The 874,826-nt window shown below is 38.9% G+C and overlaps 9 protein-coding genes and 1 long non-coding RNA gene across 29 annotated transcripts; 4 read left to right on the top strand and 6 right to left on the bottom strand.

Annotated features, from left to right (window-relative positions):
- Positions 1-29,924: 29,924 nt before the first annotated feature.
- On the bottom strand, positions 29,925-55,089 carry LOC148188496 (E3 SUMO-protein ligase ZBED1-like). The gene is made up of 5 exons (XM_088083864.1): positions 54,480-55,089; positions 52,764-53,271; positions 51,935-52,121; positions 51,447-51,772; positions 29,925-30,114 (listed from the first exon to the last, which is right to left on the bottom strand). The coding sequence occupies exons 1-5, from the start codon at positions 55,087-55,089 to the stop codon at positions 29,925-29,927; spliced, it is 1,821 nt and encodes a 606-aa protein (XP_087939990.1).
- ikzf2 (IKAROS family zinc finger 2) lies at positions 38,990-140,516 on the top strand. 7 transcript variants are annotated; one of them, XM_088083130.1, is made up of 10 exons: positions 38,990-39,401; positions 89,024-89,214; positions 103,705-103,776; positions 111,863-111,909; positions 120,479-120,580; positions 126,156-126,347; positions 128,154-128,321; positions 132,923-133,060; positions 134,026-134,157; positions 135,088-140,516. In XM_088083130.1, the coding sequence occupies exons 4-10, from the start codon at positions 111,882-111,884 to the stop codon at positions 135,897-135,899; spliced, it is 1,572 nt and encodes a 523-aa protein (XP_087939256.1). In that variant the 5' UTR covers positions 38,990-39,401; positions 89,024-89,214; positions 103,705-103,776; positions 111,863-111,881; the 3' UTR covers positions 135,900-140,516. The 7 variants fall into 7 exon arrangements, with proteins under 7 accessions (XP_087939256.1, XP_087939257.1, XP_087939254.1 ...); XM_088083128.1 differs by lacking the exon at positions 89,024-89,214 and adding an exon at positions 110,319-110,414 and having other exon boundaries at positions 38,991-39,401; XM_088083131.1 differs by lacking the exon at positions 89,024-89,214.
- Positions 140,517-141,967: 1,451 nt separating this feature from the next.
- Positions 141,968-153,585, top strand: LOC148188495 (uncharacterized). The gene is made up of 4 exons (XR_015777621.1): positions 141,968-142,591; positions 143,352-143,951; positions 146,399-146,554; positions 147,939-153,585. It is a non-coding gene; the product is annotated as an uncharacterized LOC148188495 (long non-coding RNA).
- A 3,029-nt stretch (positions 153,586-156,614) lies between these two features.
- On the top strand, positions 156,615-538,038 carry erbb4b (erb-b2 receptor tyrosine kinase 4b). Of its 2 annotated transcripts, none has more exons than XM_088083126.1 (28): positions 156,615-156,998; positions 335,573-335,724; positions 370,229-370,415; positions 398,063-398,194; positions 402,246-402,311; positions 412,052-412,170; positions 414,712-414,853; positions 417,400-417,513; positions 417,845-417,971; positions 419,165-419,238; positions 424,743-424,833; positions 429,265-429,464; positions 438,966-439,098; positions 445,625-445,718; positions 455,590-455,744; positions 460,563-460,607; positions 464,521-464,653; positions 468,374-468,496; positions 470,126-470,224; positions 476,755-476,937; positions 512,706-512,861; positions 514,777-514,852; positions 518,093-518,239; positions 521,418-521,515; positions 521,884-522,054; positions 526,723-526,972; positions 528,038-528,166; positions 528,563-538,038. In XM_088083126.1, exons 1-28 carry the CDS (start codon positions 156,917-156,919, stop codon positions 529,231-529,233), a joined length of 4,149 nt encoding a protein of 1,382 aa, XP_087939252.1. In that variant the 5' UTR covers positions 156,615-156,916; the 3' UTR covers positions 529,234-538,038. The 2 variants fall into 2 exon arrangements, with proteins under 2 accessions (XP_087939252.1, XP_042351221.1); XM_042495287.2 differs by having other exon boundaries at positions 476,752-476,937.
- Positions 538,039-648,764: 110,726 nt separating this feature from the next.
- On the bottom strand, positions 648,765-724,497 carry cps1 (carbamoyl-phosphate synthase 1, mitochondrial). 4 transcript variants are annotated; one of them, XM_088083124.1, is made up of 42 exons: positions 723,081-724,497; positions 720,368-720,458; positions 720,142-720,231; positions 711,132-711,241; positions 710,781-710,925; positions 708,533-708,622; positions 708,397-708,453; positions 708,223-708,315; positions 707,979-708,068; positions 706,483-706,611; positions 705,795-705,901; positions 705,255-705,396; positions 704,960-705,037; positions 702,848-702,946; positions 701,976-702,071; positions 700,220-700,409; positions 699,828-699,985; positions 699,588-699,716; positions 697,220-697,364; positions 695,961-696,171; positions 694,919-695,117; positions 694,615-694,791; positions 692,028-692,146; positions 684,866-685,007; positions 683,624-683,689; positions 683,311-683,374; positions 683,054-683,235; positions 679,826-680,020; positions 675,572-675,639; positions 672,144-672,219; positions 670,223-670,300; positions 670,025-670,044; positions 668,278-668,332; positions 667,404-667,511; positions 667,072-667,161; positions 666,547-666,717; positions 660,041-660,115; positions 658,949-659,047; positions 654,140-654,199; positions 653,001-653,113; positions 650,948-651,077; positions 648,765-649,963 (listed from the first exon to the last, which is right to left on the bottom strand). In XM_088083124.1, the coding sequence occupies exons 4-42, from the start codon at positions 711,200-711,202 to the stop codon at positions 649,850-649,852; spliced, it is 4,431 nt and encodes a 1,476-aa protein (XP_087939250.1). In that variant the 5' UTR covers positions 711,203-711,241; positions 720,142-720,231; positions 720,368-720,458; positions 723,081-724,497; the 3' UTR covers positions 648,765-649,849. The 4 variants fall into 4 exon arrangements, 3 of the variants coding, with proteins under 3 accessions (XP_087939250.1, XP_087939248.1, XP_042351027.2); XM_088083122.1 differs by lacking the exons at positions 720,142-720,231; positions 720,368-720,458; positions 723,081-724,497 and adding an exon at positions 712,242-712,806; XM_042495093.2 differs by lacking the exons at positions 668,278-668,332; positions 670,025-670,044; positions 720,142-720,231; positions 720,368-720,458; positions 723,081-724,497 and adding an exon at positions 712,242-712,803.
- A 2,419-nt stretch (positions 724,498-726,916) lies between these two features.
- On the top strand, positions 726,917-733,918 carry myl1 (myosin, light chain 1, alkali; skeletal, fast). Its single transcript, XM_042495304.2, has 6 exons — positions 726,917-727,140; positions 728,184-728,211; positions 730,222-730,365; positions 731,603-731,776; positions 731,881-731,958; positions 733,361-733,918. The coding sequence occupies exons 1-6, from the start codon at positions 727,018-727,020 to the stop codon at positions 733,387-733,389; spliced, it is 576 nt and encodes a 191-aa protein (XP_042351238.1). The 5' UTR covers positions 726,917-727,017; the 3' UTR covers positions 733,390-733,918.
- Positions 733,919-734,344: 426 nt separating this feature from the next.
- On the bottom strand, positions 734,345-844,241 carry map2 (microtubule-associated protein 2). Of its 7 annotated transcripts, XM_088083115.1 has the most exons (25): positions 844,146-844,241; positions 843,781-843,865; positions 843,523-843,662; positions 843,187-843,274; positions 811,962-812,014; positions 796,481-796,618; positions 784,002-784,272; positions 772,354-772,443; positions 771,916-771,990; positions 768,046-768,261; positions 765,845-766,138; positions 761,405-764,710; positions 759,805-760,047; positions 759,223-759,357; positions 757,820-757,881; positions 756,310-756,441; positions 755,971-756,112; positions 754,527-754,583; positions 753,154-753,461; positions 747,901-748,035; positions 746,121-746,213; positions 742,424-742,516; positions 739,048-739,129; positions 737,185-737,297; positions 734,345-736,166 (listed from the first exon to the last, which is right to left on the bottom strand). In XM_088083115.1, exons 7-25 carry the CDS (start codon positions 784,210-784,212, stop codon positions 735,945-735,947), a joined length of 6,009 nt encoding a protein of 2,002 aa, XP_087939241.1. In that variant the 5' UTR covers positions 784,213-784,272; positions 796,481-796,618; positions 811,962-812,014; positions 843,187-843,274; positions 843,523-843,662; positions 843,781-843,865; positions 844,146-844,241; the 3' UTR covers positions 734,345-735,944. The 7 variants fall into 7 exon arrangements, with proteins under 7 accessions (XP_087939241.1, XP_087939243.1, XP_087939242.1 ...); XM_088083117.1 differs by lacking the exons at positions 765,845-766,138; positions 844,146-844,241 and having other exon boundaries at positions 843,781-843,926; XM_088083116.1 differs by lacking the exons at positions 746,121-746,213; positions 747,901-748,035; positions 844,146-844,241 and having other exon boundaries at positions 843,781-843,926.
- Positions 844,242-844,621: 380 nt separating this feature from the next.
- On the bottom strand, positions 844,622-869,504 carry kansl1l (KAT8 regulatory NSL complex subunit 1-like). 4 transcript variants are annotated; one of them, XM_042494839.2, is made up of 16 exons: positions 869,247-869,504; positions 867,098-868,234; positions 861,736-861,877; positions 860,653-860,805; positions 859,355-859,458; positions 857,804-857,978; positions 854,737-854,902; positions 853,928-854,059; positions 851,610-851,756; positions 851,275-851,372; positions 850,625-850,737; positions 849,723-849,795; positions 849,525-849,637; positions 849,076-849,196; positions 847,588-847,833; positions 844,622-846,950 (listed from the first exon to the last, which is right to left on the bottom strand). In XM_042494839.2, the coding sequence occupies exons 2-15, from the start codon at positions 868,174-868,176 to the stop codon at positions 847,612-847,614; spliced, it is 2,838 nt and encodes a 945-aa protein (XP_042350773.2). In that variant the 5' UTR covers positions 868,177-868,234; positions 869,247-869,504; the 3' UTR covers positions 844,622-846,950; positions 847,588-847,611. The 4 variants fall into 4 exon arrangements, with proteins under 4 accessions (XP_042350773.2, XP_042350774.2, XP_087939251.1 ...); XM_042494840.2 differs by having other exon boundaries at positions 861,736-861,874; XM_088083125.1 differs by having other exon boundaries at positions 867,098-868,188.
- A 1,787-nt stretch (positions 869,505-871,291) lies between these two features.
- Positions 871,292-872,233, bottom strand: LOC121949128 (uncharacterized). Its single transcript, XM_042494735.2, has one exon. It carries the CDS (start codon positions 872,231-872,233, stop codon positions 871,292-871,294), a length of 942 nt encoding a protein of 313 aa, XP_042350669.2.
- A 1,349-nt stretch (positions 872,234-873,582) lies between these two features.
- On the bottom strand, positions 873,583-874,596 carry LOC148188494 (uncharacterized). The gene has a single exon (XM_088082815.1). The coding sequence runs from the start codon at positions 874,594-874,596 to the stop codon at positions 873,583-873,585; it is 1,014 nt and encodes a 337-aa protein (XP_087938941.1).
- Between the last annotated feature and the right edge of the window lie 230 nt (positions 874,597-874,826).

The following is an 874,826-nucleotide window of genomic DNA, read 5'->3' as shown; positions in this document are numbered from 1 at the left end:
ACAAACTGCTAGGCTTGGCACGTTCGCAACATTGTCTTCTCTGCTGCAACTACTGATTTGACACTTTATTTTAGTTCTACTATGACTTTTGCATGCTACTTTTGTTCTCTTTAAAGGTATACCATACAGGATTGTCTGATGCAAATAAGCTTGTCATCAAAAAGAAAATTAAACTTGTCTGTGAGTCCATACATTGTTTTTTTAGTATAACTTCTGCATAATATAGAGTTAGCAGATGCAATTTGAAATGTGTGATGCTTGAGAATAAAAATTAAAAAAATAGTCAGAATTGCAGTTTTAGAAGCAAATTCAATCCACGCGTTGATGATGATTATTTTAATAGCATCCACCTTTATTTGCACTGTTTGAGGGTTTTCAGGTGCAGGCTACCTGTAGTGTTCTGATATATGCAAACACTGTGTGTGTGTGTGTGTGTGTGTGTGCGTGTGTGTGTGTGTGTGTGTGTGTGTGTGTGTGTGTGTGTGCGCGTGCGTGTGTGTTTGTATGTGTTGCAAGCACATGCAGCATCCTCGCAAACATCCTGGCTATTGGTACACACTTGCCATACTGACACCTTTTGTAAGCAGCCAAAAGAGCTGATGAAAAATTAACTCAACATGCCTTTGCCCTCACAGATGTGTGGTTGTGTTGTGATAGGCTGACAGTAGCAAAGCATCTCATGTGTATCTTTATTACATGTGGTGGGGGGGGGCAGTCACTCATCTGTGACTCAATTACAAGAAGACAACAAAGGAGCAGTAGGATCAGTTTTGTCTGGAATCCACATGGCAATCATATTTGCTGCTTGTAAATTCAATTAGAAGACAGGAATGGGAGCAGGTAAAAGGCAGGCACAAGAGAGCTCTTTGCTCGTCAAGACTAATTGTGTCTCAGAGTGTCACAAAGGCTTGAATAGAGAGAGCACTGCTGTAATTAGAAGGCCTGTGTGCTTGTTCATCAGCCCAGAACCTTTCTGCACCATCGGCTCGTCCGACTGAGCCTGTGACAGCGGTGGAAACAGCAGTACATTGATTGCAGAATCAACCTTATAGCAGTGAAATACAGTCATTTCAGGCTGCATGATGCTCAGGAAAATTTACCATTCAGAAGGTCATACTGGGTGGCTGGCTGAGTGATGAAGGCAACAATTTCAACCTCAGAGTCAATGCTCTGAATCTGAGAGCAGCAAATGTATGAAATTATAGGTGTTCATGTCATGTAATCTGATACGGATTCATTTATTTTAAAAGATTTCTTCACTCAAAAAAATAATCAATTGTTGATCAATTAGTTCCCCAGTGTTTTGTAAATTTGTAAAGAAAATGTTTCTTTCTGTAAACAATGAATCTTAAAATAAGGAACTATATCAGAACATCCATTCACAAGCTCTCACACAACTTGTGCAGTATAATTCAAAGTGGTGCAGTTAGTATCAGTGATGGCATGTAACTAAGTACATTTACTCAAGTGTTGTATTTCAGTACATTTTGAAGGTATTTTTACTTTACTTAGTATTTCCAGTTTATGCCACTCTATACTTCTCTTACATTAATTTGATAGCTTAGTTACTGGCAAGGTCTGAGTCTATGTAAGTGTTTTAGCGAAAGACTTAAGTAATATCAAGTAAGATTCTAGCAAAAAATGCATGTGTTTTGATTGTAGTGAGCATCAGTGTTGTGCAAGTTATTTTTAAAATATAAAATTACATATTACTTGTTGCCTCTATTTGAAAGTGAATAGAGTAATGTAGAAATATTTGGTAAATATTTGGTATATTTTCTACCAAAATCACCTCAAAAGTGTGACTATCATTAACTGACATATAAATGATCATTTTGGGAGGGAAGTATTCCTTTGATATGAGAGAGAGAGAGCACACTATCTCATCTTAGCATGAAGTGAAACAAAACATCACTGGAGTTTTTATCTGGGGGCTTTCAACATGACTTGCTGTGCCTCAATCCATTGACTCACTTTATTTTTAGAAGTTCTATTTATGCTGCTGTTTCTGCTTCATCGGTTTGTACACAGTAGGTGAAGAGCTCAAAATGAACCCTTCACAAGGATGCGTACTGTAGAATTTGTGTAAACCCACTGGACCATGGAGTGCCCCAACTGAGTGCAGGGCTGAAATGGACTGAGCCATCTTAAAACTTTTCAGCATGCGGCCTCTGTGACATTTTCACCTGTCTTAGAGTCCATTTTGTTTACTGTCAAAAAAAGGGTTTCTCAGTAGCAACAAACCAATGTCATACAATGTTACTAAACTCCTCTCTCTGCCATCTGTCTTCACTATTGCGTGCCTGATAGGAGATTAAAAAAATAAGACATAAATATATGCAGAAGAGTGTATAACTTTAACAATGCTGGGCAATACAAATGCCCCCAGCATAAAGGCATACAGCCTCTGAGGTTTCCAAGGGCAGTCTGTATTTACTCATGCATACATTATACAGCAGTTTCACAATGTACAGGTAAAATCTGCAGTAAACCAGCACCAGCCATATCATCCAGTCATTCTCTGATCTGAAAGTGTATTCAATTAGAAACGCATCCGTGTACTGACTGGAGAGGTCAGTGCATCACTGTGCCGGCAATTCCCCTGGCAACTCAAATGACCAACGAGGTGGCAGTAATCGCATTAGAATCACTGAAGACTGGTGAGGCAGACACAAGAGTAGTCAGATATGGGCAAAATATGACAAAATGTTAAATATAATATTAGTGACATGATACTGGTACATAATGTATTAACTTCAAGATGAGTAAATAATGACTAAACACATTTCAATCAGCAGATGAAAAGATACGTGAAAATGAGTGATTCAATAGCAGGTGTCAGTGGGAAAAAATTTTGACCTTATTTTCTAGGTTTTGATTCTCACTATCTTTTTGATCCCTTAATATCCAATGGTATTAGTGTATTTGGTTAATGGCAAAGTCATAGGCTTAGTGACACAAAGTCCATACAGTAGTCTGTCCCTTTAAGCAGCCAGTGCTCCCAGGCTTATTGGTCCATTAAAGACATCTCTTCCTTTAACAGGAGACAAAAATATGTTTGTGTAAAATCAAACTTAAAGTCATGTATTCTACAATACACACAAAGCCCAACTAATAATATTTTACAGTGCTTGCTAATATATGCAGAAACATTGTTCGAGTTAGGTCCCAGTGATGGTTGTGTCGGCAGTTGGAATTGGACCAGTTTATTTTCTGGGGTGTCATTCATAGCGAGTCTCAGCCAAGTTGAACAACTAGACGCAGCCCAACTTATTTCTTCCAGCTTGCCGAGTTTGGGACAGTGCTGGGACAGGTCATTTTGGCTTTCTTGGGTATATAAGTTAGATATTATATTAATATCTGATGTGTTTTTCCTATTCAATTACCACATTTAAAATTCTTACAATTACATATACATATAGCCTACATATACATATTTATTTACATATAGCTTACATATACTGTATATATACATATACATACATATAAATTACTAGTAACTTGTTTACTTTACTAAAATATCCATTCTGAGTGCACAAGGTTAGAAGTTTACATGTCACATGTATATAACTTGCATATTGGACCACAAATGGTCTCCAATGTAGTCGTGACAAAATCATGCTTTTTTAAAATTGGTGTTTTATTTACTCATCATACATAAAACAACGAGTTGGGCTATGAAAAATGCAAACAATGTATACCAAATCAACGATCAATGTATTGAGTAGTGACCGAAAAGTCTCAGGCAGAAGCATAAGCTTTCTTATGCACATTTCCCCAAAATGTTGGACTATTTTGTTCCTCTATGAATTCAAATGGAAGTCTCATTCTTACTGGTTGTTGTACCTTATCTGTCTTTATTGAAATATTGCAAGCCCTGACTGCCACATTTGTCTTATTTTAGACCTCAATCTGGTTCTGATAGAAAGCAACTGTGGATAAATCTTAAACTTTAAAGAGAATCGGTGATCCATATCCTTGACAGAAGTTGCATTACATTAGCTGAATGGAAACACAGCTGGGTAGCAAAACAATGTCTGAATGTTAAGCGTCTGTACACATATCAGCACCAACATGTCCATCAAAATGTCCAGAGAGATGTCCATCAAAATACAATTTACAGTGCAACTAAGGCAGAGTCGTTCTAACTTCAAATCAGAGGCTGGGTCCTTCCTATAATATCGTTCATTTAATGAAAGCCTCAACCTCAGTCACTGACTATACTTATCTTAAAATGGCTGCTCTGATAGAAAAAGTGCCCTATGTACAATGACTATGTCCTTGCTGCGAAAAGCACCCCAAAATAATCAAAACACTGTATTTCACTATGGTTACAAAAATGTCTCTATTTTGTGATGATGTGGAGAGAGGCAGGATTGGGACAGAGATCTGATTTGATGAATATACATGAAACCCAACTAAAAAGTGAGATACCTTAGCATATTTTGAAAAGAGACAATGCATATAACATGTAAATTGACGCACTTCGTCTTCGTCTCTGAATTTTACAAAAATGACACAGGAGGGTACTTACCGCGTCATATTTTGTTGTGTAGGTCCACTGACAAGAGGGTGGTATTTGACAAGTTGGGATGAGAGAAGGTATGACAGGATGGTGATGGATCTTTTAATTTGATCTGATTTAATGAATATACATTAAACCCAACTACAACACATTAAAGTAAGATAAATGAATTCCAAAATGGCCCTAAGATGTTAAGTGACACGCATATGCAACATAAAAACCCAACGTGAAACATGTACAGTCGATCATGGAGATCAGTTTTATAAGATATAGCAGTGAAAACAGGTTGTGAAGTATAACTAGTATTTGTACTGCAGTAGACGACTGCAGCGATTCAGTTGAAGGGGAAAGACTTTCATACAGTGGGAAAGACTTTCTTACAGTGTGAAAGTAGTTGTGTTATATTAAATATTCATTTATCTTACTAAATCCATGCTATTCTTCTGATATTCCTAGATAAGCACATTGTATTTATATTTTTTCATTGATCACCAGTAAATATCTTTTCTGATTGGATAATAATTCAGCATTAATCTGTTGCTCTGCAGGCTGGTCATACATTTTATTTGCACTTGTGAAATCTCCAAATTACCAATATAGCAGCTTTGCACTGAAAACTGTTGAGTCTTTTAGATGTCTAATATCATTTCAAAGCCAAAAATTCAGTTTTCACCAATTTGCCATCACCTTTGTCAGGGATACAAAATACCAAGCAAAATTTTTTCCGGATTTTTGCTCTTGACCAGAGGATTTATTACCAGTTTTATGAAGATGATGTTTCAAGTTGAAGCCATATCAGCATTTCACCAAGCTTTCAGAATACCATCACGAAGCCTCCCCTCTGCTCTCTATACCTGAGTGTGCAATAGACTTGTGTTTTCATATCAGCAGCAAAAATGGTGGCATTTTCCTTTTTTAAATTATTGCTGTTGTTATTTCATTTTGAGATATCAGGGCATAAAGTGTTGCAGTTTTTTTCTTCCCAAAGCAAGGACACAGTTTGCACAATAATAATAATTAATTCAGGGTTGTTGAAAAATGTTAAACATAAGATTTATGTTCCCTGCTAATTTTCATACAGTCCCTAAATGCAGTCCCTAAATGCGGTCCAACAGTGCTCCATACTGTAGAATTTGTGAGGCAATGATTAAAGTATCTGTTCTTTCTCTTCAGTTGCTGATAAATTTATGATATCGACCCTGACCTGCAAAGAAAGTTTTTAAGTTCTGCTGAGGAATAATAGCGCAGAGTATAGACCAAAAATATTAAGCTTAAAGTTCAATTAGAGCGTACAATGTTGATAGATGGATGTCAAGCTAAAGTGAATTGAATTTTCCTCTTCCTCTCAAATCAGAAGAGACTGGCTTGTGTGATGAATGATGACATTTATTTGATTTGGGAGATATTACAGTAGGTACTGTCAAGAAATATAAATGGATATAGTTTCAGGATTATATTTTACCAGAAGACCAATACTCTTTTGTGGATGTGCAGCACGGATGGCAAAGGTGGGAGGGACAGCCATTAAAGGAAAATGGTTGTAGAGAAAAAAAGATATTTTTTGTCACTTGGATATTGCTGAAAGAAAAACTGTGTGAGTGTGTCAGATTTACAGATGTGTGATCTGGAGATGCAGTCATATAAAGAGTTTCTTCCTTTTTTAAAGGTTTGGCCAACGGTATGTTAAAGTTAGGTGTGGTTTAGCCATTAAAACCTACAAATAGAGGTTGATAGATATACTGTAGTAGATATACTGAGGATCATATACCACAGAACAGAATAAAATAGAAGAGGAACGTTTATATAAACGTTGCTGCTGATTGGGTTCACCTCTGACACTCCCACCAAATTCTCGCCCCGGGTGTCAAAGAAATCTACAGAAAAAAGATTTTGAAAGATTTTCTTTTCACTTTTTTGTTTAAAATTTGATTTTTGCCCCTCGCCAGTTGCTTCACCATGGCAGCCAGCATCCAACTCACACATCATATACACACACATGCATGCATGCACGCACGCACGCACGCACTTATAAGCACCAAAATGTTCCAGAAATTGAAAAGTCTAGTTTAAGTCAAATAATATTCAAGTACATACTGATCACCACACTGAAGGTGTCACACAGACCTTTAACCTCCTTGTGAAGAATATTCTATTGTTATTTCTCTATGGAGGACTTACTCATTGTCTCCAACAAAATATCTTGTGTGTAATGTTAAGTCTAATATCCTTGTTAATCTTTGCAAAAGAAAATCACTGCACATGCATTTGCATTTTATTTCTTCTATGTGATTTCTAAACTTGCCGCAGAACATATGGAAGACTTTGTTCTGTTAATAACAATCATTTGTCTTTGTCTGCTTGATGACACATTCTTAATATCCAGTGAATGTATTTATGAGTTTATGCACATTTTCAAGGCACTGGGCCATGGAATTTATGGGGTGTAATTGCAATCCATATGCATTCTTCATACGTTGCGGCACAAGGTCACAGAGAGGTTGTTAATTCAAAATAGAAGCTGTATTTCAGAGTTTGGCACAGTAGGATTAACCGTATTCTCTTTTTTTGACAATAGAATTGGGTTTTAAATGCCAGCATCTAATACTCTAGCTGTAGTTGTCTATAATTGTCTACAGATATCCTTGAGATCTTTATTCCACCTGACGCTCAACCTACACAGGTTTAAAACAATACCTGCTGTGGACAGTAATTTATTTTGAAAGGCTCGGGCAGTCTTTTTTTTCAGCACCTTAGAAAGCAAATGGAAGTGCTGCAGAGAATGGCCATGAAATACAAAAAAAAAAGAAAAAGAAATCTTTTGATGGTTCCTGCCCAGACCGTCCAATCATTATGGCTATATTCTAGCTTGCCCATTTTTGACTCTGATCTCATCAGGATTCCAGTATGCTGGGTTGAATTTGAATTTGACTATCAGGACTGCAATGGTTTCAAATGATCAGCTTTTCATTTCTCCTCTCTGATGGTTATGAAAAAGCGGCCTGCCTGTTCTGCTACAAAGAAATTCAGATGTCTCTTAGTGAGTCAGACTCGAAAGCTCCCAAATCCTCTTGAATAAAAGCATGACACAGCTCACTGGGATTACTGCTTGTAACTGACAGATTTTTACACATCATTGCCATGCTAATGATGTATTTTAACATTACTACAGGAAGAGTGTGTGAGTGTGTGTGTGTATGTACTGTTTATATGCATGTGCAAAGTCATGTGTCTAGTTCTTTATACAGGCACTAAGTCAGAGCAGTTGTCACCTTGGCACTTTAATATACAAATGAATCAGAAATTGCATTGCACTTGCTACTGATGAGCCGAGTTAGAGAGTGGTGTTAATAATAATAATAATAATAATAATAATAATAATAATAATAATAATAATGACAATAATATATATATATATATATATATGTACACACATACACACACACACACACACACACACACACACATATGTATGTATGTATGTATGTATGTGTGTATGTGTCTGTGTGTGTGTATATGTATATACATATATGTATATATATATATATACTTTTCAACCCCAGCCATTGATATTCACTGAGGTTGTTTCATTTTCATTCTTTATTCCTTCCTTTTATTTCTTTTTTAAAACCAGCGACAGTTATCAGAAAAATTGAAAATTTGCAACACATAACCACATAAAAAATCCTCATATAACATTCGCAAGCACACAGTAAACTGCCCCTGAGTGATCGAAATTCTATGCAATTGACCAGCAAGTATTTTTAGAGGTTCTCATTTGAAATAACTAGCTGGAGAGTTCAATCACAGTGGTTTACTGTAGCATTTGACAGTATTGCTTTGTTAATGTGACAGGCAGGGGAGAGCTAGAGAGTCAGAAAGGGAGAGAGAAAGAGACAGAGCAAAACATGGAGAAAATAGGGAGCACTGTAGCTGATTGACAGCATGAAAACTTGTTTATCATCGGCCTGCAGATGTGACTGCTGTGGCACCGCAGGGCAGCCATTCTCTTATGCTGGTCAGGTAGCACGCTCCATTTCCTAACCTGTCAGCATGGACAAGCTAAACACAGAGCTTTTTGACATCAGCATTTTACATCGCTCATTCTCACTGACAACTCCAATCGAAAGGAGGCTTGACATGGTGTCATTCCCAGTAGCCCCCCCCTCCCCACAGCAACCTATGTGCTGTGCTTACAGTTGAGAGGGATCAGTGCTGTCCGTGACAGTTTTGTTGCTTCCAGGTATGGAGAGAAAAATGTCCTTGCTTTTGATTGTTTTTTGATGAGGTAAGAGATCACCCTTTGAATTTAAATGTTCTTTTTTTTAGTATGAAGGTCATATTCTCCAATGATTTTGCTTAGAGGAAAGAGAAGTTGAGAGTTGAGGTTATTAAGGGAAAGGTTTGACATTTTGGAAAATGTTTTTTGTTGCTTCTCTTGCTGGATGTTTGATGAGAAGACTGAGGTATGATAACTGAAAAGTATGAGCTAGATAAAAATGGGAAAAGCTGAAATGTGGCCTATGTTCACAGCCTGGTCTCAATCCCAGGGTGTCAAAATACGCTGCCTGAGTAGTGACCCAGCGTCATTACTGTAACACACTGCCCAAGTTGTGCTAGGGGCATCCTGAAGCATTTGTTTGAGACGGCCACGTGAACTAAAAGTCAACAATACGTTACCTTCTCACCAAGTTCTGTTGCCTAAACCTAACAGCTGAATTCCTTAATTCATGTGACTTACAGCCGACTCAAGATTTGCCAATCCACTGCATCAAGATAAAATGGCTGCTCAGCATCATTTTATTAATGTCAGGGCTTCTGCTCGAGTGTCAAAACATGATGAGTAGAGATGAGATCACTCTGTTGCTCACAAGGGTAAAGCAGACCTTGAGCCTCCCTGACCTGCGTCAGGGTGGCTCCAGAGGCTCACAAAAGTCCTGACACTACATGACTAATAGAAAGGGACTCGGATGAGAGCTGTCTTTGTGCTGTAGTGTGTTTTGCATCCATATATGTACATTCGTTACTTGCTGAGGTTCAGGAACAGGACTATACTCTCTCTCACTGATTCAAATCACCTGCACCTCATTAAGTTAACCATTATTGTCTCATCAATTCACCTGCTGTGATGTATAGAGGTGTGTCTAACCCTTTCTCCCCTGTCTGTCTCAGTTCTCACGACCCCTCCCCCTCCAACCCTGTTCTCTTCCTCTCTTCCTTCTCAGCAGGACTGCAAGTGGACCGGCCACCAGCGCTGTTGCTTCCTATCAGATGACCCTGGGGGGACTACGCAGCACAGATGTGTCCACCTACTCTGAGTGTCAGCCCCTCAGTTTCATACATGCTCCGGGCTCTACACGACTCCATACGAAACATCCATCATCACGCTCAGTCTTTATAGAGGAAATTGTTTGATTAGCAAACACATGACATATTTTGTGTCATTTGAGTGTTGGCATTCCAGCCCATGTAAAGTCAAACAGGCAACCTGGTACAGTTTAATACTCTTACAAGCAAAAGCTATCTCTCAAGCCTTGATACATGGTGCACCCAGTCAGCTGGGTGAGGTACGAGAGCACCCATTGGTAAGGCCATCCTAAAACACTGTAAAAATGGAGTCCATTCATGGATGTCATGAAGTTTTTTTTTAAGGCATGGGATGTGTTTTTCTTTTTTATTATTTCCATCCATCTTATTATTAGTTATGTACTTTTCGCAATGGAATGTTTGATACTGCTTGTGTATCAGTGTCTTCCGTTGGGTATACAGTCATCGTGTGTGCATACATGAGCAGCACTGTAGCAGAAACCATGCTACAACTGGAAAATAAAACTCTTTTATATTCTATTGGAAGATAACATCTCAGTTGCAAGTATTATGAGTAGACCCAGAGGAGTGAGTCTAAATCCTCAACGATATACACGCACACACACACACACACACACACACACACACACACGCACACACACACACACACACACACACACACACACACACACACACACACACACATGCTGTCACTGGGTGAGTCAGCTTGACTTAGAGGTTCTCAGGGAGAGAGGTTTTTAGTAACAGGGCTTTATCACCTCCATTCTCTTCTTCACAACAAAGCACTCAGGCAATTTGAGTTCTAATACACCTTTGGAAAACAATTACTCAGGACCCACTTCTATCAGCCCAGTATGAAATTTCAAGAGGATGGTATCCAAAGAGCTGTAGCTGGTCTGGATCCAAAACAGGCTACATAGTCAATTCAAGATTTTAAAGCATGGCAGCTCGTGTGCCTCCAAACTTTTGGGGAAATGTAGCAACATACCACATCAAACACAATGTTATTTTTGTATATCCATTAGTAACCATTGTAGCAGTCATGCTTAAGTGTTTCAAAAGCCATGGTATACAGGTCATCTAAGACAGTGGTTCTCAACTTATCCTGTCACAATGCCCAGGTTTCTCCTTAGTCATTAGTTCAAGGTTCCACACATCATGAATGACCAGATGTTCAATTTTATTTCACTAAATATAAACAACACGGTGACTTAGAAAACAAAGAAATGAAACATATTGTAAGAATGAACAGACACAGCACTTCAAAATAACATGGTGCTGGAAATTCACTATACATCAAAATAAGTGTGTTTTTTACAAGTCCATTTAGAATGGACCCATGACCCAGGTTTGGACCATGACCCACCAGTTAAGAACCACTAATTGAAAAAAACAAGGTGTAAAATGGGAATCTGTGTAACTCAACCACTAAATAAAGTAATTAAGATTTGTGGAACAATGCGATAAACCATAATAACAATTAATTAGTAAACATTACAATAACATTTGGATTATGTTTAAAAGAAGAAACAATACACATACTCGATATGCATGACTTAACATATGATGCAAAGTATATGTATATATAAAACAAAGTATATTTTCTAAGCATACAAAGATAAATAGAGAATTCCAGAGCTTAAACTCTGCTGCCGACACAATACTCAAAACACTGAGCACTAAAGACAAGTGGGGACCCCAAGCAAAGAATTTACATAGGCTATGCAAACACACACACACAAACACACAATTTGCCTAGCTTCCATTTGATTACCCAACACCACCTGCAGCAATCAACAAGTTCAGCAAACTGTGGGACACAACTATTTGATGAAGTTGTGAAAAACAACATTTGCTGAAGCCTATTCTGTTTGTGGCTTGATGAACTTAAAAAAAAAAAAGCAAAAGGGCTTTCAAGATGCTGCCCTACTTGCATGACATATAATCAACTGATGAAAAACAGCCAGGACTTGAATTCATTTACGACCAGTTCACCCATCAGCTCTCCGCAAATGAAAAATGTCTGTTCAAGAAGTTGACTTCCAAGTATGTAACAGTAGGACGCACAAGGAGAAAGGAGGCCTTTGCTGTGGGCAGTGGGACAGGGCAGCTGGGATGGTTTCAATGAACACCCAGAATGGGATCCATCTGGGGCGTCCTAGGAGGCCAGAGTGGCTGGAGGAAGCAAATGGCCCTCAGGCCCCTGGCGATTAGCTGGAGTATTTCCCGAGAAGAAAGGAAGGGAAGAGATGAGAGAGTCAGAGAGAGAGAGAGAGAGAAAGAGAGGGAATTCAGCTGGCTCAGACTAGGGCTGCTAAAAAAAAAAAAAACAAACCTGAGGGAAGATTCATCTGTTTAAAGTTTCTTAAAGCTTCACTGCCTCTTTGTTTTGTCAGTATTTTGATGTTGTTCTCTTTCCACTTGACAGAGCAGTAAGCAGACAATGCAGGGCAGGACATTGCAAGGATGCACTTTTTAACATGATTCCATACATGTTTATGGAATTTACACATTGCATTAACATGCAAAGAAGCGCACCAATGCACCAATGCATCAATGCATCAGTGGACCAGTGGACCTATAGAATAGAAACGACTGGTTGGCTTATTAATGAAAAGACAGATGACAAACAAATCCTAAATTAACTTGCAAACTGTGATAAATTATAAGTGGAGAGTATTTTCAGTATCATCATCACCAAAAAATGTTCAGTCTGGATACATCAAGACATTAATATTCAAGTAAACCTCCCAAATCGGAAATAATTGTCCTGCTATATAGAAAGGGTGTTTACGAGATTGGTGTGGAGATCAGCACCCTTTAAAAAACAACCCAAAATGACCTTTTAAGCCCTCAGGGCATTCTGGACAAAACAAGCATATCTCATTAACCACAAACAAAATGTACAGCAAATGCCCGCATAATATGGAATGTGGCACGGTATGGTGGTTAATTTCCAGATAATGTGTTGAGGGAGATGGTTTTCCCATTGCGCTGAAGGCAGTGCGTCAAACACATCAGCAGTTGACAGGGAAAGAGTTGGGCTTGTGTCACCGCTGCATCTGTGCAGAATAGTTTTGTCTGATTAAAAGAGATTCATCTAATAACCAAGGGAGCAGCGTTGCCGACAGAGGATTGAAGAGCTGCTGATGCGATGAGGCCTGCTCTCTCTCTCCCTCTCCCTTCAGCTCCCCTCTTATATCGGAAAGGCAATGGATCATTAGACATGGTGTGGGAAACCAGTGCTAGGTTGTCGGATTGGATTTCATTACATTTTCTTAAGCCTTAATTAGATTGGGGTCTAAGAGACTAATGGCGTTTTGAATAACAGAGAAATCATGACAGGAAATTAGTTAGTAGTAAAGATAGGGAGAAATATAAACTATTCATTATAAGCCAGAAATGTGTCTTTAGGCTACTAAAGTAAGATTTGATGCAATTTAGTAGCTGACATCTGCACCAAAATCCTGATTTTTTTTTTGTAATTGTTAGTATGTAATCAAAAGCAAATCAAAACTGTCAAAGCATTCAATCACAGAGGTTGTAAAGGTCATCTCCACAAGGAACAATAGTAAATGTGTGATTTGACTGAATTGCAACTTGGAGATATTTCATGTGTTTCAATCTCATTGGAAGATGACTGGTGGAGAAAAATCTATTTTCAAATGCACAGCATGGTGGCTGCTTTGACAACATATACTGCATGTTTAAGATGTTTTATGTGCAATGGCAGTGGGGAGCAAGCGCAGGGAACAGGCAGTCTACATTTCAGAGACTGAAATTGTTTCATGGACAATGAAGCAGCATTTTTATGGCCAGGGGACTGAGATAAAATGACTGATGCTGGTTGGCTTGGAGTCAGCTCTGAGGGCAGGGGTCCATGTGGAATAAACTGCCCTACCGGGAACCCACATGCTGTAAGAGATGGTATACAACCGACTGTTAGGAGAGGCTGTAGATATAACCCGGGGAACAGCAGATTAGAAGTCACTCCAGGATGAATTTTCACACGAATTTTCTCTTGAGTATGGTAGTGAGGATAAAAAGCTTCCTTGGACAGAACAGTGACAGAGTGCATAATAAACCAGATAAGCTCACAGGTCTTGCTCTGCAATATTCTACAAGATACTATGCCAAAGCTTTTATGAGCATACAGTTATACACACATATGTAACAGATAACATAAATCTCATCCCGATGAGCAAACTTACAGAAGGTTGTCCTTGTATTAAACATTAATCCGTCAAGGACATTTTATAAAGTGAAAAATGTGTGTGCAGTAATCAAATCAATCCAGCAGAGACTCAGGCATGTATTGATAGTGACTTGGCCTCACTGAGTGTAACACTGATGCAACAAATTGTGCTCCGAGGTCAGCTTATCTCTTCGATTGGCGTGGCATGACAAAATGTGTCAAAACATGATACTGGGATATCGGGAAGTGACGCTCACTTGGTCAGATGGAAATACAAATTCAAACTGCACCAAAAAAATAGCAATCCCTCACACTGATTTGATATGAACCATGTGGTGGTTATCCTGTTACTGCAGGATTTGTATCAGGGTATGTGTTTCTTTTCCATTCCCTCGAAACACCAATCTGTCATTCTGTAAAATGGAAGAGAGAGAGAGAGGATGAAAGGAACTAAAAGGGAGTTTTTGGTTTTACAGTGGTCAGAAGTCAGTGGTGCAGTCTTTTACCAAAGAGAACAGTTATAAGGTTATTTCTTAAAACTATTCTCAGCTTGTGATTCATACTGCACTTACATTACTATTAGCCAGGCATATTTAAACTCACCTTAATTCTTCCAGCACGTACAACAGCTTACCCCCTCTCTCATGCAGAATGTCAGGGAATTACATTACATGTTTTATAGCCGTAATTTCTGGTAAATGTGAGATGTCTGTGTTGCACATATCTAGCTTCCTAGGATAGCGAAGGAATGGCCTGCCCTACTCTGATTGGCTTATCCTAACATTCTTACCCTAACCGTAACCAATCCCACTCCGGCTAGACAAAACCTAACTAATCCAACCAACAAAGGCGACGAGTACTAGCTACTCACAGGGAGAGGAGAGAGGGTCATTCCTTAGCTATCCTCTGTTTCACAGTTTGTGTGGTGGACTGATATGATCGGTCAAATTTGCAAAAAAGTTGCAGTGATCGCGCAAAATTGCAAGGTCCAGTAGAATTCACAGGAATTTGTTAAATTTGCATTTACTGTTGGGAATGCAACATTCTGGATGGGCTTCTTCTGTATGTACAGCGTTAAAAATGACACTTCGCCACATTTATGATGCAGTGCAAAGAATTACTGAGAAACAGAAGCCTGTGCTGCTGTTGTCTTGGATTGCATTTGATTGTACTGGTATACCTCATAAACTGCTAAATTATTGTAGTACAGAGATTATGTATGGGTTAAATCATATATGTGCATTGAAAAAGCCACCAGCTACTTAATGAGTGTAGATAGCAAAATGCTGACCATCTGGAGAACCAATAACTGTCCCAGTGAGCTGGACGACCTGAAGGTCTTTTACGGCAAGTTCTGTGACATAAAAACACAATAAAAAGCTCCCATGCTGTTTGGTAGATTGGATTGGAATGCTGACAGGTGTGAGGCGGCAAATCATGAGTTCATCGTATCTCATGAGTCTCAGTTCTCACTCCACAAACTTTCTTTTCAGAAATTCAACCTTTCATTGCTGAAAGGCACTTGCAGGAGATGAAAAGAGACCAAGCTGATATGACAAATCAACATCATGTTACTTACAGGTGCCTGAAAAGTTCAGAATTAGTTGACTGTGCATTCTGTTGACTGAAGCTAAATTCTTCACAAGTCAACAAAGTTGTCCCATTCTGAGGTTCCACCTGATGAGAAACATACTTTAGTGTAAAAAAGAAAAAAGAAAGTTTTTAACACTGCTGCCATGTTGGAAACAGTCGACTTTACTACACTGTTTCGAGTAAGAAATAGGCAATGCAGCAAGAGAATCTTGATTTACATTTTATCAGCACTACCAAGTTTGACAGTTTGATCACAGTTCACGAGCAATAATTGGCCTGATTGGCAGCTGATTTCACAGCTCAAATTGATTGTTTCTATTCATGTACAGTAAGTGTAACATGGCAAAAGAGTAAGCAGAAGTAGGATATGATTTTATCAGATTATCTGCGTCATTGAGTGCTGTGTGAATATAATGGCAGCTTTAGTGAATGTGAAAAAAATGTTGTTGTTTTTTTTAATAAAAGTTACAACTTTACACTTTTCTCCTGTATTACTCACCTTGGTTCTAATATAGTCTTTTAACCATTTACACCACTCAACTGACACATTATTCTTCAGGATGTGATAGAAAGCTTCACACTTGTAAACTCAGAAAATGTTTCTTTTTTGTATTCCTTGCGGTGTGTGGCTCTGACATTAGAAAGGGAACCATGAATCAACCTTGAATACAAAACAAAATGTTTTCTATCATTTGGAGGACGATAGTGAAATTGCTGTGATTTATTTTCACTTTTCCCGATGAGTATGTATGTGAGTGATACCCACATGCACGTGGCCTTTTTAATTGTGTGGGCGAGTGCAATGATAAGCAAGCAGGAGGGCTCTCTCCTTTGATAAACTAAGGACTTTATTTATTGCACCCCAGAGAAGAGAGAAGTATTAATTTCACACTCTGCCTCACAACTCCCCCATAGGAGCAGATTATATATTTGTTATATTAAGGAGGCGTCTCTGAGTCAGAGCAGAATACAATTACACCTTGGCCTGGTAATGAATGTGTGTCAAAACAAAAGGTCGCTCCCTCAGTCAGTCAGTCTTTCTGATAAATGCAGAACTTTATTTTCAGGACAAACCATAATGATTCAACCTCAGCTTCAAAAAGTATCTGTGTTAGACTCTAGCAAGAAGAAATGTTTTGCTCAACACAACAAATAAGCACATTAAAGCCTGATGTGTCATCTCTGGTCACAGGTTACAACAAGCATGTCCACTTTGCTTTGCCTCCCTTCTAATTCACACTCTGCACGACAGGCTTCGCTGGTTCTAATGTGGAGCGTTGTTTGTTTTCTGAGATTGTGATTGCAGTCATCAGTCATTCAGTACCGTGACTTTTTTTTTCTTCTCCAAGCACCAGGGACTCTATTTTAATTATCAATACAGTGGGGGGTCTTTTATTTCCATAGCAATCTTTGGTTTTCTCCCTCAATGCAGTTATTTGTCTGCGTCTTAACATCCATTGCCCTCACAGCAGCAATAAATTGATTGTGTTACATGCTGTCATAGGGGTGTGGGTCAATAGTAGGAGAAAAGGGGGGAGGCATGAATCACATGTATCTCTATCCTAATGTCTTGAAATTCTCTCTCAGATTGTTTTTATTATTACTATGTTATGTTAGTTGTTGACTTGTCCCTGACCGGATCCGTATTTTCTTGAGCATTATTGTGATTTTAGAGTAAATTTATTAACAACAATGAAATACTGACAAGAAAAAATGTGTTTTGGTTTATAGTTTTTTTTTTTTTTTTTTTTTGCCTATTCAAAATACAGTGCAGAAAGGGGTTATGTTGGGTCTGAAGAGTGAAGCTGAGGCAGAAGTGCCTTAAACCTGCATTCTGTCTAATTGCCACCAGGAGGCAAATTCACTGGTTTCAAATAGTGGTCTTGCTTGATTTATTAACTCAATAAAATTTATGGTCATGATTGTTAGTTTAGAGGCACCTTCAATACAGCATGATGTACAGTTTGTATATTATACTCTAATTATGAGTAAAATAAAGCAGTGTATACTGTAGGGCATGGCTTCGTGTGATTAACAAGTTGCCACAGCGTTGGCCTTTTTTTTCAGTCGGATCCACTCCCTGCTCCTCCACTGCTCCATCCTCTCATCTAAACATGGTCACTTTTGAGCCCAAAAATCCAAGAGGATGTCAACTGAAATGCCAAACTTGGTACTTTAAAAGAGTAGTCAACAAACCACTTGGAGACATCACACTGGCTATGTCCATGTCATTTGTTGCGGTCAATGGGCACAGCAGAGCTTAATGCAAATATCATCCTGTTAACATACTCAAAGTGACAATGCTAACATGCTGATGTTTAGCCAATAGATAATATTTACATAGTTTACCTGAGCCCCCAAGAACAGCTCGGTGCTCCAAGAAAATTGTGGTCTAGTAGCCATTTTCAGTATTGCAAGATAACATGACACACACTGGCCCAAAAAGACTCATCCCTCTACACAATCAAAATGGTAAATACATTTTTCTGATCATCAAAACCAACACCCTGAAATGACTCTTTGTTTAATCAGAATTTCATTGATTTGGTCCATTTGTTTTCAGAAATGTACTAAAATTTTACATTATGTCTCTAGTGGGGTAGATGAAGTGTTAGTTTTGAGTTTTAAAGAGAATTGACTTTTAACAATAATAATGACTTTATTAAATAGCACTTTTAAAAACACAATTTACAAAGTGTTTTGACAAACAAAGCAAAGCTGAGACAATAAACCCCACAGTTAATACAACAATTCAGGTTTGTCAATAATGCAGAACAAAGGTCAGACAAGAGTTAAGGTAGAGTTAGTGGCGTAAACATGTTCGAAAAAATACAGAAACAAAATAAAGGCAGTAGACACAGAACATTGATAATGATGATAATAATAAGCAGGATCAAGACGGAAAAAAAGATAAATTTAAAGATAAATTAGAAGATAAATCGAAAATACAAACTAAAAAAAATGTCAGTCATTTCGAGGGAAAGCCACTCAGCTGCTTTGGCCTGGACAGATATACCAGAACTCAGACCTTAATGGCCAAAGAGGCATTGTGTAAGTAGAAAAGGTTTAGTACACCGGATTAACAATAACATGCTACCAGGTCATCTGTTTCATACATTACAAAACATTGTGTTCTACTGCAGAGTTAGAGGACAGGATGGGAGAGCCTGACACACCAGGGAAGACTGCTGTAGAGGGACAGAGCTGCTCACCTCTGCAGCCTGTACTGACAGATGGCGACTTTTTGAGTCTCTCACTGTACCCACCAAGAGACAAGAGGACCCTTGAGTTTGGTTATGACATGAAAATGTGAAATGGGAAATATATAAGCTGTTGATCTGGATTGCCATCTACACATTCCTCCACTAACTGTAAGAGACAGATGGGGATGGAATTACATTTTAAGTCATATTTACTTAATGGATAAAATAATCTTTAAATCATATAAAGTATAATTGTGCATTAACATCACTCATTGAATTATATATGTTTATTAACTGTAATACATTTTAAGTGATTACACACACTATGTAAGAATTTGTATGTAAATTTGTATGTTGACAAGTAAAACAGGATTAAGACATTAAAACCTGTTTTTAAACATGTTTGATATCAATATAATACAATGCAATACAATCAATATACTAGAGTGACTACTGAGGTGCTCAGATATTTAAATCAGACCTATGTATTAGTTATGAGGCTTTTAACATATACCACAGCTTGTAAGTAAGACATGGCATCCCATTCTCATTCCAAAGCCATCAAAGACCATCACTTTTTCAGTGTTTGTGGCCTAAGATCCCGACTCTAAAGGCCACCTTTCACGTCTGCATGATACACCGCTGGATGTCATCAAATGAGAATGTGGCCAGACAGAACCATTTGCGTTGTTATTATATGTGGCCGGGATGCTAGATACGTGGACGTGGACAGCTGGCAACAGTTGAGAATGCAGCCAGACGAAACCTATGACCTTAAGTTGAAAAGCTGCTGGTAACTACATTATATAAGGTGCACAGAGGTCCATATAGGGCATATATCCAACATGATGTATCCAACAAACCCTGGACTTTCATGAGGGAGTCCGGTGTTTGAGTACTGTTTAAATGTGGCACCATTTGCCTGTTTTGCCTAAACCTAACCATCTGTCCCAGCATGTGTATTTATTGACGTCCTTGAATTAATTGCCATTTGCTTTTGTTTCCTTAAACGTAACATTGTGCAATGCAATCCCATCATTGTTACAATCTGCAGTACAGTCTTTTTCCCCTTCCTTCATGTTGAATGTGTCAGATTGTTACCGCTGTCTGTGTGTGTGTTTTAGGCTGGGCGTGACTGGCCTACATTCTGCTCTCCAGCTGAACTCCTCACACACCTGCAGCTCCTTACACACCTGCTGATAATATATCCTGATTGCAAACTGCTTGATTTATGCCAGGCTTTCCTCTACAGTCTTTGTGAGTTATTTGCCAGTTCATTGTGAACCCTTCAGTGGTAATACTTTGGCCTCTATCTTAATCAGTTTTTTGTGAAGCTTTTTGGAGTTTCTGCCTTGTTTTTGGAAACCTGCCGGAACCTGTCTTCTTCTATGTTTCAGATCTGCCACACTCACCAGTCCTGTTCAGCTATGTCTTTTCTCTCTCTGCAGAACACCTGCCTTTCCAAGAGAAGGTTACTCATTGAGTTACTGGAGATGAGAGGTGGAGGTCTGCCCAATAGTTACAGACAGGATGATTCACTTTCAAACAAACTGACACCTGGAGGTAGCTTGATGAAAAAGAAAAAAAAATTAATATGGCAGTGGATTGGTGCTGCTGGATCTACCAACCAAATGTCAGATAAACCCATCAAAGTAGCGATCCCATTAGCATGGCTACAAATCAACTAAATAGTTGAAATGTTTGTGTCTCTGCTCCCGTCTCTGCAAGCCAAAATGAAACAGATGTTTTAGATTGATTTATATTGTAGAGGTGTTGCTTTTAATGTCTCCCCCTGTAGGCATAAAACGCTAGAGATATGAAGATGAAGAATAAGTGATACTGTTAAGTAATAGTTCATGTATCATCTTAAATTGAGTAGAAGTGAAGGCTGGTTGATGTGCTTTGAATCCCAGCAGTAGCCAGCTGGGTGGTGAGATACAGTAATCCACTTTGCTCTGGGTAGCCAGCGCTCAAAGACATTAGCTGTAATCACCTGACCATCACTTCATCATCTTGACTGAGCTACACTAGTTTGATGTTGCTCATTCAGCTTCAACGACCAGTGAAAATGACAGCAATCGTACAGGTAATCCAGAGGTAGTGAGCGAAAAGGTTGAACTAATTAAAATAATGGGCTATGTGAGTTGTCCATGTATCAGCCCAACACTGATATCATGAACTTTTCATGGTTTAACATTGCATTACTTCATTCAGATCAGTAAAGTTGACTTCTAATATTTCGAGCACCATTCTCAAGACAAAACAATATCATTTAGGCAGATTTTCACCCAGATGTGCAGTGCCACGCATGCTATTTGCACTTGGGGGTGGGATAGCCAATGTGGCTATTTACCCTTGCGTGTAAATATATACCCAGGTGTAAATAGCTAATGTAGCTATTTAGATATGGGTGTACAATCCTGTTAGTCCAAGCAACATTGAAATATGTAACATTAACATCAATGTGTCTATTAGGCTATGCTGCAAAGTTCATGTACACATTATGCAAGTAGGGCTGGGTATCATTTGAAAGATACCAGTACCAAAATGAGTACTCTTAACGTCCTACCAATACCTGCAGAGTACTTCATTCAATATCCATAATTTGTTGTTAAGAGGTTTAATGAGAGTCTAGCCATTTTTGTAGTGTGAGTTTATTGGGACAGTTTAAGTGTTCTTTGTTGGATGTTAGCCGCTGCTGCTGTGTTAGGCTGTGTTAACCAGGCAGACATCTGAACTGACCACGAGAAAGTGGCTCTGGAAACACGAACAACAGAAAGTTTGCTGATGCAGCAGGGCATCAAGATAGTCCAATATCGGAGCACCTGTGCAATACGGATTGTATACAGGTATAGTTTGACTGAAGACATTATTATTGTCTGGTACTACATTATATCAGTCAGTATCTTATTGAGTACCAATTCCCAGCTGTAGCATTAAGCAGCTTTCTACATTGTAAAACTGAAAATCTTTAGTAAGCTAATTCTAAAATGAATAAGACAGCACTGGCTCACTTCCCAGTCTCCTGTGTGAAAGTCCTGTGTCTGACACACTGATCCACCACATCTTCCTGTTGCTATGGACTGTGTTGCTCAATGTCAGCTGACTTTCTGGCAGTATATCTGTGATATTCTTCTAGTTAATTTAGCGCTCTAATCTCAGGAATTATCCTAGACTGTCTTGTACCAGTCCTAATGTAACCGCTTTGCCCTAATCCTCACTGCCTTCGACCATGACATGTAACCATTATGAGTACTAGCTAATCCAAGTATGAAGTGGGATCCATACTAATGCGCTGCAGGGAAGGGTGTGAAAAGCCAAATAGCTGCAGCATGACTATTTTCAGCCCGGTGCAAATTGATGTACAAGTCTTAATATTAATAATAATCTTGAAGTTCCTTCTATATTTTGTAATATGTTTTTGTGTCACAATAGCAAAAGGAGATGCATTATATTATTCAGCAGGACTGCATGAAAAATTGAGATTTACTCACGGTCGGTAACCCATAGTCTTAACACCTGACTTTATCCGGATTGCATTATCCATTCAAGGTTTAAAGAAGAGTCTCACTTTATAGCTTTCTGCTTTAGTTTGTCTGTTAGAAGCGAGCATTATGTTTTTGAAAAGTTTAAAAAGGTTAGGCTTAGTGATTTTCCAGCAGTCTTGACATATAAGCCTATCAATGCAAGGCATTTCTCTACTGCTCTATATTTTATTCATACTGTACCTTCCTATCGTTATATTATCTTATTATCTTTTTTACACTTGGGAGTTTATAGTATTGTTTTGATATACATAAATACAAAACATGACAGTGGAGCATTAATAGTTGATTGCATTAGTTGACTATCATGAAACAAGGAACTATTGGGGTGCTTGTTTCGGGTGGTTTATTTCAATTTTCACACTTGAGCCTTAACATTCAAGTGGAGCCAAAAAATATTTGTTTACCCTGCCTCCTACATGTTGTGCATCGTAGGAGAGAGTGATAGTTTTGATATTTGTGTTGCTTCATAAAGGTCATTGAGCCAGATTGAAATATTTAATAATCCTTATCATGAACAGTGAATCAAATCAAATTCAACTTTGCAGAGCTACAGAATGAAAAATTATGCCTAGATCTAGGGAAAAGGTCAGGCTGATGTGTTCCTTTGTTGCGTGCAAAGATGTAACCATCAGTGACAAGAAACAGGCATTTCTGGAGAAAAAGACAGGCTCAGTCGCTTTTCGTTTTCAAGCTTGAGCATGACAGAGCATGACACTGCAACGAATGTGGGAGGCACTTTTGTGACTTTCAGCATAAAAATAATCAAGCATACAGTTTAAGCCACCATTATGCCATGCTGAAAACTCTTAAGAAAGGCCTTGAAATCACTTCTAAGTAATATCTTTAAGGTAGGATTTTGTAAAATGATGTAGATGGCACACAACCACAAAAAGTCCCATGTTGCTGCTATACTAGAGATGTTTGCCTCAGGAGCTTAGTATTAATCTTGTTTTATGTTTCTTTGACTTCTTGTCCCCTCCTTGACATGCCGTTACACATGTATCAGTTATGTTGCTGCAGCTACTGACTCCCATCCCTAACACACATCAGAAAGATCTAGCACCAGCAATGTCAGGATAATCTAACCATTCTGTCCGTGAAGAAAAAGGGGTCAGAAATCAAGAAGTCCTATTGGAATCAATCTCCAGCCTGTTGTGCAGCCCCACCAGCCCCGAAGCTGCAGTTGCTGTGACGCACAACTTCCATCAGTCTCCACTGGAATGGAAAAAGGGCCTCATGTTGTTAAAGAAATGGACTAAGACAGGGCTGTCAGGCGTCCTGAGGAGGGAGTCACTCTTCTTATTACCCAGGTAGGGGGGCTCGGCCCATCTGGCAGGAGACCTGACTTTAGCCACCACAGCTTTTCCACGTCCTCTCTTTGCTTTCTATCACAGTGACTGCTCTCTCTGTCTTGTTCTCTTCTCCGCCCCCTCTCTCTTCCACCTCTGTCTTTTTCCATCTCTCCCATGGCAATTGATCTCCTTCTCTTGTCTCTTTTTCCCGCAGCTGCCACTGCCCTACTATGAGGGTATGTTTAATTAGAACGGGTGATGAATGGTCTCCTGTCTTGACTCAGAAAAGAAGCATACGGTCGAAAAAGAGAGAGAGAGAGAGAGAGAGAGAGAGAGAGAGAGAGAGAAAGAGAGAGAAAGAGAGGAAGATGGCAGAACATTCAGCAGAGAGGAAATGATTTGGATAGAGTGGAATGTTATTATATTCAGGCAGCAGCCTGCTTGAACTCTTTGAAAATCTTTAAATACAAGAGGAGGATGTGTGATATGTGGTACACCCTTAAGTTTTCTGGGCTAAAAATCCCCAGAAATAGAATGACAACCAAAGTACTTTTCAAGTTTTGTTTTAGGCAACTAGTTATAATATATACTGTAGTGATAGTGATATAAAGCCATCACATATATTCACAAGTAGATGGACTGTTAAATGAGATAGGTGTGGGGAGTCTAAATGATTATAATGCATTGATGCTTATACATCAGCTCATGCAAAAGGTTTTTTCTTTTCTTCTAACTGGAGGGGGGTCCCAGACATTATAGCCTCCGTGGGTCACTCACAGCTCCAAGACAGATTATTTGTAAAGAACTGCAAGAAGCTATTTGTGTCAGTCTGGAACAACCAATTGTCAACAGAGAGGGAACAAACACCTTAAAATTCATCTGACTTTCATTTTTGTCACATGATATGTAATGTGTCCTTTGTTGGACATGACTTTACTATATAGTCAGAAACTATATGTGTTAACTGATTTTTTATTTATGTTATTTAACCTGATATCTCTCTATGGTGGCATCGCGCTGTGCCTAGATGGTTAGCACTGTCTGCTCATAGGGTAAAGTTTGCACGCTCATTATCCATGTCTGCATGGATGGCAAGTGCTCTGGTTTCTTTCCATAATGCAGTTTTTGGTACGTTCTAAACTCTTAAGTTTGTGATGGACAGATGACCTATAGACTCATTTTGCCCAATGCATAATGCTATAGGCACCAGTGCTGTAATGTGATGAAGTAATAATACTTTGTTAAAATACTTTATTACTTTATTACTTTACTCTAGTTTTAAATAAATAAAATGTATATTTTTACTACACTACATTTTCCCTAAGCATTTTAGTTATCTATTACAAAAAAGGGAAGGAACTAAGGAAGAGAGGAGGGGACAGACAGATGGATTTTGTTATTTTAAGTTCTAAAAAGAAAAACCTTCTTTTTCTTCAAATGCAATATAGGCTTCATTTTTAAGGTGGTGTGTGTAACACAGAAATAATATCTCAAGCTTTCATAAACAGCTTCATTTGTCATGGCACTGTTTGATTATGTCACAATAACACGTCAAACAGTAAACCTGTTCCCTTTTCACTGTGGTTGTGTGTGTGTAATGTGTAGTATTATAGCTGCATCTTCTTGGAAAGGGCCACTTGATAAACCCTCTCTAAACTTTTAGACCCCTTGGCAGCAAACCTCAAGGGATACAGGGCAGAGAGAAGTGAAGTAAAACTGAGCAGTCTGTATCAGTCCCATAACTGGACTTGAATTTGAATCTCTGTTTTGCCTTCGGTCCTGACAGTGGTTTACATGTACAGAAAACTGTAAATTTAAGCCGTAAGCTGTTTTGAAGAATGCATACAAATTTGTCAGAATTACGCTAAGAATATGAAATACTGCCCGGCCTTCTTCCACACTATGCTGGTCATTGTGTTGAAAAATCTTACTTCTTAAAGGTCCAGTGTGTGGGATATAGGGGGAATTATTGGCAGAAATGGAATATAATGTAAGTATACATTCCTAAGTGTATAATCATATAAAAATGAGAATTGTTGCATCTTTGTTACATTAGAGAGAGATGTTTGTATTTACACAGGAAGCAGGTCCTCGTTGACAGAAATCACAATGTTGCACTGCCATGCTTCTGTAGGAGCTCAGAATGGACAAACACTACTAGACAGAGTCAACTGTGTTTTTTTGCATAAACCCCCAAAGTAAGCAGCCCCTCCCTGATTGCAACTTTGAAAAACACAGATTTTTTATTTTAATGTGAAACTGCTTTATTAAGTGTATTTACTGGTTTAAGTCTTTGTTATTTGGAGAGGAAGAGACATCTGCTGATAATTAGACTCTCAGTGAAAATTTGGATTTGCAGATGACAAATTATCAGAGAAAGTGGTTGAGGACACAGTAGGTGCTGGACCAGTGACCCATCTCCAGCAAACTGAACAGCATCTGTGAAACAATGATTTGTAATATGAAACTGCTTTAGTTCGTGTTTTTACCGGTTTAAATCACCAGATCAGTTTGTTTTTCAAAAGGACGAAACCTCTGTGGATAATTTGGTTCTTGGCAAAAACCTCTTGAACACCGAACACTGAAGGAACTGTAACTGGGAGAGGTTTCAGCTGGTTGCAGTCCTCACCCCTAGATGCCGCTAAATCCCCTTGAATCCTACACACTGCTCCTTTAATTATTCTTCTTCTTTAATTCTTCTTACGCACAAAAACTATGTGGTTAGAGTTAGGAGAACATCATGATACCCAGTTTGGTCACTTCAAACATAGTTGGAAATGTCCTGACAACTTGTTGAAAATGTTTGTGTCACACCATCTACCATACTCTCGTCCTTCTGATGAGAAACTCAGTTCATATACATGTAATTAAAACTGCGTCATTTTCAAAACATTCATGTGACAGGTATGAAATGAACAAATGTACAATGCGGCCAATTTATTCTGGAAATTGGGTTATTATTTGCATTAATTTAATGTATTTTTGTAGGCCATGTTTATTGTCTGAAAACATGGGCTGCCTAAGAATATTTGTTGCGGTTCATATTTTGATACTGATTTTGTATGCAATAACTTTACATGTAAATTCCACTTCACTTTTCTTCCCTTACAGCTGCCGAGTACATCCACACTCCTCTGTGGGTAAGCGCGGAGCAGGGTGAGGGTGAGATTACTGCAGCTGGGAGCCTTGCTCAAGGTTGAGTGAATGGCAATGGTAAGCATTACTCAAGCACTCTCTCTGCCCACACTTTCTCAGCCAACCTTAGGCAACCTTTGGACAAGCTTCTGTGCCTAATCCCAACGCTAACACACTCTGCTTGCTCACATTTGAACCAGGGTCATCCAGTCGGGAAATCGCCTGCTGCGCCCTCACCAGTTGCACAAATAAATACATTCATCACAGAAACACACAGCTTTACTTTTGAGGAACACTTTCACAATATTTATGTAATTCATTATTGTAAGTTAATGAGGCTTCATTATAAACACATTCTCTGGCAGGCTTTGAGAGTTTGCCATATAGCATGTGATTCCATCCTGTCCTGTTAAGAAACTGATGAATTGTCAATGCTATTTGTTAAAAAAGTAAACAGATGTACCATGTTTCTCAGGGCACAAAAGCTTTAAAATATTGTTTTATGGTATCAAGTTGATTTAAACACACAATAAGCTGTTGCAGTTGAGTTTCTTTCACTTCGAAAACATAGAAAGCCATGTCCGTTCTCATAAATATTAACATTTGAGCTCATACTGTAGATCCACTTAAATACTCTGTCTCTCACTGCCAGGGCTTGACAGCTGGTAGTGTGAACGAGGAGGCCAAGTTCAACAGCAACACAAATAAACAATGATTTTAAGCAGCTTTGCAAAGTGTTTTGAAATCGCATCAATATTTAGGTGTGAATTTGCATGTAGCATCTACAGCTGTCAGCTTTCAGCTTTGATTTTGGTGATGTTTATGTATCATTGTGGTTATTTGAGTATAACAAAGGTTTTAAATGTTTGCTTGTTCCACTCTTTTACTGTATAGACACACTTCATTAGAGCCAATTAATCACTCATTTAAGTATAGACACCCAAATATAGACTATGCTTCAAATGCTTTTCTGTGATTGCCAAGGCGTCAATAATGAGCACTGCTTGTTACATCTTCTTGCTGACATCCCTGGGAGATACATGACATGCAGGCTGACCCGTTTGATGTCCTCCCCTTTACATTTGACCAAACAATTTCTTCCCTTTTAATACAGGAACCCAGTGTACACAGTAAATCTGTGCAACTCTTGGTACTGACACTGAAAAACTAAACGTGTTATATATCCTGCCAGGGACATGTGACAAATCTTGCATTTTGACTAAATCTTGATCATAAAAATTATTTCAATTTGTTGCTTCACCATAGCAAGTGCTGTACACACAATCTTCAAGACGACAGAGCAGCTCCAGCCACATTTCGATCCAATGAATAATGATGAAGTTTGTAAGCTTCATATGATAGGAAAGTGTAGCGTCTGTCCTATCTGAAACAGCTGGTGATATATAGTGGTGGTTTATCCCTCTTCATTCGAGCAAGGCGTCTCATCCCTCATTCAACGCTCCTCTCTGCTTGTACAGTACATGGCCACGCTAATTCCACGCCAACCAACATGCACACAGATGTGCACAAGCCTCCCTCCCAGGGTGATTGAAATTAATGGTCAAACCTGGAAGCATGAGAGAGAACAGGTCTGAAAGATTTACTCTCTCTGTAGCTGCCATAATTCTCTGCCTCTCTCTGCATCCTCTGGTGCTATCGTGATGAAGGCATGATGAGAGGAAGCCTCTTTTTCATCTCTCTGCCATCAGCAGAATGTTGCCTCAAGCTTTTCTTCAGCTGCCATAAAGCCCGCCTATAGGTTCCTCTGCTGGACGCGACTGCTGAGTGATGATTTATTCAGAAACGAAGCTGCTGCGCCATTGAATTGTATCAATTTTGAGTATATTACAGCATGCATGATCTGGCATTTATTGGAATTTCCCAGTCATAATTGTAGATAAGCTATGCATTTTTTGACATGGCAGTGATCTCATTATTTGTCATGATAGCACTTGATGTAGGATGAAAATCTTCAGAATGTACTTAAAGGGGTAGTTCAGCTTTTTTTAAGTGGGGTTGTATGGGGTACTTATACAGAGACAGTATATTTCATACGGTAGATGTCTGTTGGCATGCCACCAGTTTGGAGGAGCAGGCTCGAGTCCAACATGGAAGCTTAGTAATGCACTGCTGAGGAGTCAACAACAAAACATATTCAAGTACAGTTTAAGTACATGCCATATTTAAAATATTTTTACAGCTTTACCTTAATGTCAGACAATGATTTTCATCAGGAAAGTGGTGCTGTTATAATGAACTCTTCAAAGCCAGACTTCATTAAAAAAACAATGATTTAACATTGCTGAAAACAAGAGCTGCTTGTCTACTGCTGCCTTGAACAAAGCATTATTATGTTTGTGTTGTGTGACTTTGGCTTTTGTAATGGTTTGTTTGGATTCACCAAAGCCACACAATAACACAAATTGATTTACTAATTGAAGCAATGGTAACTAATAGCTCCCATTTTCAGCAAGTTAAAATTACCATTTTTGTCAGTCTGGTGGCTTTGATGAGGGCAAAGACAGAAAACGTTAATTATTTCCCCGTTGAAATGAATTGTCTGACAGAATGGTAAAGCAGTAAAAATAGTCTTTATGCAGTGTACACGTAAATTTTTATTGATATTTTTAGGTAGGACTTTTTTAAGGAGTTTAAAAGACAGTGTATTGCAGACGCCCATCCACAGTGGTACAACACTCAGCCTTTGTGTTAGACTCATGCCCGCTTCTTGAAACTGGGGGTGTGCTGACTGACATCTGCTGTATATATTACAATGACTATGAATAAGTACCTCATACAACTGCACTTAAAAAATCTGAACTATTCCTTCAACAAAAAAAATCATTTTAAACACTGATTTAAAAAAAAATCTTTATATTAATTTCATTTATGTTTTTGATATTCTTTTCATTTTTACACCCTTAGACATATTTAAGAAATGTAAATATGTGAGGAATTATATGTAAATACAGCACCATACTTATTTACAGCTGGTTTAAAAAAACTTTTGGCAAGATCTCTTCAATAATAATAAATAAAAGAGTCTGAGGGGGAATTGAGAAAGCACCTATAGACATTTTGACGTACAAACATACGAGCTGGGACTGTTCAAATTTCTGGTGCATCTGACAGCAGCATTGACGGGTCAACCCAGCCTCCTTTGTTGTCCTCCTCATTGACAGGGAGGTTACTTGGGATGCATTGCTGGAGTCTGACAGCTGTCTGCTCCCTGGCACCTTCGGCATGCTGCTCTCCCAGAGGCACCCGGAGGTGCCGAGGATGTGCACTGCACATCTGTCTATCAGGGAAAATGGAGCGGACGGAACATGCACAAAGCAGGCAGCACGAATGGGGAGTTGAAGTGACGGACGTATATACAGGTGTATGACAGGGGAGGTATGTTAGAGGTAATATGACAACTGTACAGCCCTGACTGAGGTGATTATCATTTTCATGTTTCAAAGGTGCAAGATTATTTCAGTGCGATGTAATAGACTGAGAGTATTCATTGCACTGATTCAATTCTAAGTGTAAAGAACCTGATCATTTGTGCAAGTGATGCAACCTAGTTTTTTTGAGTATGGGAAAAGGTTTTCTTGGGGGATATCAGTGGTGTTAAGAACAAGATTTTAAATTTAGCTGTGTAAAACAGGGTCCATTTATACTCCTGAACATATTATGTATCAATAGTGTAAGTCAAACTCCTTGGTTGGATATGTGTGTACCTGTATATTACTGTATAAGCCCTTTAGTTTCATACTTCACATGTGTTTATCTGTGATGGACCATTGTCTTTATATAAAGATGGATGACATAAGAGCTCCCTAAAAATGAAGACAAAACATTTGGATCGCCACTTGAGGGCTGGTTGCAGTAAAGGTCAAAAACCCTGTCACCTCCTTGTTAGCGAAGGGAGCAGACTTATTTGTTATTTATTGCTAGCAGCGCTGCTCGTGATTGGTTGGGTGGGTATAAGGGCATGAACTTGAACCAATATGGCAGTTACTGTTTCCAGGATATTTTGGCTTAATGTTTGTATAGTGGGAGTAAGCCGGACAATCATTGTCCATCTTTAAATACATCTGTGTGATGGACCTTATAATTGTCTAAAGTGGCTGTCTAATGGCCAGGTTGAACATTAAAAGCTTCTTATCCTGGATTACTAAACTTAATTTTATACTAAAGGATCGTCCACATCAATAACTATAACAGTAACTGTAAATATGTCACTTTAAAAATTGTTCTAACTAGACCACACCCCATTTAAAATGACAAGTACAATGGCAAGTAGTAGTAGTAGTAGTAGTAGTGGGATCACTTTCAGAGCAATATGATGAATGAAAGAGACACTGACATGATCAATTGTCAATTAAAATACATCCAGATTTATAGGACAGCACAACAGCGTGTGGCATGTTGTTGGCACCACGGTTTACAGATTGTTCATCAGTGTGAATGCCCCCATGGTTATCAGTAGAGTTAACATTCTTGGTGTGGACGACCCTGAGCCCTACATCGCCATCATTTTCCAAATTCAGTTTTGTTAAATATTGCGTGCTGTACTGATCAACATGACAATAATGTCAATAAGACAGAAAAAACAGACAGTAGGCCATTTCTTGCTGAGGCACTGAATCATTGAAGAGGTGTGAGTGAACATCCACAAGTTGAGCGCAGCCCGTCAAAGCTGTTACAACTTGTCTTACCTGTCAGCATTTGTTGGTGTGTTGGAGTGTGTTGAGAGAAGTATACTGTTGCTGTTGAAAGACTGCCTTGCTGAAGCCCCCTTTAGATCATTTATATGCTGGGGAGAGACTTGTTGTTTGTGCATTCTATCCTTAGGTGGTTGTTTTGAGGATTGGACATGCGGATGTGGGATACAACTGAGCCATTTGTTTCTCAACTCAGCTTTTTGTCCAGGGCAGAAAAAGATTGGGTTTTTTTGTTGTTGTTGTTGTTTGTGTGTTTGTTTGTTTTGTGGTCCAGTGTATAGCAGTTAAAACGATGAAAGCTTGAGATTGTTAGCCAGATTTTATCCATACTTGTGAGCCCAAATTAAAGACATATTTATTCCATTTTTTTTTTTCTTTTGCTTAAAATATACCAAATTGCCAGTCAGCGCTTCAGGGCCACTTTGAGAGCTAACCTTGCTCTGAGCAGACTCAGCTTATATACATCTTATTTCTATTAGAGCCTGTGAAACTCGGGCAGTGTGTTTTAACGGGGGGATTTGTGGGGCTTTCAGCAACTCATCACCCTGAGAAGCCCAATAATCCATGTTGCTTATCCAAAGAGGACTTTTGGCACAACCTCCCATGGGGTTGCAAAGCTAATGCAAGAGCTGGAGCATTATTCTGTGGGCTGATATGTTTCATTCTTTTATTTTTTTTACCCCCCTAGTGGTGTAAATAACCCAATTATGCTAATAGGTGTATCTTTGGAAGCATACATTGTTGGCTCACCAGGACGGGGGGAGAAAGCATCTTTTTCTAAAGCTGCCACATACATTATCTGTAAAAAGTGAAAGCCCATTTTTGTTTACTTACATTTTGCGTAGATACATGTAACAAACTATTAAGTAGGAACCGTATCCATATCAATTCATCTAAAAGCTTTTCCAGACTGCATAAAGACAATAACCATAATTTAAATGTGTATTAATTTAATTTGAACACACTGTGTATATCATCGTTTCCCTTTTAGTGAGGATAGTGATGTGATGAAGAATGGCAGTACATTATGATTACTTTAAATTTACAGGCAGGAAGTAGTGAGGTGATGATTTCTCCTTGTACATTGGCAGCAATACAATCAGCCAGCCTGTTTCAATCCCAGCTTGTCAAATACCACCACATTGTCAGTAATGTCTGTGGCAGAAATGGATGCAAAGAGGCACTTTTCGCAGTGATGTGATATGCGTGTCAGTTTTAGAGGCAATGCACAACAACCCAACTCGTTGAATACAGCCGTTTTGTCAGTGCACGTAGGTGTCAGAACAGAAAGTATTATTATGTTTATTATTATGTTTATAATTTTCTGATCACATCCTTGATATGCAAAAAATTTAGAAACAGTTGCTTGACTGAAATATTGTTGTTTCACCATGAAAGAATCCGTTTAACCCTTTGAAACCTAAGCAAATTGGCTTGAATTCTTTCAAAAACATTGACAGCAAAAAAAGACCAAAAAATTAGCAAGAAATTAATAAAAAGTTACAAGAAATTTACCTGAAATTAAGCAAACAAAAATAAATAAATTAATTAATTAATTAATAAATAATTATTATCATCTTGCATCTTAATGCAGCACAAGAGAACTAATGTCTATCCAGGTTTTAAAGGGTTAATGTCATTTTTCAGGGGAAAAAAATGTCTGAGTCTTATGAAAAGAGAATAGTGTTGCAACTATGGCGACTCTCCCCTATATTAGTGGCTACTGATAACAAAAATGTATTTATATTGATGATTCTAGACTTGGTATTACTTAGTATCAGACGGCAAACTAAATTTTGTGGTATCCCTGGCAGGAACACATATTAAATTTTATTTATCTTCATAAGACTACTGCCCTGGCGAATGCTGGGAGGCTTTCCCACAGACATGCTCCCAGGGATTATTTTGTATATCAGCATGTTTCATTTTTGGCTCCAAGGATCCTTGCTTCAAGGATGAGAAAAAAGTAGCCTTGTAATGACATTCATTTATGAATATTCAAGTCAGTGAAAGTGCTCTTGTAGAAGGCAAACCAATACACATAAAACATAACAGAAATGCACACAAACACATTTCACTACTTTTCCTGGCTTTTTGGTTGAAGTAAGAAACCCTCCTTAGTTTGTCATTAGCCTGTTTTATCAGCCAGTTCCTCTATGCTTGCTCAAAGCTACTGAGCGGACATTACTTTTGAGTGCAATCACTGCAATATTTAGAGTTTTGTTGAGGCCCTGGAGTGCTTACGCTCTGCCAAGAAAATAAGCCAGGGGACACAGTGGCATTATATGTGCGAAGGTCAGCTTGTTAACCAAAGTAATTGGATTTTGCAACCCTCTCTGGGTGATGTGAGCCTTTAGCCTGCTGTTGCCGCACAGTCTTTCCCTCATTCCAATTCTGCTATTGATTTGTCTTTCATTTGGATTCAGAGTGAAGACAACAGCAGACATCACTCAAACTCACTCTGTGTCATAAAGCGCTCTGACATCTTGATTAATCAGCATTTATTGTAGATTTATATAAAGAATCCATTAACATCTTTGACAACCAAACTGTGTGTAAAGAATCCTGAAACATCTGCGGTACCTGTGCCAGTATACAAGCGTTAATTACTATGTAATTCCTCAGTTGGTTTCACACCGACTATTACATATTGTAGCATACAGTAACATACTTGAAGAAGTATTCATAAATATTTTTTTTTTTACTTAGTTCAAAAGACTTGACAGTCAGACTTTTCCACATTTTTAAAAGTTGGCTGAAAGGTAGCCTTAATCTGTTGCAGGCAGAGAGAAAAGTGATGGAATGGCTGGAAAGAAAATATCAATAATTCACAACACTGAAATGTGAAAAGTTATAGCCATGGCCTGCAACAGAGAGAAAGAGAGAGAGAGAGGAAGTCGATTTTGCTCTTGGCTGTTTTGAGCAACTATGGATAACTATTCATCAAACAACTACAATAAGCCACCATGTGAGCAGGATAATAAAGACTTGGAAAGAAGGAAATAACACTTTGAACTTTGGGTTAAGTGTCTGCTCCTGAGTAGAACATGTTTAAACAATCACATTGAGCCTTATATAAAAACCACAGCTTATTTCATCATATCAATACATTTTCCCAAGGCTGCGCAATCTTCTAAATGTGTTAATCTGATGCCCTATTATGTTAATTTGGCAGACACTCTGGTTCAAAGACACTAATATTTTTAGCCTTACACACACACTGGGAGAAATTTGGGGTTAAGTGTCTTGGCTGAAAGTCACTCAGGAGCTGGGAATGAAACACAAGTAATAACCACAAGTAATGGATAACCTGCTCTATCAGCTGAGCTACAACCTCCAGGGGCTGGATTAACCTGCCAAAGCACCCCAGGGCAAAGAAAAATAAATAAATTTAAAATACACACATTCCTCCAAATCTGTTTACTTAACAGTATGCAATATGTCAACATAGTAAAATATTAAAGGTGTTAAAAAATGGGGCTTAAAACTTACTTAAAATGCAGGAAAAACCTCAGGGCCCTCACTCTTCAAATGTTATTCTGCTTTAGTGGTGCATATTACCAAACAAATGTGTAATTAATCAAATTATCATAAAATATTCACTACACAGATAACCCTAAAGGCCTCTGGGGCCCCTGAGGGTCTGGCACCCTGGGGTAGCTGCCCAGTTTGCCCTGTAGTCAGGCCCTGCAGCCACGGCTAAATGTTCAGACATTTTACTGTAATATAAAAGTTGATCTTCTTCAAAGTTTAGAGGCAATAATATGACTTATAAAGTGACTGCTATCAAGTTTAAAAAGGGTCACTCAGATTAATGTGTGCACATGTCCCATGAATTTAGGTGCATAACAATGTCCCTACAGAAAGAGAAGTCTGAGAGAAGTTTGCCTCACAGTTCAGGAGTTCAGAAGCAATAAATAATAGAGTGTTCTTGAGCTTTGTGATAATAAGTCTCCTTGTGCATCTGATTGCCTGCAGTGAACAGTAACATTACGCACACAGTAAACTGCAGGCTTGCATTCCCATGTAACCGATAGTACAAGAAGAAAACTATTGACCCCGCTGTTTGGATGAGAGAGACTAAGCCGTGGAAGTCATGATTTCAAAACTGCCTATAAATAGTGTGAATAATGACAGTTGGGTTTTTTTTTTCATTCTCTTGACTGAAACATCTTTTTATCTTTGTCATTTCATATTTACTTAAGTTTCAAGCAATAACATCAATAAAATTAGTAAAATCAAAGCCAAACTCTAACCTCACTCTCAGACTTTAAACCACCAAGCCCCAAGGCTCTCCTCCTTTACAAATCCCACTTAAACCTCAGGCTTCGACACAGTCGTCTGAACTAGACATAAAAAAGAAGAAGCATGTGTCTGAGGCAGGCAAAGAAACCAAAAGTAAGAGAGATTAAATAAATAAATAACTCAAACACCAGAGTAAAAACTGGTTCAGAAGCTTTTGCTGAGGTTGTATGCTCTTTGAACAACAAATACGTCAACTAGTATCAAAATCATGTTTGCTGTACACATAAATTACCCTTAAATCACGTGTGTGTGTGTGTGTGTGTGTGTGCTTGTGTGTTGAAGAATCCCAATATTAAATAATATAGGCCTATATTTTTAATATATGTAGACTATAGATCGGTACATATCCTGGATGTATAAACTAGATATTCCAGCCTCAGCTGGAGTTCAGCTGTCCACTGCAATGCTGTTGACCGCAGCAGCAGTGTGTGTATATATATATACACATACAGTATATATAAAACAGTATATGTATACATACTTTTTCCTTTTTCAAAACCAGGAGCCCTACAGGATAAAACCAATCTAGCTTTAAAAAACAAACAAAAAACAATAACAAGCAATCTGTGGGCCACAAAATCAAGCTCCTATTCATTGTCTGCGGAGCTGCTCCAGACCTTGACATCATCACATCACATGTTCAAGATGGACTTTTCTGGTTTCTGGCTTTGAGAGAGAGTAGTATATGTTCACAAATATTAATTGAACAATTCTAAGCCATAGAAATAACATACAGGAATTCATAATGTACCAATATACTCATTTTGCCCATTTCATGGTCTACGTATGAAGCAACTTCAGACTTTCTACTCTATGACATCAGAGTTGTCAGAGATTTAGCACTCTAGTTTTTGGATTTGGGAGAGAGGTGTTCATGTTTACTTATATTTCTCGACACTCATGTTATTCCAGAGGAATAAGGTATGAAATTTGAAAATGGACGTTGTCATATTAGGTCTCTTACTCAAATAGCCGATGCTGTTGTTATTCTTGGGGGAACAGTCTCTTGTCTTAAAATAGAGAATCATATTTCAATCATTCAAACAGACTTTGCCAACTGATTTTTAATTTGTAGACAAACCACAACATGCAAGAAAGTAACATAAAAGAAAGGTCAAAAATCACGTCACGTTTGGTCTTAAAATATGTGAGATCCTGATGGGCCATGTTGCTATTGTGACCGTAATCAAGGCAGTCAAGATAAGCTGTTTTCCTTTTGTTTCAGAATGTTTCCAGACCACCTTCTACACCTTTACTCCACATGCAAAATCCCAGTGGTGCAGGTGTGGAAAAAAATAAAACTTAAAATAACCTGTTTGTCAGCTGCACAAAGCTCTGCTGTGCATCACCTCTGTCACAGAAAAAAATTCCCTGATGTATCAAAAACACAAAACAAGATGAATAACATTTTGATGTCCAATTCCTTTTCATTGTGAAACTGTCATTATGCACTCATGAGGGTCACATTGCCTTTTTCTTCCAGTTTCAACACAATAAAGTCATTTAGTGCTATGGATGGACAAAAGAACGGACGGACAAACAGAGAAATAAATGTGACGCCATATGATTATCAAATGAAAGGCAACCCCAGCAAACCCAGAGAACCCCTTCCTGCATTGCAGAACCTTAAGAGGGCCAAACGGTTGCGGCCCTGAGTTCTGACTCGAAGAGATAAGGAGACACATTGCCCAAAGCACTTAGGCTGGTATAAATGCTGTGGACAGTACACAGTGTTCTACAGGTCTCTGTGAAAAAGGGTGTTTTTGGCAAGTTCCCACTCTGTACTGCAGAGGAATTTGTGCAACTTCCTCTTGTAATGGCTTTTAGATAACAGCGTTAAGGCAGATGGTAGCAAGTTTTAGTGCAATGCACTCGCCCCCTCCTCCACACACAATAAATATAGTATTGAATAGCACACTGTTATTTAAGTGTCATACACCAAAGGGTGCCCAGCTCACACTGGCTAGAGGACACTACCTACATTTTGAGGCAGGAGAAATAAAGGATAGCAAGACTACATACAGTGTGTATAATATTGGTTATTGCAAACAACACAACCCTCTCATTCAATGATTAAACAAAAACTAAACTAAATCAACATGTTAAAGTATATATATATATATATATATATATATATATATATATATATATATATATATATATATATATATATATATATATATATATATATATAAACACACAGTAAAACATCTGATTTATACAGCCAAAAGAAGTACGCTTGACCTCTGGTCAGGTTCATGGTTGCACAGTGGCATCATAAGGCCTGGGCACCCAAGGTTTCACCCCTGAATGTTTTATACATAGCCACAGATCTAAAATCTCAAATATTATCTGGAAACCACTAAAAAACTGAGTTCCCCTCCAGTGTCCTCAAATCCTTGAAATGTCCCTGGAGTAACTTTTTGCTCTGGATTTTAAAATCTGCTTAATAACCAAATATGTTCTCAGTACTGGTTTGCTTGGTATTTCTTCTGACCATTTGTGTTTATACATTTCAAACAAAATAACAATACAGTAGTCTAGTTTATTTTCTAAGGCCCATTGGAAACAGTTTGAACAGTCCCAGTACAAAAATGAAAAGTAGGCTAAGTCTGCTGGCATGTATGTTAATTAACCCATTTCAAATCACTGCATGTTGTTTTATGTTTTTTTCGCCTAACTTTACATGCCTCTCATCCCATGTCACACAAGTTTTTGGCCTGTAGGCCTTATATGAACAAAAGCAACACAGCCCTGTTCTCCATCACATTATCCTCATCTACAACTACACTTAAAATGTGTGCATGTAAATTTAATGCAGATTTTAAAAAAGGAAACAGCTTGTAGCCCAGAGTCTGTAATGACAAACTCTATTGGAGTAAGGAGTAGGTTACTGTCTACACTTAATGCACTGTATATCAAATAATTCACAAAAAGATTATTTTATTAAATGCTCTTGAACAGGTCTTACTTATATTTGAGGGCTAATCGTTATCGTTTTGACGTTTTGAATGTACAGTTAGGGAAAGCACAGGTGAACTGGATAAACATTATTGATGGCTCAGTTCCATTAATTGTCCCAGTGAGCTGTTCCTGTGAGCTAGCATGCACAATAGCAGGGCCTCCCCTAAATGGAAAGCAGCCACCACTAATGGTATCAAATACACCTGCGCGTTATCTACTACGACAAAGCAAAATGTCTGTCGTGAAAAAGTCCTGGCTTGGTGGATGTAAACGTTGTAAACAGCCTTTAACAGCTTTATGCTTTGAATTCCGTGAGTTTTACTTTAGGCTGCAACTTCACCCCTGCTTTTTTTAAGCCTTTGTTTGTTAACATTTTGGTAAATTTGCGCATGGAAACGCATGCCGAATTATTTGTTAGCAGTTCTTGTTTGCATTATAACCAATAAGTTGCAGACAACTATCACTGAATTACTTAAACACCGAAGAAAACTTAAAAACGCGATGTTTCTCGGGCGACTTCTGGAGTTACAAGGAGTGTCTTCAAAACGGATTAATGGACGTTTACTCCAGATGTACATCGGAGATATTTATATCAATGGAAAGGGTAAGTTATTATGAATTTTAAAATTTGTGTTTATTGTTAATGTGTTAAGATTTGACTACAGTATGAGAAGAAGAAGAAGTGTGGCGTGGCGGGCGTACAGGGCTGTCTTTGTTAGTGAGCTAGCCAAAACAACAAAACCACAAAAACTAACCTCCTGTTGTGCGGAGGACACCAGCCTGTAGCCTACATGTCCCATACACATTTTGCCTCACAGTTTGAAAAATGTTGCTCTAAAATGATATTTGCCTGTTGTTTCTAATTATTGTTTAATTTATCTTCGGTTATTGCTATAGTGACAGATAGGTGTGTATTCATACAACCATTGGGGCTTTTCACATGCTGGCAGTGGTGGGTACTTTGGCAAAAAAAAAAACTGTCAAAATGACTTAAATGTTTCTTAAAATAAACATTTAAGTCATTTTGACAGTTTTTTTTGTGTGTTGTTGTAGTGGTTGTTTTCGATTTTTCTTTTTTTTCTTTGTGAATAGTTTTTGAATTTTTATTTTATTATTATTTTTTTTTTTACATTTTCTAAATAGGGTACTTTTACTTTTCATACTTAAAGTACATTTTCATTATTATACTTACTTACTGTTACCCTAAGTAACATTTTCAAAGCAGGACTTTTACTTTTAATAGAGTATTTTCACAGTGTGGTATTTGTTCTTAAGTAAAAGAACTGAATTCTTCCTGCACCACTGCATGCTGGTAATTTTCTCTTGTCTTGCACACATTAGCTATTTAGAGATGATATGAAATTAAAACAGCTGCATTTAAATTGTTTAAGTGTAAGACCTTCAAGGGGCTATTCAAAGAATACATCAAATATTTTATTTTGCTCTGTACAGTTGCTTAATGCTCAGGCCAGTACCATGGGAGGGATTAGGGAAACTGCTTGCTGTATCAAATATGCTGTCTAGTTCTGTTGTACAGTATATGACTATAACTAGGTTTAATTATGTCTTGGAAGATCACGTTGCATCTCTGTATGTCTTGAACACATGGGAGATTTCCTTATAACACAGATAACTCTTCTCAGCTGGAGAATTGCCCCACAGTGCTTAACATAACACTGTCAGACTATAAAAAAGCAACACATCCACAACACACATCCACACACTGTATTTTGTTTGGTTTAGTGTCATTTTGATCTGACTCCCCCAAGCGCCTTGCTGTTTAAACGCCATCTGCATGCCGCCGCTTAATTACTGTCTGCGTTCCTGTAGCGACTGCCTTCTTTAAATGCAGTGTCACGACATGCATATCACGCTAAAGCTGGGTTTTATGAAAGATGGAGGAGGAGAGTATTAGTAGCCTGTGCGGCATTTCATCTGTCACATATTGTCGGTGTCACACTGTGACGTTTACAAGAATGGATGCTGAGTTAAATACTGAGCAAATGTCTTTGCAGGCAAAGTGTAGGAGCTCATAATCCCCCACAATAATCACAATCACAAAGTAAGGAATACAACAGGTGTGGCCATGTTGCATTCAGTGAGGTGCGAGAAATGTGTTTGAGCCATTAGTGTTAAGTGTTAAACAGCTTCACATTAAGCTTTTCCAATTTATGAGCATTATCTCTCACTCACAGAGGGGATGAATGCGTCCATATCCACTGTTGATTGTGCAGAGAGGGGATTAGTTTGTTGTCTAAGATGTACTTAGTAAGATTTTTGTAAAAATACATTGTTTAACAGCTTAAATGAAAAGCAGGGTTACAATAGGGAACTATGTATGCACTGTGGATTCACCTTTTTCCCAAAATTGGTACCCTGCTGAGTTTTCATTTTAAACTATCATGGTTTTGTTTACATGCCATAAAACAGACAATACACCTGTGGCATTTGCACAACCTTTTTATGTTGTAAATGTAATGCTTTAAAACCTGTATGTTTACACCAGGTTTTGATCTTCTTTTCCTTTTTTATTGGTGTATTGCCTCCTGTTAGAGACCATTACTGCCACCAGCTGTTGAAATGCATCTATTCCCTCTCAGTCAGTAGATACTCAATATCTCATCACCCCTGTGCAACCTGAAATAACCAATGTTACATCTCTTCCTTCTCTCATTCTTTTGAAAAGCATCAGTAAATACAAGTGTCTAAGGTGACATACAGAACATTAATATAACAGCAAACAGCTATTTGCTATGTAAAGATATAGTGGGGTAATGGCACCCTTAGCAGAAAATGAAGTCACTGTGTGTTTTAATATGAGCTTCTCTGTTCTGTGTTTTGATTGCCAGGCTGGCTGCACATGCATGTGATTGCAAGTAGGTCTCTGACTTCATGTCCCACTGGCCAGATAATTGTCACCACTCTGTGCTGGGGTCATAGGGTAGGCACTTCTGATAATGTTGACTCTTATTCAGATGTTTTTGTGTGAACGCAGCACAGGCAGAACTCGTTATGAGTCTTTTTTTTTTCTTTACCCCAGCAGAAGTTTGAGGAGTTTGAGTTGCGGGATGGATAATTGAACTTTTAGTTAGGGCTGTCCGTTGAAAGTCAGAGATTCACTTTTACTGTTTCTTATGTTCTGCTGCTCAATCTGTGCCTGGAGTGCGCTCTGTGGTCCGAGATTGTTGTGCAATGGATAATGGAATTGTGTGTATATATTCATATAGTGCTCCTAGTAAATGGTCTAGCAGCAAAAATATAAAATTAATATGCAACAGCACGTTTTAATCGTTTAATGTTCTGATGTGTAGGAAACCATGCCACCCTCTGGTTAATGCTGCTAGCTTTCTCAACACTGTTGCAATTGTAAGCACTGTTTGTGCTGTTAGCACCACTAGAGACAACAGAGGTGAGAGCTGTGTGAAGGCAATCCTAGTCCAGACTCTGAATGTTGTATTTTGCACCTTTAAAGTTGGAGGCAAAAAGTCGATCACGGCTCAGCTTTTGCTCTATCACAGTGCATCCTCAACACACTGTGTTGGCCATTCAAATGAGTGCACAGTACAGCCTGGGCAGAATACCTCGTAGTGTAAACAGCACAGCGTGGTGCTAATTTTACTGTTTACTGTTTTGTAGATTATGGCTCGGATAATAATTTTCCATGCATACAAAGTCCTGCCTCATACGAGTAAACTCTGCTGTAAAACAACTTGGCATCTGATGAGCCTTCAAAGTCAAGGACGGGCTGGACTTCTTGGATTGCACTTAATTTTTTTCACCAGTGTAGCAACAAGCCCACATCATTGCGGCCCTTTGCTCGTTTCAGCCTGAACCTGGCTCAAAACAGATATAAACATATACACATTAATGAGATTAATTGCCTCTTTTAGGAAATGGACGGAATCAAGGGAGGCTTTTAATCAGGTTTCAGCTTGAAGGTAAAGGGAGGAAATGCAGGGATGTGACTTGCTCCTCTTAAGTCAAATCTAAAGTAGGACAGGCATTCATAAATTATGGAGTAAACGGCTTTGAAAGAGAACTCAAATGCGATTTAAATGTTGCTGTGAAATCTAAAGTAGTTTATATCTGTACTGTCCTAGGAATGCTCTTCACGCAACACTTTAAATGCCATTCAAAATGCACTCTTATGCTCAGCCATAATTCACTTACTTATCAAGAAGAGGGACATGGAATTGAATGCATCTGTTTCCCACAGGACTACATATATTGATGTATATTAGTACTCGCTCACGGGGGTAAAAGTTTGTCAATTATATTGTTTACTGCTTAGTGGCCGTGCAAGTTTGTTAAAATTTTGCCAAACAAACTTTGAATTTAGATGTACACCTGCTGTGCTTTGCTAAACAGGGCTACAACAGTAATTAATTGATGTGCTGCACATCCTATTATATGTGTTTTGTTACACATGTCTTTTCAATTTCTTTATGAATTCAACATGATGGTTTATGTGTGGGGAATGATGCTACCCACACTGAACAAATCAAGAAGGAGTCATATTTTAAGTGAAAATGGTTGATTGAATTAGAGAATTTCACAACCGGCTAAAAAGCATCTTTGGGCTCATTGGCAAAAATACTGACACTGAATGCACCCACAGAACTCATGGGAATAGGGTTATACCCAGACAAGCAATAGTCAGTTCTATAATGAATCCGACAGGCACTAACCTTTGCAGAAAATAATACTCGAGAAGAAAAAGACTTGGGTCCTGAAGCCTAGGAGTAGAGATGCCCAATTTCAGCCCTGCTTTCTAGAAATTATGTTAATATATTACAGATTTGTTTTGCCAATTATGCATTGTGGAGAACACCAAAGTGCACATGAAAACATGAGCTCTTATGTTCATGGCTTCCAGCTAAAAGTTGGTTTCCAGAAAACTAGAGGTCACCTTTAACTCCTATTTGAACTTTAAGGAAAAAAAAAGCACACACAAACAGGAAAATAATAACTCAAGATCAGTAATATTTTATTAGGTTTGTCAAAAGAAGGAATAAATATTTATACTATAATGTTACACATTTTCTTTCTCACAAACTGGCATCTTGACAGTTCTAATATTAATGTAAAGGAGGGATTTTCATGTTCTCTAAATAGCCTCGCCCTGTATCACACTTTGTAAAGGTTAGTGATGTTAGTGCTGGCCTCTTGCACATGTATTGTCTGGACTGTGCACAGATGGAAGTAAATGTAGTGCCTTGTAGAGGAGAGCAGAAGATGGAATTATGCTTCTGCAGATATACACATATGTGTTTATACAAACCTACACAGAGAAGCATTTTAAGGCTTGCAGAAGAGTTGATGCACACATCTCCCAAATTTCAACAATGTATTGTATGGAGTTTAATGTCAAGCAGCCTGATTAGTTTACCCAGCTCCAGTCAGGAGTTGGGTTTGAAACAGAGAGGGAATCTATGCTCACATCAGCGTGCTACCACGCTGGTGCTAAGCAAGTGCAATGTTTACCATGTTCATTATCTTAGTTTAGTGTGTTAGCATGCTAACATTTGCTGATTACTATATAGCATGCATGCATTTTAAACTGATGGAAAAAAAAAACTTGTTTAGATTTGTAGTTATTGCAACTACTAGATAAATTGACATTTTGATCTCATGATGGTACTAGATGAAAGTTTCAGAGTGACAGAAGATGTCAGAGTTTATGGTTAGGGGGGTAATTGTCAAATGTCATAGCAGTCCTTCCCATAGTTGTTGAGACATGTTATGTGAATACATGCTATTGTCATACTGTGTATATCTTTCTCAGCATATACTTGCAAGAACATTCCAGTTTGCAAAATAATTTGATTTTCAAACAAGTGAGGGAGACTCAACTAAATCACTCTTGAACCACATCCAAGCAAGAAGCCATTTTTGAAATGGAAATCTTTTTCCTCATCCGTTATGTTGCATAATTTCCCTTTCTCTATAGGGCTCCATCTGTGGCTGTGAAAAGGCCCCCAGTCTGTTCAATTGGAGCTATTGTGCTCATGTTTCCTGGTCACATCTGCCAAGCAAGACTTGTCAGCTGCCACTCGGACCTGTCCAATTAATTTCCAATTTGAGGGCAGAGGGATAGATGGGGGGGGAACATAGATGGATTGACAGTCAGGATAGATCTGAAAATGAAACATGTTATAGCCATTATACTTGCATGAGAATGATCATCACTGCAGCATTTTAACGCAAAGACTATATTTCACCAATGAGATGGTAATTTAAGAGGCAAGTATTGAGAGGAGGGCAGAACTTCATTTCAAGCTTAATCTCTCCAACTCAGTGGCAGTCATATTATCACTCTCCCCTACAGCATGTGGAAATATGTAATGAGTTACACTCAACAGTCTGAGAGGACTGACTACTGACTCTTGGATAGGTAAATATTGTTCATCCTTGTCATAAATCTGTGGATGGGGCTTGGGTACATGCAAGGAGGTGGTCTTCGCATGCACCCAAACCTAATCCCCAGATTTATGGAGGCCAAAGCACTCAGTCTCTGTGACACGCATTTGCTTTCACAGAGTCTTCGTCATCAATCACAATGCAACACCAAGGACGTCCTGTTTTCTCTGACATCTGCTATTTGACAAACTAAAATTGACTGACACAGCAGAGAGGTTTATTACTTTATACTGCTTTGTGTGGTCTTCAGTCTGTATACTTAGGAATATTCGCACAAGTCCACTGTGCCAGGATAAATTTTTATTTGTTATCACACATTAGAGAGATAATCCATTCAAGCTTTGAATTCATAATACTCTTCTGCAATAGAGTGCCAAACATTTTTTTTCCATGAAAAGCCAGAAAGACACGTCCAAGGAAGGATTGCGATCATTTGTTTTGATGCTATTCCAACACCAGCATTACTGCTAAGTGAATTGAACTAATGCATCTGTCTCATCCCTGCTGGTGAGTATTATTTATTAGCCTGATCTGAATCCAGATATTTTATCGTGCACCTACCCCATTGTACTGTCTGTTTTTCTCATCTCCCTTTCTACTCGTCACAACATTACATTAGACTCTCCTCTTGAGGTAAGATGTCTTAAAAAATGTACATGTAAGTACATTATCATTTAAGTTTATCTAAATGGTGACATTGCTATTTTATGCATGTCCTTAGTAGAGAGACACATCTAGTTATTGGGTTGCACATTCAGTAAGTGATAATCAGCCCTCAGAGCAGGAATTTAGTGACATGATCACAAAAAGCTATATGATAAAGTAAGAAAAGGACACAGCTAGTATAGTCTGGTTCAAGCAGTGCAGTTTGGTTTGTGTTCTGTCAGCAAGGGACACATTGGACTATGTTGTCTGCCTTTTGTTTTCCGCCATCCAACCTTCCATTAAAGTTTTGGATGAATGTTTTCAATTTTTTTTTCATGGTGGGATGCCGCAGCTCATAAAGGGAATTCAGTGTTATTTGTGCAGCAACACTGATGCTTCTGATGGGTCAGGACAGCTGACGGGTGACATTTAAACAATAAAAGGCGGATGAATTGAAAGATTGTTTATGCAAATAGATATAAATATGTGATTCATCAAACATTACAGTAAGCCGTTTGAGAATGTCTCGCGGAGCACTGCCGAGGTGTTTTGTTGTTGCTGTTGTTTGGATTGACTCATGAGAAAAGGAAGAAAAAAACGTTCTAATTCTTATTTACTTTGGGGTTTTAGATGAATGATTTAGTGCCTTGGCAGAGGAGGCATCTTATATTCAGGCTTTTCTCAGAACTGGTTGTGAGTTTAAGTGTGTAACTGTGTGTTGCAACCCTGTGTTTGTGTATGTGCTTGTAGTAAAAACTACTTGGCTTTATCGCGGTTCCATTTGGCAGGACTTAAAAAGACTTTGGGACATCCAGGAGTTCATCAATAACCATCGGCCTCATGAAAAGTTAATTCATTCAGGGCTTGAGAACAGACACTATTTTCCCTGTTGGAATCGTGTTGATGTAAGACATCCTTTAAAATCATCCACTCACTCTTGCTCTGTCGCTGCTGAAAAATAGAGGAGGTGTTGTAGTGCTGTGGTTTCAGTGTGCGTGTGTTTATAAAAGAGAGGAAGAGAGCGAGACAGAAAGAGAGAAAAACTGCAAACAGTGCCGTCTAGACACGGAAACAGTACAAACACCTACTCATCAAGTCTATCATAAGGCATCTTAATTCAACTTTACACTAAACTCCATTTTCAAATTTAACAGTTTAAAGTTAGCCTACTTTTCCAAATATTTATCAGTTACTTTTCAAAAATTTACACAGATCACTCTTCATAATGGCATAACTAGATCCACTGCACAGTACTTATTCAAAAAGAAAAATACCTTTTTTAGAAGTGACATTAGATCCACTGCACAGCTCTAATTTTAAAAGAAATATGCCACTTTCACTTGGTTCACTTGTTATTCCCATTATTTGCTACTCCCAAAATAGTGGTTAAGAACACCAGGACCAAATATGAGGAGTAGAGTTTTCATTAACATGGTGAATATTAAGGGCAAAATAGTGTTAACAATCTGTTATATCCAAGTGTTCTCTGGTTTAGCTCAACTTATGATAAAAATTCTGAATTTGTAAGCACGTTACTGTGTCATTCATTACCATGCGTGTTTGTAACCTACCAAAATCTCCATTTTAACTGATTTTAGCAGTTTAGATGAGATGAGAATGCAATGCAGGACGAATATAGAGCATGAGAGGGTATGTCATGCCAGGGGGATGGCAGCGCCATCTTGTGAGCTAAGTGCTTTGTTATCTCTACTAGCAAAGTGTACGCACTCACTCAAAAACTGAGATGGTTTACAATGTCCAGGTCTGAGAGCAGAGATAGTGCATCTGGGTCTGTAATTTAGCCTTGGCCAAGTCGTAAGGATCCCTATTGTTTACTGGAATTAGTTTGTCAAAATAGCATTGCTTGAAGCATTGTAGCAAGCACAGGTAATACAAAACGATCCTTACAAGACGGCGCCCCATAACATGAGCACAGCCGGATGTCACCGTCACATTCTTTGAAAATAAAACACTGTAATGCTATTTGGCGGGGGGTTTATTTGACTTTAAAAATATTTCTGTTGGCCGGATGAGGGTTCCTGTTGGCCCTGTACAGTTGTAGGGGAAACACTGAAAGTAGTTTAAAGAGACCTGAATTCCTCAAGCAGGGTATTTAAAGCTGGGGAGCCATGACAGTTCTTGAGACTCTTTCACAATTTTTGCTTGCTTGGATCTAAGAAAAAGCAAGAGACCCTTGCTAGAGAGCCTTAGCCTGTGATCCCAGTCACAAGGGACGTGGAGTTCACAGATGTAATTTGGGATAGACCTACAGTGAAATCAATTCTGAAAATCACCAGTAGCTAGTGGAGAGAAACTAAGGTGGGGTGATGAAAAGATAGGAATTTACTGCTGGGCCAAAACATATTTTATACAGCAATGTTGCTTTAAGTTTGACTGTTTAACTGGCACTTATTGTTGAGTGATAGTTATATTTATCAAAGCTATGTTGAAATTTTTGTCTGCTGTCTGTTGGGTATGACTGAGTTTGTCTGGGGTATTACCATCAGCACCAACAGGAGAGTTTGAAATCTGCAGGCTTGGATGCATGGATTTTTCCATAAGAGTCAGAAAATGCCCTAAGGCAGCTCATGTAAAATGCACAAAGGGCACATCATTTTCCAGGTATGACAGCAATGAATAAAACATCAATAAATATGATGATTAGGAGGCAAGACCGCTTTGTTCCCTCTCTGGTCAAGGAAGTTTAGGATTATGGAAAAAACAGGACATGGGTAAACCAGAGAAAGTTTGATTTAGGTTATTTGATCTCATTCACCCTAATTATGCTTCTCTGAAAAGCTTGAATTTTCCAGCATGTGGTAGATAGAGAGCTGGTCAGTCACTGATTTGCCCAAAACATCCCAGCAGCATACAGATTGAGCTGTTAGAAAAACCACTTTGCACTGCACACAGGAAAGCAAAATGACTGCATGTTGCATGTGTTGAAAAAAAAAGTCTTCAGCTTTCAGAAAATACAAGAAATCATATTTTAATCAGTGATATGAGTGACAGATAAATTATTTCTCTTTTTAGTTTTGTCAGATCGAATTGGCAAATGAATGACACTCAACTAGGTTTGGCTTCACTCTTGTGTCTATAACGCTCAGGGCTTCCTTGTGTACTTAAATACTGCTCAGGGCTTCCTTGTGTACTTAAATACTGCTGCCTTCTCATGCCTTCATCCCATGGTATCAGCACTGGGACACATGGGACACATGGCTGTCTTGTGGGTAAAACTTGTAAGATGGTTAAAGTTGTCAAACTGTGGCAGTTAGGTTAAGGTGCCAAAACTATTTCTGCACAGCTCTGTGTGCCTGTTGTCAAAAAATGTAAACTTTTGCTGCAGATTTCAGACACACTGTACACACTGTGCCACAGGAAGTTAGCATACTTAAATTAACAGATTGATAAATACAGCTCTAATAATACAAATTTTCAAGCTAGGTAACAGTCGTAACTAGCTGTGTAACATATGGAGTGCATGCATATTCGATTACTCATCTTTTAACAAAATTTTTCATAAAACTTGCTACACACCTGACAGGCCAACCTCCTTACATGCTTGTCACTATGCATTGTTGAATCTGTTTTTGTCTTTGTTCTGTTGTACGTGCATATTCTGCAAGATTAGACAGCGAAAAACACTTTCTGCCATTTCTGTGGTGGGGTTTTCATACCTTCATAAAGAATGCATTTTACACTAGGGGCGTACGCCATATACTAAACAAAACTATGTGGAAACAAGGCGTAACTACATTGACAACTGCAAGGACCGCACAGACTTTTATACTATATCAGTTGCTCTGAGCATCAAATACTGCCGTGGGTTTACATTGATGTTAGTTGAAAGCCTGGTGGGTCTCATAAGGATGCCAAAGAGTGCCTTTGGCGTTGGAGTCACACGCCAAGGGGCATGACAGTGTGTTGTTATTTGACCACCTGGGCTGGCTGAAACCCCCTCTGCCAAACCCATCTGCACTGGTGTTGTCTATCAGAGCTTTGGGCTGATCTCCAGAGGCCTGCTGTCAATGCCACTTGTTAGTATGGATCTAGGCAGTCAAGCCACTGCCAAATCTACATTTGCTGCCCCCTGCACATGTTAAATAAATGCATGAGTCTTTCCATTTCTGTCTCAGGTGCCTTTTCCCCCTGATCTACTGATGCAGGGTCAATGGAGGATATCAATAGATGAATGACTACGATAATATGCTGTCCCACTAACTACACACATGTTTCGACTTTTGCAGAGCAAGATGGTATAGCAAAACTGTCAACAAATTTTGGGTGACTCAATTTTTCTTCATATGCTGTCCCTGAAGCAAACACTCACGACTATATTGCTATGCTTGTCCGTGGTGGATTTGCCTGATTGCTGGGTTGAAAGCTGCACATTCCATATTCTTTCTCATATATGAAAGTGACACTCCAATCCTCTGATCTTGGCAGTTTAAATTCAGACCATGATGCCTTCCCTCAGACCACAAGGGAAATTAATAAATGATTAAAGTCTAGTGGAGTCTAGGGAAAGAATGGTAAAGAGGGATAATGGTGTGTTGCTGAATGATGCTATCTCACTGCACTCTGGGTTATGTCTCTATCTACTAGTGTGTGCATAGAGGAGGCAATGCCTGGAAGCTGTTTTGTTGACAGGTGTCCTAAATGATAAAAGGACACTTTGAGAGGAACGTGATTACATTCCAAAGCCCCCTTAGGTCACATTTAAACCTTGAAATTGTAGGAAAAATTGAATGGGACCCTGAACTGAGCTGAATTGAACTGGTCAGACTGTCTTTAGGTTACCTGGCTCGAACTTTAATGATACCAAGATCACGAAGGTGGTTATCAGCTTGCTGTTTACCGATTAAAGCTAAGAGTCTGTTTATACAAAGGTGGAAGGGTTCATACTTATTGGTCAGCTGCATGCAACATCAGTAGGTCAAGCACAGCATTTTTAGTATGTAATAATAATAATGATAATAAATAAATAATAATTAGTGCTGGGCATAGATTAATTTTTTTAATCTAGATTAATCTCACTGCAATCCTGTAGTTAATCTAGATTAATCTAGATTAAAATTATAGATTTGAATTTTGCCAGACATTCAAAATAATATCTATCTATCTAAATGATGAAAATGCATCACAAACTGCTTGAGAAAGCTGTTCTACTATAATATTTGGTAAAGAAAAATAATGTTCCATAAGATTTACTTTGGTGTTTAACTTTTTTTTATTTTGTTAAACACAGACATTTCGGAACACAGGTTCTGTCTCCATGTGGAAAAAGCTTTTTCCTGCTAACTGGAATGAACAGCAGCGGGTGCAGCCTCTGATAACATGACCCTAATCGAACTGTGGGCCTACATTAGAGGTCATGAAGAAGACCATTAACAGTCAGTAGCTTTGTGACACGGCTTGAGCCAATCACTCCAGTCTCTGCTTCTCCTTTTTCCACCAGTCACTCAGGCAGACCAGCTTGTTCACATTTTCCGGTGCCAAACTTGATCTCCTCTTCTGTGTGATATGGCTTGCTAAAGAGAACAGTCTCTCGCATGGGACAGTTGTGGCAGGAGTCCCCAAGTACTTCCGGGCAATGTGGGCCATCTTACCATAGACAGCAGCATGCTCCGACCACCACTTCAGTGGACACTCCTCCAAGCTGGCACTGGGCTCTACCTTGTACCTCTCCACAGCATTGTCTACTGGTGTCTCCTCATCTGACTCTGACTCAGATCCCATCAGTAGGGGGGCTGTTTTCTTCTTAGGTGGCCCAGGGTTCTCCTCCCTGGGTGGCTGCTGAGCAGATTCTTCTCCCTTCACCAACTCGCTCAGCTTTGCCCACACTGGCTCCCTCTCTGCTCTGGGAAGGCACTTGAGGTCCTTGAATCGTGGATCCAAAGCAGTTGCCACCTTTGATGAATAAAAAAAAAAAATTATTGATTGATGAAAATTTAACTTTCTAAATCCAACCTCCTTATTTTTTCATGGCCTATTCATCTATCAATTTATCTACTGGCCTAACTGTTTATAATGGTCAGACAACACAGTAATCTTCTAATCAGCATGACATACTTTCAGCCATTCCAGGTTTGTCTTCTCTCTCCGCTGGTCGAGGTCCTTTGTGAAGGCAGCTTTGAATCGCACGATGTAGGCAGGATCATCATCCGAGATCTTCATTGCTTGCTGGAGACGGCACAGGGCAGGTAGAACCACGGAGCAGGATACATACTTTTCCCCACCAAGGAGCTCAGTGATGTACCTACACAGATGTAGACACACAGTCACAGACACAGTCACAGACAGACAGACAGACACACACATGGTCACACACAGACAGAGACAGACACAGTCACAGACACAGACATACACAGACAGACACAGTCACAGACACAGACAGAGACAGACACAGTCACAGACAGAGACAGACACAGTCACAGACACAGACATACACAGACAGACACAGTCACAGACAGAGACAGACACAGTCACAGACAGACACAGACACAGTCACAGACAGAGACAGACACAGTCACAGACAGAGACAGTCACAGACAGAGACAGTCACAGACAGAGACAGTCACAGACACAGTCACAGACAGAGACAGTCACAGACAGAGACAGTCACAGACAGACACAGTCACAGACAGTCACAGACAGACACAGACAGTCACAGACAGTCACAGACAGACAGACACACAGAGTCACAGACACACACAGACAGCCACACAGTCACAGACAAAGAGCAACAGAAATAAATGAGTTCATTTTTACTCAGATTACTCTATTTTACAGCAAGTTCTGAATCATATTACATTTAAGGGCATGCATTTCTTAAAAACAAAATGACTTTTACAAGAACTTGCAGGCCTATCCATGAACAAGCTTTCTTTGTAGACCATACCTGCATGGCTCCAGGAGTTTCTCCAGCTTTGCCAGCTTCTCATATTCAGCATTTGTTGGGAGGGTCAGATTGTGCTTCTGCTGGGTCAGCGTTGCATGCAGTGGGTCTCTGTTGCGTCTCACGCGCTTGATCATCTCCAGGGTCGAATTCCAGCGTGTTGCTATGTCTTGCACGAGTGGCTCCTGGTCTAGTCCAAGGAGGGCTTGCTGGGCATTCAGCTCGTCTGTGTTTGCTGGACTATGCCTGAAATGTCCCACCACTTTACGACACTTAGCCAATACACCATCAAAACCACCGTCTCGAAGGGACATGACAATGGTCCTCTGTACAAGATGCGCGGTGCAGAGCAAATGCTCGAAGGGCAGTATCCTCCCTGCAGCTATCATATTAGGAGCGCTGTCTGTTCCAATAGTGGTGATTTTGTCAGCTATCCCCCACTGATTTGCGACGTTGAGAAACTGCCTGGCACACGCTTCAGCGACGTGACGCTCCTCTGTTTTTATGACACCTAAGACAGAGAGTAACTCAGAATAAGTTCGCTGTTAGCAACCGACAAGCTAAAGTTAGCTACCCACAATAACGTTAGCTAGCTAAAACTGTAAGTAGCTAGCTAAGTTACAAAACATAACATACTGTAATAGTTGCTGGTAGTTAAAGATTTAAGATGGCATAAAGCTGCCACCACCTTTGTAAATCCGGTCTGGTCCGGCGTCAGAGGCAAGACAACATACACCCCAAAGGCTAGGAATGCAATACACAAATAACCTTTATTAAGAGTACAAATTCATAAAAGCTGCGAGACAACCACACACAGGAATCCCCATAGAAGTCAACCACTAAATAATTTGACAGCCCTCCCCATCCCTTAACACACAACACTGCAAGTGAATTAAGATAACTTTGCTCACACCTTACAAAGATCACTGCACACAGCACAGCAAAACAGCACTCTATGCACTTCTAAAACACTATCAGAATGCACAGCACCCAATATGGATTGCTCCAAACTGTAGGCAGGTCAAACCCACTCCAAACAATAGGGGGAGGCAGAGGGCTAACAAAGTCACAGATACTGCCCCTAAAATGGGGCCCCGGCAGGGTGTCACGTCACAAAAATCTACCATTAACACAGTAATAAATACACTTATAACAAACTCTGAAATATCACGTAACATTAGAAATTAACGATTAAACTTATCTCGCCGGCCTGGCGATTTACACCCCCATGGGTGTAAGTCTTGATCCTCCCCGTAGAGTCAGGAAGCGCACATGGGAAGAAACAGTCAATACAGCCAAGACGCCAAAGCAGTGATGGTGGATAACTTGCTTGCAGCGGCTGAACGGCGTGAAGCGTTTGTTGGGCAGGAAGGTTGCTGATCCGCCCAACGCTGCACAGGCACCTTCTACTCCCCGGTCCCTCGCTACCTAAAGGAGGCATCCAGCCTCCCCTCCTAACACAGGAACGGTTCCCCCACTCAACTGTCTTCGCCGCAACACTAAAAGTTGCTAACAGCACCCTCCCCGCCACGGTGCCGCAGCCACGGACAAGAGTTCGTCTTCACGCCGTTCTCCCATACTCTGCCCACCTTTGAGTCAGTGTGCTCCCTCCCCCATCCGAGCACAGGTGACAGTCATCAGTCATCAGGTATGTGGGAATCGCTCCCCACACTTCTCCATAGGCAGAGGGTGACCCCCCCCATTTCCTCACTACAATACCTAAGGCGAACGAGTGAAGTTCCCAGCTGACATCAATGAGGTGCGCAGTAACACCGAGGTAGTTTTCGTTGTTGACTGATGTCCAGTGGTCCCCAGTCAATGCTACAAACACAGCCCCTCTCAACTTTTCCTCTTTCGCGGCTTTCTCTGCGACATGCTGGTCATGAATTCTCCTCATGATTGTTCGCCTCGCCGGTAGTTTGTAAGATGGGTCACCGGTGGCCGCCTGGAGAATAAACTCAAGCCCATCATCTTCAACCACGCTGACAGGCCGGCAGTTGACGGCAATCCATTGAGCTATGAGATTAGTTAGCTTGCTTGATAGAGCTGTGGTGACGGGCTTGCCTCGGCTGCACTCGAACATTGTAGTTTGACGAACACGACCTGTCCCCGCTACATCGGTGCTGCTTGGCCCGGCTTCCTCCTTGCTAATGTCAGCTAGTGGATGCTTTGCATTTAGGTGGTACTTCAGACTCGAGGAACTCCTACAGTAAACTAATTCCGCTTTGCACATGGTGCAAACAACTTTAGTTTTGTCGACATTTCCATCGGGAAGCTTCTTGAAAACAAATTTGCCCTGAAGCAAACCCGGCCTCACAGCATCTGTCATGTTCAGCTTCGATGGCGGTCTAATGTGACCCGTTACACACACTTTTTCTGCCTTGTTCACGCCCCCTCCGCGTAATTCAACCAGGTATACATCCGCGCTTAAACAACAAAGTGAAATTGGTGCCTTGCTCACTGAATAGACCCAACTTGAGTGAATAGTTTATCGCTACATATTTCCTTATCGCGATAAGAATCTCACTACACGCAGCACGTTAACGCCGTTAACGGCCCAGCACTAATAATAATAATAACTATAATTAGTGGGGGAGGGTTAAGTTATTGTGGTGAGACATTAATGTTCAACAAGTGATAAAATCTTATATGTTAACACAAAAAAAGGAGAAAAATAAATATTAAACTATAATGGTGAACCTAGTGTCAGTCCCAGCTCATCAAATGCAGCTTGTAGTCAGTTGCCCTTGGTGCCAGATTTCGAGGCACTCTTTAACTGGGGTATGAGAAATGTAGGGTGGCAGTCCATTCTGACATTTTAGAGCAACTGCTGTAGTACATCAAGCAAGAAAGTCTGCATGGTGTGGGTAGAAAAGGAGGTGGATGTGTCAAACAAACTTCGGACTTTCACCCAGGAGACTGCTGTTTTTGTTGTGTGTGTAAAACCAAAAGTCGGTCAAGTTATTTTAATAACAACATCGTGTGCTAGTATGTGTAGCATACTATGCTGTAGTAATGTATGGCATGTGAGGTTACTTTACATTAGTAACAAACATTTTTTAAAGCTAAACCATTATGTTTTTTTCTTAAATCTGACCATGTGCTTTTATCAACTGAACCGACAGAAGTAAACCTAAAAATTAAGTCTTTACCCAAGCTCTTGGTTTATTTTGAAAATACACTGGATGCATGTAATAAATGGAAACTGTACATTTTCTGTGAAAGCAGAGGTTTATTTTGAAAAGGCACAATGCATGTAACAAGAATAGATTGACATGCTGTCCCTGAACCTCCAAACTACCACTGGAGGAGTACCGAGAGCGATTTTGTAGGGCAGCTGGCCAAGCATTGACAGGCTGGGAGTGTTGTGATGATTAAATACATTATTTATGCTTTTCAATGTTTAAATTCCTGAAAATAAAATATATTCATTTCAAAACCGTTTAAGTACATGGTCAACTGTCAGCTGTGTCATAACTTTAGAAAGTTAATGTAGATAGCTATCATCTATGCTACTTTTTGACAAAATAGCCTTTTTGTGCGTGTTGTAAAACAAACAAACAAACAAACAAACAAACAAACAAACAAACCCCTCAATGTAAGCATTTAGGATTATTCAACTAAAATTCTGATTTTTTTTCCCCTCTAGCCCACTAGAGATTTTAATAAATACCCTTAATTGAACCCAATAACTCTGCTGTTTTAAAGAAACCATTGTGGTTTGTTTTATACTCCTTTTTCTCTGTTGTTTCTGACCTACCATTCCACTCCTGTCCACCAGTTGTCCTTCCTGCCTTTGCCAGTCACCTGCCTCTGTTACCCCATTGGTCATTAGGTAAAACTGTATACCAGCCAAGTATCCATAGTCCTCCTGCCTGATTGTCTAATGCGCCTCACAACCTTGTTGGTCAAGCCTCTGATCCTTGCTCTTGCTGCTCGCCTTTGTTTGATGACCACTTCCCTGCCATTGGATTTTTCCTGTCTGTCTCTCCACCTTGGACTTGTTGGCCTCTCCTCCATCAGTGGGGTTACCACACTGCACACTAGCACACTGGGATAGCTAGATAAAACTAAACCTCGCTTGTGATCATTAGGGGAGGGAATCACCAGAGGCCCCATGGTACGATATTATCACTTAATTCACAATACAGTATTGTTGCAATTTTAAACATGTTGCATGGGATATGCTTAGTATTGCTATAACACATTGCAATGTTGCAATTTCCCACGTCACCTTTTTTTACCTGCTAAATATGTCCCCAAAGGAAAATGTTGTCAGCATCTGTTTTATCTAAGACACAGTCTGCAGCCTGTTCATCTCTCTTCATTTTTATTTTTTTAATCTAATGGACTAAAAAAAAAAAACTAATTCAATTCAAATTTAAAAAGTAATTTAAATTGTATTTTTCTTCTAGGCTACCAAAAGATTAATTTGTATTTCTAGTAATAACAATATAGGGTATATATTGAGAAAAAAAAAGATACTTGGCACAGTGCGATATTGCCATGCAAAGACACCACAGCTGTATTGACTTTTTTCCCCCACACCAAGTAATCAATATCTTGAGGTATAAAATGTTGAAATCCACACTAGATCTTACTGTAGCTGTAGATGATGATGAGTTGGTAATTGCATATAACTCTTTTGTTTGAAATAGTTGTTATTGGAAGAAGGGTCATTTGATTTGTTTGTAATGTTGAGATATACAATTATTATTATTATTATTACAATTATATATTATATTACAGTATAGTTTCGTACAATATTTTTGTTCAAATTCTAAAGCTTTCAAAAAGTGTGGTAGCAGTAAAAATGACTTTATATCCATCTCCTTAAACAGTATTCTGAGGATGATGTTATCCTTTTATCACATGGAGAGGTTTTGAACATGCTTTCACAGGTATATATAGATCAGTAATGCTATTTATCAGTCAGCCTCATCCATTAGCCACTGTTGCACTAAGAAAAGCCTTGTGGAGCATCAGGATGTTGTTTAAATCATCAAAAGTGGATGGCCAAAAGCCAAAGTTTACATTATAAGCACGCCTCCATATGATAAAAACAAATTTGTGTTTCTATTTAACAAACCTTTTCAGTATGAATACCTTATGCTACATTGGGTGTTTCTCCCGATTCAAATTAGTGGTCGTTGTTAAGCAATATCAAAGAAAAAAAAACTTAAAGTTGGTTCCATGATTTGTTTCTAGAAAGTGGTTCTCGAAGCTCAGCTGAAAATGATGACCTGGGCTTGGTGACTGAGGGAAATGCAATGTGACACTACGGATGAGCTGCGCCTCACTTCAAAACAGCAGCGAGTCCTCTGGGAGGGCTTGGTTTTGATGCAAAGGCCGGCACACTTCACAGCTAGAAAAGCCTTTTATCAGTCACTTGGGCTGCCTTTGAGATCAGGGGTATTTTGTGTAGGCTCTTTAAGGCCTGAAACACACTGGAAGTTAGCATGAAGCACTGTGCAATAGAAGAGAAAGCTGCCTATAGTGCAAACACGCCAAGGCCATACACTGGAAGCACCACCCATGAGAGCAATTCATTTTGACCTACTTTCAAACGTTTGCACTATTGGACCTTGCTCTCTGTCCAAATAAACTGTGAGCTAGTGAACAGTCTTGATAATCAAGTTTTTTTTTTAAGTATTGATTAATAGCAACAATGGCATTATGACTATCAATACTGATTCATTTTTGGGTATCATCAGATGTGATTTAAACCAGCATGGCATGACAGTCTGAATTACTGTGGGATCACTTTCTCACCTGCAAACACTGCATTCATTAAAACACTCTGCCAAGCCAGAGGCACCTCTGCAGTGATGCAGTGGTGGGTGAAAGTGTTTTCCTTCTTACCAGCCAGGTGCTGAAATCTCTGTCCTTTTGTGCAAAACAAACCGGTTGGCTTAAACTCTGTAAAGTACGCCACATCTCACTCTGCATAAGGATATAGGAACCTAAAAATGCTAGAGATGCTTTTTACACAGCAAGTCAAAAACCTTGATTCATCTCAACACAGTAAGCCTAAAAAACACAATATGTATTTTGGAAAGAAGGCTAGAAGGTGTTTTTACAGAAAATGATGATGTCAGTGCAGTTGACCGTAGACATTTGTGTATAACATAGTCATAGTTGGGGAATGAATTGTTGAGTCATGGCCAAAAACATATTTTAGGAGGTCACAATGATCTTGACCTTTGACCAGCAAATTCAAATAGTTCATCCTTGAGTCCAAGTGGATGTTTGTGCCAAATTTGGAAAAGTCCCTCACAGCTTTCTTAAGAATTGGACGGACAGTGGAAAACTTAAAGTCTTTAGCTGCCGCTGTCGCTGGCACGGAGGTGTAAAAAACATCTCTGACATCTGGATTATAAAAATCATCATCATGCTAATAGATTTAACTACTGACAGCAGGGACCAGTGTTACTGTAACGGACACACAAATGTGGCCAATCCTTGTATGTCCAGTTTATGGCAATTTTTTTTATCAGGTGAACTGACAGAGTGGCACAGTGGCGTTGTGGTTAGCACTCACAGCAAGAGGGTCCCTGGTTCGAATCCTGGATGGAACGGGGTTCCATGCATGTTCTCCCCGTGTCTGCGTGGGTTCTCTAAATTGCCCGTAGATGTGTGAGTGTGAAAGGTTGTCTGTCTACATGTGTCAGCCTTGCAATAGTCTGGCAAGGGTGTACCCTGCCTTCCGCCAGCCCCCCACCCTCCCCGCAACCCCTACGAGGATAAGCGGTTACGGACAATGAATGAATGAAAAAAGGTGAACTGACATGCATAGTTGTAGAAAAAAGAAGTTAAAAACAATTTAATAACACATCTGCACTACAGCTATTTACTTTCCACTGCTAATGACCTAACATTTGTAGTCATCGGATCACCAAAATACTTGGAATTTAACCCTTGAGTTCTTTTGCAGTTGCTTAAATTTTTCAGAGTACAGGCCAACACCTTAAAAAACTGCTAACTCTAAAGGTGTTTTTGTCTTTTTGTAATGTCACTAATTAAATGTAGTCAATGTTCTCATGTGGAGTGAACTGGTAGAGATACTTAATTCATAAACTTGACATTTTAGCTATAGGGCTATAAATGAAACATAATGCAGAAAATAGTTATGGCTCACCCAGTGTCTGACCTTGTTGAATTTGAATTGGAGAGGATTTTGGCTCTCAGTGACCTGGTGATCTCTTATTCATACAGGGATGATTCAACCAGAGCTAAGCCTGTCCCTCTTAAGGCCTTTATAGCCGATGATGAACTTTGGATAACTTCTTCGCCTGAAAATGTCTTAATGTCATTATGGAAAGTAGAGAATTCTGGCATTGATGAAACCCTGTGGATTATTACTGGATGTTACACTGTGTGGGTTGATGCAGTCAGTATTAGTATGCTGTTTGTGCATCTGTCAGTATGTGTGCATGTACATGTGCATGTAGACCTACAATATGTGTGTTATCTGTTGAAGAACTGCTTTTTCTGGCTGTCTTTGCACGTGCATCAGCGTTGATCTAACACCCCTGCACTGAAAACTTGTATTAATATACAGAAGGGTGGTGAATTGCAGGAAAAAGAAACGGCACAAAATTTCTTGGTAAAGCGTCATGAGCCTTCAGAACAGTTTCTATGCTCCTTGGCATAAATTCTGGCTTCGCTTGTGCAGGACGTGCATGAAATCTTCCTGCAACTTGGCATCTTTCTAATGGTTATTGGAATGCCTCTAAAACAGGGGCGATTTGATAGATGGACAGATTGCCTGCTTGGCCAGAAATCATAAAATATTCATCAACTCTTTAATGTGAATTCTAAATTTCAAAATAAAGAGATAATTCCAGCAAACTGCAGGAGGAGCACAGATCTTTGGCTTATTGAAGAAGCAGAAATGCCGCTTACGTTGCAAGCAGTAGGCAACCTACAACATAGTTTTCAAAGGTGAGATATGATGGCACTCTAAAGAGACCAGTAAAAAAGTTATAGTGTGATAAAACATTCCTTGGCACTGTAAAACTAAAGAAAATATGATTACCCTTGAAACCTGGATGTGCTGTAGATTTCCCTGTCCTCTGCCTTGCTGTGCTTCCTCTTTTCTTCCTCTGGGATTTAATGGTAGAATAAATCAAATAAATGAATAAGAAAGCATGAGTTTGAAATCTGACACCTCTGCCTTTTTTGACAAATTTCACCGCTCTAATTTTGGTGGCATTTTTTTGTACCTGTAGTGTAATTTCACTTTAAGCAGAAGAAAAGATGTTTGATTAAACAACTTTGGAAGATATCAGTTCAATTATCTTAACTGGATCAAAACTGTAGCTGCAAAACTGTACATGATTTATTTCATAACAAGTGTGTAAAAGCTTTTTTAATATTGCAGAAGTTAAGTTATGCACATTCAGCTACTGTAGGCGTATGGTTGAGAGGTTAGCATCTGTTTGGTCATGCTTAGCATTTGCTAGGGCAACTGTTAAATATTTCCCTGTCCAACATCCTACGGTAAAGCTTGCACAAACAACAGACACGGGTCTGGGACAAACATGCAATTTAACCAATTTATTTGGCTGCTATACAAGTACACATATGTTCCAGCCTTGTGGCCAGCTTCAGGAAGTCAGTAGATCCCAGGTGGTATAAATACAGTAAGTTAGGTGTAGGACGCTTTGCAGGAAATCGACAGATACACTTAAAATTTAGTTAAAATGTGAAATGGAAAGTTCCTAAGATGACTTTAATAATCCTAGAATTATGGAAAGATGTCCTTTTTTTGAATAAAACTGGGCTGTCTCTGCAGTGGGAAGATGCAAATACTTTTGAAATTGGTGCTGTGTGACCAAAGAGAACAGAAAAAGGGCTGTGGCATTTACTTTTGGCACAGAGGTAGAAAATGTACAACTGCCAGAATGCACTGCGGCACACTTGACCATTGTGGGCAATGTAATGTCAGGTGAGCCATTTTGACACAGGGAATAATATGGCAGCCAGCTTGTAACAATGCTGAATTACACTTAGCGAGTAAGCTAAAATATGCCTCTGAAAATATTTTAGGTCAGAAAATGGCAGCGCTGTAACAGAATCTGGATTCATATTTGATCAGCGCGTAGTTTTACCATTTGATCTTAGTATTTCCAGCTACCGTTTTTCACAATACAGGAAACTGTTTGGTGCCCACTTCAAATTCTCATATTGTAGCCAAAACATGAAGTAAAATCTGCATCTTAAGACATTTTAGGCAAGAAATAGGCAATAAAGGATCGTGGTTCATATGCGATTAACCCTTCCCGTTTGATGTGAATTTGGTCTAGGTTTGAGAGAGAGGGGCAGGCTATCTTTCAGTCCACTTCTGGTGGCAGAAATATAAGTGTGAAAGTACAATCTGTAGTTTGAGATAAAGCCCTGGAGCCAGTGAGGGCGGATTTTAGCTGGGATATATGAGCAGCGAGACCTGAGTGCTGGTAAGATGGAGGGAAGTTTACCACACTTCATTTGCACACACTACCCACATTGTTATGATACATAGCTAGTTGAAAATTGGCAAAGTATTCCTCTCATGGTTTCTAGCCAAATTCTCAATTGTTGTTTTTATTTATTTAGCACCACGAAAACATAACAACTTGGGAAATATCCAATTTAGCAGTACTGTCATGGCACAGGTAGTACTTGTAAAATGATTTGTTGTTAGATCAGGGGGATTTAATTTCAACTAGGCCATGTGATCAGCTTTTAACAGGACACAACAGTTGCTGAATACCTTCATTTGCTGACCACACCTGTTTCCCCCGAGTCACTCCACTCTTCACTTGCAGGGTCGCTCACTCTCCGCGTGCTTGGGGCCTCCCCACCCAGATCTTCTAGTGTATAGTAGCCTGACAGCAGCTATAGCGAACAACCAACACTGATGAATGTACAAATACATAATTTAGAAAGCACATAACACAAGTGTCAGAACCCGTTACTGACATGCAGCTATATATAACTGAAAAAACAGTTCTCTATTAAAGAACCTAAGTAGCGTTAGATTCCAAGGGGAGTGCCCCCCCCCCAAAAACACAGCCCAGTATACACACGTTTATATGTGGGAATATGGGACATAGAGCTCCATAAGTAAACTAGAGCAGACGGAGGTTGCACTGTTAAAGGAAAAAATAAGGACAGCCACCGCAAAATGCAGTGTGTAGCATTTGGTGATCAGATTTGTTGACTGTGTCCACTGTTATCTTTATTTTCTTTATGTTTATTTTGAACCAAACATCTATGTAAATGTCATTTGTGTCTGGCTTCAAGAGTAGCTATTTACTATAGTGTACAAGCACATGTTTTTTTCAACTCATACAAGTCTGTTTAGAAGCTTACTTGCATGGTGTATGACTGAACCAAAAATAAAAATGTGCTACTCTATTATGAATATCCACAAAAATGCAAGGGTGGACATTTGTTTAAGGACAGCTGATGTTTGACTTGTGTATATTTTGAAATTCAGTTGTTTTATACAGGTCTAGTGTGGAGGATTTAGGGACATCTATTGGCAGAAATTGTAAATAATATATAGAATTATGTCTTCATTAGTTTATAACCACCTGAAAAAAAGGATTGTGCTTTTCTTACCTTTTAAATGAACTGCTGTATCTATATTCTCTCCCATTCATTTCTGTTTCCTATGATAGTGAAGAATTACCCTCCTTGCTCAGCGTGACTATACCTCTGATTGGCTTACCCGACAGTCTAAGGGACCAATCACACTGAGACGTGTCGCTGGAGAAGTGTTGCTGTAGAAGTGTCACTAGAGAAGTGTTGCAAGCACAACAATTGTTTCCCTTTGGTACAGCACGCCTGCCGGGCGCTCCACTCTTGCTGCTGCACCACGCATTTTTTTGACGGTTTTAAAAGTTGAAATATTTTCAACTTTTCTGCTCAAGGTGCCGAGTTGCACCGCTCGTCAATGTCACTTTTGACCACACGCACGCAGCCCCAGTCAACAGGTGCTCCCAGTTGTTTTTCCAGATGCACAAGGTGTTTTTGGAGTACTTTTGGAGTACTACCCCCACGTTTTAGTCGTCTAATCAGTTTTTTACCAAATTAATACAGTTAATTTAAAACAACATTGAAAGAACAACTAAGATACTAAATTTCTTGGTAGAGTACAGTAATCTGTTTGCACACTGACCCACGAAAAACTCTTCCACACTGGCACAAAAGCAGCTGCCCTTCCCATAAAACATTCAGACACAGGCACTTGATTTCTCCTGGGTGTCTGTGGGGAGTTCTGGAGAAATGACTTTGCGTTATGGCCTGACATCTCTAATCGACAGCTCGTGGATGGATTAGCATGGTCTGAATGCTCTGAAAATTCCTCAGCTATAGAAGCCATTCAGTGCCGCTAATGAAGGCGTTGATCATTGTCAGCTTAATGACACTCCATAAGTGGGCTGTATACCCACCCGAATTGACAGTGTTTTTGTGGGGCTCTCTGAGATATTATTTAAAAGTGGAAAACCACTTACATGCATACTGTCATTTTAACTGCACATTAACCGCTATATATCACAGCTCTAAAAATGCCTGTGAAGACTTTGCAGCTGATTCAGGTCCACTAAGTAGAAACAACAAGTTGAGAATGTGACAGTAATGACCAAGCATATTAATCCTGCCCTCATTAGGAAGATCAATTGATTCAAACCTCACTGGGCCGAGATGAAAAGTCCACTGACTGCATCACTTTTGCAAGATTTAGCCTACTCCATTTTCAAAGGCCAAAATACCTCAAAGTCTACCCTCAGATCATCAAATTACCATATCAGTTTTTTTGTTTAATTCATAAATCTGCACCGCAGGTGAGCAGAATGCTTCAAGGCATTGCCAATAGAGTACCTTTTGTGTAATTTTAAAAGCTAAAAATGACCTTGTATCTGTCATCACAGATACTACTAGCGTTGTCAAAAGTATTGAATTATAGCTACATATTGACTTTGAATATATAAAACAGTTCCAATACTCATTTTTCGACAGCCTACACTGGTATCAGTTGCTCTTTCCCACTCTCTTATTGTTTTTGTGTATTAGGGTAATTTTGCTGTTCTTTTTTACTAATCAAGAAAAGACAAGTTGCCATTGACACCACCAAATTTTAAGCGTTTAGTATGAATTTTTCCATGTGGTATGAAAAATTGTATATATTGTATGTATTGAATATCTATTTTTTCAAGGTATTGTATCAAAGATAGATTTCCAGTATTGTGATTTCAGTCAGCATTGTTTCTATTCAAAATACTGTGTCAAAAATGACTGCAGATGTTATATCAATAACTTTCCAGTGGGAGTTTTTTCTATATTCCTCACATTATTGCCTTGTTTTTCTATTGAATTTGAAAGTGTAAATAGTGTTAGACACAAACAAATGTGATGTAAGCCCAGTATTTTAACTAAAAAAAGAGTGCGGATAGCCTACCCAACCCCGTCGGGAGTCAAGGGGTCAGGCTTGGTTTATAAATTATGTTAGGGTTCGGGTCAGGTTCGCTTACTTGACATGGTGCTTCATGCTTTGCTTCCCAGTTAATCTCCACTTCCTTACTATGTTGCTCAGTTTGTTGTCAGTGACACAAGAGAATAGACACAGTGGTTGCCTACATTACATTAACGCCTTGGGCCCAGATTTGGTTCAGATATAAAACAGAATTACTGGGGGGTTTGGGTTGGGCTTGGTTACAACTCTATGTAGTGGTCACACATGCACCATCAGAGGTCAGTCTCTGCTGGTTGAACCATAGACTGCATATTAAGATGGATGACACACCCCCACTCATGTCTTTGTTAAATAAGGAAAATAGGTGTAAGAAAATTAAATTGACATTTTGAGAATTTATTGCTTATTTGTTAGACTAAAAATATGAAGAATGCTTGTGGAACATATCAAACTTGTTGGAGGGGTTGAGGGTTGGGCTGATGGAGGTGTTGGCACTCAAATATGTTAATTTATGGTGTACCCCAGTGAAATTTCAGAAAGGTATGATAAAACAGATACCACACAAGAGTAATTAACACAGATCCTTCATAAACATCATAGCTAATAACTCTGCTTTGTACCTACTAAATCTGTTGTAACAAATTGCCAGTGAAAGTCTGAGGAGTTACAATATATCAGTCTCCAAGTTTTCTAATCTACCAGCATCACAGTTTTTCAGTAAAACAGCATATTGTTGGATTAAAGGGTGCCATTGTAGAGCATAATATTTTGAACATGACCAATCCATTATGCATTCGGAGGAAATAGTTTCTGAGCAATCAGTGTAACATAATTTGATCTGGATGTAAGATATTGTAAAGCCACCACGAGCCTGTAGCCTCTTGTTACACCGCTGTGTCAGACAGTGAGTGAATAGCCATGTGAACGCAGGATGGAGGGAGTGAAAGAGTAGATGGATGACCTAGTGTTTGGAAGGTTATGAATCAGTGAATGTGTTACTCTGAATGAATAAGACAGAACAGTTGATGAAGTCAGGGTGGGATTGAGTGACTCATAGTGCGAGGGCGACATTAAATGAGTGAGTGGGTGACTAAGTGAGTGAATGAGTGAGGGAGGGAGCCTGGGCGAAATGTGCGTCATAAGTTGAAATTTCTTGTGGCTGACTCATCTACTGACTTCAATTGGCCACTGAGTGACTCAGACCACATGTAGATCCCTATCCCTCTATCTATAAAAACAACAACATTAAGCATTCGCATTTCTGCCTCACAGCTCCAGGACGAGCAGAGCTTCATTCAGTCTAATTTACAGTCTGCTCTGGCATGTGTCTAGCTTGAGGGAGTCAGACTAATTCTGTCTGAAAATTATTCTGAGGAAACTGAAAGTATTACTGCTCCCAAATAGGGTATAGCAGGGATTTGTGGGTAACAGCAGTGTCCAGCTGTCCAGGCATGGCTGCCAATATCATTTTAATGCAAATGGATCCATCCACATAAATGACTGGGACAATAAAAGCTTATGTGTATAGGTGACAGAATACTGAAAGATGGCAAAGCATCACCAGGAGAGATGGGCCTTTACTATTCTTGGCCAAGGGGGCAATTTATACAGAGCCATTAAATGGTATTTTGGGGTTGCAGGGAAAAAGCAAGGTTTTGTATTGATTTAAAGCGGGAGAATGGTAGAGAATGTTAAGGGACATTTCTTTGTCTGTGGTGTGCTATATCTCTTTAACTCTTTCTCTCCATCTCTGTTTTGCTCTCGAGCCCTGAATGCTCCCTCATTACACTTTAACTGCTGCTGCTACAAAATGTTCCTGTTGGAACACATAACACATTATCTTTGGCATGAGAAACATTTAATTGGAGACAAGATATATGTAGCTAGCATGTCATTGAAAATGCACTTACAGAAATTATAGTCCATTAAGGGTAGTTTGCTGAAAGTAAGGTGACTGTGCTGGAAAAACCAATGGACCTTGACCTTACATCTCATCTTCCTACACTCTATTATCAGATATTAGTATGCTGTGTTAATGATGCACACATAGCAAGCCTTTGCCTTAATCGGCAGAATTTTAAAACCTATATAACCTATACCTATATTATAAACCTATTGATTCCACACAATAACATGACATCTACACACTGTGAAGCTTTGTACGACAAGACAGTTAACATTTACATTGGCAGCAAAAAATATTTCATCCTACAGTCATTACAAACTCCTGCTCGGATCAAGTCCCTCCCATCCAGCTCTATTATGAAACTTCAAATATTACCCCCCCCACCCCCTCCAAAGTCTCCTTGGAGACCAAAAAGGAAGGCAGTGTCAGCTGAACATTCATAATGATCAAAGTGAAACCTATGTATCCTTACAATACCCTTTCTCTGACACACAGCCTCAAGATTCCCTCTGTTCATCTGCACCCAATCCCACACTTTGTCCTGTCTTACAGAGCGCAACCTCAGAGGAGAGGCACGCAAGGCAAGGATGGATGTCAAATGCAATTAACCCAAAGAGCATCCAACACTTTACTTTCTCCTTTTATCTCTCTTCACAGGGAGATTTCAACAAGGCGTCCTCATAGTAGCTGTCAGCCTCCTATACCCTTCTTCGTCCTCAGTTTAGGAGAGATTTGATCACTTCTTGGTCTGGTTAAGACAGAAACAGAGCCACCGAATAGTAATGTGCCAGGTTGTCCGGTGCAGACTTTGAAAAATTATAGGTGGCGTTCTAAAAGATGGCACATGACTCCAAACGCAAAGTTTAAGCACCTTCACCTAAAGATGCCACAACAAGGACTTGGGACATTGAAATACCACTGCTCCCAAACAGTAGGTCATTTTAAATATGAACAGTTTTACCCAACACAATTGTATTTATATAAATTACTGTGTAAGATGAAAAAAAAAGGATAAATAATAAGGCACACATTTGTCCAATATCCTGTTTTTCCCCCTAGTAGGATCCATGACAAACATAGCTGTCCCTTTATTAACGGCATGAATAATTAGTGAGAGGTATGGTAGGACAGGACAGGGGAGGCAAAGGGCATCGGAATAAAGAAAGCAGCTGGGGAAACTAAATGAAATTTGGCTACATCTGCCAAGTTAGAATGGGGCTAATGAGGAGCATCTGGCTGGCTGGTTGGCTAACAAAGGTGGATAGTTGCTAATTACAGGGATTTTTTTAATTTATTTATTTGGAGAACATTTAAAAATAAGTAATTCTAAGTTTCCTCATTTCCAGTTTAACTTTCCAGACTTTGTTGGATCCTACAATTCTGTTGTAAAACACAATTACGACAATATTCCCACTAAGTTTAAGTTGTGGTTGATCAGTTGAATATTTCTTAGGATGGTAAGTTTTGTCGCCACAAACAAAAAGCACATTTTTTGAGGGTGATTCTATGTGTGACATGGCATCAAGTTGACAAGCAAGTTACAATTCTAGAGCAGTAAAGCAGGCCAACACGTGGATGAAAATCAGAATAATTCAGACACCGATAACATATCAGGTGTTTAGAGAGAATGCACTGGTGAGATCAACAACTGCATACATAAAGGTCAGTAGGCACAGAGGTGACAAAAACTCAAGGCAAGCGTATTGACTGCTGAGTGGCTTGTTGGTTGACTGTATGGGAAGCTGGCTGGCTGGTTGGTTAGCTGGCTGGTCTGTTCATTGGCTGGCTGGGTGGTTAATTAGATAGATAACTTTGTTTTAGTGGATGGATGGATGATGGATAATAAACTGTTTGCATTACCAGCTAGACATCTTATTTTGACATGTTTATTTGGGTGGTTTGCTGGCTGCAAGGGTCCATTACTGCCAAATGGCTTTTTGGCTATAATTACCATGCTGACAAGGCTTTTTTTTTTTTTTTAGTTGACTCACTATCCAGGATGATGGATTATATATTTAAATTACTGGTTGCATAACTGTCTGTCATCTGTTATCTGGTAATTAACTTTTTTTTTTTTTTTTTAACCCAAAAATTCGACTGAAGTCTGACATGTTTAATTCTGGTCATAATGTCTGGTGAAAATGGTTCCCTTTTAAACCTGAATGTGATTCAAGTTTCACCCAAATAATGTGTTTGATTGCGCTTTGTATGTTGGAATCTCCTAACTGGCCACGATCAGTGCACCGCCTGCATTTTAAGCTGAACTTTTGTTGGACAGTCTGTTTGCAATTTTTCTTTTTTTTGCTGTTGGTTTTAAAAGCAGCACTACAGATGAGGAACAGCTGATTCATGAAATTGGGTGAGGTTACCTCTCTGTTGCCTGCTTGGTTCAATACAAAAATATATACGGTGGTAGCTGGCTAGAAAATACAAATGTCGAAAGACAGCAAGTCCTCACCAATCTTTTCATTAATCATTAGTTAGTCTGATCTCGGGTGCACAGCTGATGGGTATATGCTGTTCACATGACATATTAGTGCTATCAGTTAGTTTAAACCTCAGTAAACACAGAAAATATTTTACCTGAATGTTCCTAATATTTCCATGACACTGAGATTTTCCGGGACATGTGGACCAGCACTGCCTATCCTCCTAATAATTACTTTGCAGTTGTAGATAGAAAAATCAGTGGACCATGTAAGATGCCCAGAGGAACAATACAGAAAAAAAGTGAAGGTCTTTTGCTGTGAAATCAGATCAAAAGTAATTAATGTATTTTTTTTTAAAACAATATAATTAGGGATGCCCAGTAGCTCAGTTGATAGAGCGGTGACCCCATGTACAGAGGCTGTGTCCTCGCTGCAGCAGCCAAGGTTCGATTCCAGCCTCGTCCCACATTGCTGAATGTCATCCCCTCTCTCTCTCCGTCTTTCATGCTACAGCTGTCCAATCTCTAATGAAGGAAAAAAAGCCAAAGAAATCTTAAAAAAAAAAAAAAGTAATTACTGTCTTCCCTGTCAGCTTTTGTTCTCTCCTGTGCTTCGTGACTTTATGCTCAATGCGGAAAGGGTTGCTTGAGACTTCTGAGGCACTCACTCCCCTTTGAGATATTATGTATGTTGAATCCTTAGACAGGGATTTCCCTGTCGGCTAAGTTCATAGACACAGGTAATACATTTTACTTGCAAGACAGCTTTGCTGCTGAATCATGGAAAGACCCCCAGTAGCTAGATGGGAGTTTCTCAGAGCTAAATTAGGTAGATTATTGCTTTTTTTTCAGGACCAGTGCATATAATATCAGAGAAGTCAGATTATTAAATGGTATGGTTTGTGCCTCACAAGGTATTCTGGCTGTCTAATGTAGGACGTACGACTAGAAATGAGTCCAAATGAGAATGTTGGAAAAACAGATTAAATCAGAAAATTACCACTTGATCTCTAACTGTTATACATACCTTAACACCTTTTTGTGTTCAATGAAGTTTCATCACAATGAATGTCCATGTAAAAGTTTAGCACAGACATATTTGAGTTGGAGTATTCTAAACTCAAAAAGCTCCCACTTCAAAGTGACTCATAGGTGTAATAATAATAGATTACCAGCCATCCATTTTTTCCTCTTTGTGTTTGCTTTTAATTACTAAATTGTTAATTTATTAGATCGCCTTTACCATATTTTTTTTTCTAAAGAACTAAAACAGAAAGGGCAGAGAAGCATCATGTTATTTACATGAAGGGTCTCTAATGGCCTTGACTGAGGTATACAAGTGTATTTTACTGCTTAAGTGATTCTGTTGCTTAAAGCCCATGAATTGTTTCAGTGAGGAGCACTGTCTCTCCCCAGCTGAGTAAATGTCAGAGATCTACTGTTATTTACAGAATGCACTCAGCATCTGAAAGAGCTTCTTTCCATAGCACTTAGGTTGCTTTGATTGTCACAGCTTCTTGCATGGATCTGAATGGATGCAATGCCATTTACTAACCCACTGATCTTTCATGCTTTGTGCTTAGGATCTTTTTGAAGGGAAAAATGCCACTGCTTGTGCTGAGAGATAACAAACTAGGTGTCCTTAATGCAGTGACCATTATCTATTTATATCAATCATTTAGAGAGTCATTTTTCCTTAAAATACATACAGTCTTGTTTGTTAAAGATAGCTATATGAATCTTAAAGCTGCAATACCAATAATTTGGTATTGTTTGCTACACTTATACCTGCCCATTCCCGCTAAAGTTCAGTTTATAAAATCCCTGTGTCCGTGAGGGTCCGCTTTGGTCCGTGTGACATAAATGTTGTCACCCACCCATTTTTTTGTGACCGTGCAAACTGTAGGACCAGCAAGCATGCTCCAATCTCTTGGTCCAAACTCCAGTCCAGTCCAGAACACTGCTGTCAAGCCAGCCACAAACGCCTCGCCATAACAAAGGTAGTTTTAAGTTGAATATTTGACAGACATTTACTCTAGACCCATCAGCATTGTTCACTTTCACATGATGTCGACAGTAGGAGGACGGTAAGCTCACCTCCCAGCCCTCCTGTTTACTGCTAGGACTGACAGAGGCCATCAATTGTAGTATGAAAGGAATGCAGCTGTCCGCAGATGTTCAATGCCAAAAGTATGTCTGAGTTTACAAAGTAACTCCCACTGACAGCTCATTAAAAAAAAACAAAAAACGTACCATAAACAAGACTTTTACTCTCTCTGTGAGCATTCATTTTAAATGTCCACATTTATGTAGCCCATGAGACAGCACCATTGCTATTGTTCACGTTTTTATTTTATCAGACATTTGATCGACACCTAAGCAAAACAGCAAACAGAAAAACATGTCAATGCAAACATAATCTGCTTATAAACATTTGCTTTTGTTTTTCCTGTTCACCATAGCTTTATATTCCCATAGTGATACTGGAATGCTTGTGGTGAAACTGGGGGCCATGATCAATTGTTACTATGTTCAGGGCAAAAAGTGAAGATCTGTGTGATTTGAATAGCTGCCTGTGGGTATTTTACTTCAAAAAGCACAAACAAAAATATGGCAAATAAACTTAAATAAACAATAAGAATCCACCCTGCAGGGGATGGATTGGAAGATTCCTAGAAATGAAAATGGATCTGTAGCTTTGGATTGATGAGTTACTGAAAATACTTGAAAAATCCTTTTTAAAAGTTCTGATGGTGTGGACTGTCTTTTTGCACTTCTTTTTACTAGCATGTCGTGTCATTAACACAGAAATGTAATATGAGACAGATTCAGTATTGTGGGGTGAATGACACATTTTTCTCACTTGGCGTTGGCGTAACTGAAACAGCCTTGATTCGTCTGCCGCAGAGATTGTTAAATATTAGTGCAAATCCTTATGTTGGACTTGACTAACTTGCAGTAGGAATTCTCTGAAGAGGGTTCTTTACTAATGTGCAGAATTTTCTATTTAAATCTAATGTAGTCGTGGAAAACATGTCTGGATGAATTTCTACAGGGCAAGGAGAAAGCAGAAAAAAATGTGTTTACATCATCACAGCCTTATGTGTTATCAAGCATTATGTGCAACACCAGATAAACATGACATGTGTATCGAAGTTCCAGTTTTAATGGATTTGTTATTGGTGTTTGTAAAATGTCATTCATTATACATAAAGTAGTTTTGACCAAGCAATTTGATCAGTCAAGAAGACATTGAGAATGTGCTCAAATCAGCATGACAGCACATGTACATGATATTTCTCTGCCATTTCTTAATCACGGCACTTCACAGGAATTTTACAGTCCTTAATCAGGCAAAGGGCAGGTATCGTCTCAGATTGGTAATAATGGTTATAAATTATTAAATGCTGAAAAATGTGAATATTGAGGAAAATACAACTAATATTATTCTGAAAAGTAACAGCCAACTCAGTAATAGTGTAAACTCTAAACTAACACAAAGATGAAAAAAAACAGCATAAACCACCATGTTCTCAACCGACATATTACAAACACTGACAAAAAGTGAAATTTACATTTTGGAACAAAACAGTAAACTAAACTGCAAACTACTCCAGATGTAGGCATGATGAGAAATTGGGCGTCACTACACTACTTCAGTAGCCTAAAGTGAGTGTGACCGCAGGCTCCAGCCCCCCGTGACCCATACGAGGACCAACAGTTCCAGACGATAAAAAAAAAGGATTACACTATTATGACTGATTTCTAGTTATTAGACTGTGTCTTTCTATGGAAATGGAGATAACGGTTGCAAAATGCTTTTTTTAAAGCTTTTTTTGCCCTTCAACATAATTGTATTTTACTTTTTTATTTCAAAGGGTGCTTTGCTGTCATTTGTGGCACTTCAGTGATGCCTGCTAACCTCAGTGCATGTCTTACCAGAAATGACATTAACGCACACCCACTTGTTTAGACAGCAGTATTTGATATCCAGTATTGTATCCACCCCCTGGGGTTTGAAAGATGTAAATGATAATGATAGATTCTGAGTTTTTTCATGATGTGAATCTTACTACAGTGATATCAGATCTTACTGCCATAATGTCATACAAAGCTCTTTACAGGGTTTAGAAGCAGCTTTCTCTACACTGCATACTCACGCTCTGTCCACACACCCAAGGAGCAAAAGCCAAGTCTCTGTGTCTTCCCAATTCATCTGTGCACCCCTCGTGAAAATGGCAGAATGGTGAGAGTCCTCTTTCCTTGCTAGAATATATTGAAAGAAGAAGTACATGGCCTTCAGAGATTAAGCCATAGAAAAGTGTCATGGAAAAGCTACTTTTGATTGTATTACATAGAGGCAATAAATTCACACAACAAAAAGATGAAGCATCTTCTTTCTGCGGGCACTCTGAGAACTTGGCATTCAATCCACCCAAAGACAGACAGCAGATTTGGAAGTAATATGTGTTACATATGCAACACTAGCATGGCTAAAACGTATAAGAAGCTGGCATGTTGGGATGGGCTGTTATTATATCCTTGCAACCATCCAAAGCCATTTACTTACATTTTATATTATTTTTTTGCAAAATACAATCCAAGTCATAACTAAGCTCTCCCCAAATTCTGAGATTTTTCTGGAAAGGCAGAACTCTTTATGAGTTCTATTTTTCCTTAGTAGTTGTGTGATGTTGTATGTTGACTGTCATCGTAAGTAGTGATACTGAGATTGTTGAATCTCAGATGCTGAGATCGCTACTGGTTATTACTTTGGTTTCCAAAAAAAAAAAAAGGGGGGGGGGCTGTGTGGCACTTCTTCTGCCACTAGACGGCAATACCTGTGACCAATCACACCTGAAGCACTTTTTGCACTTACTAAGGGTTTTTTCCTTAAGTCTAAATTCTTGCTTGTGTTGTACGTCGCTTTGGATAAAAGCGTCTGCTAAATGAAATTGTAGAATTGTAGAATTAGTAGCAGTCCAGGGTGGATAATTGATCACTTGATCTAATCATACCTGATCAGATAATATCAGTGGATGAAATGATGGATGGCAGAGGAGCAGGCAGGTGAAAGCAAACTTTTAGACCTAGCGCAATAAACGATTACGTTTCACCTTCACTGTGCCTGATGTTCAGTTGTTCTGTCTGTATTCAGAGTACAGTCTGCGCTGTAAACGTGAGACACAATGAATAACCTAACTGTATATTCCAAAAGTGCTCCTAATGAATGGTTCAGCACCAAAAAGATTAAATCAAAAGTGGCAGTTGATTTTTTTTTTTTTTTTTTTTTTTTGGCAGGCTGCCACAAATAAATGAATGTGTGGGATGCCCTATAATCACACATACCAACAATTAGTTATTAGTTAAGAATCCAAATTCTGATGAAAATGTCTTATAACATGTTAGATATCTGTGGTTGCCTGGAAATTAGGCCATATCACATCCATGATATTTCATTAATTTTATGAAAAAAGAAGTAAATCAATAAATCAGAAAATAAAAACACTAATTGACAGGAGTAGCTGAGTCATTGCAATTAATTATTGATGGTGTGGGGTTGCGGTAATTCTTTTTTCATTCCAGAACACTCTAGGGGACTCTTCAGTCCCTATACATATTTCCAATGACGCAGTCCAGTAAAAGGCTTCCATGTAGGATAATCTTGTGTATCCTCACTTCAGGTAGTCTGGAAAGCACCAAACTGAATGTAGAGAAATGGAACCTGCTAAACAATGGCGGACCAGATAGATTTTCAAGGTACACAAGGTCAAAGAAGAGAAAAGCATTTCACATACAATGCAAACATGTACCACAAGAAGTAAATATCAAAATGTATGTAAGAGCATGACATTTCCGTTAAGCTTTAGGCAAATTGTTGTAAAGGTTAAAAATATACAAGCGGTGACATACATGTGATCACACTGGAAACACACAATACACCAACAGAATATTCAAACACGTGCATTGACCTTTGTCGAGTCTCATCCTGGACTTTTCTTCAGCCTTAATGAGAGCCCTGGTAAGCCAGCATTCAGGAGGAGGATGGGACTTTTTACTGCTACACCCTGACCATAGGGTTGCTACTAGTCATTATTTGGATTATTGTGGAGTTGTTACAATGCTAATTAGTAATTAGTAGTGAGTGGTTGATTGAATGCAAGTGACCCAACACTGCTGGATAATGCTGAAATTGAAATAGTTTAATAAAAAACACCACACTCATTCACCCATCAGCCATTGCACCTGAGAATATTCTCTCTATAACTGGGTGTAATAGAGAAAATTATCGATTTAAAGAGAATCCAGACCCTTCAGTGATAGCCATGGCTCTGGGCCATGCTATAGTCAGTTCATCTCACTCCTTGGTGGCAGAGGCAGCACTAGTTTTAGTTTAACTGCAGTCTCTTGGGAGTAACCTCAGCTAGTCCTCAATGACCTTTCCCGCTTCATCAAGCTTTTGCTGTGTGCTGAATTATGATCATATGCATTTGGACAGCAGCCCCTCAGCAGGGGATATTTGGACTCACCCATATGAGCAGGAACTCACAGTAACCGTCTCTGCCCTCAATCAAACCATGTCATTGCACTGAAGTAATTGGCTCAAGATGCATGGTCATGCAAGTGACAAGAGAGGAAATGCATTTTAAAAAAACCCTTAAACTTTCAGTGCACAAATACTGCCTGGGAGTTTGAATTTTTAGTAGCTTCACCATGTTCTGATACCAGACATTTGAATGAATCTAACTTTTTTCAGGCATTATGCACCTTTTAGGCCCACAAGAGGGCAGGGCACACTAATAGGTTGTGCCAACAGTGAAGAGAAGTAAAGGACTTTTTCTTTTTTGAAACAAAATACAACTGCATTGCACTGACAACTTTTTGTTTTTCTTTAAGGATTCATTGATTTTTTTTACTCTTACTGGGTTGAACTGGGGGGCTAGCTACACTGCAGGATGAACATGCACAGAAGGGTGACATATTGGGGAGAGAAAACAATCTCAGCCCAATTGAACACCTGCTATATTAGGGATTTTGCACCTACATGTCAGACCATGGTCTCCGCCACTATTGTCAAAACAGATCCCACCAGTAGACTTCCAGAGATTTGAACATTTTATGCCAATGAAGCTGGTCTGCAAGTTTGTGGTGGCCTAACACCCTACTGAGACACTGCATGTTTCATGTTTCCTCTACTTTTTTTCTTTTTGTTCTTTTCTCTCCTTGTCTCATAAGCCTGTGCTGTCTTTGGTTACAAGGTTCTTCAATTCATGGAAGTGGATGGGAGATGGAATGCAATATATATATATATATATATATATATATATATATATATATATATATATATATATATATATATATATATATATATATACATATATATATATGTATATATCTGTGCTGTTGGTATGCTGTGTTCTTGTGTGTACATTGTATTTGTTCCCAGAGGCTGAACCTTAATTGAAATAGTGGAGTCTCTTTTCCCACTAACTGTAAATAGTTCAGTCACCTAAATCATTCATGCAAGAGACTTGCACAGCAGTTTTTATATAGGAGAGATAAATTGGATTTAATATGGATTGTAAAGATGAATTTTTGCGTGAGGTTTAAATTTGTGCTAATACATTCTGCTACCCTGTATGTGCGGTCAAATAACTTTAAGAATACAAGAAGGAAACGGACACTTTCATCTTTGGTGAACTTATTTTCTTTGACAAGACCAGCCAATGTTTTGCCCTTGGGGCATATTTGCAACCTACTATTCTCTTTTAGCTCTCCAGATGGCTTAAGTGTCATTATTTTTTCTGTCATTTTAATAATTTAGGATTGTGACATTAACAAGCTGTTTAACAGCAAAGAATATCAACAGTGTTGATCATAAATGTTTTGGTAATATCAGATCGACAGTAAATCCTAATGTGATGGAAATTTACAAGTGCTAAAACCTAATTTCTATCGGGGCTGTCACCTTTTGCTGAGCTGGTTTATTGGTTAGTCAATACGCTCTTGTCCAAACAAATTGTCATTGCTCGGACAATCACTGGTATTAATTTTAATATGTCTGTGTATCCACCAAAATGTTTCTGTTTCCAGTGGAAAATGGGTTTTTTGTCCAGCCTCTTCTCTACCTTGATTGTACAGCTAGTGACCATAATGAGCACAGCGTTTTATCAAAAGTGAACATCTTTAAACTCCCACTTTTCTTTGAAAAACTGATAAACAATCACAGAAGATATTCAGTGTTTGACTCTCTTGACTATTTTCTTTATTTATCCTCTAGTTGATTTACAGCCATAGTATATGGAGGATGCCCTAGTGTTCAATGCATCTCTTTACTAATGTATAAAAGCACAATTGCAGAAAAAGCAGAAAAGTTATTTTTGAGTTTGTTTGTTTTTTTGCTGTCCTGTCCTGTCGCATAACAGGACCAATAATTCATGATGAAAAAAAAAGTGGGGGGACTGGTGTGTCAGGTGTGAAGCCAGTTTTGTTAAATATTTTGTTAGAGTCATCCACTATGCATTCAATAATCTTATGCCGCTAGCATGCTACCTGGGTTAATTAGCTAAATATGGCATCAACATTTTTACTTAAAAATAGAGCTGGATTACATTCATCAATATGTTGGCCAATTTGTTTTCATACTAACTTACTGTGGTACAATGCATGTGTTCTGTATGAAATCTGCCACAAAAGTTTTTTTACTCAACACACTCAAGACAAATTCCAGACTTAAAAAAAGGGGGTTTGACAAACATTGGAGATCACAGAGGTTCCCATAGGAATGGATGGACTTCTAGTTGACTTGCTTACATACACAGAGCTATGACAAAACGAGGCATAAGCCAAAGGAAACTGCTGTTTTAGTGCTCAGTCATATTAATTAATTTACGTTTAAGTGTGGAACTTAATAAGCGTACATTTCTGTGGATGTGCTGAGGATGTGGGGCTGTATGCTTGTCTGGCAGTAGGAACTGATAAAGGAAGGCACATTCTTCACCCGATGGCATTGGTGTAATATTCTCCACCATTTGTTCCTGTGGGTGATGAGGGGTCAGAAGTGATTCCAGAAAAGCAGAGACAGACATATTGCACATGGAGGGATTGTCTAAGAAACTCATGGGGGTCTTCGATAAACACTGCATTCCCATGTTTTTCCAACTGAGCCAGACAGAATCTTATCCTGCTTCAAGACCATACACACAAAAGCAACCAGGGTGATGTAACACACATAGCCCAATTCAACAAGGAGTGCACAGTTATATACACTTGGAACAACCAAAGAAAAGCCCATAACAAATCCAAAATAGGAATGCCAGGCACCATTCATGTTAAGCTGTAGAACTTCCAAATGAATTTCTTTGAATGTGGAATTTTCCAAAATAATGATTACGTGCTTGTATTTACTGTGTCCGAATTTGCCCTTTACATTTGTAAATGCTTTTACACCAAAATGTCCACTGCAAAATGTATGTTTTACTTTAGGTTAAGATAATACTAATGAAGTCAGGCACTGGATCCAGCCCCTATTTTTGTCCCAATGCTATAGAATCACTAAAAGCAAACTGGGAATGTCTCTTCATCTTTATGAGCTTCTGGAGAGTGCTGGATCATCATTTTAAGCTAATGTGGCTGGTGGAAAATGTCAATTCATCCACCTCCAGATGTCTCCTTTGACCCTCTCCTACAGACTGCAGCAAAAACCAAATCCAATAGTACAGGGACGCTGCAGTAAGGTGGCACGCATTATTTAGCAAATTACAGGATTTACTGTAAAATGCAGAAATGGAGACACGGACTAAAATTTTCATTGAATACAATCTGATGTCATCCATTTGCAGTGAAAGCTTATTATGAGGCTGTAATACAAGCATATTTTTGAGAAGTGGATCTTTGTGTTTTAAAATGCAGTGATTGGTCTTCAGCTAGTTTTGAGGCAAACCCATACTTCAGCAAAAGCAATAAATAGCCTGGGGGCAGGAATTCAGTTGCAAACCCCCCCTCCCTTTTTTTAAAAAATCAGTTTCGGTTTGTACTTTCCTCAGTGATAATATATGACAACTTGGGCTTTGAGGATATTTACACATTTCCTTATTCATGAATTAAGTCTGCATTACTGCACAAAGTCAGGATTCTTGGCTTTTTCGGTGGCATAAGACTGCTGCTGCTGTTGTTGTTTTTGCATTATTGGATTTCTAAAGTTCTCATAGGGTTGAATAACTCTAGCTGCTCTCAACTCTTCCACCTGTGTGGGTCAAGGTGAGCTATACAAGCAGGTCATTTGAAGATATGCTGAAAGTTTTTTTCTGGTGTTAGAGGTGCTGATACTCCAAAATGTTATCTTCTGGGAAATAGCTGCTGACTGTCCATTGTTTCACAAGTGCAGAATGGTAAAGAGGGATGGAGGTTTCAGCATTTTTCATCTGCATTTTCGATTATCACTCCAACCAGGAATGACTCGATGGTGTTCAAAACAGCACCACACACTGATTAACTAACATTAGGCAATAGTTAAAAGAAAAATATTTTGAGGAACTTTATAGCTCCTATTTCAAAGTAGTTACTCTCCCATGGGTGACGTAAGTGTATGGTAAGAGGACTAATTGTCATAGGTATACATTTATTGGTCGGACACAGCCAATACACCACATGCAACCACCATTTTTAAAAAAAACTGTTAGTTCTGTAAACAGATAACACACACAAAAAAAGAAAATACAGACACATTGACAGTGAAGTCCAAGCTCTACTGAGCATAAATGGCTGATTTACATAGTTGAAATACAACACGACTGATACACCAACCACCGACTGGCTTACAGTACGGCATTTAGCATTCCAATTGGTGGTGTGAATGCAAACAAAAGAAAGACCTGGAAGGTATGTAGTTCTCAGGCGAGCTTCCCAGTGAGCAGTTCCTCTCAGGGAGTCCACAGAACTGTGCGGCCATATGTGGCTCATATTTGAAATATCTCAGTTGCTATTGAATGGATTGCCATTAAATTTTGTACAAATATTCACATACCCCAGAGGATAAAGCTCCGTGACTTTGGCAATCCTTTTCTTAGCGTCACCATGTGGTTGACAGTTTTTATGTTAACTGAAATATCTTCAGAACTATTGGATGGACTGCCGTGACATTTTTTACAAATATTTTTAGATCCCTAGAGAATGAATTGCAATGACCTTGACTTTAACTGAGCAGATCACATTTTTCACTTGTCCATTAAATTTTTTTCAAATACGCTAGATGGATTGGCACAAAATTTGGCACAGACATTCATGGTTCCCAGACAACAATCCTCGTCTCCCCTGAGATACATTTAAGGGATTGGTCCTTCCAATAAAGTTGATTCATAACGTAAATAAACAATGTCAAACTCTGAGTGCACCGAATTGAGAGCTGGTTTGCAACACCATGCAAATACAAACAACAGATAAAAATTAAATATTTAAAGTGCAATGTCTGTGCTTGAGCCAGCTGCAGGTTGTTCTTTGGAATTGGTATTCAGTGTCCTTATTCTACATACAGTTCCCACACATACGTCAAACATCCTTCATTCGGTTATAATTCCCAAGGATGAGCTTCAAAGCCACCGGCGGGTATGTATTCAGAGCTCTGAGCTGAGATGCAAGACAGTTGTACAGTCATATCAATATAATATAGTAGTGGGCGAATAGTTTCGGCATTCTGGTCAGGAATGCTCACGCTATTTATTGCCCTCCTTACTTGTGACAAACTTGGCAGCACAGACACAAACAAGAAGAGGCCCATATCTCTTTTTCCAGCCATGGTCAAAATTGCTCAGTGGGCAGACATCATCATTGTAACTCTGTGCAATGTGCTCTGCTTGATGCTTTTTCTTGCCCCCCTGGGGGTGCTTGCAGTTGTATTTTGTTTCATTTCTGATCTTATGGTCTTGCTGTGTGATTTTGTGGGTGTGTTTTTTTAAATGTTTTCATTTCGAGATTTTTTATGAGGTGTTCACATTAGTTTGTCCAGGACTACCAGCAAATTGCTCAAACAAACAGCGTGTAAGACTTAATGGGATTTAATGGCATCTGGCGGTGTGGATTGCAGATTGCAACCAGCTGAATCTCCTGGTTAGAATTCCTTTAGTGTTCATTGTTCAGGTTTTTACTGGCAGCTGAATTGTCTGCAGTGATCTCCTCCTCTTCAAAACAAAAGAAACAGGTGATTAAAACCAGTAAAAACACTGAATAAAGCTGATTTAGTTACAAATCAGTGTAATACCCCGGTCTACACGTTACTGACAGCTTGCAGACATTCAGGAGGTTTTTACTGTAAGCCGAATTATCTGCAGAGGTCGTCTTCTTTCAAAAAAAATGATCTCTGTGATTTAAACTGGTAAAAAATACTCTATATAACAGTTTTAACTGCTCTCTATGTAAATATAAATGGCTCATTCCAAAGTAATAAAGATTTAATGATTCTTACTCATACACATTTCAGGTGATTAAACACTAGAAAAAAATATACGTACTATATTATATTCCAGTTCTGCCATTATGTATCATTATTATTATGTAGCCTACCCCTAAATTCTACACACTGAACCTGTAACGAGCACTCCACTGTTTTTACATGCAGATCAGAACATGAACTATACCTGTGAAAGTAGTTGCATGCCTGCTATGGCGCTCAAAGCAATGATGTCATTTAATCAATTAAATCTTGGAGACTACACATTTTTAACAGAAAATAAGCATTGCAAACTCAGTTTGAAAAACATAGGTGTGATTGTCTAACAAACAACACTATTGAATTTCATTATATGAATGTGACCAGTATTTGAATGATATATGACATTTTTGGAGCTTGACCCACTCATCATTTTGACCATTGTTTTTTGTTATCTGTGTCTCGCAGGTGCTGCAATTTTATAGAAGTTTAATACTAAATCGATTAAGTACCGTTAATTACATTGACATTGTTATTCAATTCATGTAGAGCCCTTTTTACTTTTCCAACCCACAATTTCACAAAGTTAAAATTGACCTTTGGTGAAACTAAATAAAATACTCTGAAGGGATTGAAGAATGGAAGTGGTGTTAAATGTCACTTGCATGATGTTTGTCCTCCACAGATCTCTTGTCCTTATCTGACAAAGACCAAAGTTACCTCTGTTGTTTTTCCTTTTTTTACCTCACCATCTTCATTCTCAACAATGACTCCTTTAATATCTTATTGATAAAACTTGCATCTGTAACACCATATTTTCCATTTTTCATATTTCCATCAACATGATGTGGACTCTGAGGTAATAAAATCAAACTATTTTTTTTGACATACAAAAGAAAATTACACAGGAAGTGTCTCACCCAGGATGTGGTGGTAATGTTTACAAAAGACAACCTCACATCTCTGTCAAATTTTGACTGTCTGTGCTTGCTTTCAATGAGAAAACATTTTCTCCTTTTGTCTATGACGTTCTTTGTAAACCCTCCACACGCGTTTGGGTGTTTCTCACAGCTGGCATGAGGTCACTGACTCTAAGATGCTGGACCAATTTTGCCCCCTACTGACACATTTAAAAGATGCTCCAGTCCTGCACTTAGTTTTTATCATCCACAACCCTGCCTCAAAATACAAAATCGGTAATGCTTTGTCATTTCAAATTCAGACTTTTTTATTGCTAAAATGATTATAATAATGTCCAATAGATATAGTGTCCTTAAGGGTCATTTAATGTACCACTGGTCTAAATGACTTTGAGCTGGAGGTACATACAAGGGCAGATTCCTAGAGTGCACCCTGGACATTTATCATTACAGCTGGCCATGAGAAATAGAACAGAGGCTAAGACCCTACACAGGGCTTCATAGACATGTGTCACTCAAAAACAGAATTTATGGGCTTTTTTCATTTTTAGGTTGTACAGCAGGACATTGCACAGTAATTTATCTACAATCTCTTGACCTTTTGTAGGTCATAAGCAGTGGCAGTTGTTGTATGTTGTATATACAGTATGTTATAAAACTAAAAACAAAATGATAATCAATAAATACACAGTATACAGTCTAAATAAACCTTGCAAAAAAGCCAACTTGATCAGAATAATAAATAATAAAACAATTTGTGATAATAAAAAAATAACAGTTAGAAGTACAAATTCATTTTCTTGTTGAACTGGGGAGCTGCACCATTTTTTGAAATTCTGGGCCATTAGTGATACAAATGTTTAAAATTACAGTTTGGTCAATTGTTTTTATATTGTTGTTTTTTTTCTTTTTATTTATTATTATTATTTATCTTTCGTGCCATGGAAACAACAAAAAAAGTCACTATAAAAAATAACTGAGCTGTTTTAAAAAATTCAGCCTTTTATTAACACTGCCATTGAATGGGCACAAATTCAGTGATACACCTTTATGAAACAACCTTTAAAATAACTTTCTTTTTTTTTTAAATAAGCAAAGCCTTTTTACTGTTAACAACATATCTCAAATCTCAAATATCTATTATCTATTTTATATTGCTGTGACAACAGATGTATCCTTTAAACTTTAAAAATTACACTTTACAAAATAACATTGGACATATGATAACGTTATCAATTACCTTCACCTAATCGCGACCCGACCCCGGATAAGCGGAAGAAAATGGATGGATGGATGGATAATCTAATTTTTACTGAATAGGTCTTAAACATGTCACTCAATGCAGCCTGCGTGAGCTAGCGCTAATGAGCTCTCCGATGATTTTAACACAGAGTTGTGGTTTGTCATTTTCTTTCTCTACACAGCTCCTCTCAGTGGTGTCATGTAGTCATGATAGCTTTGTGGCTGATCGATGATTATACTGTAAATGGACAGAAAAGGGTCCTCTGATGTTCTCTTGACTCGCACATCGTGCGTTGTTCAGAGTGAGGATAACTATTTTCTGGATGCAAGTTTAGCACCGCCATCTACTCTTGTGTGTCCTTGGCGTGTAGCTGTGACAGCATATTAATGACACTGTCCTGGTGCTGCTGGTTTTGTGTTCATGACTTTAGCCATTTCAACACGCATGTAGCACCAGATCTGGGAAAAGCACAACAACAGTGATACATCATGTGCTAACAACCAGGACAGAAACGATGACCCTGCCACGACCTGGTCTTAACAATGATCTGTCTTTCCTACTAGCTTTGACAAGAGTCATGATCAAAGGATTTCTTAAAGGTTTCTCACTCACATTTTTGAAAGAATGATAAAGCTCCCATGGTTGTGGCTCTGTCACCTTTTTTCCACCAACCTGGAACAGGTTCCATTTCAGTTCCTGCACCTAATTTTGAGCAGTTCAGACTGGAGCATTTTGATCATAATAAATTGGTTGGGAACCTGAAAAGTTGGTGTCCTGATGAAATTAGAAAAAAAATGGCATGTTTTCCTTAACCTGGAGTACAACCTGTGTCAACATCGTTGGGTGCGTCATATTGTACAGGTTAGAGAGAGAAGATGGAGCAAGCAACAATGGAGGAGGCGATTGTAAAATCATCCAAAAAAAGTGCAATAGTCACGCTAGTAGTTGTTTCATGTTGGTTTTTCAAATAAAAATAGCTAGCAGGATTCTGTTTGGTAATATTTTTGCTTCATCACTTTTACTTTCCACCTTATATTTTGCCTATACAGTCACTTGCATCGATGCACTCACTCCAGCCTTGACAATATTGATTCACGTGTTTCTCTTCATCTTATGTGTAGTTCCATATGTGTTAAACAAATATGTTTTATTCTAATCCACACTTAACTGTGTGGACTCCCTTGTTTGGTCTGAGCTTTGAGCTGCTTCAAATTCCGTTCATGGTATGAGACTGTTGTCAGTTTGTTTTGAGGTAGTTTGCTTAGCTGTAGCTAAGCAAAGTTTTGATTTCTTGAAGGCCTCTTGATTGTTTTTTCTCACCTTTATGAGTGAACAAGATTATGTGTCACCGTCAGTAACTAGGGTGTAGTCTATGTAACATATCAGTACCTTTGTCTTAATATAATTGCAATTTTGATCTTGAAGAGGGCTTGAGGGCTGAAACGTCATTTATCTCTCAGTGCTAAAGAGAGAGCATATAGAACACCTTTTTCCATAGTTGCAGGTCTACTATCAGTGATTAGCACCTCACTACAACCCTTAATGTTCATTAATTTTCTGTGATATGGCTCATATATCAACTATTGTATATGTATTCAAAGATATGTTTGCATGTTAACAAGGCAGGCAAAAAACCCTCTGTGAAATACCCAGAAAGTCATTTGTGCCACACAGTAAAAGCAGCATCAGCAAATAATAGAGTTGTTAATTTTTCAACAGCATTTAAAGAGAAGCAAGCTTTGTAAAAGTCACTTTTTGTGATAGTTAGTTTCTTCAATGGATGTGTTATATGCGGTGCACAAATTGTGAGAATGAGAATATCGCTAGATTTGGGTGTCTCAGCAGTACATGGAGGTAGGCTTACCTGTAAACTTCTAATTAAGAGCAATGTGTTAGAAGCAAGGGCTTGACTATGGTAACCAAAAATGTGAGTGACTAGTCAGTCATAGAATGTGGAGACAAGGTTGTTAAACCTTTAGCAAAGAAGTACACGCTTTTACAACACAGGGGTCTTTAAAATGAGTTTTTCACTTGAAACTTTCATATTACAGAGAACCATTGCCCAAGCAAAAGAACCCTTGAGGGACCTTTATTTTTTCCTCTGGATTATAGACCTGCTGAAATGACACAGGTCTGAACGAGAAAAAGTTGATAAAACCAAAATTACAAAAAGTACTTATGTAGCTTATCATCTTAAGCCCTTCATAACCCAGTGTTTGAGCTAGAAATATCTGAAGGTGATGTAAAATTTGCCAGCTGTCAGAGCGGAGGCGGGGGTAATAATAGGAATTTTCAAGAAATTTCTTCCAGTGAATGATAATAGTAGCACTGTGGGAAATAATAGTGATTATATTCCCTACATGCTGATACAGTAGTATTTATTGGATATTTTTTTGCCTTCAGGGGTCACTGCCACTAGTGGTTTTTCTAATTGACCCTTCCACTCTGCCTGGCGCTGCCATCAATAACATCTCCCCATCGCTCCCTCCGTCCTCCTCATCTACTCATCTGCCCCCTTTAGCTGTCAGGCAGAGATAAGAGTTGCCTCTCAACTCCCCTCTCCTCGTGATTGACAGGCTGACACACCATCTCTAAGGTCAGCCAGGCTAATTGGTTTGTGCACATCTTAGATGGACCATTAGGTCTCACAACTACTAAACTAACCCCCCCCACCCCTCTCTCTCTCTCTCTCTCTCCCTCCCTCTCTCTCTCTCTCTCTCTCTCTCTCCCTCCCTCTTTCTCTCTCTCTCTCTTTTTTTTTTTAGGGTGGCTGATAAAGGCAGTAATAGTGGCTGAACAAGAAGTAATAACGGCCAGTGCAAGCTGGGGCTCGCATATGTGCCATATGGCTGTTAAGTCTTTTGGTACTTTTCTTTATTATTTCCAGGTTTAACAGAGGGTAGTGTTGTGGATTGGGAGTTGGGTGTGAGTGGCTGTGAATTAAAGCTAGAGTGTAGATCTTAGTGGGGGTATATTAGCAGAAATGTAATGTAATATTTATATTTACATTTTACAAATTTATTTAGTTTATAATCACCTAAAACTAAGAATCATTGTGTTTTTATTGAAATGAGATGTTAATAATCTACAAAAGCACTGGGTCCACTTCCACTGAGTCTGCCATGTTGTTTCTACAGAAGCTCAGAACAGACAAACTAAATGCTGGCTCTAGATAGAGCCATTCACATTTTTGCATCTGTCTGTAGTTCTTAAACATGTCGGACACACTGGAGGAGTTATAGTTTATTTCAATCTGCATCCCCAACACTAGATGCCACTAAATCCTTCACATGATTGATATACGTACTTAACTGGAGTTATCCAGGTAACTTATGCTTTGCCATGCTGATCAGGAAACCGCTGCCTTGCAGCACTTACCTTCTCTGACTCCCTGTGATAGTTTCGTGTTTGCAGCTAACAGAGATTACGTTGTGGAAGTGGCTTTGTTAGAGGTTTTATTGAAAAAGGAGCAGTTAACTGTCTATTTGTCTTCACTATCAACAATCTCCATCTGCATTATTGTCTTGTAGGAGAAAACCAACCAAAGTCCTCCAACCTGTAAGACCACGTACGTTGTATGTTCCCACCCTCTAATATGACCCACACGAGTGCCTCCTAAAGTAGTGCCCCTTCTGGGGGTCACTGAGTAGCTTGTACATGACTGGTCACAGTTACAAACACATATTAACTTCTGTAACTGTTGCAGTTACATCATAAGTACGGGGCGTGATTTAGGCAACAAAACTTCTTGAGTAGGTTTAAAGAGAAGATTATGGTTTGGCATAAAATAGGCATGTTTGTATGTCAAGTCAAGTCAGTGTTATTTATAAAGCCCATTATCATAAATCACAATTTGCCTGAGAGGGCTTTACAGTATATGACATCCCTCTGTCCTTACACCCTCACGTTACAAATGTCATGTGATATACATCTTGTTTTCTTTTTTTTTTTTTTTTGTCCAATATGTCACATCATATGACAAAGGTAACACAATATAATATACTATAGTGTGTTGTTTTTGGTTTCACACAGGACACAAACAGCTGTCCTCTTGCTGAAAGTACTGTTTTTGTTTGACCTGTCCACCTCCTAAGCAGCCTTTGTCACTCTTTATACTACATTTCCTGATTTTCTCCTGTACTCCTGTCATAATTACTACAGGCCACTAGAGGTCACCACCTAATAATAACATAAATATTGGCCGTAGCTGCTTGTGCAAATGGCTGATGGAATCACATTTTGCAGGCCAGTCTCCTCTTGACAAGTTGCATTTTTTTGTGGTCTATGTGTGGTGTTCCCATAGCCGTTATAGCTCTGCATGCAGTTACATTTTTCAGAAAGCGCATCCCCGATACAGATTAGTCTACCGTGTAGCTACAGCAGCTACATGTGTAGTCTCTGCAGGCCTTTCTTAGGCAAGTTAAAGGTAAATTGTGGTTTCATATAACCGTGGTCTGATTTCTGTAGTTTCAGTGATAATTTCTCTCCGTAATAATGACACTAAACTTAGAAAGTTAACTGCTGATATTTGGGGGCACCATGGCTAAAAAGAAGTCTGCTCAATCTGTTGGTTTGTTAACAAGCTGTCTGATTATCTGACCCGCCTTGTTTCTTGGCCTATTTAACGTTGTTGTAATGATGTGCTGTGTTCCTAGATCTCAGCAAAAACACTGGCTAGTGCAGTGTCATTGAAATCAACAGAAAGCCGAAACTACTCAAAGGAGCATTTATTTTCCGTAACATCCCAGAAATGTCCTTATAAATAAGTTTGAGGCTGAAAAGGGAGCTTAGACACTGGCATACAAAATATAAAGACTACTACTCAGGCATTCCCTCTGGCAAACACAGCTCCCCCGGTGATGGTTATTATCTTTGACAGGCTGCCACTGACCAATGGTGCCCTATCATCGGCTGTTTGGGTCGTGCCTGGTGGCCATGAAGAAACACCTCTCTCTGTGTGGCGTAGGCTGAAGAGTGAACAGGACTCCGAGTCAATCTGTTTCCTTACACAGCAGATAAATGGAGCAGGACAGATGCTTTTGCTGCCTTCACGTTCAGCTTGTACAACAAGTGAGTCTGCTAATTGATTCCACTGACAAGTCAACAATGTTTCCAGGGTGTAACAGTTAGATGTGTCAAATCCCGAGGCCTGTGTCAATGCTGTGGCATCACCAATTTATTAAGTTAATAGTTTTTCCAGCGGTATGCCACTTATATATGCAGGTGTGCCTGTGTATATCCAGCTCACTCCCAGTTCCACATCAAAGACTAATAATACCACACTCCACCACCCCAACCTTGCCTCCCCCCTGGTCATCCACCTCAGCCCGTCAGGGAGCTGCAGCCTGTAATTGGGTGTGGAGCCTGAGAGGCCATGTAGTGGACGGCTCAGCGGAGACTGCAAGAGTCAATTACCAGAGCTGACAGTGCCGTAGAGAGAAAGGTACACCAGACACACTGTAGTGATCTGTCTGAGCAGGATAAAGGAGACAGGGGGTGTGTGCTAATGTGAGACCAACATGCTACATTTGTAACAGTGACAGCTGTGGCATATTTCTTACTTATGCTCAGGGGTTAGACACAAGGGAAAAAAAGAGGAAAAGTCAGTAATGCAGTCGTTTTGTCACTTAATTTAATTTGTCCAAACTGTTGACTAACACACTGATTTAAAATTATTCAATCTAGCTTTGCAACATTTTTTTTTCTTTTCCTATTACATGACATTCTTATTACATGATTTTGGTGTTTCACAGGAGAGAAAAGGTAAATATTTCACAGAGTGAAAAGTCATGTCTCAGTGCTGGTGCTCCCTTGGCTTCAAAATGGATTAGTGTGTCAATGATTTAACATTGGCAACATTTTAATGAAAGACAATCCCAGGAACCCCTGGCTCATTTCGCTCCCATCACATCTGAGAGAATTTGATTCATGAGGTCTTCATTTCTCCATGTGCTCAGGCAAGTGACCGAGGCTTGGCTGTCACTGGTCACTCTGACATCTTCTCTCTCTTGAATTTGCCTCCTTCCTGAGACTGTGTCGCAGTCTATCTGCATGCTATCATTAAGATATCTCGATGTCATTTTCATTTTTTGTCATTGTCATTTTTAAGCATGTTGCACATAGCCCTTTGAACCCTGAAATTCAGCATTTCAGCCATTGCAGTCCTGTTTTTTTTTTGCAGCCATAAGTGATAATATTTGGACGAGAGATTTGAGCTGTGGAAAAGCAAGGAGGGGATCTGACTCACAGACTGTGGTGATGCCTCGCAGACAGACTGGCGCTCAAGTAGCCCTGCCGTTATGTATGTGTATGTTTGAGCATTAATTAAATGTAATTGGTGAGTTAAAAAAAAAAAAAAAACATCCCCCATTCATTGTTCATTAATGTTGAAATTAGCTACTAAGAACAAGGTTGCAAACATATTGCTTTCTGCTGTAAACCTGGGCATTTTTACATGAGGGTCGACAGGGATTTAATCTGTTTTGGAGCCGGCCTCAAGTGGCCATTCGATGAACTGCAGTTTTTGACACTTGATCATACATCGATTTACTGTGAACACAAAGAATATCAAATATCAGAGCTTTCAATTTTGTACATTTTCAGTTTACTATTTATATTTGATAAATATTTATTTATTTATCAAAATATACAAATGATACATGGGACAAATGGTTCATAGCTCTTTTGTTTAATCTCTGACAAGTGCTTAAATTGTTCACCAATCATACATTTATTCAGTATGTGTTTTGTATTTGTAAATGACAGCAATAGTGTCCTACTCTGGTTTGTTTATAATTATTATTATTATTATTTTTTTTTTTTCTGCTGTTTGCATTACAAAGCACTGAGACAAAACACACATTTGGTAATACTATGAATACAGCTTTTTTTGGCCCATCACTTCTTAACTTTAATGCAACTGTGATGCACTGCAGCTCTTGGCAACCACAAGCATGCTGTAAAAATTAAAACTTCTTGCCCATTCTGTCAGGTGAGCCTTCATACTCATTCTCAAGACAGTCACTCCAGTTTCTGGGGACAACTAGGTGAGAGGAACAGCTGTCTGTTTTCACGGATCACCGACATGAATGCAGTTACCAGCTGCATAAAGATCTGCAGTGAAACCTATTTAGCCTGTTAGGAGTGCAATACGAGTTTTAATGCTGGCTGTGGAAGTCTCGTCTGGCATGTTGGTTCTTGCTCAAGCTGCTTTCACATCAATGTACATTTGAAACTATAAGATCAAGCTTTATGGCAAATTATCCAGTGTTGCAAGGTGACTTGGCCCTTTATGGGTGTTATCTTTCACAAATAGCTGTGCATTTGCATGGGTGGGGTTTGACTTGAGTGTTTGATTAGTTTTGTACCATTAGCTGAGGTCTGATGAACTGTGAGTCCTGGCATTATGCAACGAATCTGTTAGTGTTAATGACAAATATAACCACGGGGTTCCTTTATTTCCATACTGTAGCAGGCAATCAGGGTCCATAGAGGGGTGGATACTAATTTTGTTTTCACAGTCAAATGTAGTAGTTGAGACCTGGCTGACTTAGTTTGATAAAATCTGGTAGTATTTGACAATTCTTCTAATATGATAGCAGTTTAAAAAGTGAATGTACTTTGGAGTGAAGCTGCAGTGCTAGAGGAAATGCATGTGTTGGTATTCATGAGTCTGGGTTTTGTTGGTGTGTAACAATGCATGGTTAGCAGAGGTGGGTAGGAAACAACACTGAGGTCCGCACACACAATGGCTAAGTGAATAGACCCTGTCAACACCTACCCTAACCAAAAAGGAGGTTTCATGCCTCACTTACATTTCACTCTATACAGCAGTGACACTGTACATGTCATGATTGTTAGGAGAGCTATTTTTATTCCTTTGCTAAAGTCTCTATTTGTACAAAACAGAAAAAGTGGGATTCTGCCATCCAGGAATTATCTCACCAGGATTAAGATTAGTGGAATGTAATGAAAAGATTACCTGAGCACCTGGATTTTTTGAAACCATTAATGAGATTATCCACGTGAAAATCAGTATTTCTTTGCTAATCTTTTAGAGCCCAGCACACAGGTGCAGCACAGTGCTGAAAATATCCATCTTAAAACTGCACACAGCTTTGATACCCTAAAAGCCCTCTAAATAGGCTAAACTAAATGGTGGCATCACATGATATGATTTCTACGAATAGCTTAAACTGTTTTTAAACAGACTGTGCTTAAATAAGCTTTATGTAGCAGTAAATATAGCAGTAAAACAAGTACTTGCAATTTAATAGAGTAATGGCATCACATCACAGAGAATGACATCAAGTCTCCTCTTTGTGTGTTTTAATCTGTGTGTTTGTCTTCAGTGTTGTGGTAGAGGGTCCGGCTGCGTATGCTGGAGCCACATGCAGCTGTTAAACCCCTGTCCAATGGCTTTGAAAAAAAACTTTTATGGAAATGAATAAGGCTTATTTTTTTAACATCTTAATTTTCCATTATCATTGCTTGAGGCCCAAAAGGATTGTAACATTCTACAATGGTAAAAATATGTATATACCCTGAATGAAAAAAAATGATGTAACATTTCTTCAACTAAAATGGGCTTCGTATGTCTAACTTTGGGGCCTTGAACCCTTTCTTCAAAGTTTTGCAGACCCTCAGTAGCGGTGGTTAGTCTTGAGTCTCCCTAGCAAAGCAAGCTATGGATTCCAAGTCCAAAAAAGTCTTTGAGGAAAAAAGGCAATTTAAAAGTGCACAGACAAATTTGTTTGCTTTCACCACAAATGCTGCAAATTAAAGTACCAAATAACCATAAAGTGCCCTGTAAAGTAGCTTACCTTGAGGTAAAACATTTTAATAAATGCTCATTTACACCCATTACAAATTTTGATCTGTGTTGCCTTCATTATAAGGCTACCATTATTATGTTTTGCAGCTCCAGAAAATCCCTCTTTTGATAATAAAGGTTGCCAACTCCCTGGACTAGCCAATTGTCACAGCTATGACCTGTTTCCATAAAGTATTTTCCACCAACATCTGGATGGTGCTGTCATTGAAGCATAGTGCACACTGGTTCACCCCAAGGTTAACACCATCAGCTCTGTCAGTGGTGTTTCTGTTGTTTCATTTTTTGTGCTGTTAGCACCATCAGTTGCTAGCTGCAGGCTCAGTCACCTCCATGTTGAGATGTAGGTGCAGAAAACCCCTGAATCATAGATACACTCTGATTATACAGCACCTTAGCAAAGCAAAGAGGCCTTAAAATACTATTTTTCAAAAAAACATTTAATTGTAAATGAGAATTTAAAAATGTTTCAAGTGTCAGAAGTCAATTGTAAATGTTTAAAACCGTAACATATCCTACTTTACTTCCCTTTGGTTAAACTTTAATTTCCATACATAGTGCTATTTTCTTTGCACACATTTTTCACTTCCACTTTTGCATTTTTCAATGCATTTTGCAAAACAATATATTTCACTTTTGCTTCTCTGTAAAAACTGCCTTCCTCCAAGCACTCACACATACACACTTACTTACACACACACACAGACAGACAGACACCATGGTGCCTGCAGACCACAAAAAGTCTTTTATGTCAGGTGCTGTTTTCATAAGATTTTAAGATAAAATTGTCATGCTGCAAACCCATTGTGGGTATGCAGAGGGAGTCGAGAAAATGTGAGAAGGTTTCACTTGTCATCACAGTATATCTCCCAGTGGTGTGCAAGGTAAAATAGTCATTTACTGTATGGGAAATGGTGGTCCACACCCCCACTTGACAAAATTTCCAGCATGGTTTCTGTGGTTATTGAATGCATAAGTATAAGTGTGATTTCTCTAAGCACGGTTGTGTAGATGTATTATCAACTTTTCTAACACTGAGCCCAACCCCTCTTACTTACGCCTACACAGAGCAAAGCTGTGAATGCAAAGAATCAAGACATTAGCAGCTGCACCCCAGAGAAAAGCCAGTAAGATCAAATTTATTTCAAGTAATTGCCAACTAGTTTGCCGAAAGAATGAGTTGAATAAAAGTAACACTTTTTTGATTTATCATCAATTTAACTTATTAGCACCAATTACTTTATGAATATATTGGCACTTTAAATAATGGAACAGATAAACTCACAATTTTTTTCTTTACAAATGGATGTACAGTAGTTTTTAGAGTTTTAAACACAACCTTAATGTCTATTACATTTTACACACAGCAAGTTTCATCTGCCTTCTTCCTCTGCAGCCATATTCATATTCAGACAGGAAACTATTTCTGTCTATAGAGATGGTAGATTTGCATTATCTGTCCATGTCCTCAGTGTCTTCTGATGTCCGAATGTCTTTAAAAGTCAGTCAGCCGTTATGACTGCATAATACTTGACTACCCAAATGTATTTGTTCAGATATGTTGTTGAACTGGAATATACCAATGAAACATTTTTTGGCTTGTGGTGTAACTTTGGTGATCTCCAGATGCACCATCATCGAGTCAAAATTTGAAGTCTTTAGCATGGCTATAGGCTACTTTATTATTTGCAGACACTGAATAATGATCTATCAATAACTGAATAAAGTTTGAAAAATGTCCAGGTCCTATTTTGTTAATCCTGGCAATGGGGCATTTCTAGGATTTGAGGACATTAAGTGCTTAGCCCAGAACTCAGTAGGTGGGTCTAAGGGGATATTTTTATGCCTTTTCATGAGTGCTGGCACCTCATTTACACCTACAAACGTTTTTTTAAACTTTCTAGATTAATTATGAATAGTCTTGAGAAAATATTATTGGTTATTTATAATCAATATTGAGTACAGAAGACTTTACAAATGCTATCATTAAAAATGTATAGATTATTAATTCAATTATTTTAACAGTGGTTAAATGTATCTAAGTACAAGTATGAACAGAATGACAGATTATTAGGTCTAAAGTTTTTATTATAAGGCCTATTCTTATTTTTGAGAAATATACATGGCCTATATATTTAGATCTGTGGCTACTTTTAAAACATTCGGGGCTGAAGCCTTTGATGCCCAGGCCTAACAATGTCATTGATCCTGGATTATATTATCACTGATTTGTAGGTGAACCCAATGTGGGTTTGTCGGGTGTTTTTTTTTCAGCCTCACAAATGATGGCCATATCTGCTAATATCAAAACGCATTTAAAATGGATGAAAAATAACCATTTTTGTTTTTCACTAACTGATCATCATCATTGTTTTTGCTCTTTTTTAATAGCATTAATGTAAACAACCCCAGTGTCTACATTATATGCCACAGGCACTTTAAATAACATTCCATAATATTTTTACATAACTATAGTTTGTAACCCGCTCAGTAATTCCATCATTAAAGATTTCGTTGATCTCATTTAGCCTCACTCCCAGCCCATGGAGCACTCTGAGGTCGTTTTGCCACATATGAGGTGTGACCAATCAGATTCACAATGCTAGTGTAATGACATCGCTCATCCCATGCCCTTGAGCGACTGCAGCTGACTTGTGCGTGCTAAATGAGATTTTTCTCAAACCTTTTGTAATACATTTTCCCTTCCCTGTAACCCAAATCTGATAACATTGTTGAGGCAAAATTATGTCAAACCCTCGATGGAACAAAGCAAAAATGTCTTTCCATTGACTCGATGGATTTTGGTCTGTTGTTTATCTGTTCGCAATGGAATAAAGGTCCGCTGTGCATGTCGAATATAATCTTTAAATGCCTTTTTTTAAATGGAACAAAACCTTGAATTTAGACAGTTACGAGATGTAGCACTTAATTGGTCCCAAGCTGAAGTCTTCTCCTATCACTGTGTCAGAGAGTGCAGCACTCTGTCTTAAACTACCACAGAACTCTGACAGTGGAAGGTAATTGTGGAGTGCCATGCTGCTGGAGGGCCATTACAGCTCATGCTCTCTGAGGTGGAAAAGCAGTGATCAACAGAAATAAAATGGTCATACTGTCATCTGAGAGCACGGATCAATTCGGGACAAAGTGAAGTACATTGCTAGAGCTGCCTGAGAGGTGATGGGATACTCTGCCATGGTTGGACTCCAAGGCCCCACTAACAAACAAAAAGACTACTTCGAAAGTTGTCATGACAAAGGAGTTGGGGGGGGGACGACGACACACACATCTTCATGTTTTTAAAACTTGGAGAGCTTCTTGACCTTGGCCACAATGAAGTGTCTGCCAGCTGGCTCTGCATGGTAATTTTGTCTGTTTGCCATCTAAGCCTCTCGCTGGATCTGCCGAGCCCTTGTGGGGCACTGAAGTCATGATTATAAATCCCTGGTAAACAGTGAGCATCAAAACGCCATAACAAATCCAGAGAATTATTGGGGTGGTACTACGAGGCCATGTGTGATTGGAGTCTGATGTAGTACAGATTCAGGTGATATGTCATGCCTTTGGAACCCCTTTCTCTAATCTGTAAAGCATTTTTTCCACAAGGTCAAGGATGACTGACTGTGCATGTGTACGCGCGTGTGTTTGTGTGTGTTTGTGTGTGTGCAGGGAGGACCTCTTCACATAAAGCCGGCGCCCACACACATAACACAAGTTCACACATCTTGGTGCACACATGCACAACAACAAACAGCATAAATGAAGGGGGCAAGAGTGGTGCGGGTACGCTCTGCAGGCAGATGTGCTCTGTGAATGTTTTCAAAGTCTCTGTATTGCCTCGGTTGCTGTTCTGCAATTTCACAGCTCAGGGTGTACAGACACAGTGAGAATAAATTAAACAGTCTATTGACCTTACTTTGTCTGCATCCAACTTTAAAATGAATCGCACTCAATGAAAAATGATTCGGAGAGCTCCAAATAAACATCGGAAGAAGGAAGAGATTTTTATTGCAAAAGTAGCATGAGATGGACAGCAGCAGTACAAACTGAACAATAAATGTGTTCATAATTCTGTGAAGAACAGTTTGAACCTTAACGTTACTTTCCCCTCTTGCTAGTTGCAAGCTCAAAATAACTTCGGAGGGTTCAAAAAATGTGCATAGATTTCAGACTACATTATAAATATTTTACATTTACAAGTTACAAGTTTTCATAATATAATAAAAGTTGGAGAATAAATGCAGAATAAAACAATGTAGCAAATGATTTCCTATTACCTTGAGTTTTGGACATTGGCACCAGCTCTTATACAGTCTCTGTTTCTCAACCGAATGTGAGATAAGTAGAATGGTTTCTCTCTTCCACCCCATACAAATGGACAATATCATAAACAACCATCCTACTTGTCTGTAGACACATAAATATGTGATTAGATAACTACAGAATTTATTATATACTTTTCTCATATCGATCAATCTGGAAATTGGGGTTCTTCCATCGGCATTGCAGATGCTTGGGAAAATATAGTTGTCCATAGAGAGGCTAAAAAACCTGACCCTGTATTGAATTCCAATTGAATCAGATACAATGTAAACATAAATCACAATCAGCCTCTGTATACAGTGTGTCGTGTGTTACTAAAATAACAGATGTAGCTGAGCTGTTATTGTACTCCAGCACTCTGTTGAGCACTCTACTGTATATCGACCCCTTGTTTTCATTTAATAGATTCAGTAAAAACCCTGGCGGGGCTTTGAGAGGTGTTGGTGTTATGTGGGGTTGAGTGGCTGTCAGTGGCTGGGAACAGTTAGTCAGTCACCCATGCAGGTGTTGCTACCAGGAGTAAGCCCTCATGGAGGACCCAGTGATTGTTTTTGGCTAACAGCGACATCTTTTCGCCCTGCATGTCTTGATCCTTCTGTCCAAGCATTTATCATTACCGAGTGAATATAGGCTGCAACAAGCATGGCTGAAATTAGGAGTGACAAAGATGTGAACCCCCTGAGGGGGTCCAAGGCTATACCCTGCCACCGAGGAAGAATTTTTTCTTTAAATATCAAATTTAATATGTGGATTTACAGCTGATTTTAGCATGAAGATATAGAGGTGAATTTGCCCCCATAATTAATGTTACCTTATTGCTACAAAAGTAATGGAGGAGCATCAGTTCAGAACACTTAACGTAAAAAGAAAAAAAGAGAGAGGTAAAATGACCAAAACTCTATCTAGGCCTTCTGTCCACATTGGGTTTTTTCTTAGGCAGAAATGTTGTGACAGTGCACTGGGAAGGGCCTTGTTTCAGGGCTCCTTAAAAACACACTTGGGTTTTGTTTCTGTGATATCAATAACATTAACTAGGTAGCTATCACAACATTAATAGAGGGTTGATTACATAGTAAACATCTAACCTTAACAACAGTACAGTGATAACGGTGATGCTCACCACTCACCAGCAACACTCTGCCAGCTGATCTCCTCTCACAAATGGGCTTTTCTGTCTCTGTAGTGAAATTAGCTCAGCTAAAGGAGCAGCAGTAATATCACCAGCGCCTTTCTGAAAGGTTCAGAAATATTTTTTTAAAAAGAAGTTCTCAGAAGGCTGCACAAAAAAGCTGGAGTGTTTTAAAAACAGATACTGGGTGTGGCATTTTTTCCGTAGGTGGCTGTGTGCGCTCTATCGTCATTGGTCATGATTAAAAAATAACACCGGCACTGAGAATAAAATGCTAAGTGAACACAGGCCCCAAGTACCCTGCTTTCCCTTAAATTGTATAATTCTGAATATGAACACTTAATTCACACACCGTTTAAGTTATGCAGATGATCAGAAATGTTGCCATCCATCCATTCATTCACACAACTTCATCATTATGTTTTTTGCTGTATAAACAGAAGGTCTTGTGCCTTTTATGTGAGCCAAAAATCTCCACTATTGTCTCATATATTAGTCTCATGTTCAGTAAACAAATCTGAAAGCAAATTGTTTAAGTTGTGTTTATAGCAGTATTAGCCTTGCTAATGTTGGGATAAGAAAATGAAACAATCAGGGGCTAACATTAACGTTAAGTTATTCAGGCAGTGTACTGCTGTACTGGCGGCATAGTGGTTTGCACTGTAGCCTCACATTAAGAGAGTCTCAGGTTCAACCCCGGTTGGGGCAAGCTTCTGACCTTGGGTGGGAGTCCCGTCTGTGCGGAGTGTCAGTGTGGGTATTTTCCAGGTTCTCTGGCTTCCTCCCAACTTCCACAGACATGCAGGTTAATCTGTGACTCCCAATCATGTGAATGATTGTCTGTCTCTCTGTGTGTGTCAGCCCTGTGACCTGTCCCGCCTCTCGCCCAGTGACAGCCGGGATAGGCTCCAGCCCCTCCGACCCTTGAGAGGATAAGCGGTTATGGCAAATGAATGAATATTAAGCACTCTGGCTGAGGAGCTCAACTCATGCTATTATTAACTGCACAAGGTAACGTTAGTAATGTTAAACCTGTAGTTCCAAAGTGCTAACAGTAACAACTCACCTAATGGTACATCCCAGTTGTGGCTAAACAACTCAACCCCATCAGGCAAATAAACAATCAAACGCTTGAAATGTCTTTATATAAGCCAATTCAGGTTATCATAACACTACTGTACGATATTCTCGAGCAAGCAGAGACGCCAGGCTGCCTCTTTTTAATGGATAACTCGAATAACTCGTGTGGTTCTCATTTCATTCCCTGTGACTCTGTCCTGGCGGGCCCAGGCTTGTGACACTATACAGGAATAGGTATCAAAAGAGTTGATGGTGGGGATAAAAAATAAATAAATAAAAAAAAGAGCATGTTGCTAAAATCCTGCTGTCTGCTCAACCTCGAGTGTAATTTTTCAGCTATGAAAAAAAACGGTGTTGCTTTTGTGTTTTTGAATAATAGAGGCAGCAGGAAAAGGCAGCATTTAAAGAAAATTTAAGAATATCACAAAGACATGGCATAGGGAAACTGCACCACTGGAAAATATGTCTTACTCAACAACATATTGTTTTTATCTATGTTAGATAGTGGCACGGCTCAAGGGATGTCAATCTCAGTCAGTCTTTCAGTCCGCCCTTTTGGTCCAGACTATAATGTCTCGACAACTATAGGATGGATTGCGTTAACATTTAGTACAGATATTCCTAATGCCCAGAGGCTGAATTCTAAAGACTGATCTTTCCTGTAGCGCCACCATGAGGTCTCTGTATTTAAGGTTGAGGGAAATGTCTCAACTACTGTTGTGATGGTTCTCCAAGAAATTTAGTACATATTTTTTAACGACCCCCTAAGGAAATATTGTAATAACCCTGACATTTTGTTTTGAGAGTAAGGGGTAGCCTTCATGAGATCCAAATTTTTAAGTCATGGGAATGCAATTTCAAAACTCATCTTTACGTTATCTTTAGTGGTAATTAGCCAGTGCATGTACATCAGCACGTTAGCATGTGCTTACTTTCAACCTCATAGACCATAGGTTGTAATACATTACATAATGACATCTTATGTTTTGGCTGCATTTTATAGCATTGATTAACAAATTCTTATACCTAATAGAGAATTATGTTTTTTTTTTTAAGTGTCTTAAAGTTTCATTCATGTACGAACTGACAAAAAACTACAGAAGGATCAATTAGAGCTGGATATTGATAAAACAGCCCCGTACTACAAAACAATTAATGAATCAATCATTTAAAATAAAATCCTATGTGCATGTTAGCAACAGCATTGGTTGCTTTCCTGTCAAATTGTTATGCAAACCCTGCATCAGTATTGTTTACATTTTTAGTGCGTCCAAAACTCTCTCCTCCTTTGAAATGCTGAACCAATATTCATGCAAAACTACGTGCACACAGAGCACAGCGGGTAGTTCAGGAGGCCTGGGCGATTAGAGCAATCACAACAAAAACAGGACTGGCTTTCCCTGTTTAGAAATTTGCAGCAGTCATTTGGTAAAGAGAGGATTGGCCAGCCTTGATCAGCAACAATATCACTGGTTGCATCTGTAAATAACAATGATAATATATTGTGTGTGGGCAGCCACCCACACTCCACCTACACACAGTACCACACACAAGCACAAACACCCCCCTCCCCCCTCTCGACGATTACCACCAACCCACACACACTCAGGCGCCCCTTTAAGATTGTATCAGTGTCGATTCCTTTTTAATAATCTCATTTGTTCACATTCAAGCTGCAAACATGCTGGGTGCTTTCCCACACAAAAGGATCATTGACATGTAAGGCTTCAGTGGTTACTATTCAGTTCTTTAAACCACCTTCAGATTTTGGCACATCATCCTTTCCATCATGGATGTACTTGATAGGACATACAATGTAAATGTTAACTGTGTTGTTGAAATCATGCTCTACCGGTTAAGACACACTTTAAAATAATTATTACAGCGCAATTAAGCAAGGAGGGTTAATGTGCTTGCAATACTGTTTGAATGCTTTATATCATGGGTTGTTTTTGTGAGTTGTTATTTCAGCAGTCAGGATAAGATCTTTATAAGTCTGCACATTTAAATGGCCTTTTGTGAAAAAGCATTTGATAGACCACCAGTGCCCTCTGTCAGCCTCAACCAGGATATCACATATTTAATGTTTTTCTTTTTGTAGGTTGATTTAGTTTTTGTGTGTTTGAGAAGAGCGACTCAAACTCAATTTTCAGAGCTGCATTCTATTTTAAATTTATTGCATCATTGCTGTGTTTCATAATAAGTGACCCAAAACCCTAATTCTGACCCTCTTTGTTTGTTTTGCCTTTGGCAGTGGTATATTTTGAATGTACTAAGTCTGAACTGAAATCAGTAATAATAATAATAAGAATAATGTTGGTTATGGTGATGGTGATAATAATAATATATTTGTCACTGCATGTTATTGTAATACAGTGAAATGATCATCAAGTTACCTGTTTTGACAATTAATGTTTGATATTTAAATGTGCAATACAAAAAAAAGCACTCCACAAACCTATCTCAATTGCACAGTGTGTATAATGTATGTCATATGTGAAACTACATTTTCCATCAACAAACAAAACTGTTCAAAAACCTTTGGTTTGTGTCACCAAAACCACATTTAACTGAATTCCTTTGATCTGTCAATATTTGTATTTTAATGAAGCCAGCTTTTCAACTGAGAATGTGGACAAATTCAACCCATTTTCAAATGTCATGCCATCTTAAATACCAATGAAAATGGATAAAAGGCAGGATTATGCCACATAACATAAAATAAATATTTATTGCAGCAGAATTTGCAGATGTAGATTTGAGGACAGGACAAGTTACCACAGGGTCATGCAATAACCGGACCCGTGGGTGTAAGGTAATGGGCTCGTTTTGAGGTGAAAGGGTCCGGAGGCAGCTATTAAGTGTTTGCTCATGTGTGTGAAACTGAAAATGGATTGTTGGAAAGGAACAAGGCGCCCTGCTTCAGACATATCTTCATCTACTCTAAACCACACCAGACGCTTTGCAGTCTGTCTGTGTTCTCATCATTTTCGACCAAGGCAAGTTTATATGACCACAATTGGCAAATAAACTTCTAAATGAACAAAAGTAGACATGGAGCCAACTCCATGTAGCAAAACAAGAGTTTAATATTGATCTCAGGTTGTTTTGTTGGAATGAAAGGCAGAGGATTTCATTGCATTTCATTAAGGTGTTCCTGTGCCAGGGCTCTGGTATTGTGCATTCTGGCTCGCTGGTATGGCACACTCACAGCTAAATGGAACAGAGCCATCATTAATTTTGTTAGCTACACCTGTGCTTTTTCTGCTGTTGAAGCCGAACTTGTATTTCACTTTTCATATATACTAGAAAGTCCCTTTAATGGGATTTAAGGGAGAGGGGTGTTTTCAGCTTGATCTCACTGAAGGTCTGTCATCTTGTCTGTCAGTATGTCATCCAATTTCTTCTCCCAGAACTTAACGAGTCTCATATCTTCTCCATCGCTATATATAAATGTTCAGATAACTTTTCAGAGAAATGCAACTAATGTAGAAGAGCTCTGACAACTGTTATTAGAGAGGCCAATTAAACCTCTGAAAAAGTGCACCGTTTTTACTACAGATTGGCAGATACTTTTTAAAATCTCGATTTTTGAGTTAGGCTGGTCAAAGTTCCTTTAAAAAATAAGGGTTGATCACAAAAATGTATTATTGTGAACTCATTTTGAACTCATGCTACAGTTAAAGAAAATTTGCGAAAAATGCAACAGCTGTTTTTGGTGTGAATATCTGTGGTGTGGGTGGATATGAGATGGGGGAGTGATAAGGCATAATGAGAGAGTAATAAACTCTGAACTCTTTCAAATGTTTTACCAGTGTCCTGATTGCTTCATGAATTTCATGTCTTTGGTTTAAAGGAGGTAATTCTTGAAGACGTTAGAAGCCCTCCTCAAATAGAGAGCATGGTGCGTTTTGTTTACTTAATGTGTCATAGCTGTGTAACATTTTTTGAAAGAAAAACTGCAAACCACTGCTTTACTGTTACCAAAAATGTTCACAAACAGACACCAAGGGGGATTATTCAGCCACTTAATGGCAGATGATCAATGTCATTTGGTTGATGTTGCACAAAATCTAGATTTTAAAAAAAGAGATGCCACATTTAAAAACATCTAAACATCTAAGAGGTGTCAGTTTTGCAAAATAAAACTGCAAACTTTCCTTTTACAATATAGTCTGATGCTGTTTCTTTTTTACCACAGGAGGGAGCTGCAGTAAAAGAGAGGTGATCTGCAGCAAAGATGTACAGCACTATTTGGCATCACACAACACTGGTAAGACAAAACAAAACAAGAAAATACACCAAAAAATAGCAGCAATGGGAACCGTAGTGGAAGGATTCCTGCTGTTCAGATAAAAATCCTCTAAACATGCAACACCAAATGAATCATTAGATGTCCCTCCTTCAACCATCAGTAGTAATGGCAGCGGCTACCAATGACTCTGCACACATACATGACATTTAGTAGTTTTGATTCTGCTTTTAATAGCACTACTACAGTGCCTTATTTCTACAGTTTTTACTGCTACAAAGCCACTGCTATGATCACTGAAACTATTACTAATATGATTATTACTACAACAGTGCTTCTATTACTGGAACAATTATAACTTTGACTTTTACCACTGTTGGTTAAATACTTACTCTGATAGTGTAGCAGGACAGGTAATGGCTTCCAATCTACCTAATGAACAAAAGAATGACTAAGAATATGATTCCAAAATTAGCTGCATCTATGCCCAGTGCCTCTAAACTTTCCAAGATATGGGTTTATTTACTTTGTACAGCTAACTAAAAGTATTCACCCTTGTTTCATCAGAATTTCAGAGAAGTATTGAGTTTGTTTTAGTGCCTTACCAGTTTATGTATTGTGTTTTAACAGTATAGTCAGTGATGAGAAGGACAAAGGACAAAAGACTCTCATATTTTCTAGATTTTAAGAAAACATTTATTCTTTACATTGATGCTCTATAGATGGGTTATTAAATGAGCAAGTTCACCGTAACAACAAGAAAACCCCAACAAAAGTAGTTGCAGTTAGAAACCATTGTAAGAGAAACAACTTCAGGGATTAAAAAAACGGATATTTTGTGTTCCGCTGTCTTTTTGGCAAGACAAAAAAATATGGATTTTAAAAAATGATCCTGAGGTAAGATATGGGTAGCCTAGCTGAAGTCTTCTGTTTATCCATTCATTTATCCATTCATTTCTATATTATTTCATTTAATTTTCTGAAATATTAAATGAAATAATTGAAATGTGTCTTTGATGCTTCATTTAGACTGAATCATACATTCATACAATGTTTCCCTGGTTATACAGTTTGCAATGTTATGCATTTGAACCCTTAACTTGCACTGTACAAATAATAATTTAATAATAATAAAAATAAATAAATACAAAATAATAATAATTTTAAAATAACTCCAGGCTGCCTGTGGCTGAGTTTGAGAAGACAAATCATTAAAAATTGACCTCAACTTGTCTTCTTAAATTCAGTCAACTTAAAATTTTAAGGCAGCCTGGAAACAAACTGTTTTTGAAGTTTAAACAAATTGTTTTTACAGAGCAGAAGGAAAGTGACTGTGATCAGTATTATTTATTTGTTTTGTTTGGGTATGGTCTGTCAATGCAATGGAGATGCATGCCCATGTTTGTAAAGCATTCAGACAGATGGAAGTATGATTCAGAGAAAGGAAAGATTTAAAGTTCTTTTGGCTTCTTAAAGAGCTTCTTACATAGAAAGCCTATTTGTTTTGGGGTCATCTATGCAATGGGCTCTCAACCCTTCTGTTTTGTGACACATTAAAAAAAAAAAAACAAGGTGCATGTGTCTGTTAGTTTCACCAGAGATAATCCCTAAACTTCTCAGATGGTTTGATTTTAAATAACAGTTTGAGGCTCAAAGAGATTATCTTATGATCTCTAGATTAAATTAGATACCTAATGATAATAGATTTCTGTTTCATACAAAAAGCAAAGACCAGATCAAAGTCCTAAAAATATGCAAATCTGTTCATCAGAGCTTGTTTGCTGTTTTTTCTTCTGTTGTATTCACATAATTTTTTCACAACCACTCTGATATACAGTATATCTTGTGACCCTTTTCAGAGGGCCGTACCCAATAGGACTAAACTGACCAGAAGTATATAAAGTTGTTAAAGCTGGCTCCACTGCGATGAGCTGTCACTGTTGTTGCTTCCGACCTTTAAAATTAAACGTGGTGATCATTTTGAGACTGCCCACCAAAATAAGGGTCATTTACATTGTAGCTGAGAGGAGAAATAGGCCTCGCAGTTACAGCAACTTCTTTTACTGACTTGTGCTGTGCCTATCTGACCAGGCTGACTCAAATCTTGAGTGGCTGTTTTGAGACATAAATCTCATAGTGAAAACTGAGCTCATGAGATAGAGTCCAGAGTACTACGTAGTGCTATGTAGCATAAAAGTGTAGTTCAAAAGTTTTCAGATAACTGTTAATGCCCTTATAATAGACAATAAATATATACATGTATACAAGTTAAGTAAAATGTGTTAAAAAATATATTTTAAGTACAATTTATGTACTTATGTACTTATGTATATTTAAGGGCATCTTAATGGTGTCACAAATAGTACAGTCAAGTCACTACTTTTATTATGTTTATCACATACTCAGAGCAGTGTACTTAAATTAAGTACACTTTATATATACTTTTTTTACTCAGGACCACTTCCTCAAACTTTGATATTTTAAAACTATGTCGTTTTTTTAACGGACTAAAGCTTTTTTTTCATTTTATAATTTCCACTGTATTGCACACCCCCTTCTCAAACCCTTGTTGCCACTAGAACAACTGCTTATATTAGGCAACAGCTAAAGCTACATCTACTACATTTGTTACTGCTATGAGCACTCTTACCACTTTTGAAATCAAAGTGTAGTCTAATTGACCCCAGAGAGAACGTAGGACCATGTATGATAACTCATTGTACATGTCTTTGTCTGTGACTGACTTTTGGTACAACAAAAAAGAATACTTGAGAATCACATATATGACATAAAGTATTTCCCTATAATATTTTTTAATAGCATAAGAATAAGTTATGCTAATTTCCATATTTTGTTACCTTCATCAATGTGCAAGGCCCCTTTGTTTACTTTAAAAAAGTGGGCGTTGCATTTGCTTTGCATTGCAAATATATCACATGATGTTCATCTTTCAAACAGTTCAATTCAGCTGAACTTATCAATCAAAGTGTCTCTCTGCCTAAGTCCCATGGTGACAGAAACTTCCCACAACCGTAAAAACTGAAGAACCGCTTATTGTACTTATTGTACTGCTTTGGTAGGTATACGTCACCTGTGCTGTCTTTTATGTGTTTGTAGTTTACGATCAAAGTGAGTCGGCCTACCAAATCTGAAACATCTTAGCTCCGGACATAAGCTCCAGTGGTCAGTGTGAGTCTTTTTCCCTTGCAGACACTACATTATTCAGACACATCCATATTTAAACACTGATGTCACTGCGCGACTCACAATGTCAGTGACTTCATAGAGTGTAATCCATATTTTCTGGCATTTCTTTGTCATGGCCCAGGTTGTGACAAATTACTTTTTTTTTTGGCTTGGCATTAATTCACATATACAGTGCACAAATGACACTGAGATTCACTTATAGCCAGCATGACAACCCTGTGGTCAAAAACACAGCCAGACTTAATCCCTTAAATGATAAAACTACATTTAAGTCAGCAGGATTTGCGTGACTCTTTTTAGGGTCTTGTAAGTTCCTGTCAAATCCATTTTTTATTATGTCAGACCTGTCTCAGAAATAAGGTGCAATGGGAAATGCAGATTAGGGCTGACTGATGAAAACTGCTGTTTCAGTTACTTTTGTGAGGACTTCCGCTAACATTAGCCTACAATTAGGCCTTTTAGTGGCCTTTTATGATGACCGCATTTACTACTGCAACTTGTTTTTCTAATATAGTGTACAACATACTACTGCTGATTAGCATCAATATTGTCATCATCCCAACAGTTACAGACTCAGAGTCAAACTGACACATTAGCAGGGCTGATATCTGCTGATTTTTGCCACCAGTAAAAAAGATTGTCCACCATTGTTTTATTTTCCAATGTGCTGTGCACTGCATGTCTTGGTTACAGTTAGTTAAAATAAATAAGCGATCCTTCCATAAAATACTCATGTTCTTCAATCTATATGTCCTGACCATCTGAATACAACCCACAGGAGTTTCCTAAATGAGCAACCCCATGACAACACAGAATGTACATGACTGTCAATGGCCACAGTTTCAAACATGTGGTTAACATTGTGAAATGATCAAAGTTGCCCTAAAATAGCGGAATTTGGCAGTAAAACACCTTGCTTAGGTTTAGAAAAAAGATCATGTCATAGCTTAAAATATGGTTGTTACCAAGATAACGCAACATTACAGATCTCACCTGTCATAGCCTACTATGTTTTGTTGTTCAAATGGCTTATTTTAGGGTTTCACAGGGGACAAAAACATTGGTCTTCAGGCTGAAAGTCCTGTGTTTGTTTGACCTTTTTTTGTTGTTGTTGTTGCTCCCATAATAATTACTACAGTCACTAGAAGTTGCCACTTATCAGTAAACAGAAATATGGATTTAATTTCTCATTTAAATATGACCACCACTTTATTTTCAAGTCTCTTTCAAAAGTGAAGTAATAGCAGAAATGTGCTATTATTAGAATATTTTATGAATTCTCATGTCTCTATGTCAGTATTGGTCGGGCTCTTAATAAAACAATTGTCATAAGAATTTTCATTCATCCCCAGACAAGATTAGACTTTCCATATAACAAACTTTGACAAATTTTCAAATCAAACCAACTCAGGTTGTCACTTCCACAATCAAACACAATGCAACATAAAGCAAATTCTATCAAATATAATAGAATAAAATACTATGGATAAAATAAAATAAGTATATATAATTTAAAAATGGACAAAATAAAATATGTATATGTTATACTACATTAAGAAACAACAAAGCAGTAGGCTTACGTTAATAGAGGTGTGTTTGTGCATTGTCTCTGTTTAAAAAAAAGTTAGCATGTGCGCTAATATGAATTAATTAAAAACGAATATTTTCTCCATAACTGCCAAACTACTGCAATATAACTAATGATCAAATGTTATAAATAGCTGCATGATAGCTTTGTAAACAAATAAATACATAAATAACGATCACTTTATATGTCCTTGAATCCACTGTAATCCTTACAGTAATTCTATAGGAGTATGGCAGGTATGCTCAGGTCGCCAAAGAGATATAACCTGGCTGCAGCCTAAAAAATAAGAGGCCCCTTGCAACCTAATCGATTGCCGAGCAGAGAGGCAGACTGGGTCCACACTCTGTGATCGGTTTCTCTGTGTCAGACCAACTTCCCAGAATAGCAACTCGGGCGGGTTGTCTGCCGCTCTGCTCTGCTCTGGAGGAGGAAGTCAGTGGTGGATTAAACAACTGTTGCTGGCGCATGTCGGGCTAGAATGAAGTCTATTCCAAAGCGAGACATTCAGTCGGGATCAATGTGCAAGTTCATGGGATTACATAAACTCCTACGTGTTTAAGGTAAATAAAAAAAGAGAGCTAGAGAAACATAAGCGCATGAATCGGTTTCCTGCATTAACTAAGCATTCCGTTGCCGCTTTAATGTAGCCATTCAGTATTTTTCGGCTGTCAGCAGACGTTTCAGAGCTGCTGGAGGCGCATGTCTGCGGCAAAGGCAGACGAGGAGCGTCTGTCTGATGAATGGAAAGCCAGACGGGGCTCTGCTGTATACTGCGGTGATCGGATAACCTGTTGAATTGCAGCTGTCAGTCTGCTCCAAAGCCATGCAGGCTAGTGACACAGCCAGCAAAAAAATCACTTACAGCGCGCTGCCACACTGACAAACAACAACAACAACAACAAAAAACTGGCTTCACGGTTTTTGCAGCTGGAGGTTATTTGCAGAGATGAAATGTTGCCTGCCAGGTAAATGTCCTCACTGCCTGTGCATCTGCAAGATACAGCTCTCCCACCTGTTTGCTACTGGCATAACTGTAAATGTAAATTAAGCTACCTATAGTCATACATATAGGAAGTACTGTCAAATATAGATTGGGAAAGATAAAATCCTAATTTGTGTAATTCCGTTCATATTGTTGGTCAACGTCCCTTGCGTCGGATATGCAGGAGCTTACTTGCCACTATCTCATTATTCCCATTCCCCGCAGTAGCAGTTAAAACGCGTGAGGCTCTGTCGGTCCGACCTTGAGTCACATCTCCACAGTGGCTTTTTTTTCAACTGCCTACCCACGGATTTCCAGTGTCTTGGTTGTTGAAAATAGCTTGGCTGCTCCCTGCCGCTATGGCTAATTCCTTAGGAACCGGTGGATCCAGTTTGATCCATCCCTTTCTTTCTTTCCCTTCACCAACTTGTTGAGTCTTTCCCCCCGTCGGTTGTTCATACTGTAAAAGAAGCTGTGTACGGCTCAGCTCGTAGTTGTGCCGACTTCTGAAGAAATGTCGCAAGTTTGAATGAAGTTGAGTGCAGAGCTCGGTGGGACGGTGTCGCTTTTTAAAGTGGAAACTCGACTGGACGCGCGCAGAAGAAGCTTTGACGCAGCAACCTGTAGGACACTATAGATGCGCTCCTCCTAAACTTTTCTCTGCTCATCAGAGTTTTTCTCATTCATTGGGCTGTTTTTTTAAAACATGCTGACCCGAAAAAAGCTTTGTCTTTCATCCTTTTGAGAGAGACCATAGGTGATTTTGACTTTTTTGTTTCATTAAAGGGAGGTGGAGACAACTTCACCACCCCCCCACCCTCACCCCCCCTCCGTCCTTGACTGAAATTACCAACTTATTTTGCACAAGGGAGACACTTCAAGGTAATTATATGAATCCGACTCTTAATTCTATAAACTGCATGTTACTTTCTTGTTTTGCTTTCATGTTTCACTTTTAATTGTAGCTGTTGAGAAGCTTATTATGATGACAGATTCTAAAACGCATGGCTTTCCAACTTTCAGTGACTGTAGAGTGGCCAAAGTTTCCTCCTGTAACTACACATTAAAGCTGAATTATTAAGAGCTAACAGGATAACAGAAATTGTAGCTGGCTCTGAGTAAGATTACCATCATTTTTGTGACATAAACTGCTAAAAAAAAGTAGTCGAGCTCGATGAAGTTAAATAAAGATGTGGCGCAGACAGCACTGGGCCTATTGGCCAAAAACAAAGATTCAGCAGTGACGTATCTCAGTTTTTTTTGTTGTTTTTTTTTCTTTTAATGTAAGTCTTAAACTAAGTCCTTTAAGGAAGCCAGCATTTGTGCTGTCGCATAGTGGTCTGACTTTGTATTTAAATTGATGTTGATAAACTATTACAATACAATGCCTTTCCAAACTATAATTATCATAATTCTTTTATATGTGATGACTTGTCTACACAGCCTGTGGTTCGAGGGATAAAGATAGACCCAAACTTAAATTTGCAATTCTCAAAAATTAGAATCAGTTAACATGCAACTTACAACTAATTTACAACTTCCTCAAAGGAGCCAGTAGACACAATGCTGTCAACACTAGTATCTGCACAATTAGATATCTCTTGCTTTTTTTCAAGTTAATGCTATTTGTTGTGCCAATTGCGTAAACTAATTTGGCACAAAAAGTACAAATGTAACCCAAATTCAGTGATTTTTTTCCCCCTCTCCTAAAAAAATAGAGGAAGAAGTATCATATCACTGTCTGTATCTTATATCGTGATACAGACAGACATTTATTTCTTTTTGTTTGCTTTTTGAATTGGAAGGCTACAACTTAAATAATGAATCACATCATTTCTGTCTCAATAAAAGTTGAGTCTCATGCATGATATACAAATCATAATTGTGTAAAATGCAGAAAATGGAGAGACCATGCAAGCTTTAATTTAACTTCTACAAAAACATTTTTTTAACAGAGAACATGAAACTAAAACGCGGCTGTTCACACATTTAAAATAGTTCATACTGATGGGTAGCTTGCTAAATATACGTGAGTACTTCTCTAATAAGAATACTGCATAGATCAGAGTCTCTGTTGTAATGCACCTTTGTGCACTGGAGGCTGTGCATCTAAAGCTGCTGAAATTGGGGTATTAGTGGGATTTTAAACTAACTGTTTGCATGTTTGTGGTGCTAGTATGAATACTTGACCAAGATTGTCTGTGCAGGTACACATTATTGTTGCAATATGATCTAAGGACATTGCTGCACAGCTTTTGAAATTTATGCATTATGCAATAAACCTTTGTATTACAGTAACGTAGAGCGATATTTCCTTTTATTCTCTGCAGCACTCCCACGGCACTTGAAATGGAGGCTCCAGATGGCTACTGTGTTAGTAAGTCCTCATGTCGCTTACACACTACTTTCAAAATACACTCACACTCGGTGACCCACACTTTACAACCAACATTCGACTTTTTGTCGTTCATCAGATTGTGTGTCTGTGCTATGCTGTACGGTGGTGTATGATGGTGATAATAACAACGATGGCGACTGCGTCTGTGTGTTTTCATGTTATTGTGACTTCGACATTATTAACTTATTTTGAATTTCTTGTCTCTTGCTTTTTTTTCTGATACAATGCTGATACAAAAAAACAACAACATTTTTGCAATCACAATACCAAACACATTTCAAGGGATTTTCCCCTTTTGCAGCCTTTTCCTGTTCACCCCTTAAAGGTAGAGAATATGCTTCACCAACATCCTGTTGAATGCAGCAGATACTGGATACGCACATTGTGGTGCTCCATTGCCCTTTGCTGGTTTCCTTTGGGCAGGTCTCTTGAATATACCTCTGTCTCTTCCCTGCCCCCTCTTTTTATTTTGGTATTTTGCTTTGGTATGCAGATCTGAAAACAGGTAGCATGTTGTTTTATGACATCAGTGGGGATTTCAAGTCTCCATTGGGGGTTTGTGCTTGTAGGAACACTTGGCAGGCGGGGTATAGGTGGCGGCGGAAGAAGAAATGGAGGCTATTTCTCTCCCTGTCGGTCCGTGGGTCGCTTCTGAAATGATTCGTTAAGAACAACTCATAGTCTGTTCCATTGGAATGAAACTGCGGCAAACACACATCTTTATGGAATGCAAGTGTTAGCATCCTCACTACCCCCATGTATTTTAATATATACTCAATACATCAGCAAGACACTGCTGCCTTTCAAATGATAATTTAGTCAAATACCGTACCTGTTATGACATAGATTGTGTGAATCTTTACTCAAACCATGATACTCTCCTACTACACTAAATCCTACCACTGCTTCATAGATGCAAACATAATCTTCTCGCCATCACAGAACACGCACATATACTCTATCATATTGTGTTGTGTTGTGCGCACCCATAACAGTATATGTGAAAAATAGTGTACTGTATGTGACTTGAAAAATAAATGTAAATGTAAATGTTCAGAATGAATGTAGGAACTCTCAGAGGTGGCGTGAGTTTATGTTAAGTCAATGCAAAGACATGAGCGGGGTCATATTCCCCTTGGAGGCACAAAATTGAGGCCAATTTTTGCTTGCTAAGCTAAAATGTTTTGCGCTTAATTTGGTGATTTATTGTAGGATTAAGACAAGGAATGTCAGTTTCAGTGGATTTTGCTTTCAATAGGCCAACACCCATAAACCAGTAAATAATTGGTTAATTTTTAGGAAAAAAAAACATAAAATGAAAGACCTTTCCTTTTTGTCTGGTGCGTCATTGATTCAGTGAGCATAGCACTGCATTTCAAAGTGTTGTCTGTTTAAAGATGGTGAAATTTGAATGTTTTGTTGTGTAAATATATATCCGGCAAAGATATGTTTGACTGGTTACACACATTGGTATATAGGTTAATAATTTTGCTATTCCTCCATTTACTGCACTACCAACTGTGTTGGGAGGGAGCTATGATAGCTAGCTAGCGGTGCCATTCAGCAATAAGCTGGTAATGTCCTTCTTGTTGCAGAACATGTTGCTGTGGAACATTATTTTCATCCACCAGTCACCCCTCAGGTTGCCCCGGTGACTAAGTGGCTTCATTTTGACTGCAAAACCCATTTAGCGTTGTTAACTATGTTAGCACCACTAGCCATGCTGACACTGCTACCATTGGTAATGGAGGTAACATTAATAACAATAACAATGCTGTTAACAATGCTCAAGGGGTTTTACGCCTCAAAATGCATTGCTCAATGGAGTGCCCTGGAGGGCAGCTTGAGACTGGGCTCAGTGTCTCCACAGCCAATAATGTTGGGATGGAATGGTTTTACTAGTGGCAATCTCTGAATGAGTGGCGCTGCTAGCTCTCTAGCTCCTATTAGACCTGCAATGTGCATTCACAGCTCTCTGACAAAAGACTTGTAAAAGCTTATGTCTGTTCAATTAGTGGCAACTTTTTATTTTCAATGAAATAGGATTTAAAATACTTGTTAGATATTATTTTTATCATTGTAGCTGAGGTTTCGGGTCTGCCTAATTATACATGTACTAATAGCATGTGCCCTGAGACTGAGCTCTTTATTTTCAATCTTTTACTCATGTTCAGCCATAGACCACATCTGGAACACTCTGAAGGGGCAAATTTATCTTTCCAGCACCCTCGGTCAAACCAAATGATGTCCATTATGCTTATTACATTGTTTGTAAGGTCAGATGTTTAGATACAGGTGTCCCATAATTGTATCCTAGCTATGTGTGTATGTTAGCTTTTTTATAAGGAGTGTGTGTGAGCACTTTTATGTTGCATTATAGTCCGAAGGGTTGGCAGGTGCAGAATGAGCCGAGTTCCTGGTAGGCTTTGAGACCAGGCAGACGCTGAGCTACCACACAAACAGCCACACCAGCCACACTGCACACACACACCAACACATGTTGGGTTACATGCATTGCCTGCCAGCTTACAGACTGTCTAAACACAACAACTGCAAACAAAAACAATAAAAAAAAAAGAAAAGAAGCGATGAAAATCCAACAGTCCACCTTGGGCAAGTAAAGCACAAAGTAGATCTCATGTGGGAAATTATTTCTGTTCTCGATAGGTGCTATCATTGCCTTTTTGTAAGAAATGATAACTGTCTGTGACTCAGAATAGTAGTATGAGACATGCAGTCTGACAGTGTATATAATTGTACATGATCGACAATATTTGTAGTTTCAATTCCTGACCGACTCACATAGAACATGCACATAAAGAAGAAAGGAAGGCACGTTTCTGAAAAACCAGAGCGACCTTGCTATTGCACTGACAAAACATGGTGTCCTCAAATGCGCTCTGGCGGGACATGAATGCACCTCGCAGCCCAAACGTTGACAGGGCTGCGTTGACAGCCATTAAGCAGATATAAACTTCGCTCAATAATCACAATTGAGAATTTAAACTGCGTTACTGTTTAATCATTCGACCTTCCTTTTTATATAAACACCTCTCTCACACTATTATTCATAACCACACATGCTGACATTGACACGCTCGTTTTCACTCTTTTAACTTATCATACCCATGCACACAGATGTACCTTTTCACGCACAACACAATGCTGTCCTTATCACACACAAGATCATAATTAATCACAGATGCAAAAGATTTTTCCACTCGTTCACATGCACGTCATTCTCTTTCATGTACATCGTCATTCTGTTTCACATGTTTATCGTCTCAAAGATACATCATGATGGTAATTCACACGTGCACTTGCTCTTTCTTTCTTCACCTCTCTTAGAGAGAAATTATATATCTTTTATCTCACGCACAGCAAAGTTTTTTGTTTGTGAAATGAGATAAAGTTGTGCAGGTTCTTAGATGCTTCTTGCAGTTGGTTCTCCCAGTGTTCTAAAATTTCACATCAAACTTACCTTATTGATGCGACCATAATTAAGTACAGTTGTTGCTGGTTGCACAAGGTTTACAATGTAGAAGTAGTTTTTCACCACTGCGGTGTAGAAATGTGGTGCAGAAATATGGAAAATCCATGTGCAAATTTTGCATTTTTGTCAAAAAAAAGAGGTTTCCTTTTTAAATAGTGCCATTGTCCACTTCACACCTCCCCAGACAGAGAATGTTATCTCCAAAACAAACTTCCATTAATCACAAGTGCTTTACCTGCAGTTAAAAATATTAACTGCCTGCAATTAGCTGGCCCTGCCTCCTAATGTATAGCACCCTTAGCCATATGCTGTGTGTGTCATGTTCCGTGATCAGCATATGAAGTGCATGTCAGTTACATTACCATCTTAATTGTATCTCCGCTAAAACAGAAACCAAATATGAATCATTCCCCATTTTGACTGTAAGCTAGCTATGACCAAGCAAGGTTTGACAATAATTGGAACAAGTGATTTAATTGGTCATATATTTTCCGCAGGTGGAAATCGGTGTGAAATGTCCTGCAGCAATATTCTGCGGGGACATGCAAGCATTCATAAGAACCCACAATATCAAAGTTAACATGCAAATTTTTGGGACAAAAATCCACGCTTCATGCAGTGAGAAACTGGTTCTTAAAGTAGGACAAAAAAAAGGCTGCCGATAGTTTACTTTAAATTACTACGCTGTATAGGCTACACAGTACAACATAAACTACACTATACAATGGTATCCTATACTGCGTCGTATACTATGATAAAAATAAATAACGATGGTGAATTTAATTGAATTATAAATACATTCAGTACGATAGCATGCAATCATTAAAGAAGTCCTATATAATAATAATACTTTTGACAGATTCATATTTTAGTCTATTAAGCTAATGCTAGTTTGGGAAACTGACATAAGATGGCATGTCTCACTCCTTGAACCTTGAAGGTCCCATTTCAGAGCTTTTAAGTTGACATTGTTAAACCATATTTGATATGCATCAGGGGTTAATGGGATATTCCAGCTTCTCTTTATCAAGTTCCAGCTGTTGGTCATTCATGCGCTCTGTCGGTCTTTTTAAACAGAGAAAAGACACAACCCACTCTAGTTTGATCTCTAGTTTTTTTCCTCTAGTTAAATGGCATTAAATGTCATTAGTATGGACAGGTGCAAACATTTCCTGTGTTATGCACAAAGGTTTTGGTAACCGACAAAAAGAATGAGACAAATTAAAAATAATGAGGCGTATGAGTTGTCCTTAGACCAGGCAAACTACTGCTGTCTTGAACCGTATCACATTTTAACGTAGCATTTCAGTCCAGTAAAGTTTCATTTCATCAGTGCAACAAATCACATTTACCAGAGGTCCTGCACAATAATCTAATGGGTAAACACTGGCTCCAGTATCATCTTAAAAAAAGACAACATAACTTTTCTCTTATGCCTTCAATTTGCCTCATTCACAGTCCACTTTTTCTATTCCATTTTATGTAACAAATTCCATTTTCTCATGAAGCATATCAGGATTTGTATGTCTTTAACACTTTTAATTTTTGGTTCAATATAAATAGTATACATAAGTGGGTGAATTGAATATATTACATTTACCAAAGTATTGTATAATTTCAAAATACTTATACTAACTTGCAAAAAGTATTTTCACTTTATGCAACATTATACATCTATTGCTCTAAATTCCAGGGGCAAATGTAACTTTTTTAATGCACTTCATTTGTGTTAAAGCTTTAGATAATTTTCAGATTATAGTTTTTAACCCCACCCTGTTCTGTGAACAATCAAATCAAATCCCATTATTGCAATTTGTGTCTGTAAAATCATCAGAAGGGAAAACCACCGGCTAAACAACTAAACATTTTTTGTTGCACTGCCAACTTTGCTCTATATGCATTGTAAACTATCAAGCCTCCATAGATAATATAAATGTGAATTGCACACTTATTCAATAGCTGCCAGGGTTTACTGTAAACTCTTTCTTATTTGCACTTATTTCTTTATACCCACTGTGAAGATCAGTACAGATTAGTTATCTGCAGATGTGGACTATATCAGGTTTTCCTGCTCTCTGGGTCACCCCCGCATACACAAATATAGATTACCACAAATGGAACGCACCAGTGCACTCAATGGCTTGGCATTAACAGCAAGTGCGTCTGTAATACTCCTGAAAACGGTGTGTATATAGACCTGTATAAGTTAATCACTAGAACCTTTCAATGCAGTAACTTACAGTTTTAAAAGCAGGTGAATGAATGCTTTCATTTGTCTTTTTGTTTGCTGGGTCAGTGGTGTGTGTTTGTGTGTTTATGTCTGTGTTATAAATCTTTGTGTTAATGAAGGTTCAGGGTTTGACAGGAAAAACCAGATCCCACACAGTGTTTATCCAGCAAGCCAGAATGGAGGGCACTTGTCACTCCAGAGAAGAATCTCATTCAGTTCCTCACACAGCTAGACACACTGTCAGTGCTGTTGGAAGATATTCAGTGTTTTTGTATTCATTCTTGTCACATGCAGGCAGATGGAGCTTGACCTCAATTTAATTTAAGTTTGTTTTCACTGAGCAGTTCCTGAACCTAGACACCATTTATATGTGCTTGTGCTCTTTTAAATAACTTGTAAGACCAGAATTGCACTGACCCTTGTTAGATTACAGAGGATCACTGCACTCTAAAAGCTGTGCATTCATTTGGTGCCATTGATGAAGTCAGCAATTATTACACCTACAAGTTTCAGGTGTACACATTTGTTCCTTTCCATATGCCACCATAATAATTTTTCCCAATTTGGTGTGTTACTCAAAATAGCTCTCCCCCGCCAAGTCTCGACTGTTTGATCATCTGATCTCACTGTTCATACAGTATTGACTCAGCAGATGCGGGGCACCAACGCAGTCCAAGTGAGCTGATGTGTGGTGTAGAATATTTTCAACCCACTTTAAATTCATAATGTATAAGCTATTTTTTCCCAAACATCAAAAGTTTGAGATCTTCATTTGAACAGACATGGAAATGCATCTTCTTCACAAGCTGTTAAGGCGCATCTTTGTGCTGGGAATCACCAGAGGCCCGAGGATATGATATTAATACTATGGTCACAAAACAATATTATTGTGATTTGAAAATTTTCTGATATGCTGAGTATTGCACAACATTTAGTGCAAATTACCACCCTTTTTCAATTATAAATTATGCCCCCAAAGAAAAAAAAGTCAACATCTGTTTTATTAAATAATATAAAGTTTTAGAGATTAAGTTTCTCACTTTAGTCATTTTTATTGCACCAGATTCTAGTGGACAGAAAGAAACTGAAAGAATTTTACAAAGCTACCACAAGTTTTATTTGTATTTACAATATTAAAAATTGATATAATGAAAAATAAATATTTGGCATCCGTGTATTGATACAATATTGCCACACAAAATATTGTGATATAGTGCCGTATTGATTTTTTCCTCCAATCCAGCATATGTGACCATCATAACCAACAGAAAGACTAATTATTTGTGAGATTTCTTTTTTTGATTGCCAGTGATTGCCTAATGACTTTGACACTTGGCTTTTGAATAAAGACGTAATTGATTTGGGAAATGGTATTAATTTGACATCATTCTTTATTCATTAAAAAAGTCACCATATCAACAGAATTATTTGTAAATCCATCATACATTTCATAGCTTCTTAATAAGCTCGTAGTGTAGCAATTTACCTCAGGCCTGTTATTCTTTCTAAGACTGTTGAATTTTTTTAATGGAGGTTTCTTATTCTCATATTCTGAAGTATTTTAGCCCAGACAGCCCAGAGCTATTAGTTTAGGCTTGAGACAACCTAGCCACAGCGCTGCTAGGCAGCTGTCAGCATCTGCTACAGTAATGGAAAATCCTTCATGACAAATCTGGGCCACTCCTGTCTCCAGGACGGCATTGTCAAGGGAGAGCCAGCGTTGGTCACCTGAGATTTCCTCCAACCCCAACCTGTGCAACCTGAGCCCAAGCCCAGGGATTGTGTCATGGACAACGTCTCCCAGTATGCCCCACTCAGTGGGGCCGCCACTACAATGGAACAATACCATAGAGGAGGTTGTCAGACTAAGAGGGGCTGTCACAGCAATTGGAGATCTGACACAGATTTCCTATTTCATGTTTGAGGGATCTTTGCAGACATGTTAAGCACTGACAAATTGTAACAAGGCCTTCCTTGTAGCGGTTTCAGATGCAGCATGCAGCACCTTCGATTTGAACTGAAACTCCCCTCGGCTGCAGCTATTGCCGCATCAGTTTTAAAAGCATGAGGCAGTCTGGTGTCTTTTATAAGGGATACTTTCATTTTTTCACAGTTGACAGTGTGCTTGGGGTAAAACTTTAATTGTGCTGGGGGTGAATGATGGCTCACTTTGGTTCCTGAGGGATCTGACACCTGGGTCAGCAGGGGTGTTTGCCTGTTGCCACTGTATTGTTCTAGTGACCCTGACGAGGCTGGGGTGTAAGGGGATAAGGGATTGGTTTGCTCTCCCTCAAACCACACAGGACACAGGACACAGGGCTATCCATAGCCTGGGTCCTGTACAGACTGCTGAGAGGACGCAATCTGATCCACATATGCTGGACATTAGGATCCTATAGGTACATACAGAGAGTTGCCTGGTGGATTCTGTATGGTGACATCTGTAGTGACCATCATGCTGTAAGGAAGATCTGAGATTTGGATGAAATTAATCATTCTTAATTATTCTTAATCTGAGAAGGAAAAAACTTACACATAGCTGCTATATGTATATTGTTTGTGCTGTTTCCTAAGCAAGTGTGAAAATCCTTAAAATTCTGAATTTTCAGAAACTCTTCTTGCTTGAACACCTTTTATTTTTCTCTTTATCCTCATCTTGGCTTTTAAAACACTAATTATTACATAGTTGCATGCATGGCATAAAAAACAACAAAGCTTTGTTTTTTGTCTTTTTTTTTAACATACCAGCATTGTATTGTATTGGTTGTACAGCTACAGTATTGTGCAGCACAATAAAGATTGCTGTGTTTCTGCTTGTCTCCCAGGTAACGGCCAATGCTCTCCCGGTAAGGAGAACTCGAGAATGTTGTCAGATACGTCAACACCTAAGGGACAGGCAGTTCCTCAGGGTCCTAATTCCCCCAGTGGTGAGTACTCCATCAGTAGATCCACATATCTGCAGTCTGCCAAGAACAACCACAGTGTGTACACAAACAGTTTCTCCTTTAAACAAAAATATACTGTTCTCACTACATCAGTCCATTGTGATTATTGCATTTAGTTTTTTTTTTTTAAATGGAACACTTTCACAATAAAAACCTTCAGGGTGAGGAACGATTACTGTGTTTCCCCTGAAATGCTGAAACACATTTGATGTGAAACAGATAGAGGAAGTGTTAGATTTGGATTATTTGCACCAGAAAATTAACAAAGAAAATGTGTGGTTATCAGAAGCAGGTGCTCCTGTCAATTGATTATTTGATCAAAGAAAAAAAATGAATCGCCTACTATTTTGTTAAGTTGTTGATCGTTTCAGTCACTTTTCATGTCAAACATTTGGTGGTTCTTGTGTCTGAAATTTGAGAATTTGCTGCTGTTCTTTGTCAGTTACTTTAAAAAAAGATGTATGATGTACTAAATATATGATACTTTTGAGTTTTGGACTGTGGGTCGGGCAATATAAGTAATTAGAAGAATTCACTTAGAGCTATGGAAAATTGTGATGGCATTTTTAACAATTTATTCGCTCCTTCGTAGCAAAGGAGTTTAAATATCTTGAGGTCTTGTACACAAGTAAGGGGAAATGGAGTGGAAGATAGACAGGCAGTTTGGTGCAACGCAAGCAGTGATGCGGGCATTATGTGGAACTGTCTTTAAAGGGAAAGCTCTTGATTTAGCGGCCCATCTGACCTTCACCTAACGTTATGAGCTTTGCATAGTGACCGAAAGAATGATATTGCGGATACAAGCGTCTGAAAAGAGTTTCCCCTGTAGGTTGTCAGGACTCAGCCTAGAAATAGGGTGAGGAGTTCAGACATCCTGAGGGAGCTCAGAGTAGAGCTGCTGCTCTTTTGCGTTAAAAGGGGCCAGTTGAGGCAATTTAGGTATCAGATCAGGATGCCTCCTGGATGCCTCCCGCTAGAGGTGTTCCAGGTGTATCCAACTGGTATGAGGCTCTGGGGACTATATATCTCATCTGGTCTAGGAACACCTCTGGATCCCCCAGGAGGAGCTAGAAGCTGTTGAATTTTGAGAGGGATCTGTGGAGTACCTTGATCCCCCTGTTGCCCCTGGATAAGCACTTAAAGATGTATGGATAGATTGATTTTTCACTTTTTTTATATAAAAACAAAACAATCAATTAATGTTGAAAATAATCAGCAGATTAATTGTTAATGAAAATAATTGTTAGTTGCAGCTCTAGTAAGGCCAGTGCCTTGCATGGTACCTTGCTGCTGTGTGTGTGTGTGTGTGTGTGTGTGTGTGTGTGTGTGTGTGTGTGTGTGTTTGTGTGTGTGTTTGTGTGTGTATGTGTGTGTATGTGTGTGTGTGTGTGTGTAAATGAGGGGCAAACTGCAAAGGTCTTCACATAAAAACACTATAAAAATGCAGTCCAAATAGCACACTCAAAAAACAAGAAAAAAGTAGGAATAAAGTCTGGTCTCAAACAAAGGATTTGAGAATTTACCTGAAGAAATGTAACAACATGAACGGTAATTACAGTGAGTGTCAGTAGTCTCCACAGTTAGAGCTTTTGTACAAAAATGTCATACTGCAACTTGCTGTACCATATCACACTTGTTGCAGAAGTGTTGCTTGGCTCTTTTCAGTCAGTTGACCTGCAGCCTCAGATTAGCTTTAGCGATGTCACTGTGAAGCAGCAAAGTAAGAAAAAGGGGAAATTAAGTGAGACAAGGCAGCCGGGGAAGAAAAAGGGAAGCTTATTTCCCACAAGTTTAGAGATACAGGGAGGTGAGCTGGTTTTCACAGGAGATACTCTGCACCGATAAGGGCTGTTGTCACTCTGGAAGTTGCCTAACATGATTTGCTCTTTGAGGTTTTGTTACAAAAGAAGAGCTGCATCATATCGTGTGTTAAAAATAAGCATGAAGCATTGTCCAATTTTAACACCGTACTCTTAAACTTGCAAGCTGACACACAAGTTGTATAGCAGTTGTGCACTGTCTGGTAATAAAAGGTAGAAGAATAGAATTACACTCTTTTGACTGGGTGACAGTTTGGGTGGCGAGAGTGAAATAATGTCTTCTTTATAATGATGTCTTGCTTTCAGTCACCCTCTCAGTCAACTGTGATCTTTCCCCTGGTTTCCTATGGATTATGGGAAACACAGATTTATCGCAGACTCTACTACACTGTATCCAGAAGAGAAATATCCAGAAATATACCAAAATTACAACTCGGTTTTCATCACTGCTTTTGTTGTTGCGACCGTTTTAAGTCTATCCTCATCTGACCACTCTATGCATTCCACTCTGCCACACTGGAGAGACAGATGTAGAGATGCAAGGAGCTGAATAGCAAGGACATTCAGGTCTGCTCCGTGTTGCCAGGATACAGCTGTCGAAGGCAAGGCGCGATCACAATATGTGTATTGAGATAACTGTTTCTTCTGCACAAACTGTGGCATTGGAAACATACAGTATCAGTTTAAAGAATACAGTTGCTTTGTTGAGATGTCTCTCTATAGTCTATAAAAAGGGGAAATGTTGCCTGAATATCTTACTAGCCCCTGAGAGTTAAGTGGATGCAGTTCCAAAGCCTGAGGGGACAGCTGATGGATGCATTCAGATGGGAGGATTTAGTAAAACAACCACATATGCTCACACTGTGATTATTGCCCCAGTAAATCCCAAAACAGGATCATCAAGATCAGTAAGTTTTGCTTGGATGCTGTCCAAATGCTTTTTTGCACTATGCCTAAAGCCCCTTTCACATACATGTTAACCCTTACACAAAATGGAAGGTTTATCTTTGGTGTAAGGCTCATTTCTTGGTACGATTCTTGAAAATCTTTTGTCACAGCTGTAGTGTGAAAAAAAGTCGAGTCGTTATTAGGGGATCAATTACTCAAATTTTACTACATGGGCCAAAATCTTGTCTCAGAGGCTTATAAAAAAGCAAAATGCAGAAAACAAAAGCATCTGAATTCTTGTGTGAAGCATGCAAATGGCTTTGATATTGTTTAGCGCATGGCAGATGTTCAAAGACTAAACAAGCCAAGCACAAGACGCTGTTAATTTAAAATACTGCGTTCTGCTTGATCACACAGGATGTAGACAATGAAAGTTTATCAGTATATAAAGAGGAGGTGTGGGATTGAGTCACATTACTTAAACTTGAGTCACAAATTTGAAGACTTTAGACCTGAAAAAATCAAAATATGACTTACAATTCCACTCAGGCCTTAACACCAATGACCAATACTTGATACCCTCCTTCAAGCCCAAAGGTACAAAGTGAGTTAAAAAGTATGCCATGACACAATAAATTGCTTGAATAAACTGTTTTTAATGACATTTAGACATCCAACATGCAACAACATACAACAAGGGACCTCACTTTTTTTGTGCTGCCTTTAGACACCTTTCACAAGTGTTTAAACCTTTGAACCTTGAGTAAATTGGTGCATTTTCTTTAAAAGTCATGGGGGGAAAGCAATAACCAACATGGCAACATGGTCATTTTTGGATAATTTCTTCCGTTGTTGCTCATTACTGTCTTCCCATGTTTTTGAAAGGAATCAAGCCAGTCTACACAGGTTTCAGAGTTAAAGGAAGAAGTGTCTTTCAGAAAATGTGTTTATAATTTTAGAAGAGAAAGTTACAGAAATTTTGTTTTAATATAAGTTGATACAAGACATAACAGAGACATTCAAAATTCTTTCTCATAACTTTCTTAGGATTAGGTTCAGTTGCACTTCTTTTACCAAAGTCATTTAATTATTATTTTTTTTTTAAGTATTCATATTTTTTGTAATTTTATTATATAACATATATTATTAGTCTGCTGTTTAAATGGCATATCAGTGAGCAAGTGGCAACCTCCGCAACTGAAAAACGAGGCCAACACAGACGTGCCAAAAACTGCAGTTCTGTGAATGGCTAATTGAGGCTGTCTTCAGAAGCAAATCAATCAGCATAGACTCCCACGTTAAAACGCCCAACATTTCTGGCTTAACTAAACATGTTTACAACCTGGTACAAAAAACTGTTTTGGTCTCTAAAGCTAATTTAACTTTTCATGACAACTACACAGGGGCATGAATATTTATACAAGTCACCTGTTTACAAGGCTAAAAGTTACGCATTGGCTTGGCCTCTTGATCAGATCCACCGCTCTGCCCTCCACAGCACCAGCCTCTTGCCCAAATTTGGTCGCTTCTGGCCCCTAAACCTAAGTTGGCAACAGCCGAAAAGCTGGGCTTGAAAGCCTCACAACAGGAATCCACAAACCAAAGGGTTATGTCATGGCAGCTACATCCATTACACTTACAGTCTACTTAATCTGACTTATTTTGGATTTGAAAGTCAAAGTTTAAGACTTGGGATTGGACTTGGAACTTGATTTAGGACATGCTTTTCTTGACTTGGTACTTGAATGCAAAGACTTTCGACTTCCTTTTTACTTGCAAAAGAATGTCTTGGACACACCTCTGATACACTGTAAAACATAGAGCGTGTAAACGACTTGAAATCTGTTAAATTCCAAGACAAAGAACTTTTTTTCTTTTCTGTGGCATTATCCGTGCCTTTTGTCAAACAAAAGATATGAGTCTTGCTCAAGCATTGTCTCATCTATCCTAAACTGTCAGCTCATGTGGTTTGTACAGGATAAAAGAATCCAATCAACCAGCAATGTTTCGGCTTTGTTGTTGGAAACAGGCTTGAGGATTTAGTTGAATATTTTGATTTCCCAGCTGACTGAAGAGTATACAGCTTGTTCAATACTAAGTAATTATTGGAACAAGACTGTAGGTCAACAAAACCAAGTGTGGCTGTTTCTGTTTTGTATTGCAATCTTCTGGAGTTATTTTGATCTACAAGTATTACTAATTGCTGGTGACTGATGAGTAGAGACTGCAGGTGGTGAATAGTTTCCCGCCACAGCCACCCACACACCCACACACACAATTATACAATCGTTTGCCCTTGTCATCCAGCCGGTCTCCCATTGCTAGTCAGGTGTTCTAAGCTACAGGGCTTCCGACACTCCCTTTCTCCCCAGGGACAGCCAGGAACCAGACCAGCCTGTTTCTCCTTTTCTCTCTCTCTAGCTCTCTCACTTGTCCCTCGGTGTGTCAGTCCATCTTAATGCTGTCTACGAGCTGAGTTGCTAAGTTACTAGGATGCCCCCTCCACATGTCTCTTCAATTCTATATTATTTTGCAGAGCTATCCCTCTTAAGTCACCCTGTGTCTATAGCAGATACACTCATTACAGCTACTGTCAATCCAGTCCATCCTGACATCCGCACAACTCCAACCATGAGCTATACTCTCGGGATGTAGACCATTGCTCCTTTGACCTAACCTAATACATTCCATCCATTGCAAAAAAATTAGACCATTTTACTGTTGCTGTATGGTTTATAGTTTCTGAAGAGCATGTTCGGTGGCTTTTGTCACTCCCATGAAACCTGCATCATCTCAATTTGACAATGAAAGCCGTGCATCTCAGGATTGCCATTGTTTTTGTTTTACAGAACTGACAATTAAGCAAGAGGAAGAAACAGTGGAGGAGGCTGACAACAGAAGCCCAGCACTTGAAGAAATAGGCCAAACAGGGGAGGAAGGGGTAGCACTGGAGGAATCCATGACTGACAGCCCAAGCAATGTTCAGGATGGATCATCTGAGCCAAACGTGACAATGGATGCAGGAAGTCGACAACCAAACGGTACCGATCAGTATATTTCCAAATGCAATTAAAAGTAGTTGGTGTGGAGTGCTTTCTGTTTTTTTTTTTTTTTTTGTCTTGGTTTGTTTTTTTGTTTAAAGACAATAGCCTAGACTTGGAATTATTATCGGGGAAAAAGTATCCCTGGAATCCCCCGCAACCTGTTCCAGCTGACGCCACTACTGCTCTGGTTGTCACAGCATTAGGATCAAATTTCTCTTTTCCACCTGGCTGCAGATCAAAAGATTGGCCGTTAGAAGAGCAACCAGTAGTTGTGAGTTCCTGTAAAATCAGAAGTGTGTACTGCACTGTAACATTCCACATGATATAAAGGCCACCTTACACTGCAAGAGAGAGAGACACACACATACTCCCAATCACTACTCTGGGAAAGATTGCATTTTCTGTGGAAAATGTACACAAGTAAATGCAGTATAGGCACTTTTTGATGTGATAATGTAATGCTCATACTTCTTATTGTTGATATCTTTTGAGGTGGTTTAAGGTACGTATCTATAGTCAGAGCATTACATAGAGTAGATGGCAGTTGGCAGCCGCCAGTTCGGAACAGCAGACAGGAGTACGCCACAGAAGCTAAGCAATGTACTGCTGTGGATGGCGGCAGCAGAAAAATGTATTACAGACCCCTAAAAAAAGTTCCACCCAAATTAATCAATAATAGCTTAAATGCACAGTATATTGAAATTTTTTCTGCTTTATCTTGATGCTGACAGCCATCAATGCTTTTGTTAAAGCCACCAGACTCCATTTCATATTAGCTCACTGAACACAGGGGATGCTGGTCTACCGCTGACTTGATTGGTCAGTTTGTTTGTGTTATTGTGTGACTGGTGAATCTGAAATAAGACTTTTGAACACCAAAGTCACAAAATGACACAAACAAACCAACTGATGGAGGCAGTGGTGGACTGGCAGCTCCTGTGTTCTGTGATGTTAAATTACTGTTTTTCACAGTGGAGTCTGGCTATGTGAAGAGCAATATGACACCTTCAGTGCCCCATGGAAAGGTGTCGAAGTAAAGCGGTTAAAATATTTAGAATGTGCACTTAAACTTATATTGATCGTTGTTAAGTCAGACTTTTTTTAAGGTTGTTTAAATATGGTTTGCTGCTGCCCCCCTCCAAAGCAACACATGGCTTGGCTGCAGCGTGATACTCCTGCTTGCTTCCTCATACAACCCCACTTTTAAAGATCCGAGCTATGTCTTTAAGTTCCATATGTCCTTACATCAATACCCACAGCATAGCCACTGCACCTGATGTGATGAATACACACACACACACACACACACACACACACACACACACACACACACACACATATATTTGTATTTATTTATTTTATTTATTTATTTTTTTACCAAAGGGGGCAGTTCATTTTATTTTAGTCCACTTAAGCAGACACAACTACTGTACCTGAGTTGATAGAATAACATTTCTACTCCGTTACACAATCAAAATAGGGTTCATGGTTGTCAAAACAGATTGAACTGAACAGTTGTTTTGTGTCTTGATTGTCATTGGTAATCATCTGCTGGAAGTAGTTCTTGCAGTCATATGTCATTTAAGGGGAACGTGATAGGCATGATATCTATATTTCTTAAATATCAAGCAGAGCTCAGTGGTTCCTCCACACAAGGAGATAAAATCAGCTGTCGGTTACAAAAGCAGAAAAGCTGACTGAGTGCAGTTAGTTACAAAAAATAGCATGACGGGTTGTTGATACTTTTTCAAAACATCTTCCACAATGAGTGTGATATTGACTTCCTGTGCCTGCCTCTGTCAGGTGACAGGCCGTTCCAGTGCAACCAGTGTGGCGTCTCGTTCACCCAGAAGGGAAACCTGCTGCGACACATCAAGCTGCACACAGGCGAAAAACCTTTCAAATGCCCCTTCTGCAGCTACGCCTGCCGGCGGCGCGATGCCCTCAGCGGGCATTTGCGCACTCATGCTGGTAAGACTCCTCCTCACCCTTGTCTCTTCCCTTTTTACTCATCCAGTTCTCTTACCCAGAAGAGAGTTCATTTCTTTTATCAGAAGTGCCTTAGGAGTCTTAAAAACATCAACCCACAATGCTTTTAATGCTGTGCTTGACTAAAATCACTTTAACAGATAAAATATTTTTTCCTAACATTTTGCTTCTGCCACATGTCTACACAATGCATTGAATGTACTTAATCGCCTCAGTCTGCCTCTTACATAATGTAAGAACCTTGAAAAATCAATGAAATCAATGATCTGAGGACTAGAATGTGTCATCTGAAAGCCAAACCATGTTCATACAGACATAAAGGAAGAATGTGAGAGGCCCCTGCCTGGCTCAACATAATGCCAGCCTTTGTGATAAGTGTAATTTTTCCATTATTCAGAAAATTGCATGCTTTTAAATGTTCTTCAGATATTTTTCCTTCTAAAGCTTCTGTGTGACTGTGAGCATCTAATATAAGAACTACGGCAGCCAGCATAGCCATACATGCTAGTTGGTGACTCTCCATCTCATATTGTTGCTGGATAGATGTGCGTTTGTTTTTTTTTTGTTTTTTTTATCTGTGTCTGTTATAGACAGCGCTGTGAGTGCTTTGTGGTTAGGTACCAAGGACGTGCTGTTCCTGAGTTGCTTGACTAGCTAAGGAGGAAACTATCTGTCTGTTGAGAAATACATGGGGAGTGCTGGCTGTCTCTCTCAACTGTAACCCACTTTTCTATCAGAGAGGATGTGCTCTCCCCTCTTTTGCACCTTTGAAATCAAGGTCAGACAATACTGTCATTTCTGCCTGTGATGCCCCCACAAGGGTTACTCATACACAGTTCTCTTTTTAGATAGAGGTGTGTTTGGGTGTGCGTCCATGTGTTTGCATACAATTTCTGTGTGTTTGCATGTCTCTAATCTCTGTCCCAGTTTTTTCTTCGACGCTTCTCTTATGCATCTCTTAATATCTATCGCTCCACATCTGTCTTCCACCCTCAACCATGACTACTTTCCTACTTTCACTTCCTTTATTGTTCAACTCAATTTGTTTGTCACATCCTCCTGCTCATTTTTTCCTTGCAAAATCATGAGTAGTAAGTTACACCTGTGTTTCTCTGGTCATTCAGTGCGGAATGTGAGGGATGTGACGTTGCCAAGTTGTGCTGTTGTGAAGCTTCTACGAACAGGGACTTTGGGTGCTGAAAACCTGGCAGGTCTGGCCTGGTGCCCTGCCAAGAAGAGCAGGTGTAGCCAAAAAGAGGGAAATACAGCATTGAAAGAGAGGTCAGGTGAGGGAAAATGTAAGACCAGAGTCAGAGTGAGAAGAGAGAACAAAAGTGTGTTGGATTTGGCTGTTACCTCTAAAGCCAGGTCAAATGTTTGAAAATGACGTTATCCAGTGAGGCTCAGTTGTCAGTGGGAGGATATTGCAATAAGTAGGCAAAGGATTTCACATTCTGTTAGAATTCAATTCGGGCAAGTTCCCATTTATTAGCCAAATGCAATCAGTCAAGTGAGTCTGAGTGCACAGTGTGGACCATTTGCATAAATAAGAATAGCGTCTGGAAGGTGGATTCTCAGGTCCATCCAACATCTGCGCAAGGTTGCGTGTGGGTGGTTATATAAATATGAAAAAGTAATAAAGTCTATGTTGTGTGTGTGTGTGTGTGTGAGAGAGAGAGTGTGTAGATGGGAGTCACTAAGAACATGGGAGTGATACTTGATTGAACACTGCCTACTCTACTTTTAGCAGAGTTTTAGTTTCACGGCTGGAAAGCAGCAAAGAAAATTATTTCCATGATGATGTTTCTTTTAGAAATTACTCTTTCACAACCCAGAATGAGTATTACTGCAATGACCCTGCAGATACACCCACCCATCTTTTAATAATATTGAAACCTTTTGTCCTTAGCCATCATTTTTTGTATCAGTTCATACTCAGAAGGAAAAAAAAATTACAATGAACCCTCCATATAGTTTTGAGTTCTGCTGATAAAATGTCATTCACAAACCAAAAGCGTACTGATGACGGATATGGCAGAAAACCTTTTTTATCACGCCTCAGGATTTACTAAAAAGAAAAGTGTCTGCTGATGCAAGATCGGCCATGACTGGCCCTGTCATTCTGTAACAAGTGGGTTTTGTTTGCCTCACACAAATCATCAAGAAGTTCTTTAGGGAAGAAAATGTAACATTTACAGCTCATGAAAAAATCAGTTTTGAGTAATTCTTCTTCTTGTAGGACATATTTAGTGCTTAAAAAAAAGAAGAAACTCAACGTCCCTTTCTGTGGGAGAAAGAGTGCTTATGTTCACGTGTGAACTATCACCTACCTCTAAATGTGTGTGTGTTTGTGTGTTACAGCCTCAGAGTCTCAGACTGAAACATGTTTGGTTTCTCTGTTCTCACAGTGACAAGAGCACCGTATCATCCGCAATTCTTCTTCTAGTAATAGCACTGAGATAGTCACCATTATCTCAGTGAATGTCTTACTACATCGCATTACTAATGATGGTGTCTGGGTCACAGCGGTATGCTTATGTAGCCTTCGTTTCACTCAGTCCCTTTATGAGTCATTACATTAGTTTTGAGAATACTCCACCACAGGAAGCAGACCTATATCAACAGCAGTGTCTGCCTGCGTAGGATTTTCACTCTAATACACTATTTTGCGATGATGGTTATGCATATTTTTTTTTAATTCATTCTCCTCAAGATCTCCTCAAAACAGCTTGTGTAATTTTACTGTCAACGTATCTGCGTGCTACGATTTGTGTGATTGACGTTACATACTAAACGTAAAGTTACATACTTAACCATTTGAAGCCTGAGCACATAGGCTTGATTTCTTTCAAAAACATGGGCAGAAGGCAAATAGCATTTCAACAAGAACTGGCCCAAAAAATAGCAAGAAATTAGTATAAAAAACAAATACAATTATAACAAATACTAAATTACCTGAAAATAAGCTCACAAAAAGAAAAAAACAAACAAACAGATAAAGAGAAAAAGACCTCAAGAAAAAGCGAAAAAAAAACATCTAATGTCTAAAAAAAATGTATTTATCAGTTTGCTGGACATTTCCTACCAAGATGCTTCTTCTGTTATATTTTATGTGTTTTTGAAAGAAATCAAAACAGTTTTCAAAGGATTAAATGCTCATGGAAAAAATCTGAACGCAGCACAAGGAAACTGATGTCAATCCAGGTGTTAAAGATTTGAGAGTATTTTCACCGCTTTACAGTTATGTTTTTTCCATCATACAATTTTAATTTCTAGCAGGAAAATGAAACTATTATATCCCTATCATCAAAGCCAGACTCCACTGAGAAAAACAGTGATTTAACGTAAACAAACAGTGATTTAACTTAAACATGGAGCTCCTGATCTGCATGACTCTGGTGTTAAAAGTGTTTAGTTGGATTCACAAAAGTCACACACTGATTGAGAGAGTGATAGACAAGCAGCTTCTGTGTTCAGTCAGTTAAAAATACTTTTTGGTCAGTGTAGTGTGGTGGCTTTAAAGAGATCATGGTTGTGGAAACAAAGCTGCACATATTTGTAATATGATGTACACATAAACCTTCATCTCCAAACTTGGGGCGTACTGACTGCTATCTATTGTATTTAACACGTTAACTATGGATATGTACCTCATACAACCCCACATCAAAAGATCTGAATTATCCATTTCACATTAATTTACTCAGCTTAGGTTAAGGCAAGTAAAGTTGTCTAGGTTAGATGTAGAAAAAGAAACATGATAATCTTATTAAACTCAAAATTCGCTTGGTTTTACAGTCTTAAATACTGGACTCCTGGGGAACAGTCCACAACCACAAACTGCCTCCTTGCGCAGACTTTTGGTCTTTATACTACTTTACTTTTTAACTCCCATCAGCGCATTGATCACATGATCACAGTCTTCCCGATGAAACAGAACATACACAAATTGCAGGCTCATGATGACATTGTTTAGTTGAGGCTGTCAATTCAAAACTATATGTCTTTATTATTTTTTATTTATGCATTTATTACACCACTTATCCATTGATCTATTCATTAAGAGATACAGAAAGTTGGATGGATAGAAGGGTAGATGGGCTGATGGCTTGACTGAGATAGATCGGATGTGTCTTCATCTTTCCACTTGTCTAGGTAGGAAGGAATTGAATAAAATAGAAATGGCACAATGAATCACACTCCACCTCCATAGCAGTTTAACATTGGAGTTAGTTTCCTACCACCACCATGGGATGCATGATCAACTCGGCTATTTACTCAGCAGTGGGAGTTAGCTGTATGTTTCAGAGACCAAACGCAGACTTTATGGTACAACTATCTTTGTCGCCCACAGCCCTGTCTTTCTGTCTGGCAACAGTGTGGAATCCTCACACTAGTAGTGGAACATCCATGATCTCAGAGGCTCACTTTTGGTTTGTTTGTACTACTGACACAGAATTTACTACTACGCACTGCCTGAGCACTGTGGCAGGTTGCGTTATCTCATCGGATGCTACCCACTCTCTTATTCTGCAGCAGTGAATGAAATTAATATGCTCTCCCTCGGATGTCTTCACTTTTAGTTGGCAAACCACACAAGTGTAACTACTGTGGAAGGAGCTACAAGCAGCGAACTTCCTTAGAAGAACACAAGGAGCGTTGCCATAGTTACCTGCAGGGTATCGGCTTGGATCCCAATACCAACACTGGCCCTTACACAGGTGAGTTTTTTTTAAAACTGAAACCAAAAAAAATGAAGGTTGCTTAAAGTGTCATGGAAAGAGTAAAAAGGGAAAAATAAAAGGAAAGGTTGATATTGCAGGAGAAAATCAGTAATTAAAAATCAGCAATTAATCAATAACATTTTGAAATTTACTCAGTTAAATTATTAATTTGTTGGAATGAATCCAATTCATCTTGTATGGAAAAAATCTCTTTAAAAGAAGAGTGATTCTTTTAAAAGCTCCATTAAAACATTAATGCAGCACTGGTTTTCTTTTTATTTATTTATTATTTTGTCTTTTTTTCTGTTCATACATTTGTACAACTTTTGTAATTAACGCATAATCACTTAGCCACAAATAGCTCATCAACGCAATCATTCATTTTTGAAAGACAGTTCTGGCACACAGAAAACATTTCCCTTAAGATGAAAGGATGGTTTACAGGGTAAGAGTAAATTAAGGTTATGGTTAAATTTCAGGCTGTGTTAAAAAAAAAAATCTTTTGACATCCCAAGAAACTTGATCTGTTCATTTAGCATGTTATTTTTCAGTGTAAGGGAGTCACTCCATTGGCACTCAAACAGTGTTGGCAAAAATATTGATACATATATTTTATTTATTTTATTATTTTTTTAAATTATTATTTCCAATTTTTTCATTGTATCATTACAATAAGAGGGAGAAAGTGCAGCTGGTAGCTGCACTTTCTCCCTCTTATTATTAATGTTTACTCCAGTCATTCTGAAAATTGTAGCTCACATATTATAGCCCTGATATATTGAACTTTTAATTTAAAAGAAAATGCAATTTTACATCAGTTTTCCTCAGTGGCATAAATTGGATATAAATGTTTTTCAATGTATTGTATCCAAGTTAGAAATTCCATAGTTGAGATAACACTATGCCAAAATATATTCTTCTTAAGAATCTATTCTTCCCGTCTACTGTCTCAACCTATCAAGGTGAGGTGCCTAAAGAGCCGAGGCCCATGGCAGAGCCCAACACCATGGCTTCCTTTGATCGGCCGCCCGTTATTGAAAGGTTGCACAGCAATGTGGGGAAGAGGAAGAGCACCACACCTCAGAAATTTGTGGGTGGGTATTTCAAACATAGCCGAGCCGTCAGTGGCTTTCTCGGTTTTAGTCAGTGAGAAGTGTCCACGAGGACCAACCTGATGCGCAGTATAATTTAATGTGACTTTCCAACTCCTCCATTTGTTTTTTATGAGTCTGACATGGAGATAGTAGTTAACACTGATGCACTGATGAACTACTATGCAAACATGAAAGAAATGTGTCATATGTACAAGCAGTTATTTAGACTTAACAAATGCTTTGTATGAATGCTTTTATTAATTTCTTTATCATTTAATACACTCTGCTACTTTTATGCCAAGAGTATTTGAAATATGTTGTACCAAATTGTTTGTTTTTGCATGTACAAAGTTCAAGTTAGTTTTTTCTTTCCTTATTCTGTTTTGTATCATACCATATTATATAATCATACACAGTAGCCCTGCCCAACTTATGAGCACTGATTTTTTTTTCTGAATTTGGTTTTATTTGCCGCACTATTAGAAAAAGAGATTGAGCAAGCTAGAGCAAGCAGTTCACAGAGAGGCAAGGAAATGTTTTTCACTCTGTGGTTAGGTACACCTGTAGCTTTGCCATTGTTCTTATCGAGAGAAAACAGCTCACCGCATCCCTGTTCTGGAGGGGTTAAACAGCGCAGTGGTAGATGGATGGGGCTTTCCACACAATTAGAATCGTTCACACTGGTTATCAAGCTCAAAAATATGAAAAACAAAGCTTGAGATATCAGCAATATACAACTTCAACTGGCTTTAAAGGAAATTCCGTGACGCCACGCAATCGTCACGTTTGTGCACACCATTTTTCTCTCTTGTTTGTAGCTAAAATCATAAGTGTTGCCCTTTATTTAACCTATTATGTTTTGTGTCTGTGAATTAATCTCATAAAATCAGTTAGTTCCACACAGTCATAATGCCACTCTATTACACACAGGTGAAAAGATGGTACGCTACAGCTACCCTGAAGTAGGCTATGAGATGGGCCTTAAGTATGAGAAGCACGCTGAGATAATGTCGGCTCACATGATGGACCAGGCCATCAGCAATGCCATCACATATCTGGGATCGGACACTCTTCGGCCCATACTCCACCATCCAGGCCCCCCTCTCTCTATGGGCGAGGTGGTGCCCATGGTCAACCCCCTCTTCCACCATGTCCTGCCATTGGGCCAACGAACAGAGCGCCCAGGAAACTGTGAAACGCTGCCTCCACAGCCGCCTCAGCCCCATGACTTCACCAGCCATCCCACCACAAATGGCCCCAGTGCTATAACCAGGCTGGGCAAGCTGCGCCAGCTAGGGCAAGAGGAGTCTCCCAACAACAGTGGAGTTGACTCTGCTGACTCAGCTCGCAGCAGCCCTCACGAGAGGCAAGGTTTCCACGGGAGCAACCTCACTCCTGGCCTCAGGTCTCGAGCCAGTCCAGCAGTGGTTTATTCAGGCGAGCGGGCGTCAGAAGCATCACCCAGAAGTGGGGCAGGAATGGGGCCCGGGATGATGCAAGCCGCCACAGAGAGGCCAGTGAGTCAGGAAGGGGTGCGGGTGTTTGGACGAGAGGGCCAGGAGTTGCGGGCCTTCCAATGCGAGCATTGTCGGGTGCTCTTCCTGGATCACGTCATGTACACCATCCACATGGGTTGCCATGGATACAGAGATCCGCTGGAATGCAACATCTGCGGCCACCGCAGCAAAGACCGCTATGAGTTTTCCTCTCACATAGTCCGCGGTGAACACACCTTCCAGTAAGGCGAGGGATCAGGATGTAGGGAAGGAATAAGAAGGGAAAGGAGCAATAGCCTGTTATCCGTCCTTAACCCCAGGCCGCTGAGACTGCACAGTTGAATGACACTGTAGACAAGTGTAGCACAATCATAGCATAGACTTCTTTTTAAGCTACTTATTGTGAATCTGAACAGTTGAACAATCATATGAAGGTATGGGCCAAAGACACATTTTCTACATATTTAATTAAAGGTTAACGTAGAAGAAGGAAGGTAAGTTGTTTTTTTTTTCTCTTAAAATGTTCGTGAATTGTATAACAGAGCAGCTGTCACACGACTTTGACTAGTTTTTCATTATTCTTCTTTGTAAATGTCTCCTGTTGCGCTTGTCTTGTAATCATTCTTTTGTTCCAAAAAATGTTTTCACCCTCAAGAAGTAATGAAAACATGCAAATGCAGTTCAGCAGATAGAATGTCACAATTAACACTTATGATGGAGCTAAAGGCTTTAGGTAGTCTCTAAAATTTAATGAAATAAAACCATTCTTGAATTCTTCAACAGACAAAATAGGAGTAAGATAATGAACTGGCTCACTTCCTGTGGCATATCACACAGGATCTGTGCAGTTTTCTTTTTTCTCTCTATTTTTTTCTATTACTTTCACCATCGCCCATAATGCTTATTGTTTTTCCTATGAACAATACACGTAACGATATGGTTAACTAGTGCTGTGTGTTCTAGCTGCAAGCAACTTGGTGTCCATCTGGACTTGATTGACAGTGGTGTGGTTTTCTCTGATCGTATCTATCTGCAGCTGTGGAAATTTAGCCAGCCGTGACGTGACATCCTCAGTAGGTCTATGGTTCTGTATTGCCATGCGTAACTGCATAATTTCAGTGCATTAGCTTATATTTCCACTAGGACTGTAGTGATTGAAAATAAGCTTTGAGAAATTACATTAATTCAACAACAATGTTTTTTTGAGGCTTTAATTGCTATAGTCCTGTAAAATGCAAGTTAAGAGAATTTGAAAACTTTGGATGCAAAATTTAAAGAGAGGTGTAAGACATTTTCCTATCCACAAGATTCTAACAAATGCAAATAAATGTTCGAACATATATATTTACAGAGATATTTAGCTTATGCTAACACCCTGAAAAGGCTATATGGCTAGCTGATAGCAGAAAACTACCTCTTAGCAACCACTTTGTAAGATTCAGCTGATGTGATAGCCTTTGTTGAAAAACTTAGACTGACATTATTTTGCATAGCAGGGCTGTTTTTTTTCTTTTATTTTGTTTAACTTGACTAATGGGCCAGCTATGCTAGAAGCCAACGCTAGCAGGGCTAGCTGGCTAACTAAGTTTACATTTGCTATCACAAATCATGCATTTTTTTAGGCTGCTTAGTGTTTTGTTTTTTTAAAGATGTTTTTCGGGCTTTTATGGCCTTTATTAAATAGGAGCTGGAGAAATGACAGAAAACAGAAATAAGAGAATGGGGATTACATGCAGCAAATGGCTGTCGGTCAGACCCAGGGTTGCTGCGACAAGGACTCGTAGCCTCTTGGTGCGTGCTCTACCAACTGAGCTACCCAGAGCCCCAGATGCTTAGTATTTACTTATAGAAAACATGTTTTTCCAATCATTAGTGGCTGGTGAAGTACTTGCATACCACTACTAAGCCAGAAAAAGAAGACCACCAACTTTCTGTAACTGGCTTGTAAATTTTGTACTTTTAAAACAAATTATGTCAAAAAAGCAAAACAAAACAAAAAAAATCAGCTCCAACTGCTTTGAAAAGTTTTAACGGACATTTTTTTATCCTGTAACATTTTAAAGACTCATACTGTATTTTAATATATCATGAAAATCTGAAGCATGAAAGCTTTAAGATTTAAAGATTTTAAAGCTTGAGGTGTTATTTTGGCTTTCATTAATATATGAGTAAATATTAATATAGTGATAACATATGTGCTTGGCATACACATTTGTAATTCCTTTTATTTATATCTCATGAAACTATATCTGTTTCTTGTATCTGGACTTATTTCTCTCCCTATCAGCCTCTGTTCAGTTTGCACTCACAAGGTAGAACTATTGACCATGTAGCAAAATCCCAACAAAAGGAGAACAAGAAGGTATACAATGAGTAGCCTAATGATAATTGCCATCTCTGTGCCCCTAAAAGGTTCAGCCATGGCAGTGTTTATCCTCATCTTTTTTAAAATAAATAAAAACAAAAATTTCTGAGCTGCAAAACTAAAGCATACTCCACAAAAATAACTGACCTTTTCTTTGTTTCCTTGGTTGCTCCTATTGAAATTTTTTTAGATGAAAGATTGTCTTGCTTGCAGTTTGAGCACAGATTTCTTAACTAACATCGTAGTTAAAAACAGGCAGACTTACACGCTTATATTGTGAAATGGCAGAGGGTGGTGACTCTTTGCATTTTGATGATTTAAAGTGATATGGCAATGGATACCAAAGGGATACAGGGTACTGCATGGGTTGCTGTTCTCTGATGTACCTCAGTCTATACTTTAGGCTCCTGTTTTTGATCTAATCCACTTTGTGCTTTAGGTTGGATGGCTGTGTGTATATATCATACAAGTGTTGTGGGTTTTTTTTCAGTGCTTGGTTACAAGGTCAGGTAGGGTCTGCTTTATCGGTGCTGTTTCCTAGCACGGCAAAAACATGCTTATTTGTCATTGCCATTTTTCATACTATTTGTATGTCATGACAAATACAGGGAAATATCACAAACTCTGCACAAAAGCTATTATTGAGGTGCTCTGTCCTTTGCGCCTAACATTTTGCAGAGAATGGCAGCTGTCAGCTTTTTTGCAGCTGAACACCTTAAAGTTACTGCATAATGGGAATTGAGGGAAAAGAGAGAATTCTTGATGGTGGGCATTTGGAATGGTGTTGCCATATTGTCATGGGTATGACCGCATACAAAGTGCGTCAAAAAAGAGGACCGCATGAGGTAAAGTGAGTGTGGTTAGCACATCATTTTACTCAGAAGGCACTTCTCAGAACTGTAGCATTCCTCTTTAAACCTGCTTTGACATTAGTATGCAAAATGTAAATGGCAAGTAAGAGATTAGCCGCTTTCTATTTCCAAATCATTTGTCCATCATCTACAGTGTGTTCAATAACAGATTTCAATCAGTAAGGCTTGCCGCAGCTCTTTCATAGTTACTGTCTCTCCTTGTAAAACTGATAAGACTGTGCTTTGTACAGTTGGCCCTGCACTTTATGTCTCCAACCTGACTATTGACAGCTGTTTTTTTGCTCTTTTTTTTTTCTTGAAGTGTAGGTAAAGTGGAAAATAGTCATTGGCAGAACACAGGTCGGTCTTTTCTCTGAAAAAATCAGTCTTGGAGACACATTGCAAATTAAGTTTTGCTGTCTGATGACCATTTTTTATTTTAACAGTCATCAGAACAAGTCTGGCATTACTAGTTTCCTACTGGTCAGCATCATAACAAGTTGATAATTCTCTAAGGTTAAACTCAGTGATTTATTCCTCCCTGTTCAATGTCTGTCTGTGATCAAAAGGCAGCTTTTTTCTCTGTTTACATGTTGCTTCTCTTATGCGCAACTGGTGCCCAGCTAGCATAAAAAAGCCTAATGTCTGTAAAGTGTTGGCACTGGAAATTGTTTACACCTCGCAGCTGTGATACTGACTCTATACATTCCTCTATTATATCATTCCTTTATGTATTTATTATCTGAAGCCTTATCTGTTAGGAAAGGGGTCCTCCTAAAACAACATATTCTTTTAATAATGCTATGATCAGATGTAAATTAATGCTACAAATATTTTCTTCCTCAATCCCCCTGAAGAAGGAATACAAATAAACTGAGCAGAACTAAATTAGCATGAACTGGGTAAAAAATATGACAGGATGTTATTTTCTCAGTTTTCATTTGTTCCCCGGGTTATATTTGACTTTGGGGTACGTGAGTATTTGTTTCTTGATCTAATAGTAATGTAAAAAATACATCCTTAGAAATTCTTGAAATGAAGCAGCCATATGAATAAAGAAAAAACAGTAGGAAAGAAAGGTCATCTCCTTCTAAGTGAGGAGTTTACTTGAAAATCAAAATCATTGGTATTGTTTCAGACTGCGGGGATGTTTTTGTAAATCTTGCAAATGCGTGTGCTAAATGTCTATTTTTCTGCTGAAATGTTAATGCAAATAGTTTTGTGAACTTGTGTGTGTGTGTTTTATATTTTAAAAATGTTTACAAAATGTAAAAGGCAGGGTTCAGGTGAATTGTATTTTTTAAGAAATAATATATGAAAGGTGTATATTTTGGCACTGAATATTGAAATTACCCAGACACGCGTGCCGATCGATCATCTCTGATACTTTCCGATGTGAGGGCTCTCAGGTATTTGCATAGGTTGTGTATTTTTATGTCCTAAAATATGTGATTTATTTATCAAAAAGATGCACAGCAGTTGAAACTGTTTGGTAATTTCTTAACGCTGAGTGTGGTGAAGGAAGTTCGATGATTGATCAGCCCTGTTTTCAACATCAATGACGTAAACATGAAGACACACTGCTGTGAAGAATACAATGTATATTTTTAAGGCATGGGTTTCTCTCTATTAAAGACATGATTTTACTGTCTTGCCTGATTTTTTTACTTTTGAAACAGGAAGTCAGACTTATTGTTATAAACATGTAAACTGTATCCATACATGCAATTAAAATATTTTATTTTGGCATAATACAATACAGTATTTGAATCCTATGAAAGACACGCAAGGTGATATAACCTCTCTGCCACTGTTTTCAGGAATTAACCTTAAAATGCCAATTTCCTGCTCATTAATTAGGGAAAGACAAAGATACTTAGAGTGAGACAATCAAGGCCTGATCGTGAAGCATGGGGTTACACTGACACCAAAACAGTTGGTGGTCAGATGAAAGCAGTCATGTGGTCCACTACTGAAATGAAGGATATTTTAGCATGAACAAAACCATTTGGACATGTTTATTTATAAATATAATTACTTTTTTTTTTTTTGGCCCAATCTGTCTGTCTACAGCTGGCAACTTCAGCTCCAATGCGGTGAAAAAGCTGGTTGCAAAATAAATTGTTCTGTCCTTCAAATCATCTATCTTTACGTCAGGAATAATTTCTAGACCGTACTATATGGCCTTATAGTGCCTTGCTGTAGTTTGCAATGTAATGACTGATGTTTGTTCAACTACAGTCTTTGTCGATGAGCAGGTGGGCGCTAGAGCCTGTTGAAGCTTCTAAATGTCAGAGCAGTCTCCTTCACCCCCTTACTTCTTTAATCTGTGTATTGCACACACATACTCACACATTCACACTGCAAACACACACAAAAAATCAAAGCCGCCTGAAGGCGGTAGCAAAACTGAGAAGTGTAAAGCCTGAACAGACCCCAAACTGTATCTTTTCATCTTCACATTCTTCTATTTACCTGCCTGTCAGTTGATTGTTTGTTCCCTAGATCTTATCTCTGTTTGACTCATACTTTCAGCGCAGGGGTGATATACCTGCCCTCACTCTATGGTGCTCCTCTGACAGGAAGCCTTTCCCTAACACACTGCACATATGAAGGGGAAAAAAATGCTACATAAAGAAAGAAACACGATTATTGCATTTATTTTGAATCAATACAACAAGGTAGAAATTATAATTATAATAATAATAATAATAATAGGATATATTGTGGGGGTGGGGGTTGCATGGGCTTTGTGATGTTGCAAACCTCTTACCTAAGTTGACATGTTTTTTTTAAAAAAAAGGGGGCAAACCATCATGTAATTTGATTGTTAAAATGCCAGTCATTTACATTGCATTGCCTGTGTAATTTATGTAAACCACATTTCATTTACTGCATAATTGTACATTACACTGCATAGCTGCACTGGCTTATGATCAATAATATCATAGGAAATTAGTTTTAAAATTTTTTATTTTTGTCACGGTGATTCCATGGCGATGGCCTTGGTTATTACTGTTCTTTCATCTAATATTTTCAGTTATTTTAGTCTCAAGTTAAAGAAAATTAAAGCTTTTGCATTAGGAGATATGTAATATTTGAGAGTTGTGTGACCGTGTCATCGTCACTGAGAAAAAAAATAGATAAATCTTGAATTGTTAATATTTTCTTGGTATAGAGGCCAAGCATTGCTCTTTTGGGAACAGACAGCCATTATAGTAATGCATTTTCCTCCTCTTGCTGAGGGCTGAATAACCACTTCATTAAAAAATCCCTTATGTCAACTGCAGCACATGGTTCAGGTGGAAATGTTATGTACTGTAATTAAATTACCACCTTGTTACAGAATGGCGGAGGACAGTCTGTGCTAAAGATTCACCACGAATAATTGTTATATGTAATAATAAAGCACCTTGCACTTAACATAATGAAGCTCTTTGAAATAAGTTAGCAGCTGGCCGTCAGCCAGGTTATTAGTAATTTGCCATTTAAGTGTTAAGTGTTAAGTAAGAGGTGAGCTATTATTTCATACAATAGTAATTTCCTTATTATTTCAAAGGGTTTTGGGTCTGGGGTATGAGATCTGGAAAAATGAACCATTTACTTAATGCCATGTTTTTAACCCCTTAGTGAAGATGATGGCACATGAACCTGCCAGAGCCATACAACAGTGCAGAATGGTCAAATGGGATGCACGCAGTTGGAATCAAAGGTTCAAAGTAGTGAGTAGTTTGAAAAAGTCTTGACATTCTCCTCATTGTTTACATACTATTTGTCATCACATTTAGTGTTTTTGGATACTGGATGCACGGCTTATGATAGCATATAAACGTACTCACATGTCTAATATTTTGTGAACAGGACAGAACCTCTCGACATTTTGCATGCTTTATATGAAATTTACTGTATGTTTCTTTGAGTGCAGAGTTTTTATTAGAAAGAAAGCTAAGTGTTAAGGTGGGGCGCAGCACCAGGAAAAAAAAAATCCCCCTAAAGGAAAAATGGCCCCTGATTTCCACTCATACAGGTATATTTTTTAATGACACAAACTTGCAGGACCTCTCATAAAGCCATAAAAGGACAACAATTATTAATCAGTAAATTGCTCTTTTTTAATAATGCAATTGTAATTTAGTGTTAAAATATTGCTGTTGGGTTAGGTTTAATTTATGAGAATTTATTATGTGAATTTGTTGTTAGTGTTTTGTTTTTACTCATATCTTTACATGTAGTATACGTTCTGAAGAGTTATATTAAGTTTAAATGTGCAAATTTAAGAAAAGCCATACTTCAGTGTTGTTGACTGTGTTTTTGTGTACTTAAAATGCATTTTGATGGTGGCATGGGCCACATGGGGAGGGGTACTCGGGGGGTCTTCGCCCAGGGCCCCCCAGACTCCAAGATCGCCACTCATGCTAAATATCACCCTGAAAAAACATTAAAAAATGAAGCCTGAGCTCTGCTATTTTATCTTCTCTTCAGGGCAGATGGCTGCAGCTTTGTGGCTCTGGCTGCGAGACTTCCTCTGTTGGCTTCCACTGCCCGTGACACCTCCTCTGCAGATCCTGTTAGACGATAAGAGTCGTCTGGAAGTGACAACAGCATTGGAAACAACTGTATCCACACCTGTGTGCACAGACACATACTTTACACACTCAGATTAATGCTGAAACACGCCCCATAGTGGCGCTGGACTATCACAAACATTCACTCAGTGCACATCATACCAAGAGTAAAACATGCAGATTACATACAATGTAAATAAATAGCAACATAGAAGTCATTTCTAAATTACTGGGGAAAAAAGTATAATAATATTAACTCTACATATAGTGGGATGCATATGTCAAGATTGATGTTTGGTGTTTAAGTTAAAAAGTAACCACATTGCTTATCACTGTAACTTTATAGCACATTAGAATCAATGTTGGTTTTGTGTGAGCCACAAGTGGTACAGCCTGTCCTCTGGGTTTCAGGTTACAGCGCAGGGAGCAGCTCCAAATCTTTTTCAGCTGAGTGTGAATCCACAGCGAGGTTGTGCAATCACCTGGTGACAAGGCCTATTCCTGTTTTTCCTGCCAGGTAATGGTGGATGTTTGGACTGGCCCTTAAAACCTCACACACACACACACACACAAACACTTCAACAAAGACATACACACAACAACAATCCACACACACCCATTCTGTTTCTGTTACACATCCATATTTTAGAAGTTATTTAGGGTGATTGAAGGACTGCAGAAATGTGGTATCGCATGCTGTGAGCTTTAAGTGTTGGCGCTGCTTATTTTTGATGTAATGTGAGAAACTGGGAAATGATCAATGCAATTCAGTGACTGATTGCTGTAATGTCAGTGTCGAAACACTGGAGGTGAGATAGTGGAAGGAGTGGTGTGACGCTGAGCTTGAGAATCTGTGGGGATACTGAAAACTGGCATGGGTGGTTTTTCTTACTACTATGTCTACCCACTTGACTGATGTAAGATGTTCAGCAGTAAGGCTGCTGTAGTTTTAGCAATGTCCTCAAAATCTTTTCAGTTTTTTCAAATGAACACATGAGCCCCCACAAAGTTGCTAAATTAATTTTTATCTTTGTGTGCAGTTATTTGGAAATGAAGATGCTCGGTTAGATTTTTATAGGCCAAACCTCTGACACCCTGTGCATAGACACCATAATGCTGGTGAGGAAGACATTGAGGTGTTATTGCAAAGGCCTCTGGGTAATGTTGGGCAGATCTGTGGTCAGGACGCTCAAAGTGCGAGGTCGCAATATTCATGTGGGGAGGAAGTAGGACTGGGGGAACTTCCACTTTCCTTCCTTTGCTTACCCGCGTTATGCAGCCGTGTCTCGTGGGGAGGAACTGTGGGGTGAACAACAAGCAGTGGAGAGAGGCATTGAAGACTTAAACAATAAAGTTCCTTTATATCTGACCCGAGCAAAGGCAGTGGAAGAGTCAAATGTCACAGGGAGAGAAAGTTCAGAGGGTAACCAAGAAAGGACAAACGTCAGATGCTTCTTGGTAAATCAGGCTGAGAGAGTGGGAAAGAGACAATAATAGAGAAACTGCAAGAGACAGATAGAGAGTGAGAGAGAGAGAGAGGGATGAATGTATCTGACACAGGAAGATAGAGAACGTGACAGAAAGAGAGAAAGTGGGGTTTTGTAGAGCAGTGCACACCTGCTGATGAGTTCGAACTAAAAGACACAGGGAAGCGAGATACAGTTTGAGGGCTGTAATGAAGCAAACAGCCACAGGTTTATTGTAGGAACTTGGCATTGGGATGTGGGGATACAGACACTGGTGGTTTGACATAAATGGATACACAGCTGCAATGAGCTGAACTGAAAACAGGAAACAAATGTGAACACCAAAAAAACCCTGTTTTTTTCTCACACAGACAAATAAAGAGAAGGAAGTTTCATAAATTGGGTGCTATATGCAGCCTAATCTGGACAGCAGGCATAGAATGGGAGGCACATACGATCCAAAAATAGATTTACAAGGATTATAAAAAAAAAATTCATCATTTTCAGTATGACAATGCTGATATTCCTCTGCAGAGGATATTACCAGTTTTTCGGGGGTGGGACCTAAAAGGGGTCGACAGAAGGAGTCAAAATGATCACAAGTGATTTAAAGGGCAACCACACGTACTGTAAACCAAAGTGCAAAAGTAAATGTCAGCCCTTTATGTTATTCCATTTGCATCACATTCACTGCTGAATGTGGGCTGGGGATACACAGCGTGTTGGCCCCTCCCTGTATTTTTCAGCACTTTATCATCAGTCAGCATCACAGCATACTATACTCACTCCACCATAACACCCCAGTTGTCTTCATAGTAAATTACCTTGTGTGATGACAGGACAATAACACTTAAATTGAAATGCGTTTTTGAATAATGGTACCTTTTTTTGTTCTACTTTGTAATCAGCATGTGTTTTACCGTCTCTAAGCTGTTATCAAAACAGTGGGTCACACTCACAGTCGTTTCTGTACAATGGAGCTGACGAGTTGTCAGTGAGTCTGAAAGGTTTGGCATTACTGTACTTCTCAGAAGAGGCTGGGACGATGCTGTTACTCAAACTGTTGTCACTTCTGGTAATCCTGCAATTGTGATGTAAATGATTTCTCAAGTGAAAGACTGACGTTCTGTGCTAAAAGATGAAAAATGATGCGGTGTTCTTTTTCCGTTTATACAGCTGTTAATACCTCAAAATATAGATTAACACCATGTCAAGGTAAAATTGACTTAATTGGAGAGAGTTGTCAGAGTTTGCAAGCTAAGAGCTTTATTCAAACAACTCAACAGTAATTAGAGTATCCCTTGCTGTGGATTAATTGCTATTTGTTTAGTGGGGAAATTCTGCCAATCAGTATTCCACACTTTCAGCTTATTTAGCTTGCAACTTGGGGAGAAAAGGAGAAAGAAAGAAAGTCAAGAATAAGCAGTTGGTGCAAGTACTTTTGGCACGTTTCTCAGGTTTTGCTTTTCGAATGTCAGCATGTTTCTTGTGGTTGCAGGCTCTTGGGTCAAGAGACTCAAAAGACTCCGATGGAAAGGCTGACACACTTCGAAGCAGTGCAGAGGCCTACCTGACCAGGTCTCCTTCACAAAAACTGTCCATGATTTTTGAGTCATTATAACAGGAGACCAACTTTAAAGATCATTTTGCAGAGGTATCTTTTCTTAATTTGTTGTCTCACCATTATTTGCAATATTCCTTATTCTTTGGTTAGATTAGGAACATACAGAGCTGTAAATTGACATTTACAGTCTTCTTTTTACAGCCTTTTCTGCATAATTTTCCTTGTTTATGTATTGATCGAATTCACCATTATATTGTCATCTTTCAGGGAGGTGAACTCATGTCCGTGCACCTTAATGCATGGCTGTCATTATGACCATTTTTCTGAGCCCCAAATAATTCTCTTACAGGTGACATGACTACAGTACTACAGCTGAGGTTTATATTTTGCTCTCTGTTACCAAGTTAAAATTTCTGTTTAATTATAGTAATCACCAAAACATAATATTTAACGGACAATATGTCAGGTCACCAACATGAATTATAAGCTTTACAAAAGGAAGAGTGACTATATGGCCAAAGTGATGTAATTAAAAAATAATTCCTCAGTCCTGATTCTCAGAGAAGGTTGATGATATGAAAATATGCTACAAAAAACAACTGAAACCAATTTATGATTGTTATATATTGCTATCATGCTGGTAAAACTGGTTTAAAATCCGTCCAATGGCAATTTCTCACTTCATTTGTTCAAAATTTTTAAGGCTTTTTTTATATTAATTTAAACTCAGGATATAGTTGTGCAGTGTTGACTTGCTTTGAAATATAAGTTTGGGGCTTAAAAATGTTGGGAAACAGTGACTTGATAGGCTAAATATGAATGGGATTCACATCCAGGTACTTTTGACCAAGCTTTTTAAGGAAGGACAGCTTGGACTGTTACATTTCATGCTGCGTGATTTTACAAGAACATAAGGCACTGTAAAGCCTGTTTATTTATGGGACTATTTCACATGAGCAGCCATGTATTCATCCACTGTACAGTGAGTTCAAGCTGGGTACATTATCTCCTAACAGGTTTACTTTGTGTGGAAACAGGAAAGGGAAGTGCTATTAGTTCAAACAGTGAGTTTTGTCTTGAGTGTGGTGTTTTGTTTTTAAATACACACACACACAAAACTGCAAAATGTCTTAACACAACACTTAAAAACATTACATATGTCTCCTTTTTTTGCTAAAAAAAACTCAATTTTCAGATATGTTGAGATATGTGTGGCCTATAACACACTGTGTTTACTAAAGTCAAAAAGAATTGTATTTGTTAGTGATCTTTTTTTATATATTTGATTTATTAATTTAGTCAGATCTCTATTTTTAAAAAGAAAAGTTGACTGCTGTAAGGATTATTTTTGTGGACATTTTTGCACTTACACTCCATTTGTCTCTTTTTCTCTCTGTCCTCCTCCCGATACAAGAAACACTTTAAGACACACACGCCTATTCAAATGTTCTAACTTTTTTTCTCTCTTTTGCAGCAACTGTGGAGGTCCTCTTGAATTGAACTTCAGTCCCTTTCTCGTACTGCCATCCAGTGGTGATCTGTTGCAATCGACCAACAGGAGGTGAATTGAAGCAGCATGCCATTCTCTTAAATACAAAGAAGATTGTTTTTCTTTTTCTTTTTCTTTTACACTAGTGTAGTGCCTGTTCTGATCAGATTGCGCGGCCTGTGGCGTTGCTGCTTGCAGCTTTTTTGAAAACCGCTCTCACAAAACACTTCACACTCGACAGTACACTTCCTTGGGTCCTGACCAATACAATTGGGCCCCAAACAGCTGTATATTTTTGTGAAAGCCTATTTTTCACTCTTCGCTTTAAGTAGAAATTTAAAAACTGGACTTTTACTATTAATATTTAATAGTTTTACTTTAAGTTTTTAGTACTTCATCTTCCACAAATAGACTAACACCATTCCCGGATGTATTAGCCTCCAAATAGGTGTCCTCGTCACTGGCTGTAAGATTACCATTGCAGTTATAAAGAAGTATATGGATTAAATTAGGGCAGATATTTTGCCAGTGGTAATGTTATTAGTGTTAGTGTTTAATTTGGAAGACATAGAAAAAAAAATCTTAGCTGCAGCTAATGAAAAAATAAAAACAAAAAAATGTAAAATAATTAAACATAGTTTTAGGGACATGTTCCCCTAGATTTTTTAAATGCCCCTCTTTCTTAAAAGTAATTTTAAGGTCACTTCTTTGTCACCTGTTTCTAATTTCCTTCAATTGTCTTTTCATTTGCGGGATATTTCTTGCCAAGTTGCTTTTTGTCTTTTTCCTCATGTTTTCGAAGGAAATCAAACCAATTTGCGTCGGTATCAAGGATTAAAGAGCTTGTGAAAGGCACCTCAACACAGCACGAGAAAACTGATGCTGATCCAGGTTTCAAGAGGTGAATATTAAACATGTTGCATGTCAAAATTCCATCAAATTCAACACTGCACATCCTTGGGTCCCAAGAAATACAACTGTAAAATGTCAAGTGAATTGGATGAATGGTTTGTTAGATATGCAAAGAACATACAGACAGACAGAGATTGGTTGCTTTTTAATTAGATTTCAGTTTTTTGGAGATATTCTGGCAGAATTATACCAACTGATTTGTCTTAATTGGCCAATTCTATTCCATTCTTATATGTACAATAACTAGTTGTCTGTCTGTCCTTCTGTCTCTGGAGTCCAAACCAGAGACACCCCATCCATCCCCTAGGCAATGACAAAGACACTTTTGCTTTTATCCTGTAGATGGCAGCAGTGTAAAGATAAACCCCTCTCCTCTCTCCACTGATTACCTCCCATCCCCATCAACTTAATGGTGCAGCAGCAGCAGAGCCCATTTCAGGCAGCCATTAATAACTTGAGAAAAGTCCTCTCTCTGCCCATCCTCATGTCTCACTTGACATGGTTGGCCTCATTTGAACTTTTGACCTGCCTGTAATTTGCAATGTAAGCTATCCAATTTACAACACCTTCACAACGGCGCATGCTAACGATTATTCATCACTGCAGTGCAGGCTTCAGAGAGGGAGAGAGTGAGAGGAAGTGTGTGTATGATGCTGCAGATGATAACACCATGGAGAGACTACTTACTTATAAAAGGACATAATTGTCAAAACGAAAATACGTATGTGGACATAACACATTTCAGTAAGCACACTGGACTTTTATTTGAAACTTGAAATCTACCAAAAGCAAAAGCAGCGCACTAAAAAACACAAAAAAAACATGGTCACACACAGCTGCATACAGAGCACTGACTGCATCTGAGCTACAGAGACATTAGCACTGCAGGCATTGATATGACTGATAATAATGTTTAATGCCTGGTGTCACATCAGTGAATCAACAAACATATGAACTCTTGCCCTGCAGTTCTCACAAAAAAAAAAAACATGATGCATCACCCTGGCCCTAAAACTGATCAGGTTGTTTTGGGGTTTTGAGCAATTCTATCACAACCCACAGCAGAATTAGCACCGCTCCACTCAGTGGACAGCAAGCATTCGTCAGCAAACTCTGCAGTGAGATGCAACTCGATGGCAGTCAACGTTTCCCCTAATGGGAAACAATTACACACTCAGTGGCTTCTTCAGTGACTTCTGATGAGACTCATTCACTGAGGAAATGGCCACGTAATCATGTGTGTGTAATGCGCTAACGCTGCTTATTGCTCACTGAGTCAGGCTCATGCGGAGCCAGTTGGAGTTTCAGTTGACTCTTTAGCCACCATATGAGTGTGATGAGAGGCAAAATGTGAAGGGAAGAGCGCTCTAAGTGTACAACATGCACACTCAGGAGAAATCTCTCTATTGTCATGGAATTGTCACTTTGAATGTGTCCACAAAAGCAAGTCTCCCACAAAGCTGAATGATTCCTGTTGCTTCTGCTTTTTCAGAGAGTGACTTTGTGAATAGATTGCAGTTGGAAAAAGGCACTTTTTATGATTCATACCCAGCTGGACGGCTGCACTGATGTAACTCTCAAACATAGCTACCCAAATTACTCTCTCAAGGAGGCATTTTGGGTTGTTGTTTTTAGCTTTAGTGATAGATTTGGTCACAAAAAGCAGTTCAGCTGTCTTAAATCTGGGAGTTACACTGACAGAAGCCATTGCTCTGAAGTTTGACTCAATCCGTCAGTAATCCTTCAGTAATTGTAACTGAATGAAGATTTTGTGATTTTTTTTCTTTTTCGTGTATTTTACAATATATTTAATTGAGTTTTTTACCATTTGAATGGAAGCTGCTGCTGCTGCTGCAAATTTTTTATTTATTCATTTATTTATTTTGTAAAAATTTGCCTATAGAAAAATCAAAACAACAGACACTTTTGTTGACAGGTATGATGGCATATCACCGCATGGGGATTTCATGTCTGGACCTTTGCAACGAGTCTAATGCCTGTAATCCTGCAGGCAATTAATCGCATGGTTGTGGCTGCTGATAACAAAGTTATCTATCATTAGCAGCAACAGTTATTTTTGAGATAATTAAATTTACTGTGTGTAAAATCACTACCCGTCCTCATGCTACCATCTCCACTGATCTGCATTTTGAATTCTTCTGTGATGAACTAATCATCTGATGTGAATCATAAAGCTTCCGGCTTCTTGATCCACCCATGAGAATTCAGACTGGTTTGTTGTACAAATATTCTCATTTAGGCTCCGTTACGCAACATTTCCTGGTTTGCATGATGATTACTGATTTCGCACATATCATGTTAGTTATGCATACAGAGCTGATGCAAATAGTAAGCAACAGTGTCACTTTTCTTTTGATTCAAGCCAAAGGCAAATTCCAAAGTGGTGGGGTTGTGTATTTGTTGGTGAATTATTCAGAGTTGGGTAAATTCATTTACCTTCTTTTGTAGTATAATGATAATTGTGTTGCTCATCAAGGACATGCATATAAGATTAGCCATGTTAAAGATATACTATGGAGGAATTTCCTAAAAAAAAAACAAAAACAAACTGTATACACTCATAAAGAATTCATTTCTCTCAATGATCACTTATGACCAAGTAGAAGTATGTGGTCATGTCTTTATCTGCAGAAACTCTGCCTTCCGCCTGCAATTTATTTTCTTATTTTCCGTGTTCGGGACGTTTATGGTCATGCACCCGCACAGCGCTCAAGTTAAAATGGGGTTAGCCACTATGATGTCATGCATTAGTTTGTGGACTGCCATTTTGAAGCTTTGAAATTGTCATTTGCTTGTCGCCATCTTGGTTTTTGGAACCAGAAGTGACAGCATTTGGACGAGAGAGTGAAGCTGTAGAGGAGCGAAGGGTGGATCTGAATCATGGACTGTAGTGACAACTTGTGGAAAGTCTTTGAGCCTTTATAAAATGTAAATGGGAGATTTATATAAAAATTCACGCAGTGCACTTGTCATGAATGTTTAAATAAGCTATAGAGACTGAAATCATTTTTTTGTATCAGGTTGTAAACATGTTTATTTCTGCTGGAAAGTTTGAAAAACATTTTAAAACTTTTTAACATGGAGGTCTATAAGGATTGACTCTGTTTTAGAACCAGCCTCAAGTGGCTATCAGAGGAACTGCAGTTTTGCATTGGTTTTATTTTTCTGCCTTGGAGGTTGCCGCTTGGGCAAAACACCAAACAAGAGTGAAATTTGGAGTTAGCTTTCGGTTTCACTTTTGTTAACAAGTGTGTTTACAAACAGTAACCTAAAATCCAGCATAGTGTATCTTTAAGTAAAACCAGTGCATCAGTTTTAAATAAAATTATAAAAAGAAAATACAATTATTTTTTCAAATGCATTTATATTTAGTGCATGCAGGCATATTAATAGTGATTTAGCATCTGCTAACTATATGCAAAAAGGTTCATATGAGGTTGTTTAGCTCTTCAGTTACCTTCAGAAGACTTTTTCAGCATTATCTATTAAACAACCTATTTTGTTTTGTCAATAAAAAAAACAACCTTTGCAGCCCTGGCATGTAAGACATATTTATGTAATATATACAGTAGCAGTATGCATGAGAGAACTATTAAGCATCGTTCCTGCCTAATGTTTTGGAAAGATAGGAGCACTCAGAAACATGAAAGAAGACCTGTGGTGCTTTCTGCCATCAAAAGGGTCTTTTGTATAGATGCATATGGCTTAAGTGTTGCTTTTGTCTTGTTTAAAAAGAGGCAGCTTAGTACTAAGTGCTGGCTTTCATGTGTTTGTTGGCAAGACTTAATTTTATCTATTGGAATTCCCTCTCTTAACCTGCCATTTTTAGAATATTGTATCACATGCAAAAGCAGTCAGAGGTCAGCGATAGCTTTTAACTATGTTTTCATGTCCTCCAGATCCATGTCTCTAATCTTTCCCGCTGCTGCTGTATTAAATGCCTACTTGTGAGTCTCATCCAACATAACAGTAAAATAAAACCTCTAAAATATTAAGGACTGGTTAACAAAAAGTCTTAGTTGGCAGTGACTTACTAGCAGATCGTCAGCACAGGACACGCATTTCAATCTTCAACTTCCTTCATCTCTGCAACATGTGGCTGGGGCAGTTTATCATACTGAAGGTTTATCTAAGTGTGGGGGAGAAGTGCTATGCTGCAGGGAGAGATTGCCTTTACTTGCACGGCACCAACAGAGCAAAACAATGTGCCGCATGATAAAAAATTGCTTCATAACTCTCACATTGTGTGTCTGGCATCATTATGAGGCACAATAGCCTCTGGAGGGCCCCGGCTTTTATTGGCGTGCCTCTTGCAGCAGCAAAGTCTCATCCATTAAACAAATCAGGGGGTTATGTATTAGATTAGCTGTACAGCAGGCACTGGGGAATGCCTAGAAGAACACATGAAACCTCGTCTCATTCCCTCTCATAATCCCCTGGAATAAATTACCTAATTGACAGCATTAGGGTGATACTGTCAGAAGGTGCCTCTTAAAGTGTAATGTATAATGAAAATACACAACGTTGCTAAATTGCATTTTTGGTATTAAAAATGATAAACGGCAGCCATTTGGGGAATATTTAGAGTGAGGCCTCCCCTCATAGCATGCTGCCAGATCTCATTTTTCCATATTTCTTAATAAATATGTGGTGTCAGTGATATTAAAAGCTAATTTCTGCTGAAGAATATTTAATAATGCTTGTGTGGGATAGGAAGCCAATGTCACACAGAGAGTCAGGAAACTAGTTGGTGGCAGCTTGGCTCACCCACCCCCCACTGTGTCACTCTGCTGGTTCTATGACCTATGAGGTGAGAAATGGACCGCCCCCCACTGGCGAAGGGTCAATACTGCAGCGGAAGTTCAAGAAATGCCCCTCACAGTTCAGTGCACTATTCATTTTGCAACCAAGCTGAAAACAACAGAGCCTTTTTGACTTTCTCCAAAGTGAAAACTGTCTGCATCCCATTTTCTTAAAGTGCGGGGTACACTTGGCTCAAGGAAGTTCAGCGCACTGTTCCAGGATCAGGAAAAAGCGCACCGGGCCGTGCAGTGGTTGTGTGTGGGGGTGAGCCGTATGCCTCCCTATTAGAAATGAGCTGCACTGATTTCTAGGGGGGAGTGACCTGCTTATAGCTAAAAGAAGAATGTTTATAGACTTTAGTCGATTATTGCTTAGGCATACTGATGTCATAGAAAATCAAAAGGAAGGTAAACTGCCTCCTCTGGTCATAATAAAGCTGTCCACTTTCAGAAGAGCATAATAAATATCTTACTTGTGTCCTTTAAAGACCCCATGATGATAGAGCTTGCTAGTAGTAGTACCTGTTATAGCCCCTACATGTTGAATCTAATATAAAAGTCTACTGTTTTTCAGCCTAAATTGTTGGTTTGCTTAAAATCCAACAATTTATAATAATTATATAATAATTTAGTAAAATCCAATTATTATTTTTCCTTTTATTCAGGTAAATACAGTTTAAGAGTCTAGTGTGAAGCATTTGCGGCGATTTAGTGGCATCTAGTGGTTAGGACTGCACATTGCAACCACCTGAAACTTCCTATGGTTAGAATTCTTTCAGTGTCTTTTGTTCAGGAGATTTTTATCAGGAGCTGAATTATCTGCAGAAGTCCCTTCCCCTCCAGATCAAACAGACGTGTGATTCAAACCAGTAAAAACACTGACTAAAGCACTTTCACATTACATATCAGTGTTTCTATACTGTTCGGCCTGTCTGTGATGAACATCTGCTAATGTGTGTCATCTCCTCTTCTCAAAAACAATTATGATTTAAACCAATGAAAACACTGAATAAAGCAATTTTACTTTACAAATCAATGTTTCCCAAATGCAGCTCAGCAAATGGGCCCAGCACCTCCAAATTTCTGACCAACTTTTTTCTCTGATAACTTGTGATGCAGGGAGTTGTATTATCTGCAGAGGTCCCTTTCCAAAGCCGACAGACCCAGTGATTTAAACAAGTATCAAAACATCAAATAAAGAAGTTTAATTTAACAAATCTGTGTTTCTTCTATGCAGTTCGGTCTGTATGTGACAAGCACTGCTAATGTTTGCTAACTTCTTTTTTCTGATCCAGACAATCAGGAGATTTTCACCACGAGCCAAATTATCTGCAGAGGTCTCTTTCTCTGCAAAACAAACAGACCTGGTCATTTAAACAAGTAAAAACACAGACTAAAGTACTGTCTTGTTAAAAAATAATGCTTTAGCAATGCCATCCAGCTTGTTGTGGAAGGGCTGTTAACTTAGGTGATGGCACAAAAACACAAAAATGTTAAACATCAAATTTCTAGAGACAGGGTTTGTGTTGTCCCATCTGGGCTTCTGTAAAAAACATAGTGGTGCAACATGGTGATGTCCATAGATGAGGACTGAGTTCCCTGTGTAGTTATGAATAGCTCATCCTGAGGCAACGAAAACACAACAATTGTTGTTTTCAGGTGATTAGACAATGAAGAAAACTTGTCAAAACTTATCATATTTTAATATGTTTCTGCCAATATGTCCCCCTAAATTCTACACACTGTGCCTTTAACTCTAAATATGTTATAGTAATGAATATGATAACAGATGCAATATAATGTATTGCACTTCATTGCTTTGCCTTACTGATAAGCCTTAATTCTTTCTTGCTTTTTTAGACTTTGGTCACACTTTTGTGTGTGTGTGTATGTGTGTGTGTGTGTGTGTGTGTGTGTTGAGAGAGCTTAATGTGAGGGAGGGACAGTCAGAGTGCACAATTTCTGTCCAGATGTGTGGACATATTGTAACCCCAGGAGGCCTTCACCCTTCTCCTAAAGTGTGAAAGTAGGCAGCAGCTGGTTCAGAAAGTAATAACCTTTTGTCACATTGTTTCCCATGCTCCCATTATCTTAGTTTTATTTTTTGTCACTGCAAAGTCACTGCTCTCCAGCTATTACAGATAGCTCAGTGAGCACAATAATATTACTATCTAAACGTTCTATTTGACTTTTATTTGTGTCATTTACACTGAGCCACCCCCGGGGAAATGATTACCCTGGATATGGAGAGATTTTGCCTTCAACAGTAATGTACTCTGATAACTGAGGAAAAATGGAAATCTTTGCTTAAGATGCAGCATGGAGAAAAAAAAGTCTCTTGGGTTGTAATTTTGCTGTCAGAATGCCTTCTCTTCATCGCCTGATCATGTTGTCTTATAAAATGAAGCACGATAGGAGGAATACGCATTTATAGTCACTGGATCAAGAGCAAAATGACACTTTAATCCACTATAAACCTGATAATAATAAAATGAAATATATTCGAGTAAAAGACATCACTCTTGCTACTCTCCCAAAGTGCAGAGCAGACAGTTCCGCTCAATATTAAATCAACAACACTTCCAATATGAGGCTATATCTTATCAAATCTGTATGAAATCTTCAAAAGCGCATAGGGGAAAAAACACCTATAAGTGATATTCAGCTCTATTTCACCCAATACGCCTATAAATCCTTCTGGCAGCATTCATTTCTGCTGTGTTCAGTGTGACAGGTGCAACGGAGCCGACGCACAAATGCATGGGGTTTTTGGCATCTTGTGTGAACCAATAGCAGCGCGTGGAGTTGTGGCTGGCGGGGTTTGGGGGTGATTGCCGGGCACCTGTGCCAATCACAGAGCGAGTGGGAGGAGTGGAGGAGCTCGGAGGTGTGTCTGAAGAATACGAGTCTACAGCTGCATACTGTATCCAAGTCGGGGAGTAATGGCATGAGTACTGCTTTATACTGTTTAGACAAGCTTTGTAGTGCGCACGTTGGAAACTAACACTCGACCATCTCTGCTTTCACATCAGTCACTAATTAGGCCCGCGGGCAGTGAGAGGCGAGGCGGAAGACTGTCGGACAAACTGTAAACTTAGTCAAAAGCGACTAAAGTCACCAAACTCCCAGGCTGAAGAGGCTTCAAACGAGTCATCCCTTCTGGCTGTTTCAAGGAAGGATACGCTGCTGGACATGTGAATTTAAAGGAGATACTTGCCAAGCACAACAATGAAACCAACGACTGCTGCCCCGTGTTGCTTCGGCGTTTTCCTGACTTGCTTCTTGTTCGGGTCGAGCTCTTCACAATCAGGTGAGTGGACGCCATCCGTGTGCTCCCCCGGTGCGCAGTTTTGTGTATCTGAGGAGCTACTCGGTGCGCACTGAGTGTAAGGGCATAACTATTCACGGAGCATACTTTTCCATCACTGTTGTGCTTTTCATGCACGTAACACGGGGATTTATAGATACACCCCGCACCTCCTGCTGGCATTTCACTCCTAATTTTGAACAAACGTCTGAAATGTCCACCTGAAAAAGGCTCTGACGTACAGACAGCGTGGTGCTGAAACACAGGTGCTGCTTTGAGCAGATGGCAGGGTTGTAGCAGGGCATATCTGTTGTGATAAACTGAATGAATCCGTGCCAGTCACTTGCTCTGTCTTCTTTGTGCACAGAGCGGCACTGTTGAATTTAGAGGGAAAGGAGAGCATTTATTGTCCGCCGCACGTGTCCTTTAGACACAGTGTGGACAAACACAGCGGAGTGACAGCCTCGCTTTACAACAGGCTTCTGTGCTCTTGTCTTCCCTCCTGTGGATAGACAGGCTGTCTTAGCTCGACTGTGCTTCAGAAGTTCCTTCTTGCGTCTTTATTTATTTGAAACGTTTGTTTGTGGGGCAGCGAGTTGTGATCAATAGTTCTACGCTTCGTAGGCGTTGTCATTGCATCAATGTGATCAACTACAATTAAAGTCCTGCAGGAGCTGCTCTGAAAGTAGTCGTTGTGCTTTGCCACCGATCTGTGTAACTCTCACCTGTGCAGCGGGGTGATAACAGTGGTGAACATTCATCCATATGCATTCTGTAATCGGGATCAAAGCAAGGCGGATTAGCGTGAAATTACATTATTCCTCATTTTATAGTGAGTCCCCTCAGGGAGCCTGTGGAGCACAGTTTGACAATCAGCGCTGGAGCGCGCAGGACGTACACACTCTGGCAGTAAGTGTAGGTGCGCTCACCGTGTTTGTGTGTGTGTGTGTGTGTGTCTGAGTGAGTGAGTGAGAGAGAGAGAGAGAAAGAGAGAGAGAGGTTGGAGAGCTTGTAAACAACAAATTTTTGTCCAGTAGACAAAAACAAAAATCCCCGTCACCCTCATCATCTTACATAATCACCTCCAGGTAAAACGACGATTTAAATAAGACAAGAGTATAATATCCATGTACGTCGTTTTCTTCATAATTTTTAGTGATGGTTTTTACACTCAGTGCAAGCCCCCTGTGTGAAATTATTTTGACCACTTAGAGTGGATGTTGTAAATAAGGCATACCCGTGAATGGGAATCTTACACGTAATATATTTTAAACGAATCTTTAAAGCTTAAAAGTCCTCGAATTTTATTGCTCAAACCAGTTTTGAAAATCTGCAATGGATGCGAGATAATTCCAATTCTATATATTCTGTGTCACGTTATTTTGTATGTTCATTTTTTATTGATTTATAAGAGTTCTAACTCACTGCGCCTTGTTGCTCTTGCTGTTTAAATACCTTTAAATATATTAAACTGTCTTCGAACAATCTCAGTTCCAACTTTCAACTTACTTTTTATTTTATTTTATTTTCTGTTTTTGCAATATATCCTTCAAAATGGGATCCTATAAGCAGTGACTACGCACATCTTTACGCACAGGCCTACCACTGTAACCTACTGTCAATGAGATTTACATCAAGCGGAGCCTTACAGGGAAACAGACGTTGCTTCAATTAAAATGCTTTTTTTTTTTAAAGCGAGAGACCAGAGGGGGATGGCTGTCTTGTCATTTTACGCACAGAACATTGTCCTGTGTTGCAATGGTGAAAACAAATCCAGATGATTTTGTTCCTCCTGACTCTTATTGTTTAAAAAAGAGCAAATATTGTTTGCTATACTGTTAAAGAAACGTTGGTGTCGAGGTGACCCCCACTTAGAGCCACCCCCCTTAAAGCGCAGGAGATGCCGTTTTTTTCCCACGAAATAGTTCGGTTTTGGATTTGTCGGTTATTTTGGGCAGTTTAGAAAAAAAAGAAGTCTTTTTCTCATATTTGAGTAAGTTTCGATAATAACAACATGGATTTTATTTGACAGCGGCTGTCCACGCACGCTTCGTAGCAGGAAATACAATAAAACAGAACAAATAGAAAATAAAACCACGATTCCCTTTAGGACTAACTCTGTTTCAATATTCTGCCTGATGCGTTTTGCAGAAATGGGAGAATCCAGCATGAAGATGACAGTGGCAATTGCTTTTCTCACAGACGGGCTCCCATCCCCTGATAGAGCTCCGAAATCTTGTAAAAATGTATTTGGTCGTAAAAAGGAACTAAAAAGAGAGTCAAACACAAACGTAGGAAGAGAGAATTATACAAATATCGGCGTAAACGCGGATTGGGTTTTGTCTGTGAGAAGGGAAGGCAGAGAAAGGCAAAGTGATGAAATGTGTGTGCGCTAGTTTGTGTGTACGTGTGTGCACCTGCGCGTGAACGAGTTGTCTGCGTGCGTTGGATTCGCTTTTGTATGCATGCTGCAGACAGAGGATTTGTATGAGATATGATGAAGCCCACACCGTAAAAGAAGGGAAACGCGCACTTGCAGCATTCTCACGAGGTTCTTTGATGCAAGCCTTTCTCCCTTAATGAGTCATTAAATACGTAATACTCCATTCTTGATTGTTTAAAAATGTTCTCCAAAATCTGTCACCTTTTCAGCATCTGTGAAATACAGAACCTTTAAGGAGCTCACACATCCTGTAACTTTAGCAGTCCATGTAGAGACCGTGTAATCCTTCAATCAAAGACAAACACACCTGGATTTGGGTTAATAGATTTTTACATGACAACAGGGCACATGTTTGAAAGATGCCAGTGTGTCACTGAGTCCCTGCACTGTACACTGCTCTCCATTTAACTGCAGCTATACACTGGAGTGGAGGGGAGAGGTGGGAAATGCATATACAGATGCTGATTCTGAGCCTTATGGCCACATTCCAAAACTCTATTTGTGTTTATGAATATTCATATTTTTTGGGTGCAGGAGTACAGGCAAGTCATCTGTTCCAAATGCAACTGTGTGTTTGTGTGTGTGTGTGTGTGTATGTGCGTGTGAAGAGTGGGTTTTCAATTAGCATGTAGATAAACTACATCCTTAAATGACCCTGTTTTACAGCTCTCAGCAGTTTCTTCTTTCTTAAGTCAGTGGAAACTGAGAGTTAAGGAGTTAAGTGTTTAGGATTCTGCTCAAATGCTGGGTGGACCACCTTCTCAAAGGTACAACCCAAACACCAGAATAAATGCTGGCATTGTACGTTTCTGCAAACCACAGAGATGTTTCCTATGTAGTAGACATGTTAAAAGATGAAGGTTTCTTTACAAGGCACAGTAATCCACCTCGTTAGGGTTGGGGAAAACATCATATTTCTGCTTGAAATACCAACTTTTGTCGCTACAAACACTGTTGGACGTGCCCCTAACTGTTGTTAACAAAAACACCTGCTTTTGTTGATATAAACACCACTAGACATGTCCTGAACTTTTGTGAAAAATTACCCACTTTTGTAGGAACAAATATTGCAGCACACGCCCCAAGTGTTTCTGTATAACACCTGCTTTTGTCTCTACAAGCACTACTGGTCATGATCTGAACCTGTTTTAGTCGCTAGTAATGCAGATGGACATGTCCCTAATTTTTGTGAAAAACACCTAATTTTATGGCTATAGACGCCACTGGTCATGTCCCCAATTGTTGTTGAAAAAAAACACCAGTTTCTGTTGCTGCAAACAGTGCGATACATGTTTGGAATTTTAATTAAAAAACACCCAATTTTGTCCCTACAAACACAGCTGGAAATGTCCCAAATTGTCGTTAAAAACACCTGATTTTATTGTTGCAAACAGTGCTGGACATGCATACTGGTTTCTTAAAACACATCAGTATTTGTCACTACAACACAACTGGAATAACCCAAGCAAAAACCCACCTTCCTTTGTGGCTGAAAACACTGTTGTACATTACCCGAACTCCAAAATATCTGCTTTTGTGGCTACAACACTCCCGGGCATTTTCCAAACTGTTGTTAAAAAATCACCGGCTTTTGTAGCTTTTCAGCCTGGTTACTGGCATCTGGCCAAGGTTTTCACCATCATCCATCCCTCTTTCCACCTGATGAGAACCTCAGCCCAGATACGTGTAATCTGAACTCGGTCATATGTATGAGATGTAGAAATGTAACATATGCTTGGTTTGCAGGAATATACACTGTCAACATTTTATTCTGGCGACTGGGCTGAAAAATTAAAAAGTGGTTGAACGATAGTTTGGTGGCCATACCCTCCACTGCATCCTTGATTTTATAGCAGCACCCACTGTTTACTGGACTGAAACTGACAGTGCAGTCCCAGCGTGTAGCTGATAAGTGAGTGTATCAAAATGTTTACAAGGGGTCGATTCTGGCAAAGAGAGAGACTCATCTAGAAAAAGAGACAAGAGGATTTATTTTCCTCTCCTTCTTTTTTCAGTTTCTCTTGTTTTTGTGCTCTAACCAGACTGACACTTCTTGTACACTATTTTTTGCTGTTTTTTATTTTTCTTTTAGTCTGAAGCATAGGGAAAGAATGGTGTCACATTTAGCGGCCCACACGGCTCCGCTCTGTCACAAAGCCCTCTCACAGTCATATCTTTGCCTGCTGTCGCCTGATAAAGGAGCTTTGACCCTCCACCGCCACCAGGCTTTTTATTAGAAGAATGGCAGTCTTTGATTAGGTGGTGATCCACTTCCATTTGTTGGAAAAAGGAATGTGAACCTCTGTGCCTTCATCTCCTCCGACTCTGTTGGGGTGAGAGATGAGGAACAACTTAAGGCCATCGATCCACTATATGGAAAGAAAGCTGTTAAACTAATATAACACTAAATCCTGTCTTGCTTTTACAAATAGTCACGGCATATTTAGGTAACTATCACATTATTGTCTCCTCCTTTATATTGGGATTTTTTTTTTGATCTGTTCTTCCAATGACAGTGATAAAAACTAGAAGACATACCAACAGCGTCTGTACATTCCCATGAGTCACTGACTGAAATGAAAAAAAAAGCCAAAAGACATTTGCTGCAGAAAAGAAATTCTAACCATTTTTATTGTGTTTTCCTCTCCTGGGGATTTCACCCCGTAGCCAAACACAGAGTAAAAAAAACCCTTCTGTTTGTGTAACATAGAGTGTACTTTTATTATGAGAGTAGTGGAGAGCATCAACTTTCCTATCAATCTCTTCACTTCTCAACAAACACTGATTTTGAACCACTGGCATCAATAATACATGTGCAGCACCTACAATGCAGCCCAAGAATCCTTAATGAAAAATCACTCTAATATTCCAGCAGGGACTGCAAGCGTATGTGCAGTGGCCTATTCAATAGAGTCTATGACCTTATTGACCATAATGGCGTTTTTTTTTTCATTTTTAATCTGCTTTGATATTACTGTAATATTCTTTAATTACCACCACAGGGACTTATGTCTTTTATATTTGTATCATATTCCTCTAAAATGTATTAGATTATCACTCATTTCTTTGTTAGGGATGACAGAAGGAATTGTATTATTACTGTTATTCCTTTCTGCAGACTTTGTTTTCCAGTTTTGACTTGTTGATGGGATCATAACACAGTCAGACCGTTTGTAGAAATGATTGGATCGTATCCTATGTGACCTTTACAAACGCTGCACCCTCATTCATCACCTGCAGTTATAAATGCACCATACATGTGCATGTGCTTTACCATGCATCACTGTCGGCTCAGCTATTAAATGTCCTTTTTGTCTCGGATGTCGTAATTGGATTGGGGCATCATACACGTTTGTACATGCTTCCTTTTGCCAGCTGTTTGTCACGTGCGTATTTAAAATGCAAATTCCATGTTGAAGCGTGGTTTACAAGCAATTAGATTACTGTAGATTTGATAGGGTTTGTTGGAAATGGAATGCTTTACGCTGTTGTTCACTCCCTCTGTGTTTCTCTGCTTTTAAGGTTTCTCTTTTTGCATTCTGTAAATTGAGCGAGCTTTGAGTTTAGTGTGTGTGTGTGTGAGAGAGAGAGAATGAAAGGGAAGGGAGCAAGAGAGGGACACGCAAATAGAAATACTGATAGCCTCTGTGCAACGCGGGCCCCGAGTGCTGAATACACAGCAGCCAAAGTCCTTCATTATCAAGGTAGCACTCATATACACAAACACAAGCGAGGTCCTTCTTGATTTCTTTGACAATATACCACAGCTAGTTGAGACAGACTGGGGACTTAAGTTTCAGTAGCGGGGAGATCAATCGGCTGCGTTTTAATTAGGTTGGCAAATGTGCGTTTAGGGCCACCAAGAAGAGCTTGCAGCATAAAAAACAATACAATTCTCAAGGCTGCTGCTACCACTCAGCCTTTCTGACCATGTTGAAGTGGTATCAACACAAACAAAAGACCAAGAAAAGAGGCTAAATGATGCAGTGTCATGCACACTGCAGACAACTGTCAGTCAAAAATACTTGCTTGGACTCCATTCCCTCTGTATCACTTGTGCTGCATGGTTCAAGTGTTTTGGGGTAAATACATTTTTTGTAGAAATAAAGTGTGTTATTTATAGAAATATGTTGACTTAGAGCAAACAAGGGAAACATTGACCAAAACCTGACCCTAATCTGAGGTTTACCTCACTTTACCCAGGAAAACAAAGCTTAGCCAATCAGAATACTACAATCAGCCTTGGAGTTAAACAATGGGGAGAACAAACCTGCCCCCCCACGCCCCTTTCTTGAAAAAAAAACAACCCAAAAACTATTGTACTATTGTACTTAATTTTTTATCATAATTTATTTTTTTATTTATTATTTTACACTCTTTATTTTTTATTTCACAATTTTTTTCTCCCATTTCTGGGAAGGTGGGAGGTAAACAAACTTGTTTATAGCCACAAAAGTTGGTCTTTTATCATGACAGTTTCCAGCAGAAAAATGCTCGTATTTTTAATGACAGTTCAGGATATTTCCAGCATTTATTGTAATCAGGCATTTTGACATGACAGCTCGGGACATGTCGATTGGTTTCTGTAGCCAAAGAAGCAGGTGATATTTTTTAACAAGGACATATGCAGTGTTGTTTGTAGCGACAAAAGTGAGTGTGTTTACAACACTTGGGGACATTTCCATGATTTTGTAGCCACAAAAGCTGTTGTTATTTAACAGTATTTAGGGACATATCCAGTGGTGTTTTTAGTAAAAGAAGCAGGTGTTTTCTTATGATAGTTCAGGACATGTCCAGTGGTTTTTGTTGCTGCAAAAGCAGATGTTTTTAAATCATAGCTCTAGACACTTCAGCTGTGTTTTAAGCTGCAAAATAGGGTGTTAATTACTGACAGTTTGGGACATGTCCATGTATTCCTAACAGACAAAGGTTTCCTCTGATATTTACATAATATAGTTTGAAAGTTGCTACATTGCTTTTCTATAGGATTCACACAAAGTTGTCTGTCAGCGTGGTGCGCGTGTGTGCCTCACACATTGGCACACACACTCTTGCACACACTTAAACATATACCCACACACTCATACTGCCTTCACCCTGGGCCGTCACTCTGTGGTATAAGGCAAATGTGCGAGATCCAGGCCCTTGAACACTTTCACTCCTGTGTTCACCAGACAATGTAGATGTCGGGGAGACTGAACGCATCATGTATGTCTGTCAGTTTGGGAGACTTTTGATCCCCTTTGTTGTTGCTGCTGCTCTTCTCACAATAAGCCCGTCTGTCCTCCGCATCCTCCTCGAGGGCTGCAGAAGGCTGTCAGGCGCCGACCCCCCTTTGACAACCGTGTTTTGAGGGTTTCAAAATGTGGTGACAAAGGGTCTGGGAAACATGCGCATATACTTTGTGTGTGTTGGTGTGTGCGGCAGCGGCGTCTGTCAGTGTTTGTTTGTACGGCTGCATGGTTGGAGGGATAGAGGGTGACTGACAGACTAACCGAGCTCCAGAGACTCTCTCTTTCTGCTCCACTGTCTGCTTGTTCCTCTTCCTCCGCCCACCCTCTGCCTTCATCTGTGGCTTTGTAAGCCTCCACATAATGTGGGAGCATTAAAATGACAATGGAAATTATGGCTAATCTTTGTTAAGACACACTCATTACCGCCACGTTTCAGAATGAGAGTCCAATGATAAGAGTTAGTCTGCCATGTTTTCTCTCGCTCTGAAGCGACAGCCTGACATATTGGAGTGATGTGTTTTATTCTCACTTTTTTTGTGTAATTTTCCTATTCCTGCTCAAAGTTAATAATGGTGGCGAACATATGAAAGGATGATAATAGGCTGACAACTTGGGCATGAAAGACTAGCTCCACCTTCAAACGAGCTTTTCATGCAGTTCTGCATGTGGGTGTGTGTTAAAGGGCTGATTTCTCTCCTCTCTCTCTCTCTTTCTCTGTCTCTTTCCTCTTTTAGTAATCCCCTTATAAAATATTCATAGCTAATCTGCATTTACAATGTAATTACAGACGGGCTTTGAGTGATATCGGATATGGCCGGCGGAACACACGCTTCACGCAAAATCTTGATTTGGTGATTTGTGCGCCTGAATAAATAAGAAACAGGCTGAGGGTGTGTTATGCGGGTTAAGGTTCAGAGTAATTGTTTTAAAAAGTTTAAACAAACCAAACAGTTTTTAAATGAGTCAGTCAGAAATTGTAGCAAGAGTCGTCTTTTTTCCACGCCAAGAGGCCACAATCCAATGTTGCATTTTATTATTTAAATATCTTTGGGGCCTTGCATCTGAAAGAAGCTATATTCTGTTGCTGTGCAAACACTTATTGGCTCTATTGCATCACAGAACTATCCCCTCTATCTTTCCGTTTTGCCCCTATTGCTCAAATCCCGTTCCCATCTTTTGGGCGCTGCTGGCCTCCGTTTAGTGCTAATGGAGCGGTGTGCCCTGTATGCTATTCTTGCAGGTCGATTTTTCACTTGTGTTAGAGGAAAGGAGGAGGGGGTGGCGTCCTTTTAAATGAAGCACTTGGCGTTTGTGACCTGTTATAAATGAGTTTGCAGTCAGTCATGGCAGCTGTAAGGAGACATCTGGGAGCGAGAGAGAGAGAGGGTGAGAGGGGGAGAGGGAGAGAGGGAGAGAGAGAGAGAGAGATTCAGACTTTACGAGGAAACAGTTTATCTATGCGAGAATGAAAAATGGCTGCACCAAATGTGCTATCACTTCTAAAAAAATAAAAGGAATCCTATTGTGAAATGTTAACAGTTTACCATACACATGTGACAGAGAATGCAGAAAGTGAAAAGGTTATAAGATGGATAATCTCATTTTAATGCCATCAGGATAAATATTAGATGAATATGATATCACGCCAAAAAAAAAGTAAAATTGAGTACAAAAAAATGCAATGAAGTACATAATAAGTCTCTGTCTGAATATTAGGCAAATTGTTATTTTTCATCAGGGATGTGGATGAGGAGAAAGAGAGGCTGAGAGAAAGAAAATAAAAAGAAGTAGAAAGCATTTAAAAAGGTGAAAATAATGTTCAGTCTCGATTTCCTACTTGTCCTACGTCTTTTTCAGCCCTTAATCCCCCGTTTCTCTACATGAGTCGGACATTACATTTATTCTGATAACTGTAATTTTTTATCATGAACTTTTTGATTGTTTTGATCTTAATTGTGTTTTGAAATCCCCTTGCTGACATACCACCCTTTTTTACACTGGTTTCCAACCTGGGAGTCTCTGCCCACATGAGGGGTTGCTAAAGCCTAAGGGGGGTCGCAAGGCCTTCTTGATTTTAAGGGGTGAAAAAAAAGCCTTTAAAAATATACATTAGTTCTGTATGTTCACATTTTATTAATTTATTTGAAGATATATATTCATGAGGTTAAGGGGTCCTCTGTCAAAAACTTTGAGCACTTAATTTCCTGCATTTTGGTTAATTTTTTTTGCACCAATTGTGCTTTTATGCATCAATTTATGATGGAAATGTCTTAAATTTTGTCAGAATCAAAGTCCTTTGCTACTTTTATGTTTTATGGGGATTATGAATGCACATGTTGCAAATATTTAGGGGGTCAAGTCCCTTGCCCCATAAAAAAAAAATCCATTTAATATGCCACCTAGTCAGGGTCGTCCATTAACTTAATTATAGAGAAGTGTCCTTATGGAGAAAGGTTGGGAACCACGGCTCTAAAACATGACCAGTGGAGTTACTGTGTAAACACTAAAATGTCAGATGATTTCACAAAACTGCTCTGGGAGTATTTTTTCTTTTTTATCGGAATATTGATTTTGTTCCAAAACAGAGTAGGAGCTAGAAAAAAACAGGTATCTCAGTGCTTGGTAGAATAATCATTGAGTTGTTAGTATTGATCAGCAGCGTTTTCAAAGCCCGCATTATGATTATTTATGCCCCTTCAACATCGGTCACAGGTACTCTAGAATGAATCCTTTTTGTATTTATTCAGGTTTTTAATAAGATTTGTGTAAAAGTCATGCCAGTTAATCTTTGTGTTTTTTTATTTAAAAGTATGTTGAACTACATTTCACTTTTATGTGAATGTGTGAAATTTTATACATTTCCCCTCAACGTTAAAGGAATTGTTCGGGTCCTCTTCCTTGCCTCTATTAGTGTGGCTGTCGCTGGTGTGAAGCAGCAGTCACCTTGCAGCAGAGCAGAAATAGCGCAGCTCTTTTTCCTGGATGTGAAGGTACATAAAGCACAGGATGAGAGGAGCAGGAAAGGCAATTGACCTTGGCTGCTTTTGGGGGGGCTGGCTATATAGCCGTCCGGATGAATGCTTCGGTTCTGCAGCTTTGCAAGAGAGGGGAGGGGGAAGAAAAAGGACAATGCTGAGTATGACAGTTATTGTTCACAGTGTCGAGATCTTTTGAATTTATGCAAAATTGTTAAATGTGAAGCATTGTGCAAAAATTACTATCCTGGAAAATCTTTGTGGCAACATCTCTTATTAATGTCTTTAATATATGTGTCAATCTTTTTGTGGCAACGTCAGACTTCAGAGAACTGTAGATTTACGTTGTGTGTGTGTGTGTTTTTGGTGTGTGTGATGGGATGGGTGGGCTGTATGGGAGTGTCAAATGTAAGAGCAGCTGACTAAGTGCAACTCAGGTCCAAAGTCAACCCTGCCATTTCACCCTGCTGTGCTAGACTGTTTACCTGAGACAGGGGTGCTTTATCTCAGACAGTCACTACTGCACATGTAAACACACAGGAGGGAACACTGCATATCACGCTGTTTTCAGCCCCCCCGCCTTTGTTCCAAAACCTCTCCCCCACAGAGAGACATTATCCCCCGATGGCAAGGTGAATGGGGTGCTGATGTGAGATTATTTGTAGCAGCCTGGGTAAGACAAAAAAAAGGAGGGATGGAAAGAGAAATTCTCCTAATTTTAGCCGGAGAAGGGCAGGCAGCGGGGTACACGGGAGGAGAGGTGTCTTTCGACAGGGATGGGACATGGGCGAGTGTCTTGGGAGTCTTGGTTAAAGTGGTCGCTATCACAGGAGCTGGACGGACAATTAATCAGCAGCGGCCCAGAGGGGGAGCTGGGGCTTTGACAGAGACACTTCATTCTGCACAGGACATGCGCACACACACACACACACACACGCACACACACACACACACACACACACACACACACACACACACACACACCTGCTGACAGACTCACCCATAGCTTCCTCTCCCCTCTTGCTTCTGCTCTTCTGGCATCTCTTGTGTCCTCCTTTCATCTCTCCTCTCTCTCTTTCCCTATGTTCCCCATCTTCTCTGCGCTCTTGTTGCTGCCTTTTCTCACCTCTTTTCTCCTTGTCCTCATCTCCTCTCCTCCGACATGTGTTAAGGTCTGCGAACCTCTTGATTAGAATGAGTTGTGAGTCCCTTTTGTGACCTGACAGCTGACTCCAAACTCTGTAAGAGTTGGAGTTTCTTGCGGCTGTAGCAGGGGATGTGGGGGGGTTGGGATGAGAGAAAAAGGTGAGAGAGAGGGTGGACTGCTGGCTATACTTCACCCTAACCGCCCCTCTTTTCTTTCTGTACTCATCCCTCCATTCTTGCCTTTCCAGTGTGCTCTTTCTCCCCCCCTGGCTGGCACTGAGTGATTGATGGATTCAGGTTTGACATGGCCCGGTTCACCCGAGGGCACTTGCAAGGACACTGGTGAGATTTAGCCAGATGCTGGGGAGAGGCAGAAAAGAAAAGTGAAAGACAAAGAGAGAGAAAGAGGGTGTACTCGACACTGTTGACCATCAGGCCTTGCCAGGGTTGCCAGGGTGAGTAAGCTTTTGCTCAAATGGTGCACCTGTTCTCAGTTTTCCATTGCATCACCCTGTGGCATCTCCATTATGGCCAGGATGTAATGAAATAATATGATTGTAACTGAATGTGCACTAAAGGTAATGAGTTTCAATAATGAAGCCTATTGCTGAGTGCAAAATGTGGAGGCATCTTTTTCTAATGGAATTAGAGCACATTGACATTGCTCCCTGTTTGTAGTTAAACACCAGTGTATTTTGAATTTATGATCAGCATTTTAAATGGTTTAAAGCACTGTGGATTGTAGAATTTTCTTAGCACATACAGTTTAAGTCCTAAAGAGGATTAAGGCTTTTGAAATGTGAATTTATGACAATGGCATCGTGTTGCCTGTGCACTGTGTATACACAGCAAACAAAAAAAGCAAGGCTTTATTCAAAACATGAAAACGCTGGAGATTGACAGAATGACCATATAATGCAAGTCTATAAATCAACCTCTGTCTCTCCTCTTTTAACCCTTTCACACCTGGAGCTACATCACTTTTCTTGTGCTGTTTTCAGGTGGCTTTAACAAGTGTATAAATCTTTGAACCTTGAGCAAATTGGTGTGATTTCTTTCAAAAACATGGGGAAAAAGTAAATGAGTAATTTGGCATGAAATGTTCCACAAATTCCACAAAAAAAGAACTAGGAAAAATCTATATTTAGAATTATCATGATTACACATTTTAAAAAATATGTTTTTGTTAATTTTTTGTTTGCGTGATTTACTTATTTTCAGGTAATTATCTTGTACATTTTGCTAGTTTCTTTCTAAGTTTCGGGCCATTTCCACTTTACTTGCTCATTGCCTTCCTCTCATGTTTTTGAAATATCTCAAGCCAATTTGCTCAGGTTTAAGAGGGTTAAACACATAAGCTGTGGTTATGTTAAAGGATACAGACAATATCTGATCATAAATGAACCTACAGTAAGTCAAGTCCTAGTTGAATTGAGCGGAGGCTGTGTGTTGAGTTCCCTTCCAGGGGGGTCCTGGTCCTCCCCAGTAAGCAAACACCCACTTGACATGGAGCCAAGCAAAGGGGAACAAGGCCGGCAGTGTCTCCCTGCTCCAAGTGCTTTGTCCTGGAGGAGGCTCCCGCCGTGGCTCCCAGCTCCTAACCCCACGTGACACGCCTGGAGATGAGGCAAGCACTTGTCTCATGGACATTGTCTCGAAGGTGATGGGTCCTCTCCAGGATTCAACAAGTCAGACCTTGACAAAATAAATTTGAAGCATGTCTCTGATTTTTTTCCTCAAAGTTCCAAAGCAGTGCATCTTTTTTAAATTATAATTACAAAGAAAAAGCTGATTTTGGGAAGCACAGATGGTACAGGGGGAAAGTTCTCACCCACCACTGCAGAAACCCTTGAGGGAGTCTTCAGCAGTTATACCAAAATCATATCATCACCAAATTAATTAATGCAAGTTTAAAAGAGCATGGTAGATAAGAATATGGAGGCATGAATAATATTGCAGAGCTTTCTTTATTTGTAATGCTTGCAAATACATTTTGTGCTATTGTGCAGGTGTGCTTGTTTCTGTATAGGGCAATCATTGGCTTTATGACTTTGTTAGCTGCCTTCTTCTGATTTGACATCTAATATATTTTCAGGCCATTTTTAATTATTCCCATGCTGCTAATAGTATGTGCATGAAAACAACATGCCTACGGCAGAGGTTGCGTCAGACATTCGCGATACCCATCATTTTGATGGATAGGGTCATAAAAACTCTGTCATAAGCTATTATTATCCATCATTTAATTTCAATTTTTAATTTTTTAACCATAATAAGACATATAGCATTTTATTTCCATTCATCAATTTTCCTTTTTAGTAATTATCATACAGAACAAGCTTAGATTATACATTTATACAGAGGGATGCAGGGCTTTTAGTTACTGCAGCACACCTATGACACACTGCATGTGTGCACGTGCATGGTTAAGTTGTTTAAAAGGTTAAATAATGATTGTTCCTAAGAAGGCAAGTTTACATACATTGATCTACTTCAACTACTAAATGAATGGACGCTTTGTTGCCTTTTCATCTTAACTTGTTAACATTAAGTAGCTATTGACTGAAAAAAAAAATATATAGGTTACCAGCCGCTCAGAGGCTAACGGTGGCAGCCACCAACTTTTAAGGTGGAATGTTTTCTTGTAAGTTCGTCAGTTCGTGACTTGACATCATTATTCAACCAACACACCTTGAATGTCAAACGCTAAGTGTCATCTTTGACTATTCTATTTGTTTTTATTGGCTCTCTTGCGCGACATACGCTATAGTGATTATTAGATCCTCACAGTCTTAAAACAATGTGTAGTAATTTAAACTTTGGACACCGAGCTGTCGCAACATGTTGGAATAGCAATATATACCAATGTGATGGCTAAAGCCAGCTACACATTGAGGTCATGCATGTGAGATCTAAGACAAGACTAGACAACAGGATTAGTATGCACATGTCATCAACTGCACAGAGGTGTCATTGGTAGATTTTAATCTGTCAAAACCCTCTTTTTCACAGAGATTGTGCTATAGCCACTACAAAGTCTCTACTTCATGCCTTCTTTGTATTTTTACACAGAATCTCCCGCAATGTGTCGCACGCATAATACGTCATCACCACATAACAGCCATGCCACCCATGAGTCCATCTTACCATCTGTCCCATTTTTACGGACATTGTTTTGACACTATTACGACCTTAAATGCCATCTTAAAGGCAAGACAGCTATGACCGCTGATTCCATGATTGTACCCTTTATACAGAACATTGAGGCAGCATTACAGCATGAAGAGGCAGTTTTAAAGGGCCTTCAGATTTTTCTGTCATTGTTAAAGAAAATCAATGATGATCAATGATGGATAACATTAGGTAAATGCATGATCTGGAGTTCACTGCCTTTTGTTTTTTTTCTTCATTTTTTTGTAAAAATCTCCAGTAGAAAATAAAAGTTAAATGTCTTCTTCCGCATGACAGATACACTGCCGGCAAAACAACAAAACTCCAATAAGGCATCAGTGTGCCTCAAACACTGAGCTTGTCAGATGGCCCAACCGTGTCTGAAACTGCCTCAGCTCACCTGTTCAATGTCAGAATTTAGAGGGCTGTGTCAAAAAAAAAAAAAATTATAACTTCTTAAAAAAGACAATCTAGCAAGCACGCCCACTCAACGCAGCATGTTTGCAGAAGTGTGAAAGCCTCCAAGCAGAGTTTTGAATGACTAACAAATCAGACCACATCTCATAAATGACAAACCCTATATGTTACACTGCTGCACTGAGACATAAAGAAGTGCTATGTGATAAGCTATACTGTCATTTTAAATAAGTTATCAAAGAAAAAAGTTTGAGGCAACACTACGTTTGCATTCTAACTTTACTGCCATACAGTTCCTGACAGTGTCTGAATCACAAAGCTGGCGTTTTCAGCTTTACACACTCTGGAGGCCATTAAGAACATCTCAGTTTTTTGAGTGAGAAAAAAAATCCAGCTTTTTGCGGACAGAAGGCCAAAATTTAGCTGGCTCAGTGTGGATGTACTCTTAGTTTCTCAAGGCATGATGCAGCAAAGCACAAAACTCCTTGAGGGATGTAATTCCGCCTCTGCACCATACCTGCCTGCCTCAAGTCTTCCCAGTAAATAGGCAGCTTCATCCTCTCAACGCTGGCAATATCTCCCAATCTCTCCGTCTGCATGGCGATGAGTATATTGTGTATGTGTCACCCAGCTGTCTCATAGCTGTGTCTGGCTATCTGAGCAGTAAACATAACAACAACAGGTATCTTCTGCTTTCCCTCAAACCGCCGCCTACCACACTTCGGGCTTTTTGCTCTCTGTCTGGCTTGGCAGCAATGTGAAGTCAATAGGATGAATAAAACATACCTGAATCAGAGCCCTCTACCCTGGGAAATGTCAAGCTGTCAGTATAGCTTAATGGGAAAACATAGGGCCAATCCCAGGGGTCGGACAGTTTATCGTATAACACCTACAAAAATGCAGCCATGCTGGTTGGTTTCTTAGTGTATGACGAATACACAAACTCTGGCAACAATTGTTTTTATGGCTTTTATGAATAATTAAGTTGAATAATAGAGTTCCAGCATGGTGTTATCATCCAACATGTTTCAGAGAGACACACCATTTAGTTTTGCAGCTCAGTAGGCAAAATAGTCTTTTCTCGCTTAGTTAGAGATTCAGTTTCCACTGTGTGAAAACTTGCTTGCACCCATGACACCGCTTTGGGTAAAAACATCCTCTAAATTGCTTACGGTATGTGCATTTCATTCAACCACTCTGTTGCTGAAAAACTACCATTTAACATGCATTACTACACATATTACACAACACTCATCTCAGCCTTTGGTGGCGGTAGCTAACCCCTACAGCTAATTATCTTTAAATTAGGGCTGAGGTCTAGGTTTAATTAGGCCTAGCCATGAGCAGGTTTGAAGCTCAACACTAACTCCAGCAACTTCAGCTGCCAAACCTCATCAGCCTAATGGAGACTCAAACAGTAAGGGCCCTCAGGAGCCCGACAGGGTAGCCTGACTTTCTGCCTTATGCCAACCAAGTGACACACACACACACACACACACACACACACACACACACACACACACACACACACACACACACACACACACACACACGCGCACACACACACACACCAGCAATAATCAAGACATGATGAAGTTATAGTGAGGCAGGTTGTGCATTAATGTGTGTGTAGCAGAGAAGTTTTTAATCGCATCATTTAGATAACTTTTTTGGTATAATGCTTCTAGCTTCTTTGTGTTTGTTATTGCTTGTACACGACAAACAGTCGGACTAGTAGAACCTGTTTCAACAGCCTGTAAACTGCACATAGCGTGCACTCTTTAAAAACTGATCTGGAATTCTCAAAACTCCTGAATGGTCTATTGTTGTCCTTATTCAGCAAATTTGTTATTGGTCTGCTGCTTCTTTGTAGCCATCTGGTGTAAGGTAGGCTGTCTGCTCTCTGAAAAAAAATCCTCTTGGATGGAAACAGGAGGCTGTAGCCAACCAGAGCACAGATCTCACTCTTCCATGCCAGTGCCCGTTTCTTACCTTTATTCCCCTGCCATCTCCTTCTGCTGTGGAAATCACAACTCTGCAGTTAACACTGAAAAAGGGAGGTATCTAGCAGGGAAAGTGTGTTTGTTGGATGCCTTTTGTATTTTAAAGCATCTGACCACAGTGGTTGCCATTCTTTGCAGTCATATTCACATGAAAGCCATGGCTCACCAACACACACACAACATGTATGGTGCATGTGTTTTTGTGTGCACATTGTCAAACCACTGACTGCACATATATGGTACACACATTACATAAAGGTTACATGTGATTTGGCCCCGGACATCAGGGCGACAGCCAAGAGTGGAAGATCCATTGGATGTATTGTCATTTCTCCTCCTCTTTCCACCCACCATCTGCCCCAACATTTCCCCTACTGACTTACTATAATTGGAACAAGCATTATCATTAGGCCAATCTGAAAATGCCATTGGTGAGAGAGGGATGGAGACATTGATAAAAAAGTTCAAATGTTAAGACATTAGTGGGAGAAAGGTGTAAAAAAAAAAAAGAAAAAATAGGAAAGAGGTTTAACCAGTTTTGGTTAATTTTGCTTTCGATAGGCTGGCACCCATTAACCTGTAAGTAACTGGCTCTTTTAAAAAACAAAACACAAGAAAACACAAGAGGCCTTTCTTTTTAATCAGGAACTGTTTAGCCCTAGTGAGCTTAAGCTCTGCATTACAAAGCTTTATGTATTTAGAGCTGGTGGAATTTTAATGTTTTGGGACATAAATGTGTTGAATTTACCTTATTTTCTGTTGGCTTTGCTGACAGCCAGCCAGCCATGTTATAATGTGGAAACATAGCCTACTCACTGCCCAGCCTTCAGTCTCCACTGGTTCCTTGGCTGCTCTGCATGCGCGCCACCCAAACAGATGCTAGTGTCAGCTAGCTAGCAGAGTCGCTTATTTGGTAACTACAGCTGGTAACACTGTCCAGTGGCTAAATACACTGCTGCAAAAACATTGTGTCCGGCCTCAAATCACCCCTTCAGGTCGCCCTGGTGAGTAACTTTTTTCCTTCGATTTTTAGCCACAAAAGCCCTTAAGCATTGTTAACCATGATAGCACCCCTACCTGCGCTGACACTGCTAACTGCACGAACACAGCTAACAGTGAATACATAGTCGAGACTTAAGGGGTTTTATAGCTCAAAATTGAGTCACTTACTCACTAAGATGACCTAGGGAGAGACCAAAGGATTAGCACAATGTTTCCACAGCCAACACTGTAAGGACGGGACGACCTTAATAGCGGTAATTGCTGAATGAGCTGTGCTACTAGCTATCAAGGTACTACCGGTGGTGTGCAGTAAACCAAAAAGTAGCAAAATTGTGAACCAATTAACGGTTAGCTGTTGACATCCTTAAACCTGAGGGAGGCTATTAGCCATAAAAGAAATGTACATAACACACGAAAACAGAGAGAAAAACAAATACTGAAAGAGAAAATTTGACAGTTTCCTTAAACCATATCATGGAGATGGGAAATAAAAGCCTTTATGAGAGGGGAAATGTGATTGAGGAGGAAAAATCGGAGAAGAGACATGTTGACAAGTGCAACATTGAGAGTGACAAAACATAGATTGGATGTGGTTTTATTTGAGGAATCTATTGAATACAAGGGGATGAGAGAAGAGCTGAAGACAGAGCTCCAGGAGCCAGCATTTCAATCAGTCAATCAACTCTCTTAAGTTATGAGCTGTCAGTCAGTAGCACAAACACTCTAAACTCTGCACAAGCGTTTTTAGAAAATGTTCTAAAATTCACCATCTACATCGACTGATATTTGACAGAATTGTCAACTCGTTACACTGCATTTCCATCTTCACTATCAGTCGACTACAACTCAGTGATGTGGGTGGATTACAAGGTCGGGACCCAGGCAACAATCTACACTTAAAAATCCAAAACAATAGTGCACACATTTCTGCTGCAGGCCACAGGCTAGTTGCAGGGTGAGTGTGAAGAACAGAGTGAGCCAGAAAGTCATGATTCTCATAATCAAATAACCAAAGCCCTTAGATCACTTCACAGTGATGTGGTAGCATTTTTGTAAATATTCATTTTCAGCTGTTGTCAGTTAGTGCATCGAAGGCAAAGAAAAAGTTTTTTTTTTTTTTTTGAAACAAATGTTTGGTTTCATCTTGGCAAAAATCCAGGATGCAGAAAGGTTAAGTAATAACAAGTAGCATCAGAGGATGTTTCTGTAATTTTCTTAAAAACCATCAAATGTAGCTCTGGTTGTTGGATGAACTCTACCAAATCAGGATGCACAGAAAAGAAATGAGGGAAGAAGTAATATGAATTCTGACTACTAAATATGATTATATTTTTTTTCTCAAAAATGGTTAGTGCTTCCCAACTGGTCCAGCCACAGGATCCAGACTTCTTTAAGGTCCTTACAGTTTCATATATTAAGAGTCATACTTGTTTTTTGTCGTGTAGTCAAGCCAGTTTTCTGTCTGTTAAGTAGTTGCTCACTCTAGAGAACCCTAGTAATGAGTAATGAACCCAGTAATCCATTTCATTTCAACACCTCCAGTTCTCCCGTCTCAAAATCGATGGGTTTTATTTTAATGGGTTTCTTGTTAGAAGCCTTAAATAAGTTCCGTGGTTAACACTAGCTTAAGAGACTTTAATGTTTTGTTTAATGACATAAAATACATCAGTAAATACTTCACTTGTAAAATTTGAGACTTTCATGTGGCCTACAAAAGACAGTTGCTAACAAGAGGCTAAATAAGACTACAGCAAGTCATAATGGTGTACTTTGCTGAACAGGGCTCTACAGCCTAGCGTTGGTGACGCAACCGCAGTATAGTTAGTTTTAGCCTAAAAATAGCTTTTTACCACTGGTGAATGCATTTAGGTTTCAAAGATCCTGAAAGGGGTGTTCATTTGTGAAGATTGTCTTGCTAAACAAAACCGTGTTTCAACAGGAATTCATGGTACTTCAAAATAAAAAGGGTTTTTAAGGCTACAAACTTGACTTGAGTTACTTGTGGTCCATTTAGAATGGACCCACAGCCCAATTTTGAACCGAGACCCACCAGTTGGGAACCACCAATGTAAAAGAGCTTCCATTTCAGGATTTTGGTCGATGCTTTTGACAAAACATATTTGCAATTCAAGCCTTGGCATAGAGCATCCTGCTACAATAGCTCTCTCGTCCATCTGCTTACCTGTCCTTTATACTTGAGACACAGACAGGCAACAAATGGATAAATAAAGACAGAGTAAAAATTGGCAGTGGGTGTGTTTGTTCTGTGGGGCACGTTGGCCGCCTCTCCGTGTTGACAGCCAGTCTGTCTCAGAGGATTGAGTGACGGAGAGGGGCAGCGGAGCTGGCAGAACGCTAATGGGTGTGATGCTAATGAGCTCCGAGCCAATAAACAAGCTCTCCCTTCCCCTCCCCTCACCTCTGATCTCCTCTCTTGTTTGTTTAACACCCTCACAGGTAAGATGAGGTGAATTCAGCCACATTGCCAGAAACTAAGGCTTGAATCGCAATGAAGCTTGTTTGATTTTTTTTCTCAACCATTTGTTGTCTTTTTGTACAATCAGTAATTTTACTATTGACTGAAACATTAGCCTACCCTTCACTTTATTAAAAAAAAAAATCAATCCACTTCATACAGTAGAAATGTGCACTTTTTATTGAGTTTAAATTTGATGCCCTCAGATTTGATGTGAAAACATAAAAAGCAAAAAAAATTATGTGTGAGTGCTTTTTAAAAGCACCCAAACACATAGTTTTACACAAATCTACTGCTCAAAGAATTCATTCAAATTGCACTGCTGCCACACGAGTAGGACATTTTTTGGCACACTCGACACCTGGGGAAATAACACAAAATGGACTCAAAAATAACCATCTTACCCTCACCCCTTTATGCTTATGGACACTTTTCTGTGCTTTTTACCCTCTTTCTCTTTAACAACCTGTGATGTCTCACGCTTTTGTCCCCTCTTTCCCACCCCGGAGAAATGTCACTTGGGCCGGCATCGTCCGTCAAACTGGCATCTCTGACAGAGCACTCGGCTAAAAGGCCATGCTCCGATTGGCATGGGATCCCCTGGCTGTGAAGTGTCGGGCTGCTGCCTTCTTTCCTCTCCTCTCCACTTTATTAGCATTCTCAAATCTAAAAAGATATCCCTCCAACATTCCCGTCCTGTTTTTTCTTCTTTCCTTGGCGTCTTGTTTACACCTCTCAGAGGAGTTCATGTGTAGATCTTTTATGTCCTCAGCTGTTCATATGTTGTTGCCAATAAATTAAGTCAGTATGTTTCCTTCACCCTTTGGGTTTGGACATCATAAAATATAACCGCTGCTCAGATGCAGTTTGATGCTTGTTTCAAAGAAAAAAAAATTCTCTGTATTGTAACTAACAATCGATGCGCTGATGAAGTGCAGCCAGAATTCTCTCAGGGGGCTGACAACATTATTATTTGCTCATCTTGCGTTATTTGGTGCCTTCAGCTAATCACAATTCAGTTTGATAGAAATGAGAAGTGACCGTGGGCTGTTTACAGTCGAGGGCGGCCTTAAGCCTCTTGTGTTCCTTTTCTCTTTTTCCTTTTTTTTTTTTTTTGCCTGTGATTAATATTGATTGCTTGCAGAAACCAATAAAGCCGAGTCCCTTTGTGACTCTGGATGCAGGTCGGGGCCACTTGTATTCTTTAGGATTCCCTTTTAATTAAGTGCAAACCACCTTATTTGGCCCACTACTAAATGTAGTTTAAATGTCACTGTGGTTTCCTCGATTAAGTCTTTATCTAAATAAACTTTGTAAGACAAATGCAACAGTGTATTGTGTTTCTGAAATAACACACCACGTTTTCAGCCCTGCTCACATTTCAAAGCTTGCAAAAAAAATGTTGAAGATGGCTTTGGATGATATCCAGCTGCCCTCCTTTGGAGCGTATTGACTCTCGTCAGTGAGATAGAGATGTGTCAGTTGTTTTTGGGGCAGCCTGCTGCAGTGACATGCCCATTGATTGTGCTCAGCTTGGTCTCTTTCCTTCATACATATGGAGCAGGCACGATGCTGCTGGCTACAACTGGCACAGGCCACAGAGGGCAGCTTCACACGTGGGCACATTTGATCTACTGTATATGTGCTAATGCACGTGTGCATTTTGTGTGTGTTTGACGGATATGTGTGCTTGTGGTCAGCTGGGTTTAGGAGAAGTGTCCTAAGGGTAGCTGCATCCTTGACACTGTGTGGGAGCAGCCCTTGTAAAGGAACCGTGAAAGCAAGTTGACCATGCAGGAGCTATTTGTGGTTGTGCCAGATATTCCTGCATGTCACACCTCCCAGGCCTTTTGAATAAAATAATTTTTCAAATGTGTGTGAAACACAATGGGGATGCTATCTGAATCTTTACAAAAATCCACGCCTATTAGCAGAGTGCTAAAAATATTAAAGAAAACATTAACAAAAACAGACAATTTTCCTTGGATTCTCAGAGGATTACACTGATTGAGTGTCCTTAGAATTTTTTTTAAAATAGCGCTAAATGCCTTTATCTGATTTGGAATGGTGTAATTGTGCTAATTTTGGATGGTTTGCACAGCTTATTGCGTAATTGTGCGGTGCGTGAGGCAGCAGAGCCAACAAATTGGTGGGGAAAGAAGAGAATTTACCGGATGTGTCCTTCTGATTGTGTCAGTGGATGTTTGCTCGTGTCTCTGAGCTGAACTTGCTCATACAGTACATTAATCTGTTTATGCATGTACACATGTGTTTGTACAAACTGCAGCATCTGTGGTAATGTGTGCCAGAGATGGATTTATGCTTTTACATGTTTGCAACATGATACAGTATTTGTTTGCAGACTTATCACACTATGTGTGTTTGTCTGGGTGTTTGCTGATAATGCAGCTAATTTTAGGAATTCTGAATGCCAGGTGAACACACTCTTTTTGCATGCCCTGCAACCAAACTCACCCATCATAACCCAGGCCTCGTTCATGGAGGAAGTGGGGGAGAAAAAAAGATGACAATTTCCTTTATGCTCTTTTCTTTTGTTTTCCCTTGTGCACATGCACAAACACACACACACACACACACACATGCAGGGGCACACTTGAAGGTGGAAGCAAAACGTTTAACTTTGAAAGTTGGGCTCCTAATTAGCAGAATTAGTGGTAGATCAAAGAGGAAAATTAGGGGGGTGGGGGTGGGGGGTGTTTGTGGTAGTGAGGGCTCATTAGCATCACAACACATGGACATGGCCATGAAAAAGAGAGCGGCAGAAGGAGTCTCATTACGGTGCACCGCTGTGCTTACGCCGGGCCACATGCAGGCAGAACAGCCAGCCATAACACACACACACACACACACACACACACACACACACACACACACACACACACACACACACACACGCTGAAGATATGCATGCACACACACAATAGGCATAGATGCAGTAACACCTATGGTTATGGGTACAGATACAAGAAATCATTCCCTCATGCACTCACTTTCACACACACACACACACACACACACACACACACACACACACATGCACACACACACACACACACACACACACACACACACACAGATATACAGCTCGCAATGTTTGCTGGCACAAAGGAAAACAAAAGCTAGTCCCTGCCTGCTCTCATCCAATTTCAGCTTAATTAAGAGGGGAATTAACTTTGATCTGCCGCAGTGTAGTAGGAGCTCGGTAGCCCAGCCTGTAGAAAAGCCCAAGCCCATAAGTATTCTTCAACCTCACCCTCAAAGTCAGACCCAGATTGTTTTCCATTCATTCCACACTGTTTGAAGTCAATACAGATAAGAGCAGGAAAGATTCTATTAGGACTACCTGAGCCTTCCTCGTTAGCTAGATCTAACAAACTCCTGGCAGCGAGCCACTGTGTGTGGCTCTCCACACTAATGGCATAAGCAGAACAAAGGATCAAAAGGTTTTGGGGTGGCCTTTTTATTTTTAGAGGTCCCAGTCACCAGTTCTTAGGGTTTGGTCTGGTGACATGGGTTAATGATGCACTGAAGCACGTGCTCTAAAAGAAAGAACAATAGATTAGTCTCCTCTTTGTGATTTTTGGGTATGTATTAAACCTAAACGCAATGCTCACAGTGATGCAAGGATTTGCTCTGCAGGCAGCATTGTGGGCCTAATGTTGTATTCAAATATAATATGTAATTTAACAGTGCATTGAACATATCTTGTCTTGGCCTTTAAAACCCACCCTAAATAATAGTGTTTTTTACATTTATAATTTTTAAAAAAATAAATATTGGCATGTATTTAGTTTATTTCACCACTCAGTGCTCTCTGTGCAATCATATAACTGTTAAACAAGATTGCTGCAAGACTTCCGCCAAGATCATTTCACCTGTTTCCAATACACATATTTCTTTCTTTAATTTTGAAAAAGGAAAGAGTAAACCTTAACACGAGACTTGCGTTAAGGCCCCACATTGTACAAAGTCAGATCCTTATGTCTTCTCTTAGTATGAGAAAAATCATACTTCCTTTTTTTTTTTACATTGAAGAATGTAAAGATGTTCAAGTAAACCCCATATACACATATGAACCTGACAATGAACATAATGTGGGAGCTTTAAGTTGTTTCCACCTTTATTTATTCATTTCATTATTTATTCATATTGTGCACTCGTTGAACCTTGTAAAACCTTTAATTTTTTATTTCCTTTCTGAACATTGCAGTAAAAGTTTTAAAATATGCCACAGACCACAGATTGATTTGTAAGTGTGAGAGCAGCTCGGCGAATCCTGTTCAGTCTTAAACTACATTCAAAAAATAGGAAACGTGTGATATGCACATCAAAGTGTAGTTAAGCGGCACGCTGAGACAGAGCGTGGTTAAAACGGTATTGCTACAAAATTGCTCATGTGTGAAAGTAGAAAGACAAAAAATGGTTTGATTAGAAACATGGACATTTCCAAATTATTGAGATGACCACATGATGACCACACATGGACAACATGTTAAAAAGTCAAAGAAGAATGATGTGTAAAATACTTGCTGACAGTGTCTGACTAGCTGCTCCCTATACAACCTCCTTTCGCTGTTTTAAGCCAGCATGGACCATCATTTTTTTTCCTGCCAGCACTCGGTATACACCTCATCCATATCATATGCATTCCCCAGAAGAACACCAGCAGAGTGCAGCAGTAACAGTGCCTCCTCTCCTTCTCCCTCGCTGCGTTTCTTTCCTGTTGAGGTGCTGAAAAGCTTCCTCTTCCTGCCACCATCTCCCTCCCTTTCCCTCCATCTCAGGGGAACGCTGGATCCGTCTATCAGCACAGCCCTCCAGGCCACAGAAGGGTGGGACAGCAGGACTGAGGGGGTGTGTGTGTGTGTGTGTGTGTGTGTGTGTGTGTGTGTGTGTGTGTGTGTGTGTGTGTGTGTGTGTGTGTGTGTGTGTGTGTGTGTGTGTGTGTGCTCTGACTGACAGTGTTGATAATCACTGTAATAGGTGCAGGGTGAGGAAAGTGGGAGGTAAGAAGCTGTTTCCTTAATGCCACCGCCAGCACCTTCCACTGCGTTCACATTAAGTGAGGGACAGGAAGGACTGAGGGAGGAAAAACCATGGGATGGGGAGAGGAAGGATTACATGGAGGGATGCTTACTGAGGGATGGCAAGACGTGTATAGTCAGAGAAGACAAATCTCATTCATCTTCCTCTAGTTGGACTGTCACATATCTGCTCTTATGGAACATACTGACACTAAAGTCCAGTCTGGTGACAAAGTTAAGAGAGCTATTTAAATGCTCCACGTTCATTCTTTCATGTATTCCCCTGGCAGTCTGAGGATCATGGAAACCTCTCCTGAAGTTTTGCACATTTTGAGCAGTTTTACTGTTCTTGTTTTCATAGTGAGGTAGAGCTCATTTGGCTTGATACAGTTATTGTCTGTCAAGGTGTGGAACTTGCCATTTTTGCTTTTACTGCCAATTTTATTTGGAACGTATGAACTGCCAAAAATCTGTATGAAATCCCCATTTACAAGACTATGCAAACTAATAAACAAGATTGACTCTACATCTGGCAATGATAAATGCCTTTAAGAAAACATTGATGTTCACATATATGGCAACACATTCTGCTTCTTATTTTGTCTCTAAATTTTAAGGCCCCTAAATCTTATGGGAATCTGCAGTTCATCAAATGGCCACTTGAGGCTAGCTCCAAGATGGAGTAAATCCTTAATAGCTTAATTTCCTCCGAGCAGTTTAGTTTAGTTAAGTACACATTGTAAAAAGTTGTGGACCCAATTTGCAAACCCACCATTATACATATTGAGACGTAGTCTAACTCCAGCCTGTCCTGTTTTGTTTTGAAAATGTTGTTATGAAACCTCATTTCTTGATTGACAGTCAAGGTGCACACATTCCTCTGCATCACCGTTTAAGAGGAAATACAGTGAGAGCTGAACGGAGCAGTAAGATACAACCCCGCCCATGTTAAAGATTTCTATCTGCGGTGGAAACGATAAAGAGATTGAGGGATTAAGTGCATGTCGACAGGTTATGTAAAGTTCTAAGGTAGTATACCGTAAGTTTTTGGTTGAAACTGAGCAGAGGTTGTAGTGTGGTCTGTTTGTGTGTTTTGAGAAAATGTTATAGTGTTTGTGGTTGGTAAATTACATTCAGGACGTTTCACAAAGGATTAATTTTAATTTACTTCTGTAATTTAGTTTCATGATATATGACTATATTTTCTACCTCACTTCTATGAAAACAGATTTTTGATATATAGAGTTGAACCTTTGATCTTCACACTGTCCAGGACCCATGTAGAGATAAATCAGGGCAATTTTGATATGATCAGACTGATCTGGCCTTCACTGGTTCAGGTCAGTGGTCAGATCAGGCTACACTGCTGGAATGTCAAAATATGTTGTAAACTGGCAAGATTAACTTCTGCTTTGTCGTATTATAAGGTTTATGCCTCTGGATAACTTTGATTTAATCACAGAGATTTCCCTATTTTTTTTGTGGCAGTTGACTGTGACATTTCTCAAATGTTGCCCTTCAAGTCTTTGGACATCTGATCAAGGTTTATGCATGCCCTCTTGCTTTTTATACCATTACATTAGGATCTGGTAGTTTATATATCAAGAACCATGGTTAACACTGTCACCAAACTTAATGCAGTATTTTCAAGAAAGTACTTTGTGTAAAAATGGGTATGAATAGAATTGTTCCATAGTTTAGACGCTGCAGTGTCTGATGAGTGTCTGACACTTTCGGGACAAAAAGAAAGTTGCTAATGACATTTCTTAAAAAAAGAAAACCCTCTCCCTTTCATGGGCTTAATGTCTATTTTTCTCTTTATTCTACCTTTATCATTATTATTTTTCTGTCATTCTTTTCTTCTGTGTCCCTCTGTTTTTTTGGTTTCTCATTTTCTCTTTAATATCTGCTCATTACACTGAATAAATAGTATTTCTGTGCAGCACACGTTGAATATGGCGGTTATCTTTAAAAACACAGCTGTGAAGGTACAGATAGCCTGCTCAGAGCAACTAGAATTTTATGCTGGGCCTTTGAACTACAAGAACAGCTAATCATATTTGTCCGCTCTGCCGCCAGGGCCTGATCAGTGTTTATACAATACAAAAGTGCTGTTAAGTCCCTTAGTGTTTTTTCTGACTGTTTGGATGTCTCTGTTTTCTCCAGCAAATCGAGGGACATTAAATTGACTGACTTCCAGTTTAATTCCATGTTTACTGAACATTAATCAGTCTGGCTCTGATGCACTGTCAATTTATGTATTTTTATTCTGTTACAAAATTACATATATTGACATTTTGTTGTGATCCATGTTCCAGTTCCAGTACATATCCTTACTAATGAAAACATTACCTGGCACTTCCATACCTTTACTTTTTCTGACAGACTACAGTCCTTCCTCCACTGCCATTGTGCACTGGATAACATTATGGCACTGGATATGAATCATGGACTATAGAATTGACTAATACGTACTGCATTATAATAACAGCATCTGGAGGATGATTTGGGAGAAATCAAAAGTAAACATGAGGGGAAGTTAAATGCAACAGAGGAAATTACAGATGCTGCTTGTTGCCAGTAGCTTAAATCTGACAGAGTTGTTTGTCTGAACACAGTTTTAACGATCAGTCTGATTTGAACTGCCTCGACCAACCAGTTACACCTGTGAAGCAGGCTGGAAAGCACCTGCTATCACGTGAAAACCCTTATAATTCCACTTTGTGTTTTTGGTCAGGGCCAACATGTAACTGGATGGATTTCAGCATGTGCCGTTTGTTGAAATTGGTTTCCTTTTACTCTTTCTGCCCTCTTTTTCTATACTCTGAGAAAAAAAGCAAAATGCTTTAAAATTATGTTACAAACGTGTGGTCATCTACAAGTTAAGACAAACTCTATAAATATTAAACCATTTTTTTTCTTGTACAATTTCAGCATTTATCTGCTAAAGTTTGAAAAATCATATGTCATCTATTATTCCTAAATTTTATCACAGGGCAGTCTGGTTCTCAAGTTAAAAACTTAAATAAGACCCTTTAACTGTTAAGTTAAAGGGTCTTATTTAAGTTTTTGCAGCATTAGGAGTCTCACTAAAGTAATAGTTAAAGGGAGGCCAGTATTTTACAACCTGGATGTTGTTTTCCCATTTTTTTGGTCTAAATGACTAATGGGTACAAAAATGTTTGAAATTGTTCTAGTATTAAGCAAGAGGGCTGCAACCAGCATCTGCAAAATGGGCTGCAGTGTAATCCTTTGGGGCAATTGTGCACCGTCAATGTATGTTCACTTAAAGTACTTGTTTTTGCCACTGATGGCTCAGAGTGATATTATAAGAGTCTTGTTTTTGTCCTCCTGCATCCTGCAACAACTCAACTCTTGTGAGACTTCAGAACAACGCTTCTCCTTGGGTGAGCCTTGAAAAGATACAATAATAAACCCTATAGAGAGGGGAGAGGATAGGGTGCTTTTCATAACCCTTCATGGGTCTGTTTGTTATTGTGTCTTACCAAGTGTCACTCAAGTAAAAGGTCTCGTTCTAAAGTCTCAGGAGAGTTGACTTGTTGCAGGATGCATGAAGATAATAACAGACAGACCAGATCAAGTGAAAGGTAAAGAAGAGTGGGGTCTTTTACAAAATGTTGTCAGACACTAACAATAACATTCTGAGCCAGTCAGTGGCAAAAACAACTACTTTTAGTGGATATTCATTGAGAGAGCGATATTTAAAAAATCCAGTGTTTTCCTTTAATAATTTGATTAACTAAACATTGTTGGAAAGTATGGAAAGTCCGCATTGTCAGAGCTTGACTTGTGTACCAAAAGTATTTCGGCCTATGTTGCTTTAGTTTTGATCTTGTGATCCCCAAGTCAGTGTTCTTTATGTCCAGGCTTTGCTTTGTTGCGCAGCCTATTGGCTTGCGACTTCATTGGAATTTCAGTGGGCCAGACTAAGGCTGACTGTCACATCAGTAATCTGCAAGGCATGTCAGCCTTGAATATGGTAGTTGAGGCTGCAGTATCTGAATGAATGTATTAACTTTGATGACTTGAAAAGACGTGTAAATGAAATTTGGAGTAAAGAGACTGAGAGAAGGCAAGAGAGAGCGAGTATTTATTTGGGACCGACATGTCCAAAATAGCTTTTGGTTCCTTTACACTGTCTTAAGAAAATCAAAGCCTTCTGGATCCCTCAGTTCCTCTCCTTGCCTGCCCTGTTTTATTAATATTTCCTCACAGTATTGCCCACTTTCATTCTTACTTCAAACTTGTTATCCCTGTCTTTTTGAATTTAATTTGCATCCATTTAGAAATAGATGAGATGCCAGCTCTCACTATCTCTTTTTTGTTTCTAAGTGATGGGCAACTCTCAGCCCCCGTTTCTCTTCTTTATCCAGTAGTGATTAGTCTAGCCAAATAGCTGGAATTAGCAATGTAAAAATCTGCTTATCCACTGCCAGCTGGAGCAGATGCTCAAATTAAGCATCGCTGCCAGATTTTCGACTGCCATGAAGCTGAGCTGGAAGGCCGATGCTGAGGAGGGGAAAGAGGAGAAAACAAGAAAACAGGTTGAAAAGCGGGAGAGGGAAAATGTGCTTGTGAGAGAGACAGAAACAAAGAGAAAGACAGAATAAGAGAGAGAGGGGGTAGGGAAGAGAGAGCATGGGAATAAGAAATGGCAAATTCTTTAGTTTCAGCCAATTAGGCTGAGAAGCCACTGGTAATTAACTCTCGAGGGACCCACTGAACAGTCATGCACCTCGTTTACATAATGAGGATGAGAGGAGAGGCTCTTTTTCTCATCCTTCTCTTTTTACCCGCTTCTCTCTCGTTCTCTCTGTTTGGCCTGTTGGACTGAGGAGCAGCACCTCCTTCTATTCCTTTTGGCCAATGTCAAACAGCTCCCACTGACCTGGTATACCAAGACATATATACAGTGGGATTTGACCAGTGGAAATGACAGGACATGGGTTTTTAACTTTAGATTGTTTGTTTGATGGACATCAAATCCGAATAATTGATTATCCTCTCATGCTTATGTATCAGACGTCGGACTTGTTTTTTTCTTCTTTCAGATTTCCAAACTCTCTACATATAAAGCTGTGAGTTTGATCATGTAAATTTATGATAATCCCTCCAACTTTCTCCTTCTGGCCTTTGCCCCACTCCAATACCTTTCATTTCCTCCTCACCAGATATGAAAAGTGATGGCTCGGACTTAAGTCCAGAAGCATTTTGCTTTACTGAAAAGATTCAGAGTATGAAAGAAAACTGTCAAGTGTTGAAGGGCATACTTCTAGTTTTCCACAGCTACAGGTTAAAGGGGCGTTTCCTCCTGTACAACATGGAATTCTTCCAACTCAAAATTCCTTTATCTACCCTTCAGGCCACCACTGCTCAAAAGTGTATTTCTTCTTGGCTAAGATTAAAGGATTTTTACTAGGTCTCTAACTTCATTACATATTTAGTCTGCAATTCTCTCTTATGAAATGCTAAAACTTCAAACCCAGTGCACAAACTCATCACCAAACTGATCAACCTGAAAACCTGGTTTTCCCTGCAGTAAGTAAGTCTTGAGTGCACAGAGAGCTGTAATTACCACAACCAGGATTTAGTGTGCTCTGATGACATAAGGGTGGGGAAGCACTTCCAACACCTTCATTCTCAATATGTGTCATTCCAGAATACAAACATGCGTATGCACACAAGGCAGTAGCAGAAATAATTGTGACTACAAAGACAACCCTGAGCCGCAAGATGAGAAAAGTTTGTAACGTTTTCTGAAGAGTTCTGGTCTCCGTGAACTCTTTTACTCTTTAAAAGCAATTTACTTCTTTTCAATTTTTTTTCCCTGCACGAGGTTGAATGTAGCTCAGGGGTAGCATGAATGTAACGTAACAGGAAGAAATTCATATCTTCAGGTTGTGTATTTTCCCCTTTGCTGCCTTATTTTTCCTCTTCCTTTGATGGCGGAGCTGGGATAAAAGCGTTAAGTTCACTTCCTCTTTTATTAAAGGAGGCTTAATTTAATTAGCTTGCACTGCGTGAGCCTGCTATCAGGCCCTTCTGTTCCCATACCCAAGGTTTGTGATGCTCTGAGGAAGAGAAGGGAAGAAAAAAGGGAAACTGTCGGGTGGTCTCCAAGGAGGAAGTGTCCTTTTAATCAGACTTCTGCTAAGATCCCATTACCATCTCCTAAGAGAGAGGGAGGGCAACACATAGACAGATGGACAGACATACAGTAAAGGAAGATGGGAAATATATTCAAGAATATGCAACATTCAGGACACCTAGATCAGAGGGAAGCTTGGATGGTGTAGTGTTGACAAAAAGGGCCTCGACTTTACAGAAATAATAATACTTTATAGCACTGTACTACCCTTGGCTGTGCTTGGTCACTGGAACTTTATTTTGGAGTTTACTCGATTCTCTCTTGCCAATACAGAGAGATCTAAGTGTAATTTTTACTGGTGTTTGATTTATGTTCATGGCACTGTGAATAATTAAGAAATGTCTTTTCTATATGTAATTATGCATGTATTTCCCTCTTGATCCATGGGTAGAATATTAGAGAAGAAAGTGTTAAGCTCTTGCTTTTACACTTTTTTAATCTATTAAGTGAATCCTCATGTATTAAAATTAAAGGAACTATAGGGATGTACACTGTTAATTATATGTTGTAGTGTTTTACTCTATTAAATAGGAATGATGAAATTAGTGACTATTATAATTAGAAGATGTGTATTTATACACTTGTTACATGAAAATGCAAGGCCATCGGAAAACACCATTGATGAAAAGAGTAATGCCTCTATCTGGACTCTAAACCACATCTGGATCTTTGACATGTGTAAAACCGTCACTCATAGATAGGTGAATAGGCTCTAAGATGATCTGGTAAACCATCAAGTTCACCATAAGGTAATAAACATCTCAAAATAATCAACATTTTTTCCGGAATTTAAAAAGCCATCAGTTCCAGAGAGTGGGGGCACAGAAACAAAGACACATCAGATATAAAAGTACGATAAAGATATTCAGAAATATTTAAAAACAATCCATGAGAAAAAAAGCATTAAAACCTCCAAACATGCATTGTATTTATTAACACCGGCACACACTTTTGTTATTGTCAAGTTAACCTAAAGACAAACAGTTACACTCTCACCCTCTCATACCATACCAAACACGTGAAATTAAACAAACTATACTTTGTGAGCTTGGATTTATTCATGGTTTAGCTTCTCGATGATAGTTGTCTATAGTCTCAGTTGAAGTGCATGTTTTGGAGTCAATGTACTGGCATTTGGCCTTTATCAACACAGTCCTTCTAGTAACAGCAACACTGAGATACTGTATGTCCTCCAACTAATATCTGCATTAAAGCACAAAGCTTAAGACTGTTGTAAGCCGAAAAGACATTCTTTAGTCACGTCCGTGTGTGTGTACAGGTCCTTTTGGGATGACTATCTCTAGGTAATACTCTGCTACTCTGGCTATCTTTATATTTGCCATCTTTGCACAGAATTAACAAGTTTAAGCAATATGTGTGTGTGACAAAAAAGGAATATTATCAGATGAATATTAATGCTTACCAGGATCAAGGGTCGACGCCATGGTGAGGGGAGTGGGCAGCCTGATTCTGTCAGCACACGGACAGCTATTAGAATGCACAACCTCACAATTGTCACTCTTAGACTTTAAACTGGGCCAGAGTCATGGGTTTATATCATCAGGTCTACACCGAAATACGTGGCCTTCTTATGATACTTTTGCTATGGCAGGAGACACATTCAGGTCAGCCTATTGAAGGTGTAAATCTTGAGTAACAAGATGCATATTGAAGTGAAAAAAGACATAAAAATACAGATGATAAAGGACCACGCAATCCAATCAGGAAATTTATAATAGTTTGATTTTAATAAAAACTTTGTGGAAATCACGTAAAAAATCTGGAGGAAAAATACTACTTGCAAATCAAATGTACTGAACTTAAAACATTTTCCTATTTACTCACCCATGGTCAGCAAGTAATTTGGTTTTTCTCCCTTTTTTTTCTTTGTCTTTATGTGCAACTGGAAGATTTTCGGGCCTTTTTTGTTGTAAGTGGTGGTTTAAATCTTAAAACAGAGAACACACCATTGTTTGGATGGTTAGGAGCTTACAATCCCTGTGGGAATCTGTGCAAACCTACCTGCGTTACTCAAGTAAGAAAGCATAAATGTTGTAGTTGCACTCAATACATAGACATTTTCCTGATGTCAGAGGAGAACATGTCCAGGAAAGTACAGCTGTACTTTCCTGGACAGGACCAGCGGTAGCTTTACTGTGTAAATATAGTAGTCACAGTCATTAAGTTTGATTTAGGATTGTGTTGAATGCTGTCATTTTCACTGTCAGTCATTTTTACAAGCTCATGGCTTTAAGGTCAGCAAACCGGTTTGTGTTTTCCATGAGTCGTATCATGCTTGAAAGGAGTTGTTTGTGACTTCAGGATTGAGCAGTACAAAGTTGTCTAGTATGAGTCCACTGTACACTGTACTGGCAGAAGTTTCTACGTAATTTCATGTAAAATTTGAAAAGCACTGAAAGTAATGAAATATCATGTGGTGCTGGCTTTTTGAGAAAAAAAAAGTGTTGACATTGGTGTTAATGGAAAGTCTCCTATGGTTCCAGTTTTAACCCGCTTTCCATCCCACTATACACTTCTTTATTTTCATACTCTGTATGATGTATTTCTTTCTCTGTTCCCTTATAACAATGTGAAAAGAAAATCGTGGGAGAAATAACATTTATGCACACCTTCTCATTGCTTATGCCAGTGCTGGCACCATTCTGCTCACTTTTCATTTTCTCTAAGAGTTATTGATCATTAATGAGTATGAATGTCTGCTTCGAGCGATGTCATTAAAGGACACTAAATCCTAGTTGTGTTAATTAAAACTTAATGAAATGAGGATTAAAAAGAGAAACAAAAAAAAATTTGGCCCAAAGCCTAATTGTATGATCGTGTTAGGAAAATATTGTTTTCAAATTAATTAGACATTTTATATACCTAGTCATGAGAAAGGATTGTGTTAAAATTGTGTTATATTCAGATATGTATAAAAGTTAAGACTGCTGAGCAAGGCCATTACAGGGGAATGAGTTTAAAGCAAGGAATCATATAATGTGCAGTTTCATTACAAATTAGTTGCCCCATTTACAAGTGCTATAGTGTTACTCTTTGATGTCACTTGAGCAATGAAACAGCAAGGTGTGCACTTCACCTAAAGCCACTGCCTCCACAAATGGTATCACTTCAGAGTTTCACACATGACTGGAATACCAGATAAGTATGCCCTCTCTCTCCTCCTCTATTTGCTATTTTCATTGAACCTTAATTGATCAATAAGAGGAAACAACAGAATTTAAGGAATTCAGACAACAAACTTTCAACATGAAATAAGCCTGTATGCAGACGACATCTTAATGTATCAACAAGATCTTCTCATCAGAAACTTTTAATCTCATTAAAGAATTCTCACAAATACTCAGTTACACAATAAACTGGAATAAATCCACTGTCCTTCTACTCTCTGAGGATGGAGTTACTTGGATATTGAGATTTCCTCCAAGCGGTAAGACTTATTCTGATTGAAATCCCCTCTACTTCATAAAACAGTAGAAAATGATTTTAAACACGATTAAATCTCCATCTCACCAATAAGTTGAATTTGAACCACCAAAATAAAAATTCTCCCAAAAATCCATTACTTTCAATGTCATTCCACCAGACAAGTGGTTTCAGTCCCTGGACTCTTCACTTACCCATTTTTATTGAAAAATTAGAAAACCAAAAATATCCCGAACAAAGCAAAACTAAAAGCATCAAATGTCCTTCATTATAACCTGGCATTACCAATTGCAATACCTACATTAAATGGATTCATCAGACTCACAATTTCCCCTTGATGGAACTGGCACAAATCTGTTGTAATAATATTTCACTGACAAATTTTTATTTTCTCTGTCCAACCATTAAGCAACAAAACTGTTCCGAAAAGCCAGCAAAAAGCCATCTCTCACAGCCTGGTGCAATGTCAATAAGAACACAAAGTTACAACCTTGTAAGATTACCGCTATTGGCACAAGCCTCCCTCGTAGCCTCACTTACTAAAAAACATTCCCCTGTACTACTCTACTCGACTACTCTAAAACGGTTCATACAGCTTTGTCACTTCTTTCATAACAGTCAGTTTATATCCTTTAAAGATCCGATCTAGAGTTGTGGAGTTTGGAAACATACTTTTTCTTAAATATCTAACATCTTAAATATATAATCAAATCCCACTTTATCATACTGGATGCTGTTCTCATGCACTGTTTGCATGTATATCTACAAAAACCAATAAACCACAATTATATAACCAATGTAATCATGAATCAGTAATTTGTTGATATCTCATATGAACCCAAAGAGGGCTGCAATCGCACTCATGAGAGTAAAGAAGGAAGCAGGAGTCCGACGTACAGAACCATGTTAAACCGAGTGAACTTTTAGTAATTTTAAAGTACGTTGTCACTGTGCTTATTTACCTAAGACTACTCCACTTAACTTCACTTAAAGTACATATCCTAACATAATGTCATGAGCTGGTTGCTTATTTAGTATATATCATATCATACTAACTATTGTATTGTATTTTCATAAAATATTATAGGCACTGTTGTATGAGGATTTGTTGCAATATTGTTCATGCACATACTTCAATTTACAAACTTAAAAAAGTTAACCTCTAAACTTTACATATTTCCACTATATGCAACTCTGTAACTGACTTTTACAGACAAGTTTGTAAAAGCATCTTTGCAATGACTGAAAATAGATAGTACATACCTACAAGTCAACCAGTTCATCTCCTCTGGTCACAGAAAAGAGATAAATATGAACTGAAAATCTCTGTCATACTAGGCTGCCATCCACACCTCTGTTTACTCGTTTACATTTCACAAAGCTACATTCAAACCAGAGTTTGGAAGGGTTTTTACTCATTTCTTCAAATATCGCCCAGAAAACTTCCCGACTAGAAACTTAAAATTTCTGATATCAATCCCTAATGGTACATACATTTACACCTCAAAACAAATCATAGCCCGTCAATGCACACAATGGCATGCACGCAAACTCACACACACAAACACGCACACGCACACACAAACACATATATGGTCCCACAATCTGTGCCATCTGCAATGCAATTATTTTCCCATAATTTGAAGGGAGAGAAATAAGTTACGGAAAAAGAGTGTGTGAAATGAGGGAAATAGAAATTGAGTAGAATTAAACACTAAAAGCTGGAGGAAAACAAATCATTGTAAAACCATTACAACCTCTCCTAATCTTGGCAATTATCTTTGTGCGTCACCACAACTATTTTCCCTCACTCACTTTGTCTCCTTCTCCTTCCTATTCTTCCCCCTTTTCTTGTTTTTATGCCTCCCCGGTGGCGATAGCCTCAGCTGGAGGCATTAAGTTTTAAGGTTGTCAGTGTATCTTTCCTTCCGTCCTCCCATCTGTTAGTGACATTTTTTTCATCACATGTTAGGAATTGCAAAATTGCAATGAAAATAAAAAAGTGATTAATTGTAGAAATTCTGCGATCAATCACGATAAAAAAAAAAAAAATCTTTTGAAATCCTTAATTTGGTCAGATAATAAGTTGGTGACACTAACTTCGGGTGCTGACCTTGAAATTGAGTTGATTGTATAAGTCTTTGGTGCTGCTGAGGGGAAGATGTTTGTGAAGCATCTATGTTTTTACAGGCATGGATGTAAACTGTAAGTGCAACTTGACTGGTGCATGGAGGCGTACAACCACAAAAGATGAAAACACACAAACATTTAAACAAACAAACAACAAAACTATAGATAAAGAAGAAGAGGATTCGTGAGATGGACTTTGTTGACCCTGCCCACCTGTTTCCCAGTGATGTTTGTTCTTGTTTTGTAGCATATGTTTATTATTGCAATAAGACTGATACTATTTCCTCTTGTTTCTCTCCCCCCACACATTCCATATCCCTTCCACTATCCACTGACCTGTCCAGTCTCACACATAACACCCACACATATCGCTGCGTCTCATGCACATGCACACACGTACATAACTCCCTCTCTTCAACAATATTCTAATTAAGCAGATTGAGGCCTAGCCTCGAAAAAAAAGAAATGTGAGAGCTAAAAGTTATCTTTATACTGCACGATCCTCATCCTCTCAATTTGCTCAAATAATTCTGGCCCATCTGTGTCACAGTGCTAACCCTTCACTGATGCATGGTAACACTTACAGTAACAAATCTCCAGTGTTATCAGATAGGCTACAAGATATTTTATTTACTCAAATGAAATGTGCATAGTGATAGAAAAAGCACGCTGCACCTGTGGAACACAATGAGAGAAATCTGTTTCTGGAATTCACAGTTTAATTTTCTATCCCTGTCAGCTCTGCAGCCCTACTATTTCACCTCCACAGGGATCAGCATCACGAGGCCAGCATCTTGTGCTAGAGGTCATTGCCAGTGACCGTGTTTATACAAAGATAAAGATATTTCTTTACAGCATCTTTCATCAAGAGATATATATATATTAACAAAGGACCACATGACTACTTGCATGTGAAAGTTTCAAGCTCAGTTTCAATGTGGCCTGCTTAAACTAAACTAAAAAAACAGCAAAGCAATAATCTACACTTGGTATACGTTGCCCCATTGCATGCTTCAGTCTGCTTGTGGTCTGCCTGAAACAGTGCAGCACAGTTCACAGTTTGAATGAAACAAGGAGTAAAGCACATGCACTGTTAAAATAGTTATCTTCCAGCCTTGTCACGAACACTGTATGCTACTTGTACGTCTTTCTTTAAAGGGCAAGAGATTTTGTTTTATACCACTGTCTGTCTTCTCCAAGTGACTTGACTTTTTCAGCCAAAGAGTGCCTCTATCTGCTCTCCTCTAAATCTCTCTCTCTCTGCGCTTTTAGACACCGCGGAGGCCCGAGGGCATTCTGTCAGATAGACGCTACTCGAGCGTTTTGTCTCTCTGATGTCTGATGTCTTGTGAATGCAGAGCTCCACAGCAGGTGCTGTGTTTTTCAAGATGAGATGACGAGGATGATAGATTCAATTTCTTTTTTCTTTTCTTTTTTTTTTTTTTGCCAGTGGACAGTTCAAAGCTGTTATGCTGTTTTGTCTTGAAATCTTTAAAGTTAAAGGAATTTGACCTTTGTGCTGGTTGTGAGGCTGTGAAGTCTCGGAACAGTGAATGATGCTTGCTGAGTAAGTTATCACAGCTGATAGCAAACAGGTTGCAGCTCTTTAAACAAAATAGTATGATATATTAAAGAGCTTGTAACATGAATGTTCCTGGATCTCAAGGCCATCATTGTACAAAATAGTCAGACTTTATCCAGCCACTAGTTAACCCAGACTTTTTCGATGCATTACGCAGAGGCATAGCAGGAATACATGCGATATTTTTCATGCTTGGATAAAGAAACTCTCACAAAAAACTTTTTGCTTCATCCAGCAGCAGCAATCATCATCATCTAGGTCAACATATCTGTCTTACAAAAAACTATTCTCTACTGTCCCTCTTTGACTGAACTTTAATAAACCGTTATCAAACAAGATATGATGCAACATAAATATTCTTTTATGGCTTTTATCAATGTTTAATTTCACTGCAATAGCCTCATGATTGTAGCCAGTAGTATTATCTATGGGTGTGAGAAAAGAAACATATGCAGGCAAACTGCAGACCTGCCTGCATGTGTAACACCATGACAGTATGTGCGTGCACATATGCATATTATGCACTTGTTTACCCTGTATGTGCCCGTGCACAGCAATGTATGTGTGTGTATTCTTGGTTTTTCTGTTCCTTTGAAGTGTATTGCCCAGATGCCAGATATTTCCGAGCAAACTCTCTGCTCCACTACACAGTTGCTTGGTCAGATTGTGCTGGAGTGGCCTAATCAATAACATAATTGCAGTGCAAACATGGCCTTACTTCAGAAGAAAATAAATACAACAAAGTGTGCAATAGACAATCTCCTTTTGGGGGATAAACCAGCACACAGTGCATTTATTGATTTCAGATGTCACACTTTAAACCTAATAAATAGTTTTTAGATTCAGTTTTGAGATTAATATATTAGGTTAATATAATAAAATTATCAAGAAAGACCATTGTCATGATGACTGAGCAAGAGCTGCATTTTAAATGTGTGAAACTGTTAAGAGTTTCCTGCATGTCAGATCTTTCAGGGGGGAAAGACTATTTGCACCATCAACATGTTTAGTCTCTTGAGTAACTACAAACAAAAGACATTATTTTCCTCTCCAGGCATATCTTACTTTTGGTCGTGTGTGTGTGTGTGTGTGTGTGTGTGTGTGTATGTGTGTGTGTGTGTGTGTGTGTGTGTGTGTGTGTGTGTGTGACTGTATGCTTAAGGACCTCTCATGATTGCGATGATTCATCTTGGCTAAAACATCAGGCCGTTTTTAAATTCATCATGGCTCAAAAACTGACATCCATTGGAAAATTTTGTCTTATTTTGAGCTATAACAGCGACAGATTAATTCCATACCCCATATGTTATGATCCATTAAAGTTAGGCATGATGGAGTGACATCTAGCTCACCAGGTAGAGTGTGTGCCCCATATTGTCTGAGGCCTTTGCAGTGGCCGAGGCTTGAGTTTGATCTACAGCCTTTTACTGCATCTCTTTCCCACCTTTCTTTTCTACCTTCAGCTGTACTATCACTATAAACTGTACTTTAAAAGACCCCATAAAAAAGAAGGCAAACTAAGAGATCCATTTTTTGTTGTCTTCACTGCCATCTGGACTGTAACGTATCCAGGAGAAACAGTTCCACTGGACACAGCCCCCCTGGTTCACCTGCAATCTGGCTTTGTTCTGTCCACCTCACAGAGTCATACTACACTGGGAGTGGGAGTTTTTTGCCTGCTAGATTTTTATAGCCTTAAAGATTTTGTTGATTTAGTAACTTTTCCTTGGTGTTCTACCTTAGCAGGTATTGTGTTTATTGTTGTTATTTCCTACTTTGTTATGATATAGTCTATGGACAAAGTTAATGTCATTAAATTTAGTTATAAATCGAGTGGATTATAGAATTTTGGCTGAGATTTAGTTATTAAAAATTTCAATCATTCTCTTAAAGACATCGTAGGCTATTTGTATTTCACATACAGTGCCAGTTAACAGGAGAAAATGATGTGCTTTGTGCAACACACTGTCGAAAATAGATGAGTCGTGTATTTTTATTTTTATTGTGGGTCGCTTCTGAAATGCACTTCAGCGCATCTGCTGGAAACACAACTAATAGTAAACAGCGAGTGAACTATTGAACAGCTCAGGCTGCTGCCTTGATGTGATCTGTACTCTACGGGTGCTCCTTCAACTTTGTTTTTTATGGCAAACCTCTTACCCCACCAGCTCCTCCACTGATTTTCCAACATAAAATACTGGTTTAGTGGTTCTTGGATAATGCATCAGTGAGCTCTCAGGTTAAGTCTTGTTTTTTTTTTTTGGTAGTTTGAGGAAAAATATAGTGAGGGATTCAGGTTGTTGAACCAGGTCTGATACTGGCAGATACTGTATAGGGACAGTAGGTTATAATTACATCTTGCAACAGCCAGCCTACATTGGCTTGCTGTGAGCTTTTTCATATTTTGACAGGACAAGTATTTTTGTCCTTCCAGTTTCCAACATAAAACTATTAAAAACCACAAAACAGTTTCTTCGCAATACTACTAGTTTGAATATGGTGTGAGAAGTAAGAATTAGCTGCTGGAACAGTTGATGACTTTTCCGAGTCATTAAAAGGCCATTGCATACCACATGATAGTTTATTAATCCCCTCAGGCTAATACAATCTCAAGATGCAGTTCAAGTAAATTAAATCTATATTAGATAAAGTGATATATAACACTGTAAACAACTTAAGGCATAACAATCTTATGTTCCACAGTGCCTGCTCAACAGGTGATCAGCCTGCTGATCGTAACTGCTGAGCAACATTTCAGCAAGTGAATTTCAAACTGTGAGTGAACCTGGTGGAGACGGTTTCCTGTGATGCTGAATGCTTTGTGGACTATCACAAGCAAAATGAAAAAAGGGCCAAACTTCAGAAGCGCACATGTGATCTCAGATAAGACCAGGTTCAACATAAATGATCCTGAAACCTAATGCTCTAAAACCAGACGGATAATGTCAGGATGAGTGTCTAGTGGCATATTGGGAGTTAGTCAAGATACTAACACACACTTTTTCTCTTTATATTTACCCCCCGCTTTTCTTTTCTTTTTGTTTTGCACTGCCAGACCAGTATGGTATGAGTTATTGATTATTTTAGCTACCACTTGCTCTCCACTGCTTTCTCCTTGTCTGTATCTTTTTCTTCCTCTATCTCTTTCTTAACAGGCAAGTCAGGGTTGTATAAACACCAGTGGTGTAGCTTACTTTGTGTTCATTTAAGAAACCAATTGCCACAGTTCAATAGCTCCAACAAGAAGGTCATAAAAATTTGCGGGGGGAAAGTTGACATGCTGTTTGTCTGCTGCTCTGAAAGGAAAGGCAACTGTGTTTTCTGTCACTGTTGTCTGAGTCACTGACAAACTCTGCCTTCATCCCTATTCATCTATATTTGGTTTCATTTTATGTCTCGTGAGGTGTGTTTTTATTATCATGTCAGTTGATGTGGATAGTTTTTATGAATTGCTTGGTTGAAAAGTAATATTAGTTATTTTATTATTGCCTTTATAATTAAAAGAGTATTGTTTCATACCTAAACAATAATAGCTAAAACTGCCTCACACTCCTTGTCTTTGTTGGATGGATAAGTTTAGGTTTAGGTTAATAATGGCAAGGTAAGACAGTCAGAGGCAGTAAGGCAGAGTAAGCTGCCTATTCCTTCGCTATCCTAGGAGCCACAAAATTGCATCCTGGACCCTACGCATTTCCATATTATTTAACTGTAGATGCATGTTGGTCTATTTTTGGTTCAAAATAACAATCTTTTTTAAAGTTGAACATCTTTATTATAAATGTCACAAGACGATTTTTGTCATGTTTTTTGTTTTTTTTCACATGAGGAGGAAGTCAGTTTGAAAGGCTGTGTGGGTTGAGACACTTATTCAGGTTGAAACAGAGAGACAGACTCTGGATACATAATTTGTCAATAATAGAAACCATTATGTGCTGCATCTACCACAGTTTAAGATCTATCAAGTTATTGCAAAAGCAGCCAGTGTATCTGGTTTTTAATGATTTATTACCCATGGCAACATGGAATGGAGACAAATGAGTTTTAATATGTGTGCATGTGTGTATTTGTCAGGTGGGCTACAAAAGACCCTAGTGTGCGTGCTGCATTGGCATAGAATCAAGTCACCTGCACCACTGAGAATTAGAATCCACCTCATTACCTGCAAGCAGCAGAACATGAACACAATGAATGCAAAAACAGATTTTCCTGATCATTGACTTATGCAGAAAGCAGCTATTCCATGTGCCTAAGCTAAGCTGATAAACTGTGGGAATGTTTAACAAATGTGCTAATTTGGAGACATATTCAAGCCACTTACCTTGGCAGTTTGAGTGACATACCTTATAATTAAATGCATTGGATATTATTCTGGATCTGGATATCCCACTTTTATTTTGACTGAATTCTGTCCAGACTGTGTGAGAAGTTAAATTAACTCTTCTATTTTTTATTTAATTGCATAATGCAAATATTAATACAAGCACAGAGTACATGTGTGTACACAATTGAACACATACAGATGCACACACATGCACAAATACACAAGCACAAATACATACTCTGTTTCTCATACCCTTGTTTATTGTGCTTGTCCGTAACTTGCACTTGCTGGAACCGGCAGCAGCTGCCAGCTGACATAAAGCTGCAGTAAGAAGTCTCTTCATTGTGTCCTTTATGACCACTGTAAAGATATGCTCAGTTTTGCCTCATTCTATCTTACTCGACCGCCCATGGCAGTGCAGAACGAGCTGGCTGTGCCTGTGACTGACAAAGTCCAAACAGTTGGCATCCAGAAGTTTTCTGCCAGCTGCAGTGTTCAAAAACAACAAAGGCGAAAAATACCAGAACCATAAAGCACAAAAACAAAGTAGTGAAGATATACTATTTAGGAAATAAAGCCACCTGGACAGCTGATAAAATCCTTGAACCCATCCAGTGCAGTGTCATAAAAAAACCCCTCTTGCATTTTACATGGGACGAGCAGTTACAGGGACAGCGGGCCTGTCCAAGTGACTCATGAGGACACACAGAGAATGAACCATCATTTAATCTGTCTGCGAATGATACCAGAGGCCAACCTCCCTATCATGCAGAATGATTGCCTTTACAGATTGCTATGCCAACACGTCTAGCAGTTTCATACCTAACAGCCAGTCACACAAAATAATAGGCTGCGTTGGCCAACAGTTATGATGCCATTTCCTCAATTGCAGGCACACTCGACTGAGTGTCTTGAGTTGTTTGTCACCTAGCTTGGGATGCAGCAGCCCTCCTTGAGCACCCTGTAAGCCCCTCCTGGATAAAACTCATTATCCCAGTCTGCAGCTCTTCAGGAAACTCATTATCCCATCCATCACCAGTGGACTCTCAGACAACAGGATGAATATGCCCTCTCATCGTTTAATTAGATAGCTTTGCCTAGAGTTTGCGGGAGAGCACAACAGCAGCCCACACATTATATCAGCTGTAATTATCTATCTAATATGACATCTTTAGTTTGACATCTGATACTTCTGTTGGTTATCATCAACTTTCCATTTGGGGTATGCACACTCATACCTCCTGGCAGTAGAATTGCAAGCTCATCAGGTAGTTAGAGAGCTAGATGGTTTTAGCTCACTCATTGTCCTTCTTGCCCCTGTCTCAGTCAATTAATCTTTGTAGAGGCTGGACACTGAATGGATGGAAATGAGGTCTTAATGGAAGTCAAGAAGCTTTATGGAGGGCCCTGTACATGTAATCATCCAGCAGACAACTTTTCTAAGCTGTATAACTTCGACATCTCAGCTCAAGGCAAAAAAAAAAATCTGACTGGGCTTTCATCTAGCTGTGTTGAAGACCAGAAAACACTTGAGTTGAGCCAGGAAACCCCAACCTGACCTTCGGCAAAGCATTGCTGACACTTGAGGCTGGCTATGTGTGATGCTGGGTTGCATTACGACCCATAATGAACTGTGACCACAAGTCATTCAGTAGATGGATGACTTCTGGTTTCTAAGCCCCCTCATCACCTCCCACCACTTCACTTTCTCCCTCTTCTATTCTATATTCCTGCCTTCACCCCCCCATTCATCGTTCCTCTGCCAAACGGATGTCTAATGACAATGGAGGGCCCTTGGACGAGTTGGAGAATAGATTATTGACTGGGACCAGAGATTTACACTGGAGCCACAGGGCCAGGCGGCCCCAGCAGAGATAAATGGGACATGTAATTGAGTTTGGTCACTCGGTTGTGTTGGAGAGGCTAAGGCCGGTGTTGTACCCGTAGTGGTGCAGAGTGGATGGTGGTACTTGTAGGGGCTTGAGAACCGTGGAGGTTTATGAGCCATACAAAGTGGCAGTGGAGGGTCAGACAGAGGGCGGTTGGACACTTGAGTTGTATAGACGTCAGGACAATGTGGCAAAAGATGGAAAGGGGAGGGGAAGATGTGGCTTATATATCTTAACAGATCGTATTAAGAACAGAGGATTCTTTCAGGACAGTGACAGGACTGGAATTCTGAAATGTGATGAAATGCCAGACAGTGGCTATAAATGTATGGAAAGAATGTTCATGTGCTTCCCAAAGACCACTGAACAGTATACGTGTTGGTTTCTGTTGACTCCATACAACACCACGGAAAGTCGAGCAATTCCCACAAAAAAGAAATGCATTCATTTTTTAAATGTTTATAAATAATGATGATAAAATGCTGATGTATATCAGTGTAATGCAAATCTGCTCTGTTTTATGAATTACTAAGATTACTATCTAAGAATTATGAGGAAAGTTTTTATGGGGAAAAAAAAAATCTGCTTGTTTTTCTACATTAATTGGATATTAATGTTCAGATAAGATAAGAAGCATCTTAATTGATCTCCAGTGGGGAAATACAGATGTAGCAGTATTAGGACAGGAATAAATACAGATTAATAAGTAGAAAATATCTGAGCAACCTCTAGCTCAGCTGGCATAGTGTGCGTTCCATATAGACTAAGGCCTCTGCAGCCTATTCCAACCTTCAGCCCTTTGCTGAATGTCATCCCCCTTTCTTCTCTGACACCTTTCCCATCTGACTTAGCTGTTCAATCAACAGAGGCCAAAACGCAGAGAAAAATAATTTCTAAAAAAAGATAAATTATAAAATTTAAAAAAGTAACGCCAAGGCTGAAGCCATAGAGGCACCCAAAAATGTAAAGCTCATTTCCTACTATACTATATTATTTATCATAAGCAAGCACAACTATTCCGCATACTTTTCGACAATTCAATAAATTAAAGCAATTGTCCGTATAAACTACATATGCAGCGCAAAATAAATTATTGACTCTTTACTCTTTACTTAAACTTAATATGGGCTGTCTGATAAATATAACACAATAAAGACATTAGTTGAAACTAATAAACGATGATCGAATGTAAGGAGGAGAAATAAGGTAGAATCTAAAAAACATTATGTTAGAACATAGTGAAGGGACAGTGGTGCAGGGAAAGTGACAGCATTGTAAATAATAAAAGCAGAGTCAGCAAGTCCATGTAACAGTATACACCAGATCATAAATCATATGATGAAGTAATGTTACTCATTGTTTGTCTGTATTAATATAACAGAATATAATGCCAGAGTCAATATAACATAACATAATGAAGTATAAAATGATACATTGTAGTATAGTAAAGAATATGAGACATAGTATGAGGTAAAGTGTCACAATATAATATAACATCATATTTAGTATATTAGAATTGTAATATATAGTATACAACAACAGTAACACAACAACAGCACCAGCAGCAATCAAACATATTATTTGGTATAACTCATTTGATTTAAATCTCAAAAGCAACTTGAGGAGAAATCAGCAGATAGGTGGGGAAGACCAGCATAACTAAAACATTCATTCAGATGAAGAATCTTCAGCATGAATTAAGTTTGATAAATTCTTTAATTGTTTCCTGTCCATCATCTGTGAAAAAGTGTTTTAAGGCATCATTTAAAAAAACATATTATGAGTAATATCTCTACTAACCATGACTAAATTAGCTGTCAGAGACAGCTTCTGTCATCCTCTGTGTCATCCTCTGCAAAACTGCCAAATCAGTGAAGATTCACTTTTCTTTTACTCTGGTGTGGGGTTCAGTCAGGACTTAGACCGATGGAAGAGATGCACTGTTACCACAGTAACCAGTGCCCTGGCTGCAGCGTGTGTGTGTGTGTGTGTGTGTGTGTGTGTGTGTGTGTGTGTGTGTGTTTGTGTATGGTAGGGGTAGAGGCTGTCTGGGTAGAGACTTCGTTGGGTGAAGGGTGGAGGATGATGCTCGTAGCATAACAATAAGGCCGGTCACCTCTTTCCCCACCAGTCTTACCACTTAAGCACATGCATACACTTATGCACAGACACACACACTTAGGAAACACAAAGATTTGACCTCTGCCAGATAAAGATAAAGAGACTTCTATGTATAAGGTGTTTTTAAGCTTTATTGCAAATAAAAGATATTTTAGAATTGGACACAGTGAATAAAACATTTTAAGTTAATATATGCAAGTTATACATGAACGTCTGGGCTGCTATATAATATATCTACATCAGCAATGAGGGAATCCTATTCAGCTGTCAAATTTTGTTTTCATCTATGACTGGCTGCCTATTTGTAGAGTATCAGAAGCTTGCCATATGAAATCAGGTGTGATGTAATGTGTCTCCTTTGGCACTGTTAGCTGTGTCACCTGGCATATGTGTGTGGTAGCATGTGTGTCCTACGGATATGAATAAAAGGATTATCTGCTGGCCTACTGAGACCATATGAGTATAAGTGCCGAAGTAATGGCATATGTATTGATGCTTTTATAATCAAAAGATTACTGCTCTTCTGTTGTTGTTTTACAGACACTCGTTTGTCTTTGCAGTGTAACTATCCTGCACAACAGTATCGTAATAATGAAAAAACCTTATTGATATCCAGTAAAATCCACATTAATGATGTATGCTGTTTTCACAATTGTTGCATAAAGCATAATTATTGATAGTAAGCTGGCTCTAAACAAGACCATTTGTTCAGGCACGAATACCAGCCAAAAGGATGAATATTGCAACCCTTTTCTTCTTGGTCTCAGTTTTCCCACAGGACTGTGTTCATACACTAGGCTGGATTGAGGCCAGCCTTAGACGTGTGAATACAAGTCACAAGTGTTATTACTCACCTAGATCCTCAATGGCCACTCTGTCTCCTTGGACAGTTGGCCCGCGGAATGCCTAAACCTCTATCGAGGCTTGACAGAAGGATCCTAAAATCCCCCAGTGGCTATGCTGGCAGACAAACACTGCAGAAAGCTTTTTAGTGTGGTTACCTGTACCACTAAGGCAAAAAACATAACATAAACCAGAACAGTTGAGGAGAATAGGCAACACACATACATTCACACACAGTCGGAAGGAAGAGGATCAGAACATTCGGCCTCAATCACAGACACGTCAAGGCAAATTGCAATCAGTATATTGTGTTAAACCACACATCTAGAGGACCAAGACTGGTGTTAATCAGCCTTGTTAAATTTCCATACATGTGTACAAATGTCCAAGTGGTCAAGTATCATTTGTTTCTCATGTACTGAAAGAAAGTGCAGTGCTGACACTACAGGAGGGTTTTTGTACCAAAATGTATTTATTATTTAAGTCAGTGGCCACAGACCTCAAACTTTGACGCTCTAGGAACTCAGTTATTGTCAGTTTGGATGCTCAGGGTTGACATGTAGATTTTGGCTCAAAATTAACATCTGTGTTCAAAGAAAAAAAAAACTGGTTTGGTCAACAAAACTACTTTAGGCTTAGAAAAATGGTCATGGCTTTGGTTTAAATGCTTATGTTTGTTACGTAACTACAGTAAGTTAACAACTATGTGTTTCACACAGGACACAAACACCACTCCTAGGTGAAAGTCGTTCCTCCCTCCCTCTCACCCTACTTAATATTTCTCACTCTCTACACTACATTATTGCCACAGATGGGTTTACATTGAAGTTAGTTGACTGAGAGGTCTCCAATTGATGATTAGAATCTCTGACTTTCACGGGCTGCCCTACTTTGCGTACTGTTACAAAATTATTGTATTGAGTACTTTTATCATAACTTTCTTTCAGGTAGAACATCTGTAACTTTATGTTACTTTAAGTTTTTTTTATTACCACATAAGTTACATCCTTCACTGGTAAGTTACGAAGTCGTCTTAACTGTGTAAAAGACTACAGAAAAAAACCAAATGCCAAAATCCAGCTTATACAGACCAAACAACTATGGCCTCGAATGAGCTACATCTTACTTTAGTTTAAACCTTCATTGATTCAACAAGTGCAAACATGTCACTGAGATGTTATCAGCTTATGAAGTTGTTACACATCTAGCAGACACTAGGCTCTTTGACCTCTGTTTTGGTCTCCACCATCTCTTTAAAAAAGTGTCTGACTCCTTAGCTGCTTACTTTGTCCATTGCTTGGTGTTGGGCATGTAGCATACAGTTGCCTTATCTGAACTTCTCACAATCTCTTACATTGAGTTTTTTCATCTCGAGCTGCTGGTTGTGCATTAGTAAGAGGGATCACTGTACTTATTCAACAAAGGGTCTATTAAGTCTGCTGTGTATGTGTGTGTGTTTGCACATCCCTCAATGTACTGTATGTGTAAGACAGAAATTGTTTTTGTCTGTATGAATGTAGCCTTAGTCAGCGACAGTGTATCCTTTTGTACTGCATCCTTTTCTTGTATACATAGTTGGATTTTGTGGGTGTGTATGTCCTCTTCTATCGAGGGATTTCTACACAGATGTGAAAGATGGCCTTTCTTTTCTTGACTTGCTACCTTGCTTGGCGGCTTCACTCCAATAGATACTCTTAGATACTTTGTTTGCTCTTCATCTGCAGTGGGACTTCTTAAGGCAGGCCAGTCTAGTAAACACCTGACCTGTCTGGTGCTTTTAAAAAAGTTTAAGACTTGGAGAGAGGGCCAATAATCTGTCAAGTGAATGGAGTGAATACTACAACTACTACTTTACTACATAAAGTGAGTCTAGGGAAAGTCATGATGGGACATATTTTAAATTAAACACAGCACTAAAAATTGACAGTGGCTTGGCCTTTGCAGGGCTGCACACTGCCTCAGTCAAGTGTGCTGGCAGATGGAAAAGCGAGTGCCTAAGATATTGAATGAGGTGTTAAAATAAATGTGTCTGTTGAGACCCATGCGGTGGCCACATGTAGCATGAGATTTTCTTAAAATGAAGTGTGTGTATGTGTGAAATTTTTAATTTCTTGCTTTCCTTATTACCCCCAGCTTTGGTTGACAACTAAAAGGCCAAGTTAGGGATTTTACAACCTAGACCCTATTTTCCCATGTTTTTGTGTCTAAGTGACTAATGGGAACAACAGTTTTTAATAGTGGTTCAGTTTTGATATGAGCAAGAGTGCTGCAGCCGGCAGCTGCAAAACAGGCAGCAATGTAACCACTCGAGAAATCTTCACAGCATCAGTGCATGTCCACAAGTTATTTTTGTTAAAAAGTAAGATCATTTTGGTTTAACTAGAAATCCTGAAATTGCTGTTGCCAAAACCACCAGACTCCACTTAATTAAACTGTAATGTTATCATCAAAGAATACATTCCATTAAAAGGTGACAGGGACAAAGTATTATTCACAAAAGCCACCTGGGTTCGTCTTTTTACTGTTCCAACAATCACCAATTTGACATAAACCCTTAATTTACACAGTTAGATTAGCTGGCTTTATACATGCCAGAATTACTGTTTATGTAGAAGCTGGTGGATTTGGCGATGGTAATATTGGATCTGTATCTAGAAAAAGGATCTTAACAAGAAGGTCTATTTCTGTAAATATGCTTTACAGTGTTTACAGACACTAAGACCAATAATACTAGCCTGTAAGTGGCAAAAACAAGCACTTTTAGGTCATGTAAACTGACAATGTAAACATGCCGTAAGTAATTACTTCACAACCTGTTTTGCCACTGCAGTATCCTCTTCAGTGCTGGACCAATTTTATAATCATATTTCTTCCAATTAGCAACTTTGACTCAAAAACATTTGAAAACCAGGTCCAGATTGAAAAATACCAAACTTACCTTTTAATAGTAAGTTGATAAGGGGGCCTAATTAAACTTAATTCATAAAGTGTTTCTGATACCAAAGTTACAAGGGGCTGTACATTGCAAACAGCATACAAAAAGCAAACACTTGTCACAGGACTAGGTACTTACGAAAATAGGGGAGTTTTAACAGCTAAAACCTTCAACTGACTGTTTTTTTATAACTAGAAAAAGACTGTTTTTAAAAGGGTGGGAATGACCAATGCAAAAGCGTTGTCCCATTAGGTTTTAGGTATCTATTTCAGGACAGCCAGACGCCTAAACCAGAAGGTCTCAGTGATTTCACCGTGACTGGGAGATACAGTAATACTGAAATATAAAGAGGGGCTTGCCGTTTACTGCTTCATTGGTAATTTAAGGAATTTTACAATAAATTCTGCATAACAGGTACAAAACGACAACTTAACTACAAAATAGTTATAATGCAGTCTGCAATAGCTGAGGGACTCTGTGTTTTTTTATGAGCTGTGATTCAGTGTGAGGAGCGGCTCTCAGAATACATATAAGTTTGCCACAGTACCTGCTCATTGGATCCAATAAGACACCAGTGCCTGATTCATTCATTTTTCAAAATTCTCACACTTCTCATGCACGAGCTGTCCTTTCCCTTCTATAGCCAATTTGCAATGTCCTTTCAACTTCTTATTTCTGATACCTCTCAACAGAGCTCATACGGGAAATTAGTAGGATAAGTAGAGGAGATGTGGTAATGGAGTTGCTCTTTGGAATTAACCTGCATTCAACATGCATAGAAAAATGCATCAGCTCTGAAAAAAAAGTATAAGAAGTCGCTGAGATTGCAAGTAGTAACCCCTTTTGCAGAGGGCGTTTGTTTAATAATATTGACCAGTTTTAGACTCGGCTGACTTTTAATGAACTGCGAACCAGCACTATTGAAATTCAAGTCAATACTGGGAAATATGTAATTAAACACAATGAGGTTTTTATTTGTGAATTGAGTTGCTCTGTGCATAGAGATTTAAGAGGGGAATGAGACGGCCGATAAGTGTCGACAGAGACATGGCTTAGTTAGACGGATGGCCTTGCAGAGGTTTTCTTGCATTGACTCAATGCTTTGGATGAATACTGCTGCTGACAAGACTGGTACTCCTAAGGCATCTTGGATCTTAAAACACTTCACTATTTTTTGTTGGGTTTTATTAATATCAAGTTTTGTTTGTAGTCAATAGAGGTGCTGAGTATAGTTTAGCGCTTGCCAAATCATGTCAGCTGGCTGGTTTATGTGCAGTCAGTCAACTTTCATCTCACATTTTCAGTCTCTACTGGCATTGTCCAAACTCTGTAATCGTGAGATATTTCATAGCCCCCCTTCTGTTGATAGAATGTGATCAAGAGTCCTCACAATCCCTTAAAAACATCATAAAGAAATTATTTCCAACAGTCTTTTTGGTCTCATAATTCATGACTCTTGCATCATCTTCTAAAGCAGTGGTCATCACCTGCAGGTAAAATAGTTGCAATAGAGGAAAAAAAAAGAACTTTATCTTTCCATCTGATGGTAAATTTCCGATGTTCTTTCATTCTATTTCTCTGAAGATTGCTTTCATAAAATGTAAATATTAATCAGTAAGGACCGTGCAATATTAAAAGAAATACAGTGGCACAGTGATTCCCCTTAAGATGTTCTCTGATGTAAATCAAAAGAACTGAAACCCTGCAGCATTTCACATCCCAGGATGCAGAGCAAAATTACCTCATCCATTTTTCTTCAGCATCTTCACTTTGCACAAAGGTTGGAATCTAGGAGGAGTAACAAATACGCTCTCCCATTTTCACTTCCATAGCACAGTCTGTTTTATCCTCTTATCTAGCAGATGGGACCTCATTTGGCAGAGTAAGAAGAGCTTTCTGCTTGGATCCTTAGTGAGAACACTTCTCCAGGTGGTTTTGTACTGAACTGTCTCACCAAGGTGGCTAAATTGAACTCAGATATACAGTAACACTGCTCTTCTCAATGTCTTATTTACCATTGTAGTACCATAGTTAGCCATAGCCTTTTGCTTTTTTAATTAAATAAGCTGTCTTTATTTCTTATCCTGAGCTGTGATCTGATCCTACAGCATGCCTTCAGGGTACATGTACAACACATGCATGGAGCCAGTGACATGAGACAAAGTCACGCGTTGTGTGGTGGGAGAGTTATGACCCAGTCAACAGTGGATAACAAATGCACTGTATCGGCATGGAATGGCTGCTTTGATTTATTAAAATTGTGGCGGCGTAGTTGTATTACTTACAATGTCTCTAGGGCAACACACAAGAGCAGGCTAAGATACAGACCAACTGCTCTCGGTTCTCCTTGGATTTGGATTATTGGAGTAAGAGGTAACACAGCTGGTAAAATTATGCTAAACATGTTGCCAGGAAAGAAGAGCCCAATTCATGTCTTACTTGGTTTGTCCAGGTGAAAAGTCGATTACAGTAGATAAAGTAGATTTACACTTTCATGATCATAATCTGGCCTCCATGAGGTGTAATGGACAGCTAAAGTGTAAGTGGCCACACAGACTAATGTTGCAATAAAGACATACTATATACATAATGGTACTTCTGGAGAATGAGAAATAATCACAGTCCACTCATCACCCCATAGAGCCTGTTTATATCTTTTATTAACATGGGTCTTGGGTGATCTGATCACAAGTGACAGCTTTTAGCCAGTCTGCTCACACCTTGCATAAAAATGTGTTTCCATGTGCATCTCAAGAAACCATTTGCGATCAGATCTCACTGTAGCCTACATGTTTTCATTCACCATCATGAGAGACTACTGTTACTACTGCGGGATTGTGAGCTCCATGCCGGGGATGGTTAAGGAGAGCCTGCCTACACATACATAGTGACAGGGCTAGCTGATAGCATCACATGGCTAAAGTGGCCCTAATGGTTATTAACGGGTTTAAGGACAGAGTTGAGCAGTTTCTGTGTTAGTGTGTTTGTTGGGACCATAAAACAGCTGCTATTGTGTTAGCTTGTGCTAACCAGGGAGACATTAAACTGAACTATTCACCAGCTCAGAGAAGGGCAGCTCTAAAGATGGTCTTTCAATGCTGTGCTTGCTTCCTAACCTGTGTAACAGCAGCAACAGAAATTGCCTATAAGCATGGAGTGTACATAAGAGAAGTTTGCTCTCAGGGCTTTCTGGCAAAAATACTTACATTTTAACCCAAACCATTATGGTTCTCCTAAGCCTAACCAAGAAATGGCTTTTTGTCAGAATTATGACTCAGATTGGATTTGGCTTTGTTTCTTTTTTCCATATAGAGTTTGAGAGTTTGACTAGGTAGTAATCAAACCAAGTTAGCCCTCCAAGCTAATGTAAGCTAACTAAGCAAATGATGCATCAGAAGTCTGTAACAACAATTTTAGCCAAAACAAGACATCGAACAAAACCCAGAGACTATGCAGAAGGCTGAAGATAATTTATCTTTTATCTTGAATGAGCAAAGCCTCTCTTCTTCTGGGTAGCTTCCTCCGTCTCTCTCGGACTCCCCCTGGGTTTGGGTCTGCAGCTGCCTGTACCAGAGAGCAGCTGGAACAAGGAGCGCTAGCTCTGCGGCTACATTTGGTGACCAAAATGTCCCCTGAAACACACAGCACGCTGACAGACAAAGGTTAAAAAACAACTCCTCAATTTGAAGAATCTCAGTAGACTAAAGGATCTCTGACTAATGATTTGAATCTTTCAAAGGGCAGCCTTAGTGCATTCACACCTGTACTGAGGTGTCAGGGCCTTAGATATTCTATCCAGCTATTTCATATTGTGTCAGAAATTCTGCAGGCAGTAAAAGAAAAGCCTGTTTCAGAGGCACTACGATTGTTTTCATGACCCGTAACCATTACCCTGGCAACAATATCTTAGAGGCTGCAGACATGAGACACAGTTGTGCTTACCATGTAACCCTGATAATTTGATATGGGTGGGTATTGTTCTAAGAGCAATTAAAGAGTCATCAGTTTAGAAGTCGCCACATCATCAACAACACACAGGAATCTCTGAAACTGTATTTTTGCCCCCATATGGAATATGTCTAAAAGTATTTATAATGAGTGAGACAAAGTATAACTACATCAGATCCAAAAAATGATCCCAAGCCATTATCCAACCACACCACCCCGTCAAACAATAACTCCTGCCAATATGGACTCGTGCCCCACCTTCTCCCCAGAGTACATGGACGCAGCCCAGTGAGATCATTGTTCTCTGCAAAAGCTCAGAAGATGTTATAATGATTTTAACAGATCACAGCTGAGCAGAGAGCAAAGTAGGTGTATAATTCTGGACTGAGTCTGGCACGAGTCCCTCTGTCTGCCTTTGTGTCCAGCTCCCTCAGGGAATAGAGGAGTGCATTTTCTGCCCAAATACTCCAACTCCAAAGAGGCTAAAGCTGACATGGATCTCGGTGTCTGTTACAATGGCAAGCTGCTCTGCTGTGATGCCAAGTGCGAGCCGATGGCATCTCTCAGGCACATCCACTTGTATAAACGCTCTAACACCACATCCATCTGGGAGTCACACTGTCATTACTTGATGCTGTTCCAGGGTGTTTTGCTTTACCAACAGCATGAGGGAATCAATAGTACTTCATGCTCACTTTATTGTTTGCTTGGTAAACAGTACAAGGCGAATGTGCTTTGTGCATCAGTTACAATACGTGCAAGATGATGTTTTATAGAATCAAGGTCAAGAGGGCTGGACCTCTTAGTGAGTATATCTAAATTTAGACAGCACCTTTGCGCCACAGTGGTTTCCATGTTGTTTCGACTGGTATTAGCTCAGTCACAATCTGTCATCTTTTGCAGGTTTGTGTGTGTGCGTGTGTGTGTGTGCAAATGTTTGAATTCTTGTATTTATATAGCTGAGAGGAATTTATCTTCATAAGGAGAAAAAGATGGCACAGCCCTCATTTTCAGGACTGTGGAGTCTAGCAGGACATTTTGGCAGAGCCTCGTTCTACTCAAAGGGGTTTATAGTTTGATCAGGGTAATATTAGAATTAGTATAAAGGGCTCAGCAAGGTCCCTGTGCCAAACAGCACACCATCTTCACTGCGACTGTGTGCGAGCTGTCTGCAGTGATTACCATGCACTTATTTAGGAAAGTCGCTTTACCATCATCCCTTCAGGAGTTTCTTTTCAACACTTTAGTGTTGGCATTGTGGACAAATCTAAAGCAAGCTCAATTGAAGGCCATTCTTGAAGTCGACAACAAGCAGGGAAAAGTTCAATTTGATGTCTCTTTGATAAAGCTTTCACAATAGCTGCATGTTGCCATTGAGTATCACTTTTGTTGCTGGCTTCCTGGAGTCCTGTGTGTTTTGGAGTTGGAAGAGGAAAAGACTGGCCTGGACTGACTGGCCTGGAATGTACCACAGAGCAATGAACCAATCACCAACAGGGATCTGCATGCAGACGTCACTGTTTCAGACTTTGAGAGCCTTGTACCAGGTTTATGTGCCAAATGCAGTTACATAACTGTGGAGGTGTGTGGGTACATGCCTAAGTTTAAAGAATTCAGTCAGTCGGTTCTCATTCTTAAATTGTCAAACACAACCGCTTTGTCAGTGATTTTGGCAAAAGATACCGATGCCAAAAGTCTCCTTTCATGGTGAAATGATATGCTGCTGGACTGCGTCAGGTTGAAACACTGCTGGTAATGACATAATATAATAAGCTGGAGGGTCTGTATATGGTGGGCAGGAGAGATTTTGGATGGATCCAACTGACCCTTGACTTTTATCCGAAAGCCTAATGTTTCCTTTCGGTATAAATATAGAACCAAACCATGATTTTTTTTCCCCAAACCTAACCACCTGCTGCTAGTGCCTAAGCCCAACCACACGTGCCTTTGTGGCCTAATCCTATCTATATGCTTTTGTTGGCTTTTCGAGCATTGCTTGCCATGTGCTTTTGTTGCCTAATCCTACCCATGCACTTATGTTGACATCTTGGTATTGGTTGCAGCATCCTGTAATGTTAACAGCAGATGCAGGAGGATACCTGGAGCATAATATGTAGACACAAATGTCCCCTGACAAAACAGAAATATGTAATCATTTGGGATGAGAATATGTTGCCAAGAAAGTACCATGTAGTAGGCCTAGTAGTACTAAGTTAAGTTAAGGAATTACGTAATACAACTGCAAAGTTTTGTGATAGGGAATAGGGAAGCAATTGTCTTAGAACCTTCTCACCGGTATAGGAATTAATGTATAGGATTGTTTGTGCTATTGTGTTTCTATTAGTGTATTGTGTGGGGAACCTATAGGGAAGAAAATAATAACCAGGATCACTTTTGTATCCTGGGATGAATCCAGATACAATCTTTCTCCATCAAATTCAAAGCTTCCTTTCTCTCCGTCCCTCTTTCTCCCTCTCTCTCTCTCTCTCTGTCTCTCTCTGAGCACTCGATGAATGTGGTTTGTAATCCGTCTCGGGGGAAACCGCAGGAGTTTGCTCAAACCCCATCTGTTTAGCTAGCGAGTAAACCTGATGAATGAGATTCTCTGGTGTCTCATGCTTACTGAGCTAAGCAGAGGAAAGAACAGAAGGAGAGTTGTAGGGTGAGTTAGAGTGCATGTGTGTGAGCAGGAGTGCTTTCATTAGTATGTGTGTGTCCGTGTCATTCGTGTAAAGGTTTTCACACACTTTCTAGTATCACATCAAACTTGACATCTGTTTAAGATAATGCGGTAAACTTAATGATACAATGCGAACAATGGCTCTCACTAGATTCCATGAAATAAGTGTTGTTTTCTATCAGTTTCCTAAAATATTCATATCAGTTGTTCCTCTGATTATTGATTGAATACATTCAAATATAAGAAAACTGAAGTAACAAACAAGGCTATTCCCCATTGTGTTAAAATTGAAGAAAATTCTTTAGACTAATCAATTTGTACCAGTTGAAATGATCTGTGCTTAATTGCAGAATCTTCAGATAGGTCAATACTGAACAAATGGGTGACTTTTTTCAGTTCATATACTTGTTTTGCCTTTTATCTACCCTTCCCTGACAGTATCTTTCTTATTCCCCCATACTGACAGTATTGATTGAAAGACTTCAGTTTTACATCAGTGCTGGGTGTTGTGGGCATAGATGGATTTCTAAATGGACCCACCAGGGCATAGGACTAGGGAAGTGTCAGGGGGCCCCATGCCTTTACCTGTACTGTCCAGGGAGACGGATTAAAAGGACAAACAAAACATCTACAAAGAGACACAAAAAGGACAAAAAGACAAACAAAACTACCAAGAGACACAAACAGAATACAGAAAGACAAAACAACAACCAGTGTTGGGGAAGTTACTCAAAAAAAGTAATTAGTTACTTATTACTAGTTACTTCTGTAAATTGTAATGAAATTACTTTACTAGTTACTGCATTTGAAAAGTAACTTCACTACTTATTACTTTACTTTCCCATTTCTTAATTTACCGAGTAGATACAGGACAGCAGTTGAAAGGAGCCTGTGGCCTGGGCATAGAGTGCATTTCACTCGAATATTTTTGTCCTTTCGAGCTATAAACTGAAAGTAGTCGGAATATCGCCACTGGCCGAACCCCGCAGTCTCCGTCTCCGTCTCAGTCTCCGTCTCCATTTCCCTCTCTCCTGTTCGTACCGGCAGCAACGTCACTCGCCCCTCTCTATGCAGCACGCGTCGCGCCCGCACACAGACAGCAGCCGCAGCAGGCACATAATTCCTGCGCCACTTAAACAGACAGACACAGCACAGGCAAACAAGGCCTAGGTAACCCAGGAAAGCACGTTCCTGTAGTCTAGTAAAGTAGTGTAGTTACCGATATTTTTAGAGTAATGCGTTACTTTACTTCGTTACCCCAAAAAGTAATGTCGTTACAGTAATTCGTTACTTTGTAACTCGTTACCCCCAACACTGACAACAAAAAACTCACAAAATAATTTTAAAGAGACACAAAATGTTGACAAAGAAACACAAAAAACAACAGGAAAAAAAGGGGAAAACCACCAGAAAGTGTTTGTCTTGCTTTGCGTAGGACAGGTGGTGGGGCCTTCTCCAGGTCCGTGTCCAGGGGCCCATTATCTCATTCTATTCTCATAGTTGTGGGACCTAAAATTGGGATCTTATACTGTAATGCTCCACTCCAGAGAGAAACTATCTTCAACATTACATTGATTTTGCTATTCCATATTAGGTGTTGTCCATTTAAGCCCTTATGTTATAATGCAATGTTCGCAAAGGGGAGCCCAAATGCCACTGTTTCTCGAATCAATAAAACAAAACTTTCTGTGGCTTAAAAAAGTTCAAATTCAATTTCAAAAAAGGGCCTCATAAGCCTAGGCTTCAAAGAATTTCCTCAGCTCATTCTGTGCATTCAAATCATGAGCGCAATGTTTATGAGTCTAGTCTAAACTTACTAAAGTTTGGCGGTTTGGAAATTTCTCTAATTGCACCCATGTCTTGGCCTGCTACAAAATATTGAACAACTAAATTATGCATCACTTTGGTGGTATCACCCTTGGACATTATGATGCTTTGAATAATCAACACAGTTTAGATTTGGGGTTTCAAAATGTCTGGGAGGAAATTTGAGGTTTCTGATGGTAGCTATAACAAAATCAGAATCAATTCAATTGGCCAGTGAAAGTTAAAAAGAAAAAACTTTTTACCTCTTGGGTGTTACAGTGTGGTGAGAACAGGAGAAGACTGTGTTTTTTAGACAGTTTTTTCATTCATATTCGTCTTGAAATATCGCCATGTTACTATGGAAACAACACAAAATTAACTCATACAGTCATATACACAGTCTTTAACCAACCAGCAACAATCAGAGAGCTTCTGTTCTGTGCTTCACTAACTCTAGGAAGACATTGTAGTAAACACAATTATCTGGTGCTATAAAACACAAAACATTAACAGTTTTTTGTGACAAAACTTACATTATACATAAATTACTGGAATATTGACCCACAAGAAGAGCCAAGTCATTCATATCAGTGTATTGGACTTTGTGTTGGAATACTGGAGCAGGTGATGCTGCAGATGGCTAAATAAGGGGTAGGGTTGGTGGGGTTTAGAGGTGGGTTTGAGAAACCGGTAACAGACTGGTTTCCTCCAAGGCCCACCAGGCTCTGGCCTCTAAACCAACACTGCCTGTGACCCAGATCCCTAGAGACAAGCATGGGGGGATGAATGCCATCTTGGGCTCTGTCTTTCCAGTTGGCAAGGGAACTTTGTAAGCACAGCTATATGAGTGTGTGAGGGAGTGTATTAAGGCAATGATATTAATAGCCCAATATTCTGCGATAAGCCATTTGACTCACATACAGTATGAGCACTTACACATGTGCACACACACCCACACCCACTCACACAGCTCCCCTCTGTGCCTTTTTGTTTTTCTTTTCCACCCATGTTTTCTCCTTCACAGTTATCAAAGCCTATATTGCTTCTGCTCCATTGTCTAGGTCAAAGTGATTTGTCACGATTTGTGTGGACACAGGAATTTCTCTCCTATGTGGACCTGCTGTCTAGACAGTGCACTCTGCCACGGGAGTGATTGTACAGCTGGGGCCACCTTATTTTCAAGGCACTCTTTCCATTTATGAAAGCGGAAGATACTGTAAACCCTGGAGGGAACTTGCACACTGCACACTGTAGAGAGTAAGCACAGTATGGTTTTACATAACGGAAGTCAACTCATCATGTACATGTACAGTTAACAAGTTAACTGTAACATGTATGTTTTATCTGCATTATAAGACAGAATATTCATAAAGAAAAAGTTAAACATAGTTTAAAAAACGCACTTGTAAGTCATTATAGTTCATGTACAGTTTTGTTTCTGTAAAAAAAAAAGATCTAATACCATTTCCAACTGTAGTGCATTGCATGTTTCCCTAATGAACTTGTGCCTGATGTACCCTTATGGTTACTACACCACTAATGCTTAATTAATGCAATGTCTCCATTATGCCATCATTAATAACACATCACACATCAGTCTTAAAGAAAGAGCTATTCATCACTTTGGCTGAAAGACTGAAAAACATGTAAAAGTCATGAAAAGCTAATGCTTTTTTAATGATAATTACAGTAGTGTGGACAACTGAGCAACTGCATATAGAAGCTCTGTGCTGTGATTGGTCAGTTTTTAGTTTGTCCATAAATGCATACTATTTTTGAAAGACATGAAAGTCTTTGATGCCTCCTGAGTAATCATGATAGAAATATTGTAGTTATTGCACTGATTAATGTATTACACATACATTACGACATTAATGAGATATTATTTCTTGTTACTGCATGTTGCATTACATAATTTAATTTTTTCTTTGTATGGATTTATGGAAATGTATGAAGATTTGCTTTAAAGTTTTTTTTCAAATTTTCCACCAATTCCTATTGCAAAGAAATTGAAAAAAATTGCAAGCCCATAGGCCATGCTTCTTTTGATTGTGGACATTCAGTAATCTTTTGCTTACAGTTATGCGAAATACTTTTTTTTAACAATAACAGTACAAAAAATCAACTATCTATGTTTTAAAATCTCTACAAGGAATTATAAAGCATTTGGTTGTATGAGAGTGTGTATCTGTCAGTCTGCAGCTAATCTTGCAAAGTACTAGACCAGTAAGCCTAATATTTTGACTGTATGCTCAATTTAAGTGGCAAGTGGGGGCTGCATTAAATTTTCTAGCTGCTGAGTGCACTTTTCGGGTTTAAATTAGATTGGATTTAAAATAAATGTTTCAAATTTCCACAGAAAGTGTGAGAAAATGTTTTAACGTCCTAGGTGAGGAGAACTTGGTTTTCTCCACAGGAAAGGCAAGCTCTATGATTTAATTATGCATACTTTTGAGTAAGACTGTCTACCCCACAGGGACTGGATCCCTGCTTAACACAACTATGTTTCTCTGTCTAACTCTTTCTGGTCATTGATTGACTCTGTGAAACAGCGTTGACTCCAAGCCACTGCGGGTCTTATCTGATCTGATCTAATACCTCACTCTCTTTATTCATCTCTCACATCTACTCTCCGCTGGGGCTCAGTGATGTGTGATTGTATGCACGCACACAGGAGAGTTTGATACTGAGTTGCAAAGGAATCAATAACCGTCTCTGCGTGACAGCACAGAACAATGGAGGTTAAGTGAATTAACACAGCACTTTGTTTTTGCTGCTCACTCCTCTATGGGAATGTTCTCTGGATGCACCAGTTGTGAAATTCTGGACAGATACTGATGTTTAAGACAGCAATTTGGCAGATATTTTAGCTGATACCTGTGAGTTTTTGTTGTTGTTGCTATTTATTCACCCTTTTGTGCCAGGTAAACAAAGACATCTACGCTATAAGAAAATAATTGAACTGTTTTAGTCATTTCATCCCTCATTACACTTCCTTTGAATTAGTGCAAACTTTTAATCATACACATTTGTGAAACAATCTTTAAAATTATTTCAAAAGAAACACTTTTCCAAATAACTGCTTCAAAAAAAATTTGAATACATATATCCTGATTCCCCCTCTAATATTTTATTTTGCTGTGAAGACATAATGGTAATAAAATATTAATAAAATGTTTCTAAAAGCAAAATCAGATGATCAATACTAGAAGAACATGAGAAAGATGAAACAATAAAGTCTGCACACTACATAATGATTCCATAAATATAATTAAATATAACCAAGTGACATATCGAACATCATGCTCTTCTTCATTCTTGTAACTAAAGATATGTTCATGGGAGCAATTTGATGGTTGTATTTAATCATAATTGTTTTGGCAACAAGCGTACTGTAATTCTGATGATCTATTGCCAGAATCCAAGTTTAGCACCTTAAAGGGACACACCAACACAATTAACTTTTTTTAATATAAAATACTCGTCAGCTGAAGATTTGGAAGGCTGTGAAAAGTTTGTATTTTTTATGCCATCGAGAATGGCTGTGAGGAAGCAAACTTTATACTGTCATCTTTCTCTTGTTGTCACCTTCTAAACAAGGTTTTCTAATCAAAAACTCATTCTGACACACAATAAGGCAAAGTAAAAGAAAACCTGTGAGAGAATATTGGTTCTGAACACTAATCTAGAATAAATGTAACTTCACTAAAAAGTTGTAAATTCGCTACTTGCTTTTATAGATTTACTTTTTTCAGCTTTTGGTCCAGTGCAGAGCCTATATACATTTGTCTTTGTGCCAATTTCCCTGAATAAGCAGCAAACCCTGGGAGTCCCTTACATAAGACATGATGGTTTATGATGACTGTCGGACCATAAAGAAGATCTAGTCTGCTGCAGAAGCTCCGGAGAGTGTTGACTGCTTGTTTTTATTTGCACTTGTGCTTTCAGAGCAGATGCCAGCCGACATGATCTACAAAACAATAATAAGAGAGTTAGACAAATGGAAACTGATTAGATTTTCTATCTGTCTCATGGGGATTTAAGCAGCAGTTCAGAAACTGTTGGAATAAAATATGCTAATTTACAAAGTACACTGTAGTTACAGTTGTCACTAAACACGCACGACAGCCACACCAGCTTGTGTCTTTTCTTGTTGTTCACCGGGATTTTTAACCTTTGCTGTTCTCCCTGGAGTCACAACTTAACTGCTGCTGACTTGTGATTGATGCAGCTTTTGGGTTTCACTTCTAAATGCCACACCTTTCCCCAGACACAATGGATAGCTAACCTTTCTGCTGGAGTTACTCTTTATAATGATTGTGCATTATTGACACCCATTAGGGAGACCTGCTAATGAGTAACTTTGTCCTCTCTTATTGAAGAGGAGGTGGTGTGGGCGGTGTTAAAAGCAAAATCTAAGCCCCTAGCAGCCCTCTCATCGCTGGCTCTCATGGTCTACCCTTCATGGCTGATGGCTCTGCCTTCTCAAGTTAGCGGCTGCTCAGTGATAAAGGACAAATTCAATAAAACTGTACACCTTGATTAATATCTCTGCCACTTTTTACTGTTTGCTACAACTTGGTTGTAAGTTGAGTTAAAAGTAAAGTCCTACATTTGAATTTTTATACTTCTGCTGTTTGGTAAAGTCTTTTTGTAACAGATGTGACCTTCCAAAGCAGAAGTTTGTCACACAACCACACAGTAGCAGCCTGGATGCTCAACTGAATAATCACACTGCACAGACAGACATTCTTACACACTCAGGAACATGCACAGATACAAGCAGCCAAATGCTAGAATAAATGTTGGCCTTATAAATGTTTCTGCAAACCATGGGTATGTTAAATTTGTATGGTTGTACTAGACTCAGAATTATGTCAGTCAAATTAGATTTGGCATTTCAATACAAAAATTCAACAATTTCTTTCATATAAAGTTTCAAAGTTTGAACAGGGTTCAGCGGGATGTTCAATGTGACAGCAGCAATCAAATAAAGTAAACAAGCTAACTGCACTAATGACCGCTTGGAAATGTGCAACAACAGTTTTTACCAACACTAGGTATCAAACAAATGCAAAAGACTGTTTGTGTTAAGTTGCTGTGAGTTGTAAATTCACTGCTTCTAATCAGAAGAGAGAAGATAATGTTAACTAAGAACCTCATGGTGCAAATCCTCTCCTTCTCCGTGTCACTGCATTCTGTCTGTCTGTCTGCAGCATGGATGTATTAAGAGATCTACCACTCTCTCTACCAAAGAGTGGCTTTAAGTTACGAGTCCTCACTCCACAGCAAAATCTGGGGTCTATAGAGTCCCTAGAAGTGAACTGACTAGCAAATGATTGTTAAAAAAAAAAAAGCAATCTCAGTCGACTTTCCAAGTGATGATTCAAATCTACAATTTGCAAAGGGTAGCCCTATAAATCTGCAAGTTTTATATGTTAAATTTGCGCGTTTCATTTGTTAAATTTGCGCGTTTCATTTGTAGCAGATATGTTAAACCTTAATGTTTCAATTTTGGATTTCATATTGTGACTACACTGTCGATAACATGTTTGGTGTTCAGGTGTATGCACAAAAAAAATTGATTTGGGTTAAGAAAACATGTTTTGGCCCAAAATACATATCCTGTTTTGTTGCTACAAGAACAGCTGGCAGTGTTACTACTCTGTTTCATAAATGTCATACATCTCACGCCATCCACTATCCTCATTTCCTCCTGATTCTGTTCATATAAGAACAATCTTTCTTTAGATATGTTGAAATGATGCATTTAAAATATGCAAAGGTAACATAGGCCTATCTGTGTTTTTTAAAAGTGCACAATGCCAACATTTTATTCCGGTGACTGAACTGATACAAATCACACATGTAGATACACATAGTCCTTCTCCAAAACACATTCACAAATACACAAAATTTATAATTGTAGACAATTAATGCAGACACTGAGAATGCAGTAAACTGTGATACATTTACACATGCATGTTTTTGTTGCATGTGCGTGTACAATATGTATGTGATCATCACACATCATGGATCCTTGTACTATGTGCATCTGTGTGAGAGTGGAAAGAAGGTCATTGCATCTGCAGCCATATCTTGGGGTTAATTCAGCAGACCTCAGAGGGAGAGTTTAGTGTTATCCTTTGCAATGATAAAGTCCTGTTGGAACTGAGAGGCCACAGTTGCTGAGGTGGTGACAAAACCTTCTCCACCTCACCCCCAGCCATGCAGCCCATCCGTTCCCCCAAGAGTACAGCCTGCTCATCGCCTGCTCGCCGGCTGTCTGGAATGTACAGCTGGGGAATTCACTTCCACCTGTTCTGCTCTGTGTGAGGTACATTGACCTTGCCAAAACATACCCATGTGCTTGGCACCTGCGTGCAGAGTTCTTACATACTGTAAACATCCAGAGCCAAAAAACAAACGCTCAGCAGAGCAGGGCTGAGTCAGGCTCGCTGTGACCGGGGTAAAACTAAAAAACTAAAGAGGTCCTTGTGTTTCTTTGGTTTGACAGAGAATACAACCCTATTAGGAAAAAAAATGCTAAAGTTGCTTCCCTTAGCAACTTTTGTTGTGATGTCCTTGAGTAAGGCAACAAATGCCTGACAGGGCGAGTGGAGCTACAAAGCGGTCACCAGCGCAAACATGCTTGTATTGGATAGCTCTGTCAGGGCACAAATAGAGGACTGTGTTTTTATTGAACAGCTACAAGGCGTGAATGAATTACTGCATAAATGTGTAGAACAGCTTGTCTTTGTATAGTCTCATGAGGTCAGATGTGTCCACAGACAGTATGTCAACAAATTTTGGAGAGTTTGATTTGGCAAAAGTGAGAAAGGAAAGACTGAAATGTGTAAACTAATCCCACACCTTGTGAAGGCGAGCACAGTGATTTAAAGCACAGTGACAGTTGTGTTAAAATAGTCCTGCCAGCAACAAGCAAATGGATACACCAGGTGTAACAGCATGGTAATAAAAACATTGTCACAGAAGACAACTCAAATAGAAAAGTTATCAAATTCTAATTATGCAGGGTATATGTATAAAATAACCATTTTTCAATGACTGGCCAAATGTTGCCCTCATAAAACATTAATATAAACTTAATCATTTAGTAAATAACTTTGCTAAAAGGATAATTGTTGCTTTGAATGTGGAAAAACACTTTTTTGATCTTGAAATAACTTTTAATTGCTTATATTTTGCTCAACTGTAATGGACTCTCAGACTTTTCTGACTGTCAATTTAAAGCCATAGGATTTCTGTTTAATTTTTATTTATTTATTTATTTTTTGCAACTGCTGCAATGAACATAATGAAGCTGCCACCATTTCTTCCTATCAGTTTATGGCCCTGCTGTTTCTTTTGCGGGCTGCAAACAGTTTCACAGCACTCACTTTTACCTTAGTTTTTAGCTGGACCACAGAAGCTAACTAACCAGCTGTTACATGAATTCAGTTTAACAACTGTTTAATGCTTTATTTTAGTCACAGCGCAGATTTAAAAGCATGGTGGAATTAGCAAGCTAGCCAGCCATTTGCTTTTGCTACAGAACAGTTTGCTGTTTACAATGCAACATCAATTTCTGCGCCACCAAAAGTTCTCTCTGTTTCCACCTCCTTTGGTGCCTTTTTGGCTTGGAAGATTATTAACATCGCCTTCTTCCATTGTAATTACAATCCTGTGTGCATGTTTCCTAGGGATTTGGAATTCATGTATTTATTCATGCTAACATAAATTAAAATAGATACTTCTGAACTTTTTCTGGTTTTAATATCTTCACTCTGTGCTGATATAGTATAATCCCAGATTTACCAGCATTTTATGAGAGTGACTCAATGTTCGATTTGAACAAATCAAGAGCATCTCCAGCTCAGCAGACAGACGAAGGCTGCCAAAGGCATGAATGCCAAAAGAATCAATGTCTTTGCTCAAGGAATCAAATATGTTTTGAGGAAAGTTAATGATATCATCGGTTTGCCATGGTGTGGTCATATTGAAGAAAGCTGGCTAGTCAATTTCTCCCGAAGACATGACAGCTGCTGCACTGATAAGTCAATATGACAACTGTGACTCTCTTTCTATTGGAAGTGAGTAGACTTCTTAAACGAAAAGAGAGTGAGTCAAATGTACTGAGAGAAACTTAAAAAGTATAGATGCAAAAAAATGCTTGATTTGAAATATTGGGCACCAAATAGTAACACAGAACATTTTATATATATATATATATATATATATATATATATATATATATATATATATATATATATATATATATTCCCAATGGAGAATATAATGTCTCCATTGGGTGGTCAAATTTAACACCTTGAGAAACACCTGCATTTGAAGTAAATCCGCATGAGTTGAATACTTAACTTTTTGTTGATGGGGCGACTGAAAATCTTGAGGTGGCTCACCAGAATCAAAAGTCATAACTGGATTTTGGGAATTCCATCATGGTGTCAAAGTATATAGCAGGGGTCATCAACTAGATTTGACTAGAGCCAAAATGTATCCAATCTGCACCGCCTAAGCAACAAATAATTGGCTAATAAACAACCCAAACCTGACCTGACCTGCAATATCTTTGGTTGTCTAGTGCCACAAGATACCACTACTGCTGGTTTGGTACTACTGGCCTGGTTTGGCATTGCTTGGTCCAATAATGGCCCAGCAAGACAAGCCCCCCCCCCCAATGTTTTTTTTTGTGTGTATGTTTTTCCATCACACAGCAGGCAGGCAAAATAATTTTACCTGTTGGGGGTGAGTGTTTGCAGCTCTGCATCTCACTGAGCTGTTTTGTCTTCTACTTTCTTCCCTGCGTTATTAATGCTTTTGCTTTTATTGAAGAAAAACATCTAACAATTGGCACTAATTCAGTGATAAACACTTTTTATTTTCTATAGATGCTACACATTAAAAGTCCCCCATCATTTTGTTTTGTAAAAGCTTTTATTGTGAAGACGCAAAATAGGGAAATGTTGAGTTTAGGAGCTGCGTACTTAACCGACTTCTGAAAGTAAATACGAAACAGTAAAATAAAGCAGATATCTAAAGTACAGCAGGGCACAGAAGAGAAACTTAACTCCAAACCACAGAGATTTAGTTAGAAACTATATAATTACTGAGAGCTTAACACAGAGTTCAAAAAAAAAAAAAAACTTCCTCTCTGCGCTCCTGCAGACAGAGGTGAGTGGAGTGAGTGGAGGGAAAAGGGGGTTCTCCAGAGGTCTAGCGAGATGTCGCTGCTACCCGCTTGAACGCGGGCATTTGTGCGTCCTCATGGTTTGATTCGGCGTGGCCAAAAGCGCTTATGGAAAACATCCATAACTTTGTGCTAGCTTAAAAAAATGAATGTGCCACAACATCATCAAGACAGTAATGTCCAGGCCCCCCCAAGGCCCTTCTTTTGGTGTGCCACTAAATACTAGAGTGCTTTCAGAACAATACTGTACCCTAATATATTACAACTAGTGATGTAAAAGACATTCAAAATAATGTCAAGGCTAACATTTCTGTGTTCTAAAAGATGATGATGATGATGATGATGATGATGATGATGTATGTACATGGTCCAATATGTTTTATTTGCCACAGTCAAACTAGTGAACAAAGGTGATGAAGAGGCAGTCAGTGTTGATAGATAGGCTGACAGAGCTGGGCTTGTATTAATACCACATCTTCAGATCAAGTGCCTTGGGGCCCTGAAAACCAATCTATGTGTGACTGGATGTGGCTTCTCTAGAAACCTCAAAGCAAGATAAAGACAACAAATCGCTCACTTTACTTTGGCAACTTTTAAAATCTCACTCCTCAAAGGCATCTGTGGCACACTTAAAAAACAACTCCTGAGAGATTTCCAAAATACCTTTTGTCAGGTCTTTGTTTTTTGCCTTGTGAAGGCCTTATTGTTATTCATGTCATCTCTTTGGGGCTGTCACATTTTGCCATATCAGCTGTTTAGAGAGACAGTGTTTCTGATCCTGGTGAATTTGGAAGAGGCTCTTTTTTTCCTCTTGATGTTTCTAGCCTGTTTGTTTTTAAGGAAAGCCCGACTGTAGAGAATTTGTTGGCCTATTGAAGCCTCCTGGATGACTAATGAAGATGCAAACCTCAATGCTAATTCAAAGCTAAAGATGCCCTTGAATAATGGATGAATTAGCATGAGTGACCTGATTTTGGATCTGTATGTGAGCATATTGTGTCTCTGCATTTGAAAATAGACTTTGAAATGCAGTGTAGATATTTGACCTGAGGTCTGCTGTCTTCACTAGCTGGACATTACTTATTTTCACATTTAACAGAAATTATAATGTTTCTGAGTTCTTGTGTCTTCTTTGGCTTTGAAGTAAAAAGCTCTTCTTTTTCCCTTTGACTTGACTTATTGGTATATCGATATTCATTTGTACTTATATGTCTTGATCAAAGCATTTGTGTGCTTACATTCTTTCCACTGGGATGCATTTATTTTTAGACATAAAGCATCATACTAATTTGATCTAAGCAGCAATTAAAAGAAAAAAAAAGATTGCAAAATATTCAAAACTTCTAATGGGAGATATGACCTCTAGTGCGTCCTCTTCCCAGAATGACAAAGTGAATTTCAAGGCTCATGTCTTAGCTTTACTTTCTTCTCATTGTTTTTTTTTATGCTAAGATCAGAAAGTGGATAAAAAAAGAGTCTCAAGAGGTCAAGAGGCAGAAGTCAAAAGTGTGTTGAGACACTCAGCAGAACCAGGTCTCTGTTTTCATGAATATGAGTACAAGCAGAAATAAAAGAGCAGTGCAGCGGTAAAACACGGCTCCTTCCAGTTATTTTTATCCTGTAAAAAAGAGAATTGTAGACCAATTTAATATAAATAAGCTGATTAACACCATTGCTTTTAAATTGTCAGAGTTGGTTGAATGCCAAAAAAAAAACACCTTCTATGATATTCATAGATGGCAACTACTGTGAAGTTAACAAAAGATTGTGCTACTGGCAAATAGTTTATAATTAGCGTAAGATTAAGGGTGGGCCTTTCTAACACTTGGTTGAAATTAATGCATTAATTTTTGCCATGGTATCCCCTGCTTAGCCCTGCAGAACATTGTGGTCACTGTGACAAAGCCCATGTTAAAATGTCAATAAGTTTAGAAGTCTACTCTACTGCTTTTAGGCAGGGGACAACCAACTTTTAGTCCAATTATAGACAATTCTGTCAAGGTTAGATGAGTCATGGGTGATGGATGTACTGAAGGGGTGCAGGGGTTGCAGCCTGGCTCAACTGGGAAATGTAGCCAGTATTGCTCTGTCGGTTCTCTAGTGGCAACTATCAACACCGCATTTATTTACTTTTTTGAAAGTTAAGTTTTTGGGTGTTTATTTGACAGAGAAAAGTGTAGAAGTCTAGCCTAGTCACTTTTGTCCTCTCATCCGATTCTTCTCTTTCACTCTGTTCTGTATTTAAACTTTCCTTTTCCCTCTTTGCACTTCAAATGCTTTTTTCACCTTCATGTCTTTGCCACCCTCTTTGATTTCTGTCACTTTTCTCTTCATCTATTCACATTGTTGATTTGCATTTTACAGAAGCAAAAGGCATTCACGCAAGAATAAAATATTTTTTTGTTTTCCTGAATTATCATTATCTCATAATTCAGAGAGAAGGTTTTAATAAAAAATGTGCTGTTATTTGTTCATTATCTCTCAAACTCTTTTTTTTTTAAAATCTGATTTAACGATAATATTATCTCAGAATTATCTTGTAAATTCTTTATTTTCTTATAAGATAAGTATTTTAGAATTCCGAGTAAGGTTTTCATTTAAAAAATGCCCTTGTTTTTCTGAATTAATAACCTAATTGCCCTGTAAATTCTTGTTTTTATGAATGAATATAATCTTGTTAATATTTTGTCAAGTGAATGCTTTACACCTCAGCAGAATCCTTCCTTCATTTGTTATCTGTTTTATTTTTCCTTGTTTAAAAACTCTTCAACCCCCTCCTTTCCCTCTCACTTTTCTTTTGTCATGTTCCTCTTTATCCTCCCCCATTTTCCTTTTTTTTGTCTTTCTCTCCTTTTTTTCTGTTTTGTAATACCTCCATACTCCCTCCCCCCTTCTCTACATTCAGCTCTCCCTCTCTTTTTCTTCACCTCCCTCTTCACTTTCTTTTTCACCCTCCCAGCCTCTCTGAAAGAAGGTGATAACACCTAATGTTGCTCTATGCTGCTCAGTCAGTCAGGGTTATCTTGTTCTTCCCCCCTTATCGCTGTAATATGACACCACCTCTTATTCCTCCACAACAACCTCCACATCAACTCAAATGGCTGCTTTTCTACGGCATGCATCCCATAAGACTAGAATAATTGTTTACAATCCAGTGCTCAGTGAAAATTTGCTTTCAGAGGGTGAGAGCCGCCTATTGAGGTGTAGCTTGCAACATTGATAATTTTCTCAACCAGCAGTGTCATGGGTGAATTCATTAGTGCCATTTATTCTTATGCGTGCTCACCCTTGGCTGTTGGTTTGGATGCCCTGACAGAGAGATGAATTGATTAATCTTAAAAGTAAGTTGCTGAGCCTAATACGGCTCTGCCTGGTACATCCAGTACTTTTTGAGAAGTTCAGTCTTTGAGTTTGTACAGCCAACTAGAAGACTAGAAGTGCAAATACTCAACCCAGAGAAATCCTTATGATACACTCTACTACCTTTTAGTAGGTATTAGAGCACTTTCATCAGACATGTGTCTGTAAAACACTCAGTGAGCCACCAAATAGGTTCAAAGTAGTGTCCATTACATGTTCATTGGGAGTGTGCAGAGAGAGCTGTATATGATTTTGGTGACAGGGATGTAAATCAGCTAGAGATATTCTTGAAAATAACAGTTTTGTGGAAAAAATGTTTCCATTGTTTTTTCGTATTCTGTATGTCTCTCAATACAGTGTAATCCAATACATTGCAATATAAATATATTAGAGCTGTCAGATGATTATTTCTTTTTAAATCACAACTAATCACAAAATTTGAACAGTTAATTGCAATTATTCATAGCTTTTAATCACATGTTTTCAGTTCCATTATTTAGCATTTTTTGACTATGCTGGCACATACCAGCAATCCTAAAATGCTTTAGAAATATTCCTTGGTTAACATAAAATTAATACGCATATCAAGTTTCCTACGATAATCAAAAAGAGAAGGAGAGAGAAACTGACAAGAGCCAATATCAAGATTAATAAAAGGTTTTATTTAGGGCTGTCAAACAATATATATATATATTTTAAATCAAGATTAATTGCAGTATTTAAATTGTTATTAATCACAGTTTTTGTCATATGTTTATAATTTCATTACAAAACAGTTATGAAGTCAGTCTTGACAAGGTAATGCATTTCTTACCAGATTGTCTTGGTTTGGAATCAGCCAAAAAAAAAAAAAAAAATGGGACTAGCATGAAGTGGGCTTGTCTCTAAAGGGGACACTGATGGTTACCCATAGAACACATTCTCATTCAGATATCTTGAGGTCAGGAAGCTTTGTGAAAAGGCCACGCTGTTTTTCCGTTACCAAAATTTTAACTTTGGAGTGTTATTTAGCCTTCTTCTTGAGAAAGTGGCATGACAGTGGTTGGGATTCCCCAGGTATTCTAGTTTCATATCATGTTAGTATCATCACTGTAGCTTTAAGACTCAGCGCGGTACAGCCTCTCCAAAACAGAAATATTGGACAGCAATTAATGTGATAAAAAAAAGCTTTATGTAATGACCTTAATTGCATTGTGATTAACACTTTAACATTGACAGCCCTGACATAGATGTAATGGTGACAGGTTATAAGTTTGAAAAAAATACATACATGTAAAGTCTCGAAGTAAAGTGTTGAGCCACCACAACTCGCCAGATCTACTTCACTGCACCACTGGTCGTCCTTCATCTCTGCAAGCTCATTCTTCCAAAAGAGGTTTCCTTTTTGGTGTTCAGATCTGATGACTGCGTAGGCCACAGCATATGATACACTTGATTTTCATCAATCCATTCAGTGACCCCTCATGCTCTGCAAATGCAAGTGTTGTCATCCTGGAAGAGGCCCCTCCGATCATGATAGAAACTTAGGGTTAAAGGTGATCACTTTGAATAACTCTGTATTGATTTTCAATGACCCTGTCTTCTAAGGGGACGAGAGGGGCCAACCATGTCAGGAAAATGCCCCCAACATAACAATGGAACTACTGCCACCCCCGCACTGTAAGGGGTCAAACTTTCAGGCTTGTAGCTTTTATTGAGATCTAAGTGCAGATGTCATTGTAGTCACTGTTTGTATTGGAACATCCACCAGTTCATCTGTCAAATCAAAGTTATTTGAATAATTTCCTCTTGTCATTTTGATTTAAAAAATAAAAGCTCAGTCTACAGAATGATATATATTTGCAGATACTGTATATAATATATTAAGTATGTTTTCTTAAGTGGATGTCAGCTGAAAATAAGAATAGTCTTGTTTTTTTTTTTACCTAAGAAACAGCTATGCACCGCCTACAGTAGCCCAAAAGGGACTAACTGAACAGCAATTCTAGATAGGGCCATTCACATTTTCATGTTGGCCACCATAATTAGCTGCCCCCCCACAACAAACAGAATCAGAAAAATACTGATTTTCTAACATGAAACTGATTTCTTCAGTGTTTTCACCAGTTTCACTTCCCTGGTCCATTTGTTTTGGTTAGAAAACAGAACTTTGCTGATAATTTAGCTCCTAAAAAAATCAGTGTAAAAAAATCTCCTGAACAATGACCACTGAAGGAACTGTAACCAGGAGAAGTTTCAGATCATTGCAATCTGTATTCTCACTGCTAGATACAACAACCCCCCCCCTTATTCTCCAAACTGCTCCCTTAAGGTCAACTGGTCCTGCCCAACATTGGGATGGTTATTGGTGTCATGCAATACATCCTTATGGAAGCATCTGATTTTATTTATTTATTTATTTATTTATTATTTTTTAATTTAATCAAAACTTTCTCATACATTTTCAACAAATTCTAAATAAATAAATAAGTTCCAAAAAATTGATTAAATTGTATAATTATAAAGGTGTACCTATTGCTGCTAATCAAGGTCATTACATACTTATATTCTGCAGCTTGAGGTATATTTTCCATGAATATGATCTGAATACTCGCACTGAGAAGAGGGGACTCACAACAACCTCACAAACTACAAACCCTCTTTCAACATACTGCATATTTTATTGTGACTCTAACAATAGTCTTGATTATGATTGTGGATTTGACTGTTCACCTACATGTGTTCAACTCTGGCCAGTATGAGTATGCGTGTGTGTGTGTGTGTGTGTGTGTGTGTGTTTGTATGTGTGAGGCCAGTGTGTGAATGGTCATATATTCACATCCAGAGCTGTGGATGATTTATTTGCCTGTTTGAAGTCTGTCAGCAGGGCAGCCAGTCAGAAGGCATTTGATTATGGCCCCCTAAATCTCATGGGAGCATATTGACTGCCTATAGTGAGCTAATTATTGATGCTAACTGCCTGTAATGCTGCCAATGCTTAAAGTATTACTGGTGCTACACAGATAGACCTCTCAACCCCTGCTATCTTAGGGTCATGTAGCGGCAGAGAGTACATGTTTGTGCATATGGGCAGATGCGCAGAGAGATGAGACAAATAGAGATATTAGTAGTGACAAAACCTCCTAAAGGGAACATTTGCAGCTGCCCAGCGCCCAATCCATTATTTTTTTTTTTAATTCAAAACTCTAAAAAATTAGAGAATTGATGAATCACGTAAAATAAAGAAAATTAAAAGGCAATAGCCACACACTATTGCACATACTGGTCTTTTACTTTTTGTGTCTTGATTATTGTTTGCTAGTGTCAATTTCTCATTAGCACTTGTTCTTGTTATTAATAAATAAACACAATAAATTCACACATAATAAAAAAAACATATACGTTAAAATATATTTTAAATTGTTTAATTAAAATTAAAATAATGTTTTTTTTGTGATGGGGGGGCTTGCCCAGGGCACCATATGTGTTAGATCTGGCACTGGACATTAGTCTCATTTCATTTTTATATAGTCACTCCTGATTTTACAGTTGAAGTTGCAAAATATGCTTCAGTTGCAATGCAGAATTAAGATCATGTTAGAATAGTGTTAGAGGTTACTCCCTGTGAGCCAGAGAGCGAAAGGTCAAAAGTTTTAATATAAGAACTTTTTGTGTTGTAGAGATAGTTGCATCCACCCCAAAAACTCATATCCTGGATCATTTTTCACATGTCAAGATTTATTTCAATGAAAAGAAGAGCTGTCAAAAGTTTCCATTAGATTTAAAATTATGAAAAGGAAATCTTGTTCCAGGTTGTCTGGCTCACTATGTCTTTCTTTAAATCTATAACTTTGCAACTAATAACAACAAGACAAACGTTACAGTATTTACATACAATTAAAAGTGCTATTTATACAATAGGACTTATATATGATTATATTGTCTTATTTTCTTTCTTTTTCTGAAATAACAAGACCAACATTGAAAAATTGCAGCAACTCTCTAGCATTTTCCACCACAATTATTGTTTAGGACCTCTTTAATTTTTGGAAAAACTTGATCTAGCAAGGCTGCAGGTGAGAGACAGAGGCTATTAATCATTTTGATTTTTTTTCATTTTGTGATTTATTTATTTATTTTAAATTTGAAAATTGAGAGAGAGAGAGAGATAAATACATACAAAGAGCCCTGCCTCCTTTTCTGCTATGGTCAGATCTATTGAAGTCACAATAGATAGTCACACGCACTTGCACATGCGCACACACACACACACACACACACACACACACACACACACACACACACACTCTGCTCATTTCACACTCAGATACCCCGGGTGTTGTTAATAGAGGTCACATTGAGATTGGCCTCCAGTGGGGCTTTTACCCACTCCTGTTACCCACACTTCCCTTTAAAATGATGAGAGACCCTCAACACACACATACACACACACATACACAGAGGTTTTTAGACAGCCAGCTATAGCAGAGTGTGACTGAGCTTGGTCTTTATTTTTTGGGGGATTTGGCTGCATGTTTTTTTTGTATGGGTCAAACACTGTTAAACACTCTGTGTGTCTACATGTAAGTGTGTGGGCCTTCAAAAGCATTGATGTGTTTGCGCACGCACCTTTTGCAAACAAGTTTAGCTTATCTCGATCAACCCGTGCCCAATTTTCTACTGTACATTTCTTTTCTCTCTCACTTTTATTCATCTCTCGGTCTCTCCCTCCCACTTACCCTCTCTGTCTACCATCAGTGATATAGCAGACTGATCTGTTGGCCCAGCAACACGTCCGACCACCCCTCCATTTGACACCATTGACAAATAGATTGCCGGCCAGTGAGTCAGGCCTGTGACCCTGTCATTCCTTAGCTAGACTGATTGGATTCCATTTGTCCCCGCAGAGGAAAGGCAGCGATTACAAACAGATAAACAGAGTGGGACTGCATGGCGGTTGGCCAGCACTGACTGCCTGAATCCCCTGTGACAGGAGAGGAGATTGAGAGTGTGTGAAAGTGGTAGGCTCGAAAACAGGGAGTTTCAAGGCCAGCTTGTTTACTGCAGCAGTGCGACAGGGATGATGGAGGTAGCACCAAGCATGATGTGACTGTGAGTTTTCAGAGTTTAGAGTTTCTTTGAAATTTGTGTTTGTCTTCAACACTAAACAAATCCAGCACTTGAGCAAAAGCACTGATGGAATCATCTCACTGTTCCTTAAAATAAACTAAGCAGTGGCGATCTGTGGGGAAAATTAGATAAATGTAGTTTAGTGTTCTGTAATCAGCAGCTGAAGTGAGACACAAAATCAAAAAGTTCTTGTTAAGATTCATCACATCACAACAATGACATTTTTTACAATGACAGTTTACAAGTTCAGATTTTTACTTCAGTTAAAAGCCTATGTAGTGTCTCAATACAGACATAATCCGTCTGCTGAGTGAATCTTAATTTTGCCAAATCTGTTCAAAATTTGCTGTTAGTCTGCCAAAAGCTTTCATTGTTATGCCTTATTTTGCTGTCACAGCCTTGCCGTGGCATGGTCTAAACACAGCAGCAAGAAGTGTCTTGACCTTGTTTTTTTTTTTTTTGTTTTTTCTGTCATCATCTTGTCATTACAAACACTAACCAACAGCAGCACGCTTAAGAACTGTATTGATTTTGTCCCAAGAAAAATAAAGAAGAGACTGAAGGCTGGTCTCTTTTCTATGTAATTGTATCTTCCTGTCAAGATGGATTTGCAAATACTTAGGTGCTTTAGATGCTGTTGCAGTGACTAAAAAGGGCTATCTATTGTAAGATGGATAATAATCCCCCAAACACTGGTGTCTTTTGTTACTTTCTGCACCACAATACTGTGATTCAGTGCATAGTTGGCTGAAGTCAATAGGCTACATACATTGTCTTTTTGGAGGGGCAAATTTCAAAGCACAATGCACATCTCAGTGCACAACATTGTTCTCAAGCACAAACAGCGATCATCAGAGATGTCTTCATTCCATATTGGCCTTCTCTAATACTACAAAAATGATTTTCTTCTTCTTCTCCTTTTTTTTCTTTTCCTTCTTCCTCTTCTTCTTTTCATAAATTGGAAACCTTTAATGCCCAGACATAGCAAACTGGCATTAAAGAATTAGTGATGACGAAGGCTCACTGTAGAGTTGCCTCATGTTGCCTGTGTCTTGACCAAAAAGTTAACACACCACAAAGGCAACCAGCACATACATTCTGCACAGGAAATACGGTACCTCTCCATGGCAGCAGCCCGTCTGCATTTGTCATTAGAAAAGGGAAACTGGAAGACAAACACGAAAGGTTTAAGATGTTAGCCAGTTAGCACATTACCAGCACAACCCCAATTTAGAAAGAACAAATTATATCTACTATACGCAAGCAAGCAATAACACAATTCCAACCATTTCTGCTAAAGATTTCAACGGTTTCAAAAATAACCTTACTTCATTTAACCAATTTGTTTTGATCTCACACCCCCTTGACTTTAGTCGTTTGTCCATTTCTCTTCTCATGCATGGAGCTGAACTGTCAATCACAGAGATTTCTCTCGCTGGTGGACGTCATTGGATTGGATGCCAATTGAAAAGGCAGTAAAAAACACCTGACACTGGCCAAACTGAACTAGTGCCAACCATGTGGCACACACTACAAAAACTAGGACACAGACGACATTGACAAAAGGTCGACCGTTGGCTTGGTGTGTCAGGGCCCTTAATGCACGTGTTGTATTAACAAAAACACTTCTCCGCACATTTCTTTGCTGTGGTTGTCAAACATGGCTTGCAGCATTATCTGCATTACACGTTTTTGTTACATAAGTAAATATAACAAACAGGCTAGGCAGGTTAGTGAAGTTTTTTTTTTTTTTCTTGTTTTAACTGTGGTTTTTACTGGAATTTTTTTGTACCTCAGCTGTGTGCTCTCATGTCTCTGAGATGGGTTAATGATAAAGAGGAATATCTCTTGTGCTGGTGTGGCTAGGACAGGCCCTGTTAACTTGGCTCTCTGGCGAGTCCCAATGACAAGAGGCTTCACGGGCCATAAACCCAGAGGGATGAGGGAGAGTCGAAAATGGCCGACCGTCTCAATTTTCTGCCAGACTGCCTCTCTCTCCTTCTCTGGGTTTTTTTCCTGCCTTTGTGTGAAAGTGTGTGTGTGTGTGTGTGTGTCTTATTCAGATTATCTCATCCTCCTATGAAATTCAGATTTTCCGTTCAGTCCATGTTGTCAGTTTCAACAGACATACAAACGCACACGACGCTTGACACCAATCCTGGCAGGCGCATATTGAAACTCCACCCTGAAGGTTAGGATAAGTGTTTGTAGACAATGGAGTCACAGTTCGAGCTAGGTGGCGCGTGTTACCATTCGTACGCACACACATACACACATGTGGTTGCGTGGTTGTGGTTGCTCGTGGAGCATTACAAAGCCAGCCGAGCAGAATGGCAGCTTCATTATGATTGCTGCTGGCATATCAGGTCGCAATTATCAACGCTGGCTTATTCACTCTTTAATTGCCTCATTTAATTTGTTCACATTTGGTGCTGAACAATGTCAACCTGCTGCAGTTGAAAGTGATTTGCTCCAAGGACATGTAACATACACGACCACAAGCCTTCTCTCTCTCTCTCTGTGGGTGTGTGTGTGTGTGTGTGTATGTGTGTGTGTGTGTGTGTGTGTGTATGTGTGTGTAAACATCTATCTCAGCAATTGTTAGACTCACATTTACTGTGAGAAGACCAAGTGTTAATTCTAACAATTATTTTGAGAGACTTACCTATTCTTTTTATTATTATTATTATTATTATTATTATTATTATTATTATTATTATTATTATTATTATTATTTACTAATAGACATGGTGTTATGATAGGTTTTGTATAGTAAACTAAATATTTGCTGAGCACACTTAGACTTTTCCAGTGCTTCCCTGCTTCATCCTCATTAATTTTAAAGGCCAGTTTGTGGGAGTTGACAAGTGCAGCCAAAGCCTTAAGGTTAAAGAAAAAGACAGTGTTTGTGGAGGATGATGTCTGGTGATCATTTTACCCCTTAACTTATAGGACACTTGAATGAATAATGCAGATTAACAAATGGAATGGTTGTGTCCTTGTGGAGGAAGTCCATCCCAGAGAATGGGATAATTAAAGTAGTGTCGTGTTACAAATCTTAAAGAAAAAGTTTGCTATTTTTCTTTAAGCAGTCTTAGAGCAAGTTGTCCATTAAAAAAAAACTGTTTTCTTGCCTGCTGTAATCATTTCTACTGTTTATACTGTTCATTGAAAGATCTCTTCCTAACTTCTAATGTAAGTGACAAAACAACACACTCCTCTTGCAAAAAATATATTTTAAAATGTAAGCCTATCTGTAACCAGTGCAAGGCTCCAGTTGTCTCAGCCAATACAATCAAATGTATATCTTCCAATGTTATAGTTTTTTTTAGAATGAAGTTGTATCTTGTGATACCCCTGACAGTGTTTCCTTGTTTAACTGCAGTGAAGAGATATGAGCAAACAAAAAGCAATTCACACTAAAAGACTATAATTCTGTGAGAAACTACAGCTTTGCACAGAACAGGGACAAAATAATTTGTCTCCATGTCTGACATTGAAAGCATATTTTACAGGTATTGCTCAATTGCCAATATTAAGAGAAGGAATGATCACAGCCAGAAAAAGTGCAGTGTATCAGGGCTAATCTCCAAGTTAGTACATTTCTGTACAAACTGCTTATACTACAATGTATATAAAAATATACAAAATATAAATGAAATCTACTCGAACATTAGAGTGTCCTGTTGGAAACACTGACCAGGGGCGGGCTGGCAAGAGAGCAAACATTTCAGTAGAATAAATGTAATGATCACCTGACTTTAAAAGTCTGCTTTCAGAATTATTTAAAATATTTTGCAAAACAGTGTTTAAACATATACTAACACATGGCAAATGCAACCCAGACTGAGCAGACAGAGAGAGCTAGGGGAACACTTGGCAAATGTAGCAGAGGGATACGCGTGCGATACATGTTTTGTTTTTTTGGTTTTTTTTAAATAAGGCGTTAACAAAGAGTATATTATGCCAACATTGGAGAAAAGAAGGCATGCCCTCAACTGGCCCACTGGGAAAATTTCCCAAATTACTGGTGGCAAGTTCACACCTGACACTGACGAACAGCAGAAATAGTCACGCTCCTTATGTATTAGTCCCATGTGAGACATATTTCTGTATCGTTGTCAGTCACATTCAAGTATTAATGTGTCTACCCCACATGATTCTATGTAATCACAACTGCAGAGGTAAAACCAAACAAACAATTTGTGTGTTTAAGTGTGTTTCTGGATGTCCATCACTCATGAATGTGTCACTCTAGGTCTCTGCGTGTGTGTGTGTGTGTGTGTGTGTGTGTGAATGAGTCTCATTGTTAAGTCCAGTGGTGAAGCCAGCCTCATTAAGACGGATGAGGAGCTCCCAATGTCATGGCTGGGTTAGCAGCCCATTGGCAAGCCAAGAGGAGAGCCGCCCTGCCTCCGAGCTCTCGGCTCTGCAACGCACCACGTAATTATCTGGTTAAACGTCAAATGAACAGGGTAATTTATTCACCTGGGTTATTTATGAGGGGGGGGTATAGAAGTGTTTCTCACCTACCCTTTCGGAAAGGTGACAAACTGTTTTAGGTTCTCCTTGTTAATAAAAACAGCCAGGAGGGAACCACTATGTTGCGGTCTGATTTTTAGCAGAGCCATCTCACATAACATGAGATGGCAGCTGTCAGTTATTCAGCTCATGCTTTGTATTAATGACATCTCTTTTGTGGTACCAAAACGGACTTGGGTTGAAAAAAAACTGAATTCTGGAGGAATTTGCACCATTGTTTTAACCGAAATTTAAACAATGAGATAATATATGCATCAATATAATGGGTAAATCATTTTTAGAGTTTTAAAGATTTCTTGTATTACCTACTTTATTCAGTGTAATTGTTCCTTTGGGTCAGTTAAGTAGGTAGTTATATTATTCATATTAGCCACACACTGATGCAGTTTTTTGTTATGCTGAAATAAAAATACCATTTGACTTTGTCAGGAGGTGCAGTAAAACTGTGTATATATATATATATATATATATATATATATATATATGTGTGTGTGTGTGTGTGTGTGTGCGCTTAACCTTTCAGTTCCCATTGTACAAAGAGTGACCCCATCCATAATAGAAATACCCCGGCATACGTGTTGCATATGTAAAACAGGAATTTGAATTTCATTTTTGAATACAGAATTTAAATAGTCTTTTTTTCATTTCCAGATAGGAGCTTATTAGACCTGAATATAATATTGTATAGTATGGCCCCAAATAAATAACTTTAGCAATCAATCTTTTCAAACCTCAGTAGCATCAATGTGTACATGTGTCAATGCACTGGGAAGCCTATAAACTGTGTTTAAAAGAATCCTAACGTGAAAAGTTGGAGGTTTTACAATCTCTTACAACCTGGATATGCACCTGACTTAAGTTTGGGGTTAAGAGAAAAGCAAAACCAAGTACAGGGCTTTGGACAATCGCTTCTCTCTTACTTAAATCCTTTTGTAATGCCTCAGCTTGGCTAATAAGCTTCCCACAGTGCACCGAGGATTGACTGAAACAGAAACTCACAGCTTCAATGATTCAAGGAGACTTTCTTTTACAAAGTGGGCCAACAATGTGCAGTGAATTCCTTATGAGTGGGGAGGAGGTGGGGTCTTCCTGTGGGGAGAGGAAGTGAGAGTGGAATACTGATACCAGCACCCAGAATCTCCTCATTAGGAAACACCATATGGTATTGCCACACAGATGCCTGTAAGCCAGTGGGCTGAAGCCCACAACTGGGTGCACATTTTGTTAACTTTGGGACCACAATAGTGAGGTTTCTCCATAAATTATGTTCTGGGATGTTTTTTCGAAAGAGTTTCGGCTTTTCTGCTTTGCTGGTCACTTTAATTACAGATGGTTGGCTGGGGAGAGCAAGGCGGGTAGAGAGGGAGGTCTTTCAGCCGAATGAGTTACCACGACGTCCCACATCCTTGATCAAGTCCTTGTCTTGTCTTGTTCTTTTGGAGTGGGGATTTTTTTTAAATATATCATCATGGATCAAGAGTCCGGGGGCATTTCAATCAGGACTCACGCTTACAATCAGGATCACTGCTCACTTTCATTAGAATTTGTATTTTTTTTAATTCCATTTATTTTCACATCCAATTATTTGAAAAGAGGAGACTGTCTTTCGTATATGAATTGCAGCTTCAATTTACAATTCAACCATGTGATATGAAACTGAAATAATACCATCCTTGATTTGATTAGACAGCCAGATGGGAGGTTAACGACTGTGTGTCCCCGCTGCAACATTACCTTTTGATTACAGGTTACTAAAATAATCACAGACGTGGTCATGTGAAGGGCAAGGAACCTTATCTAACCTGACATCTCTCAATATGAAAAACACCACTGTTTGTTGGTCAGGGCCTCACCGGGGAAAGTTCAGTATACTGTATTGTTCTTTTTTTCTGAGTTTCTAACTATGTCGTGTGTAATTGTGAGTAAGATTCTGTGATTCTGCTTCTGACTGATCCGCAGAGGGAACGTGGCTCAGTATTGCTGAGAGGTTGAAAGGGAATTCTTAACACAATTCATGCCCTTCAGCTGTTTTTCCTGTCGGACAGAGATGGGAGAAAAATAATAATATGGTTGGCATTATGTCTACACATCTCTTCTTTTCATGGTTAGACCCAGTGGCTGTCAACTGTGCAGCAACTCAGCCTTCTTATAGATAATGAGACTATGGAATAAAAAATGTGCAGAGTGAGAGAAAAAAAAAAGCCAATCTCTTTCAGCATGATCGCAGAAGACGTGACATCCATCTTAGCTGACCGGTGTTGCAGGAGGCTGCATCACTCAGACATGATGGCTTTTGGTGAAGTCTTTGTGTTTCGTTTTGTAACTGTGAAAGTAACATTCACAGTTGCGGAGATCAAAAGCTTATCAAATGGCTGCGGAGAGGACTGGCAGCTCAATTGCTCTTTTCTGCACAGCTTCGGAAAATGATCTTCCATTTCTCTTTGAGCATTTATGATATGGAAGAAACTGTAAAATATGCAGGTTAAATACTGTATGTAATTCAATAAGACCTGAGTATACCTGACAGTGGCAATCCTGGACTCTGGGGGATCCCGGGCAAAGGAGCCCCTCAGGGCTCATTTATGCTCAGTGTTAGATATGCACATGGATACAGATGGAAACTTTTTTCCATACTCTGTTAATTATATCTTATACACATTATCTGAAAGCATGTGGATACAGATGAAACAGAGCAGTACCACCAGAAATTATGGGGACAGTGTAGTGTAGTCCAAGTGAGACACAACTGTTGACATGATGAAGACATTCAAAAAATGGTGGAACTTAACAAATCAGTAATATAGTGAAAATAATTCTCTGTCCACATGTGTTGAGTATTTAATGGCCTTTAAGTCCAATGCTTTCTACAATACTGCCTCCATTGAAAGGTACATTATTTTAAGCTCCTCCACTGTGACCATGTTTGTTGTTGACAGAATCTTTTGACTCTGTCCTCCAGTGCTATCTAGTGGATGTATCTGTGTCAACATTAGCGACCAATGGAGGTATGTGGGTAGTGGCTATTACAACATTTAAAATGAATATATTTCAATAAATATATTTTCTCACATAAAGGGACTAAGTTTCTAGGGGTTTTGGGGGGCCATGTATAGAGTTTATATGGAGATTTTAAGGGGGTTTGTATTAGTCGTTGAAAAATGTACCAGTATGAGTGGCTGTCGGGGGCCCTTCTCCCAAATTTTCATGGGAGGGCCCAAACATTTGTCTGGTATGCCTTTCCCGATGGTGCTACTCGACACTTCCACCCAGAATTCATCTTAGATGGTGTAATTGCTTACCTTTAGTGCATGCTGATTGTTGTGGGTGGTCATTGGAATTGGGCATTTCCTAAAGTCTCATTGAATTTTGCGGCACAATAACAAAATAGACACTACCCTCAAGTATCCCTTGTATCTGTGTTACCCTAAAAGAGGGTAACACAGGTACAACCCTAAATATTCAGTGGATTTCCTCAACAAAAATATAGGAGTGCATCTTACTGAGGAGGAGTTTCCATTTGAATTTAATGTCTGTTGGTTGATGCCAACAGAGCAAAAAAAGCATGACCGCTCGTTGGACTCCTCCGGTGCCAGATATTCCAACTGACTCAGGTGGGCAGCAAGCAGGATGCCATTTGTAGTCTCTTACTGGCTTTCTCTGTGTGTCTCTTGCAGTGGAATGTAGTGATACTTTGGTAGATAAAGTTTGTCCAAAGCGTGGGAAGGCAGGTAACTGGCCATGTCTAGATTTGTATCTGTAAAAGTCGTTACCACATTTATGAGTTGTGTGGTAAACAACCGCGGGCTGATTTCAGCGAGACAATTCTCTGTGGCTTGAGTCTACTTGGTCTCATTTTCAATTTTATAAACACAGTTCAAAGTATTTGCATCTGTACAAGTGCCACAAGCACCTACACAGAGTTACCATAGACTATAGTATTGTTTTGTCTTGCATTATTGTATTGAATTAAGTTGTACTGTTCTGAATACATATAGTCTGCTATTGTTAATTGGTGAAATTTGCTTTCAATAGTTTTCAGTCATAAAGCACAAAGGCCTGTCAAGTGTTGTATCTTCCCATAGGCAACATAAACTCCTAGGGTGCCACTCAAGTACTTTGCCAACCATCATTAGGTCCAGCACTGTGCCTGTCTATCCTCACAAAGTACCACTGTTAATTTAAATTTGAATATGTAACCCTTTAATGATCACCGCCATACCCATGGTACAGGTTTGTCATTGCAGTAGCAAATGCAGAATTAATCTGTGTCTGTGTAACCTACCACTGGCCATAGCTCATACTACATAACTGCTGCAATGACATAAGTGGAAGGGTACTTTTAAAAATTAATTGATTTCTACTAAAAAGGCCATGTCTTAGGTGTCTTTTATAATGCTGCTGCAGTCAGTGCAGCCTTGCCTCAGGATAAGCCTGATCTTGATGCCATTGACCCCAGGCGTGATATATGGACCCTCATGAGCATTGGGCTTGCTCCAACATGTAGGCAATTTTTTTATGATGCTCATTGATTCATCAACACCCCGCACCTTCACACAGGGGAAAAGGCCCAAACTGAGAATTGATTCTCATCATTATTGTCTCAATCCCCCCTGCTGCACCCACAGTCACAGACCTGCATAAAGGTCAGAGAAATTACGTCTCCCATCTCTTCGTCAGAAGGATTTGCTTGCTTGTGCCTGTATTGATTTGTGAATTTGATGATTTTTTTTTAACTTTTTTTCTTTTTTTTCTTCTTTTTTTTTTGGCAGGAGCACCCATAGGGGCCCATTTACATTCCTGTTTGGCTAGGGCATCCGCTGTGCAGTTGATGCTTTGAACATGCTCCCAGATGTGCTTATTCCAGCATAGTGGTTCATTTGAGAAACTTGGTTAATTAGTATGCCTGTATTTGAGTGGGACTCTGTTGTGTTTTACTCCTTCGAGTCTACACACATATCTTTGTATGTGTAAATGCATGATTGTAGATAGTATTCCAGTGTAAATGTGTGTGTTTGCCTGCATAATTGTGTTCCAAAGAGCTCTCAGCCATCTCCAGATTTCTGACTGAATTTGTGGCAGAATGTTTTTGTGGTACCATGAAGCATCAAAGGACAAAGATTCATTTTTCAAGAGTCAGTCTCCTCAGTCTTTGCTCTGTCTCATGTGCTTTCTCAATAATGTATAATATAATGTGCATATACAGTCATTATTTATGTCCTTCCTTCTTTTATGTTCATTGATAAATTGATTCACTGACGCCAAGTTGGGTTTTCTTTTTTTTTTTTTCCAATAAACCCTGCCAAAAGCTACAGCACAGGATTATACATATAAACTGGTGATTTTTAAGATCCTTTTAATCACTGCTGATTTGATTTTTTTTTGACGGGTTTTCTGTAGGTGGCACTTTTTAAATCTTTTCAGCCTTGATGGCAACTGCTGCTCGAATAAACTCTTCTTTCTCCTCTTACTGCTGGAAGCTTATAGATATGTGGCAGGAAAACAGATGGTGGTTCACATGGAAATGTTGCAAACACTCACTGTAAAATTAGTATACAGCTGAATTTGACTTGGGGTCTCGTTCCAGAGAGAGAATTACTCTTTCCAAGCAGGCTGAACAACATTCTGGCCTGAAGCAAAGTGTGTTTAAAGACAAGTTGCGGAAATTTACTGTGGTGTCATGTTTAAAGGCATTTGTAAGGGGAATATTTGTCTTTTGTCTCTGTTCTGTCACTGTGTAATTTAAAAAGACTTTCTTGTCTTACCTGCCTTGAACATGTTCCTGACATGTTATGCATGTTTGCTGTACCATTGAATAACCAGCACGATGCAGCATCAACCTCTTCACCGTCTTCCACTAAGTTTTGGTGAAGAAAAAGATAGCGTGCATGTGTGTGCACAGATGCAGGGTGTACTTGCATCCCTAGGAGTTGTCTCAGATCAATAGGTGGCGGACGGGGCAGTCATCGATCAGCTCAGTGCATGGAGGCTAATTTATGCCACTGCTCCGGCGATCCCTCCGCACCGAGGCACCGGGGCGTGAAATTCAAATTATTATTACAGCCAGGCAATTCCATTATCTGGGGGAAGGATATGTTGCTCTGGCACATATTGGCTGTCTTCCTTGTGTAAAGGGAAAGAGGAGAGAAGGGATGGGGGCCAAGGCTAGCCCTCTGTGGCCATGGCAGTGGGGGGGGAATTATTACCCCACTTTATCATGGTGGCCTCAGTTTCTCTTCTTACAGTATCTCCCTGCAGCCTCCTCAGCCACAATCAACAATACAAAGCAGCTGCGCAGCCATTTTTTGGCTGGTAATAGTGCTGCAATTTCATAGGAAATTCATGCACACTCCTTTTTTGTCTATCATGCATATTTTTGAAACAATTTTGTTTTTAGCAAAAAGGTTATGAGAGTCCATCTGACCACACACACACACCAACAGTGACAGAGTTGAGCTGTTTTGGTGGGACCGTTTAACTGCATGGATAGTAGCTGCTGCTGCTGCTGCTCTTGCAGCCATGTAGCTCATGCTTACACGTCAGACTTTGAACTGAGCATTCACCTGAAGGATAGCAGCTCTAGATATAGCTGAAACAGACAGTCAGCTGGTCCGGCAAAGAGAAGGGATGGTTTGGGATCATCCTCTGGTGTAAATAGAATCAAATGCAGGTATCGATTGACTGGCGACATTTAGATATCACTTGAGTTGTTCAGTTGATACCTCAAAGGTTTTGAGTACTGACACCCAGCAACATACATTAAATGTAAACAAAGGGCACACTACGTCCCACAAGGTTCCCATAGAATACTTCCATGTAGCACCTTAAATCCAAGCACAACCATATGCTCTGTACATTTTGCTTATCATCATAGCCTCTGGAAATCTCTTGGCACGTTGGCCTTTGAAGAGTCCTACCACAATTAGTCAGCTGGTTATGGATAGAGTGATGCATGCCTTTCCATACTTGATCATAATGTTTTGGGAAGGAAGACAAATGGTAGCCTTTGTTAAACAGGCAGGTGGGTGGTTTCTGTTTTGCTCCTTGGGGACACTTTGCTTTGCCAAGGCTCTCCACATCCCCAGGCTTCAAAATACCAGTTCTGACATGCCCAGAGGCAGGGCCACTGCCAGACAAGGTGTCTGAACATTGTAAACTAAATTTAGGCTTGCCTTGTTTGACTGGAAGTGATCTGTGTATTTCATAGAAGCAACCCATTTGCCTCCTTGTGCTGGCACAAGAGCTAATCATCAGATTGCCACAATCTTGCCACTTGCAATGACAGCACAGTGATCCACAGAGGAACCGTACAACGCTTGATGAAGATAATGCAACCACATTGGTCACTTTTATATTTTTATTTCTTTAAGTTTTAGGAAGTTCTATCTCAGAGAAGCAGTGTTGTGGCAGACTTGTTTTTTCTAGAGTGGGCAAGACCCAGATTTCTTGATATTTTTATGTCATTTCACATGCCCTGAAGGTAGCTGGCTTGGATACTCCAGGTGCCATGACTGTTGGTGAAATGCTGGTGTATCTGCATATCTGTGGCAAGCGGTCTGTGTTTTTGGATGCGTCTTCAGATCTAGATCCTTAGTTTGGACCCTTTAGACTGCTGGTTTGTTGTAGTGATCGTTTTTGTAGGGACTGTATATGTCCCTGTATGTGTCTACTACAGAGGTTCTCAATCTTTTTTCAGCCATGGACCCTTTGCAAGATGGAGAGGATATTGGGGAGTCCTTCATGTACTGTATGTGCACATGGGGAACATGTACATCTTGGAATAATTTGACATTGTATGTATTTTTTTACACCTGGATAGTCTTAGTTATGGTAAATTTATTTTCCTTTGTAAAGTGCATTTCTAGTTTTTTTTTACCACACAAAACGCTTTAATACTTCACACATTCACACATTGGTGGCTGGGGCTATCTTACAGGGTGCCACCATTCATACACACTCACACAGATGGAACAGTCATCTGGAGCAATTTGGGGATCAACATCTTTTCCATGGATACTTCAACAAGCTGACTGGAGAAGCCAAACTGTCAATCTTCCAATTAATGGACAACTCACTCTATCTCCTGAGCCATAGTCACCCCATTAAGTTATGTGAAAGAGCAACACAAGAAAGACATCATACACCTATTAAAATACTGTATTAGCATTATCTGAATACAGAATACACATAAAACAACACAATTAACATAATGTCAGCTAGCTGCAAGTAATACTGTGCTTCAGCAAAATATCAAAGGCAAATCAAGAGAATCTAAAAACTCTTCACATACCCCCTAGCAGAGTGCCATGGGCCCCCAGGTGGTCTCCGGACTACATTTTGAGAATCACTGCCCTAAATAGAGCATTTTGTCTCTTTTTCTGTGAAGACAAACAGAACCCCTGTGATCCTGCCTATCCTTAGATTGCTGATACAGGATGAAAATATGGCTTTATTGTGTCATAGTCGGTGATGGATTCATTGTGATCAGCCAGACAAGTGCCGTATTATGCAAATTTCAGCACCTTGCTGTGCAGGGGAGAGTGGACAACCCATTAGAGAGCTCCGCCTCTGCTCATCCGACTACGGCTAATATGTGTAACCCTCATGTTTTAAGTGGCACCTGGGGAGATCTAACGGGCTGTATATTGTAGCTTTTACCACCAGTACTTGACCTTTAACATCAGCCTGATATTGTCAGTGAGGGGCAATGTAATAACATGCCTTTCCAATTTGAGTAACTGATAAAAAAAAAAAAAAGTAATGTCAATTTCATCACCAATATTGACTTTGTCAGTAAGATGAGAGCTATTTCAAAAGTTTATTTTAGCTCGCATCGGGGTCCTAATTCCTGCTGCCAACCTTATTGACCTGTGACGACTTTGGCTATAAATTCAAACACAAGCACAAATAGAATGCAAGGTATTATTGCTCTGTAATCTCCTTATCATTCAGGAGAGGGCAACCTTGAATTCTGGGGCATATTGTGATACTTTTGCAATGAGTGGTGAGTCATATTTACCTCTTTACAGACATAAGCCAAAAAGCAATCACTGACCACACAGTTGTGCACGATGTTGTCCTGCTGATAAGGGCATCGGATCTGAAAACACTCATATGGGTCATTTTGGAAGGCAGTGACAAAGGACATCCATCGGCAGAGGGAGATTAACCGAGAAAAGGCAGGAGGTAAAAAAAAGTAGAACAGATTAGAAACTGTGGAGGTGGAGGGACTTTAGAGGGACTCATTAAAATCAAGTAGAACGAGTACTGGACAGCGGGTTGCTCAATGTTCAAATGAAAGGGCTTGTTTCTTGGCCCTGAGTCACAATTAATTAGCACTGCAAGGGGCATCAACAGTGCTCCGCATCTACAGTGTTTGTGAAAAAAAAGAAAAAGAAAAATAGATGAAAAAGAAAAAAGCAAATGAGAGACTCATAAACAGAATTCTGAAATTGCTCCGAGCCGCATATCATTGATGTTGGGGCTGAGGGTCATGGCTTTGTTGTTTCCTAACATTCCCCTTTTATTTGCGCAACCTGGTCCCTTTTGTCAAGTTTCAGCAGTCATAATCTGCATATAAACACCCTCTTAAGACGCAGCTTTCTAAAGTGACAGTATGCTTCACAGTTAGTTATTTTGTCTTCACCTCAAATAAATTTCAAGGCCAGAAATATCCAAGGATGTGCCAAAAGGTAGCATCCTCTGACAGTGACACAGGGCTCAGGCAAAGCAATTGCCAAGAACTTACACAGGAGAGGTTTTACTTGTGGTTATCTTGCCAGTGATGTGATCTTTTTGAAGCTGCTTAAGACAAAAATCAAGCATTTCAACTCAACTGGCATTTGAAAGTATATTCAAAAAATATATTCTGTGTCACTCTGTGTGTTTGATACATGCTTCCACCTTACAGTATTTCACTTAAAAGCCTCCAGAAATATTCAGCTGCATCTGGAGGAGTCACTTGTTGGTGACGGTGGTTATCCTTTTACTCACCTCCCTTTCCTCTTTTCTCTCCCACGTTGATTTAATCAGAATCAATTGCCTTTGGCTCTAGAGTCTATCAGAGCAATTGGTGATTCTGTTCAAAACTCACCCTGATACTGTATGAATAAAAATGCATATTTGTAGATGCTTGCACATGTACAGGCTGACATAATTTACACAAACATTCATTACTTATGCAGGAGGTGCACAGTGGGAGGAAAACCTTTTTTTTCTCAGTGTGGAAAAGCCTCTCAAACAGCATTTAGACCATAGAAAACCTATAATATATTATACAATCCAAAAAAAAAATTAAAAGGAAAGAACAAGTTCAACCCAAGGAAACACTTTGTCATCTGTTTTGTGTCAATCAAAATTCCATGGTCACAGGATCACTTACCATTTCTCAGCATGTGTGGACTCAGTCACCCTTTTTCTTGATCTTTAACAGCAGAAAATAATAATTTAAATGATATAATGATATGATTCAGTCTTAGTTGCACCAGTAGCAAGCAGAGTCTGTAGAAGTGCTGTTGAGTGACCACTGCACTCTCTGGGAGACATGGGGAACCTTCGTTTTTACAAGAATGTGTGAAATAATAGATGTAAATGTCAGGTTTTACATGCTGTTTCCAGGTAGTTATTGATAGAAAGAAGCTTCCACTTCATCACTTGTGGTCTAATTGTATTGTATTGTAATATTAATGGGGAATACCAGCTAAATTAAGAATTACAATATGTTATTTCGATAGCTGAGGAAAGTTCAATCAACATTTGTGAACATGAGCTACTCTTTCTCAAAACCAGAGAGCAAAGAAAGTCTCAAACTTATGATGTTATAGGTTACAAAGTCTGGAGCTGCTCCATGAACAATGAATAGGAGAACAACTGTGTGGACCAACAGAATTTCAATTTTCTTTTTTATACCCAAATAAGCTATTGCAGTGCTCTTAGTTCTGAAACAGAGAATGTACCCATATACTCAGAACATTCCCCTGGGTGCTCCAACTGTCACCTAAAACATCTTTTACCATTCACTGTAGATGGAGCAGCTCAAGACGTTATACCCTGACACAACAAGTTATAGCTCTATTAGAGTATTCCGTGATTACCTATATTTTTGGACTTTCTTAGATCAAAGGAATAACACATATGGATTATGAAAATGGGCGGTTTCCCTTTAAACCAGTTTAAAATCATACATGTAAATATCCTTTCACAACATCCGTAGTAGGCATGTTGTTACATGCAGTGAAACATTGACAGAATAGCACAGAATAGCACATTATCCAGGAAATGCTTGTTTAAAAATATCTAATATGAGCAGAGCTTGAGTCATCCTCAATTGCTAATGATTTCTTGCCTTTTTGATCTTGGAACTGTGTTTTAAATTGACATTTCAATATGCATATGTACTGTCTGGTTTGGGTAATGGTTGCTGCATTTCTGCACAACCAAAGAACAAACATCTTAAGGGGTCAGCCTTTTCGACATGTTGTTTTTGTTTGACATTTACCCATGGTTTCCTAAATGGGTTTGACCTCTTTCACACTCCCATGGGTTTCCCTCCATGTCAGCCAGCCACAGGAATAGGTGTTAAGGTGGCAGCCGGCAGGACAGGCCTTTTTTATTTTTTTATTTTTTTTACCTGGTGATTGATTCCACCCCGTCTCACTACCCTGAATGGGTTAAACATCACCAGGACCTCTGTTACAGAGAGATTGCATTTAGCTGCTGCTGCCAAACTAAATAGGCAACCAGTCTGTCTGGTAAAGGAAGAATAAGAGAACCAAGAATGGGAGGCTGCAAGAAAAAAAATGGTAAAAAGGCATTTGGCTGTTACCTTCCAGTTGTAACCCTCTGTCTTCCCACTAACTCTTTCCTTTCCCGTAATCCTAACTAATAAATTGGCCGGATTGATTTGTCTGTTTTGCTTGAGACACATTTTTGCATCAATTTACTGAAACAGGCATTAAATCTGCCAAGTTTTGCAGATGCCCATTATCTGTTCTGTTTTCACATGTTTTACTCCAAAGAAAAAATAAAAGCAATGTGTCATTAAATCAATATCTATTCTGGTGGAATTTATGTAAAGTGTTTACAAAGAACGTCCACACTTGATCAGTGTATCTGTACTCACAGCTCGAGTATGATTGTATGCAAATAGTAAATGCAGAATGCAGTCCTGTCATCTAATGCTGGCTTTTCTCTGTCTTGCAGGTAATGTGCTTTATTCCTCCCAATGGGTGCAGCCTCTGTGATGACCACAAATGTGATGAGTAACAGCTTTACTACATGGGCCACAATTTAACATGCACTCTATGTAGGAGAGAAACTGACTACGTTAACATGCACAAAATATTCCATGTTTTGCCCTTTTTCCAGAAAAGACAATATTCCTACTAAGTTCTAGACATGGCTAATGAAAATTAATTTCCTTCTAATATTTCTGTTTACATGCAGCCCTGTCTACTCTAAGTAATGTGCCCGAACATGTTGTTTATCACGGTAAAATATGGAAACTTTTTAGAAAAGTTTTCCACTGTTGAAAAACACAGCCTCCCTCTTTCATTCCATCAATCGCCTTCTTGAAAAGGATGGGGTTACAATATTTGTGCAAACTTGTTGATACCCAAGTCTTTCATAATGTTTGAAAGTTTGTGTGTGTTTCTCCTTCAGACCAAAAATATTGTTTTTTTCTTTTGGGCATGCATCTCTTGCAATCTGTTTGCGAATTGGGTTATGTACAACGTATCCATGACAACGCACATTGCTGACCATAAACAGGCAAGAGGCTGTGGTATACAACTCAGTTAGAGATTAATTATGCATATTCTCATATGAATATGCATATGCAACATGTACATATCTAAAAAATGCTATTAAAACCTTCATAATATCTGCATATCCCACATGTCTAATTGGACAATGCTATATTTCAAAAGAGGCCTAATTCTTTGTATCCAAATGCAGTATTATTGTAATATTGTCCTATTCAGAATCACAGTGGAATATCAGTGTGCATGGAAATGTACCCACAGTGAATCTCAGACGCAGTGCATTAACAACACATACAAACACATGTAAACAGCTCATGAGATGCTCACATATGGATATGCATGCACATACAGCACTTGAAGTCAATGAATACATTTACATGTCAAGTCTTGAGGTATAAGGTCTGCATTATAGACTTTCAAATTTACATTAATTTGCAAACATAAATTTATACAAAGTAAATACATTCCCACAACATGGCACACTGTCAAGAGTGAGGAATTGAACTTAATGGTGTTGTGTTTCATAATGTGCGTGCCATTTTCTTGTGTATGTGACCATCCTCCGTATTGTATAATCTGATTTTATTTGTTGGAAAGGGATGGTCACTTCTAAAAACCTTGCCTGCAAACATATGCACATACATGCAACTCAACAGCGTGCACACACATCTTTATTTACACTAGCACAAATAGTTGTGTTTGCCTGATCTGGTGAAAGCAAATATAAGCAATCTGTGTGTAAAGTGATTCTCTTCATGTGGGTGGTTGGGGCAGTATTTGGGTTGGTCGACTGCCTTCACTTAAGTAAATAATGTAAGCAAACACAAATGTGTGTCTCTCTTTTTCACCTTGCAGTGCTTGCACGAGTTATTAACATTTAGACACAAACTTAGATACATAACACATGCATAACTGTCAGAGGCGGCCGTGGGAGTGCTCACTCATCTTTTGAGAGTTAACTGCCAGAGTTGTGCAATGTTTTGTTTTTTTCTTTCTGCACTGTAATGTGGTACAACTGGTTGAACATACAGTGTGGCTGACTTGACTTGCACAAGTTTGACCTGCAGATTTCTAGGCCATGTGTTTTTGCTCTTACTTTCACCTCTTGAGGCTGTTTTTGTAATTGTTCAGTTGCCCACATGGACGATGGACACATGGACATAGATACAGATAGGGAAGGCCTGCTTTTCCTGAATCCATGCTAACGTGCAGGAAAATAGGTCATTCAATAGGAGCAGAGGAGAGATTTGTTATCCAGTTTCTATCTATATTACTGTGTGTAGGTGCTGCTGTGAATACATGTAGGTGTATGTACAGAGACTGACTGTAGGTAGATGCAGACAGGCAGGGTGATTAGCTCGAGCTGATCTGAGGTTGAGCAGAGCCAGAGGTTGCCGCTAATGAGCAATGGTTGAAAGAAAAGACAGGACAGAGGAAATAAAGCTGAAAAGATGTAAGATTCAAAGTTGGCACATATAACCACAAAGAAGAAGAATTGTGTTAGCCAGCATCAACTGTTAGTTGATACAGGTTTTCACAAGCCAGTTCAAACTCTGCAGCTAAAACTTGTAGAATAGAGGAGATCGTGCTAGGTCTGACTTTTGTGTAAGTGCCATAAGTATGGAGGTAAAAATTAGCATAACTTAGCATTAGGACTGGAAGCAGTGTGAATCAGCCAGTCTGGTGCTGTATAAAGTACAAAAATACCATTACCAAAACCTCTAATGCTTTGTTCACACTATGAGCGACAATGCAACAGCATTACTAGCTGCATTATCACTGAGTCACCAAGCTCTCTTTATCACAGTAACATCTTCACGAGCTTGTGTCTGCTACTTGAATTGGATTATCAATAGAGAATTTTGTAGGTCATGTACATTTGCATTTAATACACAGTATTTTACATTTAAACATCAGTGGTTGTCTGCATTACGTATGTAATATGCTCATGAGTGAAGGTTGAGGCAGGCACAGGCTCACTGGCTGTCTAAACTAAAGACTTTTGTTTTGAATATTGAATTGATGGAGAGTTATAGTATACTTTTATTGTCTTAATGAAATAAAGATATGTAGCCTATCCTGAATCCAGGACTACTCGGCCTTCCTGCATTGATAAACTTACTGCTGAGTATAATTGATATTATCCTCATCTGGCTTTACCAGCTCAGAAGCATGCATTAACCACTGTATATAGTCAGTGTTTGAAAGCCTGGTGTTTTTTGTCAGAGAGATGTTGGAGTTAGTTCACCAATTGTTGCTGTTACCACTTTCTCCCCTGTCAGTCATTTTCAGCACCATCACAAGCTGAGAAAATATGACAGCAGGTGTATCTACAGGTGGTTAGAGTAAAGAAAGGTGCACATTTGGTAGCTGAGAGATTAACCCTGTCCGTCAAATTACATGCGTTGTACACTGTGTGGATGGAAAGAGTGACAGAGAGGTTATACGAATGGAAAAGGCGGTGTTGTGCGTTTTGTCTCACAATGTTGTTCATATATTTTGCAATAATGACACATAAACATATTGTGTCATATTACACACAACTGCCCACACAAATAGTTGTTGGGTCACATGCATTTGTCTCTATCCAACAGGGATCTCATGTTACATATTTAGTGGGCCTACTGCATTTTAGTTAATAAATAATGAATATAATAAATTCTATTAAATGATATTCATGCTGCTTAAGGTACTCCAAATGTAGTTGCTAATTTCTCATAGAAACAACACATCTGCTTACAGTTAATTTACTTGGTGTACATTTTTACTAGTTTTAAAACAAATAATGTAAACTATTAAGTCACAAAAGGTTTCTCTCTGTTTTTATACAGAAAGAATATCAATGTTATGTATACAAATCTGTGCAACATCAAGATATTTCATAAAAAACAAATCTAGTCCTCATCCAAACAACTGCAGACCTACAACACCAAATACTGATCAGAAGTGTGCTGTGTGTGTCTCAAAAGCAATGTGCGTGTGTCAGTGTGTGTCAGTGTGTGTTGAAGTGGTAATTCCAGTCACTGTGGCTCATAAAGATGTCAACACACACCCTGCCATTACTTTGTTGACGGTTGGCATGGTTACCTGGCATGTAGCCAGGCATTGCGTGTGTGTGTGTGTGTGTGTGTGTGTGTCGGCTGAAAAGTAAACAGCGACTGTGCAAAGCCCCACAGCTGAAGCAAAAGCAGCGAGGCAGAAAGAGGTCTGAACAGTGTTTTACATCCTGTGAGAGAAAGTAGGTATAAAGAAACAATGAGGGAAAGAGTGATGGAGAGTGACGGAGAGTGACAAAGAGACAGCAAGAAAGAGAGAGAGAGAGAGAGAGACAGGACATAAGGCAAACTCAATCATAGCAAGTCAATTTGCTCTGATTTGATTTTCAGTCTCATCTGGAATTTAAAACATATTGTAGTGTGAGGTAATATTTAAAATCACTGCATGGTTATGACTGCGATACAGCACAACAGGAACAGTGTGACAGCCTTGTGCGTTTGTACATATGGGTGTGTGTGCTGAATAAATTGGCTCCTCATTATGCTGAGCTCAGGAGAAATTTTATGATGATCTAAATGTTGGCATAAAAAAAGAGCAATAGAAAACTGAGGGAACCACATAGAAACCAGTTTGGGTCACGACAGTGGAACATGATTAGTGTGTTTGCAGAAAAGCTCACTTTCACACCCTCAATGTTTCCAGCCCCCATTGCCTGCGTTAGTGTATTTTATAACATATCACACATAAATCAAATACGTCATACAATCAAACTTAGTGAGTGAGTGCAGAATCAGGACCGATAATTCATCACACATGGCGGCGAGACACATCTGTCAAATGTATTACAAATGTCTTCCTGTCACTCTCTCTCTCTGTCCTGTTCCTGCTGTGACTTCACCTACAATATTACTCTTCATTTTGCACCAGGGATACGCAACTTGCTTTGCTTGGGGAGCACTTTTGCAAATTGACAGGAGGCCAGGGGCCAGTTGCAGCACCCCCACACAGTGTTTTTCGGAGTTTTGGATGTTTCTACGATTTTAGGGCATTTCTAGGATGTTAGGAATTTAGGGTGATTTCAGGATTTTACAATGTTTCTATGATTTTTAGGACATTTCTAGGATTTGAGGAGGTTTTTAGGATTTTAGGACATTAGGGGCTTACCTCGGACAGCGCAGGGGATCCTTCACTGGCACATTTTGTACAAACAAGCTCTATAATGATACTGTTATATGCACTCTAGCAGCACCCAGCACCCAGCACAGGGGCCAGATTTGGCCTGTGGGTTATAAGTTGAGTATCACTGCCTTACACTCATCACCTCCATCTACCCTTGCCTACATACACTCACCTACACACACATTAATTCATATTCAGCCTTCTTTAGGGCAAGTGTTCTTCTAGTAAAAAAATCTGCCATAATATCAAAGGTTTGGCCTTTCCATAGGCAAGAAAGGCAGAGTTTGCACAGGTGTGTGTGTTTGTCAGTGGGAGGTCACCAGGACCTTGGATTGACCTTGCTTCCTCTTCCACCAACCTGTCACTCATTAGTGGTGACCTGTGGTTAGCTAGCGTGGAGGAGGTAAAGGAAAAGGTCATGACCTGAATGGTAGCCAGTTGTATGTCTGCCTGGACTGGGTAAGCAAGTAAGGTGACAGAGCCAACAACCACCCAGCTTGAAATTTGTCCTTAGAATGAAAGTACACTTCTACACCCACATAAAAATACACGTACATGTACCACAAGTTGATTCTTGTGGTACACAGATTTACCACGTGTACTTTCCTTTATCAAGCTTGCATTTATATGTGCATGTGCATGTCCAGCAACACACATACAACTAGTTACAGCATAGTTGTATCATTATCACAGTAACAGACAGAAAATACAAGTTCACTTCTTACACAGTCCACTTGTGAACTGGACAAACTAACAAGTAAGCAATCTTTTTTTTTTTTTTTTTCTCTCTTGTTTTCAGCTTGTCTGCACCCCTTGTGGGCAGTCACACGTCCTGTCACACTCTCATGACTCCACCTGTGAAATTGTTTCTGGAAAATACAATGTTTTTTTTTTCTTAACATTTGATTGGAAGTGAAAGCAATGGTTTGATGGTGAATTTAATCCGTCCTGAAAAAGGTGTCTGGTGTAACTTCATGTGATTTGAAGACCTTCACTGTGATTTACTATAGTGTGGTTGCAGTTATTTTGGCCTAATCTTTTGTACTCTGTGTAATCTGACACATTTTAATGTGGATTAGTGCAGTTTAGTGTGGACTATGTAGCCAAGATTTTGTATGTAGCCGAGTCCCATTTTGTGTGATCCAGTCTGCTGTTGTTTGGTTTGGCCTGCTGTGTTTTGTATTCAGTCTGGTGTCTGTTTTCATACAATTTGGCCTTCTGGTGTAGCATTTTAGTGTCTTCATAGATTCCTCATGCTCTTGCAGTTTTTTCAGTCTGATAAAAAAACAATAAGCTCAAGAAAATTTTAAGAAAGGTAATATTCTTGTGCTTGTTGGACCCATGCTCTTCATTCACACCTGCCCTAATTGGACTTTCACACTTTTTATATTTTGTCCCTCTGAACATCTAAAAATGATGCCGATTCTGTTACATCCAAAGTCACAGGTAACCCGGTGTGTCACATACAGATGCTATGCCAGGGACACTCCACAGGCAGCGCATTTTGACACCCTAGAGGTGAGACCAGGCTGTTAAATGACCACTTTTTTAAAAACTGATGGCAGTTACAGTGGATTTTTTAAAGTTTTTGAAAAAACAACAACAAAAAATACATTAAAAAACTACTGCTTAAGGATCATTATGGCAAGGTGTAAGCATAGCAGGTGGAATGTTCCGCTGTCTTGCCCTGTTAGTGAGGTGGCCAACTGGCATATGAGCTACACATATATTTTTCCCTGTTTTTTTTCTTCCTATCAGAAGTACAAGGGAGTACATTTGTATTATATAAGCAATATCATGTGTTTGCACAAATCTCCATATCTCAGGGATCTGTACCACAAATGAAGTTCCTCGTAGTCAGGCTGTGGCTCTGGGCTACCAGGATTTGATGAGCATCAGTGATCTAGGCTCTCTAAGAGATGGTTACCAGCTGTGTCTGTTGACCCTAAGTTAACCCATCCAGCTATGACCATGTTCACATGTGGAGTTTGTAATTACAATCACATGCAACATCAACAGATGAAGAGGTGCATGTTTAATATGTGATGAGATAAAAGTGTCTATCCCTGTGGGGAAATTAGGTCAATGCGTGAGCTGAAAATGATATTCAGCAAGAGCATAATCATACAACTGGAATACAGTAAGCAAACAAGACAGGACAACAATATGACTATTAGTTATTGTCTATAAATTTGTTTGGGGATTTTTTTTCTATATAGTCAAAAAACAAATTATTTACCAACATGTGTGCTCTTTTGTCTGAACATTGAGAGAGTTGTAACAGTAATTAAAAGAGGCTGCAGCAAAAAAAACATGATAAGCACATCTTAAACACCTCCTGACAGTGTATAATTTACAGGCAGCTAATTGTAGTGTACAGATATTTTTGTGATAAAGAGGTTAAAGTGGGCAGACATTATTTACAACTTCCATCAATTCAGTGAGTCCATAAAAAGAAATTTACACAGATGATCACTTTGAGCTGCAAAAATGGAATAAGAGTGAAAATATAACTGTTACAAGAGTAACAGCAGTACAGTTTTCATTGTCATTTGCATAGGCTGTTAAAAAAATGGACATAGCTACCATGGTGCCACCCATTGGTGTGTTGACTCTGATTTTGAAGCCTTCAGTTTAGCATTTTGGCTGTTGCCATTGGGTTTTTGGAGCCAGAAGTGCCCATATTTAGACAGCAAGGTGGAGGGGTGAGGGGTGGATCTGATTGAGAACCCAAAAACACTATGTCACAGCATTCTCACCCTTTTGCACGACTTAATTATATGTAAACAGGTGAGTTTTATAATGATTCACCCCTTCTACAGTTGCAATGAATCTTGAAATAAGCTACAGAGACCAAACCCTTTTTTGTTCCAGACTGTAAACATGTTTATTTCTTCTGTAAAGATAAGCTTTTTAACATGGGGGGATTGAAGGGGATTGATTTGCTTCTGAAACGTGCCTCAAGTGGCCATTTGAGGAACTGCAGTTTTTGGCACTTCTTTGTTGGAGGTTGCCACTTGGTCATTTGTTATTGACAACTAAGTTGTGAGTTACGTTCTGCTGTTGAATAACAGAGTAGACAACTGAACTGTGATTCTCCTGATCTATTCACATCAATCTGTGCTCATTTGTCACATTAGTGTATAGACAGTATGTCAGAACAATGTGGGAATGGTGATTCAGTTTACCAGGGAGTTGAGCCATTAGTTGGCGGACCATTGACAGGTCAGCCAGGCATCACAAGTTTGTATGGTGATCTAACCAATTTGAATCAGAGCCAGCTGTGTGATACCATGAGGCCCGAGTTAAACCCAAAGCCTGCTGGGAAACCCACTTATCTCAGTTTGTGATACAGTGTCCTGGGAGAGTGTGTGTGGGTGCATGTTTATACTTGTGACTACACATACATGTATCTACAAGTGCCTGCTTTGACAGGTTTGTTTTTGTGCTTGCATGTTTGTTTCATTGTGATTAAGTGTATGAATGCGCTTTGTCTTGTGTTGTCAATTCTACATTGGAGTGCAGTAATAAGATGGCAGCATGCCACAGGCCTCAATCTCCTAATGTGAAATACCATAGGCAACACCTACCCATAACAAATCAGCTAGTGGAAAATGGAGAACTGTATTAATATCTTCAAACTGCAACTGAAGCATGCAGTTACACTCATTATAATTTAAATATATTGTTAAATTAAGCCCTCAGTATATTTTGATTAATGTTTTTCTTCAATATTTTTAACCATAATTTCAATCTTTTAAAGTGGCTTGGCTTTCTGCAGTAGCCCAGTGTTGTGGAGTTGGGCAGACCTTTACCAAATTCACTGTTACTGACTTGTTTCAATTTCTTAGTGAGTTTATTGCATCCCAAATAACTTCATCACCATAAACACACCCTTGTGATGAGTGGATATAGCTTTTTAAGGCTCAGTATTGCTGGCTTTTTCAAACACATACACGTGATGAGGCACATTACTAGCTGCAGCTGACTCATTGACAAATACTCCAGAGGACATCAGAGTCACTAAGAGCCACTCACAAAGACAAATTATTTGTAACAAAAGCTTATTCAGTCTGACTCACTCTATTTTTTGGAGTTTCTCCCAACTTTGCTAGGTAGAATTTACATCGGCCTGAATATGTTTAGTGAATATATCCCTGCGTCTACATACAAGCTCTCTTCCACCCACAGAAGCTGCTGAATCACTAGAGTGAGATATAAACTGTCTCCTAAACAGCAGTGGGCTGAATCCTAAGAAAGCCGGGTTTAGCAAATTAGATAATCCCAGGTGTTATGCCTCTCTCATCCCTTTGATAACTTTCTCTATTAAACATCACAGACCAGCCAGGTGGGTAAACAAGACATCAGCCTCCAGGATTTGTGGGTTTGAAGTTCAGTTTTTTAAAAACTGTTGCCTCTTACTACTGTCTGGGGCTTCCAATGTGAAACTTTGCCACAACTCTTAAAATGCTTGCAGCTGGGGTAGGCAGAACTCTGAAATATGACCAGAAAAAAAGACAATACACCCTTATCCTGCAGCTCTTGCCTCTCTGTCCTGAACTTCTCCAACCAGATGACCACAGGCATGTGCATGCAATTCATCCAGTACTAAACGGTTGTTACGTATAAACCGTACGTATAAACTGTAAAGGCAACTTGATTGGTTTGCAGAGACATAAAACTGTGAGGCACAATTGCACTTGATTTTATTGTGAAACTCTTTTAGACTCTCTTTTTGACAAGTTTGTCTTCCTTTCTTTTTTGGGTTGCTTTGCACTGGAATATGAACTACCACTGAACCAGGTTTTTACTTAAGGGACGTGCACGGGCACCTGCATTTGTAGAGTTACACAAACCAAATGTTCTCACTGTCCACTTGAATTAAGATATACTCAAAGTTTATTGTGGGATTTTTCTCAGTGCTGCCAAGATGAAACTGCCTACTTCAGCTTTAAACTTAGTAAAATCCATGGCGAGAGGAAGTGAAATCATTGGCCGTTAGTGCTTGGAAAATAATGTAAGAACAAATCTAACGTAATGATTTTTTCTCAAGTTCAGTTTGTACCAGGTGTAGACTGGTACGTATTGCCTTTGGGAAATAGCCATATGCTTTCTCTCTGAGTTTGACAGCTCCTGCCCTATTCCGCTTACTCAGCTTTTATGTGCTATCAGTCTAACTGCCAACAATCAATGGAAGCATTACAACCTTGAACTGCGTTTCAAACTTACTTGAGTGCCGTGTGGCAAAGTTAAGCTCGCTTTCACACTGCATGTGATGATTGACTGACAAATGTTTTTTTTGCTCTGGGCTTGCCCGCTGTATGCACTCGCTCCTGGAACCGTTTAGCGCTGCAAACCCATATACCCGGCTCAACCAGACTTGACTCCTTTGCTGCTTATTTGAATTTTGTTTATTTACTGTAAAATGAGACATTCATAGAATTACAATTGCAAAACAGCAAAATAGGTAAGTCTGTCACCACCTCTCTATAGCTTACAGGTTAATATTTTGGAAAGATAACAAAGTATAAAATGCTTCACTTCAACTTCATACCTACCCATCTTGCGACACTTAGTACTCAAGAACCTGAAAAACTGGAAAGTTTGATGTATTAAGAGGTTTGAAAATGGTTATACCAAGGCAACATGAAACTTCCCTGCACAATTAGCCACTGAGGATGCCCTTCTTATCCACAGTGTTAGCCAATATTATCTTTAATGCTGCAGTCATCTGTAGCAGCACAGTTTACTTTAATTATCATCTAATCTTGTCTGATACCAATGGGCAGACAGAGAAGACAAGCTTCTATTTGCTTTCTCTGCATGAGTGTATCAACAAAAATCAGTCAGCTTTTAAAGCTGAGAACCGCATTTCTCAGAACCAAACAACTGTTCCCTATATACTATACAATGTATGTAACAATATGGATTCTTTCACTTTATGTAGAATGCAGTCAGTATCAAGCTGACTTTTAGTCCACAACTTTCTCTTTTTAGAAGTTGCATGCTGTAACAGTGTCTTGGCAATTGACCTGTTGCTGTGACTTCCTGTGATTTCCTGTGAGTTTAGTAAATCCAATTTTTATGGTCTACCCCTAGAATTGACTAAATGTCCACATACAGTGACTAGTGGTTCCACTCTGAGCATTTTTACGCCTCCGTTCTGAAAAGATTCATGGCGGGAGGCATTATATTTTAAGGTTGCCCATCTGCCTGTCCCTCTCTCCGCCTGTCCATCGCATTCTCATGAACATGATGTTTTAAGAATGCCTCCAAGGAATTTCTTCAAATTTGGCCCAAACGTCCACTTGGCCTCAACGATGAACTGATTAGATTTTGGTGGTCAAAGGTCAAGGAACGGATTAGATTTTGGTGGTCAAAGGTCAAATGTCAATGTGACCTCACAAAACAGTGTGACCTTAAGGCAGCTTCCTCAAAATTGTTCCAAAGATCCACATGGACTCAAGAGTAAAAGGCTTAGAATCTGCCGATCAAAGGTCAGTTTGACCTCACAAAACATGGTTTTTGCCATAACTTAAGAATCCATAGTCTAAATGTGACAAAATTTTACACAAATGTCAATACAATGATAAAGTGATGACATTTTATATCTAAAAAAGTTCAACTCACTGTGACATCATAATGCTCTACAAAAACACTTTTCTTAAGTTCATAACTCTAAAACAGAAAAGAAGACATTTGGTGAGATACTGAATTGTTGACACTAATTGTTGGTGCCCATTTGAAACTGCACTGATTGAAGATGTGTGTGAGGTATCCATGTTTTAGAATATGTATCTTCTTTGCAGCAACATCCATATATAAAGCCTTGTCTGCTGGCATTCTGAGCAGACATTTATATAAACTATAATTGCAACTTGACTGGTTTGCAGAGGCATATAACCATAGGGTAATAATTCTAGTTCCGACAAAGAAATGAACCTCTTTGCCATCTCTCCCACCTTTAACCCTACCAGTTGAAAAAAAGAAAAAAGGAAGCTTTTCCTCTTGTTATATTAACTGATTAATGGGGGTTGAAGTTCTGACAGTCCTCAGACATACACATATCAGAGTATGCCATTCGAATCTGATAGCACCTGACGTTGCCCACAGGGCTTTAAGCAATACTCTTCTGAAATGGCTTATTCATGTAGATAATGATTCTGTCATTACTTCCGAAACAGTGTCAGAAGCAAGGCATGTAGAGGTAAAAAAGTCATGTAGAGGTAAAAGAGTCATTGTTGCTTTGTATTTTTGGGCCCAAGTGTAATGAAAGGCAGAATGAGATAAAAATTCAAACAACTTTTTAAATATTGCTTTCTTGTCAGATACATATGGAAACCTTTTATCTATATAGCCCTAAAAAGGTCTCTTAGAAATCAATAACAGCAATCTGGTTTTCAGATTAAGGACTATGCATTTTGTAAAAATATGTCTTGGGTTTTGAATAAGCCTAGAGGTTGTAAAAATTCTTTCAGATCATAAAGAACAATGTGAGCTTTAAAAGATATGAATAACAAAACAAAAAAGGGCAGCAAAGTATTAGAATGCAAGTGAAAAACATATCAAGCACCATCAATGAGATACTAAAATAAATTTTAAAAAACTACAAAAAGAGCAACTACTAATAGCACAAAAAGCTAAAAGGAGACTCCAGTAAATAGTGCATAAACAAGAGATAAACTTGTGCATGTAAGAGTGACTGCAAAATAAAGCAAGAAAACAGCTGGATGGTGAGAGCTCATTATTTAATAGCCAAATGCAGAAAATCCATTTTACGTGTGGGCTTTAGCATGGGGATAAATTAGCATACGAGTAAACAGAACTTGCACATATTCTAAGCCTCCCTGGGGACTCGTCTCCTCAGGTTCTGCATTTAATTTTTTACCTTGTTGTGTAGTAATGAATTACTGTGAATACAGATGTGTGTAGACACAAAATCTCCACACTGAAATGCATACCAGCGACGTAATGTGTTGTAATATACACATTTCTGCGCACGTGCACCTTGAAATAGAAACGAATAGAATGGTAAGATTTAAATGGAATAACTTAAACTGATGCTGAACCTTGAATTGACTGGACCAGTATTTGTTTTCATAGACCATAATGGTGGCTCCATCATTTGCACATACACTTACATCTCTGCAATGTACGCACAACACACACACTCACATTTTTCAGCTTACATTGCAATCAATAAAATTCACTGGCCCAAATAGAAACAGCCTCTTTTGTTTCAGCTCTACTTGCCTTCACAAGGACAGACACATTTAGATACATTACACTAGATGACAGACAGGCCAGCCCATCAAGGCCTTGCTCATATGTCCCCTTTAATGAACTAAAACAATGTGCTGTCTTGCCTGATAGAAGAAAGCGCTGGATTTGAAAGAGGCTTAGAAAGTGCAGGCTCAGCTGACCCAAAGTGGAGGCACATGTGATGTTTAGGAGGAAAGCAGTCTCCAGTAAGAAGAAAAAAAATTATAATCAGGCTTATTAGAGCCTTATTCCCCTTCTAAACATCACTCTTTTTTTGACATTTCCACATCAACGTGCTGCCAGTCATCCACCAATACCACCCACTTTTGATGACATGCCTCAACTCTCAAGCAGTTGTCATCTCCTTGTCTCCACTCTCTGGTCTATTTCTCCTGCAGCTTAGAAGGCCTTTTCTTCCTTTCAGCTTCTTGGTAATGTTCCATTGTGCCCAGCATTAAATGGTCTTTCTAAGGTGACACTTGTGCAATGCTGTTTTCTTTTGTTTCCCCCCCCCCAGCAATCAGTGCCATATTAGAAATGGTACTATTTTGTCCTTGGTCTGAGCTTGTGTGTCTGTTCAGTCCTTGTTCAGCAGCTCATTTAATCTGTATTCACGTCGGATCTTGATACAGGTACATTTCCAGTGTAATCATTTGCAGATGGCCTTTTGGGCTTTCAATAGGTATTTTAGAGTGAATCTTTTCCTGGCGGCTAATTCATCAAGAAGAGTGAAAGCACTGCACAGATGTAGCGGCGCGGTTCACCACTCAGCATCAGGGGCAATATGGAAAGAGAGCACTGTGACATAAAAGGAGATTGTCACTGTTAATTTGTACAGAGCAGATCCAACCTTGGATATCTGCACAGGTGTACATGTGCTCAAAGGTGAGGGAAAGCATACGGTTTCAGCAACATCATAATAATCAGAATCTTTCATGAAAGCAGCCTACCTCAATAGGACCTTTTGGTTGGCTATGATGATGACCTCCACTGAGATATAATCAGTGGGAGGGGTGAAGCAGGGTGACAGGTAGCCCGGGGACATGGACATGAGGAAGGTCCACAGGGAAAGAGGTTCATACAGTGTGAGACAATGTATGAAAACTGACTAATTACACTGGTGTATGCTTGTGTCACAGAGCAAGAGCCAGTGGAACAGCTTGCTAAATGATCCATTGATTACGATGTATTGATTTCTTAGCTGGAACCTGATTTGCTGACAGTTAATGACCTCAAAAAACATCTGTATCATCATATGCAATCAGTTAGTGTCAATACGGTCATTAGTTAGGCGTTGATGATCTACCCTAGGTTGATTGTCACATGCATGCTCTGTTGATAATTTGCACACGTATATGACTAATTGCTTTGTTTAATCACAAGGCAGAAAAGATACAATTTTATACATTTTGATATATACATTTCCAAGTGTAACATCTAATTGATGAAATGACATGTTTGTGAGTCTATAATTTGTCTAGAAAACATAGTGCCTTCTCTAAATGTGTAAAAAGTAACCTCACCTTACATCAATCAAGAGGTCGTATTCACAAACATTCTGAGATACTCCCAGAGAGCTTCTATCTTCACCTAAATAAAAGCAAGGAGTCTTAGCTTAGAAGTGATTTGGGGAAAACTCTCTCTCAAATCTGAGCAAGGAACAGACAGAAGCCATTACTTTAGTGAAGAGGTGCGGTAATTATGTTGTGCGTGGCATTCTTTTAAAATGTGTGATTGGTTGTAACAGACATCAGCACACACACACACACACACACGTGTGTGTGTGTGTGTGTGTGTGCAACAATGCAGCATTGATGCCTTGCTCACCCACTGGGGAACAATAAATAAATCATTAATATCATTAGGATATGTGATTGTAGTCATCATTATGTAGTCAAATTCATATGAGAAATATGGTGCTTGTGGCACCGAATGAGTTAAGAGACATTAAAGGACATTTAAAGGACAATAAAAACAACAAACAGCAGAATAACAGAGTGGTGTGTCAGACTTGCACAACCACTGTTCATGATTCTGATTGCCTGGGGGTGAAAGCTGTCTTTTCAGAGGTATGATGTGTGTTTCAGTGCTGTGGTTTTATTACTGCATTTATTATTTCTGGTGTTTTGGGTTATGGCCTGAATATTGAAGAGGTGTGGGACAAATATTGAGGCCTGCATGCATTTCCGAATGCTTAAACCAGACAGCAATTGTGATTTTCAATATTGTAAGGCCTGATTGTATTAACATTTTTAACACGTGATCTGTTGATTCAATTCAAATGTAATTTTTTCAATTTAAAACATGAAAATTAACTTTGCATAATTTCAGCACAGAAATCTCAACCAGAAAGCAAATGATAAAAAACTTTTCTCTCATTTTACATTGTTAGTGAAGTGGGTTGGATTTTGTTTGAATAGCAAATTGGGCCTGTGATGATCTTGTCATTTCTTTGCTGTTGCGTGTCCAAAGCCTTCAGTCTCACCCAACCACATTAATTCAGTGCTAACCCTGAACTCCTTTTTTTGTTGCCATAATTACATGTGAAGTGTCTCACATCCAATCCAACAAAACATTTCCATCAACTGGAAGACATGCAATCGCAGAGGCGGGTGCTGCCGAGCCGCCACTGTTGGCTGACATGTTTGTCTTTGTTCATTCCTTCATCTGAAAGAAGCCTCATCTCGTCTGGCTTCCCTCCACCCTTCTAATTTGAAGGCAGCCTGACTGATACTTTTCATTGGCTGTTGAGCTAAGACAATGCAGCCCCCCTCCCAAAAACACACACATACGCACACACACACACACACACACACACACACACACATTAAATACAGCTGGCTGATTGTTTGATTTAGCAGCAACCCTCAAAATTTATAACAAATCCTCAACCCTTTTTTTTGCATAGTTTTGATCCAGTAGACTTGCACTGTGTTTGAAAAACCATTGGTGTGTGTGTATAAACTAATGTGGGTAAGTGGCACATGCATGTAATGTATGGACTGCTTCATGTGTGAGTGTGTGCATGGACAGCATGATTGATAGTGCAAAGGCGGGGGGTCATTATGTTGCGGGTTTGAGTTGACATGAAAATTCGCCTTTAGCCATCAAACATGATGCATGTTGGTGTTATGCAGAGAAGAGATAACCTCAAACTGGGAGGTAGACAAGAGCCATGACACTAATTTTGTCCATTTGACTAACTCCCTGTGTTACAGTAGCTCAGAGGTCCATTGAATTGTCTACCACAAACTACAATTCACTCCTTTTTCTGCACAGGAACGAAGATAGGAGAGTGATTTTATAAAGTCAGAACTATGATAAGGCATTGACAAAAAGCTGCATCAGACAGGTAAACAACACTGAGCATATTAAGGTTACAAAGTGGTGTATTGTGCTGTAGGGATGTAAACAAGACAGAGAATATTCTATTGATTAAAAAAAAGTGTGTTGTGGAAAGACAAAAAAAACAAAAAAACAAACCAAACAACAGATATATATTACCAGGGAAATGCTTCCTGATTTATTGCCTAGAAACTCTTGTGTTTTGTTGAAAAGATGAAACTGCAGGTCCTGGGTTATTTCAGTAGCTTCAGACAGCTAAGTGCTGGAAGTGAGTTGCTTTTTGATGTGTGAGATTAAAGGGATTTAGCACTTGAATACCTTCTCGTCTGGACGCTCCTGAGGGTTGTCTGAAAGAGGACGGGAAGCTAAAAGCTCCTCTCTCTCTCGTCTCTCTTCATGTCTGTCATTCTGATGAACCCAGTGCCTCAATTAAAACAATTTCTTCCCACATTATCATCCTTGAATTTAAATGGAGGTGGCTTCCAATATGATTCAGGCTTGTTGGATGAACATGCCTTGATGTGTGTTTGAGGGGGAGATTATCACAGCAGTATTTTTCTGTTTTATTCTCTACATTTACAGTAGGTGTGATGTTATTTTGATTCAGCATTTCTAAATTGAATTTAATGTGTTCCATTTTTGGAAGCTGACACATGCCTTGTTGCCTCTTTGTTTTCCTTGTAATTATTCTCTGTATGTACATTTCAAAATTACTCTCAGCCAGTGGCAGATCTTCCTATTAGGCAATGTAGGCAGCTGCCTGTGGTGCTACCTGCACCTCTTTTCCACTTACATGAAATGAGGTCCGCTCCACACCTAATTCTGAACTGCTATGAGCATTTCCACCAAAAATAAATTGGTTTGGAACCCAAAAAGTTGGTTTAAGGCTGGAACCAAAAAAAAATAGCATGTTTTTCTTAACCTGAAGTGTGAACAGTGACAACATCAGTGGGTGTTTCAAATTCTACAAGTTGGAAAAATACATGCACATGTATTATCCTCCTACGTCCTCTTACCATAGTTGGTATGTGCTTGTTTTTTTTGGACAAAAGCAAATATCTGTAATAACAGAACGAAAGCTTTCAGGTAATTATTTTGATCTTCCATTTTACTAATAATATTTATGTCCTCACTTACAACGGTTCTGATCAAAACTGATGGAAACACAGGCTTGTTTGCTGTATAGTGTCAAGGATCCAAGAGTCCTGAATGGAACTGGTTCAGTAACCAGAGCTAATTTGGTGGAAAATTGGTAGAATGGTTGAGTGGAGTGTATGTGGAGAGCATCGGAGTTGGAGAAAGTGAAATAGCAAAAGCCATCCGGGAGCAATACCAAAAAGAAAAGGAAAAAAAAAGAAGGTGGGGGAGGAGGAAATTTGCAAATTTGCACTCTGTATTTTTTTAATTGTTTGCTAGTTAGCTATATTGTTTATCTGTGTTGATTTCTCATTGTCTATCAGTCTCATTAAATCCAATGAATATATAATAATGATAATAATATATTTTTGGCTGTGGAGGTGGTGGTGTTGGGTACCAACAGAAGCTTGCCCATGATGCTGAATGTACTAGGTCCAGCACTGCTTCCAGCAAAACAGACTATAAGTGCAGATTTAAATGTTACAATTCACAACCTCACAGAAAGTGTATATAGATAAAGTTGTTTATGGTTATTAAACCTGAAACATGCTAAAAGTTTGGGCTGTGTCACAGCAGAGATTGTTATATGCATCATTGTGGCTGAAGGTTAAAAGGCCATGAAAGGCCAGACGGAGAGAGGGGAGCCGTGCTTAATCTGTGAACAGAGGAATTAAGTTGAACACATTGATATTCTTGCCAACCCCTTATGAAATTCATTAAAAACTAGTCTATAATCTCTCTGTCATCCTTATCTCTTTTCTGATCACAAAGAGCAAACAAAGCTCAGCAAGCTTCAGATCAATTGATAATTCATGGCCAAACCAGCTTTTCCGTTTTACTCTGTAAAAGGATGGTGTGCAGAATTTTCACCAGAGCAACAACAATCCCAGTTTGTTAAATACAGAACTGAAGTTTTATCGTTTAGGTCAAACGACTGCCGTGAAAACAGCATTACTTTGAAGATTTGACTGGAGGTAAAGGAATTGATTGTGCCTGGTGTTCTGTGCCCTTCTTTTTCATCTTCCATTGATTTATTACTGATTGATGAAAGCTCTCTTGTCTCCTTCCTTATAAGGATGGATCATTTCGAGCTGTATATGGTCAGTTCTCATGGCCTGTTTATGTACACATATGAGCAGGGCACAAATGCATCTTTGAGTTTATGAAAGCATTTATTCATTGTGTGCTCGCCCAGGGGTTTATGTGTTTCCATGTATGTAGTTACATGCTTGGCTCTTTTGTTATATTCATTCACTACACTTTAAATGTAGTGTTCATGTATTTCCCAGGTTACCTGGTGCAGGCTGTGGTTGTAGGATGAGCGATGCTCGGCTCAGGTCCAATTGAGACAATGCCAGATGGTCTAATCTCCTCGTGTGGGTGTGAGAGAGAGAGAGAGTGTGTGTTGCAATTACAGAGCAGGTACAGAGCTGCAGAGGCTTACTGTGTGTGTTCTCGTGCTTCTATCTCTGTAAGAGCCAGTTTGAGATTTAGACCTTGAGAGTGAGGATATTTTTGGAATGTGAGGACATTTTGGCAGCATGTCTTGAGACGGTGCTTAGGGTGTTAAGACTTGCTTAAAGCGTAGTTTCAGGGTCTAGGTTAGAATTAAGTTTAGGTGTGTTGCTATGTGCCTGTGTGTGTGTGTGTGTGTGTGTGTGTGTGTGTGTGTGTGTGTGTGTGTGTGTGTGTGTGTGTACCTGCATGCCTGTGCATGTATGGTCATGCGTGCACATGTATGTGTGTGGTGTGTGTCTGTGTGTGTGTGTGTTCGCGTGTGCCTGTCTGTGTGTCACATTTTCATTTAGTCCATTCATCTTCCTTCCTATTCCAACGAGAGGGAAAGGTTAAGCATTCAGACATATTGACAGAGAGGCCACACACTTCCACCTAGAGAAGCATATATTAACTTCTATTATTTTTAAAACGACCACTTACTTACCAATGAGCTCTTTGATTTCCCTCTGCCATTGCCCTTGTGGCAACATCAATACTCTCTGAATTGGTCACTCCGCTAACTGCTGTTCAGCATCTTTTAAGTGCTGGAGTTTTATTTCCTTTCCTTGCTGCCTGAAGGCTCTGTCAATCATACATTTCCTCAGTAAGTCACTCTGTCTTTACATATCTGCAGGAAATCAGTTGTACTGGCTCCTGCACCAATCATAACTGTACCATAGAAAGACCTCCATGCATTTGAAATTGTTCTTAAGAATTGCTCCTGATGTCAGAACTCATATGTCAGATAATGTTTTGTTTTGTGTAACTGTGTGTGTGTGTGTGTGTGTGTGTGTGTGTGTGTGTGTGTGTAGTGTTTCTGCTGCAACACTAATTTCCCTTCATGGGATAATAAAGTTTATTATTTTATTTAATTAAGTTCTGAAATGTTGAATACTTGGCCTCTACAAAATGAATTTCTATAGAACTTATTTTAAACAGAAAATACATTTGAGGGAAACTTAATGCAAAGCATTTTATGTATTATATTACATAAAAAGGGAATAATGCTTATTGACCAATGTGATCTCATCCCTATTTGTCATATTTTGCCATAACCAAAATTATGTCGGGGCAGCATTTTGCATTGTATCTTGCTGCAGAGGGGTCAAGTGGTTAGGTTTAGACATCAAAATGTGGTTATGAAAAGATTGGGAAAAGATAAGGAAAAGATTGCGGTGATTTGTTTTTGTTTCTTGGTCTTAAACACCACTCTCCAAAGTCAAAGTCCAGTGTTTGTTGGGCCCATCTATCTCCCTAGCGTCCATCCTATGCAAACACTCATGTTTGTGAAACTGCTTCCATTACTCTGTGCTTCAAATTGTGACATGGATGGGTTTACATAGGAGTTTGTTGAAAGCCCAGTGCATCTCGCACACACGCCAAATTATGCCAAGTGGCTTATTTTGGTGCTCAGGGAGTGAGACCAGGCTATGATTAATATACCCCGGAAGTCACAAAAATGTTGATAAATCAGCAAAATGTTTTCCCAAAAAAGACAGTCTTGCAAAACTCTATGCTCCTGTAGTGACTACAGTGTTTACTTTTATTAATGGCTTTTTTGCTAACATTTAACCAAAATCACAATCTTTCCCCAACCCTAACCGAAGCACTTCTGTTGCCAAAACCTAATAAGAGACTAGTGTCTGGACTTCAGCCCAAATATAATCTAGGCATCAATTACATTGTCAGTACAATGTAATTATGAGGTTAGTTTATTAATATACGCATGTAATTTCTTGGAGACAGGATTGTAAATATAAATTAAGTCTTGCATGTCTACTGCTGTTGCTCAAGCTTGGTGACAACAAGCAAAAAATACTTATATAAAAAAATCCTAAATGAACACAAGATTATTGGAAGACCCTGCCAGGTTACTAATCAAATCCCACTTACTTTTCTTGACTTAAACTGTAACCCTAATCTGAAAGCTTCTGATGTTAAAAAAAAAAAAAGCACGCTAAACAGCTTCTGTCTGTTCAGTAGCATGACGATGAGTCACCACTGTACACCATACTGTATATTTGTGTATGTGTGTGTGTTTGTGCTCCCTTCCTGAACAAGCTGTTTTTCTACTTCAGCAAGACTGGGCATGTACCTATCAAGGATATGTGTGCCAACTGAGATTTTGTGGTTTTATGTAAACCGTTTTGCCCCAAGCGGACAGGGTGCTCTGTGTGTGTATGCGTGTGTGTATGTGTGTTTGTGTAATAAATGATACTTGGAACCTGGCTCACTACTTTGTCTGTTCTCAGGCCCTCTTTCTACAACCTTGCTGAACTCCAAGTTTATCTTTTTCTATCGGCTCTATACGCGCACTTGTGCGTGTGCATGTAGTTGTGTGTGTGTGTGTGTCCTTGCATTCATGTGTGTGTTGGCTTTCGATACAAAAGAGAAAAAAATATGTCATGCATTCAATGCATTCAATTTTCAGTTTTGCTGAATTACGCTCTAAAATATCCACATTTTTAATAAGGAGTGCACTGGTTTGAACAGATTTTCTTCAGGATTTTATGTCCTCATCCATTTGAAATGATTTGTGTTTCGTGCTGTAAGGAAACACTGTGCAGCACAGTTTCATTTAAACAAGGACATCTCAGAAAATACTCTCATTAATATAAACTGACATGGAGCATTATTAGCATTTTTAGTAGCTTTTATATAGACACAGGTGCAACTTTGTGAGTAATGCTTTTGCTTGACTTCGTTTTAAGTCTTGATCCATCTGTCTACGGATTATTAACCTACACAGCCTTTCTGTCTCAATTTGTAACAATGTCATGGGTAAATCTAAAACTCAGCACATATTTTTACCGGTACTGCCTAAGAGTAAGGATGACCTCTTTGAATTTGAGCACTGTGCTCTGATCCCTGACCTGTACCACCGCTTAATAGAGGCTTTAACTTCTGAAGGCTAATTTAGTCATATATTCTTAAAGGGAAAAAAGAGAGCCTGCCAGCTATTAAGCATCAAAATGGAAACACTTTGATGATGTACTTTACCCTCAATAACTTTTTCTTTGCTACTTTAATCTACTGCTTTTTTATGAATGCTTCATGCACAAAAGACTTGCCATTCATGTAGACAGAGCATGAATGATGCCAATTAGTTTGGTATCATGCCATTTTTCTAATGGCCCAAAATTCCAAAGCCCTATTGGTCCCCATTGGTGCCACCAAACCTGGGTTTTTTTCACTCACCTGTCCCTGCTTTTCCCATGTCTGCTACAAAATATTTTACAAATGTAACATATTTATGGTTTACAGAAACTTACAAGGCAAATATTTTTTCTTACAATTGGGTTGTCTAACTGCAGGGAGCGTGGATTATTGGAGAACTTTGGAGCAATGGACATATGCATTTGGAACAATGGTCTGTCAGAAAAAATGGGCTTTCAGTCAAATGGAACAGTTTTTGGAATAATAGGGCATCTGAATTTTTGGCCATCAGAACAATGGGCTGTCGCCATTAGTTTTTCCTTCTACACTTGTTTTTCTATCAAGTACCTGATTATTTGAACATGCTCACATGTTGCAAATGGGAAGAGCTGCATACAGTTTTGACCTGTTGTTTGAAACCATATATTTAAACCGGATATGAGGAAAGTCCTGATAAATCGTGCCCAACAAATTTAGGACTGAGCCACCTAAAGCATGTCATCAAGATCAATAAATCTCTTTGCGCTTTGCTTTCTCTGAAAGAGGTAATTTCCCATGCTAGTAGCCCAAAATAGCTGCAGAAGGTAATGGATTGAATAGTGACACTTCAAAACCCCAGAAGCCATATAATTTGCTGTCAACCCGCTGCGTGGACCTGGGGTGGGAGTGGAAGAGTTGAAAAGGTTCCGCCATCATTGATGATTTCTCTCTTTCTCTTCCTTATTCATGGTTTCGCACCTAGCTCTGAATTTTTTATTTGCTACTTACTGTGCGTAGACATCTTGCCACTGCCCACAGATAACATAGTTCAGGGAAATACCCTGACTTCATTATTTATTTGTGCAAGTTTAAATATTAAAACTTCACAAGATGCAGCTTTATCATGCTTCACTAATACATTAAGTGTGGCTTAAATTTTTATTATCCATTGCTGAGGACGGGAAAAGCTTGCCCGCATTTATCTCCAATGTGCCTTTTTCAAATTTAAACAAGATGATGATGTTTACCTTGTAAAATGTAATACTTAACAAGCTCCAGCATTTTTTTAACATTTCGAAATCAACATTCATTCAGAGAGGAATGTTATTAATTTGCAGAGTGTATAACACCTATTCACTACCCTCCAGACCAAAAGGTACCTGGGTTATATCAGCGGGGATGGAGGAAGTGTGTATTTGGTGTTGTGTGTCTGTAGAGTACATAAATAGTGTTGGCAAGCCAATTAATTTGTTTATGAGTGTGCTCGGCGGGCTATGTGACCTCAGTGCCAGAGAGAGTTAGAGTGCATTTAGCAAGCTGATGGCCTCCAAATTAGAACTGGTTTGCATCTATAAACAGGAGAGAGAAAGGGAGGGGAGGGGAGCAGTTAGATGGCTAGATATGATAGTGCTCTGCTACGGCTGCTTTTCAAGACAGTGGTGTTGCATTACTAATCTAACCAGCTAACAAATACGCATATCAGTGGTCTTACATTAATGATGGATCATATGAATATGAGTATTGTGAAAGCGGCCATTTGTAGTGATTGTACTTGTGTTATCAATCGAAAATATAGTGGAAACATTTTAACATTTAGCAGCTACACTTATATATTTACATACTGCAACTATTTCTGTTCGTTGGCCAGAAGCCCAACTCCAAGTGAATATTGCTCTGTATCTGCTGGATGTGTAATTAGGTAACTCTTTGTTAACACAATTATACAACAACTTTATAAGAAGACAATAATATGTAATATCTAATCGCATCAAACCGAGTGAATGCTTGTTTTCCTTGTTAGCTAAAAATCTAATGCTGAGAGGTCTGTATGGTGCTAACAGTACATAGTGGTTGTTCTGCTCTCTGTTTTAAAAAAAAATTTAAGATTGTGTATTAAATCAGATAGACATCACTGCCCCCTCCTGGCCAGTCTGCAGAAGTTTTAATAATGTCTTTTCCAGGTGGTAAACTTCTCAGAATCAGAATCAGAATCAGAATCAGAATCAGAATTATTCTGCTTATCACACTGCAATTTACATCTTACTTTGTTTGGCTTGGTATTTTGTGTTATCAAATATTATTATTATTATTATTATTATTATTATTATTATTATTATTATTATTATTAGCATTATTAGCATTATTAGCATTATTGTTATTATTATTATTATTATTATTATTATTACATAGATACTGGAACCCAAGATGGCGCCTATGCAATCCAACAGCTTGCCTGCCCCATACACCTAAAAAAAAAATCTAGCTTTCAGGTTTACTTTTGCAGTATGTGCTTTAAGGCCCTTATGAGGGGACCGTGGCCCACTCGATACAATTGCTTTTGATTCTGGTGTGCTAGCTCTGCCTGTGAGTTCCTGCTTTCAAAACAGAAAGAGTCATAATTAACATCGTTTGCAGTTTGAGGTGTCCTGTTTACAGTTTTACAGACATCTATTTTACAATGGCGGTCTATGGGGAAAATGTTTTGTGAGCTGCAGGGAATTTTCACTGCAATACCACCAGTGGCCACTTCGGAAAATCACAGGCAAGGCTGAGCTGCTTTCCTGGAGGCAAATTTGTGTTTCACTTTCACATAAAGTTTGGTCTTTTCTTGGCTTTCAGTCTAATGTGTTTGATTCTCTTTTCTGTATGCAATTTGTGCCTTCATTGCAATTTTAAAGTTGCCAAGCTTCATTAAATAACGTCATGCCTCGGTTGTATCAAAAGACATCGACATCACACTGTTAGTTCTGAGAATAGTAAAGTAGTAAATGCTTCTGCACTGAGAAAGAGACAGAATAGACACTTTGTGTTAAGGAAAGACAGCTCACTTTGTTAGCTTGCATTAATGTTTATTGGTGTTTTAATGAGCAGTGCAGCACTTTGCCGGCTCTTTGATCAATGCTTCACCAACTGGTAAGTGATTGAGGGCTGTCTGTACACACAATAGTGTGTTTCTTGGAAGGTTCTAGTTAATGTAATTCAGGTTTGATAGGGGGGTGGACTGATGGATTTGGATGGTGAATATAGTATTTTGTTGGGATTTACAGGGAAAGTCAGCATCAGATGTGACTCACAGTGACATAGACCAAGTTGTTGTGCCTCCTTCGATGTTTCCCTGCAGCTGGTTTAAAGTTATCCGATTAGTATTAGTATACTAGTATACTAGTATACTAGTTTATTAGTAGTATACTAGTTTACTAGTATATTATTGTGTCCACTTTTATGATGCCTTTGTGAGAAAAAACAATGCAGAAATGTTATACAGCAAATCTATAGGACCGGGAATCAATTAGGACAGCAGGATGGAGTAGTGATTACTAACCTTGCCTCACAGCAAGAAGGTTCTGCCTCAAGTTGCTCCAGTCAACTCGGACAGACACACACACACACACACACACACACACACACACACACACATACATGTGCAGTTGTTGCACAACATGCAGTTAGATTAATTGGTGATTCTGTAGGTGTGAATGAAAGCCTGAATCATTGTATGCCTCCACATGTCAGCCCTGCGATTGACTGGTAACCTGTCCAGGGTGTACTCCGCCTCTCGCCCAACACAGCTGGGATTGGCTCCAGTCCTCCTGCAGCTTTCGAAAAATAAGGACAAGTGGGTGTAGCTAATAGATGGATACATTCAATTAGAATGATTAGCAGGTACACATCAAAGATGCTCTGTGAATAAGAGGTCCCCTCCACAGACAAGATATACCGTTTGTCCTCCTTTCTCCATACACTCTGCATTTCAGGAAAGTCAAGATAAAATATCAATCCACATAAAAGCCAGTGTTTTAGACCAATTTTAAACAATTTGTTAAAGGTTTGGATCGATTTCCATTTTTGTCTAACTTTGTATAGCAGTGGTGAGAATAAAACTCAAATCGCTTGTCTCAGACCCCAGGATGACCTAATGTTTGCTACTAATCTTGTGGATGATGTAAGCTTCTTTGTAAAATAACAGCACCTAGACTAAACAAGGACAAACGGATACAAACCTTGAAAACTGAAAAGTTCTTGTATAGACAAATAACTAACAATTGATGCATACAAAGTAGATAAAGAGTACGGTCAGCCTGTTCTCTAAGGCCCTGTACTGCTTTCATTGTATTTGGCTTTTATGAAGCAGGAGGACAAGATGAACCGGTCTATAGAAACATATATTAATATGTAGTCTACAGTAATTAATATATTTCTCCTCCATTGTTCAGCACTTGTACATGTACAATGTGATGGTAGGTGTTTATGTAATTGTCCTTCCTCCACTATGAGTGGATGGCTTGGTAGTGAGTGATAGTGACCAGCACAGTGTTTTACCCAAAGTTGGACATTTTTCAACTCAGCGCTGAATTTTTTTTTTCTTAAGCAGGTATTCAGCTTTTTTATTATGTTCTTTATCATTCCTTTGTCAGTATGTCCTTCTGTCTGAATTCTTGTAAACTCGATATCTCAAGAATGTCTTGATTGAATTTCTTCAAATTTGACACAAATAACCATGTGGACTTAACGATGAACTGATTAAGTTTCGTTGGTCAAAGGTCAAAGGTCACTGTGACCTCACAAAACATGTTTTTGGCAATTTGGAAGAAATCCTTCTGAAAGAGAGCAAATCCTTAATAATTGACACGTTAATTATGAAGCTGTTAATCCCGGTTGTAACTGGCTGAGTGGATGTGGAACCCATAAAATCTTCATACACTCATGCACATGTAATAGCAGTTAATGTAAATATTAATATTAATGTCCCGCTCATAACATTATGTGTCGCAGCGCCCGAAGCTGTAGTAGTGTGTTAACAACAGTAGTTATAAATGTAACTGGACAAGAAAAATCAGTGAGGAACAACTGGTGATTCAGAATCTACTACAGTAGAGTATCAGCCCAAACACAGTGACGCATGAGGAGGCAACAACTTTTTTGAATGGCATGAGGGCCACTGTCAGCCTTGGGACGGTGTGTAATTGACAGTGTTTCTATGAGGGTGTGATGGATTGCCTGATTAGGGACCCTGGCAGTAGTATGCCTCACAGATGGCAAATTGAACAGTAGACAGATGCCCCCAGCGCCCCTCCCACCCTCTCACCAGCTAAACAACCCCCCCTCCCCCTTAACCTCTCTGTGTCCTAGGCTGTGTTGCCCTCCTCCCTGCCTTCTATACTCTTTTTGTCCTGTCTATCTTAGTTGGCCTCCACTCAGCATGCATTTTAGTCGTGTTATCTCAAGGTTTGACCGTCTTTGGTTTTTCAAAGCCATTTAATACAATTTGAAACATTAATGCAATCTTGAAAGTTAATTGAATTTGCAAACCAAAACCCTTTTTAGAATGCACTTAATAATGGGAGAGAAACTGTAACTTTTCCGCCTGCAGTCAAAGTTTTGGTTTGACTGACGGCTCTTTATTTCAGCTAAGTATAATTACACTATTTCCATTATAAATGGGATGTTCTGTCTTGCTTGAACCATCTTCTTTTATTCCAATGGGTAAATTTGAAATTTTTTTGAATGTTGAATGTTTTCTTTGAATGTATCAAATCTTAACAGTTCAAGGTATACCTAAATATATAAACATGAACATGAACATAAACAATGAATATAAAAGACAATTTATTCACATAATAAATATAGCATACTAAATACTCATACTAAATAGCAACTACTAATAAAGGAGAATAAACTGTTGAGTTGGGTTAAATATTTGTATATAATATCAGGAGAAAATAAGCAGCCAGAAATTTCTCCATTGTCTGTTTAGTACTGACTGAGATTGTCACTATTATTGCAATACCTGGTTCACCTTAACAGTCCACCTTAACATTCTACCTTAAGGGAGGCTAACGTCTCTCGCTAACTCCGGGGCTAACACATAGATATAGGAAGAGAACTGGATACAGCGTTGGAGATGGAGCCTCATTCATTCTTAAGTTGCTCAGTGGAACATGAAGCCATAAAAGTTCAACTGCTGCCTAAAATGTTACCTGGATTATTGGCACTACTTTTGCAACGTGCGACCCGTAGAGCAGGCATACAGACTTCCGCTGACTGAGCCAGCTACGTCCCATGTAGCACTCCGCTCACTTCAATGGGAATAAAATGATTCAATCATGCATGGTACTGTTATTGGACCGAATGGATCAAATTCTGATCGTGGTACAAGTCATTTTGCAGGGGTTGTGATACTCAAATAAGTACCACTAGTTTACAGATGTGTCTCTTGCCATGTAAGTCAATAGGACAAGGTCTTTTTTGGCCACAGGGATTCACGTGATGATGTCATTACACTGTTTGGCCACTATGAATATTGGCTTCAATGCCTATCATACTTCTTGGGGGCCTTGGCTCAGTTTAATCAGCAGGTGGCAAGCAAGACACAGGAACTTGTCTTGGGTCTTGAGGAGTTGTAGCATTTATTCACAGAAAAATACCCTAAACTGTACTCATGGGAACAGGCGCCTTATTGGCACTGGATTCCTGTACCCATCCTTCTATCTAAGATCTTTGTCTGTTTTTTTACTTCTATAGAACTGCACTTTACAGCCTTCTCATCTGCCAGGATTTAGCCTCAGTAAATGTTTCTCGTGTGATTTGATGATTTAAAAGGAGTGAAGGGGTTTTTAATCTAACTTGTTAACAAAATGGGAGCAAAGGTACAGGTCTCCTCACTAACAGATGTTCTAACTGTGGTGCGTGTATGTGTAATGTGTGTGTGTTACATGTCTGTATGTGCGTGTTAGTACAGCACAGAGGGAGCTTGTAACCATGGCCAGTGCATCATTAATAGTGTCTCCCGCAGATGTACCATCATTTTTGACAAATCACTGGGGTCTGCCATTGGGAACATTACAATCCCCGCTCCACGTCAGAAGTACACATGTACCATGAATGAGAACACAAGTTTTATCTCCTCGCAACTGTGGAGGCTTGGAGGTTGAAAGGCTCTGGGGTCTCAGTGAGGGCTAAGTACTCGCAGGAAGAAAGTAGGCCTGCTTTCTAATGCGTAGCTAATCAAGCTTTGATGTGTTCCCTCGCCTTGTAGGTCCATCTCCAGCCTCGCAATGCCCTGCCTGCTCGTCCAATTACCCACAACCATGTCTTTGTTTTATCTCGCTTGACTGAGTGTGTGTTTTTTAATTCTTTTTTTCAATAAAGGCCAGCACTCTAGCCAGCGAGTGACCTCCTCCTTTAGTAGGAGAGGATGTGGGCAACAGTATTAACGCTATTGCACAAATGGTTTTTACCTGTGTGTGTAACTTTCGCCGCCTCGCTGCTAAAGTGTCCCGTCGCTCCAGTGGTTCGGAAAGCGTCTGTTATATTCAGTCCACAGAGCAATCACGGGATGCAGATGGAGCCGGAGCTTGTCATGTCTGAGGCTTCCTGCAAGTGCCCTTTGCAAATGCCACAGACAATGATGGGTAGGAGAGAACCGCGGCTCCATCTCCATCTCCATCTGCATGCCTGACCAACCCAGGCGCTAGTGTGTCAAGCGTTAAACTTACGGTGAAATGTGCTTTGTAATCCAATGATATCTTGTCAGCTCAAATCTGCTGCTCGGGACATGAAGTGCCTTTTTTTTGCCAGAATATCAGGCAAGCAGCTGAAGGAAATGTTGGGGTAACTGCTGCGATTCACAGGGCCAATAAAAGGTAGTAATACATCTGGATAAAGGAAAAAACAAGGGACACATAAGTATACTCAGACACAAACATAAAAAACATCAGGCAATTGAACACAGGAGGGAAACAAAGTGCACACGAGTTTTATTTGCTTCAAGAGCTGTGTAAACCAATTCAGAGTGGTTTTACACTAACATACACACATATAGTATTCATACAAAGCAACCCACACAAACACATTCTCACACATACATACTGACCCTCTGGGGGTAAAAAAAAGAAGCTGACACGTGCCATAAGTGCCAAAAACTGCAGTTCTTCTTATGGCCAAATGAGGCTGGCTCCAAGAGTGAGTCAATCCCCATAGACCCCCATATTGAAATGCCCAATTATTCAGCAGAAATAAACATTTTTATATCCTTGTACATAAATTGGTTTTGTCTTTATAGCTAACTGTCTCCTTCATAACAACTTTATAGAGGTTGGAGTTTTATATAACTCATCCATTTCCATTTTATGAAGGCTGACAGTTATGCATAATTAAGCGAGGGTCACTTTTGCTCAAACATGGTAACTTGTGGCTCCAAAATACCAAGATGTCGACAGCCAAAATGTCAAGTTTGAGGCTTCAAAGCCGGAGTCCACAAATCAGTGGGTGATGTCAAGGTAGCTATGTCCATTCTTTTTACAATGCATGATACTGACCTTTTTTTCTACTCCATTGATTTTTTCCTCTTCTTATATGTCACTGTGTTCAAACACACTTTAGTTCTTACTGTCCATGAACAGAGCACAGGTGGAGAAATGGTTTCAGAAAAACACATGGACACAAGACATAGATGTTTGTGTGGTCTGGAAGGTGCTTTGCTCCATCTGCCATCATAGGTTTCTGAGTGGGCAGTGAGTGTGTGTCTCATCTTCCTCCTCTCTTACTAATCCTCCCACTCATTTACACCCACACACACTCCCTCTTTCTCTCGTTCAGGACTCAACTACTCCTCCTCCTCTCCTTCATTCCCTCCTTCCTACCTTCCTTATGTTGTAAGGATGCTCTCTGTCCTTCCTCTCTCTCTCTCCCCTGTTCATATTTGTGTTGCCAGGATCGATCAGTAGGTTAATCCTAATACTGGTTGAGAGCTGTTGGCACTCTCTGGTCTGGGTACACACACACAAGAGCAGTGATGCAGATTGTAGATAGCGCCAAAAGCCTGCCTGTAAGTGGGCCATTTGGGATCCTAGTCAGCTTGAAGCTGCTTATATTTTGGTGTGTGTGTGTATATGTGTGTATGATTCTCTCCACTCCTGTAGTCTCATCCTCTCTTGTCAGGTTTTTGGATTTAAGTTTCTTCAAGTCATGACTTTATTTTGGTATAATGCTCCCTCTCTTTCTCTCCCACAGACACATACATACATACACACACACACACACACACACACACACACACACTGTCTACCGATGCTTATTCATTCTTTCCTCTCCGTCAGAGTACCCAAGGCCTGCGTAAAATGAATTCTCCTCCTGCCCTACCATGGGTGACCTTGTCCTTCATGTACTTCTAAATGGCATTAATGAGAAAATGTTCGTAGACAAGCATGCTGTTCAAATATTTATAAGTGAGCAACACTCAGTTTGTAGTTTCTTGTTCAAGAACTTTGCCTCAAACTGTCTAAATGATAACATGTTGCCCAATCGATCAAGCTCAATAGATGAAATACCCCAAGAGGGTTGTTGCCACAGCAATTTCAATCTTGCACAACTCTGAAGTTAGAAGAAGAACTTTTCGACTCATGTTTTCATAAAGCCAATGTCTCAGTTGACTTTCCAAAAGATGAATTCATTGAACAAGGTCTAATTATGTGCCTTTATGAGACTGTCTCTGTCCAAATCTGAGCAATTAAACAATCATTTTCTCTTCATACTTCAAGGTACTTGCAAGAAAGATTTTTTATTAATCACTAGAATATTGCTTGATGAAAGTATACACCAAATTCCTGTGACGCTAACAACAACAATACTTCCAGGTAGATTGTTATGTTATTTTCAGCCATAACTGAAGTGTTTAAATATATATACAGTAGATGATCAGATGGTCCAACCTATACAACACTTCTGCTGTGCTTTCTGCTGTACTTTATACAGTATTGCTTGACTAGCATCATTGATGCATCATGTGCCCACAGCAGCACTAATATTTCATGCCACTCCTACATAAGTCAGTGTCCCACTTGGGGCACCCCCCAAAAAAAATGTCTGGACACGCCACTGGTCGCCATCACTTCACGGTGTAAAGCAGTGTTCAGCGCCGTTCAGCTTGATGTTCTGTATTCTCATTTATCCACTTCAACTCCAAAGTTTACAAGTAGGGCATTTACTGACAAATTTTATGTCTTAGAACAAAAAAATGAAGGTATTTTAAGCTAGTGTTAACTAAAGACCTTATTAAAGTCCTTTAACCAATAACCCATTCAAAAAACCCATTGACTTTGAGACAAGGGAACCGGAGGTGCAGAAATGCTAACATGTGTCCAGGTTTTAGGACACATCACTGGAGTTCTCGATAGTTGACAGATTCTAGGTGAAGTTCGAGTGGAGCTGTGAGATAATTTTGTCACTGACAAAAACTTTCGGAAATGATGTATCTTCCTATTTGTCTTTTCTTTTCAAAATGGCAGTGATCTGCCTTTGCAGTTTTTGTCTCAGTCAAGTGTTCACTGGAGATGTCTTTTATTGTTGAGTTAGGAAAGACAGACAGTCTGTGTTGCTATAAGAACTTTGCAGTAAGTTCATGCATCCTACCACCTACTTGGTTTGCCACATTTTCATACTGTACTGTGAGTGTGTGGCCACAGGTGGAAGACCAGCCAATAACCATTGGTTATTTTTGCTTTTCGCCTGGTGAAATCTTCATACAGCCTCTGTGTCTTTCTCTGCTCTTTTTCTTCCTTACTTTCATCTGGTGGCTCCATGGAATCGATTTCTACCCGCCTGTCTGCTGCCTTTGTGAGCAACGCACAGACTGGGGAGAGGGAAAAAGAGAGAGATGGAAGGCCCTCTTTTTCCTTCAAGGAGGGTTTCACACTCCTCCCTCGAAGGAGGCTTTTCGTGCTCACCCCTTTCGGTTTTTGGACGAGAACAGAGAGAATATGTGGGCACGAATGCATCAGGTTCGGTCTGGCTGGGTTAGCTGGAGGATGCTGAGGAGACGGGTAGCCTTCAACCCACAGAATCAATTCACCAGCAGAAAACTTCACCGCACTAAATGATAACACACCTTGAGAGGCTTGGCCCCTGACACAGGAGAAAAATAGCTGCGTGATAGAACTGTCGTGGGAGATTTAAACATATTTTTGTCAGCCAGCCCAAAGTTGGATCTATCATCTTGTGTAGGCAAACTGTACCTTTGGGGGCACTGCTGTTTCCGTTGTGCTTTTGTCTTCTAAAGACAAAATTGTTTTGCTGTTTTAAATGGGATATTTTTCCAAGCTTGAACTAGTGTTGGTATTATCCTTACTGTCCAAATGTTTATAACGCTCTCGATCATTTTATCTCAAGTGAGGTCATCAAATGTCTCCTATATATCCCACATGCCTGTTATCCAACATCTCACTCAGATTTGCCTTTTCTCTTATATGGTCAGACAGATTATTGCTGTTGGTCAAGTTAAAAAACTCTTTCCTAAGTAAACATGACAGTTCAAACTATTATATTCTGGAATGATTTCTACAACAAAAAGGTAAAATAATGATTAAACGGGTAGACAAACAAGTGAATGGAGCCGTGTGAATTTTCAGACCCTTTCTGATATTTTTAGAGTCTGCCCAAACCAACAACAAATTTAGAGGAAAAGCAAGTGGAAAAAATGGTCAAAACCATTGAGGCAATCATGCATTCAATCACATAGAGAACTAGAGCCACCAGGTGAGAGTGTGAGGGAGGGAGAGAGAGTGAGAGAGAGAGAGAGAGAGAGAGTGATTGTGTGTATGTGCGCATACAGGCCTGTTCACAGAAATGGCTTGACCACTGAAAGGTCCAGGTCCAACAGACCCTGTACTGTCATGCTGGTGTCCAGTGTTAGCTTTCCATCTGAATGTGGGTTTTTTGTTGTTGTTTTTTTTTTTTTTACACCTACATGCTTTTTTTGCCTAAACCTTACCATCCATGCCTTTGATGCCTAATCCTAAGCTTGTGCTTTTGTTCGCGTCCCGTTGATGGTTGCCATGTGCTTTTGTTGCCTAAACATAACCACAAGCTTTGGTAGCATAATCCCATCATGTGCTTTTCTGGACATCCTGCTGTCAGTAGCCGCATCCCAGAATGTCAACAGCAGATGCAGAAGGATATCATAGAGAGTTGTATGTAGATGCAGAAGTTCACTGACAAAGCAGCCTTATGTCACATTTTGGGAAAAGAACATGGAATGCACTGTGGCAACCTCCAGCGGTGGTATGAGACACACTGGGTGACAATATATTTTGACACTCAGTCCTTCCAATACATGTACTTTACTTTAACACTTACAATTTGTAAGTGTAAAGTGGAACTCAACTGTGCTTTCTTTAAAGCTAGAGTAAGTTTTTTGTTTTTGCAAAAATGCATGTTATTGGTAAGTAGGCTTATTGAGCATAACACTAGATAAATGAAACTTGGATTATACTACACAAGTTGTGCAAGAGTTTGTTAACACATGTTTTGATATAGTTTGGTGTTGTTGAGGGCGAACCCCAATCAGTCAATAAAGCTACATATTTGCCATGTTCCGTGGAGGCATGCAAAAACTATGTTTAAATTATGACTCAAGGTGACATGGCATGACTAATTGATTCACAATGTCAGGTCTCTGCATTAAAAAACTGTTTTTCTCAATTTGCTGTTGAAAAACATTGTCACACTGTTACCTTTGGCAGCACACCCTCGCCAACGCAGACTTTTAATTTTTTTATGCAGTGCCATTTTTAGTCTGGATGCGCACTTACAGTACTCTCAACAGGGGAGCATTGAGTCCCCTGTAACCATGTTGTACATGATAATGGCATGTTAGCTGCAGTCTCTGAAAGACTTAAATGCCTGTTTTTCAGTCTATATCCTTCTGTCAATTTGACCGTGTCTTTCATCAGCATTGAGGCCATTAAGTGAACAGAACATTTTTCTGAAAGCAGATAATCCACAGCTGTCTTTGGTCCTCCCTATCAACCCACAGTGATCTACCATTGCGAGTGAATGCATTTTCACAGCCTTTTGCCATGGCATGAAATGCATGCTGTGCCCCGTCCTGTCTAATGTCCCATCTGTTGTAAAGGCAGTAATTCTTCTAAGTCAAATAAATTCACAACACTTTTAGCACTGTGGTAAAATAGGCCAAATGCGCAAATGCTGATGTATGTAGAGTGTTTTGGCTGGGGATTTTTGAGCTATTGGAAAGTATTCTCTTCAAAAAAAAAGTGATAACATCAAGCAGAACATATTCTGCAGGCAAAAATCCCAACAGACTTCAACTCAGAAAATGACAAATATTTGCTCAGAATATCAACAACCACTGCTGTAAAACAACACCCAAATAGGTGGTTGAAACAAGTGCCGCGTGTACTTGAAGGAAACTCAAATCATGAAAAAATCATGTTGACAGATGCATACTACATGGTTGCCATATTATGTTTTCACACAATAAATTACAAACACACTTTCAGTCAGGGCTCAACTACTGGGTGATTGGTGGTTGGGTTAAAAGATATAATTATGGTTTTGGCTTACGTCACCTTTGTCATTAGCATTAGTGTTACACATACTAACATACAACATTACGTTGTCATTTAAAGTCAACATTGACTTCAGGGCACAGACACCCTTCTCCTGGGTAAAAGGCCAGCACTTGTTTGACCACTGATTCACTTCTATAGAGGCTCCTTTGATTTTTTTACATTATGCAGAATTTTTCAGATGTCACCTCACTTCTTACTCTGCCCTCAGTATAATTACTACGGCCACTATAGGGTGCTACTTTACAATAAACATAAGCATGGGTCATAACAAGATGATTGCACTGTCGACCTATGTGGCCTTTTTTCAGTGAGAGCGTACTGCATTTTTTAATAGTATAATAGAACTCATGATGATTGTATGCAAATTAATTAAGTCAATCTTTACCTTTATATGTTTCAATCATGTGCTTTTATTTTGAAGGGTAAATCTCCCTTGGCAATTAATGTGTTAATGACTGGTGCTTTGTGAGTTAATGCTTTTGTTTTTATTTTTTGCAGTTTTAGGGAATTAATTTAGTCAAGGTTGTGTGTGTGTGTGTGTGTGTGTGTGTGTGTGTGTGTGTGTGTGTGTGCGTGTTTACTCCGCCTAGCTATTTTCCCTCATGTGTGACTTCAATTCTTGTGGGAGGGAAACCACTATTAAATGTCAGCCAGAAAATGCTGACAAAGCATTCACACCTTTACTGTAAGAGTCTCACCTTGTAAGACATTTTAAATGATAAGACTTTAAACTGAAGCTTATTGATGCATCTGCACTTAATCTTTTTTTTTTTTTTTCTTATCCAGGGCATACAAACATACAGGATTGCTTCGAATCCATAATGTACATTGTGCATTATTTGCAGTTTACTTTAATGTCATTTCAGCTGTATTGCACTCTATAACTTTGTGAGTGACAGAAGAGAAAGGACAGGGGAGGAGACGAGGTGGAGGATGAGAGGAATATTAACCATGTAGCTGGGGCTGTCATAAGCCCTTTTTTGCCCTCTGCTGTATGACATTTAGTGCAATCATGGTTTAGCGTTGCTAATGCAGGTTGTGCTCAGGAAAAAAAAACAAGAAATAAAGAAACTCTTGACATGTCCAACTTTTGTTGATGCAACTGTGTGATATTATGGACCATTAATAGTCCCATACACACATGTGCCCCCAGAAAATTTTCATGGGGGTGGCCAAACATGGCCACTGAAAATCTTGGGGTACATGAAAAACAAAAGCGAAAACTGAATTTGGGGAATTTATTTATGTAGTTTTCGTATATAGGCTAGTTGAGAGTTAAGAGACCGCACACTGATATACTTTGGTTTCTTATTTTACAGTTGTAATTGTACAATTGTAATTATTGGATGTGCATAGACTAATACCGGCGCGGTCAACATTTCACAACAAACTTGTTTTAATGTAACATGCATCTGTGTACATGTGTAACTTGATCCATTGTTATTCAGAGAGGTTGGTTGTCCTTTTCTGTAAGAAGACAAATATTCAGCTTTAATTTGAAAGACTACATTGAAGGTTGGAACAAATCATTTACTAGGAATGAGTCTCCTCGAGTTTAGGGGAGACTTGTGGGTATCCATAGGATCTGTTTACATTCAGTTTATCTTGAGGTGAGAGTTCAAGGGACCATTTTAAAATGGCCAGGCTGGTTGTTTGGGTCATTTTTAGCCCCCTCTCAGGATAAGCTATGCCCACAATGCTAATAATGGCCTTAGGTTGTCTAGTTTCACAAGACACCACTATCTTCACATTAGCTAAAAAAAATGATTGTGCCACAGCCTCTTCAAAACAATCAGTGTGTTAACATGATGTTAGAAAAGGTCAAATTACTTTGTTAGTTGAACTAACCTTTTAAAAACATGTAAACATGTTAGTCAGACTGAAATCACACTCAGTCGAACTTCTTGAAGTCTGACTAACATGTCTAGATAATGTAGTTGTGATGTACTTTTTAATGTACCAACTCTATCAGACTTGAACACGCCTTCACTTTCTGCAAATGCTCTATAGTCCCTGTGCTGGGCTTTGACCCTGAGATCAAACAGCATAAAATTCATAGAAGAAAACTGGAAAAAACAAAAGAAGAAGGAGGTAATAAAAATGGTATTATAAGTTATAGTTACAAAATATAAGTAAACAATATGCACTATTTCAGTATGCACTGCCTTGTGTAGCACAGGAGTTTAAATTCTAAATTAGTTTCAACTTATCAATGCCATTAGTTTGACTTTGGTCTGAACTTCCTGCACCCTGCAGCGCTGGTGGAGAGAGCCTGCGATTCTTTCTCAAAGTCATTGTGGTGAATTTGGGAGGTGGAGGGTTTAGTAAGTCAGAGGCAGGCCAGCCATAGAGATAGCAGTGATTGCCTAGATCTGTCGCCTTCTGCTTTGGTTCACCGCCAGCGTTGTGGTTTGACTTCCAATCGACTTCAGCTCCAGATGTTCCCAGCTATACGCCTGGTGTGTTGGTGTGTGTATGTGTGTGACCGTTTTTTTGACCAGGGATGTGGGGATGTGTGACCATATGCATATGTGTAGGTGTATGCTGTATGTGTGAGTTTTAATCAAGCTGTCTCATTAATTACTGCTGTCTGAGAACTCAAACACAGTGGAGATCTATCAAACAGTACAAAGTCCTTTGATAGCACAAAATGTTTCAAAACATTAATGGCAAATGGGAGATCAGTCTTTTATGATAAAAAAAAGAAAAAAAATGCATTGGTATTCAAGAATCATGCAAGGAGAAATTCCTCATAGAGGCACTGAGATACCATCAGTAGAAGCTTCAATAAACTCAAATATACTGCAGCCAAAGCTCTCTTTTTTCAACCAAGATCAAAATCTTTTTACTATCACTTTCACCGTTGCATTCTCCATCTACACATATAACTTACAGCTGAATGTCACTAGTTCATAGCTGTTCTCCAAGGCTTATGAAAGAATGTTGTTGAAATCTCGAAGTCAAACTGAAATGGATAGGAAAATAGGTAAAAAATGGCACAGTAAAAAGTTGAAATAACAAAACAAACCAACTCTTTGGTGCACTGAACATCAAGGGTTGATATGTGTTAGCTTAACTCCTATTCGTTTACTGCCTTAGTGATACCCAGTGTTACAGTGATTATGACTTGTGATTTAGTTCATAAGTTTAGAAAGGTAGTTTGATCAGTTCGGCATACCAGTGACTGATGCCCCCCAAAAAAAAAAAAAAAAAAACCAGCAAATGCAGTCCCTTAAAAGCATGGTAGTCTCTATTGTGGATAAAAGTAAAGGTTCGAGCCATTACTGGATTCTACTGACATACTTTGTGAAGTTAATATTGCACATTTTGGAGAAACTCTGTTTCTCTTTGTTATGTGTCCATAAAAACGAGTAAATGAGTTTGTACCCAACTTTGTTCTCTTACCAATTAGCAAACTGATTTAGGCTAAATGACCTAAATTACTGCCAGTTTAATGCCAAGTGGGCCTATTATTGGTAAAATGCACTGGAATGATGAGTTGTCTAGCAATTGTGGACTAATTTCCTGCAAAAGACTTAATTACCGTTAGCTTTCTGTGGAGAACTGGGCTTTTCATTCAAGAATGCACTAATTTATTTCCCTCCCTCTGTCTCTCTCTCTCTCTCTCTTTTCTCTTTTTTTCTTTTTTGGGTAACTCTCCATTGGACCTCTAAAGGTAAGAGGATTGGAATCTTTTGTTTTTCACTCTGATTTACAAAGCAGCCTTATACAGAGCCAGCCTGTTACACACTACTGAAAGCTTTAATTACTGCATCTTTGCACCTACAAATATGATATTTCTGTGACTTTGATTTAAGTGCACTTGTGAACAATAACATTCAGGCTGTTGCATACAAAACACCGAACGCATACTTTTATGTGAAGTAATGAAAATAGGACAAGGACATGATCAACAAAACAGCCAAATACTATAATACACTAATATTGACAAGCCTATCAGTCATCTTAAAGTAGATTACAATGCAAATCATAATACTGCAAATCTTTACTTTCCATGTCAATCTCTTGCAAGGGAAAACATCAATGAAAGTAAACATCAAAGCCTCTCATATTCATACAAAAACTGTACTGCTATGGTTTCAAGCTGAGCAAAGGCTGGTTGCTACACCTTGTTCCTGGTTACTGCTCATTCTGGGGAAAAAGTCATGGGGAAAAAATGTTTCTGTCAATGGTATAATTATTTTGTTGTTGTAACTCTGTGATATCTAGCAAAAAGTCGGTGTGCATGTTGTGTTATATATGCCTACTACACAGGATTGCCGCTCTTTACACAGGCTTGCCAGCGAAAGTCAGAGTAAAAGCCAAACCCAGATTTGTTCTCATTTGGCATTTCAGCTGACTATAAAGAGTGCCACAGTAATGAATCCTTAAACCCAGACATGAGTTTGTGTTTCCCTCATCTTGAAGTCGCTGGGTTTTTTGAATGGGTTTACAGTTAAATGCCTGATAAAAACATCTTTGGGTTACACAAGCTTAAGAGATTTTCACGTTTTGTTCTACTACACAAAATACGTCAGTTGATATCCCACTCAAGAACTTTGAAGCTTTAATGTGTTTTGAAAAAGACGGTTGATAACAAGTGGCTAAATGAGACTACAGAACATCGTCACGATGAGCCACTCCGAACATGGCTTTACAGTCGTGTTGCGGTGGTGACATTAAGTCATGCAATGGTAGTGTAATCTGTTTATAGCCTGGTGTTAGATTTTTACTTTTGACCTCAATGCATTTACACTTCAAAAATCCTAAGTTTCATTTGTGAAGATTATCTTGCTGAACAAAATGTTTAAGTATTATAAATGTTTGTTGTTTAAATGTTCGCCATGAAGCTTATTTTATGCAATAATAGTCCAAAATCTAATGGAAAATCCAATTGGCTTTTTGACCAGGGAAACCAGGGAGACCCTAAATTCTTCAACAGCCTACAGAAATAAGCTTCTTAGGCAAATCTAGCACTGATTTGCGAAGACACAATATTCTATGCAGATTTCAAGTAAAGCAGGATTTATTGTCAGATATACAATCACACACTGCACAACCTATGTGGTTTTACTGTCTTGCTACAAATTCCAGGTACTGGAAGGCTGATGTGCTAATATGATATGGTCTTCTTGGCCTAACATTTAAACTAAAATCACCAATGATAAGATCATAAACTTCTTGAAGAGGTTATAAAGATGGCTTTCATTTATACCCATTAAGTAAAGCCAGTGAGCTAGTCCAGGCAGTCAGCTCGAGTCTTACACTTCACTTATGGACGGACTTCTCTCACTGCAGCATATATCTAACACATAATTTTCATCATGGCAGAATACTTGACTTTTTAGTGTTCAATTCACTCCTTTCACTCGCCTGCTGCCACACCACTCACACTGAAGCGGTGCGACACTTGATGCTGCTTGATGCTCTTTTGCATTTCAAAAGCCCAACCTCCACCGCGGCATCCACTAGTAGGCTCTGACTCTATGTTTCCCTAGAGGGGAAGTTATTATGGTTGCTCCTCCTGCTGTGCCGAGCTCCCTATTTCATGTTGAGAGCAAGGAGGTCAAAACCTATGTCAAATAACAGCGCTGTAGCCTACATATTTTATAATCATCCATGTTATGTGGGTTGGCCAAATGCATTGTAATTTCATGTGTTGAGATTCATGTGTGTGTTTGTGTGTTTGTGTGTGTGTGTGTGTGTGTTTGAGCGAGCATTTTGATCTGTTGCTAGTTTAAAAGTGCTTCCTAAGTACCGTACATTTTCTGTGTAATGTCACTTATTTATAAATTTTGGCACAGTTTATGGAGTTATTTTCAGACCACTCCTTTCCTTGCCCAAAAAAACCCAGAGAGGAGGTGAGACTATGATGCTCTTTTCCTGCTGTCTGAGGTACAGTACCATTTATGGTTCAGTTGAGTCGCACAGCTGGAGCTTAGGCTCTTGCGCCAAAGCTTTCTGTCAGAAAATGGTCTGCCATTACAGCACTGTGTTAATGTGGAGTGAGCAGAGAGCCACTCAGAGGGTGTGAGGGCAGACCAACTCGCTTCACAGCAGTGTTCATGGATGAGGTGCTCCTCTTCCAAGGAGGTGGAAGAAAAACTTGCTTTACTTATCTACTGTAGCTGACCTATAAATATTTGTGTGTTGCACTTTATACGTAAGACTTGTCAGGTTTTTGACAGCGGCTTCTCCAGACTCATTATCTTAAGGTTTCACTCTGTTTTAGTAAATCCTGACAGACAGTTCTCAAACAGTATTAAGACCATGCAAATGGTTAAATGTAAATGTAGCTTGAAACCGAAATTGAGTCAGTTGTTGAAATGCCAGGGTATATTATCACTGAATACATTAAGGTGCATTATAAAATGTGCTCTTGTTGTCTCAGATCCTGTGGTGTAAAATATTTTATGTTGGCAGGTATTTCTGTTTGTATGTGCATCTTGTGCAGGCTGCTTTCAGCTTCAGCATCATTTTTTATGATACTTCTGACACTGAGCTACTCATTGATGTCAGTTGTTTGTTTGAGCAGTCATTTCTGTGAACGCCAGGTGATTACATATATAATATGTTTTAATTGCGTGAGCTCACACCAACATTTGCATTTACTAGCATTGATGATTGGATGCCAAAATGTGGCTCTCCATCAGATGATGTGTATGAAAACCCAATGTATGCATTTGCTGAGCTGTAATTATCTGCTCATTTCAGCTTAGCCCACAGAATTGCTGGTATCTGCATGCAGTGCTAGACCTAGCACATTTCATATCAAAGAAGTCCCCCAATTTCCCCACAAATAATATTTTTATTGTTATTGTTATATCATGACTATTTTATTTTTTACCAATAACAACAACAAGAGTTAATATAAAAATATTGTATGTTGGCAAATGCAGTCTCATTCCCAAACCATCAAATACCACTGCTTGGTCGGTAATTTCTGCATCCAGCAACTGACAAAAAAAGTCATCCTTTCATAGCTGTTTGATATGCTGCTGGGAGGCATCAGATTGTAACACAACAGAACAGTGACAGTTTGAAATGCCGCCGGATAACAGCGTAACATAAGGAGCTGGAAAGTCCGTATAGGGCAGGTAGGAGGGGTGGTGGATGGGTCCAACAAACACAGGACCTTCATGCGGGAGGCCAGTGTTTGCTTCCTGTATGAATGTTAAGCCAAACCATGATGTTTATTTTCCAAACCTAACCACGTGCTTTTCTTTTTTTTTCTGCCTAAACCTAACCATGTGTGTTTGATGCACCAAGTAAATAAAGGAAAATATGAAGTATTTTACTGAAGTTTTTTTTTAAAAGACTGTATGCTTCTTGAGAGCAGAAGCTGTACATTTATTAAGAATACAGAAGTGTATTTTGAAAAGACACAATGCACAGTTCAGGCGTACATTGACACAGCATCCCAGAATGTCAAAAATAAATGTGTCCAGGATACCTAACTGGAGACATGAAAAGTCCACTGAACAAGCAGCAATATGTGACAAGTAAGGGGTGAGAAAGTGTTGGCTAAAAAGAAACATGAGATTGCAGTGCAGAAATAACAAAATAGTGACCGATAAATTTTAGGTTATCCAGAAACAGTGTCATAACTATTGGGTAGCAGAAACACTGACAACTTTAGTCCATCAAAAATGTTTATCTTAAACACCACATATTGCCTGATGTGTCATTATTATTCTATCATTCTGTAATTACTGGTCTCAAATATCTCAAACTGGATTGGTTCTAGTTACTATGAAACCCTATTCATGGGTGCATGTGTGTGTGTTAGCGCCAGTGTGTGTGAGTGTGTGAAATACAGGTAAATAGACAGATAGAGATAATGGGAAAGAGACAGACCCCAGAGGGAACAGTTGGGTTTGAATAGGTGGAAGTATTTGTCTTAAACAATCTTCCCCTTACAGGTTTACTCAAGCCACGCTTGCAGTAATGTGTTTTTGACTCCCATTGACTCCGAATTGCATTTCATTCGGCGCTCGGCAATACACTTCCCTCTCTCTTTCTCCCTCTCTCTTTTTATTGCATCTCATCAGCTGCGGGGAAACAGCCCAGCTGCCGCTGTGATGCCACTCACAGCCAATGCAGCCTGACAGGTTCCAATTAAGTTGGAAAATGTAACGTATGAATATTAAAAAGTACTCTGACACAAACATCATCCCCTTCTTTTGTTGCATTATGCAGCTTGTAGTCGGGGGTCTCCGCTGGTCCGCCATTTCCATAAAGTTTATTTCTCCACCACCTCCCACTCTTCTGACGCTATCTCTCTGGTGCTCCAGCTCTCCCCTAAGGCTGTTTGTTAACAGTTGTAAATATGCCCGCCATGCGCACATAAACTCTCATTTAAGGCCCAAGATGTGGTATTGTCAATCAATGCATCTCCATTTGGCTTCCCATGCTCATTCCAATAAACATTTTTGGGGAGAGGAGAGAAAGTGAATGGAGACTCAACACAGAAGAATGTATAAATAAATGCAAACCTGTACGATATCTCATTTCTATGTGCACTGAATTATATCAGTGTTAGATGAATAGCTGGAAATTGTTATTTTGTCAGACAGCAAAATCCGAATAGCAGTGCCTTTAGTCTAAAATTGTTTTTGTGTGTGTGTGTGTGTGTGTGTGTGTGTGTGTGTGTGCGTGTGTGTGTGTGTGTGTGTCTGAGACTGAACTGGCAACCCCGAGTACTGCCAGCTCTGTGGTAGTTACATCAATGCACAGCTCAGTAGTGCAGCTTCTGACAGACTTCCGTTGCCCCTGTGCTGAATGAGAGCATTGCGCTAAGCTGCCAGTTCCCGCTAGTATATGTGTGTGTGTATCCCACTGTTAGAGCCATGAGGTAGAGCCAAGGCCCCGTAGCTGGGCTATAGACCATGTGTGACCTCATCTCAACCTGGCAATGCACTTTGCCTCAGATGGCGATAAGAGGGATTGCCAATCTTACTGTCTGTCTGCCTACAGGACATGCATTTGTCTCCTTAAACTCAGTCTGCTGCTCCTTAAACTCCTTTTTGAGGGCAATTATGATGGTAAGTCATGGACGGCAAAGGAAGGTGTTGGGAAGATCCAGAGGATATTAGTAGAGATTGCATGTAATTAAGGTCAGAAAGATGCTGAAATGGCCCAGATATGAATTTAAAAAGAATTGCAAAAGTTCCTATTGTTGTCAAGTCACAAATATGTTTAAAAGGTACACTTTTTTACTTTATTTGAAGTCCCAAAGACCAAGTATCTGTTTTGTCGGAAAACCCTGAAAAAAAACCTAAAAAAACCCGAACAAATGCGTCACTGAAATAAAACAGAAAACACAAAGATCCTGCAAATGACCCCCTAAATCTACCTGCAGGCTATGGAGTATCCTGTGTCTCTGCATATTTAAAGCAGTGTTAATTTTGGCAGCTATATTAGATTTAATTTTACTCTTGAGACTAAAATGCTGATTAGCTTTTGTCACATTTCAGCCGTTTTTATCCTTCATATTTTGTGTAGTTTTAGTTGATGAAAACTCATGACGTTTTTGTCAACATTTTTGTTAAGGTGTTTGGGTTTTTTTCGATTAACAGTAACCCAATACAGGTGTAAGAAATTAGAATCAAGGTGATAGGATTTATGATAAATTAACTCAGACATATTTTTTTTCGACAACTGCAATGATTCCATACATTCTCAGAAACTTGCATTCTCCAGCAGAGTTTTTGATAGGTCTAAGGGATGATATACAAGCACACACTCTCTAATCCATCATTTCAAAAGCTCAAAGTCTCATATGAGACAACTGGAACTTGTACCCAGGTTCTATTTGAACTCTGACCCATTTATCCCATTGTTAATAAGCAGAACAATAACTTGGTCTTGTGTCATCAACAAAAATAAAAAATAGATGTCGTCTTAGTTTTTATTATCAAGATCTATTTTTTGCTAGTTAAGGTCTTGTTATGTCCATGAAAAAAAAAACTAAATAATTTTCATTATAGTTTTGATCAACAAAATTAACACTGATTTAAAGGAATGGTTCACCCCCCAAATGATCATTGTGTTAGGTTACTTCATCATCTAAAGTATAATCCAAGTCTCATTTATCCAGTCACATGCTTAAAAAAACAGCCCTTTCCAATGTGGAACTTGAACTGAAAGTAAAACCTCTCCATGCTCTCCTCTGTGCCAGACTCCATTAGTAATTTTACCTCTCTAATCACAAGAGCTTCTACTGCAGCCTTAATCTGTAGTTTGTTTGTGTTATTGAGGGACTTACAGTAATTGATATACAAATAATTATATGAAGGATATAAGTATTCCTTAGGTGAATGTGCACTGACAACTTGGCAAAGCAGCACTTGGAAATCTTCACAGGTGTGAAGTGGTTGCTGGTACTTGTTAATCTGCTGCTATGTTGGCCAGCATAACAAACAATGCAGCAACTCTGTGTTAAGGCTTCATGTTTACATTCTTTAACACCTTTTACTGTATTTCTTTCAAGTAGTAATGTACTCAAATAGAAATGCATCACTGGAGAACTAGTGATGCAATATAGTGACAGCAATACATTTATTTCTCCACCAGAACATTTTAACAGCAGTGAGTTGAGGTTGGATTAGGGTGTTTTTTTAAGATGTCAGTCACTCAGATGTGTGGTATTTATTTTTGCCTGATCATCATTGTCAGACACCTAGCAATGATGATGTTGTCACTTCACCCCTGTGCTTCTAGGCACACTAGTTCTGCATTGTGTTTCTATGTAGTGATTTCCCATCACTGGATATGTACAAGCACACACATATGCCTTTTTATTTCTCCCTTATCTTCCTCCTCTGTCCCATGCAATTTAACTAGTATTTAAGAACTTTTAGGAGTAGGAGATGGTGGTTGTCATACTAGATACTTCATTGTTGACACTTACCTTTGATGCCAACCTTGAAACTGTGCTTATTGTTTAGATCTTCTGTTCTGTAGGGAGGACAGATGTGTTTAAAGCACATGTTGTTTGCACAGACATGGATGTAAAGTGTAAGTGCAACTTGACTGCTTCATAGAGGCATTTAATCGTGAGGCGTTAATTCTAGTTTTAACAATTCTGTGGCGTTGAAATGAAAGCAAGTGCAGCTGCCATGTTGAAAAGAATGCTAGTGTAGGTCAGTTTTAAAAGCTACTGTACATAGAGAGATTTTGTACATTTGGACATCTTTAAATGACTGAAAGGGTTCTCCACCAGTTTCAGCTGGACCACTTTGTATTGAGGCATAAAGATTGTTGTTAGCCCTGTACTCCCACTTACCAGCTTCTAAAGTTTCTGCCCAAAATTTGTCAGCTATGTTGATGAGCACTTTATTGTTGAAAGGCATCTACTCTATCCATCCTGAAGATTAGCTAACCAGCATTTGTAGTGACCCCACTCCTGTCGACTGTCCTCTTGGACAGTTAGTTATTAGCCACATAAGCCAATCTTTCCTGTACACTGACTCATGCTTTTGGTTCGAACACAGACATTCTAGCCTCAAAATTATCAGAGCTAAATCAGCACCTCTCTGTCAACAAAAAACGCAAAATACAGCATATACAGTAGTATTTATGGTAGACATACACACATACACACTGATATCTGCACACTCACTTATCTTCTTTTCTTGTCTAAACCAGCATAAACATAGACTCACACCTGCACACATACACAAAAAAATATCTCTATATGTCTCACAAAGTACAGCACACTTGCTTACACACACATACATTCACTGGCTTAAATTTAAACACACAGTGCAACAGCAAGTCAGTGAGGTGAGCTGTTGTTCATTTGCTTGTCCTGCCTGTGGGAGAGGACCCTTTCTTAAGGCAAAATATCATTGTTGTTTTTGCCTGGGGCTAAACATGCTAATACTGGAGCTGGGAGTCAATACACAATACAATGTGTGAAATTGTTTTGCTGCAAACAAATTCTGTAAATAATGCCCCAAACGCATTTGCAGTTTTTATAATTATCCTTTTGTGGATAGAATGTGTTACCATCCAATTACTTCTACTACTACTACCACTAATGATGAACATGAGGATGATTAGAACATGGCAAAATGTTTTTTGGACCCGAGCTCCTCACAATAACACTTGACATCACTGTATGGATTTAGACTTATAAGCGGGAGAATGCAATCTCCCTGCAGTGTTTTCAAGCTTATTTGGTCCAAGTGAGCACAGATGATGACATGTTTTCTTTCGCTGAGCTTTGGGCTAAGCAGAATAAAGAAACTTACTTTTTAGTATTTGATTTAGCAACATTGCAGGAGTGAAAGTGACAAAGATAAGGCCAATTTCAGAGGACACCACAGCAAACTAATGCATGCAAAATATCTGGTAGGATTATATCAAATAGCCTTGACTTTTTTTTTTCTCACTGTGATAGCGGATGAAGTAAAGATACAGTGACTGGTAGCACAGACAGGGTCAAGGCTGATAGCCTAGTCGCAAGTTGAAGAGCCAGCCACAGTGCCTGAAACCAGAGCTTTAGTTGAGTACAGCCCGTACTGCATGAATGTGATGGTTGGTCTGACTGGACCAGTGAAAGCTGTGAGATAGAAGAAGTCTTGCAGAGGGCAAATAGAAAAATAGCAGTTTATCATCTTCAAAAGCATTCCACATAGATATGGAGGAGAGGAGAGGAGAGGGAGGAGAACAAAGGGAGGAGAATTATATGTTGGCAACATATCCTCCCCTCCTGGCTAAAAGAACAGTAGACTAGGGTGTTAATATGTGTGTGAGCGCGTGTACACGGTGTGTGCGCACTGTCCACCAGAGAGAAATCGAGCAACCAAAGATGGATGTGTTTTTCAAGTAACTTAAATGCACTACTCTAAAATGAAATCACCACCATTTCTGCGATACTTGTACAAATACCTCTTTTACAGCTACCTCCAAACTCTGCTTAAATCTCGTTGTGTGTGTTCTCTCTGTTGACACCCAGCAATATAAAGGCACATTCGACCGCAGCATTTCCCAGAGCGAGTGTTGAGTAAAGACCATTGAATGCCAGAACAATGGGGACAGTTTTGTCACCCTGAGGCCCAGAAATCGACTAGGGAAATGTTTCCTTTCGGTACCAAAACCAGGCGGGGGGAAGGATGAATGTGACTCTTATACGGAGCGTTGTTTGTTTCTCTATCTCCATTACCATAGGCAGTTCATTATGTGTTGTGGCATCCTGCTGGTTTCAGCATTGCCTTGCCCTGATAGATTTATAATTCCTTTGCAACATTCAGTGGACAAATTACAGGTTTGGGGTGCACGCTGTCGACATTTCTCTCTGTTACTCAGTTTTTCCCTTTTTCAGTCGCTCTTTGATTCTCACTCAGTCTCAGTTTCTTGCTCTTTATTGCTCTTTGTCTTTGTGCCTGCTGGTCAGTATTTCTCTCTGTGTATCTCAATGTTTCCATTGCTGTTTCTCTCTCTCTCTCTAACTCCCTCTCTAAACCCTATCAAAGGAGGGCCAGCAGAGTCCATCACCAGAATGAGAAAGCAGTATCTCGACACACAGGGGTTGTTATTTGGCCAGGAGTGCTTCAATAGTAATATGTGGTCTGCTCTCTAATGTTAGCCTCAACCAAAGGTGGCCCTCAACAACCCATTAATCTTTGGAACACACACAACCATGTACTGTATACACACTAACATCAGCCCATGTGTTTCCTCAAATACACACATGAATGCCCCAAAAACATACGGTACACGGTCTCCCTCTGCTTTTCCTGCTTCGCTTGCTACAGCCAGTTGACCTTAGCATTGGGAAAGCAGGTTTAGTAATGGGATCAGTGGCCACTGGCAGGGCCTTTCACCCACAATCTCATCATTCCTGCTTACAGTAAGTGGATGAGAGATGGACTGAGGAGAAGAGCAGTGGTCGATGGGGAAATGCACTCATTTAAGGCTCCTGGTGGGCTGGTGAAGTGCTGGCGTGTTACTCCAGGCGGTCAATGAATCAGTGGCAAAAAGCAGCTTTTAAAAATAAACAGAAAGCCACATGACAAGGAGTCTCACGGGTATGAATTCTCCTATTTATTTAAACATCCAAAGGGCATGCATATTTTATTTGTTAAATTGATAAACTATCCTATATATAGATTGCTTTACATTTGAGTGCTTACTAGATTTGGAATGGATTCATTCTTTGCACTGACAACGATAAAGTGGAACTACCCTCATTTTCAAAATACGTAGGTGTTATTCCTGTGATCTAAGATCAAAAATACTTCTGCACTGTAACAACTCTCTTCCAAATCTGAAAACTACAGTGCTAACACTCAAATTTATTATGTCATAGGGTATGAGGAGAGGAGCCAGGAATGTTTTGATTATATGAGTACATTTTCCGTTCAGAGCTGAGAACACTACAATATAATAAAGCTCATTTGGATATAAAAGATGCATGCTTTTATTTTGTTGTACTGCTGGATAGAAAATCTTTATACAGTATGAGAGCAGGGAGGCAGACCCTTCAACATCCATCCATCACATTATATAGAGCAAACTAGGATCCATAAAGCTGGGAGGATTATTTTTAAAAGACTAGTCACAAACATTTTTTTACTGTCACTCAAGAGTTTTTAGTCATGACAAATCAGTGAGAAGCACACATTGAACACCTGAGTGCACTTGATGGCAGGTAGTTGCGCCGCTCATTATAATTATTAACATGATTGTATTTCCCCTTTAAATGGTTGAGGAGTAGAAAGGAAAACTGTGTGAAAACCGAGATGTTTAGGTGGGAGGAGGAGGGCATGGTCAGTCTTTGCGAGCTCAGGGGCTTTATACACACTCATCTCAAGAAACACAGTACCTCAGTGTTTGAACACAGCGAGCAGACCAGCGCTCATTTTCATGTTGGCTTTAGAATGTGCTTAAAAATACATCAGTCAGAGAGATGAAGGAGAGGGCCTTCAGAGGCACTAGAAAAGAAGAACCAAACGGGGATTCATTGACAGATTTGCCCTTTACTCCCAGCTGTTACACAAGTCCTCTAAAGAGCCCAGTCATAATGGAAGCATAGCATGAGTATTTATTTATATATTTTTTAACACCAACGCTATGCAGGCCTCTCTGCACTCCTCAAACGGCCTGCTTCCTACCCCATGTTAGCTTCCATTACATTAAAGTAGGCTTGTTTTAGAAAGAAGTTTGAAAAAATTCCCTGTGGTGGGTTGAAATCCCGTTTGCAAAGTGAGCTGTGGTACATGGGATCAAGCGTTGCTGCCAGACAAAGAAAACTGAAAGCAGGGCAGGAACAGTGAGGTTACAGACAAATCTAATTAGATGGAGAGAGGGGCAGTGATAGAAGAGAGAGAGAGAGAAAGAGAGAAAGAGAAACATGAGAGACAACGCCAGAGGGGGAGCCGACTCATTCATCACCACATTCTCCAATTTTTTTTTTTAACTCCTTGGGACATTTTTTTCTGTAAACACATTCCAAGTTTGTTGAGTGGATATTGAAAAAAATAAATTAGAGAAAGTTTTTTTTTTTTTTTTAAAGGCAGAAGGTATCTTAACAGGCAGCACTCCCACCCTCCAAGTCTCTTTCTACATGCAGAGTTGCTTCTTCTGGCTCCAGAAGGTTATTTTTGGTAGTTAAAAGAACCAAAGCAGGCTTTCAAGTGATTATGAGATAAATCTCTCCCAAAGACGACAGCAGAGCTTTGATTTTAGACTTAAGTACAAGGACAAAAGCTCTTTCATGTACCTTTTTATCTGATTAAACTAAACTTGGTGAGGCCGTCTGGTGTGCTGCTGTAACAATGCGACCCAGGTCAGTTTGACCACATGACTTTAAGTTTACTTGGAGAAACAAACCACAAAAAGTCAACTTTTGTTTCTACAGCGACCCATCAAAAGTTAAAAGTCCGTCGTTTGAGTATCTAACAACTCCTGAAGGCTTGGACAACGGCTCAGGACACTGACTGCAGCTGCTGTCCTCCAAGATGGACAACTTTTCTCAGCCACCTTTCAAGCCTACGGGGTGCGAGTGTCTGATAATCAAAACATATTTGGGTGGAGTATTCCTGCAAGGCTGCAAATGTAACTTTTACAGTGAAGAGGCTCAGCAGGCAGAGACAGTCAACATGCCAACCCAGAGAGGAGATACGAGTAATTCAATGAGGCAGTCACTCCCTGCTCTCTGGATGTCTGTTCAGTTTTGTTGGCCTCACTCATGCCCACAAGTGCCCTTTGCCTATGAGTCAGATGAACAGTGGTGCAAAGTTAGCCCGAGGTCACCAGTCACTTTCTCAAATTCGGTGCAGGCAGGAAAATGTCATGATGAGGTACATTTGAGCCTAGACAGAAAAGAGGAAGAAGTTTACTGCGTTTCTGTCTCGTCCTCAGTTACACTGACAGTGATAACAAGACCTCCCGAGACTTTGTGCCACAAAATCTCAACGGTTTTATAGAAGAAAAAACAACACATCATGTGCTGGACCACAAGTGGGTTGGAGTCAGCCCTCTTTTTTTATTACTCACACTCTCTGGCCATCCTGGGTGTCAGCCTATGACTACTTATGTTGGGAAGACAACTGTACAGCGTTGGCTGCTGCAGGGCATTCTGGTTGTTGCAGTTTCCCCATCCTGAGTTTCAGCTTGCAGAGCGGATCCTTTGCAGTGTGTGTAATGGAGCCGAAAAGAGAGCACAAACAAATGTGAGCCAGAAACGCACGAGTTATCGACCCCCATCGGGCTGTGCATCCTCAGCCCGATACTCATCGAGTTTAGAATTTGTTATCCAAAAAAAAGAACATTGGATTGAGACAGTATGGATTTTTTTTTTTTTTTTGTGGTTTTGTGAATCCAGGAAGTGACACTCTTCTCCTCTCCTCTTTACAATTTGTCATGACACTGGAATACATCCCATACTCCTCTGGGTTTGAGAGTGGGCTCACTCCACTATCTCAACAAATGAGACAGATCTTTCTAAAACCTTTTATCTGAGTGACAATTATTGAGATTTTTTTGTCCTTGTAAGAAATAAGAAAAACAGTAGCACACTGATTTTTTAATTTTTTTTTGTCACACTTACTTGACAGCAAAAGGAACATACAATAATAAAACAGATGAGTCATTATTTTTATTATATAAAACGCGGCCTTCCGTGAGTGTGTTTTGCCACAGGCTGTTCTCGTGCATTTTCCTACAAAAGTAATGCCCAAATTTTGTACATGCATCACATAATGATGAGCCAGTTATTCATGTATAAAACACAAATTTAAGAAGGCTGTGATCGGGTTATTTTAATTGATGTCACCTCCGTGTTTTTTTTCCACCAAACCTAACCAAAGTAACTTTTCGTAAAGTACGTAATTTTATATTGAGTACGTGACATTCATGGGGCACTTATTTGTAGAATATCATACAAATTGTTGTAAAAGGATACACTGATTGCATTCAGCCCTGCTTACTTTAGAATTAAATATTGATCTAATATAAACTTGAAATACAAATTACACATAAATACCAATTTTAACGAAATGTATCATGTGTTGTAAACTACATTAGTATTTTATGTCCTTTCTTGTAAAAAAAAAAAAGAATACCTTTTTTTTTAGTTGCCTCCATGCTGGTGATGGCCAAGGCTGGTGGCATTATGTCTGTCATTACATCCACTTGAACTTAACAATAAACTGATTACATTTTGATGGTCATAGTTCAAAGTTCAACGTCACTGCAACCCCCTTTGTCTCTTTCTCATGAATGCGACATATCCCTTTTTTTTTACTCTGGCACAAACGTCCTCTTTGAGTCTGGACCAAAATGGACCATAGTAGAAGAATGAACTATTCCATTTGATATTTTTATTTTTATTTATTATTTGAACAGGGAGGAACAGTTTTGAGAATTAGTGACAAATTACATGGTTGTTTGAAGAGCAAACATTGGAGATGAAACATAAGAGGAGGGTTGAGATGCATTATCTTTCATCCTGCATTATCCTCCGAGCTCCCCTGCTCATTTTGTCTTGCGTCGACCATACTTACAGTACTTCTCTGGTTCTTCTGAGAGCTCTGTAGAAGGCAGTGGCTATAAAAAGATCCTCTTTAAGTAAAATGGCAGGTTTGACAGTAACAGGAATGATTTTGCTTTGCAGGTAGCTTCCAGGTAAACAGGCATTGAAGGGCTCACATGTTGCAGAGCAGTTTTTTCAGGTTTATGTGGAGGGGTTTTTTTATTCATTTGGTATCATCATCAATTAGAATCTGATTGTCAGAGGCAGCTGCCATCTCACAGGCTTTAATGTTGGCTCAAAGCGAGCATGAGGAGGCAGGGAAGCCTTTTTGTTTGTGGCGAAAAACAGAAGGAAATGCCAGGCATCACCTAGTAAACAAGGTTTTGATGTGAACGTTAGCTTGCAAAATATTGTTCCTGAGCCGTCTCAGCGGAGTCTGTGGCAATCTGTAAATAAGGAGACCAAAGGGGAGAAATGTCTAATCGTCCTTGAAAAGGATCTGCCACAGTTTTTTAATATCTTCTGCCCCGATGCCCAGAGGTATTGCAGCAGGGTGGGAGGAGGTGTGTGTGTGTGTGTGTGTGTGTGTGTGTGTGTGTGAGGCGGGGGTGCTGTCGGTGCCGGGTGATGGGGCATTACTCTCGCGCCATTGACTTCATTACAGTCCCTCTCACATATCCATCCCTCACCCTCTCTAAATGCCCTTGCCAGCCTCTAATTCACTTAATTCCTTGATTATCAATTCTGACGGCATTCGGGCAGAAAGGTCAATACTTTTTGTGGCGTGTACCTGAACTTTACAACACTGACTCAGAAACAGGGGAGCTGCCGTCATCAAAGCAGTGCCGAAAGGATAGAAACATGATGTATTGCAATCATACACTAGCGGTTGGTTTCATTAAATTTTCATTGTTCACACACTTGCAGGCGTACTGTAAGAGAACACACACAAAAAAGGTATGCATCACCACACACAAGGACAGGGGAGAAAAAGAGCATGAACACAACACGGACGCGGTCGTACACTCGCTCCAAACACCAATTTCTCTCTCTCTTTACTCTCTGCCCGTCTCTTTGATGAGATCGAGGTTGCCATGCCGTGACTGTAAACGGCAGACGCACGAACAAGTGTTTCCCCCCGAGGAGATGCGATCTAAATGGGAAAGCAACATGACAGCTTTGCTCTGAACGGCCACATAATCAAACACCACACCCAGAGTTACACACCACCACGTCTGTTTGGGAGGCTTTTTGCTCTCCGCTTCATGCATGTAAAATATACAGTACAATCTCCTGCTTCTGAAAATCCCACATCTGTGGGTAGAGGGTGTCCTTTTGTCCTCGGCGAGATTATTTTAGTACCCCATTTTTAAAGTTTATTTATACTTTCATTTTCTCAACCTGCTGATGTGGAAAACACGGTCAGACTGAATTTTTAGTACAAGTTTTGATATTCATACCAACAATAAAACTGTTCTAAGTCAAGGTTTAGTTTTGTCACAAACAGTGATGGATCTTCCTATATAGGTAATAAAGGCAGCTGCCAAAATGTGTTTTCTTTTTTTGTCATTCAACGATATCAGACACAAGGGAGTGTATGTGGAGAGCATTTAGAGTAAGAGAAAATGAAAAGACGAAAGCAATTCGTGGTGCAGTGCAAAAAAAGAAGAGAAGAAGACAAAATTAGCAAATCTGTATATAAGGTATTCTTTTATTGTTTTGTTTTTTTTTCATTGTTAGCCCAGCTGTTCAATTGTTTTGATTTCTCAAAAGCTCCTGCTCTTGTTGGTAATAAACACAATAATACTACTACTGCTACTAGTAATAATGATAATAATGATAGTAATAATAACTGATTACATTGCATTACTGACCACCACTTGAGAAAAAATTATACCAAAGATTTCATTTGTCCATGCACAAAAACTTTTTTCATTTTCTGCCCTGTTTTCCAGATGTTCATTTTATCCATGAGTTTTAAATCCAAAGATTTACATTCAGTTTCTGATAAAATTGGAAAGAAGAAGTATCAATTAAGCACACTAAGCATTTTGAGGTTTGAAAAAGAAGCCCCAGTGTCTTTTTAAGGCTCTAGCATTTCACATAATCTGCTCCACATCCTTGAGTCTTGTCTTCCGCTGACTGCTCGGATGCTCTGTCCACAGCAGCTTTATTGAAGCACAGCGTCACAGTCTGCTGGGCTTTTTTTCACCCACCCCTGCTAGGTCTGGTATCGCTGTGATGTGGGCATCTGTCTCTACTAGTTGAGCACATCTTTATGTGGGTAGTTGCGTAAGATTTTCTAGACTTTCCTTTTCAATTTAAGTCCACAAACACAGGTGTCAAAGGCCGCTAAGCACTTATTTTCTGCATAAAGTATGAATGCACACATTGGTCTCGTATTTGCAGATATTAACATAAGGGCTTTGGTTTATCTGAATGCATTTTGTGTGCAACTTTTTATGTCAAAGATGAGCGCTTGTTGTAATGAATCATCATGGCTGTTTTATCTTGATTTCAATTAAAATTCTTTCCTTCTCTCACTCCTTCAGTGAAATAAGTCTATATTTCATCATGCACATCCATTACTTTATAGATAATTACAACGTGCCGTTATAGCCAATTAAAATGTTTACTAAAGTGGGCTAAATGGTCACAGAGGCATAATCTGGGCCAGTTTGGCATGCCATAGTGCGTAGATAAAACAGATTTCCTCGCCGTGTCTTGCTGCATCATCTCTGTGAGAGATGTGATCTATCATAAATTTGCAAGCTGCTGTCTGGAACGCAAAGGATTTAACTTGCTGTGTTTTCAGAAAAGCTGTCACTTCGGGTTGAACACATACAGTACTTAAGCATCTTGTGTAGTTGTATGCGCATAATGTGTACGCAACCGTTGAATGGGTGAGTGGGTGAGGCAGATCTAAAAACAGACAAATGCGCATATGCGTGTGTGTGAGTGTGTCTGTGTGTGTGTGTGTGTGTGTGTGTGTGTGTGTGTGTGTGTGTGTGTGTGAAGGAAAGAAAGGAAGGGACTGTGTGACAGGTGGATGGTGTGGTCTTTATGAGACAGGATTGTGTGTGTTTGTTTGTGCATGCGTGAATATGTATATATTGACTCAGATGTGTGAGGAGTAAAGGCTGACAGTCTTAGCTAACAGTCAGAGTTGATAATCCCATGCCACCACACACACACACACACACACACACACACACATACACACACACAGAATGCCATACAGGAATATTAGAGTGGGATCTGTTACACTAGATGCAAAGCACTACCCAGTCTCTGACAGCTTGGCTGGGCCGACTTGGCTGATACATCCGAGCAGTTTGGCATCACTTCTCCCCCTTGTTTCTTCTCTTCCCCTTTTTCTTCATCAATCTCATTTAATCAAGTCATTTCAACCTGAGGAGGATCCTGCCCACCTGGTCCCTATTTCCATCAAGAAAAACCAAGTCCGACAAAAACTGAAATGAGCGACGGTTTAACAGTTTGAATTTAAATCAAGTATTGTGGAAGAATGACAACAATCAAACTATTGCCATGTCACTTTGTGTCAGTCAAAATGGGCATCCTTTATTCTGTTAAATAGAGCAAGATAGAGTCTACAGCAGAGACTCATCTTATGGCCCTCGGGCCACATCTGGCCCTCGATAGGGTGTTGGTTGGCCACCCAACTAGGGCTGTACAAATATCAAATATCAAAATATTGTCAAAATTGCTATATGGCCATGTGCAATATCCAAATCACGGGAGCTGCTATATTTTATGTCGGTAAAATGTCTCACTACAGACCATTATTAATCAAGAATTGTGGTGCCACAGCCATTCCTTGGCCTACAAATCTTATTTCAAATGTCAGGGACCATGCTTGTTTGGTACAGACCCCAGCAAAAATCACATCATAATCAAAAAAATAATAATAATTCATGAATGAATGAAATTATGCAAAAAATACCATTCTCACTATAGTCACACTTCATATTACATTATCTGTCGAAATAATCGCAATATGATTTTTTTCTTTTTTGTTGTAATTTTAATGTACAGAAGGTGCCAGAATGCATAACAAAACCATCAAAACAGAGCTTGTTTATTTATAAAAGTGCCAAGGGATCCCCCAGACCCACCAACAGAGGTCCACTCTGAGCCCTGAATCGCCTTAAATCCTTGAGACTCCTGTGCGTACATGTGCAGCTGGCCCCTGGCCTCCTCATGTGGCCCCTTGGCAAAGCAAGTTGAGTATCCCTGGTCTGCAGCCATGCTTGGTCTCTGAACTGTACTCAAGTACAGTGTTGAGTGCTGAGCTAAATGCTAACCTAACATTAACAATGTTAACATGCTGATGTTTAATATTTACCATTTCTATGGCCTTTAATTTGTCTCAAAACCCCACACACCTAAAAAGTAAGGCTACAAGGTCACAAGGCCTTCTTGATTTTAAGTGGTGTAAGCAAACTTTTAAGTATATGTATATGAGTAGTCGAAGGAAATGCAATATCTCAGCATTTCATTTATTTCTGTGAAGAAATCTGAATAAATTTGTTATTTTAAGTACAAATTATTCAAAATCATTCACAATGGCCAAGCATCATGAAGGCCAAAACATTGAAACTGTTAAAAAAGGAGCCCAGTAAGTATAAATGATTGTTAAAATAAAAAAATAAAGAAAAACACTACGGAGAGTGAAATGTATAAAAAGCTCCCAAAAACATCAGGAAAATTAATCTCTGTTGCAATAAGGAAATGATCTGGTCAAAATTCATCCAATTTTCTTGTTTTACACAACTTGCAACCACTATTTGTGTTCATTCTACAGTTGATCAGTTGTTCTCTACTGTTATTGTTATTACATTGTCTGCATTATGAAATAACATATAAAATGTCACTCAGTCAGGCATCATCAGTTTACCCAATAATAGAAATGGAGTCCCTTAAGGAAAACAGTTGGAAACCACTCGAATACATAGTGGCTGTTGTTCCAACTCCCACTTTAATTACTCACTTTAAATACTCAACATTGCCTTTGATAGGCTGTTTGGTTTGATTACTCATTAGTGTGTTTAGCTGTTGCAAGCGCTTCGGGAGGGTTGAGCTTGTTACAACCATGTGCTTGTTGGACCGCATTTGTGCACATGAAGCAGGTACTGTTCTGCCTGATTTGTATGTAGGCAGGTTTTGAGGCTAATTAAAGCTATACATTTTCATTATTTCAGTGTTTGTGTTAGTGTGTTTGTGTGCTACTATTTGCTAATAAGCAAAAGGCACAAATACAACTGAGACTTGTGGGAACATCATTACTTTGGCCAATAAACTCAAAATTTTGACCTTATTATGGCGCTTTGAAAGCCAGGGGATCATCAGTCCCTACTATGAATTCTCTGTGGATCCCTAAATGTCTGTATCAAATCTCATGGCAATCCATCCAGTAGTTGTTGAGATATTTCAGTCTGGACCAAAGTGTCATCACAGCCACCCCTTGAGCCTTGCTGCTGGTGTAGCTAAAAAACTAGTCCATAATCGTGTCTCCATTCTAGAATAATGGGGCTGCTCTTACCAACACTGACAGCAAAATCACAAATTCAGAGAGAAAGTGATCTGTGTAGAAATTAAGTTTTGTATTGTTAAAACTAAAATCATGCCATTTTCCATTGTCTTACAAAGCTGCACTTTAACTTTGCATACAGGAAATATGATACGTATCATGCTTTCACATACATTCATGTGGTTTGGAGAGAAGGCTTGTGTGCTGGTATCAGACTAAATGCACACATCCTCCTCTCCGTGCCCAAGTGCTATGTGCCAGGCACTTCATTAGCTTAGCACTGCAGATGGACGCCGATGGAAACAGGCTTTTTGAGCTTCATTCTTTGTGACTTGTTGTTCATTAAAATCAAATTATGTGTCAGGAAGCATAACTTGTACGTGCTGTAGTGCAGTTATTGCTCAACAAGCTCTTTGTCTTGCATCAGTGCATGTCTCTGTTTGTCTTACACAGTCTGCCAGGCCAATTCTGCTCATTCTGCTCATTCTGTGCACCTGACGGCTACATTTGTGACAAAGTTTTCACAAAGACACCCTCCACAGGAACTGTTTCTTTCACTTATGTTTAAGTTTATATGATTGACATCAACAGACCCTTTGCTTCATGTATTGTCAGTGGTAATTATGATGATGGTAATATTGCTCATACAAATTAAGAAACAAGATAAGTTCTTGAAACCTTTACCCAATTCATGAGTTAAATCTTCTCACACAGAACAAATTGAAACTAGTAGAAACCTTCGACTTTCCTCCATTTACCAATTACTTTTAATCAAAGTATAACAAAAAATTGGATCTTGGCCATTTTGATTGACAAGCACTCTATGTCAAATGTAAGAACACCACAGTATTGTCCCTGGATTACACCTGTAAGTCCCCTTATCACCCAAGACTGGAGAGAGATCCTGTAGTTTTGACTGAACTCCACTGGAGGATGAAGGGATAAGATGAGAAACAACACTGCAGGAATCAATGGTTTTAAGAGTCCCATTTAGTTTCCTCTTAAGGTCTTTATTACACTCACCTAAGACTAGAATCGTGATTGCCGGTGGCCCAGTACCTGTTTGTGCCTCTCTCTGCTCTGCTCCTTTTGTTGTGTTTGTGTGCCGTCATGTCTTCTCTTCATTCTGAAGTCATTTGTGGCTTGAGTCACAAACTTGATGACTTTAGACTTGATAAAATAAAAAAAGGGGTTGTAATTTTAGTTGGACTTTAAAACCAGTTACTTGTGACTTTGCTTGGACTTCAGCATTTTGACTTGAAATGACTTGGAAACCTTCCCCCAAGCCCAAAGACTAAAAATCGTATTTAAAAATGTGCTGCAAATCATTTTCCCTTCTTTTTTTTCTGAATCAAGTAACTCTTTTCATTCCCAGCAAGCTGACACTTAATTCCCCAGATCCATTTTCTTTGAACCAATCTGACAGTAGTCTAGTTGAAACAGAGAAACACAAAGAACTACCATAATGTTACTGAGTGCTTAAAGATGATTTTGTTACACCTATGAAAACTACACAATGGTAAAAAACACAGCTGAAGTGGGCTATGCAAAACGTGCCGCTCAGAAATTACAGAGATGCAACAAGTTCCAACAAACTTGTTTGGCGTAATTACTACAAATTTTAAAAAGCATTATGATTTCTATAAATACAATATGTTATCACTATGTTGTTACTCAGAGTTTTGGACTTATGTCTGGTTTTATCACTCTTGACTTGGAACTGGACTTATTACTCTGTTGTTTTGACTTGGGGCTTGAGACTTGAGTGCAAAACTTGACAGTGCAAAACAATGACTCGGTCCTACCTCTGACTGTCAGACTATTAGCGTTTATGTCATTCTTTGAAACAGACTGATTAAGAAAGACTATATCAGTTCCTTAAAAAACACGGACTGTGCCTTTAGAATAACAGAACCAGTGATCATGGAAGTGTGCTGGAAATCAGACAGGAAAAAGACAAAAGGCATGACAATTAAACAGAGAATAATAAAACATAACAATTAACGTGATGTGTCTATGTGTGTGTATTTCTGTGTGCATAGACACAACTTGAAATACTTCAGGATAAATGAAGGAGTTTTTTTTTCTCTTTTTCTTTGCTTTCTGTGCTGAGACCCAGACTGTAGTTAATTATCCAATCTATTTACAACAAGATGGTCATTGGTCACAAACCCTTGCAGGTAACCTGTGAAGGTGTGTGTGTGAATGTGTGTGTGCATCTGAGGAGAGAATGCAGAGCTGGCATATAGCCAAGACAATAGTCTTGGCCAAAACACCTGCTGCTGTACACACTGACACAAGCACACACGCACAGTTTTCTGAATCAATCACTTAGGTATTTAAACATCAACTGTTATATCTGCAGCTACAGTAAAAACAGCGCATAAATGTAATTGCCTTTGACTCCAGCTACATTTCTGCCATTATTGAATTAGGCAGCGCTGGCTAGTTAGAATCAATACCAATGTTATCACAGGGCCCCAGGTGAGCAAGACATAAAGAGAAAATCAGGTGTGACAACATCTCCTCCATCATCAATAGAGTTGCCTCCTCTCCTTTTCTTCCCATCGACCACATATTGACTGCTGATGAGGGAAAGAATTGATCTCCGCACTCGCTCACTCTCACTCGCAGGTGATTTAACATGGGCAGTCAGTAAAAGACAATCAAAGGAAATGGGTGATAGACAGAGAATGGGTAACAAATGGGTGCAGGGGAATGAAGTGATCCAAAGGGAAGTAGAGTGGTTTCTAATTGGAGGCATGCTGGGGCTCTGAGGTAATCAAGGAGGAGGAAAACTGACTGCACCTCTAATAAAACTATCAGCAGCTTCCGAAATCAGTCTAGGATGAATGCTGGGGATGCCGAAACTGAATTGAACTGAACCAGTTTTGCCCATTAACATCTTGATTCACGGTGGTACATACTGTGCGTTCACACTGAAAACCACTTTCACAGAACAGCAGAGCAGTTGCACAGATTCATGCAGCAACATTCTCTTAACCCTTTGAAACCTGAACAAATTGATTTGATTTCCTTCTAAAATATGGGGAGAAGGCAATAAGCAACTAAAGAAGACATGCCCCAAAATTAGCAATGAATTTGCAAAGAGTTACAAGAAAATCACCTTTTAAAAAAGCAAAGAAAAAAAGGAAAAAATAAGGATACTTTTTTTTCCCATAACATAATTTGAAATTATAATAATTATAAATATAGTTTTCTGGACATGCTTCTGTGTTTTTAATTCCAAACTTTTAACAACTAATTTTCAGAGCATATTCTTGTCCCCCTTAACCTTTTTCTCACAGTTAGTTTGACATTTTTTCCAAAGTTGCTCATTGTTTTTTTTTCCTGTGTTTTTTAAAAGAAATAAACCCAATTTTTTAAGGGTTTATAGGGTTAAATAGCATGTGTAAGTTGTCTAAACACAGCTCAAGAAATCAAATATCTCTTCATATTCTCTTTACATTTTCTCTTTATTTTCTGTTAAAAGAAAAAAATGAGAGAAATTAACTCCAGATGCACCAAATGTTCCTCCAAGTCTGCTCTTACCCAGTGTTGATGTTGAATCCCAAATGATTATGATTAAGTCAAATATCAGCATAGGTAATGCCCTCTAAACACTGTATGAGGGCAAGTGTGGTGCCAAGTGCAAATACTCTGACACATGCCTGAGTACTGCAGCAATGCCACCAAATAAAAGACTGTAAGGGGAAAACTTCAGCAGTAGTGAAATCAACGTACTATTTATGTATAAAAATAAAAGTACTATTAATTTAAATAAATAAATCAAAAATAAATAAAATAAATTAAAATGGACTGATAGTATACCAGTTGTCCACAAATTTAATAATCCATCATAATTACACTAAAAATGACAGTCTAAACTTGATTTTATAATACTCTTGCATTTTGTTTCTCAAATGTAAAACCTGTCATGTCTTGCATCAGGCAAACAATGTGTTGATTGTGAAAACTTTCTTTTTTTCTCTTATCTGACAAGAGTGTTCTTGGCCTTTCATAAAATTTTCTCTTACAGATGAGAAGAGCAAAAACAAGAAAACACTTATAAACAAAAATAAGACAAAATTTGTTCGCATATCCTTTCTTGCACCTGTTTTGGCAGTGATTTTATATTGATCATCATCACAATCCAAAATGATTAATTTAGTTTTTTGCACGTGTGTTTAGAATGCACTTTACAGAGTGCTCATACAAAGGTAAATGATTAAAATGGAAATAGCATAAATTCAGGGAATAAATGTGATGTCCTAATGTAAATAAAATAAAACTGAGCTCATGTGTACATCTGGCCGCAGGCTGTTTTCAGACAGGACCTAAATAATGAGGTCCACACCACCTGGATGGAGCTGGTGGAAAAATCTAAATTGCACATTGAGTACTAATCATAAATATAGAATGGATTTTCTATAAGAGCATGTGTTTTTAAAGTGAAATATATCATTCCATATCTATAAGCCTATTATTAGTCCACACCTTGCATTACAATAATGGTCCTTTGAGAGAGTTGTGGAGCTCAGGGTAAGAACGTGCTTTAGCAACCTACCTCTGTATTTGTGTTGTATTTGTGTGTATCTATAATTCTAGATTATTCTGAAAAAAATTACAAATAGCAACATGATATGATTTAATTTCCATGACCTCCAGTACAGACTGTATAGACTCTCCCTTCTTGTTCTCACCTGTTAATTGGATCATTATAAGCCAGGAAAAGTTGAGCTTTTTAAACTAAAAGTAGATTTGTTGTCATTTCTAAAATATGGTGATGAAGGTCAGTGTGGCACAAACTGCTCCCACAACTGGCACTCCTGGCAATACCTCCTCCCTGCACACAGGAGTCATATAGTTGGAGCATATCGACAACTGAGAGGCAAAACAATCTGTGAAATCCATAGCTGTGTGTGATGAACGACGCAAAGCATTTCAAAATCAATCAGGATTTTAAACGTGTTCTAGTGTGCCACCAGCTTTATTGAGAGTCCATTTCAACTGGATGACATTTTTATTTTCTCTGCTTTCCTTGCACCTTGATATTCATGTCATGTCCTCAGAAAAGCCCTAACAGGGAATCATTGGGTCTTGTCAGCCAGCAGGAAAGTTAGACCATCAAAGATAATTGCATGCTAATGTTCAATAAGCCTTGTAAGTCGCTGCAGATAAGTGTGGCTGCCAAACAGCCTTGCCAGGGGAAAGCACATCTAATCCCTTGGCTGTGGCCAGGGAAAATTAATACTAAGCTCCTTTGGCCAGCCACTTCCAGTTTGGTGCTAGAAACAATTACACAACGGCCCACCAGAGCACAATTAATGAATAACTGAGGAGCTGCCCAGATGTACACATTATAACAAAGATGCATCTACCCGCTAGCTGTATAAACAATTAAAAGTCGTACGGAAACAATGGAAATGGGCTGTTTGTTCGAGTTCACTGGACGATGGAGTTTACGTAGAGGGACCCCGTTCATCATTCTCACCCCTCCACTCTGCTGCATCCTCTGTTTACATGGTGGCCTGTTTCTATATGATAGCTCATTAAAATTTGCCACAAAATAGACCAAGCAGAAAAAAAGCCATCATAGGTTTAAAAACTAGAACTAAATAGGCCCACTGCTTAAATTAAAAACTGTATAGATAATTATGTTAACTGGATTTTGAAAATTAATGGCCAAATGGACAATATAAAAGTTCGAAAGAAAAAAATCATATATGTGAAAATCATATGCCAGTTTGCAAAATTTTGATCAGTGTGATTTATTTCCTTTTTTTTAAAATGCTTTTATCAAATTTCCTGCAGACACGAAACAGTCAGCACATCCTCGAGCAGACAAAATGTGACAGAGAAAATCAGAAGATAAAGAGAAAGAGCGCATAATAATTCTCCTGCTACTGCCCCATGCTCTCTCTCTCTCTCTCTCTCTCTCTCACACACACACACACACACACACAATAAATAAATAAAATAAAGTTAAAAAACTGCAGTAGTTGAAACCGTACATCTTGTGATATCAACAGGAAATTATAAGGAAAAAGTTAGTAATAGCAGGAAATTGAACAAGTTCACACTAAAACAAGCAGGCAGAGACTCTGTCTGTTGTCAAGCAGGAAATAAATCAGAAAGACAGCGTCCTAATGACATTTTGTTTTGACATTTCCACATCTGGATTCAGCTTCAGTTTTAACCAAATCGCTACATTAGTAATAATGGCAAAGACAAAAGGACACAATTAAATACATGTTTAAAATGGTAAAATAACAGCACTTGTTGTGCAGGCAAAAAGAAGTCGTCCTCAGTCCCTCAGTTGGACCTCTGTTCTTATTCACTATTTACTTGCTGTGTGAACGTGTAACTTTATTATTTATGTTTTATGCCAGTGACTTCTGAACCAGGGTGATGAAAGTTGGGGTTTTTTTACTTGTGTGAGGTGGGTCCATGGGTGGATTATGAAATAATGGCCCCCTGGGTACAGACATGCAGGCAGCTACACCTCTTTTTGTGGGAGCAAAACACACAGACTTTGTAGGGATTTTGCTGATTTGTGGCTGTTGCTGTTGCTGTTGTTGTTGTTGTTGTTATATCGTGTCTCTTTGTAGTTGTCTCATGTCACTGTCAGGTTATGTAGTATGTCTATTTGGTTGTTTTGTGTCTCTTTACATATATTTTGTGTATTTTTGTGGTTAACTTGCATCTCTTTAAGGTAATTTTGTGTATTTTTGTGTGTCACTTTGAGGTTATGTAGTATATCTGTTTGGTTGCTTGTGTCTCTTTGAGGTGATTTTGTGCACTTTGTGGTTGTTTTGTATCTCCTTGCATTTTTTGTGTCACTTGGAGGTAATTTTGTGTCTCTGAGGTTGTTTTGTCTCTCTTTGTGGGGGGTTTGTACCCTTATGGTTGTTTTGTGTCTCTTAGTGTTTTTTGTGTCTCTGAAGTAATTTTCTGTCCTTTTTTTTGGCCTTTTGTTTCTGTGGATGTGTGTCCCTTTTTGTAGGTATTTTGCATCCATTTGCAGTCTTTTTGTGTCTTTTGTGGTCATGTTAAGTGTGGCTGGTCAGTAAGCGTAAATTTGAGGCGAGCCAAAAGTCAAGTCACTTCCTCCGAGGAGAAATCTTGCCTCTCTTCTCAGCTCCCTGGGAGTTTCTGTAGTGTTTCTCAGAGAAATACTAATCTTATGTCACCTAAATTACATTTAATCAGGGAACTAAGTACTGAAAACCCCCTGAAAATATAGATAATTAAGTTTTGGGGGACAATATAAATGTCTTACTTTCTCTTTCAATGTAAGCCATCATTCCCCTCTGCTTGCATTTTCTCTCTCTATAACTGTAGTGCTGTGCCTTTAAACACACACACTTACAAACACATATACAACATACAGCACATGTATGTAAACACACATGCAGCATCTGCACACTGCATATTGCCTGACCGCTGCAGCTCTCTGCCGCTTGGTAATTTAATGCTGAGGCTGATATTGTATTACAAGATGTATTTGCTCTCTCCTCTAATAAGAACATAGATTACAAGCAACACTGAATTTACTATCTGCATCCAAGCTGATTGCTTGGCCTGCGTGTGTGTTAGCTTATATCTTTTTAAGCGTCAGCGCCTGGCTATTTACATTCATCCGCTAAGCCTTAAAACAAATTATAATCGATCTGAGGCGTGATGAAAAGGGTGGTCCCTCTGCAAATTAAAAAGCAATGCAAGGTGACAAGGACAGCAGAATCACAATCAGCTCCTCTTGCAATAAAAAAAGTACAATAACATGTATGTCTAAGATGCATAAGCAGTCTAAGGCACACGCCACAAACTTGTCAGTTAAAATTTGTCCCCCTTTCTCTTTTCACTCTGTGAGCTGTCAATGGCTGGGAAAAGTGAAGAAAACAACATTCAAACAACAATCTCAAATATGACTCCCAGCACTGCAGAAAATTATTTTTACTCAAGCATTGTTTAGTTAATTTTAAATAAGTTGTATCAGCTATTCTAATTAATCAATGCATAAATAAATCTGCATCTAAAGCTTGAGACTTATTGTGCCCTTGAGGGGTAAGTGTAGGATCTTGTTTAAAGTTTGTAACTCAAGGGGAAAGTCAATTTTTACTCCCATGTTTGCATTATTATCACAAATGTTTGTTATGGTAGTATAACTGCAGCCATAATTATAGTTTGTTGAAAATACAGAAATTTCAGTTATAAAGATAATTCAGTAAATATGCTTAATTTCCATGGATTTTCCATGGAGGAGTGCAAAAGCACATCAACTGTTGATCAATACTTTCATTTCGGTCCTCTCCCTCAGCATTATGTGACTGAGTATTTTCCCCAACTGTAATTTTAATGAGTGGTTGTACTTTGGAAGATCATTTGCGGGGGTAAGACTCTGCTGTGTTTCTAATTGTTTATTCTCACTTCACATATTTTCATTCTCTATTGTGTGTGTTTGATGCCAAGATCAAAGTGCAGCTAAGCTGTATGATAAATAAATAAATTTAAAAAATCTAAACAAAAGCATCAATATTCAAATATGGTTCCAACTGAGAAGTCCTACTATTTGAAATTCTGTGCTCAGGGTTATTGGGCCTTTAACAAGTTGGCTTTCTGTGTTCTCAAAGGCTTTGCCCTTAAGCGATGCCTCCAGGTAGCTGGGTTTACTGAAATGCATCTCACAGAGAAGTTCAAACCAATAGTGCAGAACCTCAACTGAGAAATGTGAAGTGGTTTGGCATGCTACACTGGTCAGGGCATATTCCAAATCTGAATCCAAAAGAGAAATCAATTAGAAACCCACCGTAAACCCCTTTGTAAATCTCATTATAGACTGTTGTGACAACAGAGGTACCTCGGGTAGGACCAATGAGGAACAGTAATGCACCCAGACAATAAAATGCCTCCAGCAGTGCCTCCTTGTCATCTTGATGCCTCACACATAAACACTGAGCCTGTCTGCTCGTCAATGTGTTCCAGCGCTTTAATGGAATAAATTATCTTACCATGCTGACAGCTTCAGACGTGTCTGTTGTATGTAACATGCAGTCTCCTGAATGACAAATCATGCCACAATCTGACAGGCTGGGAAAAAAGAGAAGCCGAGAGATGCTTGCTTGTTGAACGAGACCTATTCTAGATGTAAAAGAAGTATAATAAATTTGTGTTGCACAGAGAAGACTGATTTTTTTATTTTTTTCCATAAGGGGGAATTCTTTGTTCATACTCTAATTGAAGCAGGGCTCCCTCAGAAATTTTTTACACTGACTGAAGTATGACAAACGTGACAGATGACATTCAAATTACAAATTTAAATTGATGAAGACAAACGTTAACCAAATCATTGTTAAAATGTAATGACATTTTAATTTTTAACATGGCATAATAATTTACAAATGTCCCATATCCCTGATATGCAGAAACGTACAATACCAACACTTTTCCGGTGATTATGTTGCTATTTTATTTTGTAAGGTGGAGAAAATTCAACATTTTAACATGTAGGGATGTTTTGCATTTCATTGCAAGAGGATGTGACATCTCCTCACAAGACGCCTTTCTGCTGTTGCTGACTGTGGTAGTATTGTTTAAGTGCCACATTTATCAGTAGCACACAAGTGAGGCTGCAGTCCCTTATTCAATGACCACTATGATATGTGTGGGGTCCTTGGCAAAGCGAGTGTTTTCCATCCCATTTGTGGGTGTGAAACATTGATTTGCTGTTTCGTGCTGCTCCGTGCATTTGTAGAGGAGCTGTTCGGTTTTGCCGACGTTCTTTCCTCCCTGCATCTTGCAAGATAAACAATTCCAACCATTGTTTATGGACATCACTGCTGAGAAGTAAACATCACACAGAAAAGGAATTAACCAAGATCACACTCCATCCTCAAACATGTTCTGTTTCCAGGCTGTTCTTATTCATTGTTTATAATTAAACCTACAGAGTAATTTGCATTGTATTTGCATAAAACCCACATAATCATGAGCCAGGACTCTGTGATCATGTGACATATGGGCTACAGGAAAAGCAACAGAAAGCAACAAAGTCTGCATAGACAGGAGGCTGAGATGACTCAATGGATCAAACAATCACAGGACTTTGACCTAGCAGACTGCTGTTTGTGTCCTGTTTAAACCCAAAAGTTAGCGTTTAGTTTGTTTTAGTTTTGCATGTACCCAAACTCACATCTTCATGTTATGTTAAGTACATAACGCAACAATGACCAACCATTATACTTTTCCTAAAGCTATCCCACCGTTAGGGGCACTTATTTTTGGGACACTGATTCATGAGGCATTTTACAAACCATTGTATGAAGTTATGATGCTTTTACATAAACTTTGGGGTAACTGCAAGGGTTGATTTGCCTAGACAGAACTGTTTAACATCCTCAAATAACCTGAAAATCATCCAGTGAAGTGATTTAAAATTTTCCACCTGGATCAATTCCAAGGTCTATAGATAAAACAACTCTTACTGTAACTGATGGTTCTGACAATTCCTATCACAATTGAATGGGGTTTTGATGGTCTCTGAATTTGCAGAAATTTAAATCTCTACGATTTAAATTACATTTTTCTTTCTGTCTTGATGCTACACAGCCTGATGAGCTCTCCTGCCTGGTGAGCTCTTTGCTCCCTTACATTTTCCTGCAAAGAAATTGACTGGGATAAACCATTAATAGCAAACCCACTGCACAAACAAGTAACCCACAAAAACACATGCTTGAAAGCAAGTGTACAATAAACACAGAAATACACACAGGCATCCATTCCTACCTTCCACCTGTGGAAAGCAACGGGTTCGCAAGCCTGCTGAGAAATCATTTCCCGGGCAAGCGAGCGAGGCAATTCCGTCACAGCGAGGAGGAAAAAAGGCTTTTTTAATGGGGAAAAATGTGAGGCAGGGGAAGAGTTAGCAGAAGCAGCCAGGATAATTGATGGCAACTGTTTGGGTACAAGATTAAGATTCATGGGTAGGACCACACATGGGGGCTGGAAACCGGTATGCGCTGGAGGCATGAAGGATACGAGGCAACACTTTGACTGGCCTGCTGGCTTAATTGATAGAGTGTCGTCCCAGATGCAATGTAAAAAAGAAAAACTATCAGAAAGGATTTCACTCACTCCTAGAATGGAGGCTAGAATGGTTTCCAACACCAGGGCCTGAACTGAGAATGACAGAGCGGGAGAGAGAGAAAGAGAGAGGGGGATGGGAAGGGGGAAAGTAGTGGAAGCCCAGAGGCAAGAGAGGAGGTTTGCACATGGAAGGTCAGTGGTTCCTATCCCCAGACTTGTTGGAAAAAGGCTTGTGAGGAAAATATGGGAGTTACACTCCTCAACAACTACCCTTGAGGAGGCTTTCAGCAGAGTGCTTAACACACATCTGCCCCTGTGGAGCTGCTCAGTGGCCTACAGTAGAAGTTATAGCTCCTGCTGTGAATGTGACTGTGTATGAATGTGGTGTAAGGTGTTGTAGAGAAAGTGCACTAAGCTAAGACTTACCCTGGAAAATGTAACTTCCATTTAAACAACATGTCACCTATTGTAGCTACACAATGAATACCAGCAGTCACTTTTTGAGGCCTTATGAGGACAGATACCTAATTCTTTGTATAATGAGACACCTTTCTAGCAGCAATTTGCAAGTCCACCCTCTGTAAATATCACTAAACTGATTATTAATGCTACTCTTGTTGGCATGGTTGAAAATAAAAATGGACTTGTGCACTAAATCTGAGAAAAGATTAAATTTGGGGTCAGAGGTGAAAGGAGGTGAGAGGAGACAGAAATAAAGTAAGTTGTTAAAGGTTGTGCATGTAATATTTTAGCATCAATGAGTCCGCACAGTATCATTTTCCACGTAGCTCCTGCAATGAAATGACAGTTTGTGAGAGCACTGGCCTCTGGGTTGAACACTGCATGTTAGATTGTGAGGCACCCCTAACATTTGGTTACAGGATGGATTGTTTTTCTTTTTTGTACAAAGTAATGCTGCTTTATTAAATTAAGGACTTGTAATCGGAAGAAGTTGCTCCCCTTCATGTCAAAAATCATCCCTCAAAGTCAGATACTTTGTACCATAAGCCATCCACTTGGGCATCTTCCCAAAGACGTTTTGGCCTCTGTCGCTTTTGCTTCTGAGATGCAGCAGTTTTTCTCGTGACCATAAGTGGTCAATTTTACAGGTCATTGTCAGTTATGCTCAATGTATCGTGTAAATCCTCATATTGTGGCATAGCACTGCCACAACAGTTAAACTATCTCTAACTACTAACAACTAAGTGTTGACCAGGAACTTCAAGTTCACAATGTTTCCAGCTTGAGAAGAGCCGGGTGCTTCAAAATAAAAGATTTATTGAAAGTTTGATTTGATTTGATTTGAAATTGATTTACTGATTTATTTTACAATACTTAATTTAACTTAATTATAACAATAGATTTATTTTTACTTCATTATAACAGTGCTTTCTGTAACTTTTTTATAATAGTACTTTATATAACTTTATAATAACAGTACTTTATTTAACCCTGTTATAACATCTCTTTATTTAACTTTATTATCTGTTTTACATTAGTGCTTAATTTAAATTTACTATAACAGTTAACTTTTTCTGACATTAGTTTTTTTTTAGTATAACTGCTTTATTTTATATTATTGAAACAGTACTATATTTAACTTAATTAAAACAATATTTTACTTGGATTTACTAAAATAGCACTTTATTGAACTTTTTGTCGTGGTACTGTATTTAACTTGATTACCATTAGTAACCATTTGATAGTGCTTTAAGCCTATTAGTACCATTACTTGAATGAGCTGTTTTGTATGTCAGTGGTCTGCAGTAGTTTATAGAATATTTCAAAAATATCGAGATATATTTCATGTATCACAAAATAGCCTAAAAACACTATAGGATTATTTTGATATTATTTATAAGCATCACCCAGTCGTTTTCACTTGTCATGAATACGCAAACATAGATTGTTATGAGCTTTTTAACATAGGGCTGATGCTTTTATTTTTAAGGTTAATGTGAGTGTGTCTGTGAGTTGAGATAATGGTAATTTTATTTTCTTTATTGTCGATAGCCTCCTGTAGATGTGACGCACACAGAGGTAATGCTTAGTTCCGCCATACCACGACTTATGTGGATGCCTTGGTGGGTCTAAATCATAATAAACCAAACTGGATCTCTAAATAACATCATTGTGTGTGTGTGTGTGTGTGTGTTTTACTGATCACCAACCTTAAGGTTCTGTCAAGTTAGTTGGCATGTTGTTGGAAACAGAATAGCTCAAACCCACTGCATACACACACTAAGTATTGTCTCTCTTTCTAACACATCCAACACTGTCACACACATGCACACTTGTGCATACACACACAACCAATTTAGGATGTGAGCTGCTCATTTGACCCCATTGCTCAGCCTACCTACTGTCTCTCTTTAGCAGACTATTGGGATATGAACCACCTCAGGGGTTTACTGTTTCTACTATTAGCATATAAAGAGCATAAATTTAATTCCACCTTGTGTTAACAGGGAGCTTCTGAGACTGTGAGAGCAAAGGCAAAGCCTCACTGGGAAAGCTTTAAAACTGTTTGTGATTGGAGAGGCTCTGCCTGAAGCTCAAGGAAAGTCGGGTAGTTCTGCCATGAAATACAGTAATCACACACACAGCCTAGAATGCACATGTGCAGATGCATGCACAGCGCACACACACACACACACACACACACACACACACACACACACACACACACACACACACACACACACAAATTCACTGTATATATACACTTTGCCTGCAGATACAAACAGTTCAGCCCCAAGTCCAAAGCAGGTTCAGTAAAGTCGATGAGTTCATACTCTTCTGCTGGGAGGAACTATGTGACACAGGTTTTATGACTTTCCTGATCTATTGTCTTCACATTGACCTCATGAAGTCTAAATAAGCAAACCAAAAAGCCAGACCAAGAAAAGCTGTATTAATTTAGATTTACTGCAGTACTACCTAGCCGATGCAAAAACGCAGATTGCCTTAACAAGAACCAGTATTTGGTTTGTCTATTATTGGCTACTTTAGAAAAGTGGTGCAAAATGGCAATCTCCACACACAAGGACCTGCTCCAAATATAAAAGGCCCATTCTAAGTTAATGAAAACATAATGATTCTTATTTTCAGGTGATTATACACTTAAGAAAACATATTCATTATTTTATATTCCATTTTTTCCAGGAGAAACAGGAGGAGTGAGATAGAGAGAAATAATTGTGAATGAATGAAGCATGATGAAAGTCTTCCTGAATGAGCTTACACTGACCTTCATTTACATAGCAAATAAGTGTTTGCCGCTGTGTTGTATTCTGAATGTTGAATACAGAACCGTTAATGTAGGCATAAAGAAACAAGTGGGAAACCATAACATAGCGGTCTTGGTTAATGTTCTGAAACTAAAAATAAATACATCCTAGAAATGTAATTATTAAGGAAATGTAGAACAGCCAAGTTGAGTAAAGATGATCCAATGCATAATGTTCCAGTAACCCTGTTCTACCATTTATCTTACTGTGTTCACACTGTGGGCAACACCACCAAAGTCTGCTATGAGCTTCTTGCTGTAGTTGGCTGAGCTGTAAGAGCTCTCTAGCTCTGAGAGTTGAAGTGAGAGAAGCTGGCATCTCAAACGGAGACCCTTCCTGGCATGATTTTTAATCAAAAATACTTTTGCAGTAAAAGTTCAGGAGGAGAGAATACTGGTGCCTGACAAGAGGGTCAACACTTCCTCTCTGCTCAACAAGCTCATCATGTCATGCGTCTGCTCTGTGAGAGGCATAGTTTGGCCCATTATAGAGGAGGTTAAACAGATTCTATCGTCATCCACCTCACTCACACTAAAATCAAACTCTGAAAGCACATTTGTGGGCGTACCCTAAAGCACTGTCCAGAGCAGCTCTGGAGGGTCCTTCATTGGCTGCTCTAGTAAAGACTGGAGTAGCAACCGAATCCTCCACCTAAAGAAAATCTCCACCCACTTTCTCGGTAATGAGGGCTCTGGAGAAAATGATGAAAATGCTTTTGGTGTTATTTTGTTTTCAAATGCATCATGAATTATGTGTATCTTATTGTCAGCATCTCACTTAACCTGGTTCATTTTGCCCTCCACTGGTTGAAGCATAATTGGTATGGATGGTGGGGTCTCAGCAGCTGGTGGTCATGCACACATACTCAGAGACAATTGTCCTACATTAATTATTTAGATACAAAAAATGATACCACGTGCAGAATATATATTTAGTTGTGATAACTCACCCTTCCATTTGTCATCCACAAAAACCTTTTTTCAATATCACACAGTGGAAGAAATCTAAGGGTGAACCGACTTAGAGACACTTATAATATCATGTTATTGTATCTCTTCTTTTTATACCAACATGCTTGTTCTACCTGTCACATTTTGTAGACATTGCGCAGCTTCTCAGTCATCCCTGCAAATACTACATCAATGAGCATGTTTTCGTATTCCAGTGATCCCCTGTTATGTACTCTACACCTGTGTCTTTAGCCTGCAGTTTAAACACTGAGAGCATTTGATAAATAAAAACCTGTGCTACAAAACTGTTTAAACCCTAGTACAACAATTTCATCAGTTTTTCATCATTGCAGAACAGAAACTGTCTTCCAGCTAATCCCAGATGCACCCTCATTTAAGTGGCAGTAAATTCAGTGCAACAGCTGTAAACAAAGCATCACGAACAATGCATATGTCATGTCTTGACATTCAATCTAACTTGTGTCACTGGTGTTACAATGTGTACACTGGTCCACAGACACCACTGCTGATTGCATGCCTGATGCTTGAAAACCAGGGAGGTGGTCTTGATTTTTTACTTATGATTTAGTCATGGCCTTGTTATGCCATTTTGGTTTTATTTTTCAGCCCTGGAGGTTGCAGCTTTGGTGGAAGCAGGAGCTTCCATCACAATACCCAGATATTTGATTTTAACTCTGACTGCTTTAATACTTTTTAACTCACATACCTATTAATAGCCAAAGGGCATTACAATCAGGCTAAGTGCATTTACCCCAGAGTCTTATAGTAGAGTCTGAATCTTAAATCAGTTTAGAAAAATTAAAAACAAGCAAACGGTTTGGAGTAAAACACTGATATTAAACCGTTTTCTGCAGAGTAATTCAGCCCTGTCAATACACGTGTGAGTTAAGAGGAAAAGCCAAAACTGCAATCATACTGCACATTTGGACACACAATAACACACTTATATACTGGTCAGTGTAAGGTCTAAAGGGCTTTTCACTAGACCTACTGTCAGCTGTGCATTCAGTCAAGGAGAGGCAGCAAGAGGATTTGGGGTAATGAGGTGAGTGTCAGTGTCAGCCAATCACTCCCCTGTGACTTAGATGGATTTTTCTTGTCTGGAGACAAGTTTCAATCCCACAGAGATACAGACAGCAAGAAGGTAAGAGGGAGTAAATGGATAGGGTCAAACCTTCATACTTTTTAGTCATAAGACTGACCAGTTCTCCAAGTTTCCCCTAAAATTGTTCTTTGTGACTCCTTGGACCACTACATGAAAAATTAGTTCAAATGAAGAATTGATAAAAAAAGTTCCATCCCCAGTTTGGCCACATCAATCTGTGAGATATCTTTTTTAAAATTTTATAGCCCAGTATTCGGAATGTGCATCCTATGCTGCATTACATGGCTGTTAATTTACACTTTTAATAGCAATAGTAACCATAAACAACACCAACAACAAATGCACACACACACACACACACACACACACACACACACACACACACAGATGACAGCAACATATTATCAGTTGCCTGATTACTGTTTTCATGCTTCCACTCAAAACCTCCACTCCCTCCATCTGTTTTCCTTCCTGCAACACCAGGCTCTCTCATTTACTGCTACAGTATCTCCAAGCACCAAACTCTTGGTGTGACAGAAGGGGCTGTTTTATATGTTTAGATGTTTTTTATGTTATTAACTTGTGAAGCACTTTGTGCTACATTAAATGTATGAAAAGTGCTCTATAAATAAAGTTTGATTTGATTTGATTTGAAATGTATGAGTGAGCATGTGAGCGAATAAGAGTTTAGAAAGCTATATAGATTGATAAAAAAAAGTACTTATGTAAACAGTTATGTGGTTGAAATGTACTCTGGTTCAAAAGAGTGACTTAATGGAAGGTAAATACATTCAGTGCAATTGACATTTATTTGTGTTGCACCATATAATGTTAAAGCAATTTGAAATTAAATGTGCAACTAAACAGAGACATCCATGCATACACACATAAAAACAAATATACATACACACATATTTGCAAATATACTTTACAAATATGTTGTGTTCATTAAAGAAAATGTTCAAGTAAAAAAGTTGGGACTTTCTCATATCCCAGTCTGGTCCTCTATCCTTACCTTGCTCCTCAAGCTTTTTTGTCAACACCGGGCATTATTTGCATGACAATACAGTAGCTTGCATGACAATACAGCAGCACTTCAGTGAAATAGACGTCACATGCTGCACACACATGCAGTGTGGACCAAGGCATCAGTCCCTCCCCCCTGAGACGTGTGTGGAGGGGGCAAGGAGACAAAACGAAACAAGTCGAGGCAATAGACATTTAACAAAATGAGACATCTGGGCTTGAGAGCCATCATTTTAAAGTCATGCCAACCAAACATGAAGTTTCCTGCAGCTGCATCATCAAACTGTGAAGGGCAGAAATTTTGACTGTTAATGACTGTGGTTATTCTCTATAACAAATACAACTTATGACTACAGAAGAAACAGTTACATTTATAGAGTCCTGCTTCCGCCATGGTTTGTTGACACCTGTGCATCCTGTCTCATAGCTCCTCCAGCAAACCTCCTCTCTCCTCAAGATGCAATTTAGGAATTAAGACATTCCCCAAGATGGCCTGCTGAGATCGATTTCTGGGTCACAGGCACGAGGACAGAGGAGAGATGAGACAGGGAGGCACGAAAGAGACAAATGAGAAAAGCCCAAGGTCTTTACCTGACTTTAGGTGCATAAATACTGAATGCCATCCCACCCAACTTTGAAAGTGCTCAAGGAACATGGAGATTTCTACTTTGTGACCAAAGAGCTCTGCTGGAGTTATGATCTGCCAGTGTGTCTGAGATGTAATGTGGAGCTAGACCAGCAAATGCTTTAAAGGCCAAAATAAGGATTTTGAATTGTATTGTATAAAATATCATTTAAACTTCTGAAACCTGGAGCACCACTTTTCTTGTGCTGCTTTCAGACACAATTCATAAGTGTTTAAACCTTTGAGACCTGAGCAAATTGGTGCAATTTCTTTCAAAACATGGGGAAAAAAAGCAATGAGTGACTTGGTTAGAAATGTTCTGTGAATTTCAAGAAATAAGTAGATTTAGATAATTATTTGAAGCAAGCTAGGGAAAAATAATATTATAAATATCATAATTATTGAAATTATATTACAGAATTATTGTAGATTTTAAGCACTTTTTCTTTCGTTCTGTCTTTTTTAACCTGCTGCCTTCTGGCAAAAGATACAGAGTTACCTGCCGTACCACAAGACTAAAGAGTAGCTTCATTCCCCAGGCTGTGAGACTCCTAAACTCCTCTTTTAACTCCAAAAGATGTAGCAGGATCAAGAGCAAATTTTTAGTTTTGACCAATAAATCTTCCTTGTACCTTTTTTTAAACTAATTTTCATGTAGTTTTCTTGTACTTTTTACTAGTTTCTTGTTAGCTTTTTTAACATTTCTTCTTTCACTGCTCATTACCTTCTTCATATGTTATATGAAATAAATCAAGCCAGTTTTGTCTGGTTTCAAACCAATTAAGGTCTTTGAGGACTGGAGTTATATGGCCTGATCTTTGACATACATGTTAACGCTTCCCAATGCGTGTTTATGTGTTAACGTGGGTTATTATGCTGTCATGTTTTGATACAAAAATCCACATTTTTTACTTGTGTTTTTGGGTTTTGTTTGTTTTTGTAGTTCTAATAACTAACGAGAGCTTGCTACAGGCAAAGGGTTTCATGAGAATGGTGAGACTAAATAATACAGCACATGTACTAATCATATTCATAGAACACTTGGTAGTCAAGTTTGAAATATATCAAATACATAAAATTCTGACAGCACAGAGTGCATATCAGGCAGCTGCAAGCATTCCTCTGCAGAAAACTCCCACAAGGTGTTTGGGCTGTGTGCACTAGCAAGGGGATGAATGCTAATTTATGGCCGACCATATGGAGACAGCAACAGCATTGTTGGTAGGTGACCAGAGCTCGGAGGGCAGTGAGAGGTTAGTGTTACTGGACCGTACCATCATCACGAACACTCATCTTGTTATTGTTTCTGATGCTTATTAAGCCGCTCAGCAGATGGACAATAATCTGTGCCATGATTACCATCAGAAGCAGTGGCTTGTAACTCATACTTAGCCAGAAAAGCTCATCTGGGGGACATTAGGGGACAAAGGATAGCTCTGACCTCAGATGTGGCACTTTTTAGTTTGGGTGACATAAAAATGTAGTATTTTTTGTCCTGTGCAAGGCAGTCTTCGAGTGCAACTTATACAAGGTCCTCTTGTTTATTCAAGGCACGTTAGCCAAGCTCAGCTATTGACAGTGTTTACTTATAGAAGTGACATTTGCAACTTTATTTAATTCAGTCAGTTACTGGCTATTGGGATGACCTTTTGCTGGCTTCCCTGGCAGGAGCCTATAAACCTCAGAGACTTGCCAGCTTTATAGGCTTTCAATAATCGCACAAGGCACTATTGATGAAGTTGTTGTGTGCACTACCTATGAAATGAATTGGGCAAGGAGCAGAAACCACAGCAGTGCAGTGCCTACGTTATCCTGATGAGGATATTTATGGGGAAAAATGGATGACAGCGCAGCCCGGGGGCATTTCAGTTTCTTTGCAAACATTTAAACATTTTTTTTATGTCAAGAACTCTTTGCATTTCCTCTATAGCTGACACCATGATTGTGTCAGAGACAGTGATGGATGCGTTCTGGTCTTGTCTGGTGGTTGTCTGTTGGAGATGCATGGGGGCTGCATAGGAGCCATTTCAAACCACCTACCAACCCATCTGTCCCTCAGAAGGTTTGATTTGTGAGAGAAAGATAAATGGATGGTGAGGAAAGAGGAAGTCTTTTTTCGTTGTCACAGGAAATGGAGAGAAGTCTGGCATTTCCACCCACATACAGGTACTTAAAGCTTACAAGCGCACCACTTCTATATGTCTATATTCTACCTGTCTGTCTAACTATTTGCCTAGCCATCTAGATCTGTTAGTACTTTATCACTTTTGATATCTGTTGCCTACAAACATGCGGTTCCTTATAAATATGCATTTTTTTGTCCTTAACCAATATTTTTATCGTCATTTAGAAAGTAATGAGAGGATAAACAAGGCTGATTACAAGCTTGCTGTCTATGTCAAAGCATAGCCAAACAAACTAGACCATATAAATTGAGCCAGATATGCATTTCCACCCATTGGCTCATAATCTTCTCATTAATTACATATATTGGAAAATCCTGAATTATTATGATTCATTGCCTTAATCCATCACTTCTGAGATGAAATTCCCTGCAAACAAATTAAATCAATTTACTCAACACGAGCAAATAGACTATATATATGGAACAGAGACATTGAATCTCATTGGCATTCTCTGCTTTAAGTGTGCCGCGGAGTGAAATCCATCAAACAGATAAGATGGATTCGCTTTTCTAGAACAGCCGTAAGTTTTAAACAATATGAAGATTCATCTGTTCCTGCAGTCTATTCCTGCATCATAGGCAGTATGTTAAACAGTCGACGACTCTGCGTCTTATAGCATGTTCTCCTGGGTAGGCAGGCCACACCAATAAAAAGAGCAGAGGCTGTGTTTTATGCCTTTACTGTGATATACAGGCACAGATGTAACATATTGAGCAAGGAGCATGGATTCGATCATGCAGTGAGAGGCGGGGGATATACATCCAGAGGTCTATTATTTACGGGCTGCCCACGTTTGGGCGCACACATGCAGACGTATCACCATTATGATCGCTGGGCTTTGCAGTTAAACCTGAAACAGTTCACACTTCTTCTCATATATACACTCCACGCAGCACAGATGGTTTTTTTGTGGTTCACTTGGCAGTCAGTGCCACCTCAGACAAAAGCAGAGCTTTAGAATTTTATAGTGTTTCATTAGAAATCACACAACATATAGACTTCACATAGTTCTAGACAGGCTTCAAAAGTCAGGAGGCTTACTGATGGCATGCTTGAGGAAGCAAATGGATATAAAAAAAAAGTAAATTTCACCAGACATCACATGCCACAATGCCCCCTTTCCTCTGATCTCAGCGCCCTGCCCCAAGGGTGCAATAACAGTTTATTACACCTATCCTCACTTTATGACCCCCCTCTACCCTCCACCCCGCTCCCCTCAAGCCCACGCTAACTGTTATTGAAAACACCCCGGTCTGCCATATATCATTCCTGAGCAGCACGTTATGCTATGTGCAACCTAGCTAATCACCACCAGCTCGTATGCTTATAGTCTAGGTCACATCAGGAATAGTTCCACTTCTCTAATATCAGCTTAGATGTGGAAGTGTTTTAACACAATCCCATTTGTCTTTACAGCCTGTATTGCCTTGAGGTGAATCCTCCTTTCCCCATCTGTATCGGTGGTGTAGTGACGGGGAGTAAATAGGAAATAGAATTGAAAGATTTTACCACAGAGCGCCTGTGTGGAGAAAACGGGTAAATGAGTTTAGCTTGGTTTATTGCTGCCCAAGAGGGCGGAGTGCAGGTTGATTCAAGGGGGGTGTATGGTATGCAGAGGAAAGCAGCACAGTATGGTGTATATAGTAGGATGTGTAAGGGATCTTGGATTAAAATGCAAAGCGTCGGTAAAGATCTTTCGGGTGGAGGTGTTCAGGGAGAGAGAGGTAACAGCTCATGGGTGACAGTGTGACAAGACTCAGGGAAGGACCTGTCACCCCTCCGTCACACTGATGGCTCCTCTGTCATCAAGAGGGTGCAGGTGGGAGAAACCACACCGCCCTGGCAATGCAAATGAAGCGAAATTATAATGCTTTAGAAGAACGAGTGTCTGTGTCCATATCAAGGTGGGACTATGCAGGATTTTACTAAAAACAAAACAATGTATAGACCAAAGTAAATCATCTCTTATGACACAGTAAAAGTGTGTGTGGCCGTGTTTGTCAAACAGCCTGCCCTCTGCCTGTGTTTTCATATTTTCACACAACGCTGTAGTTAGCTTTTGATTTCCAGCTTCCGATTGCATTCAGGAGTTAAGGGGAGAGTTAAGAGGTAATGTAATGTAATTTGCAATACTTACTGACCGATTCTCTGTTTTTTTCAACTCCTACTGTGGTGAAAGCATGTTAGCTTTTAAGTAAAGCCTAAACATTGTCTAAAACCCACTTTCAAATTTGTGAAACCTTTAATTTATTTGTGAGAATGCAAAAAAAGGAAGACTTCACTGCAATTTTTACATTTAGACCACGTTGAGGTCTCCCTAGAAAACCACTGTACTGGACTTCATTATCCGAGATAGGCTTAAAATGATTTAAAACACAATTTCAGATTTGTCAAACCTTTAATCTATGTGTTAAAACGCTAAAAAGGGAGACATTTACAGCATTTTTTTCACCTTGACCACATTGAAACAGCTCTCTCTCAAAAACCAGTGTGGGCTACTTAGACAGGTCAAATCTGGACTACATTATCCCAGACAGACTAAAGATTATTTAAAATACAGTCACGTCACATTAGCTACAGTGTTGTGAGGCAGCGTAACTCCTCTCATATGCAGCACATTCAGGTCTTGATATGATTTCTCTTTCAGCTTCAACTGAACAAATTATTTAAGTGGTTAAACAAATGTATGTTTTGTGACATATTGATGTTAAAACTACATTTGAGCTGATTTAAAAAGAGGTGTGGATATTGAAGCTGAATATTTAAACATTTGATTTGAGGTTACTATATGAATCAGTGCACTCTGATATGCTGAAGTCCTCCATGTTAAAAAAATGACAGAAACTACACGCTGCTGTGATTGGTTGACTCGCTGTGCGCATTTTATTACGTGCGGCGGAGTTCCCGCCCACCTCCTTCCGGATTATCCATTCTAGCGTCAACACCATCGAGGGCTCCGGTACTCTGGTAGCATGTGTCTTCACCATGGTCTCCACCCCATGGATCTATTCCACCCACGCTGGGGAACAACGTGCCGCTAGTCACGTTTGCATCATGTGTGCGTCGGTCACATGAACCTGTGTTAGCTTGCTAATGTTAGCTACCTGGCTAATAGGTGCCATGCACGACAGAGAAAGCGGAGCGACAAAGAGCTGAGGGAGGCAGCTAACAGCAGCGCAGCTTTACAGAGCTGGATTCAGAGGTGAATAGAAATGTCAAGCTACCATTTTCTACATAATTATGTTAACTGGAAGCACGCCCTTTTTCTCAGAAGCGTTTTTTAAATTCTGAAGTGGGCGAATAACTAAATACAAATATTAAATCGATAACAAATACCGTAAGTTAAGTTTTGTGGGCGAGTTTCATCTTCAAAAAAATGTCAAAGAAAGTGCTATCCTGTAGGAGGTTAACCCCAGAAGCTCCAGACAGCGCTGGAGTGCCTTGCAAACAAGAAATTACCTTTTAAAGCTATAACATTTGTAAAATATCACATTTTAAGGCTAGGCAGTGAAAACTTATATGATATTTTGTAACTGCTCTGTATTCTAGAGCATTTTTTTTGTACACAAAAAACTAGATATAGCTTCCGGCCAGCATGCATACCTCCCCTAAAATAAATGCAGCTGTCATGAATTTTAGAAATACACCTGTTTTCGTACTATGATATGTCAAACCGAGTGCAGTGAAAATGTAGACAAAAAGCATAAATTCAAATACTAGTTATTAAAAAAAAAATTTGGGGAAAGGTTTTTAGTTTGATTTACATTCATGGCATTTTTTAAAATGTAATTAATATTTAACAATTCAAACAGTTTACAAAAATTGTACATGGTGAGGTTGAGACCTTATAAAATGGAAGCGACCAGGTACCAGACCATAAGCAGCATACTTACAAGAAGAAGCTTGAAAATGGAGGACACAGCGCTGACCAAAAAGATACATTAAAAAAAAAATGAACAAACAAAATGCCAATAGACCTTGTTCACACCAGACATTTTTACATGTTATCATAAGAAAAGCACAGGTGTATTAAATAACATTAATGATAGCTGAATTCCATTTAGGGGAGGTGCCGGTACTGTGCATGCTGGCTCTCTGGAATAGCTTACTGGCACATTTAATGGAACAGAGCCATTGTTAACGTTATCAGCTTCGCCTGCGTTGTCCGTATTACGACAAGTCAAAATGTGTTCTGTGAATATGGTCCAAATAGTAAGTGAGAGTTGGCATTCACTTTCACTTTTGCTAGAGATACTGTTTATGACCAGAAACCGACAACCCTGCAGAGTATACCCTTTAAATTGGTTGCAATTCAGCAGTGTTTTGCAAATTTAAATAGCCAGGACACGTAATACTTGAAGGCTTCAACAAAGTAAGCCAAAATTGCACATGGTTGTTGTTGATTGGTTTTTACACAAAGCTGTCTGAGTCCTCACATACTTTGGGTTTTAAATGCCTTTTTTCTCAGTCTGTGACTATGCATACACATGTCTGTGTTTTCATGCTAGAGTGCGCAGCAACAGCTGATTGGGCAGATGGCTGGTGTCGTCATGGGGAGGGGGACAGCAAGGTGTGTGATCTGTGGAAGTTGGTCTGTTTAATTACTTGTCAAACGAGCATCCCAGCTAGCCACTAAAGAGCTTTCATGTGCCCCGAGGGGTGATGTGAGGTGTGGTTGGGGTGCTGTGAGGTCCAGTGACTCCTTAGTCTTACATGACCAGGGCATCTGAGCAGGTGCTGCAGCTCACTGTCCATGGGCTCATGTTTACACTACATTGTCACTGAATGGTTTTTGTACCAAAAGTCTGGCACACTGCACAAACCAGTGTTGCGTATATGAAATCCCCTGTGCACAAGCATTTATTTCTGTTGGCAGTCTTTAAAGACTACATTCAAAATCATATCAAGGTGAGCAGGGCTGTGGTGTTTATGATCAATGTTCAAGCTGTTTCCTCTGTCAAACTGTTGGAAAACAAAGTGGGACCCTGTGTGCGTGATTGCTTTCTAATCCTGCTAGATGTAATATAGCTGTATTAACACTTTCTTATCCCTCTGTCCCTGTCTCTTGTTTTCTAGTATGTGCTGGTACAGAGAACAAGCTGAGCACCCTGTCAGACCTGGAGCAGCAGTACAGCACCCTGAGGAAATACTACGAGAACTGTGAAGTCGTAATGGGCAATCTGGAGATCACAAGCATTGATCGCAGTCGCAACCTGACCTTCCTCAGAGTAAGGCAAAGTGATACACTGTACTGGCTATGAATTGTATTTGTCTATACTATATATGTATTTATGCCCCCAACTCTCAACCTGCAAATAACCAGAGGTGATTCAGTGTGCTTGATTCAGTGTAAAAGTTTAGTTACATGTTGTCAGTCAAACAACATATAACTTAATCAGTATCTCTCTGACTGAAGTTTAAAAAGTGCTGGACAGGTTATTTATTAGGGCGCATACATATTATCCTATATTATGGTAATTACAGTAATTTCTATGATGTCTCTTCTTTCCAGTGTATATGAATAACCAACCAAACACCCAAATGTTGCTTCATTTGTATGCACGTAACTGTCCAAATCTGAGTAAAAAAGTTCAGAATGTGAACTTTTTTTCATCATTTTTATCATTTGACCTTGTCACCCAGAGAATGCCCTGTGCAGATCCTTTTCTACCAATCAGCACTCAGATTAGTGTCTACATAGCCAATGATAAGCAGCGAGGAATGTTGCTCTAATCGAGGGTTATCAGACTTCCTCTCCTCTCAGAGTGTCTGACTGATTGTACGCTCGCAACATTATGATCTGAGGCGTAGAATAATCAAAATCCAAATAACTTGATCTGGTTAATCTCCTTTTTTGATTAAGTGATTCATGGACAGGGAAGGAGAAGTGCTGTTGCACTGATCTCAAACCTTTTAGACCAAGTTTTGGAAAATGTTAGGTGCAGTTTTTTTTTCAAATCCTCGTATTCCTAAACTGAGCATGTGAGCCAACTGATTCACACAGTGAGAGTCACGTGTGACATTGTTTATGTCACACCTGACTCTTTATTTAAGTGTAGTCAGCTGTGGGTTGAGGTTAATGAATGAATGGAGGTGAGATGAGTGCTGCTCTCTGATGCTGAGGAGGTACATGATGTTTGGGTGCTGAGATGCAGTGCAGAGTACAGAATGCATTTTAAACATCAATATCAGAGTCGATGATGTCCATTTAATTGTGTGAAGCAAAAATCGTGCTCAAGATTTAGCTATATATTACAGGAATATCTGTAGTAATATCCTACATATTCAAGAATTTGGGTACTTTTTATAAACCTGAAAATATAACATCATCGTGTCTGTATATATATATACATATATATATATATATATATATATATATATATATATATATATATATATATATACACACACACACACATATATATAAAGTGAACTTGTATAAAGCATCAAGCCTAAGTTGATGTATTTTTCTTATTTTGTACATTGATTGAATATCACTTACATTGAACAGCATTGTATTTTATGTCTCCATCTGCTGGTGGGCCATTAGCAGCATAAGAGTATGCATAACATGATGATAATTCCACTACAGAAGAGACTTGATGATCACTAAAATTAAGTGGGAAGAATGGACCCATCTATCTGTACCAGTTATCTGCCAAATGAGTTGTTACATATTAGCATATTGTATATCAGCAAAAAAAATGAAATATTGCTCATCCCTAAATATGAGTATAACATCCAAAATCCAAGTTTTACTCTCAGTGGTTTCTGTGACACGAGAAAAACGAGTAAAGTCACGCAACACCAATGTTTGTTCAACATGAATTTGTTGTTCACGTTGTAGCATTACTGGAGAAAATAATGGAGTGCATCCCCTGCATCGATAGTGAGTTTACTGTGTCCTTTCCGATTTCATTACGTCACCGAGCAACGTCACTGCCTTATCTATTTCTCTTAGTCTAATACTCTCCATATACACTGTACTCCACAATTTCCCTTATGTTAGATATGTTTTGCACCCCACCCTCCCCATAGAATTAAAAAAGTGGGGGCAGGTTGCAATTTTAGAGTCTCTGCCTCCGGGTGGCTGCCTATGTTGCCTATAGGAAGATCTGCCTCTGCTGAAGTGGGCTTGCTTCTATGGATGCTTACTTCCATTTTGCTCTTTGATGGACGCATGCATACATACAAAAACACAGTGGTGGAAGATGACAGGCCCCAGCCCTTCAGGGGCCAGAGCAGTAATAGCATCGTAATGAGAGGTCAGAAGGAGGCAAGAGAAGTTACGGTTACTGAGAAAGAAAAAAAATATGTTTTTTTGGTAAAGTCAGCTGCTGCTGTTGACCTTTGTTGGCCTTCCACTTCTCAAGAACATCACCCTAGACCACTCTGGCAGCATTTTGCACTGCTAACGCCATCCAACTCCAATTGATTCCAGTCTATCTGGGGGCTGGGGAGCTCCCCTGGTGTTACGCTAAAGTGCTGACTGCATTCATGGGCTGGTATTGCTGTGCGTATGAACTGGTCTGCAGAGGCTTTGCAGAGAAGGCAGGCCCCCATCAAGACAGGCTGTGGGTTTTTTAAATATTTTACTCCATACAGCGATGATTTGAAGTTAATGTGGCGAAATGGTTTGTTTACGTCAGGTGAAAGTAATGGGGTAGCTTGTTTTCCCTTGAGTATTTAGTTTGCATGGACCACAAAAAAATCAAGATTGATCAAAGCAGCAAATCAAAGACAGTCATTAAGTGTTCGCAATCGTGTAGAGCAATACTGACAACACCCCCTGCGATGCACAACAAAACCAAGATGATATTAAGAAAGAGGCAGCAATGGATGGTAAAGTGCTACCATTAGACCCCTGCAGAGGTAATAGGCCCCACTGACTTGGATGAAAAACTATTGGGTGGTGCAGTTCAAAAACCAAGTGCGATTGCTGTTTAACTAAACAGAACCAATTTGTACTGTAAGACAACAATTACACTCCCACCTTTTCACATTGTCTCAGCTGCACAAGCTAATATAACATAATGGCAAGCCTTTGCAGGTTGAGGTTAAAGGTGCTTTTGACTACAATCCCCTCTATACCTGCCTACCTCTATATTACACCACCAGTCATTTACAAAACAACTCCCTGTGGCGCCAAGTTGCCAGGTACCTCCACCTTTCCATGCTTGGCAATTAACATGGGTTAATTGAAGATGCTAATTAGGAACACAGGGTGCCAAACAGCAAGGGAGCAAGAGGGCATGGTTCAGTGTGTATTTTTAGGGAATATTATTATTATTATGATAAAACACATTAATAACATGGTTCCCTGGAGGGGTAAGAACTTCACCTTGAGGTAGAGAAGAAGGGAAGGAGTGAAGAGAAAAACTGTTGTGCAGCAGCTTACCATACCACCTGTCTCTGGGAGGTGATTGAAACTGATGCCTGTGCATTGGCTCTTTCTTTTCAAGATAGCCAAGAGATTGATGGCTGCCTCCCAAAAGCCCCTCAAACAGCTTTAGCAGTAAATAGAGTCCATCTTCCAAACTGCCTCCACGACAGATGAATCAACGCTCGCACTGTGATTAATAACTGCATTTCAGCACTGAGGCTTTCTCCCCAATCTCCCATTATGCACATTCAAACCAAAAGCACAACAGTGAGCTTTAACCACACGCTGTGTTTACATCTTCAACGTTTAAATCACTCCTAAATCCATATTCTCATTCCTTTTGAATCTTTCTCTTAGAACATACATTTGCATTCTGAGTGCATTCACATAAGGAATTGAAATGACAAGTCATGGCCGGCTCAACATGTGATGTTTTCTGTTTTGCGAGTGGCACACAGAGGAGAGCAAACACACACTTTTGCGTCTCTTCTTTTCCCTCATGTCGCTTTCATGCGTGTGCTCATAAACTGATCTGTGATTATGAAATATTAATTTTTCCCTCTCCTCCCTGCTTCCCAGTCCCAGTAGGAACCCACAGTCGCACAGTCAGATTGGATTGTTTGTCTTGCCATTGCAACCATTAGTAAACATGTCATTTTCCTCCTAATATTAATGCAATGATCAGATTGTTTAGCAGCCCAGCGCCGATCCGTTGACTCCCTCCTGTAGCTGCTAATAAATTATGGAATTATCATTTACAAATGGAAACATTTAGATTTCCAACAGGCCTTGTGTTATTAGTGTCTGACCAAAGCAGAATAAAAATGTAAATGAAGCTCAAGGATCTGGACACAAAAATTGTATATTCAGATCTTGTGTTAAAGATGAATCCCTCCATTACAGCATCCTTTAATTTCCATTCGTCTTGTTCATCTTTATACCAATTATCCCTGTTTTCTAAAAAAAAGGCTTCCTTACAAGGTGATGGTCTAGAAAAAAGAAATAAAGATGTCTTTAAATATAATGCAGTCCAACACAACACTTGCTGCATGACTACATTCATCTTGCTTGTATATGGATGGCTCATGCCCTACCACCTATGCAAAGGAAGAGGGAATGTAAAGGGAGCTTCTAGCCAATGACTGTGATGGTCTGTTAATGTGGCCTTCAGTGACACTTGTGTGAAGTGTTCACTTGAGCCGACACTTGTTTGAAAATTTCTCAGCTGTCACTGTGATGCATACCAGATGGAAAACACTGTGAGTGCACCAGTGAGCAGGAATAACACAGGCTAAAGGGTTACTTGAGATTTAAGATGTCTGGTTACCCAAGTTAGCAAGTTTTTTATTTTTTTATTTTTTAAAAGGTTATCAACAAAACACTAAATTTACTCAATCTGTCTTATTCGTTACGCACTATGGCATGAGACAGAATAGCTTACATAGAAAAAGGCAGCAGAAGTGTGCCTCTTCAATGTTCTTTCAGCCCCACTTGTCTTGACCCTGCTTTGCTTTGGAGGGGACAATCAGTTGATAAGGATTCGGGGGTAAACAATTCAAAAACCTCAAATAACAAAGGCAAAATAAGTATTTTAAAATGCTGCATTTAGGGTCAATAACCTTTGAGGTCATGATCACATGTTTTGTTCTGTGAAAACACAAAACAGTCCCTAGTAGAGTGAGCGAGCACCAACACAGACATACAGTATTATGTAACAAGGTTTATGGCAAGTTCATCAGTGTTTTCAAGCTGAAGGTTATGTAAAGGAGGGTATTTGATGAAAAGAAAGTCTCGTCCCTCCAGGTACTGTATTTTTTATTTCTTAAATCTGTATTTTTTTAAATTCTCTTTTTCTCTTTGCTTAGCCTGAGAACTGCAAGAAATGCACAGCAACGGAGCTTAAAAGCTTTATCACGATAGGTTGTTGCAACATATACTTGTCAGAGGAGGTGGACTAAGCATCTGGCTCTGTGGATAACAACCATCTGAAAACCCTTCTGAAATAACCAGTAGCCACGTATATTGGCGTTGCATGTGTGTGTTAGGTTTGGTTGGTATCTGTTTTATCATACCTTCACACCTTTTTTGAATTCCACTGGGATAGACAGTATACAACAGTGTCAGTGTGCGGATGAGGATGTTGCAAGCAAAACGTCCTCAATGCAGCCTCTCCAGTATGATGCTAATAGAGAGATAAGGGTCTGTATTTTTGACAGTATTTTTAATTAACACCATCAGGATTTTTAAATACCCTGATATACTAGAATACAGTGATACCGCCCATGCCTAGTGTGTGTTTATGTGGCAAGGCCATAATTCATGACCCAATCATCACCTCCCTCACCAAATTTATTTTGATGTACTCCTCACGTTCAAACTGTAAGCTGCACTCACAATGACAGACTGATTGCTGAATTCATAGATTGTGACTGAGTTGACCTAACAAATTAACATTATGCAGCCTTCAGGGGCTTGTCAGAGATATATCAGAGTAAAAATGTACGCGTGCAGGGATTACAGAAGAGCACTACAAGTTATGATCATGACAAAGGCTGAATGTAAAGACCGTAATAGCAACACCAGTAAAATACAAAGACATACCTAAATGATAAAAAAGGGACCGATAAAGCTTTTCATAATGTTATGTTTCATTTTTGTTGACAGTGTTTAGGGTCAACAGTAAATCAAGTGTACTTTTTTGATGTTGTGCTGTAATTGGAGGGGAGGGAGGCCACATTTTGTAGCGGCCATTCATGATCAAAACATCTGCCGTCACATATTGATTTGATTTTATATTTGTGGAGCTGGACCATATATATATATATATATATATATATATATATATATATATATATATATATATATATATATATATATATATATATATATATATATATATATATATATAAACCATTTGGTTATACACTCTCGGAGAGTAGAGCGTATGCAGGGCACACATGTAGTAGGACCTTGCACTGCGTCCAAACATTTGTTTTCACTTGCCTGTGCAGCCTTTTATCCATCCATCTGATCAGCTCCCGATTGACAGATCAATTATTCAGAAAAACGAAATTACAGAAGTCATGAAAAGTTAAGTCTGTGTTGCATCCACAGACCCTCAAAAATGTTCAAATTAAGAGGGGCGACAGAATGATAAAAAAAAAAGGGACAATCACTCAAGACGACCCCCTTCGTCTTCACCACCACTACCACCATCCTGTCATCAGCTACCACCACACTTAGATTCTAAATCTGTGGGAAGTGTAAATTGATTTAGTATTGTAGGATCTTTCTAAACTATTTTGCATGATTATTAAAAAATAAAAAATAAATATATACACATATATAGTTAGATTGCTTTGCATGAATGCAAGGTTTAAGTTAAAAATAAATAAATTCATGCTTTTGCCATCTATTCCATCACCTCATGATAGGTCACTCATATGCAGTTTACAGTAGGGCAGACATTACATATGACATTGCGTTCCCACAGCATTTGAAAGCAGCGTCTATTCCTGCACTCCATCCCTGTCTTCTGACATCTTTCTTCATACTTCTTCTTGACTGGCATATTTGTCCCTCAGGCACCATTGGTGCCCTCCCCAGCTTCCTAATTGTTGGTGCACTGTTAGATGAGTGCAGATTACGTTGGCCCCCTGCTCCTCAGCAAACTCCTTCAATATTAATGAAGACTGATGAAGTGCTAGGGAGCCCCTGTCTTTCAGCCCCAGCCTAGATTGGATTGACAATTGCAATTAGCGTCCCCTCAAGTTCATTTCCATCACTTTAATTTGACACGAAGAAGGACAGTGTGGGGTGGGAAGGGAGACCGTTGAAGGAAAGAATTCCTGAGTAGAAAGGTTACAGAGGGAAAATGGGGTGAAAGAGTTTGACCAGGAACTAGTTTGAGAGCCAGAGAGGAAGAGCTCGCTTTAGCCAACACAAAGAAAATTTAGGAGTTGTGACAAATCTTTTCCTCACCAATATCTGAAGCGATTTCCTGCAGTTTACTTTTTATATCTCTTCCATCTTCCCTTTTGTCATGTGCAGAGGAAGCCAGAGGAAAGTCTGTACTAGAGTCAAATCCCCCTTAAGGCCTTTAAGTCGGGTTGTGATCCCTGCTAGGTGATGTCTACTGCCACCAATGAAGCTCAGTGTATGTTTTCAGTGTTTGCCTAATATCAGTATTTCTTCTCCCACCTGCAACAGTCACCAAATGGATTGCTTGTCAGTGCGTGTGTGAAAAAGAAAAAGAGTTTGTGAGATACCAGGACAGCAGCGTCTGAAAATTAATGATTCTCCATCCTTTTGCAGGGGAAATAAGCAACGGATGATAGTCAGAGGTTGATGATGTCATGTTTGTGTATATTTCTATACAAGTTTTTATGTGTGTATGGGTATAGGTATACTGTATGTTTGTATTGTGTTATTGTAACTGATGGAAAATGTGACATCAAAACTTTCTCTTTGCTGTAGTGACATTAATTTTAAACCTACCCTTCCTCAAATTGACTGATGCAATTGGTTGCATCCGTTTCTGTAAGTACATGTTTGTGTGTGTGGGTGTGTGTGTATGTGTGTAATTGTAGGCAGGGTTAAAACCTGTCTCCTTGTTTGACTGACAGATACATTTTCTTCCCACTGGTGGTCAGCCCATATCATTTTCTTCCGCTGTCTTTTGGAAATGATCTGGACTGATAGGGCAGTGGAATGAGAATAACAAAAATGTCTGCTATCCCGCAAATAAGCAAATACATGCTTACCATTTGTATTGACCTGTAGCCCCGGGGAGGGCAATAAGAGAAAATCAGCAAAATAGACACATACCTAACCTGGCAACTGTACTGTAAAAACCTAGCAGCTTACTGTAATATAGGAAATCTGTACCTGACCATGGAAGGCAGAAGTCTGTTGATGCCCTGTTGTCAATGCGTTGAAACGTATTACCCATTTTATTACACACAAGACTGTGAGATGTGTCAATCAGCAAGATCTTTTTATTATATAATTCTGATTATAATTTTCTCATTATTTTTTACCCTTTCGAAAATTAAATGTATTTCTCTCTACTGTAACCCAATGAGAAATGTCACAGCGAGCAATCTAGTGTTTGCAAAATCATGCAGTGGCACAGTCATCTAAATATATATAGTCAAAAAGCTTTAAAGAAGTGGTGTGTAAGATTTAGGGGGATTTACTGGCATCTAGTGGTGAGGATTGCAGATTGCAGCTGGCTAAAATTTATACTGGTTAGAATTCCTTTGTTGTTAATTGTTTAGGATGTTGTTAGCAGGAGCCAGATTATCTGAGGTTTATTCCTTTCCAAAACAAAAAAAAATCTGTTTTTCTGACGTTTCTCATCGTGGAGGGACTGATAACTATGGTGGCCTATGTAAAATTGCAAATGTCCTTATGTAGTGCCAGTGTTTGTTTTGTCTGTTCTGGGCTACTGTAGAAACATGGCCATACAGCATGGCAGATTTTGTACAAGGACCCTCCTCTATATAGATAAAACGGCTAACTCTAAGGTAACGAAAACACAACAGCTCTAATTTTACTGATACACTGAAGAAAACATACATATATTACCGTATATCATGATCCATTTTTTAACAATATGTTGCCCTAAATCCTAGACACTGGACCTGGAAGTGCCTCCACTATTAGAATCAGAATCCTTTTTATTGCTGATAGATTTTCACATACAAGGTATTTGCTTTGTAGATATTGAGTTTTGGTGCATAACACAAACATATCAAGAGGAAATTGAATAATCATTAAAAGTAAGTATTACAAAAATAGACATGAATATAGAACAGAAAAAAAATAGGTAAAAATTGAGAAATGAGAAATACAATGAAAAATATGTAAGATATCCAACTAAAAATGAAAGAGTTGTGCAAAGTATGCGCAGAAAATGTGCAAAATATTTTCCAAGGAGCATGCACAAATCCGTACTGATAATACTCCAATAGATGTGCATTAATGTCATTAAACATTGCTGAAAGATGACTACTCTCAGAGGAAAACAGAAGTTGAACTTGGATAAACTGACACCAATGTGCCAAAATTGAGTCAGAAACATGACTTCCAGGACAGCCTCTAGCCCATTGAGTGGAGCGTCCGCCTCATGTAGGCTGAGTCCTTTGCAGCGGCCTGGGTTCGATTCCAGCCTGTGGCCCTTTGCTGCGTGTCATCCCCATTCTCTCTCCCCCTTCCCTGTCACTCTCTGACTGTTCTGTACTAAAGGCAAGAAAAGCCCAAAAATAATCTTTAAAAAAAAGAGAAACATGACATCAATGCCAGGTGAAAAAATGTAAAATACACACACCTCACCACATCAGGGCACCACAGTGCAAATACATTTAAGATCGTGCATACCTCACACTGTTGACAGCAAACCCTGAGCATTCAAAGTTAAACTAACTGTTTGAGTTTACTGTAACTGACATTGTTGAAATTACATATCGTCTACGATATAGTTTTTGGATTGCTGGATTGTAACTCAGATCTGAAGAGACAGGCATTTTGTGTCTTGGAGTCCCTTTGTTAATCTGGTGATACTTTTTGTATGTATTTTCCTGCTCCTTCAAAGGGCTTTATTATCCAGCCACTTTTTCTGTCTATGTGTATTATATCTATATGATTTTTATTGGAGAAATTGTCTGTTTTACATGGTTTCTCATCTTTGAGAAGTAAATTGTTCTTTGCTGAATTCTCTGGAGAGCATATGAAACTGTTGTCTCTAAGTAACACCAGAATTATCCTACTGAAAAGTATATTTGGCAGATTTCAGTAAATTTATCTAACATTCAGTTCTTTGTTGTTCGTTGGATGCAGCTGCATGGGGGCAAGTTTTAAAAAATTTCCCCTGTCTTGGAGTAGACGGTGCAGTAGATGCATGAGACTTTCTCACTACACTGGGCACACGCACGCACACACATACACACATACATAAACCAGAGGTGATAGTACTTATCATAACGGAGCAGTGCCAGACTGAATAGAGAGGCAGTGGAGAGGAGAAGCAGAACCGGGGCATGACAATAGCCCACCCTGCCCCTCGGATGCCTTTCAAACTTCATATCTGCCTCCCTCTGCAGCTTGGCAAAAAAGTGAATGATATAGACCAACTTCTCAGGGGGATCGAAATCAATTTCCGCCCACTGAGACTTAGATGAGGGACTCCATTCCGAGAATGGCTGGTGTTAAGGCTTAGATGGCCAGAGCACAATAGTTCTGCTTGCACCAGACTCCTCATTAACAACACCCGATTGATAACAGCACTTATGGAAAACAGCCACCAGCATGTCTAATCCTCTCTGACTTTATTTATTTTAGGCCCCGACACATAGCACACACTCTTTGTGTATTCAACCTGTGCGAGTCAGTCTTTGCATGGAAAGAAGGGACCTTGTGGGTTTGGCTTGCCATGTTGTTTTATTTTATTTCTATCTTTTTTTTTGCTCAAACTTTGTAAACCATAGTCCTCTCCTGGCTGCACTAGGGAAACAAGCCATTGGTTTCTTAGACCTTGGTGCTGGGGTTTGAGATTAGCTCACTCATCCACATTCTCCATCCATATTTTAGGAATGAAACTCACTACCCGCTGCTAAACCCACAGAATGTGAGTGTGTGTGTGTCAGTTCAACCATGTTGCATTGAGATAACTATATGATCATCATGGTTTTGTCTTTTGCTGTCCCTGTCTTTGTCCGTACTGCTAACTCTGTCTTGTCTTGTCTGACAAAATACAAAAGTAATATGTCATCTGGTAATCTCTCCTTTTATACCTCTGTGCCGGGGATAGCCATGGCCGGAGGCGTTACGTTTTTTGGGTTAACTGCCCATCCTTAGGTCCGTTCGTCTCATTCACGAGTGCAACATGTCTAGAATGCCTGAAGGGAATTTCTTAAAATGTAGCACAAACGTCCACTGTGAGTCAAAGATGAACTGATTAGAATTTGTTGGTCAAAGGTCCCTGTGACCTTGTGTCTGTTTCATTCTCGTGATCATGATATTGCAAAATGGACTCGAAGGAATTTCTTCAGATTTGGCACAGACTTTGAACTCAAGAGTGAAATGAATTTGGTGGTTGAAGGTCAAAGGTCAAGGTCACTGTGACCTCAAAAAACATGTTTATAGCCATAACCCAAGAATTTATACACTAATTGTGACAAAATGTAACCCAGAAATCTAATATTATAAAGTATGGCCAGCAACTACATGGGAATGAGAATTTGGAGCAAGGTAACAAATACTGCAAAGATTGGGGGAGGGGGAGTTTCTCCTTATCCGCTGTGAGCTTCCAAGGACAGAAGGATGTTGTATGATGTAAAGCCTTCTGAGGCAAGTTGTGATTTGTGATTATGGGCTTTATAAATCAAATTGAATTGAATTGAATTTAGTGTGAGAATTCCCAAATTGAGTGAGTGACTTTTGTTTAGATATTACATTGATTTCTAGTGATTTTTTTCTCTGTCAATGTGGGTGGTCTGTTTCTTGAGCAGTTGCCAGCTTTTATTGAATTGATACGGTGAAGAGAGAAAGACAGAAAGGCTTTAGAATTTAGTAAAATCAGAATTAGGTTATGTTATCTCCAGACAAGAATGCAGACACGAATGTCAATGTTCCAACCTTTTTTTAATTCTGGATTTTTGAAATATCTGCTCTCAGTGACCATAGTATGTTTATGGTTGGGTTTGTGGTGAAAATATGTTAAGGTTGGGTTGGGCAGCTTAAACACTTGGCACTTGGTTAAGGAAAGCTTACAGTCCTGGTCATTAAAACACAATTAATTATTGCTGGTTTGTGATGGGTGTCTCCCTCATTTCTGTCCTACATTTGCATTAAAATCCAGACTGAAGAGTGCTCAGCATTTTAACCACCGAGGCTGGATTTCCCATTCTGATTTTCTTTTGTGGACAAGAGCAACACACATTCTTCATGTTACCTGATAATCTTATCTTATTTACCCCCCTCTTTCATTCCTTATTTCTTTTTACCTTTCTATTATATTGTGCCCCCCCCAACCCCAACCCCAGCTCTCCTTGTGCTAACTAGTCAGTGTTTGAATAAAAACTCATTAGGATTACATAGCCATTTAGCTAAGTGACACAGGGTGTAATTGTACCATCCATCAATTGCTGTGTAATAACACACTCGGAGGAGCTAAATGTTGATTAGCCCTCAGCCAATTTCACCAGTGGGTTTTGGGAATAAATAGCCAGAGGAGATCGGGTGGGGTGATGGGTGGCGGTTGGCCTCGGAGGGTGTTGCGGTCAGGGGCGCTGACCCATGCAGTCCAAATTAACTTGGAAGGATGAATGCAAAGACAAGCAAAGTATCACTTTCTGTCCCTGGCCTTTTTGTCTCGCTCTGTCTGACACACTTGTCGCGCTTAACATCTTGCACCATACACACTTATCTGGACAATACATGATGATTTTTGGATGTAAGCCAGTGATGTCTGATATTTTTTAATGACTGTAAAGCTTTCATCTTAAAAAAAACAAAAATACCCAAACTATTTACTACAACCACTTCAGTCAGAGATAGCCATTGAGCTGGAAGTGTGGACAGTAGTGTGTTTTGCCTTTCTGGGAGGACTGATGAAAGAAACCCTTAATGAGTTAGGGGAGGAGCGGGGGCAAAGCTTTGGCCCTCTAAAGTTCTGCAGTCCAAGTGTGCTTGAAATTATCCTCTCATTTGGGGTACCTATGCGTTTGAGTAACATGCATATGATTTGTTGTGGCCTCTAAAGCATTGACTGTCACAAATAAGGTCAATACTCTGTCTTTGTGGGAGTGGCGCCACCCAAAAGTTTTTTTATAGGGGTGGTGAGATGGGCCACTGATAATCTTGAGGTAGCACTCCAAAACCAAAAGCCATATTTCAGAACTCGATTATGCTGTTAAAGTAGGTAAACTACTCAAATTTGGTCAATCCTCTTGGTCAAAGATGACATTTTGAGTGCCACAACAATTCTTTCCTAATGTGATTTAATGTGTGTGTGCGTGTGTGTGTGCATGTGCGTGTGTGCGTGTGTGTGTGTGTCCACATACATGTTAGGTGATTAATATTTCTTCAAACAGGCTGTCTGTCCTTTTCCATAAAAAGACAAAAATGTATTGACTACGGAGTTTGAGGGATCCGTTTGAATACGGCCAAGCCAGCTGTACCTTCACCAAAATTAAGCCTAAATTTAAACTGCTGATGCCCTTACCGACAAAGGGATGACTTCATGGTTGGTACCAATGGTTCCCTCGGGTCATAAAGTTTCACAGATGCCATTACCTTTGCATTTACTTAAAATTAGTAATATGGGCCTGCAATTATCGGACACCCCTCCAACCTTGGAGGCACCATGTCTTTGATTCATCACATCAGGTTTCTGGCTTTTAAGCACAGTTCATGACAAAGAACATCAGATAACAAGAGAAAGAAAGTTGGTGAGTTAGTCTGAGCACAGTGCATGGCTCCTTGCGGTTTATAAGACTCTTAATTTCACCCTAATGTCACAGATAGCTTTCTTACTACATCATCCTCCTACACCACGTCAGTTGTTATGATCGTAGATCACTGTCCAACGATGTTGCAATGCTTATTAGTCATAAAAGCCAACTGCATTATAGTATTTCTTTCCCTCCGTTGTTCCCTTTTCACTTTTTTTAACCTCATCCTGCCCTCTAGCACATCGTTCTTCCAATATCATTTATCATATCAGTCAATCAACACATTGTTGTACTCTTAATTAATAAACTTAGTAAACTTACTCTAAGCATATATTGACATATATTTCAAAGCTTATATATACTTATTTTATTTATTTAACTTATATTAACTTCTGTGCATCAGGAGATTTATTTTTTAATTGAGGCTAAACACTAAAACAACAGCTCAAGGTACAATAGACACCACTTTTGCAGTTTCACTTATGAGCTGGACTTTTTTTTAAATTCTCACTTGTATCCTCGGCCTTTTATCCTCAGTTTAATTTGTCTAAGTCAGTCAGTTATGTTCCCTCTTGAGCACTCTTGCATGCTTCACAGTTTCATAGACCTCTTTGATAAGTCAAGTCTCCGTCTCTGTATGTTCACACCAGTAATGAGTAATCTGTGCTTAGCTTGTTCAACAATATAATGGCTTTTGTTTCAACCTTCCTTGCATGGCGGGCATTTTTATCAGTTACTGCAGGCTTGACTTGTTAGGGCCGGCCAGGGGGCAAACATGGGCTGTGACTGAAATGGAGACATGGCCTGCCATAGCCAAGCTTGGTGTCTCTCAGATCCATGCAACAGGCGACTACATTGTTCCTGCTATCTGCAGTTTCATCTAGGGAGGAACCACAAAAGAAACCAAAAAGCTTCCTATTGAAGCGCAAGACACAAATGTGACGGAGGCGGTGGAAAAGGAATTTTTTTCTTTCTTTTTTTTGTTCTATTCAGAATGATTCTGATTCTTCCTCCAAATAGATGAGAGAATAACTAAATTGCTCATTGAATTGACAATACTGTTTTCATGCTGATAATATCCCATCGTCTGACAGTGACATAGTGTAGATAAAGGGCCGTAAAAGGATATGGGAAAAAAATAGAGAGAGGGTATGCTAAAAGAGAAACATAAAGAAATAGAGCAAGAGATAGAGAATTAGAAAGAGAGTCTCATTTAGTATAATTGCAGCTTTTACCAACCATGAATTGAATGCATTGTGGGAAGCTAACAGTGCCAGCTTCACCCATGTGAGCCATCATGTCTTTATCACTAATGTACCATTGACAACTACTGTAATTACATAGGCTTTTGTGTAGCTCTGTGTAAAACTATAAGGGAACTGAAAATTGTTCTGACTTTTATGGCTCTTTCATTGACATCTACAGTATATGTACAAGTTCCAAAAAGAGGCAAAAGAGACATTTTAATGAAAAGAGAGAGAGACAAAGAGACAGAAATACAGGGGATGTTGAATAGAGAGAAAATGTGGGAGGACAATTTGTCAGGTTGCTGATATCAGGATGCTGATATTTCCAGATATTCCAGATGTAATCAAAGATCTGATATGGATATAATGCAGTTTGAATGCAAATTTACTGTGAACCCGACCTTTTCCAGAACCCCTTCCTTTAAGAGTAATTGTAAAATCATAGCTTCACAAAAGTAGCAAGACACAGCAGGTGTCTTAAACCTTGCATTTGAAAAAGCTAAAGGATTGCTTTCAAATGTATGAGAGCTAAATTTGAAGGAATGGATTGAACTATGTCTCTGCTCTAAGGTAAGCGACTGCTGGGCTGTCTAGCTCACTACCATTCAGCGAGCAGGTAGCCATCATAGATGTAAAATAATAAGTAGGTACCAGATGCTAAGATGAGGTCCATCCATTTCAGTGGGGTTGCTTGGCTTTGTGGTTTACTTTGGCGGTACACAGCCCACTGAAAATGCGCAGTAGTGTTTTTCCCTCTGTCCCTGCCTGGGAGTTCCTGCTTGGCTGGAAGGCTTAACATTGTAATGACGCACTGATTTTTAAAACAGCTTGCTCAGCTTGAGGAAAGTTGTTCAAAAATCAAACCTGCATAGATGAAACATTATAGAAATAGTCATAATTTACCTTGTTTGCAGTGCAAGTTAGTGTGTTGACAGTTTTGCAAATGTTTCTTTTACAGTGGTGGCCTACGGGAAAATGCTTTTTGGGCCACAGGGTGTTTTTTTTTTTTTTTAGCGCAATACCATGAGTGGCCACTGGAAAGAAATGGAAGGAAGGCTGAGTGGCTTTCCTCTTTTCCTGCAGCTGTGGCTGAAGCAGCTACATGACATGCCCACCAGCTACCTTACACCCCCACTATACCTACACAATCAGCTTCCTTTGCCTTTTGGTCCAGGGGTGAAAGCCCTGAAAGCGATGATAAGTTAGTGTTTAGCTAACCATGAAGTGTAAGGTTAAAAGACATTTTCGGGTAAGGGTTAAGGGTTAAGGGTAAGGGTTAAGGGTTACACCTTGTTACTAATAAGGTGAATCCTGTCATCAGGTATAATTAATTATAAAATGGATCATTGCTACGTTTGGCCCCATATCTATTTACTACAATGTTGCATTGTAGCAGGGTTTAGAGAACCGTTGCATTGGGTTTGCCTTGTACTGGTGTGTTGTGGAGGCTTCAAACCAAATCTGGCTGCAGCTATAAATGTCTCACCTACAACAGTATCCCAGCATTACTTCCAAAGCAAGCAAAAAAAGTCTGTTACAGGTGACATTAAAAAAAAGCCTTTTCAGGACTGTCACATCCATTGTGTGACAGCCAGCGTATACTGATCCCAGATGCTATTATATCAGAGTTCGGAGTAACATTAGTGGTTGGACTGGTTTGACAGACTATCTTTCAACCACAATATCTGATAAAGCTCCCTAGCTGTCAAGCGGCAGCCTGTCACAAGACCAAATCTCAACAAACTTGGACCTTTCTTTAGTGTGAGAAACAAAACACAGTGAGCTAGCATAGATAAATGTGATGTGAAGACCTCACTTTGCATAAGCACAAAGGATCTCCAGCTTCTAGTTGTGAACTCGTTAACTTTGTCATGAGCCACTGTAGATGCTCATACAGGAGACGTCCATTAAAACCATTCAAATATTTATCATTTCCTACTTGGGTAGCAGCTTCCAGCTTGCTCCCCCATGTCCCATCTACTCAAAAATAAACTCCCCAACACCCACATACTCTCACAAAGGCACACATGCATACACACACAGCTAGGTAGTATGTTACAGCAGCTTCTGTCTCTGTAGGCAGGAAAACATTGCACAAAAGCTCAGACTTACTTTTATTTCTGCCATTTGAGCGACTAACTTGACTTTTAAAACATTTCTTCCTGTCTTCCAAATTAGAAGTAAATGGAGAAAAGTTGTTCAAATTCTGGAGATGGAATTATGTATTTAATGGAACTTTTTTAGGGGTTGTACAGGGTCATTTTCTGAGTGTGTGGCCTTTTACACAGCAGACATGTCATAGCAGAAAGAGCGGAAGTGTAAGTGATAACATCGAGTGCTGCGTTGCATTAAGGTGTGTCAGTTCTAGGATCCAGAGCAAAGTGGTGTTAGTGGTGTTAGTTTCACCTGTGCTTTCCCTGCTGTAACAAGCCAAACTGTCTTCTGTGTAAAAGACCTTTTAACCTATTCATAAAGAAAAAAAAGTCTTGTAAGGGGTTTTTAAAGCTATGTGATTGCCAGAGTTGATGATCAGAGTTTCAAAAAATCAAAATTAGCAATTGAGGGGATGTAATTAAACACGAGCGAGACCGTGAGGTCCCTACATACTCTAGGATTTTTATTTGCTCAAATGCAACATGTCACTTTTCTGTTATTGCTGAATGTGATCTGCAAGCACAACTCAGAGAGTCACATCATCTTAAAGTGTTCTGCGCGAACTCCACCATAACAGTTCAACATCTTAATTAAACATGATTGTTATCTGGGTTTGTTTAATTCTTGGAAATGTTGATGGGTCTGGCTGCCAAGTAAAACTCCACAGGCTGGACAGAGCCACTCTGCTGGTCTGTGTGCGTGTGTTTGTGTGTGTGTGCGTGTGTGTGTGTGTGTGTTAGAGAAAGAGAGAGAGAGAGAGAGAGAGAGAGAGAGAGACAGAGAGAGGACAGCCAAGTGGGTCAGAAAACTGATTCCTTGGTTCCCCATGGTGAGAGCAAGACCTTTATCTTTAATTTCAGAGATTTCCTCTGTGGTCAGAATAAGAGGCCACATCACCTATTTCTCTTCCACACTTATTCTTGTTTTATTGGGCCATCACTTAACTCAGACAAGACAAGATACAAGGAGGGCATTTTAAGCTGTTTTTTTTTTGGTAGAAACAATTTACATTAGTCCTGTACATTATTTGCTTCTTTACATCCTCTGCCTTTTGTCTTTTAAAATATACCCAATGGTAACTAATGTTTGCCATGGGTTTTTTGTCCATAAAGAGGCTGAAGAAAGAGATTCAGTAGTAGATTTTCAGAGTCAGGTGCCTGCACGCACCTGATGGGTGAGCAGTAAAAAGCTGGTATTTTGGGGTTCAGTTCTTGGTAAAAAAAGAACATGAGGGTCAGATCATAGCGTTGGATGATAAATATATTAAATAAAATGAGAATAACAATAACTTAATTTGATCTTCTGACTGCTGCCTTTGTGTTTCTCCACCATCTGGAATGTTAGTTACTTTATTCAGGTGTGTTACAGAATCTATGATATGTGAATAAGCAAAAAAATGTTAATTTAAGCTGTCATTCCTGAATTACTTGTATGTCCCACAATTATGACTTAAAACATGTTGCCCAACCAAATTACTTGAGCAGCACATGTTTATTATAGGATCTGTTATTCTAGTTTTGGCAGCTGGTCTTGTGTCGTTGAGGTTATGGAACTAATTGGTCTTGTGTGGGTGGCCAGGTAGATGTGGTGTTGCACGTAACAATTCAGAAGCTTGAAAATCAGATCTGTGCATACTCTGATCATCATAGGTTCACTGTGCCAACACGTGTTGAGTTTATCAAACCGTCCTTTATATTTCTCTGCATTGTAAGATAAGCACCCTGTGAAACATCAGTTATTGGGTTTTTGTGTGACTTACCTCCCAGCTCCATGAAGTGCTCATCATCTACTAAAATGATTTCACTCAGTATATAGCCTTGGTATGCAACATGTCATTTTGGAGGTAGAATAGCAGCAATCCAGCCCAATGCATTCTGTAATTACTTCAGGTTTTATGTTTGTAGCTCCTGCAAGAAACCAGCATCCCCAATAGTAAATGTTTTTTTTTTTGCACCGGTCATCTGCATGTGTAAAATACAAATTATAGACCGCATGAATGTATTTACAGTCAGTGTTAATATGTGAACAAATGTGACTTTGCAATAATCTTGAGTTACATCACATTCTGGTGGCAAAAAGTCCCCTGCTTCATGCACCAGGAAAAGCCCTAAACTCCCACATAAAAAGAACCTTAGCAGTTACAACCTTCTTAGCAACAATTGATCTCTAATGACAAACTTTTGTTATTTTTAATTTTTTGCTTTAAGGGGACAATTTTGAAGGAAAATATTGCAAGATAGGTTAAGAGTAAAGATTTAAGAAAATTGGGAAATGTTTAGAACGTTGGAAAAAGCTTTCTCAGATTTTTTACCAAATAAACTCTTAAGACTATCAAATCCTCCCACATTCCTTATGCAGGTTGAGCCTTTAGTGCAAAACAAAGGAGATGCATAAATTCCCTGACTGAAACCTCACCTTAACACAGCCACAGCTTCTTCTTTTCCTGTCCGTCTAAATTTATTGAGTCACGAGGCCCATCAACCTTTATTAGCTAATAATGCCGCTAGGACCATTAAGCGTGGCCGAGGCTCCCCCACAGCAACACTTAACAGTCTCGCTGGGACACTAGAAGAGGACTGAAGTAACAGGACTGCTGTGTGACACCACCACCCCCAAAGTGTCTGGCTAGACTACTAATTTGATAGTGCTAAGACCAGTATAGCACTCCTAGAGGGTGATTGGCATGTCACTTAAATATAGACAAAAAGGCAAAAATGACTCCTGGCAAAACATCATCATTTGCTGGAATAATTGAGTCATTATGTGGTACGTCTGGCATTCCTGTTTTGCCCTTTTTTATGATTTTAAATATGACTACTTAACCTACAAAATCACCATTTATATATCACACCATTTCACCTTAAATTAGTGACGAAAAAGTTTTTCTTGCATGCCTATGCGGGGAGCAAAGAATCCCAAAACAAAAATGTTTGATGAAAGGCAAAACTGTATTAAAACATACATTTGGAAACTCTCACAACTCAGTCTGTATAATCCAAGTCTTATTTATCCAGTTGTGTGCTGCATTTATGCTAAACCTTACTGCAACCTTCCTGCGCTAAACCTCACTACTTACACATGGGCAAGTAGCGGGCTTGGGCTACTCAGAAGAATGCACAAGCAGAGTTCAAGCATGCACCTGCCCAGCAGCATTGCTTTTTTCCCTATTTTTTAATTCAAGGAGCAGTATTGCACTATTTTCATGTTGTAAACTTCTAAGAGGAGACATTTTGACCAACTGAATTGTGCAGTATCACACAGATGTGTGATCGAAACTTGGAACGAGCACTGTCATTCTCAGGAATCATCTCTTGGCCCCTGCTGGAATGCCCTTAAGGTTTCCTCAACAATGCCTTGAACTCAGTTTGAGGATGACTGTTTTCTATGTCTCTACTTTAAAATGCCCTGTCCAAATAGAAAGTGAATGTCCATAGAGAGGAGCCTGTAGATGATTTAAGGCTGCTGCAGGCGCTCTTTAGATTGCCGCACTGAAATATGCAGTGAAGGGCACAATGGAGTCTGGTTACTCCCAGGGCCGTGGGTGTTGTTTTTGTTGTGTTGTGCTGGGTCCAAACTCTTAGAGAATGGTTAGGGATGGCCAGTGCAGATCAAAGCAGAAGTATAATCAACTGTTAGGGAGAGAGAGCCCTCTATTTTATCTTCTCTCCTTGCTCAAGGCTGAACTAAAAGTTGATAAAGGGAAAAGGGAGTGTACAGTGTGTGCTTTTCACTTGTTTTGTAAGTAAAAATGGAACATGTCCTGTTTTGATGAGTCACATGGATAGCACTCAGTTCCTTGAAACATGAGATTTATTTTTACAGTGAGCAGTAAACATGGGGAGGCCAAACTGAGCCACTTACTAACCAAGACTGAAGCCTTTTTAATCGTTTTGTATCAAGCTGTCACACAGGAGGAAGAAAATCCATTCCTTATGTAGTTGATCAGGTGGAGGAAGTCTCACTGTTGCTGTCACAGGGCTTGCGTGCGCACACACACACACACACACACAAATACAAATTGGTGGGCGGTTTATATTGCTGTTGATATCTCCAAAGGGGGAATCCATTCTGAACCAATCACACTTAAGTGTCTCTGCAATTAAGGTATTTCTGCCTCAGCAGTGAAGAGAAATTTACCCATGAGGCCTAGTGCCTTCACCTCTCATATCTTTAAATCTGCGAACAGCACTCAAAGCCAGAGAGAATGAGGATGGCAGCATCATCTCCCCAGCAATAAAGGTCATTGAGTTTTATTGGTATAACAAAATCATGAAGAGCTACATACCAGTGTAAACCACTAGTATGTTATTCCTACAATATTTCACATGTATATTAAATTTGTGCCATATTTACAAGTTATGAGATGAGAACATTTTACATACAGTATGATAAACAATTATCAAAACAGACAAGCGGACACTTAAGGTGTCTGACGAAAGTGTCATTATTATGTCAGTCACAGGCTGAGGTAAATTACTTGCTTTAAAATGGGACAGGATTTGTTGTTAAAGATAATATTTAGTTCTTATGATCTTGCAAGGAAAACAGTAGCAGTATCCAAAAGATGCTAATGTGCTCTGCTGTCCTCTTACTGCATACTTCATCTTAATATTTAGGCCAGGGTGATGTGGGTTTCCCACACATGCATCTAGTTTTGGTGGACTGCCAAGATTAAAACATCTGCTGCCACATATTGTTTTATGTGTCAGCGGCGCTATTGAACTGTTAATTTCATTTCACTACACTCTCTGAGCGCAGAGCATACTGTTGTCACAAACGGAGTAGACTTCAGACACAGTGAAAGTCAAACTTAGCTGTCAATTGCGCTTAGTCCAAAATCACCTCTACAGCATCTACTGCCCTCATCCATCGATCTGACTAGCACTGACCGGATCAACAGATCAGTTAGTGAGTCCTGCTGCTGAGTTTAAACAAAAGAGCTCATGAAGATTTCTGCCTGCACTACATTCAGGGAACCTCAAAAATGTCCACATTAGAGAGGGGACAGAGAACAATAAAAAAGGGACCTTCATTCCCACCCACTCCCTGTCGGATAAGCAAACTTTCTGCTGCTGCTGATAGACGCAGTGCTGAAGGGCTGTTTAGGAGTTGCTCTCCTCCCAGTAAGCTAATGGTTAGCATGAACTAAAACAACGGCAACTGTAAACTGATCCCAACAAAGTCAAAACAACACTGAAATGGCTTGACTCTGTTGTTTAAGCCATTAATAACAGTTAGATTACATTATCTGTGTGATGCTAAGTTAGCCCATTCCCTTTGTAAGTGTGGACGGACTCTCACCTACTGGCTGCGGCACAAAGGGCATGCTCTCACTGCAGTAGTCTGTTGCTGTTGTTTATTAGTGCTTAAGTCCTCTGCCTTCTCCTTTCCTTTATCCTCACCAAGCCTCCACCATGGATAGAAAAGGGCAAAAGCCCTAAACTGTCCAACCATGCTCAAGGTCTATTTATGTATGCATTAGTGCTTAAGTCTTTGCAAATGTAAATGATTTATGTGTGAAATGAGATCTATCACAAGTGGTCACACCCAACGCTTGCAGAAATGCAGTCTAATATCAGATGTGAACAGACAGACTAAGTGCTGTCCACTTGTTACCTGATCACCAAATCATGTCTGTAAACAACAGTTTTAAACAGGTTCTCAGTGATACTTCACCCCAAAGTATATCAAAGAGATGAGAGAGGCAAAGTTTGGGGGATATAGGATGATTTATCTTAAGCATTTCAATTATATGTAAAGAGGTTATTTCCTCTTTTACAACCTCACTTTGTGTGACTAATGAACAAAAGTGAAGTAAAACATCTGATGTTTTGCTGAGCAGCTTTGACACATATGTTTTTTATTATTATATTGACATGTTAGTGTAACACGGATACATTTATCTGTCTCACCTTCGAAGTCAAAACATAATTAGGAAAAACAGTTGTGAAAAGATTGGCGCGCCACACATTAAAACTGGAATCATGACACATATTAACAATACAGTGTAAAGTTTTAATACAGAATTGTTGTTAACTTGTGCAAAATTCTCCTCCACTGCTAGAAAACTTTACAACACCAAGAGGATTTGGTTCCCAGGCCTGATTAAGGAGCTAACCATAGGCTACATGGATCTAGGACGGCCTCCCACTGCAACACCCTCCTCCCACACGTCAGCTCATAGTAGGGGAGCGTGGGGAAGTGATTACTCTCGGATTAAGACTTGCCTCGTCGCCGATGTGCGCGGCATAATTGAATAATGGCTGCCTCACCCGAACAGTCCCAATGCAGACGGGCCTCCCAGCCTTGTCAGATCAGCACAATATTAACCATGACACAGGCGTAACCAGGCCGGTAATTAATGCACTGAATCAATTACAAATTAGTCCATTTGGAGAATTCCCCACAGGAGTCCACTCATTACCAGTGCTCTGATGGAGTCGCGAGTTCTCCTCATGGGAAGGGGTGTCACTCTACTGTTCTCCTTTTCTATCTGTCTTTATCTCTTTTCTCAAGGTAGAATGCAGAAGACAAATGGAGGATGAAATTGATGCTGCCTGCTACTTGGCATTACATTGCAAATTAAATTGTCAGCTACACAACATTGGATTCTTGGTATTGTCCAATTGGGGAAGAGTGTGAAGCTAACTGAAGCTAATGAAGGTACCTTTAGAAGGTAACTAATGAAAATTATTAATGGGCATGGCTGCTGAAATCATGCCAGGAACACTTTGAACTAAAAACTGAAGGTTACCTTCAAATATAGCTTGAAAAGCAGATGCTAGTTGTGATAAAGATCTTAAACATTACTAACTTATTTGTTGTATTTGTCATCCAGTATACAGCGCTATAAATGCCATACATCATACAAAAATATATTTGTATAATTGTTTCCTGAACCCGGTCTAACTCCCAGTTCATCGAATACAGAGGCTTAGTCAGTGGCCCTTGGCATCAGATACCAAAGCACCAAAGCACTCTGGTGCCAGTGTGAGATGAACCAGATGCTCAGAGCAGCCTCTGTAGTATAAACTGTGAGAAAGGATAGATCAAACAAACTATGGACTTTCACCACAGTTCATATCCCATAGGAAACCAAAAGTCAATCAAATTACTTTAATAATAGTGTAATATATGTAGCTATGCTCATGAATTATGTCATGTGACGTGTGTGATTTATACCATGTGATGTCACATTGTGCTAGTAAAAAACTAGCACGATGAAAACAGGAGGTTTTCCTCTAACCTTTACCATGTGCTTTTGTTGCCAAAACCTAACAAAGTAAACTTAACCTTTTTTTTTTTAACCAGGTTCTAAGTTTCTCTTGAAAAGAGACTGTGTGAATTTAACTAATGTAAATTGTACATTTCTAGTGAATACAAAAGTTTGTTTTGAAAAGACGATATAACAAGCAAAAATCGACAAAGAATCCAAAACTGATGCTGGAGGGGTACTAAGAGCATCATAGTTTGACATGTAGGGCAGGCATTAGTGCTGACGAGTTGAAATGAGAATAGGTTGGTTTGGGTGTAGAATTAGACATGATGATTTAGTGCTGCACTGTTTTTGTGGACTGAGCTTAAATACTTATGGTTTAACTGTAGTGGTAAAATTACAGAAATTAATAAAGTACATCTTAATTAAAGTAGTACTGGATGAGGATGGTGGTGTCACGATTATGGTCCTCTTTCTTTGCTCTGTATAAATGGCTGTCATTGCATAGGGTGAACACCACACTATTCATTTTCATGCCAAAGGTGAAAATCAGTCTTAATGACAGAGGGCTCAATTCAGCAACTGTCGAGGAGGTGAAATGGGAAAGAGCTGCAGTTAGGAGAGACCGTGATAGAAAGTATGGATGAGGGAGAGAGAGCGAGAGAGAGAGTGAAAGAGTGTATGTGTGTGTGTGTGCGTGTGTGCGTGTCTACGTCTATGGATTACATATGCCTCCCCATAAGCCCTTACAAGGTAAGGAGCATTCATTGTAAATAGAAAAATTTGCCAGTACTGCACACAGAGGTCAGTACTGTATGTTTTGTCATAAATAATAGTTCTGACTGTGTATTTTATACCCAAATCCTTTCAGTTTATTAAAACTTTTTCTTTCAAATCTATAGAAAGCATTTCACAAGAATAGCAAAGCGTTCCTAGATATTCAAGGGAGGAATCTGATTAAGAGCAATAAAGGCTGTGCCAGACTAATGTGCCACTTGGATCAACCCCCATGCATCAGTGTCAATGGCTGATGGGTCTTAGCTAAGCAAAGGCAAAATTGAGGTTTTGCCTGAAATGAGAGTTAATCCTGTGAACACTTACAGTAAATGGGAGTCATATTCTGATTTGAAGTAAAATATAAAACTAAATAAAACTAAGATCAGTCCAGTGCACACAGAGTGGGTTATGCTGTGGTTGGAGTTCCATTTGCAGTCCAGTGATTAAATCAGTTTGAGAAAATGACTGAAAGGGACAGTGTCATGAGTCAAAAAGCGGCTGTGCTCATTTTGTACACTGTGCTCCCACTTCCATTTCATTCAAAAGATAATTTTTGACTCATTCTGACATTTAAATGATGCTTCCTGAGATTAATTAACCTAGACTGCCTACACCCTGACCATTTCTGAAACACTGAATCTTTGTCAAAATTGCATGTCAGATTGATTCTTGAATTGTTTTTTAGTTTATATGTTGCATTAACCCTGAAGCACTAGTCTGACCCCAATAGAATGGAAATTCAGTAGATGCTATGCGTGTTATACCAATTTGCAGCAACACTACATTTGAGATATACTATGCATACTTTCTCTCTGTGCTTTAGCGTGGTGTTGTCAGCCCAGTGTCTCCCGTCAGCTCAAGTGCACAGTGGACTGATGAGGATTTAACTAAAAGCAAAGTGGAGTCAGAATTGTGGAAATCTTAGAAGTTCTTTCCACATTGTGGGCCGAGACGATGCCAAAAATAGGATAAAGGCAGTGGATAGTGCTGTAGTCTGCAGCGTGCCCTGTGTCGCTCACACTCATGGGTTTGTTGTTAACGAGGGTCGTGTGGCTCAGAAAAGTGTTTCTCAGTTTGAGGCAGTTGGCCGCAAGCTAGTTATTATACCTTTTCAAACATCACACTGCCCCATTTGGCTCCATTTCGGGAGGTGACCTGAAAGTAAGATCTTGCTCCTTTGCCTCTGATGTGATTCATGCTTTCGCTATGCTGCAGAGACTCTTGACCAAAAAAACTGACAATGACAGCAAAAAATGATGGGAACTTTAGCTGAAGTTCTGAAGTTGCGCTTTTCTGACATGGAAGAAAACACTTCTCCACAACTTGATTCAGAGTTACCGTTCTTACGAGTGTCTGAGAGTTATAGAAACAGAGAGGGAATAGCAGAGATAAAAGGAAAAATAAGATGACCAAATTTTTACAGTACTTAAGTGTTTCACTGGCTTTTTTGTGTAGCCATTTCAGGCACTTTTAGATGAAAATCTCTGAACTTTTCAGAAAGGCACTGGTGTCATTACTGCCGCATCACAGGAAGGGTCACTTTTTTCTTGTTTAATACAATATATTAGTCTACACAGAAGACTTTCTACGAAAGTGAAAGCAATAGACAGAACAAGGGAGTGAGAGAGCAAGACAAGATACACGCGTTTTCTTAATGACTGTGTTAGTAAATCAATAGGAGTTGTGCCATGCTTCATTGTCTGGCCTTTGACAAAGAGGGTGGAGTTGGACAAGCTGAGGGCATCAGGCAGGAAGCGCTGGCTACTACCCATTCTTCATATCTGTATAATCATACATCATACCTTAGATCTACAAAGGGGATCTAGAGGCTTCCCAGGAGTTCTCACCTCTTTCCTTCTTTGACAGCAGTTTTGTGACAACAGGCATACTTACTTCTTTAGACCCCCCATTTATTTGTGGCAGCCAGCCATGGTTAAAATACCAGCTGTCACATACTGATGTTATATTTTTGGAGCTGGACCATTCATTAGGACCACTTAGGAGTATATATATATATATATATATATATATATATATATATATATATATATATATATATATATATATATATATATATATATATATATATATACATATACATATATACACACCATTCAGTTATTCATTTCACCACACTCTTGTGTTGATCAACTCTGGGCACAGATGGAGCAGTAGAGTGTAAGGCGCAGTGAAAGTAAAAACTGATAATTGATTGCGCTGGGTCTAGAAGTTTGCTCTACTTGCCAATGCAACAGGTGCTTCTCTCAGCCATCGATCTGATCAGCTCTGACCAGACTGACGGATCAGTTATCCACCCTGTGACTCAAACTCCTCAAACTGCTACTGACGAATGCCTCATTTGAACTCCCGTTTGAGCACTTTATATTTGTAGTTCCAGTGTTTTTGGGGGGACATTTGATTGTCGATTGTCCTTATGTGAACCACCCCCTGTAAATAAGGTATGGACAAATATAATTATATAATAGCTCTCTAAGCTTTATTATTGTATTTGACGTAAAAGGGGTGACCCCACTTTGGATATTTGATACACATACAATAGGTGTCTGGTTTTTTTTGTTCACCTCTGTCCACTTACATGATTTTTTCCCTATTCAGCCATCGTGGTGTTTTCTGTCAATGATGCATGCACCTTACAGGGCTTTCTTGTCATCGTGCTTGACAAGTAGACTGTCATACTGTCGCAACCAATGACACTCAAGCATCAACTGAACACCACACAATGCCTCGGCGTACAATGACATACACACTCTGAACAGGGACTTCTCAAAGTCACCCATCCTTGCCAATTTGATCAGTAAGCAGCAGTCATTCCAAATTTTAAACAAAAGCCAAAAACTGCCTTTGATTTTAGGTCAGATAATTCCTGTTTTATTGCCTGTTTCCTCTTTTTTAATGATTTAATATTTCTTTGCAGGTTACTTGTTGTTGTATACATGTTTTAATCACCTGGAAGTGCCTTTTTTTCCATTCTGTAGAAAGGTATTTTAATTGTATTTGCCTCATTGAAATCATCAGGGAAATCCTTGAGCTTAACAACGTTCCTAGAAAGCAGCTGGCATTGACCCCCGCTAGAGGCAAGGGAAGGACATGGAATGCCAACAGAGCGGTTTCAAATCTTTCATGTCTCTTGTTCTTTTTTGCTTTTGTTACCACAGTCAATACGAAAAAAAGTCTAATCTCACATGAGGATTCCTTTGTACAGGCGCAAAAAACACACACACACACAACCACATACTGACAGATTTGTTTCATGAGAGCATAAGAGGTGTGATGGAAGAAACAGAAGGGATAGCTTCTCTTCATCTTCAAAGATGAGTCATCAAAATAATCTTGTCCAAGCAATAAAACACTTGAGTGATGCACGTACATATACAGCTGCACGCACACATCAAAGGTAGCATCCACCGCCGGTGTTTGATGTGGCTCACATTGGGTTAGAGCCACTCCAGAGGGATTGAGGTGTTACCGGGCAGCTGGCTCATTGCACGGCTGGAGGTGGGCGACTTAAACCAAAGCATGGCAACACTCAAGAAGACTCAAAAATTCCATCAGGGACGCTGCTCCTACTGTGAAACATTGCACTCACGCAGCGCCACTAAGATGATAAAATAAAGCTGCATTATAACTGACTTTGTGAGTGATATGCATGAGTTGTTCACAATGGAGGGTTAACGCTCATTTATAAGGATTAATGTCAGAAATTAATGTCAAAACAGTAATGAAGCCGTCACTTTTTACAATGGGACAATTACCAGCAATATTTCCAGTAGGTTGTTGCTTACATCAAGGATGAGCTCCAGGGGAAACTCAGGAGGATTTTCTCACTTACACTTGTAGACACTCCATCCGGATTCTGTGTCTGTTTACAGATGTGGATGTGAGCTCAGGCAGAGGGTTTAGAGAAGCGATATGGAAATAGAGGATGAGGGCTTAGTGATGCAAGGCAAACCTTAAGCCCTCCCAGTGCACTCCGGTGTATCAGACTTCAATGACCGCAGCCCCATGGAGCACATCGGTACGCCTCAATATGTATGGAAATGAGAGGGAATCATGCTAACGTGTGTTCAGTCTCTTCAAACATGCTAATGGTGTCATTACACTTTCAGCCCTGCACCACCTTTCCCAACATTTCACCCCCCCAGACCCTTTGCTGTCTCTCTGTCTCTTTTCCTGACCTGGAACAGGTGTGGTTTTAATTATGCATTGAACATAGTGCCAGTCCGATCCACTTGACTGAGCTCCTCCTCCTGCAGTGTGTGTCCCACCCTCTCTGTCTCCCCTGTCCTTTTCTATCCTTTCTGCCTCCCTCTTTCTCTAACTCTACCCTCCAAACCCCCCTCCCTCCCCTCTTCTTTTAGAAGTTGGGGATTGAAGGACTCGATTCCAAAACCGCGCACGTCTCGGTGACTCAAGTGAGGGGTTTGTTCCGCTGCCACACTTCCGTTCACAAATGCTTCGGCTTGGGGAGAAGGGAGGAGGGAGAAATCCCTGTTAATCTAGTGAATCTGGCTCTCTCTGTCTCTTTTGTTCACTGTTACTGGAACTCTGGTGCATTGATCTCTTGGGAGGCATGCAGTGTGTGTGTGTGTGTGTGTGTGTGTGTGTGTGTGTGTGTGTGTGTGTGTGTGTGTTTGTGTGTGTGTGTGTGTGTGTGTGTGTGTGTGTGTGTGTGTGTGTGTGCGCGCACGTGCAGGATTGGGGTTGGGGGGGTTGCTACACAGTTCAGTCTACATGAATTAAATAAGTCTAACATCCTACTCCTATCTAAGAAAAAAAAGGAATACTTGTGTACTGAAGGGATTATGGATGATCAACAATTTGCACCTTCCTGTTTGAATCTAGTAAAGAATTGTGTCCATTTCACCACAAGAGATTGCCTGTTGATATACAAAACACTGAATAGGAAGAGAAAAAGGATTAAGAGAGCATTACGTCTTGGATTTTGGCAAGATGAGGCTGGTTATCTATCACATGTGCCCATGGATGGATAACTGAACAGACCTACAAGGGAATGACCCAGGGTAAGCCCCCTGGCCTTCACCTGGAAAATGTCGCTAAAATTAGCACGCATCAACCAGGAAGATACTCAAATAACCACAACGATAAATAACACAAACATAACTCAAAGAGACGCAAAATTGCTTCCGAGAGACACAAAATGACAATGAACAGATGCAAAGGAAGTTCAAAAATTCACAAAATAACCACACATGTCAAACAGACACAAAACGATTTCAGAGACACAAAACGGCTAGATACGAAAACATCCAAAAATGACACAAATATAACTTAGATCAGAAAATCACACAAAATTATATAAGATATATAAAGAAACACAGCAACAACAAAAAGGCAAATTCTGCACAGCGTCTGTGGATCTGTCTCCTATGTAGGAGAGGTGGCGGGGCCTTTTGCATGTCTTTGCCTAGGGGTCCTTTGTCTTATAATCCACCTAAGCACGTGGCCCTATGCTATCCCTATGATAGCTTAAAGGGCTATTTTTACTGGGAGAAATCCAGGACAACAACGTGTCATGTTGTTATCTTTAGCAGGTAATTTGCTGCTCTAATTGCACTGTGGCTAAATAGAGGAGGTCATTCAAATGACTCAGGAATAAATTTAGGGCACACACAAAAAATTCACATTATGTGGGCCCTTGTGTATTAACACATTGTGAATAAAAGGATTTTGCTATATTCCTTCAAGGGACTTTTCTTCAGGTGCACGTTTCCCTTATGTAGGCATACGGTGCACTTGGCCTGCACCCGTGGTGTTGCAGAGGGGGTGCTTGTTTTGTTGATCTGTGTTTAATGAAAGTGACCACGCAGAGCAGATTTGGCCATTAACTCAGCAAGGGCCTGTAATCACTACAAGTTGTTTCCCTTTTTTCACACAGTTCATTATTGAACAAACAATCTGTGGGGAGAAAAGCGTGTGTACCTGCCATCTTCTTTCTCCCTCGTTTTATTTCCCTTTGCAAGGCTGCACTTTGGAAAGTATTGATTTGGTGGCTTGAAAATAACAAACTGGCAACCGTGCGAGTGGGGTAATAAACAGGCACAGAAAAAAAGGAAAAGTAAAAAAAAGCACACATGAAGTGTGTGCCCTGAAATTATAATCAGCCACTGTATATGCTCAGATTCAGTCAGTCTGAGTTTATTGCTCCTACTCTTGTGTGCCACCCTCCACCTTTTGGTAGGAGGAAAAAGCACCTGGATCATAGGTGGGGAGGATATGGCAAAACGCCCAGGGCAATGTCACTGGACTACATAGACTTGGAACGATTTGGTTGTGGAGCAGGGTTGAAAAGACCTTCAAACCCCCAGCAGGGTGAATGTGAGTCATCCAACAGACCTCAGCTCTTGGCTGGTGAAATAAAGTGTGAAGTATGGCTCTGATTGTCTAACTTTGTGTTCACACTGATGGTACAACAGAGACGCATCAAGTGAGCTCACTTTATTGTACACTTATGCATGCACACATGCAGACAAATGAGTGTGCATCAGCTCTTGCCACCCTAGGGTTCACCGTCATCCTCAGCGATTCTACATACATAAAATATGTTTAACTCCACAATGTAGCTTATTTGATCTTCTTTTCCAATTGTCTCTAAACCGATCAACACATGCACACACATAAGCTGAATATAAATTCCCCATCACTCATTCACATAAATACACACAGACTCACCAGACTTTGGCCCGTCTGTTTCTATTAATGGTAATCAGCAGGGTAATGATGACGGAGCTATGACTGTGGCTTACTTACTGGTGGCTGATGGCCATGCTCTCTGACAGCTGTCAGCCGCCATGACTATGCTGCCAGGGCCCTCCTTAGGACTTATTTCAGTTCAGCACATCAGCTGCAACAGCACTTCACACACAGACTTGTTGATTATCAGCATCAGCGGGGCCGGCGTGGAAAGACTCCTCTGACCGCCTGTCTGCTAATGACAGCCACCATGATGGTGGATGGGAGAAAGAGGACACAGCCTGTCACTTTGATTCACGCGACAGCAGCTCCAACTGGGTGGCTCCGCGCCAAGGTCTCGACAGTCGTTATATCCCCTCCTAAATGACATTTAAAGTGTGAAGCAATGGCTGTCCTTGTGGCTCAGTCACCCCAGGCCGGGCTCTGGACATGAGCGCTGAACCCTGTGCCAAGTTTTTGCATTGAGGTCACAAACCCCAGAGCAAGTTCTCCTCACTCAGATGCTCTAACTCAACTCGCTGGCATGATTGAATCTGTGGAAAGTGACCTTGAAGAGCGATGTTGTCAATGATCTGATTTATGCCTGATTTCCCTTTTTTTCCCCTGTCTGTTTTGTTTTGTTTTGTTTTGTTTTCTTGCCTGCTGCATTCTCTCTGTGCCCTTCTTGCCATGCAAACCCGTAACTATTCTGTACATTTTTAAAACTTAAGGTGATACAAGTAATTACCATCAATGTAAAATAAAACATTCAGGAGCATTGAAGGTTCAGAGAAGAAACATTGTGCAACTTAATTTTATTTAATAACCTTGAAATATTGTTACTGAATTTGTCTTTTGAAAAGAATTGAGTAAGAGGCAGTAAATATTTGCTACAATTGCTTACACAAGGGTACAAGATGCTATGTAGTAACTCAAATTAAAATTCTAAATTACCAATTCATTTAAACTGCACAATGCAGCAAAATGAAATCCAACATTGGTCTTTGGAAATAATTCTATTTGTAGAGGTGTTAAGTTTTTTTTGGCTAAATGACAGAAGGATAGGAGGGACATATGCAGTGTTGGGAAGTAGGTAATTAGTTCATTTACTAGTTGAAGTTACAAATTGAGGTAGTTGGGTGGCAGTTTCACTACATTCAAATATTTTTCTTTTTCTGTACTTACATTGAGTCATGTAGTTTTTGTAGTTAATTACAAACTACATATTGATTATATTCTTATGACATTTCTTGCATCCAAAATGAAAATGCCAGAGTGTATTGGCCACCATTCTCGTTTAATGACCTGCTTTTTGACTAAAATTACCTTTGATTTGAAACCACGATTTCCGTGATCAAATGTTATTAGTTTTCCTGGAAGATAAGCATTTTCCAGATTTCTCCCCAACATTTGCTCCCTGATACTCTTTAAATACTTCCTCGGGCTGTCTAGGTGTGGATTTCAGTGCCTTAATCTCTAAATCAAACCCACCTACATTTTATTCAGTGTCAGTTTAGTTGTACCTTTGTGTAACTATATGGGATTCCAGACTCAGATTGTGATGACTCTCCGTGAGGTACTTTGTAGTTTGCATATAGTTGAAGTACTTTTGTGAAAATAGTTCTACTTTGAAAAACAAAATAGTAAAATATATAATTTAACTACTTTCATTGTAAAGTAGCATGTAATTTGGTAAACTACAATTTTATGAGATATAGATATAGTTATGCAATGTGTAACATGGCTCTACTGGTTCTTCATTCACTGTGGGAGAAAATGTGAGAGACTATGTAAAGTTATTGGCTATATCCAGTGTAGGATCTTGTTTTTGTACAGGAAGTAGGCACAATATATAGGAGCCTCGCTGCAGATACACATAAACTGTAGAAGAAAACATATCTTAGAAGTGATATATTTTTTTGTAAAAACAAGGTTTAACTTTAAAATAGTGATGCCAATGGCAACTTCTTACAGCAAAATATTGTTAAAAGAGAGTAACTGCAGTTGGAAAGCAGTTTACCAAAAATATGCACTGCTGAATGGACATAGAGTTCAAAAGAAGTAGAACTGCCTGCAGAACGGGAACAAGATGTAACATCTTGGAAACAGTAGATAGCACATAGGTCACGTTTTAAGGCTTTCCACATAGGGCAGAGTAGTTGATTTCTGCAAGGCAGACACATAATTACCAAGCTAAGAAGAGCTAATAATAAGTGCATTTACACTTTTATTCACTTCAGCTTACAGATGTCAGACCTGAACTTTGAAATTGCATCATTTTTACCAGCCTATTATCAACAAAATGCATTTTCTTAGAACAGCTTGGAAAGAGTTAGTAGAGTATTCCCTTTGAAATACATTATAACAAGCTTACATCAAGATCAATGCAGATGTTCAAAATCTTCATTAAAGTGGGCAGAATCTAAAGTTTTTGATCAATATGTTGCACAATCTGAAACACAGCCCGATATAGCATCACAGCCTTGTACAGTGGTTCTTTTTTGGCTGAAAACAATCTTGGCTAAACCCTGAGTTCCTCAGACTGATGCACTGAAAAAGAAAAACATGGAATATGGCCTCCTCAAGGCCTGCTAGCGGCCACTACAGTTTTATAAACTACCTCTTAGCCTTGTACTAGCTTACATGCTGGAACCTTAATTCCAAATCCACCAAGAGAAATTACTTTTTTCCTTTTTTTCTTTTACACAACAAATGTTTGTTATTTATGCAACAATATTATGCACCGTTAAAACACCACACTAACACCTCCCTCTGTAACTCTGTCCGCAGTCCATCCGAGAAGTGACAGGCTACGTGTTGGTGGCCCTGAACCAGTTTGACTACCTGCCTTTGGAGAACTTGAGGATCATCCGAGGGACCAAGCTGTATGAGGACCACTACTCCCTCGCAATCTTCCTCAACTACAGACGTGATGGAAACTTTGGCCTGCGCCAGCTGGGTCTGAAGAACCTCACAGGTGAGTGACTGAAATATTTTCTTGTAACTCACATTTCTCTGTGCTTTGTCTCGTTGCCGGTTTTTGTTATTGTTGTTGTTATTTTCAAGCAAAGAAATGGCTTGTCAGTAAACTATGGTACAACTTCACGATGAGTCCAATATTTACAATACTTGAGTCTAATATCAGAGATCAAACATTTAACATTTATATTCCCATGCCTCCTGGAGTTTGTGTGTGCATGTTTACCCTTTCATTCACCACCTGCTGGGAACTCCTAACAGGTTAGGACAGCTGATGATGAAATGCTTTTACTACTAAGCCTGAAATTTAGATCAAATGAGCATCATTCAGGAACTTAAAGGAATACTTCACCCACAATATGATCATTTATATATATACTGATCAACCTTTGTTAACATTGCATTTGTGAAGAAAACTTTGTTTTTCTCTCATTTCCCTATAGTAAACGAGGAATCTGAGAAAATTCTGAATAACTTTGATCAAAAGGGGGCCACTTTTACTTTTAACTACATCAAAGCATCCTTTTACAAACTCTTAAATAGAGCGCTTCGTGTGGTGAGATTACATACAAAGTCAGTACAAAGACACGAATAGAGGTGAACTTGCGCCGGGTGACCCCATGATGTGATGCATATGATGAGAAGATGCACTATTTGCATCATACCTGCCAGTTTAAATTTTTCTATGAAAAAATTCATGTGATGCCATGTCGCGACAGCCTGTTAGCGTTGAGATCTATTTGAGATTCTCCTGACGTAACCAAGAATCAACCAAACAATGGACAATTACCATCGCCATCTGAGGCCACCTGGAGCTGGCAAGTAAGAAAAATGCAAACAGTGAAGAGGTAATTCACTGCTGTAACAGTATAAAAAAAATGAGTGTTGCCATATTGGTTCACAGAATGCACGGAGCCTCTGTGCTGACAGTGTTCACATCACTTGATACCAGTTATCGGTTGTACTTAAAGCCAAGATAACCATAAGCTACCCTCCCCAGTTTGTTAGCACAAATATTAGCACAGCTAATGAGCTTGAATGTTTGCGAATTGGCAAAGACTGCAAAAAATCAAGAACATAATACAGTGTAAGTAATTGATATACATTTGATGATTTTGTGGGGAAAGTATTCCTTTTAGCTAGTTAGACGTGATAACTGTCCGATGTTTTACACAGTTTTACTTTCACACTGCCCAGCATGACTAAAGCAGTCTGTTCCAGAACTTGTTTTTAATGCTAATGTTTATTATTCTTGGGTCAGATGTTATTTAAGCAAATGGAGGAAATCTACACAATAATGGTCAAATGGAAAAGACACATTTTTTTAAAGCTATTTTTAAATGTTTTTTCCTTTGCTTTGAATGCTTCACAGACTTCTGAAACTCCTGAAACTTCATTATTCACTTCACTCACTTCATTACCTTGATTCAAATGGTTATCCTTGGAGTTCATGATTTCAGAAAGGTCTTACAACTGAATTCAACGGTGATTAGATTGCCTTGTTTAGTCACCAGTGTTAATCAGTAATTGACTAAGTAAAGTTGTCTACTGTATGCAGTGCTTAATTTGTGAAGAAGGAGGAGAGGGGGATGTTCCGGCAACCTGTGAGGGGGGCTGGACTTGTCACCGAACGCGTAAAAAAATCTAACATATCGGACTGCATGGATACTTACTGTTACAACTAAACATACCTAAACAGCACTGTCTTCACAAACAGAGACATATTTATAGCTATAAATTTATTAATCAGATTATTTCGTTCACTCAAAATCAGCAGAATGAGACACACAGAAACAGCTGTTAACAGTTTGTAGAACATATATATTCTCTTGTAACTCTGTTTTGTACCTTCAATTTTCTACAATGGGGGAAATTAGGAATTGGGGTTGAATTTTCTATTTAGAACCACGAAGAACAAGCAGGCTGAATGAAATCGGTCTGTCTGTGCCTCCATCCTGTTTCAGTACTACGGACAGCGCCACACAAACACTCTGGAGTGTCAATAATCAGCACAGATGCAGCAGAGAATAACAATAACAATTTCTTCCTACTTTCATGCTTATTTGTCCAAAACAGCGCATAAAACATTCACAGAGCCCTCGGCCTCCTCTCCCCTGCTTGTTTCTTCATTCCCCGTGTCTCGCACAGTTCTGTGTCCTTTTGCAATCTCACCGGGGTCTCCACACTGTTGATCTGCCGAAATGACTTTGGCCTGCTTAGTTTCGCACTGGTTGGCTGGTTTGAGGAAATTCAACAAACTTGACTGTCTTTTTGCCATTTTACCAGTTTCCTCCTTATTGCTGAGGGCAGGCTATCTTAATTGAAACTGCAGTTTCAAATCATGTCAGCTCATATGAGCAGCACAGAACTCCCAATGTCTGCGCTGTGTGACCTGAAGTGCCATCTCAGACAGGTAACATTAAATATTTTAATTAATAACAGACAAAAATATATTAACATATTTTTATAGTGACACAGGAGGTGTTGGATCCAATTAAATAGGTTACGGATCCAACGTAGTTGCCTGGAACATGTTCTGGCAGGTTCCGCCTCAAATTAAGCCCTGACTGTCTGCCTTCGCAACCATGGTGACTATCAGGAATTAGTTGTTCCAGATTGATCTAACAATGAACTGGTGAACAGTATTCACAGTAGCTTTGTTAAAATATCCCACAAAGGCCATACCAAGGAGATGCTTTCTGAAAATCTTTCACCAAAACTCAATAACTGGTTGGAAGGTACAGTATGGCACAGTTGCATTAATAAATTGGCCATTGTGCTTATAGCTGTTTATTGGCTTCTGTCATCTTAACGCAAGACGAAAACATGCACAATCTGCCTCTTCTTCTCCCAGGTACCCAACTAGCGCTGTTATCAAAATTAACCCTCTCAAGCTGGGGTTATGATTCTGACTGGTGGAGTTTTGAAAAGATGTTATCTCTTCTGTTAGTTCCACCCCTCGTTCCTGCTTACACACTAAGTGTTTCTCATCTGATTTACAACCCACTCCACAACCGACCCAAGCCTGTTTCCTCAGAAGTTCGAGAAGACAGTGAATGTGATAAATGCTGATATATAGCACGCTAAGTAGAAAAACATTGTGTGGGTGGTTCTGGCTCTTTATAAACAATGGATCCTTGTGCTCCTGGGTTTCCTTCAGGCGCCCTGACCCTGAGGTCAGTAAGAAATGAAGCTTTTGACTTGCAAAAAGATGTAGAGCTTTTTTCCAATACAAGGCTAAGTGGGGCGGGCTCAGGCCAGCTCATGATGTGTGTAACACAAGACCAGAGGGGTTATTCACCCATATTGAAGTTATATCCAACCTCACAAATCTTGACTGGAGATAGAGATGTGTTTTCGTTGAATAACATTAAGTCGAATTGTTATCAGTAAGTCCCGGTCAGTTGTGTTTAGTCCCATGGTGCAAACGCTGCAATGTTTTTTTCGCCTTATGCCCTTCGGTGCAATCATAACATTAATTATTTTGCTTTATTATTTTATTTTTATCTTTTACACATAGGGAAGAATGATCAATGAGATTTGAATGATTTATTAGTTAGCACTGCAAAGTGCCATGCGTGTCCTTGTTGATGGAATGTAAAAAAAAAAAGTGCTTTGAAATTACTTTTGCTGCCTATTTCTCTACGGGGATGAGCTCCCAGTGCAATCAGACTGGACTGGTAGCACACAGTACACTGAAGCTTGTTTCCAGCTAATTATGTTTTGGGACCAAATACCTATATTCATACCAAATGTATGAATACATGGTATATGGTATATATATATATACATTTCAAATATGTAGAGGACACTTACACTCAGGAAACATGAGACGGACACTGCCATCAGTTTGCACAGGAATTTAAAAGCGCACTCTGTATTGCAAAATTGCAAATCATTCTGAGACTAGAATTTATTTAGATTTGTGAGGAAGCGTAGCACTGAGCTTGAGTCTCTGCTGCTTCCAGCCCTCTTTCTAAATAATTCAATTGTCTCTCATTGTTCTCTTCAACTGTTCCTTCCTGGTGATCCCCCAGAGTCGAAGGAAGCGACACAGCCGTCCACGAGTGTATTTGCAGCAACACTATGTGCTTGTGCATCATGTTCCATCTTGTATTTTTCTCACATGTTGCGCCACACTTAGGGAATTGCGTTGGTCCAGCACCACAAGCAGCTTTTTTTGCCAAGTTGGTCCTCTTCATTGTGGTGCCAAGTTGAAGCCAGTGCTGAGGGAGCCGGGGCTGGACTCTGTGAGAAGCTGCTGTTTGATGTGCCATCCGTGGCCTCGAGCCATGAAGTGGAGGGGAAGTTATGCACAACAGCCATGGCCTGAATCTGCTCTACTCATAACTCTGTTAGTGTCTATTTAGTGTACTATTTTTTGTTCTTGCTAACAGATACAATAGAATAGAAAAACAACTATCCAGGTTAACTTTTCTTTGTGTGTAAAATCTATATAGGCATGTTAAGTTTGGACAGATGTAATCTCTGTAACGAGGTGTCTGCAATTCAGAATCTGTAGGTAGCAGATTTTGGTATCAGAAGCATTCTGGTTTCCAACTTGAACTGACCAATCACGTTTGAGCAACAGGTAAACATGAAACAAAAAATACACAAAGATGGCAAGACTGTTATCCATATTCAAACAATAATACTAATAATAACTTTATGAGCAGGTTCAATGTTATAATGTTAAACATTACCGTGAGCATTAGAGGCCGGTATCATCATCATCATCATCATCATCATTATCTTCTTCTTCTTCTTCTTCTTCTTCTTCTTCTTCTTCTTCTTCTTCTTCTGCTTCTGCTACTACGACTACGACTACGACTACTACGACTACTGCGACTACGACTATTTCTTCCTGGTTAATGGTAGGTGGTAATTGGCGTTGAGGATGTATTACTGTCCCCTCTACGAGCATATCGATGGTTAAATTATATCAAGGATTTATCTAACATTTGTTGTATCTCTAATGAGGAAAATGTTCTTAGAGATAATTAGCGTTATCGTTTTATTGCCCAGCCCTACCCCAGAGGCTTATCATTGTCAAGCTGATAGTTGATGAGTTCCGAGATAGGGATAGATGGGTTTAGGATCAAGTCCAAAACTTGGGACCCATAACGACCTTAAATACCAACTTGTCACTTTATAACAAGAAACTTGTCTTGGAGGGTCGATCATATCACTGCTTTCTGCACAGATGGTCCTGACAGTTAAACAAGCTCTTGCTGGCGGGGGAGAAACAAGTCACATGTGTCCCAGTTTGTTGTGTTGCAGTTTTCATCATTCTACAGTATACTGCTGAGGAAGGATATAAGCCTAAACCATCAGGGCAGATCCACTCCTGTACATCAAGCAGTACATCAAAACTTTTTCCTTCCTTCAAGTGCGTTAGTGAGTCTGAGGCTAGTTGTCTCATTCATTACAAGGCCTTTGATGTTGCTGTCATATTGGTCCACCGTTCCTCTGCAGCAGCTCCCAGGAGAACTGTAAGTGATCGATCTATAAGGAACATATATAAGAGGATAAAACTTATTAACTACATAAGAGGCTAATCGAGGGAAGGCACAGCAAAAGACCCCTTCAGTGCTGAAACCCACCCGCATTTCTACTCAGGTTGAAATTGCCTTAGGATGAAATCAATTTGTCGCTAGTATATTGTAGCATTGCACTTATTGATTTTTCCGGTGCACTCTCTGCGAGTGGTGAATGGACTCTCTGGATTTCAGGGGACTGGAGGATGGAGTGGAGGAGGACTCAGGCTGAGCAGGGATAGGACTCCCTCCGATGCACCTTTCAATCAAGCTTAGCTAAGTTATCCTCATGAATATGAAATATAAGGCACAGTTGAGCTGAGGAAAGTTGAGGATTGGTGTGTGTGTGTGCACAGAGTGTATAGGAGTGAATAAGAAATGAAAAAGAATCTTTGCATATGTGTGGAAAGTTTAGTAGTGTTGTTTGTTTGATATTACTTTGTGGGGACAAAAATATATTTAAAGAGCTACATGGTGAGGACTCATCTCCCATTTGAAAACAAAAAGCTGGTCACTGGACTCCATTTTTAGGGCTTTGCTGCAAAGAGAAGCTTCAAATAAGTACTTCTCTCTACCTTTTCTCCCCACAGCCAAGCAAGAAAAAGGTTAAACAGAACCGCCTCCTGACATTTTCAAAGTTCCTAATCTGTATTTTGATGCACGCTGACCTGCAGTGTCTTCCTTCCTGCTTAGGCAAACATTTTCAGCACTTCCGTCTGGATTCACATGAACCCCGGGCAGCTTCTGTGCTTTCACATGGTAATTACAGCCTGCTTCCCTGGCAAAATAATAACAGCCTCAATAAGGAGCACAACACAGATGAGCTTTCTGATTTAACGCATTTTACTGCCCCCCTCCCTTCCTTTCCCTCATTTCATCCAGTATTTTTTTTTTTTCAGATTTGTTTTGTGTTGTTGATTCATTTTTCTAACCACCCTACGCCTGCACTGCGTCTGTCCAAAATGAAGCATCCAATCTGAGGCCCCATCTGCTGAATGATCCTCTCTCGTCGCATGCATGTACACAAGCCTGTGTTTTACGCCAAGGCGTTATCCACTCCTTCATGGCCCATCTGCTCTCTCTTTATCTACCCCGTTTTCTTTCTTCCATCTCTTTATCCCTCTTTCCTTGGCGCTGTGTCTCTCATCATATTTTAGTTGGCTGTCTTGATTTGTTACATTGATGCCTTTTACACAAACGCATGCATTGTAATGTTTGTACTATTTTGTACAGTATGCAACATCAGTTGGAGCACAGTCCTACAGTGTTCTCCAAAGTCTGCAATTGCTTGATGGGCAAATCTCAGTGCATGTACGCTATCATCTGCTGCACGTGTCCTGTTGGACGCACAAAGGAAGCAGAGAAAGAATGAGATGGAATGGGGCAAGGTGAAAGGGACGATTTGAGTCAGTGTGTTTCCCCCAGACAAGGGAGTACTGAGAGGGGGGCATAAAATTGCTGCCTTCTTCTGATCCCCGAGACTTCCATTCAACGTCTAACGACTAGGAAAAGAAAGAGCAATTCTGCCACAGGAGGCAGGCGAGATTGGTTCAGCGCACGTCACCAGAATTTAGTCCAGCCTCTAGCCTGGCAGCCCACAGACCTCAGGTCTCCTTCAATTGTGTGTCTAATTGATTACTTCCCATGCAATTACTCCCGTGTCACACTCAATATTTCACTGCTCCAGGAAGGGGGCAAGAGGGACTTTCTTTTTGAAGGACGACATTCATATTGTCACATTTGTGAGCCCCTAATGTGGATCGTGAGGAGGCACATGTTAAATTGGAGTCCGGAACGGGCCATCAGTGGCGGTTGGTGCTAATTGATTGCTCTGTAATACTACTGTGTGACAGAGATAGTGAGACTATTAGAGCCGATGGTTGGGGTTTTTGCCAGGGGAACAACAGGGCTGAATTTAAAAGTTTCTTTAAGCAGTTTTGTTTATCTGTGCGCTGCACAGAGCTAACATAGCAAAACACTATTAACTTCACACTCTCAGTTAAAGGCTTGGTATTTCTTCACCTTTGGCTATCTTGGCCCATGATGGCCCCGGGTTTCCCAGAACACAAATCAAGAATCATTTTCTATAATTTTACATTTTTTATAATTGTTTTTCAATTACTTCCATATTTTACTTCCCCTTTTCAATGTAAAATGTAACCTTGTCAATTCACTGAATTGCTTCAGGTCCATCTGTATATTTAGCTAACAGCATTTCCTGTTCCTTTCGGGTACAGTATTGCTTTTTTATGCATTGTAATTTATTGTTATCTTTAATAGTGCAATGTGTGGATATTTTATAAGCAGAAAATAACTGGGCTTTATGAAATATTAATGGACAACAACAGCACAACCTGCTACGAGAAAGGAGAAATAATAATACAAAACAGATCTTTGCCAATTAAAGTGTGTGTGTGTGTGTGTGTGTGTGTGTTTGTGTGTCTGTCTTTGTATCTTTGGCTGTGCATGTTGCATACATTAAATTACTGGACTAAAGTTTTTGTTCAAAATTCCCTTGTGTCAAACCACACTCCCTTTTCCCATATACATGGTAACAGACTTACTTACTAATTTTAAACAACCATTAAAGTAACAATTATTGTCTACTTCATTTTCCCCATAAAACTCAGATAATCCCCTTGGCCTTTCCCTTGCCCAGATGCAGAGCACAGGAGACTATAAGAACAGTTTGTATAAAAGGTAAAAGGCCTTTAGAAACTACAAATAAAATGAGTTAAGAGGACAAACAGAAGAATTAAAGATGTAGCATTTTGAGTAATGGATGGGGGATTGGAGGGCATTGTAATAACACCAAGTATATGGTTGTTACTATTACTGATACTAATACCAATACTAATACCAATACTGATACTAATACTAATACTAGTACTTATACTAATACTTATACTAATACTAATAAGGCAGCCTGGATATAGCCTGAAATTGTCTCCATATGGTGCAATTCAGGTCCTCTGTACTGATTTCATTAATTTCGTCATCAAGGGAGGAATGAAATCACCCCTCAGGTCAGTCACAACCTAGCTCTTATATTACAATGCCTTTAGATGTCCTTACATTTTTTACAATGACAAGAAATGTCTGATTGATTACTACAATCTTTGTAATGTCCATATTTGCTGTTTGCTGTATAGTTGATACCATGCAAGGATGTAGAGAACAAAGAACATGTAGCTCCTATGAAGTAACTTAACCAGGACCTACTATACTTATTCTTAGCTTTATATGTGCATTTGGGGTTTCTACTAGAACGTGTTTCCATACTTTAATTATTAAAAACACTTTATTTTTCTCATACTATTTGTACTGAAACACCTGTATTCATCGTTGTGAGAAGGCTCAGTTTTTGCAGATATTCTACATCTTGGTGTCTCTGCACTGACACTGCAGCCGGGGAACAGAGTACAGCAGTACTTTCTACTGTAAAAATCACTAGTAAAAGATTCCAAACAAAACTGGACATCTTACTGTAGAAATATGATCCAAAATCAGGGAGAAATTTACAATATTGGTAACCAAGTTTACAGGTTTCCCTAATGCTAGCCTGTAGCTACATGTAGCAGTGTAGACTATTTGCAATAACATGCTTAGAGCAGATGACCATATCAAGAAATCTGTCACAATCTGATGTTATCTTTCAGCCAAAGTACAAAAAAAAACCCCATTTGAAACAGAGTATTCTACAAATACTCACCTCATTATTTAAAACCTTGGCCATATTTAATATGAACCCCAGACATTGTCACTACTGTCATTACATATATATGACTGAAAATAAAGAAAAGCATAATAGTTCCCAGAGAACATGTTGAGAAAATGACACAGATGAAGAGACAGTACAATACTTTTTTATTACCATATCTGATCTTTCAACTTGTGAAATATGTACATTTCAAACACAATGAAAACATGGAGACTATTTGAAAAAATATGCTTAATGTTTTTATACATCTTCCAAGTAAGTCACATTTTCTGTGCAGTTTGTCAGCAGGTTAATTGAGAAAACCTCTTCATGAAACTTAGTCTAAACGTCCAGGATGGGCCAAGGAAAAACTCATTAAATTATGGAGCAGATTGAATCATGGGGTGAACACAAAAAATATTTTTTACTTTGGTCAACATTGTGAGGAAGGGCATTTGGCCTTGGTGCAGGTCTGCACTTTAAGACACCATTGTAGTTTTAGAAGTTATTCACATATAAGGAGCTGTTATCTTTTTCTGTTTTGGGGCCAATTTATGTCTTTGTCTTTTATGCATGCAATGCTTGTGTGTGAATACATCAATGTAGCGCTCATACTGTATGTGCTCTATGTGCCTGTTTCCAATAAATTATTCACATTGCCTAAGCCCATGATTGCATTAGAGACCAACGTAGAAGGACTGTAACATCCCCGCTGATTAGAAATATTGTCCAGCCCAAGCCTCCACCTCTGCCTCACCTTTCGTCAGCTAGAGAAATATCCAGTCTTGCCAAAACATGACTACATACCCTTTATTACCAATTTGCCTTCCAAACTGAACCTCTACGGCCTGCTGGAAGGGAGAGTCGACTTTCACCTCATTAAAAGTTAAAGTAGGCGTGGAAGGAATTTTAATGCCAATTAATAATCAAAACACAGTCCTCTTCTCTTTTCCTCCAATATTTCCATCCCCTCAGGCTATGGCTAAGATCAGGCTAAGATCTGCTATGATGTAGATGTAAAACTGGCTCCAACAGACCAACAGGACGCTGTTCACTTAGTTGAAATCTTGTCAGAATTCTACACTGTTGTGTAAGCAGAGAGCAGGGGACAGAATGAGTGTTAATATGTCTTATTAAGGATGTGTGCTGGGGATTCATTTATCTATAGGTTATGTAAATTACCATGTGTTTCTCAGCTACTTGAACTGTGCAATGTTTTAAAGCAGACACTTGTTAGTGTTAAAAGAAGGTAGAAGGCAGATTTATTAGTCATTTTTTAAATAAAGTTTAAAAAACAAAATTTAATTTTTCCTTGATCCTGCTACATCTTTGGAGTTGAAGGATGAGTTGATTAAAATCACCAGCTACTATGAAAATTCCATCTGGTTCTTTCGGCATGTTGCTGGTGGTGGCATCATTCATTTCCTGCAGTGCATTTTTTGAATTTGCTTCAGAGTCTTATGTCCTTATGGCTCCCAACAAGATCAGTCTATCTTGTGCATTAGCTTGAACCAGAATGTTAGGGGTTAACCATGTCTGTGTGAAGATGTGTGCAGGGCAGTCTCTGATTTCCCGTTGTGAGTCTCAATCACATTTCATCCACTTTTCTTGTGACCGGTCATTAGCCAGAGGAAGGTAGAGGAACAGCTCTCCAAGTCCAAATCAGGTCAGCCTCGCCCTGATGCCGGCTTTCCTCCCTCTCTTCATCTGTTTTGTTCATCCCCTCTGGTCTGACTGGCCGCTAGGCGTATGCCATCAGTGGGAATCCTCCGACGGTCTGCTGCATTCAGTCCAAAATCCACAAAACTTTTCCCAATGTTGATAAGTGCTTCTCTATCGTAGAAAAGTCTTGCTTCAGCAGAAGGGCCCCAGGATTGAAAAAAAAAGAAAAAAAGAGGGAAAAAGTAGGAAGGATTTGAGGAGCTACAGGCTGCTGCATTTACATCTGCTGCCGTCGTCGTAGCATTGTGGTGGTAAGGCTGGGTGCCGCTACTCAACACCTTTAAGGTATCAACCTAAATAACCAAATAGTATCAAAATGTCTGCATACCTGTATTTGATCCTTTTTGCACTGTGGGCCTGAACCTGTTGGATCGGCAGACTTTCTTTTAACCATCTCCAGGGCTGCTATACTCCTGGGAAATGCTCATTCTGCTCAGTAAGAATGAGCTACCACAATGCCATCCAGCACAATGCCATTAAATGATCCCAACAAACTCACACCAACACCAAAATGGCTCGACTCTGTTGGTAAACCTGTTGATGAAAAGCCGTTTGATGCCAACAGTTAGCCCTGTCACTTTATGTGCAGCTGGATGGACTCTCAACTTTCCCTTGTGCAAAGCTACCCACACTCAGCAGCATGTGCAGTTTCAATTTCTGTCACCAAACGTCACTGTCAATGTCTAACAGCATTGGTGGGTTGTTTTAAGAGAGGATAACATGCTCATTCTCTCTCTCTCTCTCTCTGTCTCATTCTTTCTCTCTCTCTCTCTCTCTCTCTCTCTCTCCAGTCTGATAATTGAGGTTTTAACATATACACACCACTCCATTCACATAATGGATATCAAATGAAGTACTCTATTGGTATTGGTATCACTTTAAAGGTATTGGTGTCGGTACCGGTAAGTCGTAATTTTTTAACAATACCCAGCCCTAGAAATAAGTATGCAGTAACTCTTTTACTGTGTTTATATGGAATTGTTAAACTTAGTGAAAAAGGCACTGCGTACTTTTCCTCACAGCCTGTCCATGTCTGCTCTGCACTAACACAACACTGGCTTTCCTTAGCTGTTGTCATTTCTAAACTCTGGTGGTTTCAACAGACCTGCTCTACATCTATGCGCCTGTTTAAACTATTTCTTCTTATCTAGATAAACTTTGATTCATGCAAACATCTAGCATCTTTTTGTGAAACTTGTACTTTGCAACAATTTTGCATAGTATCAAAACCTAATGCTACAGTGGTGGTGTTAACGCTGCTTTGTCATTCAGACAACCGGATGTGGACAAACACTGCTCAAATACAAATACATACAAACAACAAATGAGGGCCTCTCCCTTTTTTATGTTAGAATGTCCTTGTTAGTCCAGTCTGTGCTGTATCTACTCCTTTCTATTCATTATTCTGTTTTTGTAAGTTCTGACACAGATATGATTGCAGATTCAAAACAAACACTGTGATTGTCATGTTCAGTTTCTGTCATTGACTGGCTGTCACTGCGGCTTTACCATGTCAGTGCATGGCTGTGCAGCCTTGACATGCAGTTCTTACTTTGATTGTGAGGGCCAGACTGTGTTTCAGACAGGTCTTTGATGTCAGAGGCGCTCAGTGCTCATCTCAGAGGAAGAGCAAAATGAGTGGAAAAGCAAATAAAATAGGAGCTGACTGGCAGCTCGGTGGGTCTCAAAAGCCACTGAGGAAAATGTCACTTTCTATCAGCTTAGTTATGATGCCTAAATGGACACCTGTGGACTCCAGGTGATAAAAAGCTTTCACTGTTGAAGGTGTGAGATGTTCAACATCAATTTTAGCAAGTTTGGAAATCAGTGTCAGTGTGTTTGTAGGCTTTGTTCTTGTAGTTTTTTGTTTGCCTTCATTTTGGTCAACCATTTTGACAAGTTGCAGAATGTGTTGCTTTACAAAAACACTAGAGTTTGGGTCTGCGAAAGTGGTTCATCTTTGAATCATTCAGCATATCTTATATGCTAATAAGATTTAAGTACATATTTAAACAGTTGGATAAAAGGCCTGTGATTTTCAGCTTCAACTGCCAATTGTGCTTTCCACAAGTTTAAAAGAAGCAGTGCTCCCAAAACCAATTTAATAACCTTGCCTTAGTGCCGACACACACATAAACACAGAGATCACCCTCCAATGCTACGACTCCTCCCCTTTCTCCCCTGGCAGCTTAATAATTAATATGCTTATTTTTTGCCTCCTAGGCTGAGGCCTTGGGTAAGTAGAGCAGCTATTGATGGGGGCAGCGGTGGGTAATGGGACATGAAAAGGACTTTTCTGTTCATCTCAGGTCCCCATGGAGATATCGTGGGGGTTACTCTATGCAACACCAGGCGTGACTTCACCATTTTTAAGCGTTTCCTGACTTCTCTGCCACCTCTCTATGGTACATTTATTGTTGTGGTGCTAAAAAGATCTGGCTTCCATCTACACTGTTTTCTCTGAAGCTCTGTGTTAGTTTCCTCCACATCTACCAGGTGTTGCCTCTTTGATAATGTCATATTCAGTTTTTTATGACAGTCTGTTATAGCAACAACCAGGCTGGGAGGCACATTTTATTGCCCATACACAGACGTTAGTTTGGTCATGGATGTGGTCTGAAAGCATTTGCTCCACAGTAGTGTTCAGAGACAGTGTAATGCTGGCTGACACACTGGGTGGGCAGTCTTACCTTGAAAACACTGAAGCAAATAAAACAGCAAGAAATTCAAGTGTTTTGGCAAAAAGTTAGCCAACATTATCCTTTGATATTATCAAGACTTGAGAGACAAAGATATGGTAGTTCATGCAAGAAAGTACAAATCAATGGCAGACAATGAAAAGACACTGTGGTGGTGAAGCTTTGCTTTGCATCCACAATTTGAGCTATTGTTTATTGCTGCTTTGTCATTGAAGCAGTTTCTATCTTGAGTGATAATAGACCATTTGCAAACACATCGTGTCTTGGTTCATTGGTATTTACATTTTTGTGTTGTTAAAAACTGAGTGTGACCTTTTGGGGAATATATTAACAGGTATATAAGCAACATACAGTACAGCTATTTGATATCAGCCATTATTTATGACTTCACATAAAAAAATATGTTATCCCTGCTGATGCACATATTGGTTTTACTTTTTTCTTACAAATTAGGAATTTCATTTATTAGCAGTAAAGTCGTAAGGGTGGCAATTCCCAGTCACATCTTCAGCCATGGCATGAAATACTCAGGTCCCGCTTTTAAAAGAGCTATTGCTGTAATGCACTACATTTACTATCACTTGCACAGAGCTCAATCTGCACCTTCCACTACCTAATAACACCTATAACACTACCTAATACTAATAACCTGAGGCAGGTTAGGCTTCTGAGGCATCATCTCAATATGGTGTTCCTGTTTGTCCCTGGTGCATGCACTCTAAGGTCCAGATTATGTGTAGAAAAATTTTTTAACCTCTTGAGAAGGAATGACAAGCCGGCCATGACAGAGGTTAGAGGCACAGGGATTGTTAAATATATGGATATTGGCACACATTTTCCAACATTCTGTCCTGCAATCAATTTATAGTTGCAAAAAAGTGCAAGTAATAGTTGAGTATTATGAAGAATTGATTTTTTGATTTTTTTTTCCCTATTTTGGCAATGCCAAAACAGCATTGTCATTTTACAGTTCCTTGACTTCTGACCTTCAGATATCTGAATGAAAATGGGTTGTATGGCTACTCATGGGTCTCTTCTTTACAGCAACCCCAGGTGTTGCTAGTCCCGTGCAGTTTTTTGCTGCCATTTGATTTCTAATCAAGACAATCTGGTAAGAATTGTCAAACCTTGTCAATATAGACTTCATAACTATTTTGAAAAGCAAATTAGTGGAATTGAAAACATATGATTAACAAACCTAATTAATCCTGATAAACTATTGAAATTCTGCAGTTAATTGTGATTAAAAAAATAATTGTTTGTCAACCCTAGTTTTATCCTGTTAGTGAAAAGGTGGATGGCAAAGTTCCAAAATTGTTACGGTCTAGAATACGCAATCAAAAATCTCACTTTTTAGTAAATTCCTGTGGGAATGAGAAAGCTTAACAACTTTGCCTCAGCTGTCCTTGCCTGTCTCCTGGTCTCCCAGGTATTGAATTAGTGACTGATAACAAGTCCAACCTGCCTACCCCTAACGATTTATCATGAGTATGATATTAAAATAACAAATTTAGACGATATGCAGCTCAGGCTAAGGTGCATGCTTTCTAATTGCTTTGTAGTTTCATTTTAAATATGCTCTACAGTCTTCTGGGTGGACTTATCCACCTTGGCTGATTCAAGTGCTCTGTGAACAAAGTGAAAGCCATGGCCTGCAGTGTGTTACTGAATGTCTCAGTAGACCTGGAAAAACAAGGCCTCAATGACGTGTTGTTGCCTAAGCAAATAATACACTGACTGAAGCCAGCTTCCTCTGTGGTAAAACTGACATACTTGGTATGCTTGTGGTAGGATATGCTCTCTCTCCTCTTTTTTCCATCGTTCCTTCTCTTTCTCTCTGCCTCCCTCAGACCCTGTTTTTGTTTTGCCCATTCCAGAGAGCGTGGCTCATTTTAATTCAGCTGGCAGGCTGATCACACATCAGCCTTGATAAGCTAAGTGGCCCTCAGCAGCAGCAATTGAAGGTCCTTTTACTCTTTTTTAATCACTCACTTGTCTGTCCTCCTTGCTAATCTTTTCTGTCTTACTTTTCTGTCTCTTTCCTCATTTGTTTTCATGGTTTTGTTTTTCTTTGTTGCTTGTAGATTTGTCTTATCTCAAGGTATTGTAATATGATTTCCTCCTCCTCCGCCTTGCCCATAAAGCTCAGATTACCAGGGTTTTATCACAGTTTAAGTTGAAAATAAGCAAGGCTGCCCCCCCTCCCTCCACAAACATTCTGTCATGATTTTATTTTTTCCTCGTCTCATCTTTAAGCAGATGCTTTGCCTTGCTCGGCTATAATTCCATAATCCCCAAATCTCAGCCATTTTTCATAAAGACTCATAGGAAACAATTGTGTGAGGGATGGGCCAAATTTAATCAGCAGCCTGTGAATGCAATTATCTTGGCAGAGGACAGGCGTATGTTTGGGGGATGGGGGCAATGGCCGACGCCCTCATGCCATCTTCTATATCCCAGCAAAGATGTCAGGATTTCTCCTTCAAAGTGACAGAGGACAAAAAGGACACGTTATTTCTAAGATAGAACGAGTCAGTTTTAAAGATGGATCATTAGCAAAACATGTTTTCCTATTGTCAGCTTTAATCCAATCCATTATTATTAAGTTCTGTAATTTTTAATGAAATTTCCATATTTTAAGTTTGATATGAGCCACTGGCAGAGTACTAAGAACAATGTTCACTCTCTGGCCAAAGTCACTGGTAGATGAAAAAATCCACCAATCCACTGGCCAAAATAATAAATTGCCTTTTTGTTCCTTTTTTGTTTATATGTCACTTTCAGTACATTTTATCACACTAATAATGTATTATGCTGAATTCAAACTTAAAAAAGAGGCCAGAACAAAATCTAAAACAAAATAATACATAGAAAAGCTCATCACCACATCCTGAGCGTGTGAATAGGTTACCTCTGGTAAGCAGTGATGCAGTATCAATGTCCAACACGTTTTCATCCCAACTTGTCACATAGTGCCGCCCTATCAGCGGTGCATCTACTCATGATGTTTTAGGTATCCTTCTGTGTCATCTGTTCACACTCTGGGATGTTGTTACAGTGATGTCATCAAATGCACATGATTAGAAGAAGCAGCATGGTCCTTATGTTTACACAACAGTGAGGACTGTCATGATGGTTAGGATAATGCAACAGACCTAAGTTTAGGCAAAAGAGGCACATGGTAAAGTGTTGACAAAAAACTCACACATTCACATGGGCAGGGAACTCTGTACTCCCAAACGAAAGTCAGTTGTTTGTGAGGCCCATCCACTTCCCCACCAGCCTTATAAGTGCACTTGCGGTCCTTATATTATGTAGTAACTGGCAGCATTATTACCTGATGCTGTCCTTCAGCATTTCTTGCACACCCAACCGACCGCATTCTCAAGTGACGGCACCCGTGCACATCGCATGTGAATGTGCCTGGTGCCATCAGACTGTCCACCAGCATGTGATAACAACGCCACCATATGTCTAGAGCTTTCAGAATGAAAGATGAGAAGAAGTGGAGCTATGTGGTGTTGATGACAAAGTAAAGGCAAAAAAAGAGTTTGCTGTCTTGGTTCCAATGATATGGCCTACTTGTTATATTTATTTACCTTCATAAGTAGGCACGTAATGCCAGCTAGCAGCAGCCGGTCGCCAAGTGACAGTTTCATGGATCATCTGTTGTCTCGCTAGTAGCACTCAAGTTGGTGTCAGGTGCACTGCAACTGTGTGTGTGTGTGTGTGTGTGTGTGTGTGTGTGTGTGTGTGTGTGTGTGTGTGTGTGTGTGTTTGTTTGTTTGTTTGTGTAAGTGACACAGACAGCAAAGGAGCAGTTCAGGAGCAGCAGCTGCCACAATCTACCAGCATTTGGTGCTTGGCGGTTGTTAATTTTGGGCCCTGACTAAGAGTGAGTGGTATTTTGCTCCACACAAAAGACACAACCAGAAACAGTTCTTATTGCTGTATCAAGAGAAACAGCAGGTGAGTTTTGATTTATATTGTCAGATAATTCCAGATAAGTTTGTATCTTAAAACTTATTCCGTTCGACCAATACCTTATACCTTTTTACCTAACATCATTTTTATACTCATGCCAACTGCTGCTGTGCATCCAGGTATTTATTTCTTCTTCTGTCCCCTGAAAGACAACCATTTCTATTATATCCTTCTTTTCCATTTTTTGCTTCTGTGTTATCCACAGCCTTTACAACCTTCAAGAGGGTTTATTATCTTCTCCACTGTCATTTAAAAAAATATATTAATATAGTTTTTTATTTTATTTTTATTTTTTTACTTTCAGTGTCACTTATTTTAAACTGCCTTTAGAGGAGATTTTGCAACTTGTTTTCCATCCAAACACTTGACTGCCAGACAGGCAAAAATAGAGCTTAGAAAAGAGGCCTTGGTTAAGTAAGAGTTTCAAATTGAATGGGTTTTTTTTTTTTTTTTACATTGAGATGGAAGAGGTTGCTCATTACCCTGCAGAATTGCACAGTGTTAACATGGCGCTGCACATGGGATGCTGCCCGCTGCTGTGGCCACTCAGACATAAATGTCAGTCACCCTGGTAAAATTAAATGTGCATTTAATATGTGAGACTTGTGTGTCTCCACATACATATTCAAACACACAGGCAAACGCACAATATACATACTACTGAACGCATATACACGCAAAAACACATTTATAGCTGTGTCTTTCTCTCTGTTCAATCTTTTTTTTTTCTTTCATCACAGTTTTATTTTAATTTTCCAACATGGTGCCATCCAGTTGTTTTGGTCTTCTCTGAGCTTTTCTCCCCATAAACCGTTGCCAGTGCATTTCGTTCTTCTACCAATCCATCAGTATGAGACACACTCACACACACACACACACACACACACACACACACACACACACACACACACAAACACACTCACACACAGCCCACGCTGCTGCTCTTGACCGCAGTGTGTTCAGAGACAGTCAAATCCCAGCACTGCCATCTCTCTGGTGAACCTCTCACGCAGCGCTTTTATGTAGTCGAATTAATGCAGTTGTTCTTTTCAGGTCAATAGTTAAACACATAAAAGTGCAATTACATTTGAATGGGTACCACCATTTCGCTTGGGGACTGCGTTAACAGTGTTAAAACTGCGTGCTGTTCGTGTGGGAGGTGCTCTATCTGTTGACCTTAAAGGAGATATGAAGTTTGTGATGCATCCTGCCAGACATTTCTCTCTACAGAACTTGTATTAAGATATTCACTGACTAATGACATTGAATTGGTCCTTTTATTATATCCTATCTATTGAAAGGTAGACGGATAAGGGAGCGTTACACTTGTCAAGACTGCATCAATATAAAACTGTGCATTAGTCTGTCTGTGTTGCTCCAAAAGAGAAAGGGGCCTTTTTGATGACATAGCCCATATGAGCCTTGAAGGTTAGTTCTGAGTCAAAGGTGATATCAAGATTTCTTGCCTAATAGGGCTTGTGTGACTTAAAATTTTCCATCATGGCTCCAGTTCCATGATGAGATCCTGAAACCCCTCTCCCAAAACGATACTGATGACTTTTTTGGCAGTGATGGCATTTTTACAAGCTTTTGGCCACGCCCTACTAAAGAGTGTGCCATATATTAGGCAGTCAGAAGAGGTTGTAAAGTGACTAAACACCAGAGTGAAATTTGCAACAGACAGCCTTATAGGACATGCATGCTTGGGATATGCAGAGAATGGATAAAAATAACTCAAGAAATAACAAAGGGCATGGATAGGACCACTATGAAATTAAATCATGAATTTCATAAATAGAATTGAGTCATGAAATGCTCTTAATGAGCTTGGTTTTATTTCCCCTTTTCTTATTGTGATTAATAAATATGTAGCCTATCATTTCAACTTTGAAAATGATTTGAATGAAAATTAATGCTTGTTTTTTACACACAAAATATCACCACTTGGACTGACCATGCAGCGGAGCCTAACTTATTCTGATATAGTTTAACTCTCAGAATTATTTTTTGGTACCGGTGACCCCACTCCTCACGCACACATGGAATTTTTTTAAATTGTTTGCGTGCTGGAGGTACAATATTGTTTTATGTGCAGAGTGAAGATAGTTAAACATTTAACCTGCTAGCTAGCAGGAGAAAATTTCACTGTCAAAAAGTCTAAGGAGGAAAGTTGACAGCGTAAATAGGGAATTCCCTGAAGAATGGAAAGACAAGTATGCTTTCATCCTACCTGGTTTCCTGAAAGTAAAGCTGGTGTGTCTTATCTGCAGTGCAGCTGTTGCTACGAGCAACGAATATAATGTTAGATGGCAAGTCAATGGATGGCATCATTGCCTCCGTGAAACAGGTGCCCCTTTTTGCTAAATCCGCTACTCACTGCATAGACGCGCTGTGGAATTCTGTGCACAGGGCCAATTACTTTTCCCTAGCTAGTGCATAGCTCAGTGTAATCCATGTAGTTTGTTTTTTTACAGTAACTATTCGGCTATTCGTCAGATCGTTGCATCACTGTAACATTTACTTAAGATTCAGCTTTTTTGTGCAGATTTTGGTGTCAGTGTTTTTCATAAACACAAACTAAATCACCTTTGTTCACAAATGTTGCACCGTGGCCTACAGTCACATAAGTAAAATAACAGTTGAATGATTTACTGAACTGGTGATATTTTTTTCATATCACACATCGCATGTTACTATTTCAGCACCAGGCGCTGTTCACTACAGTGCAGCCCACCATGTCTGTCTCTGTCATTCACTCTCACTCTCAACATGGATAAAAGTATCGTTAGCATTCTTTAGACGGGGATAGATTCTCTATTTCAACATTACAGCCTATTTGTGGGACTGTCAGTCCGATATTGTAAAAAAAATTAAAATAAAAAATAAATCATCAAAATTATCAAAATAATCTGACGGGCCAGATATAATGTCTGGAGGGCCAATGTTGGCCCACTGGCCGGATGTTGCTGACCACTGTTGTAAAGCATAGGTGTTGCTATGCTTGTTGCCCCTCCGCTGCCTCATTGGGTTGGCAAGTTAGCATTAGTAGGTGAGTCCATAGATATTTGATCATTGTGGAGTAAGACTTGCATTTTGTACAAAGTTGACGGACAGCCTTGTCTTTGTTTGTTACTTTTCCATCTACAGTGTAGAACAAGCTTGGGCAGTATCTAATAATTCATACCATCATACCTTTTTGAAATTTTGCTGGGGTATATGGCGGCAAAAGCAGAGACTGAGCTCTGGTGGTGCGTGCTGTGCATTACGTTCAGTGAGTTTAACACAAAGAGGAGCACTAGTCTTTATAACGGTATTAGAAAAAATACCTCTGGGATTGCTATATACCCCGGTATTTTATAAGGCTGCGCTACGGCCAAGGCCTAGTGTAGATGCTCCGATGATATGATTGTTCACTTAGGATAGCTTTGCTTACCAATGCCCTCCCTTCTCAGTTAACAAGTTTAGTTTAGTCTGATAGGGTAAGAGGGCACACAAGGCTAAGCTGAGAGTGCCCTGTGGTGGATCACAAGGCAAAGTTCCTTAAAAATGTCTCAACTGTCTGCTGCACTTATAGGAAATAAATGAACCATCTGTTGCCCTTAAAGACTGTATATTTAGAATATGAACAAGTCATTACAATATGACAATTAACTAATTTAAAAAAAACAAACAGTCGAATTGCAAATAAAAAGTGATAGGTAAGGATATGTACAAGTGTATTTAATTTTGTTGAGCCTCGGACCCTTTAAGTAATAATTCATGTAAGTCCTGGTTGATCCTTAAGATGTTTTGATGGAATTCAGAAAGGTATATCTCAAATACTCCATAAAAGACCATCACTTGTGATGAAATTGTGTGTCATCAACATAGCTGTGGACAGAGGTGACATGTGTCTTGATGACATATTTAGATTGTTAAACCTTAAATTCAATTTTCACACTGTGAAATGAGTTGAACAATGTCACTTGTAGCTCTGAAGGAAGTTACCCAAAGAGTTTGATCCATACTTATGACTACAAATCAATATATACTGTCCTCAGTATCAGTTCTGATCATTCATTCTTTAAAGTCTGCCTCTTGTGACTCCACCAACTTTATACAAATGCAGTATAAGATTTAGAAGTAGTGGTCCAAGGACTGACTCTTTTGACTCTTATTTTGACAAAAAACATAAATGTAAAAGAAAATGTTTTAAAAGCCAATATATTGCCTTTAGACAGTTTAAAATATATTTCTGAATTTATGCTCTGCATGTAATTGCATGCATGTGACTGGGTTGGTACATTTTTCTGCTATATTCAACAGGGCAAAATACGTCCATATGTATAGAAGGGAGGATCTGAGAGAAAATTTTGCAAAGCTTTATCATACATACATACATACATAGTACATAGAAACTATGTGTGCACGCACACACACACACACACACACACACACACAGTTCACTCTCTGTATGGACAGACATTCTAATGTTCTTTCTATTCTTTTTCCACGCCCATACGCACACAAATGTACAAGGCAGATTTATGCACCCATGCATTTTTCCTCTTTTCTTGTCTTTTACCTAGATGCAAGCACACACAGATAGACACATACACCTCACATCTGGGATCTGCAAGCATTTTCTTGGCAACAGTGGGGACTGGAGGGCAAGGATGGAACTGTGTAGCAGCAGATGATGGATGGCAGGGGAGATCACCTATTTGTAGAGCAAAGGCAGAGATTTGCTGTCCTGACATCTCCTGTCGGCAACCGAGCAACTCAGAGCACAGTGATTGACGCAGGGCTGTGTGGCAACATGAGCAGCGTCTGGAAACTAAGAAAATGTCTTCTTCTAAAGTTTATTGTTGGTTGTTTATCAGTGCTGTGTTAAGTGTGTGTTGTTCAGTGGGGGTGCTGAAGATGCATTAAGAGGCTGTGGCCTCTGGAGTGGCTCAGTTTCCTGAAGTAGTTCCATTTGCTAATTCATGCATCATCTATTCAACCTTTGCACCCATATTTAAGACACTGTTTACATTTCTTTCTTTCTTTCTTTCTTTGTTACTTTTTTCCCAGTAATCATCTATCAAGACAGATGAACAGATGCACTGATGGATGATGAAAACAGATGTCATTCATTCTCCCATCATCCAACAGCCATCACAGCCAGTCTTTAATTTCCCCAGTCATGACTCACTCATTATTCCATTTATTTATTTTTTTTTGTTGTACAGGATGTGGTCCAGTTCAGTCAGCAGCCCGGAGTGTTTTATTTTCCAGGTGCACTCTGTGTCTGTCAGAGTACACGGAGACACTCTGTTCATGCTTTTTTTAAGCCTCCGTTTCAAACTATATTGCTACTGATTATCGTATATTCTTCTTCTGATGCTGGGTAATGAATGGAGTCATTATGCAACAGCAGCATAGCTCTTGAGCTTTTCCCAGTGCATAGTTTTCTGTTATCTGCCACTGAAGCAGTCCGATAAAGTGTCTTTCTCAAGCTAGCAGAGTACAGTGGTGCTGACATTTCAAACCCACATTTCCCCAAATCTTGTAGGGATTCGAATTAGTGACCCACAGGTTACAAGGCCACTGATGAAGCTAGCTGTTAATTAATTGACGCTCAAGACGCATATATTAATGAGGGCCTCATTACTGCCAGCCTCGAGCCAAGTTTGTGTGTGTATGAATATGTTTTTTGGCTATGCTTCTTTCTACATGTGAACTGTATGTGTGCACTCATCTCTTATTTTTGGTATTTCTGTGATTCTGTCTGTTGAGTGCATCCTAGCAACAGCTTCAGCCTTTCACTGCAGGATCTGTGCCCTAGCATTTAGCCTCTTTGACCCAAAATGCATCCTCATGTTCCCGCAGAGTTTCTCCCCTCTGTTCCACTGAGCTGATAGCAGCGCTGAGCCGAAACCAAGTTGAAGCTCTTGGAGTCAATGAGACAGTACAGTGGAGACATAGGGTAAAATCCCCAGTCCTGCTGCTAGAGGAAGGAGGAACTCATCTGTCACTCTGATTGAATACCTGTCTATCAGCTGTATTTGCCTGACTGTTTGAGTGTCTTTCTTAATCTCTTGCTGCCTTTCTGTCTTTCTAACTACTGTCCAGCTGACTATGTTTCCTCTTACTTATCATGTCGGCTTGTTTATCTCCATGTTTAAGTGTATCCAGCCTCCCAAAGAGGGACTTAAGTTAAGATATCGGGTGAATGTGTTTTCTTGTATGTTCTGATGGCAGCAGTTCAGCACATGGATCTTTGTCAATATACAGAATAAACACTATTGGAGATATTAAGTATCGCAGTTCTCCAACACTCGAGTGAGTCAACCATTTATTGTGCGCTTCCATTGTCCTACATATTTCTTCATTAAACAATCCACACAACACTTATTAGTTCACTCTCACAAACTCATTAATATGGCATTTTTTTCTGATCATTGGTTTGCAATTTGCCTCCCAGTCTTAATCAAACTCATCCCCACACAGCAATAAAGAAAAAAAATCACAACAAGCACTAACCATCAAAATAATTGCCTGCATACATTTGTTCTGCCTCCCTGAATTTCATATTGTTTTCCTCCAATGGTCATGCGGCCTGATATTGAAGATTGTTGTGCCTTTTGAAGCCATACACCCATTCAGAGATGCTTGGAGTTGCTCTGGGGACAAAGCAGGAGGGGAGGGGGTAGTTTAGAAACACATGCTGTAGCTACGTGAAGAAACTAATTAAGACATCTTCTCTACCCACTAAACAATCAACATCAGGATTTAACCATTGATCTCCCCCTGGCCACTAACAGCACATCCAGCAAATGTGCAAGCCAGGCATTTACTTGTAATGAAAGCAAAGCCTGCATGAGTTTTGCATGTTATTTTAGATTTTGTAATGTAACAATAATTAACAAAACAACATTATATGTTGTTTTGTTAATTATTTATGTCTTGGGGACAGAGGCCATGGGAAATACTGAAACAGTCCCAAGCAAAGCACCAGCAATTAAGTTATTATCCAGCGTTTGGAGCTTGGCCATGTCACGCTGTAGATAAGTGTGTTGTGTGTGCAGCACATGTCAAAATGCACCATGTGTGCAAGATGGTGGAGCCCTCTGGATGGTGGTTGAGGGTCACTTGTTGTGACAGTGTTTCACAGAGAGTGTTTTATTTTTCATTATACAATGTGTTTGAGAGTGTGAATGCAGCTCACGTCCGACTGGAATTAGTGGAAACGCCTTGTCTCACTTGTTTACCACCCACAAGAATCCTGGCAATTGTTTTCTTTGGCTAACTTGTCACTTAATTCAACTCTTTTGTTTACATTTCCAAATTAGAAAACTGGAAAAAATGTAGTTCTATCGATGTGGCATGCTGATGAGTATGGCTTAGGTTTATGGATGTGAGGACACATTTCTCTGACTGATTAATGATTGACAGCATGCCGAAAGTCCACTGTCGCTTGAAAATATTCAAACTTAGAATAAAGCAGCTCAGTCAGCAGAAGAAAATGTTGCCTTGAACCACAGATACATTACATTTTTATATTTTTTGTGAATCATATTAATGTTTCTAATGTGTCTTAGTTCTGATCACAAGTGTATGAGCTGACTTTGTCACTGGGAGATGGAGGGGAAGGTGGATGTCCTGAGATCTAGGCAAGACTGCTGTGAAGCTGCAGACTGCTGGTCGAGAGCAACAGACAACAAAACAGGTTGTATTAGCAAGACATCAGCTGCATTTTTAGCGACATTGTGCCCCCAAGACCGGGTACTTTTATAGACACATCAGTGGCATTTCCAGTGGCATAGTGCCACCAAAACTGGATATTTTTTCAGTGCCAATTTCAGCAGCAATTGTGCCATCAAAAAGAGTGCGTGTGCCAGCAAGACATTGGCGGCCTTTCCAGTGGCAATGGTACCACCCAAACCAATGTATTATAGCAAGACATCTGTGACATTTCCAGGAGTGATTGTGTTACCATGTTTTTAGTGCCTAAAGATAACCACACGTGAACTACAGGGTTGTTGAAGTTTAAAAGTATGTAAAGTTTCAACATAGCCACTATATAGTAACATACAAATTTTACATATCTGTGGTTTGCAGAGATGTACGCTGCCAACATCATCATTCATCCATCATTCTAATGTGCTTTCTCTTCTTTTTCAACGCATGCTTGCTAATGTTCAATTTTTACCATGAAGTCTTTTGCAGGGGAGCAAGCCTTGCCTTTGGTTTGCGTGTGTAAGCACCACAGTGTTCAAATGAAAGATGTTTGCCATAACTTTCAAGTAACTGTTTTGTGAAATTTACTCGGACTCGGAAAATCCTTGACGAATACGGCAATAACTTGGTCACAAATAGATTAAGATCGTGGCTGCATTTTTACTAATCGTTGAGTGAAGGAATCAGTTTTAAAATGATCACGTTCAGATCACTTTAAAACTGCCTCTGTATGTCTCCATCTTACATTTTTCCTCAGGATGTCAAGCATTGAGGCTAACTCAGAGACAGACAGGTCGCTTGAATCTATGTGCTTTATTTACATATAAATTACTTGGACATTTATTCATTTATTCAACATTATACAAAGGAAAGGAATTTCAAAGCCCATTGGAACCTGTGAGTACTGTGGAGAAATATGTCTTGGATATGTTTACACCTAAATTTGACATATTTTGGCTCCAGTTACGATCCCACCAGCCAGTATGAAGGTGAATGCTCAGGAGGAAGTACTGGTATCTTGCCTAACCAGGGTCTAGATGTCCTGCTGGCGTTTTTGTCATAATAACTGCTTTGCTTTGTCTGTTGGTTTGTCCATCGCCCTACTTTGCCAGCAGCATCTTATTGTGCAAACAATTTGAATTTGAGACGCGGCCTCCTCCTAGCCGAGCGATATCCCTCCTGTGGTGAGAGGCAGGATTAATTTCTCTCCCTAACTCCCACCGCACATGCAGAAAGATAGAGAGGGAGAGCTGAGGTTGGAGGGGAATGGGGGCTGGTGGAGGTAATACCACCACCACCTATTATCCAAGGAGTATCATTTAATCGGGCCTTTGTGGGACGATATTGTATTTGGCTGTTTCAGTGTGGTGCTGGCGGGGCGCCTCGTGTATGATTATGTGTCTCATCGGTTTCAGCCCTGTGTCAGTAATCTGTTTGTAGTGAGATAGAGAACACACAAGCTCTGTAAATAATGCAAATCTGCTACTGGGCTTCACTTTCTCTTTCTTTCCTGCCATCCATCTCTCTGTGGCTTTCTTTCTCCAGTCTTTATTTGTCTCTCTTTCTTTCTGTTTCCCACTCTTCCTCACATAAAAAGTCAGGATTAGGCATTCTCTAAACTCCTGCACAACAATAATCGAAACCACCTTCCATGTCCGATCATTCAACAGACTTGTGTGCGTGTGTGACGAAATGAATCAATCCTCTGGCAATCATTGGTTTGAAAAGCTGATTCATATTCTGATGGCAAGATACTGTATGACAAATTTTTTGCCACCTTGATGAAATATAAAATTACAAACTTGCTGTGGCTGCTGTCCCTTACTGGGGCTTAAATCTCAGACGGGCTTGGTGTTGTGATGGTAGCGAGGCATAATTGATCCTGTCTGCCCGTAGCGTGGGAATAGAACAATGGGAAAAACAACGAAATGGGAAAAGATCAGAGGTTGTAATAACTGCAATATGACACGGCTTTGTCCTGGCTGCCTCAGGAGAATAACCGTCATCAGATGTGTGTGTGTGTCCCACACCCCAACCCTGCTCTTGCCCTCAGATGGGAAGAAAATGATAATGTGCCTATTCAATCGAGTGATTCATGATTTTGATTTGAACATGCAGTGTCTGGCCATGTCAGTTGCTAATTATAAAATGATAGGGGCACAAAGCTGGCAATTAAATATCACATCAGGAGCTTGGTAGAAGGATTGCTGAATTAGGTGTATCCTCCAGGCAACGGTTTGGTACACAGTAGGTCCTGTGTGTATCTGAATTGACTCAGTGCTCTTTTTGTTCTTCACAGAGATCCTGAGTGGAGGCGTGTATGTTGACCAGAACAAGTTCCTGTGTCATGCAGACACAATCCATTGGCAGGACATTGTAAAAAACCCTCGGATCCATCCTGTGGTGGTGCCCACCAACAGCAGCGTCACATGTGAGTAACACAACACACACAAATGTAGAGGACAAACAGACAGCACTTTACTCAAACCTTTCTGTAACAAAGTTTTACTGTTGCTCCACACTTGTGTTTAAACTCATTCACGCTTGAATCTGTACATTCAAATCACAGTCTAATCTACTGAACACTGAGAAGCAGGTTAGGCTTGATAGAGTTCTCACAGATTTAGCATTGCAGTTCAGTTTGATTCATTTCAGTTTAATACGTGTTTATTGTACCTGGATGGCAATTCTATTGCAGCATAAATTATTGTGCAGCATTGGAGGTTTTATGATGAACTATATAAGAAAATATTAAATACATGCAGCACAAGCAAAGGTATTGCCTTTTTTATACCATACATTTTTCTTCCCCCATTACCCACAATGCAACTCAACCACCCACAGTTTGGTTGTAAACTGGCATTATGTGTTAGCAGCTCAATTAAACTTGAGACACTAGCCACAAGTAAAGATGAGCAGGGGGTTACAGAAGTGAGGTCACCTCACCTCTCACTATCTCCAAACCCCTGAGTCACAACCAGCTCTCAATTCATGAGATTTTGCACAGCTCCCTCTGAAGTTTACCTTTAATTTTACTCACTTTATTATAGCCTAAACCTTTTTTTTTAATTTTCAGTAGAACTCTCAGAGACCAGCCTGTAAACAGCCTTTGATTTGTAAAATCAAACACTTTAATTGCCTTGCTCAATAGCACTTGGTGGAAATGACTTTGGGCAACTGCTGCTCTTTAACTTTCTCTATCAATATTTACCCTGTAACCTTCAGGTCTTAACATCAGTTCTACCAAATGGGTGTTTTTAATTGGCTCTGATTCTTTTTTCACCTCAAACAGTGAAACCTTGTATGATGTTTTCTTATTAAGTAAGACTGATACGTACAGTGAGCGAGTATGATCCCCATTGTAGTGGGGAGCAGCTTCGCAGCCAGACAAAGCTGTGCTCCTGGCTAAAGGGGGAGCAGCTACTGTTGTGTATGGAGCTCTCCACCTCCTGCGAGAGCTCCGACTGCAGGTCAAAGGAAACATCAAGCCAGATCTGGGTCTGCCTGCGATGGGCTGCACTGATGTTTGATATAGAGGCATCAGTATTAAATTAAGACTTTTTCATAACTGATAAAATCTCCTTGTGGTTTCATTAAATTGCAGTCAAGTCCTATGTTGTGGTACACCTGATTGATGCCTACTACACTGGAGTACAGTGTAATGGCATACTGTGTCAGGGTACGGTACATAGTGCTTACACTAATCACAGGAACTGGACATTCCAGTCAGGTGTTTTCAGATCCAGGCCCGTGACACTTATGTGAAAGCCCCTTTAATTTGTCTTACACGCCATTTCATGTATTTCTTAGAGAGTTGTGGTGGTAAACGAGGATAGCTCATGACAACACGTGACTCAATTCCATTAAACAATCTTGATTAAAAGCATAGTCAGCTCTACCTGAAGGATCCTGGAACTCAGATGTACAGGACTCTGAGCAGACTCAGTTATCCTGTCACAAAGCAGTGTGGGCTGGTAAATTGTGACAAGAAAAATGGTCCAAAGGAGACCCCACATCTCAACCTGCTCCATTCACAACAAGTGACCAAGTGTGAGCAGCAAAACATTGTCATCACAAAACCACCCCTTGACCCCATTCTGTCAATCCGTTTACCATAACAATCCACACTGACTGCTTGCTCACATCATATTCATTTCCCGCTGTAGCCATCTGGCCGATGTGTTATTAGATGTTTAGAATTATGAAGGGATTTATTTGGATAAAATAAACACATTTGATCTGTCAGGCGGTAAGGGGGAGAGGGTGGTTGAGATGGTTGTTAGTGAGGTTAAGATGCATTAAATCACCTCTTTTGACCCTTTTCTGTTTATCCATCGACTTAACCTCTTAACACGCTGCTTTTGTTATTAATTTAGTGCTCAAGCTGTTTCACATTTAAATATGTTCCTTTTTATCATTATTTTCTTTAAGCCGTCTGGTCTCGTTCATCAACAAATACAGAATTACATAATAAAATGTTTTATCATTAAGAAAGAAGACAGTCTCTGCAAATGTCCTTGGATTTCCTCTCACAGCACTCGCTGAAGGCTTCAAATGCAGATTAACAGCTCTGAGCATTGATATTCTGCTCAATCACCCTCCTCCCTGCAGCCCCGTTAGCCCTGGATCGACCCTTACTCCTGTGCAAGTCTTCTACTCCGCCAAAAGATCAAGGGTCTCCCAACCTGTAATCCACAATTGAGAACATAATCTCCATTTCATTCTTTGGGGAGACACAAGATTTACGCTGTTCTAACTTGTGACTTATTTGTGCCACGGTTGTTGTGTTTATTGGTTCTCTTTTCAAAACAGGATGGTAATTTAAAAATCCATACCCCGTTGATCCAGTTCAAAACCTACCATCTGTCTGTCACCCCGCACCAGCTCTTGGCATGGCAGCCTTCTCGACATTTTAACCTTCCGGGGCTGTTTTAAAAAAAGCTGTAAAAGATTATGGTGCAGGAAGAGGGGTGGGACAGGTTTATTCTAGGTCAGTGAGAATTTATAAGTTGAGATAGTGAAGACCTTGGACACTAAATGAAAACTCTTTGTCTTGACTTCCCAGGGTGCATGGCTGAGAGGAAAACTGAGATATAACTAAGTGCAGCAGAGGTTTTGCACACTTTGCACTGTCAGACAACCACTTATGGCTGCCAGACATTTGTATTATTTTTCTGTTTGTGTGCTGCTTTTCATACGGTAAAGGCTGTCAACCTCACTTTCTTAAGCATTGTCGAAGTGCTGTTTTTAGTTGAATAGACTCGAGGAGCAGAGGGGCAGACTGGGAAAAAGACAAAGAGACACAGGGATAGACATTAGGTGAAAGAGAGTCACAGAAGAGTGATGAATCAGCGTAGAGTGGATTGAGGATGAAAGGGATGAAATGTGTGGTGGGGAGAGGCATGGACGAGGAAGAAGAGGAGGGCAGAAGATGGAGAGGCTCATGTTGGGGAATAGAGTCAGTATCGATGCTAATAGCTCTCATCTGGAGAGGCTGATGGACAGAGGACAGCGCTTCAGCACTTATGCAGGCTCACTTCCCCCGCAGTCAATTACTAGGCAGTCAATTAAGTCCTCCAAAAAACCCAGAAAGGCACTGGCTGAAGCATTGAGGGTACGATGCTGCGTTCTGCTCATGCTTTCTGCTGCTTCACTGCTTTTTATCTCAACCTGCTGGTTTCATGCTGGGCTGATTGAAAGTGAAGTGACATAAAGGATTGTCTTATTTTCACAAAACAACCTGTGCCAAGTTTATTTAATTTTTTTTTTTTTTTTATGACTGGAACAGCATGTACCAGCCAGGGGAGAGACTGTGTTGTTGCAAAAAGACAGCAAGTTTCATCATGTTTCTTGCATAATAATAATAATACCAGCCAAAACATGGTTAAATGGTAGTGTAAGTGAATGTTGAAAAGTTACAATGACTTAATGATTACAACAGTAGAAACCTCTATTTTAATCAAATAAATTAATTAACCTATCATATCATATAAACACACTAGTCCTAAGAAGAATTAAAGTACTTATATTTTTTTGCAGATTGTGAGTGCTTGGTAAAATTATAGCTGGAATTTGGTATAATTAACACAAAGTGCTTGAAATGCAATTAAAATGAAGACTCCTATCTTAAGAACAACACTTCAGCTCAGTGTAATCAGCTTGCACAGAAAACAGTGCACAAGCACACACACACACACACACACACACACACACACACACACACACACACACACACACACACACACACACACACACACTAGGTGTATTCAAAGGTGAGCCAAAGGGACACCTAGCTCCTCGCTCACTTTTTGGAACAATTTGGGATTCAGTGGAGTGTTTGATGGCACACAGACTCAGCTAACCGCCTTTAGCCCATTTTAAGGTTCATCAAATATGGAGTTTTGAAGGCTAATACTGATCACATTTTATGATTAAGTAATCATTTGAAATGCCAATCATCTTTTTTGCTTGAACTTGTGCAGGTCAAAAGTGCCATCGTTCCTGTAATGGTCGTTGCTGGGGACCCAAAGAGGACCAGTGTCAGAGCTGTAAGTACATTGCTATTTTTAGCCAAAGACACAGCACATGGCCTTCAAGGGACTTTCCTGAGTGACTAAGTGATTTAACCCTCCCTTCAATGTAAATATGTAGACATTTTTTTTCCTCACAAAATGTTGGTATTGGGGCCAATGCAATAAACAAACAGCATGGAGGGAGTGAAAATTTATACCAAAACAAATAAAAGCTAATTTCTTAAGCAATATGGAAATTCTCCTTATAAATCATGTCGTCACACAAATTATGTGTGAACTTCAGCAGTACATGACCACACAACCACACAAATTCAACAAAATATAATCAGCCAGCACCTCACACGCAAACACATCACCGACATTAGTGATATGTGCAATATTGATGACTGTTTCCCCCAATAAACCATAACATACACAGCAGTGACAGCAGCGGGCAGAATAATATCAGTAAGTATCAGTTGGATTGATTGGAAAACAAAATCCCGAAGTTGAAAAAAGGCTAATTTGATACCAAATCAGCATTGGTGTAGGGTTTACTTTGCCATATTATTCTTTTTTTATCAAAGGAACAGTTTGTGGGGGGGATCTGTTTGCAGAAATGGAATATAATATTCATAAGTATGTTTTCATTAGTGTACAATCACGTAAAACTAAGACAAATTTTGTTTTCATTCCCTTAAAATGCTGCAAGGACACCTTTAAATTCTGGTGAAGCATACTCTCTTACTTTAGCTTGAGGCAGTCTCCCAGAAAATGCCATGATACCACTTCAAAGGTGGGGCATCAGATCCAATGAGTTTAAAGCAGGGGTGGGAGATATCAATTTTGTGAAGGAGTCTCCTAACAATGAAGCTGTAAAATATGTATTTTGAAAAAAAAAAGCATACAACAATTAAACAATTTAAAGTTGTGTGTCCCTCCCCTAAGCTTAAATAAAAAACATAAGTTTTTGCACCACTCCATCACTAAGTAACCAGTAGTTCTCATTGTTTTTCTTTTTTAATGGCAATTAGTATGGTTAAAGAATGGCCGCCACAGTTTTTATGTTGTATATGTTTATTAGTAAGAGGTTAGTTAGGGGTTGCTCATTCCAACCTATTGTAAATGTCATCCTATTATTTTTTTTTACATCTATCTGCCTCTGCACGCTACTTTTACTTTACTCTGATCTGTTCTGACAAACCAAAAATGTAGCTCATTTTCTGGCTACAAAATTGATTTTAGAATATCTGAAGCTGCAGTATGTCTATCCTAGATAAGATCAAATAATGGTCATGGTGTTCCTTTCAAACGGTTTCTTTTCAAACAGCTAATCAAAACTACACTCAAATAAGTTAAACCCCAATTAAACCAAAAAGATCAACTAAAATCATGTACAGGCGCCAGAAAATATTACATTCCAGTATTACATTTATCTTTTCAGCTTAGTTTATTTAACGTAAGGGTCATCTGCATACATGGGCTTCATTAATTTGAAAACTGTAAATGCAATATCCATATGAAGAAGGGATTCTTATGCGCTTTATATTAAAATCAAGCACAAAATGTATTCCACGGGCCTCTAGTCTGACATCATGGAATGAAGATATTTTTCTGATTCTGTCATGTTGATGCAAAATGATGCATAGCATCAATGCAGGCAGAGCACAGAAGTTGTGCTTGTATTGGCTGATTGGCATCTGATTTTTGCTTTACCATGATTGACTCCTTCACAACTGTTTGGCTTGTATCATCCAATCATATTTACACATATGTGCACTGCAGACATTAAGACCTAACACTTATACCTGTTACTGTGCTAATCACGCTCATGCAAACCTATCTGTGCAATTGTAACTATTTGTGGGGCGGTTATATTGCTTTGTACTTTACTCTTTGAAGATCTTGTGTTTCTTTGGCTTTAAACCTTTTGTGAATGTTTTTAACAACTCCTAATTGCAGACTGACATTTGTAGTATAATGGTATTGGCTGAAATTTCAAGTAGAGGAATGCTTGACACACTTTTTTGTTTTTGTCTATTACATCTATTTAATCAAAAATTAATTTACTGCAAAAAATAAATTAATAGTCAATGACATTTAAAGTACAGTGTTTCCAGTAGAATTAGAATGTATGTGTGGCGGTAGGTAAAGATGGAGGTCAGTAAGCACACTTAACGTTTTTTTATCCGCATGTGTGTATCTCTTTGTATCATTCCATGTCCCCTCTCTTAATTCGGAAGTTTTGGCAGGTCTGTGAATGTAGCACTCTCATCATCTCACCAGTTGATCTGATCAGATTAGATGGACGAAGGAGCGGCTACTGCTCTGTATTTGCCCAGAGTACACCCGTCACTGACAGAAGTGGTGGTGGGCAAGGTTTTAAGCAGGTTTTCAACCTTGTTTATGGGTCAACTCTGTTCAAGTATTCACAATCACATAATGACTGCAGAAATACTACCACTTCCAGCAAAAACACACAAACACACACACACACACACACACACACACACACACACACCTTTATCATCTCCCAATAGCATCCCTAGACCTCCAACACACCCTCTACAAACCCTCCTGCTTGGACCCCCCACCCTTAATAGAGAGTGTGAGAATGATGCTCTACTGAGTCCATCAGTAGGGAAGAGGGTGCTCTATGTTATTTTCTCTTCTTCAGTCATCTTTGTTAGACTTTCAATATTCTTTTGGTGTCTCTCTTTCAGGCCCTAACCATGTTGCTCTCTCTCTGTCTCCATCTCTCTGTCAAACACATACACACAGAGGACAATGTCCAACACAAGCATTTATACAGACATACACACAGACACACTAACATAGCCAAAACCAAATCAGTGAGTTATAAAAGAAACCTTCAGGCCACAGCCCACCAGCTGGCTCCAACAAGGAAAAAAAGGAAAAGTAAATTCTAATTTTGCTTTTGCAGCCCCAGGTGAAAGCAGGTTCTTTAGATTAAACCAAAGAACGGTTGCTTATCATTTGCTCCTAAAAAAACATGACCATTACATACACTGAATGGTGATTTTCTGATCGCTATGTTCAAGAATTAATTAGGTTTAAGCAAAAAAATTAAAATACTGGGTTACAACGGTCTTCATGGCCATATATGGCAAATGACTTGAAATAGAGTCAGGGAAATATCTTGGTCAGGGTAAAAAGAAACCAATGCTGAATGTCAGTAGGAGGAGGGATCTCCAGTGTCGAAAGGTGCACGCGTTGTTGCCCTACCCATCTACCCAGACCTTTTCCACCAGAAGTTTTGCAGCACTAGCAACATCACATTACTTGTGCCCTTGCTTTTGAGGGACAAAGGTCACACTTGATACTGCCACATGAGGTCCTTATCAGGCAAACACACACATAGGTCATTTTTTGGCATTTCAACCAAACTGATTATTGCTGGTGTTTTTACAGTGACAACAGTCTCCACAGCCAAGGAATTATAGGATAAAACATAATAAAAAAAACCTGTTTATATATGGCCCATGGCCCAGCTTTCAACCAGTCTTAAAGGGGATGTATTATGCTCATTTTTAGGTTCATAACTTGTATTTTGGGTTTCTAATAGGGTGTGTTTACTTTAATGGTCGTACTGTCTATGCTGGATCGCCTGTATTCCCCCTCTGTCTGAGACACTCTTGTTTAGTGCCTGTCTCTTTCTGTCTTTACACTGTCAGTGTAGCCAAGAAATTCATTTAATGGAGGTGGCACTGTCTACCGTCAAAAAAATACATAAAAGTTTCCAAACACAACAGGAATATGATTTGAAATTGGGGAGAAATTAACATCAACCATCAAGATTAAATGTTTTCTTGACATTAGCGGTTAGCTGCATGAAGCAGTGTACTTGCAGCCGAGGAATGAATATAATGGAGTATAGTAGCACTTTCTACCTCAAAAAGTGACCATAAAACCTTACAAACATAACCGACCACGTTGCACTGACACACTGACAACCAAGTTTACATGTTTGCCTGATGTTAGCATGCGCAGACACTTGAAGTAGAGTGCCTGGAGGAGATGATGTTATACAGTAGTCTGTCCTGAACTGAAGTCAGCTTGTAGCCAAGGTAGAAAAAAATGTTGAAAACAATAAATATATTTATATTGGTCTTAAGCCCGAGGTTTTGCTCATAAGGAAATATACGTTTACCTCAGTATTTGAAATTTTGGCCCAATTTAGTTTTAACATTGTGACATTATGTTTTTGACAGAAAATAATGAAAAGTATGGCATTTATCTTTGTATCACTCAGTTCAGTGTATAAGCTAATGCTCTAAGTGTCTACTATCACTCAAGCTTTGACATCAAGTACACAGATCACCGCAGGCTCCATAACATGCTGATCATTTAAGTTCCTGTTTGCGGCTTTTGATAAGTAAACTGACCAACAGTACAACCTGACAAAAAACTCTTTAAGCAGCGAACATGAAAAAGTGTGAAGTCATCATCCTTCTGTCTGCAATTTATCAATCTGCTGTCACGGATACTAACACTGTCTCTGCAGATGTCCATCCATCCATTTTTTTATCATCCCTCCATCTGTGTCTTTCACAGCACTTTACCATCCCTCAAACACACGCAGGGAAGCTTGATCTTAAATATGACAATCTTTGGCTTTTCTGTAGTGGAACAGAACGAAGAAAAAACAAACAGTACCGTACCACACATTAAGACTTTACAACTAACTATAAATGTACTTTTCTTGCAGACTAAAAAGCACTTGCACACTTATTTTCCTCTCTCCATTAAATGTGTCTGTTTCTTTCCTCCCTCCTCCAGTTTGATTGCACTACCTTGGCCATCAATTTCCTCCCCTCTTTCCATCACTCTCTGTGCAGACCACTTCATCTATGCCTTCCAACCCTGGCATGTCTCGTCTTATTTGTTCTGCAGTCGCGATCTCATTAAGATAATGAGGAATGAACTGTTTGACCAGGACCTGTTAACAACACGTCACAGACCAACTCCTGATAAGCCCTGGCCCTGTCTGTCTCCCTCCTTTATCTCGCCATCGTTATCCATACGTGGATGTCATGATTCATCCACCTGCTTCCTGTTTTTTTTTTTTTTACTGTGCAACCTTTAATTGTATTGTGCTGAACTACATTGAAGGAATAAGTGTAAAATGTCAAATGAAAGATGACTTGGCGTGACATTTTCATGAATAATTATTCAACTGTCTCAAATCAACAATAAACAGCAGCATTTGGTGTCAGCACCTTTAAAGGAAAGGGAATTACAACTCAACAAAATTCCTGGTATTGAGAATTGCAGATCTGTAATAGCAGAGGAGCTTGCCCCTATAAGAAGACTTAAAGATTTCTTTCCTCAATAAAGATGAAGAACAAATCTAAAGAACAGTCTGAGGGCTTTTTTGGATTATGTTAGCACAGCCAAACATTCCTAAGGGGTCTGCGCAGAGCAGGATCAATGCTTTCGCCTTCCGATGTAGTTTTTTTCTTTTCTTATTTCAGAATATACAACTTAAATCAAAATGTCAGTACAGTACATGGTTGCTTTTTATATTTAATAGTTTGGTTTTTGTTTAACGATTTACACTGCATTTGTGCTGTAAAAAATATATCTATTTTTGCCTAAAAAATCTTTAGCTTTTTTTGACATATACCTAAAATCTTTCCACAATGTAAAAATGTTAATGTGGTAGACCTTTGTCACAACAGTCCTTAACACAGTTGGAACTAATAGCATTGATTGTGGCAGTCTGTGTGCCATTGCCAGAGCTGATTGTTCAAGCTATTGTCACTGGCTCAGCCTCCGTTAAAGTTATTAGTTGCACCTGTGCACTCCCTGATATTACATATCAAAATATCCACAATGACAGAGGTCTGTCTGGTAAAGTAAGAGCTGTCTAATTTTTAGTATTTCTATCCACAGGCATCATCAAATTGTTTTTTTGTACATTTGTTTATTTCTCACTCATCAGTTCAGAATATCTAAAAGGATGCAGTAACGCTTGTTTGCATGGCACACAGTCAATTAAGCTATATGGGTTAGTCAATACTGCTGACAATTTTTCTGCAACAAAGCACTGTTGTCAAAGACTGAACCTGTTGAGCAGCATGTAGTTAGCTTGTTTTTGAGAGCTGTTAAAGCTTTTTGAAAAATGCTCTTACATCTAAAAAAAATGAAAAATAGACATTCACAAGCATTCATAAGGACAGCTACATATTCACCTCCAGTTTTCAATGGCTGTCATTATTACAAACAACCACAGACACATTTGGCAAATTTCACCCGTTGATTCAGTCATTAGGAGATCCTAAACAAACAATGAGCTGGAAATCACAAAAGCGAAAGTAAAGGTTCGTCACTCTTTGTGGGACCAGGGTGTCATTTTGAGAGTTCTGCATTCTGTTTTCTCTATAACCAAAGTAAATGCACTTGGTCCAAAACCGAGAGTTTACAGTGTCCAGGTATTGTGAGGTGGGTTGCCAACTCTTATGGATCTAAGCTGTAATTAGTTTGTCCAAATAGCGCTGCTAGAACACACGAGCGTAGGTACAGGTAACGCAGAGTGATCTTTGCAAGAAGGCGTCCCGCTCTGAAGTGTTAACATGCCGTGATGTCATCTTCACATTTTTTTGTAAACCTCCATAAAGCAAAGGAAGCTGCAGATTTGGGCAATAATTCTACATTTTCAAGCGACCCCTTTCACATTATTGCATTGTTTATACATTGTCAGCTGAAAAATATTAATTATAGCTAAAAAAGAAATCTTAAGAAAATACAGTCACTATATGCTGTATGAATGACACAGAAACAGATCATTATTTCTTACATTTTGCGCAGCAATGCTAAATTACTTTGTACCTTTTTCTCAATTTTATCAAAGATAATACTGTAACTTTGTTTTGTAAGGTGGCATAGTTAGAAAAGAACGTATCTTAAAGCTGATATCTGATCAAAATCTTTACTTAAGTGAAGCGTGATAAAACCACAGCTATTACTGTGATTACCTTGGGGTATTATGCAGTGTAATAAAGCAGTCCAGTGTATCTTAAATTATGTGGACTGCAAAAAGAAAGTGAACTTTCTACTTAAGCTGGATGTCTGGCATGAAAAGAAGCTCTGTGGTGGACTGGATCTTCTAAAACACAGCAAAAATAAACACGGTGAGATTACATTATAAAGAGAATCTGCACCTCTTACAGTAGCTCTGCAGCAAGGAGAGGGATACTAAGTCTTCAAATAAAGAGACCCAGTCGTATGGTAAAATGATGTGTTTCAGAAACCAACATAAAGGTGGACACCTTAGTTAAACCAAAAAAAATCACAGAAGTCTTAAAACACTTTTTTTGTCCTTTCCAGAGAATGGTGGCTGATCAGCTTGACTTTATATGTTGCAAGAGATTCCAATAATGACAAGGTCCAGTGATGCCAGTAAAGGCAAAAATTGCATCAAAACATCTTTAAAAAGACTGAATCAAAGACATTCTGCATCATAATCCCCTGTCCATGTGTTTATTTATAATGTTGCAAAATTCTATTTTTAAGCAAAACAAATGGGCTTTTGTTTTGCTTTTATTTTGGCACGTTGGAAAACATAAAATATTGGGATTATGCTGAAAGAATGATTCAGCAAGTTTTAATGCACAGTTTGATACTTTTTCCCCTACCGTAAAAGTAGAAAACTGACAACTCTCTAGAATCACACCAATGCAATTTTTTAAATATATATATATATATACACATACATGTATATGTATATGTGTATATATATATATATAGCATAGACATTTATTTCATATATTATAACTAAATCAGGTTTTAATGTAAATGAAAAATTAAAAGATGATTTTCATAATCATATATTTTATATAAAGACAGAGGGTCTGTGCCTTAAACAAACAAAATATGGTTCAGTGGTCACTTTATGCTCTCTTTATCTTAAGAAAATTTGCAAAGACTCTAAATGTGTTTCCACTGCAAAAAAAAAAAAAAAAGTCTTTATTTATGAAGTTCTTTTGGAAACCAGATGTGAAAAAGCACATTTTAGCTCACGTAAATGGGAACTGAGAGGCAGCGTTTCCTGTGACTGATGCTGCTGTCCACAGCCTGTTCAAATGGAAGCTTCCAGGCATATTTTATGAGATGGATTCCTTTTGTATTTGTTGTTGCCAGCCTCTTTTTTTTCTTAAAGTGTAAGTTTAAAGTCAAATTGATCAACAGTGTTGCGTCTCTCTCTTGGCAAGGTCATTTGTTTGACAAAGTGTCTTTTGAGTAAAGTAGGCCATTTCATTTTAGCCCAGGCACTGTTAATGGAATGCCACTGATGGTACGTAAGGCGCAGGTGAAGAGTGTGTGTGTGTGTGTGTGTGTGTGTGTGTGTGTGTGTGTGTGTGTGTGTGTGTGTGTGTGTGTGTGTGTGTGTGTGTGTGTGTGTGTGTGTGTGTGTGTGTGTGTGTGTGTGTGTGTTTGGTGGGTTGTCAGTGGCTTGTATCCATCACATTGATAGTATCTTGTCACTGAAATGCCCAGAGGGAAACACAATGCGCATCAAAAACAATGTGCATGCACACACTTAAGCACAAACACATGCACATTCGCACTCTACCACTGTGTTTGTACACTGACACAGTTGTACACTAATATTTCTACATTTCCCAGAAATGAGTACCGTGACAACTTACTACTTTAATCTCAGTTAAAGTGTCTATGACTAATTAACTTTTGCCATTATCAGCAAATCAAAATGAAGCTGAATGATACAGTAACTACACTTTATTTTGTTCGATTTGATTTAATTCACTGATGGGAGCAAGATAATCTGATATGAGTGCACGTAATTTTTCTCAGTAAAGAGGAATCTTGAAAAAATGGATCCAGGTGTTTTAGTGAGGAGGGGATTTGCTTGGTGTGATGGAAGTATAAACTAAGACGTTGTACAACAATTCTCTTACTCTTGAATGACAAGCCCAATGCTGGTGTGGACACACAAGTTAAAGCACCGGACAAACTACTGTGCTTTTGTTGCTACAGTGAGCACAGTGTTTTGATTTCTAAATAGTACTGTAAAACGCATATCCTGTGTATACTTCTTCATACCTCAAGCGGCACTGGTGGAGTCTGGTAGAGGCGGGATAGGCACAGTTTAAACTTGATGTATTCTGTCATTAAAAGACACAACAAGGTTGATATGGGATGATATTATAATTTATGTATGGTCTGTTACTATGATTAAAAAAAAACCTGTGTGTGTGTGTGTGTGTGTGTGTGTGTATGTGTAGGTGTGTATGTACCTGTGTGTATATACATGTGTATGTATATATATATATATATATATATATATATATATATGTAGCTTGTGTGTGTGTGTGTGTGTGTGTGTGTATACACACACACACAGAAGTATCTGCTACCGAAGCACCAGATTATGGAGCAGCTTCTTTCCCCAGGCTGTGAGACTCCTTATCTCCTCCTTCGACGCCAAAAACATGTAGCAGAATTTAGGGTCAACTTTAATTTCATTTCTTCTTAAACCATGTTTAAGAAAAATGACAAATAAATCTACATTGTACCTTGTACCTTGTATTATGCCTTACCTTGTTCAGCATCTTTGTCCTTTTTTCTAAAGGTGCAATAGTGACACATTGCAGTAACTTTACTATTTCACTGTCTTGCTCTTAATGTTGCTTGAACGCTGTTCACTAATTTTAAGTTGCCACTAGCTTTGTAAATGATAATTTATGTATTATCTCTATCTCTCTGTCTTTTCTATATCTATCTCTTTACAGTAACTAAGACAGTGTGTGCCGAGCAGTGTGACGGACGTTGCTTTGGTCCCTATGTTAGTGACTGCTGCCATCGTGAGTGTGCAGGTGGCTGCTTTGGACCAAAGGACACAGACTGCTTTGTAAGTGAACACTCACACAAGTATGCACATATGTACACACACACCTACTTTGCAAACAAAACACACACAAACACATGTTCATACCAGTTGTCGACATGGTAATGTCACACTAACCCCCCGAAAACCATTTCTTGGTCACACTGTATTTTACATTTCCTGTTTTTCATAACCCTGACACACTTAACTCGTAACTTTTAACTTTCTGTGATTTCGAGGTACTTCTGCAAAAGGATTTCTTCCTTTCAGACTCAATTTTTTGTCTTTAAATGCCACTTGTATGGCAAATATCATTAAATGACATTTAATTCCCATTTCTTCCTGACATGAGTGTCATTGTTAAATACAGACTTCGCCAGCCTCCCCTCCATTCTGGCTCTTCAGCTTGTGCTTTATCAGTTTTATTTTCATCCCTCTGCATGTTAAAGTTTTCTGTGCTTGTAATTCAGAGCCCATCACTTATGGAGCTCTCTGTCTGACTTTGGAAGGGCATTTTTTTTTTCTTGATCTTCTTGATTCTTCACACTTCATCTTGGCAATAATAGATAAATCAGGAAGTCATTTTCCTTCAAATAGGAGAGAGTGAAGTCTTGATTGTCTGTTATCAAATTTATTGATAGAATTAAAACACAAGATCATATTTCCAGAGCATTAACATAAATTATAAATGTATTTTTCTCTTGGTTAATTGGGTTTATTGTTGACTAAACAAGCATTGTATAATAAATTCTATCAGTAATTTTAACACTCTCCCACTTCCTGTCTTTCTTAGTCTCTGTTCCTCTGACTGACTCTTAATTTTTTTGTAAGAAGCTCGAATAAAAAAATCAAGAAGTAATTTTGATTAATGCTCCATTTGATAAAGATTTTTTTTTTTTTTCAATTTTGGAAAAATTCAATGGCCAACTTCCCATAGGTCTAACTAAAAAAAATGAGGTGTTCTAGTGTTGTCACATGGTAGGTTAGAGGAAAACATATTTGAGTAATTCTTCTGTCTTTACCACAAAAGTTTCTAATCTCCACATTCGCAATACTGCGATGTATGATGTCCCTTAATATCATAGAGAGTGCAGTGTTTACTGCAATACATCATTTATTTGAACTGGCCATTTGTACAAGCAGTGCAGTGTAAAGATTTTCACATACAGTTTCATTCTTTAAAAAAAGGATACTTGGGGAACTTTAAACCAGCTCTGTGTCACTGCAGTGTAGGCAGTGTGTGGACATGAATGATGTTCAGGCGCCCCTCTGTGCAGCCAGCTCCTGCAATTCTCCACCCATCTAGCAGCCAAAGCAAAGCACGTCATTTTGTGTGAGGAAGCTCCGGGAGCGGGTAGCACAGGCGACACCTTGACAGCATTCATCTGCACACATTTCCTTCACTGAAGTGAAGAAGAAACAGTTGAAAGTATCCCCTTAAACTCATATTAGGGACTCTATTTTCATGTTATACACAATAGATCTTTGTAGCCTTGGGGGTCCATCTATTGGTGGTGAGAGATATTAAGTAGCATTTAACTATTTAGTTAATACAGACAGATTTTGGTGATGCCACCGCAAATTGGTTTTGCATTATTCAAGTTTCCCACAGTCATGGAAATACTGAAGAAGTCAAGAAATTTACCTTTAATTTATCTTATTTTCCAGGTCTTGAGAAGTCATGGAATTAGTAATAAATCATTAGAGATTTTTGTGTCATGAAATTGTTACAGTACTCTTCTGTGCATCACCTGTAATGCAGTGTAACCCAGTGGCATATTTATTTTATGTAGCTGACATATTGTAGCTCAGATATGCATCAATATGTATACCTGTATGCATACCATCTCTTACGAGTCTTATTTTGCTATATGTTTTGCTTTATGTGCTTTGTCTCTTCTGCCTCTTCTGTTTTAAAAAAGTTGGGCAAAGAGAGAAAAAAAAAGATGGGTCCCGAAAAAGTCGCGGAAAAGTTTTGAAATTTTGTCCATAAGAATGTGTTGATTGATGTGATGATTATTTATTGCATATGTTTCCAAAAATCATTTCAGTTCAACTTTGGTTCAACCATGTGAATACACAGTTTTTGTCTGGCCTTTTTGTCTGGCCTATTCACTTTTTGTTCTCATTTCCCACAATGGCCAAAGATTTGTGGAAGACAAATTTTAAGCCTATGTACCTGCCAGAAAAAGCAAATCCCACTTTGACTTGATGGCAATTTTAATTTGGGTGTATGGAAATTATTCTCTGTCCGCACCATTTAATAATGTCACCTCTGGGCTCTCTGGAGGGAAAATCCTAATTCAAAGCTGATGTAGTGAAATTAGTGTTTATATTTTCTCATGATGCTTAAGCACAAGTACTTGTATTTTGTCCTATGTAGGTTTATAAAGGTGCACCTCCACCTACATGTCCCCAAAATTCCATAAATCCTCTCATGCTGCAGTACAACCGGGATAAGTGAGGGAATTTTCTGTCATTCTGTTGAAATAGCCCTTCAAACAAAGTAAAGAATCTCAATACTTGTTCCACCGCTGTGTGTCCTCTGCATGTGTGCATTTGCAGGCCTGCACCAACTTCAATGACAGTGGGGCATGTGTGACCCAGTGCCCCCAGCCCTTCGTTTACAACACCACCACCTTCCAACTGGAGCACAACCCCAGGGCCAAATACACCTATGGAGCCTTCTGTGTTAAGAAGTGTCCACGTGAGTCTTTCCACCTGGACACGCACGCGCGCGCGCACACACACACACACACAAATAACTTTGGTGAAGGAACGTTAACAAAGATGAAAACAAATGGTTCATGCTGATTTCCAGATTTCTTTTTCTGGTTTAAAAAATGATCCTTTCATTTACAGTTATTCAATATAGCTTGCTAATGTTAAGCCTAATTATTTTATTTTTCATTGGCAGACGTGTGACATTTAGTTAAAGTTAAATAAAACATTCAGTAAATACAGTGAATCACATCATCATCACAATCATCTATTTCTGCTGTCTCTGAGGATTAGAGAATAGATGATTGATACATGAAGCATGTGATGGACACAACTACAATGCCTAGAATTCTTGTGTATTACTGCACATCTGTCAAAAGAAACCATTATATTCCTATTTTGCATAATGCCAGCATAATACCTAGCTCTTAGCAAAGATCATAACAATGCAAACACACACATATTCATGTGCATTTTCATACACTGATTTTTATGGACTGCACACACACAGGCATGCAGAAAAATTCCCTGTTTGCATTTGAACACTTAAAGATAAATGCAGCCACCCCTTCACACTGTTTTGCCTTCTTGCACAAATCAAATTTTGCCATTAACAAGAACAACTATTAGATACGAAGGACGCTTGAATTACATTTCCTCCTTAAGCTTCTCATAAGCTTCTCACTATTGCTGGTAGGTCATTTTGCAAGCAAATGCTGCTAGTATAAATACAGTTTGATTTGTGTTTTCCGGAGATCACTTGTATGTGTGTGAGTGAGGATTTTGTCGCTTGCCTTCACTTCTAAAAAGGTCCATGTATGAGGTAAGACTTGGTTTGAAGTTGGGGTTAGAAATAGGCTTAAGGGTTGGAGTTGGGTATTTAGTTGTGATGGGGCAGGTTAGTGTAAGGGGCTAAGGAATACATTAAAGTAATAAGAGTTCTCATAAGTAAAGTCATTGGGCCCAAATGCTAAGGTCTTGAGGTCCATGGACAGAGAACAGGATAGAAGAGAAAGGGATTGTTAAATTTAATGAATGGATATAAATCGATAGAGCAAGGCCTCCTTTAGTTTCAGCATGCAAGTGTGTGCTTTTATTTCAACACTTTAACCGCTAAGAAAACAAATAATAGAAAAGTAGCCATAACCTCAAATTCCCCTTTTATAAAGGACAAGATCATAGATCTACAGATTGGTTAGAAATGCATCATAACGTGTGGATCTCTGTTGGAGGGATCGAAACACATTTCTACCTATAAAGGGTCAGGGTCACAATCAAAAAGGTTCATAATTTGACCTGATCACTATGTTTTTTGTGTCTCTGCGTTGCGATAACTGTGGCCAGAGGGAATATGTCTTTAGGTTTGTCCTTGTAAATGCGATAGATGTAAACTGCAACTTGACTGGTTCACAGAGGCATACAACTACAACTTTTTTTCTGTATTTTGCTGTATGTTTAAATGGACAAAAAGAAATAGAATAGAGAATTTTGAATACTCACAGCTTTGAGTTCATGATGACCACAACGTGATGGGGCTTTTGGCTGGCCCACCTGTTTTGGATAACATGGCATTTTGGGTAAACACAGGTTAACACACAGAAATGTGACATGCAGGCGAGGGAAGGATTTATGAAGGGGGTTTCCTCCAGTGTAGATACAAGGACCTGGCTGCTGAATACTTCCCACCTGTTGCAAAGCTTTTCTGTGGTTCATGGGTAACGTGTCTTTGGTCCCTTTGCTTACTACTGTGGAATTGTTTCTCGCATTAGGGCTACGGATCTTTGAAGAATAACAATACCAGCGATTTGGTCTTCATTGCCATGATATCTCATCTTACTGCTTTTCAATATTTGTAGTCTTACTCCTTTGTTCTGTGACCATTACCCTGCTAACCACCAACCACTCACCAAGCTAAAGCCACAGCTAATTGTGGACGCCACATGCTGTTCTGAACATCAGTGAAAAGGCCAAGTGGCAGTGAGGGGAGTGGGTCTTGTGCTTGAAGGCAGTGTTACTTAGAAATGCAGTATAATGTTACCATCTAAATGTGAAAGTCCCTTATTGCTGCTTAAATTCTGTGAGTTTGTGTTCGTATTACAGGCTTGTTTGAAGGGATGCACAAAATATAGTTGATCTCTTTTGTTTTGAGGCAGGTGTGCACACGTGGAATACTGTATAGTGTGCCATTTAAAATTTTGTATTAAATTAGTAATATGGTTTGTATATGTGCTCCTCTCCCTATACTGTGGATTTGTTGTCCAACTTAATAGAGACTTTTAGAAATGAAACAGACTCTAGTTAAAAAAAGTCAGTTTTATTAAATATTTAAGTTGCTAAAAACTCCAAACATGAAGGTTTAACCCTTAAGTGCAATTTGTGTGCAGTTAGGAGCACCACTGAAAGACAAAGTGAATTAAAGTGACTTTGAACGCTTTTTTTTTGTGACACCAAATGCTATTTATTGTACCGTATGTTGCTGTGTGACACACAGCAGACATCTCAACTTGACATTTATGGTCAATTGTTTTTTAGATAACTTTGTGGTGGACTATAGCTCCTGTGTGAGAGCGTGCCCCAGCAACAAGATGGAGGTGGAGGAGAACCGCATTAAGATGTGCATTCCTTGTACAGACATCTGCCCTAAAGGTAAAGAAACCCAACAAGAACAACAACAACAAAAAAAAACACAGATGTTTAACAGACAATATTGAAAAACTCATTAGTAAACATTTATGTTCCCATTTATTTAGCCATTTAAGAAGATTTTAAAGCAGATATGTATTTAATAATGGGCATACCAAGAGGATGATATGTGAATCATTTGACCTTCAGTAATCACAGTAATTCGGAGACGATTGATGTTTTTAAATGCTGCAAATTACATGCCTCAGTAGCTTAAATAGTTTACTCAAATTTTAATAGTTTTAAACATATTCAATCAAACTAATGCATTTTGCTGTCTCACTGTGTGTTGCAGCGTGTGATGGCATTGGTACAGCCAGTCTACAGTCTGCTCAGACAGTGGACTCCAGCAACATTGACAAGTTTGTCAACTGCACCAAAATCAATGGCAACCTGGTGTTTCTCATCACTGGGATCAAAGGGTGAGAGATGAGAGTATTTGGGTTATCAGAATAATAAAAGATGGGATGAAATAGTAGAACTGTGATCATGTTTGGATATTTAACATCCTGTCTAGAGAGTAATCAGCTTTTAATTAAGGAAGTCCTGGACTGACAATGTTAAAATAAAAAACATGCTAATCAACATGAAAAAAAAACTGAAATTAAATTATTTAAACTTCAGTGATTGAGTATTGTCAATCTTGAGATTCAAAATATACTTTTCTTTTTATAATGCTTTGAGCTTTTTTTCCCTTCTCTCAGCTCAATCTACACCTCAGCAAACGAATAAAGCATGAAGACCTTTGGGTCCAAATATATTGCCAATACTAATAGTTGGATGTTTTTATTTCACACATTCCACTTTTAATGTAAATTGCTTGAGATAAGAGGGTCACCTTAAAGCCCAGGTACAAAAAAAATGTAGGCATAGTATTAATTGTCTGAATGAATAGAAGCCATGCAGAATGGGAAATGAATATTGTAAAAGTGCCTTTAGAGAAAGAAGGGTGCTGGTAGATGTATATGCCAATAAATTACTACAAGGGGTGTAAAGGAATTTGGATTTAAACTGGCTGGTAAGAGTGTATAATCAGATTCAGAATCCAGTTTACTGTCAAGAAGGTATTTACATACAAGCAATTTGCTTTAATGTATTTGTGGATAACATGAACATAGTAAGAGGAAATCAAAATTAAAGGAAACAGCAGGTGTAAGTAGAACATAGAACTGAGGAAAATTACTGTAAACATATTTTAAAAATACTATAAAAATATGTATATATATCTGAATTTAAACAAAGGATCTCTGCAGTTTTTAGAAGTGGCAGTTTGTGCAGAAATGTATTAAGCTGTCCAGGGAATGTGCAAAGGTTCACTGTATTATATATATAAAGCATACATTAATATATTATGAGTAGATGGATATACAGTATATGTGTTTGCAAGTAGTCATTCACTGGTAATTTAGCATTTGTAAGAAGAAAAAAATACATACTACATGAAGATTACATACTATATATATCTGACTTTAAATGGCCCTGTTCATGTCTGAGTGAATGCAGCTCATTTTTCATTGCTGTGATTAAGAGGCATGGCATATCTATGCAATGTAAAGTGTAGATGTTATGATTGTCCTGTTTTTGTTTCTGATTAATCTCCTAATATCATTCACAGGGATGTCTACCACAACATTGAAGCTTTAGACCCAGAAAAACTTAATGTATTCCGAACAGTTCGAGAGATCACAGGTGAGAAATATCCCTTGCACAGTATGCATCTCTGCACATGCATACTAATTAATAAACAAACAGAAAAATAAATGAAAATGTACTCTTACCTTGGTCCCCTTTCTTGCCCTTTTATATATATATATATATATATATATATATATATATATATATATATATATATATATATATGTATGTATGTATGTATGTATGTATGTATGTATGTATGTATGTAGTGTGTGTGTATATATATATATATATATAGTGTGCATATATGTGATGCTAGTGTGTGTATTTGCCCAAGTCTATCCGCCCCCTCCCCCCTGAGACTGTCCAAACCAAGGACAGACATTGCAGCATAAGATGAATATCAGATGAGTCTTTCAATCTCCTCTGTCTCTCTGCTGCTTCTCCCTCGGGGAGTCCCTAGCCTTGAGTCCCACAGTCCCAGCTCTCCCTTCACGCACCATGAAGAAAAGATCCAGAACATGTGGTGCGCATCGTTAATCCTCCAGCTCCCCTATGTCACCACCACTTCTGAGCCGCATGTATACTGTCATCCCTCCAGCCCAGACATTTGACAATGCCATCTGAAAGAAACCTTGTATCTCCGATGTGACACTCCCTCTTGAAATGAGAAAATATTACTGTTGTCTGTGACATTTGTGACTTATGAAGAGGGTTTACAAAAGCAGAAGCTTTATAAACCAGTTTCTCCCCTTTCCCCATAAAAATACACATTTACTTTATGTCTGGTGTTGCAATGTTACATTTGTTGTATTTCGGTTAGAAAAAGCTTCTGGGGAATACACATTACAAAAAAACTATTTTGGTTACATTTCCAACACATGGCAAACAAATATAGATTTGGCCATAATTATTCTTTTAAATGTAATATATGGGGTAATATTTTGCAAAAAAATGAAGTGCCAGGATAAATGTTTTGTTAGTGGCTGATCAAAGCTTATATTGTGTTTTCCTGCCTGCTCTGCTAAACTGCTAATGCTGTTGTGGAGTCATTTTGCATGATCTAAACTTCACTCAATGCAAACCACTTTGCTACAAACAGCACTTGGTTTGTTGTTGCTTAAGAGCAAACAGAGTACTTCAGATCTGGAAGTGAGTCAACTGCTGTAAAACTTCAGTTTCAAAAATGGTCAGATTTTATTGATGTGCTTCGTTCCTGACTTTGGTTGAAAATAGCAACTGGCCATAGTCAATTAAAGCTTATGTGTAGGCCTCTGCAAAGGTCATCTCCCAAATCACATCCACTTGGTTTGGCTTGTTTGCCTTTCTAACAAATTGCGATCCAACGGATTGATCGTTTTACTTAAAGAGGAAAAACAGAAACAAACAGAGGAGACAAGAGCAGAAAGAAAAATCTACTCAGACACAACAATCAAACAACAAAATGACAAAACAAACGAACAAATCAATATCATCTTGTACAGGTATGAAACTGTGAATAAAACGCTGATTGTACATGGTCTAAGAGACTCCATATAAGAATGGCTGCCTGTGCTAAAGGAGTAAGACAGAGGAGATCAAGTTTCTTCAGGAAATTGGGAGCTCAAAATGTGTAAAATGCAACAAACACTTTTTTTTAATCTTGTCTTTCAAGTAGGCCCACAAATCTGGTCCTATAATCCGAATAGCCAGGAAACTTAAAACACTAAGTGCAATCATAAATATATACTTTAAAAAAAAAATAAATAAATAAAATAAAAAATCAAGAACTTGACTTCCACTGGATTTTTTTTCTCTTTTGTTTAGTTATGGCAGTTTGAGAACAGGTGATGGGGACAAACCATTGGCCAAACACCATGTAGTCAGAGATGTGTGTCCGCTCAGCATGTCATTTCTCTGAGCTGTCAAGAGAACGTGACTTCTGACAGAGGCAGCCAACCTGCCTCTGCGACCCCGAGGTCACAACTAGCAGTGCTCTAGCTTTCAAATGAGCTGTGTAGGAGGACAGCTTGCACCCTATATACCACACACCCTCACACCCACCTCTCCCTCTTCCATTCTGTTCCGTCTTTTCTTTCTTTTCTTTCGTTTTGTCTTTCTTTTAGCACTTCTCTTTCACTGCGTCTTCAAAGACATCTCGCCACTTCAGGTTCCACACAAAGCGCGGGCAATCAACTCACGCAATTTAACATAAGTGGGTTTTTCCGTGTTGTGGCTCAAAATGCAATCACCACAATTTAAGCACTCTTAACCTTTGCTTTTGAGCTCATGGCCTTCTTCTCTAAGTAGCTCCACACTGTAATTTGCCCTGTGCATTGGTGTGCCAACAACATGGCTCTTGGAAGAACATGGCCTGCTGCTAGGGTATAGTTTCACTTTGCTTTTTCTGCACAAGACCACTGACAGAGGTGATCAGAAGGCAGAAACACTAAAAGATTAAGATGAGGCTAACTGTGTTTTTTCCTCATCATAGCAATTAACAGTACCAAAGTAAATCCCCTTTAGATCACCATGTACTAGTGTTAGATCCTCAGTACATGTGGCACTCTGAAATGCTTGAGCATTATCCTTTCTACCAGTTGTCGTCTTTTGTGGAAAGAACATCAAGGTTTCATATGCGTTTCTTCTTTTCATGCCCTAGGTAGGCTGATATTCTGTTTCTTGTTTTCAACAAATCCCATAAAAAAGCTAAAACCAACAATGCAGTGGTTAATCTTTGCATATTTTCTGACTTTCCAACCCAGTCTGCTTTACTGAGGCCAAGTTCATATATTCCAACACAAGATGTAGAGTATATCCTTTTAAAAATTGCAAAAACGCTGTTTGGTTTCTAAAAGAGGCTTAATAATTTCCTAAAACAGCTGGACACTGTAGGTTTTATCAAAAGTTACTCAAAAAGGTAAAAAAAAAAAGCACATGGGGTCTATTTTGAGATCAGGAGCATTTGGTGCACCAATAAGCATTCAGGACAGGGTGTGTAGAATTGAATTAAACTGAACCACACTGCCTGTGTTCATTGTAATGACAGAACATATCACACAGAGTGACAGTGTGGCTTATTGATATGTATTTAGTAGTTTTTTGGCTAACAGTGGAGATCTGTTACAGAGATAAAAAAGGCACATATTAGCCTACACAGACAGCACTTATTAGTCAAATCAATTCAATGTTGGTTTTGTTCTTTTCATAGGATATTTATTTACAATTTAAAAAAGCAAAAATTATCATCAGACTTTCTCTTTAACTCCAAAGCAATAATTACACAACTGAGCACAAAAAAGGATCCGGGCCGCTTCATCATCTCAGCAAAATCCATCTTAGCCTCTCAACCCATCCAAAGCCATACAGTAGGATTTATACTGACCAGCGGCTGCTATCACCAAGTAGAAACAGGAATGGGGCATGGAAAAGACTGAAGTCTGTTTTTTTGGGGGGCGGGCGTCTCGCAAAACGTATACACTTTTCCTAACCTTAAACGAATTCATGATTTTAGTGTGATTAAGTTTTGATAGGTTGAAATTAAAAAATTAAGAATAAATTTGAAAATTAAAAACAAAAAAAGCAAACAGAAAAACAAACAAACACACATTTCTGTTTTTGTTAACATGGGCTGTCTCACATTAAAGCACTACATAAAATTATTTTTTTAACGTGTCATTTCGCCTTTTCTCTGCAGATACAGCAGAAAGGCACTACATTCACTTTCACACCTGAAGGCATCTTGTAAGGCTCATACTGTAGTGTTGACCCATACATTGATGAACATCAGTGATACATATTTAGTACTTGGTTGTCAAGGAACTCCAACTTTTAATCGTTGCCCATATCCTGCTTTTTGAATAACTTTTACTGAGCAGAGAATAAAAAGCTTTATGAAAACATAACTCTTAAATGTAAATATTTACACTTCTAAGTTCTCCAAATGCACACGGTGTCCACAGAGACTCTGTATCTACCTTGCACATGCACAGCATATGTGTGCTACAGTATTAAATTAGCACAGGCAAGTATGCAGCAGGCGGTAGCTTGTTACCTTTATTAGGAAACCCACATTCCCGAAAGAGCACTATGATGGAGCTGTGAGGTGCATCAGCACTGCAGGTTTTGTCATTAAGACGATTAGTGCCGACAAGTACAACGCTAATGATTCTATAGTGCTGCTGCCTCAGGGCTGAGAGGCTCTCGGCATCCTGAACTACACACCATGAGGTCAGTAACTGGGATGCAATTAACAACATGGAGAAATACAAAAACCTCTGTTTGCTTTTACAAATAATCATTTTCCTGCAGTCAGCTTTAGGACTCTGTATAAACATCACACATACTTTATGACGGAATGAATTCTATTACTTCTTGATTAAAATGACAGCCATTTTTATATTCATATGATATCCTCTCTGTCAGAGGGAGTAAATAAAATAATAAAGAAGCATTGTTTCTTTTTTTTGTTTCTTGAATTAATTTTGTTTTCTTTTCCCCCTGTTAAATTATAACTGCTCTTGCATGAGAATAATAATGTAAGGATGCGTATCACTTTCAGCTCATGTCCATTTGCATGAGCCCCGATGTGTAATTCCTCCCAATTACCTGTTGTTGTTTTTTTGCCTTTTCTTATTTCTTCATCAAACACTCTTTAATAAGCATTTGCTCAGACCCTGCCGCTGTTCAGCTGGGATTGGAATAACAAACAAAATGATGTCCACAAACTGATAAAGGTGCTGTTGAAGGTTATTGCTCTCTTGTCAACAAGCCATGAGCTGCCTTCTTCTCCGCAACTCCGCTCCCCTCCCTCCACCATCCCTCCCTTTCTGAATAAACAAAGTTATGCATCCCGCAGGAAGAAAATACACAGTTTAATATAATGTAGTCGAAACTGTTCATTGATAGGAGAATGCATCACACTGCCCATCGCAGCCACAAGGTTTTTCTCACCATCCACCGCCTCCTCCTTTGTCAGAAAGGCAATACAACAGCCGCTTTTGTGTTTTCTGTGTTGTTATAGATACCTGGACTTCCCTTACCTCCACCTTCGCTTTCCTAGCCGCTCCCTTTGTGCATTCTTCCCTGGTCTCAAAGCATCATCCAACTATTTTGTTTATCCTCTGGTGTTGGCTTGGGGATTGTACCCCCCTGCCATTTCCCTGCTAAATATTTCATATATCTGAATCCATTATTGAAAATCCTAAATGAGCCACGGCCATCCTCTCAGCTATTCATTTAATCTCCTAAATGATTCAACAGCAGTGAGGCAGATAAAGGAAATGCAAAAAAATATTGATATATCAAACTATGCACTCGTCATTGCTGGCAACCAGTTCCTTTGTGGAGTTGCTGTGCCTTTCTCTGGCTTTGAGTTGCTCTCAGATGAGACTCAGGTGGTATGGTTACTGTGGTCCTGGAATGCTGCTAATTCCAGAGAGATGCCAACTCTCCTTTCTAATTTTATTCTTGTCACTGTGTGAAATGGAGGATTTGATAGACAGGTGATATTAGTCTGTCAGAACTGGTGACTCATTACAGTATAACCCATGTGCCTGTGTGTGTGTGTTACCATTTAGGCTTTCTGAACATCCAGTCTTGGCCTGACAACATGACAGACCTGAGTGTGTTCTCCAACCTGGCAACTATTGGTGGAAGAGCACTGTACAGGTACACACATAAGAACACAATAGAATTACTGTGATCAGATTTGTTTGACACTAAGTGTAATTTCTATGATAGTTGTGTACCCATAACAGAACTGCAATGTGAAAAAAAAAGTAAATTCAGTTTTGATTGGATTTGTATTCAAATGTATCAAAATTTCACTAAATCTGTGATAGTGTGATTCAAATGATACATTATTAAATGTGCCTTTAAAACACTGTTTATATTTTGCACCAAAACTTATTGTGTATGTCCTTGCAACCCAACTGCCAAAATAAATGTCACCGCTGGACGTTTCTGCAAATGTTAGATCTTTACATTACAGCGGATATGTTAACACTTTATAATTCCTTTTATGTTTCTACAGTGCTGTGGTTAACATGTATTATGTGTTAGCACAAAAATCCCATGGATATGGTTAAGAAAAGATTATGTCTTAGCTGAAAATACCCAGATTTGGTGCCACAGTTATGGCTTGAAATGCAGCACGTCTTGCATGGCTTGCACGTCTTGCACGAGGAATCCCCTTTGGTTGTTTAATGGTCACAAACTTACGGTCTACAGCTGGGGAGCTGTCGTGCTTGGATGTCACGCCATCCACCATCCCCTCCACCTCCTGCTGACAAAGTCAACTCATGTACACGTAATCTGAACTATGTTCCTTTTAGAAAAACTGATATGATGTATTACATCTTACCATACGATACCATACAATGCGATGTGATGCAAAATGGTTTGTAACATACAGACATGCATTTTCTTATGCTGTCTGGATTCCCCCTTTAAAATAACTGTCAAAAAATTGCATCAGCATTGTTGTTACGTCAATATAGCAATGACAATGAAGATGGAAAACAACCTAAACCCCAAAATTTGGTGACTGAAAAGTAACTCAAGCCCTATGATGAATCTTTGCATTGCCAAGAAGATTAATTTGGGGCTTGATCAATTAGTGCATTTGATATTTTGTCGCTAAGTTTACGCCCAACGTTTTTGTCCATGATTGCAAGCTGGCTATCCAGTGACAGGTAAGAGCGGTGGATATCATCGTCTATCATGAGTAGCCTTCTGGTACATTATCCTTTCTACGTTGTAATTAGGATTTCATGAGTTAAGGCAAGATAAGAGGTCTAAGATAGGGTAGACACAACCGTGATTTTAGAAATTGCTTCTGTAATAGGAAGTTTTTTTTTGTCTTTGGAACTTAAACTAGGATAGTCAAGCTATTTTTCTGTAATGACAATCTCTGTTTTATTTATTTTTACACCATGCTGCTATAGTGAAGAGGCTGTGACATAATGTCACTAAACAAAATATAGGATTGAAGAGAGTTGTGTTCTCCCAAACATCTAAAATAACCATGTCTAGCAGGAGTATGTACAGTAAGGAGCTTGGTTTATTTAAATCATTTGAATGCAAATTCAAAGTAAATGTGGTTTGACTGTGTTCCTGCAGTCAGAGGGTAAGTAAGTCAGTAAGAAATATGGTCCAAAACCTCTTTTTGCGATGGTTTTGTTTTGACATTTAAGAAGCCAACTGAGTTGTTTTAACTCAGCTGATAGAACATAATTATTTATCATTTAAGTTTTAGTGATTTTCCCAAACTGGCTCTGAAATTTGCTGTGACATTTGGATAGAAACATTGTGAATGTCTGTGTGGCTTGATGGCGTAGTGTGAACTGTGGGATGTAGTGTGTATGAGTGTGTGCATGAGGATGTGTGTGCATGTACTTGTGTGTCATCCACCTGCAGATGGAAACAGCAGGCTGCACTACAAATTACAGTCAGCCACCCACCATTATCCCATGCTTGATCTATATACTCTGTCTATCTGATGGCTCTGACACCCCACTGGCCTCCTGTCACTTTTAAACTGTGCAAGTGGGGTGCATGAGGAAGGGTGGGGGCATTGAAGAGTAAAAGAAAGAAAGAGGCTTGAAGGTGGAATGATAAAAAAAATTCTGTTGAAAATATGTTGTTGCAACTGCACAGCAAAATGTGGCAACAAAGAAGAAAAAATTAATAAGAATTAAGATGCTGTGTATTGATTAAAGTTTGACGAATTTAGTAATCTACACACTTCACACATTGTGAAATGGTGATACTGTGGTTTTGTAATTGCACACATACAAGACCATGCAGGGGATAAATTGTTGTCTTTATCTCACTGCAGTGATGATGTTTAATTGTAATATTTTTTTTTTAAATTAAGACTACATTGGAATGTTGCTATTTGTTTGCCCACTTTAATATGGAAGTATTTGATTTCACTGTGTGATTACTTTAGCCTTTAAAACATCAGTTTTCTTGTGTTGCGTTAAGATGCCTTTCACAAGCTTTTACCCTTTGAAACCTGAGCAAATAGGTTTGATTTCTTTGAAAAACATGGGGAACAAAAGGGACCAACTTTGCAAGAAATGTCCTGAAGACAATTAAGAAAAGGTGATGAAGACAGTGGCCTGAAAATTAGTTTTAAATTATTTGCAATTTACAACAATAATTTCTTTTTCTTTTCTTTTCTTCCTTTTTTGGAACCATGTGTAATAAGGTTGCCCATTGCCTTCTCCCAGTGTTTTTTTTTTCTTTTTTTTATGAAATCAAACCACTTTGCTCAGGTGTCAAGGGGTTGAAGGAATAGTTAAGATTTCTTTTTAAACAGGGATGTTATAGAAAAAAAACTTTGGTCAGTGTTCATTTTGATGAACATTAAAAATAAACTCAATGAGCTACAGTTGAAAACATATAATTTTGATGATGAACATATAAGTTTAATAACAACACAAACTGGATTTGAGAAGCTCTTGGCACAGCATGTACATGAGCATAATCAAAAAATCAAAGAAACAGAACAACAATTTAGCCTTCTAAAGTGTGTTTCACACATCATGCAGCTGTGTCTAATATTTGAGTCTAGACATCTACAAGGTCTTGAGCTTGCAGTTTCTTAACCCTCAGACACCCTGGAGCCTCCTCGCTTTGCTGCATGCAGACAGTGAAGGACTCTGATGCAGAAAGTACCTAAACAAGACCATGGATGAATCATACATTCGGACAGTTACTATTGTTATACATGATGACATTCAAATACTTTCATATTAAATCATTTTTCCTTGACAGCTTTTGTTTGGGGTACTAACCATGGACAGTATATTTCATACAGCAGATGTCAGTTTCGCCCCTAGTTTGGAGAAGCAGGCAGGAGTCCAACATGGAAGCTAAGCAATCTTATGGCTGTGGAGGGTCCAGCAACAAAACATATTTTGCCCACCTAAAATATGGCCCACCTAAAAAACTCAATATTATTTTAAGTGTACGCTATATGTAGAGTATTTTTGTATTTTTTTTAGTATTTTTTTCTTAATGTCAGACAATGATTTCCAACTGGAAAATGAAGACATTATATCGCTTAAAGCCAGACTTCATTGACAGAAACAGTGATTTAACATTGCTAAACACATGAGCTGCTGGTAAACCTCTGCCTTGAATAATTGTTTATTTGCGTTATTGTGTGGCATCTAAGAGGTTAAGTTCAGATTCACCAAAGTCACACAATAGCACAAACGTACTATTTACTTACTTATTTAGACCAGTAGTATAGCATACTGAGATAAAAGTAATGTTGGAAAAAGTACAAGTTGATTTTGATCTGACTTGATATGTGTAATGTGACATGTGCATTGATGTATTACAAATGAATTCATTCAGGTCTACATTTCTGTATAGGCTAAAGGAAGAGAGAAAACAATGGCATGATCTCTGTTTGTGTGTGTTTTTTATTATTATTATGCATATGTTTTCTATTTATTTTATTATTTTACAATTTAAAAAAGTATATTCCAGAATAATTGTACCATCTGACCAGGCGGCTGTCAAATGCAAGTTGGTCTTTTGAAATGCAAAGAATTGAACAACAAAAACAAACAAGCTTCATGTGCCATATGTCTGTTGCACTAATCCGGTCCCTAATGAATTGCAGTACATTCCTGTGACCCTACTTTTGTTTAAAATTCAGTGAAAAATTGTATTACTTCTCAAGACTTCTCAAGTTAGGTGTTGGATGCATTTGTAAGGGTCTGACACTAGTTTTTTAGTATTGACATTTTTGTCATTTAATCATGAACACAATCTCTGCCTACATTTACATGGTTTTAGTTTTAGATGACTTTGAGGATACTGTATTCCACTCACACACAACCTTCATAGTATATAGTTCACATGATAACTTGACAGGAAATACATAAATAAATAACCTTAGTCACTTAGTTAGGCACCACAACATGTGAAATAAATCCATCCTCACTTCTTCTCTTGTTTCCCTTTTTGTTTTCCCCTTTCCTGTTACACCTCATTCCTTCTCTTCCCGCTCCTCTTATCTTCCGCTCCTTCCTGTCTGGCACTGTCTTCCTCTCACCTCCACCCATTCTTCCCTCTCAGCGGGATCTCCCTGCTGGTGTTGAAGCAGCAGGGCATCTCATCCCTGCAGCTTCAGTCCCTGAAAGAGATAAGCGCTGGAAACGTCCACATTGCAGAGAACAGCCAGCTTTGCTATTACAACACCGTCAACTGGACGAGACTGTTCCGTGCTGCAAACCAGAAGGTCCTGGTCCGCAACAACCAAAGCCCACAGAAGTGCTGTAAGTTCATACAAAAAAAAACACCACAAACATAAAATATTTCCTGTAACAAAAAACAAAAGTGAAGGCCCATCAAAATAGTTTGCCTTGCTTCAGTGTGGCTCAGGGGTCGAAGTCACATACCGTTTAATTGCAATGACCCCAGTTTTATTCCGCACTGTTGGACAGAGAGAGACTTTTTCCAGATCTGGGATATATGCAGCGTGCAATGATCTGGAGTTACCAAAAACATCAAATGACAGTTCTCATGGTTTATTTGAACCTAGAGTGAAGCGTTTATTTAATCATACAATCTTTTATCATGACACATTTTCCAAAAGCTGTAAGTGTAAAACATATGTAGAAAACAAACACAGTACCTTTATCAATCACAGTTGTTTTTTTTTAAAAAGGCACCTGTTGTTGAGCTCCAAAAAAAAGAACGTTTCCAAGAATTGAGCCACTGTGTTATGTCTTAAATGTGTGCTGCGGCTTGCAAACATCATTTGCCACTATCCTATTTTTGTCTTTAGGAATCTGAAATAATCACCAATGCAATGTAAGACAGAAACCAAAATGGGAGCACTTAACAGACATTGCTCGCTGTTTTAAACAGTGATGTATTCTGTGTTCTAGTCTTGCTTTCTACATCAGTTGTGCAGCTTCAGGCACCATCGAGAGAGTTTTCTTTCTTGTTTCTTTCTCACTGTTTCGACAAACATGTTTCTGTTTATAAATACGGTACAGATTGGAATATTATGGAGAAATATGTTTGATATTTTATAATTTGACAGAATTTGGGATTGCTGACCTGACATAAATTCAACTTTAGACAGCACTATGCTCACAACCGAGTTGATTATTTTGAGGGATCTACCATATCTGCCAAGGTACTTTGATATACTGTTTTCTGGCTGAGAAAATCAGCTTTTTTCATAACACCACAGAAAGCAGCATTGACACTGAACATATAATAGCAGAAACCCGCTTGTCATTTCTATTATTCTCTGTTAATCATACGAGTGAAAGCTATTATCCCACTAATTTCTAAAGACAACTAAAAACAATAATCCCATAATTATACTAATTAACCAACAGAACCATTCAGAGAAGAATAAATTAAATTAGCCAAACATCTGAAGCGATGAGACATGCGATGAGTCTCTAAAAATGGAGGAGCTTTTATTATATCACTGCCACAAGTGTTAAGACATTATTCATTTATGTATAATGTTCATTAATGAGCCAGTATTTGCATTATTGAGTTGGCCCCTTTTCACTGTGCATGTGCTCCTTTCCCCTGGGCAGTTCCTTAGTGTTGGGTACACACACACACACACACACACACACACACACACACACGCACGCACTCTGTCTCTCTCTCTCTCTCTCTCTCTCTCTCTCTCTCTCTCTCTCTCTCTCTCTCTCTCTCTCTCTCTCTCTCTCTCTCTCTCTCTCTCTCTCTCTCTCTCTCTCTCTCTCTCTCTCTCTCTCTCTCTCTCTCTCTCCCTCTTTTCAGTGACTTTGAAGACTTGGGTGAGACTCAAGAGTCACACACTGCTCTCCTTGACATGGCTCTGCATGTGTGCATCAGAGTGTGTGTGTGTGGGGGGGGTTGTATGTGTGTGTCTACACTTGACTGAGCCTAGCAGGGACTGGAAAAGGGCAAGTCTCACACCCTTACAGGGCACCAAAGACAGAGGAGAAGGATTCTGCATGTGCTCATTTATTCACTGTCTGTAGGCGCAGTGATGTAGGAATGTCGCCAGGTTATCAAAGAAACCTAAAGCCAAGTTTTCATGTTGGCATTTTTAACAAGCTGAAGTATGAACTCAGTGCTATAGAGTTGGCTAGCACAACCAAGAATATATTCATGTTTGATGTCTAAACATATTTAAAGAGATACTTTATCCCTCAAATGATCATTTCTATATCGATTATTTACCTCATGTTACATCAAATCAGGAAAGAAGACCATTTTTTTTTTTAAAGTAAAACGTATCCATGCTCAGTTTTAAGCCAGACTCCATCGACAAAAACAGTAAATTTACCTCGCTGAACACAGGAGCTGTTGCTTTACTGCTACCTCGATCGGTTTGTTTGAGTAATTGTGTGACTTTGTTGAATCTAAACTAACCCTTTAAAACGCTAAAGTCACGCAGTAACAACACAAACAACCTGATCTACACAGTGCTAGACCAGCAGCTCCTGTGGTAATCAAGGTAAAATTATTGTTTTTGTCAATGGAGTCTGGCTTTGAAGGGAGCATTGATAAGTTTCACTTTCACTTTAGTTTCCAGTGGATGTACTGAGCTTGTGACTGGATAAATATTACTTGGTTTGTACTACACAATGTGTGTGAGAGTGTGTAAACAGATGTTTTGATATAGTTTTGTGTTTGCTAAATGTTGACCCCTATGACTTTATTTCATCAAAAATGATTCAATAATTTGCACTAATTCAGTTTTTGAATTCCTCCTTCACCTTGCAAGCATGCGAGAAAAGCGTTTTCTTCAATTCATCGTAACATGGGGTGATTAATTGATATACAGAAGGTGATTCGTGGGAAGACGTATTCCTTTGAGATTACAAACTGTTCACTTGGTCTTTTTCATAACCTCATTCAACCAGGTAGCACAAAGTCGAGTTAAATTATCTACAGGATCTATGTTGTAGGGTGCAGAGATATTTCATCACTCTTCAAAGTTTTATCAGTTGAGGTTAAAATTTAGTCATATTTTTGTCAAACAAATTGAATTTCTGCTCACACATTAAGACCAAGAAAAGTTTGGCTGTACATTTATAAACTTGAGTTGAGTGTTTGCAGTTTGCTGTGGATCTGATTGAAAATGATGTTCTGTCTTGACCGTGCTGTGTGCTCTCCTCAAGTCTGCCTTTTTTTTTTTTTTGCTTTGGATGAAAATTACTTTTAAAATACTTTTAATACTTTTTAAAAATCTCTTCACTGTGCATTAAGTCGCTCATTTTCTTGAGCTGTAATTTGACAGTTAGAACTCAATTGATGGTTGTGAGCAGTATTATTGATTAGCTGTTTTGAGTTTTGACTGAAAATATGCTGCAGAAGAATGTTGAATGTTGTCAAAGCATTATCATTGGTAAAAACAGCACATAAGTGATCCTATTGAGACCATTTGGTTTTAGTTAACCGTGGTGCAGAGACAGTGACGTGTTTAAATTGTGTTGCCTGTAGAAAAAAAGAGAACCGCTCAATTTGTCTAAAGCCAGTATTAAATGTTAAAGATATACTTTCAGCTCTAAGAACTTCATCAGGGCGAATATTTGACAAAAGGGTGTCCCAGAGCTTATGTTAGCGTCCTTAAATGTACTGCTGATTGATGGCTCATCAGCAATAAAATGTCAGTGTTTAATTATGACGTTTTTTAAGTGCAGGCCTTAGAATCATAGATGAGTGAGTAAGGTATTTTGTTTTCCTCTCACATTTCTTCAAAAGGTCACTTAATGGGATAGAAAGTGCACTATTATTAGCCCCATCCATGCAATTAGAATAAATGAAACCCAGAGAGGACTGTTTCAAAATCATAGCTTTCTCAGTAATGTAAGCCTTGAAGGCTATAAATGCCTGGTAGACCTGCTATCAGAGCTGATCTTAAGAGAAATTTCCCTGAGTCTACTGTTAGATTTGCCTCATTTTTGGGGAAAGCACAAATTACACCTTAATCATTCATCTAACTTCAGTCTGAGCAGAGGTCTATTCAACCAGAACGACTGAAAAACATCTTTCTTTTAATAGAAGTTACTCTTAAGTTGACCTTTTCTGAGTGTCACAGGAAGAGAGCTGTCAGACGAGACACTCCAGTTGAAAAGGGTAAAAAAGTGTAGCAAATAGTTACCACCTTGAAACTGCCCCAGTTGATTACCTAAAGAAAGACAGTTTTTATATTTTAAGCTTCCTGAAATGTTATGTGCAAATATGCAAATGAGTCATAAATTATTTAAATATGGACTTATTTGCAGAAATGTACAGAAAAAATATGAACATTGGATGAAGTCAGGTTGAAAATCCTTGTTTCATTTTATTGACATTTAGAGTCAAACATTTTTACAGACGGAAATTGGATCTCTTTTTACCACTGAAAAAAATCAGAAAATACAGTCAGCAGCCATAAAAATACATTTTTGCCATGTTTTTAGGAATAAAATGTTCTATAAATCAGACTATGAATTATGTATGAACAAAATCCTCTGTAAAAACCTTCAGTGTATATATAGGAACAAAACTAGAAAACAACAGTGAGTGTTACTGAACTGAAGATTTCTGGCTCACCGTGTGAGAAGTAAAGTCATTTTGAGAAAACAGCCTTTAAAAATATGTATTTATTTATTTATCATATTTATGTAAAATCTCATACATTTTTAAATTAAAAAAGTAAGACTTTGGGGTAAAAGTTTTGACCAATAGATATCACAATAAAACATTCATTCTCGCATTTATGTTACAACTTTTATTTGTATTACCAGTTTTGATTTTTTTTTTTGTTTGTTTGTTTGTTTTTTAATTATAGGTTTAAATATGCAAATGATGTTTTATATAATTAAATATGCAGTTTTAAACAGATTTCCCAAACAGAAATTTGGACTAATATTAACACCTAGATGGGCATTTTAGGCACTATATTTCCTCTAATCTAAATTAAACACGTTATGGAAGCAAAAGAGCCCAAAATTTTAGAGTTGACTAGTGCATGAACAAACTATTATTCCACTTGGGGTTCTTGCCTAAGGCAAACAAGACAGCATCACAATTAGTATTCTTGTCTTATGAAATGTGCTCTATAAATAAAAAAATCTGCCTAGGTCTGCCTTATTAAGTCTATTCGTCAAGCCACTGGCAATACTACAAGTAACATTTTGCTTTTCCCACTCTGGCAATCAAAATGTCCACTGTCAAAAAGGCCTATTGAAAACAAAAAAGGTGCTCTATAAAACCAGCATACAAGTTGGCATAACTTATAGCAAAATTGTTGTAAATGATCTGTAATAAATATACTAGCTGGTGGTAGCGAATGTTGTCCACTTTCACAATAAAAGATGTGATCACAAGAAGACATCTTGGCCAATCATACCTCTTTTCCACCATATTGGCTTTGGTCCTTGAACCGGTTCAGTTCAGGATTCGTGGAATCTTAGTGCTATCTTGCAAACCAGCCGGTGTTTCCCACTAGTTTTGCAAGGAACCATTGTAATTAAGGGTGTGTAAACAGCTTCTTCTCTTTACAAGTTGTAGAATATGATATGCCCACTGATTTTGTCACTTGATGTGAAGGAAAACCGACTATTTTTTGTTTCCAGCTGAGAAACAACTTTTTGGGCTCTGAACCAATTTAATTTTGGTACAAATTCTCTAAATGGACCAAAATTATGTGCCGAAACCGGAATGTAATCAGTTCCATATTGGTGGAAAAGGGGTATCAACGTTGGCCAAGGTGCCTGTAGAGATTTAGGGTTTCCCTGCAAATTCATCATTTACTGCCAAAATAAGATATTTCTGTTGTTGGAACTGGACCATTCATTGAGAGGGCTATTGGAATATATATACTGTTTAGTGCACAGCATACTTGGGGCAGAGACAATGTGCACAGGGCACATTGATATTGAAACTCTAACATTCACTCTACTGGGTCCAAAAGTTTGCATTCACTCACAAACAGCTACTCCTCTATTCCACTGATCTGATCTCATCAGCTGTGAATGAAATGACAGATCAATTATCTACCTCATGATTGACATGAAACCTGCAAAAAAACCTTTAAATTTAGAGAGGGGGCATATAATGATACATAGAGACACTCAGACACTTAAAAGAATAACAAAAACAAAACTATTAGTTATGTTTAATTTTTTATTTATTTTAATGATATAGTCTTTAAGCTAATTACCTCTAAGTCCTAACATGACAGCAAAGGTGAAAAAAAGTCCCAAACTGCGCAGTGACAAGGATCATTTTTCCATCTGCAGGCCTACACTCTAGCCTTTTTTAGTGGCTGCCCTGCTTTGCTTTCAATGCTGCCCTTGATAAAGAAGAAAAGGATGCCGGAAACTAGAGGCAACTGTTGAGTTTTAACTACACCTGTCCCCATGGTTAACCATCATCAGAGTGCCCTGACAGGTGTTTGTTTGTTCAAGCAATATTTTAATTTCGTTTGAGGCGAATTTGTCTTATTTCACTGATTTCACCAAGCTTTCCTCTCTCTCATCTCTTTTTCTTTCTCTTTCTCTCAGTCATAATCATCATCATAGCATGTTCTCCTGTCTCCCATGGGACTCAAAAGGGCACCTGACAGCTTGAGCCCTGTGGGCTTTTGTTTTCTAACCATGTCAGAAACATCTGAAGTTGGTGTCTTTTTGATCTGGCAAGTGCTGTATGGTTAAAAAGCCATCCTCTACTCTTCCCTTGCTTATTTCCTTTTTTTTCTGCACCCATCATTCCTCCCTCTCCTCATCTTTCCCTCTGCCTGGTCAGTTTACCTACGGCGCTGGAAGCCCAGCAGAGGTGGTTTTGTCTCTAGTGGAAGGCAAGGCTTTCATCCTATGCCCTCAAAAGAAACACTTGATTTCTGTTTTCTCCCCGTATCTGCATCCGTCTGTCTGAATTTTTAAGCATTCTGAACATGGCGGTGGCTGACACTGAGGCATCGCCCCTGGCTTACATGTGGCCAGGACCTCGAGAACAGCAGGTGCCTTTTTATAAACGTCTTCATAGCATAGCAATGGAGAGAAGAAGAAGAGAAGAGAAGAGAAGAGAAGAGAAGAGAAGAGAAGAGAAGAGAAGAGAAGAGAAGAGAAGAGAAGATTCTGTTTTAAAATCCACCGACAAGGGGGAAAGCAGACGCAGATGGGATGATAAAAGTTCCAAGTGTATCTGCAGTGCTGTCACCACGTTACTTCAACACTCTCATTTTGTCACTGTAATGCTCTCAGATGTAGCAACCTTTGTAGAAACGAGTGCTGAAGGGGAACAAAAGAGAGAGAGATAAGAGAGACACAAGGACAAAACGGGAAAGAGTCGCTGTAATGGCCCCAGTCTGTTGGTATGATATGAGAACGGTGAGGCAGAAACAGGGAGAACAGCATCCAGATTGTTCACTGTGAATGGGCGCTTTTAAAACTCGTCTCTTTGCAAATCAAAGGTGGCTTTTGTAATGGCTTTACATGACTATCAAAACAGCTTAAACTACTTGTTTGTACTGTCTATGAGCAGCTATGGATTTGTCTATTGAGGGTAGATACTGGTGTTTTGGCCAACAGAAAATGTTTAGTTAGTAATATTCTGTCTCTATATATTTGAGCCCTTTGGTAAAAGCTAAGAGGGTTTCTTTCAACCATAGAAATAGAATGAGAAAGGACATCCCCATTCAAATTAACATAGCAGGGTGGTCAGAAGGGTACTTATTTTTAATCGTACCATTGCCTTCCTAGGAACTGTGACCATTGTTGCTATAAATGTATCAAGAGATCTGGATACAGCTTTGGAGGAAGGACCTGGTTCATTCCAATGAAAGTTGCTCTTTGGTGCATATAACTAAAAGCGTTGACGAAAACAATTCCCCAAATGATCCCCGCTGCTTTGGCATCATTGGGCCCATAGAGCAGGAGCACTAGAGACAAACGCTGTCCAAGCCATCTACTTACGGTTAGCTTCTGCTAATTTGAATGCGGATAAAAAGATTCTTTTTAGACTTTCCAAATGTTATTGAACCAAATGGATTATATCCTGATACTGAAATGAGTCACGTCCCAGCGGGTTATGATGCTCAAAAAAAATGTATCCTCTGATTTGCAGATGTCTCTTTTTCCAATGTAAGTCTGTGGGAAAAAATCTTTTTAGGTCCAAAGGCATCACGTGACTGACTCAGTTGTTATAGCCTACTGTTTGGCCGTTACGAAAATTAGCATCAAAGCACAGCGCGCTTTCTTGGTGCCTGGCTAACTTCTATATGAACTGACTTAAAGCAAAGTGAAAACACACTGAAGTGCAATTTTGCAGTAACAACCAATCAAGCATGTCCATTGATGCCTAGCCTTGAACTGCCACTACTTGGCAATGGACCTCTAAAGGTTGCTTCAGGCTTCTAAGTGTTCAAAGGTGTTGACATATTTGCACAGTGAGTGGTTGTATTCATAATTTGTTTTAATAGGCTATAGTTGTTCATATCAGTTTTAACTATGTGTTAATGAGATTATTTTTGTTCTTGAGGTACTTTTTTCTCTACTAACATTTAAGCTAATCTGAGAAACTTTGTAAAGTTTAAAGAGTTACATTAACTAAAGAAGACTTTTGTTCATACTTACTGGATAGATTTGTTAGTTTGCAGAAAGGCTGTTGGCAAGTGAAGCCAGAACAGTAAGACCAGTGGCTAGATGTTATCTACGTCTCTAATGTTCAATATTAATGAGATTTTTTTGTCAGTTGGATAACACACCAGGACACACAGATATTGATAATTATGAATTTGATTATAGGCCCACGCTACATGATGTGGCTTAGTTTGTAAGGTGGGTCAAAACGTAGTTTCCCGACGAATGAGCGTGACACACCCCTGTAGACCCCTGCAAGCAGTTCAGTATCCATTCCACTCTCTTTCTATTTCTATAATTTGACCCCTTCAAATAAATCTTGACAGATAAGTTCCAGTGTTGGTTGTTCACCCTCTCTTTTGTGAGTCTCCCTTAAATCAACAAGTCTGCATGACATCTGCAGACCTTTTTTGGTCCCACTACCACTTCGTCACCATTGGCTCAGCATTTCTATAATGGAGCAGAACAGCTTGCTCCTTTGCATGCTCCACTGTGGGCCATAGCACACAGTGCTGTATGCACATTACACATAAATAACGACCATTTATATAAACCAGAACAGACAGTATATTCTCACATTGGATGGCCATCACAGTCCCTTTAAGGTTTTAAAAGGTGTTGCCAGTTTTGAATTGGAGCATTTTGTGGTTGGAACCAGGGCTTTTTTCAGTTTATCCTTGAGGTAATTATTATGTGACCGCTCAGCGCGTATTGTCTGACAATTGCTTGACCACTGATTACAAATAGCTTATTCCTTTGGCACATCTTTGAGCCTCAAGTCTACTCCTCTGTTCTTCTGCAATTGCACCTGCCATTGTTTGGGAGAGTAATCCCCACAACAACACACCTTTTATGGACCACCTCAAATTAACAGCTGCTCTCTGGAGGCAGAGAATTTTAATGCACAAAATGATCCCTTGCATATTGTATATGCTTTAGGACATCGAGCCATGCATTTTTCACATATCATGTTTTTCATATATAAATCTATTCTGAAACTTTTTATATCCAGCCAATTTGGGTCAATTAAGGGTTTATTCTCTGTATCTGCACTGAGTCTTCAGAGCACAACTGCATTCTACATGGATCTAATCCTGTTGTTATACTGTCTTTTGTGTGTGCGTGTGTGTGTGTGTGTGTGTGTGTGTGTGTGTGTGTGTGTGTGTGTGTGTGTTTATTGAGCAGCCAAGGAGCGCATGGTGTGTGACCCACTGTGTTCGGATGCAGGGTGTTGGGGCCCTGGCCCAGACCAGTGTCTGTCCTGCAGATACTTCAGCCGTGGACGTACCTGCGTGGATACTTGCAACCTTTTTGAAGGGTGAGTTATGCACATGCATGCACAAATACACTTTATCCTGGTAGATCACAGTGTGTCTAAATGTCCTCAGGTCCTAACTATGTTTTAAGTTCGTCCCAATCGTTCAAAAACAAACAAACAAAAAAAGAAAAACTTGCACACCCTGTATATGTTTTCATCTTTTTCTACTTGATGCTCACAAACCCAATCGCCAGAATAAATGTGGGGAATGTTGAAATTTTACATTTCAACAACACTTTTGACATATGGTTACATTTAGGCACAAAAAAACCCAGGTGGTCACTAGGTTATGGTCATCATGTTTGTGTGTGAACATCATGTTTTTGCTTAAAGTACCCACGTTTGATGGAAATTGCTGCCAATGTCCTGCTTCAAAACAAACTGTGGTCTGCATCTTGGCAGCAGTCTTACCTTGGTGTCACAGATGTAAGTAAAGATACCCCTTTTTCTCTAGGCCAGGTAAATCACCACAAAATAACTCTGTGTGATGACTGTCTGGGACAGTCATCCCAAATACCCCACTGTCTCTGGACACAAATGTAATATATTTGGAAGTGCCTATTAATCAGCCCAGACGTACTTTGTCTAGTCTGGTCGTAATCAGCATCAAGTAAACCACTGATCCTGCAGCTACTAATCCTCATGCTTGTGCCGCTTTTATTAATTGTGTGGTGCAAGGTTCACATGGAACAAAATCAGGCCAATTTTATTCATGTTCTGCTGTTAAAAGGCAGGTAGCATCAACATAGCATCACTGCAACACTCAACATGACACCACTGACTCAATGATAAATAAGCCTTTTGAAGGTTCACAGATTCACTGCCCTCCCTCCCAGTCCCTCAGCATTTTAACATAAAGTCCTTGATCACATACCTTGGAAATGTAGTCTATGTACTCTATGAATGTGTTTGTCAGGTGTCTTTGGTAACCAATGAGTACTTTGTAAGGTTATGGGCATAGTTGGAGCAAACTCTGTATACCACATCTCATCCAGCCAGACAGTACAAAAAAGTATAGCACTGGGTCAGTACCAAGAGAGAATCAGATGGTTTCCATCTGCAGAGGTAGCAGTTTGAAAATTACATCACTTTTACAGATCTTTTCCCTCCTATTGTAAATAAATTAAAATCACACGTTAAATGCTGATCATTAAATTATAAAATGAAATAACTTTATACTTCATACGGTGGTTTTTCAAACCTAATAAAGTGCTTTACAATGAAAACCTCAGATGCAAATAATACATTTCAACTGAATTTCAAGTACAGTTTTCACAGAGAGTGAGTTTGTGGCAGTGAAAGTCACTGACTGATTTCCAGCGAAATTTCGATAGTAAGCACGGTAAGAGTGAACAGGTACTCATTCTAACCACAGATGAAAAAAATGTTTTAAAAAACTCCTGAGTGCTGCAGTTTAAGCCCCTCTAAGTGATTTAATTATCACTTTGTTTTGTATTATTGGTTTATTAAAGCAGATGAATCAAACGCTCATCCAATTTTTAAATTTTAAAGACAAACTGCTATGATAAATATTACTTTGATGTTTAAAATATATACTTTTAAAATCTATATGAAACAAATTATCTAAAATGAAAAATAAATAATAAAATATTAAGCACTACATGTTGTGCCATTTTCAACGGTCTTGTTGGCGAATGCTGAGCCCTTACTGGACATAGGACTTTGATATCAAGCATGCAGAAAACTTTTGCCTTAAGTAAATATAATTATCAAACACTCCCCTTTATCGTACTTTCATATAACTAGCAGGTTACCAGTGCTGGAAAGATCAAACTGATTATTATATTAAGTACTTGACAGAACCCCTGTAGGTGTGAAGCAGCATTAAAGTGTGTTCCACTGATGAAATCAAGGACAAATATATAAACATTCTCAGGTCATCCTTCAGCTATGAATAAAAATGGTAGAATTTTCAAATAATTGTTAGAAGACCTGCTGCACAACCTGCTCATCAAAACTTAAATTCCAGTTCAAAAACACCCCAAGGCTCTTTCATACAGCTTTCAAGTTCAGCAGTAATTTTTCTGTTTACTATGGAAAATATTTAAGAGCCGGGGGGTGAAAAGAACAATTAAAGACGTGGTGGTAACTCTCAGTTTAAAAGGCACCCCTGCAGAGTTTCAAAACAATAGGGGGCCCTTGACTTTAAAAGGAAGTATAGCTTGATTCTATCCTATCCTCACAAAGATGGTGACAAGACCCACTCCCCTGGTGAGTTTCATTAATAACATTTGAGATTTTTTTTGCTTTTCAGAACTGCTGGAAAGATGCTTTTAAATTCAGTCTTTATTTGATCAAAAAATGTTTAGTGGCCACATTGGAGAGGATGAGGAGGACCAGAAGGTGCTGTTAGGGCAGGGGGGCTAGGCGTGTCACTGCGTGTCACAGTCACTGCTTGCGCACGGGGCCACGCCCTGCCTACCTGTCCACCTGCACGTCTGCACCACCCACACCGTCAGCGTTACTGGCTCATCATGTACCAAATGTAGCACTTCACTGAATGCAACCTCACCACTTTGTCCTCTGAGCATTGCCACTATGTCTGTCTCATGAGTCTTACTTTTAATATTTCATATTTCATCATTGTCTGTGCCTTTATTTGGTATTTGTCCAGCATTCACTTGTATGATCAAATCCTCAAGATGCCCAGTTGTTCCAAGTTTTTGTTGCACCAGCTTTATTAATATGTGGATTGGTTTTGTAATAGAAGTGCAACAAATCTACTTAAATGGCTTGCATAGCCATTGAAAAGCCAACATTGGGAAACAGTTTCATTTGGCCTCACTTACACATTTGGTAGGTTTAGATACAAAAGCTTTGTGGTTGGGTTTAGGAAAAGATATCATGGTACATCAGTCCAAACATCTCTGGTGAAATATGTCAACGCTAACTTTTTCCTTGGTGAAAGTGTTTGTTTGAACCAAACACCACCAGTCTGTCCTACCTAATCTCTGTCTCTATCACTCTTTATACTACATACATGTACCTGATACATACACCTGATTTCCTCTTTTGCCCTTGTAATAATTATTACTGCCCCAACAGATCGCCACCAAACAATTAACACAAGCTGCCATTTCATCACCTGATGAAGGCCTTCTGACTGCGCGTGTGGCAGGCTTTTTCTAACCCATATCTTTGACACTTACAACCAGTCCATCCAGGATTTTGCAATGTTGTCAGACATTTAAGGCGAATTCCACCTGGCCAGTGAATTCTGCATGACCTTGCAATTTTGTCCAGTCACAGCACCTTTACTGCAAATTTGACATTTAATTGTAGAGCTGCATGGAGCATTTTGATTATCTCAGCCCAGACACAAAGCTCTGTTTGTCATGAGACAAACAGAGCTCTGTGTCTGGGACAAAGTCACTCACACAGTGACAGGGCTAACTGTTAGCATTATACCTCTAACATCACCAAACGGTTTTTACCAGGTTTAATGACAAAGCAGAGCCATTTCAGTGTCATTGTGAGAATAACGGCTCGGTGTCGGATGTTAACTGCAGGTGTGAGGCCTGTAAACAACCGAGATATTATGACAAGTAGGGTTTGAGTCACATTGTGTTGTGTTAGCACATGCTTACCAGGCAGAGAGCAGGTGAAAAGTAGCTCACGGAAAGGATCATTCTGCGTTGCATTGAACAGCTGCAACAAGTGATCGCCAGCAGTTAATGACCCCACCATCCTACCATCATGAATACATTCTAATCTATGGGAAATACTGAATGGTCATAATCATAAGCTTAGAATCTGTTACAGCATCACAACTCTTTTTGCAGTTTTCATTTTCCCCCACAATTTCACATCTGAATCACACCTATGCAAATCCCAACACGCAGTGCAAAATTCATAAAATGATGCCGTGAAATCAGGCATTTCAGGTATGAACAATCGGCAAAACTGCCTGCAAAATCCCTGAGGGCCTGTTAAAACCATTGATAAGGACTGTTGAAAGGCCTGATAACAGCTGAAATGGTGGGCAGAACTTACTTCATATCAGATGTGCATGACAAAAACTTGAAGGGCAGAGGTACTTGAGGACTTGAGGTTTAAAATACAATGCTTGCTTAACCACAAGAATGTCCCTTCATTCATATGGTGATGTACGTAATGTAACTTAGGTTTCAGCTTGTATGGGTTTAGCCTCAGTGGCTCATGTAAACATCACAGTTAGACAGCAGCAGAACAACAAGGAGTTTGAAGTGTCTGCCTGAAATGATTTGTCAGTGGTTGTACAAAATGTTTACAAAGTGAGAACTGTTTGGGGGCTATTATTGAAAATACTGTTTTATTTGTCCATTTTGAACATACAGGTTTGACTGTGTGTTGTTTTTTTCCAAAAGCCATTTGAAATCCATGTTAATTTTGCATAAAACCCATTTTAAGGTTTAGTATTCACTGCAAATGTGTTGTATCTTTGTCCCTTATTAACAGGGAGAAAACGCAGAAAAGCAGAACACAGCAGAACACAGCAGAACATCATGGCCTATAAGTCTTAAGCGTCAGTGATATCTTCCAGCTACACTGCAGCCTTTATTATTTCAACCAGCACACACCCAGACAAAGGCTTACTTCCCTTGCCTCCTGGAAGGTTTTATGAAGGCCAGATGAAGCATAATTAATACTAATTTGATTTAGATCCCACTGGGCCAACGACACTTTTTTTCTCTATTGCTGAGATGGAACATTCTGTTTTCCCGCACTGACCAAAAAAGAAGTACCCAAAAGTCATTCTCCTTGTCCTGTGGTGACAAAGGCAAAGCGCCAACTCAGCCGCACTGTGGTCAAATTTAATGACTTTTCGAGGCCACTCTGGTGTTCTACTATTATAAGGGGATTTCAGAAATTGAATAACAAGGCACTTAATTTAATTGATTTTTGAAAACGTTTGAAAACGCACCCCTCACGGGTACTGCACCTTTCAACTGCAACGACCCTCTGCATGATGGTATCAGTACTACAGTTAGCTAATTAGCTGCAGTGCATGTGGGTGTAACAGGAGTGTGTGTAGGTGTGTGTTTGGGACTGCCTATTGATGTTATGACTACATCCACTGACCTTTACTTCCAAAGTAAGCAATGTAAGAAACAAACTGAAGCACTGAAACAGAAAAACCTATCCATTACTAACAGTTCTTCTATCTCTCTCAAACCCTCCCTCTGTCCTCTTAGAACTTGCATCCTGAACTTGATTCAGACATTTTTGATTAAAAGTGATCATATATTGACATTGGGATTAAGATTTAACTTTCTTTTACACAAACTGAAACTGAAAACTGAAAATGTCTGTCCACTGATTTTGCAAAAACAAATCTTTGTTTTTCATGAGTAGATGCTGAATTACACCCTGTTTCTCACTACCTGACAGATTTAAGTTAATAGTTGTAGTTTTCACTAGGAGGTAATACCTGAAAAGCATGTTGCCTAAGCAATGTCACTGCCATATCTTTTTATGTTAGCAGAGACATAAATTAATATGTGTAAATAGACACCCTCTGTTTGCCACACATAAATAAAGATTGTCATTGCCATTGTTTTTGTTTTAGTAGTAGTAGTCATAGTAGTAGTAGTAAGAGTAGTAGTGGTAGTAGTAGTAACAGTAGGGCTGGACTTGCCAACAAAAGCAGAGGGATCCTTAATAAAGCATAGCAAACAGAATTGCATAGTCTGCCACCGGTTACAATCTCCCAGGAAAATGAAGGCTTGATTTATGGCTCAAAGGAACTGTGTCAACCAATGCAAAACAAAAACAAGAAGATAATAGTGCTGTGTTTTCAGTACCTACCCCCAGTCACCAAAGAGTATCACTGTAAGTTCTTTATAATTACCATGGGGGGTATGCAACAGCCAAAGTAACTGTGGAAAGTACCCTGGGCAAAAGAAAAACAGCCCTGTTGCATGGTTCTGAGAAAAACAGAAAGTGATCCGGTTGTCTTTGCGACAACAGTAATACCATTTGAAATTGCTTGGGCGGAAGGAGCTGAAAAGTTGCCTGTTTTTACTTTTTTTCTGAAATTTTGTGTTTTGGTGAAACTGTAATGAAAAGTTTGTAAAAAAAAAAAGTGTAATCACTAGCATCATGAAAACCTATTATATAAGTCATCTTAATGACTTGTTTTAGTATTTGGTGGGACTTCATGTGGCACAGAGGTGCATTTATCATTTGCTCATATGGAAAGGAGGTGATTGAAGTCTTTATATCTGTATCCTTTATTATCTTTGATTTTTTATTGCTCTGTAAAGCACTTTGAATTGCCCTGTTGTGTGAAATGTGCTACAAATTAAGCTGCCTTGTATTATCATACCAGAGATGTACCAGATGTACATTTGTCCAGCTATGACTGGACAAATGTAGATTACAGTTTGTTTGAGTGCAGCAACTAGCATGTGGCTGCTAATATTGTTTAATCTCACAAATAATGTTTTGCTCCCACTCTTGTCTCACCTCTTTATCCTCACCCATCTTAATCCCCCTATCCATCCCTTTACTCCTCCTCTCTCAGGGATATCCGAGAATATGCAAACGGGTCAGTGTGTGTGGAGTGTGATGCCCAGTGTGAGCGAGCTGAAGATGACTCTTTGACCTGCAATGGTGCGGTAAGATACTCCTCTCATTTACCTCACGTATGTCAGGCTAATGTAGACAAGAAGAGGACAGTTTGTTTATGTTTGCTTTTATCTATTATTAAAGAGGAATAGCATTCAAGATAAACAAAAATAATGACATTATTCTGATATTAAAAGATGAGACGCAGTCTTATTTATGTAAAAGGGATAGATAAACCAAAAATTTAAAAAATAGTTATTCGTTTCTTCTTACCTGTCGTGCTATTCATCAGTCTAGATTATTTTGGTGTGAGTTGCTGCGTGTTGGAAATGTTCAGCCCCAGAGATGTCTGTCTTCTCTCTTATATAATGGAACTAGATGGCACTCAGCTTGTGGTGTTCAAATCACCAAAAAAAAAGAATTTGAAAAACTCAATAGCAATGTCTCGTTCTAGAAATCATGACTCAGCGACTTAAGCTAATCCACAGAGCTTGTTGTGGGCAGTTTCCTTTTTCCTACTGACGAACTACACCATCAACCACAGTGACAGCTACGATGCACACATGAAATCCACTTTTCTTCGCTGGGGTGGATTGTGAAAAACCAGCGCGGTGATACGATTGGCTCTTGTAGTTTAGGAGAAAGAGTGTGGTTCAAAGTCGGTGGATTATCTTGAGTAACCAGGTCATGATGTCTGGAAAAAAACATTGTGTTGAGTTCCTTTCTTCCTCTTTCTCTTTTTTTCTTTTCTTTTTTCTTTGAACACCACAAGCTGAATGCCATCGAGTTCCATTATACTGAAGAGAAGGCAGACATCTCTACAGCCAATACCACCAACACTCAGCAACCCACAGCAAAACAAACGGGATTAATAAATAGCTAAATAAAAAATATATAGGTTTTACTGCCCCTTTAAAGCTAGAAGCCACGGAGCTTTGGCTAATCAGAAGCATAATGTGACTGTGAGAACAAAGCAACTTTAGTCTCTGTATATCAGTACAAGGTTAACCATTAATCTAAAAAAATATGATTTTTTTTATTTTAAGGATTTAAATCACTTATGATATTCTGTTTTTTTATTACTAAAAACAAATCCCATAAAACTTTTAAAAACAGCAATCACTTGAGCTAAAAACAGACTCATCTGAAAGGGCTGTGAAGGCCCCCAAAGAAAAGTATTCAAAGCCAGAGCATTGCTTCACTCACCACAAACCAAATGACTTGGAGCTGCAGACATTCCCTGCGGTTATCTTCGACTATGATTAATTATTGTATTAGCAGTCAAAGTGTGCCTTTCAGCTGTGCTATTGATTATGTCTCATGTTCCGAGTCAAAGGTAAAACTTATTTTTTTAGCTAAGATCAGCATCATTTTGCATGCTAACTTACAGTGGGTTTGTATTCAGTACATGTCTGCTTGTGACTATATATGGATCTGTATCTGATGTTAAAGGTATACTTTGCCATTTTTTGTCTAGCTTTGTAATAAAACGATGTGGGTAGTATGTGTAAATGAACTATGGTAAACTTCCCTCTCAGGTTAACAGTGCCTATGTTCCTACTCTCCCGGCTAAACTCTGTCAAATGATGTATCTCGATGCAAAACACGTCATCATCCAGTGGAGTTTTGCTCTCTGGGCTGTTGCTATACTTCAGCATTTTCATATTGCCTGCCACCTGTGTTGCAACCGCCAACACAAAGAGTACAGACTGCATCAAGAGACAGACATGCTCCTTTCTGTGTCTCTCAAACTGACTGAAATGTGATGAAATGGTAAAACTCGGCAGTGCTGACTGAACATAAATCAAGATAATGTTACTGCACTGCCTATTTGTCACCTAAAATGCTTTCAGAAACACATTTTAGTGGCGGGTCTAGCTGTGATAGAGAGTGTGTGAACAGCCACACTGCTTCCTGTAAAGTGAAAACAAAAGCTGAAAAAAGGGAGATCAAACAGTAAAATTAAGCAGCACTGATTAAATATAAATCAAGATACTGTAACCTAGTTGCATTTTTCTTGCCTCAGATGTTTTCAGAAGCACATTTAAACAGTATTACGAGATTGTTTCTCCTCAGCTGGATGCCATTGTTTTACACATAGGAGTTTGCATTATGTCACCCCCCAGCAGCATCCTTCGTTGGTGTGGTGTGGCACACTGCATTCTGATCGTAGTAGGTTTTGTACCTGTTGAGCAAAAGTGTCCCTTTTTTTAAATTTCTCTGGTCATGTAGCACCAATTTTAAAAGTATTTGCATCTTTCTATTGCATAGACGTCCTAGTTTTATTAGAAGGCCATCTTCCTTTTCACAAAATACTTATACTTTAACCATCAAAATACTTTAACCATCAAAAATGTTTTCAGGGACAGGCTTTCTTTCTTCTTCCTTTTCTTTATTTAAATAAAAGTAATTGAACGATATGTTTGTTTTTCCCAAAAGTCATAGCAAGTCATAGTCTTTGAAAGATTGTTTGGTAGCAGCTGTACATTAGAAAAATGCCAGAGTGAAAAAGAAAATCCCTGACCTTCATTTCTGTCTGCCTCTCCGGCAAAGTACACCCACAGCCACATGAGGCCCCTGACCCTGCGCTTTCTCTTAAAATCTTATCTCGCTGTTTGATAGAGAGGGATGATTTGCGACAGATGCAAGCCAGAGGGGCCGTGGCTGTCTTTTGTGTCCCATCGCACTCTGTCACATAGTTTGCCCAATATAGTTTAGAGGTAGTTTTTTTTCCCCCAGAACTACTGGAGTGTTTGTGTGTGAGTGTACAAACATGGGTAGCAAAGGCCAGAGTGGTTGTTGGCTGAGCGTGTTTGTTGTTGTTGGTTTGATAATCTTGGCTGGTCGTTTGAAACCTCACAACCCTACATTTGGCTTCTTAGACAAGTGATGGCAGGGTGGCTGCAATAACAAGAGACCATACAGATGCCTGTAGCTTGCTTCCAGCAGTTGGGGGAAAAAAAAAATAATCTGATGAAAAACTTACAGCAGTCAAAGTATTTGGAAATTATTTTATTAGCTGAATAGATTAATAAAACACATGTAAACCAGATTAAGTCTGATCTTTACATCCTCGTTGTCTTATTTTTGATCATTTGGATGATCTTCATTAGTTGAGAAGTCTTGTATAAAAAGTAAATTCATTGTTTAAATGACTTAATACGTGACTTTCAGCAGCCGTTTCAATATGTCCTTGTTTGGCACCTTGTAATTTCCGTGTACAAGTACTGTACAATCAGGTAGTATTTCAGCCTGTGAATGTGTGTGTGTGTGTGCGTGCGTGCGTGCATGCGTGTGTGCATGTGTGTGTGTGACTTCAGTCAAGCTGTGCATAATGGAAATATCCCAGGGTAACCTGTTGCACCACAAATGGATTACAGCAATCATGTTATGGCCACAGAGCCCGTAGCAATTACATTACAGCTTACACACAGTGATTTGATAGGCCTAATGCCCTCCTCAGAGAGAGATTGGAGGAACGACTACGGCCATGAATAAAGGTAATGTTATGGACAGAATAGGTGATAATGGCAGATCTATTGTAGAGAGGTTGCTATTGTTTGTCACTGTTACTGTTTGTCGTTTTATGTTCAAGCAGCACATTTATTACCATGTCTGTACTGAAAGATTAGAAAGTGATTACGTTTCACAGCAGGAAATGAAGTCTTCATCTCAACTCAAGTATCTTATTGAATACCTTTTACAGAAGATGAGATTTGCATGTAACGCATCACTGAGAGTTGTCAAGTTACAAAACATGGCACTTCTGTGATGTCCGGGGTCCACATTATTTTTGCACATAGCAGTGGTGTTATTGCATGATATTAGAAAGAATTGCCAACTTGTTACACTCAGTTTCCATCACCAGTCTGACACTGTGTCCACTTTGATTGATTTTATATGAGGGAGGGGGTTTGATGTTCCCTAACCAATCACTAGAGACCTACATAGCTGCCTGAATGAAAAAGTAGTATGCCCTTTTTAATTTTTATGGTAGCCTATAAAAATGCTTACAATGTTTAAATATCTGTATTTATTTATTATTTTTTTTATTTATTACTAATGCAGATAGTATAGACAAGAGAGGAAAAGGTTGCTGAGGTGGTGCAGCACCTCCTAAAGCCAGACAGGGCATTTATTAAAACCATCAATTTATAATTTTAAGTTTAAAGTTAGTGTTACAACTACAGTATATTGTTTGCCACACAAACTGTTGCCACACAAACTGTTTGGAGAGACAAAGAGAGAGAGAGACATCGTCTGATCATTTTGCTCAGTGTTACTGTAGAATTCTCTGGTTTATCAGTGAAGTGTATGTACAACAGTGCAGACTGGACTCTTTTAATTGTGACAGAGTGACGTGGACTCATATGAAAAGGTCTAACATGGGCTGAATGTGCATCAGCAGGTCATGTTATTCTTTAGGTCTGGTGCATGAAGAATCCGTACCGTCACTGCCCTGCGTTTTTATGAACACATCTGTCGGCCCCATCTACAGTAGGTGCTGTTTCACCATCACGTAAAAGACTACATTGACGAAGCTAGCGATGAGCTCAAACCACACCTAGGTTGCAGAAAGAACAAAGCACAAAGAATTGCAGGGGCTCTACAGGGGTTATTTCATTCATCGCACACACCGATTTTTGTGACATTATTTTACTAGACTGTGAATGTTTCCCAGTCGAGATTCTGTTGTCTTTTGTAAAATACTCAGTACAAAGTAAAAGTTATTCCTAATTATTAGCAATTATGCTCACCTATAGGCTGATTTATACATGGTATGTGTTGTGACAGCAATTCATAAATTAGATTAAAAAAACCCAAAAAGCTAGGGAATTCAGGGTTCAGTTTACAAATGTCTCTGTGTCCTTATCTTGTATTAAAATGCTTTAATTCACACATTTATGGTACATTTATATGGATTTATGCAGACAGACGGTTAAAATATTTTAACTTTTTTGCTGTCACAGTGGAGTTTACAACTGGATGTTGCATAGCTCCCTCACACAAGGAGAAAACGTGCAAAACAGAGGATGAGAAGCATATCTTTTCTTTTTCAGACATACACAAACAACTGCAGTTATCCTCCCACTCTCTAGGTTGGAAAGTAATAAAGAACTTACATTTTGAATGGATTACAACCTTATTTTTAAGTTTGCAATAGGATATTAAGAGAAAAATGCATTTTATAGCTGCATGCGTTACTAGAATAATTACACAAAACAATAGACACCAAAAGAATTTAACTTAATGTATTATATTCAATATTTTTTTTAACAATGCAACCAACATCATCATCATAGCAATTTATTGTCATGTGTGATTCCTTTTACCATCCTGTCATTCTGTGGAACTGTTTTTTTGTTTATCCCATGCTGTCCAGAAGGTGTTGTCCGTCTGCTGTTTGCTGTCTGCCTGAATCCATGTGAATACAGCATTTGTCTTATAAATAAATCCACTCAGTATTTGGTATCTGATCAATTTGTGTTTGAAAAAGATAACTCAGGCTAAAATATTTAAGAAAAAAAAAAAAAAAACTTAGGTGAGAAATATTTAAGTTATTTAAGTCTTTTAAGTTTTTCTCTTATATCAAGTATTTTTCTTTTAACCTTCAGTTGCAAAGCTGTTCCATTATGAATAATATAAAAAAAATCTGCTTATGTCATGTTTAATATTGACACTTCTGTCTGTAAAACCCTCCAATGTTCTGTAAAAGTTCCACACTTTGTGGCTGATACACACACTGCAGTTACACACTCTGGGGCACAAGCTGTTTGCTTTAATAGTGAAACATATAACATCTGAATATAACACATTTGAATCTGTTGAAGTAGCAGTATACTCTTTATGACCACTGAATTGAATTGGCCACTGTCATATTCACAGAAGCTGCTGCATTCATCTCTTCCCTTTTGTCCACTGTTTTCTTTCTGCCTCCTCTCCCCTTTACGCTTTTTATCTCTCCAACTCGTCATTAATGCTTAAAATCATTCTGTGGTATAGTGTGGGAGTATATTTAAGGACTCCAGCAGATATAGAGTAGATCATGATGACTTGGTCTGAGCCTTATATCACAGTAAAATATCTTGTAAATCCTTCCTGATATACCTGATCATGCCTTGAAAAGCCTTTACACTCTGACACCATAAAGATTAATTGCCATTGAATAAAATTGAAGGAAGAGAGATAGAAGAGGTAGAAATATTCATTTATACCCACATCGCTTACAACACCACACACAATCGTCAATGTTAAGCGCACAAGCAGACCAATTTAAATTTACAGCAGGGTACTTTGGTCGCAACGCAGTGCATTCCTGTCACTATTTTGGATGTACCAATGCCCTGCTGGACTAAACACTGTTTGTTTGCTCTGTCACATAATTTAGCTTGCTGATGTGATGGGACCATTGAACACGCACACACACAACACACACGCACACACACACATACACATACACACACACACCAATAACCACGGGTGGGAAGACACTTCTAAAAAGCGAAGTGCCAGGCCCATTGCTAAAGCCAGTGAGAGCAGCGAGACTTTCAATTTGCATAATTACACTGGGCTGAATGCATGCTCGTACACACACAAGCTACAAAGAACTCACACAGAGGCATTAGTGTACATGCACACAAACACACACATACACACACACACACGCATGCACGCAAGCCCATGCACAGACACTACCTCTGGTTATGTATGACCAAGCATTTATACAAAATCCTCTATGCTTGCCAAAGGATAATTATCTTCTGTTGCTGTCATCTTTTTACCTTGGTCACCCCTTGTTTAGCAAGAACAGTGTGTGTGTGTGTGTGTGTGTGTGTGTGTGTGTGTGTGTGTGTGCGTGCGTGCGTGCGTGCGTGCGTGCGTGCGTGCGTGCGAGCGAGTGAGTGCATGTCTTAGCTCATGTATGTGTTAATTAGTGTGTGTGCAGTGTGTGTGTGTGATTTAGTACTGACTGGAGTATTTCAATTTTGTTCTAATTTTTACTTCTGCTCCATTACATTTATCTGTCAGCCATAGTTACTTGTCATATACTTTTTATTTTAAAGTAAGCCTATTACAAAAAATGAGTGTCTAGTTGGGCCTTGTCACAGTTTAGATGTCTGAGTTCCCCGCTAATCCCACTGTTTTAAATTTAAATAAGTGGCTAGGCTGCATTCAGTTTTCAATTTGACTGAATTTGAGAAGACAAGTTCAGGTGATTTTGTAATAATTGAACTATTACTTTTTTTGATAAGGAGGGGCAAATCACAAATGTGCTCATATTTTCCCACTCTTGTAAAAATCTTAGTTGTATAAACAAGTTGGAGTAACGCAATCATGGTATAACCCAAGATTTACGGAGTATAGATGTGGACGTGGACATAGACATAGACATTTCCATTTCAGTGCGTATTCAGTTCAGAAAAATCTTGCTCAGCATTTGGTTGTACTGCAAGGCTTTCACAAGAGTTGAATATTCATTTTTTCTTGTTTGTTTTAATAGTTTTAAAACTTTATATTTCAGCAGCAAAAAATACTATTAACCAGTAACCAAGCAAACAGTTGTGTAACAGTTATCTCCACCATCTTCCTTAAATATGGTCTTTTCTGACTCCAAAGATATATGACAATGGTCAAATGCCAAACTCAAGGGTATAAAACTGGAGAAAATTCCTGACATAGAACACAAATTTTTGTATCACAGCCTTTTCTGTTGTACTGCCCCATTAATCATCTTATGACCCCTCAGATTTATCTCGTGACCTTTAAGAATGGGTGCTTACTCACTGATGCATCCATTTCCTTATAATGTCATGTTGGTCACGGGGGATATTTTACTTATACTTTTAATACTGCAAAAAGAGCTGTATGGACAGGTGTAACCGACGACAAGCAAACAGGTAAACAGCAGAGAGAAGCATGGATGAGGCTTGTGAAAACGTTACAGTGGTTACTTCGCTTTGCACATTACTTACTTTTTCAGTAATTTGGTCAATTTGGATCGGTGTTTAGCGCCACTTTGGTGGAGACAGACAGTTTTTAGTGGTAGCCTGTCATTGCATCTGCATCCATCATGCCGATCAGAGCCGGAGGCGATAAATACCTGCAACTGCCGCAGAGTAAATTGACCTGGTTGTGAATGCCGATTAAACATTTGTCCATTGCATAAAAAAGCCAGATGTTAGCAGGTGTCAATTGGTTTTATGTGCAATGGAAAAGAAGCAAAATTACATTTTTCTGCTTATACTTGTGTACTTTTACTCAAATTTTGAATGCAGGAGTTTTGCTTGTAATGGAGTACATTGTTTGAGTGGTACTTTTACTTGAGTAAAGGGTCTGTATGGTCTGTACACGAAGTTTGTATTAGTGTGTGTTGTTTGTCAATGAGATGCTGTTTCGGCCTGTTGATGATACGAGGCCTGTCTGGGAGAGCGCTTAGCCTCTCTTCCTCTACCTCCTCCTTCGCTTATATTAGCTCCATAAATCCTGTTCTAGGCGGATTGTTATGGTCATTGTGTGTGCTGTGAGCGATGGTTATTATCTGCCTGCTCCGCTCAAACACTGCTTTATGCGTCTCGTCTGCTCTCTCCCTCCCGTCCCTCTTTCTTGCTCTCTTATTCACACTATATCTCGCTCGCTCCTTCTGCCTCTCCCCTTCGTTGCGTTATTCTGCATCCCTGTCCACTCTCTCTCTCCCTCTCTTCCCCTTATTACTCTACAGTACTTCTCTTTTTTTCACCATCTGTCTTTTGCTCCCTGTTATCTCTCTTTTGCTCTCAAGCTTTCACTGTTACACAAGCACAACAATTTAATCTATAAAGCTGCTAAGAAAGCTGCACTTGGCAAGTTATTGATGTAGAAATATACCCATCAATCAGTCTACATAACAGAGCGAGGCTTCAGCAGATATTTTATCCCCTAAATTTGTGACACCACAGATTTGTCCTTTATGCCCGACTTCACGATTCCAGGTATAGTTACAGTACATCCTCTTTACACAAAGTTTGAAATCAACACTTGAGAAAAAAACTGTCACCTGAACATCTGTGAGAGAAAGCTGTCCAGAGACAGCTGGACTCCTCAGTGATAACTGGTCCTGTTACAAAAAGATATCTTTTCTGTCTCCAAACCCACCTGTCATGGTAAAGTTTGGAGGAAGTTCTGAGAGTTAATATGATTACCTCCTAACACTCACTGCAAAGTTACCCAGAAAGAACCTTTGGCTTTTTTCAATCTAGTGCTGGAATGTTATGTTCAAACTTATATAGAGTATGCTACCAGTCAACATAATAATAATTATTATTATAATATATCAATGATAATAGTTGGCAGTAAAAGGTTGTCTTCCATCTGTGTTCTTTTTCTGGGTTTTTCCAGCCCACTTAGCAGTTAGCATAAAGTAGTGATGTGGGTTAAAGTGCTGATAATAATAATAATAACAACTGAAAGGGTGTTTCAGATATTTTAAGGGGGAGTTGTATGAGGTACTTACCCATGGATTCACAGTGTTTTCCCTACAGTAGGAAAGTAAAATGGCCCCACTCTGGAGAGGCAAACAGGAGAACCTACACAGAAGCTAGGAAAGGAACTGCTGTGGATGGGCACAGCAGCAAAATGTATTTTAGCCATTAAACAAAGGAAAACAGTTTTAGAAGGTCTTAGGAAAATAGTATTTTGAAACAAAATGTGGATTTATACACGAGGAACACTACTGGGAAGCTACAGAATGGTATTAAAACCCTAATAATTAAGTTAAAATAAAATAAAATAAAGGAACTGCCATTAAATGCCTTTTGAATTAGCACCTCTCTGGTGGTTAATGCATATGCCTACTGTGTGCATTTTATTCATAACAGCTGCATGATTTTAAAATGAAATTGTGCATCTGAAAAACACAATGCTTTGTCTTTTCACTCCCTATAGGGCCCAGAGCATTGTTTGAAATGCCTCCATTTTAAAGACGGTCCCAATTGCGTGGAAAAGTGTCCGGATGGCCTGCAAGGTGCCAACAGCTTCATCTTCAAGTATGCAGAAGCCAACAATGAATGCCATCCCTGCCATGCCAACTGCACCCAGGGGTAAGTGCAGTCAGGACACCGATTCAATGGTCATTACTCCACAAGAGATATTTCTATCATTCCTTCATAAATCAGAAGTTAGCTCCTGCAATCTATAAAAGATGAATAAATTAATCAGTATCATTTATATACCAGATAACACCCAAATACCTGGAACATGTGTCATCTTGCACGGTGTGAAAGGGTGCTGGCCAATCGTTAGGAAAATCCACTTGGAGACAGGGTGACACATACTTTATTACCATGCAGCTGCAACAGTGGGTCTGGTATTGTTTTCACCCTGTGAATCTGTGTGTGTCTGCCTGCCTGTCATCATAGCAAAATGTGGTCTTCGAGATACCCCAGTAGCAGGAACTACCACACAAGCAGTTTTGAGAACTTAGCCTGGTGTTAATATGTCTGTCTGACTGTCTGTGAACAGTTTTTGTCACTGTCATGGCATTACAAATATGCGAGATTTATACACAAAACTCTATGGGTGTGCAGTTGAGATCACACTGAAAACCAAGCAACAAGATGGGTGTGATCCACACGAGGGCACCGGAGATTACTCAAAAATAACAACTGGCAAGAAACTCTTCACTGTACGTTGTCATCAAAAAGAAAAAGAAACAAAAAGGACGCAGGACATCTTCCATTAAGCAGGGTCATTATATAATGTGTCTAACCACAATCCTGACTTAAACATTTGCCCTGACTATACATCTTGATCCAAACCCTAAGGGCCTGGTTACTCAGCTTTTAAATAAGCATAATTTTTGACCCAAATACTAAATAGACAGCAGTCATTTAGCATTTTTCTAGTCTTGGCGACCACTCATAGGACTCTACAACATAAGTCAGCATTCACACATTTACACACCCACTGACATACAGGTGGTAGAGGCTGCCGTTCAAGGTGCCACCTGCTCATCAGGAGTGATAACCATTCACATGAACACCAACACAGTAAATGTGCAAAGGCACAGCCATCTGGGGTTCAGTGCCTTGCCCAAGGACACATTATCATTTAGACTGCAGGGGCCAGGGACTGAACCACCAATCTTTTGGTTAGTGGACAACTGCTCTACCATCCGAACCAAAGCCACTCAACTTATAAAAAATCAGTTTATCGTGATGACATTGTCAAAATTAGCGGCATAAGTGGTACACTCTCTTGACACTGCTGCCATGTGACAGAGAGCCACAGAGTCTAAACTGTAAAAAGCACGATATAAGCTGCATTGCACCATAAATTTCATAAAACCCTGCTCTCCTGGAATCTATGCTGCTCTACTAAGGAGGCATGGTCATGAGAAAGAAGTTGATGGTACAAATACATCTATTGAATAAACACACTGCACTGCCTTGGTTAAAGTACCATGTTATTGGTAAGCCAATCAGCCACAGTATTCACTACATCACCAGCTCATCCGCTTCACAAGGATGCTTAATTTTTCCATGCCACTTTCTGGAGTACAGAATATTCTGTCATATACATCATAGGGCTGGGCGATAAAACGGTAACGATATCAATCGCGACATAACTTTTTCTTGATTGATTAGAGATGTAGTCAATAGAATGACGATAGAATGCATTCCAGCCATGTTTTGACAGACAACACGAACAGCCAATGATAGTAAGAATAGCGCTGCGGCGAACCAAATGCGGTGAACGACTTTGACTCTAGAATACAGCTCAGTGTTTGACAACTGAGTCGTATGTGCTTGCACAGTGTTTCATTACCGTGGTTCACCAGCTGATGGTCTGACAGCAGCGCAGTGAGACAGACAAACAGAGCAAAGCTTCTCCTCACAGCACCAAAGTGTCTGAAACAGCCCCATTTGCGGAGGTGGAAAGTGCCTTCTTTAGACTTCTACAGACTACTTTATGTTCGTTTCAGGTTTAATCAGACTTTGGATGTAATTATTTAGAAACACTAGGACGCATTGCTCATCCAGCCTCTGGATTTCTTTTACTTTTAGTTGAATAAGTCTGCCAGTTGGTGATACCTGTTCTACAGTATGTTTGTCATGTTCAATGTCTGACAGAAAATAAATATTTAAACCAAAATTAATCTTATGATATCTTCATATCTCACTTAGGGGTAAAAGGGAACCTTTAAGCTTGACAGAAATACTTATTTGATGTATATCGTGATACATATCGATATCGACTGATATGAAAAAAACTATGGTGATAAGGCTTTTTTCGCCCAGCCCTAATACATAGTGTCTGATAAGAAGATAGTCAAAAAAATCCAACATCTTACAAGATAAAAGAGATCAATAGAGAGGCAAAGCGGGAAATGAGAGTAAAAGGAGGAAAAATGAAAGTGAGAGGAGTGAGTGAAGTACCTTGCCACTCTCCATTGCTCACTAGCCACTGATCGCTCAATGTAATATCCAACAAGGGTTGGTAAGACATCATTTTGTATTTAACTCCACAGGGAGTTTATGCCACTTCCTTGTGTGTTATTTCTCCTCTCCTGAGTGACAGCCTCCAGCGCGCTCGAGCATAGCAATGCACTCGTAAATGGAAAACACCACGCTGACACTTTGTCACAGGTATAGCTTCATAAGCAGATCTACCTCTCAGAAAACAAGGTGTAGGAGGGAGAGGAAAGGGAGAAAGACAGACAAAGAGAAAAAGACACATAGACAAGGATGTAACCACTGTCCTATACTTCTTAACATTCAAAGGAGCCTCCAGGTTTTGGAGCAAGCATTAAGACTGTGCGCTACTGTCATCAGACTTTCTGATGACAGTAGCGCACAGTGCAGATTTGAAGCATCAGTACAGCAGAACTGGGGACATTTCCAACAGAGGCCTTTGCTTTCCATCAGAAGACAATGTAGCTTTGTTCTGTCACCTGTGTGGACACACTGAAACTGAACCTGTAGGATAGAGTTGTGACTCATACATGTTCACACACAGGCACACGCACACAAACATTGTTTGTTTTGACAGACAGCGATAAAGGCTGAGGCAGGTAGATATCTTCAGGTTCTGGGTTATATTAGCTCATAGAGTAATGAGTATGACCAGCACATAAAAGTCCATATGAGAATCAAGTTACTGACAAATTGATAAATTGACAGATACAGAACACTGCAAGTCCATTTAATTAGAATGTACTGAGACTCATTGTTGGGGCAATGCTTTAGGGCCATGACACACCAAGCCAACCGTCAGCCACTTGGTCTATATCTAGCTGTTGATGAGCGTCTGTCACCGCAGTGATTGTGGTGTTTGCCAAACGTTTGACAGTAGTTGGCCATTGTCAGCTGTTTTTTGGCCGATTCAGCATGTTAAATCAGTGTCCCACTAGTGGACCCTGGCAGAACCCTTTGGGGAGTAGAATTACTGCTGTGTAATCAGTGTTGGGAAGGTAATTATTAAAAAAGTAATAGGTTACAGCCTACTAGTTACCCTGTTAAGATTGTTATGAAGAATGTGAATGTGCATTTTAATAATTTTATCAAAATTATTATATTTTTCACTTTTTGATTACTTTTCCGAGAAATGTTTTAAATAGGGAAAACAACTTAAAAAGTCCTCAAGTGCATTAGTGTCAAATAATGTGTTCATATTTGTTTTTGGCTGTATCCCCGTTGTTATCACCAACATTTTGATTGATGTTTTGGTTTTTTTTTCCAGAAACTGTAACAGATTACATTTATATTTTTTAGAAATTTAATCACTAACTAGTTGCTCCCCAGCACTGTTAGTAGTTAAGTTCAGTGCACAAGAAGAGTAATGGAAGTGTGTAAAAAAAACAAGCAGCTAAAGTTAAGAGGGCATGATCAAAACATGGTCATTATAGAGTTGGATCATTTTTAGCCATTTGGTTCTTGAGTAGGAGTGGCTTGTTATTGTTTGCGTTATTGTTTGCAAATGTACAGTAAATATCATTTGTTCTTTCGGATTTAGGTTATGTTGTTGAAGTGCAAACTTTAGTTTCTTGTGTCTGTTAGTCTTCCTGTTTCCCTTTTTGAATGATAAATGGAATGAAGAGTTATTTCCTCTCATGCAGGGGCAGAACCTATGTGCCTGTTGGCCATTGGCTGTAGTCTTTGCGGTGTGTTCAAGTGTAAATTTTTGGCAGAGACACAGGCAACATGAGGCGACGCAACAGTCGGTGTTCAGTGCTACTAGTTCTTTGATGTCTGTTTGGTTTGTCTGGGCTTTCACTCAAATTGCACAGTAACATGAATGCATATGCTTTTCAGGAACAGTTCCTTTTCTCTGTCAGTGGTACTGTGAATTACAGCCACTGCTGGACAAATAAAAAAAGCATTGCTTTTGAAAAAGAACAGAAAAAAGAAGGGTAAAAATTCCAAATGATGCTCAATTACATTTTTAGAAACTTCAAGATAACTCATTTATAGTATTTTTCTCTAAAGTATACGATTTAGCAAGTTGCATTCCCTAGTACATATAAATGATGATAAATAATTAAATGCAAATCTCATTATGTATTATTATTATTATATGGCTAATGTGTGAAGGCTGCCAAAGATGTGTGCTGTAATAAAGTAGACCTGCATGAAAAGTATAATTTTACTCTGCGTGAGTGACCTCTCCGAGTCTTGCTAAAGCTTATACTTCCCATTACGTGGGCTGCATTTTCAAACACGCAAAGTGAAAAAAGGCCACTGAGAGCAAATATTCTCAGCAAAAATGTAAAACAATTCTATGGGTCCAGTTTTTGTTTGATGAGCCATTAGTTACTGTGCTGCTATACTCAATTCACTACAGGGTCTGATCATTCTCACATATATGACAAAGTGTGAATGTTGTTTGTCTAAATTTTTGTCCTGCATTTGTTTACCTAGGTGCATTGGACCAAGACTGCAAGACTGTATTGGCTGGATGGACAGGTACAAAATCCTTCTCTGTGTATTGCCTTTCATACAAACACACACACACATCCACACCATGTACACACACACCAAAGAATCACAGTAAGCAAAGTCTCTGATTAATGGTTAGCTCTAAGGCCCAAAATCCCTGTGAGTGTCCTTAATGCCTCTCTATGCATGCGTGTGTGTTTGTGTGCGTGTGCACAAGCAATTTGCCCTGTTCTTGATAAATTGATAGCGCTTTAGCTTTTGTTCTGAGGCTATGGGGGGTTTGGGGGAACAAATGCAGCTAACAGTTTACAGCAAATGGATTCAAGATTTCATAAGAGAAACACATTGGCATCAAGTGGTGCTGAAATCGTTGGGTGGTGTTTGGGGGAAGATTAAAAAAGGCTACAGAACTTACTGGTGGGTCTAGAGATCTGCAGCACTACACTTTTGCTAAAAAAAAATAAAACCATGGAGGACAGGACAGTGTTTTGGTGAACGACAGTACTTTAACCCCTTAAAGTGCTTGAAAAATAGAAACTAAATTTGTAACATAATTCTGAATGTGCAACTTTGACAATTATACAAGTAGTTTTTCCCCTGATTTTTTTCTTTTTTCCCCTAGCTTTTTAAAAGTAACCTTCTAAATCTGCTCATTTTTTACAGTTTGAAAGATGTATTACCAATTTGCTCATTGCCTTTCCCCCAATGTTCTTGAGAAAAATTGCACCAATTTTCTCCAGGTTCAAATACTTGTGAAAGGCATCTGAAAGCAGCTGAAGAGAAGTGATGTCACTCCAGGCTTTAAAAGTTAAGACCATCGGAGTAGAAAAATGGAAGGACATTTAGATTATCCAGTAGAAAGCTTCAGCTCAAAGAGCCATACAGTTAGATACAAAGACAGATAGACTGATAACCATTAAGAAGGTATTTGCTGGTCAATATTCAACACTAAACCTTTTACCGAGGCCAACAGACCCAGAAGGAGATACCTAAAAAAGAAAACATTTACACCTTCACGATATCTGCTCAAAATCTAACCTTTTCCTCCTGAAACAGCCTTTGGGACACTGCCAAAAGGATGGAGGGGGGCTGCAGCAGATGAGGAATGTAGCTATCAGCTGACCGGATGAACAGGCCAGCCCTTATCAGATCTCCGATAGCTGCGGTTAGGATACAGCAGTAGATGCCCACCTAACCTCAGGCTTAGCTGCCTGCTCTGAGGTGTCACACACCTTGTAAAGCTGTTACCGGTTGGAGGTATTGGCTTTTGAGCATGACTGAAAGTGGCTTATCAGCAATACATGATTACACTAAGCCTTCAAAGGCCATCATTCTACCTGGCATTAGTGTACATCTTGTGTAGGGATTGCTTGCATATCTGATTAAGATGGATTAATCACTTCCTGTCACTTGCTCATGTAATAATATTTAGTCTGATAACACTGACAAGTAATACCTCATCTCACATGTTCTCATTTGGCAGCGCCTTTTCTATTTAATTCATAATGATAAGAGCTGCCCATTGTCTGGTGTCTCTGTGTTCCCTGATTGGCTTCTCGTGTTTGCATTTTTAAATTTTGATGGTTCTAATGGTGGAGAAACATCGCTTTTAATATGGCCAATTGCATCACTGACCATGTGCAAAGGTGGCTTGCTGTGCGACCTTCAGAACTGTATGTTTTGAGAACATTACAGCTGATCACCCAGGGGATAAGTTAGTCCAGTCAGTTAGAAAGACCATGTATGTGAAGTGTGCAGATTTCATTAGTCATCTACAGTGTGCTAAAATGACATTTTCCTGTGCATTAAATTGTTTGTGACCCTTCTTGTTTTTATTATTGTAGTTATAATAGAAGAGTGCAAGATACAGAAATTCACATGCACAAACTTTGTAATACTGTCTTTTCATTATTTCTGTATCCAAAGCTACAGCTGTTACACAGTTAGTTTAGTTTAGTCGATCAACTGGAGGCAGGAGGAAATGGCTAACCTGGCATGTAACATACAGACGGTACATGCCAGGTTACATGCCATTCAAGGTTACTTGACCAGTGATTTCCTGGAGTCTCTTGTCGTCACCTTGATTTTTTTGTTTTTACATCGATAGAACGAAGAGGCACTATTAGCTGCAATGCTAAGCTAACCCTCTCCTGGCTGTAAATAATATTTAAAGGTCTAGTTTGTGGGATTTAGCGGCATCTGATGGTGAGGTTGCAAGAAATACAACCAACTGAAACTTCTCCCATGTGCCAAGCATGTAAGAGAACTACAGTGGCCAACACAAAAACAAAAATTACCCTATCTTGAGACAGTGTTTGATTTGTCTGTTAATTTAAAGGTCTAATTTTTAGTCTAGTTTTTAAACTTCTACCATGTGCTAAGCATGTAGGAGACCTATAGTGACCAACGAACAATGGAACAATGAAAATGCAAATGGCTCTATCTTTAGTGTTTGATTAGTCTGTTTGATTAAAAGGTCTAGTGTGTAGAATTTAGTGGTGTCTAGTAGTGAGGCTGCAACATTGCAACCAACTGAAACTTCTCTCGTGTGCCAAGCGTATAGGAGAACTATGGTGGTCAATGCAAAAATGTGAATGGCCATATCTTGAGACAGTGTTTGATTTGTCCATTCTACTTAAAGGTCTAGTGTGTAAGCTAATGGTGAGGCTGCAACATCGCATCAAACTGAAACCTCTCGTTTTTGCCAAGCATTTAGGAGAACTATGGTGGTCAACGCTAAACGATTTGTAGTCTCAGGTAATAGTAAACTGATGAAAAACAGTCATAGATATTACATTTTGTTTCTGCCAGTATTACCACCCACCCCCACTCCCCCAACCCCAACATCACCCCCAAGTCCCACTGGTCCTTTAATGGATGTAGTTCTCATGATGTTCTCATTAATTCTCCACAAGAAAGCCACGAAGAGCATTCCAAATAATTCCCTCAAAGAATTCTGCCCATGATAGTTAATCAGTTGGACATTTTACAGTTGAAAAAAAGTTGTCAGTGTTCTTTGGTGAGTTATCTATGTGATGATGACACAGTATCTAAATTACCTCGAACCAATGTGAGGATTTTTTTTACAACTCTTTCGTTTTAGTTATCAATACAGACATACTGTACAGTATCTGCACTAAGCAAATATTAGCAGATATTTCTGCCTGGCAGATTTATTAGCTGGGCTCCACTTCTCAGCAGCTCTCTACCATCACACATTACAAGTTCCTAAAATGGTGATTTTCTCCCTGTGCATGCCAAAGAGAAAGATGTGGGGGAGATACAGAGTTCTTCTCTTCTCACGAACCCGGCTGACTGTGATAACATTTTATGGGGTGTATCCTTGCAGTTTGTGATATACAGTCCTGAGTAACAGCCTTTTTCCGCTGATTTAGGACAGGATCTCAGTACGCCTTGACCGAATGAAGTTCTTTCATTATTGCAGAAAGGGGGGTTTGGCTGGTTTACCAGAAAGCCAACTCTGAATGCTCATTTCTGCAGAAACTCTGTAGACAGTTCAGGGAGCATATCGGGAAAATTATTGAGGGGCTTGATTTCAAATGACAGCATCAGTGTGGTGCTGAGAATTCACTTTGATGATTATTTCCATGTTTTTGATCTCAGCCTCGATTTTAATGAGAGGGCATGGAGGGATATTTGTTACCAGTTGGATCTAAACAGACAAAAACTGAAGGTGAAGAGGTTTTTAAGGATCATCCCCATGAGCACATACTTTAAAGATATGCTTTTGGGGGGCGTTTGTTAATTTGCTTACTTGTTTATTGTGTCTGTGTGTGTGCACATCGAAGTATAAACTTTTATCTTTTTTTCCCTCTCCATGTCTCTTCCCCTTGGGATCATATTTCATGCTTTGTCATCACCCGCACCGTCTTCTGTCTTTATTATCTATCCCCCCCCACCCGAACTTTCTTGTCACCAGAACCCCTCTGATCGCAGCAGGAGTGATTGGCGGCCTCTTCATGGTGGTGATCATGGTGCTTAGTGTTGCAGTGTCTGTGCGCCGGAAGAACATTAAGAAGAAGAGAGCTCTCCGTCGCTTCCTGGAGACAGAGGTGAGCAAAGTAGCATAATAAACAAGAGAGACACTGCTGCCAGTCGCACTGTAAGATAATGTTGTCAAAACTGTGCATAACTGGGAACCAGAGGACATTAGTCAAAGCTGTATGGTATATTCCTTACAGTCTAAACCTTTATTATTGTATTGTATTGGCCAAATAACTACGCCATAGCTTTAGCTTTAAAGACTCAAAATAGTGGAGAAAAAGGAGATGGGGAAAAAAAGGAAATTTTGTAACAAAAAATAAAAAAGATGAAACAATTTTTTTTTTGGTAAGAGTGGCAGAATTATCTCCGACAGATTTTGCACATTATTGACAGTCCTTTTGACAAGCATTCCATTAATTTCTGAAGAAAACAAGATCAAAACATAGGAAATGCCTGAGGATGTTTGTCTGAATTTCCATGATTATATTGTTGCGTGCGTGCATGCGTGCGTGCGTGTGTGTGTGCGTGCGTGTGTGTTTGCAAGTTTACAATGTAGCAATGTGAGTGTGTGCGCAGTTCAAGCACATACAGCAGGCACATGCTCTAAAAAGTAGGAGAAAACCAGACCGACAGAGTCAAAAAAAAGAATGAGACTTCCTGTCTCCAGATGGTGACTGCGGAGGTGGAGAAAGTGTCAGAAACTCTGAGGCTCAGGTGTTGACTTTGCCATAGAGGACACTTCTGTTATGAAGAGGTATATAAAAGAGGACCATACCATTAGAGGAGCAGAAAGCACTCTTCCTTTGTTTTAGAACAAGAAGAGCACGTCATGTAATGCACTTGTGCGTCCATTGTGAGAATAAGGTCTGCTTTCTGTCTCTTCAGAACACACAAGTACCAGTGAAGTGTATGTGCCAGTACCTTCTATAATGACAAAATTGCACTGATGCGGCTTATTATCATGCTTACACTTCTCTCACATAAGGCCGATAGTTACACTGTCATTGTATTCCACTAATACATCGTTTCTTTAATGTGACATTATGTTGTAAATTAAGACTACTTTTAAAAACAGAAGCCTGCTGTCATTTTTTATTTGAAAGTAGGATGTGCTGCAAACAAGTGTTTTCTGTGCTATAGTGTGTGTGCAAGGGATATCACTTTTTTAACTGCCTTAAGCATCTAAACCTGTTTAACTTTTCACAATACATTAAGATTTATGTAAGCATTTATGCAATTAATGTCAGTAAAGAGGTCAAATTAGCAGAGCAAGTAAATAGTTTGTGTGACCACCATCGACTGGATGTAAAAAAAGACAACATGACAATTCCCCGAAGAATCAGCCGAAACATCTTGATCGCCCCCTGGTGGCTGATTGCAGTATAGGCCATGAACCCTGCACCTTTCACATTAGCGTATGTGACACTGGCCAAACTAAAAGATCAAAGTGCATGTCAAATACATTTTTCCCCAAAATGGTTTCTGTTACTTTAGGTGGTACCTATCAGACTGATGTATGTTCATGTGTTAATTTTTCTGATAGGTTTGGTCATAACTAGCTATTCGATGCTATAAAAGGGCAGTTGCTTGCAAATGGTCGAATGGGTGTATGGGCAGGAATCCGATACAGAAGAGATAGCTACTGCACAGACTCTGGCTTTAAACGTCACCGGCACAAGATGCCATTTGTGGTGTCCGAAATATATTAGCTTCATTTCGTACAGTTGGAGTAAGTGCGGATGCATATACAGGCACTGGTGACTACAAAAAGTTTGTTTTCAGCACTTCCTTTTAGAGTGAGAGGGTGGACAGCTCCAGTGTGCTATACTGTGGCAGCTTCACAGCCTCAACATCTTCAGCACCACTAATGCTGGACAGCTCCATGCACAGTGGAGCAAGCACACAGTAGTATGTGTATGCGTGTCTGTGTGTGTGTATCATTTTTTAAGACATCTGTATTGTCCTGTGTGTGTGTGTGTGTGTGTGTGTGCGCGCGCGCGCGCGTGTGCGTGCGTGTGTGGCCATCGCCCTTCTTGTTTCCACCCTGCAGTAGCTGATTTGTTATTCCATTTAAATGAAGAATGGCTATTGTTTTTAATCAAATGGTAACCATGAGCCAGAGGGACAGAAGCTGCCGACCACAGCCAGCCTGATTTACACTCTTGCTCTGTTTTCCCCTCTCTGGCCTCCCTCCCTCCCTCCCTCTCTAATCATCCACTCGTTTCCCTAATTCTCCTCATATTGCTCTCTCTCTTATGCTTCTGCATCCTTTCACTAATTCAGCCACTTGCTTCTCCATCGCTGTCTTGTTGTTGTTGTTTCTGCCACGGTTCCCTTCCGCCTCACATCTTTCTCCCTCCCCTTACCTCCCCTCATATCATCTTTCCCCCCTCTCTTGCTGTTAAATCTGTCCGTTCCTCTACTTGAGGAGTAATGAGACAACAAAAGTGTCAACTCTTTTTTGAGCTCCGCAATTATCCACCTCCCCCACCTCTTTCTCTCGCTTTTTGTCCACCTATCTCCGTCTCCCTCTACTTTTCACATATTAAATCTCTCTCTTGTGATATTGAAATGGTAATGACACTCCAGGGTTTGGATTTGTCTTGTTTGAAAAAATGTCATTGTAACCCTCCTGTCACCTGAAGTACTGGGGAGTTACTTATTATGATTAGGTGTTTTGTAGCAAAATGTGTGATAAGATCAATGGATTCTCAGAGTAATTATAACTTTAATTAGATACAGTAAATATGGCGTTCAAATCACTCTATTTTAAGAAATGATTCTTATTTTAAGAAGAACATCAGCAGCAAGTAACTAATTGTTATTCTGGTAAAAAGAGTTTCACAGTGTGACTTCGTGGAAATTGGGTCACAATTTTTAGAAACAGCCTTTTTTGCCATTGAGTCAAAAAGTAATCTTGTAAGTAGTGAATATTAGGAATAGCCCATTTAAATGTACTTTTCCACTTAATTTAGGTATTTTAGGAGGTACCATTTTGTGGAAAAGGTTACGTGTTTATGCTAAAACATGAAAGAGTTTTGTGTTCCCTTGTTAATCCTCAAGCTAAAAACCAAACCCAGTGTAGGGATTATACGTTTTTTCAAACCATGAATATGTAACATTTGTACGTAATTATTTACATTACAACAACACTTTGGTTAACGTGATTATTTTAAAGCACAAGTCTCACTTGGTTATGGAGAGGAAAAGACCGTGTTTTGGCCAAGTTTAGTGGCACAATCATCGTTAAAAATGGCGCCAATGGTCTACAGCTTGACAGTCATCTCACCTAGGTTGCAATCCATGCCCTCCACCTATCACAGACATTTCATATACATATAATCATAACTCCCTAAGAAACATTTACAGAATACTTATGATTCGCATATATAATCATGATTGGAAATGAGCTCCTGCAGCAAGCCAATTGCTTGTGAAGTATGCAAGTGGCTGCTCTATTTTCTTCTTTAAAATAACAATGCTAATCTGTTGAATGGCTGCAGGGTTTTTGTATCCACCAGTCACAGCAGCAGGTGGACAAATCAGTTAATCTCCAAACCTGTTTTTACTTTGATTGCAGAAATGAAAAGTGAATACAGATATTTCACTGATTTCTTTCCCATGATACTGCCTGACTAGCTGGTTGAAAAGATTCTGCTGACTCTGTATACATCCAAGGTTCTGTATGAAAAATACATTCATTTTATAGTGTGGAGCGTGTTTTATAGGATTTGGGATACAATACTCACCGATTCAATGACTTCTGTGTTACTCGATTTATTTTTTAGCTGGTGGAACCTTTAACACCCAGTGGAACAGCACCTAACCAAGCCCAGCTCCGCATCCTGAAAGAGACAGAACTCAAAAGGGTCAAGATCCTCGGCTCTGGGGCCTTCGGTACTGTTTACAAGGTAAAACAAGCACAAATATATACTTGGACAAGCAAATGACTATAGCCCTAATATTTAGATCATGATGTGAGAAGTTGGGGGAAAAAAAGAGGATGACAAGAGAGACGAATTGCAGGATCATTAATGACAGGAAATGAGATGGAAGGCTGGAGGCGGGGGATGAAAAGAATAAGTAATAGCAGACACTGAGACCCCAGGGGTTACAATGAAATAAGAGGTAGCTGAGGTCACCGCCAGTGTGATGATGGGCTGGGGAGAAGCAGAGAAAGACACAGCCCAAATTAGAAAGAGCAGACTCGCTGATGATTTCAGTGTGAGTCTGGTCATTTTGTAGATCTATACATTCACATTATAGCACATTTCTGGGTCAGAGGTGTGTTATCAGGAGCACAGATGGCTTTTTTCAAAGCAACATCTTATATCTTATATCCCTGGGGAATCTCCAGGCACCTCTAGGTGGGAGGCACCTAAATTTCCTCTGAAGGATCATTTCAGGGTTGAGAAACAGTTGGTTGATGCTGAAAACCTCCCAGGCAGTCAGCAGGATAACAGAACTTCAGCAGCTTGGTTGCATGATCTTATTATTTGAGGCACAACTCAGAGGCCAAGGCTAATGTTGAGGGTCAGCATACAGATTGACTTTTAAATTAAGTGTTGTTTTTGCGGCTCCCTTCTCTTTTTACCGAAATGTTCCAGTGTAGCTCTCTCATCAATTAATTCTGCTGAATAATAATCATCTCAACAAGCGCAAGTAGAAAGACTGTTTGAAAAAGAGGGATCACATTTATATTACAGCTTTGGGAGGACAGGTGTTTTAACTGTATGAGCAGATGTGCTGGGCCAGCTGTCATTGGGGAGATGTAGTCACATCAGGGCAGAACAAAGGTGGGACACATTTGAGACAAAAAAAGTTGAGAGGCACTTGATTTTCTCTCCTCTTTTAAATACTTTGACCACTTTGGCAGCTGCTAAATCACTTTAATCCCACCTGAAATTAGATACTTCAAAATGATTAAATAGTTTTTCCCTTTTTGAAGGACAAAATCACTGTTAATCATACAGCATGCAGAACATTCTCATATGCTGCCAGTGAGAAAATGGAAGACGGTTATTAGGAAAGCTGACAAAGAAAAATTCAAGGTGAAAATTCTCTAATTTATTAATTGAGATCCTTCCTGTTCAAATCTTTAAGGGGACACCTCAGTCATTTTCAACTTGGACCCTATTTTGCCAGGTTTTTCTAAGTGACTATACAATATTTGAAATTAGACCAGTACTGAGTGAGAGAGCTGCAGCCAGCAGCTGAAAAAAAAGACAAAAGTGTAATCCTTTGGGATGATAGCTGACCGTCAAAGTACCTCCACTAAAAGTGTTTGTTTTTGCCACTGACAGCCTTGAATTGTTATGTGTCTGACAACAATATGAAAAGGACCCCACAGAGAAATACAGCGTACTTTTTGCTTGATGTGATCTGTTTATTGACACAGAAACATGCAAAAATAGGTTCCAGGTTGAAAATCACTGCATTTCCCTTTAACATCTTTCTTTTAATAAGTTGGGATTTTGTGACTTTACATTTGACGGCTACATCATGACGGCTCATCATCTGTTTGTGTGTATGTTTTTCAGGGTATTTGGGTTCCAGAGGGTGAAACAGTAAAGATTCCTGTAGCCATTAAAATCTTGAATGAAGCCACAGGACCCAAAGCTAACGTGGAGTTCATGGACGTGAGTATCTTGTAATCCCCTAAACAGTCATTTTCTTTTAATTGTTTCCCCATGATCTTCCTGCCACTGTGATGAAAAAAAAAGATTTTATAAGTCATCATGAGAAGCTTTCACAAAACAATACCTAATTATAATAAAATGATGAAAAAAACCTTCTCAGAATAGTTACTAAGTGTCTTAAAATTATAGGAAACTTTCTCAAAATATTGTGAAACTGAAAAATAATGAATTAAGTTATTTGTCAGAGAAAGTTTCAGTTGATTTGAGATACTTTTTTTTAGAAAAATCATTTTACTAAGTCATTATTTTGAGATATTAAGTCAATAGTTGCTCATTGTCTTTGGATACTAATTTTTTTGGAGAAAACTCTTTTATTGTAACTTGTTATTTCAGATACTAACTCATTATTATATACTAATTATTTTGAGAAATTTTATCTTTTATCTTTTTTAATATTAAGTCAATAATTTGGAGAAGTGTTTTTTAGATATAAAGTCAGTATTTTTAGAAAGTTCCTCATAATTTTTGAGAAAATTTCTCATTCTTTTGAGTTATCCTGTCAATATTTCAAGAAAGTTTCCAATTATGTTTTGATATACTTAGTCATCATTTTGATATTTTTGAGATATTTAGTCACTATTTTGAGAAAGTGACTCATTATTTTTAAAAACTTAGTCAATGTTTGAGATATTCATGCAATATTTTGAGATTTCAAGTCACTATTCTGAAAAAGCTTCTCATTATTGTGAAATAGTAAGTCATAATTTTTTTAAAAAGTTTCTCATTTTAATAACTAACAGGATTTTTTTTCATAATTCTGGCAGCAATGGGATAACATAAATATCGATAAGTTGAAACCTGGCAATACTTTATCAGATTGTTTCACAAAATTTAGTTACTTACCTTCTCAAGGTATGTTTTGATTTATTAAAGTATGTCAAGCTATGTTTAGTTTGGTCAGTCCCATACAACATAAACCTATGAGGGCACTGTTGCTATGGTAATGTTGTGTTGGAATAGGACCCTCTTAAAAGCAATCACCAGAAGATTGAATCCACTTGTCAGTCTTTTTGAATGCAGGCAAAACTTACACATCAGCTCCAGTGGTGAAATGAAGCTATTAAGAATTAAGTTTAGACCCCGTAGACTCCCCGTATCAGAATAGAAACCATCAGGGGCACCCAGCACCCGAGACACGCACGCACGCACGCACGCACACACACACACACACACACACGCACGCACGCACACACACACACACACCATGCCATAGGCTCCCAGCGCTGTGCACAAGGCCCCATTTATAAAACATTCACAGCTCTGCTCATTTCAAAAGGAAAAGGGGGGAAAAAAATCAAAATTATCACCCTATGATGATGCAATGCAGATGAAATAACCTCCATCAACACACGTACACATCCAGACGCAGGCACACACACATTGAAAGCGACCCAATTGCACTCATGTTTTGCACTTAGTTTGACAGTCTAAGAGGGAGAGTTTTGGAGTGTTAGCTTTTCTATTTTTATCAGGACATCTTTGATGAATATCCTACATGTGTTTAATTAAATTAGTGCTTGTCTGACAACAATAGCAGTAAAAGAACATATAGGGAGACAAAGGAAAGTGATATGAGATTCACTGTATGTAAAACTGTAAATGATGCATGCACTAGCAAAAATAATATGCATGCATGTCTCTTTGTGTGTGTATTACGACACAAAGCCAGCTTTTTACTCCCATTCAACACTTACTCAGATGAGTTGAGTGACAAACTGTATATGTACAGTCATCAGTGCTTATGGAGGACTGGAGGGTGGACACAATGTTTCCACAGCAACACATTCTGCCACAGGGATAGCATTACCGGCTATAATTGCAAAATCAGAGGTGACAGTAGCTAGCTTACATTAGATCTGACCCGACCATGCATGGTGCGGAGAGCAAAGAAGCCACTGGAGACCGAAGTCTGGGCAGTGGGCATTTTTTCACGTTATCATAGCTGGTCAGCTGTCAGCAAAGCCAACACAAAATCAAATCAAAGGAAAGACATTTACACAACAAAACATTAAAATTTCAACACCTTTAGTCAGAAAGTGCAAAAGCTTACTGCGTCAGGGGAGCGCTGGACTAAAGAAAAGGCTTCTTGTATCTGATGGTTAAAATCTGACAAAATTTAACCAAAATATCTAGTCTGGTCTTTCCTTACTCCAACCCAATCACCAGGATAAATGTTGGCCTGTTACGTTTCTGCAAATCACACATATGTTAGACTCGTAGGTGTCATATGTAGTGAATTTGTTGAAACTTAATGATTTATTTACATTTCAAAGTTATAATTTATTTGTTTGGTTTTAAATGCCTGGTTTGGTCAACACAAATGAGGCTGGACAGTTCCTGAATTGTAATTGTTTATAAAATTACTGTTTTTTTTGGTCCTAAGCAGTGGACCATTTCACCTAGGTCTCAGGCCATGCACCATCCCCTTCGCCATCTAATGAGATCTCAGTTTATATACATCTAATCTAAAATAAATAATCTAATAAAATGTACAAATGTAATATTGTAAGACAGTTCTGCTTTGCAAAAGGCGAGTGTGCTGGTTTCTCACAGTATTTTCTAGTGGTACTTACTTCACATTCACCGTGTTCCAGAATCTTCTTCTGCTGACTGCTGAACTGCTGGGGGATTGGCTTCTGCTCCAGGGGACATTAGTGGTAGTTACAGAAGGAAAGGACAGTGCCATTCATTTACTTTACCCATCCATATTTTCCCGGTCGGACTGGGAATTCTAAATGGTGACCTTCAAGCTGCAGGCCACACTCGCTTGCCCCTGACTGTTTGAAGAATGTCAGTGAGGATTGATTGTCCTTTTGTCTGTGTTTGTGTGTGTGTTTGTGTGTGTTTGTGTGTGTGTGTTTGTGTGTGTGTGTGTGTGTGTGTGTGTGTGTGTGTGGTTTCCCACTCTTTACCTGTGGAGCACTTAGAGAAGGAAAGCTTTTCCTTTTAAACACTAAAAGGTGAAAAATGTTTGGCCAAGTAACAAAATGCCAATACCACCTCCCTGCTCTCAGTGCTAAACAGTGTGACCCAGAAAGATGGTCAAGCATGTACAGGTAACTACAGGTAGACAGGGTATGCTACGGTATGTTTTTCCTTCTGAAAGTCCTGCTCAAGGCTTGTTTTCACTGAGGCAGTAGAAACCCCAGTGATCTGTCCATAAAAATTGTATTTGGCAATGCTCCTTCCTCGGGGTGGTGGTATGGTGGTTAGCACTGTAGCCTCACAGCAAGAGGGTCCCATTACACTGACATACAGGTCAGGTTAATTGGTGAATCTAAACTGACCATAGGTGTGAATGTGAATGGTCTATTTGTCAGCCTTGCGACAGTCTGGTGACCTGTACCTTACATCTCGCCCAGTGTCAGCAGGGATAGGCCAATATTTATAATTGCAGCCCAAATATATTGATGAAAAACACATAAAAACATGCTCTGTTATGTTGTATGTTGTCTGTTATGCTGCAACTACATGCTTCCATCATAAATAGTCATTACCAATCTACCGGCTCTACTGCAGTTCTGCACGTGGCTGTTTGCAGACTGCTATGGGTTGGTACAATTAATGTCAAACACCGTACTGTCTGTGTATTTTATCATTTTCAAATATATACAAAGTCGGAAATCTAGAATGTAATTTCAGTGCTACATAGGCTATATCACTGTTGATTGTGATGGATTTTGTTAAGTTTTAGTATGTCACAAAAAATGGTGTCATAGTGTATGCCTTTCATGCAGTGGCCTCACTTCCATGCTGGCTCCTTGAAATGGCATTCAGTCATCAAAACTGAACAACCCCTGATCTAAGATTTGTGTTTCAAATTGCTATATATTGGTCAATTTAGCTATTAAGTTTCTAAAAACTAAAAGGGTTTGGTCACAGAAGGTGTGAATTAACACCCCACCCCCCACCCCCATCACCAGTAAAAGTATTCACTCAATTAGCATTTCACCAAGCTCTATTTGCATTTTTTTCCCATCACTGCTTATTGTCTGGCACATGCTCAGTTCTTGTCTAATAAGCTCTGACCTTACCTGAGCACTGTGGGGGTAAGGCTGGGGCAGAGTTTCTGCAAATAATAACACCTCCACGCATTATTTCTGTATGATTCTATACAATGTTTTGTGGGAAAATCCCACGCAGTTTATCTTTAAATTGGCAATAACAGCCCTGAAGAACCTTTACCATAGATTTCAGTATGGAAAACTAATATACATTTTTTGTACACAGCCAAACATCCTTACTGCGCTATCAACACATGAGCAGCCATCTGATTATGCAAGTGTTGACACATGAGCCACATACTGTAAATCCCAAACTGTGTGTGGTTCTATCTCTGTCGGTGTTTACTGAACCTCTACACAACATATCTCTCTCTTTCCAACACAAGCTCAACCACCTTCGACCATGTTGTGTATTCTTGCTGCACAGCTATCCATCTCATGATGGATCGCCATATTAACCCATAACCCTGTAGACACAATGCTTTGTTAATGTGTGTGGGCGTGTGTGTTCATGTGTTGCACAGATGTACGTCTTTTGTCTGTGGTGGTGTTTCTGAATCATTTGAATAATAAGTTGCATACATATGTATGACACTAGAGTCATATGTAATATTTCCAAAATAACATATTACATAAAAATAACATATTTGCTCTTGTTCTAAAAATGCAGCACAAAAAGGTGTTGACACCAGAGGCGAGTTCAAAGCTCTATAAATAATGTACTGAAGCAGCTTCTTCATTTTCTATACAGTAGCATATTCTCTAATAGCAACTCTTCAGACCAAACTGCCAGAAAGACACAGCTCTTACTGTATGTTGTATCCAAGGAAAGAAACACATGATTTACAGCAATCTCACCTTGGTGTAGCTGCTGCATTTTCGGTCTACTACAAAGCATCCTGACAGTCTTGTGAAGCAGTGAGTGACTTTGATGTCGAGGTTATGAATAAAAATCTACTGTTTCTGTGGAACCTTGCTGCTCGCTTCAAGAGAAACTTGAGCATTAAACAGAATAAGGGATCATATGGTCTTTGACAGTTCAGTCTACACTTGTAAACACGATAAACTCTCTGCCAGTGTGTTGAGTCTTTCAACATTTTCCCTGGCATTCTGACACTGACTGGAAGACTGCCTCTTTGGGCTCAAAACAACATGTTATGATTATGGTTCTCTATAGTTCTCTTGTTCTAGTTATCCATACAAAAACACATCCAGCGCAACTGTAATTGCAAGTTTTAGGCCGTTTTTTTTACGGCCAACGCCCGTGTTGTGTTGAAGCTTGCACCCATCTGTGCGCATAAGGTCAGGTAGGCCTTAAACTAAGATGTGGTCAGGCATATTGTTGGCGAATTGCAGAAATTGATTTTGCCAATGACCGATACAATTCTGGTTTAAAGTTAATTGCATCAGAATTTCCCTCTATTAAAATTGCCCATTACCCAGGTAGTAAATGCCAGGTTCACAATATGTATACACTCTGCCTGTTTCACATACAGGGTTGTATGGTTTGGTTGCATTTGGGTGAAATAAAACATTATTAAGAAGAAATATTTATTACATTCTCTAAAATGTGATTACAGCAGAGTGCAAAGCAGAGATGTTGTCTGACTCTCCAAGGGAGACGCTTTGTATATTTCTGCACGAGGACCAGCGTAACAGATTTCAGATGCTAAAAGTTTAGTTCTGTTTCATCTGTCAGGTTTATGACCACAGGTTTAAATGTTGCTGCTTATTTGTTGCAGGAACATTACTGCCCTTACTGTAGTATCCTCAGCAGCAAAATCAATCGCTTCACCATTTTGCCAGAGCCACTTCCTGGCGAACATGGAACAGGGAGAAGAAGTTGACACTCTGACTGGTTATTACATGTTATACTAAAAACACACCTGTTATTATTCCAGAGACTAAATATAACCCCTTCACGCCTTGCCCCTTACTTTGTGCTCAGATTATGCGCTTTGTAGCTAGCAAAGAGTTGGCCACCCCCAAATATAGCTACACAAGGTCAGGGTCCACACATTGTAAATTACTACATATTCAATTTTATTTCACAAGATGTAAACAGCAAGTCAGCTGGAACACAAAGAAATAAAACATATTACAAGAATAAATAGAAACAGCTTTGAAAAAAAGCTCTGTGAACCACAGAGATAAACATTGTTTAAATATGGCTTTAAGTATATTGTTTGACAGGATCTCAAGGGTCCATGTACAGCCTGATCAAAAGACTTTCACAGTGATGCCTAGGTTTCAAACAGAATTCAGGTCAAGTTTGCACAGAACTAGCTAAGATCAAAATAATAATGTGGCATGAATGATTTTCTGGTTGTATTTTGTTAAAACGGTTGTCCATTGCCTAAAGTGAGCAACACATTGTTGAATTTGTTGACACACTGTTTCAGATGTCAACCTCCACTCCAGCCCTCCCCCCCACATGCCTGAGTGTGTATCTGTCTCATTCAGGAGGCCCTGATCATGGCCAGCATGGAGCACCCCCACCTGGTCCGCCTGCTGGGTGTATGCCTGAGTCCCACCATCCAGCTGGTCACACAACTGATGCCTCACGGGTGCCTGCTCGACTATGTCCACGAGCACAAGGACAACATTGGGTCCCAGCTGTTGCTCAATTGGTGTGTCCAGATTGCCAAGGTAAGGATGGAAAAGGTCGCTTTATTAGCTGTTCTGCTCGTTGGACGGTTGATTGGTTTTGGGATTGGCCGGTTGCTTGGTTTGGTATTTGGCAGGGTTGTGGACTGGCAGATTAGCAAAGGGTTGTTTTTAGTATTGTTAGATCATTTTGTTACCTGAGCAATTTGTTTGTCAGCGGATCGTCTTTACAGATTTCTGCTTTTTGCTGCCCTGACTGTTGCACCGAATATCTGCATCAATCATTCGTGATTTATTTTGACTGTTGTTCCACGACCATTGGTCCACCTATTGCTATGTTCCTATAACACATCACTTTTTTCCGTGTCTTCCATCTGTGTCTCTTCATTAGTTGTGAGAAAGTTATTTCTGTTTCTCACTACGTGTATTTTTCTCTTGTAAGTGAGAATACTGCAAATTTCTCTCTCTTTCCCCCACATTCTTGTGTTGCCGCAGGCTGCCATGCATCCTTGCCCCTTTTGAAACCTTACTTTATAAGTATTTACATTTGATAACACGTCTCACCTAATAGAGGCCAAGTGAATTACTTCATTGCTTCCAGAGTATAAAGTAGATGTCCATGGATATTTGGTGAGGTGTCCATGAGTGTGTGCTGGTGTGTGCTGGTGTGTGCTGGTGTGTGTGGAGGATTCAGCAGCAGCAGCAGACAGTGGCGCCCCTCACCAGCCTCTCTGGAGAACTGAAGTAAATAATTCAAAGCTTTGCTTGACTTTGGCGAGGGAAGTGTTGAGTACAGGGAGCTCAGTGTTACAGGATCATGGTTGTGGGAGTGCATTACAATTTGTTCTAATCTATTTGTCAATATTAATTGGTGGCAAATACACCGAGTAATGTTTTCCCTTTTTTTGAGTCTGTCTGACACACAAATCAGCAAAGAGTTGAATCAACATTCGATCCAGTTAGCTAGGGGCGGGAATCACAGAGTAACTGACAGTACAGTACTATCATGATGCGTTGCCCACAGTAACAGTTGTATTACGATACAGCGATTATGTGATAATTTGATACATTGTAAGAAAATCTGGCACGATACATCACAATGTTTTTGTAATTGAAGATGAAAAAATGCACCAAAAAAAGGCTAAATTCAAGAATTATGTAATAATTCACTGAGAAAACACTACTGGATATTTAGCGTTTTTTAAAAAATGAGCCTAGTGGAGGTATAAAGATTACAGTGCCTCTTTGATATGTTTTTCTCCACTTCACACTGTCTACGATTTTCCCCTGCAAGTTTCTTCTTCACTACAAGATAGTTAACTTCAGTTTACTTTACACTCATTCATTTGATAAGTGCCACCACAAGGAGCCGTGAAGTCCTGTCTCTGTAAGTCAGAGGGATCCATTTAGGACACCTGCATGTTTAATAAAAAAAATCAATATCTGGTGCCTGTGTATCAGTAACGTATCACAGGAAAAAGTCATTTTCTTCCACTTCTAATAAGAACCTTAACAGCATCTGGGCAAACACATTCTTATGCATCTATTTATTAATCATAAAAAGGCATTTATTGCAGGGCCATTGTTTTAAGTTGCATTAAAATTATGTATATGCCATGATATATATTTGATATGATTACATCTAGAAGTGTTCTGCATTTGATAGATGGCAGCTAAAATCATTACACACAGACCAAAAGAACTGGTTCAAAAGCCAAAAGAAGCTCAATGAACACGGTTCAGCAGTTTCTGCAGTTCCAGATTTAATATCTTAGACAAATATTTCTGTTGCCATTTTTGGCTATATTGGAGGTAGGCAGTAATCCAGTGATTTTCCATGGGAAGATATTAAACCATCAATTAAACTTTGGTACACAGTTATGAACGCACCACATACACAAGTGCTTTTTTTATATACCAAAGGCGATCAGAGCATGCATTAATTCTTGCAGCGCTGACAAACGTCCCATGCTGTGTAACACAAATATTTTTCATCGTATGAAATTAATCACACAAATTACTTTGTGGAAAAAGAATGTAGATCGGCTGTATGCACATGAACAAATATATGCCCGCTGTGAACAGTTGTCAACATGGAGAGATGTATAATTTATAAAGGGTAGATATGATGATGTATTATTTACTACTGTTATTCTGTGTCTCAAGCGTGTATTGTTTAGTGCTATCAGTAATTGGCTGCTGCTCCTGGGGACTCAAATAGCCATCAGGGGCCACAGTTAATAAGGTGCCCACACATGGGTTCGTGCTCACACCAACACAATTGTCCTACACAATGCATGTATCTAAATAATGCCTACAAGGTGAATTCGGACCACCGTCAACACTCCTTGGTGTAGTGCTCATAATAACTTGAGTCAAACATCTTTCGTACAGATTATTTCCTTATCTTTAACATGAATGTATACATTCACCCACACGGGGCTCTCAAGGCGCTTGCTACTGACAGGGCTCCACTTTCTGGGGCAACATCTCTGTGGCCCTCCCTCTGTCATGGCCGCCATCACAGCCATAGATTATTAATGGGGTGATCTGCCATGAGAGTCATACTAATGAGCAGATTCATTAGAGCTACTACGCATGCAGGGCTCGGATGCCACTGAATATTTTCCCTTTTTTTTTTTTGTTCCTTGGGTCTGATTTTTCTTTTCCTGTTTTATCTTTCTATATATCCCTACTATATCACTTCCTCCTCATTATGTCTGCTTGCCTTTTAAATCTCCTCCTAGTTCTACCACTTTGTGGTTCTCTTGTTCATGTATATAATGTATAGTGTTGCTACAATTTTACAATTTAAGACTTTTGACTTTGGAACTACTACCACAACACTAATATTGATATAATATTGATAATACTAATATTATGTCAGCATATGAATTGTATTGGTTTAAGTCATGTATTTATTTATTAATTAATTAGCAATTAATTTGAATTATTAATTAATTGATAAACCAATACCAAAATATGTAACTATATCTTATAATGCAAAATTATGACTCAGGAACATGTGAATTGGTATAAAGATGAAGTAAAGTAATGGGACTCAACTTCGGTTATCAGAAACCATGAGTTTACATTTAAAAATAGAATTTATAAACCTCGGACCACCACCCATTAAAATAGAAAGGTCGATAGCGCATTTTGCCGTATTAATTAACTAGTCTCATAATTCTAGGTGCACAGTGACTCAACATTATACACACACAAGATCAAGTGTCTTTGTAAATGAAAGGTTTATTAAACTACTCACTACACAGAAAAACTACTCCTAAAAGACTACTTTGAAATTACTTTGAGAATGAATATGGATAAATGATGAAACAGTAAATACAACCAAGACACAAAGTGAATAAAATGATAAACTGAACAACAAACCAATAGATGAAGCGACAATAAAAATGAGGAGATGAAAACCATTGAGGAACTGAATAAGATGTGACATCTGGACTTAATCAGGTGCACTGAAATAGGTGCAAGCAGATTAGAATATAAAATTTAAGAAAAGTCAATGTCAAGCAGGAAAACGGTTCACAGTGGAAAAGTTGCAGCGTGGCCTTTGTGAGGACGCTGGATGGGCAGCTCGGTTACACTCTTGCGGTTCTGATGGCTGGCCTCAGTCAGTTTGAACGTTGCAAACTCAGCTTGAGCTTGATATGCTTTCATTTAAACTGAAGGCTGATTGTCAGTTTAACTTTGTCAGGTTGCAATCTGAAATAAGACACAATCAACAGAATAATGAAAGTCAGGATCAGTTTCACCTTAAACATTGAATATTGTAGGTGAAAACACTGGTGATAATCCAGTTATTGCAGTTTTATTCTGAGTTTTAGTGTGTAAGTGGGACTGTTACTGTAAGGGACTTTTGACAGGCACCCTGTAATAAAATGGGTTTGGACATTTTCTACATAAACTCTCTTTAACTAGGAGAAGAGACAACAAAAGATACAGAAGAAGGGAAATGATATCGTAAGCTGCATTCGCTCAAGTTGTACATTACAGTGATGGTTGCCATCGCACTTCATATACCTGTTAAATATTTAGTGCGAACCTCAAGCATTCTGCCGTTGAATGAGAATTTGATGTCCACTAACTCTGTGACTTGTTTCAAGAAGATGCATCGTAGCTGCTTTAGTACAACATCACCGTTTAAAAAACGTCTGCTACGTGGTATTTCTCATCGAATCATGCTTTACAGAGCAAATTGTCTCCAACATTACTGCTTGGATTGCCTTCAAGTCAGGTATTCTGTGTGCGTGTGCGTGAGTGCGTGCGTGTGTGTGTGTGTGTGTGTGTGTGTGTGTGTGTGTGTGTGTGTGTGTGTGTGTGTGTGTGTGGCCCCCACAGTGTGTATCACAGGGTCATTTCTCTGTGTAAATCAGACTAGGCAAACATGCCCCTCTCCAACTCATTACATACATCCCCAGGGTTCCAATGAAAACTCAGTTCATTCCTATTCCCACTCTGCTCCATCTATGCTCCCTCTCCTGTCTCTCCTTTTGTTTTTATTTTAGTGTGTGATTCTCTTATTTTTGGTTTGTCTTTGTGTCTCTCTGAACATTTATGTAAGAAGAATATGCTTTAAGCTCCAATTGGTGCTCATTTTAGTCCTCTATCTTTTGTTGGTTCGAATATTGTGCTATCTTTCTATTCTTATGTCAGTAATAAGACAGGGTTGACTCACCCAATTTGGGCCACTGTGATAAGCCACCCACTGGCCTACTATCACATTTTCCTACCTCTACCCCTGCTTCCTGTTAATGCTGAAAAGGGTGTTTGTGCTGTAAGGCAGGCCCACTTCATTCAACTGCCAATTCTTGCTGATATATAATTTTAGTCCCCCTCATTTCTTCTATTTTTGCCTAGAATGAGCAGCACTGAGGGGAAAAAAGTAGTTTGCTTCTAGCCCCTTTTCACAGTTTTTAACTATTTTCTTTTAACTATGTTTTGAAATAAATACATACTTTGAAACATGTCTGGGGCAGGACTTTAAGGAATACATTTACTGTGTTTGTTTCTAATTGGGACGTTGTTTGTTTTTCTAGCTGACCGGTCAGGCCAAGAGTAAAATATTCAGAATTTTTTTTAAAAAATCTAGATTAAGATTTCTACCAGGACAGGGCTTTTCAATGGCACCAGCTAGCTCAGGGCAACTGAAGTCTGCCCTTGAATCAATGTGATCACAATAATGAATTCAAATCACTGCGTCACTAAGTTGTTTTTTTTTTTTTGTTTGTTGTTGCCAATCCAGGATTGGGGATTGTGGACACATTTCCACTGGTTTAAGAACAAGGAATGCAACATTCACTCCAAAATTTAATAATTACCAAATTTTGATACAAAAATTGAGAGCATTATGTTGTTTTCTGTGCAAAATGACGGTGTGTTAAGATGAATGTGTTACACAGGAAGGTAAGTAAACCATTGTTCCAGTGACTACCATCCCATGTCTATTGAACTCTTCAATATCTGGCTCACTTCTGTCTGTTTGATTTGGACCACCCATGTTGGTGTGACTACCAACCAACTTGTACTAACCGCACTCTTCTTCCTCTCTCATCCTCCACTCTCAACTCTTGTAGAAAACACTTAAATTGCATTCAAATGTTTGATTCCAACCAGCTCTGGCGGTTAGCATGCCTGCTCCAAGAGCGTGTGTTAACACACAGAGTGAGAAGCAGATCACAGGCGTCAAGCCTTTGATGTTACCAACCCTGAGAAATGTCAACAAGTGTCCGCCTATCTCCCTTCCCCTCGCTCTATCTCTTGCTCTAGCTGTGTCACTCTCTTTCATTTCCAAACTAATTAATTCTGAATCTTTTTTTTCTGATGGTCTTTCATGACTGCATAAATAAGTGTATGATTCTATGTTAGCGGCTAGAACACCTCCTTTCCCCTGGGTAAATATCAGCCTGAGAGGCCTGTTTGATTTGAGAGAGCAGCTTTACGCATGTTTTCATCAGTTGCAATTTTCATCAAAGGGGCACACTAGTTAGGTAGTATTCATGGTTTGTTTTTGTTGTTTTATGTAAGTGGTATTGAAGCATAAAGTACTGTATCATCAGTAGCATGTTGAAGTTTTAGGGAAATCCATGATAAAAAAGAAATGTTAATTGATACAGGGAATTAAACTACCTTCACATATTGGCCCTTTGATATATTGTAGGGCCGCTTTGTTGCTCAGTGACTACAAGTTGGTAAGAACGATAGATGGAAGGGTCTGACAATTGAATCCCCACCAGAGGCAATACCAAAACCCCCCTCTGGATAAAGGAGTGTGATAAATGATATTCCTGATGCCTTAAAAGGAGAAGGAAAGAACTTAGACAATAAAATCACCTGCTGAGGTGACTCATTGGTTCCAAAAACCACAGACCTTTGGCTCTGCTTGACACATGGTCATTCTATCTTACTTCAACTGTTTTATTATTGCAAGATGCCAAGGCAGCCTTTTAGAAAATGCTGGATTGCTCCTGTGTGGTTGGGAAAAATCATTGCCTCAAATAAAGAGATTCAAGTATTTTGTTGACAAGCGAGATTAAGATGCAAAGTGAGGACGACAAACAGACTGCTGCAGCATCAGCAGTAATGTGGACACTGTCGCATTGTTGTGGTGAAAACTGAGTTAAGCATGGAGCAGGAAGCTATTGATTAACGAGTTGTTCTAATTCCCAACCCTTATCTATGGAGTGTGCTTTGTGCAGTGGCCAAGACAAGAAGACTGCGGATACAAGCAGCCAAAAAGAGTTCACTTAGGATAGGGTGAGGAGTTCAGACATTCAGAAGGAGCTTGGAGTAGAAATGCTGCTCCTTTATGTCAAAGGGAGGCATTGGTGGCACATCCAGCTGGTAAGAGACTGGGTAGGCACAGCATGCCGGAGAGATTACATGTTTCATCTGGTGAGGGGGATGACTTGGAATTCCCAGGGAAGAGCTAGAGTTGGCTAGGGAGCAGTGAGAGGGACATCTGGACTACCTTGTTCAGTCTGCTGCCGCCATGACCCAGACCCGCATAAGTAGCAGAAAATGATCAGATGGACAGATGGAGTTGTGGTCTTAGTAGTAATACATGTTGCAGCAGTTGTTCAGTTGATGGATTTTTGTTTTGCCAGAGAATGGTCAGTTTTATCAAGATATAAGTTCTGTCTCTGCAGTGAGATTTGGTCACCTGGAATGGCCTCTGAATGCAACAGCACAAACCCCAAGGCAGCAGACAGATAAATAGTCACCACGAAGGACAGAAGGATATACAAAGACTATTAGGCCTGCACTGACTCACGTCAATCAAAACCACACACAAACAAGCCAAGAGGAATACATTCTCTTCCCCCCTGTCTTTCTGTGTCTCTCTCTCACTCACACACATACATATAGCAGTGATGCAGTATTAACAGCGTCTGGCTGAGCGGAGATGGATGTGGTCAGGTAGGGCAGTGCGGGAAATGGATGACTGCAGGTAGCCCACACAATAGATGAGACTAGCAGCTCAGGGAGACAGGTCTACACTAATGAGTGACAGTCAGACAAACACATTCTCTCACAGGTAAATAAAGGCTTGTAGGTATCCAGACGGGTAAACGCGAACATTAAACAAAGTGAACATGTCATAATTTGATTGAATGATGCACATGTATAGAACAGATGCCCTCAATCAAACACACACACCCACACATTTTGAAGAACAATAGCGTAGTCAGGTTTTGTTTTTGTTTTTCTTGTTTGTTTTTTTTTACCTTTTATTTCACTTTCCCTCTCACGGTTTCTGTCAGTGTCAGAGTACAAGTGTTCTCAATACTTCTTTACCTTTTCTCAAACACACAAACACACTATTTCCTCCCGTCACTACTCGTTACAGAGCAGGTTCACCCTCTGATTTTATATTTATTTCCCAGAGGAAATAGCTATACAAACACACATCTCTGCAAACAGAAATCTGTTTCGCTATGTGTGTGCATGTGTGTGTTGTTGGGCATGTCTGGTCTTTTGGTATCACTTATGTAGCCTAGAGGCTGAAGAAGTGTGCTCCCTCTCAACAAGTCAATTGAAATTACATTTGAAAAAGTATGGACTCTGGCCAAGAGACTGCCAAGGCATAGATACAATATTTGTACACCATAAAAACAATTAACTACTTTGCTCTGCTGTAATTATTATTCAGTATCGTTGCAGTGATGAGGTTAAGAATGAGGCTGCATTTCAGTGTGGCATCAAGCCACACGTTTCACATACTGGCAAGCATTTCTGTGCAATTCTTTTTTATTATTAATTTTTATTATTAATTATTATTTTTTATTATTATTATTGTTCTGCAATGAACAGCTGTAGCAAGCCCTGTAAGAATGCAGTCAATTTTAATATTTCAGTTCATTGATAGAAAGGCAAGCAAACATCTGGGGTTAATGCCACAAAAGTCACTCATCAACCATGTATCGGCAAATGTTAGTTTTTCCCTGAGTTGTTTGAGTTAGTACTACACCAACCGATGCAGACTACTCAGTTTCATCTGTTTTGTTCAGCTACAGTTTTGTGTTTTTGTGGATAAAAAACATATCTTTTAGGAAAAACATATCTTCTTCTTTTAGGAAGTTTTGTAGCTATCAGACAATTTTATGCTTTAAGTGTTCGGTTGAGGGTTTTGCAATGAAAATGCAGACACATGATACAAGACAGTACATCTCTTCTCTTCACACAGACAATGACTGATACTGTTTTGTAGATAGTATTGAACGCTCTGGTGTGCTAGTAATTTAGCATAATTTTCAGCAATTTTCCCTGCAGTTTTATATTGAAGGCAAGCTCAATGAATTTAGTTTCGTCATCCAATTAAATTGATCGCTATCTGAGTTTTGTAAAATGAAAACACAGTTTCTGTTTCTTCGAGAGATGATCCATTCTCCAGCATCCTTGTTTGTTTTTTGTTAACAGATTTACAAGAGTCTGAAGTTTTTTTAAACAACTGTGAATAAAGCTTCACAAAGACATCATCCTGATTGAAACTGACAAGCCTAATATAGTGTCCTAATTTATGTGTGATAGAAATATACATGTTGCTATGAGTAGTGTTAGACTATATCATGGTAGGAAATGTGGGTGGCAAATAGGTCTTTATGCATCTATGTCTGCTGTCATTCTTTATTTCTGTTAATATTTGGAAAATATGCACCTGTATAGGTTACGGCCATTAGAGTTTAAGTGTGTGTGTGTGTGTGTGTGTGTGTGTGTGTGTGTGTGTGTGTGTGTGTGTGTGTGTATTCAGGTTACTGGTGCTAATGCTAGTGGATAGCTTGTCATCTCTTAGACATGCAGGCGGAGGGCCAATGTAGCGACAGCTTGGACCCACTTCACTTTCAATTAGTCGCCTGCCACTGTAGATGCCTCCTCACCAGCCTCTCTGGAACTGACTCAAACCTTGCAAGTGTGTGTGTGTGTGTGTGTGTGTGTGTGTGTGTGTGTGTGTGTGTGTGAAGTGGATGTTAATGGGAATTCTGTATGTATATTAAAATGTGTGTGTGTGTGTGTGTGTGTGTGTGTGTGTGTGTGTGTGGTGGTGCATTCCTGTTGGCACTGATGAATGTATGTGTTGGTTTGAGTGTGCGTGATGGTGTCCACTTGATGTGTCCACCCTCTGCTAGAGACAGGTGCCAGGCTCTATGCCATCTCACCTTTATAGGTTGCCGGTCATTTGCCAAACCTTGGAATGGAGGACTTTGGGGTGAAACTAGTGATGATTAGGGATGAGTGGCATTTGGACTTAACACATACAACTACTTAAAAGGAACAGTAGCCTCTTTAGTAAAGTAGTGTATATGCTACTGTATATGTATACCCTATGTAGCATTCTAAAGCTCATTTTTGAAATCTAAACCATCAATTTGGAATTGCAAATATGCATTACATTGCAAGATTATAAATCTACCTACTCTCATAGGACACTAAGTCTCCTCTCGAAAAAATCAGTTATGTTTAGTGTCCTTGCTGTATATTTAACTTAATGCTAAGGCTCATTTATGCCTAAATTTAGATATTGAAACAGTTATGGACAAAGCCTTCTGTCCTGCATACATTGCGTACATTTTATCCATGTTTGTTACGGATACAGAAAAGAGGATCAGTTCCACTAGAAATTGCAGGAGTATCATAACGTAGTAAGAGCTAGATATGACAAAGACAGAGCTAGAGTTGGATGGCAGAATAGAACAATTCTGTAATAAGTGAAATGTATACTGGTAAATTTGTCAGTAATTTGACCTTCAGTGTGTGTTGGCGTCAAATGGTGACAAATTCAAAGAATGTCTGTTTACAAAGAAAAACGCATAATAGACATGAAGCCCCCCAAAATATCTAGTGGGTCCCCAAAAATACAGAGAGACCTGTTGCGCTACTCTACATCACAGGTTTAATCTGTCAGTTACATTTAGGCAAGGCAGCTCTATGTGTATAGCACATTTCATACAACAGGGCAATTCAAAATGCAGACAGAGCAACACTTGCTGTAGCATTATCTGTCAACTCTTTATGTAAGCATAAAAGGAGCCTTATTGTGATTATCCTTTTGATTGGCCAGTCAAAACACATATTGCCTTCAAATATAAAATACAGATACCCCAGTTAAATACATTTTATAATGATGGTTTTCATCCATGTTTCCAAAAAATGTGTGCATTAATGAGGCAGTAATGCTTTTTTAACTCTCCAGTGCTTTGAAAAATGGGTTTTCATAATCATAATTTCATATGAAGAAAAAAAAAACATTGGAAATAGAAATATATTGTAATTACTTCAATAATTAGCCTGACCTTTGTCAGTTTGTTTACTATATCACGGCTGTTATTGCAGAACATTACACATTTTAGTGCCTCTTGTTTTTGTAATAGAAATACTCTTGAACCTGTGACCATGACTTGAAATATTACCTATCTGCTAGAGCCCATTTTTGACCGCACACATATGAGCACGTGTTAATCTCAAAGTGTGTTAAGCACACTTCCCAAACTATCAATTCAGTAACAGGGACATCTTTTGGTGTTTTAATAATGCACTTACCAAGATGAGAGAGGGTAACTGTGAGGAAAGAAAGCAATCAAAGTCAAGTACAACCAACACGCTATTAAACCTTTTAATGATCTCAACCTCTCCATATTTCGGTTCACTGCAATTAGCAATAAAACTCTTAACGGGTGTGGTCTCATGATGTAGCTGCTTCAGCGCAGGTCAAGTTATACGGTCTTGCATACAGACCTCCACCATCTGTTATTTTCAGTAGTGTCTGACTCTTACAAAGGGCATTGTAGTGTGCTGTGCCTCTATTTTTTTTTTTGTTCTTTTTATAGTGATGCCACCAAGAAACATAAGCATAGTCAGATATAAGATACACAAATTCTACTGTGCGGCTGTTATGAAAACGTAATTCTTTAAAACTGTCCATCTAAAGCGATTTGATTTGAATGGGCCATGTATCTGTGGAATTATGCATTTTATACATACGGTGTGTAGTTGTTAAATTACTTAACAGTTTAAGGAGTTTGGACAGGTGATGTTATCAAAATATTGCAGACTGTTCGGTTACTTTATTGAGAAAAAATCTTTAATGGTTGTTTCCAAACTTAAAGGGACCATTTACCCTTGAATCAAAAATATATTTTTTCCTTACATGTAGTGCTAATCATCAGTCTTGATTCGTTTGGTATCAGTTGTAGATTGTTAGAGATATGGTCTGCAAATATTGCACTCAACTTGTGATGCTGAAAGCACCAAAAAGGACAAATTTGAAAAAAAAAAAACTCAACAACATCTCTTTGAGTAGTTCCATGTAAGAACGTTTTTTCTTTCTACTGAATGACATCCGCAAACCATAACACCGTGCAGAAGGAGGCGTGCATCTACTGCTAGCCCACCTAGCATGCTGTTATTGTTTACATCTTGGGCAAGCACAAGCACGAGCCTCCTTTTGCACACCTCCTGCTGCACAGTTAGAAAGTTGCCGGGCAACAATGTCTGTGGATTATGTTGAGTAAGCAGGTCATGAGTTTTGGAAAGGGGAATTGATTTCAGACACTGCCATTAGTTGTTCAGGTGTATGCAGTTTTTTCAAATCTACATTAAAACAGCCAAAAATAACTTGCAAGGCCATGAGGAAGAACATAACCAACACGCTGACTTTGTCTCTCATGCCAGTACAGGTCTGCTTATGTCAATGGGACTATGTAAGCATGCAAATGTGGCTTTGAGACAAATTTGAATAGTGTCATCTTATGAAACCAAATTGTTACATTTTCACTTTCCCTGTCCTTACCCAGTTCTGCACCCCTGTGCCTGTGGACCCTGCTTGTGCAGATTCATATCCAAACACATCTGAAAAGTCAAAACTGTGTATTTTGAAAGCACCGAGCTCTTTTCAAAGACTCCTAAGATGCCCTGTGGAATTGTCACAGCTCAAGGTTGTTTTGGAGTGTCATCAGTATCATCTGAGAAATTAAACAAATGGAGCAAAACCATAGAAAACCTGTCCCGCTCATTTGTCCTGATCAGGGCACAGAGTTGGGCATTGTTGAGGCTGTTATCATGGCAGAGACAGGATCCTCTTGTTACAATATGGCTTTTGTTAAAACTCGTCAACGGGATGCAGGCACGTCTCGCCCTCCCTTCGGCATTCTGGGGCTGGCTGTAAAGACCTCACACACTCACAACCTTGCTCCCACACACACATACACAGCGACATATCCAAGAGCTCAGAGGAGGAAGCCATACAATGTTGATAGCAGCTTCCAGTCCTCAGGCTCTCCAAGGCTTACCACACAATCACCAGCAGCCACACACACACAATGAAAAGTAGCCGTGTGCACACAGACAAGAGAGTCCACACTTGCAGGGAGGTTCAAGACCATAAATTAGAGACATACACATACACATATACACGTAAACCTCATGGACTGACAAGAGATACTGTATGCATTATTTACAGGAGCTACAGGAGACAAGGTAGACTCTGAATGAGTAAATACTGTCTGGGAGGAAAGAGGTTGGGGGAGAAGAAAAAAAAAGAATTTGACTAGACGGAGTTGTTCTGATTTTTTATTTTTAAGTATTTTTAATTTTATATTTATTTCAACCTGCAGGCCAGACAAGATTATTTAAATTCAGTTTGTTTTTATTTATCAATTTTCAAAAGATCTGGTTGATAAACCAGCACCAGGAGCAAATACACAGAATAAAACAAATAATAAATATCATATCCTATTACTTGTACTACCTGGAAGCATTTCTATTTAATGAAAAAACTTTTCTTTTTTTTTTTTTGCTTCCATCATGTGTGGCAGCTGTGGCTCAGGAGGCAGAGCTGGTTGTGCACCAATTGTTTGAAATCCCAGCCGTCCACATGCGCAATGTCCTTGGGCAAGACACTGAACCCCAAATCTCAGCTGTTTTCTCATGGCAGATAACAGAGCATTGACTGTAAGTGTGTATGAATGCATGAATGAAAGGCAAATTTTTTAGATATAAGCAGTACATTTTGGTATTTAGCCATGCAGATAGTTTTGGTTGTATTTGTCTTGATTTTTAGATATTTTTTAGAGATTTCTGTCTTCACTTCAAGAGAGTGAAATTAAATGGAATTTCATCTGCAGCTTTTTTTTTGTCATTTGACATTTTCTTTCCCAAAGAATATAGTTTTCAGTAAGTATTATTCACTTATTATTCACATTACTTGTGTATGTAAGTTGTTGTCATGTTTTGTAGGATAATGTTCAGTGTTCAAAATGTACAGTTCATAGTGCCAAACATTTAAGCAGAATTTCAAATATGATTTTTTGTTTTGAAAAGTGTGATTAACACTTTCAAATTGCTCTTAAAACATTTTTTGACAATGTTTAATCTTATAGATTTACTTATTTTGACTGTTGTCTTACCTTTGGACAAGTCAGCTTAAGGTTAAAGTGACTCTAAATTTAAAGTTCCATGTAAATGTCAGGGTAATGAGTAGGAACACCTCTAACAAATGAGGCTAAATATCATGGCGTAGACATGGCGTAGCATTATAAAGAACAGACAGGCTAGCCAGGGCAAGGCCACCTTTTTTTTTTTTTTTTTTTTTTGAATAGAAAAAAATCAGCATGGGGATTAATTGCTATAACAGGGTCCTTCTAATTACCACAAAGTGATAAAAAATAATGATTTGTTTGTTTGATATTGACAACTATTTGTGTGAATAAATTGGGGGACAAAATAATTTTTATAATGTTTTTTTTCTCTACTTAATGAAAGGCTTCATAGGTAACCCATTCATTTTGCAACATTTTTAAATACACATACTGAAGGTTTGATCTAGATAGAATCCAAATCTTGATTATGTGATCTAATTTCAGAATCTCTTTTTATTCTTTTGAACAACCCATTTTCATGGTTTGATCCAATTCAAACTACGAACAGATTACCTCTAAAACAGGGCCATGAAGAAAAGATTCTGTTAGAATTCAAGCCAGATTTTATGGTGCCTAACAACAACACTATTTGTGCATATTTGTAAATGTCTTTAAATGACATCATCAAACACGGTTGGACACACACTTTCTGCATCACCCGTTTACTGAAACTCCTGCTCGATTGCCAAGCTGCCATCCTCGCAACAGATCAATCATAGATCACAGCTAATGTCTCCCGTTACGGCACCCTGTGATTGCCCTGTTATTATCCCACTAATTATGACTATCATCATTATTATCATTTCTCTATAACAGTTCATTACTCCAGACCCGAAAGAGGATGGTATAATGGTCCAAGTGGCAGTTATTCATTTATCGATTTGTGGGAAGTTGCAAGCCTTGTTGCATGCTGCTTTCTCTTCTGACAGAAGCTGTCTGAGAGCTGGCAGTACTTGCAGGCCACGCCAACAGTTACCCCACTTCTGACCAATTGGGTTATAAATTGGCAAACTCACAGTACAAATAACATTAGAAAATGATAGAAAGCAGGAGAGCAAAGTGGAGTGTTGTACATATTTACTGTCAAGCAAAGTTATGATAAGAAAAGAGATTACAGCATCCAGTTTATGGCTATTATCGTTCAGACAACCAATCTGTTAAAAATGAAATGAAAGAAAGCCAATGCTTGCTTTTTTGCTCATAAGTTTAACAAAAAGGCCTGAAGAAAACCACTTTTTAAATATTTTTTTTACACAGAAGAAGATTGCCTCAGTCGCCTTTTATAAAGCAGTCTTTTTTCCTTCATTCCAGTTAGCACTTTTTTTTCCATACAAACGTACAGGCAGATTGGTGTAAAGATCTGTGCTAACACTTATTCTTGTACCTCAGCTAAACAACAATCTGCTACCAAATCTGTTATTTTCACAAAATCAATAATTTATGCCTTTTTTCTATTCAAAACTTGGTTGAAATTGATACTGCGCACAATGCTGTACAGCGCATATTTACACAGGAGGATTTTCTTCAGCCAGATTTCTGTCAGCCAAAAAAGACAGTAACCTATTTTACTCAGTGTTTTAGCATGTTTTACCAGTTCATTGCATGTGGTAAACATTTACACAAGAGCTACCAGGCAGTACATTTTTTAAAAAATAAAGAAGCATACTCACTTTAAGGCCCATCCTGTGGGCAACATTGCAGATCAAATCGAGCACAGTTGATGTTTACTCGAGAGGTGTCTCAGCAGTGTGTTTCAACACACCCACCCCTATGCAAACAACCTAAGGCAGTCTCCACACACTTCCTCACTGGAAAGCACAAACAGACTGGGCTGCCTACACTCAGACACAAGCAGACGGATGGCTCACTAGATAGGGAGACTGTCCCATCTCTGAAAGGTGAAGACATTATATTAAACGTATACTCTAAATAGCTGCTGTCTCTCACAGTCATCAACCTTAGTCAGCGACTGACTCATAACCTCGTTTGTCGTATGCCAGACGCACAAGCTGTACGAATGTGATTAAGGACAGAAAGAATGTCACATCATGCTGCTGTTGGCAGAACACCATTTCTCTCCAGAAATGTCAAGATTTCGTGAATCAAGACAAATACTGTTATGGTTTGATTGATAACCATGCATTTCAGAAAAATAATGCAATAAGCTTTGAAATAGTTTCATAAGCCAAAGGGTCATAGTCTTTCCCAATCTCATAGAGGAACACATTTATATTTAGTTCTACTGAATATATGCAGAAAGTACAATGAATTGTATTATTTTTGTAAGTGTGATGTAATCTCAACAAACCAAGTGGCAACCTCTGGGGCTTAAAAATGAAGCCAATGCGGAAGTGACAAAAACTGCAGTTCCTTGAATGGCCACTTGAGGCTGGCTCCAAGAGCTAGTCAATCACCATTGGCCCCCAGGGGGTGGCATCATCCAATATCACTTACAGTCTGTGCTATAAACAGATATATCGATTTGTATGCAGGATCAATCGGCAAAAGGAAAAGATTTTGGTATGTGAAGGATTCTGGTTTACATTTGTAGTCCGTTTATAGATCAAATTAATCACCCACGTTTGAGCAGGCTTGGCTTGCAGGTAAACAGTCCGTGTGCCAAGCAAAAGTGAAGCAAAAGAGGTGAACGCATTGACTGAAATGCAATCTTGGAAGCTATTAGCTATTGCCTGATGAGAATTTAGGTTTTTATTGGCTTTTATTGATTCATCTGCATTCATATGCAGATATCTGTTCACAGAGATTAGCCTAATTATGTCTGACCTGTCTCAAGTTACTAATCAAACTGTAAAATTAATAAGAAGGAATTTCGGTTGGCCTCAAAGAACTTTTGGCAAACCATTAGACGCCTCAGGAAGGGAAGGCACAGTTTGTCTCAGGTTGTGCTCAGCAGGAAAGAACTGCTGACCCAAACTGGAGATATTTTTGAGCAATGAAAGAAGCACTTTGAGGAACTCCTGAACCCATCCATCACACCCTCCATGGAATCTGAAGACTTAGGGAGAGCCTCATCCATATTCCTAGAAAAGATCACTAAGGTAGTCAAAAAGCTTTTTGGCGGCAAGGCGCCAGGTGTGGGTGACATTTTTCCTGAGATGCCGAAGGCCCTGGACATTGTTTAACTGTCTTGGCAGACACGCCTTTCAGTGTTACATGAAGGTCGAGTACAGTGCCTGTGGAGTGGTAGACCAAAGGTGGTGGTTCCCATTTTTAAAAGGGGGACTGGAGGGTGTGCTCCATTTTTCTGGATATCACACCGTTCAGCCTTCTTGGAAAAGTTTATTCCAAGCTTTTGGAAAGAAGGCTCTGACCAATAGTAGAACCTCAGATTCAGGAGGAGCAATGCAGATTCCGTCCTGCTCGTGGAACAGTGGACCAATTCTTCACCCTTGCAGGGCTGCTAGAGGGTTCATGGGAGCCTGTCCATCCAGGTTGTCCTCAGAATTGCATCTTTACTCTTTGAATATGATGTGATTTTATTGGCTTCATCATGCTGTGACCTCCAGCATGCACTGAGGTAGTTTGCAGCTGAGTATGAAGTGGTCAGGATGAGAGTCAGTATCTCTTAATCTGAGGCCATGGTTCTGCTGGAAAATGGTGGCTGTCCCCCTCTGTGTCAGGAGAGAGTTACAACCCTAAGCAAAATAGTCGAAGGACCTCAGCGTCTTGTTTATGAGTGAGGGTAAAATAGAGCAAGTGATGGATAGGTGGTTTGGCCTGGCGTCAGCAGTGATGCGGGCATTGCGCATTGCAAGTATTGTGCTGAAGAGGGAGCTGATCCAACCCTCACCTATGGTCATGAGCTGTGGAAAAATTGGTAAACCAAAAGAATGAGGCCCTTGACGGACTGAGAGGCAGCCAAAAGATAACTTCAGAGTCATATATATGCCTTTAGTATTAGTAGCTTAGCACCCAGCTCATGAAAAAAATATTTCTTCAATTTAGTAAATCACAAAAGAAATTAAAGGAGTAGGAACAGTGGGGGTGCTTGAACCTTAGATTAAAAGATAAATTTAAGATTATGTGATAATAGACCAATAAATATAAATTGTGGGCCCACAGTCCACAGGTACGGAGAGGAAAGAAAGGAGAGTAGCGTGAGCAGTCTCTAAACGCATTTCCTGTTGGCCTAAACCTTAGCTGATTGCATACAAAACAGCTACTCTCCTTGAGAGGTCGGATACGATTGTATTTTCCTGCTTACTCCTTTCCTGTTTACCAATTTAAATACCATTCTAGGTTATCATTGCCTTTAAGTGGTTGGTAGAAACTGCCATGCTATACCGTGTGTGTGTGTGTGTGTGTGTGTGTGTATGTAGCACCATTATTTTTCATCCCTTTTTCTGTCATTTATTTGACATCAGTGGCAGGAAAAGTGTGATTGTGTTAATTTGTGTGAATGCTTTATCTGCATACTTTATTCTTCATTAATGTGTGCATCATATTTTGCCTAAACTATCAGATGCTAATCAATTTAGAATCATTTTTCATTGGCCATTACTTTGATATGATTTCATTCATAGTTGTCGGTGTTGCTTTTGTGCAGCACTTTCAAAAAATTGTATAAATCAATCAGTTATGTAAGTATCCATGCAAATACACACACACAAGCAAATGACCGAATTGTGCTACATGAATCAAATAAATACATGGCTTATTACATGCAAATAAGATACACTTTGCTCACTTATTTTAATTATTTTTCTGTTCCATGCACACAAATAGTTACACATGCCCATCAGTGTGCAAGAATTGTAAAACAGCGTGTCGACAAATTAATTAACAAACCCATTTTCAAGAGAGATTTAAACACCTTGCAAAAACAAGAAAGAAATCAGTTTCATAGTTTTTTTGTGATGCTTGTAATTATAACATGCTCACATCAGGAGAAGAAAAAGTAATTTGCAAATTGCTTTGTTTAATTACTTGCATACTGTTACGTATTTTTCACAGCAAGTGAAAGCAACAACATGTTCCCATGACTAACTAATAAATACACATGCACGAACATGCATGCTATAATACAAATATGTGTAGCCAACAACACAATAAGAATATCATTTTAAGAGCTTTACAGGTTGTTATTCAATACAAATGAGTAAGATTCCTTTGGTTTAAAAAAATCACCTTCTGGCCCGACAAATAAAAGCTAAAAAATGATTCACATATATATATTATGTATATATATTATAATTACAGTATTTAAAATGTTATCTTATAACCACTATAGCAGCTATTTGGTTGGATCCCTGCTTTAATTAGCAGGCTTAGCTCCCTCTGTTGTGATGGACTGTTTTTGTAAATTACAGGCTACTGTAATTGAAGAAGACACATGAAGTGGGTCCGTGCCAGAAACTGGATCATGTAGCTGCAGCTCTTTGGCTGCTGATAGAGGCTGACCAGTCATATATTCCATCATGGCACTTAAAGTATGACATTTTCTGCTGTGTGTACTTATTGGCAAAGAGCGTAAGAGAGACAGAGTTAGAGAAAAAAAAAGAAGAGGAGCAAGACTGAGAGAGATAGCAGCAAATTAAACCATGCCAAGTGCATTAACATTTCCATCTGGTGTCTCATTCTTCCTCCACTCCTACTCGCCCCATTGGCCCCTGTTGCCCCCATCACTGGGCTTGAATGGGCGCTTCCAGGACAAGGTCATGTTGTTGGCGTGTGTTATGAATCTGCCACCTGAACCCAAAGGTGCCTGTGGGGGCCTGGCGCACAGGCATGCTGGCAGGGTGGCAGTAGTGACTCTGTAGTGGTAAAATGACAGGAAGCAAGGCTGGATCACACAATCTGGGTCACACAAACACACAAAGTAACACCTTTCTGTGTTACTGGCTTTAGTTCTCTCTCCCCTTAACCTTTCTTTGACTTTTGTCTCTACATTAAAGCACTATCAGCCATCTATCACTTAGCAACAATAATTTGATGTTTTTTTGAATTGTTAACACTCATTCAAGCTGTATGTGTGCACTATCATGCACAATTGGCAGTCGCTGTCATCTCATAGCCAGGTTCTATGCGGGTCAGTGATGACCAAGTGTGCAACAATGTGGCCCGTAACTTACATCTATGAGACAGACAGAGAGACAAGCACACAGACAAATGGCATGACAGGAGTACATCCAGCCATGCAGTGGAAATAATGCAATATTTAAACACTTGTAAGAGCAAAAGAAGGAAATATATCAAAAGACAAAAGCAGAAAAATAAAGGAATTGATCAAATTTATTGAGTTAATGCTCTAAAGCTTTTTTCTCAACCGAGTCCAAGCCAGGAAGTGTTTCATCATGATAATAGAGAGCAAAATCAAGCGTTATCTAAAATTAAAATCACATCTGTGGAAAATTCAGGCCAAGCCGTACCTTTGAGCAGATGCTTTTTAACCTATATCTCTCTATGTATCACATCGACCAAATGATAGTATTTTGTTAACCTGGGAGCTGAGTGTGGGCGTTTTATTTGTATTTTCAGTTTAGGTAACTGATGCCCATGGGATATTTGTGGAGATCTGTTTGCATTGCCATGAAAAACAAGCCGCCCGCATAATATTTAGACAGAGAGGAATTTATTTAGCCACAAATGGCAGCTGGATGGCACACTGTTCCCCTGTCTGTTGCCCTGCACAGACTTTCAATCAGCTGCTCCAGATCCTGCATCTTATTGTGATATGAAATGGAATATTGACCCTTGAGGATTTTTTGGATGCAGGGACAACACTCAGAATTGAATAAACTGACACCCCTGCAGAGACAGAGACAGTGAAATAAAGAGTAAGTTGCTGAAATGTGCCCTTTCCAAACCACTGTTTAGTCTTCCATTTTGACCTATCAATATGAGATGATTCAATTAACAAGGAGAAAGATGGGCCTTATTCTGCTGAGTGTTTGTTTATCATTGCCCTCACCATATGTACACCTGCTTTTTTTTGCCATGTGTCCTCTCATTGTTAGGTATTAAATGTGTTACTCTGCACGTCCTGCCTATCTCCCAACTTCACCTAAACCCCTTTGACTCCGTCGGGCCATGGATGTTGATGACATACGGTTATCCCTCTGCTGACCTCTATGTGTCCTCCACATACATCATATCTACTGCACACACACACACACACACACACACACACACACACACACACTTTAAAAGTGTAAGACTTCCAGATCAAGGAAAGTGACAGTAGAAGTAAGAAACGTGCAGACCATAAGGCACCTTTATGAGTCCAGTTTTTCTTAATAAAAATTGGTCACCCAAACATGGAAGTTTTGATAAACCAGCTCATCTTTTTTTGACTTTTTAAATCAATTTTTAATCATTTTTATCTTTATTTTTTAAATAACTGAATGAACATAATTGGAATGCAGAGATGGAAATAAGTCGCAACTTTTATTTTGGGTATCTACATGTAATGTGACATCATGTCCGTTTCAAGAAAAATACAGCAGTAGCAGGAAAGCAGAAACTGGTGGACAGTCCAAGGACACGCACCTTCCGCACCACGAGTCGCAGCCATAATCAGTGTATAAGAAACACTGCACTAGCTTGATGAGCATGGCTAAATGTAGTTCAAGTTTACTTCAAAAAGTATCTAGATTTTTTATTCATTCTATTGCATATGTACATTTTATTGAGTAAGTAGCGTGTATTTAATCTAGCATTTTTCACAGAGTGCTTAATTAGTATAAAATAAGACCATTAAAACAGTCATTAATTTGTTTACCAGTTTTCTATGCAGTATATAATGCTGCTGAAACAAGTCAGAAAGACTGATTGACATGACATGTGTATTGTTATGTATATCTGTCTCATGATACATAGTCTCTAGAAGTTAATGATTGCATTTATTCCCATGGTCAAGAATAAGAAAAAGTAAACAATTTGTCTTATTATCAAATAGCAATACTTTTACAATCGTAATACCTAAAAATTGCAATATATATAAAATCAGCACCCAAATACCGTAATAATATGGAATTTAGGTGGTAAGCATATCACCCCAGTGCTTGAATCGAAATAGCATTGCGATTCCTAAAGCCAAACATGTGTTGAGCGATATATGATGTCAAACATCTGGAGATGTGCTTGCTACGCTGCTGTGTTTAATGTATTCATACTGCAGAAACTTCACTTTCAGCTTTCTTGAGTCTTTTTCACTCATTACTTTCGTTATACAAGTGATCATAACTGGCACACATATGTATCGTAATAAGAGTTTTTACTATCAGTTCATCATTTGTCAGCTATTCCTTTGTGTCAGAACAACAATTGTCATTTAAAAACAAACACGAAAGCTTCATTTTACATTAAATTCCCACCTAAAGCAGCTTTAGAGGAATCTTCTTTATTTGCAATTGTTCTGTCCCATTGTTCTTTATTTCTCTCTCTGCCTGAGCAATCCTCTCTGTCCCTCCTTCTGTGGGTGGTGAGGTCAAAGGATACCCTTCATACATTCATTCATAAGAGCCAGCTGGATGAAGGGCGTCAGAAATATTAACTTAACTCTCAGCTTTCCTTCGAGTAAAAGGGCTCTGGATGTCTTCCTCTCGTTTATTGCCTCAGGTTTTTTTTTTCTTCATTAAAACTATCGCTCATGTGAACATTAATTCTCCTTATTCAAAACAAAATTAGAATTCTTTATGTGTACAATAGAGAAGAAATGTTCTCTCTTCAAAGCTCAAAATGCAGCAGTCCATAAAAGATGTGCCTAAACTGCCTAATTGCTTGAGCTAATGTGTATTATACTAGCAAAGTAATTGTTCGAGGCTCGGATAAAATACTTTTTAGAACCCAAAAGAGTGGTTATAGGAATTCTTTGTGGTTTGTTGATTTGTTCTTTACTCCCTCAGTCCCTTTTTATTTCCCATCATATTTCTAGCAGACTTTATGAAACACATAATATTATGCAGCCTAACCAGGAGTGTGTGTGTCTTGTGTTCCCTGGCAGAAAAAGACATTAACAAAATTTTATGTCAAAGTCTCTGACTGGACACAAACATCAAATTTTCGCCAGATCCAGGACTAGCTAATCACATTCATGAGCTGAACTTATATTAAATTCCGACTTGATTATTCAGCTGGAAAAAGCAGATATGAATTCTGTGACGGCAGGATTGTTAACTTGAAAAAAAAATCACAAGCTGTGGCCAAGTGAGGTCATTCCCTGCTCAGCTGCCACAGTGACAGTTACAGGAAAGAGGTTGAATCCCATTTAGAGTGATGGCTGCTTGACAGCTCTTCAGCAGAAACACAACTGCAGCCCCCCTTCTCCCTCAGAATCATATCCTCCTCTCCCACACAGGATATCACTGTCATGAGGTAAAACAACCTTTTCAAGCACCTGTTGTCATTTGATATCTTTTTACAAATAAGGGGTGTCATCACCAATCATGCTGAGGTCACAGCAGCATCACTTTCACGTTCTGTGATCTACAAACATTATCACTCTTGTATTGCTAGTAGTTGAAACTGAACACTGAAGTGAATTTTCTCAGGAAAATATGAATCAATGGGCATGGTAAGGCTGGCAGATATGGCTAATTATGTTGTTACCATAAAATGTTTATATTGGTCCATATTCTGACCAATATATCTCCCAAAAAGTTGAAGAAACCTTACTGTTAACTGTAGTTTAAACTATTATTTATTGTCAGACATGACAAGTTCTTCCAAACAGCAGAACCTTTCACAAGTCAGAGTTAGATTAAAACATATCAGTAAATAAAACAATAAAAAGGACATAGAAATCTTAATTCTGGTCAGCAGCATGTTAAACTCTTTGGACAGTGGGTTTAAAACCTTTGCATGTGTTTAAGCTGACAACGTAAACAGAATAAATAAAGAAGACAAAAATTTCAACTTAATCAGTATTTTCTGTAGTTTTTGTAGTCTCTCATTTTGGCCCTTTCCCAATTAAACAGACTTTGATAACATTATGAAGTAGCAATAAATGTCTGACATGACCAAGCACCCCCATGGGCATATGGAGCCTGACCTGACTGCAGAGATGCCCCAAATTTAAAAAAGTCCAACAAGAAGCAACAGATTTTCACACGCCCTGTTTTACTCACACTGCTCTTTAAACTACAAGTCAAGGAGAGGGAGAGAAATAAAGTAATCAACAGTGATACACAAATCTTATGCGTCTAACTGGGAAGGTGCTAAATCAGTCAGTCATGGAAACCGTCAATCACAGATGCACCCTTTTGTTGGTGGTGGTGTGGGAAGTTTGGCAGACATTAGCTCTGCTGAGTCTCGGGTAAAAAGCCAATGATTCATTTTATAAGAGTAGCATTTCTACTCACGGTGTGTTCTATGTTTGATCATGCACACTTTAAATTTTGTTTTGGAAGAGTCAGTTTTTAATTCTAACTCTGCAGTTTAAAAAAAGCAAGTGAGTGTCATTAAATTACCTAGGTGCTTATAAAAGTTTGTTTTTAGTTTCTGGCTCAGTTTACAAGTGCAGGAGGATTCCAATATTGCCAGAACAACTCTGACCGCTTTACATTTTACATTAAATTTAGATTGCAATCAGACAGTGCTGGACCACATGAAAGTACAGGTCTAAATGTACTCAAAACTTTGAGGACGGGTTGCAATTCGATTGGCCAAAACACCTTTCAGAGCATTGTGACCTCATTGAACTTAAGGTGTAATGCAATTGCAGTTCACATACAACAACTACATGGGCGGAAATACATACTGTAACGGTGTTCCAGACTAGCGAGGTAGAAGCGGCTCACCCTCACCTCACAGTGAAGCTGCTGCTGCTGTGTCTCCCTCATCTTTAATGCACTCTTCCTGTTGTCACTATCTTTACAATCAGGTAGGCCTGTTTAACCCTTGTCGACCTTGCTGCTGCCTTCTAAATCGCCCTCTCTGAATCTGACATTTGTAAGAAAACTATGGACCAGCCAAGATTTTTTTTCACATTTGTTTTATTTTACACCAATATTAGCTATAAAAAGGCAAAAAAAACTTGGGCCGTATCAATTTTTGCACTTCACTGGGTTTTACGGTGACTATATATGACTGTATACGTGCGCAACGCTAATAATAGAAATACAGTAGTTACGACAGTAGGCAGCTCTGCAGCAGCGCCGCAACAACAACAAACACTGTCAATGTGAACACACACTCACGCAGTGTAGCCCAAGTGCAACCTCCAGGGCATATGATATGCACTGCATGCAAAACATTGTCAATACAGCCTCTCTGGTATTAAAATGGAAAAATGAGGGTCCATATTTTCGATAATATTTCAAATCACCCCATCAGGATTTCTTAATACCCTGGTGTACCATAATACCATGATACCGCCCATGGCAGGGGTAGGAGAGTTTGAGGTTGCGTTGGGTTGTTTGAGCTGGACAGCAGCAGAGCAATCAGATCTCAGTCAGATCGCACTGTGGACACTAGAGACATTATCATCAGATTTAAATGTAATCAGATTAAAGTATATCTAGATAGAAACTGGGTATGAGACACGTGCAAAGAAGGTCTTAATAAGTTGTTTATGACATAAGAATTCCGTGTAATAATCACATGAGACAAATTCATTCAGCCCTGATGTGCTCAAATCATGTTTTAAAAAGCCTTTTTCAATGCCAGATGTCAGACGCTGCTTTTTGTGTTCCTGATTGAAAAAACATCACTGTGACACTAAGGCTACAGAGTCACTATGAATCTGAGAGGTTGTTCCTGAGAGAATTTAGCGATTCATAGCGTTAATGTTTACTCTATGTTTAAGATAAGAACTCTCTAACCATATATGTCAAAAGGTTAGTTTGACATATTTTGTTATTGGTGGCTAATTCAAGGTAGTTCAGGAGGACAGAAATGTTTTGTTGAAATTACAGTTGATGGAGACTTTCACATTGGTGCAAAACACAGGTTCTTAGAGAGGTTTGCTATGTGGCATTTCCCCCTTTTTTTCTGAAATACTGTTGGAAATGGGCAAAATTTCAATCTCTCAAAATTAATTTATGGATTGGTTAGTTTTTTGTAAATTATTGCTTTCACACAGTTGCATTTGTTCGCTTGTTGTCTCTACAAATACACCCAACTCATTCTGCCTTTAGACTTAACATGGAGCACTTAAGTAGCCTGCAGCATTAGAGGAATACTTCAACCCCCAACTGACCATTTGCATATCAGTAACTCACTGCGTTTTGTTGAATTTGTAACAAAAACTGTCTTTCTTGCATGCAGCTACTGTGAACAATAAATCTATCAACAACAGAAAAACTATATTTAAACATGGGAAGTACTAATCCTACAAGTTATATGAGAGTTTGTAAATTGATGTTTTAATGTAATTTTGCTGTTAAAGGAATACTTTTCCATTTCCACACAGGTCTCTGTCATTGCTGTGTGTGCTGTCTGTGCAGGTGTTTGGCTTCTCCCTGGGTAGGCAGTATGGAGAAGTCCTCGCCTTTGCAACGTATTGATATATGATGCAAAATGTGTCATTGAGCAAATGTCCGGCAGATGGGCCATGAGCTCCTGGAGCTGGCGGCATGGGAAAAAGCATGCATACACTGCACACATTGTGATGACACAAACCTGGACCTGGATGAAAGTCAGAAAAGTATCCCTTAAAACCTGATTCCCTGTGACTTCAGTTAATCAAATACTTCCTCTGTTTTGGTTTATTCGTGTACTGGAGGCATTCTGGAACACCATGTTTTCTCCTCAAATTCAGCGTAACATGGAGTAATTGTTATAAAAATGATCATTTTGAGGTTTAAGTATTCCTTTAAGGTTCAAGAAATTGTTATTCTGTGTTGATACAAACTTATCCTTTGTAATAAATTCTTACAGCATGAGAGCACAGGTCAGAAAATTGATATAGTAGGTCACTGGGTGAGTGAAGACCTTGACTTGACTTCAATTGGCATTTGAATTGCTTCAGTAACCCCTTTTATTAATGCTGAACCAGAGATAGCAGCGATAGAGAGGGAAGAGAGAGACTTCATTCTACTAGAGGATCTGGGCCAGCTTGCTAGCTCCGAGGCATCCATGAATGCTTTATGCACAATTGAGGATTGTCTGTGTGTGTGTGTGTGTGTGTGTGTGTGTGTGTGTGTGTGTGTGTGTGTGTGTGTGTGTGTGTGTGTGTGTGTGTGTGTGCGTGCGTGTGTGTGTGTAATAATTCTACACTCAACACTTGCTGGCAAGAAAGTCAAATGTTCTGTTCTCAGTTTTTAACAGCCCATCATATTTGCATACAGATTTTCTAGGTATGCAGAGCTCAAAACACAGCACTGTGTGATAAATTCAGAATACAAGAAAAATACTTTCTCTCCAGCAAGTTAAAAAAAATAGCAAATACTTCTTCTCACAGTATTGTGATGTTTTTTTGTTGTCAGAGGCCACATATCATTTGACTCAAGACTTAAGTAAAGATGAAGATTGGCATAATGCTTCCATCCCAACTCACAGTGTGAAACAAAATGTGGCTGAAAACCATTTTGAATGTTGCAGACACTTTTTGATAAATGATCCATATTCATGTATCATTGTATTTAATCAGTACAAGCCTTATGCCTCCTGATTATTAATTAAAAGGGATTATTTCATACTGTGCCTCTTCTATTACGGGTGTTTGTATGTTCATATAAGAGGGCAAACCCTCCTTTCCGCTCTAAATACAGCAGTGGATTCTGCATTAAGCGTTCATCAGAGAGAATAAATGTATATAGACAAGGGTTCCCCTCACACACTGCTAACACAGTCTGAGTACAGACAAATTGTTCATATTCAAGCTGCCCCCTAATGTCATTTTCTAAATTCATTCTGACATGGGAGCTCAAAATGAAATGAAAGCCTACCGCTTTCATCAGCATTGTGTTATCCTCTCCCCCCTTTTTCTCTCAGTTTCTCTTCCACATTGGTCTGATTCGTTTCACCTCATTCCTTAAACAGTGATTCACCTTCTCTCATGCCCACTGGGGTCTTTTTATATCCAAACCATACATTAAACATGCACCACGTCAGGCAGATGCTGCACTGGTGTCACGAACCTCCAATAAAACTGCGCCGTTATTCACAGAATGATAACACAAAATAGACAGTCACCAAACATCCTGTGCCCTCCAGAAACACTGGCATCCCAGTTAAAATGAGCCAAAAAGGCTGCACTATAAAAGAGATAAACAATACAGATGAGTCATGTGCTGATCAGTGTTCAGAATAGAATTTTTCTCATTCACAGTAATTACAATTTTGTACAGAGTCTGGTATCCTGCACTTGAAAAGAAATGTACAGTATCCCACAACAAATGACATCCTTTTAGTAAGAAGCAAAGGTACATTTCACTGCAATTTGTTATAGCTTTTGGTTATTTACCTATTATTATAAAATTACATATTGCTTAAAGTCCAGCCAGAGTTCACATCTAAACCAGGAGAAAATATTGGCATCATACATTTCTGCGAACCATGACTACATTACATTAATGCATTTCATATGAATCATATCAATGTTTCGTCACTGACATAGAACATGAGCTGACTTTGTCATCTGGAGGTAAAAGAAATATTGGATGCATGATACCGTGGCCTGCCAAGTTGCAGACCACTGTTAGAGACCAACAAACAACAAAACCTGTTGTGATTTAGTGAGTCATTGCTGTGTTCCCAATGGCTTTCTAGGTACACAAAACAATTGTTCTGTACTGAGACATTACTGCTTCTCTGTCTGGGATAGTGGCATTACAAGCGGTTGGCTTTCAGATGGTGGTTGGTTTTCAGATATTGCTGGTGTTCCAGTGGCGATAGTAGCACAAAAAGTGGTTGTTTTTTACTGAGATTTTGCCGCTTCTCCTGGTGATATGGTGGCATTGCAAGCGTTGGTTTTTACCAAGACATCACTGCTTTTTTGGCTAGGCTAGAGGCAAGAAAGGGGGTTATTTTTTTACTGAGAATTGCTGCTTTTCTAATCCGGAATGCATCCCTGTGTTTTCTCTTTTTTTTTGTCCGTTTCTTTAAGCCAAAACATGATCTTTTCCTTACCATAACCACAGCATTGTTGAAACCTAAAGTTTCAACATATCCACCACATAATAATGCACGTATGCTAACATTTGGTTTGATAAGTTTACATAATAAAAGTTTAATGTTTAAGTAATAAATAGTAATAAATTAATCACAATATATGATAATTGGACTGCATTGCTTTTCTGTTCTTAGGGACAACTCAAAACTCTTTCATGACATAAGCACCATTCAATCCATGCGCACACACTTTCAAACACTGGTGGCTGAGGTATACAAGGCATACAAGGTGCCACCTGCTCTGTTACAAACATTAAATCACATTGTGCTCACACACTCAGGGTTCACCATCTTGCCCCAGGACGCTTGGACATGTAAACTGCAGGGGCCAATGATCAAACCACTAACATTACAACTGGTAGACGACCACTGTAGCTCCGGAGACACAGCCGCCATATACTTGTTGCCAGGCTGTGAGCTCCAAGAATGACTTCCTCTTGTTTCAATCTGGGCACAAATCCACAGTGAGGGACGTCATACTGACCCTAACACAGGAGGCGGATCACCTAACACGCACTCTTACTAAAGAAAGAGAACACACAAGAGGTTTATAGAGCCTCTGTAGGATGTTCAATCCCATTAGAAGTGTTTCCTCATGAATACCATTGAATAAGGATGAATCACTTGATTATAGATTCCTGTGAGTGTGCCACCAGTGCATGTTGACAGCTTCCTCTGTGTGCAGCTGTGCGTGTGTGTGTGTGTGTGTATGTATCTATCTTGCCAAAATAAACAACAGTGGAAAGTGCCAGTCGCTGAAAAATGGGCACCACCTCTCCTCGCTCTTTTCCTATTGATTTAATCTCCAGCCCTTTGCCACTAACCCCCCCCGAAAAATCTGTCTTCACAAAGCACATCAAAATCTGACGACTATCCCATCCACTCAAGTTTCATTCGCATGAGTCTTTGAAATAAGCATAAATAACCATGACGGGAGGTCAGATTTTTTTTCCCAGAGAGCAGTAATTCTCCTGACTGCTGATAGGGTGGTTAAGCATCCTGCATGCAGACTTGTAGCACTATGTTCACTTTCTTTTTCTATAAATGGGATTTCCTTCACCACTATTTACACTGAAGAGTATCTCTGCTCATGTTCTATACATTTAAAGGACTACTTTTCAACCAGCTTTATATCATAACAATGTGGGGGTATATGTAAATGAACTGTGGTAAACTTCCCTCCATCTAAGCAGTGCCAAGATCAACCATCCCCCGAAGCTAAACATCTCTAGAGGACTCAAAACATGACAGCTGTTGCTCGAACTACAGGCTATACTTTCACGTTTTTGTGTTGCCAACCACCTCACTGCCACCACTGACACAAAGAGTATAGAAGTGGGTCAAGAGACAGACCCCCCCCCCACCCCCTTTAAAACTCAGATCGAAATGTTTTCAGAAACCTATTTTAGTGCTCTGTTTAGCTGTAGTAGAGAGAGTTTGAGAATAAAAAGTGGGTGTCATGCTGTTAACTGCACGTTGAAAATGGAGGCTGATAAAACTAAGCAGCGCTGATCAAATAAAAACCAAGATTCTGTTACTGACTATTTCTAACCTCAGTTATGATGACTTGGCATTACATCACCTACAAGCAGAAGCGTTTATTGGGCCAGTGCTGTGCAGTGCATTCTGGTAGTTGTAGGCTTTCCACCTCTTGAGCAGAGGTGAATGCCAAAACCCTTTTTATCTGGTCATGTAGCACTAATTTCAAAAGAATTTGCATCTTTCCTCTGCTTTAACAGCTTCTTTTCATGAAAATACCTTCTCTTCAGCAGTGAAATACTCCAGTGAATCAAGCAGCTATTAATATTGTCTACACCCACTGCAATGACAATCAAAATAACGGATAGCGAAGATGACAGTTGTTGAAGATTACATAGAAACTCAAAAATACAAACATGGTGTGAACTTTTGTCCTTTATAGCATGCAAAAAAATGAAGATTCTTTTTTATGCCACTGTAAACATGTAGAAAAGCTTTGTACTTTTATAACAAACTGGTAACAATGTATTTTACTTGAATTTCTATGTGACTTCGAGCTTTGACATTTCCTCTCCTATCACTAAGATTTTTTTCCACGGCGTGCTCCCCTATGTAAAACCTTCATGTGCGGGGCTTAGGGCATGAGGCCTGATCCCTATTGATTGGAAAGCAGCCCGTGTCTGGAGGTGTGATCATAACAGAGTGTGCCTGAAGCCCATGGATTTTCACTGGTGGCAGGCTTACCTGAAATACAGCTTTGACAACTGGCATCTCCCTGGCTGTCGCATCCAGGTTTGGTGCAATTACAAACCTCTGGCAGTGACTTGTTCTCATCATGTCCACATGGGAGGGCAGTAAATGAGAGCAACCGAGTAGAAAAAGAAAAAAAAAGTTTGTTCCTCACGCAAGTCTGCAGCCACTTCCCACTCTGCACACTTCCATCACCTCCCCCTCTCAATCTCATTGTGCTGGCAAATTAAAATTCACGGGTTGCCAAGCCATCCATTCTCCCTCCTCTGCTTAATTGTCTCGAAAATTGAGGAGATTACTGGGCGCGATTTATGTACAAATAAGAGTTTGTCAGAAACCTGGCAGTGTATACCATGACATACACACAAAAATAGAATTTGCTGATTTGGGAGGTGGGGGCAGTGGCCATCATGGGATGCCTCAGATGACCAACCTTTATCCTTTTCAATTCTGCCCTTTCAGTATATCACACTGAGCAGTGCATGCTCAAAAGAGTTGGACAAAAACACTCTAGAGACAGGAAAACTTAGCAAAGAGAAGAATGAACACTTGAACACTCTTTTGATGCTGATCAGCAATCTCTTTGTCTGCATGACTGTCACTTTTCTAGACATTTTTTCTGCCTTGACTTTAGATGTGAGGTCACACTGCTGCACAAGACAACCCATTATTATTATTAGAGCCAGCAGCATTGGCTATTTTCAAGGGTTCTAGGTATTGTCTCCTCCAAAAAGTGTTTACACGTAAGCTGGTGAGTCCTATTTTCTAAATTTGGATCAGATCTCTTTGGATCAAACACCTAAGCAGAAAAAAATTGCATAAGCCATACTGTACATTTATTACAAAATGTTTTGGCAATCAGCACCCACTCATTCTTGTGTTGGAAGATACTGTATGTTATTTTATTAGTCACTTAAATGTGGCTGCCAGGAATTCATAAATCTGATATCAGAGTAACATATTCCTAAATTGGCAACAATGGTTAGCAGCTGAGCTAACATTTGGCTCACGAGAGTTTATTGAGCTTGGGGCCAGTGATGATATTCCTACAAGCAAACATGAACAGCAGTTAATGATCATCAGACTGTGTTTTATCCATGAGAGCGCTGTGCACTTCACCATGATCTCATGAATCATAGTTGGCACTTTGAGTTTAGAGCATCATGGAGTCTACCAATGTCATTGCACCAGTTTGGTTAATGTTGAGTTGGTAAACAGGCATTCAGGAAACACAAAACAAATAAGCACAAAGTAATCCTTCAATTAAGCTTCTTGGCTGCTGCTCATCTTTGAATCTATCAATGTCATGATTGCTGTCGGTGGATCAAACAATGGCCTGTGACATACTATAACACGATCTCTGTCCACGCATCCATCCGATCAGACAGGCATTTAAAAAATGATGTCAGACTAATTAATGAAGTGAAATGGCAATTCAGTGGGATTATCAGGCTAGAGCTTATCAGGAACCATGAACATATCCTCACTAAACCTTTCACTGTTGGGAAGGTCAAGTCCAGTCCACAAGATTCACCACATAGCAATCACACTGCAGGACATAGTGCTCCACTTGGATTTGTTGCTTGGATACAATTTTTTTTGTTTGGCTATTCACATTATCTTTTAAATGTAACCATTATCAGATTCCTGGTCAAGGGTCTGAACTGACCCACATGTGCAAAAGAACAATAACAAAGACCAAGAGCGTAGATGATGTTTCAGCAATGGAGGGGAAACATATGAAATGGAAAGTTTGGAGTACCCTGACAGAAAATTTTGAGCATCAAACTCTTAATTTCCCACATTTTGGTGAATATTTATGAATATTTTCTGCATCAATTTATGGTGTAAATGTCTTTAATTTTTGTTAAAATAAAAGTCCTCTGCTACTTTCATGTTTTGCGGGGAGGGACAAATGCCCATGTTCTGAATACTGGTTGGGATGCAAATTTGCAAACCCTAGAATTGTGAAGAAATAACCCACCCTACTCTCCCTCTGTTTGTCTAGTCCTCATTGCCTTTGTTTAGAGTGAGAAAGTCAGGGTAAGCCAGTCAGAGGCAGAGTAAGGTGGACCATTCTTTCTCTATCCTATGAAACACAAATTGGCAATGGGGACGTGTTCCCTGTTCGTGTGTGTGTGTTTATTTTAATGTTGTGTCATGTCTAAAGTAGTCAGTCTTCTCTCTAACCCCCACCATTAAATACACACACACACGCAGGTGTACCGTAATGTGAGTTGCATGTCTGCAGGCATGTGTGTAAATGCGCAGGTGTGTGCTGAAACCACATGTTCTCTCCTGGGAGGGCGCCAAATGAGGCAGTGTGATTATAGCCTTACCAGTGTAATCTCACCCCTTAGACTGTGGCCACTCAACCCCACCTATCCCCACAGCCCTCCTCCGCTCCCCTCCTACATCCACTCTTCCCTTCATTCCGGCCCATTCCAGCTAAATCCAATTTGTTATGGTTTCAAATGAGGCCTTGTTTTTCTGTGCTCTCGCCACTTCAAACAAAGTGGCTTCTGTTATTGCTCGTCCAATTTGAAATCGTTTTTTTTTTTTTGTTGTTTTTTTTTCATCTTTCCCTCTCTTCGGATCTCATCTTTTTTTCCCTTCAGGTCCACTCTTGCTGTGATGCACAATAGGCAGTGTAGACTTTAGATGCAACTGAAAAGGTTTTTAATGCCTATACAGAGCTGTTCTTTTGTAGCTCGAGGACATTATCGGCATTTTGTGTCAGACTGAACTTTCAATCTGCTTTGACCTGTCTCTCAAATGCATTTCTCAGGGAAAAGTTATGCAGACTAAAATAAGCTTTCTTTAAAAATAATGTGGAAATGTTGCTATTTAACATACTAATGCTAAATGTTGATACTGAACTTATCAGCACAATGTTTACTGAAAACATATTTCATTTGTTTTCTGCGAAACTAAGCAGTATGGCAGTTTATTGCAATAAACTCTCCACCCATTTTTCATCATCACATATTTTTATTATAGGTCCAATACATGTTTGTTTTTTGATTTTTAGAATAAAGCTGGTACAGGTGTTGTAAATACTTTGAAAGTATCAAAACAATCAGTCCACAGAGAAATGCACACAGTCCATATCAGAAATTGTGCCTTTAAACAAGCCATCAGGACAAGTTGTGATGTCACAACTGTAATATATAAAGGTATAATCTGCTGCTATTGTACTATTACAGTCATTCCCCGGCTGTAATGTTGGTGCAAAGACTGAGAGCGCAGATGTAGAGGACTTTGAAACACTGACCAATCAGAGCAGACTGGGCTTTTGTCTAAAGGGGGTCTTATAGAGACATGCACTAAAACAGAGGGGTTTCAGAAAGAGGGTGAATGCAGGTATATTCAGACAGTGTTTTTTGAACATTAAAGGAAAAAACATGTTCAAACAGAAATCTGAAATACAATTATGAACCTTAAAATGAGCGTAATATGGGACTTTGAACATTTAATCATGTGTTTGTGTTGCCTAAACCACAGATAGGTGTCCAGACATGAACCCAGGGGTCTGGTGTGACAGTCCTGCGCTTGTGAAAGCAGCATGGTACATAAATGTAGTGTTTCATAATGTCAAAGAAACCTCTCTGACCATAATTCAGGCAGCAATTACATTCTCACCACAAGGTAATTATGAAAACAGTAATATGGTAATATACAAATGTAATTTCTCAGAGACAGGGTTGGCTTTGCTGGTGCTGCTCATATTTAGAAGGCTGACAGATACTTTTGGTTTAACACTGCAAGTAGAATTATTTTTTTTTTAAATCAGTAAATATACTTCTTTTGTTTTTAATTTCCCAAGAAAAATAGTAACAACCCCTCTTATTGACAAATATATATGTGTGTGTGTGTGTGTTTCCATGTGTGTTCAATGTCTCGGTTGCAATCCATGTTTGACACTTAAAGTGGTTTTAAGGGGTGGCTCTATACTCTCCTGAAAATTGGTGGCTAAGATTCCCTAGAGATAAATTTGGTAGTTCCATTACATGGAAACCTCATCTGAACATCTAATAATGTCAGAGAAAACGTCTTTGCCTTTGTCAGAGGCAGATAATCATTATTAATTAAAGTGTAGACAGGAAAAAAGAGCAGAGAGGCGGTCTCTTAATTGTTCAGTAAATGTACTGAATGAAATGTTTTACTCCAACATGCCTCTCTCCTATGGGTCCTGTTTTTAATTGAAAACCTGCCTCTGGGTTGATGCTTATGGATGCTGCTTTTATTGCATCGCCAAGCATTTGGCAATAAAGAGGGCTTTTCCACAGTCTAGCTGTTGATTGATGGCAATTATAACCATAAAAATAACAATGTGGCCGTAATGATGATGACACAAATAATTATAGAAATTCTAATGGGGTCTTGATGGTGGCAGTGATGATGATGATGAAGACAGATGGTGATGTTAAACAGGAGTCAGACTTTCATGTGTGTGTTTGTGCAGGTTACTGCATGCCAGTGCACTCTAATGCCTGCAGATTAGTGCATTGTGTATAAATTTACGTGACAGAAAATAATTGCTGTGTATGTGTGTTTCTGTGTGTGTTGCAGGGGATGATGTATCTGGAGGAGCGCAGGCTGGTGCACAGGGATTTGGCAGCCCGAAATGTCTTGGTCAAATCTCCCAACCACATCAAGATCACTGATTTTGGTCTGGCTCGTCTGCTGGATGTTAATGAAAAAGAATACAACGCCGATGGAGGAAAGGTAAATCCTGTCAACACTTTGTGACATGTCATTTACACTACACATTTTACACTACACTTTGTCTACAGTAAACATCTTTCAGCCTACACTATGGAATGATTATAAATGTTTTTAGTGGCAAACTGTAATATATTTATTAATGGAAAAGCTAAATTCAGAAAAAAAAGATCTAATTTTGGGAAATACGATTTTGCTTTCCTGCAGCTAGTTGGATGAGAAGGTCAATACCACTCTCATTTTTGGATGGTAACATGGAAGCTGAAGCTAGCAGCCGTTAGTTATAGCTAACTATTTCGTGGCCGGGCACAGCTATTGCAGTTATTGCAAAGTCAAACTGACAGGACGAAAGCAAGTAAACATGAGATATGTCAGAGCCTAGTTTATTTTCCTAAAACAGTTGATGGAAACGCATCAAATTTGTATTTCTTTTTTGCAACATTTGAAAAGTTTACTTAAAAAATACTTGACAATTTTATGTAATCATGGTTACTGCTTCAGGCCAAGAAATAGCCGAGCCCATAATCCATAACAATGTGGGTATCACATGTATATTAGTGAGCTTTACAGGGGCTGGCTGTTCATATTGCTATTTTTCAGTCAGTACCAAGTTAGCTGTAGCCCCTGCTTCCAGTATTTGTTCTAAGCTATGGTAATTTTGAATGAACAGATGTAAGAGTGGTACTTATCTTCTCCTCTAATTCTCAGCAAGCAGGAAGAGAAAGGTTGAGGTACATATTTAGAGTTTTAATTTCTATAAGGCAATTGAAATACTATTGGTTAAAAAAAATAATAATAATAATATGAATTCCATTTCATTACTGCGTCTTTTTTATATTAATTGAATTAAGTAGTAGGGATATTTGTGTATCTTGTGGCAATATTAATATTTGTGGCAGTACTTCTAGTATTATTAAAACAATATTGCTAGTGATTGAATAGTGGCTTTTCTACTGTGTTGTACTAACATGAACTATATTGCCATTTGAGCCTGCAGTGAGTGACCTTGTTATCATTATCTTCTGTTTATTGTGTTTGGTTTTGGAGGTTCATTGAGATACAATATTATTAAATTACTATTTTCGACCATACCATTGACACGTAGTAAAAGAAAACAATGGATATTAACATTAATTAGGGTTTTATATCCTGAGGGAGGAACTTAGCCTATCACAAAGGACAGCTTTAGTGGAGTCCGAGAGATACTCTTCTGCTCTGTTGGACCGTTTTATTTACTTTTGGGGAATGGAGATCTCAAAACTCTGTGAACATAGTAAACAAATACGTCCTTGGAGCTCTCTGTATATGGGCTGCTGGCCTCTTTTAATCTTTGTTCAGCCTTTTTCTCTTTAGTATTTTGTTCTCAAACCATTTTTTCTCAGAAAAGCCTATTTCATCCTCCCTCACCCCCCTTTCTTGTGTCTCATGGTTTGCGTCAGCAGCGCTGAGCGTCCTGGTATTATCCTCTCCACTGAGAGAAAGACAGACACGCTCCAACCTTCGACATCCCCTTTCCCTCAACCTCCATCACTGTAATCAATAGAATTGGCCTTCAAATCTAATCACGGTGTTAAGCCGCATCCCAGACTGCCCTGCCGTTTGCCCCACCTTATTCCAATACAGCTGGAGTTTGTGTGCATGTGTGTGTTTGTCTTCTTTTTCATCAAACCTCGTTTTCCTTCATTCTGTCACCTCTCTTCCCTCTAATGTACACAGTCAGTTCTGCCAAAACAATTGATTGTGAGCCAAAACCTCACCAACAGATGATCCGAGTTTAATCTGAACTCAGAACAAATGTCGTCATTTCTACTTCACTTTTATTTCAGGAGATCTGAGAGAAAGAAATTAACTCTTTTTAATGGTGATTGTTGCATGTCTATACTACTGATATATACTGATATATGCTTCAACCTGACAGATGCCCATCAAGTGGATGGCTCTGGAGTGTATCCATTACAGGAAGTTTACTCATCAGAGTGACGTTTGGAGTTATGGTAAGCTTTATATTTTCCTTTCAGGGAATTTGTGTGAAGTGGAAAAAACCCAAAGAGCTGCAATATTTTCATATGTCAGAGAGACCCAATTAATTTGATTTTCCTTTTAAAATAATGTTCTATGACATGTTTGAAACCTATGTACAAAGTGACTTATAATATTGTATTCAATCTCTTTGGAAGCAAGAGTTTGATGATGGCAAAAATTGTAAGTGCCTGACTTTTAAATTAATAACAGTATGTTTAGTGCTGAAGGTATGGAAAACAGAGAAATCCTGATCATCTGTGCTGCAATTAACACGAGGGGGTGGCCAATTATCTTGGGCCTCTGTTGTCAAATGAAACTCTCCCCAAAACTTTGTATTTCATTTGGAAAAGCTTGTTTTTGCAAGAACTGTGCCCACTTTGGTGAGCTCAGTAATCCTCGCAGCTCGTGCTGAGTGCGCCTATATACTTAGTATTATCACCTGCCTGCACTTTTGTAAGAAAGCAGATAAAAACCTGTCTGTTTTGTTTGAAGAAAATAAGAAGTTAGAGTAAGTGTCAAAATTTGGGCTAATTGTATTTCCAAAGCTTTGAAATGAGGAAAACTTCATAATACAGAAAGTATGAATATACTATGTTATTGCTATTTTCATTTTTGTGGTCTCCTTACTGTGTTCATAGCAATTGATAGTCTGCCTTGTGTGCCCTTTAAGTTGGGATGGATACCAGACACTTCATTGATATCCAAATACAGACTCCCCCATCTGAATAGATTTTTGTTGTTGGACATTATTTAGTCCATCAAAATGTCAGTATATCATAGCACTCTCTAGTACATATTTTCCAGTATGATGTCATGATGGTGAGTTTGGTCATTTTTCAACAGTTAGGTAAAAGTCACTAAAAAATCTGCAGCAAAGTCTAACCTTACTTGTGGTTGAAGGCATGCCGGTAGGGTAAGGTGCAAACATCTAAGTGTATCTTTGTAAATCAATGATCACAAAAAAGAAAAGATCAGGTTTTATCTTGGGATTACTGCAAAAGTGGGTTAATAACCAGCTTTTTAGGTTGTATTCATGCTATGCTTATATCAAAAGGGCCTCTATTTTAGATATGTAAACACTATTTATCATGCATCTTACATTGCATTTCTCAGAGGTACATTCGAGTCCCCTTCAGTATTAATGTAGTTGCTTTATTTTTTTCTGCAACACTTACTTACCAATTTATTTTCAGTGTATCTAATGAGTTGTGTTTTAAATATTCTGTCATAAACATGATATAATATATGGCTTGTGTAAGAGCACTGTACACTCAAAAGGCAGGTTTTCAGCCTGTGACAGAAGATGGGCAGCAACTCTGCTGTCCTCGCTTCAGTGTGAGTTCATTCCACCACTGTGGGGTCACAACAGCGAAGAGCCTTCACTGAGATTAGTGACCACGGGGTCCACTGACTGACAGGGTTGCCAATCGTTCAGACAGAGAGGCGCAACGGTTGCAACAGAAACCACAAATACAAACACAAGTCAGAATAGTAAGATTGAGGGTAGAATGAGGGAAAATAAAAAAAAAAGATATCAGGAATGCTGTAGATTGTGTATGCAAGTTAATCTTGTGAAGGCGTACGTTGTGTACACAGTACACTCAAGACTGTTCTCTACACAGGCAGATCTAAAGCAGAGGCAGCGGGTAGTGAATGTTGATGGACAAGAGATCAGCGTTGATGTCTTTCTTTTTTGCACAGGGATAGTTCAGATTTTTTGAAGTGGGGTTATATGGGATGCTTATCTATAGACACTATATTACAAACAGTAGATGTCAGTCGGCACACCCTCAGTTTGGAAAACAGACAGCAGTTGGACATGGAAGCCAAACAATCTACTGTGGTGTAAAGGTCAGCAACAGAATGTATTTTAACTGCCTAAAAAGTTTTCTAAAAAATAAATATCATTATCATTTACCAACTGGAAAATGAGGGCGTTATGCCACTGTCTTTACAGCCAGACTCCATCAATAAAAACGTTGATTTAATATTGCTGAACAGAGATGCTGCTGGTCTACCATTGCCATTGAAATGGGCTGTCTGACAAAAAGGTTAAGCAGTTAATATACTCTCACTGTCCACAGCAGCACAATGCTTAGATTTCATGTTGTAGTCCAGCATGCTTCTCCAAACTGGGGGCATGCTGCCAGATATCTTCTGTATGTAATACACCGACTATGGGTAAGTACTTCATACAACCCCACTTCCAAATATCTGAACTATTACTTGAACTGCTTGAACATGTGGCAGTCACACTAACTGTAAAATGCAAACTGAATGATCTGTTCCTTTAAATCCTTAAGTATTAAAATCAGTCTTTGCAGCCATCAGTATGTCAGCAAGATTTAAATCAAGAGACCGACCTTATGGGAATTTCATTGCTATATTTCAAATAACAATTTCTTGTTTAAGTCTACCAATGACTCTTAAAGTCATTAAAAAATGTAAAATAAATAAATAAAATAAAAAAGCCAGATGGGTCATATCAAAGAGAATAATGCATGTTTGATTAAAAGTATCAGTATGATAGTGCGTCCATGTCCCCTGTGGTCCTCTATGACCGGGGGCTATTATACTTCCATCTTATAGCGTGCATTTACTCTGCTTACCACTCATTAGCTCATTAACACTAACATGATTAAGGCTGAAGAGTTCTGAAAGTTTCGACTGACTGATGACTTTGTAAGACTCTGATTAGTTCCTCTCTTCCACTCATCTCCCGTCCTCTGTTGACGTGTGCTCTCTTATCTTGTCCTCTCTTCTTTACTCTTCTTTACTCTTTGTTTTGTTTTCTCTCTTTGTCTCTCCTCCTTCTTCATCCTATCCCCTCTGATCTCCTCTACTCTCTCACTTCTTTGCTTCTCCTCTTCTTTTTTACCTTCTCTTCCTGCTTACTTCTCTTCTTTTTTACTTGTTCTGGTCTGCTTTTTTCAACTGTTTCACTTCCTCCTCCTGTCATCTCTTTACTTGGCTCTACGCTTGCTATAAAACCCCCTCTTCTCAACTCTTTAATCTTCTCCTCTCTTTACCATTCTGTACTCACCCATTTCCTCTCATCTTGATTCTACTTATCTTTTTTATACTTGTCTTTTTCTCTATGAGCATACTTTTTCTTCTGCTCTACGTTACTAATCTCTCCTCTTTTGTTCTCTTTTATTTACATCATCTCATTTCTCTTTTGTCTGTCTCTCTTCCTCCTTGCCTCTTCTTAGGGGTAACCATCTGGGAGGTGATGACCTTTGGAGGGAAGCCATATGATGGCATTTCCACCAGAGATATCCCAGACCTGCTAGAGAAAGGAGAGCGTCTTCCTCAGCCGCCCATCTGCACCATTGACGTCTACATGGTCATGGTCAAATGTAAGTGGAGGGGTGGGCAAAACACCAAAAACTTCTTAAAATATATCATAATCAAGTGCAACATCACAACAAACCACAGACTCAGAAGGTAAGTCAGCTTTTTTTTCCTATTTCACTGTATAGGAAAAAAATATTATATACCAAAAAATTTATCCTAGAGCTTCTGAAGATGAGTATATGGAGTATATTGTGCATGATTTCTAGTTTTTGCTTCTATCTACTGTATTTCAAAGAAGCAGAAAAGCCAATGGATTTTAAGGGTGAGGAGAGGGCCAAATGGGTTTTAGTTGAAGCAAACAAAAATAATTACACTTTTATTGAGTGATTTTCAAAATGCCACAACAGCTGTTTTGTAAAGAGGGTCTAGGTCGTGTCAAAGATGAAGTTTTTAAGCTGAAATATTGCTATTCTAGAATTCAACCCAGCTGTTATTTTTCAGTTTGTCTATTCAACGGATGCTGTTATCATATAAATGCCACCAAAACACAACTCTGATGTCAATAGTAGTGACAAATCCTCAAAGGAGTTGTATGTGACATTCAGAATATTATTATAGCAGCCAACAACTATTTGCTACGTAAAGATATAATGGTGTAATGGTGTCCTGCTCAGAGAATGAAGTCACACTACCTCTGTGTATTTTGTAGTCCTTCTCTGATCTTTGTTAAGTTAGCCCAGCTCAGTTGCCAGAAGAAAATGTTGGCATTATATGTTTCTGCAAACCACAAATATGTAACATTTGCATGTTTCATATGTATTATAATAATGTTTCTAAAGTGTCATAGTATATGAGCTGATTTTGTCATCGGGAAGTCTAGGGGATGGTGGATAGCATGTCATCCATGTGCAATGGCTGCCAAGCTGCATACCAAACAAACAAAACCAGTTGTGTTTTACCAAGTTATTGCTGTGTTTCTATTGGCTTTTAGACTAAAAACATGGGTGTTTTGTAGTGACCCATGGGTGGGGACAGTGCCACAAAAAGCTGTAGTTTTTTTACAGAAACATCACTGCTTTTCCTGCCAGGAATGTGCACCCTAACGGGGTATTTTTAGTCAAAACATGATCTTTTCCTAACCAGGACCAAGTGTTTTTTGTGCCTAAACCTAATCATATGTTAACCACAGCATCGTAGAAAGAAACAAAAAGTTCCATCAAATCTGCTACATAATTACATATAAATTTAACATATCCATAGTTTGCAGAAATGCCCAATGCCAACATTTTGTTTGGCTATTAGGTTGGGTTGCTGGTGCAGTTGTGCATGTGAGTCCCTGTGTGTGTATTGGATTGGAAAGGCCACCACTCTGCACTCACAGTGGTTACTTTTGATAACGCCAACATGTACCATGATGGCGGAAAGGCGTTGGTGCTGAAGCGCAGTACCCACCCTCCAATTCTTCCCCAGGTTAACACCGTTCACTCTGTCAGCACTGTTGCCTTTGTGAGCACTTTTAGCGTCTCACTGCTGGCTCAGCCACCTCCGTGTTAAGAACTGTGTGCAGTCAGCCTGAATCAGACTCTGATTCAAAGATATGCTCTGAATATTGTAATCAGCTCACTTAAAAACAACTGCTAAACTGAATTACGGTAGGGATTAATTTTTTCTGACTAAATTAATTGCCACCACAAACACGTTGGCCTCACTGGTCGGTCACCACTGTCATGTCGTCAGGCACTGGGGTCGCAGGTGGCATAGTAACCTCTGGCCACTGCTGCCAGGACAAAGGCTTGGTGCCAGCGCCACCCAGGTCTCATTCTGTAGTCTCCAAACTGCAGCCTCTGGCCCTCACTGTCACCTTGGCTCTTACTGACACCTTGAACCTACGCCAACCTGGCAAGCACACGCACAAACACACACACACGCAAACACAGCAGGGACAGGTCGCTGTCACCTGCCTGTTATCTTCCTTTCTTTTTGCACCACTTTACATGCAGAAATCATATACCCAAATACACAGATGGAAATGCAGGTGAAATTGCACTTCTTAATATTCAGGAGCTTTACTGGCTCTAAACGTGGCACAGAGATAAAAGATGATCATTTTAACATATCTTTATCTTGTATCTGTATGTGTTTACTTGTGTGTAAAGCTACCTCTCTCTGTGTTTCGATCGCTATCTCTTATTTCCCTGGATACCTAGACGGGCTCTACTCTGGGCCAGATCACATGATTGCTTTGGCATCACACCCATGTGTTCACAGAGAAATTGGCACTCGAGAACATTACTCCATATGGCCATTTTAGTGATGAAACAGTATTTATCTTTAGATTGGAAAAAAGTGATTACAATAAAAAAGAACTTCATTAAAAATTCTGTAATTGTTCATTACAGAACATATAAGAAAGTTTTATATAATGGAAAACTGTTTGAATGGAGAATCTCTTGAGACCTTTAGAAGTGGGAAATTCTGAGTGTTTGGCTACAAAATGCGCTGACATGTTACTGTAGGTCAGGTTATACTTTACTATTGTTATCCTAGGTGGTAAAATCATGTATTGCTATGACTATTCATTTTATCACTCATATGATATAAATCAGTTGTAAACATCGCTTGACTGAGTTTTGTCAATTTTGTCACATACTTGCAACCTTTGGAATGAGTGGGTGGTTTTAGGAGGAATACTAATCCAACTAACAAGGCGCTGTAGCCTTCTACATCTCACTCTTACTTATTTGACAGGTTGGATGACAGTCATCCACACTGCAGCCACATGTGCAAGAACTAAAAATAAAATATGTATGTAATTTAGGGCTCAGAGAATTCATATCAAAGTCAAATTATTAGCAATGTTTTTATGCAAATAGCACAGAAAGGCACATGGCATACATATTTGACGTGGTCTGCGTAGGCAGAACCCTTGACACCAAAGTGTGAAGAATACAGATATGCTCTGCTTGATCACCACTGACACATACACTACATGCTGCACCTTTCCTCCCACTTAGATGCAGTTAAGTTCACAGAGAGTCAGAAAATAAAGTGATCTTGATGTTACAGATGAGGCTTTTGCTTACTACAGAGAATAACATGCTGGGGGGAAACTTGCACCGTAATAGGGTCAAATTGAAAGTCAAGGGCTATTTGCAAGAACCCGCTGGTTTAAACATTAATATCCTTATTTGTATTGAGCACTTCACATCTCTCAGACACTGACACAAACACATTTTTCAGGCTGGATGATAGATGCAGACAGTCGGCCCAAGTTCAAGGAGCTGGCAGCAGAGTTCACTCGGATGGCACGTGATCCCCAAAGATACTTGGTCATCCAGGTGGGTAAATCTTTGTGACAAACCGACAAGATATATTATATGGTACTGGACACTGAATTGCATGACACTTCCTTTTCCTACATTTCTAAAAGTTTTAATATATATAAAATAATGAAAGAAATGTACCCTCAATGTGAAAACTATTTTGCATATATTTATGTCAACAAACAGTAATTTTTCTCTTTTTAAGTCTTATTTCCCACTGTTTGTCCATGTGTTAACTACTTGTTAATCTGATATTTCCAAAGTAATCTAAAAAATATAATTTTTAATTATAAAATAGGAATAGTTATGCAAGATGTTACGCCAGTAAATTAAACTAAATAACTGAACACGCATATGCTCCGCATCCACATGACTTTACTCAGGGTGACGACCGCATGAAGCTGCCCAGCCCCAACGACAGCAAGTTTTTCCAGAGCCTCCTGGACGAGGAGGAGTTGGAGGACCTGATGGATGCTGAGGAGTACCTTGTGCCCCACTCCCTCAATATTCCACCACTGGCATACACTCCCCGCACACACATGGACTCCAACAAGGTACTTTTTATTTTAAAAACCCCCAATTCTTCTAAGCCTATCTTCAAACAAAAGGCAGGTGTCCTTATGTACACTAAAACAAGTTTTATTTGCTGTCCTCCTGTTCATGCTGGCTGATCTGACAGTTCTTGACCTGTGTAGAAATGTATTCAAAAGTTTAAACAGGAGGAACATCTTTGACATATTTATCATACTGGAACTGGATATTTATGGTCTGGTGGTGGACGATTGTGTGTCAAATCACAGATACTGCTTTGGAATGTACTGTACTGGGTTGTTTGCTTCTGCTTCCTAAAGCTATCAAAGGTTTAGCCCTGTCCCTTCATTTAAGGACTTATCTGGCTTAGTTTTCCAGCACAAGTGATAGATTGAATTGTTTTAATGATTTGTGTTCCTGAACCTTAGAAGATCTTGTCAGAATATTTTCTAAATTTAAAGCTTTCACTGAAAAGATCCAACCATAAAAGGCTGCACTACTGTAAGTAATTCTTTAACCGCTTTTAACAAACTAATTACTAAAAACTTTTAACTAACCTAGTTTTTTAGGACCTTATTGCAGAAACTTACCCTCTGTAGTGTGATGTTAATGTTTCTAACACATAGGCTAAACGAAAGGTTAACCATCAAGAGTAAACCATGCTAAAACATTTTTGCACCCTCAAATCCGTTGTTTAATGTTGACACAATCCAAAGCGAGAGTGACACTGTTGCAGCGCACAAACCTTCCAAAGCACCTTTTTTTCAGGGTGCGACAGCACTGCCAAAGGAGACAAAAAAAAGTTTAATCTTCGATACACTGAACGTGCACTGCATGTCATGTTGTGAGAAACAACCAGTCACAGTCGTTAGATATCTTCCTTTTGTCCCTAAGTATCAGTTTATGATAATTATGGAGAAGAGGTTGCTCATTTTGGTGCAGGGCTATCTGTAGTGTCCCAGCGTATTACACACACTAAAACAACGCCTGGACGAAGACCAGCTCTAGTTTCTAAATTTCTGATAAGTAGGCCATGATATGGTTCTGCTAATGGTCTTTTAAAACTTCAGACGCAACCTGCCTCCATGCCCTTTAAAGTTGGTACAGAGTAGGCGCAAGTGCTCGACTTTGTGTTTTTCAGGTGGTTAAACACACTGCGTGTGTCCCGTCCCTTATTCATATATGCTATCATGGATACTCGTGAACGCAGTATCTCAAGAACACCATAAGGAAACATCTTTAAATTTGGCACAAACGTCCACTTAACAATGAACTGATTAGATTTTGATGGTCAAAAGTCAGGGTTAGTGTGACCTCACAAAACACATTTTTAGCCATAACTCAAAAATTCATAGGCTAATTAACAAATGACAAAATTTCAATAGGACAAAATATTTTACTCAACTTATCTCAGTATAATAAAACTAATAATCAAGTCATACTGTGAGTTTCTTGTGTAGTGCACAAAGGATACTTAAATGTTTGAATACTTACACAAAAAGAAGCACTTGCATTGTCTAATATTTGACTTTGTCCTTGGTATGTTTTTGCTTTTAGAATAAATTAGAATTAAGTTGCCTTTCTTTTCATTTCACATGGACTTTTCTTTGCCTCCATTTCTTTTTGAGTGTAGCAGCAGGGTGACTGGCATTTAACCATGGTGGCAAAGGAGAGAGTATAAAGTCAAAGTAGTCATTCAGATCATTTAGATTGTGTCTAAAGTGATGTGTGAATGAATTTTCTCAGCATGTGCCGCAGGACTTTCCTGTTCAAGCACAAAAGATTGAAATCTTAAAACAGAACTCACATGGCTTTCTCGGTTTCACACTCATCTCCCTCTTTCTTTCTCTGTCTGTTTTCCTTGGTCTTTCTCCATTGTGAAACTATGGTAATTGCCTTCTTCAAAATTGGGGTTTATAGCCAGATTCCCTCAGTTCTTCAACTGTTCAAATTTTCACCATCTATCTTTGGACTTAAATCTATCACAAAAACAGTCACACAGCCAGGCAACTCAGCCATTTTGTATTCCAATATCCCCCTGTGTTTGTGTCAGGATAAAAACGCCTGCTGAATGCCAATGAGAGACATGACTCCTTTTCCAACTCTGTTTGGTGCATTTCAGGGGGGTGACACATAATTTATTTGCATAATATTTGAAAAGTTATCCTCCACTGTTTTTGGGCTTGCTTATTGGGGCTGATACTGAATTAATGTGATTAATTTCTTACAGTTACATTCATCCACATAAATCATGTAGATGATTGTAATAAACTCAATTATTGTAGCCAACAAAATGCAATGTTTACACATAAATACAATCTTCACTTGCACACTTAGCATGGCAGAGAGCTTTTCCTTAATTCACTCACACACACAAGTACACACCATTATCACCACACTTAACAGTCATAATTTATATGCATTCTTATGTCTAGTTTATACTTTTCAAGAATTAGAAATTTAGTCATGACCAAAACACTGTACATCACCATGAGCTCCCTTCACTTTTTACAGAGAATCATTTGAATGGTACACTTCACTCGACTCTCCTAAATTTTCAAGTGTGATATTTTACTAGCCACAGTTCACCCTGTTTCCACAGTGAATAAATGAAATCCATGATGGGCTTCATGGCTGAGATTTTGAAAAAATAATGTGAACTTAACATTTGTGTTGAGGGTAGCACAGTATTTTCTGTTAGAATACTGAGACAAGAGAGGAGGAAGTAGGAGGAGTTGTAAACAAGGACAGAGAGAGGGTGATTTAATAGAAGTAGTTACAGGGGAATGAAAACGCAGCGTGAGCTCTGGAGCTTCGATTAATACTTCCCGGCCTTAAGTACAGAACACTGCATGAGATTGAGAAAGAATCCAAGAGTGATCGACAGGCAATGAAAAAGAAAGATGGACTTACACACAGAAAATGAGACAAAAGTTATTTTAAAGTTAGTTAGTTAGTTAGTTAGATAGTTTTGGCTTCTTTATGTTTTCCTGTTAGAGAAGCATCATGTTGCATACTGCTAAGGATGTAACAGTAATCAAAGTTCAGATTGAAGCTGCTATTTGCTGACACTTTGTACTGACAGCTTGTTAAATTTCTCCAGTTTTACTGCCAAAAAACTCCACAAACTAAAAATAGCCAGCATTTCAATGACTAATCCATCCCTTATTTCTAATAAAAGGTTACTTGGATCCGACACTCTATAGGCCTGAGTCAACTCCTTCTTGTGGTTTACAGGATGCCGAGAGTCATGAATAACTGGGGGACCTGATAAATAAAAAAGTATAGAAACTTCTGTTTAGAAGTGGTATTTGAACCTGCACCTTCATCCACAGACCAGAAATCCACAAACTTTAGCCCCCTTTGTAATTCTTTCCATTTGCATGTTTAAGGAAAAATAAGTGCAACAGGGAAAAAACAGATTTTTTCTCTCATTAGTATCATTACAGACTGCTCAGACCATGCAAAGGAAAGTAAGTGAGGGCAAGGGAAAACAAACTTCTACCCGGATTCCTGGGAAAAAAAGATAAATCAGAATAAAGCACCCAGTGAGGTTCTAAAAAAGACCCTTTTTTGTTATGAGTGTGCAGACACAAATTCACACAGCAGGGCAGGGCTGATATGGCTACTTTAAGACTTTGCTGCATGGAGCCTTTTAATTAAAATCCTTTTAATTAAATTGTCCTTGGCAGTCATGCTGCCATATCATTGTTTGGCACTGCTGTTTGTCTCCCCTGCCTGTCACATTTAAATATTACAGATGAACAATGGTACAAAGAATATGCCTTTTTTGGACTTGCACAAATACATTTCATAATTCACACAGTCTTTGTATGGCACTTGCTAAGTGCAGATTTTATTGTTTTATATTGTATGTTTGTTTTTTTTTATGTTTGTACGTCACTAAGAAATCAAATCACCTGCTGTCAGAACTAGTTTATAGAAAAAAGAATGAAAGGCACACTGTTTATTTTGGAGAATAAGATGATCTCAGAGAGATGCAGTAAAAGTTCTCGAGTCTCATTCACACTGCACAAAAAAACTGCTAACACCCACCAACACCTGGCTTTTCAATGCAATGGGAATGCGTACGATCAGCATTCACACCCGTGTCAAATGACTCTGCAGTAGGCATGGGTTTTTATTGCCTCCAGCTCCAATTGGCATTGATGGGAACACAACACTCGCTAATTACAGCTCCTTAACCAACAAGATGCAACGACACGCCAATACCAATTCTTGTCCATCCCCTACAAGGCAGCGCTAAAACACCGATCCAAATAAGTCTGCACCAGGTTTGAAAGAGAGACTGAGTAAGTAAGAGATATATAAATATATAATAGATTGAAGAGAAGTAACCACCCTGAAGTGTTCACAGGTTTGCATGCATGCTGCTCTCTACTCTTTTCCTGTTTGCTGTCCTGTTGGTGATGTCAAATGGCAACACCAAAACAACCCACACTTGTACACTGCAGAGCTGTGTCTACAGCTTTGCTCTCCCAGCAATGGGAAAGCAGTCTATAGCCTATTTATAGCAGGTTTATCTGTGTTTGACGTGCAAATTTTGATGGGAAAGGGGTATTACATCTGTCGCAGGGTTTTCTTTGTCTTTGTGATATTCTTGTAATTTTGTCTGACATCGATGCCCCTCTGTTGTCACTTAACCCTTGGCGCCCCCTCCCTCTTCACAGAACCAGTATGGCTACCAGGACCCCAGTTTCAGCATGGAGGACATGCTGGCTACCCTCCCCAGAGTGGTGTCTGTCCCACCCGTGTCTGGAAGCTGCCTCCCACCACAGGACCTGTCCTCAGGGGGTCAGATTGGTGTTGGATTTGGCCGTGGCAACCAGGATGACCCTCGCTGTAATGGGACTCTGAGGAAGCAGGCCTCCCCGAGGTCAAGTACCCTTGGACCTGGCTCGGCTCTTGCTGCAGGACAAGGTACAACAAAGTGTTTTCCAAAAGCTGAAAAACTGAGGGGAATAACACTCACATCACTAAATGTGTGTGTCCTAAATCAAGCCAGTAGGTGAGCAGAACACCGTGAAGATCGATGGATACTGCAGTAACAAGGTCTATAAAATGAAGAAATCAGTTCAATTAGCTGTTAAAAATGTTTGGTTTTTTTCACACATTTAATGTACAGTTTAGAATATGATTGTGCATTTTAGACATTTGACTTAGGTATGTTGAAATTGCTTCTTACTGCCGTGTAAGTGGTGGGCAATATATTGCCATAATCCTCCCTATCTCGGTGTATGTTATTTTAAATCACATAATGGTATACATTATGATACAGTAATTGTACTTTAAATTAATTTAAGAAATGTTAAAAAAAAAAAGAAGCGTACTTCATCTTTCAACTTCTTTCCCTCGCCCATCTTCCCATCTGCTGTTTCTTCATTGGTATTGTACTGTGACGACAGATCACTCTCCAGTGGAGGATTATGGGAGATGAGCACAAAAGGCTAAGCAGATATCCATCAGCCGTCTGGCAAAACTGAACCACACATTACACCACTGAGGCAACAGGAGAGAAGCAGCAGCAGCAGCAGTTGCGTCTAGTTCTGTTGAGCCCTAGTGCAAAACTTTTTTGGCCCATTTTTCAGATTTGCTTTGGTGGCAAAAAAGAGAAATCACGCCTTCAGTAAGCTTGATAAATAAATGTGTATCTACCTACCATGCTATTGCCAACGATGAAATATGCAAATCAAATGCATCTAAGGTCACTATAACCCTGAAATTTTCCTAGAGATACAGAGTCCTTGACATTAATAGCCCTGAGAGTTTAGTCACAGGACAAATAGATAACAGTACACAAGAATGGATGTCATTAAAAATGCATGATGCTTGTATACTGATGACGAATGACGTGCATTAAAAGGATGATTCTAAATACCACACACCCTTTAGCACATGTATCCAGGATCCAGGGAGTTAGAGTTTGTTTGGTAGACTATCATGTTCTAAGTTTCTTTGGTGCTTTTTGTCTTTTTGCTTCCCAAGGTGGAGGGGAGGACAGTTGTGGACAGCGTTACAGTGCCGATCCCACCGGTCTTTTAGCAGAACGGGCCACAAAAGGAGACAAGGACCAGGACAGCTACATGACTGCCATGAGAGACAAGACCAACTCAGGTTACTTTCACAGTTTTAGAAGTATTGACTTTGTCCATAAAGTTATCAGATGTCTGGCTGGAGTGTACGGAACTAAATTAAATAGTTTGACAAAAGGAGAATGGGTTCTGCTTCGCGGCTGCCATGGTGCGTGTTAGATCATTTCTGGACTTCTTAAGGCTTCTAACCAAAAACCCATTGACTTTGAGTCAAGGGAACCGGAGTTGCTGAAATGCCAGCTGATTTCCAGGTTATAGGACTCATTCTGAGGGTTCTCTATATGATATGCTAACCCAGAGGCCATCAAAATGCAGACTATTTTAAATGTTTGTAGGACTTTTTAGAGGCTACCATAGCTGCAGTTTCAGTGGAGATAAAAAGATCTTAGCTAATCTCACCATCGCCTTTTGTTTCCAGAATATCTCAACCCAGTGGAGGAAAACCCCTTTGTCGCACGTCGAAGGAATGGTGATGCTCACGCAGTGATTGATGGAGCTACTTGCCACACCCTGCACATGGCTGGAGCTGCCGCTGCTCCCAAGAGCCAGTCCACCCACGGGGACGATGAGTATATCAACGAGCCACTGTACCTGAATACCTTCCTTAACCCTGGGGACAAGAACGGATTAGCTGGCACAGTCTCCATCTCTGGCCCTGGGTCCTCTGTCGCCCAATCAATATCGCAGACAGTCAACCCATCAACGTCAAGCCACACGGTCTCCTCCACTGGATATGTGGTACCCCCTGGCCACCTCCCCCACCCATCGTATCCATCACACACACTGCATCCGGGGCATTCAGGACACGCTCTGCACTCAGGCATCACCAGCAGCACCATCATGTTTGATAAGAAAGGCAAGAAGGCCACTTTTGACAATCCCGAATACTGGCAGCACAGTCTACCCCCCAAGTCCTCCCTGCATAACCCTGAGTACCTGCAGGACTGCAGCACGCGCTTCTTCTACCGGCAGAATGGACGCATTCGCCCTGCTGTGGCCGAAAACCAGGAGTACTTGTCGGAGGCTGCTATGAAAGCTGGCAATGTGTTGCCGCCCCCTCCATACAGACAGAGGAACACTGTCGTGTAGTGACCCACCTGTAGCACAATGGAGGGATAAAAAGAGGGATGGGGTGGAGATAAAGGGACGTCGAACAGTTCTCTCGTTTCCATGCAGTACTCCTCAACCCGGGTTCTCCTTGCACCCTCCCTGAACACGTCTCTCTGTTATGTCTGATTGCAAGTCTTTAAGGTTCTGTCTTTTCTTGACAGGACTACACTAACAGTCACTGACAGCCTCACCTCATCTTTTTCAGCTCCATTCTTGGCCATGAAAGCAAATAGATGTATCTCTTTGAGGTTGGTTCTACTTTTGAGCACACTGTCCTGCCGTCTTAAGTATCAGAAATGCATAAAAAAAACACAATAGAAGAAACGAGACATAAACCCAGTTTAGCCCAAAGAGAGGATTATCGCTATGACCTTACATGCTTTTCTTGACAGACTCATCACTTACAGTTCACCATGTCCTTTTGGCACATTTTCCACTTAGATAGATGTACACATTGCTATTGCTTGTGTGCAATGACACATGCACATAGAGTTGTGTCGTGACTCACCAGCAAACCTGCAGTCATGCTGAAGAGCCCAGATGTGGCTTGCATGCCTGCCCACACGCTTCTTTGACTTTCACATGTTGGCTCACCAGTAATGGCATTCAAACATTTATCACACACAGCTCATATCATACCTAAACATGTTAACATGACTGCAGCCTTGACACACACAATAATATCCATACATTAATTCATAAGTAAATTCACGCACAACCACAGATAAGCAAGCCGACATTTGAAATATATTCTGGAGGAGAAGCTCGGTTGACCTTGTGCTGGAAGACAGAGTGTGCCGGTGATGGCAGTCTGTGTTCAGCGCAGAAAAAGGGTCAACAGGAAAGTAAATGTCACCACAGTTTTATGGAAAGCTGTGATATCACCCGGGTCCTGGTGGAAAGCATTCGACAGATTATCGGCACGGCTAGGGTGGGATTTAAAAGGTTGATCACTCAGAAGACGACCCTTACCTCCCCACGTCCCTCTTGTTCCACCTTCATCCACAACAATCTGGTCTGGAGAGCCAGCAAATCATTCACTCCTATATTCCCTTCATAAGATCATTGTAAGCAGCTGCGTGACTCACATAACAATGGCAGCTGCAGCTCAAGGAATAATGTTTCAATAGAACTGGTGCTCGGGAATGGACAGGTAATGGAGCACGATGGTGTTTCATATGACTCGAACATGAGGGAAAATATACGATTTTAGAACCTGGATCAGAGCATAATTTTTGGTTTTTGGTTTGTTTTTTCTTTTTCTTTTTAGGCATCAGGGAATTGTTTACTTTGTCACTTTGTCTTACACTTATGACGCAAACAGCACAGACACCCAGCCACAAAAGAGCACTGTGGTTTTGGCAAAAAGGCTAACCCTGCCGAGCTGTAAATAAGCCAATTACATGTCATTACCAGACAGATACAGTCCCGGAAATGGGCTCTGTGGACAGAGCTGTGTCTGGAAGTACATCAAAAGACCAGGATAAAAGTTTTCTTTTTTCTTTGCAGCTCTCTGCGTTCATACTATTGTATGTCATACAAACAGAAAATTAACTTTGACCACGTAGTCACGACTACAGGGCTTTGCTCTGTCTCTTAGCGTTAAGGTGGAACAGGAGGAAAGACTGTCTAAAGTGTCTATGAAGGCCTCCTCTATATTTTTACCATGGAACACTGAGAAAATGAGACACTTTCTTTTCTATTGGTATTTGACATTATTGGTGACACATAATAAGTTATCACTGAATCCACTGATGGCTAGCTTTCTGTACTCATACAATACTGCCAGATGCCACAGTAAACTCTGACGGAGAAAACTAGCATCTGTACTCGAATGACTTTGAAGCCTAATTTAGGCTGGGGTTGATAATTTAATAGCACTTAATGCTCTGACACAGCCAAATGACTTTGCTGTTATACTCGCTCTAAGAGGCAATTCATTCTTCTTTTTCTCTTCACGCTGCAACCGTAATTTAAAGCGAGACACTAAGTACTCATGTTATCTGTTTCGTCAGGCATTTTACTGACAAAAAAGCATCCCCTCTCTAACATTACACCAATATGCTTGGTGAGGCAATATACACTGTTGTACAACATCAAGGGATACAAATTTTTCAATTTTTCATAATCATTTATATCATTGCTTCATACTTTACAATACTTGCGTACAGGATTTTTTCATCAGTTATATGAAATACCTTGATATCTAGTTATTTAATTGACTGGATTAAAGGGGTACTCCAGCTAATTAGCATTGCACTTCTTTGCAGTTTGGGGATTCACAAAAGACAGATTAAAAAACGAGTTGTCACAATGAAAGGAGAAAGGCCAGGATATCCTGACTCTGAAGGGCAAATTCACAAAACACCAAAGGACTGTGTGGCTCTCGTGGTCATTGGATGTGCACAAAAAAAAAAAAAAAAAAAATGAAGCCATGTAATTCCATAATCATGTTTCCCAGGCCTTGAAAAGTTATGGAATTGGTAAAATCATTTAAAGGTCTGGAACAGTTACAACAGTCATGGGATTTTGTTGTTTGTAATGAAATTCTTACAGAAATTTTCTGTGGATAACCTTTCACATAATGTAACATATCAGCAAATTTATTTTTTAACATGTGTAGATGAGTGATGATTTGTTTTCATCACGTACGTCTCTTAATTTTCTCCCGTTTCATAAGTCCTGCGGTGTATGCCAGTTAACTGAAGTTACAAAATGTTTGAAGTGGGAAACTAAATCAAACTCAGTGCATCTCAATCCATTTGTCGCTTTCTACCACCTAATCCCCACAGGCCTAATTTATAAAGCCCAAGCAGAGATAACCCCCTACATCCTTAATGTACAGTTACATAATTAATGTTAACTTATGGAGATTATGTTTTGGCAATAAAAGTTACTAGGGTTAGGTTTAGGAAAAGAAACATGGTGAGGAGGTACCTTAAAATGACTCAAGGTTCACTGAAAGTTCACAAGGTGCCGAGCATGTTTCTGTGAGAAAGTCTAAATTTTTGAGACCCATCCACCACCCCAACCTGCCTCCTTACAAGACAGCTCGTTTACTCCCGTTGGTCACGTGATTGTACCCTTCAAAGTAAGTTGGATATGTATGACTTTTGATACATTTCTTTTCGTAGGAAAACATACAAGCAGTTTCTGAGAACAGCCTGCCAACAGCTGTTTTCATTCACAGGCTGAGTATTACAACCCGTGATGGGTATATACTGAACTTCATGTGTAAAATTAGTGGAGTGCCCCTCTAACCAAAAACAGAACTTTACATCTCTTTCATCTAACAGTTTCTCATTTGAATTTGCAGAAAATGTACAATATCATGATATTATGATTAATAATAGTAATCTACACATAATCTGATTTTACATTTTATCCGTATCGCCCACCCTGAGCGATAATATGAATTTAAGGACCGACTAACGCCTGTGCACGTCTCAACGCTGACATACCAACACACACCCACTGTTACACAAACCTTGTGCCTCTACATTCTAAATACCAGGCAGAGGGAAGGTTCAGACGAGCAGTGTTGATGATTTACTGTCCCAAACACAGATGTCACCCTGGCACAGTGTTTTCTCCCCCTCTCAGGTTTTATGGGGAACAATAATCATCCAGTTGAGTGCCAGCTGAGGCACACGTTGCCACATCGTAAAGGGACGTCAAAGCTGTTGAAATAAAAGTATAATAGAAGACAGATTAGTGCCGCAGTAGACGCACTGCTGAAAACGTGCAAGCCAGCAGAAATGGTTTTTTTACAAGTTGGGTTAAATGGTCAACCTTGAAGTCGGCACTGTGTTCAGTATCATTGACATTGCTCTGTTGCTAATATGATTTAGTTGTGTTAGATCTATTCAGTCACACTTGCTGAGATCGTCATTGTCCTGCTGAGTTATGATCTCACTGTTATGTATACTTTCTTTCTGTAAATTTGTGGAAGTGTCCTCCCTGTGTTTTAAGAGTTAAAAGTCAGTTATGTAAGTCTATTTTTACCATCGCTCATAAGGTATTAGTTGTAGTGCTCATAGACTACTGTACGGCCGTGTGTTCAAGTGCAATGACAGCAGTGGAGAGTCACCCAAAGGCTTCGTAATGGATCTCTATGGAAAAATAAAGCCAATCTTCTGGAGGAGAAAACCTGCTGGCGCTCTCAGCCGGCGAGCATCGCAAGGGGCTTTTAGCTTTTTGAATGCTAATTCATCCACTTTCCCTTGTTGTTCTGTGGGGAAATCATGTTACCCAACATCTCGCCCAGTGCACCAGCTGAGAAACCCTGAACGACAGGCAATAGGTTGTAATCCTGCAGCGGGGTTAAAACCAAGGTATTAGCATTCCAGAAATGTTACCCGACCAATGCATCAATGTTACAAAAGCTAGCAGGGGAGAAGGTGCAAGTGCACTGTAACTGGCAGAGGAGACCGGAGTAGATTGCCATTCGTTCTTTCTCCTCAGAGGTGACTGTAGAATTGTATGTAGCAAACACTGTTCAGCAGCCGGAGCAGGGAAAACCGAAGCAGCTATGTGTGGAGTGAATACAAACAAAGACTAAAACAAAGTGGAAAGGAACAGTGATTGTGGTCAAATGTTAACATGAGTCATAGTTTCATGTGAGAAGACATTATGTTCTGTGTCAAGGTTAAGCCTCACAGGTACAGTAGATATTTAAAGGAGCACAATAACTCCCTCTCAATACTGACTGCTCAACCAGTAAACCGGCCTTATAGTAACAGTTATATTTATTTTGTGCATCTACTTTTGTTTTGGAGTTTAATGTATTTTAAACAAATGTCATCATGAGTGCTGTGAATGGTGTTTTTTTACTCTCATTTTTGCTCTTCAGGGTGTCACTGTGGCAAAAGAGAGGTTTTTTTATGCAGTTTGAAGGCTTAATCATCTCATGTTTGTCATGTTCTCTACTCAACTTTGAAGCAATTGTTAGCTTTTTCCTAACTCAGAGGCTGTATGTTTGCCCCTTTGAGGAACCGAAGTCCAAGCTGAACCTGCATATTATTGTGTTCAGGTGCTCCTTGTCATCTCATGAAGCTTTTCCAAGTGTTTAACAAAGCAGTTTCCCTTAGAGGCCTTTGTACAATGGCTGACAAGGACAAACGCGCTACAACAGGTGAAGGATGTTGCAGCTTCAGAAACAATGCCAAATTATAAACACACACAAAAAAATTCCAAACAAGTAGAACAACGGATGAGAAACTGTGCTGCAGAAAGCCAAAACACATTATCAGCAAACATGCTGCAAATACCCAGACTCTGCAAAGTCAAAAACAAAAATGCAACAGAAAATGCTGCTAATCCAACAGTAAACAGTACAGAGGGTCTCCAGACCTTTTTTAACATTAATTGAAATGTTTCTGAATCTGCAGCACGTTTATCCTAATGGAAATGTTTTGGGCAGTTGCTGCGTTTGCTCTTGTCATCCACTGCACGCATGACATTTAAATACCAGTCATTAACTGGAACAGTTTTTGTGATACCTGACTTAACAGTATTGTTTTTATATTTCACCTTAACACTTGATGAACAAGAGGCAAGAAAGAATAACAGTGCAATGCACAATAATCAGTAAACTCCTACTTTTAACCTTTTGTGATTAACATGCCAAGACTCCTTACATTGATAATCATGAGCGCTCTCTCCCAAATCCAAAGCTAAAGTGCTAAAAGTCAAATGTGTGATGTTATAGGATAAAAAATTGTGAGACAATGAATGGTGAAAGATGTTCCAGATCACTAGTTCCCAACTGGTCCACCCATGGGGTCCAGATTTCAACTTTACCCCATATTTACCCCATATTTAATTTTATTACACAAAATATGACAACTTATTGTCTTAACACAAAACATAAAACATATTGTAGAAAAGTAAGCAGAAATGGAACAAACTTGACATATTCATGAGTCACCATGACCTACTTTTGGACCACAATACACCAGTTGGGAACCATTTTTCTAGACACAGAGTGCTGCCAGGGAGACGTTCTGTGTACAATTTCTTTTCAGACCTGAGAACACTACAATAGAATAAGGCTCATTTGGATTTAAAAGAAAAAAAAACAGCTCTAAACTTTATAGCCTATGACATCACGAATTTGAGATTTTTCTTTTCTGGTTTCTGGCTTTGAGAGAAAGAAGCTCATGTTCACAAATATTGATTGAACCTTTCTCAGCTATGGAAATATCATATTGGAACATAGTGCTTCCCTTAAATATCTAATGAATATGACCTTTTGGAAGCTTTACGGTTGGCGAGGACTGCCTGATCACTCAGGTTAAAAACTGACTGGTGCAAAATTGATTGTTAAATAGTGGGGACTGTAAATGATAAACCAGTTGTGTCCTCCAAAGCAAAGGCAGGCTAGTCACATTTTGTGGGACCTTTGAAATGGGACAGCCCTTTTTGGAACATTAAGAGTCATTCGGCCCAGAAATGTGAACTAAGGAAGGTCCAGCCCCTGAATTGGGACAGAGCAAATGTATTTATAGACTGTGCTCTATTTCACTTTTATAAGCTTTGATAATTCATATCATAAGGACATTTTTCACAGCATTAGTAATATCAATCCACCCGTGGTCTAAGTGGTCTTACTGTATTGGATAAACACACATTACATTTCAGAGGACTTAACCTTTTAGTACTCAACTAGAAATCATTTTGGTCAATGCATCATCACATTTTTTTAAAGGGAAACCATAAAGTAGCTGACAAACACATGTTTTACCATTGTAACAGAATCAAACTGTGTATGGCTGTCATACTCTGATTTTACCCTGATTCGTGTATTCTACCACGCAGTGAAAACTGGGGTAGATGACAGCGGTTGAGTAAGCACAGTTTACAATGCATTGAAGTGATGGTAAAACTGTATAAATGGAATTAATAATTGTCTTTTAACCAAATGACAAATACATTCAGATAATGGGACACGCAGCAGTTTTACCATTGATAGAAAAAATTGAAAATTAATAAAAAAAAGGATAGTATTTTTATAGGTAGGTAAAAGGTGGCCAGGTGCATCTGTAAATAAGACAATGATGCTTCTTTTTCCAGCTGAAGGCATTTTTTTTTATTTCTCCTTGCATCATTGCATTTTTAGTGGTCTGTTGTACCTTTTTTTCTTTGGGGAGTATCTTTTCTGTATGTATATAAATATATATACAGTATATATATATATATTCTGTAAATGTAATTTGAAGAGTGAACTCTGATTTTAAAAACGCTTGCAGGGTCTCTTGTCACCCCCGCCCCATCATTTCCCTTGTGATTGTGTGATTGTGTTTTCAGCACAACTTGGTGGATTTTGTGTTTCGACCTCTGCTCTTGCTCACTTTGTAGGAGTGAATTTTTTTCTTTCTTTTTTTACTGGGTGTATTATACCTGCACTACCCTCCATACTTCTCTCAGTATTATCCACCTCTTGAGATTTTTTTTTAAGATTTTGTACACTATTAAAATGAAGTTGCAATACTAATGAATATTCAATACTTCATCCCTTTTTCTCTCCATCTTCTCCTAACCGATGTTAAATAATCCACCAGTGTCACTTTACACCCTGTGTTTTAAGGACCTACACTATATTTCCTAAAGTAGTTTGATTTCCATTTGCACTGAGCTCAGTCATTGTTTACTTTCAGATGATATTTAGCTTTTCATCCATTTGGGGCAATACTGATTGAATGGTGTAGCAATATCATGTTACAGCCCCCAGAGTGATTTATTGCTGTTTAAGAGACTAAATGGAGGACGGTTTGCATGGGCTGGACTGATCATTTAAATCACTGATATTTACTTGTACAGAGGTTTTTTGCTTCATCGGGATTTAAATTTTCACTCTTTTCCAGAAGTCACAGTTTAACGGGAATATTATTTTCCAGTTTACAGAAACTTAACAGGACTTTTTGGGAGTTTGGCCCAATTGTCACCTTACCTTATATCTGATGTGAGGACTGGCACCAAAATCATCATGTTGGACTATTTTCTATGTGGCTCGTGATCAAGCTGAGCATCACAATCCACACGTCAGGTGTTGTCATTGCTCAAAAACTGAGGCTGAAACGTTTGTTAAATTTACAATCTAAACCTATCAGGGAGAACACAATTGTAGGAAAATTGTATGGATGCACAGTTTGACAGTTTGAATGTGCTGTCAGTTGTAATTGATACTTTAATTATATAAGGCTCATGCAGAATTTGTTTTGTTTATACAGGAACTAAAAGTTTTGTGCTGTAGACTTTACTGAAGATGCATATGGCAATTTTTTTTTTTTCAAAAGTATTATTTTGACCAGAATCAACTTTAGAAATGCTGTTATAATTTTAGTATATTGCCATGCACCTATAGGCCTGGTGTACACTTACCATTGGAAAGCATATTTGCACATATGATTTTGGTGGCAATCCTTTCATTTATGATATCCAGCATTTACATAAACATTTGGTAAAGTGGTTAGTTTGGCAAGCTTTTCAGAAATCTGAGTGTTTGTTTAAAAGTACATTGAAGTTTGGAAGAAAGAATATTGTGTCGTAAAAACTATCATAAATTTCCATTGCTTTGTATCGACTCATCAGGATGATTGAGAACTAAGTTTTATAGACCATACCTTGTCACATATTACCAGTTTTAAATGTTTCTCTTCACTGGTTAATTGACACATTTCCCAAGCTAGAACATTTAAATACGTATTCCCTCTGTTTTGTTACATGAATCTGTCAAAACTATATTTTTAATTCAATATGAATAAAGATCAGTCAATATTTAAAGTTGGATTGTGCTCATTTTGTAGCGTTATTATAGAGTGATAAAACTATATTGGGGTGTGTCCCAGTGGGACCCCAATCAACCTGTTACTAACCCCGCACCTTTGTGATGGTCCATCAAGCCTTTGGAGGAAGCACCGAGCACACTGTCACAAACTGGACTCCTTTTAGAAATGTAATCTAATTTTTGAAAAAAAGAAAGAAAGAATAATTTCAAAGAAAGGTAGACTGAAGGGTCTACCTGAAGTGTTTAAATCACATTTAACAGTATGGTGATTGACATGATTGACAGCTGTGTTAGTTAGTACTCGGCTCTGGTTGTTTTCGTTCATGTGCAGTAAGACTACAAGGCAATAGCGTGGGCAAAGGAATATGATTTTTCACAGATTATCTGTCTCATGTAGTGCTGTGTGGATATAGTGACAGTTTCAGCAAATATGACCAAAGTTATTTTTCATAAAAGTTACCAACTGTAGCTTTATCTGAGCAATGATGATCACCTCTTTGTGTGATCCCAATTATAACGATGCACCCATAATTTTTAAAAAATTGTCCATTCATGTTTTTATGTAGTTTTGCAGGCATTAGTACAAATGAAAAATTCAGAGTGCCCATAAATCATTCAATGTTGTTTTCAAAGTGTAGTTTGCTTCAGAGTGGCCATCTGTCTTTATCCCTCTCTAGATGGGATCCAGGGCTTCTTCCAATTCAGCTCTTATAGTTTTGAGGGCCCTTTACACCTCCTTACTTCAAATGCCAGCCCATTCTCGAGTAGTTCAGCCAGACATGTGGGAGTGCTGTGTAGCCTGTAGTCACAGCATGACATCTTCATTCTGCCCAGATGAGGCCCGGCTGCAGACATCTCTTACCATTCAGCAGATTATGCCTTTAGGTTAGAAAGAGCAAGGAGACAGACAGTACAGTAGCTCCACTCCATCGCTATTCTTCAGCCAATTCCTTTCACATTAAAAGCTACTTGCTCACATACACAAACTTGTACACCTGCAGGAGAATCACACAGGAGCACCAATAATAAAGTGTCATTACTTTTGACACTTGCTCGTGCATGATAGATGTGTCTCTTTTCCAAGCTGATGACATTTTATGGCATTATCATAGGAAATCCAATAACGAGATCGGCATCTTGGAGCCTTTGCCCCGTGCAAAGTCAAATCACTTGCCTTAAGATGGTAATAGAGTGTGATCGAAACAATCTGTCACTGCCTCTCCTCTCACTCTCACACGCCAACCCCCCCTGACAAAGTGTATAGATTTTTACCTGATATGAGGGATGATCGGCACAGCTGAATGTAAATGAGCTTAAATGTCTTTAGGTGAATCGATTGACTGACGCTTCTCAGCAAATAAAAGTGAAGGCTGTATTTGACAGTGCATCAGTCTACCACAACACCTCTACAGCACAGCAAAACCTTACGACTGTCTACATGTTTTTTATGTGCAGCTTTTTTATCATGTGCTTATATAAACATTTCCAAAGACGTAGGTGTAAAGGTCCCATGAAGCTAACCTTAACGTTCATACTTGTATTTGGGATTTTGACTATAGCATGTTTCTATGCTTTAATGTTCAAAAAGCACTTTATTTTTCTCATACTGTCTACTTGAATACATTTGTATTCGTGTTCTCTCTTACATGCTTCAATTTAGCACCTTTGTCTTGAAACCCCCTCATCGAGCCCAGCCGGCTCTGATTGTTCAGCGTTTTCAGGTCTTTGACATCTGCGCTCTCTGTGTCTTTTCATTGTTGTTGTAGCAGGGGAGTGGCATGTATGTATTAAGAGATCTGGATACAGCAATCAAGGTAGGGTCCCATTCGTTCCTAGGTAAGTTGCTCTATTTTCAGCAGTATGAAATCAACCGGCTCTTGCTCATCATAGGGCCCACAGAGCATGCGCACTTAAGACTTAAGAAGGTCGTGTGGCCGAGTGGCTAACTACTGCTGGCTGAATGGCTAACTTCCCATATAGCCCTCTGCTTATTCGATTGAGGATATAATGATTTAATTTTGCAGCTCTTTGAAGTTATCAGACCAAATAGATCAAATCCCATTTGTGACACTTGTCATTTTGGGGGATTATAACGATCAAAAAATGATCCACTGATTTACGGACGCCTCTTTCGCAATATACGTCTATAGGAAAATTTGGGCATCATGTGACTGCTTATGGCCACTAGTAAAACTGTCTTCAAAGCCTAGCACTCTTCCTGGGGCCTTGAATGTAATGAATGTATTTTCAGTTTCAGCTTTATGCAGTATAGTTGTGACATCACAACTTCACAGAAGTCCTGGCAGCTCGTTTAAAGGTAGTGTTTATGAATACAGACTGTGAATGTTTCTCTCTAGGCTAAAAGTTTTGATACCTTTACAGTATTTATATAGCAACTCTACCAGCCCCTACATTAAAAAAAAAACATGGACTTAGTGCAATAGGGGACCTTTAAGAATTGGCTGTGAGCCAGAGCTGTAGTTTCACTTGCTCCAGCAAGAAGTCATTTTTCCCACAGACTGCCATTCGGTGTCATGTACACACTGTTTTCTCCTGCTACACTTTCTGCTGTCTAATCCCAGGTTAGTAAACCAATTGTCACAGCAACTAAGCTGTACAACCTTCAACGCAGACGTTACGTGCTGTGGATGTTCTTTTTGGATGGTTGCGCAGCAGTTTCAGACAATCACATCCTATCACCTGATGCAATCATACTGCAATGTTATGATTTGAAATAACAGAAGTGTGTAACACCAAAGCTCTAAAAGTTGTTTTGTCTTGCTCCCACTGTTTTGGCATCGCTATCTCTTTTTCTCAGAGAGCCAGTGGTGAGGGCGGCTGCCTCTAAATCCCAGCATGTTGGCAGCCTCTGATTGAATGGACTGTACAAAGCCCACTAAGCACTGTTGCGATCCCCCTTGAGAGCTTTTATTATGGAACAGCATATTGGATTCTCTTCACAGGCTGTCTGCCTCTGGAGGCTACTATCTCCTCAGGAATGCACACACACAAACACACACACAAAGCATCATACAAGGAAACATGCAGACTACCTGGTAATAAATCCTGTCTGATTCTCAGCGAATCTGGTTTCTTACAGTGCAGACACAATAAATGCAGCCTGATACTGTTACTGCCAGTATTTTAGATGACCTATAAAGTAAGTTGGCACATGGATTAGCCAAGAAGCTCAAGTGTAGGTGCTCAGTTATTTGCATACTCACACACACCTGTAGATTTACGGAATGCAGCCAGCAAATCATTTAGAGCACTTTGTGATTTTAAAATAACCACAGTCTTAAATTGAGTCTGTGAAATTATCGCCTTAAGGTAAATTTTGGTTAAACTTGACAGGCAAATTTGTTCTGCCAACCAATAGCAATAGATCTCAACTATGGATAAAGTAAGATAAAGCCCAGCAGGTTAGTCTTGCTGCCAGTTTTCCCAGTAGCAAACAGCGATACTGTTACTTAAACCCCTTTTCCACTGCAAAAAAAGCACACTAACATCCCCCAACATCTGGCTTTTTAATGTAATGGGAAAGGTAACAATCTGCATTCACACCTGGCTCATATGACTCTGCGGTATCACAGGTATTTATCGTCTCTGGCTCTGATCGGCATTAACTGAAACAAAACAAACGTGTGAATGCGCTGATTTTTGCCCCTTAACTGGTGAGATTCAATGACGAAACATCATCAGTATCTGTTCAAGCAGTGCTCAAACACTGATCCACATTAGTTGGCACAGAGTTTGAAAGAGAAACAGAAAAAGTAAGGGATATATAAAACCAAGAAACCACTGTAAACTTTTCTCAGTTCTCCATTATGCTGCTTTCGACTGTTTACTAAACTGTTCTCCAGCCTGTCCGTTACATTGGACATGACACACACAACCATGAAAAATAAATCACACAAAGGAAGACATACTTGTTTGCTGCAGAATCACTTTAGTCAACTGGCCATGGAAAAGGAGTCTATCGCAGGTTTTCGTGTGTCAAAAAACACCTGCATACATGCTCTAATTTTGGTGGAAAGGGGTTTAAGAAAACCCTACTGACAGTGGTAGAATGTCAATAAATACACTAACTCAAGTACTATAGGCCTACTTAAGTATAGTTTTGAGTATTTTTACTGCTCTTTACTTCTACTCCGCTATGTTTTCAGAGCAAATATTTTATTTGTCCATAGAGACAATGTATAACACCAGTCAGTGTTGCACAATTAAAATGAAGACACTGCATGCTTAAGTAGTTTCATAACATAAATCAAACTACCCCAAATCCATTCAAGTTTAATGATTTATTGGGCACATTAGAATTTAATCAACAGAAGATTTGCAGAAGCTACTTCATTTTGGCTACATTCAAATATTGTCATTTCAAGCTTGGGAAGATCCAAAACTGTCCAGCATGTCACTGAGTAGGCAGAGTGGTTGACAACACAGCCATTAAGATTAATAAGGCAATCTCATTGGTCATTTGCATACTGGAGAATACAGTATAGCTCATCTAATTCGTGTTGGATATGAGCTGCTCAGCATTTAGTGTTTATTACTTGCTTTGTTAGGCAAGACAATTTTCACGCAGAGAGGCTCCTATTGAAACTACATCGGCATTTTAAATGAGAAAGTTGTCATTATAACTTCTTCATGTTTCCCCTCACTTCCAATACATTGTGATGACTGAGTTTATCTCCGAGGACAGGGTTCCTTTCTCTATGTTTGGCATTTGTTATTGACTCAAGTTCATGCCAACTTTGAAAAGCTCCATCCTTATCAATGTTTTGGAATTAAATATTCAGCGACCAGATGTTATTTGCTGGAACCCTTTTTTGTATTTCTGGGAATTCTCATGCTGCTTTTTTCTTCCCAAAAAAAGTCTAATAATCATAAAATCACAGAAGAGGGAAAGGTATGAACTCTCACTTACCATCCAGGGAATAAATTAAGACAAAAGCTGCTATTGGTTCTGTAACAACCACTTTAACATTTTGGCCAATAACTTAACTCTACCGTGCAGCCACACTTTCCTTGAGAACAGCCAGGTCAATAATTATTTGCCAAGATGTATTTTATGCATCAAATATGAATTAATGAATACCACTCCATACCATTATATCACCACTGGATAATAACATTACACCTCAAGTCAATAGAGTAAAAATTTTAACTTATAGATGCCACCATGAAACCTCTCCAGTTGATTACTTAGCCCTACAGTAAGACAAGTATTTTATTTATTACAAATTTTCTGAAAATGTATTTAGAGGCAGAACTGGTGATATCTAATTTAATATGTGCTCATTTGCACACTAATCTAAACACTGGTACAAGTCAGGTTCAAAATTCGTGTTCATTTTGTTGACAACTAATAGTCAAAAGTTGTTAGAGAGCGGATTTTGGATCTCTTTTTTTCTTATAAATCAGAGGAAAAAGTCCATACAATACAATATGAATCTGGCTTTAAAAAAAATATGTGAACAAACCCCTCAGGACAAAATCTTTAGAATATAGATTGAAACAAAAGTGGAAAGTTTAGTGTGTGTGTGTAAGTGCTACTGATGTTGAGATTTTTGGGCCAGTTTGTGAAATGTTCTTTTTTTCTTTTTTGAGAAAACAGACTTAAATTATATGTATTGTACAATTCCATAGCCTACATATTTAGCCAAAACATAATACAAAAGATAAACATTTTAACTGACAGAAATCACTTTAACTTCCTAAGTTGATTTAAGACTATTATTTTTTTGTATTCCAAGTTTTCTGAAATTGTATGTTTAAATGTGCATATTATACATTTTCTAATTAGTACGCTTATTTTTATATTTGAAAACTGTCAGGAACTCAAATGCCCATGATGCTCCTGTGTCACTCAGTGCACAGCTGTAGCACCGCTCACAGCAGAGCCTCGGTGGGAGGCTCGTAAACTAGCTGCATTTGGTTAACCTACAGTCTAAATATCGGTAAAACGGCATCTTTTGTTTTCACTTAGGTTTGTCAACAAACGCAGAAAAGGTTCGAATTGAGCCGTAAAAACTGCGCCGTCACACAGTTAGTTCAGGTAGGCTGTTAGTGGCTACGTGGCTGTGGATAACCTAAAATCAACCTGCTGCTGCACAGGAGTCCCCCGGCTTTGGAGACTTGATGAAGTGAGCCTGGACTTCAAGAGACACATTTCCGGGCCTTTACATGACAATCCGCACAGTAATATCACTCTTCTCGGCGGTCATTGTGATAAAACCTGGTATCATCAGTGGCGACACAGACTGAACTTTCTCCATGTTTTCCCTGAAACAGGGCGCAATGACTTCCCTGACAGCCTGCAGCTTTCATCACAGGTAAGAGACATTTACTTTCTTTGTCCCTGCTGTGCTGCATATTTAAGGTTATTTTGCTTGCGGGTGAGAGTTTAATGGTGAAAACTTCTCGCGAAATTCACTGGCGTGCAGGTGTGCGAGTGTGTGGTTGTTTGGTTACTGTTGTACTGCTGTGTTGTGTTGAGTTTGTGTTGTTTGAGTAATAGTATGAAAGCTTTGACATGGACGCCAATGCGTGTGGTCACGCGCACAAACGGTAATTGGGAAGTGTAATTGGGGTTACAAGGCTGCCATGCCCCCACTTGCTGATATATAGGCCTAGGCATAGTCTACAGTATGTGCGGTTGTGTGTATTTTCAGTTTGTTTGCGCTGGTACTGTCTGCAGTTTAATTTGATTAAAATGTGATTTCATGTCACGCTCATACAATTCTGTTTGTTGCAAAATGCTGCAAGTAAGGGTCCTGAAGGTAGGCCCACCTGCAGTGTTAATTCTGGCTGTGCACATGATGCCACCATGCTGACTTTGTTTTATGTGAAAAACGTATTGTTTGCAAATTGCTCACTTAACCAGTGGTTCAGCATCTCCAAATTAGCATTGATTAATTTTTGTATGGATTTAAAAAAATATCATACTGTTTCAGGGTTGCCAGGGTTGTACAAAACCTAAGAAATGAAATTTCACAATGTAGGCTTCACTGGAAAACATTTAAAATCTTTCATATGTAAAAAGCTGATAAACTGTAGTTTCCAGCATTATACAGTTATTTTACAGTGTCAGTGAAGTGTATTTTTGGCTACTTCCACAGTGTAGTGCCTTTAAATTTATATTTAGTAGTATTCTGTAGAATTGGATGTTTACAGTGTAGGTCTAATACTGGCTTAAAAGGCATCAAGATTCACAGTGTTTTACTGTACCTTGAAAAAAACTGCACATTACTGTTTGAATTTGGCTGTATTTTTGAAGCAATTTGTTCTGATTTTTCAGGCATGGAAAAGTCATGGAATTATTAAAATCTTTGAACGTTTTGGAAAAGTGATGCAATTTCGCTGTGTGTAATACAGTTAATTGCAATACTTACAGTGTTCTTCTGTGTATAACCTACCCGGAATTGTGTTGGTAAAGCTTGTTTTTTAAAAATTATTTATTTATTTTTTCAAAGGACAATTCATAGAGTGTGTCTATATTTTGAAATATTTGAAGTGATTATAGCCAACTATTAGAAAAGGTTGCAGTTTAATGTTCATACAAAAATGTTTTCATGTAGTGTGAATGGAAACTTTATTATGAGTCCTTGAAACACCATAGACAAGTTTTAAAATTTGTTCCATTGAAATATAGGAACCCTGTTGCTTTGCTTGTCACCTGTGGCTGATAATTGCTCCACATACATGCTGCCTCAGTGCCCTCCATCATATATATTTTCTGCACATTTTATGCATCACTTAATGTTAAGACATATTTGTTAATTTTTTTTCAAAAGCACAGTCCAGTTTACACACTCCAGATATGCACACAAACATCCATACTGTGTTGGTAAGAGTTGATAATTAATTTGTAAGAGCATCCACTCACTCACGTTAAAGATTAATCAAAAACACAGCAGGCAAACAAGCATTTCCTCGTGTCTGCAAAGTTAATAGCAAGCGAGATTTTAAAATGACTTCCACTCATAGAATATACTGTGAACATGTGAGCAGTGTGATAAATGAGACTAATTGTGGGCAATGCTGAATTTTAATTAAGCAGCAGTCTTAAGTGAGCAGGCGTCATTGTTAAAGTCAACTCTCCATTGCAATTATGCTGCTCTATTCATGTGTAACATAATGGCTTGATGACAGTTCTTTGTTGGCGTACAGTGGAAGCATAATTGTGTCCTTTCAGACATAAAAAGGGCACATCTTAATTTTTACTCTTAAGTAACATTCATTGAGTACCAAGGTAAAGTCCTGCGTCTTTATTTCTTCATCCTGCCAGTGCATTGCTATTTGACTTGTAGTGTATGTTGCTGGCCAACCTTTTTCTTGTGTGGCCTCCCTAAGGATGTTGATCTTTAGACAGTAATTGTCTTTGTTGTTTTTAGATCTCTCAGGAGAAGAAAGTTAATTTTCAAAAGAAGTAAATATCTGTTTTTAAATTATTTTTTACAATTATATTTCAGATATATCTACTGTTCTTTTCTTTTTCCATGTAATTCCTTTTGTTAATTAAACTTCCTTTTGCCTCAGAGTTGCCTCCAGGGGTTAGTTTAAGAAAAAAAGGCCAGTTTTCTCTAGTTCTTCAGTATCTTATGTCAAACTAATTTGCTATGATTTCTGGGTAAATCAAGACTCTTCAAACCAAAGACAAACTGCTATAGCCCAAGTGTACCATAGTTTTTTTGAAAATTCTTTGGAGAGTTGTTGATGTATAAATGCACTGATGTTCGACATTGTGTACATACAGAATATGCATTGGCTTGATAATTTCGGAATTTTGTAATACGCACATTTATGCAGGCAAAAGTTATTCTTTTCATTCAACTAAGAAAACAATAATGGGCAACCAATGTAATGATCCTCAGTTGGGGATTTGATACAAATAAATATAAGTAATGTTATTCTCATGTAAAGGGAAAGTTTTAATGTGCCAATGAACCATCATCTCTATAATACCATGGAAAGCAACAGGCCTTGCTCACATCTTGTCAACATTGCCAACACCAACATGTTAAAGAACATACTGTCAAAATGCCTAACTTAGCTTGGTGGTTTACAGTTATGTACAGTTGTTCCGCTGAAAAAATGTATTCACTGATTTGCAGACATCTCTTTAACAATGTAAGTCTATGGGAAAAAGTCTTTTTGGCAAAATGGCATCATGTAACAGCCCTTGAAGTTGTAATCCCACAATTTGTTTCAATGTCAAATTGGCTTCAAAGTCTGGCACATTTTGGGAATTGGAAAGTCAGCTCTTGTTATGCTGGCAGCCATGCGGCTAGCGTGGCTAAGAACAGATGTACCGATTCAAATAATGTGCTGTTCACATTCACACACTCTTAAAATGAATATTTAACTTTTGGTTTCCCATTACCCTTCCACTAGAATTAGATCAAACTTTCTACATTTGCAACTTTTTTGTTTGTTTGTTTAGTAATGAGATTATCCAAAACCCAGAAACGCATACACCATTTAAAAAAAAACAAATCCCAAACAAACATTCACAATGTACACACAAACAGGGAGAGACCTATTGACTTTGGAGTTCATCTGGCAGGGAAACCATCAGACTAAACTTTGGCTTATTTTGCCATATATATGGCAAAACGTTGACTGTGAAGACCGCAGGTAATTTAGGAGGTTATTTGGCCTGGGTAAAGATCTCTACTCTATTGACTGCTTTGCCTTTCCTCTGTCCACTTAGTGTGAGAGACAAAGAGTCTAGAAACCACTCCTGGGAGGACTACGTGCAGACTTTCTATGTGTAGAAGAAACAGACATAGTTAATGGAACCTGACTTTGTTTGTGTGTATTTTCCTTCCCTTTTTCTATGTTAGCCTTGAATGGATTTTTCATCTAGCTTCACAGTCTTTACATTCATGCAGTATTATGAAGACAAGAAAACAAGTGATAGCTGACAAGTGAATACAAAACTTGGTCTAAGCACGGCTGATTACAGCCATTATGTATCCACCATGTGAGTGTGTTCATCGGCTACTTAACTTCCCTTTAAATAACAATATGACAATCAGTGCACGGCCACTGGCAAAGCTCCCACAATGAGTGTACCTACACTTTTTTTGCTGTGATTGTGAGCACACTGGACAGTCTACACTGATTGGTCATATAAGCTTTCGACATATTTCATCACCGCATCAAAAGAAGAGCAGATGATTGGGCCCACGCATTTTCCTAACAAACAATTGTTTTCTGGCAGCTAGAGAGGGAAATGCATTATGTCTTGAAATCATGCAGTGTCATTACCCTTGTCACCATCTTCCTTTATGATGCAATTTGTTTTTTTTTTTTTTTTTTTTGGCACAAAAGGAGCATTGTATTTTCCTTTATAGTTCAAGAAGCCAAGCAGCTGCTAAAATTAAGCAGATGGCAGAGCCTCCTTCTGACCTCGTCTTTGCAGCATTTTTGCTTCATGTTAGACCAGTAGGGTTTAAAAAGCTTTGACATGTGTAGTTGAGGAGAGCGAGAAGATTAAAGCCTGGTGGGAGAACTGAGATGAATACCAGGTCACCTAAACAAGTTGGGCTGAGATCTTTGGCTGCTCCCAGCCATGACCTTTCTATCTGCTGAACGTCTTTCACTAAAATGTAAGCCGCGGGGTCTTAGGAAGGGTTAAGAAAGCACTAGCACAACTTGAATAATATCAGAGAAAGGTAGAAACTGTAAACAGTCCATTTTAAAGGTGTCTGTAAGGTTAGATGTACTTTAAGAGGTTGAATAGTTGTCATTGCAAAGGTTTTCATTCCAACCAGGCACAACAAGAGTTCATTTTTCTAGCACCTCAAGCATAGTAGATCAGAAACTGAAGAAAGAAATCAGCTGCTTTTGATTTTTTACCATAACCAAAAACCTACCTCATAAGTCAAACACAAACAAGCTTTGCGATAATGTCTCTTGTCACTTTAGATGTATGTACCACATTATAGAAAGATAAGAAAACTTCATGGTATGCCCAATGGATTTTACTCACCAGAAAACAGTGCTTTGGTTAGTTGGTCAGTTGCTTAATATTTACTTTTTCATGACTGCCCTCTCTCAAAAGAAAAGAAGAAAGGAATGAATTTTATCCCTGCAAAAGACCATAGGGGTGAGGTTTAGTTGGAGGGCACAGCGCAGACTCTGACCGATCTCTATGGCTGCCCCTTGAAAGTTAGAGATTCGAATCATCAGTTGGAGACCCTTCAGTCGACTGAGATTGCTTCAAGATGAGCAGTTTTTTTTTGGCTTGCTGGTGTGCTGTGCAGTGGACTTGTGGGGATGTTTTGGTCCCCAGGTTTTGCTGTGGAGGGAGTGCTCTTGACTGTCACGCTACTCTTTGGTGGGGAACGACACAGAGGAAGAGAGAAACTGTACCATAAGGCTCTGGGAAAATATTATCTTCTCTCTTCAGCTTAAAAGTGGTGACTTTACAGCTCACAAAATCTTCGTACAATACAGTCTCTGGCTTTTGTCTGATATCCACTGTCGGCAAAAAATGTTGTTTCACACTGCTGATCCATCTTTAGAGCAGTCAGCTTGTTTGGCTTATTACCTAAATGCTGCTGTCACACTGGACATCCCGCTGAGCCCATTCAAACTTTGAAAAGTTAACCCCCCAAATCGTTGAATATTTGCATTTAAGGGCCAAATCTGACTTGACTGGCATAAATCTGATTTGGGTACAGCCCTACTGATCTCAGAACCTTCCATTTCCAGGGCCCTATGAAATCCATATGAATTTTGTCCAGATTCCTTTTGATTTTTTCCCAAATTCCACTTTTTCCATTTAAAGCATAATTTTTCTGAATTCTGTGCTTTACAATTTAAGCACATTTAATCATCAGAAAGACTATTTTAATCGTGTGGTATAGTAGTAATGAAATATCAGAATTTAAAGAAGAAAATATTCAAACATTGGTGGCGATTAATGTTTATTTGTTTATTAAGAAGGATTTCAATTTGCTGTGCCGTGTAGTGAAGCTAAAGGGAATCCTTACAACCCCCATTAGTCTTAAAGCACAAGCTAATCCTCTTAGGGTCAGCATCAGTGATTTAGATGTAATATAACATTGCACTTTTTTAAATCTGAAAGATCATTCAGTACAGTTATTAAATAAAACAATTAATCCCTTTATAAAATAAAGTGGTTCACATCTGAGCTTTATAGTGCTCTACTCTAAATTTTGCTGTTAGTGTCAAATTTCTGTTTTTTTTCAGACTGCAGGTTCCAGCAATAGCCTTCATTTTCAACCCAACATCAAAGAATAAAGTAATTTCCCTCACAAGTTAGTGGGATATCTTAATTTTATTTCTTTCAACTGGTTGTTTGACCAAAACTCGTATCATGACAGACTTTGTGATATTACCAAATATCATATTATTGTCGAAAGAGTCATACTATAAGATATAATATATTTTTTGTGATGAAACTTACGATTTGCAGCCCTTGCAAGAATATATTATAGATAGCAGTAGCAAACATTTGGGAGATAGTGCTTTAGCTGTAGCTGTGACTGCACTGTATGTCCCTCACCTGTGTAATTCGGTAGACACATCCCACTTCAAAGAAAAATCAAAGAAAAAATCATGCAAAATCAAAAAAAGCTCACATTACAGTCACACAACGCAGAGCCCCACTGGCGCAAAGCAATTACAAAACCAACACACACACAAAGCCACAGTCCGCAGGCACCCAACGAGAGACAAATTACCTCCCTGTCAGATAAAATCAGACTCGACATCATTTAATTAATTTCAGTGTATATTAGCATTTCTTATTGTGATTTTTTTCTCTTTTTGCTGTGTCTTCGTCCTCCTCCCAGCCTTGTCCTGAGGAGCTCATCAGTTTGAAAAATGATCAGCCCTTTTCTCTCTATTCTTCCAGGCACTTCCCCTCCATATCGCTCTTGTCTCTTTTAATCTCAACAGTGCAGTTGCGTATGAGATGTGCTTTGACTAAGAGTGTTGTTTAAACATGTCCCCTCCCCCTGCAATTTTATATAAATATTTTTTTCTCCCCCAAATTAATACTAAGGGTCTGTGACGATCTCACCTCTTGTCGAATGTACATGAGAGACACAGCATGTTTGTTCACAAACAGCCTGCATAGCCACACAGCAGACTGGTACGTTAATGGGTACTTTTTTCAGCCTTTCAGTTGTCTGATTAACTGAAACTTATTATAGTTGACAGGAAGTAGCTGTAGCTAACATATCTTCAACACAAAATATCACCCAATGCGACAGTAAGGCTCTTGAATGTTTTTTTTTTAATTACTTTTTTGGAAAAAATCTACAGTATATTGATTGTGGTTTGTAGCACCAATGTTTTGTTACAGAGGTATAATTATATTTAAATAAAGGATTAGAGCCAAAGGGTTACACATATACTGTGTATTACACACCTGAATAGTATACCATTAACACCGCATCACTTTGTTGGTGAAAACTATGATTATAGTGGACTGTGCCAACATTGAAATGGAAATCACGCTCTTGGGTTGGGCCATTGATTTCAAATCCATTTGGAACATAAAATAATGGAGTCTCACTAATCTGCACTCTAATCTCTCTTCTACTTGGCATGGTGATGCATAATGAGAGAATGTGAACCCACTGCTACAAATACAATAGCTGATACTAATGCACTGCTGTACCAAAAGATGTAGGCAGTGCCTGTGAGTGTGCATGTGTTGCTGTTCCCTCACTTACTGTGTGAATATGTACACAGTAGTGCTGCTCGATAATGGCAAAAATCATAATCACGATTATTTTTGGTCAATATTGAAATCCCGATTATTTACCAGGATTACTCATTGACTTTGTGAACATATTGCATTCACTGAACATAAAAAAACTTCTATAAACAGTTGAACTTTAATTTCCCCTGATACTTTTCTCATCAAGCTTCTTTTAATTCCTTAATTTAAGTCTTATTGGGCTGCTTTGTATAATGTCTCCTTAACTGATGGCTGTGTTGCGGTGAATGTCGATGGGGTTGTCCTTTTCTCCTTTTTTTATTTTTTATTTTTTATTATTTTATTTTTTTAATTATTTTTTCATAGGCCACTTTGTATTTAACTTGTTGCCATGTGGTGCAGACACCACCATGTAGCAAATCTTGCATTTTATTCTTTTGTTGCTCCACGTCAGATGTCCCAGATCCAAAACGTTCCCACACATCAGAATTTGTTCTGCCTAGTTTGCTCACCAAACACTGTCGCTCCTCTCAAGTCGTCTTTCCTCACGCTGATAGAACTTGCCTGTTAGTAATATCGGCTGCAAGTGCTGAGCTTAGGCTGAGGGAAGGAGGGGTGAAAATGTGCATGTGCATTACATTCAGGGCACAAGACAAAATAAATGGTACACTTGCAAAATGGAATGTGGAAAAATATTTTTTTTTCCTCGATTACATTGTTTGTGTAATTGTTTGGAGCCAAAATTGAAACTGAAATCAAAGTTCAATTAATTGCACAGCTCTAGTACTCAGTCATATGGAGGTGACTTTTGTTGATTTATTTATGTTTTGCCTCATGCAAACTATAAGCAAATTTATGATTTACAATAAAAACTATGCAGATTTCTGTATTGTAAACAATCATGTTTTAGCATACATGTTAACACGCGCAAAATATGAAGAAGGTAGTACAGTGTATATCCCTGACTTGAACCTAAAAGAGCTTTAGTAACCTAAAATGAATTATACCTTAACTGAAGACCATGTAGGTTGTTTTTGTAACAGCTACAGACCCACATTTTCCGATAGGGAATCAGACAGATAATAATAAAAAAAATACAGTCTCCTTGGAAAAAAGAAAACAAACTCAAATGACACAGTGAATTACACTGAAATGAGTGGCACTGAGACCATAATAAGAATTTCATAAGAGGAATGGATAAGTAATCATTCAGTAAATGGTAATATGAATCCCATTTCTCCTTTGTGACTTCTAAGAACCACATCCTGCTGTTTTATCAGAGTATTATAACTTGTGCAGGGCTTTTACAGAGCTTTTGCAGGTCTTTTGCAGTGCTTCAGACTATTCAGACTATTTAGTCACATTTCGCAACCATGGAGGACCACCATGACGTGCAAATACTATTAATGTATGAACTAGAGAGCTGTTAGTTTGTTTCCATCTTACAGAGAATAAATCATCACGTTTAATAGCACTACAGTAACAGTCTAGCTTAATGAGTGGTAGTGGTATTAGCATGAGCAGGTGAGGGTTTGTGTTTTTTAATCTGCAGAGCTTGACCGCAACTATTTAGTCACGTTTTGCGACTACAGAGCACCAGTGTGACTTGGAAATCTTTGCAATATATGAACATGGGGAGCTGTTAGTTTGTTTCCAACTTGCATAACATGAATCATCATGCTGCAGTTACAATTAAACTTTATGCTAACGTTAACATCCAGCTGTTAACCAGAAGCTTCAAATCCACAGAAAAAACAAGCTGGGTCCTTAAAAAATAAAAGCACCATGGGTTCTGCTTTGATTTGTTTAGACATAACAATACTCAATTAAACTTTGTTAAAGCAGTACTTTATTTAACTTTATGCTTTACTTTATTCAACATTAAAGCAGTATCAAATTACACTTTATTATAACAGTAGTTTATGTAACTTTATTTAACGCCAGTAGCTACTTTATTTGTAACATTTGATTATTTTGTATTTTAGTAGTTTACAGTAGTTTAGAGAAGATTTTCAAAATATTGAGATATATATTGAGTATCCCGATATAGCCTAAATAGATTGTGAGAGTGATGGTGATTGTGATAAGTCATATTGCCCAGCCCTAATTTGAGGCCTAGATATCATCCTACCCCTATACAGTCTCTCCATCTTTCTCTACTTTTATCCTCTACTCTGTTTTGTTCTCAGTTAATCCCCTCCTTTGCACATAAAGTCACGACCAGACAGTCTCCCATCCACTCAACACCACCCAGGGATGACACTTTCTGATATCTCCCTAGCAGATTAAGGCCTTAGTTTGCAGCACCATAAACAAGTACCTGATCAAGGCTCTGTGTCACGGATTAGAAATAATGTACGATAGAAGTGACACAGGTAAAGCTGCAAAATGTCAAGGAAGCTTGGTTCTTTATTGGTTTTCGGCTCAATTGTAGTACAAAAGTGTGACAGACATTGTCTTGTATTTGAAAGAAAGCATAAACAGCCGTGGTAGTAAAACGTGTTAGGGTTTCGGAAAAGCTTAGGGAATTTTGTCTGCTGTTATAGGCAGGTACACAAATATGAACTTTGCAAGGTTTTTCCAATTGTTCCAGCCGAAAAACCTGCTGAAATGTCAACCTTCTGCTCACTATGCTTGCAAAGATTCCTGAGAATACAGATTGCAGAACTTTACCAGTCTTATACAGTATATGGTGACATCTTATAGGCTTACCAGTGAAACAATTGGAGGACTTTTTAAAATAAGCTTTCAAACTTTCAGACAAGTTACTACATATCAGCAAGTTAAACAATAATCAAAGAAACAATGCCATACTTTGTATATTTAATATATACAGTGTTTTGGGGTTGATGCAGTATGAGTAGACAGAGAACAGAGTGCCTCTCACTGTATCTTACACATTATGAGGAAGACATCAACAGTGGTTGAGCCAAATGTCATAAATTTTTTCCCCTCTTTATACTGTATGATGGTGATATATGATATATGCCATCATCTATAATTTTTTTTTCTGATTTTCTTTCCATCACAACATCAATATTGATTGCCACATATTTATTTTCATTCTTGTTTTACAATTTAAAATAGGTAAAATCTTATGTCATTGTAGAGCTGTGTGCAGTGTATTGATTCACTAAGTAATGTCTGTTAATTGTTAGAATCACAAACTGTTAGCATCACACAGCTTATGTTGCCTAATGGTCATTATCGGGTTAAAGGACAAGAGTCGAGCCATTTCAGTGTTGGTTTAGGTGTAAGTTTGTTTGGATAATTTGGTGGTGTTGGATGTGGTTTCACACAATAGCCGCTGCTGCTGTTCTGAGCAGATGTTGAACTGATGATTAGGACCAGAGTGGCTCCAGAGGTGGTCATCAGCGCTGCATCTAACCTGCGTAACAGGCACACTAAATCTTAGAAATATAAATCTCATAATTTGAATATATTGGAACTAATATGCAGCGTCTGTATTTCTGTTTCATAGAAAAGTTCAGGCATTGTCCACCTTGTGATTCTGGTGCAGAAGCAGGTAAGAAAAGAGGCAATACAGAGACATGGGCTCAACAGGAACAAAAAGCACTTGATTTTGGTACAGGCCCAAAAACTGAAAAATGATTAGGGTTATGATTGTATTTTGCAGCAAATGTTCACATTTAAGAAGCCCAAACCATAAAATGTTGATACTTTTGCAATTTAGATAACTGGAAACTTGCTGATTGCAGATATTGAAATTAGTATTCTTCTACCTTCTTTCCTCTGGCTTTTTTTTTGTTTTGTTTGCAAACCTTTCACTAAGTGGAAATTACTGGAAGGGGGTTGCCCTTTTTCGGTCTAATTAAAAATGACCAATGACTTCTGGTGTTACCATCCAGAGGAAAATATAAAAGTAAGGAAGGACATTCTGTGCTACCTTCATTTTTTCTCTTTGGAAGGGGGTGTTTCAGGATCTAATTGATGAATAGCAGCCATAACTGGGAGCTGCGTCCTTCAATTGAACTTTAATTCATATGTGCATCAATCATTTTCCCCCTTTTATAACATAATGGATACTCACAGCTCTGATTACAGTGCGTTTTGTCCTTGTGATGTGACTGTGTGGGTGTGTGTGTGTGTGAGAGAGAGAGAGAGAGAGAGAAAACAGGGATTTTTCATCGGAAATTGTAAACAAGGGGTGAAGAAAGCAGATCTCCCTCTCTATGAAAGCAAACCTCTCTCTTTCTCTCTCCCTCTCCCCCCTTCTGTCTCCATTATGTAGTAAACAGGGCCTCAGCTGTGCTCTTTGCACGCCCCACCACTCAAATATTGAATTTTTTGTCCTTCGTACTGACAAACCAAAGCAATGTGAAAGGGACTGCGACAATCTGGGAAAGAAAAGAGAATGTATTTGTATGTTGGTATAATAAATATTGGTACTTGTTCTGATCTCATTTTCACAGGCACATTATTGGGACTTGTGATATTGGGCTTTTGACCGATTTGTGGTCAGACATTTTGTCCTCAAGGTAAATCATTACATCGCTCCCAGAGGATGAGAGTAGGCCCCCATATCTCCTCAGACCTCAGCCTCAGCACCAGCTCGCCTCAGGGCTGTGTGCTGACCCCCCTACTCTACACCCTCTAAACCCACAACAGTTTCCCTGCCCACCCCAGCAACATCATCATTAAGTTTGCGGATGATACCACTGTGGTGCGGCTCCTCTCTGGGGGGGGATGAGTCCGTATACCGGGACGAGGTGGAGCAGCTGTCTGTGTTGTGTAGAGAAAACAAACTGATCCTCAACAGTTGTAAGACCAAGGAGTTGGTCACAGACTTTAGGAGGAAAAGAACGGACATTCAGCCTCTGCTCATCGGCAGGGACTAGGTGGAGAGGGTCAAAGACTTCAAGTTCCTGGGCGTCTACATAGAGGATGACTTCAGCTGGAGCACAAACACCACTGCTATAATCAAGAAGGCACAGCAGAGACTGCACTTCCTGAGGGTTCTCAGAAATTACCCTCACAGAAACTGCTTGTGTCCTTCTTTTGTTGCTTCATAGGGAGCATTATGGCCTGCTGCATCTGTGTGTGGTTCTCCAGCTACACAGCTGCAGACAGGAAAGTGCTCCAGAGTGTCGTCACCACAGCCCAGAGAAATATTGGCTGCCCTCTCTCCTCCCTGGAAGATGTGTACGATTCCCACTGTCTCAGGAAAGTGCAGAGCTTTCTCAGGGACCCATCTTACCTTGGACACTTCTTCTTTAAACTGCTGCCCTTGTGAAGACACTTCAGGACATTAAATGCACAGACAAACAGGTTCAAGAACACTTTTTTATGTCTTTTTGACTTCCTTGTGCACTATAAGGATTGCATTTCAATTTTGTTGTACCTATGCAATGCAAGACACATTCTATATTCTATTCTATATTCTATGTATTATGAGTTGGTATGTTAAACTTTTGCCAAATCCTGTTTGATGTACGGCAAAGCCATCTCTTCTTTCAAGAAAAATTTTGAAGGTCCAGTGTGCAGGATTTAGGCCAATATGCTGGCAGAAATAGAATATTTATAACTGTGTAGTTGTGTTTTTGTTACCTTAGAATGAGAAGTTTATATCTACATACAGAACAGGTCCTCTTCCATGGTCCTCCTCCACAATGATGTTCTACAGAAGCCCAGCACAAACAGATTAAACACTGAATCGAAAAAGGGCCATTTGTGTTTTACAGTCAGCCACCAAAGTTCTCCTGCATACTTGGCACACAGGAGGAGTTTCAGTTCTGCAACCCTAATGCTAGATGCCACTAAATCCCACTCACTGGACCTTTAACTACAGTTGATTGTTTTTGTTTTAGTGAAAATATACCATTCAGTTTGTTCACTACAGACATGATGGTAGCTTCAACACAAAGTTTTACATCAGCTGCAGCCCATCTTGGTTATTTTTCTCGTCTAAAACATGCCACATATGGGATAAACTGTTAAGAATGGCCCGGCAGATGTGAAGTTGCTGGAAATTTGTCCAAATCGAAGGGGAACCAAATGCATCTGCCAAAGCAAATACAACATGAGCTTGCAAAATTTGGTGACTTTGCTGAAGGGGAAAAAGTCACTGGAAAAATGGAATAACAACTGCATAAAATAAGAAATAATGGCACTGGCTCAACATTTATTAGTACTTTATTGCTCTTTGACAAAACAATGCCAACTCAAGGTTCACATGTAATTTTTTTTCAAAGCTATTGGCTTTCATCAATCTTGTTATTTTTCAGAGTTTCAGAGATTGTTGCTGAGTATTTTTAGTAATCCTAAAAGTGTTAAACACACTATACCCACTAATGGAGACCAAGTGATATGGTTGAAAGCTCCAGAACCACCCCCCCCCCCCCCCCCAAAACAAAAAAAAAAACCATTATTTAAGTGGACCTTGAGCTGGGAATAAACTTTCTGACAATATTACGTCATAACAAATATCTGCCTGATTCTATTCGTATCTAACAAACTGAGACTAAAAGTGACAGAGCAACTAAGTGGTGAGGATGTTTTCCAGGCCTCATTCAGACCATTTAGGCCTTTTCATTTAATTCTCTTTTATTCTCAGTATTCTCAGCATTGTTAACTGCACTACCAGTTTTTCCAGCAATCAGGATCAGGTGCATGAAAATTGGTTTCATTTTCTTGCCTTGTGTAAAACCCTCAAAGGTGAGCCACAAAACAACCTACCAGTGAAATACGCCTTCCTATTCCAATAACATCCCCATCAGTGTTGAAACCAGAGAAGGCACATGCACCTCAAATGAGTTTGCCTATCACTGGCTAATGAGCTACCTAATTTAATTCATTACCGTACCTTACAAGGGTTTGACTAATGAGAGTGACCCTTTGCTGAATACAAAACCTGCATCTGATATTAGATTTGGGGGGATGGGGGGAATGAAATGGGTCTCTGTTTATGAAACACAAAATCAGGTGTGTTTTTTATGACTGTGCTGTATCCATTATATTGGTCAGAAAAAGATATGTGGCTTAATAATAGATGCAGACTATTTGACATCATGTATATCTGTCTACTATCAAAGAACAACACATTACAGCTGTATACTGTCAGTAACATCACTCAAATCCTTAATTGCACTAAATAATAGAGGATAAGCTTGTAAAAGAAAGTAATTATGAAAGAGTGTAGTAGTTTCATGTTTCAAGGTTGACCATACATACGCACAAAGGCATAACTTATGGTACCATTTAAATCGATAAAGCGAGAGACAAGTAGTACAAAAGAGATAGCGAGGACCTCTGTCCACATAACATTTTTCCTGAGGGCCATTTATGTTTTGTTGTTCCCAATGAGGAGAGAGTATGTGGCCAGGGCTAGGATGAGGTGCTCTCCAGCACACTGCCAGTGCTTTTCTGCTGAAGCAAAACGCTATGTGGACACACACCCTAATTTAGATAACATGATGCTTGAGCAGTTATGAACAACGACAGAGCAAACAACTGGATGAGTCTCCTGAAGCTGAAGGCCCCAGATAAGAGATGCCTAGATAAAGCACTTACAGGAGCCATGAACCCAATGGACTTATATTTGGAAACAGGTAGAAGAAAAGAGGGAGACAAGAGTGAAACTGCTGTGTTGAGAAATATGCTTGTGAAAATTCAAAGACCAGAGAAAAACAGGCTTTTGAATACAATTCTACTAATGTATAGCTAAATACATCAGACTATGTAAATGTCTTGTTTAGAATACATTCAAATACACTCAGTGCTGGTCATGACCCTAGCTCAGTTCTCAAATAGGAATAATTTCACATAACAAAAAAGATAGAGAATAACCTCCCATAGAAAGACCCCTGAAAAGAGAGGGACATCCCGCCTCCATTTTTTCCATCTTTTCATTTTCATTTCTGTCTCTGCAAGACCAAATATTGAAAGGGAGCCCTTTCTTTATTGAAAGGGACACTCTTTTTAACTGGTCAAACCTGTTGTGTAGTTGACAAGAGAAGGGGAAAGCATTCATCCACAGATTTGTGTGCCCTTTTACATCTCCCTCATCTCTATCTCTCTGCAAGCAAAAAGGCCTGGAAAAAAAGTCCATTAAGGCCTATCTTAATGAAGAGGGACAGGACACAATGGCACACTCAGAGAGGTGAGTAGTGATCAGAGAGGTAGATGAAGAGTCCAACGCGTCCACTCATTCCCCAGTGGACGAGACAAGGCTTTGGACTTCAGCTTGTGCCGATACAGCAGGACGGGGTAATGAATGGAAGGCGGTACTGCTGGAGCCATCAACTCACCGATCTCTCATCAGCACTGCTCCCACCGGTGCTTCATTAATGTACTCTCCCTCTCTTCCCACGGCTTTGTCTGGGGTGCCTGTCCATGCCACAATAGCTATTGTTCACTCTGAAGGAAAGAGTTAGAGATTCTTGAAGGGGAAAATAATGAATGATTATAGGGTGTTACTGACCTCCACTCAAAATGAGGTTTTCCCAAGTTGTTCTTTACTGACAACAAACCTGTCAATGAAATAAAAGGCGTGCACCCTCAAACACGTTAAGCGCCATGGTAAAGCAGCTGTTTATTGTTGGTGCTTGCTTGTTTAAGAACTTAAATGTAGGCGTCAAGGCTTCAGGTCGCATCTCTGTCAGCTTTGCTACATTTGCACTATATTTAGGCTCTTATGCCTATTTTGCAAGTGTTTGTGGTGCTTTTTGTAGTTGATTTTGTACAGTGGTGGTATGAGGCTGCAAGTCAGTCATCAGGATGAGAAAATCAACTCACAGGTCTGTAAATTCTCCTCCTGTTGACTTTTAGCCAGTTAGCTGCTAGATGCTAGCTAGCCAGGTTGAAGTTTAAAATTAAAACATCGGGAAACATCGGGAAGGTGGAGAAGAATGTACACCAGCTGAACTAGCATTCTGCTAGCCAGTGTACACCCACTGGAAATGAACCGGATGACCTCTGTGCTGCAGAAGCTTCCAATGGGATTTCAGAAACTGCAATATCCTTTGATCCACAGAACTTGGCTAAATCCCAGTTAGCACCTTTCTACTATGTGTCTCTTTTTCTATATGGTATTCTGACTGAGAAGAGGATTCTGGTGGGAGAAGGAGAGGATGTTTGTGTTTTACCGTGGATGTCAGTGGTAATGTGAGGTGCTGTCGCTTTCGTGCTGTGGATAACTGCTATACATTGTGCAGAAGCAGATTTGAAGCAGAGTCGTGCTGGTGTTGTGGGAGGAGTAACCATGTGATCATCTTGTCGATTTTGGGATGTGTTAACAGTTAAATTACTCCACAAATGGAGACCATGGATTACCAGAACCATCCCAAAAAATGGGCAATTATAAAGCAGCAGCCAACAATGTAAGAAGACACAAGAAAAGGAGTAAACTATAGTGCACATGTTAAGTAGCTAATGAGATCACAATTCAGTTGCGTTATATAATTCCATGTGACAAATAATTTTTACAGATGCAAAAACATGCATATGTAAATATACTGTATATGTATGTTACAGTTTAAGTGTTTCTAGAAGCATAAGATTCCAAAGCAGTAGTTGAACAGAGACAGATAATAAGAAGGCCAGGGTGAGAAAATGTAACTGGTGAATAAGCTCATGACAAGAGTGGTGGAACTTATTATGCTAAACATTTTACAAGATATTCACAGACAACCCCCAATATCTGTAGAGTGCTGTATTAAGTTGTGGCTATGCAAACCAAACACTTCCTACCACTGCAATTTCACACTGAAAGAGACACACTTTAACTAGCGAAACAGTTGACTTTTTTTTATGAATTAGTCTGCGGAAATTCGGTGTGTTTTTTAGTTAGACTAGCACTTAAAATGAACAGATTGATCTGCTCGTGACAGGAATCGGACAATTTTCAGCTTGACTGAGCATAAGTGGCCAGACTCAGTTTTAAAAAACTTAAATGGGGTTAGCAGTGTTTTCATAGGTCTCCATTTTCACGTTTCTAAAACACTGGAGTAGTGTGGATGCAAGGCGTAAGGGTAGCAATAGTTATGCATTTTAAAATGGAAACATATTAGCGTGGATATAGCTTTGGAGTCCAAGTAGTACTGTATTTAAGAGCAGTGTAATTTGTTATTATGTTAATTTACATATACTTTGTATTTCCAGACATTAAAACCATGTGGTTGCACACAATGGGATGGGCTAGGTGGTCTCCCCAAATCCATATTAAAGATCCCTTCTAGCAGAGCTGTATTGGCTCGTTCACACATGTCAAGTTTCAAGGGCAACCACATCTCTATACATCAAGCATCCCATTTAGCTACTCTCCAAAGGCCTGCAGTTCACCCACAGCAGATCCCCCAACAGCTTCTATTCAATCACAAAAACACCTTTGGAAAATACCACATTTGGAATTACACATTGCGTTTTATTTTATCAGACCTTGCTTCCCCTTACAGCCTGCCCCAGTGCATTGTGAGCCATGAATGGCCGTCTGATAAGAAATGTTGACAGATTGGACATCCTGCCCCCCCTTGGCTCTGAGCCTAGGAGGAGTGCCACCTCCCTCCCAAGACGCTGTGCCAAGATTGTAAGCCTGCTCAGAGAAAAGAGAAGTTATTTAGTGGAGGGGGATGTTCCCATTAGGGTGATGAATGGCCTAATTACTTGAGGTAAACAGTCCCTGGGAGATAAAAGACAAACCGGGGTCTACCAGGAGGGATGAGTCGCTGTATTACAGGCCCCATCCAGCCTGGATTAGGGAGGGAGCTTGATTGTGTGTGTGTTTGTGTGTGTTAATATCAGTGTGTGCATGCACATATTTAGAAAGTTTCTTAATCCTTGTTGCTTTTTATGTGTTGTTGTGTTGTTTATTTAAGTGATGATATCCTGAACAAAACTTTGTAGCATGCATTTCATTGTTCCACCAAGTTCCGTCACTGAACTAAATTACTTGGCATTATGTGAATCTTCAACATCGACACAAAGACAGAAGTTAAAAGTCACTAGGAACAGGCAATACCTTTTGAATGACTGCAGAGGGCTTGATTTCCAGGTGGCTGTTCTGTCTCACACTTTTAGTCGTGGTTCATCTCATCAACACATGGTCAACTTTAGCAGATGCTCATGTTGCTCTTAATGTCCAGTTTAGCTTTCTGGCTTCCTGACAATGATGTCAAATAGTTCTGTTGTTTCTGCACATCATCTTGAATGCACATCAGAGTTCTGCGTGTTGCAGGGTTGCAAGTTGTAATTCTGTGGTGCAGATTCTTTCAGAGGATTTCTGCGGCTTTGACAGAGAGAGTACATTTTCACTTTTGATCTGTATTTTCATTGCAAGTCTGATCTTAAATTTAATTTGAGGTGCTATTAAAAACATGTCTTAAACTTAATTATATCTGTAGACGCATAGACACTGTAGATATGGTCTATGACACAAATCTTACCAATTAATATTTCAGAATTTAATTTTGTATTTACAGTGAAAGACAAAACATTTGGTTGGCATTATACATGGTATATATTATACATCATTGTCACCAGACATTTACCAGTGATTTAAGTTTAGATAAGCCGGGCTACTCCAGGGATAGGAAACCTGCGGCTCCCAAGCCCCCAGCAGCTTTAAGTGGCTCCCTGCGGCTTTGACAGAAAATTACATAGAAGTGAATAATGTTTTTTTTTTTTTTTAAAGATATTTTTCGGGCTGTTTTGCCTTTAATTGATAGGACAGCACAAGTGTGAAAGGGGGAGAGAGAGGGGGGGTGACAGGCAGCAAAGGGCCGAGGCTGGAATCAAACCTGCGGCCGCTGCAGCGAAGACAGAGACTCTATAAATGGGGCACTTGCTCTATCCACTGAGCCACCAGGCACCCCTATAATGTTTTTTAAATCATTTAATTTTGTAGTCATACACCAAATAAAAAAGATATTTTGACATTTTATTGACTGAAATGTGCATCACACATCTACAGCCTGGTATTTTTTCCTCTAAATTTTGCCAAACCTCAGTAGCAGTGGGTAGTCTTAAGTCTCAAGAGGCTGAGCTAGCTATGGACTCCAAATTCAAGAATGGAAAATTCTCTTGAGGAAAGTAGAAAATTCAATAGTGCATGGACAGAATTGTTTGCAGTCAAAGTGATCTGCAAAGTTAAAGCACAAAATATTTAGAACTAACTCACTGCAGAGTAGCCTCGTTTTGTTAAAACATATTAATGAATGCTCATCTAGACCATACTATTAGGTTAGTTTTGACTAAACAGGGTGCCAAGCTTCATCATAAGGCTCAAATATGTTTTGTGGCTCAAGACAGATCGTTTTTTTATAGTAAAGGTTGCTGAACCCTGGGCCTCTCCACCAAACTGATTGCTGTAGTCTACATATCAGTGATGTAGAGCATGTTGCAGCCGAGGGGAGGAACACCTGTTGTAAGAGGTTTGCTGATTGCTGATTTGCTATCCAAACTAGAGGCCAATCAGTTTAACTTGTGCATCGGAGCTAGCACATTTACAGACCCACAGCTGGGTAGAGTGACTGCTGGCAGCACGTTAAAAGTCCAGTCTTTGTATTTAGGTTGCAGGCTTTGCACACTTGCTAGCTAATGAGATACATCGAGTTGTTTTTCAGTTTTATTTTATTGTATTTATTTATTAATTTAAAATGAATGTTCTCATCAGACCATGGGTAAGAAAGCAAACAAATATGTTTCCCAAAATGTAAGTGAATAACTGTAAGCTCCTTATAGTAGTGTATGTAGGTGGGTCAGGAACTGCATTTCAGTATGATAACGCTGACACAGCACAATAAAAATCAAGATCTCAAGTACATAAATTTTACTAAAGATCCTTAGATTTTAGAAGTAGTCAGCATGTTGTTCACCCATGACCATACTTTTTTGGACAAATACAAATTACAACTCTTTCCTGTAAAAGATCCCAGTGCGGCTGAGTTCATACCAGTGACCATAAAGACACCTACACACAGGCCATCACATTAACCACCATTAACTCAGTCAATGTCCCTTGTACACTTCTGCCTCCCTGTCTCTTGTCCAGACTGAGCTATTCAGCATTTTTTATGATCGATTACACAGTCAGTCGGGGGGAACCACTGGGCCCTTGGGGACAGGCAAACGCACACAGACATACACTCACACACCCACACTGCTGTTCTGCAGCACATGTTTAAAAGCCTCCTTTAACCTTGATCATGAACGATGAAGAACATGACACCTAATAAGTGTTTTTCATTGTTCACTGTCCCCGTAAATACATAAATCACCCCTAGCTTGTACAGTCAAGGGTACAGTGGATAGTATAGGGCTGTGTGTGTGTGTGTGTGTGTGTGTGTTTGAGCCTGTGTGTGAGGGGCACTGACGTGTCATTACGTGGTATACATTAAATTTCAGGTGGCCCTGGCTCAGGAAGTAGAGCTGGCTGTCCACCAATCAGAAGATCTTCAGTTTAATCCCAGGCTCCTTTGACATACTTTGCATGTCAAAGTATTCTTGGGCAGAACACTGAACCCTCAAATTGCTTCTGATGGCTGTTTCATTGGTGTGTGAGTGCATTTAAGCCAAGGAGCAGGTGGCTTCTTGTGTACCAGCCCTGGCACATGTGCATGTGAATGTGTGCGAAGGGGTGAAAGTGACACAAAGTGTAAAAAAAAAACTTTGAGTAGATGGAAGACTGGAAAAACGATAAACAAGTTCATGTGAGGGACAGACGTATTGCTACACACAGCATGTATCAACACACTACATCAAAGACCCTGTTTTTACTCAGTTTTAGCATATTTCCGGAATTGGAAGGTCTTTTTTGGTTAATTTTGCTTTTGATAGTCTGACATCCATAAACTGGTAACTAACTGGTTGATTTCTAAGAAAAAAAACAAACTCAAAATGATGTGAAGTACAAAGGGCCTTTCCTTTTGGTCTGTTAATTGTTAAGTGGAATCTGCGCAGTAGTGATATCTTCGGTGGGAGAGTTCCCGCCAAAACGCCTGTCTGACCAATTGCGAGCAGCTTCTTTGAATGCAAGTGCGTGGATTACAGCTGTCAATCATGGGGGAACATCCCTTTTTGTATGACCGAATAACTCATAAAACCCAAAATTATCATAAAAACAATCATTTGAACACACATCAGGGTGATGAGAACTATCATCAGTGACAGAAGGTATCTCAAACAGGCTCAGAAACCAGTGTCAAAAGTGGAAAGAATTTAAACAATCAGTCAAAAAACAGTCATGCTGACTGTAGAGGCTGTAGCAGCACAGAGGAGGAGAAAACTCTGCACTGTAAGGCTCTGAGTTAACATGATCTTCTCTCTTCTGCTTTGAAGTTTTAAATTTATAGTTTGCAGCAACATAACTTGTTTGAGTGTAGGCAAAAATGTTGTTGCACGTTGTCAGTATATAGATTGTTTACTTTATTACATGAATGCCGCTGTCACACTGATGTCCCACTGAGCCTGTTCAAACTCAAAAACTTTATATGAAAAAATGTGAGGGGATTTATATTTGCTCAGTATGTATATGAAAAAAGGTACATCCAACATCTTTCTGCCTCCTCTGTCCTTCTGTGTGGGGTGTTACTGAAGCAGTACACAGCAAAAAGGTCAAAAGGTGACAAGAGTACGGTGCCATGGAAGCGAGAGGTGGTGCTAATCTTTGACACTGGCAGCGTCTCAGCCCTCCGATCCATTGTTGCCATTCTTGGAAGGGAGGGACTGGGAGAAGGGATGCCAGCTGCCTCGAGAGGCAGTGCCAGGGCAGACGGGAAATCAGCAGGCGGCATTCTAGGATAGTGCCGATAAAGTACAAACACAGTGTGGCGGGCAATACTTGGTTTCCCCTCCCCCTCTTCCCACTTCAGCCCAGCTCCCTCACCTTCCGAGTCTCACCCACCTCCTCACAGTATGGACTGTTTCATCCCGTAGGAGGGTCTACATCTTTTTCTGTCCATCCCCGTTCATCTGGCTTTTTTTCATTTGTTCTCCAGCTATCGACTTTATCGCTCACAAGAGAGTATCCCATTTCTATTACAGCTTTCATGTCAGTTTTTGTTCCTGTGTGCTTAAAATGCATACACAGCGGTGCAGTTTAAGTCTTCATAGTTAGAGCACTGTAGAGAAAACCACCATCGGGGACTGAAATAATGACAGCGAGACAGTGACGGTAAGCCGTTTACTCATCGCATATTCCTTGTGAGGGAGTTCCCTTTGGGTGGGAAATTAGTTCGACACTCTGAAACAATAGTGTTCAGGCAACACAAGCCTGAGGGGACAGTTCACATGAGTATACAACACAATGCTCGCACAGACAGCACGCACTCCGTGTGCACTGCCGGATTGGCTTGGCTGCACCTTCTGTTACAGACTTTATCCGTTTCCTTGTTCTCTCTGTCTTTCACTGTGGAGAAGAGGCTCTCTCCTCATCTTCTCCCACTGAGGAATCTGTTTATTTCAACAAGCCCCCCCCTCCGTCACTTGAACCCTGAAGTGTGGATCACAGGAGATGAAAAGGCTTAGGCAAGTAAAGCTCTCTTCTTTCCCTCACCGCACATTTCTGGTAGTTATTCATTCATGACAAAACCCATTCACACTCTGACAGCCTATGTCCCCACTGATGTATGGTGTCTTCTCCCGCCATGATCCCCACAATGTGCGCTGGGGTCCCTGCTGCTTTGAACCCCTCCCTCCGCCACCTCACACACACACACACACATTCCTGATTCTGTCCTGAACATCGCTTCAGCTCAGGCAGGATATGACGTCAGGTTGGGGGGTTTATTCGTATACATACGATGGCGTTTATACATGACAGAGAAAATGTGCTGATGGGGTTGAGCGCAAAGAAATCTGATCACACATCTGAGAGCGATGTCCCCGCCGTGTGAATATGAATGAAGGAGGGAAATTAATGCTATTGCCTCTCCTCTTCTCTCTCTCTCTCTCCTTCTGTTATTTATTCACATTTCATTCAGTGAGCACACAACCCCCGCGGTTTCCCTGTCAGACCTGGGAAATGCAGAGTGAGGGCGGCTACAGATGAATATGATTGCCCTCTCTGTCTTCCCCAATACCCGGGTGCACGGAAATCAGAGCTGCTTGTAATACTGTTTGGGATGGTAAGGGTCAACTTGTAAATCAACCTGTTTTTTTGCCCTTAGAATTCATTAGCATACAGAGGAGTGAAACATAAGTCCGTTCCTTTTGGAGAATAGGCTGCTCCCTGAACTGCTGTTTTAATATGTTAATCTTCACACCCTGTTACCAACACACACAATGATTCTATATGAGGCATAATGTATCAGAGAGGTAAGAAAAGCTAAATCCTTAGAGCTGCAAATCAAATGTGTAAGTGGCTTAACAGACACTTAACTGAGAGTGTGATCCCCTTTCGCTTTAGTCTCATAAACGTGAGAAATTAGAGGGAATTCTGTAAGTTTAAAAAAGCTTAACCACTCGAGGTAAGCTTTCAGTTAAGTGTTTGTCTAAGGATGGTCAAATAGTGTCAGACACTCCTTTACTGCACACCTCCCTGATGTCAGATTGCGGAGGGTGTGACCAACCATTTCTGTAATTTTCTAAAACCAACATTCACACTCACTTCATGTCATGATTAGTAAACTGTATGGGGGTGAGAGAGGTACCAGGGTTTGAACCTCTCTCTAGTAGGCTGTGGCCGTATCTTTGTTGTCATACCTTCATGCCTTTTTGGAATATCACCAGGGTATACGGTATATGACGGTGTCAGTGTGCAATGTTAGAGAAAGACAACTGTTTTCATTCTGAATTCATCTTTCTCTTTTTTACAGAAATTTTGACTTCTGTGTTGCAGAACTCATTGCTTTTTTTTCAGCCGCCCATGTTAACAGGTTAGAGCAGTCACACATGCAGTGCTGCGACACATATAAAGGAACTAAGTATTGCCAATTTTTTCAGCATGACACATAGTTTTCAGCAAAAATAGACAGTGAAAATGGTTTTGAAATTTATGTTGACTCTCTACCACCTTTTACTACAGTTTAAATGTCTGTTTATTCTGTCATATATGTGGAAATACAAATATATGTTTTACTCACTTACTTACTTACTTACTTTTTCTGTTTCAAAAAAGCCCTCTGACAACATCTCAGTTGACAGAATCCCATCAGTTGTTGACACAATGTTTACTGTGAAACATTTGCAGGACCACGTTTTTGACAGTGCAATAGCTTCAGCTTCATAAGTAAGTGGTGTATGTACTTGTGGAAATACAGTAGTAATAACAGTAGGCAGCTCTGCAAGACCACTGCAACAACAAAAGCCGCCAATGTGAACATACACTGCTCATGCATGCAGTGTGGCCTGGGCATAACCTTCAGGGCATGTGGTGCAATCCACAAGCAAAACATCCTCAATACAGCCTCTCCAGTATGAAGTTAATAGAAAGATGAGGGTCCATATTTTTGATGGTATCTAGAATCACACCGCCTATGCCTTCTAAGTGTCATGATCCCACATGTACTCTATTTTACCATATGGTGCTATGTGGAAAATCAGTTCCCTCTTTTATGGCGTCAAATCACTTTTTGCAACCCTGGTGTCAAGCCTACTTGTGTGTAGAAAAGAAAGCAATTTGGCAAAGACAAAGAGTCTGCACATGTGTGTCTATTCTAAGCTTTGCATCTTGGATTAGGAATTGGCTGGTACCCCACTCTTTCACACTCCCACTGACTCCATTGTGAAGCTTCTGTTGACTTCTGTTACAATACCCCTTTGGTTTAGTTGAAATAGACAATTTGGTTTATGTTTCGATGGGTTTTAACTAACATGTCTAAAAACTGACATTCCAGTTTGCAAGTCATCAGCCAAGAAAATCTGAAAAGTATTTTAAAAATGAGTATTAACAACTATTACAAGTATCAACAAGTAAAGTATGTATGCCTTGGTCCAATATATGTGTGAAAATATCCTAGTTGTCAAACTGAATCTTACTGCCAAAACAAGTATTAATAGAAACCTCAACAGGAAACCGTTTTTTTTAAATAAGCCCACAGCGGCAGCAGATGGTTATCAACGTCAAATCATTTTCATATGGAAGTTTAAAAGAGAGAAAGTTTTTCTTTACACATTTTTTTGTACCTGAATGCAAGAAAGTGTGTTGTTTTCATGTTTCTCACAATCTATGTAAGGTTAAAAACAGTTTTTTTATGCACTCATCAATTTTGAGATTTTGGGCTATTTTGCATCCATAACATGTCTTGTTTTGCACAATTCTGGCAATGTATGCAAAAAAGTGAACATTTAATAAGATAATTTATCATTTTCATACCTCTTTCTCAATTTTTTTTTCCCCATACACACCAAGCTTTCCAGCTTTATTCATGTCTGTATTTTGAAGGTTTTTATAGAGGAGTTTGTTCATACATCAATCCAAGCCAAATCTATAGAACATTTTATTCAGAACAACATGGTAAAAAATGATTTCATTATAGCTACTGACAGTATTTTTGGATTTCTAGAATGATAAAAAGAGATATACAAAGTTCCCATTGTAAAAGCCTTTGATTCTAATATGTCAACAAAATGAAAAATGAGCTAAATGAAAAAATAATTTTAAACCTGAAAAATAAAATTTAAAAGAAATTAAAATTTTATTTAAAGTGAAATAAAATTTTACCCTAATAACCTGGGCTGTATCCTCAATCTACATAGTGAATCGTTGACATTTCTACTAAGGAAATTACACGTTTATTCTGATAATAATAAAAAATAGTCTAATCATTCAATATAACAGTCCAGACTTGCACAATAGTGAAAGTCGATGAAACTGTTGGAGATTCTTTAAAAATGCAGTCATGCTCTCCCTTTAAGCTAAAAAACTTTAAAGCTGGCTTCTCCATTTTCTCCATTTGCATGTTGGATATTGTCTCTCATCTTGAGTCACTTTCAACCTGGCACTTCACAAAACCCCAGTTCTTCATCCATATTAGTGCCAGCAAGGCAATTGCTCACTGAACCCTCACAAAATAGTTTGGCTAAGAGGATTTGGCTAATATCTCATTAGCTTAAAGGCAACAGCTCATTCTGCCCTCACTTCTATTTGGACAGCATAGCTCTGGATTAACACTCACTAAATAACAAATGCCACCAAGCCAATTTATGTGGCTTTGTTCGCTTTAATTCAATTTCCATTACCCCCTCAAAACATCCCAGATTGTTTTTTATTAGGGCTGTGAAAACCTGTCAGGTTCAGGAGAAGGCTAGAGGTTGACAGCAGTTTTGTGAAACAATCAACAGGCAAAGTGGAGGAGACAAGAGAAGCCAACATCCCAGTATCAGTACACTGCCAGCTCCTGCTTACAGTAATATGTCGCATGCCATGCTGAGACATAAGCTAACAAATGCTGTCATACTGTTTGTTAAGCTCTTCCAAAGAAGGGTGCTCTATGCTTGTGCATGTTTCTTTAAATCATTACAACATGACATGACAAAAGGAGAAGGGGAAGCTCTTTTGGCTTTTTTCAATAGCTGTAAAACTGTATGTCTCAAAGCTTTTTCTATTCATGGACATTTCTTGTCTGCTGATTTGTGTGGGGAGTTACTGTCTGCCCTGCTTTGCTCTGCTGACTTCTCAGCTTCTCAGCTCAAGCTGCTGTGTTGTCATCATTCCCCAAATCCATTCCACTATCGTTAACCACGATACGGTTGCACTAACGAAGCTGCTGTGAACATATACTTGATATTTTAGCCATGTTTTTTTGATGCACTCTCTGAACTTACCACCCACTTGGATGAGTTTGTGTACGTAAACATGCATATTCTGCTTGGGTTCTGCATCGCAGTTCATTGGAGGTTCATCCTTTAGTAGATAATCTTTAGATAATCTTAATGCCGCAAGAAAGATTTGATTCTTGCGCGCTAAAACATGAGAATGATCCAGTTTCTGTCCATGTATAATTTTGACAAATGATACGTTTTAATTGTATCTCTGCTTTGTCATGCACAAGATGACCAACTGTCGTCATCTCCTGTGTGCACTTACTGTATATTTGTGTATCTCTTCCCAAGACATTCTCTTACACGGACCTGTATGTCACTTTGGCACAGTGATACAGACAGAGCATCATGTTGGATGCTTAACTCCAGACAGGCAAAGTGGGCCAGCACTGAACATTTCAGAGCATTTCAGCATACAGTACCTACACCCTGGGGGAACTGCAAGAGCTCACGCCAGCACATTGTCATCCCCCTTAGCCTTTTTCTAGTCAGAGACATTTGCTACGCTGCCACTTTTTCCCTCTCACTGCTTTTTGCTCGTGTCTGACACATCCTTGTTGTTCATTTCTTATACATGCCATCTTCCCCCAGCTGCTGCAGCTCTTCCCAGCCAGTCGGGCCCATTAAATTGGTGTTTTCCGGCAGCAGAGATTGTGTCCCAGTCTCAAGCAGGGCCACCCAAACACTCCATCTACATGAATAAAATATGGCTGTGTGACATTACACACGCAGCACTCCTGGGGCCCCTGAAGCCAATGAGGTTCAAGTGGGAGGTGGGGTTGTTGGGGTGATGACGGGGGTGAGTGGGTGCTCAAGTGAGGTAACTCTCTGTAAGGTAACACCACAAGAGTGTTGACTCAGCTTGCTGGAGTCATATACTGAAAATTGTGAGATGTATCCTTTATAAATCTCAGTTCAGGAGTTCAGGAGGGAGGAGAAGCACTGATTTTATCCAAGAAACACGATACTTCTCATACTACTCTGTGTCTGTGTCATTTGGCACATGGCATACATACAGACAGGAATCAAGAAGCAGTTCCAGTTGAGAACTGATTCCATATTGTGCAATCCATCAGAATCTTATGTCTCAGAGTTTGGGGTGGGAATCACCAGGGGCCCTACGAAAGGACATTATCACGATACTCATGGTACAATGTAATTGAGATTTTTAACATGTTGCGGTACATAGATTGTCATACATTGCAATGTATTACCTTTTATCCACTGCTAATTATGTCACAAAAGAAAAACTTTGTCAGTATGTGTTTTATCTAATAAAATAAAATTATCAGTGTGTTAATGCAGCAGATTGCATCTTATGGATTGAAGAAAGCAGTTCATTATTCCAGTAGGCTACCAAAATTTCAGCTTGTATTTGTTATATTAATAATTATGTATTAAAAAACGGACAATTTGAGCCCATGTACTGACACGATATTGCCTCACAAAAACATCACAATAATTTGCTATATCAGTTACCCCACAACACCCCTATTATCTAGTCCTTTTATCAATGTTAGCATGTTTTTCTGACAGTTGTGCATTGCAAAATAGTGACATCAAACTCACATGTAAAGTATACACTGCTGGAATATTGCAACAAGCAGGAGTCAAGGAAGAAACAATTCCAAAGCGTAGCTTTGTTTCATGAAGAAACAGTGCTGCTTGTATTGTCTGTGAAATGATAATTTCATGGAGGAATCCCCAGCAGAAACATCTTACTACGCAACATGGGCTTAAATCCCAGGAATACCATGTATTTGCCATTCTGCGCATGAGTGTCGTGTGCTTCCCAATCATGCAACAAATCTGTAACTGAGGTAAAAAATCCTGTTAAATTAAAGCGCCAAGCAGGCTTAGCAGATTTTTTTCTTTTACTGAGACAACCTAAATGCAAAAAAATACTTACAAATACTACTACAAATACTGTCATTTCATTCAAACTTTGTTAAGACTTGAGAGATAATACAAAAGTTGTGTATAGACTGAGCAGAGTTGACAATGGACTATTGGTATCATTACAATCTAATCAATAACTATCCCCACACCACTTGTGCTGACTTTGATCAATGGCTTGAGCGCCAGGTATGCGAAAAATCATGAGAACCAGTGACGTCATAAAAAATGTAGATTGATAAACATATTCACATGCAGGGGTTTTCCTGGCACCAAATATTGTGGTGGTGGTAGGTGCTGCAGAGAAAATTTTTTGATTGATCATTTTCATAACATATTAAATTCATGCCAGTTAACCACAGTTTCAGATACTTAAGGCTAATCAGCTAATCAGTTTATAACAACTCAAAAAGATGGCAAAATGCGTCCTTTCAGTAAAAATATTTTAAGCATGTTTTAGTGGTTCTTTAAATAAAATATAACAAAAATAAAAATACACTAATTTACACTTAAAGTGCCAAAAAATGTAAACTATCCCTTTAAAAAGAAAAAAGAAAAATTGTTCACAGGATACAAATAAGCAACATCACCAAAATGTGGCTTCATCACAGGGTAGTTGCATTAAAGTTTGTTTTTATGAATACAGTTAACAGACAGAGGCAGATCACTTCAGTGTCCTGTTTCTCTTCATTCCCTTCTCATTGTCTCTGAGCCAGGTACATTTTTCCAGCTATTATGGGTCAAAACCACAGGCTGTATTTATCAGATCTGGGAAGATAAATAAAAAGTTGTTAACTCTAGAAGGGACAGAATTCCATACCTACTAAAATTTGCACATTATTTAGGTGGAGGCACCAAATAAGCCCAGTGGGTTTTCTGTCTCTCCCTGCACTTCATGTCTTTGTCATTCTTGTGTATTTTCTTTTTTTATTTTGCAAAAAATGAAACCAAAATTGTTGTAAACATGGCTATTTGTTGAAGCCCCAGTCAAAGAATTTGGTGTCAAAATTTGATGTAACACACATTTTCAGTTTGTTGTGGGTGCTGAAAGAGTTAGTGTTGCAACTGTCCCCAGTCTCCCCTGTTTGTCCCTCGCAGCGAAGCAGAGCAAACCTCACCCGCGAGCGGATCTGGATGATCCGTCTCCGATAAAACTTAAGAATCACTTTTCAATGAGGATGAAACTTTTGCAGATGCTCTCGAAGTTTTACTTTTGACAGAGACCATGATAGTTGCCAAGCAACCAAGATGCAGCTGCAATCGAGCGAAAATGTATCAACTGTGGCAAAATCTGTGTGCTCATTATGACCACCTGTGGCCGAAATAGGTAAAGAGGTTCACATTTTCTTTACCTTTGGTGCAATTTGTATAAATAACATTCATCTGCTCCGCTCCTGGACTTCTCCTCGTCTCTCCTTGCACTCTGCTGCTCCTTTCCGCCAATGGCCCCTCCCATTTCTTGAGGTTGAGCAGCAATATTTTTAGACCTGATAAATTTATTATTTTTATTTATCAGGACAACGCCCAACACCGACGCTCATTGAACTGGAGAAAATGTCTCCAAGGAAAATTAAAGTTTACTGGAGTGTAGGAAGTGGTGAAGTTTATTTTCCTCCTCTGCTTCCCGTCTGTGATGGGGACATAGTCAGGCACCACGACAGCGCTGTGATGGACAACTACAGTCATTGCATTAAAAAAAAAACTGATGAAGATGTGGAATTATTATATTGTGTTAGTTATTACCGACATTGACATTTTAAGTGGTGGTGGCCTGGAAATCAGCGGTGGTGGCCGCCACCAAAATTAATATTCAGGAAGAACGCTGACATGTCTAAATCCAAGTGCTAAAAAGCTACTGTACTGTGTCTACCAACTTTTTTTAGAGATATAATATCATACTTTCCACCTTTGTCATTACATAAGAGCATGAGCAGCTTTCCCGCCAAATAGATTATGATCATAGAAGCCTAGTGTGGAAAGACTGCAGCACTGCACCACTAGTTGCATTTTGCTTCAAGTAGACAAGAGCAAATTTAATTATTAGTCAGCTGGTACCAGAAATTCCTTAGAAATTGAGCCAATATGTTTTGGTTTACTTTGAACCAACTGTTTACAAAAGCATGATTTTTCATTTACTTTCCATCAAATATCGGGTGCTTAACAATGCTCTGCCTTTTCGTTTGACATCATGCAGGTCCTGTTCACAGGATCATGTTTCTTTGTAGGCTTGTTTGATTCCAGCTAATTAGCAAGCATGTCAGCTTGCTTGGCTGTTAACACGTCAAGGTACTGCATTTACATGTGGGGCTACATGAAAACATCCCATTACGTCTGTATACGTCTGCCAGCAGCCCAGTACAACGGGTCCCCGGTGGAGCCGAGGTGCACTCCACAAGCTAATGGGCCTTTTTTGTTTACCCTATTTGGTTGGCAAGCCTTTCCTGGGTAATTCCTGTTAATCATTTGTTGGCTGCTTGGCAAAAGAGGGCTTTTAAAGCATATGAATTCAGAATGCTGCTGCCGTAGGTTTAACAAAGCAAGGGAGCAAAAAGACTTATTCCAAAAGCTCCTTTAGTTTCTCTCTTGGTGTGCTTCCTGCACACTTGAAGCACCAGAACCCACACTTTTTTTCATTTTTTTATCACTTATATTCATCAGCAAGGAGAGATTGGATCTTTAAAAATTGGGAAGTTTGATATGTGATTTTTCAAAATGTATCACTATCTTTACTCTGTCATTATCTAATCATCTACTCTGACTTCTAACAGACAAATCTCCTCAGAAGTTTTTCTCACTTGCAGTTACAGATGACATACACTTTGGTGAGTATCATTACAGCAAAATGGCATGCTTATTTTGCACCCCACACATCCTGCACCAAAAATGCTTGCGCATCCAATTTACCAACATACCTTGCTTCCACGCACTAGCTCCTCTCCAAAAAAAAAAAATACATGTATCTCTGATATCTGTACCCAAGTGTCAACTGCCGAAATGAGTTTTGCACTTCCACAATAAAAAATTGTCAAAAGGCTAAGACATTTTTTTTCCAAGTTGAAGTGGCTGCAGCTTTAATGTGCCTGCAAATGAGCTCACAAATCTCTTAGGCCACAGTACTGCATCTGTGAGATAGCAGAGAAATTGTTCCTACATGCGAATATGCCTGTTTGTGAGTGTGTGTATGTGGTGTATGCATTTACGGTGTGGGTTTCCACTGTGTCGAGATGTAAAATGTGACTAACTATCTGTGTGATGTATTATAAGTAGAATCCTTTGGGCTTTTGGCTGATTACATCCAACAACCACGCAGCATTTTTGACTATATTTCAAAATTGATATCGTTTGATTCGACTTTTTCATCACAGTTCTCTGAGGCTGTGTGCCTCTGCAGGTTTGCTTTTAACTCACTTAAACTTCTGTCAAAGAGAAGGGCGGCAGGGGAAATTAAGTAATGGGCTTGGCCGTGTGCAAAGTGAAGGGGTAATGACAGAGACACTAGTAGGAGTACCTTCCTCTACCTTTCTTTCTCTACCAGGTCTTTTAAGCACTTCACATCTATGCTCTCCTGCCTCTCTGCAGTGCAAGCAAATGCTTCTGAGTATAAAAGAGGGCTCCATTCTGTGCCATTTTTTCCCTCTTCTTGTTTAATTCCCTTCTTTTGCCATGGCTCCCAATCACAGTCCCTCTTTCCACTAGCAAATGACTGGAAAAGGCTGCTCATTTCTTCAAAGCCCCATGCATATCCAACATTTTGAAATATTAATAAGGGTTCATTTCAAATAGAGGATGAGGTCGTTTTTGCTTTTCTTGCAACAGCTCTCCGATCCCCTTCCTATTTGTGCGTGGAGCAGCAGAAGGGATATCTTCACAGATTGGATCAGAGGCCAATTGCAGGTTTTACTAATAATGTTCTCCTCTTGGTTGATGTGAAAGCCGTGGACAGGCAGGCCCATGTGCCAAGACGGAGGAGACAGCTGAGATGACTTCTGGATTTTGCTTCAAAAAGACAAAAAGAGAGGCAGAGAGTACAGCTGCCCATTCTCACTCGTCCCCATTATCCCCCTGCTCATCTTGTCATCTCCCTCTGTATGACAGGTGGTTGAGAGAGAAACAAGCGATTCTAACAGAGCATTCAGAGAATAACTAGTACAGCAGAAAGTGGGCAATTAACATGAAAATCCCCTCTTCAGCCGAGCCAGGAAAAAAGCCTCAGCAGCAAACCTGTGCTAACACCTGAAGCTGAGGCATGTGAGTGTGTGTAGGTGTGTGTTTACCAACAAATGTTCATTATCTCTCTTGTTCCAGAGACGGAGACACACTTCTTCAGTCTTTCCCTCATCTTTGTCCCCACAGCCAGTTTTACACTTTTTAAAAAATAAATCCACAAAAAACACAGTTTTTTTTTTTCACAGAAAAACTTTGACTCTCCACAAGGTCAGGTCTTAAGAAAGAAAGAAAAAAACCTTTTAGCAATGGATGCACAATACACTTCCTATTTCATGAAATTATGTTTGTAAGGCTATCATAACCCAAAATGGGCATTTGATGCTTTGATGATGACCATGTACTTTTAGTAAATCACTGATGAGTTTCCAGGATTTTACACAGCCAAACATAGCATCTATGTTTTTTTGATTTTTTGATTTTTTTTGTCAGTTTTGCCATTTTTGTTTGTGCAATACATTCTCACTCCAACTCGTCATACTGTTTATACCAACGCTTGGTCAGTGGCCCTGAACATCAAACTATGACACTCCAAGTACACCTTCTGCATCAGTTTTGGGCACTCAGGGATGCCAATTTATGCTTATTACATGCATTCTGTCTTTTCAAAATAAATCTATGTTTTCAAATGAAATGCATAGGGCTGTACCCAACTTAGAGTTTTTCTCATACAATCACATTTGGCTGTTGAACACAAATATTTGACTATTTGTTGATATTACATATTATGACACTTACAGTTTGAGGGGTTTGAACAGGGTTCAGCAGCGTGACAGCAGCATTCAGGTACAGTAATATAGCACACAAGCTGAATGCACGTTTGACAGATTGTAAATGTGAAAAAAGTACTCTTTTCTGCTGACACTGGATATCAAACTATGGTATAATAAGTTGCTGTGAGCTGTAAATGTACCACTTCTGAGCAGAAAGCAAAAGATCTAAGAGCTTACCAGTCATATTTGCAGCAGAAGGTACCAAGAGCAGTCTAAAAGTGAGGAACGCTCACTCTGCAGTAATATCTGGGGACCAAAACGTCCTTGAGTAAAGGTCTGCTATTGATTATTCAAATCTCTGACTTTTTATGCTCTCTTTTCTAGGTTTAGACAACACAAGTAAGTATAATTGTCACTAATGTAATTTAATGTTGTGACATATGTCACATAGGCTACGCCACAAGAAATTTGTCATTAGGGTGTTACACATGGCACACTACTTTAAAAATAACTAGGTTAATGTTGGTTTTACATGGAACACTAACAACAGTCTCGAAGGTGAAATTCCAGCATTCGTTTGACCCATTCACCTCTTCTCCCCTTCACCCAATGCAGATTTTCTTGCTCTTATTAGCCTACAATGGCAATTGCTGGAAGCAAAAGATGCCATCACCTGGTGCGTCTCATACCATCATCAAAGGTTGCCTCAGTGTTTCGGTATCTGACACCGGGGCCCACAAACACAAAGTCTGTATTGACGAGTTGGGAGTGAGTGTGCTGACATCATTGCAAACAACCCACATCCAAAAATAAAGATAGATGCTTGGACCCACTACAAAACTAAATTTTCAGTTGTCTGGTGAGCATGTGCTCAGTTTTTGTGCTCATACAAGGTTCTTCCATTTGCTGTGCTCCTGTGTCAGAATAGCTGTTCTGCACTGAAGACACAATGTCCTTTGTGTCAAGTTTTTCATCTGAACCAAATAATGCACCACTCTCTGCAATTAATCATTTCATGATCTTGTCTGTCATTTACCCTAGATGAATACAAACTTTAGGGCATAAGTTATTTCCCAGCTCATTCATTTATAAATCTATTGTTAACATAGTAGTGTTTTTTTAATGCAGCGCCTCTGGCCACAGATTAAGTTATTGCTTATCCTTGACACCTGTCATAAAAGTACACCTGATCAGAAAATGTAACGAGCTACAGCAGGGTGTCAATTTATTAGACCGTCATCTGTGACAAAGTCATAATGAGAATAGGTGGTTGATGAACAGGAGTGAGCAGATCTGATAAACACATAAATGAACAAAACACATAGAAACATGCATTAACATATACATGAATGCATACATCTGCCTGTTCAGCTATTTAGGTCAATATCGGCCTGTTATCTGTTGTCAGTATCGGATCGCTGGATGCCTTGATGGGCTGTATCTGTCTGTCCAATACAAGGGGTATAGATAGATAGATTCCATCCAAATTTGCACATGTACACAGTTGTATGTATGTATGCATGTATGTATGTATGTGTAAATATATTTGTTTGTGTGCATACACATATATATACATATATACATATATATATATATATATATATATATATATATATCAATAGGGAAAGGGAGGTGTGTGGATGGTGGCCTGGGTGGTTGGCCAGGGACTGGGGGTTGGCTACGGGCCTGGTGCCCCGCACTTCCCCCTGCTGGCATCTCGCTGCGGCGGGCATGGGTCAGCCTGCATGGTGGCTGTGGTGGGATCCGAGACAGTCTCAGACCCACATTAATTGTCATTATTATTATTGATGACTATGATGATGATGAGGATGACGATGATCATTATCACTATTATTGTTATCATTATTATTGTTGCTATTATTATTATTAGTAGTAGTAGTAGTAGTATTATTACCTTCTGTATTTGCTGCTCATAAGTTATAACACACACACACACACACACACACACTCATACTCATTCACTAGTTTTGTCATGTTTGAATCTCTCCTAATGATTGTAGCCCTGCCACACTTGTTGTGTCCTGTCTTGTTTGTCTTGCTTTTTTCTTCACAATAAAGGGTAAAAAAGCTACAGTGACAAATTCATACAAAATACTTTGCATTTTATGTCAGCTTTATTTATTTTGGTGGCTGAAAAATATCCAGTAGTATAAATGTTAGGATAAAATCTGACATTTTTCAGAGGATAACATCTTCTGAATCCAGATTTACTTAAATCTTTCAATTTTCCACTATTTCAGAAGGTCCAGACAGGTTTAGAGGACAGAGATAAAACATGACTTTTGGCTCCCTTGAAAAAGAAAGGAAATGGCAGCTGCACACATACTGTATATTAGCAGTTATAGAAGGGGGTGTCCATTGCTACCAGACTGTCTGGTCTCAGAGCTGTCAGACTTGGCATGCTGCCTGCTGGGTAATAACAAAGATGAGCAGTTTTTTTTTTTTTTTCAAATCCACTTTGAGCACTGCTTTATTACTTTTTCTTTCATTGTCTGAAAGTTTTTGCTCTGTCTTTAATGCTATTGTTATGTTCACCAATCAACGCCGGGGCTCAGTCCAGACAAGAAAGTGACAGTTTTTTAAAGTAGACAGGGTGTAGAGGGTGGCCTTTTCTCAATACAGGGAGAAATCGACAAGTGCTGCCTCTGCTCTCGACATTTGTATATTTGGGCTTTCACAATATATTTTACTCCACTCTATGTTAACTTCATTTCTCTTTCTTGGTCTCTCTCTCTCTCTCTCTCTCTCTCTCTCTCTCTCTCTCTCACTCTCTTTTAAATGTGGGTTAAAAAACAGAGGTGATTCTGGCCCTCACTTTCACATGTCATCCATGTCATCGTCTTTGAGATTTTGCTCTTCTGATGGATTTGTGCTTGCTCATTCTGCAAATAGGTCTTCATGCTGTGTAGTGACATGAGCCTCTTGCACCCACAATGCTGTCAAAAACGTTCATTTATAATTGCCAACCCGGTCCCAATAATTCTCAACTGGGAAAGAGGTAGTCAAAAGGCACAGGGAAAACAAAAACCTAAATAACATCTCAAATCACAGTGATGCTGCTGGTTTGCAGGGGATTACCATTATCATTCTATCAACACCTCTGTGTATAGCAAAATATGGCAAGTAATTTATGTCAGAACTTTCACTTGACAGATTACTGGCTTGACAGATTTGCGCAGGATTACCCTAGTTACATGTATTCAGATATTTTTGTAATTAGATATTTTCCTCTATGTTTTGACCTCTCGTCCTCAAGTAAACATAGTTTCAAGTCACTAAAACTGAGAATTTTTTTAAAAGCCATCTAATGCAGTTTCTTGTTGATTTATGTGGACATGTAAAACAGGGCATTTAGGGAACAATGACACAATCCCCTTAACTGCCCATTGTTGTTTTGTGGAATGAGTATGAGCCTGAAACAATAATGGACATTTTCAAGAGGGCAGTAGGGAGTAGGATTGTTATCTATTAGGACTGCAAGGAAAAATTTTGAATGTTGTAAAGCATCACTGACATGTTTATACCGTCAGTAGCCTAAATCAAAGGAGAATCAGCAGTGATGAGATCTCCTGTAGGTGTGTTGAGGAAGGTCACGTTAGCCTGTACACTTTATGACCTTTGCAAAGTGTAATACTGCCATAGACAGCTAACGGCAGTCATTATTTTAGGTAGTTTTTGCGTTGTTGTGTGGGTTGTGTAGATAGAAATTCAAATCGAAGGGAAATTACCAATTTTAAAAAAATATCCTTATACATGTAGTCCTGGGCCTAAGGTCACAGGTGACCTCTGCAGTAATTAAAAGTATCAGAGGTCCCCAGGTAATACTAGTCCTGTGCAAATAGTGTAAATTATGACAGTGTTGGCCTTACGACTTGTCATGATAGAAAATATGATGATGATGAAAGCATTCCAGTGCTCTGCTGAAGTCTCTGCACATATAAGGTTGTTCTTCTTGTTTCAGTTATGGTTTACTAAAAAAGACATCAAGGAAGTGGTTTTGTCGAAACAAGAATAATAAAGAACAATATTAGGTGGCCTTTAATTGCTGTAATACAGGTGTAAGAATTAGAGAGGCGACAAGCTGAGATCATTTTTATTGTAGCAGTGTGCCTTCCCATTAAGCATTCATCATATGTTTACTAAATAGGACTATGGGTAGTAGCATTATCCCCTGCTCATCACTGTCACAGCAGGTAGATGGATGATGAGGAGCGCTCATAATTGTAAATTAATTCAATCATCTGTGGCGGACACCCGGAGCTGACTTGTGGAACGAGGCACAACTGAGACTAATGTTGTGAGACTGTTCATCTTTCTTTTTTCTTTGAATAGCTTTTTTTCCAGATGCCATTGATACAAAGTGAATATTCAAATGTCTTTCTGTGCATGTTTGTGTATATGCCAGTGTTGCAGCTGTGGTCGTTGCTCACTTGGTTTCCATATACAAATCTGTATCTTTGGAAATAATTCATCTTCAGCTCTTCAGTAATTGGCGTCACCTACACCCTCATGTGCATGTGTGCTGCTGAATATTCCAGGATAATGAATTGAGACACTCTAGTCAAGTCATTTTTGTCCCAAATAGGAATTTTGTGCTGCAGCAAGCATAAAAATGCAGAAAAACATAAAAGCATACAACATAGAAACATACAGCAGTTGACCGAAACATGGACTAGGGGTGGCTTACACCTATGCACCGCTATATGTGACAGATTGCTTTAAGATCAGTCTGTGGGACTAGACTCCTATTAGGGATTGCCAGAGCTTCAGGTCATAAGGTCAACTTTTAAAAGCAGTATTAGAAAACTGTTTTTAAATAATCCAGCAAGCCTGTGTCTCGGCATTTCATTCATTTACTTAAAGAAAACTAACCAAACAAGATCATTATTTTTACATTTAGATTATTATTCAAGATATAAACTTAAAGAAAAAAACTGCACTAAAAAAGTTTGGAGTTTAAACAACCAATGACCTAATACAGTGATTACCAAGCATCAGGGAGACAAAACAATAAATTTGACACACAAAAAAAGCCTATTCCATATGTATAATTGTAACAAACAACAAACAAACAGAATACAGACAGAATTGTATGAAAGGTTGCTTAAAAAACTGTAATTGTAATTGTACAGTTGTTCTGTACTGTAATTGTTATGCATCAAATACAATACAAAATACCTATAACATATGGTGTCACTTGGTGTCGCTTTGTCAGTTTACTTAATAGAAAAGGGGTCCCAAGGAATAAGGTTTAGAACCACTGTTGTAGATGAAGTAATGCTCTTAGAACATGAATCCTAATCTATGACGCATATATTTTAAAAATAATTTGAAACTGAGTTCAGTCTGATCCACATTATCTGCTTTAAAATGCCTCTCTGTGTTCACTTATTCAGAAGGAAAGGAGAGGCACATGGATTTGTCTCCATGTTTTTCTTCTTTTTTTTTTTTATCTAGGTGTGCCAATAGTGAGTCTTTTACACAACTGTTACTCAACTCCTGAGCCACTGGACTCTTTCTTAATTTAAGATGAGCTGCAATAGCTCCCCCTGCTGGATTTAGTGCACATTCAACACTTTAACTCTCCGATCATGGTCACTGAGAGGTTAGATTTTGGCAGTTGTGCATAAATAAAATAAAATAAAATAAAATAGTATTTAAAAAAAAAATGTAAAAGCAGATCTGAAGGTAGCATTCAGTATAAAAAAATGGATGCCATTCATTAAGAAAATCAAAATAAGAAAAATGATTTAAAGAATACAAAAAAAGAGTGAAAGAGAAGAAGATCTGTCATTTATTCGGCAACAATAATTTAGAGGAGGAAATTTGGTTAGTCCTATAATCGAATTAGCTGATGACCCATACGTTATATTTAAAAGTCCAAACCAGTTACATTTACATGTGCAAATACCACATGTCTGTCTGTTAATGTTACTAGGTGTTAACGTCATAATGAGACAGCTTTAACAGCCAGCTCCTCAAGTGGATATATTCTGAGGACCTAAACTGCTGAACAAGAGGGTACATGAAATGCTGTTCCCTGAAAACAATGCTATGGAACGTTGAAGTGGTTATGAAGAGATCAGCATCTGTCCTCTTGCGTGGCTCTGGAGGCTGGAACGACCTGCTTGACTGCTACCAGTGGTCGTCTCCCTGCCCGTGGAGGTGGGAATAGTAGGTATACAGGGAGCTTCATGATCACACTCAGCAGTGATCAGCTCCATTGAGCATTCCATTGAGCATCTGGCGGTCCGTCATTACGCACTGCATCTGAAGTGCTACTATTTCACATACTCTGCTGTGTCTCCCACACAAGGGACAGCGGATGAGTTTTATGATTACAGAACCTCAGCCATGCATCATTTGGTTAGGCTCCCAGTACTACAGTACACAATCTGCCTGCTGTTATGTGTGTGATTGTGAATGCATACATACGTATGTGTATGTGTGTGTGGGCGAGTGAGTGTTTATTTGCATGCCCTCTTGTGTGTTTGTGTGTGCGCCTGCACAGCAGCATCTGTCAGTTTGTTTTTAAGTGGCCTGCTCTACCTGCATGTGTCTGGCCTTGGGTTTGGATGGGTTTCCTTGCATGTGAGTAAGCGTGCATGGAGACACAGGTAGACAGAGGGACGCGCTGCTGCGTTCACACTATGTGCGGCAGGGGTGCGGAAATGCCGTTCTTGGCAACATACATGTAACATGTGTGCCTTGTAGGTGGCTTGCAACACACCAATGATATGTGCCAGTTAGCAGCACCAGGCACCAGAGTGGAGCCATGCCAATCTGCTGCCAGCGCCATGGGGCTTATTCAGGACACAGAAACAGTCACTAGTAGGTAAAAGTAAATGTCCTTCACTAATCCAAACAATTTTTCTAAAGTTTATTCAACCAAACCAAGCAAAACCACAAACATACTGCAGTTTAATTATTAGTTTTTGTATTAAACATGTTTATCTTTACAATACCTTGAACCTCTTTGTATCATTTTTGTGTGTTTCCTTGCCTCAGTTAAGTAGGAAATGTTAAGTGAGGTACGACTCACCAGTGTTACGCTAGTGCGTGCTCGTCCTTGTATCAGGGTCTGTGCTTGTTTCTATTAGTGTGTCTGTGTGTATGTGTGTTCCCTGACCTCCAGTGGTGCATTGGGAGGCAAAGCAGTGTCTGGTTCTGTGCACGTACCATGTTCTCATTACCACTAACAGCCTTGAGCCGGCCTCGTCATTAGAGGGAATCATTCTCAATCCAATCACCTATTGGTTACGCTACGCTACAGAGGCCCACAATCTGTCCTCATCCGATGGCTGAGATTTCTTTGTGATGTCTCTTGAATCGCAAAGGACAAATAGTGAGACAAAGAAATGAACAGGAAGAGCACAGAGAAAGACAATGAGAGAGAGAAAACCATAAAAAGATGTCAGCCGGTCAGATAGCAGCACAGGTATTTCTTCTGTCCGGGTTTTTCTTGGTGCATTACCGCCAACTGTGGAACAGCAGATTAGTATAGCATCAGTCACTGGCAGGAATGTGTGCATGTGTGCACCACATGTGCGTCCCCGTGTGCATGCATGAGACAAAGTGACTCACTCATTGAAAATGATTCAATTTTGCAACTGAAAGTCCATGACTACCTAGCTTACCTTGACAGTACCACTAGAGGCTGCTACCAGGCGGCTCCATAAAATCTCAGATTGCATCAAATTTTATTTGAAAAGTCATGTTTCCTCTCAAAATAAATGGTGTGCCTCAGTGTTAACCTGCACTTGTGTACCAAGGGTAAAAATATTTTCACTCTTATGAAAAGTCTTTACTTTTGTACATTTCGAACAAATCATTACCTATTGAACTAAAGGAATAACCTTTCTGTTCTATCAATGAATTGTGTAAATTGAAGATATCAGAAATGACATTAAATTACTAAGCAGACAATTTGTCCAGAGCAACTTGCAATAAAAAGAAACATAGAATAAATTAGACCTGTTTCCAAAGCTCTCAGTTTATACTGCACAAACAAACAAATGAACAACTTTAAAATGCCATTGCAGGAAATAGCTGGTTAAGACATTGTTACTGTGCACCAGCTTCACCTTGGTGCTGTTGAGCTTTAATGACCACTCAAGCTGCTTCTGCATGTTCAGACCATGTTGCATACATGCAGGGATATATCCAGGAGTTGGGAGGTAGAGATCAGAACCATGTGCCAGAACTAAAAAAGGAAGATTGTAGCATGGGCTATGAAAAAATCCATTACATTTTGAATGGATCTGCATCACAGGGCAGATACACATTTTATTTTTTTACTTACATTTACATGGGTACGTAGGACAAGTGGTATTTGGCCTTGGTAGAGGTCTGTGAAGATCGTATGCAGTCCATTTTATGTTACATCCAAATGGAGTTGCTAAAAATGCTTCAAATCATCTCATGAAATTAATTATCCAACATCTTAACAATTGCAAATCACAATCCAAATGGGTCTCACTTTCTTCTCTTTTCCTCATTTTGTATCATTTTTTTCTTTTCTCCCTCTCGTCCCTCCCTGCGTGTCTGTCTCCTTGTGTCGATGGTGGTGGTGGTGGCTGTGCAGGTAGGGAATATGAATTACCTGGCAGGCAGGCGGTGTTCTGCTTGGAAGACTGCTGTCAGCATGGTGAGGATGGATGAGGAGAGACAGGAGAGAGATGAGACTGACAGCTCCAGCCAACCTTCATCCATCCATCCTTCCTTCCCTCCCTCCCCCTCCCTCCCACTCTTTCACCCTCCCTCAGTGCCTCCCCTAAAATCCTTGGTCTTTTTTTTCCTGGGAGCAAGCACAAAGAGATCTTTGCCACCACTTTTCTGGCTAAAAATAGAATAGTGAGGCTATCGTGTCACAATGGAAAATATCAGATTCTGAACATGCCATGTCCATGAAAAGTAGCTGACCAAGGAATCTTAAAAATATAATCCTGACAAATTTGGATTTTTAAAATTTGACAGAGGCTCAGTGCTCATTGCTCAGCTCCTACTGGGGCTGGCTTTGTTGCTGATGAAAACCAATCAGTTCCTCTGTTACTTTAATGGCTGTTTATATTTTAAGCTTTCAGAGCCTGTCAGGTTCTATGAACTACCCCACAATACACTCTGCTCTTTATTTAATATTCTGAATTCCTGAGTGGACTTAATTTCAGAAAGGATCTTTGGATTTTGGATTGAGCACACTAATATAGAGTTAGCAGTAGATTTGAATGATGCAGATATTTGCCAATATTAGTTGTTGATGCAACATAGTAGACATCAGTCTGTAACAGCATTGCATTCGCCAACATTTTACAAGGATTCTGTTGTACTCTCATTGTGTCTTCTCTGGTTAGCCTTTATCACTTGCAACAGACCCCAAACCAGACTCAGGGCCCACTGTGAAGGGTTTACATCCCCAATCCAGTCAGGGAACATAAAGGATTTAGAGAAAATTGGTGGAGAAAAGGGCCATTACCAACAATGCTGTGACATGATGTTGACAATGCAGAAGGAATGAGATGTAATTTTATTTTTAAAAAGAGGCCTATATTCATGGGATGCACGGTATTGGATTTTTGGCCAATATCCGATATGCCGTTATAAAAACAACCAAATTAAGTGACACAGGTATCGATATATCCACTTTTTTCCCACCTAATTTGAGTGATCATCAGGTCTCTTTTGTAGAGGACCTAACATCATATTTTGCATACTCTTGCAAAGATATAAATGTATGTATATGTATATATATGCAGTGTGTGTGTGTGTGTGTGTGTGTGTGTGTGTGTGCGCATATATATATTTATATTTATAATTATATTTATATTTATGATGTTCGTAGAGATCTGCATTTTGGCCAATACAGTTATATTATCTTGCATCCCTGCTATATTCGGATACTGATACTGCTTTAACTAATACAAGTTATGACCTTTGAGGTGCTTGTTGACTTAACATTGCTGCAGTCCTTCCATTCCCTGTTTAATGATGCACAGACTTACAGAAAAAAGGTATAGGTTCAATTTACAGCAATTCTTGACACTTTCTTTTCTCTCCTGATCTGAGATGGCTTTTAGTGTCACACTGCAGTGAGCAACCTCAGCCTCGTTACCCATCTGATTGGTCATTGGGAGTGATAGCGAGAGAGAGAGACCAAGAGATAAGTGTGTGATAGAGGTTCTTGAAGTGAGAATTAAGTCTTTTACTTTAGATCTCTCTTTTTGTTCTGGTAGATGCTCTACTTCAATTCAGCTGTACTCAGGTAGAGATTAACAGTGAACAGTATATATGGATCCTTAATAAGAGAAGTGTGCCATGCTGTAATTGTCAGTTTTCCATTGTTTGTGTGATATTTGCTCCTTACTAGGGTTGCAAAGGGTCAACAAAATTCCAAGAGAAGTTTTAGTTCAGGACTTTTAGGAAGTTTGGATAGATATTTGCATAGTTTCAAAAGTAAAAAAAAAAAACCAAACAAACAACCCTGAACTTATTTTGCGGGTACATGCACATACAAAAGAGTCATACAAGGTCTTTTGTTATGTTTTGGTTAAAAGTATACCCGTAATTTATTTAATTTTTAACCATGTGCTGCAATTGTGGAATTCAGAATTATAATCCTCTGTATGCCTAATGCAGTTTCCCATCTCATGTGCAGCTCACCTACTGCCAACACTAGTGCTACTGAGCCAAATGATGATGATTACTGGAATGAATATATTTCAATTTTGTAATGATATTTTTACTTCACAGGCAGTTAGTAGCATCAAGCAAAGTACACAGTATATAACTGTTGTCATCTTCTGCTAGTTTTTACTAGGTAGCCGTTACCATATGGGATGTAGCTTGATTGAGTATGCTGAGGAGTTTTAATTAATCTGTTTCCATTTATACTTACTTTATTGTAAAACATTTCTTTTATAAATTAGTCTTTCATTTTAAGCTCTAAGTTTGCACACAGCCCACATTTTTGGCTCAAGTTTCGGCTAAAATATTTCCCTGTTTGTGAACTTGCTAGCTCGCTAACTCACCACATGGGACATTTCCTATTGTAGCCTATGTATTTGACAAATTAATTCTTTTTTTTTGTTTTTTTTTTTTTTTGCAAATGTATGGAATAATGTCTTCTAATGATAAAGTTAAATGTTTGTTTCTGTCTGCATGTAGTGAATGCAGCCTGAATCAGTAACCCTATATTTCCATATTGTTGCTATGTCCTGTTAAGATACCATTTAAAGTTTCCACCTTGAATATTCCTGCAATTTTACAACCCTACTTCTGGCACTTATAAAACGCTGATTTAATAATGTTCAGTATATAATCACTAAAAGCTGTTATCCTCCACAAAATAGATATAAAATTGATGCACTGATGGTTTAAGAAGATCATAGCAAGGATTTTTTTTTACTGTCAAAGTTGGATAATTCTCACATGCATATTTTTTTCATTGCTTTGTTTCTTTTTATTTGTCCCCTTTCCTGCTCTGTCTCTCTGTCCTCAGTTTGACTTCAGTGCCGATAAGCTGAGGCAGAGGTATCAGGCAGAGCACCCATGCAGGGATCCATTAGGCAAAAACCAATTTCACACAGAGCCAATTTCATAAATATGGAGTATGGGCCCACCTTTAGCTGTGCTTGACTAGCTTTTAGAGGGATATACAAAACCATAAACAACGAGCTTGTGGCTGAGCACTCCTTTTAAATGATAGCTGGAGTGTGTGGCATCGACCTAAACACATTAAGCCATAATTTTAACAATTTAATGAGCAACACAATGAAGAACTATTTCATTCAAACTCCAGACAACCCTAATGGAGGATTTGTGATTGGTTAGAGAAATTTAAAACTACCTAATAATGCTGTTCTTTCAGTGTCTTTTAGTTGTTAATCCCATTCCCTGCTAGTGTATTTACAATTTATCATATTTACTTTGGCGTCATTTGGTCTTTATTAGATGTTTTGATGAGCACTTTGTCAAAGATATTTCAAATGATGAGATACATTTAAAAACAACCTTTAATGGAGTGCATCTATATGACACCTGTATCATGAGACCTTTACCTTTTCATTCACCCATTTGAACACTAATGGTGGAAGAGCTTCTATTCAAGACTTACTCATCAGTTTGTATTGCTCATTGTTCAACTGACTAGTTGCTGGTTCTATTTCCAAGTAAACTCTTAACTTAGCTGGTAAATTGCAGACAGTGGTGTGGTCATCCCAGAATTGTATTGGCTTGTGTTCCCTCCATAAGGACATTAGTCATTTTAAGATTGTGCTCCACAGACAAAGGTGGAAGTCTTAAATAGTTGTGATTATCTAAAAAGTGTAAAAATGTGAGTGGGGTGAAGAGGTTAACAGAGGAGAGCTTAGAGGGTAAAATTGGATCTCACTATCTCTCTTTAAGCATGGACCTTCAACACAGAAGGGGCAATGGGGTGAGTTTAAAAAAAAAAGCTGAATGGACCATCATTCAAGGGGACAATCCATGTTTAAGTCTTGCACTGGCGATCAGCCACCTCGATTAGGAAAGATGCTAAATTTTAAATTTTATACTGAAGCTGACCAACGACCTCTGTTGAGGTGCTAGGATGATGGTGATGATGTTATTTTATATTTGGGTGCAGTCACTTGGTTAGTACTGTCACCTGACATTAGGTATGGTCTGGGTGCTGCAGTTGATGCTATCAAATATCCTAATTGTGTTGGACCTTTAATTTCCTTGATTTCATGTGGATTATCCTGTTACCCAGCAGAGAGGCATGGCTATGCACAGTTGGATTTTTTTGGCCACCAAAGTGTATTTGGCAATCCATTTTAACATTTTTTATTTTCAATTTTTTATCCATCTGAGACAACACCATTCACAATCAATTCAAGAGTGGACAATCTCCCCTCACTCCTCCCTTCCTGTACCTGTTAGCTTTGGTACTGCCACTGAGGCAAAACTGTCTTGAAGCACCAGTGTCTGGCTTGGGATCTGCAGCAGTAGTTTCTTTGCTTTATAGACCAAACAACCAATTGATGAATTTTGAAACTAATCCACAAATTATTGGACAATGGAAATAATCATTTGTTGCATCCTTCATCCTACAAGAAAAATACAGTATTGTTTGAAAGGTAAAATGTATGACTATTTGTTGTTTGTCAGATGGAGTATACCACTTTAGACTCACCAGACCTGTGGGAAACACTACTCTACAGTCTAATAATAATAATTATGGGGGGAATTCTAATGCATTATTAGTACTTTTACTTTTTGTACACTTTGCTAATAGGACTCGTGTACTTTAACTTCATTGACATTTTTAATGCAGCGTTTTTATTTGCAATTAAGTTTTTTTTTTATAGTTCAGTACTGCTACTTTTACTGAAGTAAAGCATCTGAATACTTCCTTCATGCCTTTACCATTTTGGAATGAAAAAAAGAACTCATATTAATAAGTTACAGAGTGCTTCACAAGATGAACAGCTGTCAGTGTGCCAATACAGGAAGCCTTTTCCATTCTTAAAGAACTCACAAACCAGGAAACTACCCCTCATGTTTATTTCCACAGTCCAAGACCTATTTTCTCTAAAAATGAACCTCTGAGGTCTTGGAGGCATCAAAATATCTGCAACTTTGGAGATGCAAGGATACAGAATGGCTGAATGCCTGCTGTATAACAGAGATACTGCAACATCAAGATGAGTTGAAACAATCGAGGAAACTTCATATTTGAAGCCTAAAGCCTCCCAGACTGACCTTTCTGGTTTGCATTCCCTCCCTAGAGCTAAACCAGCAGCATCTCTTTTTGCGTGACCCTAAAGCTATGTTTCTTCTCAGATTTTATTGAGGTTTCTAAGAGGATGCTTTTGAACACAAAGTTTTATTGTGTTAATAATAGTTTGTACTCTGGAAATGGGTTGATTTTCTCTTCAATAAACCCAGCTCGTATCCAAAGGTCTCTGTGTTCAGGACCAGAAGAATGCTCACTGTTCGCTCTCTGTCTGTTCAAGAGTTCATGACAGAATTCCTTGACCTCTCATATAAATTGTGAAATTGAAAACTCTACAGAGGAGCAGTCTACTTTTTCTTGTTATATTGTTACTGTGGAAATAATCTAAAACATGACCTCACAACAATGCATTAAGAGCATCAAAAGAGGCTTTAATTAATTTTGTCATGTTTTGTCCCACTGGAGGAGAGATTAAAATTTTCCAACCAATGAATAAATCTTTACAACACCCATGCATACCACTGCATGTGTAGCAGTTAGATAAAGGGGTGTTTGCTAATTGCCCATAAGGCAGGTAATCAATACTGTGAGTGTTACTATGCTATCAAGATTGTAGTTTCCTCCCAGCATGTTGCTACTAAGGCACATGCACATCCAAAACTAATTGTTTCCTCACAATGCATATCAGGCTTTTACTGAGTAATACTCAAAATTATTTGATGGTGTTTTACTTGATAAATTAAGCCCTCACCACACCAAATATCAAGCGGAATGAAGACAATCCTGATAATTTCCTCCCCCTGCAAACCTAAGAGATTTCATTTCATTTCACGGTCATAGCCACTTTGGCTGTAGCCATCTTGCTTTTTGGGGCCAGATGTAACCATATTTTATTTTTTGGACAAAACTCTAATGTTATCTGCTAGCATAGATAGCACAGAGCATTTATAACTATGATTCACTGTGATAGTGGTAGTGATAATGCTAATGCTAACGAAAACCATACTTTAAATCATTCAAACAAAATGTACGTATTGAAAAAAATTGAATATCCAACTCTACGGAGGGTCATTTAGTACAACTAAATGCTTTTGACTTTTTTTTGGCGACCAAAGTGTTGAAATTTCATGAAATGAAAATCCTGAAATGGCGACAACTATGCCTACTCTGGGGTTATGCTATGTCTGTGACCTAACCAAGGTTGTCTAAGTGGTAGCTAGTTGTCAATGGCCCTCAATTATGCATAACTTTAAGCTGTGATAAAATGCCAATGAGTGAGTTAGCCTTTTTTCCATCCTTGAGGTGTCTGCTCGGTTTGATCAGCAGTCATCCTGAATTGGTAAAGAGGAGCAGACCCAGGTGAGTGATGATGCAGCTCTCATACTTTCCTGTCTTACTAACACATACTCCAGTTTTCTCCATTATCCAACTGCCTACTCATTACATCTAATTTGCTATCATGTATCCAATGTGCTGTGTGAGCTAACATTGTTGTTTGCAGCATAGTTAGTTTTAAGTTAAATATTTCCGGATAAACTCCATGCATGTTATCACACATCACTGTTTTAGACAGTATATACTCTAATTGTTGTGTGTGACTAATTTTACAGTTGACCTTTGCAATGGAGGCAGTGGTTGCTGCTGAGATTCAATGCATATATCTCCATATGGTTAAATCAGCAGCAGTGGAAGATTAGTGGATCTGCACATTTCTGCTCTGAAGAGATGGCCACACTCATTAACAGCAAGCAGAGCATCTCTGTGAGGAGGACGGCAGGGGAAGTGGATGTGTGCGGGGGGCATTTGGCAGTGGAGAGTCTTACAAAATATCATGGTTAGTGGAGTTATTTTGAAATTGCTTGTGAGTGTTCTTGCATTTGTGCATGTTGGTGCACGTTAAGGAAATCTCAGGATAGTAAATGGTCAAACATTATCATATGATGGCTACATCTTTGTGGAAATGCTTTAGCAGATTTATATTGCAAACATAAAAATTACTGCAAGTGTCAGTCTCAAAGGCAAAGCTCACTGTTTTCTAAAGTTGCCATTTTCACAGCATTACAGGGAGAAATAAACTGCCCAGTTCCCATCATGATCAAGCTTATTTACAATGCATGGCTGAGGAGGGGGACATTGAATTTAAAGCATTGAGCATCATGGACCACAGTTGAGTTTTTCTATTTTTAAATTATTATATCGAAGGAATATATCACTTTTTTCTGATTTCTTACAATAAATGGGTATTAGTACTCAATATTTTTAAGGTATCCTCCTCTGAAATGAACCAGTGTCAAATCGTATGAAAACTTCTCCAATCAAAAGAAACCTGCATATGATCTTTTTTGTACTCAGATCTAGAAAAATGTGACTATTTGTATATATTTGTCTTCAGCCAGTCACCACAAGCATTCTTTCATTTAATGCAATGTGTGACTGGCCCACTACTGCAGCAGCTACAGCCCCATGCAGTCTTTGGTTCAGACCACCAGGGTGTATTTGACTGAGATGACAGTTCAGTATGCTGAGATCCTACCAGACCATTGAAAGTATGGCTATATTACACACTCATGGCATCAGATAAAAATAAATGCATAAACTGCTGAGGGATTATTTCAATGAAGAATTGTATTGGTATCGTATCACTTTAAAGATACTGGTTTTGGTAGTGGTAATGACATTTTTTAAGCTATACCCAGCTCTACCTTTTACATGATAAGAAAAACCTGTAGTTACGTAGAACATTTGAATGTGTCATATACTGTATGCATGTTATGTTAAACTGGGGTCAAAAGTGCAGCCTAAAAAACTGCTTTTAGTCTGCTCATTGTCAGCTTTGATGTTCTCTCAAACAAGTGTTCACAGCCGGAGCTTGGTGCTGTCAGACAGCACAGGTTGCTACCACTGTTTGAAAGAGCTGTTCAGACACGGATACAAAACTGAAGAAAAAATGCAGGCAAGCTGAGTAGAAGTGGAAACTTCAAAAAGCAAAATCATCCTGTGAAAGGCTAGCTGACTTTGTCAAGAAAATATGAATGTGAAAAATGAGCTCTTTTTAGACCTCATCACAGAAAACTGTAAGATGTCAAGAATTTTATTTAAGGTCGGGAATACAGTCATTGACCCCATATCCTCTAGTTTTAAAAAACACTCAGAATTGTGAGAGTTTCAAGGTCAAGAGTAAAAACTTCAGAACACTCTACTAGCACAAACTAGATATTTTTCCTCCTGAGCAATTTTAGGATGACTGCCTGGACCAAACCTGACTTATAAAGTTCATAGAATTAATTTAAAAAATGGACGCCATCACTTATCTAGATGTGGTTGCCACTAAGTGGTTAAAAGGTCTACATATCATTTATATTTGTATAAAATGAAATTAAGAAAGTATTCATCATAGATATGAACAGCAAGCAGCACTTAACAAAAGTCACATTTTATTATCAGCAGAGTAGGGAAACGTTAGTTTTTGTTTTATTCTTGTGGTTCTTGACACCATCAATCACTCTGTTTATTAGAATTCCTAAATTACCAGGTTGTTTTACCAATTGATCCCTCAAGTAGTAAATATCTGCATGCACAAGTATCAGCTATGATGTACCCCAGGGTTCCATCCTGGGCCCTATTCTTTTTTGTTTATGTCTTTGTTGAGCTCTTCAGTTTGTAAATATTACGATGTAAATATGTGCAAAATGATTGAAGACCTTGGATGCCTGGCGTCACATGTTGGTGATCTTGGTGATTCTAATTTTTTATGCTTAAAAAAACAGAGTTGTAACATGTTTATTAACTCTCTATTTTCTAGAATCAGTTTCTTGCTATTCAGATGAGGAAAATGCAACTCTCTTTACTATGTCATTAGCCAGAAAAAATCATTGTATTTCAACTCATTCTAATTATAACTTGACGAGAGTGCAGCAGTCTGGCTCTGCATATTATGGCCACTTTGCACAGGCTGGAAGTTAAATCTAGAGTTACTTGAAGTATTTGGCTTGGCTCCAGCCTGCTTTACAGCTGTCTTATTCTCCAACTATCTAGAATGGATGCATTTATCTGTGTAGAGTACAAATAGCACATGTCTGTAGAGAGGAAAAATACAGGCAAGGAGGGGTGCTACCTCCTGTGAGTATTAAAGATGGGGATAATCTTTATTGTAACAAGGGGTAATCACTCTTATCTCATTACATTTTTTTTTGTCCCTACCCAAGCATTCATTACCCCTGTGCACTGCTGCCACTGCACGACTAACCTGTCATACCTAGTATGTTCTCCCACCCCCCCCATGACCCTCCTTTTTTAGACATAATAAATGCTATTGTTCCCCTTTGCCAGGGAGTGATAAATTGAAAACAGCTGACATAAGCTATCTGGCACTGCATCAGAGAACAGACTACCTCTCCCACTGTTTAGTCCTAAGGCTTTTATAATCAAGTAGAGGACACCGGACGGTAAAGAGAAGATGGCTTTGCTGTTTCTGTCATGTGTAAAAGAGGCAACATAAATTGGGCCATGTCATAAATCAACTAAAATAAACTTTAAAGATGCTTAGCATGTTCTAGTTTAAAAATGGCAATGCATCTTGGGTTTTTAGGCTTTTTTTGAGCAGTGCAAGGCTTACGAACAGGGGTAGAGGGATAGTTTCGATGTGGCTCAAAAACAGAGGAGAGGCTAGGGATCAGACTTAACAGTAGCCTATGGTGAAATATTTACTCGGCCTAGATTCATATCTAATGAGCTTAAAGAAACCCAGTTATGCAACAGATCCAGTGTTAAATGTTTAATGTTGTGTTGTTGTGAACACACTGGAGAGACCTACACTCGTCTTTAAATGAGTTCATCTTGCTTCCCTCATAGCCTTTTGTGGAGTTTAGAATGAGCTCTTTAAGCTTTCTCCTTATGCGACCCTCTCCTGGTTGTCTTCTGAATATAAACTGCCTAAATCAATCAAATTTTGGAGTCAAATCATACAGGGCTCAGGCTTATCATCCAATATGTCATCTGCTGATTTACTTAGAAAGTTTTAACATGTTGTTGCTGTTATTAATTATGCAGTGTGAGTCGGACTTCTACAGCTGCCTGATAAGTTTTAAGTTTTCCTCTATATGTCTAGCAGGTCTGTCTCGAGGGGAGCTGTTTGGTGATATGAGCAGCACTGAGCCATTGTTCCTACATGTCTCTAATTAGCTGCGAGTATGCCAGCTTTATTCATGTAGCTTGTCTTAAGTCCTACACTTTAAGGAACCCACTTAGCACTCATCTGTGCAGATCTGTACCCTGGGGCTGGAGAAAGAAATCAAGGATAAAACAATGACCTAGCTTGGTGGGTGAGGTTTTGATGAGCCTAATAATCCAGCAAAAATCTGTCATTTTCATGAAAGGCTTTTTTGATTCTGTTTTTGAGGAGTTTTTTTGTGCCTGGGCCATGTGTCTGTGTCACTAAAGGCGAAATGGCAGAAGATGAGTAGCTCTGAGACTAATAAAGCCCTGTGGTTCCTAAGGAAATGTAACTTAAGTGTTTCTGCTCTGTAAAATGTGGTTTTGTTGCATCAGTCTCTGTTCAGAGTTTGACTTAACATTCATCAACAGTAATCTGCAAACCCAATCAAAAATGAAGATAAGTTAGGGAGTTGCATAAGAAGAAAGCTTCAAGATCTCAGTTGCAGCAGATGCAGAGTTTAAAAGAAATCTACATCAAATATAGTGTCCCTGTTATGTTTGAAATTATACACCACTTTTACTGTTGATCTGAGTAAGGTAATCTCTCCAAATCCAAATCTGTAAAAGTAAGGAATATCACAGGAAGTAAACACCTACTCCAGGGTTCTGACCAGCCATTAGCACACTGCATTGGAAGGTGTATCAATTTATCAGTTAGTAAAACATAAAATGTGATGGTGCATGGTATAATCACAATCTGTCCAGTCTAATCAAAGTGAAATTCTGCTAATACAGGATTACTTTTCATAACTGGTAATAAGATGGGGAAGCTAAATTTAGCGGTGGTAAAGGCAGCAGCATTCAGGCAGCCAAAAACCAAACTGTGTTTTTTCTTTGAGGTAACTGGGTCAACACAGGAACACAAAGAGAGGCTTGATGCGAATGGGCCACGACATTATTGCATTGCCTGCAGACAGTTGTAAACCTGAATAAAAATAGAATTATAATTAATTAGTAATTAAGGATATAAATAACGAGATTTCTTATGTTCTATTTAAACCTCACATCCCAGATATGACCTGTAATTTCCATGCAGGCACTGCAAGAACTAGCAAAAGTTGTTACTGCAAGAGAGAAGATAAAACCTTACTGGTGTCCCATCAATAATACTCATTATATATTTATATACACATATCTATCTATCTATCTATCTATATATATATATAATGATATTATATATTGTAACACTGAATAAATGCAAAATGAACATGCTCATTTTCTAACTCATTTTTTTCTGTCACTATGGTCATTATGCAGGCTTTTATGGACAGATGGGCATGGTCATGTTAGCTAGACTAGTCTTTGGCTAAATATGGTTCCTTGTTATAAAAAGTTTAAAAGCAGGACAAGGGCTTAGTGTTGTCAAAAATATCAATTTTTCTATGCATATTGATTCTGAATATTTGAAACAGTTTCAGTACTGATGTTCTGCAGTATCAATACACCAATAAAAACTGCATTCTTGCTCTCTCTTATTGTTATTACAGTCATGCTGTTCTCTGGTTCTAACAAAAAAAAAGTTGTGGTTATCTTGGTATAGCCTTGTTATATTTATCTTCATAAAAATTGTATGCCCTAAAAAATTTTTTTTACATGGTATTGAAAATGGTTTCAAGTAGTGATCTTTTTCAAGGTATTGTAAAGGTAAGACATTCCAGTATCATGACTTTTCATGAAGCTATCCACTTTATGTTGGCTTAAGCAGCTGCAGTGCAAATTGGGTGTGATGTCAGAAGAGTCATATACCAGAGATTGGTAGAAGTGAAATTATCTTTTCTTATTTTTTTGACCAAATACCTCGATACTGAGTTGACTGTTGATGCTTTCCTAAAAATATTTACAGGTGTATGATAATCATCAGTAATGTGAATATACTAACTAAGTGGGTAAAGACAAATGAGAGAAAAGCCTGAATAGTTTGGTAAGTTCAGAAAATTACACAAATTTACTGTAATGAATCCTTTAAAACCATAAAATGACAACACTTACCAAAAATCTAAGACCATATCTGGTCTTACTTCACATTATGAAAACAACATTCATATATTGCCCAGGCCTAACTAACCCCCCTTAAAAAATGGCTATTGATAAGGCATAGTCCAACCATATAATGGTGGTAATGAAGCAGCTATTAATTTAGAGTGTCAGTCTAGTAAAGCAGTATTGTCATTCTGAATATATCACACTGCCCCTCCCAGCTCTATGGTTGCTCAATTGATCAGGTTCTGCTCTAATTGCTAAATGTTCTAGTAAACCTGTGCTGGAGTGCAGAATGTTTAGAGGCTTTAAGACCTAATCCTATGATACTGTGAGTAGAGCTCTCCCTGGTGTATGTTTTAGAGCTTTGCTGTTGGTTTTAGCAGACTACACAGGTTTTCTCTATAGCTGCACAGCTGTGTGGATGTGTGTATGGGGGATGGAGGACTGCACACCTCATCTTTGGAATACAAGACAAAGCCTGAGTTACAGCCTTCACAGGCCATACAGGGAGATCTTCCCTTCATCACCAGAATACTAACACCAATCTACCACGACATTTAATTGCCATTGCCTCTCGCTAAACAAGGGACATGATTGAGCTCAGTAAAAGTTTTGTTATGCTGATTGCAGACTATTCTCTTTAAAGCCCACATTCTTTAAGTCTTCCCTTGAGACCAGTGAGGTAAAAACACATCAAAGGGGAATTTGCCATCACTGCCGTTTCTCTCGCAAAGTGTTCCTGTTTGTATGTTAACAAGGAACTAATTCAGAAGGTGTAATTTAAGAGGGCTCATCAATCAAGCTTACATATTTGGAGATTTAATGTTATTCAGAGGTAGAGTAATTAGCTTTTCTTCATTGTTAAGACATAAACAATCTTCTGATAGTCAGGATTTAACAGACATTTAACATGAACAGAGCCTGAACACAACCTTAAAAAGGGGAAGCTGGTGTTGCACCATTGATAAACTCCAACTGGCCAAAGTGACAATATTGATATATTTTTAAAGCATTTTTAGTAAAAAACAAAAAAAAAAAGAAAGAAAAGAAAAAAAAGACATGATTTATTTTTGGACATTAGAAATGCATAAAACATGACTGAAAAACAGATGTAGGATTTTAAGTCCAAAGGAAAGATGAAAAAAGCTATTTCAGAGAGAAGCAGACAGGTCTACAGTGTGCTTTTGAAGGATATACATACACAGGATGTAAAACTCACTGAGCAGCAAAAACAGGTTGAATTTAGAAGCTGGAGCCTAACTACAGATCACAGCATAAGTGAACCACCGAATCTCTGGCAATCAAGACAGAGGACAATGAAAATAAAGACAGATTTTCAGCCAGCTTTATGTCATCACAGTGTGTGCAGATGAATGTTTTTTGGTTCTCCCCCATGCTACCGGCTCCCAGACCTCCACCAGCAGGGAGCTCCAGGGGTAGCAAAACGTGATATACAGCTAGTTCAAAAGTGACAAAGAGTTATGATTAGCATGGGAGTGTTTGCATGAGAGTCAAGAAAACACAGTAGTTGTCAAACACTTTTCAGAGCTGGCTGATGCTGTGCTATTATTTGCCAATAACGCATTAAAGGGGCGGGACTTAGTAAAGGGTTAGTCACCCACTGAATAACTGTAAATTTACTGTATGGTTTTGACTATATGCCATTGAGCTACTGATCCAGATGTAATCAGGGACAGTTCATCAGTCAGTACACTTTATTGTAAAGTTTCTACAGCAGAAATCGACTTTTAAGGTTGAGCAAAGATTTTGTACAGGGACTGAAAAGCAAGCATGGGAGGGGCTGGTGGATGATGGGCAGGGAAGAGAATGAGCATCACTACAAACTGTGGTGAATTTTTTAATAATCCGAACATCTACTGTGGAAGGTATGATGTAAGAGACCCAAGAATAGGCTGCAGCAGTATCTGCAAGCGGATGGGTATGTATGAACCTATTCAACTGTCTGAGAGAGAAAAAGCCACATGCCTCTCCAAAACCAGACCCAACAAAGCCTCTGGACTTAATGGTCTGGGAGGAAGGGTGCTTAAAGTGTGCTCTAACAACCTTAAATGGCCTATCACTCAGTTATTTCAGACACAGCTTAACAGTTGTATTTTTTCCACACTCATGGAAAAAATCCACTGCGAGACCTGAGCCTAGAGTCTCCGGAGACACATCTTTCAAAAATTTTACACCGGTTGCACTCACTTCACTTTTAGCTAAGTGTATGGAGAGAGTAGTCAGCATCCATCTTAAGTCCTCTGTAGGGGATCAGCTTGACCCCCAATGATTCGCTTATAAATCACACATGGGAATGGAGGATGTGACTCTCACTATAATGGACCAAATAGCAAGACAATAAATCATATGTGTATGTTCTTTATTATTGATTTTAGCTCTGTTTTTAACACTACGCAAATCAGCACCCTTTTAGAACGACTTTTCAGACGAATGTGAATGGTGGTCTTAGTCACTGGATTATAAACTTTTTACGTGACATCAGAGAGTTTTAATTAACTGGTTCTACACAGACGAGCTAGTTTTAAATACTGGGGAACCACAAGGCTTTGTGTTGTCCCCACTGCTGTTTTACATTTATACAAATAAATTGTCTGCCCACAGCAGTAATATCAAGCTGTTTTTAATCAGGCAGCTGTGGAGCTTTGGTGTTTGCCAACACATACTTAAAATGGCATATAGAGGCCTGGTTGAAAGCATTTGGTCATTTAACATTGCAGCACGGAATGGCAACTTGAGTGCAAAGAGTGTCACAGAAACAACTGAGCAATATATCTGACAGTGCTGTACTCAAGAGGCCAAACATATAATAGTAGAATCCCCACATCCATTACACTCAGAGTTTGAGCTGCTCCTGTCTGGTCGTTGATTAAGGATCCCAAGAACCAGTCTTAACATTTATAGGAAGTCCTATGTTCCCTATGCCATACAGGCAATGCATTTGGGAACACTACTATTTTGTAAGATGTACTCTCTTTTATTATGTATATAACTTATTGCTCCTTTCTGCATTTCTTGCACTTCTGTATCTTGTATATTATACATGTGTGCATTTTATTGGTGTTTTTTGTGTGTACCTTTGCTGTGTTTGAGCAAAGCCAAAGTTCCACTGAGTTGGACTATAAAGTCTATTTAATATAATCTAATTGCATCCATATTTAGTAAATTTGTGTCTGTTAAATTAAGTGGTACTCATTTTACAGATGAAGTTGGAGAACATTTTAATGGCAGTGCACCATATATTAATGAATGACAAAAACCAGACATAAGTGAAATATCTTATATGATACTATATACATGGTCCATCAACTGTAATATGTGAAACTTATTATCAGCAATAGGCTACTGAGCCAACTGACTGTCATGAAAACCTTTTTCAGTTGCGTGACATAGAGGTACTGCTTTTTTCTGTCATAGCTTTATAAGCAGATTTACATACATATGTGTGAACTCTCTGCTGTCGGAGACAGGATAACTCTCTCTAAATGATCTAAAGCTCATGAGGTGAGTAGAGGTTGTCAAACAATAGGTGACTGTGTTGTAGCAGCATGGAAATACATTATGGCAATTGTTTCTTTACAGATGGTAACTCAAACGGTTTGATGGCCTGGGAAACAATTAAGCTGCACAACTGCTACTGGAATGAGTTTCTACTAGAGCTAATGGAGTAGTGTCTTGCTGTCAGAATGGTATTTACCACACTCCGGAACACGGCACATGATGAGCGGAGGCTCTTTGAAGCGTAAAGAATGATTCCTGGACTGGTCTGTATTCTTTAAAGCCTGAAGGTAGTGTGTGTGTGTGTGTGTGTGTGTGTGTGCGTGTGCGTGTGTGCGTGCGTGCGTGCGTGCGTGCGTGCGTGCGTATTGTTGTTTGTTGGCAGGGTAGGCAACACATGATCATATAACTTGGCACCTAGAAAAAATCTGTATTTTTTTTCATAGGTAAAACTCAACAGAATTTTATCTGAACGTGCCTGTTTCTATGGTTAAAAAATATGACTGGGCCCTTTAACAACTTGTTGTCCACAAATGGCAATTGGCCCTCAACAACTATGTGACTCATCCCATAGGGATGTAGTGTCTTCTAAGCCCTGCTTGCTCCTCACCTCTATAAATAATTCATTTAGCACAGCATGAAAAACTCATGTCAATTAGCCAGGTTTATTTTTTCCTCCAATGAAAAACAGCGGGTCTTTCTTTGTGCCAGCTAGAGGAATGGAATGTAGTGAAACAGTGCATTATTTAGTATTCCTGGACATAGCTGCTCGGACTACATGGCCTCATTCTTCTTTAAAAAATGCTGGCAGACAAAGTTTTTTTTTAAATGCCATGGAAAGATGCTAAGTTTGCCTGCTTGTTTGTGCTGCGATTGGCGTTAGTTTCCATTATTCATATTCTATGTATCAACATTGGTTGCTGAATAAAATTAATGAAACTCTTCAAGTAGCTGGCTCCTGCCAATATTATCTTCAGTGAATATTGGATTATTATTATTATACATTATTAGAAATTTCTCAAAAAACAAAAGCAGAAACTAAACTAAAAACATCATATAACAACTATCTGAAACAATATAGTGTGAGACTAGTGCAACACCTTAATTACAAAAAATGAAAGAAATTAGTGACAAGCGGAGTCGCAGTGGACTCGTCGGGTGTGTGGAGTTAAGTGTGTCTCATAGAAAGGTTGCAGAACTGAAATTCTCTTGTGTGTTGAGCATGGAGAACTGTGTTGGCGAATGTGACAGCAAATTTTCCATTATTGTGTGTATATATATATATATATATATATATATATATATACACACACACACACACACACACATATACACACACACACACACATATATATATATATATATATATATATATATATATATAAATTTGTTTTGTTTTTTTGTCCCTTGGTATAATGCTGTGTGCCCTCTCAAGATTCATAGTTATTTGTGGGTCTATGAATGCATCGGAAGAGGATTTTTTGCTGGGTTTTTCCCAGTATGAAGTTTAAATTGTGGAGTGGATAATTGGTGAGTTGATCTAATCAGAACTGATCTGATCAGATCAGATCAATGGATTAGGGCAGTGTAAGTTTCACTTTCAATGCGTCTGGCATTCAACTGCTCTGTCTGTGCCCAGAGTGCAGTTCTCCCAGAGTGTGGCGCAATGCAGAACCAAAAGGTATTATAAACTAATATCCAATATCTAATAATGGGGTTGGAAGAGTCCCCAAAAGAGATATCACTTCTCAGCTCTCTTATTCCCTCTCTTGTCCTTTTCCCTCACACTCTCATTTCCCCTCTCTGCCCCTTCCACTTGCTGAACCTGACCTATCCGTCTGAGTTAGGGGGATCATTTAACCCCCATGAACTCCTCATCCATCTACCCCATCTTAGTCCTGCAGGTTTGCTACAGTATGTATATTCCAGCACTACTCACAAAATAACGGTACAGCTTCAAAACTAAAAAATCATTACATGGTGGCAGATGTTCTCTTTGTGGTGGGCTGCCACAAATGCATGAAGTGCATAAAGTCAGTGACCTGCTACTAACTTTACTGCAAGGCCAGAAGTGAAAGGCAACTGTTAATGAACATAGCATCTTTTTAGGATCTGGAGTCATGATTAGGTCTGAAAAATATGGATATAGATGTGTGTGTTGACACAACCACGCCTTTGCTGTAATTATTATGTTTGTTGTGTTGAAACATTTGTGTTAAAAATATTTACAATGGTCTGCTGAATAACAAATTATATCATTTTTTTAATGATTCCTTTTTTGGAATAATTACTGACATACCTCATTTAAATAATTCATTTTATGTATAGTACTGGAACACTACTAGTGACAATGTGACATTATAAAAAAATGAACATGCAAATTCTTTTTGACTTTTATTTAAAACTATAAATTATTGGGGGGGAAATGCAAAGGCTGGCACTTCGGCCCTTGGTGTCCTCTTCAGATGGATGAGTGACCCTCTAAAAGATAATAATGGTATTGACCGACATTCAGACAATCATGGCCTAAACACTGACTTTACCTCAGTAGCTTCCTTCAATTACTTAATGTCTCTGTGAGGTCAAGAACTGGAGTCATACAGCTTTGAAGAAGAGCAGTTCTTTTTCGAAAAATGTAACGTTTAATAGAAAATAGACTTTTTTTTTTGGTTGTCAGTTTGCAGAAATTTTACTTGCCCAAGGCAGGCTCATACTGTATAGGAACTGAGACTTGCACTTGTTCAAGATTCAAGGCCAGCAGCCCTAAACAGATCATCAGATTTTCATAATAACGGAGTGGGGTTAAATTTAACTGCACTGCACTTTAATCAAAGAGGGATTTGCAGACATAGTGCTCAAGACATAGGGGTCTACCTGGGAGTTATTGTCGGCAATGAACACCACAAGCCGTCCTGTTGCTTGGTTACTGTGCCTGCAGTGAAACGTGACTCTAATGGCCTTGGGCTGCTGGGGTAGAATTAGCTCAACTGAACAGGATTTGAGACTTTGCTTGTGCAGAATTTCATATTTTCTGCGTGAGAGCAAGTCGAAGGGAAGCAAGAAAAAAAAGTGCAATTTTTCAATTCTCACAGACATAAGGAGTTGTGAATATATTTAGATTTCTCACTAATTCCCCCTTTCTCCCTCACTCTTGCTGTCACATCCTCTGCCAGAACCAAAGCCAAGAAAACTGTAATATATCCTAAAAGTAGTATGTCGTCCAAAATAGCATAAAGCAGTCATACATAGTATGTCGTCCAAAATAATATGAAAAAGTCATACTATCGTAACGTAGGGATATGGCTTTATCACAGGGCAACCTTTTGTGTGATTAGGCCTCACGCAAGGGTCACCAATTGTTAAAGTATGGTAAGTAAGTATCAGAAATAACTAGTAATTATTACAAATAATTATTAATTATGATAAATAATGCAACTTAATTTATACTAAATCACCTCCTGGGGCACTATTCTATTTTATTAAAATCGGTCTCAAAATACACTTAGCTATCAATTTGGAACTCTGATTGATAATTAAATTAATAATCATAACCAAAATTACCACATTATTGGAAAGGGTGAAGGATTTTGGAGCTCTTGACACAGTAGTTGGCGATTCAGTCACTTTCATTCAATATTAAACAGACAGCCAGTATGATTCCAGAAACATTTATTTAAAAAGAAAGCAAAACAAAACAAAACAAAACACACAATGTATCCTAATTGCTAATATATATATACAAGTATATATACAAGTGTGGATGTGTGTGTGTGTGTGTGTGTGTGTGTGTGTGTGTGTGTGTGTGTGTGTGTGTGTGTGAGAGAGAGAGAGAGACAAAGAGAAGGTGTGTGTATGTGTGTGTTGGTGTGAGCGTGAACACACCAAGAGGCAGAGGTGAATTGACTAACAACAGAAGCTAGAACAAGATGCCAGATTCAAGATGCTAGATCAAAGATGGCCGCAGAGCGAGGAAGGCCTTAGCTGACCATGTGGTTTGTCAGATGAAAGAACAAAGAAAAGGCGGGAACTTCAACTTCCTTCTCCTTTGCTTCTGTTGAGAGCCAATTTGTTAGTATATGTATGGAGCTCATATGTATAAGAGGTGCTTTGGTTAGTAAAAAAGACGTTTAGTTGCATTCAAGACCCCGTCTGTGTGGAGTGTTAACAAACTAAACTCCAAATTAACCAATAAGCTAATTACAAAGAGATCACAACAGTTACTCATCAGTGGCATCACATCAATATATGTTACACATGATATGACGATAGAGAAAGTGGACAGTCTTGCTCAGCCTGTGCTTTTGTCCTAATGCTGTGCCCAGATGTGACTTGAAGAGTCACAGAGTACTTTGGGTTACTGGCTGAAGAAAAGGGGGTTCTGGTTCAGTCTTTGCTCCCCAATTCCAAGGGTTTGGTTTGATGGAGCCAAAATCTCCTCAAAAAAGTCATACTGTTGTAAGTCGTCCAAAATAGCACTCTATATCTGATGTTTTTGCATGTCTCCACATACTATTTTATGTGTTTTTTTGCCACACAAAAGTAAGGCATTTTTTGTCATTTTTTTGACATGCTATGTGATGGTGTTTTTGGCCGTTTTTGCAACGTTCTATGCAATAGCTTGTCTCAGCACCATATTTTATGCGGTTTTCAGCTGTTTTTGGGACATGTCATGTTTTGACAATTTTTGCCAAACTATGATATGGCATTTTTGGTCAGTTTTTCCATACGCTATATTATAGTGTTTTGGGGCGTTTCTGCAACATTCTATGCTATGGCTGGTCTACGCACCCTATTTTCAGGTGTTTTCAGCTTTTTTTGGAACATGTCATAATTTGGCAATTTTCACCATACTTTAGTATAACATTTTCAGTCGTTGTTTCATCATGCTATATTATGGTGTTTTCAGCCATTTTTGCACACTCTATTACGGTATGTTGAAAATTGTCAAATTTTGATTGCTCCTAAAAATGGCTGAAAATAACATATAATAGGTTGTAGAGATGCATCATAGTAAACAAAGTGGGAATAAAGGCCAAAAGGGCCCCAAAACCTCACAATTTACCATGTCAAAAAAATGTCCAAAAAGGCAATAATACAGTATCTCAAAAGCAGTCAAATTTTGACTGCTACTAAAAATGGCTGAAAATGATATATAATAGCTTATAGAAATGTGTCATGGTATACAAGGTGGGAAGAAAGGTCAAGAAGGCCAGAAATCTCCTAATTTAGCATGGCAAAAAAATGGCAAAAAATGCATTATTATAGTATGTTGAAAAGAGTCAAATTTTGACTGCTTCTAAAAATGGCTGAAAACAACATATAATGGCTTGTAGAGATGCGTCATCTCATACAAATTGGGAATAGAGGCCGAAAGGCCAAAGACCTCAAAATTAAGCAGGTCAAAAATTTGGCCAAAAAGACAGTAGAAGAATATGTCGAAAAATGGCAAAATTTGGCTACTTCTAAAATTGGCTGAAAATGATATACTACCTTGTAGAGATGCGTCATTGCATACGAAGTGGGAATAAAGGCCAAAAAGGGCCAAAAACTTCATGATTAAGCATGTCAAAAAATTTCCAAAAATGGTAATAGTATAGTATGTCAAAAAAAGTCAAATTTTACTGCTCCTGTAAATGGCTAAAAACACCATGTAATAGATTGTAGAGACACCTCATAGTATACAAAGTGGTAATGAGAGCCAAAACGGCCCCAAACCTTCTAATTTAGCATGTCAAAAAAATGGCCAAAAAGGCCAATAGTATAGTATGCTGAAAAAATTCAAATTTTGATTGTTTCAGAATCTGACTGAAATCGAAATATAATAGCTTGTAGAAATGCGTCATGGTTCACAAAGTCGAAATGAAGCCTCAAAAATGACAAAAAACTGAAAATTTAGCATGTTGAAAAAAAATGACAAAAGAGTCAATAGTGTAGTAGGTTGAAAAAGTCCAAAAAAACCCGAAATGTAATACCTTGTAGAGCCGTGTCAGCGTGCACAAAGTGGGAATAAAGGCCAAAAAAGGAACAAAACCCTCATAATTTAGCATGTGTAGAAAAATACGAAAAAGGCAATAGTATAGTACGTCGAAAAAAAGTCAAATGTTCACCGCTCCTAAAAGTGGCTGAAAAAGACATATATTAGCTTGTAGAGTCACGTCATAGAGCACAAAGTGGGAATAAAGTTCAAAAAAGGCCAAAAACCTCATCATTTTACACATTAGAAAAAAAAGCCAAAAAATGCAATAGTATAATATGTTGAAAAAAGTCATTTTTTGACTGCTCCTAAAAATGGTTTAAAACAACTTATGTTGTTTGTAGAGACACGCTATAGCACACAAAGTGGAAAAAACCTTAAAAAAACGCCCAAAACCTCATAATTTTACATGTCAAAAAAATTGCCGATAAAGCAATACTATAGTATGTCGAAAAAAGTTGAATTTTGAACGCTCCTAAAAATGGCTAAAAACGACTTAGAATAGCTTGTACAGTCACGCTATAGCGCACAAAGTGGAAATGAAGTTCAAAAAAGGCCAAAAACCTCATAATTTTACACATCAGAAAAAAAAGCCGAAAAGGCAATAGTATAGTATGTCGAAAAAAGCTGAATTTTGACAGCTCCTAAAAATGGCTAAAAACGACTTGGAATAGCTTGTAGAGTCGCACAATAGCGCACAAAGTGGAAAAAAAACCTTCAAAAAAGGCAGAAAAACTCATAATTTTACATATCAAAAACTGGACAAAAAGGCAATCGTATAGTCTGTCAAAAAAAGTCAAATTTTGACCACTCCTATAAATGACTAAAAAGAACTTATAATAGCTTGTACAATCGTGCCATTACGCACAAAGTGGAAATGAAGTTCAAAAAAGGCCAAAAACCTCATCATTTTACATGTCAAAAAAATGGCCAAAAAGGCAATAGTATAGTATGTCGAAAAAAGTAGAATTTTGACCACTCCTAAAAATTGCAAAAAGTGACTTAGAATAGCTTGTACAGTCGCGCCCTAGCGTACAAAGTGGAAATAAAGTTCAAAAAATGCCAAAAACCTCATCATTTTACATGTCAAAAAAATGGCCGATAAGGCAATAGTATAGTATGTCGAAAAAAGTCAAATTTTGACCGCTCCTAGAAATGGCTAAAAACAACTTATATTAGCTTTTAGAGACACGCCATATCGCACAAAATGGAAATAAAGTTCAAGAAAGGCCAAAAACCTCATGATTTTACATGTCAAAAAAATGGCCAAGAAGGCAATAGTATAGTATGTCGAAAAAAGTTGAATTTTGACCACTCCTAAAAATTGCTAAAAATGACTTAGAATACCTTGTACAGTCGCACCCTAGCGCACAAAGTGGAAATAAAGTTCAAAAAACGCCAAAAACCTCATCATTTTACATGTCAAAAAAATGGCCGATAAGGCAATACTATAGTATGTCGAAAAAAGTCGAATTTTGACTGCTCCTAAAAATGGCTAAAAACAACTCAGAATAGCTTGTACAGTCGCGCCATAGTGCACAAAGTGGAAATAAAGTTCAAGAAAGGCCAAAAATCTCCTAATTTTACATGTCAAAAAAATGGCCAAAAAGGCAATAGTATAGTATGTCGAAAAAAGTAGAATTTTGACCGCTCCTAAAAATTGCTAAAAATGACTTAGAATAGCTTGTACAGTCGCGCCCTAGCGCACAAAGTGGAAATAAAGTTCAAGAAAGGCCAAAAACCTCATGATTTTACATGTCAAAAAAATGGCCAAGAAGGCAATAGTATAGTATGTCAAATAAAGTAGAATTTTGACCGCTCCTAAAAATTGCTAAAAAGGACTTAGAATAGCTTGTACAGTCGTGCCCTAGCGCACAAAGTGGAAATGACGTTCAAAAAACACCAAAAACCTCATCATTTTACATGTCAAAAAAATGGCCGATAAGGCAATACTATAGTATGTCGAAAAAAGTCAAATTTTGACCGCTCCTAGAAATGGCTAAAAACAACTTATATTAGCTTGTAGAGACGCGCCATAGCGCACAAAGTGGAAATAAATTTCAAGAAAGGCCAAAAACCTCATCATTTTACATGTCAAAAAAATGGCCAAGAAGGCAATAGTATAGTATGTCGAAAAAAGTAGAATTTTGACCGCTCCTAAAAATTGTTAAAAATGACTTAGAATTGCTTGTACAGTCGCGCCCTAGCGCACAAAGTGGAAATGACGTTCAAAAAACACCAAAAACCTCATCATTTTACATGTCAAAAAAATGGCCAATAAGGCAATACTATAGTATGTCGAAAAAAGTCAAATTTTGACCGCTCCTAGAAATGGCTAAAAACAACTTATATTAGCTTGTAGAGACGCGCCATAGCGCACAAAGTGAAAATAAATTTCAAAAAAGGCCAAAAAACTCCTAATTTTACATGTCAAAAAAATGGCCGATAAGGCAATAGTATAGTATGTCGAAAAAAGTCAAATTTTGACCACTCCTAAAAATGGCTAAAAACAACTCAGAATAGCTTGTACAGTCGCGCCCTAGCGCACAAAGTGGAAATAAAGTCCAAAAAAGGCCAAAAACCTCATCATTTTACATGTCAAAAAAATGGCCGATAAGGCAATAGTATAGTATGTCGAAAAAAGTAGAATTTTGACCGCTCCTAGAAATGGCTAAAAACAACTCAGAATAGCTTGTACAGTCGCGCCCTAGCGTACAAAGTGGAAATGACGTTCAAAAAACGCCAAAAACCTCATCATTTTACATGTCAAAAAAATGGCCGATAAGGCAATAGTATAGTATGTCGAAAAAAGTAGAATTTTGACCGCTCCTAAAAATGGCTAAAAATGACTTAGAATAGCTTGTACAGTCGCGCCCTAGCGTACAAAGTGGAAATGACGTTCAAAAAACGCCAAAAACCTCATCATTTTACATGTCAAAAAAATGGCTGATCAGGCAATAGTATAGTATGTCGAAAAAAGTAGAATTTTGACCGCTCCTAAAAATGGCTAAAAATGACTTATATTAGCTTGTACAGTCGCGCCCTAGCGCACAAAGTGAAAATAAAGTTCAAAAAACGCCAAAAACGTCATCATTTTACATGTCAAAAAAATGGCTGATCAGGCAATAGTATAGTATGTCGAAAAAAGTAGAATTTTGACCGCTCCTAGAAATGGCTAAAAACAACTTATATTAGCTTGTAGAGACACGCCCTAGCGCACAAAGTGGAAATAAAGTTCAAGAAAGGCCAAAAACCTCATGATTTTACATGTCAAAAAAATGGCCAAGAAGACAATAGTATAGTATGTCAAAAAAAGTAGAATTTTGACCGCTCCCAAAAATTGCTAAAAATGACTTAGAATAGCTTGTACAGTCGCGCCCTAGCGCACAAAGTGGAAATAAAGTTAAAAAAACGCCAACAACCTCATCATTTTACATGTCAAAAAAATGGCCGATAAGGCAATAGTATAGTATGTCGAAAAAAGTTGAATTTTGACCACTCCTAGAAATGGCTAAAAACAACTTATATTAGCTTGTTGAGACGCGCCATAGCGCACAAAGTGGAAATGAAGTTCAAGAAAGGCCAAAAACCTCATCATTTTACATGTCAAAAAAATGGCCGATAAGGCAATAGTATAGTATGTCAAAAAAAGTTGAATTTTGACCACTCCTAAAAATGGCTAAAAACAACTCAGAATAGCTTGTACAGTCGCGCCATAGTGCACAAAGTGGAAATAAAGTTCAAGAAAGGCCAAAAATCTCCTAATTTTACATGTCAAAAAAATGGCCAAAAAGGCAGTAGTATAGTATGTCGAGAAAAGTCAAATTTTGACCACTCCTAAAAATGACTAAAAAGGACTTAGAATAGCTTGTACAGTCGCGCCCTAGCGCACAAAGTGGAAATGACGTTCAAAAAACGCCAAAAACTTCATCATTTTACATGTCAAAAAAATGGCTGATCAGGCAATAGTATAGTATGTCGAAAAAAGTAGAATTTTGACCGCTCCTAGAAATGGCTAAAAACAACTTATATTAGCTTGTAGAGACACGCCATAGCGCACAAAGTGGAAATAAAGTTCAAGAAAGGCCAAAAACCTCCTAATTTTACATGTCAAAAAAATGGCCAAGAAGGCAATAGTATAGTATGTCGAAAAAAGTAGAATTTTGACCGCTCCTAAAAATTGTTAAAAATGACTTAGAATAGCTTGTACAGTCGCGCCCCAACGCACAAAGTGGAAATGACGTTCAAAAAACACCAAAAACCTCATCATTTTACATGTCAAAAAAATGGCCGATAAGGCAATAGTATAGTATGTCGAAAAAAGTCAAATTTTGACCGCTCCTAGAAATGGCTAAAAACAACTTATATTAGCTTGTAGAGACGCACCATAGCGCACAAAGTGGAAATAAAGTTCAAGAAAGGCCAAAAACCTCATGATTTTACATGTCAAAAAAATGGCCAAGAAGGCAATAGTATAGTATGTCGAAAAAAGTCAAATTTTGACCACTCCTAAAAATTGCTAAAAATGACTTAGAATAGCTTGTACAGTCGTGCCCTGGCGTACAAAGTGGAAATAAAGTTCAAAAAACGCCAAAAACCTCATCATTTTACATGTCAAAAAAATGGCCGATAAGGCAATAGTATAGTATGTCGAAAAAAGTAGAATTTTGACCGCTCCTAGAAATGGCTAAAAACAACTTATATTAGCTTGTAGAGACGCACCATAGCGCACAAAGTGGAAAGGACGTTCAAGAAAGGCCAAAAACCTCATCATTTTACATGTCAAAAAAATGGCCGATAAGGCAATAGTATAGTATGTCGAAAAAAGTAGAATTTTGACCGCTCCTAGAAATGGCTAAAAACAACTTATATTAGCTTGTACAGTCGCGCCATAGCGCACAAAGTGGAAATGAAGTTCAAAAAAGGCCAAAAACCTCATGATTTTACATGTCAAAAAAATGGCCAAGAAGGCAATACTATAGTATGTCGAAAAAAGTAGAATTTTGACCACTCCTAAAAATTGTTAAAAATGACTTAGAATAGCTTGTACAGTCGCGCCCTAACGCACAAAGTGGAAATGACGTTCAAAAAACACCAAAAACCTCATGATTTTACATGTCAAAAAAATGGCCAAGAAGGCAATAGTATAGTATGTCGAAAAAAGTAGAATTTTGACCGCTCCTAGAAATGGCTAAAAACAACTTATATTAGCTTGTAGAGACGCACCATAGCGCACAAAGTGGAAATAAAGTTCAAGAAAGGCCAAAAACCTCATGATTTTACATGTCAAAAAAATGGCCAAGAAGACAATAGTATAGTATGTCGAAAAAAGTAGAATTTTGACCACTCCTAAAAATTGCTAAAAATGACTTAGAATAGCTTGTACAGTCGTGCCCTGGCGTACAAAGTGGAAATGAAGTTCAAAAAACGCCAAAAACCTCATCATTTTACATGTCAAAAAAATGGCCAATAAGGCAATAGTATAGTATGTCGAAAAAAGTAGAATTTTGACCGCTCCTAGAAATGGCTAAAAACAACTTATATTAGCTTGTAGAGACGCACCATAGCGCACAAAGTGGAAAGGACGTTCAAGAAAGGCCAAAAACCTCATCATTTTACATGTCAAAAAAATGGCCGATAAGGCAATAGTATAGTATGTCGAAAAAAGTAGAATTTTGACCGCTCCTAGAAATGGCTAAAAACAACTTATATTAGCTTGTACAGTCGCGCCATAGCGCACAAAGTGGAAATGAAGTTCAAAAAAGGCCAAAAACCTCATGATTTTACATGTCAAAAAAATGGCCAAGAAGGCAATACTATAGTATGTCGAAAAAAGTAGAATTTTGACCACTCCTAAAAATTGTTAAAAATGACTTAGAATAGCTTGTACAGTCGCGCCCTAACGCACAAAGTGGAAATGACGTTCAAAAAACACCAAAAACCTCATCATTTTACATGTCAAAAAAATGGCCAAGAAGGCAATAGTATAGTATGTCGAAAAAAGTAGAATTTTGACCGCTCCTAGAAATGGCTAAAAACAACTTATATTAGCTTGTAGAGACGCGCCATAGTGCACAAAGTGGAAATACAGTTCAAGAAAGGCCAAAAACCTCATGATTTTACATGTCAAAAAAATGACCAAGAAGGCAATACTATACTATGTCGAAAAAAGTAGAATTTTGACCACTCCTAAAAATTGCTAAAAATGACTTAGAATAGCTTGTACAGTCGTGCCATCGCGCACAAAGTGGAAATGACGTTCAAGAAAGGCCAAAAACCTCATCATTTTACACGTCAAAAAAATGGCCGATAAGGCAATAGTATAGTATGTCGAAAAAAGTCAAATTTTGACCGCTCCTAGAAATGGCTAAAAACAACTTATATTAGCTTGTAGAGACGCACCATAGCGCACAAAGTGGAAATAAAGTTCAAGAAAGGCCAAAAACCTCATGATTTTACATGTCAAAAAAATGGCCAAGAAGACAATAGTATAGTATGTCGAAAAAAGTAGAATTTTGACCACTCCTAAAAATTGCTAAAAATGACTTAGAATAGCTTGTACAGTCGCGCCATAGTGCACAAAGTAGAAATAAAGTTCAAAAAACGCCAAAAACCTCATGATTTTACATGTCAAAAAAATGGCCAAGAAGGCAATAGTATAGTATGTCGAAAAAAGTAGAATTTTGACCGCTCCTAGAAATGGCTAAAAACAACTTATATTAGCTTGTACAGTCGCGCCATAGCGCACAAAGTGGAAATGAAGTTCAAAAAAGGCCAAAAACCTCATGATTTTACATGTCAAAAAAATGGCCAAGAAGGCAATAGTATAGTATGTCGAAAAAAGTAGAATTTTGACCGCTCCTAAAAATGGCTAAAAATGACTTAGAATAGCTTGTACAGTCGCGCCCTAGCGTACAAAGTGGAAATAAAGTTCAAAAAACGCCAAAAACCTCATCATTTTACATGTCAAAAAAATGGCCGATAAGGCAATAGTATAGTATGTCGAAAAAAGTAGAATTTTGACCGCTCCTAGAAATGGCTAAAAACAACTTATATTAGCTTGTAGAGACGCGCCATAGTGCACAAAGTGGAAATACAGTTCAAGAAAGGCCAAAAACCTCATGATTTTACATGTCAAAAAAATGGCCAAGAAGGCAATAGTATAGTATGTCGAAAAAAGTAGAATTTTGACCACTCCTAAAAATTGCTAAAAATGACTTAGAATAGCTTGTACAGTCGTGCCATCACGCACAAAGTGGAAATGACGTTCAAGAAAGGCCAAAAACCTCATCATTTTACATGTCAAAAAAATGGCCGATAAGGCAATAGTATAGTATGTCGAAAAAAGTAGAATTTTGACCGCTCCTAGAAATGGCTAAAAACAACTTATATTAGCTTGTACAGTCGCGCCATAGCGCACAAAGTGGAAATGAAGTTCAAAAAAGGCCAAAAACCTCATGATTTTACATGTCAAAAAAATGGCCAAGAAGGCAATACTATAGTATGTCGAAAAAAGTAGAATTTTGACCACTCCTAAAAATTGCTAAAAATGACTTAGAATAGCTTGTACAGTCGCGCCCTAGTGCACAAAGTGGAAATAAAGTTCAAAAAACGCCAAAAACCTCATCATTTTACATGTCAAAAAAATGGCCGATAAGGCAATAGTATAGTATGTCGAAAAAAGTCAAATTTTGACCGCTCCTAGAAATGGCTAAAAACAACTTAGATTAGCTTGTAGAGACGCACCATAGCGCACAAAGTGGAAATGACGTTCAAAAAACACCAAAAACCTCATCATTTTACATGTCAAAAAAATGGCCGATAAGGCAATAGTATAGTATGTCGATAAAAGTCAAATTTTGACCGCTCCTAGAAATGGCTAAAAACAACTTATATTAGCTTGTACAGTCGCGCCATAGTGCACAACGTGGAAATGACGTTCAAAAAACACCAAAAACCTCATCATTTTACATGTCAAAAAAATGGCCGATAAGGCAATAGTATAGTATGTCGAAAAAAGTAGAATTTTGGCCGCTCCTAGAAATGGCTAAAAACAACTTATATTAGCTTGTACAGTCGCGCCATAGCGCACAAAGTGGAAATGAAGTTCAAAAAAGGCCAAAAACCTCATGATTTTACATGTCAAAAAAATGGCCAAGAAGGCAATACTATAGTATGTCGAAAAAAGTAGAATTTTGACCACTCCTAAAAATTGTTAAAAATGACTTAGAATAGCTTGTACAGTCGCGCCCTAACGCACAAAGTGGAAATGACGTTCAAAAACACCAAAAACCTCATCATTTTACATGTCAAAAAAATGGCCGATAAGGCAATAGTATAGTATGTCGAAAAAAGTAGAATTTTGACCGCTCCTAGAAATGGCTAAAAACAACTTATATTAGCTTGTAGAGACGCACCATAGCGCACAAAGTGGAAATACAGTTCAAGAAAGGCCAAAAACCTCATGATTTTACATGTCAAAAAAATGGCCAAGAAGACAATAGTATAGTATGTCGAAAAAAGTAGAATTTTGACCGCTCCTAGAAATGGCTAAAAACAACTTATATTAGCTTGTACAGTCGCGCCATAGCGCACAAAGTGGAAATGACGTTCAAGAAAGGCCAAAAACCTCATCATTTTACATGTCAAAAAAATGGCCGATAAGGCAATAGTATAGTATGTCGAAAAAAGTAGAATTTTGACCGCTCCTAGAAATGGCTAAAAACAACTTATATTAGCTTGTACAGTCGCGCCATAGCGCACAAAGTGGAAATGAAGTTCAAAAAAGGCCAAAAACCTCATGATTTTACATGTCAAAAAAATGGCCAAGAAGGCAATACTATAGTATGTCGAAAAAAGTAGAATTTTGACCACTCCTAAAAATTGCTAAAAATGACTTAGAATAAGCTTGTACAGTCGGCGCCCTAGTGCACAAAGTGGAAATAAAGTTCAAAAAACGCCAAAAACCTCATCATTTTACATGTCAAAAAAATGGCCGATAAGGCAATAGTATAGTATGTCGAAAAAAGTCAAATTTTGACCGCTCCTAGAAATGGCTAAAAACAACTTAGATTAGCTTGTAGAGACGCACCATAGCGCACAAAGTGGAAATGACGTTCAAAAAACACCAAAAACCTCATCATTTTACATGTCAAAAAAATGGCCGATAAGGCAATAGTATAGTATGTCGATAAAAGTCAAATTTTGACCGCTCCTAGAAATGGCTAAAAACAACTTATATTAGCTTGTACAGTCGCGCCATAGTGCACAAAGTGGAAATGACGTTCAAAAAACACCAAAAACCTCATCATTTTACATGTCAAAAAAATGGCCGATAAGGCAATAGTATAGTATGTCGAAAAAAGTAGAATTTTGACCGCTCCTAGAAATGGCTAAAAACAACTTATATTAGCTTGTACAGTCGCGCCATAGCGCACAAAGTGGAAATGAAGTTCAAAAAAGGCCAAAAACCTCATGATTTTACATGTCAAAAAAATGGCCAAGAAGGCAATACTATAGTATGTCGAAAAAAGTAGAATTTTGACCACTCCTAAAATTGTTAAAAATGACTTAGAATAGCTTGTACAGTCGCTACTAACGCACAAAGTGGAAATGACGTTCAAAAACACCAAAAACCTCATCATTTTACATGTCAAAAAAATGGCCGATAAGGCAATAGTATAGTATGTCGAAAAAAGTAGAATTTTGACCGCTCCTAGAAATGGCTAAAAACAACTTATATTAGCTTGTAGAGACGCACCATAGCGCACAAAGTGGAAATAAAGTTCAAGAAAGGCCAAAAACCTCATGATTTTACATGTCAAAAAAATGGCCAAGAAGACAATAGTATAGTATGTCGAAAAAAGTAGAATTTTGACCACTCCTAAAAATTGCTAAAAATGACTTAGAATAGCTTGTACAGTCGCGCCATAGTGCACAAAGTGGAAATAAAGTTCAAAAAACGCCAAAAACCTCATCATTTTACATGTCAAAAAAATGGCCGATAAGGCAATAGTATAGTATGTCGAAAAAAGTAGAATTTTGACCGCTCCTAGAAATGGCTAAAAACAACTTATATTAGCTTGTAGAGACGCACCATAGCGCACAAAGTGGAAAGGACGTTCAAGAAAGGCCAAAAACCTCATCATTTTACATGTCAAAAAAATGGCCGATAAGGCAATAGTATAGTATGTCGAAAAAGTAGAATTTTGACCGCTCCTAGAAATGGCTAAAAACAACTTATATTAGCTTGTACAGTCGCGCCATAGCGCACAAAGTGGAAATGAAGTTCAAAAAAGGCCAAAAACCTCATGATTTTACATGTCAAAAAAATGGCCAAGAAGGCAATACTATAGTATGTCGAAAAAAGTAGAATTTTGACCACTCCTAAAAATTGTTAAAAATGACTTAGAATAGCTTGTACAGTCGCGCCATAGTGCACAAAGTGGAAATAAAGTTCAAAAAACACCAAAAACCTCATCATTTTACATGTCAAAAAAATGGCCGATAAGGCAATAGTATAGTATGTCGAAAAAAGTAGAATTTTGACCGCTCCTAGAAATGGCTAAAAACAACTTATATTAGCTTGTAGAGACGCACCATAGCGCACAAAGTGGAAAGGACGTTCAAGAAAGGCCAAAAACCTCATCATTTTACATGTCAAAAAAATGGCCGATAAGGCAATAGTATAGTATGTCGAAAAAAGTAGAATTTTGACCGCTCCTAGAAATGGCTAAAAACAACTTATATTAGCTTGTACAGTCGCGCCATAGCGCACAAAGTGGAAATGAAGTTCAAAAAAGGCCAAAAACCTCCTAATTTTACATGTCAAAAAAATGGCCAAGAAGGCAATACTATAGTATGTCGAAAAAAGTAGAATTTTGACCACTCCTAAAAATTGTTAAAAATGACTTAGAATAGCTTGTACAGTCGCGCCCTAACGCACAAAGTGGAAATGACGTTCAAAAAACACCAAAAACCTCATCATTTTACATGTCAAAAAAATGGCCAAGAAGGCAATAGTATAGTATGTCGAAAAAAGTAGAATTTTGACCACTCCTAAAAATGGCTAAAAACAACTTATATTAGCTTGTAGAGACGCGCCATAGTGCACAAAGTGGAAATACAGTTCAAGAAAGGCCAAAAACCTCATGATTTTACATGTCAAAAAAATGACCAAGAAGGCAATACTATACTATGTCGAAAAAAGTAGAATTTTGACCACTCCTAAAAATTGCTAAAAATGACTTAGAATAGCTTGTACAGTCGTGCCATCGCGCACAAAGTGGAAATGACGTTCAAGAAAGGCCAAAAACCTCATCATTTTACACGTCAAAAAAATGGCCGATAAGGCAATAGTATAGTATGTCGAAAAAAGTCAAATTTTGACCGCTCCTAGAAATGGCTAAAAACAACTTATATTAGCTTGTAGAGACGCACCATAGCGCACAAAGTGGAAATGACGTTCAAAAAACACCAAAAACCTCATCATTTTACATGTCAAAAAAATGGCCGATAAGGCAATAGTATAGTATGTCGAAAAAAGTAGAATTTTGGCCGCTCCTAGAAATGGCTAAAAACAACTTATATTAGCTTGTACAGTCGCGCCATAGCGCACAAAGTGGAAATAAAGTTCAAAAAGGCCAAAAACCTCATGATTTTACATGTCAAAAAATGGCCAAGAAGGCAATACTATAGTATGTCGAAAAAGTAGAATTTTGACCACTCCTAAAAATTGTTAAAAATGACTTAGAATAGCTTGTACAGTCGCGCCCTAACGCACAAAGTGGAAATGACGTTCAAAAACACCAAAAACCTCATCATTTTACATGTCAAAAAAATGGCCGATAAGGCAATAGTATAGTATGTCGAAAAAAGTAGAATTTTGACCGCTCCTAGAAATGGCTAAAAACAACTTATATTAGCTTGTAGAGACGCACCATAGCGCACAAAGTGGAAATAAAGTTCAAGAAAGGCCAAAAACCTCATGATTTTACATGTCAAAAAAATGGCCAAGAAGACAATAGTATAGTATGTCGAAAAAAGTAGAATTTTGACCACTCCTAAAAATTGCTAAAAATGACTTAGAATAGCTTGTACAGTCGCGCCATAGTGCACAAAGTGGAAATAAAGTTCAAAAAACGCCAAAAACCTCATGATTTTACATGTCAAAAAAATGGCCAAGAAGGCAATAGTATAGTATGTCGAAAAAAGTAGAATTTTGACCGCTCCTAAAAATGGCTAAAAATGACTTAGAATAGCTTGTAGAGTCGCCCTAAGCGCATAAAGTGGAAATAAAGTTCAAAAACGCCAAAAACCTCATCATTTTACATGTCAAAAAATGGCCGATAAGGCAATAGTATAGTATGTCGAAAAAAGTAGAATTTTGACCGCTCCTAGAAATGGCTAAAAACAACTTATATTAGCTTGTAGAGACGCGCCATAGTGCACAAAGTGGAAATACAGTTCAAGAAAGGCCAAAAACCTCATGATTTTACATGTCAAAAAAATGACCAAGAAGGCAATACTATACTATGTCGAAAAAAGTAGAATTTTCACCACTCCTAAAAATTGCTAAAAATGACTTAGAATAGCTTGTACAGTCGTGCCATCGCGCACAAAGTGGAAATGACGTTCAAGAAAGGCCAAAAACCTCATCATTTTACACGTCAAAAAAATGGCCGATAAGGCAATAGTATAGTATGTCGAAAAAAGTAGAATTTTGACCGCTCCTAGAAATGGCTAAAAACAACTTATATTAGCTTGTACAGTCGCGCCATAGCGCACAAAGTGGAAATAAAGTTCAAAAAAGGCCAAAAACCTCATGATTTTACATGTCAAAAAAATGGCCAAGAAGGCAATAGTATAGTATGTCGAAAAAAAGTAGAATTTTGACCACTCCTAAAATTGCTAAAATGACTTAGAATAGCTTGTACAGTCGTGCCCTAGCGCATAAAGTGGAAATAAAGTTCAAAAACGCCAAAAACCTCATTATTTTACATGTCAAAAAAATGGCCGATAAGGCAATAGTATAGTATGTCGAAAAAAGTAGAATTTTGGCCGCTCCTAGAAATGGCTAAAAACAACTTATATTAGCTTGTAGAGACGCACCATAGCGCACAAAGTGGATAGGACGTTCAAGAAAGGCCAAAAACCTCATCATTTTACATGTCAAAAAATGGCCGATAAGGCAATAGTATAGTATGTCGAAAAAGTAGAATTTTGACCGCTCCTAGAAATGGCTAAAAACAACTTATATTAGCTTGTACAGTCGCGCCATAGCGCACAAAGTGGAAATGAAGTTCAAAAAAGGCCAAAAACCTCATCATTTTACATGTCAAAAAAATGGCCAAGAAGGCAATACTATAGTATGTCGAAAAAAGTAGAATTTTGACCACTCCTAAAAATTGTTAAAAATGACTTAGAATAGCTTGTACAGTCGCGCCCTAACGCACAAAGTGGAAATGACGTTCAAAAACACCAAAAACCTCATCATTTTCCATGTCAAAAAATGGCCAAGAAGGCAATAGTATAGTATGTCGAAAAAAGTAGAATTTTGACCGCTCCTAGAAATGGCTAAAAACAACTTATATTAGCTTGTAGAGACGCGCCATAGTGCACAAAGTGGAAATACAGTTCAAGAAAGGCCAAAAACCTCATGATTTTACATGTCAAAAAAATGACCAAGAAGGCAATACTATACTATGTCGAAAAAAGTAGAATTTTCACCACTCCTAAAATTGCTAAAATGACTTAGAATAGCTTGTACAGTCGCGCCATCACAAGACAAAGTGGAAATGACGTTCAAGAAAGGCCAAAAACCTCATCATTTTACACGTCAAAAAAATGGCCGATAAGGCAATAGTATAGTATGTCGAAAAAAGTCAAATTTTGACCGCTCCTAGAAATGGCTAAAAACAACTTATATTAGCTTGTAGAGACGCACCATAGCGCACAAAGTGGAAATAAAGTTCAAGAAAGGCCAAAAACCTCATGATTTTACATGTCAAAAAAATGGCCAAGAAGGCAATAGTATAGTATGTCGAAAAAAGTAGAATTTTGACCACTCCTAAAAATTGCTAAAAATGACTTAGAATAGCTTGTACAGTCGCCATAGTGCACAAAGTAGAAATAAAGTTCAAAAAACGCCAAAAACCTCATGATTTTACATGTCAAAAAAATGGCCAAGAAGGCAATAGTATAGTATGTCGAAAAAAGTAGAATTTTGACCGCTCCTAGAAATGGCTAAAAACAACTTATATTAGCTTGTACAGTCGCGCCATAGCGCACAAAGTGGAAATGAAGTTCAAAAAGGCCAAAAACCTCATGATTTTACATGTCAAAAAATGGCCAAGAAGGCAATAGTATAGTATGTCGAAAAAAGTAGAATTTTGACCGCTCCTAAAAATGGCTAAAAATGACTTAGAATAGCTTGTACAGTCGCGCCCTAGCGTACAAAGTGGAAATAAAGTTCAAAAAACGCCAAAAACCTCATCATTTTACATGTCAAAAAAATGGCCGATAAGGCAATAGTATAGTATGTCGAAAAAAGTAGAATTTTGACCGCTCCTAGAAATGGCTAAAAACAACTTATATTAGCTTGTAGAGACGCGCCATAGTGCACAAAGTGGAAATACAGTTCAAGAAAGGCCAAAAACCTCATGATTTTACATGTCAAAAAAATGGCCAAGAAGGCAATAGTATAGTATGTCGAAAAAAGTAGAATTTTGACCACTCCTAAAAATTGCTAAAAATGACTTAGAATAGCTTGTACAGTCGTGCCATCACGCACAAAGTGGAAATGACGTTCAAGAAAGGCCAAAAACCTCATCATTTTACATGTCAAAAAAATGGCCGATAAGGCAATAGTATAGTATGTCGAAAAAGTAGAATTTTGACCGCTCCTAGAAATGGCTAAAAACAACTTATATTAGCTTGTACAGTCGCGCCATAGCGCACAAAGTGGAAATGAAGTTCAAAAAAGGCCAAAAACCTCATGATTTTACATGTCAAAAAAATGGCCAAGAAGGCAATACTATAGTATGTCGAAAAAAGTAGAATTTTGACCACTCCTAAAAATTGCTAAAAATGACTTAGAATAGCTTGTACAGTCGCGCCCTAGTGCACAAAGTGGAAATAAAGTTCAAAAAACGCCAAAAACCTCATCATTTTACATGTCAAAAAATGGCCAAGAAGGCAATAGTATAGTATGTCGAAAAAAGTCAAATTTTGACCGCTCCTAGAAATGGCTAAAACAACTTATATTAGCTTGTAGAGACGCACCATAGCGCACAAAGTGGAAATGACGTTCAAAAAACACCAAAAACCTCATCATTTTACATGTCAAAAAAATGGCCGATAAGGCAATAGTATAGTATGTCGATAAAAGTCAAATTTTGACCGCTCCTAGAAATGGCTAAAAACAACTTATATTAGCTTGTACAGTCGCGCCATAGTGCACAAAGTGGAAATGACGTTCAAAAAACACCAAAAACCTCATCATTTTACATGTCAAAAAAATGGCCGATAAGGCAATAGTATAGTATGTCGAAAAAAGTAGAATTTTGACCGCTCCTAGAAATGGCTAAAAACAACTTATATTAGCTTGTAGAGACGCGCCATAGTGCACAAAGTGGAAATACAGTTCAAGAAAGGCCAAAAACCTCATGATTTTACATGTCAAAAAAATGACCAAGAAGGCAATACTATACTATGTCGAAAAAAGTAGAATTTTGACCACTCCTAAAAATTGCTAAAAATGACTTAGAATAGCTTGTACAGTCGTGCCATCGCGCACAAAGTGGAAATGACGTTCAAGAAAGGCCAAAAACCTCATCATTTTACATGTCAAAAAAATGGCCGATAAGGCAATAGTATAGTATGTCGAAAAAAGTAGAATTTTGGCCACTCCTAGAAATGGCTAAAAACAACTTATATTAGCTTGTACAGTCGCGCCATAGCGCACAAAGTGGAAATAAAGTTCAAAAAAGGCCAAAAACCTCATGATTTTACATGTCAAAAAAATGGCCAAAAAGGCAATAGTATAGTATGTCGAAAAAAGTCAAATTTTGACCGCTCCTAAAAATGACTAAAAAGGACTTATATTAGCTTATTCAATCGTGCCATCGCGCACAAAGTGGAAATGATGTTCAAGAAAGGCCAAACACCTCATCATTTTACATGTCAAAAAAATGGCCAAGAAGGCAATAGTATAGTATGTCGAAAAAAGTAGAATTTTGACCGCTCCTAAAAATGGCTAAAAATGACTTAGAATAGCTTGTACAGTCGCCCTAGCGCATAAAGTGGAAATAAAGTTCAAAAACGCCAAAACCTCATCATTTTACATGTCAAAAAAATGGCCGATAAGGCAATAGTATAGTATGTCGAAAAAAGTAGAATTTTGACCGCTCCTAGAAATGGCTAAAAACAACTTATATTAGCTTGTAGAGACGCGCCATAGTGCACAAAGTGGAAATAAAGTTCAAGAAAGGCCAAAAACCTCATCATTTTACACGTCAATAAAATGGCCGATAAGGCAATAGTATAGTATGTCGAAAAAAGTAGAATTTTGACCGCTCCTAAAAATGGCTAAAAATGACTTAGAATAGCTTGTACAGTCGCCGCCTAGCGCATAAAGTGGAAATAAAGTTCAAAAACGCCAAAAACCTCATCATTTTACATGTCAAAAAAATGGCCGATAAGGCAATAGTATAGTATGTCGAAAAAAGTAGAATTTTGACCGCTCCTAGAAATGGCTAAAAACAACTTATATTAGCTTGTAGAGACGCGCCATAGTGCACAAAGTGGAAATACAGTTCAAGAAAGGCCAAAAACCTCATGATTTTACATGTCAAAAAAATGGCCAAGAAGGCAATAGTATAGTATGTCGAAAAAAGTAGAATTTTGACCACTCCTAAAAATGGCTAAAAATGACTTAGAATAGCTTGTAGAGACGCGCCATAGTGCACAAAGTGGAAATAAAGTTCAAAAAACGCCAAAAACCTCATTATTTTACATGTCAAAAAAATGGCCGATAAGGCAATAGTATAGTATGTCGAAAAAAGTAGAATTTTGGCCGCTCCTAGAAATGGCTAAAAACAACTTATATTAGCTTGTACAGTCGCGCCATAGCGCACAAAGTGGAAATAAAGTTCAAAAAAGGCCAAAAACCTCATGATTTTACATGTCAAAAAAATGGCCAAAAAGGCAATAGTATAGTATGTCGAAAAAAGTCAAATTTTGACCGCTCCTAAAAATGACTAAAAAGGACTTATATTAGCTTATTCAATCGTGCCATCGCGCACAAAGTGGAAATGATGTTCAAGAAAGGCCAAAAACCTCATCATTTTACATGTCAAAAAAATGGCCAAGAAGGCAATAGTATAGTATGTCGAAAAAAGTAGAATTTTGACCACTCCTAAAAATTGCTAAAAATGACTTAGAATAGCTTGTACAGTCGCGCCCTAGTGCACAAAGTGGAAATGACGTTCAAAAAACACCAAAAACCTCATCATTTTACATGTCAAAAAAATGGCCGATAAGGCAATAGTATAGTATGTCGAAAAAAGTAGAATTTTGACCGCTCCTAAAAATGGCTAAAAATGACTTATATTAGCTTGTACAGTCGCGCCCTAGCGTACAAAGTGGAAATAAAGTTCAAAAAACGCCAAAAACCTCATCATTTTACATGTCAAAAAAATGGCCGATAAGGCAATAGTATAGTATGTCGAAAAAAGTAGAATTTTGACCGCTCCTAGAAATGGCTAAAACATCTTATATTATCTTGTATAGACCCTCCATAGTGCACAAAGTGGAAATACAGTTCAAGAAAGGCCAAAAACCTCATGATTTTACATGTCAAAAAAATGGCCAAGAAGGCAATAGTATAGTATGTCGAAAAAAGTAGAATTTTGACCACTCCTAAAAATTGCTAAAAATGACTTAGAATAGCTTGTACAGTCGTGCCCTGGCGTACAAAGTGGAAATAAAGTTCAAAAAAGGCCAAAAACCTCATTATTTTACATGTCAAAAAAATGGCCGATAAGGCAATAGTATAGTATGTCGAAAAAAGTAGAATTTTGACCGCTCCTAGAAATGGCTAAAAACAACTTATATTAGCTTATTCAATTGTGCCATCGCGTACAAAGTGGAAATAAAGTTCAAAAAACGCCAAAAACCTCATCATTTTACATGTCAAAAAAATGGCCGATAAGGCAATAGTATAGTATGTCGAAAAAAGTAGAATTTTGACCGCTCCTAGAAATGGCTAAAAACAACTTATATTAGCTTGTAGAGACGCGCCATAGTGCACAAAGTGGAAATACAGTTCAAGAAAGGCCAAAAACCTCATCATTTTACACGTCAAAAAAATGGCCGATAAGGCAATAGTATAGTATGTCGAAAAAAGTAGAATTTTGACCGCTCCTAGAAATGGCTAAAAACAACTTATATTAGCTTGTACAGTTGCGCCATAGCGCACAAAGTGGAAATAAAGTTCAAAAAAGGCCAAAAACCTCATGATTTTACATATCAAAAAAATGGCCAAGAAGGCAATACTATAGTATGTCGAAAAAAGTAGAATTTTGACCACTCCTAAAAATTGTTAAAAATGACTTAGAATAGCTTGTACAGTCGCGCCCTAGCGCACAAGGTGGAAATGACGTTCAAAAAATACCAAAAACCTCATCATTTTACATGTCAAAAAAATGGCCGATAAGGCAATAGTATAGTATGTCGAAAAAAGTAGAATTTTGACCACTCCTACAAATGGCTAAAAACAACTCAGAATAGCTTGTACAGTCGCGCCATAGCGCACAAAGTGGAAATAAAGTTCAAAAAAGGCCAAAAACCTCATCATTTTACATGTCAAAAAAATGGCCGATAAGGCAATAGTATAGTATGTCGAAAAAAGTCAAATTTTGACCGCTCCTAGAAATGGCTAAAAACAACTTATATTAGCTTATTCAATCGCCATAGCGCACAAAGTGGAAATGACGTTCAAGAAAGGCCAAAAACCTCATCATTTTACATGTCAAAAAAATGGCCGATAAGGCAATAGTATAGTATGTCGAAAAAAGTAGAATTTTGACCGCTCCTAAAAATGGCTAAAAACAACTTATATTAGCTTGTAGAGACGCACCATAGCGCACAAAGTGGAAATGACGTTCAAGAAAGGCCAAAAACCTCATGATTTTACATGTCAAAAAAATGGCCAAAAAGGCAATAGTATAGTATGTCGAAAAAAGTAGAATTTTGACCACTCCTAAAAATGACTAAAAATGACTAAGAATAGCTTGTACAGTCGCGCCCTAGCGTACAAAGTGGAAATAAAGTTCAAAAAACACCAAAAACCTCATCATTTTACATGTCAAAAAAATGGCCAATAAGGCAAATAGTATAGTATGTCGAAAAAAGTAGAATTTTGACCGCTCCTAGAAATGGCTAAAACAACTTATATTAGCTTGTAGAGACGCCATAGTGCACAAAGTGGAAATAAAGTTCAAAAAACGCCAAAAACCTCATCATTTTACATGTCAAAAAAATGGCCAAGAAGGCAATAGTATAGTATGTCGAAAAAAGTAGAATTTTGACCGCTCCTAAAAATGGCTAAAAATGACTTAGAATAGCTTGTACAGTCGCGCCTAAGCATAAAGTGGAAATAAAGTTCAAAAACGCCAAAAACCTCATCATTTTACATGTCAAAAAATGGCCGATAAGGCAATAGTATAGTATGTCGAAAAAAGTAGAATTTTGACCGCTCCTAAAAATGGCTAAAAACAACTTATATTAGCTTGTAGAGACGCGCCATAGTGCACAAAGTGGAAATACAGTTCAAGAAAGGCCAAAAACCTCATGATTTTACATGTCAAAAAAATGACCAAGAAGGCAATAGTATAGTATGTCGAAAAAAGTAGAATTTTGACCGCTCCTAAAAATGGCTAAAAATGACTTAGAATAGCTTGTACAGTCGTGCCATCGCGCACAAAGTGGAAATGACGTTCAAGAAAGGCCAAAAACCTCATCATTTTACACGTCAAAAAAATGGCCGATAAGGCAATAGTATAGTATGTCGAAAAAGTAGAATTTTGACCGCTCCTAGAAATGGCTAAAAACAACTTATATTAGCTTGTAGAGACGCACCATAGCGCACAAAGTGGAAATAAAGTTCAAGAAAGGCCAAAAACCTCATGATTTTACATGTCAAAAAAATGGCCAAGAAGACAATAGTATAGTATGTCGAAAAAAGTAGAATTTTGACCACTCCTAAAATTGCTAAAAATGACTTAGAATAGCTTGTACAGTCGCGCCATAGTGCACAAAGTGGAAATAAAGTTCAAAAGGCCAAAAACCTCATCATTTTACACGTCAATAAAATGGCCGATAAGGCAATAGTATAGTATGTCGAAAAAAGTAGAATTTTGACCGCTCCTAAAAATGGCTAAAAATGACTTAGAATAGCTTGTACAGTCGCGCCCTAGCGTACAAAGTGGAAATAAAGTTCAAGAAAGGCCAAAACCTCATCATTTTACATGTCAAAAAAATGGCCGATAAGGCAATAGTATAGTATGTCGAAAAAGTAGAATTTTGACCGCTCCTAGAAATGGCTAAAACAACTTATATTAGCTTGTAGAGACGCCATAGTGCACAAAGTGGAAATACAGTTCAAGAAAGGCCAAAAACCTCATGATTTTACATGTCAAAAAATGGCCAAGAAGGCAATACTATAGTATGTCGAAAAAAGTAGAATTTTGACCACTCCTAAAATTGCTAAAATGACTTAGAATAGCTTGTACAGTCGCCATAGCGCACAAAGTGAAAATAAATTTCAAAAAAGGCCAAAAAACTCCTAATTTTACATGTCAAAAAAATGGCCGATAAGGCAATAGTATAGTATGTCGAAAAAAGTAGAATTTTGACCGCTCCTAGAAATGGCTAAAAACAACTTATATTAAGCTTGTAGAGTCGCACCATAGCGCTAAAGTGGAAATAAAGTTCAAAAAGGCAAAAAACCTCATGATTTAACATGTAAAAAAAAGGGCAAAAAAGGAAATAGTATAGTATGTCGAAAAAAGTAAAATTTTGACCACTCTAAAAATTGCTAAAAATGAGAATAGCTTGTACAGTCGCCATCGCGCACAAAGTGGAAATGATGTTCAAGAAAGGCCAAACACCTCATCATTTTACATGTCAAAAAAATGGCCAAGAAGGCAATAGTATAGTATGTCGAAAAAAGTAGAATTTTGACCGCTCCTAAAAATGGCTAAAAATGACTTAGAATAGCTTGTACAGTCGCGCCCTAGCGCACAAAGTGGAAATAAAGTTCAAAAAGGCCAAAAAACCTCATCATTTTACATGTCAAAAAATGGCCGATAAGGCAATAGTATAGTATGTCGAAAAAGTAGAATTTTGACCGCTCCTAGAAATGGCTAAAACAACTTATATTAGCTTGTAGAGACGCCATAGTGCACAAAGTGGAAATACAGTTCAAGAAAGGCCAAAAACCTCATGATTTTACATGTCAAAAAATGGCCAAGAAGGCAATAGTATAGTATGTCGAAAAAGTAGAATTTTGACCACTCCTAAAAATGGCTAAAATGACTTAGAATAGCTTGTACAGTCGCGCCCTAAGCGCACAAAGTGGAAATAAAGTTCAAGAAAGGCCAAAAACCTCATGATTTTACATGTCAAAAAAATGGCCGATAAGGCAATAGTATAGTATGTCGAAAAAAGTAGAATTTTGACCGCTCCTAGAAATGGCTAAAAACAACTTATATTAGCTTGTAGAGACGCGCCATAGTGCACAAAGTGGAAATACAGTTCAAGAAAGGCCAAAAACCTCATGATTTTACATGTCAAAAAAATGGCCAAGAAGGCAATACTATAGTATGTCGAAAAAAGTAGAATTTTGACCACTCCTAAAAATTGCTAAAAACCACTTATATTAGCTTGTACAGTCGCGCCATAGTGCACAAAGTGGAAATGACGTTCAAAAAACACCAAAAACCTCATGATTTTACATATCAATAAAATGGCCGATAAGGCAATAGTATAGTATGTCGAAAAAAGTAGAATTTTGACCGCTCCTAAAAATGGCTAAAAATGACTTATATTAGCTTGTACAGTCGCGCCCTAGCGCACAAAGTGGAAATAAAGTTCAAAAAGGCCAAAACCTCATGATTTTACATGTCAAAAAATGGCCAAGAAGGCAATAGTATAGTATGTCGAAAAAAAGTAGAATTTTGACCTCCTAGAAATGGCTAAAAACAACTTATATTAGCTTGTAGAGACGCCATCGTGGACAAAGTGAAAATACAGTTCAAGAAAGGCCAAAAACCTCATGATTTTACATGTCAAAAAAATGGCCAAGAAGGCAATAGTATAGTATGTCGAAAAAAGTAGAATTTTGACCGCTCCTAAAAATGGCTAAAAATGACTTAGAATAGCTTGTACAGTCGCGCCCTAGCGTACAAAGTGGAAATAAAGTTCAAAAAACGCCAAAAACCTCATCATTTTACATGTCAAAAAAATGGCCGATAAGGCAATAGTATAGTATGTCGAAAAGTAGAATTTTGACCGCTCCTAGAAATGGCTAAAACAACTTATATTAGCTTGTAGAGACGCGCCATAGTGCACAAAGTGGAAATACAGTTCAAGAAAGGCCAAAAACCTCATCATTTTACATGTCAAAAAAATGGCCGATAAGGCAATAGTATAGTATGTCGAAAAAAGTAGAATTTTGACCACTCCTAGAAATGGCTAAAAACAACTTATATTAGCTTGTACAGTCGCGCCATAGCGCACAAAGTGGAAATAAAGTTCAAAAAAGGCCAAAAACCTCATGATTTTACATGTCAAAAAAATGGCCAAAAAGGCAATAGTATAGTATGTCGAAAAAAGTAGAATTTTGACCGCTCCTAGAAATGGCTAAAACAACTTATATTAGCTTGTACAGTCGCCATATAGCGCACAAAGTGGAAATAAAGTTCAAAAAAGGCCAAAAACCTCATGATTTTACATGTCAAAAAAATGGCCAAGAAGGCAATAGTATAGTATGTCGAAAAAAGTAGAATTTTGACCACTCCTAAAAATTGCTAAAAATGACTTAGAATAGCTTGTACAGTCGCGCCCTAGTGCACAAAGTGGAAATGACGTTCAAAAAAGGCCAAAACCTCATCATTTTACATGTCAAAAAATGGCCGATAAGGCAATAGTATAGTATGTCGAAAAAAGTAGAATTTTGACCGCTCCTAAAAATGGCTAAAAATGACTTAGAATAGCTTGTACAGTCGCGCCCTAGCGTACAAAGTGGAAATAAAGTTCAAAAAACGCCAAAAACCTCATCATTTTACATGTCAAAAAAATGGCCGATAAGGCAATAGTATAGTATGTCGAAAAAAGTAGAATTTTGACCGCTCCTAGAAATGGCTAAAAACAACTTATATTAGCTTGTAGAGACGCGCCATAGTGCACAAAGTGGAAATACAGTTCAAGAAAGGCCAAAACCTCATCATTTTACATGTCAAAAAATGGCCGATAAGGCAATAGTATAGTATGTCGAAAAAAGTAGAATTTTGACCGCTCCTAGAAATGGCTAAAATGACTTATATTAGCTTGTACAGTTCGCCATAGCGCACAAAGTGGAAATAAAGTTCAAAAAGGCCAAAAACCTCATGATTTTACATATCAAAAAATGGCCAAGAAGGCAATACTATAGTATGTCGAAAAAGTAGAATTTTGACCACTCCTAAAATATGTTAAAATGACTTAGAATAAGCTTGTACAGTCGCCCTAAGCGCACAAGGTGGAAATGACGTTCAAAAAATACCAAAAACCTCATCATTTTACATGTCAAAAAAATGGCCGATAAGGCAATAGTATAGTATGTCGAAAAAAGTAGAATTTTGACCACTCCTACAAATGGCTAAAAACAACTCAGAATAGCTTGTACAGTCGCGCCATAGCGCACAAAGTGGAAATAAAGTTCAAAAAAGGCCAAAAACCTCATCATTTTACATGTCAAAAAAATGGCCGATAAGGCAATAGTATAGTATGTCGAAAAAAGTCAAATTTTGACCGCTCCTAGAAATGGCTAAAAACAACTTATATTAGCTTATTCAATCGTGCCATCGCGCACAAAGTGGAAATGACGTTCAAGAAAGGCCAAAAACCTCATCATTTTACATGTCAAAAAAATGGCCGATAAGGCAATAGTATAGTATGTCGAAAAAAGTAGAATTTTGACCGCTCCTAAAAATGGCTAAAAACAACTTATATTAGCTTGTAGAGACGCACCATAGCGCACAAAGTGGAAATGACGTTCAAGAAAGGCCAAAAACCTCATGATTTTACATGTCAAAAAAATGGCCAAAAAGGCAATAGTATAGTATGTCGAAAAAAGTAGAATTTTGACCACTCCTAAAAATGACTAAAAATGACTAAGAATAGCTTGTACAGTCGCGCCCTAGCGTACAAAGTGGAAATAAAGTTCAAAAAACACCAAAAACCTCATCATTTTACATGTCAAAAAAATGGCCGATAAGGCAATAGTATAGTATGTCGAAAAAAGTAGAATTTTGACCGCTCCTAGAAATGGCTAAAAACAACTTATATTAGCTTGTAGAGACGCGCCATAGTGCACAAAGTGGAAATACAGTTCAAGAAAGGCCAAAAACCTCATGATTTTACATGTCAAAAAAATGGCCGATAAGGCAATAGTATAGTATGTCGAAAAAAGTCAAATTTTGACCGCTCCTAGAAATGGCTAAAAACAACTTATATTAGCTTATTCAATCGTGCCATCGCGCACAAAGTGGAAATGACGTTCAAGAAAGGCCAAAAACCTCATCATTTTACATGTCAAAAAAATGGCCGATAAGGCAATAGTATAGTATGTCGAAAAAAGTAGAATTTTGACCGCTCCTAAAAATGGCTAAAAACAACTTATATTAGCTTGTAGAGACGCACCATAGCGCACAAAGTGGAAAAGACGTTCAAGAAAGGCCAAAAACCTCATGATTTTACATGTCAAAAAAATGGCCAAAAAGGCAATAGTATAGTATGTCGAAAAAAGTAGAATTTTGACCACTCCTAAAAATGACTAAAAATGACTAAGAATAGCTTGTACAGTCGCGCCCTAGCGTACAAAGTGGAACTAAAGTTCAAAAAACACCAAAAACCTCATCATTTTACATGTCAAAAAAATGGCCGATAAGGCAATAGTATAGTATGTCGAAAAAAGTAGAATTTTGACCGCTCCTAGAAATGGCTAAAAACAACTTATATTAGCTTGTAGAGACGCGCCATAGTGCACAAAGTGGAAATACAGTTCAAGAAAGGCCAAAAACCTCATGATTTTACATGTCAAAAAAATGGCCAAGAAGGCAATAGTATAGTATGTCGAAAAAAGTAGAATTTTGACCACTCCTAAAAATTGCTAAAAATGACTTATAATAGCTTGTACAGTCGTGCCCTGGCGTACAAAGTGGAAATAAAGTTCAAAAAAGGCCAAAAACCTCATTATTTTACATGTCAAAAAAATGGCCGATAAGGCAATAGTATAGTATGTCGAAAAAAGTAGAATTTTGACCGCTCCTAAAAATGACTAAAAAGGACTTATATTAGCTTATTCAATCGTGCCATCGCGCACAAAGTGGAAATGACGTTCAAGAAAGGCCAAAAACCTCATCATTTTACATGTCAAAAAAATGGCCGATAAGGCAATAGTATAGTATGTCGAAAAAAGTAGAATTTTGACCGCTCCTAGAAATGGCTAAAAACAACTTATATTAGCTTGTAGAGACGCGCCATAGTGCACAAAGTGGAAATACAGTTCAAGAAAGGCCAAAAACCTCATGATTTTACATGTCAAAAAAATGGCCAAGAAGGCAATAGTATAGTATGTCGAAAAAAGTAGAATTTTGACCACTCCTAAAAATTGCTAAAAATGACTTAGAATAGCTTGTACAGTCGCAGTTCCATGCATAAAGTGGAAATAAAGTTCAAAAAACGCCAAAAACCTCATTATTTTGCATGTCAAAAAAATGGCCGATAAGGCAATAGTATAGTATGTCGAAAAAAGTAGAATTTTGGCCACTCCTAGAAATGGCTAAAAACAACTTATATTAGCTTGTAGAGACGCACCATAGCGCATAAAGTGGAAATGACGTTCAAGAAAGGCCAAAAACCTCATCATTTTACACGTCAAAAAAATGGCCGATAAGGCAATAGTATAGTATGTCGAAAAAAGTAGAATTTTGACCGCTCCTAGAAATGGCTAAAAACAACTTATATTAGCTTGTAGAGACGCACCATAGCGCACAAAGTGGAAATGACGTTCAAGAAAGGCCAAAAACCTCATCATTTTACACGTCAAAAAAATGGCCAAAAAGCTAATAGTATAGTATGTCGAAAAAAGTCAAATTTTGACCGCTCCTAAAAATGACTAAAAAGGACTTATATTAGCTTATTCAATCGTGCCCTAAGCGCACAAAGTGGAAATAAAGTTCAAAAAAGGCCAAAAACCTCATCATTTTACATGTCAAAAAAATGGCCGATAAGGCAATAGTATAGTATGTCGAAAAAAGTAGAATTTTGACCGCTCCTAGAAATGGCTAAAAACAACTTATATTAGCTTGTAGAGACGCACCATAGCGCACAAAGTGGAAATGACGTTCAAGAAAGGCCAAAAACCTCATCATTTTACACGTCAAAAAAATGGCCGATAAGGCAATAGTATAGTATGTCGAAAAAAGAATTTTGACCACTCCTAGAAAAATGGCTAAAAACAACTTATATTACAGTCGCGCCATAGTGCACAAAGTGGAAATAGTTCAAAAAGGCCAAAAAACCTCATCATTTTACATGTCAAAAAAATGGCCGATAAGGCAATAGTATAGTATGTCGAAAAAAGTAGAATTTTGACCGCTCCTAGAAATGGCTAAAAACAACTTATATTAGCTTGTACAGTCGCGCCATAGCGCACAAAGTGGAAATGAAGTTCAAAAAAGGCCAAAAACCTCATGATTTTACATGTCAAAAAAATTGCCAAGAAGGCAATACTATAGTATGTCGAAAAAAGTAGAATTTTGACCGCTCCTAAAAATTGTTAAAAATGACTTAGAATAAGCTTGTACAGTCGCGCCCTCGCGCACAAAGTGGAAATGACGTTCAAGAAAGGCCAAAAACCTCATCATTTTACATGTCAAAAAAATGGCCGATAAGGCAATAGTATAGTATGTCGAAAAAAGTAGAATTTTGACCGCTCCTAGAAATGGCTAAAACAACTTATATTAGCTTGTAGAGAGGCACCATAAGCGCACAAAGTGGAAATAAAGTTCAAGAAAGGCCAAAAACCTCATGATTTTACATGTCAAAAAATGGCCAAGATAAGGCAATAGTATAGTATGTCGAAAAAAAAGTAGAATTTTGACCACTCCTAAAAATGGCTAAAATGAACTTATATTAGCTTGTAGAGGCCATAGCGCACAAAGTGGAAATAAAGTTCAAAAAAGGCCAAAAACCTCATCATCATTTTACATGTCAAAAAAATGGCCAATAGTATAGTATGTCGAAAAAAGTAGAATTTTGACCACTCCTAAAAATGGCTAAAAATGACTTAGAATAGCTTGTACAGTTGCGCCATAGCGCACAAAGTGGAAATAAAGTTCAAAAAAGGCCAAAAACCTCATGATTTTACATATCAAAAAAATGGCCGATAAGGCAATAGTATAGTATGTCAAAAAAAGTAGAATTTTGACCGCTCCTAGAAATGGCTGAAAACAACTTATATTAGCTTGTAGAGACGCGCCATAGTGCACAAAGTGGAAATACAGTTCAAGAAAGGCCAAAAACCTCATGATTTTACATGTCAAAAAAATGGCCAAGAAGGCAATAGTATAGTATGTCGAAAAAAGTCAAATTTTGACCGCTGCTAAAAATGACTAAAAAGGACTTATATTAGCTTATTCAATCGTGCCATCGCGCACAAAGTGGAAATGACGTTCAAGAAAGGCCAAAAACCTCATCATTTTACATGTCAAAAAAATGGCCGATAAGGCAATAGTATAGTATGTCGAAAAAAGTCAAATTTTGACCGCTCCTAGAAATGGCTAAAAACAACTTATATTAGCTTGTAGAGACGCACCATAGCGCACAAAGTGGAAATGACGTTCAAGAAAGGCCAAAAACCTCATCATTTTACATGTCAAAAAAATGGCCAAGAAGGCAATAGTATAGTATGTCGAAAAAAGTAGAATTTTGACCACTCCTAAAAATGGCTAAAAATGACTTAGAATAGCTTGTACAGTCGTGCCCTAGCGCACAAAGTGGAAATAAAGTTCAAAAAACGCCAAAAACATCATCATTTTACATGTCAAAAAAATGGCTGATAAGGCAATAGTATAGTATGTCGAAAAAAGTAGAATTTTGACCGCTCCTAGAAATGGCTAAAAACAACTTATATTAGCTTGTAGAGACGCACCATAGCGCACAAAGTGGAAATAAAGTTCAAGAAAGGCCAAAAACCTCATGATTTTACATGTCAAAAAAATGGCCAAAGAAGGCAATAGTATAGTATGTCGAAAAAAGTAGAATTTTGACCACTCCTAAAAATGGCTAAAATGACTTATATTAGCTTGTACAGTCGCCTATAGCGCACAAAGTGGAAATGACGTTCAAAAAAGGCCAAAAACCTCATCATTTTACATGTCAAAAAAATGGCCGATAAGGCAATAGTATAGTATGTCGAAAAAAGTAGAATTTTGACCGCTCCTAGAAATGGCTAAAAACAACTTATATTAGCTTGTAGAGACGCACCATAGCGCACAAAGTGGAAATAAAGTTCAAAAAACGCCAAAAACCTCATGATTTTACATGTCAAAAAAATGGCCAAGAAGGCAATAGTATAGTATGTCGAAAAAAGTAGAATTTTGACCACTCCTAAAAATTGTTAAAAATGACTTATATTAGCTTGTTCAATCGTGCCATCGCGCACAAAGTGGAAATGACGTTCAAGAAAGGCCAAAACCTCATCATTTTACATGTCAAAAAAATGGCCGATAAGGCAATAGTATAGTATGTCGAAAAAAGTAGAATTTTGACCGCTCCTAGAAATGGCTAAAAACAACTTATATTAGCTTGTAGAGACGCACCATAGCGCACAAAATGGAAATAAAGTTCAAGAAAGGCCAAAAACGTCATCATTTTACATGTCAAAAAAATGGCTGATCAGGCAATAGTATAGTATGTCGAAAAAAGTAGAATTTTGACCGCTCCTAAAATGACTAAAACAACTTATATTAGCTTGTAGTGCCATAGCGCAAAGTGGAAATGACGTTCAAAAAGGCCAAAACCTCATCATTTTACATGTCAACAACATGGCCGATAAGGCAATAGTATAGTATGTCGAAAAAAGTAGAATTTTGACCGCTCCTAGAAATGGCTAAAACAACTTATATTAGCTTGTAGAGGCGCACCATAGCGCACAAAGTGAAAATGACGTTCAAGAAAGGCCAAAAACCTCATGATTTTACATGTCAAAAAAATGGCCAAAAAGGCAATAGTATAGTATGTCGAAAAAAGTAGAATTTTGACCACTCCTAAAATGAAAATGACTTAAAAAGTGACTTAGAATCGCGCCATAGCGCAAAGTGGAAATGACGTTCAAGAAAGGCCAAAAACCTCATCATTTTACATGTCAAAAAATGGCCAAGAAGGCAATAGTATAGTATGTCGAAAAAAGTAGAATTTTGACCGCTCCTAGAAATGGCTAAAACAACTTATATTAGCTTGTAGAGACGCGCCATAGTGCACAAAGTGGAAATACAGTTCAAGAAAGGCCAAAAACCTCATGATTTTACATGTCAAAAAAATGGCCAAGAAGGCAATAGTATAGTATGTCGAAAAAAGTAGAATTTTGACCACTCCTAAAAATTGCTAAAAATGACTTAGAATAGCTTGTACAGTCGTGCCCTGGCGTACAAAGTGGAAATAAAGTTCAAAAAACGCCAAAAACCTCATTATTTTACATGTCAAAAAAATGGCCGATAAGGCAATAGTATAGTATGTCGAAAAAAGTAGAATTTTGACCGCTCCTAGAAATGGCTAAAACAACTTATATTAGCTTGTAGAGACGCCATAGCGCAAAGTGGAAATAAAGTTCAAGAAAGGCCAAAAACCTCATCATTTACATGTCAAAAAATGGCCGATAAGGCAATAGTATAGTATGTCGAAAAAAGTAGAATTTTGACCGCTCCTAAAAATGGCTAAAACAACTTAGAATAGCTTAGAGTCGCCATAGCGCACAAAGTGAAATAAAGTTCAAAAAAGGCCAAAAACCTCATCATTTTACATGTCAAAAAATGGCCGATAAGGCAATAGTATAGTATGTCGAAAAAAAGTAGAATTTTGACCACTCCTAAAATGGCTAAAATGACTTAGAATAAGCTGCAGTCGCCCTAAGCACAAAGTGGAAATAAAGTTCAAAAAACGCCAAAAACCTCATCATTTTACATGTCAAAAAAATGGCCGATAAGGCAATAGTATAGTATGTCGAAAAAAGTAGAATTTTGACCGCTCCTAGAAATGGCTAAAAACAACTTATATTAGCTTGTAGAGACGCGCCATAGTGCACAAAGTGGAAATACAGTTCAAGAAAGGCCAAAAACCTCATGATTTTACATGTCAAAAAAATGGCCAAGAAGGCAATAGTATAGTATGTCGAAAAAAGTCAAATTTTGACCGCTGCTAAAATGGACTAAAAACAACTTATATTAGCTTATTCAATCGCCATCACAGCACAAAGTGGAAATGACGTTCAAGAAAGGCCAAAAACCTCATCATTTTACATGTCAAAAAAATGGCCGATAAGGCAATAGTATAGTATGTCGAAAAAAGTAGAATTTTGACCGCTCCTAGAAATGGCTAAAAACAACTTATATTAGCTTGTAGAGACGCACCATAGCGCACAAAGTGGAAATGACGTTCAAGAAAGGCCAAAAACCTCATGATTTTACATGTCAAAAAAATGGCCAAGAAGGCAATAGTATAGTATGTCGAAAAAAGTAGAATTTTGACCACTCCTAAAAATTGCTAAAAATGACTTAGAATAAGCTTGTACAGTCGCCTAGCGCACAAAGTGGAAATAAAGTTCAAAAAACGCCAAAAACCTCATCATTTTACATGTCAAAAAAATGGCCGATAAGGCAATAGTATAGTATGTCGAAAAAAGTAGAATTTTGACCGCTCCTAGAAATGGCTAAAAACAACTTATATTAGCTTGTAGAGACGCACCATAGCGCACAAAGTGGAAATGACGTTCAAGAAAGGCCAAAAACCTCATGATTTTACATGTCAAAAAAATGGCCAAAAAGGCAATAGTATAGTATGTCGAAAAAAGTCAAATTTTGACCGCTGCTAAAAATGACTAAAAAGGACTTATATTAGCTTATTCAATCGTGCCATCGCGCACAAAGTGGAAATAATGACGTTCAAAAAACACCAAAAACCTCATCATTTTACATGTCAAAAAAATGGCCGATAAGGCAATAGTATAGTATGTCGAAAAAAGTAGAATTTTGACCGCTCCTAGAAATGGCTAAAAACAACTTATATTAGCTTGTAGAGACGCCATAAGCGCACAAAGTGGAAATAAAGTTCAAAAAAGGCCAAAACCTCATGATTTTACAGGTCAAAAAAATGGCCAAGAAGGCAATAGTATAGTATGTCGAAAAAAGTAGAATTTTGACCACTCCTAAAAATTGCTAAAAATGACTTAGAATAGCTTGTACAGTCGCGCCCTAGCGCACAAAGTGGAAATGACGTTCAAAAAACACCAAAAACCTCATCATTTTACATGTCAAAAAAATGGCCGATAAGGCAATAGTATAGTATGTCGAAAAAAGTAGAATTTTGACCGCTCCTAGAAATGGCTAAAAACAACTTATATTAGCTTGTAGAGACGCGCTATAGTGCACAAAGTGGAAATACAGTTCAAGAAAGGCCAAAAACCTCATGATTTTACATGCCAAAAAAATTGCCAAGAAGGCAATACTATAGTATGTCGAAAAAAGTAGAATTTTGACCGCTCCTAAAAATTGTTAAAAATGACTTAGAATAGCTTGTACAGTCGCGCCATAGCGCACAAAGTGGAAATAAAGTTCAAAAAAGGCCAAAAACCTCATGATTTTACATGCCAAAAAAATTGCCAAGAAGGCAATACTATAGTATGTCGAAAAAAGTAGAATTTTGACCGCTCCTAAAAATTGTTAAAAATGACTTAGAATAGCTTGTACAGTCGCGCCCTAACGCACAAAGTGGAAATGACGTTCAAAAACACCAAAAACCTCATCATTTTACATGTCAAAAAAATGGCCGATAAGGCAATAGTATAGTATGTCGAAAAAAGTAGAATTTTGACCGCTCCTAGAAATGGCTAAAAACAACTTATATTAGCTTGTAGAGACGCGCCATAGTGCACAAAGTGGAAATACAGTTCAAGAAAGGCCAAAAACCTCATGATTTTACATGTCAAAAAAATGGCCAAGAAGGCAATAGTATAGTATGTCGAAAAAAGTAGAATTTTGACCACTCCTAAAAATTGCTAAAAATGACTTAGAATAGCTTGTACAGTCGTGCCATAGCGCTAAAGTGGAAATGACGTTCAAAAAACACCAAAAACCTCATCACTTTACATGTCAAAAAAATGGCCGATAAGGCAATAGTATAGTATGTCGAAAAAAGTAGAATTTTGACCGCTCCTAGAAATGGCTAAAAACAACTTATATTAGCTTGTAGAGACGCGCCATAGTGCACAAAGTGGAAATACAGTTCAAGAAAGGCCAAAAACCTCATGATTTTACATGTCAAAAAAATGGCCAAGAAGGCAATACTATAGTATGTCGAAAAAAGTAGAATTTTGACCACTCCTAAAAATTGTTAAAAATGACTTAGAATAGCTTGTACAGTCGCGCCATAGCGCACAAAGTGGAAATAAAGTTCAAAAAAGGCCAAAAACCTCATCATTTTACATGTCAAAAAAATGGCCAAGAAGGCAATAGTATAGTATGTCGAAAAAAGTAGAATTTTGACCGCTCCTAGAAATGGCTAAAAACAACTTATATTAGCTTGTAGAGACGCGCCATAGTGCACAAAGTGGAAATACAGTTCAAGAAAGGCCAAAAACCTCATGATTTTACATGTCAAAAAAATGGCCAAGAAGGCAATAGTATAGTATGTCGAAAAAGTAGAATTTTGACCGCTCCTAAAATGGCTAAAATGACTTAGAATAGCTTGTACAGTCGCGCCCTAACGCACAAAGTGGAAATGACGTTCAAGAAAGGCCAAAAACCTCATCATTTTACATGTCAAAAAAATGGCCGATAAGGCAATAGTATAGTATGTCGAAAAAAGTAGAATTTTGACCGCTCCTAGAAATGGCTAAAAACAACTTATATTAGCTTGTAGAGACGCGCCATAGTGCACAAAGTGGAAATACAGTTCAAGAAAGGCCAAAAACCTCATCATTTTACATGTCAAAAAATGGCCAAGAAGGCAATAGTATAGTATGTCGAAAAAGTAGAATTTTGACCACTCCTAAAAATTGTTAAAAATGACTTAGAATAGCTTGTACAGTCGCGCCCTAACGCACAAAGTGGAAATGACGTTCAAAAAACACCAAAAACCTCATCATTTTACATGTCAAAAAAATGGCCGATAAGGCAATAGTATAGTATGTCGAAAAAAGTAGAATTTTGACCGCTCCTAGAAATGGCTAAAAACAACTTATATTAGCTTGTAGAGACGCGCCATAGTGCACAAAGTGGAAATACAGTTCAAGAAAGGCCAAAAACCTCATGATTTTACATGTCAAAAAAATGGCCAAGAAGGCAATAGTATAGTATGTCGAAAAAAGTAGAATTTTGACCACTCCCAAAAATTGATAAAAATGACTTAGAATAGCTTGTACAGTCGCGCCCTAGCGCACAAAGTGGAAATAAAGTTCAAAAAAGGCCAAAAACCTCATCATTTTACATGTCAAAAAAATGGCCGATAAGGCAATAGTATAGTATGTCGAAAAAAGTAGAATTTTGACCGCTCCTAAAAATGGCTAAAACAACTTATATTAGCTTGTAGAGACGCGCCATAGTGCACAAAGTGGAAATACAGTTCAAGAAAGGCCAAAAACCTCATGATTTTACATGTCAAAAAAATGGCCAAGAAGGCAATACTATAGTATGTCGAAAAAAGTTGAATTTTGACAGCTCCTAAAAATCGCTAAAAAGTACTTGGAATAGCTTGTAGAGTCATGCAATAACGCAATAAAATTTTGACCACTCCTGAAAATGGCCAAAACCGACTCCGAATAGCTTTTGCAGTAGCGCCATAGCACACAAAGTTGAAATAAAGTTCAAGAAAGGCCAAAAACCTCATGATTTTACATGTCAAAAAAATTGCCAAGAAGGCAATACTATAGTATGTCGAAAAAAGTAGAATTTTGACCACTCCTAAAAATTGCTAAAAATGACTTAGAATAGCTTGTACAGTCGCGCCCTAGTGCACAAAGTGGAAATAAAGTTCAAAAAACGCCAAAAACCTCATCATTTTACATGTCAAAAAAATGGCCGATAAGGCAATAGTATAGTATGTCGAAAAAAGTCAAATTTTGACCGCTCCTAGAAATGGCTAAAAACAACTTAGATTAGCTTGTAGAGACGCACCATAGCGCACAAAGTGGAAATGACGTTCAAAAAACACCAAAAACCTCATCATTTTACATGTCAAAAAAATGGCCGATAAGGCAATAGTATAGTATGTCGAAAAAGTCAAATTTTGACCGCTCTTAAAAATGGCTCAAAACGACTTATAGTAGCTTTTCGAGACTCGCCATAGCACACAAAGTGGAAATGAAGTTCAAAAAAGGCCAAAAACGTCATCATTTTACATGTCAAAAAAATGGCTGATAGGGCAATAGTATAGTATGTCGGAAAAAGTTGAATTTTGACCGCTTCTAGAAATGGATAAAAACAACTTATGTTAGCTTGTAGAGACGCGCCATAGCGCACAAAGTGGAATAAACCTTCAAAAAAGTCCAAAAACGTCATCATTTTACATGTCAAAAAAATGGCCAAAAAGGCAATAGTATAGTATGTCGAAAAAAGTTGAATTTTGACCGCTCCTAAAAATGGCTAAAAACGACTCAGAATACCTTGTACAGTCGCGCCATAGTGCACAAAGTGGAAATAAAGTTCAAGAAAGGCCAAAAACCTAATAATTTTACATGTCAAAAAAATGGCCGATAAGGCAATAGTATAGTATGTCGAAAAAAGTAGAATTTTGACAGCTCCTAAAAATTGCTTAAAACTACTTGGAATAGCTTGTAGTGTCACGCAATAGCGCACAAAGTGGAAAGAACGTTCAAAAAAGGCCAAAACCGTCATAATTTCACATGTCAAAAAAATGGCCAAAAAGGCAATAGTATAGTATGTCGGAAAACGTCACATTTTGACCGCTCTTAAAATGGCTAAAAACGATTAATCATAGCTGGTACAGTCGCGCCATATCGCATAAAGTGAAAAGAACATTCAAAAAAGGCCAAAAACCTTGTAATTTTACATGTCAAAAAACTGGCCGATAAGGCAATAGTATAGTATGTCGAAAAAAGTTGAATTTTGACCGCTCCGAAAAATGGCTCAAAACAACATAGAATAGCTTGTAGAGACGCGCCATGGCACACAAAGTGGAAAGAAACTTCAAAGGCCAAAAACCTCATAATTTCACGTCAAATAAAAATGGCCGATAAGGCAATATTATAGTATGTTGTTTTCAGCCATTTTTGCGCATTCTATGCTATGGAGTGTCTCTGCACGCTATTTAATGCTGTTTTCAGCTATTTTGGGGACATCATATTTTGAAAATTTTCACCATACTATAGTATGGCATTTTCGTTCGTTTTTTCGACATGCCATATTGTGGTGTTTTTGGCCGGTTACAATAGTACGGGAGCAGATTAGGGACATTCACGATGGAAAAAATTATTTTGGGTAAATTGAGATTAAAGTCGAAATGGCAAGAATAAAGTTGAAATTTCGAGAATAAAATCAAAACTTCGAGAATAAAATCGAAATACATTTTCGACTTTATTCTGGAAATTTAGACTTTAATGTCATCATTTCGATTTTTTCATGAAATGTTGACTTTATTCTTCTTTATTCTTTCAACTTTAATCTCGATTTGCCCAAAATTATTTGCTCCATCATAAATGGCCCTAATCCGCTTCCGTACAATAGCATTTCAAGTCAAGTCCAGTCAATTTTATTTATAAAGCCTATTAACAACAAATCACAGTTTGCCTTAGGGGGCTTTGCAGCATAACACATCCCTCTATGCTTAAACCCTCACAACAACTAAGGAAAAAATCCCCTCAAAAAATGCTCTAATGGGGGGAAAATGGTATAAACTTAGGGGGGAAAATCTCATATTATTGTATTTTGCCAAAATTGCATAAAAAAAGTCATACTGTAGCAGGTAAAATATCATAAGAACCTCATGCATCACACTATAGTGTGTTGCCCAAAATATCCTAAAAACCTCATACTGTAGTTTTTGGTCCAAAGCAGCATAAAATGTCATAGTATACTATCTTGTCCAAAATAGCATAAAACAGTTAAAGTATAGCATGTAGTCCAAAATATCATCAAAATGTCATACTACAGTAATGCTTTCCCAAATAGCGTCAAAAGTCATGCTATGGTATATCGTCCAAAATAGGAACAAGAGCACTACAGTAGTCCGATCTGCTTGTAATAAAAACATGCATTAGTGTCTCTGGTTTGGCCAAATGAGAGATGGGAGCACTCTTTTATGTTTTTGAGATGCAGTTTCAGTTATGTTTCTAATATGTGTTTCAAAACTTAGATCTGAACCAAATGTAACTCTAAGGTTTATAACTTTTTGGCAAGGTTTCAGAGGCAGTGTTTTTAGTTTTAAAATCAGTTTCTCTCTTTGAGCTTTAGGACCAATAACTAAGATCTCAGTTTTATATTGGTTGAGCTGAAGAAAGTTTGTTGCCATTCATGATTTGATGACTAAAATGCAGTTAAAAAGGGCAGCATTTGGCCCTGAGTCATCAGGGGACACGCAAAAGTACAACTGTGTTTCATGAGCATAACTATGGAAGTTTATGCCGTGCCTACTGATGACTCTCAAGTGGCAGCATGTAGAGATTTAAAGGTATCTGACCTAATTTTTTGATAAATGTTCTTCCACTGTTACATAAAATTTTCTACTGGTGAGATAAGATTTAAACCAGTTAAAAACAGTACCATAAATGCCAGCTTATGAAGCCTGTCTTCAAGAATAGAGGGAACAGTATCAAATGCAGCACATCGCTCAAGCAGGACAAACACAGAGTTTTTTTCATATCCATATTTCACCTGTGATCATTAACAACCATGACTCGTGCTGTTTCAGTGCTGTGATTGGCCCAAAAGCCTGATTGGTATTTTTCAAAGTATATATATTCATGTAAAAAGCTATAAACTTTTTCTCTTCAATTTGGGAAATGAGATCTAAAAACAGGTTGCTGGTTTAAACTGTGCAACTATATACATACATACACATACATACACGCATATATAAATATATGTGTGTGTGTGTGTGTGTGTGTAAATACTTGAGTATTTCTTCCACCATTGACTCACAGTCACAGTGAGACCACATTTACTGTTTAGACTGGATTTACCCCCTCTATCTTTCATTTGGATGTGCTATTTGTGAGTGCTATAGGTGAGTGCTGTGGATGCTGCTTGAAATCCTCTGCTGCCTGTAGAAGCTGAAGCAGAGGAGTGAGGCAGGTAAACTTGTGTCAAATAGCTGTAGGAAGGTTGCCAAGGATTTACAGGCCGATCAATATCAGCAGTCTTTGGAGAGCTGTGCTGTCTGTAAATGGAACCTGAAGCAGTTATGCTAGCAGGGGCACAAAATAGTTTAGACCAACTGTAAAGTCTTATTATACTATAAGCCTTGTGTTAGGTGGACATTGTACTGGAATCAAATCGTTGTTTATTCCTGTGTTTAACCTTGTTCCTTTTATTTGCTTGTGTATGGATGATTATTATTACTCATGGATCTTTAAAAGGTGTTAAGAGTAAGGTGTCTGTGAACACAGCTGTCAGTTTTACTGGCTACTTATCATGGTAAATATTGGCTTTGCTTCTGATTTAACATAATTTATTGGAGTATGGCAAATACATTCTTAGTTTTTATCTACAGAGAGAAGCATAACAGACATTCTGCACTGCAAAAAGTGACATGACTCTTTTAGACCTAGTTGCCCTGCACTAAACAAGGACTGGTAAACTCTTATAACTTATGATGACTTCCTGTGCATTTATAATGTGTTTTATTATTGTATTATTTATGATGATGTATGTTGGTTGTGCTGAATACTGTTGTAAACCAAATTACCCCTTGGGACATTAAAGACTTCTAAACTAAACTAAACTAAACTAAAGCAGTTTTTCTTTTTTTTCATTTATCTACACATAGGGCCCTTGTTAAAAAAAGGTAAAAAAATAAAAATAAAAATCTACACTAAAAATAGCCAAAGTTAGGAGGAAAGGAGTACTTAAGGGTTCTCAACCAGCGATGTTTCCTAACAGTGCGGATAAAATGTAGGGGTGGGGGGTGGGGGTGGGGTGTCAATACAGCACAGTATTGCAGTATTTTGTGTGGCAATACAGGGATGCAATATATAGATTTTTTAAAAATGTTTTAAATGATAAATGTTACAAATACATATTAAACTTTTGGTCAGCAATAATAAAATGAATTGCTTTTTTCAGTCCGCTTGATGAATTTTGCAGCAATAAAAATAACTGAATAGAGACTCACAGCAGCCGAGGGCGGCCGAGTGTGCCTGAGTGGGTAACTTCCGCCAGGGGGTGTGACTGACTTCTAGTCTAGCACCTCATTATCTTGAATGGCTGTCTAAAAAAATTAATGATCCTGTTTTTTTAGACTTTCCAAATGTTATCGAACTGGATGGTTTAAATGTAGATATTGACATGAGTTGTTACGCAGGGGTTTTGATGCTCACAGAAATTATTTATGTATTTACAGATGTCTCTTTCCCGATGTAAGTGTGGGTCGGTGTGTAGCAGTGGGCTGGTCTCAAGGAAAAATTCCAGGGCCAAATTTTGTTCCCAATCTGATCCTGAATATGAACCACTACTTTGTTACTGATGTTGCCTATTTCTCACCTATAAAATCTTTAAAAACATATTTCAGTGCAGTGTTGAGGTGTCATGCGAGAGTTTGTAAACAGGAATCAGGTACCAGAATGTTTCCTGTAGTGTATAAACAGCAGCTGAGAAATACTGGTAAAATTAAGCAGAACTGATCAAATATCAACCATGATTCTGTTACTGAGTTGCCTATTTTTTTAACCAACATGTTTTTAGAAGCTTATTTATCCATATTTTTAACTGTAATGCCAGATTGTTTCCAGCTGTCCATCATATTGTTTTTTGGACGAGCAGCTTGCATTTTATCATCTCCCATCTGGAGCATTCATTGGTCCAGCGCAGCACGGTGCTCTGTAGTTGTTGTGGGTTTTGTACCTCTTTTTGTCTATTTGTGTGGTCATATAGCACCAAGTTAAAAAGTATTTGCATCTTCCTGCTGCACAGACAACGTTTTTTATGGAAAGACGATCTTCTCAACAGTGAAATACTTCTTTAATGTTACCCAACGTTTCTGTGGGATTCAGCTGTTTTTGAGGGTTGTGCTATTGTTGGAATTTTTTAATTTATGCTTATGGCGTTACAGGCTTTACTGATAGAAACCCTAAAACAAGAATTTCTTATCTGTCTTAGGTTCAGTATGCTATAATTTTTTATTAACCTCTTGTACCAAACTGCTCTTTGACTTGTAACAATGGTGTGTAACAGTGATAATCTCTTGTTGTCTGCGTAAAGCAGTGGCTGTGGTGTGAAAGGGAAAGCTTGCTGATTTTATTGCATGTCCAATGCAAACAATACACACGCAGGCAGAGATCAGGTTAGATCAGACTTTGTGTTTCATTGGATTCTTACACACCACAAACATGAACAGAACAACAACAAAATGTAAGAGAAATGTATGCGGGGGATTATTGCTATACAGGGTATAGTTGCATGCGCTTAAGAGTTTGATGTTTGCAGGTTCAAACACAGATTCAGTTTGAAACATTAAGTATTTACACACAAATCCAAATATATAAACAGATCAGTTGTCATCAAGCTCAGACTTAAAAGCTTGGGATTTCAGGCTGGACCTCTTAAAAAATAAAAGTTCTTATCCTTCTAACATTACATTAAATATTCATTACAGCTACCTTATTTAGCTGTTTAAAAGTCATGCATATAGTACATGTTTACTATATAGTACATTTTCATCATCATTTGAAGTCTAATACAAAAACGCATAAATGAGACCAAATGAATAGAAATCTGGTCCAGCCATTGATTTTAAAATCAGCACAGGGAGAAGTTGGAAAAATGTCACTGCATCAAATTTACAGAGAGCAACTTTTGGACTGGCAGGTTGCGAACATTCCTTTGGCTGGGATTAATTCTCTTTCAGCATTTTGTCTTTTTAGTTGTTTAGGAGGTCTGTTTAAATGCTGACCTTCTGGAAAAACCAGATCCACAATCTATTACTTTCAAGAGCTTCTTAATACCTCCAATGCCAGACTTGATTTACTGTAAAAACCCTTAATTCTTACTTATCAAGAGTTATAAGCATGTGTCCTACTGGAGCATAAACACCAACCAGAAATTTTAAACAACCTGTCAACCCAGAGGTTGTTTGTTCATGGTTTGTAACTTAACTGTAAAACATTAGTGAATCTAAAAGTAATAAAAACCATTAGTTACAACCTGTAAAGCTCTTGAGAAGGTGTCTTATTGAACAGTGGCATCAAATTTGTCATGATGCATCAACATCATTAATTATTGTGTTTTAGTCAGACTGTAACTCATACCGCTACATAACACTGCTCCCTCTTTAAACAACAGGATAGTAAAACAGAAGAAATGTTTACAAAACCTTATTAATAACAGTTGCTCCCAAGGGAATCCAAAGGGAATGAAAGGAAGCTTTAGCCCTGCTGGTTAGCCCCTCGTTGCTGGCTTTCTTTCTTCCGGTAGTGGAAGAGGCTGGTAGTGTCGAGCTCACCCGCATGACGTATAGCCTCGGCAAAAAGCTTCACTACCTAATAAACACAGAAAAAAAACAATGCGCTTTATTCACCAACTGCTCCTAAGAGGAAATTTCTTCTTAAAACCCACTATTCTATATATTCTGACATTCACCCATTATTCCCTTTTTAAGATTTTAGATTTTATTTATTTTGTGCTGACGTGTGCGCAGAATAATTGGTTATAGCGTTTTCTCCAATTTTACTGTCGTATAATATAGGATTTAAATTACGATAATATTCTTTATCAAGTCTAATATCTCTATATTATTTTCGTTATTTCACAAAATGCATTTTGGTCTTTTAAATTCAACACTACACTACTTCACATAAGGATGTTATTGGGAATCATGCCATATAATAATTACTGATTGATCATGCTGGAAACTACAGCAGGTGGCTCAGGTGGGTCAAAAAGTGGCAAAGACTTCTGGGTATGTTATTATTAACTTGAAAAAAACATTGCGTGATGTTGCATTACGTCTATTCTCTCTTCACCTTCTCAGTGTCACTCTCTCTCATCACACACAGACATGCACAAAGCGCCGTGGCGCTCGGCTCAATCATTAGTCTCGACAGTTGTGCTACTGTAATGCATAACGTCTGACGTTTGCAGGGCAGGTGGGTGATTAACGCATATCTTTAACATCACATGCATCTTTATGGTTGACTTTATGACAGCTTTTTACCTTCCTACAGGACATCTACCTGAGAACATTAATTTAAATTAGCTGAATTAAGTAACACTGATGCTACTTAATTCTCTCAACTTTTCTTCTCCTTCAGTTTCTGTGTGTGACATGGACGTGCAGTCTTCTGCCCATTTATGAGATTTTGCGGGGCATTTACCCTACCTTTCTTAGAAGCAAATTTAAGAAAAGAACTTAAGATTTTGGTTAATGAGGCCCATTTAGTTAGAGCCCATCATGTGAGAGAGTCAGACATATGTATGCAAAAGTAAGTTATCCCACAGTCACTGATAGTGTGACATTTACTGACCTGATAGTTGGTGATGAGAGGAACACCGTGGTCAACAGCCATTCTGCGGATGAGGAAGTTATCCGTCAGGTGGCGCGTGTTGTTGTTGGGCAAGTTGACTACAAGGTCAATATGGCCCTCGCTGATGAGTCTATCAAAAAAAAAAAAAAGTGTAAATTAATTAAATGTAATATTACACCCAATAAAATATTTGGGATAATACAATTAACTTAAACACTTTCCTGTAATTTGACTTGTTTGAACTGTTAATCCCATTCAGAATCAACATGAAAATATGCAGCTCTTTGCAGCTTTTAGAAAATGTCAGATCTGGTTTTGCATTCCATACAATTGTGTCCTAATGACTCTCACGAGCTCCTTCTAGAAAACTGGTACTTCAGAAAGACATACTATACTATGATTTTATTATTTTATTTTAAACAACATTCTATTGTTTTTCCTTTTTATTCTAATTCGATGACTAACTGTACTATGACTGTTTTCATGCTCTCATCCTTCACCTCCAACGATGCAGCAGGAACAAATGAAATTTAAACTTTGTTTAAAAAATTATTAATAAATCTACCTTCTACCTTCTACCTATTTTGTATGACCTACTATAGTAGGATTTTTATTTGCTATTTTGAACTATGTACTACACTATGAACCTGTATGCCATTTTGGACGACATACTATACGATGACATTTTAATGCTGTTTTGGATGACATACTAACTCTGACTTTTACTGGCTACACACTACACTACACTGAGTTTTTCATGCATTTCTGGAAAAAAATTGTAACTATTTATACTATTTTTGTCAACATACTATAAGCTTTTATGCTATTTTGGATGACAAACTATATTGTTGTTGCTGTGCTATTTTGAACAGCATACTTACCCATGACCTTTTGCTATTTTATGAACTAAGAAAAAAAAAGTTTAATTAGATTTAGTTTTCATGTTTCTGAAATGTTTTTCTGTCACAGGGATATGACAATATACTGTAAACAACTTGCAAAAAAAGGACAATTAATGTAATATTACCCCTTATTCTAGCAGTGCTTAATTAGTTTTCCTTATTTCTTAAAAAATAATACTTAAAGCTTTTCTCTCTCACACTCTCTTAAACACACACACACACACACACACACACACACACACTAATGACTGTCTGTGTTGATATTTTCATTTGAAGGCCTTTGACAGACAGCATTGAATTAGGAAAAGAAAATATGGAGGACAGACAATAATAACAACAAAGGTCATATTCTTCTCTATAAAGAGTTGGCCTCTGTGCCACCTTGCACAGCTGATCCCTGCCTTTCAGCCTTGTGTGTGCGCGTGTGTGTGTCTATGTGCGTGCGTGTGGGTAGGTGTGTTTTAGTTGTGGTCTAGGCCTATTTAATTCCCTTTACATCCTCTTCTTCACCAGCTCATTTCAAAACATATGGTCCAGATGGCTTTCATTGCAGCATGATCATGACTTGTTTGTGGAATCATTACCTGATGTTGTTGGATTGTTTCAAAAAGGTATTTTGACAACTGAACAAGTATCATAAGATACTTGAATAGTTCGCTTTCAGTGTAATTGATTAAAGTGTCAGTTAAAGCTAGTTTAAATGATTAAAACATGGTAGATGTGTTTTTACTTTACTGTTGGCCATGGGCAAATAAAAACTAAGATGCTTCCTTAAACTTGCTTTGACACTGCTCTGAAAAGATTTTCCTCATCCCTCCTATCCAAGCCCTAATTCTGGCTAATGCAATGACTGTGGACTTCTCCGTCTGCTACATTTTCTTTGATCTTGTCAGCATATTACAGAGATAATGAAGGGGCTATGCCCTTAGATCTTAAGGCAGTATCTGATTAGATATTAGATCCAGATTTTGAATCTAATGAATTACAATTTATGTATTACTTAAGCACTGCCTCAGGAAACCATAAGCAAGTCCTAGCCTAAGAGTTTGGGCTAAGAGTTTCACATTAGCTGATGTTGTTTTCCATGTGTCCTTGAATATGTCAAAAGAATCAAAGCATAGGTTCACTGTTCAAACTAATTATTTCCCAACCTCTTAATTCTGGGCAAACTGGTGTCTCCTTCCTTGTTACTGGGCCAAGCAACTGGTGTGGCAGGCACATCATTGGCACACAGCCATCCAGAAGTGGCTTCAGTAGCATAGAGCTAGAGGACAGAAACAATGCAACATTACAGCATTTACAGAACGTCATAAACAATATTAAGGGGTCTGAGGTAAGTTGAAGCTTTTAGGGTCCGGGTAAAGCAAAAATAATGTGTGATGAGTTTGTCACATCACAGAAAAACGTTACTAACCACCAAGCCAGAAAGCCAAAAAACAAAAAAAGCAAAGTATATAAAAAAAATAGGTTTAAAAATTGCTATTCCCTGAGTCGCTGGAGGCGTGTTCACTGAAGGAGCTGGAACTACATTAAGGTTACATCTAACATTAAAGCTAGTAGCAGTTCACCCCGTTTGTGTGTGTGTGTGTGTGTGTGTGTGTGTGTGTGTGTGTGTGTGTGTGTTCACTATAAGCCCTCTAAGCACTTTCAGTCTGATAAATACATGATTAAACAACTCTGTTAAATGCAACAATCACACTGACTGAAAAACAGCAAAATATCTGTCACTAATTTACCTTTCAGTTGTTCTAGCCCAAATTGACAACCCAGCCGGTTGGCACTTACTGCCAACTGTTATGTGCTTTGTGCTAATATTAGCTGTCATTACTGGATGAACTAGAGTCTGACGCAGTGCAGCGGCTCTCTCGTTCTTCGGTTCGGGTTGTGTGTGTTTCTGTGCTGCCGAGTTAGCTGCTCACGAGAGTCTGTTGTTTTGCAGTGGCTTGTTCTTTGTGGGGAAGTGATTATGTTTAGGATGGCCCCATTGTGTCATTGTGCATGTTTTTAACCCCCCTCAAAAAATCCTGGACACAGAAATGGTGAAAAATAATCAAAATCTACCATTCACTACTACACGATTCTCAGTCTTGTCAAGTTTTCAACTGGTATTTTCTAACTTTTATGAAGTGTTGAGAAAAAAACTACTGATTTTGCTTTACCCAGACTTTAATGAGGACAGAAGCATAAGAAGGAGGATGCTTCATCAACGTGTTAAAAATCAAAGTGGAAAATAATTTTAATGAGAACTTTGGTCTTTAGTATTTGAAACATACAAGCACTCAATACTCACCTTGAATCCTTCTTCTTTCAGCTGGTGGGCTGTAGCCAGGAAATTGGGTCGGAACGAATGCTGGGCAGGAGGGAGGCAGAAAGAAGGGAAGAGACAAAATACAGTGTCAAATACAGAGAAAAGAGCTGTTTTCATGTTAATTTCTGTGTTCATCCAAAAGGCAGCAATCGTAGGCGAAAGTCCATCACGAACAGCTCATGTTTTGAAATTAAACTAAAGTTAGTTTCAAATTTTTCTTTATCTCTTGATCCCCTTTTCAAAGCATTAGTAAAAGTGTGCAGTGTTCCTTACTTTTACCACGTTTTTTCAGTTGCAGTTGCTGTAACAGAATATTGTAGCAAAATATTTCATGATACAAAATGTGATGACAGTCATTGCAGAGCAAAAAATGGATTGCAGTACATATATCTAGTGGATCTTATCAACAGATTCCCAAACAGAGTATGAGCAATGTGCTGTTTTTTATGTTTTTGTTTTGTTTTTTTAATGTTGGGTTTCTTTTTTCTCTCTCACTCTGCTTGCATGGTTTTGCCGTCTGTCTTTTGGTAACAATCAGCCAAAAAAAAAAACAGAAGTTCTCTGACAGTAGATGTGTTTACTGTGACAACAAACAGAAAATGTGTTGCAATTCAGGCTGAATCATTTCCAAGCTTACCAGGAACTCCAGTTGCACTTTTGCAACACTCGCTCCCCTTTTCATCTTTCCATTGACTGAATGCATTAATGCCTCTTTTTCCTATCACTTCATGTATAATACAACTGAACAGCAGCATTCACCACATTTGCTTTGTAAATTTGGGTTTGGTGCTGGTAATAGTTTTTAGAAAATGTTAGTCAAATCAAGTGTGGGTATTTGCTGTTTTTTTTTTTTCTTTTTTGGGGGGGTCTACAACAGGTAAGAAAACAGAGAACATAGTAGTGCAGCCTGCTTACCCACAGTAACTTGCACCTGGAGGTCTAGTTTTTGAGGTTTTGATATGTGTTGTAGACCACCAGTGTGTTACGGACATTAGCAGAAATAATAAGGGTATCTTGTAGAGATAAGGTATAATGTGTCAACACTGTAACTTGCAATCCCTAGTTGAAAAAAACATATGTCTAAGACTTCAAATTAAAGTTCTGTCTTCTTTGTTATAGCTCTACTCACTTTGCACAACTGTATTTAGGCTGTTTCTCCAGTTTTACCTTTTGTATTTATGGCCAAATTGTCTGATTTGATGAGGAGTACTGGACAAAAGCAATTTCCTAACGCTCTCTCCAATTTTCAGTGAGGTTTATTCCAGTGCAGGCTTGTATTGGGCCACCCAAGGGCTTTAGAAATTTACCCCTTAAGCCATTTCGACCTTTTATTGCCATGTGCTAAAGTGACATTAATTCTAATTAAAAATTTGTTATTTTTCAGTTTGTGTTCAGTTTTCCTTTTTTGATGAATAAACTTATTTTTGGAGTAACTGATTATTATTTTTTATCACTTATTTATTCTTTTTAGGATATTTTATGGTTTTATAATGAAATCAACAAACTTCATCTGACTTGTTTAAATGTGACTGTGACATTTAGTTGACTGAGTATATATTTATTTGCATAAAATTGTACAAATTTTAAAGATGTTGTGTCCACCTACATATATCTTGACATCCATTTTACAGGGATTATCCAATTTGATACGATTGCTAAATATATATATGCATATAATCATATTTGTCACACAAACAAAACAGGATGTAAAGGAAGAATTCAAAATTTCATTCGTTCATTTTCATCAATGCATTTATGCTGTTAGACATCAGCCTCAAATGACCCACTTAATGGATTCCACTAAGACATACTGAAAGTGCTGAAAACTCTTTTGTGAGTTTTTGCTACTAATTTGCAACTGATTATGCTCAAACTGAGTGCCCTTCAGCTTAGTAAACAATATGCTTGCTAAAATTACTGCTGTCTCACCAAAACCATTGTGATGTGGTCTGATATTCTTTGTATATTCTGCAGCCTGCTTTACTAAGTCTTATATGACATACATGTTTCTAATTTGGTTTGCAGGTTTGACATAGAGCGTCTGTGGTGGTACAAAAAAATAGTTAATTAAAGAGACAGAGGAAAACATTGAGAATTGGAGAGTGTGATGGAGAGAGACAGAACATGCAGGTTGCAAGGATACACCGCTGTCCTACTTTCTCAAGGATGATGCTTGTCAACTTTCCAGAACGGCAGCAGTTTTATCGCGTACACGCCCAACAGAAGCACATTGTATTTACTGTTACTACAGTACTTTCTGTCTATATGATGCATCAAGTGTGTACAATGTAAATTAAATAAAACAAAGCAACAAATCTGTCTAGCACCAAAAACCTGCATTTCTGGGCCTGTTGGAGGCTGGGGCGTAACAGGGAAGCTGAAACCAGAACTACATTTTTGCTACTTTTTAAGGTGATATTGTTAACTTGTTGGCAAACAGCTACTTTTTTACAGCAGTAGCACTAATCTGAAGTTGTTATTCTGGCTACCTAACAAATGCAAATCCAGTGTTCACACTGTTTAATCTCCTCAACAACTAACCCTACATACATTTCGCTAATGTTCTCTCAGCTTCCATGCCACAGAAAGTAAATACTAGGGAAGCCCCGAGAGGCAAAGTGAAAGAAAAAAAATTTGCAGGAAATGATGGTCAAAACATAAATTTATTTCCTGCATAGGTGATATGATCTACCACTAGAAGATAAATTGTTAGACTGTTGTTAGATTGTTAGAAAACTGTGCAAAATGAAGCATATGGGCCATAATACAAAGGGCATTACAAATTTAGCCAAATGCAGCATAAACAAAAGGTTTATCTACTAATGTCCAAACACACAGAACTGTGCAACCGTGCTGGCAGAATTCCATTTTATACACACAAGAACTGCCCACCCGCAATGTCTGGGTTCCATATGCAATTTGCTCAGCAAGCAAGCAGGAGAAAGAGAGACTGACTTATGCTTTTGCCATAACTTTGCCTATAAAACACCACCCCACAACACTCCTACCACACGAAACTGAAATACAAGCCAGCAGGCCAGCTGTGGCAGCAACATTTTGATAATAGTGCATGGGTGAAATAATAAGTTGTTAATAAGGAAATCATTAATTACATTCTCTGGAATGGTGTGTTTGGAAAGAGCAACAGCACTGACAAACTGGGATATTACATCTCTCTGTCATGTTCAAATTCCTTTCTGAAGTTCTGACTAATGCCTCTGCATGTCCCCGGCCATGACTTGTCGTTTATTTTGCTTTTTTTTTTATGTCTGCCATTGTTCTGCCTACTGACACAACGACAACATTTGTATTAGGATGACAAATTGTACTTATGTGTCTGTAGAAAAATTCCAAAATAACAAAATTATTGGGCGAGATAGCCTACATGTGTTGTTTCAACACCATGGATAGTGCTGCTGTCCATTGTAGGCAATTTAAACCAATGGAGAAGAGAGACAGAGAGATTGAGAGGAGGGAAGAGAAAGAGACAAAGAGAGCTGCAAGCCGCAAACAGAAACTATTAAAGAGTCTGATCAACAGACAAACAGTGTCACATTAGTAAGGATATGTGACAAATTACCAATATAGGACATATATGCTAAGAGAAAATATAGAAAAACTTTTTTTGTGTTTGCTACTTGAATATACTTAGCTGCACGGATGATAACGCATTAGTGAAATTTGCACATTGTCAGCAGAAAAATAATAATACACCCACATCAGGAGAACTGACGATGATGACATTATGGCAACTGTATAGTACAAGGGAGTCCCCATACAAACATTACATTACAGTACCACCTGTGTGAAACTGTGAAATTGTGAAATTGTAACACCCTCAAGCCAGCAGCCACAGACTTCTTTCACCAGATTTCCTCACAAAATGTATCAAACACTGTTTTTGTCCTTCTACCACGAACTTTCTCAAAACTATTGTAGGTATGTCATATCTGTGTTGCTGTGTGTTCTGAATCTGTCAGCCCAAAGTGTTGCTGCTTGTCAGCCTTGTTAGAGCGCATATGTGACCCCTAGGTACTTGCCTTGAAGTGGACCTGTTCCCCGACCAATTATACAGCTAGTGTTGTGAGTGCTTTGTTAACGCTGCATTAGTCAATCTCGCAGTTTGGCAACCCAGGGTGGCAGCCACACTTAATTACCAAAACTCATGTGACGTGGTGTCATTAAAAAGTGCTCAGGCTTACATTTTCTTCTTTTCTGCAGCTGAGGACTGGGAAATGACTGAGAAATGTTTTGCAGCAACTTTATCCAGCAATGGTTATTTAGGACTTCTTTTTGACTGAGCATTTGATTAATGAGATGAACGTTTTTGTCCAGAATATAACTAGTTTTGTCGGGTTTTTGTGAGATATTTCACTGTGGGAGATTTTATAATGAGGATAACTGTTTGGATGCTTATTGATTGGGTTTTACATCTGTGTAGTTCCTCTTATTCATTCAGGTGTCACAGCATTAGGTTTACTTCACTCATTCACTCATCTCCAGTTTTGCTAACTGATTAGTATCTCAATCTTTCTGGGTCATTCACACAAAGTCACTTGAGTGCTGTTGTCTTTAACTCATGAGAGTTGTTAGCGTCGCATGACTCAAGGTGTGAGTCGGCGTTAAACAAACTAAGGAGTGTCAAAGCTGTCATTATAAGATGCTGATAGCCTAAAAGATTTATGCCACCTGTTTAGACAGCACTATGCATTTGGTGTCTTGCAGGCAGGAGGCACCAAAAGGAAACAAACAGGAGGAGGCAAGTGGACCTCCAGATGGCTGTAGTCTTACCTGAATCCCAATCAGGATGCCCTTCTGTGGTAGCTTGAAGCCTGTGGAGAGCATAGCCTTCAGGAAGGCTGAATAAATGTTTGGTCCAAAACAAGCTACCTGCAATAAAACACACAAATAGACACATGAGTAACTGTTACCACCGAATTCCCAAGTTAGATTGGAGAAAAATCAAAAAACAAAATGAACAAACAAAAAAGAAAACAACAACAACAAAGGTAACAGTAAATAACAAAGGGAACACCACATAAATTAAGAATGCTAATATGGTATCTCCTAGTTAAGTTTAATCAGTATTAGGGAATGTGACCTGTTCTCTCATAGCCAGAAATCAGTCTCAAATGTGTGATGTCATCAAGTATAAAGTCATTAATGGGAGCCTTATTTTGTGGACCTGAATGTTTAGTTTCTTTTTTACACACAAATGAGCTTTATTCTTTTGAATCTTGGTTCTGAAACAGAAAATGTATCCATATACTGAGAATATTACTGGCTGCTCTCAACGTCATTTAGAACACCTTTAACAATTCACTGTCTGTGAACACTTTATACCCTGTGACATCACAAGTTTGAGTTTTAACAATCAAAATGTGTGAATTTGAAAATTGGTGAAGTTCCCCTTTAAGGCACACTTGTTCACCATAAACTAATTTATCATTAGCATATATATTAGTAGCATTTTGGCACTCAAATGTTAACACTAAGTTTTCGGTTACGTTACATAAGACCATATTTATTCAGTGTTTTGAGGGCTATGACTATTCCTGCAAAAATACTACCTTTGGGCACATGCTGAGCAAAGTATATTAAGACTGTAATTAATGTACAGCTTAATTATCGGCCAAGTGGATAAAGAATATTCCATGTAGAGTAAGGTATTAAGTGTTTTATTATGATTGATAAAGAGCAAATATGGATGCTAAAGTAACTAGTTAATGGTGAATATGTGTACCTTTATTTTATATCTACCTTTGTGTGTGTGTGTGTGTGTGTGTGTGTGTGTGTGTGTGTGTGTACCTTGTTAACAAAATGGGTTACATGAAAAATTGCAGAATACAGAAAAATTGGGTTGTATGTCTCAGAGGAGCTTACTTCTCCAGTGGAGGCCATTTCACAGCGAAGCACAGGGTCTGCCTCCCTCAGCCGTGGCCAGGAGAACATGGGTGCCTGGTGAAAGAGGGAAACAAAGGAGAGATTTGTTTCAACACGCTTTTGAAGCAGTAGGACATTTCCTAGTGTGGCGCTAAAGGACCACTATTGAACACTGCTTATTTTAAAGAGATGTCCTTGTTTGGCTGTAACCAGTACTTTACCACAATATATTGGTTGGTTGGATGACTTTACCAAGTTTTCATGACAGTTCAACTTCAGCTGTCACTGTTGTTTTAATACTAGTTCCAGTTGATTAATCACAACAAAAAATATATTTACCTACAACATTAATGTTTTATAAACAAATAAATACCACCAAATGGCAATCAATAGAGAATAATTTCCCACTAAAATGCCATCAGTTCATTGAAATCATTTTAAGGATTTCATGACACTGCTGCCACCTAATGGTGAAAGAAAGCCTGCATTCACTTAAGATGTAACAGGTGAATAAAGCCTGTGGCAGTTGCATAATAAGCTTATGGCAAATAATGTCCATTTAATGATGAATAAAGGTTCATACAAACTAACAAAAAGTGTTTTTCCCTCCACTAAACTTCATTATTTCATTTTTACTCATGCGAGCCACCATTTCTCTTTAAACTATGAAATGTTATGGCCATATCAGTAAAAAGGGGAGAAGGATGATAACACAGAAAGAGTTAATTATTGATACTTTGCTGATGAAGACTGACTAAAAGTGAGAATCAGAAAAGAAAGGAGGATTCTAAAACAGCCTGTCTGGCATGCAACAGCAGGGTGAGCCAGAAGAGAAAGAAGAAGGAACATGGAGAGGAGAGAGAAGGGGATGAAGAGAAGACCGTGAAGAAAGAAAAAAGATGGAGAAAAAAATCAAAATCACTTGTCCTGAGGGTGAATGAGAATTTTGGAGCGAGGGAGAGATGTGATAAATGGACAGAACTGAAAGAATTAACATGAAGACATGAGAAATAAAGTTAACATTAAAAGATTATTTAAAAAAAAACAACTGGGAAGATAATATACTAAAATAAGGGATTAAGGGCAAGCTTTAATACATTCATTTCAAAATGAAACATTTTAACAAGAGCTGAAGACTGTAGTTTCTCGTTATTGTATTACGGACAAATTAAAAATTGTGGGGAGCCAAGTGGGAAGCCATTCTTTTTTCTCCATTTAAAAGCAGACAACCTCCATTACCTTGAAGAGAGAAAAAGAGGTGGTGTGGTGTTTTGTGGTTTACACACCCACCAACCCACACACACACACCCACCCACACACACACACACACACACACACACACACACACACACACACACACACACACACACACACACACAAAGAGGCAAAGGCCACTGGGAGGGATTCATCCTTGAAGCAGGCTATCTAATCAGCTGAATGTAATGTTGGCATACTAATGTAAGTAGGGACGAAGAGCGGTGAATGCAGACAGGGAACCAGCATCGCTTATCGTGGCATTGTTCAAAGAGTCAGAGAAAGACAGAGAAGTATGCATAGATAAAATGGCAGAATGTAACCTAGAAAGAAAATGAAAGAGGGAGAGGAACACATACAGAGAGGGAATAACAACAGTGAGAGAGAACTTTTAATAGTGTAATAAAAGAGACAAGAAACTACAATAAAAAGAGGAGAATTTGTGAAATACAGAGTGCCATGAAGACATTTGCTTGTGGGAGAACAACAGTGGATTTGTACATAACTCCAATGAAGAAGAGATCTTTGTTTTACCCACCAAACCAAATGCAGAACTAGATCTGCAGCAGACACTTAAAACTAAGAAGAAGGAAGTGGAAATAAAACCACAAGCAAGAGGAGAAATGGCATCACTAACACCAGTGGAGATTTAAATGGTCTAAAATGAGAAACCGTACACAAAGCCTTCATGAACAGAATTATGAAAACCTCATGAGTCTCAGTTGAAATGGTTTGTCATCCATACACAGTGGTGTGTCTCTGGGACAGAATGTATGTGATTATCACACAATAACCGCGGCTCTGTGACCACAACATCCTACCAACACACACACACAAACACTACTTCCCCATCTCTCTATCCCACACCGACCGCCCACTCCTGAGAGACAGTAGAATTGTGAAGCTCCAACACATGAACAATATTATCTTGGGGTACCAGCTGAGCTCCAATGAGGAGAGAAATGAATAAAGTAAGACATTTCCACATCACATTGTTGCTCACTATGGGCATTGCTCTAGTCGGAAGTTGCACCTGCGTAAATGTCTTTATTGTCGCAGCTAAAAAAAAATCTGCAGCTCCACTGGCACTTAGAGATTTCTGAATGACAGTGACATCCTACAAAAAACCTAAGCAAGGTTGCATTTTCTGAAAAGCAAACATTGAATCTGTGTGCTAAGGACAGCTAAATGGTTGGTATTGTTGGGCAATCCTGGGGATTTGGTTTGGTTTCCGTAGGTAATTACTAAAGACGTTGCTAGATGGTTACTGTCAACTTTACGGCCAATGATACTTGGTTGCCAATGTTTTGGTAGGGATGTCCTGATCACATTTTTTTTCAAGCCATTTAATATTGAGTATAGTAGTACAGATGCTTGCATTGGTGCTAGTAGTAGCTTTAGTCAGTAAAAGTATTGCTCTAATGTTGAAGTTGTAAATAAAGAGTGAAAATTGAGAACTAAAGTGCTTCTCCTGTTCAGAAATCCACATAAAGTGGCTAGAGAGGGCAACCTCACTATTACCATCCCAACTGTACAGTAGCCGGCTGAAAGTATAAAAAATACATCCATTGATTTAAAGCATAAAGTTCTATATATAGTGAACTATTTACATGTGGCATGAAGTTGTACAGCTCTGTGCAATTTCATTTTCAGTATCCTAATGTATTCTTACTTACATACATCTTGCATGTATATTTAACATATGCAAATATTGTGCATATATCTTATTCTTATATGTATTTACATTGTGTTGTACATTGTAGCATAATAAACATATTTAACATTTCTACTTTACATGCTAGTGTTAAACATGGTAGGATAATGCACATAGTTTTAGATGTTTGCATACTTGTTATCATACTCATTCTTACCTCTTATTTCTATTTTCCGATAATTCTTTATATCATGCATCAGAGTGACTGTGAACTATAACAGTTTCTGATATCTGATGTGTATGTCACAGATGGCTTCCAAAAGAAGAAGCAATGTCTTGTGCATATATGTGGCAGAAAACTGTAGGTGCAGTGTGTGCTGAGAAAACTACATGAAATATCCTAATAGCACACACTGATCAGTAACACAAATAAAAGTACTGAAATATTTGACTGAGTAGAAATATGCATTAACAATAAATTAAGTCAAACTGCAAATTAACAAGCATATATATTTATGTTAGCGAGCTTTTTTTAAAGGTAGCATTTGGATGGTATTACCATGATCTCCTTACCTTTACGGGTTTACAGAAATACTAGTCGAGTATGATGTTTCTAGCTTTTTTCTCTCAAGTAATTGTCATAAGAATGTATCTATCTCAAATGTGACATTAATGTCCTGCGTGCCATGGTCAAAGCGACAAATAAAATGCAACAGTTGGAAGTTATTTTTCTTTAGCCAATAAGTGTGCACTGGGGACTGGCACGAAACCACCAAATCCACTTCCTTCTCCTCAAATGTTGTTTTCATGCTCCTCTTTTCACTCTGTGTCATAAATACAACTGTGTTATTGTTCCTATGAGTTTGTATATAGAGACAGAAATTACACAATGGGGACTTGTTAGTGAAAAGAAAACAACATGGCTGCAAATGAGGTACTGGCAGAGAAAGGAAAGAGACAGCAAGAGCGACAGAGTGAGGGTGAAAGGGAATGAGACAGATAAATGAAGATGGTCTTTCTTGATAACAACGACTTGTGCCTTGTGATGATACGGTGAGGATGAAGGCTAAGGATGGGTATATTTTGATGGCAAACACTTCAGGCTATTAAGGCTGGATAATTGTTTTTAGACATAACAGTGTGTTTACTTGGAGGGCTGATGTTGGGGCAGCAATAACTTGTTAAACAGGAGAGAAGAAACTTATTTTGTTAAACAATCGTCATGTATTGTTGCAGGGTTTCCAGCAAGGCCCACATTAGTCAGAGGATATGAAGTCTATATCATAGACTCCAAGTAAACTCTGTAAGTCTTTTAAGCCTGGTGCCTGGAGTATTCAGAGCTCTGATTAATATTCCTCACCACTGTGCAGACTAGAAATTGAAAACTTTAGGTGGTAGGGAAGAGTGGAGGATTATACCTGCGTGATTGGCTCCAAACTACAGCCATTGTTACAGCAGCTCTGTTGTAATTAGAGGGAGAAATTACTTTGGAAAAAATAGCTAAGGAACAGCTGGCGACACGTAAACTCTCTCATACCCAATCTAAGAAGTAAGCCTCCCAGCCGGTATGAGAAAGCACCTACTACTCCCCCGATCATGCCTAGGTAGAGGGATGGAGCAGTAATTGCTGTCTTTGTTATGTGATTCAATAGAAGCTGTTCTAGCAGAACCTGCAGTATCTATTAAGATATCATACATGTACGGCTCTTTACACAGGAACCAATTTTCCGCCTATGACTAATGCACTAGAGTGTAAGAAGTTAAGAGAAATAGTTATTAGGAGTTGTCACTTCTATACAACAAGGACTTATTATCATTAGACCTGTCATGATAACTGTGCTATTGCATCATTGTACAATATATGGTCATGACCTCAACTCAACATTACATGCGTGATGTTTACATAAGAATGTCACCATTATTTTAGCCCAGATGGTGCCAGAAAAAACCAGCAGGGTTTTCATGACTGAACTGGGCGCAGCTATTCTACCTTAGTTTTTCCTTCTTCACCCCTGTCTATTTGCGCATGAGTCCGAGGATAAATAAGGTGACCTGGTGTGGTAAGTATTTGAAAGTGTGTGTCTACATTGTTAACTTGTCTGATGGGGAGAGCATAGCTCAAAACATTACATTAGTGATAATTATATTAAACTTTAATGGGAGCATAATCTAGTGTGCAACTTTGTTTTTTCTTCCAAAATAAAAGAACATTCCAAAGACGACACAGCTTAGCTTATTAGTAGCCTGAGGCTTCACTTTTGGAGAGTAAGGGCCCTGTCACACCAAGCCAATGGAATTCTCAAAAAATTGCAAAAGACAAATTTGTTCACTTTTCCATGGACTACATTCATGCGAATATTGTGAGTTGATTCATTGAGCTATGCAGTAAGTGGCGCTAAGTGTCTAGTCAGATGCCATTATACCACAACAGAAGAAGAGGATGCAACAAAGGAAAACAATGGATGTATAATACCAAAGAAACAATGGAAATAGTCAGTTTTGAACAGTTATGTGCTCTTAAAAGAGCTCTGGTAACAGCTTTGTGTGCACACATAATAGTACTAAAACCATCCAAAGACAAAAAGAGCTTGCAGTGGCCATGTTACTTCATCCTTTATTTACTGAATGTGATTCCATTGTACTTATTGATACACCAATTTCTTCAGCTGCCAAAAGGAATAAAACTGTTCTGCTATATTTTGAGATTTTAAAATTTTCTGGTGTTTCCACTCAGGGTTTTTTGTTTTGTTTTTGCTGTTGATAAAAATGCACCTTAAGTAGGAAATGCACAGGTGTTACTAATAACATTAATGATGGCTCCTTTCCATCTAACGGTCCCAGTAAGACTCGACAATGAGCAAGCATGCACAATAGGCCTTTCTCATACACCTTTTCTCACAGGACATGTCATGGTAGGAGAGGCACAGGTGTTACTAATAACACTAACAATGGCTCTGCTCTGTTCAAGTGCTCCAGTGAGAGTGATGGTGAACCAGCAGCACAATACCAGGAATGTAACATTAAAACTACTAAATGGAATTCAGCCATCATTTATGTGAATATTTAAACCTGTGCTTTCCCTACAGTGACAAGTTAAAATGTTTTTTGTGAAAAAGGCCTATAACAAGACCCTCAAACTGGATCACCTGAATGGACTTCAGCTATAATTTATTTTACTATTCACACTTGTACTTTTGATAATGAAGACTGAATAAAGGGGGAAAATATAACTGATTTCAGTGTGCAAACCCTTTTTGTGCTTTTGGACCACTGTGACATGTCAGAATGTCTTCAGAGGAGGAGGCCTATTGTGATTATTATCTCTGGGTCTTATGACCGTATTGAAGCTCAGCTTGCTCTGTTATAAATACATTTCACAGGGCAGCCTACTGTTAAGCATTCTTGTGTTTAAGTAGCAAGTCAGAAAAGTTCTCACTTATAATGCAGTTAAGTTCTTATTAATTTCTTTATCCCTACATCCATCCATTCAATCACTGTGCAGTATAAACAAGCTACATTAAAATAAAACAAAAAAAACTGAAGACAGCCAGTCATGCAGTTCCTGGCTTGCAAAAGAGTTTTCAGTTTCCCTTCTTACCTTAATGCCGACGTAGTCTACAGGGATGATGGGTCTCTCCAGTGAGGGCAGGCTGGCCTCTTCCAAAGGCTCTCCGACCATCACTTTGGTTGCCACATTGATGAAGTCCACACCGATTGTTTTAGAAACAAAAGGGAAGGAGCGTGATGCCCGCAGGTTACACTCTATCACCTAAACAACACAAATGCTGACATTTTAAAAAAGCAAAAAAAAGACCCGTTTCTGCAGACTGATCAATGTACACACTGGCTAAAGCTGATTGAAAGATAAACACTCAGTACAGATATGTAAATTGCCACTGCACAAACATACTGTACAAATGGCTATAGTGTGTACAGCACACACATTTCTTGTATGTGTGCTACAGCTGGAACATCAAAACAACATTGATCATAAAATCCATTCAACTCTGCAAATAATTCTGAACAAAAGGTGATTTCAGTTTGTGAGTGAATTGCATTTGCTGCAACCAGGTGTGAAAATGTTGATCTATCATTTAGTCATACCCTGAGAAATATTACCTACCATGACATCATTGCCTTTAACCAGAAATTGAGTGTTAAAGGGCCCCGAAATTTCAAATGCTTGCGCAATTTTCTGGGTGGCAATCTTAACCTAAGAGCAATGAAAAACAGAACACACAGATAAAATATTTATGAGGCTTGTCCTGGACAATTTCATCCCATAATATCTATATAGACAAATGGGAAGCAATGTTATGCATAATGTACATTGTGGTTAAAATGCACACAGCATTTGATTGAAACTGCAGGTTTCCCATGGAATATTAATTAGGTCGTCAAAAAAATGAAAGTATAATTTGTATGGTTTACGTGTGAACGCTGAGGGGTACGAACCTTTTCTAGCGCCCCCTGGCTAATCGTCTGGGTTGGTAGCATTAGGGTGGCATCTCCTGAGTGCACCCCCGCGTCCTCCACATGTTCTGTTATAGCATGGACCAGAACCTGGGCATAGACACAGTGATTATGTCACACTTAAAGCATTTGCATGCAGATCATTGCTCTGATAAGCAATAGAAATCCTTACTGAAGGCAATTCAACTTTTACAGCCTTGGTCTGTTCTCTGTTGATGAGAATTTTTCACACTTAGAGACAGATAGCCTCCAGACTTGAATTTATACCCACAGTATTTCACAGTGCAAAAACAGTACATGAAAACGCAGTGTCAACATATGGTGAAACACTTCAAAAACAGCAAGTGCTGAGTTGTGCATTTGGAGATGAATACATTCAGGTCAGGTCAGATTAAAAATCTGCTTAGGACAAAAGGACTGTATTTGTTGACGGACGACACAAGAAACAATGTGTGTAACGGGTACGCAGTGTCAAAAGGATAACTTCCAACATTTCACCCACAGGAAAGGAGATTTGTATCACCATGCAACTCTGTGCAAGTGTGTCTGTGTGTGTGTGTGTGTGTCTGTAAATGAGCTGCCGTGTCATTAGCTCATTTAAACTGCTGCTAACCACAGCATTCATTAGCACTCTTCAGATAGAGCCTGTAATTAATACGTATTATCTCTGACTTTTCCACTCTCCCACACATATACTCACACACACTTGCACACGCACACACACACACACACGCACACACAGTCTGGCCAGGAATAATGAGGCCTGTTTGGTATTCAATGAATGGACAGCTTGTTAATGTGATACTGAAGATAAAGAAGGGGCTGTATTCAGGGAAAGTAGAGAGAGAAAATCTACCATACAACTGGATTGCCCACGTTCCAACTGACACCCTTGAAATGACTCCCACAGCCTAAACAATAGAAAAACAGACAGGGCGTTCAGGACAAGTACCTAGGTGGCTCTGTCGCAGAATGCTACTTACAATGCCAACAGTTATACACTTGTGCAAGTTTTCAAAACCAGCTTACTGTTAAGGGAATGTTCATGTAAAACGTAAATGTACAGGAATCATTATCATCATTAGTGTGAGGCTCCATGTGTCTCAGGAATCATGTTTAAATCTAGTTTCGGAATTTACTTTTTCTGTATCCTCCCTGCATGACCATACATCTATTTCTTCTGCCTGTGTCCCCACAGAAAAGCAAAACTGAAAGTGTGCATCAAGGTGCATGTGTACATCTTTATACTAATAATCTGTGATAGATGCATATGCAGATTAATTTCCAGACATGAGATTCATGTGAGTACTGTTCTTTGAATAATCATGAGTGTCTGATATGGTTTCCCTTAAAAAAAGGGAAAAAGTCAATCATCTTGCTTACATTTCTTAAAATTACATAAAGTGTCCTTGATAAATAATCTATAAATATGCAATTATGGTTTATTTCAAAAGTTTAACTGCTTGTTGCAAGATGTGTCCTACTTCACTGAAATGTCCATTCTCAGTGTAGGTCCACTGGAGGTTTCGAGCTTCAACATCACATTTCTGCTGGATGCTGGACCATGATTGGCTGTGTACTAATTATGAGGCAACAAAATCCTGCTTGTACGTTCCAAAAAATAAAAAATAAAAAAATCTCAGATTTGGAAAACAAAGTAATTACATTACAAAAATAGAGTTATTTCCAAGAAAAAAAGTCATATCATTCGAAAAATAAAGTTATAGTAGTAGATTTTGATTGTAAAATGCAAGAAAATATAAATAAATAGTCCTTTTTTTCTTTGGCAAGTGACTTTGTATTAGTAGGAAAATGGCTTTCAAGGTGTCCAAAATCAAGAATTAATGGACTCCACGGAGGAAACTGTCTGACCTTCCCATCTGCCATTAATTCCTTATAATGGACATCTCATCAGGCAGTATCCTGTCAGTGTCTCATACTTTTACCATATGTAATGCTTTCTTCTTTTTACTACTTTACAAAAAACTATGTTACAGTGTTTTATTTTTGAATTTTCTCATAATTATTTGGTATAAATTGAGTTTAACAATACCGTAGTATATGTACTGTACATCTATGATGGAGCAACACGGACCAAAGAATACTGAGAGAAGAAAACTAACAAAAATGACAAATCCGTGATGCATGTCAATCAGATATGAAAACAGTTTGTTGAACATAATCATTTCAATGTGCCCTAAACTGATCTAATCTAAAAGAAAAATTCATTTAGTATCACCACTTTGCTGCATTTTGGTTTTTAATGTATTCCATTCTCCCAATCAGATCTGTCTGGACTGTAATGTCTTTCCGCCGAAGATGAATGAGATTACTTCCACTTTATTCATCTACTGGGCTCAATATCTGTCCTACCTCTCCATTTAAACTGAAAAATAATAGAGGACTGAATAATGCCAGGCTACAGAGATGAATAACAATGATACTGTTATAAATGAAAATATGGTGAAACCAGGTGTCGATATGCATAAAAGCAGACAACAAATAATGTTGTTTTCCAGGCCTCTACACTGTGAGACATTATGTTGCGTTATCTAGATGTATACTCTCCTAACAAGTCATATTAGAAATAAAACCACACTCACTTTGTGCTGATCTTCTGGTGCTTTGAGTAATGGTTGCAGGCAGAAATTAATATCTGGCGCATGTTTTACATTTAACCTGCATTGGCAAGCACTGACTCTACACTGTGGTTAGGTTCCTTCAAATATAAAGGATGGCAACACAGTAATGAGAGAAAGAAAGCTCATATAAGTGGACCAGACATGCCAGTAATGTCTCACCTTGCCACCTTTGGCCACAGCATCCACCTCCACCTCCCTGGCACCGCGGATGAACTTGGTGATGACCACAGGATGCTCCTGGAGGACAGACAGCAGGATGGTTATTCTATCAATGAATCAAAAGGGAAGTCTGAGCAAGGTCACTGCAGGTTGTTGTTGTGTATTACATTCTAAGAAATGCAGGTGAAGATCTTGTTACTTTGGCTCTTTGCTCAAACACACTGAATTTGAAGCAAAAACTCAAAAGTAAACTTTTCATTTGAGGGTGATCACATGAATACAGAATAATATTTTTGCTCAGCCAAGGCAACCAATGATTTTCTTTTTAGGACTGAACTTCTAATGCTTTTCACTAACTTTGCCTGTGATTCATTTGACAACAATTCATCATTATGATAAATTTTTCCAAGTTTACAGTAGTTTGTCACATTTTTGAAATTGATAGAATAACTCTGCTCATCTTGTGTGGACATTATCATCAATTCAACCTGATGGTCACCATTTCAAGTTGAACCCAGGGGTGGGGGGAACAATCGGTATAGCATAGTATCGGAATATTTTGAGTGTCATTATTGTATTGATACACAGACCCCAGGTATTGATTTTTAATTATATATCTTATTAATATTGCAAAGAAAAATTAAACTTTTGGTAGCCTACTAAATCAAGTGCTTTTTTAATCCACAAGATACATTGTTTTTGCAATAAAAATTATTTAAGTGAGACACATCATATTTGATAAAACAGATTCTGACAATTCTTTCCTTTGGAGATATAATTCACAATTGAAAAAAAGACAATAAACACCAAAATATCACGATATATATCATCATAATACGCTAAATGTTCAAAATCACTATAATATTGTATCATGACTAAAGTATGATGATAATATTATACCATGGGGCTTCTGGTGATTCCCACCCCTAGTTGGATCCAATGTGCTGAAGTGCAGAGCCAACAAAATCAAATGTGTCACTGTCACAATAAAAGTGTCACATCACAATTATCCAAGCCAAAACAAATGCCATTTCTGATAACCCTAACCCTAAAATGGCAATAATACAAACTGGAATCATTTACTTTACATTTGTTACAAAACAATTTTTTATTGCATCACAGATTTCTTTTTTTGTGTGTGTGTGAACATCCTTTTTAGTGAAAAAAAAAAGATCTCTCATATATCAATCTAAACTATTCCGATACTTGATTGAGAAAATTTGTGTTTTTTGGTTTTATAGGTTGGTGCATATACAACCTGTTTTTGCACAGTCTATGTTATTATTTATTGCATAGTAGTCTTTTTGTGTGCTGCTGGACATGATAGACACAATTATCCCTAATAATGAAACCACCACAATCAACTTACTAAGTTTTTTTTTTCATCATGATCCACAATAAAATCTTACATTGTCCCATCCATACGCCTCTGTTCAAACAGCTCAAACACTTGAGTGTAACAACAATATTTCATTATAACACTGTTTAAACCTGTTAATCCACTATTAACAGGCTACCTTTCGTGCTTTGAGGAGGTGTGATATGGACACGAGTGTGTATGCTTTTAGCCTCAGGTACGGGCCCTTGGAGGGGCCAGGTGCCCCAAAACTACCAAGGGGTTTCGTGAAGTAGAGATGCAATACTGGCCAACAGCCACAACAGCTGGTAGCATCAGTTAATTGAAAGCAGAGGGAGAATGCAACAAGAAAGAGAGAAAGAGTGTCAGAGTGAATGTGTGTGTGTGTGTGCGTGTGTGTGTGCATGTGTGTGTGTGTGTGTGTGTAATGGAGAGAGTGATCACTTGTCCTAACATGCTAACTCAAGACCGGGGACAAACGAAAAGCCAAGGTGTGACTTATAAAGGTTATATGACATTTTCACATGTGCAGGCATACACACGCAGAGTGAGCACAGATCTCACCTGGGACACTTGAGTGGCCTCCTCCAAGAAGCGTTTCATCTCCTCTTCTCCGTACACAACGTTCATGGCAGAACCACTGGTGAGATGCAAGCAGGAGCGAGAGACAGTGAGAAAGAGAGAGACAGAGAGAGAGGGAGAGAAAACAAAAGGCCACAGGAGAGGAAGAGAAGCAAGCAAACAGGAGAACATACAAGCTTCAAATGATCGTTCAAAACACTCATTATCTCTCCGTTGCATCAGTATTACCATCGGGAACAAGGTCTGGAAACAGTCAAAATAAGGAGAGAGAGGGAGAGAGAGAGAAGAACAGCTATTTAGGTCGAAAAGCACTCCGGGCTCTTGAAAACGAGTTCAGAACTTAGTCATTAAAAAACAACAGATTTAGGGTAGTTTTGTTGTGGTTGTTGTTGTTTTTGATTTTAGACTGCTAGCTCGGCTATCCTGTTTGAAGAGGAGGGGTTGGGAGAAACAGGACAGAGAAAGGCCACAGGCTCAGGTCAGATCTTTATTCTTTGGCTGTCTGTTGCTCGGAGGCAAACATATGTCCAACCCCAAAATGAATACTGACCCTTCATTTGGGGCCCAGACAGAGAAGATTCATATGCATTTACATTCAGGTACATCCTTGACTCAAGTGCAACCTAGTTTCTGCATGACTGTTCTCAGAATTTTCAAATGAATCCAAATATTTGGAAGAAATGTCTTCTCAATAAAATGGAAGGAGTCTTTGTCTCTTTGTCTGTCCATCTGTCTCTCTGTCCTTCGATTTTTCTCAAAAAACGTTCATCCAATTGACTCCACACTTGGTGGGTGTATTGCTGAGGAGATATATATATATATATATATATATATATATATATAGGTACTGTATCAAAGTTAGAAATTTCAGTATCGTGAGAAGACTACTGTGTTGTGTATTGACAGGGGCACCCTTGTTAACCCCTATCATCACCAATGTACCTTCCAGAAACAGTTTTTTCCCAAATAGCTAAATGTTGACAAATACACCCAAGAAAGACAAGTGAAGTTGTTTTGAGCAATTCTCGAGAAAACTGCCAGCAGCAAAACTACCCAGAAGCTAAGCAAACCGCCTGTTCCGACAAGGCACTGCACCAGTTAATATAATTCTGCATCTTATTTTAATAAAGGAGCTTTGTACGACATTCAGAGCATATCTGTGATTCAGAGTCTGGGGTGGGGCTCTGGGACAGAGGTTGTATGTAGACAGTTCTTGCAACATGGTGGTGGCTGAGCCAGCTGATATCAGCCTACAGTGCTAAAACCGTAAACATTGCTAACAACGGCAACAACGATAACAACGTTACCGGAGCTAACATTGTTAACTAAAGGTAAAGCAGAGGATGGAAGCTACAACTGTGCAACAACGACGTACTCATATCATCGGTGACCACCATATAAACACAGTGCAGGGCTTATTATTGTGACACACTCACAGGGACGCACATGCACTAACATGTACCTGCAGCTGGACTGGCTATGACAACATTCAGAATGACTTAATGACTTATCTCAAGTGAGACTTACCCCTTGTTCTCTGTAGACTGCAAAGAGAGGGCATTGTTTAAAGGGACTGAGGTGAAAATGTATTGATGTAAATTAAACATTAGATCTAAAATAACACTGAATAGGAATGAGTTATTTTTTGTTGATGTTCACATTGCTATCATTTTGGTATAGCAGGGAATGGCATCTCTCTTAACTTACAGCCAAAGGTCAAACTATTTTAAAATAAAATGCTTTGGAGTGCACATTTTAGGCAGTCAATTTTTGGTCTGTCTCAACAAATATTATTTACAGGCCTAATGGTCTAACCCATTTGTTCACCACTTCATCTGATTTAATTTCAACTTCCAAAACACAGAGACCTAACACTTAATCAAAATTCAACAGTTATGACTATTCTAAAACAAAAGGATCACAATAAATTCACTTGATTGATTTTTATAAAAGTGAGTGCTCAGGTTTATTACTCAGGTGCAAAGAGGACATTGCTCACCCACACAGGTTTGCTCTCACATGGCTAAAAAATGCATTTCCATTTCACTCCGTCTGGTCAAAGTTGACTTTTTCACTTATAAACAGTGAAGAAATGAGAAGTTTTACACATGTTTAAGCTATGGTTTGACATTTTCAAAGCAGTTTTACTTATAAAGAAGTCAGTTATATAAATATCAAGCTAGAAACTAATCTGAATACTGTCTGATTCCTCGGGCATATAGTTGTAAAGCCGTACCCAGCAGTGTTGTATATCACAGCAATTATACTGCTGAGTAAAATGTTTTCATAAACAAAACAAGTGATAGATTCAAGAATGTCAATAAGATGGAGGTTATAAAAATCTTCCTTTTAAGATAGATATACACACATGGATGTATTTTAGGGCAAAATACTTGTGTCCTTAATGTGTGTCAGGGGGTGTACAGTTAAAAAGATATGACCCATGAATCTGACAAGGAAGAGAGTGTTTGGTGTGGAAATGTGCGACTTTGTGCATATGTACTGAGGCTGAGAAGAACATTCAAAAACCATTAACAAGTATGTCAAAGGGACAGAGTGAAAACGCTTTGGGGATTGTAAAATATCAGAGGGAGTTCACCCTACGCTGGTGCGGAGAGGAGAGGAGAGGAGAGGGGAGGAGAGGAGAGGAGGCTCATATCCCTCATCATCAGTATCCAACAGATCAATATACAGTAGGAGTAGGTGGAAGAAATTTAAATTACAAATAATAAACTCTGTATTATGAATAAACTATATTTTATTAATGATGTGATTATGACTACTTTAAGATCAAGTGGGAGACATTCCTTTGCTGAATTAAATTGCTATTTAATTTGGTAGTTTTACATGTGACCTAGTGCATGACACTCGGTGCTTAACAAGCACAGACAGAAGCACTTTTAAAACAACATCACAGCTTGCATGCTAAATCATAAAAAAGTCCAAAACTCCCTACTACACAAGTTTCTGCTCAGTGACAAACCACTGCTGAATACAGGGTCTCATCACGACATCTGCTGGAGAAAAGTGTCACTGCAAGATTAAATGAGCTGTAATGTGAGTAAAGTTCATTAATCATTCCAACTAAAATTGTATTTTACTCAGTTAGCAATAGGTCTGTGAGTTAGTTAATAAGACAGTCAATTGATTTTTTCTTTCCATTTATGCTTCAGCCAACCAGGACTGCACTGTTTTAATCCCTGTATTTCTCAATGCACTTAATTGGCTCGAAATAAAGAAAACAAATTATGCAAAGATTAAGATTTGCCCATGAAGTTTATACCAATTTTAGACAACATTCCAGCAAAATACCCAAAATGTGTGTGTTAGTGATTAAGGTTAAACAGTCACTTCATTCCTCATCTACTGAACCCTCAGACTATGTTGGCTGCTATTATGATAAAACTTACCTGAGAACGTAGGAGGGGCGCAGCAGACAGGGATAGCCCACCTGGTTGGCAAAGGCAAAGGCATCTTCCTGTGAAGGGAGAAAAGCACAGCACATATTTATAACTAAGACAGAGTATGTCATAGCATGACATTAAACTGATTTTTCCTTCTTTGGCAATAACTTGAGTATTTTTCAACCTGGGCCCTATTTTCCCATGTTTTTGAGTCAAAGTAACTAATGGGAAAGAATTTTAAATATTGGTCCAGTATTGAGCAAGCTGCAGCCGGCAGCCCTGAAAAAAGGCTGCAAAGTAACCACTCAGGGCATGTTCACATCCTCAATGTACATCCTCTAAAAGTGCTTGTTTTTGCCACAAATCCCTTTTCCACCAACATGGAACAGGTTCCTTTCTGGTTCCTGCACCTAATTTATAACCGTTTAGAACATTTCCACCAACAAATAATTTGGTTCCACACCTGCAAAGTTGGCTCCCACCTAGAACCAAAAAATAGCAGGTTTTCCTTGCTGTGATGAAGGAAACAACAAAGACATTAAGTGACAAATCATCGGCAAAAAGCTTGCAGCAGACTGATTACTTGTTGTTGCATTTTTATTTTTGGATAAAAAAACTAATTTTTATAAAGATTTGCAGGTAATTAAAGCAATTTGCCATCTTGCTTCTACTGTTTACTTTTGTTTAGCACTGTGCAATGTAATCTGTTGATGACTCATCCTTCATAACCATGGTAAAATCAAAACTGGATGGGTTCACTAGATAGAAGGTTCCAAGAGTCCTTCATGCGACCAAGATCAGGAACCTGAGTTAATTTGGTGGAAAAGGAGTATGACAGGCTCTGATCAGTGTTGTGTCTGGATGTCTGACAATGTATGGAAAGCAAAGAGAGACCTTTCTGTTTAACCAGAGGCAGTCCCCAAAAACCACACCCACTGGACTCCATTTAAATAAAACAGTAATTTTAGCATGTATAGAGCCAGCATATTTTCACATCTGTGTTTTTTTGTTTGTTTGTTGTTGTTTTTTTTCTGTCGACTTGAACTAAGTGTGTGTTTGGGGTGATTTAAAAAATGTCTTTAAAAGGAGGACACTAATTATAAACATTGTAATTATACAATATTTGAATGCTGTATTCTTAGAGCCACTTGAGAAAGAAAACAAAGAATCAATATCAAATCAAAGGTTTGTTTGTCCTTGTAACAAACCCTCTCATACAGCAAGGCCCATTTTACCAATTCTCAATTAAACTACACACATTTTAAAGGCTTAAAGAATGAAAGGTGTAGTCCCATGTGTGCCAAGAACGGGGCTAATCAAAAGACTAAAAGGGAAAGACAAGTGCTCCAACAGTCAGAAACTTCAATTCATCTCTTTTGAGTTTCTTTTCTTCACACGAGAAATAAGAGAAGGAAGAGCTTGTGTCATGGAGGGAGTCTAGCAGTGAGAGAAAGGCTGTATGTCCTCCTCCTCCTCCTCCTCCTCCTCATCATCATCATCATCATCATCATCATCGCTCTTTCTCTTCTCTCCATCTCTCTGCAGGTCTATCCTCTTTCTTGCTTTCATTACCCACTGTTCACTCACCAGGTGGGATACTATTAACAAACACAAAATAGCTTCCCTGAGACGCCAGAACCATCTCCCCACGGCTCTACTGGAGTTATTCCAGCCCTATAAAAACAAACTGTTTCTTCAAGATCGGCAGGGAAATAGAATATGTAGGTAGGCTCTGGAGAGACACAGAACTTTGTGTTTAATGACTAATCGCTCCTCAGTGGTAGATGAATACATGAGCAACAGTAATGGAAGAGACATATTTCAGCGCTGACTGCAGACACATTTCAGCACTCCACATGTTCCACAGAGGGGCCTGCCAGTGCTTCATTGTGATGTAGCCGCCAGCTAGTTGAGAGGGCCAAACACAAGATAAATGCTAAACAAGACATTAAGTCGTGGGGCATGCTGCCCCTGCAGTATGAAGAAGAAAGTTCTACCAGTAATGAGACAAGCATGTCTGTAGGGAAAGGTGTTGCGTTGTAGGGCTGCAACTAAAGATAATGTGTGTGTTTGGTGTGGGTGTAAGGTGGTGAAAACAAAAACTAAATCTAGCCATCCATTTTTGTAAATATGTGATTAATTATAATATACATTAATGATAAACATGAAAAGAAGCATCTTTCCTGCCCAAACACAGGCACCAGAAAACAGTCTGTGTTATACCTTCAGAAGATGTTTTGGTACTATTATATTATTGTTTGCCTGAATATCAACTGAGCTTACCTGGAACTATACGGTCAAAATTGTGTAGGAATAAAATGTTCCTAAAAAACATGATTTCAAACTTTTACAATACAATATGATTTCTAACAGGTTATTGTGGAAAATGCAAACATTAATCATTCTAAAAAGATATAGTGGGCAGGATTTTCCTTAAACAACAACATGTAGACTTATACAGAACTGATCCCTCTTAATCATCACTTATGACCTTCGAGAAATATCTAGCAGTGTATTTTTCTGCAGAGACTCTGTCCTCTGCCTGGATTTTCTTTTTTGCTTGTTATTTTCTGTGCCTGGGCTCAGGTGAGGTCAGCCCTTTATGAAAAGATAGCCAGACTGTGAGCAGCAGGCATCCAAGAGACACAGCGCTGAAAAAAAATGCAAATGTAGAGAGGAGAAATGCCAAATCAGACTGAATCTGACGTTGGCTTTGCTTTCACTTTTGCTGGCGAGCTTTTTTACAAACAGTAAGAGACAGTCCTGCGTAGTATACCTTTAAAGAAACTGTATGCCACATTCAAAGCATATAAATAATTCAGAGTCTGAGCCAGGATAGCCTGCACATGCTCAACACTGTTGCTAACAAAGCCAACAGTGTTACAGCACACACAGAGGGAGCGTGATTTCATTCTCACTTTATGATGCTGTTACTCCACTATATCTTAACACAACAGCAGCTGCTACATTAACACTCCGAATGTCGCACACAGCTCCTTTAAAGTAGCATATGTAAACAAATCTAAATTAGAAAATAAAAATCACTTGAATGACATGCAATATCAAATGTTATTTGCAAAAACTAACATTCTCCAAACACCCCAAGTTTATCGTCTCTGCTAACCACTTTTCTTGTGGAAACCAGTTGTGTTTTCTTCTTCTACATGCGTAAGCTAATGCAGAAATGTGATGAAGAAACGTTTGGATCTTTTATACTTTGAGCAGGTTTCTCCTTGTGACAAAACCACTTTTCTCCCAAACTGTAGGGGGCAGTATATTAAAAACTCAACACTACAGCATGGGCTCATGAAAAAATCTGGCAGATGTGCACACACAGACAAAAACCCAGCCACAACATGAGTGTATTATAGGGGAGTCTGGATACAGCCATGGGGCGGGGTCTCGTTCATTCCTATGAGAGCTGCTGATTGAAGCAGAAAAAGCTCTTTTACCAGGTGCAGAACTGTGTAAAATACATGGATCTACTGGCCCATAGAGCATGCGTACTAGAGACTCACAGTGGCTGAGTGTGTCTGAGCAAATAACATCCGCCAGCAAAACAACCAACTTCCGGACTAGCGCCTCGCTAGCTTAAATTGCAGTCTAAAAAAATAAATACTGCCACTCTTTTAGACTTTCCAAATCTTATTGAACTGGATGGTTTAATTATAGATGATGACAGGAGTCGTTTCAGCGGGGTTTTGACGCTCACAAAAAATATCTACTGATTCACAGAGGTCTCTTTCCCGATTTCTGTCAATGGGAAAAAGTCTTTCTGGGCCGGTGTGCATCATGTGACCAACCCGGACGGTGTAATTCCACATGTAAAACTTGCATCAACACCTGGCGCACTTCCTGGAGGCTTGGGCCACACAGGACACCAGCAAAGAGGCATATCTGATGGTGTGACATCACTTTTGGCTGTACAGATGCTAATGACTCTCATGGATGCATCAAGCATAAATCAAGCATGATACTGTTACTTAGGGAAATTACCCAATTAAAGCCTGCAAAAGCACACAAGTGGACATAACGACTGAATAGCTTAACAAAGTATTACGTTAAAGCAAGAATAACACTATGACAGACAGAGGTCACAAAAACTGCTCCTTAGTGCTGAAGTCCTACTCCACAACACTTGCATAGCATGTACACAAACAATTTGAAAAGATTTTCTAAGTGTACAGCAAATGTCACAAAAATATCATTCTACACTGTATTATTAACACTAAGATCCATTATTTATTTGTTTCTTCTCACCAGGGAGCTGAGGGCCCTCCATGGGGCTTGGGCCACCCCGAGGTCATCTAATATGCTGGAGAAGACGGAGCGTTCTTCCGCCCGGTCGATCTGCAGGGGGCTCGTCCCAAGAATCTTCACTCCATTGTGGTGCAATGGGACAGCCAGGTTGTTTGGAATCTGGCCTCCGACAGACACAATGCTGCCAGAGCAACCCTGGAGAGGAGAGGACAATAAAAGATGAATGTGTGAGATAAAAAGAGGATAGAGCAGCAGGTAGAAGAAAAGAATAAGAAGTGGAAGGCAAAGAAAAGGACTGGGGAAGGGGAAACACTCTGTCAAGTCTTGGACCTCCCGCCACAGGCCTATCAGCCAAGATTAACAGTCTGAAACATGTGGCCGCATCCAATTATTTTGGCCACTGATCACACCGTGAAAATATGAGACAAACAAAAACAGTTGATCTTGGTCGTGCCATGAGTTTAGTTATCACTAGGGACAGTGTGTGTGAACAAGTGTGTGTGCTCCTTTTAATAACAGCGTGCAGCCCTTTTTCCTGTCTGGGTGATCCAGGGAGGATGCTGTTTCCATGGCAATGCCAGGTTGTATCTCTTCATTATTCATGGTCCTGCTCTCCTGCTCCTGTCCAGGGTTTATCTCCATGCTCTAATGCCGTATTTATCACACACATATACACACATACACAGAAAACAAGAGGGGACTGTAGCCGTGAGAGAGGGATTGATGGTAATGCTATCACCCTGAACAAACAAACACTTAATCACACTCTGATCCCATCGCGACTTTAACTGGATTACTATTCCTCTGCAAGGGAAAGTCAATGGACATTAGAGCGCAAACACACAACACAATGTAAACACAGATATCAACAAACATATACACGGAAAATATCAGGTAAGTTGCCGATATTCATGCCCTTGAGCATGCTTTGCAATAAAGGGTCAGCTGGGCTCCATGCACACCATCGAGCAGCACTGGGCAATAAGGTGACAATGATACATCATTAAATACATGATCTGGTCATAAAATTAGGTTAAATATACACTATCAGCAAACTGAAATCAAGTTTGATATAACTCAAATGAAAATCACCACAATTAAACTGAAATTATACTTTATATGGGGGGGTTGTGTATTGTGATTAGGGTTGAGTATCATTTGGGTTTTTACAATGTTAAAGAACATCTTGTTTTTCATTGCAAATGCAAAGTTTAACTTGGAACAATATATTCACTCTTAAGGGGCCACATCTCTTGCACCCTCTATTCTATTGTTTCTAATGGAGACGTGCAGCTACTTTCTGCTCTGCTCATGACAGCCGCAACATCACACACTTTCCCTCTCTCTCTCTCAAAACCACACACTTCTGACACCAAATAAGGCATTAAAATCTGTGCTGTGATTTAGTTCAGCAGGTACAAGTCGTATAGGAACCGCTGCCATACCCAACCCTAATTGCCTCACAATGATGTAAAATGAACAACCAAAAAAAATTTACCCAAAAAGCTATCCATCAAGCACAGCCACGATTACCATGAGTGTTACAAAGTTGCCAACAAACCATGAAAACCCTAAAAAACCCACAGACCTTTAACTACAGAAATCTTAGCTCTTTAATCTTAGGTGAGCCTATAAAGCTGCATAATAAATGTCCCAATAAGGTCTCATTCAGAGTTTTCCCAGTTTCTGTTAAACAAAGACAAAAGAGAAAAAGGTGTTTTGTTTGACTGCTTTTAATAGCCAAGACCATCCTGGAGGATAAGGCAAAAATGCTGCATGTTCAACCTGCTTCTGAGTTTATTTATGCATTCATTTATAAAAAAAAAAAAAAAACAATCAACATGAGGTTCTGGAAAGAAATAAAAACTCCATGATAATAAATCATAGTCAGACTGCCGATGTTTTATTTCTACTTTTTTCAATAAATACCTGCAGTACACTCACATCAAAACAAATCTAAAAGCTTTAGTTAGAGGAATTATGTACCTGCTATGTGTTGGTCTTAGACCGACAGAATTATTTTCCAGGTTTGGGCAAATATTGTTTTTTGTTTAAATTCCACTGGTATTTCCTACCTCTGACCAGGTTCACATGATTGATTTTCTATTATTATATATGTACTGTAATGTGTAACTGATCAATACTACTCTGCTTGAGGGAGTTCTTTAATTGACTACAATGCAATGTTTCAACCAGATTCTCTTCATGAATATATAAGTAGTTTTTAACACTGATACAACCCTTTGATAGATTGGTGAGCTGTCCAGAGTGCTCTGCTCCTCCTGTGCATGCTGGGATAGCTCCAGCAACTCAGACCAGGATACTGTAAATCAGTGTAGATAATATCAGTGGGCTGAGCAATAAGACTATTTTCCCCATTGCTGGGCCCATAGAGCAAGCAGATTAGAGACTCCCGCCGGCCAAGTGACTAACTTCCAGTTCAGCACTATGCTAACTTAAACGGGGATAAAACGATGTAATTAACTTTAAAAATGTCAACGGACCAAATTGATGAAATCCAGATAGTGAAATGAGTCACAACAAGACTTATAGCATCCCATGACGAACCCCAAGGTTGTAACTCCTCTGTTAAGCCACTGTGTAAGACTGGCTTCAAAGCTTAGCACTTTTCTTGGTGGCTTTGGCATCTCGAGAATTAAGCTGCCTTGCAGGTAATGTGATTCAGGCGGACATGGAGGAAGAAAATAAAGTTACAGAAACTGATGACACTTGAAATTATTGTTCTAAGGAACCTTAAAGTTTACATTTTTGAAGAGGAAATGAAACAATGGGACATGGGATAAGTGGTACTCAACCCAGGCAATTTTACAGATGCTTCGTTGTTAAGTATTTCAACTCCACCTAAAAGAATTTTAGTTTTACTGTACTGAGTCTTTTGTTTTAATCTTTTGTTGTCTAATTTGAGGCAGTTGTTTTTTTTGTTTAAGAGGAAGTCCAAAAAAATATAGAATAAAATTAGAAGTGAGAAGAAGTACAGTATGGATATTTAAAAATATTCTTAACTGATCACTACTGTTTCTATATGATATGTTTCATGATAAAAGATTTCGGCCATATATTAGTAGTGTCTTTGTTTTTCAGTAGATATTTAAGAATTTTATCATCTTAATTGTCAATATACAATTCTGTCTGAATAAAGAGATCATTTATGTTTTTTGTTCAACTTTTGTCAAATAGGAAACAACATGTTTGCATGTGCGTCCTAACCTCCTGTTGGGTGATGTCCAGGATGCGTTCCAGGGTCAACTCCTCAAAGTAAAGGCGGTCACACTCGTCAAAGTCAGTGCTGACCGTCTCTGGATTGTGGTTGACCACCACCGTCTTCTTGCCCATCTGTCTCAGAGCTCTGATGCTGGACACTGCACACCAGTCAAACTCAACACTGCTCCCTGGTGAAGCAAACAATTAATAAAGTTGAGTATTTTGGTCATAAACAAATTCCCTTTAACATACAGACAACTCACCAATGTGGTAGGGCCCACAACCAAGAACCATAATTCCCTGGTCTTTAAAGTCCAGATCATGCTCCTGATGGATTGGATAAATTGACAAAATCTCAGTTTTAAGTTACTATACAACCTGTTCTACCTTTGGCATTAAAAATGAATACATGTAAAAAGTTACATACAGAATCTTTAAAATGTTTTTTTTTCTTTCTAACAAATGTTTTAAATGTTATACTTTTTGTATTTTCTATTAGACAGTGATTGAATTGGCTCCATAAATTATAATGAAACTTCGTATGTGTGACAATACTATAATGTTGTTTCAACATACCTGACCATGATAGGTACAGTACAGGTAGTTAGTCATTGCCGGATACTCTGCTGCCAAGGTATCAATCTAAGAGGAAGGATCAGAGGAAAAAAAGGTTAAAAAGAACTTGATGTCACGGACAAAATGTGACGAAAGCAAAGGTAATATTTCAGCCACACCCTTATACAATTACAGTAATTAACAGTTTTACAATGAATACTACCACACACAAACCTCAGCCATATTTAATGGTCTGTGCACTGATACCATAGTTTAACAATATGCAGCTCTACCTGAGGGTGCATTTACTTTTGATACTTTTCATACTCATGGCCATGAATTCTTCTGTATATTCACTTAAATAAATGTTAAAATATAAGACTATTAACTGCAATAAATATTGTTTCATTGGTGCATTACTTTTATATTACTTTTAAAGCATAAACACATGCAAGAAAAAAAACAAAACCTTAAATGAATATATGATACTGGAAAGTATTGCCTCTGTCGCCAGCCTGATATGACTTTGGTCCTTCTTACCAAGAAGAAAGTGTTTTGACAACAGTTGACAAAAAACTGTTAAAAAAATTTTTTGAAGCATTAGTTTTGGTCAATCAATAAACGGTGTATAAAAACCAGGAGATAAAATTATGACAATGTTATCATTTAAGTAAATGATCTAAAAATAGAGTTCATTCTACCGAATGTCAGTTTGATTGATTGTTTTTATATTTGACTAAGTTTGCCATTTTTTGACCTGTAAACAGTGCTGTGTATGAACACAGTAAAATTTCCATGATTCCAAATTTGTCTGTAAATCTTTTTTTTTTACATTTTGAAACAAATCATACCTGCTGGGTCGGGGGGTGATGAGTGATGATCTTAAGATTTTTTTTTTTTTTTTAATAAGGGGAATACATTCATTCATTTGGGACTGAACTTAGTTCCATATTCAAATTGTGAACTCTCAACGACAAGTATTTCATTTTAATCGGTGTGAACTTAACTTTAAGCTAGTTCTTGTGAGGCGTGAATGTGCACATCAATGCCTTCAAATAAGGAATTACTCTCTAGACAAAATATGTCAGTACTGTATAAGGTGGAAAGACAGGTGATGATAGCTTTAACCTCTCTGCCCCCTACATATTTTCATACTCCTCTCATTTACATGTGATGCCAAAGAAAACTGGTCAGTGCAAAATCAGTTATCTCAGTCTATCACCTATCCTGGAAAACTCCAAGAAGGCACTCCGTGATGCTCACCTGTTTGACCCATGGTCTGATGCCGTGAGTGAGCCTCAGCTCTCTGGCCACTCTCTCGTTGGAGCCCAGTATCTGACCAAGCTGCCGGTCTGAGAAGCCGTCCTGTTTGGCCTTCAGCAGCAGCTCCGTGGGTACTGTGCTTCTGTAAAAAATAAGACAGTGGGTGATGTTATTATATTGCTGTTTAAATAAACCATTGAGATAAGATACGTTGCCCAAAGTTGGAATTGATTGCATGGATTTTCAAATTATTGAATAAATACTCTGGGTGGGGTTCAATAAGAAGATTTTCTATAGTATTGAATTTGATTGAAGTCCCTTTTCACAAATGCAGTCAATCTATCCCAGAAATGTTCAGAAACATTTCCTGCACGGGTTCATTTCTGAGTGGGAGCAGCTATCAGTGTTCAGGGAAATGTCTTTCGCCAATTTCCCGCCACAAGACCTAGAACCATTTACGGTGGGTTCATACTGGATGTGGGAGCACCCCGATATTTTAAGTGACGTGCAGCCGCCTGTCAGCAGTCACCTGGCACCAGAAAGACATTTCTTGTCTCATTTTTGGCTATAAACAAACTACACTACGGTTGCGCCACCACCGCTATGAAGTTGTAAAGCTGTGTTTGGTGCAGCGTGACTTGATTAAGTTCTGTAGTCTCATTTAGGGCTGTTTTAGCAACCGCCTTTTTTAAGACGCAAAACTTTTAAGCTCACAAGGGGGGTATTTACTGGGGTATTTTATGTTTTAAACATGAAAGTCTTTCAAGCTTGTGTTAACCACAGACCTTATTTCAGGCTTAAAAATGCTGAGATGCTGACTGATTTACGGGTTTTAGGACACATCCCAGGGGTTCTCTAATCCGGCATTGCCATGGCATGTATGAAAAAGCGCAAGAAAGAAATTTTCTTGAGTGTGAAAAGTGAAAATCACTAGCAGTGTCTGAAAGTTTAGCTTGAACTTTGCATGAAAGAGGCTTAATTTAGGCATCAGGATCAGCGGCAAAATCAGAACACTCCATGTGCACTGGAACAACAACACTCTTGTCATTTTGAGCCATGACAAAATCTCCCTTTATGAGAAAAGATAAACCTATTAATTCTGGTACCACACTATGTCACCTGCAATGCAGAGCTTTGCAGAGTCTGTCAATCATGTCTTATGTTTTAAAGTTGAATGCACAGTATACCTGACATGAATGAGCTAGTGAGGAAAAAGCAAAGGTACATGAAAAGACGGACAGGTGAGTTTATTATTGAATATTTTCTGTCTGTGGCCACTCATATATGTGTGTTTTCAAGTTCACTGAACTAAGAGGGTCATTCCAGTAAGTTGGTCACAACTGGATCACCTATCCAGTGATGTGGACAGCAGGGAACAGCCCACCTCAGAGAGATCAATAACACATCGACAAGCAAAACGCTGAGGTTAAAACCCACTTTAATCGATAAAACTTTAGTATTAGCCATGAGGTTAAACAGAAAAATGTTGGCGGAAACGAAGTTAATTATTAAAAGGCGCTTTTGAACCTGATCGATTTTTAAAAAACATGAATTTGCTCCCTACTTCCCACAATTTGCTGCATTTCCATTTCTTTACTGGTCCTGCATGCATCACTACACTACAGCTTGTTTTCACACAATGGAGTACACCCCCAGAATAGAGCTGTACTACATTCATCAATCAAATCTGCTGCAAAAGTTCAGCTTTTTCAATGTACTCAAAGCAAGTGCTGGACGACAGAAAGAAAAAGAAAAAAAAAAAACACAGAGTTTTGCAAACATATCAGAGATCATGAAGGAATAACTGGACTTCTGGTTGACTCACTTACATACACAGAGCTCTGTGGAACTGAGGTGTTAAAGTACATTTTGTTGGTTACTCTTCTGTCTAAAGTTCGAAGTGTAGTTTACAAGAAATGAGGGGACAAAATGAGGTAAGCACAAGAGGACAGCAAGAAAGAAGTGTAGAAGAGGAAATCATTTTAAATTATGCTCATTTCTTTCTGAGTTTATTATCTAACAGAGAAACTCAGATAAAATATGAAGCTATTAGAATTAAGTCTTCCATCCATTTCACCTTTTCACTGGCTAATAATCAACATACAATACTTTGTACTTAACAACAATCTACTGTACCTTGAATGGTAAAAGAGAGTCAGTTCATAATAAACTTTCATTTTTGAAAGTATGTTTGTTTGCAGTTTTGAATTGAAAGGACTGAAACCTGGATCGACATCACTTTTCTTGTACTGCATTCAGATGCCTTTCACAAGACATGTGAAACCTTTTGACCCAGAGCAAATTGATTTGATTTCTTTCTAAAACATAGGATAAAGGCAATGAGCAACTTGGCAAATTGCAAAATTGAAAAAAATAACCAGTGGATTAATTAATATTCCTTTTAAAGCTAGGGGAAAATGTCCAGAAAACTTTATGACTTTCCTTTTTTCTGCCATTTTTAAGGCTATTTTCTTGTACTTTTTTTTTTTTTTTTTTTCTAATTTCTTGCTAACTTTTCAGTTATTTTTTCTTGCTCATTGCCTTCTTCCCATGTTTTTGAAAGAAATCAAGCCAATTTGCTCTAGTTTCACATGTTTAAATGAATGGGGGAAAAAAGAAATTAAGTATTAGAAATGTTAACCCATAGCTTTGCACTATTTGAGGCTAGATGAAATAGCTAGTTTTTGTCATGAGTGAAAAAGTACACCTTTCAAGATTATCTTGTTTAAATGCTGTATCTGTTTTTGGATGCTCACAAAGCATCCAAAAATCAGCTGGGTTTTACACAGAGTTGGGAAAGATAAAAAGCCAGCCACTTCACAGTGACGACAGGACACGTTGAGTAAGATGCTGGTGCATTTGCAAGACTGATTTTTCCTTACAAGTTCAAGTACATATGATATCTGCGTGGAGTTGGTGGAAGGCTCATCTAACTGTCTGCCTTTGCTTTCTGTTCGTTGTGCCAAGTTAAACTAAGCACATGAATGCATGATGAAACCAATATTGATTTCTCATCTAATTCCCAATAAGAAAGCAACAAGCATATTTCCTGTAATGTCACAGTGTTGTTTTAACCCTAGGTAGAGACAAAATGAAGGAATTATTATTTCTTGTAAACCACAACTTGTTCTGCCCTCCTCATTATGTGAATTATTTATGACCTTGTAGCGTTACAATATTGGAAATGTCAAGTGTGTTTTAACTCCCACTGCATATGGCTGGGTTGAGAAATAGCAAACCTTAGACAGAATGAAAGGAAAGAAAGAAGTGCAGCTGAGTCAGAATAATTGGAAGGAAAGACATTTGATCTGAGAGCTAAACTGTCACGCTGTGATATCATCTCCTCTGGAAGAGCAGTGGAAAGCGAGAGGGAAATCCTCCTCCTGCTGGCCATGATGTTGTGACATATGCCCTCACAAACTGATAAAACACATTAAAACAACATGTGCTGTGTTTGTAAGGAAAAGGGGCTGCCAGATCTAACATATGTTTACAAAGACATGCACACTTTAGCAAAACTTAAAAATGACAAGAACTAATCTCTCTTTTTTAATGATTTAAGTGTGAACCTTCAAAGACACTGTCCACATACACAGATGTATGTATGATGTTGTACTTCAACACAAAGTCTGACACCAACAATTACAAAAATCAAATCTTTATGATCCCATTTTACTCATCCCAAATATAGATACAATAAAATTATTACGGTGAATGCATTTTTTTATTACAAAAACGCAGCCACAAATATTTGATCCATGTCATTCAAAACTGGACTTCTAAAGGTATTTATCCTTTTCTGTTGGCCACAGCACAACAAAGAAGGAAACAAGAACAATAAACACAATTAAAACAGGCCAAATTAAGACACTATTTAATTATGAAGTCTGCTTCCTCACTTACGGTAGAAGCACAAATTTCAGAATTGATCAAATCTGCAAGTCTACAAAACCAGTCATGAAAAATGCTCTGCTTTTAAAATGCTCCCGGTGTGGTAAGACATTGAAGCAGATGAAACAAAAACAGGTCGCAGCCGCAGCAGCCTGAACGTGGCTCAGCTCAAAGATGTTATGCCTCCCAGCTGCCTTACAGCAAAGATAATAAAAACATCTCATCCTGCAATGTGCCTAACTTTAGTGGACAATACTGCGTATATCAGATATGGAAATCTGCAGATTTCTTTTTCAGACTTTTCTATGAATGTCAGTTTTTGAGCCATGATGAAAGACAAAATGTGTCCCACAGCGGTAAAAGCTAATTTATACTCCCTTTACGTAAGCAAATAAATGCGTCAGTTACAAACGGCGAAAACAACACTGGCCTCATACTGCAATGTGTCTTTTATGTTGGCACAGATACATCCAAAAAAAGGCCTGAGAAGGCAGAGTCAAAACTTTCACGCAACAACAAAAGAGGCAACAGAGTAGGAGGTCATTATAATAGAGCTTATAACTGAGACAGTGTTTGACGGTGGTGATCTTGGAGGCCACTACAAACATACTCCTCACTTGTGGACTGAGAATTCTTTTAACCACTTATTACCAATAAGTTCCATTACACCATTACTTAAATTTCTTCTTTATTTCCAACGCTAGTATCTCGTTTAAACTACGCTATACTGCCTCCACCATATCCAGTGGTACTGCTCCATTTTGTATGAACAAATACAGTCAAAAATAAGTACGGACAGAAGGCTCCGTATCTAATGTTAAGTATAAATGAGCCCTAAGGGTTGTCGTTTTTAGCTAAGCTAAAAGCTTTTCCGGAAAAACTTTGGCTACTACCAGTCAGTTAAGAGGAGTAAGGAGTCAGCAGTCAATGATGGTATAAGATAGTCAATAAAACACGTTTTTCATTAATTATTAATCACCCAAACCACAAGGAGATCTTTGACCATATAATTATTAATGTTCACACAAAATATTCGGCTGATAGGTCCAGTAGTTTGAGTTTAGTTGCAGACAGGCAGATACACACACACTCACTCACTCACACACACATACAAATGCATGATCCTCTGAGACTTAGCCTGGCAGAGATGATGAAATGAATATATTCATTGTCAGTGTAAACATCTTATTTCAAAGAACTGATAACTATTGACTCCTACTCTTTACTCTACAAAGAAATCCTAACAGTGCATGTGACTTGTGCAAATGAAAAAAAATAAAACATCTTCACTTTGAAGAATTTTTTTGAATCTCTATCAATGAATATTCTCCATTCCTAAGTACAGAAATGGAAGATCCAACACTCTTATGCACACAAACAATGAGTCTGCTGCGCAGTGGAGCCTGAAGCCCACCTGTACTCAGCTCTACGCTCCATCAGTCTGGCAGCAGCCTATTGTTGTGTGCCCGTCGCAGTGTCCCCTGCTCCAGAGGCAGTGGAGACTACAACTGCCTTCCATGTGTCAGCGTGTTGCAGTGGGCGCCCACCAGACGGCCGGCCATTAATTATTAAACAGCAGAGTTGGAAGGGAGCAGCAGGTAACCTGTGGCTGAGCCATGAAAATTCACAGAGGCTGTCCAGGTAAGAGCCCGAGGGCAGAGAAAAAGAGCGAGAGGAGGCGAACCACAGGAGAGAAAGAAAGGACGTGAAGAGACTGGGATCCATCTCATTTTTGAGGACCAACATTTTACTAATAGAGATTATTCAGTAGTTTCTAAAAAGAGCTAGATATTAAAAAGGGCATAACTTCCAAATAATACAAATACCCATTAAGTGGATTGTTGTGTGCTTCATTAGTTAGTCAGGATCCAGCTGTGACATATCATACTGTGCGAAAAATGTTTGTGTTTTGTCTATTTTACCACCGTGGGACACAAGTTTTTTTCTGAAATCCGGAATAATAAAATGAATTTAAAAATTCAAAATAAAAAGATAATTTATCTGCAAGTTTTCACAAATTCATCTATAGCAGAGGGCCAACACTAACCTGCAAACAACAGGTGGGTGAGACAATGATCATAATCGATGTGTCGCAGTTTGTTCCACATAGGATGCATAGATTAATAAAATATGGACTGAAGAGCTGTTAGTTTGTTTCCCACTCACAGTGAATAATTCCTTTAACGGCGCTGCTGTAATGGTTTTACATTCTGCTAACTACAGCTATCTGTTGACTGGAAGCTTTATGCTTACAGCAAAAACATAAAACGTTTCCAGCTCAAGAAGAACCTTATTTCCTTATAACGGTGCTTTGTTTGACTTTATTAGTACTTTGTTTGACTTTAAAATAACTATTTTATTTAACTCATATCAGTACTAATTTATATTTATTACAACAGTATTTTTTTTTTTTTTACTTTATTATAATAGCATTTATTTAACTTTATTTGATCTGTACTTTATTTAAATGTATTGTATCGGTACATTAGTCAACTTCATTATGACAGCCCTTTATTCATCTTTATCATAACAGTATTTTATTAAACCTTATTATATCAGTACTTTATTGAACTTGTATTAGTACTTGTTTTGAACACTTTCATAACAGTGCTGTATTTAACTTTATTATTACAGAACTATTTAAAGTATTTTTATACTTACATACAGTAATTTAGCAGAGATCTTACAAACATTGAAATATATTGTATATTGCGATACAGCCTCTAAATATTGCAGTATTGTTTAGGCCATTTTAGCTAGCCCTAATGCAAGCTAACTAAGTCTAAGGCAGAAAAAAATGGGCTGGACAACCACAAGATAAATGTATATGGTAAAGATGTGAAAGAAGTGAGACTGACAGGGACTGAGCCAGTTTGGGAACTCTAGGAAATGAATTGCAATATATTCCATAAAATTATAATAATTTCTCAATCTGCCTACGGTGCAATAGACGGCAACTAATGGATATACTGTATTTTGGAGGAGATAGCTCCACTTGACTAGATATTTTTACCCATCAAAGAAGAAAGTCAGACTGATACTATATAGTAAGTGAAACTTTTACTCTAGTTGTTGAGGATGTCACAGCGCTACTTGCACACTGCATTCACTCACATAAGGACACAGAGGAAGGTGCTATGCAAACACACATAAGTGTATAAATACAATTAAACCACAGGCTAAAAAATTAATTTTATCACTTGGATTCTTCTGTTCAACAGACATGAATCGACTGGCACATTACAGAAACATAAAAGCAACAAAAACATACCTCTTGTAGTTTGCCAGGTGCTGCTCCAGCTGTGTTATCCTGTTGAGTTTGTGGAGGAACCACTTGTCTATGGCCGTCAGCTGGTGGATCTGATCAACACTCATACCACTGTGGAGGGCCTTAAAGGTAAAGACATGAAATGGAATCAGGCATTACATTTATTATTTATCATCAAGTTCATCAAGTTCATCACTCATGCCCCTGATGGGAAAATTCAATAGGTTTCACAAAGTTTCAACAGATTCTTTAATAAATTGCTCATGATTAAAATCATGTTACAAATCTTTCAGTGAACTGAATAGTCACTGGATGGGAACGCTCACTCAGAACGGCCACAGTAAATAATATGTTCTTTTCCATTAATTTTTCAAGGTCATCTTTGAGTAAAATCTATTGCAAAATATATTACTTTGCCAATATTGGCCTTTTATGAAAAATCTGATATCAAGCCAGTCTGTGGCATTAACCTATAATATGACAGAGGTTCTGCCCTGACAACAGCTTGTAAATATATTTTATCCTTTTTATATGAGATGGCTGACCAGAGGAATCACTCCAGGTTAGGGTGAAAGCATTTTACTCAGCAGTGTGTAAAATCTGCAGTGAAATCTACCTTGCCCTGTAAATAAGGAGCTTCCAATCAAGCTGCAAGTGATTATTACTGTAACTTTCAGTGGAGAGTTTTAGAGCTGAATGAGATTTCAGAGGAAAATCCAGATGCATACAGATATAATACATGCTGGAAAACACCAAATGTTGAAGAATCTTGCCAATGTTTCGGTGTTTTTGAGTGTTGATAGTCCCTGAGCTGCAAAACCTGAAGATAAAAAATACCAATGACATATCAAATAATTACATGTACTCATTACTACATGTAAATTTGTATTATTATCATTATTTTCCTTCTGTTTATTCATAGCTTATGTATAAAGATCTGTTTAGTTGGGTAGGTGTGTCTTGTCACTTTGGCTGCCTTTATTTTTAGGCTTTCCCCACCATAACAATAAAACATTGTCTCAAATGTCGCGGCTGGGCGATTAACCAAACCTACTTTCCATTACGATTTTGGCTTCCAAAGACTAAGAAAACAAGATAATTGAGATAAAACGATTATTGTGCCTTGTGCCACTTTGCAATGATGGGCTTGTTTTGTCTTGGGTTATAAACCCCACCTCCTTTTTTAATGATTAAATTAAATTTAATGTTCAGAAAAAAATCCACTGTTTAAAAGACCAGCTTTTTCATAGAAGTTCAATAATTTCATGATGCTTTCAAAGTAAACCAGTAATTAACTCACATAGTTGTGATGTCGCTATTGAACGAAATAATTGTGATTTTGAGTTTAGCCATAATCTATTAGCCACACTGAAATGATCAGACAAAATACTGTATATAAACATGTACATCACGTCTCCACCTATTTAGCTTTACAAAACTGAAGGCAAAATATCCTGGATGCTTCCACTGCCATGTTGCGCTGGTGACGTCATTTGGAGCAAGATTCTACACGGTAAAGATTTCTGCAGTACAGGGTTCCCACCCATAAACATGTCTAACCGATCACAAGCAATGCCACTGATTGCGAGCACACACACAGCTGTCAATCATGATGCCAAACCCCTTTTAATGACATCAAAAAACAAATTGAAACCAAACTTAACAAAAACTTGAATATCCTTTAGGGTGATAAGACCTACATAAAATGACCCTAAACCATCCCTAAAAATGTATCTGAACCATACTTCGAGTTTTTTATTCGGTCCATGTACCATGTGCTAATGCGGAGAGGGTGAGGTTTATGACCTTTAATGCAGGCAACCACCAGGTGACAATTGAGATATTTGGACTTCACTTTTGGGGATCTGTCATGTAGCCCATCTGTATTATTCAGTCTTTGGTCTAAACCAAAGACATAGAGGTTTAAAATTAAACTGGTGGGCAAAAAAGAGGTTAGCTGAGAATAACAGGTAGACATTACAGCGGTCTGATTGCTCTGAGATAAGATGTGAATCGTTAATCCCCAATGCAGTCGTCATGTTAATGATTTCACTCCATAGTCACCAAGTATACGCATTTGGAGGTTTTGACATTGATTGGACCTCATTCTGCTTTTCTTTCGGCTGGTGATAAAAGTTTGTTAAAGTGCAGCACCTGTAGATGTTTTTGACCTTGAGAAAGTTCATTCAACATCTCTGTGTTGGATGATCGAGCCTGACCCTGTGTCTAGATGCACTTATCAAAGTGCTGTTTCACCTTCATCTGATTCTATGAGGAAACAGGAAAGGCTGACAGTACTGTGTGAGCAATCTAAAACAGACACTGTAAAAATACCTTTTATATTCTGAGATTTGGATTCTTCCTCCCCCACATGTTTGAAAAGCCCACTCAGTTAGATAATCAAACAGTTTAGACTGTATGTGCATTATAACACCTGTGCAACTATTTAAACTAATAAAAATTTCACATTTTGCTCTGCATTTCATGTTTTTTTTCATAATAACTTTGCTGTAACATTTCAAAATGTGATTTTAATGAGAAAGCTGTAGTCAGTGTCATTCATTATTAACGTTATGAAAGAGTGGTGTACCTTTGCGAGGGAGAAGATGCGGGTGATGGAGGGCACAGCCAGCTCCTGCTGCAGGTCCTGGGTGTCAGCCCAGGCTTTCTTGAGTGGCAGACGGGGCACGAAGCCATCCACTGATGGATGACACATCCTCAGGGCCTTCTGCACACTCTCCTCAAAGGTCCGGCCAACTGCCATCACCTGAATCCAGAAGAGGGAAATACATGACAGGATGATATGTATGTGTGAGTACAGGGAATAAGCCAGTGGATGAGTGAGTGAGATGCTGAGTGAATGAGTGAGTGTTTATCCTTGGATCCACTCCCACCTCTCCAACACTCTTCATGGCGCTGCCTATTTCGTGGGACATTCCCTGAAAGCGGTCCAGGTCCCAGCGGGGGATCTTGGTGACGATGTAGTCAAGACTAGGCTCAAAGCAGGCGGTGGTCTTCTCCGATACAGCGTTCTTGATCTCAGGTAGGGGTATACCCAAAGCCAGCTTAGCGGCAACAAAAGCCAAGGGATACCTGGGAAACATGGACAAAGGGACAGGGAAAACAAAATCAGCTAGTGGATGAAGTTTTTGCACCAAATGTGCAGTATAAGCATGATCACACAGTATTGATCTTTATCAAAACTGTGATGTTGTATTGAATGTACTTTGTCCTACTGAAAAGCTCCAATATCTTACAGATGTTTAGCAATTGTACAAATCCATTATCTGCAGTCAAATTCAACTTATTTATACCCTGTGATATAATACTGTGTACAAAATTGATAGCACTCTGAGGATACGAGAATACTTGATATGATACAAAAGACAACCTTCTCAGCAAGCAGCTGTGAGGAAAATAGGATCAGCATCTCTTTGATATAGAGCAGTGAATAATGCTGCAGAATGAAAACTTAATGCTACTGAATTTAATTGTAAACACCTTAATTTAGGGTTATCTATATCACTTTCTCCACAAATAACTGCAAACCTTTTTACAATTCAAAGTCCACAGATGATGACTGATTTGATACTCAAGAGAGATAGATAATGGGTAGAATATTCATTTTAAACACTAACAAATTCTCCCTCCACAGGAAAGATTTGCTTCCGGTTTTGAACCACTGCAGTAAAACCACAGTTTGTACAAGTCTAACAGCCAACCTGATACAATTTGGTTGCAAGTCAAGTCTTTTTTTTAAATTCAGAATCCCTCATGGCTGAGCTAAACTGATCTAATAACTACTCTCTATGGGAAAGACCACTGAGACACATCATCCTAAATAATGCATATTGTCTATCGATTTCTTTTTGAAGTTTCTAACATGTTGTATTACCACTGTGTGCACCTTGTGTCTATACACATGTAATCTCTCACCCAGTGGCTTTGGATGCCAGAGCAGAGCTTCTGGAGAGCCGGGCGTTGACCTCAATGATGCAGTACTCGAGGGACATTGGGTGTAAGGCATACTGGATGTTGCATTCGCCTATAATGCCAAGGTGACGAACGACTTTGATGGCTGTCTCACGGAGCATGTGGTACTCCTCATTGGACAAGGTCTGACTCGGTGCCACCACAATGGAGTCACCTGAAGAAGAAGGAGAGGAAGATAATGGATTTAAAGGTTTTAAATTGTATGAACAATCCCAAAACTTGTGTTTTTGGTTACTGATCTTAAATATCGCATAAAACAACAAAAGCCTGTTTCTTACATAGATTTGGATTTACCAGGTGAAGTTTGTTATAAACGCTTGTTTTGTTTCCCTTTCTGAAAGGAGCTGTATATGACATTCAGAGCACAATTCTTAGCCGGGATTTTCTGCACACAGTTTTCAATATGAAGATCTTGAATAATACACGTATGAAAACACTGTGCAAATAATCCAGCATCTCCTAATAAGTAATTTTAGTTCCTTTGTGTTCTTGCTTTTTCTTTCTCCCCCATCAATTGCTCTTTTGTAAGATTTTTTTTCTGACTCTCTCTCTTCCCTCCCTACATTTGAATTTTAAGTGTAATAAATTTGTTAAATACACAATAACATTTTTTAAAAAAAAAACACCCAATAAACACAGTTGAAGATAAATATGACTAATAGCATTTTGTTTTGTTTTTGAAATTTTTCACAGATTTTCCACAATTTTATCATTTTCATGAACTCTTTTGGCCTTGATATTTGTATAGTAAAAATCTCATATCGTTCCAGCCCCAGTCTGTACGAGCTCTGGATGTTGGCTATGAGAACTGGACTAAACCCAAAGGTTTGAGTGGAAACTCAAGTGTTAATTCTTGACGCTTTTTTCCTGATCTACAGAAACAAGACAAAGAAATGGTACAGCTGTCAAAAACATCAATATGACCTGCCAGGTTCACAGTAAAATTTGGTCAACATAAACAGCCTGCTCACACTAAAGAGAGCAAAAAAAAACCCTGCTCACCCTGAAGCAGCCTCCCGAGAGACAGAGACGGAGAGAGGATGTACTCTTGTTTTTAGAACAACAGTATATAAAAAGGCAAACAGAACTAAATCAATCACAACAAAACAAAAGTGACAACAGGATGCAATATCAGGCGTGCAAGTGCAAGAGCACGACAGCCTGAAGACGAACAAGTGAGGATGTACTGTATGCTTTACTACCTGTGTGAATGCCCAGTGGGTCAAAGTTCTCCATGTTGCAGACGGTGACGCAGTTATCAGCCACATCTCTCACCACCTCATATTCCACCTCCTTCCAGCCCAGCAGAGACTTCTCCACCAGGATTTGACTGCTCATAGCCAGAGCCTGTAGAATAATATGCACAAAGTATCATCAGTTCAGCTGCTGTGTGCCTCCATTAGCCTTCACACAAGAACATGAAGACCTGCATAATATAATTCAATACAAAGCCGCTGCAATGTAAATACTACAATCAGTAGAGGTTATTATAGTGGTAGTAATAGTATGTTAACACTTGCATCCCCCACACTGACTGATCTTTAGCATTTGTCTATATGTGCTCAAAAACACTACACAAATAAGAGACTGTTGTTGCTTTTACACATAAAATAACATTAAAAACAGAGTGGGTGATATATTTTGGCTACTGATCATGCAGTAGAAATAATTAGGAATTAAATGTAAGTTAATATGCACTGATAAAGTATTTTTTCTTAAGGTTTAACATAATAAAAACATTGTCTGACAGGTATTTTTTGTGCTTAATTTCCTTTCCAGTGAAAGATACTGTATGTGGCATAACACCTCAATTTTTTTTTTTTTTTTGAAGATTATTTTTTGGGGGATTTTCTCTTTATTATTAGGACAGTTGTAGATTAACAATAAATGTGGGAAAGAGAGGGGCAATGACATGCAGCAAAGGGCCACAGTCTGGAATCGAACCCGGGCTGCTGCAAAGGCCTCAGCATATGGGGCGCACACTCTAGCAGCTAAGCTAGAGGCCGCCCCCACCTCCATGAATTTTAATGTAAACCCAACAGCCATCAAAGGAAGGAAACATTTTTGCATATAAGCACAGTCAAACAGATGGCTGTATATACAGAGACCGATAACTTTTGCACATATAATAAGACTTGGTGTACACCCACATCATGAATTACATTCTCAGTAAATCATCATAAATCATAAAGTTAAACAAACGGCTCTTACAGTCTTATTGAAAAACTAAAACTTAAAACCTCATAGTTACATAGTGTATGATATTGTTTTTTTTCATCCCTAAAATAGATTGCATCAAATGACATGACTGTTGTTGTGGAGAGTGTGTTATTGTGCCTATTCATATATGGACTTTGTACAGGTTGTTTTCCAGTGTCTGACTGTTGTAACATTAAAAACTTCAAAAAACACAGTCAGAAAGCTACTTCTCAGATAAACTACAATAAATGTGCTTTTTTGGTTTTTTTTATTGTTAAAAGTAAACTTTATCTGGCAATAGACAAGTTTTTTGCTTTAACATACCATTGTGAAGTAAATGTTGATTGCACAATGTAATGGATATAGAATGACACCATCTGCGTTTAGATTGGTTCCCTAAAAGCCTCACTTTCACAATGCAATTCTGTTTGCCACCGGGTATGAAATCTCCTGGGAATATGAAGGCTGACTGGCAATCCAGTCAAGCTGGCAGCCTGGCGCTATTTCACGTCTCAATTGTAAACTAAATGAATGAATAAATTCACGCTTTTGCCCTGTGTTGTTGGTACTTACTACTGTGAGGGAAATGGAGAGTGACCTCGTTATTGTTGCAACAATAGCACCAGGTAAAGGTGTGCAAATGAAATTATGAAAGGTAAAAACAACACTGATCTTTTTAAATTGTTGAGGACTGAAATGCCTGGAATGAAAATGTTGTCATGTGTTAACAAGGACATGTACTAATAACAGTTTCCACTAGTGCACATACAGCGGGAATAAATAAATAAGCTCTTTTGATAATGTGTGAAGTATATCTTTGCTCTATACTTGATACAGAGCAGTGGAACAGTCACCAAGGATAACTGGTGGGAAAAAAAACAAAAAGAAAAAAAAAATTTGCCATTGAAACTTCCAAATGAAACAAAATATCAATACTTTTAAATACAAGACAAGGAAAGCAGCAGAACCTACAGCATGACATAAAAAAGGACACACCAGTCTAAAACAGTCTGGCACTGACTGTTCATTTTGCAGGCTGTGATCACAGATTATAACCAATTCAGCTGTCAGACATAGTGCTGGATACCGGACGAGCACAAAGGAATGTTGCTAAGCAACAGCAAACTATTCCTCTCTTGGCAGAGCACCAAAGAAACATATCTAAACAATTTCAAAGCTTTTATCTTTGTGCAGGTTAATGCTGTAAACATGGGATGAAACTAAAAAAAAGTTTCTGTAAAAGCCTGTGCAAAAGTGCCTCTGTTGCTGATTTGATCTGCATGATCAAAATGTAAAGAAAAGAGACTACACAGAATAATGATTTAAATAGTACCCAGATGCCTCCACCATCCCCACATCATTCCTGCTGACCTTGTGGGCAGTTTCCTCCAGCTTTTCTTTGTTGGCACACAGACCAGATCCTAGACCTCCAAGGGCATAGGCCGATCGTAACATCACTGGGTACCCGATCTGCTCTGCCGCTTCCAAGGCATCAGATACCTGAAAGATGACACAAATATTAAACTGCATTTCCCCTGCTGCATACTTTTGCAGAATGGCTATGCATTTGTCTGACAAAGTTTACAGAAAGAATTTTTTTTTAATCCTCACCGACACCACAGCGAAGCTGGGTGCAATCTTCTCATTGATCTCCATCAGTTTGTCAGCAAAAAGCTGTCTGTCCTCTGTGGCCATTATGGACTCTACCGGGGTTCCTAGGACCTTCACACCATACTGCTCCAGGACACCACGCTGAAATAACTCAACTCCTGAACACCACAAGAGACACCAAGCCACACAGATGCGTGGTAAAAACAAACAGGCAATCAAAAAAATATGCTTTTATTAGAGTTTGACAGTAATATGAGTTTCATATTTCTTTGGTGTACATATCAACAGAATTTAACCTCTGTCCCTCACACACAGTCACTGTTTTTCCCCAACTTGATCTCCAAAAAATCAGTGATCCTACACATCAGTGTAAATGGGTGCACACATCTCACCACAGTTGAGTGCAGTCTGTCCACCCATGGAGAGCAAGATGCCATCTGGACGCTCAGCCTTGATGACTTCAGTTACAAATTGTGGTGTGACAGGCAGGAAGTAGACTGAGTCGGCTTGCTTTGTGCCCACTTCATTGGTCTGAACCGAGGCTATGTTTGGGTTCATGAGCACGGTCTTCAGGTTTTCCTCCTACAACAACATAATTATTAATAACTTGTTTATATAAAGAAAACCAGGGTATGATGATAAGTCTTCATTGTAACATTTACTATATCTGAGCCTTTCATTTTAATTTGCTACTTTGTTTTTTTTCTGGCCGCCATTTATTTCTGTAGGTTAAAATATAACTTTTGACAAAAGACCTTTTTAACAGCAGACATTTTGACTCGTCAGAGTAGAGAAAGAAAGGATGCTACTTAAACTGCCATATTATAATTCATGTCATTATTTGACGTTTATTCACGCATAAAATGTATGTGATTTATTTTCAAGAATAATGATTTGTTTTTGCAATAACAGTACACTAGAAAAATGTTTTTATTTTAACACTACACAATCTCTTTTTCAAGGGAGACTTGGCCAAGACAGCAGCATATTTTTTATGGCCATGCTGATTAACAGTTTATGTGTGATGCAAGTGTGTGTTTATTGTGTACATAGTCAGATATTTAAAGGAGCTCAACGGTGGATTTGATAACAGTAATGCTGACCGGAGTGCAATTACGACAAATAAATCCAACAGTAACGAAGGACCATGGTATTGTAGATTTTCTGGAGGGAGAGACAGTTACTTAAAACATTAAAAGAGGAATACTTCATTTTCCTACATGATCATTTATATATCAATTACTCATCCCATATTCATGAAGAAAACTTTTTTGCATGCCTCCACAGTGAACAAAGAATCCAAAAACTGACAAAATTATGGTGAATTGGAGCTCTTCATGTATCCACGCTTTTTGCATGCTCAAGTGTCTTAAATAGTAATTTTTTAGCCAAAATCTTTGTGTTTGGTAGGTGGTAAGCATACAGCTCGATTGATGAAACTTGGATTATACTGCGCGAGTTGTGTGAGAGTTTGTAAACCGATGCTTTTGAATAGTTTTGCTGTTGTTAAACGCGGCCCCCTTTTTACTCCCATTCTTCTAGAATTTCTTTCTGTTCACAGCTGAGTTATGCAAGAGTTTTCTTCTCAAATTCAACATAACACAGGGTGAGTGACTGGTAAAAAAATATAACTTGAGGGGTGAAATATTCCTATTGTGGTGGCTCTGTTCTGTGTCCAAGTGACAGGAAGACAATATGCTCAATATCAAACTCTGAAACAAAATTTGTTGTGTTTTTCCGAAAGCAACATGTTAAAATGTCATCTGTGAACATGGACTATTAATTCCAAAAGAACTAAAATTGGTACCATGCAGTATACAAATTATTCATATTTGTTTGTGTGTGAAAGGTTATAAATAGGTTATATATTAAAGAGGTTTTCAAAACTGTCAGTTCTAAATTATAAAAGAAATATATTCTTCAATTCTTCTTAATCGTCAATAAATTTTATGAAAAGACAATGAAAACAACCTCATTCATTTTCCACACACATAAATCTTTTAAAAAAAGTTGTTACATCTTTAAAATGAGTTATTTTCTCTAACAGCTGTCACTGTGGACTTTAGAAAACAATATTCAAAAGGCAGTAAATTGTTTTGTAAATTTGGAACATTTTTTGGAACTTTTCAGCCACATGTTATCGCTCACCTTCATGGCTTTGATGGCCTGAGATCCAGAGTAGTCAAACTCTCCAGCCTGACCGATAGAAAGACCACCAGAACCCAGTACGAGCACCTTTGACACCTGCATTTACACAAACACACACACATAATACACAGTAATTGACAGCATATAATACAGCGACTAACAGCAACCGAGCTGCATGAAACTCCATGTGAAATAAAATGTAATTACATTAAGAGATGGAGGATGGAACCTTTGTCTCCCTCTTCTGGCAGTGACAATAACTCACAAATACTGTCTAGGTGTGCTTGCAACACATGCCAGGTGAGTTCTCCACATCTGCCACACCCCCAAGAGTGCTCTCTTCAAGTTTTTTATTTTTTTATTTTAATCCTTCCTCTGAATTCCACGTTTCTTTTTTATCTAAAGCATCCAGTCCAGAAACTTTTCTTGGATGCTTCTTATAATTTTCAGCCACAGCTTCTTTCATACTCCTAACTGCTGCTCCATCACTGAGGTCTCTCCCTACTTATGTTTTTTTTATATTCATTTCAAACTGTCTATATATATATATATATAGTATCAAACATAAACATCAGAATCATACACAAATGGATAAGCACTAAAATCACAAAACAAAAACAGTGCCAAACAGAAAAAGACAACAAAAAACAAAAAAAACTCCAATGTAAAATAAGTGAATTACTCCCTCCTTTAGTTCAACTTATGAAATACAGCATCTTGGTATTTTGTTGTACAATGACCTTAATAAAATCTCTGACAACCTTTAAATCCTCAGAAAGCAGGTCCTGAAAGCAGGTCCTGAACACACTTGAAATAACACTGCTATTCATAAAGCCATACCTAAACCTGCTGGACCTGTTGGCGTACTATACCTTGGTTCTGAGAGGAGCATCTGGTTTCTTTGGCATGACTGAAAATATATTGGCATCTTTTCCTTTCTTGATCAGGGAAATGAAGGCATCAAAGAGGAACTGTAGACACAAAGAAAATAATAAGATAAGCACACTTTGAGTGTGTTAATGAGTAGTTTCAGTTTTTGCCCCCCCCCCCCGTGGTATTGAACAAACATTTTCCACCACTTCATGCAGCTAAAACACCTCAGTGGTTTATAAAGACCAAGCTCTGCCTGAGGGTACAAGGTTTGGGTGTGGAATAGATTTCCCTAAGCCTTTTAATTCCTACGGTTATCTTTGTTTACTTGTACGCGGACGAGCAAAAACCATTAGGAAACTTTAAAAAATATTTTTTCCTACAAAGAATGAGTCTGCGTTTACATGTAGAGAAAAAGCACCAAGAGGAATACACTGACATTTAATAAATGTCATCGTTTGAAGTATAAAGGAACAAAGTAAACTAGAATATCACCTTGCAGGTACATTACTCCGCAAACCAGTCAAGCTGCAATCACAGTTTACTTACCTGTCTGCCCAGACATACATGTAGCCATGATAGCAGCTAATGCTTTGAAAACAGATGTGTTTGTAACAAAAAAACCCTACAAATTCTAAAACAACTATGCTTAACACACATCTTCGACCCAACAGCACAGAAGATCTATGCAATTAGTACAATTTCAAGGTAGGCACCAGAGACGAGGGTCATCAATCCAGTATCTGACCAAATGTCTCCTCTTCTGTTCCAAAAATATGGAAAGAATGTTGCAGAACATTATGATAAGTTGACCTTTGACTTTTTAGATATAACATGTCATAACCTCACCATTTTATTATACTAGACATTTGTGTGAAATTTTGCCATAATTAGCGCATGAATTGAGTTACAGCCAAAGCATGTGTTGTGAGGTTACAGTGACCTTTCACCCCCAAAATCTAATCAGTTTATCATTTAGTCCAAGTGGACGTTTTTGCCAAATTTGAAGAAATTCCCCCAAGGCATCTTGAGATATCGCAATCACAAGAATGAGATGGACAGACAGTCTGAAAAGATAATGCCTCTGGCCACGGCTGATGCTTGCATGGAAGCATAAAAACATTTTCTTTATTTGTACATTGCTTGAATAGTTACGATTTAAAACATATTTACTTTTTAACTCTATACTCAGATACACTGAGACTGGCCACAAGGTGCATATAAAACAGATATTTTTAAAGAGCATATTTAAAGGCAAGGTTTAATTTTATGGAAATTAAAGATTCATTACAGACTACTAAGATTTTACAACACCAAGTTCCTGAAGCTGACAATATAAGCAGAGCTGTAAGTATACTGTAGTATCTACAGTATGTAAACTCATCACTAGCATCAGTTACAAGACAGTAACAAGTGGAAATGTGTCAGCAGCGGCATTTGCGACTTACTGGGACTGTTGAAAGGCAGACTGTCACCATTTTTGGGCTACAGACAAGGTAAAAAGGGGATTTGCTTTGAGAGAAATGCATTAATAACACTGCACTTACATGACAGTGAAAAACATGAAATACTTGTCATGGGCACAGTGCAAAATGTTTGTGATGCCCCCAAAAGTCAAACCCAGGAGGAAAGCAAGAATTCTCCTGCAGAGCTGTCAGCTACATGTTTTGGTAGAGAGGACGGGTCTTATTATTCTGCCTTAATATGACAGAGGTTACAACATACTTTGACCAGGACTTGAAGTTTAGACCTTGCCTGTCATGTGGGAGACAAGATTTGAAGGAGAAAATCATCAACGCTTTATTGAAGGGAAAGAGACAAGACACCTGTGGCCCTGCTGCAGTCAAACATCAGGCACCAAATATGATTATAACCTTTTTGCTGCCACTGATGTAGTAACTGCTTATTACTTCTTCACCACTTTTTCTGGTTTACATACAATATACATGTTAAGAAATGACAACCTCATTGCTGCTTTGGACATTTACAGAAGTCCTGCTTCAACAGAAGACTTCAACTTTTACCTAAGTAGCATCCTGTAAAGATACCTTTACTACCTACCTTTAGTGTAGCATTCAGGTACTGTATGCAGCACTATCACAGACTTTAATTACCTCTGTGTCAGTGGGACCGCCTTTAGCCTCCGGGTGGAACTGGGCCGTGAAAACTGGCTTAGTGTTGTGCATGATGCCCTGGAAAATATGCAGACCAGAAAACCCAGATCAAGCCAACAGTATTCTGCATTTCATTTGTTAGCAATTCAAAAAACAGGTGAGTCTGTTGTTGTAAGATGTTACTTGATAAACGAAGGTCTGTAAACACCAGACTGACACTGGTGATTTTTATCCAAAATACATATAGAACAGAAATATAGAATATGGAAAAAGGCTTTCACAGAGAAAAATCAACCTCATTGGTGCCATCGTTGGCGTTGATGAAAAGAGGGCTCCACCCCGGGGGCAGGGACTCGCTGTCTATGCCGTAGCCGTGGTTTTGCGCTGTAATGAAAGCCTGGCCCGTCATCACATTCAGCACCGGCTGGTTCTGGCCTCTGGGGATCCACAGACATGCAGAAAACACTGTAATTTATTCTTGTTTATCTCTTGCACATGCATGTGGATGCAGCTTTACTCCACTGATATACTGGTTATGCTAACAACAAGAAATGCTGCAATTTCCCCACAAAGGCAGAGTAGGAAAAGTCTGCAAGCTATTAAACATGGTTGTAAACAATGCTGAATTTAAAGTATTTGCATTTGCAAATGTTTTATGAGAAAGGAAATGCACTTATGGATATACACCATGCGTTTTGGTAAGTAAACACTAAATGCAAAAATACCTTTTCTTTGTGTACAAGAAAAGTTAGCGGGGCACATCTAAATTTCTATGAGGATTCTTAAAGAGGATGCATACTGTGCTTTAATTATGCTTAGCTAATTAAGAGTTCACCTGTTGCCCATTGGTAGCTTATATGACTGAGCTCCTGCAGCGAGAGCAGTGATCTGGTTGCCCATGCAGATACCAAACACTGGCTGGGGACGATCACTCTCGAGCACCTACAGAGGACAAAACATACACAAAAATTTTTATTAAGTTACACTGTAGCTCACTGTAATATGGAAACTCATTTCCACCAATGTGATAACAAGAAAGAACCTGCTAAAACATTTAATGAGAATCATAAAATAAAATACAGATTTAGTGTTGGTTCTTATTATGTTGAGGTGAGTAAGTCATTATCTTGAGAAAGTTTGTTATTATTTTGAGATTCTAAGTCATTATATATATATATATTTTGGTCCTTATTATAATCACTTAAAATGATCTCTTTTTTGATTGGACTGGCAAAAATAGACATATGACATAAATATATTTTTGTCATTTAAAAAAAGTAAAATCTAAGATAGCTGCATACTTCTTTTTAAAAAAATTACTAAGAGTAAACAAGGTCCTTAAAATAATATAACTGTCTAGTGTAAAAACCTTTCTTATGGTAAGAATATTCTAGCTAGGTTTTGTAGCAAAGAAGGCTAAAACAACATGCAGGACTGCAAATAAATACTACTCCTTGTGGTTAAATCTGAAATGTTGCAAAAAAAAAAAAAAATCAAAACATTAAAACAGCCTCATGGTCTACCTTGCGGACATTGTGGATCAGGGTCTTGGCCAGAGAAGGATCTCCTGGTCCATTGCTGATGAAGAGGCCGTCGTAGTCGAGACTCAGTAAGTCCTGATCCCACGGTACGAGGTGGACCTCTGCACCTCTCTGCACATAGAGAACATATAGAGAAACTTTGCGAACTTGTGTTTTTTTTGCCTAATGGTCATGGTTATATGAAGCAACCTAAAGTAACTTAACCAATTCAGAGTTCAACCTTCCATTACATAAACATACGGGTTACATACTGTATGTCGTTATTGTAAATTACACCAAATAAGCCATGTCTTCATGAATGCTCTGACAGTGACAGAAGTGACCCATGCTTTACCTAGCAAAAATCCATATACACTGACTAAATGCAACATATGTCACCAATGACTTAAGTTCTCCATCAATGATAAATGATGTATACTGGTATCGACATTGATACCATGTTAATAATACATATAAGATCACATCGTCATTCCCGTTTCTTTCTCTTCTGTCTTTCTCACTTCCCTAAAGCCATCTGGTTGCCTTTTCACTATCCACTAAGTGTAATTGCTCTTTTTTACAGTAATGGTTACAGACTCTCTCTTAACCTCCCTACATTCATATTTTAATAACAGTATTAATTTGCCGAAATAAGACAAAGCTCAATGAACAAAACTAAGGATGAATTTTACTGACAGCTTTTCTTTTTTCAAATTTTCTATAAATATAATGATAAAGTGATAATAATGTTATCCTCAACTCTTTTGGACATGATAACAGTGCAGTGAAAATTTGATATCATGCCAGCCTTAAATAATATTTTTGGTATCTACACCATTCAGTCCATAAATGCCAGGACCCAAGATTTCGCACCACAACATTGAATTATAACAAGATAATTAATGTTATTCATTTGATTTGTCAGTGGATTTATTGTTGTGGCTGATCAGTGTCTGCTTATGATAAAATTAAAGCAAAAGCCTAATTTTGTCCTACAAACTCTATCTTCAGCCAGAAAAAGAATTACCATGACATTACCAAAATGATGGCCATTGAGCTATTTAGCCATTATTAATATTTCATATTATTTGACAAATGAGAATGTTCAGACGGCGAAACACTCATCAACAGACCAATAAAAGGCAAATATATGAAGGGGGAAAACAGAAAAAGCAGACTACTGCATTAAAAGTCTGCAGGCTGCTTTCTCCCAACTTACTATTCCAACCAATTACAAACCAATATCAACACCATTAATATCAACAAACTATTAAACGGAGCATAGACATAAGAGGTGCCCACTATCTCTTACAGCTTGTTAGACCTTACATTAGCATCTCATATATTTGAGGTCGGGTTGCTAAAAACATGTGACACGTGTTGACCTCTTTTCTATATTTGTGCAGAAAAGGTCATTCGGGGCAACATCGTAAATGTATCTATGTGTATGTACTAATGAGGATGCACATCTAAAAACAGGGATGTTATTTTTTTCTCACCTTAACCAGCAGGCGAATGATGTTATGTTTAATACCGCAATCAACCGCCACCACTTTTATTGGGTTTCCTTTTCCAAAAACTTGGGTTTCCTTGTGGGTGTGGGGACACAGAAAATAGAGGTTAGAGCTAATCAACACCAATTTGTAGACTGAAAAAAATATGATCAGAGTTTGTTTCTTGTTCCAGGTCCATCTGGTGCAATAAGAAGAACAACTGTTAAATATGTAAGTTAGTGGTGGTTACCTTGGTTGAGACCTCAGCTACCAGGTTTTTCTGGTTGGGGTCAGATATCTCAATGGGCTGCCCATCAAATTCAATCTTCCCCAAAGCTGTGCCCTGATGAAAAATTATAAGCAAAATAACTGAGTGATCAACCAATCCATTTGTAAAAGATGTCGACCTTTGTATTTACATTACCCTATCTCTGATTATCTTGGTCAACATCCTGGTGTCTATCCCAAACAATGCAGGAACCTTTGAAGAAGAAAAACAAACTTCATAAATTCACCAGCAGCAGAGTCCTATTCTGATACTTGGTCATTTGAATCCAAACCTTCTCTTCTTGTAGCCATTGTCCCAAAGACTTGACAGAGTTCCAGTGGCTGTACTCGTGACTGTAGTCTTGAACAAGGAGACCGGATACCTAAAAACACAGAAGCACAACACCAACCTTAAAAAAAGTTCAAACATAAAGCCACCAAGTACATCAGTCAATTGGGTGACTTTTATGAAAATTACTTTTAGTCATATTTGCTGAAACACTCACTTTTTGTTCTATGACATAAAATAAGCCTAACATTAGCTTTTTACCTCTGGTGATTGCATTTAGGCCTCAAAAATCCTAAAAGAGACGTGTGTTTGTGAAGATTATCTTGCTGAACAAAATGTGTAAGTACCATAAACATTTGTTTGCCACAGAGCTTATTTTCTGCAGTAATCCAAAATCCAAGGCAAAAATTCCATAAGCTTTTTAATAAGGGGACTAGGGCGAAGCTAACTTCCATCATCCATGGCATATGCAATAAACCACCATGCCTAAATAAAAACATCCAATCAGAGCTGACGAGTCTCTAATTCAGTAGTAACCACTGCTAGTGCACATGCTGAGTTGGCCCCCACCCCCGCCCATGCGCTCGCTCAGTCAAGCACAAATTCTTTCACTCACGGCTTCAGGAGGAGCTGGGGCAGTGCAGCATGTGCAAATATGACAACATTATTTTTATTAAAGATAATTACCGAACCACTGACTGCATAGATAAATACAGAACTAAGCTTTGAGTTTTGCCAATGCAGCTCTAGTCCCTGATATGTGTATGGTGTCAAGGGTTTCCACAAAAATCTAAAATGTATATGGGCATCACAGTGTGTCAGAGTATCCCCATCATGGGAGAATGAACACAGAGAAATATTTTTTCTTGCACCACAAAATGTGAATACCACAAAAAAAGTTTATTAAAATAGATACAGTAATGCTGTCCTGCTGTTATTATTTGTAGGACTGCATCAAAAATGATTTCCATTAGATTTTTTCTTATTTGATTCATTGTGTAGATTATAAGATGTCAGAAAGCAGTTCAAAAACGCAAATCAGATCAGATCTTGTTGACCAAAACCCAGAGATATTCAGTTCACTATCCTAGAAGACTAAAATCAAATTTATACTCTGCATCTGCATGCCCATGAGCCACATTGTATGCAGACACCAAACAAACCCATGAGTGCATCTGCTAAAGTATGCAAGCCCACATCTGTGGAATATATCCATCCCTATTAAATAATGATAACTTAAATCCTAAAACCATTTTTTTGCATTTTTGCCAAGAAAATAATTTAAAAATTTAGTTGATCATAACAAGACCGAGAGTCTGCAGCCATGCTGGTAGCACTGTGAGGATCCACTTAGCAACACTGTGAGCTATCCACCTGATTCCTAGCCCCCCTGAAACCTTCCAGAAATGATGGATGCTACTTCCTGCACCGAACCAGAACCAGCACCTTCCACTGGTACCAGTAGGCCAATCCTCTTTCCAAGAGCAAATATGAAATAAAACATGTGGAGCACGCCACCTGTACCACCTCAGACAGGATAATGTGATCAAACCTCTGCCATCTCTGACGGCCGTCTCAAAGTATTGGCTGTATTTTTATCCAAGCGTGATAGCAATCAGCTTGCCTTGCTATGTCAAATAAAACTGAGCCTGAATAAGCTCACGGTAAACATCTACATCTTCTAAAAGATGATTTATGACTTCTTGTGACTCAAACACTGACAGGAACACATTCAGCAAATATTAAAAACCGTTTGGTATTAATTTTAGCTGCATGTTAAGTGAATAAACGTGATGTTTCCCAGCTAATGCGCCGCTCATCTGTCTCCACGACGCCGTTTACACATTTTCATAGCTGATGATTTGTTAAATTGGAATTCTACTGAGTGAAACACATTGCCATATTTAGCAAAGACCTCAGCAAAAATCAGAAATATAAAGAAGTAGTAAAATAGAAGAACTTTAGGCATTCATTTTATATGATATGACAGAAGTGCGGTAAATCAGTGACACATTCTACGCCTTGATGGCTTTACACATCATTCAAGATGATGACAAAAGTCAGTGGGATTTCATCCTCTGGGGATCACAAATGTCTGTAAAAATAACATTTATCCCAATTCTTGAGGTTCTTGAGCTAACATGAAGCACTGATTGACTGGCAGGATCAAAGAAGGAGTTTGAAATAAATACATTGCAGCCCTGAGGTCTCCACAAAGCCTGACACCCCCAAACCACCACTGAGTTTCCTACCTGAATGCGATCTGACTCAACATGTTTTCTCAGGCCCAGCTCGTCCAGCTCCTGGCTGTTGGGTACCCCGTAGTTTCCCACAATAGGGTAGGTCAGGGTCAGGATCTGACCTCTATAACTGGGGTCAGTCAGGGCCTCTGGATATCTAAAGCAGGGAAATGTGAAGTGATGAGGTGACGCAGCACATCTTCAACTCTTTTTAACTATTTACAACAAAATGAATACACTTTACTCCATGGTTGTCAGGTTCAAACTGAGGCTGATATTTTAGTATTTGGTTTCCTAAAACCTGACTTGTTAAAGAGCAGGATTTGTCTTAGTTTGACATATGTCAGCATGTCTCCTTCTTACCCCACCAGGCCAGTATTGAAGACGAGTTCCCCAGCCACAGAGGCATCATGCCCAAAGGAAAATCCTTTCATCCTTGTGCCATCCTCCAAGACCAGGTGGGCTGTCTGGGCCTGGGAGTTAAAAGAGAGCAGGTACACGGCAGGATAAAACTCACCCAAGAATTATGCATTCCCTTTATATGAAGGGAGTTTGGAAAGACCAAAGGCAAAAGTTTGAAACAGATGTGTTGTAGACTTTTTGAGTTTAGGAGTGATAGCAGCCAGTGAGGATTTGGGGACTTGATGGTGAAACTGCAGGACAATGGGAATTGTGCTGTGAATGCTGATACTGACAAATTTGTTCAATGTCTGTGGACTGACTGACTGACTGACTCAGATTTTGCAGTCATGGCACACCTCATATATGATGCAATTCTCCCTGCAGATTAACAAGCATGATGCACAGCAGTAAAGCAGTTGCAAATTCTGTGAAAGTAAGGTCTATATAAAAACTCAACAGTGCAGAATTCTTTTTCACAATTTTATGATTTCAAAAGGCAATCAATTGCATTCGTCTGTCACCTTCCAAACTGCATTCAAAATCAGGCAATTTGCCGCAGTTTTTCTTAATAGCGTAAACACATACCTCAGACAAGTAACTCACTATGTTTTATTGAATCACATGTAGACTACCGTCAATTCGGCGTACAATTTTTTAACCGGACAAACTTAATTTTGACACTGTTCCAACTTTTTCAACTGTTTCACTCTGCTACATTCCGTCCACCATGCTGCATTTCTAATGGAAGAGCGTTTTAACGGCAATTGGTAAACTATCTTGAATTTTGTTCAAATAAAAACTTTTTGTTGTGCTGGGTGTATGCCGAATATGGGACTAGCTCTTGCTGTTTTTAAAAAGTGCTACAACTACTTCTTATTTGTTTGAAAATGTGTGTACAAACAAGGAATCGCAGCGTTAATAGATCTTTCAATAGGATTCGGCATGAGCTCCAGAGGCAAACTGCAGCGTTGGCGCTCCTTTTGGGAGCACTTCCGAGGAGTTCTTGAACAAGTTTGTTTGGTGCATTTACCAGCTGACAACAACAGTTTCCACTCACACATTGTTTCCTACCTTGACACTAAAAAGTTTGGTAGTTTGCAGTCTCAGCCATGCCGACGTGTTTCCTACTCTTCTGCCAACCACACATCCTTGCCTCAGGGATTTAACAACGCTGCTAGCTAACAGGATTTTTGTCATGTTAGCCCAAGTTACTCTTTTGATTAAGAAGCACGACGTGAATGAAAAGTTTCACGATATTAAAAAGATTAAATGTTTACACTGTCTTACAAAGAGAACATCTACGCCTAAGTTTTCTGTTGAACACAGTTGGATGAATCAGTTTGTAGCTACTCCTCGTGTTATTACACACACAGTTCAAACGCGAGTGTTACAGTGGTTCCGGATTGGCCGCCATGGCGTTGTTTTTCTAAACGCATAAAGCAAACAGTGTTTTGATTGGTCTTCAGGAAAACGCCCACTTTTTGTCAAATGAGAGGGATGAACCTAGGACTCTCATATGGATTCACATCTGTTGAAATCCCGAAACACACACGACAGAAGCTGAAGAACAATGTTGTGTTCTGCAGGCCGAAAAACTTAACTCTTTCTGGTGTCCCAAAATGTTAGTCTCTCACATTGTGATTGTTATAGTATTTATTTATTTATATTACTTATACACAGATTTATTATTTTGTTATTTAATGTATTTAATTTGCAACAACACAAGGCTTTAAAGGTTATCTTTAAAGCTCAAATAGCCACGCCTTTGTAACGAAAATGTTCACATTTTCCTTCAGTGGCATCATGGGTGTATTAACAAACCTGTGCAGCATTAGTTGTAGCACCAATTTCTATGAGAGCTACTCAGCAGTGCTTTACAGGAAATAACGCACTACTTCCACGTTATGAAAGTACACAGATCTTCCACATTATAGGGCCCAAAGGGTATCTGCTAAGCCCCTAGAAACAGAGCTACACTTAAAAGCAAATTTTACATAGTGGCCATAGGTGGAATTACACCAGCTGGGTACATCATGTGATCCCATGGCGCCCAGAAAGACTTTTTCCCATTGACTTAAATTGAGAAATTTCACCTGAGGAACTAACTTCCAGATCAGTGCTCCACTGGCTTGAATGGGCGTTCAATGATTTAATCTTTCGGCACCTTGGCTTAAAAATTCAGAACAGAAATAGTCATGATCTGCCTTGTTTGCGGGTCAAGGTGAATAGTCGCTTGCTTTCCTGTTAACAGTTTTACTGTGGTGTCTTTGACAGTGGTCAAAGGAGAAAATGCTTTTTGGGCCACAATGGATTTTTTCTTTTTGCTGCTATACTGCAAGTGACCACTGGGCTTTAGGGGTCCTCCTGGGGGGCTGATTCACACCAGGAGTGCATCTCTGTGCTCTGCTCAGCAAGCTAGTGTTGCTGTGTGAATAGCCCCAACATGGGCGCCAATAGGAAGCAGGCAGCACTCCATGGAAAATCTGCGCGCATTACAACTCTTCTACACCCAATGTGAACCCGGTGTTACTGCTTTTAAGAGACTTTGGTGCGCATACTTTTTAAGCTAGGGTGACAGTAGCTAAATAGCGCTTCAAAATTAGACTAAGGGGCCCCGTGAAGTGTCACCTCACAATGTCTGAGTGAAAACGGGTTCTAGGGGTACCCACAAATCTCCCCTAAACTTGGGTAGGCTTATTCCCAGTAAATAATTAGTTCCTTACTATCAATGTACTCCTTAAAATTAAAGGTCCATATTTTTCTCTTGACAATCAGCCTTTTTGACAATAAGTTGCCTAACAAGTATAGATTGGTCCAAATAACACATTACAACAGGCTTGTTGTGGAATTCAAAATGTTAACTTCACCTGTTGTAGTCGTACATCAGACATGTATTTACATTTACCGTAAAAGTATATTAGTATGCAATTTCTTAACTCTCCATTTTGACATTGTTTTCAACTAGTCTAAATACTTCGACAGCATGAATTCCTAATATTCAGTCAGGGCTTTTGGTTTTCAGATGGTCCCATCTGATCACTTCCTCTGAAAAATGTCCAGGGGCCCCATTGATCTGCTTCAATTCAACCTGCTGTCATTCCTTCTTATTCTACACTGATGCCACAAAGGAAAAAAGTGCCACACTAAGCCAAAATGTTCACCTATGAGGAAATATTGACCACATAAACAACCTACATTTTGGGACATTCAAAAGCATCTAAAAGAAAGCGCAGGCCGAATGAGAATGAATGTGCCTGCTTACAGCAAACCTGTGTGTAGTGCTTTCAGTGCGACAAACTCTCTACAGTTTTTTCTTTGAGGCCGTGGTGCCTGCAAAAGAAAAGGCAAACTGACCGTGGACAGGCTGCATGGCGGTGGGATTAGTGCGGTGTGTGTATTTGCTGATCACTGCAAGACCGGTCCTCTGTGGAGAAGGCTGCCTGACTGCCACTCTGCTGGGTTCAGCAGTCTGAACAAAGTGGGTGTGAGTAATAGGACTTGTATGGATCAGAAAATACCTCCACACTCCAGAAATTGAACTTGGCTAAACAGACTGTGCTCTCCATGTGACTTTGTAAAAGCTATGATGTTATTTGCGAATCTTCAGCATGAAAAAATCTGAGGACACACAACATGCCTCTGAATTCACTTACATTTAAGTTCATTATCTACTCATATATTTAAGTCTAATTGATTTTTGATTTTGGTAAGCTTTGTGTATTGCATTTGTCTGAATTCGGCGACTCCCCCCTCCCCCTTAACCACAGCTCATGTTCCCTTTGTCTAAATTTAGTCTGCGTTGCTCCTGTTCAGTAGATCTATGGAGCACTGGTGACATCCAGTGGTAATATTCGCTAACAAAGCATCAGAGGGATTTTGAGTCACTGTTATAGTGACACGCTCGATGCGTAGGTGACAGTGCTGCTCCATATTTATGAGTTATAGTAACAACTGAGGCGCCTCTAGTATCATTTAGCTGCCAGCGTGTAGCAGAAGCTATAACGGCTTTGCAGTTAACACGACACCTACATCGAAGTCCACATTCGTATATTTATCTTACGTAGGAAGTGATGCATTTAAAGATATATTTACACTGCTAGATATTTATTCTCCACTGAGAACTTTACTGTTACTACAGAGCTCATGGGTCTGTGTTTGTTCTCAGTGTCTAACGGACAATATTTGTAGCAGAAGACTGTTGTTTGTTGAAGAAGAAGAACAGTGAACAGATGCTAAAGCAATGCAGTTAACCCTTTGAAACATGAAAAAATTGGCTTGATTTCTTTCAAAAACACAGGAGGGGGCAACAAGAAACTTAACAAGAAATGGCCCAAAAACAGCATGAAATTGATAAAAAGTTAAAAGATAATTAGAAAAAAAATTAAAAAAGGAAAAGTAAGAAAGTGCCAAAAATGCTAATTAAAGGTTTCCTCTTTCTACATAACATATACACAACATATATAATAAAGAGAATTATAAATATATATCCTCTTTTTTTTTGTTAATTTCTTATATAGTAGATATTATAATATGACTGATTGACATCTGATGCCATTACCTTAAAGTAGGGGTTTTCAAAGTTTTTCAGGCTAAGAACTGAAAAGAAGAGCAGACACTTCCTACTACATTTACTGTATAAAACTGCACTGCATGTTAAACTGGGTGGATGGTGGTTGTCAGGTAGAGGGCCACATCAGATTCATTCTGCAGTACTGACCTGTATTTGCTTTAAAAAGTTGTTGTAGTAGTTGTTGCAAATGGCAAAAATATGTTTGATTTATATAGATTTGCATTTTCAGATATATTTAAATTTTAAAAAAGAAAAAAAAAATCACAAAATTATCCCACAATAATTTGCCCATCCCCCTGAAGTGACTCTGATGATCCACTAGGAGTCCCAGACTCCTTGTTTAAGTCCCAGGCCTTTCAGTGAAACAAATGTAAGAAATGCAAGTCCAGTAGTTGGCTCAAGATTGCACCTGAGTAGAATCTAACACAAACTGTGCTTGATCATGAGGTTTTTAACATTAGGAAATTTGAAATTATGCAGCTTTTGTATTCTCTTCATTTGGCTTTAATACATGGACCCTCAATATTTCTTACCAATTCCTCACCTCCATTTACAGTAATTAATCATGACCCCATATAAAGATGTCCTTAAAAATACAAATCACACAACAGATCTGTAATCATGTTAAACATGGGGCGTGTTCCAACTACAGAGGCCTCATATTAAGTGTGTAAGCATTTTTGGACAGTGAAAACATAAAGCCACACAACACTTAACTAGATAATTATTCATGTAACCGTTCCACTATTAAACAAAAAGTGTTATTTCTTGCAGTAAAATAAACAGCCTAATTGCCAGAATAAAATGTTGGTATTGCAGGTGTCTGCAAACCACAAATTTTCACACATAAACATTTCTAAAGTAACGTAGTACATGACCTAACTTGGTCATCAAATAATGGAAAGTGGCATGACAGCAAGGCTAGTAGCCTACAAACCCACATTGCACAGACCAACAGTTAACAAAACTGGGAGTCATTGCTCTGTTTGAAGTGTTTGGTTTATACCCACATATTGCTGAGTTTCCAGCCATGATGGTGCCACCAAAATCATATATTTTAAGTTGAAACATGATTTTTCTTACTGTAACCAGGGGCATAGCACCAAATTCACGGCCCTATGCACAAGTAGTCTCTGTGACTTACTTTCTCATAGCTACAAAATAGAGTTTGTCTTTACTTATTTTAGACCTTTAAAATGGCATAGCACGATGGTTTTTGCCCAGTGCTTATCATATGAAGCTTTCTTGGTAAGTGAATGAATGTAAATCTCAGGATCCATAACTGCCTATTTTTAGCAATCAATCAAATGAGATTTTTAATGAATTATTTTCATTTCTATTTTCAAACAGCTATGTCTTCAAAAAACAGCCCAGGCTACTTAGTGTCAATAATGAATCACATACAGTGGAAAATTGCTAGGTGATGATTGCGAGAACATGAGAAGCCTGTGCAATGTACTGTATGGCCCTTTATTATGGGGAGGGCTGTGATTAGCTGGCATCTGAATTCCTCCACTGATTGGCCAGGGTGCAGACTAGTGAGCTGCAGTGTCTGTCCACGGTGGAGGGACCCCACATTGTCTGCGGTTTCAAGAGAGAGTTTTAGATGGTGACCGAGCTTAAGAGAGGACGCGAATAGAAGGCAGGCCGGCTCCCTCGCCTGCCAGGTTTCCAAGCACGGTCTTAGCCCTGAGATGACAGAAATAATGGATGGTTGTTTGAAGAATCTATGATGATGTTTGTTCAGGGCAGGATCAGATTGACATACCAGTTTGAAGATATTGGCACTTTATATATCATTCTGAGGTGCAACGACGCAAATTTATTTATATGCCATCTTTCAACATCAAGGCAATTTGAAATGCTTTACTTAGACATAAACAGGAGAAACAGGAGAAACAGGAGAATAAAATTTACTACAGTCCCACATTTAATCTAATAAAGGGACTGATAAAAAGAAAAACTTTGAGCCCCATTTTAAAAGACTTCTAAAAGACATCAGGTTATCCAGCGCAGATGCAAAAAAAGACTGAACACTGCCTCTTGACTTGAGAGGTCTGCATGGTTCATAATATAGCAGCAGATGAAAAATGCATTTTGGCCCTCAACCATGTGGTGCCTGATATAAACCCATGGTAGTAAATTATGAAAATCAATTCAGGACTGATGTGCTCCACCTTTATAGTTGTGTATACTGTGTTTTTGGTTAGACACTTATTTTGAAATTTTAGAGTATATAGGGGATTAGAGCATTACTATGGAGGTATATGATGGTCATTCCCATCATTGTTCAAATATGTCTCATAAGATGTTGCAGCATTTTTTGGGTTGATACTAGAGGATACATTGATTGATTTGGTGTAAAAAGTAAAACCTTTCGACCACTTGAGAATTCATAATGGACAGGATCTAAAGGCCCAGGAAAGAATCCGGTTTGGGGACCTCCGAATTGCATCTTTGCTCTCTGCAGATGATGCAGTTCTGTTGGCTTCTCCAGCAGGCACTAGTGTGGCTTTGAAGCAGCTGGGATGAGAGTCATCACCTTTAAATCTGAGGCCATGGTTCTGTGCCAAAAAACGATGGATTGCCCCATCTGGGTCAGGAGCATTACAGCCCCAAGTGAAAGAGTTCAAGTGATGGTAAAATGGAGCGTAAGCTGGAGAGGCAGTTTGATACGCTGCCAACAGAGATGCAGGCATTCATCATTCATTCATTGTTGTGGTAAAGAAAGAGCTGAGCCAGAAGGCAAAGCTTTTGATTAAGTGGTCCATCTATGTTCCAACCCTCACCTGTGGTCATGAGGTCTGGGTAGTGGCTGAAAGAATGAGATACAAGAGGCCAAACTTAATTCCCTCCATAGGGTCGCTGGGCTCAGTCTGAGAGGTAAGGTGAGGAGCTCAGACATTTGACGGGAGCGTGGAGAAGAGCTGCTGTTCCTTCTTGTCAAAAGGGGCCACCGGAGGTGGTTAGGAGACCTGAACAGGGTGCCTCCTGTTTTCCTTGCAGAACCAACTGGTAGGAAGCCTGGGATAGACCCAGAACACGGTGGAGGGATTATATATCTCATGTGGTCTGGGACACGTGGACATAAACAAATAAAATCTGCCTAGTTAATGACGCAATTTGTTGCTTCTTTTTCTTTGTGTGTACTGGCAGATTACAAACCAACTACGTACATACCACCCCCTACTGTATCGGAGTGTGTACATACTATACATAAGTGTACCTAGGCACGGAATGACTTAATATGAAAACTGACCGGCAGGGGAGGGGGCCTCGTACAAAACAATCATACTCAATGTGAAAACATCCTAAAATACTGGACCTTTAATAAATGAGCATGTCACAGCCTCCTGAAGATAAATGTAGGCTGAGATCACTTTTCGTCCCGTAGGTCTCTTAATTATCCACCATGAGGGTCTACAATTATTATAAAGCGGATCACTCCTGGCTCCATAACTGTAATGGGGTAAACACATATGCTATCTATACTATACTCTGCTCCTAATGAAGTGTTACAGGATGAACTGTCAGGTCAGAAGAAGACCCACACACAGTGTCGCCATTCTTGTTCTGGGTGATGGCAACCTCAGTTGTAAAAGGAAGACCAAGTCATCAGCTGGAGAAAGAGAAGGAGGAGACTGTCCCTTTGGGCCAGTATCGGATTCCCTTCTTCTGTAGTGATGTAGTGTCCCCAGTAAAAAGGGCAGCAAGTTGCTTTGTTTAGCTTGCCCCTCATCTAATTCCTGTGTGGCCAGTGGAGGGCTTTTGAGCGCATCAGAGGGAAAGAGAGCATGCGGGCCACAGAGGCTGCATCAGTCCCCTTAAGGAGCCATGGCCCCCGCTCTTAGAAATCCCAAGAAACTTCACACCTCTCTGCAGGGACTATAAATAGGCTCCATCTGTGCCCCTGGGCTCAGTTACAGCCTCATTCCTTTTGGTATGGTTGGAGGGCAGGGAAGGAAGCACTCGGGGTTTCAAAAAGGGGGGGTGTGGACAGAACCATAGTCTAATACCGACTCTCTAGTCATCACACATGGCACTGGATGACCTCTGCTGCATTTTTTTGTGGCAAAGGAAGTAGATCAGTGCTCCCTCTCATTTCCTCCCTAACAGCAACCTGCTTGATGTGCCAACTCCTCACAGAGGCGAGCGCTAGTGACTCGGGAGCATGCACCATCTTTGGAATCTTACACTCATTGCATGATGTTTTTTTCTCAAGCTCAGGTTCTTCACATTTCATCAATCATGCTTAACACAGTAGGAACCCCAGGGTCAGGAAAGGCCTCGTGTCCTGAAATCAGTTCCTCTGTCATTTTTCTTTCAAAGAACCTGTAGGATTTAGTGACAAATAGCAGTGAGGACTAAAGATTGCAACCAACTCACACATCTCCTGTTTACCAAGTATAAACTCCAGTTTAGGATTCCTTCAGTGTTCACTTTTCAGGAGGTTTGTACCGGAAGCCAAATTTTCAGTAGAGGTCTTTTCCTCTGCAAAACAAACAGACCAGGTGATTAGGAGATGAAAAAACACTAAATAAAGTATTTTACAAATCAATGTTTTACCAGTGCTGTTTGGCTTAATGCAGACAGGCTGCTAGCCTAGCACCTGCTAATATGTGCTTACCTTTTTCTCTGAAAACTTTAGAGCCAGACTTAGAGAGCTTTTCTTGCAGGAGCTGAATTATTTGCGATTATTTGCAGAGGTCTCCTCCTTTCTAAAACAAACAGACCAGGCAATTAAAAATGGTAAAAAAAATATATAAAAAAAACACTGAATAAAGCAGTTTAGTGTTTTTACAATACTTTTCGGCGAGCCTTTTAACTATAGTGGCCAATGAAAACACATGGAAACATGGACGGATTTATTTACAGCCAGTCTTTGGTTTGTCTGTTCTGAACTACTGTAGGAACATGGTGGTGCAACATGGCAGACTCTGTGGAGAAGGACCTGCTATGAGAGGCTCATTATAAAGTAAAAAAAAACATGTTGACTCTTATTTTCAGGTGATTACACACTAAAGACAACATACTTATTGCATTATATTCAAATTCTGCCTGCTTGTCCTCCTAATTCCTACACACTGGACCTTTAATTGTACAGCTCACAGTTTCATGGTTGATGTTATAGTCTTGGAACAGCCAACATGTAAACTTAAGTAAACTCAGGGATAGTCATATTACTGCACTTGCATTGCAGCAAGCAGGCACAAGTGCTTCAGATCACACCATCATTCCTGAGAGGTGACTATTATAGCACCTGTCCTGACGCAAACCTCGACAGGCGCTATAGGGCTCTCACCCCTGCCAAAAGACAAACATAGAGGGTGAGGACGTAACACAGAAAAGATCCAAGCAAATACTGTAGTTAGCAAAATATTATGCTAACATCCAAACCTTCCAAATCTCTTTTCAATCAGAATTGACAAGATCCAAGAAAGCCTCTTTGTCTCAGCTGATGAGAATCAACCTGGTTACCACTGCTTCATTCGATTAACATATTTTTCATCCTTGCTTGTGAAAGCTTGCAGCCTGCAGCATTCCTCTCTAAGCAGCAATATCTCTCCAGAATGCTCATGCAAATTAGGTGAAATGATTTTAATAAAAATGAAGTAGCTGGCTAATAATAGTGTTTTGTTTAAATACACCCCATTTGTTCTGTTCCATTTTGTACTCCACTTTGGTTGTTGCTTCCCATTACTGTTTGCTGACGCTTGAACATCCCCATTTCCCCACAGTGATCACTGATGTTTCATCTGATCTTATTCCCCGCAGGCTCAAAATAATATTCATGATAATGTTTGAAACACAGTTGCATGGGGAGATGGCTAAGTTTAAACCTTTGTGTATGAAAGGCAATGTGGGTGTCATTAGTGAGTAAGGTTTGCAGAACAAATTAGTTTCATTTCTACCATAATCTTTTCAAAGGCAGTGTGGACTTTTTGCACACATGCTTTTGTTGGCTTAACGCTAAAGGAAAAAAAGATTAGTTGCATTATAAAAGGGCAGAATAAACACATTTTCAGAGCACGTGTTGGTCAGCTGTTACACCAGACTGCCCAAAAAAGGAACACAGGTCAAGAAATATCAATAGCCCTGACACCTGTCATTCATGGTCTTGGTCCTAACTAGGATATTTATAGATCAGTATCATTTAAGCTTCGTAGAAGACACACTAACTACCCACTTGCATAACTTATGTGCTGTATTCAGTGTTAAGTAAGAGCTGTAAGTCATAATAAGATGAGCTTCATCCTCCCTCTAATATTAATTTTTGCCTTATTTTTAAATGAGCTTTGTTTAATACCCCTAATCTATAAAAGCTGTCTCTTTGGCTCTGTCCACTAAATTTAAATTTGGTCTACGACATTCCAAAAATATTGTTAACATGAACAACTTTCTCCCAATTTTAAAGGAGTACTAAAATTCAGATTGTGATGTCATAGGGTATGAAAGTCTGGAGCTGCTACAAAGACAGTAATTTAGAAAAAGATGTTCTAGATGACACAGAAAAATGTTGTGAGTGTATGGGAACATTTTTTTGTTTCAGAACTGAGAACACTACAATAGAATAAAGCCCATTTTGGGTATGAAAATGAAAACAAACACACTGTGGATCCACAAAATCAGGCTCCTATCCATAGTCCACAGAGCAGCTCCAGAGTTTATATCCTATGAAATCACAATCTTGAGACTTCTCTGCTTCTTCTCTGGCTTTGAGAGAGAAGCTCATGTTCATGATTTTTAATTGCACTTTCCCTAGGGTCATAGAAATAATAATAAAATTCATTAATTTAGGTCGTGTTCCACTTTAAGGCAAAGCAGACATTACTGTGCCCACGCATTGTTGTTTCCTGCACAGCTGATTGTCTTGAGGATATGTGCCATGCACTTAACTACAACTGCACCTTAACTATGGTGAAATCTGGAGCTGGTGGAAGCTGCATGGTGAAAGTCTGCTTTTAAAAGCTGATGCGGCTTGTCACAAAACCAAACCAAATGTAGGGTTACGGCCCATGCCTTTGTTTTAGATGTAGTTTTGTTTAGTGAGTAAGGCCAGAGTTGTAGGATTTAATATAATGCCACCAACTGTGTGCCATTTGCACAACTCATATCCTCCCTTTTTTCATGATAATATCTCTGCCTCTGAGAAGTGTTTGCATAACTCCAATCAGCTCATTGAAAGCATCTTTTTGAGGAAGGAAATTCTAAAGCTCGTTATGTTGATTTATACATTTCTGACATTCTGAGTTGCACAATACCCAAGATGATCTCTTGACAAGCATAAAGACAAAGGCTTTGCTCAATGGAAAAAAAAGACAGACAACACAGCCTCTGACCTGTGGACCTTTAAATTGAATTTCCTCTTTCTGCCATCATGGATAGCAGTGGTGGTCAGCACGGGTGGTTGTTGAAATGGATCTTCCCGTGGCATGTGTCACTGTTGTGGCCTTTGCTGTACAGTTGAACCCCTCGGTCTTCTCTTCTTTAAAAGTTCTGACCTCACATCTCCAGTATGGCTTCCCCAAAGGAGCTGGACACTGATGATGAATAAGTAAAGGGTTACATGTTTATTCAAAAGGAGAGGATCGTTTATCTTTACTAATGTGATACCTAGAATGACCTGACAGCTATCAGTGCTAAAATGTATTTAGAAACCTGCAGGCTGCTGGTGCAAACAACACAAAGCAGAATCATTTTCTCTTTTAAAAGTGCTTTTTGTTATTTGACATGGGAACTGGAATATGGCAGTGGAGTTACAGTGACAATGGATGAAACACTGCAGATTCAGTGTTATAACACTTTCCACACACTGCACACAAACTCACTTTGGATTAAAAAAACAACACTATTGATAATTTAAATTTCCCTAAATATCTAAAACTGAATATTAAGCTTCATGTGCAACTTAATGCTGTATATACTGTGTATAATTCACACCTTAAAACTTATTGCACTTGTCAAATAAACACAATCTCTTATTTTTTGTTTTAACAAGCTGACCTGCCATCACATCGTAACAGAGAGCAGATTCTCCATACTGTTGAATCCATTAAGATTCTATAGTGGAGCTCAGAATGGACTGCAGCACAGGTGCAAGCAGTGGGGCAGAGTTTCTATAGGGGAGGGAGTGAAGGGAAGTCAGACTTCGGAGAAGGTGCAGTGGGGTGCTGGGGGTGAGCCCTGATGACAGCTGAGGGACTGAGGCTTTCTCTGGCTTGCCCTCGTGGAGATGGGGTCAGTGAAAGCAGGGGGGTGGGGGTGGGTGCTGTAGGGTAGAAGAATTCATACAGTTCCTTCGTCACCAGGCCCTGTCATGGCGGTGGGGGCAGGGCCACACTGCTGGCACTGGGAGACAGATATAGACAAGAATTAAGGAGACAGAATTTGCACTCTTAGCCTTGTCTGGGTTACTGGCATCAGCAGCTGAAAGCTCCACTAGATCTTCATTGGCCTGTGCTTTTACGTCACATCCGTCCTGGGAGTGGCGGTGACTGCTCGTCTCACCAACAGACCACCAAATTGAACACAGGTGCTGCTCGACCCAACACACACTGTCAGTGACTGAAATAAACAATGGCTTATTATTAGATCTGAAAGACACCTCTTCCACCACCTGTCCACTTAAAGCCCAGTCCACCCACAGTTTCTCAAATACAAATATGAACTAGTTTGATCAGTTGCTTCTTTGCATGTTTTTCTTTCCAATAACATCTGCATTATCCATCTATCCATCTATCTATCCATTCATCCATCCAACCATCCATCCATCTATCTATCCATCTATCTACTTACCTTCCTACCTACCCACCAGTGGTGTAACGTATCTAAGTGCATTTATTGAGGTACTGTATTTAAGTACAATTTTAAGGTATACTTTACTCGAGTATTTCCATTTTCTGCCTCTTTATACTTCTACTCCAATACATTTTGGAAGACAATATTGTACATTTACTTCACTACATTTATCCAACAGCTTAGGTTACTTTGTAGATTCAGATTAATAATGCAAAATATAATTGACAAATAAATTACAGTGTATTATTATGGACCAATACCCAGCAGTAAATGTAGTAAAACATATAGGCTCCATTGTTACCAGCTGCAACATTAAAGTGAAGAACACATTAATGTATCAATAGTTATAATCCAATAGTTTAATACATTACATAATATTAAAAAGCAATGAATGTCCAGCATACTGTGACAGTCCGAAAATGCATCCAAGGCAGTCTAACTGGTTAGAAATCCATCATTAACACTCCCTGCTTTTCTTCAGTATAATACATATTATTCTGAAATGGGACATTCTGCATAATGGATACTTCTTTTTTATAGAGTATATTTAGATGCCAGTCCATTCACATGTTTACTTGTAAAATGTTAAATGCACGACATCTATTTACTTGCCACAAAGTATTTGTATACTGTGGTATTGCTTTACTTAAATAAAATATCATCCATCATTGGTTTGTTTGATCACTTCACTGATAGAAAATGCTATATTCAGCCAGCTATGTTGTGTTCTAAGGGCTACACCGAATGCTGGCATTCTACATAAGTTGTGCATTATTTTAAATACATTTATCTTAGATTCATCCTGGTGTATGTTTATTATATGTTGGTAAATTCTGGGGTCTATGCTATGTTGCAAATAAAGGCCAGTTCAGTGCATTGCTTGTGCAATGTTTACCAATTACTTCGTTATACAGCAGTTGGAAACATGGAGCCTTGGATGAGTCCAGCAAAGCTGCAGTCAGAGATGAGTAACAACCACATAAGCAATATTGTGGTGCATAAAAAGTGTCTTATCATGATAGAGGAAAAAAAACCTCTACAAAAATTACACATGGACATATTACTTAACTCCATTTGGAATGATACAAACTGTCAAGGTGAGACCTGACTTCTGACGATATATGACACTTTGTTTATCATTGTAGATGTAAAACAGCATTATCTTTGGTTACTCTCAGGCTGACAGCTGTACATAAACAAAACAAAGAAATAACTGAAAGCTAAAGCTGAATTTAAAACACCAAGACATCTGTGGTAAAACCACAGATAATGGTGAGATGAAACAGTGACAAATACATCTAAGCATAAATAATAATAAAAATGATAAGTGTGTCTGAAATGTCAATACATAAAGATTTAAAGTGCGTTGTGGATCAAGTCATTCCACAATATAAAGTGCATGTGCGTAAATCAGTGCATAACAGCTATACTGTAGGTCTGTATTTGCATATGTTAAGGAGGAGGGGGTGATGGAGGCTCTGGGGAAGAAGCTGTTCCGCAGTCTATTAGTCTGGGATTTTATGGCTCTCTGTGTCTTCGCTTGTGGTAAGGGGACAAACAGACTGTGGCTCAGGTGGGTTGCGTCTCTACTTATGCTACTAGCTTTCTTTTGATGGTGGCAAGCACACACAGTGTCCAGGTCTGAAGATCTGGCTTAAAAGATGAAGGTAGATGTTGACATGTAAACTACAGTACATGTCAACACTACAGAGCTCAGGGCACATGACCAACAACATCTTCCGGGAACCCTCCCCGCCTTATTTCCAGTATCTTATGGCCATTCATTGAAACATTAATTTCTACCTGGCACAGGATGATGTTTACTGGAGTGAGTAAGATGTTATGCAACCCAACATTTGATCTTTTCCCCACTTTGCAGCTAAGAGCTCTCCCTCTCTTTCAGTACTCAATTTAGGCTTTAATGAGTCGTTTTGCATGAGTGGCTAGTTCCCCATCTTTCTTATCACGTGAGATTACATAGAGCGCAAAATGGGCATTATTCGTCATTTAACATCTTATAACTTTTAAAGCGCTTAATCATCCTCAATAGTCGATAATGCTTCCTAGGCCGAGATCAGGTTGTGCGTAAATGCGCGCAACGCTGTGCGTAAAAGTGGAACTGCTCACTTGAGGTCCACAGGATATCGCACGTCCCCAGGTAACCTTCACGCCCTTCCGAGTGTTTTCGTTTTTTATTATAGATATGCGGCGTAAATAAACGCTTTCTGGGCCGGAGCCCTATTTTCCATGTTTAGAGAGGACCCATCCACGCACACACACACCCCTTCCCCTCCGCCATCCAATCCTCACACGAGGACAGCGTCGACGGGGGTCAAGAGGAAAAATAGCCTCATATATATACGCCCCAGCGGTGATCTCCTGCTCCGAGTCCCCTCCACTTTGTGCTACACTCCTTGTGTTGTCATCCGAACCGGGAATTGTCTGTGCTTCAGGAACACAGTACTACTATCAGCTGAAATGGCACCCAAGAAGGACCCTAAGGCTCCCGCCAAGAAGGCCGAACCTGCACCTGCACCTGCACCGGCACCAGAACCAGCCCCTGCTCCAGCGGCACCTGCTATCGACCTGTCCGCCGTCAAGGTACCATGACCGTCAAAGCAGGACTACTGCTGTAGAGAGGGATAGAGACAGGACGATGGCTGCTCAGGTGGAGCTGGGATTTAACTTTTCCAATCAGAGTTGCATGACAGAAGTAGATTTTAAGAGGGGTTCTTAAGGGCAACAAGCAATATTTTCCTTTTGATTTCAAGCAATAAAAGGAGGGACAATAGGGGATAACAAGGGACTTCTTTGATCAATGGTGTCAGTGTATTTACAATGTAAATGCAGCCTTCTTCTACGTCATATCCTTTCATTTATTTAGTTTGTGTGTGTGTGTGTGTGTGTGTGTTGTTGGCAGTCAAAATTTTGATTACGTTTTGGTTTAATCCTATCGAACCTGAGTAAATTTGTTTGAGACTTGGATCAAAAATTAGCAAGAAAAAAAATTCACAGGAAAATTACCTGAAAATAAGCAAAAAAGGAAAGAAAGAAACTACCCTAATAAAAGTAAATAAAAAATTTAAATTAATATATGTTTTTTTTCCTGTGACGTAATTTTATATATATAATAAATATAGATTTCTGGACTTGTTGACATATCTGCCCAGGCGCTAAAAATCCTAACCAGGGTTGACATATTTATATAAACATCTCTGAGTGGATGCACAGTTTGGAGAGGTTAGTGAGAGGAGCAGCAGCAGGTTTGAGGTACTTCACTGTACTGCACAGTTGACTGAAAAGAATGACTAGAACCATGGATAGCGCACCATGATCTAGGCCACGCCCCCCAGCTGTCCGGATTGGACTAACAGTCTGGTGACTAATGTGTGATGGCTATGCAGGGTGACACCAAATGTGGACATGTTAATGTAGCTAAAGATGGACCTCCACAGATCGGGTGAAGCTAATTCTGGCAAAGAGACAAGTTTAATCCTCAGTGTAGACCTGATTAATTAGTCCAGATTAAGTGTGAATGCCTAGTTGTGCCAGCCTTTTAAATACAAGGGGCTGTGCTATTGATTAAATGATGTTTCAAAACTCTTGCATTCATACTAATGTGGCTGCTTTGTTTTGGCTTCTAGGTGGAGTTCAGCGCAGACCAGATTGATGGTGAGCATACCTCATTTTACCTTTGCAACCATGTGACACTGCACATAAAACTCAACTCATCATGCTCCAAAATATCTCTTGGCACGCTGTCTGACAAATCATAAAAGCCATTGATACAGTAAATCATTATGCAAGAGACTAATATGTCTTAGGAGCGTGAAACAATGCTCATTCTTTAAAGCTTAATGCCAACCTGCTACAGACTTGGCACTCGGTCTTAAAGTGTCCATGACAGATGGTCGCCTCTTTTTTTTGTGTTTTGACATTCTTGACATTCCATGGTTTGAAGCAAATAAAATCTTGAATGCTACATGACAAAAACCAATCAAAACATGGTAGCCTTTTAAGCAAAAACACAGTTTCTTGGCTGAATGCCTCTCTAGTTGTACGAAAGACGAAATATTTCAGATTCAATTATATTCATAAAGCCTAATATCACAAACCACAATTTGCCTCAGAGGGCTTTACAACATGCGACAATCATCTGTCCTTGGACCGATGAGAACAGATGAGGAAAAACTCCTCTCAAAAACACTGTGAAACGGTGAAACATATCTACACATTTTTAAGTGTAATCAGTGCAACATTTTGTAGGTCAAAAAGCATACAAAAGTGGTGTATTGTGCATCCAGTGCTTAACATTTGAAGGCTTTCAGTCCAAACGAACACTTTCTGATTGTGCTAATTGCCCCATTTCAACCAGAGCAGGTAAAATAAACTTAAAAATAACTTATTTCAAGTTGAAAGGCAATTAAATCATATCCCTGTGCCCTGAAATTAAATGAAATTTGTCACTGTCAAGAGGGTACATAGTGGCAAAGTAGTCAAAAACTGCAGCCATTCATGTCAGTGAAAAGGATTATTTAGAGAGGTGGTTGAATCATAGAGTTTGATTGAAAGAAAAAATCCTGTGTGCGATTGGTCGCATTTGACCCTGAACAGGACGCCACCTGACCAGACCTGTCGTCTGGTCGGCTGCTTGTTACACTGCAGTCAGCATTCCCTACTTCTACTCAGCACACCCACAGCGGGGCCTTGCCTTTAAAAGGAGGGGGCTCATATTCTCAGCTATGTTTATCAATTCCAAGGTGGTCTTTTAAAAGAGCCCGTCGCTGCTGCTGAGAGAGAGCGAGAGGGGACAGCTGCGATAGAAATAGTATGAGTGGTGACAGAGCCCGGCAGGAGTCAGCCCATAATACCACAACCTATAGAGACGTCTTGCCCTTGTTATATTTTTTTCCCTTGTTAGATTGTAGAGGAGCTGCCTCCACCTGCTGGCAGGCGACAACAGCTACTGCTATTCTTGGTGAAAGGCAAACCACTGTCTCGAATTGTGGGAGAAACGCCTTTCACACACTATAAACAAGCAGAGATGTATCCAATATGAAACAAAACACATTAGATTATTTATAAGTGTACAACTCAAATTTGCTTTAAAAAAACCTTTACAGTTAGAAAACATACATGGATGAAATTATGAGGACATATACAACAGAATGAAGTGTGCCTTTTGAACTTACTCTGTATGACAGCCAGGAAGATGGTGTCAAGGACACAGAAAAATCACTTCCAAACTAAATTTATGGATAACAAAAATAGAGCATGTTCTTGAAATGGAAAATTAACGTTTAAACTGTAAAATGTTGAAAAGAAACACTGCAATTAAGTATTAAAAAAGATTAATTAAAAAAATGCATTTTGAGCCTGGAGCTCATTATTAAGGATGTTGATTATCAAACATTATATGACATCTAAAAAAATTTTTTAAAAAAAGTTTTAAAACACCTAAATAACAGAAATACAATTAGGTGTAAGACACATTTATGCAACGAAATGTTAAATGCTGATGAATCATTTAAAGTCCCTCAAGCATTATAATTAAAATATAATATTGTACGAAATGATGACATCACAAGGTGCAGTTGAGTCATCCGCACATTCACCTCTGAACCACCTCATAAACACTTAATGAATATGAAAATACTAATTTCCTCTTCTTCTACTCTGCAGACTACAGGGAGGCCTTTGGTCTGTTCGACAGGGTGGGTGACAACAAGGTGGCTTACAACCAGATCGCTGACATCATGCGCGCTCTGGGACAGAACCCCACCAACAAGGAAGTGAACAAGCTGCTGGGAAACCCCAGTGCCGAAGGTAAGAGATACACTCAGCGTGTTTTATATCACAAATTAGTTGATTATTTTGTGATTATGGCAGAGTTTTAGAGTCCTGTAGGTCCTTTAAGATGTTTTGTCCTATTTGTTATGTTTGGAGATGAAAATTTCAAACATTTTTTTATTATTAAGTATTTGCAAATAATTAATTTTTTCACAAAGGCTACTTCAGACTGCTGGGCATACAACATCTTACTTCTAGTCCTTCTAATGATAATGATAAAAACAGTGATTTGCATATTTTATTAGTGTGATATGCAGTGCTAACAGCACTTTATAATAGACAAAGTTATAACCTAGCTAGTAGCTCATAAGACAGATATGTCACTTGAGGTGAGGTTTAGATTGCGTGCAGTAGCTAGTAATGCATGGCTCACTTCATTTATAGTGTTCTGACAGGTTTTTTTGGTGCAGTTTACGAAAGAGGTACATATTGTAACTCTGAAGTAGGTTTGTACGAAATCATGAGTAGCTGCTCTTATGGCTGGAGTCATTCATGTACTTTGAAATCAGTCTTTCTAGTTATAGAGAAAAAAACATGGAGCAGATATGTCACAAAAAAATCAGAAATTAAACAATAAATCCTCACAAGCTGAAAATCCTGCTTAAGCTGCTAGGTAGTGACTGAAAAATTCACCTTGTTGCCTGCATTGTCCCTCCCTGTGCAGAGCAACACTTTCCATTATGCAATGCAAAATCCCAGCTGGGTGTGCAAAAGTCTACTTCTGTACTACTGGGATGGTTAGTGAGATCAAACATTGAACACATTTGAATTCAACAACCCTCTGAGGTCAGTGCAACAGAGCTTTTCTCCCATTCAAGAATTGGGCTAGTGTTGCTCCTCATACTGAATGTTTTGACAGGTTTTGATTTGTAATTTTAAGGTATGCCTCTGATCTGCTCATGCAGATAGGCGATGACGCAAGCGTAAATCTCTGTAACCTTTAAACCAAAATAGCAGCATGATGCTCAATCATTACTGACAAAAGCAATACTGTGCCTCAGTCTGTTCTGTGGAACTAAAATACCAAATAGGATAATAAATGAAAAATAATGAAATGAAACATGTACCTGTCTAAACTGTCACAGCTCCTGAAGAGAAGGGGAGATAAATTATTGATTTTGAAAATGTGTTGACAAGGATTTTGTCACTAACCTGCCTGACTTTGTTCTCCTCTGGATGTAATGGACTGTCATTTCTATCTCCTTTCATGCAGACATGGCCAACAAGAGAGTAGAGTTTGAGGGTTTCCTCCCTATGCTCCAGACCATCATCAACAGCCCAAACAAGGCCGGATACGAGGACTATGTTGAGGGTCTGCGTGTCTTCGACAAGGAGGGCAACGGCACAGTGATGGGTGCTGAGCTGCGTATTGTGCTGTCAACACTGGGTGAGTCAGGGCCAAGGGCACTAGCATGTGTCTGTGTCTGTGTGTCTGTGTCTGTGTGTGTGTGTGTGTTATTAATGCTGGTTATTCTCTGTCTCCCCCTACAGGAGAGAAGATGACTGAGGCTGAGATTGATGCTCTCATGGCAGGACAGGAGGATGAGAACGGCTGTGTCAATTACGAGGGTGAGCCAGAAATTACAACATCATGACTAATATTTGATGCTGCTATAACAGTCTTTATATTTTACACCGTGTGTAATGTTTAACATATATATTAAACATCTTATGTGATTTTAATATGGCAATGGACCACTTTTACCCTTGATGTTCACTTTACATGGAGAACATCAGTCAGTCTGTCAGTCCTCTTTGGCTCTGAGGGGAACTTGATAAGATTTGGAAAAACAAACAAACAAACAAACAAACAAACAAACAAACAAAAAAACTGGTGATGTCACCAATATCTTAACCTGTATTGGTTAGTTATAACCATTCTTTTTTTAATCTGTCTCCTATGAATCCCCAAAGGTAAGGATTGTTATGGAAATGCATTATTAGATTGTTGGAGTGCCCCTTTAAATGCACTCTCAAAAGGGAAGAATTATCCCAAAATAAAAAATAAATATTTTTCCTTTTAACTGTGGTGCTATTTATCAAACTATTTTGTTCTGGTGTGAGTAGTCGAGTGTGGACATATCGGCCCCAGAGATGTCTACCTTCTCTTCAGTATAATTGAACTATGTTGCACTTGGCTTGTGGTGCTCAAAGCGCCAAAATTATACAACTGAAAAACTCAACAGCAATGTGTCTTTCCAGAAATCATGACAAACTTAATCCACAGACTTTTCTGTGAGCAGTATCTATTTTCTTTCTACCAAACTACACCCATCCACAGCATCACTGCACAGCAGGAACCATGCATTTACTCATGGATAAGAGGCTTGTGCTCACAGCAGCATGTGATGTAAACATCAATGGTGTCCTCTTCAGATGAACTATAATGTTAGCTAGCTCAGTGGTGCAAGGTGAGCTAGTAGTAAGATGCACATTTTCCTCAGCGCAGTGATACGATTGGTGGATCTGGTTCAGTAGAAAGAAAACAGTTCCTACATGAAACTGCTCACAACAAGGTCTGTGGAATACATTGAGTCACTGGGACATCATTTCTGGAAAAAGTAATTGCTGTTGAGTTGTTTTTAGCACTTTGAGAGCCATCTAGTTCCATTATATTGCAGAGAAGATAGACATCTCCACAGCCGATATCACCAACACTCGGCAACTCACACCAAAAAAATCAAGACTGATAAATAAAACTGCAGGTAAGAGGAAAAACATGTATCTTGACTGTAGGGTGAGCTGTCCCTTTAATCCAGAAAGTGAGACGTCAACTTCCAGTTTAAACAGAAATTCCAATAAAGTGAATATACAGTATTTTGTATGGCACATATATCTTGTTTTATATCATCTACAGCTGTCCATTTAAAATCAAACAACTTATTTTATTGGATAATTGACTTGTTCTCTTCACTCACTCACTTCCCTCTCTTGTGTCCTCTCTGTGTGCTGCCCTGGTCTCCATCTGCAGCCTTTGTCAAGCACATCATGTCTGTGTAAGGACCCTGCCACTGCGGTGGTGAGCATCGTATATGTGCAGACCCCATGGTGTCGCGACATCCACTCGCTGTTTCCTGTACCACCTGAGGAAGCAGGGGGAACAAAGGACTATGAGATGTCATATTTCCTGAACCCTTCTTTTGTTTTGTTCTACACTTTTGTTTTCCTTTTGTCCAACTGGTGCTTTTTTTCCCCCTCCTCCTCCTCCTCCTCCTCCTGCTGTTCGGTAAGCCGACCTGATTTTGACCACAAGATGTTTCTCTCCTCATCTTCACCCAAGTCCCCCTGTCTCATCGGGGATTTTTTATCATCACTGGTTTTCAAAGTGGAGCAGTGATGGAGGGGAAGGTGGGATAATGATGACCACCCCCTCCTATCATTTGCGGTCTGGCTGGCTCTCTATCTGCCAGCGAAGTGACTGGTTTGGCCCGGGACTGGCCATTAAAAAGGAATCCACTCCTCGCCCAACCCATCCCTAGGTCTTAACTTATTGTACCACCTGCCACAATAAACTTTTCACAAACTCCCATTTTATTTCCAAATTTCTGACTCTACTTTTTATGCAAATCATTTGCATAATTAATTCAGATGGATGCATGTTAGAGAGAGCTTAACATTTCCAGAAATACACTTACTACAGGGTTCCTACAGCTAAAGGGAAGTGGGATTTAAGACTTTTAAAGACTTTTTAATGTCACTTGGAAGGAAATTTATTACCAATTTTACAAAAAATCAAATAAACAAACAAATCAATTGAAATCAATTACTCGGGGTTAGGGAGAATTTTGCCCAAATATGTGTTAGCATTTTTTAGCATTTTTAAAAGAGTAGTTTAAGACATTTTAATACTTGTTTAGCTCTTGATTTTAGGTTAATTCAATGGCTTTTAAGACATTTTGAGGATCTGCAGGAACCCTGTTGTCTTGTAATCTGATTAGAAAACAGTAGCCCAGTCTCACTTTTTGTTCTTTTTATTGTCATTAATTATTGTAATTGGTGTCATATCAACAAGAGAAAAACTGCGTACATCTACTTGACCTTTTAAATACATTTACAGTTGCTGTAGGGTGGAGCAGGAGGTGGGGAGGGGGGCACACGGAGATGGGGTATGCAGAAAAAACACAGAAGCAAACAAACAGTCGCGGGTGAGGGAAGTAATTAGGCAGGAGGCAGGATATACCACAAATGGTGTCTGAAAAAGAAACTAGATCACCCAAACACTTTTTTTCCTAACAGATGTAACAGGATCCGAGTTCTCTCGGTTGGTTTATTTTTCATCATGAATTGTCTTTTTAATGGATTTTTCAAAATATTTTTTTTAAATATTATTTCCACCTTCTTCTCTCACATATTGCAACAAAACATCCAGATACGGTAGCATACGTCGTTAAAACGGCATGGGATCTGCACCAAAAACGCACACGCACAGACAGATTTCTGGTTAGCTGCATCTTCTGCTAAATCTTAGTGTCATCCTCTGTGGTTCAGACAAAAGACAGTCCTGACAAGTGCAGCATAAGCCTGTGTTAGTGGAGGAACGTCTGTACTGTTCATTCACGTGAGCTCAACATCTGCAGCTGTAAAGATGAGATACTTTTAGCTGTAGATCTGAACAAGCTCTGGGGTTTAATACTGTTCTGATGTATAAACAGGCGTCTACATTGAACTACTGAGCGGTACAAGTGTATGATGCTCTTCAACAGGACTGAGATGCATTCCTTAGCAACACCAAATCAGCTGTCTGACATTGTCACCAAGCATTACACTGTAAACAACTAATAACTACAAAACATGAACTTGTTTAATCTTTATTCAATAATTGAGGAAATAACTTACTAAAATCCTGTTTTTTTTTAGATTACAAAATAGCCTCTTTTAATATTAGAATCAATACATGCTTGTCATAACATGACCTAGTTCTTGCAGTAATGCAATTTTACAGGTATATTTTATAGCCATATTGTCACTTCCTTTTAAAATGTTTTCAGGACATGTAGATGGCAAAGACCTTGTATTTTTATGTTTCTATATATATTTGTTAAATATATTATATATTGGATGACAAGAATGACTTGCACTAACGATGCTTGGTTTGTTAGGGGGTTTGGCGTCCATGCACGTTTTTACTGAGCAAGAACAACACGTGCTGCACGGTGTGCTGGCCACATTACTTCTTATTTAATGTAGAAAAAAAAGGCTGTGGCTTCTTCATAACACTGATCCAGGACCAGTTAAGCCATCACCTGGTCCCCCACTTTGTATATGCCACTTAATCTACGACCAGTGCTCAGATTGAACTATTCTATGCAACATCATTCAAAGAGAGAGAGAGAGAGGCCAACAAAATGAATCAGAAATAGCACATATCTGGGAAATAAAGAAGATCAAAGTACAGTAGCTCCTAATTCGAGTCTCTAGAGTTGAGTGATGGATCTTGAAGATGTATAGAGGCTGTGGTTTAGTTGAGGTTGGCCATGGGGTGGCAGGAGTGGGCAGAAAAGTTTGAAAGGATCAGGGCGAGGATGTCCACGGTGCAGAGCAGATATCCAGAGTGTTCACAAACCCTGCTTGGCCAAAGCTGCAGTGACATCCTCAGCCAGGGTTGCTAATTGCGGGGACTCTAGCAAGTTGAGACTGCCGGAGGATGATAGGTGGCTGTCCCGGTGGCGTTGGGGAGACACCAAGCCGGACAGGCCCGGTGACTGGACAACAATCTCGGCTCCGTGGTCCACTCGTGCCTTGGCGTGATCGCGAAACATCAGCCTGTGGGTCTCAATCTAACAGAGGCGGGTGGTGTGACGTGAAATGTGGAAGGGGAGGAAGACATACATAATTTTCATATTGTCCAGTCTGTTTTCTAGGCTGTAGTCAGAGGCTGTTACTCTTAATTCTGTGTTGACTTCAGACCTTGAGCCTGCACACTAGATGAACTTGAGAGTATGGATTGCCTCTACATTATTTGATGATAGCACCGTATACTATACCTACATACTGCCACCGTCATAGGCAGATAAAGGAATACAAGTTTTTGGAAGATTGGCTTGTTGGAAACCCCTCTTTATTTAAATGATGTTGATATTTATCGTTCCTTATTACAACATTACAAACTTTACCCTGCAGTTTTTCAGACTGCGCACATATCTTTTAACATTACAATATTCCAGGGTTCAGCGTTCATGTTTTTCTTCTTTTTTTTTTTGCCTGGTTTGGGAAGTAGGTCAGAAATCTCCTTGCCTTAAGTCCACTTTTACTTGAGTCCATACAAATTATTTTACTTACTAGCTGTTAAAAAATAGAAACAAAGACTTTTTTTACCAACCACCTCTTGCACCAACCAGCGTAACTCCTGGAAATTCAAATACTTGCTTGCGCTTCAGCTCATAAACTAAAGCTTTACCTGCAGCCATAGAGATGAGAAGGAAGCGAGATGGCTCACTTCTTAGGTACTTGCATCCTAGGCTCTGAAAAAATGATGTTTGTTATTCTTTTTTTTTTACCACTTTACAGCCACGGTGTGGCATTTTACTCGCCCCAGGCATTGAGGCAATCCTTTTGGTGAGCCTTGATGATTTTTCTACATATATGCATGATTTTATGGCTAAAATCTCTTCACTTTACAGGTAAACTGACAAATTAAGACATCTAAAAAGCCTGTTCACCATGATGTTTATAGGAAACAACACTCAAAAAAGAAGGATATAGCAGGAGTTTATATCTAAATTGGCTGATAAGACAACGTCTCAAAAACTTGTTTTCCTTTAAATGATGGATTGGGGGCATGGAGCTGAGACTCACCGTGACACGGCTTCCACCAGGAGTGTGGTGAGCGTTTTCCAGGGAACCCACCTTGGCTTGGGCTTTGTCTTTGAAGTCCAACTTCACAGTCTCTATACGCACGTTACCACCCCCTGGGAGAGAAGGAAAGGAAGTGTAAAAACTACAAAGAGAACTGACATCAGATATTGACGCAGGTTCACAGTGGTAGCAACTGACAAAAGGTGAAAGAAAAGTCGAGATGGTTGGAAAGTTTGCTTGTACAAAACCCCAGTCTGATGGAAGAGATTTCATTGGGAAAGTGTAACGGAGCATGCATGCTCCAGTTTAAACAGAAATAAGTTAACAAAGGTTGTGAAATGGACAAACAGAAAAGGACCAGCAGATGGAGCTGCAGGATCTGAAGCAGTCACCACAACACCAACCGGGAGGGGACACGTCATTAACACTTTGCACAAAGCTTTGGTTCTTTCCCAGTTTGTGATTTGAATGAAAAATCCAAACTGGATGTATAACTCTCTGCAGGTTTGACCCAACACTGTTCATCAACACTTCATCAGTATCCTGCTCCACACACACACATTCACGTTAGAAACAGAACACAAGGAGGCCGCCAGGAATCACAACACCTCCCACATCGTAGACAGATACATCGAGCTGTCAATCCAAATGTAGTTCACTGTATGCTTCAACAGATCACAGCTTCATCGGGCTGGAATGTTATTTATGGAGGTAAATATAAACTGATTACATTTATTATTTAAATTGGATTAGATTGCACTTTGTTGCAAAGTTCATGGAGTGCTATCACAGGTAAACAAGTTTGGCCCCATTTATATCTGTATACATTATTGGAAGAGAATGCCATAGTCATTTACGTTTTCAATTTAAACAAAAAAAAATCACATTCACAGAGGGAAAACTGGCTTTAAGATAGCAGGAAAAGGCTATGTTTCATGGCTTTATACTTGCTGGTCTGATTTGTTTCTTACATTCTGTTACAAAGCTGATCCAATCACATTTGAATCACAATGCCCTCTCTATCCTTGTGCCTTGCATTCTTGCAGATTTTTCCTTATTCAAACATGATAACAAGATTTATTACACGGCTTTGTTCAATATATTGTTTAATTTTAGCATTCTAAATTCCTTTATTTCTGAGTAGCAGACCATTGCTATGGATGCAGTTCTGATCAAAGACTCTGATTTATCATTTTTAAATCCATCCAATTATTTTAAGATCAACATTTCTTGTCACATTAATAATTTTCTTTCTAGGAACCCATCAGCTATCGGTCTAAGCCTCTTGTGGCAACAGCCAATATCAGGTGTGAAATAGCCAAGACTTCCTCTTGCGTTTGCTTGTCATTTCAGATAATCCCAGATTATCTGCATATTATGCAGATAAATTTAACAAAAAAAGCTAATATAAAGCACAGATTGCATGTTTATTCTAGGTGCAAACAGCGTCCGTGACTAAGATATAATACAATACTACAAGACATAATGCGATTCAGTGCTGCGAGTTCCTAAACCTTGCAGGTCATAGTTCACAGTGGATTTCCTATTGTGCACCTCGCCAAGGATTCCCAGCTCCTCACAAAAGAAGACAGTGTTTCTCTATGCACACTCACAGTCAGACTTTAGAGCTGCCCAGTAAAACCCCAGTATAAACTGAACAGCTCGTGAAAGAGAAGCATATTCTTCAAATCAATTTAAACTGTGCTTAAAAATGCTGGAAATCCTCCATATAAAGTAATATTTTAACGTTAGAGATCGTCAACATCCTGGTGATGTGCGTGCTTCCCTAACCAATAATAGACTGCTGTCAGTCGAAGTGTTAACCCCTCAGTTCCCCCTGAACAAGTACAGGCTGACCGTTACCTGGCCGATGATGGATGTTGTCTAGAGAGCCACACTTGGAGGTCACATGGCTCAAGTCAATCTTCTTGTTCTGTATCATCACCTGGAAGAAGCAAAATCAAGAAGAGACAAGGTCAGAGCTGACATTTCACAACAGGGTCAAAAACTCTAACTGACCTCAAATAAGGATCCAAATAGTATCTCCCCTTTTCTGAATTATAGAGCATGATGTAGTGTATCTGATTTGCACCTAACTGCAGCTGCTGTCTGAGGAAAATGATTGGGTATCAACTGAGAATTAAAGGCTGCAGTTTTCCACATTCCAACATGGCGATATCTAATTGCATGTAATTATTATAAAACAAGAGCACAAAAGCATGAAGAGCAGAATACCAGTGACTGTAACAGTCCTCGTGTTTTGCTATGCAGAGAACTGCTGGTGTCTGTAAAACCAACCAAACCAAGATTGAATACAAGCTGCGTGATGTAACTGAGCTAAAAATGTTGTGGCACATTCAGAAAACCTGTCAGACACACACCAGAACAGTGAGGAAGACAGTAAAGTAGGAATGCACAAAGTGGCCACAGGCAGAGAGGAGATAAGGATATGCATTTATTTGACACACCCTGGGGATCTGAAGAGAAAACCACGGAGAGATATGTGAGGAGTGAACCGATGAGACAGCAAACGGAGCGGAGCTGTAAAGCTTTAGACACTGCACAATGAGCGAGAAGAGATACAGCACGTCCTGAGATGAATCACACGCCTGTGGTCAGCAATCACTTTATCAAGTCACCGATTTAGCTGGTATATCTTTTGTAACCAATGATTTGGCATTCATTTTGGTCTGCTTTCTTGCAGAGCCTGAGAGGAAAAAAAGTAAGACGACGATGAACAGCGCAGGTCGTGAGTTCACGTTACAATCCACAACACTATGAGCACAAACACACTATGTACCATTGCCTGTTCATCTACTGGGAGCCCCTCACACATGCATACATGGTTTAGAGACAGAGATGAGCTGTGGTTTGTGTCAGCGTGGCTGCAGGTTGGCTTGTCTCTCCAGCTATCATATCTCCATTAAATTTGTTAACTGCACTGTTCGAGTCCTTTTTATTCCCATGATCATGTTCACATTATTACAGAGAACACACTGCATCCGATGGTTCTTCTTTTGCATGATCTAGAAAAACATAGAGTTTTTAATACAGGCTGACAGAACTGGAGAGGTTCACTCGCAAGCATATTTAACAACAAATAAAGGCCTAAATTATAAAATATTAAAATTTGCCTTAGCTACACATTGTAATTTTGCACCTTGTCAGTTCTAATAAGTGGAAGCTACAGCCTACATACCCATTAGCAGTCTAGCATGATATCCAAATCCAGGTTTTTTGAGTTATTCGAAAGAGAACTAACGAAGCATAAATGTCTAGTCTGAAATCAACTTGACCTGAATAAATAAAAATGCATCTATACAAACAACCTAAGTTTTCTTCATTAACTTATAACCTTTATTCAGATCTATCAGATTTATGTTAACTGTGTTAAAGGCCAACTGCTCATTTAGGGTCTTTTTATGTAAACCAAAAGACAAATCAGTAAAAGTTTACATTATGGCTCCATCTGCTAGCAAAAACATGCTACCAGTGTTACATGTCTGCTTTATTTGAATTCATGATTCAGTACATAGTAACTGTCATGTTTTCTGTGCATAGTGATACACGAGTTAAAATCACAATGACTGTAACCACTGTTGGTTGTAATTATAGGCATTTTTTTTGTTGCAATGAAATCACGAGAGTAAGTCAAAATTGCAAAAATATCTGCCACTGATTCAGAGGTTATTATTGCTACTAGATCATTCAGGACGGGTATCTATTTGCGATGGGGTGGGGGTGGGGGTGGGGGAGCGCAGTAACAACCAAGTGTCGACAAATTAGTCTAACTGATGGACTGGTCACACCTCTATGAAGTTAAACAAACACAGTTTTATTAACAGCCATGACTTTGCTGTGTCACACCATTAGATTGTTCATCTCAGTCTCAGAGAAACCTTTATTGCAATTAATGTAATGTAATACCACTAGCATCACTTTTTTTAATGTCTTGGAAGGTAGATGATACATGCCTTTGTTGCCCCAGTAACCCAGAGTAACCAGATACAATTTAAAAGAGGTTTGATGAGAAGAGATTATTCTGGGGGAGGTGATGTAAAGTCAAGAAAGACATTTTAATTATCTTATTATCATGAACTTGCTGAACCGTGCTTTGCTAATAAGCATTACTCTGTGCTTCATGTTCAGACCCCTTTAGGGACTTGCTACTCACAGTAAATCTAGCTAAATCCACATATATAGATTTGAGGGTACATTTTTTGTATTTGCAATTGTTTAGCTGTGTACTTCAGATTTGTGGTAAATGTTATTTTGTTGTACTATTTGTATTTTATACAGACTTTGAACTTCACTCTCAGATACTTTTGTTGTTTACACACTAAAGAACACAGAGATCATTTCTATTTAGTTTTTTTTGGCAAACTGTTAAGTTTATGCCAACATATAAACTTATGTTGTATGTTCTTGAAATTAATATTAAAATAATTTCAGCACTTTGTCATATCATACGGAATATAATTATCGCAAAATACTATGAAATCTACTAGGGATGTACAAAAGTATCGGCACATTATTGGTAACAGCAGATATTAATGAAATATCAACCAACATGCTGATTTATGCCAATATTACAAAAACATTGGCAAAGTGAACATGTACAAGAGATTGACCCTAAGTTAAAGTATTTTTCTTATTTTGCACAATGGATGAATATTACACACATTAAAAAACACTGTATTTCATGTCTCCATCTGCTGGTGGGCCATTACGATAAATGCATACATAACATGATGTAAATTCCACTACAGAAGAGACTTGATGATCGCTAACATTGGGTGGTTAAAAAAAGTGTCTCTATTGATATCGGTAGCGGTTATTGGCCAAATGAGCTGTATCAGCATATTGAATATTGGCAAAAAATCCAATGTTGTGCATCCCTAAAATATAGTGATATTATTTAAGGGTCATTTTGCCTACCCCTAATATTATCGAAAGCAGAAAGCTGCTACAGTCCTGAATGTCATCAGATGCTACAGGAGGAGACTTTCAGCCTTTAGTATCAAAATTCATCGCAGGACACAAACCACTTTGGGGAAATGTCATGTTGTTCAGGAGCAGTCAGGTGAAAAGCAGCACTGCTGCCTTCATGAGTGAGTGACTTAACTATAAACTGTAAAGCATGGTGGGGGAGGAAAATGAAACATTGAAAAACACAACACAACAGAGAAATGACACTGACATGAACACTGAGACAATGGACTTGCGGCACAAGACTCACGTTTCCACCTCCTGCCGAGTAGCCCCGCCTGTCCAAGGACCCACACCTAGACTGAACATGGCTATAGTCCAGCTTAACACTGGGGATCAGAACCTGCAGGGGCGGAGGTGAGGAATGAGGTGGGAGAAGGCTTGGGCTTTCCGGCATGGCACTACATTTTAAATCATCTGTTTAAATTCTTGTCCTAGACATCTGAGACTATTTGACAGGAATGTGGGCAGTAGTATTTGACCTCCTGATCTGTACAAACAACATTGGGTAGACACAATGACTCAAAGTTAACAGACAAGAGAGATTCATCTCACTGCCCAGCTTGAGCTTTGACTCGTCTGGTGACTCCTCAAGAGGATCATCTTTACTCTCTGCCCACTTCAAGAAATCAACTTTATATCCTTTACAACAATAACTTCCCTGCAACGAACGGTGCTTTTCAGTTGGAGCCAAAACTGGTAAGTTTCAGCCACAGGGGATTTATAGGTGGTACTATCAATGGCGTGGGTGATCATGAAACTTCAATATATGGCTGCACTTTGTTTGTCTTTAAACACACTTTGAGCCCATTAAAAAAATGCCAAACCTCAAGAAAATCTTCACATCACACTGTGTCACGAGAAACAACAGCTCCACATGAACATACATGAATAAGTTGCCACAATTCCCTTAATGGTTTTGCATTTACCACGTTCACACTCAAGTGGATGCAAAATAAAAGCGGTGAATAAGACCAATCGCTAAGGGTGTGAGGATGATAAATGTGTGTGCTGTGAAGGTAAAGGGCTGTTTAGAACTGCAAGGAGAGAAAGCAGGAGTGAGATGCAGACACAGCAGAGGTGGTACAGAGCATAACAAAAACCATAAATACATTTTACCCAGCAGCTCAGAAAAAGCAATGGGAACAACAACGGGTATGAAAAGGACTTGCATGTATACATACTTAGCGCATTTTGAGGAAAAAGCACTAGAGTTCTAAAGGAGAGGGGAGGAAAGACCATGAAGAGATAAACTTAAAGACCAACACTACTCTAAAATAATCTGATGTACTGAAATACCAAGTATAAGAATATACTGTATAAAACCAGAAGTATGGAGAGTACAGACATTACCTTAAATATGTAAGCATTTACGATCAGTGGTGGAACATAACTAAGTATATTTATTCAAGTACTGTAATTCAGGTAAATGTACTTTACAAGAGAATTTTTCTTTTCATTTCGCTTGATATTTTTACTCCACTACTTTTTAGAGGGAAATGTTGTACTTTTTACTTTGATATATTTATCTGGAAGCTTTAGTTAGTAGTTACTTAACAAATTCAGATTTTTCACATGAAAGAGAAAAGTGTATATAAGTATATAAAATAGGTGTTTGTTATAAATTAAACTAGCTTATACTAAGTACTGTTGAAGTGATTAGTCAATTATTCAATTAGTTGTCTGACCAAAAAATTAATTGGCAAATATTTTGGTAAACATTTTTACCAAGTTTTCTGGGTGTCTTTTTCTAAATTGGGTACTTGGGCATCTATTTAAACAAATATTTGAGTCATTTTCTTTTCTTTCTTTTTTTTGAACAATTTTACATTTTTTGGGTGTTCCTTTTTAAAAAAAAAAAAATGTATGTTGGCAGTATTTTAATAAACATTTAAGTCATTTTTCTATGAGTATTTTTGAGTTCATTTGGGGTGTAATTTTTAAATAAACAGTTTTTAATTTTTGAGGTGTTTTTAAAAAATATTTTTTCAGAACAGGGTACTACTTTTCATTCCTGAAGTACAAAATCCTGATTATACTTACTTACTTAAGTAACATTTTCAATGCAGGACTTTTACATTAACAGAGTGTTTTCAATGTGTGGTATTAGTACTTCTGAAGTAAAGGAAAAAATACTTCCTCCTACCTTTATTTATGGCAAAGTGAACTAGACATATTTCTGACAAACTAGAAGTTGAAGTTTCAATTCTGAATAAGGAACAGGAAAAGAGTTTGTTGGTGGTTTAGCATGTTGAGCATGCATTCATTTCCCAATAAGCACATTATCTGCTGTTATTACCTTCCCTTGAGTGAGCCACATAGTGACACATTTTCTAATAAGTGAGCCCATCTGGTCTTAAGTAAGAGGATAAATACAGAGAATCAACCATTACTGACATTAAGCAGTCCACTCAACCAATAAAGGACTGCCATAGAGATTGCCCTCAGTTTAAGCTGATAAAAGCAGAGGTGGGTCCAAATCAGTGTCTTCCAAGTCACAAGTCAGTATCAAGTCTTTGCATTTAGGCTCCCTTCGATGGGAAGTCGAGCCACAGCTGTTAGATGAGGCTGGTGGCATATAAAGTGACTCTCTCAATGACATTTGAGCCTGGCAGACATTTGTCAGCATATGGTTTTGGTCATCTGGCTGTCTGTAACCATGAGGTCACTTCGGTGACAGACAGATGGGTTATTTAGGGTTTTATGACACAGTAATAAAATCAGAAATGGGCAGACCAGTTGCTGGTTTTTTTTTTTTTTTTTTGGGTGGTCATGTGAATGTCAGCAGGGTAACACTTAGCAGAACAACCTAACTATATCTCTTCTGACTCCTCACTTGTTTGAAACCCAGAATACTATTTTTTGCCCTCCAAGATGTGAGTTAGACTCGCTCCATTTAAATGCAACAGGCTGCAGAATTGTTTTATACATCAGTCCATCTTGCTGATCTTAATATGTAATCAATAAAATGTGATAATAATTTGTGATTAATAAAATGTGATATGTGTAACTGTCATGACTGTTTGACGTGTTTTGTACATCTAGTGTCAAAAGTCGAACTCTATGCTCAACCTGTTTGTGCATTTCTTGAACTAAACTTCTGACAGATGCACACTGAATTCAAATTTAAAGTAGGGCTGTCAGTATTAACGTGTTGATTGCAATGCGGTTAAGGTCCGTACAAAACTTTTTTTTTTTAATCATGTTAATCGCTGGCTGATATTCCCGTCTTCAAGAGGCTGTACCGGGCTGAGTTTTAAAGCTAGAGTGATGGATACTGGTATCATATAAAACTAGAAGCTCTGAGGAATCCAGTGGTACCAACCATGTCATGCCAGCTTCTGGGTGCTAAATAAAGGTCCAAAGCTAAAATTTCGCAGTATAAAAACAGCATGGTCATTTTACAGCGGTCCCTTGATCTCTAACCTCAAGATATCTGAATGAAAATGGGTTCTATGGAAACCCATGAGTCTCCCGTTTATAGACATGTCCACTTTTATGCTAGTCCCATGCAGTTTTTTTTGCTGTAATTTGATTCCTCATCAAGACAGCCTGGTAAGAATTTCACAACCTCGTCAATATGAGCTTCCGTTTGAAAATAAAATTGTATGGTAATTGTTAGCTAAGCTAAGTGACTTTGGTTAAACACAAACAAAGTATTTATAATGAATTACATAAAAGGTTATAAGGTTCAGGGGTGACACTCAAACAGCGATGGAAAAAAGGAGTGCAAACTAAGGTACTATAATACTAGACCATCAAGCTAGTTATATATAGGTTTGCACACCACCACAAAAAGCAACTTGTTGCACATCACTTAATTGGACTTGGAGTAAAAGAAAAAATCTATGATCGGAACAAACTGGATCAAAATTATCTTCACACTTTTCCTCCATCTAAGGATCGAGAGGAGGGAAAGCAACTCGTCACAAGAGAAGAGTACATACATTGCCTCCTCGAGGAGAGTGCTTCAGATTATCCTTGGAGCTGCATTTTGTCAGTGCATGACTGAAGTCCAGCTTCCTGTTTAAAATATGACTCTATGGAGAAACACAGAGACAGTTTGGGCCTCTTACTTTACACTGAAGATGGGAATGAATACTAATCACAACACCACTGGAAAGGGAGTCTACAGAGTGTACTGAGGTACAATGTATCACACAATGTTTCATGTGAATAAAAGCCTGATTTGAGTTTTGATAGAAATTTTAAAAGATGTCCTGAAAAGGAAAAAAACCCTTTACATTAGTTGGGGTACACTGTGTCTTTTAATGTTGTCCTGTTTACAATAAGAGTTTCTTCAAAGTCAAATTTTCTCACCAACTTTAGTGCCCCGTGAGTCAGTGAAACAGACAATCTGTCATTGAACTTATTATGATGTTCCCATCATGGTTAAGTTAATAAATGGGCCAGAAACTTGGTGTAGTCCTTTAACGATGACCTAGGTGGAAAACTACTGAGCCTGGAGTGTGGCACTCAAATAAATGTAAACTTTTTATTAGTTCAAATGTTATCATTCAGTTAAAAAAGGTATTTAATTTAAAAAAATATTTCAAGGCATTTGATACATTTTTAATTGCAATGATGCATTCACAAACTCAAAGTCTGAAAATATAAAAAAGTGACATACCTTTATATAACATTATTGACTTTACTAATGGGTTGGTCTATCATATTCCGTTTGACAATTTGTTTCCGGGCTTAACACTTTCTATTAAATGAGCGCTTTATTTAAAGTATTATGAAACAAAAGATAAAGCATCTTTAGTTCCTTTACTGTTACATATTTTCTAGTGACAGAATATTTGAGAAGTATACAGTTAGTATAAGAGGAACGTAAATAAAGTCTTTCCATTTAATTGGACCGCAAAATTGGGTGAGCTTACAGTTTGGAGCAATACAAAGGTACAATGAAGTCCACTACTGAGTGGACTCCACACACACAGGGAGTGATGATTGAATTAGACCTCAGCAACATTGTTTTGGAAATTTAAAAAAAAAAGGTTGTGCCCACTGATATCCAAACACACATCTCTTTCTGTCTCTCACCATACTGCTTTGTTAACTACTACACCCACAAACTGTGGAGAGCAGTGTTATATGATTGGTGTGACAAGCTAGTGGCCCGAAGTCTCATTTGATTGGATGAACTTTTGTGTGCGCCCCGAGTGCAGAATGAGTCATCAAGCACTTAAAATCATTTTACAGAAAGAGAAAAGAAAAAAATAATTAGATTTTTTCACATGTATTTGACATAACAGTTAAATGATCAACTAACACAGAGGCACAGGAACAAAACTAGGAAAATGTATTTTTCATTTTTCAAAATAGGGACTCTAAAGATCGACCCCTCTGAATTTAAAGATGTGGCACCTAAAAAAGTTTAACCTGCACATGACTCCTTCCTACAACAGCTGTCCAAATCGCTCCTGCTGCTTCTCTGCAGGTTGGACGTCATTAATAATTTAAAATTCAAATATCAATTAATTGTGTAAAAGAAAGAAGTTAACTGAATTATTAATTAGTAAATTAAATGATTTTACTTTGACTTTATTAATGCCTCATTAAAATGCAAATTGAATCAATCAAGAACAGTCTCTCAAATGTATTAACTGTATTAATTGATTAAAATTAAACACTGTAAAGGTTTTCAGTTATTTCAGTGGCACACTCTTATCCAGGCTCTATAAAACACATGGTGCCATAATGAACAGTGCTGAGGTGTACCAGCAGGTCTTGGGTCCAGGTCACACTGTGTCCCGTTGACAGGCACAGAGTAACGGAGATGAGGCGCAGCACTGACTTCCAGATCCAAGAGGCCCTGTGTTTGCCCTCTGTTGGCATATTTTGGTCCTTGTGCCTCTACGAGGGGAATCGTTAGACAGGTCAGTGCGGAGCAGAGGCCTGACATGGGCTAAGGGAGGCTCACTACGGCTGCTTGGAAATTAGAAAAAGCTGCTAAGAACCACTAAAGATCAGGAGAGGATTATATTGCTGTTATGTGATAACTGTTGTTTGCTTTTTATGGGTTGCTAAAATGTTGACGGTCCACTATGGCAGGAGAGGGTTCAAGCATCTTGTAACTAATAAAGGCCAATCAGCACCCACCAGAATACCGAGAACCTGAATTAAACATGAGTGCATCTCTTGGTTATGACATTGCGGAAATGGGATCTTACTGCATGAAGATAGCAGATGGATAGTTTAGGAATATTTCGGTCACAGGGGGGAAAACGAGGCAGGCAAGTTGGTTGGGAAGAGGACCCTAGTAGAACTAGCTTATTTATTTCAAATTATTTATTTTTCGTTGTATTTTAGATGCATAATCAGACATTTTTATGTTTGTATATATGTTGGGTATTGTATTGCAGGTATGTATTGAATATTATATATGATATATGTGTAGTGTACAATGCATGCATGTATGTTATATACAACATATGTATACATTATATATTATATATAATAATATACTAATATACAAAAGACAACCAGTCAATATAATTAAGATAAACATGTAAGTAATACATTTGTATTTTAATAACGATTCATTTATAAGCAATGAACTTATATTTTTGATTAAATTGTATATTTAAAAAAAAGGATTCATATCATTGATAAGGATATTATGTCAATAATGACTTTATATTTTTGTGTGACGAAGACAAAAGGTAATACACATATTAAGAAAAGTTTAGATAAATGAATGTAAGTATAGGTTTAGATCAATAAGGAAGCTGGTTAGTTATAAATCAGTGACTTATGGAGAAGGGGTAGGTTTTAATAAGTTTCTTCTTCTCACCTCCTTTTGAATATGAAAACAAATTTATCAAATGTTAGACACTTCTTCTGCTTTATGCTTCAAATTGTCTCTAAATAATATTTATTCTGTCTGTATGATCATTTCTCTTACATGTTCGAAATAAGTTTCCACATTAAGTCAAATGTTCTGTGTGTGCAGAAAGTTAAGGATGACCTTCAGAGGTGGCTTTTTAATTCACATTTCACTACACACACTTTTTTGTTGTATTTCAATTTGTGATTTACAAATTACATTAAGTCATTATTTATCCCTCTCTGATGTGCTTTTGTTAAATCCACATATGAGACACAAATAGCAGCATTTAGTTTTGTCTAGTCACCTCTTTCTGAATCTCATAAAACATTCATACATATGCTTTAAAACACCTCAAGCCATCTTATGAATGGACTATAGAGTCATTGCCCTGAGACGCAGTGCAGTTTTAACTTTGTGTCAGACAGCTTGTGGCCAAAGAGAAGCAGGGCGAATCAGGACAATCGTTGTGCCCAGACAGTCACCCCTGTGTTTACACAAAAGCTGCCATCACTGTTTTGTGTCTGGCAGGAGACACCTACTGCCACCCAGGGGTGACACACACACATGCACTGTAGGACTGTGGGTAAAGACATTGATGTCTATACAGGGTTGGGATAACTGTGCAAACTTTCAGCTGAGGTTATGACATAAGAAGTCATTTCATAAGTTGCTTTGTGTATCTAATCAGGAGCTAACCTTCAACAAACATAGGGCCCAAATTCTCCCCGAAAGCATTGGCTAACCGTTTTCACACACGACTACATCTCACATGTCCTCTAATGTGGCACTTGCTGGTAAACCCTGGTCTTCCTATGCTGTCAAGGCAACCTCTCATGCATGCTCACTTTGCATCTTGTGACAACTTCTGGCTGCATGACACTCCAAAAAAACAAATCACCCACAGTAAAAGCAAAGAATAAAAGTTCCTTGAGGGGAGCCGTCACCCCCTCTACACTGTAAATCTGACTGGTAGAGTTTACTTTAAAAACATAGGAAACGGATTGTCTTGAAAATTTCAGTAATTAGAACTATTTGTCTCAATCCATGTTTCCTTATCTTATCTTACCTAACTTACCTGGCTAATTGAGTTAAGTTGCCTTAACATTTAGTTGTATTTACTTAATTTTGTGAAGTGGTTGCAACTTACACATGACAAGATTAATTAAATCCATCTTTCTAAGTGTTGGCAACTTCAGTACACCAAGTTTACTGTGCTATACATCTTTACTCTAATGGTTGCAAACTATTTGTATTCTGTAACATGTTAACAAAATAGAAATCACAGATCTAACTTAATCTTTGGCTAATCCTCTTTGTGAGGATCAAGTTAAATAAGACTAACTTGGTTTACTGAAGTTGCTAACACTTTGAAAGAACAAGGTAACTCCACTTGTCATTTTTAAGTGGTAGCAACTTCACAAAATTAAGTAAATACCGCTAAATTTTGAGGTAGCTTAACAATTCGGTACTAAGTTAACACATTTTATGATTAATAGCTATATTTACTTTCCTTTATCAAGGCAATCGGTTTCCAGTATTCTTTTAAGTTAGATCAAATTGTCAGATTTTACTGTGCACAGCCTGACGCTTTTTTTTTTTAAACTCTCAAGATACCTCCCTTCCAAAAGACATTGCATATGGACAATACTGCCAGCCTTAACATAGCACAGTCACTGATAAGGACCCAGCATGCATGCTTGCACTCATAAACACACATGCAAACATGCGCAGAAACTCCACTCAGGCCATTTTTCCTGCAGATGACAGGCAGGCGTTTGGAAAATGATCCCTCCCTATTTTGTGCTTGGCTGCACAGAGAACTTGCAAGTCATAAAGATGTCAGCCAAACGCTTAGACTCCTAATCAGGTCATCAGTGGAGGCTTGTAAGAGCTGATGGCTACAGACACACTGCTGTTTTCCTCACTATTCTTCCGGTTGCAGCGCTGACTTTGTGTTTCAGACTGGAACACCGTATTTGTCAGACTGTAGGGTATCAACTCCCAAACACCCTGCTACTGCAGATTCTGTGCAGCAAGAAAAAAACACGATTTGAAATGCAGATTTATGTAAGCTGAAGTGCTGTCCTCCCTTCACACAGCTGAGGGAAAAACTTAAGGGAAGATTACCACTCACAGCTCCGACGCTCCGTGAGATGTCAAAGGCAGGTCACTTTCTGTTTATTGAAATTTGGGGCCGTAGAATTGTAAAATTTAGGGGTAAGTCACAAGTACATATCTGACTTCAAAGAGGTCTCATTATTACTTGAGATCTTGTCAACATAAAAATAATGGTACAATCATTATAAAGAAAAAAAAAAGGAAATCTCCCCTTTAGCTTTAATCCTACGCATTATTGATCCAGGTATAGCAACACAGCAAGAGTGTTTATCTGAATGATGTTAAAACTGCAGTTTTTCTAGCATTGCAGGACAGATAAAGTCTATATCAACCTTGAAACAACAGAACCATGACATACTATATCTGCCTGGGGTTAACGTAATCTTAAACAACTGCTTACTTTTCATAGCCAGAGTAATATGGACAGCTCTCTACAATCCGTCTTGCCATTTGACAAATCTGAGTCTGATATTTAATCATCTTTTAGTCCTGCTTTGGTTCACAAGTTACTGCAACACACTTGGCTCTCTTAATTTCTACCCCAGCTCTAAATATGTGTGAACTGGGGTTGGGCGATTGGACAAATATATTGGCAATAGGCAACTGGCTGAGTACATCGCTGGTTGTTGTTGTTAATTGTTTGGGGTTTTTTTTTGTTTTGTTTTTTTTTAATTCTTTCATTTTATTTTACAAATTCAGTTGTCTCCCTTAGCAGAATGAGTGAGACATGCTGCTCAACAAGCAGAGAGAGACAGCAGGAAAACAGTGTAAAGTCAGCATATTTTACAGATTTTAAAATTAACTCTGTGAATTTAGGGTTTATTTTGACCTAACAAGACTTGGTGATTGCTGGAACATTGGAAACAAGATGGTTTTGGTTATTATATTTATTATTTTGAGGGTGTGCTTTAAGGGTGTACACAAACACAAACACAAACACAAACACACACACACACACACACACACACACACACACACACACACACACACACACACACACACACACACACCATCACCTGCATGAATATACTGGCAATCTTCAGTTGCTGGGTTGACAATGGCCAATTGAAAAATTTTTACATATCGCCCAACCCGAGTGTGAACTCAGTTATTATTCAGCTTCCAACAGTTTTATAACTGAGCACTTGTCTGAGTCAACTATAATGACTGGTGAATCCAAACAATAAACTTAAAGTGGCTTTCTAAGCCCTGGGGAAACAGTATTTTCTCTGTTGCGCCAGCATTTTATGCACAGTGGGTTTTGAAAATAATGTGGAAAATTCAATTTTTTTACCTACTTACTCTCAGTTCTAATCAATGCAAATTCTGTTGAATAAATGGTTTGCAAAATTTAAATTTCATCTTTCACAACAAACCATTCTTTTGAAATTCATCGTCTTTTTGCACTGGTGAGTCAGCATGATTGAATGACTAAGAGGTTGCTAAGACACTAAAAAAAGACAATGAGTGTGGAGAGGTAGGAGAGAGGGGGCATGGGAGATACATATATCAAGGAAGAAGAAAAAGCTGGAAGATGTTAGACAAAAACACATTTTACAATACAATTCATACCAGGACATTAACCGCTGGACTTGGTGCAAACCAATGATAAATCGTTTACTAATTTTTCCTTACGTATAGGAGCATGACCATGTTGTTGCCTGACTCCATTTCTTGTTCTGGTACTTAACCCTTTGGGGATGCTTCAAGGTTCAAGGATAGGATCTAGGGTATAGTCTGGTAGGTAATCACAAAGTTTCTTTGTATGCAGATGATGTCTACATCTTATATAGACAGAAAGGGGACTGATATAGTTTTTTTCTCTTTGTTAAATGTACTAACAAAAAGGCTTCTTGACAACAATCATCTCTGAGATCAGAAGTAAAACAGAGACAGGTAGGGAAAACAAAAACACACAAAACCATTAGAAATAGGAGAGCAACAGTGAAGACATGAATGAAAGAGACAAGTAGTAAGACAGAAGCTACAGGTTTTTGGGGGAAAGTGAGGGAGAAGAGCATCACCTGTCCTCCTTTGGGCTGATACTTGATATTCTCTGTGGAGCCAATCTTGGACTTGATGTTCTTGAAGTCAGGCAGTGGCTGGTTGATGATGCGGAGCTGCTTGGGTGTAGTTGCAGGTGACTTGGGTGGGGTGCGGACCACGGCCACCTTCCTCTCCTGGGAAATCAGGCTAAGGGAGCGTGGGGTTCCAGGGGTTCTTGACGACGATGAGTAACTGGGAGGGGTTCCTGGGGTGATGGCTGTGGAGCCAGGGGTGCGGGGGGTAGAGTGGCCACTGCGAGCTGAACGGGACCTCACTGTTTCGGTAGCTGGTGGGGAGCAATATAAGGATGAAAGCGAAGAGGCGCCGTATTATAAATAACATACTTTTTTAACTGTCAGAAAGATATGTAGTGCAGCACTGCCATGGTCACTATATGTCTGTGGGGCTGAAAGCGGATAGGGTTGTTGGTTAGTTTGAAAGAGTCATTCATCATTAGATGCTGAGATTTAAGTTTTTAAAAGTCATTTTTCAGACCACCAGATATACAGTATTTCATTACACTAGGCAGGTTTCCATTAACTCTCGAATTGCGCAAATTGAAATTGCAAACATAAAATATGCCTAATGAAAAGAGGTCAAGTTTGAAAAACTCCTATTTGTCACAAAAAAAATGTTATGCTCGCATGAGGTGGTATTTCAGGCAAGTCTAACAAGCCATGTTTTGCAAAACTGCAATGGAAACACTTTTTTCACTTTTATAAGTCACATGATGTTATGGCTATGTGCTTGTCGCTGGGAACTGGCTCCCTCTAACATGAAGCAGCAGGTGTTACAAGAGGTGTTATTGCATCAGATAATCCTTTAAAAGTTGAGTGGATCATCTGGAAGTTTTGAATCCACAATTTCTCTCTGAAATCGTGGACTATCACTTCCAAGAAACCCCTTATATGTGGCCACTCCCATGTAAGGGACTTTACAATATCGCTTGCATAACATGCCTATGCCGCCTTCGACTGGAAATAATAACAGCTAGTGCGGTGAAGACGATAGGAATAAACCTGCTGATGTTTTGAACATCCATCGCCAGTCTTTTTGGAATGTTATTGCGAGAGAGGAAGTCACATAACATTGTGAGAGAAAAGTTGCATAACATCACTCAGTGGAAATGCAGTCATCTCGCAATTGTGTTTCATCGACATTTCAAAAGTAATCGGTAATGGAAACCTGAAACAAAGACTTGGAATAGTCTAACAGGACAATTACAATATAGTCCTATTAAAATCTTGTATCCTTATACATGGGGTTACTGGTCAATTAAGTTAAATTTGTATTATTTAATATAATCAAATACAGGCACCATATTGACAGAATTATGAAGAATTCCATCTACCTGTCATGCTAGGGGCTCGTCCTGTCCTGTGCTCTGCCCTCATCTCTGGACGAAACGCTACAGGAGGCAAAAGAGGAAAAGATTTACATTTAGTACAGGGGGTGATGAGGGGAGAAGAAAAAGAAAAAAGGTAGCACAAGGCTTTCTGGATGTCCATTTCCAAATTCAACACCTGAATCTGTGCTGAAGGCAAGCTTTAAATAGAACATCTAAAACACGTAGACATACTGCTACTACTACTACTAGTAGATACCTACATACAATAATAAAAAAAATACATAAAACTCCATGTGCCAGATGCTCAGAGTAGCCTGAGCAAACAAAACTATGTGTACGTGCAAAGACAGAAATGTGCATACGGATTGTTTTCATCAGATTTATAAAGCCACATATATGCCTAATTCTGTTTGATGGTTTCTGTTACTGTGGAGCTGGTTGCACATTCATGAGCCTCATTTCCACTACCGCAGTTAGCTATAAATGGATGAAGTAACGCCCTTAAATATCTGTTTGCATATCAACCCGCTCCACCACTCATTAGCCTTGTCAATTAGAAAAACACAAAGAAATTGCAATTTCACTGACAATCTCACATCGCCACGGTTTTTCACCAGCACTACAACAGCTGTCATTGCACATGGCTGTGGCTTTTTTTTAGCGCCCGAACCACTAATTCATCACGCTTCTGCAATTCTTCAGCATGGCAAAATCTCAATCATCATTGTTAATAAAGTTCAGACTGATTCATTATTGAACTGACTTTACAAAGAGCTTCACAGTTACAGACAAAATAAACAATCATGAACAGGGAGACGATAGCTCTACGTTAATAAAAATGAATTATGTAATTCATCACAAATAAATTTTAATATTAAGTTCATTAATGTGCCTTTGATTTACAATATACAGAAGCCTCTCTTATCTACGATAACACAATGAGTAAACAAAGTTAGCTTTTTTTCAATTTCAATTCAATCTCTTTATCAAAACACCCACAGCTGTCTCAGCTAAAATGGCTTGTATGTCTGGTCTGAAGTAAGTGTGAGGTGCACACATTCTCACTGCAGATTCTTCCTTAATAAATACAAGTTTATGTGTGAGAAAAGGCATACGCGTGGTTTTGTGTGAGTACACACTGTTCATATATTTGACGACAGGAATGTGTTAGCTTTTCAGAAAGCTAGATAAATGAAACCCACTGAATTACAGAAGCTATATGAGCAGAAAATAGCAAGCAAACAGGGCAAGGTTAATAATCTCTTTGGTCAAATTCAAAAACTCAATAATCAGTTATCAGCATTGGTTCAGTATTTACTCTCATATTGGTAGAATCAATTTGTTGTTTCTCATACTGAAGGCTGATAGAGCTTGATATTGGTTAATCAAATACCGACTAAAAGCTGGTACTTTGTGAATTAAGTTGATTAGAGGGGCTGCAGCCTACATGTGGGTCTGCGAGGAGCCGTGGAACCGGAGCTGGTGATGGAAGTGGAGCTCTCTTCATGGTCATGGTATGGGCGGCGACTCAGAATGGGGGCGTGCCGCGGCACAGAGGACCTCTTTTCAGGGCTCCATGACCCACCGTCCTGTTGGGAAACAAACATCAGAGACAAGTAGTAGCTCTTTAGGCCAGTGAGACTGTGGTTTATTTTAATACAAGGTGAAACAGGTTTAGGTTGACTACACTGAAAAACAAGTCATATTTATATAAACTATAATACAAATGTTTTGATGTTCTTTGGGGAACTCCTGCAGCTACAGTGCTGCTCCACCATTTACCTACCTTGGCTTTGAGTCTCTGTAATACTGGAGAGCCTTGAGGCTCTGCTGAGGACGGGCGAGGTCTATCTAATGAGGCAGCCACTCTGGACATGGAGGTGGGGATCTTTGTTAGTGGTAAACGATGGGCATGGCACTGAGATGGTACAACGATGAGGCCCGGTGGATGAGTAGCATGGCACCAAAATACAGGACACAGGGTGACAAAAGAGTGTTGAAAATAACAGTGCTTTAACGTGCATTACCATAGCACAAGATGTCATGCATCCTTTCTAGGATGAGATATTAGCATCAGATCTTGTGGATATAACATTTAATGATCACAGCAGCCACTCATGCAGGTTCACTGTGAGCATGTCAGTAAATAAAGTTTAAATTGATGACATCAAAATGCCAAACAAAAACCAAGTGTTATATGTAAGGATATTGTTCACCATGCATGTTACACTGCTAGACTGCATGGCAACAGATGTACTAGAAGGATGTAAATAGGACGTGAAAATCAAAAGTGAAGAAAAATGTGGGCTCAGAGTGACAGAACACACTTACAGTATACTGTGATGACATGACATTTAAGAAATGCAGAAACGGTGTTATTTTAGACACAACAACTGTCATTACCATGGCGGAGGAGTAAAATGGAGTCACGACCACAGCCGCTGGAGAAATGTCACAGGGTGATTCGACACCCACTCAGTAAAAAAGAAATAAATAAAATTCTCTAAATGGATCTGCCTCATCTACTTGTGCAAAAACCCATTAAACACTGCAACAATAGAAAACATTTTTCAAAAAACAAAAGCAAGCAACATAAATATTTTTTCACAAAATGCAAAAAGAAAATGAACAGTGGTGTTTATACGGAAATTAAATGCACTGTTATTCATGCAGGGATTAGGGCTCAGATAGACAGAGGGGAGAAAGCGCTGCCTTAAACGGTATGTAATGTGTTTATCTGAAAAGATGATTAGGTTGCTCGGGAAGTCACAAGAGAAAATATGTAACAGCTTTTAAATAAGTCTTAATTCTTATGATAATTATTCTGCCTAATTAATGTGGTGTTTGTTGTTTCAATGTCTGTGCTAAAGATGCACGAGGCAACTTGTGTATTAGTTTCATATTAGTAGCAAGAGGTAAAGATTCAAAATCTGTTTTGTTTTTTTATGCATTAATTGAATACTGTAATACAGTGTCTGTAAACTATGCACAGCATGCTCACGTTTACAAACCACTTGCTCTAAAACTTTAGATCAAAGGAGAACAAAAAGACGGACGAGTGATCTAATGCTGGAGAGTCCAGGTTGCAGGAGACGTGGAATCAGTTTTTGTTCAGGAGAAAGTTGTGGTTTCTTGCCTCAGTGGCAGTTTGTCCTGATTGACGTTCATCTGACTGCTCTGCTGCAACCCTACTTGGTGATTCAGGCTGTGTGCCAGTAAAGCTTCGTTATGGTATTTCTCTGAGTGGTTTTGGAGCCAGAGGTCATGCCATTGTTGGGTTGATGGAGTGTACTCACGGATGCTCTGTCGCGAGACTGTCTGGCAACAGTGAGAGGCTGACGACTGTCTGGTAGCGCCTCTGAGAGAGAGGGACAGAAACAGAATTACAGTAATATTAGAGCACAAAGACAGAAAATGTGTAATGACCTTCACACGCTGAGGGGGGAGAAGTGAGAACTTTTTAAACGTCCTACTTTGAAGGATTATCATCACAATTGTATCTCTGTGAGCATAATTAATTCTAAGAAGAAGTCAAATCAAAAACACAACATTGTATTCCCAAACCTGGCATGGCGAGCTATATGACAAATCGAATGATCTGTGGGAGCGGGTTGCTGCCCTCTTGAGAGCTCTGTTCTGCAAAGATTTGGCAAGATATCACACAGAATGGGGGATTTTACATTACGTAAGGCAACCCTGGAAAATAATCTAATTGGGGCAATGCAGCAGTATACTGAGCTTTCATCATCAGTGACACAGAATTCTGTCCGTCAGGGGAAAATGAAGTGCAAACTGCCTCTGGGACGGACTCTTTATAGTATCACGTCCATAATACAAAACCATGGATTACTAGTTGCCTGGCAACCATAGGATGAAAAGAGTCTGAGTGGGTACGTAATTCTTAAAAAGACCAGTGAGGATGGGAACAGAGAACTTGCACATTATTATCAGACAACTTTTAAACTATATGGAAATTACATATATCGTTAGTATATTAATGTGGAAAAGCTTCAGACAACCAACAGCTCACCAAGAACACACAACCTGATGGCTGGAAACAGTTACATCAAGAGAGGATGCATTTAAAGAGTAGCTTAACACCAGCTGAAAAGTGTGTTTTTGCTGACCTTGCAGTAATGATGAACAGGGTTCCCACAAATTTTTACAGATGAATTTTCAAAATGTTGCCTTAACAGTTCCATCATATTTTACTCAATTTTCATGCTCATTTATTCAAGCAGTTTGAAATCGGTGGGCTTTTATTGCAATATAGCCATACATTATTAAACACGCACTCCACAGGCGTTTACAAACTACTTGCTAACTATACTTGGAATTTAATGACCGTGGGAACCGTGGATGTAGAAATGTACTTGAAAAGTGTTCAGTGAATCCTGAATTCACAACTTTAAACCACAGGATGTCAGTACTTTCAGCTTGGTGTTAGGTTGCTCTAAAAAGAACAAAAAGAGGACGTTCACAAAAACAAATGAAGCCAAATGAAACATGTACAGTATGGCAGTCACATTTTTATTGTGATAATAACCAAAGAAACACACATGAAAAATAACATAAAACGCCGTAACAAACAAAACAAAATGGATGTCAAAAAACAATTGAAGCAGAAGAGGTAACATAGAAACTGGTGACTATCCTGCAGAAAGCCCCAGTCGTGTGAGAGACCGAGACAATGCGTCACCTGTAGGTCTCCTTCTGGGACAGGAGTGGTGCTGGACGGGGCGGGTCTGGCGGACGGCTGGTTTTATCACACTCCTCTTGACTGGGGATTGACTCTGAGTCTCCTTTTTGGTAAGGTCGCCCTTCCTTATCACGGCTACCAGAGGAAACAGGGCCATTGACAAAAGCAGAGACACGACAAAAAGCAGAGACAGACGCTGACCTATGTTAAATTATGGAACGCTGCAGGATAAAAACTCCCCAGAAACCCTTTGTAGTTGTTGCATTTGTTAAACTACTCTCAAAACAGCTGACTCAAATGACTGTGTCAATGGATTATTACCAGGCTGCAGGTTTTGACACAAACAGCTGTAAAGGTAAGCAATAAATCACAAGACGCTGTGTTTTCAGTAAATCTAAAACAGCAGAGAGCCCCAGTTGATGGACATGATGAGGTCGAGCCCGTGCATTTCACGGCATTACTCAATGGATAGGATGAAGAAAAGGAAGATATACACGGATAAGGTATGATGTACGGTTATTATCTATGACTAAAATGTTTATCAATAACTACTATGAATATAGTTTAAGAAATCATGACAACCTTTTTTCTTCTTGACTTCCTCTCTTGGGATGTAGACAGGTTCTTTGCGGACAGGTTTGCGCTCTGGCGTGGAGATTCGGCCTCTAGCCCGTCCACCCTTAGCCTTCGGTTTGACAGGCTTTTCCTGTTTTTCAGTCTTCTTCGGTTGCGTCTGCTTGTTCTGGACCACAGCTGGCTTTTTGACTGGGGTGGGCACCTTGGGCAAAGGCTCAATCTGCTCTGTCGCCATACTCTTATCATCATCTGCAGTGTGGCAAAACAGGAATGGAAAAACACAAAGACAGTATGTTATTATTAGTGTTATGTGTTCATTTGAAGCAGTAGATAAAGGAATGGTGGGAAAAAAAACATAGCCATAGTCTCATTACATTTTTAACAACTTTTAAACAAACTTTTGAAATATTGCAAAAAAGCATTTTCAATTTTTTGATCATTTGGGTTGGAGCAAAGAAACTAGGCCCTCTAAAGTGAAGTTTTATCAGAATTTGGTGGTATGGGCTCATTTTCACATGGCTGTAATCCACTAGTAAACAGAGTTGACGAAGTAGAGGAAGCAAAACAAATCACCTGGGCCATCTAACCAATGTAGAAGAGAGAGGTCTTCAGGAGTTTTTTTCAGTTGGTCAAAAAAAGTTTTAATTCTAATTTCATGTCAGCTAGTTCTTGCAATATTTCATGCTGCCTAGGGAGACAAAGACAAATTATTGCAAAGATTGCACGGGAAGATGCCAGGAAGGGAAACAGCTGATCAGTCATATCTGTTAAATATTAAATTTTATCAAAGGTGTCTCCATATTCAATTTATTGCATCAACTCTTTCAAAAAAGGCAAAAACCATTTCAAGAAAATGTAAACATTTTTTGTGCAATTGAAGTTTTTATCATTTTTTTCTCTTTTTTTTGTCCGATTTAATAATGATAGTTTGGAACAGGAAAAAAAACAAGATAGCCAATTATTCTGCTGATACTATCAGAGCCAAGTTTTGCTAATAATAATAGTTTGTTAAATGTCCTATCTAGGGCTTTAGATGAATCGGAATTGGCGGTTCAATACAAATATTCAACAATTTGTTTTGTCTGCTATACAAAGTTTTACAGTTTGAACCTGGCATTAAATGTGACAGTGGCATTCACGTAATATAGTAAAGAAGCTAACGGCACTAACGATGTGTCACAAATATGCAACATTTTTTGCCAACAATAGATATCAAAAAAAGTCCATAGACTCTTTAGTATTAAGTTGCTCTAAGCTGTAAATTCACAACTTCTCTTCTTCCTCTCTCCTCATCTCAGCCACTTCCTGCATGTAGCATGGAAAGTCAAGAGCACAAACTCCAAAGCAAAATCTGGGGGTACTGCACAGAACACTGACTAGCAAAAAAAAAAAAAAAAATCGACTGTTCGACTTGAAACAGTCTCGGTTGACTGAGATTAGAATCTCTGACTTTTAGGGGGGCAGCCCTTGTCCTATCACTGCAAGTAATTTGCAAAACGGATAACTTGGTCATCCTCTAGTTTCCATAAAGCTTTTCTGATGCAATACTTCAAAATACATATAAAGATGGCTACAATGCAGGAGCAAACTATCAAAGGTAGCTTACCTTGTGTGTCAACCCAGGAGCTGTCAAGGATGGAGTCGTCCATTGTGGTTTCATCTCTGTCATAGCTTTCCGTCGGTCCTTCAGTTTCTGTGGTTTGAGCCTCCTTCTCAGGGGAGGCGGGGGCCTCGGGAATGTCACCCACCTCTTCCAGACTTGCAGCCTCCATGTCTGCTTCTTGGGCCAACTCCACAGACTCCTCCTCCTCCTCTTCCTCATCTTCTTTCTGGGCGGCAACACAAAGGGCCTCGGCCTCAGGTGGAGCAGAGAAACGAACGCTGTGTCCCGGCTCATCTGCTTCATCAATGGTCTGGACCACAGTGATAAAATCGTCCTCGACTGTCACCACTGATTCGATGGCAGCACGAGTCTCTGGGATCTCCTTTATGGGTGCTGCTCCTGCCCCTGCTTTCTCTAACATGTCCTCCTCTTCCTCCTCTTGCACCTTCTCCGCTTCTGCAGGTTTTTCAGCTTCTTCTCTCTTTTTGTCCATCTCTGCCATTTTCTCTCTCTCTTCCTTCTCTTTTAGTTCCCTCTCTATCCTCTCTTTCTCCTCCTTCTCTTTCAGTTCCTTCTCTAGCTTTTCGTTCTCCTCCTTCTCTTTCAGTTCCTTCTCTATCTTTTCTTTCTCCTCCTTCTCTTTCAGTTCCTTCTCTATCTTTTCTTTCTCCTCCTTCTCTTTCAGTTCCTTCTCTTTCTTTTCTTTCTCCTCCTTCTCTTTCAGTTCCTTCTCTATTTTTTCTTTCTCCTCCTTCTCTTTCAGTTCCTTCTCTATTTTTTCTTTCTCCTCCTTCTCTTTCAGTTCCTTCTCTATCTTTTCTTTCTCCTCCTTCTCTTTCAGTTCCTTCTCTATCTTTTCTTTCTCCTCCTTCTCTTTCAGTTCCTTCTCTTTCTTTTCTTTCTCCTCCTTCTCTTTCAGTTCCCTCTCTTTCTTTTCTTTCTCCTCCTTCTCTTTCAGTTCCTTTGCTATCTTTTCTTTCTCCTCCTTCTCTCTCAGTTCCTTCTCTATCTTTTCTTTCTCCTCCTTCTCTTTTAACTCTTTCTCTATTCTTTCCTTTTCCTCTCTTTCTTTCCTCTCCCTCTCCTCTTTCTCCTTCCTTTCTCTCTCCTCTTGCTCTATCTTTTCCCTCTCTTCTCTTTCCTTATTCTCTCTTTGTTCTGTCTCTTTTTTCTCTCTTTCTTCTTTCTCCTTTTCTCTCATCTCCTGTTCTTTCTGTTCTTTCTCCTGTCTTTCTTTCTCTTCTTTCTCTTTCCTTTCCCTCTCTTCTCTCTCTTTTATTTCCTGTTCCTTCTTTTCTGCCTCTTCCCTGATTTTCCTCTCTGCCTCCTCTTTCTCTTCTTTCATTTTCTTCTCAGCTGCTTCCCTAAGTTTTCTTTCCGACTCCTCTTTCTCTTTGTTTATTCCTAACACTGGTGAAGGTGTTCTTTTGGGGGAACCATAAATTTCTTTTTGTTTAAGTTTAGAAGGTGAGAGCACCGGGGAGAGCAGCTTGTCATCGTCTATGTTGCTCTCCACAGACGAGGCAGGTGAAGTTTTGACAGGCCTGGCAATACGGTCCTTGGCCACGCCGGTCAGCTGGTACACGTCTTCGGCATCCACTTCCTCGTAGGCCTCCTGGTGGACCAGCTTCACTTTCTCCCGAAGCTCTTGCAGTTCTCTTTCCTCCTCCAAACTGAGAGGCCTGTCCTCCATCTCCAATTTGCGAATCTGCCTCTCGTAGTCGGCGATCTCAGTTTCTGATGCTGAGCCTTCGCCACTGGCTTGCCGTTCAATCTCACTGTCTGACCTTCCGCCTTCTTCAAGAGTCACAGTCACTGTCGGTGTTACAAAGGAGTCACTTAGCTGAGCAGGTGGCACCTCACTTACAGATTTTCTTAACTCTTCAACTGCAACCTCCTTGCTCTTTTCTTCAGCAGAATCTTTTCTCTCCACTTGCTTCTGGTCTGTCTCCTCTGTGACATCAGCAACTCCTGATGGTTGGCTTTTGTCCTCCACTGATGTGTCTCTGACTGCTAATTTCCTAGCTTGCTCAGCCACTTTCTCCTCCAGGACGGAGGGGGTGAAGGCCTGTGATGTTGTGTTTGTAGGGCTGAACACATCTGCAGGAGAAGGCATGGGCCCTGAATATTCACTGAAAACACAATAGCCCATCTCTTCCAGCTGGCTATCACTCTTTCTGGTCCCAGGACTTAGTTCACCTGAAACTAGGTTAGCCAGTGGGTCATCAGCAAAAGGCGGGGCATCAGCTTGAAATGACTTTCTTCGGGTAATTTCTGGATCAGTGTTTTCTGATGCCAGTCTAGAACGAGTACCAGCAAGGTCCAGCATTTCAGGCAAGTCTTGCGCCATCACTGTACCATTTTTATAGGTGTTCTTAAAAGGCTGTGGTGATTCTGGCGACTCCGGTTCAGGGCTGGGTTTTGAAACTGGTTCAGAGGTCCTTGGAGGAGATGAGGAATCTGACGTGATGGAAGCAGCAGTCTCCAGGATCAGGGGAGGCAACAACGGAGGCTTATCCACGGAGGGTGTAGTGACTGGGAGGTAGTCGGCTGACTCATCTAGACTTCCACTTGTGTATGACATGATATCTGTGGCCAGCGGGGAGAAGTTCCTAGGTTTGCCCTGGCCACTCTGATCCATTGCCCCAATGGTGATGTTAAGCGAGTAACTCCTCTGCTCTAAGGCCAGTTTACCTGGGGAAAGCCTGCATTCGTTACTCCTGTCGGGAACTGTGAACACTCTAGTGTCTTCTGCAGCACTTTCTTTAGTTTCCGGTTTATCCTGAGCCTCAGCTAGTGTGCTATAGCTGATCTCCTGAGGCCTAGCATCAATTGTAGTCTTTTCTTCACCAGATCTGCTCAGTTCATAATAACCCTCACCCTTACATTGGGGAGCCTCTTCAACATCCATGGCTGATGTTTCAAAATATGCTGACATGCCAGATCTGTCACTAGCGCCCCTCATTAAGTCTCCTTGAACTTTGTCTCCCAGTGACGAGAAATCAGAGGCAGAACCGATGCTGCTGATCTCCACCACCTCCACTGACGGCTGTTTCTCTGACACTGTGATCGGCTCGCCATATGTAGGCTGAAGTGTGATAGATCTGGCACATTCTTTGGCTTGAACATTCGGAGGTACAAAGGACGGCATATCCATAGTGGGGCTCTCTGGTACGACTCGTTCACCAGCAAAGAACCCTTGCATCTGGGGCTCAAAAAACTCCTCTGGGCGTTTCTCTGATCCGATGCTGTCTGGGCTCATGGAACCACTTTTCTCGCTGCCCTGTTTTTCCGAGTCCATCTTCAAGGCTGAAAGGACATCTGTAAGTTGGCTGTTTTGATCAACATAGAAAAGTAATGCTATGGCATGCTGCGAGTGAGATATTTATTAAGCCAGGGACTGGGACAGCTGTTATCACAGAAACAGGCAAAGCTCTCCTCAGAAACTTACAGCACAATGACACTGCCATCACTGAAGAAGTACGGCGAGATTATGGTGTCCACCAAGTCACAGATGGATGAGAATATGGCATGGTATGTGACGGAACCGGCATGAGGCAGCTGTGATGCTGATTGATGGGAAACAAGCAATAGTAGAAGGGATGGAAATCCATGCGATTCTTTGAAAACATCACATATGAAAAGAACAGCATTTCTGTCATTCTTTATCTTCTTGAGTACAATTAAATTTTAACAGAATTTCACCAGGTTAGATCTATCACAAATCTATTAACATCAAATTAATTTTGGCTCCTAATGACTTTCAAATGTAATCACGTAATTCAAATATATTGGCAAAAATACAGAAAAATCTTGCTAGTGAATGACAGAGAAATGCCACGCACTGCCAAGCACAGTGACAAAAAATATCCAAAAAAAAAAAAAGAATTTTGCTGATACAATAATGCATTTGATGAGACAACTATATCACACTTAATGTGAGACAGCCAACACAAAATCCCCTGCAAATTACATACACAGAATAATGATTATACTATGAGTGACCCATGTTTAGTAGGTATGATTCATGGTTACAAAAAGTGCACAGCACTGGCATACCAGCACCAAGCCACGTGTAAACATAACGAGAAACCTGTAAGCTTATAGCCAGTGAAAAAAAGCACTGTTACGATCAGCAACACTTCACTTCATCATAGCAATACGAAACAGCCGGCCCTGAAAACCACAGCGGGAAAAAGAAAATACAAGCGCAAGGATAGCACACAATAAAACCAGGTTAAGATAAAAGAATATGACTCTTTTCACCAACAAGCCTGTGTTGCCTTGCAGCCACAGCAGAGCGCAGGGAGGAGTACTTGCCATTCCACCTGAGTTATAATGCTTATGTTATGTGCTTATGTGATCCTTTTGACACATCTGTCATTCTTATACAGTGGACAATGCAGTAACATGCAGGCAGGGAGAGCAGAGGGCAGGACACACCTGTGTCAGGGCTCTCCTCACCCTCTGCTTCCTCCTCCTCTCTTTCCAAAGAGCTTTCTGCAGCAGCACTAGCTGCTTCGGCCGGCTCCAGGTCTACATCCTGGGCCTCGTCTATGGCCTCTGCCTGCTCTAAGGACTCAGCTTGGGGGCTGTCCAGCTCGGGCTCTTCCCCGCTCCACTGCTGCTCATCAAGAGCTGCCTCGGACTCTGCTGCCTCTGCACTCTCCTCCTCCTCCTCCTCCTCCTCTTCCACCTCCTCCTCGTATTCAGCTGTAAGAGCTTCCATGGTCTCTTCTTTTCAAAAACAGGGTGAGAGGGGGACACATTAAGACTACAGGCAACACAGACTTGGGTTATGTGAGAACACAACTTATGATGGGACACTTTCAGCTCGGGGAAAAGATGATCTAAAGTGTATGTCTGTTCACACATATAGGTACATTACACGTATAGTACAGAGTGTTGTTTATGGGCTTTTTTTCCCCATTCTGTTTGTATGCTGTTCTACTTTGGGTACTTAGTGTACCCAGTAAGCAAAAAAAATCTATAAAGATATATTCGTTAAAGAAAAGGCATGAGATTTTTTTCTCGAAATCTTTTTTTTTTCTTTCCAGTACCTATTGTATAATCATATTATTGCAAATGAATATAACAGTTTCCACTACCCTCTTTCTCTTGCGCACACCTTGCCTTCAACCCAGACCTACCCTTTTTTATGTCTGAGGTTGTTTAAGGAAAAATGAAAACATAAATGGAGAACACTTCAGGGCCTAGCATCACGCTATTGGAGAAGCACTTCTGGTCAGAGCACCTCTCAAATCACTGGCTCTTCAGAAATGGCAACGTTGAAGAGCTGCAGCCCAGTACAGTAAAAAGCAGAGCGCCTCAAATTCTCAACACTGTAGGGACTGGATTTTTAACTGTGTGATGGTCAGTGTGGCGGCTTGCAGCTGTGGTCTTGAGCAGCCATCGCTGTATAACATTTTGAGTTTGACGTAGGTGACACAAATTCTATTCAGCAGCTTTGCAACTGAATGTTGCCGCATGTGCTGATGGAGCTAGCCAGATATTTTGTCAGTGGTGCTGATGAGGGGTCGGGGGAGGCTGGGGGAGTTAAGAGTTAGTGCATTACCACTATTTTTTAAGTTCATACAGTTTCATGGTCATCTAACTACTCTTTACATTCTTCACCATGTGTTTACTGAATGAATTCATACATTTAAAAGACACAGATGGAAAGATTTATCCATTTAGATTCTGATCAACACTTTTTTCCAAATTAATGTGCTGCTCTGGCCAGATGTATTAGAGTTAAGTTTCATCAGGGGATGCTTTGGGAGAAGGCAGAGCTTTAAATTAAGTTATTGTCTGCCATTGAAGCTGCCCAATCAAAGGATTTATTTTGATGGATAGATAACATAAAAGGCTATGTTGTATGTTTGTACAGCCTGATGTCCTAGGTTCCCTGTAAACTGCCTTTATCTTGTGTTTCTCAAGACAATAAAAGTGGAAGTGTTTGAAGAGCTGAAAGTCTTCCCTGTTGCCACAGTGAGTGTGTGAGAGTAGCTCAGGATGAGTGTAGTGGGTTTGACATGGTACGGCATAATTAAGGACGGGAGGGGTCGTCTTGACAAATGAACCAAACCACAACTCTGGGAGATGATTGGTGTAGAGGAATATGTGCATGACTGTCATCAATCATGCACTGTATTGTTGACATATTCATGAAAGCCATTTGGACGTTACTTTATGTCCCAAAAGTAAACCTTGGTAGCCATGTGATCTTGTTGATGAGAGCTGTAGTGTATTATGTCCATTGAGTGGCTCAAAATTAAAAGTGTCCTACTTCAGAGACATCACTGCTGTGTGTTGAACTTAATGGCATGGCAACCATAGGTAGCAATGGCTTTGGATGAAATAAATGAAAAAAAAGAAATATGACCGTTAAACAAATATGAAACTGCTCAGATTTTGAACGAACAAACATCACAAGGACACATAAACACACACAAGGACAGACAAACGGACGGACGAAGAGACGAACTGACGGACGGAAGGACGGGAGGAGGGAGGGATGGAGGGAGGAGGTCAAATCACAGAAGGAGAGGCAGTTGGTGTTAAAAAAGGAAAGAAGAGAAACAGAGTGAGAAAGAGAGGAATGGAAGGGGGGAAATGGCAAAGAGGAACCATGCGTGGTTCACCTTCAATCTGTCTAAAGGCCACGGCCTGCCCTGTGGGGCGGGAGCCCGAGTGCGTCCACTCTGGGCTGAACAATGGGTGCTCATAGTACTCCTCGTCGGAGTGGTAGGGGTCGTCCTCGGGCACGGAAACTGAGATGGAGGGGGCGAGGAACTTGCACCTCTCCCGAGAATTTTGGAAGCGGCGGAGAGGGCCCGCCTCCTCCTCATCCCCTACATCTACAAACAAGACAGACACAAGGAGAAGAACTGCAGGGAAATCTGGACACACAAACTGAAAAAAAGCGCGAAGAAGAAAAGTATAGGAGAGGAGGAAAAGGAAATAGTAAACAATAAAAAAATGGAGAACACACCAAAGAATGTCCTTCTTAAAGGTGATTTGAAGTAATATTGAGCCTTTTAATCTAGTTTTACTTTGAAAACATTAATGTGATTCCAACTGTTTCCCTTACACTAAATGTATTTATCCTTGTATAATAATGGAGTTGAGGCACATTCTTTCAGCCCCATCCCTGGGAGAAGAGTGGGCAGCAGCTCAGGAAATGGACCTTTTGTCTGTAAGTGTTGGAATTCAGCCAGTGCAAACCCCCCAGCACTGGGTGTCACAACCCACTGGTGGCCAGCAGCAGCGCTGATTCTAACTTGTGCAAAGGCAGCAACAAAAAGTTTGTTGATCCAGCAGGGAGTCAGGGCTATTTGGTTCCCCTGTGCCGGCATTTGCGCTGACTGGATTTGGTTTGTGGCAGTCGCTAACTGAGGGTCTGTTGTAGCTAACATTATTTTATGTACCTAACATTAGCTACGTAAACTCAAACTTGAAGCAGCAACTGCTGGCTTGGGTAAGTATAACAAGCTAGATTTTCTAAGGCCTGAAAACAGAGTCAAGAGGAGGTGTAGATGTCTAGTTCTCTCTCAGTTCCCTTAAATTACACTATGTTCAAAAACAATTATGTGATTTTTCCCCAATGACGCCAAAATAAAACAGTCTACCCAGCTTTGATGGGTTTATTTTTGCCTTTTGCTTTCTTTTGAAAGGCAGAATTAAATTGTGTACAAAAAGCAGCAAAATGTTTTATCATGGAAGCATAGTACCTTAACTTTTAGTAGGACCACCACAACAATTTATGTCCTCTTACTTTTTATTCTTTTGACTCCGGTCCATAGTTGAAATTTATAGCTGAGATGATACTTGACTGAACAGAAGGTCAAACTAAATTAATAGTTTAACTGGGGACAGCTGTGGTCCTTCAATTTTTAGGTAATGACAAAAGATTGCCATATTCTTTGTCAGATAAATCCTTAATTTATTTCTTAAGATGGACATTTTTTGCAGTGAGAAAGGAGATAAAGCTTGAGGAGAAAAAATAACGTCAACAACAACAAAAAGACAAATTTAAAATAGGCAACAAAAAGTCACCAGAGAGGGAAATGCAAGAGGACAAAGCTTTAATGAGAGGAAGAGAAACACAACACACAGGACACTGACAAGGAGACAGTGACAGGCAACTCAAAGGTGACAAAGCTCTGGGGGCCAGCCATACTCTGGCACAAACAAAATTAGTATACTGCATTGTTCGAAGAAGATAACAATACGAACTGCTTCACGTAACAATGATTAAACCTAAATAAAAGACATACAAAACAAACACTTATAACAACAGTTATAATACTAATACAGCAGTAGTAATAGAAACACAAACAGCAACACGTGTGTTTTCCCTTTGCCACTGCACAAACAAACCTCTATACATATACCAACCTCTGAATTCAGACAAAGACACAATGTAATCCTCATTTTACAACCAATGGAATAACCCTGATTAGTTTTTTAACAAAATCATATTCAAAAGAAAACCACCTCTAAGCTCACCAGATGACTGAGTCTATCAGTACTTGTTTGGTATCATAAACAGCCAGAATAACTAAACGTCTTTCACACTATCTCGTCAAGAACCCACCATACTGTCACCATCTGTAGTTAGCTCCTATCATACATATCAGACCTTAACTCTGACACTCAAATGTTACCACAACTGACCATCTGTATTTGGTGCATGGCTGACCAGCCTACGGACTCTTCTTATTACATTACAGCCAGACTGCAGACTGAGCAGACATGAAGTCACAGGCCAAACATTAAGCAGACTGAAGATTTAATTACATTATACAACCATATCTTGGAGGCAGCTGCATAAAAAAAAAATCACTGCAAAGCTTAAACTACAATTTAGACATCACAAATAAAGTACTGCGTCGCAATGCCAATGTGAAGAACAAGGTATACGTTTTTTTGATTCATAAGTGTAATATTTCTAGTTCTGTCACAGCTAGCACATATATACTTAGCTGTGTGCTAGAATGCCTAGTTTAAGCCTGGATGTTCAGATCGGCTAACTAGCTTACCGAGATGATCCAGTTCCTTTAGACTGCATTTCTAAAGTTCATCAAGGCTTTTTTATATTGGTTCATTTTTACAACTTACTCTTATTACTACATTTTGGTCCTAAGTCCTGATCAGACCAAAGATTCTTGCTATGCGCCCCACTGCAACATTTTAAAAACCTGCCAGTTTACACCAATGCGACTAGACAAGACTAGGTATCAAATTCATTGCAAAAACTTTCTGAACTTCTGTTCTGATTTCCAGCTTTCAGGCTTATTTTGTAGCTGAACATAATTTGTAGCTTCTTAAAAGTAAAACGAGAATAGTGATAATGAAATACTTGCTGCAGTTTCCTTCATATTAGTGATGAAACAGCCAAAACATAAACAGAACACTCAGAGCTTCAGATGGATAGTATTCACATTTAACAGGTCACAATAATTTAAATAACCACTGCCCAATAATCAGTTGAGTTGGCTATGTGTGTCGTGCACACATACAGGAAGCAGCAGGAGCAACCCACCATCTGACACCGACACAGGACAGAAGGCTGCTGTCAGAGAATGCTGCAGCACCTCAACTCACTGTCTTGAGTTGTTTTGACTTGGCCAGCTGACTTTGCTACAAGCCAATTGGCTGCTGAAACAGATGACGTGCCGTACGTGCTAAAAGCAGCTGCAGATGATCTGAGTCACAGGTGACATCTTCAGCCAGCTTGAGGTAAGCTCAGACCGACCAATTTACACCATTGCAACTTTTCTCTGCAACATTCTAAAGTGGTTTTGTCTCATCGCAAATATTTGGTCCAAACTGGACTTTAGGCTTTAGCTTCAGTCTTCTGCTTTAGCTGGGGGGCAATCTGTAGCCATAGCCACATACAAAAAAAAAAAAAAAAACTGACAGGGGACAATCACAAGAAAGCACAACACCATAATCAAGCATGCAAAACAAAAGACATAATCAAACTAAAAAGACAAACAACAAGAAGTTGGCGGGTTACTTAAATTGGCTGTCATATTAGTGTGTGGGAAGACAGCAAGGTGTGGATGTTAGAAAGGTAAATGGAAGAAGAAGATGATAAAATGAAGGAGTGCATTTGTTGTAACAAGGTCATGCATGTGAATGCTACTTTCTTATAGAGATAAATGGTGATGATGAAGATATACAATCTGTGTCTGTTCCAGGTGTACGATGAGGAGGAAGCAGAATTCAAGAAGAAATGGATGTTTGGAAAATGGAGAACATGTTCCTGCTTGTAGCAACTCTGATATGTACAGGTTTCTTGAACGGGTACCAATGTGTGGTTTGTCCCGCGTAGGTGGGGCATTTCCTGAGAGGGGGTAATTAAGAGTAGCCCCCGAGCTACCCAACATCAGTACCCCAATGAGGTGGCGACCACAAACCTCCAGGGTTTTAGTCATGTAAAAAAAGGAAACCACAATCTCCGGGATTAAAGATTCATAAACACACTTATCATGTTCTTGGCCTACCTTGTTCCAGAGGACCAAAGTGCTCTGCAGCAGGTGAGGGGGGAGGGGAGGGAGGCAAATTTGTGGTGTCTTCAACTACAAAACACAAACAAATAAAAAAAACATTGCAGTCATATAAATCACATATTGTTAGCACCTTTGAGCATTTACTGCAATTCACTTGAAATCCTACACACTACACTTTCAAAAAGAAAAGCACAATAGTGCTATGCTCTCCTTTCACCCATGCAGGTTAGGTGAATTGATGATATGTGACATCTCAAGCATGTACACTGCTAAATGCTATGCTGGGATGCGCTCAATGTGTTGCCCTGTGATCACTGGATAGAAGACAGAACGCAGCACGTGTATGTATGTGTGTGTGTGTGTGTGTGTGTGTGTGTGTGTGTGTGTGTGAGTGTGTGTGCGTGTGTGTGTGTGTGTGTGTGTGTGGCTTACCTGATGGCAGCCGTTGGGTCTCCTGCTCTCCCTTCAGTACTGCGACTGCCTCTGCTGTCACTTCCTGTACGATCCGAGCTGACACTTGTTCTGAACAAAGACACAAACACAAATGCAAGGTCTTTCAGAAGAAGTGGCCTAAGTTTGAAAGTTTTAAAAAACTGTTTGGTTTGAATCCCAAGATGCAGCAAATCCCCAGCCGCTCAGGTACATCAGGGCACTGTGGTTGCACTGGGCATGCCTCCAATTTTCAATCTGAGAAGTAACTAAGCGAGAACAAAGCGTAGATTGCTGCTGAAGGCCAGCATAAAGGTCAGTCAACTTTTCCTGGGATATATATCAATGTTAAACACAAAAATCTCATCTTTTATGAATGTCATTTCACTGTATTTTTGAATCATGTCATCAAAACCTGAAATGAAAGCCAGAGTGAGGGAGCTGAAATTGTTACCATAACTGCAGGGATCCTAGAGCTGTTGGTGAAGGCTGTGGGTGTCGCTATGGAAACCCAGCATCCCTTAACGACTGCAGACTAAAAATGAAACCTGGATTATTCAGTTACTGCCAGACAAAATTCATATACTTTATTTCATACTGAAACCATCCACTCTGGGCTGAATCCAACTGTACCAGCATTTTTTTTCTGAGATTTTTTTGGCATGTAGAGACACAGACAAAAAACGCAAAGAGAGACAAGGGGGTATGACATGCAATAAAGGTCCCCAGCCCGAGTTGAACTACGGAAGTTAGTGCAACAGTGGGCTGTTCAATGCTTGTGAATATCTTCAGTTGTATGAATGACTGCTGTGGTGGACTGTGAATAGCAAGACTGCAGATAAAACTCTCCTTATTCCTCTTTTATCTGTTCAAGGTGACACTGAAATGCAGTTTCAGCTCACAGACATTCATGAAATTCTATACTGAGTTCAGTCTTGTACAAGAAAATTGACAGAATATGAGCTTTACACTCTTCATGACAATAATAGTGTCAACATTCAGAGAGAAGCTGTCAACAATGTCTGGCTGTCTGACACTGGTGGGCAGCAGATGATAAATGAGGACAGGAAAATGTAAGGAAAAGGCTCAAGCTGATATCTATCAACAGGAAAGAGTAGGTGAATTTTAAATAAAGAGCTAAATCTGTGTCAGTCGCGTGTGTGTTCATGTACAAAAAGAGCTTTTTAGTCAGTTTTGCCTGAAATTGGTAGCCAAACAGAGACAATTTGCTAAATTGGTCTTATATTCTCTACAATTAATCTTACATCTGATGCCTGTATGTATCAGTTCAAATGACTGGGGGAGGGGTAATCAAACCAACCTTCATTAGCATATTTACAGTGATTATGTGGAATTAGGTGGCAGTATGATGCTTTTACTGCTGCTGTTTCAGGACCTTTTTCTCACCCACACATCAACACAAACAAGCTGGCAGCCATACACACATGCAATGACACACACACACGCACGCACACAAACACACACTTCTTCCGGGAACACTTAACACAGCCCACTCACCAAAGCAACCATTTCCCATTTTCAACAGCAAAGGCAAATGTACGTGTACCACCTTATTCATTGCTTCAAGGCACAAAGCCTTTCTTCCAGTACTGTCAAATTGATCTGAAAGGTGCCAAAATCAAACGCAATCAATTCTTGTGACACCAAATAAGTTAAAAACAGCCCCTAAAGCTTAGACCTGGGGTATTTAATTCCTGTAGATTTGTGTGAATAGTTCCATTTTATGAGTGAGACAACACCTCTATATTGAGTGCATGTGCCTGAAGACAAAATGTTGGTGCTCATCTGCTATCCATGGATACAACACATTGTCTTAGGACAGGGGTGGCCAAACTTTTTTGATTATGGGCCATATACAGAAAAATATAAGGGGTTGCCAGCCCAGCGATAGCAAATGTATAATTTTCAATCAGTTATACAGCAAGAAAATCAGTGTTTCCAGATCAGAAAAGATTCATTTTCTATCAAAATTACTCAGTGACATTACTAAACAGTTAAATGTCTGACAACAGTAGTGTGTTTGTGCATCCACATATTACATAAAGTACATCTCTATCTGTCTTTTACGGCCTGCTGCCATGTTTATTGAGGTAAATTTAAGGACTAGTAATCATCACTTTAGGTGAAATAGGGACATCTAGAGTTCAATTTAAGAAGTACAATGGGAGGGGACACCCAGTAATTATGCTATGTTCTTGCCAAACTGGCCGCAGGTTTGATTCCAGCCTCGGCACTTTGCTGCATGTCAACCCCTCTCTCTCCTACTTTCATGCTTTAACTGTCCTGTCAAAAAGGCAAAGGCAAAAAGCCCCAAAAATAATCTTGAAAAAAAGGAAAGATATAAGTGCAATGGGAAGGCTTGCTAGTAGGAGTCGTTCATGACGACAGTGAACCAGCCTGTGCAAATACAGCACAATTTGTTAGAAATATGCTCTCAAGTCATAGTCTGGTCTATTTTTAAAACTTTGCTACAGGCCATGGGCTGTAGTTTCACAACCCCTGTTTTAGGATCTGATACAACTTCTTTTTGCAGTTCAGACAAAAACCTGGAAATGACTTGCTTTTCTAAAAAGCTAACATGGTTAACGAAGGAAAGCTAAATTGTGCAGTTTCAACAAATTACATGACACCAGTTACAGTATTGGGGGGGGGGGGGATAAGGTTGTGCAACCCAGTGCAAACTTATGTAACCAAAGACAATTATGGTGCTCGGTGATGGAGTGTAAATGGGAGGATCAGTAAAAATGGGCGAGAGGAGTTGTGCTGAATGTTCAGAAGCTCTAGTGTTTGTTGCTGAAATTACTTTTACCTTTTAATGATTCCTTTTAAATTCTTTGAGACTATACAAAAGAAAGACATATGAGTCACAATTGAACTTGGGGTCTTTTTCATTTTATGACTCAAAGTGGATTTTGGTGAGTGACTAAAAACATACGTGGCTACTTTATAACTAATGATGACTCATCATGCTCTTAAAAGCGCGCTTTCTCTTTGTCCAAGTTTTTATGAGGTTACAGTCTGACATTCATATCCAGCTAGGATTTTGAGCAACGTTTTTTTGAAGTTTAAATATTTTTTCACCTGTTTCACCTTTCATTTCACTGTCAATGTTTGATTGTTGGTGACATCTGAGAAATGCAGTATTTGCTGGATAAATTTGTCTAATGTTATAATATATAACAATTATTTGAGTTTAAAACCATAGCAAGTAAGGTTTTAAAAACTGAAACTCTGGAAAAACTAAAAAAATAAGAGAAAAAATATAGAAAATCCTACCCGGGCTGTTGGTATTCTAAAGAGGCTTCATGTATATGTTTCAAAATACAGTCTCTCTTCCAGACACACAATCAGATGGACAAATTCACAAGCAACAACGATGCCACTGGGTTCAATGACACATCATGGATTTTTAGAATTGCATATAGATTAACAGAAATGCAAATTTACAAACAAAGAGGACTGTAAAAAATGACCTTGTCACATCCAAAAAGCTAGCTGGCAGTGATGACACCAGCCTGATCTGATTGTCTCAGCAGTTCTCTGACAGAGCGATGTCTGAAGACACAGCAGCTTTGACATACAAATAACCCACATGCACAAATACCTGATTTAATATACAAAAATATGCATCATACCTGCATATCCACATCCATAATCTACAAAAACAGACACAGACACGCTCTCCTAATGAAGTAAAAGCATGTATTACCTGTGAGAGAGACAGTATGAAGCTGAGGACGCTCCCTCTCTGAGCTGAGACTACGACTGGAAGCCCTGAGTCAACGCAACACACAGCCAGACAGACACACACACAAGCATATTCACACACACACACACACACACGCACACACACACACACACACACACACACACAGCAGGACTGAGAGGGCATGGAGAGAGCAGGAGTGCCATTTGGTGAGCTACCAGCCGGCACCCAAAGTGTGTAAAGCCAGTGGTTGCCATAGCAACAGACTGCTGGGCCACTGATTTGGGTCCCAATGTAATTCAGATGCCAGCAACATGCCGTAGTCGTTTCAGCCTCACTGTCTGCAGCCGCCAGTATACAGAAAATGATGGCTGTGATGTGGCTAAACATTAAAACCAATATTTTTCAGATACATAACACAACTCAGCTTGAATCTATAGAAAGATTTTTGCCCGCTGGAATCTCCAAACATTTAGCGTTTCTTTTTTTCAGACACAATCACATTAAACCACAAACTAAGAGAACAATAGCTATTGCTACTGGTTTTTCATCCATGAAAACACAATAATCAAAAAGACAGGACAAATGAAGGAATGTCAAGAGACAAAATCGCATGCCATTCAATACATGACTGCAACATGTCGCGTCACAGAACAACATAAAGATGGGTCGTTTGTCTGTAGAAGTGCATTGCATCCATTCATATTTTCCTGTAATTACGACTTAGTATCTCACAATTAAAGGCCCCATATGATGCCCATTTTCAAATTCATACTTGTGTTTTGGGTTTCTACTAAAACATGTTTACATGCAGTAATGTTAGAAAAACAACATTACTTTTCTCATACTGTTTGTCTGAATATACCTGTATTCACCCTCTGTCTGAGATGCTCCATATTAACGCACTCATTAGTCAGGGTTTTTCGAGCCTTCCACATTTGTACTCTCAGGATCTCTGCACCAAAACTGCAGGCAGAAAAGGACTGTAATGGCACTGTAGCAGCACTCTTTACTTTTTATATAGTATAGTTGTAACATCACAGCCAGTCCTGATCGCTCATTAATAGGTACAGTGTCTGAAAATGGACTGTGCATCTCTCTGTGGGTTGAGCATTTTAATACTTTAATAATATTTATATAGCACCTATAACTGCTTTATAATAATTTAAAAAAGGAATTAGAAATCTGACTTTTAACAATATGGGACCTTTAAGAGATCTGCATCATAGAAATGACAGTCCTTTTGTGCAGTGTTAGCACAAATTCTGTCTTTGCAATGCTGAATTCACTCTCATGCATCAACACATACACCTGTGAAGATCTTCAGTCTGACAGCATGCATTCACTGTTTCAAGGTCAGACACCTGGTTAAGAGATAGTGGTCATGCACACTCTGCATGCACTGAGAAGAAAATTTCCTCAATAGGTTTCAGAAACAGATGTATCATCACAAATGAAAACCTGTCTGTGACCTGAATGGAGTGATGGAATGGCTATTGTGACACAAACCTACACGGGTTAAACACCAATTTTCACATGTATTGTTTATTTTTCTGCCAAAAGAACAATGCCCTGATATAACAAATCAAGTACATCCAACTTTACTTTCTGTAGCAGATTCCCAAAGTTTTCAAGAACAGGTAAAAAAAGGTGCTATTTGTTTCAATATCCTGGAAAAGAGGCAGTGAGCAAATTGGTAAGAAATATTCCTCAAACTGCAAGAAATTAACAAATTTAGATTTTTTTTCTTTGAGGCCGGGGAAAACTGTCCACAGAAAGTAGAATAGAATAGAACAGAAAAAGGTTAAGGTTATATTATCATAATTACATATAATTACATCATTAATTCTAGAGTTGCATACATTATCATTTTAAAGCACTTTTTCCATGTCATTTTCTTTCATTTAATTTCCAAGTAATTTTCTTGTAATTTCTTGCTAATTTTTGGTTCATTTCTTCTTTTGGTGCTTATTGCCTTTGTTCAATGTTTTTGAAAGAAATAAAGCCAGTTCGCTCAGGTTTCAAATGGTTACGTCTTTTAATCTTGCATATAATCTTTTACGGTAGTAAAAATGACACTGTAAGATGATACTGGATGACCTTTTGGCCAGGCTCTCAAATTACAAGCAGTAGCTGATCACATAATCAATGTGGCTGTGGCCATCTGTTTTACTTCGAAACCACTTTCATCGCTTCATTTTGTAGCCACCTTCTCAGAGGTGACTGATGTGGAGAAAGTTGTACTGTCAATCTCAATTTTGATAAATGATAAAATAAACCTGATGAGCACCTGCTATTCTCACCTTAATGTATACGTTTTATTAGAAGTGTTTGGCACAACACGTACATGGCCAGACACATAACAACAGTACAGCATAATTATTTCAGCAACCAGACAAGAGTCAGACAAAGTGTGTGTGTTACTCAGGAGCATCAACAAGGTCGACATCTTATTTTACAGACAGGCAGGAGCCTCTCAACAAACAACATGCTAAGTGCAGAGGGCACAGAGGTTTCTCAGGTCAACTAAATGTCAATGCACAAATTAAATACTATTAAGACACAGAATCAAACATTTCTTCATGATCAAAAACTCCTTCACAGAGACTACATATATTGTCATCATTAGAATAGTGTTGCATGTTACACAGGATTTCTACATCTTAAGGAAAGATTAGACTAGATTTAAGACTTTTTAAGACTTTTTGATGCCACTCAGAATTAAGTTTAAGACCAATTTTTTAATAAGCAAAATTGAAGGACAATTTTATTTTGCCCAAATGTTTATTGTAACATAAAACGTGACTTTTTTTGTCCAGTGAAAAAGTTAGATTATGAAATTAGTGGGAAATATCTGACATTTCTGGCCTGGATTTTTTGTGTCTTAATCTGAATGTGAGATCCCATTACCTAGATTTCCATTATGACGAGTGTAAGAAGTAAGGAATTTATTAAATTACTTAACAAAAAAAAAAAAAAGAAAAAAGATGTTAACCTATTATTTTTGAGATTGTGCAATGCAATGTCAGATTAATAATATCTTCCTTCCCGTGTCTGAGCATTTTTAAAACTTTTGAAAAATTAATTTAGGTCAATTTGACACCAATCAAGACCTTATTTTTATATTAATGAATTCAATGCCTTAAAGACTTTTTAAGGATCTGCAGGGACTGCGGTTACAGATTTTAAACCCCCCTGGGGCAAGGTCATGATTTAGGCATCCTTAAACTTTGGATGTGTCCCTTTTTGTTTGTGTCCATACTTCATACCAGAGCTTCATTAGGTCAAATCTGTTCTCTGCAAGAGCCAAACACACTGTCTACGCTGATGAGATCGAGGGACTCTAACAATTGAAAATCTTGTACAGGCTTCTTGACAGCATGCCCAGTAACTTGCATCAGCTCAGTGACATTGACATCAGTCAATGCATTCTTTCTTTATCTATTAACTTCCTCTGTTTCTTTCTGTCTGCCTCTCTCCATCTCTTTCTCTTGACCACTTCCAGCATGGCTGACTGGCTTTTTCAACTTTGTCTCAAAGGAAAGTCAAGAGGGCAATTTTGTGCTTCAGTAGTTCTTGTTGTGTCTGAAGAGCTTTTCACAGGGAGAGAAGGCTCACCAAGTGCCAGCATCAGCCCTTCTGTCACCCATTCCGCCCCACTTACTCCCGCCCTGCCCTGCTTGCGAGCAATGCTAATGTATGCTGTCAAGACGCTCTGCAGACAAACACAGCTTTGGTTGCGCAGCTGCTGATGCAATACATAATTTTCATGCAGATGATTAGAAAACACACACTGATTATCATCATTAATGCAGACTGCTGTCGGTAAAAGTTGGAGGAGATGGGGAGTTTTGTCTTCATGTGTAAGCCAACTTTCATTTTGAACTCATCGTTATTAGCCATTGTTTTAAAATTATAATCTTCTTATTTCTACTGAAAATGGAAATATTTGTTGTCCTATCACTTGATCACATGATGATTTGATCCATTCTACTAACATTTTTTTCAGTGAACAAGCTCTGGAGACAAATGATGCATTAAAAGGATTCATATTTAAGTCTGTTCAATTTGCTGATGAGGACCACAGGATGGGAGAGAAGCTCTAAATGCTGCTCTAAAACTTACAATGGAATCTTTGGCTTTCCCCTCTATGAGTAAAAGACACTGTGTTCTTGTTGACATCAGTTAAAATCCATTCCTTTGAAGTTGAAAGGAGGCTGTTTACAGCTCTCATATCTTTGATACGTGCTACTAATGACCCAGAGGAACGCATGAGGCCCTGGCAGCTAATTATGTAGGGCTATAAGGTAGCCTCTCATCAGAAAAGAAAACAATGCATTTAAGAAATCTGACCATAAAATGTCATCTTTAACAAGGGGTGTTCTGAATATGTATATGTGTTTAAGACAAAACTTGCTTGATTTCATACTGACTAGATGAAATATGTTGCAGGGTTGTTGATCCTGTCTCATTGGATTCAATGGAGAAAAAAACAGCTGATTATGGCTTGCATATACTGAAGAGACCATTTTTATGCACGCAAAAGGATGCCATGACTGGTCTACTAGCAAATTCATCAGCTTGTCAGTTACATTTTAGTATAAAAATGAAGCTAAAGTAATGCGACATTGTAAAGACTCTCCCTTCCACACATATGACAATTGGATAAGTAAAATGTGTTTTGTTTTTCAAAAAAAACTCAAAAGGGCAGTCAGTTCCTGTGCAGATGATATACATTAGACACATCTTGATGTGCTTTAATAGATAGAAAGACTTGTTGAATTGAAAGTTTATTTTTTCAAAACAAAACTTACCAGCTGGTTCTTTGTGTGAGCCACAGGATATTAGTAATAATTATATAAACATTTAAAAAAAAATAAACAAAACAGAAAATAATATTAAGAATTAGTTGTTGTATGATTTATTTTGTTACTCTTCTATGTCACAAAACCAGCACATTCATAATAAATACCTGTTGACATAGCCAGGTTAGATAGAAGTGTCTACCCATACATTATGTTTACTAGAAAACAAAAAACTAGAATAACCGCCTCGCGGTTGTAGGCCTCCACCAACTCGACAAGTTGCAGTTTATATTGCGTGTCTGTCAAGACTCCTATGAAGCCATGTGAGTAGATAATGCTTCAAATATGTATGATGCTGCAAAGAAGCTACAAATTCTAAACCAGGATGCTTCACACATATTCAACTGCAGCGCAGAAAATCAACACAATCAGATTTGTATGACAAAAGTATGGCGATCCACTTCACCCTCTCTCCTATCAACTCAACACAGGTGAAAAGCAGATACTCATACAGATTATGAACGTCTTTGCTGCTGCAGCGCAGAAGATCAGCACAATCAGAACGTTTAAAACATGGTCACCCAAAAGAAGTGTCATCAATTTAGTATCTGACCAAATGTTTCCACTTCTGTTAATGACTTAAGCTGGTGAGTAATGGCCAAAACAATATTTCTGCACATTAAGAAGTCACAGTGAAGTTGACATTTGAGCACATAACCTCTTGAGTTATGGTCAAAAACATATTTTGTGAGGTTGCAGTGACCTTTGATCACCAATATCTAATCAGTTCATATTTGAGTCCAAATGGACATTTGTGCAAAATTTAAGTTAAATTCCCTGAAGGTGTTATTGAGATATCACATTCACAAGAATGAGACAGGCGCAAGATCACAGTGACCTTGACATTTGACCTTTTCAGATACTGCGTTCAAGAGAATGAGATGGTTGCAAGGTAACAGTGACCTCTGACCACAATCAGTTCATCGTTGGGTCCAAGTAGACTTTTGTGCCAAATCAAAGAAATTCCTGACATTTTTGAGATATTGTGTTCATGACAATGGGACAGACATATGGATGGACAACTAAAAAGCATAATTATTTTTGCCATGGTTGTTGCCTGCACAGAGGCATAAGATGACATAAATAAGCAGAGAGATAAAGGTGCTAAAGCACTGGACACAGACTCAACATTGTACTTACAAGTGTTATAGTATCCATAAGACACTTGATACATATAATTCATTACAAGTCACATCTGTAATGTTTTATGACTTTTTATACAGTGTATCAGTGAGCACTATGTGTGTTTATGAGTGTAGTCACAAAGCATTATGAATGCATTAAAATTCATTAAGAATGCCCTCCTAATGCATAATAAATGTCGACTTTATAGAAAGTGTTACCTTTTTTTATATTAGTAATATCTGAATAGAAGTTTTTGTTACATACATTCACATCAACCTGATTTGAGTGTTGTCTTAAATTAAGTGTCATTATATGATTATAACACAGTAATTTGACTCTTCTCCCTAAACACTTCCAAGAAGACAATTTGAATGACTGAATGATACTAAATAACTAAAGATGGGCATTGAGAGCATGAAGATGGTCAAATGGCAACAAGCAGTACATGCTCAAAAATACTGTTATCAGCCTCCAAAACTGGTGTCAGTTAAAACCAGATAATGGGGAGATGGGAGGTTAATTGGGCTCTTGTCATCGCACACTAAATGGTCTTGTCTGTGGCAAGCTTAAGGCGAGAAGAACAAAAGCCCTGGCAGAGTAAATTGTAGGGGAGCCGTTTCCATGGCTACACCATTGGTACATTATTGTTCTTGTCTCCAGGGTGTGAGTGAGGGTGGGGTGGGGGGTAGGGGGTAGAGAGACAGATTTTATGTGTTAATTATAGCACCGTTAATAACAGTATGTGATTCTAGTGAGGACCTGAAGTGCTGCTAACCCACGCACAAGAAGAGACAGGACACACAGAAACACAGAGACTCACATACACAAAAACACACCAAACACTGTCAAGAGTTGTAGACAAAGCTCTCTCTCTCTCTCTCTTTCTCACACACACACACACACAAACACAAAAAAACCTTACAATGCATGGAAGGATAACATACACTAACATACTTATGTGTACACACTCAGACACACACACACACAAGCGCCCAAATGATACGCACTTGAGTACTACAAAATGCAGTCATAAGCCACTTTTATACTGCCTGTTCAAGGCGGGAATATTGCGCTATTATACTGCCTCTCCGTTCTGTATGTAAGATACAATTGCAGAATGGGGGAACGGAGTTGTCTTGCCTTTAAGCTACCACAGGATATAATAACAGCACTGAAACAGTGTCTGTATAAACAGGACAGCCGCCAACAGGACCATGGGCTGGACGTGTGTGGTGTTTGACAACATGTAATGTGTGCAACCAATAACGGTAGATTTGAAAAGCAGCTGTTAGCATTTAACTCAAAGAAGAAGAAGAAGAAGAAGAAGAACAGCCATTAAAGTCCATATACTGGGAAAACAATGAGATTTGGGATCTTCTTTCCCTCAGAGAAAAGGACAAGATCAGCTGTTATTTAACAGAGAAAGTAAATGTTCATGCCATTTTATTGTTTATAAGGGGTTAAATTTTGCTGTTGAGTCTTTCGAATGTATTTTTTGGGGGCTTTAAGCACCACAAGCTTAGTGCCATCTAGTTCCACTATATCAGAGCGGAGGCCAACAGTATCGGCTGATACAGTATCTCCAACACTCGGCAGCTCACACCAAAACAATCTTGACTGGTAAGTAGCGCTGTAGGTAAGACTTTTTAAATCAAATCCCTGACCTATAAGTCGGCTATATCTGTTTTACTGTTCCTTCCTAACTAAAATGGGCTTCCATAGGATCTTTATACAATTTACAGAACATCCCTGTAGCAACTGCAGGACACAAACTAAAAGTCCCTGGGAGAATGAGGCTGGGCACACTCGACCAGGTGTGCTAGAGGACGCCCACATCCTCTTATTTGAGCAATCAATTAATGCAAACTGATGCCAGGTGAGCCTCTGATGACGTGTAAAATAAAAGAAATTTTAATGCTAAAAACATGTCTTACCTGCAGTTATAGCGGGGGCACCAGTTAGCTCCCCATTGAATCCATTCTCCCTGGCAGAGTAGGAGCCTGTTGCCATGTGTGCCCCACCAGGCTGGCAGGTCCTGTAGGCGGAGGAAGAGTAGCCATTGGCTCCATGGGTGCCAGTGGGCTCCTGCCCCCCTGATGGGTCCCACTGGGGGGCACCGTCTTCTGGCTGTCGACTGTCTGCCATGCTGGTGCTAGCTAGCAGCAGGGGAGGGTGGGCAAGGGGTGAGGTCTTTCCTTCTGGCTTCTGATTGACAGACAAGAAGGGACAGAGGGGAGGGAGGAGAGACGGCGAGGCACGGTCAAAACTCGGCACGTCAGTGTTATTAACTGCAATGTTAGCAATGTTTCATGAAGGAGAATGAACAGTGTGCAGACCAGAGGAGGCTCTAGGACACGCTGCATCAGTCACATTCACAAATCTCTTTTTGTCAGTCATAATCCCTGCCGCAGCTTCACCGAGCTTCACTGTCAACAAGCCTGGAAGGGCAAATGTGCTTGTGCGAGTTTGTGTGTAGGTGGTTGTGTGAAATATTTTCCTTGGCCGTTAGCGGGCAGGTGACAGCCACTGGATTAAACGCTATTGATCTGTGTGTGTGTGTGTGTGTGTGTATGTGTGTGTGTGTGTGTGTGTGTGTGTGTGTGTGTAATGACTCATATAGCCAGTGGCCCAGGTGGAAGTCACAACTGGTTGAAAATGGGCAGAGCAGACCTTGGATTTGTGTGACACACACAAGGTTGTGGGGATGTAAGGAGGGCTCTGATCACACTGATGAGATTCAGTTTATTGTTGGACAAATAGTTTGAATCACGTAGCAGAGTCATTTTATATGAAAATCTAACAGCAACTATTTCAAAAACAAAAACGTCACACTTTAAACACTTGGAATGGAGGAAGGGATTTGTGATTTGTACAGCAGGTATTTTCAGTGATACCAAAACCTTACATGTAACCAAAATCCTGTGCAGAGAGCAGATGATTGATCAGAACTGCATGGAGTGGAGATCAAGCAGAAGGAAAAACGGGGGGGGGCAAGTATTGATCAACCCACAAAATCGCCGGAGGCAGGAACAGGCAGTGAAATTCAATGATCTCTTGGACGATATTGGGCAGAAGGTGGGGGAAACAGATGAATGGGTTTGATGTAGCGTAAGATCAATACACAAGGTTGTGAATGTGAAGTCCTTTACTCAGGCTTTCCCGCTCTTCAGTGGAACATTGAGTTGGTTGGATAAGTCTGTTGACCATTTTGATACTATCATATTATCTATTTATTCAATGTTCTACTTTCTTACACAATATTGACATTGATATCAACACATAATGTTGATTTGAGGCATTGTTGGCCTTCAAACGCCCAAATTAATGTGTCATTAATGTGAGAAACAGAGATAAATGGCTTAGAAAGAAAAAGACAACTGTGGACCCTCAAGCAGGCCACAAGAAAAGAAATGCTCTAGAAAGGAATTCATGACTTCTGCAAGAGGGCTGTGGCCAGGGGTACTTCAAGTGTTAGCTGAGCAGCCTGTGTAGTTGTGCATAAGGGGATGTGTGAAGGAGCAATTTGTCATTTAGCTCTGCAGTCCACAGAGACTCAGAGAATGAAGGGAAGTCTGCTGGAGAAAACAGGAGTCAATAACTGCAGCCTGGAACCAAGGTACTGCTACAGTGAACACTAGTCACTGCATTCACAGTGCTTTCAATACTACTGCTCGCTGTCTGCACACTGAGAGAGAATATAAAAATGGAACAGAATACACTAAAATACTAAAGAATGTTGCCTGATATCAGACAGGACGGCCAACTCGTTAACACTTAAACTCCATCTGTAGTGCGACAATCCATCCACCAATTCCTGCGGGGGAGGGGGATTCGATTTTCCCCAATGAATCACTGGCGACCAGGCGCTTAACAATGCACATACTTGTATTAACCTGTTAGTACAAGACTTTTTGTTTGGAATGCATTACAAAGTAAGTAATTGTTGAATTACTCAAATTACATTTGTGCGTTGTCTCCATCAGCAGGTCAGTTCAGTAAATTCTTTTGCATTTCCATTGTGAAAAGTTTTGAATGGTACCCATGGTACCTTTGGAACCGTCCTCATTTTTGATTGCCCCTCTGCTCGGGGTAAATCCCTAAACATGCCTTAAATATCAACAAGACAACTTTAATTACTTCATCTGTTTTCATTGTCTCTCTTGGCTGAAACATACTTTATTAATGAGTGGATCTTCAAGTGGAAAAAAAAGTATATTAATGTGACAAGATTATGTGAATGCCATATTCTAATCCACACTTGGAGAAAAAAAGGTGTCGGAGCTTCGTTCAGTGTGCTCAGGCAGCACTAAACCCCTTATCATGCCTGACAAGGAGTCAATGCAGAAACTAAATATCCAAATGAGAAAAATCTCACTCCAGCCTGCAGCCTTGTGGACAATAAACGGGATATGATATCACTGGCGAACAAAGAAATACAGCAAGTGCTGCTGGACAGAGCAGCATGTGACAGCAATCTCAACCACATGTAAAAGTACCGTCTGCAGTGGAAACACTACACAGATCTAGGATCTAAGTACCTCTTCATAGGTGTTACTTTTGGTTCCAAAATTACTATACCATAATCCTTTGCCACTAGGGCTGTACCCGACAAATTGTGCCAGTCTTATCAGATTTGGCTGGTCAATATGAGTATTCAACAGTAATCAAATTTTTGTTTTCCCTACAAAGTTTTAATATTTGAACGGGCTCTGCGGGATCGTTGAGTGTGACAGCAGAATTCATGTAATACAGAAAACAAGCTAATGCTGCTAAAAATTGATCACACATGTACAACAACATTTTTTGTCAACCCAAGATATCAGCAAAGCCAGAGACTGTATCATATTAACTTGCTGTGAGCTGTAAATTTGCCACTTCTTCATACTGTAGTGAGATCTTTCTGTCCCTCTGTGCCGCTGCAAAGAGTAGCGTTCAAGTCAAGAGCACTCACTCTTCAGCAAATTCTGGGGACCAAAATTTCCCCAGTAGTACTCTGTACAGAAAAAAAAGACTGCTTGACTTGAAGCAATCTCAGTTGACTGAGGGTCTGACTTTCAAGGGGCAGCCCTAACTATCTCTGTAACATAGGTACTCTGGTTTCCAACTACTATTATATCCAACTATCAACCATGAAACAATGAATGAAACAAATAACAGAAAGTCACACTGTCTGTAGTGAGTGTATAAAAAATGTAAAAAATAACTATTAATATAATTACCTGTGCTAAAGAACAAGCAGTTTAAAGTCTATTTTAAAAAACATATTTGGAACATGTCGTTGATGTAATTGAAAGGCGGCACGAGCTCAACTAACAGGTCTGTGGGGTTACATCACAAAAGAGGTTGAGAACCGCTGGAATAGAATAGCAAAAGGAAAGAGAACAGAATAGCATTAAACAGAGTGAAAGAATAGCATAGAACTAAGCAGAATATGTGAGGGCTGTAAGCCCCTTGCAGCCTAAATGGATCAGAGTCAGGAGTCAATGGAGCTTTGCATGACTCAGCTCTGAGGGGAACATCAGTGTGAATGAAGCCTCTACAGAGAGTCCACAGCACACAACACTGCAGTCTCCTCATAAAAATGCTTACTTTCTATCTCTGTCCAAAAGCCACAGCAGTATATTCTGCTTCGTACCTCAACTGTCACTGTCCCTTCTGCTGCTTGTTTGACCACTGTGCCCCTTATCAAGCCTCAACTGAAGAGCACTCTTAATATTAAAGATCATAAAATACAGAGACGAGACTGCTGTCCTAACACTGTCTCATTGCTGTCTGTCTGATGATGAAGGTCACTTTGAGCTATGTGGCTCATTTCCAGACCCTTCAAAGATCATCCTGACTGGTGGCCAGGCTCAGGGTGTCAGTGGTGGGTCATGAACTGGGGGGTGGCCTGGCTTTCTGGAGGCTTTGTGAGTTGCTGTGTGTAGCAGTGTAAATGGCCTGTATGTTTGTGAGCAAGGATGTGTAGCATGTGAGAATGAAATAGCACCACCTGCCGGGTTAAAGACTGAAAGAAGACAATAAGGGCCATTACCAAGCATTATGAAAACTCAGCATGCTGGATTTGGAGATTAGAGAGGTATATAAGGCAACATTATCTTGTCACACTACATCTTTTTCATCAACCTGAAACACAAACCGGGGCTGCAATGCAGTGCTGTGTCTCAACCCTGCTAATTAACATGCCATGTATGTGCTCTATATTGATAAACAAAGAACTGGTTCAGGGTACAGTGTAAAAATGTGAGTATGACGAGCAGACAGTGTCCGTGTAGCAACTTAGTGAGGAGAGAAGTGCAGACAGTTGATAACAGAGCAGAGGAAAAATGAAATGTCTTGTCAAGATCATCTTAGAGAGGAAATGATTGAGACAAGCGAAGAGCAGAAAACTGCAGATCACAGAATATCGGACAAAACATACTGTTTAGATAATAAACTGTCCTTAAGGCATTGTGTCCAGTGAGGAGTGAGACTGTATGAGATGGCGATATGATAGAGTTAGACATTGAGCGTCTCAGTAGACAGCAGGTCTGTTGCACTTGGCAAAAAGCCTGTGGCACTTTGCCAGTGGGACGGTTGATGCTGAATCTCTGTCTCTCTCCGTCTCTCTTCTCTCTCCCTGCATCAGGGAAGAATGGAGCTGAATAGTGAGCAGATGCCAGACACTGCTGCTACTGGACATTTTGGATAGTGACTTATATCAAGGTATTACAGCGGTGTTATCAGCACTTGTACTTTAGCTACAGAGCCAAATATACTACCTTTAAAATGATTATTTTTCAAAACACTGCAACCATTAATTAGTGATCAATTGTGATGTGGCTGGCTCATGTAAAGAAATACCTACTTTCCCTGAGTGAGTATTTTTCAGCTACTTTTTTTTTTTTACATATTCTTTTGTAAAATGTCCTTTTAACGGTAGCTAGTGCACTAGAATAAACAAAAAAGGGCTCTGGTGGTAGCTAATCAAAGTGGTTGCTAAGCAACATGTACTGTATGTATGAATGAGTGCAAGTGGGGATTATTACTTCACATCTGTTTTACTAGTCACACTAATAATTCAGAAACAAATGCAGTGTATGCCTCTATAGTTTCAGGCTGCCCAGGTTGCAGCCTGAAACTGGTACACATCCTGAAAGTGTAAAAAAAATTCACAGGATGGTTAGCTAAAAGCTTCAGCATCTCTGCTGCATATCACCTGCTGCTGATTGGCAAACTGATCATGAATTAGCAGTGACGGTGCAAGCTGTTTTTTTTTTTTCGGCATACAGTCAATGTGAGGTGATGAAAACACTTCAGTACGTGTTGCATCCTCTATCCTTATGTAAGGTTCAAGTGCCTGGGTTCTCAACAGAGGGTCTGTGACTCCTTGGGGTCCTCAGAGTTATTGCATAGGCCCCCCAAAATTCTTGTTTGATAATTGAAGTTTTATTTTCAGTTACATATTTTCTACAGGCTGAGACTGTAAAGCCCGAAAAAATAATCTTTAAAATACCTGTCCTTCCCTGACTCAGGAGTTTCTCTGATTCAGAGAAAAGATGAATAGACATCAGAAATACATTATATAACATATTTTGCTTTCTTAGATTCATGACTTGGGTTTTTGTTAGATATTTAATCTTGGGGGAAAAGCTAATCCTTACAAAGGAAAAGCATATTTAGGATTTATTTCAATCATATGTTTCTTTAAAAACTAAATTTGTGTAAGGAAGGGTACAAGAGTATCATGAGGACATCTAGAGCTGCATAAATTAACTGATTAATCAATAAGTTACAAAATTAATTGCCAGCTAACTTGGAAATCGATAAGATTGATAGAGTATTTTTTTAAGAAAAAAAAGGAAAAATTCTCAATATTTTCGGACATTTTATAAACCAAAAAACTAATTTAGTAATTAAGAAAATAATCGATAGATTGATCAATATAAAAATAATAGTTAAAAGCAGCCCTACTGAAAAAATACCAGTGTAACTACAGTGTTTTACTAACATCCACTGAGCGGCTGGACAAAAGCAGCTGGGGTTTACCGCCTTGCTGGGGGGCACCTTCACCGTAATTGTCAAGGGAGGGGAAAGTGCGACTCTCGCTTTTTCCAACTGTATTTTCCCAGTTCGGCAAAATCCATAGAAAATAACTGATGTTCAGTCAATAGAAGGACGACATACTGGCAAGGACATACTTTTATAGGTAGAGTCAGAACAGAGCACACAAACTCCATCTACCACTCAGATGGCCTCAAAATAGCAGGTGGGCTGTCTGGCTGAAACATAAAAATGGTCCATTAAGAGACGGACTGCAAAATTTTAAATTTTGATTTGGTACTTAGAATGCACTTTTCACTCATCACACAGCAGGAAGAGGTTAGTGAGTTTGAATTGTGTGTTTTTTCAAAGGCTAAAAATTCATTTTTCTCCTCACCATTACTTCTACAGTACACTATAAAAGATTAATGCTTGATGAGGCAGAAATAAAGCAAAGGCCAAAAAACCTCTCAACCCTTAAAGAAAATCAAAAATCACAAACATATATTTTTTTCACCTCAATTAGTTATAATAGCTAATAGTACCCAATTAAGTGCATTGTCTCATAGATTCACAGACTGAAGGAGGCGGATGTGTTCAGCAAGTTTATGGGCAAACTTCAGCTCACTGACACAGGGTTTCCTGGTAATTGTGTTGTAGCATTTCTGCTTTGTATTGTTTGGGGAGTTTTTATAGACCAACATGAATTATCTTGGCTCAACAAATTATCATGCAAGAGCTCACAGATATCTGTGTATTGAAGGCTAATTACAGGCTGTTCCTAGTGAACATCTCCTCAAAACAAAAATAGCAATTAGCGGAATCTAATGATGACATCATGCAGCAATCAAAAGTTTTCTGAAGATTAACTTGCCAGCTGTGAATATACTCTGGTTTATTTTCACTCTATGTAAGCCAATTTTCCCCCTGTCAATTCAAGCATGTACCACAATGTGTGTCCAGCTTAAAGAGATGAAGCAGTACTGATAAACTGTCTGTGAACACATCAGCCATAAAAATTCTGCTCAGACAAGGTAATCAGCGAGCTAATTAAGTAGTTCATTTGTCATTTCCGTGGCTCTTATCTGCTTCTTCTCTTCTTTTGTCTGACTCCTTTGCATCCTTCCACCTATAAATCTTCCTCCCACCTGTTATTTCTTCTTCCCTCTTCATCTTCCTCCACCTCTTCCCGTCACTGTTCCTCCTCCTACACACTCCTCCTCCTCCTCCTCCTCTCATCAGCTTCATCATTTGCTTAACTCTGCTCTCTCACTCCTCATCTCCCTCCTACGATCTGAGCACTTTCACACACCACCATCTCACTGTGTGTGTGTTTGTGTGTGTGTGTCTGTGTGCATGTGTGTGAGTCACACAGATGCTGCATTGCGGGGCTCTCCTCTCAGGGCTGTCTCACTGCAGGAGCCAGAGAGCAGAAGAGGAGGTTAGGGATGCAAGATATAGTTCCTCTAAGTGCGTGGGTGTGTGTGGGTGTCTATATACTGTACATGTATGTATGAGTGTGTGGCTTGCATATGTGTGATGTTGTATATATGTAGGTGTGTATGGGAATACAGATACCTGAAAGCAACAATATGCATTTGTGTGTTTAAAGGAACAGTTTGACATTTTGGATTTTTTTTAAATTTATTTTTTGCTTTCCTGGCCAGAGGTAGAGGAAAAGATTGATGCCACTGTCCAGGCCAGTTGCCAGATGAAATGTTGCCATTGCACTGTTCGAATCATATCCTCGTTTCTATAGTGACATAATATATAAGATGACTTCGTCATTGGGAGGTGGAGGGGATGGTGGGTGGCATGTCACCTAGATCACTTTTTGAAACACGACAGTCTGTGGGTGTTATGTAGTAATGGATTGCTTTTTCATAGGCATTTTAGACTTCAAACATCTGTGTTTTGTACCGACGATCTATATTTTTCACCCGGCCTTTAAGGACACAAAGCGTTAGTGATGGTCTGTGTTTTTTAATTGGCTTTTTTAGGCTCCAAACACAGGTGATCTGTTGCGACGGTCTGTTTTGCCACCAACTTTTTTGGCACCAATCGTGGGTGTTTTGTAAAGATAGTTGGTGTTTTTCCATTGGCTTTTTGGGCTCCAAACTTGAGTGTTTTGTCGGCAACCTGTCGGCAGGCATAGTGCTACAAAAAGTGGTTGTTTTTTTAACCAGGACATTGCTGCTATTCCTGCTGGGACTGTGCCCTCTGACTGGGTATTTCAAGCCAAAACATGATCATCTCCTAACAATAACTAAGTGGTTGCAGGGATGCACGGCCCAATAATGGGACTTATGATGTCATACCGATAATTCCGATAATAAAATTTTTAGCCGATAGATAGAACCGATAATAATAAGCATAAATTCTTTGAAAAATGCCTGTGTTGCCCATGGTTTTGCTCTGCCAGTACTGCACACTGCATATGCTGCGTGAGACGTCTTACTGCTACGCCTGCTAGATCAGTTGATAACATGTCGTCGCAGTCAGCAGTGTGGGCTTTAGGATAGGCTTTATGTTCTACGAAAGCTATGTCTTTTTTAGCACAACAGTCTACTATCTATCTGCTTTTGTCAGTGTTTTATCTGCAGACTAAGCCGCCATAGGTTGTATAAAAGCTTTTATATTTTTATTGAGTGATACAATTTACTGTTATTCTGATAAGACAGATTGTCAGCGCATTTCATTTGAAAAAAAAGGCCATTTGAAGAGTCAGGGCTGTTCTTGTTTTTGTTGTGTTAACTGCAGTGATGTCAGCTATACTTGGTTAGGTCAAAGCTATAATGTTAAATTAATCTGTAGTCATTACATCTCAGCCTTTCATACCCTCAGGTCATAAAAAACAAACAAAAAGAAATTACCAGCCATGAGAAGATGGAAATTATCAGTTATTGATATCGGCTGAAATAATCATTATCGTGCATCACTAGTTTTTGTGCCTAAACCTAATCACATGCTAACCACAAGGTTGTTGAAACAAAGTGTCATCAAATCTGCGACATAATAATGTGAAAATGTAACACATACAAAATGTATGAAACATAATGTCAACATTTTATCTGGCAATTGGGTTACACTTTCGTGTTGTAAATAAGAAGCCAGAGCCAATAGAGCTGGGTCTCTTAGCTTAGTATAATGACTGTAAGAAATGTACAAATAGCGAAGGGCAAAAACAACAATTTGCTGTTTTAAGAGAAATAGTATATCACATTGAACATTTTGTATGTATTAAGATTGATATACCAGAGTGGTATCAGTGTTGTTATCTTGTCAGGAAACTAAATAAATGTGTTTCCTAAAAGGCCAAACTATTTCTTAAACTGTTTCAGGCTATATTCTACATTTCTGTAAAATTCTTAAGTACATTTTAGCCCCGAGGCTGGTTTTACTGGAGCAGAGAAAACTGGACTATCAAGTGAATAAGTGAGCAAAAGTAGATCAGGGTCAGGTAATTTTATCCACAACAGCTGGATAAATTCCTCCCTATAAGGCCTAAAAATATCCTTGTCGTATTGGATGTAAAGAGTCTGTGTGTGTTGGTTTGTAGATCTTCACAGGGAATTATTAGAGACTGAATTGTATAATAGGGTTAGAATAAGTATAATAAATCCAAACCTATTATGTAAAATGTAGATAGAATTATCAAAATCCATCCTGTCAGTGTGTTTTTTTTACTCAACATCTTAAACCTATGTCCCTTACTAAAACCTGAAATGAAACCAACCTCATGCATGCTGTAAGATGCTGTTAAAAGAGGACCTTATTAGAGCAGCTTTCAGTGTAGAGGTGTAGTGAAGGTGCACTGTGGATGGGGCTTCAAAGACTTTTTATCTAAGAAATATGCACACTTGTGATCTTTTGGCATGGAAGTAAAAAGATATTGAACAGCATAAAATAATGCCTCTTAGCAGCTTCATTCCAGGAATTATGTTATTAGCACAGGATAGGTCTTTAAAAGCCTATAACCCAAGTACTGACAAAAAGGAAAGGATAAAACACAGAAACATAGTTGCTTCCTGTTTAAAGTACAGATATTTATGTTTTACTAAAGAGGAGGCATTGAGCTCGGACAAAAATTCCTGCCCTATCCTTCACCCCGATTCATCCTGCCGGGCCAGGAATGAAACCAGCAACCTTCCAGTCTCAAGCCCCCTTAATTATCCTCCTCCATATATACACTAGACAGGCAACCCCGAAGTTCTGTACATTTCTTTACAGATGCTTATTTCAACAGTATTTTGTTTGCATTGTAAACCATCATCCCCAAATGATGTCACCAGCATCACCAAATGATGCCACAGTTTTCATTGTCATTAGCTCATTTATGGCAGCAAAACTGCCAAGTAGTCATTTTTGTGATCATCAAATTTAAAGATGATGATGCATTTAGTTTTGCGACTGTAAATTTGAATCACCGTGTTCAATTTTATGCATCAATTGACATTATTTAGTAAATAGACAAAGTAATCTGCACTGACACCTACAGCCAGCCAAAACTGATAACAAAGCAATTATTTCTAATGATTATTAGCCACTTCAGATTAGTGCATCCCCCTTTCACAATACTGATCATATTCTTTCAACAATTATTTACTTCAGCTGTTCAATATTCTTTTGTTATACTCTTCCTACACATTATTCTGCTTATTATACATTTCTGCTGTTGTTCTTTCTTCTTTGGAGAATGTTTCCATGTTATGTAAGAAAAAAAGTATATAAATTGGTCAGATAATCAAAACACTTCATCAGGACTACTTGCATTGGTTGGCTCAGCTGAAAGGCTTTCTAGAAACTTGTTTTTAAAACATGTTCTGACCCTGATGTGTTGTTTCTGCCCACTTTAGTCTTCCTATTCTTTCGTTTTTCTGTCCAGTCTCGTAACCAGATACATCATGATTTTGAATGAATAGAATAGAAAGGAGGACCAGCTACTGACCCTCACACACACACGCATACACAGACGATGGCAGGCACGCATAAAAACCCTCTTATCCATCCATCCATCCATCACCAACCTCACTACCTGGAACTTTGTCTCTGCACAAGTGCAGAAAACAAAGAGAAGCCATGAAAGCGTGACTGCCTTTCAGCAGGCCTTGGTGCTGATCGTCTCACTAAAGCAGCTCTTCTCTTCCCACTCAGTACCCACTTCCCACTCACAGCTCCTAGCAGCCTGCACTCACATGTACATCCACCCACACAGCCATTTCATCTGCGGAGGTAACAGGCATTCTCTCTGTCTCTCTCTTTTTCTGGTTGCAAATGTTTCTTTTTCTCTTTCTGACAGGTATTCATCACAGCTCAGATTTTTATGATAAATGAATGTGGCTCTGATCAGTCTTACAGTTCATGGCGTATGAGGTTTGAGCTTCATGAGTTTGCGCATGGCAAGCCGCCACAGCAATCTCAGTGCACAATAATGCTTTATTTGTCAGGATCATATGCCAGCAATAATTCTGAAGCTCTTGTGGTGAAACCAGGAGCCTGTCCAAAACTACATTATGTCCTTTTGTTTCCATGTAATTTATTTGGGAGGTTGGGGTTGTGCAGTTGCGTTAGTATAGGATCGGTTTGCAGTACATTTTTTGTGGAGATGTACAATAATGATATCGGCACATCATTGGTAGTGGCAGATATTGGCTTAAAATGAAATATCAGAATTGGCGAACATGCTGATTTCGTGAACATGTACAAAACATAAACCTTAAGTATTTTTCTTGATTTGCGCTATGAATTAATATTACATACACTGAAAAGCATTGTGTTTCATGTCTTCACCTGCTAATGACATGATATGATGTTAATTCTACCACGGATGAAACCCGATCACTAAAAGTAGGTGGGGGAAAAAAAGAGGATTTATTAATATTGGTATCGGTTATTTGCCAAATGAGTTGAGAGAGAGAGTTATTTATTATTATTATTTCTTTCACACAACTCAGGCAGCCACATCCAAGTCTTATTTATCCAGTCCAATGCTCAGTACTTCCCAAACACACACTGCTAAAACCTTACTATTTAATGCTCTTCCACACGCAATTATTATTATATTCTTTTGTTTTTGGATTCTTCATTCTGACTGGGGTGGTTACTGTTTCAGGGATTTTTTTTTTTTTTAAATAAGAGTATTTTCTACATTAAAGTTTTACATGATTAGATATGCCTTGCAGGGGGACTGAAATAGCACTTTTATAAAACACTTATAGCTAGTACACTATAAGGGACTGGTTTCCTCTGCAGATGCATTTCTTAACAGCCTATATTATGTTTTTAACTGGATCATTAGGTATAAATTATACTATGAGCAGAATTTGAGTATACATTCAGCTATAATGTAGCCACCAAATTTGGTAACACATAAAGCAAGTATCATGGTTACCTGGTAAGAAGGTCTGGGACTGGATGGTGAGTCACGCTAGATGCAAAAAATCTGTGCTCTCTCCAAATCTCACTGTTTTAATGTCAGGTTTATCAGAGGAATACCAAAAATCCAACTGGGACAGCCTTCAAGTCACACCTGAAAATTGGGAAAAAGCAGATGAGGTTATTATGAGGCGTGATAGCATTGCTGGTATTGTTTTCACTGTAATCATGTCAAAAAGTGTTCCTGGACACAACTATTTTGGGTCAACTACCACAGAAGCAGGTTGTAGTACTTTGCCATGTGTTTATATGTCTGTCTGTCTGTGGACAGACTTTGTCACCCCAATAGCATCATAATCGTGAAAGATGCAATTTGCAGGTTGTGTAGCTCAGATCACAGTGAAAGTCAAGGGTAGTCCAAGAAGGATAAGTAAAGGAGAAGGAATTAGAGACGGGGCCAAAGGATTAAGTACAGGACTGTTGTATTAGTGAAAACTGGTTGTACCTAATAAATTAGCAATTTGATATAAAAGATCACGATATCCAATCATCTGCTGTAGAGATGATCTGCATATAAGTACTGTTTGTACAATTTGTTACAACCATTTGTTGTTTGTGTACTGAACCCAGATGGATGCATGGTGATATGATTGCTAATAATTAATCAAAAGATTTGTACAAACAAATGACCAAACACCATTGAACAATACCACCAAAAATGTGCATTATATTAAAACAATATCTACAAAGCCAGGACATCACAAACATCCTACTTCCCACATCCTACAGCTGTACTCACCAAAGAGCTGCCTTAAAGGGACAGTTAATCCAAAAATTTAAAAATACACATTTTGCTCTTACCTGTAGTGCTATTTATCAGTCTAGATTATTTTGGTGTTTGGGATATCAGATGTAGAGATGTCTGTCTTCTCTCCTATATAATGGAACTGGATGGCATGTAGCTTGTGATGCTCAATGTGCAAAAAATTAAATTTGAAAAAGCAATGTTTCTTTACAGATATCATGACCAAGTTACTTAAGATAATCCACAGACCCTGTTGTGAGCAGTTTCATTAAGGAAACATTTTCTCTCTTGTGCAAAAGGAAGAGTGCATCAACTCATGGAAGTCAGGCTCGTGCATGTGACTGCACAAAATGTTAACACTTTTGGCATCCTCCTCGGCTAAATTGTAACATTTAGTTAGCTCAGTGGTGCTGGGTGAGCGAGAAGTAGATTCACACTTCCTTCTGGACAGTGATTCGGCTGGTGAATGCAGTCTGGTAGAAAGAAAATAGTTTTAGGATTATCTTGAAAAGAGACATTACTGTTGAATTTCTCAAATGTATTTTTTTGCACTTTGAGCCCCACAAACTGAGTGCCATCAAGTTACATTATTTTGGAGAGAAGACATCTCTACGGCCGATATCTCCAACACTGGGCGAAAAAAAAACAAGAAAAAAAACTAGTTTGATGCAAAGCACTACAAAAAAAAGTATATTTTTGATCTTGGGGTGAATTGCCCCTTTAACACTTAATAGTTATATAAACTTTACAAAAGTAGAGTTGAATTAATTACAGTTGAGTTACTTTCATGCTTACTCTGTGTTTCTCTACCAGTTCTAGTTACTAGTTCTAATCACAGCAATAACCTACTTTTGGCTACAGGATCAGCGGTTCATTATTTCACACAAAAACGGGTATAAATGTTTGACACTGAGTATTAAAGGACTTCTGAGCTCAAATGAGGGTTACTATTAGGAGCACCTGCAGGCACAAACTGAGTGAATACCTGGAGGCTAAGAACAGTTGTTCTGTTTTACTACTAATGTTAAAACTTGCTGAGGGGCTGAAGATGCTCAGCTCAGCATTCAAAAGAATATTTTCCCTCAAGCAGCACTGATGGCTGCAAGCAGATTAAAACATTATACTTAACTTGAAATAATTTGAGTGCCTCAGAAATGAAAGTGTTGCCCGCTTGCCAATATGTTAAATAATAAGACCACAAACATCAAGCAAGTGCTTTTAAGCAAATTAGTCTCAGGCAACTAAACATTTTAATTTGTGTATAGGATTGGTAAAAAAAAACTTCTCAGATACTTGTCCATTGTTCCTAAGTTTTCATGAGTAGGTTCCAAAAATACCTTCCTTCCTATTTCTGCTTTTGCTAGAAGGTGTAATTTTTCCTTGCAATTTTGATTTGAATATTGGCCTTTAGCCTTTACATGCATACTCTGGCTTGTCTCGTCATTACTGCTGTAGGCCTATTGTGTCCGAACCAATCAGCTAATGCATGGATGTAATGGTGTTATGACAACTTGTCTTAGAGAAACAGAGTAGTTTGAGACAGTGATCAATGTTTTCATTGCTGCCATGGTGACGAAAAGACCTAGTCCACAAGGGCAAGGGTGTTTTTGCAAAGAACGTTTACAAAACTTACAAACTTATTCTGAAGACCAGTTTTATTTCTGCATGTAAATATAATAAAATATTAATTTGAGGACAACACATGATGCCAGTTACCAGTGTTTTTATCTTGCATACATTTTTACCAAATGTTGAAAGAATACCTTTAGTTTGAATGCAAAAAAAAGGCAATATGATGTTACTCAACTTTTCTCTAGTATCAAGGACCATCTTAACTCAGTCCATTCTGTTGCCATACATAACAGACAATAGAAAGAGCTGAGTGGCTGTACTGAATTCAATGCCAGCCTGTGGCTAAGCGAGTCGAAGCCTCAGAGCTGAGAAACCAGCAATGTTTACAGGCGCAGAAGACACATTTTTGTTCTTTGCCTCAGTTCGACAACAGCTGAGGGTCACAAGTGAGTCATACATCAGACAAGGACCTTGGACAAGCCTGTATGTTCGCTGTGTAAATATGCAGTTTGGTTCCCACACAGCACTTAAAACCAGGGGACAACACATCTTGGGCAGAAGGCGTAAATCTGCACTTTATTATGATACTTTACGATGCTCAAAGGTGCATTCACCACTGTCTTTTTTAAAATCACTTTTATGTCTTTTTGAGAAGAAAGAGCTGCTTAATGGAAAAATATAGTACATCAGTTTTAGAATACTACAAACATATGTGGCATAAAAAAAATGTAAAAATGATAGCCAGAAAATTGTTAACAAATCTGCATAAAGAGTGTGTTAAAGCTCATTGTGAGATGTTCCACGCTGCCCTACATGAGCAACCCATGTAACTTCAATTATGTATGGTCAAGAATTTCCAATAAAAATGCAAATGAAGTGCCTTGAAGCGAAATGGCTCATAATTAATAGAAAGAGAAAAAATGAGTAAGAAAAACCTTTGGTGGATGCCTTTTGTAGATACAAATTTGAACTGAGGTGACACAGCAGCAGGAAGCCGACAGAAACCAGAAGCAGGTGTGGTGAAGCTCTGGAGTCATTGCCAGTCTCACCAGCCACTCACACCAATTTGTCAATGATGTCATTACAGTCTTTGCAAGCTTTGCGGGTCGAAATACACCAGGGTTGTCCTTTTCACTTTTTCACCGATCATCTTGAGATCATCTTGAGATTCCAGGTGGTCAACCATCAACTAAAAAAATAGATCAACTCCGCTGTTATTTCTGATTCCTTAATTATAACAGAAATCCAGCTGACTGGGATTTCAGTCGGTTTTCAGCTAAATAAAATGAATCTGAAAATACAAGGAACTGCAACCAGGTTAGATTATAAATTCATACATTTGGATATTTCTTTAAAGTTTCAGCATGTAGGTGTTGGTGATGTGAACGGTGTGAGTCGAGATTCACTGAGCAGTTTCACACAAAACACACAAATATTGTTTGTGTCTTACCATTGACTACCGTACATATTTTTTAGAAATAAGGTCCTATGGGAAACACCAAAAATCACCCTTCTATAGGAGAACACACATACAAACACACACCACACACACCAAACACACCAACAAAAGAAACAGAAAGTGTATGAAAGAAATTTGGACACCCCTTCAAGCTCTGATCTCCACCCTAAGTGTGAAGGTCCTTTCTGCTCATTTCTTATGAAACCCTGTGCCTCTATCACACGTACACAGATCACACAAACACACACACATACTGATTAAGCATGCACAAATGCACACTCACACAAACACACACACCCACACTACGAAAGTGCTTTGTTCTGTCCCCTGGGACTGCACTTCCAGCAGCCACCTGTCAGCCCATACTTAATGCAGTCTGCAGGGGGTGATGTGTGTGTGTGCATATTTGTGTGTATCAGGTGATCAAGTTCTTTCCTGCTTAGAAAAAGTAGGGAGTTCATGTATTTGCAATGTGACTAGACCAGTGTGAGGAGTTAAACTAAATGTGCTGATTCCTCAAGGCCTTTCAACGAAAAAGTTTCATGCTTTGGATTATTCCATAATACTGTAAAACGGTTTCTCAGAAAGTTTGATTCTGAATCATATGGTTATGTAAAGCTTAAATTTTTAATGAGAGTGTGCTCTGCAAGCTAAGGCCTTCGCCTCTTCCTGTATGATGCTGCAATAAAACTCTCTTCTAAAGACTGTCCTTCTAAGAAGAACGATTGCGCATTCAGCCATATAAAAACAACATGTGTTTTTGCATTTGGCACTGACAAACACCATATTTTGTTGTTTAATTTAGAGGAATTGTTGCTCACAGAACGTCCTATCACGCCAAATTCTCCTCTACTGTGTACAGAAGGAATCGAGAAGGGATTTACTATACTGCTTTTTACTGCGGATGACAATACCCACATTTTTAGAAGAGATTCAAAAAAACTTCACACATTTTCTCATGCAGTCAGATGCAGGAACCTCAGAGTGCTCTGAAAAATGAAAGAAACTAATATACAAAAAACCTGAGTCACCTCAAAGCAAGGAGATGAGATCTCCCCACAAGTAATTACCGCATGCATGGAAGTTCTAGTTCAATAAGACAGTAATCCGCCCATTTATTTCAAGCTATTCCTTACCATGTCCATGTGACAGCCTGCAAAAAAGCAATACCAAAATGTAATTGATACCTAAAATGAAAAATCTGTGCTATTCAATAGAAATTTTCCTAGAGTTAAAGCTGGGCAAAGTGATTATTCTTCTCTATTAGCCTCTCATTTATCAGTCCTCTCCTCATTAACCTGCTCTCCCTCAGAATTACTGAGTGCTGCAATCTACTGGAAATGTATGAAGTGAGTGTGTATGTGAGTGAGTGTGTGTGTGTGTGTGTGTGTGTGTGTGTGTGTGTGTGTGTGCGTGTGCGTGTGCGTGTGCGTGTGCGTGTGTGTACAGTACGCATCTTTAAGCTTCAGCTATCACAGACAAACAAAGCAGCCAAACTCTGCTGGATTTTAGATACATCGTCAACATTTGTGCAAACGAGACTGTCTTTAGTAAGTGTGAGTTTTATGTGCAAGATGCAGATACAATAGTTTAGAAAGGAGAGAACCTGCCTTGCCTCGCTTTGTGCAACTGCTTTAATTGCATTGGGTACACTGGGATTTTAGAATCTTCATTTCCAAACCATTTGCCATCTGATTCACACCAGTTGGCAATTTTGGCTGAAATGTGTTGAAGGGTGACAGAGTACACTCTTCGAGTACAGTATTTTGTTTCTGGCTCAAATATTGTGTAATTAATGACATGAATAAAAGCACTGTTATCCAATTTAAGAAGGGCATGAATTAACTGCAAGCACCGTCGGTATAAACTGCTGAGCCTCTGTATGGTAATGCAAATTCCACTCAGGCTCGGTACACTATTCAACTTAAGTTTCATTCATTCAGTCCATCAAACCTGGACAATACACCCCAACAATGAGACATAACTGTCTGCAATTCAAAGCCCATTATTCAAAACCATATAATCTTTCATTGTAATTTAGAGTAGAATATGAATATTATAGAGGAAGTGCAAGTTTAAAACAGCTCTCAAATGATCCCCCTTTAAGTTCTAGTAACTACTATCAGTGAAGTATGTATGTAAAGACAAACTGTGTGAGACAGTACAATTGTTGTGCATCTCACTAATACTTAGAACAGGATTAATGCCAGAAACACACTGGCTGCGTCAGCAGTGCATGAACGTTGCCAAATTTTCCCTCAAGGGCGGGGGGTTCGCGCCGTGTTAACAAGTTAGCCACACTGGCTGTGTAAGTGGCGCATGTCAGCTGCTTGTCAGCCGCGGCACATTCAGAGAAACGGTGGCTCACAGTTTTTTTCTATGACCCGTGCGCGGTTGTCAGCAGAAATGGACAACAAAAATGCTGTTTTGATAATTATATTCAATTATGTTGACTCTATTCCACCTTTATTTCAGTTTTAAAAGTTTCTCTCTGTCTCAGAGAAAAACAAAAATGTCTGTTTTACTCAAACTATCCCGGTTCTAAATAAAAGTCCTCTGAGAACACTTTTGTTGACTGAATCCCATTAGTTGTTGCCACAAGGCATTTTATTGTAAAAATATTTGCAGGACCATGTTGTTGACAATGCAAGAGCTTGTACAACTTCATAAATGAGTGAAATTTGTACTTAGAAATGTGGAAATGCAGTACTCATAGCAGCAGGTAGTCCTGCAGAAGCATCACAGCCACAATGCTGCCAGTACGAACACCTCGCGCGTGAAACACGCTGCAGTTCGGTGAGGTTGCTGTGACGTGCTGCTCATGCAGCCAGTGTGTTTCTGGCGTAATGCTTACTTGTACAAAAGTATTAAAAATCTAGACATTTCCTCTTGGAAAACTTTACTTTTTCTCAGGTATGGCTTTCAGGCACTTCATTCACAACTGTTTATAAATATCTTACCAGAGAATGAGAAAAGAATAGTACTTGCCTAAAAGTCTTATATTTACTGTACTTGAGTATCAAAAGTAATTTTATGATATTAAATTTAATTAGGTACTGAATGAAAAAGTATAGGTAATATTAATAAAAAAAGTGAGCATCATCAATTTTGAAAATTACTTGCAGATTTGAGAGTACTTGTTTGTACTTTCCCTTATGTGATTAGCCTATGATCAACTTGGAAGCTAGGACCACAGATTCACCAAGCCTTACAGCTTTATTTTGTAGTACCAAAGTCACAAAAAGCTTCGGACAAACGTATTAAAGTAAAAGTATACGTTTTATTTAGTTAATAGTGGAGTTAAAGTGAAAGAAACTCAATTAAAGTACTTAATTTCAATAACAAAGTACTATTGCTTTGTTACATTGCACTGCTGCCTCTAAAACATGCAAAAAACATTTATTTCTTGCTGAGAGTTCGATGACAAGATCGATACCACTCTCACGTCTGTCTTCTAAATAGGGCAAGGAAACAGTTAGCATAGTTTGGCCAAAAACAAATTGTCATTTTAAATTATTGTGTACTAATCAAACATGTGTTTAATCAGTACACACATGTGTCTCAAATGTTACTGAGCTTAGGAAGTGTTGGTAGGCAGATATTTGACCTTTGGACAGGCGAGCCGTTTTCCCCTGCTAAAGGCTAAGCGAAGCTAACCATCTCCTGGCTGTAGCTTCATATTTAATAGACAGGCAGAAGAAAGATATTAATGGTCTCATTAAACCCTCAGCAAGTGAATACATAATGATAACATTAAAATAATGTTTCCTTGTTAAGCTTTAATCAGTTAGACTATGACTGAGGACACTACAGTGTTTTTGTAGTTTGACCACAGCTGTTGACGACAATGTCATTTTGATAATATTGCAGTAAAGTTGTATATTTTCAAATTCTACACATATTAACATTAAGTAAACTGAATGCTTTTAGGATAAGAGTTGGATGGCAGTGCTTGGAACAGATACTATTTCATTTAACACCTACTAAAACTAAAATTATTTTCTCAACAGCAAACCACTCTGCTGCTGCTTATGAGGACATCAGAAATTGAGAAGGTGGGATTCCCTACAAACTTTGCATTTTTTTGCCAAATGGGCATGGTGTTGCCAGGCAGGTGGTGCATGCATCGGGATGCTTTGCGACTGTCTCAACCTTTGTCGGATGGATGTTTATACTTTGAATGGTAAATTGCACACACATTTGTAAAAATGCAGAACAAAAATCTGGAAATATTTTAGCTTGGAGAAAATGAGAAGTTGGACTGTATGACAAAGCACAGGCTAGTTTTATTTCTAGAACTTGGAAAATTAGCAAACTAAACTGCATAATACATGTTTCATGTTATACCACACAGAATCTGCTACTCATGTTTTCCTCTGCCATTGGGCATCCATTGATGCAAGATATTACATCACAGTTCAGCCATCTCATTTGAGTTGACTTTTGTTAATGACATCATTAAATCCATCTAAATGTCAGTATATTTTTACACTCTTTAGTTGTACATAGTTTCCAATATAACGTTACGATGGTCAAATTGGAAATTTATTATCAGTAAGGTAAAAATCATTTGAAAATACGCTTGTCGCAGTTGAAGCCGTGCCATCAAGGAGAAAAAATTTACTGTAACTCCGTAAATGGATGATCACAAACAAATAATTCTTAATTTCCTTTTTGTTTGAGGTTATACAATATAAGCAGACACGAGCAGGATTCTAGAAAACAACACTGTGTGTGTGTGTGTGTGTGACACAGGACATCTAGGCTTGGACATATTTTCCACATTGAACATCCATGGACAGCTACGGTCACATGAACAAACACATAGTTATATTCAGTACAACTGATGGTCCGTAAAAGCCCCCAACAGTAAATAGGAGGGCTGGGCGGTGAGCTTACCGTGTACCTGCTGCCGACCTCAGGCAAAAATGAAACTAAACTGCTGGTCTGGAGTGAATGTCTGTCAAATATCCAACTTAAAACTGACTTAACAAAAGGAAGGTTGCAGTGACTGGCTTGATGGCAGTGTTTTGAACTGGACTGGAGTTTGGAACAAGTTATTGTCAACGTGCTCGCTTTGCTTACGGTTAGCTTGGTCACAAAAAATGGGCTGCACGTGGACCTCCACACACGACCCTAGCGGACATGGGTGGATAACGACATTAACGTCTCATGGACCAAAGTGGAGCCTTGCAGATGTGAAAACTGTAAATTGGCCGTAAGGCACCACTCCAAGTGAAATATGAAGTTACGAAACAAATCTGATCAGTAATCAATAGATGCTTTAAGATCACTCGACGTGAGCCTCAGTCCACAAAAAGCTCTTTTAGGCTCAGGTTTTTTAGAATAAGGGTATTAAAAAAAAAGCATATAAACTGTTGCTTTTCTGGCTTTTAAAAATAAACTAATACTAACTGTCGCACCTGTTACTATTTTGGGAGTATTGCTTTTAATACAGTCATACCTATAACACTCAGTCTTGACAGAGACAAGGATACACATCTACAAATACTGTATGCAGATATAAAAAAAACATGCTTTCTTGTGTGGTTTATGTTTTTTATAACCTTTCTTGTTAATATGTATGAGTGCCCTGACAACAAATAGAGAAAAAAAAATTCAGAGGAGAGGTGGCCAAGAAGAGAGAGGGAAGGAAAGAAAATTAAACTCTAGCCCGAGGAGCAGGGTGGGGGGGGGTCTGGGCCATTACATCACTGCTGCAGTGGCTGACAACATAAACATTACTAACACTACCTCTCTCTCTCTCTCTCTCTACAGTAAATATCATTTAACAACATTTGGTTATTATAACTGTCTCACTCTGTTTTATTTACTGTTGTAACTATTTATCAAAAATACTTTGTTATTACTGTAGTAATACTCTGGAATATTACATAAAATAATAATACATAAAACATAAAAATAATTTAAAGGTACTAACCTACAAGATATACTCTAAGTCCTCATAGTACTAGTAAAAGAATGTTATATGAGGTTTGAAATAATAAATTAAGTGAATTAGTGCTCATGATTTGTGGTTATTTTTTAATAATTCAGAGCTTGTTGATAGCATTTCTCACCCTCATACTGCTTACATTTTTAATGTGGTCCTGTTGAATAATAAAACACATACTCTGATGCTGCCATGACACAAATAGCATAATAATCAATAACAAATGTCCTATTTAGGCTGTTTTGTATGCACTCGGGAGTAGATTTGGTTCAAACAACAATAAACACAAGGTAAAGGTTTCTTATTCCTAAAACAATGGGGAAAATATTTCTCAAAAGATTTATGTCGAGGACCTCATGTAAATATAAAGCCCAGTTCAGACCATAGACTATAAAGATGGATGACATGACATTGTCTCAAAAGTGAAGCCAAAACATTTTGACCACCCCCTGGTGTCTGGCTGCAGTATAGGTTATAACCCCCCCCAGTGTTTGTGATTGGGACATGGGCCAACTAAAAACTCACAGTGCCTGTCAAATACATTTCTAAAAGATGGTTTCTGTCATTTTAGGTCATTTATATCACCTTGATGTTTGTTCAAGTGTTCATTTTTCTGATAAGATTGGTTTTAATTAGTTATTTAACACTATAAAAAGATAATCTGACGACATGGTTGACAGCTGTGTGTGCCAATCGGTGTGTTCTTCTTCAATGGCACTGCTCGGGACTGGTCGGATGGGTGTATGGGTGGCAAATACCGTGGAATTAACTACTGTAGCAGTTGTATCCTGGATATAAGATGAGCTGAAACTTTCAACTACATACTATGCATCGCTCTGCAAGGTTCTAAAACCTGCCAGTTTACACCAATACGACCAGATGATATGGTGTATCATCGACCCATGGCTGGGAATCTCTGTACTTCCGCTCCAACTTCCAAATTTTCAGGCTTTTTTTGTAGCTGGATATAACTTGTAGCATCTTAAAACATGAATGAGGCTAGAGATGGTGGGATATTCACTACAGTTGCATTTATTGATGAAATGGCAAAAATGATCTGACGAAAATGATCTGAGTTTCAGGTGGTCAGTGTTCATAAAAAAATACACCGAAGTAATTTAAATAACCTATGTTGATTAATTAGTCAATGCTTCTTCTGCTTCCATTATATTCTTCTTTGAGTAACTTACATGGTTGTTCAAACAAAATCCACAACTCCATTTCAACCAGCGGACAGTCTCCGTATGACTTGACCAGCTAACTTTGCTGCAAGCTAATAGGCTGTTGAAATAGGTGACATGCCTTGTGTTCCAAAACCAGCCAACTTCATAAGCTGGCAACAGCAACACCATCAGCTTGCTTAAGTCAAGCAGATGTGGGCCAGTTTTTACCACTGCAACTTTTCCCTACAACTTTCTAAAAAAGTTTTTTCCTGTCACGAATTATTGGTGTGAACTGGGCTCAACAGGCTGATGTTTTGCATAAAGTGAGTGATGTTTTGTGTGCAGAAGATCCTTGATATTTACACAGACTACCGTGAAGTCCATGCAAATGGACGATAAAGTGTTATCTTATCTTATCTCATTTTATCTTATCTTAAGTGTATGACTGTACAAATTACATTCATCATATTTATTTGCATTGGCTTGTAATGTGTCAAATAGCATGTATAAGAACTGGACAAATATGGTAGATAAAATGTAAACAAAGTGAAATGTGCCTGGGTCAGGGTCAGCTGCCTTTCTGGCTCAGCCACCAGTGTGATGGAAGGGTGAGGAGAAAAGGAGAAAAGAGAGGCTAAACAAACAGGAGAAGGTCAAACAGACCTGCTGGGAAATGCCACTAATGTTTTTCATCATGAAGACAGCAGGGGAGAGAGAGATGGAGGAAAGGCTTACATGTTTTCACATCACATACTGTAATTGTGTTTGGATGTACATGCTGTTGAAAACTGAAAAACAGCACCCTGCTAGGCCATAGTGAATGTCTGTGTGTACGTGTGTGTGTGTTTAAAAGGGAGGGAGCAAGAGTAAGGTGTGTGAAGGAGTTCAATGATCAATATCTAAAGCAGAGTTACAAATATTTGAGAGACAGCTGTATGAAAAACTGTCAGTGAACACTGTCACCAGTAGTCAGTTAGGACCATCTAAAAAGTAAATGTTATATGAGGGAGTTGTGCGGATTTGCATGTTCTCCCCGTGTCTGCGTGGGTTCTCTCCGGGGTGTCCGGCTTCCTCCCAAAGTCCAAAGACATGCAGGTCAGGTTTATTGGTTACTCTAAATTGCCCATAGGTGTGACTGTGAGCGTGAAAGGTTGTCTGGCCCTGCGATAGTCTGGCGACCTGTCCAGGGTGTACCCCACCTTCCGCCCGATGACAGCTGGGATTGGCTCCAGCCCCCCCCCCCATGATTCGATTTACTTCATCACTGGAGTATTATGCAGTTTGGATAATCACTGGCAAATGTATTTTTGCATCAGTCTTTCACAAGGAAAATAATTGAAACGATTCACAGACTGTAATAGCGGTCACACATTTAACAGCAGTCTGTAACGTTAGTTAAAGTCTTATTTTTTACTTGTGCACAGCCATTAAAGTAAACGGAAAATATAAAACAGCTGAATGGTTACGTTAAGTGATGCATGTTGTAACATTAGTGGGGGTGCAGAAAGTTAAAGTGAGCACTACTAACTAAAACCTGTTCCATGTGCTGATGATCCTCATATATCATGCAAGAGTGGGGACATAAAGTAAACAGGACGGTGCTGTCCTGCTGCCGTTTTAACAAAGTGTTCTGAGACGCTTTGGCTTCAGGTGTCTGTGCAGAGCTGCTGTACCACTGTGAGACGTCATTTGGGCCGCTGCCGTGGGCCGCTGCTCGCTCCCTGGTGGAATCCACACTCTGACCGGGTGCAGCTTGCTGTTTCGCGAGGCACTGACATACTTTTTGCAAATCAACATATTTCTGAAATCAATTAAATCAATTACAGCAATGAATCCCCCCAGCCCTAATGTTATAAAGCATTTGTTAGGCCTTTTATCTCCCCTACCTCTGCCAAACAACTCTCATGCCATCAAGATTATTATTTTTTTTTTTGGGGGGGGGACAAATGCTAGCAACAATAATAAGAATACGCAGTCACTAAGGGTGTAATGATGGACAGATGGCCAATAACTTGTGAACTGATGACATACCTTAGTTCATAAACCTTTCGTTCTTGTTGTGATGAGAAATGATACACACATGATTATGCTATGTTCAAGCATGTGGTAACTACCACACAAATTGCATATTGAACACTGTCATTAATATTCTAATTTTGTTTTTTGCAGAATAATATTATTGAGACCAATGTCTTGGAACACGACCATTATAGTGGCAACTGATAGAATTTCAAGTATTTACAAATTGATTAGTCTTGATATTCTATCAGTCAAAATCACTACAGCCGAATGCCTTCTAAATCTAGGGGCACTAAACAGGACACAGCAGTGATTTCAATTTCAGGACACACAGCACCAGAGAGCACTCAGCAATTTCATATCACAATAAATGATGGTAGACAGTAATGTAATGAATTTTTGTTGAGGTTCACCATATTGACTATTACAAATGCAGCACACGTTCAAAACGTGCCTGTAGCATGTACCATAACAAGCAACAAAGAGCACTGTGTGCCCAGCATGTGGTTCTACGATGGAACAGTTAAAAAGGGGTAACCTCTCAATATACTATACAATGTGTACATATACACTACTAATAAATATATCCCATGGATTTCAAGATCTGCCACTAAACTCTGCATTTCCTTGGGTCCTGCGGTGTGTCAAATGCGATTTGACTTGTTCACCGGCCTCAGAGAAAATGCAATTAGCTTGTGTAAGTTAATAGTTTTATACATTTGCAGATGATAACAACACCTGAAATATGTGGACCAGCAAACCACAACAATGGTCTGCAGAGGGCTGGAGTGTTGGACTGTTTTTCAGTAGTACCAATACCCCATTCAGAAAAAAAAAATGCTTATCTTCATTTAAGTCCAAAGAAGATCAAAGAAGAACGTGTTCTGACATAAATGGATGCCAAATAAATGAGGCCGTGCAGTAAGTTCAGCTGATTCATATGATACATGTTTGATGTTGCTGTGTTCTGCATTGACCTGACAGAAAATGAATGCAAGTTTGGGTGCAAATTGCATCCATCAGGTTGAAAGTTTTAAACCTATACTTTAGGAAGCTAAAGTTATCTTTGAGTAGCCCATGTAATGTCGGTAACATACACATAGCCATTATTCACCAACGCAGCCTGATCATGCTACTTTACCCAAACGGATCAAAATCATCTTTAGGATATGCCTTTATTTAGAAATTCTGAGTCACCATCAAACGGCGTTAAGCAATAAAGGCAGCAGCTGAGAGAATGAGGATAAGGATAACATTATTTACTTGGGAATATTTTGCCAGTGTGGAAATATTTTGGTTTTCTGAGAATATATGGGTCAACAGAGCATATACCATGTGTAAACAATCCAATTATGAGATTAAAAAAGTTAAGTACCTGAATCTGCTTACTTCTTACAGCAAAATTGGCTCTGTGGCGACAAAGTTAGACAAAAAATATGTGCATGCAGGTTTTATCTGTTAACCTCAACAGTTTTTATTGAGCCAAATTTTGTGTGAAATCATGTTTGTTATTTCATGTTTTAGGGCTGCTGGGAGAAGTGTGCCTTCAGGGCTATCAGTCAGATAGCCTTCATGCCCTTACAAATATCATGGTTTGGGTTAAAATGAAACCATTTCTTTCAGAAAAGGCTTTCTGACATGAAGCCCTGAAGATTAACTTATCCCATGTCTTGTTTTATGTGTGTTTAGTGGAGAAAATTTGAAGTAAACTTCACTGCACTTATGCGGTTACAATTATTGACATAATTTATATGATGTTTTTATCTTTTATGGCCAAAAGCAAAAAAGAAAAGGTGTCAGCTTCTTTTGTAACAGAATGTGTTAAATTGGCATATGATATTGTCTCATATCGATCGCAGGCCCCTGAAATGAATCGAATTAAAAATCACATCATGGAAGACTTGTTGATATTGGCAGATATCACATTCTTGTTCAAAGAATCAATATAATATTATTGTAATGTAGGATTGTGATGAAACTGGGGATTTACACCCCTAAAGCAGAGTGAGTCTACAGTGTCTCAATTAGTGGCGATAATGTGGCTCTGCATCTAAACCACGTGAAAGTGAAACTGTCTGGGAGTGTCTAGACATGTCCACACACCCAAACACATACTGATAAACACACATACACAAACAAATGAAAAAGCCTGTTGTTTTCACACATATGCACTCAACAAAAAATGACTAAACCAATGTAAGAAAAAGCATATGCTTCAAGTCTGAGATGATTCATAGAAACATTTTTTTAAAAATCAACCGAACACACAAACATACATTCCCAAACATGACAAGATGACAGAGATAGATGGAGGAGCAGGTGGGACAAAAGAAAGATGGATCTGTTTTTTGTTTTTTTTTTTCTGTCCTACAGTGATAATGTGTCTATATGAAACCGGCACAGTGACGCAGCATCTTTGCAGCAGCACCCAAAGGCATATGCAGGGAAGTGAGACAGGGAGGTACAAAAAGACGGAGGGTGAGATGACAAAACAAAGAGAGAGGGGGAAAATATCAAGAGACTCACCTGACTAGATGGGATGTTGTCCGCGGCTGAGAAGAAAGGCTAACATCCAAGACCTGGAGGGAAGAACAGTATTGAGGGGGGAGAGAGAGAGGAGGGGGGGGAGATTAGATTTGGCTGCCAGTACTTTGGGAGTGCAGTGGCAGGTGGCACCTTGGTTTAACACACACACACACATACACACACACACACACACCAGTTTATTTGAGACAGATGGAAGAAGGGGAAGAGACAGAGGTGAGAAAGTAGTAAGGAGCAGCAATGGTGGGAGAGTATGACTGAGAGTGGGTTCCAATCAGTTGTGAATCTAAAGGAAGCCCTTTGCTATCACCCTGCTGGGAGTAACCGAGCACACAGGAGAGACATAGAGAAAGAGATAAAGTGACAGCAAGAAAAGGGGAGCTTATCGGCATATGTGTGCGTGCACGGCTGTTGATGCTTCTCTTTGGCTCACAAACACAGACACACAGTCCAAAGCTAAACAAAACCATGCAGCTCATTTTAACAGATACACAAGAGCAGACACACACTACTTGGCTTGAGTCCAACAGCCACAGTCTGATACATGTAGACACTGTGGGCCACTGCGGTTATCTCAGCAAGAGGGCAATGAGTTCATGTCAATGTTAACGGCACTAGATAGACTACATAGATCACCCATGTCACAATACTGAGCGACATACATTTCCAATATTCTTTCCTATGAACAAATTGAACAGCAAAGTGTTTTCTTTCTAACTTAATTCTGAGGGTTAGGGTAAAATAGAGTCACTCTAACATATCCTGAATCTAGCCCTACACCCAGGGTCCGAATTTAGCACCTCCCAGGTTACAAAAGTGGGAGGATTTCTCATTTGGCGAGTAAATCTCGGGAGGTTATCCACCACACTGGTGGTGAATGTTAGTACCAAAATAGTCATGAATTAAACACTGGGAGTCTTTTGCGTTTTGGTGTCATTTAGGGATGCATAGCCCTTCTGCTTTTTGGCATCTGTGTGTTGGTGTCACACATACATATATACACCTGTGCCAGTGTAGCAAATCCTGACTGTCTCGAGGGCTACTAGTTCTGTGGCACTGTTTACCATACGAGACAACGGCTGATCCACGAAATATTTACACACACACACATCATTTGCCTCCAATCTGCTGCTATAGCTATGAATGTAATAAAATAAAAACACAGAGGTCTCATACTTAGTTCTGGGAAGGCAAACACCTTCTGCTTCCTAAATAACAGCACATTAGCTCCACATCTTTCCTTCTTACCTTTCACAATAAAAGCCCTAGACATAAACACTGCATCAGTGCTTACCAGAGTAAACTTATTCACATGCAGAGGCTGTGGTGTTAAGTTGTTCAATATATTTCAATAATTTTGTTGAAGATTTTGCTCTGGCCTCTCCTGTAAGTTTGTATTTAACATAATATACATCTATATCTAATTGTCACTAAAAAAGAAAAAACACTTTGTGTCTCAACCCTGGTGTAAACACCTGTATCAGTTGAAACAAAAAATAACTGTTCTGTAAGATGGACTTAGACAGACAAGTGAAGCATGAGTAGAGGGGCCCACAACTTAGACACACAGGGGGACAGACAGTTCAGACAAAGGCAAGTTTTCCCAAACAGTCTTCCACTGAGAAAAATAATCGGCAGCTATTTAACTATTAATCGATTAATTAAAAATGGAAATTCTCAGTAGTTGCAGCCTCAATTTGTTCGATTGTAATAAGCACAAGGGAGACATGTTTTGGCATTGCCTGCCTTTGTACTGCACATGTCTCAGTGCACAGTCAACCAGTGAGTGAACCTGTCTGTGCTTGTTTCACAGCTCATCAAAATGAAGCCAGCTTTTCAGGAACACAACAGTTCCTAAGGCTTTGCACTATTATTGCACAGCGTCTGTCTGAATTTCCATCATCATTTAAAGTTTCTTGAAATCACTAACCTTTTACCCTCAATGTGAAGTGGTTCCAACAAGCAAATTTTCTCAAGAATAGAATTTCATGCTGGGAAGTTTCTTCTTTCCAAAGGTTAAGTTTAAAAAATAAATGAATCATTAGTATAAAACGTCTGTCCACAGAATTTAATGTCTTGCTGTGTAATGCCATACTGTGAATTAGTCCAACACCTTGTGCTCCCTGCGAGCTTACAGCAAACAGTGCATACTCTAACTTAGCTGCCCTTTGCAGTTTTTCCTCCTGACGGATGTCTAAGAGACCTCAGCGGGATGTCCTGCTCAGCTTCCTGTCTGCCCTGCTGTTATAATTAAGAACATTTTCTTCATTTGATTAAATGGTGTTTGACAAAGATGCTGGATTCCCCACGACACACCCCATGATTAACCCATAAACCTGGTCTATGTGTCAGAGAAATTACATCTGCTGTACAAAGAGTTAATCTTTTTTAAGCAGAGAGTGCTGAACAGGTGATTAGTTAGAACCAGACATTGACATTAGCTCTGCAGTCATGCTGTGATGACACAAGTGGTAAATGAAGGAGAGCAGGAACAGTATTCTGTTGACATGATACACCTATAGATACATTTGGGAGAATAACAAAGGCCCCTCTGGTTTAGTCTTTTATTTTTGACTTTTTTTTGTTGCCTCAACCCAGCACCAAAAAAAGCTCAGGAGAGATTTGCTCGAAGAAATTGGACCAACCAGCCAAAACAACACAGAAGAAAGACTAATCCTTGCTGTACCTATGCATCCTGCCTTTATGACCCAATAGCAGACAGTTAGTATGACCAAAATAAGATGCTTGGTCTGTGTTGACAAAGCATGGTTGCCATGTTAATGGTTGATTGATTGAATGATTTATTTATAGGGTTATGAGCATACTGATACATTTGGGAGGGAATGGGTTACAAAAAAAGTATGTTTCCATGTTAATTATGATATAACCACAGGTCTGAACCACAATTAAAGTGTTTGTTATTTGACATGAATTAAGAGTTTATGTTTTTAAAAAAACATGCTTGTTTTTTTCACCTGCAGCTGATGGTCTGATGTCAGCGTTTAGAAAAAAATGACATAAAAAATTAAAGTTGTCCATACAGTGTAACACTTTAGCATCAGCATTGCACTTTTTCTGTACGTGCTTCACCTATTGCACTGATTCTACCTAGGCTTGGGTGGTATCACTGTATTATTGTATGCCAAATCCTGACCGTGTGACTTCTACAAAGTAATACAGTCAAAATACTGACACTCATCTTTCTCACACAGAGAAGCTGTATTGAGGATTTTGTGTTGTATGTAGTGCACATCTTGCACCACCAAGGGTAAGTCTCTACTGGTGGAAAAGGCAGCTAAGGTGGCAGACATTGGTGACTGCATGTGGGGAAAATAACTTTACATGACTGTTAACAACAACAGGCTGGATTTAAGGATTTATTTCAAACAAACTAAGAGTTGGTGATTTTTGTAACAGTGGACTTACTGACTAGATGACCAAATCTGGAAATTAGCACCAGCCACCGGTCAATTGCTGGTAAAATATGCAAGTGGCTGCTACACTGGGTTCACTCACCAGCCAATAAAAAAATGGTAACCTATTGATTGGCTGGTAGATTTTTGAATCCACCAGCCACTGTGGCCAAAAAGTTAATATCCAACCCTGTAGATGACTAACAAGTCTAACTGAAGATGAATTCGGTGGTTTTACTTTGTTTCTGTTAAGTTTGAACAAAGTGTTTACGATAAGTGAAAAAGGAAATTAAGTTAATCTTTGTTAAAGTGAAAAATTTGAATTCAGAAGGTGTAAAATTGTATTTGTCTGCTTAATAAGGAAAATATAAGTAATAATAATGTGGCAGCACCACAAAAAAAAAAAATACTGTTATCATATATGCCTGTAAAATTTCAGGGAGGTATGACAGTATGACAACATAGAGACTGCCCAAAACTATTTTGCCCTTTCAGGGCCCTCCAAGCAGAGTCACACACAATCTATGACAAAGAAAATCAGGAGCTGTCTTGAGACTTAATTCAGCTGGTGAGACAATAACAACTAGATGTCAGGTTTGATATTGTGTTATTAGTGAGTTTATGGCAGTGAGGTATTTTTTACCCTGGAAGAAACACCAGGCTATTTTACCTCATAAAATGATCTACTCATGTTTATTCATCAAAATGAAATGCATGGAATTAAAGTCTGATGTGAAGAGATTAGATTTAAGCAACTTAATCAGAAAAAAAGAGATAAAGACAGAAAGAAGACAGACATGAAAACTTGATCTAGTTTATGTTTGCGTCTGCAAAATCCCTGAGATGAGATTCGGAAATCATATTATCCGCTATCGTCAGAGGACATCAACATCCAGAGGAATAATAATGGATTTATTCCTGAGGGCACTTAGTAGCAGATTTGCTTTGTCTTCTAGTGGCAAAAGAAGAGGCCTGTAGGAAAAAAAAGTGTGTTATCTTTATTAGGTTGACTAATGATGTGAGAGAAAGTCAAAAAGTCACTTTGTTTACAGAAGACAAAACACGACTTCTTGTCATTGAATGTGACCCACCTCCGTCATCAATTGGTATCGGTTACGGAAACTTTAGAAATCTGATTAGCACTGGCACTGAAAAATTCAAATTGAATTATTTGTAAGAAAAAATCTTCCAATAATTCCTATAACTTTTTAAAGGAGAAGTACAATTATTAAGCCCAATTTTACCCAATCAATCGTCCTAGCTACTGACTACCAAGAGTAGTTATGTCCCGACCTGTGTTTTGGTATAAACAGGAACAGACTCTGCCCTCCTTAAACAGCAAAGCTCCTTCTGGCAACAGGATATATACCCCAGGAGGCAGCACGACACACAAAGCAGGCAAGTAATTGAGGTGGGCGAAAAAATCCATTAATTTCTGTTTTTCTTTCTAAAACAAAATAAACTGACATTTTTCTTCATCTCTCCGAGCAATAATCATGAGACAAATCACATTTGGTGATGTAGGAACTATTTCCTCTCTATAAAACTACACCTGCCAACCAAATCACCACGCAGAAGGAAGCATGTATCTTATCATAGATGAGAGGCTCATGCTCGTGACAGTGGGAGATGTAAATATCTATTACGTCCTTCTTGGCTGAGCTTTAACATTAGCTAGCTCAGTGAGATGCACGCTTCCTTGTGTGTGGTGATTCCCTCTATTGTCCTTTTCTCCTCAAATATACAGCACTTTTCCATCTCACTTCTACATTAAACTAACAAGTTGTCCACTGAAATTGCCAATATTAGCTATCAGGATTAGCACTGATGACTGAGTGAAATTCCTGCGACACCCGTGAGGTGCCACTGGTTGAAAGCAACAAGTTGTCATTCCTAACCAGACAGACATTTGTTAGGGGGGCACAGTTTGATGAGATTGTATAGTATTATAGAAAAATAATATATAAAATAGTGAAAGTTAAAGTACTAACGTGGACCTAAGATGATTCAAATATATGCTTGCATTTCATGTTATGTACAGGGAGCTGCAAAAATGTTTCTGAGGGCCACACTTTGAGCACCTATGATTTAGACTGACATACGGCTGCCACTGTCATTTAAACTCATGACTCCAGACACACACAGACCTTAGCTGTGCTAATTGAAGCAAATGAGGTGTCAAGGCAAGTGCTCCTGTATTATCTCTGCTCTACTACAAGAGGACAGCGAATTCCACAAGTGTGAAATGTGTCTTCTCAGCACCAATTTTAGATCAGGACACGAATAAAGGGTGAAAATGTGTACAACACGTTCAAAGAAAGACAGAGGGCAGTGACATGTCATCCGTAACAGTGACATAGTGATTGTACACCAGTCAAGTTGTTAGAAGCTGAATGAATGAATGGAAATGAATCCGATTTTTAATACCACTGTATACAATTAAAACCCATAAGTTTTATTACAGTAAAATTTTGCCTACAATTTTTTTTGTCCTGGGGTATCTATCTCTATTCTGGTGTTAAGGGGCGGAACACCATGGCTTAAATTAGGCTTGGGTGGTATGAGGGTTTCACAGTATACCAGGGTATTTAGAAATCACAAAGGTATGTTTTTCAATACAGTCAGAAAGGCAGGGCACTCGATTTTCTATTAAACTCATTGTATGCAGATGTCAGTCTTGAGTCTCCACCGGTAGAGCAAACATTGCAACACTTAGTGGTAGAGAGATAAGTTACAGGACTGTAAACAGCCGGCGGCCAGCGATGGCAGAGAGAGACCTTAAGGAACCAATTTAACATCTAACTTAATAAATTAAGGATTTATTTCAACCAAACCAAAGCCGGTGATTGTGGACTTATTAACTAAATTACCAGCAAGCGTAATCCACGGTTACAGACGGTTTGGATGAGCTTTATTTTGTTTCTGTGGAATGTGAATGAATTGTGTTTTATGGTTAATTAAAAGGTGTGCAGTTGTATTTCTCTGTTTAATAATGAAAAAAAGGCATGAGAATATTACTTTTTTAACATTTTGTGGGTTTCCATTGTGTATTTATTATTCTGAAAAGCTAAAAGTAAACGTAGCACATAACATAGTGCTGCACACTTGTATCATCATATACCACAAACATGAAGGTTTGTAAAATAAAATACCACCCAGAGGTCTCCCTCTGACACGTCTGAGTTATTGAACTATTGTGGCACTAATTATTACTATATACAATAAGTGATATCTTGTACTGTACAAGTCTTTAATTGAGTTGTGGCTATTTTATTTTATGATATTAAATAGTGGCACAGAAATAGCTGGCTATAGTAACACTCAATCAAAAAACTGTGTTTAGGTGTGAAGTGAACAGGGGTTAATCAATTTAGCAGCTTCCCTGCAGAATACAACGTAACACAACCACTTACATTCTGTAAGTTAATTCATTACATTGCTAATAGTAAACTCATTTGTCATCATGTAGGACTTAACAGGTGTAAAGGGATTTAAGTAAATATAGTGGTAGTGTATAGACTGTCACATACCATTAGAAGTAATTAAACACGCTGCTTGATATATTGGCGACATTTGGGCAAATGATTAGGCCCAGATATAGAGAAATGACATACAGTAGAGATAGTGGAAAAAAATCTAATCAATTATCCGGTAGCGTCTTCTATTTTTCAAAAATGAAACATAAAAATATTTTCAGCAGCACAGCAGGCATTTTCAAAACAAGAGCTCATATCTGGGACTCATTATCCTGCCAGTTGTTTTATAATTATATAAAACCTCAACTAGCCAGTATTGTTTCTAGTCAGCATACAAGCCTTAATTTAGCATGCACTGCCCTAGTTAAACATTTTGTGCTCTATTCTTCTTTAATGACTGTCGTTTCAAAACGTTTTGGTGACAAGAACTACTATAGCTTTTTTCTCACGTCAACCCAAAACCCTGGAATCCAACAAGAAGAATTCATCCAGTGGAAAAAGCATTACAAATGATGTAAAGAATGGTTAGAAAAGAAATACTTTCAAAGTGTCACCTGCAGTTTAAAGCTGTCTGACAAAGGGAAACTATACACCACCACTCAAAAGAACACTTTCTCATATTTTGGGGGTTGAGTACTTAACTTTTAAGCATACTGACCAAATTCCATCTGTACTACTGTATACCAATTGATATTAAATTAATCAATGCCAAATTTTGGTACCTGAGAGGGCATCTAGGTGAGAGAGTGTGTCTAGACTCTAAACATATCAGACGTGTTTTTAAATCGCATGTCTCACGATGAATATGCTCAGCTGCAATTCACAGGCTTAACTGTGACCTGACGCGCTTATTTATGCAGTAAAGAGAGAAAGAGAGGGAGCAAGACTAAATCACTCCTGTAGCTTATTCAAGTCACAGTGACTCAGGATAATGGTGAGCCGAAAGCGTCCGCAAATGTGGTGACATTTTTTTAAAATTCAATGCAGACGGCGCTCGCTGCAATATTTGTAATGTGCCCGACAGCTTTTCAGATTTCCATTTCAGTTTCATTTCTGCTGCAAAATCAACTTATTTATATACATTTTCTTTTGTTAAAATTAATAGCTCAGCATAAAATATCAATAAATGTACATCTGATTTTAAATTGAGTGGTGCTTTATTCAGTTTGGGTGGTTGCCCCCCCTACATCAATCTCCTACTATGCCCTCATGTGAGACTGACAGGCTGAAGATTGTCGAGAAGAGAAGAGTTTGGGAAGGGAAAGGAAGATAGGAAGGGGTTTTATTTTGTGTGGTGAGAAAAGTGTTTTAAATAAATTACAATTTAAAATGGTGACATTTGGATTTATTTTTTATAACTGAAATTACATTTCTGTTATTATAGAGTGTTCAGAAAAAAAAAAGGTACCCTTGGCTTCCGACTTGTAGGTACCAATACTGGGTCGGATGTGAATGGTACCCATCCCTTGCTGCATGAATCATGTTATCACAGTAAATACTGTCTCCACACAATACATACTGTGTGAATGTGTATGTTTTAGAAGGATAAAACATTCACTGAAGCACTTTGGCTCTTTCAGACAAGTGTTTCCTCCACAGTCGACCAAAATAACCCCTAATTTCCATTTGTAAATGGAAACAGAGCGAAAGAAATCAACTGGGGGATTAAAAAGGAGAGAAAGAGAGTTAAACTCTGAACGCAACCTTTTTGACTCCAAATTATGGAAGTAAATTTCCTCTCCTTGCTCTTTTCCTGTTCAATGCATCTAATTTCTTTGCTGTGTTTAAAAAAAGAGGAGGAAAAGAGTAAAAGTAATAACAAAGGCTTCACACCGATTAAAGAAGAAATGACCTTGCTTAAATTAGATTTTTCTCTCTTTCTCCTCTATTCACCCCCCCGGAAACCCTAATGTCTCTTCCACATTTTGTCCCTCCCCCTGTCTTGCTCCTTCTGTTTCAACAGCATTTTATAACCGTGAAAAGGAGCCACCATATGCATCGTCAAATAAAATGCTCGTCCTGTCGGCGTCAGACATTGTTCAGCTTCAGATGGTGGTGCTCTTTACAGCAGAGCAAGCATTTTCACAGCGTCTTTATGAGTTAACGTGGGCTGCAATATAAACAGCACCACTCAATTATACAACCGGCAAGCTAATGAACACTCTGTAGTCTGTGATCTCACACAAACACGCTAGTGCACACATACCTATAGTACAGTCCAAGCACACACTCACAGGCAAAAAAACCGCTAGCAGACACATATGGACAGCTTATGCTTGTGATCGCTCGCTGTTGTTCGAGTGTAGGTGGTTGCAGTTTTCACTACTACTGTAAAATCTGCGGCAAGAACAATCATCAGATCAGTGTTCAAATTGTTCTTTACTCACAATGTGCTTCTAGTGTGACTGAGACTGGACAGTTTTACATATCTTGCTGCGCTTTGATATAGCAAGTATCAGAGCATCCTGGAGTCTATGACTGTGCAGTTTACCAGCTGTGTATCTGTCTTAAAAGGAAAAAATGTCCCTACAATGATCGGGATACTGTATGAATATTATTTTTCTTTTTTTTTTAAGTTTTCATTTCTCTAATGTATAGAGCAATAGAGAGTCCATGGGAATAACTACAATGCATTCGCAGCTCTACACAGCATTTTTATAAAGTTTTGGGGATTACTATACTGTTAAACATGGCATCTTAAGACATTTTGCCTGAAAGACCTCGTCTGTGTACACTGGCGGGCCTTACTCGTGGCTTTTCGACCCTATTCCACATCAGTGCACAACATTTAAGTGAATTGTGCAACACCAGATGTCTTAAATAATTTGGTGTCTCTTCATCATGATGCTACAAGGGCTCTGTTTTAAGGAATTAATGGCAAATGGAGTGAGAACACAGCTTGCGATGACACATTTTAGCAATTTTATGGCAAAAAACGAGCGAAAATGAGAAAAAGGGTGAGAGGAGGAATATCTTGACAGATAGCCAGTAGAGCCGATGCAAATTTTAGCATGCCAACATGTGCATTATAGCATGCTAAAAAGCCTACAATTAATATGTAAGTTTATTAACATACATCCAATACTCAGCAGGCATGAATAAGGACAAAACACTTTGAAAAATGTGCTTCGTAAAATTAAAAACATGTCCTGTGTGATCACAGCCTTAATATCATCTCTGTCCTCTGGCCTAAATAGGTATATTACAGTTTGGATAATTTTAGCACTAAAATATTATTAAGAAAACTGTGCTGACACACTTGAATGTAGTCCAATATTGTGTTCAGTGTATTCTACGTTAAATACCATATGGGACTCACTGCAAAGCCTGTTCTATGGATCTCTTGAGCAGTTTGTGTGTGTGTGTGTGTGTGTGTGTGTGTGTGTGTGTGTGTGTGTGTGTGTATTACTATCACACTACAACTATCAGGGGAGCAGTGAAACAGTAAGCCACAGCAAGCAACACAACCGCTGTTGAATTAATAAACAACTGCAGGCAGGAAGCCCTGTTCCAGCGTGTGGGTCAGGTTTTTCTACAACATCTTGATGTTAAAGGGGAAAAAGACAACTTTTCAACTTTTCCCCCCCAACAATATTTCTAAGTGATATTATTGGCGCCACTGTTGTAAAGACAACCAAATCACTTTCTGTTTTCCTCAAAGCCTAGCATTAGGGCTGTTTTTCTTTTGCTGGGTAGTTTCCCCAGTAACTCTTTGGTTGCTTCACAGTCCGTCATCACTGCTATTTAGTACAAGTAAAGAAATTACATTGATACTGTTTGGTAATTGGGGACAGCTACTGATAGCTAACAAGGAAAAAAGCACTGTCACTTTTTGTATTATGGTTGCACGATGGTTGACATACTTCCTTTTACCATAAATCAAGTCTACATTTGCCCGGAGGATCATACTTGGTGGCAGACAGAATAGCATAATGAAATCGAGGCTTAAAGGTAACTAGTCTAAACATCAAAGTTGTCATTATTCTATAGTCTTTACATTGTACAATCAATATTTCCTCCATAATAAGTTAAAGCAAAAAACTTGTCTATTTCCACCTTAACTTTGGGATGACAACAGAAATTTACAGATAACTGTGAGAAAATATTTCTTCATTTGTAGCACATTCAGTAATCTATTTACAGTATCACATTAATATTAAAATAAAGTAATTTCAATTAGTGACTGGCTTACTATTATGAATATTTATTTTTATTTTATTTCATATATGTGCATGTAGGTTTGTGATACAATTACTCGAAGCAGGAAACTGGAAGCTAGCTTTGCAAACAAGTCGTGCAGCATTCCACAAGTTGTAAATTATACAACTTCAATTTTTTTATACAACAATTTATTGTCATTGACCCCTATCACTTGTCATGCACTTAATGTAGCAGACCAACAGCCTTTAGTTTTAGCTATTTGCATTAATTTGCCATGTAGTCAAGGATATAAAGAATCAATACATCCTGAATGAGAGGTCAATCCCATTAACAAGCTCAAATTAGCTCACATGTCAAAGTTTGGTCAGACTGAACTCTGGTTGCCTGAAGCAAATGAGGCAGCATCAGTTTATGAGCAAAAGCAAAACACATCTTGCCTCCTTGCTCAGAGTCACTTTTCATGGCAGATATTGACATGCCAAGATATGAGAAAGAAAGGTGTAAAACAAAAATGAAAGGTGGCTGAATTCCATTTAACTTTGTTTTTTTTTTTTAGGGTCCTGAAATCGTGCATGCTGGCTTACTGTCATGGTCTTGCATAATCAGAGCTATCTCCACACTTTGTTTTAGCACTTTGCCAACACTGGAGAAAGATCTGGCTGAACCCATCATAATTCTACACCAATGGAAAAACCATCCTGAGTTGTTTGTATTTCTTTAACCAAGCACAATCATCTTAAGCCCAGGATGCTGCGACCATGACCTTGAAAACACGCTGATTGCAGAAGGAGAGAATTCCATCTGAAATAGGCGGACAATGGCAGGCTTACACAGACTGCCTTGATTCTGCAAGTCAGACTACCCTGTCGTGACTCTTCATCTATGTAAGTTTGATAGAAAGTAGGGTTGCAATGGTATGAGTTTTTCATGGTATGATAACTACCTCAGAAATACTGTGGTTTCAATGTGTCACCGCATCACGAAATTGTTATTTTTATCAGTTGCAATGACCCTCAAATGAATTAAAAATTGGTACATTTACTGCTATAATTGAACCTTAAACCATTTTTTAAAGTATGTCCATAAAGTCTCCTTTTTGAAAATAAACTACTGTAAATAAGCAAATATATACAGTATGATAAGTTTCAATTTTCATTTGACGATATACCTTGAAACAAGTATATCACTGCAACCCTAATAGAAACAATCCATCGGACCAAACTATTGCATAATACACAACTTCCATGCTGCTGCTATTATGCTTTATGACATTTGGGATGAAAGGAATAAATTATACCCCCTGTCTCAGTTCAATCAAGGTCTAACTGTTCCAAGAACAATATTGCCAAAGCAGCTCATTGCACATTTGTATAGATATACATACACTGTTTTCATCCATAAGGTTTAAATAAAAACTTAAACAATATCTATTGTGCTCACAGCTGATATATCATAAAAGACATATCAGGTAGGGTTTAATGTGTGTCTGTGGGCAATTAAATGTGTGTTTGTGAGGTGCTGGTTGGCTCGATGGAGTGGGGAGGGTTGCTGTGGGTGGTGATGAGCAGCCGCTCAGTTTCCACAGCAACACCCTAACTCAGTCAGTCTCCATGGCAACTGATAACAGCATTAGCTGATTCAGCCGAAGTGAAGGTTCATATCACAGGGAGGAAAATGCAATTTTTTTTTTAATGGCTGCTGGTGACAAGTGGATATAGGGAGTTGGGTGTCCTGGAATACATTAGCAAACAATCCAGCTTCTGTTTAGATACTAGGGCTGCACAATTTATCAAATATTAATCTCGACCCCGATTTTTGCTTCACACAATAAGATGAACGTGATCGACCACAAATTCGCATTTAAAATGTGTGCTCAACTCATAGAAAACTCTGCAGCTTATCAATTTGATCACTTCCTAAACTAACAACCAGCCACCAGGGGGCAATCAAGATGTCTGGGCTTCACTTTTGAGGAGCTGTAAGGCTGCTGTGCAAAAAAAAAAAGAAAATCCTAAATATTAAAACTGGATTTCTGAGTGGAAAAATAATATAAAAGAGAGAGAAGACAAGCTGAGAAAAATCAAATCCGAAAAATGACAAGCCGAAGAGAACACAGCGCTAGGCCCTCTACATGATGTTCAGAGTGCACAAGACTTGTGTCTGTGCCGCAAAGCAGAACAAATAACTTGTTCAACCAACAGAAAAAAACACTACAAACTGCTGTACACTGAATACATAATGTTGCTAACATTATATCACTGAATCCCCATCCTTGTACAGTGTTAACTCGGTCATCATATATATATATATATATATATATATATATATATATATATATATATATATATATATATATATATATATATATATATATATAAACTGTTATGAAGTCAAGATGACAAGATGAAGCAATTCTTACCAATTTGTCTCAAATTAGAAATTAAATGAGAGCAAATAAGCCAAGAAAAACCCTGTTAATGTTAACATAATGTGTCTTTAGCAGGAAAGTTGATTTTTCTTTGTCAAAGTCAGTGGTTTCTGTTGTGCAGCAGGCTGCTGTATGGCTGGACAGTGTGACTGTCAACTCTGCCTGTGACAGAATGCTGATGTTACTGCTTTATGCAAGATTTGATTGGCTGTATTGACATAAGATCTGCATTTACTTATCAAATTAATGCTGATAAGCATGGTATAGCAGACAAATGGAAAACCATTTGATTTCAGTAGGCATTCATGTGCAGTCTCTCCACCATGAAAATTCACTTTGCTTGAGATTTAACACATCTTTCAAGGGGACACTGGTGGAGCTTATTAGGTAAAATAAAATGGGAAGCGTTTGGGGCCAAGCACAATCTGCAATGCAACAAATTCCATGGAACTTAAAAAAAAAGATCAATAAGCAGTGATCAAAGACACTGGAGCGTAACTTCAAATGGTACTGCACCTTTACCCCTGCACGATGAAATACGACCCAATTAGCACAAACACAACACATATCAGGTGAATACAATAACTTGACCTTGGTTTTAATTTTCCTTGACTCTCGCCACATTTATCATCAGAAAGAAAACACAGAGGAGGGAGCGGGTGGGATGGGATTGAGGTTAAAGGAGAAATTAACAAATAAGGGAAACTCAGGAGTAGGCAGCATAGCAACTGATGACAGTGACAATCAGGTAGTGAACTGCAATGATGTCAACATTGTCAACAACCAATAGCTACACTCTTTGCGGTACCCAATAAGAAGCAAACCAAGTAGACACAAAACATGGAGGGAACTCCGGGAGGCACAGTATTCTTGCAATGTGGAAAAGAAGAAAGAAAAGGAAAAGGAGGAGAAACTGGTGAAGCTGTGGGGATTATATACATTTTCCACCAGGAGCAGGATGGGAAATAATCTCAAGAGGAATGTAGTTGTAGTTTTATAAATAATGACCCTGCAAGGCCCGGTCTTTGCAAAATGTTATAATCTGTGATTAAAAACTTGCTTTGTCTTTAGATGTGAAGATTTCAGTCTTTTCAAAGTCTTTGCAGTAATTACATATATGGTAGGCATGATTTGCAATTTTTGCCTTTATCCCTTTTTAATTTTCAAAAGCAGGTAATACACAAAAAACATCATAGTATAATATATATTTCTTGTACATACTACTAAATGTTTTGTGTATACCTGAACGAAAGTTTTCATGTTTTGCTGTACATGACAAGTGACACTTTTATGAGGGATAAAAACTGATACTGATCACTCAGCTGATGACTCAGCTGTGTCGCTCGAGCATCTGTCTCCTCGTTTAATTGTTTCATTAATGAAATCCATGATCAATAACACCGAGTTACATTATGGAGTCATATATTGAGTTCCTACACCTGTTTATTTCTAGCTCCTTGGACACTTAGTGGACCGCCAGATGGTAGCAGAATAAATGAAAATGATCAGAAATGGTGGCATTTGATCCAAAAGAGCTAATATATACTCATCACTTTATGGCTGCATTTCGAATCACAGATAAAGTGGACAGCAAGTGTAACCCTCCCACCTCTACTACATTTAAAGAGCCTGAATGGGACTGCCTTGCAGAGCTCAGGTAATTACTGCTGTTTACTGATTTGGCACCACGTATGTGTCTTGCATGATTTTGTTCTTACTACCGTGCGTATGTTGGTAAATCTAATCTAATCTGTTGGTAACTAAATTTAGTTAGTCATGACAATAATCGATGCAAATGAAAGGCTGAGGATGATACGTATAAGTGCATGCATTAGTAAATTAACGGTTTTAAATATTGTCTATTAAAGCCTTTTTTTTTAAAATAGATGTAGTTTTGATATGCTCTGCATTTATTTAAAACTATTCATATTTTCTGAGACAATCAGGCTCCTATCATTTGTGCACGCATGGTTGCAGGTAGAGAAAAACTCAGGTAAGAAAATATTTGAATCCCAGATTTTTGCTAAATCATTTCTACACGCAGTTTAAGCACAGATTTTTGCGTAGGCACTGTTTGTGAATGAGGCCCAATGAAAGGAAGAATGAAAATGTTGATTTACTGTAGTTTTACATTTTGGAGGCTTTCCCTCTGCGGGAACTGACTAACCTAGGAAAGGAAGGAGCAGGCAAGGTGAAAAAACTACATCTCCGAAAAAAATAGAAAAACACATAAACCCATGTGCCGCAACACAGCCGAACACAGCAATGAGCAAATCAAAGAGAGGGTGTGCCTGCTGACAAGAGGCACATGGATTGCAGACTGTAAAAGAGCACCAATCTTTACCCTGTGTGCGTGTGCGTGTGTGTGTGTGTGTGTGTGTGTGTGTGTGTGTGTGTGTGTGTGTGTGTGAGAGAGAGGATGGTTTGCCTTAATGGCTTTCACCGGGAGAAAGCGACAAGGCTTGATTTAAGCAGCAGTTGTAAGCCTAAAGGTATTGGTCTGACTGCTAGTATCAGTCAGGACCATTCAGAGTGTGATGGGGCTTTACAGAACAGGTCTGACCTCATCAGACCAGATGAAAACATTTGGGGGTCTGCCTCGCTGGGCGGCTAACTTAAGTATGGACCGGTAGAAAATGATCATGCCTGGTGAGGTTTTTTCAATATTTCAGAATGACCTTTAAGATCAAACATCGAAATCAGAAACCAAAACAAGTTTCTCCGAGCTACTTAGTCTGAACAATTTGACCTAACCACAAGGAAGGGATTTGCTCGTTTAATTTCAACATCTCACAAAGCTTCTTCTCACCTCTTTCCAACCTTTTCCCAATCACCAAATATCCTGAAAGACATATCCTTCCAGCAATAACCAAGTGTGTGTGTGTGTGTGTGTGTGTGTGTGTGTGTGTGTGTGTCTGCCAGTACTATAATATCATCCTCTGTTCTCCTGGTGTAATCCTGTAATTTCCTCCAGTAGGGAGGTTCCCACTCACACTTAATCATATATAAACTAGCCCTTAATCCTAGTAATCTAATAATCATTGTATTGTGTGTGCTGCTTTGTGTGCAGGCTCTTTTGTATGCCCCTACTCCTGCTAACCTCTATGGTTTGCATTGTGTTATGTAAAGACAGGTGGAGGGGAACATTCGTTAAGGCGAATGGAGACAATGTATGTACATATTTTATCCAAAAATGTTATTACTAAGCCCTTTTGCCTCTCCCTGAGCCTGTCTTGTTTAACTGTAATGCCATTCTCTGTTTTGTCATACATATTTAGATTATAGGCAGAGGGAGATGAAACTTTTGTTTGGATTTTGTTAAATGTTAGCAAAACAAAACACATTTAGTAGCTTTCATCCAACACCTGATTCAAAGCACCCATATCCTTTGCTTAGTGTGAAATTATTATGCCGCATATCTGGACATAAAATACATTTTTAGCATAGACTTGGATTTCATTTTCACAATAACAAACAATTAACATGTGAGACTATAACATACCTGTAGAGGATAATCATGATCTGATTTTAATTTGATCATTTTTATCATGGATGCTGGTGGAGGCAGCGATGGGGTTAATAGGACAATGCCAGAAGCTCCATTGGTGCACTTATCATAATTAGAAAAAACACCCACCAGTGATTTCCCTTCATGTTCTTTGGTTGCCTGAAATGGTTCGTAATCTCCTTCCATATGTCATCATTTTCAAGAGAAAAATGCTGCTGCCTCTCATACTAGTAGTTGCTCAAAACACATTGTTTATGTACAGCAGCAGCACCATTTCTGTGTCAATGAAAAAATATTTTCTTTAATCTTTGATTTTCCTTTTATTTATTTATTGCCATTTCCGTCAGGAGATTATACAGGAGAATGTTTTAAAAAAAATCATAAACAAAATATGATCATACCAGAACCTTTGTTGGGGCGGCAGGATGGCTAATGTTATATTCTGGGCTAAAAATAGCAAGTTCCTTTCTGGCATGAAGCATTACAGAGATATTTAAGGTTCGTAATGTTATGTTGTATATGATATCAGAGTTCTCATGTATTTGAAACCAAGAGTTACCCTCTGTAGGGTCCAGTATAAGATTTTTCTCATCAGTCCTGTTTAACACTTAGTGGTGGGACAGACTTAAGCATGAAACGTTACAGCGCCCACTTTATTTTTGGATATTATTACATTGGAGATCACATGTATTTTTTGAGGCATTCCACCGGCCAAAACAGAGTTTACTTGCACTGGCAGGTCGAACGCTGTGTCAGGAAAAAAAAGGTTTGATTCCGAGTCCGAAATTAACACCTGCCAAGCACCAAATGCGAGTAGATTTTCCGTTTGGCAAGAAATCTCTCAAGGCCATCCGCCACACTGGCAGGAAAATGTTTGTACAAAAACAGTCACGTAATTAAACCATACTGAGAGTCTGTGTTGCCTTTTGGTGTCATGTAGGTGTCATGTAGCTGCTCCTGTGCCGTGTCTGTGTTACACTAACACACACACACGCACCTGCGCAGGTGCAGCAAAACCTGACTGTCTCTGGCGCTACTAGTTCTGCAGCACTGTTTACCGTACGGTACATCAGCTGATCTGCTATTCTATCACTTGCCGTCAGTCCCCTGCAAGCTAGCATTGCGCACATACTTATTAAGGCTATGAAATAATAACACAGAGGGCCCCGAAGTTTGATCCAAGATGTCAAGCTTTAGCGCCACTTCCTCCGTTCTTACCTTTCAAAATAAAAACCATAGAGATAAAAAGTACATCACTGCTTCCGAGAGGGAACTTATTCACATGCCAAGGCTGTGTTGACGAAACATATTGTGTTCAATATATTATAACATATAACACATTTTGCTTCAGATTATAACTCTTCCTCCTTGAGGTTACACTCAACATGGTGCACTAAAATATCAATGGAATCTACTGAGATAAATCTATACATGAAACAAAAAAAGGCAATTTATCATTTTGGTTAAAAAAAAAAAAAAAAAGCTTGGTTGGTAGATTTTTTCATTTACCAGCCACCTTAGCCAATGAGTCAAAATGTTAATTCCGAACACTGCTTTGGTGGACACACAACACTCCCAGGTAAAGAGAACTTAGTGCTCTGTGGGGATTTAATTAATCTAGAGATAACATGCAAAACTATTTCCCCCCCATCAACCAATCAATAGGTTGAAGAGTAGGCAGAATTTCAGTTAACCAAGATTTTCTGCAGTTGACTACAACCTTAATGTTATCTGCAGCTGGTTCATGTAACTTTCTGCTATGGTAGATGTTTAAACTGAACAGGTAGTTCAGCATACAGACGGTGAGGTGCAGTACATTGTGTGAAGTAGAGCGTGATCAAAATAGGGTTTGGCCAGAGCAGATGGTCAAAGATTAAAGCCTAAAAGAAGAGAGCTACTTCCCCTCCCCCTGAGGAGTCAACCAACAGATATCTTTAGAGAAGGAAGCAAGCAAGCAAGCAAGCACGCGCGCACACACACACACACACACATTTGGTTATTGCTGGAAGGATATGTCTTTCAGGATATTTGGTGATTGGGAAAAGGTTGGAAAGAGATGAGAAGAAACACAGAAGAACACACAAACACGTGGACATAATAATGGATCTGTGATAATCTTTTAAAGTGCAACACAGAGCTCAGAATGGAGCTCTGTGCCGTAGTGTGGATCCTACTCTAAGTAGGAACTGGTGACAGTCATACTTTGGTCTGTCGAGAAGCGAAAAGTCTTACACATACAATGACACACCGCGTACAAAAGAGTTCAGGAACCATCAGATGAAAGTGTTACATCATCTAGTCATCTATTCCAATATTTGTGTGTTTGTACACACAATTTGTATGTGTGAATGTCTTAATGTGTGTCGCCTTTTGCGCTGTGTGTGGGTGTGCATGTGTGTAGGCATGAGTGTTTATGACATAACTGAAGGAGGGATGACTTGCTTCCCCAAAGACGACGGCTGGAAAGATGAAACGTAACACTTCAAAAACAATGAGGGAATAATTCATGTTCCTTTCTCGAGTCTAACTTGTAAGCTTTACGCTCTGAATTCCCACAGATCTCCAACAAGTTCAGAACCGCAGATCACACACTTTACAAAGCGTCTGGTGACACTTACGGCAATATGGTGGGAAAACGGGAAAGCCAGCACACCAGGCGACAAAAAACAAAAATCAGACGTCAGCTGTGGCCAAATAGTGACTCAGCATTTTGTACATTTTATACATTTTTTGCCCTCACAATTCAATAGTTCTAATAAGAATGATATATTCACAATAAAAAATACATACTGATTAATTTATTTCATCAAAATGCAGACTACTATACACATCACTTTCTCAGGTAACATTACACCTTATAATTGAGGCTATAATCCTCATCTTGCTTGTTTCACAGCTACAAGAAGCCTGACATTTCTTGTTAATCTGGGGTGTAGTGACATTTCATTAACCCCCCGTTGTTGCTAATGTGACTAAATGCCTCCCTGACTATCCCTTGCATGAATAAATGGACTTTTAACATATCTTAGATGCATTTATACCTGAAATTGATGGGGTTTAGCATTTTTCTGAGTACAATGCCATTATCCAAGACGCGTGTTAATGCGGGTAGAAAGAAGGTCATAATGTACTTTTCACTTCAGGGTTCTCTGCTTGCTTTGTCATTTAGCTGAAAAAGAAAAACGAAGATTTCATTTCTCTGCCGTACTGTTGTTCAGCAGCAAGACCTTAGGGGGCGTCACCATCAACCTCTGTGCTGTATCAGGAGAAGCCATCAAAAGGAGCGAGATGGAAGGCAGAGCAGCAATATTAAAGCATTTTGATAAAGTGATGTGATTTGTAATTATCCTGACAGAAGCTGTAAAACAAAGTGATAAATTCAAGCTTATGCTGCTAAGTATCTACATGTTTAGTATTTTAGACAACCTGTAAGGAAGAGATATGAAAAATAATGACTACATACATTATAACGCAATGTTTTGTAAGATTAGGACATTGTTAAGGCAGATTTTGACACACATGCCAGCATATAATAACATTTCCATTTAATTTGGCTAAGGACCACCTGAAAGCCCATCAAGAGCCTTTGAACCTCTTTCCTACTGAGCTCTGTCATAGATTATCGCACCTTGATTGACAGGATCTCTCAGATGGCAGCTGTACTCCGCTATCAGAATAAATGGCCTGTCAGTGCATTAAGAATTCCAGATGGAGAGATGCCAGAGGAAAATAAAGGGCTTGCGGACAGGGTCTCACATTGTCAACCGCAACACACCAAAGGTGGGTAAATTTTTCTTGTAAAAATGTTTGACCATCCAACATGTTGGTGGACAGAGGAAAGACAATAGAAAGACACGCCATAACTGATACATAAAAGAAACATTATTGGCTGAAGAAGCTTTGTTTGATTTGTTTTGTTTTTGTTTTGACTGACAGATGAAGTTCACTGAATTCACACAATACTCATCAGTACAAACAAGCTTGCACATACACACAGGCCCACTTGTTTTGTTGCTGTATCAATTTCACTACCTCACGTGTCAATTTTGTTTGAAGAAACAGGTTAGCGAATAGCGAGTGTGTGCTGGTTATACAAGAAAAACAGTGATAGTGGTGGTTCGCCAAATAAATGTGAGGGAAACCCTGATATATGTTTCAGTTTGTCCATGAATAAACACTGTGGATCATAAAGACACTGAAAATTGCCAGTGATGAAAGAAGTACACAAATCTGTGGTATTACTACTTTTAAGTAAAAGTAGTAATACCACAGAATAAAAGTATTCTATTACAACTTACAAGTAGAACTTCCTCAAAATATACAAGTAACAAAAGTAAAAGTACTCAAAGTACTACTAAATTGATACACATACGGTCACTGAATTCCATTTAATAAGATTTCACTTTAGAGACCTCCATCTGAAAAAAAAAAAAGCGCTTGTTCGATATTGAGTAAGACCAGAACGCTATAATCGCCAAATAGGGGTGTAATGATCCATCGATCTGTAAGGATATATTAATTTAATGATCAATGATGCAATTTGATCAATGCAAAGTGCAAACATCGATCCATATCTTTATCTTTATCTTTATGATGCGCCTTTACTTTGAATATCTGTGTCAGGCAGATGATGGCAAGCAGCCAAAAAAGAGACGACATGAACGTGTTTTACTTCAGAATAAATCAGCAGTGAAGAATATGATAGTTTCATTTCAATCACAGTTCCCTAAATCGAATCGAATCAAAATTGTTGTCTTTGTGGTATCAGCAAATATCGTATCATAGTAAAAGAATCTATGTAATACTATATCATGATGAAACTGGTGATTTACACCTCTATTGTCAACTACAGCAGAGGAGATAACTGAGGAGAAAGTGAACCCTATGATCAGTATACTCACTCTTATGTCTCTTAGTCACACTGGGCTTGCTTCTATAGTGAATAAAAGGTAGAAATAAAGTATTCTCCTTGAACTCCCTCAAGGACCCTTGGGGGCCCCTAGTCCCCTGGTTGAGAACTGCTGATCCTTCATTTAGTGCAAAAAAAGTCAGACAAAATTTTTGAGTTGCTGACAAAAATATAAAAATACCTGTCTGGCCTGCCACAGTAGCAAGTAGAGAAGAAAGGGTTATTTCATGCCCTGCTTGGGGATATTCATGATATATGACTGATATCTGCTTCATTTTGAAATCCTTGTGGACAAGGAAGTGGTGGGTGTTGGGAATTTGACGGGCACTGGGTGGGAAGATGGCTGTCTCTGCATCATCTCGGGGTTTTTAGCTCTCTGATAATGAGCCGGGGGGGTCCCCCTGTCTGTGCTGCTCAGTGTCTCAGGAACACCATGTGGTATTTTGGAGGGTTTTGCCAATAGTGTATATTGTATCAGTTTGCTAGTATACTGTATTGTATCAAGCCTATAACTGTTAAGTATAAGGGTTGTCAAGCTGTCAATAAGAAGTTGTTAATCTTAATTGTTCCTATGAAATTTGAGCAGCTACCCTATGGTGGTTATAATAGTGAAACATTTCCAGGTCATTTCCTGAGATTTTCCTCCCAGACCACTGTTTCTCCAGCTGACAGGCCATTTAGCTGTATTTCTTTACCCACACACTCTTCTATGGAGCTTCTTATAAGGTATTCTGCAAAAAATCCAGGAAAACACTCACGCAGTCTAACTGAATTGGATGAGGCCGGCTGAAAGAAACCAAATTACAGTATTATGTCACAAAATAAAGCCTGGGATACACTAAACATCACACATATCAAAGTGAACGTTACTGAGGGTGATTTTTTTTTTTCCCCTTTTAACACAACCACATTAAACTGCAAAAGATACCCACACACAAGCATACGCTCCCACACACAGACTGAGTGGTGTTGCACACTGATGTACACACACACTGAACAACCACACAGATGCGAGTCTCATGCACATATACTTTCCAAGAGAAGGGGAGAGGAGAAGCAACACTAAATAGTTCGGTGAGCTGTGACTCACCCTTATGTTCTTCTTGGTTCAGCCCACACACGTTTTTCTATTAGGTCTCTCTGTGCTCTGCCGTGTATTGTTGGGTGAAGAGAATGTGGCTCTATAGAAATAGTTACATCCTATAGACCCCAGACATCTCAGTGGTGCCAAAAATAAATTCCCCATTCAAAATTCTACTTGCATCTTTTATTTATTTATTTATGTCCTACTTTTCTGTATGTGATATGCAGCAGGAAGGCATGCGCTTGTCAAAAAAGCCCCGTCTCAAAATCTGCAAGGGGTTTTGTTGTGCTTTGGAGGGGAAGAATCCACCAGTGCCTGAAGCAATGGCAGCTGGCCTGTTGTTATCTCTGTCAGCCTGCTACCTTGCTGATGATGAGTGCTTTTTTGATTACTTTTGATGAGTAACTGCACTGAGATAGGTCCTGATTAATTTTCAGTCAAGTTTCAAATCAAGAAGCAATATTTTCAGACTCTCAAGCAAATCATATACCCCAAACAGTCTTTGCTGCATGAATATTTGTCATGAAACAAAGAAAGGATTGTGCTACTCTGGTCCCATTTTATGCCACATCCTAAGCCAGAGCTTCAGGATATTGCAAGACTATATTAGACTGCACTGACTAGCTGTACATTATTAAGTAGCCACTGGCTATATTTGATAAAAAGGAAGCATCTTTGAGAATTAAATGGAAAATCTTACAGACTCATAGAAGTGTACCACAATGTTTTTTTTAAAGAAAATCTTACACACTGCTAAGGTTGATCTCCAAGAATAGCTCTGTGTCAAATTGATAGTTTACATACCGTCATTATTACCTATATCATTAGACATTAAGTATGCTACCAACAGCAGTGTTCTATCCTGAACTCAGAGCTGTCAGGAAGACGGGTAAATCTGGGTGTTGGGACAGACTTATACGATTGATCTCAACACTCCACAAACTAAAGGTCAGCTAGCCGGGCCCCATCTATTCCACCTGGGGAAATAAAAAAATCAAACTTGCAGAACACAAGCCCAACAAGACACTTAAAAACTGGCCATATCAGTGTGCTATGTAGCAGGTAGAAATCTGACAGTGGACAAAGTTGATATACTTTAGCTGCAGGTCAGGTGAGGTCAGCCATACCACTCCTAAATCACAGCCAAAAATGTAAATTTATTATCTTAGACTTGTCTAAGACTCGTGATGGCCCACTCCCTGACAGGACAATCAAAAACACAGAACAACTGAAGTCAGCCAATTTCAGTCCATCAGCATTTTAGCGCTGATATGGGATTACTGATGGAACAATATGTGAGCTTTTCAATATATGGTGAAGGGGCTGAAACCTGAGTCTCATGGCTAAAACATGAAATTTGACAGGTAGTCTATTCTAAAGAACACTGAATAAGGCGAACTTAAAAGCACTTCAGTAAGGGCACCCTCTCGTCTCAAAAAAACCCCCCAAACAAACCAAAAAAAAAAAGGTAGGTAGGTATGCCTTTTGCCCAGTTCACAACTGGAGTTGACATGCGTCTTGGCTGAACAATCACAAGTGGACACCTCCAAGTGTGTCATGTCAAAACTGGCATATAGAGAGCATCTCCACGAGTCTTGAATGACCACTTGTGAAGGGATGTCACTCCCCTGATCTACCTGCAAATAAACACGTACATAATTCCCGCAAAGACATAATGCATTGTTGTTTTTAACTGGCACGAGGCAGCAATGCATTTCCCATTCCTTGTTTACTTTGAAGAAATCCAAACATTACAGACAATAAAAACCAAGTCTACTTGTTGGAACATCCCAGTTGGGGCTGGGCAACATAGCTTAAAAATAATATCACAATATTTTTTGGCTGCATTGGGATATATATATATATATATATGTATATACATACAGGGTTTCCCACATGTTAATTTATATGTGGCAGCCCACTATGATTAAAACATCTGTTGCCCTGAATAGATTTCCTAGTTTTTGAGCTGGACCATTCATTAGGGGTGCTGCTGGAATATACCTGTCACTTATGCATTACGCCACTCTCAGAGCGCACTCTGGACAGAGATGGAGCAGCAGAGCATCAGGCACATTCAAAGTGAAACTTAATAGTTCATTCTGCTGGGTCTAATAGTTAGCATTCACTCGCAGCAGCTGCTTCTCGCGTACATCAGTCTGATCAGATCGATCTGATCAGTATGAGGGATCACCTGAACTGCATCCACAGACCCGCAAAAATCTCTGAATTTAGAGAGAGAACACGCAGTGATACAAAGGGACACACAAGCATTTAAAAAAAAAAAAAAAAAGACTATCTAACTCATTCTACTCTCTTCAGACTGCCCATGTGAGCAATAGCCAGGCAAAACAGCTGGTAATATCATTAACATACATACATACATACTCCCAGTATGTGGTCAGTTTATAATCATAAGTATACTTCTGTGTGGACAGTCTGCTGGTAATGGTATACTTCATTTGGTGGGTAGTTTGCAGCATACATATTGAGTATGTCTGGGTAATGAATGAGTTAGTATGCAATTCACAACACAGTTCTAATCTCAAGTATAGAGAATAAACCATTGCCATGCAGGTATTCTTGGACCCATGTCCTCCGCTGTGACACTGAATATAAGCAGCAAGCTTATCTACAATGCCAAGCCCTTCATCAACGACATGCTTGTTTTTTATGATCCCTGTACTCTACTTTGTTTATTTATTTACTCTCCCTACCCTTGAAAAGAGAAGAGGTCAACCTCAAGTGCAATGATAAGTGAGGCAATCCTGGATCTCAGCACTGGAGTCAAGGCAGTTAACAGTCACTGCATGACTCTATAAATAAAAGGTTAATAAGAACTGTCTATGCAAGGAGATATCATGATTGTGCAAAAAAGTTTTGGAGTGACATCAACACTGCCAACATCCAGCGTATTCAATACAAAACTTGTTTCGCTTGGTCATTTATATGCATTTTTAAAAAATGAAACTCCTCAAATGACTAAAAGAGCAGAATTGGTATCCTTTAGTGAGTTATTTCTGTTCTGAACATCTGCTACTTTCCACCTCTCTCATCCAATCTCAAAATAAGCACTCCTGTAAGAAGATGGGGATTTTCCCTCAAGGGTTGCCATGCTTTAGTTCAGTTTTGACTCAGAGCTTAGCTTATCTGAAATAGTTTGAATATATTAAGCAAATACAGGTTATATAAAATACAGCGTGTTAAGATTTTGAAGGATTGTGTTGTTGGTCAAACCCAGAAATTAGCAACTCTACATCTAAATAAAGAATTGTAGGTGATATGTTGCTACAGTAAGACTGACGGTGTATTAAAATATACTACAAATAAACATTATGTAATATTAATGAAGCACAATACAATATAAACTAGCATTAAACTATGTGCTTCACTGTTGCCACATAAAGGACAGGCAATGGATGACTGCATATAATTATCAGACTGCTCATAAAGCAGAAATATAAAGCATACTTTATATTAGAGCTGAGACAATTAGTCAATCAACAGGAAATTAATTTGTAACTATCATATTGTATTGATGACAAGTCATTTTTCAAGCAAAAATGTCAAACATTAGTTCCAGTTTGTCAAATGAGGATTTGTTCTTTTTTTTGTTTTGTTTTGTTTTTTTAAATTTTGGAAAGCAAACAATTAATCCATTACTAAAAGACAACAATTGGCAGCTACATCAGTAATAAAAATCATGCTAGATAGTTGCATCCCTAGTTGACAACAAAATGTTAACACAAAGCATCTTCTCATTTCTTAATAAACACCTTGACCAATGAGCTAATCTCCTAAAAACCTGGAGTGAGTGCTTCATTTAGGCAGAGAGAGAGGAGAGATTGGCAGCTAGCTGGCAGACATGGCAGGTTGAGTGTGTGTTGGTGCTGCTGCCAGAGCTCCCACCAAGTGTCTCTCTTCTTTCAAAGAGCCTTTCCCACATTGTCTGTCTTACACACACACACACACACACACACACACACACACACACACAGAGAGAGAGAGAGAGAGAGAGCATTACGTCAATCATTAAATGTGACAATCAAGGACTTCCTGTTTGTGTTTGTGTGTGTGTGTGTGTGTGTGTGTGTGTGTGTGTGTGTGTGTGTGCCCAGCTCACTAAGTATCTTTGTTGGAATCAGGATTAGGTTGTCTCACTGACACACAGGGCTTATGCAAAGCTGACCTGCACTACGTGGCACCAAATAAGTGTGACCTGGCTTGCTGCAGTGCTACCTGGCACTTCTGCCTGGACTGCTCTCTCTGACAGCCGACTGTACTGTAGACAATGAAAATAATCAATTCGGCAAATGTTTCCTTTAGATACCCATCCAAGATATGAGGTGGTATGCAATGACACAGCAAGACACAGCATTACTGTATATCGGGCACTGAGTCCATTAGAGCAAGCAACACATGTGGTCAGACAACAAATCCCCAGTTAACCTAATTATCCAAACAATCTTATCAGGAGCTGAAAACGGAGGTGGACAAAACATTTAGTACCCGAAACTATCCACTGTCTATGTCCAGTAGAGCTTCAGTGCAGTGGTCAATTATGAATGCTATGAAAGTGAACCAAGCAGCAGCCTCCAGGGCTGAAAAATGAAGCCAACACGGAGATGCCAAAAACTACAATTTCTCTAAATACAACCAGAAGCCAGTCAACCCTGATAGACCCTCATGTTAAAATGCTCTACTTTACAGATAAAATAAGCAAGCTTACAGCCTGGTACAAAATATATAGTTAATTTTCCTATTAAGGACAACTGTAAATGGGGTGAATGTTAAATAACTCACCTGTTTACATTTTATCAAGGCCGTAATTTAAGGGCGAGCCACTTTGAGTGACAGGCTGTTTGCCGATAGCATCCTTGGTTTCTCAGTCAGATCCACCCCTTGCTCCACCACAACTCCAGCCTCTTACCCAAATATGCTCCTTTCTGTCTCCAACAACCAAGACGGCAATGGCTGCAATGCTGAACTCAATGCTTCAAACCAGAAATCAACAAACCAATTGGTGACGTCATGGTAGCTATGTCCATTATTTCTACAGTCAATAGCCGCATTTAGACTGCCTGTTCAAGCCGCGAATATCACGCCATTATGATGTCTCCCCATTATGCTGCTCTGCGCACATATTCGCAGAGATGTGGTTAACCCTAAAATCTCAGATTGAGCTATTGCACTGGATGGGTGAACCTTGTTCAGAGCCAATTAGGTCACAAGACTCCAATGCAAATTCAAAAAAATGCACTGCAGGACTTGTCCCAAGCAACGGATGGAATTTCCATAGTAGCTGGTGATTTTAATCAAATCATTCTTCAACTCCAAAGATGTAACAGGATCAAGGAAAAATGTTAATTTCATTTTTTAAACAATGTTTAAACAGTGACTAATAAATCTACATTGTACCTTATGTATATAACGTCCGAACACGGAAAGGGAGGACAGAGTTGTCCCACCTCTGAGCCAGGAACCGAGGTAGTCAGAGTGCTGTAACGAGGACTGTGTAAAAGGTAAAGTCTGAAAGATGTGACCATGGGTGGCACGGGTATGACGTTCTGACAATGTATTTCTGTGTACAACCCACCGCAGGAGATTTAAAAAGCAGCTGTAAGCATAGCAGCTAATTCAAAGAGGAAGAAAAGTGGTCATAAATGTCCACAAACTGGGAAAGCAATAAGATTCGGGAGCTCCTGACCCTTTGAACAGAAGACGAGAGACGGTAAATGATTGTTTTGACATGTTATGCCTTTATTATTGTTTAGAAAGAGCTGGTGATGAAAGAGTACCTACAAACTGTCACACTCTCTGCCCTAATCTTTGTCTTTCATGGTTTTGTGTCACCCTGTGGGAGTCAGCCAGTCTCCCCTGCAGGTGGTCTAAAAAGCTGCCACTAGGCTCCTAACTGGCACTAAGAGGGGAGTCCATTAATCCCTCAGCAGCCTCCCTTTGCTGGTTACCAGTCAAATAAACAATTATTTTCAAGATTCTCCTTTTAAAGCCCTGAATGTTTTGTTCTTTTCTCTTACTGGGGTCCTTTGACCCTATTCTTCTTCCAGGTTTTCTCACTCCTGCCAGTTAAAAACAAATGGAAATTTTCAGTATCTAGACTGCTAAATAAACACTCACTATTAGGTCTTCCCGTCTATTGATGTATAAACATCAATAGAAAAACCCATCTTTCAATTCATCTTTTGGCTCATGAATATTTTTCTTCTAAATGATGATATTTTTCACGTGCTCTTGTGTAAATCCATACTTCCACGAGAAATGTCCTTCACCATCAGGTAGACAGCACTTCTAATTAAACTAAAACCCCAGGCTATGCTATAAACACTCACCTACTGGTTAATTTATTCAAAGAAAAAGTGCCCTATTCATCTGCATCTTTCTTTCCACAGCACTATTGTATAAGTTGAGTTCATTTGGCATTGTTTCAAACAGCAGGAAAAAGACAACGTAAAGGCTTTCCCTCATAATAAAACCACTAAGTATTCTGGTTCATCTTCCCATTCCTTGCTCTGATATCTGACTGACAGTCTTTCAATTCAGCCTCCTACTGTATCGACCACACGTAACACAGGCAGTGATTCATTAGCTCAGGTATACACCACTCATGCATCACCTTGACATCTTCATTTTCAGCTAATGTCTCTGCACCTGATGAATTAATGAATGAATGAAGATTCACCCACTATCAAATTAGTTCTGCAAATCAGCTTGTAATTGCTACTATGCAGTGTCACAAGGAGTTTGAGGATGAGTACTTCAGGTCGAGAACAGGCACATCATTATAAAAACTGACCAACACCATCATCCCGGAGGTCCACTTCCCCTCTAAGCCCTTACCAAAACACAAACACTATCGGTGAACTTGCCTGGCTACCTTGCGACTTCCACTGAATTTCACATAATCTATAAAGTACCCAGCACTAAAATGAGTCATTATATCGCACAAAAACCCATACAGTCATTCATAAAGCTGCAAAAAACAAGATGCCGCTGTTGATGCACTTCAGAGGTTGCAAATATTCATTTACAGAAAGTTTTAAAATGAAAAATGGTGGTTAAAAGTGAAGGCCACAATATGCATGTAGATGACAGAGAAATGTCAGAGTATAAAGCTGTAGATATAGTTCCATGTGTCAAGAGAGACAAACAACAATTTTTACATGCTAACTGAGACAAATCTCCCAAATGTTTGCTCATAGCCTGTCCTCTGTCCTTCCTTACAAACCCGCAGGAAGCATGTCCACAGAATCACGTCGGTATACGGCTTTATCTGCTCCTGTGCATAACACTTACAGCAGGCAAAAAGCAGATCTATTTGGAATGACAGATATCGATAAATGACCAGCCAGGTCTTACAGAAACATGAGCCCACTCCCTCAGCAAGGAGGAGCTCTGAGCTCCCTGTTTATGACTCAATGCACCCCAGCCTCATCCTGAATGCATCAGGCATTTAAATGTGTCTGCACACACTGTGGTCAAGTGGACATGACAGAGGGAAATCAATAGCAAGCCCCTTTATGTAAATGAGATTGAACTGAAGCCTACATTTACTGAATAAGACGTCTATCATATTTAAGACCACCATTTAAAAACCATTCAGTACAAGGTAGAAGATCTCTGAGGTGTAACAGCACAGACTGCTTAGCTGCATTTGCTGCGTTGGGTTCATAATTAAGCAGGGGTTCAATAAAGAGACCAGATCTTAATGTAACCAGCCTTTACACTTGATTTAAAATGAAATCACCTCAGCAACAGAAAACAGCAGCTAAAATAAGGGCATTTTACATAAAATGCCATGGTAATGACAAGGATATCAAACAGATAGGCTTTTAAATTGTATAATCAATCAGAGAAGGACCGGCCAATATGACTCAGCACCTGTATTTGCACCCCTCTTTCTCTTCTTCTTTCATTAGGCAGCGTTTCTCGGATTAAAAATCACGTTTACAATTCTATAGGGGCATATTCTCAATGATTTTTTTTTTCACAATGACCTCATGTTAAAGCTTTCTATAATGTGTTATAGGCGTACTACAGCCTGGTACGTGCACTCCCACCGCAGCAAAGCAAGTTCCCGCAGTGACCGCAATAGGTACAGCCTTTATGTAGCACAATGCAGACATTATCCTGTCAATCCGTCAACAAAACAAGCATGTAAGTGCGTAATGGTACCAATAGTAGTCAAGGCAGCAATACACGTCTCTTACCTATGTCAGATATCTGGTTCTTAGATCTGTTGCTCTGCTGTGATTTCATGTCAGGCTTAATTCCGCAACACTGCTCATCTAACACTGGCTGCAAATAGAGATGAGACAGAACAGACTCATAAGAACCCAGACCCAGTTCTCCTGTAGACGAACAATGCGTCCTTTCTCCATCCACAAAGAGGGGCACCTCATCATTTCAGCTTCAATGCTTGCTGAAATGGTCATTCACTGTCACACTCAATCTGACCACCAACATGACAATCTTTTGTAATCATTCATACATATATGCTTGTATCATTAAGCTGTTACAGAAATAAAGAAGTGTCAATTTTTTACCTGTTCGGCGCAGTGTCTTTCTGTGCAACTCCGGGTCTGTCGGACACACAGGGGCTCCGCAGCCTGCATTTACCGTAATGACTGTGCTAGTCGCACCGACACATTGTGTGGTAATTACGGTGTTGTGTTCCACTCGTTTTCTACAGATAAGAGACACGATTGTTAGAAACGGTGTACATTATTTTACATTTGGAAGAGAATCGATCGCTTTAGTAATGTCAGTGTAACTTTAACTAACACACGTAACCTATTGCTCACCTCAGCAGCAGAGCCCGTTAGCTGTCTGTAGCCTCATCAATGCTTCTCCGTTAGCAGTGAAATGATGAAAATGCGCTGGCTGTTCCTGTTTTTAGATTTTTGTTCGGCATTAGAGGAAAGCGCGTTGGTTTAATTAATACCACACGATTCGTAGTCACTTCACTTTTGACCATAAAACTTGGAAGCCGGTGTGTTGCCGTTAGCTTGATGCGATTAACTAGTTAACTAGCCACGAACTCCTCCGCCCACGACGCCTTCCCTTCTGTAAAAATATTTTTTTGTAGCTAAACTCTACAACAAAGTGAGTAACATATTTAAAGTATTAAAATGTTTGTATAAAATGTTACTGTTTCAAAGCTGCTTACCTTTAATTATAATCAAGGTGAGATGCTAAAGTGCCGCAGGTGAGGAATTTTGAAACGACACAAATGTCAGGTGTGTTTACCGTAATAACGTTAATATGGTTCGTGTGTACCCGTGTAAAGTGTTTCCCACGTGATAAAACACGCACCTCCCTCAGTGATTATGGTTAGGGACTGGTCGTTATTTATCAGGGTGAAGGGTGGTGCAAAATGGGAAAGAATGGGGGAAAGGACTTGTTTTTTTTTTTTGTTTTGTTTCGTTTGTTTAAGCTTTCTATACACCACAAACCTAAAAAAACATACAACGATGTATATCTTAATTAAATTACCCCTTGTAGAAAACAAGCACATTTTTTTGTTATATTTGAAATTAATTGCTTCAAACTTTGAAAAACAATAACAGCAGCCTGTCTCTTCAGGACTTCACGTTGATTCTGCCACCACTTTTCAGTGGAGCTACTTTTTTTTTTTTTTTAGAAAGAAAGAAATAGTCCCTAAAATGTGGACTTTCCAGTTTGATCAAAAATTGCAGTGATTTCATGGTTCAAATGTAAAGGTGCATGGTCTGATAGGGAAGCATACAACTGCATTTAAAAATCATAGTATCCCAGTATGAAAGCAGTTATATTGCAGTATTGTTATGTTACAGCAATATTGATGCATTACATTATACTATATGCAAAGCTGGGCTGTTCTAGATGTGTCTAAGAAGAGCACCCTCTGGAGTGTAACTGCTGTACCTACAACCATGTAAAAATGCAACATAAAGTAAAGTGCTGCTCTTCATAGATGTGTACATGATTTAGATTGGGTTAATTTAAAGGGATACAAAAATTGCCAACATTTAAAAGCAGTTTACCTTGTTAATTCTCCTGCTTGAGGGATTCTGTTTTAACATGTACTGAAGCTGGCTTCTAAGGAGCAATATGGCCCCCATGTGGCCACCAGAGGCCAATTTTGTCTGCCAGCCATGGGGATCTGACAGATGTGGCTGGGCAGAGGCTGTTGGCTCCTTTTTCACTTCTCATGGAGCGAGGCCTCTCGGTCAAGCACCTCAGCCAGGGAAGGTTCACAGCTTTTTGTACTAGACTCATAGAAAAACGCGGTGGGGAGAATTCATCTGTTCATATGTCAGCAGTTTTGCTATACTGCACATTTTACATGTCTGTTTTCCAGTAAATATGCTGCTTTCCAAAGACCCAGGAAATACAAGAATCGAAAAAACATTTGCATTAGCAGACATCTGAAGCAACAGAAATGGAAAACTCAATTCTCAATCAAATTCTATTCACCTCTACCAACCTGGAATAAGATAATTACAATCTGCTAATTCATTTCATGTGATTGAGTTTCTAATTCTGGGCACCCTGTCTCTCATCCCTGGTTTAAAGCAACTGACACACATACATGAAGATGAGACAGATGACCTTGACCACCATCTGCCCATTAGGCCTCCTGGTAGCTGTGAGGGATATTATAAGAGGAGGTTATGCATGTGGGATCAAAGTACTAGCTGTTTCACTGGGACTATGGCCCTAAAAAGCGGTGACCTCCATAAATGTTAATCATCCAAATCACTGAGGTGACCTCACATTAGTTTGTCCTTTCAGTACTAGCGTGTGTCAATGACATCTTAGTTAAGTACACTTGGCTGAAGTTGCAGACACATTGCACGTGACTGAAATAAAAATCGCAGAGCTTCTGACTGATCAGAAGCTTCACCTAATGTGTCCATTTTTAAAATTGCTGTATGTCTAAAAGCACATAAAAAAGTACGAACTGTTATGGTTTTAGATTTTTTTATGTCTTGGCCTCTGCATATCTGTGCTGTATCCAATTTAAAACGAACAAACTCCATGTTCTGTGATCTTATGAGAGGAGTGCAGAGGGCCAATGCTGAACCACAAAGGTTGGTGCTATTCAATTATCCCATTCCATTAACCCCTTGAAACCTGGATCGATATCAGTTTTCTTGTGCTGCATTTAGACACCATAAGACAAGCTATTTGACCGTTTGAAACTTGAGCAAATTGGTCTGATTTCTTTTGAAAACATGGGGGAAAAAAATGCAATGACCAACTGGGCAATAAATGTCTCACAAATTGCAAGAAAAAAAAATAAATCTAAAAGCTATTTTTAAAATAGAGGGTGATTATATGATTATTAGAAAATTACCAAAAATAGGGGTAAATGTCCCAAAAACGGTATTTGTAATTATAATGATTTTATCAAAAATAATATTATAATTATTATATTGTTACCATTTAAATCAGTCATCAGAAAACTCTAGAAAATGTACTGGCTGGCATAGTATGACATCCACCACTTTTTTTTCCTAATGTTAATGTTTACTAATAATTTTCATAAAAAAACATACCAAATGATAGCATCAACAGACAAAATCAATAATAATAAAAAATTCAAAAGCACATGTAAATCAAGTAAATGTTGCATAAATATATATGTATGAAATACTTCCTATGGACTTTTTTAAGACACCTGTGAATATAAATAGTAAGTGACAACTACAAATAGTACACAAACCTGAGACTACAGTGGGACTGTGCTGGTACTTTTTTTTTTTACATACAGTACCTCTTGTACATTAAAACCTGAATGTGTAGCAGAAGCTACAGTAGTCATTTCAAACTATGGTGACACATGCTACAATATTCACAAAACACACATACAAATAACTTTTGCTTCAAAGTATAAAGAAAATAACACAAATATCACTGTTGACAATGTATTACTTTTTCAAATTAATATTCCCACAGCATATTTTCTCCTCATGGTCCCAGCCAAGATCTGGAAAAGAAATAAAACCATTATTAATTTATTTAACCAACAATTCAGTTGAGCAACCATCAAAGCACTCCTATATGTTGACTTTCAATGTCTGAGAGATCTGATGATTGACTGTCTCAGCCTCCCAATCTTCCTAAATTTCCTAAATTATTCTGAATTAGCATAAGAATAGATTGTGCCTTTGTTAATGACTACTGCATCAATCAATCATCAGATGTAAGTTGTGAAAAATGAAACCAGAAATCCATTAAGAAACAAATAAATCATTTGTCTAATGAATTGCTTATTTGACAGAAAAATAAGTGCACAGAAAAATTACATGCTTGACTAATTAAATTATTGAATGAATGAATGACAGACAGAATGATTTACTCAACTGACTTATGAACTGAAGGAACACGTTACTGTTAAACTTGTTAACTGTCTTATGAACAAATGCCTCATATCCAATTTATTTAATTACTTACAAAAGAAAAATTAACATTTTAGTAAGACTTGCCAAATTAATAAACAATTCAAGAATTAAAAAAAAAAAAACTTCAGTAAAAAATCAGCAAAAAGCTCTGGCATGCACCGACAATCTTTACTAAGCACTATACAACAACATACACTGCATTCACTGTATTTTCCAACTTACATGCAAAAGAAAGGCACTGCTCTCTCAGCTGCCGTTGTGTGTTGTGCTCTGGCTTTGTCCACCAGATGTCACAGTAGCACCAGAGGACTGAGCTGGGGACCGATGGGAGTTGGAGTTCTTTGATGTAGAGGAGGCTGAGCTACACCCTGTCCAGCCTAATGGAACTTTTTCCACGTTATCAGAGAGCAGGGCGTATTCCTCGTCCTCGCCCAAAGGAAACACTCTTGGCTCCCAGGGTGTCTGAGGCTGCAGGAGGACAGAGGGCATACATGTATAATTCTGGACATCTTATACACACCTGTAGAGAAAATAAATATGAGACACGGTAGAATGTATTGGAGTTTGGTGTGTGGTATATGTGCAGAGACAAGGATGACAAAACACACACACACACACACACACACACACACACACACACACACACACACATATATATATATGTATATACACATACATATGTGTATATATATATATATATGTATATATATATGTATATGTATGTATGTATATATATATATATATAAATTATTTGCTTTTAAATATGTGTGAGTACATATTATTATGTGCGTATGTTTCAAATGGCTTATTATGTATGTATGCATGTTTACATGTCTATATGCGGTATATTTTTGTACTGGGTAATCTATTAAGTGGTTCAAATTGTGATAACAATCCAATGCCCCTTTTGTTTTAACATCATTTATTTTATTTCTTTTTTTTATTTGTGGGTTTTTTTTCTCACTGTTATCACTATTTGTAGTATTATGATATTTTGCATTGAAAATTTTTTAGTCATTTATTTTTTCTCTCATTTGTGTAAGAATGAAAAGAAAACATTATGTACTGTCTGTGCTGTATCAGTCCCTTTGTTGAATTTAGACTCTGAAGGCTGTATCATAAGGGTACATTGTTCTAATGCCTGTTATAAGACATCAAAGGTTGTGCTTTCATCAGGGTTTGTGTGGGTGCTGGAGTGCATAAGAAGTGCGAAGCAGTGAAGTAGGGGATATTTGTGGTGTGGGGACGGTTGATTTGGACAGTCTGGTTTAGTAGCAACTCATCCATTCTTCAATCAAAGCAAAGTGGCACAGAGCACAGCAATCACAGCATCATCAACTGCAGAAGAGTGGAGACAAGTATCTGTGTAGGCTCTCAAGGATGCATCTCGGCTTTATAACTCACACACTATGACTAGGAATGAGTGTTGATTAGTCTGTAACCCATTTTACCAATCCGTACTCTTTTGAAATGTTGCAAAAAAATATCTGTCAGCACATTTAGACATTGACGTGAAAAAAATTACAATCTATCCCCTTTTTGTAGTGACCACTATGCTGGAGAAAAGGTATCATAATATAACAGCTAAAATAAAATAGCTGTGTATGACTCAGCATGAGCTCCCTCCTGTGGCACCTGAATCATCATACTTTAATATTCGACGTTTGTTTGGGGGATTTGGGGTTTCAGCTGCTGTGCTTTTGATCTTACCAGCCACTCCTCTGAGCTTTGCTGCTCATCAGTATCCAGCTGAGCACAGCTCAACTCCACAGAGCTCTCCTCTCCTGATGTGCACATCCCGCCCCCACTGCCTGACAGCCTGCTGCCAGATCTGAAATGAAAAAACAAGCATACCCCATGAAACTTCGATAGGAAAATTGCTCAACATTCCCCTCTCACACAGGCCGTATTTACAGGCACGGAGAAATGTTGCAACTCCACACTCAGCACAGACAGTGGGTTCAGGATTTTATCTTGTTGTCAAATACATCTCTTTATTATTATCTGTTGAGAAAAGTGTGAAAAAGGGCAAACACTGCCTGACATTATGATGTTTGAGAATTAATGTATGCAGGCATGTAGTTTACCATGAATTTCAATATCACTTGATGTAACAGTATTTAATTGTGTTTTTTGTGTGTGTGTGTGTGTGTTTCCACCTTTTAGGATGCCTGCAGCATTTTCTTTTCCCCCATGATGGCCAGCGCAACTTCTCTCTCTGTTCAAAGGCCAAGTGTCTCTGGGCAAAGACTTTGTCAGTGAGATCCTCCTCCTGAAACACACACACAGAGAATAAAGATGACATTTTCTTCAAGAATAAAAGTAAACAGCTCATGTCCAAAGGGACGAGATACTACCTGCCCCTTCTCATTGTCCTCCTCCTTCTCTGCCTCACTGTACATCAGAGAAGAGGTGTCAACCACCCGCCAACTGCAAAGAAGAAAACATTTTTGAGGTGACAAACACTGACGGTGGCCTGCCTGCACAGTATCATTCTATTTCAAGGTAAAAGGAGAGTTTTTAATTACAGCCATATTATAATGTATAAGATGTGCATTAAACCCTTGAGAAATTGTGAAATGACTTGTAAGACAAAATATATAAAGCTTTGATTTTTAATAAAATATTAATAATTAAAAATAACTACATTCGTATGGATAAGGAGGGGCATAATCAAGACGTTATGATTCCTTTTTTTGTGGTAAATGAAAATCCACAGCAAATCATTGTTCCCCCATTTTTTTCATAGACAAAATTTTAAAAAAAATTTCCATGACTTTTCAAGGACCCACAAGATTTTTTTTCTTTTTTGGGAAATTTTAAAAATATTGAATTAAAATTTTATTCAAACATATTTTCAGCAAGCGTGCATTTGTGTAGGGGATGCGGAGAGAAAATGAAGAAACATACATGATGGTTGAGAAAACGTCGCAAATCTACACATATGAGAGCTTCGTCACATCGACGCACTGCAGAAAATGAATATGCTGTTGTGTTACAATACATGGAACACACAACAAAATTCCATGACTTTTTTCAAAACTTTCTGATGATTTTTACAAATTTCTTGATTTTTCCACGCCTGGAAAATGTGATCGTGAAATTTCTTCATTTTTCCAGGTTTTCCATGACTGTAGCAACCCTGGCAAATGTCATGTGTTGTTAGCCCTGGGCCAAAAGACAAACCGAGGACCTTAAAAATTCTCTGCAGCTCCTCCTTAGGGGCCATTCAATACCTTCAATACCAATAGTTCAATACCTGGGTGTGAGGATGTCTTTGTACTGCAGCTTTTCCACTTTAGCCAGAGACATGGGGATGACAATGTTGTTGATGTTGTACACACTTTCTCCTCTGCGTTTGCGAACAAAGCCCTGACAGGAAACATGGTGACAGTTCACAGCTATGACTCAGGAGAGTTCACACATTTGCACGTCAGATGATGCTTTTGAATAATGTTACATAAAAAATATAAAAAATAACGACATTTTGGGAAGAAGTCCAAAATATGCTGTCTTCGGTGCTATATGTAGCTATACCACTATGCCCAGAGGTATGTTTGTTGGGAGCTGAAATGGATGGTGTAAAATCTGGAGTAATACAGCATTTGGTAACACTGGAAATGAAACCGTTTTTGTTTAAATAACTGGCTCAAGGACTTTCTAGACTTACAATGATGGAACATGCAGCCTAACCCCTACAGGGGCTTCATAGAGATGAGTTAGATGAACTATGGACATATAATGGGCATAAAATTTAAGTTGAAGATTCGTTGTTTTATTTGTATTTTTTGAGACAAGCCAGTAACATTCATTTGAATATAAACCTTTAATATAGAAGACAGAAAGCCCTTTAAAACCCTCACAAGTGTATCATAATTTAGTTTTTCCTCTGTAGTTTATATTGTGTACCTGTGAGGCCTGCTTGCTTGAAACCTGTGTGTAGCTCTCCTCCAGCACTTCATCTGAAGTGTCTGGGTCAAAGAGCTCGTCCATAACATCTTCTTCATCTGGGTAAAACATATACACACACAAACACACACACCAAACTAGTGTTAAGCTGAAACAGACATAACATCATAAACAGTACCTTCAATATGCAAAAAAGGGGGTTATTTAAGTATAATTACAAAATGACTGTTTATACCAATCATGCTCTTTTGACTGAGGAGCCTTCTCTGTAGCCATTTAAACTGATTCACCATAAATCTGGAATACAGGATGGACACACACTTGCATGCACACACCTTGTATCAGCCTGTGGATGTGTCTTCTCTTCCTTTTCCTCTGATTGGCTCTCCTGTGTTGACTCTGAGTAGAACCTGCCATCCTGATAGGTGACAGACCCATAACTCTGCTCTTTTGACGCCTTGCATGCTGCTTGAGTTTGTGACCTACATTTACACACACAAAGACACATACAAACACACACACAAACTGAGTTAATGCACCACAGGAATTTCCTTTCACCAATCTGCCCTTCAGTTCCTCAGGGCTTTTACGCTTTGATTGAAGTGTACAAAAGCTAATCCTTAACCAGTACTCCCATTATTTTAGCAGCTGACTGCCTCTCCATTTTATGGTCCTTGATCAAATCGCCCCAACAGCTTTATCTAAAGTAATCATGGGCACATTTTTAATCTGTTCCTTTTTGCTGACCTGGGTGAAAAAATGCCGATATCAGCTGCTGAAAAGACACTTTGATGCTTTTTAGGGTCTTAAATTTTAAATGTTATAGATGCACACACACACACACACACACACACACACTTATCTAAGTTCCAGTGTTTTCATGGACAATGATGACTGGAAGCTGTTGCCAGTTTTAAACAGAACAACAGATTTTATCAGGATAAAAGAGGGAGAGAGGCAGAGGCAATGAAGTAACAAAAGACAGGAATCAATGGACTGATGCACGTGTTCCACCTTTCATTTCAATAACAAATTATATCATTTGTGTTGTAGTGCCTAAGATCACTATTCTTACACAGTACAAACAACTACCATAGTTAATTATTAATCCCTTTATTTCATTAGTCATTATTCCTTGTACCATCTGCCCATATTTCCATCTCCTGCTTGCTTTGACTGTTTATTTAATCTCATTCTTTTTCAGTTATGATATGCTACGATGAGAGGTTTGTTGCCATGTGCCAGACTAATATTTTAGGTGATGTCTACTTGACAAACTGTCTTCTTTTCCTTGTATTGACAAAGGAGAAGAAGATCATTCAAGCTGACAGGAAATCGGCAGTGCTGGTTGAGAGACATCTTTGTCAATCAGCCTCCCTCTGCGTCTCCTCCTTTTCTCTCTTTCTGCTCCTACTCCATTACTTTCTGTCGCTTTTTTCATCTTGCCTTTTTTTATCATTTAAAAAATAGAAAAAATATCCGTTTAAAACAGTATTTGATCAACCTTCCATGGATGAACAGGCAAAATTCTAAAGTCAATCAATCACTGATTGTTTGGGATCATTTCTCTACACTGTGGACAAACAAGGGTGACTTAAAGCAAATCAAGAAATCAAAACTGTCACAGGCATGTAAGAGCAGAGGTAAAGATCATTTATTAGCTTCAGACTAATAAACAAAGACATATATTGACACCGGCAGGATTTCATTTCCACCTACTGCTCAGCTGGAAGCCTCATACAGACACAGCAGGATAGCTGACATGCCAGGAGCTACTTATGACGCCACAGAGAGAGAACAAGCAGACACAACAGCCATTTTATTGTAGTGATATTGTTTCCTTTCACTGCAACCAAATATGAGAACTGTCTAAACAAGATGAATTATTATTTCTGAAAAGTTTTGACTGTGAAGCTGCAGTGTTGACTCTGTATTAACATTCAATCATTAACTGACTTCAAAAATAAACTTCACTGCAGCTCCACCACAGCAAAGAGAGGTGGATCAAAAGCCAGCGTCGGCTCCTATCTGTTAGATGAATAACAACAACGCAGGTAAGTCTTTTACGTAGCACCTCTGTCTTCCTGTCATCTTCTTTATCAGCTGACTTAACGTCATCACAGTGGGTGCAGTCTTGCTTTGGCCCTAAACATAGGTACAGGCTTTGTAAGGTGCTACATGACAAAGCAAATGTGTTACACTGCTGCAACTGAAAAACAGAAAGTACCAGAGCTTTAAAACTCAGTTTCAAAGAGCTGTCATTTTAGGTGATTCTTATCATGCTAAAGTATGTTCAAGTGTTCATTTTTAATGCTTTTAAGTTTGGTTTCAAGTTTGGTTAGTCGACACTAAAATTAGGAGGTTTGACATCATGATTGACAGCTGTGTGTGCCAGTCGATGTGCCAATCGATGTATCAATCGGACACTGATCTGCAGAGATCACTACTTTGCAGACTTCTGCTCAGAATGAAGCCACCAGCATACGATGGCAACAGACATGTGCAAGATATTTTGCTTTGATTTCTGTACAGTAGGAGGTATTGGAGTCATACATACAGTTATTGGAGTCGACTAAGCAGAAGGAAAAGAAGGAGAGCACTATCGAACAGAACAGTGTAATAGAATCAATACTGGTAAAGGGCAGGGTCTTACTGTTGTGTAATGGTGTGGAGCTGCGTCTGTTGTGGTGGGCTGGGCTGGATGGTTGGACATTGATAACCAAAGGCCTTTGGGACCATTCTTCTCTGGCCTGGACCCTCTGTAAGTGGTGGGACACAGGAGTGTCTGGAAGAAAAGGACGCATCTTTAAATATGTGGTCAAAAACAATTATAGCAATCTAACATTTTTAGGATCAATTACTCGGCAGATTTCTAAATGTGAGCACATGCACTGGCCGTGTATGTCACCTACATATATTGTTTTCTGTGCTAGCCCACACACTGGCAGAATTTTGATGCAAAAATTTCACAAAAGCAAGCCCATCCACATGACAAAAGGCTAGGTGCTGGTCAAAAGATAATACAAGACAAGACAAAAGTCCACACACTAAATTATGCTCCCAGTAATATAATTACCACCGAGGTGGTAATGTAAGCAAAGTAAGTAAATAAGTAAAACTTTTATATAAATGTTTTTCGTAAGAGAGATATATATATATATATATATATATATATATATATATATATACACAAACTCACACACACACACACACACACACACACACACACATATATATACACATTTTTTTGCAGTTTGCAGGACATTATGTTTTTTCAAAATTTTTTGAAAAAAATCAAACCAATTTTCTCAGATTTCAGAGGTTTAAATGCTAGTGAAAGGCGTCTATATGCTGTGCAAGAAAATCTATGTCGATCCAGGTGTTAAAGGGTTAAGACTGTGAAGCCTAATAAGCCTAATCACACAGGCAAATATTATGTGGCTATTTTAATGTGTCACTTACCAAATGAAAGAGACAACATAGGGTGAGGTATCGAGCTGGTGGACAGGACCCTACTGGAGCTGCAATCTGGATCCGAGCACAAGACTACGGGATCACAAGATGAACAACACGAACAGGTAGATGATGCGAGAGAAGAGGAGAGGGTAGACATTGACTTCCCGGAATCCTGAAGCACGAGAAAGAGAAAACAAGAGAGGGGAAATTATTTTTCATTTGATACTGAACTAGAGCATAGCAAGTGTATAGCTCAGGTCAGGAGGACACTGTGTTTCTCTAACTGCAGTGTTTACTTGGCACTCTCCTTGTGTTTTGTTGGAGTATGACTCATAAGGATTTAAGGAAGCCGCTCTGTGAGCACACTGATTAAAGTAATTAAGTCGTTAAAAGGCTTTCTTTGTCATCTCACAATGCTGGTGGCTTTGTGCTACTTCTTATTATAACAGCTACAACTGCTCTGGGCTCTGTGGTAGAACAGTAGTGTTATGAAAGATGTTAAAACTCCACAGCTCCAACTCCAACTCCACTCCCTTGGTATGTGAACATTTCAAAATGTTGGATTTGTACACAAGAAGTGAAACTTTTATCTGGTTAAATTATTTTCATGAGCTAAAGAAGAGTTAGTCATAATTTATGAAGTTATTATAGACACCATTAATTCAAAGTACTCGATAATGCCACAGGGCCTTAAATAATTCAGTGAGCATTGAATATGACAGGATCTCCTAACAACAACCATTTGTGCAGTATACATCACCATCAACAGGTCATGACAGTCACAATAATGCAGCAACAGGCAGCATGAAGGCCGATGCTGCAACATAGCACACGAGTACAATATGTGCTGTTACTGTCACTCTATAATCAACATCATCATCATCAGTGCTACAAGAATAATATGTGCTGTTACTGTCAACAACATGAAGATCAGACTGAAAAGTGCATCAAGAAACTATGTTGACTTCCCCCTTGAGGGATGAATAAAGTGTTAATCTGGATTATAATATACCATTTTAAAGATCTTATAATTATTTTGTTTTTTCCCTTGGGGGCACCAAAACAAGCACCCAGCATGCAAGAGCAAGATGAACATTCATCTGAACTTGTTTTTTCTGGCCAGCCGACAAATATCCCACTCCACTGATAGCTCCGTTTTAGTCCCCATCAACAGCTGAGAAAAATATCTAACTGTTAAAGATACCGTGCTTCACTACGTTCACCAGCTGCCTGCCTTTTAGTACTGGCCGTGTCACTGAGAGCAACCCCCTTAACATTACACCAAATCATTTAATCCACTGTTAACACAAAATATTAAGGCAGCTGTAAAGTCAAGATTAAGTGAAAAATGCCTTCTTTTTCCACTTTTAGATCACATCCCTGAACATTTTTGGCACCCATTTAAAAATATATACCAAAATAAGATAAAAATCTATTTCTTCATATCCTTATATAAAAACCCAATCATGTTTTCTTCCTGTATAACAAAATATTACATGTGCTTACGTAAACTAGCTTGTTAGCTGGCTGGCAACACATGGTACATAAGTGTGTCTTTGCTTACTGAAAAATACCATGTTTACGGGCTGTGGGCTAATTTTTTCACTCTAGGGAAGTGCTCCAGGTTATGCACAGAGCATTTTACAGTGGACTGCTTCAGCAACAAACATTACACAGAATATACAATGAGCTTTGTCTGTCTCTCCCTAACAGACACTACTATCCTGTCAGCGTTACATGAACAGGGACTCACTGTAAGACACACCCAGTTTACAATTATAAAACTTTTATTTTCATTTCCCAAAACAATGGGGCTGATGAGGTCTAATTTGTTCATTTCTTCATTCATTCATCTCTCCTTCTTTCCCCTCCTGATCGCTGTGGGCGGTGAGTGGGGAGCCAGCCATCCGCTGTAGCTCTGTATTGTACTAAACTCTAAACATGCCCACTTTTTGGCTGTCAAGTCAAATGGGGAGGATTTGATTTAAAATCCTTGTGTAACGGTACACCGATCAAATATTTCATCTCACTTGGAAATACGTCACAGTACAGAAGCTAAAGATGCTCTAACTTTCATTGCACTGAATCTTTCAATAAAAATATCACAAAAATTACTATTAGTATTGTCTTTGTGATATTGTAAATAACTGTAATAGGATAGTGTATAATTTCCTATTACTCAAACTGTGTGAAGCAAAGCAGGGCATTGCCAGCCACTTAACTTGGCAAGAACACAGCACTTTGCAGGGTTCACTAGCTAAATAAAGGCAAGAGCTTTAAAATAATCTCATGCACTTATTCATTTAAAGCAAATCCAAGAGATATTACTGCTTAATTAAAAGCAGGTGTGTGGCTTAAAACACTAATTCCTGTTTAATTTGAGAAACTATTTTAGTAATATGGCATTCTAACACTGAAGCCTGACTGAAAGCAACTGCTTAAAAGTTACATTTGACTTGAATGGGTAGATGATTTTGATGCACTAATTCATGAATATTTTCTACAATTTCTACACGTTGACACACTTTTATCTTCCTTTTAACATTTTAAATTTAAAGTGGTTCTACAATTGGGGTTTATAAGTAGTGCATTGTAATGAAGTTCATTTGAGCAGCAATATAGTAATTAAGCAGAGTGCTGCTGGTGTCATCTTCATTACTTTTTTTACTGTCACGTCCTCAGAGTAGAGAGGGGAAATATGCAAATGCATCCATCCATTATCTCCACCTGCTTACACTGTGCAGGGACATGGGCAGCACTAATGAATAGATACTAATGTATCCCTGCAGGGAAATTGATTCGTTTCAGGAGAACAGAGCAGTTAAACGATAAGAATATCGAGAGAACTGAGAAGTAAATAAGTAATACTGCTCACCTGACACATTGTAAATTAACCAGCAAATATTCAGAGAAGCTTCAGAAACAGACTTCCATTGTTGATGGGGATATGTACGAGTTTTGAGAAATGTGTCCAGGTCTGTGCCATGTCACAGAGAATGTGCATGTGTGCTTTGACAGTTTTGTATGTAAATGGTTCAGACTCACAAACAGTGGGAACTGCATGTGTTCCTACCTGTGGACTGCTGGGGCTGCAGGCATTGAAAGCAAACAGTTTAGGCTTGTGGTAGGTGACCAGGGGTCTAGTCCGGGCACACACGCATGACACATCAGCTTTGAGGAGCTTCCTGGTCCCCAGTCTGCTTCTCTTAGAGCTCCCAGGCACAAAAACATTGTCTCCTTTCTGACCACTGTGGGGATGAGATCAGGTGAGGTCATGGGAATGTCAAGAACATGAGTCGTACTACGAATTAAAATCAAAGAGCAAGTTTTCAATGTGTTGCTGGTCTCATGGATGCATAAAGAGAACTGGATACACCGTTTAGTGTTTCCCATTTGGTTTTTATATTTGGACATTTTTTCAGAGTTCATCAGATCAGATTAATGGATGAGAGGAGCAGCTGCTAAGGTGGTAAATACAAACTTTTTGGCCCAGCACAATTAATAACTAAGGTTCATTTTTAATGCGCCTTGTGTTCTACTGCGCCTTGTGTTTTGCTGCTATGTCTGTGTACTGCACTCCAACAGTTTGGTGCAACGCATTGCCAAAACGTACAGAAATCAATTTATGGCAGCAAATGTTTTGATCGTGGTGGGCCACCACAAACAAATGAATGTGCGGGGAACTCTGGCAGTGGTTGGTGCTCTGCTCATTCCTTTGAAAATTGCTCAGTGGAGCATGAAGCCAAAAAAAAATTTACCTCCTCGGTGTAACATTAAACAGATCTTCTGGATTGTAGAGCCCATAGAGCATGCACACAATGAAGACCTCGCCAACTGAGCAACTTAGCTCTCTGCTAACTTAAATGGGGATAAAATGCTTTAATCATGTGGTTATTCTAAACTTTAAAAATGTTATCAGACCAAATTCCAATAGTTAAGGAGTTCTGATGCTCAAAAAAATGTATTCACTGATTTATAGATGTCACAATTTTAGTCCATGAGAAAAAGTCTTGTGGGCCCTTCAGACTCAGAGGTTGTAATTCCATGGTTAGGCCACTATGTAAGAATGGCTTTAAAGTCTGACGCTGGTTCTGGGGACTTTGGTTTTAGATCATCTTTTAGAATAACAACCAGAAACAAACAATACCTATTTATAACCATTTGATACATGCAATAACAAGCAGAATGCCTTTTTTTTATCACATGGCTTTTATCTTCACAGCCAGACAGGGAGAGTTAAAAAGGCAGCAGGAAGGAAAGACATGAAGGGATGATTCAAGTCAGGCCAGATGGTGGGGACCGACCAGGCTGTTTTACTGGGTTACATTACAAACAGGGAGCATGCTTTCAACCTCAGCCTAAAGGGACAATGGAGAAACTTCTATCAATACAGATTTCTCTGTTTTGTATTTTGTATTACATGTATTTTTTATGTTAAAAACAGCTGAAGTGAGTGTCTTATTGCAAATGTTGTGTTGCATACCCTTGCTGCGCCATGCACAGATAGAAACAGTATTACATTTGTGTGTGTGTGTGTGTGTGTGTGTGTGTGTGTGTGTGTGCGAGTGTGTGCGCATGTGCATGTGCATGTGCATGTGTGTGAGTGTGAGTGCATGTTCTCTACCTTGTGAAGGCTCTCTTGCCTTCCCAGCTGTGAGGTTGTTTAGATAGCGGTGAAAGACTGAGAGGTGGCATCAGACTGTTGACAATCTCGCTGAGCTGAGCACTCTGCAATGAAGACATCATTGATATAATACACAAGTGGTAAATTAAACTTTAGTGTGAAATACATTTAATCTATCTGGTAGCAGTGAGTGTATAAACACTCAATCCAAGGGAAGATGAACTAATCATAATATGTTGTCTAGACTAGTTTGCTACAATTGAAACATGCGTGTAATGTTGAAGGACCACAATATACAGAATTTCCTATCATAATACTAACTTTATTTAGGTAACTCTGTACTATTTATGTAGCCATGGTGCAAATTTGCATTTTGCAGTGTCAGTAGGCTACTTGAGAGAGTAAAATGGGAAACGCCAATCCCCTTGATAGCAAAAATGACCAAAATGCATCCCCTTTGTAACCTGCCATTCCTCTCCATTTCCCAGACCTATCTAATCAAATAAGTTCATTATGACTTGAGTTATGGTCAAAAACATGTTTTGTGAGGTCAAAGTGACCTTGACCTTTGACCACCAGTGAGTAAGATACGCATAAATAAGAGAGACTAGAAGAGAGACAACAATCAGAGAAATAAGAGTCAAAGAAAAGGAATTTGTGATGTTCAAAAGAAAGAAAAGTAGACAGCGAGAACACAGCTCTCATTACATGTTCTGAAACTGTGGCTATCAAAAGCAACAATGTCAAGGGCTGCTACCAAACAAAGCACACAGCATCTCTTGAGCAAACATACCCTCTCAAATCTGAACTAAGGGCCCAGAAAATAAAATGTTTTATATGGTACTGAATCACTGAAGGTTGGTCTGCCCCCCTTTTAAACATTAACAAATCATTATGTTGGATTAACAAATGATTCTCAGCATCACCTCACCCTTTACAGCAGAAAGGATTAATAAGGTCTTTCGCTTTGAGTTGATGTAATACCTATAGGCATTATAAAGCAGCAAGAATCCATGCATTCCATATGCAGTCTCTAATTATTCATATTAACACAGTAAAAAGCAGCATGCATACTTTAATTAATTAGCTTATCTTCTTAACCTGGCACTGGGTTATACAGTGTGTATATAAGATACACAGCCTCCAGTTCTTTTCTACAAAACAGGCTGATAAGCTAAGAGGTTTAAAGGGATATTCTCCTGATTTAGTGTTTTGAGTTGTAGATTGCTAATCCCCTTGATACCAGACTCTTCACACATGGAGTATTACGAGTGAATGTGCAGGTTCCTGCCTCATACCTGTCTCTCTATGTTGTGCAGAAGGCGTGTGGGGCTGCAGGGCTCAGTGTCAGCATCAGAGGCTGTGCAGGATAACCCTGCCATTTCTCTCAGCAGGGTCTGCTGAATCTGTCTGTCTGTCAGTGGCTGGGACTCAGCAAGCACCACACCGCCCTTCGACACACACATGAACACATATACACACCCACACAAATAACATGAGTGAACCTTGTAACTCATTCATGTTCATGTAACTCAACCCCACTTTGGAAGGGTTGACTGTTGGAATTCAAGTAAATACTAATTTTGATTTTTGGATTCTTGACTTTGGACATTTCCATGACTTCTTATTCACAAAGATTTTAATTGAAGACATCGTATGTATAACTCTTTAATTGTATGTACTGCCATGTACTGTACCGTAATTCAATTAATAAAGTTACAACAGCTTGGCAATCTCTCTGAAAAATAATGAGAGTCTACTGATACATATTTAAAGGGATAGTACAGATTTTTTTTTTTTAAGTTGTGTAGTATGGGGTCCTTAACTATAGAGAGTATATTACAAAAAGCAGATGTCAGTCAGCACACCCCTGGTTTGGAGAAGAAGGCTGGGGTCCGACACAGCTGGGAGGGGGTCAGCAATTTGACATATTTTAGCTACCTAAAAAAAGTCATCATTTTTAGTGTATGCTATATTTTGAACATTTCCTCTGTTTTATCTTAATGTCACAATGGGAGTCTGATGGTGGTTTTGATGGGACATTTTTTAGGTGAATAAAATTTGTTTTGTTGCTGACCCCCATGCACAGCAGTACATTGCTTAACTTCCATGAGACTTCAGCCTGCTTCTTCAGACTGGGGGCTTTTTGTAATGATAGCAGTTTATGAAAGTTGGTCCCATTGCTTAATGCGCTTTAAAATTTAACTAGAGTAGTTCACCTTTCAATTAAATACTTTAGCTTAAGTCCTATTCATTTGTTACAGTAAGAGAGTAAAAGTTGACTGACCCTATACTATATTCTCCTCACAAAAAAAAACTTGCATCCCTGTCTGGCTAAAAGCCCTTTATAATTTATGGCTGCCATTGGTACACTGTCATACCTTGGTAGAGCGGATGTGCTTGTGGACCTCCACCAGTTGTTGTATCCTTCCCTCCAGCTCGGCCAGACGCAGCTGCAACCAACTCCATCTGCTGCCCAGCTCTGCTCTCTCTTCCAGCCACCGCCTCTCACAGCTGCTGCTACTGGCAGGAAGGGCAGGGTGATGGATGACAGAGGAAAGACACTTAGACCCGCGCAGTGGTATTCTATTCATTTTTTGTGAAATGCCTCAAACCCTAATACAACCTCACAAGAAGATCATTCTCAGTGCTTTGGAATCAAATGTGGCAACATTTCAAGATTTTGAATGGAGTCATAAAACCCAGTAAGGCCATTAACTCGAAGTGCATGAAGAGGTTAGCATATGAGAATCATTGGCAGGAAAATGTGTCACTGGAGGAAAAAAGTAACACAAAGAAGGTTGGAGGACAGAGATTGAGAGACACAAAGAAAGCACTGACAGATTAAACGGTTCACATTTGCACTGCAGCACTGTCATTTTCTGACTTATTTTACACCAACCATGTTGCCATGTAGCGTGTAAATTGTTTAGCATCCAAACAGCATGGGGGGGGTTTGCTGAAGCACAAAAGCTTATCTAGGCCACAGAATAAAACACAGTTGATTTGTGTGGTGTGTATCTATAGTATGTTTCCATGGCGCTAGCCTGTGCAGTTAGCATTTGTCTTCTGTGTGTGTGTGTGTGTGTGTGTGTGTGTGGTTGGCTGGCTTCAGTGGGGCAATAGTTGCCATGGCAGTGCTCTTGGACCTTGGCTAGGACAGGGAGGGACTCCCCCCCACTTCAAACACTGATGCAGGACAGAAAAAGGTTAGGCCAGCCAGCAAGCAGCTACACTGGATTTTACATTATCCTTTGGTATGATGAGGTAGTTAGTCTGTTGCATCAAATACCCAAAATGTTTGCTTGCCACCCAGTTTGTGGTAGATATGAAGATAAACTTTGCAAATGAAAACAAAGCCTATGATTGGTTAACTGAGTTACGTTTCACTCAGCCCTTAGCTAATATATGTTTGGTAGTAGGCTCCCTATTTCCTCCACAGACAATGACCAGACCTGGCTGCCCTGCAGCTCTTTCCAACTGTATAATGAGAACATTCCTGGAATATTTGCCAAGCAGTGGGAGAGAACAGGAGAGGAAAGGCTATAGCTCTATACCTGTAAGCGTGCAAGGACATTTTACATTTTACATTTTAAGGGATATTAACATTGCTGAATAAAATGTGGAGTCTAACAGCAAACTGGCTTCCCTCCACGATGTGAAAGTACGAGTTCTCCCTGCCAAGTCCTGGTTGAATGAAAGGCCAGTCCCGGCAAGTTGTTGAGGGTTTATGAATTCTCCTATTTGGATCTGGCTCCTCCAGAGGCATTGGGATTCTTGGGTGTGTCCTGCACTTTAACTCCCCAACACATAGCCTTCCATGGATACTCCCATACAGTACATCTAAAATTACAAACATACTGAAAATGAGCAACAGCTGGAGGAGTGACGGACTGCTGCCAGTGCAGGGAGCAATACGTGGACAAATTCAAGTCAAACCATGTCACTTATTTACAAGTTCACAGTGAGACTGTTAAAGGCCAACTATTTACACTTTTTCTAAAGGGGGGCAATGACTTGTCCCTTCTCCAGCAAGGACATATCCTCTTAAAGGAGGAACTTGGCATAAAAAACTCCCCAGGGGAGGTTTACTGACGAAGCAGACTATTGTTCAACGGACTCACACAAAAGGCAAGCTGACGCTCAGAAGGTGACGAACGCTGGCCAAATAAAAGACACACGCACGCACACACAAAAACATCCTTCATCATTTATGTTTTCAGTGCTAATAAACATGCTCCAATTTAGTAAGCAGCTCCTGTTTATCAGACTGATTCAGGAAACAAACACAGGAGTTAGAGAACTACATCTCACTGAAGATACAGTTTTAAATAAAGGGTACAGCACTTAAGCCTGACATAAAATGAGTCCAAAAAGAAAGGTTTAATTGGACTGGAAGCCAAGCCCAAGATGTTACCCCTCCTGTCCTAACACTGATGCCACATGACGTCCCCACAATACTGACTAGGAAGTAAATTAACCTGGTAACATGATGCTAAAAAGAATTCAACTGACAACCTCCACAGCTGAAAGAACAGCATACATTTCTCAAGAGAATCTCCTTTCCAAATGAAGATGTTTGAGTCTCGTTCGAGTTGTGTCTTTGAAAAGCTTATCACTTTAATTTGCATAATAAATGATAAGCATTACATGGGCAAAAGCAGGTATCATTTTTGAGGCGAACATGCATTACACCTGAGAGCTTTGTTTGCTGAACAACATTGTTGTCAAACTAAAGACTGTCCAAGCTTGACACATCACACAGTCCGTACATTCTCTGAAGTATTTCTGACACTGTGTAAGAGTCCACTGATATTCTCATCCCAGGAGAGTAAGTGCTCCAAGATGTCCTGGTGGGCAATTATCTTACGACACATTTTGAGGTCTGCAGTTTCTCTCTTTTTCTTGGTCTCACTCCCAAATGTTTTCTGTAACTCCTGGTAAGGGCATCACGATGACGTGAGCTCAACGTTCTGTTTCTCTCCCTCAAACCCAAATGATTTCAATCCACCACAGTCTAGTCGGGCCAATCAATCTACTCTGAAGATGAAAACATCGGCAACCAATCAGGGACTGGGTTATAGTGGATGACGTAGCATGAGTTTTTTTTTTTGTTTTTTTTTTTTATGTTTCTCTGACTGGATTTGGGAAAATACAAATACAATATTTATTGTTGTTTGGCCACTGATTGCCCTAATGGAGAAGCAGATATGAGAGGCTGCAAAGCTGGGGATCATGGCCATGCAGATCAGTATTGACAATGCTTCAGACATACAACAAGGACGCTGCCAGCTGATATTCTGCAGTCCAAAGGCAGCTAGGTGCTGAATGAGAAATGGTGAAATAACACAAAACAAATCTGAAAAAACTGAAAGGTTTGTGGTAGATAACTTTTTTTAGAAAAGGTGTGACAACTAAAGTAACTGTCCATTATAGACTTTCATTATGCTGTAGCTCTTTTTCTTCATTTAATTGAAGTCATAGTTGATGGAAGATGGTTTTCTTAATAGCTGCAATACATTAATAAGTTTGATAGCACAATAGTTTAAAGTGTTGAACATGACTGAATTTGAAATCTTTGCACTTGGTGTACTGGTCATTGCATTCTGCAGCAGTCATGGTGTATGCAACAAACAATACACCAGTTTGTTAGGTGCACAGAAATAATTTTTACGTTTTTTATGCCTAAATTTTACCCCAGTTGTTAAAATTTTGTAAATTAAGTCCTGCAGTGTTTCTCAACAAGTTATTTGCGGACATTTGCCAAAATTAACAGACCATTGCAAAGACTAAACAAAAAATATTTTGATTGTAATAATTTTATGTACAATGTGCACAATTTTTCAGAAAGTTGATACTGTCTTGTGGCATGTTAGTGCCACAAAAAACACCCCTGAAAGGGTGTTAGAACCTACATTCATAAAGGATTTCCATCATATTTTTCTTGCCTGGTGCAACATGACTCCCTCTGAGCAAGGACACCAGTACAGCAGCACCACCCATCCAAACCACATTCTCACAGATAAACCCTTCAAAATGAGTTTTTACTAGAACAAGGAGGAGCATGATGGCACAGCATTGCTGGCATGTTACAGGCTTGCTGGCAGGGTCGTGTTTATTTCCTAGCCTGTGGGCAAAGAGAGCTGGCTTGTCTGTTGAATGTGTTATGACTGCAGCATGGAAAAAGAATGTGTGTGTGTGTATGGCTAAAAAATGTCATCAGACTCTCCACAGCTGGGAGGACGAAACGTGTGCTTATGACAACCACACTGTAAACTCCGCCGAGGGCCAAGTAAAAAATGCGCCTAACACTGCAGAGGAACAGTGGACCTCATAAACTGAGACAGCTGACTTTCCAAAATGTATACTGTCATCCTGAAATGAGTCTCTTCAATTTACACAGTACTTGTACCGCTTTAAAATAGTTCTCCCTCGTTCTTCAATGTCCTGAACTGAAACGTTACCTACAGTGACTAAAACAAGGCCAACGGCTCTAGGCTGAACCACAGCTGGGTTCTGGCAACAAAATCCCAGAAAAGCATAACAAATCTTTTGGCAGTGAGAGTGCAGTAAAGTTTATGAAATGGTATCTTATTGTTTTCTTCAACACTACCTGGTAACTTAATATTTCACACGGTGTGAAATCATACGGTTCACCACCTCAACTTGATAAGCAAAATATTTGGTTGCAGTGAATTCTGAAGTCCCTCCTTTGCAGATTATTTATTTAGCTGGAATAACCAGCTGTGACATAGATGACAAACACTGTGGCTTTTTAAAGTACACAAATTACCAAATGAGAAACAGACCTCAAATTCCAGACAGCCAACAACTTACACACGGAACGGGGTCACGACTCAAATTGCTTGTAAAAAAAGAAACCATCCCTGTATGGAAAATGGGTTTTTGAGAAGGCAATACAGCCGACTAAACTGTTAACACTTTGTACAGTATTTTATAAAAGTAACTGTGGATTACAGCTTTCCATCATATTTGAACTATAAGAACACCCACAAAAAAAGAAAAAGCAAGTGACATAGGAGGCCACCTATGGCGCCACCCAGTGAGAACTGCCCCCCATTTTTCTGGATATCTAAAAAAAACTAGGTTAAATTATGGAGTGGAGTGTGTGTGGACAGCATTAAGGCCCTGACACACCAAGCCAACAGACAGCTATTGGTATGGAGAGCTACTTCCACTCATGCAGGCGCAGAATGTACGTGCTGGTTGGCCATCGATGTAGACTTTGCTGTGTGTTCATGTGTAACCTTTTGGCTGATGCACAGACAACACATCAGTCGCTGGTAGTTCTTTGATGTTTATTTGGTGTGTCTGGGCCTTAATAGTTCGAGAAAATGAAAAGGAAAAAGCCACCTGGGGCACATTAGAAAGAAAGAAACAAGAAAATTAAATTAGCGAATTTGAACATACTCTATTCTCATATTGTTTGTTACTTATTATTAGTGTCTGTTCGATGAGTTCTTTATTCATGGTAACTTCTTATTAGTTCTTGCTAGTAATAAATACAACAAATATTAGGTATGGCACTGTTTGCAAGTTATAGTTTTTTTCTAATAATTACAAGCTAATTTGCTTGATTTTTGTTATAAAGAGGTACCTTTGTATTTTGTATTAAACATTGCTTTCTCTAGAAGTCACCTTCAGGTCTTTAGAATTTTGTTGCATAGTTTCAACGGACACATGCAGCAACACAGAGACTAGATCCACCTGCTGGATACTCACACAGGTGAAGTCTTGGTTTTGCCATGAACCTCCTCTTGTTCCTCGTCTGAGCTGCTGCTGGCTGTGGCCTCAGAGTCCAAAGCCTCCTGCAGGCCTCTCAGCACCGCCTGGCTGGAGCGGCTGAACTCTGTGAGCTCCGAAAAGAAAGATGAGGCTGTGGACGACTCTGGCAAAGAACAATTAGGTTCACTTCCCACTTGTGGAGGTAGTATACCAGAATGTATGGAGTCCGAGTTGTCCAGAGAGACACCTCCATGTTGACAGCACCTTGTCAGCCCCTCTAGCTGCTGACTACAGTGTAGCAAAGCGTGATCTCCTAGCAGAGCTTGTAGTCTCCTCTGCAGACTCTTAGCTCGGCTCTGCAGACCTGCCTGCCTGGAGAGCTGCTCCTTCACAGCCCCCTCCAGCACAGCTCTGCATGTAAGCTGGTCAGAGTTTACCATGCTACTGCAAGGTTTCACCGAAGACAGAGGAGGACAGCCCATTCCAGCCACCTTCCCCTGTGTCAGTGTCGATGGGTGTGCAATGAAGGAAGTGTCCTGGGAGTTAATCTCCCCTTGGGAATACAAAAGAGGAACACTGGTAACGATAAGAGGGGGGTGATGCACATCACCACCATCTGGCCCACATTCAGGAGCAGCACTGCGTCCATGAAGAAGACAAGCCTCTTGGCTATTGTACTCAGGCGCAGAGACTAAAAACATGTCTGGTACACCTGGGAACACGCAGGCCACCTGATGAGAATCTCTGAGGCCTTTATTGAAGGAGACGAGGCTGAGGAGCGAAGCAGGGCTGGGGACCAGCACTGTCTCACACTGGCTGGCAGACGCCTGCAGACATGGGTAAAGCACAGGGTTGTCAGGGACATCCAGGGGGCCCAGAGGGAGAGAGGAGTCCAGAGAGGGAAATGGGGAAAGGTTCAGCCACATTTTCTGGAGGTCATCGTCATCTGTTGATCTCATCTGAGACTCCAACTCAGTGCTGCACATGGCTCTTCCTTCTGAGTCCATTCTGACAGGAGGTGAGGACAGGTGGATCCCATGGCCATCTTTCAGGATTCTGGTCAGGGCTGGGGCCATAACACTGATGGTCTGGGAACCAAAGACAGCAGACTTCACAGACTGCACCTTAAATCACCTGGCAATGAAAAAAAAAATCACATTAAATTTGCCATTCTGATGCAAAATGAGTAGCCAAATACGTGAACGTCAACTTGCTCATTTTGACACTCTTGTATGGTTAATGGGGTATCTGGAAACCTCATTATGAGAACTAGAGAATTTAATTTTTTAATCATTTTATTTTTTTCTTATTTTTTTGAGTTCTGAGGGTGTTTTTAATATTAATATATATTAATTTTAATATTTTGAGGTTTGGGGTGTATTTTGTGGGTGTTTTGTCTGTCTTTAAAAAAACATTTTTAAGGCTTTTTGTTTTGCTTTGGGTCTTTCTTTTTCTGCATTCGTTACTTTTACTTTTCATACCTTTAGGTACATTTTCCTGGCTATACTTAAGTACTTTTACTTGGTACCATTTTCAGTGCAGAATTTTTACTTGTAATAGAGTATTTTCACCGGGTGGTATTGGGACTTTTACTTATATTTTGATATTTGATATTTACTATCTAAATACTTCTTCCACCACAGTCCTCCCTGCGCCTTTTTCGCCCTTCATCAGGCACATATTTACATGATGACACGCACATATGGAAACAGAAATCCCAAAATGTGTTCCTGCTGCACAGTTTATTTTGGTTAACCCTGGTGCCCCCTGTTTTATAACGCTTACCTAACTAACGGATTACCTAGTTAACTCTCTGAAGACGTTATTATTCCTAAACACATTCCCATCTTGATAACAATAAAGTTAAACAGCCCTGAAAAAAACCGATGGAGGCAGACTGAAACGACACTGTACCAAAAACAATAACTTTTAAATAGCTAGCCAAGTAGCGGCCAGGTAAAAGGGGGTTTCATCCACTGCGGGATACTCGTTTACTGGTTGAACGTATAGGTTTGTTCAAAATTAACAACAAATGACATTCGCAGTCACTTAAAGTTGGTTAAAATTAAAAGCTAAGCTAACTAAACCGAGTCCAATACCTTTGGTTAACGGTAACACTCAATAAAGTGTTTCTAACGTTACTCACCTGAACGGAAGGTAAACCGTTGACCCAACATCGTTTACTCCAGTAAGATTTACGGCTGAATATGACGTTAAATCTTTCTCTATCCTCTTCGCCGATCCTTCCAGTAAATTAAAGCAATCTGGATTATCGGGTAATCCAACTGGCTGTCCAAAAGTGACATTTATTTGTTGCAGAATATCGATAAATCTCTCCTCCTCGTATCTCACACCGAGTCTCCTTCTCCTTCGCTCATCAACTGCCGAGAGCACAAACACAACTGAGCGAGGAGGGGCTGGACCACACTCACGGTGCATTCAAGACCTCCACAGAAGCTCGGACTTTGGAGAACGCAGAGTTTAAAAAAAAAATCCTACTCACCTAAAACATTTTTTGCCCTAAAATAAATTCTCTTCAACACATATCATCACATCACATCAAGAAAAGTATGATTTTATTGTGTCTTACTTATGTATACATTGTGTTGTACATTTTTGCGTCATACACATATTTATTCTATTTCTAACTTTACACATTTATACATTGTATTGTAGCATAAGGCACGCAGTTTTCTTTTTTACAGACCCAGCGCATTATAAATATTTTAAATTTTAAACATTAACATACTAGTGATAATTGTTTCTTATTGTTACTATACTTCTATTTTAAATTTAGTATTTTAAACACTTTAAACACTCAGTACAGTATACATATTTATAATTTTTAAATATGCACATACTAGAAATTATTGCTGTTGGGTTTTTTTTTGTAATTCTCTATGTGTGGCATTAGAGTGACTGTAACGAACCGCAATAAAGTGTTTCTGATTCTGATTCTTCGGAAACAAAATAGAATTTCATGAATAATTTCTTTTGTATTTTGTATAAGATTTAAAACTTAGCCAATAATCAACAAGACATTACTTTGGAAATGATTGCAAAAGATATCATAATTATGAGATCCTATTTACACGATAATGGTCTCATAATTCCAATAATTTTTTTCATATATGATATTAATTAAAACATCCACATCTCATGATTATGTACCTTTGAATTAGAGTATTGTTAGATTTTCTAAGTCATCACAGTTACAGATACAGATCTCCTAATTTACTATCAAATTATGTATAGGCTATTATATATTGTAAGTTGATGATATACCAAGTCACAACTACAAGACAAAAGAGCCCAAAAAACGAATCTCTTTGGTTCCCTTTCATTGATATGACTCCTAGGGGGTCATAAAGCTACAGAGCCTCTGACATGGTATTTGAAACCTAAAAAAGTAGAAAGAATTATGAAAGATTTAAGGGTGAACCTAAATTTGAGCTCAGGGGGCTTTGGCACAACTGCAGAGAGATATGGCAATGATAACAAAATAACAGAACAATGATGTAGACGATGTAGACTACTAAAGGGAAGTGATTATTGAATATATAGTTGCAACACAGAATCATTTCAATTAGAAAACAAATGATGAAGAGGAGTATGGCGTAAACATGTGATTAATGTTACTCAGGCTACATTTTCAGATTTAAAATTACACTTAAACTGTGAACATTAAAGAACTACCAAAAAACATAGGCCACAGCCAAACAAACGTATGAACACAATGACAAACAATAATATCAAGCTGTAAAATAAACTAACTTTGCTGCTTGTTGTTCAAATAGTTACCTGGTTCAGCAACTTGGATTTATAATGTTATGTTCCCACATTTCACAGGTGGTTCATGTATTTCATCTAAATTCCGACAGATCATGAGGGTATCAGTTTGACCTCTGCCAGCATCAAAGGGCAAAATCATTGACAGAAATATACTGTTGTCCTCCTTTGTGTTTTGGCACTGAATTGTTGCAAATCAGCAGCAGTGGAGATAAAGTACTCAGGTCCTTTCCTTCAGCTAAAAAAAGTGATAAACGCTATAAAAAATGCCAACATTTAGTTTGGTGATGAAATTGTCTCCTAAAATAACATTACAACAGGGGTAGCTTGCATCCATGTAGATTCCTAAGTGTGTCAGGGTCACCTCGACAGTGCCCTGGTCTTCTGGTTTGAGCTTTAGTATCATCCTCTTTGCTCAGACTGTTGTACTGGAGGTGCTTTGCAGCAGCGATCTGCTCTGAGCCAGATGTCTGCTGCTCTCTGTCTGAATACAGCCTGACCAGCTCCCAGGTTGAACGTTGTGCCTGACATGTACATGTTAATGACAGTGAAATGAGTATATGGATCAATGAAACTAGTCAGAGAATAAAGCAAGGACATAATCCACAAAGAAGAAAACACGTACAGAACTCCTTGCAGGATGCCAGTGACAGTGACCCTCACCTGACCGCTGAACCGAGGACCTGAGAGAGACTGTCCATTTGCTACCATACGACGCATGTGCTTGAACAGGTAGACTACAGTAGAACCACTGGAAAACACCATAACGCACAGACAGAGAATGAAGTGGGACCTCAGTACAGAAACAACAATGATATGCATATCTAACAGCCATTTTGAGAAAGCTCTCGTAGACACGTCATGATCCGCTGTGACATTGTCACTGAGTCCAAATCCATCAGAGGGAGTAGTGTGTAAAATCATTGCAGTTAAATCAAACACACTGTAAATTCTCTCAACGAACCAAATGCAGTAGATGATGGATTTGATATTCTTCTTAATCCAGACGAAGAGAGCTCTCTGTGCAGGTACAATCTGATTGTAGTAGAAGAAGTTCAGCCAAACGGAGGATTTCATACTAGTGCTCAGACTGCAGAGCGTCACCACATATGAGACTTGAGTGACCTGTTGTTTTTCAGCTTGTAGCATGGAAAAAACCATCACAAAAGCTGAAATCAGGTACAAGACTGTACAGCAAATCAAGGTCGCCAGGAGAAGCTTCAGAGGTTGCTTGGTCCTTTCACCATGAAGTGGACAGGCCATGCAGAACATGTAAAATGCATTAGCCACAATGTTGATAAAAACAAGAGGCCCGTTAACTAGCAAACATGTAAAATAGTTCATCTTTACTCTGTTTGCTGTTTTCGTTTTGGTGTCTCCTTCCCTTGTAGTAAGTTTACGAATAAAGCCAGTAAGGCTCCCCAGTAATGTAGCAATTCTGAGGTATTTGCATCTCATGCAAATCAGAATATGTAAATACAGAATATTACTGTGTAATCGCCTATATGCCTATGGACATTACTCCATCTTTTATTCCATGCATGCTATAAGATATATTTTTCTGACATTCTGTTTACAAGGTTTGTTTTTGGAGCACAATTATTGAAGTTTAGAAATCTGACATCTTTGTAACAAATTAGAAAGTTGCAGCTTTTACAGAAAACTGAAACACTAACAGGATCATATAAAGTTAAATGACCGATGTAAAGCAAATTATCTAAATTTGGTGACTGAGTCTGAGTGGCTTTGACACCATGCACCCAGATATGCCAGGCATAATAAAAAAATAAAATAAAATGATGTGGCATTTTTTAATTATAAGTTTATTAAGTATGCAGTAGCAGCACAGTAATCATTTACACTAAAGAGACTGAGGAGGAGAAATATAGATCAAATATCTAATTAATGCTTAAAACATCTAAGATGTAAGCAACAGCATTGCAAAAGACTTCTGGATCTGCTTGATCTGACAGCCCTCTAGCGACTGGATTCTGAATTGATGACAATAAAAAAGCAGAAATCAAGTATTTACCGAGCTGAACACATATTATAGATAATCCAAGATGCTTGTTTTTTAATTATTTTTTAAAAAAAATTATACATCTAAGGGCTAAATAGGAGTGGTCATTAATTTATATATATATATATATATATATATATATATATATATATATACATATATACACACACACATATACACATATATGCCTGTTATTTAAGCCACAGGATAGAACATCCTTTGTCACTGGACTCTGATGAAGACACAGCATTGTTGAAATCTCAGAATTTTGCTGTCTGACAGAACCCCATTGGATTTGTCTTCATTTTGTTTGTTGTTCTCATACCTCAAAGGATATCTCATATCCTTTGAGGTACTCCAACTCTGAGCAATGCAGCAAACCTGAGGTATTTGCATCACATGTAAATGAAGCATTTGTGAAATCACACAGAAATGGTTGTAAAGTCATTATTCAAGTGTTTTTTGTACATCATATGTATATATATATATATATATATACACACATATATACATATATACACACATATACATACATACATACATACATACATACATATATATATATATATATATATATATAATTTTGCTTTTCTACAAACTTTAACATTTCTTAAAATGAAACTTCACACCTAAATCAATTTCAAGCAACACTTCCATATCACGCACTCAATAATCACACGGACATTTGGACATCAACAGATACAGTATTGGCTATGTCACGCGATGTTGACTGCATTTTCACATCATTTGTTACCATGCCAACACTACAAAGTGCTTTGAGTGCCCTCCAGATGTTGGCCGCCCTTTGCCTAAATATGGCCTGACCAATGCCCAAGTTGACTGTGGTGCCTAAAATGTACAGTGAGGAGATTGTGCAGCTGGACCAACCACCCAGGAAAAAAGGCAAGGAGAAGAGGTGGGAGACTGAAGAGAAGAGATAGAAAGTGGCATAGAGGAAGAAGAGCACTCCTTGAGAGATTCCAGTGATGGTGACTCTTATCTGACTTTGAATCCTCGGATTGGAGAAGCAGCAGTCACTCTGTGCCACACTTCTTATGTGTCTGTACAGGTAGTGCGCCGTTGAAAAGCTGGCCACCGTCATGATACACAGACATGAAAAGGTGTGCAGTTTGGTGACGTATACACAAACTTGGCTTGCAAAATACAGTCCATCATACCAATCTTCAGATACAGTCCATGTACCGTTAATATCGGTGATCCAACTGATGTGACATATTGTGCTGGCAGTGGAAATGGCACTGCAGAGGAAAATAAGAGTCACATCCAAAAGCAAAGTGGTGTACATTACAGACTTGAGGTTCCTCTTTATCCAGGTGAGAACAGCTCGCTGTGCAGGGACGATCTGGATGTAGAAGTAGAAGTTCAGCCAAGCAGAACATGTAATGCTGTTATACACAAAGCACAGCACAATCCCCACCAACACAGCTAACATTTCAAAGCTTCTCTCTTCCTCAAACCTTAAATACAATGATGTCAAAGTGACACAATAAATAATCGAGCACCAGACAAGAAATCCCAGTAGCATCTTTAAAGGCTGCTTGAGTCTTTGAGCGTTGCACATCAAGCAACATGCATAGAAGATGTTGGCAATGAGGCTGAGGAAGATGAGAGGACCATTGATTAATATGAAAGTCTGCTCATCAAGATCAACGTAGACAGATTCCATTGGTGATTTAGAAAAGTCAAACTATCAAAAGGATGTTGTGCCTTCGTGCGTCTGTTCAGGTCTCATGAGCCTTACACTGTAGGAGACCTCACAGAAAACAAAACATAAATGGACCAGAACTGTCACATTATGTAAACAATTGCACCCGCACAGGAAGGAATATATCAGCATGTTTCTGAGAGGCACCTTGCTTGACAGCATACAGTATATTTGGATACAACATGTAGTCA

Source organism: Plectropomus leopardus, chromosome 10 (genome assembly GCF_026936395.1).
Source record: "Plectropomus leopardus strain MGB_pleo_1.0 chromosome 10, ASM2693639v1, whole genome shotgun sequence".
NCBI classification, from domain to species: Eukaryota; Metazoa; Chordata; class Actinopteri; order Perciformes; family Serranidae; genus Plectropomus; species Plectropomus leopardus.
The sequence above is the reverse complement of the archived record's forward strand: the minus strand, read 5'-3'. Positions and strand labels throughout refer to the sequence as shown.

Coding starts and splice junctions, on each gene's coding strand:
- LOC148188496 (XM_088083864.1), bottom strand. CDS start 55,089: ATGACAGATGCTGTGAGGCCGGGTTTGCTTCAGGGCAAATTTGTTTTC. Junction 53,272..54,479: donor ACTTCACTCGTTCGCCTTAG/GTATTGTAGTGA, acceptor TCTCTGTCTTAG/GTGTCATAAAAACAGAGGAG. Junction 52,122..52,763: donor AAACTCCTGGAGCCATGCAG/GTATGGTCTACA, acceptor ACATCTGTGTAG/GTACATCACTGAGCTCCTTG.
- ikzf2 (XM_088083131.1), top strand. CDS start 111,882: ATGGAGGCTCCAGATGGCTACTGTGTTA. Junction 120,581..126,155: donor GGGTCCTAATTCCCCCAGTG/GTGAGTACTCCA, acceptor TTTGTTTTACAG/AACTGACAATTAAGCAAGAG. Junction 134,158..135,087: donor CACACCTCAGAAATTTGTGG/GTGGGTATTTCA, acceptor TATTACACACAG/GTGAAAAGATGGTACGCTAC.
- erbb4b (XM_042495287.2), top strand. CDS start 156,917: ATGAAACCAACGACTGCTGCCCCGTGTTGCTTCGGCGTTTTCCTGACT. Junction 417,972..419,164: donor CTCATCACTGGGATCAAAGG/GTGAGAGATGAG, acceptor TATCATTCACAG/GGATGTCTACCACAACATTG. Junction 528,167..528,562: donor GAGAGACAAGACCAACTCAG/GTTACTTTCACA, acceptor TTTTGTTTCCAG/AATATCTCAACCCAGTGGAG.
- cps1 (XM_088083122.1), bottom strand. CDS start 712,367: ATGACAAAAATCCTGTTAGCTAGCAGCGTTGTTAAATCCCTGAGGCAA. Junction 702,072..702,847: donor ATGCTCCTCTCAGAACCAAG/GTATAGTACGCC, acceptor GTGTAAATGCAG/GTGTCAAAGGTGCTCGTACT. Junction 697,365..699,587: donor TGGAGGAAACTGCCCACAAG/GTCAGCAGGAAT, acceptor ATTATTCTACAG/GCTCTGGCTATGAGCAGTCA.
- myl1 (XM_042495304.2), top strand. CDS start 727,018: ATGGCACCCAAGAAGGACCCTAAGGCTCCCGCCAAGAAGGCCGAACCT. Junction 728,212..730,221: donor CAGCGCAGACCAGATTGATG/GTGAGCATACCT, acceptor TCTACTCTGCAG/ACTACAGGGAGGCCTTTGGT. Junction 730,366..731,602: donor GGGAAACCCCAGTGCCGAAG/GTAAGAGATACA, acceptor CCTTTCATGCAG/ACATGGCCAACAAGAGAGTA.
- map2 (XM_088083115.1), bottom strand. CDS start 784,212: ATGGCAGACAGTCGACAGCCAGAAGACGGTGCCCCCCAGTGGGACCCA. Junction 764,711..765,844: donor TGAGGAGAGCCCTGACACAG/GTGTGTCCTGCC, acceptor ATGTCCTTTCAG/CCTTGAAGATGGACTCGGAA. Junction 736,167..737,184: donor CTGGTGGAAGCCGTGTCACG/GTGAGTCTCAGC, acceptor CGCCTCTGTTAG/ATTGAGACCCACAGGCTGAT.
- kansl1l (XM_042494839.2), bottom strand. CDS start 868,176: ATGGCCCCAGCCCTGACCAGAATCCTGAAAGATGGCCATGGGATCCAC. Junction 854,903..857,803: donor GCAGCCCCAGCAGTCCACAG/GTAGGAACACAT, acceptor CTCGTGCTTCAG/GATTCCGGGAAGTCAATGTC. Junction 851,757..853,927: donor CTCCACACCATTACACAACA/GTAAGACCCTGC, acceptor GTGTAAATGTAG/GTCACAAACTCAAGCAGCAT.
- LOC121949128 (XM_042494735.2), bottom strand. CDS start 872,233: ATGAACTATTTTACATGTTTGCTAGTTAACGGGCCTCTTGTTTTTATC.
- LOC148188494 (XM_088082815.1), bottom strand. CDS start 874,596: ATGGAATCTGTCTACGTTGATCTTGATGAGCAGACTTTCATATTAATC.